The sequence below is a fragment of the Delphinapterus leucas genome, chromosome 12 (assembly GCF_059928025.1).
Source record: "Delphinapterus leucas isolate spDelLeu-1000000601 "Yukka" chromosome 12, BTC_Dleu_Yukka2, whole genome shotgun sequence".
NCBI lineage: Eukaryota > Metazoa > Chordata > Mammalia > Artiodactyla > Monodontidae > Delphinapterus > Delphinapterus leucas.
In genome coordinates, this window is record NC_143140.1 from 29495671 (window position 1) to 30649103 (window position 1153433).

General features: G+C 42.1%; 6 protein-coding genes, 2 long non-coding RNA genes, 1 other non-coding gene and 1 pseudogene across 21 annotated transcripts; 2 read left to right on the forward strand and 8 right to left on the reverse strand.

The window, feature by feature from the left end:
• Nucleotides 1-29223: 29223 nt before the first annotated feature.
• Nucleotides 29224-29330, reverse strand: LOC115802064 (U6 spliceosomal RNA). Its single transcript, XR_004022444.2, has one exon. It is a non-coding gene; the product is annotated as a U6 spliceosomal RNA (small nuclear RNA).
• A 25390-nt stretch (nucleotides 29331-54720) lies between these two features.
• Nucleotides 54721-65030, forward strand: LOC149747854 (uncharacterized). Its single transcript, XR_016395152.1, has 3 exons — nucleotides 54721-55864; nucleotides 56439-56578; nucleotides 64831-65030. It is a non-coding gene; the product is annotated as an uncharacterized LOC149747854 (long non-coding RNA).
• Nucleotides 65031-118355: 53325 nt separating this feature from the next.
• ANKRD6 (ankyrin repeat domain 6) lies at nucleotides 118356-446233 on the forward strand. 2 transcript variants are annotated; one of them, XR_016395155.1, is made up of 16 exons: nucleotides 118356-118475; nucleotides 144424-144522; nucleotides 151339-151437; nucleotides 153093-153191; nucleotides 156837-156935; nucleotides 158326-158424; nucleotides 160824-160922; nucleotides 162152-162229; nucleotides 166649-166753; nucleotides 168090-168224; nucleotides 168533-168718; nucleotides 169179-169331; nucleotides 425562-425675; nucleotides 426377-426503; nucleotides 427736-433109; nucleotides 438331-446233. XR_016395155.1 is itself a non-coding variant. In XM_089921869.1 (15 exons), exons 1-15 carry the CDS (start codon nucleotides 118356-118358, stop codon nucleotides 428305-428307), a joined length of 2184 nt encoding a protein of 727 aa, XP_089777995.1. In that variant the 3' UTR covers nucleotides 428308-446233. The 2 variants fall into 2 exon arrangements, 1 of the variants encoding a protein (XP_089777995.1); XM_089921869.1 differs by having other exon boundaries at nucleotides 427736-446233.
• On the reverse strand, nucleotides 431603-433655 carry LYRM2 (LYR motif containing 2). The gene is made up of 3 exons (XM_022552646.3): nucleotides 433546-433655; nucleotides 432919-433059; nucleotides 431603-432470 (listed from the first exon to the last, which is right to left on the reverse strand). The coding sequence occupies exons 1-3, from the start codon at nucleotides 433588-433590 to the stop codon at nucleotides 432390-432392; spliced, it is 267 nt and encodes an 88-aa protein (XP_022408354.1). The 5' UTR covers nucleotides 433591-433655; the 3' UTR covers nucleotides 431603-432389.
• On the reverse strand, nucleotides 436541-592363 carry MDN1 (midasin AAA ATPase 1). 7 transcript variants are annotated; one of them, XM_022552633.3, is made up of 102 exons: nucleotides 592073-592363; nucleotides 584370-584596; nucleotides 572477-572701; nucleotides 572014-572121; nucleotides 571741-571933; nucleotides 568726-568968; nucleotides 568364-568495; nucleotides 565430-565533; nucleotides 563462-563576; nucleotides 559702-559895; nucleotides 558473-558554; nucleotides 555550-555645; nucleotides 554094-554206; nucleotides 551979-552127; nucleotides 551030-551090; nucleotides 545245-545456; nucleotides 544510-544613; nucleotides 543026-543170; nucleotides 542242-542338; nucleotides 540785-540898; nucleotides 538072-538219; nucleotides 537295-537405; nucleotides 535220-535371; nucleotides 534288-534466; nucleotides 532976-533184; nucleotides 532644-532790; nucleotides 531214-531355; nucleotides 529740-529874; nucleotides 529519-529657; nucleotides 529106-529244; nucleotides 528681-528811; nucleotides 526051-526195; nucleotides 524134-524263; nucleotides 519977-520195; nucleotides 519118-519315; nucleotides 517405-517613; nucleotides 516112-516234; nucleotides 514029-514226; nucleotides 512872-512979; nucleotides 512326-512514; nucleotides 509986-510075; nucleotides 509627-509890; nucleotides 509216-509477; nucleotides 505622-505781; nucleotides 504119-504235; nucleotides 502986-503194; nucleotides 501833-501981; nucleotides 501272-501483; nucleotides 500671-500891; nucleotides 499725-499838; nucleotides 497912-498044; nucleotides 496773-496888; nucleotides 495881-496014; nucleotides 492760-492917; nucleotides 492418-492538; nucleotides 491842-492052; nucleotides 490841-491072; nucleotides 490016-490142; nucleotides 489180-489350; nucleotides 486502-486716; nucleotides 485751-486138; nucleotides 484884-484993; nucleotides 483555-484260; nucleotides 481495-481656; nucleotides 480763-481036; nucleotides 479798-480033; nucleotides 479116-479211; nucleotides 478393-478487; nucleotides 478011-478132; nucleotides 477260-477406; nucleotides 476297-476406; nucleotides 475605-475678; nucleotides 474922-475120; nucleotides 472981-473140; nucleotides 470959-471105; nucleotides 470306-470432; nucleotides 469007-469112; nucleotides 468352-468467; nucleotides 467001-467486; nucleotides 466502-466728; nucleotides 465752-465904; nucleotides 465406-465575; nucleotides 464498-464659; nucleotides 461269-461406; nucleotides 458683-458824; nucleotides 457227-457402; nucleotides 456642-456791; nucleotides 455537-455684; nucleotides 452710-453026; nucleotides 452314-452481; nucleotides 450775-450876; nucleotides 449572-449767; nucleotides 447919-448089; nucleotides 446131-446294; nucleotides 445324-445413; nucleotides 443913-444028; nucleotides 443104-443278; nucleotides 441567-441640; nucleotides 441361-441475; nucleotides 440452-440515; nucleotides 438859-439001; nucleotides 436541-438033 (listed from the first exon to the last, which is right to left on the reverse strand). In XM_022552633.3, exons 1-102 carry the CDS (start codon nucleotides 592172-592174, stop codon nucleotides 437845-437847), a joined length of 16794 nt encoding a protein of 5597 aa, XP_022408341.3. In that variant the 5' UTR covers nucleotides 592175-592363; the 3' UTR covers nucleotides 436541-437844. The 7 variants fall into 7 exon arrangements, 6 of the variants coding, with proteins under 6 accessions (XP_022408341.3, XP_089777988.1, XP_089777987.1 ...); XM_089921862.1 differs by lacking the exon at nucleotides 519118-519315; XM_089921861.1 differs by lacking the exon at nucleotides 450775-450876.
• LOC111168562 (mitochondrial import inner membrane translocase subunit Tim9 pseudogene) lies at nucleotides 527240-528669 on the reverse strand (annotated as a pseudogene).
• A 372-nt stretch (nucleotides 592364-592735) lies between the features above and the next one.
• On the reverse strand, nucleotides 592736-615576 carry GJA10 (gap junction protein alpha 10). The gene is made up of 3 exons (XM_022552693.2): nucleotides 615489-615576; nucleotides 607300-608755; nucleotides 592736-601372 (listed from the first exon to the last, which is right to left on the reverse strand). The coding sequence occupies exons 2-3, from the start codon at nucleotides 608737-608739 to the stop codon at nucleotides 601334-601336; spliced, it is 1479 nt and encodes a 492-aa protein (XP_022408401.1). The 5' UTR covers nucleotides 608740-608755; nucleotides 615489-615576; the 3' UTR covers nucleotides 592736-601333.
• On the reverse strand, nucleotides 615489-656045 carry CASP8AP2 (caspase 8 associated protein 2). Of its 4 annotated transcripts, none has more exons than XM_089921865.1 (11): nucleotides 655947-656045; nucleotides 638889-638971; nucleotides 636290-636358; nucleotides 633095-633195; nucleotides 632458-632532; nucleotides 631112-631227; nucleotides 624174-626395; nucleotides 620015-623144; nucleotides 618844-618943; nucleotides 618225-618277; nucleotides 615489-615584 (listed from the first exon to the last, which is right to left on the reverse strand). In XM_089921865.1, exons 2-11 carry the CDS (start codon nucleotides 638941-638943, stop codon nucleotides 615578-615580), a joined length of 5928 nt encoding a protein of 1975 aa, XP_089777991.1. In that variant the 5' UTR covers nucleotides 638944-638971; nucleotides 655947-656045; the 3' UTR covers nucleotides 615489-615577. The 4 variants fall into 4 exon arrangements, with proteins under 4 accessions (XP_089777991.1, XP_022408389.2, XP_022408381.2 ...); XM_022552673.2 differs by lacking the exon at nucleotides 615489-615584 and adding an exon at nucleotides 615595-616466; XM_022552681.2 differs by lacking the exon at nucleotides 615489-615584 and having other exon boundaries at nucleotides 615593-618277.
• A 6824-nt stretch (nucleotides 656046-662869) lies between these two features.
• BACH2 (BACH transcriptional regulator 2) lies at nucleotides 662870-1023683 on the reverse strand. Of its 3 annotated transcripts, XM_022552705.3 has the most exons (7): nucleotides 1023262-1023683; nucleotides 940187-940299; nucleotides 822093-822241; nucleotides 751383-751637; nucleotides 686475-688067; nucleotides 674590-674796; nucleotides 662870-669215 (listed from the first exon to the last, which is right to left on the reverse strand). In XM_022552705.3, the coding sequence occupies exons 4-7, from the start codon at nucleotides 751623-751625 to the stop codon at nucleotides 668733-668735; spliced, it is 2526 nt and encodes an 841-aa protein (XP_022408413.1). In that variant the 5' UTR covers nucleotides 751626-751637; nucleotides 822093-822241; nucleotides 940187-940299; nucleotides 1023262-1023683; the 3' UTR covers nucleotides 662870-668732. The 3 variants fall into 3 exon arrangements, with proteins under 3 accessions (XP_022408413.1, XP_089777993.1, XP_022408421.1); XM_089921867.1 differs by lacking the exons at nucleotides 940187-940299; nucleotides 1023262-1023683 and having other exon boundaries at nucleotides 822093-822928; XM_022552713.3 differs by lacking the exons at nucleotides 822093-822241; nucleotides 940187-940299; nucleotides 1023262-1023683 and adding an exon at nucleotides 814391-815653.
• On the reverse strand, nucleotides 996027-1023163 carry LOC149747855 (uncharacterized). The gene is made up of 3 exons (XR_016395153.1): nucleotides 1012544-1023163; nucleotides 1012165-1012373; nucleotides 996027-1011598 (listed from the first exon to the last, which is right to left on the reverse strand). It is a non-coding gene; the product is annotated as an uncharacterized LOC149747855 (long non-coding RNA).
• Nucleotides 1023684-1153433: the final 129750 nt, after the last annotated feature.

Here is a 1153433-nt window from a genome sequence, read left to right on the forward strand (position 1 = left end):
TCATCATCCCTAGCAGGTGCTTAGTATCTGGTAAATGAAGAATTTTTTTTTTTTTGATTAGGGATATAAATTAAAATTGGAAGAGTTTTCTGCCCTCTAGGTCCTAAATGAGATGGGGAGAGTGGAAGAAGGGTGTAAAGGAGTAAGAGCCCAGAAAACAACTGGTTGCATGTTGTTGGGAGGTATAAACCAAGGGTGATAACAAAATGCTAATTTGTTGACTCCTTGTTCGGTGGTGGCACCAAAAATTAACCTTAGCTTCCCACTCAAACTCATCAGCCTCTCCAGAGCCCCTCCAGATAAGCATATAATCCAAGTAAAAGCAGACGGCTTGTGATCCAACTCTGCTTAGAGACGAAGTACTCTTTCAACTCCCAAGGCCCTCGCATATTGAAATTCTGGTGCTGCCACTGTGGCCTATATCATTCATTCAGAAAGTATCAAACGGAGAGGTACAAATTAAAGAAGAACACAAGGCACACCCGGGTACCCATCACCCAGCTGAAGAACCAGGGCATCCTCAGAACCTTGCAGGCCCGAGCACTCCTCCCTGTGGCATTCCACTTACTTCTCTCTCTCTCCCCAAGGAACTGATAGTCTGGATTTTGTGTTTATTTTCCCCTTGCTTTTCACCTTAATATCTTACATGAAAAACTCTGTGGAAGGGAAGTTTCCAAACAAGCCTTTCCACAATAACCTGGAGCATTCCTGTAGAACGTAAAAGCAGGATATTGAGAGTAAGATGTAAACCACAGAAAGCTGAAAGTATCAAAGTGCTGGGACGGGCAGGCTGGCTGTCAGGGTCTGCCCCCAGTTTCCTTTGGCACAGGTTCTGTGGGTGTGTTCTGTCTGTGTCGGAGAGGGCCAGTCTCTTCGAACATAGCTTGGAGGCTATAATTTTGAAAGCTTTGCTTGAGTCTCTAAGAATTGGAAAAACAGTAATTAGTGTGCATGTGTTTTAGAAGTGTTTAAAAAAAATACCAGTTTTCCAGGGGACATTGTATGGGATTTGAAGGATTAAGCCAGCTGAGAGTGACCTTTAAAAACGGTTTTAACCTAAATTCTTCTTTTTCTGGTTATGATATTTGTGTTAGGGACCTTAAGTTATTCCTTTGGGCTGAATCACAGGTCTCCTCCGTGAATCTTACACATTCTGACATTTCTTGGTTAAGGCAAAAATTCCTAAACTTGGTTCATGGCCCCCTTAGTATCTAAGTAATTTTTTCAGTGTCCCTAGATTTAGGTAGTCAGTAGTAGTTAGGTTGAAATAACGTAATAAGTATTTATATCCTAACAACATACAAGCTGTTTGAAAAAAAAAGAATGCACATAAACTGAGAGAAAAAAATTTATATCATTCTTAAATAACCACAGCTACAAAGAGGATGTGTGTGTGTGTGTGTGTGTGTGTGTGTGCGCTGCACACACAAACTTTGGGATCAGATTGGATCCCAATCTCATTTCCTGTCCCACGTTAATTTTTCTGAAGCACTTGCTTTTTATCACAGCAACCACTGAAAACCCAAGCTTTGCAGAGATATGATGTCATTGATAGGAATGTAATGGGATCTGATGTTGAAGCTGTGGGCTCCTCCAGTCTGTAAGTTCAGTGTCCAGCACATTGAGTACACTGTGTTTCCCTTGAAATTTTCAAAACTCCTACGTTTCCCCTGTGCATTTTCTACAGCTCCTGAGCGCCTTGGCGCACAGTTGGGGAATTGTTGGTCTAATGTAAAACCCCCTTCCCAAGAGAGATCAGTTACTAAGGAAGGTGTCTGCCTGAAGTAGCCCCAGGTTAAGCTTCTGGGTACAGTGGGCTACATCTCGGTTTTCTCCTCGGTAAAATGGAGTGGCTAGAGCCTTCCTCATAAGGGTCATTCAGAGGATTAAACTAGATAACGTATGTAAAACCATCTACTAAAGCCCTGGAATATAATGGAGTCTCAAGAAATGGTAGCTGTTTTAATGATTGTTAAATAGTACTAAATGAATGTCCAGTAATAGGTGTATGTCATTGCCCCTACTTAAGAATAGCCAGTACTTGAAATCTCAACCTTAGCAAATAAACTATGAGGTAATTAGTTCACATTATAGGATGATTTATCATTTTCAAACAGAAAACTCTGGTGTACCATTGTGACACTTTGATTTTTCAGACCATCCTTGGAATACTCATTTTCATTTGCCACCATGTGCCCTGGTTTGGGGAGGAGGTCATAACTGATTGGATTGAGCCTGAACTTTGTCATAAGACAAAGTCTTGGGAAGTTTGGATGTAGGTTACAGGCCAAGAAATGTTTCAAGTAGGATTTAATTTCCGTATATACTTTTGGCACAGAGAGCAGATAATCTTTTCAGAATAAACAGTTTTTATTAAATTGTAGAGCATCCCATGATAATTCCTATCAATAAGTGGTACTTGTTAATCCTCCAAGGAAAGGTTGACTTGGATAGCGATGTCACAGATGGCTGTCATGGTGCCTTTTAGGTAACATAGACCTTTCCTCCCTTGTCCTATTCCTTGCCCAGATCTCAAGCGTAAGCTAGGACCAGGTGATATTTTAACAATTTGTGAGAATACACTCAATAGTGATGTTTCCCTAGCATAGTTGTAGATTCTTATTGTTGCTTTCTTCAGTCATTTATCATTGGGAAGCCTATACAGTGCCATAGGTGATGCTTCCAAATTGACATAAAATTTTTTTCTGTTTGTTTTGGTTTATAATGTTGAGGGTTTTTTTCTCCCTGTATAAAATTTGGATATATGTTTGTGTGTGAGAAAGTATTTGATTCTTCTGAACTGATAATTCCATTTTTTCCATTTCATGCCCATCTATAAATTATCAGCATTATTTTTACTTAACATATTGCTCCTTTCTTAAAAAATAAGAATTTCATATCTTGCCTTGGGTTAAGCTGATTATATTTAACACTCAATATCTTTTTTTCCTAAAGTATAGCTGACTTAGCAATATTATATTAGTTTCAGGTATACAACATGGTAATTCAATATTTTTATAGATAATACTCAACGCCTTATGGTTTTAGGGTATAAAGTAGAAAACTGCATTGTAGATAATAAAATGTGGATTAGAATGAATTGCTTTCTACTTTTTGTCTGCAACTCTTAATTAAAAGAAAATTGAGAGTCAGAAAGTTTGAGCATCCGTTTATTAGAATCTGATATTAGGCACAAAGTGCTTTGCAAAATGCTTGACTCTTTTTCTTAAAGGCTATAATCCATTTATAGTTATTATAAAATATTGGCTATATCCTCTATGTTGTACAATATGTTCTTGTAGCTTATTTTATACCTAATAGTTTGTATCTCTTAGTCCCCTACCGCTATACTGCCCCTCCTCCCTCCCTCTTCCCACTGGTAACCATTAGTTTGTTCTCTGTATCTGTGAGTCTCCTTCTTTTTTTTGTTGTATTCACTAGTTTGTTGTATTTTTTAGATTCCACATATAAGTGATACCATACAGTATTTGTCTTTCTCTGTCTGACTTATTTCACTTAGCATAATGCCCTCCAAGTCCATCCATGTTGCTGTAAATGGCAAAATTCATTCTTTTTTATGGCTGAATAATATTCCTATGTATTTATGTATATATATACCACATCTTCTTTATCCATTCATCTGTTTTTATTAATACATTTATTTATTTATTTATTTATTTTGGACTGTGTTGGGTCTTTGTTGCTGCGTGCAGGCTTTCTCTAGTTGTGGCGAGCGGGGGCTACTCTTCATTGCAGTGCGCGGGCTTCTCATTGTGGTGGCTTCTCTTGTTGCAGAGCACGGGCTCTAGGCACGCTGGCTCAGTAGTTGTGGCTCGCGGGCTCTAGAGCACAGGCTTAGTAGTCGTGGCACACGGGCTTAGTTGCTCTGTGGCATGTGGGATCTTCCTGGACCAGGGCTCAAACCCGTGTCCCCTGCATTGGCAGGCGGGTTCTCAACCACTGCGCCACCAGGGAAATCCTGTCCATTCATCTGTTGATGGATACTTAGGTTGCTTCCATATCTTGGCAATTGTAAATAATGCTGCTATGAACACGGGGGTGCATGTATCTTTTCGAGTTAGTGTTTTTGTTTTCTTCAGATATTTACCCAGGAGTGGAATTGCTGGGTCACGTGGTAGTTCTATATTTAGCTTTTTGAGAAACCTCCATATTGTCTTCCATAGTGGCTGCACCAGTTTTCATTCCCACCAACAATGCAAGAGGGTTTCTTTTTCTCCACACCCTCTCCAGCATTTGCTATTTGTGTTCTTTTTGATGATAGTCATGCTGACAGGTGTGAGGTGATGTCTCATTGTGGTTTTGATTTGCATTTCCCTGATGATTAGCAATATTGGCATCTTTTCATGTGTCTGTTGACCATCTGGGAACTGCTTGACTCTTAATATCTTCATGTAAAACTAGGAAAGGGTATGTAAGGAGGAAAAGATTTAATTTAAATTTGGGAGTTTATTGGTAGCTGAATGGACTTAATTTCATCTACATCACTGATTTGTCTTCAGTTCCAGAATTGAGATTATGGGAAATATTTCTGTCCATGATAGTAAAAAGCATTCTTTAAAAAAAGGTGGATTTGGGACTTCCCTGGTGGCGCAGTGGTTAAGAATCCGCCTGGCAATGCAGGAGACATGGGTTTGAGCCCTGGGTTGGGAAGATTCCACATGCCGCGGAGCAGCTAAGCCTGTGCGCCACAACTACTGAATCCTGCGCGCCTAGAGCCCGTGCTCCGCAACAAGAGGAGCCACTGCAATGAGAAGCCCTTGCACCGCAACGAAGAGTAGCCCCCGCTCGCCGCAACTAGAGAAAGCCTGCATGCAGCAACAAAGACCCAACGCAGCCAAAAATTAAATAAATAAATGAATTTATTAAAAAATAAAAAAAGGTGAATTTAATGGAGATAGATATCAGCAGATAGTAACTAAGAATGGAGAAGTAGTTCGAAGTAAACTAGTATTAATAGCTAAACAGGAATCAGCAAGGCTTTTTTTTTTTTTGGTTTATTTTTGTTTTTGTAAAGGACATATGCTTTGAGAAATGTTTGTAAAAGGAATAAATACAAAAGAATAAGGTCAGTTTTCCTTACAGATATTAAGTAGATAAGAGGTGAAAACAGAACTTAGTTCTTTCAAGGTTGTGACCTTTTCCACATTAGCTCTAGGAACCCTGTTCCCCATCGTCTTGTTGGGTTGGATGGAGGGGCACATCCGGGGTCCTTGAGGAGGATGGAAGGACATTGGATGGACATTAGGAAACGTAGTGTAGTCCTGGCCACCAGCTTGCGGTGGAGCTCTAGAAAATATCTCAGAGCCTCAGTTTTCTCTTCACTAAGAGGACTAGACCAAAATATTATTTTTTAAAAGGTATGGTTTTGTGAAATCATTCATATTCACAGTGTAAAAGCAACACTCTTTTTTTTCCTCACTTCTAAAGATCGGTGCCCTTGAATCAACCTGATGGTCTGTGAGCCAAAGAGAGCTAATGAGATTGTTAACCTCATGTAACCTGATGACTTCCTTTTATTATGAACATCAATAGCTTACTGTGTAGAGTCCTTTCAGACTATGTATGCATGTATTCACATTTTAGAATATAAACCCAAAGTACCATCTTATTCTAAAACCTGATTCCAAGGTCAGAAAATTTATATTCTTTTTTCAGTAAATTAGAGTTTTCAGTTTTTAAAAATGTCAGCATTTTATTCTAACTCTAGGAAAGTCCCAGGGGAATCCGATATACTAGGAGATCACCTCTAGGTGGTGAGTTTTAGGAGTATGGGTGTTTTTCCCTCTCTGCATCTTTACGGAAATTTTAAGGCTTCTTACAATGACCATATATTTAGTTTATAATCAGAAAAATAAATTATTTAAAAAGTTTTAAAAATTACACAAGAAAATTCATTATTAATCAAATGTACTAAAAAAATACTTTGTTCCCATAATAAAACTATTTAGATGTTCGAGTAACTAAAATATTTGCTTAATGAGAGGTGAAAATGTAATGACATGAGATTGGACCTATTTTTTTTAAAGTTTTATTTATTATTTATTTATTTATATTTGGCTGTGTTGGGTCTTTGTTGCTGCGCACAGGCTTCCTCTAGTTGCGGCGAGCAGGGACTACTCTTCGTTGCAGTGTGTGAGCTTCTCATTGCGGTGGCTTCTCTTGTCACGGAGCATGGGCTCTAGGCACGCAGGCTTAAGTAGTTGTAGCACGCGGGCTCAGTAGTTATGGCTCGCAGGCTCTAGAGTGCAGGCTCAGTAGTTGTGGCGCGTGGGCTTAGTTGCTCCGTGGCATGTGGGATCTTCCCGGACCAGGGCTCGAACCCGTGTCCCCTGCACTGGCAGGCGGATTCTTAACCACTGCGCTGCCAGGGAAGCCCGAGATGAACCTATTTTATCATGGTTAGATGGTAGTGATTTGAATTTATTATTGAGGATGAAAATAAATCATGAGCAATTTGACTTGGAAATTTTCAATTCAGATTTTTCACAAAACTAAAAGTTATTTCTCTTTCTTTGGAAGGGCTAACATGTCTCATGCCAGTTTTTTGTTTTTAAATTAATTAAGTTATTTTTGGCTGCGTTGGGTCTTCGTTGTGGTGTGTGGGCTCCTCATTGCAGTGGCTTCTCTTGTTGCGGAGCATGGGCTCTAGGCGCGTGGGCTTCAGTAGTTGTGGCATGCGGGCTGTAAGTTGTGGCTCGCAGGCTCTAGAGCACAGGATCAGTAGTTGTGGCACACTGGCTTAGTTGTTCCACAGAATGTGGGATCTTCCCAGACCAGGGCTCGAACCCATGTCCCCTGCATTGGCAGGTGGATTCTTTACCACTGCACCACCAGGGAAGTCCCTAGTGCCAGTTTTTAAACTTACTTTCTATCTAGAAAATACCAAGTGAACTGTAAGTCTCAGCTGAAATTCTGAATTTGACCCAATTTAGGTAGAATGTTGAGATGCACTATACACTGTTTTATATTATGCCATATGTAGTATAAAATATTCAAGTACCAAAGAGCAGACTTTTTTTTTTTTTTTTTTGCGGTACGCGGGCCTCTCACTGTTGTGGCCTCTCCTGTTGTGGAGCGCAGGCTCCGGACGCGCAGGCTCAGCGGCCATGGCTCACAGGCTTAGCCGCTCCGCGGCATGTAGGATCCTCCTGGACCGGGGCACGAACCCGTGTCCCCTGCATCGGCAGGCGGATTCTCAACCACTGTGCCACCGGGGAAGCCCTGTTTGTAACATTTTTGACGGTTTACTTAACCTCATTATGCCTCAGTTTCCTAGTCTGTAAAATGGGGATTTGAAAGAGTTTTGTACTCTGACTGTGGTGGTAGTTACATGAATCTATGAATGTGATAAAATTCATAGAACTACACACACACACACACACGCACACACACACACACACACACACACACACACACAAACACTGTGAGCCCATGGAAAAAGTGAAATCCAAATAAGTTCTGTAAGTTTATTTAATAGTATTATACCAGTGCCAGTTTCCTTGTTTTGATAATTGTACTATGGTTATGTAAGATATTACCATTGGGAGATAGGGTACACAGGAACTCTCTGTATTATTTTTTTACTGTGATAAAATATACACAACATAAAATTTACCATTTCAATAATTTTTTAAGTATGCAGTTCAGTGGCATTAATCACATTCACATTGTTTTGTAACCATCACCACTGTCAGTCTCCAGAGCTTTTTCATTATCCTAAACTGAAACTCTGTACCCGTTAAACGATAACTCCCCAATCCCATCTCCCCCAGGCCCCTGGTGACCACTATTCTACTTTCTTTCTCTGTCAGTTTGATTCTAGATGCCTCCTATAAGTGGAATCATACAATATTTGTTCTTTTGTGACTGGCTTATTTTACTTACTCTTAATACCTTTGAGGTTCATGGACTATTTTTGCAACTTCTGTGTGAGACTAATGTTGTTTCAAAATAAAGTTTAAAAAAGTAATAATAATAAAAAAAATCCCATTGATGGGGCCCCACTGCTGGACTGTACCAAGGCCTAGAGGTTAAGAGCAGTGCAGATGGCCAGAAAGGCCAAGGAGTGACATTACCTCTCTTTCCTCTTCCTCCTTATCCCTAGTCATAGGAGAAGAGATGAGAGAAAGAGCTGTGTATAGGGAAGAGCCTGCATTATTTATTAGTAGGTTCCTATATCAACCTGAGGAGCAGCTATGAAATCTCCTGCTAAAATAGGGATTCTTTTTGTTGTTGTTTTGATGTTTCTGAAAACATGCTTGATTTTTAAAAAAAATTTTTATTAGAGTATAGTTGATTTACAATGTTGTGTTAGTTTCAGGTGTACAGCAAGGTGAATCAGTTATACATATACACATATCCACTCTTTTTTAGATTCTATTCCCATATAGGCCATTACAGAGTACTGAGTAGAGTTGCCTGTGCTATATAGTAGGTCCTTATTAGTTATCTATTTTATATATAGTAGTGTGTATATGTCAATTCCAATTTTCCAATCTATCCCTCCCCCCCTTACCTCCGGTAACATAAGTTTTTTTAAAAGGCATTATATTATTTATTTATTTAATATTTATTTATTTATTTGACTGCGCTGGGTCTTAGTTGCGGCACACGAACTCTTAGTTGTGGCATGTGGGATATAGTTCCCTGACCAGGGATCGAACCCAGGCCCCCCTGCACTGGGAGCATGGAGTCTTAGCCACTGGACCACCAGGAAAGTCCCCACAAGTTTGCTTTCTACATCTGTAACTCTATTTCTGTTTTGTAGGTAAGTTCATTTGTACTCCTTTTTTAGATTCCACATATAATCATATAAATATGATATTTGTCTTTCTCTGTCTGACTTACTTTGAAATCGGGATTCTTAACCTGAGGTTCATTGATGGGCTACAGATGCTCTAAGAGCTCCCAGAATTTAGGTGTAAGTATTTAAGTGAATGCTCATTTGTATATATGAGAGGGAAGACATTCCATAGCTTTTGTTACATTCTCACATGGTTCCCTAACCCAAAAATGGTTAGTAAGCAATGCAAGAAAATGTTGTTTACAGAGCTCTACCCACTGCATAACAGGCTCTTTCACTTGGGTGTCTTAGCACCTTTCAGTTTTCTGGTATATCTTTCCCCTTACCAGCCTCCAGAGGCTTTCTTTCTGTTTAAACCTGAGAGAAGCCTGAACAATTCTTTTCCCTCAGAGCCTCCCGTCATTCTCTCCTATATCCTACAAACTCCAGGATCCATTCCTCAAGGGCCAGAGGAGCCCCATAGCAAACTATCTTGGAGTCCCTAGTGGGCAGATGTGGAACTAGAGTGTGTGCAGGACTCGGCCTCACAACTGCCATTTCTGTCCCTAACCTCTTTAGGCTCCAGAAAAATAGGAAGAAAATAATACTTGAGGTGCAGCTCTGGAAAACTCATGAAGTGGTCCTGAATGACTGAAGTTCAGTAGATTCTGCGTTGGGGAATGCAAATTTAATTTTCAGATTGTCTTCTGGTTTACACTTTATGTTTTAAATGTATTATAAATATATCATACAATACATTCTACCTTGTGGAGTATCCAGTGATTTAGGTGAGCTGTTGCAATGATGTATTGTTATAAAAGATGTTAGTATCAGAATTTATTTATAAATAGAACTCTCTAGTCATTCAGACTGGTTTTTAACTCATATGAATGGATTGCATAAATGGGAAAAACTGTAACTTTCAAGTTTTTCTTATACATGTGATGCTTCAATATTTGCATTCATCTTAGAAACCCTTCAATAAATTATGACTTGACTCATTTATCCAACTCAAAATATATTCTGTTAGGGTAGGCTAACTGCTGTAACAAACATCTCCAAATCTCAGTAGCTTAATCCAGTAAAAGTTTATTTCCAGCTCACCTGAAGTCCAAATAGGTTATTCCTGGTTGAGCAGCTCTCCTGGTTAGCTCTTCTGCAAGTGACTCTGAGATAAAGGCTCCTTCCATCCCGTTATACCATCATTTTCAACATGTGGTTTCTCATGTCCCTACAAGGGGGAAGAGAGTGTGAAAAACACAACCAGATTAACTACCCTCACCAGCAAGTGAAAACATCACTTCTGCTCACATTCCATTGGCCAGAAGCAGCTCAGAGCCCCACCTCAATTTATGGGGACTGGGAAATATAGCGCCTGGCCAGGCAGCTGCTTCTGAGCAATAATCATTTACTTTATTTATTATTTAATTTTTTATTTTTTGGCTGCACATGCAGATTCTGGGATCTTAGTTCCTCGATCACGGATTGAACCCAGGGCCACTGAGTCCTAGTCACTGGACCACCAGGGAATTCCCAATAATCATTTACTTTAGAAGGGGAACAGAACTCTTTGGTGGATAAGTAGCCATCTTTTATATTAATATGCTAGTCTTTTAACCGGTCATTTCAGTGTAACTGCCTTCATATTATTTATTTCTCACTTTCCAAACAGCAAGTGTTATGTCTTTGTAGTGTAAAGTGTGGATGAGACCTTCATATGGGAAACAATTTTGTCATAATTGTTGAGCAAATAAAAATGGGATTAAGCCATCTAGTTTTATACATTTATTAGGGAATGAAGTATATTTTATTTATTCAGTCACCCAACCCCCTAGAGAATTGTACATTTGAGAAAGATGGAACATTAGCAAAGAGGAAGATTAGCAAAGAACAAGAATATGCATATCTTATTGGGTTCATTCTCGTAGTAATTTAAAACTACTTCCAGGGCTTCCCTGGTGGCGCAGTGGTTGAGTCCGCCTGCCGATGTAGGGGACACGGGTTCGTGCCCCGGTCCGGGAAGATCCCACATGCCGTGGAGCTGCTGGGCCTGTGAGCCATGGCCGCTGAGCCTGTGCGTCTGGAGCCTGTGCTCCGCAATGGGAGAGGCCACAACAGTGAGAGGCCCACGTACCACAAAAAAACCCAAAAAAACAAAAAAAAACCCCAAAATAAACTACTTCCAGCTGCTGGCAATAGGCAAGTATGAAAAATTTTTTCTTCTTCTTCCAAAAAAAAAACAAAAGCAGTCTTCACCATGGGATGTATTACACAATCAAATGTATGTGTCACTTTTATTTGCTCTTTAAAGATCTTAATTTTTTTGAAAAAATATTTATTTTTGGCTGCGTTGGGTCTTCGTTGCTGCGTGCGGGCTTTCTCTAGTTGTGGTGAGTGAAGGCTACTCTTCGTTGTGGTGCCGGCTTCTCGTTGCGGTGGCTTCTCTTGTTGCAGAGCACGGGCTCTAGGTGCGCGGGCTCAGTAGCTGTGGCTCGCGGGCTCTAGGGCACAGGCTCAGTAGTTGTGGCACACGGGCTTAGTTGTTCCATGGCATGTGGGGTCCTCCCGGACCAGGGCTCGAACCTGTGTCCCCTGCATTGGCAGGTGGATTCTTAACCATGGCACCACCAGGGAAGCCCTATTTATTTGCTCTTAAGGGAAGTTAATGTTGTAAGGTTTGGATCTGTTTATTTTATTTGCTTGAAGCCATTTTGTGCCTAGGAGGGTGCCATTTGGCTCTATTCAGCATCCGACAGCTAGAAATGGAGAATATCGAGTGTGAAGGATCCCAGTACTTAGCTGGAGTCATGGAGAAAGTGGTCCACAACTTTAGTAGTTACACTAACTATACAGGCATATCTTGTTTTATTGCTCTTCGCTTTACTGTGCTTTGCTTCATAGATACTGTGTGTTTTACAAATGGAAGGTTTGTGGCCACCCTGTATTGAGCAAGTCCATCAACACCATTTTTCCAATGGCATTTGCTCACTTTGTGTCTCTGTGTCATGTTTTGGTAATTCTTGCAATATTTCAACCTTTTTCATTATTAGTATATTTGCTATGATGATCTGTGTTCAGTGATCTTTGATGTTACTATTGCAAAAAGATTCTGACTCACTGAGGCTCAGACAATGGTAAGCATATTTTGGCAATAAAATATTTTAAAATTAAGGTATGTACATTTTTAAGACATAATGCTATTACACACTAAATAGACTACATTGTAGTGTAAATATAACTTTTACAGGCACTGGGAAACCAGGACACTGGTATAACTTGCTTTATTGCAGTATTCACTTTATTGCAGTGGCCTGGAACCAAATCCACAATGTCTTCGAGGTCAGCCTGTAGTAGTGTTTCATTTACCCATTACTAGTTGAGACTGGGCTGTCCCACCTAAGGAAGAGGTCCCAATAATGAATATTTACCATCTTTTAAGTCCTAATTTATTTCTTTTAAAGTTACATTTTATGGTGCCCATGTAGGAATTAAAGATGCACTAGAGCAAAGGTCAGCAAATTATAGCCATGGGCCAAGTCTAGCCCACTGCCTGTTTTGTAAAGTTTTGTTAGAACGCAGCCATACTCATTGATTTACATACCGCCTATGGTTGCTTTCACACTGGCAGAGTTGAGTAGCTGTCACAGAGACCGTATGGCCCACAACACCTCATGTATTTATTTAGTATCCCTTTATGGAAAGTTTGCTAACCCTTTCACTAGACCCTTAAACCCTTAAAATTAGTATAACTTGGTTTGAGCTAACTCTGCTCCTACTTAGGATTTACTTAATCTCTGGCCCACAGTTCGCCATCATAGTGAGGATAATAAAACCTACCTATCGAGGTAGTTAAAGTAGACTTTAAGTGATCTTGGGCAAGTTACTCAGTTGATCTTCTAGTTAGCTATCTGCCAGTCTGTCTTCCAGTAGGCTTCCTTAGACCAATCCATTTCCAATTTACCATGTATAAGAATCATCTGAGAACGCTATTAAAATTCAAAGATGCCCACCCTCATTCCCTAGGTCCTGATTCATCAGGTCTGGGAAGATGCACGTGTAACAGGCACCCCAGATTCTGATGCAGGTGGCCTGGACTTCAAGTAACTCAGACCCTTGTGGCAACTTGTCTTTGGGTCCCTAGAAATAGTTTCTCTGACAGCTCCAGATATGCTTCTTGACTCAGCCAGAACTGAAGCCTTGCCTACTATATAGGAGAGCTTGGAACCAAAAGGGGACTGCCCAGCGGCGTTAGTCATCAGCATTCTGAACATGTGCAGAGAGACCCAGCAGTGGGCTTATCGGATAAATCAAATTATTGACTGCCTGACTGCACCTATACAGCCATCTGCTGCTTTGCTTTCAAATAGAAATAATGATAGGGAAGTTGGCACTGGGGCTTCAGAGAAAGTGATTGGTTTACGTTGTAGCTCTGTATGCCTCTTGATGCTAAGAGGGAACAAATTAAAGCTAAAATTAGCAGTATAGCCCTGGGTTAGCTGTCTCTTTTTAAAAATCAAGATAAAAGTTAATAGCAGAAGAAGTTACCATGAGAGGAAGAGCCTAAGTCCAGGTGCTTTATAGGTGCTTTAAGAACGGATGCTGATTTAATGGTTTGTAATTTCCTTAATCTCCAGAATGTATTACCCTAGGTTATGTGGTTTGCTCACTGAAGCCTTTGTTTTCCTCCATTTGCTATTCAAAAACTGAGTAAAGAGCTGCAAAGCCAGTAATGAATAATGGCAAAATCCCCTGGCACCTGTTGGGTTTTAATACAATATGGAAAAAAGTGAGACCCCCCCCCCGCAAAAAAAAGTCCAAAAACAAAAACCAGAAAAATAAAAACTTGAAGGAAGAATCAAAGAACCTCACTCTTTCAGTACTTACTACGAGTGGAGCTGTGTTGCTGTTCAAAAGCAGTGTTAAAATTGAGGTTCAGGTGCCTTTAAACATTTCCGTCTTTGCTGCCCTGCTGAAATAAACCTGGGTGTTTGATTGGATGTAAGCCAGGGTATTTTGTACTCTGAAATGTAAGTAAAGTAAACACTTTATCATCCAATGAAGGACTTAACAGCTAATTAGATACCTTCCTGTTGGGAGATGTCTTGGGAAACTGATTTCAAAAGCATATGCTAATAAGGATTTAAAGAATCCTATGTAAGATTATCAAAGGATTCCTTTCAATAATGAGTTCCCTTAGACCCAGGATATTTTAATATATGATTAGAATTACTAATCATTCATTTAAGGGAGCCCAGCATTGCTGGGAAGTTAGGAATACCATCAGGGAACATGTTCTCAAGAGGTTGCTAAATAAACAACCATCTTCTGTTTTTATTAAAATGATAGCTTTAGATCATTCCTTTTCTTCCCTGCAAAATATGCAACAGGTCTAATTTATCTCTACACACCAGAATTTCTTTCCTTCCTATTACTAAACCCTCGAGAAAAGGCCATTTTGAAAAAAATAAGGCTTCTGTCTTTAAAAACGGATTATTTTAAGAAAAAAAAAAAAAACGGATTATTTTGATATACCAAAAACTAATTGTCTTGATGCTCAGTGCATTTCTGTCCTTTTAAATCCTAAATTCACAAATTTATATTCTTCCCTTGGTATTTAAAGACTCAAGAACACTAACACTGTGCTTATAATTGACTGTGTTAAAAGTGACCATGTTTTTGTGTCTGAAAGTAGAACATGAAATATTGTACCAGATTTTGCCCGAGGACTTCCGTGCTGTTTCTTATTATGTCCTTCTCTCCCCAGCCTTTGGAATTCCCTTAATGTCAGAGACATTAACTTTGAGGGTAAGAGAGTAAATCTTAAGAGACGTAGTATTTGCTTTGAATTTACCAGCCAACTAAAGAGGATGGATGTTAATGTCTCAGGTGTACAAGGTGTACTTCTTGTTAGTGTTAATGAAAGCTGTGTATATAGTGGAGAGAAAACATATTCCCCAAATCAGTAAACAGACAGAAGCTATGATGGACTTTTTTCTTTTTTCTTTTTGGCCATGTCACACAGCATGCGGGATCTTTAGTTTCCCAACCAGGGAAAGAACCCGTGGCCCCTGCAGTGGAATCGCAGAGTCTTAACCAATGAACCGCTAGGGAAGTCCTGGATTTTGTATGAAAAAAGCAATGTCAGAGGCTATTAGGGTATTTAAGTGAAGGGAAAAATTCTATGTTATAGTACTGAATCTAAAAGGAAAAATCAAAAAGAATGGATACCTCTATGGGTATAACTGAATCACTTTGCTGTAACTGTAAAATCATCTGTAACTAACACATCATTGTTAATCAACTATACTCCAATATAAAATAATTTTTTTTAAATTTTTAAAAATTAAAAATAATAAAAAAATAAAAGGAAAGACCAAGTATTGATTGTAACCTAACCAGGTACCATAAATCCACAGCAACACTGTCTCAGCCCCACAGAATAAAACTGAGTAAATGAGCATTCATTAAGTTTGAGTATATTGTTGCCCTAGGATCAGGGAGGCCAAACTGTTTTACTCTTCTCTGCAAAGCCTAATCTCTCTACCTGAAAAATAATTTGGGAAAAAAAAATTTTAAGGTCAGTGACTCTCTCTTGGCCTCCCTACATATTTGTCTTTTTCTTTTTTATTAGCATTAGGTAATGTATCTTAAAACCCCAGGCCTCTACATTCAAACCTGGCTGAATTACCTCTCTTGCACAATACAGATGCCCTTCAGGAGAAGTCTGTTTCGTGGGAGACTGGCAGGCTTTAAAGAGAAGAGTGTGACTTGGCTGCCAGGAGGCTTGGGTTCCAATTTCATGTCTGACAGCAGCCTTTGTGCCCTCTGCCGAGTCACCTTCTTACTTCTGTGGCTTTCCTTTTCTTTTCTCTTAGAAAGGTGACCACTGGACTCATGTTTCAGATGGGTCCTCACTGACTAGTCCCCTGCCCCCATGGATTTGAGGCCCAGAAAAATTGTTTAGCTTAACAAATTATTATAAGCCAAATACCCTTATAACAGCCACGCCAGTCAGGAAATCGAACTTTGCCAGTCACCCCAGAAGCCCCTCCTTGGGTTGCATCTCAATCATAACTCCCTCTCTCCCTCCAAATTAACTACAGGCAGTCCTTGCCTTACATGACACTGTGGTACTATAAAGAAATGCTGAAATCCTGATAGGCTATCTTAATAATCAGTGGGAGAAATAGCGATTGTTCTGAGACCTTTAAATGTTTGGCCAGAACATTAAAAACTCTTTTACTGTCTGTTATAATTGTAGAGGGAAATGAAAAAATACTAAAATTTAGTATGCAATAATTTAAAACATTAGCAACATTGAGAATTAGACTTTTATTTCTTTGTAAAATCTTATCAGGAGTAGTTTGGTTTGCCTTTTCCCATGCTATAATTTATGATACAGAACAAGCATCTTTTCTTTTCAAAATTTATTCTATTGAAGTATACTTGATTTACAGTGTCATGTTAATTTCTGCTGTACAGCAAAGTGATTCAGTTATACATATATATACATTCTTTTTCATATTCTTTTCCATTCTGGTTTATCACAGGATATTGAATATAGTTCCCTGTGCTATACAATAGGATCTTGTTGTTTATCCTTCCTATATATACTAGTCTGCATCTTCAACAAGCATCTTTTCTATGCCTTGATGAACTTTCATACTCCTGTAGAAGTTTGGATCAGTTTCCAACATTTTATCCTTTGCGTTTTCAGTGTTGTGAAGTATCTGCAGGAGTTCCTTTAATGTGGACTTTTTGCAGCATCATTTCTTCATTCTTTTCATCTCCACACTTTCGTCATTTATGGCGATCAGTTCCCTTCATTCAATTCCTCTGGCTGCACATCTAGAGGCTTCGGGTGGTAGCGCATCAACTTTCCCACAGTCAAACATTTCTTCTGTGACTCCATCCTGTTCCATTCAAATTTCACTTCCAGTGTTACCACTTTTGATTTCTTTGCTGCACTTTCTTCTTTGTTGGCTAATTACCTATTTTAATTGTTTATTTTGGTAAACTATTATGTGGGTTTTTCATGGGGAGACAAGAAGACAACACAGATACACGGTTTGCTGTCTGTGTGAACTGAGTAACAAATGAGTGACCAGTCACTGACAGACTTGGAAAGATGTGACATGATTGGTCACTGATCATGATGGTCATCTATTAATTACATAGTGATTCGTAGACTGGAGTGCTGTTAGTGAAGTTTGTACCTCATGCAGTTTCTGAAAGTTAATTCACCATGGTAAGTGAGATTTGAGCCGTGTTGTTGGAGGACTGGTATAATTTAAACTGTGGGACCTGAAATTGTGCACATTATAATCGTGTAAAGTGAAGGCTGCCTGTATGATTTGCTGTAGTAATCACTTTCTTGTAGGTCTGGACACTATGGTTTAGTGTTGTTCCATAAAATGTTTTTGTTATGTCTTCTAAGTCTTTCTTTTTTTTTTTTTAATCTGTGGGTTTCCCCTCTGTATTAGTTTTCCAGGGCTGCTGTAACAAAGTACCACAGACTGGGTGGCTTAAACAACAGAAATTTATTTTCTCACAGTTCTGGAGGCTGGAAAATCTCAGATCAAGGTGTTAGCAGATTTGATAAACAACAAGGTCCTACTTTATAGCACAGAGGACTATATTCAATATCCTCTGATAAACCATAATGGAAAAGAATATGTATATATATATTTATATGAGAATGTATACATATGTGTAACTGAGTCACTTTGCTGTACAGCAGAAATTAACACAACATTGTAAATCAACTATACTTCAAAAAAAAATTTTTTTTAACTTAAAAAAAAAAGATGTTAGCTGATTTGGTTTCTCCTGAGGCCTCTCTCCTTGGCTTGCAGATGGCCACCTTCTTGTTGTGTCTTCACATGGTCTTTTCTCTGCGCAAGTGAACTCCTGGTTTCTCTTTCCCTTCTTATAATGACACTAGTACTGTTGAATTAGGGCCTACCTTAATGGCCTTATTTTAACTTAATTACCTCTTTAAAGGCCACATCTCCAAATATAGTCATATGAATTTTGGAGGGACACAGTTCAGCCCATCACATCTTCTGTTCCTTTCTTTTCTTTACTACTTATGTATCAAAATAGCTGGGCTTCTTGACCACTGGTTATATAAAACATAAGCCATAATCACATAAACTTTTTATTAAAGAGTTAAGATCATTCATGAAGGGCAACATTGAAAATTAGGCCTGGATTATGTTGGGTAAAATTATGTTCCAGTTACTAAGGATATATAACAAATCACCCCCAAACTTGGCATCTTAAAACAGCAATAATCATTTATTATCTCTCAAAATCTGTCAGTCAGGAATTAGAGAGTAACTCAGCTGAGAAGTTCTGACTCTGGTCTTTCAATAAGATTGCAGACAGATTTAACTGGGGCTACAGTCATCTGAAAGTTTGACTGGGGCAGGAGTCATCTTAAAGATGGCTTGCTCACTTGGCTGGCACATTGGGGATGGCTGCTGGTGGGAGGCCTCAGTTACTTTCTGCATGGCTGCTTGACTGTCCTTATGGCATGGCAGCTGACCTGAGTGAGTAATCCAAGAGGTCAAGACAGAAGCTGCAATGAATTGTCATTTTCACCATGTTCTATTGGTCACAGAGATCCAGTCTTGATTCACTGTAGAAGGGGACTCCACAAAGGCATGAATATAGGAGGTATTGATTATTGGGAGCCATCTTGGGGACTGGCTGCTATAAATTGGATGGGTAAAAAGTGTCGTACTTTTGGGAAACCTGTTTGTAAGTCTCTACCTTCAAATGCTGCTTATCTTACAGGCATGTCATCAAAGTTAAACATTATTAAATGCAAACTTTCTACCTCACACTTAATGAGTTAATATTTTTAAGAGTTTTCAAGGTAATTTTTTATGATCAGTCTCTATGTCTGACTAAAACCATTATATTAATCCAAATACATACACTTACCTATTAGTAGATTTTTCTTTGGCTTGGTCATTCATCTGAGATACTGGTCTTTTGTTTTGTTTTAATTGGAGTATAGTTGCTTTACAATTTTATGTTAGTTTCTACTGTACAGCAAAGTGAATCAGTTATACGTAAACATATATCCCCTCTTTTTTTAGATTTCCTTCCCATTGAGGTAACCACAGAGCACTGAGTAGAGTTCCCTGTGCTATTCAGTAGGTTCTCATTAGTTATCTGTTTAATACATAGTAGTGTATATATGTCAATCCCAATCTCCCAATTCATCTGCCCCACCGGAGATACTGGTCTTAAATGGTGGGATCAACAGCCTCAGATATCACATATGCCTTTATGTGAAGTAGGAGACGTTACTGGAAATGACAGAAGAGCATGTGCTATGGAGCAGGAAGGATATATGAAGGAGGGGAAGCAAGTTGAACAGGGGTGAACACGAGTAGTATGGAGGGTATATTAGTTGATGGGACAGAACAGAATTGGTGTGAGATGAAATTTCTTATGACAGGTTGTAAACTTGTGCAACAATATTTATTCTGTGCTGTCTGTAGGAAGATATATAGTTACCTAAGTGATTTAGCAGTATAAAGTATGAGATTCATGGCTTTATGTTAAATCAACTTATGTCCGATATAAAGCTGATGCTAATAATTTAGGATTAACATTTTTTATTGAAGTATAGGTAATTTACAATGTTGTGTTAGTTTCAAGTGTACAGCAAAATGATTCAGTTATACACACACACACACACACTCACACACACACATATTCTTTTTCAGATTCTTTTCCATTATAGGTTATTACAAGATAAGGTATTGAGTATAGTTCCCTGTGCTATGCAATAAGTCCTTGTTGTTTACCTATTTTATATATAGTAGTGTGTATGTTAATCCCAAGATCCTAATTTATCTCCCGCCCCCCCACCCGACCCCTGCTATCCCCTTTGGTAACCATAAGTTTGTTTTCTATGTCTGTGAGTCTATTTCTGTTTTGTAAATAAGTTCATTTGTGTCATTTTTTTAGATTCCATAAATAAGTGACATCGTATGATATTTGTCTTTCTTTGTCTGACTTAGTTCACCTAATATGATAATCTGTAGGTCCATCCATGTTGCTACAAATGGTATTATTTCATTCTTTTTTATTGCTGAGCCATATTCCATTGTATAAATACCACATAGGATTTAAATTTTTTTAATTGCCCACATTCACTCATAACTCAGTATCGTTGGTTAAATAAAGATGTTTTGGGTTCATTCATAAAGGAAAATTAGGAACATTAGTAAAATATGATGAGTTTAAGCCCCATAACGTGTTATAGTTTGATAGGACTTCACACAGCTGCAGAAATGAGTGTAGTATCCAATCCGAACTCTTGTGAATAGAGTATTAGAAATGATGTTATTGAATCTTTACACTCCTGGAAGTTTGTCTAATAAATTGAGTAGTTGTCGCACTGAGTTTCCTACAATTCATGTCATAAAAAATAACTAAAAACTAATATATTTGTATTCTCCCTCACTCCACAGGCTCATTAGAAGTGACTGGTTGCTAGTTTCAAAAATGTAGTGAAAGAAGTTTGCAGAGTTTGTGTTCATTTGGGATCAGGCTGTTTTGCAGAGTCAAGGTTATTGAAATTTATTTGTGGCAGAGATGGGTGAATAATGAACAGTTCTTTCTAGACACATAATACAAGCTCCCTATTGGCTTCTATCTGTCTGCCTTAGGAACAAAGATGTCTCTGTGCTACGGGGTAAAGACCTGGAGTGAAGTGAGTACCTGGCAAAGGCTAAGAGCACATGTAGGGCATGGAACCACGAGGACTCATCATGATGACTAGATTGCTTATGAAAAACCAATACTTGCAAGTTCTGATTGGAGTGGGCTTCACAAGTCTGTGTTCTGTCTTTCATATGTAGCATAGGTCTGTTGGATAAGGCAGTAAAAGATTGTCTTTGGGCAATTCCTATAACAGACTTTCTGTTTCAACTGATCTCTTGTTATTTGAGCCTTTTATTTATTTTTAGAGACATTTTAAAACACAGAAAAGTACATAGGCACTCTGTTCATTGACCACCAAGATCAGTTTTTAGTTTTCAGTATCTTCCTGGTGGGAATTTAATTTCCTGCTTCACAAAATATTATGCTCAGCATAAGGTCTTTCAGCTTGTGGGAAACAGGACTAGTAAAGCGAAGAACAATGATCCCTTCCAAGACTAGCTTTTATTTATGGCTGTAGCTTCTAATTTTATTTTAGTGCTTTGTAAACTCACCAAATCCCACTGCTTAACATTAGCAATAAATTATGCCTTGTTTACTTCTAAGATGGTCTGGAGCTTTTAGTGTAATCGATTGGCTGCCTGCTTTTGCACATCTGCAAATGGTTATGTTATACACTGTCAAACCCATTCCAGAGTGGTGAGGAAGAAGAGAAAAAGAAAAGGATTCTTATTCTCTTCTTAAAATGATCTTTTCTTCTCCATATAGGGAATTTGGATAATTCTGAAACGTCAACCACTTGATGTGGTTGGTTTTTTTCATTCGTTGTCCCATTCAGTATAGAGATTCATGCCCTTCACTTCTGGGAAATTTTATTCTATCATTTCTTTGATAATTCTCCTGTCCTCTTACTCTGTTTTCTCTTTTAAAACTTCTGATATGCAGAAGACCTATTGAATTGAGCCTCTCTTTTTGCTTAACTTTTCTGTCTCTATTTCTGCCTCTGTCTTTTGGTTCTATTTCCTGGGAGATTTTTTTTTTTTCGGTACACGGGCCTCTCACTGTCGTGGCCCCTCCTGTTGCGGAGCACAGGCTCCGGACGCACAGGCTCAGCGGCCATGGCTCACCGGCATGTGGGATCTTCCCGGACCGGGGCACGAACCCGTGTCCCCTGCATCGGCAGGCGGACTCTCAACCACTGCGCCACCAGGGAAGCCCTGTGGGAGATTTTTAAAACTTACTTTCGTTTCTTCTATTGAATAAAAAAAAATTTTGTCAATAACATTTTTATTTCCAAGAAATCTCTTTGGTTCTCTGATCATTTTTTTCATTTTAACTTGTTCTATAATACTTTCATTAATCTCTGAGGATACTAATGCAAGTTTTTTGTTTTTTTTTTTAAGTTCTTATCTTTTTTTTTGGCCACACAGCATAGCATGTGGAATCTTACTTCCCCTACCAGGCATTGAACCCACCCCCATCTGCAGTGGAATACTGGAGTCTTAACTGCCAGACCGCCAGGGAAGTCCCTTAAGTTCTTGTCAGTTACCAGAATTATCTTAATTTACTCCAGGGTTATTTCTTCTTGTTTACTGTGGTCCCTCCTTTTCATTTTGGAAGCTTTCCTTGAATGTCTGGTGGTCCTTGGTTTTGTGTTCATGTTTAAGACTAAAAGGCAATTGGAGGGTCTGTGTGCAAAATTGTAGAGTATATGAAGGTCTTGTCTTAGAAGCTGTTCAAATTCTCTAGAGAGGAAACATAATATTGGGGGGAAACCACCGACGAATTAATACAATATGATATCAGTTTTACAAATTGAAAAATAAAACTAAATGACATATGGCTTGTGGTTATATACATATGTGGCAAAACCATAATAAAGGCAAAAGAAAGTAAACACAAAATTCAAATGGTGCTTACACTTCGGGGATATGATTGGAGTGGAGCATAAAGAATATCACTGTTATTGGTTATGTTCTAGTTTTTAAATTGAGAAGTGAATTTTATTATGATCTTTATTCCTATGTGTATGTAATATAATATTAATACAGTCTTTTATATGTGTCAAGTATTTCATAATAAAAATGAGAAAATTTGAAGGGAACTCTTTGTATCCCATCTTGTGAGAGCAGATGCTTGACTGACAGTATTCTGTGCTTGGAGTTGGAGGGCTGACTGTTAATAATCATGACCCACCCTTTCAGCTCAGTATGCAATTTGAGAAATGACAGGGCTAAATGAATCAGCACAAACAGGGTGGTTATGCATAATTCCTTTGGGGTTGTTCTTGGCACCATGCTCCCTGACGTCCTGATGTGTATACTGGTCACGGATTCTTCCAGACACCATCCAGTCTTCCCAGTGACGTGTAAGAGATGCCTCCACCAGCCCCTGAGTACCTGCTGGTCTTAAATTTCATCCTTTGCCTTCTGCAAGGTGCCTCAGGCACTTTTGTAGCACCTTTACTGCTGTCACTACACATCTCTGTAAGCCATTTGGGGTTAAAACTGTTCAGCTGCACATGAAATAAAGGCAGAAAGAAACCTCGGTGGAGTAAAGGAGCAGCTGGGAGACAAAGCACAGTACCGTGGTCAGTGCTCATTGGTGAAAGCTCATGGGCGGGGCATGGCTGGGAGGTGTGCATCTTCCCTCCGCTCCCTCAGCACCGGAATGATTCACCTGTGTGTGCATGGGGGTGTGCATAGTTTTTAATATTGAAATGTGTGAGACAGAAGGGTCATAATGAGTCAGTGTGTGTGGGGCACCACTAACCAAGTACAACTGTAGACCTTCAATTTCTCCCCAGTTTGTGTTTCTGTCCACCCCAGTGCCAAGTGGTTCTAAGTCCCAAACCTCAGCAGGGTTTTGCAGGGCAAAATTGTCCCTTTCTCAAGTGTCCCCCTCTGTAAACACCAAGCTGAGGCTTCTTTCCCCTCATACAGAAGTTACCTCTTCTCCACTGTCTTTCCATCTTCCATAACTGTTGAAATCTCTCCTTTGCTTTTGGCCACTCCGTGTTCTATTCCTTAATGTGGCTTATCTTTATTCTTTTTCTCGCACGTTAGTGGGGTCTTTGTTGGGAGAGGATATAGGGGAGGTGTTTAATAAGCTTTCTTTTTTTCTGCCAAGAAATTAAAAAAAATTATTAAAATTTTTTTATTTTCTTTTTTAATTGAAGTATAGTTGATTTACAATGTTATATTAGTTTTAGGTGTACAATATCGTGATTCAATAAGCTTTCTTTTTTTAAAAAAATTTATTAATTTGGCTGCACATGTGCGAGATCTTCATTATGGCATGCAGGATCTTTTTAGTTGGAGCACGCGGGATCTTAGTTGCAGCATGTGGGCTCTTAGGTGTGGCACGTGGGATCTAGTTCCCTGACCAGGGATCGAACCCAGGCCCCCTGCATTGGGAGTGTGGAGTCTTAACCACTGGACCACCAAGGAAGTCCCCAATAAGCTTTCTTTAATCAGAAAACAATATTAACATTATGAGGAATTTTGTCTCCCCCTATCCCGTGGTTTTTTTTTTCCTTTAGCTTCATTGAGGTATAATTGACAAATAAAATTTTAAGATTTTTGTTTTTTGGTAAGATATTTAAAGTGTGCAAAATGGTGGTTTGATATACGTAGACATTGTGAAAGGATTAACATATCCATCACCTCACATGTATCTTTTATTGTGTGTGTGAGAACATTTAAGTTCTAGTACTCAGCAAATTTCAACTACATGTGTTATCAGCTGTGGTCACCATGTTGTACATTATTAGATCCTCAGACCTTATTCATCTTATAACTGAAAGGTTGTACCCTTTTACTGACCTCTCCTTGTTGCTCTCACTCTCCAGCTCCTGGCAGCCTACTCTCTTTCTATGAGTTCAGCTATTTAAATATCTGTCTATTTATTTATAATTAAAAAAAAAATTAAGACTCCATATATAAGTGGCATTATGCAGTATTTGTGTTTCTGTGACTCATTTCACTTAGCATAATACCCTCCAGGTTCATTAATGTTGTTGCAAATGACAGGATTCCCTTCTTTTTTAAGGCTGAAATTTATTCCACTGTGTATGGAATAAAATATTATATATATATATATATATATATATATGTTTTCTTTAGCCATTCATCCATTAATGGACACTTAGGTTGCCTGCATACCTTGGCTATCATGAATAATGCTGCCATGAATATGGGAGTACAAATATCTCTTGGAGATAACTGATTTCGTTTCTTTCAGATATATGCCCAGAAGTGGGATTGCTGGATCATATGGTAGTTCTATTTTTAACTTTTTGAGGAACCTCCATACTGTTCTCCATAGTGACTGTCCCAATTTACATTCCCACCAACAGTGTACAGGGGTCCCCTTTTCTCTGCATCCTTGTTATCTCTTGTCTTTTTGATGATAGCCATTCTAACTGGTGTGACATGATATCTCATTGCAGTTTTCCCTTATGATCAGTGATGTTGAGCACCTTTTCATATATGTGTTGGCAATTTGTATGTCTTTTTATGAGAAATGTCTATTCAGGTACTTTGCCTATTTTTGAATTGTGTTATTTGCTTTCTTGCTATTGAGCTGTTTGAGTATTTTATATATTTTGGATAACTTGCAAATATTTTCTCCCATTCCATAGATTGTCTCTATACTTTGTTATTTGCTGTGTAGAATCTTTAGTTTGATTCAATACAATTTATTTCTGCTTTTGTTTTCTGCACTTTTGGGGTCATATTAGAAAAATCATTGCCCTGACCAATGTCAAAAAGATTTTCCCCTGTGTTTTCTTCCCCTATGTTTTATAGTTTCAGTTCTTACATTTAAGTCTTTAATCTATTTTTGAGTTGATTTTTGCATATGGAGTGAGATAAGGGTCCAATTTTATTCTTTTGATGAAAACAGAGTCTTCGCAACTCTGTTTATTGAAGAGACTGTCCTTTGTGTGTTCTTGGCACCTTTGTTGAAGATCAATTGTGGATTTATTTCTGGGCTCTCTATTCTGTTGCACTAGTTTATATGTCTGTTTTTATGCCAGTGCCATGCTCTTTTAATTATTATAGCTTTTTAGTACATTTTGAAATCACATGGTATGATGCTTTTAGCTTTGTTCTTTTTGCCCAGGATTGCTTTGATTATTTGAGGTCTCTGGGGGTTTCATGTGAATTTTAAGATTGTTTTTGGATAAATCTTTATAATTGAAGGAGCTTATATTAATTAGACTCATTCCTTGGTGAGGCAATCTTTTGTTAGTTTCACTTTTGCAAAACAAAGATTTGATAATGTATATTTACATACTGGAGATATGGCTCAATCTAATTTATCAGTTAGGTGCAAAACCACAGTCCACCAGTAATAGTGGCTCATCTTTAATAAGCTCTGGGATAACAGAATAAAATATTCCTTCCTGAAATGTAACTGAGGAGAACTATTATTGGTCCCTGAAGTTAAAAAGCTGTCATTGTTCTTTAATAAGATAATTTCATCACTAGTGGTGATATTTTATCTAGTAGTCTAAATTCCTACTTCCACCAGCAGGAACTTCACTTCTTTTTAACATGATCAAGTGTCCAATTTTAGAACAGCAGATGGCTGGAGCTTGCTTTATACTGATTAGTAATATTTTTTCTTCTAATGTACAGAAAACATTTCTTTAGTCCCTAGCAACTTGATCATCTGTGCACCCTTACAGAAATCTCAGTGTGCCCTATATGGCTCAGAGTATTATCTACAAGCACTTACATCTATCAGGCTTTTGTTTGGAGGCCAGAGCAGGAATGTCACCTGATACGCAGGAAAAGGTCCTGTAATCTTGCCTATTCATACGTGGCACACCATAGTCTGTCAAGAGTCTTTTGTACTTTAACAACACCTTTCCAAGAACTTACGTTGCTTCCATCTAAACTAACTTGAAACTTCCTTAGGGGAAAAATAGTATACATTTCTGTTTGTGAGGGAAACAGAAAATACTTTATTTTATACTGGATTGTGAGTTAATATGTCTGGGTAGACCGTTACTGGCCAGAGCTGGAACCGAACTCAGGTTTGGCTGCTCATTGCTCTGGAGTCAATGTTCCAGAGACAAGGGTTGGTGAAAAAAAAAGATGCTTTATTCAGGAAGCCGGCAACCTGGGGAGATGGCAGACTAGCATACCCTAAACCACCTCCCAGTTGTTGGTTAGGGGGCAGAAGGTCTTAAAGGGGAGTTTCAGGGGTGCACAGGCAGTGGGGGGCCCTCCGTGCCGAACAGCACAGTCAGTTCCGACAGCCGTCTTGAAACGGGTCACGTGGTGGTCTAATCAGCATCAGCGTGATTGTTTTAAGCACAGTTACTCCTCAGTTCCAGGGTTGATCTGTTCCCATCTCCCTGAGGCCAGTTCTTGGAATTGCGCAAGGCACAGACTCCGTACTGCTCAAGACAGAGCAGCTTATGTCATGGCTACAGCCTGGTCATCCTGCAGTTAGCTTTTTCCCTCTGGTGGCAGTTTTAGTATCTGCAAAACAACTCAGGAGTGTGCATCAGACACTGTTATCTATGTTCTTCAGGGAGGAACTAAAGATTCTGTGACGCTGTTGTCCTAATCATTCACTGCTTGAGCCTGCTCTTTTGTGACTCAGGGGAGGCCTGGGAAACTGTGGCTTTTCTACAAACAAGAGACAGGGGACATGGAAGGGCTTTTGTATCTGGAGGGCCCCCCTCCAAGGTCTGGCTCTGTTTCAAGACCTCTGGGAGTTATTTGTGGGGGACCCACCTTGGCTTTTAGGAGCAGGAAAGAAGCAGTCAGGGAATTGTCATGGCCTGGGAAGGGAGCAGAAAAGTGTACCAATTGGAGTTTGAGTTTTTGAGAATGCTGTGTGTTTGTGTGTGTTGAAGGGAGGGAGAATGGTGATAGAGGAATAACTAGATGACTTTTCAGATAATCTGAGTGAAAACCTAGAATGAAAAGGGACAGCCTGGTGAGATGGGAGAAAACATCCAGCTTCACCACCTGTCTCCCAGTATGCTCTGAAAATTCTGGCCCGCAAAAGATCCTCTTTCTTTAAGAATTTGTAGTGCATGTAATTATAGATTATCTGGCATTTTACTTTAAATTATTTTAAAAATGTGAGTCACTGCAAAGTGGTTTAGAGATCAGGCTCTGGAGCTAGGTCAATTTAGGACAAATCCTGGCTTTATGATGTATTAGCTGTGTGACCTGGGACAAGCTACTTAACCTCTCTGTGCCTCAGTTTCCTCATATTTAAAATGAGGATAATAATAATATCTACCTTGTTGTTTTGTTATGGGTAAATTACTTAGCCAGCAAAATTAGTACATATTCATTGTAGAAAAGTAGATAGTGGGAATTCCCTGGCGGTCCAGTGGCTAGGACTCTGTGCTTTCACTGCTGAGGGCCCAGGTTCGATCCCTGGTCGGGGAACTAAGATCCCACAATCCAATGAAAATAAAAGGAAAGAAAAGAAGATAGTATAAAAATTAGCAGAAAAGGAGATAAGCATCTTCAATCCTTCCACCTATAGGTAACCCCTATTACTATATTGGTACATACCCTTAAATGTTTTTTGTGTGCAACCTTGAGATCATACTTTTCATGTTATCTTGTAACTTTTTCCCTTAATAATATATCATGAGCATTTGCCCATACTTTTCAACATCATATATCTAAAATAGAACTACATTGATTGGATAGGTAGTTTTTAGTTTATTAAAGTGTTCCCATATTGTTGAAGCTTTAGGTGGCTTCCAGATTTTCACTTTTACATGAAATGCTTCAGTATACATTTTTGTATGTTAGTCTCATTCTTGAAGTTATTTTCCTTGAAGAGAAATGGAATTGCTGAGTCAAAGGGTACTCGTTTTTATTTTTAAGGCTTTTGACACATATTGCTAAATTGCCTTCCAGAAATGTTCACTAGCGATGTGTGAGAGTTTGTTTTCTTGCCTTCTTGTCAGTAGGGATTATTCTAATTTTTTTACATTCAATTTTATAGGTAAAAATTGTGTCTTCGTTGTTTGATTATGAAGAAGACTGAACATTTGTGTATGTTTTTAGCTCTTGGATTTCTTTTTCTTCTCTCGTGTGTGAAGTACCTGTGTATTCCTTATTCACCTTTTTTTCCCCTGAAGTATTCACTTTCTTGTAAACTTTCAATTTGTAAGAGATCTTTATGTTGAAAAGCTATTGTTTGGCTTCATTAAGATATTTTTCCCCCAAGAAGTAAAATTTCAACAACTTTGTTAATGAATCTGATACTCTGAGGTTGGTCAGTTAAGCTTCATCCATGAGGTCTCTAAGAGAAAAACTACAAATCAGTTGATATTTATGATTTTATAGTACACAGGTATATTATTTATAGACACAATTGGGAAGTCTTTTTTTTTTTTTTCCTTCTGAAAATAGCAAATACTTGCTGGTGAGTTGATTTACTGTTTGGAGTTTGCTTTGTAGGTGGAATGTACTTCATTCTGATTAGGTATTGTGAATCCTGTTTTGTGCTATACCTATGATATCATTTTTTTTTTTATCGAAGTATAGTTGATTTACAATGTTGTGTTAGTTTCTGGTGTACAGCAAAGTGATTCAGTTATATATACATATATATACATATTCTTTTTCATATTCTTTTCCATTATGGTTTATTATAGGATATTGAATATAGCTTCCATTTGCTATACAGTAGGACCTTATTGTTTATCTGTTTTATATATAGTAGTTTGTATATGTTAATCCCCCCAAAGTATGGAATGCCTCACGATTTTGCATGTCATCCTTGCACAGGGGCCATGCTAATCTTCTCTGTATCATTCCAATTTTAGTATATGTGCTGCCGAAGCGAGCACTATACCTGTGATACCTTGATGGAGTCCTGAACTATTTACTGGACACTGTCTTGGTATTTTGTTTATTTATTTATTTATTTATTTTTTATATGTAAAATATATAGAGATGAGATTTCTTTTTTTTACATCTTTATTGGAGTATAATTGCTTTACAATGGTGTGTTAGTTTCTGCTTTATAACAAAGTGAATCAGTTATACATATACATATGTTCCCATATCTCCTCCCTCTTGCATCTCCCTCCCTCCCACCCTCCCTATCCCACCCCTCTAGGTGGTCACAAAGCACCAAGCTGATCTCCCTGTGCTATGCGGCTGCTTCCCACTAGCTATCTGTTTTACGTTTGGTAGTGTATATGTGTCCATGCCACTCTCTCACTTTGTCACAGCTTACCCTTCCCCCTCCCCATATCCTCAAGTCCATTCTCTAGTAGGTCTGTCTTTATTCCTGTCTTATAGGTTCTTCTTGACATTTTTTTTTCTTAAATTCCATGTATATGTGTTAGTGTACGGTATTTGTCTTTCTCTTTCTGACTTACTTCACTCCGTGTCTTGGTATTTTAAACTCTTAGAGTCAGCCACAGTGTTTATGTCCTGTATTTATCAAGGACTTGCTGTGTAGATAGATCAAAAGTCGAGATGGAAGGCACAGAGTTTTGTGATTCTAGAGCTGAGGTCATAATGCTTAGTATACAAATGACTTGAAAGGTGGGATTCTTAGAAAGATTGGAACCATTGCCAACGGTGAATGCTTCACTGATTCTCTTTGAAGAGTATCTCAAGAGCTCACCCTCTGTAGGGCAGAGCACTGTTGCTCAGGCCTCCTGCAGGTATAACTTCTGAAAGCATGTTGGAGGACTCATTTATCTGTGTAGCATCTTGAGGCTTAAGTGTGAAGCATATATTTTTGTGAACTGAAGGAAATTTCTTTAGAGTGCAGTTGAAACTTTACTCACACCTTCAGACTCATTTTGGAATTTAAAACAGCTGTAAAAATTCCTCTTGCACTGACGGAGTTCCCAGGGTGGTGTGTCTCTCCTTCCACTTTCTTTACTTCCCAAGCTCTCCCCACCACAAGGCCCCCCAGCCGTCTAAGGAGATATCTCTGATGGCATAAAAGCCTTCTGAAAACCGTTAGGTGACTGATACCACGCGTGTATGGGTTTAGGCTTGACAGGTGTTTTTTTACAATAGTTCACCCTCCCACTCTAAGGAGATTTCTGAAGTTCTGATCAGGGAGTCTAAAAATTCACATTTTGCCTAATAGGTGATGAGGAGGGTGCTTATCTTACCTGTCTGGATTTTTTTTTTTTTTTTTACTCAAAGTTTAATGAAATATTCTGTATTACCCATAATCCTTTTTTGAAAGCGAGAGCAGACTATGAGGAAATATGTAGAATGAGTATAAATCAGCAGAGGAAAAGTCAAGTTCTTACTCCTATTATTTATAAATATTGAGACGTTATTTATTTAGGCATGATAAATAGATTCTTTTTTGATGGTTGAATGTGAGGGTCGCTTAGAATTAAATTTTTTATTTTAGTTTTTCTGAGTGGCTGGGACTTTTTCTAGCTAACCTAATTGGTTTTATAGCGTTTCTCTGGCCGCTTAATCTGTATTTAGAATTTTTAGCAGTATTTTCAGAAAATTTCCAAGGCGCATCATTTTGTAAAAATTTGTGTTACAAACTTGTTTCTTTTTGATTCCCCCTCCCTTGGTCTCTCCCTTCCCCACCTCCATCTCATCAGTTCCTCCACTTCCCCAGTTCTGGGTCTGTTTAGTTTTCACCTCATGAGTAATGATTATTATGAATTCGGCTCGTTCTAATGAGGCACTAAGGCTGTCTCTCAGGTTTTGGATTTCCTTTAGGAGAACTGTTAATTATTACCGCCTCACCTTCTTATACCTGGCACAAAAGTAAGTTGCAGAAGGAGAAGAGGAAACACCTGTTTATAAAATGTGGCGTTTGAGTAAAATTCTAATGCAGAATGATTAACAGCAGAGCCTCATAGAATCAGCTCAGCCCCGTCTTGATTCGGTTTCCCGTGGTTGTGGATGTCGCATGTTTCATACTATGTGTAGACCTCTTCCACCATGCTTTTCATGTCACTTCTACTTCTGTTGCCACCTTTTTAATTCACAACTTTAGTTCATTTCTCTGTCACGTTAGCTTTTTCAACTGAACTTTCCCTGCCTCCAGGGTCAAGTTCCCTCAATCTGTAAATCCAACAAGCAGCCGCTAAATTTGTATTTGAATGGGGCCCCTGCACTACGCAGCCCTCCTAGAATTCCTCCTGTGTTATGGTCCAAGTCCTCAGCCTCTTCAAGCCTTTTTACTGTGAGCTCCAGATTAATTTTCTAGTCTCGTCACCTGCTGCTCCTTGACCTCCAAATTCTGCCCTGTTGATCTGACAAGCCTGCCAGTCAGAACAGCTACTGCTTTTCCTACCACCCATCTCTGTGCAGAGAAATCCGACCCACCTTGGAAGGGGCACCATCTCCTCCAGCATTCCTTTGCAGATCCCTCCCGTTGACAGTGTTGCTCTGCATTCTGTAGCTCCGGTGTCACTCATCGGGAATTTTTTTTTTTTTTTTGCGGTACGCGGGCCTCTCGCTGTTGCGGCCTCTCCCGTTGCGGAGCACAGGTTCCGGACGCGCAGGCTCAGCGGCCATGGCTCACGGGCCCAGCCGCTCCGCGGCACGTGGGACCCTCCCGGACCGGGGCACGAATCCGTGTCCCCTGCATCAGCAGGCAGACTCTCAACCACTGCGCCACCAGGGAAACCCGGGAATTGTTTTTACATTTGTAGGCTCTTATCTGTGTCGCCTGAGGGTAGGAACCAACTCATCTATTCCTGGTTCCCCTGGACACACTCAACCTGCTTGGCCTGCGGTGCTCACTCTTTCATCCCCTTCTGGTTCTTTCCCCCATTAACATTCTCATTTCTCCTGCTGTAAAACAGCAACTACTGCAAACTCTCTCTTTACCCCAATTCCCTCTGTTACAGCTGTATCTGTCTCTGCTTGCCTCTATGAATTTATTTTTTGTAATTGAAGTATAGTTGATTTACAACGTTGTATTAATGTCTGCTATACAGCAAAGTGATTCAGCTATACAATATATACATTCTTTTCCATATGTTTTATCATAGGATATTGAATACAGTTTCCTGTGCTATATAGTAGGACCCGGTTTATCCATTATATATAATAGCTTACATCTGCTAACCCCAGTCTCCCACTCCAACCCTCCCCCAACCCCCTCCCCCTTGGTAACCACAAGTCTTGAACTTTTTTTTTAATGAAGAGACTTGCTTTATTGATTTTCCTGATAAACAAGCTCATTGGAGAAAAATACAAATAATACAGAATTTGAAGAGGGTAAAAATCATCTAAAACGCTATCACCCAGAGGTAAATTGCGTTTCATTAAACATCATGTCCCATTTCACACGTACACACACGTACATACGCACTCTTGTGCATGATACCACAATTTTATATTAATGAAATCACACTGTGCATTCTGTTCTGTAACCTGCTTAAAAAAAATTCAGCAGTATATTGGGGACATCTTTCCAAGTCAGTTCATGTTAATCCTCATCATTTCTGTAAGCAATTATCAAGCACTCGACTGAATCAACAGTTATTTAATCTAGCACCTTTTGATGAGGGTACCCATTCTTTCCTGGTTTTTCATTTGTATGACTAACCCTGTAATTGCATTAGTTAGGGTTCTCCAGAGAAACAGAACCAGGGGACATGCACACAGAGCAATATAAAGAATTGGCTCATGTGATTATAGAGGCTGAGAAGTCCCAAGATCTCCAGTTGAAAGCCTGGAGATCTCCAGTTGAAAGCCCCCCATTAACTCTTAAGGATAAATTCCTGCATGTGAAATTGGTGGGTCAAATGTGTGTGTATGCTAGGTGATATTATTGCCCATCAGAAAGGTAAAGCTGTACCCAGGTGAAGTTGTCAGTGGCTTTTCCACTGCCCTCACCAACATGAATATTGTCAAATCATCCTAATCTTTGCCAATTTTATGGTTTAAAAATATCTTTCTTTCTTTTGCATTTCTTTCAAGACTAAGGTTGAATATTATTTTGTAAGTTAATGTCTGTGTGTGTGTGTGTTTTCCTTCAATTAGACTGACTACTGTTTTCTGCACTTTCCTAGGGTCCTAAATCCAAATAATTACAATCCTATAATGGAACTTATTTAGTGTGTGTGTGGAATTGCTTAATCAGATCCTTTGCGCATTTCACTATTTGAGTGTTTTGTCTTTATTCATTTGTAAGAACTTTTCAAAAAGTATGCATGTTGGGGCTTCCCTGGTGGCGCAGTGGTTGAGAGTCCACCTGCCGATGCAGGGGACACGGGTTTGTGCCCCGGTCCGGGAAGATCCCACATGCCGCGGAGCGGCTGGGCCCGTGAGCCATGGCCGCTGAGCCTGCGCATCCGGAGCCTGTGCTCCGCAATGGGAGAGGCCACAGCGGTGAGAGGCCTGCATATCGCAAAAAAAAAAAAAAAAAAAAAAAGTATGCATGTTATCACGTTATCATACGTTATCACAGTTTTCTTTTAAAATTTTTGGTTTTTATGATAAAGATGAAAAGGGCTTGTGTACTCCTAAAATTGTAAAAATATTAATCTGTAGTTTCTTCTGCTATTTTTATGGTTTTATTTTATTTTTTAAAATTTAATTTAATTTTTAATTTTTTTACTGGGGTATAGTTTTTTTTTTTAATTAATTAATTTATTTTTGGCTGTGTTGGGTCTTCATTTCTGTGCGAGGGCTTTCTCTAGTTGTGGCAAGCGGGGGCCACTCTTCATCGCGGTGCGCGGCCCTCTCACTGTCGCATCCTCTCTTGTTGTGGAGCACAGGCTCCAGACACACAGGCTCAGTAGTTGTGGCTCACGGGCCTAGTTGCTCCGTGGCATGTGGGATCTTCCCAGACCAGGGCTCGAACCCGTGTCCCCTGCATTAGCAGGCAGATCCTCAACCACTGCGCCACCAGGGAAGCCCTATAGTTGTTTTATATGGCTTTATTTTTAAAATTATCTTTTATCTTTATATTTGTATATGTCATAGATACTATAACATCTATATATTTTACCTTTGTTTCCATAATTTCTAATAGGTAGCAACCTCTTTGTTTTCAGTATGCCTCTTTAATCCATTGGGTACTGCTAAATATATATACGGGTTACATTATTTCTTCTTTATTAGCTGAAATATAAAGAGAAACTTTATCTTATTTACTATTTGGTTTACTATTTTGGTTACTCACTTACTATTTGGAACAGTTTGTAACAGCACAGGCAGGATAAATCTTAATTCTTTCCTTTATCAGTTTTTACAGGAACTTCCTTACAGTAAAACTAGTGTAATTCAAGAGAGTCTGTTGCACAGAGCGCACAGTGCCTGTTGGAATAGCTTCTTGGAATACCTTTCTTTCAAGTAAAGGTATAGAGGTTTGCATGAGATCCTATAGATAATGGTTTGGCTAAGAGGTCATGTAGTTCCACCTCCTGTTTTTTCTTTCTTTTTAATTTCTTGAGGTGGTTATTTATTAAGCTTCCAAGCAAATATAGCGTAGCATAAGACACTCCATATCTATTCAGAAGAAAAGTATAAAATACTACCAAGTATTATTGCTAGTTTCTTCAGCACCTCCTGTTTTCTCTAAAAGAGGAATAACCATCTCCCCCCCTGCAGCCTTCCTTCCTCCCTTCCATCTCCACACACATAGACATCAATGCCTATATGTATATGTACATGTTTATCACGTCAAGTTCCAGGACAGCCCCATATGGTCAAACTCTAAGTAACTGTGATTCGGCCCAGAGTTAGTGAATCCATTTTAGGTGCCTGATGGGTAAAGGAGCCCCTCGGAGGAGCAGGGACAGCTGGTTATTGGAGGTCACTGTGCTTCTCGGGTCTTCCCTTGTCTTTGGCAATAGTCCTGCTTCACAGTGGACCTGCCAAAAACTCGCTGGGTCTTTTCCTTTCGGTCCCTCTCAGGATAGCCTGTGCCAGAATTGTGAACGCATCCCCTGAGGATCCTGGCAGAAAACCTCAGGGTGACGGGTGCCGCCACCACCTCAGCGTCTCACTGGGTCTCCCCATCTCTTGGCATCTCTCTGGCTGTGAGTGGCTTCCTCTGCAAGGCAAGGTGAATCATGTTGTTTCATGCTGTCTGCACCACCCCCCGCTCTGGTCTGCCTCTGTAAAGCAAAGAAAATCGTTCACTCCTCTGCTCCCACGTCTGCTGATTGCTCAGGCCAACGTGCTGTGTCCGTGCCTCAGCCCTATGAGAAGGTTCGGGCCGTGAGGTACCTGGGCTCACACTTGGCCAGGAAAAGCCCCAGAGGAAGAGAGGCCACTGCCTGCTTCCTGAGCTCTCATCTGTCTCCATGGTCACTGGCCTTGCTCCGTGTTGTCATCTTGCGTCGCTTAGACTTTCTTTGTGTTTAATAGAGATTCTTTAAATCAGACATTTTTAGATTTTTTCCTGACCTGGCATCCCAAGTTTCGAATTCAGGCATACTATAAGTTTTTGCTCCCTTGCCTTTGCTTTTCACCTTTATGTAATCACTGCTGTAGGTCTAGAGGGTTTATTAAAAAGCATATATTTGTTATATCTTGCAAAATTTCTTTCTTTAAAGGTGTCACTTCTTGGTTTTTCTTTCCTTTTAAAATCTCATCTTTATTCTTATCCTTCTAGGGTTGCGTAATTTTAAGTCTCTCCAGTGAATTTCTATGTACCTGATGTATAGTGTTTATTAATCAAGTGTAGTTGTGTTATTTTGTAAAGTAACATCTCACATTACCAGTGTGAATGGTTTTTAAAAATTTTTATTTTCTAAGCAACTGTCAATCCAGCTAATGGTGGGACTTGAGGCTTAAAAATTGACAGCTTGTAATGCTGTAGATGAAGAGGGTGCAGGCGGTAATGCTTATCTGTCAGACTTCTCCAAGTAGCCCCCATGCAGTACTACACAACTCACCCAGCTTCCTTTTTTTTTGCAGTACGCGGGTCTCTCACTGTTGTGGCCTCTCCGTTGCGGAGCACAGGCTCCGGATGCGCAGGCTCCGGATGCGCAGGCTCAGCGGCCATGGCTCATGGGCCCAGTCGCTCCGCGGCATGTGGGATCTTCCCAGACCGGGGCACGAACCCGCGTCCCCTGCATCGGCAGGCGGACTCTCAACCACTGCGCCACCAGGGAAGTCCCACCCAGCTTCCTTTTATCTTTTCCTTCACATCTCTAAAGCTGTCTTAGCTTGAGGTAGAGAAAAAATGTTCAGAATGTACAGTGGTCTGCAAATTAGATATCATCAGTGTTCATAAAGATATGTTTATCTGAGGAACTCTAATATCAATAACTTGTGAAGTTTTTGTCTATTTTTTTTTGGCCGCGCTGCGGCATCTTAGTTTCCCGACCAGGGATCAAACCTGTGCCCCCTGCAGTGGAAGTGTGGAGTCCTAACCACTGGACCGCCAGGGAAGTCCCTCTCTTTTTTAATCTGAAAAATTGCCCACTACATTGTTACATTGAATATAGTCTAGAAACAAACCTAATTCATTAATGTCATTTTAGCTTGAAGTTATTTGTGCTTTTACTCCACCTCCTTTACAGTCTTCACTGAGGAGATCTAATTTAACCTGCATTCTTGACCTGATCAGAATTTTTGTACTTTGAGTCAACCATTGAGGGAGTCAATGTAAAATGAGAAATTTGTCTTATTTATAAATTGTCAGAAGGCAACAATCCCAAGACTCTCTATGTAAACATGAATAGATAGATGGAAACACAATTTATTTAGGAGACAAACCCTAGGAGCCCAAACCCAAGGTCTGGACATTTCCTATTTAAGCAAAAATAGGAAAAAATGAGAGCATATATGGCTCCCATTCTATGACTATTTTCAAATAAGAGTTGCTATACTCTAAATTCTGTTTGTGAAGCTGGGAGCTAAAAAGAAAACAATCTAAAACATGCTTATTTCACCTGAATCTGTATCCTAGCGTCTGTACTGGCATGCATATGATTGGAACATGTAGAGTTGAATCAGCACCCTTGTTTCTGGCTAGTTGCCAGAAATAAAGACATCAAAGGAAATAGTAAACTGGGCAGTGAATCAAAGCTGCGTGACCTTTCCATTTAGTAGCTATTGTAGGTCTCTCCACTGCTTTCTAACTGAAACTCTCCTTCCCACAGTCCCCTGTGAGAAAGGGCCACCCTAGGTAGACCAGTTGTTCGTTCTTGTTACCTTTACTTTGTACATGTGTAGAGCTGTTTCTGTGGGACAGAGTCCCAGATGTGGAAATATTCAGTCAAAGGGAGTGAACGTTAATAGATTTAACAAGTACTACCAAGTTGTCCTTTAGAAAGGGTGTGTCCATGTGCACTTCCACCAACAGTGAAGGTGAAATCAGCCACTGAGCTGTGATGAATACTGTGGGTTGTTTGTTGGGAGCCAGGCAAGCCTGAAGTTTTGCCAGCCATCTTCTAGACAAGAAGTTGATTCTTGGAATGGTTAAAAGCTGTTTTAGGCAGTGTAAAACGAGTTACAGATATTCTTAGAAAAGAACATTTTCTAAGAATACTTAGAATACATTTTCATAAATAAAATGAAAATATAATATTAAAGAATATTTAAAAATAATACATAATCCTACTCTCAATAGATATTCATTTTTGCAAATTACTGTCTGCATATGGTTATATTTTACTGGTTATAATTTGTGTGTATTTTTATATTTTACTTTTTTTTTCAGAGGACTGTCTCATAAGCTGTTTCCTATGTCTGTATGTCTCATAATGGTCATTTAAAAGCTGCATTTTGTCATTGTACCATAATTTAACTCAGCTCTTAATATTGAATATTTAATATATAACCAAATACTTAAACTACATGTTCTTAATTAGATTTATTGGCTTGTTCTGGTTATGAGAGTAATGTAGTTCATTATTAAAAAATTTGGAAAACACACAAAACTTAGGAAGACGTACACAAAATTCCTTCTATACCTTCTGTTAACGAACTCTGTGAGTATTATATATTTTCTTCCTGTCTTTCCCTAATACACTATTTGTGTAAAACATATTCGTTTTCACGTTTCTAAACCCCATTTTTTTTGGCTGCTCCACGTGGCATGTGAAATCTTAGTTCTGTGACTAGGGATCGAACCTGTGCCCCTGCAGTGAAAGTGTGGATTCTTAACCACTGGACCGCCAGGGAAGTCCCTAAACCCTTTAAAAATATCATTTCTCCTTTTTTAAAAAGAGGGAAGTTTTTTTCTGACTATAATAGTAATTTGAAATTATTACACAAAATTGGGAAACAATCCCAAACATCCATACTATCACCCTGAGGCATAAACCATTAATATTTTGGTTTATTACCTTCACATTTTATTTTCTTTAAAAAAAAATCTGAGATCTGGTATCATCAATGGTTCTTAACTTGGGGATGGTCATGGACTCTAAAATAAAATCCAAGTTAAGAACTCTTGCTGTATATGTAAATATACCTCCTTTTTTTCTATTAAACATTATAAAACAGGTGTTTTTAAATTATTGGAAACTCTCATAAATCTGCAAATTTGCTGATTGTTATGCGTTGAATTGTGTCACCCGAAAATGCACGTGTGGAAGTCCTAACTCCCTTTACCTCAGACAGTGACCTTATTTGTAGACAAGTTCTCTATAGAGGCAGTCAAGTTAAAATGAAGTCATTGGTGTGGGCCCTAGTCCGGTATGACTGGTATCTTTATGAAAAGAGGAAATTTGGAGACAGACACACACAGAGAAGATGGCCATCCACAGGTCAAGGAAAGAGGCCTGGAGTGGATTCTTCCCTCATAGCTCTCAGAAGGAACCAACCCTGCTGACACCTTTATTCCAGACTTGTGACCTCCAGAATTGTGAGACAATAAATTGTGACTATTGTTTAGGTCACCCAGCTTGTGGTGTTTGGTTATGGCAGCCCTAACAAACGAATACACTGATTATGTAGTCTTATATAATATAGACGTCTAGGTGCATATTTAGTTTGTGCTAGGCACTGTGCTGGGTTGGGAGTACTAAATCAACAAAGTCAAGTTCCCCGACCTTAAGGTGCTTAATTGGCACACAGGAATAGAACCCTGGGGTCATGCTATGATGGGTGGTGCTCAGGGCATCACGGGAGCCCAGAGCTGGGCCAGGGGTGAGGGCAGACTTCCCAGGAGAAGTACCACTTGAGCTGAGTTTGGAAGAAATAATAGGAGCTTACTTAACATTTCTATTGTGGGATATTAGGGTGTTTTCACTTTCCTGTGTTTTTCAATTATTTCTTTAGGATAGATTCCCAGTAATGCATTACTGAGACAAGAATGTGAAGCTTGAAACATCATTTTTAGGGCACTGTAATTTTCTAGCAGGTGGAGGTTTCCTGGTTTATTGAATCATCCTCTTTTATTGGATGACAGTCTTCCTGATGCTGTTTCCAGTTTTGCTACTATAAATAACACTGTCATGTACATCTTTTTGTAGGTCCGTTTCTTCTCTTGGGTTTCCCACTTAGAGAAGTTCCTTTAGCATTTGTTGTAGAGCTGCTTTGGTGGTGCTGAATTCTCTTAGCTTTTGCTTGTCTATAAAGGTTTTAATTTCTCTGTCGAATCTGAATGTGATCCTTGCTGGGTAGGGTAATCTTGATTGTAGATTCCTCGCTTTCATCACTTTAAATATATCATGCCACTCCCTTCTGGCTTGTAGAGTTTCTGCTGAGAAATCAGCTGTTAACCTTATGGGAGTTCCCTTGTATGTTATTTGTCATTTTTCCCTTGTTGCTTTTAACAATTTTTCATCTTTAATTTTTGTCAGTTTGATTACTATGTGTCTCAGCATGTTTCTCCTTGGGTTTATCCTGTATGGGACTCTCTACACTTCCTGGACTTGGATGGCTGTTTCCTTTCCCATGTGAGAGAAGTTTTGGACTATAATCTCTTCAGATATTTTCTCGGGTCCTTTCTCTCTCTCTTCTCCTTCTGGGACCCCTATAATGCGAATGTTGTTGTGTTTAATGTTGTCCCAGAGGTCTCTTAGGCTGTCTTAATTTCTTTTCATTCTCTTTTCTTTATTCTCTTCTGTGGCAGTGAATTCCACCATTCTGTCTTCCAGGTCACTTATCCATTCTTCTGCCTCAGTTATTCTGCTATTGATTACTTCTAGTGTATTTTTCATTTCAGTTATTGTATTGCTCATCTCTGTTTGTTTATTCTTTAATTCTTTGAGGTGTTTGTTCTTTAATTCTTCCAGGTCTTGTTAAACATTTCTTGCATCTTCTCGATCTTTGCCTCCATTCTTTTTCGGAGGTCCTGGATCATCTTCATTATTATTATTCTGAATTCTTTTTCTGGAAGGTTGCCTATCTCCATTTCATTTAGTTGTTTTTCTGGGGTTTTATCTTGTTCCTTCATCTGGTACAAAGTCCTCTGCCTTTTCATCTTGTGTATCTTTCTGTGAATGTGGTTTTTGTTCCACAGGCTGCAGGATTGTAGTTCTTCTTGCTTCTGCTGTTTGCCATCTGGTGGATGAGGCTATCTAAGAGGCTTGTGCAAGTTTCCTGATGGGAGGGACTGGTGGTGGGTAGAGCTGGGTGTTGCTCTGGTGGGCAGAGCTCCGTAAAACTTTAATCCGCTTGTCTGCTGATGGGTGGGGCTGGGTTCCCTCCCTGTTGGTTGTTTGGCCTGAGGCGACCCAGCACTGGAGCCTACCCAGGCTCTTTGGTGGGGTTAATGGCGGACTCTGGGAGGGCTCACGCCAAGGAGTACTTCCCAGAGCTTCTGCTGCCAGTCTCCTTGTCCTCACGGTGAGACACAGCCACCCCCCGCCTCTGCAGGACACCCTCCAACACTAGCAGGTAGGTCTGGTTCAGTCTCCTATGGGGTCATTCTCCTTCCCCCTGGGTCCTGATATGCACACTGCTTTGTGTGTGCCCTCCAAGAGTGGAGTCTCTGTTTCCCCCAGTCTTGTCAAAGTCCTGCAATCAAATCCTAGTAGCCTTCAAAGTCTGATTCTCTAGGAATTCCTCCTCCCGTTGCTGGACCCCCAGGTTGGGAAGCCTGACGTGGGGCTCAGAACCTTCACTCCAGTGGGTGGACTTCTGTGGTATAAGTGTTCTGTCTGTGAGTCACCCACCGAGCAGTTATGGGACTTGATATTATTGTGATTGCGCCCCTCCTACCGTCTCATTGTGGCTTCCCCTTTGTCTTTGGATGTGGGGTATCTCTTTTGGTGAGTTCCAGTGTCTTCCCGTCGATGATTGTTCAGCAGTTAGTTGTGATTCTGGTGATCTCACGAGAGGGAGTGAGCGCACGTCCTTTTACTCTGCCATCTTGAACCAATCTCTGTCGTGTACATCTTTCTGCATAAAGCTTTCTTTATAATTAAAATTATTTCCTGGGACTTCCCTGGCAGTCCAGTGGTTAAGACTCCACAATCCCAACGCATGGGGGACAGGTTCAATCCCTGGTTGGGGACGATCCTGCATGTGGCATGGCGTGGCCAAAAAAAAAAAAGAAGAATTATTTTCTTAGTGATAGAGTCCTAGAAATAGAATTAGAGTATCAAAACAGTCAAATTATTTTTCAGAATTACTGATTTACATTCCCATTAATAATCAAGTGAAATTTATTAACAAATCAATTTGATTTATTATAGTCTTTTATATCCTTTGGGGTGTGTTGAAACAGTTCAGTACTTCCCTCTTTTGAAGACTGAACCTTTCCAGGGAAGTAAAGTGAGGTTTGTAGCACTTGGGATGCAAGACCCCCCTCCTCCTTAGATTCTCCTTTTCCTCTGAGAAAAACCTGCTTAAAGGGCATTGTACCATCACAGACTTGCCCACACAGCTTCTGTGCTGGTTTCTCACCAGCAGATGTGTGCATTGGTCTCTGTTTATACTCTTAGGTCATTGTCTGTCTGAAATCTAACTATCCCAAAAGATCAGCCTTCCAAATTGGCTATTTCTGTTCTATTCTGAGATTCTCTCAAAAAGACTTATGTCCTCTGCATTCTGCTAGACTCTAAATGTTGGCAGCATATCTAAAGTAACAGTAACAAAAACCCCACAATCATGGTGACATGCTGGGCATATGGGTCCATGAAGGAGCTGGATCAGGAGTCATGGGTCCTGCCTCAGTGAGAGAAGAGTTTGTTAACAAGCTTTGTATTGTTTCCTTCATTTTAAAAGTGAGTGTGTAGAGAGGGTGGGAGGGAGGGAGACGCAAGAGGGAAGAGATATGGAACATGTGTATATGTATAACTGATTCCCTTTGTTATACAGCAGAAACTAACACACCATTGTAAAGCAATCATACCCCAATAAAGACGTTAAAATAAAAAAAGTGAGTGTGAGCACATGTTATTCACTCAACCAGATAGTGAGCGTCAAGGAACAAGGACTCACCTTAATTAGTTTTGTATTGTCTACCCCAAAGGGTGCCTTGCATAATTAATTGATGCTGAATAACCATTGATATAATTTTTTTGAAAATGCCCCACTCACTAGTTACTTAAAAAACTTTCCTTCTGACATGGGGGGAAAAAAGCAAAGTTATGCATAGTTGAAACACTACAGAAGCACATATGTGGAAAGTGTGAGTCTCCTATGTTCCTGTCCCACAAAGATGAGCAATCATGGTCTGCAATTTAGGACATGTTTCTCCAAATTTTCTCCCTAGTGTTTAAAAAATATAATGATGCTTCACCTCACTAACAATAAGTGAAATACAGAGTAAACAAAAATGAGATTTTTTTCTCTTATCAAGTTCTCAAAGGTAAGGCGAAACATAACATACAGACCTGATTATGTTCATGTTGGTAGACATGTAGGAAAATGGCACTTCTGTAGATGTGGGTGGGAGTTGAAATCTATCTAGACGGTAATTTGTCAGTAATTACCAAAATTTTGTCTACACACATCTTGTGCATTTTCTCTGCTGACTTTAGAGAAGTAAGAATGTTGAGAGCTGTTTTATAATAATGTCGTTAGGTGATGCGCTGGTGCTGGTGGTGGTGTCTCTACTATATGAGGAGGCTTGGTGAAGTCTCATCTGAGTCTGCTTTGTACCCAGAACAGTGCCAGGGGGCAATGTGGGTCAAAGCAATTCTCATGATTCTTTCACAATGTAGGCAGAGAGATAAGCTTCCCTGGGGAGGAAAGATTTTTTTACCATTGCTCTTCTCAAGGTGGAAACAATCGGAGGTCCGCTCAGTCCCTGCAGACACTTTCTGAAGGCATTCCCTAGAACTCCCTCCTTTCCTCTGCTTCTAAGCTCTAAGGTAGCAGAGAGATTCTGCCCTATGACATATTCATAAGATTCAATTGACCGTAAAGCACTTTGTAAATGTAAGTGCTGTAAGTGGCCCAAATTATATCAGCAGCTTTTTGAGAAATGGAGAGAGGAAGGAAAAGGAATGTAAGGGAATGGGATCCAGGGAGCCAACCTTGCCATTTTCAAACTATAGCAAATGGGTCATGGATCTACATTTTGTAATTTCAGAAATGACTAATGCTTGGACTGTTTTTGAGCATCTTAAGAGTGGCTTCATTCCAAGATAAATCAATCTTTGTACATTACACAGATTATGCCACTTTTTAAATCCATATTTTAATTTCATCACCATCCTGTTTCCAGCTCGAAAGATCCTGAGAACCCATACTCAAGGTGGTCTTCTCACATCAGATGCTAAGGAAGTGTCCCTGTAGGCAGCTGGCCACCAGCCGAGCCTTAGAAGGAGCCTCTGCCCAGCACCTCTCGTACAGGGGGCGGGGCTCCAAGGGCCCTTTGGGAAAGCAGCCTTGGCGCTGACTCTCGACAGCCAGAGCTTTTCATTGTTAGAAAATTCATCAGCCCTTTCTGCTGCCGTCTGGAGCCCCCAGAATAAATCTACTGTGTGTGCCCTTCCTGTACTGAGGATGGCCATTCCCCACCCCGACCCTGCCCAAATCATTTCTTCCTCGTAGGAGAAGATTCTTCTTTGTAGAATAGTATGTGGACCATCTAATCCTCCCCATCCGCCCTTGTCCTTAGTGCTGTCTTTTTATAATGAATCCTAAAATTGTTACGTTTGTTCACTTGTTTCTGACACCCACGTCTCTCCATTGTCTCCTATTGACTTGGTCTCTCCATTGTCTCCTATTGACTTGTAAGCAAACTAAAACCCCAGAGCAGTTGCTTTTGAGCCTAAGTGAATGATGGAACCTCTGTTTCTCTGAACTGTCTTTTTCCTTTCAGCTCATTTTTTTTCAAGCCAGACAGACCTCTTTTGGAATTCTGATTCTGTGGGTCTTATCTAAAGCATTCATCTCTCCCAGCGTGAAGTCCTCAGATAATTTGAAAAGCCTGTGATGTATTTACCTAGGCTCAGGGCTCCCAAGAGGGTGACAAATCCGTCATGACGAGTTTGCCAAATGCCTGCTGGCAACCAGTGGCTTCAAGGCTCGGTGGAGAGAGAGAAGGACAAAACCCAGGGCCTGGCTGCACAGAGGGGCCCAGGTCGCGGGAGCTTTGGTTTGACTATTGACATGTAAATGGTCAGAGGGGCCTGAGGCGGATCCCCGCAGACCCTCCCGCCATCCCTCCAACCACACAAAGCCCAGCCCTGAACGGCTGCAGGCTTTACCCTGTGAGGCTCTGGGCGTCCTGACTGCAGAGGTAAGTCCTGAATCAGCTCTGCTGTAAAACTGTTCTGTTTGGGATGGTGATTGTGGACTGGAAACTTCTCCGAGCCACATGCAGTGGGAGCGGTCCCTTTGGATGTCGACGGAGACTCTGTGAAGGTTTTTGAAATGAAAAAGAATACTATTAAGTGATGATTAATTTGATTTGGCGTAAGAAAATAAACAATCACATTTGCCCACCTGTATGTGCATAGACAAGATTTGATGCTAGATGAGTTTCAAAATACTTTTTGAATTTTACCTGAAATTTCTGTAGCATTATTTTCGGCTTTGTGTTTCTGTAGTCCCTCAGGCACCCCCCTACCCCCTTTCCCTCTCTCAGTCTCTACCTCCCTTCCCTTCCGCCCTCCCTCCTTGTTCTTTTTTTTAAATAAATTTATTTATTTATTTTTGGCTGCATTGGGTCTTCGTTGCTGCACGCGGGCTTTCTCTAGTTATGGTGAGCGGGGGCTACTCTTTGTTGCGGTGCGTGGGCTTCTCATTGCAGTGGCTTCTCTTGTTGCGGAGCACGGGCTCTAGGCGCACGGGCTTCAGTAGTTGTGGCACGCGGGCTCAATAGTTGTGGCTCACGGGCTCTAGAGCACAGGCTCTGTAGTTGTGGCGCACGGGCTTAGTTGCTCCACGGCATGTGGGATCTCCCCGGACTAGGGCTTGCACCCGTGTCCCCTGCATCGGCAGGCAGATTCTTAACCACTTCTGCCACCAGGGAAGTCCCCTCCTTGTTCTTGTAGGGATGGTAAATTGTGTGACTCATAAAAGGAGTATCACAATGTGCTTTACAAATTAGAGAAGTGAAGGAAAAATTATACACCATTAGAATTATATGAATAAACCACCACTAAAGACTGGAGGAGCTGAGTCTGTTTTGTTCTCTCTCTCTCTGAAATTTCAGGGGAAAAGTTTATGTAGCTATAGTGTCCTAAATTTAGCATGTGAATTATGTGTGCTGGATTGCATGTACACCCTTTGCCAAATCGTATATGCATTGACCTCCCCCACCCTTCAGAGCCGTTCCTTAGAGATATCTGAGATGCTCTCTCCCGGGCTTTTGTCCTCAGCAAGTCCCCCAGTACAACGGGATTCACAGCTCTCACACTGTGCATCTTTTCAGTTGACAGTGTCATGCTTTGGACTGATTTTGTTACAAGTCCTTTAAGCACTAGCGAGAAGTTACTGAAAATATAAACTTAGATTTCACATTCATAATGAGTGCTAGGTTGGATTTGAGAATCGTGATTTTAAAAAGTCTCAACTGAAAGGTTTTATTTGGTAAAAGTTATCCCACGTAGGACTCACTTCCCTGACTGCTTGCAGAGATGGTGCTTTGAAGGAAAACATGTTTTTAATAAAATGTAAATGTTTCCAGATCTCTTTCTCTCTCTGGTACAGATATTCTTTGAAATATGAGTTCTGTACACAGTGCATCCTGAGGACTTGAATATCGATAGGTGGTTGTTAGTTCAGACACTTTTTTTGCCCTCTTAGAGTAATTATAGTAATAGAATTATGCTTCTATACCAGAATACCCATAACGAGATTGAAAAAACAGTTCACGCAATCAGGCTTAGATCCAGAAACCATAAATCCTATCGGTAAGTGTGAAGCCTATTCTTAATATTTAAGTGTCTCATGCTCTAATGAGCCTAATTAGGGGAGTTTGGTACAATGAAAAGAACACAAAACTAAGTGTTACGAGACATGGGATTCGGCTCTAGCTACTTAGGTGGCCTTGGGCAAATGACCGACTTCTCTGCCCTCAGTGGTTCTCGACCATTGGGGGCACCAATGGTTGAGGACCCTGGAAACTAAAACCCTGCAGTGCCACCCGGTCCAGGGAAGAATTGGCCCACTCCAAATGCCAATGGCTCCCACGCTGAGAAACACCGAACCCGACGGTCCCTGAGGTTCTTTCAGCTCTGTTTCTCTCAAGTTCACAAGCGGAGCATTGAAAGCATCCAGAACGATGTTGAACTGTTACACTTAGTGTCTGTATCTCCCATCTGGCGTTAAATGCTGTGCTGCTGGGAGTGAAGTCAGACCCAGTCGTGCTGGGTCAGGACACTCGTGCCATGGCAGCTCCAATTCAGAGCTTCATTGCTGTGGGAGTTCCCTGCTGTAAGCACAGAAGAATACCGAGACTGTTCAAATGCAGGTCGGGAGCTGGGCCTGGGTGTTTTGGTTGGCTTTGGATTGTCCTTCATGTCCTCCTGTCCTTAAAGGGAAGAAGAGGGTTTATTGTGGCCACAGGCCTGGCCTCCAGGGCCGGGACAGCTGTCTCAGTGCACTGCCCCGCTGCTGGGCACTGTCACCTCTGTTGGGAATGGGTCACCGTGGCGGCAGGTGCTGTCTGCATATCCTCCCGCTGCAGGTTGTCACAGGCCAGGCCAGAGGCCTTGATGAGGCAGAAAGGGATTCGGGCTGGAATAAAGATTCCTGGGGAGTCTGAGTTCTTAGATAGTTTGGTTGATTAAAATTTTTATTTGACAGTCAAGTGCTGTTAAATCAAAGTCCTACAAGAAAGCTTCTCTCAGGCTTATCTTCGTGTAGAAAGCAATAGAAAGGTGAGTGACTAATCCTCACCAGCAGCTGTCTGTGATGCTGTACACATATCCAATCTTAATAACTCACATGTAAGATTACCTGGAACATATTTGTCAATTGATGTGTTGTTTTCAATTAAAAAATAATTATATTTAATTAAAGAAAATTCGAATACATAATACATAAAAATACCAGTAATTACTGCATTTTGATATATATCCTGCTGGTCTTTAAAATTTTACAAAAATGGGGTTACAGCATATGATGTTTTGTAACCTGCTTTGTTCACTTCACACTGGCTCACGAACATGTGTCTTATCACATAGATACTACATCATTTTACATGCCTCCTGGTGATCCATTGAGAGGACAGTGCCAAAGAGCAGAGACCCTAGAGTCAGACTCTGGGTCCATACGTCAGCCTTGCCTCTCATTAGCTGGGCAAGTTATTTAACTGCTGTGTGTCTCCATCTGCTCTTCTGTAAAATGGGGAGAATAGTAATACCCACTGCACTGGTCTGCTTTGAGAATTAAATGAGGAGATAGATGTTGAGTGCTTAGAATAGAGCCTTGCAAAAGGGGTAAACACTATCTGTGAGACAGCATCATCTCGTCAGCATCAGCATCATTGACTGTACCATCTCTGCTAACCCCTCCCCTGGGATTCTTGCAACTGTATCCTTTCTGACCTGTAGAGTTACTACTTTTCATATCAGTTCCTAAAAGTGGAATTTCTGGGTCAGAGAGCAAACAACGGTTAGAGGCTTTGGATACATATTGCTGAATTTCCTCCTTTCTCAGCACTCACTCCTACCAGCTTTTCTCAACTGAATTAAAAAATTCAGCTTGGCTTCCTTCTAATATCCTGTGTGCTCTGGGACCTCCCCCTTCCAATAATTGGGAATATAAACTCCTATAATATTGCTCTGGGGCAAGTATAATTAAGGAAATGAATTAGCCACAAAACGACTTCAATAAAGCATGCCACAGTCAAATAAAGAAAAAAGCAACTTCTCTCCGTTGATCAAGAATTGTTTAGGTGTGGGATGACGTGATGTGGAACCCATAAGTGTAGTCCTCAAGCTCTCTTCCCCTCCAACCAAATTTAACTTCTTGACATGCTGGAAGAAAAGAAAATTATCTTCAGCAACAGGATAGGAAATGTACGTGAAATTAGCCATATAACTTGTAAAACATTAGGTTAGTCTCTTTATTCTGTGATATGTGAAAATCACTCACTTCATTGCATTTACTTTTACATTTACAGTGAAGAAATTGTTGCAAAGATGGGATTCATAGTGTTTGCTCCTGGACCTGGGAGTGAGAGCTGTGGTCCACGTTCCTTGTTCAGCAGTCCTGTCCTACGAGTTGCTCGGTGATAACTCAGTTCTCCCACCCTCAGGGGACCGAGAACCCTCTGCACAGCATGCCGTGACCTGGCCTGCACGTGTATCAGTGCAGCATTGCTAGATGAAGGCTGCTTCTCTGTTGATCTCAGCAATCCAGCCACCTGCATTTGATGATAAACACGAATGCAAATGTGAACATTTAAACCATATGACCCAACACAGTTACGAGGGAGACATCCAGATGATTCCGAAGATGTTCAGTATAGATTTGCATTAGCGTTACCAAACGCAAGTTCGTGTGCCCGATGCACAGTGAGGCCAAACAAACCAAATGTCGGAGTTTAGGGCAGAGAAAGGTTTGTTTTTTTTTTTTAGATTTATTTTTAACATCTTTATTGGAGTATAATTGCTTTATAATGGTGTGTTAGTTTCTGCTTCATAACAAAGTGAATCAGCTATACGTATACCTATATCCCCGTAGAGAGAATGGTTTATTGCGGGCCCGAGCAAGGACAGCTGGGTGTGGCGGGTGGGAAGGGGAGAGCTCAGGCTGAAAATACCCTGAGCTCCCCGAAGGGTTTCAGCAAAGCTGTTTTAAAAGCCAGGTGAGGGAGCGGGGGTTGCAGGATATGTATGTGATCAGCTCGTGCAGAATTCTCTGATTGGTTGATGTTGAAGTAACTGGGTGATTAACATACCCTTAGGCGCCCTGTACATAGGTCTTGGGGCTCATGATCATCAAGTAGTTAATTTCTTCCGTTTGGTGGTGGTTTTATCATCTGTAAAACAACTCTGGAAGTGTGCATCAGATACTATTATCTAGGTAGTTCAGAGAGGAGCTACAGCAAAGGATGTGGCGGAGGGGTCTGTCCCGGGGAGGCCCCAGAGGGTCCTGCTCGGTTATATTAGGAGCACAAAATGTGAAAATTCTCATCAAGAATTTTCAGGCCTCTGAAAATACGTCTTAAAACCCCAGAACTGTGCTCGGGAAAGGCTGACTCAGTTTGCAGACACTGTCCAAGGTACTTTTGATAATTATTGGCCTTCCAAAAAGGAAGGTAAATTATATTTTTATTATTTCTTTGGATTGAATACTTGATTCACTTTTGCTCAAGAATAGTGCCTTTCACACTTTTGACTGTGACCCATTAAAAGAAATATATTTTACATAGTCACTGGCTATGTACCTACACATATAAACACATACAAGTGAAACAGTTGTTTCCCAAAATACATGCAGCACACTCTATTTCCAGTTCTGTTTCATTCTTTAAAATGCTGCTTATGACCCACTAACTTATTTTCATGACCCACAAATAGGCCTGCACGACCTGCAGTTTGGAAGCTCTGTTCCAGAGGTGGTGTGGTGGGTAACTTTAGTGGGGCCTTTATCACGGTGGAAGCCCGTTGCCTTCCTCTGGATGCCGAGCCCCGCAGGCTGTCCGTGCCCCGGGCGTCACCTCTGGTGGGTCTCGGGGCCACGGGCCTGGGCAGGCAGTGAAGGCGGAGCCCACGTGCTGGCTGCCTGGGAACTTGAACAGCTTCGCTTTTGAGAGCGTCCATCCTTCCCTGGACTCTCTGCTTTAGCTGACAGCTGCGTCTGAGAGGGAAGGTTTAAACAAAGACAATGATTCAATTTGAGTGCCCGTGAATCATGTCTTTGTCTCTGCTCTTGATAGAACAGAAGGAAGTTGTTCATTATTAAGGATGCCAGCTGCCCGTGGAATGATAGGTCTGTAGTCAGGGCTGGCTCACTGTCAAGCAGGTAGAGAAGCTGGCTCCCCAGTTGGTGTGTTTTGAAGGGGTGTAGAAAGGATTTTCCTAAAGATGTCTCCTCATTCCCTTCTGCCTAAAATTTTATTTTTAGAAGTTCATCCTTTTCAATCTTATAAGCTTTTTGGTTTCCCAGCTCAAAATAAAAAATATCCTTGAGGAAAGAGAATACCTTAAGATTACGTCAGATAACATTTAGTGGGGATTTGGACAGCCACTGAGAGCAAGGGGAGGGCTGCAGCGGGGGCTGGGGTGCCTGGAGGGCCGTGAGCAGGAACAGGGGGGCTGCAGGCCGGTGGAAGTTTCTGAATCTAATGGCATTTTGAAAGCTGTTTGAGAGTGTGGTGCTCTTTAAATTTTTTTTTTTTTTTTTGCGGTACGCTGGCCTCTCACTGTTGTGGCCTCTCCCGTTGCAGAGCACAGGCTCTGGACGCGCAGGCCCAGCGGCCATGGCTCACGGGCCCAGCCGCTCCGCGGCATGTGGGATCTTCCCGGACCGGGGCACGAACCCGTGTCTCCTGCATCGGCAGGCGGACTCTCAACCACTGCGCCACCAGGGAAGCCCATCTTTAAATATTTTAATGAGAATTTTATGAAGACCTGGTGTCTTGGGGTGGACTTGAGTAGGGCTTAGAGGTGAGAGAGCTGATCCAAATGATGAAGGATGAGGGATGAGGGGACCCACCAAAAGTGACCAGAGCTCTTAGGATCACTTGCCACTCAGGGATTACGTGGCCTGTATAACAATAGAACCCGTTGCACACAATGGGTTCGTGTTCTCATTTAACAAATGTATTGTCTGCAGACATGACTAAAGTATGCCACCCAAGGTTCACATTTTATTTTGTCCAGTGCCTTCCACAAGCACCTTGCACGTATTTAGACATTTTTCCTTAATTGTAGCTTTCTGCTTGGTCAGATCACCACAATTCCATTGCACGCCAGTTTGTTTTTCCAGTTGTTGGTTATGATAGAATTTAGAGATAGAAAAAGATCTTAGTGATCACCTGGGTCAATGTTTTTCAAGCTGTGGTTATCAGCCCATTCCTGGGTCATTAGATCAGCCTCACGGGAGTTACTGACAGAGACTGTCGGTTGAATGGGTGAGAACCCTGTAAATATTTATCTTCCCCACCAGGCATTGTGCAGCACACAGGTACCTCCTGATGAGTAGCAATATACACAATACATTTCATGGGATACAGATACATTCATTCTTTTGTTTGACAAATATCAATTGTCAATTAAGCACCTTTTGTTTATAGGTACTATGGGGAGGGGCAGGGGGTACAAAGGTGAGGAAGACATGGACCCCCGCCCTCGAGATGCTCGGGTAGTGGGGGCACAAAAGCTTATCACAGTGCGGTGGCTGCAGTGATGAGGACACGTAATTCCCTCCTCGCCTCAGCTGGGACAACGCTCTCCCTGGGACGCCCCGCTCTGGAAAAGCACGGGCTGGCTGGCTTCAATGAACACAGCCGAGGAGACGCTCCCGGTACACCTGTGAGAGGACAGAAAATCCACCCTCAGTTTCAGAAAACTAGACGAGGGAAGGCTCCTGATGAGCGGTGATAGCTCGGCTTGGCCGGTACAGTGGATTGAATGCTGGCCCCCAAAATCTACATCCATTCCCTAAATCCCTGGAGCCTGTGAACGTTCCCTAATTTGGAAAAAGGGTTGAGGAACACCGCAGCTGGAGGAGGCCTGGAAGGGATCCTGCCCAGAGCTTCCAGAGGGAGCGCAGGCCTCCAGACCCTTGGGAGAATGAATTGCAGCTGTTTTAAGTCACCAACTTTGTGGCACTCTGTCATGGCAGCCCTAGCAAACTAATCCTGGGTTTCCATAGGCACGGACTACAGGAGGGCGGGTGTTTCTGGAGAGAGTACAGGGGCGGGAGGCAAAGCCCTGCGTAGGGAGAGAGTGGGCCATGTGGCCGCAGCAGGGATTTTGTAAAAGGGAGTAACAGGAGAGAGGGCTGCAAAGCTGGTATCTGACTCCTGGCCTTTGTGGTGGTTTGAGTGATGCCCTGTTTATAAAGGATTATTTGATGGTTCATTGTACTGCCTCTCAGGTAATGGCTCCTAATGCCGGGTGACCAGGCGAAAAATACAGAGTGAGGTTTGTTTGTTCCTTGGCTGGCTCCACTCTTGTGTGGACATGTGGAAAGCGCAGACACTCTCCGCTCTCTGGCCACTGCCCGCTGGAGAGGGCAGCCCCCCAACTAGAGGGCCGCTTTATTCACTCGCCTCGTCTTATTCTTTTTTGTTTTTTTTGTTTTTTGGGGTTTTTTTTGCGGTACGCGGGCCTCTCACTGCTGTGGCCTCTCCCCTTGCGGAGCACAGGCTCCGGACGCGCAGGCTCAGCGGCCATGGCTCACGGGCCCAGCCGCTCCGCGGCATGTAGGATCCTCTGGGACTGGGGCACGAACCCATGTCCCCTGCATCGGCAGGCAGACTCTCAACCACTGCGCCACCAGGGAAGCCCCCGCCTTGTCTTATTCTTGAACTTGTATTTCTCACTGCATTTTCCTAAAAAGATATATTTTTATGGCGTTTTATCTCCATGAAATTATCAATTAACATTGACTCACTCCTGTGATGTGTAGTGAGCATGTTTAAACCAGATGAAGAAAATCATGTTCCTCATTGTGAAACTAGTCCATGCTCCTTTCAGGGATGCAGGAGTTCAGGTTCTAGAACAGACCCTCCCCACATCATGCTCCTTCTTCTAGAACTAGACCATTTGATACCTGTTTGTTTTCTTTAGTGAGATAGAATTTAGGTGTGAGTACATTTTGGGGTCAAACTAAATTTTATTTCTTCGGCATGAGACATAGCAGCTAAAGGTCTTGTGTCTCCTCAGCTGTCTGTCTGACGGGCACGATATCTCCTTCTATGTTCACTTTCCCCATCCCCCAAATTTTATTTACTCTCATGTTTTATGGCTTTAATGATCAGTTTTTATTACAAAAATAATTCAGGCTTATTATAAAAATGTCAAATGGTAGGTTTGAATATATTGCTCCTTAGTACTTTAGCTGGCTGCAAAACCCACTCCCCACTTTGCTATGGTTTGTGTCCTCCCCCAAATTCATATGAGGAAATCGAATGTCCAGTGTGATGGTCTTTGGAGGCAGGGCCTTTGGGAAGTGATTAGGGCATGAGGATGGAGCCCTCATGAATGGAATTCGTGCCCTTATGAAAGAGGCCTCAGAGAGCGCCCTTGTCCCTCCCACCATGTGATGACACAGTGAAAAGGCACCATCTATGAAACAGAAAGCAAGCCCTCACCAGACACTGAATCGGCTGGCACCTTGATCCTGGACTTCCCAGCCTCCAGAATTGTGAGCCAATTCTGTTCTTTATAAGCTACCTAGTCTGTGGTATTTTGTTATATATAGCAGCCCAGATGGACTAAGACACACTTCTGTGCCCTTATTAGTTTCCTGAGGCTGCTATAACAAATTACTACAAACCCGGTGGCATAAAACAACAGAAATTTACTCCCTCACAGCCCTGGAAGCCAGGAGTCCAGCATCCAGGTGGGGGCTGGGCAGGCTCCCTCCAGAGGCTCTAGGGCAGATTCTGTTCTTGACTCTTGCAGCTACCAGGGGTGAAGATATTTCTTGGCTTGAGGCCACATCACTCCAGTCTTTGCTTCTGTCTTCACATCACTGGTTCCTCTTTGTGTCTCTGTATGTCTGTGTCCCAAAACGCCCTCTGCCTCTCTCTTATAAGGATACATGTGATTGCATTCAGGGTCCCCCAAAGTAATATCCACTCTTTTGCCAGGTAAGGTCATACTCACAGGTTCCCAGTCTTAGGGCATGGACGTAACTTTTGGGGGGCCACCGTTCAACCCACTAACCATTGTTAAAGGAAGGATTATTATGACACATGTTAAAATGGTAAGAAAGACTTTATTCAGGAATATCGTGACAGGTGTTGACTACTGCTGTAGGGGAGAGAGATCGGGCTCAGCCCCGAATATGACAAGTACAGGTGGGGATTTATAGCCAAGGAGCAGGTTGGAGGGGTGGAGGGAAAATTACTAAGAGGAGACCTCGAGGGTAGGAAGAATTCTTGCTAAACGAACAGGATTCTTGCTGAAGGCCAGATGGTGGGGGATGAGGAACTTGATCAGATATTGAGGGTGATCAGCTATTAAGAGTGGGAGGTATTAAGGGTACTAAACTGGCATAGCGGGATTCTCGCTAAACTGACATAGCGGGATTCTCGCTAAAACTGGGCTCTGCAGGCCTGGCACGGATGGGGGCCAATGGGAGTTTGGTTAGGGAGAGGGTCTTTGTCACAATTCTCTTCAGCAGTATTTTCCAGACTCAGAAAGACCATAAAAGCCAACCCAAACCGAGCTTATGCCGATGGGGGAACTTCTGGAGAGCTACATGCTGCAGCTGCCTAATTGGAAAAGTGGCTCCTTGCAGGGTTCTCTCTCGTCTCCTGCAGTCAATCTCTCTTGCCTCTCCAGACGCCCTAGCAGCGTGGGCATGCCGTCTTCTTTAGCAGAACCAGTTTACAGGTCACTCTGCTCCCCAACTCTCCCCCCACCCCTGCCCCACGCCTTAGAAAGCAGCACCTGCCCCTCCCTGAATGTTATTGTTTGTATTCAACCCAGGAGGGCTGATGTTAGGAAACTCACTGTGACATGAGAGAGAATTTTAGATAAATCGCCATGTGGGAAGAGGAAATTGATTGCGGTTCGGGGGCCCACCCTGGAAACATTTGGCAGCTGATAAGAAGCCCAGTGGTCATTCTAAGGATCTGAAGGACCTGATTTGGCAGAAACCCTGTGGCCTGGGGGTGGGGACAGGGCGGGTCTAACTTCAAGACTGGTGTCTGTGGGAAGAGGGTGTGGGAGGGTCTTTTCCATAGCAGGGGAGGAGGGGTCTGCCTTCAAAATGACCTGATCCCTCTAGGGAGGACCAGGGCAGAACCAGGTCCATATCTGTTGCTGGACTCACATCTGAGCAGGTAGTTGCCGGCCTGTCTCCTGCCGTGGAGACAGGTACTAAATAAATAAAGGGATTTACAGGTAGGAAATAAATGGAATCGGCTTGACGACTCTATAAGTAGCTCCTGCTGGTGCTTCACGGAATGGGAGGCCCTGCTTTCACGGTATTTTCCAGTTCTCTTCTACAGGCTTATTTTTCTACTACAGGATGAGACAATAGTGCTTGTCAAACTGAAACTCTCTCCTAGAGCTTTGCAGGAATCCAGTATGCTAATTATATCGAATTTGGCTCATGTTTATTTCACCCCAGCCCTGCGCTGTGGGCTCTCTAGTACACTTTTTCTTTATCTTGTTTAACCTTTTACCGCCTTCAAGTCATAGGTATTATCTCCATTTTTTGGAGTGAAGAAACTGAGGCTCAGAAAGTTTTTGACCTGTCCAGGTTCTCACGTCTAGTGATGGTGGAGTCAGGATTGGAACCCGGGGCTGCCACTCCAGACCAGCGTGTGTGCACGCTCGGGTGCAACCCCAAGGACCCCCATTAAAGGTGGGACAGACTCCCGGAGCTAACTGGGGGCTGCCTTAGGTCTTCAGGACATCGTACTGAGCCTGTCGAAAACGAAAACTCTGGAGTTATCCTTCTCCAGGTCTCAGGAACACTGAAGAGAAGGATTATTAGCAAGTGGGTTTTTGTGATTGTTGTTTTAATATTTATTTATTTATTTGGCTGCGCCGTAGGGGAGCTGCGGCACGTGGAATCTTCCATTGCAACATGTGGGATCTAGTTCCCTGACCTGGGATCGAACCGGGTTCCCTGCATTGGGAGCCTGGAGTATTAACCACTGGACCACCGGAGAAGTCCCTTGTTTTGTTTTTTTGTAAGTACTTAGGAGTTTCATTTGGGAAGACAATGGTTGAATGAATAACAACTGAATTCTGTGTAGAAAGGGGTGTGTGTGGGGTTATCTAGAGTACTTAGAAGGTAAGGTTCTGTTGGCATGATTAAGGGTTGTCAGAGGGCAGAGTGAATCACCACCCAGGATCCTGTTTGTAACAAGCCTGCAGGACGCTAACTGAAGTCAGTGTGTGAACTGGAGATGTGGGCAGGAGATGATGTGAAGCCTGGTGCCCGTCTGCACTCAGGCCCAGGAAATCTGTCTCTTCCCCACCCTTTGCCCTTTAAAGGAATGTGCCCTGGGGAAATTTAAACTTTAAATCCCACTGTTTTTTTATCAAGTGAAAACAAACTGACTAAGTTTCAGAATTTGAGAATTTATGAGGTCTGTAAGTAAGAAGTTTGTCCCAACATCTAAGTGTAAATTCTAGCAGTTATTGTTTGATAGACAATATTGATGAAAAATTAAAGTTGTTTTTACTTCTCACTTTGCAGCAGACAAAGCTTCTACCGCAAGCACAGTGCCCCTGCTGTGGATGATTTCCGCAGCTTCCTTTATTCTGTTTTAATGTAAATTCTAACTTGTCAGAGATGCTTTCTTTTACAAAAGAAAATGAAGTTTCAAATTAATTTTCCTTACTAGGTGGGTTTAATCTGAGGTGATTTTGAATGGATTAGATTCTCCCGAATGACAAAAACAAAAAACAAATTGTTGCTGGCACCAGCTGATAATTTAGGATATTTAAAATTGAATTACAACCTTTAAACCACATTTAGTGTTTGCTTGTTTTTTATTTGGCATACTTTTTTTTTTGTCTCCTGCTTTATGACTTTTGTAAACAGAGGGTTCTAATCGCCTCCTCCTTGTCTAGTAAGTTCCTGCTCTGCAGAAACACGACTCACTGCCCAGACCTTGTTTGCTTTTTTCCTTTTTCTATTTCTCGTTTTCAGATTTGTAGGAAGGCTATGAGAAATGGTATGTATGACTAGAAACTGCTTTTCTATGACATTAGTGAAATCCTTTTAAAATAGCTTTATTGAGGTATAACTCACATACCATAACACATCCATATATATTTTATATATATATATGTTTATATAATATATATATATATTTTAGTAAATTTCTACAGTTGTACAGCCATCACCACAGTGCAGTTTTAGGACATTTTCATCACTCATCATCGTTAGCTTGTGCCCATTTGCAATCAGTTCTAACACCTGCCTTTAGCTCCAGGCAACCATCAGTCTTCTTTCTGCCTCTATACATTTGCCTTTTCTAAACATTCCGTATAAACAGAATCATATAGTATTTGTTTTTTTGTGTTTGGCTACTTTCATTCAGCTTCTTTTTTTTAGGTTCATCTGTGAAGTATGTATCAGTATTTGTTCCAGAGCTGTTTAAAAAACCCAACTTTCTATTGTGGCAATTTCAAAACTAGAGAGACTAGTACAAGTCACCCACATGTACCTCACTCCCAGATTCAATAATTAGGGACTTACAGTCAATCTTGTTTCATCTACTGGCCCCCTCTGCTTTTCTCTCCCACCCTCTTGGATTATTTTGAAGCCAATCCCAGATGTTCTATCACTTACTTTTTGTAAATAGTTTAGTATATGCATGTATGTTTATCTCCTGCTTTTCTAGAGCTAAGGAGTTAAATATCTTTAGAAAACGTGGGTTCTTGGGTAATGGAGACGATAAAAGAGCTAAATTTGTAATTTAGCTAAGATATAACACTCCTGCTGTGTTCAGGGTGCTCCATGTGGCAATCTAGGGTGTGATGTATAAATCTGGTGTGTCTACCAGGTCTGCAGTATATAATTACAATACTTAACTCAGACATCTGTCTATAAGGATAACAGATTTCCCTTCTAATATTTTTATTTTTAAATTTTATTCATTTATTTATTTTTGGCTGCGTTGGGTCTTCATTGCTGCATGGGGGCTTTCTCTACTTGGGGCGAGTGGAGGTCACTCTTCGTTGTGGTGCGCAGGCTTCTCATTGCGGTGGCTTCTCTTGTTCTAGAGCACGGGCTCTAGAGCGCAGGCTCAGTAGTTGTGGCTCACGGGCTTAGTTGCTCCGCGGCATGTGGGATCTTCCCGGACCAGGGCTCAAACCCGTGTCCCCTGCATTGGCAGGCGGATTCTTAACCACTGCGCCACCAGGGAAGCCCCTGGCTACACTGGCTTGGACAACCTGGAGGAAATGCCCAAGGTCCCCTTCTCATCCGCGCCTCTCTTCAGTTTAGCCTGGCTTCCCTTCCACCTCTGTTGCTGCGCCCTCCTTGATTCCTCGAGCCTCCAGCATCAAGGCTGCATTCCAAGTGGGGGACACAGCATGATTGGAATGCTCCTTTTCCAGGTTGCCTCCTCTCTCCAGGGTACATAAATCCTACCGACAACATCAAGACCTAGACCTGTCTAATCATTTTCTCTTGTGGAAGCACCAGGCTAGTTCCTACGTATTTCCAGCATTTTGCCCTTTAAGGAGCACATGCTTATAAAAACAGACGAAAACTTTCTTTCAGCCAAAAACGCCTCTTGGGTCTGCCCTCCACAGCTTAAACCTCGGGGCTCCATTTACGTCTGCATGCAAAAGGGAAAGGCCTTCGCACAAGAGCACACACACTGTCCATATGGGGTTGCTTGGAACTCCTTCAGCTTAAACATTCTTTAGAAACACATTTTAGAAACACATTCCTTTGATGAGCTTGACAGGACTCCCAGCCATGAGAAGGCCCCGCTTATTCAGAGCTCGGCCTTACCTCTTGTTTCTAAGCCCCAGGCACCTCTCTCTGGAAGGAAACAGCATAACAAAACGCCTGTCAAAGGTGTATCCTGCAGTGTCTTTGCATCAAAGCAAAGTACTTATTTCAGTGACTTGGGGAGGGGCTTTAGGGGTGACATCCACTTGGAGACACTTGATAAAGATTGTTTCTCACACTGGAGTGAATGGGCATTTATTTGTGTGTTCCCTGATATGGGGTGCTGTAATGAAGATTCTTCTTTTGCATTCCTTTTCATTGAAAAGGCATCGTGGTGCTGAGTCTTTAATATGAGAAAGTTCTCTTCAAAAACAAAGCGTAGACATGAATTGTGTAGTGCAGACAATATTATGCCCCAGCACACACCGACCCGTCCGATTTCTCTCCTCCTTTAATTTAATGGGTCTGGTTTGCAGGATGGATTTTCAGATTCTCACCCTCGTTGGTTTTCGGCTGAAAGTTCTAGTTGGCTGCCACTGTACACAATTAGCACCATTACTTATAGCCCCTATATTCTCGTTAACATTAAATTACACTTGCCCTAAAATTTCTGTTTATTCCATTTCCTCACTGGTTATTGGATGTTTGTAATTTTTTCTCGTGAGGTCTGCCACGTTTCTTCACAGCAATAATGGGAATCATTACAATAGTAGAACTGGGATTTACACTGCCTATTTACTTGAAAAAAATTTTTTTGTTTACATATATATAGTCATTTAAAATAACATAACATTCCTATAATTAACATAACCATAATAAAAATAATCGATCTCAAGCAGAATAACCATTTCAACATCTCAATAGACATGAAAAGAAATAAATCCAGATTCCTGGCTACCAAGTTTACAGCCTAGTCTTATTTATTTTTTAGACCTGTCGGAGCCAATAAATAAATATTTTGGAAAAACAGCTTTTTAAAGCATATGCAGATTCAATCCTTGCATTCCTTACCTGACTGGACCCTTTTTGAGCTTTTGGCTGTTGTCAAGAAAATATAGCAATTAAATCCCATTAGGATAATAGCTACAGAAATGTAGGCCTTCACATTGTACTATTCTAAGCCTGGTATTTATATTAATTCACTTAATTAAAAACACAGAGATCTCAGCGTGGGGTATGACAAGAAAGCCTGCCAGTCTCTAGCTAACGGTCTGCCTCCTGGAAGATTTATTGCATTCAACACAGGGAGGGGTGCCGGTGGGGTGATCCTGACAAGACTTGGCTTGGCCCAGGCTCTGCTGCTGCTGCCCCTAGTTCTGTCTAACCCAGGCTGTAGCCCCTCCATCGCCCCCTCCACAGCCTCCCGCTGGTGCTGCAAGAGCCCCTCAGGCAGCAGAATGCTGCAGTCCTTGCAGCCAGAATCTGGGCTAATCTGCAGAAGCCCTCTTGCCGACGTTAGTGATTGGGCTACACTACGGTGCCTGTCAGGCAGTGCCCAGCCTTTTGCGTTAGAACGGTGGGTGGATCTGATGCCTTTTGGCTGCTGGGGCTCTCAAGGCAGGATTGGAAGGAGGACGAGGAAAGTGGGTCCCACTGCCTCTAAGTCATGTTCTCTGCCTGGTTAGGAAGCAGTGTGGATGGGCCCAGCGTCTAAGGAGGAGCGCCTCTCATGGGTAGAGAAGAGGACAGAAAGTAGGATCACATGAGTGCACATATTTATCTTACGCCTGCTGCGTCTCTAACAGCCCCTGGGATGTGGAAGGAGGGTGCCCTGTACAGAGCGTGGGCTTCTGAGTCAGATGGAACCTGAATTTGGCTCCTACCACTGCGCCCTACTACCTCTGCAAACGTGGGAAGCTACCTAATGCCTTAGGTTCTTCATTTATTTATTTCATTTACAAATATTTGTTACGTGACTACTATGTGGCTGATCTAGCCTTGAACAAAACAATTCCTACCGTTGTGATGCTAGAGGGCGAAACACAGTAAACAAGATATCGTAAGTAGTGCTAAATGCTAAGACTGTAATTTTAAGCAAGGTAGTCGGAGAAGGCATCACCAGTGAGGTAACATCTGTGCAAACACCCATAGGGGCTGAGGGGGAGGGCCATTTACATACTATATAGAGGAACAACAGTGCAAAGGTCCTGAGGCAGGGGGTACCTCTTATGTTGGAAGAGTAGCAGGGAGGCCAGTGTAGAGTGGGGTAGAGTGGGCCAGGGGACTAGAGGATGCGATCAGAGAGGAAAGGGGGAGCAGATCCCAGACGGCTTTGCACAGACCTGCGCTTTTATTCTGGGCCGTATGGGAAGCCATGTTCGGGGCTGGGGAAAGGGAGTTTGAAAATGTAGAAGAGTGACACGATCTGACTTGAGGTTTCATCACCTTCGCAGTTGTGATGAGAAACAGTCGTGGGGTGAGGGGAAGGGCTGGAACAGAAAGAACAGGCAAGAGGCTGTGCAGCGCACAGGTGAGATGGGATGGAGGCCTGGACCAGGATGGTGGTAGGAAAATGAGGCAAAGTGGTCACATTCTGGACCTCTTGAGTAATATCCACCTGATGGAGTGGTTGTGAGGTTAAATGAGATGCATACAGGGTCCTGGCATGTGGCGGGTCCTCAATAAAGGCCAGCTGCTACTATTGTTATTGAGGGGCTTGTCGTCTTGCAGGACAGTCCTGACACACACAGGAAACAGGTCAGGGATTTGTCCATCTGGCCAGCAGTAGCAGCGTTGGGACTGGAACTCAGAATCGCTGGCTTTGAACCAAGTAGAATGCTTCCTGCCTTTCCCTTTAACTGCAGATCTAAATCACTGTGAAACCACAGCGGGGAAGTGCTCGATTAAATCACACATGGAAAAGAGCTGCTCCGTCACACTTTATGTGGTGTGAGCTTTGACAGTAAAGCACTGAGCCTGGTTTCCATGCCCTGTGTGTCCACAGGCGGGTGTTGCAGCTGATCGGCCCGTTACATCTACTTGAGTTCAGCCTTTTGGTTTTGGTTTCCCCGGGCATCCTCCACCCCCTGCAGGCAGTGGACCTGACCCTACCCTGGCACTATGTGGTTCTCCACTCCTTACCAGGCCTCTGTATTCTTGTTCACTCCAGGCCTTTGCTGCCCTTCACCCATGTTGAGAGATTGAGCTTTGGAAAGTAAACGGAGGAGGGTAAATTGCATTAGTATTTTTTAATAATTTAAAAGACATAGGATTTCTGTTGTGAATAAGTAAGGGTTCAGTGCAGGAAACAAACCACTCTAAGTATTGATACTTTAAGCAGGAAGAGATGGGGATTAAGTGGTCACAGACTTGCTGGAAGGGAGAGAGCCCTGAGGAGCCGTAGGCTTGGCCCTGGGGTGATTCCCAGAAGTTTGAAGGACAGGCCTACCAGCAGGCTCCCAACTCAGAGGATGTTAACTGGGGCTGTGGATTCAAGAACCCACTCCCTGAAAAGGAAACCCTCCTGCACTGTTGGTGGGAATGTATATTGGTGCAGCCGCTGTGGAGAACAATATGGAGGTTCCTTAAATAGCTAAAAATAGAGCTACCATATGATCTGGCAACCCTACTCCTGGCCATATATCCAGAGAAAACCATAATTTGAAAAGATACATGCACCCCAATGTTCATTGCAGCAGTATTTACAATAGCCATGACATGGAAGCAACTTAAATGATGTGGTATACACACACACACACACACACACACACACACACAGTGGAATATTACCTAGCCATAAAAAAGAATGAAATAATGCCATTTGCAGCAACATGGATGGACCTAGATATTATCATACTAAGTGAAGTAAGTCAAAGACAAATACCATATGATATCACTTACATGTGGACTCTAAAAAGATGATACAAATAAACTTATTTACAAACAGAAACAGACTCACAGACTTCAAAAACAAACTTATGGTCACCAAAGGGGAAAGGTATGGGGGAGGGATAAATTAGGAATTTGGGATTAGCAGGTACACACTACTATATATAAAATAGATAACCAACAAGGACCTACTGTATAGCACAGGGAACTATACTCAATATTTTGTAATAACCTATATGGGAAAAGAATCTGAAAAAGAATATATATGTATGTGTGTGTACCTATGTATATATATACACACACATGTATGTGTATAACTGAATCACTTTGCTGTACACCTGAAACTAACACAACATTATAAATCAGTTATACTTCAATAAAATATAAATTAACTTAAAAGAATAGAACCCACTCCCTGCCTGTGTTTCAGGGATCAGGCAGCCTGAGTGGAGAGAGGCCTGCCACCACCAGGCAGGAGAATGGTCCTGGAAAGCGGCTACAGAAAAACCTCCCGTCTCCGCACCTTGCTCCCCAGTCACCGCTGTACAGGCCAGGCCTCCTCTTGGCTTCCTAATTTGGCAGAGGTGCCTCTAGTTGGATCACATTCCAATCACTAGCTGCAGGTGTGGGATCTGCAAAGTGTAGTTTTTAGCTTTCTGCCCTCCAACCAGGAAGAGGATGAGGTGAGGTTAAACAAGCGGACCCCCAGTCCCCGTGACCTCCCACTTATCTGCGGTGAGTATGGCAGGGCCCCTTCTTCTGGTCTTGTTAGCTTGGCCGGTGTTGAGAAGACACCACCCACAACATAGAACTCTACGTTAAACACCAAATCCAGCTGTCAATATTTCCCAAGTTTATCTTTAGTACGGTGCTGTGTACTTTGTAATGGAGGAGCTCATAATCACATCGTGATGACCCTGTGATGTCTATAAAATAAACAAAGTGGGCCTCATCACTGACGGGCAGATTTCGGTTTATTTATATTTGGAGAAAGTAATGAGTCTGGATTTCTGTTTATCACAAAATGTTTTTATGGTTCATGTCGTTACATAAAAAGACTAGGCTAGTCACACTATTTATCTAAAATTACATTATCAACATTTGGTATGAACAGAAATTTTAGCAGACTGTTTTCGCTGTAAAAATGTGCAGGAGTGGGTGTCAGGTCCAGGTAAAGGTTAAGGAAAACATGAACTGGCATCGACACTTCTCTGACCAGTCTGATTTCTCTGGAGCCCAGAAATAGCCATTTCTTGCAGCCTTGTGTCAAGTACATTTTGTAAAAGTTAATCAAATTCCTCTAACCATTACCTGACAAAGCAACAGGGAATTAAGCTAGCCTAATTAGTTTGGGAACTAAATCAGACAGAACAAACAAAGCAAAGCACAGGGTAGGATAAATGGATTCCGGTGGCCTCATCCGAAGGATAAATTACATTTGACATAATACTAAGTCCTGTCAATCATAGGGTTCTTGAAAAGTGCCCTGGATGATAAAAACTGAAATTGGCAGATTGGTGTCTTTTTGAAAATTGGAGGTTGGGATAAAAAAATGAGTAAAATACATCTAATACTACTTTATATACACAAATGGATACTTTAAAATATATATAATAAATAACACTCTAAAGACATCTGTTTCCAAAACATGCTGTATTCCTTGGTAACCTTTTCAAATCACTCTCTTCTGTCGTTCAGGAACCATAACTGATGCTGCGTCATGGACTGATCCAGCTGCCAGTTTTTTGTTGTGCAGCCTGCACTTTCTTCTCCAACATTTGATTACGAAAATTTTCCTGCACACAGCAAAGCTGAAAGAATTTTACAGTGAACACCTGTGTACCCACCACCACCTAAATTCCACCATCAACATTTTATTAAAATTGCTTCATTACTTATCATTATAGGTGATTTATCACTTACAGTCAGTTAGGTATTGCTGCATAACAAATTACCCCAAACTTAAGGGCATTTTTTTTTGGGGGGGGTGCTGCTCCTTGTGGTTTGTGGGATCTTAGTTCCCCAGCCAGGGATTGAACCCAGGCCCATGGCAGTGGAAGCATGGCGTCTTCACCACTGGACCACCAGGGAATTCCTGGAGCTTATTTAAAACAATAAGCATTTATTATCTCATTTAGCTCTTGTGAGTCAGGAGTTGGGGAGTGGCTTCTTTGAGTGGTACCAGCTCGGGGTCCCCTGTGAGGCTGTAGTCCAGACACTGGCAAGGGGTTACAGTCATCTGCAACTTGACGGGCTGGACAATCCATTCCCAAGAGGGCTCAGTCACATGGCTGATGGCTTGAACCTTCAAAGATGGAACAAGGCAGTTTCAAATGGGTGCTTCTGAGACTGGTGGTTGCCAAGGAGGAGGGGATTGGGGGAGGGATGGAGTGGGAGGTTGGGGTTAGTAGGTTTAAGCTTTTATACAGAGAATGGATAAACAACAAGGTCGTACTGTATAGCACAGGGAACTACATTCAATATCCTGAGATAAACCATAATGGAAAAGAATATAAAGAAGAATGTATATATATGAATAACTGAATTACTTTGCTGTCCAGCAGTAATTAACACGTTGTAAATCAACTATACTTCAATGAAAAAAATTATGTTACAATCGCAAATATATAACCTAATATGAAAAGTTACGACCACAGGGAATTCCCTGGCGACCCAGTGGTTAGGACTCCGAGCTTTCACTGCCGAGGTTGCCGGGTCAATCCCTGGTTTGGGAACTAAGATGCCCGCAAGCTGAGAGGCACAGCCAAAGAAAAAAAAAGTTACAACCACAGATGCACACTCAAGCTTATCATTAAAAAAGTGAAAACATTTTGTATGGAAATTTTAGACAAGTTAAATATTTAATATTTTTCCTTATTAAAAAATGGGTGCTGGGCTTCCCTGGTGGCGCAGTGGTTGAGAGTCCGCCTGCCGATGCAGGGGGCACGGGTTCGTGCCCCGGTCCGGGAGGATCCCGCATGCCGTGGAGTGGCTGGGCCCGTGAGCCATGGCCGCTGAGCCTGCGCGTCCGGAGCCTGTGCTCCGCAACGGGAGAGGCCACAACAGTGAGAGGCCCCCTCCCCACAACCTTACCCCTTAGCAGTCACTCCAGCCCCTCCCCCCAACCCTAGGCAACTACAAAGCTACTTTCTGTCTCTGTAGATTTGCCTTTTCTGCACATTTCATATAAATGGATTCATATAGAAGGTAAGTTCCATGAGGGCAGGGATCTGCCTGCTTTGTTCTGTGTTGTGACTCCGGCACCCAGTGCCTGGCACATAGTAGGTGCTCAGTAGCTACCTGCTGGACGAATGGATGGCTCCAATGGCAGGGGCTGAGAGCAGGGTGGCAGTAGCTGGCAGATGGTAGCTCCAGCATTGCCCTGGATGGATGGTAAGGGGGCAAGAGAATAACCTGCTAGCAATCTTGGTCTCCTGTTGATCCAGAAACTTCTGTCTCAGGGCTTACCATGAAGGTTGAGAGGCAGGCTCAGTGAAGGCCACGCACTTGATGTGGGGTGAGTCCTAAATAAAATGCCCCCTTTAGGGCTGAGGTGGAGTAGTAGGTTACTGGGTCACCACACCCTATAGATTCCTGTTCCTCCATAGACTCTTCCCAAACGCAAAGTGACAGCTGCTGCCCCTTTAACAGGTGCATCCACCACCCGGGACATGGGTGGGAGGGTGAAGGTGGGCAGGGGACTTCTGTGTAGGTGCGTGGGTGTTGAGATCCTCACCCAGTAGTGGGCGGAGGTGAGCTCAGCCTGCTCCAGGGGAGGCCAGCTGCCCTCTGGATGACTGTTATCCACCCTCTCTGCCCTCCTGGGAGGTGAGGCTCTTTCTTGGAAGTGCACCCAGGACCTGCTCCTCTCCTGACGGCTTCCTGGTAGTCGGGCTGCAGTGGCAGCAAAGGTAGGCCTGCCCAGGGGGCAGAATCCAGGGGAGGTTGACCTTCCTGAACGAGGTAGAGAACGTATTAGTGTCCTCTTGATTCGGAGGGGAAGATTATCCTTTATGGTCAAAGAATGAAGAGTAAACAATGAAAAATACCTTATCAGGCCAAGTCAGTGACCCATGAATCAAAAAATTCCAAGTGTTTAGTGCTGGAGAACCTTGGCAATCACCTTGTACAGCTCCTCTTTTAAAGATAAGAAAGAAACCTGGAAGCCAAAGGACCGGGCAGCTGGTTCAAGGCCTGGCCAAGCGGGGCCTGGGCCTCCTGGTATTCTGCTAATAAAGGCTGCCATTTATTTTGTACCTACTTTGTATGTGTTGGCTTCTGTGCTGATACTTCACACAGTGCCCATCCATTAAGTATATTACAAAAATAAATAAAAACATTGCCTTAAAATTTTTTTCCCCAAAATGATACAAGTTGTGTAGTACTTATGATATTAGCACTTGCCAGGAACTGTTCTAAATTCCTTACAGATAGAAATACTCACTTGATCTTCTAACAAACCTAGGAGGCACATACTATTACTATCCCCATTTTCTGGATGAGGAAACTGAGGCATGAAGAGATCCCATTGACTTCTCTGAGGTGAGGTGGTGATGTCTATCTAGAGAGTGACTGCATGCTGGCTGCACAACCCATGCTCTTAACCACAGTACGCCCTAATACCCTGTGCAAACATCAGTGCTACTGACTGAATCTTCAAACCTTCAAATCTTCAGACCTTTCTGTTTTCTAGGCATGTGATGGGCTTGTGCTTCCCACCTCCTTGTGTTTGTGGAGCCATGTGACTACTTCTGGCCACCAAGTTGTGAAAAGTGTGTTGTGTCACTTCTGGGCTAGATCATGTGATCACTATTGTGTGACCCTCCAGATCTGTCTTTACCTGTGCCCTGGTGGCTTGTCAGCCTGGGCAAATCAGAGAGGAAACAGAGCCCCAGCCAGCCCTAGGTGGACAGAGCTGGAGTGTGAAATAAACTCCCGTTGAGCCACTGAGATTTGGGGTTTGTTTGTTACTGAGCCTATCCTGACTGATGTATTGATGTGCCTAATATTTTAAGGAGTACATTAGTAATAAGCTGGACACAAAGGTCTCTCCAATTTATTGAATTATTTTACTTATTCACGTTATTATTTACCCAGATTATTATTTGTCTTTCCAGTACCTCATTGGATAGCATTCACTTTCTTCTGTATATATATAGAAGGCAGGCTAGTACTATAGAAATAGCATGGAGCTTGAGATTGAAAGTTCTGGGTTTGGGTCCTTATTATATTTTTAATACAACAGTTCTATTGAGATATAATTCACATACAGACAGTTCACCTATTTAAGGTGTGCAATGAAGTGGTTTTTAATATAGTCAGAATTGTGCAGCCATCACCATAATCAATTTTAGAACATTATTATCACTCCGAAAAGAACCTCCCCACAACCCTTACCCCTTAGCAGTCACTCCAGCCCCTCCTCCCAACCCTAGGCAACTACAAAGCTACTTTCTGTCTCTGTAGATTTGCTTTTTCTGCACATTTCATATAAATGGGTTCATATAGAAGGTAAGTTCCATGAGGGCAGGGATCTGCCTGCTTTGTTCTGTGTTGTGACTCCGGCACCCAGTGCCTGGCACATAGTAGGTGCTCAGTAGCTACCTGCTGGATGAATGGATGGCTCCAATGGCAGGGACTGAGAGCAGGGTGGCAGTAGCTGGCAGCTGGTAGCTCCAGCATTGCCCTGGATGGATGGTAAGGGGGCAAGAGTAACCTGCTAGCAATCTTGGTCTCCTGTTGATCCAGAAACTTCTGTCTCAGGGCTTACCATGAAGGTTGAGAGGTAGGCCCAGTGAAGGCCACGCACTTGATGTGGGGTGAGTCCTAAATAAAATGCCCCCTTTAGGGCTGAGGTGGAGTAGTAGGTTACAGGGTCACCACACCCTATAGATTCCTGTTCCTGCATAGACTCTTCCCAAACCCACACTTTTCTCAGGACCTCACTGAATTCCCTCCTCTCCAGGGAAACCTGCTGTCCCTGTATACTTGGCTGGGGATGAGACCCACTTCTCAGAGGCACACACTGAGGCCTTGGGAGGTTCTTACTGCTCTGAGTAGTACTCCAGGCACTGCTGGCTTGCCGGCCTGTGGAATTCCTACTCCCACCTGCAAACCCAAGCCTGGGCAGCCTGTCTGCCTTTCCCTGAGTACTCAGCTCACACCATTCAAAACACCAGGAGGGGGCTTCCCTGGTGGCGCAGTGGTTGAGAGTCCGCCTGCCGATGCAGGGGACACGGGTTCGTGCCTCGGTCCGGGAAGATCCCACATGCCGCGGAGCGGCTGGGCCCGTGAGCCATGGCCGCTGGGCCTGCGCGCCTGGAGCCTGTGCTCCGCGGCGGGAGAGGCCACAGCAGTGAGAGGCCCGCGTACCGCAAAAAAAAAACAAAACACCAGGAGGCAGAATAGTACAGTGATTAAGTCCAGGTTTGAGGCCCATACCTGCATTCTTTAGCTAAGAGGCTATAGGCAAGTTACTAAACCTTTTTTAGGCTTTATTTCCTATCTGTAAAATGGGGATGAGAATAGTATAATAATATGAATAGACGTGTGAGCTTGTTAGAATGATGCATGTATAGTTCTTAGTGTAGTACCTGGCCCAATACAATGTTTTGCCATTGTTTTTGCTATTATCAATAATTTGGTCATGATATTGTTGATGTTACTATTTCCTAGAGAAGAAAAGAACTAATTTTTTTTTTTTTAACAAATTTACTTATTTATTTCTTCTTTGCGGTACGCGGGCCTCTCACTGTTGTGGCCTCTCCCGTTGCGGAGCACAGGCTCCAGACGCGCAGGCTCAGTGGCCGTGGCTCACGGGCCCAGCCTCTCCGCGGCATGTGGGATCTTCCTGGACCGGGGCACGAACCCGTGTCCCCTGCATCGGCAGGCGGACTCTCAACCACTGCGCCACCAGGGAAGCCCAAGAACTAAACTTAAATTAGTTTTTTTTTCTAAATTGCCCTAAGATTTGCTAGATGATTTTTATGGTGAGACACTGAATACCTCTGTGTTATCTCCTGAAAGGGAAGTGGAGGGAAATGGAGAGAGAGGAGATGGATGGCCACAATGGCAGAGACACACTGACCCGTGGTTTGGTCTTGAGAATGGTTCTGATCATAGGGTTACCCTGACTATTGTTTCAGTCCTGGGGAATCCAAGTTGAGAGCAGGTGCAGGGCCATGTTGTCAGCCTCTGTGAACCACTTAAACCTCAACATACAAATGTTCTAGAATTTGACGATAATTGTTACCTCCAACGTAAACTTGCAGCAATATTTTAAAAAAACAGCAAATTCTATATTCGCTAGGAACTCGGGATCAAAAAAACAAAGGAACAATGTTAAATTTTTATCTTTCAGATATATCTCTCTTTGTACCCTACTCTCTCCCCTCCCTCAGGAACTGCCATGAGGCAAATCTGAGCCACCTGTTGGTTTTGTTTTTGAAAACAACCATTGAGTGTCTCTGCCTACACTTGGCGGGGGCGGGCGGAGGTGCAGTCCCGGGTTTGCAGAACCCCCGAACGTCCCCGGGAGCTGCTGTGCAGTGTGCAGCTGCAGGCCAGGGCTGCTCAGGGAGTAGCAGAAGCTCCTCTGTGGTTGTGCACTTGGATTTTGACCAGAAGGAGGTATTTTCAGTGCTTTTGCAAAATCAGTGAACTAATTACTTGGCAGTGTCAGAAATGCCACTAAGCTTAGAGAATGGCTGCTGCAGCACTTTATACATCAGTGTCAATTGTAACCAAAGATCCTGATTGGGCTGGGGGGAGATTTCTCAGCTAATCTGGAAAGGAATCATCCTGTTGCTTTTCTTAGACGAGTGAGTGGTTTCCTCTCAGAAAATTCAGATCCAGAGGTTTAGAGCTTTAACCTTTTTTTTTTTTAATTAATTTATTTATTTATGGCTGCATTGGGTCTTTGTTGCTGTGCATGGGCTTTCTCTAGTTGCAGCGAGTGGGGGCTACTCTTTGTTACGGTGCACAGGCTTCTCATTGCGGTGGCTTGTGTTGTTGTGGAGCACGGGCTTTGGGCATGCGGGCTCAGTACTTGTGGCTCGCGGGCTCTAGAGCGCAGGCTCAGTAGTTGTGGCGCATGGGCTTAGTTGCTCTGCGGCATGTGGGATCTTCCCGGACAAGGGCTCAAACCCGTGTCCCCTGCATTGGCAGGCGGATTCCCAACCACTGCGCCACCAGGGAAGCCCTAAGCGTTTTTTTTGGATTGAAATATAGTGTACCAACTGAAAAGTGCACAAATCATGAACATACAGATGGATGAGTTTTCACAAAGCGAACATAACTATCACCCAGATTAGGAAATTGAATGCTGCTGGCAGCCCAGAAGCCTTTCACATCCTCCCAGTTAATACCTGCCTTCCTCCCCAGATCACTCTCCTGACTTCTAACACGATAGGTTCCTTTCGCCTATTTCTGAGTTTTATATAAGGAGAATTATACCGTGTGTCCTTTCTGTGTTGTGAGGTTTGTCCATGTGGTTATCACTTATTGATTTGCATTGCTATATAGTCAGAATGCATCACAATTTATCCCTTCTGCTCTTGATGGACATTTTTGTTGCCCTATGGATTTAAAAAAATTATCTGTATTTAAAACTTTATTTTCAACTTTGTGTGCTACTAAAGCACTAAACAATTACTAAACAATAACTCCTTCAGAACTCAAATACTTTGGTTAATTTTATTCTGGAATAGAAAGACATTGATGCCAGTGTTAGGTGGCAGTGAGCTTCACAGAAGAGACAGACAAGTTTATACTTCATTATAAAATAATTAGTGTTTCCCTATTTATGGCATGGTAAAGGGATTTAGGATGTATTTGTTACTTCTATAGATAAGTTTAGAAAATTATAACTTGGTGGAAAAATTAAAGTTTCAATTTGTGACAACAAGAATTATCAAATTCTGTCACATTTCAGTTACTTAAGTAGTCAGATCACAAATGGAATTACAGTGCACATAAGACATCCTCAGTAGCCTGTCATAGCATATTTGTTGGAGATGGAGACAGTTTACATTATCCTTATGTTCAGATTGATTACCAATAACTTATTTTACAGTTTTTTTACAATTATGAGTGATGCTGCAGTGAACATTCCCCATATGTCCTTTGGTGTATATGTGTTTGCCTTTCAGTGGATTACATACCTAGAGGTGGAATTGTCCGGGCATAGGATATGTCTGTGTTTGGCACTACGGAACAGTTGTCAGTGTACACCCCAACCGGAGGTGTGGGAGAATTTCCATTGCTCCAGATCTGTGCCAACACTTGGTATTTTCAGTCTTTTAAAATCTTAATCATTCTTGTCAGAATGGTTATTTTCTTTTTCCTTGATGACTTTTGAAGTTGACCACCTTTCCATATGTTTCTTTGCTATCCAGGTAGCCTCTTCTGTGAAATTACCTGTTCAAGAGTCTGGACCATTCTCCCACTGGATTGTCTTATCTTTTTCTTTTATTTTTTTTCCCTCTTTTCTCTTTTGGCCGTGCTTCGAGGCATGCAGGATCTTAGTTCCCCGACCAGGGATTGAACCTGTGTCCCCTGCAGTGGAAGCACGGAGTCCTAACCACTGGACTGCCAGGGAATTCCCTGTCTTTTTTTTTTTTTTTTTTTTGTGGTATGCAGGCCTCTCACTGTTGTGGCCTCTCCCGTTGCAGAGCACAGGCTCCGGATGCGCAGGCTGAGCGGCCATGGCTCATGGGCCTAGCTGCTCCGCGGCATGTGGGATCTTCCTGGACCGGGGCACGAACCCGTGTCCCCTGCATTGGCAGGCGGACTCTTAACCACTGTGCCACCAGGGAAGCCCCCCCTGTCTTTTTCTTAATGGTTTTGGAGCCATTCTTTATGTATTCTGGACATCAGACGTTAACTGGATGTATGAACTGTACATTTCTTCTCTCACTCTTTGATTTCACCAGAATCGATTCCAAGCTCGGTCTCTGTGAGGGCTAGTTTCTTTCTACTTTATCCTTATTCCTAGGGTGATTAGCCCTTTTCAGGGTTCCCCCACTGAAGTGTAGGGGATTTACTCAGGCCCTGCTAACTGGCCCTGTTCGCTGAAGTCTCTTGGCAGCTACTTGCAAATCGGCAAATGCCACAAAGGAAATGTGACTGCAGACGGTTGACTCACCCTCTTTACACTAACCTTTTCTTCATGTTCGTGGCTATGTAGGTCCTTGCTGCCCTAGTAGCTCTCTGATGCCTTCAAACAGATTTTTTAGTGTTTTGGTGGGCTTCTCTGGTTATTATCGGTAGTAGGGGTGGTGTGGTTGGCAGACAAAATGGCCCTCTAAAGAGATAGTCACTTCCTAATCCCCAGAACCTGTGAATATTACTTTACATGATAAAGAGTGAATACTATTGATATTTTGTATGCCGCCCCAATGTGATTAAGTTAGAGATCTTGAGAGGAGCTTTTATCCTAGATTATCTGAGTGGGTCCTAAATGGTGGGCCCTAAGTGGTAATTTGTTACAGCAGCCAAAAGAAACTAATACAGTTGATCTGATGTAAGTCAGCTTTTCCATAACTTCTTTGAACGAGTAGTAGTTTAATAACTTTGTTACAGTCAGCTTCTAGATTTTAATTGCTATTTCAGATTAAATTCGTGGAATGCAGTTCTTTCTTTGATTATAGTGATGACAGCTGTGTAATTTTTAATACGTTGTGAAAGGAAGCATGATGAAATTCCATTATTACTACAGAGCTGGTTTCTTTTATTGTATTAATAGAATCAAGCAACAAATCTGATGAAATTCAGGTAGGTTGAAAGTCTGACACCCATTCTTTTTCTTCAGTATAGTATTATATTTGTTAAAGAATTTGTGGAGAAACTGATTAAAAACGTCAAGTGGAAAAAAATCAACTTATAGTGGAACCATTACAGATGAAGAAATTGGGATTGATAGTCCAGATAGGTGAGTTATGTTCAGTTAATTATGTGCAGTCAACATAGTCATCTTTACAACTTGCTGTAAGGAAAAGCTGATACTTGTTTACTCTGACCACTCCTAAGCATTCAGTGGCAAAACTGAAGAAGAGAAATGACCTTGTCCTTTTGATAGTTAAAAATTGCCAAGTAGAGTAGAAACCCAGCTGTTTGTTTTCCTATGGTTGTTAGGATATGTAGTGGGATGTGGATAAACAATGGTAACACCAACTTGGATCCTGGGATCTTACTGTTCAATTGCTTGATTTTTAAATTTTTTTATTTATATATATTTTTGATACATGCCTATCTGCAAGTGGTTGAGAGCAAAGCCAGTGTCTTCATACCTTCACTGATTCATTCATTAAATTGTTATTACTTTCCTACCTTGTACCAAGTGCTGTGCTAGTTACTAAAGATACTTTGAACAGCAAAAACTGATACAGTTCCTGCTTGCATGGTGTTCACAGTTGAATTGGAGACAGACAAGCAAAGAATCGTTAAAATGAGTAGGTTATATAGACTGAGATAAATGACCTGAAAGAAAGGAGTGTGAGTCTGTGAGAACATGGGAGCACGAGCTCTCGGTGCACGGGCTTCAGTAGTTGTGGCACGCGGACTCAGTAGCTGTGGCTCGCGGGCTTAGTTGCTCCGCAGCATGTGGGATCTTCCCGGCCAGGGCTTGAACCCGTGTCCCCTGCATTGGCAGGCGGATTCTTACCCACTGCACCACCGAGGAAGTCCCGTATACGTTGTTTTATAATCTGAACTTAAAAAAAACAAAAAACAAAACAAAAAAACCAACTTATTTATTTTATTTTTTTAGCCACACTGCATGGCTTGTGGGATCTTAGCTCCCCGACCAGGGATTGAACCCTGGTCAATCCCTGGTCTGGGAACTAAGATCCCGCAAACTGCTGCACGGCCAAAATAAAAAAAAAAATAGAGATGGTTCTCATAGAATTATTTTCCCCTTTTCTTCACAGCAGATTAGGAGGGAGAGTCTCATGGCCTTGAGCTCCACTCATTTCGACTTGCACCCAGCTGGTCTTAGGTATCTGGCCCCAGCACTGCATGCAGAGGAGAAGGGATCAATTCTAGTGGCCCGAAGCCCGGTCCCAACCCTCCTGACATCCAGCCTTCAGCACGTCAGGGGAGTCAAAGGCGCAGGGACTGGGGATTGCTCCAGGTCACAAGCATTCCTAGGCATCAAAGCAGGGATGACCTTCTGTGCCCTGGGTCTGCCTAGGTCAGAAGGAGATGGCAGGTTTCCCCCGAGAGCTGGAGCAGCCTCTTCAGCCCGTTGTTTTATTCTCACGCAGTTAACTGGGTTAATGTGTACCGAAGTGCTGGAGGGTAGGCCTCAGGAGAGGGTGATGTTTAAGGAGCCGTGACACACCAGGCAGTCAGTTTTGCGGTGAATGAGATTTGCATCTTCCTTTTCTCTCTGAGAGGCAGTTTGCTTCTTTGCATCAGTGAGCAGCTGTCTTCACGGGAGAGGCCTGGGAGGGCTGGCTCTCAGTAAATATAAAAAGGGAACTTGCCTTTGAAGACTGTCATGTGAAGGATCTAAGGAGAAGATGTTTCAAGAAAGCGTTTTCCTTATTTTTTTATTGAAGTATAGTTGATTTACAATGTTGTGTTAATTTCTGCCGTACAGCAAATTGACAATTATACACATATAGACACTCTTTTTTATATTCTTTTCCATTATGGTTTGTCCCAGGATATTAAATATAGTTCCCTGTGCTATGCAGTAGGACCTTGTTGTTTAAGGAAGGCTTCGTCTATTACTGGGCCAGCTTATGGTTGGAGGACTTCAGGGTCTTTGGGGGGGTATGCATACTTAGGTATGTCACCAAAAGTGACAAAACCAAGCACTGAACCTTCCATAAGAAGAGCTCAGAGATACTGTTCTGTGGTCACAAGGGGACAGTTCTTTTTATATTTATCATCTTGGTAACCCATTCTTATCCTGCCCAGAGAAGAGCTTCCAGTCCTTTCTGGATCTAGAGTTCTCCGTTTTCACCATAAGTGATGCTGTGAAAGGTTTGCTGTCGCAGGATTTGCAGTGTGCCAAGGCTGCCAGCCCCACACCTCTGCTCAGTTTCCTCAATGGCTGGAGAGTCTGTTTTCATTTATTCATTCAACAACCACTTAGGACACTACTGTGTTAGGTGCTGAGCGTGTCGCAGCAAGTCTGTTGAAGTCACTACCCTTGAGGAGTTCACTGCTTGAATCAGTCTCTTGGGCGGCGTTGGTGTCAGAGACTAGTCCTAATGCTACCTGCTCTTACCTCCGGAGTATAATAATGGTGTAGTTTGTTGGCTACAGAGCATGTTTCTATAATGAAATGAGCTCATATGCAATTGGATAAAAGGGAATAACGTCAGTTCATATACTTTTCACCCTCATGGAAGAGGAGCTGGAATAGCAGGCGTAGAATTATAACCTTCAGCAGGAAAGGGAAATGCCCTCAGCTCATCTTCGGCATCCACAGGACCTCTATCTGCTCTGTTTTAAGAAAATTAAACATGGTTGCCTGTGCCCAGGGCTCCATTCCGAGAGACTTACATCCTAGCCGTGAGGGCAGCTGGCAGCAGGTTGTACGTCCTCCTGTCTGGCCTGTCGCTGGGAAGCCAGCATCTTCATCTTGTTGTCTTTGTGTGTACTTTTATTATTTCCTGCAGTAACCTCTTGCTGCCATGAGCTGCTTGCTGGTTTGCTTCTGAGGTACCGATTGTGTGTGTGTGTGGGGGGGTGCATGCGAGTGGTCTGGCTACCCTAGGCTTTGAGAGGTCCTTGAGTGATCTGTCCCGTCCTATATTTATTTCCCAGATGCCCTGGCACTGACATCTGGAGGGCCAAGACGGTTAAACAACCGTGAACCGAAGAAGTGGGGATTCTGAGCGTCCCATTCCCTCCGTTCAGCCTTGCCCCGGCATCCTTCATCTGTGAACCCTCAAGGAAGAGAGCCCCGGGAGGCCTGTGCGCGCACAGGCTCTGCCGTGTGGCCACAGCTGGAGAGAGGACTGTCGGGGGGCCTGGCCAGCTCTCAGTGGTTGAGAGTCTGCAGGGGAATTTATGCCCCATTTACTATTTCCTGCATTGGGCACGGAGGGAGGCCTCCTAAACTATCTTAATATCATACAGGGTGGGAACTGAAGGCTGTTTGGAATCCCTTTTCTTGTGGCCTGATTCTGGGGTGACCTTAAGTGAGTCATAACACCCCTTCAGTGGCAGCAGGGAGTTAAGGAGCCTAGTTCCTTTTCAGAGAGACAGAGCATCAGCGGTCCTCACTTTGCGCAGTGCCCAGGCAGCATCAGGCCGGCCACTCACAGCGCTCCAGCTCGGGGCCAGTCCAGGCCGCAGGAAGGGCCCAGGTTGGAGGAATAAATAAAGAATGCGGGACACTCTGCCAGGAGGACTTGCTTTGAAAATATTCCCAAGATAAATGTATAACCTGATTCTGAACGTTGTACCTCGCTGTGGGTGGAGAGGTTCCAGCAACAGTCCCACCGAGCTCTCCTGGCCCCTCCTTTCTTTGTACTGAGCGGTGGCAGACCATTTAAAAAGCACAGAGGTTGCTTTGAGGAGCAAATCTGTTTATTCAGCCACTGTATTTGAATGTCAAGGGTTAAAAAGATGCTTGAGATTGTTTGCACTACAGGGATCTAAAAATGCAGCCATGGGAATTCATGGGAGGCTTTATTCTCAGTCTGTTTTAGGAGTTGTAAGTGAAGGAGCCCTGATCCTTGTTGCTGTGCACCCCAGAGAGCTGTGTCTGTGTAAACAAGAGGTGGCTCAGTGTGCCTGTGACCACGCACCCCTCCCCAGTGGGTGGGAGGTGTGCTCCCATCTGGGAATTGAGCCAACGTTCCCATCTGTTCTTTCTCTTGGCTCCTGTTTTCACGGTTATGTCACTGTTAGGCTGACGAAAGGAGATAGAGGCATCAATAGAATGGAAGATATGGGCAAATAAATATGTTCCAATTGGAAGAACCAGTGAATCCATTGTACTTTCCTTGAAGGAGAATTACGGGATGCTTTATCTCCCTTTTCAAAGAGAAAAGACATTAATGGCCAACCACGTGGATGAAAGCTCCTTGTTCTTTCATGGATCCTTCTATTTCAGCATCTCTCCATCCTTACCCTAGTCCAAGCCTCTACATCTGCTGATGCTGCAGTAGCGAGAGCCCCACCGGTAACCCGGGGCTCTACCGTTGCCCCGCCCTCCGCCCTTCATGCTGCACCACACGGACCATTTCAAAATCACAGACCTGACCACGGGGCTTCCTCTCAAAGGCCCTCCCAGGGCTCCCCATTGCCCCATACACCTTCCTTGCCCTCTCATCCCGTGACTTAACCACTGGGATCACTGAAGCTTTGAGTGGCTTCCACCCACAACACCACCTCGTCTCTCCTTACTCCCTGTATTAGGGTTCTCCAGAGAGACAGACCAATGGGATATGTGTATATACATATATAGAAGGAGATTTATTATAAGGATTTGGCTCTTGTGATTATGGAAGTTGGCAAATCCAGAATCTGCAGGGTGGTCCAGTAGGCTGGAGACTCAGGAGAGCCGATGTTTCAGTTCCAGTCTGAAAGCCGTCTGCTGGAGAACCAGAAAGAGCTGGTGTTGCAGATGAGGTCCAAAGGCAGTCTGCCGGAGAATTCTCTCTTGCTTGGAGGACGTTGGTCTTCTCGTCCTAGTCAGGCTTTCAACTGATTAGATGAGGCCCACCCACATTATGGAGGGCAATCTGCTTTACTCAAAGTCCACTGATTAAAATGTTAATCTCATCTAAAAACCTTACAGAAACATCCAGAATGTTTAACTACATATCTGTGCACCCCGTGCCCCAGCCAAATTGACACATAAAATTAACAGTTGCACTTCTCTTTGCTTTCTGCCATCCGTCCACACTGGGCTTCTTCCAGCTTGTCTCATGTGCTACACTGTCTTCTGGCCTCTGGGCCTCTGCACAGGCTGCTTGCTCCACCTGGAGTGCCTTTGCGTCTGGTGCATTCTCATTCACCCATCATGTGTCAGCTGAAATTCTACTTCCTTAAAGGGGCCTTCCCTGATCTCCCAGGCTAGGTTCATTCCCTCAGCTGTATATTGCCAGAGCACACTAAACTTCCCTTTAGTATCACACTTAGAGTTACTTGTTCAGTGCCAGCCTTCCCCGCTAGACCTTAAGCTCCATGGAGGCAGAAAGCCAGGAAGCATATCTGTTTTGCTGTTATATGCCTGACTTTTACTACCTATTCAAAGATCATCCAACGAATGAATAAATGCATGTATTGAAAGTATACACTATATTAAAAGCTTACAAGCTATGAGGCTCTTAACATACACAGATGCAACCCTGTGAAGTAAATATTATTATCTTCACTTTTACAGAGGCCCACAGAGGTTAGGGACTTGCCCAAAGTCATGCCACTTGTCATATAGAATCTGGGCTTCAAATAATAATAAAGGTAACCGCTAGCACTTACAGCACTTAATAAGGGTCAGGTACTATTCTATGTATTTGACCATTGACAGCAACCCAGTGTGATAGCATCCAGTAATTGGCCCGCCGTGTTCCCTCCTCCCAGATTCACTCTGGAGGATCCGCTTCATTGTGTCAAAGGAACCCGGAATCCAGAATTCCAGGGGAGGGAGGCTGGTCCCCTCTTCACCCTGGGGTCTTCTCTGGACCATCTTCAGTTCTCTTCTCCTCTGCCCCAGGAAATAGGGGCAAGTTAGCAAGTCTGCTGGCCAAGCAGATGTCCAGTTGGGGAACGGAATGCCGCTCTCCCCTTCTTGAAGGTACCTCTAGTCTGTACAGGAATCCCCTTGCGGGCGGAGGTGGGCCTGGTGGGTCCGCGCGGCCTCGGGACCGGAGCCCGGGTCCCCGCCTGCCCCAGCGCCCGCCGCCGGCTGAGTCCCGCGCCCCGCGCCTCCGTCCTCGGTCGCGGCGGCCGGAGGTGCGCCCGGGTCCGCGGGGAAGACGGGCGCCGAGGTCGTTTGTGTTGGGGGAGCGGTGCGCTGAGGTTAAGGCGCCTCCCCTGAGCATCCTCCGCGGAGCATCGAGGCCCCGGGGCTGGGGTCGCCGCGGCTTGCTCTGCTCTCCGCACTGTCCCGGCTCTGAAGCCTCAAGAACACGGCTAGGCAGCAGTAGTTTAATGGGGAGTTGGCCTGGTGGGAACTAGGGGTCTGCTGGGGTCTCAGTTCTTGGCTGGCCCCGGAACACGAAGTTGCCAGGTGTGTGATGGCAGCAGGTAGGAGTGAGCCGCTGGTGCGGTGATGAGCAGGGAAGGAAGGACACTGGCTGTTGGCCTGTGAACCTAGGCAAGAACGAGCAGCCAACACAATCCAGACCAAGGTCCGTGGGCCCAGCTCGGTCCTGTGCGGCTGGTCAGTGGAACAGACCTGCAGGTGTGGCTCTTGTCACTCTAGGACCGGCTTCGGGACAGATCCTGCCGATGAGCCCGGGGCGCCGCCCGCAGTCCTCCCGGAGAGTGCGCCGGAGTGGAGCCAGGGGGGTGCGCCCGGCTCAGCACCACGGCCACACGCGTCCAGTCTGCCGGCAAGGGCAGTGGGGAGCCCGGGGAAGTCACGGCCTTGGGAATGTCCTCTGATGAAAAAGAACCTGCAGGCTTATCAGATAACTTTTGTGTGGGACGTTGGTGTGTTGAAAAGCAGTTCTGTGTGCTTTCCCCCTTGGTGTGGATCAGCAGTGCTGAGGCAGCAGGCGTGATACAGAAGTGTGAGCAGAGACGATCTGGAATTCCCAAACTCCAGGGAGACTAGAGGTGACAGCCACCCTAGTGAAGAGGACAGGAGTTAGGGGGCTGGTGGCAGCCCAGCAGGTGCCCCTCATCTCAGGGCCCTAATCCTGGCTCCAGCCCGGTGGTCAGGGGAGCTGCAAGGTCTTCTGGGCGAGCAGAGCCCACAGTCCTGAGCTGTTCTTCGCTGTGTTGGGTCATCTCCCCCCATCCCAGGGGAGAAATCTAGATGGGGTTTAAGAATTAGTGCTTTAAGAATGTGTATCTCATAGTTGAAACCTTGGAACACGTGTTTTTAGCACAAGGTGTTAAAGTGAACGGAAGGATTCAATGCCTTTTCAAGGAGGGTGTATCCATGTGGGCAGAACTAGAGAATAAATGGGTCTTGAATAAACGAAAAAGGAGAAACGCTTCTCTTCATGATCATTCTACTCTCCAAAAAGCAGCCCTCTCCCCCTGTCTGCCACTTCCATAGACCTAGTTGGGGGCTATGGGGTAAGCCAGATTCTCTGAGTGACCTGGGGAAGGTGGGTCCAGGGGTGTCAGATAGTACCTGGTGCCAATAAATAGTAGGGCTTGGTTTTCTGAAATCCAGTATATACATGTATTTTTTGAGGCTATGTGTCTTCTCAAGATGACTTGAAAATACATTTGCACTCCCAGAATATGGGGGGATTGTTAGCTAAACATCTATTTCATTGTGTGAAATTACAAACTGATGCCCTAGGAGAATTAATTCCCTAGAGGATGGGGCAGGTCTTTTTCTTTATATATCAAGTTGCAGTATTAATAATGCAGCCACATGTGGCTCTGCTATGGAAGAGTTTAATTTTCAAAGACAGTTAGACAATTTTATGGCTAACTTGAAGTATTTGTCTCCAACCACTGGGTTGATATCATGTTGCCTCCCTAACAGATTCTTGCTTAGTCAAAGGAGAGATGAGTTGGGGGGAGTACAAAGCTTTTCAATTAATTTATGATCCTGTTAGGTGTCAAGACTGTAATTACTCTGTGATTGTTGCCTTTGCCAAAAAAAAAAAGAAAAAGAAAAAAGAAAAGTTGAAAACCTGTTTTATGGAAAAGTTCTTTTCTGAACTTGAAAGATAACATAGGTTAAAAAAAAAAAAAAAAAAAGCTTGTGTCTCCCCACTCCAGAGCAGGGAGTGGGGAGAAATGAAGATTCCTGGCCTATTCTTTTTCCTAACCAGTGAATTTATAAAGTACTTTTTGGTGAACGGGACCTTTGTTTAAAAGAATCTTTAGATCTTACTTTTACATTCTTGACTACACATCTCACATCCAACTCATTTAGTCATCCATTCATTCAATATCTATAAGTACTGCTGTGCCCAGGGACTGTTGCAGGCTTGGGGATAAAGTGGTTAGCATGGAAGAGGCCCCTGCCCTCTTGGAGCTCCCATGGGATGGGGGTGACTGGAGGTAGACAATATGCAAATAAATAAATTAATGAACAAGATGATTTCCAGTTATGTTGACTGTTGTCAGAAAATAGAATGCAGCCCTGTGATGAAGTGTGTGCACTTGGGGAGGAAGCAGCTAGTCCATTTTGACCTGCCCAAAGCATTGTAGACCTAGGGACCTGGTGCCTGAGCAAGGTTCCGCGTTCCCGCCCCTGCTACCAGCGCCACTGCAGGGTTGTACCACACACCCGGCAGGTAGAAATGGAAACCTTTGTGAGAACCTGGAAAACTGTTAGCAGGACTCTCTTTGGACTTCCAGTTCAGCTAAGTAGAGCATAGAGCTTCTTTAGGGAAAAGAGAAGAAGGTATTGCAAGTCTTAAACAAGAGTAAGGTTCCCCAAACACTGCCTTAATCAAGTTCATTAAAACTGAATGTATATTTAAAACTTTCCTTATGATTAATTCTATTATAATATAAGTAGTAATACTTGAATTTCTCCATGAGGTCGAAAGGCATCTTGATTTAGGAGATAGGGAGTCGTGTGCCCCCAGTGTAAACCTTTGGCTTTCATTAAGTGTAAGTAGTAAACCCCAAATGCCTGCAGTATAAATAAGGTAAAATTTCTAAGAATTAGCCATTCTGGGAAATAAATATTTGGTTTGAAAAGCTCTACTGTTGTACTATCTACTGTTTGCATGTTTCCCCAGCCGCTGTATTTTGACAGCTGAGGCAATTAAAACAGACAAGAGTTAAAAACACACACACACACACACACACACACACACACACGGAAAGATCAGCGCAAAGCAAAGATCTGAGTTTGTGCTTTTGGTTTCACTGATAAATATGGAACGTGATACACATATGGTTGTCTGGCCGCATTCCTGCCCTGTGCCACGCCATAAAGTACCCGGGACACTTCTCTGTTCAACAAGATGCTCTCCAGAGAACCCCTGGCAGCAGTGACCAGTATAATTCAGGGCCTAGTTCTGTATGGAGAGCAAATTTAAGTCAAAAATGCATTTATTCTGAAAGAATGCCATAGAACTTGGCCTCTACGTGGCCTAATGTAGAGAGTGGATGTTTTCTTGAAGCTAGGGAGGCAGCACCCCATAGTTGAGAGCAGTTGCCCTGGAATTTGGCAATCTGGACCACATCCTGACCCGACCATTTTCTAGCTGTGCAATCCTGATTAAGTGGCCTGACCTCTCTCTGGTTTATTTCTTCATCTATGAAATGTGGGTAATCATAGGGCCCACCCCTATGCTGTCAAAAGGATTAAATGAAGACCTTACCACGATGCATGACCCAGGGTAAAAAGCTCCGTCACTGATCATTCCCACCATCATTGCTACTGGGTTCCACCTGGTGTCCAGGTGAGGCTGCTTTTGCCCTGTTTTGTTTACTCCGCTGCCCTTTCTCTGTAAAGCAGCTTACAAGCTACATCCCCAGAAGTGGAGGTGCTCCTGGGAGGAAGGTGTGTGCTGCTATGAACTTGACTCCAAGTGGCTCTGCTCCCAGTCTCAGAGCTGTGGAATGCGCTCTTGGTGAAGTGCTGCCTGACTCTCCTCTCTGTTGCCCTGGTGTGCAGAAAAAGACATGTCTGGGAATTTTTAAAGGAATGTAGCTGATCCAGTAGGAGTTGTCTCCAAAGGCTAACTTGAATGTATGTGTGTGTATATATATACCACACACATATAATTGTATTATATTATATTTATAAAGTTTAAAATATATATTTAATATATATATTTAAAGGCATCAGAACTGATTAAGTAAAATGATCTTATGTAGGGAGAACCTTGGAAAGCAAGCCAGTAGACTGGTGAGTCTTCTGCTTCTGCTCTAGGCCATACTGCAAACCTGGGCAAGATGGTTATCTTCTTTTACCTTCGTTTTCCCATCTCAAAATGAGTGTGATGGATGCAAAGAGACATTTGTTCATTGCCATGTTATTCATGACAAAAATAAAGAATTGGAAACAACCTAAATGATTATCAATAAAGGAATGCCTAAATAAACTAGTATTCCACAGAATACTATACAGCAGTTATTGAAAAAAGCAAGTTACAAATAATTCATATAATATAATTATATTAAAATGCACATACACACAACTGTATACCATTGAGAGAGTGTGTGTACTGGTGCTTCTGGGTGTGTGTATGTGTGTGTGCCCATAGAAATGGTTTGGAAGGGATGACACCAAACTGGGAATGTAGTTTCCTACAGGAAGGGAATTGGGATGGAGAGGAGGTTGTAGTCAGGGGGAATTTTGCTTTAGTTATCATATTTGGGTTTTATTCTATAATGAGAAATTATGTGTGTATTACTTGTACAGTTAAATTGAAAATAATTTCTAAAACAGGCATGTGACCGACTCTCTTATTCAGTCCAGACTGCTATAAGAAAAACCATAGACTGGGTGGCTTAAACAACAAACATTTATTTCTCACAGTTCTGGAGGCTGGAAGGTCTAAGATCAAGGTGCTGGGGTGATTCTGGTTTTGTCAAGGACTCTCTTCCTGGCTTGTGGACAGCCACCTCTTTGTTGTATCCTCACGTGGCGGAGACAGAGGGGGCTCTGGTCTCTTCCTGTTCTTGTAAGGGTACTAATCTCATCATGGGGCCCCACCCTTATGACCTTATCTAAACCTAAGTACCTCCCAAAGGCCCTGCCTCCTAATGCCATTACACTGGGGATTAGGCTTCAATGTATGAATTTGGAGAGACATACGTTTAGTCTATAGCACCAACCTGCAAGGCTTTTGAAAAGCCCCATTGCAAGAGTATAAGGTCACGTAGTTGTGAAGGTAACACTTTAAATTCTCACTCCAGGACCCTGGTAGTTTTCAGATAGAGTAGCCAGTAATTCTTTGTTAACTAAAATCCATGTTCCATTTAGATTCTAAGTGTTTAGATGACTAAGCAAAATGAACAGTGTACCTGCAGTTAGTTAGACTTTGGTCTGCAAAGGGGCTGACTAGACCTCAAACAGCTGGATTCCTTCATCAAACAACTTAAACCTGGGTCAGTAAAAAGGGGTGTGACTAAGAAAGTACTGTAAAACACCGAGGTGGTTCAGATATGAGGGCACTTGATCTGTGAGAGCTGAATTTATTAGGCTTCAAAACTAAAGTTGTGCTCTTAAGGGAATAAATGCTGGGCTTGAGAATTGAAGGAGGGAAACCAACTTCGTGGGCAGCAAGAGGAGGGAGGCATGGGGGAGAGGCCACGAGGAGGGAGGGAGGGAACGGGAGAAGCTGGCATTATTGATTGTTGGGTGCAACTAGTTAGGGGTGAACTGTACTCCATCAGTCTGAGCTCAGAGGGGCTGTTTCTGAAGATGGCGTGAACTGTGGGCAGTTAGAATGAGTCTCCTGGAATGATGGTTTTCAATAGGGAAGAGGGTGTATTTGAAGTGTGTGTGTGTGTGTGTGTGTGTGTGTGTGTAAGGGGGGACAAACGGTAGAGTTTTAAAAAGCGTATTGTAGATATCCGTATTTGTAATACAAAGGAATAAAAATAATCAACAAAATCTTCTAGATTGGTTGTAATATCCAGAAAATACCATAAAGAACCTGGGTTTTAAAAGATTGAGAACTACCCTAAAACAAGCTTGACGACGAGGACCGTGGGTGTCTGGGAGGTGTGGCTCTTCTGTGAATCCACTACCGCACTAACCATTTTCCGTGGCCCGGATAATTTGTACATACGTGCTACTACTTTTTTTTTAATGTCTGTAGATCAATAATAAAATACCGATTGTTCATAGTAGTAGCTTTTGTCACTGAGTATTTTCCTGATCTTTTAAAAGCTTTTATTATAAAACATTTCAAACGCATACAAAGATAGAAACTATAGTACAATGGACCTTCTGTACCAATCACTCCAGCTTTAACACTTTTTCAGGACCAATCTTAACGTCATTTGTACCTCTCTCCCCCAGTTCCAGATTATTTTGTGCAAATCCCAGACAACATGTCATTTCATCTGTGAATATTTTCGTTCATATCTTTAAAAGCACTCTCTGGGAAAAAAACCATAACCACAATATATCACCCATTCAAAAATTAACAATCACTCCATAATATCCTAAAATATTCAGTAATTATTTACATTTTTCTGATTGTCACATAAAATTTTAATTGGGATACAAAGAAGGTCATGCATAGTAATTGGCTGATATGTCTCTTAACTCTTTCTTAATCTCTAGGTTTTTCCTCCATTTCTTTTTATCTTTTGATTTTTTTTTTCAGTTGTTTTGTTGTTGAAGAAATCAGGTCATTTGTCTTACAGAACATTGCTTCTGAAAGTGTGGTCCAGTGCTGGTTTGTGACAGGTACAGAGTAGATGTTTAGAAACTATTATAGCAATTAGATATTTCTGTAACATCCAGGAACGTGGTTATTATCAGCAAATGTGGTTTGGACTTAAATTTTGTGTATGAGGATGTTCTAACGGTGCAGCTAGGGTGATAGGAGAACATTCTAGAGTAATTGTGAGAATAAAGAAGCTTGTGTCAGAATGTAAATAAATATATTGCTTCCTTCGTCAAGAACGTCTTGCTGTGGAAATGTGTCAGCAGATCCTGATCGGTAGTTCTGGCTGTAGCTAGCAAGGTAGAGACGAGAGGATTATGAAGTAGTGCGCAAAAGGTGTCCGAAACAAGCGTTCTCCGCGGCACTTTATTTACAAGATGAGGTCAGAGAAATACTTCATTTAAACCCGGAACTTCCTGGGTGACAGATACATTCACAGGGTTCACAGGAGGCCAGGTGTCTTCAAGTGTCTCCAACCCCCAAAGGTGGATTTAGTCTTGAAGAAAGCAATATTGAATTAAAGTCAATCATGGTTGTCTAACCACAAAGTTGCAATAATAATAGTGGTTACTGAAAGCTGGGATCTGTATACATTCTAGATACATTATCTTATTTCTCTAAGGTAACGTTCTTATATGTGACCTTATTGAATTTTCATAACCATTTTATCAAGTAGATAATATACCCAGTTTACAAAAGAAGCAGCTGATACTCAGAGAAATTAAGTAGTTTCTTGACAGTAAAATAACCAGTAAGGAGTGGATCTAAATTTATCTGACTCTAAAATGTTAACCAACTGATTTTTTTTTAACATCTTTATTGGAGTATAACTGCTTTACAATGGTGTGTTAGCTTCTGCTTTACAACAAAGTGAATCAGTTATACATATACATATGTTCCCATATATCTTCCCTCCTGCGTCTCCCTCCCTCCCTCCCACCCTCCCTATCCCACCCCTCCAGGTGGTCACAAAGCACCGAGCTGATCTCCCTGTGCTATGTGGCTGCTTCCCACCAGCCATCCATTTTACGTTTGGTAGTGTATATATGTCCATGCCACTCTCTCACTTTGTCACAGCTTACCCTTCCAAAGACACAGACCTAACCAACTGATTTTTTTTTTTTAACCAACTGATTTTTAATAGTTATGTTGACACCCCAACAAAGCCATGAAAATTTAGCGGAAGAAATTTATATAACAGAATTTTTCATACACATGTAGATAATTTCTGAAAATGGAACAGTACAGCAAGCCAATGATGTTCTAAAACATCATTAAGAAAAAAAGCTGAAAGCAATGTGATGCTTTTAAAAATTGCGTTAAACTACATTTAGGAAAAAAATAAATAAAAGAAAAAAAGACAATAGAGGGAAGCCCTTGTTACATAAGATCTTTTCACAGTGATTGGCATTGACATAAATTGCAGCAATATATTTTTGGATCTGTCTCTTACAGTAATGGAAACAAAACCAAAAATAAACAAATGGGACCTAATGAAACTTAAAAGCTTTTGCACAGCAAAGGAAACCATAAACAAAACGAAAAGACAACCTACAGAATGGGAGAAAATATTTGCAAATGATGCAGCCGACGAGGGCTTAATCTCCAGAATATATAACAGCTCATGCATCTCAATACCACTAAAATGAACAACCCAATCAAAAATGGGCAGAAGATCTAAATAGACATTTCTCCAAAGAAGACATATGGATGGCCAAAAAGGACAATGTCATCAAAATAATAATGAAGCTCCAAGAGACAAGTCCCCTCGGAGAGCCTGCCACTCCACACTATAATAGTGTTCTAAACACTGCCTTAGAAACTACTGTATTTTATTTCATATTTTGAGAAGAAGACTCAAGAGTTTTCAGGTAAAAGCCCAGCTAAGTCATACAGGTGCCATACGAGCAGCTCCAAGATGGCCCCAGGACCATGAAGAAGGGCACCCGCTGCAGTCAGTCTTTCTTCAGCCCTTGGTAATTAGAGGATAAATTTGGAACCGCCATCCTGAAATATTACTTTTAAGGTAACTTCTGATTTATGGAGTACTGTTGGCATTGCTAAGTGTGATAACTAGAAAGATCCTACTACAACTCGTGTTTTGGGGGATTACATAGAATGTAGTTCAGCAACAAGTTACGGCAGACATGGTGGGCAGTGGTTGATCTGGCAAGAGTTGGCTCTTGGAGAGAGGGAACCGGCATTACCACACCTTTCTCCTGCCACCGCTGATAGGAGCAGCGTGCCCTGCAGTTTCAGAGGTGTGGTGATGGGACCTGCCTTTTCTTGGACCTGCAGCCCTGGTGTTAATATCCTTGCTCGTACTTGAGCACGAAGGGGGAAGATAGGAAGCCATCGAGCATGGTGTCTTGGGGGGATTAGAGCGGGGGCCACCTGTCCAGCTGATTCTCTGACAATAAGCACTCCCAACGGTATCTGCTTGACAGCCCATCCTCGGGGAGTCTGGAGACAGCTCTTCCCACCCCGTTTCTCTGCTTGTTGATATTTCTTCCTTTATGGCCGGATTTCCCCCTTTTGACTGAACAGCAAACCTCACCAGTTTAACTCCTTACATAATATATAGAAAATTATATCCTTTACTGGCTATAGTGGTCTGATAGATGTCGTTGATGAGTATATCCCGAGAATGTCAAAAGGTATGTTTGCTAAGGGTATGTTTGCTAAGAGCTAGTTTCTACTATTTCTGTCACTTTAATGTCAACAGTAGTTTATTGGGCATTTTCTTTTTTTTTCTTTTTTTTTTATTGAAGTATAGTTGATTTACAATGTTGTGTTGGTTTCATGTGTACAGCAAACTGATTCAGTTATACACGTACATACATATATATATTCTTTTTCAGATTCTTTTCCCATGTAGGTTATTGAGTATAGATCAAAATATTGAGTATAGTTCTCTGCACTATACAGTAGGTCCTTGTTGATTATCTATATTATATATAGTAGTGTGTATCTGCTATTCCCAAATTCCTAATTTATCCCTCCCCACCACCCTTTCCCCTTTGGTAACCATAAGTTTGTTTTCGAAGTCTGTGAGTCTGTTTCTGTTTTGTAAATAAGTCCATTTGTATCATTTTCTTAGATTCCACATATAAGCGATATCATACGATATTTGACTTTCTCTGTCTGACTTCAGTTAGTATGATAATCTCTATGTCCATCCATGTTGCTGCAAATGGCATTATTTCATCCTTTTTTATGACTGAGTAATATTCCATTGTGTATATTTATACCACATCTTCTTTGTCCATTCATCTGTCGATGGACATTTAGGTTGCTTCCGTGTCTTGGCTATCGTAAATAGTGCCGCAATGAACATGCGGGTGCGTGTATCTTTTCAAAGTATGGTTTTCTCCAAATACATGCCCAGGAGTGGGATTGCTGGATCATGTGGTAGCTCTATTTTTAGTTTTTTAAGGAACCTCCATACTGTTCTCTATAGTGGCTGTACCAATTTACATTCCCACCAACAGTGTAGGAGGGTTTCCCTTTCTCCACACTCTCTCCAGCATTTATTGTTTGTAGACTTTTTGGTGATGGCCATTCTGACTGGTGTGAGGTGATACCTCATTGTAGTTTTCTTTTTTTTGAATTTTATTTTTTTATACAGCAGGTTCTTATTAGTCATCCATTTTATACATATTAGTGGAAGTGTATACGTGTCAATCCCAATCTCCCAATTCATCACACCACCCCCCCCCCCACCCCACCACTTTCCCCCCTTGGTGTCCATACGTTTGTTCTCTACATCTGTGTCTCTGTTTCTGCCCTGCAAACTGGTTCATCTGTACCATTTTTCTAGGTTCCACATGTATGCGTTAACATATGATATTTGTTTTTCTCTTTCTGACTTGCTCCACTCTGTATGACAGTCTCTAGATTCATCCATGTCTCTACAAATGACCCAGTTTTGTTCCTTTTAATGGCTGAGTAATATTCCATTGTATATATGTACCACAACTTCCTTATCCATTCGTCTGTTGATGGGCATTTAGGTTGCTTCCATGACCTGGCTATTGTAAATAGTGCTGCATGAACATTGGGGTGCCTGTGTCTTTTTGAATTATGGTTTTCTCTGGGTATATGCCCAGTAGTGGGATTGCTGGGTCATATGGTAGTTCTATTTTTAGTTTTTTAAGGAACCTCCATACTGCTCTCCATAGTGGCTGTATCCATTTACATTCCCACCAACAGTGCAAGAGGGTTCCCTTTTCTCCACCCCCTGTCCAGCATTTGTTCTTTGTAGATTTTCTGATGATGCCCAGTCTAACCGGTGTGAGGTGATACGTCATTATAGTTTTGATTGGCATTTCTCTAATAATTAGTAATTTTGAGCAGCTTTTCATGTGCCTCTTGGCCATCTGTAATGTCTTCTTTGGAGAAATGTCTATTTAGGTCTTCTGCCCATTTTTGATTGGTTGTTTGTTTGTTTTGATATTGAGCTGCATGAACTGTTTATATATTTTGGAGATTAATTCCTTGTTGGTTGCATCATTTGCAAATATTTTCTGCCGTTGTGTAGGTTGTCTTTTTGTTTTGTTTATTGTTTCCTTTGCTGTGCAAAAGCTTTTAAGTTTCATTAGGTCCCATTTGTTTATTTTTGGTTTTGTTTCCATTACTGTAGGAGACAGATCCAAAAAGTTATTGCTGCAATTTATGTTGAAGAATGTCCTATTGGACATTTTCTGTGTGTCATCACCGTACCAAACTTATTACCTTGTTTTCTTAAGGTTATGCTATTTTTTTAATTGAAGTATAGTTGATGTACAATATTATATGTTATAGGTGTACAATATACTGATTGACCATTCTTAAAGGTTATACTCCGTTTATAGTTATTATAAAATATTGGCTCTGTTCCCTGTGCTGTACAATATATCCTTTTTGCTTGCCTATTTTATACACAGTAGTTTGTACCTCTTAATCCCCTGCCCCTGTATTGTCCCTCCCTACTGGTAATCACTAGTTTATTCTCTATATCTGTGAGTCTGCATCTTTTCTTGTTATATTCACTATTTTGTTGTATTTTTTAGATTCCACCTGTAAGTTTGAGTCTCACAAGAACCATTTGAGATCATTCTTTTATTATCTCCATTTTACAGAGGAGGAGACTGAGGCTTAGAAGGCTTAGATGGTTTGCCCACAGAATCGTGCATGCAGCAGACTGGAGTCAAATCCATGTCTGGTTTCAGTGCCCTGGCTCTTAACTTGATGTTCTTTAAAATTGAGATGCATTTCACATATCATAAAATTCACCCTTTTAAAGTACACAGTTTAGGGACTTCCCTGGTGGTCCAGTGGTAAAGAACCTACCTTTGGGCTTCCCTGGTGGCGCAGTGGTTGAGAGTCCGCCTGCCGATGCAGGGGACACGGGTTCGTGCCCTGGTCCGGGAAGATCCCACATGCCACGGAGCGGCTGGGCCCGTGAGCCATGGCCGCTGAGCCTGCGCGTCTGGAGCCTGTGCTCCACAACGGGAGAGGCCACAACAGTGAGAGGCCCGCGTACCGCAAAAAAAAAAAAAAAAAAAAAAAGAATCTACCTTCCAATGTAGGGGACGCGGGTTCAATCCCTGGTTGGGGAACTAAGATCCCACATGCCGCGGGGCAACTAAGCCTGCACGCTGTAACTACTGAGCCTGCGCGCCTCAACTAGAGAGCCTTCGTGCCTCAAACTACAGAGCCCACGCTCCCTGGAGGCCGTGCACCACAACTAGAGAGAGAAAACCCGCACGCCACAACTAGAGAGAAGCCCGTGCACCGCGACGAAGAGCCCACGTGCCACAACTAAGACCCGACGCAGCCAACAATAAATAAAGTATACAATTTAGTGGTTTTTACTATATTCAGAAAGGTGTGCAACCATCATCACTATCTAAATTCAGAACATTTTCATCATCTCAAAAAGAAACCCCAAACCCACTAGCAGTCATTCCCCATTCTTCTCTCTCCTCCTCCTGCTAGCCAGCAGTCTACTTTCTGTCTCTATGGATTTTCCTCTTCTGGACGTTTTGTATAAATGCAGGCATACAGCATGTGACCTTTTATGTCTGGCTTCTGTTTACTTAGCTTAATGTTTTCAGGGCCATCCATGTTATAGCAAGTATCAGCCGTTCATTCCTTTTATGCCTGAATAATATTTCATTGTTTGGATATAGCACATTTTGTTTGTCCATTCACCAGTTATGGACATTTGAATTGTTTCTACTTTTTGGTGATGAATAATGCTGCTCGGACAGCACCTGTATGACTTAACTGGGCTTTTACTTGTTGAAAACTCTTGTCTTTTTCTCAAAATATGAAATAAAATACAGTAGTTGCTGAGGAAGTGTTTAGAAGGCTATCACAATATGGAGAGGCAGGCTCTCTGAGGGGACTTGTCCCTCGGAGATTCATTATTATTATTTTGATGACATTGTTCAGTGGCAAGCAATGTTGTTGTAAAGGCATGAAACACCGAGTCTCAGCGTGTGGCTGGAGAGCACGTGGTTTACATAGTAATAATCGTACGTTTCCATTTCTGTTGTCATCACTGCAATGCATTCAAGTGCTTTTTAAGTCTAATTTGATAAAAAACAAGTCATGGACTAAAGGAGATGCTGTTCTCAGTGTCCTCTTTTTTCCGTCAGTTGGGTATTTACTGCGGGTGGGTAGTTTACTTCTCTGTGGACGGGGCCAGGCTGCTGTTGACCTAGAGAGGAGGGCTGTGCTGTCTGGGGTCAGCCTCCTCCCCTGGTAATTTTTCAGTTAATGATATTCAGGCAGTGGTTGTTCTTTTGCGCTAACATATTTATAAAAAATAACAGAAACACGTTAGAGTTAACGGTTTATTCTCTTTACATGACTTGTTGAAGGCATGGACTACTTCTCAGTGGTAAGTGATAGAAACCCAGCACCCAGCACTCTTGCCTCTGGGACCCTCACATAGACGCAGAGGATACATTTGAGTCGTGAGCAACATACATAGAAACATTCGGTACAGTTGAACACACATATGCACACCTAGGACCCAACAATTCCACTCCAGGTAAATGTATGTATATGGAGAGTCTCCCAAAGACATACATATAAGAATGTTTATAGCAGCACTGTTTTCAAGACACAAGATACAGAACTACCCAAAAGCCCATCAATAGAAGAATGAACTGTGGAATATTCATTCACACAATGAAACACTATACTGCAGTGAGAATGAAGGGAGTATAATAACTAAGCAATAATGTGGAGGAAGCTCACAAATAAAATGTGGAGCGAAAGAAGCCAGGCGGAAAGGAATACATCCTCTTTGCTTCTATGAACACAATATAAAGTTCAAAAATAGGCAAAACTAATCTGTGATGTTAAAAATCAGGACAGTGTTTCCTCTTGGGGTGGGAGCGTGGGCGCTGGTTAGTGATGAGAAGGGGCGTGAGCGGGGCTTCTGGGATACTGCCAATTTATTTCCTTGACTAAGGTGCTAGTCACACAAGTCTGTTCTGTTTTTGGAAGTTCAACATGCTGGACACGTATGATTTGTACACTTTTTTGTAAATCATACATTTTAAAATATAAAATGTAATATATACATATATAATTACACATTAATATATACATATACATAATTATTTTCAGGTTTTCCCCACCTCTAGTTTTCATTCTAAAAGAACACATTGTCGGACTTCCCTGGTGGCGCAGTGGTTAAGAATCCGCCTTCCAGTGCAGGGGACACGGGTTCGAGCCCTGGTCTGGGAGGATCCCACATGCCGCGGAGGAACTAAGCCCGTGAGCCACAACTACTGAGTCCACACACCACAACTGCTGAAACCCGTGTGCTCTAGGGCCTGTGCTCCACAACAAGAGAAGCCACCGCAGTGAGAAGCCCGCGCATCACAACGAAGAGCAGCCCCCGCTCGCCGCAACTAGAGAAAGCCCAGGCACAGCAACGAAGACCCAACGGAGCCGAAAACAAATAAATTTAAAAAAATAAAAAATATTTTTTAAAAAGTTGTTAAACATGATACAGACTATCAGAAGGAATCCTTGCATTAATTCAACAAATTCTGATGAGCAGAGACTGGGCGGGCTGGATGGTGTCTAGCTTGGGCAGGACTGGGAGTTGAGAGGGATGCAGCATCACCCCCTTCCCCATCAGTAACTGCATCCTCACAGGGGGTGCTCACTGTCTTTTCACATTGTTTCTCCTCCTTTGTTCCCCACTCCCACCTCCCCACCTTTCCCCTTCTTTTTTTCTCTATTGCCGTCCCCCCACCATGCTCCTTGTTTGGACATTGACTGGATACAAATAATCATCGAAGAGGGGATCTGCCTGAAATTGGAGACCGCGCCGTACTGTCCCCACCTAGATTTTTGGGAGAACCCCCTGGAGAAGGGCTGTTAGGAGAGGAATAGTGACTCAGGAGAGGGTCTGTGGATTCTCCCCAGGGACTGGCTCCCAGGCCCCCGAGAGCAAGGAAGAGCTAAGCCTGAGAGCGAAAGCTCCACCACTGACCATAACGAGTCCAGACTGAGGCTTTGCTGAAGAGAGAGCACGACCCTGTGCTCTGAGAAGCCATCAGAACGGAGAGGGCACAGGCTTCACCGGGGCCCTTCCGCAGAGGGGCTCACGTTGTGTAATTCCTCAGGTCACCCGTCTCCTGAAGACTGCTGAAGTTCAACTAATTAAATATAGTTTCATTGTGGAAATAATTTGACAATAATAATGAGAAAATCCTGCGACATAACTATTTTAAGATTGTTTGAAACTCTTGAGAATGAGCATGTCTGGGGCTACTTCTGGGCGTATAATAAGCAAGTCAAGGTCACTGTCATTCCCGCTGCCTTCACTGTAAGGACCTCTTCTTGTAAAGAGGCAGCAGAGTTTTACCGTCGAATAATGCACCATAACTGATGATGTTGACAGTGTTCATCATGTGATAGAATGACGGGAGGGAATTCTGTGGACCAAACTTGCTTATGGTTTATCTGTGACTAAAACTTAAAACATGAACAATCACCAATTTGAGAGAAAGTCTTAGCTGAGAAATAACCAGAAATAACCGGGGCGAGGGAGAGGCTGGTGTGAGGGAAGATGAGTTCTGGCGGGGCCTTCCCGGGAAGCCTGTTTCTCCTCCTAGGTCCTCACCTCCCTGGGGGGTTGGAGTCCACCAGGGGGGCTGCATCTTCCTGAGCCGTGGACTGTGCACGCACGTGTGTGACCGTTGGTATATATGGACACCAGGACAGGGACAGAACCGCAGAGCCTCCTGGCTGGCGGCTCTGCTTGAAGTCCTAATTCCCTTTCTCTGCAGGGAGGAACACTTACTCCCAGCAAAGCTCTGTGCTGGAGCCAAACGCTGCGTCATGCTGCGTGCTGAGCAAAGCCAAGGGACCAGAGCCTCCTTGGGAAAGCCCCTCTTTAAAGAGAGGTGAAGGTGTAAGAGATGCAGGAAGGATTCAGAAATCTAATTAGAGAGTTTAGCCTCCCGTAGACGTGATACTATACATGCACACACGCACACCTACTGTTGCCTGCGTGCTTACTCTGTGCAAGCGCTGTGCTAAGTGCTTGCTGTCCACTCCCACAGGGAGTCCTTGTAGCTGCCCTATGAAGTCAGTAGCTACCATTATTAGCCCCATTTTACAGTCGAGGACATTACAGCCCAAGGAAGTTGTATAACCTGTCCAGGGTCATGGAGCATGCTCTGTGGTGGAGGGTTTTAATAGACACTCTTCTCCTCTTGATTCTCCCCAGTCCTGCCTCTGCCAGGAGGAACTGGAAGGGAATTGAGATGAGGGGTCCAGGCGTGTAGCTTCTGCAGGCAGTGGTGTATACGTAATAACGGCATTGCCGGGCCACTGGTGTCTCCTCTTGTAGGTGATGGGCAGTGTTACCATCAAATCACATCTAACCTAGACGTGCCTGCTGAGAGCTGTAGCTTTTAAAAAGAGTTACTGTGCACCCCAATGTTCGTTGCAACACTGTTTATAATAGCCAAGACATGGAAGCAACCTAGAAGCAACATGGAAGCGACAGATGAATGGATGAAGAAGATGTGGTACATATACAATGGAATATTACCCAGCCACTAAAACGAATGAAATAATGCTGTTTGCAGCAACATGGATGGACCTGGAGATTATCATACTAAGTGAAATAAGTCAGACAAAGACAAATACCATATGATATCACTTATATGTGGAATCTTAAAAAAAAAATGACACAAGTGAACTTATTTACAAAACAGAAACAGATTTACAGACTTAGAGAACGAATTTATTGGGGGGAGGAATAGATTGGGAGTTTGGGATTGACATGTACACACTGCTATATTTAAAATAGGTACAGGGACCTACTGTATAGCACAGGGAACTCTGCTCAATATTCTGTAATAACCTAAATGGGAAAATAATTTGAAAAAGAATAGATACATGTGTACGTATAAATGAATCACTTTGCTGTACACCTGAAACTAACACAACATTGTTAATCAACCGTACTCCAATATAAAATAAAAATAATAAAAGAGTTATTGGACACTAGTATATAAAGTAGATAACCAACAAGGACCTACTGTATAGCACAGGGAACTATACTCAATGTTTTGTAAAAACCTATAAGGGAAAAGAATCTGAAAAAGAGTGTGTGTGTGTGTATAACTGAATCACTGCTGTACACCTGAAACTAACACTACATTGTAAATCAACTATACTTCAGTAAAAAAAGTAAATAAAAATAAAAGTTATTGGAGAAAGCCATGTGGTTTAGGAGAGATGGGGGTGAGAGAAGGGTGGCATGCATCATAGCGTCTGGAGTTTCTAGTATCACAGACATTATGGTAAGAAATACTTCATTGGCAGCGCTACTGAATAAAATGGGACCCCTGTGATGAAAACCTGCTCCAGCAGAGGTAAAAACGACCATTTCTGGAGGATCGGGTAGCAGACATTGATAGGCAGAATCAATCAGTATGTGGCTGGGGGAGTTTGAGTGGTTTCACAAGTCATGGACATGAGAGAAGGCCTCTGTCCTCTGAGGAATATGGTGGAGGAAATACGCTGAAAAACAAATTATAGTGGCAAGTCACAGATGGTGTTTACTTCTGAGTAGATGACACTCCTGTTAATCCCTGACTTCCCTTTGCCTTATTTGGGATTGTGTTTGCAGGGTTACATTCGGACACACTTAATTCCTGGCCAGCAGAGCAACTTCATGTTTTGTCTTTTTTGTGTGCGGAATCGGAAACTGACAGCCCGACGTGGCTTCCTCTCAGTTCTGCGTGTTTCCTGTAGGGAGGCTGCCGAGTCTTCAGCCTGAGTCGGCTGCCAGCTGGAGAGACCCCAGTAAGGTGTTTGTCCATCGGAGGGGCCATTGCTCCTCCTGGCATCATACCACCTCCTTCCTGAAGGAATGGGTGAAGGATGTTTTATAGGAATATGTTGTCAGTAAAACACTCTCAGCCCCTGGAAACTGACTGTCCCTCAGACAGCAGTGAGGGACCCCTTGGTTACAACAGCGTTTACAAGTGTTGAAGTGACATAATGGAGTCCTGGCTTTTGGCCAAGAAGGTGTTGGGATGTGTGAGTGACTTTAAAAAGGAAGCACAGGGCTTCCCTGGTGACGCAGTGGTTGAGAGTCCACCTGCCGATGCAGGGGACATGGGTTCGTGCCCCGGTCCGGGAAGATCCCACATGCCGTGGAGCGGCTGGGCCCGTGCGCCATGGCCGCTGAACCTGCGCGTCCGGAGCCTATGCTCCACAACGGGAGAGGCCACAACAGTGAGAGGACCGTGTAACGCAAAAAAAAAAAAAAAAAAAAAGGAAGCACAGCCTGTGATTGTAAGTGACCCAGACAGGTCACTGATAGAGTTATTGAGCATCCATTATGTATAAGGCGTTTGTACTCGTTTCCTGTGGCCACTGTAACAAATTACCACAAACTAAGTGGTTTAAAACAACAGAAATTTATTCTCCCATGTTCTGGAGGTCTGAAGTCTGAAATCAAGGTGTCAGCTGGGCTGTACTCCCTCTGGAGGCTGTAGAAAACAATCCTCTCCTGCCTCTTCCATCCTCTGGTGGCTCCAGGAGTTCCTTGGCCTGTGGCCACATCCCTCGCGTCTCTGCCTCTGGGGTCACGTGGCCTCCTCTTCTTCTGTCTTAAAACTCTCTCTGCTTCTTTTATAAAGATGCATGTGGTAACGCAATTATACTCCAATAAAGATGTTAAAAAAATAAAATAAAAGAGCATCCCTGAAAAAAAAAAGAAAAAAACATGCATGTGATTGCATTTAGGACCCACCCAGATAATCCAGGTTAAGGTTCTCCTCTCAGGATCCTTAACATAATTACATCTTTCGTCATATAAATTAATACTCACAGGTTCTGGGGATTCAGACGTGGACATATCCTTTTGGGGGCCACCATTCAGCTCACTACAGCATTCATTGATGTATTTGGACGCATGGAAAAATAAGAGTAGCTACTTGCTCTGTAGGAGTCTATAATCCACTGGATAGGCATAAGTGTATTTATTTATTCAGCAAGCATTTATTGTCCATATGCCATATGCCAGGCTGTATTGTTGCATCGGATTCACACAGCTGGAATGAGACACAACCCCTTACTGGGGGAGCTGAGTCTGAGAAGAAGGACATTGAAAATGAGGGTAACCCTGAAGAACCTCAGTCTTGTAGTCTAGTGTTTGTTTGGAGATAGTCAAAGCACAATCCAAAGACCAAAAGTAATTTTTAAAGGAATAGTAATCATTTACTTATCAAAACACTTAAAAGAAACCCAACTCATAAACTCCCAGAAACAATTTTCATATCCCCTTTTCTCTCTCTAATTCTCTCACATTCCATAGGGTTCAGAAGCCCATTGTTTACCATCACCCCCTGGAAACACTTGTTCCATTTTCCATTCTGCACAGCGCTTCTTTCTCTCCCTCCCAGCTCTTTGTTATATAGATTAGCTTAGCTTCCCTTGACAGGTCAGCCTTCTTTCCCATCTTTCTTGCCTGTCCTCTGATTCTGCATCCTAAAGTCCAGAAACTTCTCTGGCTAGGGCAGTCCCCTTACAAGAGGAGGTGAATGGAGAAGGCTTTTAATCAGAAGGTAGGAAGAGAGGGACAAGAACACTGACATCGCACACGTGCAGTCTGTTTTGGTTACTACTAAGAAGGATTTGAAAGAATACAGTTTGTTATGGCCTCATTCAATCTTTGCAGCAACCCAATGGGTAAAAACAGTTGTTCTTCCTCTTTTATATACAAGGACAGGAGCTTAGATTCATTAAGTACACTGCCCAAAGTAAGTGGCTGAGCTGGGATTTCATTTCAGGGTACGTGGGATTTTGGCCTTGGGTACCTGGAGGGTGGAACAGCATTGGAGAAGGACACCTTGAATCAGGTTGGAAGGTATAGAAGGAGTTTGGAAAAGATCTAAAGATCATTCTAAGCAAAAATGACAGGATGGGGCTTCCAAGGTGTCCTGAGCACCCCTGTGGCCAAGCGAGGGTGCAGGATGGGTGGGCAGATGGGGTATCAGAAGAAGAGGCGGTGGGGATGAGCTGAGACCAGGCCACGCATCGGTTTGTGTATTGCTGGACTTTGTGCTGGGGGAGTGTGAGTCATTGAGGGTTATAGGCAGAGGAAACACACTGCCACATTTGTGCTGTGCAAACAGCATTCTGATATCAGTGATCAACATACACTGAGGTAGGGGAGGGAATTGAGGCATGGAGACCAACTTGGCAGAATGGCTTCTACATGCAAACTTCAGTCCTATAAACAGAGCCTCCAAGCCCCCTGGATGGTCCATTCACATGAAACGCTCTTTGTTAAGAAACACAGAGGAAGAGAGGTCCACAGACAAAGGCAAAATAATGGGCACCAAAGGCCCAGGTGCCACCCCCCAGCAAGCCACCGCCTGGCAGATAGGCACGGTGTTGATGGCCCCTCCTGCATTGTAGCTCGGCTGTCTGTGCTCCAGCTCTGCCATCTTGAAACAAGCTGGAGGAGAAGGCTGTTTCTCATGACTCCCTTTCTTCTAACACTGGCATATCAGAAGGGGGGACTTACCTGTTATTGGCTCAGTGGTCTCTAAGAAGAGAGAGAATTTAACCACTGTTGGCTCAACGGCTGTTTTTCCTGAGAGTCAAGTTTAAGAAATCCCAGCAGCTCTCTGTCTGGCCAGTTTGTGGTGACCTCTACAAAGTTATCTTTTATTGAAGATACATTTCAGGCCAATGTACACTCACCATCTGAATGCTGAACATTAGTCTGGCCTTGGCTTCTACCGTCTCCTAGGCAAAAACTCATCTGCAGAGGCAGATTCTATGATGCAAGCTGAAACCTATGTCACCTCTCTCGTCCCAACTCTAAGTTTAGAGCAATTTCAGGAAACATATTCAGTGTCCAGTTGGAGACCACTGCAACAGTTCAGGTAAGGAATGCTGACAGCCTGAACGAAGGCAGTGGCAGTGCAGCTAGAGAAGAGAGAACAGATCAAGGAACATTTAAGCAGTAACCATACAACCATGCTTAATGTTTACTGAGCACTTTCTACGTGCTAGGCTTGTATAGCCTGTGTATTATATCATTCAATCTTCGCAACAATCCAGTGAGGTAGGAGTTGTTATTCTCTTTGTTTTACACATGAGGAAGCAGGCTTAGAGTCATTAGGAAATTTGCCCATGTTAAATGGCAGAGCTGGGATTTGAGCCCAGGCAATCTGACTTCAGAGCTTGCATTTTATTTTATTTAGTATTTTTAAAAAGATTTATTTATTATTTTTATTTACTTATTTTATTTTTAGTTTTGGCTGCCTCGGGTCATAGTTGGGGCACACGGGGGATCTTCATTGACGCATGTGGGCTCTCCGTTGTGGTGCGCGGGCTTCTCTCTAGTTGCGGCATGCGGGTTTTCTCTTTCTAGTTGTGGCGCACAGGATCCAGAGTGCGTGGGCTCTGTAGTTTGTGGCATGTGGGCTCTAGTGGGCTCTAGTTGAGGCGTGTGAGCTCAGTAGTTGTGGCCGGCGGACTTACTTGCCCTGCGGCATGTGGGATCTTGGTTCTCTGACGAGGGATCGAACCCTCATTCCCTGCATTATAAGGCAGATTCTTTACCACTGGACCACCAGGGAAGTCCCCTCAGAGCTTGCATTTTTAAATCTCTATGTTTTACTGTCTCAAATCAGGAGGATTTGGTAAATTATTGAATGTGGAGGTGGGGAAAGGAGAATAAGAGGAAGGAGAGGAGTGTTCCAGATGAGGGAAATAGGCAGACAGATGAAAGATGGAGCCCCTCACCAAGATGGAAACACAGGGAAAGGAACGGGTTTAAAAAGAAGGATGGTGATTTGGCTGTGAACACGTTGATAGGGGACATCCGAGTAAGATGTCTGTTAAATGGTTGGGTGTTTAAAAAATGGAGTTTTAGAGAGAGTGATTCAGGCTAAAGAAGATTTGGAGCAATTCGTATCTAGGCAGCAGAGGGGTGTGTGGGCAGCAGGTATGGAGGATATGTATGTACTGAGATCTTCTAGGGAAGAAAATGAGCAGAGACAACAACCTGGGATAGAATCTCAGGGACCTGCAACATTTAAGGGACCAGTGAAAGAAGAGCCCTTGGATGAGAGATAGAGATAGTCCAAGGGATGGTAGGAGCATGAGGACAGAGTGGGTCACGGAAACCAGAGGAGGAGGAAGTGTGATGAGGGAGGGATGGTAGCAGTGCCTCATGCAACAGAGAAATCATGTATGGTAGGAACTGAAGGTTACCATTGTGTTTGGCAACTAGGTCAATGTAAAACCAGCTGGTTACAATGCAAAATGTTATAGCCACTTTGGAAGGCAGTAAAGCAGTTTCTTACAAAGCTACACATTGTCCTATAATACGATTCAGCAAATGTATTCCTTGGTATTTACCCAAATGAGAGAAAACTTATGTACACACAAAAACCTGCACATGGGTGTGTTTTTTTTAAGATATTTTTTACTTTTAAAAAAAAACTTATTTATTTTTGTTTATTTATTTTTGGCTGCACTGGGTCTTTGTTGCTGCGCCTGGGCTTTCTCTAGTTGCGGCGAGCGGCGGCTACTCTTTGTTGCGGAGCTTGGGCTTTAGGCCTGCGGGCTTCAGTGGTTGTGGCTTGCGGGCTCTAGAGTGCACGCTCAGTAGTTGTGGCTCATGGGCTTAGTTGCTCCGCGGCATGTGGGATCTTCCTGGACCAGGGCTCAAACCCGTGTCCCCTGCATTGTCAGGCAGATTCTTAACCGCTGCACCACCAGGGAAGCCCTGCATGTGGGGTTTTTTTAATTGAAATCTACTTGACATACAGTATTGTGTTACTTTTGTGAACTGCACAGTGATTCAACATTTACATACATTATGAAATGATCACCACGATAAGTCTAGAAACCATCTGTTCCCATACAAAGTTATTACAATATTATCGATGATATTCCTTATGCTGTATATTACATCCCTGTGGCTTATTTGCACACGGATGTTTATAGCAGCTTTATTCATAATTGCCAAAACTTGCAAGCAACCAACATGTCCTTTATTTACTTATTTATTTAATTGAATTTTATTTTATTTATTTTTTTTATACAGCAGGTTCTTATGAATTATCCATTTTATACATATTAGTGTATATATGTCAATCCCAATCTCCCAATTCATCACACCACCAGGCCCCCCGCCACTTTCCCCCTTTGGTGCCATACGTTTGTTCTCTACATCTGTGTCTCAATTTCTGCCTTGCAAACCGGTTCATCTGTACCATTTTTCTAGGTTCCACATATATGTGTTAATATAAGATATTTGTTTCTTTCTGACAGTCTCTAGATCCATCCATGTATCTACAAATGACCCAATTTCGTTCCTTTTTATGGCTGAGTAATATTCCATTCTATATATGTACCACATCTTCTTTATCCATCTGTCTGTCGATGGACATTTAGGTTGCTTCCATGACCTGGCTATTGTAAATAGTGCTGCAATGAACATTGGGGTGCATGTGTCTTTTTGAATTATGGTTTTCTCTGGGAATATGTCCAGTAGTGGGATTGCTGGGTCATATGGTAATTCTGTTTTCAGTTTTTTAAGGAGCCTCCATACTGCTCTCCATAGTGGCTGTATCAATTTACACTCCCACCAACAGTGCAAGAGGGTTCCCTTTTCTCCACACCCTCTCCAGCATTTGTTGTTTGTAGATTTTCTGATGATGCCCATCCTAACTGGTGTGAGGTGATACCTCATTGTAGTTTTCATTTGCATTTCTCTAATAATTAGTGATGTTGAGCAGCTTTTCATGTGCTTCTTGGCCATCTGTATGTCTTCTTTGGAGAAATGTCTATTTAGGTCTTCTGCCCATTTTTGGATTGGGTTCTTTGTTTTTTTTTAATATTGAGCTTCATGAGCTGTTTATATATTTTGGAGATTAATCCTTTGTCCATTGATTCGTTTGCAAATATTTTCTCCCATTCTGAGGGTTGTCTTTTCGTCTTGTTTGTAGTTTCCTTTGCTTTGCAAAAGCTTTTAGGTTTCATTAGGTCCCATTTGTTTAGTTTTGTTTTTATTTCCATTACTCTAGGAGGTGGATCAAAAAAGATCTTGCTGTGATTTACGTCAAAGAGTGTTCTTCCCTTGAGCTATTTGTAATGAGGTGGATAGACCTAGAGTCTGTCATACAGAGTGAAGTAAGTCAGAAAGAGAAAGACAAATACCGTATGCTAACACATATATATGAAATTTAAGAAAAAAAAATGTCAAGAAGAATCTAGGGGTAAGACAGGAATAAAGACACAAACCTACTAGAGAATGGACTTGAGGATATGGGGGAGGGGGAAGGATAAGCTGTGACAGAGTGAGAGAGTGGCATGGACATATATACACCACCAAACGTAAAATAGATAGCTAGTAGGAAGCAGCTGCATAGCACAGGGAGATCAGCTCGGTGTTTTGTGACCACCTAGAGGCTTGGGATGGGGGAGTGGGAGGGAGGGAGACACAAGAGGGAAGAGATATGGGAACATATGTATATGTATAACTGATTCACTTTGTTATAAGGCAGAAACTAACACACCATTGTAAAGCAATTATACTCCAATAAAGATGTTAAAAAAAAAAAAGAAGAGTGTTCTTCCTATGTCTTTCTCTAAGAGTTTAATAGTGTCCAGTCTTACATTTAGGTCTCTAACCCATTTTGAGTTTATTTTTGTGTATGGTGTTAGGGAGTGTTCTAATTTCATTCTTTTGCATGTAGCTGTCCAGTTTTCCCAGCACCACTTATTGAAGAGACTGTCTTTTCTCCACTGTATATCCTTGCCTCCTTTGTCATAGATTAGTTGACTATAGGTGCGTGAGTTTATCTCTGGGCTTTCTATCCTGTTCCATTGATCTATATTTCTGTTTTTGTACCAGTACCATATTGTCTTGATTACCGTAGCTTTGTAGTATAGTCTGAAGTCAGGGAGTCTGATTCCTCCAGCTCTGTTTTTTTCCCTCAAGACTGCTTTGGCTATTTGGGATCATTTGTGTCTCCATACAAATTTTAAGATTTTTTTGTTCTAGTTCTTTAAAAAATACCATTGGTAATTTGATAGGGATTGCATTGAATCTGTAGATTGCTTTGGGTAGTAGAGTCATTTTCACAATATTGATTCTTCCAATCCAAGAACGTAGTATATCTCTCCATCTGTTTGTATCATCTTTAATTCCTTTCATCAGTGTCTTACAGTTTTCAGCATACAGGTCTTTTGACTCCCTAGATAGGTTTATTCCTAGGTATTTTACTCTTTTTGTTACAATGGTAAGTCGGAGTGTTTCCTTAATTTCTCTTTCAGATTTTTCATCATTAGTGTATAAGAATGCAAGAGATTTCTGTGCATTAATTTTGTATCCTGCAACTTTACCAAATTCATTGATTAGCTCTAGTAGTTTTCTGGTGGCATTTTTAGGATTCTCTATGTATAGTATCATGTCATCTGCAAACAGTGACAGTTTTACTTCTTCTTTTCCAATTTGGATTCCTTTTATTTCTTTTTCTTCTCTGATTGCCATGGCTAGGACTTCCAAAACAATGTTGAATAAGAGGGGTGAGAGTGGGCAACCTTGTCTTGTTCCTGATCTTAGAGGAAATGCTTTCAGTTTTTCGCCATTGAGGATGATGTTTGCTGTCGGTTTGTCGTATATGGCCTTTGTTATGAGGTAGGTTCCGTCTATGCCCACTTTCTGGAGAGCTTTTTATCATAAATGGGTGTTGAATTTTGTCAAAAGCTTTTTCTGCATCTATTGAGATGATCGTATGTTTTTTCTTCTTCAGTTTGTTAATGTGGTGTATCACATTGATTGATTTGCATATATTGGAGAACCCTTGCATCCCTGGGATAAATCCCACTTGATCGTGGTGTATGATCCTTTTAATGTGTTGTTGGATTCTGTTTGCTAGTATTTTGTTGAGGATTTTTGCATCTATATTCATGAGTGATATTGGTCTGTAATTTTCTTTTTTTGTAGTGTCTTGGCTGGTTTTGGATTCAGGGTGATGGTGGCCTCATAGAATGAGTATGGGAGTGTTCCTTCCTCTGCAGTTTTTTAGAAGAGTTTGAGAATGATGTGTTAGCTCTTCTTTAAATGTCTGATAGAATTCACCTGTGAAGCCATCTGGACCTGGACTTTTGTTTGTTGGAAGATTTTTAATCACAGTTTCAATTTCATTACTTGTAATTGGCCTGTTCATATTTTCTATATCTTCGTGGTTCAGTCTTGGAAGGTTATACCTTTCTAAGAATTTGTCCATTTCTTGCAGGTTGTCCATTTTATTGGCATAGAGTTGCTTGTAGTAGTCTCTTAGGATGCTTTTGTATTTCTGCGGCGTCCATTGTAACTTCTTTTTCATTTCTAATTTTACTGATTTGAGTCCTCTCCCTCTTTTCCTTGATAAGCCTGGCTAATGGTTTATCAATTTTGTTTATCTTCTCAAAGAACCACCTTTTAGTTTTATTGATCTTTGCTATTGTTTTCTTTTTTTCTATTTCATTTACTTCTGCTCTGATCTTTATGGTTTCTTTCTTCTGCTAACTTTGGGTTTTGTTCGTTCTTCTTTCTCTAATTCCTTTAGGTGTAAGGTTAGATTGTTTATTTGAGATTTATCTTGTTTTTTGCGGTAGGCTTGTATTGCTATAAACTTCCCTCTTAGAACTGCTTTTGCTGCATCTCATAGGTTTTGGATCATCATGTTTTCATTGTCATTTGTCTCTAGGTATTTTTTTATTTCCTCTTTGATTTCTTCAGTGATCTCTTGGTTATTTAGTAATGTATTGTTTAGCATCCATGTGTTTGTGTTTTTTATGTTTTTGTCCCTATAATTGATTTCTAATCTCATAGCATTGTGGTCAAAAAAGATGCTTGATATGATTTCAGTTTTCTCAAATATACTGAGGCTTGATTTGTGACCCAAGATGTGATCTATCCTGGAGAATGTTCCGTGCGCACTTGAGAAGAAAGTGTAATCTGCTGTTTTTGGATGAAATGTCTTATAAATATTAATTAAATCTATCTGGTCTACTGTGTCATTTAAAGCTTGTGTTTTCTTATTAATTTTCTGTTTGGATGATCTGTCCATTGGTGTAAGTGTGGTGTTAAAGTCCCCCACTATTATTGTGTTACTGTTGATTTCCTCTTTTATAGCAGTTGCCTTATGTATTGAGGTGCTCCTATGTTGGGTGCATATATACTTATAATTGTTATATCTGCTTCTTGGATTGATCCCTTGATCATTGTGTAGTGTCCTTCCTTGTCTCTTGTAACATTCTTTATTTTCAAGTCTATTTTATCTGATATGAGTATTGCTACTCCAGCTTTCTTTTGATTTCCATTTGCATGGAATATCTTTTTTCATCCCCTCACTTTCAGTCTGTATGTGTCCCTGGGTCTGAAGTGGGTCTCTTGTAGATAGCGTATATGAGGGTCTTGTTTTTGTATCCATTCAGCGAGCCTGTGCCTCTTGGTTGGAGCATTTAATCCATTCACATTTAAGGTAATTATCGATATGTATGTTCCTATTACCATTTTCTTAATTGTTTGGGGTTTGTTTTTGTAGGTCTTTTCTTCTCTTGTGTTTCCCACTTAGAGAAGTTCCTTTAGCATTTGTTGTAGAAATGGTTTGGTGGTGCTGAATTCTCTTAGCTTTTGCTTGTCTATATAGCTTTTGATTTCTCCGTCGAATCTGAATGAGATCCTTGCAGGGTAGAGTAATCTTGGTTGTAGGTTCTTCCCTTTCATCACTTTAAATATGTCATGCCACTCCCTTCAGGCTTGTAGAGTTTCTGCTGAGAAATCAGCTGTTAACCTTATGGGAGTTCCCTTGTACGTTATTTGTCGTTTTTCCCTTGCTGCTTTCAATTATTTTTCTTTGTCTTTAATTTCTGCCACTTTCATTACTATGTGTCTCAGTGTGTTTCTCCTTGGGGTTATCCTGTATGGGACTCTCTGTACTTCCTGGACTTGGGTGGCTATTTCCTTTCCCACGTTAGGCAAGTTTTTGACTATAATCTCTTCAAATATTTTCCCAGCCCCTCTCTCTCTCTTCTCCTTCTGGACCCCTATAATGTGAACGTTGTTGTGTTTAATGTTGTCCCAGAGGTCTCTTAGTGTGTCTTCATTTCTTTTCATTCTTTTTCTTTATTCTGTTTTGCAGCCGTGAATTCCACCATTCTGTCTTCCAGGTTACTTATACGTTCTTCTGCCTCAGTTATTCTCCTATTGATTCCTTCTAGTGTATTTTTCATTTCAGTTATTGTAGTGTTCATCTCTTTGTTTGTCCTTTAATTCTTCAAGGTCTTTGTAAAACATATCTTGCATCTTCTCAATCTTTGCATCCATTTTTTTTCCGAGGTCCTGGATCATCTTCACTGTTATTATTCTGAATTCTTTTTCTGGAAGGTTGCCTATCTTGACTTCATTTAGTTGTTTTTCTGGGGTTTTATCTTGTTCCTTCATCTGGTACATAGCCCTCTGCCTTTTCATCTTGTCTATCTTTCTGTGAATGTGGTTTTTGTTCCACAGGCTGCAGGATTGTAGTTCTTCTTGCTTCTGTCTGCCCTCTGGTGGATGAGCCTATCTAAGAGGCTTGTGAAGGTTTCCTGATGGGAGGGACTGGTGGTGGGTAGAGCTGGGTGTTGCTCTGGTGGGCCGAGCTCAGTAAAACTTCAATCCGCTTGTCTGCTGATGGGTGGGGTTGGGTTCCCTCCCTGTTGGTTGTTTGGCCTGAGGCAACCGAACACTGGAGCCTAACTGGGCTCTTTGGTGGGGCTAATCGCGGACTCTGGGAGGGCTCACACCAAGGAGCACTTCCCAGAACTTCTGCTGCCAGTGTCCTTGTCCTCACGGTGAGACACAGCCACTCCCCCGCCTCTGCAGGACACCCTCCAACACTAGCAGGTAGGTCTGGTTCAGTCTCCTATGGGGTCACTCTCCTTCCCCCTGGGTCCTGATATGCACACTGCTTTGTGTGTGCCCTTCAAGAGTGGAGTCTCTGTTTCCCCCAGTCCTGTCAAAGTCCTGCAATAAAGTCCTGCTAGCCTTCAAAGTCTGATTTTCTAAGAATTCCTCCTCCCGTTGCCAGACCTCCTGGTTGGGAAGCCTGACATGGGGCTCAGAACCTTCACTCCAGTGGGTGGACTTCTGTGGAATAAGTGTTCTCCTGTTCGTGAGTCACCCACCCAGCGGTTATGGGATTTGATCTTATTGTGATTGCGCCCCTCCTACTGTCTCATTGTGGCTTCCCCTTTGTCTTTGGATGTGGGGTATCATTTTTAGTGAGTTCCAGCGTCCTCCTGTCGATGATTGTTCAGCAGTTAGTTGTGATTACGTTGCTCTCGCAAGAGGGAGTGAGAGCAGGTCCTTCTACTCCACCATCTTGAACCAATCTCCAACATGTCTTTTAATAGGCGAATAGGTAAACCCTGATACATCCATACAATGGAATGTTATTCACCACTAAAAAAAAATGAGCTATCAAGCCATGAAAAGACATGGAGGCATCTTAAGTTCATTTTACTAAGTGAAAAAAGCCAGTGTCGAAAAGCAGCATATTGTATGACTCCAACTGTATAACATTCTGGAAAAGGCAAAACTGTAGAGAAAGTAAAACGATCAGTGGTTGTCGAGGGTTTGGGGGGAGGGAGGGATGAATGGGTGGAGCATTAGGCCAGTGAAGCTATTGCGTATGATACTATAGTGATAGATACATGCCGTTATACATTTGTGCAGAGCCAAGGAACTGTACAACACAGAGTGAACCGTATGCAAACCATGGGCTCTAGTTAATGACAATGTATCTATATTGACTCATCAGTTATAGCAAATGTATCACACTAAAGCAAGATGTGAATAATAGGGGACACTATGTTTGTTGTGAGGCGGGAGTATGGGTGAAGTGGTATAAGGAACCTCTTTATACTTTCTGCTCAATTTTTCTGTAAACCTAAAACTGCTCTAAAAAATAAAGTCTAGGGCTTCCCTGGTGGCACAGTGGTTAAGAATCCGCCTGCCAATGCAGGGGGCACGGGTTCAAGCCTGGGTCCGGGAAGATCCCACATGCCACGGAGCAACTAAGCCCATGCGCCATCACTACTGAGCCTGCGCTCTAGAGCCCGCAAGCCACGACTACTGGAGCCCGCACATGTAGAGCCTGTGCTCTGCAAGGAGAGAAGCCACCGCCATGAGAAGCCTGCACACTGCCACGAAGAGTAGCCCCTGCCTGCTGCAACTAGAGAAAGCCAGTGCATAGCAACGAAGACCCAATGCAGCCAAAAATAAATTTAAAAAATTTTTAAAATAAATAAATTTATTAAAATAATAAAGTCTATTAATTAAAATAAAAAGAAAGAAGAATAGAAGAAAGGAAGGAATAAAAGAAGAAGCAAAGGAAGGAAGGAAGAGAAAGCTGTGTACATACAGTCTTGAAAGTGTAGCATGAACCCATAATTATGACTAATCCAATTCTGTATGTTTGAGTTCCAAGTAGTACACAAATCTGACTAGTCTCTCTTCTTACCAACGTTTAGGATTCCCCATCACAAATGCAAGATACAGTCCCATGTCTTTGGCATGATGTGAAAATTTTTCCACAGACTGACTTTGCAACATCATCTCTGGTCTTTGCCCACGTATTGTAAGCTCCAGCTGCAAAAGTCCCTTTGTTCCTCTTTCCTACCCTTCCAGACCACTCTGCCTTTGCTGTTGCTGTTTCCTCTGCCTGTGTCCTCCCCCACTTCTCTATCTAACAAAATCCTCCAGTCCTCCAAAACCCAGCTCAAATGTGACCTTCTCTGTAAGAACATTCCTGACCTGCTTTCCACCCCAGCACTCCAAGCAAGAAAGCTGTCTCACCCAATTTCCATAGTTCTCTGTGCCCATCTGTTCGATCAATGCTTAATACCCCACAGAATTAACAACCGCAGCATCAGCAACGGCTTAGTAGGAAAATTCGGGGCAGAAAGAAGCCAGATCAAAGTAGATTGAAGGAGTGGGTAGGAGGTGAGATATGGATACATGGCAGGTGGGCTACTCTCTGGGGATTGGTTTTATTGTCATTTGGTATTGCTTGTTGAGGTTTATCTTTAGTATTTGTGGTTTTACCCAACAGAAGTTAAGGATGGTGAGGGGAAAATTCCAGGGGTGACTGTGGTGCTGTCCAGTGCTTGGGTGCTGACGGACCTGTGTCACTTGAGATCAGTAATTCTGATCCCAGGAGCTGGGATCATCCTCAATTTTGGGGAGGAAGTGAAAGGGAGGAATGAAAACATCCCCCATTTGTTACCTTTTGAAGGTTCTGCAGCCATAGCCTGTTTGAACTTTGGGGAAAGGGAAAAGGCTAGCTGACTTGGTTCTTATCTCCTCTCTTTCTTATGGGATCTACAGACTCCTGAAGACCAATTAATGATTAGAAAAAGCAACTGATTATTAGATTTTCTAGCATCCACTGAACAGACATTAAAGGCTAAGTATGTTCCGGGAACTGTGCCAGGCACTGGAGATACAAGATAAACAAAATAGGGTTCCTGCCCTCAAGGAGTTGCGTCTAACCAGGAAGACCAACCTTGAGCTCATGCTAGCAAATTACACTGTGAGGGAAGCTCGGGTCTTAGTCACCAGGGCTGCCATAACAAGATACCGTGGACTGGGTGGCTTCAATGGCAGGAATTCATTTTTCTCACAGTTCTGCAGGCTGGAAGCCCCAGATCAAGGTCCAGCAGAGTTTGGTTTCTGGTAATGATTCTCTTCTTGGCTTGCAGATGGCCACTTTCTCGCTATGTCCTCACATGGCCTTTCCTGTGAGCGTGGCTCAGAGGTGAGGGTGCAGGTGTGAAAAGAGGCGGCTGGGGAAGAGAGTGAGCAGGGGGGCTCTTTGGTGTCTCTCCTTATAAGGACATTAACCCTATCAGATCAGGGCCCCACCCTTAGAACCTCGTTTTACCTTAATTACCTCCTAAAGGCCCTGTTTCCAAGTACAGTCACAGTAAGGGTTAGGGCTTCAATACATGAATTTTGGGGGACACAATTCAGCCTCATCTTGTCTAGGGAGAGATGGGGCAGTGGAGGGCTCAGCAATGGGTGACTGTCGGTCTGGATTTTGGGTCATTTGCTATGTGATGTGAGTGCCTGGCCCCCAACTCGGAGGCTCTGGTGATCTAGCAGTGCCAGACAACTAAAAAGTAATTATTGCCCCATGTAAAAAGGGAAGGTTTCTACGTCACAAGCCTCCTGTCAGTCATATCTGTATTCAATGATGTGTCCTTAGACCTCCGATATGTTATTTTTACATTTGTTAGCAGCTCTTCTTGATGGTAGGGTATGTCATAGGTTTACTGAATAGTATCCAGATGTCACTCGGCTTTCCCTGCAACAGCCTCTCCATGCCTCCTGCAGAGGTGATTGTTTCAAAGATCCTCTAAGTGTCAGACTCAGAAGAGGACAGTTACCGTACTTGAGATGTCCTCAGGAAATAAGCATACATGTTCCTTTGCCACGGTGGGCTTGCCAAGAGGTGCCTCTCTGCCCCTGTCTTTTGCAGATAGCACTTGTGAACACCAGACTCTGCGAGCAACCGGTGTTGTTCTATCCTCATGGATAGCACTGTGTTGAGGGTCCCTATCTGGGGAGTCCGTTTTCTCAGAAGAAGGAAATGTCAGAAGCTCTGAGAAAATTAAGCACTCCTTGCTTTATACTTCTGTCGCATTTGGTGTACAGTTCTCATCTGGCATCTGGCCTTTTGGGCCCTGATCAAGGCTGATCAGGGCCAGATGATGAGTTTTTTCAAGGTAGGGAGCGGGCCACATTCATCTATATTCTAACCTCACTGGTCCTCCAGTGGTGGTTGCAGTATCCCGGCGGTGATCACTTCTGGATGAACTAGTAGGAGGGTCGTGCATTAAAAATAGGATTATCATTCTACTGGCATTTTGTCTCCCCAGGGGAGTTCATTCTCTCTGCAGCGTGGCTATTCTCCTGCCCTTGGTGTAAGGCGAACACTGGCCAAAGCAGAATCCCAGCCCCTTGCCCATAGGAGCTGCTACCCTTAGGGTACCTAAGCTGGTACCCTTAGGGTAATGGAAGCAAGGCTTTGGGCAGGGATGGTGCTTGGAGGGTTCATGTTGACAGTGTTCTTTTCCCCTCTCCAGGACCAACAATTCTTGCTTTAGAAATGAGGGGGAAAATAGTAATATCGGTTCAAGTCAAAACCAAAACCCTCTTCCTTTCTATGATTACTCATAGAAATCGTTGGGAAGTTGGTTTTCTGTTGCTTCAACAAGTGGTCTGGAGGACACACCTGCAATGTGGAGGGCCATTGACAGCACTTGAAAAAGCTCCCTGTTTCCTCCCTTCCCCCTTTCCTGCAGAGACTCTGTTCAGAGGAGGATTTTTGCGACAAACTATGGGTTCACAAACACGGGGAATGGCTCCTCAACCAGGCCCTAGTCTCCTTGCTGCTGCGGTCACTGTGCTGGAACTCTCTGCCCAAGGGGGGCGGGGAGTGTCTGGGTCTCCGCTGTTTCCACAAAGGCAGTTCATTACAGATTTTGACCCTTCCTGCATCCTCCGTCCCTTACAACACGTGCATTCATCTCCCCGTATTACTGTTGAAAGAATACAAACTGCTGAAAGAATACAAACTTTGTTTCTCTGTCGTCCGAGCATCATTCAGAAGCACTCCGCCCATCTGTGAATCATTCCCTGACTCTGATCAGAGCAGCGTTACAGGTCCTCTGCTGGCAGGAGGCAGCAGTCCAACAAAGTCTGAAGACCCAGGACTTCTGTGCCAGGCAGACTAGGAAGCCACCAAACATTGCGAGCTGAATGGATGTCTTACTAAGCTTTTAGATGTGATCTGGCCAGTACTGGCAGAGGAAGCCCAAGGGGAGAAGTCAGCAAGCACTGTAACGTAAATCACTGCAGACCCTTGGGCGTTACAGCCCTAGGAAGCTAATGATCTCTCCAGGAAAGAACTGACCGTGGTTTTCCAGCAACAGAACACGATGTAGAACGGGGAGGACAGACCCCCGGATGTGAGTACAATCTCTCAACACAGGGTTTGGACCAGTAGGAGCAAAGCGAGTTATCGTAACTGATGGTGCTTCCTAACCACTGGTTCCTGGGTGCCTGTGGACCATCTCTGGGTGGGCTGTGCGTAATGCCTGGCTGGGACTTTTGTTTGCAGGTTTCTTCAAGAATATTTTGCCTGTTAGGAGACTGAATGCAGTGGCTTTGGGATACCGGTACCGGGGGACTTTTTTGTAAATCTTCAAGAAAACCTCATAGACCTTTCACTATAAAAAGAAAACCGATCGCATCACAGACCAAGCAGCTGTTTGGCCCTCTGGCATTTGTGATGAGAGACAAAAACACTGGCGAACTGGAGAGCAATGAAAATGGGGCAGTGGACTGGGAGGAAGGAGGGGAATCTTTCTTAGGAAGCTAAATCCCTTTCTGGATTCAGGATGCTCATTGCGTATTTATGATCATGCGTTTATTTCATTTCTGCTTAAAGAACTCGCAGCTTGTTTGCATTTTAAGGTTTTTCTCCTGTGAAAAATGCTGTGAAAGTGACAAAGAGGGATGTGATTGATAGACTTGGGGCAGAAATTCCTCACCTCCTGCAATGGGAAGTGTCTTGAATGATAGGTGATCTATTTGGAAGCGGAAGCTCAGATTTAATGAGGGAACGGAGCTGCTTGCAGCCTGGGTGCCCAACAGGTTGGCAGTGAAGTTTAACTCCTTGATTGCAGACTGGTCCTCTCCCCTCCCCACTCACTGCTGGGGGTCCAACAGCCTCTTTATTCTTCTCCCCAGCCCACTTCCTTCCACCTGGTTTGATTTGTCAGTTCAGAGGTATTAGATGAGAAGCCAAGTATCCCCTCACTGCAAAAGGATGGGGATCATTGTTCTAGGTGGGAGGTAAGGATACAAAGATTTAGGGCAGTGATCGTGAGAGAGGTGGAAAGGAACGTGAGCTGGGCCCTGCACCCCAACCCAAGGTGGAAGTCAGAAAGGAGGCAGAGGGACTTCCCTGGCGGTCCCATGCTTAAGACTCCGTGCTTCCATTGCAGGCGGCATGGGTTTGATCTCAGTTTGGGTTTGATCCTGGGTTAGGGAACTAAGATCCCATATGCTGCACGGCAGGGCCAAAAAAAAAAAGAAAGAAAGGAGGCAGAAAAGAAGACTCAGCCACTTTGATCCCTCCCTCTGCCCCCCTCTGCCGTGTGTAAATGAAAATGAAGGCGAATACTGGAGGTCCTACTAGTGAGGCTACTGGGTTTAAATTGAGCATGAACTTGAGATACCCAAGCACACAGTGATGGTGCTAGCAGCAGACTAGGAACTGGAAACCTGGGATTCTGTTCCTGATTTTGCAGGCAGTTTTCTGGGCATCTCTGGCGGTGGTGAGGTATCCAGAATCTCCTGCAGGCCGCTCTCTGCCTCCGGCGGGCTGTGCGCTGTGGTGGAGGGTGTGGGATGGCTTGGGGGTGGGGAGCATTTTATTCTTAAGTAGCTGCCATTGAAATTTTAAAAAAAGAAAAACCAAAACGCTGACATTTCTGCTTGGCCAACATTTTCTCACAAATGTAGTGTTTCTGTCTCTTTAAAAAAAAAAAAAAAAGGAATAGTAATGTGCGCTGGGCTTGTAAAGGGCTGTTTACCAAGGGTAATCATGGGCTGTCGCAGTAGCTGGCAACCATGGCAATCAGTGCACCCTGGCTTTTGTCTCAGTGTCCCCAAGGCTGAATTTATGGCATGGGACGGAAGGGAGGGAAGGGAGCGACTGTCATTGTAGACAGGCCGGTTAACCCGTGATTCCATTGCTGGGGAGGCCGGACAGCTTGGCTGATGGGCTGCCCTGGGGTTGCAGTAAGAAGATCTCTATCCCCAGGAGTTAAGCTGTGGAGTGAAATGGTGAAATTTTAGCCATGATGATAATATTTGTATGAACCGGGCCATTGTACTTGAGACACTCAGATGCCCGTTGCAGGAAAGGTTTGGGAAATAAATAACAAATGAGTGAGTGCAGAAGAATGTGGCTGAGGGAGGGAGAGCATTTAGGAAGCCAGGGCTAATTTTCTGCGTTTTCCTGCCATTTGGGCCTGGAGTGCTTTCGCAGGATTGGGGCAGACAGATCAGAAGCTCAGGGTAATTGGTTTGAACGTGCCGCAGGTTACCTGAATAAAGACAGACGGTGTATCCTGTGTTTACGAAAGCAAACCACTCCCCAACAGTAGAACATTCTGGGAAACATAAAGCCCAAACTACAGTCTTTCAGTGCGACCCTGGGAATTTCCAAAGGCTTTTCCAGCTCCATTTCTCTCTGTTTTGAGTCTCAACTTTATTCTTTCATTGGCGCATTCATTCAGCAAAGATTTGGGGTGCATCCCAGCGATCTCTGACCGTGGCTGCGGGAGGGGTCCCCTGCTTGTACCTTCTCCAGGTTTGTTGCGCTTCTGATGAGTCTGGTGATCAGAGCAGGGTGGGTTTGTGAGGGTTCCTCGTGTCTCTTTCCTTGTTATCTCTTTTTTTTTTTTTTTTTTGGCCGTGGTGCGTGGCTTGTGGGATCTTAGTTCCCCGACCAGGGATTGAACCTGTGCCCTTGACAGTGCAAGCGCGGAGTCCTAACCACTGGACCGCCAGGGAAGTCCCTTTCCTTGCTCTTTTTTATCCACAATTTGGGCAACAGATGGACGACAGTGAGAAAATTTGATCATTTGCAAGCTGAGCAGGGAGAAGAATGACCTTTCAGAAGTTATACTACTCACATTTGGCCAATACTTTCACGTAATGAAATACCATCTTTAGTCCCTATCACAGTCCTGTTGTTCCGTCTGTTTTATACATGAATGTTTAACCCCAGCTGCCCGGAGCTGCTGGTGACACGAGCCACCTGGATGTCACGGTGATGCAGGGTCAGAGCAGGTACCGACCAGCCCTTTCTCAGTCACATCACAGCCAGTGAAAGGAGCATGGGGTTTGCCTGGAAACCGCTGTAAAGGACGTCTGTATCTTCTGGTCCTTCATAACTAAAATGGGTGGTAGGTCCTGGGATTCCTTGTGGTACAGCATTTTCTCTCCATCTTCAATATTGGTATTTTTAGCAAGTACATTTTAAAACAAAAAGAGGCCCACATTGCCTTGCCCTCCTAATAGGAATAGGTCAGATTCTTAAGCTTTCCTTCTTTGGCCCCCAAAACCCTTCACCTTTGGCATAATCCCAGTGGCTTTGGTTTGCTCTAATGGTGGTCCAGCGCTACTGGGAAGAGTCAGTCTTTAAAATTCTATCCATTTGGCCATTTGGTGGAAAGAGGGCTTGAGTTTACTGCTAGTTACTGCCCCCAGACCACGGCTCCGAGACGGGGCTTAGCATCCTGTCGCCGGTTTGAATTGCCCACTTACTTCCCTCTTGTTAAGCCCCTCCCTAGAGTAACTGTTTGTAGCATCAGTTTTGTTCCCAAGATGGGTTGTTCCAGCAGTTATTGGCTAGGAGATGGTCCGGGCCTGCTCCCAGCTCTCCACCTGTTGCAGATTTCTGGAACCTGCACCATTTACAATGGGAAAAGGATGAAGGAAGAGAAAGGCCGGAAATGCTGGGAGAAAGCCCCATGGGTGTGGCCCCCTCCTCAGGGTCTCTGTGGGGTGTGGTCCACAGGTGCCTAACCGGCCAGGGGAATAGGCATGTTAGCCGTGGCGGGCCCACAAAATGCGGTCCAGAGGGCCCTGTGTGTTCCCACACAGTGTAGTTTCCTGCCGAGGGTGGACCTGGAAACCAGGCTACATTCAGGGGATGTGTCAGGCCGCTGCTACCTGGGTGGGAGATGCAGAGCAGACCTCACCGTGGTCTGGAGTCTGCGGGGGTGGGGATGGGAGCGGGGTGTTTCCGTATACTCTCCGCCTTCCACGTGCAAGTTCAGGGTTTGCTCTGCAGAGGGTGCTTCCCGCCTGTCCTGTCTCCCCCAGCTCCCCTCCCCTGCACTGAGCAATCAGCAGATGCCCTAAAACCAGGGAGGAGAGGTGTGGCCTGTCCTGGGTGCTGAGTGGTGCTGATGGCAGCTTTGTTCTGTAACCCCTAGGTCCCAAAGATGGCATAGTGATGAAGGCCCCTTCCAATGATCGGAACGTCTTTACCCGAGGGTGCCTGCCTGGGCCCGTGGCATCGCGTTGAGCCAAAGGAACTTGTCTACCACTTCACGGAAAACGTCTTTCTCTCCTAATTCATGAGCCAGCAGGATGCGGTCGCCGCGCTTTCAGAACGCCTGCTCATAGCTGCATACAAAGGCCAGGCGGAGAATGTGGTTCAGCTCATCAACAAGGGTGCCAAGGTAGCGGTTACCAAGGTAACAAGAGAATAAACACTTTAGCCATTCCCTGGGGAAAAGCCTGCCTCTTAAGCATTGTCCATAAAACTGTTGTGTTTCGTTCAGTTTTCAAAGAACTGGTTGGTTTTGTTTTTTGTTTCCAGTGCTGGAGGTTTGGGGAGAAAGAAGAAGGATTAAAAATGCTTTCGTTGCTATCTTTCAAATGGAGTCACTCGTAATTAGCATTTGACCCTCTTTAAAATCGCAGTGTGGATTTTTCTCACCTACTTCTTTAGCCAGATGGACAAGAGATCTCTCTGGAGAAATTGGGGCACAAGAACTTACTGGGTAGAGTGTGTGAGAATCACGTTAGGCTCCCTTGGGAGGCCTGTGGATGACGGGGCAGCCCAGACGCCATGCAGAACCTCACTGCTCCCATCTGGACAGTGATGGGCTTGGACCAGATGCCTCCCAATGACCTCTTTAGGCTGATTTCACGTGGGTCAGTGAGAATGTGTGGCAGGCTTTGGAGGGCATTGCTGACCCCTCACCAACAGATGACACCATGGTAGACGAGAGAATGCACAGGCCCAAGGGCAGTTTTATAGCAAAACTGAGGTAAGGCAGGCTCTGCCCAGTTAGGTGACAAGTGCAAATACATAGACGAAGTAATGCTGACGGCAAACACTTAGTATTGCTCTAAGCACTTTATAGGCCTCTAGAAGAGGTTCTTTTTTCATCCTCACTTTAGAGATGAGGAAACTGAGGCACAGAAAGATTGAAGTAATTTACTCAAGGGGCCCCCAGCTGCTGAGTGGCAAAACTGCAACTTGGACCCAGTTATGACTCCAGAGCCCCCCACTCCAGGCCACCCCAGAGAGAGCCATGGAGAGAGGCGAAGTTTCATTTTCAAATAGTAACGTCTGTTGACCTCTGACCTCCTATGGCAAAGATTGGCCAGCTCACATTTTTGGTTAGTCACGTGCAGTCTGTGTATTTCCTGCTTCTGATGTGTGCTTTTTCCAGCACCACCAAGCAGTTAACTCAATTCTGGCAGTATCTGTCTGGAGAGAGCGTCAGCTCTCACAGGCTGAGGGCTCAGTCCCATAAGACTGCCTCAGACATCAGTCACAAGTCCAGGTTGTCACCTGTGCTTCTGACTGACTGGCTATAAATCAGAGGTTCCCACAACTCACTCCTTGGGTTGAATTAACTGGCTAAAGCAGCTCACAGAACTCAGGAAAACATTTTACTTACCAGATTACCAGTTTATTATTAAAGGATATAACTTAGGAACAGGCAGATGGAAGAGATGCAGAGGGCAGGGTATGGGGAAAGGAGGCCTCTGAGCGCACCACCCTCCCAGCACCTCTGTGTGTTCACCAACCCAGAAGTTCCCTGAACTCTGTCCTCTGGGTTTTTATGGAGGCTTCATTACATAGACATTATTTACTAAATCATTGGCCATTGGTGATTGATTCAACCTCCAGCCTCTCTCCCCTCCCTGGAGGTCAGGGAAGTGTGACTGAAAGTTCCAACCTGTAATCACTGTTGGTTCCCTTGGCAACCAGCCCTCCATCCTTAGGGCTTTCCATAAGCTATCTTATTAATATAACCTCAGGTATGGCTGAAAGGAGTTTATTAGGAATAACACACTCCTTTCACCTTTATGGCTCTGGAGCTATTTCAGGAACTGATAGCAGAAGACCAACTATTACAACAAAAGATGCTCCCGTTGCTCTTATCACTCAGGAAATTCCAAGGAGCTGTGAGGAGCTGTGAGCCAGGAACGGAGATTAAGAGCAAATCTGTATTTCTTTTTTCTTTTAATTAATTTATTTTTTATTTATTTTATTTTTGGCCGCGTTGGGTCTTCATTGCAGCCCGCGGGCTTTCTCTAGTTGCGGCGAGCAGGGGCTACTCTTCATTGTGGTGCGCGGGCTTCTCATTGCGGTGGCTTCTCCTGTTGCAGAGCACGGGCTCTAGGCGCACGGGCTTCAGGAGTTGTGGCACGTGGGCCCTAGAGCACAGGCTCGGTAGTTGTGGTGCACAGGCTTAGTTGCTCCACGGCATGCGGGATCTTCCTGGACCAGGGCTCGAACCTGTGTCTCCTGTATTGGCAGGTGGATTCTTAACCACTGCGCTACCAGGGGAGCCCTGTATTTCTTATTATAAGTCACAGTATCACAATGCTGGTCTCTAGAGAGACTGAAAGTCTTTGGGTACTCAAAGTTCACTCATTAGCCTAACAGCACTCTGACCTAGGTGGTGACTAGGTTGTATGGAATCCAGGGTGAAGGGAACCTTGACTCAGGCCTCAGCATGATCTATCCACAGCTCTTCAGGACCCAGGCAGTCACACATGGGAGAAAGTACAGGAACTCTGTAGTTAGGGCACATGTGCACACATTTTAACTTTGCTGTGTTTGCTAATTGTGCAAGTTGCTTAACTTCTTTGAGCCCCAGTTGCCTTGTCTGTAAAATGGGGATAATAATACCAACCTTTCAGAATTGTTATAATAATAACTTATTAAAGCACTTAGCTCATAGTCTGCAAGTTCTCTTTTTTAAACAGCATCATTTGCTTTTTAAAAAACAGCTTTATTGAGGTATAACTTACATGCCAAAAAGCTTACCCATTTTAAGTGTGAAATTTGATAATTTTTTAAAAAGTATTTATTTATTTGGCTCCGCCAGGTCTTAGCTGCGGCGTGCGGGATCTAGTTCCTCGACCAGGGATCGAACCCAGGCCCCCTTCATTGGGAGCGTGGAGTCTTAACCACTGAAACACCAGGGAAGTCCCTGAAATTTGATAATTTTTAATGTATTTACAGAGTTGTGTAACCAACACCATGTTCTAGTTTTAGTACATTTCTAATTTTAGAATCCCAGTAAGAAACTCCATACTTCTTAGCTCTCATTCCCATTCCCATCCCCAGCTCCTGGCAACCATTGATCTACTTTCTGTTTCTACAAATTTCCCTTTTATGGACATTTTATATAAATAGAATCATACATTATGTGGTCTTTTGTGTCTGGGTATTTTCATTTAGCCTACTGTTTTCAAGGTTCATCTGTGTTGTAGCATGCATTTTTGTTTATTGCAGAATATTATCCCACTATATACATATATCACATTTTGTTTATCCAGTCATCAGTTGATGGACATTTTGGGTTGTTTCTGGTTTAGAACTATTACGAATAATGCTGCTGTGAACATATTTGTTCTCATTTCTCTTGGGTAGACACCTTGGAGTGGAATTGCTGGGTCACATGGTAAATCTATGTTTAACGTTTTAAGGAACTGCCAAGCTATATTCCAGAGTATCTACCATTTTACATTCCCAATAGCAGTGTATCAAGCTTCTAGTCTCTATGTCCTCACCAATGCTTGTTATTATTTTTTTTTACATCACTTGCTTTTTAATAATTAATCGAAGTAAAGCATGCACATAGAAGCTTTAAAAGAATAAGTTCAAATACCGTTAAGAAGGCTTTTAACAAAAACTCCAATCTGCTCCTCTGCAGAAAAAACTTTTAAATTTTTCAGATTTTTTTTTTCCCCTGGCATTTATTTTAATATTTCTAATGAATATGCAAATACTACTAATTTGATTAATCAGTTCAATTTTTAATTTAAAAACAATTTAGGTATATTTTAATTTTTATGTTGCACATACCCATAAGTTAAAGCATCAGATATTTTTACTATGTTTGCCTTCCAGTTTTGATTCTCCGTAGGCAATTACTTTCAACTCTTTTGGTAGATTCTTTTTTTTTTTTTTGCGGTAGGCGGGCCTCTCACTGTTGTGGCCTCTCCCGTTGCGGAGCACAGACTCTGGACGCGCAGGCTCACGGGCCCAGCCGCTCCATGGCATGTGGGATCTTCCCAGACCGGGGCACGAACCCACATCCCCTAGCATTGGCAGGCGGACTCTCAACCACTGCGCCACCAGGGAAGCCCGGTAGATTCTTTTAGTGCTTACATCCATAAAGGTATCGTGATACTGCTAAATCTTGATTTTTTCCATTTTTGGCATTATCTGTTTAACGATATGAAAAGCGATGATTTAAGATTTAGCTTTCTTTCCCTCTCCTGCCCTCTCACACATACTTTCATAACAATGACCTCAGCATTTCATTTTTACATATTTTAACAAATTTATTCCAGTTATAGCTGAGCCCTGTGGTATGTACGATCATAACATTAACTTTTTTGCAATAATTTGTTTACCCTGATGTTTATAATCGTCTTATATTTGTTTCTTTAGTTTTGTCTCTTACTGTCACTCATCGTCCCCATCTGTGTAATCTCTGGATGTGCAGAATGTTCGGTAGTCTCCATTGATTCTCCTTGAAGAGCTGTCCCCTGGAGCCCCTTCCCCTGCTTCAGTCTGCACTGGAGGCTCTCAGCCTCTGGCGGCTGTCTGAGGATCTGCCTTTCCTCTTAACCTAGGGATTCCCCTTACCGCTTTTATATATAGTTGACTTCGTATTTTCTGGGCCCCAGTGTCTTTCTCCTTCTTTGTTTTGTTGTGGTACGCCCTCTAGTGCGGCGCTGTCTGAGAGAACTTTCTGTGATGGTGAAATGTTCAATATCTGTGCCGTCTAAACAGGGTAGCAACACATGGCTGTTGAGGACAGTTGAACAATAAGAGTTCGAACCGCGCGGGTCCACTTACACATGGACTTTTTTCAGTAGTGAATACTATAGTACCATGTGGTCGGTGGTTGCTTGCATCTGCGGATTTGCAACCGCAGATACTGAGGAAACATGGGTGTGGAGGACCTGGGAATCTGAGTATCAGTTATACTCGGATTTTTGACAGCGCGGAGGGTTGGCACCATTAACCCTCATGTGGTTCAAGGGCTGGCTGTACTTGAAATGTGGCTAGGATGACTGAGGAACTGAATTTTAAATTTAATTAATTAAGTTTAAATGCCATGTGTGGCTGGACTACCATATTGTTTGGGTTTTTTTTTAAGGCTCCACAAGTTGAAGTTACATTTAATTTGTTTAGTTATATTAAAACACATATATATTATGTGTTTATATTATTATATAAACACACATATATTATTATATATATGTATATATATTATGTGTATATATTATTACATAAACATAATACCAAGCTTAATTTTAGGTATTTAATATTCACTTGCATCATGTGGACTTTCAAATTTATTACATTTTTTAATTGGTTAATAATTTCGATTTACAAGCAGCTCATGCAGCTCAATATCAAAAAAACAAACAACCGAACCCAAAAATGAGCAGAAGACCTAAATAGACATCTCTCCAAAGAAGATATACAGACTGCCAACAAACACATGAAAGATTGCTCAACATCATTAATCATTAGAGAAATGCAAATCAGAACTACAATGAGGTATCACCTCACACCAGTCAGAATAGCCGTCCTCAAAAAATCTACAAAGAATAAGTGCTGGAGAGGGTGTGGAGAAAAGGGAACCCTCTTGCACTGTTGGTGGGAATGTAAATGGATACAGCCACTATGGAGAACAGTATGGAGGTTCCTTAAAAAACTAAAAACAGAACTACCATACGACCCAGCAATCCCACTACTGGGCATATACCCTGAGAAAACCATAATTCAAAAAGAGTCATGTACCAAAATGTTCATTGCAGCTCTATTTACAATAGCCAGGACATGGAAGCAACCTAAGTGTCCATCGGCAGATGAATGGATAAAGAAGATGTGGCACATATATACAATGGAATATTAGCCATAAAAAGAAACAAAACAGTTATTTGTAGTGAGGTGGTTGGACCTAGAGTCTGTCATACAGAGTGAAGTAAGTCAGAAAGAGAAAAACAAATACCATATGTTAACACATATATATGGAATCTAAAAAAAAAAAAAAAAGTGGTTCTGAAGAACCTAGGGGCAGGACAGGAATAAAGACGCAGACGTAGAGAATGGACTTGAAGACACAAGGAGGGGGAAGGGTAAGATGGGACGAAGTGAGAGAATGGCATGGACATATATACAGTACCAAATGTAAAATAGATAGCTAGCGGGAAGCAGCCGCACAGCACAGGGAGATCAGCTCCGTGCTTTGTGACCACCTAGAGGGGTGGGATAGGGAGGGTGGGAGGGAGGGAGATGCAAGAGGGAGGAGATATGGGGATATATGTATATGTATAGCTGATTCACTTTGTTATAAAGCAGAAACTAACACACCATTGTAAAGCAGTTATACTCCAGTAAAGATGTTTAAAAAAATTTTTCATAGATACCTTGGATTTTTTTTTTTTTTTTTCGGTACGCGGGCCTCTCACCGCTGTGGGCTCTCCCGTTGCAGAGCACAGGCTCCGGAGGCGCAGGCTCAGCGGCCATGGCTCACGGGCCCAGCCGCTCCGCAGCATGTGGGATCTTCCCAGACCAGGGCACGAACCCATGTCCCCTGCATCGGCAGGCGGACTCTCAACCACTGCGCCACCAGGGAAGCCCCCCTTGGATTTTTTATATAGTATACTGTCAAACCAAACATAATAAAATGTCTTCTTTATGAAAAAATCTTATAAAACTTATTTTGTTATCTTCATCAATAATCTACCATATGTCATTTATTGGCTGCCATATTGAATAGCACAGCTCAAATGCCTTCTTGAGAATGAGCGCACAGGAGAGACTAATCAATTTTAGACACAATCTATTGCCCCTTTCTCTCCCACATTTCTCCCTATGTAGTTGTATCACAATTTTGGAGCAGATCCACAATTAGTGTGATTATATAAATGCTCTTCACTGGTGAGCCAATAATTGTACTATCATTACATTTCCATTGTTTGTATAACTTGCTGCTTTTCCTGAACTTGATCATTGCCTTGATTTTTAAATTTGTTTAGTTTTATTCAAACTTATAGTTAGATGTTTCCTCTACCTTTCAACTCTGTAAAACAGTTCTTAGGGGGAGTTCCCTGGTGGCCTAGTGGTTAGGAATCCAGGCTTTCACTGCCATGGTCCAGGTTCAATCCCTGGTCAGGGAACTGAGATCCTGCAAGCCGTGCAGCGCGGCCGGGGAAAAACAAACCAAACCAGTTCTTAGTGTAATTTCCATGGTTAAGCCTATCGCGTATTTACCAGTTTTATTCTTTTCTTGGAGATATCCCTTCTGGAGTCATCCATCTTTCTGTTCCAGTTTGATCTGGGCTACTCTCTAGTTCTGATGCATGGAGTCATCCTGAGAATTCCTTTCACCTCTCCCCTGTGTTAGACCCCCTGTTTGCCAAAATCCGTGTCACCCTCATTTTGGTGGTGCATATCCTCTGGCAGTTTCCTAAGAGAGGGAACATGGGAGACAAATGTTTTGAGAGTCTGCATATCTGAAAACAGAATCTTTATTCTACCCTCTCATTTAATTGACAATTTGGTATGAAACCTAGAGCTTCGAAGGCAATTTTGTTTTGTTGTTTTTGAGTGTTGCTGTTGGGAAGTCAGCTCATAGATTCTAACTTGCAGCTGCCTCCTGAAAGGCCTTTTGTATCCACTGTGTCCCCCGAAGGCCTGCCCACTCAGAACCCAGCTCATGAGCCTCCACCACCAGGAAGTCCACCGAGAATGGTTCTGTGCAGGTGCCCTGCGTGGAACTCACTTCCTCTGCACTGGTGCAGCACTTGCTGTGCGTTGGCTCTGAGTCCCTCATAATTGCGTACCGCTCTGTGGGTGCTCAGAACTCCCCAGCAGACTATCACTCTGACCTGGGCCAGTTTCTCTTTTGTATTTCTCTGTGTTTGATACAGAAGGAAAGCTCTGGATTTGGAATCCAAAGACCTTGGTACAGGTGTCTGCTCTACTGCTTATTAACTGCTTGTTCATGTAGGCCAGAGTTTCTCAGCTTCTGCACTATTGATGTTTTGGGCCAGATAATTCTTTGCTGTGGGAGGTTGTCCTATGCATTGTAGACTGCCTTGCAGCATCTCTGGCCTCTGTTCATTAGATGCATGGTACTCCCTTCTCCCTGGTTGTGACGATCAAAAATGTCTCCAGACCTTGTCAAATATCCCCTGGGAGGGGGGCAAAATTGCCCCTTGCTGAGAAGCACAGATGTAGGCAAATTTCTTCACTTTACAGGTCTCATTTTCCTCCCCAAACTTAGAGGATTTCCATAGGGCCTAAATGTGATAACACATGTGGCTGCAGTTATAAAATCTAAGTGGGCACAAAATATTGGGTCTGTTTTTTTTAACCCCTCCAGTGCCTAGCACAGTACTCACTCATTAGGCGCCATGTGTGTCCAGTGAGGGGAATAATGTTTAGTGTAAGTTGCTTACACTCAGTGCTTACTAGGTGTCAGCTACCTTTGTAAGAGTCTACAATGATTAAGTCCTCTAAACCTCACCACAACTCTGTTCTCATTATACAGATGAGGAAACTGAGGCAAGGAGAGGTGAGGTAACCTTCCCAAAGTTTCAGAAAGTTTCAGGACTGGGATTTGAACCCTGGCAATCTGGCTCCAGAGTTTTTGCTCTTAAACACCATGTTTTCCCTGTGTGTTTGTGACTTTGAGTTGGGAACATCCTGTGGGCTGCTTGTTACTAGAGCATCTTCCTTGGCATCTTACACATAGTAGATATAATCTGCAAATGTTTTACTGACTAGTAACTCATGTGCCCAGGTACTTTAATAAAGCACTTTCCCAATAGTGTATTGTACATGTGTGTAACATTTTATACTTTGCAAGTTATTTTCGTATATGTGCTGCTCATCCCCAGAACTCCATGAGCTTTTTCTTTTGGACTTGTGAGGAAATGGAGGCCCCAAAAGGGAAGTGACATACAAGCTAGGGCATGCCAGAGGTGGCACCAGAACCGGGATCTCCTGGCTCCCATGCTGATGTCATCCCTGTTACACCAGGCGCCTCAGATAAGGGCAGCCTCTTCTGTCCTCATGGGGATTTTACCTAGTAGCTAATAGTGTGTGGGTATGATACCTTATCCACCAAGCACGAGTGGAGTTGCCATGCACAGGACAAGTCATCAGAGGCAGTGGGCTTGGGAACTGGGAATTGGTGTAGAAACTACACTTAAACATTTTAAATTCTTTTTTTAAAAATTTTATTGGAGTAGAGTTGATTTACAATGCTGTGTTAGTTTCTGCTGTAGAGCAAAGTGAATCAGTTATGCATATACATATATCCACTCTTTTTTAGATTCTTTTCCCCTATAGGTCATTACAGAGTATTGAGTAGAGGTCCCTGTGCTGTACAGTAGGCCCTTATCAGTTATCTCTTTTATATATAGTAGTGTGTACATGTCAATCCCAATCTCCCAATTTATCCCTCCCCACACTTACCCTCTGGTAACCATAAGTTTGTTTTCTACATCTGTAATCTATTTCTGTTTTGTAGATGAGTTCATTTGTACTCTTTTTTTAGATTCCACATATAAGTGATATCATATATTTGTTTTTCTCTGTCTGACTTACTCCGCTCAGTATGAGAATCTCTAGGTCCACCTGTGTTGCTGCTAATGGCATTATTTCATTCTTTTATTTTAGCAACTTTTTTTTTAGTAAATTTATTTATTTGTTTGTTTGTGTTTTGGCTGTGTTGGGTCTTCGTTGCTGCACACGGGCTTTCTCTAGTTGTGTCAAGCGGTGGCTTCTCTTATTGCAGAGCACGGGCTCTAGGTGCACGGGCTTCAGTAGTTGCAGCACACGAGCTCAGTAGTTAGTGGCTCGTGGGCTCTAGAGCACAGGCTCGGTAATTGTGGCGCACGGCTTAGTTGCTCCGCGGCATGTGGGATCTTCCCAGACCAGGGCTCGAACCCGTGTCCCCTACACTGGCAGGCGGATTCTTAACCACTGTGCCACCAGGGAAGTCCCACTCCAGTATCTTTTTAAAGAACTTTTAGGAAGCTGGTCCTTGGGATGTTTCACCACAGCTTTCGTTTTCTCTGAAAGTAACCAGACAGAGGTTATTTGATGCAGCTTTAGTTAAGAAAAATGCAGTTTCATTCATAAAATTAATGTTTATCAAATTTCTATTTGATACCTACCACCACCCCTGAGTAATGACATAGGATTTAGATGATTAAGAAGTACAGACCGCAGGGCCTCAAGGCATGGAATGTGAGCCCCCCAGAGTTCACTGCTGAGTGGATGGGCAGAAAACTCAGCAGGTGGCCACGTGGAGGGGGGTAAAACATGGAGGAAGGGAAGGAAGGGAGGAAGGCAAGGGAAAAAAAGAACTAAAGACCGTATGCAAACTTACGCAATGTCATGTGTATCTAATTTATGTAAAATGTTACATTTGCATACATGTTCATGCACAAAGAACTTGGAAAAGAGTTACATTTATATTGACCAGTTATATCCATTGATAAATGAAAACGGCAGATAGGAAAGTAGCAAGTGATGGGTATAGTCTGATGCATTTTGGTTAAAGCGCAAGTCCGCTTCTGTCTGCCAGCCTGCCTCTATTTGTGTGAGCACAGAGAACCGTGGGGAACGCAAGAGACTGCTGACGCCGTTTGCCTGGCAGTGAAGATGCTTAGCTTTGCTTTTATAGATTTTTCCATTGTATTTTTCCGCTTATTAAAACAAGCATGTATTACTTGAGTAATTTGTGAAACATGAAATCAAGTTCAGAAATGTGTGTTGAGTGTCTGTGCCAGCACTGGCCCAGTGCTGTATATTTACCATCTCACTGAAATTCTCGCCGCTCAAAAAGCCTGTGCTCCTGTCTGTGTGATACCAAAGGGGAAAGGGAGGCACTGAGCAGGAAGCAGTTCGAGCAGTTGAGTAACTTCCCAGTTAAGTGGGGGAACCAGCCCTGTCTGGCTGCGAGGCCCACGCTAGGACGGCACCTGCTCAGTCCCTGTTCCTTCCAGCATCCCGCCAGCCACCCTTCCCCAGCTGCTTCTCCACATCAATGCACACAGAGAAAGAGGCCGTCCTGTGGGAGGGGCTTAGGCCAAAGGGCCTTCTCAGCCCCCCACCTCCAACACCACAGACACACCATTCCCAGAGTTTTCAAGCAACTTTAGGAATTCCCGACCAAGGAAGTGTAGTGCAGAGGGTATGACCTGGACCCAGGAGCCAGACTCGCCTGGGTTCAAACGCCAGCGTATTTACTAGCTCTGTGATCTTGGGGAATTTACTTGTTCCCTTTGTCATTCATATCATCACCTCTGAAATGAGGATTAGGTAGTACTGGCTACCTCATGAGGTTGTTTCAGCACCAGCGGAATCAATTATGCAAGGTACTTAGAACAGCACTTGGCACATGGTAAGCGCTGGATGTGGCAGCCGTTACCGGGCAGTCCTGATGATGCAACAACCAGCATATCTTATGGTCTGAGAGTCGTGGTCCGAGTACCAGGCAGGGAGTCCTGAGGGGAGGACACAGGCCAGTCAGTGCCCTCATCTGAAAAATGAGGCTAATCCCCCAGCTTGCGGGGTTGCTGTGAGGATTAAACGAGATGACAACTGTGTAGCGGTGTCCAGCACTGAATGAAGAGAGAATTCTGCTTCCAGCCTGCCTGCCTACCTGCAGCTAGGACTTGCCAAGCCTCCACAATTGGCAAGAGCCAATTCCTTAAAGTAAACCTCCTCTCATCCATGCTGCTGAATTGATGAACGTACTGGGGAATGCTATTCAGCAACAGAAAGGACTGAGCTACCAATAGAGGAAAGAACATGAATGACTCTCAAAGCCTTATGCATTTGAAGCCAGGCACAAAAGGCCACACACAGTGTGATTCCCTTTGTAGGACTTTTTAGAAGCGTCAAAACTATGGGAACAGAAAATAGATAAGTGATTGCCAGGGACCAGGGATGGTAGAAAGGGCTGACGGGGTGGGGGTGGGGGGGAAAGCAGATGGAAATTTGGGGGAGGAAATGAAAATCTCTGTTTTGCTTGCACTGGTGGTTTTCTGTGATTCTATACATTGATCCAAACGCATCAAACTGAATACTTAAAAATGGTGAATTTTACTGAATGTAAATCATACCTTGATTTTTTAAAAAATAGCTGTTCTAAGTATAGTAATTGTTATATAAGGAAATAAACTTAAGGGGGTTTAATAACTTTGTTCTAGTCATTTGTTGGGGAGGGGGAAATTTCCCCTCACCCCCAGCCCAAAGTTCTTTTGGTTGGTCTAATAATTAAGTTGACACAAGACCCATCAACAGGAGAAAACAATTTAATTCATACACACAGAGGTCTCACAGAAATGGGGTCCCCGCCCACCCCATCCCAAAGTGACCAAAGCAGTTCATTTATATATCATTTTTAGACAAAGGAACAATTATTTGTGAAGATTTAACAAAACAAAGGGGCTTGTGCTTGGGAAAGCAGACTCATGAAGAAGTTTGCTTATACAGCTTTCTTAGCCTTGAATTCTCTAGCTTTGGTAGTAAGGATGCTTTCTATCCCCCTGTTTTATAGGGAGGATATCTTCACATGGGAGATTTATTTCCTGCTTTCAGAGGGAAAGAGGTGGGGTGGTCAGAGTGTTTTTTTAAAGTATTTTTTCTCACCGGCTATTTCTCAAGTAACTTTTTTTTTTTTTTTTTGCGGTACGTGGGCCTCTTACTGTTGTGGCCTCTCCCATTGCGGAGCACAGGCTCCAGACGCACAGGCTCAGCGGCCATGGCTCACGGGCCCAGCCGCTCCACGGCATGTGGGATCTTCCCGGACCGGGGCACGAACCCGCGTCCCCTGCATCGGCAGGCGGACTCTCAACCACTGCGCCACCAGGGAAGCCCTCAAGTAACTTTAATTCAAAATAATCAGTGTGCTATTGAGGCCTATTTTGGGTGACTTAACCTGGGCCCCGACACATTTATAGGTTGTTTATGGCTCCTGTGGAGCTTTCATATTAGGTATCCCATTACTAGTGAATGACTATGCTCCAATAAATATAAACTTTAAACTTTTAAAAAGAGAACTGCAAATGGTTTGATTGTAGTAACGTCAGTTTCCCAAGCATGACTTTTGATCGTGTCTGCAGAAATGAAGAGCATGCAGGGCTGGTGGATATTTTCAGCAGCCACTCCCAAGGGAAGGCTGGAGGTGGATAAATGCTGTACATTCACAGCCTCAAGAAATGCAGCCAGAACAGTGGAAGCCAAGGATCTTTTTTGTTGATGTTCATTTGCTTTGGTTTTGATTCTGTGGGAGTGTGTTTAATATTAGGACTTACTGGAGTGGGGTGGGTCTGAACTTGTTTGCCAGCCTGTTGGTTTGTAGTCCTTTCCTGAAAGGTGCCAATCCCCAGTCCCCAAGAGGAGGGCGGCGTGAGAAATAGATGCTTACAAGGCTGTTGATCAGATGAAGTGTCCACTTGAGAGAATGTGTTGTCTGTCACATGCTTCTTCCAGAAGACTCCACACATTTGTTTAAAAAGATATAAAAGGGACTTCCCTGGCGTTCCAGTGGTTAAGAATCCATGCTTCCACTGCAGGGGGCACGAGTTTGATCCCTGGTTGGGGAACTAAGATCCCACATGCCGCGCGGCACAGACAAAAATTTAAAAAAAAAAAAAAAAAGATATAACCAATTTAAATATTTCGAACAGGTAATATTTACATTCACATGGTTCTAAAACAGAAGGCACAAAAAGTTGATAAGTCTTTCACACTCTCTCCCAGCGGCTCAGTGTCTCCTTTTCTGAAGGCAACCTGTGTTACCTGTTTCTTGCGTTTTTTTCCTGAGATAGTTTATGCGTATATGTGCAAATAGATGTATCTCTATGTATATCCCCACAGATTGCTTCTGTACAAACTGTAGGACACTATACATACCCTTCTTCCCTTTGCTTTTCTTCAGTGAACCATAATTGGCTTCACCCATCCCCTATGGATGGGCATTTAGATGCTGTTAATCCTCTGCTCTTAGAAATTATGTGGCAGCTACTGACCTTGTCCTGAGGTCTTACTGCACAGCGTGGTTCTGTCTGTGGGACAGGTTTCTGTGAGTGGCACTGATGGGGCAGGGCATAATTACAGGGCAGGGCCTTGTAATTTTCAGACCTGGAGCAGAACAGCTCTGCATGGAGCTTGCGCCGGTGTACACTCTCCTGGCAGAGAGAGGGGGGCCTGGGAACACTGCCCTTTAAGCGCGCTGTGACCAGTGCTATACCAGCCCCTCCCTCCTCCCTCTTTTCCTGGCCCTTCTTCCGAATTTATCCTGCCTTTCTCCATTCCTCGCCAGGAGCTCTCGGCAGTGGCTCTGTTTGGCCTTTGTTCCTCTCCCGTTCGGCATGGGTTCATAGAGTTTCTCTTTTTCACCAGCTCTGGCCTGTGTCTAGTGCCAGCTTCCCGGGAGTCAGGGGGAAAAGCAAGGGGTGGCTGATGGGAGGCCAGTGGCGGGAGTCTCCACACATCTCCTCCCCTTCCTCACCCTCCCAAGGCGGCCTGGGACTTCGCATCTCACACCCAGTAGCCAGTGTGTTCTCGCCTCCTGAGTGAGGGCCGGGCCTGCGCAGGGCTGATGCAGCCCCGGTCCTGCTCTTGGGTCCACACGCTCCATGGGGGCCCTGAGGGTGCGGAATTACATGTCAGGTCACACAGAAAATCCGCTTTTTGTTCTCCAACAGCTGGAAGCATCACCCTGTGGGAAGAAAATCTCCACCGGGAAAACTCAGGCCTTTGTAGTTTATTGTCAGAAATCAGGGAAACTTGACATATGGTGGTAATTCTGAGCAACTCTTATAAAACGAACACGTGTTCAGATTTTATTTGATCAATTAGTGAGGGAACCAGTAAGATGTTGCAACTGCTTCAAAAGAGAATGCAGAAAATTACAAATATGCAGGTCTCTGGAAAGCGGAAATAAATTTGCTTATTAGGTATAAAACTGGCCAGTATACACTGAATCTTCTAGACACAATTTGTTGGCATCACCCTCAGGGTTCTAAGACTTACAGACTTGTGAAATAGCTCAAAGACAAGGAAGATAACCCGGAGATGACCTGGAATTGCACTGCGCCTGAAATGGGGCACTTAGTCATCTCTCTCGCTTTCACCCACTTTATATTTTTATTTTTAAATTCTTTTCATTTTTAAAAATTATAGTAAAATATACATAACGCAAAACTTACTACTTTAACTGTGTTTAAGTGTTCAATGGAATTAAGTCCATTCACATTTTTGTGCAACCACCAGCCCCATCTATCTCCAGAATTCATCTTCCAGACGGAAACTCAGTACCCCTTAAACACTTCCACCCCATACCCCCCTTGCCCTGGCAACCACAGCTCCACTTCCTGTCTCTATGACTTTGTCACCCGTTTAAAAATCTCTCAATTTTTCCTTCCCAAGAGCAGAGGCAGAGGATCACTTCACCATCTCTGTGACCCTGGCCTCCTCGAACCTTGGTTTCCTGTCTGTAAAATCAGCCTAACCCCTACCTCGGGGATTAGCTGTCAGGGTCAAGTGAGGTGATCCATGCAGAGTGCTTGTACAGTGTAACAAGGATGTAGAAGGAGCTCAGCGGAGGGTACTTATTATCATAATTACTGTTTTCTCACTTGCATCCGTGGTCCCCAGAGGCACAGAAGTTCCCCTCGGTAGGTCAGCAGTTTTCAGTATTGACCACATGTGTGATCACCTGGAGAGCCTTAAAAAGATACTGATGCCCAGGTTCTGATTTAACTGATGTGGGGTGTGGCTGGGCTTGTTTCAGAGCCCCCGTGACTCTAACGAGCAGCTGGCCGGGAACCCGCTCACTGCTCCGGGGCCTTCCTCCAGGGAGCCTGGAGCCCCGTGTGTGGGACGGAGCAATGCTCTCTGCAGAGCGCTGCCAAGTCGGTGGTTAGATGCCTGGAATTCATGGCGCTGTTTGTGGAACACCACGGAGTACTGATGTTCTCGATGCCGTAACGCAAGCTAGAAACAAGTTCACCTGCAGGAGATCCACGTCTTGAGTGTGGGAAGGCAAATGCATGCTGTGAATTGTTGTGTGGCCCACCTGTGAGACGTGCGTGGCACGTCACTGGCTCAATACTAAGAAAGTCTCAGTGAGGGTTCACTTAGGATGACGAGGGTGTTAGCTAAGTTAGTGTTTCCCGCAAAGTTAGGGGGCGCCCCCCGGGGATGCTCCTTTGGGGGAGGGAGAGGGCAGTGTAAGAATTGGTGTCATGGGTCAGACTTAAGTCCCCACCTGGGCCTGAGGGGAGATGTGCTGTGACTGAGGAGAACAAGCCTCGAAACGTCGGGGATGGACCCTTAACACTGACTCAAGCACCTCAGGAGAGGCAGCCGTCGCTGCTGTTGGAACGGGGGTCCGGGGTCAGCCCGGAGTCTCTCGGCTGCTTGCTCACGGCCTCTGGGGAAGTCTTGGGAGGGGCGCCTTGCTCTGCGGGGCCTCTTCTGTTGCCCTCTTGCTGTGTCTGCAGTGGTGTTCAGCGGGGGTGAAGGCAGGCCCTCTTTCCCCAGCTCCGGGCAGGCCTGCTGGGTGCGGTGGCCCAGAGGCCCAGTCCGCGCCGGGGTGTTCAAGTCAGCTGCATGTCCCATCCCTGGGTCTGTCTGTGCAGTGTGTGCTCTGTTGCCTTAGCAGTCTGCGCTGAAAACAGAAGCCTCAAGCTGCACAGCTGACTTTCATAGCCCAGATTAATGTGCTGGTAACACCCCCTAAGTACCTGTGTCTTTCCTGAACGAAACGCATTGGAGGATCACTGGTTTCCAGGCCAGTAATCTTCCTGCTGTAAGACTTTCACGAAGTGTCATCACCTAATCCACGCTCTAGGGTTGCTGTAAAATAAGGAAGCCAGAGAGGAAAGAAGCTTTAGAAGCTGCTGAGTTGCCCACTTGGGCCTCTGCTCAGATGTCAGTGCAGATGGTCTGTTGGTGGATTCTCTATTAGTTTTCTTCTTTCTCTTTTCTTGCTCTTAAGCTGTAATGACTTCGGTTTCAGAAAATAAATGAAGCCAGGAACTTGTTTGGAGACTGAAAATTCTTTCTCAGCAGGCCTGTTGGTTTGTTTCCAGTGAGAACTGGCTGTTGCATGTTTAAGTTGTTGTAAACCAAGGATATAAACCAAGATGGGTGAGTAGGTGGTGACTATGCCTGGTCTTCTTTCAGCCTGTGTTTCCATCAAATAGAGCAACGTCTAAAGGATTCTACACCATGAGCAAGTGAAAATGCAAGGCTGATTCTACATCAATCAGTGTAATCCCCATATCAATAGTTGCCTTACTCTGTTTAGGCTGCTGTAACATAATACCACAGACTAGGTGGGTAAACAGCAAACATTTATTTCTCACAGTTCTGGAGGCTGGGAAGTCCAAGATAAAGGTGCTGGCAGATTTGGTTCCTGGTGAGGACCCTCTTCCTGGCTTACAGACAGCCGCCTTATTGCTGTGGAATATTAGTCAGCCTTAAAAAGGAATAGAATTCTGATACATGCTGTGACATGGATGAACCTTGAAAACATTATGCTAAGTGAAATAAGAGAGACACAAAAGGACAAATATTGTATGATTCCACTTGTATAAGGCACCTAGAATAGGCAAATTAATAGAGATGAAAAGTAGGGTGGGGGGAATTCCCTGGCAGTCCAGTGGTTAGGACTCTGCGCTTTCACTGCCGAGGGCCCGGGTTTGATCCCTGGTCGGGGAACTAAGATCCCACATGCTGTGTGGTGAGGCCAAAGTAATAAAAAAGAAAGAAAAGAAAAGTAGGATAGAAGTTAGCAGGGGCTGGGGAGAGGGGAATTACTGTTTAATGGCTACAGAGTTTCTGTTTGGGATAATTAAAAGTCCTGGAATTGAATAATGGTGACGGTTGCACAACATTGGAAATATACTTGATGCCACTGAATTATAAACTAAAAAATGGTTAAAATGGTAAATTTTATGTTATGTATATTTAACCATAATAAAAAAATTGTTTTAGTTCACCCAAGAAGCAGAAAACTTAAATAGTCTAATTACCATAGAAAAGATTAGAAATGTGATTAAAGATGCAACCTTTAAAAAAGCGCTAGAGCCAGATGGTTTCACAGCCCTGTTCTGTATTTTAACAAAAAACCAATTCCAATGTTGTTTAAACTATTGTAAAGCATAGAGCAAAATGGAAAGCTGGATTTGTGTTATGAAACCAGTGCAACCTTAATACCAAAACCAGGTAAATATAAATGAGTGAGAGAAATAATACAAGAACTATAGAGCAATCCCAATTATGAATTAGAAACAAAAATTCTTAATAACCTTAAAAATACAGCACATATCAGAATAGTACAATGTGACCAGGTAGAGTTTGATCCAGGAATGCAAGGATTGTTCCGTAATTCATTACACCAACAGATTAAAAGGGAAGAAAACCCACATGATTATATTAACAATTGCTGAAAAGGCAATGATTCCCATAAAAATCAGGAAATAAGAGAGGACAGTTCTTACCTCCCAACCATAGTTCATCAGGCATTGGACCACCGTGCTTTGTCAGTGTTTCAACGTATTGAAAATGTAGTCTAAGTAGCTACCTGCAAGGAGCTTGGAAGCCATTAACTGATACCTTCTAACTTAGGAACAGATGTACTATCGGAACCAATGGGATTCTTTTTTTTTAAATTAATTTATTTATTCAGTTGCGCCAGGTCTTAGTTGCGGCACGCGGGATCTTTTAGTTGCGGCATGCGGGATCTTTTAGTTGTGGCATGCGGGGTCTTTAGTTGTGGCATGTGGGATCTAGTTCCCCGACCAGGCACCAGACCCAGGCCCCCTGCATTGGGAGCGCGGAGTCTTAGCCACTGGACCGCCAGGGAAGTCCCTAACCAATGGGATTCTTTACAGCCAGTTAATATTTTGGTCCTTCTGGTTGGTGGACCTTTCTAGAAGCAAGCCCAACCCTAACAGTTTCTGCATCACCTCAAAAGGAATTCTCTTATTAATGAAGCCATTATGTTTGAATAATTGATTCCTAACCATACACATTTAAAATCATCTCTCCCAATTATTTATGATTATTAGGCCCTCCCCAAAGTAAGACTTAGAGAAACATTATGAAGCTTTTTGGCACTGACCATCTTAAAAGAAAGGACTGTTATTTTAGAGGACAATCCCAGTAGCCCTGCCCGAGTATGACTGGACTGTTGACCCCCGCCAGTGCAGGAATTTTACATCTGCCCCCATTACATTTTGTCTTGCTAAAATTAGCCTGTCCTTCCAATCGGAGGTTGTATTGGATCCTGATTTTTGTCATCCAAGGACTTTATTCCCTCGCTGTTTCTTGTCACCTACTGTCTGATTAAGATGTGATGTGTCACTCATTCAAGTAGGCAGGTAGACAAATCACATTTCCAAAAAGGAAAGAAAGTTCTGAAGTCTATTTAAACTATACATTTTTTTAAATGTAAAGTTTTACTTTCTCACTTTCCTTTTATCCGTGGCACTTTTTCTTTGTCCATTTTCTTCCCTGAATATCTTGATAACTTTGTTTTCATTGAATCATAAGCCTGAGAAGGACTTTGAAGTTTTGGACCCAAATCTACACCATTCCAGGCAGTCAGAGCTCTGGGAATACTGTTTATGATAAGGGGACCCTGGGGACACCTAAGAAAGTTTGTGGGGAGCCTTGTAATACAATTTAAAACCAGAACAAGGGGCCAAGTGGCCAGGATTCCAGCTGTTATTTGTTCTGCCACAAATAAAACTTGAGCTCTTGAAAATCACTGACCCTCTGCTAGCCTTACTTATCCTCTCCAAATTAAATTCTCAAAGACCCTTTTCAATCCGAATATTATATTGTTTCTAAAATATGTGCCACTCCTACTTTACTACTGTTACAACTTTCTTGCTTCCTCTCTCTCTTTCCTATTTCCTTAATGCTGCAGGTAATACAGACAGACTTTACTCGCCTCAAAAAAGACTGCATGACCCTGACCTATTGTATTTCTCATGATCTGAAGAAAGGAAGTGTTGTCATTTTGAAATTATTACACTAATTTAGGTTATACCTAAATTCTTCTTGTTGAACTGTTTCCCTTCATGTGGGTCACATCTCTGCAACTGCCCTCCTTGTAACAGCACCCAGTTAAGATGGCTCAATTGTTTTATTTCTTTGAGCTAATGAGTCTCAATTCCTTTAGCCTCCTTTTGCCCCATGTGTCTGTGTGAGCTTGAGCAAAAGCATATCATTTTGTTCCAGGAATGGCTAAGCACCCTTTCTTCTCACTTCTCAGGTCCACTCTGTTAGACCAGGCAGCTTCCTTGAGGAGTCAGGGCTCAGCATCCATGGGGCAGGTGTTCATGGGGCGAGTGTTGTCCGTGTGAAAGGCCTGCCCTTTAGTAAGGAGGATCTGAGATACCTAAGCAGGAGAAAGAAGCTGTGACTCAGCTTCCAGGTCCTGACTGGAGTAATGAGTGACCAGGGTCACAGGCCAGGACTCTCGGGTACCATGGAGTCTGTATGAAGAGAGAGTCTTTCCAGGCTTGTTTCACTGGCTTGTGATTCTCAAATTACCCCTGGTTCGCCTCCCTTGGGCTCCGCCCCTCCCGAGGGAGGTGTCTCCAGGGTAAATACCTTGGCCCGCCTGGAGTGTCTGGTGAGAAGGATTAAGTACCACATCTGAACACAGGGAGGAACAAAACACCTCCACTTTCTTTCAAGGTGTATTTTAAGCTGGTTACCTTTGGCTGGGCTCCCTTGTTGGTGGGAGATCTTTATCTGAACAGGAATTCTTCTCTAGGAATATTCCCTGACCGAGCCCCACCCCCTCCAGCTGGGAGTTAGGCTCTTCCAAACGAGTAGCAGGGACTTTTCGTTCTGAGCGCCCTTTATGATCACCTGAGAGTGTAATTTACGGGTCACCTGCTGGAACGGGAGTCACTCTGATGTTACCATGCAGCAGTTCTGCTGGAAATCGGGACCCGCAGGGCTCAACATGCCAGAACAAAGCAGCACCCAGACCAGAGCCCCGGAGCTGTTGACAGTGAGGCCACTTTTTTGTAGCTGTTGCCTGGCTACGGCTCAAGGCCCTTTGCCATTCAGTTCCCTGGAAGTGAGTGGGCTCCAAGCCTCTGCCTCTCCCTGGTTGGATCAGGGAAATGTGCTCTCTGCAGGGTCCTGCACCCTCTCTCCCCTCGCTGTTCTCACATGGCCCGTCCTGACCCCAGGGCAGGTTGGAGGGACCAGCACATTTAAAGCATGACAACGAGGGATTCATAACCTCCGGCTGCACGTTAGAATCACCTGGAACTTAAAAAACACCCACTCCAAGACCCCACCCTAGGCTGATGGAATCTGGGGTTGAAATTTGAGAGCTTAAAAATGTTTTCAGGTGACTCTAATGTGGGACGGCATTGGAAACCGGTGGTTTATGTTAGTGGCTCTCGAAACGTGGTTCTACGCTAGCAGCATCTGCTTCTCCTGGGAACTCGTCAGAAACGCAAGTTCCCAGCCTCCAGACCTACGAAATCGGAAACCCTGGAGGGGGCCCAGACAGCCGTCTTTAACAAGCCTCTGCTGCCCAATAAAGTCTGAGGACCACTATTCATGCACAAGCAAGCTAGTTTCGTGTGACCTGTGAATGTAACTGTAAAAGCACCAATAGAAAAGATGCAGTGGAAAGGATGGGGTAAAAAACGATAATCCTTGTATGGGGTGGGAGAATCACAGATGATTTGCTTTCATCTTCCGAATTTTTAGTAGTGTCATTGTATTGTTTATATACTCTCTTAAGATACAGAAAGTTCTGGGTTGAGGAGATGTAGTCTTTTAGTGTTTTGTACTGACAGCTGGGGACGAAAGAGTCATGAGGAATGTACCGAGAGGAATGACTCCTGCTGGAACGGTCCCCACTGGGCAGGTTTCACCTGAGGGCCTGTGGCTGCTCTGGGGAGGATTATTCCGGCCCCTCCTCAGCCCAGGTCACTCATCGGAATCACCTGGGGAGGATATATAACCCCCCCCCCCGCCCCGCCCCCGCTGCCTGCGCCCCACAGAGCACTGAGTCAGCAACTCTGGAGGAAGGCCTCAGGCATCAGCACGGGTGGACAGACACACAGACCAACCTCCCCAGGCGATTCAGATGTACAGTGAGAATGGACAGCCTCTCTCCTCATCTGGAGATTCTGAGGAAACCAGGTAATTTGCAAGCACCCTCAGGGGTGATCATCTGGGAGCGGCGGGAGCTTCCTGAGAGTGGAGCCCTCTGCCAGGGGAGTGCCTCCCCCAACAGGAAGCAGCTAGCAGGGAGTGTGGTGGGCCAGAGCATGCGGGCTGCGGTCAGATGGCTTAGGGGTGAATCCAGACTCGAGTTACCTGCTGCGTGACATTGAACAAGTGACTGTCTCTCTATGCTGCAGTTTTCTCATCTGTAAAATGGGCTTAATAATGCTGCCTACCTCCTAGGGTCGTTGGGAGGATTGAATGAGCTAATACATGTAAAACTCTTAAGATGTGCCTACCATGCCGTAAGCGTCCCATAAATGTTAGCTGCTGCTGGCCCTTGCTCTCATCCTTGTTGCTATTGGTCTTGCTGGGCTCACCAGGGCCTGGGTTGAGTTGGGTTAAACTAGTCTTTGAATTAGGCAGGGCCTAGGACAAACCAGTGCTTCAGAAACTTCTTCCTCTTATCATTCATGGTCCACAGTCTTTTCTCCTGTTCCCAAGTCTTCCACTGGCCATTCCTAGGGGCATGGAGGTTGAGACCGGTTGTACCCTTAAGTTCAGGTCATTCAAAGACCCCTCTAAGGATCAGTTTTTATTTGCCCCCTCACACTTAGGGTGGTTTCAGCCTTCTGCGTTTGTTAGGCATGACCTTGGGGTATCCCTGTGTGCTGGGTGGGAGCAGCTACTCCCCTGAATGGCTCTACTTTCGTTGCTTTTCACTATAGAATGTTCTGGAAAACCAAGCACATTTCTGGGTGGGTGGTGTGTGTGTGTGTGTGTGTGTGTGTGTGGTTGTGTTAGGAGAGCCCAGGGGACAGGAGTGGACAGCTTCAGGGTCAGTGGGAAACCAGTTACTACCGCCTTTGCTACTTGCTAGATGCCAGAAAAGGAACCAGACGTGCAAGGGGGACACTGACCCTCCTTAGAGGAGCCCCTGTGTCACTGTTGCAGCTGCTCAGATGCTCGTGAAGCCCCCAGGATGCCTACACCTCCTCTGAGGGGTTGAGACGTCCCTGAACCTGGAGGCTGCAGCCCGCCGGGCCCGCCTTGTCTCTGGTCAAGGGTGGAACTGTGGAATTTGCTCCAGTGACCCTGGGAGGCCCGGCCTGCCCTGTGGTTGAGGAGCACCGGGATTGGTTTGAGGTGCAGTCCCGCACTCGGGGAGATCACGGCCTAGTGGGAAGGGCCCTCAGAACAGGACTGGTAGTTCCCTGAGGGGAGCTGAAGTGCTGTGGGTGTGGAGAAGGCAGCCGGGAACATTTCTTCTCGCAGAACTGGAGAAGGGTGTTCTCAGTAAAGAAGCCCCTTCCAGAGAGACGTGGAGACGTGGGACCTTGTATTTCAAAACCCTGCAGCGTAGGGCCCACCTGGCTATTCAGGTGACCCGAGGTCCAAGTCTTCTCCCAGGTCTGTGCCCTTGAAAACATCTCACTTGTCTCTGGGACAATGGTGCAGGGGTGTCAGGGAGGAGAGGCAGCGGTTGGGGTGTCTTCAGGGGTGAGGCTGGGGACAGTTGGAGGGAAGGAAACCCGTGATGGATGGTGGGCGTTACCTCACTTATCCTGTTTGAAGCCTCCGGGGTGGGTAGTGGAGACCGTTCCTATTTCACAGATGAGGAAAGGGGCTTAGGAGAGTGTCCTGCACAAAATCTCACAGGTGTTACTAGTCAGAGCCGGGATTTGAATGGGGCTTGTCGGGCTCCAGTGCCTCTGGCCTCTCTTTTCTCCACAGAGGGGACTCTGCTGACCTTGGATGAGGAAGCTGCCTCCAGTCCAGGGCCACCTCGTTAGTAATCTATAGTTTCTGAAGTGCCCTCCAGACGTGACCTGGTTTGAACCACATCGGTGTTTCCTTCTCTGGATCTTCTGATTTTTTGGTGTTCACTTGGGCAGACCCTTTCGCCTCCTTGGGCCTCAGCTTCCACACTGTAATATCTGGTTGCTGACAGGGATGTTCCTTGGGGTTCCCCTGACCTGTGGCACCAGCTACTCCTCGGCCTGTGGCCTCCTTCCCAGCCTCTCTCGGGGCAGCTTCTGCCCGCACGGTCTGCACTTTCCAGATGCTCAGAAGCTCTTGTGTCCCGCCATCCTGTCAGCCCTCCTCACAGCACACACGTCTTTCTCCTCACAAATGCAGTGGGCTTCCCCTTGTTTCAGGATGCTCTAGAAGCCTTGTGAAGGTCACTGATCCGATGACCTGGACGAGGACGCAGGACAGGTGGAGCCCGGGGCCAGGCCCAGCGGGGCGGGAACCAGGCTCTCTGGCTCCATCTCATCAGCTGTGGACATTTCGTCGGAGGAGTCAAGGTTAAGCGGCCCGCGCTGAGCACAGTTGCCAGCCAAGGCAGGTCACGCTTTCATCTCATCTCAGACGTTGCCTTTTTATGAAGGCTTTTTATAGCCCACTTTCTTAGGACAAACTTTTTTCTTAATTAAGAATTCTAATTTTAAAGTGAGCTCTGACCTCTTTCTTTCCAGAATCATTCTGATGCTTTGATTGCATTTCGCGGGTTGAAGTTAAGATCCCTTATTGTCTGCTATCTTGTTTTCCTGCGGGGCTAGTTACCCACGGCAAACTGGCGCTTGATCGAGATCATAAATGGGTTTATCCTGCTAGAATATCAGTAAAGGCCTTTGGGAAGTTTTACCAAGATGCGAGAAAGGGCTCAGGCCGTGTGAGACCCTTATTCCCCTGGGAGTGTTTCAGCACAGGTGGGGCCGTGCATGGCTAAATGCTGTTTGGAGCTGGGGTGGGAACGTTTCTTCATGGTGAACTTGAGGGAGAAAGCAAAGGCAACATAATGGCTCCTTCAAAAGTTGGAGAATTAGGCGTTTGGCAAGGTCAGTTCTCTAGATGGAAAGTGATTTACACCGAAGAGGATTATTCTGAGTGCGACCCTCAGTGTCACAGCTCAGGAGCTCGCTTGCAGGGAACGGTCATCTCTATGACCCACCAGCAGGGCTGAGAAGCCCGCTCAGGTGCACAGGAGACGTGCACTCACGTGTGTTCTGCTAGCCACTGGGAACAACCTGGAACCCATCAGTGGGAGAATGAGTGAATGATGTGACAATATTTTTTAAAAACTCAAAAATATAATGTTGGACCCCCCAAATTGCCAAATGACATTGTACAGTTTAATACCATTTATGTAAGGTTTGAAGACAAGCAAAACGATGTTCATCTATTGTGCGTGGCTACAAACGTAGTAAAGTGTAATAAAAGGGACAGGAATGACGAATCCCAAATTGAGCGGTTACCTCGGGGTTGAGGGGAAATGAGATCTGGGAGGGGTTCACGAGGAATGGCTACGGTTTCTCTAATTTTTTCTTAAAGTGATTGGTGGTTGTGTACATTTTAAAATGTTCATATTTTTGAATGGCTGAAATACTTTGTAATTTAAAAATTTGTTTCTAAAGAGGGGAGAATGTGTTCTAATGGTTTGTCCATCAGTTTCAGTTTTGAGGAATTACTAACTAGACTTCTCCGGGGCTGATTAGCTTGACTCTTTGCTGCTCTCCCATCTCTTACCCCATCAGATTCACTGTGGCCACTTCACCATCCCTGACTATCAAACCAGTGGGGAAATAAGAGAAAACTTGAAAGCCCTCACTTTCCTACTTGCTGGTTGGATGAGCGGGGAGTGGAAATTATGCACTAAGGGAAGTCTCCACATTTTGAGCATATTTTGTTCCTTGATCACAGTGCCAATAGCCAAGGTTAACCAAGACAAACTTGAATTCCGGATGAATCCATAAGAATCTCCTGCCAAACTGAACGGGGTGGGGTGTGGGGGGGTGGCGGGGAGTGCCACTGTGCAAACCTTGCTCTAGGCTCCCCGCCCCCAGGGGAAGAGTGCGTGACGTCTTGTTCTGAAATCAGTGTTTGCTCTGCATTAACAGCATGGCCGGACCCCCTTGCATCTTGCTGCCAACAAGGGCCATCTTTCTGTGGTCCAGATCTTGCTGAAGGCTGGCTGCGACCTCGATGTCCAGGACGATGTGAGTAGAAGCCATCATTCTATCAGGGCATGGTTGTCAAGGGGGCTTGTCTGCCTCGAATCCCACAACATGTAACTAGCTATGAGGGGAGGGAGTGGGCGGTAGGAGATGCTCTCCAGCACTTTGTAGCTTCATCTTGGTGGGAAGAACTTCCTCTTGAAGGTCTGCTGTGGGCCCCATTCTCAGTAGCAAGGTTGAGTTTGGGAGTGTGAGCTGGTCTTTCTATCATGGTTCCTATCTAGTGGTAGTATTTCCTGTCCAGTATTATTCAAGTGCAGAGCCTCGAAGGGCATCTTGTCTGTGTCCTGTCTCAGTATAAAGGAGCACACCGCACACACACACACACACACACACACGCACGCATGCACGCACACACGAGTATGGGCAAGCCTTGCTGGGAATGTGTCATTGACCAAACATAACTGGAGAAAAGGTGAGGCTTAAAAACTTAATTTTTTTATTTTCTCGCCTTGATTTCTCTTACGCTGTATACATTCAGTTAAAAAGGACCTATTTAAAGAAACAACAGCACACTGATCTCATGGAATCTGAGAAAAAGGAGGCCTCCAGAAAGAGTTCACTCTGGTGCTCTGCCATGATTGAAACTCAGTCTCTGAGTTTCTTTAGTCAAATTATCTAGAAAGAGATTCCAGTTGGTTCTTTTGGAGTCAAGAATCCATTCCTGAGTAAATCAGCAGTGGCTGGCATGGGGTCACCTAGTGCATAGGGTGGCCCTGTTGGGTCTTCGAAGGGAGTGAACTCTCTAAGAAGCGGATGTAGAAAAGATTATGTAAATTGCCATCCAGTGAGCTATTAGGAAAATATCCTAATGATAATCTGATTGGAAGCTATTTTCAGAAACTTTTAATTCTGTTTCTAACTCTAATTTGTATAGTAGGACTCAAAGGAGAAAGAACTTTTGTGAGTAACACAGAATCTTGGAGAGTTAGTATTTATAAACCCCTTCCAGACTCACCTGTAATCTCTGTGGTTACAGAACATTATCAGATTTCAGACACTCAGGTGGGCTAGGGTGTGGGTTACCATAGTGCTTCAAGTTTTCTTTGAGTCTGTGTAAGGTCCTAAAACTTGGCAAACACCCAAGTTGAGAAGGACAGCATTCACAAAGAAATAACCAAATATGTCATATACACGGGCAGAAGGCTGTCAGTGTCATTCATAAATTTCTGGTTATATTTGGAACCTATTGAGTCATCAAGGATATTATTTTCAAAAGATGCTGATCTAGCTTTAAGCTGTTGATTTCTACCTTGGGTCACAACACTATTTTCTTTCCTTGCACTGTAGCCATCATAACATACCTGATTATATCTTATCCTTACATGACAGGAGCAAAAATACAGGGAGAGAGAAGAGATTCTGACCACAGGAAACGCAGGGCATTCAGTGCTTGGTGCAAATATGTCGGACTGCATCTGGTTTTCTCTGTGTAATTGAAGCCCTTGCTTGCCACGGTGGCAAGGCTGCAGTACCAGGCATGCTAACCCATCCTGACCCAACACTCCTGTCTCAGGTCCTAAGCTGCGAGTATCACTGTGTTCTCCTGAAGCAAAAGCCATGCTGACTTTCTAGAACTACTGCTGTTTATATCAGGCAAGATAGGAAGTAAAAACTCAGGAGCCAAGACAGCCAAAGGGGGACATAGCAGCAGAAGGAAAGCCAGCTCTACTTTCAGAGAGGAGCTCTTTCACTTACTGAAATCTTTTTTTTTTTTTTCATCTTTCCCTTGGTCTAGACGATGCGTACATTGCTTCTCCCAGGTAGCTTAAAACAAAACAAAACGAACGACAAAACAGTGCAGAAACAGCTGGGAATGGAGAAAGTAGAATTGATCTTTACTAGTTCTGAAGTAATGCATTTGCCAGAGTATGTTCATGTGTGTCTTCTATACATTTACTGTGCTTGTTGATCAGCCTTGAAACTCATGTAGGAATTCAAGGAAGAAAACTCTTTATGAGTGTTCTTTAAAGAAGCTGGTGGGAGATTAAGTATTGGAAAAAAATCATTTCAGAAGTTACCTTTCTTGGGTGATGGGTAGCGATAGAGAAGTTTAATGTTATGAAGAATTTACTCCTAACTTCGTGTTCTACAGATACTGTGCTTTATGTCATGGTAAAGACTGAGAATTAGTTGAAGAATGACCTCCAGTGCCCTGGAGTGGGATTATTATGAATTTGAACCCGTGGAAACCAGTTCTTTAGAATATGCAACTCCAGGGGCAAGTTCCCTCTTGCCTCCTGCCAACCCTGTCAACTCTCATTGGAGCTCTAAGGCCATCTCTGATTGGTCAATGAGCAATCACACGGCCCCCACCTCAGAAATAGTCCACGACCCCGTGGCCACGGTAAAAGGCATGAAGGAAGAGAAAAATAAGAAAAACCAGAGAAGCAAGGCTAGGAAGAACCCTGGAAGATCAGAGAGAGAAAAAGAGGTCAGCAATTATTTTGTGCACCTACCCTGTCTTGAGCTTCCTTGCAACATGTCTGCCTGTGGCACCTGGGAGGGATTCCTCCTGAAGAGGGGCATGGTCCACCCTTGCATGACTGGGGTTTCTCCCATGAGCTTGGCTTTGGAATCTGCCCACATTTGTGCTCACTCTTTTTCGCCATGTAGGAGAGAACACTAAAAGTATTTCAGAACAAAGTTCTAGACCTCAGTGGTTGCAAATCGTTTGAAATCCCAAAGTAAGGAACACTGACATCTTAGAAAAATGGAGAGCTGGCAGCTCATGCACTTTGCAGACTGTTGCAGTCACTTTGGAACACGATTTGCCTGTTCCAAACCGAAGTGCCAAACTGCAAGATTGCTGGGTCTTCAAGTTTCTAGCTTCAGTGCTTTCCTTCTGCTTCTTTGTAGTCAGCCATTCAACAAATACTTCTCAGGTGCCTATACTCGCCAAGGCACTGGGCTCAGTCACTTAGCTTGATGATGCCATAAAGAGGCAGCCCATCCCACAGAAGCACCTGATCCTTCTTAAGGCCTGTTTTAAGGTAATTGACTTCACAGGTTGTGAACAGCTCAGGGTGAGCGCAAAAAGCCTTGCCAATTTGAGTTCTGCCCCAACCATGCTACCCCAGATTAGCTGGTTATCCCCTGAACTGCACTGGGCCTTAGTATTTTTAATTAATAAAATGAGAGAATTAGGTGCCATGGCGCTTGGAGCGTAGTAGAGGATTAATAAGTATTTGCTGAATAAATAATGAGTAAATTTTGTTGAGAGTGCCACACTTTTCCTAGCTTTTTTTTTTCCCTCCAAAGTTTCAGAATTTCATGGTTGATATTTAGATCATGTAGAAATAAAGATTATGTCAAAGTTGCTGCTTGGGTCTGTTATAAGTACGTAGTGAGGATACATCTTGTTCTTTTCTGTGTCATATTTCAAAGAGGAAATATTTCAAAGGTAAGTTTTAGTTTTATAACAGGAAGAGTTGATTCACAGGTAATTGACCCTGTTTCAATCAAGGGTCTCAGGTGTTTGCTTAAGTTGTGTTCTGGGGGGTGGTAGTTCTGAGACAGCCCGAGGTGGTCCTTGGCTTATGTATTTCGTGTCTCTCAGCCTGTGATGCTCACCTTGGCAACTTCAGGGTGGCTGGTTTTCATGTACTAGAGAAAGTGTCTCACCCAGTCCTCCAAACCCACCCCACCTGGTGTGAGCAAAGCTAACGGTCCTGCTCAAGGACCACTCAGGGTGGGGAAAGGCTGGCTTTGGCCTTCACAGCCGTGTATATCCGACACCTGGGGCAAGGACCCTGGCTTTGAGCGGGTCTGTGACTGAGGGGTGTGAAGATGGAGGGGAGGCTGTGGCCTGGAGACAGGCAGGGCCAGGAAAGGGGACACGCAGGAGACACCTGTGCCAGGTGCCTGAGGACCCTTTGTTCCCACCATAGCCTCACCCAGGTGGTCAAGTCTCCTTGCGCGTTTTGCTCGTCCCTCTGGAAATTGACGTTTAAGGGCTGAACTAGAAGTGAGATTTAGCTTCTTGCATTGAGCTAGAGTTTCACAAAGGAATGTTACCCCCAGGGGAGCAAGTACAGGAGATTCATGCTAAAAGCAAGTAATAAATACTGGTGACATTCGGGCTCCAAAGCTGCCTCAACTCATGATTTAGTGGCAGCCCGTGAAACACAATAAAGCATTTGACTTGAAGCCAGGCTGAGGTTAGACTGCACCTTGACTTAGCAGCAAGAGTGGCCCACACGGCCCACACTTTATGCAGAACATGCACAGAATGGTTACATTTGGTTACGTAAAAGGGTTGTTCTGATTGGGCCAAGGAGTGCTAGTTAGAATGCCGGCAGCTTGTGGGAATAGCAAAAGGCCTCTAATGATTAGAAATCTGACTGAGTCGGTGTTTACCCTGAAGGAGGGGGCTGCAGCCTTACTTTTGTTGCTGAGAACAGGGCACCACATTTCTTATCAGGTCAGTAACAAATTGCACTTGGGGTCCATTTTGGGAAAACCCATCACCATGCTGGTAGAGAAACAGGCAGTCTTGGAGATTCTTATAGAAGTTTTAAAAAGTTAAGACTGGGCAATTTTTCATGATTACTAAGTACACCTCATCTGGAAACACTTCCTAAGTTGTTTGAAGATGATGTGTGATGGCTTCGCACACCTTGTGCAAACACTGACCCAGTGGCCATGTTCTGCTTTTGACTGCATGGCACACAGAAAGGGTCCTCTTTGAGTAAGGGGTCTTGGAAAGGTGGGTGAGAAGAAAACCAAGCTAACTAAAGCTAATTTGTAATGGGAATAATAGCTTAGGATACCAAGGGGAGGGTTTGGTGACAGAATTCAGTGGACAGTGGATGGAATCATGGTAATGGGAGAGTGGAGGTCTGGATCCATCACGGCAGAATGAACAGTGAGAAAAGCTTCTGAGACATGGACAGTCCCTTTCCTGGTATATTGGTACAGCTTAGACTTTTAATAAATAGCAGTTTTTCCTGATGCTAGAAATTATATGTGTAAAATGTTGGAAAGTATTAAAAAAGTATAAGGAAGAAAATAAAAATCATTTCCCCTCATGTTTCTTTTTGTTTTTGTTTTTGTTTTGGCTGTGTTGGGTCTTCGTTGTTGTGTGCTGGCTTTCTCTAGTTGCGGTGTGCGGGCTTCTCATTGCGGTGGCTTCTCTTGTTGCGGAGCACGGGCTCTAGGTGCGTGGGCTTCAGTAGTTGTGGCATGTGGGCTCAGTAGTTGTGGCTCACGGGCTCTAGAGCGCAGGCTCAGTAGTTGTGGCGCACGGGCTTAGTTGCTCCGCGGCATGTGGGATGTTCCCGGACCTAGGGCTCGAACCCATGTCCCCTGCATTGGCAGGTGGATTCTTAACCACTGTGCCACTAGGGAAGTCCCTCCCCTCATGGATTTTTAAAGGGAGATTTAAAAAAATTTTAAGAATGTGAATTTGGTTTTTAAGTAGGATTAAGTACTTTTTTACTGTCATAAACTATACATAACATAAAATTGACCATCTTAACCATTTTTAAGTGTACAGTTCAGTGGCATTAAGTACATTCCCATTGTTACAAAACCATCACCACCATCCATCCCCAGAACTTTTTTTTGGATTAAGTGCTTTTAAAGTGCATTGTCATTTGTTACAGGTTCCAGGGATGTAAGTAGAATCAGCATTTGATTAAGGCAGTTTATAGGTAGCAGTGCATCCTTCTTTAAAAATCCTCCATGTTTTCTGTCTTCTAATTGTCTTTCTTTCCTCTCTCGGGCTAAGGACCAGGAGTGCCCCAGGGCATGTCCTTTGCCCCTGCAGTGTTCCACCAGAAAGCTGTTTATGTAAAACTCTTGCCAACCACATCATAGACCCCAAGAAGGGCAGGGAGGGACCTTGCCTCCTTTCACAGGTGAAGAACCTGAAGTCCAGCAAGGTGACAGGTGTCTCCCAAGGCTATGCGTGACGCATATCTCCTGACCCCCTTGCCCTGTACCCCTTCCGTCCCACCAGGAGTTTTCCACACCGTTCACGCATCTCTCTATTCAAGCCTGCGCTCCAGGCCAGACTTGATATCCTGAGTGCCTGTCAGAGATAAGATGTGCCCTCAGAGACTTCAGAACTCTCTCTTGCTACAGACTTGACGGTCTTACTTCTGGGATTTTAGTCCTTCTCTCAACTGCAATTAGGGGAAGAGTCAAGTTCCCTTTGGCGCCCTGACAGAGAAGAAGCAGGTCGGCAATCCCAGGAATCTGATCACAGAGAAAGGGGTCAAATGCAGCATAAATCAGCGAGGATGCTGTCCTGAAACATCAGAAGAGGCTTCTGAGAGACGTGCAGTGACAGCCTGAGCCCCTGGCCTCCTCAGGTGTCCTAGCTTAACCCCTGCATTGCTCTAGGCCAGGGCCAATCAGCATGTACACCCGCTCTCCGGTCGTGAGTGCCGCTAGCTGACAGAGCAGTCCATTGAGTCCTCTGACCCTGCGGAACGGGAGGCCTCAGCAGGGAGTAGAGATTCCAGGCATTGCTGGTTCCATTGCACAGCACACAGCCCAGCCCGCAGACCCACTCTTCACAGATGTGACCGTCACACTGCCGTCCCCTGGCGTGGCCCTCATCCAGAGGTCGGCTCTGTGGCCCAGGGCTGTTCTGCAGTTGGCTTAGGGTTACCACTGAGTTTGTGAACAAAATGACTCTCCAGGCATGCACTGTCTACTAACTAGCCCACCTAAGCCCGGCTGGGCTGGCGCTCGGTGATGGGGATGTCCCTGTGTCGGGTGGAGGGAGGGAGCGAGTGGTGAGGGGCCGGGGAGGGCTGACTGCTGTCCCTGTCTCCCCGCCACCCGCAGGGGGATCAGACCGCCTTGCACCGGGCCACGGTGGTGGGGAACACCGAGGTCATCGCAGCGCTCATCCAGGAGGGCTGTGCTCTGGACCGACAGGACAAGGTGAGGAGGGAAGTGGGACGGGTCAGCCTGAGGACCCTCTTTGGGACCTGCCGAGCTCGTGAGATGCTGTCATTCCTGAGTCAGCTCTCATGCCTTAACATGAGGAAATCGGCCCAGGGTTCCTCTGAAAGAGTATCTGATATTGAATTTTTAAAAAACTCATCCCTCTGTTCTGTGGCAGCAGTGGGCAACCACATAAATATAAATGGTGAAGAAAAAAAGTCTAGAATTAGTGACCTTTGGAGGCTTGGGTGGGGGAAGGGATGTGCCCCAGCCTCTCTGTTTCCTTTTTTTTTTTTTTTTTAAAGATAACGGAGTGAGTTAATTTATTTAAACTACACTGGAAGAGAAAATAAGCAAAATCAAGTCTTTAAAAAAATCCCAATGACATAGTGTTTTTAAATTGTCCCAGTGTTTTTAAATTGTCAAACCATCTTAAAACGTGGGACTTTGCAATTGAGTGCAATCTGGCCTCTGTCCACTTTTTTTAAACAACCTTTTATTACAGTGTAACATACATATACAGGAAGGTGCACAACTAATACGTGTGCAGCTCAGTGAGTTTGCACTGCCTGAGCACATCTGTGTGAGCCCCCAGATCAAGAAGGAGGTCATTACCAGCACCCAGAAGTGTTCCCACCCGGGACCCCCTTCACTCTTCCTTCTGCTTCCTGCTTCCGGGCCACATATCCGCCACCACCATTCCCAGCACCTGGCCTTTGGTACAGCCCTCGAGACCCTAGACTTCCCCTGTGGGTGTCAGCAATGTCAGGCCCGTGGCTTACTGTGTTGAATGAATGTCTAAGCCAGAGCCTGGACGCAGTTGGACACTGTCCCTGCACTGCCCCCAGCTGACGGCCCTGCGCCTGGCCTGGAACAGCCAGGAGGGCCTTTCCATCTCTCCTCTCTGTGCCCCCGTCTCCTCACCCCAATCCCAGGTCCCACCCCACGCAGTTCATTGCACTTAATGTGTCTTTTTTTAATAGTAAGTTAAGCAAATACAGCCTATGTTTAATGGGTTGATTTCTATTGAACAACCATCTATTGAGGACACTCGTTTACCTTATTTACAGATAGATCACTCTTCTCAGTGCCTGCTCATTTGTTTGGGGCCCTGAGGCTTTTGGATTAAACTGGGAGAGATTAGATTTGGGGGAAGAAAAAGGAGCAGTGGAATCTACCTCTCTGCCCTTGGGGCCCTGGAACTTGTGAAGCTGGACTCTTCATTTGCCTGACCTTTGCAGGGTTCTCTCTGGGGCCAGAGCAGAGCAGAGGAGGCCCTCAGGGGCCGTAGAGGTGGGGAGAAAGGGGCATCATACCTCCTGATGCTACTTTATGTTACACATGAGCTGTGCATGGGCCCTGGAGCCTTTCTCACCCTGGGTTCCCGGAGAGACTCAAGCCCTAATGCCTGAAGTCATCCATTGTAATACATCCTAAATCTAGAACGCACCTGGAACGGTACTTGTTAGGTACCGTTTCTGGAAGAGTGGAGAAACTGACCACTCAAATCACTGCCTGGGTTCTGTGGTTCAGGTGAGAAGCCCCAGCGGAGAAAGGCCCCTGCTTGTGCCCTGAAGTACCGTGTGCTCTGTTGACGGCAGTGAGACGGATCAGGCCCAGCTGATGTGCTTTCTTCTGTGTGTGCTCCCCAGGACGGGAACACGGCCCTGCACGAAGCGTCCTGGCACGGTTTCAGCCAGTCTGCCAAGCTGCTCGTTAAAGCAGGAGCCAACGTGCTTGCCAAGAACAAGGTGAGGCCCGGCAGGTGCTAGACCCCCTCGGCCACAGGTGAGGACAACCCGCCTGCCTTCCCGGCGGGAGCCTCCTCTCGCTGAGCAGGGCGAGGGCTCAGGGCCGTGGAACCTGGTGGGAATTGAAAGCTTGCAGCTCCTCGGTGGGAGCGATGCACGGGGTCCACGTGGGGGGAAGGAGGACCTACCTGGGGCCCCGGCCTCCCGTGAGCGCTGCGGCTTCCCTGCTGTCCCGTCAGTCTGTGAGTGTGCGGTTGAGGGGCCCAGCCCTGTCCTGCGGGGACAGGAAAGGACAGCAGCCTCTCCTCTCTCTCGTTGTCCTCTGTCACCCCTCTCTCCTCTGTCCCTCTCCTTCCGTGCTCATTATTAGTGTGTCCCTGGACTAGTTTAGAAGCCTCACAGCAGACTGACCCATCTGCCTGGGGCCTCCCCAGAGTGGCCTCGGCCTCTGTTGCTGTTGTCTCTCTGGGAGAGCTTGGCGTGTACCTCCTGCACAGCAGTGTGGGCTCACCGTCCCCTCCTGCTGCCCCCTCCCTCGGGGGTACCCTGTTCCTTTCTGCCCACTGACCTCCAGCCCAGTCTCCACAGGCCCATCGGGCAGTTTTTTAGAAGGCTTTCTTGGACTGCACACAGCTCTGTGCTGTGTTGACTGGTGAAATGTTTCTCATGGTTCCCTCAGGGGCCGAAAGCTTGAGGAAAGCAGCAAGCCATGCATCGTAACACCTCCAGTAATGCCTGGCTCACTGCCCGGCACGCTGTTGGCTCTCCATTTCTTCCAGGTGGTACATGGTCTGGAACATTATACCAACTCGAAGTAGGTGGTTTCCAGTTAATGGATAGGGAGGCCTAAGCTGGGAGCTAGTAGTCTTTTGTAAGATACGTGATTCGTTTGTGACACAATTAGGGCCGTAAACCAGCCCTGGTGGTTCTCCATCACATTCCCTCCTGTCCCCTGCAGGGCCCCAAAAGTATTGTGTGGGAAGCTATGTGTCCTCTCTCTAGATAAAGCAGCAGGGGCTGTTGGAAGCACAGGTGAGGTGCCATCCCAGAAGAGGGACTTCCATTCTGCACCAGCCACAGCCTCTGGGGAAGCCTCTAGAAGGTCCTTCTCTTTTTATTTTTCCCCCCAGCTTTATTGAGGTATAATCGACAAATAAAATCATAAGATATTCAAAGTGTACAACGTGATGATTTGATAATTCCCAGGGGTTAATGAACACATTGATCACCTCACATATTTACCTTTTGTATGTGTGTGAGAACGTTTAAGTTCTCCAATTAGCAAGTTTCAATTATAGAAGACAGTGTTATCAGCTGTGGTCACCACGTTATGCATTAGATCCTCAGGCCTTGTTCATCTTATAGCTGAAAGTTTATACCTTTTTACCAACCTCTGTGTATTTCCCCACACCCCAGCTTCTGGCAGCCGCTTTTCTACTCTGTTTCTACCAGCCCATCTTTTTTTTTAGATTCCGCTAGACGTGAAATCATACAGTATTTGTCTTTCCCTAACTTATTTCACTTGGTGTATTGCCCTAGATTCACCCATGTTGTCGCAAATGACAGGATTTCTTTCTTTTTTAAACGCTGAATAATATTCCATTGTATAAGAAAGGTCCTTACTCGGCAAAGTATAGCAGCCCTTATCTGGGAGATCAGTAGTCATTACTCAGGGTGGGGAAAATGCCTGCTATGTATATCTACCTAGGTCACAGTTCTTTTTAATTTCAGGTTTTGACATTGCAGGCTTTTGCATCTGACATCTTTCACTTTGTACAGTGGTTTTGAGAGTCTTTTATATTGTTTTGTGTGTGATTAGTTCATTCCTTTTTATTGCTGAGTAACGTTCCATTGTATGGATGTACCACAATCTGTATTCTAACCCATGTCTTTTCATTTTCTTCGTCCAAATGCTTTTCAGCATAATTGATTTTTTTATTGGCAAAGTAAATTTTGGTATATTTCTACAGCCATCAGATTTCTTTTATTTCAGTCATTTATTCAACACATTTAATGACTCCCACGAAGCCAGCAGCTTTGAGACAACCTCCTCTATGTGCACTGAGAGTCATACCAAGCCGAGCCCTGAGCCTCGCCACAGGGAGCAGAGTGTTTAAAACACGGGCAGACCCTTCATTTTGGAAGACTAAGCTAGCAGTGGTTCTCTACCCGGCTGCGCTTTAAAATCTCCCGGGAAACTTTAAAAACACGGGGAGAGGGGAGAAAACCAAACCCACCTGATGACCAGGCCTGGGGTGACCAGCTGTACCGTTTTTGCCCTGAGTTGGGGGTGGAGTTTCCCAGCATGCCGGCCTTTCAGCGCCTACACCCAAGCGGCCTGGCCCCACCCCCTGGGGCGGGGCCATCAGAGTTGCGTCTGCGCACTGGTCTATTTAAAGCCCCCCCCCCCCCGCCACCCCAGGTGACTCCAGACTGCAGCCGAGGGTTGATGACCGACGAACGAGCTCCCGCAACTCTCGGGCTTAGAACTCACCAGGTTCCTGGAGGTAACAGCAAGGAAGGAAGACTCTGCCCAGGCTGGTTAGAGCTAAGGTGGTGAGAGGGGAGTGAGTGACCCAGCAGCACACAGTTTTCCTTTATTTTTAAAAACTCATTCGTCTTTTTAAAGGGAAGGAATATAAACCATCCTTGAGTATGGGCAGACAGTGCTGTGTGATGCAGAGAGGAGTAAAGCAGGCCAGGGAAAAGCCCTAAACAGGCAGGCTGATAGCTCTGAGCCCGCAGCTGCAGGCCTGATGCAGCTTTTAAGCTCAGCAGAACAAACATTGAGCTTATGTATTTAATCCTGAGTCCTTGCAGGCTGACACCAAATCACGTTGCCTGTTTCTCTTGTTGCTTTTCTAGGGGTTAGCAGCAGCCTTGCAGGCCTTATTCCCATAGTTTCAAAGAGTTCTCTTGTCAAAAATTCTTTCTGCAACATTACTGTGGACATGATTCTGACCTTTGGTTGCCTTGAAGGTAGAGTCCAAAAGCAAGAGGGTCTCTGTCTGTGTGGGAAGTGACAGATGCAGTTGTATTATGGCCTGTTGGGTGGAGGCCTTGTCCGTAGTTCAAATTTTGATGTTTCAAGAAAAACCCAAGATTTAAAAAGGCTTGCAAATTCTGTTAACCTTTAGCCTGCAGTGTCGGATGTGGTCTGTTTGCCTTCCTGACTCTGTTGGTAGGGTAGCCAACCAACAGCCACCCTAACACAGCTCTCCTCTGTGTTCCTCTTGTCGCTAAGAGGAACAACCTCGTGCACGTGCACAGCACTCTGCCATTAAGAAGATGCTCTCCTAGGCTCTCCGAATCAATCCTCACAGCCTCAGCATGTAGGAGTCACGCTCCATTTTACAGGTAAGGAATCCAATTAAGAGCCTTGCCCAGTAGCTTGCAACGAGTTAAGTGGCAGAGCCAGGATCTTGGAACCAAGGTTTCTATGAGCGATGTGACTCTTCTGCCCGTTTGGATTCCCAATTTAAATGTTCTTGCCACTGAAGCCCTGGGACCACCGATCGGGAAGCAGAGAACGTGAGCCTTGACTCTTCTGTGAGTAAGCCTCGGCCCTCGGCAAGGCCTGCCCGGTGCAGGCCCGCGGAGGAGGGGTTGCTAACGTGTGCTTCCTTCTGTCTGCTTCCCTCCCAGGCGGGGAACACGGCTCTGCACCTGGCCTGCCAGAATAGCCACGCCCAGAGCACACGCGTCCTCCTGCTGGGCGGCTCCCGCGCCGACCTCAAAAATAACGTGGGTGGACAAAACCGACCTCCCTCGCGCTCTCTCATGTCGCCTCGGAAAGTAACCCTGCAAGCATGCTAGAGTATTCACATGTAGACAGTAAAAAGGGTTCGGGGACTGCCGAGAAAGTATTCATTTTTTGCTAATTCCTAAGGGGTCCTTTAGGGGGATGGGAAGAGGACTCAACACTCGGAAACACTGCTTTTCTCCCATCCTTGCTCCCTCGTCCCTCAGCCTTGCAGTCTGTTTTATTGAGCACAGCAGGTGTCTAGCATATGAGTTTAGGAACGAAGCTAATTGTTTTCAGGAAGCCTCTGCCCGCAGAGGCTTCCTGAAAACTCTTAGCAAATACTGGTTGATGCTATACCCGGGAGGCCTTCTGATGCTCCATGCCCGGCGTCTACAAATCCATTACTGAGGCATCCTTGGGATGAGCTGATGGGCCAGTAGTTCTTAGAGGTGCCTGACCTGAAAGGTGCCGTGGGTATCCCTCCTCCCTCCACAGAGCTGCATTTCCTTCATGAAGCCTGTGCCTCAGCCATGTGACAAGAGAATCTGAGGCTTCTCTCAAAAATGGCTTTAGCCGGGGCCCCCCTGATTGGGGGCAGGCTCATCTAAAGTGGCTCTGAGAATGCTCTGAACTTCAGCTTTGAGCTTGGTTCCTTCTTAATCCGGGGGGAGAAGGTTGTACTGACGGCCAGCATCTCTAGACAGAACTAGAGCTTGAATGGAAACGCCTGCAGAAGGTCACCACGCTGTCTCCAGTTCTGTTGTTTTCTCTCTGGGAGCAGGACTAAGGAAAGTCCTGATCCCCAGTTTTTCTGAATGCCCTGTTTTATGCTCAGCGATTGCTTCCTCATCAGCTCCCTAGACTACATTGCTCCCCATGGGATACTGGGGTCCTACTAAAATGGGATGCACTTGAATTTTTTAGAGTACATGCTCTTAAAGTCCAGTGGCACACCCTGCTCTCCTGGCCCTCTCAGCCATGATGGATCTGTGATGGGAAAGTCTCATTTCCAAAGCAGTGCTGTTGGTCTTAATCAGGGTACTCCAGAGCAGAGCCTTCGGGTCTTAGGAGAGGCTGGGGTCAGCGGAGTCTTAGTAAATGCCAGCTAAGCAGAGCCTCCCTTAGCTCTTGCGAAGGTCTCATGGGGAGCAGGCATCCAGTGTATGAAACCTGAAACAGTCTGCATGGTGGGGAAAAAGCAGGGCTGCAGACAGAAAAGGGCTGTGAGTTGTGGAGTGAGCGTCTGTGATAAAGGAGATGCTTACAATTCAGGCTGTTATCTTCTAAAGAATATATGCTAGCCTGCCAGCTTTTAAATGATATTTTCTTTTTATCTTCTCTGTTTTGTAACTGCTCAGACTGTGCTTAGAGTTTGATTTCTGTCCGCAGGCAGGAGACACCTGTTTGCACGTTGCTGCGCGCTATAATCACTTGTCCATCATTAAGCTCCTCCTCAGTGCTTTCTGTTCTGTCCATGAAAAGAACCAGGTCAGTGCATGTGTTCTCCCCATGGTTAACCTGCAGGTGTGTTGGCACAGACGGGAGCAGAGGCTGCTGGGGGGCGGTGTCCTTTCCCAGCCTGGGACTTGGCCAGTGCTGGCCTTTGCAGGAACCATGGAGTTCCTGTGGCCCTGGTTTATCTTGCCTCCTGGAGAAAGCATGCCCTTAGCATTCCAGTTCATATCACCACATTTGCATAGTGAACATTTTCTGGAGATCCTGCTGTGGGTTCTGTTTTTAGTGTGATTTTTGAAAAGGAAACCCACAAGAAAGAGTGGCTTCGTAAATAAGGAAGGGCATTAGGTGTCTCATGACTCCTGAGTTCTCTTACCTGAACTGCCACCTTTATGTGAGCTGAGGGAGTCTCTCTTTTCTGTAAAGTTCGGCACCTGATCAGTATCTACGCCATATACTTGGGGTTTCGAAATCTGTGATTATTAGTGTTCTGTGGAAATGTGATTTTCGTAGTTACGTGGATTTTTAAAAGGTTGTCTTGTTATTTATTGATACCTATACCTAAGTGATGCATTGTTCGACTTTTCTGAGTTTGGGTACGTAAATCTGAAATTTAAAAAAAAAGTTAGATTGTGATTCAGATTAAAAATACCCTATAATGGTGGTTACTGACCCTGGCCGCATATTAGAATCAACAGAGGATTTAAAAATACCATTCCTGAGTCCCACCCCAATATAAATGATCAGAACATCTTGGGGTGAGGTCCAGGCAATGGTATTTTCTGTTGTTGTTGTTGTTTGTTTGTTGCGGTAAGTGGGCCTCTCACCCTTGTGGCCTCTCCCGTTGTGGAGCACAGGCTCCGGACGAGCAGGCTCAGTGGCCATGGCTCACGGGCCCAGCCGCTCCGCGGCATGTGGGATCTTCCCGGACCTGGGGCACGAACCCGTGTCCTCTGCTTCGGCAGGCGGACTCAACCACTGTGCCACCAGGGAAGCCCAGGCAATGGCATTTTTAAAGAGCTCCTGGCCTGAGTGTGCAGACAGGATTGAGAACCACTGACCTAATAAAATAGCTAAATTCTGTCATTCTCCAGCCTCGCCATGGACTCTAGGTTCATCAGGTTACCCCAAACAGCCCTCGCCAACCAGTGCTGCTTCTCAACCTGGGTGGTATATTACAGTCACCTGCCAGCTTTGGGAAATCATCAGACCCAAGCCACACTCCAGGCCAATTAAATCAGTGTCTGTGTGGGACCCAGGCATCAGTAGTTTTTAAGGCTTCCCAGCTGATTCCAATGAGCAGGCGAGACTGGAAACCACTGCTCCAGAGCTTCCCTCAAAACACACAACCAGGTGACTCAGGAATGAAATGAACACTACCTTTGGCTACTTACCAGAGAAGGAGGGCCTTGGGATGGCGGGATTTTCATGCTTTACTTGTTCACCTGCCAGGAACGAATGAATGATTTCACTTCTATATTGGTCTGACTTATTTATGTCATTCTGTTTGGGAATTTAAAACAGTTTGCATGTGGAACTGGCCCACCAAGCTGCATTTGACATAGCCTTCTTTCACAGTTGATTGAAATATTTTTTTGTTTAAAAACAACAACAAAAAACTTACAGGCTATTTGGTAAGAGTTTGAAAACATCTGGTGTTAAGCGAATACTGATTCTCAGTGACTCCACCCAAACAAAACACCCTGGCCTGCAGGATGATTCCAGGTGGCCCTTTCACATCCCTGAGGATGGCTGCAGGGCTGGGATATTACTCCAGGGCCTGTGCAAGTAGCCATCTTCGAAGCTTCTGCTCATTCTAATTCAGAAACCAAGGGGTTCTCTGCCCACCCCCTGCCTGGGCAGAGGGACAGGGTCCAGAGCTCCTGGCTACCAGCCTGTGATCCTGCCTTTCAGGTCAGGTCCCACCATTCCCAACAACCCAGGCCCAGCATGACTTTGCCCCCTGCATTTAATCCTGTCCTGTGATTTCTGGCATCTCCACTCAGAAAGGAATGTGGTATTCGTGCATAAGTTCATTCAGTTGCAGAGTCTCTTTCAAAAGAGCCACATTTAAACAACAAGGTCCTACTGTATAGCACAGGGAACTAAATTCAATATCCTGTGATAAACCATAATGGAAAGGAACATGAAAAAGAATATATTTATAAAATGGAATCATTTTGCCATACGGTAGAAATTATCACAGCATTGTACGTCAGCTATCCTTCAATAAATAAATTTTAAAAATAAAAAATGAAGTATGGTTAAAAATAATAAAAGAACCACATAACACTTTAGCCAAGGTCAGTCAGTCTAAGACAGATTTTAGTTTGACTTTGAAAAGCCACCGCCAGGCCATGGAATTAAAAAGCCAGAGGCCTGTGGGCCACAATCCGATGGGGTTTAGCCGGCTTTCTTCTGATTAATTTCAGGCTGGAGACACAGCACTTCATATTGCTGCTGCCCTAAATCACAAGAAGGTGGTTAAAATCCTACTGGAAGCCGGAGCAGATGGGACCATTGTCAATAACGTAAGTGGAGTTGCAACAGTGGTTTCTAAAGGTGTTCCCACCCCTTTCTGGATCAGGGCCTGTTGTTGCTGCCCCACCCCCTGCGGACTCCAGAGCACAGCCTCACCCAGGCTCGCTCGGGAAGACCATGCGGCGGCACTGACCCCACGATCCTGGGGCCCGCGGGGGTGGACTTGAGGGGACCCTTGCTCTCAGCAGCTCCACGAGTTACAAACCCTGAGGGCTCATCTTCAGACAACTCAGCGAGCATGTCCTGGCACGAAAAAGGGTCAGGGGTGTGTAAGTAAACTGGCAAGTGGATGTTACTGAAAGTGAGTTCCAGGCCTTTTAAACAGATGTGGTCCTCAGAAAAATGGCCACCAGGCTAATCTTCCTCAAAACTCCAACTGCTTTCTCTCTAAAATCGCCTTCTCTCACGCCCTCTCTCTCAGTGTCTCCCTCCTCCCCTCCCCCTCTCATCCTATAGCAGGCACCAGCTCAGGCACCCTCTCTTCCTCCAGGTTGGCCTGTGATCTCTGTGCTCCTGAAATTGCACAGACTCGGGGGGCACTGGGGGTGGAACAGTTGTCTGGGGAGTTGGGGGTGTCGAGGCTGGTAGTCCCCCTCCCAGCTTTAGTACCTGGATTGGTGGTACCTCTCCCATGATGCCATGAGCACCTTTCCCTTCCTTTGAATCCCACTGTTTTCAACTCCTGGTCTGGGCTTTAATCTCCCTAGAGTCTCTGTTATGGCCATAGCTTCCTAAATGTTTTTCACAGTCCAGTTCCTGAGACTCTGTGGCTGGGCCCTGATCTGCCCTTCCAGGTGTTTTCTCCATTGTACTCCCGGAAGATGTATCGCTTGGCTGGATTTTTATGATGCTTTGTGTTTTCTCAAGTGACATGTTCCACCTTGACCCCATCTGTTTTGTTTTATTTACCTCCCTCAATCCCTTTTCCAGGAAGCCTTCCTGGGTGAGCAGTGCCCCTGACCATTGTCTCTTAGAACACCTACTGCTCACCTGGTCAGCACTTACCCCGTGTGCCTGTGTCCTCAGGTGTGACTGGGCTCCCCGTTGGATGAGACTCAAGAGCAGGACCATGTCACACGCACGGTTGTGTTTCGCTGAGCACATGTGTAGGTGCTGGTGTGACCGGGTTGCTAGCTCCTGGGAGAGCTGTCCCCGCTGGGCTGTGCATGCGTGGGGCTGGTGTTCCGTACTCACTGGTCCTCCCTTTGCCTTTCCTTAGGCAGGCCGGACTCCACTGGAGACTGCCCGCTACCACAATAATCCGGAAGTTGCTCTCCTCCTCACTAAAGCGCCCCAGGTAGGATTTTTTGCATTTTCCATTGTATTGATTATACGGGGTCTGCAGGGTCGTTGGGATTCCCCGGTTGCCATCTACTGAAGCCAATTCAGACCAACTTAAGAAGGGGACAGATGGGCTTACTGTCCAGGCAGCAGGAAGTGTAGGAGTCCACATGAGCCTCCAAGATACCTGGAACCAGAGATCTCAGGCCCAGCAGGCTGTTCTCATACATGGGCATCATTTCCTCTCTGTGGCTGGATCATTGTCACAACCAGTTTCCTGAATCATAATTTCCCAGCCAGGGAAAAGTTCCAGTTTAAAATGTCATAGGAGGGGGCTTCCCTGGTGGCGCAGTGGTTGAGAGTTTGCCTGCCGATGCAGGGGACACGGGTTTGTGCCCCGGTCCGGGAAGATCCCACATGCTGCGGAGCGGCTAGGCCCGCGAGCCGTGGCCGCTGGGCCTGCGTGTCCAGAGCCTGTGCTCCGCAACGGGAGAAGCCACAACAGTGAGAGGCCTGCATACCGCAAAAAAAAAAAAAAAAAAAAAGTCATAGGAGGGACTTCCTGGTGGTCCAGTGGTTTAAAACTCAGTGCTTCCAATGCAGGGGGCGCGGGTTCAATCCCTGGTCAGGGAAGTAAAATCCCACGTGGAGTGCGGCACGGCCAAAAAATAAATAAAAACGGTAAAACATCGTAGGAGAAGATCATGATTGGCGAGCTTGGGGCAAATGCCCGGAACAGGTGGGGCAGAGGTGCTTTAGGAAGATGGTGGCATCCGTTTGACCACGTGGTTAGAAGAGAAGTATTTCCCAGACAGAGGTGGGATGAGGCATCCGTCTGGGCAGACAAAGCCGTAAATGTCCACTAGAGGCAGTTGAGTACCGTATAGTTTTCTCATTTTTATTAAATAATGGTATATTGGCCATCATTCAATTTAAGAAGATGACTGATATCTTACTTGAGGTTGAAACGATCTAAGTCACAAAGAAATTTAATAGTGATGATTTATAAGCTATTTATAATTTTAGTACCCTGAAATAACTGTTTATAGTACCTTCCACAGACACATAATTTTTATATAGTTGTGTCCACAATGTATATACTCTTTGGTATTATGCCCTTTATCCTAAGTGTAATAGGAAACTGTTCTGTAGTCTTTACAGTTATTTATCACAGTGGAAGCATAATATTCTTTCTTTGGTTGCTGTTCAGTATCTTGTTAAACCATTTCCTTAATGTTAGACATTTAGGTTATTTCCCAGTTAGAGCTAGTCTCTTACCTTACAGCAAACACTGATTGGTTTTCCACCTTATTCTGGCTAATGCTGCAGGAAGACAAAGTCTTAGGGAGCCAGAGGGAGAGTCCGGACCCCAGCCTGCTGCACCATGGCCCAATCCCAGGCAGCCTGGGGTTCTGCACGGCCTTGATTCCATTTAAGTTTTAAAAACATGCCTGATATAACTAGCAGTTTCTGGAAATGGTTAAGATTTTTGTCTCTTGCAAAATCAATCACCCTCTTGCCCGTGGAGAAGGTCCTTCTCAGTGGGCTCTGAAAATCCACAGAGCCCCTGACAGGTGCGAGTCGGATGCTCCTTTGGAAAAAGGCTCCACCTCTGCCTAGCTGTTTGCAAACAAATCCTCAGCAGAATCACCTCTCGGAATCCTGACTAAAAAAAAAAAAAGCTAGTCTCTTTTAGATCAAAAGGGACACGGTCGGGGGGCTTCCCTGGTGGCGCAGTGGTTGCCGATGCAGGGGACGTGGGTTTGTGTCCCAGTCCGGGAAGATCCCACATACCGCGGAGCGGCTGGGCCCGTGAGCCATGGCCGCTGAGCCTGCGTGTCCGGAGCCTGTGCTCCGCAACGGGAGAGGCCACAACAGTGAGAGGCCCGTGTACCGCAAAAAAAAAAAAAAAAAAAAAAAAGGACAGGGTGCTATATAAGTGTCAGAATCCGTTAGTTACCTGGCATTTCAGTGCCTGGCAGTTTGATGGACAGCTGGCTCCGTGCTCAGCCACGTGAGGATCATCAAGTCTTGTGGGATGGAGGGTCCTCTGGCGCACGAGGATTGATGTGCCTTTAACCTGCCTGTCATTTATCTTCCAGAGCCTAGGAATCTCGATTCCCAGGGATAAAGCTGTCTTGTGGACTGTTCTCCTGTGTGGTTCTCCTTTAGCATTTCCATTAAAAAAAAAAATGACTTAAGCTAGTTTTTCCACACCCATATTGAACAGCAAATAAATAGGATATTTTTAAAGTTTTTGTTTTTTTACATGATTGTACATACTAACCCTTATTTTCAGTGCAAAGAAAAAGCTTTGGAATATGCATAAAATTGCATGCATACTGTCCTGTTGATCTGTGGTTATAGAAATGGTCTTGTCTGAAACGAGAAATCCCCTTGCCTTGGCACTTTAGTTGACCATGGATTTTGATGGTTCACAGCAGTACTAAGAGGATACTTCTTTCCGAGCCCTTAAGATCAATATTTCCTGATTTCTGTGAAGTGGGAAAGATGGATGATGGTACATTTGGTGGATGGCCTGAGAAAGGCTGGGAGCCATGCAGAGTTATTTTCATTGGCTAATAACATGGTCTATGGCGGGAATTTTTCTGATTATCTTGTGTTTGGGTGAAGTGAGTGTTACTTCTTATTTTTGATTGACGTGGTTCACAAATGCTTTGGAAAGTGAATTTCAGGCTGATTCTGGAGCTGTGTCCTGTTCTAAGTGTCTATAAAGCAGATGAGCAACGGGCCTTACTACCCTGCATCAGACTCGACTTCTTACTGAGTCTAAAATTTAGCTGAGGACATTGGTTCTCAGACCTTTTTGGTCTAAGGACCCTTTTACTTCCTTAAATATTACGGAGGCCCATAAAGAGCTCTGTTTATGTGAGTTTATATCTATCAATAATTACCGTATTTGAAAATAAAATTTAGAAATATTAAAGATATTCATTTAAAAATAAGTCCATTTTGTAGCAACATAAATAGCATCATTTTGTGAAAAAGGACTTTTTCAAAACAGAAATGAGAAGAGTAGCATTGTTTGACATGGTTTGCTCACGTCCTTACTGTCTTAGAATTCTGTCACCTTTTATTGCTGCGTGCAGTCTATTGTAATGTCACTGACGTGGCTTCTGGCAAACACCACAGTACGCTCATGAGAGAGTGAGCATGAAAAATGCCAATGTTGTAATATTATGAAAATAATCTTAACCTCACGGACTCAGGTCCCTGGACACTTCCAGAACTGCTGGCTTTAGGGGATGAGTATATAATTTAAAAATCCGGTTCAGCTGCAGGCAGGTATTGTCAGGAATTCTCCGTTTAGGAGGTACCCACTGCCCGTGGAGGATTTTTTTGTCCTCTAATGTGTCACTTGAATTTAATGAACACAAGAAGGAAGTCTGACATTGAGATGCAAAACACTAGGCTGAACTTCAGAGAGCCCTTATCTATCTATATAAGAAGACAGTAAAATATTGTTTTATTGCAGAAAGATAGTGTGGCCTTGAAAGGGCTTTCACCGTCTGTACCCCCTTGGGTTTTGTAAGGGGGGTGAACCCTGGAGCTAGGAGTAGGGAGTCTGGAGGAGAAGGGTGTGGACCTGAGCCAGGGATTGCAGGTTTCCACCAGCGCACAGGTCTGCACTCCGTGATTAACCATCTCTGCCAGCTAAGCACTCTAAGGCCCCCAGGGACCACTGGTCCAAGGCGCGCCGGCCACCTACGTTGTCTCGGTTAATTCCGGCAGCTCCCCATTCTCACGTTGAGAAGACGGAGCACAGAGAGGTCAAATCACTTGCCTGAAGATCCCCAGCTAGCTGCTGCTGGGCATCTCTGGGCCTGTGGGATCCCACGTGTACTTGCCTGTGTCCATTCCACCTCTCTGCCCTCGAAGGGGCAGACCACAGCCTTCTTTTGGGGGAAGAGACTCCTGCCCCGTGGTTGGTACCATGGCTCACAGGTACATCTCAGTTAGGCTTGAATTAAAGTTATGTTTGAATATGACTTGGATACAGTTTGGCCAAGAGAAAATCTGATGGGCTACATCAGGTCCAGTGTCCCAAGATAGACCGTGCCTGGCACAGGGCTGCTGTGTCACACAACTCCAGGGGACACCGTTCACATCCTAGTCTATGTGAGCCATGCTCCCTGGAGCTGAGCCGTGCACGGCCTGCTCACACCTACGTGGACGCCCTGGCCCATCGCTAAGTGCCTGTTAGTGTTGCTGTCCTAGACTGTGAGCTCAAGGTCAGGAACGATGTCCTGCCGTCTCTGGGACCCTAAGCGCCCAGCACAGGATGTAGGAGGCATAGTGGGTGGTCTAGAGGCGCTTGTTTGTTGTGAACGCCTGGTCTCCCCCTGCTCAGCTGGAGGCTCCATTAGGTCCGCGCACACCAGTGGTTTGTAACGATGCCTCTTGCCTCCTTCAGGTCTTGCGCTTCAGTCGTGGGCGAAGCCTGAGGAAAAAGAGAGAGAGGCTCAAGGAAGAGAGGAGAGCTCAGTCTGTGCCGAGAGATGATGTGGCACAAAGCAAGGTGGGGGGATAGCCCTCCCGCCCACTTCCAGGGTGGGAAACTGTCTCCCTGCCTCCTCCGGGCCCGTCTGGCGGCTGCCGGGCCCTCCTCTGTCTCTCCTTTCCTCGGGGTCCTTCAAATCTTGTCCGTCTTTCCTTCTAGCCTCTTGTCTTCTCCTCTCCACGATTTCAGGCCGTGTACTCTCATGCCACCCGTCTTTTCCAGCACCCTGTGTGGCTGTATTTGCGAGCCCTGTGCATCCGTGGCCTTGTCGCTTCCATGTGGACAGCACAGCCTCTCTGGCACCACACCCTTCATCGTGTAGAGCAGAGGTTTTCAAAATGTGAAAACCTTGTCACCTGGAGCCTTGGTAGAAGTGCAAATTTGGGGGCCTCACCCCAGACCCACTGGATCAGAAACTCTGGGGTAGGGCCCAGCAATCTGTGTTTGAACAAGCCCTCCAGGTGATTCCAATGTGGACTACAGTTGGAGGACCAGTGGCGTAGCTTGTTGCCTCTCCTTCCGCTTAGGGAGTGAACAGAGGCTGTGCTAGCCCATACGGCTCCTCTGTGCAAATTAGAAAAAGATGCCTTCTGGGCAGACCAGCCTAGCACAGGGCACGTATGGCGAATAGAGCCCAAGGTGGACTTCAGCTCCCTCAGCCCCACTCATGCACTCGGCTAGGTGCCTTTGTGCAGTGAACAGCTTGCACAGCTGTACACAGCAGCCCTGGAGTGAACCATGCCTTTCAACTCTCCCAGGAAGAAGACTAGGATATAGAGACAACTTCTGGCACATAAAATTTTATACCAACTATTTGTTTTTCTCTCTGTTTGAAAATCTTACCAGTTTCCAGGGTTAAGGCATTGTAACTCGCATTGGTTCCTGTGTGCGAATTGTACATATTAACTTGTAAAAGTTCTCACAAGGACCAGAAATGTGATTTTTTTTTTTTTTTCATTTCAGAAGGTCCTCACTCTCCTCTGTGAATTGTGAGGGTCCAAGATCAAAGAATGAGTGGCGTTGTCTTCTTGTTGAAATGTAAAAGACCAAAAAAATCTCTAATGCTGAGGTGTTTTGTGTGTACTACGTTCCTAAAGTTGCAGAACACAGAGTTAGACCCAAGGCAATATCTAGTTTGGCACCTAATAAATGAAAAACCAAACATTCAACTTACCAGGAAAAGCACAGGTGTTCAGTTAAAACCACCAAGCAGTGCTTCCTATGTCTGAAATTTGTCATTGGAAAAGATTCCCAGGGGTCCTTTAGTGGATGGAGGCTGGGAAATTTTATGCCATTATTGAAAAAGGCTGGGGAACCAAGGAGAAGAGGTTTCTGGGCTTTTTTTCCTCTGTAGGGAAGTGTCTCAGCAGGAGACACCCATAGCAGTGAACAGGCTGTACCCAGAAAAGAAGAGTCCAGAGAAGATTTCCTGTCTGCCTCCCCGGAGCCCAGAGCAAAGGACAACAGGCAGAAAAAGTCAAGGCCCAAGGTCAGGAGGCACGTGAGAGCTGCCAAGAGGGCTGGGAGGAGGGCTGGCGGAGGGCCCTGGGATAGCGTCATGCCCAGCAGCTAAAAAGCCACTGCACTTGGCTTGCTTGCTGGTTTGGAGCCAGAGCACAGAAATCGGCCCTGGCCGGCTGTGGACACAAGGTAAGCATGCTGGTACGACTCTTTTGACACATACCTGGCGTAGAACGCTGAGAGACTAGCAAGGCGGGCCAGACGGGAGCCGCCGGCTGGGCATCAGGCTTGCAGATGTCACGGCGCTCAGGGTGGCTGTCGCCTTCTCTCCCACAGGCGTCAGCGTTTTCTGACCCCACCCCACCAGCAGACCAGCAGCCTGGACAGCAGAAGAGCTCGCACACTCACAGTCACCCTAAAAAGAGGCCCAGGCATCGCTGTTCACCCCCAGGTGCCCCCCACGAGTTCAGAGCGTACCAGCTGTACACGCTGTACCGGGGCAAGGATGGCAAAGTGATGCAGGTACCTGCCGGGCCCTGTCAGGGCAGGACTGTAGGCTGTAAGTGAGGTGTCTGTGTAACCCTGTTGCTGGGGGCTAATGTCCACTTTCAGCGGTGACTACAGAAGGCATGAGCTTTGAAGATAAGCCAGCTGGCCCTCCCCACCTAAACTGTGCAGTACCCTCCTGCCACGTAGGCCTGGAGAGCACAGGGATGTTACAAAGCTCTCTGCACCATCCTTAGGTACTGCATAGATAACCTTGAGGCCGGATAGTGGATAAAAGCAGCTTGAGGACTGGGACCGTACGTTACACTCTCTGAATCTTCTTAACGTCTACAGAGCCAAGGCTTGGCCTGTCAGTCCAAAGTTACCACAGGGATGAGTCTCCTCCATCACGTGTGGTCCCCTGGTGTACTGACAGACACATGTTTTCAGAAGGAACGAACGACTTGGATTGATTCCTTTTTGGCTTCCCTCTTAGGCACCAATAAATGGCTGTCGATGTGAACCCCTGATCAACAAGCTGGAGAATCAGTTGGAGGCAACTGTGGAAGAGATCAAAGCAGAGCTGGTGTCGGTTCAGGATAAGATGAACACGAAGCTGGGGCACCTGGAGAATAAGACCCAGCACCAAGTAAGCGGTTGCCATCCTTCTCATGGCGTGGTGTCCTGGCAGAAAATGAAATCAGACCTCAGCACACCTTTCTGTTCTGCAGACTCTGCCCTGAGCATGTCGGGCAGGCTGTCAGGGAAAGAGACCTGTGATTTCTTTTTTTTTTTCCTAATTTTATTTCTTATACAGCAGGTTCTTATTAGTTACCTATTTTATACATATTAGTGTATACACGTCAATCCCAATCTCCCAATTCATCCCACCACGACCCCACCCTCCTGCCGCTTTCCCCCCTTCGTGTCCACACGTTTGTTCTCTACATCTGTGTCTCTATTTCTGCCCTGCAAACTGGTTCATCTGTACCATTTTTCTGCGTTCCACATACATGCGTTAATATACGATATTTGTTTTTCTCTTTCTGATTTACTTCACTCTGTATGACAGTCTCTAGATCCATCCACGTCTCTACAAATGACCCAATTTCATTCCTTTTTATGGCTGAGTAATATTCCATTGTAATGCACCACATCTTCTTTATCCATTCGTCTGTCGATGGTCATCTAGGTTGCATCCATGTCCTGGCTATTATAAACAGTGCTGCAATGAACATTGGGGTGCATGTGTCTTTTTGAATTATGGTTTTCTCTGGGTATATGCCCAGTAGTGGGATTGCTGGGTCATATGGTAATTCTATTTTCAGTTTTTTAAGGAACCTCCATACTGTTCTCCATAGTGGCTGTATCAATTTACATTCCCACCAACAGTGCAAGAGGGTTCCCTTTTCTCCACACCCTCTCCAGCATTTATTGTTTGTAGATTTTTTGAGGATGGCCATTCTGACCTGTGTGAGGGGATACCTCATTGTAGTTTGGATTTGCATTTCTCTAATGATTAGTGATGTTGAGCATCCTTTCATGTGTTTGTTGGCAGTCTGTATATCTTCTTTGGAGAAATATCTATTTAGGTCTTCCTATTTTTGGATTGGGTTGTTTGTTTTTTTGATATTGAGCTGCATGAGCTGCTTGTATATTTTGGAGATTAATCCATTGTTAGTTGTTTTGTTTGCAAATATTTTCTCCCATTCTGAGGGTTGTCTTTTCATCTTGTTTGTAGTTTCCTTTGCTGTGCAAAAGCTTTTAAGTTTCATTAGGTCCCATTTGTTTATTTTTGTTATTATTTCCATTACTCTAGGAGGTGGGTCAAAAAGGATCTTGCAGTGATTTATGTCATAGAGTGTTCTGCCTATGTTTTCCTCTAAGAAGTTTATAGTATCTGACCTTACATTTAGGTCTTTAATCCATTTTGAGTTTATTTTTGTGTATGATGTTAGGGAGTGTTCTAATTCCATTCTTTTACATGTAGCTGTCCAGTTTTTCCAGCACCACTTATTGAAGAGACTGTCTTTTCTCCACTGTATATCCTTGCCTCCCTCGTCATAGATTAGTTGACCATAGGTGCGTGGGTTTATCTTTGGGCTTTCTATCCTGTTCCATTGATCTATATTTCTGTTTTTGTGCCAGTACCACATTGTCTTGATTACTGTATCTTTGTAGTATAGTCTGAAGTCAGGGAGTCTGATTCCTCCAGCTCCGTTTTTTTCCCCCAAGAACGCTTTGGGTGTTCGGGGTGTTTTGTGTCTCCATACAAATTTGAAGGTTTTTTGTTCTAGTTCTGTAAAAAAATGCCATTGGTAATTTGATAGGAATTGCATTGAGTCTGTAGATTGCTTTGGGTAATGTAGTCATTTTCATAATATTGATTTTTCCAATCTAAGAAGATGGTATATCTCTCCATCTGTTTGTATCATCTTTAATTCCTTTCATCTCAGTGTCTTATAGTTTTCTGCATACAGTTCTTTTTTCTCCCTAGATAGGTTTATTCCTAGGTATTCTATTCTTTTTGTTGCAGTGGTAAATGGGAGTGTTTCCTTAATTTCTTTTTCAGATTTTTCATCATTAGTGTATAGAAATGCCAGAGATTTCTGTGCATTAATTTTGTATCCTGCAACTTTACCAAATTCATTGATTAGCTCTAGTAGTTTTCTGGTGGCATCTTTAGGATTCTCTATGTATAGTATCATGTCATCTGCAAACAGTGACAACTTTACTTCTTTTCCAATTTGTATTCCTTTTATTTCTTTTTCTTCTCTGATTGCTGTGGCTAGGACTTACAATACTATGTTCAGTAATAGTGGTGAGAGTGGACATCCTTGTCTTGTTCCTGATCTTGGAGGAAATGGTTTCAGTTTTTCACCATTGAGAATGATGTTTGTTGTGGGTTTGTCGTATATGGCCTTTGTTATGTTGAGGTAGGTTCCCTCTATGCCCACTTTCTGTAGAGTTTTTATCATAAATCGGTGTTGAATTTTGTCAAAAGCTCTTTCTGCATCTATTGAGATGATCATATGGTTTTTCTTCTATAGTTTGTTAATATGGTGTATCACATTGATTGATTTGCATATATTGGAGAATCCTTGCGTCCCTGGGATAAATCCCACTTGATCATGGTGTATGATCCTTTTAATGGGTTGTTGGATTCTGTTTGCTAATGTTTTGTTGAGGATTTTTGCATCTATATTCATCAGTGATATTGGTCTGTAATTTTTTTTTTTGTAGTATCTTTGTCTGGTTTTGGTATCAGGGTGTTGGTGGCCTCATAGAATGAGTTTGGGAGTGTTTCTTCCTCTGCAAATTTTTGGAAGAGTTTGAGAAGGATGGGTGCTGTTAGCTCTCCTCTAAATGTGTGATAGAATTCACCTGTGAAGCCACCTGGACCTGGACTTTTGTTTGTTGGAAGATTTTTAATCACAGTTTCAATTTCATGTAATTGGTCTGTTCATATTTTCTATTTCTGGTTTAGTCTTGGAAGGTTTATCTTTCTAAGAATTTGTCCATTTCTTCCAGGTTGTCCATTTTATTAGCATAGAGTTGCTTGTAGTAGTCTCTTAGGATGCTTTGTATTTGTGCGGTGTCTGTTGTAACTGCTCCTTTTTCATTTCTAATTTTATTGATTTGAGTCCTCTCCTTCTTTTTCTTGATGAGTCTGGCTAATGGATTATCAATTATGTTCATCTTCTCAAAGAACCAGCTTTTAGTTTTATTGACCTTTGATATTGTTTTCTTTGTTTCTGTTTCATTTATTTCTGATCTGATCTTTATGATTTCTTTCCTTCTGCTAACTTTGGGTTTTGTTTGTTCTTCTTTCTCTAGTTCCTTTAGGTGTAAGGTTAGATTGTTTGAGATTTTTCTTGTTTTTTGAGGTAGCCTTGTATTGCCAAAAACTTCCCTCTTAAAACTGCTTTTGCTGCATCCCATAGGTTTTGGATCATTGTGTTTTCATTGTCATTTGTCTCTAGGTATTTTCTTATTTCCTCTTTGATTTCTTCAGTGATCCGTCGGTTATTTAGTAACATATTGTTTAGTGTCCATGTGTTTGTGTTTTTTATGTTTTTGTCCCTGTAATTGATACTAATCTCAGAACGTTGCGGTCAGAAAAGATGCTTGATGTGATTTCAGTTTTCTTAAATTTACTGAGGTTTGATTTGTGACCCTAGATGAGATCTATCCTGGAGAATATTCCGTACGCACTTGAGAAGAAAGTGTAATCTACTGTCTTTGGACGGAATGTCCTATAAATATCAATTAAATCTATCTGGTCTCTTGTGTCATTTAAAGCTTGTGTTTCCTTATTAATTTTCTGTTTGGATGATCTGTCCATTGGTGTAAGTGAGGTGTTAAAGTCCCCCGCTATTATTGTGTTACTGTTGATTTCCTCTTTTATAGCTCTTAGCAGTTGCCTTATGTATTGAGGTGCTCCTATGTTGGGTGCATATATATCTGTAACTGTTATATCTTCTTCCTGGATTGATCCCTTGCTCATTATGTAGTGTCCTTCCTTGTCTCTTGTAACATTCTTTATTTTAAAGTTTATTTTATCTGTCATAGGTATTGCTACTCCAGCTTTCTTTTGATTTCCATTTGCATGGAATATCTTTTTCCATCCCCTCACTTTCAGTCTGTATGTGTCCCTAGGTCTGAGGGGGTCTCTTGTAGACAGCACATATATGGGTCTTGTTTTTGTATCCATTCAGCGAGCCTGTGTCTTTTGGTTGGAGCATTTAATCCATTCACGTTTAAGGTAATTATCGCTATGTATGTTCCTATGACCATTTTCTTAATTGTTTTGGGTATGTTTTTGTAGGTCCTTTTCTTCTCTTGTGTTTCCCACGTAGAGAAGTACCTTTAGCATTTGTTGTAGAGCTGGTTTGGTGGTGCTGAATTCTCTTAGCTTTTGCTTGTGTGTAACGCTTTTGATTTTTCCGTTGAATCGTTCTGTTGAATGAATGAGATGCTTTCTGGATAGAGTAATCTTGGTTGTAGTTTTTTCCCTTTCATCACTTTAAATATGTCATGCCACTCCATTCAGGCTTGTAGAGTTTCTGCTGAGAAATCAGCTGTTAACCTTATGGGAGTTCCCTTGTATGTTATTTGTCATTTTTCCTTTGCTGCTTTCAATAATTTTTCTTTGTCTTTAATTTTTGCCAGTTGGATTACTATGTGTCTTGGCGTGTTTCTCCTTGGGTTTATCCTGTATGGGACTCTCTGTGCTTCCTGGACTTGGGTGGCTATTTCTTTTCCCACGTTAGGGAAGTTTTTGACTATAATCTCTTGAAATGTTTTCTCGGGTCCTTTCTCTCTGTCTCTTCTCCTTCTGGGACCTCTATAATGTGAATGTTGTTGTGTTTAATGTTGTCCCAGAGGTCCCTTAGGCTGTCTTCATTTCTTTTCATTCTTTTTTCTTTATTCTGTTCAGCAGTGAATTCCAGCATTCTGTCTTCCAGGTCACTTATCTGTTCTTCTGCCTCAGTTCTTCTGCTATTGATTCCTTCTCGTGTATTTTTCATTTCAGTTATTGTATTGTTCATCTCTGTTAAACATTTCTTGTATCTTCTCGATCTTTGCCTCCATTCTTTTTCCAAGGTCCTGGATCATCTTCCTTATAATTATTCTGAATTCTTTTTCTGGAAGGTTGCCTATCTCCACTTCATTTAGGTGTTTTTCTGGGGTTTTATCTTGTTCCTTCATCTGATAAATAGCCCTCTACCTCTTCATCTTGTCTGTCTTTCTACGAATGTGGTTTTTGTTTCACAGGCTGCAGAATTGTAGTTCTTCTTGCTTCTGTCTGCCCTCTGGTGGATGAGGCTATCTAAGAGGCTTGTGCAAGTTTCCTGATGGGAGGGACTGGTGGTGGGTAGAGCTGGGTGTTACTCTGATGAGCAGAGCTCAGTAAAACTTTAATCCACTTGTCTGCTGATGGGTAGGTTTGGGTTCCCTCCTTGTTGGTTGTTTGGCCTGAGGCAACCCAACAGTGGAGCCTGCCCGGGCTCTTTGGTGGGGCTAATGGCGGACTCTGGGAGGGCTCACTCCAAGGAGTACTTCCCAGAACTTTTACTGCCAGTGTCCTTGTCCCTGTAGTGAGCCACAGCTACCCCGCACCTCTGCAGGAGACCCTCCAACACTAGCAGGTTAGGTCTGGTTCAGTCTCCTATGTGGTCACTGCTCCTTACACTGGGTCCTGATGCACACACTACTTTGTGTGTGCCCTGCAAGAGTGGAGTCTCTGTTTCCCCCCAGTCTTGTCGAAGTCCTGCAATTAAATCCCACTAGCTTTCAAAGTCTGATTCTCTAGGAATTCCTCCTCCCATTGCCAGACCCCCAGGTTGGGAAGCCTGACGTGGGGCTCAGAACCTTCACTCCAGTGGGTGGAATTCTGTGGTCTAAGTGTTCTCCGGTTAGTGAGTCACCCACCCAGCAGTTATGGCATTTGATTTTATTGTGATTGCGCCCCTCCTACTGTCTCATTGTGGCTTCTCCTTTGTCTTTGGATGTGGGGTATCTTTTTGGTAAGTGCCGGTGTTTTCCTGTTGATGATTGTTCAGCAGTTAATTCTGATTCTGGTGCTCTTGCAAGGGGGAGTGCGAGCAAGTCCTTCTACTCCGCCATCTTCCAGATGATGTGTGATTCCTTTAAAGGCATTGACTTAAAATTTTTTAGGAGCATGTGTAAATTGCTTCTGATTATAAAAATAACATATACCCATTATGGAGCATTTTTTAAAAATATGAAAATTAGGAAGGAAAATAAAATCACCTATAAGCCCATTATGATGAGAAAACACTATTAATATTTGGGTTTATTTCCTTCCAGTCTTTTTATATCTGTGTGCTTTACACCCGTTTCCCACTGTTCACTAAAGTAATATAACTATGTCTGTCTTGTTTTATTTTTCCACCTTTATTTTGAAAGTTAGCATACATACAGAAAAGTTGGAATGATAGCTTAATGAATGCTTGTTCACTCTTCACCTAGGTTCAACCAGTCGTTACTATGTTGCCACGTTTGCTTTGTCTATCTCACACACTATTTGCTCTCTTGCTGAACTGTTTGAGATTTAGCTGTAGACCGTCCTGACCCGTCACCTCTAAGTACTCCACAGGACATTGACTAAGAATGAGGATTTTGTCCTTCCTAACACAGTACCATTTTCATATCTGAGAAAATTAACACTAATTGCATAATATCCATCCATATTCAGATTTTCTCATTTCTCCGAAAATGTTTTTCTTGTTTTTTTTCTTTTTTTTTTTTTTTTTTTTTTTACTATTTTTTATTTTTGGTTGTGTCTTCATTGCTGCACGCAGGCTTTCTCTAGTTGTGGCGAGCAGGGGTTACTATTTGTTGCTGAGCATGGGCTCTAGAGCACAGGCTTAGTAGTTGTGGCGCAAAGGCTTAGTTGCTCCACGGCATGTAGGATATTCCGGACCAGGGCTCGAACCCGTGTGCCCTGAATTGGCAGGCAGATTCTTTTCTTTTCTTTTTAAACATCTTTTTGGAGTATTATTGCCTTACAATTGTGTGTTAGTTTCTGCTTCATAACAAAGTGAATCAGTTATGCATATACATATGTTCCCATATCTCTTCCCTCTTGCGTCTCCCTCCCTCCCACCCTCCCTATGCCACCCCTATAGGTGGTCACAAACCGCCGAGCTGATCTCCCTGTGCTATGTGGCTGCTTCCCACTAGCATTCTATTTTACGTTTGGTAGTGTCCATGCCAATCCCTCACTTTGTCACAGCTTAACTTTCCCCCTCCCCATATCCTCAAGTCCGTTCTCTAGTAGGTCTGTCTTTATTCCTCTCTTACCCCTAGGTTCTCTATGACATTTTTTTCCCCTTAAATTCCCTATATATGTGTTAGCATATGGCATTTGTCTTTCTCTTTCTGACTTACTTCACTCTGTATGACAGACTCTAGGTCCATCCACCTCATTACAAGTAGCTCAATTTCGTTTCTTTTTATGGCTGAGTACTATTCCATTGTATATATGTGCCACATCTTCTTCATCCATTCATGCGATGATGGACACTTAGGTTGTTTCCATCTCTGGGCTGTTGTAAATGGAGCTGCAATGAACATTTTGGTACACGACTCCTTTTGAGTTATGGTTTTCTCAGGGTATATGCCCAGTAGTGGGATTGCTGGGTCATATGCTAGTTCTATTTGTAGTTTTCTAAGGAACCTCCATTCTGTTCTCCATCGTGGCTGGACCGATTCACATTCCCAGCAGTAGTGCAAGAGGGTTCCCTTTTCTCCACACCCTGTCCAGCATTTATTGTTTCTAGATTTTTGGATGATGGCCCTTCTGACTGGTGTGAGATGATATCTCATTGTAGTTTTGATTTGCATTTCTCTACTGATTAATGATGTTGAGCATTCTTTCATGTGTTTGTTGGCAGTCTGTATATCTTCTTTGGAGAAATGTCTGTTTCGGTCTTCTGCCCATTTTTGGATTGGGTCGTTTTGTTTTTTTTGTTATTGAGCTGCATGAGCTGCTTGTAAATTTTGGAGATTAATCCTTTGTCAGTTGCTCCATGTGAAAATGTTTTCTCCCATTCTGAGGGTTGTCTTTTGGTCTTGTTTATGGTTTCCTTTGCTGTGCAAAAGCTTTGAAGTTTCATTAGGTCCCATTTGTTTATTTTCGTTTTTATTTCCATTTCTCTAGGAGGTGGGTCAAAAAGGATGTTGCTGTGATTTATGTCACAGAGTGTTCTGCCTATGTTTTCCTCCAAGAGTTTGATAGTTTCTGGCCTTACCTTTAGGTCTTTAATCCATTTTGAGCTTATTTTTGTGTACGGTGTTAGGGAGTGATCTAATCTCATACTTTTACATGTACCTGTCCAGTTTCCCAGCACCGTTTATTGAAGAGGCTGTCCTTTCTCCACTGTACACTCCTGCCTCCTTTATCAAAGGTAAGGTGACCATATGTGCGTGGGTTTATCTCTGGGCTTTCTATGCTGTTCCTTTGATCTATATTTCTGGTTTTGTGCCAGTACCATAGTGTCTTGATTACTGTAGCTTTGTAGTATAGTCTGAAGTCAGGGAGCCTGATTCCTCCAGCTCCGTTTTTCGTTCTCAAGATTGCTTTGGCTATTCGGGGTCTTTTGTGTTTCCATACAAATTGTGAAATTTTTTGTTCTAGTTCTGTGAAAAATGCCGGTGGTAGTTTGATAGGGATTGCATTGAATCTGTAGATTGCTTTGGGGAGTAGAGTCATTTTCACAATGTTGATTCTTCCAATCCAAGAACATGGTATGTCTCTCCATCTATTTGTATCATCTTTAATTTCTTTCACCGGTGTCTTATAATTTTCTGCGTACAGGTCTTTTGTCTCCTTAGGTAGGTTTATTCCTAGATATTTTATTCTTTTTGTTGCAGTGGTAAATGGGAGTGTTTTCTTGATTTCACTTTCAGATTTTTCATCATCAGTGTATAGGAATGCCAGAGATTTCTGTGCATTAATTTTGTATCCTGCTACTTTACCAAATTCATTGATTGGCTCTAGTAGGCTTCTGGGCGCATCTTTAGGATTCTCTATGTATAGTATCATGTCATGTGCAAACAGTGACAGCTTTACTTCTTCTCTTCCGATTTGTATTCCTTTTATTTCTTCTCTGATTGCTGTGGCTCAAACTTCCAAAACTAGGTTGAATAAGAGTGGTGAGAGTGGGCAACCTTTACTTGCTGCTGATCTTAGTGGAAATGGTTTCACTTTTTCACCATTGAGGACGATGTTGGCTGTGGTTTTGTCATATATGGCCTTTATCATGTTGAGGAAAGTTCCCTCTGTGCCTACCTTCGGCAGGGTTTTTATCCTAAATGGGTGTTGAATTTTGTCGAAAGCTTTCTCTGCATCTGTTGACGTGATCATATGGTTTTTCTCCTTCAGGTTGTTAATATGGTGTATCACATTGATTGATTTGCGTATGTTGAAGAATCCTTGCATTCCTGGAATAAACCCACTTGATCATGGCGTATGATCCTTTTAATGTGCTGTTGGATTCTATTTGCTAGTAGTTTGTTGAGGATTTTTGCATCTGTGTTTATCAGTGATATTGGCCTGTAGTTTTCTTGCTTTGTGACATCTTTGTCTGGTTTTGGTATCAGGGTGATGGTGGCCTCGTAGAATGAGTTTGGGAGTGTTCCTCCCTCTGCTATATTTTGCAAGAGTTTGAGAAGGATAGGTGTTCACTCTTCCCTAAATGTTTGATAGAAGTCGCCTGTGAAGCCATCTGGTCCTGGGCTTTTGTTTGTTGGAAGATTTTTAATCACAGTTTCAATTTCAGTGCTTGTGATTGGGCTGTTCATATTTTCTATTTCTCCCTGATTCAGTCTTGGCAGGTTGTGCATTTCTAAGAATTGGTCCATTTCTTCCAGGTTGTCCATTTTATTGGCATAGAGTTGCTTGCAATCTCTCATGATCCTGTGTGTATTTCTGCAATATCAGTTGTTACTTCTCCTTTTCCCGTCTTTTTTTTTTTTTTTTACCTCTTTATTGGAGTATGATTGCTTTATAATGGTGTGTTGGTTTCTGCTTTGTAACAAAGTGAATCAGTTATACATATACATATGTTCCCATATCTCTTCCCTCCTGCGTCTCCCTCCCTCCCACCCTCCCTATCCCAACCCTCTAGGCGGTCACAAAGCACCGAGCTGATGTCCCTGTGCTACGCGGCTGCTTCCCACCAGCTATCTGTGTTACGTTTGGTGGTGTATATATGTCCATGCCACTCTGTCACTTTGTCACAGCTTACACTTCCCCCTCCCCATATCGTCAAGTCCGTTCTCTAGTAGGTCTGTCTTTCTTCCTATCTTACCCCTAGGTTCTCTATGACATTTTGTTCCCCTTAAATTCCCTATATATGTGTTAGCATATGGCATTTGTCTTTCTCTTTCTGACTTACTTCACTCTGTATGACAGACTCTAGGTCCATCCACCTCATTACAAGTAGCTCAATTTCGTTTCTTTTTATGGCTGAGTACTATTCCATTGTATATATGTGCCACATCTTCTTCATCCATTCATGCGATGATGGACACTTAGGTTGTTTCCATCTCTGGGCTGTTGTAAATGGAGCTGCAATGAACATTTTGGTACACGACTCGTTTTGAGTTATGGTTTTCTCAGGGTATATGCCCAGTAGTGGGATTGCTGTGTCATATGCTAGTTCTATTTGTAGTTTTCTAAGGAACCTCCATTCTGTTCTCCATCGTGGCTGGACCGATTCACATTCCCAGCAGTAGTGCAAGAGGGTTCCCTTTTCTCCACACCCTGTCCAGCATTTATTGTTTCTAGATTTTTGGATGATGGCCCTTCTGACTGGTGTGAGATGATAACTCATTGTAGTTTTGATTTGCATTTCTCTACTGATTAATGATGTTGAGCATTCTTTCATGTGTTTGTTGGCAGTCTGTATATCTTCTTTGGAGAAATGTCTGTTTCGGTCTTCTGCCCATTTTTGGATTGGGTCGTTTTGTTTTTTTTGTTATTGAGCTGCATGAGCTGCTTGTAAATTTTGGAGATTAATCCTTTGTCAGTTGCTCCATGTGAAAATGTTTTCTCCCATTCTGAGGGTTGTCTTTTGGTCTTGTTTATGGTTTCCTTTGCTGTGCAAAAGCTTTGAAGTTTCATTAGGTCCCATTTGTTTATTTTCGTTTTTATTTCCATTTCTCTAGGAGGTGGGTCAAAAAGGATGTTGCTGTGATTTATGTCACAGAGTGTTCTGCCTATGTTTTCCTCCAAGAGTTTGATAGTTTCTGGCCTTACCTTTAGGTCTTTAATCCATTTTGAGCTTATTTTTGTGTACGGTGTTAGGGAGTGATCTAATCTCATACTTTTACATGTACCTGTCCAGTTTCCCAGCACCGTTTATTGAAGAGGCTGTCCTTTCTCCACTGTACACTCCTGCCTCCTTTATCAAAGGTAAGGTGACCATATGTGCGTGGGTTTATCTCTGGGCTTTCTATGCTGTTCCTTTGATCTATATTTCTGGTTTTGTGCCAGTACCATAGTGTCTTGATTACTGTAGCTTTGTAGTATAGTCTGAAGTCAGGGAGCCTGATTCCTCCAGCTCCGTTTTTCGTTCTCAAGATTGCTTTGGCTATTCGGGGTCTTTTGTGTTTCCATACAAATTGTGAAATTTTTTGTTCTAGTTCTGTGAAAAATGCCGGTGGTAGTTTGATAGGGATTGCATTGAATCTGTAGATTGCTTTGGGGAGTAGAGTCATTTTCACAATGTTGATTCTTCCAATCCAAGAACATGGTATGTCTCTCCATCTATTTGTATCATCTTTAATTTCTTTCACCGGTGTCTTATAATTTTCTGCGTACAGGTCTTTTGTCTCCTTAGGTAGGTTTATTCCTAGATATTTTATTCTTTTTGTTGCAGTGGTAAATGGGAGTGTTTTCTTGATTTCACTTTCAGATTTTTCATCATCAGTGTATAGGAATGCCAGAGATTTCTGTGCATTAATTTTGTATCCTGCTACTTTACCAAATTCATTGATTGGCTCTAGTAGGCTTCTGGGCGCATCTTTAGGATTCTCTATGTATAGTATCATGTCATGTGCAAACAGTGACAGCTTTACTTCTTCTCTTCCGATTTGTATTCCTTTTATTTCTTCTCTGATTGCTGTGGCTCAAACTTCCAAAACTAGGTTGAATAAGAGTGGTGAGAGTGGGCAACCTTTACTTGCTGCTGATCTTAGTGGAAATGGTTTCACTTTTTCACCATTGAGGACGATGTTGGCTGTGGTTTTGTCATATATGGCCTTTATCATGTTGAGGAAAGTTCCCTCTGTGCCTACCTTCGGCAGGGTTTTTATCCTAAATGGGTGTTGAATTTTGTCGAAAGCTTTCTCTGCATCTGCTGACGTGATCATATGGTTTTTCTCCTTCAGGTTGTTAATATGGTGTATCACATTGATTGATTTGCGTATGTTGAAGAATCCTTGCATTCCTGGAATAAACCCACTTGATCATGGTGTATGATCCTTTTAATGTGCTGTTGGATTCTATTTGCTAGTAGTTTGTTGAGGATTTTTGCATCTGTGTTTATCAGTGATATTGGCCTGTAGTTTTCTTGCTTTGTGACATCTTTGTCTGGTTTTGGTATCAGGGTGATGGTGGCCTCGTAGAATGAGTTTGGGAGTGTTCCTCCCTCTGCTATATTTTGCAAGAGTTTGAGAAGGATAGGTGTTCACTCTTCCCTAAATGTTTGATAGAAGTCGCCTGTGAAGCCATCTGGTCCTGGGCTTTTGTTTGTTGGAAGATTTTTAATCACAGTTTCAATTTCAGTGCTTGTGATTGGGCTGTTCATATTTTCTATTTCTCCCTGATTCAGTCTTGGCAGGTTGTGCATTTCTAAGAATTGGTCCATTTCTTCCAGGTTGTCCATTTTATTGGCATAGAGTTGCTTGCAATCTCTCATGATCCTGTGTGTATTTCTGCAATATCAGTTGTTACTTCTCCTTTTCCCGTCTTTTTTTTTTTTTTTTACCTCTTTATTGGAGTATGATTGCTTTATAATGGTGTGTTGGTTTCTGCTTTGTAACAAAGTGAATCAGTTATACATATACATATGTTCCCATATCTCTTCCCTCCTGCGTCTCCCTCCCTCCCACCCTCCCTATCCCAACCCTCTAGGCGGTCACAAAGCACCGAGCTGATGTCCCTGTGCTACGCGGCTGCTTCCCACCAGCTATCTGTGTTACGTTTGGTGGTGTATATATGTCCATGCCACTCTGTCACTTTGTCACAGCTTACACTTCCCCCTCCCCATATCCTCAAGTCCGTTCTCTAGTAGGTCTGTCTTTCTTCCTATCTTACCCCTAGGTTCTCTATGACATTTTGTTCCCCTTAAATTCCCTATATATGTGTTAGCATATGGCATTTGTCTTTCTCTTTCTGACTTACTTCACTCTGTATGACAGACTCTAGGTCCATCCACCTCATTACAAGTAGCTCAATTTCGTTTCTTTTTATGGCTGAGTACTATTCCATTGTATATATGTGCCACATCTTCTTCATCCATTCATGCGATGATGGACACTTAGGTTGTTTCCATCTCTGGGCTGTTGTAAATGGAGCTGCAATGAACATTTTGGTACACGACTCGTTTTGAGTTATGGTTTTCTCAGGGTATATGCCCAGTAGTGGGATTGCTGTGTCATATGCTAGTTCTATTTGTAGTTTTCTAAGGAACCTCCATTCTGTTCTCCATCGTGGCTGGACCGATTCACATTCCCAGCAGTAGTGCAAGAGGGTTCCCTTTTCTCCACACCCTGTCCAGCATTTATTGTTTCTAGATTTTTGGATGATGGCCCTTCTGACTGGTGTGAGATGATAACTCATTGTAGTTTTGATTTGCATTTCTCTACTGATTAATGATGTTGAGCATTCTTTCATGTGTTTGTTGGCAGTCTGTATATCTTCTTTGGAGAAATGTCTGTTTCGGTCTTCTGCCCATTTTTGGATTGGGTCGTTTTGTTTTTTTTGTTATTGAGCTGCATGAGCTGCTTGTAAATTTTGGAGATTAATCCTTTGTCAGTTGCTCCATGTGAAAATGTTTTCTCCCATTCTGAGGGTTGTCTTTTGGTCTTGTTTATGGTTTCCTTTGCTGTGCAAAAGCTTTGAAGTTTCATTAGGTCCCATTTGTTTATTTTCGTTTTTATTTCCATTTCTCTAGGAGGTGGGTCAAAAAGGATGTTGCTGTGATTTATGTCACAGAGTGTTCTGCCTATGTTTTCCTCCAAGAGTTTGATAGTTTCTGGCCTTACCTTTAGGTCTTTAATCCATTTTGAGCTTATTTTTGTGTACGGTGTTAGGGAGTGATCTAATCTCATACTTTTACATGTACCTGTCCAGTTTCCCAGCACCGTTTATTGAAGAGGCTGTCCTTTCTCCACTGTACACTCCTGCCTCCTTTATCAAAGGTAAGGTGACCATATGTGCGTGGGTTTATCTCTGGGCTTTCTATGCTGTTCCTTTGATCTATATTTCTGGTTTTGTGCCAGTACCATAGTGTCTTGATTACTGTAGCTTTGTAGTATAGTCTGAAGTCAGGGAGCCTGATTCCTCCAGCTCCGTTTTTCGTTCTCAAGATTGCTTTGGCTATTCGGGGTCTTTTGTGTTTCCATACAAATTGTGAAATTTTTTGTTCTAGTTCTGTGAAAAATGCCGGTGGTAGTTTGATAGGGATTGCATTGAATCTGTAGATTGCTTTGGGGAGTAGAGTCATTTTCACAATGTTGATTCTTCCAATCCAAGAACATGGTATGTCTCTCCATCTATTTGTATCATCTTTAATTTCTTTCACCGGTGTCTTATAATTTTCTGCGTACAGGTCTTTTGTCTCCTTAGGTAGGTTTATTCCTAGATATTTTATTCTTTTTGTTGCAGTGGTAAATGGGAGTGTTTTCTTGATTTCACTTTCAGATTTTTCATCATCAGTGTATAGGAATGCCAGAGATTTCTGTGCATTAATTTTGTATCCTGCTACTTTACCAAATTCATTGATTGGCTCTAGTAGGCTTCTGGGCGCATCTTTAGGATTCTCTATGTATAGTATCATGTCATGTGCAAACAGTGACAGCTTTACTTCTTCTCTTCCGATTTGTATTCCTTTTATTTCTTCTCTGATTGCTGTGGCTCAAACTTCCAAAACTAGGTTGAATAAGAGTGGTGAGAGTGGGCAACCTTTACTTGCTGCTGATCTTAGTGGAAATGGTTTCACTTTTTCACCATTGAGGACGATGTTGGCTGTGGTTTTGTCATATATGGCCTTTATCATGTTGAGGAAAGTTCCCTCTGTGCCTACCTTCGGCAGGGTTTTTATCCTAAATGGGTGTTGAATTTTGTCGAAAGCTTTCTCTGCATCTGCTGACGTGATCATATGGTTTTTCTCCTTCAGGTTGTTAATATGGTGTATCACATTGATTGATTTGCGTATGTTGAAGAATCCTTGCATTCCTGGAATAAACCCACTTGATCATGGTGTATGATCCTTTTAATGTGCTGTTGGATTCTATTTGCTAGTAGTTTGTTGAGGATTTTTGCATCTGTGTTTATCAGTGATATTGGCCTGTAGTTTTCTTGCTTTGTGACATCTTTGTCTGGTTTTGGTATCAGGGTGATGGTGGCCTCGTAGAATGAGTTTGGGAGTGTTCCTCCCTCTGCTATATTTTGGAAGAGTTTGAGAAGGATAGGTGTTCACTCTTCCCTAAATGTTTGATAGAAGTCGCCTGTGAAGCCATCTGGTCCTGGGCTTTTGTTTGTTGGAAGATTTTTAATCACAGTTTCAATTTCAGTGCTTGTGATTGGGCTGTTCATATTTTCCATTTCTCCCTGATTCAGTCTTGGCAGGTTGTGCATTTCTAAGAATTGGTCCATTTCTTCCAGGTTGTCCATTTTATTGGCATAGAGTTGCTTGCAATCTCTCATGATCCTGTGTGTATTTCTGCAATATCAGTTGTTACCTCTCCTTTTCCCGTCTTTTTTTTTTTTTTTACCTCTTTATTGGAGTATGATTTCTTTATAATGGTGTGTTGGTTTCTGCTTTGTAACAAAGTGAATCAGTTATACATATACATATGTTCCCATATCTCTTCCCTCCTGCGTCTCCCTCCCTCCCACCCTCCCTATCCCAACCCTCTAGGCGGTCACAAAGCACCGAGCTGATGTCCCTGTGCTACGCGGCTGCTTCCCACCAGCTATCTGTGTTACGTTTGGTGGTGTATATATGTCCATGCCACTCTGTCACTTTGTCACAGCTTACACTTCCCCCTCCCCATATCCTCAAGTCCGTTCTCTAGTAGGTCTGTCTTTCTTCCTATCTTACCCCTAGGTTCTCTATGACATTTTGTTCCCCTTAAATTCCCTATATATGTGTTAGCATATGGCATTTGTCTTTCTCTTTCTGACTTACTTCACTCTGTATGACAGACTCTAGGTCCATCCACCTCATTACAAGTAGCTCAATTTCGTTTCTTTTTATGGCTGAGTACTATTCCATTGTATATATGTGCCACATCTTCTTCATCCATTCATGCGATGATGGACACTTAGGTTGTTTCCATCTCTGGGCTGTTGTAAATGGAGCTGCAATGAACATTTTGGTACACGACTTGTTTTGAGTTATGGTTTTCTCAGGGTATATGCCCAGTAGTGGGATTGCTGTGTCATATGCTAGTTCTATTTGTAGTTTTCTAAGGAACCTCCATTCTGTTCTCCATCGTGGCTGGACCGATTCACATTCCCAGCAGTAGTGCAAGAGGGTTCCCTTTTCTCCACACCCTGTCCAGCATTTATTGTTTCTAGATTTTTGGATGATGGCCCTTCTGACTGGTGTGAGATGATAACTCATTGTAGTTTTGATTTGCATTTCTCTACTGATTAATGATGTTGAGCATTCTTTCATGTGTTTGTTGGCAGTCTGTATATCTTCTTTGGAGAAATGTCTGTTTCGGTCTTCTGCCCATTTTTGGATTGGGTCGTTTTGTTTTTTTTGTTATTGAGCTGCATGAGCTGCTTGTAAATTTTGGAGATTAATCCTTTGTCAGTTGCTCCATGTGAAAATGTTTTCTCCCATTCTGAGGGTTGTCTTTTGGTCTTGTTTATGGTTTCCTTTGCTGTGCAAAAGCTTTGAAGTTTCATTAGGTCCCATTTGTTTATTTTCGTTTTTATTTCCATTTCTCTAGGAGGTGGGTCAAAAAGGATGTTGCTGTGATTTATGTCACAGAGTGTTCTGCCTATGTTTTCCTCCAAGAGTTTGATAGTTTCTGGCCTTACCTTTAGGTCTTTAATCCATTTTGAGCTTATTTTTGTGTACGGTGTTAGGGAGTGATCTAATCTCATACTTTTACATGTACCTGTCCAGTTTCCCAGCACCGTTTATTGAAGAGGCTGTCCTTTCTCCACTGTACACTCCTGCCTCCTTTATCAAAGGTAAGGTGACCATATGTGCGTGGGTTTATCTCTGGGCTTTCTATGCTGTTCCTTTGATCTATATTTCTGGTTTTGTGCCAGTACCATAGTGTCTTGATTACTGTAGCTTTGTAGTATAGTCTGAAGTCAGGGAGCCTGATTCCTCCAGCTCCGTTTTTCGTTCTCAAGATTGCTTTGGCTATTCGGGGTCTTTTGTGTTTCCATACAAATTGTGAAATTTTTTGTTCTAGTTCTGTGAAAAATGCCGGTGGTAGTTTGATAGGGATTGCATTGAATCTGTAGATTGCTTTGGGGAGTAGAGTCATTTTCACAATGTTGATTCTTCCAATCCAAGAACATGGTATGTCTCTCCATCTATTTGTATCATCTTTAATTTCTTTCACCGGTGTCTTATAATTTTCTGCGTACAGGTCTTTTGTCTCCTTAGGTAGGTTTATTCCTAGATATTTTATTCTTTTTGTTGCAGTGGTAAATGGGAGTGTTTTCTTGATTTCACTTTCAGATTTTTCATCATCAGTGTATAGGAATGCCAGAGATTTCTGTGCATTAATTTTGTATCCTGCTACTTTACCAAATTCATTGATTGGCTCTAGTAGGCTTCTGGGCGCATCTTTAGGATTCTCTATGTATAGTATCATGTCATGTGCAAACAGTGACAGCTTTACTTCTTCTCTTCCGATTTGTATTCCTTTTATTTCTTCTCTGATTGCTGTGGCTCAAACTTCCAAAACTAGGTTGAATAAGAGTGGTGAGAGTGGGCAACCTTTACTTGCTGCTGATCTTAGTGGAAATGGTTTCACTTTTTCACCATTGAGGACGATGTTGGCTGTGGTTTTGTCATATATGGCCTTTATCATGTTGAGGAAAGTTCCCTCTGTGCCTACCTTCGGCAGGGTTTTTATCCTAAATGGGTGTTGAATTTTGTCGAAAGCTTTCTCTGCATCTGTTGACGTGATCATATGGTTTTTCTCCTTCAGGTTGTTAATATGGTGTATCACATTGATTGATTTGCGTATGTTGAAGAATCCTTGCATTCCTGGAATAAACCCACTTGATCATGGTGTATGATCCTTTTAATGTGCTGTTGGATTCTATTTGCTAGTAGTTTGTTGAGGATTTTTGCATCTGTGTTTATCAGTGATATTGGCCTGTAGTTTTCTTGCTTTGTGACATCTTTGTCTGGTTTTGGTATCAGGGTGATGGTGGCCTCGTAGAATGAGTTTGGGAGTGTTCCTCCCTCTGCTATATTTTGGAAGAGTTTGAGAAGGATAGGTGTTCACTCTTCCCTAAATGTTTGATAGAAGTCGCCTGTGAAGCCATCTGGTCCTGGGCTTTTGTTTGTTGGAAGATTTTTAATCACAGTTTCAATTTCAGTGCTTGTGATTGGGCTGTTCATATTTTCCATTTCTCCCTGATTCAGTCTTGGCAGGTTGTGCATTTCTAAGAATTGGTCCATTTCTTCCAGGTTGTCCATTTTATTGGCATAGAGTTGCTTGCAATCTCTCATGATCCTGTGTGTATTTCTGCAATATCAGTTGTTACCTCTCCTTTTCCCGTCTTTTTTTTTTTTTTTTACCTCTTTATTGGAGTATGATTTCTTTATAATGGTGTGTTGGTTTCTGCTTTGTAACAAAGTGAATCAGTTATACATATACATATGTTCCCATATCTCTTCCCTCCTGCGTCTCCCTCCCTCCCACCCTCCCTATCCCAACCCTCTAGGCGGTCACAAAGCACCGAGCTGATGTCCCTGTGCTACGCGGCTGCTTCCCACCAGCTATCTGTGTTACGTTTGGTGGTGTATATATGTCCATGCCACTCTGTCACTTTGTCACAGCTTACACTTCCCCCTCCCCATATCCTCAAGTCCGTTCTCTAGTAGGTCTGTCTTTCTTCCTATCTTACCCCTAGGTTCTCTATGACATTTTGTTCCCCTTAAATTCCCTATATATGTGTTAGCATATGGCATTTGTCTTTCTCTTTCTGACTTACTTCACTCTGTATGACAGACTCTAGGTCCATCCACCTCATTACAAGTAGCTCAATTTCGTCTCTTTTTATGGCTGAGTACTATTCCATTGTATATATGTGCCACATCTTCTTCATCCATTCATGCGATGATGGACACTTAGGTTGTTTCCATCTCTGGGCTGTTGTAAATGGAGCTGCAATGAACATTTTGGTACACGACTCGTTTTGAGTTATGGTTTTCTCAGGGTATATGCCCAGTAGTGGGATTGCTGGGTCATATGCTAGTTCTATTTGTAGTTTTCTAAGGAACCTCCATTCTGTTCTCCATCGTGGCTGGACCGATTCACATTCCCAGCAGTAGTGCAAGAGGGTTCCCTTTTCTCCACACCCTGTCCAGCATTTATTGTTTCTAGATTTTTGGATGATGGCCCTTCTGACTGGTGTGAGATGATAACTCATTGTAGTTTTGATTTGCATTTCTCTACTGATTAATAATGTTGAGCATTCTTTCATGTGTTTGTTGGCAGTCTGTATATCTTCTTTGGAGAAATGTCTGTTTCGGTCTTCTGCCCATTTTTGGATTGGGTCGTTTTGTTTTTTTTGTTATTGAGCTGCATGAGCTGCTTGTAAATTTTGGAGATTAATCCTTTGTCAGTTGCTCCATGTGAAAATGTTTTCTCCCATTCTGAGGGTTGTCTTTTGGTCTTGTTTATGGTTTCCTTTGCTGTGCAAAAGCTTTGAAGTTTCATTAGGTCCCATTTGTTTATTTTCGTTTTTATTTCCATTTCTCTAGGAGGTGGGTCAAAAAGGATGTTGCTGTGATTTATGTCACAGAGTGTTCTGCCTATGCTTTCCTCCAAGAGTTTGATAGTTTCTGGCCTTACCTTTAGGTCTTTAATCCATTTTGAGCTTATTTTTGTGTACGGTGTTAGGGAGTGATCTAATCTCATACTTTTACATGTACCTGTCCAGTTTCCCAGCACCGTTTATTGAAGAGGCTGTCCTTTCTCCACTGTACACTCCTGCCTCCTTTATCAAAGGTAAGGTGACCATATGTGCGTGGGTTTATCTCTGGGCTTTCTATGCTGTTCCTTTGATCTATATTTCTGGTTTTGTGCCAGTACCATAGTGTCTTGATTACTGTAGCTTTGTAGTATAGTCTGAAGTCAGGGAGCCTGATTCCTCCAGCTCCGTTTTTCGTTCTCAAGATTGCTTTGGCTATTCGGGGTCTTTTGTGTTTCCATACAAATTGTGAAATTTTTTGTTCTAGTTCTGTGAAAAATGCCGGTGGTAGTTTGATAGGGATTGCATTGAATCTGTAGATTGCTTTGGGGAGTAGAGTCATTTTCACAATGTTGATTCTTCCAATCCAAGAACATGGTATGTCTCTCCATCTATTTGTATCATCTTTAATTTCTTTCACCGGTGTCTTATAATTTTCTGCGTACAGGTCTTTTGTCTCCTTAGGTAGGTTTATTCCTAGATATTTTATTCTTTTTGTTGCAGTGGTAAATGGGAGTGTTTTCTTGATTTCACTTTCAGATTTTTCATCATCAGTGTATAGGAATGCCAGAGATTTCTGTGCATTAATTTTGTATCCTGCTACTTTACCAAATTCATTGATTGGCTCTAGTAGGCTTCTGGGCGCATCTTTAGGATTCTCTATGTATAGTATCATGTCATGTGCAAACAGTGACAGCTTTACTTCTTCTCTTCCGATTTGTATTCCTTTTATTTCTTCTCTGATTGCTGTGGCTCAAACTTCCAAAACTAGGTTGAATAAGAGTGGTGAGAGTGGGCAACCTTTACTTGCTGCTGATCTTAGTGGAAATGGTTTCACTTTTTCACCATTGAGGACGATGTTGGCTGTGGTTTTGTCATATATGGCCTTTATCATGTTGAGGAAAGTTCCCTCTGTGCCTACCTTCGGCAGGGTTTTTATCCTAAATGGGTGTTGAATTTTGTCGAAAGCTTTCTCTGCATCTGTTGACGTGATCATATGGTTTTTCTCCTTCAGGTTGTTAATATGGTGTATCACATTGATTGATTTGCGTATGTTGAAGAATCCTTGCATTCCTGGAATAAACCCACTTGATCATGGTGTATGATCCTTTTAATGTGCTGTTGGATTCTGTTTGCTAGTAGTTTGTTGAGGATTTTTGCATCTGTGTTTATCAGTGATATTGGCCTGTAGTTTTCTTGCTTTGTGACATCTTTGTCTGGTTTTGGTATCAGGGTGATGGTGGCCTCGTAGAATGAGTTTGGGAGTGTTCCTCCCTCTGCTATATTTTGGAAGAGTTTGAGAAGGATAGGTGTTCACTCTTCCCTAAATGTTTGATAGAAGTCGCCTGTGAAGCCATCTGGTCCTGGGCTTTTGTTTGTTGGAAGATTTTTAATCACAGTTTCAATTTCAGTGCTTGTGATTGGGCTGTTCATATTTTCTATTTCTCCCTGATTCAGTCTTGGCAGGTTGTGCATTTCTACGAATTGGTCCATTTCTTCCAGGTTGTCCATTTTATTGGCATAGAGTTGCTTGCAATCTCTCATGATCCTGTGTGTATTTCTGCAATATCAGTTGTTACTTCTCCTTTTCCCGTCTTTTTTTTTTTACCTCTTTATTGGAGTATGATTGCTTTATAATGGTGTGTTAGTTTCTGCTTTGTAACAAAGTGAATCAGTTATACATATACATATGTTCCCATATCTCTTCCCTCCTGCGTCTCCCTCCCTCCCACCCTCCCTATCCCAACCCTCTAGGCGGTCACAAAGCACCGAGCTGATGTCCCTGTGCTACGCGGCTGCTTCCCACCAGCTATCTGTGTTACGTTTGGTGGTGTATATATGTCCATGCCACTCTGTCACTTTGTCACAGCTTACACTTCCCCCTCCCCATATCCTCAAGTCCGTTCTCTAGTAGGTCTGTCTTTCTTCCTATCTTACCCCTAGGTTCTCTATGACATTTTTTTCCCCTTAAATTCTCTATATATGTGTTAGCATATGGCATTTGTCTTTCTCTTTCTGACTTACTTCACTCTGTATGACAGACTCTAGGTCCATCCACCTCATTACAAGTAGCTCAATTTCGTTTCTTTTTATGGCTGAGTACTATTCCATTGTATATATGTGCCACATCTTCTTCATCCATTCATGCGATGATGGACACTTAGGTTGTTTCCATCTCTGGGCTGTTGTAAATGGAGCTGCAATGAACATTTTGGTACACGACTCGTTTTGAGTTATGGTTTTCTCAGGGTATATGCCCAGTAGTGGGATTGCTGGGTCATATGCTAGTTCTATTTGTAGTTTTCTAAGGAACCTCCATTCTGTTCTCCATCGTGGCTGGACCGATTCACATTCCCAGCAGTAGTGCAAGAGGGTTCCCTTTTCTCCACACCCTGTCCAGCATTTATTGTTTCTAGATTTTTGGATGATGGCCCTTCTGACTGGTGTGAGATGATATCTCATTGTAGTTTTGATTTGCATTTCTCTACTGATTAATGATGTTGAGCATTCTTTCATGTGTTTGTTGGCAGTCTGTATATCTTCTTTGGAGAAATGTCTGTTTCGGTCTTCTGCCCATTTTTGGATTGGGTCGTTTTGTTTTTTTTGTTATTGAGCTGCATGAGCTGCTTGTAAATTTTGGAGATTAATCCTTTGTCAGTTGCTCCATGTGAAAATGTTTTCTCCCATTCTGAGGGTTGTCTTTTGGTCTTGTTTATGGTTTCCTTTGCTGTGCAAAAGCTTTGAAGTTTCATTAGGTCCCATTTGTTTATTTTCGTTTTTATTTCCATTTCTCTAGGAGGTGGGTCAAAAAGGATGTTGCTGTGATTTATGTCACAGAGTGTTCTGCCTATGTTTTCCTCCAAGAGTTTGATAGTTTCTGGCCTTACCTTTAGGTCTTTAATCCATTTTGAGCTTATTTTTGTGTACGGTGTTAGGGAGTGATCTAATCTCATACTTTTACATGTACCTGTCCAGTTTCCCAGCACCGTTTATTGAAGAGGCTGTCCTTTCTCCACTGTACACTCCTGCCTCCTTTATCAAAGGTAAGGTGACCATATGTGCGTGGGTTTATCTCTGGGCTTTCTATGCTGTTCCTTTGATCTATATTTCTGGTTTTGTGCCAGTACCATAGTGTCTTGATTACTGTAGCTTTGTAGTATAGTCTGAAGTCAGGGAGCCTGATTCCTCCAGCTCCGTTTTTCGTTTTCAAGATTGCTTTGGCTATTCGGGGTCTTTTGTGTTTCCATACAAATTGTGAAATTTTTTGTTCTAGTTCTGTGAAAAATGCCGGTGGTAGTTTGATAGGGATTGCATTGAATCTGTAGATTGCTTTGGGGAGTAGAGTCATTTTCACAATGTTGATTCTTCCAATCCAAGAACATGGTATGTCTCTCCATCTATTTGTATCATCTTTAATTTCTTTCACCGGTGTCTTATAATTTTCTGCGTACAGGTCTTTTGTCTCCTTAGGTAGGTTTATTCCTAGATATTTTATTCTTTTTGTTGCAGTGGTAAATGGGAGTGTTTTCTTGATTTCACTTTCAGATTTTTCATCATCAGTGTATAGGAATGCCAGAGATTTCTGTGCATTAATTTTGTATCCTGCTACTTTACCAAATTCATTGATTGGCTCTAGTAGGCTTCTGGGCGCATCTTTAGGATTCTCTATGTATAGTATCATGTCATGTGCAAACAGTGACAGCTTTACTTCTTCTCTTCCGATTTGTATTCCTTTTATTTCTTCTCTGATTGCTGTGGCTCAAACTTCCAAAACTAGGTTGAATAAGAGTGGTGAGAGTGGGCAACCTTTACTTGCTGCTGATCTTAGTGGAAATGGTTTCACTTTTTCACCATTGAGGACGATGTTGGCTGTGGTTTTGTCATATATGGCCTTTATCATGTTGAGGAAAGTTCCCTCTGTGCCTACCTTCGGCAGGGTTTTTATCCTAAATGGGTGTTGAATTTTGTCGAAAGCTTTCTCTGCATCTGTTGACGTGATCATATGGTTTTTCTCCTTCAGGTTGTTAATATGGTGTATCACATTGATTGATTTGCGTATGTTGAAGAATCCTTGCATTCCTGGAATAAACCCACTTGATCATGGTGTATGATCCTTTTAATGTGCTGTTGGATTCTGTTTGCTAGTAGTTTGTTGAGGATTTTTGCATCTGTGTTTATCAGTGATATTGGCCTGTAGTTTTCTTGCTTTGTGACATCTTTGTCTGGTTTTGGTATCAGGGTGATGGTGGCCTCGTAGAATGAGTTTGGGAGTGTTCCTCCCTCTGCTATATTTTGGAAGAGTTTGAGAAGGATAGGTGTTCACTCTTCCCTAAATGTTTGATAGAAGTCGCCTGTGAAGCCATCTGGTCCTGGGCTTTTGTTTGTTGGAAGATTTTTAATCACAGTTTCAATTTCAGTGCTTGTGATTGGGCTGTTCATATTTTCTATTTCTCCCTGATTCAGTCTTGGCAGGTTGTGCATTTCTAAGAATTGGTCCATTTCTTCCAGGTTGTCCATTTTATTGGCATAGAGTTGCTTGCAATCTCTCATGATCCTGTGTGTATTTCTGCAATATCAGTTGTTACTTCTCCTTTTCCCGTCTTTTTTTTTTTTTTTACCTCTTTATTGGAGTATGATTGCTTTATAATGGTGTGTTAGTTTCTGCTTTGTAACAAAGTGAATCAGTTATACATATACATATGTTCCCATATCTCTTCCCTCCTGCGTCTCCCTCCCTCCCACCCTCCCTATCCCAACCCTCTAGGCGGTCACAAAGCACCGAGCTGATGTCCCTGTGCTACGCGGCTGCTTCCCACCAGCTATCTGTGTTACGTTTGGTGGTGTATATATGTCCATGCCACTCTGTCACTTTGTCACAGCTTACACTTCCCCCTCCCCATATCCTCAAGTCCGTTCTCTAGTAGGTCTGTCTTTCTTCCTATCTTACCCCTAGGTTCTCTATGACATTTTTTTCCCCTTAAATTCCCTATATATGTGTTAGCATATGGCATTTGTCTTTCTCTTTCTGACTTACTTCACTCTGTATGACAGACTCTAGGTCCATCCACCTCATTACAAGTAGCTCAATTTCGTTTCTTTTTATGGCTGAGTACTATTCCATTGTATATATGTGCCACATCTTCTTCATCCATTCATGCGATGATGGACACTTAGGTTGTTTCCATCTCTGGGCTGTTGTAAATGGAGCTGCAATGAACATTTTGGTACACGACTCGTTTTGAGTTATGGTTTTCTCAGGGTATATGCCCAGTAGTGGGATTGCTGGGTCATATGCTAGTTCTATTTGTAGTTTTCTAAGGAACCTCCATTCTGTTCTCCATCGTGGCTGGACCGATTCACATTCCCAGCAGTAGTGCAAGAGGGTTCCCTTTTCTCCACACCCTGTCCAGCATTTATTGTTTCTAGATTTTTGGATGATGGCCCTTCTGACTGGTGTGAGATGATATCTCATTGTAGTTTTGATTTGCATTTCTCTACTGATTAATGATGTTGAGCATTCTTTCATGTGTTTGTTGGCAGTCTGTATATCTTCTTTGGAGAAATGTCTGTTTCGGTCTTCTGCCCATTTTTGGATTGGGTCGTTTTGTTTTTTTTGTTATTGAGCTGCATGAGCTGCTTGTAAATTTTGGAGATTAATCCTTTGTCAGTTGCTCCATGTGAAAATGTTTTCTCCCATTCTGAGGGTTGTCTTTTGGTCTTGTTTATGGTTTCCTTTGCTGTGCAAAAGCTTTGAAGTTTCATTAGGTCCCATTTGTTTATTTTCGTTTTTATTTCCATTTCTCTAGGAGGTGGGTCAAAAAGGATGTTGCTGTGATTTATGTCACAGAGTGTTCTGCCTATGTTTTCCTCCAAGAGTTTGATAGTTTCTGGCCTTACCTTTAGGTCTTTAATCCATTTTGAGCTTATTTTTGTGTACGGTGTTAGGGAGTGATCTAATCTCATACTTTTACATGTACCTGTCCAGTTTCCCAGCACCGTTTATTGAAGAGGCTGTCCTTTCTCCACTGTACACTCCTGCCTCCTTTATCAAAGGTAAGGTGACCATATGTGCGTGGGTTTATCTCTGGGCTTTCTATGCTGTTCCTTTGATCTATATTTCTGGTTTTGTGCCAGTACCATAGTGTCTTGATTACTGTAGCTTTGTAGTATAGTCTGAAGTCAGGGAGCCTGATTCCTCCAGCTCCGTTTTTCGTTCTCAAGATTGCTTTGGCTATTCGGGGTCTTTTGTGTTTCCATACAAATTGTGAAATTTTTTGTTCTAGTTCTGTGAAAAATGCCGGTGGTAGTTTGATAGGGATTGCATTGAATCTGTAGATTGCTTTGGGGAGTAGAGTCATTTTCACAATGTTGATTCTTCCAATCCAAGAACATGGTATGTCTCTCCATCTATTTGTATCATCTTTAATTTCTTTCACCGGTGTCTTATAATTTTCTGCGTACAGGTCTTTTGTCTCCTTAGGTAGGTTTATTCCTAGATATTTTATTCTTTTTGTTGCAGTGGTAAATGGGAGTGTTTTCTTGATTTCACTTTCAGATTTTTCATCATCAGTGTATAGGAATGCCAGAGATTTCTGTGCATTAATTTTGTATCCTGCTACTTTACCAAATTCATTGATTGGCTCTAGTAGGCTTCTGGGCGCATCTTTAGGATTCTCTATGTATAGTATCATGTCATGTGCAAACAGTGACAGCTTTACTTCTTCTCTTCCGATTTGTATTCCTTTTATTTCTTCTCTGATTGCTGTGGCTCAAACTTCCAAAACTAGGTTGAATAAGAGTGGTGAGAGTGGGCAACCTTTACTTGCTGCTGATCTTAGTGGAAATGGTTTCACTTTTTCACCATTGAGGACGATGTTGGCTGTGGTTTTGTCATATATGGCCTTTATCATGTTGAGGAAAGTTCCCTCTGTGCCTACCTTCGGCAGGGTTTTTATCCTAAATGGGTGTTGAATTTTGTCGAAAGCTTTCTCTGCATCTGTTGACGTGATCATATGGTTTTTCTCCTTCAGGTTGTTAATATGGTGTATCACATTGATTGATTTGCGTATGTTGAAGAATCCTTGCATTCCTGGAATAAACCCACTTGATCATGGTGTATGATCCTTTTAATGTGCTGTTGGATTCTGTTTGCTAGTAGTTTGTTGAGGATTTTTGCATCTGTGTTTATCAGTGATATTGGCCTGTAGTTTTCTTGCTTTGTGACATCTTTGTCTGGTTTTGGTATCAGGGTGATGGTGGCCTCGTAGAATGAGTTTGGGAGTGTTCCTCCCTCTGCTATATTTTGGAAGAGTTTGAGAAGGATAGGTGTTCACTCTTCCCTAAATGTTTGATAGAAGTCGCCTGTGAAGCCATCTGGTCCTGGGCTTTTGTTTGTTGGAAGATTTTTAATCACAGTTTCAATTTCAGTGCTTGTGATTGGGCTGTTCATATTTTCTATTTCTCCCTGATTCAGTCTTGGCAGGTTGTGCATTTCTAAGAATTGGTCCATTTCTTCCAGGTTGTCCATTTTATTGGCATAGAGTTGCTTGCAATCTCTCATGATCCTGTGTGTATTTCTGCAATATCAGTTGTTACCTCTCCTTTTCCCGTCTTTTTTTTTTTTTTTTACCTCTTTATTGGAGTATGATTGCTTTATAATGGTGTGTTAGTTTCTGCTTTGTAACAAAGTGAATCAGTTATACATATACATATGTTCCCATATCTCTTCCCTCCTGCGTCTCCCTCCCTCCCACCCTCCCTATCCCAACCCTCTAGGCGGTCACAAAGCACCGAGCTGATGTCCCTGTGCTACGCGGCTGCTTCCCACCAGCTATCTGTGTTACGTTTGGTGGTGTATATATGTCCATGCCACTCTGTCACTTTGTCACAGCTTACACTTCCCCCTCCCCTTATCCTCAAGTCCGTTCTCTAGTAGGTCTGTCTTTCTTCCTATCTTACCCCTAGGTTCTCTATGACATTTTTTTCCCCTTAAATTCCCTATATATGTGTTATCATATGGCATTTGTCTTTCTCTTTCTGACTTACTTCACTCTGTATGACAGACTCTAGGTCCATCCACCTCATTACAAGTAGCTCAATTTCGTCTCTTTTTATGGCTGAGTACTATTCCATTGTATATATGTGCCACATCTTCTTCATCCATTCATGCGATGATGGACACTTAGGTTGTTTCCATCTCTGGGCTGTTGTAAATGGAGCTGCAATGAACATTTTGGTACACGACTCGTTTTGAGTTATGGTTTTCTCAGGGTATATGCCCAGTAGTGGGATTGCTGTGTCATATGCTAGTTCTATTTGTAGTTTTCTAAGGAACCTCCATTCTGTTCTCCATCGTGGCTGGACCGATTCACATTCCCAGCAGTAGTGCAAGAGGGTTCCCTTTTCTCCACACCCTGTCCAGCATTTATTGTTTCTAGATTTTTGGATGATGGCCCTTCTGACTGGTGTGAGATGATATCTCATTGTAGTTTTGATTTGCATTTCTCTACTGATTAATGATGTTGAGCATTCTTTCATGTGTTTGTTGGCAGTCTGTATATCTTCTTTGGAGAAATGTCTGTTTCGGTCTTCTGCCCATTTTTGGATTGGGTCGTTTTGTTTTTTTTGTTATTGAGCTGCATGAGCTGCTTGTAAATTTTGGAGATTAATCCTTTGTCAGTTGCTCCATGTGAAAATGTTTTCTCCCATTCTGAGGGTTGTCTTTTGGTCTTGTTTATGGTTTCCTTTGCTGTGCAAAAGCTTTGAAGTTTCATTAGGTCCCATTTGTTTATTTTCGTTTTTATTTCCATTTCTCTAGGAGGTGGGTCAAAAAGGATGTTGCTGTGATTTATGTCACAGAGTGTTCTGCCTATGTTTTCCTCCAAGAGTTTGATAGTTTCTGGCCTTACCTTTAGGTCTTTAATCCATTTTGAGCTTATTTTTGTGTACGGTGTTAGGGAGTGATCTAATCTCATACTTTTACATGTACCTGTCCAGTTTCCCAGCACCGTTTATTGAAGAGGCTGTCCTTTCTCCACTGTACACTCCTGCCTCCTTTATCAAAGGTAAGGTGACCATATGTGCGTGGGTTTATCTCTGGGCTTTCTATGCTGTTCCTTTGATCTATATTTCTGGTTTTGTGCCAGTACCATAGTGTCTTGATTACTGTAGCTTTGTAGTATAGTCTGAAGTCAGGGAGCCTGATTCCTCCAGCTCCGTTTTTCGTTCTCAAGATTGCTTTGGCTATTCGGGGTCTTTTGTGTTTCCATACAAATTGTGAAATTTTTTGTTCTAGTTCTGTGAAAAATGCCGGTGGTAGTTTGATAGGGATTGCATTGAATCTGTAGATTGCTTTGGGGAGTAGAGTCATTTTCACAATGTTGATTCTTCCAATCCAAGAACATGGTATGTCTCTCCATCTATTTGTATCATCTTTAATTTCTTTCACCGGTGTCTTATAATTTTCTGCGTACAGGTCTTTTGTCTCCTTAGGTAGGTTTATTCCTAGATATTTTATTCTTTTTGTTGCAGTGGTAAATGGGAGTGTTTTCTTGATTTCACTTTCAGATTTTTCATCATCAGTGTATAGGAATGCCAGAGATTTCTGTGCATTAATTTTGTATCCTGCTACTTTACCAAATTCATTGATTGGCTCTAGTAGGCTTCTGGGCGCATCTTTAGGATTCTCTATGTATAGTATCATGTCATGTGCAAACAGTGACAGCTTTACTTCTTCTCTTCCGATTTGTATTCCTTTTATTTCTTCTCTGATTGCTGTGGCTCAAACTTCCAAAACTAGGTTGAATAAGAGTGGTGAGAGTGGGCAACCTTTACTTGCTGCTGATCTTAGTGGAAATGGTTTCACTTTTTCACCATTGAGGACGATGTTGGCTGTGGTTTTGTCATATATGGCCTTTATCATGTTGAGGAAAGTTCCCTCTGTGCCTACCTTCGGCAGGGTTTTTATCCTAAATGGGTGTTGAATTTTGTCGAAAGCTTTCTCTGCATCTGTTGACGTGATCATATGGTTTTTCTCCTTCAGGTTGTTAATATGGTGTATCACATTGATTGATTTGCGTATGTTGAAGAATCCTTGCATTCCTGGAATAAACCCACTTGATCATGGTGTATGATCCTTTTAATGTGCTGTTGGATTCTGTTTGCTAGTAGTTTGTTGAGGATTTTTGCATCTGTGTTTATCAGTGATATTGGCCTGTAGTTTTCTTGCTTTGTGACATCTTTGTCTGGTTTTGGTATCAGGGTGATGGTGGCCTCGTAGAATGAGTTTGGGAGTGTTCCTCCCTCTGCTATATTTTGGAAGAGTTTGAGAAGGATAGGTGTTCACTCTTCCCTAAATGTTTGATAGAAGTCGCCTGTGAAGCCATCTGGTCCTGGGCTTTTGTTTGTTGGAAGATTTTTAATCACAGTTTCAATTTCAGTGCTTGTGATTGGGCTGTTCATATTTTCTATTTCTCCCTGATTCAGTCTTGGCAGGTTGTGCATTTCTAAGAATTGGTCCATTTCTTCCAGGTTGTCCATTTTATTGGCATAGAGTTGCTTGCAATCTCTCATGATCCTGTGTGTATTTCTGCAATATCAGTTGTTACCTCTCCTTTTCCCGTCTTTTTTTTTTTTTTTTACCTCTTTATTGGAGTATGATTGCTTTATAATGGTGTGTTAGTTTCTGCTTTGTAACAAAGTGAATCAGTTATACATATACATATGTTCCCATATCTCTTCCCTCCTGCGTCTCCCTCCCTCCCACCCTCCCTATCCCAACCCTCTAGGCGGTCACAAAGCACCGAGCTGATGTCCCTGTGCTACGCGGCTGCTTCCCACCAGCTATCTGTGTTACGTTTGGTGGTGTATATATGTCCATGCCACTCTGTCACTTTGTCACAGCTTACACTTCCCCCTCCCCTTATCCTCAAGTCCGTTCTCTAGTAGGTCTGTCTTTCTTCCTATCTTACCCCTAGGTTCTCTATGACATTTTTTTCCCCTTAAATTCCCTATATATGTGTTATCATATGGCATTTGTCTTTCTCTTTCTGACTTACTTCACTCTGTATGACAGACTCTAGGTCCATCCACCTCATTACAAGTAGCTCAATTTCGTCTCTTTTTATGGCTGAGTACTATTCCATTGTATATATGTGCCACATCTTCTTCATCCATTCATGCGATGATGGACACTTAGGTTGTTTCCATCTCTGGGCTGTTGTAAATGGAGCTGCAATGAACATTTTGGTACACGACTCGTTTTGAGTTATGGTTTTCTCAGGGTATATGCCCAGTAGTGGGATTGCTGTGTCATATGCTAGTTCTATTTGTAGTTTTCTAAGGAACCTCCATTCTGTTCTCCATCGTGGCTGGACCGATTCACATTCCCAGCAGTAGTGCAAGAGGGTTCCCTTTTCTCCACACCCTGTCCAGCATTTATTGTTTCTAGATTTTTGGATGATGGCCCTTCTGACTGGTGTGAGATGATATCTCATTGTAGTTTTGATTTGCATTTCTCTACTGATTAATGATGTTGAGCATTCTTTCATGTGTTTGTTGGCAGTCTGTATATCTTCTTTGGAGAAATGTCTGTTTCGGTCTTCTGCCCATTTTTGGATTGGGTCGTTTTGTTTTTTTTGTTATTGAGCTGCATGAGCTGCTTGTAAATTTTGGAGATTAATCCTTTGTCAGTTGCTCCATGTGAAAATGTTTTCTCCCATTCTGAGGGTTGTCTTTTGGTCTTGTTTATGGTTTCCTTTGCTGTGCAAAAGCTTTGAAGTTTCATTAGGTCCCATTTGTTTATTTTCGTTTTTATTTCCATTTCTCTAGGAGGTGGGTCAAAAAGGATGTTGCTGTGATTTATGTCACAGAGTGTTCTGCCTATGTTTTCCTCCAAGAGTTTGATAGTTTCTGGCCTTACCTTTAGGTCTTTAATCCATTTTGAGCTTATTTTTGTGTACGGTGTTAGGGAGTGATCTAATCTCATACTTTTACATGTACCTGTCCAGTTTCCCAGCACCGTTTATTGAAGAGGCTGTCCTTTCTCCACTGTACACTCCTGCCTCCTTTATCAAAGGTAAGGTGACCATATGTGCGTGGGTTTATCTCTGGGCTTTCTATGCTGTTCCTTTGATCTATATTTCTGGTTTTGTGCCAGTACCATAGTGTCTTGATTACTGTAGCTTTGTAGTATAGTCTGAAGTCAGGGAGCCTGATTCCTCCAGCTCCGTTTTTCGTTTTCAAGATTGCTTTGGCTATTCGGGGTCTTTTGTGTTTCCATACAAATTGTGAAATTTTTTGTTCTAGTTCTGTGAAAAATGCCGGTGGTAGTTTGATAGGGATTGCATTGAATCTGTAGATTGCTTTGGGGAGTAGAGTCATTTTCACAATGTTGATTCTTCCAATCCAAGAACATGGTATGTCTCTCCATCTATTTGTATCATCTTTAATTTCTTTCACCGGTGTCTTATAATTTTCTGCGTACAGGTCTTTTGTCTCCTTAGGTAGGTTTATTCCTAGATATTTTATTCTTTTTGTTGCAGTGGTAAATGGGAGTGTTTTCTTGATTTCACTTTCAGATTTTTCATCATCAGTGTATAGGAATGCCAGAGATTTCTGTGCATTAATTTTGTATCCTGCTACTTTACCAAATTCATTGATTGGCTCTAGTAGGCTTCTGGGCGCATCTTTAGGATTCTCTATGTATAGTATCATGTCATGTGCAAACAGTGACAGCTTTACTTCTTCTCTTCCGATTTGTATTCCTTTTATTTCTTCTCTGATTGCTGTGGCTCAAACTTCCAAAACTAGGTTGAATAAGAGTGGTGAGAGTGGGCAACCTTTACTTGCTGCTGATCTTAGTGGAAATGGTTTCACTTTTTCACCATTGAGGACGATGTTGGCTGTGGTTTTGTCATATATGGCCTTTATCATGTTGAGGAAAGTTCCCTCTGTGCCTACCTTCGGCAGGGTTTTTATCCTAAATGGGTGTTGAATTTTGTCGAAAGCTTTCTCTGCATCTGTTGACGTGATCATATGGTTTTTCTCCTTCAGGTTGTTAATATGGTGTATCACATTGATTGATTTGCGTATGTTGAAGAATCCTTGCATTCCTGGAATAAACCCACTTGATCATGGTGTATGATCCTTTTAATGTGCTGTTGGATTCTGTTTGCTAGTAGTTTGTTGAGGATTTTTGCATCTGTGTTTATCAGTGATATTGGCCTGTAGTTTTCTTGCTTTGTGACATCTTTGTCTGGTTTTGGTATCAGGGTGATGGTGGCCTCGTAGAATGAGTTTGGGAGTGTTCCTCCCTCTGCTATATTTTGGAAGAGTTTGAGAAGGATAGGTGTTCACTCTTCCCTAAATGTTTGATAGAAGTCGCCTGTGAAGCCATCTGGTCCTGGGCTTTTGTTTGTTGGAAGATTTTTAATCACAGTTTCAATTTCAGTGCTTGTGATTGGGCTGTTCATATTTTCTATTTCTCCCTGATTCAGTCTTGGCAGGTTGTGCATTTCTAAGAATTGGTCCATTTCTTCCAGGTTGTCCATTTTATTGGCATAGAGTTGCTTGCAATCTCTCATGATCCTGTGTGTATTTCTGCAATATCAGTTGTTACTTCTCCTTTTCCCGTCTTTTTTTTTTTTTTACCTCTTTATTGGAGTATGATTGCTTTATAATGGTGTGTTAGTTTCTGCTTTGTAACAAAGTGAATCAGTTATACATATACATATGTTCCCATATCTCTTCCCTCCTGCGTCTCCCTCCCTCCCACCCTCCCTATCCCAACCCTCTAGGCGGTCACAAAGCACCGAGCTGATGTCCCTGTGCTACGCGGCTGCTTCCCACCAGCTATCTGTGTTACGTTTGGTGGTGTATATATGTCCATGCCACTCTGTCACTTTGTCACAGCTTACACTTCCCCCTCCCCATATCCTCAAGTCCGTTCTCTAGTAGGTCTGTCTTTCTTCCTATCTTACCCCTAGGTTCTCTATGACATTTTTTTCCCCTTAAATTCCCTATATATGTGTTAGCATATGGCATTTGTCTTTCTCTTTCTGACTTACTTCACTCTGTATGACAGACTCTAGGTCCATCCACCTCATTACAAGTAGCTCAATTTCGTTTCTTTTTATGGCTGAGTACTATTCCATTGTATATATGTGCCACATCTTCTTCATCCATTCATGCGATGATGGACACTTAGGTTGTTTCCATCTCTGGGCTGTTGTAAATGGAGCTGCAATGAACATTTTGGTACACGACTCGTTTTGAGTTATGGTTTTCTCAGGGTATATGCCCAGTAGTGGGATTGCTGGGTCATATGCTAGTTCTATTTGTAGTTTTCTAAGGAACCTCCATTCTGTTCTCCATCGTGGCTGTACCGATTCACATTCCCAGCAGTAGTGCAAGAGGGTTCCCTTTTCTCCACACCCTGTCCAGCATTTATTGTTTCTAGATTTTTGGATGATGGCCCTTCTGACTGGTGTGAGATGATATCTCATTGTAGTTTTGATTTGCATTTCTCTACTGATTAATGATGTTGAGCATTCTTTCATGTGTTTGTTGGCAGTCTGTATATCTTCTTTGGAGAAATGTCTGTTTCGGTCTTCTGCCCATTTTTGGATTGGGTCGTTTTGTTTTTTTTGTTATTGAGCTGCATGAGCTGCTTGTAAATTTTGGAGATTAATCCTTTGTCAGTTGCTCCATGTGAAAATGTTTTCTCCCATTCTGAGGGTTGTCTTTTGGTCTTGTTTATGGTTTCCTTTGCTGTGCAAAAGCTTTGAAGTTTCATTAGGTCCCATTTGTTTATTTTCGTTTTTATTTCCATTTCTCTAGGAGGTGGGTCAAAAAGGATGTTGCTGTGATTTATGTCACAGAGTGTTCTGCCTATGTTTTCCTCCAAGAGTTTGATAGTTTCTGGCCTTACCTTTAGGTCTTTAATCCATTTTGAGCTTATTTTTGTGTACGGTGTTAGGGAGTGATCTAATCTCATACTTTTACATGTACCTGTCCAGTTTCCCAGCACCGTTTATTGAAGAGGCTGTCCTTTCTCCACTGTACACTCCTGCCTCCTTTATCAAAGGTAAGGTGACCATATGTGCGTGGGTTTATCTCTGGGCTTTCTATGCTGTTCCTTTGATCTATATTTCTGGTTTTGTGCCAGTACCATAGTGTCTTGATTACTGTAGCTTTGTAGTATAGTCTGAAGTCAGGGAGCCTGATTCCTCCAGCTCCGTTTTTCGTTCTCAAGATTGCTTTGGCTATTCGGGGTCTTTTGTGTTTCCATACAAATTGTGAAATTTTTTGTTCTAGTTCTGTGAAAAATGCCGGTGGTAGTTTGATAGGGATTGCATTGAATCTGTAGATTGCTTTGGGGAGTAGAGTCATTTTCACAATGTTGATTCTTCCAATCCAAGAACATGGTATGTCTCTCCATCTATTTGTATCATCTTTAATTTCTTTCACCGGTGTCTTATAATTTTCTGCGTACAGGTCTTTTGTCTCCTTAGGTAGGTTTATTCCTAGATATTTTATTCTTTTTGTTGCAGTGGTAAATGGGAGTGTTTTCTTGATTTCACTTTCAGATTTTTCATCATCAGTGTATAGGAATGCCAGAGATTTCTGTGCATTAATTTTGTATCCTGCTACTTTACCAAATTCATTGATTGGCTCTAGTAGGCTTCTGGGCGCATCTTTAGGATTCTCTATGTATAGTATCATGTCATGTGCAAACAGTGACAGCTTTACTTCTTCTCTTCCGATTTGTATTCCTTTTATTTCTTCTCTGATTGCTGTGGCTCAAACTTCCAAAACTAGGTTGAATAAGAGTGGTGAGAGTGGGCAACCTTTACTTGCTGCTGATCTTAGTGGAAATGGTTTCACTTTTTCACCATTGAGGACGATGTTGGCTGTGGTTTTGTCATATATGGCCTTTATCATGTTGAGGAAAGTTCCCTCTGTGCCTACCTTCGGCAGGGTTTTTATCCTAAATGGGTGTTGAATTTTGTCGAAAGCTTTCTCTGCATCTGTTGACGTGATCATATGGTTTTTCTCCTTCAGGTTGTTAATATGGTGTATCACATTGATTGATTTGCGTATGTTGAAGAATCCTTGCATTCCTGGAATAAACCCACTTGATCATGGTGTATGATCCTTTTAATGTGCTGTTGGATTCTGTTTGCTAGTAGTTTGTTGAGGATTTTTGCATCTGTGTTTATCAGTGATATTGGCCTGTAGTTTTCTTGCTTTGTGACATCTTTGTCTGGTTTTGGTATCAGGGTGATGGTGGCCTCGTAGAATGAGTTTGGGAGTGTTCCTCCCTCTGCTATATTTTGGAAGAGTTTGAGAAGGATAGGTGTTCACTCTTCCCTAAATGTTTGATAGAAGTCGCCTGTGAAGCCATCTGGTCCTGGGCTTTTGTTTGTTGGAAGATTTTTAATCACAGTTTCAATTTCAGTGCTTGTGATTGGGCTGTTCATATTTTCCATTTCTCCCTGATTCAGTCTTGGCAGGTTGTGCATTTCTAAGAATTGGTCCATTTCTTCCAGGTTGTCCATTTTATTGGCATAGAGTTGCTTGCAATCTCTCATGATCCTGTGTGTATTTCTGCAATATCAGTTGTTACTTCTCCTTTTCCCGTCTTTTTTTTTTTTTTTACCTCTTTATTGGAGTATGATTGCTTTATAATGGTGTGTTAGTTTCTGCTTTGTAACAAAGTGAATCAGTTATACATATACATATGTTCCCATATCTCTTCCCTCCTGCGTCTCCCTCCCTCCCACCCTCCCTATCCCAACCCTCTAGGCGGTCACAAAGCACCGAGCTGATGTCCCTGTGCTACGCGGCTGCTTCCCACCAGCTATCTGTGTTACGTTTGGTGGTGTATATATGTCCATGCCACTCTGTCACTTTGTCACAGCTTACACTTCCCCCTCCCCTTATCCTCAAGTCCGTTCTCTAGTAGGTCTGTCTTTCTTCCTATCTTACCCCTAGGTTCTCTATGACATTTTTTTCCCCTTAAATTCCCTATATATGTGTTAGCATATGGCATTTGTCTTTCTCTTTCTGACTTACTTCACTCTGTATGACAGACTCTAGGTCCATCCACCTCATTACAAGTAGCTCAATTTCGTTTCTTTTTATGGCTGAGTACTATTCCATTGTATATATGTGCCACATCTTCTTCATCCATTCATGCGATGATGGACAGTTAGGTTGTTTCCATCTCTGGGCTGTTGTAAATGGAGCTGCAATGAACATTTTGGTACACGACTCGTTTTGAGTTATGGTTTTCTCAGGGTATATGCCCAGTAGTGGGATTGCTGGGTCATATGCTAGTTCTATTTGTAGTTTTCTAAGGAACCTCCATTCTGTTCTCCATCGTGGCTGTACCGATTCACATTCCCAGCAGCAGTGCAAGAGGGTTCCCTTTTCTCCACACCCTGTCCAGCATTTATTGTTTCTAGATTTTTGGATGATGGCCCTTCTGACTGGTGTGAGATGATAACTCATTGTAGTTTTGATTTGCATTTCTCTACTGATTAATGATGTTGAGCATTCTTTCATGTGTTTGTTGGCAGTCTGTATATCTTCTTTGGAGAAATGTCTGTTTCGGTCTTCTGCCCATTTTTGGATTGGGTCGTTTTGTTTTTTTTGTTATTGAGCTGCATGAGCTGCTTGTAAATTTTGGAGATTAATCCTTTGTCAGTTGCTCCATGTGAAAATGTTTTCTCCCATTCTGAGGGTTGTCTTTTGGTCTTGTTTATGGTTTCCTTTGCTGTGCAAAAGCTTTGAAGTTTCATTAGGTCCCATTTGTTTATTTTCGTTTTTATTTCCATTTCTCTAGGAGGTGGGTCAAAAAGGATGTTGCTGTGATTTATGTCACAGAGTGTTCTGCCTATGTTTTCCTCCAAGAGTTTGATAGTTTCTGGCCTTACCTTTAGGTCTTTAATCCATTTTGAGCTTATTTTTGTGTACGGTGTTAGGGAGTGATCTAATCTCATACTTTTACATGTACCTGTCCAGTTTCCCAGCACCGTTTATTGAAGAGGCTGTCCTTTCTCCACTGTACACTCCTGCCTCCTTTATCAAAGGTAAGGTGACCATATGTGCGTGGGTTTATCTCTGGGCTTTCTATGCTGTTCCTTTGATCTATATTTCTGGTTTTGTGCCAGTACCATAGTGTCTTGATTACTGTAGCTTTGTAGTATAGTCTGAAGTCAGGGAGCCTGATTCCTCCAGCTCCGTTTTTCGTTCTCAAGATTGCTTTGGCTATTCGGGGTCTTTTGTGTTTCCATACAAATTGTGAAATTTTTTGTTCTAGTTCTGTGAAAAATGCCGGTGGTAGTTTGATAGGGATTGCATTGAATCTGTAGATTGCTTTGGGGAGTAGAGTCATTTTCACAATGTTGATTCTTCCAATCCAAGAACATGGTATGTCTCTCCATCTATTTGTATCATCTTTAATTTCTTTCACCGGTGTCTTATAATTTTCTGCGTACAGGTCTTTTGTCTCCTTAGGTAGGTTTATTCCTAGATATTTTATTCTTTTTGTTGCAGTGGTAAATGGGAGTGTTTTCTTGATTTCACTTTCAGATTTTTCATCATCAGTGTATAGGAATGCCAGAGATTTCTGTGCATTAATTTTGTATCCTGCTACTTTACCAAATTCATTGATTGGCTCTAGTAGGCTTCTGGGCGCATCTTTAGGATTCTCTATGTATAGTATCATGTCATGTGCAAACAGTGACAGCTTTACTTCTTCTCTTCCGATTTGTATTCCTTTTATTTCTTCTCTGATTGCTGTGGCTCAAACTTCCAAAACTAGGTTGAATAAGAGTGGTGAGAGTGGGCAACCTTTACTTGCTGCTGATCTTAGTGGAAATGGTTTCACTTTTTCACCATTGAGGACGATGTTGGCTGTGGTTTTGTCATATATGGCCTTTATCATGTTGAGGAAAGTTCCCTCTGTGCCTACCTTCGGCAGGGTTTTTATCCTAAATGGGTGTTGAATTTTGTCGAAAGCTTTCTCTGCATCTGTTGACGTGATCATATGGTTTTTCTCCTTCAGGTTGTTAATATGGTGTATCACATTGATTGATTTGCGTATGTTGAAGAATCCTTGCATTCCTGGAATAAACCCACTTGATCATGGTGTATGATCCTTTTAATGTGCTGTTGGATTCTGTTTGCTAGTAGTTTGTTGAGGATTTTTGCATCTGTGTTTATCAGTGATATTGGCCTGTAGTTTTCTTGCTTTGTGACATCTTTGTCTGGTTTTGGTATCAGGGTGATGGTGGCCTCGTAGAATGAGTTTGGGAGTGTTCCTCCCTCTGCTATATTTTGGAAGAGTTTGAGAAGGATAGGTGTTCACTCTTCCCTAAATGTTTGATAGAAGTCGCCTGTGAAGCCATCTGGTCCTGGGCTTTTGTTTGTTGGAAGATTTTTAATCACAGTTTCAATTTCAGTGCTTGTGATTGGGCTGTTCATATTTTCCATTTCTCCCTGATTCAGTCTTGGCAGGTTGTGCATTTCTAAGAATTGGTCCATTTCTTCCAGGTTGTCCATTTTATTGGCATAGAGTTGCTTGCAATCTCTCATGATCCTGTGTGTATTTCTGCAATATCAGTTGTTACCTCTCCTTTTCCCGTCTTTTTTTTTTTTTTTTACCTCTTTATTGGAGTATGATTGCTTTATAATGGTGTGTTAGTTTCTGCTTTGTAACAAAGTGAATCAGTTATACATATACATATGTTCCCATATCTCTTCCCTCCTGCGTCTCCCTCCCTCCCACCCTCCCTATCCCAACCCTCTAGGCGGTCACAAAGCACCGAGCTGATGTCCCTGTGCTACGCGGCTGCTTCCCACCAGCTATCTGTGTTACGTTTGGTGGTGTATATATGTCCATGCCACTCTGTCACTTTGTCACAGCTTACACTTCCCCCTCCCCATATCCTCAAGTCCGTTCTCTAGTAGGTCTGTCTTTCTTCCTATCTTACCCCTAGGTTCTCTATGACATTTTGTTCCCCTTAAATTCCCTATATATGTGTTAGCATATGGCATTTGTCTTTCTCTTTCTGACTTACTTCACTCTGTATGACAGACTCTAGGTCCATCCACCTCATTACAAGTAGCTCAATTTCGTCTCTTTTTATGGCTGAGTACTATTCCATTGTATATATGTGCCACATCTTCTTCATCCATTCATGCGATGATGGACACTTAGGTTGTTTCCATCTCTGGGCTGTTGTAAATGGAGCTGCAATGAACATTTTGGTACACGACTCGTTTTGAGTTATGGTTTTCTCAGGGTATATGCCCAGTAGTGGGATTGCTGGGTCATATGCTAGTTCTATTTGTAGTTTTCTAAGGAACCTCCATTCTGTTCTCCATCGTGGCTGGACCGATTCACATTCCCAGCAGTAGTGCAAGAGGGTTCCCTTTTCTCCACACCCTGTCCAGCATTTATTGTTTCTAGATTTTTGGATGATGGCCCTTCTGACTGGTGTGAGATGATAACTCATTGTAGTTTTGATTTGCATTTCTCTACTGATTAATGATGTTGAGCATTCTTTCATGTGTTTGTTGGCAGTCTGTATATCTTCTTTGGAGAAATGTCTGTTTCGGTCTTCTGCCCATTTTTGGATTGGGTCGTTTTGGTTTTTTTGTTATTGAGCTGCATGAGCTGCTTGTAAATTTTGGAGATTAATCCTTTGTCAGTTGCTCCATGTGAAAATGTTTTCTCCCATTCTGAGGGTTGTCTTTTGGTCTTGTTTATGGTTTCCTTTGCTGTGCAAAAGCTTTGAAGTTTCATTAGGTCCCATTTGTTTATTTTCGTTTTTATTTCCATTTCTCTAGGAGGTGGGTCAAAAAGGATGTTGCTGTGATTTATGTCACAGAGTGTTCTGCCTATGTTTTCCTCCAAGAGTTTGATAGTTTCTGGCCTTACCTTTAGGTCTTTAATCCATTTTGAGCTTATTTTTGTGTACGGTGTTAGGGAGTGATCTAATCTCATACTTTTACATGTACCTGTCCAGTTTCCCAGCACCGTTTATTGAAGAGGCTGTCCTTTCTCCACTGTACACTCCTGCCTCCTTTATCAAAGGTAAGGTGACCATATGTGCGTGGGTTTATCTCTGGGCTTTCTATGCTGTTCCTTTGATCTATATTTCTGGTTTTGTGCCAGTACCATAGTGTCTTGATTACTGTAGCTTTGTAGTATAGTCTGAAGTCAGGGAGCCTGATTCCTCCAGCTCCGTTTTTCGTTCTCAAGATTGCTTTGGCTATTCGGGGTCTTTTGTGTTTCCATACAAATTGTGAAATTTTTTGTTCTAGTTCTGTGAAAAATGCCGGTGGTAGTTTGATAGGGATTGCATTGAATCTGTAGATTGCTTTGGGGAGTAGAGTCATTTTCACAATGTTGATTCTTCCAATCCAAGAACATGGTATGTCTCTCCATCTATTTGTATCATCTTTAATTTCTTTCACCGGTGTCTTATAATTTTCTGCGTACAGGTCTTTTGTCTCCTTAGGTAGGTTTATTCCTAGATATTTTATTCTTTTTGTTGCAGTGGTAAATGGGAGTGTTTTCTTGATTTCACTTTCAGATTTTTCATCATCAGTGTATAGGAATGCCAGAGATTTCTGTGCATTAATTTTGTATCCTGCTACTTTACCAAATTCATTGATTGGCTCTAGTAGGCTTCTGGGCGCATCTTTAGGATTCTCTATGTATAGTATCATGTCATGTGCAAACAGTGACAGCTTTACTTCTTCTCTTCCGATTTGTATTCCTTTTATTTCTTCTCTGATTGCTGTGGCTCAAACTTCCAAAACTAGGTTGAATAAGAGTGGTGAGAGTGGGCAACCTTTACTTGCTGCTGATCTTAGTGGAAATGGTTTCACTTTTTCACCATTGAGGACGATGTTGGCTGTGGTTTTGTCATATATGGCCTTTATCATGTTGAGGAAAGTTCCCTCTGTGCCTACCTTCGGCAGGGTTTTTATCCTAAATGGGTGTTGAATTTTGTCGAAAGCTTTCTCTGCATCTGTTGACGTGATCATATGGTTTTTCTCCTTCAGGTTGTTAATATGGTGTATCACATTGATTGATTTGCGTATGTTGAAGAATCCTTGCATTCCTGGAATAAACCCACTTGATCATGGTGTATGATCCTTTTAATGTGCTGTTGGATTCTGTTTGCTAGTAGTTTGTTGAGGATTTTTGCATCTGTGTTTATCAGTGATATTGGCCTGTAGTTTTCTTGCTTTGTGGCATCTTTGTCTGGTTTTGGTATCAGGGTGATGGTGGCCTCGTAGAATGAGTTTGGGAGTGTTCCTCCCTCTGCTATATTTTGGAAGAGTTTGAGAAGGATAGGTGTTCACTCTTCCCTAAATGTTTGATAGAAGTCGCCTGTGAAGCCATCTGGTCCTGGGCTTTTGTTTGTTGGAAGATTTTTAATCACAGTTTCAATTTCAGTGCTTGTGATTGGGCTGTTCATATTTTCTATTTCTCCCTGATTCAGTCTTGGCAGGTTGTGCATTTCTAAGAATTGGTCCATTTCTTCCAGGTTGTCCATTTTATTGGCATAGAGTTGCTTGCAATCTCTCATGATCCTGTGTGTATTTCTGCAATATCAGTTGTTACTTCTCCTTTTCCCGTCTTTTTTTTTTTTTTTACCTCTTTATTGGAGTATGATTGCTTTATAATGGTGTGTTAGTTTCTGCTTTGTAACAAAGTGAATCAGTTATACATATACATATGTTCCCATATCTCTTCCCTCCTGCGTCTCCCTCCCTCCCACCCTCCCTATCCCAACCCTCTAGGCGGTCACAAAGCACCGAGCTGATGTCCCTGTGCTACGCGGCTGCTTCCCACCAGCTATCTGTGTTACGTTTGGTGGTGTATATATGTCCATGCCACTCTGTCACTTTGTCACAGCTTACACTTCCCCCTCCCCATATCCTCAAGTCCGTTCTCTAGTAGGTCTGTCTTTCTTCCTATCTTACCCCTAGGTTCTCTATGACATTTTTTTCCCCTTAAATTCCCTATATATGTGTTAGCATATGGCATTTGTCTTTCTCTTTCTGACTTACTTCACTCTGTATGACAGACTCTAGGTCCATCCACCTCATTACAAGTAGCTCAATTTCGTTTCTTTTTATGGCTGAGTACTATTCCATTGTATATATGTGCCACATCTTCTTCATCCATTCATGCGATGATGGACACTTAGGTTGTTTCCATCTCTGGGCTGTTGTAAATGGAGCTGCAATGAACATTTTGGTACACGACTCGTTTTGAGTTATGGTTTTCTCAGGGTATATGCCCAGTAGTGGGATTGCTGGGTCATATGCTAGTTCTATTTGTAGTTTTCTAAGGAACCTCCATTCTGTTCTCCATCGTGGCTGTACCGATTCACATTCCCAGCAGTAGTGCAAGAGGGTTCCCTTTTCTCCACACCCTGTCCAGCATTTATTGTTTCTAGATTTTTGGATGATGGCCCTTCTGACTGGTGTGAGATGATATCTCATTGTAGTTTTGATTTGCATTTCTCTACTGATTAATGATGTTGAGCATTCTTTCATGTGTTTGTTGGCAGTCTGTATATCTTCTTTGGAGAAATGTCTGTTTCGGTCTTCTGCCCATTTTTGGATTGGGTCGTTTTGTTTTTTTTGTTATTGAGCTGCATGAGCTGCTTGTAAATTTTGGAGATTAATCCTTTGTCAGTTGCTCCATGTGAAAATGTTTTCTCCCATTCTGAGGGTTGTCTTTTGGTCTTGTTTATGGTTTCCTTTGCTGTGCAAAAGCTTTGAAGTTTCATTAGGTCCCATTTGTTTATTTTCGTTTTTATTTCCATTTCTCTAGGAGGTGGGTCAAAAAGGATGTTGCTGTGATTTATGTCACAGAGTGTTCTGCCTATGTTTTCCTCCAAGAGTTTGATAGTTTCTGGCCTTACCTTTAGGTCTTTAATCCATTTTGAGCTTATTTTTGTGTACGGTGTTAGGGAGTGATCTAATCTCATACTTTTACATGTACCTGTCCAGTTTCCCAGCACCGTTTATTGAAGAGGCTGTCCTTTCTCCACTGTACACTCCTGCCTCCTTTATCAAAGGTAAGGTGACCATATGTGCGTGGGTTTATCTCTGGGCTTTCTATGCTGTTCCTTTGATCTATATTTCTGGTTTTGTGCCAGTACCATAGTGTCTTGATTACTGTAGCTTTGTAGTATAGTCTGAAGTCAGGGAGCCTGATTCCTCCAGCTCCGTTTTTCGTTCTCAAGATTGCTTTGGCTATTCGGGGTCTTTTGTGTTTCCATACAAATTGTGAAATTTTTTGTTCTAGTTCTGTGAAAAATGCCGGTGGTAGTTTGATAGGGATTGCATTGAATCTGTAGATTGCTTTGGGGAGTAGAGTCATTTTCACAATGTTGATTCTTCCAATCCAAGAACATGGTATGTCTCTCCATCTATTTGTATCATCTTTAATTTCTTTCACCGGTGTCTTATAATTTTCTGCGTACAGGTCTTTTGTCTCCTTAGGTAGGTTTATTCCTAGATATTTTATTCTTTTTGTTGCAGTGGTAAATGGGAGTGTTTTCTTGATTTCACTTTCAGATTTTTCATCATCAGTGTATAGGAATGCCAGAGATTTCTGTGCATTAATTTTGTATCCTGCTACTTTACCAAATTCATTGATTGGCTCTAGTAGGCTTCTGGGCGCATCTTTAGGATTCTCTATGTATAGTATCATGTCATGTGCAAACAGTGACAGCTTTACTTCTTCTCTTCCGATTTGTATTCCTTTTATTTCTTCTCTGATTGCTGTGGCTCAAACTTCCAAAACTAGGTTGAATAAGAGTGGTGAGAGTGGGCAACCTTTACTTGCTGCTGATCTTAGTGGAAATGGTTTCACTTTTTCACCATTGAGGACGATGTTGGCTGTGGTTTTGTCATATATGGCCTTTATCATGTTGAGGAAAGTTCCCTCTGTGCCTACCTTCGGCAGGGTTTTTATCCTAAATGGGTGTTGAATTTTGTCGAAAGCTTTCTCTGCATCTGTTGACGTGATCATATGGTTTTTCTCCTTCAGGTTGTTAATATGGTGTATCACATTGATTGATTTGCGTATGTTGAAGAATCCTTGCATTCCTGGAATAAACCCACTTGATCATGGTGTATGATCCTTTTAATGTGCTGTTGGATTCTGTTTGCTAGTAGTTTGTTGAGGATTTTTGCATCTGTGTTTATCAGTGATATTGGCCTGTAGTTTTCTTGCTTTGTGACATCTTTGTCTGGTTTTGGTATCAGGGTGATGGTGGCCTCGTAGAATGAGTTTGGGAGTGTTCCTCCCTCTGCTATATTTTGGAAGAGTTTGAGAAGGATAGGTGTTCACTCTTCCCTAAATGTTTGATAGAAGTCGCCTGTGAAGCCATCTGGTCCTGGGCTTTTGTTTGTTGGAAGATTTTTAATCACAGTTTCAATTTCAGTGCTTGTGATTGGGCTGTTCATATTTTCCATTTCTCCCTGATTCAGTCTTGGCAGGTTGTGCATTTCTAAGAATTGGTCCATTTCTTCCAGGTTGTCCATTTTATTGGCATAGAGTTGCTTGCAATCTCTCATGATCCTGTGTGTATTTCTGCAATATCAGTTGTTACTTCTCCTTTTCCCGTCTTTTTTTTTTTTTTTACCTCTTTATTGGAGTATGATTGCTTTATAATGGTGTGTTAGTTTCTGCTTTGTAACAAAGTGAATCAGTTATACATATACATATGTTCCCATATCTCTTCCCTCCTGCGTCTCCCTCCCTCCCACCCTCCCTATCCCAACCCTCTAGGCGGTCACAAAGCACCGAGCTGATGTCCCTGTGCTACGTGGCTGCTTCCCACCAGCTATCTGTGTTACGTTTGGTGGTGTATATATGTCCATGCCACTCTGTCACTTTGTCACAGCTTACACTTCCCCCTCCCCTTATCCTCAAGTCCGTTCTCTAGTAGGTCTGTCTTTCTTCCTATCTTACCCCTAGGTTCTCTATGACATTTTTTTCCCCTTAAATTCCCTATATATGTGTTAGCATATGGCATTTGTCTTTCTCTTTCTGACTTACTTCACTCTGTATGACAGACTCTAGGTCCATCCACCTCATTACAAGTAGCTCAATTTCGTTTCTTTTTATGGCTGAGTACTATTCCATTGTATATATGTGCCACATCTTCTTCATCCATTCATGCGATGATGGACAGTTAGGTTGTTTCCATCTCTGGGCTGTTGTAAATGGAGCTGCAATGAACATTTTGGTACACGACTCGTTTTGAGTTATGGTTTTCTCAGGGTATATGCCCAGTAGTGGGATTGCTGGGTCATATGCTAGTTCTATTTGTAGTTTTCTAAGGAACCTCCATTCTGTTCTCCATCGTGGCTGTACCGATTCACATTCCCAGCAGCAGTGCAAGAGGGTTCCCTTTTCTCCACACCCTGTCCAGCATTTATTGTTTCTAGATTTTTGGATGATGGCCCTTCTGACTGGTGTGAGATGATAACTCATTGTAGTTTTGATTTGCATTTCTCTACTGATTAATGATGTTGAGCATTCTTTCATGTGTTTGTTGGCAGTCTGTATATCTTCTTTGGAGAAATGTCTGTTTCGGTCTTCTGCCCATTTTTGGATTGGGTCGTTTTGTTTTTTTTGTTATTGAGCTGCATGAGCTGCTTGTAAATTTTGGAGATTAATCCTTTGTCAGTTGCTCCATGTGAAAATGTTTTCTCCCATTCTGAGGGTTGTCTTTTGGTCTTGTTTATGGTTTCCTTTGCTGTGCAAAAGCTTTGAAGTTTCATTAGGTCCCATTTGTTTATTTTCGTTTTTATTTCCATTTCTCTAGGAGGTGGGTCAAAAAGGATGTTGCTGTGATTTATGTCACAGAGTGTTCTGCCTATGTTTTCCTCCAAGAGTTTGATAGTTTCTGGCCTTACCTTTAGGTCTTTAATCCATTTTGAGCTTATTTTTGTGTACGGTGTTAGGGAGTGATCTAATCTCATACTTTTACATGTACCTGTCCAGTTTCCCAGCACCGTTTATTGAAGAGGCTGTCCTTTCTCCACTGTACACTCCTGCCTCCTTTATCAAAGGTAAGGTGACCATATGTGCGTGGGTTTATCTCTGGGCTTTCTATGCTGTTCCTTTGATCTATATTTCTGGTTTTGTGCCAGTACCATAGTGTCTTGATTACTGTAGCTTTGTAGTATAGTCTGAAGTCAGGGAGCCTGATTCCTCCAGCTCCGTTTTTCGTTCTCAAGATTGCTTTGGCTATTCGGGGTCTTTTGTGTTTCCATACAAATTGTGAAATTTTTTGTTCTAGTTCTGTGAAAAATGCCGGTGGTAGTTTGATAGGGATTGCATTGAATCTGTAGATTGCTTTGGGGAGTAGAGTCATTTTCACAATGTTGATTCTTCCAATCCAAGAACATGGTATGTCTCTCCATCTATTTGTATCATCTTTAATTTCTTTCACCGGTGTCTTATAATTTTCTGCGTACAGGTCTTTTGTCTCCTTAGGTAGGTTTATTCCTAGATATTTTATTCTTTTTGTTGCAGTGGTAAATGGGAGTGTTTTCTTGATTTCACTTTCAGATTTTTCATCATCAGTGTATAGGAATGCCAGAGATTTCTGTGCATTAATTTTGTATCCTGCTACTTTACCAAATTCATTGATTGGCTCTAGTAGGCTTCTGGGCGCATCTTTAGGATTCTCTATGTATAGTATATCATGTCATGTGCAAACAGTGACAGCTTTACTTCTTCTCTTCCGATTTGTATTCCTTTTATTTCTTCTCTGATTGCTGTGGCTCAAACTTCCAAAACTAGGTTGAATAAGAGTGGTGAGAGTGGGCAACCTTTACTTGCTGCTGATCTTAGTGGAAATGGTTTCACTTTTTCACCATTGAGGACGATGTTGGCTGTGGTTTTGTCATATATGGCCTTTATCATGTTGAGGAAAGTTCCCTCTGTGCCTACCTTCGGCAGGGTTTTTATCCTAAATGGGTGTTGAATTTTGTCGAAAGCTTTCTCTGCATCTGTTGACGTGATCATATGGTTTTTCTCCTTCAGGTTGTTAATATGGTGTATCACATTGATTGATTTGCGTATGTTGAAGAATCCTTGCATTCCTGGAATAAACCCACTTGATCATGGTGTATGATCCTTTTAATGTGCTGTTGGATTCTGTTTGCTAGTAGTTTGTTGAGGATTTTTGCATCTGTGTTTATCAGTGATATTGGCCTGTAGTTTTCTTGCTTTGTGACATCTTTGTCTGGTTTTGGTATCAGGGTGATGGTGGCCTCGTAGAATGAGTTTGGGAGTGTTCCTCCCTCTGCTATATTTTGGAAGAGTTTGAGAAGGATAGGTGTTCACTCTTCCCTAAATGTTTGATAGAAGTCGCCTGTGAAGCCATCTGGTCCTGGGCTTTTGTTTGTTGGAAGATTTTTAATCACAGTTTCAATTTCAGTGCTTGTGATTGGGCTGTTCATATTTTCCATTTCTCCCTGATTCAGTCTTGGCAGGTTGTGCATTTCTAAGAATTGGTCCATTTCTTCCAGGTTGTCCATTTTATTGGCATAGAGTTGCTTGCAATCTCTCATGATCCTGTGTGTATTTCTGCAATATCAGTTGTTACCTCTCCTTTTCCCGTCTTTTTTTTTTTTTTTTACCTCTTTATTGGAGTATGATTGCTTTATAATGGTGTGTTAGTTTCTGCTTTGTAACAAAGTGAATCAGTTATACATATACATATGTTCCCATATCTCTTCCCTCCTGCGTCTCCCTCCCTCCCACCCTCCCTATCCCAACCCTCTAGGCGGTCACAAAGCACCGAGCTGATGTCCCTGTGCTACGCGGCTGCTTCCCACCAGCTATCTGTGTTACGTTTGGTGGTGTATATATGTCCATGCCACTCTGTCACTTTGTCACAGCTTACACTTCCCCCTCCCCTTATCCTCAAGTCCGTTCTCTAGTAGGTCTGTCTTTCTTCCTATCTTACCCCTAGGTTCTCTATGACATTTTTTTCCCCTTAAATTCCCTATATATGTGTTAGCATATGGCATTTGTCTTTCTCTTTCTGACTTACTTCACTCTGTATGACAGACTCTAGGTCCATCCACCTCATTACAAGTAGCTCAATTTCGTTTCTTTTTATGGCTGAGTACTATTCCATTGTATATATGTGCCACATCTTCTTCATCCATTCATGCGATGATGGACACTTAGGTTGTTTCCATCTCTGGGCTGTTGTAAATGGAGCTGCAATGAACATTTTGGTACACGACTCGTTTTGAGTTATGGTTTTCTCAGGGTATATGCCCAGTAGTGGGATTGCTGGGTCATATGCTAGTTCTATTTGTAGTTTTCTAAGGAACCTCCATTCTGTTCTCCATCGTGGCTGTACCGATTCACATTCCCAGCAGTAGTGCAAGAGGGTTCCCTTTTCTCCACACCCTGTCCAGCATTTATTGTTTCTAGATTTTTGGATGATGGCCCTTCTGACTGGTGTGAGATGATATCTCATTGTAGTTTTGATTTGCATTTCTCTACTGATTAATGATGTTGAGCATTCTTTCATGTGTTTGTTGGCAGTCTGTATATCTTCTTTGGAGAAATGTCTGTTTCGGTCTTCTGCCCATTTTTGGATTGGGTCGTTTTGTTTTTTTTGTTATTGAGCTGCATGAGCTGCTTGTAAATTTTGGAGATTAATCCTTTGTCAGTTGCTCCATGTGAAAATGTTTTCTCCCATTCTGAGGGTTGTCTTTTGGTCTTGTTTATGGTTTCCTTTGCTGTGCAAAAGCTTTGAAGTTTCATTAGGTCCCATTTGTTTATTTTCGTTTTTATTTCCATTTCTCTAGGAGGTGGGTCAAAAAGGATGTTGCTGTGATTTATGTCACAGAGTGTTCTGCCTATGTTTTCCTCCAAGAGTTTGATAGTTTCTGGCCTTACCTTTAGGTCTTTAATCCATTTTGAGCTTATTTTTGTGTACGGTGTTAGGGAGTGATCTAATCTCATACTTTTACATGTACCTGTCCAGTTTCCCAGCACCGTTTATTGAAGAGGCTGTCCTTTCTCCACTGTACACTCCTGCCTCCTTTATCAAAGGTAAGGTGACCATATGTGCGTGGGTTTATCTCTGGGCTTTCTATGCTGTTCCTTTGATCTATATTTCTGGTTTTGTGCCAGTACCATAGTGTCTTGATTACTGTAGCTTTGTAGTATAGTCTGAAGTCAGGGAGCCTGATTCCTCCAGCTCCGTTTTTCGTTCTCAAGATTGCTTTGGCTATTCGGGGTCTTTTGTGTTTCCATACAAATTGTGAAATTTTTTGTTCTAGTTCTGTGAAAAATGCCGGTGGTAGTTTGATAGGGATTGCATTGAATCTGTAGATTGCTTTGGGGAGTAGAGTCATTTTCACAATGTTGATTCTTCCAATCCAAGAACATGGTATGTCTCTCCATCTATTTGTATCATCTTTAATTTCTTTCACCGGTGTCTTATAATTTTCTGCGTACAGGTCTTTTGTCTCCTTAGGTAGGTTTATTCCTAGATATTTTATTCTTTTTGTTGCAGTGGTAAATGGGAGTGTTTTCTTGATTTCACTTTCAGATTTTTCATCATCAGTGTATAGGAATGCCAGAGATTTCTGTGCATTAATTTTGTATCCTGCTACTTTACCAAATTCATTGATTGGCTCTAGGAGGCTTCTGGGCGCATCTTTAGGATTCTCTATGTATAGTATATCATGTCATGTGCAAACAGTGACAGCTTTACTTCTTCTCTTCCGATTTGTATTCCTTTTATTTCTTCTCTGATTGCTGTGGCTCAAACTTCCAAAACTAGGTTGAATAAGAGTGGTGAGAGTGGGCAACCTTTACTTGCTGCTGATCTTAGTGGAAATGGTTTCACTTTTTCACCATTGAGGACGATGTTGGCTGTGGTTTTGTCATATATGGCCTTTATCATGTTGAGGAAAGTTCCCTCTGTGCCTACCTTCGGCAGGGTTTTTATCCTAAATGGGTGTTGAATTTTGTCGAAAGCTTTCTCTGCATCTGTTGACGTGATCATATGGTTTTTCTCCTTCAGGTTGTTAATATGGTGTATCACATTGATTGATTTGCGTATGTTGAAGAATCCTTGCATTCCTGGAATAAACCCACTTGATCATGGTGTATGATCCTTTTAATGTGCTGTTGGATTCTGTTTGCTAGTAGTTTGTTGAGGATTTTTGCATCTGTGTTTATCAGTGATATTGGCCTGTAGTTTTCTTGCTTTGTGACATCTTTGTCTGGTTTTGGTATCAGGGTGATGGTGGCCTCGTAGAATGAGTTTGGGAGTGTTCCTCCCTCTGCTATATTTTGGAAGAGTTTGAGAAGGATAGGTGTTCACTCTTCCCTAAATGTTTGATAGAAGTCGCCTGTGAAGCCATCTGGTCCTGGGCTTTTGTTTGTTGGAAGATTTTTAATCACAGTTTCAATTTCAGTGCTTGTGATTGGGCTGTTCATATTTTCTATTTCTCCCTGATTCAGTCTTGGCAGGTTGTGCATTTCTAAGAATTGGTCCATTTCTTCCAGGTTGTCCATTTTATTGGCATAGAGTTGCTTGCAATCTCTCATGATCCTGTGTGTATTTCTGCAATATCAGTTGTTACCTCTCCTTTTCCCGTCTTTTTTTTTTTTTTTACCTCTTTATTGGAGTATGATTGCTTTATAATGGTGTGTTAGTTTCTGCTTTGTAACAAAGTGAATCAGTTATACATATACATATGTTCCCATATCTCTTCCCTCCTGCGTCTCCCTCCCTCCCACCCTCCCTATCCCAACCCTCTAGGCGGTCACAAAGCACCGAGCTGATGTCCCTGTGCTACGCGGCTGCTTCCCACCAGCTATCTGTGTTACGTTTGGTGGTGTATATATGTCCATGCCACTCTGTCACTTTGTCACAGCTTACACTTCCCCCTCCCCATATCCTCAAGTCCGTTCTCTAGTAGGTCTGTCTTTCTTCCTATCTTACCCCTAGGTTCTCTATGACATTTTTTTCCCCTTAAATTCCCTATATATGTGTTAGCATATGGCATTTGTCTTTCTCTTTCTGACTTACTTCACTCTGTATGACAGACTCTAGGTCCATCCACCTCATTACAAGTAGCTCAATTTCGTTTCTTTTTATGGCTGAGTACTATTCCATTGTATATATGTGCCACATCTTCTTCATCCATTCATGCGATGATGGACACTTAGGTTGTTTCCATCTCTGGGCTGTTGTAAATGGAGCTGCAATGAACATTTTGGTACACGACTCGTTTTGAGTTATGGTTTTCTCAGGGTATATGCCCAGTAGTGGGATTGCTGGGTCATATGCTAGTTCTATTTGTAGTTTTCTAAGGAACCTCCATTCTGTTCTCCATCGTGGCTGGACCGATTCACATTCCCAGCAGTAGTGCAAGAGGGTTCCCTTTTCTCCACACCCTGTCCAGCATTTATTGTTTCTAGATTTTTGGATGATGGCCCTTCTGACTGGTGTGAGATGATATCTCATTGTAGTTTTGATTTGCATTTCTCTACTGATTAATGATGTTGAGCATTCTTTCATGTGTTTGTTGGCAGTCTGTATATCTTCTTTGGAGAAATGTCTGTTTCGGTCTTCTGCCCATTTTTGGATTGGGTCGTTTTGTTTTTTTTGTTATTGAGCTGCATGAGCTGCTTGTAAATTTTGGAGATTAATCCTTTGTCAGTTGCTCCATGTGAAAATGTTTTCTCCCATTCTGAGGGTTGTCTTTTGGTCTTGTTTATGGTTTCCTTTGCTGTGCAAAAGCTTTGAAGTTTCATTAGGTCCCATTTGTTTATTTTCGTTTTTATTTCCATTTCTCTAGGAGGTGGGTCAAAAAGGATGTTGCTGTGATTTATGTCACAGAGTGTTCTGCCTATGTTTTCCTCCAAGAGTTTGATAGTTTCTGGCCTTACCTTTAGGTCTTTAATCCATTTTGAGCTTATTTTTGTGTACGGTGTTAGGGAGTGATCTAATCTCATACTTTTACATGTACCTGTCCAGTTTCCCAGCACCGTTTATTGAAGAGGCTGTCCTTTCTCCACTGTACACTCCTGCCTCCTTTGTCAAAGGTAAGGTGACCATATGTGCGTGGGTTTATCTCTGGGCTTTCTATGCTGTTCCTTTGATCTATATTTCTGGTTTTGTGCCAGTACCATAGTGTCTTGATTACTGTAGCTTTGTAGTATAGTCTGAAGTCAGGGAGCCTGATTCCTCCAGCTCCGTTTTTCGTTCTCAAGATTGCTTTGGCTATTCGGGGTCTTTTGTGTTTCCATACAAATTGTGAAATTTTTTGTTCTAGTTCTGTGAAAAATGCCGGTGGTAGTTTGATAGGGATTGCATTGAATCTGTAGATTGCTTTGGGGAGTAGAGTCATTTTCACAATGTTGATTCTTCCAATCCAAGAACATGGTATGTCTCTCCATCTATTTGTATCATCTTTAATTTCTTTCACCGGTGTCTTATAATTTTCTGCGTACAGGTCTTTTGTCTCCTTAGGTAGGTTTATTCCTAGATATTTTATTCTTTTTGTTGCAGTGGTAAATGGGAGTGTTTTCTTGATTTCACTTTCAGATTTTTCATCATCAGTGTATAGGAATGCCAGAGATTTCTGTGCATTAATTTTGTATCCTGCTACTTTACCAAATTCATTGATTGGCTCTAGTAGGCTTCTGGGCGCATCTTTAGGATTCTCTATGTATAGTATATCATGTCATGTGCAAACAGTGACAGCTTTACTTCTTCTCTTCCGATTTGTATTCCTTTTATTTCTTCTCTGATTGCTGTGGCTCAAACTTCCAAAACTAGGTTGAATAAGAGTGGTGAGAGTGGGCAACCTTTACTTGCTGCTGATCTTAGTGGAAATGGTTTCACTTTTTCACCATTGAGGACGATGTTGGCTGTGGTTTTGTCATATATGGCCTTTATCATGTTGAGGAAAGTTCCCTCTGTGCCTACCTTCGGCAGGGTTTTTATCCTAAATGGGTGTTGAATTTTGTCGAAAGCTTTCTCTGCATCTGTTGACGTGATCATATGGTTTTTCTGCTTCAGGTTGTTAATATGGTGTATCACATTGATTGATTTGCGTATGTTGAAGAATCCTTGCATTCCTGGAATAAACCCACTTGATCATGGTGTATGATCCTTTTAATGTGCTGTTGGATTCTGTTTGCTAGTAGTTTGTTGAGGATTTTTGCATCTGTGTTTATCAGTGATATTGGCCTGTAGTTTTCTTGCTTTGTGACATCTTTGTCTGGTTTTGGTATCAGGGTGATGGTGGCCTCGTAGAATGAGTTTGGGAGTGTTCCTCCCTCTGCTATATTTTGGAAGAGTTTGAGAAGGATAGGTGTTCACTCTTCCCTAAATGTTTGATAGAAGTCGCCTGTGAAGCCATCTGGTCCTGGGCTTTTGTTTGTTGGAAGATTTTTAATCACAGTTTCAATTTCAGTGCTTGTGATTGGGCTGTTCATATTTTCTATTTCTCCCTGATTCAGTCTTGGCAGGTTGTGCATTTCTAAGAATTGGTCCATTTCTTCCAGGTTGTCCATTTTATTGGCATAGAGTTGCTTGCAATCTCTCATGATCCTGTGTGTATTTCTGCAATATCAGTTGTTACTTCTCCTTTTCCCGTCTTTTTTTTTTTTTTTTACCTCTTTATTGGAGTATGATTGCTTTATAATGGTGTGTTAGTTTCTGCTTTGTAACAAAGTGAATCAGTTATACATATACATATGTTCCCATATCTCTTCCCTCCTGCGCCTCCCTCCCTCCCACCCTCCCTATCCCAACCCTCTAGGCGGTCACAAAGCACCGAGCTGATGTCCCTGTGCTACGTGGCTGCTTCCCACCAGCTATCTGTGTTACGTTTGGTGGTGTATATATGTCCATGCCACTCTGTCACTTTGTCACAGCTTACACTTCCCCCTCCCCATATCCTCAAGTCCGTTCTCTAGTAGGTCTGTCTTTCTTCCTATCTTACCCCTAGGTTCTCTATGACATTTTTTTCCCCTTAAATTCCCTATATATGTGTTAGCATATGGCATTTGTCTTTCTCTTTCTGACTTACTTCACTCTGTATGACAGACTCTAGGTCCATCCACCTCATTACAAGTAGCTCAATTTCGTTTCTTTTTATGGCTGAGTACTATTCCATTGTATATATGTGCCACATCTTCTTCATCCATTCATGCGATGATGGACACTTAGGTTGTTTCCATCTCTGGGCTGTTGTAAATGGAGCTGCAATGAACATTTTGGTACACGACTCGTTTTGAGTTATGGTTTTCTCAGGGTATATGCCCAGTAGTGGGATTGCTGGGTCATATGCTAGTTCTATTTGTAGTTTTCTAAGGAACCTCCATTCTGTTCTCCATCGTGGCTGGACCGATTCACATTCCCAGCAGTAGTGCAAGAGGGTTCCCTTTTCTCCACACCCTGTCCAGCATTTATTGTTTCTAGATTTTTGGATGATGGCCCTTCTGACTGGTGTGAGATGATATCTCATTGTAGTTTTGATTTGCATTTCTCTACTGATTAATGATGTTGAGCATTCTTTCATGTGTTTGTTGGCAGTCTGTATATCTTCTTTGGAGAAATGTCTGTTTCGGTCTTCTGCCCATTTTTGGATTGGGTCGTTTTGTTTTTTTTGTTATCGAGCTGCATGAGCTGCTTGTAAATTTTGGAGATTAATCCTTTGTCAGTTGCTCCATGTGAAAATGTTTTCTCCCATTCTGAGGGTTGTCTTTTGGTCTTGTTTATGGTTTCCTTTGCTGTGCAAAAGCTTTGAAGTTTCATTAGGTCCCATTTGTTTATTTTCGTTTTTATTTCCATTTCTCTAGGAGGTGGGTCAAAAAGGATGTTGCTGTGATTTATGTCACAGAGTGTTCTGCCTATGTTTTCCTCCAAGAGTTTGATAGTTTCTGGCCTTACCTTTAGGTCTTTAATCCATTTTGAGCTTATTTTTGTGTACGGTGTTAGGGAGTGATCTAATCTCATACTTTTACATGTACCTGTCCAGTTTCCCAGCACCGTTTATTGAAGAGGCTGTCCTTTCTCCACTGTACACTCCTGCCTCCTTTGTCAAAGGTAAGGTGACCATATGTGCGTGGGTTTATCTCTGGGCTTTCTATGCTGTTCCTTTGATCTATATTTCTGGTTTTGTGCCAGTACCATAGTGTCTTGATTACTGTAGCTTTGTAGTATAGTCTGAAGTCAGGGAGCCTGATTCCTCCAGCTCCGTTTTTCGTTCTCAAGATTGCTTTGGCTATTCGGGGTCTTTTGTGTTTCCATACAAATTGTGAAATTTTTTGTTCTAGTTCTGTGAAAAATGCCGGTGGTAGTTTGATAGGGATTGCATTGAATCTGTAGATTGCTTTGGGGAGTAGAGTCATTTTCACAATGTTGATTCTTCCAATCCAAGAACATGGTATGTCTCTCCATCTATTTGTATCATCTTTAATTTCTTTCACCGGTGTCTTATAATTTTCTGCGTACAGGTCTTTTGTCTCCTTAGGTAGGTTTATTCCTAGATATTTTATTCTTTTTGTTGCAGTGGTAAATGGGAGTGTTTTCTTGATTTCACTTTCAGATTTTTCATCATCAGTGTATAGGAATGCCAGAGATTTCTGTGCATTAATTTTGTATCCTGCTACTTTACCAAATTCATTGATTGGCTCTAGTAGGCTTCTGGGCGCATCTTTAGGATTCTCTATGTATAGTATATCATGTCATGTGCAAACAGTGACAGCTTTACTTCTTCTCTTCCGATTTGTATTCCTTTTATTTCTTCTCTGATTGCTGTGGCTCAAACTTCCAAAACTAGGTTGAATAAGAGTGGTGAGAGTGGGCAACCTTTACTTGCTGCTGATCTTAGTGGAAATGGTTTCACTTTTTCACCATTGAGGACGATGTTGGCTGTGGTTTTGTCATATATGGCCTTTATCATGTTGAGGAAAGTTCCCTCTGTGCCTACCTTCGGCAGGGTTTTTATCCTAAATGGGTGTTGAATTTTGTCGAAAGCTTTCTCTGCATCTGTTGACGTGATCATATGGTTTTTCTCCTTCAGGTTGTTAATATGGTGTATCACATTGATTGATTTGCGTATGTTGAAGAATCCTTGCATTCCTGGAATAAACCCACTTGATCATGGTGTATGATCCTTTTAATGTGCTGTTGGATTCTGTTTGCTAGTAGTTTGTTGAGGATTTTTGCATCTGTGTTTATCAGTGATATTGGCCTGTAGTTTTCTTGCTTTGTGACATCTTTGTCTGGTTTTGGTATCAGGGTGATGGTGGCCTCGTAGAATGAGTTTGGGAGTGTTCCTCCCTCTGCTATATTTTGGAAGAGTTTGAGAAGGATAGGTGTTCACTCTTCCCTAAATGTTTGATAGAAGTCGCCTGTGAAGCCATCTGGTCCTGGGCTTTTGTTTGTTGGAAGATTTTTAATCACAGTTTCAATTTCAGTGCTTGTGATTGGGCTGTTCATATTTTCTATTTCTCCCTGATTCAGTCTTGGCAGGTTGTGCATTTCTAAGAATTGGTCCATTTCTTCCAGGTTGTCCATTTTATTGGCATAGAGTTGCTTGCAATCTCTCATGATCCTGTGTGTATTTCTGCAATATCAGTTGTTACTTCTCCTTTTCCCGTCTTTTTTTTTTTTTTTTACCTCTTTATTGGAGTATGATTGCTTTATAATGGTGTGTTAGTTTCTGCTTTGTAACAAAGTGAATCAGTTATACATATACATATGTTCCCATATCTCTTCCCTCCTGCGTCTCCCTCCCTCCCACCCTCCCTATCCCAACCCTCTAGGCGGTCACAAAGCACCGAGCTGATGTCCCTGTGCTACGCGGCTGCTTCCCACCAGCTATCTGTGTTACGTTTGGTGGTGTATATATGTCCATGCCACTCTATCACTTTGTCACAGCTTACACTTCCCCCTCCCCATATCCTCAAGTCCGTTCTCTAGTAGGTCTGTCTTTCTTCCTATCTTACCCCTAGGTTCTCTATGACATTTTTTTCCCCTTAAATTCCCTATATATGTGTTAGCATATGGCATTTGTCTTTCTCTTTCTGACTTACTTCACTCTGTATGACAGACTCTAGGTCCATCCACCTCATTACAAGTAGCTCAATTTCGTTTCTTTTTATGGCTGAGTACTATTCCATTGTATATATGTGCCACATCTTCTTCATCCATTCATGCGATGATGGACACTTAGGTTGTTTCCATCTCTGGGCTGTTGTAAATGGAGCTGCAATGAACATTTTGGTACACGACTCGTTTTGAGTTATGGTTTTCTCAGGGTATATGCCCAGTAGTGGGATTGCTGGGTCATATGCTAGTTCTATTTGTAGTTTTCTAAGGAACCTCCATTCTGTTCTCCATCGTGGCTGGACCGATTCACATTCCCAGCAGTAGTGCAAGAGGGTTCCCTTTTCTCCACACCCTGTCCAGCATTTATTGTTTCTAGATTTTTGGATGATGGCCCTTCTGACTGGTGTGAGATGATAACTCATTGTAGTTTTGATTTGCATTTCTCTACTGATTAATGATGTTGAGCATTCTTTCATGTGTTTGTTGGCAGTCTGTATATCTTCTTTGGAGAAATGTCTGTTTCGGTCTTCTGCCCATTTTTGGATTGGGTCGTTTTGTTTTTTTTGTTATCGAGCTGCATGAGCTGCTTGTAAATTTTGGAGATTAATCCTTTGTCAGTTGCTCCATGTGAAAATGTTTTCTCCCATTCTGAGGGTTGTCTTTTGGTCTTGTTTATGGTTTCCTTTGCTGTGCAAAAGCTTTGAAGTTTCATTAGGTCCCATTTGTTTATTTTCGTTTTTATTTCCATTTCTCTAGGAGGTGGGTCAAAAAGGATGTTGCTGTGATTTATGTCACAGAGTGTTCTGCCTATGTTTTCCTCCAAGAGTTTGATAGTTTCTGGCCTTACCTTTAGGTCTTTAATCCATTTTGAGCTTATTTTTGTGTACGGTGTTAGGGAGTGATCTAATCTCATACTTTTACATGTACCTGTCCAGTTTCCCAGCACCGTTTATTGAAGAGGCTGTCCTTTCTCCACTGTACACTCCTGCCTCCTTTGTCAAAGGTAAGGTGACCATATGTGCGTGGGTTTATCTCTGGGCTTTCTATGCTGTTCCTTTGATCTATATTTCTGGTTTTGTGCCAGTACCATAGTGTCTTGATTACTGTAGCTTTGTAGTATAGTCTGAAGTCAGGGAGCCTGATTCCTCCAGCTCCGTTTTTCGTTCTCAAGATTGCTTTGGCTATTCGGGGTCTTTTGTGTTTCCATACAAATTGTGAAATTTTTTGTTCTAGTTCTGTGAAAAATGCCGGTGGTAGTTTGATAGGGATTGCATTGAATCTGTAGATTGCTTTGGGGAGTAGAGTCATTTTCACAATGTTGATTCTTCCAATCCAAGAACATGGTATGTCTCTCCATCTATTTGTATCATCTTTAATTTCTTTCACCGGTGTCTTATAATTTTCTGCGTACAGGTCTTTTGTCTCCTTAGGTAGGTTTATTCCTAGATATTTTATTCTTTTTGTTGCAGTGGTAAATGGGAGTGTTTTCTTGATTTCACTTTCAGATTTTTCATCATCAGTGTATAGGAATGCCAGAGATTTCTGTGCATTAATTTTGTATCCTGCTACTTTACCAAATTCATTGATTGGCTCTAGTAGGCTTCTGGGCGCATCTTTAGGATTCTCTATGTATAGTATATCATGTCATGTGCAAACAGTGACAGCTTTACTTCTTCTCTTCCGATTTGTATTCCTTTTATTTCTTCTCTGATTGCTGTGGCTCAAACTTCCAAAACTAGGTTGAATAAGAGTGGTGAGAGTGGGCAACCTTTACTTGCTGCTGATCTTAGTGGAAATGGTTTCACTTTTTCACCATTGAGGACGATGTTGGCTGTGGTTTTGTCATATATGGCCTTTATCATGTTGAGGAAAGTTCCCTCTGTGCCTACCTTCGGCAGGGTTTTTATCCTAAATGGGTGTTGAATTTTGTCGAAAGCTTTCTCTGCATCTGTTGACGTGATCATATGGTTTTTCTGCTTCAGGTTGTTAATATGGTGTATCACATTGATTGATTTGCGTATGTTGAAGAATCCTTGCATTCCTGGAATAAACCCACTTGATCATGGTGTATGATCCTTTTAATGTGCTGTTGGATTCTGTTTGCTAGTAGTTTGTTGAGGATTTTTGCATCTGTGTTTATCAGTGATATTGGCCTGTAGTTTTCTTGCTTTGTGACATCTTTGTCTGGTTTTGGTATCAGGGTGATGGTGGCCTCGTAGAATGAGTTTGGGAGTGTTCCTCCCTCTGCTATATTTTGGAAGAGTTTGAGAAGGATAGGTGTTCACTCTTCCCTAAATGTTTGATAGAAGTCGCCTGTGAAGCCATCTGGTCCTGGGCTTTTGTTTGTTGGAAGATTTTTAATCACAGTTTCAATTTCAGTGCTTGTGATTGGGCTGTTCATATTTTCTATTTCTCCCTGATTCAGTCTTGGCAGGTTGTGCATTTCTAAGAATTGGTCCATTTCTTCCAGGTTGTCCATTTTATTGGCATAGAGTTGCTTGCAATCTCTCATGATCCTGTGTGTATTTCTGCAATATCAGTTGTTACTTCTCCTTTTCCCGTCTTTTTTTTTTTTTTTTACCTCTTTATTGGAGTATGATTGCTTTATAATGGTGTGTTAGTTTCTGCTTTGTAACAAAGTGAATCAGTTATACATATACATATGTTCCCATATCTCTTCCCTCCTGCGTCTCCCTCCCTCCCACCCTCCCTATCCCAACCCTCTAGGCGGTCACAAAGCACCGAGCTGATGTCCCTGTGCTACGCGGCTGCTTCCCACCAGCTATCTGTGTTACGTTTGGTGGTGTATATATGTCCATGCCACTCTGTCACTTTGTCACAGCTTACACTTCCCCCTCCCCATATCCTCAAGTCCGTTCTCTAGTAGGTCTGTCTTTCTTCCTATCTTACCCCTAGGTTCTCTATGACATTTTTTTCCCCTTAAATTCCCTATATATGTGTTAGCATATGGCATTTGTCTTTCTCTTTCTGACTTACTTCACTCTGTATGACAGACTCTAGGTCCATCCACCTCATTACAAGTAGCTCAATTTCGTTTCTTTTTATGGCTGAGTACTATTCCATTGTATATATGTGCCACATCTTCTTCATCCATTCATGCGATGATGGACACTTAGGTTGTTTCCATCTCTGGGCTGTTGTAAATGGAGCTGCAATGAACATTTTGGTACACGACTCGTTTTGAGTTATGGTTTTCTCAGGGTATATGCCCAGTAGTGGGATTGCTGGGTCATATGCTAGTTCTATTTGTAGTTTTCTAAGGAACCTCCATTCTGTTCTCCATCGTGGCTGGACCGATTCACATTCCCAGCAGTAGTGCAAGAGGGTTCCCTTTTCTCCACACCCTGTCCAGCATTTATTGTTTCTAGATTTTTGGATGATGGCCCTTCTGACTGGTGTGAGATGATATCTCATTGTAGTTTTGATTTGCATTTCTCTACTGATTAATGATGTTGAGCATTCTTTCATGTGTTTGTTGGCAGTCTGTATATCTTCTTTGGAGAAATGTCTGTTTCGGTCTTCTGCCCATTTTTGGATTGGGTCGTTTTGTTTTTTTTGTTATTGAGCTGCATGAGCTGCTTGTAAATTTTGGAGATTAATCCTTTGTCAGTTGCTCCATGTGAAAATGTTTTCTCCCATTCTGAGGGTTGTCTTTTGGTCTTGTTTATGGTTTCCTTTGCTGTGCAAAAGCTTTGAAGTTTCATTAGGTCCCATTTGTTTATTTTCGTTTTTATTTCCATTTCTCTAGGAGGTGGGTCAAAAAGGATGTTGCTGTGATTTATGTCACAGAGTGTTCTGCCTATGTTTTCCTCCAAGAGTTTGATAGTTTCTGGCCTTACCTTTAGGTCTTTAATCCATTTTGAGCTTATTTTTGTGTACGGTGTTAGGGAGTGATCTAATCTCATACTTTTACATGTACCTGTCCAGTTTCCCAGCACCGTTTATTGAAGAGGCTGTCCTTTCTCCACTGTACACTCCTGCCTCCTTTATCAAAGGTAAGGTGACCATATGTGCGTGGGTTTATCTCTGGGCTTTCTATGCTGTTCCTTTGATCTATATTTCTGGTTTTGTGCCAGTACCATAGTGTCTTGATTACTGTAGCTTTGTAGTATAGTCTGAAGTCAGGGAGCCTGATTCCTCCAGCTCCGTTTTTCGTTCTCAAGATTGCTTTGGCTATTCGGGGTCTTTTGTGTTTCCATACAAATTGTGAAATTTTTTGTTCTAGTTCTGTGAAAAATGCCGGTGGTAGTTTGATAGGGATTGCATTGAATCTGTAGATTGCTTTGGGGAGTAGAGTCATTTTCACAATGTTGATTCTTCCAATCCAAGAACATGGTATGTCTCTCCATCTATTTGTATCATCTTTAATTTCTTTCACCGGTGTCTTATAATTTTCTGCGTACAGGTCTTTTGTCTCCTTAGGTAGGTTTATTCCTAGATATTTTATTCTTTTTGTTGCAGTGGTAAATGGGAGTGTTTTCTTGATTTCACTTTCAGATTTTTCATCATCAGTGTATAGGAATGCCAGAGATTTCTGTGCATTAATTTTGTATCCTGCTACTTTACCAAATTCATTGATTGGCTCTAGTAGGCTTCTGGGCGCATCTTTAGGATTCTCTATGTATAGTATCATGTCATGTGCAAACAGTGACAGCTTTACTTCTTCTCTTCCGATTTGTATTCCTTTTATTTCTTCTCTGATTGCTGTGGCTCAAACTTCCAAAACTAGGTTGAATAAGAGTGGTGAGAGTGGGCAACCTTTACTTGCTGCTGATCTTAGTGGAAATGGTTTCACTTTTTCACCATTGAGGACGATGTTGGCTGTGGTTTTGTCATATATGGCCTTTATCATGTTGAGGAAAGTTCCCTCTGTGCCTACCTTCGGCAGGGTTTTTATCCTAAATGGGTGTTGAATTTTGTCGAAAGCTTTCTCTGCATCTGTTGACGTGATCATATGGTTTTTCTCCTTCAGGTTGTTAATATGGTGTATCACATTGATTGATTTGCGTATGTTGAAGAATCCTTGCATTCCTGGAATAAACCCACTTGATCATGGTGTATGATCCTTTTAATGTGCTGTTGGATTCTGTTTGCTAGTAGTTTGTTGAGGATTTTTGCATCTGTGTTTATCAGTGATATTGGCCTGTAGTTTTCTTGCTTTGTGACATCTTTGTCTGGTTTTGGTATCAGGGTGATGGTGGCCTCGTAGAATGAGTTTGGGAGTGTTCCTCCCTCTGCTATATTTTGGAAGAGTTTGAGAAGGATAGGTGTTCACTCTTCCCTAAATGTTTGATAGAAGTCGCCTGTGAAGCCATCTGGTCCTGGGCTTTTGTTTGTTGGAAGATTTTTAATCACAGTTTCAATTTCAGTGCTTGTGATTGGGCTGTTCATATTTTCTATTTCTCCCTGATTCAGTCTTGGCAGGTTGTGCATTTCTAAGAATTGGTCCATTTCTTCCAGGTTGTCCATTTTATTGGCATAGAGTTGCTTGCAATCTCTCATGATCCTGTGTGTATTTCTGCAATATCAGTTGTTACTTCTCCTTTTCCCGTCTTTTTTTTTTTTTTTACCTCTTTATTGGAGTATGATTGCTTTATAATGGTGTGTTGGTTTCTGCTTTGTAACAAAGTGAATCAGTTATACATATACATATGTTCCCATATCTCTTCCCTCCTGCGTCTCCCTCCCTCCCACCCTCCCTATCCCAACCCTCTAGGCGGTCACAAAGCACCGAGCTGATGTCCCTGTGCTACGCGGCTGCTTCCCACCAGCTATCTGTGTTACGTTTGGTGGTGTATATATGTCCATGCCACTCTGTCACTTTGTCACAGCTTACACTTCCCCCTCCCCATATCCTCAAGTCCGTTCTCTAGTAGGTCTGTCTTTCTTCCTATCTTACCCCTAGGTTCTCTATGACATTTTTTTCCCCTTAAATTCCCTATATATGTGTTAGCATATGGCATTTGTCTTTCTCTTTCTGACTTACTTCACTCTGTATGACAGACTCTAGGTCCATCCACCTCATTACAAGTAGCTCAATTTCGTTTCTTTTTATGGCTGAGTACTATTCCATTGTATATATGTGCCACATCTTCTTCATCCATTCATGCGATGATGGACACTTAGGTTGTTTCCATCTCTGGGCTGTTGTAAATGGAGCTGCAATGAACATTTTGGTACACGACTCGTTTTGAGTTATGGTTTTCTCAGGGTATATGCCCAGTAGTGGGATTGCTGGGTCATATGCTAGTTCTATTTGTAGTTTTCTAAGGAACCTCCATTCTGTTCTCCATCGTGGCTGGACCGATTCACATTCCCAGCAGTAGTGCAAGAGGGTTCCCTTTTCTCCACACCCTGTCCAGCATTTATTGTTTCTAGATTTTTGGATGATGGCCCTTCTGACTGGTGTGAGATGATAACTCATTGTAGTTTTGATTTGCATTTCTCTACTGATTAATGATGTTGAGCATTCTTTCATGTGTTTGTTGGCAGTCTGTATATCTTCTTTGGAGAAATGTCTGTTTCGGTCTTCTGCCCATTTTTGGATTGGGTCGTTTTGTTTTTTTTGTTATCGAGCTGCATGAGCTGCTTGTAAATTTTGGAGATTAATCCTTTGTCAGTTGCTCCATGTGAAAATGTTTTCTCCCATTCTGAGGGTTGTCTTTTGGTCTTGTTTATGGTTTCCTTTGCTGTGCAAAAGCTTTGAAGTTTCATTAGGTCCCATTTGTTTATTTTCGTTTTTATTTCCATTTCTCTAGGAGGTGGGTCAAAAAGGATGTTGCTGTGATTTATGTCACAGAGTGTTCTGCCTATGTTTTCCTCCAAGAGTTTGATAGTTTCTGGCCTTACCTTTAGGTCTTTAATCCATTTTGAGCTTATTTTTGTGTACGGTGTTAGGGAGTGATCTAATCTCATACTTTTACATGTACCTGTCCAGTTTCCCAGCACCGTTTATTGAAGAGGCTGTCCTTTCTCCACTGTACACTCCTGCCTCCTTTGTCAAAGGTAAGGTGACCATATGTGCGTGGGTTTATCTCTGGGCTTTCTATGCTGTTCCTTTGATCTATATTTCTGGTTTTGTGCCAGTACCATAGTGTCTTGATTACTGTAGCTTTGTAGTATAGTCTGAAGTCAGGGAGCCTGATTCCTCCAGCTCCGTTTTTCGTTCTCAAGATTGCTTTGGCTATTCGGGGTCTTTTGTGTTTCCATACAAATTGTGAAATTTTTTGTTCTAGTTCTGTGAAAAATGCCGGTGGTAGTTTGATAGGGATTGCATTGAATCTGTAGATTGCTTTGGGGAGTAGAGTCATTTTCACAATGTTGATTCTTCCAATCCAAGAACATGGTATGTCTCTCCATCTATTTGTATCATCTTTAATTTCTTTCACCGGTGTCTTATAATTTTCTGCGTACAGGTCTTTTGTCTCCTTAGGTAGGTTTATTCCTAGATATTTTATTCTTTTTGTTGCAGTGGTAAATGGGAGTGTTTTCTTGATTTCACTTTCAGATTTTTCATCATCAGTGTATAGGAATGCCAGAGATTTCTGTGCATTAATTTTGTATCCTGCTACTTTACCAAATTCATTGATTGGCTCTAGTAGGCTTCTGGGCGCATCTTTAGGATTCTCTATGTATAGTATCATGTCATGTGCAAACAGTGACAGCTTTACTTCTTCTCTTCCGATTTGTATTCCTTTTATTTCTTCTCTGATTGCTGTGGCTCAAACTTCCAAAACTAGGTTGAATAAGAGTGGTGAGAGTGGGCAACCTTTACTTGCTGCTGATCTTAGTGGAAATGGTTTCACTTTTTCACCATTGAGGACGATGTTGGCTGTGGTTTTGTCATATATGGCCTTTATCATGTTGAGGAAAGTTCCCTCTGTGCCTACCTTCGGCAGGGTTTTTATCCTAAATGGGTGTTGAATTTTGTCGAAAGCTTTCTCTGCATCTGTTGACGTGATCATATGGTTTTTCTCCTTCAGGTTGTTAATATGGTGTATCACATTGATTGATTTGCGTATGTTGAAGAATCCTTGCATTCCTGGAATAAACCCACTTGATCATGGTGTATGATCCTTTTAATGTGCTGTTGGATTCTGTTTGCTAGTAGTTTGTTGAGGATTTTTGCATCTGTGTTTATCAGTGATATTGGCCTGTAGTTTTCTTGCTTTGTGACATCTTTGTCTGGTTTTGGTATCAGGGTGATGGTGGCCTCGTAGAATGAGTTTGGGAGTGTTCCTCCCTCTGCTATATTTTGCAAGAGTTTGAGAAGGATAGGTGTTCACTCTTCCCTAAATGTTTGATAGAAGTCGCCTGTGAAGCCATCTGGTCCTGGGCTTTTGTTTGTTGGAAGATTTTTAATCACAGTTTCAATTTCAGTGCTTGTGATTGGGCTGTTCATATTTTCTATTTCTCCCTGATTCAGTCTTGGCAGGTTGTGCATTTCTAAGAATTGGTCCATTTCTTCCAGGTTGTCCATTTTATTGGCATAGAGTTGCTTGCAATCTCTCATGATCCTGTGTGTATTTCTGCAATATCAGTTGTTACTTCTCCTTTTCCCGTCTTTTTTTTTTTTTTTACCTCTTTATTGGAGTATGATTGCTTTATAATGGTGTGTTAGTTTCTGCTTTGTAACAAAGTGAATCAGTTATACATATACATATGTTCCCATATCTCTTCCCTCCTGCGTCTCCCTCCCTCCCACCCTCCCTATCCCAACCCTCTAGGCGGTCACAAAGCACCGAGCTGATGTCCCTGTGCTACGCGGCTGCTTCCCACCAGCTATCTGTGTTACGTTTGGTGGTGTATATATGTCCATGCCACTCTGTCACTTTGTCACAGCTTACACTTCCCCCTCCCCATATCCTCAAGTCCGTTCTCTAGTAGGTCTGTCTTTCTTCCTATCTTACCCCTAGGTTCTCTATGACATTTTTTTCCCCTTAAATTCCCTATATATGTGTTAGCATATGGCATTTGTCTTTCTCTTTCTGACTTACTTCACTCTGTATGACAGACTCTAGGTCCATCCACCTCATTACAAGTAGCTCAATTTCGTTTCTTTTTATGGCTGAGTACTATTCCATTGTATATATGTGCCACATCTTCTTCATCCATTCATGCGATGATGGACACTTAGGTTGTTTCCATCTCTGGGCTGTTGTAAATGGAGCTGCAATGAACATTTTGGTACACGACTCGTTTTGAGTTATGGTTTTCTCAGGGTATATGCCCAGTAGTGGGATTGCTGGGTCATATGCTAGTTCTATTTGTAGTTTTCTAAGGAACCTCCATTCTGTTCTCCATCGTGGCTGGACCGATTCACATTCCCAGCAGTAGTGCAAGAGGGTTCCCTTTTCTCCACACCCTGTCCAGCATTTATTGTTTCTAGATTTTTGGATGATGGCCCTTCTGACTGGTGTGAGATGATATCTCATTGTAGTTTTGATTTGCATTTCTCTACTGATTAATGATGTTGAGCATTCTTTCATGTGTTTGTTGGCAGTCTGTATATCTTCTTTGGAGAAATGTCTGTTTCGGTCTTCTGCCCATTTTTGGATTGGGTCGTTTTGTTTTTTTTGTTATTGAGCTGCATGAGCTGCTTGTAAATTTTGGAGATTAATCCTTTGTCAGTTGCTCCATGTGAAAATGTTTTCTCCCATTCTGAGGGTTGTCTTTTGGTCTTGTTTATGGTTTCCTTTGCTGTGCAAAAGCTTTGAAGTTTCATTAGGTCCCATTTGTTTATTTTCGTTTTTATTTCCATTTCTCTAGGAGGTGGGTCAAAAAGGATGTTGCTGTGATTTATGTCACAGAGTGTTCTGCCTATGTTTTCCTCCAAGAGTTTGATAGTTTCTGGCCTTACCTTTAGGTCTTTAATCCATTTTGAGCTTATTTTTGTGTACGGTGTTAGGGAGTGATCTAATCTCATACTTTTACATGTACCTGTCCAGTTTCCCAGCACCGTTTATTGAAGAGGCTGTCCTTTCTCCACTGTACACTCCTGCCTCCTTTATCAAAGGTAAGGTGACCATATGTGCGTGGGTTTATCTCTGGGCTTTCTATGCTGTTCCTTTGATCTATATTTCTGGTTTTGTGCCAGTACCATAGTGTCTTGATTACTGTAGCTTTGTAGTATAGTCTGAAGTCAGGGAGCCTGATTCCTCCAGCTCCGTTTTTCGTTCTCAAGATTGCTTTGGCTATTCGGGGTCTTTTGTGTTTCCATACAAATTGTGAAATTTTTTGTTCTAGTTCTGTGAAAAATGCCGGTGGTAGTTTGATAGGGATTGCATTGAATCTGTAGATTGCTTTGGGGAGTAGAGTCATTTTCACAATGTTGATTCTTCCAATCCAAGAACATGGTATGTCTCTCCATCTATTTGTATCATCTTTAATTTCTTTCACCGGTGTCTTATAATTTTCTGCGTACAGGTCTTTTGTCTCCTTAGGTAGGTTTATTCCTAGATATTTTATTCTTTTTGTTGCAGTGGTAAATGGGAGTGTTTTCTTGATTTCACTTTCAGATTTTTCATCATCAGTGTATAGGAATGCCAGAGATTTCTGTGCATTAATTTTGTATCCTGCTACTTTACCAAATTCATTGATTGGCTCTAGTAGGCTTCTGGGCGCATCTTTAGGATTCTCTATGTATAGTATCATGTCATGTGCAAACAGTGACAGCTTTACTTCTTCTCTTCCGATTTGTATTCCTTTTATTTCTTCTCTGATTGCTGTGGCTCAAACTTCCAAAACTAGGTTGAATAAGAGTGGTGAGAGTGGGCAACCTTTACTTGCTGCTGATCTTAGTGGAAATGGTTTCACTTTTTCACCATTGAGGACGATGTTGGCTGTGGTTTTGTCATATATGGCCTTTATCATGTTGAGGAAAGTTCCCTCTGTGCCTACCTTCGGCAGGGTTTTTATCCTAAATGGGTGTTGAATTTTGTCGAAAGCTTTCTCTGCATCTGTTGACGTGATCATATGGTTTTTCTCCTTCAGGTTGTTAATATGGTGTATCACATTGATTGATTTGCGTATGTTGAAGAATCCTTGCATTCCTGGAATAAACCCACTTGATCATGGTGTATGATCCTTTTAATGTGCTGTTGGATTCTGTTTGCTAGTAGTTTGTTGAGGATTTTTGCATCTGTGTTTATCAGTGATATTGGCCTGTAGTTTTCTTGCTTTGTGACATCTTTGTCTGGTTTTGGTATCAGGGTGATGGTGGCCTCGTAGAATGAGTTTGGGAGTGTTCCTCCCTCTGCTATATTTTGGAAGAGTTTGAGAAGGATAGGTGTTCACTCTTCCCTAAATGTTTGATAGAAGTCGCCTGTGAAGCCATCTGGTCCTGGGCTTTTGTTTGTTGGAAGATTTTTAATCACAGTTTCAATTTCAGTGCTTGTGATTGGGCTGTTCATATTTTCTATTTCTCCCTGATTCAGTCTTGGCAGGTTGTGCATTTCTAAGAATTGGTCCATTTCTTCCAGGTTGTCCATTTTATTGGCATAGAGTTGCTTGCAATCTCTCATGATCCTGTGTGTATTTCTGCAATATCAGTTGTTACTTCTCCTTTTCCCGTCTTTTTTTTTTTTTTTACCTCTTTATTGGAGTATGATTGCTTTATAATGGTGTGTTGGTTTCTGCTTTGTAACAAAGTGAATCAGTTATACATATACATATGTTCCCATATCTCTTCCCTCCTGCGTCTCCCTCCCTCCCACCCTCCCTATCCCAACCCTCTAGGCGGTCACAAAGCACCGAGCTGATGTCCCTGTGCTACGCGGCTGCTTCCCACCAGCTATCTGTGTTACGTTTGGTGGTGTATATATGTCCATGCCACTCTGTCACTTTGTCACAGCTTACACTTCCCCCTCCCCATATCGTCAAGTCCGTTCTCTAGTAGGTCTGTCTTTCTTCCTATCTTACCCCTAGGTTCTCTATGACATTTTTTTCCCCTTAAATTCCCTATATATGTGTTAGCATATGGCATTTGTCTTTCTCTTTCTGACTTACTTCACTCTGTATGACAGACTCTAGGTCCATCCACCTCATTACAAGTAGCTCAATTTCGTTTCTTTTTATGGCTGAGTACTATTCCATTGTATATATGTGCCACATCTTCTTCATCCATTCATGCGATGATGGACACTTAGGTTGTTTCCATCTCTGGGCTGTTGTAAATGGAGCTGCAATGAACATTTTGGTACACGACTCGTTTTGAGTTATGGTTTTCTCAGGGTATATGCCCAGTAGTGGGATTGCTGGGTCATATGCTAGTTCTATTTGTAGTTTTCTAAGGAACCTCCATTCTGTTCTCCATCGTGGCTGGACCGATTCACATTCCCAGCAGTAGTGCAAGAGGGTTCCCTTTTCTCCACACCCTGTCCAGCATTTATTGTTTCTAGATTTTTGGATGATGGCCCTTCTGACTGGTGTGAGATGATAACTCATTGTAGTTTTGATTTGCATTTCTCTACTGATTAATGATGTTGAGCATTCTTTCATGTGTTTGTTGGCAGTCTGTATATCTTCTTTGGAGAAATGTCTGTTTCGGTCTTCTGCCCATTTTTGGATTGGGTCGTTTTGTTTTTTTTGTTATTGAGCTGCATGAGCTGCTTGTAAATTTTGGAGATTAATCCTTTGTCAGTTGCTCCATGTGAAAATGTTTTCTCCCATTCTGAGGGTTGTCTTTTGGTCTTGTTTATGGTTTCCTTTGCTGTGCAAAAGCTTTGAAGTTTCATTAGGTCCCATTTGTTTATTTTCGTTTTTATTTCCATTTCTCTAGGAGGTGGGTCAAAAAGGATGTTGCTGTGATTTATGTCACAGAGTGTTCTGCCTATGTTTTCCTCCAAGAGTTTGATAGTTTCTGGCCTTACCTTTAGGTCTTTAATCCATTTTGAGCTTATTTTTGTGTACGGTGTTAGGGAGTGATCTAATCTCATACTTTTACATGTACCTGTCCAGTTTCCCAGCACCGTTTATTGAAGAGGCTGTCCTTTCTCCACTGTACACTCCTGCCTCCTTTGTCAAAGGTAAGGTGACCATATGTGCGTGGGTTTATCTCTGGGCTTTCTATGCTGTTCCTTTGATCTATATTTCTGGTTTTGTGCCAGTACCATAGTGTCTTGATTACTGTAGCTTTGTAGTATAGTCTGAAGTCAGGGAGCCTGATTCCTCCAGCTCCGTTTTTCGTTCTCAAGATTGCTTTGGCTATTCGGGGTCTTTTGTGTTTCCATACAAATTGTGAAATTTTTTGTTCTAGTTCTGTGAAAAATGCCGGTGGTAGTTTGATAGGGATTGCATTGAATCTGTAGATTGCTTTGGGGAGTAGAGTCATTTTCACAATGTTGATTCTTCCAATCCAAGAACATGGTATGTCTCTCCATCTATTTGTATCATCTTTAATTTCTTTCACCGGTGTCTTATAATTTTCTGCGTACAGGTCTTTTGTCTCCTTAGGTAGGTTTATTCCTAGATATTTTATTCTTTTTGTTGCAGTGGTAAATGGGAGTGTTTTCTTGATTTCACTTTCAGATTTTTCATCATCAGTGTATAGGAATGCCAGAGATTTCTGTGCATTAATTTTGTATCCTGCTACTTTACCAAATTCATTGATTGGCTCTAGTAGGCTTCTGGGCGCATCTTTAGGATTCTCTATGTATAGTATCATGTCATGTGCAAACAGTGACAGCTTTACTTCTTCTCTTCCGATTTGTATTCCTTTTATTTCTTCTCTGATTGCTGTGGCTCAAACTTCCAAAACTAGGTTGAATAAGAGTGGTGAGAGTGGGCAACCTTTACTTGCTGCTGATCTTAGTGGAAATGGTTTCACTTTTTCACCATTGAGGACGATGTTGGCTGTGGTTTTGTCATATATGGCCTTTATCATGTTGAGGAAAGTTCCCTCTGTGCCTACCTTCGGCAGGGTTTTTATCCTAAATGGGTGTTGAATTTTGTCGAAAGCTTTCTCTGCATCTGTTGACGTGATCATATGGTTTTTCTCCTTCAGGTTGTTAATATGGTGTATCACATTGATTGATTTGCGTATGTTGAAGAATCCTTGCATTCCTGGAATAAACCCACTTGATCATGGTGTATGATCCTTTTAATGTGCTGTTGGATTCTGTTTGCTAGTAGTTTGTTGAGGATTTTTGCATCTGTGTTTATCAGTGATATTGGCCTGTAGTTTTCTTGCTTTGTGACATCTTTGTCTGGTTTTGGTATCAGGGTGATGGTGGCCTCGTAGAATGAGTTTGGGAGTGTTCCTCCCTCTGCTATATTTTGGAAGAGTTTGAGAAGGATAGGTGTTCACTCTTCCCTAAATGTTTGATAGAAGTCGCCTGTGAAGCCATCTGGTCCTGGGCTTTTGTTTGTTGGAAGATTTTTAATCACAGTTTCAATTTCAGTGCTTGTGATTGGGCTGTTCATATTTTCTATTTCTCCCTGATTCAGTCTTGGCAGGTTGTGCATTTCTAAGAATTGGTCCATTTCTTCCAGGTTGTCCATTTTATTGGCATAGAGTTGCTTGCAATCTCTCATGATCCTGTGTGTATTTCTGCAATATCAGTTGTTACTTCTCCTTTTCCCGTCTTTTTTTTTTTTTTTACCTCTTTATTGGAGTATGATTGCTTTATAATGGTGTGTTAGTTTCTGCTTTGTAACAAAGTGAATCAGTTATACATATACATATGTTCCCATATCTCTTCCCTCCTGCGTCTCCCTCCCTCCCACCCTCCCTATCCCAACCCTCTAGGCGGTCACAAAGCACCGAGCTGATGTCCCTGTGCTACGCGGCTGCTTCCCACCAGCTATCTGTGTTACGTTTGGTGGTGTATATATGTCCATGCCACTCTGTCACTTTGTCACAGCTTACACTTCCCCCTCCCCATATCCTCAAGTCCGTTCTCTAGTAGGTCTGTCTTTCTTCCTATCTTACCCCTAGGTTCTCTATGACATTTTTTTCCCCTTAAATTCCCTATATATGTGTTAGCATATGGCATTTGTCTTTCTCTTTCTGACTTACTTCACTCTGTATGACAGACTCTAGGTCCATCCACCTCATTACAAGTAGCTCAATTTCGTTTCTTTTTATGGCTGAGTACTATTCCATTGTATATATGTGCCACATCTTCTTCATCCATTCATGCGATGATGGACACTTAGGTTGTTTCCATCTCTGGGCTGTTGTAAATGGAGCTGCAATGAACATTTTGGTACACGACTCGTTTTGAGTTATGGTTTTCTCAGGGTATATGCCCAGTAGTGGGATTGCTGGGTCATATGCTAGTTCTATTTGTAGTTTTCTAAGGAACCTCCATTCTGTTCTCCATCGTGGCTGGACCGATTCACATTCCCAGCAGTAGTGCAAGAGGGTTCCCTTTTCTCCACACCCTGTCCAGCATTTATTGTTTCTAGATTTTTGGATGATGGCCCTTCTGACTGGTGTGAGATGATATCTCATTGTAGTTTTGATTTGCATTTCTCTACTGATTAATGATGTTGAGCATTCTTTCATGTGTTTGTTGGCAGTCTGTATATCTTCTTTGGAGAAATGTCTGTTTCGGTCTTCTGCCCATTTTTGGATTGGGTCGTTTTGTTTTTTTTGTTATTGAGCTGCATGAGCTGCTTGTAAATTTTGGAGATTAATCCTTTGTCAGTTGCTCCATGTGAAAATGTTTTCTCCCATTCTGAGGGTTGTCTTTTGGTCTTGTTTATGGTTTCCTTTGCTGTGCAAAAGCTTTGAAGTTTCATTAGGTCCCATTTGTTTATTTTCGTTTTTATTTCCATTTCTCTAGGAGGTGGGTCAAAAAGGATGTTGCTGTGATTTATGTCACAGAGTGTTCTGCCTATGTTTTCCTCCAAGAGTTTGATAGTTTCTGGCCTTACCTTTAGGTCTTTAATCCATTTTGAGCTTATTTTTGTGTACGGTGTTAGGGAGTGATCTAATCTCATACTTTTACATGTACCTGTCCAGTTTCCCAGCACCGTTTATTGAAGAGGCTGTCCTTTCTCCACTGTACACTCCTGCCTCCTTTATCAAAGGTAAGGTGACCATATGTGCGTGGGTTTATCTCTGGGCTTTCTATGCTGTTCCTTTGATCTATATTTCTGGTTTTGTGCCAGTACCATAGTGTCTTGATTACTGTAGCTTTGTAGTATAGTCTGAAGTCAGGGAGCCTGATTCCTCCAGCTCCGTTTTTCGTTCTCAAGATTGCTTTGGCTATTCGGGGTCTTTTGTGTTTCCATACAAATTGTGAAATTTTTTGTTCTAGTTCTGTGAAAAATGCCGGTGGTAGTTTGATAGGGATTGCATTGAATCTGTAGATTGCTTTGGGGAGTAGAGTCATTTTCACAATGTTGATTCTTCCAATCCAAGAACATGGTATGTCTCTCCATCTATTTGTATCATCTTTAATTTCTTTCACCGGTGTCTTATAATTTTCTGCGTACAGGTCTTTTGTCTCCTTAGGTAGGTTTATTCCTAGATATTTTATTCTTTTTGTTGCAGTGGTAAATGGGAGTGTTTTCTTGATTTCACTTTCAGATTTTTCATCATCAGTGTATAGGAATGCCAGAGATTTCTGTGCATTAATTTTGTATCCTGCTACTTTACCAAATTCATTGATTGGCTCTAGTAGGCTTCTGGGCGCATCTTTAGGATTCTCTATGTATAGTATCATGTCATGTGCAAACAGTGACAGCTTTACTTCTTCTCTTCCGATTTGTATTCCTTTTATTTCTTCTCTGATTGCTGTGGCTCAAACTTCCAAAACTAGGTTGAATAAGAGTGGTGAGAGTGGGCAACCTTTACTTGCTGCTGATCTTAGTGGAAATGGTTTCACTTTTTCACCATTGAGGACGATGTTGGCTGTGGTTTTGTCATATATGGCCTTTATCATGTTGAGGAAAGTTCCCTCTGTGCCTACCTTCGGCAGGGTTTTTATCCTAAATGGGTGTTGAATTTTGTCGAAAGCTTTCTCTGCATCTGTTGACGTGATCATATGGTTTTTCTCCTTCAGGTTGTTAATATGGTGTATCACATTGATTGATTTGCGTATGTTGAAGAATCCTTGCATTCCTGGAATAAACCCACTTGATCATGGTGTATGATCCTTTTAATGTGCTGTTGGATTCTGTTTGCTAGTAGTTTGTTGAGGATTTTTGCATCTGTGTTTATCAGTGATATTGGCCTGTAGTTTTCTTGCTTTGTGACATCTTTGTCTGGTTTTGGTATCAGGGTGATGGTGGCCTCGTAGAATGAGTTTGGGAGTGTTCCTCCCTCTGCTATATTTTGGAAGAGTTTGAGAAGGATAGGTGTTCACTCTTCCCTAAATGTTTGATAGAAGTCGCCTGTGAAGCCATCTGGTCCTGGGCTTTTGTTTGTTGGAAGATTTTTAATCACAGTTTCAATTTCAGTGCTTGTGATTGGGCTGTTCATATTTTCTATTTCTCCCTGATTCAGTCTTGGCAGGTTGTGCATTTCTAAGAATTGGTCCATTTCTTCCAGGTTGTCCATTTTATTGGCATAGAGTTGCTTGCAATCTCTCATGATCCTGTGTGTATTTCTGCAATATCAGTTGTTACTTCTCCTTTTCCCGTCTTTTTTTTTTTTTTTACCTCTTTATTGGAGTATGATTGCTTTATAATGGTGTGTTAGTTTCTGCTTTGTAACAAAGTGAATCAGTTATACATATACATATGTTCCCATATCTCTTCCCTCCTGCGTCTCCCTCCCTCCCACCCTCCCTATCCCAACCCTCTAGGCGGTCACAAAGCACCGAGCTGATGTCCCTGTGCTACGCGGCTGCTTCCCACCAGCTATCTGTGTTACGTTTGGTGGTGTATATATGTCCATGCCACTCTGTCACTTTGTCACAGCTTACACTTCCCCCTCCCCTTATCCTCAAGTCCGTTCTCTAGTAGGTCTGTCTTTCTTCCTATCTTACCCCTAGGTTCTCTATGACATTTTTTTCCCCTTAAATTCCCTATATATGTGTTAGCATATGGCATTTGTCTTTCTCTTTCTGACTTACTTCACTCTGTATGACAGACTCTAGGTCCATCCACCTCATTACAAGTAGCTCAATTTCGTTTCTTTTTATGGCTGAGTACTATTCCATTGTATATATGTGCCACATCTTCTTCATCCATTCATGCGATGATGGACACTTAGGTTGTTTCCATCTCTGGGCTGTTGTAAATGGAGCTGCAATGAACATTTTGGTACACGACTCGTTTTGAGTTATGGTTTTCTCAGGGTATATGCCCAGTAGTGGGATTGCTGGGTCATATGCTAGTTCTATTTGTAGTTTTCTAAGGAACCTCCATTCTGTTCTCCATCGTGGCTGGACCGATTCACATTCCCAGCAGTAGTGCAAGAGGGTTCCCTTTTCTCCACACCCTGTCCAGCATTTATTGTTTCTAGATTTTTGGATGATGGCCCTTCTGACTGGTGTGAGATGATATCTCATTGTAGTTTTGATTTGCATTTCTCTACTGATTAATGATGTTGAGCATTCTTTCATGTGTTTGTTGGCAGTCTGTATATCTTCTTTGGAGAAATGTCTGTTTCGGTCTTCTGCCCATTTTTGGATTGGGTCGTTTTGTTTTTTTTGTTATTGAGCTGCATGAGCTGCTTGTAAATTTTGGAGATTAATCCTTTGTCAGTTGCTCCATGTGAAAATGTTTTCTCCCATTCTGAGGGTTGTCTTTTGGTCTTGTTTATGGTTTCCTTTGCTGTGCAAAAGCTTTGAAGTTTCATTAGGTCCCATTTGTTTATTTTCGTTTTTATTTCCATTTCTCTAGGAGGTGGGTCAAAAAGGATGTTGCTGTGATTTATGTCACAGAGTGTTCTGCCTATGTTTTCCTCCAAGAGTTTGATAGTTTCTGGCCTTACCTTTAGGTCTTTAATCCATTTTGAGCTTATTTTTGTGTACGGTGTTAGGGAGTGATCTAATCTCATACTTTTACATGTACCTGTCCAGTTTCCCAGCACCGTTTATTGAAGAGGCTGTCCTTTCTCCACTGTACACTCCTGCCTCCTTTATCAAAGGTAAGGTGACCATATGTGCGTGGGTTTATCTCTGGGCTTTCTATGCTGTTCCTTTGATCTATATTTCTGGTTTTGTGCCAGTACCATAGTGTCTTGATTACTGTAGCTTTGTAGTATAGTCTGAAGTCAGGGAGCCTGATTCCTCCAGCTCCGTTTTTCGTTCTCAAGATTGCTTTGGCTATTCGGGGTCTTTTGTGTTTCCATACAAATTGTGAAATTTTTTGTTCTAGTTCTGTGAAAAATGCCGGTGGTAGTTTGATAGGGATTGCATTGAATCTGTAGATTGCTTTGGGGAGTAGAGTCATTTTCACAATGTTGATTCTTCCAATCCAAGAACATGGTATGTCTCTCCATCTATTTGTATCATCTTTAATTTCTTTCACCGGTGTCTTATAATTTTCTGCGTACAGGTCTTTTGTCTCCTTAGGTAGGTTTATTCCTAGATATTTTATTCTTTTTGTTGCAGTGGTAAATGGGAGTGTTTTCTTGATTTCACTTTCAGATTTTTCATCATCAGTGTATAGGAATGCCAGAGATTTCTGTGCATTAATTTTGTATCCTGCTACTTTACCAAATTCATTGATTGGCTCTAGTAGGCTTCTGGGCGCATCTTTAGGATTCTCTATGTATAGTATCATGTCATGTGCAAACAGTGACAGCTTTACTTCTTCTCTTCCGATTTGTATTCCTTTTATTTCTTCTCTGATTGCTGTGGCTCAAACTTCCAAAACTAGGTTGAATAAGAGTGGTGAGAGTGGGCAACCTTTACTTGCTGCTGATCTTAGTGGAAATGGTTTCACTTTTTCACCATTGAGGACGATGTTGGCTGTGGTTTTGTCATATATGGCCTTTATCATGTTGAGGAAAGTTCCCTCTGTGCCTACCTTCGGCAGGGTTTTTATCCTAAATGGGTGTTGAATTTTGTCGAAAGCTTTCTCTGCATCTGTTGACGTGATCATATGGTTTTTCTCCTTCAGGTTGTTAATATGGTGTATCACATTGATTGATTTGCGTATGTTGAAGAATCCTTGCATTCCTGGAATAAACCCACTTGATCATGGTGTATGATCCTTTTAATGTGCTGTTGGATTCTGTTTGCTAGTAGTTTGTTGAGGATTTTTGCATCTGTGTTTATCAGTGATATTGGCCTGTAGTTTTCTTGCTTTGTGACATCTTTGTCTGGTTTTGGTATCAGGGTGATGGTGGCCTCGTAGAATGAGTTTGGGAGTGTTCCTCCCTCTGCTATATTTTGCAAGAGTTTGAGAAGGATAGGTGTTCACTCTTCCCTAAATGTTTGATAGAAGTCGCCTGTGAAGCCATCTGGTCCTGGGCTTTTGTTTGTTGGAAGATTTTTAATCACAGTTTCAATTTCAGTGCTTGTGATTGGGCTGTTCATATTTTCTATTTCTCCCTGATTCAGTCTTGGCAGGTTGTGCATTTCTAAGAATTGGTCCATTTCTTCCAGGTTGTCCATTTTATTGGCATAGAGTTGCTTGCAATCTCTCATGATCCTGTGTGTATTTCTGCAATATCAGTTGTTACTTCTCCTTTTCCCGTCTTTTTTTTTTTTTTTACCTCTTTATTGGAGTATGATTGCTTTATAATGGTGTGTTAGTTTCTGCTTTGTAACAAAGTGAATCAGTTATACATATACATATGTTCCCATATCTCTTCCCTCCTGCGTCTCCCTCCCTCCCACCCTCCCTATCCCAACCCTCTAGGCGGTCACAAAGCACCGAGCTGATGTCCCTGTGCTACGCGGCTGCTTCCCACCAGCTATCTGTGTTACGTTTGGTGGTGTATATATGTCCATGCCACTCTGTCACTTTGTCACAGCTTACACTTCCCCCTCCCCATATCGTCAAGTCCGTTCTCTAGTAGGTCTGTCTTTCTTCCTATCTTACCCCTAGGTTCTCTATGACATTTTTTTCCCCTTAAATTCCCTATATATGTGTTAGCATATGGCATTTGTCTTTCTCTTTCTGACTTACTTCACTCTGTATGACAGACTCTAGGTCCATCCACCTCATTACAAGTAGCTCAATTTCGTTTCTTTTTATGGCTGAGTACTATTCCATTGTATATATGTGCCACATCTTCTTCATCCATTCATGCGATGATGGACACTTAGGTTGTTTCCATCTCTGGGCTGTTGTAAATGGAGCTGCAATGAACATTTTGGTACACGACTCGTTTTGAGTTATGGTTTTCTCAGGGTATATGCCCAGTAGTGGGATTGCTGGGTCATATGCTAGTTCTATTTGTAGTTTTCTAAGGAACCTCCATTCTGTTCTCCATCGTGGCTGGACCGATTCACATTCCCAGCAGTAGTGCAAGAGGGTTCCCTTTTCTCCACACCCTGTCCAGCATTTATTGTTTCTAGATTTTTGGATGATGGCCCTTCTGACTGGTGTGAGATGATAACTCATTGTAGTTTTGATTTGCATTTCTCTACTGATTAATGATGTTGAGCATTCTTTCATGTGTTTGTTGGCAGTCTGTATATCTTCTTTGGAGAAATGTCTGTTTCGGTCTTCTGCCCATTTTTGGATTGGGTCGTTTTGTTTTTTTTGTTATTGAGCTGCATGAGCTGCTTGTAAATTTTGGAGATTAATCCTTTGTCAGTTGCTCCATGTGAAAATGTTTTCTCCCATTCTGAGGGTTGTCTTTTGGTCTTGTTTATGGTTTCCTTTGCTGTGCAAAAGCTTTGAAGTTTCATTAGGTCCCATTTGTTTATTTTCGTTTTTATTTCCATTTCTCTAGGAGGTGGGTCAAAAAGGATGTTGCTGTGATTTATGTCACAGAGTGTTCTGCCTATGTTTTCCTCCAAGAGTTTGATAGTTTCTGGCCTTACCTTTAGGTCTTTAATCCATTTTGAGCTTATTTTTGTGTACGGTGTTAGGGAGTGATCTAATCTCATACTTTTACATGTACCTGTCCAGTTTCCCAGCACCGTTTATTGAAGAGGCTGTCCTTTCTCCACTGTACACTCCTGCCTCCTTTATCAAAGGTAAGGTGACCATATGTGCGTGGGTTTATCTCTGGGCTTTCTATGCTGTTCCTTTGATCTATATTTCTGGTTTTGTGCCAGTACCATAGTGTCTTGATTACTGTAGCTTTGTAGTATAGTCTGAAGTCAGGGAGCCTGATTCCTCCAGCTCCGTTTTTCGTTCTCAAGATTGCTTTGGCTATTCGGGGTCTTTTGTGTTTCCATACAAATTGTGAAATTTTTTGTTCTAGTTCTGTGAAAAATGCCGGTGGTAGTTTGATAGGGATTGCATTGAATCTGTAGATTGCTTTGGGGAGTAGAGTCATTTTCACAATGTTGATTCTTCCAATCCAAGAACATGGTATGTCTCTCCATCTATTTGTATCATCTTTAATTTCTTTCACCGGTGTCTTATAATTTTCTGCGTACAGGTCTTTTGTCTCCTTAGGTAGGTTTATTCCTAGATATTTTATTCTTTTTGTTGCAGTGGTAAATGGGAGTGTTTTCTTGATTTCACTTTCAGATTTTTCATCATCAGTGTATAGGAATGCCAGAGATTTCTGTGCATTAATTTTGTATCCTGCTACTTTACCAAATTCATTGATTGGCTCTAGTAGGCTTCTGGGCGCATCTTTAGGATTCTCTATGTATAGTATCATGTCATGTGCAAACAGTGACAGCTTTACTTCTTCTCTTCCGATTTGTATTCCTTTTATTTCTTCTCTGATTGCTGTGGCTCAAACTTCCAAAACTAGGTTGAATAAGAGTGGTGAGAGTGGGCAACCTTTACTTGCTGCTGATCTTAGTGGAAATGGTTTCACTTTTTCACCATTGAGGACGATGTTGGCTGTGGTTTTGTCATATATGGCCTTTATCATGTTGAGGAAAGTTCCCTCTGTGCCTACCTTCGGCAGGGTTTTTATCCTAAATGGGTGTTGAATTTTGTCGAAAGCTTTCTCTGCATCTGTTGACGTGATCATATGGTTTTTCTGCTTCAGGTTGTTAATATGGTGTATCACATTGATTGATTTGCGTATGTTGAAGAATCCTTGCATTCCTGGAATAAACCCACTTGATCATGGTGTATGATCCTTTTAATGTGCTGTTGGATTCTGTTTGCTAGTAGTTTGTTGAGGATTTTTGCATCTGTGTTTATCAGTGATATTGGCCTGTAGTTTTCTTGCTTTGTGACATCTTTGTCTGGTTTTGGTATCAGGGTGATGGTGGCCTCGTAGAATGAGTTTGGGAGTGTTCCTCCCTCTGCTATATTTTGGAAGAGTTTGAGAAGGATAGGTGTTCACTCTTCCCTAAATGTTTGATAGAAGTCGCCTGTGAAGCCATCTGGTCCTGGGCTTTTGTTTGTTGGAAGATTTTTAATCACAGTTTCAATTTCAGTGCTTGTGATTGGGCTGTTCATATTTTCTATTTCTCCCTGATTCAGTCTTGGCAGGTTGTGCATTTCTAAGAATTGGTCCATTTCTTCCAGGTTGTCCATTTTATTGGCATAGAGTTGCTTGCAATCTCTCATGATCCTGTGTGTATTTCTGCAATATCAGTTGTTACTTCTCCTTTTCCCGTCTTTTTTTTTTTTTTTACCTCTTTATTGGAGTATGATTGCTTTATAATGGTGTGTTAGTTTCTGCTTTGTAACAAAGTGAATCAGTTATACATATACATATGTTCCCATATCTCTTCCCTCCTGCGTCTCCCTCCCTCCCACCCTCCCTATCCCAACCCTCTAGGCGGTCACAAAGCACCGAGCTGATGTCCCTGTGCTACGCGGCTGCTTCCCACCAGCTATCTGTGTTACGTTTGGTGGTGTATATATGTCCATGCCACTCTGTCACTTTGTCACAGCTTACACTTCCCCCTCCCCATATCCTCAAGTCCGTTCTCTAGTAGGCCTGTCTTTCTTCCTATCTTACCCCTAGGTTCTCTATGACATTTTTTTCCCCTTAAATTCCCTATATATGTGTTAGCATATGGCATTTGTCTTTCTCTTTCTGACTTACTTCACTCTGTATGACAGACTCTAGGTCCATCCACCTCATTACAAGTAGCTCAATTTCGTTTCTTTTTATGGCTGAGTACTATTCCATTGTATATATGTGCCACATCTTCTTCATCCATTCATGCGATGATGGACACTTAGGTTGTTTCCATCTCTGGGCTGTTGTAAATGGAGCTGCAATGAACATTTTGGTACACGACTCGTTTTGAGTTATGGTTTTCTCAGGGTATATGCCCAGTAGTGGGATTGCTGGGTCATATGCTAGTTCTATTTGTAGTTTTCTAAGGAACCTCCATTCTGTTCTCCATCGTGGCTGGACCGATTCACATTCCCAGCAGTAGTGCAAGAGGGTTCCCTTTTCTCCACACCGTGTCCAGCATTTATTGTTTCTAGATTTTTGGATGATGGCCCTTCTGACTGGTGTGAGATGATATCTCATTGTAGTTTTGATTTGCATTTCTCTACTGATTAATGATGTTGAGCATTCTTTCATGTGTTTGTTGGCAGTCTGTATATCTTCTTTGGAGAAATGTCTGTTTCGGTCTTCTGCCCATTTTTGGATTGGGTCGTTTTGTTTTTTTTGTTATTGAGCTGCATGAGCTGCTTGTAAATTTTGGAGATTAATCCTTTGTCAGTTGCTCCATGTGAAAATGTTTTCTCCCATTCTGAGGGTTGTCTTTTGGTCTTGTTTATGGTTTCCTTTGCTGTGCAAAAGCTTTGAAGTTTCATTAGGTCCCATTTGTTTATTTTCGTTTTTATTTCCATTTCTCTAGGAGGTGGGTCAAAAAGGATGTTGCTGTGATTTATGTCACAGAGTGTTCTGCCTATGTTTTCCTCCAAGAGTTTGATAGTTTCTGGCCTTACCTTTAGGTCTTTAATCCATTTTGAGCTTATTTTTGTGTACGGTGTTAGGGAGTGATCTAATCTCATACTTTTACATGTACCTGTCCAGTTTCCCAGCACCGTTTATTGAAGAGGCTGTCCTTTCTCCACTGTACACTCCTGCCTCCTTTATCAAAGGTAAGGTGACCATATGTGCGTGGGTTTATCTCTGGGCTTTCTATGCTGTTCCTTTGATCTATATTTCTGGTTTTGTGCCAGTACCATAGTGTCTTGATTACTGTAGCTTTGTAGTATAGTCTGAAGTCAGGGAGCCTGATTCCTCCAGCTCCGTTTTTCGTTCTCAAGATTGCTTTGGCTATTCGGGGTCTTTTGTGTTTCCATACAAATTGTGAAATTTTTTGTTCTAGTTCTGTGAAAAATGCCGGTGGTAGTTTGATAGGGATTGCATTGAATCTGTAGATTGCTTTGGGGAGTAGAGTCATTTTCACAATGTTGATTCTTCCAATCCAAGAACATGGTATGTCTCTCCATCTATTTGTATCATCTTTAATTTCTTTCACCGGTGTCTTATAATTTTCTGCGTACAGGTCTTTTGTCTCCTTAGGTAGGTTTATTCCTAGATATTTTATTCTTTTTGTTGCAGTGGTAAATGGGAGTGTTTTCTTGATTTCACTTTCAGATTTTTCATCATCAGTGTATAGGAATGCCAGAGATTTCTGTGCATTAATTTTGTATCCTGCTACTTTACCAAATTCATTGATTGGCTCTAGTAGGCTTCTGGGCGCATCTTTAGGATTCTCTATGTATAGTATCATGTCATGTGCAAACAGTGACAGCTTTACTTCTTCTCTTCCGATTTGTATTCCTTTTATTTCTTCTCTGATTGCTGTGGCTCAAACTTCCAAAACTAGGTTGAATAAGAGTGGTGAGAGTGGGCAACCTTTACTTGCTGCTGATCTTAGTGGAAATGGTTTCACTTTTTCACCATTGAGGACGATGTTGGCTGTGGTTTTGTCATATATGGCCTTTATCATGTTGAGGAAAGTTCCCTCTGTGCCTACCTTCGGCAGGGTTTTTATCCTAAATGGGTGTTGAATTTTGTCGAAAGCTTTCTCTGCATCTGTTGACGTGATCATATGGTTTTTCTCCTTCAGGTTGTTAATATGGTGTATCACATTGATTGATTTGCGTATGTTGAAGAATCCTTGCATTCCTGGAATAAACCCACTTGATCATGGTGTATGATCCTTTTAATGTGCTGTTGGATTCTGTTTGCTAGTAGTTTGTTGAGGATTTTTGCATCTGTGTTTATCAGTGATATTGGCCTGTAGTTTTCTTGCTTTGTGACATCTTTGTCTGGTTTTGGTATCAGGGTGATGGTGGCCTCGTAGAATGAGTTTGGGAGTGTTCCTCCCTCTGCTATATTTTGCAAGAGTTTGAGAAGGATAGGTGTTCACTCTTCCCTAAATGTTTGATAGAAGTCGCCTGTGAAGCCATCTGGTCCTGGGCTTTTGTTTGTTGGAAGATTTTTAATCACAGTTTCAATTTCAGTGCTTGTGATTGGGCTGTTCATATTTTCTATTTCTCCCTGATTCAGTCTTGGCAGGTTGTGCATTTCTAAGAATTGGTCCATTTCTTCCAGGTTGTCCATTTTATTGGCATAGAGTTGCTTGCAATCTCTCATGATCCTGTGTGTATTTCTGCAATATCAGTTGTTACTTCTCCTTTTCCCGTCTTTTTTTTTTTTTTTACCTCTTTATTGGAGTATGATTGCTTTATAATGGTGTGTTAGTTTCTGCTTTGTAACAAAGTGAATCAGTTATACATATACATATGTTCCCATATCTCTTCCCTCCTGCGTCTCCCTCCCTCCCACCCTCCCTATCCCAACCCTCTAGGCGGTCACAAAGCACCGAGCTGATGTCCCTGTGCTACGCGGCTGCTTCCCACCAGCTATCTGTGTTACGTTTGGTGGTGTATATATGTCCATGCCACTCTGTCACTTTGTCACAGCTTACACTTCCCCCTCCCCATATCCTCAAGTCCGTTCTCTAGTAGGTCTGTCTTTCTTCCTATCTTACCCCTAGGTTCTCTATGACATTTTTTTCCCCTTAAATTCCCTATATATGTGTTAGCATATGGCATTTGTCTTTCTCTTTCTGACTTACTTCACTCTGTATGACAGACTCTAGGTCCATCCACCTCATTACAAGTAGCTCAATTTCGTTTCTTTTTATGGCTGAGTACTATTCCATTGTATATATGTGCCACATCTTCTTCATCCATTCATGCGATGATGGACACTTAGGTTGTTTCCATCTCTGGGCTGTTGTAAATGGAGCTGCAATGAACATTTTGGTACACGACTCGTTTTGAGTTATGGTTTTCTCAGGGTATATGCCCAGTAGTGGGATTGCTGGGTCATATGCTAGTTCTATTTGTAGTTTTCTAAGGAACCTCCATTCTGTTCTCCATCGTGGCTGGACCGATTCACATTCCCAGCAGTAGTGCAAGAGGGTTCCCTTTTCTCCACACCGTGTCCAGCATTTATTGTTTCTAGATTTTTGGATGATGGCCCTTCTGACTGGTGTGAGATGATATCTCATTGTAGTTTTGATTTGCATTTCTCTACTGATTAATGATGTTGAGCATTCTTTCATGTGTTTGTTGGCAGTCTGTATATCTTCTTTGGAGAAATGTCTGTTTCGGTCTTCTGCCCATTTTTGGATTGGGTCGTTTTGTTTTTTTTGTTATTGAGCTGCATGAGCTGCTTGTAAATTTTGGAGATTAATCCTTTGTCAGTTGCTCCATGTGAAAATGTTTTCTCCCATTCTGAGGGTTGTCTTTTGGTCTTGTTTATGGTTTCCTTTGCTGTGCAAAAGCTTTGAAGTTTCATTAGGTCCCATTTGTTTATTTTCGTTTTTATTTCCATTTCTCTAGGAGGTGGGTCAAAAAGGATGTTGCTGTGATTTATGTCACAGAGTGTTCTGCCTATGTTTTCCTCCAAGAGTTTGATAGTTTCTGGCCTTACCTTTAGGTCTTTAATCCATTTTGAGCTTATTTTTGTGTACGGTGTTAGGGAGTGATCTAATCTCATACTTTTACATGTACCTGTCCAGTTTCCCAGCACCGTTTATTGAAGAGGCTGTCCTTTCTCCACTGTACACTCCTGCCTCCTTTATCAAAGGTAAGGTGACCATATGTGCGTGGGTTTATCTCTGGGCTTTCTATGCTGTTCCTTTGATCTATATTTCTGGTTTTGTGCCAGTACCATAGTGTCTTGATTACTGTAGCTTTGTAGTATAGTCTGAAGTCAGGGAGCCTGATTCCTCCAGCTCCGTTTTTCGTTCTCAAGATTGCTTTGGCTATTCGGGGTCTTTTGTGTTTCCATACAAATTGTGAAATTTTTTGTTCTAGTTCTGTGAAAAATGCCGGTGGTAGTTTGATAGGGATTGCATTGAATCTGTAGATTGCTTTGGGGAGTAGAGTCATTTTCACAATGTTGATTCTTCCAATCCAAGAACATGGTATGTCTCTCCATCTATTTGTATCATCTTTAATTTCTTTCACCGGTGTCTTATAATTTTCTGCGTACAGGTCTTTTGTCTCCTTAGGTAGGTTTATTCCTAGATATTTTATTCTTTTTGTTGCAGTGGTAAATGGGAGTGTTTTCTTGATTTCACTTTCAGATTTTTCATCATCAGTGTATAGGAATGCCAGAGATTTCTGTGCATTAATTTTGTATCCTGCTACTTTACCAAATTCATTGATTGGCTCTAGTAGGCTTCTGGGCGCATCTTTAGGATTCTCTATGTATAGTATCATGTCATGTGCAAACAGTGACAGCTTTACTTCTTCTCTTCCGATTTGTATTCCTTTTATTTCTTCTCTGATTGCTGTGGCTCAAACTTCCAAAACTAGGTTGAATAAGAGTGGTGAGAGTGGGCAACCTTTACTTGCTGCTGATCTTAGTGGAAATGGTTTCACTTTTTCACCATTGAGGACGATGTTGGCTGTGGTTTTGTCATATATGGCCTTTATCATGTTGAGGAAAGTTCCCTCTGTGCCTACCTTCGGCAGGGTTTTTATCCTAAATGGGTGTTGAATTTTGTCGAAAGCTTTCTCTGCATCTGTTGACGTGATCATATGGTTTTTCTCCTTCAGGTTGTTAATATGGTGTATCACATTGATTGATTTGCGTATGTTGAAGAATCCTTGCATTCCTGGAATAAACCCACTTGATCATGGTGTATGATCCTTTTAATGTGCTGTTGGATTCTGTTTGCTAGTAGTTTGTTGAGGATTTTTGCATCTGTGTTTATCAGTGATATTGGCCTGTAGTTTTCTTGCTTTGTGACATCTTTGTCTGGTTTTGGTATCAGGGTGATGGTGGCCTCGTAGAATGAGTTTGGGAGTGTTCCTCCCTCTGCTATATTTTGGAAGAGTTTGAGAAGGATAGGTGTTCACTCTTCCCTAAATGTTTGATAGAAGTCGCCTGTGAAGCCATCTGGTCCTGGGCTTTTGTTTGTTGGAAGATTTTTAATCACAGTTTCAATTTCAGTGCTTGTGATTGGGCTGTTCATATTTTCCATTTCTCCCTGATTCAGTCTTGGCAGGTTGTGCATTTCTAAGAATTGGTCCATTTCTTCCAGGTTGTCCATTTTATTGGCATAGAGTTGCTTGCAATCTCTCATGATCCTGTGTGTATTTCTGCAATATCAGTTGTTACCTCTCCTTTTCCCGTCTTTTTTTTTTTTTTTACCTCTTTATTGGAGTATGATTGCTTTATAATGGTGTGTTAGTTTCTGCTTTGTAACAAAGTGAATCAGTTATACATATACATATGTTCCCATATCTCTTCCCTCCTGCGTCTCCCTCCCTCCCACCCTCCCTATCCCAACCCTCTAGGCGGTCACAAAGCACCGAGCTGATGTCCCTGTGCTACGCGGCTGCTTCCCACCAGCTATCTGTGTTACGTTTGGTGGTGTATATATGTCCATGCCACTCTGTCACTTTGTCACAGCTTACACTTCCCCCTCCCCATATCCTCAAGTCCGTTCTCTAGTAGGTCTGTCTTTCTTCCTATCTTACCCCTAGGTTCTCTATGACATTTTGTTCCCCTTAAATTCCCTATATATGTGTTAGCATATGGCATTTGTCTTTCTCTTTCTGACTTACTTCACTCTGTATGACAGACTCTAGGTCCATCCACCTCATTACAAGTAGCTCAATTTCGTCTCTTTTTATGGCTGAGTACTATTCCATTGTATATATGTGCCACATCTTCTTCATCCATTCATGCGATGATGGACACTTAGGTTGTTTCCATCTCTGGGCTGTTGTAAATGGAGCTGCAATGAACATTTTGGTACACGACTCGTTTTGAGTTATGGTTTTCTCAGGGTATATGCCCAGTAGTGGGATTGCTGGGTCATATGCTAGTTCTATTTGTAGTTTTCTAAGGAACCTCCATTCTGTTCTCCATCGTGGCTGGACCGATTCACATTCCCAGCAGTAGTGCAAGAGGGTTCCCTTTTCTCCACACCCTGTCCAGCATTTATTGTTTCTAGATTTTTGGATGATGGCCCTTCTGACTGGTGTGAGATGATAACTCATTGTAGTTTTGATTTGCATTTCTCTACTGATTAATGATGTTGAGCATTCTTTCATGTGTTTGTTGGCAGTCTGTATATCTTCTTTGGAGAAATGTCTGTTTCGGTCTTCTGCCCATTTTTGGATTGGGTCGTTTTGTTTTTTTTGTTATTGAGCTGCATGAGCTGCTTGTAAATTTTGGAGATTAATCCTTTGTCAGTTGCTCCATGTGAAAATGTTTTCTCCCATTCTGAGGGTTGTCTTTTGGTCTTGTTTATGGTTTCCTTTGCTGTGCAAAAGCTTTGAAGTTTCATTAGGTCCCATTTGTTTATTTTCGTTTTTATTTCCATTTCTCTAGGAGGTGGGTCAAAAAGGATGTTGCTGTGATTTATGTCACAGAGTGTTCTGCCTATGTTTTCCTCCAAGAGTTTGATAGTTTCTGGCCTTACCTTTAGGTCTTTAATCCATTTTGAGCTTATTTTTGTGTACGGTGTTAGGGAGTGATCTAATCTCATACTTTTACATGTACCTGTCCAGTTTCCCAGCACCGTTTATTGAAGAGGCTGTCCTTTCTCCACTGTACACTCCTGCCTCCTTTATCAAAGGTAAGGTGACCATATGTGCGTGGGTTTATCTCTGGGCTTTCTATGCTGTTCCTTTGATCTATATTTCTGGTTTTGTGCCAGTACCATAGTGTCTTGATTACTGTAGCTTTGTAGTATAGTCTGAAGTCAGGGAGCCTGATTCCTCCAGCTCCGTTTTTCGTTCTCAAGATTGCTTTGGCTATTCGGGGTCTTTTGTGTTTCCATACAAATTGTGAAATTTTTTGTTCTAGTTCTGTGAAAAATGCCGGTGGTAGTTTGATAGGGATTGCATTGAATCTGTAGATTGCTTTGGGGAGTAGAGTCATTTTCACAATGTTGATTCTTCCAATCCAAGAACATGGTATGTCTCTCCATCTATTTGTATCATCTTTAATTTCTTTCACCGGTGTCTTATAATTTTCTGCGTACAGGTCTTTTGTCTCCTTAGGTAGGTTTATTCCTAGATATTTTATTCTTTTTGTTGCAGTGGTAAATGGGAGTGTTTTCTTGATTTCACTTTCAGATTTTTCATCATCAGTGTATAGGAATGCCAGAGATTTCTGTGCATTAATTTTGTATCCTGCTACTTTACCAAATTCATTGATTGGCTCTAGTAGGCTTCTGGGCGCATCTTTAGGATTCTCTATGTATAGTATCATGTCATGTGCAAACAGTGACAGCTTTACTTCTTCTCTTCCGATTTGTATTCCTTTTATTTCTTCTCTGATTGCTGTGGCTCAAACTTCCAAAACTAGGTTGAATAAGAGTGGTGAGAGTGGGCAACCTTTACTTGCTGCTGATCTTAGTGGAAATGGTTTCACTTTTTCACCATTGAGGACGATGTTGGCTGTGGTTTTGTCATATATGGCCTTTATCATGTTGAGGAAAGTTCCCTCTGTGCCTACCTTCGGCAGGGTTTTTATCCTAAATGGGTGTTGAATTTTGTCGAAAGCTTTCTCTGCATCTGTTGACGTGATCATATGGTTTTTCTCCTTCAGGTTGTTAATATGGTGTATCACATTGATTGATTTGCGTATGTTGAAGAATCCTTGCATTCCTGGAATAAACCCACTTGATCATGGTGTATGATCCTTTTAATGTGCTGTTGGATTCTGTTTGCTAGTAGTTTGTTGAGGATTTTTGCATCTGTGTTTATCAGTGATATTGGCCTGTAGTTTTCTTGCTTTGTGGCATCTTTGTCTGGTTTTGGTATCAGGGTGATGGTGGCCTCGTAGAATGAGTTTGGGAGTGTTCCTCCCTCTGCTATATTTTGGAAGAGTTTGAGAAGGATAGGTGTTCACTCTTCCCTAAATGTTTGATAGAAGTCGCCTGTGAAGCCATCTGGTCCTGGGCTTTTGTTTGTTGGAAGATTTTTAATCACAGTTTCAATTTCAGTGCTTGTGATTGGGCTGTTCATATTTTCTATTTCTCCCTGATTCAGTCTTGGCAGGTTGTGCATTTCTAAGAATTGGTCCATTTCTTCCAGGTTGTCCATTTTATTGGCATAGAGTTGCTTGCAATCTCTCATGATCCTGTGTGTATTTCTGCAATATCAGTTGTTACTTCTCCTTTTCCCGTCTTTTTTTTTTTTTTTTACCTCTTTATTGGAGTATGATTGCTTTATAATGGTGTGTTAGTTTCTGCTTTGTAACAAAGTGAATCAGTTATACATATACATATGTTCCCATATCTCTTCCCTCCTGCGTCTCCCTCCCTCCCACCCTCCCTATCCCAACCCTCTAGGCGGTCACAAAGCACCGAGCTGATGTCCCTGTGCTACGCGGCTGCTTCCCACCAGCTATCTGTGTTACGTTTGGTGGTGTATATATGTCCATGCCACTCTGTCACTTTGTCACAGCTTACACTTCCCCCTCCCCATATCCTCAAGTCCGTTCTCTAGTAGGTCTGTCTTTCTTCCTATCTTACCCCTAGGTTCTCTATGACATTTTTTTCCCCTTAAATTCCCTATATATGTGTTAGCATATGGCATTTGTCTTTCTCTTTCTGACTTACTTCACTCTGTATGACAGACTCTAGGTCCATCCACCTCATTACAAGTAGCTCAATTTCGTTTCTTTTTATGGCTGAGTACTATTCCATTGTATATATGTGCCACATCTTCTTCATCCATTCATGCGATGATGGACACTTAGGTTGTTTCCATCTCTGGGCTGTTGTAAATGGAGCTGCAATGAACATTTTGGTACACGACTCGTTTTGAGTTATGGTTTTCTCAGGGTATATGCCCAGTAGTGGGATTGCTGGGTCATATGCTAGTTCTATTTGTAGTTTTCTAAGGAACCTCCATTCTGTTCTCCATCGTGGCTGGACCGATTCACATTCCCAGCAGTAGTGCAAGAGGGTTCCCTTTTCTCCACACCCTGTCCAGCATTTATTGTTTCTAGATTTTTGGATGATGGCCCTTCTGACTGGTGTGAGATGATAACTCATTGTAGTTTTGATTTGCATTTCTCTACTGATTAATGATGTTGAGCATTCTTTCATGTGTTTGTTGGCAGTCTGTATATCTTCTTTGGAGAAATGTCTGTTTCGGTCTTCTGCCCATTTTTGGATTGGGTCGTTTTGTTTTTTTTGTTATTGAGCTGCATGAGCTGCTTGTAAATTTTGGAGATTAATCCTTTGTCAGTTGCTCCATGTGAAAATGTTTTCTCCCATTCTGAGGGTTGTCTTTTGGTCTTGTTTATGGTTTCCTTTGCTGTGCAAAAGCTTTGAAGTTTCATTAGGTCCCATTTGTTTATTTTCGTTTTTATTTCCATTTCTCTAGGAGGTGGGTCAAAAAGGATGTTGCTGTGATTTATGTCACAGAGTGTTCTGCCTATGTTTTCCTCCAAGAGTTTGATAGTTTCTGGCCTTACCTTTAGGTCTTTAATCCATTTTGAGCTTATTTTTGTGTACGGTGTTAGGGAGTGATCTAATCTCATACTTTTACATGTACCTGTCCAGTTTCCCAGCACCGTTTATTGAAGAGGCTGTCCTTTCTCCACTGTACACTCCTGCCTCCTTTATCAAAGGTAAGGTGACCATATGTGCGTGGGTTTATCTCTGGGCTTTCTATGCTGTTCCTTTGATCTATATTTCTGGTTTTGTGCCAGTACCATAGTGTCTTGATTACTGTAGCTTTGTAGTATAGTCTGAAGTCAGGGAGCCTGATTCCTCCAGCTCCGTTTTTCGTTCTCAAGATTGCTTTGGCTATTCGGGGTCTTTTGTGTTTCCATACAAATTGTGAAATTTTTTGTTCTAGTTCTGTGAAAAATGCCGGTGGTAGTTTGATAGGGATTGCATTGAATCTGTAGATTGCTTTGGGGAGTAGAGTCATTTTCACAATGTTGATTCTTCCAATCCAAGAACATGGTATGTCTCTCCATCTATTTGTATCATCTTTAATTTCTTTCACCGGTGTCTTATAATTTTCTGCGTACAGGTCTTTTGTCTCCTTAGGTAGGTTTATTCCTAGATATTTTATTCTTTTTGTTGCAGTGGTAAATGGGAGTGTTTTCTTGATTTCACTTTCAGATTTTTCATCATCAGTGTATAGGAATGCCAGAGATTTCTGTGCATTAATTTTGTATCCTGCTACTTTACCAAATTCATTGATTGGCTCTAGTAGGCTTCTGGGCGCATCTTTAGGATTCTCTATGTATAGTATCATGTCATGTGCAAACAGTGACAGCTTTACTTCTTCTCTTCCGATTTGTATTCCTTTTATTTCTTCTCTGATTGCTGTGGCTCAAACTTCCAAAACTAGGTTGAATAAGAGTGGTGAGAGTGGGCAACCTTTACTTGCTGCTGATCTTAGTGGAAATGGTTTCACTTTTTCACCATTGAGGACGATGTTGGCTGTGGTTTTGTCATATATGGCCTTTATCATGTTGAGGAAAGTTCCCTCTGTGCCTACCTTCGGCAGGGTTTTTATCCTAAATGGGTGTTGAATTTTGTCGAAAGCTTTCTCTGCATCTGTTGACGTGATCATATGGTTTTTCTCCTTCAGGTTGTTAATATGGTGTATCACATTGATTGATTTGCGTATGTTGAAGAATCCTTGCATTCCTGGAATAAACCCACTTGATCATGGTGTATGATCCTTTTAATGTGCTGTTGGATTCTGTTTGCTAGTAGTTTGTTGAGGATTTTTGCATCTGTGTTTATCAGTGATATTGGCCTGTAGTTTTCTTGCTTTGTGACATCTTTGTCTGGTTTTGGTATCAGGGTGATGGTGGCCTCGTAGAATGAGTTTGGGAGTGTTCCTCCCTCTGCTATATTTTGGAAGAGTTTGAGAAGGATAGGTGTTCACTCTTCCCTAAATGTTTGATAGAAGTCGCCTGTGAAGCCATCTGGTCCTGGGCTTTTGTTTGTTGGAAGATTTTTAATCACAGTTTCAATTTCAGTGCTTGTGATTGGGCTGTTCATATTTTCTATTTCTCCCTGATTCAGTCTTGGCAGGTTGTGCATTTCTAAGAATTGGTCCATTTCTTCCAGGTTGTCCATTTTATTGGCATAGAGTTGCTTGCAATCTCTCATGATCCTGTGTGTATTTCTGCAATATCAGTTGTTACTTCTCCTTTTCCCGTCTTTTTTTTTTTTTTTACCTCTTTATTGGAGTATGATTGCTTTATAATGGTGTGTTAGTTTCTGCTTTGTAACAAAGTGAATCAGTTATACATATACATATGTTCCCATATCTCTTCCCTCCTGCGTCTCCCTCCCTCCCACCCTCCCTATCCCAACCCTCTAGGCGGTCACAAAGCACCGAGCTGATGTCCCTGTGCTACGCGGCTGCTTCCCACCAGCTATCTGTGTTACGTTTGGTGGTGTATATATGTCCATGCCACTCTGTCACTTTGTCACAGCTTACACTTCCCCCTCCCCATATCCTCAAGTCCGTTCTCTAGTAGGTCTGTCTTTCTTCCTATCTTACCCCTAGGTTCTCTATGACATTTTTTTCCCCTTAAATTCCCTATATATGTGTTAGCATATGGCATTTGTCTTTCTCTTTCTGACTTACTTCACTCTGTATGACAGACTCTAGGTCCATCCACCTCATTACAAGTAGCTCAATTTCGTTTCTTTTTATGGCTGAGTACTATTCCATTGTATATACGTGCCACATCTTCTTCATCCATTCATGCGATGATGGACACTTAGGTTGTTTCCATCTCTGGGCTGTTGTAAATGGAGCTGCAATGAACATTTTGGTACACGACTCGTTTTGAGTTATGGTTTTCTCAGGGTATATGCCCAGTAGTGGGATTGCTGGGTCATATGCTAGTTCTATTTGTAGTTTTCTAAGGAACCTCCATTCTGTTCTCCATCGTGGCTGGACCGATTCACATTCCCAGCAGTAGTGCAAGAGGGTTCCCTTTTCTCCACACCCTGTCCAGCATTTATTGTTTCTAGATTTTTGGATGATGGCCCTTCTGACTGGTGTGAGATGATAACTCATTGTAGTTTTGATTTGCATTTCTCTACTGATTAATGATGTTGAGCATTCTTTCATGTGTTTGTTGGCAGTCTGTATATCTTCTTTGGAGAAATGTCTGTTTCGGTCTTCTGCCCATTTTTGGATTGGGTCGTTTTGTTTTTTTTGTTATTGAGCTGCATGAGCTGCTTGTAAATTTTGGAGATTAATCCTTTGTCAGTTGCTCCATGTGAAAATGTTTTCTCCCATTCTGAGGGTTGTCTTTTGGTCTTGTTTATGGTTTCCTTTGCTGTGCAAAAGCTTTGAAGTTTCATTAGGTCCCATTTGTTTATTTTCGTTTTTATTTCCATTTCTCTAGGAGGTGGGTCAAAAAGGATGTTGCTGTGATTTATGTCACAGAGTGTTCTGCCTATGTTTTCCTCCAAGAGTTTGATAGTTTCTGGCCTTACCTTTAGGTCTTTAATCCATTTTGAGCTTATTTTTGTGTACGGTGTTAGGGAGTGATCTAATCTCATACTTTTACATGTACCTGTCCAGTTTCCCAGCACCGTTTATTGAAGAGGCTGTCCTTTCTCCACTGTACACTCCTGCCTCCTTTGTCAAAGGTAAGGTGACCATATGTGCGTGGGTTTATCTCTGGGCTTTCTATGCTGTTCCTTTGATCTATATTTCTGGTTTTGTGCCAGTACCATAGTGTCTTGATTACTGTAGCTTTGTAGTATAGTCTGAAGTCAGGGAGCCTGATTCCTCCAGCTCCGTTTTTCGTTCTCAAGATTGCTTTGGCTATTCGGGGTCTTTTGTGTTTCCATACAAATTGTGAAATTTTTTGTTCTAGTTCTGTGAAAAATGCCGGTGGTAGTTTGATAGGGATTGCATTGAATCTGTAGATTGCTTTGGGGAGTAGAGTCATTTTCACAATGTTGATTCTTCCAATCCAAGAACATGGTATGTCTCTCCATCTATTTGTATCATCTTTAATTTCTTTCACCGGTGTCTTATAATTTTCTGCGTACAGGTCTTTTGTCTCCTTAGGTAGGTTTATTCCTAGATATTTTATTCTTTTTGTTGCAGTGGTAAATGGGAGTGTTTTCTTGATTTCACTTTCAGATTTTTCATCATCAGTGTATAGGAATGCCAGAGATTTCTGTGCATTAATTTTGTATCCTGCTACTTTACCAAATTCATTGATTGGCTCTAGTAGGCTTCTGGGCGCATCTTTAGGATTCTCTATGTATAGTATCATGTCATGTGCAAACAGTGACAGCTTTACTTCTTCTCTTCCGATTTGTATTCCTTTTATTTCTTCTCTGATTGCTGTGGCTCAAACTTCCAAAACTAGGTTGAATAAGAGTGGTGAGAGTGGGCAACCTTTACTTGCTGCTGATCTTAGTGGAAATGGTTTCACTTTTTCACCATTGAGGACGATGTTGGCTGTGGTTTTGTCATATATGGCCTTTATCATGTTGAGGAAAGTTCCCTCTGTGCCTACCTTCGGCAGGGTTTTTATCCTAAATGGGTGTTGAATTTTGTCGAAAGCTTTCTCTGCATCTGTTGACGTGATCATATGGTTTTTCTCCTTCAGGTTGTTAATATGGTGTATCACATTGATTGATTTGCGTATGTTGAAGAATCCTTGCATTCCTGGAATAAACCCACTTGATCATGGTGTATGATCCTTTTAATGTGCTGTTGGATTCTGTTTGCTAGTAGTTTGTTGAGGATTTTTGCATCTGTGTTTATCAGTGATATTGGCCTGTAGTTTTCTTGCTTTGTGACATCTTTGTCTGGTTTTGGTATCAGGGTGATGGTGGCCTCGTAGAATGAGTTTGGGAGTGTTCCTCCCTCTGCTATATTTTGCAAGAGTTTGAGAAGGATAGGTGTTCACTCTTCCCTAAATGTTTGATAGAAGTCGCCTGTGAAGCCATCTGGTCCTGGGCTTTTGTTTGTTGGAAGATTTTTAATCACAGTTTCAATTTCAGTGCTTGTGATTGGGCTGTTCATATTTTCTATTTCTCCCTGATTCAGTCTTGGCAGGTTGTGCATTTCTAAGAATTGGTCCATTTCTTCCAGGTTGTCCATTTTATTGGCATAGAGTTGCTTGCAATCTCTCATGATCCTGTGTGTATTTCTGCAATATCAGTTGTTACTTCTCCTTTTCCCGTCTTTTTTTTTTTTTTTACCTCTTTATTGGAGTATGATTGCTTTATAATGGTGTGTTAGTTTCTGCTTTGTAACAAAGTGAATCAGTTATACATATACATATGTTCCCATATCTCTTCCCTCCTGCGTCTCCCTCCCTCCCACCCTCCCTATCCCAACCCTCTAGGCGGTCACAAAGCACCGAGCTGATGTCCCTGTGCTACGCGGCTGCTTCCCACCAGCTATCTGTGTTACGTTTGGTGGTGTATATATGTCCATGCCACTCTGTCACTTTGTCACAGCTTACACTTCCCCCTCCCCATATCCTCAAGTCCGTTCTCTAGTAGGTCTGTCTTTCTTCCTATCTTACCCCTAGGTTCTCTATGACATTTTTTTCCCCTTAAATTCCCTATATATGTGTTAGCATATGGCATTTGTCTTTCTCTTTCTGACTTACTTCACTCTGTATGACAGACTCTAGGTCCATCCACCTCATTACAAGTAGCTCAATTTCGTTTCTTTTTATGGCTGAGTACTATTCCATTGTATATACGTGCCACATCTTCTTCATCCATTCATGCGATGATGGACACTTAGGTTGTTTCCATCTCTGGGCTGTTGTAAATGGAGCTGCAATGAACATTTTGGTACACGACTCGTTTTGAGTTATGGTTTTCTCAGGGTATATGCCCAGTAGTGGGATTGCTGGGTCATATGCTAGTTCTATTTGTAGTTTTCTAAGGAACCTCCATTCTGTTCTCCATCGTGGCTGGACCGATTCACATTCCCAGCAGTAGTGCAAGAGGGTTCCCTTTTCTCCACACCCTGTCCAGCATTTATTGTTTCTAGATTTTTGGATGATGGCCCTTCTGACTGGTGTGAGATGATATCTCATTGTAGTTTTGATTTGCATTTCTCTACTGATTAATGATGTTGAGCATTCTTTCATGTGTTTGTTGGCAGTCTGTATATCTTCTTTGGAGAAATGTCTGTTTCGGTCTTCTGCCCATTTTTGGATTGGGTCGTTTTGTTTTTTTTGTTATTGAGCTGCATGAGCTGCTTGTAAATTTTGGAGATTAATCCTTTGTCAGTTGCTCCATGTGAAAATGTTTTCTCCCATTCTGAGGGTTGTCTTTTGGTCTTGTTTATGGTTTCCTTTGCTGTGCAAAAGCTTTGAAGTTTCATTAGGTCCCATTTGTTTATTTTCGTTTTTATTTCCATTTCTCTAGGAGGTGGGTCAAAAAGGATGTTGCTGTGATTTATGTCACAGAGTGTTCTGCCTATGTTTTCCTCCAAGAGTTTGATAGTTTCTGGCCTTACCTTTAGGTCTTTAATCCATTTTGAGCTTATTTTTGTGTACGGTGTTAGGGAGTGATCTAATCTCATACTTTTACATGTACCTGTCCAGTTTCCCAGCACCGTTTATTGAAGAGGCTGTCCTTTCTCCACTGTACACTCCTGCCTCCTTTGTCAAAGGTAAGGTGACCATATGTGCGTGGGTTTATCTCTGGGCTTTCTATGCTGTTCCTTTGATCTATATTTCTGGTTTTGTGCCAGTACCATAGTGTCTTGATTACTGTAGCTTTGTAGTATAGTCTGAAGTCAGGGAGCCTGATTCCTCCAGCTCCGTTTTTCGTTCTCAAGATTGCTTTGGCTATTCGGGGTCTTTTGTGTTTCCATACAAATTGTGAAATTTTTTGTTCTAGTTCTGTGAAAAATGCCGGTGGTAGTTTGATAGGGATTGCATTGAATCTGTAGATTGCTTTGGGGAGTAGAGTCATTTTCACAATGTTGATTCTTCCAATCCAAGAACATGGTATGTCTCTCCATCTATTTGTATCATCTTTAATTTCTTTCACCGGTGTCTTATAATTTTCTGCGTACAGGTCTTTTGTCTCCTTAGGTAGGTTTATTCCTAGATATTTTATTCTTTTTGTTGCAGTGGTAAATGGGAGTGTTTTCTTGATTTCACTTTCAGATTTTTCATCATCAGTGTATAGGAATGCCAGAGATTTCTGTGCATTAATTTTGTATCCTGCTACTTTACCAAATTCATTGATTGGCTCTAGGAGGCTTCTGGGCGCATCTTTAGGATTCTCTATGTATAGTATATCATGTCATGTGCAAACAGTGACAGCTTTACTTCTTCTCTTCCGATTTGTATTCCTTTTATTTCTTCTCTGATTGCTGTGGCTCAAACTTCCAAAACTAGGTTGAATAAGAGTGGTGAGAGTGGGCAACCTTTACTTGCTGCTGATCTTAGTGGAAATGGTTTCACTTTTTCACCATTGAGGACGATGTTGGCTGTGGTTTTGTCATATATGGCCTTTATCATGTTGAGGAAAGTTCCCTCTGTGCCTACCTTCGGCAGGGTTTTTATCCTAAATGGGTGTTGAATTTTGTCGAAAGCTTTCTCTGCATCTGTTGACGTGATCATATGGTTTTTCTCCTTCAGGTTGTTAATATGGTGTATCACATTGATTGATTTGCGTATGTTGAAGAATCCTTGCATTCCTGGAATAAACCCACTTGATCATGGTGTATGATCCTTTTAATGTGCTGTTGGATTCTGTTTGCTAGTAGTTTGTTGAGGATTTTTGCATCTGTGTTTATCAGTGATATTGGCCTGTAGTTTTCTTGCTTTGTGACATCTTTGTCTGGTTTTGGTATCAGGGTGATGGTGGCCTCGTAGAATGAGTTTGGGAGTGTTCCTCCCTCTGCTATATTTTGCAAGAGTTTGAGAAGGATAGGTGTTCACTCTTCCCTAAATGTTTGATAGAAGTCGCCTGTGAAGCCATCTGGTCCTGGGCTTTTGTTTGTTGGAAGATTTTTAATCACAGTTTCAATTTCAGTGCTTGTGATTGGGCTGTTCATATTTTCTATTTCTCCCTGATTCAGTCTTGGCAGGTTGTGCATTTCTAAGAATTGGTCCATTTCTTCCAGGTTGTCCATTTTATTGGCATAGAGTTGCTTGCAATCTCTCATGATCCTGTGTGTATTTCTGCAATATCAGTTGTTACTTCTCCTTTTCCCGTCTTTTTTTTTTTTTTTACCTCTTTATTGGAGTATGATTGCTTTATAATGGTGTGTTAGTTTCTGCTTTGTAACAAAGTGAATCAGTTATACATATACATATGTTCCCATATCTCTTCCCTCCTGCGTCTCCCTCCCTCCCACCCTCCCTATCCCAACCCTCTAGGCGGTCACAAAGCACCGAGCTGATGTCCCTGTGCTACGCGGCTGCTTCCCACCAGCTATCTGTGTTACGTTTGGTGGTGTATATATGTCCATGCCACTCTGTCACTTTGTCACAGCTTACACTTCCCCCTCCCCATATCGTCAAGTCCGTTCTCTAGTAGGTCTGTCTTTCTTCCTATCTTACCCCTAGGTTCTCTATGACATTTTTTTCCCCTTAAATTCCCTATATATGTGTTAGCATATGGCATTTGTCTTTCTCTTTCTGACTTACTTCACTCTGTATGACAGACTCTAGGTCCATCCACCTCATTACAAGTAGCTCAATTTCGTTTCTTTTTATGGCTGAGTACTATTCCATTGTATATATGTGCCACATCTTCTTCATCCATTCATGCGATGATGGACACTTAGGTTGTTTCCATCTCTGGGCTGTTGTAAATGGAGCTGCAATGAACATTTTGGTACACGACTCGTTTTGAGTTATGGTTTTCTCAGGGTATATGCCCAGTAGTGGGATTGCTGGGTCATATGCTAGTTCTATTTGTAGTTTTCTAAGGAACCTCCATTCTGTTCTCCATCGTGGCTGGACCGATTCACATTCCCAGCAGTAGTGCAAGAGGGTTCCCTTTTCTCCACACCCTGTCCAGCATTTATTGTTTCTAGATTTTTGGATGATGGCCCTTCTGACTGGTGTGAGATGATAACTCATTGTAGTTTTGATTTGCATTTCTCTACTGATTAATGATGTTGAGCATTCTTTCATGTGTTTGTTGGCAGTCTGTATATCTTCTTTGGAGAAATGTCTGTTTCGGTCTTCTGCCCATTTTTGGATTGGGTCGTTTTGTTTTTTTTGTTATTGAGCTGCATGAGCTGCTTGTAAATTTTGGAGATTAATCCTTTGTCAGTTGCTCCATGTGAAAATGTTTTCTCCCATTCTGAGGGTTGTCTTTTGGTCTTGTTTATGGTTTCCTTTGCTGTGCAAAAGCTTTGAAGTTTCATTAGGTCCCATTTGTTTATTTTCGTTTTTATTTCCATTTCTCTAGGAGGTGGGTCAAAAAGGATGTTGCTGTGATTTATGTCACAGAGTGTTCTGCCTATGTTTTCCTCCAAGAGTTTGATAGTTTCTGGCCTTACCTTTAGGTCTTTAATCCATTTTGAGCTTATTTTTGTGTACGGTGTTAGGGAGTGATCTAATCTCATACTTTTACATGTACCTGTCCAGTTTCCCAGCACCGTTTATTGAAGAGGCTGTCCTTTCTCCACTGTACACTCCTGCCTCCTTTGTCAAAGGTAAGGTGACCATATGTGCGTGGGTTTATCTCTGGGCTTTCTATGCTGTTCCTTTGATCTATATTTCTGGTTTTGTGCCAGTACCATAGTGTCTTGATTACTGTAGCTTTGTAGTATAGTCTGAAGTCAGGGAGCCTGATTCCTCCAGCTCCGTTTTTCGTTCTCAAGATTGCTTTGGCTATTCGGGGTCTTTTGTGTTTCCATACAAATTGTGAAATTTTTTGTTCTAGTTCTGTGAAAAATGCCGGTGGTAGTTTGATAGGGATTGCATTGAATCTGTAGATTGCTTTGGGGAGTAGAGTCATTTTCACAATGTTGATTCTTCCAATCCAAGAACATGGTATGTCTCTCCATCTATTTGTATCATCTTTAATTTCTTTCACCGGTGTCTTATAATTTTCTGCGTACAGGTCTTTTGTCTCCTTAGGTAGGTTTATTCCTAGATATTTTATTCTTTTTGTTGCAGTGGTAAATGGGAGTGTTTTCTTGATTTCACTTTCAGATTTTTCATCATCAGTGTATAGGAATGCCAGAGATTTCTGTGCATTAATTTTGTATCCTGCTACTTTACCAAATTCATTGATTGGCTCTAGGAGGCTTCTGGGCGCATCTTTAGGATTCTCTATGTATAGTATATCATGTCATGTGCAAACAGTGACAGCTTTACTTCTTCTCTTCCGATTTGTATTCCTTTTATTTCTTCTCTGATTGCTGTGGCTCAAACTTCCAAAACTAGGTTGAATAAGAGTGGTGAGAGTGGGCAACCTTTACTTGCTGCTGATCTTAGTGGAAATGGTTTCACTTTTTCACCATTGAGGACGATGTTGGCTGTGGTTTTGTCATATATGGCCTTTATCATGTTGAGGAAAGTTCCCTCTGTGCCTACCTTCGGCAGGGTTTTTATCCTAAATGGGTGTTGAATTTTGTCGAAAGCTTTCTCTGCATCTGTTGACGTGATCATATGGTTTTTCTCCTTCAGGTTGTTAATATGGTGTATCACATTGATTGATTTGCGTATGTTGAAGAATCCTTGCATTCCTGGAATAAACCCACTTGATCATGGTGTATGATCCTTTTAATGTGCTGTTGGATTCTGTTTGCTAGTAGTTTGTTGAGGATTTTTGCATCTGTGTTTATCAGTGATATTGGCCTGTAGTTTTCTTGCTTTGTGACATCTTTGTCTGGTTTTGGTATCAGGGTGATGGTGGCCTCGTAGAATGAGTTTGGGAGTGTTCCTCCCTCTGCTATATTTTGGAAGAGTTTGAGAAGGATAGGTGTTCACTCTTCCCTAAATGTTTGATAGAAGTCGCCTGTGAAGCCATCTGGTCCTGGGCTTTTGTTTGTTGGAAGATTTTTAATCACAGTTTCAATTTCAGTGCTTGTGATTGGGCTGTTCATATTTTCTATTTCTCCCTGATTCAGTCTTGGCAGGTTGTGCATTTCTAAGAATTGGTCCATTTCTTCCAGGTTGTCCATTTTATTGGCATAGAGTTGCTTGCAATCTCTCATGATCCTGTGTGTATTTCTGCAATATCAGTTGTTACTTCTCCTTTTCCCGTCTTTTTTTTTTTTTTTACCTCTTTATTGGAGTATGATTGCTTTATAATGGTGTGTTAGTTTCTGCTTTGTAACAAAGTGAATCAGTTATACATATACATATGTTCCCATATCTCTTCCCTCCTGCGTCTCCCTCCCTCCCACCCTCCCTATCCCAACCCTCTAGGCGGTCACAAAGCACCGAGCTGATGTCCCTGTGCTACGCGGCTGCTTCCCACCAGCTATCTGTGTTACGTTTGGTGGTGTATATATGTCCATGCCACTCTGTCACTTTGTCACAGCTTACACTTCCCCCTCCCCATATCCTCAAGTCCGTTCTCTAGTAGGTCTGTCTTTCTTCCTATCTTACCCCTAGGTTCTCTATGACATTTTTTTCCCCTTAAATTCCCTATATATGTGTTAGCATATGGCATTTGTCTTTCTCTTTCTGACTTACTTCACTCTGTATGACAGACTCTAGGTCCATCCACCTCATTACAAGTAGCTCAATTTCGTTTCTTTTTATGGCTGAGTACTATTCCATTGTATATATGTGCCACATCTTCTTCATCCATTCATGCGATGATGGACACTTAGGTTGTTTCCATCTCTGGGCTGTTGTAAATGGAGCTGCAATGAACATTTTGGTACACGACTCGTTTTGAGTTATGGTTTTCTCAGGGTATATGCCCAGTAGTGGGATTGCTGGGTCATATGCTAGTTCTATTTGTAGTTTTCTAAGGAACCTCCATTCTGTTCTCCATCGTGGCTGGACCGATTCACATTCCCAGCAGTAGTGCAAGAGGGTTCCCTTTTCTCCACACCCTGTCCAGCATTTATTGTTTCTAGATTTTTGGATGATGGCCCTTCTGACTGGTGTGAGATGATATCTCATTGTAGTTTTGATTTGCATTTCTCTACTGATTAATGATGTTGAGCATTCTTTCATGTGTTTGTTGGCAGTCTGTATATCTTCTTTGGAGAAATGTCTGTTTCGGTCTTCTGCCCATTTTTGGATTGGGTCGTTTTGTTTTTTTTGTTATTGAGCTGCATGAGCTGCTTGTAAATTTTGGAGATTAATCCTTTGTCAGTTGCTCCATGTGAAAATGTTTTCTCCCATTCTGAGGGTTGTCTTTTGGTCTTGTTTATGGTTTCCTTTGCTGTGCAAAAGCTTTGAAGTTTCATTAGGTCCCATTTGTTTATTTTCGTTTTTATTTCCATTTCTCTAGGAGGTGGGTCAAAAAGGATGTTGCTGTGATTTATGTCACAGAGTGTTCTGCCTATGTTTTCCTCCAAGAGTTTGATAGTTTCTGGCCTTACCTTTAGGTCTTTAATCCATTTTGAGCTTATTTTTGTGTACGGTGTTAGGGAGTGATCTAATCTCATACTTTTACATGTACCTGTCCAGTTTCCCAGCACCGTTTATTGAAGAGGCTGTCCTTTCTCCACTGTACACTCCTGCCTCCTTTGTCAAAGGTAAGGTGACCATATGTGCGTGGGTTTATCTCTGGGCTTTCTATGCTGTTCCTTTGATCTATATTTCTGGTTTTGTGCCAGTACCATAGTGTCTTGATTACTGTAGCTTTGTAGTATAGTCTGAAGTCAGGGAGCCTGATTCCTCCAGCTCCGTTTTTCGTTCTCAAGATTGCTTTGGCTATTCGGGGTCTTTTGTGTTTCCATACAAATTGTGAAATTTTTTGTTCTAGTTCTGTGAAAAATGCCGGTGGTAGTTTGATAGGGATTGCATTGAATCTGTAGATTGCTTTGGGGAGTAGAGTCATTTTCACAATGTTGATTCTTCCAATCCAAGAACATGGTATGTCTCTCCATCTATTTGTATCATCTTTAATTTCTTTCACCGGTGTCTTATAATTTTCTGCGTACAGGTCTTTTGTCTCCTTAGGTAGGTTTATTCCTAGATATTTTATTCTTTTTGTTGCAGTGGTAAATGGGAGTGTTTTCTTGATTTCACTTTCAGATTTTTCATCATCAGTGTATAGGAATGCCAGAGATTTCTGTGCATTAATTTTGTATCCTGCTACTTTACCAAATTCATTGATTGGCTCTAGTAGGCTTCTGGGCGCATCTTTAGGATTCTCTATGTATAGTATATCATGTCATGTGCAAACAGTGACAGCTTTACTTCTTCTCTTCCGATTTGTATTCCTTTTATTTCTTCTCTGATTGCTGTGGCTCAAACTTCCAAAACTAGGTTGAATAAGAGTGGTGAGAGTGGGCAACCTTTACTTGCTGCTGATCTTAGTGGAAATGGTTTCACTTTTTCACCATTGAGGACGATGTTGGCTGTGGTTTTGTCATATATGGCCTTTATCATGTTGAGGAAAGTTCCCTCTGTGCCTACCTTCGGCAGGGTTTTTATCCTAAATGGGTGTTGAATTTTGTCGAAAGCTTTCTCTGCATCTGTTGACGTGATCATATGGTTTTTCTCCTTCAGGTTGTTAATATGGTGTATCACATTGATTGATTTGCGTATGTTGAAGAATCCTTGCATTCCTGGAATAAACCCACTTGATCATGGTGTATGATCCTTTTAATGTGCTGTTGGATTCTGTTTGCTAGTAGTTTGTTGAGGATTTTTGCATCTGTGTTTATCAGTGATATTGGCCTGTAGTTTTCTTGCTTTGTGACATCTTTGTCTGGTTTTGGTATCAGGGTGATGGTGGCCTCGTAGAATGAGTTTGGGAGTGTTCCTCCCTCTGCTATATTTTGGAAGAGTTTGAGAAGGATAGGTGTTCACTCTTCCCTAAATGTTTGATAGAAGTCGCCTGTGAAGCCATCTGGTCCTGGGCTTTTGTTTGTTGGAAGATTTTTAATCACAGTTTCAATTTCAGTGCTTGTGATTGGGCTGTTCATATTTTCTATTTCTCCCTGATTCAGTCTTGGCAGGTTGTGCATTTCTAAGAATTGGTCCATTTCTTCCAGGTTGTCCATTTTATTGGCATAGAGTTGCTTGCAATCTCTCATGATCCTGTGTGTATTTCTGCAATATCAGTTGTTACTTCTCCTTTTCCCGTCTTTTTTTTTTTTTTTACCTCTTTATTGGAGTATGATTGCTTTATAATGGTGTGTTAGTTTCTGCTTTGTAACAAAGTGAATCAGTTATACATATACATATGTTCCCATATCTCTTCCCTCCTGCGCCTCCCTCCCTCCCACCCTCCCTATCCCAACCCTCTAGGCGGTCACAAAGCACCGAGCTGATGTCCCTGTGCTACGCGGCTGCTTCCCACCAGCTATCTGTGTTACGTTTGGTGGTGTATATATGTCCATGCCACTCTGTCACTTTGTCACAGCTTACACTTCCCCCTCCCCATATCCTCAAGTCCGTTCTCTAGTAGGTCTGTCTTTCTTCCTATCTTACCCCTAGGTTCTCTATGACATTTTTTTCCCCTTAAATTCCCTATATATGTGTTAGCATATGGCATTTGTCTTTCTCTTTCTGACTTACTTCACTCTGTATGACAGACTCTAGGTCCATCCACCTCATTACAAGTAGCTCAATTTCGTTTCTTTTTATGGCTGAGTACTATTCCATTGTATATATGTGCCACATCTTCTTCATCCATTCATGCGATGATGGACACTTAGGTTGTTTCCATCTCTGGGCTGTTGTAAATGGAGCTGCAATGAACATTTTGGTACACGACTCGTTTTGAGTTATGGTTTTCTCAGGGTATATGCCCAGTAGTGGGATTGCTGGGTCATATGCTAGTTCTATTTGTAGTTTTCTAAGGAACCTCCATTCTGTTCTCCATCGTGGCTGGACCGATTCACATTCCCAGCAGTAGTGCAAGAGGGTTCCCTTTTCTCCACACCCTGTCCAGCATTTATTGTTTCTAGATTTTTGGATGATGGCCCTTCTGACTGGTGTGAGATGATATCTCATTGTAGTTTTGATTTGCATTTCTCTACTGATTAATGATGTTGAGCATTCTTTCATGTGTTTGTTGGCAGTCTGTATATCTTCTTTGGAGAAATGTCTGTTTCGGTCTTCTGCCCATTTTTGGATTGGGTCGTTTTGTTTTTTTTGTTATCGAGCTGCATGAGCTGCTTGTAAATTTTGGAGATTAATCCTTTGTCAGTTGCTCCATGTGAAAATGTTTTCTCCCATTCTGAGGGTTGTCTTTTGGTCTTGTTTATGGTTTCCTTTGCTGTGCAAAAGCTTTGAAGTTTCATTAGGTCCCATTTGTTTATTTTCGTTTTTATTTCCATTTCTCTAGGAGGTGGGTCAAAAAGGATGTTGCTGTGATTTATGTCACAGAGTGTTCTGCCTATGTTTTCCTCCAAGAGTTTGATAGTTTCTGGCCTTACCTTTAGGTCTTTAATCCATTTTGAGCTTATTTTTGTGTACGGTGTTAGGGAGTGATCTAATCTCATACTTTTACATGTACCTGTCCAGTTTCCCAGCACCGTTTATTGAAGAGGCTGTCCTTTCTCCACTGTACACTCCTGCCTCCTTTGTCAAAGGTAAGGTGACCATATGTGCGTGGGTTTATCTCTGGGCTTTCTATGCTGTTCCTTTGATCTATATTTCTGGTTTTGTGCCAGTACCATAGTGTCTTGATTACTGTAGCTTTGTAGTATAGTCTGAAGTCAGGGAGCCTGATTCCTCCAGCTCCGTTTTTCGTTCTCAAGATTGCTTTGGCTATTCGGGGTCTTTTGTGTTTCCATACAAATTGTGAAATTTTTTGTTCTAGTTCTGTGAAAAATGCCGGTGGTAGTTTGATAGGGATTGCATTGAATCTGTAGATTGCTTTGGGGAGTAGAGTCATTTTCACAATGTTGATTCTTCCAATCCAAGAACATGGTATGTCTCTCCATCTATTTGTATCATCTTTAATTTCTTTCACCGGTGTCTTATAATTTTCTGCGTACAGGTCTTTTGTCTCCTTAGGTAGGTTTATTCCTAGATATTTTATTCTTTTTGTTGCAGTGGTAAATGGGAGTGTTTTCTTGATTTCACTTTCAGATTTTTCATCATCAGTGTATAGGAATGCCAGAGATTTCTGTGCATTAATTTTGTATCCTGCTACTTTACCAAATTCATTGATTGGCTCTAGTAGGCTTCTGGGCGCATCTTTAGGATTCTCTATGTATAGTATCATGTCATGTGCAAACAGTGACAGCTTTACTTCTTCTCTTCCGATTTGTATTCCTTTTATTTCTTCTCTGATTGCTGTGGCTCAAACTTCCAAAACTAGGTTGAATAAGAGTGGTGAGAGTGGGCAACCTTTACTTGCTGCTGATCTTAGTGGAAATGGTTTCACTTTTTCACCATTGAGGACGATGTTGGCTGTGGTTTTGTCATATATGGCCTTTATCATGTTGAGGAAAGTTCCCTCTGTGCCTACCTTCGTCAGGGTTTTTATCCTAAATGGGTGTTGAATTTTGTCGAAAGCTTTCTCTGCATCTGTTGACGTGATCATATGGTTTTTCTCCTTCAGGTTGTTAATATGGTGTATCACATTGATTGATTTGCGTATGTTGAAGAATCCTTGCATTCCTGGAATAAACCCACTTGATCATGGTGTATGATCCTTTTAATGTGCTGTTGGATTCTGTTTGCTAGTAGTTTGTTGAGGATTTTTGCATCTGTGTTTATCAGTGATATTGGCCTGTAGTTTTCTTGCTTTGTGACATCTTTGTCTGGTTTTGGTATCAGGGTGATGGTGGCCTCGTAGAATGAGTTTGGGAGTGTTCCTCCCTCTGCTATATTTTGGAAGAGTTTGAGAAGGATAGGTGTTCACTCTTCCCTAAATGTTTGATAGAAGTCGCCTGTGAAGCCATCTGGTCCTGGGCTTTTGTTTGTTGGAAGATTTTTAATCACAGTTTCAATTTCAGTGCTTGTGATTGGGCTGTTCATATTTTCTATTTCTCCCTGATTCAGTCTTGGCAGGTTGTGCATTTCTAAGAATTGGTCCATTTCTTCCAGGTTGTCCATTTTATTGGCATAGAGTTGCTTGCAATCTCTCATGATCCTGTGTGTATTTCTGCAATATCAGTTGTTACTTCTCCTTTTCCCGTCTTTTTTTTTTTTTTTACCTCTTTATTGGAGTATGATTGCTTTATAATGGTGTGTTGGTTTCTGCTTTGTAACAAAGTGAATCAGTTATACATATACATATGTTCCCATATCTCTTCCCTCCTGCGTCTCCCTCCCTCCCACCCTCCCTATCCCAACCCTCTAGGCGGTCACAAAGCACCGAGCTGATGTCCCTGTGCTACGCGGCTGCTTCCCACCAGCTATCTGTGTTACGTTTGGTGGTGTATATATGTCCATGCCACTCTGTCACTTTGTCACAGCTTACAGTTCCCCCTCCCCATATCGTCAAGTCCGTTCTCTAGTAGGTCTGTCTTTCTTCCTATCTTACCCCTAGGTTCTCTATGACATTTTTTTCCCCTTAAATTCCCTATATATGTGTTAGCATATGGCATTTGTCTTTCTCTTTCTGACTTACTTCACTCTGTATGACAGACTCTAGGTCCATCCACCTCATTACAAGTAGCTCAATTTCGTTTCTTTTTATGGCTGAGTACTATTCCATTGTATATATGTGCCACATCTTCTTCATCCATTCATGCGATGATGGACACTTAGGTTGTTTCCATCTCTGGGCTGTTGTAAATGGAGCTGCAATGAACATTTTGGTACACGACTCGTTTTGAGTTATGGTTTTCTCAGGGTATATGCCCAGTAGTGGGATTGCTGGGTCATATGCTAGTTCTATTTGTAGTTTTCTAAGGAACCTCCATTCTGTTCTCCATCGTGGCTGGACCGATTCACATTCCCAGCAGTAGAGCAAGAGGGTTCCCTTTTCTCCACACCCTGTCCAGCATTTATTGTTTCTAGATTTTTGGATGATGGCCCTTCTGACTGGTGTGAGATGATAACTCATTGTAGTTTTGATTTGCATTTCTCTACTGATTAATGATGTTGAGCATTCTTTCATGTGTTTGTTGGCAGTCTGTATATCTTCTTTGGAGAAATGTCTGTTTCGGTCTTCTGCCCATTTTTGGATTGGGTCGTTTTGTTTTTTTTGTTATCGAGCTGCATGAGCTGCTTGTAAATTTTGGAGATTAATCCTTTGTCAGTTGCTCCATGTGAAAATGTTTTCTCCCATTCTGAGGGTTGTCTTTTGGTCTTGTTTATGGTTTCCTTTGCTGTGCAAAAGCTTTGAAGTTTCATTAGGTCCCATTTGTTTATTTTCGTTTTTATTTCCATTTCTCTAGGAGGTGGGTCAAAAAGGATGTTGCTGTGATTTATGTCACAGAGTGTTCTGCCTATGTTTTCCTCCAAGAGTTTGATAGTTTCTGGCCTTACCTTTAGGTCTTTAATCCATTTTGAGCTTATTTTTGTGTACGGTGTTAGGGAGTGATCTAATCTCATACTTTTACATGTACCTGTCCAGTTTCCCAGCACCGTTTATTGAAGAGGCTGTCCTTTCTCCACTGTACACTCCTGCCTCCTTTGTCAAAGGTAAGGTGACCATATGTGCGTGGGTTTATCTCTGGGCTTTCTATGCTGTTCCTTTGATCTATATTTCTGGTTTTGTGCCAGTACCATAGTGTCTTGATTACTGTAGCTTTGTAGTATAGTCTGAAGTCAGGGAGCCTGATTCCTCCAGCTCCGTTTTTCGTTCTCAAGATTGCTTTGGCTATTCGGGGTCTTTTGTGTTTCCATACAAATTGTGAAATTTTTTGTTCTAGTTCTGTGAAAAATGCCGGTGGTAGTTTGATAGGGATTGCATTGAATCTGTAGATTGCTTTGGGGAGTAGAGTCATTTTCACAATGTTGATTCTTCCAATCCAAGAACATGGTATGTCTCTCCATCTATTTGTATCATCTTTAATTTCTTTCACCGGTGTCTTATAATTTTCTGCGTACAGGTCTTTTGTCTCCTTAGGTAGGTTTATTCCTAGATATTTTATTCTTTTTGTTGCAGTGGTAAATGGGAGTGTTTTCTTGATTTCACTTTCAGATTTTTCATCATCAGTGTATAGGAATGCCAGAGATTTCTGTGCATTAATTTTGTATCCTGCTACTTTACCAAATTCATTGATTGGCTCTAGTAGGCTTCTGGGCGCATCTTTAGGATTCTCTATGTATAGTATCATGTCATGTGCAAACAGTGACAGCTTTACTTCTTCTCTTCCGATTTGTATTCCTTTTATTTCTTCTCTGATTGCTGTGGCTCAAACTTCCAAAACTAGGTTGAATAAGAGTGGTGAGAGTGGGCAACCTTTACTTGCTGCTGATCTTAGTGGAAATGGTTTCACTTTTTCACCATTGAGGACGATGTTGGCTGTGGTTTTGTCATATATGGCCTTTATCATGTTGAGGAAAGTTCCCTCTGTGCCTACCTTCGGCAGGGTTTTTATCCTAAATGGGTGTTGAATTTTGTCGAAAGCTTTCTCTGCATCTGTTGACGTGATCATATGGTTTTTCTCCTTCAGGTTGTTAATATGGTGTATCACATTGATTGATTTGCGTATGTTGAAGAATCCTTGCATTCCTGGAATAAACCCACTTGATCATGGTGTATGATCCTTTTAATGTGCTGTTGGATTCTGTTTGCTAGTAGTTTGTTGAGGATTTTTGCATCTGTGTTTATCAGTGATATTGGCCTGTAGTTTTCTTGCTTTGTGACATCTTTGTCTGGTTTTGGTATCAGGGTGATGGTGGCCTCGTAGAATGAGTTTGGGAGTGTTCCTCCCTCTGCTATATTTTGGAAGAGTTTGAGAAGGATAGGTGTTCACTCTTCCCTAAATGTTTGATAGAAGTCGCCTGTGAAGCCATCTGGTCCTGGGCTTTTGTTTGTTGGAAGATTTTTAATCACAGTTTCAATTTCAGTGCTTGTGATTGGGCTGTTCATATTTTCTATTTCTCCCTGATTCAGTCTTGGCAGGTTGTGCATTTCTAAGAATTGGTCCATTTCTTCCAGGTTGTCCATTTTATTGGCATAGAGTTGCTTGCAATCTCTCATGATCCTGTGTGTATTTCTGCAATATCAGTTGTTACTTCTCCTTTTCCCGTCTTTTTTTTTTTTTTTACCTCTTTATTGGAGTATGATTGCTTTATAATGGTGTGTTAGTTTCTGCTTTGTAACAAAGTGAATCAGTTATACATATACATATGTTCCCATATCTCTTCCCTCCTGCGTCTCCCTCCCTCCCACCCTCCCTATCCCAACCCTCTAGGCGGTCACAAAGCACCGAGCTGATGTCCCTGTGCTACGCAGCTGCTTCCCACCAGCTATCTGTGTTACGTTTGGTGGTGTATATATGTCCATGCCACTCTGTCACTTTGTCACAGCTTACACTTCCCCCTCCCCATATCCTCAAGTCCGTTCTCTAGTAGGTCTGTCTTTCTTCCTATCTTACCCCTAGGTTCTCTATGACATTTTTTTCCCCTTAAATTCCCTATATATGTGTTAGCATATGGCATTTGTCTTTCTCTTTCTGACTTACTTCACTCTGTATGACAGACTCTAGGTCCATCCACCTCATTACAAGTAGCTCAATTTCGTTTCTTTTTATGGCTGAGTACTATTCCATTGTATATATGTGCCACATCTTCTTCATCCATTCATGCGATGATGGACACTTAGGTTGTTTCCATCTCTGGGCTGTTGTAAATGGAGCTGCAATGAACATTTTGGTACACGACTCGTTTTGAGTTATGGTTTTCTCAGGGTATATGCCCAGTAGTGGGATTGCTGGGTCATATGCTAGTTCTATTTGTAGTTTTCTAAGGAACCTCCATTCTGTTCTCCATCGTGGCTGGACCGATTCACATTCCCAGCAGTAGTGCAAGAGGGTTCCCTTTTCTCCACACCCTGTCCAGCATTTATTGTTTCTAGATTTTTGGATGATGGCCCTTCTGACTGGTGTGAGATGATATCTCATTGTAGTTTTGATTTGCATTTCTCTACTGATTAATGATGTTGAGCATTCTTTCATGTGTTTGTTGGCAGTCTGTATATCTTCTTTGGAGAAATGTCTGTTTCGGTCTTCTGCCCATTTTTGGATTGGGTCGTTTTGTTTTTTTTGTTATCGAGCTGCATGAGCTGCTTGTAAATTTTGGAGATTAATCCTTTGTCAGTTGCTCCATGTGAAAATGTTTTCTCCCATTCTGAGGGTTGTCTTTTGGTCTTGTTTATGGTTTCCTTTGCTGTGCAAAAGCTTTGAAGTTTCATTAGGTCCCATTTGTTTATTTTCGTTTTTATTTCCATTTCTCTAGGAGGTGGGTCAAAAAGGATGTTGCTGTGATTTATGTCACAGAGTGTTCTGCCTATGTTTTCCTCCAAGAGTTTGATAGTTTCTGGCCTTACCTTTAGGTCTTTAATCCATTTTGAGCTTATTTTTGTGTACGGTGTTAGGGAGTGATCTAATCTCATACTTTTACATGTACCTGTCCAGTTTCCCAGCACCGTTTATTGAAGAGGCTGTCCTTTCTCCACTGTACACTCCTGCCTCCTTTATCAAAGGTAAGGTGACCATATGTGCGTGGGTTTATCTCTGGGCTTTCTATGCTGTTCCTTTGATCTATATTTCTGGTTTTGTGCCAGTACCATAGTGTCTTGATTACTGTAGCTTTGTAGTATAGTCTGAAGTCAGGGAGCCTGATTCCTCCAGCTCCGTTTTTCGTTCTCAAGATTGCTTTGGCTATTCGGGGTCTTTTGTGTTTCCATACAAATTGTGAAATTTTTTGTTCTAGTTCTGTGAAAAATGCCGGTGGTAGTTTGATAGGGATTGCATTGAATCTGTAGATTGCTTTGGGGAGTAGAGTCATTTTCACAATGTTGATTCTTCCAATCCAAGAACATGGTATGTCTCTCCATCTATTTGTATCATCTTTAATTTCTTTCACCGGTGTCTTATAATTTTCTGCGTACAGGTCTTTTGTCTCCTTAGGTAGGTTTATTCCTAGATATTTTATTCTTTTTGTTGCAGTGGTAAATGGGAGTGTTTTCTTGATTTCACTTTCAGATTTTTCATCATCAGTGTATAGGAATGCCAGAGATTTCTGTGCATTAATTTTGTATCCTGCTACTTTACCAAATTCATTGATTGGCTCTAGTAGGCTTCTGGGCGCATCTTTAGGATTCTCTATGTATAGTATATCATGTCATGTGCAAACAGTGACAGCTTTACTTCTTCTCTTCCGATTTGTATTCCTTTTATTTCTTCTCTGATTGCTGTGGCTCAAACTTCCAAAACTAGGTTGAATAAGAGTGGTGAGAGTGGGCAACCTTTACTTGCTGCTGATCTTAGTGGAAATGGTTTCACTTTTTCACCATTGAGGACGATGTTGGCTGTGGTTTTGTCATATATGGCCTTTATCATGTTGAGGAAAGTTCCCTCTGTGCCTACCTTCGGCAGGGTTTTTATCCTAAATGGGTGTTGAATTTTGTCGAAAGCTTTCTCTGCATCTGTTGACGTGATCATATGGTTTTTCTCCTTCAGGTTGTTAATATGGTGTATCACATTGATTGATTTGCGTATGTTGAAGAATCCTTGCATTCCTGGAATAAACCCACTTGATCATGGTGTATGATCCTTTTAATGTGCTGTTGGATTCTGTTTGCTAGTAGTTTGTTGAGGATTTTTGCATCTGTGTTTATCAGTGATATTGGCCTGTAGTTTTCTTGCTTTGTGACATCTTTGTCTGGTTTTGGTATCAGGGTGATGGTGGCCTCGTAGAATGAGTTTGGGAGTGTTCCTCCCTCTGCTATATTTTGGAAGAGTTTGAGAAGGATAGGTGTTCACTCTTCCCTAAATGTTTGATAGAAGTCGCCTGTGAAGCCATCTGGTCCTGGGCTTTTGTTTGTTGGAAGATTTTTAATCACAGTTTCAATTTCAGTGCTTGTGATTGGGCTGTTCATATTTTCTATTTCTCCCTGATTCAGTCTTGGCAGGTTGTGCATTTCTAAGAATTGGTCCATTTCTTCCAGGTTGTCCATTTTATTGGCATAGAGTTGCTTGCAATCTCTCATGATCCTGTGTGTATTTCTGCAATATCAGTTGTTACTTCTCCTTTTCCCGTCTTTTTTTTTTTTTTTTACCTCTTTATTGGAGTATGATTGCTTTATAATGGTGTGTTAGTTTCTGCTTTGTAACAAAGTGAATCAGTTATACATATACATATGTTCCCATATCTCTTCCCTCCTGCGTCTCCCTCCCTCCCACCCTCCCTATCCCAACCCTCTAGGCGGTCACAAAGCACCGAGCTGATGTCCCTGTGCTACGCGGCTGCTTCCCACCAGCTATCTGTGTTACGTTTGGTGGTGTATATATGTCCATGCCACTCTGTCACTTTGTCACAGCTTACACTTCCCCCTCCCCATATCCTCAAGTCCGTTCTCTAGTAGGTCTGTCTTTCTTCCTATCTTACCCCTAGGTTCTCTATGACATTTTTTTCCCCTTAAATTCCCTATATATGTGTTAGCATATGGCATTTGTCTTTCTCTTTCTGACTTACTTCACTCTGTATGACAGACTCTAGGTCCATCCACCTCATTACAAGTAGCTCAATTTCGTTTCTTTTTATGGCTGAGTACTATTCCATTGTATATATGTGCCACATCTTCTTCATCCATTCATGCGATGATGGACACTTAGGTTGTTTCCATCTCTGGGCTGTTGTAAATGGAGCTGCAATGAACATTTTGGTACACGACTCGTTTTGAGTTATGGTTTTCTCAGGGTATATGCCCAGTAGTGGGATTGCTGGGTCATATGCTAGTTCTATTTGTAGTTTTCTAAGGAACCTCCATTCTGTTCTCCATCGTGGCTGGACCGATTCACATTCCCAGCAGTAGTGCAAGAGGGTTCCCTTTTCTCCACACCCTGTCCAGCATTTATTGTTTCTAGATTTTTGGATGATGGCCCTTCTGACTGGTGTGAGATGATAACTCATTGTAGTTTTGATTTGCATTTCTCTACTGATTAATGATGTTGAGCATTCTTTCATGTGTTTGTTGGCAGTCTGTATATCTTCTTTGGAGAAATGTCTGTTTCGGTCTTCTGCCCATTTTTGGATTGGGTCGTTTTGTTTTTTTTGTTATCGAGCTGCATGAGCTGCTTGTAAATTTTGGAGATTAATCCTTTGTCAGTTGCTCCATGTGAAAATGTTTTCTCCCATTCTGAGGGTTGTCTTTTGGTCTTGTTTATGGTTTCCTTTGCTGTGCAAAAGCTTTGAAGTTTCATTAGGTCCCATTTGTTTATTTTCGTTTTTATTTCCATTTCTCTAGGAGGTGGGTCAAAAAGGATGTTGCTGTGATTTATGTCACAGAGTGTTCTGCCTATGTTTTCCTCCAAGAGTTTGATAGTTTCTGGCCTTACCTTTAGGTCTTTAATCCATTTTGAGCTTATTTTTGTGTACGGTGTTAGGGAGTGATCTAATCTCATACTTTTACATGTACCTGTCCAGTTTCCCAGCACCGTTTATTGAAGAGGCTGTCCTTTCTCCACTGTACACTCCTGCCTCCTTTGTCAAAGGTAAGGTGACCATATGTGCGTGGGTTTATCTCTGGGCTTTCTATGCTGTTCCTTTGATCTATATTTCTGGTTTTGTGCCAGTACCATAGTGTCTTGATTACTGTAGCTTTGTAGTATAGTCTGAAGTCAGGGAGCCTGATTCCTCCAGCTCCGTTTTTCGTTCTCAAGATTGCTTTGGCTATTCGGGGTCTTTTGTGTTTCCATACAAATTGTGAAATTTTTTGTTCTAGTTCTGTGAAAAATGCCGGTGGTAGTTTGATAGGGATTGCATTGAATCTGTAGATTGCTTTGGGGAGTAGAGTCATTTTCACAATGTTGATTCTTCCAATCCAAGAACATGGTATGTCTCTCCATCTATTTGTATCATCTTTAATTTCTTTCACCGGTGTCTTATAATTTTCTGCGTACAGGTCTTTTGTCTCCTTAGGTAGGTTTATTCCTAGATATTTTATTCTTTTTGTTGCAGTGGTAAATGGGAGTGTTTTCTTGATTTCACTTTCAGATTTTTCATCATCAGTGTATAGGAATGCCAGAGATTTCTGTGCATTAATTTTGTATCCTGCTACTTTACCAAATTCATTGATTGGCTCTAGTAGGCTTCTGGGCGCATCTTTAGGATTCTCTATGTATAGTATATCATGTCATGTGCAAACAGTGACAGCTTTACTTCTTCTCTTCCGATTTGTATTCCTTTTATTTCTTCTCTGATTGCTGTGGCTCAAACTTCCAAAACTAGGTTGAATAAGAGTGGTGAGAGTGGGCAACCTTTACTTGCTGCTGATCTTAGTGGAAATGGTTTCACTTTTTCACCATTGAGGACGATGTTGGCTGTGGTTTTGTCATATATGGCCTTTATCATGTTGAGGAAAGTTCCCTCTGTGCCTACCTTCGGCAGGGTTTTTATCCTAAATGGGTGTTGAATTTTGTCGAAAGCTTTCTCTGCATCTGTTGACGTGATCATATGGTTTTTCTCCTTCAGGTTGTTAATATGGTGTATCACATTGATTGATTTGCGTATGTTGAAGAATCCTTGCATTCCTGGAATAAACCCACTTGATCATGGTGTATGATCCTTTTAATGTGCTGTTGGATTCTGTTTGCTAGTAGTTTGTTGAGGATTTTTGCATCTGTGTTTATCAGTGATATTGGCCTGTAGTTTTCTTGCTTTGTGACATCTTTGTCTGGTTTTGGTATCAGGGTGATGGTGGCCTCGTAGAATGAGTTTGGGAGTGTTCCTCCCTCTGCTATATTTTGCAAGAGTTTGAGAAGGATAGGTGTTCACTCTTCCCTAAATGTTTGATAGAAGTCGCCTGTGAAGCCATCTGGTCCTGGGCTTTTGTTTGTTGGAAGATTTTTAATCACAGTTTCAATTTCAGTGCTTGTGATTGGGCTGTTCATATTTTCTATTTCTCCCTGATTCAGTCTTGGCAGGTTGTGCATTTCTAAGAATTGGTCCATTTCTTCCAGGTTGTCCATTTTATTGGCATAGAGTTGCTTGCAATCTCTCATGATCCTGTGTGTATTTCTGCAATATCAGTTGTTACTTGTCCTTTTCCCGTCTTTTTTTTTTTTTTTACCTCTTTATTGGAGTATGATTGCTTTATAATGGTGTGTTAGTTTCTGCTTTGTAACAAAGTGAATCAGTTATACATATACATATGTTCCCATATCTCTTCCCTCCTGCGTCTCCCTCCCTCCCACCCTCCCTATCCCAACCCTCTAGGCGGTCACAAAGCACCGAGCTGATGTCCCTGTGCTACGCGGCTGCTTCCCACCAGCTATCTGTGTTACGTTTGGTGGTGTATATATGTCCATGCCACTCTGTCACTTTGTCACAGCTTACACTTCCCCCTCCCCATATCCTCAAGTCCGTTCTCTAGTAGGTCTGTCTTTCTTCCTATCTTACCCCTAGGTTCTCTATGACATTTTTTTCCCCTTAAATTCCCTATATATGTGTTAGCATATGGCATTTGTCTTTCTCTTTCTGACTTACTTCACTCTGTATGACAGACTCTAGGTCCATCCACCTCATTACAAGTAGCTCAATTTCGTTTCTTTTTATGGCTGAGTACTATTCCATTGTATATATGTGCCACATCTTCTTCATCCATTCATGCGATGATGGACACTTAGGTTGTTTCCATCTCTGGGCTGTTGTAAATGGAGCTGCAATGAACATTTTGGTACACGACTCGTTTTGAGTTATGGTTTTCTCAGGGTATATGCCCAGTAGTGGGATTGCTGGGTCATATGCTAGTTCTATTTGTAGTTTTCTAAGGAACCTCCATTCTGTTCTCCATCGTGGCTGGACCGATTCACATTCCCAGCAGTAGTGCAAGAGGGTTCCCTTTTCTCCACACCCTGTCCAGCATTTATTGTTTCTAGATTTTTGGATGATGGCCCTTCTGACTGGTGTGAGATGATATCTCATTGTAGTTTTGATTTGCATTTCTCTACTGATTAATGATGTTGAGCATTCTTTCATGTGTTTGTTGGCAGTCTGTATATCTTCTTTGGAGAAATGTCTGTTTCGGTCTTCTGCCCATTTTTGGATTGGGTCGTTTTGTTTTTTTTGTTATCGAGCTGCATGAGCTGCTTGTAAATTTTGGAGATTAATCCTTTGTCAGTTGCTCCATGTGAAAATGTTTTCTCCCATTCTGAGGGTTGTCTTTTGGTCTTGTTTATGGTTTCCTTTGCTGTGCAAAAGCTTTGAAGTTTCATTAGGTCCCATTTGTTTATTTTCGTTTTTATTTCCATTTCTCTAGGAGGTGGGTCAAAAAGGATGTTGCTGTGATTTATGTCACAGAGTGTTCTGCCTATGTTTTCCTCCAAGAGTTTGATAGTTTCTGGCCTTACCTTTAGGTCTTTAATCCATTTTGAGCTTATTTTTGTGTACGGTGTTAGGGAGTGATCTAATCTCATACTTTTACATGTACCTGTCCAGTTTCCCAGCACCGTTTATTGAAGAGGCTGTCCTTTCTCCACTGTACACTCCTGCCTCCTTTGTCAAAGGTAAGGTGACCATATGTGCGTGGGTTTATCTCTGGGCTTTCTATGCTGTTCCTTTGATCTATATTTCTGGTTTTGTGCCAGTACCATAGTGTCTTGATTACTGTAGCTTTGTAGTATAGTCTGAAGTCAGGGAGCCTGATTCCTCCAGCTCCGTTTTTCGTTCTCAAGATTGCTTTGGCTATTCGGGGTCTTTTGTGTTTCCATACAAATTGTGAAATTTTTTGTTCTAGTTCTGTGAAAAATGCCGGTGGTAGTTTGATAGGGATTGCATTGAATCTGTAGATTGCTTTGGGGAGTAGAGTCATTTTCACAATGTTGATTCTTCCAATCCAAGAACATGGTATGTCTCTCCATCTATTTGTATCATCTTTAATTTCTTTCACCGGTGTCTTATAATTTTCTGCGTACAGGTCTTTTGTCTCCTTAGGTAGGTTTATTCCTAGATATTTTATTCTTTTTGTTGCAGTGGTAAATGGGAGTGTTTTCTTGATTTCACTTTCAGATTTTTCATCATCAGTGTATAGGAATGCCAGAGATTTCTGTGCATTAATTTTGTATCCTGCTACTTTACCAAATTCATTGATTGGCTCTAGTAGGCTTCTGGGCGCATCTTTAGGATTCTCTATGTATAGTATATCATGTCATGTGCAAACAGTGACAGCTTTACTTCTTCTCTTCCGATTTGTATTCCTTTTATTTCTTCTCTGATTGCTGTGGCTCAAACTTCCAAAACTAGGTTGAATAAGAGTGGTGAGAGTGGGCAACCTTTACTTGCTGCTGATCTTAGTGGAAATGGTTTCACTTTTTCACCATTGAGGACGATGTTGGCTGTGGTTTTGTCATATATGGCCTTTATCATGTTGAGGAAAGTTCCCTCTGTGCCTACCTTCGGCAGGGTTTTTATCCTAAATGGGTGTTGAATTTTGTCGAAAGCTTTCTCTGCATCTGTTGACGTGATCATATGGTTTTTCTGCTTCAGGTTGTTAATATGGTGTATCACATTGATTGATTTGCGTATGTTGAAGAATCCTTGCATTCCTGGAATAAACCCACTTGATCATGGTGTATGATCCTTTTAATGTGCTGTTGGATTCTGTTTGCTAGTAGTTTGTTGAGGATTTTTGCATCTGTGTTTATCAGTGATATTGGCCTGTAGTTTTCTTGCTTTGTGACATCTTTGTCTGGTTTTGGTATCAGGGTGATGGTGGCCTCGTAGAATGAGTTTGGGAGTGTTCCTCCCTCTGCTATATTTTGGAAGAGTTTGAGAAGGATAGGTGTTCACTCTTCCCTAAATGTTTGATAGAAGTCGCCTGTGAAGCCATCTGGTCCTGGGCTTTTGTTTGTTGGAAGATTTTTAATCACAGTTTCAATTTCAGTGCTTGTGATTGGGCTGTTCATATTTTCTATTTCTCCCTGATTCAGTCTTGGCAGGTTGTGCATTTCTAAGAATTGGTCCATTTCTTCCAGGTTGTCCATTTTATTGGCATAGAGTTGCTTGCAATCTCTCATGATCCTGTGTGTATTTCTGCAATATCAGTTGTTACTTCTCCTTTTCCCGTCTTTTTTTTTTTTTTTACCTCTTTATTGGAGTATGATTGCTTTATAATGGTGTGTTAGTTTCTGCTTTGTAACAAAGTGAATCAGTTATACATATACATATGTTCCCATATCTCTTCCCTCCTGCGTCTCCCTCCCTCCCACCCTCCCTATCCCAACCCTCTAGGCGGTCACAAAGCACCGAGCTGATGTCCCTGTGCTACGCGGCTGCTTCCCACCAGCTATCTGTGTTACGTTTGGTGGTGTATATATGTCCATGCCACTCTGTCACTTTGTCACAGCTTACACTTCCCCCTCCCCATATCCTCAAGTCCGTTCTCTAGTAGGTCTGTCTTTCTTCCTATCTTACCCCTAGGTTCTCTATGACATTTTTTTCCCCTTAAATTCCCTATATATGTGTTAGCATATGGCATTTGTCTTTCTCTTTCTGACTTACTTCACTCTGTATGACAGACTCTAGGTCCATCCACCTCATTACAAGTAGCTCAATTTCGTTTCTTTTTATGGCTGAGTACTATTCCATTGTATATATGTGCCACATCTTCTTCATCCATTCATGCGATGATGGACACTTAGGTTGTTTCCATCTCTGGGCTGTTGTAAATGGAGCTGCAATGAACATTTTGGTACACGACTCGTTTTGAGTTATGGTTTTCTCAGGGTATATGCCCAGTAGTGGGATTGCTGGGTCATATGCTAGTTCTATTTGTAGTTTTCTAAGGAACCTCCATTCTGTTCTCCATCGTGGCTGGACCGATTCACATTCCCAGCAGTAGTGCAAGAGGGTTCCCTTTTCTCCACACCCTGTCCAGCATTTATTGTTTCTAGATTTTTGGATGATGGCCCTTCTGACTGGTGTGAGATGATAACTCATTGTAGTTTTGATTTGCATTTCTCTACTGATTAATGATGTTGAGCATTCTTTCATGTGTTTGTTGGCAGTCTGTATATCTTCTTTGGAGAAATGTCTGTTTCGGTCTTCTGCCCATTTTTGGATTGGGTCGTTTTGTTTTTTTTGTTATCGAGCTGCATGAGCTGCTTGTAAATTTTGGAGATTAATCCTTTGTCAGTTGCTCCATGTGAAAATGTTTTCTCCCATTCTGAGGGTTGTCTTTTGGTCTTGTTTATGGTTTCCTTTGCTGTGCAAAAGCTTTGAAGTTTCATTAGGTCCCATTTGTTTATTTTCGTTTTTATTTCCATTTCTCTAGGAGGTGGGTCAAAAAGGATGTTGCTGTGATTTATGTCACAGAGTGTTCTGCCTATGTTTTCCTCCAAGAGTTTGATAGTTTCTGGCCTTACCTTTAGGTCTTTAATCCATTTTGAGCTTATTTTTGTGTACGGTGTTAGGGAGTGATCTAATCTCATACTTTTACATGTACCTGTCCAGTTTCCCAGCACCGTTTATTGAAGAGGCTGTCCTTTCTCCACTGTACACTCCTGCCTCCTTTGTCAAAGGTAAGGTGACCATATGTGCGTGGGTTTATCTCTGGGCTTTCTATGCTGTTCCTTTGATCTATATTTCTGGTTTTGTGCCAGTACCATAGTGTCTTGATTACTGTAGCTTTGTAGTATAGTCTGAAGTCAGGGAGCCTGATTCCTCCAGCTCCGTTTTTCGTTCTCAAGATTGCTTTGGCTATTCGGGGTCTTTTGTGTTTCCATACAAATTGTGAAATTTTTTGTTCTAGTTCTGTGAAAAATGCCGGTGGTAGTTTGATAGGGATTGCATTGAATCTGTAGATTGCTTTGGGGAGTAGAGTCATTTTCACAATGTTGATTCTTCCAATCCAAGAACATGGTATGTCTCTCCATCTATTTGTATCATCTTTAATTTCTTTCACCGGTGTCTTATAATTTTCTGCGTACAGGTCTTTTGTCTCCTTAGGTAGGTTTATTCCTAGATATTTTATTCTTTTTGTTGCAGTGGTAAATGGGAGTGTTTTCTTGATTTCACTTTCAGATTTTTCATCATCAGTGTATAGGAATGCCAGAGATTTCTGTGCATTAATTTTGTATCCTGCTACTTTACCAAATTCATTGATTGGCTCTAGTAGGCTTCTGGGCGCATCTTTAGGATTCTCTATGTATAGTATATCATGTCATGTGCAAACAGTGACAGCTTTACTTCTTCTCTTCCGATTTGTATTCCTTTTATTTCTTCTCTGATTGCTGTGGCTCAAACTTCCAAAACTAGGTTGAATAAGAGTGGTGAGAGTGGGCAACCTTTACTTGCTGCTGATCTTAGTGGAAATGGTTTCACTTTTTCACCATTGAGGACGATGTTGGCTGTGGTTTTGTCATATATGGCCTTTATCATGTTGAGGAAAGTTCCCTCTGTGCCTACCTTCGGCAGGGTTTTTATCCTAAATGGGTGTTGAATTTTGTCGAAAGCTTTCTCTGCATCTGTTGACGTGATCATATGGTTTTTCTGCTTCAGGTTGTTAATATGGTGTATCACATTGATTGATTTGCGTATGTTGAAGAATCCTTGCATTCCTGGAATAAACCCACTTGATCATGGTGTATGATCCTTTTAATGTGCTGTTGGATTCTGTTTGCTAGTAGTTTGTTGAGGATTTTTGCATCTGTGTTTATCAGTGATATTGGCCTGTAGTTTTCTTGCTTTGTGACATCTTTGTCTGGTTTTGGTATCAGGGTGATGGTGGCCTCGTAGAATGAGTTTGGGAGTGTTCCTCCCTCTGCTATATTTTGGAAGAGTTTGAGAAGGATAGGTGTTCACTCTTCCCTAAATGTTTGATAGAAGTCGCCTGTGAAGCCATCTGGTCCTGGGCTTTTGTTTGTTGGAAGATTTTTAATCACAGTTTCAATTTCAGTGCTTGTGATTGGGCTGTTCATATTTTCTATTTCTCCCTGATTCAGTCTTGGCAGGTTGTGCATTTCTAAGAATTGGTCCATTTCTTCCAGGTTGTCCATTTTATTGGCATAGAGTTGCTTGCAATCTCTCATGATCCTGTGTGTATTTCTGCAATATCAGTTGTTACTTCTCCTTTTCCCGTCTTTTTTTTTTTTTTTTTACCTCTTTATTGGAGTATGATTGCTTTATAATGGTGTGTTAGTTTCTGCTTTGTAACAAAGTGAATCAGTTATACATATACATATGTTCCCATATCTCTTCCCTCCTGCGTCTCCCTCCCTCCCACCCTCCCTATCCCAACCCTCTAGGCGGTCACAAAGCACCGAGCTGATGTCCCTGTGCTACGCGGCTGCTTCCCACCAGCTATCTGTGTTACGTTTGGTGGTGTATATATGTCCATGCCACTCTGTCACTTTGTCACAGCTTACACTTCCCCCTCCCCATATCCTCAAGTCCGTTCTCTAGTAGGTCTGTCTTTCTTCCTATCTTACCCCTAGGTTCTCTATGACATTTTTTTCCCCTTAAATTCCCTATATATGTGTTAGCATATGGCATTTGTCTTTCTCTTTCTGACTTACTTCACTCTGTATGACAGACTCTAGGTCCATCCACCTCATTACAAGTAGCTCAATTTCGTTTCTTTTTATGGCTGAGTACTATTCCATTGTATATATGTGCCACATCTTCTTCATCCATTCATGCGATGATGGACACTTAGGTTGTTTCCATCTCTGGGCTGTTGTAAATGGAGCTGCAATGAACATTTTGGTACACGACTCGTTTTGAGTTATGGTTTTCTCAGGGTATATGCCCAGTAGTGGGATTGCTGGGTCATATGCTAGTTCTATTTGTAGTTTTCTAAGGAACCTCCATTCTGTTCTCCATCGTGGCTGGACCGATTCACATTCCCAGCAGTAGTGCAAGAGGGTTCCCTTTTCTCCACACCCTGTCCAGCATTTATTGTTTCTAGATTTTTGGATGATGGCCCTTCTGACTGGTGTGAGATGATAACTCATTGTAGTTTTGATTTGCATTTCTCTACTGATTAATGATGTTGAGCATTCTTTCATGTGTTTGTTGGCAGTCTGTATATCTTCTTTGGAGAAATGTCTGTTTCGGTCTTCTGCCCATTTTTGGATTGGGTCGTTTTGTTTTTTTTGTTATCGAGCTGCATGAGCTGCTTGTAAATTTTGGAGATTAATCCTTTGTCAGTTGCTCCATGTGAAAATGTTTTCTCCCATTCTGAGGGTTGTCTTTTGGTCTTGTTTATGGTTTCCTTTGCTGTGCAAAAGCTTTGAAGTTTCATTAGGTCCCATTTGTTTATTTTCGTTTTTATTTCCATTTCTCTAGGAGGTGGGTCAAAAAGGATGTTGCTGTGATTTATGTCACAGAGTGTTCTGCCTATGTTTTCCTCCAAGAGTTTGATAGTTTCTGGCCTTACCTTTAGGTCTTTAATCCATTTTGAGCTTATTTTTGTGTACGGTGTTAGGGAGTGATCTAATCTCATACTTTTACATGTACCTGTCCAGTTTCCCAGCACCGTTTATTGAAGAGGCTGTCCTTTCTCCACTGTACACTCCTGCCTCCTTTGTCAAAGGTAAGGTGACCATATGTGCGTGGGTTTATCTCTGGGCTTTCTATGCTGTTCCTTTGATCTATATTTCTGGTTTTGTGCCAGTACCATAGTGTCTTGATTACTGTAGCTTTGTAGTATAGTCTGAAGTCAGGGAGCCTGATTCCTCCAGCTCCGTTTTTCGTTCTCAAGATTGCTTTGGCTATTCGGGGTCTTTTGTGTTTCCATACAAATTGTGAAATTTTTTGTTCTAGTTCTGTGAAAAATGCCGGTGGTAGTTTGATAGGGATTGCATTGAATCTGTAGATTGCTTTGGGGAGTAGAGTCATTTTCACAATGTTGATTCTTCCAATCCAAGAACATGGTATGTCTCTCCATCTATTTGTATCATCTTTAATTTCTTTCACCGGTGTCTTATAATTTTCTGCGTACAGGTCTTTTGTCTCCTTAGGTAGGTTTATTCCTAGATATTTTATTCTTTTTGTTGCAGTGGTAAATGGGAGTGTTTTCTTGATTTCACTTTCAGATTTTTCATCATCAGTGTATAGGAATGCCAGAGATTTCTGTGCATTAATTTTGTATCCTGCTACTTTACCAAATTCATTGATTGGCTCTAGTAGGCTTCTGGGCGCATCTTTAGGATTCTCTATGTATAGTATATCATGTCATGTGCAAACAGTGACAGCTTTACTTCTTCTCTTCCGATTTGTATTCCTTTTATTTCTTCTCTGATTGCTGTGGCTCAAACTTCCAAAACTAGGTTGAATAAGAGTGGTGAGAGTGGGCAACCTTTACTTGCTGCTGATCTTAGTGGAAATGGTTTCACTTTTTCACCATTGAGGACGATGTTGGCTGTGGTTTTGTCATATATGGCCTTTATCATGTTGAGGAAAGTTCCCTCTGTGCCTACCTTCGGCAGGGTTTTTATCCTAAATGGGTGTTGAATTTTGTCGAAAGCTTTCTCTGCATCTGTTGACGTGATCATATGGTTTTTCTCCTTCAGGTTGTTAATATGGTGTATCACATTGATTGATTTGCGTATGTTGAAGAATCCTTGCATTCCTGGAATAAACCCACTTGATCATGGTGTATGATCCTTTTAATGTGCTGTTGGATTCTGTTTGCTAGTAGTTTGTTGAGGATTTTTGCATCTGTGTTTATCAGTGATATTGGCCTGTAGTTTTCTTGCTTTGTGACATCTTTGTCTGGTTTTGGTATCAGGGTGATGGTGGCCTCGTAGAATGAGTTTGGGAGTGTTCCTCCCTCTGCTATATTTTGGAAGAGTTTGAGAAGGATAGGTGTTCACTCTTCCCTAAATGTTTGATAGAAGTCGCCTGTGAAGCCATCTGGTCCTGGGCTTTTGTTTGTTGGAAGATTTTTAATCACAGTTTCAATTTCAGTGCTTGTGATTGGGCTGTTCATATTTTCTATTTCTCCCTGATTCAGTCTTGGCAGGTTGTGCATTTCTAAGAATTGGTCCATTTCTTCCAGGTTGTCCATTTTATTGGCATAGAGTTGCTTGCAATCTCTCATGATCCTGTGTGTATTTCTGCAATATCAGTTGTTACTTCTCCTTTTCCCGTCTTTTTTTTTTTTTTTACCTCTTTATTGGAGTATGATTGCTTTATAATGGTGTGTTAGTTTCTGCTTTGTAACAAAGTGAATCAGTTATACATATACATATGTTCCCATATCTCTTCCCTCCTGCGTCTCCCTCCCTCCCACCCTCCCTATCCCAACCCTCTAGGCGGTCACAAAGCACCGAGCTGATGTCCCTGTGCTACGCGGCTGCTTCCCACCAGCTATCTGTGTTACGTTTGGTGGTGTATATATGTCCATGCCACTCTGTCACTTTGTCACAGCTTACACTTCCCCCTCCCCATATCCTCAAGTCCGTTCTCTAGTAGGTCTGTCTTTCTTCCTATCTTACCCCTAGGTTCTCTATGACATTTTTTTCCCCTTAAATTCCCTATATATGTGTTAGCATATGGCATTTGTCTTTCTCTTTCTGACTTACTTCACTCTGTATGACAGACTCTAGGTCCATCCACCTCATTACAAGTAGCTCAATTTCGTTTCTTTTTATGGCTGAGTACTATTCCATTGTATATATGTGCCACATCTTCTTCATCCATTCATGCGATGATGGACACTTAGGTTGTTTCCATCTCTGGGCTGTTGTAAATGGAGCTGCAATGAACATTTTGGTACACGACTCGTTTTGAGTTATGGTTTTCTCAGGGTATATGCCCAGTAGTGGGATTGCTGGGTCATATGCTAGTTCTATTTGTAGTTTTCTAAGGAACCTCCATTCTGTTCTCCATCGTGGCTGGACCGATTCACATTCCCAGCAGTAGTGCAAGAGGGTTCCCTTTTCTCCACACCCTGTCCAGCATTTATTGTTTCTAGATTTTTGGATGATGGCCCTTCTGACTGGTGTGAGATGATATCTCATTGTAGTTTTGATTTGCATTTCTCTACTGATTAATGATGTTGAGCATTCTTTCATGTGTTTGTTGGCAGTCTGTATATCTTCTTTGGAGAAATGTCTGTTTCGGTCTTCTGCCCATTTTTGGATTGGGTCGTTTTGTTTTTTTTGTTATCGAGCTGCATGAGCTGCTTGTAAATTTTGGAGATTAATCCTTTGTCAGTTGCTCCATGTGAAAATGTTTTCTCCCATTCTGAGGGTTGTCTTTTGGTCTTGTTTATGGTTTCCTTTGCTGTGCAAAAGCTTTGAAGTTTCATTAGGTCCCATTTGTTTATTTTCGTTTTTATTTCCATTTCTCTAGGAGGTGGGTCAAAAAGGATGTTGCTGTGATTTATGTCACAGAGTGTTCTGCCTATGTTTTCCTCCAAGAGTTTGATAGTTTCTGGCCTTACCTTTAGGTCTTTAATCCATTTTGAGCTTATTTTTGTGTACGGTGTTAGGGAGTGATCTAATCTCATACTTTTACATGTACCTGTCCAGTTTCCCAGCACCGTTTATTGAAGAGGCTGTCCTTTCTCCACTGTACACTCCTGCCTCCTTTGTCAAAGGTAAGGTGACCATATGTGCGTGGGTTTATCTCTGGGCTTTCTATGCTGTTCCTTTGATCTATATTTCTGGTTTTGTGCCAGTACCATAGTGTCTTGATTACTGTAGCTTTGTAGTATAGTCTGAAGTCAGGGAGCCTGATTCCTCCAGCTCCGTTTTTCGTTCTCAAGATTGCTTTGGCTATTCGGGGTCTTTTGTGTTTCCATACAAATTGTGAAATTTTTTGTTCTAGTTCTGTGAAAAATGCCGGTGGTAGTTTGATAGGGATTGCATTGAATCTGTAGATTGCTTTGGGGAGTAGAGTCATTTTCACAATGTTGATTCTTCCAATCCAAGAACATGGTATGTCTCTCCATCTATTTGTATCATCTTTAATTTCTTTCACCGGTGTCTTATAATTTTCTGCGTACAGGTCTTTTGTCTCCTTAGGTAGGTTTATTCCTAGATATTTTATTCTTTTTGTTGCAGTGGTAAATGGGAGTGTTTTCTTGATTTCACTTTCAGATTTTTCATCATCAGTGTATAGGAATGCCAGAGATTTCTGTGCATTAATTTTGTATCCTGCTACTTTACCAAATTCATTGATTGGCTCTAGTAGGCTTCTGGGCGCATCTTTAGGATTCTCTATGTATAGTATATCATGTCATGTGCAAACAGTGACAGCTTTACTTCTTCTCTTCCGATTTGTATTCCTTTTATTTCTTCTCTGATTGCTGTGGCTCAAACTTCCAAAACTAGGTTGAATAAGAGTGGTGAGAGTGGGCAACCTTTACTTGCTGCTGATCTTAGTGGAAATGGTTTCACTTTTTCACCATTGAGGACGATGTTGGCTGTGGTTTTGTCATATATGGCCTTTATCATGTTGAGGAAAGTTCCCTCTGTGCCTACCTTCGGCAGGGTTTTTATCCTAAATGGGTGTTGAATTTTGTCGAAAGCTTTCTCTGCATCTGTTGACGTGATCATATGGTTTTTCTGCTTCAGGTTGTTAATATGGTGTATCACATTGATTGATTTGCGTATGTTGAAGAATCCTTGCATTCCTGGAATAAACCCACTTGATCATGGTGTATGATCCTTTTAATGTGCTGTTGGATTCTGTTTGCTAGTAGTTTGTTGAGGATTTTTGCATCTGTGTTTATCAGTGATATTGGCCTGTAGTTTTCTTGCTTTGTGACATCTTTGTCTGGTTTTGGTATCAGGGTGATGGTGGCCTCGTAGAATGAGTTTGGGAGTGTTCCTCCCTCTGCTATATTTTGCAAGAGTTTGAGAAGGATAGGTGTTCACTCTTCCCTAAATGTTTGATAGAAGTCGCCTGTGAAGCCATCTGGTCCTGGGCTTTTGTTTGTTGGAAGATTTTTAATCACAGTTTCAATTTCAGTGCTTGTGATTGGGCTGTTCATATTTTCTATTTCTCCCTGATTCAGTCTTGGCAGGTTGTGCATTTCTAAGAATTGGTCCATTTCTTCCAGGTTGTCCATTTTATTGGCATAGAGTTGCTTGCAATCTCTCATGATCCTGTGTGTATTTCTGCAATATCAGTTGTTACTTCTCCTTTTCCCGTCTTTTTTTTTTTTTTTACCTCTTTATTGGAGTATGATTGCTTTATAATGGTGTGTTAGTTTCTGCTTTGTAACAAAGTGAATCAGTTATACATATACATATGTTCCCATATCTCTTCCCTCCTGCGTCTCCCTCCCTCCCACCCTCCCTATCCCAACCCTCTAGGCGGTCACAAAGCACCGAGCTGATGTCCCTGTGCTACGCGGCTGCTTCCCACCAGCTATCTGTGTTACGTTTGGTGGTGTATATATGTCCATGCCACTCTGTCACTTTGTCACAGCTTACACTTCCCCCTCCCCATATCCTCAAGTCCGTTCTCTAGTAGGTCTGTCTTTCTTCCTATCTTACCCCTAGGTTCTCTATGACATTTTTTTCCCCTTAAATTCCCTATATATGTGTTAGCATATGGCATTTGTCTTTCTCTTTCTGACTTACTTCACTCTGTATGACAGACTCTAGGTCCATCCACCTCATTACAAGTAGCTCAATTTCGTTTCTTTTTATGGCTGAGTACTATTCCATTGTATATATGTGCCACATCTTCTTCATCCATTCATGCGATGATGGACACTTAGGTTGTTTCCATCTCTGGGCTGTTGTAAATGGAGCTGCAATGAACATTTTGGTACACGACTCGTTTTGAGTTATGGTTTTCTCAGGGTATATGCCCAGTAGTGGGATTGCTGGGTCATATGCTAGTTCTATTTGTAGTTTTCTAAGGAACCTCCATTCTGTTCTCCATCGTGGCTGGACCGATTCACATTCCCAGCAGTAGTGCAAGAGGGTTCCCTTTTCTCCACACCCTGTCCAGCATTTATTGTTTCTAGATTTTTGGATGATGGCCCTTCTGACTGGTGTGAGATGATAACTCATTGTAGTTTTGATTTGCATTTCTCTACTGATTAATGATGTTGAGCATTCTTTCATGTGTTTGTTGGCAGTCTGTATATCTTCTTTGGAGAAATGTCTGTTTCGGTCTTCTGCCCATTTTTGGATTGGGTCGTTTTGTTTTTTTTGTTATCGAGCTGCATGAGCTGCTTGTAAATTTTGGAGATTAATCCTTTGTCAGTTGCTCCATGTGAAAATGTTTTCTCCCATTCTGAGGGTTGTCTTTTGGTCTTGTTTATGGTTTCCTTTGCTGTGCAAAAGCTTTGAAGTTTCATTAGGTCCCATTTGTTTATTTTCGTTTTTATTTCCATTTCTCTAGGAGGTGGGTCAAAAAGGATGTTGCTGTGATTTATGTCACAGAGTGTTCTGCCTATGTTTTCCTCCAAGAGTTTGATAGTTTCTGGCCTTACCTTTAGGTCTTTAATCCATTTTGAGCTTATTTTTGTGTACGGTGTTAGGGAGTGATCTAATCTCATACTTTTACATGTACCTGTCCAGTTTCCCAGCACCGTTTATTGAAGAGGCTGTCCTTTCTCCACTGTACACTCCTGCCTCCTTTGTCAAAGGTAAGGTGACCATATGTGCGTGGGTTTATCTCTGGGCTTTCTATGCTGTTCCTTTGATCTATATTTCTGGTTTTGTGCCAGTACCATAGTGTCTTGATTACTGTAGCTTTGTAGTATAGTCTGAAGTCAGGGAGCCTGATTCCTCCAGCTCCGTTTTTCGTTCTCAAGATTGCTTTGGCTATTCGGGGTCTTTTGTGTTTCCATACAAATTGTGAAATTTTTTGTTCTAGTTCTGTGAAAAATGCCGGTGGTAGTTTGATAGGGATTGCATTGAATCTGTAGATTGCTTTGGGGAGTAGAGTCATTTTCACAATGTTGATTCTTCCAATCCAAGAACATGGTATGTCTCTCCATCTATTTGTATCATCTTTAATTTCTTTCACCGGTGTCTTATAATTTTCTGCGTACAGGTCTTTTGTCTCCTTAGGTAGGTTTATTCCTAGATATTTTATTCTTTTTGTTGCAGTGGTAAATGGGAGTGTTTTCTTGATTTCACTTTCAGATTTTTCATCATCAGTGTATAGGAATGCCAGAGATTTCTGTGCATTAATTTTGTATCCTGCTACTTTACCAAATTCATTGATTGGCTCTAGTAGGCTTCTGGGCACATCTTTAGGATTCTCTATGTATAGTATATCATGTCATGTGCAAACAGTGACAGCTTTACTTCTTCTCTTCCGATTTGTATTCCTTTTATTTCTTCTCTGATTGCTGTGGCTCAAACTTCCAAAACTAGGTTGAATAAGAGTGGTGAGAGTGGGCAACCTTTACTTGCTGCTGATCTTAGTGGAAATGGTTTCACTTTTTCACCATTGAGGACGATGTTGGCTGTGGTTTTGTCATATATGGCCTTTATCATGTTGAGGAAAGTTCCCTCTGTGCCTACCTTCGGCAGGGTTTTTATCCTAAATGGGTGTTGAATTTTGTCGAAAGCTTTCTCTGCATCTGTTGACGTGATCATATGGTTTTTCTCCTTCAGGTTGTTAATATGGTGTATCACATTGATTGATTTGCGTATGTTGAAGAATCCTTGCATTCCTGGAATAAACCCACTTGATCATGGTGTATGATCCTTTTAATGTGCTGTTGGATTCTGTTTGCTAGTAGTTTGTTGAGGATTTTTGCATCTGTGTTTATCAGTGATATTGGCCTGTAGTTTTCTTGCTTTGTGACATCTTTGTCTGGTTTTGGTATCAGGGTGATGGTGGCCTCGTAGAATGAGTTTGGGAGTGTTCCTCCCTCTGCTATATTTTGCAAGAGTTTGAGAAGGATAGGTGTTCACTCTTCCCTAAATGTTTGATAGAAGTCGCCTGTGAAGCCATCTGGTCCTGGGCTTTTGTTTGTTGGAAGATTTTTAATCACAGTTTCAATTTCAGTGCTTGTGATTGGGCTGTTCATATTTTCTATTTCTCCCTGATTCAGTCTTGGCAGGTTGTGCATTTCTAAGAATTGGTCCATTTCTTCCAGGTTGTCCATTTTATTGGCATAGAGTTGCTTGCAATCTCTCATGATCCTGTGTGTATTTCTGCAATATCAGTTGTTACTTCTCCTTTTCCCGTCTTTTTTTTTTTTTTTTACCTCTTTATTGGAGTATGATTGCTTTATAATGGTGTGTTAGTTTCTGCTTTGTAACAAAGTGAATCAGTTATACATATACATATGTTCCCATATCTCTTCCCTCCTGCGTCTCCCTCCCTCCCACCCTCCCTATCCCAACCCTCTAGGCGGTCACAAAGCACCGAGCTGATGTCCCTGTGCTACGCGGCTGCTTCCCACCAGCTATCTGTGTTACGTTTGGTGGTGTATATATGTCCATGCCACTCTGTCACTTTGTCACAGCTTACACTTCCCCCTCCCCATATCCTCAAGTCCGTTCTCTAGTAGGTCTGTCTTTCTTCCTATCTTACCCCTAGGTTCTCTATGACATTTTTTTCCCCTTAAATTCCCTATATATGTGTTAGCATATGGCATTTGTCTTTCTCTTTCTGACTTACTTCACTCTGTATGACAGACTCTAGGTCCATCCACCTCATTACAAGTAGCTCAATTTCGTTTCTTTTTATGGCTGAGTACTATTCCATTGTATATATGTGCCACATCTTCTTCATCCATTCATGCGATGATGGACACTTAGGTTGTTTCCATCTCTGGGCTGTTGTAAATGGAGCTGCAATGAACATTTTGGTACACGACTCGTTTTGAGTTATGGTTTTCTCAGGGTATATGCCCAGTAGTGGGATTGCTGGGTCATATGCTAGTTCTATTTGTAGTTTTCTAAGGAACCTCCATTCTGTTCTCCATCGTGGCTGGACCGATTCACATTCCCAGCAGTAGTGCAAGAGGGTTCCCTTTTCTCCACACCCTGTCCAGCATTTATTGTTTCTAGATTTTTGGATGATGGCCCTTCTGACTGGTGTGAGATGATATCTCATTGTAGTTTTGATTTGCATTTCTCTACTGATTAATGATGTTGAGCATTCTTTCATGTGTTTGTTGGCAGTCTGTATATCTTCTTTGGAGAAATGTCTGTTTCGGTCTTCTGCCCATTTTTGGATTGGGTCGTTTTGTTTTTTTTGTTATCGAGCTGCATGAGCTGCTTGTAAATTTTGGAGATTAATCCTTTGTCAGTTGCTCCATGTGAAAATGTTTTCTCCCATTCTGAGGGTTGTCTTTTGGTCTTGTTTATGGTTTCCTTTGCTGTGCAAAAGCTTTGAAGTTTCATTAGGTCCCATTTGTTTATTTTCGTTTTTATTTCCATTTCTCTAGGAGGTGGGTCAAAAAGGATGTTGCTGTGATTTATGTCACAGAGTGTTCTGCCTATGTTTTCCTCCAAGAGTTTGATAGTTTCTGGCCTTACCTTTAGGTCTTTAATCCATTTTGAGCTTATTTTTGTGTACGGTGTTAGGGAGTGATCTAATCTCATACTTTTACATGTACCTGTCCAGTTTCCCAGCACCGTTTATTGAAGAGGCTGTCCTTTCTCCACTGTACACTCCTGCCTCCTTTGTCAAAGGTAAGGTGACCATATGTGCGTGGGTTTATCTCTGGGCTTTCTATGCTGTTCCTTTGATCTATATTTCTGGTTTTGTGCCAGTACCATAGTGTCTTGATTACTGTAGCTTTGTAGTATAGTCTGAAGTCAGGGAGCCTGATTCCTCCAGCTCCGTTTTTCGTTCTCAAGATTGCTTTGGCTATTCGGGGTCTTTTGTGTTTCCATACAAATTGTGAAATTTTTTGTTCTAGTTCTGTGAAAAATGCCGGTGGTAGTTTGATAGGGATTGCATTGAATCTGTAGATTGCTTTGGGGAGTAGAGTCATTTTCACAATGTTGATTCTTCCAATCCAAGAACATGGTATGTCTCTCCATCTATTTGTATCATCTTTAATTTCTTTCACCGGTGTCTTATAATTTTCTGCGTACAGGTCTTTTGTCTCCTTAGGTAGGTTTATTCCTAGATATTTTATTCTTTTTGTTGCAGTGGTAAATGGGAGTGTTTTCTTGATTTCACTTTCAGATTTTTCATCATCAGTGTATAGGAATGCCAGAGATTTCTGTGCATTAATTTTGTATCCTGCTACTTTACCAAATTCATTGATTGGCTCTAGTAGGCTTCTGGGCGCATCTTTAGGATTCTCTATGTATAGTATATCATGTCATGTGCAAACAGTGACAGCTTTACTTCTTCTCTTCCGATTTGTATTCCTTTTATTTCTTCTCTGATTGCTGTGGCTCAAACTTCCAAAACTAGGTTGAATAAGAGTGGTGAGAGTGGGCAACCTTTACTTGCTGCTGATCTTAGTGGAAATGGTTTCACTTTTTCACCATTGAGGACGATGTTGGCTGTGGTTTTGTCATATATGGCCTTTATCATGTTGAGGAAAGTTCCCTCTGTGCCTACCTTCGGCAGGGTTTTTATCCTAAATGGGTGTTGAATTTTGTCGAAAGCTTTCTCTGCATCTGTTGACGTGATCATATGGTTTTTCTGCTTCAGGTTGTTAATATGGTGTATCACATTGATTGATTTGCGTATGTTGAAGAATCCTTGCATTCCTGGAATAAACCCACTTGATCATGGTGTATGATCCTTTTAATGTGCTGTTGGATTCTGTTTGCTAGTAGTTTGTTGAGGATTTTTGCATCTGTGTTTATCAGTGATATTGGCCTGTAGTTTTCTTGCTTTGTGACATCTTTGTCTGGTTTTGGTATCAGGGTGATGGTGGCCTCGTAGAATGAGTTTGGGAGTGTTCCTCCCTCTGCTATATTTTGCAAGAGTTTGAGAAGGATAGGTGTTCACTCTTCCCTAAATGTTTGATAGAAGTCGCCTGTGAAGCCATCTGGTCCTGGGCTTTTGTTTGTTGGAAGATTTTTAATCACAGTTTCAATTTCAGTGCTTGTGATTGGGCTGTTCATATTTTCTATTTCTCCCTGATTCAGTCTTGGCAGGTTGTGCATTTCTAAGAATTGGTCCATTTCTTCCAGGTTGTCCATTTTATTGGCATAGAGTTGCTTGCAATCTCTCATGATCCTGTGTGTATTTCTGCAATATCAGTTGTTACTTCTCCTTTTCCCGTCTTTTTTTTTTTTTTTTACCTCTTTATTGGAGTATGATTGCTTTATAATGGTGTGTTAGTTTCTGCTTTGTAACAAAGTGAATCAGTTATACATATACATATGTTCCCATATCTCTTCCCTCCTGCGTCTCCCTCCCTCCCACCCTCCCTATCCCAACCCTCTAGGCGGTCACAAAGCACCGAGCTGATGTCCCTGTGCTACGCGGCTGCTTCCCACCAGCTATCTGTGTTACGTTTGGTGGTGTATATATGTCCATGCCACTCTGTCACTTTGTCACAGCTTACACTTCCCCCTCCCCATATCCTCAAGTCCGTTCTCTAGTAGGTCTGTCTTTCTTCCTATCTTACCCCTAGGTTCTCTATGACATTTTTTTCCCCTTAAATTCCCTATATATGTGTTAGCATATGGCATTTGTCTTTCTCTTTCTGACTTACTTCACTCTGTATGACAGACTCTAGGTCCATCCACCTCATTACAAGTAGCTCAATTTCGTTTCTTTTTATGGCTGAGTACTATTCCATTGTATATATGTGCCACATCTTCTTCATCCATTCATGCGATGATGGACACTTAGGTTGTTTCCATCTCTGGGCTGTTGTAAATGGAGCTGCAATGAACATTTTGGTACACGACTCGTTTTGAGTTATGGTTTTCTCAGGGTATATGCCCAGTAGTGGGATTGCTGGGTCATATGCTAGTTCTATTTGTAGTTTTCTAAGGAACCTCCATTCTGTTCTCCATCGTGGCTGGACCGATTCACATTCCCAGCAGTAGTGCAAGAGGGTTCCCTTTTCTCCACACCCTGTCCAGCATTTATTGTTTCTAGATTTTTGGATGATGGCCCTTCTGACTGGTGTGAGATGATAACTCATTGTAGTTTTGATTTGCATTTCTCTACTGATTAATGATGTTGAGCATTCTTTCATGTGTTTGTTGGCAGTCTGTATATCTTCTTTGGAGAAATGTCTGTTTCGGTCTTCTGCCCATTTTTGGATTGGGTCGTTTTGTTTTTTTTGTTATCGAGCTGCATGAGCTGCTTGTAAATTTTGGAGATTAATCCTTTGTCAGTTGCTCCATGTGAAAATGTTTTCTCCCATTCTGAGGGTTGTCTTTTGGTCTTGTTTATGGTTTCCTTTGCTGTGCAAAAGCTTTGAAGTTTCATTAGGTCCCATTTGTTTATTTTCGTTTTTATTTCCATTTCTCTAGGAGGTGGGTCAAAAAGGATGTTGCTGTGATTTATGTCACAGAGTGTTCTGCCTATGTTTTCCTCCAAGAGTTTGATAGTTTCTGGCCTTACCTTTAGGTCTTTAATCCATTTTGAGCTTATTTTTGTGTACGGTGTTAGGGAGTGATCTAATCTCATACTTTTACATGTACCTGTCCAGTTTCCCAGCACCGTTTATTGAAGAGGCTGTCCTTTCTCCACTGTACACTCCTGCCTCCTTTGTCAAAGGTAAGGTGACCATATGTGCGTGGGTTTATCTCTGGGCTTTCTATGCTGTTCCTTTGATCTATATTTCTGGTTTTGTGCCAGTACCATAGTGTCTTGATTACTGTAGCTTTGTAGTATAGTCTGAAGTCAGGGAGCCTGATTCCTCCAGCTCCGTTTTTCGTTCTCAAGATTGCTTTGGCTATTCGGGGTCTTTTGTGTTTCCATACAAATTGTGAAATTTTTTGTTCTAGTTCTGTGAAAAATGCCGGTGGTAGTTTGATAGGGATTGCATTGAATCTGTAGATTGCTTTGGGGAGTAGAGTCATTTTCACAATGTTGATTCTTCCAATCCAAGAACATGGTATGTCTCTCCATCTATTTGTATCATCTTTAATTTCTTTCACCGGTGTCTTATAATTTTCTGCGTACAGGTCTTTTGTCTCCTTAGGTAGGTTTATTCCTAGATATTTTATTCTTTTTGTTGCAGTGGTAAATGGGAGTGTTTTCTTGATTTCACTTTCAGATTTTTCATCATCAGTGTATAGGAATGCCAGAGATTTCTGTGCATTAATTTTGTATCCTGCTACTTTACCAAATTCATTGATTGGCTCTAGTAGGCTTCTGGGCGCATCTTTAGGATTCTCTATGTATAGTATATCATGTCATGTGCAAACAGTGACAGCTTTACTTCTTCTCTTCCGATTTGTATTCCTTTTATTTCTTCTCTGATTGCTGTGGCTCAAACTTCCAAAACTAGGTTGAATAAGAGTGGTGAGAGTGGGCAACCTTTACTTGCTGCTGATCTTAGTGGAAATGGTTTCACTTTTTCACCATTGAGGACGATGTTGGCTGTGGTTTTGTCATATATGGCCTTTATCATGTTGAGGAAAGTTCCCTCTGTGCCTACCTTCGGCAGGGTTTTTATCCTAAATGGGTGTTGAATTTTGTCGAAAGCTTTCTCTGCATCTGTTGACGTGATCATATGGTTTTTCTCCTTCAGGTTGTTAATATGGTGTATCACATTGATTGATTTGCGTATGTTGAAGAATCCTTGCATTCCTGGAATAAACCCACTTGATCATGGTGTATGATCCTTTTAATGTGCTGTTGGATTCTGTTTGCTAGTAGTTTGTTGAGGATTTTTGCATCTGTGTTTATCAGTGATATTGGCCTGTAGTTTTCTTGCTTTGTGACATCTTTGTCTGGTTTTGGTATCAGGGTGATGGTGGCCTCGTAGAATGAGTTTGGGAGTGTTCCTCCCTCTGCTATATTTTGCAAGAGTTTGAGAAGGATAGGTGTTCACTCTTCCCTAAATGTTTGATAGAAGTCGCCTGTGAAGCCATCTGGTCCTGGGCTTTTGTTTGTTGGAAGATTTTTAATCACAGTTTCAATTTCAGTGCTTGTGATTGGGCTGTTCATATTTTCTATTTCTCCCTGATTCAGTCTTGGCAGGTTGTGCATTTCTAAGAATTGGTCCATTTCTTCCAGGTTGTCCATTTTATTGGCATAGAGTTGCTTGCAATCTCTCATGATCCTGTGTGTATTTCTGCAATATCAGTTGTTACTTCTCCTTTTCCCGTCTTTTTTTTTTTTTTTTACCTCTTTATTGGAGTATGATTGCTTTATAATGGTGTGTTAGTTTCTGCTTTGTAACAAAGTGAATCAGTTATACATATACATATGTTCCCATATCTCTTCCCTCCTGCGTCTCCCTCCCTCCCACCCTCCCTATCCCAACCCTCTAGGCGGTCACAAAGCACCGAGCTGATGTCCCTGTGCTACGCGGCTGCTTCCCACCAGCTATCTGTGTTACGTTTGGTGGTGTATATATGTCCATGCCACTCTGTCACTTTGTCACAGCTTACACTTCCCCCTCCCCATATCCTCAAGTCCGTTCTCTAGTAGGTCTGTCTTTCTTCCTATCTTACCCCTAGGTTCTCTATGACATTTTTTTCCCCTTAAATTCCCTATATATGTGTTAGCATATGGCATTTGTCTTTCTCTTTCTGACTTACTTCACTCTGTATGACAGACTCTAGGTCCATCCACCTCATTACAAGTAGCTCAATTTCGTTTCTTTTTATGGCTGAGTACTATTCCATTGTATATATGTGCCACATCTTCTTCATCCATTCATGCGATGATGGACACTTAGGTTGTTTCCATCTCTGGGCTGTTGTAAATGGAGCTGCAATGAACATTTTGGTACACGACTCGTTTTGAGTTATGGTTTTCTCAGGGTATATGCCCAGTAGTGGGATTGCTGGGTCATATGCTAGTTCTATTTGTAGTTTTCTAAGGAACCTCCATTCTGTTCTCCATCGTGGCTGGACCGATTCACATTCCCAGCAGTAGTGCAAGAGGGTTCCCTTTTCTCCACACCCTGTCCAGCATTTATTGTTTCTAGATTTTTGGATGATGGCCCTTCTGACTGGTGTGAGATGATATCTCATTGTAGTTTTGATTTGCATTTCTCTACTGATTAATGATGTTGAGCATTCTTTCATGTGTTTGTTGGCAGTCTGTATATCTTCTTTGGAGAAATGTCTGTTTCGGTCTTCTGCCCATTTTTGGATTGGGTCGTTTTGTTTTTTTTGTTATCGAGCTGCATGAGCTGCTTGTAAATTTTGGAGATTAATCCTTTGTCAGTTGCTCCATGTGAAAATGTTTTCTCCCATTCTGAGGGTTGTCTTTTGGTCTTGTTTATGGTTTCCTTTGCTGTGCAAAAGCTTTGAAGTTTCATTAGGTCCCATTTGTTTATTTTCGTTTTTATTTCCATTTCTCTAGGAGGTGGGTCAAAAAGGATGTTGCTGTGATTTATGTCACAGAGTGTTCTGCCTATGTTTTCCTCCAAGAGTTTGATAGTTTCTGGCCTTACCTTTAGGTCTTTAATCCATTTTGAGCTTATTTTTGTGTACGGTGTTAGGGAGTGATCTAATCTCATACTTTTACATGTACCTGTCCAGTTTCCCAGCACCGTTTATTGAAGAGGCTGTCCTTTCTCCACTGTACACTCCTGCCTCCTTTGTCAAAGGTAAGGTGACCATATGTGCGTGGGTTTATCTCTGGGCTTTCTATGCTGTTCCTTTGATCTATATTTCTGGTTTTGTGCCAGTACCATAGTGTCTTGATTACTGTAGCTTTGTAGTATAGTCTGAAGTCAGGGAGCCTGATTCCTCCAGCTCCGTTTTTCGTTCTCAAGATTGCTTTGGCTATTCGGGGTCTTTTGTGTTTCCATACAAATTGTGAAATTTTTTGTTCTAGTTCTGTGAAAAATGCCGGTGGTAGTTTGATAGGGATTGCATTGAATCTGTAGATTGCTTTGGGGAGTAGAGTCATTTTCACAATGTTGATTCTTCCAATCCAAGAACATGGTATGTCTCTCCATCTATTTGTATCATCTTTAATTTCTTTCACCGGTGTCTTATAATTTTCTGTGTACAGGTCTTTTGTCTCCTTAGGTAGGTTTATTCCTAGATATTTTATTCTTTTTGTTGCAGTGGTAAATGGGAGTGTTTTCTTGATTTCACTTTCAGATTTTTCATCATCAGTGTATAGGAATGCCAGAGATTTCTGTGCATTAATTTTGTATCCTGCTACTTTACCAAATTCATTGATTGGCTCTAGTAGGCTTCTGGGCGCATCTTTAGGATTCTCTATGTATAGTATATCATGTCATGTGCAAACAGTGACAGCTTTACTTCTTCTCTTCCGATTTGTATTCCTTTTATTTCTTCTCTGATTGCTGTGGCTCAAACTTCCAAAACTAGGTTGAATAAGAGTGGTGAGAGTGGGCAACCTTTACTTGCTGCTGATCTTAGTGGAAATGGTTTCACTTTTTCACCATTGAGGACGATGTTGGCTGTGGTTTTGTCATATATGGCCTTTATCATGTTGAGGAAAGTTCCCTCTGTGCCTACCTTCGGCAGGGTTTTTATCCTAAATGGGTGTTGAATTTTGTCGAAAGCTTTCTCTGCATCTGTTGACGTGATCATATGGTTTTTCTGCTTCAGGTTGTTAATATGGTGTATCACATTGATTGATTTGCGTATGTTGAAGAATCCTTGCATTCCTGGAATAAACCCACTTGATCATGGTGTATGATCCTTTTAATGTGCTGTTGGATTCTGTTTGCTAGTAGTTTGTTGAGGATTTTTGCATCTGTGTTTATCAGTGATATTGGCCTGTAGTTTTCTTGCTTTGTGACATCTTTGTCTGGTTTTGGTATCAGGGTGATGGTGGCCTCGTAGAATGAGTTTGGGAGTGTTCCTCCCTCTGCTATATTTTGCAAGAGTTTGAGAAGGATAGGTGTTCACTCTTCCCTAAATGTTTGATAGAAGTCGCCTGTGAAGCCATCTGGTCCTGGGCTTTTGTTTGTTGGAAGATTTTTAATCACAGTTTCAATTTCAGTGCTTGTGATTGGGCTGTTCATATTTTCTTTTTTTCCCTGATTCAGTCTTGGCAGGTTGTGCATTTCTAAGAATTGGTCCATTTCTTCCAGGTTGTCCATTTTATTGGCATAGAGTTGCTTGCAATCTCTCATGATCCTGTGTGTATTTCTGCAATATCAGTTGTTACTTCTCCTTTTCCCGTCTTTTTTTTTTTTTTTTACCTCTTTATTGGAGTATGATTGCTTTATAATGGTGTGTTAGTTTCTGCTTTGTAACAAAGTGAATCAGTTATACATATACATATGTTCCCATATCTCTTCCCTCCTGCGTCTCCCTCCCTCCCACCCTCCCTATCCCAACCCTCTAGGCGGTCACAAAGCACCGAGCTGATGTCCCTGTGCTACGCGGCTGCTTCCCACCAGCTATCTGTGTTACGTTTGGTGGTGTATATATGTCCATGCCACTCTGTCACTTTGTCACAGCTTACACTTCCCCCTCCCCATATCCTCAAGTCCGTTCTCTAGTAGGTCTGTCTTTCTTCCTATCTTACCCCTAGGTTCTCTATGACATTTTTTTCCCCTTAAATTCCCTATATATGTGTTAGCATATGGCATTTGTCTTTCTCTTTCTGACTTACTTCACTCTGTATGACAGACTCTAGGTCCATCCACCTCATTACAAGTAGCTCAATTTCGTTTCTTTTTATGGCTGAGTACTATTCCATTGTATATATGTGCCACATCTTCTTCATCCATTCATGCGATGATGGACACTTAGGTTGTTTCCATCTCTGGGCTGTTGTAAATGGAGCTGCAATGAACATTTTGGTACACGACTCGTTTTGAGTTATGGTTTTCTCAGGGTATATGCCCAGTAGTGGGATTGCTGGGTCATATGCTAGTTCTATTTGTAGTTTTCTAAGGAACCTCCATTCTGTTCTCCATCGTGGCTGGACCGATTCACATTCCCAGCAGTAGTGCAAGAGGGTTCCCTTTTCTCCACACCCTGTCCAGCATTTATTGTTTCTAGATTTTTGGATGATGGCCCTTCTGACTGGTGTGAGATGATATCTCATTGTAGTTTTGATTTGCATTTCTCTACTGATTAATGATGTTGAGCATTCTTTCATGTGTTTGTTGGCAGTCTGTATATCTTCTTTGGAGAAATGTCTGTTTCGGTCTTCTGCCCATTTTTGGATTGGGTCGTTTTGTTTTTTTTGTTATCGAGCTGCATGAGCTGCTTGTAAATTTTGGAGATTAATCCTTTGTCAGTTGCTCCATGTGAAAATGTTTTCTCCCATTCTGAGGGTTGTCTTTTGGTCTTGTTTATGGTTTCCTTTGCTGTGCAAAAGCTTTGAAGTTTCATTAGGTCCCATTTGTTTATTTTCGTTTTTATTTCCATTTCTCTAGGAGGTGGGTCAAAAAGGATGTTGCTGTGATTTATGTCACAGAGTGTTCTGCCTATGTTTTCCTCCAAGAGTTTGATAGTTTCTGGCCTTACCTTTAGGTCTTTAATCCATTTTGAGCTTATTTTTGTGTACGGTGTTAGGGAGTGATCTAATCTCATACTTTTACATGTACCTGTCCAGTTTCCCAGCACCGTTTATTGAAGAGGCTGTCCTTTCTCCACTGTACACTCCTGCCTCCTTTGTCAAAGGTAAGGTGACCATATGTGCGTGGGTTTATCTCTGGGCTTTCTATGCTGTTCCTTTGATCTATATTTCTGGTTTTGTGCCAGTACCATAGTGTCTTGATTACTGTAGCTTTGTAGTATAGTCTGAAGTCAGGGAGCCTGATTCCTCCAGCTCCGTTTTTCGTTCTCAAGATTGCTTTGGCTATTCGGGGTCTTTTGTGTTTCCATACAAATTGTGAAATTTTTTGTTCTAGTTCTGTGAAAAATGCCGGTGGTAGTTTGATAGGGATTGCATTGAATCTGTAGATTGCTTTGGGGAGTAGAGTCATTTTCACAATGTTGATTCTTCCAATCCAAGAACATGGTATGTCTCTCCATCTATTTGTATCATCTTTAATTTCTTTCACCGGTGTCTTATAATTTTCTGCGTACAGGTCTTTTGTCTCCTTAGGTAGGTTTATTCCTAGATATTTTATTCTTTTTGTTGCAGTGGTAAATGGGAGTGTTTTCTTGATTTCACTTTCAGATTTTTCATCATCAGTGTATAGGAATGCCAGAGATTTCTGTGCATTAATTTTGTATCCTGCTACTTTACCAAATTCATTGATTGGCTCTAGTAGGCTTCTGGGCGCATCTTTAGGATTCTCTATGTATAGTATCATGTCATGTGCAAACAGTGACAGCTTTACTTCTTCTCTTCCGATTTGTATTCCTTTTATTTCTTCTCTGATTGCTGTGGCTCAAACTTCCAAACCTAGGCTGAATAAGAGTGGTGAGAGTGGGCAACCTTTACTTGCTGCTGATCTTAGTGGAAATGGTTTCACTTTTTCACCATTGAGGACGATGTTGGCTGTGGTTTTGTCATATATGGCCTTTATCATGTTGAGGAAAGTTCCCTCTGTGCCTACCTTCGGCAGGGTTTTTATCCTAAATGGGTGTTGAATTTTGTCGAAAGCTTTCTCTGCATCTGTTGACGTGATCATATGGTTTTTCTCCTTCAGGTTGTTAATATGGTGTATCACATTGATTGATTTGCGTATGTTGAAGAATCCTTGCATTCCTGGAATAAACCCACTTGATCATGGTGTATGATCCTTTTAATGTGCTGTTGGATTCTGTTTGCTAGTAGTTTGTTGAGGATTTTTGCATCTGTGTTTATCAGTGATATTGGCCTGTAGTTTTCTTGCTTTGTGACATCTTTGTCTGGTTTTGGTATCAGGGTGATGGTGGCCTCGTAGAATGAGTTTGGGAGTGTTCCTCCCTCTGCTATATTTTGCAAGAGTTTGAGAAGGATAGGTGTTCACTCTTCCCTAAATGTTTGATAGAAGTCGCCTGTGAAGCCATCTGGTCCTGGGCTTTTGTTTGTTGGAAGATTTTTAATCACAGTTTCAATTTCAGTGCTTGTGATTGGGCTGTTCATATTTTCTTTTTTTCCCTGATTCAGTCTTGGCAGGTTGTGCATTTCTAAGAATTGGTCCATTTCTTCCAGGTTGTCCATTTTATTGGCATAGAGTTGCTTGCAATCTCTCATGATCCTGTGTGTATTTCTGCAATATCAGTTGTTACTTCTCCTTTTCCCGTCTTTTTTTTTTTTTTTACCTCTTTATTGGAGTATGATTGCTTTATAATGGTGTGTTAGTTTCTGCTTTGTAACAAAGTGAATCAGTTATACATATACATATGTTCCCATATCTCTTCCCTCCTGCGTCTCCCTCCCTCCCACCCTCCCTATCCCAACCCTCTAGGCGGTCACAAAGCACCGAGCTGATGTCCCTGTGCTACGCGGCTGCTTCCCACCAGCTATCTGTGTTACGTTTGGTGGTGTATATATGTCCATGCCACTCTGTCACTTTGTCACAGCTTACACTTCCCCCTCCCCATATCCTCAAGTCCGTTCTCTAGTAGGTCTGTCTTTCTTCCTATCTTACCCCTAGGTTCTCTATGACATTTTTTTCCCCTTAAATTCCCTATATATGTGTTAGCATATGGCATTTGTCTTTCTCTTTCTGACTTACTTCACTCTGTATGACAGACTCTAGGTCCATCCACCTCATTACAAGTAGCTCAATTTCGTTTCTTTTTATGGCTGAGTACTATTCCATTGTATATATGTGCCACATCTTCTTCATCCATTCATGCGATGATGGACACTTAGGTTGTTTCCATCTCTGGGCTGTTGTAAATGGAGCTGCAATGAACATTTTGGTACACGACTCGTTTTGAGTTATGGTTTTCTCAGGGTATATGCCCAGTAGTGGGATTGCTGGGTCATATGCTAGTTCTATTTGTAGTTTTCTAAGGAACCTCCATTCTGTTCTCCATCGTGGCTGGACCGATTCACATTCCCAGCAGTAGTGCAAGAGGGTTCCCTTTTCTCCACACCCTGTCCAGCATTTATTGTTTCTAGATTTTTGGATGATGGCCCTTCTGACTGGTGTGAGATGATATCTCATTGTAGTTTTGATTTGCATTTCTCTACTGATTAATGATGTTGAGCATTCTTTCATGTGTTTGTTGGCAGTCTGTATATCTTCTTTGGAGAAATGTCTGTTTCGGTCTTCTGCCCATTTTTGGATTGGGTCGTTTTGTTTTTTTTGTTATCGAGCTGCATGAGCTGCTTGTAAATTTTGGAGATTAATCCTTTGTCAGTTGCTCCATGTGAAAATGTTTTCTCCCATTCTGAGGGTTGTCTTTTGGTCTTGTTTATGGTTTCCTTTGCTGTGCAAAAGCTTTGAAGTTTCATTAGGTCCCATTTGTTTATTTTCGTTTTTATTTCCATTTCTCTAGGAGGTGGGTCAAAAAGGATGTTGCTGTGATTTATGTCACAGAGTGTTCTGCCTATGTTTTCCTCCAAGAGTTTGATAGTTTCTGGCCTTACCTTTAGGTCTTTAATCCATTTTGAGCTTATTTTTGTGTACGGTGTTAGGGAGTGATCTAATCTCATACTTTTACATGTACCTGTCCAGTTTCCCAGCACCGTTTATTGAAGAGGCTGTCCTTTCTCCACTGTACACTCCTGCCTCCTTTGTCAAAGGTAAGGTGACCATATGTGCGTGGGTTTATCTCTGGGCTTTCTATGCTGTTCCTTTGATCTATATTTCTGGTTTTGTGCCAGTACCATAGTGTCTTGATTACTGTAGCTTTGTAGTATAGTCTGAAGTCAGGGAGCCTGATTCCTCCAGCTCCGTTTTTCGTTCTCAAGATTGCTTTGGCTATTCGGGGTCTTTTGTGTTTCCATACAAATTGTGAAATTTTTTGTTCTAGTTCTGTGAAAAATGCCGGTGGTAGTTTGATAGGGATTGCATTGAATCTGTAGATTGCTTTGGGGAGTAGAGTCATTTTCACAATGTTGATTCTTCCAATCCAAGAACATGGTATGTCTCTCCATCTATTTGTATCATCTTTAATTTCTTTCACCGGTGTCTTATAATTTTCTGCGTACAGGTCTTTTGTCTCCTTAGGTAGGTTTATTCCTAGATATTTTATTCTTTTTGTTGCAGTGGTAAATGGGAGTGTTTTCTTGATTTCACTTTCAGATTTTTCATCATCAGTGTATAGGAATGCCAGAGATTTCTGTGCATTAATTTTGTATCCTGCTACTTTACCAAATTCATTGATTGGCTCTAGTAGGCTTCTGGGCGCATCTTTAGGATTCTCTATGTATAGTATCATGTCATGTGCAAACAGTGACAGCTTTACTTCTTCTCTTCCGATTTGTATTCCTTTTATTTCTTCTCTGATTGCTGTGGCTCAAACTTCCAAACCTAGGCTGAATAAGAGTGGTGAGAGTGGGCAACCTTTACTTGCTGCTGATCTTAGTGGAAATGGTTTCACTTTTTCACCATTGAGGACGATGTTGGCTGTGGTTTTGTCATATATGGCCTTTATCATGTTGAGGAAAGTTCCCTCTGTGCCTACCTTCGGCAGGGTTTTTATCCTAAATGGGTGTTGAATTTTGTCGAAAGCTTTCTCTGCATCTGTTGACGTGATCATATGGTTTTTCTCCTTCAGGTTGTTAATATGGTGTATCACATTGATTGATTTGCGTATGTTGAAGAATCCTTGCATTCCTGGAATAAACCCACTTGATCATGGTGTATGATCCTTTTAATGTGCTGTTGGATTCTGTTTGCTAGTAGTTTGTTGAGGATTTTTGCATCTGTGTTTATCAGTGATATTGGCCTGTAGTTTTCTTGCTTTGTGACATCTTTGTCTGGTTTTGGTATCAGGGTGATGGTGGCCTCGTAGAATGAGTTTGGGAGTGTTCCTCCCTCTGCTATATTTTGCAAGAGTTTGAGAAGGATAGGTGTTCACTCTTCCCTAAATGTTTGATAGAAGTCGCCTGTGAAGCCATCTGGTCCTGGGCTTTTGTTTGTTGGAAGATTTTTAATCACAGTTTCAATTTCAGTGCTTGTGATTGGGCTGTTCATATTTTCTATTTCTCCCTGATTCAGTCTTGGCAGGTTGTGCATTTCTAAGAATTGGTCCATTTCTTCCAGGTTGTCCATTTTATTGGCATAGAGTTGCTTGCAATCTCTCATGATCCTGTGTGTATTTCTGCAATATCAGTTGTTACTTCTCCTTTTCCCGTCTTTTTTTTTTTTTTTACCTCTTTATTGGAGTATGATTGCTTTATAATGGTGTGTTAGTTTCTGCTTTGTAACAAAGTGAATCAGTTATACATATACATATGTTCCCATATCTCTTCCCTCCTGCGTCTCCCTCCCTCCCACCCTCCCTATCCCAACCCTCTAGGCGGTCACAAAGCACCGAGCTGATGTCCCTGTGCTACGCGGCTGCTTCCCACCAGCTATCTGTGTTACGTTTGGTGGTGTATATATGTCCATGCCACTCTGTCACTTTGTCACAGCTTACACTTCCCCCTCCCCATATCCTCAAGTCCGTTCTCTAGTAGGTCTGTCTTTCTTCCTATCTTACCCCTAGGTTCTCTATGACATTTTTTTCCCCTTAAATTCCCTATATATGTGTTAGCATATGGCATTTGTCTTTCTCTTTCTGACTTACTTCACTCTGTATGACAGACTCTAGGTCCATCCACCTCATTACAAGTAGCTCAATTTCGTTTCTTTTTATGGCTGAGTACCATTCCATTGTATATATGTGCCACATCTTCTTCATCCATTCATGCGATGATGGACACTTAGGTTGTTTCCATCTCTGGGCTGTTGTAAATGGAGCTGCAATGAACATTTTGGTACACGACTCGTTTTGAGTTATGGTTTTCTCAGGGTATATGCCCAGTAGTGGGATTGCTGGGTCATATGCTAGTTCTATTTGTAGTTTTCTAAGGAACCTCCATTCTGTTCTCCATCGTGGCTGGACCGATTCACATTCCCAGCAGTAGTGCAAGAGGGTTCCCTTTTCTCCACACCCTGTCCAGCATTTATTGTTTCTAGATTTTTGGATGATGGCCCTTCTGACTGGTGTGAGATGATATCTCATTGTAGTTTTGATTTGCATTTCTCTACTGATTAATGATGTTGAGCATTCTTTCATGTGTTTGTTGGCAGTCTGTATATCTTCTTTGGAGAAATGTCTGTTTCGGTCTTCTGCCCATTTTTGGATTGGGTCGTTTTGTTTTTTTTGTTATCGAGCTGCATGAGCTGCTTGTAAATTTTGGAGATTAATCCTTTGTCAGTTGCTCCATGTGAAAATGTTTTCTCCCATTCTGAGGGTTGTCTTTTGGTCTTGTTTATGGTTTCCTTTGCTGTGCAAAAGCTTTGAAGTTTCATTAGGTCCCATTTGTTTATTTTCGTTTTTATTTCCATTTCTCTAGGAGGTGGGTCAAAAAGGATGTTGCTGTGATTTATGTCACAGAGTGTTCTGCCTATGTTTTCCTCCAAGAGTTTGATAGTTTCTGGCCTTACCTTTAGGTCTTTAATCCATTTTGAGCTTATTTTTGTGTACGGTGTTAGGGAGTGATCTAATCTCATACTTTTACATGTACCTGTCCAGTTTCCCAGCACCGTTTATTGAAGAGGCTGTCCTTTCTCCACTGTACACTCCTGCCTCCTTTGTCAAAGGTAAGGTGACCATATGTGCGTGGGTTTATCTCTGGGCTTTCTATGCTGTTCCTTTGATCTATATTTCTGGTTTTGTGCCAGTACCATAGTGTCTTGATTACTGTAGCTTTGTAGTATAGTCTGAAGTCAGGGAGCCTGATTCCTCCAGCTCCGTTTTTCGTTCTCAAGATTGCTTTGGCTATTCGGGGTCTTTTGTGTTTCCATACAAATTGTGAAATTTTTTGTTCTAGTTCTGTGAAAAATGCCGGTGGTAGTTTGATAGGGATTGCATTGAATCTGTAGATTGCTTTGGGGAGTAGAGTCATTTTCACAATGTTGATTCTTCCAATCCAAGAACATGGTATGTCTCTCCATCTATTTGTATCATCTTTAATTTCTTTCACCGGTGTCTTATAATTTTCTGCGTACAGGTCTTTTGTCTCCTTAGGTAGGTTTATTCCTAGATATTTTATTCTTTTTGTTGCAGTGGTAAATGGGAGTGTTTTCTTGATTTCACTTTCAGATTTTTCATCATCAGTGTATAGGAATGCCAGAGATTTCTGTGCATTAATTTTGTATCCTGCTACTTTACCAAATTCATTGATTGGCTCTAGTAGGCTTCTGGGCGCATCTTTAGGATTCTCTATGTATAGTATCATGTCATGTGCAAACAGTGACAGCTTTACTTCTTCTCTTCCGATTTGTATTCCTTTTATTTCTTCTCTGATTGCTGTGGCTCAAACTTCCAAAACTAGGTTGAATAAGAGTGGTGAGAGTGGGCAACCTTTACTTGCTGCTGATCTTAGTGGAAATGGTTTCACTTTTTCACCATTGAGGACGATGTTGGCTGTGGTTTTGTCATATATGGCCTTTATCATGTTGAGGAAAGTTCCCTCTGTGCCTACCTTCGGCAGGGTTTTTATCCTAAATGGGTGTTGAATTTTGTCGAAAGCTTTCTCTGCATCTGTTGACGTGATCATATGGTTTTTCTCCTTCAGGTTGTTAATATGGTGTATCACATTGATTGATTTGCGTATGTTGAAGAATCCTTGCATTCCTGGAATAAACCCACTTGATCATGGTGTATGATCCTTTTAATGTGCTGTTGGATTCTGTTTGCTAGTAGTTTGTTGAGGATTTTTGCATCTGTGTTTATCAGTGATATTGGCCTGTAGTTTTCTTGCTTTGTGACATCTTTGTCTGGTTTTGGTATCAGGGTGATGGTGGCCTCGTAGAATGAGTTTGGGAGTGTTCCTCCCTCTGCTATATTTTGCAAGAGTTTGAGAAGGATAGGTGTTCACTCTTCCCTAAATGTTTGATAGAAGTCGCCTGTGAAGCCATCTGGTCCTGGGCTTTTGTTTGTTGGAAGATTTTTAATCACAGTTTCAATTTCAGTGCTTGTGATTGGGCTGTTCATATTTTCTATTTCTCCCTGATTCAGTCTTGGCAGGTTGTGCATTTCTAAGAATTGGTCCATTTCTTCCAGGTTGTCCATTTTATTGGCATAGAGTTGCTTGCAATCTCTCATGATCCTGTGTGTATTTCTGCAATATCAGTTGTTACTTCTCCTTTTCCCGTCTTTTTTTTTTTTTTTACCTCTTTATTGGAGTATGATTGCTTTATAATGGTGTGTTAGTTTCTGCTTTGTAACAAAGTGAATCAGTTATACATATACATATGTTCCCATATCTCTTCCCTCCTGCGTCTCCCTCCCTCCCACCCTCCCTATCCCAACCCTCTAGGCGGTCACAAAGCACCGAGCTGATGTCCCTGTGCTACGCGGCTGCTTCCCACCAGCTATCTGTGTTACGTTTGGTGGTGTATATATGTCCATGCCACTCTATCACTTTGTCACAGCTTACACTTCCCCCTCCCCATATCCTCAAGTCCGTTCTCTAGTAGGTCTGTCTTTCTTCCTATCTTACCCCTAGGTTCTCTATGACATTTTTTTCCCCTTAAATTCCCTATATATGTGTTAGCATATGGCATTTGTCTTTCTCTTTCTGACTTACTTCACTCTGTATGACAGACTCTAGGTCCATCCACCTCATTACAAGTAGCTCAATTTCGTTTCTTTTTATGGCTGAGTACTATTCCATTGTATATATGTGCCACATCTTCTTCATCCATTCATGCGATGATGGACACTTAGGTTGTTTCCATCTCTGGGCTGTTGTAAATGGAGCTGCAATGAACATTTTGGTACACGACTCGTTTTGAGTTATGGTTTTCTCAGGGTATATGCCCAGTAGTGGGATTGCTGGGTCATATGCTAGTTCTATTTGTAGTTTTCTAAGGAACCTCCATTCTGTTCTCCATCGTGGCTGGACCGATTCACATTCCCAGCAGTAGTGCAAGAGGGTTCCCTTTTCTCCACACCCTGTCCAGCATTTATTGTTTCTAGATTTTTGGATGATGGCCCTTCTGACTGGTGTGAGATGATAACTCATTGTAGTTTTGATTTGCATTTCTCTACTGATTAATGATGTTGAGCATTCTTTCATGTGTTTGTTGGCAGTCTGTATATCTTCTTTGGAGAAATGTCTGTTTCGGTCTTCTGCCCATATTTGGATTGGGTCGTTTTGTTTTTTTTGTTATCGAGCTGCATGAGCTGCTTGTAAATTTTGGAGATTAATCCTTTGTCAGTTGCTCCATGTGAAAATGTTTTCTCCCATTCTGAGGGTTGTCTTTTGGTCTTGTTTATGGTTTCCTTTGCTGTGCAAAAGCTTTGAAGTTTCATTAGGTCCCATTTGTTTATTTTCGTTTTTATTTCCATTTCTCTAGGAGGTGGGTCAAAAAGGATGTTGCTGTGATTTATGTCACAGAGTGTTCTGCCTATGTTTTCCTCCAAGAGTTTGATAGTTTCTGGCCTTACCTTTAGGTCTTTAATCCATTTTGAGCTTATTTTTGTGTACGGTGTTAGGGAGTGATCTAATCTCATACTTTTACATGTACCTGTCCAGTTTCCCAGCACCGTTTATTGAAGAGGCTGTCCTTTCTCCACTGTACACTCCTGCCTCCTTTGTCAAAGGTAAGGTGACCATATGTGCGTGGGTTTATCTCTGGGCTTTCTATGCTGTTCCTTTGATCTATATTTCTGGTTTTGTGCCAGTACCATAGTGTCTTGATTACTGTAGCTTTGTAGTATAGTCTGAAGTCAGGGAGCCTGATTCCTCCAGCTCCGTTTTTCGTTCTCAAGATTGCTTTGGCTATTCGGGGTCTTTTGTGTTTCCATACAAATTGTGAAATTTTTTGTTCTAGTTCTGTGAAAAATGCCGGTGGTAGTTTGATAGGGATTGCATTGAATCTGTAGATTGCTTTGGGGAGTAGAGTCATTTTCACAATGTTGATTCTTCCAATCCAAGAACATGGTATGTCTCTCCATCTATTTGTATCATCTTTAATTTCTTTCACCGGTGTCTTATAATTTTCTGCGTACAGGTCTTTTGTCTCCTTAGGTAGGTTTATTCCTAGATATTTTATTCTTTTTGTTGCAGTGGTAAATGGGAGTGTTTTCTTGATTTCACTTTCAGATTTTTCATCATCAGTGTATAGGAATGCCAGAGATTTCTGTGCATTAATTTTGTATCCTGCTACTTTACCAAATTCATTGATTGGCTCTAGTAGGCTTCTGGGCGCATCTTTAGGATTCTCTATGTATAGTATATCATGTCATGTGCAAACAGTGACAGCTTTACTTCTTCTCTTCCGATTTGTATTCCTTTTATTTCTTCTCTGATTGCTGTGGCTCAAACTTCCAAAACTAGGTTGAATAAGAGTGGTGAGAGTGGGCAACCTTTACTTGCTGCTGATCTTAGTGGAAATGGTTTCACTTTTTCACCATTGAGGACGATGTTGGCTGTGGTTTTGTCATATATGGCCTTTATCATGTTGAGGAAAGTTCCCTCTGTGCCTACCTTCGGCAGGGTTTTTATCCTAAATGGGTGTTGAATTTTGTCGAAAGCTTTCTCTGCATCTGTTGACGTGATCATATGGTTTTTCTGCTTCAGGTTGTTAATATGGTGTATCACATTGATTGATTTGCGTATGTTGAAGAATCCTTGCATTCCTGGAATAAACCCACTTGATCATGGTGTATGATCCTTTTAATGTGCTGTTGGATTCTGTTTGCTAGTAGTTTGTTGAGGATTTTTGCATCTGTGTTTATCAGTGATATTGGCCTGTAGTTTTCTTGCTTTGTGACATCTTTGTCTGGTTTTGGTATCAGGGTGATGGTGGCCTCGTAGAATGAGTTTGGGAGTGTTCCTCCCTCTGCTATATTTTGGAAGAGTTTGAGAAGGATAGGTGTTCACTCTTCCCTAAATGTTTGATAGAAGTCGCCTGTGAAGCCATCTGGTCCTGGGCTTTTGTTTGTTGGAAGATTTTTAATCACAGTTTCAATTTCAGTGCTTGTGATTGGGCTGTTCATATTTTCTATTTCTCCCTGATTCAGTCTTGGCAGGTTGTGCATTTCTAAGAATTGGTCCATTTCTTCCAGGTTGTCCATTTTATTGGCATAGAGTTGCTTGCAATCTCTCATGATCCTGTGTGTATTTCTGCAATATCAGTTGTTACTTCTCCTTTTCCCGTCTTTTTTTTTTTTTTTTACCTCTTTATTGGAGTATGATTGCTTTATAATGGTGTGTTAGTTTCTGCTTTGTAACAAAGTGAATCAGTTATACATATACATATGTTCCCATATCTCTTCCCTCCTGCGTCTCCCTCCCTCCCACCCTCCCTATCCCAACCCTCTAGGCGGTCACAAAGCACCGAGCTGATGTCCCTGTGCTACGCGGCTGCTTCCCACCAGCTATCTGTGTTACGTTTGGTGGTGTATATATGTCCATGCCACTCTGTCACTTTGTCACAGCTTACACTTCCCCCTCCCCATATCCTCAAGTCCGTTCTCTAGTAGGTCTGTCTTTCTTCCTATCTTACCCCTAGGTTCTCTATGACATTTTTTTCCCCTTAAATTCCCTATATATGTGTTAGCATATGGCATTTGTCTTTCTCTTTCTGACTTACTTCACTCTGTATGACAGACTCTAGGTCCATCCACCTCATTACAAGTAGCTCAATTTCGTTTCTTTTTATGGCTGAGTACTATTCCATTGTATATATGTGCCACATCTTCTTCATCCATTCATGCGATGATGGACACTTAGGTTGTTTCCATCTCTGGGCTGTTGTAAATGGAGCTGCAATGAACATTTTGGTACACGACTCGTTTTGAGTTATGGTTTTCTCAGGGTATATGCCCAGTAGTGGGATTGCTGGGTCATATGCTAGTTCTATTTGTAGTTTTCTAAGGAACCTCCATTCTGTTCTCCATCGTGGCTGGACCGATTCACATTCCCAGCAGTAGTGCAAGAGGGTTCCCTTTTCTCCACACCCTGTCCAGCATTTATTGTTTCTAGATTTTTGGATGATGGCCCTTCTGACTGGTGTGAGATGATAACTCATTGTAGTTTTGATTTGCATTTCTCTACTGATTAATGATGTTGAGCATTCTTTCATGTGTTTGTTGGCAGTCTGTATATCTTCTTTGGAGAAATGTCTGTTTCGGTCTTCTGCCCATTTTTGGATTGGGTCGTTTTGTTTTTTTTGTTATCGAGCTGCATGAGCTGCTTGTAAATTTTGGAGATTAATCCTTTGTCAGTTGCTCCATGTGAAAATGTTTTCTCCCATTCTGAGGGTTGTCTTTTGGTCTTGTTTATGGTTTCCTTTGCTGTGCAAAAGCTTTGAAGTTTCATTAGGTCCCATTTGTTTATTTTCGTTTTTATTTCCATTTCTCTAGGAGGTGGGTCAAAAAGGATGTTGCTGTGATTTATGTCACAGAGTGTTCTGCCTATGTTTTCCTCCAAGAGTTTGATAGTTTCTGGCCTTACCTTTAGGTCTTTAATCCATTTTGAGCTTATTTTTGTGTACGGTGTTAGGGAGTGATCTAATCTCATACTTTTACATGTACCTGTCCAGTTTCCCAGCACCGTTTATTGAAGAGGCTGTCCTTTCTCCACTGTACACTCCTGCCTCCTTTGTCAAAGGTAAGGTGACCATATGTGCGTGGGTTTATCTCTGGGCTTTCTATGCTGTTCCTTTGATCTATATTTCTGGTTTTGTGCCAGTACCATAGTGTCTTGATTACTGTAGCTTTGTAGTATAGTCTGAAGTCAGGGAGCCTGATTCCTCCAGCTCCGTTTTTCGTTCTCAAGATTGCTTTGGCTATTCGGGGTCTTTTGTGTTTCCATACAAATTGTGAAATTTTTTGTTCTAGTTCTGTGAAAAATGCCGGTGGTAGTTTGATAGGGATTGCATTGAATCTGTAGATTGCTTTGGGGAGTAGAGTCATTTTCACAATGTTGATTCTTCCAATCCAAGAACATGGTATGTCTCTCCATCTATTTGTATCATCTTTAATTTCTTTCACCGGTGTCTTATAATTTTCTGCGTACAGGTCTTTTGTCTCCTTAGGTAGGTTTATTCCTAGATATTTTATTCTTTTTGTTGCAGTGGTAAATGGGAGTGTTTTCTTGATTTCACTTTCAGATTTTTCATCATCAGTGTATAGGAATGCCAGAGATTTCTGTGCATTAATTTTGTATCCTGCTACTTTACCAAATTCATTGATTGGCTCTAGTAGGCTTCTGGGCGCATCTTTAGGATTCTCTATGTATAGTATATCATGTCATGTGCAAACAGTGACAGCTTTACTTCTTCTCTTCCGATTTGTATTCCTTTTATTTCTTCTCTGATTGCTGTGGCTCAAACTTCCAAAACTAGGTTGAATAAGAGTGGTGAGAGTGGGCAACCTTTACTTGCTGCTGATCTTAGTGGAAATGGTTTCACTTTTTCACCATTGAGGACGATGTTGGCTGTGGTTTTGTCATATATGGCCTTTATCATGTTGAGGAAAGTTCCCTCTGTGCCTACCTTCGGCAGGGTTTTTATCCTAAATGGGTGTTGAATTTTGTCGAAAGCTTTCTCTGCATCTGTTGACGTGATCATATGGTTTTTCTCCTTCAGGTTGTTAATATGGTGTATCACATTGATTGATTTGCGTATGTTGAAGAATCCTTGCATTCCTGGAATAAACCCACTTGATCATGGTGTATGATCCTTTTAATGTGCTGTTGGATTCTGTTTGCTAGTAGTTTGTTGAGGATTTTTGCATCTGTGTTTATCAGTGATATTGGCCTGTAGTTTTCTTGCTTTGTGACATCTTTGTCTGGTTTTGGTATCAGGGTGATGGTGGCCTCGTAGAATGAGTTTGGGAGTGTTCCTCCCTCTGCTATATTTTGGAAGAGTTTGAGAAGGATAGGTGTTCACTCTTCCCTAAATGTTTGATAGAAGTCGCCTGTGAAGCCATCTGGTCCTGGGCTTTTGTTTGTTGGAAGATTTTTAATCACAGTTTCAATTTCAGTGCTTGTGATTGGGCTGTTCATATTTTCTATTTCTCCCTGATTCAGTCTTGGCAGGTTGTGCATTTCTAAGAATTGGTCCATTTCTTCCAGGTTGTCCATTTTATTGGCATAGAGTTGCTTGCAATCTCTCATGATCCTGTGTGTATTTCTGCAATATCAGTTGTTACTTCTCCTTTTCCCGTCTTTTTTTTTTTTTTTTACCTCTTTATTGGAGTATGATTGCTTTATAATGGTGTGTTAGTTTCTGCTTTGTAACAAAGTGAATCAGTTATACATATACATATGTTCCCATATCTCTTCCCTCCTGCGTCTCCCTCCCTCCCACCCTCCCTATCCCAACCCTCTAGGCGGTCACAAAGCACCGAGCTGATGTCCCTGTGCTACGCGGCTGCTTCCCACCAGCTATCTGTGTTACGTTTGGTGGTGTATATATGTCCATGCCACTCTGTCACTTTGTCACAGCTTACACTTCCCCCTCCCCATATCCTCAAGTCCGTTCTCTAGTAGGTCTGTCTTTCTTCCTATCTTACCCCTAGGTTCTCTATGACATTTTTTTCCCCTTAAATTCCCTATATATGTGTTAGCATATGGCATTTGTCTTTCTCTTTCTGACTTACTTCACTCTGTATGACAGACTCTAGGTCCATCCACCTCATTACAAGTAGCTCAATTTCGTTTCTTTTTATGGCTGAGTACTATTCCATTGTATATATGTGCCACATCTTCTTCATCCATTCATGCGATGATGGACACTTAGGTTGTTTCCATCTCTGGGCTGTTGTAAATGGAGCTGCAATGAACATTTTGGTACACGACTCGTTTTGAGTTATGGTTTTCTCAGGGTATATGCCCAGTAGTGGGATTGCTGGGTCATATGCTAGTTCTATTTGTAGTTTTCTAAGGAACCTCCATTCTGTTCTCCATCGTGGCTGGACCGATTCACATTCCCAGCAGTAGTGCAAGAGGGTTCCCTTTTCTCCACACCCTGTCCAGCATTTATTGTTTCTAGATTTTTGGATGATGGCCCTTCTGACTGGTGTGAGATGATATCTCATTGTAGTTTTGATTTGCATTTCTCTACTGATTAATGATGTTGAGCATTCTTTCATGTGTTTGTTGGCAGTCTGTATATCTTCTTTGGAGAAATGTCTGTTTCGGTCTTCTGCCCATTTTTGGATTGGGTCGTTTTGTTTTTTTTGTTATCGAGCTGCATGAGCTGCTTGTAAATTTTGGAGATTAATCCTTTGTCAGTTGCTCCATGTGAAAATGTTTTCTCCCATTCTGAGGGTTGTCTTTTGGTCTTGTTTATGGTTTCCTTTGCTGTGCAAAAGCTTTGAAGTTTCATTAGGTCCCATTTGTTTATTTTCGTTTTTATTTCCATTTCTCTAGGAGGTGGGTCAAAAAGGATGTTGCTGTGATTTATGTCACAGAGTGTTCTGCCTATGTTTTCCTCCAAGAGTTTGATAGTTTCTGGCCTTACCTTTAGGTCTTTAATCCATTTTGAGCTTATTTTTGTGTACGGTGTTAGGGAGTGATCTAATCTCATACTTTTACATGTACCTGTCCAGTTTCCCAGCACCGTTTATTGAAGAGGCTGTCCTTTCTCCACTGTACACTCCTGCCTCCTTTGTCAAAGGTAAGGTGACCATATGTGCGTGGGTTTATCTCTGGGCTTTCTATGCTGTTCCTTTGATCTATATTTCTGGTTTTGTGCCAGTACCATAGTGTCTTGATTACTGTAGCTTTGTAGTATAGTCTGAAGTCAGGGAGCCTGATTCCTCCAGCTCCGTTTTTCGTTCTCAAGATTGCTTTGGCTATTCGGGGTCTTTTGTGTTTCCATACAAATTGTGAAATTTTTTGTTCTAGTTCTGTGAAAAATGCCGGTGGTAGTTTGATAGGGATTGCATTGAATCTGTAGATTGCTTTGGGGAGTAGAGTCATTTTCACAATGTTGATTCTTCCAATCCAAGAACATGGTATGTCTCTCCATCTATTTGTATCATCTTTAATTTCTTTCACCGGTGTCTTATAATTTTCTGCGTACAGGTCTTTTGTCTCCTTAGGTAGGTTTATTCCTAGATATTTTATTCTTTTTGTTGCAGTGGTAAATGGGAGTGTTTTCTTGATTTCACTTTCAGATTTTTCATCATCAGTGTATAGGAATGCCAGAGATTTCTGTGCATTAATTTTGTATCCTGCTACTTTACCAAATTCATTGATTGGCTCTAGTAGGCTTCTGGGCGCATCTTTAGGATTCTCTATGTATAGTATATCATGTCATGTGCAAACAGTGACAGCTTTACTTCTTCTCTTCCGATTTGTATTCCTTTTATTTCTTCTCTGATTGCTGTGGCTCAAACTTCCAAAACTAGGTTGAATAAGAGTGGTGAGAGTGGGCAACCTTTACTTGCTGCTGATCTTAGTGGAAATGGTTTCACTTTTTCACCATTGAGGACGATGTTGGCTGTGGTTTTGTCATATATGGCCTTTATCATGTTGAGGAAAGTTCCCTCTGTGCCTACCTTCGGCAGGGTTTTTATCCTAAATGGGTGTTGAATTTTGTCGAAAGCTTTCTCTGCATCTGTTGACGTGATCATATGGTTTTTCTCCTTCAGGTTGTTAATATGGTGTATCACATTGATTGATTTGCGTATGTTGAAGAATCCTTGCATTCCTGGAATAAACCCACTTGATCATGGTGTATGATCCTTTTAATGTGCTGTTGGATTCTGTTTGCTAGTAGTTTGTTGAGGATTTTTGCATCTGTGTTTATCAGTGATATTGGCCTGTAGTTTTCTTGCTTTGTGACATCTTTGTCTGGTTTTGGTATCAGGGTGATGGTGGCCTCGTAGAATGAGTTTGGGAGTGTTCCTCCCTCTGCTATATTTTGGAAGAGTTTGAGAAGGATAGGTGTTCACTCTTCCCTAAATGTTTGATAGAAGTCGCCTGTGAAGCCATCTGGTCCTGGGCTTTTGTTTGTTGGAAGATTTTTAATCACAGTTTCAATTTCAGTGCTTGTGATTGGGCTGTTCATATTTTCTATTTCTCCCTGATTCAGTCTTGGCAGGTTGTGCATTTCTAAGAATTGGTCCATTTCTTCCAGGTTGTCCATTTTATTGGCATAGAGTTGCTTGCAATCTCTCATGATCCTGTGTGTATTTCTGCAATATCAGTTGTTACTTCTCCTTTTCCCGTCTTTTTTTTTTTTTTTTACCTCTTTATTGGAGTATGATTGCTTTATAATGGTGTGTTAGTTTCTGCTTTGTAACAAAGTGAATCAGTTATACATATACATATGTTCCCATATCTCTTCCCTCCTGCGTCTCCCTCCCTCCCACCCTCCCTATCCCAACCCTCTAGGCGGTCACAAAGCACCGAGCTGATGTCCCTGTGCTACGCGGCTGCTTCCCACCAGCTATCTGTGTTACGTTTGGTGGTGTATATATGTCCATGCCACTCTGTCACTTTGTCACAGCTTACACTTCCCCCTCCCCATATCCTCAAGTCCGTTCTCTAGTAGGTCTGTCTTTCTTCCTATCTTACCCCTAGGTTCTCTATGACATTTTTTTCCCCTTAAATTCCCTATATATGTGTTAGCATATGGCATTTGTCTTTCTCTTTCTGACTTACTTCACTCTGTATGACAGACTCTAGGTCCATCCACCTCATTACAAGTAGCTCAATTTCGTTTCTTTTTATGGCTGAGTACTATTCCATTGTATATATGTGCCACATCTTCTTCATCCATTCATGCGATGATGGACACTTAGGTTGTTTCCATCTCTGGGCTGTTGTAAATGGAGCTGCAATGAACATTTTGGTACACGACTCGTTTTGAGTTATGGTTTTCTCAGGGTATATGCCCAGTAGTGGGATTGCTGGGTCATATGCTAGTTCTATTTGTAGTTTTCTAAGGAACCTCCATTCTGTTCTCCATCGTGGCTGGACCGATTCACATTCCCAGCAGTAGTGCAAGAGGGTTCCCTTTTCTCCACACCCTGTCCAGCATTTATTGTTTCTAGATTTTTGGATGATGGCCCTTCTGACTGGTGTGAGATGATATCTCATTGTAGTTTTGATTTGCATTTCTCTACTGATTAATGATGTTGAGCATTCTTTCATGTGTTTGTTGGCAGTCTGTATATCTTCTTTGGAGAAATGTCTGTTTCGGTCTTCTGCCCATTTTTGGATTGGGTCGTTTTGTTTTTTTTGTTATCGAGCTGCATGAGCTGCTTGTAAATTTTGGAGATTAATCCTTTGTCAGTTGCTCCATGTGAAAATGTTTTCTCCCATTCTGAGGGTTGTCTTTTGGTCTTGTTTATGGTTTCCTTTGCTGTGCAAAAGCTTTGAAGTTTCATTAGGTCCCATTTGTTTATTTTCGTTTTTATTTCCATTTCTCTAGGAGGTGGGTCAAAAAGGATGTTGCTGTGATTTATGTCACAGAGTGTTCTGCCTATGTTTTCCTCCAAGAGTTTGATAGTTTCTGGCCTTACCTTTAGGTCTTTAATCCATTTTGAGCTTATTTTTGTGTACGGTGTTAGGGAGTGATCTAATCTCATACTTTTACATGTACCTGTCCAGTTTCCCAGCACCGTTTATTGAAGAGGCTGTCCTTTCTCCACTGTACACTCCTGCCTCCTTTGTCAAAGGTAAGGTGACCATATGTGCGTGGGTTTATCTCTGGGCTTTCTATGCTGTTCCTTTGATCTATATTTCTGGTTTTGTGCCAGTACCATAGTGTCTTGATTACTGTAGCTTTGTAGTATAGTCTGAAGTCAGGGAGCCTGATTCCTCCAGCTCCGTTTTTCGTTCTCAAGATTGCTTTGGCTATTCGGGGTCTTTTGTGTTTCCATACAAATTGTGAAATTTTTTGTTCTAGTTCTGTGAAAAATGCCGGTGGTAGTTTGATAGGGATTGCATTGAATCTGTAGATTGCTTTGGGGAGTAGAGTCATTTTCACAATGTTGATTCTTCCAATCCAAGAACATGGTATGTCTCTCCATCTATTTGTATCATCTTTAATTTCTTTCACCGGTGTCTTATAATTTTCTGCGTACAGGTCTTTTGTCTCCTTAGGTAGGTTTATTCCTAGATATTTTATTCTTTTTGTTGCAGTGGTAAATGGGAGTGTTTTCTTGATTTCACTTTCAGATTTTTCATCATCAGTGTATAGGAATGCCAGAGATTTCTGTGCATTAATTTTGTATCCTGCTACTTTACCAAATTCATTGATTGGCTCTAGTAGGCTTCTGGGCGCATCTTTAGGATTCTCTATGTATAGTATATCATGTCATGTGCAAACAGTGACAGCTTTACTTCTTCTCTTCCGATTTGTATTCCTTTTATTTCTTCTCTGATTGCTGTGGCTCAAACTTCCAAAACTAGGTTGAATAAGAGTGGTGAGAGTGGGCAACCTTTACTTGCTGCTGATCTTAGTGGAAATGGTTTCACTTTTTCACCATTGAGGACGATGTTGGCTGTGGTTTTGTCATATATGGCCTTTATCATGTTGAGGAAAGTTCCCTCTGTGCCTACCTTCGGCAGGGTTTTTATCCTAAATGGGTGTTGAATTTTGTCGAAAGCTTTCTCTGCATCTGTTGACGTGATCATATGGTTTTTCTCCTTCAGGTTGTTAATATGGTGTATCACATTGATTGATTTGCGTATGTTGAAGAATCCTTGCATTCCTGGAATAAACCCACTTGATCATGGTGTATGATCCTTTTAATGTGCTGTTGGATTCTGTTTGCTAGTAGTTTGTTGAGGATTTTTGCATCTGTGTTTATCAGTGATATTGGCCTGTAGTTTTCTTGCTTTGTGACATCTTTGTCTGGTTTTGGTATCAGGGTGATGGTGGCCTCGTAGAATGAGTTTGGGAGTGTTCCTCCCTCTGCTATATTTTGGAAGAGTTTGAGAAGGATAGGTGTTCACTCTTCCCTAAATGTTTGATAGAAGTCGCCTGTGAAGCCATCTGGTCCTGGGCTTTTGTTTGTTGGAAGATTTTTAATCACAGTTTCAATTTCAGTGCTTGTGATTGGGCTGTTCATATTTTCTATTTCTCCCTGATTCAGTCTTGGCAGGTTGTGCATTTCTAAGAATTGGTCCATTTCTTCCAGGTTGTCCATTTTATTGGCATAGAGTTGCTTGCAATCTCTCATGATCCTGTGTGTATTTCTGCAATATCAGTTGTTACTTCTCCTTTTCCCGTCTTTTTTTTTTTTTTTACCTCTTTATTGGAGTATGATTGCTTTATAATGGTGTGTTAGTTTCTGCTTTGTAACAAAGTGAATCAGTTATACATATACATATGTTCCCATATCTCTTCCCTCCTGCGTCTCCCTCCCTCCCACCCTCCCTATCCCAACCCTCTAGGCGGTCACAAAGCACCGAGCTGATGTCCCTGTGCTACGCGGCTGCTTCCCACCAGCTATCTGTGTTACGTTTGGTGGTGTATATATGTCCATGCCACTCTGTCACTTTGTCACAGCTTACACTTCCCCCTCCCCATATCCTCAAGTCCGTTCTCTAGTAGGTCTGTCTTTCTTCCTATCTTACCCCTAGGTTCTCTATGACATTTTTTTCCCCTTAAATTCCCTATATATGTGTTAGCATATGGCATTTGTCTTTCTCTTTCTGACTTACTTCACTCTGTATGACAGACTCTAGGTCCATCCACCTCATTACAAGTAGCTCAATTTCGTTTCTTTTTATGGCTGAGTACTATTCCATTGTATATATGTGCCACATCTTCTTCATCCATTCATGCGATGATGGACACTTAGGTTGTTTCCATCTCTGGGCTGTTGTAAATGGAGCTGCAATGAACATTTTGGTACACGACTCGTTTTGAGTTATGGTTTTCTCAGGGTATATGCCCAGTAGTGGGATTGCTGGGTCATATGCTAGTTCTATTTGTAGTTTTCTAAGGAACCTCCATTCTGTTCTCCATCGTGGCTGGACCGATTCACATTCCCAGCAGTAGTGCAAGAGGGTTCCCTTTTCTCCACACCCTGTCCAGCATTTATTGTTTCTAGATTTTTGGATGATGGCCCTTCTGACTGGTGTGAGATGATAACTCATTGTAGTTTTGATTTGCATTTCTCTACTGATTAATGATGTTGAGCATTCTTTCATGTGTTTGTTGGCAGTCTGTATATCTTCTTTGGAGAAATGTCTGTTTCGGTCTTCTGCCCATTTTTGGATTGGGTCGTTTTGTTTTTTTTGTTATCGAGCTGCATGAGCTGCTTGTAAATTTTGGAGATTAATCCTTTGTCAGTTGCTCCATGTGAAAATGTTTTCTCCCATTCTGAGGGTTGTCTTTTGGTCTTGTTTATGGTTTCCTTTGCTGTGCAAAAGCTTTGAAGTTTCATTAGGTCCCATTTGTTTATTTTCGTTTTTATTTCCATTTCTCTAGGAGGTGGGTCAAAAAGGATGTTGCTGTGATTTATGTCACAGAGTGTTCTGCCTATGTTTTCCTCCAAGAGTTTGATAGTTTCTGGCCTTACCTTTAGGTCTTTAATCCATTTTGAGCTTATTTTTGTGTACGGTGTTAGGGAGTGATCTAATCTCATACTTTTACATGTACCTGTCCAGTTTCCCAGCACCGTTTATTGAAGAGGCTGTCCTTTCTCCACTGTACACTCCTGCCTCCTTTGTCAAAGGTAAGGTGACCATATGTGCGTGGGTTTATCTCTGGGCTTTCTATGCTGTTCCTTTGATCTATATTTCTGGTTTTGTGCCAGTACCATAGTGTCTTGATTACTGTAGCTTTGTAGTATAGTCTGAAGTCAGGGAGCCTGATTCCTCCAGCTCCGTTTTTCGTTCTCAAGATTGCTTTGGCTATTCGGGGTCTTTTGTGTTTCCATACAAATTGTGAAATTTTTTGTTCTAGTTCTGTGAAAAATGCCGGTGGTAGTTTGATAGGGATTGCATTGAATCTGTAGATTGCTTTGGGGAGTAGAGTCATTTTCACAATGTTGATTCTTCCAATCCAAGAACATGGTATGTCTCTCCATCTATTTGTATCATCTTTAATTTCTTTCACCGGTGTCTTATAATTTTCTGCGTACAGGTCTTTTGTCTCCTTAGGTAGGTTTATTCCTAGATATTTTATTCTTTTTGTTGCAGTGGTAAATGGGAGTGTTTTCTTGATTTCACTTTCAGATTTTTCATCATCAGTGTATAGGAATGCCAGAGATTTCTGTGCATTAATTTTGTATCCTGCTACTTTACCAAATTCATTGATTGGCTCTAGTAGGCTTCTGGGCGCATCTTTAGGATTCTCTATGTATAGTATATCATGTCATGTGCAAACAGTGACAGCTTTACTTCTTCTCTTCCGATTTGTATTCCTTTTATTTCTTCTCTGATTGCTGTGGCTCAAACTTCCAAAACTAGGTTGAATAAGAGTGGTGAGAGTGGGCAACCTTTACTTGCTGCTGATCTTAGTGGAAATGGTTTCACTTTTTCACCATTGAGGACGATGTTGGCTGTGGTTTTGTCATATATGGCCTTTATCATGTTGAGGAAAGTTCCCTCTGTGCCTACCTTCGGCAGGGTTTTTATCCTAAATGGGTGTTGAATTTTGTCGAAAGCTTTCTCTGCATCTGTTGACGTGATCATATGGTTTTTCTCCTTCAGGTTGTTAATATGGTGTATCACATTGATTGATTTGCGTATGTTGAAGAATCCTTGCATTCCTGGAATAAACCCACTTGATCATGGTGTATGATCCTTTTAATGTGCTGTTGGATTCTGTTTGCTAGTAGTTTGTTGAGGATTTTTGCATCTGTGTTTATCAGTGATATTGGCCTGTAGTTTTCTTGCTTTGTGACATCTTTGTCTGGTTTTGGTATCAGGGTGATGGTGGCCTCGTAGAATGAGTTTGGGAGTGTTCCTCCCTCTGCTATATTTTGCAAGAGTTTGAGAAGGATAGGTGTTCACTCTTCCCTAAATGTTTGATAGAAGTCGCCTGTGAAGCCATCTGGTCCTGGGCTTTTGTTTGTTGGAAGATTTTTAATCACAGTTTCAATTTCAGTGCTTGTGATTGGGCTGTTCATATTTTCTATTTCTCCCTGATTCAGTCTTGGCAGGTTGTGCATTTCTAAGAATTGGTCCATTTCTTCCAGGTTGTCCATTTTATTGGCATAGAGTTGCTTGCAATCTCTCATGATCCTGTGTGTATTTCTGCAATATCAGTTGTTACTTCTCCTTTTCCCGTCTTTTTTTTTTTTTTTTACCTCTTTATTGGAGTATGATTGCTTTATAATGGTGTGTTAGTTTCTGCTTTGTAACAAAGTGAATCAGTTATACATATACATATGTTCCCATATCTCTTCCCTCCTGCGTCTCCCTCCCTCCCACCCTCCCTATCCCAACCCTCTAGGCGGTCACAAAGCACCGAGCTGATGTCCCTGTGCTACGCGGCTGCTTCCCACCAGCTATCTGTGTTACGTTTGGTGGTGTATATATGTCCATGCCACTCTGTCACTTTGTCACAGCTTACACTTCCCCCTCCCCATATCCTCAAGTCCGTTCTCTAGTAGGTCTGTCTTTCTTCCTATCTTACCCCTAGGTTCTCTATGACATTTTTTTCCCCTTAAATTCCCTATATATGTGTTAGCATATGGCATTTGTCTTTCTCTTTCTGACTTACTTCACTCTGTATGACAGACTCTAGGTCCATCCACCTCATTACAAGTAGCTCAATTTCGTTTCTTTTTATGGCTGAGTACTATTCCATTGTATATATGTGCCACATCTTCTTCATCCATTCATGCGATGATGGACACTTAGGTTGTTTCCATCTCTGGGCTGTTGTAAATGGAGCTGCAATGAACATTTTGGTACACGACTCGTTTTGAGTTATGGTTTTCTCAGGGTATATGCCCAGTAGTGGGATTGCTGGGTCATATGCTAGTTCTATTTGTAGTTTTCTAAGGAACCTCCATTCTGTTCTCCATCGTGGCTGGACCGATTCACATTCCCAGCAGTAGTGCAAGAGGGTTCCCTTTTCTCCACACCCTGTCCAGCATTTATTGTTTCTAGATTTTTGGATGATGGCCCTTCTGACTGGTGTGAGATGATAACTCATTGTAGTTTTGATTTGCATTTCTCTACTGATTAATGATGTTGAGCATTCTTTCATGTGTTTGTTGGCAGTCTGTATATCTTCTTTGGAGAAATGTCTGTTTCGGTCTTCTGCCCATTTTTGGATTGGGTCGTTTTGTTTTTTTTGTTATCGAGCTGCATGAGCTGCTTGTAAATTTTGGAGATTAATCCTTTGTCAGTTGCTCCATGTGAAAATGTTTTCTCCCATTCTGAGGGTTGTCTTTTGGTCTTGTTTATGGTTTCCTTTGCTGTGCAAAAGCTTTGAAGTTTCATTAGGTCCCATTTGTTTATTTTCGTTTTTATTTCCATTTCTCTAGGAGGTGGGTCAAAAAGGATGTTGCTGTGATTTATGTCACAGAGTGTTCTGCCTATGTTTTCCTCCAAGAGTTTGATAGTTTCTGGCCTTACCTTTAGGTCTTTAATCCATTTTGAGCTTATTTTTGTGTACGGTGTTAGGGAGTGATCTAATCTCATACTTTTACATGTACCTGTCCAGTTTCCCAGCACCGTTTATTGAAGAGGCTGTCCTTTCTCCACTGTACACTCCTGCCTCCTTTGTCAAAGGTAAGGTGACCATATGTGCGTGGGTTTATCTCTGGGCTTTCTATGCTGTTCCTTTGATCTATATTTCTGGTTTTGTGCCAGTACCATAGTGTCTTGATTACTGTAGCTTTGTAGTATAGTCTGAAGTCAGGGAGCCTGATTCCTCCAGCTCCGTTTTTCGTTCTCAAGATTGCTTTGGCTATTCGGGGTCTTTTGTGTTTCCATACAAATTGTGAAATTTTTTGTTCTAGTTCTGTGAAAAATGCCGGTGGTAGTTTGATAGGGATTGCATTGAATCTGTAGATTGCTTTGGGGAGTAGAGTCATTTTCACAATGTTGATTCTTCCAATCCAAGAACATGGTATGTCTCTCCATCTATTTGTATCATCTTTAATTTCTTTCACCGGTGTCTTATAATTTTCTGCGTACAGGTCTTTTGTCTCCTTAGGTAGGTTTATTCCTAGATATTTTATTCTTTTTGTTGCAGTGGTAAATGGGAGTGTTTTCTTGATTTCACTTTCAGATTTTTCATCATCAGTGTATAGGAATGCCAGAGATTTCTGTGCATTAATTTTGTATCCTGCTACTTTACCAAATTCATTGATTGGCTCTAGTAGGCTTCTGGGCGCATCTTTAGGATTCTCTATGTATAGTATATCATGTCATGTGCAAACAGTGACAGCTTTACTTCTTCTCTTCCGATTTGTATTCCTTTTATTTCTTCTCTGATTGCTGTGGCTCAAACTTCCAAAACTAGGTTGAATAAGAGTGGTGAGAGTGGGCAACCTTTACTTGCTGCTGATCTTAGTGGAAATGGTTTCACTTTTTCACCATTGAGGACGATGTTGGCTGTGGTTTTGTCATATATGGCCTTTATCATGTTGAGGAAAGTTCCCTCTGTGCCTACCTTCGGCAGGGTTTTTATCCTAAATGGGTGTTGAATTTTGTCGAAAGCTTTCTCTGCATCTGTTGACGTGATCATATGGTTTTTCTGCTTCAGGTTGTTAATATGGTGTATCACATTGATTGATTTGCGTATGTTGAAGAATCCTTGCATTCCTGGAATAAACCCACTTGATCATGGTGTATGATCCTTTTAATGTGCTGTTGGATTCTGTTTGCTAGTAGTTTGTTGAGGATTTTTGCATCTGTGTTTATCAGTGATATTGGCCTGTAGTTTTCTTGCTTTGTGACATCTTTGTCTGGTTTTGGTATCAGGGTGATGGTGGCCTCGTAGAATGAGTTTGGGAGTGTTCCTCCCTCTGCTATATTTTGGAAGAGTTTGAGAAGGATAGGTGTTCACTCTTCCCTAAATGTTTGATAGAAGTCGCCTGTGAAGCCATCTGGTCCTGGGCTTTTGTTTGTTGGAAGATTTTTAATCACAGTTTCAATTTCAGTGCTTGTGATTGGGCTGTTCATATTTTCTATTTCTCCCTGATTCAGTCTTGGCAGGTTGTGCATTTCTAAGAATTGGTCCATTTCTTCCAGGTTGTCCATTTTATTGGCATAGAGTTGCTTGCAATCTCTCATGATCCTGTGTGTATTTCTGCAATATCAGTTGTTACTTCTCCTTTTCCCGTCTTTTTTTTTTTTTTTACCTCTTTATTGGAGTATGATTGCTTTATAATGGTGTGTTAGTTTCTGCTTTGTAACAAAGTGAATCAGTTATACATATACATATGTTCCCATATCTCTTCCCTCCTGCGTCTCCCTCCCTCCCACCCTCCCTATCCCAACCCTCTAGGCGGTCACAAAGCACCGAGCTGATGTCCCTGTGCTACGCGGCTGCTTCCCACCAGCTATCTGTGTTACGTTTGGTGGTGTATATATGTCCATGCCACTCTGTCACTTTGTCACAGCTTACACTTCCCCCTCCCCATATCCTCAAGTCCGTTCTCTAGTAGGTCTGTCTTTCTTCCTATCTTACCCCTAGGTTCTCTATGACATTTTTTTCCCCTTAAATTCCCTATATATGTGTTAGCATATGGCATTTGTCTTTCTCTTTCTGACTTACTTCACTCTGTATGACAGACTCTAGGTCCATCCACCTCATTACAAGTAGCTCAATTTCGTTTCTTTTTATGGCTGAGTACTATTCCATTGTATATATGTGCCACATCTTCTTCATCCATTGATGCGATGATGGACACTTAGGTTGTTTCCATCTCTGGGCTGTTGTAAATGGAGCTGCAATGAACATTTTGGTACACGACTCGTTTTGAGTTATGGTTTTCTCAGGGTATATGCCCAGTAGTGGGATTGCTGGGTCATATGCTAGTTCTATTTGTAGTTTTCTAAGGAACCTCCATTCTGTTCTCCATCGTGGCTGGACCGATTCACATTCCCAGCAGTAGTGCAAGAGGGTTCCCTTTTCTCCACACCCTGTCCAGCATTTATTGTTTCTAGATTTTTGGATGATGGCCCTTCTGACTGGTGTGAGATGATAACTCATTGTAGTTTTGATTTGCATTTCTCTACTGATTAATGATGTTGAGCATTCTTTCATGTGTTTGTTGGCAGTCTGTATATCTTCTTTGGAGAAATGTCTGTTTCGGTCTTCTGCCCATTTTTGGATTGGGTCGTTTTGTTTTTTTTGTTATCGAGCTGCATGAGCTGCTTGTAAATTTTGGAGATTAATCCTTTGTCAGTTGCTCCATGTGAAAATGTTTTCTCCCATTCTGAGGGTTGTCTTTTGGTCTTGTTTATGGTTTCCTTTGCTGTGCAAAAGCTTTGAAGTTTCATTAGGTCCCATTTGTTTATTTTCGTTTTTATTTCCATTTCTCTAGGAGGTGGGTCAAAAAGGATGTTGCTGTGATTTATGTCACAGAGTGTTCTGCCTATGTTTTCCTCCAAGAGTTTGATAGTTTCTGGCCTTACCTTTAGGTCTTTAATCCATTTTGAGCTTATTTTTGTGTACGGTGTTAGGGAGTGATCTAATCTCATACTTTTACATGTACCTGTCCAGTTTCCCAGCACCGTTTATTGAAGAGGCTGTCCTTTCTCCACTGTACACTCCTGCCTCCTTTGTCAAAGGTAAGGTGACCATATGTGCGTGGGTTTATCTCTGGGCTTTCTATGCTGTTCCTTTGATCTATATTTCTGGTTTTGTGCCAGTACCATAGTGTCTTGATTACTGTAGCTTTGTAGTATAGTCTGAAGTCAGGGAGCCTGATTCCTCCAGCTCCGTTTTTCGTTCTCAAGATTGCTTTGGCTATTCGGGGTCTTTTGTGTTTCCATACAAATTGTGAAATTTTTTGTTCTAGTTCTGTGAAAAATGCCGGTGGTAGTTTGATAGGGATTGCATTGAATCTGTAGATTGCTTTGGGGAGTAGAGTCATTTTCACAATGTTGATTCTTCCAATCCAAGAACATGGTATGTCTCTCCATCTATTTGTATCATCTTTAATTTCTTTCACCGGTGTCTTATAATTTTCTGCGTACAGGTCTTTTGTCTCCTTAGGTAGGTTTATTCCTAGATATTTTATTCTTTTTGTTGCAGTGGTAAATGGGAGTGTTTTCTTGATTTCACTTTCAGATTTTTCATCATCAGTGTATAGGAATGCCAGAGATTTCTGTGCATTAATTTTGTATCCTGCTACTTTACCAAATTCATTGATTGGCTCTAGTAGGCTTCTGGGCGCATCTTTAGGATTCTCTATGTATAGTATATCATGTCATGTGCAAACAGTGACAGCTTTACTTCTTCTCTTCCGATTTGTATTCCTTTTATTTCTTCTCTGATTGCTGTGGCTCAAACTTCCAAAACTAGGTTGAATAAGAGTGGTGAGAGTGGGCAACCTTTACTTGCTGCTGATCTTAGTGGAAATGGTTTCACTTTTTCACCATTGAGGACGATGTTGGCTGTGGTTTTGTCATATATGGCCTTTATCATGTTGAGGAAAGTTCCCTCTGTGCCTACCTTCGGCAGGGTTTTTATCCTAAATGGGTGTTGAATTTTGTCGAAAGCTTTCTCTGCATCTGTTGACGTGATCATATGGTTTTTCTCCTTCAGGTTGTTAATATGGTGTATCACATTGATTGATTTGCGTATGTTGAAGAATCCTTGCATTCCTGGAATAAACCCACTTGATCATGGTGTATGATCCTTTTAATGTGCTGTTGGATTCTGTTTGCTAGTAGTTTGTTGAGGATTTTTGCATCTGTGTTTATCAGTGATATTGGCCTGTAGTTTTCTTGCTTTGTGACATCTTTGTCTGGTTTTGGTATCAGGGTGATGGTGGCCTCGTAGAATGAGTTTGGGAGTGTTCCTCCCTCTGCTATATTTTGCAAGAGTTTGAGAAGGATAGGTGTTCACTCTTCCCTAAATGTTTGATAGAAGTCGCCTGTGAAGCCATCTGGTCCTGGGCTTTTGTTTGTTGGAAGATTTTTAATCACAGTTTCAATTTCAGTGCTTGTGATTGGGCTGTTCATATTTTCTATTTCTCCCTGATTCAGTCTTGGCAGGTTGTGCATTTCTAAGAATTGGTCCATTTCTTCCAGGTTGTCCATTTTATTGGCATAGAGTTGCTTGCAATCTCTCATGATCCTGTGTGTATTTCTGCAATATCAGTTGTTACTTCTCCTTTTCCCGTCTTTTTTTTTTTTTTTACCTCTTTATTGGAGTATGATTGCTTTATAATGGTGTGTTAGTTTCTGCTTTGTAACAAAGTGAATCAGTTATACATATACATATGTTCCCATATCTCTTCCCTCCTGCGTCTCCCTCCCTCCCACCCTCCCTATCCCAACCCTCTAGGCGGTCACAAAGCACCGAGCTGATGTCCCTGTGCTACGCGGCTGCTTCCCACCAGCTATCTGTGTTACGTTTGGTGGTGTATATATGTCCATGCCACTCTGTCACTTTGTCACAGCTTACACTTCCCCCTCCCCATATCCTCAAGTCCGTTCTCTAGTAGGTCTGTCTTTCTTCCTATCTTACCCCTAGGTTCTCTATGACATTTTTTTCCCCTTAAATTCCCTATATATGTGTTAGCATATGGCATTTGTCTTTCTCTTTCTGACTTACTTCACTCTGTATGACAGACTCTAGGTCCATCCACCTCATTACAAGTAGCTCAATTTCGTTTCTTTTTATGGCTGAGTACTATTCCATTGTATATATGTGCCACATCTTCTTCATCCATTGATGCGATGATGGACACTTAGGTTGTTTCCATCTCTGGGCTGTTGTAAATGGAGCTGCAATGAACATTTTGGTACACGACTCGTTTTGAGTTATGGTTTTCTCAGGGTATATGCCCAGTAGTGGGATTGCTGGGTCATATGCTAGTTCTATTTGTAGTTTTCTAAGGAACCTCCATTCTGTTCTCCATCGTGGCTGGACCGATTCACATTCCCAGCAGTAGTGCAAGAGGGTTCCCTTTTCTCCACACCCTGTCCAGCATTTATTGTTTCTAGATTTTTGGATGATGGCCCTTCTGACTGGTGTGAGATGATAACTCATTGTAGTTTTGATTTGCATTTCTCTACTGATTAATGATGTTGAGCATTCTTTCATGTGTTTGTTGGCAGTCTGTATATCTTCTTTGGAGAAATGTCTGTTTCGGTCTTCTGCCCATTTTTGGATTGGGTCGTTTTGTTTTTTTTGTTATCGAGCTGCATGAGCTGCTTGTAAATTTTGGAGATTAATCCTTTGTCAGTTGCTCCATGTGAAAATGTTTTCTCCCATTCTGAGGGTTGTCTTTTGGTCTTGTTTATGGTTTCCTTTGCTGTGCAAAAGCTTTGAAGTTTCATTAGGTCCCATTTGTTTATTTTCGTTTTTATTTCCATTTCTCTAGGAGGTGGGTCAAAAAGGATGTTGCTGTGATTTATGTCACAGAGTGTTCTGCCTATGTTTTCCTCCAAGAGTTTGATAGTTTCTGGCCTTACCTTTAGGTCTTTAATCCATTTTGAGCTTATTTTTGTGTACGGTGTTAGGGAGTGATCTAATCTCATACTTTTACATGTACCTGTCCAGTTTCCCAGCACCGTTTATTGAAGAGGCTGTCCTTTCTCCACTGTACACTCCTGCCTCCTTTGTCAAAGGTAAGGTGACCATATGTGCGTGGGTTTATCTCTGGGCTTTCTATGCTGTTCCTTTGATCTATATTTCTGGTTTTGTGCCAGTACCATAGTGTCTTGATTACTGTAGCTTTGTAGTATAGTCTGAAGTCAGGGAGCCTGATTCCTCCAGCTCCGTTTTTCGTTCTCAAGATTGCTTTGGCTATTCGGGGTCTTTTGTGTTTCCATACAAATTGTGAAATTTTTTGTTCTAGTTCTGTGAAAAATGCCGGTGGTAGTTTGATAGGGATTGCATTGAATCTGTAGATTGCTTTGGGGAGTAGAGTCATTTTCACAATGTTGATTCTTCCAATCCAAGAACATGGTATGTCTCTCCATCTATTTGTATCATCTTTAATTTCTTTCACCGGTGTCTTATAATTTTCTGCGTACAGGTCTTTTGTCTCCTTAGGTAGGTTTATTCCTAGATATTTTATTCTTTTTGTTGCAGTGGTAAATGGGAGTGTTTTCTTGATTTCACTTTCAGATTTTTCATCATCAGTGTATAGGAATGCCAGAGATTTCTGTGCATTAATTTTGTATCCTGCTACTTTACCAAATTCATTGATTGGCTCTAGTAGGCTTCTGGGCGCATCTTTAGGATTCTCTATGTATAGTATATCATGTCATGTGCAAACAGTGACAGCTTTACTTCTTCTCTTCCGATTTGTATTCCTTTTATTTCTTCTCTGATTGCTGTGGCTCAAACTTCCAAAACTAGGTTGAATAAGAGTGGTGAGAGTGGGCAACCTTTACTTGCTGCTGATCTTAGTGGAAATGGTTTCACTTTTTCACCATTGAGGACGATGTTGGCTGTGGTTTTGTCATATATGGCCTTTATCATGTTGAGGAAAGTTCCCTCTGTGCCTACCTTCGGCAGGGTTTTTATCCTAAATGGGTGTTGAATTTTGTCGAAAGCTTTCTCTGCATCTGTTGACGTGATCATATGGTTTTTCTCCTTCAGGTTGTTAATATGGTGTATCACATTGATTGATTTGCGTATGTTGAAGAATCCTTGCATTCCTGGAATAAACCCACTTGATCATGGTGTATGATCCTTTTAATGTGCTGTTGGATTCTGTTTGCTAGTAGTTTGTTGAGGATTTTTGCATCTGTGTTTATCAGTGATATTGGCCTGTAGTTTTCTTGCTTTGTGACATCTTTGTCTGGTTTTGGTATCAGGGTGATGGTGGCCTCGTAGAATGAGTTTGGGAGTGTTCCTCCCTCTGCTATATTTTGCAAGAGTTTGAGAAGGATAGGTGTTCACTCTTCCCTAAATGTTTGATAGAAGTCGCCTGTGAAGCCATCTGGTCCTGGGCTTTTGTTTGTTGGAAGATTTTTAATCACAGTTTCAATTTCAGTGCTTGTGATTGGGCTGTTCATATTTTCTATTTCTCCCTGATTCAGTCTTGGCAGGTTGTGCATTTCTAAGAATTGGTCCATTTCTTCCAGGTTGTCCATTTTATTGGCATAGAGTTGCTTGCAATCTCTCATGATCCTGTGTGTATTTCTGCAATATCAGTTGTTACTTCTCCTTTTCCCGTCTTTTTTTTTTTTTTTTACCTCTTTATTGGAGTATGATTGCTTTATAATGGTGTGTTAGTTTCTGCTTTGTAACAAAGTGAATCAGTTATACATATACATATGTTCCCATATCTCTTCCCTCCTGCGTCTCCCTCCCTCCCACCCTCCCTATCCCAACCCTCTAGGCGGTCACAAAGCACCGAGCTGATGTCCCTGTGCTACGCGGCTGCTTCCCACCAGCTATCTGTGTTACGTTTGGTGGTGTATATATGTCCATGCCACTCTGTCACTTTGTCACAGCTTACACTTCCCCCTCCCCATATCCTCAAGTCCGTTCTCTAGTAGGTCTGTCTTTCTTCCTATCTTACCCCTAGGTTCTCTATGACATTTTTTTCCCCTTAAATTCCCTATATATGTGTTAGCATATGGCATTTGTCTTTCTCTTTCTGACTTACTTCACTCTGTATGACAGACTCTAGGTCCATCCACCTCATTACAAGTAGCTCAATTTCGTTTCTTTTTATGGCTGAGTACTATTCCATTGTATATATGTGCCACATCTTCTTCATCCATTCATGCGATGATGGACACTTAGGTTGTTTCCATCTCTGGGCTGTTGTAAATGGAGCTGCAATGAACATTTTGGTACACGACTCGTTTTGAGTTATGGTTTTCTCAGGGTATATGCCCAGTAGTGGGATTGCTGGGTCATATGCTAGTTCTATTTGTAGTTTTCTAAGGAACCTCCATTCTGTTCTCCATCGTGGCTGGACCGATTCACATTCCCAGCAGTAGTGCAAGAGGGTTCCCTTTTCTCCACACCCTGTCCAGCATTTATTGTTTCTAGATTTTTGGATGATGGCCCTTCTGACTGGTGTGAGATGATATCTCATTGTAGTTTTGATTTGCATTTCTCTACTGATTAATGATGTTGAGCATTCTTTCATGTGTTTGTTGGCAGTCTGTATATCTTCTTTGGAGAAATGTCTGTTTCGGTCTTCTGCCCATTTTTGGATTGGGTCGTTTTGTTTTTTTTGTTATCGAGCTGCATGAGCTGCTTGTAAATTTTGGAGATTAATCCTTTGTCAGTTGCTCCATGTGAAAATGTTTTCTCCCATTCTGAGGGTTGTCTTTTGGTCTTGTTTATGGTTTCCTTTGCTGTGCAAAAGCTTTGAAGTTTCATTAGGTCCCATTTGTTTATTTTCGTTTTTATTTCCATTTCTCTAGGAGGTGGGTCAAAAAGGATGTTGCTGTGATTTATGTCACAGAGTGTTCTGCCTATGTTTTCCTCCAAGAGTTTGATAGTTTCTGGCCTTACCTTTAGGTCTTTAATCCATTTTGAGCTTATTTTTGTGTACGGTGTTAGGGAGTGATCTAATCTCATACTTTTACATGTACCTGTCCAGTTTCCCAGCACCGTTTATTGAAGAGGCTGTCCTTTCTCCACTGTACACTCCTGCCTCCTTTGTCAAAGGTAAGGTGACCATATGTGCGTGGGTTTATCTCTGGGCTTTCTATGCTGTTCCTTTGATCTATATTTCTGGTTTTGTGCCAGTACCATAGTGTCTTGATTACTGTAGCTTTGTAGTATAGTCTGAAGTCAGGGAGCCTGATTCCTCCAGCTCCGTTTTTCGTTCTCAAGATTGCTTTGGCTATTCGGGGTCTTTTGTGTTTCCATACAAATTGTGAAATTTTTTGTTCTAGTTCTGTGAAAAATGCCGGTGGTAGTTTGATAGGGATTGCATTGAATCTGTAGATTGCTTTGGGGAGTAGAGTCATTTTCACAATGTTGATTCTTCCAATCCAAGAACATGGTATGTCTCTCCATCTATTTGTATCATCTTTAATTTCTTTCACCGGTGTCTTATAATTTTCTGCGTACAGGTCTTTTGTCTCCTTAGGTAGGTTTATTCCTAGATATTTTATTCTTTTTGTTGCAGTGGTAAATGGGAGTGTTTTCTTGATTTCACTTTCAGATTTTTCATCATCAGTGTATAGGAATGCCAGAGATTTCTGTGCATTAATTTTGTATCCTGCTACTTTACCAAATTCATTGATTGGCTCTAGTAGGCTTCTGGGCGCATCTTTAGGATTCTCTATGTATAGTATCATGTCATGTGCAAACAGTGACAGCTTTACTTCTTCTCTTCCGATTTGTATTCCTTTTATTTCTTCTCTGATTGCTGTGGCTCAAACTTCCAAAACTAGGCTGAATAAGAGTGGTGAGAGTGGGCAACCTTTACTTGCTGCTGATCTTAGTGGAAATGGTTTCACTTTTTCACCATTGAGGACGATGTTGGCTGTGGTTTTGTCATATATGGCCTTTATCATGTTGAGGAAAGTTCCCTCTGTGCCTACCTTCGGCAGGGTTTTTATCCTAAATGGGTGTTGAATTTTGTCGAAAGCTTTCTCTGCATCTGTTGACGTGATCATATGGTTTTTCTCCTTCAGGTTGTTAATATGGTGTATCACATTGATTGATTTGCGTATGTTGAAGAATCCTTGCATTCCTGGAATAAACCCACTTGATCATGGTGTATGATCCTTTTAATGTGCTGTTGGATTCTGTTTGCTAGTAGTTTGTTGAGGATTTTTGCATCTGTGTTTATCAGTGATATTGGCCTGTAGTTTTCTTGCTTTGTGACATCTTTGTCTGGTTTTGGTATCAGGGTGATGGTGGCCTCGTAGAATGAGTTTGGGAGTGTTCCTCCCTCTGCTATATTTTGCAAGAGTTTGAGAAGGATAGGTGTTCACTCTTCCCTAAATGTTTGATAGAAGTCGCCTGTGAAGCCATCTGGTCCTGGGCTTTTGTTTGTTGGAAGATTTTTAATCACAGTTTCAATTTCAGTGCTTGTGATTGGGCTGTTCATATTTTCTATTTCTCCCTGATTCAGTCTTGGCAGGTTGTGCATTTCTAAGAATTGGTCCATTTCTTCCAGGTTGTCCATTTTATTGGCATAGAGTTGCTTGCAATCTCTCATGATCCTGTGTGTATTTCTGCAATATCAGTTGTTACTTCTCCTTTTCCCGTCTTTTTTTTTTTTTTTATCTCTTTATTGGAGTATGATTGCTTTATAATGGTGTGTTAGTTTCTGCTTTGTAACAAAGTGAATCAGTTATACATATACATATGTTCCCATATCTCTTCCCTCCTGCGTCTCCCTCCCTCCCACCCTCCCTATCCCAACCCTCTAGGCGGTCACAAAGCACCGAGCTGATGTCCCTGTGCTACGCGGCTGCTTCCCACCAGCTATCTGTGTTACGTTTGGTGGTGTATATATGTCCATGCCACTCTGTCACTTTGTCACAGCTTACACTTCCCCCTCCCCATATCCTCAAGTCCGTTCTCTAGTAGGTCTGTCTTTCTTCCTATCTTACCCCTAGGTTCTCTATGACATTTTTTTCCCCTTAAATTCCCTATATATGTGTTAGCATATGGCATTTGTCTTTCTCTTTCTGACTTACTTCACTCTGTATGACAGACTCTAGGTCCATCCACCTCATTACAAGTAGCTCAATTTCGTTTCTTTTTATGGCTGAGTACTATTCCATTGTATATATGTGCCACATCTTCTTCATCCATTCATGCGATGATGGACACTTAGGTTGTTTCCATCTCTGGGCTGTTGTAAATGGAGCTGCAATGAACATTTTGGTACACGACTCGTTTTGAGTTATGGTTTTCTCAGGGTATATGCCCAGTAGTGGGATTGCTGGGTCATATGCTAGTTCTATTTGTAGTTTTCTAAGGAACCTCCATTCTGTTCTCCATCGTGGCTGGACCGATTCACATTCCCAGCAGTAGTGCAAGAGGGTTCCCTTTTCTCCACACCCTGTCCAGCATTTATTGTTTCTAGATTTTTGGATGATGGCCCTTCTGACTGGTGTGAGATGATAACTCATTGTAGTTTTGATTTGCATTTCTCTACTGATTAATGATGTTGAGCATTCTTTCATGTGTTTGTTGGCAGTCTGTATATCTTCTTTGGAGAAATGTCTGTTTCGGTCTTCTGCCCATTTTTGGATTGGGTCGTTTTGTTTTTTTTGTTATCGAGCTGCATGAGCTGCTTGTAAATTTTGGAGATTAATCCTTTGTCAGTTGCTCCATGTGAAAATGTTTTCTCCCATTCTGAGGGTTGTCTTTTGGTCTTGTTTATGGTTTCCTTTGCTGTGCAAAAGCTTTGAAGTTTCATTAGGTCCCATTTGTTTATTTTCGTTTTTATTTCCATTTCTCTAGGAGGTGGGTCAAAAAGGATGTTGCTGTGATTTATGTCACAGAGTGTTCTGCCTATGTTTTCCTCCAAGAGTTTGATAGTTTCTGGCCTTACCTTTAGGTCTTTAATCCATTTTGAGCTTATTTTTGTGTACGGTGTTAGGGAGTGATCTAATCTCATACTTTTACATGTACCTGTCCAGTTTCCCAGCACCGTTTATTGAAGAGGCTGTCCTTTCTCCACTGTACACTCCTGCCTCCTTTGTCAAAGGTAAGGTGACCATATGTGCGTGGGTTTATCTCTGGGCTTTCTATGCTGTTCCTTTGATCTATATTTCTGGTTTTGTGCCAGTACCATAGTGTCTTGATTACTGTAGCTTTGTAGTATAGTCTGAAGTCAGGGAGCCTGATTCCTCCAGCTCCGTTTTTCGTTCTCAAGATTGCTTTGGCTATTCGGGGTCTTTTGTGTTTCCATACAAATTGTGAAATTTTTTGTTCTAGTTCTGTGAAAAATGCCGGTGGTAGTTTGATAGGGATTGCATTGAATCTGTAGATTGCTTTGGGGAGTAGAGTCATTTTCACAATGTTGATTCTTCCAATCCAAGAACATGGTATGTCTCTCCATCTATTTGTATCATCTTTAATTTCTTTCACCGGTGTCTTATAATTTTCTGCGTACAGGTCTTTTGTCTCCTTAGGTAGGTTTATTCCTAGATATTTTATTCTTTTTGTTGCAGTGGTAAATGGGAGTGTTTTCTTGATTTCACTTTCAGATTTTTCATCATCAGTGTATAGGAATGCCAGAGATTTCTGTGCATTAATTTTGTATCCTGCTACTTTACCAAATTCATTGATTGGCTCTAGTAGGCTTCTGGGCGCATCTTTAGGATTCTCTATGTATAGTATATCATGTCATGTGCAAACAGTGACAGCTTTACTTCTTCTCTTCCGATTTGTATTCCTTTTATTTCTTCTCTGATTGCTGTGGCTCAAACTTCCAAAACTAGGTTGAATAAGAGTGGTGAGAGTGGGCAACCTTTACTTGCTGCTGATCTTAGTGGAAATGGTTTCACTTTTTCACCATTGAGGACGATGTTGGCTGTGGTTTTGTCATATATGGCCTTTATCATGTTGAGGAAAGTTCCCTCTGTGCCTACCTTCGGCAGGGTTTTTATCCTAAATGGGTGTTGAATTTTGTCGAAAGCTTTCTCTGCATCTGTTGACGTGATCATATGGTTTTTCTCCTTCAGGTTGTTAATATGGTGTATCACATTGATTGATTTGCGTATGTTGAAGAATCCTTGCATTCCTGGAATAAACCCACTTGATCATGGTGTATGATCCTTTTAATGTGCTGTTGGATTCTGTTTGCTAGTAGTTTGTTGAGGATTTTTGCATCTGTGTTTATCAGTGATATTGGCCTGTAGTTTTCTTGCTTTGTGACATCTTTGTCTGGTTTTGGTATCAGGGTGATGGTGGCCTCGTAGAATGAGTTTGGGAGTGTTCCTCCCTCTGCTATATTTTGGAAGAGTTTGAGAAGGATAGGTGTTCACTCTTCCCTAAATGTTTGATAGAAGTCGCCTGTGAAGCCATCTGGTCCTGGGCTTTTGTTTGTTGGAAGATTTTTAATCACAGTTTCAATTTCAGTGCTTGTGATTGGGCTGTTCATATTTTCTATTTCTCCCTGATTCAGTCTTGGCAGGTTGTGCATTTCTAAGAATTGGTCCATTTCTTCCAGGTTGTCCATTTTATTGGCATAGAGTTGCTTGCAATCTCTCATGATCCTGTGTGTATTTCTGCAATATCAGTTGTTACTTCTCCTTTTCCCGTCTTTTTTTTTTTTTTTACCTCTTTATTGGAGTATGATTGCTTTATAATGGTGTGTTAGTTTCTGCTTTGTAACAAAGTGAATCAGTTATACATATACATATGTTCCCATATCTCTTCCCTCCTGCGTCTCCCTCCCTCCCACCCTCCCTATCCCAACCCTCTAGGCGGTCACAAAGCACCGAGCTGATGTCCCTGTGCTACGCGGCTGCTTCCCACCAGCTATCTGTGTTACGTTTGGTGGTGTATATATGTCCATGCCACTCTGTCACTTTGTCACAGCTTACACTTCCCCCTCCCCATATCCTCAAGTCCGTTCTCTAGTAGGTCTGTCTTTCTTCCTATCTTACCCCTAGGTTCTCTATGACATTTTTTTCCCCTTAAATTCCCTATATATGTGTTAGCATATGGCATTTGTCTTTCTCTTTCTGACTTACTTCACTCTGTATGACAGACTCTAGGTCCATCCACCTCATTACAAGTAGCTCAATTTCGTTTCTTTTTATGGCTGAGTACTATTCCATTGTATATATGTGCCACATCTTCTTCATCCATTCATGCGATGATGGACACTTAGGTTGTTTCCATCTCTGGGCTGTTGTAAATGGAGCTGCAATGAACATTTTGGTACACGACTCGTTTTGAGTTATGGTTTTCTCAGGGTATATGCCCAGTAGTGGGATTGCTGGGTCATATGCTAGTTCTATTTGTAGTTTTCTAAGGAACCTCCATTCTGTTCTCCATCGTGGCTGGACCGATTCACATTCCCAGCAGTAGTGCAAGAGGGTTCCCTTTTCTCCACACCCTGTCCAGCATTTATTGTTTCTAGATTTTTGGATGATGGCCCTTCTGACTGGTGTGAGATGATAACTCATTGTAGTTTTGATTTGCATTTCTCTACTGATTAATGATGTTGAGCATTCTTTCATGTGTTTGTTGGCAGTCTGTATATCTTCTTTGGAGAAATGTCTGTTTCGGTCTTCTGCCCATTTTTGGATTGGGTCGTTTTGTTTTTTTTGTTATCGAGCTGCATGAGCTGCTTGTAAATTTTGGAGATTAATCCTTTGTCAGTTGCTCCATGTGAAAATGTTTTCTCCCATTCTGAGGGTTGTCTTTTGGTCTTGTTTATGGTTTCCTTTGCTGTGCAAAAGCTTTGAAGTTTCATTAGGTCCCATTTGTTTATTTTCGTTTTTATTTCCATTTCTCTAGGAGGTGGGTCAAAAAGGATGTTGCTGTGATTTATGTCACAGAGTGTTCTGCCTATGTTTTCCTCCAAGAGTTTGATAGTTTCTGGCCTTACCTTTAGGTCTTTAATCCATTTTGAGCTTATTTTTGTGTACGGTGTTAGGGAGTGATCTAATCTCATACTTTTACATGTACCTGTCCAGTTTCCCAGCACCGTTTATTGAAGAGGCTGTCCTTTCTCCACTGTACACTCCTGCCTCCTTTGTCAAAGGTAAGGTGACCATATGTGCGTGGGTTTATCTCTGGGCTTTCTATGCTGTTCCTTTGATCTATATTTCTGGTTTTGTGCCAGTACCATAGTGTCTTGATTACTGTAGCTTTGTAGTATAGTCTGAAGTCAGGGAGCCTGATTCCTCCAGCTCCGTTTTTCGTTCTCAAGATTGCTTTGGCTATTCGGGGTCTTTTGTGTTTCCATACAAATTGTGAAATTTTTTGTTCTAGTTCTGTGAAAAATGCCGGTGGTAGTTTGATAGGGATTGCATTGAATCTGTAGATTGCTTTGGGGAGTAGAGTCATTTTCACAATGTTGATTCTTCCAATCCAAGAACATGGTATGTCTCTCCATCTATTTGTATCATCTTTAATTTCTTTCACCGGTGTCTTATAATTTTCTGCGTACAGGTCTTTTGTCTCCTTAGGTAGGTTTATTCCTAGATATTTTATTCTTTTTGTTGCAGTGGTAAATGGGAGTGTTTTCTTGATTTCACTTTCAGATTTTTCATCATCAGTGTATAGGAATGCCAGAGATTTCTGTGCATTAATTTTGTATCCTGCTACTTTACCAAATTCATTGATTGGCTCTAGTAGGCTTCTGGGCGCATCTTTAGGATTCTCTATGTATAGTATATCATGTCATGTGCAAACAGTGACAGCTTTACTTCTTCTCTTCCGATTTGTATTCCTTTTATTTCTTCTCTGATTGCTGTGGCTCAAACTTCCAAAACTAGGTTGAATAAGAGTGGTGAGAGTGGGCAACCTTTACTTGCTGCTGATCTTAGTGGAAATGGTTTCACTTTTTCACCATTGAGGACGATGTTGGCTGTGGTTTTGTCATATATGGCCTTTATCATGTTGAGGAAAGTTCCCTCTGTGCCTACCTTCGGCAGGGTTTTTATCCTAAATGGGTGTTGAATTTTGTCGAAAGCTTTCTCTGCATCTGTTGACGTGATCATATGGTTTTTCTCCTTCAGGTTGTTAATATGGTGTATCACATTGATTGATTTGCGTATGTTGAAGAATCCTTGCATTCCTGGAATAAACCCACTTGATCATGGTGTATGATCCTTTTAATGTGCTGTTGGATTCTGTTTGCTAGTAGTTTGTTGAGGATTTTTGCATCTGTGTTTATCAGTGATATTGGCCTGTAGTTTTCTTGCTTTGTGACATCTTTGTCTGGTTTTGGTATCAGGGTGATGGTGGCCTCGTAGAATGAGTTTGGGAGTGTTCCTCCCTCTGCTATATTTTGCAAGAGTTTGAGAAGGATAGGTGTTCACTCTTCCCTAAATGTTTGATAGAAGTCGCCTGTGAAGCCATCTGGTCCTGGGCTTTTGTTTGTTGGAAGATTTTTAATCACAGTTTCAATTTCAGTGCTTGTGATTGGGCTGTTCATATTTTCTATTTCTCCCTGATTCAGTCTTGGCAGGTTGTGCATTTCTAAGAATTGGTCCATTTCTTCCAGGTTGTCCATTTTATTGGCATAGAGTTGCTTGCAATCTCTCATGATCCTGTGTGTATTTCTGCAATATCAGTTGTTACTTCTCCTTTTCCCGTCTTTTTTTTTTTTTTTTACCTCTTTATTGGAGTATGATTGCTTTATAATGGTGTGTTAGTTTCTGCTTTGTAACAAAGTGAATCAGTTATACATATACATATGTTCCCATATCTCTTCCCTCCTGCGTCTCCCTCCCTCCCACCCTCCCTATCCCAACCCTCTAGGCGGTCACAAAGCACCGAGCTGATGTCCCTGTGCTACGCGGCTGCTTCCCACCAGCTATCTGTGTTACGTTTGGTGGTGTATATATGTCCATGCCACTCTGTCACTTTGTCACAGCTTACACTTCCCCCTCCCCATATCCTCAAGTCCGTTCTCTAGTAGGTCTGTCTTTCTTCCTATCTTACCCCTAGGTTCTCTATGACATTTTTTTCCCCTTAAATTCCCTATATATGTGTTAGCATATGGCATTTGTCTTTCTCTTTCTGACTTACTTCACTCTGTATGACAGACTCTAGGTCCATCCACCTCATTACAAGTAGCTCAATTTCGTTTCTTTTTATGGCTGAGTACTATTCCATTGTATATATGTGCCACATCTTCTTCATCCATTCATGCGATGATGGACACTTAGGTTGTTTCCATCTCTGGGCTGTTGTAAATGGAGCTGCAATGAACATTTTGGTACACGACTCGTTTTGAGTTATGGTTTTCTCAGGGTATATGCCCAGTAGTGGGATTGCTGGGTCATATGCTAGTTCTATTTGTAGTTTTCTAAGGAACCTCCATTCTGTTCTCCATCGTGGCTGGACCGATTCACATTCCCAGCAGTAGTGCAAGAGGGTTCCCTTTTCTCCACACCCTGTCCAGCATTTATTGTTTCTAGATTTTTGGATGATGGCCCTTCTGACTGGTGTGAGATGATAACTCATTGTAGTTTTGATTTGCATTTCTCTACTGATTAATGATGTTGAGCATTCTTTCATGTGTTTGTTGGCAGTCTGTATATCTTCTTTGGAGAAATGTCTGTTTCGGTCTTCTGCCCATTTTTGGATTGGGTCGTTTTGTTTTTTTTGTTATCGAGCTGCATGAGCTGCTTGTAAATTTTGGAGATTAATCCTTTGTCAGTTGCTCCATGTGAAAATGTTTTCTCCCATTCTGAGGGTTGTCTTTTGGTCTTGTTTATGGTTTCCTTTGCTGTGCAAAAGCTTTGAAGTTTCATTAGGTCCCATTTGTTTATTTTCGTTTTTATTTCCATTTCTCTAGGAGGTGGGTCAAAAAGGATGTTGCTGTGATTTATGTCACAGAGTGTTCTGCCTATGTTTTCCTCCAAGAGTTTGATAGTTTCTGGCCTTACCTTTAGGTCTTTAATCCATTTTGAGCTTATTTTTGTGTACGGTGTTAGGGAGTGATCTAATCTCATACTTTTACATGTACCTGTCCAGTTTCCCAGCACCGTTTATTGAAGAGGCTGTCCTTTCTCCACTGTACACTCCTGCCTCCTTTGTCAAAGGTAAGGTGACCATATGTGCGTGGGTTTATCTCTGGGCTTTCTATGCTGTTCCTTTGATCTATATTTCTGGTTTTGTGCCAGTACCATAGTGTCTTGATTACTGTAGCTTTGTAGTATAGTCTGAAGTCAGGGAGCCTGATTCCTCCAGCTCCGTTTTTCGTTCTCAAGATTGCTTTGGCTATTCGGGGTCTTTTGTGTTTCCATACAAATTGTGAAATTTTTTGTTCTAGTTCTGTGAAAAATGCCGGTGGTAGTTTGATAGGGATTGCATTGAATCTGTAGATTGCTTTGGGGAGTAGAGTCATTTTCACAATGTTGATTCTTCCAATCCAAGAACATGGTATGTCTCTCCATCTATTTGTATCATCTTTAATTTCTTTCACCGGTGTCTTATAATTTTCTGCGTACAGGTCTTTTGTCTCCTTAGGTAGGTTTATTCCTAGATATTTTATTCTTTTTGTTGCAGTGGTAAATGGGAGTGTTTTCTTGATTTCACTTTCAGATTTTTCATCATCAGTGTATAGGAATGCCAGAGATTTCTGTGCATTAATTTTGTATCCTGCTACTTTACCAAATTCATTGATTGGCTCTAGTAGGCTTCTGGGCGCATCTTTAGGATTCTCTATGTATAGTATATCATGTCATGTGCAAACAGTGACAGCTTTACTTCTTCTCTTCCGATTTGTATTCCTTTTATTTCTTCTCTGATTGCTGTGGCTCAAACTTCCAAAACTAGGTTGAATAAGAGTGGTGAGAGTGGGCAACCTTTACTTGCTGCTGATCTTAGTGGAAATGGTTTCACTTTTTCACCATTGAGGACGATGTTGGCTGTGGTTTTGTCATATATGGCCTTTATCATGTTGAGGAAAGTTCCCTCTGTGCCTACCTTCGGCAGGGTTTTTATCCTAAATGGGTGTTGAATTTTGTCGAAAGCTTTCTCTGCATCTGTTGACGTGATCATATGGTTTTTCTCCTTCAGGTTGTTAATATGGTGTATCACATTGATTGATTTGCGTATGTTGAAGAATCCTTGCATTCCTGGAATAAACCCACTTGATCATGGTGTATGATCCTTTTAATGTGCTGTTGGATTCTGTTTGCTAGTAGTTTGTTGAGGATTTTTGCATCTGTGTTTATCAGTGATATTGGCCTGTAGTTTTCTTGCTTTGTGACATCTTTGTCTGGTTTTGGTATCAGGGTGATGGTGGCCTCGTAGAATGAGTTTGGGAGTGTTCCTCCCTCTGCTATATTTTGCAAGAGTTTGAGAAGGATAGGTGTTCACTCTTCCCTAAATGTTTGATAGAAGTCGCCTGTGAAGCCATCTGGTCCTGGGCTTTTGTTTGTTGGAAGATTTTTAATCACAGTTTCAATTTCAGTGCTTGTGATTGGGCTGTTCATATTTTCTATTTCTCCCTGATTCAGTCTTGGCAGGTTGTGCATTTCTAAGAATTGGTCCATTTCTTCCAGGTTGTCCATTTTATTGGCATAGAGTTGCTTGCAATCTCTCATGATCCTGTGTGTATTTCTGCAATATCAGTTGTTACTTCTCCTTTTCCCGTCTTTTTTTTTTTTTTTACCTCTTTATTGGAGTATGATTGCTTTATAATGGTGTGTTAGTTTCTGCTTTGTAACAAAGTGAATCAGTTATACATATACATATGTTCCCATATCTCTTCCCTCCTGCGTCTCCCTCCCTCCCACCCTCCCTATCCCAACCCTCTAGGCGGTCACAAAGCACCGAGCTGATGTCCCTGTGCTACGCGGCTGCTTCCCACCAGCTATCTGTGTTACGTTTGGTGGTGTATATATGTCCATGCCACTCTGTCACTTTGTCACAGCTTACACTTCCCCCTCCCCATATCCTCAAGTCCGTTCTCTAGTAGGTCTGTCTTTCTTCCTATCTTACCCCTAGGTTCTCTATGACATTTTGTTCCCCTTAAATTCCCTATATATGTGTTAGCATATGGCATTTGTCTTTCTCTTTCTGACTTACTTCACTCTGTATGACAGACTCTAGGTCCATCCACCTCATTACAAGTAGCTCAATTTCGTTTCTTTTTATGGCTGAGTACTATTCCATTGTATATATGTGCCACATCTTCTTCATCCATTCATGCGATGATGGACACTTAGGTTGTTTCCATCTCTGGGCTGTTGTAAATGGAGCTGCAATGAACATTTTGGTACACGACTCGTTTTGAGTTATGGTTTTCTCAGGGTATATGCCCAGTAGTGGGATTGCTGGGTCATATGCTAGTTCTATTTGTAGTTTTCTAAGGAACCTCCATTCTGTTCTCCATCGTGGCTGGACCGATTCACATTCCCAGCAGTAGTGCAAGAGGGTTCCCTTTTCTCCACACCCTGTCCAGCATTTATTGTTTCTAGATTTTTGGATGATGGCCCTTCTGACTGGTGTGAGATGATATCTCATTGTAGTTTTGATTTGCATTTCTCTACTGATTAATGATGTTGAGCATTCTTTCATGTGTTTGTTGGCAGTCTGTATATCTTCTTTGGAGAAATGTCTGTTTCGGTCTTCTGCCCATTTTTGGATTGGGTCGTTTTGTTTTTTTTGTTATCGAGCTGCATGAGCTGCTTGTAAATTTTGGAGATTAATCCTTTGTCAGTTGCTCCATGTGAAAATGTTTTCTCCCATTCTGAGGGTTGTCTTTTGGTCTTGTTTATGGTTTCCTTTGCTGTGCAAAAGCTTTGAAGTTTCATTAGGTCCCATTTGTTTATTTTCGTTTTTATTTCCATTTCTCTAGGAGGTGGGTCAAAAAGGATGTTGCTGTGATTTATGTCACAGAGTGTTCTGCCTATGTTTTCCTCCAAGAGTTTGATAGTTTCTGGCCTTACCTTTAGGTCTTTAATCCATTTTGAGCTTATTTTTGTGTACGGTGTTAGGGAGTGATCTAATCTCATACTTTTACATGTACCTGTCCAGTTTCCCAGCACCGTTTATTGAAGAGGCTGTCCTTTCTCCACTGTACACTCCTGCCTCCTTTGTCAAAGGTAAGGTGACCATATGTGCGTGGGTTTATCTCTGGGCTTTCTATGCTGTTCCTTTGATCTATATTTCTGGTTTTGTGCCAGTACCATAGTGTCTTGATTACTGTAGCTTTGTAGTATAGTCTGAAGTCAGGGAGCCTGATTCCTCCAGCTCCGTTTTTCGTTCTCAAGATTGCTTTGGCTATTCGGGGTCTTTTGTGTTTCCATACAAATTGTGAAATTTTTTGTTCTAGTTCTGTGAAAAATGCCGGTGGTAGTTTGATAGGGATTGCATTGAATCTGTAGATTGCTTTGGGGAGTAGAGTCATTTTCACAATGTTGATTCTTCCAATCCAAGAACATGGTATGTCTCTCCATCTATTTGTATCATCTTTAATTTCTTTCACCGGTGTCTTATAATTTTCTGCGTACAGGTCTTTTGTCTCCTTAGGTAGGTTTATTCCTAGATATTTTATTCTTTTTGTTGCAGTGGTAAATGGGAGTGTTTTCTTGATTTCACTTTCAGATTTTTCATCATCAGTGTATAGGAATGCCAGAGATTTCTGTGCATTAATTTTGTATCCTGCTACTTTACCAAATTCATTGATTGGCTCTAGTAGGCTTCTGGGCGCATCTTTAGGATTCTCTATGTATAGTATATCATGTCATGTGCAAACAGTGACAGCTTTACTTCTTCTCTTCCGATTTGTATTCCTTTTATTTCTTCTCTGATTGCTGTGGCTCAAACTTCCAAAACTAGGTTGAATAAGAGTGGTGAGAGTGGGCAACCTTTACTTGCTGCTGATCTTAGTGGAAATGGTTTCACTTTTTCACCATTGAGGACGATGTTGGCTGTGGTTTTGTCATATATGGCCTTTATCATGTTGAGGAAAGTTCCCTCTGTGCCTACCTTCGGCAGGGTTTTTATCCTAAATGGGTGTTGAATTTTGTCGAAAGCTTTCTCTGCATCTGTTGACGTGATCATATGGTTTTTCTGCTTCAGGTTGTTAATATGGTGTATCACATTGATTGATTTGCGTATGTTGAAGAATCCTTGCATTCCTGGAATAAACCCACTTGATCATGGTGTATGATCCTTTTAATGTGCTGTTGGATTCTGTTTGCTAGTAGTTTGTTGAGGATTTTTGCATCTGTGTTTATCAGTGATATTGGCCTGTAGTTTTCTTGCTTTGTGACATCTTTGTCTGGTTTTGGTATCAGGGTGATGGTGGCCTCGTAGAATGAGTTTGGGAGTGTTCCTCCCTCTGCTATATTTTGCAAGAGTTTGAGAAGGATAGGTGTTCACTCTTCCCTAAATGTTTGATAGAAGTCGCCTGTGAAGCCATCTGGTCCTGGGCTTTTGTTTGTTGGAAGATTTTTAATCACAGTTTCAATTTCAGTGCTTGTGATTGGGCTGTTCATATTTTCTATTTCTCCCTGATTCAGTCTTGGCAGGTTGTGCATTTCTAAGAATTGGTCCATTTCTTCCAGGTTGTCCATTTTATTGGCATAGAGTTGCTTGCAATCTCTCATGATCCTGTGTGTATTTCTGCAATATCAGTTGTTACTTCTCCTTTTCCCGTCTTTTTTTTTTTTTTTTACCTCTTTATTGGAGTATGATTGCTTTATAATGGTGTGTTAGTTTCTGCTTTGTAACAAAGTGAATCAGTTATACATATACATATGTTCCCATATCTCTTCCCTCCTGCGTCTCCCTCCCTCCCACCCTCCCTATCCCAACCCTCTAGGCGGTCACAAAGCACCGAGCTGATGTCCCTGTGCTACGCGGCTGCTTCCCACCAGCTATCTGTGTTACGTTTGGTGGTGTATATATGTCCATGCCACTCTGTCACTTTGTCACAGCTTACACTTCCCCCTCCCCATATCCTCAAGTCCGTTCTCTAGTAGGTCTGTCTTTCTTCCTATCTTACCCCTAGGTTCTCTATGACATTTTTTTCCCCTTAAATTCCCTATATATGTGTTAGCATATGGCATTTGTCTTTCTCTTTCTGACTTACTTCACTCTGTATGACAGACTCTAGGTCCATCTACCTCATTACAAGTAGCTCAATTTCGTTTCTTTTTATGGCTGAGTACTATTCCATTGTATATATGTGCCACATCTTCTTCATCCATTCATGCGATGATGGACACTTAGGTTGTTTCCATCTCTGGGCTGTTGTAAATGGAGCTGCAATGAACATTTTGGTACACGACTCGTTTTGAGTTATGGTTTTCTCAGGGTATATGCCCAGTAGTGGGATTGCTGGGTCATATGCTAGTTCTATTTGTAGTTTTCTAAGGAACCTCCATTCTGTTCTCCATCGTGGCTGGACCGATTCACATTCCCAGCAGTAGTGCAAGAGGGTTCCCTTTTCTCCACACCCTGTCCAGCATTTATTGTTTCTAGATTTTTGGATGATGGCCCTTCTGACTGGTGTGAGATGATAACTCATTGTAGTTTTGATTTGCATTTCTCTACTGATTAATGATGTTGAGCATTCTTTCATGTGTTTGTTGGCAGTCTGTATATCTTCTTTGGAGAAATGTCTGTTTCGGTCTTCTGCCCATTTTTGGATTGGGTCGTTTTGTTTTTTTTGTTATCGAGCTGCATGAGCTGCTTGTAAATTTTGGAGATTAATCCTTTGTCAGTTGCTCCATGTGAAAATGTTTTCTCCCATTCTGAGGGTTGTCTTTTGGTCTTGTTTATGGTTTCCTTTGCTGTGCAAAAGCTTTGAAGTTTCATTAGGTCCCATTTGTTTATTTTCGTTTTTATTTCCATTTCTCTAGGAGGTGGGTCAAAAAGGATGTTGCTGTGATTTATGTCACAGAGTGTTCTGCCTATGTTTTCCTCCAAGAGTTTGATAGTTTCTGGCCTTACCTTTAGGTCTTTAATCCATTTTGAGCTTATTTTTGTGTACGGTGTTAGGGAGTGATCTAATCTCATACTTTTACATGTACCTGTCCAGTTTCCCAGCACCGTTTATTGAAGAGGCTGTCCTTTCTCCACTGTACACTCCTGCCTCCTTTGTCAAAGGTAAGGTGACCATATGTGCGTGGGTTTATCTCTGGGCTTTCTATGCTGTTCCTTTGATCTATATTTCTGGTTTTGTGCCAGTACCATAGTGTCTTGATTACTGTAGCTTTGTAGTATAGTCTGAAGTCAGGGAGCCTGATTCCTCCAGCTCCGTTTTTCGTTCTCAAGATTGCTTTGGCTATTCGGGGTCTTTTGTGTTTCCATACAAATTGTGAAATTTTTTGTTCTAGTTCTGTGAAAAATGCCGGTGGTAGTTTGATAGGGATTGCATTGAATCTGTAGATTGCTTTGGGGAGTAGAGTCATTTTCACAATGTTGATTCTTCCAATCCAAGAACATGGTATGTCTCTCCATCTATTTGTATCATCTTTAATTTCTTTCACCGGTGTCTTATAATTTTCTGCGTACAGGTCTTTTGTCTCCTTAGGTAGGTTTATTCCTAGATATTTTATTCTTTTTGTTGCAGTGGTAAATGGGAGTGTTTTCTTGATTTCACTTTCAGATTTTTCATCATCAGTGTATAGGAATGCCAGAGATTTCTGTGCATTAATTTTGTATCCTGCTACTTTACCAAATTCATTGATTGGCTCTAGTAGGCTTCTGGGCGCATCTTTAGGATTCTCTATGTATAGTATATCATGTCATGTGCAAACAGTGACAGCTTTACTTCTTCTCTTCCGATTTGTATTCCTTTTATTTCTTCTCTGATTGCTGTGGCTCAAACTTCCAAAACTAGGTTGAATAAGAGTGGTGAGAGTGGGCAACCTTTACTTGCTGCTGATCTTAGTGGAAATGGTTTCACTTTTTCACCATTGAGGACGATGTTGGCTGTGGTTTTGTCATATATGGCCTTTATCATGTTGAGGAAAGTTCCCTCTGTGCCTACCTTCGGCAGGGTTTTTATCCTAAATGGGTGTTGAATTTTGTCGAAAGCTTTCTCTGCATCTGTTGACGTGATCATATGGTTTTTCTGCTTCAGGTTGTTAATATGGTGTATCACATTGATTGATTTGCGTATGTTGAAGAATCCTTGCATTCCTGGAATAAACCCACTTGATCATGGTGTATGATCCTTTTAATGTGCTGTTGGATTCTGTTTGCTAGTAGTTTGTTGAGGATTTTTGCATCTGTGTTTATCAGTGATATTGGCCTGTAGTTTTCTTGCTTTGTGACATCTTTGTCTGGTTTTGGTATCAGGGTGATGGTGGCCTCGTAGAATGAGTTTGGGAGTGTTCCTCCCTCTGCTATATTTTGCAAGAGTTTGAGAAGGATAGGTGTTCACTCTTCCCTAAATGTTTGATAGAAGTCGCCTGTGAAGCCATCTGGTCCTGGGCTTTTGTTTGTTGGAAGATTTTTAATCACAGTTTCAATTTCAGTGCTTGTGATTGGGCTGTTCATATTTTCTATTTCTCCCTGATTCAGTCTTGGCAGGTTGTGCATTTCTAAGAATTGGTCCATTTCTTCCAGGTTGTCCATTTTATTGGCATAGAGTTGCTTGCAATCTCTCATGATCCTGTGTGTATTTCTGCAATATCAGTTGTTACTTCTCCTTTTCCCGTCTTTTTTTTTTTTTTTTTACCTCTTTATTGGAGTATGATTGCTTTATAATGGTGTGTTAGTTTCTGCTTTGTAACAAAGTGAATCAGTTATACATATACATATGTTCCCATATCTCTTCCCTCCTGCGTCTCCCTCCCTCCCACCCTCCCTATCCCAACCCTCTAGGCGGTCACAAAGCACCGAGCTGATGTCCCTGTGCTACGCGGCTGCTTCCCACCAGCTATCTGTGTTACGTTTGGTGGTGTATATATGTCCATGCCACTCTGTCACTTTGTCACAGCTTACACTTCCCCCTCCCCATATCCTCAAGTCCGTTCTCTAGTAGGTCTGTCTTTCTTCCTATCTTACCCCTAGGTTCTCTATGACATTTTTTTCCCCTTAAATTCCCTATATATGTGTTAGCATATGGCATTTGTCTTTCTCTTTCTGACTTACTTCACTCTGTATGACAGACTCTAGGTCCATCCACCTCATTACAAGTAGCTCAATTTCGTTTCTTTTTATGGCTGAGTACTATTCCATTGTATATATGTGCCACATCTTCTTCATCCATTCATGCGATGATGGACACTTAGGTTGTTTCCATCTCTGGGCTGTTGTAAATGGAGCTGCAATGAACATTTTGGTACACGACTCGTTTTGAGTTATGGTTTTCTCAGGGTATATGCCCAGTAGTGGGATTGCTGGGTCATATGCTAGTTCTATTTGTAGTTTTCTAAGGAACCTCCATTCTGTTCTCCATCGTGGCTGGACCGATTCACATTCCCAGCAGTAGTGCAAGAGGGTTCCCTTTTCTCCACACCCTGTCCAGCATTTATTGTTTCTAGATTTTTGGATGATGGCCCTTCTGACTGGTGTGAGATGATATCTCATTGTAGTTTTGATTTGCATTTCTCTACTGATTAATGATGTTGAGCATTCTTTCATGTGTTTGTTGGCAGTCTGTATATCTTCTTTGGAGAAATGTCTGTTTCGGTCTTCTGCCCATTTTTGGATTGGGTCGTTTTGTTTTTTTTGTTATCGAGCTGCATGAGCTGCTTGTAAATTTTGGAGATTAATCCTTTGTCAGTTGCTCCATGTGAAAATGTTTTCTCCCATTCTGAGGGTTGTCTTTTGGTCTTGTTTATGGTTTCCTTTGCTGTGCAAAAGCTTTGAAGTTTCATTAGGTCCCATTTGTTTATTTTCGTTTTTATTTCCATTTCTCTAGGAGGTGGGTCAAAAAGGATGTTGCTGTGATTTATGTCACAGAGTGTTCTGCCTATGTTTTCCTCCAAGAGTTTGATAGTTTCTGGCCTTACCTTTAGGTCTTTAATCCATTTTGAGCTTATTTTTGTGTACGGTGTTAGGGAGTGATCTAATCTCATACTTTTACATGTACCTGTCCAGTTTCCCAGCACCGTTTATTGAAGAGGCTGTCCTTTCTCCACTGTACACTCCTGCCTCCTTTGTCAAAGGTAAGGTGACCATATGTGCGTGGGTTTATCTCTGGGCTTTCTATGCTGTTCCTTTGATCTATATTTCTGGTTTTGTGCCAGTACCATAGTGTCTTGATTACTGTAGCTTTGTAGTATAGTCTGAAGTCAGGGAGCCTGATTCCTCCAGCTCCGTTTTTCGTTCTCAAGATTGCTTTGGCTATTCGGGGTCTTTTGTGTTTCCATACAAATTGTGAAATTTTTTGTTCTAGTTCTGTGAAAAATGCCGGTGGTAGTTTGATAGGGATTGCATTGAATCTGTAGATTGCTTTGGGGAGTAGAGTCATTTTCACAATGTTGATTCTTCCAATCCAAGAACATGGTATGTCTCTCCATCTATTTGTATCATCTTTAATTTCTTTCACCGGTGTCTTATAATTTTCTGCGTACAGGTCTTTTGTCTCCTTAGGTAGGTTTATTCCTAGATATTTTATTCTTTTTGTTGCAGTGGTAAATGGGAGTGTTTTCTTGATTTCACTTTCAGATTTTTCATCATCAGTGTATAGGAATGCCAGAGATTTCTGTGCATTAATTTTGTATCCTGCTACTTTACCAAATTCATTGATTGGCTCTAGTAGGCTTCTGGGCGCATCTTTAGGATTCTCTATGTATAGTATATCATGTCATGTGCAAACAGTGACAGCTTTACTTCTTCTCTTCCGATTTGTATTCCTTTTATTTCTTCTCTGATTGCTGTGGCTCAAACTTCCAAAACTAGGCTGAATAAGAGTGGTGAGAGTGGGCAACCTTTACTTGCTGCTGATCTTAGTGGAAATGGTTTCACTTTTTCACCATTGAGGACGATGTTGGCTGTGGTTTTGTCATATATGGCCTTTATCATGTTGAGGAAAGTTCCCTCTGTGCCTACCTTCGGCAGGGTTTTTATCCTAAATGGGTGTTGAATTTTGTCGAAAGCTTTCTCTGCATCTGTTGACGTGATCATATGGTTTTTCTCCTTCAGGTTGTTAATATGGTGTATCACATTGATTGATTTGCGTATGTTGAAGAATCCTTGCATTCCTGGAATAAACCCACTTGATCATGGTGTATGATCCTTTTAATGTGCTGTTGGATTCTGTTTGCTAGTAGTTTGTTGAGGATTTTTGCATCTGTGTTTATCAGTGATATTGGCCTGTAGTTTTCTTGCTTTGTGACATCTTTGTCTGGTTTTGGTATCAGGGTGATGGTGGCCTCGTAGAATGAGTTTGGGAGTGTTCCTCCCTCTGCTATATTTTGCAAGAGTTTGAGAAGGATAGGTGTTCACTCTTCCCTAAATGTTTGATAGAAGTCGCCTGTGAAGCCATCTGGTCCTGGGCTTTTGTTTGTTGGAAGATTTTTAATCACAGTTTCAATTTCAGTGCTTGTGATTGGGCTGTTCATATTTTCTATTTCTCCCTGATTCAGTCTTGGCAGGTTGTGCATTTCTAAGAATTGGTCCATTTCTTCCAGGTTGTCCATTTTATTGGCATAGAGTTGCTTGCAATCTCTCATGATCCTGTGTGTATTTCTGCAATATCAGTTGTTACTTCTCCTTTTCCCGTCTTTTTTTTTTTTTTTACCTCTTTATTGGAGTATGATTGCTTTATAATGGTGTGTTAGTTTCTGCTTTGTAACAAAGTGAATCAGTTATACATATACATATGTTCCCATATCTCTTCCCTCCTGCGTCTCCCTCCCTCCCACCCTCCCTATCCCAACCCTCTAGGCGGTCACAAAGCACCGAGCTGATGTCCCTGTGCTACGCGGCTGCTTCCCACCAGCTATCTGTGTTACGTTTGGTGGTGTATATATGTCCATGCCACTCTGTCACTTTGTCACAGCTTACACTTCCCCCTCCCCATATCCTCAAGTCCGTTCTCTAGTAGGTCTGTCTTTCTTCCTATCTTACCCCTAGGTTCTCTATGACATTTTTTTCCCCTTAAATTCCCTATATATGTGTTAGCATATGGCATTTGTCTTTCTCTTTCTGACTTACTTCACTCTGTATGACAGACTCTAGGTCCATCCACCTCATTACAAGTAGCTCAATTTCGTTTCTTTTTATGGCTGAGTACTATTCCATTGTATATATGTGCCACATCTTCTTCATCCATTCATGCGATGATGGACACTTAGGTTGTTTCCATCTCTGGGCTGTTGTAAATGGAGCTGCAATGAACATTTTGGTACACGACTCGTTTTGAGTTATGGTTTTCTCAGGGTATATGCCCAGTAGTGGGATTGCTGGGTCATATGCTAGTTCTATTTGTAGTTTTCTAAGGAACCTCCATTCTGTTCTCCATCGTGGCTGGACCGATTCACATTCCCAGCAGTAGTGCAAGAGGGTTCCCTTTTCTCCACACCCTGTCCAGCATTTATTGTTTCTAGATTTTTGGATGATGGCCCTTCTGACTGGTGTGAGATGATATCTCATTGTAGTTTTGATTTGCATTTCTCTACTGATTAATGATGTTGAGCATTCTTTCATGTGTTTGTTGGCAGTCTGTATATCTTCTTTGGAGAAATGTCTGTTTCGGTCTTCTGCCCATTTTTGGATTGGGTCGTTTTGTTTTTTTTGTTATCGAGCTGCATGAGCTGCTTGTAAATTTTGGAGATTAATCCTTTGTCAGTTGCTCCATGTGAAAATGTTTTCTCCCATTCTGAGGGTTGTCTTTTGGTCTTGTTTATGGTTTCCTTTGCTGTGCAAAAGCTTTGAAGTTTCATTAGGTCCCATTTGTTTATTTTCGTTTTTATTTCCATTTCTCTAGGAGGTGGGTCAAAAAGGATGTTGCTGTGATTTATGTCACAGAGTGTTCTGCCTATGTTTTCCTCCAAGAGTTTGATAGTTTCTGGCCTTACCTTTAGGTCTTTAATCCATTTTGAGCTTATTTTTGTGTACGGTGTTAGGGAGTGATCTAATCTCATACTTTTACATGTACCTGTCCAGTTTCCCAGCACCGTTTATTGAAGAGGCTGTCCTTTCTCCACTGTACACTCCTGCCTCCTTTGTCAAAGGTAAGGTGACCATATGTGCGTGGGTTTATCTCTGGGCTTTCTATGCTGTTCCTTTGATCTATATTTCTGGTTTTGTGCCAGTACCATAGTGTCTTGATTACTGTAGCTTTGTAGTATAGTCTGAAGTCAGGGAGCCTGATTCCTCCAGCTCCGTTTTTCGTTCTCAAGATTGCTTTGGCTATTCGGGGTCTTTTGTGTTTCCATACAAATTGTGAAATTTTTTGTTCTAGTTCTGTGAAAAATGCCGGTGGTAGTTTGATAGGGATTGCATTGAATCTGTAGATTGCTTTGGGGAGTAGAGTCATTTTCACAATGTTGATTCTTCCAATCCAAGAACATGGTATGTCTCTCCATCTATTTGTATCATCTTTAATTTCTTTCACCGGTGTCTTATAATTTTCTGCGTACAGGTCTTTTGTCTCCTTAGGTAGGTTTATTCCTAGATATTTTATTCTTTTTGTTGCAGTGGTAAATGGGAGTGTTTTCTTGATTTCACTTTCAGATTTTTCATCATCAGTGTATAGGAATGCCAGAGATTTCTGTGCATTAATTTTGTATCCTGCTACTTTACCAAATTCATTGATTGGCTCTAGTAGGCTTCTGGGCGCATCTTTAGGATTCTCTATGTATAGTATATCATGTCATGTGCAAACAGTGACAGCTTTACTTCTTCTCTTCCGATTTGTATTCCTTTTATTTCTTCTCTGATTGCTGTGGCTCAAACTTCCAAAACTAGGCTGAATAAGAGTGGTGAGAGTGGGCAACCTTTACTTGCTGCTGATCTTAGTGGAAATGGTTTCACTTTTTCACCATTGAGGACGATGTTGGCTGTGGTTTTGTCATATATGGCCTTTATCATGTTGAGGAAAGTTCCCTCTGTGCCTACCTTCGGCAGGGTTTTTATCCTAAATGGGTGTTGAATTTTGTCGAAAGCTTTCTCTGCATCTGTTGACGTGATCATATGGTTTTTCTCCTTCAGGTTGTTAACATGGTGTATCACATTGATTGATTTGCGTATGTTGAAGAATCCTTGCATTCCTGGAATAAACCCACTTGATCATGGTGTATGATCCTTTTAATGTGCTGTTGGATTCTGTTTGCTAGTAGTTTGTTGAGGATTTTTGCATCTGTGTTTATCAGTGATATTGGCCTGTAGTTTTCTTGCTTTGTGACATCTTTGTCTGGTTTTGGTATCAGGGTGATGGTGGCCTCGTAGAATGAGTTTGGGAGTGTTCCTCCCTCTGCTATATTTTGGAAGAGTTTGAGAAGGATAGGTGTTCACTCTTCCCTAAATGTTTGATAGAAGTCGCCTGTGAAGCCATCTGGTCCTGGGCTTTTGTTTGTTGGAAGATTTTTAATCACAGTTTCAATTTCAGTGCTTGTGATTGGGCTGTTCATATTTTCTATTTCTCCCTGATTCAGTCTTGGCAGGTTGTGCATTTCTAAGAATTGGTCCATTTCTTCCAGGTTGTCCATTTTATTGGCATAGAGTTGCTTGCAATCTCTCATGATCCTGTGTGTATTTCTGCAATATCAGTTGTTACTTCTCCTTTTCCCGTCTTTTTTTTTTTTTTTTACCTCTTTATTGGAGTATGATTGCTTTATAATGGTGTGTTAGTTTCTGCTTTGTAACAAAGTGAATCAGTTATACATATACATATGTTCCCATATCTCTTCCCTCCTGCGTCTCCCTCCCTCCCACCCTCCCTATCCCAACCCTCTAGGCGGTCACAAAGCACCGAGCTGATGTCCCTGTGCTACGCGGCTGCTTCCCACCAGCTATCTGTGTTACGTTTGGTGGTGTATATATGTCCATGCCACTCTATCACTTTGTCACAGCTTACACTTCCCCCTCCCCATATCCTCAAGTCCGTTCTCTAGTAGGTCTGTCTTTCTTCCTATCTTACCCCTAGGTTCTCTATGACATTTTTTTCCCCTTAAATTCCCTATATATGTGTTAGCATATGGCATTTGTCTTTCTCTTTCTGACTTACTTCACTCTGTATGACAGACTCTAGGTCCATCCACCTCATTACAAGTAGCTCAATTTCGTTTCTTTTTATGGCTGAGTACTATTCCATTGTATATATGTGCCACATCTTCTTCATCCATTCATGCGATGATGGACACTTAGGTTGTTTCCATCTCTGGGCTGTTGTAAATGGAGCTGCAATGAACATTTTGGTACACGACTCGTTTTGAGTTATGGTTTTCTCAGGGTATATGCCCAGTAGTGGGATTGCTGGGTCATATGCTAGTTCTATTTGTAGTTTTCTAAGGAACCTCCATTCTGTTCTCCATCGTGGCTGGACCGATTCACATTCCCAGCAGTAGTGCAAGAGGGTTCCCTTTTCTCCACACCCTGTCCAGCATTTATTGTTTCTAGATTTTTGGATGATGGCCCTTCTGACTGGTGTGAGATGATAACTCATTGTAGTTTTGATTTGCATTTCTCTACTGATTAATGATGTTGAGCATTCTTTCATGTGTTTGTTGGCAGTCTGTATATCTTCTTTGGAGAAATGTCTGTTTCGGTCTTCTGCCCATATTTGGATTGGGTCGTTTTGTTTTTTTTGTTATCGAGCTGCATGAGCTGCTTGTAAATTTTGGAGATTAATCCTTTGTCAGTTGCTCCATGTGAAAATGTTTTCTCCCATTCTGAGGGTTGTCTTTTGGTCTTGTTTATGGTTTCCTTTGCTGTGCAAAAGCTTTGAAGTTTCATTAGGTCCCATTTGTTTATTTTCGTTTTTATTTCCATTTCTCTAGGAGGTGGGTCAAAAAGGATGTTGCTGTGATTTATGTCACAGAGTGTTCTGCCTATGTTTTCCTCCAAGAGTTTGATAGTTTCTGGCCTTACCTTTAGGTCTTTAATCCATTTTGAGCTTATTTTTGTGTACGGTGTTAGGGAGTGATCTAATCTCATACTTTTACATGTACCTGTCCAGTTTCCCAGCACCGTTTATTGAAGAGGCTGTCCTTTCTCCACTGTACACTCCTGCCTCCTTTGTCAAAGGTAAGGTGACCATATGTGCGTGGGTTTATCTCTGGGCTTTCTATGCTGTTCCTTTGATCTATATTTCTGGTTTTGTGCCAGTACCATAGTGTCTTGATTACTGTAGCTTTGTAGTATAGTCTGAAGTCAGGGAGCCTGATTCCTCCAGCTCCGTTTTTCGTTCTCAAGATTGCTTTGGCTATTCGGGGTCTTTTGTGTTTCCATACAAATTGTGAAATTTTTTGTTCTAGTTCTGTGAAAAATGCCGGTGGTAGTTTGATAGGGATTGCATTGAATCTGTAGATTGCTTTGGGGAGTAGAGTCATTTTCACAATGTTGATTCTTCCAATCCAAGAACATGGTATGTCTCTCCATCTATTTGTATCATCTTTAATTTCTTTCACCGGTGTCTTATAATTTTCTGCGTACAGGTCTTTTGTCTCCTTAGGTAGGTTTATTCCTAGATATTTTATTCTTTTTGTTGCAGTGGTAAATGGGAGTGTTTTCTTGATTTCACTTTCAGATTTTTCATCATCAGTGTATAGGAATGCCAGAGATTTCTGTGCATTAATTTTGTATCCTGCTACTTTACCAAATTCATTGATTGGCTCTAGTAGGCTTCTGGGCGCATCTTTAGGATTCTCTATGTATAGTATATCATGTCATGTGCAAACAGTGACAGCTTTACTTCTTCTCTTCCGATTTGTATTCCTTTTATTTCTTCTCTGATTGCTGTGGCTCAAACTTCCAAAACTAGGTTGAATAAGAGTGGTGAGAGTGGGCAACCTTTACTTGCTGCTGATCTTAGTGGAAATGGTTTCACTTTTTCACCATTGAGGACGATGTTGGCTGTGGTTTTGTCATATATGGCCTTTATCATGTTGAGGAAAGTTCCCTCTGTGCCTACCTTCGGCAGGGTTTTTATCCTAAATGGGTGTTGAATTTTGTCGAAAGCTTTCTCTGCATCTGTTGACGTGATCATATGGTTTTTCTCCTTCAGGTTGTTAACATGGTGTATCACATTGATTGATTTGCGTATGTTGAAGAATCCTTGCATTCCTGGAATAAACCCACTTGATCATGGTGTATGATCCTTTTAATGTGCTGTTGGATTCTGTTTGCTAGTAGTTTGTTGAGGATTTTTGCATCTGTGTTTATCAGTGATATTGGCCTGTAGTTTTCTTGCTTTGTGACATCTTTGTCTGGTTTTGGTATCAGGGTGATGGTGGCCTCGTAGAATGAGTTTGGGAGTGTTCCTCCCTCTGCTATATTTTGCAAGAGTTTGAGAAGGATAGGTGTTCACTCTTCCCTAAATGTTTGATAGAAGTCGCCTGTGAAGCCATCTGGTCCTGGGCTTTTGTTTGTTGGAAGATTTTTAATCACAGTTTCAATTTCAGTGCTTGTGATTGGGCTGTTCATATTTTCTATTTCTCCCTGATTCAGTCTTGGCAGGTTGTGCATTTCTAAGAATTGGTCCATTTCTTCCAGGTTGTCCATTTTATTGGCATAGAGTTGCTTGCAATCTCTCATGATCCTGTGTGTATTTCTGCAATATCAGTTGTTACTTCTCCTTTTCCCGTCTTTTTTTTTTTTTTTACCTCTTTATTGGAGTATGATTGCTTTATAATGGTGTGTTAGTTTCTGCTTTGTAACAAAGTGAATCAGTTATACATATACATATGTTCCCATATCTCTTCCCTCCTGCGTCTCCCTCCCTCCCACCCTCCCTATCCCAACCCTCTAGGCGGTCACAAAGCACCGAGCTGATGTCCCTGTGCTACGCGGCTGCTTCCCACCAGCTATCTGTGTTACGTTTGGTGGTGTATATATGTCCATGCCACTCTGTCACTTTGTCACAGCTTACACTTCCCCCTCCCCATATCCTCAAGTCCGTTCTCTAGTAGGTCTGTCTTTCTTCCTATCTTACCCCTAGGTTCTCTATGACATTTTTTTCCCCTTAAATTCCCTATATATGTGTTAGCATATGGCATTTGTCTTTCTCTTTCTGACTTACTTCACTCTGTATGACAGACTCTAGGTCCATCCACCTCATTACAAGTAGCTCAATTTCGTTTCTTTTTATGGCTGAGTACTATTCCATTGTATATATGTGCCACATCTTCTTCATCCATTCATGCGATGATGGACACTTAGGTTGTTTCCATCTCTGGGCTGTTGTAAATGGAGCTGCAATGAACATTTTGGTACACGACTCGTTTTGAGTTATGGTTTTCTCAGGGTATATGCCCAGTAGTGGGATTGCTGGGTCATATGCTAGTTCTATTTGTAGTTTTCTAAGGAACCTCCATTCTGTTCTCCATCGTGGCTGGACCGATTCACATTCCCAGCAGTAGTGCAAGAGGGTTCCCTTTTCTCCACACCCTGTCCAGCATTTATTGTTTCTAGATTTTTGGATGATGGCCCTTCTGACTGGTGTGAGATGATATCTCATTGTAGTTTTGATTTGCATTTCTCTACTGATTAATGATGTTGAGCATTCTTTCATGTGTTTGTTGGCAGTCTGTATATCTTCTTTGGAGAAATGTCTGTTTCGGTCTTCTGCCCATTTTTGGATTGGGTCGTTTTGTTTTTTTTGTTATCGAGCTGCATGAGCTGCTTGTAAATTTTGGAGATTAATCCTTTGTCAGTTGCTCCATGTGAAAATGTTTTCTCCCATTCTGAGGGTTGTCTTTTGGTCTTGTTTATGGTTTCCTTTGCTGTGCAAAAGCTTTGAAGTTTCATTAGGTCCCATTTGTTTATTTTCGTTTTTATTTCCATTTCTCTAGGAGGTGGGTCAAAAAGGATGTTGCTGTGATTTATGTCACAGAGTGTTCTGCCTATGTTTTCCTCCAAGAGTTTGATAGTTTCTGGCCTTACCTTTAGGTCTTTAATCCATTTTGAGCTTATTTTTGTGTACGGTGTTAGGGAGTGATCTAATCTCATACTTTTACATGTACCTGTCCAGTTTCCCAGCACCGTTTATTGAAGAGGCTGTCCTTTCTCCACTGTACACTCCTGCCTCCTTTGTCAAAGGTAAGGTGACCATATGTGCGTGGGTTTATCTCTGGGCTTTCTATGCTGTTCCTTTGATCTATATTTCTGGTTTTGTGCCAGTACCATAGTGTCTTGATTACTGTAGCTTTGTAGTATAGTCTGAAGTCAGGGAGCCTGATTCCTCCAGCTCCGTTTTTCGTTCTCAAGATTGCTTTGGCTATTCGGGGTCTTTTGTGTTTCCATACAAATTGTGAAATTTTTTGTTCTAGTTCTGTGAAAAATGCCGGTGGTAGTTTGATAGGGATTGCATTGAATCTGTAGATTGCTTTGGGGAGTAGAGTCATTTTCACAATGTTGATTCTTCCAATCCAAGAACATGGTATGTCTCTCCATCTATTTGTATCATCTTTAATTTCTTTCACCGGTGTCTTATAATTTTCTGCGTACAGGTCTTTTGTCTCCTTAGGTAGGTTTATTCCTAGATATTTTATTCTTTTTGTTGCAGTGGTAAATGGGAGTGTTTTCTTGATTTCACTTTCAGATTTTTCATCATCAGTGTATAGGAATGCCAGAGATTTCTGTGCATTAATTTTGTATCCTGCTACTTTACCAAATTCATTGATTGGCTCTAGTAGGCTTCTGGGCGCATCTTTAGGATTCTCTATGTATAGTATATCATGTCATGTGCAAACAGTGACAGCTTTACTTCTTCTCTTCCGATTTGTATTCCTTTTATTTCTTCTCTGATTGCTGTGGCTCAAACTTCCAAAACTAGGTTGAATAAGAGTGGTGAGAGTGGGCAACCTTTACTTGCTGCTGATCTTAGTGGAAATGGTTTCACTTTTTCACCATTGAGGACGATGTTGGCTGTGGTTTTGTCATATATGGCCTTTATCATGTTGAGGAAAGTTCCCTCTGTGCCTACCTTCGGCAGGGTTTTTATCCTAAATGGGTGTTGAATTTTGTCGAAAGCTTTCTCTGCATCTGTTGACGTGATCATATGGTTTTTCTCCTTCAGGTTGTTAATATGGTGTATCACATTGATTGATTTGCGTATGTTGAAGAATCCTTGCATTCCTGGAATAAACCCACTTGATCATGGTGTATGATCCTTTTAATGTGCTGTTGGATTCTGTTTGCTAGTAGTTTGTTGAGGATTTTTGCATCTGTGTTTATCAGTGATATTGGCCTGTAGTTTTCTTGCTTTGTGACATCTTTGTCTGGTTTTGGTATCAGGGTGATGGTGGCCTCGTAGAATGAGTTTGGGAGTGTTCCTCCCTCTGCTATATTTTGGAAGAGTTTGAGAAGGATAGGTGTTCACTCTTCCCTAAATGTTTGATAGAAGTCGCCTGTGAAGCCATCTGGTCCTGGGCTTTTGTTTGTTGGAAGATTTTTAATCACAGTTTCAATTTCAGTGCTTGTGATTGGGCTGTTCATATTTTCTATTTCTCCCTGATTCAGTCTTGGCAGGTTGTGCATTTCTAAGAATTGGTCCATTTCTTCCAGGTTGTCCATTTTATTGGCATAGAGTTGCTTGCAATCTCTCATGATCCTGTGTGTATTTCTGCAATATCAGTTGTTACTTCTCCTTTTCCCGTCTTTTTTTTTTTTTTTTTACCTCTTTATTGGAGTATGATTGCTTTATAATGGTGTGTTAGTTTCTGCTTTGTAACAAAGTGAATCAGTTATACATATACATATGTTCCCATATCTCTTCCCTCCTGCGTCTCCCTCCCTCCCACCCTCCCTATCCCAACCCTCTAGGCGGTCACAAAGCACCGAGCTGATGTCCCTGTGCTACGCGGCTGCTTCCCACCAGCTATCTGTGTTACGTTTGGTGGTGTATATATGTCCATGCCACTCTATCACTTTGTCACAGCTTACACTTCCCCCTCCCCATATCCTCAAGTCCGTTCTCTAGTAGGTCTGTCTTTCTTCCTATCTTACCCCTAGGTTCTCTATGACATTTTTTTCCCCTTAAATTCCCTATATATGTGTTAGCATATGGCATTTGTCTTTCTCTTTCTGACTTACTTCACTCTGTATGACAGACTCTAGGTCCATCCACCTCATTACAAGTAGCTCAATTTCGTTTCTTTTTATGGCTGAGTACTATTCCATTGTATATATGTGCCACATCTTCTTCATCCATTCATGCGATGATGGACACTTAGGTTGTTTCCATCTCTGGGCTGTTGTAAATGGAGCTGCAATGAACATTTTGGTACACGACTCGTTTTGAGTTATGGTTTTCTCAGGGTATATGCCCAGTAGTGGGATTGCTGGGTCATATGCTAGTTCTATTTGTAGTTTTCTAAGGAACCTCCATTCTGTTCTCCATCGTGGCTGGACCGATTCACATTCCCAGCAGTAGTGCAAGAGGGTTCCCTTTTCTCCACACCCTGTCCAGCATTTATTGTTTCTAGATTTTTGGATGATGGCCCTTCTGACTGGTGTGAGATGATAACTCATTGTAGTTTTGATTTGCATTTCTCTACTGATTAATGATGTTGAGCATTCTTTCATGTGTTTGTTGGCAGTCTGTATATCTTCTTTGGAGAAATGTCTGTTTCGGTCTTCTGCCCATATTTGGATTGGGTCGTTTTGTTTTTTTTGTTATCGAGCTGCATGAGCTGCTTGTAAATTTTGGAGATTAATCCTTTGTCAGTTGCTCCATGTGAAAATGTTTTCTCCCATTCTGAGGGTTGTCTTTTGGTCTTGTTTATGGTTTCCTTTGCTGTGCAAAAGCTTTGAAGTTTCATTAGGTCCCATTTGTTTATTTTCGTTTTTATTTCCATTTCTCTAGGAGGTGGGTCAAAAAGGATGTTGCTGTGATTTATGTCACAGAGTGTTCTGCCTATGTTTTCCTCCAAGAGTTTGATAGTTTCTGGCCTTACCTTTAGGTCTTTAATCCATTTTGAGCTTATTTTTGTGTACGGTGTTAGGGAGTGATCTAATCTCATACTTTTACATGTACCTGTCCAGTTTCCCAGCACCGTTTATTGAAGAGGCTGTCCTTTCTCCACTGTACACTCCTGCCTCCTTTGTCAAAGGTAAGGTGACCATATGTGCGTGGGTTTATCTCTGGGCTTTCTATGCTGTTCCTTTGATCTATATTTCTGGTTTTGTGCCAGTACCATAGTGTCTTGATTACTGTAGCTTTGTAGTATAGTCTGAAGTCAGGGAGCCTGATTCCTCCAGCTCCGTTTTTCGTTCTCAAGATTGCTTTGGCTATTCGGGGTCTTTTGTGTTTCCATACAAATTGTGAAATTTTTTGTTCTAGTTCTGTGAAAAATGCCGGTGGTAGTTTGATAGGGATTGCATTGAATCTGTAGATTGCTTTGGGGAGTAGAGTCATTTTCACAATGTTGATTCTTCCAATCCAAGAACATGGTATGTCTCTCCATCTATTTGTATCATCTTTAATTTCTTTCACCGGTGTCTTATAATTTTCTGCGTACAGGTCTTTTGTCTCCTTAGGTAGGTTTATTCCTAGATATTTTATTCTTTTTGTTGCAGTGGTAAATGGGAGTGTTTTCTTGATTTCACTTTCAGATTTTTCATCATCAGTGTATAGGAATGCCAGAGATTTCTGTGCATTAATTTTGTATCCTGCTACTTTACCAAATTCATTGATTGGCTCTAGTAGGCTTCTGGGCGCATCTTTAGGATTCTCTATGTATAGTATATCATGTCATGTGCAAACAGTGACAGCTTTACTTCTTCTCTTCCGATTTGTATTCCTTTTATTTCTTCTCTGATTGCTGTGGCTCAAACTTCCAAAACTAGGTTGAATAAGAGTGGTGAGAGTGGGCAACCTTTACTTGCTGCTGATCTTAGTGGAAATGGTTTCACTTTTTCACCATTGAGGACGATGTTGGCTGTGGTTTTGTCATATATGGCCTTTATCATGTTGAGGAAAGTTCCCTCTGTGCCTACCTTCGGCAGGGTTTTTATCCTAAATGGGTGTTGAATTTTGTCGAAAGCTTTCTCTGCATCTGTTGACGTGATCATATGGTTTTTCTCCTTCAGGTTGTTAATATGGTGTATCACATTGATTGATTTGCGTATGTTGAAGAATCCTTGCATTCCTGGAATAAACCCACTTGATCATGGTGTATGATCCTTTTAATGTGCTGTTGGATTCTGTTTGCTAGTAGTTTGTTGAGGATTTTTGCATCTGTGTTTATCAGTGATATTGGCCTGTAGTTTTCTTGCTTTGTGACATCTTTGTCTGGTTTTGGTATCAGGGTGATGGTGGCCTCGTAGAATGAGTTTGGGAGTGTTCCTCCCTCTGCTATATTTTGGAAGAGTTTGAGAAGGATAGGTGTTCACTCTTCCCTAAATGTTTGATAGAAGTCGCCTGTGAAGCCATCTGGTCCTGGGCTTTTGTTTGTTGGAAGATTTTTAATCACAGTTTCAATTTCAGTGCTTGTGATTGGGCTGTTCATATTTTCTATTTCTCCCTGATTCAGTCTTGGCAGGTTGTGCATTTCTAAGAATTGGTCCATTTCTTCCAGGTTGTCCATTTTATTGGCATAGAGTTGCTTGCAATCTCTCATGATCCTGTGTGTATTTCTGCAATATCAGTTGTTACTTCTCCTTTTCCCGTCTTTTTTTTTTTTTTTTACCTCTTTATTGGAGTATGATTGCTTTATAATGGTGTGTTAGTTTCTGCTTTGTAACAAAGTGAATCAGTTATACATATACATATGTTCCCATATCTCTTCCCTCCTGCGTCTCCCTCCCTCCCACCCTCCCTATCCCAACCCTCTAGGCGGTCACAAAGCACCGAGCTGATGTCCCTGTGCTACGCGGCTGCTTCCCACCAGCTATCTGTGTTACGTTTGGTGGTGTATATATGTCCATGCCACTCTGTCACTTTGTCACAGCTTACACTTCCCCCTCCCCATATCCTCAAGTCCGTTCTCTAGTAGGTCTGTCTTTCTTCCTATCTTACCCCTAGGTTCTCTATGACATTTTTTTCCCCTTAAATTCCCTATATATGTGTTAGCATATGGCATTTGTCTTTCTCTTTCTGACTTACTTCACTCTGTATGACAGACTCTAGGTCCATCCACCTCATTACAAGTAGCTCAATTTCGTTTCTTTTTATGGCTGAGTACTATTCCATTGTATATATGTGCCACATCTTCTTCATCCATTCATGCGATGATGGACACTTAGGTTGTTTCCATCTCTGGGCTGTTGTAAATGGAGCTGCAATGAACATTTTGGTACACGACTCGTTTTGAGTTATGGTTTTCTCAGGGTATATGCCCAGTAGTGGGATTGCTGGGTCATATGCTAGTTCTATTTGTAGTTTTCTAAGGAACCTCCATTCTGTTCTCCATCGTGGCTGGACCGATTCACATTCCCAGCAGTAGTGCAAGAGGGTTCCCTTTTCTCCACACCCTGTCCAGCATTTATTGTTTCTAGATTTTTGGATGATGGCCCTTCTGACTGGTGTGAGATGATATCTCATTGTAGTTTTGATTTGCATTTCTCTACTGATTAATGATGTTGAGCATTCTTTCATGTGTTTGTTGGCAGTCTGTATATCTTCTTTGGAGAAATGTCTGTTTCGGTCTTCTGCCCATTTTTGGATTGGGTCGTTTTGTTTTTTTTGTTATCGAGCTGCATGAGCTGCTTGTAAATTTTGGAGATTAATCCTTTGTCAGTTGCTCCATGTGAAAATGTTTTCTCCCATTCTGAGGGTTGTCTTTTGGTCTTGTTTATGGTTTCCTTTGCTGTGCAAAAGCTTTGAAGTTTCATTAGGTCCCATTTGTTTATTTTCGTTTTTATTTCCATTTCTCTAGGAGGTGGGTCAAAAAGGATGTTGCTGTGATTTATGTCACAGAGTGTTCTGCCTATGTTTTCCTCCAAGAGTTTGATAGTTTCTGGCCTTACCTTTAGGTCTTTAATCCATTTTGAGCTTATTTTTGTGTACGGTGTTAGGGAGTGATCTAATCTCATACTTTTACATGTACCTGTCCAGTTTCCCAGCACCGTTTATTGAAGAGGCTGTCCTTTCTCCACTGTACACTCCTGCCTCCTTTGTCAAAGGTAAGGTGACCATATGTGCGTGGGTTTATCTCTGGGCTTTCTATGCTGTTCCTTTGATCTATATTTCTGGTTTTGTGCCAGTACCATAGTGTCTTGATTACTGTAGCTTTGTAGTATAGTCTGAAGTCAGGGAGCCTGATTCCTCCAGCTCCGTTTTTCGTTCTCAAGATTGCTTTGGCTATTCGGGGTCTTTTGTGTTTCCATACAAATTGTGAAATTTTTTGTTCTAGTTCTGTGAAAAATGCCGGTGGTAGTTTGATAGGGATTGCATTGAATCTGTAGATTGCTTTGGGGAGTAGAGTCATTTTCACAATGTTGATTCTTCCAATCCAAGAACATGGTATGTCTCTCCATCTATTTGTATCATCTTTAATTTCTTTCACCGGTGTCTTATAATTTTCTGCGTACAGGTCTTTTGTCTCCTTAGGTAGGTTTATTCCTAGATATTTTATTCTTTTTGTTGCAGTGGTAAATGGGAGTGTTTTCTTGATTTCACTTTCAGATTTTTCATCATCAGTGTATAGGAATGCCAGAGATTTCTGTGCATTAATTTTGTATCCTGCTACTTTACCAAATTCATTGATTGGCTCTAGTAGGCTTCTGGGCGCATCTTTAGGATTCTCTATGTATAGTATATCATGTCATGTGCAAACAGTGACAGCTTTACTTCTTCTCTTCCGATTTGTATTCCTTTTATTTCTTCTCTGATTGCTGTGGCTCAAACTTCCAAAACTAGGTTGAATAAGAGTGGTGAGAGTGGGCAACCTTTACTTGCTGCTGATCTTAGTGGAAATGGTTTCACTTTTTCACCATTGAGGACGATGTTGGCTGTGGTTTTGTCATATATGGCCTTTATCATGTTGAGGAAAGTTCCCTCTGTGCCTACCTTCGGCAGGGTTTTTATCCTAAATGGGTGTTGAATTTTGTCGAAAGCTTTCTCTGCATCTGTTGACGTGATCATATGGTTTTTCTCCTTCAGGTTGTTAATATGGTGTATCACATTGATTGATTTGCGTATGTTGAAGAATCCTTGCATTCCTGGAATAAACCCACTTGATCATGGTGTATGATCCTTTTAATGTGCTGTTGGATTCTGTTTGCTAGTAGTTTGTTGAGGATTTTTGCATCTGTGTTTATCAGTGATATTGGCCTGTAGTTTTCTTGCTTTGTGACATCTTTGTCTGGTTTTGGTATCAGGGTGATGGTGGCCTCGTAGAATGAGTTTGGGAGTGTTCCTCCCTCTGCTATATTTTGGAAGAGTTTGAGAAGGATAGGTGTTCACTCTTCCCTAAATGTTTGATAGAAGTCGCCTGTGAAGCCATCTGGTCCTGGGCTTTTGTTTGTTGGAAGATTTTTAATCACAGTTTCAATTTCAGTGCTTGTGATTGGGCTGTTCATATTTTCTATTTCTCCCTGATTCAGTCTTGGCAGGTTGTGCATTTCTAAGAATTGGTCCATTTCTTCCAGGTTGTCCATTTTATTGGCATAGAGTTGCTTGCAATCTCTCATGATCCTGTGTGTATTTCTGCAATATCAGTTGTTACTTCTCCTTTTCCCGTCTTTTTTTTTTTTTTTACCTCTTTATTGGAGTATGATTGCTTTATAATGGTGTGTTAGTTTCTGCTTTGTAACAAAGTGAATCAGTTATACATATACATATGTTCCCATATCTCTTCCCTCCTGCGTCTCCCTCCCTCCCACCCTCCCTATCCCAACCCTCTAGGCGGTCACAAAGCACCGAGCTGATGTCCCTGTGCTACGCGGCTGCTTCCCACCAGCTATCTGTGTTACGTTTGGTGGTGTATATATGTCCATGCCACTCTGTCACTTTGTCACAGCTTACACTTCCCCCTCCCCATATCCTCAAGTCCGTTCTCTAGTAGGTCTGTCTTTCTTCCTATCTTACCCCTAGGTTCTCTATGACATTTTTTTCCCCTTAAATTCCCTATATATGTGTTAGCATATGGCATTTGTCTTTCTCTTTCTGACTTACTTCACTCTGTATGACAGACTCTAGGTCCATCCACCTCATTACAAGTAGCTCAATTTCGTTTCTTTTTATGGCTGAGTACTATTCCATTGTATATATGTGCCACATCTTCTTCATCCATTCATGCGATGATGGACACTTAGGTTGTTTCCATCTCTGGGCTGTTGTAAATGGAGCTGCAATGAACATTTTGGTACACGACTCGTTTTGAGTTATGGTTTTCTCAGGGTATATGCCCAGTAGTGGGATTGCTGGGTCATATGCTAGTTCTATTTGTAGTTTTCTAAGGAACCTCCATTCTGTTCTCCATCGTGGCTGGACCGATTCACATTCCCAGCAGTAGTGCAAGAGGGTTCCCTTTTCTCCACACCCTGTCCAGCATTTATTGTTTCTAGATTTTTGGATGATGGCCCTTCTGACTGGTGTGAGATGATAACTCATTGTAGTTTTGATTTGCATTTCTCTACTGATTAATGATGTTGAGCATTCTTTCATGTGTTTGTTGGCAGTCTGTATATCTTCTTTGGAGAAATGTCTGTTTCGGTCTTCTGCCCATTTTTGGATTGGGTCGTTTTGTTTTTTTTGTTATCGAGCTGCATGAGCTGCTTGTAAATTTTGGAGATTAATCCTTTGTCAGTTGCTCCATGTGAAAATGTTTTCTCCCATTCTGAGGGTTGTCTTTTGGTCTTGTTTATGGTTTCCTTTGCTGTGCAAAAGCTTTGAAGTTTCATTAGGTCCCATTTGTTTATTTTCGTTTTTATTTCCATTTCTCTAGGAGGTGGGTCAAAAAGGATGTTGCTGTGATTTATGTCACAGAGTGTTCTGCCTATGTTTTCCTCCAAGAGTTTGATAGTTTCTGGCCTTACCTTTAGGTCTTTAATCCATTTTGAGCTTATTTTTGTGTACGGTGTTAGGGAGTGATCTAATCTCATACTTTTACATGTACCTGTCCAGTTTCCCAGCACCGTTTATTGAAGAGGCTGTCCTTTCTCCACTGTACACTCCTGCCTCCTTTGTCAAAGGTAAGGTGACCATATGTGCGTGGGTTTATCTCTGGGCTTTCTATGCTGTTCCTTTGATCTATATTTCTGGTTTTGTGCCAGTACCATAGTGTCTTGATTACTGTAGCTTTGTAGTATAGTCTGAAGTCAGGGAGCCTGATTCCTCCAGCTCCGTTTTTCGTTCTCAAGATTGCTTTGGCTATTCGGGGTCTTTTGTGTTTCCATACAAATTGTGAAATTTTTTGTTCTAGTTCTGTGAAAAATGCCGGTGGTAGTTTGATAGGGATTGCATTGAATCTGTAGATTGCTTTGGGGAGTAGAGTCATTTTCACAATGTTGATTCTTCCAATCCAAGAACATGGTATGTCTCTCCATCTATTTGTATCATCTTTAATTTCTTTCACCGGTGTCTTATAATTTTCTGCGTACAGGTCTTTTGTCTCCTTAGGTAGGTTTATTCCTAGATATTTTATTCTTTTTGTTGCAGTGGTAAATGGGAGTGTTTTCTTGATTTCACTTTCAGATTTTTCATCATCAGTGTATAGGAATGCCAGAGATTTCTGTGCATTAATTTTGTATCCTGCTACTTTACCAAATTCATTGATTGGCTCTAGTAGGCTTCTGGGCGCATCTTTAGGATTCTCTATGTATAGTATATCATGTCATGTGCAAACAGTGACAGCTTTACTTCTTCTCTTCCGATTTGTATTCCTTTTATTTCTTCTCTGATTGCTGTGGCTCAAACTTCCAAAACTAGGTTGAATAAGAGTGGTGAGAGTGGGCAACCTTTACTTGCTGCTGATCTTAGTGGAAATGGTTTCACTTTTTCACCATTGAGGACGATGTTGGCTGTGGTTTTGTCATATATGGCCTTTATCATGTTGAGGAAAGTTCCCTCTGTGCCTACCTTCGGCAGGGTTTTTATCCTAAATGGGTGTTGAATTTTGTCGAAAGCTTTCTCTGCATCTGTTGACGTGATCATATGGTTTTTCTGCTTCAGGTTGTTAATATGGTGTATCACATTGATTGATTTGCGTATGTTGAAGAATCCTTGCATTCCTGGAATAAACCCACTTGATCATGGTGTATGATCCTTTTAATGTGCTGTTGGATTCTGTTTGCTAGTAGTTTGTTGAGGATTTTTGCATCTGTGTTTATCAGTGATATTGGCCTGTAGTTTTCTTGCTTTGTGACATCTTTGTCTGGTTTTGGTATCAGGGTGATGGTGGCCTCGTAGAATGAGTTTGGGAGTGTTCCTCCCTCTGCTATATTTTGGAAGAGTTTGAGAAGGATAGGTGTTCACTCTTCCCTAAATGTTTGATAGAAGTCGCCTGTGAAGCCATCTGGTCCTGGGCTTTTGTTTGTTGGAAGATTTTTAATCACAGTTTCAATTTCAGTGCTTGTGATTGGGCTGTTCATATTTTCTATTTCTCCCTGATTCAGTCTTGGCAGGTTGTGCATTTCTAAGAATTGGTCCATTTCTTCCAGGTTGTCCATTTTATTGGCATAGAGTTGCTTGCAATCTCTCATGATCCTGTGTGTATTTCTGCAATATCAGTTGTTACTTGTCCTTTTCCCGTCTTTTTTTTTTTTTTTACCTCTTTATTGGAGTATGATTGCTTTATAATGGTGTGTTAGTTTCTGCTTTGTAACAAAGTGAATCAGTTATACATATACATATGTTCCCATATCTCTTCCCTCCTGCGTCTCCCTCCCTCCCACCCTCCCTATCCCAACCCTCTAGGCGGTCACAAAGCACCGAGCTGATGTCCCTGTGCTACGCGGCTGCTTCCCACCAGCTATCTGTGTTACGTTTGGTGGTGTATATATGTCCATGCCACTCTGTCACTTTGTCACAGCTTACACTTCCCCCTCCCCATATCCTCAAGTCCGTTCTCTAGTAGGTCTGTCTTTCTTCCTATCTTACCCCTAGGTTCTCTATGACATTTTTTTCCCCTTAAATTCCCTATATATGTGTTAGCATATGGCATTTGTCTTTCTCTTTCTGACTTACTTCACTCTGTATGACAGACTCTAGGTCCATCCACCTCATTACAAGTAGCTCAATTTCGTTTCTTTTTATGGCTGAGTACTATTCCATTGTATATATGTGCCACATCTTCTTCATCCATTCATGCGATGATGGACACTTAGGTTGTTTCCATCTCTGGGCTGTTGTAAATGGAGCTGCAATGAACATTTTGGTACACGACTCGTTTTGAGTTATGGTTTTCTCAGGGTATATGCCCAGTAGTGGGATTGCTGGGTCATATGCTAGTTCTATTTGTAGTTTTCTAAGGAACCTCCATTCTGTTCTCCATCGTGGCTGGACCGATTCACATTCCCAGCAGTAGTGCAAGAGGGTTCCCTTTTCTCCACACCCTGTCCAGCATTTATTGTTTCTAGATTTTTGGATGATGGCCCTTCTGACTGGTGTGAGATGATAACTCATTGTAGTTTTGATTTGCATTTCTCTACTGATTAATGATGTTGAGCATTCTTTCATGTGTTTGTTGGCAGTCTGTATATCTTCTTTGGAGAAATGTCTGTTTCGGTCTTCTGCCCATTTTTGGATTGGGTCGTTTTGTTTTTTTTGTTATCGAGCTGCATGAGCTGCTTGTAAATTTTGGAGATTAATCCTTTGTCAGTTGCTCCATGTGAAAATGTTTTCTCCCATTCTGAGGGTTGTCTTTTGGTCTTGTTTATGGTTTCCTTTGCTGTGCAAAAGCTTTGAAGTTTCATTAGGTCCCATTTGTTTATTTTCGTTTTTATTTCCATTTCTCTAGGAGGTGGGTCAAAAAGGATGTTGCTGTGATTTATGTCACAGAGTGTTCTGCCTATGTTTTCCTCCAAGAGTTTGATAGTTTCTGGCCTTACCTTTAGGTCTTTAATCCATTTTGAGCTTATTTTTGTGTACGGTGTTAGGGAGTGATCTAATCTCATACTTTTACATGTACCTGTCCAGTTTCCCAGCACCGTTTATTGAAGAGGCTGTCCTTTCTCCACTGTACACTCCTGCCTCCTTTGTCAAAGGTAAGGTGACCATATGTGCGTGGGTTTATCTCTGGGCTTTCTATGCTGTTCCTTTGATCTATATTTCTGGTTTTGTGCCAGTACCATAGTGTCTTGATTACTGTAGCTTTGTAGTATAGTCTGAAGTCAGGGAGCCTGATTCCTCCAGCTCCGTTTTTCGTTCTCAAGATTGCTTTGGCTATTCGGGGTCTTTTGTGTTTCCATACAAATTGTGAAATTTTTTGTTCTAGTTCTGTGAAAAATGCCGGTGGTAGTTTGATAGGGATTGCATTGAATCTGTAGATTGCTTTGGGGAGTAGAGTCATTTTCACAATGTTGATTCTTCCAATCCAAGAACATGGTATGTCTCTCCATCTATTTGTATCATCTTTAATTTCTTTCACCGGTGTCTTATAATTTTCTGCGTACAGGTCTTTTGTCTCCTTAGGTAGGTTTATTCCTAGATATTTTATTCTTTTTGTTGCAGTGGTAAATGGGAGTGTTTTCTTGATTTCACTTTCAGATTTTTCATCATCAGTGTATAGGAATGCCAGAGATTTCTGTGCATTAATTTTGTATCCTGCTACTTTACCAAATTCATTGATTGGCTCTAGTAGGCTTCTGGGCGCATCTTTAGGATTCTCTATGTATAGTATATCATGTCATGTGCAAACAGTGACAGCTTTACTTCTTCTCTTCCGATTTGTATTCCTTTTATTTCTTCTCTGATTGCTGTGGCTCAAACTTCCAAAACTAGGTTGAATAAGAGTGGTGAGAGTGGGCAACCTTTACTTGCTGCTGATCTTAGTGGAAATGGTTTCACTTTTTCACCATTGAGGACGATGTTGGCTGTGGTTTTGTCATATATGGCCTTTATCATGTTGAGGAAAGTTCCCTCTGTGCCTACCTTCGGCAGGGTTTTTATCCTAAATGGGTGTTGAATTTTGTCGAAAGCTTTCTCTGCATCTGTTGACGTGATCATATGGTTTTTCTCCTTCAGGTTGTTAATATGGTGTATCACATTGATTGATTTGCGTATGTTGAAGAATCCTTGCATTCCTGGAATAAACCCACTTGATCATGGTGTATGATCCTTTTAATGTGCTGTTGGATTCTGTTTGCTAGTAGTTTGTTGAGGATTTTTGCATCTGTGTTTATCAGTGATATTGGCCTGTAGTTTTCTTGCTTTGTGACATCTTTGTCTGGTTTTGGTATCAGGGTGATGGTGGCCTCGTAGAATGAGTTTGGGAGTGTTCCTCCCTCTGCTATATTTTGCAAGAGTTTGAGAAGGATAGGTGTTCACTCTTCCCTAAATGTTTGATAGAAGTCGCCTGTGAAGCCATCTGGTCCTGGGCTTTTGTTTGTTGGAAGATTTTTAATCACAGTTTCAATTTCAGTGCTTGTGATTGGGCTGTTCATATTTTCTATTTCTCCCTGATTCAGTCTTGGCAGGTTGTGCATTTCTAAGAATTGGTCCATTTCTTCCAGGTTGTCCATTTTATTGGCATAGAGTTGCTTGCAATCTCTCATGATCCTGTGTGTATTTCTGCAATATCAGTTGTTACTTCTCCTTTTCCCGTCTTTTTTTTTTTTTTTACCTCTTTATTGGAGTATGATTGCTTTATAATGGTGTGTTAGTTTCTGCTTTGTAACAAAGTGAATCAGTTATACATATACATATGTTCCCATATCTCTTCCCTCCTGCGTCTCCCTCCCTCCCACCCTCCCTATCCCAACCCTCTAGGCGGTCACAAAGCACCGAGCTGATGTCCCTGTGCTACGCGGCTGCTTCCCACCAGCTATCTGTGTTACGTTTGGTGGTGTATATATGTCCATGCCACTCTGTCACTTTGTCACAGCTTACACTTCCCCCTCCCCATATCCTCAAGTCCGTTCTCTAGTAGGTCTGTCTTTCTTCCTATCTTACCCCTAGGTTCTCTATGACATTTTTTTCCCCTTAAATTCCCTATATATGTGTTAGCATATGGCATTTGTCTTTCTCTTTCTGACTTACTTCACTCTGTATGACAGACTCTAGGTCCATCCACCTCATTACAAGTAGCTCAATTTCGTTTCTTTTTATGGCTGAGTACTATTCCATTGTATATATGTGCCACATCTTCTTCATCCATTCATGCGATGATGGACACTTAGGTTGTTTCCATCTCTGGGCTGTTGTAAATGGAGCTGCAATGAACATTTTGGTACACGACTCGTTTTGAGTTATGGTTTTCTCAGGGTATATGCCCAGTAGTGGGATTGCTGGGTCATATGCTAGTTCTATTTGTAGTTTTCTAAGGAACCTCCATTCTGTTCTCCATCGTGGCTGGACCGATTCACATTCCCAGCAGTAGTGCAAGAGGGTTCCCTTTTCTCCACACCCTGTCCAGCATTTATTGTTTCTAGATTTTTGGATGATGGCCCTTCTGACTGGTGTGAGATGATATCTCATTGTAGTTTTGATTTGCATTTCTCTACTGATTAATGATGTTGAGCATTCTTTCATGTGTTTGTTGGCAGTCTGTATATCTTCTTTGGAGAAATGTCTGTTTCGGTCTTCTGCCCATTTTTGGATTGGGTCGTTTTGTTTTTTTTGTTATCGAGCTGCATGAGCTGCTTGTAAATTTTGGAGATTAATCCTTTGTCAGTTGCTCCATGTGAAAATGTTTTCTCCCATTCTGAGGGTTGTCTTTTGGTCTTGTTTATGGTTTCCTTTGCTGTGCAAAAGCTTTGAAGTTTCATTAGGTCCCATTTGTTTATTTTCGTTTTTATTTCCATTTCTCTAGGAGGTGGGTCAAAAAGGATGTTGCTGTGATTTATGTCACAGAGTGTTCTGCCTATGTTTTCCTCCAAGAGTTTGATAGTTTCTGGCCTTACCTTTAGGTCTTTAATCCATTTTGAGCTTATTTTTGTGTACGGTGTTAGGGAGTGATCTAATCTCATACTTTTACATGTACCTGTCCAGTTTCCCAGCACCGTTTATTGAAGAGGCTGTCCTTTCTCCACTGTACACTCCTGCCTCCTTTGTCAAAGGTAAGGTGACCATATGTGCGTGGGTTTATCTCTGGGCTTTCTATGCTGTTCCTTTGATCTATATTTCTGGTTTTGTGCCAGTACCATAGTGTCTTGATTACTGTAGCTTTGTAGTATAGTCTGAAGTCAGGGAGCCTGATTCCTCCAGCTCCGTTTTTCGTTCTCAAGATTGCTTTGGCTATTCGGGGTCTTTTGTGTTTCCATACAAATTGTGAAATTTTTTGTTCTAGTTCTGTGAAAAATGCCGGTGGTAGTTTGATAGGGATTGCATTGAATCTGTAGATTGCTTTGGGGAGTAGAGTCATTTTCACAATGTTGATTCTTCCAATCCAAGAACATGGTATGTCTCTCCATCTATTTGTATCATCTTTAATTTCTTTCACCGGTGTCTTATAATTTTCTGCGTACAGGTCTTTTGTCTCCTTAGGTAGGTTTATTCCTAGATATTTTATTCTTTTTGTTGCAGTGGTAAATGGGAGTGTTTTCTTGATTTCACTTTCAGATTTTTCATCATCAGTGTATAGGAATGCCAGAGATTTCTGTGCATTAATTTTGTATCCTGCTACTTTACCAAATTCATTGATTGGCTCTAGTAGGCTTCTGGGCGCATCTTTAGGATTCTCTATGTATAGTATATCATGTCATGTGCAAACAGTGACAGCTTTACTTCTTCTCTTCCGATTTGTATTCCTTTTATTTCTTCTCTGATTGCTGTGGCTCAAACTTCCAAAACTAGGTTGAATAAGAGTGGTGAGAGTGGGCAACCTTTACTTGCTGCTGATCTTAGTGGAAATGGTTTCACTTTTTCACCATTGAGGACGATGTTGGCTGTGGTTTTGTCATATATGGCCTTTATCATGTTGAGGAAAGTTCCCTCTGTGCCTACCTTCGGCAGGGTTTTTATCCTAAATGGGTGTTGAATTTTGTCGAAAGCTTTCTCTGCATCTGTTGACGTGATCATATGGTTTTTCTCCTTCAGGTTGTTAATATGGTGTATCACATTGATTGATTTGCGTATGTTGAAGAATCCTTGCATTCCTGGAATAAACCCACTTGATCATGGTGTATGATCCTTTTAATGTGCTGTTGGATTCTGTTTGCTAGTAGTTTGTTGAGGATTTTTGCATCTGTGTTTATCAGTGATATTGGCCTGTAGTTTTCTTGCTTTGTGACATCTTTGTCTGGTTTTGGTATCAGGGTGATGGTGGCCTCGTAGAATGAGTTTGGGAGTGTTCCTCCCTCTGCTATATTTTGCAAGAGTTTGAGAAGGATAGGTGTTCACTCTTCCCTAAATGTTTGATAGAAGTCGCCTGTGAAGCCATCTGGTCCTGGGCTTTTGTTTGTTGGAAGATTTTTAATCACAGTTTCAATTTCAGTGCTTGTGATTGGGCTGTTCATATTTTCTATTTCTCCCTGATTCAGTCTTGGCAGGTTGTGCATTTCTAAGAATTGGTCCATTTCTTCCAGGTTGTCCATTTTATTGGCATAGAGTTGCTTGCAATCTCTCATGATCCTGTGTGTATTTCTGCAATATCAGTTGTTACTTCTCCTTTTCCCGTCTTTTTTTTTTTTTTTTACCTCTTTATTGGAGTATGATTGCTTTATAATGGTGTGTTAGTTTCTGCTTTGTAACAAAGTGAATCAGTTATACATATACATATGTTCCCATATCTCTTCCCTCCTGCGTCTCCCTCCCTCCCACCCTCCCTATCCCAACCCTCTAGGCGGTCACAAAGCACCGAGCTGATGTCCCTGTGCTACGCGGCTGCTTCCCACCAGCTATCTGTGTTACGTTTGGTGGTGTATATATGTCCATGCCACTCTGTCACTTTGTCACAGCTTACACTTCCCCCTCCCCATATCCTCAAGTCCGTTCTCTAGTAGGTCTGTCTTTCTTCCTATCTTACCCCTAGGTTCTCTATGACATTTTTTTCCCCTTAAATTCCCTATATGTGTGTTAGCATATGGCATTTGTCTTTCTCTTTCTGACTTACTTCACTCTGTATGACAGACTCTAGGTCCATCCACCTCATTACAAGTAGCTCAATTTCGTTTCTTTTTATGGCTGAGTACTATTCCATTGTATATATGTGCCACATCTTCTTCATCCATTCATGCGATGATGGACACTTAGGTTGTTTCCATCTCTGGGCTGTTGTAAATGGAGCTGCAATGAACATTTTGGTACACGACTCGTTTTGAGTTATGGTTTTCTCAGGGTATATGCCCAGTAGTGGGATTGCTGGGTCATATGCTAGTTCTATTTGTAGTTTTCTAAGGAACCTCCATTCTGTTCTCCATCGTGGCTGGACCGATTCACATTCCCAGCAGTAGTGCAAGAGGGTTCCCTTTTCTCCACACCCTGTCCAGCATTTATTGTTTCTAGATTTTTGGATGATGGCCCTTCTGACTGGTGTGAGATGATATCTCATTGTAGTTTTGATTTGCATTTCTCTACTGATTAATGATGTTGAGCATTCTTTCATGTGTTTGTTGGCAGTCTGTATATCTTCTTTGGAGAAATGTCTGTTTCGGTCTTCTGCCCATTTTTGGATTGGGTCGTTTTGTTTTTTTTGTTATCGAGCTGCATGAGCTGCTTGTAAATTTTGGAGATTAATCCTTTGTCAGTTGCTCCATGTGAAAATGTTTTCTCCCATTCTGAGGGTTGTCTTTTGGTCTTGTTTATGGTTTCCTTTGCTGTGCAAAAGCTTTGAAGTTTCATTAGGTCCCATTTGTTTATTTTCGTTTTTATTTCCATTTCTCTAGGAGGTGGGTCAAAAAGGATGTTGCTGTGATTTATGTCACAGAGTGTTCTGCCTATGTTTTCCTCCAAGAGTTTGATAGTTTCTGGCCTTACCTTTAGGTCTTTAATCCATTTTGAGCTTATTTTTGTGTACGGTGTTAGGGAGTGATCTAATCTCATACTTTTACATGTACCTGTCCAGTTTCCCAGCACCGTTTATTGAAGAGGCTGTCCTTTCTCCACTGTACACTCCTGCCTCCTTTGTCAAAGGTAAGGTGACCATATGTGCGTGGGTTTATCTCTGGGCTTTCTATGCTGTTCCTTTGATCTATATTTCTGGTTTTGTGCCAGTACCATAGTGTCTTGATTACTGTAGCTTTGTAGTATAGTCTGAAGTCAGGGAGCCTGATTCCTCCAGCTCCGTTTTTCGTTCTCAAGATTGCTTTGGCTATTCGGGGTCTTTTGTGTTTCCATACAAATTGTGAAATTTTTTGTTCTAGTTCTGTGAAAAATGCCGGTGGTAGTTTGATAGGGATTGCATTGAATCTGTAGATTGCTTTGGGGAGTAGAGTCATTTTCACAATGTTGATTCTTCCAATCCAAGAACATGGTATGTCTCTCCATCTATTTGTATCATCTTTAATTTCTTTCACCGGTGTCTTATAATTTTCTGCGTACAGGTCTTTTGTCTCCTTAGGTAGGTTTATTCCTAGATATTTTATTCTTTTTGTTGCAGTGGTAAATGGGAGTGTTTTCTTGATTTCACTTTCAGATTTTTCATCATCAGTGTATAGGAATGCCAGAGATTTCTGTGCATTAATTTTGTATCCTGCTACTTTACCAAATTCATTGATTGGCTCTAGTAGGCTTCTGGGCGCATCTTTAGGATTCTCTATGTATAGTATATCATGTCATGTGCAAACAGTGACAGCTTTACTTCTTCTCTTCCGATTTGTATTCCTTTTATTTCTTCTCTGATTGCTGTGGCTCAAACTTCCAAAACTAGGTTGAATAAGAGTGGTGAGAGTGGGCAACCTTTACTTGCTGCTGATCTTAGTGGAAATGGTTTCACTTTTTCACCATTGAGGACGATGTTGGCTGTGGTTTTGTCATATATGGCCTTTATCATGTTGAGGAAAGTTCCCTCTGTGCCTACCTTCGGCAGGGTTTTTATCCTAAATGGGTGTTGAATTTTGTCGAAAGCTTTCTCTGCATCTGTTGACGTGATCATATGGTTTTTCTCCTTCAGGTTGTTAATATGGTGTATCACATTGATTGATTTGCGTATGTTGAAGAATCCTTGCATTCCTGGAATAAACCCACTTGATCATGGTGTATGATCCTTTTAATGTGCTGTTGGATTCTGTTTGCTAGTAGTTTGTTGAGGATTTTTGCATCTGTGTTTATCAGTGATATTGGCCTGTAGTTTTCTTGCTTTGTGACATCTTTGTCTGGTTTTGGTATCAGGGTGATGGTGGCCTCGTAGAATGAGTTTGGGAGTGTTCCTCCCTCTGCTATATTTTGCAAGAGTTTGAGAAGGATAGGTGTTCACTCTTCCCTAAATGTTTGATAGAAGTCGCCTGTGAAGCCATCTGGTCCTGGGCTTTTGTTTGTTGGAAGATTTTTAATCACAGTTTCAATTTCAGTGCTTGTGATTGGGCTGTTCATATTTTCTATTTCTCCCTGATTCAGTCTTGGCAGGTTGTGCATTTCTAAGAATTGGTCCATTTCTTCCAGGTTGTCCATTTTATTGGCATAGAGTTGCTTGCAATCTCTCATGATCCTGTGTGTATTTCTGCAATATCAGTTGTTACTTCTCCTTTTCCCGTCTTTTTTTTTTTTTTTACCTCTTTATTGGAGTATGATTGCTTTATAATGGTGTGTTAGTTTCTGCTTTGTAACAAAGTGAATCAGTTATACATATACATATGTTCCCATATCTCTTCCCTCCTGCGTCTCCCTCCCTCCCACCCTCCCTATCCCAACCCTCTAGGCGGTCACAAAGCACCGAGCTGATGTCCCTGTGCTACGCGGCTGCTTCCCACCAGCTATCTGTGTTACGTTTGGTGGTGTATATATGTCCATGCCACTCTGTCACTTTGTCACAGCTTACACTTCCCCCTCCCCATATCCTCAAGTCCGTTCTCTAGTAGGTCTGTCTTTCTTCCTATCTTACCCCTAGGTTCTCTATGACATTTTTTTCCCCTTAAATTCCCTATATATGTGTTAGCATATGGCATTTGTCTTTCTCTTTCTGACTTACTTCACTCTGTATGACAGACTCTAGGTCCATCCACCTCATTACAAGTAGCTCAATTTCGTTTCTTTTTATGGCTGAGTACTATTCCATCGTATATATGTGCCACATCTTCTTCATCCATTCATGCGATGATGGACACTTAGGTTGTTTCCATCTCTGGGCTGTTGTAAATGGAGCTGCAATGAACATTTTGGTACACGACTCGTTTTGAGTTATGGTTTTCTCAGGGTATATGCCCAGTAGTGGGATTGCTGGGTCATATGCTAGTTCTATTTGTAGTTTTCTAAGGAACCTCCATTCTGTTCTCCATCGTGGCTGGACCGATTCACATTCCCAGCAGTAGTGCAAGAGGGTTCCCTTTTCTCCACACCCTGTCCAGCATTTATTGTTTCTAGATTTTTGGATGATGGCCCTTCTGACTGGTGTGAGATGATATCTCATTGTAGTTTTGATTTGCATTTCTCTACTGATTAATGATGTTGAGCATTCTTTCATGTGTTTGTTGGCAGTCTGTATATCTTCTTTGGAGGAATGTCTGTTTCGGTCTTCTGCCCATTTTTGGATTGGGTCGTTTTGTTTTTTTTGTTATCGAGCTGCATGAGCTGCTTGTAAATTTTGGAGATTAATCCTTTGTCAGTTGCTCCATGTGAAAATGTTTTCTCCCATTCTGAGGGTTGTCTTTTGGTCTTGTTTATGGTTTCCTTTGCTGTGCAAAAGCTTTGAAGTTTCATTAGGTCCCATTTGTTTATTTTCGTTTTTATTTCCATTTCTCTAGGAGGTGGGTCAAAAAGGATGTTGCTGTGATTTATGTCACAGAGTGTTCTGCCTATGTTTTCCTCCAAGAGTTTGATAGTTTCTGGCCTTACCTTTAGGTCTTTAATCCATTTTGAGCTTATTTTTGTGTACGGTGTTAGGGAGTGATCTAATCTCATACTTTTACATGTACCTGTCCAGTTTCCCAGCACCGTTTATTGAAGAGGCTGTCCTTTCTCCACTGTACACTCCTGCCTCCTTTGTCAAAGGTAAGGTGACCATATGTGCGTGGGTTTATCTCTGGGCTTTCTATGCTGTTCCTTTGATCTATATTTCTGGTTTTGTGCCAGTACCATAGTGTCTTGATTACTGTAGCTTTGTAGTATAGTCTGAAGTCAGGGAGCCTGATTCCTCCAGCTCCGTTTTTCGTTCTCAAGATTGCTTTGGCTATTCGGGGTCTTTTGTGTTTCCATACAAATTGTGAAATTTTTTGTTCTAGTTCTGTGAAAAATGCCGGTGGTAGTTTGATAGGGATTGCATTGAATCTGTAGATTGCTTTGGGGAGTAGAGTCATTTTCACAATGTTGATTCTTCCAATCCAAGAACATGGTATGTCTCTCCATCTATTTGTATCATCTTTAATTTCTTTCACCGGTGTCTTATAATTTTCTGCGTACAGGTCTTTTGTCTCCTTAGGTAGGTTTATTCCTAGATATTTTATTCTTTTTGTTGCAGTGGTAAATGGGAGTGTTTTCTTGATTTCACTTTCAGATTTTTCATCATCAGTGTATAGGAATGCCAGAGATTTCTGTGCATTAATTTTGTATCCTGCTACTTTACCAAATTCATTGATTGGCTCTAGTAGGCTTCTGGGCGCATCTTTAGGATTCTCTATGTATAGTATCATGTCATGTGCAAACAGTGACAGCTTTACTTCTTCTCTTCCGATTTGTATTCCTTTTATTTCTTCTCTGATTGCTGTGGCTCAAACTTCCAAAACTAGGCTGAATAAGAGTGGTGAGAGTGGGCAACCTTTACTTGCTGCTGATCTTAGTGGAAATGGTTTCACTTTTTCACCATTGAGGACGATGTTGGCTGTGGTTTTGTCATATATGGCCTTTATCATGTTGAGGAAAGTTCCCTCTGTGCCTACCTTCGGCAGGGTTTTTATCCTAAATGGGTGTTGAATTTTGTCGAAAGCTTTCTCTGCATCTGTTGACGTGATCATATGGTTTTTCTCCTTCAGGTTGTTAATATGGTGTATCACATTGATTGATTTGCGTATGTTGAAGAATCCTTGCATTCCTGGAATAAACCCACTTGATCATGGTGTATGATCCTTTTAATGTGCTGTTGGATTCTGTTTGCTAGTAGTTTGTTGAGGATTTTTGCATCTGTGTTTATCAGTGATATTGGCCTGTAGTTTTCTTGCTTTGTGACATCTTTGTCTGGTTTTGGTATCAGGGTGATGGTGGCCTCGTAGAATGAGTTTGGGAGTGTTCCTCCCTCTGCTATATTTTGCAAGAGTTTGAGAAGGATAGGTGTTCACTCTTCCCTAAATGTTTGATAGAAGTCGCCTGTGAAGCCATCTGGTCCTGGGCTTTTGTTTGTTGGAAGATTTTTAATCACAGTTTCAATTTCAGTGCTTGTGATTGGGCTGTTCATATTTTCTATTTCTCCCTGATTCAGTCTTGGCAGGTTGTGCATTTCTAAGAATTGGTCCATTTCTTCCAGGTTGTCCATTTTATTGGCATAGAGTTGCTTGCAATCTCTCATGATCCTGTGTGTATTTCTGCAATATCAGTTGTTACTTCTCCTTTTCCCGTCTTTTTTTTTTTTTTTTACCTCTTTATTGGAGTATGATTGCTTTATAATGGTGTGTTAGTTTCTGCTTTGTAACAAAGTGAATCAGTTATACATATACATATGTTCCCATATCTCTTCCCTCCTGCGTCTCCCTCCCTCCCACCCTCCCTATCCCAACCCTCTAGGCGGTCACAAAGCACCGAGCTGATGTCCCTGTGCTACGCGGCTGCTTCCCACCAGCTATCTGTGTTACGTTTGGTGGTGTATATATGTCCATGCCACTCTGTCACTTTGTCACAGCTTACACTTCCCCCTCCCCATATCCTCAAGTCCGTTCTCTAGTAGGTCTGTCTTTCTTCCTATCTTACCCCTAGGTTCTCTATGACATTTTTTTCCCCTTAAATTCCCTATATATGTGTTAGCATATGGCATTTGTCTTTCTCTTTCTGACTTACTTCACTCTGTATGACAGACTCTAGGTCCATCCACCTCATTACAAGTAGCTCAATTTCGTTTCTTTTTATGGCTGAGTACTATTCCATTGTATATATGTGCCACATCTTCTTCATCCATTCATGCGATGATGGACACTTAGGTTGTTTCCATCTCTGGGCTGTTGTAAATGGAGCTGCAATGAACATTTTGGTACACGACTCGTTTTGAGTTATGGTTTTCTCAGGGTATATGCCCAGTAGTGGGATTGCTGGGTCATATGCTAGTTCTATTTGTAGTTTTCTAAGGAACCTCCATTCTGTTCTCCATCGTGGCTGGACCGATTCACATTCCCAGCAGTAGTGCAAGAGGGTTCCCTTTTCTCCACACCCTGTCCAGCATTTATTGTTTCTAGATTTTTGGATGATGGCCCTTCTGACTGGTGTGAGATGATATCTCATTGTAGTTTTGATTTGCATTTCTCTACTGATTAATGATGTTGAGCATTCTTTCATGTGTTTGTTGGCAGTCTGTATATCTTCTTTGGAGAAATGTCTGTTTCGGTCTTCTGCCCAGTTTTGGATTGGGTCGTTTTGTTTTTTTTGTTATCGAGCTGCATGAGCTGCTTGTAAATTTTGGAGATTAATCCTTTGTCAGTTGCTCCATGTGAAAATGTTTTCTCCCATTCTGAGGGTTGTCTTTTGGTCTTGTTTATGGTTTCCTTTGCTGTGCAAAAGCTTTGAAGTTTCATTAGGTCCCATTTGTTTATTTTCGTTTTTATTTCCATTTCTCTAGGAGGTGGGTCAAAAAGGATGTTGCTGTGATTTATGTCACAGAGTGTTCTGCCTATGTTTTCCTCCAAGAGTTTGATAGTTTCTGGCCTTACCTTTAGGTCTTTAATCCATTTTGAGCTTATTTTTGTGTACGGTGTTAGGGAGTGATCTAATCTCATACTTTTACATGTACCTGTCCAGTTTCCCAGCACCGTTTATTGAAGAGGCTGTCCTTTCTCCACTGTACACTCCTGCCTCCTTTGTCAAAGGTAAGGTGACCATATGTGCGTGGGTTTATCTCTGGGCTTTCTATGCTGTTCCTTTGATCTATATTTCTGGTTTTGTGCCAGTACCATAGTGTCTTGATTACTGTAGCTTTGTAGTATAGTCTGAAGTCAGGGAGCCTGATTCCTCCAGCTCCGTTTTTCGTTCTCAAGATTGCTTTGGCTATTCGGGGTCTTTTGTGTTTCCATACAAATTGTGAAATTTTTTGTTCTAGTTCTGTGAAAAATGCCGGTGGTAGTTTGATAGGGATTGCATTGAATCTGTAGATTGCTTTGGGGAGTAGAGTCATTTTCACAATGTTGATTCTTCCAATCCAAGAACATGGTATGTCTCTCCATCTATTTGTATCATCTTTAATTTCTTTCACCGGTGTCTTATAATTTTCTGCGTACAGGTCTTTTGTCTCCTTAGGTAGGTTTATTCCTAGATATTTTATTCTTTTTGTTGCAGTGGTAAATGGGAGTGTTTTCTTGATTTCACTTTCAGATTTTTCATCATCAGTGTATAGGAATGCCAGAGATTTCTGTGCATTAATTTTGTATCCTGCTACTTTACCAAATTCATTGATTGGCTCTAGTAGGCTTCTGGGCGCATCTTTAGGATTCTCTATGTATAGTATATCATGTCATGTGCAAACAGTGACAGCTTTACTTCTTCTCTTCCGATTTGTATTCCTTTTATTTCTTCTCTGATTGCTGTGGCTCAAACTTCCAAAACTAGGTTGAATAAGAGTGGTGAGAGTGGGCAACCTTTACTTGCTGCTGATCTTAGTGGAAATGGTTTCACTTTTTCACCATTGAGGACGATGTTGGCTGTGGTTTTGTCATATATGGCCTTTATCATGTTGAGGAAAGTTCCCTCTGTGCCTACCTTCGGCAGGGTTTTTATCCTAAATGGGTGTTGAATTTTGTCGAAAGCTTTCTCTGCATCTGTTGACGTGATCATATGGTTTTTCTCCTTCAGGTTGTTAATATGGTGTATCACATTGATTGATTTGCGTATGTTGAAGAATCCTTGCATTCCTGGAATAAACCCACTTGATCATGGTGTATGATCCTTTTAATGTGCTGTTGGATTCTGTTTGCTAGTAGTTTGTTGAGGATTTTTGCATCTGTGTTTATCAGTGATATTGGCCTGTAGTTTTCTTGCTTTGTGACATCTTTGTCTGGTTTTGGTATCAGGGTGATGGTGGCCTCGTAGAATGAGTTTGGGAGTGTTCCTCCCTCTGCTATATTTTGCAAGAGTTTGAGAAGGATAGGTGTTCACTCTTCCCTAAATGTTTGATAGAAGTCGCCTGTGAAGCCATCTGGTCCTGGGCTTTTGTTTGTTGGAAGATTTTTAATCACAGTTTCAATTTCAGTGCTTGTGATTGGGCTGTTCATATTTTCTATTTCTCCCTGATTCAGTCTTGGCAGGTTGTGCATTTCTAAGAATTGGTCCATTTCTTCCAGGTTGTCCATTTTATTGGCATAGAGTTGCTTGCAATCTCTCATGATCCTGTGTGTATTTCTGCAATATCAGTTGTTACTTCTCCTTTTCCCGTCTTTTTTTTTTTTTTTTACCTCTTTATTGGAGTATGATTGCTTTATAATGGTGTGTTAGTTTCTGCTTTGTAACAAAGTGAATCAGTTATACATATACATATGTTCCCATATCTCTTCCCTCCTGCGTCTCCCTCCCTCCCACCCTCCCTATCCCAACCCTCTAGGCGGTCACAAAGCACCGAGCTGATGTCCCTGTGCTACGCGGCTGCTTCCCACCAGCTATCTGTGTTACGTTTGGTGGTGTATATATGTCCATGCCACTCTGTCACTTTGTCACAGCTTACACTTCCCCCTCCCCATATCCTCAAGTCCGTTCTCTAGTAGGTCTGTCTTTCTTCCTATCTTACCCCTAGGTTCTCTATGACATTTTTTTCCCCTTAAATTCCCTATATATGTGTTAGCATATGGCATTTGTCTTTCTCTTTCTGACTTACTTCACTCTGTATGACAGACTCTAGGTCCATCCACCTCATTACAAGTAGCTCAATTTCGTTTCTTTTTATGGCTGAGTACTATTCCATTGTATATATGTGCCACATCTTCTTCATCCATTCATGCGATGATGGACACTTAGGTTGTTTCCATCTCTGGGCTGTTGTAAATGGAGCTGCAATGAACATTTTGGTACACGACTCGTTTTGAGTTATGGTTTTCTCAGGGTATATGCCCAGTAGTGGGATTGCTGGGTCATATGCTAGTTCTATTTGTAGTTTTCTAAGGAACCTCCATTCTGTTCTCCATCGTGGCTGGACCGATTCACATTCCCAGCAGTAGTGCAAGAGGGTTCCCTTTTCTCCACACCCTGTCCAGCATTTATTGTTTCTAGATTTTTGGATGATGGCCCTTCTGACTGGTGTGAGATGATATCTCATTGTAGTTTTGATTTGCATTTCTCTACTGATTAATGATGTTGAGCATTCTTTCATGTGTTTGTTGGCAGTCTGTATATCTTCTTTGGAGAAATGTCTGTTTCGGTCTTCTGCCCATTTTTGGATTGGGTCGTTTTGTTTTTTTTGTTATCGAGCTGCATGAGCTGCTTGTAAATTTTGGAGATTAATCCTTTGTCAGTTGCTCCATGTGAAAATGTTTTCTCCCATTCTGAGGGTTGTCTTTTGGTCTTGTTTATGGTTTCCTTTGCTGTGCAAAAGCTTTGAAGTTTCATTAGGTCCCATTTGTTTATTTTCGTTTTTATTTCCATTTCTCTAGGAGGTGGGTCAAAAAGGATGTTGCTGTGATTTATGTCACAGAGTGTTCTGCCTATGTTTTCCTCCAAGAGTTTGATAGTTTCTGGCCTTACCTTTAGGTCTTTAATCCATTTTGAGCTTATTTTTGTGTACGGTGTTAGGGAGTGATCTAATCTCATACTTTTACATGTACCTGTCCAGTTTCCCAGCACCGTTTATTGAAGAGGCTGTCCTTTCTCCACTGTACACTCCTGCCTCCTTTGTCAAAGGTAAGGTGACCATATGTGCGTGGGTTTATCTCTGGGCTTTCTATGCTGTTCCTTTGATCTATATTTCTGGTTTTGTGCCAGTACCATAGTGTCTTGATTACTGTAGCTTTGTAGTATAGTCTGAAGTCAGGGAGCCTGATTCCTCCAGCTCCGTTTTTCGTTCTCAAGATTGCTTTGGCTATTCGGGGTCTTTTGTGTTTCCATACAAATTGTGAAATTTTTTGTTCTAGTTCTGTGAAAAATGCCGGTGGTAGTTTGATAGGGATTGCATTGAATCTGTAGATTGCTTTGGGGAGTAGAGTCATTTTCACAATGTTGATTCTTCCAATCCAAGAACATGGTATGTCTCTCCATCTATTTGTATCATCTTTAATTTCTTTCACCGGTGTCTTATAATTTTCTGCGTACAGGTCTTTTGTCTCCTTAGGTAGGTTTATTCCTAGATATTTTATTCTTTTTGTTGCAGTGGTAAATGGGAGTGTTTTCTTGATTTCACTTTCAGATTTTTCATCATCAGTGTATAGGAATGCCAGAGATTTCTGTGCATTAATTTTGTATCCTGCTACTTTACCAAATTCATTGATTGGCTCTAGTAGGCTTCTGGGCGCATCTTTAGGATTCTCTATGTATAGTATCATGTCATGTGCAAACAGTGACAGCTTTACTTCTTCTCTTCCGATTTGTATTCCTTTTATTTCTTCTCTGATTGCTGTGGCTCAAACTTCCAAAACTAGGCTGAATAAGAGTGGTGAGAGTGGGCAACCTTTACTTGCTGCTGATCTTAGTGGAAATGGTTTCACTTTTTCACCATTGAGGACGATGTTGGCTGTGGTTTTGTCATATATGGCCTTTATCATGTTGAGGAAAGTTCCCTCTGTGCCTACCTTCGGCAGGGTTTTTATCCTAAATGGGTGTTGAATTTTGTCGAAAGCTTTCTCTGCATCTGTTGACGTGATCATATGGTTTTTCTCCTTCAGGTTGTTAACATGGTGTATCACATTGATTGATTTGCGTATGTTGAAGAGTCCTTGCATTCCTGGAATAAACCCACTTGATCATGGTGTATGATCCTTTTAATGTGCTGTTGGATTCTGTTTGCTAGTAGTTTGTTGAGGATTTTTGCATCTGTGTTTATCAGTGATATTGGCCTGTAGTTTTCTTGCTTTGTGACATCTTTGTCTGGTTTTGGTATCAGGGTGATGGTGGCCTCGTAGAATGAGTTTGGGAGTGTTCCTCCCTCTGCTATATTTTGCAAGAGTTTGAGAAGGATAGGTGTTCACTCTTCCCTAAATGTTTGATAGAAGTCGCCTGTGAAGCCATCTGGTCCTGGGCTTTTGTTTGTTGGAAGATTTTTAATCACAGTTTCAATTTCAGTGCTTGTGATTGGGCTGTTCATATTTTCTATTTCTCCCTGATTCAGTCTTGGCAGGTTGTGCATTTCTAAGAATTGGTCCATTTCTTCCAGGTTGTCCATTTTATTGGCATAGAGTTGCTTGCAATCTCTCATGATCCTGTGTGTATTTCTGCAATATCAGTTGTTACTTGTCCTTTTCCCGTCTTTTTTTTTTTTTTTACCTCTTTATTGGAGTATGATTGCTTTATAATGGTGTGTTAGTTTCTGCTTTGTAACAAAGTGAATCAGTTATACATATACATATGTTCCCATATCTCTTCCCTCCTGCGTCTCCCTCCCTCCCACCCTCCCTATCCCAACCCTCTAGGCGGTCACAAAGCACCGAGCTGATGTCCCTGTGCTACGCGGCTGCTTCCCACCAGCTATCTGTGTTACGTTTGGTGGTGTATATATGTCCATGCCACTCTGTCACTTTGTCACAGCTTACACTTCCCCCTCCCCATATCCTCAAGTCCGTTCTCTAGTAGGTCTGTCTTTCTTCCTATCTTACCCCTAGGTTCTCTATGACATTTTTTTCCCCTTAAATTCCCTATATATGTGTTAGCATATGGCATTTGTCTTTCTCTTTCTGACTTACTTCACTCTGTATGACAGACTCTAGGTCCATCCACCTCATTACAAGTAGCTCAATTTCGTTTCTTTTTATGGCTGAGTACTATTCCATTGTATATATGTGCCACATCTTCTTCATCCATTCATGCGATGATGGACACTTAGGTTGTTTCCATCTCTGGGCTGTTGTAAATGGAGCTGCAATGAACATTTTGGTACACGACTCGTTTTGAGTTATGGTTTTCTCAGGGTATATGCCCAGTAGTGGGATTGCTGGGTCATATGCTAGTTCTATTTGTAGTTTTCTAAGGAACCTCCATTCTGTTCTCCATCGTGGCTGGACCGATTCACATTCCCAGCAGTAGTGCAAGAGGGTTCCCTTTTCTCCACACCCTGTCCAGCATTTATTGTTTCTAGATTTTTGGATGATGGCCCTTCTGACTGGTGTGAGATGATATCTCATTGTAGTTTTGATTTGCATTTCTCTACTGATTAATGATGTTGAGCATTCTTTCATGTGTTTGTTGGCAGTCTGTATATCTTCTTTGGAGAAATGTCTGTTTCGGTCTTCTGCCCATTTTTGGATTGGGTCGTTTTGTTTTTTTTGTTATCGAGCTGCATGAGCTGCTTGTAAATTTTGGAGATTAATCCTTTGTCAGTTGCTCCATGTGAAAATGTTTTCTCCCATTCTGAGGGTTGTCTTTTGGTCTTGTTTATGGTTTCCTTTGCTGTGCAAAAGCTTTGAAGTTTCATTAGGTCCCATTTGTTTATTTTCGTTTTTATTTCCATTTCTCTAGGAGGTGGGTCAAAAAGGATGTTGCTGTGATTTATGTCACAGAGTGTTCTGCCTATGTTTTCCTCCAAGAGTTTGATAGTTTCTGGCCTTACCTTTAGGTCTTTAATCCATTTTGAGCTTATTTTTGTGTACGGTGTTAGGGAGTGATCTAATCTCATACTTTTACATGTACCTGTCCAGTTTCCCAGCACCGTTTATTGAAGAGGCTGTCCTTTCTCCACTGTACACTCCTGCCTCCTTTGTCAAAGGTAAGGTGACCATATGTGCGTGGGTTTATCTCTGGGCTTTCTATGCTGTTCCTTTGATCTATATTTCTGGTTTTGTGCCAGTACCATAGTGTCTTGATTACTGTAGCTTTGTAGTATAGTCTGAAGTCAGGGAGCCTGATTCCTCCAGCTCCGTTTTTCGTTCTCAAGATTGCTTTGGCTATTCGGGGTCTTTTGTGTTTCCATACAAATTGTGAAATTTTTTGTTCTAGTTCTGTGAAAAATGCCGGTGGTAGTTTGATAGGGATTGCATTGAATCTGTAGATTGCTTTGGGGAGTAGAGTCATTTTCACAATGTTGATTCTTCCAATCCAAGAACATGGTATGTCTCTCCATCTATTTGTATCATCTTTAATTTCTTTCACCGGTGTCTTATAATTTTCTGCGTACAGGTCTTTTGTCTCCTTAGGTAGGTTTATTCCTAGATATTTTATTCTTTTTGTTGCAGTGGTAAATGGGAGTGTTTTCTTGATTTCACTTTCAGATTTTTCATCATCAGTGTATAGGAATGCCAGAGATTTCTGTGCATTAATTTTGTATCCTGCTACTTTACCAAATTCATTGATTGGCTCTAGTAGGCTTCTGGGCGCATCTTTAGGATTCTCTATGTATAGTATCATGTCATGTGCAAACAGTGACAGCTTTACTTCTTCTCTTCCGATTTGTATTCCTTTTATTTCTTCTCTGATTGCTGTGGCTCAAACTTCCAAAACTAGGCTGAATAAGAGTGGTGAGAGTGGGCAACCTTTACTTGCTGCTGATCTTAGTGGAAATGGTTTCACTTTTTCACCATTGAGGACGATGTTGGCTGTGGTTTTGTCATATATGGCCTTTATCATGTTGAGGAAAGTTCCCTCTGTGCCTACCTTCGGCAGGGTTTTTATCCTAAATGGGTGTTGAATTTTGTCGAAAGCTTTCTCTGCATCTGTTGACGTGATCATATGGTTTTTCTCCTTCAGGTTGTTAATATGGTGTATCACATTGATTGATTTGCGTATGTTGAAGAGTCCTTGCATTCCTGGAATAAACCCACTTGATCATGGTGTATGATCCTTTTAATGTGCTGTTGGATTCTGTTTGCTAGTAGTTTGTTGAGGATTTTTGCATCTGTGTTTATCAGTGATATTGGCCTGTAGTTTTCTTGCTTTGTGACATCTTTGTCTGGTTTTGGTATCAGGGTGATGGTGGCCTCGTAGAATGAGTTTGGGAGTGTTCCTCCCTCTGCTATATTTTGCAAGAGTTTGAGAAGGATAGGTGTTCACTCTTCCCTAAATGTTTGATAGAAGTCGCCTGTGAAGCCATCTGGTCCTGGGCTTTTGTTTGTTGGAAGATTTTTAATCACAGTTTCAATTTCAGTGCTTGTGATTGGGCTGTTCATATTTTCTATTTCTCCCTGATTCAGTCTTGGCAGGTTGTGCATTTCTAAGAATTGGTCCATTTCTTCCAGGTTGTCCATTTTATTGGCATAGAGTTGCTTGCAATCTCTCATGATCCTGTGTGTATTTCTGCAATATCAGTTGTTACTTGTCCTTTTCCCGTCTTTTTTTTTTTTTTTACCTCTTTATTGGAGTATGATTGCTTTATAATGGTGTGTTAGTTTCTGCTTTGTAACAAAGTGAATCAGTTATACATATACATATGTTCCCATATCTCTTCCCTCCTGCGTCTCCCTCCCTCCCACCCTCCCTATCCCAACCCTCTAGGCGGTCACAAAGCACCGAGCTGATGTCCCTGTGCTACGCGGCTGCTTCCCACCAGCTATCTGTGTTACGTTTGGTGGTGTATATATGTCCATGCCACTCTGTCACTTTGTCACAGCTTACACTTCCCCCTCCCCATATCCTCAAGTCCGTTCTCTAGTAGGTCTGTCTTTCTTCCTATCTTACCCCTAGGTTCTCTATGACATTTTTTTCCCCTTAAATTCCCTATATGTGTGTTAGCATATGGCATTTGTCTTTCTCTTTCTGACTTACTTCACTCTGTATGACAGACTCTAGGTCCATCCACCTCATTACAAGTAGCTCAATTTCGTTTCTTTTTATGGCTGAGTACTATTCCATTGTATATATGTGCCACATCTTCTTCATCCATTCATGCGATGATGGACACTTAGGTTGTTTCCATCTCTGGGCTGTTGTAAATGGAGCTGCAATGAACATTTTGGTACACGACTCGTTTTGAGTTATGGTTTTCTCAGGGTATATGCCCAGTAGTGGGATTGCTGGGTCATATGCTAGTTCTATTTGTAGTTTTCTAAGGAACCTCCATTCTGTTCTCCATCGTGGCTGGACCGATTCACATTCCCAGCAGTAGTGCAAGAGGGTTCCCTTTTCTCCACACCCTGTCCAGCATTTATTGTTTCTAGATTTTTGGATGATGGCCCTTCTGACTGGTGTGAGATGATATCTCATTGTAGTTTTGATTTGCATTTCTCTACTGATTAATGATGTTGAGCATTCTTTCATGTGTTTGTTGGCAGTCTGTATATCTTCTTTGGAGAAATGTCTGTTTCGGTCTTCTGCCCAGTTTTGGATTGGGTCGTTTTGTTTTTTTTGTTATCGAGCTGCATGAGCTGCTTGTAAATTTTGGAGATTAATCCTTTGTCAGTTGCTCCATGTGAAAATGTTTTCTCCCATTCTGAGGGTTGTCTTTTGGTCTTGTTTATGGTTTCCTTTGCTGTGCAAAAGCTTTGAAGTTTCATTAGGTCCCATTTGTTTATTTTCGTTTTTATTTCCATTTCTCTAGGAGGTGGGTCAAAAAGGATGTTGCTGTGATTTATGTCACAGAGTGTTCTGCCTATGTTTTCCTCCAAGAGTTTGATAGTTTCTGGCCTTACCTTTAGGTCTTTAATCCATTTTGAGCTTATTTTTGTGTACGGTGTTAGGGAGTGATCTAATCTCATACTTTTACATGTACCTGTCCAGTTTCCCAGCACCGTTTATTGAAGAGGCTGTCCTTTCTCCACTGTACACTCCTGCCTCCTTTGTCAAAGGTAAGGTGACCATATGTGCGTGGGTTTATCTCTGGGCTTTCTATGCTGTTCCTTTGATCTATATTTCTGGTTTTGTGCCAGTACCATAGTGTCTTGATTACTGTAGCTTTGTAGTATAGTCTGAAGTCAGGGAGCCTGATTCCTCCAGCTCCGTTTTTCGTTCTCAAGATTGCTTTGGCTATTCGGGGTCTTTTGTGTTTCCATACAAATTGTGAAATTTTTTGTTCTAGTTCTGTGAAAAATGCCGGTGGTAGTTTGATAGGGATTGCATTGAATCTGTAGATTGCTTTGGGGAGTAGAGTCATTTTCACAATGTTGATTCTTCCAATCCAAGAACATGGTATGTCTCTCCATCTATTTGTATCATCTTTAATTTCTTTCACCGGTGTCTTATAATTTTCTGCGTACAGGTCTTTTGTCTCCTTAGGTAGGTTTATTCCTAGATATTTTATTCTTTTTGTTGCAGTGGTAAATGGGAGTGTTTTCTTGATTTCACTTTCAGATTTTTCATCATCAGTGTATAGGAATGCCAGAGATTTCTGTGCATTAATTTTGTATCCTGCTACTTTACCAAATTCATTGATTGGCTCTAGTAGGCTTCTGGGCGCATCTTTAGGATTCTCTATGTATAGTATCATGTCATGTGCAAACAGTGACAGCTTTACTTCTTCTCTTCCGATTTGTATTCCTTTTATTTCTTCTCTGATTGCTGTGGCTCAAACTTCCAAAACTAGGCTGAATAAGAGTGGTGAGAGTGGGCAACCTTTACTTGCTGCTGATCTTAGTGGAAATGGTTTCACTTTTTCACCATTGAGGACGATGTTGGCTGTGGTTTTGTCATATATGGCCTTTATCATGTTGAGGAAAGTTCCCTCTGTGCCTACCTTCGGCAGGGTTTTTATCCTAAATGGGTGTTGAATTTTGTCGAAAGCTTTCTCTGCATCTGTTGACGTGATCATATGGTTTTTCTCCTTCAGGTTGTTAACATGGTGTATCACATTGATTGATTTGCGTATGTTGAAGAGTCCTTGCATTCCTGGAATAAACCCACTTGATCATGGTGTATGATCCTTTTAATGTGCTGTTGGATTCTGTTTGCTAGTAGTTTGTTGAGGATTTTTGCATCTGTGTTTATCAGTGATATTGGCCTGTAGTTTTCTTGCTTTGTGACATCTTTGTCTGGTTTTGGTATCAGGGTGATGGTGGCCTCGTAGAATGAGTTTGGGAGTGTTCCTCCCTCTGCTATATTTTGCAAGAGTTTGAGAAGGATAGGTGTTCACTCTTCCCTAAATGTTTGATAGAAGTCGCCTGTGAAGCCATCTGGTCCTGGGCTTTTGTTTGTTGGAAGATTTTTAATCACAGTTTCAATTTCAGTGCTTGTGATTGGGCTGTTCATATTTTCTATTTCTCCCTGATTCAGTCTTGGCAGGTTGTGCATTTCTAAGAATTGGTCCATTTCTTCCAGGTTGTCCATTTTATTGGCATAGAGTTGCTTGCAATCTCTCATGATCCTGTGTGTATTTCTGCAATATCAGTTGTTACTTGTCCTTTTCCCGTCTTTTTTTTTTTTTTTACCTCTTTATTGGAGTATGATTGCTTTATAATGGTGTGTTAGTTTCTGCTTTGTAACAAAGTGAATCAGTTATACATATACATATGTTCCCATATCTCTTCCCTCCTGCGTCTCCCTCCCTCCCACCCTCCCTATCCCAACCCTCTAGGCGGTCACAAAGCACCGAGCTGATGTCCCTGTGCTACGCGGCTGCTTCCCACCAGCTATCTGTGTTACGTTTGGTGGTGTATATATGTCCATGCCACTCTGTCACTTTGTCACAGCTTACACTTCCCCCTCCCCATATCCTCAAGTCCGTTCTCTAGTAGGTCTGTCTTTCTTCCTATCTTACCCCTAGGTTCTCTATGACATTTTTTTCCCCTTAAATTCCCTATATATGTGTTAGCATATGGCATTTGTCTTTCTCTTTCTGACTTACTTCACTCTGTATGACAGACTCTAGGTCCATCCACCTCATTACAAGTAGCTCAATTTCGTTTCTTTTTATGGCTGAGTACTATTCCATTGTATATATGTGCCACATCTTCTTCATCCATTCATGCGATGATGGACACTTAGGTTGTTTCCATCTCTGGGCTGTTGTAAATGGAGCTGCAATGAACATTTTGGTACACGACTCGTTTTGAGTTATGGTTTTCTCAGGGTATATGCCCAGTAGTGGGATTGCTGGGTCATATGCTAGTTCTATTTGTAGTTTTCTAAGGAACCTCCATTCTGTTCTCCATCGTGGCTGGACCGATTCACATTCCCAGCAGTAGTGCAAGAGGGTTCCCTTTTCTCCACACCCTGTCCAGCATTTATTGTTTCTAGATTTTTGGATGATGGCCCTTCTGACTGGTGTGAGATGATATCTCATTGTAGTTTTGATTTGCATTTCTCTACTGATTAATGATGTTGAGCATTCTTTCATGTGTTTGTTGGCAGTCTGTATATCTTCTTTGGAGAAATGTCTGTTTCGGTCTTCTGCCCATTTTTGGATTGGGTCGTTTTGTTTTTTTTGTTATCGAGCTGCATGAGCTGCTTGTAAATTTTGGAGATTAATCCTTTGTCAGTTGCTCCATGTGAAAATGTTTTCTCCCATTCTGAGGGTTGTCTTTTGGTCTTGTTTATGGTTTCCTTTGCTGTGCAAAAGCTTTGAAGTTTCATTAGGTCCCATTTGTTTATTTTCGTTTTTATTTCCATTTCTCTAGGAGGTGGGTCAAAAAGGATGTTGCTGTGATTTATGTCACAGAGTGTTCTGCCTATGTTTTCCTCCAAGAGTTTGATAGTTTCTGGCCTTACCTTTAGGTCTTTAATCCATTTTGAGCTTATTTTTGTGTACGGTGTTAGGGAGTGATCTAATCTCATACTTTTACATGTACCTGTCCAGTTTCCCAGCACCGTTTATTGAAGAGGCTGTCCTTTCTCCACTGTACACTCCTGCCTCCTTTGTCAAAGGTAAGGTGACCATATGTGCGTGGGTTTATCTCTGGGCTTTCTATGCTGTTCCTTTGATCTATATTTCTGGTTTTGTGCCAGTACCATAGTGTCTTGATTACTGTAGCTTTGTAGTATAGTCTGAAGTCAGGGAGCCTGATTCCTCCAGCTCCGTTTTTCGTTCTCAAGATTGCTTTGGCTATTCGGGGTCTTTTGTGTTTCCATACAAATTGTGAAATTTTTTGTTCTAGTTCTGTGAAAAATGCCGGTGGTAGTTTGATAGGGATTGCATTGAATCTGTAGATTGCTTTGGGGAGTAGAGTCATTTTCACAATGTTGATTCTTCCAATCCAAGAACATGGTATGTCTCTCCATCTATTTGTATCATCTTTAATTTCTTTCACCGGTGTCTTATAATTTTCTGCGTACAGGTCTTTTGTCTCCTTAGGTAGGTTTATTCCTAGATATTTTATTCTTTTTGTTGCAGTGGTAAATGGGAGTGTTTTCTTGATTTCACTTTCAGATTTTTCATCATCAGTGTATAGGAATGCCAGAGATTTCTGTGCATTAATTTTGTATCCTGCTACTTTACCAAATTCATTGATTGGCTCTAGTAGGCTTCTGGGCGCATCTTTAGGATTCTCTATGTATAGTATCATGTCATGTGCAAACAGTGACAGCTTTACTTCTTCTCTTCCGATTTGTATTCCTTTTATTTCTTCTCTGATTGCTGTGGCTCAAACTTCCAAAACTAGGCTGAATAAGAGTGGTGAGAGTGGGCAACCTTTACTTGCTGCTGATCTTAGTGGAAATGGTTTCACTTTTTCACCATTGAGGACGATGTTGGCTGTGGTTTTGTCATATATGGCCTTTATCATGTTGAGGAAAGTTCCCTCTGTGCCTACCTTCGGCAGGGTTTTTATCCTAAATGGGTGTTGAATTTTGTCGAAAGCTTTCTCTGCATCTGTTGACGTGATCATATGGTTTTTCTCCTTCAGGTTGTTAATATGGTGTATCACATTGATTGATTTGCGTATGTTGAAGAATCCTTGCATTCCTGGAATAAACCCACTTGATCATGGTGTATGATCCTTTTAATGTGCTGTTGGATTCTGTTTGCTAGTAGTTTGTTGAGGATTTTTGCATCTGTGTTTATCAGTGATATTGGCCTGTAGTTTTCTTGCTTTGTGACATCTTTGTCTGGTTTTGGTATCAGGGTGATGGTGGCCTCGTAGAATGAGTTTGGGAGTGTTCCTCCCTCTGCTATATTTTGCAAGAGTTTGAGAAGGATAGGTGTTCACTCTTCCCTAAATGTTTGATAGAAGTCGCCTGTGAAGCCATCTGGTCCTGGGCTTTTGTTTGTTGGAAGATTTTTAATCACAGTTTCAATTTCAGTGCTTGTGATTGGGCTGTTCATATTTTCTATTTCTCCCTGATTCAGTCTTGGCAGGTTGTGCATTTCTAAGAATTGGTCCATTTCTTCCAGGTTGTCCATTTTATTGGCATAGAGTTGCTTGCAATCTCTCATGATCCTGTGTGTATTTCTGCAATATCAGTTGTTACTTCTCCTTTTCCCGTCTTTTTTTTTTTTTTTACCTCTTTATTGGAGTATGATTGCTTTATAATGGTGTGTTAGTTTCTGCTTTGTAACAAAGTGAATCAGTTATACATATACATATGTTCCCATATCTCTTCCCTCCTGCGTCTCCCTCCCTCCCACCCTCCCTATCCCAACCCTCTAGGCGGTCACAAAGCACCGAGCTGATGTCCCTGTGCTACGCGGCTGCTTCCCACCAGCTATCTGTGTTACGTTTGGTGGTGTATATATGTCCATGCCACTCTGTCACTTTGTCACAGCTTACACTTCCCCCTCCCCATATCCTCAAGTCCGTTCTCTAGTAGGTCTGTCTTTCTTCCTATCTTACCCCTAGGTTCTCTATGACATTTTTTTCCCCTTAAATTCCCTATATGTGTGTTAGCATATGGCATTTGTCTTTCTCTTTCTGACTTACTTCACTCTGTATGACAGACTCTAGGTCCATCCACCTCATTACAAGTAGCTCAATTTCGTTTCTTTTTATGGCTGAGTACTATTCCATTGTATATATGTGCCACATCTTCTTCATCCATTCATGCGATGATGGACACTTAGGTTGTTTCCATCTCTGGGCTGTTGTAAATGGAGCTGCAATGAACATTTTGGTACACGACTCGTTTTGAGTTATGGTTTTCTCAGGGTATATGCCCAGTAGTGGGATTGCTGGGTCATATGCTAGTTCTATTTGTAGTTTTCTAAGGAACCTCCATTCTGTTCTCCATCGTGGCTGGACCGATTCACATTCCCAGCAGTAGTGCAAGAGGGTTCCCTTTTCTCCACACCCTGTCCAGCATTTATTGTTTCTAGATTTTTGGATGATGGCCCTTCTGACTGGTGTGAGATGATATCTCATTGTAGTTTTGATTTGCATTTCTCTACTGATTAATGATGTTGAGCATTCTTTCATGTGTTTGTTGGCAGTCTGTATATCTTCTTTGGAGAAATGTCTGTTTCGGTCTTCTGCCCATTTTTGGATTGGGTCGTTTTGTTTTTTTTGTTATCGAGCTGCATGAGCTGCTTGTAAATTTTGGAGATTAATCCTTTGTCAGTTGCTCCATGTGAAAATGTTTTCTCCCATTCTGAGGGTTGTCTTTTGGTCTTGTTTATGGTTTCCTTTGCTGTGCAAAAGCTTTGAAGTTTCATTAGGTCCCATTTGTTTATTTTCGTTTTTATTTCCATTTCTCTAGGAGGTGGGTCAAAAAGGATGTTGCTGTGATTTATGTCACAGAGTGTTCTGCCTATGTTTTCCTCCAAGAGTTTGATAGTTTCTGGCCTTACCTTTAGGTCTTTAATCCATTTTGAGCTTATTTTTGTGTACGGTGTTAGGGAGTGATCTAATCTCATACTTTTACATGTACCTGTCCAGTTTCCCAGCACCGTTTATTGAAGAGGCTGTCCTTTCTCCACTGTACACTCCTGCCTCCTTTGTCAAAGGTAAGGTGACCATATGTGCGTGGGTTTATCTCTGGGCTTTCTATGCTGTTCCTTTGATCTATATTTCTGGTTTTGTGCCAGTACCATAGTGTCTTGATTACTGTAGCTTTGTAGTATAGTCTGAAGTCAGGGAGCCTGATTCCTCCAGCTCCGTTTTTCGTTCTCAAGATTGCTTTGGCTATTCGGGGTCTTTTGTGTTTCCATACAAATTGTGAAATTTTTTGTTCTAGTTCTGTGAAAAATGCCGGTGGTAGTTTGATAGGGATTGCATTGAATCTGTAGATTGCTTTGGGGAGTAGAGTCATTTTCACAATGTTGATTCTTCCAATCCAAGAACATGGTATGTCTCTCCATCTATTTGTATCATCTTTAATTTCTTTCACCGGTGTCTTATAATTTTCTGCGTACAGGTCTTTTGTCTCCTTAGGTAGGTTTATTCCTAGATATTTTATTCTTTTTGTTGCAGTGGTAAATGGGAGTGTTTTCTTGATTTCACTTTCAGATTTTTCATCATCAGTGTATAGGAATGCCAGAGATTTCTGTGCATTAATTTTGTATCCTGCTACTTTACCAAATTCATTGATTGGCTCTAGTAGGCTTCTGGGCGCATCTTTAGGATTCTCTATGTATAGTATATCATGTCATGTGCAAACAGTGACAGCTTTACTTCTTCTCTTCCGATTTGTATTCCTTTTATTTCTTCTCTGATTGCTGTGGCTCAAACTTCCAAAACTAGGTTGAATAAGAGTGGTGAGAGTGGGCAACCTTTACTTGCTGCTGATCTTAGTGGAAATGGTTTCACTTTTTCACCATTGAGGACGATGTTGGCTGTGGTTTTGTCATATATGGCCTTTATCATGTTGAGGAAAGTTCCCTCTGTGCCTACCTTCGGCAGGGTTTTTATCCTAAATGGGTGTTGAATTTTGTCGAAAGCTTTCTCTGCATCTGTTGACGTGATCATATGGTTTTTCTCCTTCAGGTTGTTAATATGGTGTATCACATTGATTGATTTGCGTATGTTGAAGAGTCCTTGCATTCCTGGAATAAACCCACTTGATCATGGTGTATGATCCTTTTAATGTGCTGTTGGATTCTGTTTGCTAGTAGTTTGTTGAGGATTTTTGCATCTGTGTTTATCAGTGATATTGGCCTGTAGTTTTCTTGCTTTGTGACATCTTTGTCTGGTTTTGGTATCAGGGTGATGGTGGCCTCGTAGAATGAGTTTGGGAGTGTTCCTCCCTCTGCTATATTTTGCAAGAGTTTGAGAAGGATAGGTGTTCACTCTTCCCTAAATGTTTGATAGAAGTCGCCTGTGAAGCCATCTGGTCCTGGGCTTTTGTTTGTTGGAAGATTTTTAATCACAGTTTCAATTTCAGTGCTTGTGATTGGGCTGTTCATATTTTCTATTTCTCCCTGATTCAGTCTTGGCAGGTTGTGCATTTCTAAGAATTGGTCCATTTCTTCCAGGTTGTCCATTTTATTGGCATAGAGTTGCTTGCAATCTCTCATGATCCTGTGTGTATTTCTGCAATATCAGTTGTTACTTCTCCTTTTCCCGTCTTTTTTTTTTTTTTTACCTCTTTATTGGAGTATGATTGCTTTATAATGGTGTGTTAGTTTCTGCTTTGTAACAAAGTGAATCAGTTATACATATACATATGTTCCCATATCTCTTCCCTCCTGCGTCTCCCTCCCTCCCACCCTCCCTATCCCAACCCTCTAGGCGGTCACAAAGCACCGAGCTGATGTCCCTGTGCTACGCGGCTGCTTCCCACCAGCTATCTGTGTTACGTTTGGTGGTGTATATATGTCCATGCCACTCTGTCACTTTGTCACAGCTTACACTTCCCCCTCCCCATATCCTCAAGTCCGTTCTCTAGTAGGTCTGTCTTTCTTCCTATCTTACCCCTAGGTTCTCTATGACATTTTTTTCCCCTTAAATTCCCTATATGTGTGTTAGCATATGGCATTTGTCTTTCTCTTTCTGACTTACTTCACTCTGTATGACAGACTCTAGGTCCATCCACCTCATTACAAGTAGCTCAATTTCGTTTCTTTTTATGGCTGAGTACTATTCCATTGTATATATGTGCCACATCTTCTTCATCCATTCATGCGATGATGGACACTTAGGTTGTTTCCATCTCTGGGCTGTTGTAAATGGAGCTGCAATGAACATTTTGGTACACGACTCGTTTTGAGTTATGGTTTTCTCAGGGTATATGCCCAGTAGTGGGATTGCTGGGTCATATGCTAGTTCTATTTGTAGTTTTCTAAGGAACCTCCATTCTGTTCTCCATCGTGGCTGGACCGATTCACATTCCCAGCAGTAGTGCAAGAGGGTTCCCTTTTCTCCACACCCTGTCCAGCATTTATTGTTTCTAGATTTTTGGATGATGGCCCTTCTGACTGGTGTGAGATGATATCTCATTGTAGTTTTGATTTGCATTTCTCTACTGATTAATGATGTTGAGCATTCTTTCATGTGTTTGTTGGCAGTCTGTATATCTTCTTTGGAGAAATGTCTGTTTCGGTCTTCTGCCCATTTTTGGATTGGGTCGTTTTGTTTTTTTTGTTATCGAGCTGCATGAGCTGCTTGTAAATTTTGGAGATTAATCCTTTGTCAGTTGCTCCATGTGAAAATGTTTTCTCCCATTCTGAGGGTTGTCTTTTGGTCTTGTTTATGGTTTCCTTTGCTGTGCAAAAGCTTTGAAGTTTCATTAGGTCCCATTTGTTTATTTTCGTTTTTATTTCCATTTCTCTAGGAGGTGGGTCAAAAAGGATGTTGCTGTGATTTATGTCACAGAGTGTTCTGCCTATGTTTTCCTCCAAGAGTTTGATAGTTTCTGGCCTTACCTTTAGGTCTTTAATCCATTTTGAGCTTATTTTTGTGTACGGTGTTAGGGAGTGATCTAATCTCATACTTTTACATGTACCTGTCCAGTTTCCCAGCACCGTTTATTGAAGAGGCTGTCCTTTCTCCACTGTACACTCCTGCCTCCTTTGTCAAAGGTAAGGTGACCATATGTGCGTGGGTTTATCTCTGGGCTTTCTATGCTGTTCCTTTGATCTATATTTCTGGTTTTGTGCCAGTACCATAGTGTCTTGATTACTGTAGCTTTGTAGTATAGTCTGAAGTCAGGGAGCCTGATTCCTCCAGCTCCGTTTTTCGTTCTCAAGATTGCTTTGGCTATTCGGGGTCTTTTGTGTTTCCATACAAATTGTGAAATTTTTTGTTCTAGTTCTGTGAAAAATGCCGGTGGTAGTTTGATAGGGATTGCATTGAATCTGTAGATTGCTTTGGGGAGTAGAGTCATTTTCACAATGTTGATTCTTCCAATCCAAGAACATGGTATGTCTCTCCATCTATTTGTATCATCTTTAATTTCTTTCACCGGTGTCTTATAATTTTCTGCGTACAGGTCTTTTGTCTCCTTAGGTAGGTTTATTCCTAGATATTTTATTCTTTTTGTTGCAGTGGTAAATGGGAGTGTTTTCTTGATTTCACTTTCAGATTTTTCATCATCAGTGTATAGGAATGCCAGAGATTTCTGTGCATTAATTTTGTATCCTGCTACTTTACCAAATTCATTGATTGGCTCTAGTAGGCTTCTGGGCGCATCTTTAGGATTCTCTATGTATAGTATCATGTCATGTGCAAACAGTGACAGCTTTACTTCTTCTCTTCCGATTTGTATTCCTTTTATTTCTTCTCTGATTGCTGTGGCTCAAACTTCCAAAACTAGGCTGAATAAGAGTGGTGAGAGTGGGCAACCTTTACTTGCTGCTGATCTTAGTGGAAATGGTTTCACTTTTTCACCATTGAGGACGATGTTGGCTGTGGTTTTGTCATATATGGCCTTTATCATGTTGAGGAAAGTTCCCTCTGTGCCTACCTTCGGCAGGGTTTTTATCCTAAATGGGTGTTGAATTTTGTCGAAAGCTTTCTCTGCATCTGTTGACGTGATCATATGGTTTTTCTCCTTCAGGTTGTTAACATGGTGTATCACATTGATTGATTTGCGTATGTTGAAGAGTCCTTGCATTCCTGGAATAAACCCCACTTGATCATGGTGTATGATCTTTTTAATATCCTGTTGGATTCTGTTTGCTAGTATTGTGTTTAGGATTTTTTTTTTCTTTGTTTCGGTTCGCACCCGTCTCAGTGTTGTGGCCTCTCCCGTTGCGGAGCACAGGCTCCGGACGTCCAGGCGTAGCGGCCAAGGGTCACGGGCCCAGCCGCTTTACGGTATTTGAGATATTCCCGGGCCAGGACATGAACCCGTGTCCCCTGCATCGGCAGGCGGACTCTCAACCACTGCGCCACCAGGGAAGCCCTGTTGAGGATTTTTGCATCTATTTTTATCAGTGATATTCACCTGTAGTTTTCTTTCTTTGTGACATCCTTGTCTGGTTTTGGTATCAGGGTGATGGTGGCCTCATAGAATGAGTTTGGTAGTGTTCCTCCCTCTGCTATATTTTGCAAGAGTTTGCGAAGGATAGGTGTTAGCTCTTTTCTAAATGTTTGATAGAATTCGCCTGTGAAGTCATTGGTTCTGGGCTTTTTTTTTTGGAAGATTTTTAATCACAGTTTCAATTTCAGTGCTTGTGATTGGGCTGTTCATATTTTCTATTTCTTTCTGATTCAGTCTTGGCAGGTTTTGCATTTCTAAGGATTTGTCCATTTATTCCAGGTTTTCCATTTTATTGGCATAGAGTTGCTTGTAGTAATCTGTCATGATCTTTTGTGTTTCTGCAGTGTCAGTTGGTAGTTCTTTTTCATTTGTAATTCTGTGGATTTTACTCCTCTCTCTTTTTTTCTTGGTGTGTCTGGCTAATGGTTTTTCCATTTTGTATATCTTCCCAAAGAAGCAGCTTTTAGTTTTATTGATCTGTGCTATTGTTTCATTTCTTTTTCATTTATTTTTGATCTGATATTTATGATTTCTTTCCTTCTGCTAACTTTCGTTTTTTTTTTTGTTCTTTTTTCTCTAATTGCTTTAGGTGCAAGTTTATGTTGTTTATTCCAGATGTTTCCTGTTTCTTAAGGTATGAGTGTAATGCTGTAAACTTCCCTTTTACAACTGCTTTTGCTGCATCCCATAGGTTTTGGGTCATCATGTTTTCATTGTCCTTTTTTTCTAGGTATTTTTGATTTCCTCTTCGATTTCTTCAGTGATCTCTTGGTTATTAAGTAGTGTATCGTTTAGCCTGCATGTGTTTTTTTATTTTTGTTTTTTTTTCCTGGCACGTGGACCTCTCACTGTTGGGGCCTCTCCCGTTGCAGAGCACAGGCTCTGGACCCGCAGGGTCAGTGGCCATGGCTCACGGGCACAGCTGCTCCGCGGCATGTGGGATCTTCCCAGACCGGTGCACAAACCCGTGTCTCCTTCATCGGCAGGCAGACTGTCAACCACTGCGCCCCCGGGGAAGCCCGTTTGTATTTTTTACAGATCTTTTCCTGTGTTTGATATCTAGTCTTATAGCGTTGTGGTTGGAAAAGATACTTGATACGATTTCTATTGTCTTAAATTTACAAAGGCTTGATTTGTGAATCAAGATATGATCTATCCTGGAGAATGTTCCATGAGCACTTGAGCAAAATGTGTATTCTGTTGTTTTTGGATGGAATGTCCTATAAATGTCAATTAAGTCCATCTTGTTTAATGTATCATTTAAAGTTTGTGTTTCCTTATTTATTTTCATTTTGGATGATCTGTTCTTTGGTGAAAATGGAGTTTTTAAGTCCCCTACTATGATTGTGTTACTGTCAATTTCCCCTTTTATGGCTGTTAGTATTTGCCTTATGTATTGAGGTGCTCCTGTGTTGGGTGCATAAATATTTACAATTGTTATATCTTCTTCTTGGATTGATCCCTTGATCATTATGTAGTGTTCTTCTTTGTTTCTTGTAATATTCTTTATTTTAAAGTGTATTTTGTGTGATATGAGAATTCCTACTCCAGCTTTCTTTTGATTTCCATTTGCATGGAATATCTTTTTCCATCCCCTCACTTTCAGTCTGTATGTGTTCCTAGGTCTGAAGTGGGTCTCTTGTAGACAGCATATATATGGGTCTTGTTTTTGTATCCATTCAGCCAGTCTGTGTCTTTTGGTGGGAGCATTTAATCCATTTACATTTAAGGTAATTATCGATATGTACGTTCCTATTCCCATTTTCTTAATTGTTTTGGGTTTGTTATTGTAGGTCTTTTCCTTCTCTTGTGTTTCTTGCCTAGAGAAGTTCCTTTAGCATTTGTTGTAAAGCTGGTTTGGTGGTGCTGAACTCTCTCAGCTTTTGCTTGTCTGTAAAGGTTTTAATTTCTCCATCAAATCTGAATGAGATCCTTGCTGGGTAGAGTAATCTTGGTTGTAGGTTTTTCTCCTTCATCACTTTAAATATGTCCTGCCAGTCCCTTCTGGCTTGCAGAGTTTCTGCTGAAAGATCAGCTGTTAATCTTATGGGGATTCCCTTGTGTGTTACTTGTTGTTTTTCCGTTGGTGCTTTTAATATGTTTATTTTGTATTTAATTTTTGATAGTTTGATTAATATATATCTTGGTGTGTTTCTCCTTGGATTAATGCTGTATGGGACTCTCTGTGCTTCCTGGACTTGATTAACTATTTTCTCTCCCATATTAGGGAAACTTTCAACTATAATCTCTTCAAGTATTTTCTCAGTCCCTTTCTTTTTCTCTTCTTCTTCAGGGACCCCTATAATTCGAATGTTGGTGCGTTTAATGTTGTCCCAGAGGTCTCTGAGACTGTCCTCAGTTCTTTTCCTTCTTTTTTGTTTATTCTGCTCTGCAGTAGTTATTTCCTCTATTTTATCTTCCAGGTCACTTATCCGTTCTCCTGCCTCAGTTATTCTGCTATTGATCCGTTCTAGAGTATTTTTAATTTCATTTATTGTGTTGTTCATCATTGCTTGTTTCATCTTTAGTTATTGTAGGTCCTTGTTAAATGTTTCTTGCATTTTGTCTATTCTATTTCCAAGATTTTGGATAATCCTTACTATCATTCTGAATTCTTTTTTAGGTAGACTGCTTATTTCCTCTTCATTTATTAAGTCTTGTGGGTTTTTATCTTGCTCCTTCATCTGCTGTGTGTTTTTCTGTCTTCTCATTTTGCTTATCTTACTGTGTTTCGGGTCTCCTTTTTGCAGGCTGCAGGTTCGTAGTTCCTGTTGTTTTTGGTGTCTGTCCCCAGTGGCTAAGGTTGGTTCAGTGGGTTGTGTAGGCTTCCTGGTGGAGGGGACTAGTGCCTGTGTTCTGCTGGATGAGGCTGGATCTTGTCTTTGTGGTGGGCAGGTCCACGTCTGTTGGTGTGTTTTGGGGTGTCTGTGGCCTTATTATGATTTTAGGCAGCCTCTCTGCTAATGGATGGGGCTGTGTTCCTGTCTTGCTAGTTGTTTGGCATAGGGTGTCCTGCACTGTAGCTTGCTGGTCGTTGAGTGAAGCTGGGTCTTGGTGTTGAGATGGAGTTCTCTGGGAGATTTTCGCCGTTTGGTATTACGTGGAGCTGGGAGGTCTCTTGTGGACCCGTGTCCTGAAGTTAGCTCTCTCACCTCAGTGGCACAGCACTGACTCCTGGTTGGAGCACCAAGAGCCTTTCATCCACACGGCTCAGAATAAAAGGGAAATAAAATAGAAAAAAAGAGGATAAAATACAATAAAGTAGAGTAAAATAAAATAAAGTTATTAAAATAAAAAATAATTATTAAGAAAAATGTTTTTAAAAGTTAAAAAAATAAATGGGCAGACAGATCCCTGGGACAAATGGTGAAAGTAAAGCTATACAGAGAAAATCTCACACAGAAACATACATATACACACTCACAAAAATAGAAAAAGGGGAAAAATAATCTATCTTGCCCCCAAAGTCCATCTCCTCAATTTGGGATGATTCGTTGTCTATTCAGGTATTCCACACATGCAGGTACATCAGGTTGATTGTGGAGCTTTACTCCGCTGCTCCTGAGGCTGCTGGGAGAAATTTCCCTTTCTTTTCTTTGTTCGCATACCTCCCGGGGTTCAGCTTTGGATTTGTCCCCGCCTGTGCGTGTAGGTCGCCTGAGGGCGTCTATTCTTCGCTCAGACAGTACGAGGTTAAAGGAGCAGCTGACTCGGGGACTCTGGCTCACTCAGGCCGGGGGCGGGGGGGTGGGGGGGAGGGAGGGGCACGGAGTGCGGGGCGGGCCTGCGGCGGCAGAGACCAGCGTGACGTTGCACCAGCCTGAGGCCCGCCGTGCGTTCTCCTGGGGAAGTTGTCCCTGGATTCCGGGACCCTGGCAGTGGCGGGCTGCACAGGCTCCCCAGAACGGGGTTGTGGAGAGTGACCTGTGCTCGCACACAGGCTTCTTGGTGGCGGCAGCAGCAGTCTTAGCGTCTCATGCCCGTCTCTGGGGTCCGCGCTTTTAGCCGCGGCTCGCGCCCGTCTCTAGAGCTCTTTTAAGCGGCGCCCGTAATCTCTCCTTGCGCACCAGAAAACAGAGGGAAGAAAAAGTCTCTTGCCTCTTCGGCAGCTCCAGACTCCTTCCCGGAGTCCTCCCCGGCTAGCCGTGGCACACTAACCCTTTGAGGGTGTGTTCACGCCGCCAACCCCAGTCCTCTCCCTGCGCTCCAATCGAAGCCCGAGCCTCAGCTCCCAGCCCCCGCCCACCCCGGCGGGTGAGCAGACAAGACTTTCGGGTTGGTGAGTGCAGGTCGGCACCAATCCTCTGTGCGGGAATCTCTCCGCTTTGCCCTCCGCACCCCTGTTGCTGTGCTTTCCTCCGTGGCTTCGAAGCTTCCCCGCTCCGCCACCCGCAGTCTCCGCCCGTGAAGGGGCTTCCTAGTGTGTGGAAACCTTTCCTCCTTCACAGCTCCCTCCCACTGGTGCAGGTCCCGTCCCTATTCTTTTGTCTGTTTTTTCTGTTTTCTTTCGCCCTACCCAGGTACGTGGGGAGTTTCTTGCCTTTTGGGAGGTCTGAGGTCTTCTGCCAGCGTTTCGTGGGTGTTCTATAGGAGCAGGTCCACATGTAGATGTATTCCTGATGTATCTGTGGGGATGAAGGTGATGCCTGCGTCTTACTCTTACGCCATCTTCTCCGGACTCGTCAGGCAGATTCTTTTTTTTTTTTTTTTTTTTTGTTGTCCGCGGGCCTCTCACTGTTGTGGCCTCTCCTGTTGCGGAGCACAGGCTGCGGACGTGCAGGCTCAGCGGCTATGGCTCACGGGCCCAGCCGCTCCGCGGCATGTGGGATCTTCCTGGACCGGGGCATGAACCCGTGTCCCCTGCATCAGCAGGCGGACTCTCAACTGCTGTGCCACCAGGGAACCCGGCATGCAGATTCTTAACCACTGTACCACCAGGGACGTCTCAAAATGTTTTTTTTTAATAGCTGGTTTTTGTTTTTAATTCCAGCCCAGCATCCAGTGAATATTCTGTGCTTTTATGTTATGTGTTAGGTCCCTGTGGTCTCTTTTCATCTAGAGCAGTCCCTGGTTCCTTCTTGCAGTTTCTGTTTTCTTCCATAATATTAACTTTGTAAAGAGTCCAGGCTATTTGTTTTATAGGATGTTTTATATTCTGAATTTGATAGTTTCTTCATGGTGTTATTTAACTTCTTTCTCTATCCCTGTATTTCTGAAAGTTAGGTCTAGAGCAGTAATCCTCAAAGTGTCATCCCCAAAGCAGCAGCATCAGCATCATTTGGGGACTTGTGGGGAAAAAATGCAAATTCTTGGGCCGCATTACAAATCTACTGAATTTAACTGTGAATAAAACTCGGGAGGCAGGGTCTAGCCACCTGTGTTTTAACAGGACCTCCAGGTGATGCTGGTAAAAAACCTAAAGTTTGAGACCAATGGTTAAATATTTTTGGCAGGAATACATCATATTTAACTGTGTAAAGTTCAAATTACATCACATCAGAAGAGATAAATGTCAGGATGTCTCATTTGGCTAACCTGGTAACCACCATCTCTTTCCATTGTAAAGGTATACTTTCCCTTTGTAATTAATAAGAAATGTGTGACAGATACAGGTTTTTAAATGGGAAAGACTTTTAAGAGCTTATAAAATAACACATGTTCATTGGGAAAAACATTCCACATTCCACCTACAGAACTATTTTCATAGTGACACTCTGCAGAGATCCCTTCCATTACTGTGAATTTTCCCATAGGTTTTTTCTTTTATAGATATAACCTTACTGATTTTTCCTTTTAAACAAAAATGGAAGTATACTATGCTTTTTCTTGCAGCTTACTTTTTAATTTAGTAGTACATCTTAGACTTGTAGAGCTACGGTGTGCTTTTTAATGGCAGTGTACTGTTTCTATGCAAGGAGATATACATGTACTTTTTTTTTTAACATCTTTATTTTAGTATAATTGCTTTACAATGGTGTGTTAGTTTCTGCTTTATAACAAAGTGAATCAGCTATACATATACATGTATCCCCATATCTCCTCCCTGTTGCGTCTCCCTCCCACCCTGCCTATCCCACCCCTCTCGGTGATCACAAAGCACTGAGCTGATCTCCCTGTGCTGTGCGGCTGCTTCCCACTAGCTATCTCTTTTACATTTGGTAGTGTATATATGTCCATGCCACTCTCTTACTTCGTCCTAGCTTACCTTCCCCCTCCCCATGTCCTCAAGGCCCTTCCTCTACGTCTGCATCTTTATTCCTGTCCTGCCCCTAGGTTCTTCAGAACCATTTTTTTTCTTTAGATTCCATATATATGTGTTAGCATACAGTATTTGTTTTTCTCTTTCTGGCTTACTTCATTCTGTATGACAGATTCTAGGTCCATCCACCTCACTACAAATAACTCAATATCGTTTCTTTTTATGGCTGAGTAATATTCCATTGTATATATGTGCCACATCTTCTTTATCCATTCATCTGTTGATGGACAGTTAGGTTGCTTCCATGTCCTGGCTATTGTAAATAGAGCTGCAGTGAACATTTTGGTACATGACTCTTTTTGAATTATGGTTCTCTCAGGGTATATGCCCAGTAGTGGGATTGCTGGGTCGTATCGTAGTTCTATTTGTAGTTTTTTAAGGAACCTCCATACTGTTCTCCATAGTGGCTGTATCAGTTTACATTCCCACCAGCAGTGCAGGAGGGTTCCCTTCTCTCCACACCCTCTCCAGCATTGATTGTTCGTAGATGTTTTGATGATGGCCATCCTGACTGGTGTGAGGTGACACCTCATTGTCGTTTTGATTTGCATTTCTCTAATGATTAGTATACACATATTTTTGCTTCCTGCTTTTCTCACTGAATTTTATATCATGAGCACTTTCCCATGTCCTTGGCTTCATAGTATTCCAGCATATTAATGCAACATAATGTATTTAAACACTCCCTTTGTTAGACACTGAAGTTGCCTATAGTTTTTCATTCAAATGCTGTGAACATTTATGTGCATAAACTTTTGATTGCATCTGAGGTTATTTGCTCAGAATTAGGATAATTGGGTCCAAAGTTTAGAGTATGTTTAAGGCTCTTGATAAATTTTGGCAAGCTACTTAATTGAAATGTTGTACCAATTTATATCCTACCAGCCATGTCTGAGCCTCCAACTTCTGCCATCATTTAATGTTAGCATTTTTTTTAAAGTTTTTCCCAATTGATTAAGGACATTTGACTGTTTAATTTCTACTTCCTCGTTTACTGGCGAAATTTTTAAGGTTTGTTATTTGCATTTCATAGCCCATTTTAAAAATCTTTGAGCCATGATAGATCAGTTACGATAGTTTTGTAAATAAAACGTCACTTCAGCTAGCTCAGGTCCAGAGAGGAACGCATTAGGTGAGTGCTGGGATGTCTCAAGGACCTCTCTTTGGTTCAAAGAAGGTGACAGATTGGGATGTAGAATCTTAGTCCTAATTCCAGATCTCAGGGGAAGGACTCTGGTCCAGCATGAGTCAGGCGCGCATGCCCGGACCTGTCAGCCATGCCCCAGGAACACATTCGCGTGTCCACTTGGGTGCTCTCGGCCGAGCCATTCGTCCGTGCAGGGGGGCAGGAGGTGGCGGAAAAGGCCAGTCCTAGTAAACAGGCAAAGAGCAGTTGACAGAAAAACGTGAGGAACCAAGCAGGAGGTGCTCGCCGCATCTGCAGACCTGTTGCTGCCTTTTTATTATGGACATCTGAGTGTGGAGCATCAGCTGTGTCCCCGACAGGAGAGGAAGCTGCCGCTGGGCCCTCCATGGCTGGCTCCCGCTCACAACGGTTCCCTTCTTTGCTTTGGCCCTTGTCAGGCAGTGGGAGTGTGGCCCCATTGGGTGTTAGAGCCCTACAGGAAGTGTCCAGCTGGGGGGGCACAGGGGCACATGATTGGAAGGTGACAGTCATTTACTCCCTGAAACAGTCCCTCTTTTTTGTTTTTTTGCTTGTTTTGGCCATGCGGCTTGTGGTGCCCGACCAGGGATTGAACCCGCACCCTTGGCGGTGAAAGTGAGGAGTCCGAACCATTGGACCGCCAAGTCCCTTGAAGCAATCCCTTTGAACTCTGTCCACAACCTTCTTCACATGTGCTTTGACTACTTTCAGTGAAGGACCAAGAGGATTTGTTCACTGGGAAAGCTGGATGAAAGCCCTGAGTATTCAGCTTCTTTCATTTCCTCTTGGGCAGCCACTGACATTTAAAAAGGGGAAGGGGGATTAAAAAAACAATTTTTTAATAAGGGGAGTCGGGGTAGCTCCATACTCCTTGACATAGTTTTTCCTTGCAGTAATAGTCTTGGCAATAATGTTCTAAGACCCATACAGATTCTTTTTTACCTACCAGGACTGTGTTGGCTCAAGTTGTATATTTACTGTGTATGTATAGTCTCTTAAACCCCTCAGGACTTTTAAATGAGAAAAAGAAGCTTTGGCCTACACAAAAACATGCTCAGGAATTCTGAAAAATCAGAGTTCCATGAATGCCACGGGAAAAGACTCGGCTGAGAGTCTTGCTTTGGTACTCCTGAGCCCGCCTCAGGAGTTAAGATGCCAGGTCCCATCCTTAAATCATCTCAGTCACTCGCCCTTCGCCCATTGAATCCTAGATGCGGGTTCTGGACAAGCTGATGGTTGAGCGACTCTCAGCAGAGAGGACGGAGTGCCTGAACCGCCTGCAGCAACACTCGGACTCAGAGAAGCACGAGGGAGAGAAACGGCAGGTGAAAACCAGGATCTGTCCGTGCTGACCTTGCACTTGCCACTCTTTCCCCCCCGAGTCAAGGGACTCGGACCCATCATTGAAAACTCTCAGGCCGAGATCCCCTAAAAGCGTTGGTGTCAAAGCGCGTGTCATTTTTATAACCTGAAATGAAGTCAGTAGGAAGGAGCCTGGAGTGTGGTTCCTGTTTGCGCTGAATGTGCTGGCCGCAGGTGGAGGCGGGGCAGTTTGTAGAACGTGCTGGAAAGCCGAGCTCCGCCCTGGATCACTGCTATGTATCGCGCCCCTGCTGGGCCTGCACAAGATTGGGTTCCTGCCCTCGGGCAGTTTGCGGTCCACCCCAGACAGCAGACGTGAAATGAGTACTTGCGAGCATGTGAGTGAGTTCATGCGCCTAGCAGCCAGACGTGCTTGGCGTGGAAGCCGTGGGAAGCTTTGGCTGTTGGCGTCTAAGGAGTCTCTAAGTAGCTTAATGAAGATCATAGTTAGCTATCGGCTTGGGCGCTGGGTGAATCCTGGGCTTCAGAGGGCCAACAGAGAAGGCCATGTGGCCTGTGGGAGGCGGGTAATCCAAAACTTTGGGGCTTGTCCAGAAAAGAGCCTATCACAGTCGAAAAGTCCACATTCTTGAGGTTTTAATTCATTAAGCCATGTATCAAAGTCTCCTGACGATTTGTGTACTAACTTGTGGGGTTTTTTTAGATGTCCTTGGTGGATGAATTAAAAACTTGGTGCATGTTAAAGATTCAGAATCTGGAGCTGAAGCTTTCTGGAGATTCTAGGGCCTCCAGGACCAAATCCACACCATCCACTTGCGAGTCCTCCACAGGTAACCGACACCAACATGCAGAGAGAGCCCTTTCATCCAAAGGTGATGAAACCCCCCGGTTGTGTCCTCTTCTGTGTCTGAAGGCAGTCTGTGTGACAGGGCTGCGGGCAACACTGGATTGTAATGTGAACTCTGTAGGGGCAAGGACCATGCTTTGCCCACTACTGCATTCATAGTTCCTATACAGTAATAAAGCACTCCTATTTAAGTGTTCAGGAATATTTGAATGAAGGAATAAAAGAATTGTTGATCCGTGATAGCTGTGCAATCTTGATGGTGTCAGAGTTGGACCCCAATGATGAGGGTGAGGAAAGGATGTGTCATCTCAGAAGGGCACTCACTCCTGCCCTTGTGACTCTTTCCCTTTCTCGTCCTTGATCAGCCTTTTCTACCTTTGGCCAACTCCGTACAGCCTCATTAAAAAACAGTTCATGTATCAAAGCTGCCCCAGGGGCTGGATAAGAGATGCTTTGAGCCAGAGCATCTTTACATTAGCTACAGTGGCTACACTCAATGATGATCAGTTGAGGAGATTCATAGCCTTAGTAATTAGACCTCCATGGGGAGGTTTTGATATGTCACGTGTTTCATGTTACCATAGGCCATCTCTGTATTTGTGGTTTTATCTTCTTTGTGCCCGTAACAGTGGGGAAAATCCTGGGCAAACTTTTCATGCTAGGACTAATTATGGAATTTGTCATGGAGCTCTGGGTATGGGTAATAGGACCGCCTCTCCAAGTGGGAGCTCGGATCAAGGAACTAGTAACCGGGGCTATGGTCTGTAAAGGGCCCGGAAGTTAGAGAATGGGGGTATTGATTCTGATCAGTAAATGCCCAATTCTGTTTTAGGACAAGTAGTGAGATGTGTCATCCTTAGCTATCAGGAAATGGTACCCAGAGCCCTTTACTGTACGTTGAGACAGGCTAAAGGAAAGGCCAGTAACGTTTTTGGCTTAGATGCCATCAGTGTGTCTAACGCAACATCTCTGAAAGCCCTGACAAGCCAAGATGATAATCAGGGGAGAAGTGGAGGGGAAGGACAGGAGAAGTTGCACACGGTGGGTGATGGTTGATAATCAGGGGAGAAGTGGAGGGGAAGGACAGGAGAAGTTGCACACGTGGGTGATGGTTGAGAAGGCTGGTTTACAGGATTCCCGGGACTCTTAAATGCCAGCCCATGTGACTGTATGAACACGGATTCGCTCTCACTTTTGTTTTCCTTCCGAAACCAGGTGTGGATCAGTCAGTGGTGACCGCAGGTCCAGTAGCAGCCTCTGACAGCCCCCCTCAGGTGGTCAGGCCCAAGGAAAAGGCCCTCAGCTCCACAGCCGCCCACAGACTCCAGCAGGAGCTGTCTTCCTTGGACTGTACAGGCTCCCGACTGAGGAGTGTCAAGGTCCAGACAGCCTCGTTACCCTTGAAAGAGGCAGCCAAATGCGACCCGCAGGCTGGGCCCTGTGTTGACAGAGGCACCCAAACCAAGAAGTCTGGGAAAAGTGGGCAGACAAGGCACCGCGGCCAGCAGCCAGCACCCAGCACCACCTGTGGGCAGCTGCCACCAGCAGCAGGTGGCGAGCAGACTGCCCCTCATACTCGGGACACCTCCCAAGCGCTGGAGCTCACCCAGTATTTCTTTGAGGCTGTTTCCACCCAGATGGAAAAGTGGTATGAAAGGAAGATTGAAGAAGCACGAAGCCAAGCCAGTCAGAAAGCCCAGCAAGACAAGGCCACGCTGGAGGAACACATTAAAAGTTTAGAGGAGGAACTTGCTAAACTAAGGACTAAGGTACACAAGGAAAACTAGGGCCTGGGAAGTGGGACGAGAAAGGATTCCTGGGACTTCCCTGGTGGTCCAGTGGTTGACTCTGTGCTTCCAGTGCAGGGGGCGGGGGTTCGATCCCTGGTCTGGGAACTAGGATCCTGCATGCCGTGGGGAGGGCGGGGGGGAAGGATTCCTGAAGATTTCCGGTCCTGCAGCTGCAGAAGAGCTATGTCGGAGGTGTCAGTTATTGTACACATAGCAGACCTTGCCTTTTAAAAAAATCACTAATTTCTAAAACGTGCCAGACACATGCTTACTATGCCCTGAAGTTGTGAAGACTTCAACAATTAGACTGAAACTAGGGGACACTTGGTTTCAGGTTTCATTACAGATTTGAAACCTCAGCTCAAGTTCATCTGAAGTTCAAAAGCTCAGATTAAGCGAGCTGTGCTAAGAAACTGAAGGATGTGTAAGCCTAAACCCTAATATTCAGGATATGAAATAATGTAAATGAAAAGCAAGAAAAAATATGAATCCCTGTGCACTCAAGTCAAGCAGTCATTCATATCAACATGCCTGCTGTGCTGGACAGTCTTTCTGTAAGAGCTGTAACAGACACGCTGAACTCCCTCAAGTTCATAGTTCCCCAAATGCTGACATCTTAACCAGGGAAGACTCACCAAAGAAACTTTAAGGAGAAGGATTTTCATGATGTCACAAGATCCAGTATATCGTAAAATGTTTTGAAAAGTCAGTGTATTTAAATAATGGGTTAATTGGCTAATAATAGCGCTGGGAATGTCAATGAACTCAAACGAGAAAGATTCAGATCATTGGATCATGGTTTCTGTATCTTTCAGCCAAAAGAAAGAAACAGTACAATTAATCATAGTGACTTTAAAGTGGATTAATGGAAAAAACATTCACGTAGCAATTACCTGAAATTTCTATAACCTAATTCACAGCCAGTTATCTTAGAGTACCTTTCTGAATGTGAGCTTATTGGTCTACATTTTATAAAGAAATAAGGCTGTTTCTTGAAAGTATTTCATTTTGAACCGAGTTGTCATTGAAGAACCTCAAAAGCTTTCCACCGCTTTGTAGCAACTATGTCAAGGTAAATAAGCAATAAATTGACTTGGATTCCCCAGCTTCAGGGAGCCCTGTGGATGTTACTGTATGGAGTATACAAAGTTGCAAAAGTAACAGTAGGTTGAAACTTTGGATTTAATTATCTTCCAAGCTTCTTGTCCCTTGTGGCATTATATTCATCACCTCAGAATTCCATATATGCATAGAAACCTCGATTCTATTTCTATAAACAGAGGAACCAAGTAACTGTTGTCTGTAATTTTTGAATGAACCTTTGCTCATTGAGCCAAAGAGAAAATATGACTTCTTGACATGGGAACACCCAGAAAAACAAAAGTATGCATTTAGTCCCTGTGTTCTGCCCATCAAGCTCAGTTGTTTTTGGTTTGTTCTTCTGAATACTGACAATCTATGGATCTAGGCCTTCCTAATAAATGTAGATGTATGTCATCATTACAAAACCTGGACAGGGAATTTATTTGATGTTCTCTCAAGTTTATTTTCAGGTTTGTAAGCTCGTCTTTTCATTTAAAACTTCAGTGGCACACTTTAAAGGGGAAAAAAAATGACACAGGGGCAGTCGATATGTTAAATAATAGCCTCAGCCACTTCTCATGCTAGAAGGCTTTTGTATTTAAAACAATTCTAATAATTTAGATAATATAACAGATAGTATAATAATAAAGGGGTTTAAAGATGGATTTATTGTCGTTAATATACATTAGTTGAACATTCAGACATCTTAAACTTTAGGAACAAAACTTCAGCATTCAAACAACAGTACAGTTTACAGGGAACGGAACACCCAGGCAGTAAACTTGCCTAATCCAAAATACTGATGAAGATGATGAATAAAATGTGTTTCACCAGCGTTCTATTCTGGCCAACATCTTAATGACCATGGTTCCACATGTGAGAAGAAATTGCTAAATAAATCTTCTCTTGGGCTAAACAACGGACCTGGCCTGTAATTCAGGAGATACGCAAAGATGTAAGTGAACAAATAACATTAAACTGTTCTTTAGAGAGGAAGGGAAAAGCTTGTCCACGAGAATAGTCTTAGTCTCTGGAATATGAAAATTCAATTTTTCATGTTTTATTCACTTAAAACAAAATCAAAACAAAACCCCACATTAGGTTTTCTTGGGGAGTCTGTAGTATTCGATTCTTGCAAATACAAACCACAAATGCTCTTACATCTTCCACATACAGTGCTTCTAGGAAGAACATCAAAGTCACTGCTTGTCACACTTCATAAAAGGATGGTTTTTAGCTTCAAGATTTTAGATTTACTAGAGATAGCCTGTACTTGAGTATTTGCCAATCATGCTACACAAAAGAGTAAGTCTTTCTAAGGTTCTCTGTTCAGAAACTGTTCACACATGCTTTTCCCTCTGTTCATCAGATGGCTTGATTAACGTACATCTATATAAAAACCTGAAAACTGGCTTATGCAAACATTTTAGATTAGCCCATCCCCCGGTGGCAGGGTATTCAGAATTATTTTTGTCTTGTGGGTTCTGGAGCTGTGGAAGGGCAAGGGTGGCTCGGAACGCAGGTTAGTGACACACCACTGGTTTACACCTCTCCAATGGCACACGGTCCAACACTAGACACTGTTTATCCTGCAAAAGTTTTTCTACATCTTTCAGATGTAGATTCTTGGATTAACTGTGATTCTTGGATTAACTTTTTAGATTTGTTCCGTAGGTGAACTGCCAATTCCAGCCTCTTCCACGAGCTTTCACTTTCACTAAATTAACTGTTAAACACATTTGGTCTCCTTCAAAAGTGTCCTGAAGTCAACTTCTGTCTCCAATGTATTCTTCAAACTCTGTTTTTTCCTGTCACTGGAGGAGAACCTAATGCACTGAGGAGCTTCCTTAATTAATGATTTATTTTACTTTCCATGTGGATATTAAGGTAACCACATTAGTTTTGACCAGGAGTTGCCTCTTCTTCTTGGTAGGTGCTTCAGTGCATTTGTTAAACTTCTCTTTCTTCTTTTTCCTACAAAGTTCTAGATTCCCAGTGGTGATCTTTTTGGAAAGTCCTCTTGAGTATCAGATGCAACACATCTGAAGAACATACCTCAACAACCCTGAGGGTTAATGCAGAAGGACTTTCCAAGGAAGCTCCATGGTGTCTCCTGAGGTCAGTACACCTCCAGCCCTATACCTCACACTGTTTTAAAACAGCTTAATTGACTTACACAATAATATATATCAATTATATTTCGAAAAAATTGGGGGAAAATGGCTTTATTCAGATATAATTCACATACCTGTAAAATGTACAGTTCAGTAGATTTTAGTATATTCAGAGTTGTGCGTTCATATAAATAGAATCATACAATACATGATCTTTTGTGACTGGCCACTTAATGTTTTCAAGGTTCATCCAGGTGTAGCATGTATCAGTACTCCATCCCTTTTTGTTTGCTAAATAATATTTTATTGTATGGGTATACCACGTTTTACTTATCCATTAATCAGCTGGTGGGCATTTGGATTGTCTACTTTTTGGCTATTATGAATAATGCTGTTTAACCTTTTGGGCAACTGACAGTCTTTTTTTCCAAAGTGGCTGCACAATTTTATAGTCCCACCAGCAGTGTTTAAGGGTTCCAGTTTCTCCACATCCTCGCCAACATTTGCAATTATCTCCCTTTTTAATTATAGCCATTCTAGTGGATGTAAATAGTATCTCTTGGTGGTTTTGATTTGCATTTTCCTAATGATTAATGGTGTTGAACATCTTTTTATGTGCTATCGTACTGGTTTTTGCTTCTTCCAAAAACTGCTGACATATCCAAGAACATTTTCAAAATAAAAGGTATGTTTTCAGTGCTAAGACAATTGCTCTTATGCCCTTTTCTTGGCTCTCTCTGATATGCCATGCTCCATGTTCCGATATTTTGCTCAAGGGCTCTATGTACAGACAGTTTCACTTGGCTTTGGGCTACCCACTGTTGAGCCTAAGCTCAACTAAACACATGGAGACTTTGAAAACCTTTCAGAATAATGCTGTAGTTAAGATCTGGCTAAAGCAAGTGTTTTCTCTAACTCTTTGAGCTGCATATTGCCTTGAGTAATCATCATCCGGATTGTATCCTGTAGAAGAAAGTGAAATCTGGTCACTGTTTTAACTGGTTAAACAAGGTACGGCTCTACCATTTTATTTGTTAAAATTAGGAACTAATACTGAGAACTGGCACTGATGCCCTTTAGGAAAGCCAAAAGTTAACAATTAGGGGTACACAATGTCTGGCATGCTTTCATACACCCCAAACATACTTCCCAAACCATCATGCTGTAATATTTATTATCTTTTCGTGTGTGTGTGGTTTAACAGACAAGTTGGGTGGTGCTACTGTAGAGTGTAGATATAGCAAACATTGTTAAAATTATCAGTTAAGTGAAAAATCAGTAACATCAAAAGCAATGATCAAGATATACCATCTCAGTGACATATCCCAAGATATTTATCAAATTTTTTTAAAAAACTCACTAATCAGTACAAAAGGGTCAGGGCCTACCGTCACCATGATCTTGGTCTCACCTCTTCGGTGGCACTTTTGTTTCTTTTGAATTCTTCCCTTGCCCAGTGCTTCAGGTATTTGCGATCAGAATCATTTGGAACTTGCCGAATTGCCTGCAAAATCCTTCTGTAGAGGAGGAGAACTTGTTGCCTTCTCACGAACTGTACAGGGGAGGAGAAATGGCAATTACAGCTGCACAGTCGTCAGCCCGGTAGGCTCTTTTCTCTTTGGTTCTCAATTTTGAAAAGGGGAAAGAAAACCACCTTTTTTCTTTTAAGAAAACGGCAAGAAGTTTGCGTTGTCTCCTTACTCCCTTGTCAAACTTAAAATCAAGAGTACAAGCAGCAGACCAGTCTTTCCCGCAGTCACCTAGGCAGTGGGGATCCGGGCTCAAGATCAAGAGCCCGGCCCGCCTCTTGCACCAGGACTGGAGAGTAGCCCCAACCCCCTTGCGCTTCCCGCCGGCCCCCCGCGGCGCGAAGCCCGCCCCCCCCCCCCCGCCCGAGCCAATCAGAGTGGGGCGCGCACAGGGTCGTCCGCCCCAGTAGTCCCCGAGACCCCTCTATAGAATGGGTGCAGGGGGCGGTAGAGAATCGAGCTCAGGCCCAGTAAAGCTGCCCTAAGAGGCCGGCGAGGATAGTTGGTACCTGCTTTAGCGTTAGCGTCGCTGGGGGTAAGCGGTAAGCTGCCATCACGTCCAGACAGCGCGGTCCGCCAGAGCCCCAGTGCGCAGGGGCGGAAGTGGGGCGGTGACGGGGCGGGGCGAGCTCGGTTTCCCGGGAGGCGGCCGGCGGCAGTTGCGCTGGCTACGGGAGCCCGGCAGTCGGGCAGTCGGAACTGAAGCTCAAGGCAGTTTCGCTTTGTCTTAGCCTGTTTGCTCATCCGTGAAACAGGATAACAGTTCCTGCTTCACAGGTTGTTAAGAATGAGATAGTGGTGAGGTAGCCCAGTTCCTGACACGTGGTTAAGTTTCATTAAATGAAAGGATTTAGGGGGTGAGGGAAGAAAACTATTTTAGTATATTCTTTTTGAGATTTAGTGCGTATAGTGAAAAATTCTAAAAATTTAAATGTTAATTTCTCTTAGTTTGTGTTGTGCTCGTCTCCTTTTCTCGTTCTTGTCCCTGTTCTTTTCTACTGCGAGCATTTTTCCTGGCGTTGTAGTCTTCATGATCGTCCTTAGTTACAAGGCTTTAAATGGTTGTCCCATTGCAGTTTTGAGAATTTTGTGTAACTAGTAACGAGGAACCAAACATCCCTACGCCTTGCTTTTTTTCCCCTATAATCGTTTTATCCTCCCCTCAACACACTCCTTATGCTCTTAGGTTATATTAACTGTAAGGGGTTAGTGAATCCCTTCTACTTTTTAAAAAACAGGATTGTTCTGAATTAAAATACAGCCCAAAGTGTTCAATTACCCGTTCGTTCACTGAGCACTTACTTGATTGCCTTGCTTGGAATCCTTGGAACTCCCTTTTCCCAGTTGTGTACTTCTGGCTACTTTTGTGTGTGTGTTTCCTCGTCTGTAAAGTGAAATAACAGCATCTACCCCAGAGCTGCTGTTGTACCGTATTGTATGTAGTGCACTGAGAACAGAACCTGGCGCATATAAGCACTCTAAAGATTTTGAACATTACCAGGCATTGTGTGAATGATGCTAATACCATAACCACATATTTCAAAATTTGTCTACTAATTAGCAATTCACTGATTTTTTTTCTCTTAAATAGTAGTGAAGTTAAATATCCCTTGCCACTTTTAGTTACACTTATTTTGTGAATTGTTATGACTTTGGTCCCTTTATGTTGAACCAGACTTTTATTCTAATTTTATATGGGCTGTTTGCCATATTTTTTTAAACTTTGATCCTTTTCCTTTTATAGATTTAAGTCTCTATATAGTCATATGTATTTTCCGTTCTTTTTTGAGCCTTTTCAATTTCATCTTCTCCCCTTCAGAACTTTAAAAAATTTTCAGTTAATGTTTACCAAGGATTTTAGTTTATAGCATAATGGGGATATAAGTTCTTTTCCAGTTGTAAACTATAATTTCAGCACCATTTATTAACTAATTCATGCATATTCCTGGGATTTGTGACACTCCTGGTAAATTCTTTTAGGGTCTGAATAACCCTCAGGATAATTTCATCCAGGTTGTTTTTACTTTGTTGTTGTTGTATGTATTATTATTAGGCAGGAATACTCCCCTGTAGTATCTTGTAAGAGTCTTCTATTAATGGTCTGTATGACCTTTAGAAATGTTTTGTATTATTTTCCTCTAAATCATCTTAGAATCGTTACTGAAATTTTGAATGCGTTGAATCTATAAAGTGAGAACTGACATTTTTATACTATTTCTTCCCATCCAGAAAGATTCACTCATGCTAGACATTGGTAATGCTGTCACGAGTCATATATGCCCCCTGTCCTTAGAATCACTCTTTGGGTAGGAAGACTTAAGTCCAACATAGTATTTATAGATGTTGTCAAGGCTCATACTGTGGGAGCTCATTCTTCTTGGAGGGCTTATCTGAGCTAGGCAAAGTCAGAAAGGCCAAGTGGGTAAGAGAATTCTAGACAAAGAATGCATGGAACACTGGCAGATTCCAAGGCCCGTGTGGTTTGCTGTGATCAGATCAAATAGTGTGGTGGGGATGCTGGGAGAGAAGGGACAGGGAAGGCAGGTAGTGCTAAGAAGCAACAAATGGTACCTTCTTCACAGGAATTCAGAAAGATCTCCTTGGACGTTGTGAGTATGACGAAGTGAAGCTAGCAAAGTGATCAGTAGTCCAAGCTACATTTTAATATTTATTAAAAATTTTTTTTTTGGCTGCGTTGGGTCTTAGTTGCGGCACGCGGGATCTTTTGTTGTGGTGCGCGGGCTTCTCTCTACTTGGGGTGCGTGGGCTCGTAGTTGGCGGCACACAGGCTCTCTAGTTGAGGTGCGCAGGCTTCGCTACCCCGTGGCGTGTGGGATCTTAGTTCCCTGACCAGGGATCGAACCTGTGTCCCCTGCATTGGAAGGTGGATTCTTTACCCCCAGGGAAGTCCCCCTCACGCTACATTGTAAGAGAGCTCCAGCTGCACTGCAGTCAGAGGAAAGCAAAAGGGAAGACAGAATAAGGTAAATATCCAGAAGTTAGATCGGACAAGATTGGGGTTTGGATGGAGGTGGAGAGGAAGGTAAGGCAAATGTAAAGGTTGAGCTCCACGTGAGGGTGTGTGAGAGAGCAAGCCTATCCGCAGCCGCTTCTTCTAAGGACTCAGGTATGTCACTCTTCCTAACCAACGCCCTCAGTTCCTGATGGGTCTCCTGTGTCTGCTCCTGTGCTTCCCAACCCTTTTCCTGTCACAGCACAAACTGAAGCTAGCACTCTTGGGTAACTTGCTTACTGAAATTCGTCTGTTCCAGACCCTATTAGCTATCCCAGGGCCAAGGGAATCACTTATGCTGGTACATCAGTTGGGATGCTTCAGCTTAGCTTGTCCTGTCAATTAAAGGTAGATATGATGGACCGCATCAAAGTCATAATGTCAGTGTCTTCCCTCCCTGCTGGAAGATTAAACTTCCGGCCCCACAGAGGCCTTTGGCCAGTGATACATCTCTTACACTCAGATTTCATCTTGGAGCAGCACAAGTTACATCAACAGTGGTATATTTTTTAATAGTTTTCAGAATATAAGCTGCATAGCTTTTTAGAATAAAAAATGATATAACCTCAGGTACATGCTTTAGGACACCTGGTTAAACAACAAGCAAACTGTCTTTGAGGACCACCTCAAAAGGGTGGCACACTTCACAGTGTAACTTGATAACAGACACGGAGATAGATGATTACGTCATGGCATGTTGTCTACGAAAGAACATCTGACAGAGCTTAAAGAGAACACAGCACACAGTTAAGTATTCAAGCACTGCTTTTTGTCCAAGTAAAAACTGCCTAAAAACTTGTTGATGGATTTTTGACTGGAAAAAAAGATGTGGCTGCTTAGTTCTTCTGATACAGCACTTCTTTTCCAGCATAAGACAGGCTCAGTTCAACTTGAAATCAGTGTGAGGAATGATTCTTCCTCTTAACTGTTAAGAAAAAATGAACTAAAGAAATAAATTACTACAACAGCAGGAACTATGGCACAGAGAATGAAATAAAGGAAAAATCATCCTTCCATCATTGCATAGTCTCCCGAAGCAGCAAAGGTGAAGGGGAGGACACTGAAAAGCCATTTCATTCATACATGGCCCAAGGGTCATTGTCTGATGATTTGGGCTCCCATGATGTCTGGTTGTTTTATAAAAAAACACACACACATACCACAAGCCTCCTCCCCTCGTAGAGAAGTTAGTTCCTTTCACAAGAAGCACAGTTAAAAAAAAAAAAAAAAAGACTCTCTAAAAACACCCACAGCTGCCTTAACCACTTGACAGCTTTCGGGTACACACTGTGATTAGCGCAGGGTCAAAAGGAAAGTTCCCTTTAGTCCTTTGCCCAGAGGCCTGGCACAGTCCCATGCTTCCAGCAGCATCTCCTCATGGAGGTGTCCAGGGTCCCTGGGAGGGAAGGCAGGCAGCTGGGCGCCAAGGGTGGGGTGCAGCCTCCTCTTGGGCCAGGACTTCTGAGACGAGCCCGAAGGGCAGCGCCACCCCACCCCCGAGGTATGAGCCCAGACACCTGCTGCTGCTGTTCCTTCACCCCAAGTTTATTACAAGCACTGGAGCCCAGGCACAGCAGGGAGCATGAGTTTTCTCTAGGCTCTGAAATCGTGTTGTAAAATAAAATGTTGCAATAAAATTTTTTGTAGCTGTTGGGTGAATGATTATAAATCAAATCTAAGATTAAATACCATTTTTGAGCTGGGAGTTCAGAAACAGTTGTCCAAAAGGGAGCACCCGGCAAGCAGTGTGACATTCTGACCGCAAAGTCTCACTTAGGACTGTGTTCCTTCTGTTCTACGGGTGGTCAGAGGCTGTCACCAGCTCAAACCACTGCCTGAGAGCATCGCTGAGCGTCTCGGGAAGTGCGTTCACATCGCGTAGGATTATATAGAACGGGAATGGGAACTCTTCCATGTAGGATCGGATTTCAGGCATCTCTCCAGGCCCTTTAAATATTGGTACCTTGATGTCCAAGATAGAATCCTGGCAAAAAAAAAAACATTTAGAAATAAAACTAAATCAGTGTCCTTGGCTAGCTCTTTTATGATCTCCTTTGCAGACAATTTTTAGGTCTCACATGTCTAATTCCTGCTTATAAAAATAGCTCTTATTACTAGGTAAAACAGAACTCTCAATAAGGAGGCGGCAGATCTCTTTCTGAGCACCCCTTCCAGGAGAATGGCCACTAAAAGGGAAGGAAAGGGGTAGATAAGCAAACCTGATTTCCCTACAGTGGTATTTCCTATTCTCTACTTGGAATAATTCATGTTAAATTTTCAGCTTGCACTCCGGGCCTTAATGTGACCTGCAGAGACGGTACTTCCCCGGGAACAGACCACCCCGTGGGCATCTTTCATGTAGCGACTGATGCTTCCTCCTTTGAGGAGGGCACTGCTGAGATCCAAGTACTTGGAAAGGCTGGTCTACGTTTCCAACGGACAGGGCCCATCATCGAGGCTGCGATACCTGCAGCGACGCTGTGCAGAGGGAGATGACCCACCAGAGTACTAGTCAGCACAGAAAGTGGTTAAGAGGACAGACTGAGTCAGTCTGAATACTGGCTTCCTTGTCATTACCTACAACCTCTGTGCTTCTGTCCTTCACTGTAGAGTGGGAATAACCATCCCTACATCACTGAGTTACTGCTCGGTTACATGAGAAAATAATTATAAAATGCCTAGAACAGTGCCCTTCAGGATGCCATGAATGTTATAGGAGTTCTCGGTATGACTGTGAGACCCAGGCCATTCTTCAGATAGAACAACTTGAAGGGAATCCCCAGGAAAGTGGCTTTTAGTAATCGCTCACCCGTGAACTGGGATTGTCCAACACAACAAAAATGACAAAGATGTTAGCATTCCGGGCGGCCTGAACTGCTGCTAGGACTCTGTCTTTGCCCTCAAAGAAAAGGCCGCGTCCGTCGGAGACCACCAGGAGGAGCTGTGCAGTTTCTGTAGTGGAACATAACAGCAGAGGAACAACTCAACTCAAATGACAAATCAAACTACGTACGGGGACTTCCCTGGTGGTGCAGTGGTTAAGAATCCGCCTGCCAATGCAGGGGACACAGGTTCGAGCCCTGGTCCAGGAAGATCCCACATGCCGCAGAGCAACTAAGCCCGTGTGCCACCACTACTGAGCCTGCACGCCTAGAGCCCATGCTCTGCAACAAGAGAAGCCATTGCAATGAGAAGCCTGCGCACCACAAGGAAGAGCAGCCCCTGCTCGCCGCAACTAGAGAAAGCCTGCGCGCAGCAATGAAGACCAACGCAGCCAAAAATAAGTAAACTACGGACAGTAAGACAAATTAGTGCAGGCTTTCTCTGTGCTATCAAAACCAAGCAGTTCTCTGAAACAGGTGAATTCTGGGCACAAATAAAGGGGGCCTCCAATTAGATCTATTACTTTGAACGTGTGAGTCACAGACAAGGCGGCACAAAGACATACAAAACTTCTGTCAATAAAACAATTTCCCAGTAGTGCCTTGGGGAATGTCACATTTAGATCAACTTCATTGTACAGCAACATGTGAGAATTAAAACATATGTTTATGGATATGAAGTATAAAAAGAGCAGTCCTGAGTAGACCATTAGAAGAAAGTGCCCAAATCAGAAACCTAGAACTGTATCTTCCAAATTTCAGTCATTGTCTGTTAGCCTCAGATTTCTGTCAATTTCTTGTACCTAAATTGTTTTTTTCTTGAAAAAAAAAAACTTAAATAGACATTTAAAAACTTAAGTAGAAGGGACCACTAAAATGAACAGTGAATAAAAATGTATTAAAATTTTTAGCATATTATATTTTTAGCATATTTTCCAGTGAAAGACTGTTGTGCTTAAAGGCAGGCTGTCTTCTGTCAAGGAAGGTTAGCAAGTGTTGAGAGGCGTGAATGACCTGCTTCAAAGGGAAGTCTTCCCATGGTACAATCAGAATTGAGGATTTAGGGAAAGGCTAAAGAACTGGTGTGCTGCAAAAGCTCCAAATCAATCATGGATGGATTAGCTGGTTTCTGAATTATGTCCTTCTCCATTTTCCTTTGTTATTAAAATATTGAAGAATACTCTTTACATTTAATTCCACACACCCTTACTCCTCTCATTCACAATTGAACTCAAATCTATCAAATATATACTAGGTAATTACAAACTAGTTGGTGTCTACCTTCTCCTTTGATTATAAGCCTCTTGAGTATGGGTTCAATAAAAGTTTCTGAATGAATGAACAGGTGAGTAAAAAATTCCATGAATGTTTAATACCTCTGCGTCATCCCGTTTATGTGTTTTCCTATAGAGCTTACACTTTAAAAGATGGTGATGGGTACACTGAGATGAAAAGCAACTTGCAAATAGTACGAGAACAGAAAAGCGTGTTATTAGCAAAGACCAAAGAACGCAGCTCACCTGGACTGATGTTTTGTGAGAGCTGCTGAGCGGCTGCAAACATGTTGGCTACAGACTCTAGAAACTAAACCAGAAATAGACAATTAGAAAACTATTTAAGCTCTCTTCCCACTATCACAGAGACTGAAATTACTTCTGGCACTTAGTGATTATCAGATAACCATCTCAAATCTATAGCAATCAAACTGTCCCTTCCAATCCATCCGTAAAGGACTGACAATCCTTGCACTTGGCATTTACGTTGGGCGCTGGCATTCTCAAGCACAGACAAGACCTGTGTCCCTGGCATATACCCCACTAGTGTTCTACGAGACACCCCAAAGGAAAAGAAACACTTCCTCTGGGGGACAAGAAGTCAGTAATCCCCCAAATGAGCCAAAGAGCTGTCTTCTTTCAAGAAAGGAAAACAGCTGAGCAAAAAAAAAGAAGGCAAGAAAACATAAAATATCCAGTGTAACGTGAAGGAGGCTAAATTACGCCAAGAACCAGGAGGACAGAATTGTTACCCCATATGCTGTGTTTAGAACGTACGCCATGCCGAGCAAGCACTGGCTTCATTTCACATCATCTTCTCTAGGCTAAATGGTAGAGAGAAACTGGCCTTGACCCACTTGATAAGGGTACTGGGAGGTGGTTCATTTTTCCAAAATGTTCCAAACCTCTCAAAATAGGGAGCCAGAAAATCAATGATGCAAAGTCAAATGATCTTTGAAAAACTGAGAAAAAGAGATCACATCCTATTTAACAAGGGATGCCAAGGGAGATTCTATTCCACTGGGTACACCAGCTGAGGCTTAGGACTATTCTCTTCTGTAAATTTTACCACACTGGGGAGGAGGGAGTTCTAAAAATTATGTCTCTCCTATACCATAAAATGACTGCAGAAGACATCTGAAGTCATCAGCATACCTGAGCAATCTTGGTTTTCTTTTGTTGGAATTTGCAGAGCCGCAGAATCTGGGACCCTGAGTAATCACTGAACTGTTCGTGGAATGGGTGTAACAGCTTTACGGACTCTCCAAAACTTGGGGGAGAAAACCCAAATACAATGGGAGTTATTTTTTGTCATGCAAAAAAAGGCTGGCTTTCCCAATGGGATTAAAAGGCACTCTTACCTGCACACCGCAATCTGACCCACTTCCAGAAAGGTTAGAGCATTTCCAATCACAGCCAGAGATTCAAAGGCAAGCTGTGAAGCAGAAAGTGAAGGGTTGAAGAAATCGGAATATCCTCTACACCAATGCCTTTCAACCTTTTTTATACCAAGATTCCCACAGAAAACACTACTTTTTTGTTATGGCACACAGGGGAACAACATCAATATGGCTATTCACAACCAACTCAGAGGCTTTGGTGGCTTTGGTAGCCTTAGGCCCTGGCTAATAGCACAAGTGCCGAAACCCAATATCCTTTATACTAGTAGGAAAGGTCTGCTCTAGACATCATCCAATAAAAGTGATCTTGAGAAATTTGGTCCATAAATTTTTAAGGTTTCTTCCCCCTTTTTTGACTATATAAAGTAATCTCTCACGGGTAAAAGATTTTAAAAACCAATTTATTCTAATCTATGCATAAATGACAGTATAGTTTCAGAATTTAAATTCAGTTAAAAAGACGACGATACTTGTAGCAACTAACATCTGTTGAACATGCATCAAGTGCCAGGCACTAAACTGAGTGCTCTGCATACATGACTTCACTTAGTCTCATAACAGCTCTGAGCTTGAGTAAGTATTGTTATAATCATTTTTTCAGCTCTGAGCTTGAGTAAGTATTGTTATAATCATTTTTTCAGAAGGTAAAACTCACAAAATGAACTGCCCAAAGTCATGCGGTGCTAAGTGGGGAATTGAGACCTGAACACAGGTGCAGAGGTTACACTTTTTCCAGCAGAGCCTGTGCACAGCCTTCAGGCTGCTCGCTGACTTGTGCTGGGCAACAGCATCACTGCGAAGACCCCCCAACTCTCCACGTCCCTGACGGCGGGGGGAGTGGGGGGGGTCGTAACTCCACCCAGGCTCCTAAGCCTTGTTACTACTGATAGAACACTAACTCTACACAGACGTAAAGAAACGTGTACTGAAGACATCTTAAAAAATCAGGGATATTCAGGGCTTCCCTGGTGGCGCAGTGGTTGAGAGTCCGCCTGCCGATGCAGGGGACACGGGTTCCTGCCCCGGTCCGGGAAGATCCCACATGCCGCAGAGCGGCTGGGCCCGTGAGCCATGGCCGCTGAGCCTGCGCGTCCGGAGCCTGTGCTCCGCAACGGGAGAGGCCACAATAGTGAGAGGCCCGCGTACCGCCAAAAATAAAAAAAAAAATCAGGGATATTCAGATATTACGTCTTAAAAGAATATAGTACATTCATTCAGTGGAAAGTAAACACTGACAAATTTACTTACTCTGCAACTAGACAATAGCATGGCCATGCTAAGAAACACAACAATCTAAACGACCTACAGCAGTAAAACACCAAAATTTTTTGAGATGTCCTGAAATTGCCCCTTTGAACTTTTAAAATCTTATATCTTCTCAAATATGGTCTCATATTCTCAGAACAAACTAACTGGCATTTCAAAGTGTTTTTTCGCCAGAACATATTTAAAACATTCAGGTGGCCCATCAAACTGCCACTACGCTTCTCCTCCTCACCTGTTTGGTATGGTTGTCTACCATGCTAGAGGAGTCATCGACAGCCAGACAAATCTGATACTGCCGTTTACTGGGCTTGGTCCTTCGAAGCCAAATCTTGTCTTTCCGAAACTGACTGGCAATGTATGGAATGACCTTCCGCATGTTCAGTCGCTTCCCAGTTCGATAGTCTCCTCTGTTAAATTTAACCAAACAGGAGCAAGATTAAGGATAAAATCACAGTAATAATAACTTATAACCAGTTATACCAAATAACCAGTAACCTGACACAATGAAGTGTTACTGTCAATTGAGATTATTAAGGGCTGGGATCTTCTTGATCAGCAGCCAGAAACACTGGATATGTATGTGGCAAGAATAATTAGGTCCTTTTAGAAAATTTAAAATACTTTTTAAAAAGAAAAAAAATGTCTGCATTGAATATTAAGTCTTGGATTCTCTTTTGTGTTCTGAAACTATGCTTCTGGACACATCTTTGGAAAGATCTAGGTGAGTGACGCATGCAGCAATTGAGTGATCCAACATGTAGAAGGTGAGCAGCACACACACCCAAAGGCTCAACCAGTTCTCCCATCAGGTATTAATTAACTAGTCACAGAAAGTGCGTTCATACTGAACTTCACAGAAACTTCTGTGGTAGAGATGATAAAATGGCAACAAGGTAAGGAACGCCATACTAGAGCCTGTGCAGCACAAGTGGCAACCTAGACGCCAACACCATAGCTGTTACGTGCTAATAAGCTCAGCAGAAAAGGTGGCACTGCCATCTTTCCAGGGCACCATGAGTGCATCCAATGGAGAAGACTTACTTCAGCTTGGCAGCCTGGGTAGGCTCTAATATGAGACGAAGCTGTTCACACAGCTGTTGTGAAAGAGGTGCAGTTAAGACCAGGTAACTCTGCCACATCTCCACTGCTGCCTTCTCCTGTGACAACAGCAACAACATGTAAGTTACCCTTAGAAGGCTGGAGCCAACCAAAGTCATTACAGCAAGATGAAGGCCTGAAACAAAGCAGTAGAAAACAACCTGCTTCTCTTGTCAAACTGCTATCTGATTCACCTGGTTTAAAATGTCTCCTCCTGGGCTTCCCTGGTGGCACAGTGGTTAAGAGTCTGCCTGCCAGTGCTGGGGACACGGGTTTGAGCCCTGGTCCGGGAAGATCCCACATGCCACGGAGCAACTAAGCCCGTGCACCACAGCCACTGAGCCTGCGCTCTAGAGCCCGCGAGCCACAACTACTGAAGCCCGCGCACCTACAACCCGTGCTCTGCAACAAGAGAAGCCACCACAATGAGAAGCCAGTGCACTGCAACAAAGAGTAGCCCCTGCTCGCTGCAACTAGAGAAAACCCATACCCAGCAACGAAGACCCAATGCAGCCAAAAATAAATAAAATTTAAAAAGAAAATAATTAAAAATAATAAATAAATAAAATGTCTCCTCTTCCACCAAAGCCACAACTCATAGTTCCAATGAGAAAATAAGGTAATAAAATACTGGAATTCATGACCAAATCAATGCCTTATTCACATCACCTACGAGGAGTATATAATGTGTGCCCTTCCCGTGGAGAGGGAGCCATGATGGGTAATTTTGGTGCCAGGAGATCCAGCCACTTAATCATGGTCTCTCAGGCTCATGTTTCAAAGACAAAAGTGACGAGTGCAAACCTCTCAAGTAACACTCAGCAGTGTGCTTATTTCCTGAATACAAAGCTCCATGGTTAATTTTTTTTTTTTGCCAATTATGGCAGAGCAGTCAATACATGTGGTGAGAATAATGATAAGAGATACAAAATTAAAATATGTGTATTTAGTAAATATTAGTAAATTCAGAATGCAAGGTCATTGAAAAGGAAACATCTGGTTTATCTACACTGCCATATTACATCAGCTGGCAATGTTCCAGGTGGCCTATTCAGAGAGTGACACAGTATAGACTTTTGCCCCATGTTTCAACCACTGTCACATCTATTACATCCATTACAGATTGAGCAATGGAAGTTAAAGAATTAAACACACCAGTTTCTCTCTGTTTTAATTAAGCTACAGATCTAGTGGCAAACCAGGCAGAAAACAATGGATAGATGTAGGTTTCAGAATTATATTCTCCATATACTCGGTCGCTTTGACCAAGGTAATTGGAGTTAAGAATCTATTAAGTTTCCTGTACCTTAAAAAACAAAACTCAAGATATTTTATAAAAACACCAGTGACTTACTTCTTCTGGGTTTCCAGATTCGTGTGGCTGCCATGTTTCCAGCTGTCTCTCCAGCTCCTGTCTTAGTTCATTGACATCTTTTAAGAAGGGCTAAGAGGGAAAAGCCACGGATAGAGGAGACCCAGGTTGGAATCACCAACTCACTATACCTGGTTGCCTTATTCCCTACAGTACGAACTCCCCCTGAGATGCAAAACTTGAGCAAATTTAATGGCACAATTAAGACACCAGACAACCATTCTTCTCCTTCTCATTATGTAGAGGCAAAATGGATAAAGGAAATATTAACATTTAATAAATCCATCCCAGTAAAACAAAATACCCAGGAAGATATCAATAATGGAAATATTCTTTAATTAATCTAGACTATAATTAAGTCAAAGAATTAGGGACAACAACTCAGTTAATTTAGGCTCTTCCTAAATGCAGGCATTAAGTCAACGATTCGTACGATTCTTACTACTTAACCAACGTAAACTTAACTGTCCTGCAGGCTCCTCACACAAGGCTGGTGGATATGAGAGGAGTAGATGTGAGAGCCAGAGGTCCAAGGACAAGACCCACCATCGTGGCCAGGTCAGGACACCGACCATCCACGGTGACCCTGGGATTAACTGTTAGAAGTGTATCTGCTCAGAGAACACGTTGTACCAACAGTACTCCTTAAAAGACTGATAAGGATATGATACTCCAAAACAACCAGATGCTACATAAAGTTAAGACAAACATGTCTTAAGTTGTTTAAAAGCAACTTATAATTATGTTTTGTCAACTTATTGAAGTAGTAATTTGTGAATGTTTTAGTACCTGGAAAATCGTGTCCACAAGGAACTGATGGGCTGTATGAATGGTCGAATCTCGGCTTCTCTCTGGTTTCTCATTCTCTGTCTCCCTGTGGGATGTGTCTGTCCTGGGGTCTTGGTCTTCCTCTGTGTTAACAGTTTGGGTCTCCATCTCCATCTCTTCAAAGCCTGTTCTCACACCATAATGTCAACATGAAGACTCAGCCTTCACAGTCACGTGTCAATCCTAACAATTACTCAGACTTCACTCATTCACTCCCCAGCACATTAACACCTCGGCTCCATGTGTCCTTTCTCTCTGACACAGTCTGCCAATTCTCACTCCCTTAACGTCCCCCTCTTCCCACCCTGATATGGAAGGCGGCTGTTCTGGGAGGCGGAAGTGGGGGGAGACTGTTTTACCCTGACAAGCCTCACAGAACCGTGTGATCCATTAAACTATGTTCATGCAAATAAATAAATAAACTATGTGCATGCAGAACTTTGACAGAACCAAAAACTAAAATAACATCATAGCTCCATTTTATAGATGAGGAAGCTGAGACAAAGAAGACAAATAATTTGCCTCACCCTATAAAGTAAGTAAGAGAAAGTCTGGATTTGAATCTAGAGAGGTCTAATCACAGAGCTATGCCTTTCCCACTGTCCTGTAACAGCCAGGCAGTCAGCAGTTCTAACGCTCCTGAGAAGACGGAAGCAGAAGGAAAGTTTTTGAATTTAGCAAGTTCTTTTGAATTTGCACTTATACCACTGCTGATAAAGCTATTTTTTCATGTGTTGAATGAATTTAAAAAACAAAACAGCCTTGTAATAGCACTTGGTCAGCTATGAAATGGAACTGTATGTAAGAAGTTTTGTTACCTTCTCACATGCATTTCCCCTATTCTATTTCTTTAAACATTTCTTTAAATAAAATGTTTAAATATAGTATATTCTCATATAATTAAAAATACTGTTTCTCTAATAATCAAGAATATATCTTCTGGGGGACTTCCTTGGTGGCACAGTGGATAAGGCTCTGCGTTCCCAATGCAGGGGGCCCGGGTTCGATCCCTGGTCAAGGAACTCGATCCCAGATGTGTGCCACAACTAAGGAGGCAGTGAGCCGCAACTAAGACCCGGTGCAACCAAATAAATAAATAAATAAGAAAGAAAGAAAAAAAAAAGAATATATCTTCTGGTCATACTGGAGTATGTGTACTATTCTGTTTTCTTCTACATATTTAAAAAAGACTGCTGGGTTGGGCTTTGCTGGTGGTGCAGTGGTTAAGAATCGGCCTGCCAGTGCAGGGGACATGGGTTCAAGCCCTGGTCTGGGAAGACCCCACATGCCGCGGAGCAACTAAGCCCGTGCGCCACAACTACTGAGCCTGTGCTCTAGAGCCCGTGCTCCGCAACAAGAGAAGCCACCGCAGTGAGAAGCCCGCACACCACAACGAAAGAGTAGCCCCTGCTCGCTACAACTAGAGGAAGCCCGCGCACAGCAACGAAGACCCAACGCAGCCAAAAATAAATAAATAGATTTTAAAAATAAATAAAAAAATAATAAAGACTGCTGGGATTTTGTCTGAAACTCAAGTTTCAAGGGTGTCCGTGAAGGACAGTGTCCTGTAACACCTTCCACCTTCCTACTCCCAAATGAAACATGTACAGGGAAATTATGGGCAAATGAATCTCTAAGCCATGGGTTAGGATGGGGAAAGAAGTGACCAAGCGCGACTGCAGCACCAGAGAAATGGCTTCTGTGAGTCGGAGAGCTTAGGCAGGAGGGTGTGCTCACTGCAGGACTCACCCGGCCCAGCTGTGCGCCCCGACCTGGCTTCCTGGGACTCCAGCTGCTCCGTGTCTACTGCGCAGAGCTCCTCCTGCTCCCCCGTGCCCGTGGAGGCGTCCTCTGTCTCCTCCTCTTCCCAAGCCTTGCTGGGGTCCTTTGCAGACTGCTGCTGCTCCGTGCTAGCCACATCTGCCAACAAAGTGCACACACGTGAAAAGGTCAGCTCTCTGCAGACAAGGCCATCACGAGTGGGTGTGCTTTTGGTCATTCGTACTTCCCAAGATTCTGCCACTGACTGGTTATGTGGCTTGGACACAGTACTTGGCTTGTCTGTGACCTACTAATGTAAGTGCTTAACACTCCCCCCCTCGCCCCCCAGCCAGAAGCTTCAAGGATACAGTGTAACTATACATGTGACCATAGATTGGATGTTTAGCTGGGTTTTTATTGCTATGACCAGAGACTGAACCAGAATAAACATGCCAGGCACGTGACTCAGAGCAGCTAATGGAATCATCCTCATTGCCAAGTTATGGGTGGAAAACCTGTAGTGATAAAGTATAACACGGGGCACAGAAAGATCAGCATGGGAATCCCAGCATCGTGATCTTGGACAAGTTCTTAAACATCTTTGGCCTCAGTGTGCTGATCTATAAAATGGAGAAATCCTAGCTGGTAAAGACTGTCAGAGGAACTCCATGATCATGCTGCAAAGGCTCAGAATGGTGCTGGGCACAAGGTAAAAGCTCCATGCGTGGCAGCCATCACTGGTATTGCTTCATTTTTCTTAAAAGTGGGGACAGGGAGAGAAAAGAGTAATCCACAGCAGAGCAGTCTTTTTGTACCATCCTCACAGTACACATTATCAACACCAGCTTACATATTAGGAACGAAACAGTGAAAAGTTACCAAGAGAACTTGAAGCGGAGACTGAGTGACGACTGACTACTCCCTTTCTATGCTGAGATCTTTTTTCTCCTTGTTTGTTTGTTTGTTCATTTATGGCTGCGTTGGGTCTTCATTGCTGCGTGCGGGCTTTCTCTAGTTGTGGTGAGCGGGGACTACTCTTTGTAACGGTGCATGTGCTTCTCATTGCGGTGGCTTCTCTTGTTGCAGAGCACAGGCTCTAGGCACGCAGGCTTCAGTAGTTGTGGCTCGCGGGCTCTAGAGTGCAGGCTCAGTAGTTGTGGCACACGGGCTTAGTTGCTCCGTGGCATGTGGGATCTTCTCGGACCAGGCCTCGAACCCGTGCCCCCGCATTGGCAGGCAGATTCTCAACCACTGTGCCAACCAGGGAAGTCCTCTCTCCTTTCTTGAAACACAGATTTCAAGTTCACAGCTCCTATCATTGCCGGGTGATTATGAAGAAATGTCCACTACTCAGAATCCCTGAGATCAGTGCTGGGTTTGGATACGGCCAACCATTACCAAAGATATTTAAAAGGCTTACACTAGACTCAGAACCCTGAACACTGAAACCCTGCACTTGGCTACAGATATCTTTATATCAAAAACAAACTGTATTTCTGCACAGTTCTTATTAGAAGGAAACTAGTTTAAAAAGCCATTTCCCCTCCCTCCTAAGATGACTTTTAAGAACACCTGGTGGGCACACAGCATAAGCACTCACAGAGCTCAGTAAGCAAAGGAGAAGCCTTCCCAGCATCATACCATAGGTCTGTACGTCATAGGGCTCGCTACCCTGTTTAATGTGCTCAAATGCTTCCGCGTCCTCTGCCTGGGTCTGGGCCGGGCCCTGCTCGGTGTGGCTGTCCGTGTCCACAGTCCTCAGCCTCTTGTGCACACGCTCATTGTGGTCACCCATGGAGCGTTCGTTGTCGGCCTGCCCAGGTTTCCTCTTAAAACTCTGCGGGAAATATGAGGAAATTCATCAGAACCTTGTCTGTAATGGCAAAAAGAGTAAAAATAATCATAATATTTATCCTCAGGGGGCTGATTAAGTTAATCAGGTGTACCAGACAAGAGTGGATTTCAGTGAAGCTGTTAATAGGAAGATCTCTAAATACATATACAGAGCAATCTCTATGATATACTTTTATACCTGAAGCAAAGGCAAAGAGGCAAAGGAACACTCTCACACAGGGAGGTGCACACACACAAACATCCATACATATACTACATATGCAGAAAGTCTCTTAGAGAGAAGACAAGACTGGCAGCACCAATATGCTCTGAGGATAGTCCCTTGGGTGGCTTGAAGACAGGAATAAAATGGAAGCTTTTTAGGGGATTGGTTTCTATATACTAATTTTGTATCACATGCATGAATAATACCCCATTTTAAAAAGCCTTATTTTTAAAACACAAAAGAGGGAATTCCCTGCCAGTCCAGTGGTTAGGACTCATCGCTTTCACTGCTGGGGCCTGGGTTCAATCCCTGGTTGGGGAAATAAGATCCCGCAAGCCATGCAGTGCAGCCAAAATAAATAAATTTAAAAAAATTTAAAATTAAGACACAAAAGAGAATGGACATTGAACAGAGTTAAGACTGGTTAGTCCTTGGCAACAACACACAACACCTGGTTTTTAGGCTCCATAATAAGAACTTAACATGATAAGGGTGTGTGTGTGCATGCATGTGTGCATGTGTGTGTGTGTGTCTTCTGTGCGTGTATGTGTGCGTGTCTGTGTGTGTGTGTGTGTGTGTGTGTGTGTGTGTGTGTGTCTGTCCCCACACAGGGAAGAAGCCCCAGCTGGGAAAGCCCCACAGTCCTGGTCTGCTCACCAAGGCTGACATCATGGTGAGACAGCAAAGGCTGGGAATTTAGTGTTTTTTTTTTTTTAAACCATTACATTTAGAACATCATTTTACATGCAGCCTTCACCTAAGTTTAGGTGAAGAGTGATAGAGACCTGTGTGTTTTTCCTGGTGTTTTTCTGAGAGGCCAACCGGGCAATGAAGTTGGATTCATGGCCTTCTGCCTGGTTTGCATCCGCAGCTCCACTGCCGTGTTCCTGTGAAATCCAAGCCACAAAGAATGAGGTGGAGGAAGCTGTGCAAGCATCTGGTTACCGACTGCACTGTGTACAGCTCCTCTCACCATTCTCATCTCACAGTCACATGCAGTCGGCACTCTATATCCGGGGACCGGAGGGCCCACTGCACTGTGCCAGTTTACATAAGGGACTTGAGCAGCCTCGGATTGGGGTATCCAGGGGGTCTTGGAATCAATCCTTCTTGGACCCCAAGGGACAACTGTGACCATACCTGCCTGTCTGCTCTGGAACTCACCCATGACTAAGGCTTGGCCTGTGGGCAGAAACGAGAGCATCTAGACCTGAGTCTGTTACCCTCTTGCGGGCCTTCGTTAGTTCCTTGTCTACAGGAGGTAATGGCTTACTCTGAAGGTGGGACAGACCTCAATTTGAAACCAGGCTTCATCACCAACCAGCTGGGTACTCTGGAGACTATCATTTAACTTTACTGGAGCTTATTTAACTCAGATATAAAATGGAGAACATAGGGACCTCTCTGGTGGCGCAGTGGTTAAGAATCCGCCTGCCAATACCAGGGACATGGGTTCTATCCCTGGTCCGGGAAGATCCCACATGCCGCGGAGCGGCTAGGCCCGTGAGCCATGGCCGCTGAGCCTGCGCGTCCGGAGCCTGTGCTCCGCAACGGGGGAGGCCACAACAGTAAGAGGCCTGCGTACCGAAAAATAAATAAATAAATAAATAATAAAATGGAGAACATACAAAGAACAATAATATCTATCTTATAGGGCCACGATGAAGACTTGCTAAAGTAATGAAATGCTCAGCACCTAATGGGTGCTCAGTAAATGGTTTGGAAGGGGGATGAGAAATATAAACCGTTGTAATTATTGCTGAGAAAGTAGGGGTGCAGAGAGGCCAAGGGAGTTGTCCAGAGAAACCTCTGAGTAGCAGGCCCTCCAACTTCCAGGGCTCCTTCCAGGCTGCCAGTGCCCCAACTGGGCCACAAAAGACACATCACCCTACGTCAAGGAATGAAGAGGTACTTTCCATTTGAAATTAAAATGTTTAGAAGCCTGGTGAACAGCGAGGAAAAGGGAAGCACTACTAGATACTAGAGCCATACCACTGCATGAAGTCTCAAATTCAGCCCTTCTTTCCTTAGGAGCTTTCTAAAATATAATTTGAACTTGATTCTCCCACAGAGAGCTACACTCTAATAACGTTTTCTCATTAAGCACATGACTTAAATAAAGTGTGTAAAAGTATTCTGGGATTTGTTCCAGGAGGCATATAAAAATAGGCGTACGACCACTTTCTTAATGAACGGGAGATTTTAGATGTCAACCACAAAAAAACATCACACACGACCCAATTACTGCTAAATAGAACTTGGTTTTGGACAGGGAGAAGAGGCCCTCCCAAGGGGCAGCTGGCGAGGCAAAGAGGGCCCTTCACCTCCTTCCCCTGCTCCTTCTCGGGCGCGGCCCCCGCCAGCTCCACGGCACACTCGCTCTGCACGCTCTCCAAGCCCGTCTGCCCGCAGGAGTCGTGCTCTTTCCTCTCCGTAGCCTCTGGCACCTGCTGCTCCGCGTCAGAGTTCTCCCCTTCTTCTTCTTCCTGCATCTGCAGGGAAATCAAATACAGCATTAACTGCTCTGGAGAAAGAAGATGAGGTGGGGGGCCCCCCTCACCAAGGGGAGTCTGCAGGGAGGGGACCGGCCGAAGCGGGTCTTAAACAGAAACATAAAGCTGCTTGGCAAAGTAGCCTAAGAGAGATTCCAGTGGGAAGAAGGTAATTTTTTCTCATCATCATTATTTTTAATCGAAGACAAGCCAGACCCGCCATGATACCTGAGGCTGGAGACCCTGGTCAGCAGGGACGTCCTCCTCTGCACCTTCCTCACTGGCATCCTTGTCCTCCAAAGACTGCTGCTGCTCCTCTGCATTCTCTTCAGGATGCTGGGCAACATCCTTGTCTTGGTCGTCAGCTCCTGTGTCCATCTCTTCCTCCCCCTCCTCCTGGTCATCATCACTGGAGCCTCCCTCAGGCTCGTGCTGACCCTGACCTTCATTCTGGTCAGCCTCAGTCTCTTCGTTTATGTCTTCAGCTTCATGACCTGCTTCTACAGTATCCATTGGTTTGTCTTTAATTTCCAAAGGATTCTCTTCTGGACAGATGAAACCAAAAAAAGGAACACAGAATTTAAAAATCAAACAATGTGATTTCTTAAGATGGGATGTAGTTACACAAGTGTCTTATTATTATTCTCGAACCAGGAGTTGGCAAACTATGGTCCTTGGGCCAAATCTGGCCATCCACATATTTCTGCAAATTTCTCCACAAGTTTTACAGGAACACAGCTGCACCAACCGTTTACCTATGTGTTTCCCCATCCATTCTGTATTACCTACAGCTGCTTTCACACTATAAGAGCAGAACTGAGTATTTGCGACTCTGTTGCAGCTTATGACCTGCAAAGACTGTATGTTTATTATCTGACCGACCCTTCACAGAAAAATTTTGCCTACGTCTGCTCTTAACCGTACTTACATATTGCACACAACTGTTTAGATGGTGCATTTCATTAAAGAATAAGTAACCCACTAAAAAATCCTAAAAGCCACCATAACAATAGGAATTTAGAACAGATAGGAAATGCCAGTCTAATTTTCAATTATCACTGGGAATAATTGGTAGACATCATTCTTTACCATACACAGAAAATACAACATATATTCAAATGGGAACAATCTAATTTAAACATTTTGTTTATTTAAAAGAGCTTTTCTATACTTTGGGCACTTCAGAAATCAGTTATTTTGTTAGCAAATAATTCTTTAAAATAATTGCTTCTTCAGATTCACAGAGAGAACTAGTGGTTACCAGTGTGTGTGTGTGTGTGTCTGTGTGCGTGTGCGGGGGTATGTGCTTGTGTGTTGGGGGTAGGAGAGTGGGAGGTACAAACTATCAGGTGTAAGGCTCAAGGATGTATTATACACCCTGGGGAATAAAGCCAATATTTTGTAGTAACTGTAAATGGAAAGAACTGTATAAAACGTAAAAAAACATTTTTTTAATAGTAATTGCTTCTTAGTTTACGTACACAGTAGCTTAAAACGAGTCTGAATATTTTTCTAGGGCAAATGGCTTATTAGATTCTCAGTGGATTTTAATTTTATGCTTGGTTGTTGAATTTAAGGTTGAAGTAAGATTCCAAAATTATAAGTTAATGGAACTGCCTTAGAAGCAGCAGCTTATACTACATTTAAAAAGTAAACCAGAGGGCTTCCCGGTGGTGCAGTGGTTAAGAATCCGCCTGCTAATGCAGGGGACACGGGTCCGAGCCCTGGTCCGGGAAGATCCCACATGCCGCAGAGCAACTAAGCCTGTGCGCCACAACTACTGAGCCTGTGCTCTAGAGCCCGCGAGCCACAACTCCTGAAGCCTACGTGCCTAGAGCCCATGATCCACAACAAGAGAAGCCACTGCAATGAGAAGCCTGTGCACTGCAACGAAGAGCAGCCCCCGCTCACTGCAACCAGAGAAAACCCATGCACAGCAACAAAGACCCAACGTAGCCAAACAATAAAAATAAAATAAATTTATTTTAAAAAAATGTAAGCTAGAGATTCACAGAGTGAAGACTGTTCTAAGCACGAATTACCAAATACCTTAAACGTGAGAAATGCATTTAAATTTATGAGCCATATACTCACCTCCTAGATTTAACAGATGTTAACGTGTTACCACAAGTGTATCAAACTTGTCACTTATTTTTAAGAAATAAATGGTTCTGGACACAGCTGTCTGGATTCTGGATGCCTTCGCCCTTCCTACTTCCTCAGAGCTCATAACCTGAAGTTACTGTATATTATTCCTTTCTATGTGTTTGTACATTTGATGTATCCATAAACAATATATAGTACTGGTTCTTGTATTACATTTCCACCTAAATGATACCTCTCATTAATTCTTTTGTAACTTGCTCTTTTCCAATATAGTGTTTTTAATAGCTTTCTACATATATAGCTGATTCACTAAGAAGCAGAGCCTGGCTGGCGCCACCTTTCATCTGGTTACCCACCACGACGGGGGCTCTCTATTTCAGCGGCACCGCGTACACAAGCTTCTGATACTAGACAGCACCCCCAAGGAGTCACACTCGGGTTGAACAGTGGGTGACAGAGGCGCTAGAGTACTGCCATGCCAAGTGATTTCTTTTGGGATTATTCCATTTCACTCCCCATGATGATTTCATATTTCAGACTAAGCACACAACATACGCACAACAATCAACAACTTTTCCAGGAAAGCTGTGACTGGGCTCCATGAGAGGCCTGGCTCTACCTGGACTGCACGGTGTTTACATCAACCCATGAGATGGGGCACATGGTGACACTGTGGGGCAATGGAGCTGTGTGTGACAGCACCGCCTGGGACAGCAGCACTGAAACACAGGACAGGAGATGACAGGAGTGACAGAGATCTGCTGGTTTACAAGCTTTAGGTCTACCTAGAGGAGAAACACAACAAAGAAAAAGCGAGGAATTTTATCAAACTGGAATTGTGCTGACCAGACACAATAATGACCTGGCCATGACACTGGCCTGAAGAGAAACCTGTTACTGCTCAGTTTCAGTGACTTCCAATGGGCTCTTTAGGTTTCGAAAGACACACCTTCTCCGTCTTCGCGGTCTGTGTCCCCATCACCATCCTTGTCTTCACTGTCTAGGTCCAAGTCATCTGGAAGGTCCAAGGCCTCAGGTTCGGGCAGCTTTTCCTGATTACCATGGTAAGGGTCCACCTCGTTCTCATCATATTCCCTCTTTGGACAACGGACAGAACAGGAAAAAAAAATAAAAATGAACTTTTAAAAAGTGTAGCATTCAGGGGCTTCCCTGGTGGTGCAGTGGTGGAGAGTCCGCCTGCCGATGCAGGGGACACGGGTTCGTGCCCTGGTCCGGGAGGATCCCACATGCCGCGGAGCGGCTGGGCCCGTGGGCCGTGGCCGCTGAGCCTGCGCGTCCAGAGCCTGTGCTCCGCAGCGGGAGAGGCCACAGCGGTGAGAGGCCCGCATATCGCAAAAAAAAAAAAAAAAAAAAGTGTAGCATTCACATATAATCAGCTCAAAGCACAGCTGACTCTTGAGCAACACAGGTCTGAACTGTGTGAGTCCACGTGGACCACTTATGCACGTTTTTTTCAATAAATACGTGCTCCAGTGCCACACAGATCCGTGGCTGGTGGGACCCATGGATGTAGAGGGCCAGCTGTAAAGTTACACACAGATTTCCAACCCTGCAGATGGTCAGTGCCCCCAGCGCCTACATTGCTCAAGGGTCAACTGTAGTTATGCTGAGAGAATAGTGTCTCTTCCCTAAAATTACCAGCACACATTAGAATTTTACCAATATGTTTTGAATTTTCACGTTGGAATTTCAAGTTTCACTTTCAGTGCACATTCTCCACTGATAAGAGGTGCTGCGTTACTTAATCTCAAAGAGGACACGGAAGCTTATGGGAAGAAATATAGAAAAGGACCACAGGTTTTAGCTTCCAAACTACAGCATGAGTCCAAACAGCATGAAGACCACCTCATCGGTAACCAATAGTTAGATATTTTATGTCCGGTTAAGAGGCTCTGTTACACATTCCCTTATGAGGCAATGGGAAAACAAATGATAAGCAGGGAAAAAAATGTCTTGAGACACCTTGGGAGCTGTGTGTTGCAGTGGCCCTGGCCTTGAGTCAGGAGAGCAGGTTGGTTTTGAATCCTCATTACCTCGTCTATTTGTTCATTAATTTTATCTTGGCCTTGCTCATCATCAGCTTCTGCTTCTTCCTTTCCTTCCTTCTTATCTTGCTGGGTTTTATCTCTGTTTGACTTCCCAGCATCCAAGTTGTCATCTTTAGCAACAAGTTCAGGATCTTCCTAAGTATTAGAGGAAGAAAAAACACAAAAATCCTCGCTCTCAATATGAAAAACTGCTTTCACATAGGGTGACCCTACCTAACGCAGCTCTTAGACACATATTGGGCCAACCCCATGGAAACATCCAGCCGACAGGGCATATGTAATCCTGGAGGGAACGTGCAGGTCTGCCCGGATGGCAGCAGTGAGGGCAGGTGTGTGAACAGCGGGGGTGGGGAGTTGTCGTGAACATGCAGGTCAGGCTACTCTTTTAGCTGTGAAGACAGTCGATAACCTAGATAGCAGAGGAAAAAGAAGAAACAGAGATGGAAGAAACAGAAGAAGAAAAACCAAGACAGAAAAGGACGAGCAGTGAACAGCAGGGAGTGGTATTTGGGAGGAAGACTGCCTCCTCTCAACCTAGGGACTATGTGATGGAGGGAATCTTTTAATTACTTCGTCCATTCCTGGTCCTGTTTCTTCAGTTTTACTGTCTTCTTCCTCCTCATCTTCCTCACCGTCGTCATCACCCCAAAGCCTCTCATCTAGTTTGTCAGCTTCCTCACCATTCAGATCGCCCATCTGTTTATCCAGGTCTCCACCTTCACCATCTGATTGCTCATCATCCTCTTCTGAAAGGGAAGAAGGCGATGAGCTTAGTTCAGCACATCCCCAAATTGATCTGTTCCTGTGTATGCAGGAGAGGCGAGGGCCGGGCAAGGGTCCTACCTGGGATTTACTGCCTGTTTCTACAGAACACCCTAGAGGAGATGCTTTAGATCTCAAGTAGTCCTACTGTGTTTTGCAGCCTGTTTGGAGGAGGAAGGAGGTCTGTGACGTGTTATGTTGACAGACTGTAAGGAGGGTGGTGGAACAGCTGTCAGGATGCCTAGTTCTGGTGCTGGGAGAATGTTCATTATGGGACTTCAGCAACCTCACTGGATTTTGGTTTCTTACCTGGGAAATGATGAGGCGGGACTACGAAATTTCCAAGGTTCCTCCCCATCTCCAACATACTCTATGTCAATGATTTTACCCAACATCTCAAATCATGTGTCTAGCTCAATTAACCAGAATTTTCTTGCCTTTGTCTTCGTTCAAGGTCTACTTTGACAAAGGTTATACCCTTAAACGCTACTTAGGCATGCATACATTCTTCTACTCTGAGGTCAGGTATCATTTCTGCAAGGCATTCACTTAAAGTAAGACACTGTATTTCAGATTAAACTTTGGACAGAAATTGAGGGCAACAGTTGAATTGTGGTTCAAACACGATAGATGATAATGTGCTGTAAGAAATCTTATTATCAAATAATTTTCAATGACATGTAATGTTCATAAGTTAAAAGAAAAACGCAGACTATAGAACCACTTATGGTCTCTGCGTCTATATATATATACACGCAAGAAATGGAAATAACCCAAAACTGATTAAGTGATTTATTTGGGTGGTAGGCCTAAAGGGTATCGATTTGGTTTCTGCATTTTTGTTCCAAATCATCTACAACAAATGTCTACTAATTTTGTAATTAGAAAAAAATATATATTTAAAAAACCCTCCCCAGAACAATTTAACTTGAGCTGAGAGCCAAGCTCTGCCAGGGACCATCTCCCTGCTCTTCTGGATTTCCCTGAAGGACACTGCAGAGTCACTGATCTGGCACAGGAGGCAGCCAGAACATCAGAGTCAGCGTCTCCGCTTACTCAAGAGCAGAATCTCCAAAATGGACTAGAGACTTCTGACCGGAGGTGGGGATGGCACAGGCATGTACTGATGTTTCCACCTGCAGTTATGCAGAGTAACCAACTTGTTCCAAAAGAGTATAATAGGCTCCTTATTGGAAATATGTAATTTCCTGTATAAAATATTTATTTTTCAAGAATAAGAATGAAGTGACGGATAATCTCAAACCTTGTTCTTCAAGCTCCCCATCATGCATTTTCCCGTCAAAGTCTTCTGACATCTCAATGGCATTATCCTCGCCCTTAATGTCTGATTTTGAGTCAGGATCCTCTTTATCCTTTTCTTGACCCTTCTGAAATGTATCTTCTGCCTATATCAAAAAGCATTATAGAAACATAAATGCACACTGTAACATTACTAATGTTTATTCAGCTCTAAATAGAATATATAAATGCCAAGATTAATGGTATAAAATTATCTCTGGGGAGAGAAAATACACATAATTTGTGACTTGCTTTAACATTTCTGTAATTAATTTCCAGTTTTATTACATTTTTTGTTAGAGAATATAGAATTTTGTTGAGGTTTTCTCCATGAGAATTGTCTGTTTGCCAAGCCATGCAGCTTGTGGGATCTTAGTCTCCCGACCAGGGATTGAACCTGGGCTACCTGCGGTGGAAGCACAGAGTCCTAACCACTGGACCGACAGGGAATTTCCCTGAATTTTTCTTTTTAATCCATACGTATTAAAAAAGACTATGCATCCTCTGTAGGGTAAAAGAAAATTCATCAGTCTTATTATATTTAATAAATTTAATATAGATTTATTATATTTAATATCTGTTAAATAAATTAATATCTGTTGTGTCACTTTGTGTCACTTTGATCTCTCATAGACATTACCCAACTGTGAATGTAATTTTTCCCCCTACTACTTTCCTTTTTATTTTATTTTTTTATTGAAGTATAGTTGATTTACAATGTTGTGTTAGTTTCGGGTGTACAGCAAAGTGTACACATACACACACACTTTTTCAGATTCTTTTCCATTGTAGGTTATTACAAGATATTTAATATAGTTCCCTGTGGTATACAGGGAACTTGCTGTTTACCTATATTATATACAGTAGTGTGTGTCTGTTAATCCCAAACTCCTAATTTATCCCTCGCCAGTGAATGTAATTTTCTTCACTTTTCCTTAAACTATATATTCCTACATAATCTACACTGTATTGGGGGCAAAAGATTCACATTGTTATGTTTCATTATAGCTGAATTTTTAAAGTTCTTTTTTTAAGATACAAAAGTAATAAAATCTCACTTAAAAATTTCTAAGCAAAACAGAAAGAATAAAGTTCCTCCAGCACCACCATCCTCCAAAACTCCCAAAGAAATTACCACGGGTGATGTTCTGGCACATACTTTAATCTGTAAGTACACGAACAGATGCTTAGAAATATAGATGGGGTATACCAATACCGGCCTCCCGCATCTTCTTCAACAAAAAGGGATTATGCTTGACAAACTGTTTTGCCATCTGCTTTTTTATTTAAGTTAAAAAATGTCTCCTAGATATATTTCCATGTTGTCACTTATAAACCTATCTCATTGTGTTTAATTATAGTATTGCTCTGCATGAATAGTATCATAATTTAAATAATTCACAATTTTCACCAGTATAAATAATGCTGTAGTGAGCATCCTTGTATAAACACACTCCATTATACACATATTTATTATCTTGGACCCTTATTAGCATTTGTACAAGAAAACATGGAATTCCTAGGTCAAAGAACACACACAATTTAAAATTTATTAGATACTGCCAAATTGTTCTGATAGCTTTCTATCCCACTTAATGTTTTTTACATTGGATTTGTACTTTTGTTAGGTTTACTTTTTCCTTTATTTTTCCATTAACAAATTACTGTGTGCTAATTAAGTTAAATTTGAGAAACACGGAAAACGGCCAAAATAACAATAATGTGTATGTTATCTGTGTATATATATCGACACACATAATGTACATGAGAGCTATGCCCCATAAACGCTAGCATTACTCTTTTGTTTTTTTTATTTCTTTCCAATTTTCCCTTCAAAGGAAGAGAGGAAGCTTGGATTGGTTTGTTCCTTTATTTTTAATAAGTATAACCATACCTTAAATAGAAATTTATGCAGTGCTCTAAATTTAGAATATAAGTGATAAAAAGTAATTCCACTACCTCTTCTTTCTTCAAGTCACGGTTGATTAATCCAAATAAAAGTAGTGTGTTTAAAAAAACACTCCCAAATGAGATTGGAATTTAAAAAAGCAACACAACAATCTTAGTCCAAAGCATCTAAATATTTCAAAAGCATTCTTGATTCCAAATAAAAAAGGATAGAGATTATAAAAATGTCACCATGTCTTAAAGACATACAACAAGAAAACCTATTAACAGCAAACACTGGCATTGTTGTTTAATGCAATGATCACTTAAAATAGCCAAGCTTTTTATCCCTAAATGAACCACTACCAAAAATGCTCTCTTACAAGTCATCAGCAAAAGTTTTCCCATTTAAAATAAAAAATTTTTAAATCATTTCCCTCCCAAATTATAGCTACAACCAATGACTGTGCTGCCAAAGTTCCTTTCTGTGGTCTTTAAGCTTTTAATTTACATCCACTCCCTAAGCTCCAGTATTCTTAGGTGCCTAGATCACAGTTTGAAAACCATTAACCTAGTAGAAAAACCATTTATATGTAATTTAAATAGTGAAAAAGGAGTGAGCTTCTGTAAACTATATACATATTTCAGGCCTGTGAAAACGTACCTGTTCTTCATTTTCTATCTGGTCACTCACATCCTTTACGCCCTCGCCTTCTCCAATCCCACCTCCCTCGTAGTCATGGAACTCAGTCGCTCCCTCTCCCGCTGAATCTTCCATAAATTCTTTGGGCAAGCAAAACCCCTCAAAAATAAAAAGAGTGAAAGTTAGGTAAAAAAAAAAAAAAAAAAACAATAAAGAAGGGATTTCCAGTCCTGCTGCAGGAGAAAATACTGTAAATAAATGATTAATTCTTTTCTAGCTCAGTATTTTAAATCTGATTGAAGTACAGTAGACTTTTGTTGGTGACAACAGTTATTATGCAGTTTCAAAGCTTGACATCAGATTTAATATACAAGGTTTTGAGACTCTGTGGAGGCCTCTGGTGTGTAGTAATTTGTCATCTGCCAAGTCAAAAATTTGAATGAGGTATACATTAGGACGGTGTTTAAGGAGCAAGTTATGGGGTGGGGTGCGGCACAGAAACTCTCAGTGTCTAAATCCCAAAGGGGTTTTGTCCTTTACTTCTCAAATTAGTAAGCCTGAAAGGAAGGAGAGAAGACATGTAACCCCGGAGATACAGCAACTTGAAAGCAGAGGCTACAAGTGAGAGATTTCATTTCCTTTCATTGAAGAAAATTTTATGTGATGCTCCTCAAATAAAGTCATGTTTATTATAATACAAAAAAACATGCCTTCCCCTTCAGCTCTTGAAGTAAATCTGTCACTCTCAGGGAACGTGCTGTATCTAGCCTGGGCTGTTTGCTGCCAAGGCACCTGGCACCCTGGCACCCAGCATGGCAATGGGGTCTAGAGTTAAGAACAAGGTCAGACACAGCAAGACTTGTGAAGAGTTAATAAAACTGTATTTCATGTCAGAAAACAGCCCAGGGCTTCCCTGGTGGCACAGTGGTTGAGAGTCCGCCTGCCGATGCAGGGGACGCGGGTTCGTGCCCCGGTCCGGGAAGATCCCACATGCCGCGGAGCGGCTGGGCCCGTGAGCCATGGCCGCTGAGCCTGCGTGTCCGGAGCCTGTGCTCCGCAACGGGAGAGGCCACCAACAGTGAGAGGCCTGCGTACCGCAAAAAAAACAAAAACAAAAAAACCCAAATATCAACTACTAGTGTGTGGGACAAAAGTGAACAGAAAAAGAAGAAAATAATGGCTCTCAATCAGAAATTTTATCAGAGAAAGTACAAGCTATCAAGATCAAACTATCAAGCCAATCTAAGGATGAGAATGTACTAAAAATAAGCTGTCAACTAACAAGACCAAGTTCCAAGACCAGCAAACACTGATTGTGACTTAGTTACACAGAACTAGCTTCCTATGGATTAAGTGCTTTAATCACAACCAAGATCTATTATCTTTTTTTTTTTTTTTGGCCTCGCCATGTAGCCCGCGGGATCTTAGTTCCCTGACCAGGGATTGAACCTGTGTCCCCACTGCAGTGGAAGCTCAGAGTCCTGGACCACCAGGGAATTCCCCTAAATCTATTATCTTAGCACTGTGTCTAACCTACTTTCAAGTTCCCTCAGCACTCCTCAGAGAGGATAGGAACACAATTCGGACATTTAAATGAATGGAAAGGCAAACTCACCTTCAGGACATGTATTCTTAGAAAGTCGACTGAAAAATACATTTTGGTTAAGACAGTGAGATACACTATTTTAAAGAAATATGTTTAGATGCAGGCAGAATAACCATAAAGGAAGGAGATTCAGGATGTCCTTCTGCAGGTCACGTTACTACAGTGGCGGCAGCTGGGACAGCCACTGAGCTCCCAACACTTTGCTTTCATCAAAACCACTTCTACTCCACACCGCTACCCCCAAACACACACAGGTCTGACAGCCCACAGTCATTCTAGAACTTGTCAGACAAGAGAAATGGTGCAAGTGGACAAACGTAGCTAACCCAAATCTCAGGGCACCCTCAACATACACTGTCCTGCCACTGTCTCCTACATGCAAGTGTTTCCTCCAAGAAGTGATGGGATGTAAGACTGGCTCAGTGCCCATCAGATAGAGGGGGCAAATCTAAGAGGCGTTCATTTATCCATTACACAACAAATGTACGTATTTATCCTCTAGATACAAGGCACGGGCTTGCTCCCATTTTTTTTTTAACCATTTCCAGTATTCCAGATACTCAGAACTAAGAACTCTTGACTGTTTACAAGAAGCCTAGACCTCACCTTCAGTTTGTAAATTCCTATCTTCCTCAAGTGCATCTCACCTATACTATACTTAGATTCAGAAAAGATCTTAAAATACTAGGGACAAAACAAAAACAAAACCAAAAAACTATATACTTAGTTGAAGGTGATTCTCACAAAAATGCAAATCCCATTTGTAAAATGAGGAAACTGAGGCTAAGTGACTCACTCACTCTGAGTCCCAGAACCGGACACCCTTGTGACTGGACTTACCACGCCAGGCTGGGCCTGTTAGTTCTGACTGCTGCTCCTGAATTCCAAGGGTAGGGTCTACAATCTCTGTAACTTCAGTGATTTTCACAGCACTGGGTACATGGCTGAATGATGAACGACTTCCCTATTAAAGACGCCCCTCCTAACATTAAGAGCCCCGTTACCATTTCAGCATGCATTAGTATAAACGACCGAAAGCTTAACAGCCTTAAGGATTCATCTGTCCTACAAGTCTAGCTCAGAGTTATCATAAGAAGATTTCAAATTGGAGACCAGGAAAGAAGGGTGTGAACAGAAAGCAGCAGCCTTTAGACAGACTCTGGAGTCTAGGGAGCTCCCCAGTGAGGGACCTTCAGGTTCCAAACCTTTAGTGGAAAAAGGATTAGTAAAAGGAGGCCAGACAAAGCAGTAAAAAAATCCACAGGGAGAGTGGGAATTCCCTGGTGGTCCAGTGGTTAGGACTCCGCGCTTCACTGCCGAGGGCCTGGGTTCAATCCCTGGTCAGGGAACTAAGATCCCACAAGCTGCGCAGCCAAGGGAAAAAAATTGTATTTTGTAATTGTCTTAATACCTTTGAGAGAATGCTTTCCACCTACAAAAACATATAAATAAATAAACATATAAATATAAATATAAATATATATATATATATACATATATATATATATAAAATCCACAGAGAGAGCAAATCACCTCCTGCTATTTGTGAAGGCCCAAAATAAAATCCCATCAAACCAAACACTAATGGGTATGGAATACATGGGTACCTGCTTCCCCATGGTGCTCCACGTAAATAGTCCTTACCTTCTGGGCAAACTCTGTAAAGATCTGGGCAAGCACAGAGAGCAGCTTTGCAGTGCTGCGGTGAGTTGCCAAAGACACGGTCAGGAAGAAGAGGACGAGGTCAGAGTACCTGGAGAGCATGGGCACCAGGCGCACCAACAAGCGGCAGGACTGGGCGAAGAACTGGGGGCAAAACAGATCAGAAGGCCTGCTCACACCAGGTCTCCTCTGGGGTGACTAGGTAGTGACGGTGGTCGTACCACCTTGTCAATGTAGTAAAGGTCACTAATGGTACATTTTATTTACACACACGTACATAACACCTGCTCACTGAGATCTCTTCCTTGTTTACACAAACCCTCACAACACTACACTTTAAATTCTTAGTCACTTAAGTCTCAGTTAACAAAGTTGTTTGGTGTTTAAAAAATATGTTTATATACAAATTCTACTGGGAATCAGAGTTGGCACTGGAGGCAATACTACAGAATAACACACAAGTCCTCAAAAATAAGTTGCTTCTGTAGACTTATGGAGATGATAACGTCATCCTCTTTTGGCTTATCGTGAAGGGACAGGTGTTTGCACAGTACGGCCATTAAGCCTTAGTTATGGCGGCAACATCCACCATTAACATCGAATACCCAGGAGTATGTGATTAGGATGTGAAAGAACCCCAAGATAATGGATATTCTGGATTGGCAGCATTTTTGCACCTACGCGTCTTACAACTGTAATCCTTTGCCAGCAAGCCCTAAGCTTTCCAAAGTTTGTCAGTGAGGTTTACATGTATAAAGACATCAAGGGATTCTTAGCGATTTTGCCGAGGAGGCCTGCTTTGGGACCACCACATGGAGCAAGGTGAAACCCCCTCTGCCTCTGCTCAGCCCACTTGGACAGCAAGCAGCCTGTAAGGAACCACTGGTTACCGTGTGCTTCGCTGCTGTGCCATCCTCGCCAGACGATTTCAGCCGTTCCAAGAGCTCAGAGACAGCGGAAATTATTTTCTGCACATGCAAAGTGCTCACGTCAGCCCAGAAGTCATCCTCTAAGAGTTTTGTTAGATGTCCTGACTGCAGTCTCTCAAAGCCTGCTGCCTCTTTCATTCACGGAAAAGAATGACATGGTAAATAACAGAAAACAAACTCTTTTCATCTCCATTCATCCAATAATCATTTCCCACATCTGGCCTTAAATATTTAGCCACATAAATAGATCATCAAAATAAAAATTAAATCAAGTAAGAAACTAGTATTTTCCTGATCTCAGACATACCATCTTCTTGTGGTCTTGTTCGGTGAGTGCTCTCCTCTGTTTTTTTACTATTTCTTTCTGCTAAGTTCTGGATGGCACAAAGGATGGCCCGGATGGCAGTTTCCATTTGCTCTGAAAAATCCTCCACAAACCCGTCATCCAGCATTTGGTTTCCTAGTAAAGTAACATGGTGCAGAACAAAGTTTTAAAAACTCAGTCATTTGTTTCAGTGCTTCTGGAAATCATTAACAATCCTCATTTGTCATTTTAACAAACAGCCACCTTGTAAACACCTGCTATGGTTGAGCCACTGTCAAGCTGTGCTGGGTACAAAGAAGAAAGAGACACATTCCCGGCCTAGGTAAACCTATAAGGTTATTGTCTTGTATTAAAACAATTTTGCTAAAAGAATGCCAAAAATATGAAAATAGTTAAGATGGAATATATGAACACCAACTTAGTCCAAACATTAGCCAGCAGCTTTCCAGTCTAAGGAAGAACTTTCTGAAACAGCCAGTGAGCCTGTGCTGTCTACTTACTCATGTGCTATAAAGTACGCAACGTGATGGCAATCCAGAGGCAAGGTTCTCAAACAAAAGAGGCAACAAAAGTTAAGAGCTATGTGTTCCAACTATACTTCCCTGCCTTGGAACCCTGGACAGATCCGTCTAGAACAAAACACAATGTGTCTTTAGGACAACCGGGACTTAAATCTATAAGATGTCATTCCTACACTGGGCTTTTACTCCCTTACTGAACAATAGTCCTCACCTCCTTGGCTGCCTGGGGTAAGCAGATGTGTCTTCCAAGTAGTGAAGTCATCTGTGGCTTTATTGATCTCTCTTCTTACATATTCCAGGCTCTCGACTAATGCCATTTGTGGGTCTGTTTGCTCACCCTCTACCCCTGGAAGAATGAACAAGGACTCTAGGCCTTGCAAATGAGCTGACACCTGGGACAGGCAACTCAGCCCAGAAGAGCAAACTTCAAAATCTTTCCTGCAACAACAGAAATGCCATAATGTTGAAAGGAAGGTGCTAACACACACACACACGCACACACACACACTCCCTCCCTCCCTCCCTCCCTCCAACCACTAAAACTCATTGCATCTAAAGATTTACAGCTAGACGTATGCCACAAAGCGCTATGAGGGTCCACTGGAAAACCGAGGACTGAAGCATGACCCCTTCCATCATTTCATCCCGTTGCTAAACCCTGACCAAGCGCCGCACACACAGAGGCAGAGCAAAGATGTAGGCACACTCACCAAGAATGAAAGAGAGTCTCACAAGATTGCTGCCTAATTTTGTCAACATCAGCTTTCACTGTCTTAATGGCTTTCAGCATCTCTGTTAATCTCACAGTTGACTGTTGCCAAAGCTGGTCCTGTTTTCGCATCCGGCAACCAGAGGGCAGCTGCCTTCCAGGAACTGGGGATGGGTAGCTCAGATCTGACGGGATCAGTTCCAGCACTGCTCCAGAAAGCTGCCCCTTGGTGAGCTCTGGTCCTTCCAGGGAGGGGGCAGAAGGCTGACCCTGTGCCTGGGCATCACCTTGGCCTGCAGCTGGCCCTGCACTGGGGCAGCACTGGAGGAGCCAGGAGAGCTGCTCAAGCAGGATCTGGCTCTGCATGGCCAGGTGCTGCAGCCTCTCTGTCCACTGCTGCACCCCGTCCTGAGGGGGGAAGGCCACGGGGTAGACGGGCGGCCCTGTCAGCCTGCTGTCAATCTCCTGCACACAACTGAGGAGGTTCCTGTGCAGAGAAACAAACCCATGGGGATAACACATGGCACCTTAAACTGTGTCACTGCGCTGTTTGTAACGGTAAATTCACTGATTTCTGAACGAAGTTTGGGCTTTTCCACATAATCAAGAAGAGAGGATTCCCCAGATAAGTAAAAAGTCTGTTCAAATGCCTTCCAAAGTACTTAAACACATCCTTCAGTGTAGCAGAAGCATCGGTGCTCACTGCTTATCACCTGCCCCTTACAGGCCTCTCACATCCAACACAGTCACAGCGCCACAGTGATTTCAACCACTATTTTCTAAAAAGCAATCTAGTAAATATAGGAGACTTTGCTAGATAAAGCTCTTATGAGTGGAGAGGAAAACAGCTGAAGTAACTACAGTCTAGAAATACTACCTGTTGGCCAAGGGTCCACTCAGTAGATGATGACAGGCTTCCTGCCCTCATCTTTGAAGGGTCCATTTCTATCGAGGAGCACCAGTGTATGTCAGCAAATTGCAACTCTGTGATCCAAAAGGCCGACTCACATCTGATCTGTGCCCGGAGTCTGAGACACCCGATGCCATGAAAGCAACCCTGCCCTCGGCCCACATGGACTGCCAATCACAGACGCCCTCATTCCAGACCCAGGTGTGGTTCAGCCGTGAACATTTTTACCGTCTGACTCGGCCTCGAACCATCCCCCAGAGGTGCTGCCAAAACCAGGGGGCAGAGGCATCACCACCAAAAGCAAGGGGCCAAGCCAAGGCAAACCCCACCTGCCCCTTCGGACCTCAGATTTCACTGCATAGTTGGGAGCAGCGTGTGCAGCAACTCTGAGCTGCGCATAATACTCTTGATTCGTGCTGCAAACGCAGCCAGTCAGCGATACCTGAGGAGGATCCATTGCTCGGTCAGCATGGTCAGGGAGCGCCGCTGTCGGATGAGCACCTTTGTCAAATGCGCCGAGAACCCTTTACACCGCTCCACGTGGCCCACACCCATCTCCTGGCAGGGGGAGAACAGAGCATGCTGAGGGGCCGCTGGGAAGTGCTGGGTCCCATGCTCCTGGAGGGGAGCCCCTGCTGGGGCGGGGGTGGGGTGGGGGTGGGGGTGCGGAGCCTGGGTGCGCTGCCCTCTAGAGGCGACACGTCCACCTCTGGGAGCAGCGCATCTCAAATTACGCTTCCACTGAAGTTCCATGAACAGGAACTAGTTTAACATCAAAATTGGGTATCAGTGATCTTCTCTCAATTCACAGGGCGAAAAGATCTGAGGGTAGCATTCTCCATTTGAAGTTTTTCTTCTGTAATTTTTCTTAAGGATTTGGTCCTGTTAGCCAATGTTGAATAACAGAACTTATTATAAAATGCTCTCTGATTAAGCACAAAATTACATTGACTTATATTGTAAGTTTAATGACTGCAAAAAGTTCAGTCACTTCCAGTAATGGGCTGTGATCACTGGACCAGGTCTGAGGACGCTGCCCTGGATGAACAGAACTGGAGTCCCTGAGCCCCTGCAATCCCAAGGCTCTATCATCCTACCTTGGCGGGAGCTGCCAGGACTGCACTAAGCCTGGCGTGCCGTGCAAGAGAGCGATAAAAATACTTCTGGCACCCCTCCCACGAAGACGAGATTTCTGTAAGCAGCCTGGGAAAGAAACCAACATGATTTACTTAATTAAAACCACTATCTCCACCCTAGATCCTGAGGAGTCAGAGACTGGTCCATTTAGCCGCAACCAGAAGCCAAGAGTCTGAACAGATTTATTTCTGTGAGGACCCATTCAGTCAGCCATTCATCAGTCCTTTATACAAAGGATGTGTTACATACTTAGCACTGAAAGTAGAGTGGGAAAATAAACTATGACAATATGGCTTCCTTAATAAAAATGTTATGCCTATCTTGACAGCGGAGTCTAGGGATCATAAATTCTGATGCCTACAGGGGCCATGCAGATAACATACATGGTTAAGGACAGCCAAGCACAAAATGATCCTTGGCGATGACAGCTGAGAAGCAAGAGGGACCGTTACTGACCACAGTGAACCTGAGAGCATGTGTCCTATCAAAAGGAGGGCACTCTAGTCAACTTTCAACCACATGGGAAGGCAAGCACACTTGGCCAAATTTTCCCGAAAAACTGAAAATCCAGAATGTTTATGTAAAATTTCTACTTTTTACAAAAGTGTTGTGTTGAACTCAAATTTAAAGCACTTGAGAGGGCCACTGAGCAAAGAAAACACACATGTATGCTGTACTCAGCTCATTTCCAACCAGTTACTAACACAGAGGGAGCTCCATCTGTCTCCAAAGTCTATAGGCTCTAAAATTCAAGAACATATGGGAACTTAGGTTTATGTACATGGAATAGCTAAAAGTGTGGCCATTCTCTCACAGATTTTCACCTGTACATTCAAATCAATTGAGTAGACCTCAGGAAAAATCAAAGGACCAAAAAAAATAATGGGAGACATGAATACAAGGAGGAAAGAGGAATGGAAAGAAGAAAATCAACAATTACTCACTAACTACTGACACTTGCTTTAAACACTCAAAGTGGCCCCTTGTCTTCCTTACCCCACCAGATCCCCAACAGAGCCCAAACCACCCAATATTTCGAATTCGTCCCTTACCTTTTCCTAATGAAAGAAAAGAAGGTTAAAAAAAAAAAAAAAGAAAATTAACACTGGGTGCTCGCCATCTGCCAATCCTGAGCCAGGCACTTTTCTAAATGCTAATTTTATGGCAACACTAGGACAGAAGTACTCCTCTCCCCACTTTGGCAAATGAGGCCATGGAGGCTTAGCTGACTTGCTCCATTTATAATTAAAAACACAAACCTAGAATCAGCTGCCTGAGTGCTGCTGACTATAGACAATGCGCTCTGGAGATCCAATGGGTGAAGATGAAGCATCTCTTGAAGGTTTTTTGAACGGGCCCAGGAAAGACCTTTGCGATATGACAAACCTAGGAAATAAACAGCAGGTGGTTAAATAAAGAAACTCAGGAGAGAATAGATGTGCCAGGAACCCCCCAATGCCATTGCTACTCAAAGTCAAGTCCTAGGAACAGCATCGCCCAGGAGCTTGTTAGAAAGCTTACTCTCAGGCCCTGCCCCACACCAACTGAAACAGAATCCGCTTCTGCACTTTACCAAGATTCCCCAGGTGATTCACACACAAGTTAGTCTGAAAAGTGTTGCTCCCTATGCACGTTGGAAGGGCGGGTGCTGTACAACATATGGTGATGAAAATAAAAAACATGGTTTCTGAGAAACCTCATTACAAAACTGTGAAACTACTTGGGAGTCACAAATGGTTCATCATAGGATTTTCGTGTGTGTTGACTGGGACTCACACGTTTCAAACCTTGACTTCCACCTTGTTTCCCACCATCTCAACTGTCTCTACAAACTTCCCCCAAATCACCCACGTTATTTGTCTTCCTAAAATCAGGTGAGTACACTTCACTGGGTTTCCATCGAGGACCGTACCAGTTTTTGCAAGGTGTTTAAAGAGGTCTGCTAAAGCTCGCTGCTTCTGCATGAGAATGTGCTTGGCTTCTGAGCGCTGCTTCTCCTTCTCTGCGGAGGGCTCCACCTTTAACCTCTGCAGCTCACTCATAGAGGAAATTACTTCACCTGCAGGGAAGACAAGGGGGAAAACATGGAAATCCCCAGGAATTCTTAATGTGCTCAAATTACCCAAGACCAAGGACCTGTCAAAACGAAGACCAGGTGTCATTCATCTTTATAGCTAACACAGTCCCTAGCATTTGGTAAATTCTCAATGATTAAACTGATCAAGATGCATGATAACGGAAAAAATCAAAACACATGGCGCTTCATATCTCTCAACAACAAACAACCCAAATAAAGTAGATATTCTGTTTTTTTTTTTATTCAGGGGTTTCATAACCAATCAAGCAAAAAGCACTTATTGAACATGGATTATGTGCAGTGATTTACACTAAAAATTTTAAAAACTTGAGGTAAATTTCCAATACATACAACATGTATTGAGCGCCTACGCTGTACCTGGTACTTGGTAAATGTTCTTTTAATCTGCACAGCTCCAGAAGAACTTATTTGTAGCCACTCAAAGAGGCTCAGAGAAGTCTAGTCATCTTCTAAAGGCCATTCAGGTAAAGAGCAGACTTGAAGCCAGGATTTGAACCCGGGCTGAACCGACTCCAAAGCCCAAATTCGTTCTCCAGCATTGCACTGTCTTCCTGAGCACCCACCGGCACCTAGAACACCAGGGTGCTGCCAGCCTGCCACAGGCAGTGTTATAAGCTGACTGCGTGGCCTCCCAAGCTCATGTTGAAGTCCTAACCCCCAATACCTCAGAATGTGACTGTATTTAGACATGGGGCCTTTAAAGAGCCAGTTAAGATAAAAATGAGGCCGGGACTTCCCTGGTGATCCAGTGGCTAAGACTCCACGCTCCCAATGCAGGGGGCACGGGTTCGATCCCTGGTCGGGGAACTAGATCCCACATGCATGCCACAACTAAGAAGTCCGCATGCTGCAACTAAGGGGCTGGCGAGCCGCAACTAAGACCTGGTGCAACCAAATAAAGATAAATAAATATATTTTTTTGAAAAGTTAAAAAAAAAAGATAAAATGAGGCTTTATGGGCAAGTCCTAATCCAATCTGACTGGCATCCTTAACAGAAGAGGAGATGAGGACACAGAAAAGGCATCTACAAGCCAAGGAGAGAGCCTCAGAAAAAACCAACCCTGCTGACACTTTAATCTCGGACATTTAGCCCCAGAATTGTGAGAAAATAAATTTCTATTGTTTAAGTCACCAAAGATGTGGTACAGCTGACCCCTGAACAATGCAGGCAGGGCATCCTGAGCAATGGATGATAGGCTATTATTCTAACAAGTTTTTTTTTTTAAAAAAAGATCTCCCTGAGATCAGACTGCAGCCTCACTGAAGAAGGACCAGCTTCACCCTGACCGCACGCTCACCGCGGCTGGGGGGTGGGTTGAGGTGGGGGAAGTGCTGAAAGGCTGCCAAGGGCCCAAATGATCTTTTAAGGTCGGGAGTCCCTTTCCCAGCCACTGCTGATATGCTGTACAGCACGAACAGGGAAACGAGACTGCTACACCTCTCTGAAGTGAAGGAAAAAAGAAGTGGACTGTGGACAAACCTCCCTCTTCCTTTAACCCAAGAGAGACAACATTTTGAGAGGTGGGGAGAGCCTCAAGACTCTAGGAAACCCTTTACTCGTGTCCCCAACCAGCAAGAGCTGACATGGACAGGGCTGCTGTAGAAAACGGCCTAACACTGCACCGGTGTGCATGGGAGGAGGACAAGGTGACCACCTGTGGGGTCTCAGCTGGCTCCTGTGTCTGGGCTCGGATGGTTTTTAACCCACTTGCTTAATTACCTGCTCAACGCAATTTAAGATGTCACAGAAGGACACAGGTATCTCATTCCAACCCTCCCAGGCCACTGAGGATACCGGAGAGAGCAAAGCCCCCTCAACCTGGGTGTGCACCCACCAGTGAACTGGTCGAGGCCCTCCACGAGGCAGGGTAGGGGGCTTCCCTTCATGAGCACCAGGCACATCTTCCTCATGCGTTTCACAAGCTTCGGCAAGCGACGCAGAAGTGCCCCCTCCGAGGCGGGAGGGGCACCCTGACACTGTTCTGGAACCACGGCCTGTGAGACAGAGCACAGGTTATTCTCACTGCCAAGAACAACAGTCCTAGCACGAACCTGCATGGGTGCTAAGTTTAAATGCTGCGCTGCTCCACACACACCTGGCTCAGCAACAGGAAACTCTCCTCTCCACGTCTCTGAAGTCTCAGGAGAACAAAGGCATCATCGCCAAAATTAAAACAGGCACGTGCCGCGGGTATTCAGCATTGTGTGTTGCTGCTGTGGGAGGTCCCCGTAGCAGAAGCCCTGCTCCCCACCCCCCGCAGCGCCTTCTGTGCTCGTCACCAGGGGCCTGCGCTTCTGCTCCATGAAGGTGGACATCCGACAGCGTAACTGCTGCCTTTAAGGTGCCGCACTGCACCGTGCTTCTCAGACACATAGGCAAAGCTAACCTGATCCGCCAAAGCTGACTTCTACCACCATCTCTCCCCTGCCTCCAATTCCTGACTGACAGTTCAAATACCAGGATCCAGATACTAGGCAACCATCCGAGGCCTATTTTCACTAGTTTTTTCCCTTGAAAATCCCTGAAATTCTGGGACTTCCCTGGCAGTCCAGTGGTTAAGACTCCACGCTTCCACTGCAGCGGGTATGGGCTCCATCCCTGGTAGGGCAGCTGAGATCCCACATGCCATGCAGCACGGCCCCCCACCAAAAAAAAGAGACCTGAAATTCCTGTGCTGTCATCAATAGTTAAGTTTAAAAATTTGATCAGCAGGACAAGTGGTGAACCGATGGATACAATCAAAAGAAAATTTGGCAGCCATATCACGTGTGCAGCCATATCACGGCTGTATGCTCAATTTCTATTATGCTTTCTGAACTATTAAAATACGAAAAATCGCTTGAGGAACCCCACTGCTAACTCTATAGACCCAGGGTGGAAAGCACAGTTAGGAAGACAAAAGTCATTACTCCCTTAAGAGTGCTCCCGGGCTTCCCTGGTGGCACAGTGGTTAAGAATCCACCTGCCAATGCAGGGGACACAGGTTCGAGCCCTGGTCCGGGAAGATCCCACATACCGTGGAGCAACTAAGCCCATGCGCCATAACTACTGAGCCTATGCTCTAGAGCCCGTGAGCCACAACAAGAGAAGCTACCATAATGAGAAGCCCGTGCACTGCAACAAAGAGTAGCCCCCGCTCACCACAACTAGAGAAAGCCCGTGTGCAGCAACAAAGACCCAATGCAGCCAAAAATAAATAAATAAAGTTACTGGGGGGGGGGGGCGGGGAAGAGTGCTCCCTACACACAGTGATTATGAAGCAGGGACATCCTCCTGTAACAGGCCTGCTCACCCAAGGTCTCGATAACTGTTTAAATTTTCAGGAATTTTGCAAGCCAGCTCTTAACTCTTGGCACTTGAAACTGGCCATGATGGGAGTACATATGTTTCTACACCACGGTCACCAGCAACCACTTCAAACCAGATCACTGCACACAGCCACTCCCTGTGCAGCAGCTTCATCACGTGGGAGCCCAAAGGCGGCTTCAATATCCTATTCCTAAACTGACGCTTTAAATCTTCCCTCACAGGTAGATGAGCTGTTCACAGGTAAGCACAACAGCCGTTTCCACAGGCTAACATGAAACTTCCAGCACCAGGATTAACGCTTTCTGCCTTACTCTGCAGCAGGTCATGCAATGCTATACCACTCGTCCAAAGAGGAAGGTTTCAAAGGCATTCCCTCACCTAGTGCTAAGGACACTCCTGCCACAGAAAGCAAAGACCCCACGCAACTAGCTCAGGAATAAGCAAACACTATCCCACAAGCTAATACCTGTGCAGCTGCTGGCCGGGCTAACAGGGTCTCTCTCAGTGCCCGATTCAGACTCTGAATGGGCGACTCCTCACTTGCGGCTGCATCTGTTGGCCTTGGCAAAAAGTCTGGCTGTTCCTCCTTGTCACTCTCCACCAGGGATGACCGGCAGGGTTCACTCAGGACAGCTTCAAATTTCTTCATGAATTTAAAGAGGGTTCTGGCCCCAGATAATGACAGAGATGGGCAGAAAAAAATAGGATGGAAAGTGAGGAAATACGTAAATGACATATAACACATACACAGATAACTTAATAACTTGTACTTCTGGTACGTAATGAGCTCCTTAGAAACTCATAATCTTTTTTTAAAGGAAAAAGTATGGCAGGTGTTCTCATCTCTCTTTTCTAGCAGGAAAAAAAAAGCCAGGAACGGTGGGATCACTTTGCTCAAGGTGAGCAGGTGGCAGAGGACTCGACCTTCCACGGCACACAGCCTGCTCTGCCTCCAGACACATCCGTTCCTCCTGCAGGGAGACTCTGCTTTGGGTGGAAGGGCGTGGTGTTGGGAAGCCAGCAAAACAGCCTAGTGTTTTTTAGTTAAGTTCAAGGCAGCACAAGTCAGCGCTCTGTAACAATGTAGTCATGCTGTCTACCATTCAAAAATTCGAGTTTTGGTCACCCCAGCTTTAAAAGATCAATTACCTGTGTGTCTTTTCCACAGACTGTTTAATAGACCAGAAGCTGACATCATTCCACTTGGATATCTTAACAAATTCCTGTAAGATAAATGAAGCTCAAGGAATGGCTTTATAAAGCTGGTGTCATTCTGTTCTTTCTAGATCATCTGTTTGCCGAAGACCAGAGCCCACTCCATCTCAAGCACAGGACTGTGTGTCAGTGACCAAGTAAAACAAGTCTAATAAAGGAACCATGTGTTTGTCTCAAAGCAATGGAAAAAAAAAGTGCTGCTATAATCAGTAGGTCACTATGTACTCTAGCTTAAACCAGGGTTGGTTCCACGACCACTGAAAGTGTCAAAAAGAGAGGATCCTCCTTACACCCCCAGCACCTCAGCAGCCCATAGCCCAACACCAGATGGTGCGCATCTGAGGTGGAAGATCAGCCTGGGCAAGACCAGAGGAGCGGGCACTAACATCCCTCTTAGGAGCCTCTGAAAAGGGGCCACGCCCCGGAACCCTCACACACACGGCCAGGTCAGCAATGGAGCCAATGCCACAAAATGAAAAACCCACCATCCTAGTTGGCAGTTGCAATGCTCTTCTCCATTCCCCAGATCCCCCTGCCTCACAGTCAAATGGATTAAAGAACAGAACTGCGGGAGAATTTGCTGATTTTGTCCTCCTAAGAGTGATTATGACAGCCGTTCATCTTACTTTAAGCTCTTTTTCTAGGGGGGAACGAAGTTCCACAATTTTGGCCTGGACCCGGTCAAAGAACTGCTTGTAATAATGGTACAAATTCCATAGAACACTGCAAAGTGAATCTGGAAGAAATAAAAAGGAAACAAAAACACCACACTTGCTGCATGTGCTGCTGGCTCCCCCTCTGAGGTTCACATTTCAGTGATGATCCTTCCTCCTTACTCTTTAGGCCACAAGATTACAGTGCAATGTAGCACATGCAGACTATATAACAGCTCATCAGGGAGCTGGGGTTACCAGTTCCCAGAGATGCAGGCTCTAAATCCTACCCTATATTTTCATTTCATTTTGTACTGGATTTTTTTGGTTGCACTTTTGTTCTTAAAGATGGTGTACTCAGACATTCTGCCAAACTCACAATTTCCAACCTTTCTCGGAATCTTATTGTAAAGTCAGCAGAAACTAAGTCTGTTTTAAAAGATGGCATATTAAGAGGCTCACCTTGACGGCTCATTCACGTAAATCTATATTCATTTTACAGCGGCACTTTTGTCTAAACTGCTGTGGTCAGCGATAGGAATCGACAGTAGAAGTTTTATGTGCAGTTCCTTGACACGTGGCAGCGCTCTCCTGAGATCAAAGAACCTACTAATAATGGCCTGGATCAAGCAGAAGCTTAGCAGGACATATGCACTGTCTAGACAGAAAGATGTGCTGCCTCAACATGCCAGCTCCCGAGCTCTGCATCTGGTGATTTACCTCTGCCACGGTTCGCTAGCTAGGGCTTCATTTATAACCAGTCTGTACTCAACTTTAATGTTTTTCTCTATATCTAACCTGAATCACATTATAGGAAAAGACAACTGAAACTGTCTTGTTTAAAACCTGGTATGCCACAAGACACTTGTCTCATGTGGAGAATTCAAAGGCTAAAATTAAAGAAAAAATATTATACATACATATGTATATCCTTACCTTTTCCTTCAACTTGTGGCATCAGCAAGACATGACAATGGAAAACCAGTAACATCTGAAGTCGTACGTGGAACTCTCCCAGTGAAGATCCTTCAATAAATGCTTGTAACGTGCTGACCAGCAACATCAGGGTCATCTGTCTGTCATCTTTATAGAGATTCAAAGAAGAAAACAGATACGTGCCTGCCACCATCACTTGCTGTCACAAAGCGCACACAGTCTACTATGCGATTCCCGAGGGATGGCCGTCAAGTAGAGACACCAGTTAAGGTGAAGCTTTGAAGCAAGGACCACAGCTAAATTCCAAGCTGATTTAAAAACTACAGCCCCACTCAGGGTATGTGTGAAATGCACTCACAGCAAATTAGGAAACTGAATTATGAGGCACCTGTTCTAAGTATGAGATGAAACCCTTTTAACTCAAGCATTTTAACTACTACCTACCAAGATAGAAACTTTCTCTTTGACTTGTCTCATGGATATAGAGAAGGAAACTTTACCTTATGACTAGCTCTCTAGACTCTGGACAAGTCACTTAAACCTCTCCGACTTCCATTATTATTCTTAGTAAGAATAAAACTACACAGCTTTCTTGGCTGACCTCTCAGGAATACCTCGCAGTCAGATGATACAACCTATGTGAAAGTAGTGGGGCGAGGACACACAGGAGCAGGTAAAGCCCACACTCTGCTGCACTTCAAGCTTAGCTTGGACCCTCGAAATAAGCAGGGGATTTAGAGACGGATGTTACCTTCCTGCTCTTCTGTTTGTTCTTGCATGTGCTTCTCCAGCATCTGATAGATGGAGAACCAATGCTTGGTGGATTTCTCAGTATGGCGTTTCATGGTATTATCCAAACTCATGGACCAGCAGCTGAAACATGGAAGTAGAGGCCAAGGAGGCATTTAAGGAAACCTATTCAAACATCTGAAACCACAGAAGCAGAAGCTAAATATTCACTATTCTCTCCTCCCAAATAGAGATGGAGAAGCTCCCAGTCTGCTGCCTCTGAACGCATGCTGTTGTCTGGTCTCCAGCTGACATACTACACAAACTCTGAGGAAACAAACTATCCAAAGACTATATCCCTACAACCTAAGTTCAGGAGGGGAAGTGACAAATGTATCACTTACTTCAGTTCCAGTTTACGCCAACGGATGACCATCTGAGTGACCACATCAAGATGCTTCCGCAGAGACAGGGCCCGACTTGCATTCTCCTCCCAATCCTGAAGAAACACAGATAAAATTTACTATGGCCATTATTCAGTCCCCTGACCACCTCCTCACTCAGGAACACCCTGGACTTTTCTTGAGCAAAGACCCCTAGGACCTTCAACAACTTTTATACTGATTTACCAATAACTAACCAGAATGAGTTTACATCCAGCTTATCCAGCTTTGAGTTCTTTCTGGTCACTTGACAGACCTCCAGCAGAGCAAATAGCACAGGGTTTGGAGACCTGAGTCTGAATCTCTGTTAGTCACATGACCCCTCCAAAGTCCAGAGCCCTAATCTGAAAATCAGGGGAGCACCAGCCCCTTCAGAGGCTGTGAGAGGACTGAGGGGCTGAAGAGTGGAGGCACCCTGCCGGTCTGAAGGCCGACCCAGAAGTCCTGGCAGACTGAGCCCTTAGGACTGGTGGGTGCTGCGCCCCACCCTTGAGAACAGGTGAGGCAGGTCCCCTGTGTCCCATGGAGGCAGTGGCTTCACCTGCAATAAGCTGACCTTATGTCAGAAAAACCAAGGAGCTTCATCCTTTTCCAACCCAAACTATCACATCCTGTCCCTCTAACAATAAAAGAATCTCTTCAGTTGACTATAACTAAAATGAGGACTGGAGAGAATCCTCTTACCTGTGCCTTTGCCAGAAGGATCTCTAAGCCATTCAGGAACTTCGAGATGGGGCTGGAAAGTGGGAAACTACGAATCCTGTCCATTACAACCAGCAGCTGTGGGGGAGGGGAGGAAGGGGAGGGAAGAAGATTTGGGCATCCTTGTGGGACTGTCAATCACCCAAAGTCACAGGGTACTGAAGAGGGGCCTGACTGGAAGTTTCATGCAAAGGCCCTGCCTCGTGAGTACTTAGGAGAGCTGCGGGTGAAACTTCCAGGGCTGCAGATCCTGCCCAAGATAAACACTTTACCCGCTGCACTACTCTGGAAATAAGATTGAGTTTGATAAAGTAATTACTCTTATTACTCTGTTATAAGTTATTACAGAATTAGCTGAATGATCACAGAGCGAGGTCTGAGTTAAAACTTGAAAAAGCCAGGCCCTTGTTAGTATAAGGATGTGTCTGAATAAAGACAGCAACATAGCAGCACTTCAATATATGGACGGAAAACCCTGAGCAGCAGATAAAATAAGTGGAATCTCAAACACCATTTACACAACAGCATTACAACCTGGTATATTCATTCTCCAGGGAATAACACTGCACTGAACCGCAGTTCTGTAAACCTCTGTTTGCGTATCCAGTGTGCAAGTCACTGCCCCCAGGACAGTTGAGAGGCCGCCTCCCAACCGCTGCCCTACCTGCTCAAGCGCCGGATGTTCCGGCCAATCCTGCAGCAGCTGGCGGACGGCCTCTGAGAAGCCTTCAAGCACAGGCTGGCAGTGCCGAGCTTCCGGGACGTTGGGGTGATGGTAAAAGTCATAGGGACCGTCAGGCTTCACCATAAGGTCCAAGGTCCCCTCCCCAAAGAGAGTGTTAAGGGACAGGGTGTAGGCCAAAAGCTGACTCCCCAAGAGCTGGTCATTCAGCTCAACTCCTGTGAAGTTAACAAGATCACTGTAAAGTTGGTATCAAGTTACAATGAGGTCAGCAACATGCTCAGAAATAATGAATGACTGCGACTAAATGAAGTAGATATTGCAATGCCATTCACCCACAAAGCAGCTAAGGTCTAAAAGACTGTGACCCCAATACTACAGTGGTCACCAAAATCTGCCCCAAGTTTCGGTATATACAGAGGAACTCAGATACTGCCTACATGTAATCAAGAGGGTGCAGAGTTTGGTTTGAGGATTCCAATTCCCAGTTTTTGTAGCTCTTCTTGGTAGGCAGAAATGAAATTTAAAGCCTCCTTCCTACTTGCAAGGAATAACTCATGAGGTCACATAGGAAACTGCATCAAACCATATCCTGTGAGATTAATTTCTGAGTTGCCAGGTTGCTCCCAGGAATACATGATTTCATTAGAAAAGCACTGAAGCTGTGAAAGGGAAATTGGAAATAATGCGGAGAAACGAGACCATTTAAACTAATTCTATATCCTTACTCTTAATCCCTTTACCCCCACATATTCAAAGGGTGAAAACCCATCTTTATTGCAGAATTTTAAATCAATTTTTTGGAATTAGCTTAAGTCCTTTAAGATAAGGAAACAATAAGGAATTTAGCAAAAACAGGGACGTAATAGTTTCAATTGTCCCAGAAGTAGCAATCACATCTATTCGTTTTGATTTCCCAAGAGCTTAACAAAAGTAAACTACCATACCCATCAGGGGGTAGAAGTTTGTCACAAGCGATGCCCCAGTCTGGTAGCAGGACAGAAACAGGCTGAGGTAGTGCTCTGCCACGTGTGGCGGCGGCGTCTGCTGGTACCAGAGGGACCGAGCAAAGCCGAGGCACAGCTGCTGGTGTATCAGCATCACAGCCTGCATTGAGCTCTGTGACAGGAGGGCGGGCTCTGTGGCAGCCTCCTCTTCTTGTCCATCTGAAGGTCCCTTCTTTGCCTCTAGTGTTGGTTCTACCAAAATATCTGCAAAGTCCTGTAAATAATATTAGAGCAATTGAACTTTTAAAGTCAAAATCCAGTTCTAATAAGACTAAAAGGAAGGGGGAAGGATGGAGTGTGAATGATCAAGAAAATGAAAAAGGGAATTACGTGCATTGAGAAATGTTTTAAAAAGTACAAAGCCATTCAAAGGGATGTAACAGGAACTAACATAGTGCTTGCTGTAGGTGAGTTATAGAGTAAATCCTAAGAGTTCTCATCACAAGGAAAAAAATTTTTTTCCTTTTATTTTATATCTATATGAGATGATGGATGTTCACTAAACTTATTGTGATAATCATTTCATGATGTATGTTAAGCCACATCACTATGCTGTACACCGTAAACTCATACAGTGCTGTATGTCAATTATACCTCAATAAAACTGGAATGAAAAAAAAAAAAAAAGAATTCAAAGGGCAGGTGTGTGGTACCAAGGGGACTCGTTCCAACCTCTCCATGCGATGGGAAGTGTGTCCTGAACTCCCACTCTTCCTCCTCCTCCTCGCTCAGGGCTGTCCTAGAGTTCCTGCCCCGGTATCTGTACAGGCTGCTTTCCTGCTCGGCCTTCTCTTGGGCTCTGCGTTCCTGTTCATCCCACTCATTGATGATTTCCTAAAAAAAATCACACATTCCGAAGGAAGCTTATTTGCCTTTGCTGAGGCATTTACAATGAACAGAGGCAAGACTTGCTATCTCTTCCCAATGAAAACAAAATACCATGGTTCAAGAACAAATAAATGCCAACATCCAAGACGCTAAATTCCATGTAACAGAGAGCAAATGGGATTTGTTTTCAAACTGTGTATCTGCAGCAACCTGAGTTTCCTAAACACCCCCCTGCTGTATTGTTACAATTTCGCAGGTGTGAAAACTTGCTGTAGTGGCACGACTGGGGACTTCCCATCAGGCGTGAATGGTGCTCTGCATTAAGGACAGGGTGAGGGTCAGCAACGTGGGTGTGTGATGCAGACTGCACTTGGCCAGCACCTCAGGGAGATATCCTGGGGGTCTGGAAAAGGGAAAATGGGCTGGGGACTGGGTGGTCGAGGGGAACTAATCAGGCAAAACCGGGCTATACGATACCAGACATCTCTTAAATTCCCTACTACCTCTAAAGCCCTACAATTGGCAAAAACTATAAAGAAACCACCCAGTATTGAGAAGAACTGAGGAGATAAGCAACCCCAGGATGACAGTTTGTATTAAAAGCCCAAGCAAGCAGTTAACCTTTGTCTCAGCAATTCTGTTTTCTAGAAGTTTTACCCAAAGATCTAGCTTTAAGACTTTTAGGATGGCACCGGTTTTGGTTTTTTTTTTTACCCCCCAAAACAGATTAAAAAACCTTTACATATAAATGTAAATATTCAGTGAAAGGAACTGTTAAATGACTTACCCATACAAAAGAAAACCCGCAGTCACTAAATATGATGCAGGTGGAGAATACCATAATCATGATGGAAATAAGCACTAAATTTTAGCTGCTAGATTTTTAAAGGCAAGTTGTAAAACAGAATGGACTTTCTTAGTGGTTTGTAGGGCTCGAGCCATTTGAGGACATTATCTCGGGGACCACAGAGGGTATAGCATTGTCCTCAACCAGAGCAGCCCTTTTATCTGTTAAATACTGGATCACTCTGCTAATATTTGTATTTTTTAAAAGGGTCTACTCCCCGCCACCCCAAAAAACTGTAAACCACTGGGAAAAAACAGCTGTAAAAAATTTAGTGTCACAGATGTACACTTACAGATACATGCACAAATGAGCAAGCCTAGAATAGAACACACCAATGTGTTAACAGTTATATAGTTTTGAGTGGCAGAATCTAATAATTTCCCTTATACTTATTCTTTTAATTGTCTGCAATGAAAACAAGTTGCTTTTGTTGATAAGGGAAAAAACAGAATTATTTTATTTATTTATTTTTTGCGGTACGCAGACCTCTCTCTGTTGTGGCCTCTCCCATTGCACAGGCTCCGGACACGCAGGCTCAGTGGCCATGGCTCACGGGCCCAGCCGCTCCGCGGCATGTGGGATCTTCCCGGACCGGGGCACGAACCTGCGTCCCCTGCATCGGCAGGCGGACTCTCAACCACTGCGCCACCAGGGAAGCCCCAGAATTTATTTTATTTTATTTTCTTGGCTGCGCTGCTTGTCTTGCAGGATCTTAGTTCCCCAACTAGGGATTGAACCTAGGCCCCTATCTTCTTAATATTAATAAAAGTTCATTCAATTACATGGCAAAACCCACCATAAAGTCAAAGAACCAACAAAAAAGGAGAGAATATTTGCAGTGTGTATCAGGCATAAAGGGCTAACAACACTTAATATTTTTTTTAATCTCTTAAAAATTGACAAAGGCTCCTAAACCTGACAGTTAAACGGGAAAAAGCCAAGTAGCAGACACTAGATCCCCAGTGCCTTCCCACACTGTCTCACCTACACCGGGCACCGCTAGTGTCCTGTAGGCGCCCTGCTCGTGCCCCCAGCTCCCGTCAGGAGGAGGACTTACCTGACACACATGTCTGAAGAGCTGCAGGGCCCGCTGGTCCAGCTCTCCCTTGCACAGCACGTGGGAGCGCAGGTACAGGAGGGCGTTCAACAGCAGCTGTTCTTGGGTGGGGCAGGGCCTCTGGCTCTTGCCCTCCAGCTCCTTTCCTCCCAGGCGCTTAAGGAGCAGCTTCCCAAGGCCTCGCAGGACCTCCTCCGACTTCACTGAGCACAAAGCATCTGCGTGAGCATAGTAGGTGGGGAAGGTGGGGCCCACTGATGGGAAAGCCAACAGGGATGTGGCCAGGGCACCCAACCTGTGCGCGCAGACCACACCACCTTGGAGTGAGGCGTGGACCTCGCACGCCACCAGCCGCATGCCATGCTGCAGCTGCAGGACGGATGCCTGCAGCGGGGCCGCTGCGTCTGGGTAAAGGGCGAACTCCTCTGCCAGCCGCCTCCGGAACTGGTGGTGTGACTGCTGCCAAGAGGCCTCCTCCTTCAGAAGGTTCTGGGCCATCTGGGCAGCCCGAGGTCCGTCCGTGTGGAGGGCCTGCAGGAGCCGAGTGAGCAGGTCCTGAACGGCAGAGGCCTTGGCGATGCTGGTGACATAGTGGTGGACCTCCTGTACCAGGGACTCATACGCAGGCAGCGGGGGCCTGAAGGCCTGCTTCTTGGACAGGCTGCAGATTAAGTTCTCCAGCTGATCAATTCTCTGGCGAAGCAACCTGAAGGCAAATTAACACAGTATGCAAATTCTGTCAGAAGCAAAGCAGTAAATCTAGACTGAGCCTCAGGAAAACAGCAGGAAGACATTTCAGCTACTGAGGCATAAAATGATATATGGACAATTATAATGAAAATGGATAATATATACACAGGCATTTACCACGTGCAACACGTGTCGTTGAGCACTTCGGAGGCACGTCTCACTGAAGTGGGCACTATTACCTTCCTTTTACAAATACGGCACTGAGGTTTAAGGTATTGAGTGGTCTACTCAAGGTTTAAAGCCAAAGGTCAGCAACAGGACTGGAACTCAGAACCCACTACTAAACAGTATTTCCTAAGGTAACAGATCTCCACAGTGCACGTCATCACACCCCACTCCTTCCACATTGAGAATAAGCTCTGCTTTCAACCCTCCTGGCCCCATGCGAGTCCTCCCCCGCCTTTCACAGAGTATGTATTTTTCCTGATTATAACCATGGCTTTGGGATCTACCTGCTAATGTAGTTCAGAGATGTAGACCATAATCTCAGCTTAACACTGTAACTATACTACAAAATGTCTTTTTAAAAAGAATATTCAAGCCAATAACCCCCAACTGGAATAATCACTACGGTGTTACCTGACGTGAGGATGAGAGTGACCGAGGACGACTTCATCCTCCAGGTCTCTTCCGGTCTGCAGCTGCGATGAGAGGCTCCGGGTCTTCCACTCACACTGCAGCTGTTGTAACTAGCGGAAGGGGAGAGAGTGGTCTGCTGTGCCCAGCTAGGGCCAGGCCCCAGAGACAAAGCCCTGGGGCAGGGTCGCTCCCTGGGTGGAAGGAACCTGAATGACCCAAGGGCAGGGGTTTCTGTTCCACTAACCTGGACCACTCACCTCAGAGCTGTCAGGTGAAAAGACACTATCTCATTTATGCCAATGAACTTCTAAGTCTCTGCTACAGCAGTCTGGTCATCACCCCAACTAACATAATTTTCCTTCTTCAAAATATAGAACTAGTGTATCACTATCTTAATGTATTCAGTTCCTGAGTTTGGTTGGAAGTTCAAATAGCAAGAGATACACCACATTATCCGAATCTACCTACTTCCTGAGTTTTGGATAACAAACACCCAAAGTTCAAAACCTAAGGAATGCTATACCCTGTCTAAAGAAGTTACCCAAATCCCAATATCCACAACCTACTTTAGGCAGAGGGATCTGGATAGGGAAGGATACCACTAGAGTTCTCCTGCTGTGCCCTCTGCCCAGGGCAGCCTATCAGCAGAAACATCAGAATGGCCCCTCCCGGTGCCTGAACCTATTCAGAGGAACCCGCAAAGAGGAAAACACAGTCTTTAGAACACACTACTGGGATGTCACAGGGCAGCTTATGTAAAATCATCCCTCTGTGCTCTGAGCATCCAAAGGGAGACAAAGGAGTAATATACTAAGCAAAGCCAGGCAGTCAGGGATGCAGCCCGTGCTCCAAACCCTCCCTCCATACCTCTTCCTTGGCGTACTTGAGCTTGTACTCCCTCTTCACGGCGGGGTCGAAGCGTGCCTGGGGAAGCCAGGTCTGGATCTGGAGCAGGCCCAGGCTCACCCACAGGCTCCCACGGCGGGCTGGCTCAGGCAGGTCCCGCTTACCCTCCCCCTCCCCGAACAAGTGGCGCAGGGAGGTGAGCAAAAGGCACAGCAGCTCCTTGGGCAGCGTCTCCTGCCCGGCCATGTCCCCGAGAGTCTGGCCCACGTGCTGGCATGCCTGGCTGTCCCCAGGCAGCAGCTGCTCACAGTTCTGCACGTACTCCTGTCGCCGGGGCTCGGGGAGCAGCTCTGCCAGGCCAGCCAAGTGCCGGCACAGCACCAGCCGCTGGAGCTGGGAATCCGTGCGTCTGTGGGGACAGGGAAGCACTTGAGGGTCTGCGCCACAGCGACCACCATTCCTTTCTCATGCTACTGTTCTTCCAGAAAATGACAAGACAGACTGCACTGCCTACACCTAGAGGTGAATTTCTGTTCTCACTTAATCTGATACGGTTTTCTAAGTACCAGCTTCTTGATCACAATATACTTACAGCTGACAGAGTGGCTGGCCAGCTCACAGCAGTCTCTGAAAACCTGCTCATCCAGCCAGAAAACACCCTTCCTCCACCCACTGGAACTAGCCACTATTGAAGAAAGCTCTGACCGAGGTCCCCACTACATGCTCTGGAGGAAAGACGGGAGCTGTACCGTCTACCTGGGGGAGGGAATACCTGAACTCTGCTACGGAAGGGACAGCCATGTTGGTCCAAAGCACCGAGCTGATGTCCTGGAGCTGCTGTGATCTCTCAACCCACTCCCCCAGGGTGACATGTGAGGAGGACAGGATGGGGAGGCCGCTCACATCCCAGGGACTTGCTCTGTAGCTGCTGGTCAAGACTTCAAAGCAGCACTTGGAGAACACGGCTCTACTGAGACTTCCGGGACCCTGATAAGGGGAGAGGAGTCATGTTAACTTTTAGAAATCAAAAAAAAGGGTTTCAACAAGCAGCACTGGGGCACCTTAGAGGAAAGAAAGAAATTTTAAAAGGAGATTCAGGTTGCTAGGAACTGGTAAACATCAGCCTGAGACAGGACCAGAAGGGCAGAACGGGGGCGGGTGCAGTGGGCCTTTGAAGGACTCCATTCTCTATGAAGGAGGAGCAGTGGGTGCTTTAGTCATGCAGAAGAAAACCCCTCAAACCTGGGCATCAGGAAGACCAGTCGTGCAGCAGAGCTGGGGGCAGGAAGGTGAGACTTGGAGGCAGGGGAAGGAGTTGGAAGACAAATAGAAGAGCCAGGGACAAGCCTGTCTCCCTGGACTGTTAACCTGGGACACAGGAACAGCTGTCCATGAACAAAGGGTTAGCGGGTCAAATACACGAGAGCAAACCTGACTCTATGCAACTCTTGGGGACCCATAAGGTTTAACACTAAAAGCTTTGAGGGATGTTTTACACTAAAGAAATCAATCTTGATAGAGCAATGGAACAGAACTGAGTCCAAAAATAAATCCATGAACATTGTGGGAATAAGGTGTTATGACAGAGGTGGCCATTTCAAAAGAGATGGAAAGGATGAACTAGTCAAAACTGGCGTTGCTAATACTGCTTTAGGATATGCTTGTTTGTATAAAATAAAAAATTTGCATCCCCAGCTCACAAAACAAGATATCCAGATGAGACTGATGTAAACATAAAACAAAAACAAAAACAGAAAATATGAGGGCTTCCCTGGTGGCACACTGGTTAAGAATCCGCCTGCCAATGCAGGGGACATGGGTTCGAGCCCAGGTCCGGGAAGATCCCACATGCCGCGGAACAACTAAGCCCGTGCGCCACAACTGCTGAGCCTGCGCTCTAGAGCCCGTGAGCCACAACTACTGAAGCCTGTGCGCCTAGAGCCCATGCTCCACAACCAGAGAAGCCACCGCAATGAGAAGCCCGTGCACCGCAATGAAGAGTAGCCCCCGCTCGCGCAACTAGAGAAAGCCCACGCGCAGCAATGAAGACCCAACGCAGCTGGGAAAAAGAAAAAAAAAAAAAAAAAAGAAAATATGAGAAAATGGTTTTTTTAACTCTGTGGGTAATGAAGGAAGACTTATTTAAAAAGCATGATACCAAAGCCAGAAAGTAGAAAGGGACCGGCATATTTGAAAAGAAAACACTATAAAACTTCTGTGATATAAGAAAACATCTTCAAACTTGAGAGACAACAAAACACTAGAAATGTATTTCCAAATATATGTTCGGTAAAGGTTTAATATCTATAATACATAAAGAGATCTTCAATAATAAAATGATTAATGACTTTTTTTTTCTTTTTTTTAACAAAATGAGCAATAAACATGACTGGAAAATTCAGAGAGAGAAATAAAGCAATCAATATATGTATGTAAAGACATTCAACCTGAATAATAATCAAAGGAATACATATCAAAATGAGATTTTTTAATTGTATGACTGGCAATAATTTAAAGTGTTAATAACACCTAGTGGGGCAAAGATACGGAAACACAGGATATATGATAAGTGAAACGTGCTCTAGTCCCAAGTCCGCCGTGGTCATCCTGACTTCATGTTCTCCCTCTTCACTGTCTCTTTGCAGGTTTAAAAAGTGAAAAAACGAAAACCTACTTCCCTAGATGTTCTAATATTTACAAATCTCTTTAAATGTGAAGACACTTTGGCCAAGGGTTAAATTCCAATTCTCATCACACATCCACAGAAACACTCAGACAAGTGGACAAAGGCTTATACAAGGGTAGTTGATGCACGTATGTTTGCTACAGGAAGGGGGAGGAGAAGGCAAGAAACCTCAATGCTTATCAAGAAGAAAGTTATGAAATGCATTCCAGCACACTAGTACAGTAGAATACCTTAAAAGGAATAAGCTGGAATGACAGGTGCAAATTTCCACGACATATCATGTGAACCAAGAAGGTGGCCTTGTTTTTATTTACATATGTATTTAATATAAAAATGCATGTTAACAGAAGGATACAGAACAAAGAGTGGTTATTCCCAGTGAATTCTACATTATATACGTATATAAATACACATGTATACATACTGTGTATGTGTATATATATATACACACACACGTATGCACACATATCTACATGTTTCTGTACTGTTTAAAATCTTATAATTAGAAAAAATATTTCAATTAGAAGAGAAATTAAAGACTTTTTAAAGGAAATTGTGTTTACATTAATTCAGGATTTCCCAAATCATTTAAGATGGAATATCTTTTTTGAAGGTACACTTATTAATATCTTACAGAAAATAAAGTATTGCAATCATTTACTTTTAGTCACTGCTCTATCCTAGGAATAAATGTTCATTGCTAGATCCATTGAGAAGTTTCTTCTACTATCATCAAACATTTTTATAATTTTATGGCAACAAACCTTTAACGTGGGGTCCAGAAGGGACTTGGGTGTCTCCCTCTGCTGCACACCAGGCAGAGGGCTCCATGTTAGCCAGTACTCTGGATTTGTGGTCACAGTACTGCTCCAGAAAGATGTAAACGTGGAATCAAATAACTCGGACCACAAAGAGATCCTTTCTTCAGTAGACATCTAGAGATAAAGGAATAATTAGGTAAGAGAGTATTTGAGAAAGGTTCCATAAATCATTATAAGTTCTCTCTGTCTTGTAAGACTCATCTAAAACTAACATGGGTTTAAAGATTATTAATCCTAATGTTCCTGGTTTTCTGCCACCCCAGTTGTCTTGGTCAAGTCACTTAACCTATTTATAATTTTATAAAACATAAGATCTGACTTTATAAAAGTGCTTGAGAAACTTAATTAAAATAATCACACAATTATGTGATCAAAATAAATAAATGAATAAAACATTATTATCAAAAAAATTTAACGTTGTACTAATGAAGTTACATTAACTACAGTTTACCACTATTCACATTTAACAGTTATTCTTGTGGAAGGGTAAAAAACACTCTGACAATACATTTTTGAGCAAATAAAATAAAAATAAGCAAATATTTTAGCCTCATTTAACTGGAAACCAAATGAAATGATCTGTGATAAGAGTAGAGAAATACCAAGGAAATTACTGCCAAAGAACATTCAAAGTTCTCCCCTTTGAAACTTAATTCAGATAAGACTAGAATTTTACAACATGCAGTTTTTGAGAATAAATAAATGTTCTGCAATCAGTCTGCCATAGAAAATCTCATCAGCTCATAATGCAAAGGAGATTTTTTGATTTTGATTTTTACCTTTTGATGGTGCACTAAGGACCAAAGGTCTCGAAGCTCTTGAGGAGCAACTGGTGTGTGCTTAAGACAAAATGTGATGTGATGACTTATCTCCTCCTCTATATGGGGTTGCTGGTTTTTGCTGGACCTGCTCCAAAAATAAAGAGGGAGAGAGAGTGGGCTGTAGGCTTTCAATGAGCTGCTAGAAAACTGCTATGTAAGGGAAGATGGAACACACAGGATTTGGAGTACATTTATTTAAAAATGAGCAAATAATTCTACTGGAAAAACACCTAGTAACATTCATTCATTCATTTATATAAATTTATTTAATTAATTTATTTAGTTTTGGCTGTGTTGGGTCTTCATTGCTGCGCATGGGCTTTCTCTAGTTGCGGCGAGTGGGGGCTACTCTTCGTTGCAGCGTGCGGACTTACTGCAGTGGCTTCTCTTGTTGCGGAGCACAGGCTCTAGAGGTGCGGTTTTCAGTAGTTGTGGTGCGTGGGCTCAGTAGTTGTGGCGCACGGCCTTAGTTGCTCCGCGGTATGTGGGATCTTCCCGGACCAGGGCTCAAACCTGTGTCCCCTGCATTGGCAGGCGGATTCTTAACCACTGCGTCACCAGGGAAGTCCCACACCTAGTAACTTTTAGTAGTGCAGTCAAAACAGGCAAAGAATCTTCAAGAAGTTTTGGCTTTCCAAAGTGGCAAATGACCTTCCTCTGCTTCAGCAACTATGCCCCCTCAAGACAACGCTGTGCTTTGTTTTACATGAATACACAGAATACACGGAATAACCTGCAAGAAAATAAGTGCCCCCAAAGGAAAAAAACTGAAGGATGGCTCACCTTCTCAGGCAAGCCTGTGTCATAAAATCCGCTGTGACTCTGTACTGCCAAAGCATAGCCAGGTACTCCATTGCAGGCCAGAGCTGAACACTCCTGGTGAGCTGGATTAAGGAGGTAAAGCCTGGCTGTGACAGGGAGGAAGCTTCACTGTGCTTTTTCTCCAGAAAACCAAGTGAAATTCCTCTGGCTTTTAGCTCTGAACACTGAGCATTCACAAGACTCTTCAATTCATCTGGACAAAAAGACACACAGTGGTCAGTGGTCAGGCTCAGATTCCCAACAGCCAGTCACATGACCATTAGCTTAACCTGAGTTCAACTTCACCTGAGCTTGAGTGTCTCATGTGTTAATACAGGGGTCCCCAACCCCCGGTCTGGTCCACAGCCTGTTAGGACCTGGGCCGCACAGCAGGAGGTGAGCAGCGGGGCGAGCGAGCGAAGCTTCATCTGCTGCTCCCCACCGCCCCCCACCGCTCCCATCGCCCCCCATTGCCCCCCATCGCCGCCTGAGCCATCCCCCACCCCAGCCATGGAAAAACTCTCTTCCACGAAACCGGTCCCTGGTGCCAAAAAGGTTGGGGACCGCTGTGTTAAATAATGCTATTAATACCTGCACAATTCCAATGATAGAATTAAATAATATATGTGAAGTTTAGGGAATTCCCTGGCAGTCCAGGGGTTAAGACTTGGGCTTTCACTGCCGTGGATCTAAGTTTGATCCCTGGTCGGGGAACTAGGATCCCACAAGCTGCGTGGTGTGGCCAAAAAAAATTAAAAAAAAAAAACAAAAAAAAGTTTAGCCCTATGCCTGATACTTATTTAGTGGTCAGTATAGTATACAGGGAATAAATAAATAAATAAATAAACAAAAAGAGAATATCTAAGGGAAAACTTTTAAAAACTTATTGGCTACAAATAAATAAATAAATAAAATGTACTGGCTGCAGAGCAGAGGATATGCTTAGAACATCTGTCAGCTAGCCGAACTCCAGAGCACATTACCTGGGTTGACATCTTCCAGAGTATTAGCTCTGAGGACCAACCCCCAGGCCTGTAGGAGACTTTTCTTTAATGTCCATTCAGAAGCAACCATTTGGAGCCGACTAATGTCTTCCCACCATCCACTCTCCCCAAGGGCAGGCATCCGCTCTCTGATGGCAAGGGCTTTGTTAAAGACCTTCAATTGTGAAAAACACTCCACCACCAGCTTGTCCTGAAACAATAAAACCCAGGAGAGCCTATTACAGAGGAGAAGAGTAGTTCTTTTTAGCAGCCTATTCATGGCTGAAAAAAATGTTTTAAATATTTCCTTAATGATTCTATAAAACATAAAGTTGGTTTACTCCTGTAGATCTCAGGATATTCACAGTAATAAAGTTTAAAGTCTACTCAGCCTTAAAAGTCTCAAGAATAAGTAAAATGATAACATTTAACAAGTCAGTTAATAGTACTCATTGAACATTTAAGAATTAAGCTGTGCAAGCAAGGCTGAGTATAGTTGAATGGCAGTCCCCACGTTCCAGGAGAGCTGCCAAAGAGGTCAAATCTTTGTGTTTACTACATGCTTCCAAGTCGTACCTTAAAAGGAAACGGTCGTCCCAGAAACTTCTGTAACTTCTTTATACCCGTGAATCCACCAGTTGGGCTCCCCAAGCAATTCTGAATATGTTCTGAGATGGTCTGAACCTCTCTGTAATATCTTTAACAAAAGAGATAAAGGGCAGAAAGGAAGTAAGGAAAGGGGGAAATGCTGGATGGTAAGAACATCACTCATATTTTGTATTTGATTTACATTCACCAACAGGCCAAGGGGACAAACCAAAGTAAAGCCAAGAAGAAGCACATTTCAATTCCTAACCCTCCTCCCTTTAACGTCAATACTGTAGATACTGACATTGTTACTCTAAATATGACTCTTACTTGTCTTCGTGGTTCATCAGGAGTTGCGGGATCTGACGAACCAAATGTTTTAAAACCCAGTGCCAGTGAAGGGCAAGCAAGGCCAGGCCTGGTGCATCCACTTTTACTGTATCGGCCACGGTCCAGAACCGGTCCCGCCACCGCACAGAACCCAAGATCTAAAAACAAAGTAAACCAAAACTGCTCACAAACATCTCCCAGTAAAGGACACGAAACACTGACTTCAATCATTAATCAATACTCAACATACACACGTTAAAGATCTAGCATCGACTGGAGTATTTTTAGGGATAGTAAGGCAGTCAGAGAAGGCAAAGCTCTTTCCTCCTATCATTTGAAGTTCAGTTATCAGAGAAAATGGAATTACTGGGTCATGTGGTAAGTGTACACGCAATGTTATAAGAAACCACCAACCTGCTTGACAAAGCAGCTGCACTATTTTGTATCCCATCCAGCAGCGTAGGTGGGTTTCAGTTTGTTCCACTTCCTTGCCAATACTTGCTGCTGTTGACCATTTTAATTTTAGCCATTCTGGTGGGTGGCACCACACTGTGATTTTAACTTACATTTCCTTGATAACTAACGATGTTGCAATTTTTCCAAGTTCTCATTGGGCATTCATTTATCTTCTGAGAAGCATCTATTCAAATTCTCTTGTTCATTTTAAAAAATTGGGCTGTCTTATTATTTGTCTATAAAATTTACATGTGATTTATCAACAGTGTCTCCCAGTGTTTTCCTTTTCTTAAAGCTATCTATTAAGTTCTTTATTTTGACAAAATTGAATTCATCAATTTTTTTCTTTTATGAAGAATGCCCTGAAATCTTTGCCTATCCTCAAGCTGTGAACATTTTCTCCTATGTTTTCTTTTAGAGGTTCATAATTTTAGCTTTTATACATAGGTCTATGATCCATTTTGAGGTAACTTTTCTATATGACGAAGGTAGCAGGTAAAGGCTCATTTTTAATTTATTATATTGATATCTAGTTTTTCCATCACCATTTGCTGAATGAACTGCTTTCCCCATTAAATTACCTTTGCATATTTGCCCCCCAAGCCCCAAAACTTCACTGACCATATAAGAGGGTCTATTTCCAAAGTCTCTTCTTTGTTTCACTGGTCTATATGTCTATCCTTATGACAATAACTACTGTTTTCATTAATGCAGCTTCTTAATGCAAACCAGGTATTGTGAGTCTCCAACTTAGCTGTCCTTCTAATTATGTACTTTTACAGTAGTCTCAAGATTAGTGATTCCTTTTAGGTTTTATGATGTCAGAGCTGTTTTCATAATAATGCCACGTTATTTGCCTTTTTCACTATGTTGACATTTGCACTGATGGTACCAAAAACAGGGCGGGGGGTGGAGGGGACAAACTGTGATTGGGTGTCTGGCAAACACTGTGTGGAAAATGAATGAAGTCAACCTGTCAGTTCAAGAAAAACAGGAGAGTATTTGTTGCTGATGATAGAATTCAAACCTTCAAGTAAAACCCAGAACTTTGAAAAACTAAGAGCTTGACAACTTCCCAATACTTACAGATTTTTTCATGAGGTAACTTTTTGTGGTAATTTTTCATGAGTGTGACTTGTTAAATTTATCTATATTGAAAAATGTAATGTGTCAACACTTGGAAGATCTGATAACTCACTGAACAATACTTTCCAAATTACCAGTGCATGAGAACATACATGCAAGGCTAAAAGTCCATCCAAAATGCAAGCCAGGCCAACGGATTTTAATGCATGACAAGATCAGTGATAGTTTTTCAGATTCCACATTACAAGTAACCTTTACAAAACTAACACTTGTCCACCTGTGGTATAGAATCAAAGGAGAATATCACAGTTATGTGAAATGTTTGTTAAATACTCCTCCCTTTCCAATCTCTTAGCCATATGAAATAGAGGCCAGTTTTTCTTCACAAACTTCAATCCATACAACATACTGTAAGAGACCGAATGCAGAAGCAGGTGTGAGAATCCAGGTTTCTTCTGTTAAGCCAGACATTAAAGAGACTCGCAGAAATGTAAAACAGTTCCACTCCTCTTAATTTTTCTTTTGGAAAATAGTTGTTTTTCATTAAAAATGTTATTCATATTACCACGAAATGAATTTGTTACTGTGTTTCTTAAACATATTAATAAATATTTTTTACATTTCTCAGATTTATTTCCTAAAAGTAAATATTGATACACGTAAACACATAAACAAAAGTTCTTTGAGGCTTTTGGTAACTTTTATGACCATGGGGGGCGGGCCTTGAGACTAAAAAGTTTAAGATCTACAATTCTAGTTTAACCAGAATTACTCGAATAATCTGGATTCAAGCCCAATTTAGTCCATATGTGACAATCATGTCTAAGAAGGATTAAGTGAATTAAAATATAACTGTTAAGATTCTGATGTTTATCAACAGGTAAGTGGATGAATAAGATGTAGTACATACATGCAGTGGACTATTACTCGGCAATAAGAAGGAATGAATTCTTGAGACACAAAACAATATGGATGCATCTCAAAATAATGATTTTTTAAAATATTTTTTTCCATTTTTATTTTATTTTAATTTTTTTGGCTGCACCACACGGCATATGGGATCTTAGTTCCCTGACCAGGGATCGAACCGAACCTGTGCCCCCTACATTGGAAGTGTGGAGTCTTAACCACTGGACCACCAGGGAAGTCCTCAAAATGATTTTAAGTGAAAGTAGCCAGATAAAAAAGAACAATATAAAATACTAGAAAACACAACTGAGCACCAGTAACAGAAAGCAGATCAGTGGATACCTGGTTGGAGGTGGGGGGGCAGGAAAAAAGAGAAAACAAAGAACAAGAGGAAAAGGTCTGAGGGTGATGGATAGGTTCACTGTCAGGACTGTGGTAATGGTAGAATCGGTGGACACATGTCAAACATACAAAACTGTACACTATATATGCGACTTACTATATGTCAGTTATAACACCATAAAGCTTTAAAATATGTGTATCTATTTAAATTCTTAAGAACTTCTCAAATAATATTGTACATGTAACAACACTGAAGTTGGTCTTGCCCCTAAGAATCTTTGTGCCAAGAAATATGTTGCTTAAGATAAAAACAGGTACATCTCCTTACCTCATTAACACTGGCATCAGACACCATCGCCTGGGAGGACTGTACCCAGAGCAGGATTAGCGCATCACAAAGTTCAAAAAAAGCAGCAAGATTGACCACGATTTCATGGGGCAGGCTGTGATAGCTCTCTGGATCTTATAGAGTTGGTATAAACAAAATGAGAACATTTGATCAGATTTAAATCTCTGGACATTTTCAAAATCAACAGTAATCTACAACTTAATGTTATTCTCAGTACAAGGGTCAATTTGAAACGTCAAAATTGAAAGCAAATCTTTGTCTATTATTAAGTTAGGAAGTTAGTCGTGCATACCTAGAGATGTTCATAATGTCTTAATTAAAAAAAAAGCATTTGTTTAAATTCTAAGTGTGTATATGACTGGATGAATAGATAATACAGACAGATCTGAGAAGATATAAACAAATATACTATTAACAGTAGCTGCTGCGAGAGGAGAGTTTTTCCATTTTTATGCTTCTATATAGTTTGAATATTTTCCAAGAAATACCGTTATCTTTTCAATTTAAAAAAAAAAAGGAGGGAGGAAGAAAGAACCTATAAGCAAATGCTTATGAGCTCATACTTTTGAGCCAACAGAACAAGTTTCAAGTTCTGGCTCTGCTACTTGCTAGAGATGTGACCTTGAGCATCTCTGTGCCTCCCTTTCCTCTCTCATGAGGCTTATCTCATGGTTGCTATAAAAAGTAAATGAGATCAAGGACACGTAAAAAAGCACTTAGTCAAAACTACTGAATAAGGGAAGATGTTCAAACTCGAGCTAGCAAATCAAAAGGCATCAGTACCATGGCATCAGCTGCTAAATCCCTCTCACCTTCAGCAACATTATGCAGTCAGAGGCATAAATGAAGAAAGTAAAGGTAATGTCCTTACCTTTATGGAATTCAAAGGACATTCTCAAAACACTATTTCTTAACTTTCTGCCACCAACAGAAACCAAATTTGCTTCCGTAAAAATCCGTTTTTCCCGATCAAGATATATGATTGTCCTGAAATGAGATTCCATAACATAACAAATAGTTATTGGTTAATAATACTTATTACAGCCTCTACCGGCTGAATCCTGAGAACCCTTGGAACATCAATCTCCTTCAACCTGCCATTCCCCTCGTGCCTCTGCAAATTCTGGACTAGAGAGACGGCAGCAAGAGGGATGACAACTGAGCTGGGGGGGAGGAAGACAGAGGGCTAGGTAGACCACCCAGCCCCACTGTGTTGCTCTGCCATGACATGACAAACTATGCTGTGAACTCTTAAAACTGGCCATCTCACAATTAACCTGCAGTGCTATAAGTTACCTGGGGAGGAGGAAGGGGGAGTTGCTGGGAGGGGGGACAAGGGGGCCTCAGAGGTGCTACTACTACATTATCACATGAGTGAGTTCACTTTGTGAAAAGTCATCCAAACGATATATAATCATCATTACTGTACTTTTCTGTAATGCACGTTATACCTCAATTACAAAATTATTTTTTAAATCTATTACACTAATGGCCAATTAAAAAATATTACCGGTCATTACATTAAAGGTGAGGAAAGACCAACTTATATAACAGTTATGTAAATTTATACTATAGGTCACTATGTACGTACATCTCCAACATTGGATGGGGCAGATAGATGGCTGAGGAAAGGACATGTGAAAATGCAAGGAGCTGCTGGGAATCACACAGAAAACAGTGGAAACACAACTATCCTATGATAAAAGATTAACCATAAAACAAATTCCACCACTAATGCTTCACTAGTGTATTTATTAAAGTACCCTATTAAATTATTAAGAACCTGTCACATTCCCAGGCACCTGGACATCAGGGTCAGAATGATTTTGCTGCACATGGAGCGTGAAGGAGAGGTGGTAACAAAGCAATCATGTCTGACACCCACCACTTCTCAGGTTCAGAAAATTAAACACACATAAGACTGTCAAGTATAGCTTAGGAAAGGTATAATCTGTGAAGCCATAGTGTACAACGAGGCAAACAGCACCCAGAACAGTAGACTTCACCTACTTGTTTGCAACAGACTCTAAAAGGACAAAGAGCTGCTCAGGCTGGTCCATTTGTGGGTCAAAGTCCATCGAATTTTTAATGATGTCCAAAGCCTGCATATTCCATCGGGGATCCAGAGGGATCACATATTCATCTGGTTTAAAAAACAAAAGGTAGAATTTTGGAGTTAAACTCCTTGCCTGGCAAATTTCAGTTGAGGATTTTCATTGTTTTACTTTGATCCCACTGAGTCCTGCCGGGGAAGAGAGGGACCAAGGAAATGGTTTCAGTCCATGGTGGTAGAAAAGTAGGGTTCAACAGCTTTTACGCTATTTCCTTTCTAAAGGCAAAATTTCTTCTAGCCCTGAAAATTCATTCCACCGTAGGATAGAAAGGTAACCTCTGCTAGAGCATAAACATTCCAACAAATGTATTCATTTGCTCAGCTCCCACTTCTGGTTGGAAAAGAATCCATGGGCTTAATTACCCAATCTTTCGCCATTAACCATAAAAAAAGAACTTACATGGCAGAAAATGAATGAACACATCTCATTATTTGCTTTCAGTAAGAAAAACAACTCAAGATTATTTCCCTTAAAAACCATTTCTTTATAATCACAGGATGTGCTGCTGCTACCTCTTGCTCATTTGGCTTAAGCTCAGTATCTCTTCTCTAAAGCAGCAGCAATCAGACTCTGACCTGCTCCAGAGGTTGAGAGCCCAGCGGAAGAGGTAAGACCAAAACGATGGGAACATTAATTTGATGGTGGCTGAGCTGGATGGGTCAGTGGAGCACTTCAAGTTTTAAAGGCATCCACCATAGAGCAGTCTAACAAATGCCTATTGTGAATAGCAAGGTACACATGGGGGCCCATATCCCAAAGTCCAGCAAGACTACACAATCCAGAGCTACACAGCTGAAAGGGAAAAAGGAAGACGAGCTAATGAGTGCCAACAGAGGGCAAGCCATGTCTGCTACAAAGGGAACCTACCACTCTACTCTAGAACTGTGTTCCCAAAGATCAAAATTCCTTCATAATTGGAAAGCCATAATTAGGTCTAGCCGCAACCTGACTACTACAGAAGTTTTCTCTATTGTTTGATTTCTGCTCAACCATTTAGCCCGTTACCTTTAGTGTACATAAGTTAATTATAAGTATACACAGGATTATAATTATGTAAACATAAGGTTTAGCACAAAAGCATCATGTGTATTTTTTTCTAAACCAAATGGGTAACAGTATGTTTTGATCAATATCAGATAAAGATTGAGAAATTCTGAATACCTCATTTGATTAGATGGCTCAGATGGCTACTCCTTTTATCATTATGATTTTGTTTTGTAACTTTGTATTTAAGGTTTTATAACTTCATCATTAAGGTTTTCTATTTTCTGAAGAAACTGATCCTGTACTGTTTCCCCTTCATCTCAAAATAGATCACAGTTTGTTAACAGTACTAGTATATCACAGAAAGTCATAAGTGAAAGGGACCCCAGAAGAATGAATTTAATTCCCATATTTTTCAAACAAAGTCAGCAAGTGTGAATGATGGGCCCCAAATCAACAAGCCAGTTTGTGGCCAAGTTGGAACCGGAGCCCAGTCTTCCAACTCCTGTGTTCTTCCCACTACATTGTGTGTCATCATCCTCTTTCAGAAACTGAAGAATAAATGCATAATTTCAAAAAAAGCAGCAGAATTTGCATCTGGATACCCTGAGTCTTCTTTAGAAAAAACTGTTATAAGTGGGAGCTGTAACAGATCTTTTTCCCATGAACTCAATAGACAAGTTTCCCAGAGTGCTGAGAGCTAGAAATCAAGTCAGGTGCAGTACCTGTTACATTTGGTTGTAATATTTTGATGACATTACTGACCCCAGATGAGAGAGAATTTGAGTAAAAATTCCTAAGAGATGCAGCACTGGCTTCCAAATGAATCTGTACTGACTCTGTGGAGGAAGGAGAAGCAAATGTTAGCATCTAAAGCAGTGCCGTCCATTTGAACTTTCTGTTCTACAGCTGCTGTCACAGTAGCCATGTCACATTTTAGTGGCTACCTCTGGCTAGTAGCTATCACATAGGACACCGCAGATACGAATATTCATACAATTTTCCTCTACACGTTTAGACATCACGTGTACCACACAATAATATACACATACGCTGGCTTATCTACAAGTTCTCGTGCAGCAGAGACTCATGTAAACTCAATTACTTTAGTCAACAAGTTCTACCAACAAATTCCACGTCCTGTACTTTACAATCTGTACAATGTTGTTAACTGTTGCTTTTTCCTCTCTTGGAATGAAAAAAGTACAAAGAAATCAAGCACAGCCACTTAGAGCACTGGAACAAAAATAAAATTAGAATCTTATGTACTTTTATGGGAAGTAAATTTAACAAAAGCAACCCTTTCCCAGATAGAACGCGTGTGCAGCAGAGTTAAGTACAGCAAAAAAAGCAGGATGTTCAAAAACTTAAAAGTAACATAATATAGTACATTTTCCTTCTGGATTTGATAGAAAACTGGATGGATCCTGAAATGCTAAGGATTACGTGGAGAAAAAAAAATTTATCTCAGGGAACATCTAAGGGCAGATGTGTTCCTTAATATTTTAACAGCTATATAAGCAGTAATGCTAAGTCATAAACATCCTGCTAGGAGCTTCCCCAGATGTAATTTTAACAGTGTAGTCGGAGAGTAAAACAACTGCTGAGTTACTAAAGCCGGGTAAGTGTACTTAAATTCTCTCATTACACAAATTAAGTTTCTCTACTCACCAAGCCCCTGTGGCACATTCTTGGCTAAATGATAAAGCCATTTAACTCTGAGCATCCAGTCTTGATTGGTTGCTCTTTCTATGAGCAATTTAACAGCCACAGCCAGAGCATCTGGTTCATCGATCCAGTAAGTGTGCATTTCAACTGAATTGAATTTTAAGCTCTCCGGGTGGGAGGACTGCATAATTTTTTCTAAGTCTGGCAAAGTAAGAGGCTGAATCCTGAAATTCATTGCAATAGGCTAAGTTAGTACTAGGGTTAAATTTTCATATTTCAAAGAACCAAGACAATAACTTTACAATGAATGTATGAAAGAGGTTAAGAGGGAAAACATGAGTCCCTCCAAAGGGGGACAATTAAAACACGTACCTATAATAAATAATAAATAGGGAGCAGTATCACAAACAATGGAACTGTGTGGAAAATGGCCACATAACATTCTGGTCAAATATGTTGGGTCATGACCATTACCATCAAAAAAAGAGAGAGGGAGAAAGAAAGAGAGAGAGGGAGGAAGGAAGGAAAGAAGGAAGAAAGGAAGGGAGGGAGGGAGGAAAAGTCAAGATGCCAAAGAGATACAGACGCTCAAGGCTCCACTAACCTTGCCCAGTTGCTCGTTTTCATGCTCAGCCTGTTGAGACAATATACTAAGATCTGTCCATCGCCTCGGACTTTAGAGAGATGAGAATCTTCAGTAGCAGAGAGAGCCGAGGGCAGAGAATCTGGCCACAGCCCCATGGCAAGAATGGAGTTGCCCCAGGTTTCATGTGCTTGCAGAGAACAAACGTGTTTCTCCAGTAAAGCCTGCACAAGCTGGAAGGAGATAAAAACACATGGTGTACAGGCACCGAGACACAAGTGCTCTTACCAAAAACTAGCAGGGCAACAGTAGTTTTCTAGACCCCTTGTGATCCTCTCACAACACTCAGACATTCCTCAATATACAACATTCAAGCTAAATTTCACTTTTTCTGCTGAGAGGCAAGTTTCAAGGAATATTTACATTTATGCTATTTTCCAGAAAAGTGCCTGGATACCAGATCTCTGTTACAGCATAACTGCAGATGGCTCTCTTAGGTCATTAAAGTTGCCACCAATAAAGTTTCCTCCTATTACCTGTAATGTTATAACGTAGAAAGCTGTGTGAAACACTTCACAGTACCTTCTGGTTTGCTGGTGAAGCCTGGGAGCGGACATATGCGTCCCAGCATGCTTCAGAAAAGGCTCTGTCTAAGCTCAGCCCTCGCTGTAGGTATTGCACAATGAGTAAGGCTGTGTGAATGAGTGTTGACAACGAGGACGCTGGAGAACCTATAAAGAAGAAATAGTGCCATCCATGAGCAATAGATTCTGAAAAATCTCCAGTGAAAATGGACAAATTTCACCTTCACATCAAACTTCCACTCAAATCCACCCAGATATTTATTTTAGAAAGCCTTCCAAGTGGACTATAGGGGCTCACTAGCACACAATGAACTTGTGGGAACATTCACATTCCTTGCCTCCTATTCCGCCCTCCTCCCCTCCTTCTCTGTCAGCAGTACCTTTTGGGGAAGTGACTAGATGACTCATTTACTAATGTGATAAAGCCTGGCCACATAGACCCTTGGATCTAAAGCTGACACACACTGAAGGGGGCAAAATGAGCATGGTGCCAAAAAGAACCATGGGCTTTGAAATCCAACAGATCTGCTTTCAAATCCCAGCTGTCATTATTAACTGTTTGGATTTGACAAGTTAATCTGCCTCTCTGAGTCTTATCTGTAAAATGGAAATATACCTTGCAGAACTACTGTGAGGACTAGATAAGCAGCCAACACTGCACCTAACACAGAGTAGTTACTTAATAAGTAACATCTCATTATTTTTCATTATTGTTATTATTATTGCTCTTTCTTGTATATTTGGACATTTAGAAGAAGTAACACCTATCTGTTTTAAACAACTCAAAGCTCCCTCTTTATTCAACCTTCAAGAGATTCAATGATGACCATGAAGATTTGCAGGACAAACTTCATCTCAGTGTGAAAAGCAGTACAGGTATTCCTCTGAGTGTGGGTCTCTGACTGCATGCATCAGAATTCCCCAGGAAGCTTCTTTAACATGCTGATCCCTGTGCCTCACTCAGACCTGCTGAACCCAATGTCTTGGGGAAGAAGGGTACCAAGCGCATCTACATTATTAACAGGCTTTCCTGGTAATTTCTATTTCCATGTACACTAAATGTAAGAACTCCTGAACTAGCAGTCAAATGGAATAACATGAATTTCCAGAGGAAGAAAACCCTGCAGAGGCCTAGAAGTCAAGCACCTTACCTACAACAGCACTTCGGGTCTCTGAGTGCAAAGCCAGAAGGATGTCACACACACTGCCCCCCACCAACCCAAGGCTGTGCAGTAGGACTTTCAGATCCAGGTCATCTGGGATGCTCCCATCCCCTTCTCCTGAAATGTAGATTTCAAGTCCACGATTCCTCATAGCTCGGGATATTTCTCCATGCACAGGATCCATTGAGAGAAAAAGTCTAGTAGTATAGCAATTCAAAGGAAAAAAAAATCAAAATCTCAGTGCAACTGACAGTGCAGCTCAGCAACAACTGGTGAGGGCAAATCATATGTGGCTCATCTTCAGGGAGCTCATCTAAAGTGACACTGCTAATTCAACGTACAGATGCTGTTTACATCTGCATTCTATCCTCTAGTTCCAAAATGCATCAATACAGCAAATCAGTTTCTCTAAACCTATTTTCCTAAGGAACTAAGTATTGTATATCCAGTGCACCTTTAGTACTGAGGACTGTAAAATTCTTACTTTCAGATATTCCCCACATCAGGCAGTGCTAATTCATCAATTATTCTAACTCACCTACAGAGAAAAGAAAAAGGAGCAGTGTATTCTCCAGAAACACTTAGCTTCGTAACGTTCAATGTCCATCAACTTCTGCATCTAGCTATCTGACAGCTCACACTTACCTCCAAAGCTAAACAGCTGACTGCAGCTAACCCTCCCCACACCAAACCTGCTCCTTTGCCAGTCTCCCCTTTCTCAATGAATGGCACCCCTTTACCCAATTACTCAAGCCAAAACCTTAGATGCCATCTTTGCTTCCTCCTTTTCTTAACCCACAAGCCCATGAGCAAGTCCCACTGATCGGACAGCCCTAGTCTAAGCTATCGTCTCTCACCTGAACTGCAAAAGGCTTGTAACTGGTCTCCCTGCTTCCAGCCTTCACCACCAACCCAAGGCAGGGACCTCATCTTTCTTATTTACTGCTGTGCCCCCCAAAGCACACCAGCACCTGGCAAATGGCAGAGCCTCAGTAAATATTTGTTAAATCAATGAATGTATGAACATGCTCATGACTGAGTGTACAAATACGATACGTAAGGTGGCCCTAATGAATGGTCACCTCTGACATCAAGGCTGTCAGCTTCTGAGGCACAAGTACCTGAAATTGGGATTTGGTGTTATGGTGGGAGTGGATCCATCGATGATTCCTCTCTCACTAACAGTGAGGACACCTCCGGGTTCCAGCAAGGCATTCAAACGATCCAGCACCGACGGGCTGCATAGAGAGAATCCAAATGGGGGACAGGCTGGCGTGCCACACTGACTGCTGCCCTGGCTCAGGCCTCTCACTGCGCCTGACCCATGTCTTCCCTTCAGCACAGATCACGTCCCCGTAGAGAACTGTGATTCTTGCAAGATCTCTTTTCCTATCAATGCCCGTTTTCACTCCCCAAGGCACACAGCCCAGTGATTCATACACAGTAAATATACAAAATGTTTGTTGAATAAATCAAGGAAAATGATAGAAAGTTCCCTAAACTAATAAAACTGTCTTCTCTTTCCCCTTCCCTCTCCCCCACTTCCCAATATTACCAAATTCATTTAAAGGTAACTGGATTGTAATTTGAAACATTCTGAAAATGCTCCGGGTAGAAAAGCCCATCACCTGACCTGCATTATGCTCACTGTACAGGCAGAATAGCCTTACACTTGCCCTTTTCCTTGCTTTAGAATCAAGTGGTATACACTGAATGCCCTGTGTCAGACCCTCCATTTCAAAAATCTGTACTTAAGAATGACCCTAACAGGGAACTCCCTGGCAGTCCAGTGGTTAGGACTCAGCGTTTTCACTGCCGTGGGCTGGGGTTCAATCCCTGGTCAGGAAACTAAAATACCACAAACTGCGTGGCGCGGCAAAAAAAAAAAAGAAAGAAAAGAAAAAAAATCCCTAACAAAAGGAAGCTTTCCGATGTTAAATACACAGGTGTGACTCAAAGGATGTTAGTTGGAGAAGTAATCCAATTTTGTTAGCCTTCGGTTCAGCTCAAAACTATCTGCTAGAACTGAAATATCGTAGCTAATCACCAACTACCACTGTTCACCACCGGGAGAAGTCTATAGACTATAGCTGAGGATGTGCTTCTAGCTAAGAAAACAGTGGATTAAAAATCCAGAGCTGGAATTCCCTGGTGGCGCAGCGGTTGAGAATTCACCTGCCAATGCAGGGGACACGGATTCAAGCCCTGGTCCAGGAAGATCCCACATGCCGCGGAGCAACTAAGCCCGTGCGCCACAACTACTGAGCCTGAGCTCTAGAGCCTGCAAGCCACAACTACTGAGCCCGTGTTCCGCAACAAGAGAAGCCACTGCAATGAGAAGCCCGCGCACCGCAACACCTGCGCACACCAATAAAGAGAGAGAGAGAGAGAGAGGGAGGGAGGGAGAGAGAGAGAGAGAGAGAGAGGGAGGGAGGGAGGGAGGGAGGGATAGAGAGGGAGAGAGAGGGGAGGGAGGGAGGGAGGGAGGGAGGGAGGGAGGGAGGGAGGGAGGGAGGGAGGGAGGAAGGAAAAACAAAACCAGAGCTTCCACCTGGGTTTCTACTTTGACAAGCATATCTCAAATTTCAATCAGACCCACTCATGATTGAATAGAAGGTCCTTACTTGCAGAAGTTAACATTGTCCATCAAAAGCCAATCTCCAGACTTCAGGGCCCGAACCAACATGCTGTCAACCCATTCGAACGTGCCACAGCTTCGGCCACTGGCTGACTGCATAAGCTTCACACCAAAGCTTCGGAACTCTTCCACGAGTTTGGCAAACTCTGAAACGTCACAGCCACAGTATTTAATTTCAAACCAGGGCAATCAAAAACAAACAAATAGGGCTTCCCTGGTGGAGCAGTGGTTGAGTCCGCCTGCCGATGCAGGGGACACGGGTCCGTGCCCCGGTCCGGGAAGATCCCACATGCCGCGGAGCGGCTGGGCCCCTGAGCCATGGCCGCTGAGCCTGCGCTCTGCAATGGGAGAGGCCACAGCAGTGGGAGGCCTGCGTACCGCAAACAACAACAACAACAAAAAACAAACAAACAAATAAAACAAAAAACTCAGAGTTTATTAAAAGAAGCCTGGAAACTTCTGGTCCAGTTCTTTAAAGTTTCATAATAGGGTAAACAAAAAGATTTTCGTTTTTGTTTGAACAAAACAAGTAAGAAAATTAGGTTTGGGGATAGAAAATACTTAATGGCTTTCTGAATGAATGGCTAGATAAAGTTGACTCAAGGGTGATGGAGAAGGGAAATTATCTTTATGTGTTTTAATTTTTCAAATGCGAAAGGATAATGTCTTCCACCTATTACTGCATTTATACTATAGTAAAGTGCTGTTAAGTCGGCACAGTGCAATCAGTGTCATTAAACAGGGCATCCTTTGTAATGACCATATCATATACAGTAACAACCGGTATTTATTTGCTTCATAGTTTAGATAGTCCTTTCCCAGAATTTTTTCAATTGATCTTTCTTATTAGAAATTGTTTCCTTATATAAGACAGATAACCAACAAGGACCTACTGTATAGCATAGGGAACTCTACTCAATATTCTGTGATATCCTATATGAGAAAAGAATCTAAAAAAGAATGAATATATGTACATGTATAACTGAATCACTTTGCTGTACAACTGAAACACCACATTGTAAATCAACTATACTCCTATAAAATAAATTATTTTTTTTAAAAAAGAAAGAGAAGAAATTGTTTCCTGACCCTTTTTCATATCATAAGGTAATACATGTTGGATTTCTGCTTCTAGCCATGAAGGAATAGTAAGGTTGAGACTTAACCTCCCAGTGTGTAACGATTAGAAAACTGGTAAAATACATGAAACAACTGCTTTCCGATGTTGGAAAACAGTACAGGACCGTGACACCTGAGGGAAGGAGGTCCTATAATGGCCAGCTTTCTGCCTGGAAGCAACCTCTAGACTGCAAAGCAGGAAGGGGAAACTCAAACAGATCCCAAGGCCTCAATGATCTGAGGTCACAGACTTGAATACGGGGAGACTAGAGCAACTAGAATGAGGGGCAGGGTGCTCAAAAGGCAAGAGTTACTCAAAGGGATGGCTCCAGAAATCCAGATGAGGGCTCCTGGAGTCTTTGGCTCAATAATAATCTATACGTGCATGTGAAGGCTGAAACTCCACAAGCATGAGCAAAAACTTCCAAGGAAAGGACAGTTATCGGGGAGCTGTGAGCTGAACAATTCTCAGAGTTCACACGGGGCTGAACAACACTCCAGTTCCCACCAGTCAAAGCAAAGAGACCCCACAGAACACACAGGACCTTCAGTAGAGATGCCATAGGGCCATGCCTCAAGAGTGGGGCTAATTTAACCCTACAGTAAAGGTTACTCCGGACTTGACCTTAAACAGCTTAAGTGCAAGCTTGAAAAGATAAAAATGATCCATAAGGAACTCAACTGCCTCACTCCCCCCAAAGAAAACCTCAAAAAAACAAAATGCAGCACTTAGCAACTTAAATTCAAAATGCCCAGAATCTAATAAAAATTCCTAGATATATTTTCTTGCTTTAAGTCCCTAAGGGCTGCATTCTGATGTTAATAGAGCTATTATATATATGCTCAATATGTACAAAGATTTAAGATAAAATATGAAACTAGAATAGATTTTAGAAGTCATACATGTTCATCATAGGGACATTAAAAGATATAAAGTTAAGAAGAAAAGACATTTTTAACCAAAAGTAAAATAGTAGCAGACAAACTGTTTTAGATCCGGCCTCTTTCACTCTATCAATATCTCTAAGAAATGAATTACTCAATATGAAAGTCAATCCTAAATAAAAAGCAGTATTGGGATTTCCCTGGCAGTCCAGTGGTTAAGAATCTGCCTTCCAATGCGAGGGATGCGGGTTCAACCCATGGTCGGGGAACTAAGATCCCACATGCTGCAGAGTAACTAGGCCCGTGCACCACAGCTACCGAGCCAGAGCGCTCTAGAGCCCGTGCACCACAACAACGAGCCCGCGCCACAACGAAAGATCCCACATGCCACAACTAAGACCTGATGCAGCAAAATAAATATATAAATTAAAAAAAAAAAAAAAAGCGCAGTATTGAGAATGGGCTGTGAGAACTTCCCTAGATATTTACATTTTAACAGACTCATGAAAGAAATCCATACACACCAGATTCCAGGCTTTGAAGTCAGAGAGGACTGGAGCCCAAACCTAGTCTAACCACTTGGTAGCAAGAAGGCATTGGGCAGGTTATTTTACCTCTGTGAGCATCCATTTCCTCATGTATAAAACGGGGTTCATTTTTCCTTGTAATATGGTGTTGTTGTGAGGGTTAAAAGTAAACATATTTAACATAGTGTCTACCACTCAGTAGGAATTCAAACCTCAATGGTGAGTTTTACAATACCTATCTTTTAAAAATATATAAAGTGATGTATGACTTCATTAACATACTAATAATTAATTTGAATGAATGAGTAAAGAATTTCAAATTCAAATGGTGAGCTTGAATTGGAAAATGACAGATCAAAACAACATTGAAATCACTGTCTTAACTAAGAAAGTAAACTATCTGGCCCACAGCTATGGATACAATGTTGACACAGTGGGAAGAGGGGAGTCTCATTTCTTCACCCCTAAGGAATCAACTATTCCCAAGGAATAACTGAGGAATAAACAGTTAAGAGCAGGTTTTGGAAAGGAAGACAACCTTAGTGACAGGCCTTAACCTTTAATCAATTCTCCCCTAAAGGCATGCTCATTACCATCCAAAAAGCTGCACTACAAGATGAGAGTTGTATATTTCCAGGTTAAATGAGGAATTTCCTCCACCTTCTATACAAAATAGATTCCTAGCTATCAATTTAGACTTCTGTTCTTCAGTTTGAAGTACTTGATTTCTTGAGAAGTTATTAACAGGTTTAAAAAACAGGCCAACAAAAAATAAAACCAAATTTACATACAAGTCACTGTGGTTGATTACACACAGAATAAATGAAACTCAGTAACCAATTTCTTTCCTGCTTTCTCTGTTTAGGATCACCAATTCTAAATACTTTACATCAGCTTCATTTTATTTCCTAGGACAAAGATTTCCAAATTTTAATTGTTAATAATCATTAAATTCATTTAAAAAATTATGGGCATTGCATTTACAAATATATTACCTGTGGGTGGACACTAATGGTAAGTGTCTGATACACACACCCAAACACACATACCTGCCTTGGAGTATGAGTTGATTTTATTGTTGAGTCTCTGCATAAGCAGTAACACTGCTTCCAGCTTGCTGACAATCTCCATCGTGACACCTTTACCACCTTCTCCAAGACACTTGGGTTTATACGTCAGAAGGAAATGACTCCAGGCTCGCAGCACTACTTCTGCATCGTCAGCACTGACGATGAGGCTGTCTCTTACCAGGCTCCTGACAGTGCCCTCCACTTTCTCAAGGAGCTGCCTCCACGGCCGGATGAGATCAACCTGCAATTTCCAGAGCACGTGAACCCAGCACAGCCCATGGCCAGGATCAAAGAACACTGCTACTGTAGCTACCACCAACACAGAAGACCACCAGCCAGACCACACGGTTTATCGTGTTCTGCCTGAAAATGCAGAGGCAGATCAGTTACCTGCTCAAATCCACCCAGAAGCTCCGAAGTGTCCATTGCACTGTTCATGGCCATGATCTTTAAAGTGTGACCAGTAAGGTGTGCCAGGAGCTGAACCAAGCTGGTCTTGCCCACTGAGGCTGGCCCCACAAGGATGACCATCCAGCTCATTTGTACACACTTCATAACTGACTCCAGACACTGTAAAGACTGGTGCAGGAGCAACAGGGGCCGGCGAGTCGGGAGAGGAACGTAGCTGCCACGGGAAAGCACTGAGTAGCCCAGCTGAAAAAGACATGCCGGTGAGTTTTCACAAGTGTGCCTGCGAGTGGGAGCAGAAGCCATAGAAAACTGAAAGAGGATTATCCTCCTCTCCTCACCTGAACATCATAGGGAGTGATGTGAAACAGTCTGGTTCCCAGGTACGGGTTAGAATTTGAATTAAACACATCCTTGAATACAGCAATGACCTAAAGGAAGAAGATGATACAATCAAAACACAAATCACTCCACCAAATTCTGAGCCAAACCTTCTAGAATGAATACTAGTAAACATGAACACAATAGGAGAATGACAATATTCTGAGTCCTTATCTTTTTGAATTTTCTTATAAAAAGGATAGATTGCATTTAATTCTTCAGAATGAAAGTAAACTGAAGCTTAAGAAAAGAGTAATCACATAATCTCAAATTATTTTGAGATTCCAGTGAGAATATACCATAAATTAAAGCCATAGAAACTATGGTAAATCTTAAGATGAAAAATGAACTTGCTTTCGTCATTCAAGATAACACCTAAAGAAGGTAGAAGAGAAGAGAAATATGAAGTTTATGAAGAACAAAGCTGTTTCCTGAGTACCTACCATTTGCCAAACATTATATTGGGTGCTTTAAAAGATTATTTCTGATCCTAATACCCTTGCAAAACAGGTATTTCCATTTCCATTTTATAGACATGGATTAGGGGATTCATGAGAGTTACATGATTTGCCCACGGTTGGAAACTGATTTCAAATCTAAGCCTGTCTGACTCCAAAATCACTGTTATCCTTCTAAATATTTATGTAGAGAGGACAAGCAAAGTAATTTCTCTGACTGATTATTTACAGTCACTTATCCCTTCCTTAGCAGCAATACTGTTAAAAACTTCCTGTTAACTGTACTTCATTTTTGCACTTTTTTTTTTTTTTTAATCTAAGAGGAGCTGGGGAGGGGAAAAGATAAGGGTGTGTAAAAAACACTAATTTAGCCCATAGCAGCCACAAAGATTCCAGCCACCCAAAATATTTACAACAAGTTGTGCGTTTCTAACAAAGCAGCAATATTCATACTCATCAATGTATACTGAAGTCAGAAAATAAAAACAACGAAGATAAAATCATAATGAGTATCAAACACTGAGTAAAAGCCTGAAAGCAGCACAGAAGAAAATGCTCCCACCACCTACTCCTTGGTCCAGGCGATTTCTGACCTTATATCCCACTCTACAGCAGATCATCTCCTCTCCCTGATATTATACCAGAGTTAAAATTACAAATACTTCTATAGCCTCTCTTCTTCTATTATTACTTTACTTAGCTTTTTTCCCCCCTCAGAAAACATTTGGTCAACTACAGCAAATGAATTGGAGGAGTGATGGAAACCTTCCACACCCTACAGTGACTCATCATCTGACCAACATCAATTACCCAACACTGGCCGGTCCTGCCACAGTTAATATACTGTAACCAGTAAGTGGATGAAGAAATTAAAATACTAGCTGATGATATGTGAATTAAAATTTGTGGGAAAAAAAAACCTAACTGAACATCTTGTCCTAATATACTGAAAGCCATTTGCATGTAATAAATGAGTTGTTAACACTGGGCTAGACTCTGGATGCCACATAAAAGGGGATCTGTGCTCTTAGTAGCAGAATGAAAGTGTGTGAAAGTCACTTGTGCCATGGGCAGCCACATCTTCAGGTCAGTAAGGAGGTTACTGTTTCTAACTCACATGAATCTGTAAGTTACTTTGTTTGTAAACAACTGTGATACAGTAGAAGGAATAGCAGGCAAAGTGGAAAGGTCTGTGCTAGAGAGCTGGCTCTGCCACTTGCTGCACTGAGATTCCATGACTCTGAGCCTTGGATCTTCATCTGTAAGAGGTCATGACAGCACCTCCCACCTGCAACTGTTGTGAATTTTCCATGAACTGGACTTGAAATACCACAAAGCAACACACACATTATTGGTTTACTAAGTTGGAAATTCTGGTGTTGTTTTCTACTTACAAAGGGATATTTTTACTTCCATTTAGATACAGAATTTCCTCTCTCTTTTCATCTATTTATCTTTTCTAGATAAAATACTTTGCAATTTGACATTTATTTAAAAGTAGAAAGCCCTCCTCTTCTACTGGTTATCACCTGTCTCCTCCAGCTTCTCACTTTTGTGCCTGGAAAGGTGATAAAGACCAAGCCTTTATTAATGGAGGGCAATACTGTTAAAGAAGGTCTGCAATCATGGGGCTTTAGATGGACAAGCAAACTGTGTCCTCCAAAGCAAACTACACTATGAGACTCTGAGACAGGTGAATGCTTAGTTTCTTCTCGTAACTTCTAAATTTCCAAGCAGCTTTACTGGGTTTGGTATTGTTAATGAGTACACGCCCCTTCTGTCCCTCAGGAAGAAATCAACTTACAGATGGAAAGAAATGCAAAGAGCAAGTATGAAACTCACCTTCTCTTTATCTTCCTTGGTTCTCATTCTTTCACCATAGACCAAAAACACATGCTGACCAGGATCGTAACACCCAGGGGACTGGTCAACTAGCATCAACTGACACCAGCGGAAAAGGTCCCGGAGGTTGAATTCCCAGGGTCCTCCTATTTGTCCCCATTTCTTCTCGACAGTCACTTCGTGATCAATCTAAAAAGAAAATACCCTTACTGGGAAAGCATGTAGCACTGCTAGGCACTGCATTAAGTACTATCAGTGTACCGTGAATGCATACATAATCCAAAACAGAGACTAAGAGGCTTGATCCAGATGTCTCCTCCCAATCCAGACTTCTCAATGCCAGGAATACCCTGTAAGCATTGACAATGATACATGCAACAGAACTGAATTACTGTAACCCTCAAATGAGTAGCTTGCCTTCCACTAGAAACTTTTAGAAGTCTATGTGATTTATCTTAGTTACGGAGACTGGTAATTTAGTGTTCCATGTTGAGAAAGTGAGAAAATCAGAAAAACAAAGAATAAATAATACACGTAGGTACTTACTTGGTTGTTGAAAGCAACCATTTTTTTAACAATACTTTTGTCAATGGCTGGAAACAGAGTACTGGCAATGAACTCCATGTCTATTACTGTAAGGGGATCCACAAAGACCTAGAAAATCCAAAAATAACACGAAAAAATGACATCGTTTCTCTTTACCAAACACCAGAAATGACTACTGTGACTTACGTAAAATTTTTATTTAACACCAAAGTAGTAATACCTCAGTAATATATATATTTCAGTTATAGAAATTTCTTTTCTTGCATTTTTAGGATACGGAATTATATAAAATCTTTGAAATATAGAGCAAAAGAGGGTTTTCTTGTTAGCTTCATTCTAGTGAATTAAAGAAAGACATGCAAGTAATTTTTTTAAGTATACTTGTAATTTTAACTTCCTATATATTATGTAAAATGCTCTAAAAAATCCAGATGGTAGGTATATGAGCATTCATTTTAAAATTTGATCAACTTTTCAATATGTTTGAAATTTTTCATAATAAATTTCTTAAAAGATACTCAGTAAATTCTTAATTATCAAGGGATGGGGCATAAAAGAAAGCTAACATCTAGAAGCATTTCCAAGCCACTACATTAGCCAAACTTTGAAAAAAGACGTTAAAACATGTAAGCCTACGTGTACACACACACACACACACCTTCTGCTGCTAATGAGAATAAAGGTGATAAGAAAAGATACCAACTATTAATAGTGGTTGACTTTGGTATGGAGAATACTGGATTTTTTCTTCTTCATGGTAGTTTTTTATACTTTATTTTACTTAGATTTAAATGCATTTTCATTATAAAATAATCTTTTAATGTTCTAACAGATCACAAATACACTTGAAAAGGTCAAAGATTGGCCTTAATCTCTGAGCACAGTAACAGAATCCTCAAGACAGTGGTCATCTTACTTTCCTCCAACTGATAACATACCAGGTCCTCTGAGACCTAAGACAAAGGATTCGCAGCAGGAGAGAAGTGATTATGGGAATCAGTCACACTGATATCCAACATATAAAGATATGAAATCGAGGAGCAGATCATTACCCTGAGCCCGTCTCATTCTCAGAGTGGGCACCCTCATAGCTATGTGTCAGCAGTATTATTGCCCCTGACACCACCTTTGGTTTCTGGGGCAACAGCAAATCTTACCTGAGTAAACCTATTTAGGAAAGACCTGGGCAAGCCCTTCCTTCCGCCTCCTTGTCTGAAAGGATTTTGACAACCAAAAATCTTTGTCTTCTCATGCAGCACTTGAAAGCTCATTCCTAACTCAGGAATATAGATTTCTCCTCGGTGGTCAAAACAAGCATTGAGTCCTTCCAAGACTGACTGCGAAGCCAGGTTAAGCTATTTGGAGAAGAAAGAGCATATACTTATTTTATATGCTGTATAGCTGCTACAAAAAGCAAAAGAATAATATGCACAAAAAGTAGTCTTATCCTCAAGGGGGAAGGAGTTCAAACAACATTGGTAACACTCTGCTTCTCAAGCTGAACTGATGTGTACTCATCCTATTATTGCATATATATGTTAGAGAAATTTGGGGTGTATAAAATAGCAATAATAAGTAAATAATAATAAGTAATAATAATTTTAAGTAAACTGAGTATGTAGGTTAAAATTTTTTAAAGCAGTTAAATTAGTCTCAAAAATAAAACTGTATCCATTATCTGCTCCTATATTGGCCTACTTTATAAATCATAGCTTACAAAAGAAACTTTCCAATACAAAGATATCTCACTTTCGCTCTGGGATTTTTTTAAGGTGAAGTAAGATAGCTCTTTACATACTTAAATAAACATCCTTCCCAGCTCAAATACTGAATAAACTCTCCAAATGGGCTTCAAAGTCATGATATAAACTACATAAAGTAGATCTAACTATGCCAACAGTTTTGTGAACAACAAGAACAAACACGAGGATTTGTGCGAGTACCAGAAATGAAAAGAGCTGAATGGAGGTCCTCAGATGCTAAGTTCAGAGCTCAGGGATGTGAAGCATGGGTGGTTTTTACGTAACGTGGAAAAATTCAACTGTGAAATGTGAATCAGTAAAATGCAAATGGGCCAAAAATCAGACTATATTAGAATTTCAAGTGTCATGCTTACATAAGCACTCAAAACACAAACTCTGCTATATACCCACATACAGGTCAAATTCTAAAAGCTGCTCTTATGTGTGACTGCAAGGCCAGAATGCCTTGCAGTCCCTATGTGCATTTCCACAAAATATGACTATGGTCAGTAGTCTTCTAGCTTTGAAACAAGGCACTCTTTTTTTCCCTGGCTGATGATTATTCTATCACATATCTTTTCCAAAAAAATCTGGGGGGAATAAAACAAAACCCAAAACCCTCCTTCTCTTTAATATCTGGTAATTAGGAAGCAGCTCAGCAGAAAAGGAATCCATCCCCCTTACTGCAGACGCAAGGGGGGTCTGAATCTAGGGAACCTGCCGGGGTCTGTGTCAAAAGTCATCTGTGGCACTTCATCACTCAAATCATTTAAGCTACACAACCACTTGCTCCCCTTTTCCGGAACTGACATTGCACATCCCGAACTAACTCAAATCCTTTGGCCACAACCTTCAATTTTTTTATTTTGTGCCTCACTTCTCCATATCTCTCTAGCTACCTGTCAGTCACAGAGATTCGACACTTATCACATATCACATGATGTGCTCTGTTTTTCTGGTCATTAATTTATCCCATGTGCACATATAACATTGACCATTTTCTCACCATTTTTCTATGTCTCTTCCTACTATAACTTTCCCCAGCCTCTCTGCTGAAATGAGGTGCTTGGCACTATTTGTAAAGTATGTTTATCTCTGAAAATAAATACAAATACAGCAAGCCTGCCAGCGACTAGAGCATAAAACTAGTGAAGAGGCACTTTTTCTGGAGGCTAGCTCACGAAAGTAGGAGAGTTTGTAGGTTATATTGGGTTGGCCAAAAAGTTCATTTGGTTTTCCATAAGATGCTATGGGAAAACCCAAACGAACTTTCTGGCCAACCCTATACATGGGGGGAGTTCTGTATAAGCTTTCTGACAAGTGACTTTTCTTATTCATAAAAGAGACCACGGAGGATTCTTTTCATCAGAGAATTTGCCTTTACTAGCCAAGAGCATGATCATCCATTGCGAAATGCCCTCAAGCCTCGAAAAGTTCTCCCCCACCCCCATTTCTCACACTTGTAGTCCCACGTTGGCACAATGGGCCGTCCTCTCACCTCATCCAACACAATCCAATGGCCTGCCTTCAAGGCTGCCAGCAAGGGGCCATCGCGCCAGGCAAACTCTCCTCCCTTGCCACCTTCAACAGGTAGATCTGCTCCAAACAGGTCTGTGATGTCCTTTGAGAGGAGGAAGAAATGGAGAAAAGCCAACATTACACAGAAAATGAACTAGATCCCAAGACCCCAAACGTAAAATGGTAAATACTTAGGCCTTGTACCACTTTTTAGTCTTAACCCCAAGAGAGAACTAATCCATCCCAGAACTCTTTACCAGGAGCCCAGATATGCCCCAAGCATCTTATCATCACAATAGTCTAAGCATCTATCAACTGGAGCTCTAGATCAATAGTTCTCAACATTGGATGTACTTGGAAATAAATTGGTGACCTTAAAAAACAAAAACCACACACACCAAAAACAATGCCCAGGCCCTCCTCCCAGACCCCATCCCAGGAGATTATTTAATTTGTCATCTCTGTCCCATATTTTCATACGATTGTTTAAAGGGTCATTTTATCTGTAATTAATATTTTTAGAAAGGACAAAAATAGAGAGGCTGTATTACAATAAAAACTGAAATGAGTGATTCCCTCTCAAAAGAGAATTACAGGGCTTCCCTGGTGGCTCAGTGGTTGAGAGTCCGCCTGCTGATGCAGGGGACACGGGTTCATGCCCTAGTCTGGGAAGATCCCACATGCCGCGGAGCGGCTGGGCCTGTGAGCCATGGCTGCTGAGCCTGCGCGTCCAGAGCCTATGCTCCGCAACGGGAGAGGCCACAACAGTGAGAGGCCCGCGTACCGCAAAAAAAAAAAAAAAAAAAAAAAAGAGGGAGAGAATTACAATAAAGCATCCAGAGAGAATAATACTACATGTGTCATCTATTAATGAACACAAAAGGAGAATTAGGTTTGTGGGTCATGTTGCTATGGTCTTTATCACCACGAAATATTTGGGGTTCTGACATCGTGATTATTTCTGGCTAGAAAACTCTATAAATAGATAAAAACAGGGCTTCCCTGGTGGCACAGTGGTTGGGAGTCCACCTGCCGATGCAGAGGACACAGGTTCGTGCCCCGGTCCGGGAAGATCCCACATGCCGCTGAGTGGCTGGGCCCATGAGCCATGGCCGCTGAGCCTGCGCGTCTGGAGCCTGTGCTCCGCAACGGGAGAGGCCACAACAGTGAGAGGCCCGCATACCACAAAAAAACCCCAAAAACAAACAAAAAATAGATAAAAACATTACTCCCTACACCTACCCCCATCAGCTGTAGCATGACTTAAGCTTACCGTCTGCTCTGACAAGTTGATTCGGACAAGTGTGTTGCCTGAAGCCTTGGCTAAGGCTCCCACCAAGCTCGTCTTGCCCACACCAGGGGAGCCCTCCAAGAGGATAGGTTTGTTCAGTTTTGTAGCTCTTAAGAGCCTCTGGGCATTCATAGCTGTGGTGCCCGCGCTGAGTGCATAGTCGGCGATATTATTCCTGTGCAAGACAGGTCCTTAAGTGGAGAAAAGAAAAGCCACATATAAGCTGGACATCACCAAATCATACATATATATCAACTGGAGATTAAAAGAATCCACCAAGTAGACTGTCAGTCAGTGAAGTACCATCTGTGGTGAAAACGCTTAGCCCTATTTTGATATTTCCTCACTTTTGGGTCCATGAAATGCTTTCCAGGAAGAGCCAGCAGCATACTTTCTTCAACTGTGCCTACTACACAGATCTCGGCACTTCCTACACCTACATCTATACATACTCATATAGGTCGAAACTGCAAGCATACTTCTTTCCTTTCACAACCTACACCTGGAATTACTACTACATGTACTTGTACAATTTACCTTATACTTGTATTTTCCTAAAAGTCAAGTGGAAGCTTGGTATATAAGCCCATATAAACAATTTCATCCAAGGTTTTTAGGCCACCAAGACAATTCAGGATGCATCCTTAACCCATAATACAGCTGAAGTGCAGGACTAATAACAGTCTTAGAGGGCTTAATATTTATGCCACTATGTCTCCTGGCAGAAGCTGTTGGTACGTCAGTTTGGAGGCAGTGGGGCTAGGAAAACATTTATTACCTCAGCTACGGAAGCAGAAGCAAGGACCACCCCAGTCCCAGGCCACGAGCACACAGCTCCTACACGAGAGAGCTGAATACTACCATGATGGCTTGGGGAAGGGACCTAATGGTTAGATCACGGGGGAACCCCATCAGGGATGAAGACAGTACTGTTGAAGAGGGAGAGGGAAAGGGGCAATGTTCCATTCAGCCCGGAAGCTGGGCTGGTTTAGTTCACCACTGAACCCCCGCTAACTGCCACTGCACCTCTACACATTCCAGGCACTCAACAATTCTCGACACAGAGAGGAAAGAAGGGACAAGAAATAGATGACTCTGCTAGAGAAGCAACGATCCGAAAAGTCCAGAGTGCCCTGGAAAGATATCTAATATAACTGCCTCATTTAAATATTTGACAGAGGCAACCTAATAAGAGCAAGGATTAGGACTGAAATCCACCTGCATTTCCTATTTAATCACTCATTTATTCATCCATTCACTCACTCAGCAGACATTCTCTGAATGCCTATGACTGCTAGGCTATGTGGCAGATGCCAGGGATAGGAAGATGAGTGACACCTGCCCTCAAGGGTTCACAAAACTGTCTTTGTAAAAGGTGATAAAGTTCTATAGTTGAAACATTATGGGCTGAATTACCACTATAGGAAAGGTCTTGTTTTGAGCACCAAATAATAAACATATAAATGCATTTTTATGGGACAATTTACTCATGTATTAAAGACTGTATTTTCTATTTTTATATGCCTGTTATATATTTTTTAACCACTCATACAATTATGATTACGCCAAGTCAGATTCTAACTCAGATATCTAGTTCAAAAGTAATCATGATATAGTAAAGTTAAAAGTCACGATAAAGGTCAAGTATTTGTAAACCACAAGAAGAGAATCTTATTTATTTAAAATCATTCTTACCCCTTGGTATAAAAAATGGATGAATTCCCCAAAGGTTATCTATCCCAGTGAATTCTTTGGCTTTGAGTCTGTCATAAATCTTCAATTCGTTTTTCTGACTTTCTGTAAGTCGGATGACCTTGGAAAGTTTCTTGATTAGGAATTTCAGACATTCTTTGCGAGCCAAGAGAGCCGTACCAAACCCAGATGAAGTTACCCCTAAAGGAAGAGGATTGGTCCATCAAACAACAGCAGGGCACCCAGCTTCACAACCACTCAGCAGGAACTCTAGGACGGGCTCCTGAATCACAGCCAAAATACGATTGCTAGTATAAGCAGCCCTAAGAAGGAGTGTGACTCCCCTCTCCCCACAACTGTCACGTCATCAATTCAGCAGCAGCTTATTCAGTAAAGCACTCCAGTCACTCTGTGAGAAATCAGTCTGGAGAAAAGAGTAACTAATATGGTACTTTTAGTCATGTGGGCTGTATTTCTAATTTTCATAGCTGAAAAAAACTTAGACGTTAAATTTAATAAAATTGTAGTAAACTTAAAACCAACCACAGGATTCAGGCCCGTGAACTCGGAATGACCGCATTCAGAGGTGCCATGTGACGCTCTTCAGGAGCACGAGCGTTCCCAGCAGCCTTCTTTCTATCATAAGCGCTGCTTCACATTTACTAAATCCCTGGTCTATAAGCAATGAAAAGTTTTCGCGTATCTTTTACACCAATCGCCTCTCAAAAAGAGTAAAAGAACAAGAGAGCCACTGTGAGTCTTGGAAATGTTAAAGGCATCTGGCTCAGAGGTCTGGGCTTGCTCCACCTCACAGTCCCCTCTACCCCCACCCCTTGTTCTCACCAGCTAACAGACAACATACCTGAACCTATTCCATCTATGTACACCAGGCAGGCAGCGTGGACAAAAGACGTCACTGTGGAGATGGTCTCCGGCCTTTTCAAAGCAGCTTCCTCCCCCATTGTGTTCATGAAGTTAACCCAGGACAGGATATCTCTGATACTGACCACACACCTTCGGCCAAACTCCTGGTGGGTCAGCCAGTCAGTGAAATCCAGCATCACCTCAGCTATGTCAGCCCCTAAGACACAAGAAAGCAAAGGTATTTGCTGTTTGGGAAGACGCCGGACAGGGATTTGCAACCTGGGGCCCACTGATGGTTTAAAAGGGATCTATGTTTCATGAGATTATATGCAAATTTTTGTGAATGTACATTAATACTTTTTCTAAGCAAATGGGGTCCACGGCTTTAATCACATTCCCATAGGGTTCAAGAACAGCATTCTACCCCTACCAAAACAAACAAACAAAAAAACACCAGAAAGAAAACTCTGAGAATTAAAGTCTAAGAAAGCACCCTGAAAACAGCTCAAAGAAATAAAGTATTCATTTGGTTCGTGTTCAGATACAATTTTGAAGACAAGACACAATGATTTTAGAAAACATACAGATTTATTTGTATTTTTAACTGATTCAGTGGAATGGGGATTATCATGATTTCAGTGGCATTTAGTCTAGGTTTTTTGTTTGTTTGGTCCATCTGTTCATCAATCACAATTTAGCAAATTAGAGGATTCACAAATTATGTTTCGTGGTTCAAGTTAATGACTATTCTAATTTTCACAATTTCATATTGTAAAATATTTGTCTGGAAACAAAATACTTTAAGTCATACACAGACATTCCAAAGCAATGACAATCAAATTTAGTAGAGTACTTCATATAACTTCTAAAGTCAATAGTAAACATTTATCTAAAAAGTATGAATACCAAGGAATGTTTTTTAAAAAGAAAATATGATGAGGAATCAGCACTGCTGTAATAAAAAGTAGACTATACAGTAACAGCTTTCAAGCTACACTGCAAACTGGTTAGAAGAAAAATACTAATTACAGAAAAAAACACAAATCTTAAGAAAGAACGTAAAATGACAACTCATGGGGGAAAGTCTAGTTAACAAGAGGAAAGAAATTAAATACTGTTTCAAAAGCTAGATGTTAAACATGAGTACCTGGATCCACATTTCAGAGTGGAAAAAATCTGAAGTAAATCAAGGACTTAAGGAAAATGAAATAATTTATCCATTAATAAAGAGAAATTAAATCATGACTATTAAAGAAACAGAAGATCATCAGAGATAAAGTGGATGGGATGGGTTCATATATGTATTTTTGTTTGTTTGTTTTGTTTTTTGCAGTACGCGGGCCTCTCACTGTTGTGGCCTCTCCCGTTGCGGAGCACAGGCTCCAGACGCGCGGGCTCAGCAGCCATGGCTCACGGACCCAGCTGCTCCGCGGCATGTGGGATCTTCCCGGACCGGGGCACGAACCCGCGTCCCCTGCATCGGCAGGCGGACTCCCAACCACTGCGCCACCAGGGAAGCCCCATATATGTATTTTTTAACAACAAATATTGAAGATAACAGAAGAGAGAAACCTACGTGATAAATATATTAAGGAATATTATGCAAAAATATACAAATAGCAATGTGTAAAATAATAGTTATTTTTAAATAAACTACAGAGAATGTTCCATTCACTAGTAATAAAAGAAAATGAAATTTTAGAATATCCATTAAATTAACAAGGATAAAATAATAGATTTCATTGTAATTAAAAAGAAAAAAAATGACAGGAATTCCCTGGCAGTCCAGTGGTTGGGACTCGACGCTCTCAGTATTGGGGCCTGGGTTCAATCCCTGGTTGGGGAACTAATTAAGCTGCTGGCAGCACTGTGAATGGGGCCAACTTTCTGGAGAGCAATCTGGCCACAACCGATGGGAGCTCGGAAGTTCCTAATTTCTACTTCTAGAAATACAACTCAAAGAAAAGCTCTGAACAATATGTCATTTTAATGAAAAGAGAATGATTTGAGAAATACTGGTCAATGAGAGTTTGAGAATGGAAAAAGCAGCCCACATGCCCTTCAGAGATCAATTTTTTTTTAAATACATCAATTTCATCAATACGTCAAATATAGAAAAGGTTTCATTACAGAATCTTTTTTTGTTATATTATCCATGTATGCATAATACTACTATAGAGATCTGTGAACCAAAAATAATAAAGTAAGTGGTACCCACAGTGGTATTTATATTTTCATTAAGACGATGCAGTAAATATATCTTAAATACCCTAAATCAATTTAGAATCCATAATAGTTGAAATATTAAATTCAATGAATCATATATATCCTTAAAGAAAATCTGGGGAAAAGCTATGTCTAGTTTCCTTTTTTTTTTTGGCGGTGTGCGGCTCGTGGGATCTCTGTTCCCTAACCAGAGATCGAACCTGTGCCCCTCTACAGTGGTAGCATGGAGTCCTAACGACTGGACTGCCAGGGAATTCCCTAATTTCCTGTTTTACATTACACAATTTAAAAAATGTTTTTATGCTGTGCCACCCTGATCCATTTCCAAATGAAAAGACTGATATAAATTATTAAGCCACTTCTCCCTCATGCTCCATGTTCCCTCAGGGTCTCTAATGCCTCCCCAGGGATGTCTGCTGCCATGCAGCCTGGAAAGCATGGAGTAAACAAGCTCCTTAAGGACAAGCCATAAGGCTCAGAGTAAGTCCTAGGGGTCCCAGTGCTTATGCCCTGTGGAGGAACAGTTTGCTCAGTTAAACATGAAAAGCACCGATGATGCAGCAAACATGGCAGCTTAACAGCAGTTGCATCCTCCGCCATTCTTATCACAATCCAAGTAGCTCAGAAGAGTAAGCAGCCCATATGAGATTCAGAGGTTACTTCCTTGGGCGACCCAGTCCCAACCCAGAGCCGAAAGACAAACCATGCCAGCTTAACAATTTCTGTCTTCTCCTCCTCTTTTTACTTGAATTTTCACCATAAATGCACCAATGCACACAACCAAGGTAACACACAAGTTCTGATTGTGGGCTATAGACCAATATTATTGGACCACCTGGGAACTTGTTAGGAAGGCAAATTCTCATGCCCTACACCAGACCGACTGAATCAGAAGCCCTGGGTGCAGGGCCCTGCAAGCTGTATTTAAACAAGTTGTCCAGGTGAGTTTGGGAATCGCAGGCTTAGTCAATTCTGCACCACTAAGTAGCTGTGATATTGGTGGAGCCAGGGGAACTCCAGCTGTTCAGACAGCACTGTGTACACCCGTGAATACTGAGGTTCAGTAAAGGCCCTTCTTAAAAGGAAGTCTGTGCTCAGGTGACTAAAGAGCCGATCTTTCCTAATATACCACAGATGAGGCTGGGACCCATGCACCTACTCTCCACAGCCATCCTACCTGTTTTTGAAGCTGTGCTTTAGCGTGCCTTTAAAAAGCTGAACATATCCGTGAACCTCAATCTCAAAGAAGCAGACATCCTTTTATATTCTTTAAGACAGAGAGGCAAAATGATCCAAAAAACTACTTGTATTAGGGTTTGTATTAAGGCTTAGAACCAGATCTAGGTCCTAAATTTAGCCCATTCAATGCCGAGAATATGGGATTAATCAGGGCAATCTAGGCTCAATTTGAAAAAAAAAAAAAAAAAAAAAAAAGTATAATAAATGTTTTGGCTCTTACTGGATATTTTAAGAATTATTAAATTTAGGTTACAAGTCTATGAGAATTTTTAAAATACTACTCTATTTTCCTTGTGTTTGAAATTTTCATAATAAAAGGAAAATTTAAAATAAAAGTGACAACTACTAAGGAAATGCAGTTTAAAATTCTATGAACATTTTCTAACGGTGGTAATGATTAAAATTTAAACCACATTTCCTTATCTTTAGCCAACAAATATGCCTTATATATAAAGATGGCCGACAGGTGAAACAATCAGAAAGCTAAAACGTAGTAACCTGGTGATGGAAGCAAGGTGAAGAAGGGATACTTCGGTAGAGGGCAACAGGCTAGTATCACGTCTTCCTTAGATCTCTCTATTTGTTATCACTTCTCCATAGAACAGGCCATACACACCTACTGCTAAACATGCTATTCCCCTCCCTCCAACACACACACCCACCCCACCGGCACCACCTGAACACTCTCACCTTTATGATCTGTCCTGCCCAGAGACAATCCTGGGCGAAGATTATGGCTGATAATCTGAGTTAAGTCTTCACGGCTTGTGCTTTGAGGGCACCATATTTCTGTAAAACGGTTTCTTAAGGCAGGAGACAGCTACAAAGAACACAAATTCTAATGTGAATTTAATACCTATGAGGAAAGCTAGAAAACAAATCCTTTGAATGAATGCTGGCTGTGAATGTGGCAGGTACCCAATGCTTCTTTTATCACCTCTACTACTGTCTATAATTCACTGAACACCTATTTGTCCAGCTCCTTCCACATGTCATCTCATCTCCACCACACTCCCCAAGCTCGTACTACCACCCCTTTCTTTATAATCATGGTAGAGAACTTCAAGGTCTTATAGAGTCTGTGGTGCAAGAAGGATTCAGCCCCCGTAGATGACTTCCAAACCCCAACACTTTCCCCTAAGCAAAGGCCCTTCCCTTTACTTTCCCTTTAGCTACTTGACTGGTGGTCTGGAGAAAATAAACGCTATCTTCCCATGGGGGAGAGCTGTCTGAAGTAGAAGGAGAAAACTTTGATGTGGCTCAAAGGGAGTGAAACTGCAAACAGGTATATATTTACCTCTTGTATGACAAAGAACTGTTTAGTCCTCCAGTCTCAGGGCCTTTGCCCTCAGTCTGGATTCATCCTACTCTCCCCCTAGGTCAGATAACACCCGCTCACAAAAGTTCACCAACGATTTTCTTTTACTGGACAGATGAACTCCATCCTCCGCCTACCTGGCCTAGCACAGCAGGACCAGGAGCAACGCCTGGACCCAGGAGCAGCTCAGCAAAGGCACCAGGGGTTGCATGTGCTGCTCAGCACCATCTCGGCTGAGCAGGATCATGGTTCCAGGATCCCACCTCCCTCTGCAGCAAGGCAGGCAGAACCAAAAGCTATCTTTCCCTTCGGTAAAAGCCGGCAATCTCTGTCTAAAAAAAACTTAAGCTAACCTGACAGGCAAGTTAACACATACAACCTTGAAATCAGATCTTTCTGTGCTATTTCCATGTGCCACAGCGCCTGTTTTCATACTTTGAAACTGTGCTGTATGTTATTTCTTCCCTCCAGTACATTTCCCAAAGCACAGTGATCATCTTTCTTCTTATGCTACTGAGGAAAATCAGGCCCTAAATATCATTTTCACATTTCAGGCAGCCACCAAGTTACCAAGAATCTTAACTACTTTCACTCCCGATCAACCCATTTCTGCTCATCATCCTGACCTACTACCACACTACCCTTTCCCTAACCTGAACACATCAGGGTCCCACACACAACGCAGACTTCTCCACTGAGAGGCTTCATGAGCCTGGAAGCCGTGGGGCTTGGGGGACCCTCACACCACCTTCTGAACAGAAGAAATCACCCTCACCCTTTCTTTTACCAACAGTCTGAGGGGGACCCACACGACCCCTGAGGGAACAGATACTCTCCACCTGCAAAACCAGGACAGGATCCTGACTGTGACTGCCTTTTTGTCACTTTAAGTCATTCATATCACCACTCTCGTGTTTAACAGAGTAGACTCTAGAAGCAGAACGGGAGAATAAACTTCAGTTTCAACTTTTCTCATCCATAAAACTAGCGTAATAACTTCCACACAGAGCTCTCATGAGACTCTGTTACCTTAAGGTATGTAAAAAGCCAGGCAAAGTGATTGAAATAATGAAATTTCAGGCACATACAAAAGTGAGACATCAAATAAGGAAACGTTTTATCTGTCAGAATTATTTTTCAACCTTATAATGGCTCTCTCTGGATTTTTATCTTTTACTCAGTTTTTACCACATAAAATTCCAGACCCATTTTTACATACTGTATTCATGGGTACAGTGAGCTGAGGTCAAAAGGCAGAAAACAATTATGCTTCAAGAACACAGTTTTACCTCTTTTTTCCCAAAGTCACCCCCGGGGTTCATGGTTGCCAAGATACGGAATTTCTTCCCAGCAGTCAACAGCTCTACCTCATTATCCTTGTCCTCTAGGTTGCCTTTCTCAGCTAATAACAGAGACTTTTCCACTTCGAGGACACTAGAAGAAAAATTGGAGAATGTCAGATTAGAAAAGCCTTCTGTATTCTATTTTGTGGTCTTCAGTGTTCTCAAAAAGGAAAAAAAAAGTCTTCTCCTTTGCTGAGCTTTCACTTTAGTTAATGGTTTCCTGCCACAAACTTCAAAGTGAATAGTTATCCCTATTCCTATGTAGTGGAACAACAGTTCTGATCAAAAGAAAAAGAATTCCTTTTCCCACTTACGTCAAAACACTTGTTTTAAAAAACGGGAGCCTAACTTCCCTGGCGGCACAGTGGATAAGACTCCACACTCCCAATGCAGGGGGCCTGGTTTTGATCCCTGGTTAGGGAACTAGATCCCACATGCATGCCGCAGCTAAGAGTTCGCATGCTACAACTAAGGAGACCACGTGCTGCAACTAAGGAGCCGGTGAGCCACAACTAAGACCTGGCACCACCAAATAAATAAATGTTTTAAAATAAATTAAATAAAAAATGGGAGCCTAGCATGCAAATGTTCATGGCAGCATTATTCACAGATATAGAAACAACCCAAGTACCAAGAAGAGGTGAATAGATAAAAAACTATGGTATTATCTACACAATGAAATACTATGAGGAACAAAAAGGAACACACTAATGATATAGGCTATACCATGGAGGGACCTCAAAACATTGACGCAAAGTTAAAGAAGAGACCATTTATATGAAATCTCCTGAAAAGACAAATCTATACAGACATGAAGTGGATGAGGAGTTGCCTGGAGCAGGAGGTGGCATCAAAGATAAACTGTAAATGCACAGGAGGGATGCTACTGGGATGATAAAAATGTAAACTGAATTGTGGTGGCTGCAAAACTCAGTAAATTTACTAAAACTCGAATTAGGGGACGTCCTGGCGGTCAGTGGTTAGGACTCTTGGCAATCGCACTGCTGGGGCCCGGGGTTCGATCCCTGGTCGGGGAACTAAGATCCCACAAGCCGCGCGCCGTGGCCACCACCCAACTCCCCAGCCCCCCCCCACACAAAGAAACAACCCCCCCCAAAAAAAAGAAAGAAAAAAAATAACTTATTGAATTATACATTTAAAACAGGTACACTTCATGATATGTAAATTATACCTCGATAAAGAGAGAAACACAGGTATTCATCAAGATTCACACTGATCTGAGGTTTTCTGTTTTGGGTTTTTTTTTTTTTTCTTTTTCTTTTTGACCAGGCAGCTTGCGAGATCTTAGTTCCCCGACCACGAAATGAACCAGGGCCCTCGGCAGTGAAAGCGTGGAGTCCTAACCACTGGACTGCCAAGGAAGTCCCTGTTTCGTTTTTTTCCCCCCGGGTTATTTCCATTTATTTTACTTTTAGTAATATAATTTTTTTCCTATCTCATGACTGAACACCTATTTTGAAGAAACAATGGTTTATTTTTCTAATCAAGTGACCAAGCTGCTGAGTCTTAAGGTCTCAACAAATGCTGCATCTTACTATTTTCATTGCACAACAAGACTTATTTTGATTACTCTGGTAAATAGCAATTTTGCTTCTCCAGTGGTTCTTATTTGCCAGTCAGGACAGATGGCTGGTTCACACGGTGGCTACTGCTTTCGGGCGGTTTCTGTTAGGTGAGCCCTCATTTCCGGTATCTCATCAGGGATCCGTCCATCAGGACTTATCTACGTGGTTGGCCAAGGCATCCTGCACTGGCTATCAGGGCTTCATTCTGTTGAACAGGATATTCCTGAAATCTCATTGATATCCTTCGTGTCATTTTTAAACATTTCTGGAAGCAATGTTCTGAGCAGGTGAGGTCACTTCAGGCTTTACTTCTCTTGTCCTGAAGTCTTTCACACTGCAAAAAGCAGGTTTACCGTAGGCTTACTGTGTAGGTTTTGAGAAACTTCTTAAACTGTTTTATCTGATCAGATTTCAGTATTTGTGCAGCCATATTCTTTCAGTACGTTCACTAGTCACCTTTTCTGATGCATGAGTTTCCTTTCTGTTCTAGAAAGGCATCTTTGCTTGAATGTCTCCAGCAAAGCCTGATTTCTTACTCAAGCACATGCTCTCACATCCGACACCAGTATGCGGCTAGGGGGCTATGTGGCCAGCCAAGTCTGGTGTGGAGGGTCAGCGTCCTGGTCTGGGGTTTTGAGAGGCCTTACAGCTGTAACATCCAGGATTTTGATTCTAGTTCTTTGAAAAAAAAAATTAAGATAATGGCCACATAATTTGCCTTAAAAAAGAATTTTAACTTGGGCTTGTTTGTTTTAGCCCTATCCTCCCATAGTCCCATCTTTCTGATTATTGACAGCTAAACAGAAAAACTAGGTCTCTTAAAGACACTGAGTGCTAAAGCCAAAAAAAGCAATAGCTCATCATCATTTTCAAACATTTACTGAATACAGTGTACCTATGGAGAACATTACTGTGCACAAGAATTAATATCTATAAAATCCAGACCAGCAAAAGCATCAAACACAGGGTAAACCTCTTACACTTGTGTACCTGTTGAGTCTTTCCAGGACAGAGTCGTCGGCTAGGGAGATCTCATCCAAGAGGAAAAAGCCGTCCTCCTTCATGGCCAGAACCAGAGGCCCATCATGCCACTCAAAGAGTCTTGATGTGTCAATTTCTTCCTATAATTTGGAAAAGAAGAGGGTGAAATTTAAGGGCAGGTGGCTCCACAAGACAATACACATGTAGCTGGTGGGTGTCTGCTGGAGTTGCTCTGCAGAAAAAGACTGGAGAACAGGAATAGATCTCGCCTAACAGGATGCTTGTGGAGGTCCCCTGTAGACCAGTGAAAATCTGAAGATAAGGTATGTATCAAACCTGTACGCCCCACCAGTAATAAAATCCCACAGTTGACTCTCGCACAGAGCTGACTGCAATTCTTTAAATGAACATGTTGTCATTTGCTCAGGACAAACCTTGTCATTTGGCTTCTGTCTCACAGGTCGCAACCCCCCCAAGAAGTCCGATGTCTCCATGTGTAAGTGGCAGTTGACTGAGTATAATTTCTGCTTTGCCAAGGCCGCAAACACTTGACAGATAGTAGTTTTCCCACACCTGTTAAGAGATACACACCAGATTAACAAGGAGCATGAATTCCAAATACACACCCACGAACACCCCAGTCAACAAGAGAGGGGAGCTCTGGCCACAGACACTGCTGGCCAACACAGGGCATCTAGCCAACACAGGGCGCCTGCCCCCTGGCTCAGTGGGCCCTTCCCCAAAACACAGCACCCTACCATGTCTCTTATCCAGAAGGGCACACACTACATGAACTCTACTGAATTGAACTGAACCCTCAAAACGAGTTACTGTCTCCCCACTTTACCCAGTGTCTCCAACCAGCAGCACTGGTTCACCAAATTCCAACGCCCTTCCCACCAGCATCGCCAGTCTCCGCATGCCCTTGGTCCACACGACGTGGCTGAATTTAGACTCCAATGTGGATATCTGAGTAGACAATTTACCTATCAAAGGCAGAGTACATATTTAGGTTCTAATATGAATACAACTCAATTTATTCTCCTCTGGATGTGATGGCCTACTCACTCAGCAATTTTAGGAGATTTTCTTTGGAGAAGAGGGATTGAGGACACAATTTTTTCTTGAAATGTTTTTCAAGGACTTCTTGAATCACATCAACCTCCTCCTGCTTCCTGACGCGGCCTGCCAGAAGCATAAAACCTTGAAAGAAAAAAAAAAAGGAACCGTCAAGGGTCAATACGAAGGGACACTGATACTATGGAGCATTAGCTGCTGGGAAGAGGAAACCTGAAGAACTACTTTGGAAAACCAGGAGAACTTACTACAACTAACGATATGCCTGCCCTCTGCCTTGGCAACACGACTTCTGGGTAATCCAACACAAATGAACTCACGTGCACCAAATGACACTCAGGAATGCTCAGAGCAGCTTTTCTTTCTAATAGCTAAAAAGCAGAAATGACCCAAATGTCCATCAACAAGAGAACAGACAAACATATCATGGTATCTCCCATACAATGGGTTACAACACAGTAATAATTTAAAAGGAATGAAGTCCTGATGTACAAAACAGCATGGCTGAATCTCACATCAGATTGAGTGAAAAGAAGCCAGACACAAGAGTACATACTGCATGATACTATTTAGATGAAGCACAAGCTCAGGCAGAATCCATCACTGGTGACAGATGTCAGAGCAGCGATTATCTATCTCTAGGAGTTAAGGCTGGCAAGAGCCATGAAGGAATCTTCTGAGGTACTGGAAATATCCTAAATCTCTCCCGAGGTGGTGATTTACCTGGGTACCCACATATGTAAAAATACATTAAGCTGCACATGAAATAACAGAGCACTTTACCCCCTTTACTGTTACATTTTATGTTATACCTCGATAAAGAAAGTGTAAAAAAGGGGCTCCTCCCTGTACTCTTTCCCAGCGAAGAGAAAATGTAACTCTCATGGGTTAGTTTTATTTCCTCCCCACGCTTAGTACCACCCTGTTAAGGACTCATCAAGACTTTTCAATTCAGAAGATTCAGAAAGGCTTTCTATGCTAGCACAGAGAGGAACGTACAAATTCTTCCCATTGATTAAACCAAAGTAAACAAACCTGAGTCTCAGATGACGTAACTACCTTCGCTCAGAACTCTGGTATTATCCAACCCGTCAGTTTTCTGTACGTCTCTAAGGCGCAAGCATAACTCTCCATGGTCACCACAATGCAGATAAAAGGTGCTCAAAGACCCCCACCAACCACCTGCCTAAACTCCTAAAGGCGTTATGTCCATATCCTGACTCCCACAGGTAGCCACCTGAAGCTAAGAGTGAGAAAACCTTAGCAACCAAAACATAACAGCACAGAGGCCTGCAGAAATAGGACCACTTACAACATCAGTCAGGACTTGAGGGAGAACGGCTCTGTTCCTGCAATGCCTAGTTAAATATATATACTGACGACAATTTGGGCAAGATTTGTTGTAATAACACAGCATGCAATCTGCCCTAAGTCCACAGTTAGAGAGCATGTGCTGAGAGCATACCATCGTTGGCTAAGTGCTGCAACCAGTCATACTCTTTCTCCGTCTGCTCAGCCAATCTGTATCGCTCAGCCCATCGGAACAGATCACGGAGGGTGATGAAGCCTTGCTTTCCAGCAAACACTGAAGAACCTCTGCGATAGGACTATTAAAGGACCAAAACAAATGAAAAAGGGCAATGGCAAGCGTACAGTGCAACTTATACAAAATTCCTGACAAATTTAAGCTCCCATAAAAATGATTCATTCCACTAAGATTAATTTTTCTTAAATGTAAAGGGACTGCAGGGCTTTCCTGGTGGCGCAGTGGTTGAGAGTCCACCTGCCAATGCAGGGGACGTGGGTTCGTGCCCCGGTCCAGGAGGATCCTGCGTGCCGCGGAGCGGCTGGGCCTGTGACCCATGGCCGCTGGGCCTGAGCGTCCGGAGCCTGCGCTCCACGGCGGGAGAGGCCACAGCAGTGAGAGGCCCGGGTACCACAAAAAAAAAAAAGAAAAAAAAAAAAGTAAAGGGACTGCAATCATTTGAAGATAAATGTTCAAACCCATGTGTAAGTAAAGAACATAACAAATAATGGAATTCCATCTCATATAACACATAGAAAACAATTACGAATAATAATACAAATAGTGGCAAACACGCAGGAAAATGAATCCCGCAGTGTGGGACCACAGTAGTAAGAGTGGCAATTATTAGCTTTCTAGGAAGTAATTTAACAGTGTATAATTCTGATAAAAACCACTTTTAACCCCATAAAATAAATGGGATATTCTTGGGACTTCCCTGGTGGTGCAGTGGTTAAGACTCCACGCTCCCAATGCAGGGGGTCCGGGTTCAATCCCTGGTCAGGGAACTAGATCCCAGATGCATGCCGCAACTAAGAGTTTTTGCATGCCACAACTAAGGAGTCCATAAGCCGCAACTAAGGAGCCCACGACTGCAACTGAGGAGCCCATCTGCCGCAACAAATAAATAAATGATGAGTAAGTTCTGGGAAATCTTTAGGAAAAAAGGGGGGGGGAATATTCTTAAAAAAAAAAAACTGTAGCTTTGTAGAACTGAAAAGGGAGAGCCACACATAAAGGATCTCTTTAGTTATGTCCATTCAAGGATTACACCCATTTAAAAAACAAAAACTGCAGTTTGTTGATGCCAAATTCCAACCTAAGTAAAATGTTCCATATTATCCACAAGTAGGGAACTGTCATCACATATAATTATCAGAAAAATTTTAACATGGTATTAAATTGCGAATTTACAACACAAAACCAAAAACTGGATATTAATGGAATGAGTTTTAAAGATAAGATCCTTACTCTGAAAAAAATAATAAATGGGTGGATGGGCTGTTTCTACCCCAGGGAGCCTCAGATTCTGATCACCAAATCTAATCAACACAGTCCATTTGAAGCTAAGTGATGGAGAGATGGAATACCTGAAGCTCCAGCATGACTTTAACCAACTTGCTGCAGTAGGAGGGTGGCAAGCTACACCGCTTGTGCAAGATTGTTTCCAACTCAGAACTAGGCAGTTCATCAAAGTGCAATTCCACAAATCGATTCCTGAAGGCTCTAGAAAGCATCTGGGAAACGCACAGAAACAACATGATACAAAGGACCTTTTCATTTAATTTCCAAAACGTATGCTCTGCTATTCACCACAAAAAGAAAAATCCTTCAAAAGAGGTAAAAACATCTCAGTCTTACCAAGACGACTTTTCTACTCGATTCGGTAACAAACAGGAGTAAGGGGGCAAATGCTACACACCTTTCTGCCTCCGTAAAGTCCTGGGGGATTCTGGGTAGCAAAAAGCATGAAGCGAGGATGTGCTTTAACAACTTCTTGTGTTTCTGTTATGAGCAATTCACGGTTATCATCCAACAGTCTGTTCAGTGCCTCTAGCACATCGGTAGGGGCCAAATTTAACTCATCTAAAATAATCCAATAGCCCTTTCTCATAGCATCAATAAGAACACCTTAGAGGAAATACATACTGAAAATTAGTGCATAAATTAGTCTAAAGTTTTTTTTAAATGTTATATACAAATCAACAAATCCTAGATTATAATTAAATTTCAAAGCAAATTATTCTCTGCAGCTAGTCATGTCCCCAAGTAATTTGTGGTTGTGAGTATCAAGGATGCATAATTTTCAATTAAACATACTCCGTTTTATTTTTTATTATTTATTTATTTATTTTTTTGCAGTACGCGGGCCTCTCACTGTTGTGGCCTCTCCCATCGCGGAGCACAGGCTCCGGACACACAGGCTCAGTGGCCATGGCTCACGGGCCCAGCCACTCCACAGCATGTGGGATCTTCCCGGACCGGGGCACGAACCCGTGTCCCCTGCATCGGCAGGCAAACTCTCAACCACTGTGCCACCAGGGAAAGCCACTCCTTTTTATTTTGCACAAAGGGGGAGCCAAAGCTGATGGATATTACATTTACAACTTACTTTTTCCCCTGAAGTCTACTTTCATTTAAGTCACCACATTCTCATCTTTTCTCAGCTTCCCTCTGTTCAATGCTTACCCCTCTTCTGATTCTCTAGGAAATGACGTAGTTCAACTGCACTCTTCAAAACTAGGCCCCAGGACTTCCCTGGTGGAGCAGAGGCTAAGAATCCACCTGCCAAGGCAGGGGACACAGGTTCCATACCTGGTCTGGGAAGATCCCACATGCCACGGAGCAACTAAGCCCACGTGCCACAACTACTGAAGCCCATGCACCTAGAGCCCGTGCTCCACAACGAGAAACCACCGCAAAATGAGAAGCCCGCGCACCACAATGAAGAGTAGCCTCCGCAACTAGAGAAAGCCCGCGTGCAGCAACGAAGACCCAACACAGCCAAAAATTAATTAATTTTTTAAAAAGCAAAAAAACCTAGGCCCCAGTCCTGTGTACAGCCAACAAGATTAGTGTGGCTCAAAGGAAGCTGGGGCCCTAACCATCACCCTTTAACCATCACATAGCTCAGGGAGAAAGAAAAAACAGCTATTATGGAGTCCATCCTGTGCCTCAACTGGAGAGGATGAAGATTGCTTGAGGAGACCCAAGGAATAGAATTACAACCTTACCTTCTTTAAACATGAGCTTCCCTGAGGAGCCGGATGTGTAACAACCAATGTACTCCTGAATATCTGTGTGCTCGTGGTTGTTAATACGCACACAGTGGTTACCAGTAGCTGCGGCCAGCCACCGTATCAGGCTTGTTTTACCCACTGATGTCTCTCCCTGAATCAGCACTGGATATGTTCTTTAAAGGATCAGCCAATTAAAAAGAGAAAAAAAAAAGACAGAAACCAGAATTAAATCATGTAGTATTTAAAAAAGAACAACTATAACATTTAACATCTTCATAAGAGAACATTTTTATATACCTATGCACTACTAATGGAACGTTTCTTAAGCCCTGAGAAGTTTCTATGTAAAAATAGCTCCTCAGGGGCTTCCCTGGTGGCGCAGTGGTTGAGAGTCCGCCTGCCGATGCAGGGGACACGGGTTCATGCCCCGGTCCGGAAGGATCCCACATGCCGCGGAGCGGCTGGGCCCGTGAGCCATGGCGGCTGAGCCTGTGCGTCCGGAGCCTGTGCTCCGCAACGGGAGGGGCCACAACAGTGAGAGGCCCACGTACCGCAAAAAAAAAATGGTTCCTCGGAAACTACCGAGGAAAGTAATTCCAGCCTCTCTTGCACTAGTGAGAAACAGTAAGCAGAAGTAACTGTTACTCACTGAACAAGTAATGGGTAATGAGTATCCATCAGCAAAATACTAAAAAGCAACCTTAATGATGGCCAAAATAATGTGTCCATATTGCTCCCACCAAAGGTACAACTAGAAACGATGTTTTGTGTCTGGAGAAAAGTGACAGGATTGACTTAGAAAATAATTATTCACTCAGCCAATGAATAACAATAGAGCCCTTTGAAAGTTCAGCAAGTAGGACTAGACTTTCAGCAATGCCTATGCTGGTAAGACATCAGAGCAGTGTTAGAAAAGGTCCACACACCCTGCAGAGACCACTCGGACTATGTCTCTCAGGTTCAGCTTGACGGAAGACGTGAGGATGTATGTCTCATCTATTGTAGGTTCCTTGTCTCCCACCGAAATCCAGTAGCCTTCCACCTGGATAAGCCGACCTCCTTTTGGTTCTGGAATAGGCTGAAAGACACAAGAATTGAGAAATAACCCACAGACCCACGACAACTATGGCTTTCAGAGAGGGGTGTAAAGTGGGAAAAAAAACTGTCACCAAGAATGCTGCTTGCTCTGGGTGCTTTCAACATTAAAACCCACAAATGAACATGAAAAAAAATTACTTTGAGGAAGGAGAACAAAATGGCGACATGTACTGGTTTTAAAATTCAGGTGGGGTTAGGTAGATATGGGGGAAAACTTGAATGAAAATAATTTCTCAGATAGTTTATGACTCAGTTCTCTTCTCTCATCTACCAAACATCCCACTCTAAGTATTTTGGTCAAAAACATGTATTTCATATAAACCACATTCCCAAAACATAGCCAGTGTTGTATTGGGGCGGGGAGAGGGGGGCGCTATGCACTACTATGTTCTGGATCCCCTAGAAGACATTAAAAATAAAAGCAACCCTCCAGAGAAACTAATTTGTTAAGGATAATACTGTAGATGATGGCATAACCTTTTGAAGGTATGGTGGAAGTTAAGCTGATTTATACAAAACTGCCATTTTTATAGATCAAAAATGGTCAAATGGTGGTCAGATATATAGCTATAGAAAAGTGCTCTTCTAGAACATTTAGCCCCCTGACTTGAAGCCACAGTTGTAGGCACTGCTTTTAAGGACTTCTCAGTTGAGCAGAAGAGCAGTGAGAAAAAAGAACTGTTAAGCCACCATCATATATAAGCATGAGGAAAGCATACAAAAAAATAAGTGGAGGGGAACGGTAATGCGATAATAATCGAAGCAAGCTTGAGTCTTTTCTCAGCATTGTCACAGTTTACCAAAAGTATATATTCATGTGTTACTTGTATAATTTTTTAAAAGGAAAAAACATTGAATCCAAAGTACCCACAATCCCAATGGCTCTTTCTTCCTAAAGAGCAAGCAATAGACAAACAAGTCAGTTTGTGAGCCAGTTTCTCTCAGCCTCTTTCAATCCCATGTTATTCTGTAATTTCCTCTGTCAAACTGAAATGGTTATTGTGTATAACAGAAACAAGGAAAGGAAAGGGGAAAAAAAGCCCAACCATCAATCAGAAGGGGGGTGTGCAGATAAACTGTGGCGCAAGCTTCCAATGAAATGCTATGTGACAATTAGAAAGCACGTCACTCACAGTGATCTGTGGTACAGACATAAAAATATATCCAGGATAGTTAGGTTAAGAAAGGAAACTACAGAACATTCTTATGAGATGGTTTCATTTATATTACTTATATTACATATATACAGGCAGACCTTGGAGATTTTCCAGATTTGATTCCAGACTACGGCAATAAAGCAAATATCACAATAAAGCCAATACGGCAATAAAGCCAGTCACACAAATTTTTTGGTTTCTCAATGCATATGAAAGTTATGTTTACACTGTACTACAATCTATTAGGTGTGCAATAACGTGTCTAACAAAGATGTACGTATCTTCATTTTAAAATGCTTTATTGCTAAAAAATGCTAACCATCACTGACAACATAGGGTTGCCACAGACCTTCAATTTGTAAAAAACTGCAGTATCTACTAAGTGCAATAAAGCAAACTGCAATAAAGTGAGGTATGCCTGTATTAGAATTTACCTTGATAAATCTACACACACACATATATTAGAATTTGAATATACAAAAAAGATTTTTAAACTTTTAAATATACATATGTATACACACACACACACACACGATTTAGATGGAAAGGACTAACTATAGGGTTTAAATCTCCAAAGATCAGGATTATCAGGAATCTTCACCACCTATGTTAAAATTTTGTGGAACAAACTGACAACTTTTATAATTAGAAACAAGTTTTGCAAAAACACCAAAACCAAAATCAAAACAGCTAACAATTTGATATTTCAGCCTTTCATTTAAGTCAAAAATCAAAAAAGAACCTACCTGCTTCAGCAGACTTTTAACATTGCCAGAAACAATGTGCTGACAGATGAGCTTCTGAACTATTGGGTGCGATGCCCTGTCAAGCTGTGTTAAGAAACCCAAACAAAAGCCCTAGAGAAAACACAAATACAGGTAACACTATTTATCCTTCTGCAATAACAGGCCAACTTATTTCAGAAACAAAATTCAACCTCTCGGGTGGTGCTGGTGCCCAGAACAACTTTTTTTTTTAAAGAATATATTTTTTATTATTTATTTTACTTTATTTCAATTAATTAATTAATTTATTTATTGGCTGCGTTGGGTCTTCGTTGCTGTGTGCAGGCTTTCTCTAGTTGCGGCGAGCGGGGCCTATTCTTCGTTGCAATGCGTGGGCTTCTCATTGTGGGGGCTTCTCTTGTTGCGGAGCACGGGCTTTAGATGGGCGGGCTTCAGTAGTTGTGGCTCACAGGCTCTAGAGCCCAGGCTCAGTAGCTGTGGCGCACGGGCTTAGATGCTCCGCAGCATGTGGGGTCTTCCCGGACCAGGGCTTGAACCTGTGTCCCCTGCATTGGCAGGTGGATTCTTAACCACTGCGCCACCAGGGAAGCCCCAGAACAACTTTTAAATGGGACACAATGGTAGAAAAAGGGCAGGGTAGTTCCGGTATGAAAAGTTCTGAGCTCATCTGACTAAACAGAAAACACTGGCAACCCTGGCACGGGCATCCCCGCTTGCTCCTTCCCCATGGTGTGCCCATCCAACAAGCTCCCAACCAAACACAGACTGTACAAAGACCTCATAGAGCGAGCGCTGGATGTTGCCACACGGATTGGAGGCTGCAAATCGCAGGGCCCTACAGAGAGTCCGAAGGCTGTAGTGAGGTCTATGGCCGGTCCCATCCACCAATTTTGTCCCAGACTCCTTCCGCACAGCTGTATAGAACCTACAGAGAGGATGCAGTTCAAAAGATTTATTTTATTAACTAATAAGCCCTACTATTTTGCTGTTGTTCTCACTTCTCTACAAAAGGACCAAAAGGCATTTTTATAGATTAGATGGCCAAGCTTACATACAACTTCTTAGAGCATCAAAAATAATAAAGTGAATATTGATCAATTTCCCTTAGGATGGAAAGAGGAGAAAGGTGAGATGTGTCTGATTTTTAAGGGAATGGTAGTGAGATATGAGAGGCCCTTAGCAAGAATATACTGAATCCAAACACAGGGTTCCAAAGTCAGCTTTAATATGAGGGTTAAATGAAGTCCCTGGGTAATCTCTAATGGTGATGGATAAGCACTCAGAAAACAAAAGTAATGGTATTTTAAAAGAAAGTCTACAGATACGGTTATAATCAACAATGACAAAATGTTAAAAAGCATGATGATATGGTGACCATTTCTACTTTCATTACCACATAATTTAGAAGTCCAGAAGATGACAAGAGGGAAGAAGTTTCAGACTGAAACATCAAGTGCAAATCTCAAAAATTCATGAAGGACTTCCCTGGTGGTGCAGTGGTTAAGAATCCACTGCCAATGCAGGGTACACGGGTTCAAGCCCTGGTCCGGGAAGATCCCACATACCGTGGAGCAACTAAACCCGTGCGCCACAACTACTGAGCCTGCGCTCTAGAGCCCGTGAGCCACAAATGCTGAGCCCACACGCCGCAACTACTGAAGCCCACATGCCCAGAGCCTGTGCCCGAAACAAGAGAAGCCACTGCAATGAGAAGCCTGTGCGCCGCAATGAAGAATAGACCCCGCTTGCCGCAACTAGAGAATGCCCAATACACAGCACCAAAGACCCAAAGTAGCCAAAAAAAAAAAAAAAAAAAAAAAAATTCATGATCACATGCCACAAGATCAAGTATAACCAAACATGTGTCAGAGATGAAACCCAAGGGACTTCCCTGGTGGCACAGTGGATAAGACTCCACACTCCCAATGCAGGGGTCCCAGATTCAATCCCTGGTCAGGGAACTAAATCCCACATGCATGCAGCAACTAAGAGTTCACACGCCACAACTAAAGAGCCCACCTGCCACAGCTAAGACCCAGTGCAACCAAATAAAGAGATGAAACCCAAGTTCTTGCCCAAATGAGATCTGTCGTCCCTCCTTGCAATCTAGCTAGACATTCTTTCTTTTGTAGAAAGACTCTACATTCCAGAAGTGGGTTTTTATATATGGAACATGAACCTCTTGTACTATCAGGGGTTTTGTTTTTTTTTTTTTTTTGCTGTACGCAGGCCTCTCACTGTTGTGGCCTCTCCCGTTGCGCAGTACAGGCTCCGGACACGCAGGCTCAGCGGCCATGGCTCACGGGTGCAGCCGCTCCGCGGCATGTGGGATCCTCCCGGACCGGGGCACGAACCCGTGTCCCCTGCAACAGCAGGCGGACTCTCAACCACTGCGCCACCAGGGAAGCCCTATTAGCATTTTATAAGAGCCACACTTCAGCCACACTGCTTTATCTCCAGCTTTTCGAATTTTAACTACACATATTTACGCTTTTGTCTAAATATTCTTGGCTAACAAAAAGTGCTCTGATTTTAAAATGTGGTGTGACAAACCACTCCGAAGCCCTTTGACAAATACCTCTTTGACTAACCTATTTAAAACCGGGCTCCAAGTTTTATTTTCTAACCAGCATTTTGCTTTATATGTTCTTTTTCTTCACTTATCACAACCAAAAATAACAGTATTTACTGATTATCTTCACCTGTAGAATTAAAGCTCCCTGAAAAGAACCAAGATTGTCTGTTTTATTTATAACTGTATCCCTAGCATCTGAGCCACTCAATAACTATTTGTAAAAAAAAAAATAAAGAAAAAAGCACAAAAAGCAAAGTAAAACACTAATATGATCCAACTTCAAAATCTTTACATATTGTGTATCTTGTTTTAGAGGACACAGATAAAATCAACTAAGTGACGTGCCCCAGATGACAGAGCCAGCACTAGAACCCAGGGTGTATGATACAAAAGACTGCACCCTTTCCACATGGCATACAAAACACAGAGGAAAGAAACTCAAATTAAAGCACCAAGCAATATAACCACTCTATACTTCATTCAGCTAAGACTAATAATTCCAAACTGGCCTCAATCAATTATATCAACCTTCCCCCCCTACATTCCACAAAGCTAATATGCAAATTGCAAAAAGTAGGATATCACCAAGGCAGATCAAAATACAAGCCATTTATATATCCTCAAGGGATTCAAACTCTTAGCTGTGAATAAAGAAGTAATTAGGAGAGCATTATCTAATTGTTTACATATTCTCATAGGTATTGACAATACATATTCTCATAAGCTCTCTATGTAGTTTCCTTAGGAAAATCCAAGGGAGTCCATAAGGTTCCAACATTAAAGTAAAATCTAAATAATCCTTCCATCAGTCTTCTCTCGTTAGAAGCAAAAAAGAAGAAAACAGTATACGTGCATGAGGTACACATTTTTATGCTCAGAGGAGAAGTTTATACAGAGAAACCAGAAAGAACCCACGTTATGATTCCTTGCACTGTGCTCCTGTTCACACTCAAGCCTTTCAGATAATCCACAATAAGGATCTGTAAGTCTTCTTTACTTTCCAATTCTTCTACATAAAGTTCTGTGAACCTGTTAAGACAATTATTATTCCATAATAACCATTTCTGAGGAAGTTAATACAGCTACTCTGACAGTACAAAAACACAAGACAGAGTTATATAAACTCATTTTACCTGCTTGTAATATGAATTATGAAGGCCTTTCAACTTGAGATACAGATTGATCATAATGAAATAGAAAATAATGTAACCGCTACCAAAAACCTACCATTACTACTTCGAAGAAAGTCAAACAGTCCTTGCAAACACAGTTACAAAAATAAGACTTTATTTATCCTCATTTTCAGGTGTTTTTGATTACAACTACATGTAACAAAAAGTACATGCAACAATAACAAAAAAGCCTCCTCACTATCAAAATTTCACAGTTGTAGCAAAGGAAAATACATACTTGTGGTTGAAAATTTTTTCCTAAAAAGCTTTTACTACTTTTATAATGCGGGAGAAGATCTAGTAAAGTTTTAACACTATTTTAAAACTCAGATTCAACAAAAGGTTACCAACAATAAACAAGGTCATTTATCTTTTTTAAAAACATCTTTATTGGAGTATAATTGCTTTACAATGGTGTGTTAGTTTCTGCTTTATAACAAAGTGCATCAGCTATACATATACATATATCCCCATATCCCCTCCCTCTTGCGTCTCCCTCCTACCCTCCCTAACCCACCCCTCTAGGTGGTCACAAAGCACGGAGCTGATCTCCCTGTGCTATGCGGCTGCTTCCCACTAGCTATCTATTTTACATTTGGTAGTGTATATATGTCCATGCCACTCTCTCACTTCTTCCCAGCTTACCCTCCCCCCTCCCCATGTCCTCCAGTCCATTCTCTATGTCTGCGTCTTTCTTCCTGTCCTGCCCTTAGGTTCTTCAAGGTCATTTATCTTTTCCCAGATGCTACATACATAAAACATCTTGTTCATGTCAGTCTGTGCTTAATGATGAAAACTGAAACTTAAATGTTCTTTTACACATCATTAGTCTCATTCAAGAAGACTCTGCCTAAAATGCACTTACGTTGCTACATGATATACTATTATTTCGTTACGTTAAGGTTTTCTAATAGCTAAAAGGCTATCTGAAGGAGGAAAGTTTTTTGTTTTCAACAATATCCATGAGCCATTAAATGTCATATGAACAACCCAAAGGAAGAAAACTCCCAGTGTTCTGGAGTTTTCCACATTCCTACCACCTATAGAAAGAAGACTACTACAAGTAAAAAGATTCCTGTATCAGCAATCAATAAATTTCAAGCATTGTTATGAGGGTTGGTTACGTTAATACTACCAATCAATCAATAAAGAGAACTTAATTTTAAAAACAGTTCCAGGAACCAAGCCATGTCCCCTTACCTGTTTCTTATTCCTGGTGGGAGATTTCTTTTGCCCACATCAGTTGCTGGATTCATACACGCAAATAAACGGAAATCCGGATGACGAACCAGTGGTTCTGTTAAAAGAAAACTATAAACTCTCAACAACTTGTAACAATAAGTGATCAGGGGAAGACTAATTCCACTGAACCCCAGGGTGAACCACTATGCCTCAAGGCTCAGCAAGGATGGTACTGGCTGCTCAACCATCCTTGCCTTTTCTCAAACCCCAATGAAATCAGTTTCCAGATCTATGTACACAACTTAATCTTAAACTGCCATCCCACCATCTCTTATGGTGAGGTTGTTCATGCTATTTATGTTTCATCACCTATTCACCAGCGCGTAACACTGTCACTGAGTGTGCATGCCTTATTACCCACTACCCAAATGCCTTGACAAATTATCGTATTCTTTTCATTCCCTATATCACCTAACAATAAGACTCTGCAGAAAATTACTATCTACAGAATAAATAAATCACACTGGGAGGCCTATGTAATCTACCTAACCAAAAGAATATTACTTTTTTTAAAAAACATTTTATTTATTTATTTAGGCTGCCCCGGGTCTTAGTTGTGGCATGCAGACTCTTAGTTGCAGCATGCCGGATCTAGTTCCCCGACCTGGGATCCAACCCAGGCCCCCTGCATTGGGAGTACTGAGTCTTACCCACTGGACCACCAGGGAAGTCCCAAGACTATTACTTTAAAGAGGCCAAAAGGCCTCGCATCAAGTCAAACCCCAAGGGGATCAAGTGCTACCTGTGTCTCCTCGATCCAGCAACACCAGAGAGCCAGAGGAGCCTTCAAGTAAACCACTCAGACATTCCAATGTTTCTGGAGCAGCCAGATTAATCTCATCCAACAAGATCCACTCTCCTTTCTTTACAGCCTGAGCTAATGCACCCTAGAAGATGAAGTAAAATGTTAAGGGTCCATTTCAAACACAAACACACTCACCAAGAACAGTTATGTGAGCAGGGTCAGCAGCAGAGGCAAGGGCAAACCGCTCCTACCTGATGAGCTGACACCTTAGTGCCAAATGGCTGGTCAAGTTAACTTTTTTTCAAATATCCAAAAGGGTCAAGGGAATCTCTCTGAGCCTAACGATGAGATGCAATAAACTAGACCATCCCATTATATGGATGCTAAGGCAAATAATAACTTACAATGTATTCAGATGTTTAAAGGTAACCAAATGGTTATTAAAAAGACCCAAAATAAATACAGGGTCAGGCTATGAGTATACCAAGAAAAGATAAATGACTAAATCAAGAGTGTATAGTGGTTGTAATTCAGAGCCTTTCACAGGTGCTGAAGAATATCAAGATGAATCTTTCCTCATCTCTACTGATTTGATCTCAAGTTCTATTTCCAAAAGCAATGAACTGACAAAACATCAGAAACTTAATTGTTTTACTATTATTAGACTGCTTTATGCTTTTGTTTTCATGGTGATCCTAACAAAGAATCTTTTGTAAATAAAACTGAAAAAAATAAAACGGAACAAACATATTAAAATCCAGTGCAATGTCAAGTCATGAAATAGGTATAGACCCTATTTTGAGAGCACTTGACATCTTCATCGGTTATATTAGAAACAATCATATTAAGATTAAGCACTGATGACTAAATTTCCCACAACAATGGATATATGGTTGAGGGACTTTCTCTCTTACTAAGACATCATCTCAAGTAAGATTCCTACACCTCCCTTAGAGTGTGGTCTCAAGAGTGCCACAGAAACAATTTTCTTTAATAAAAATATAAAAAGCTGAAGTCACAAACATTTAACTAAGTTGATCCTGCAAGGTCACAGGAGAGAAAACAGTAGAACTACCCATGCACTGGAATCAAAAATGTGTCCTAACAGGAATGGACCCAAATCTCTCTCTCTCTCTGTCTCTCTCACTCTCTCTGTCTCTCTCTCTCTCTCTCTCTCTCTCACACACACACACACACACACACACACACACAGAGCTATGAAACAATAAAAAAATTCACTAGTTGTTCTCAACTGCATCTTCAAAAATAGTAATGATGGTGTTCACCAAGACTTTATAATTTCTATAACGGACATTTAAAAAAATCTTCCCCCCAAAGAATTATTTCATTAAGTGTTTACTGTCTTAAACAACAAGCCCTAAAAATGTCAACATGAAGAGAATACAAAACAGTAGCCTTCTTACATTTGCATTTTGCATCAATTCAGCATTCCCTTAACCCAAACAACCCAAGCAAAATACCTCTACAAATGCGAACAATAGGGCATTTTCAGTCATTTTCATCTGTTGTTGGGCATGGTTGAGTCTAAGACCAAATGCTTCCCACTTCTCTTTTAGTAATGGCCCTAGAGAAAAATAAAGACAAGAATTTAACATACACTCTGAGTTGTAATATATATAACTTAAAAAGCCACACAATTAACATAACACACACAAAAATCACATCTTAGAAGTATAAAAAATTAAAAACCACACAATTAACATAACACACACAAAAATCACATCTTCGAAGTATAAAAAATTAAGTCCAAACACTTACATAATGCCATGTGCAGCCACTATACTAATCAGTTTGTTTATATGCATACGTATTGGTTAACTCGTTCATCCTCACAAGAACCCTTTGAAGTAGGTACTCTTATTCCCATTTTATAGATGAGGAAGAAGATAACTAAGCCACCAAAAGCCCCACTCGCTGTGGAATCCAGTTTTCTGGAAGTAACCTCTTCTTCTAAGCACATGTGACTTACAACCACTAAGTGGTACTGTACATCAACATCAGCGACCGCTTGTTTTGATGGAAATCTTGACTAGAGTCACAGGAGCAGCAATACTTCAAAATTAGTCAGCTCTGCCTAAAGTCCTAGAAAGCTCTAATGTGTATTGCTTCATTCTTCCCCCAAACTCTTCTCCTAATTCTGCTAATTAAATTTCAGCCTCATGCCCTCCCACTGGCAGCCTGGGTCACATTCTTACCAGTCTCACTCTCTTTTCCATCCTTGTTGACAGCCGACTTGTGCACATGTTGCATTAGTCTGAGGAGATTGTGCCACCGTTTCTGCCTGTAACAGGTCTGAATGTGTCCCAAGAATGTAAAGTTTTGCTTCTTGGAAAATGTCTGAGCAAAGAGTTCCTCAAATGCCTCCCGTAAGGGTAGCCAAATAAGCTTATGTTCCACTGGTTTGTAACTGAAACAAAAGGTAAATATGGGATTCGAAAACTTCTAAAGCTAACAGAAGTAGGAAAGTATGCCTTAGAAAACAGGAATAGGTGTAAGATTTCTTCTAATCAAAATCAGAAATAATACCAAAATACTTAACATAAATCTATGTTAAAGTTTTAAATTATAATCTATTTTCTCCACTCCAAGTGTTAGAAGCACCTATACTAAAGGTAAAAACTAGTATTAGATAAACAAACTATGAACAAATTTGAAATTCCAAACTGGGCAGTGAAAAGCATGTCACTGATTTTATTTTTTTTAATTAATTAATTAATTTATTTATTTTTGGCTGTGTTGGGTCTTCGTTTCTGTGCGAGGGCTTTCTCCAGTTACGGCGAGCGGGGGCCACTCTTCATCGCGGTGCGCAGGCCTCTCACTGTCACCGCCTCTCCCACTGCGGAGCACAGGCTCCAGACGCGCAGGCTTAGTAGTTGTGGCTCACGGGCCTAGTTGCTCCGCAGCATGTGGGATCTTCCCAGATCAGGGCTCGAACCCATGTCCCTTGCACTGGCAGGCAGATTCCCAACCCCTGCGCCACCAGGGAAGCCCCATGTCACTGATTTTACTAACATGTTTAAATAAACATCATGTATATTTGATGATAAACCATACTCTATTAAGATTGACCAAAAGGTTTTTGAAACATTTTAGAAGAAAAATATAATGTCTGAAATTGACTTATTCAAGCATCTTAAGAACTTACTTGAACATCATGCCTTGTCAATGGAGGGTGGGGAGACTACTCCCAAAGAGATTCAAAATTGGGGGAGGGGGACGGTTAAAAAAAAAATCTTAAGACATTGCAATGGTTTGTGACCTTCCAAGGCTCAACTTTTTTTATTTCTCAGCATTTACAGTCTCTCCTATTTCTTAGCATTTTATTTTTCTGGTTGGGGAATTAGTTCATTTAAATTAAAATTTAGTTTAATATTGGGGGGGTTAATAACGTATAGAGTCAAGAAACACTGCTCTAGCTAAATTTAAAAGAAGTTGCCCAAGCAGCAGACTAATCACTCCTGGGAAGTCTCAAGTATACAATTCTCCGTGGCCTAGGACACTAAATACTACTCAAGAATGATGACATAAACTTTGTTTCTAAGAAATATAATTTGAGAACTGAAACAATACCAGAATATGTTTCAGAACAGTCAAGCACAATTGGAGAACTCATGGATACTATTTACTCACTGGCCTGTGAGAAGGAATAATGAGATGAGTGAAACCCAGTGCCCTGATACTGAGCATCTATATGGAAGATTCTGATTCCAGAGACAGAAAGCATGAGAACTTCACAAACTCAATATCGCTTCCCAGTAAGCACTAACCCATTAATTAGTAAAGACATTTCTTTACTCCATTTTTTCAGCTGAGATTTACTGAGCGCCTGCTAGAGTTCAGCACTGAGTAAATGAGGCCCACCACGTCCTGCCCCTCTGCAGCTTACAATCTAACCAAAGAGACAATAGGGGAATGCACCTACTAGTATAAAATATCAAGTAGCAAGTGCTATGACTGGATAAAGTGAAAGGAGAGTGGCTTAAAGAACTGGTACTTTGACTATGACAGTCAGAAGAGGCTGTGTCAAAGACGGGAATTGGAAGGAAATCAAACAAGGAAGGGTTAGGCTAAGCAAGTATCCCTGGGCAGCAGGGGAGCCACAGAGGAAATATCAACACAGAGCAGAGCTAAAGGAAGGAGACAGAGACGTGCCGGAGCCAGGTGATGAAGGGTTTGGAGTACATTCCACATGGACAGAGAAGTCAGTGGAAGGATCTGAGGAAGAGACTGATGAGATCTGATCACACTGTAAAAGGATCATTGTAAATACTAAATGGAAGAGAGACTGTGGGGAGGGTAAGAGTAGAAGCAAAGATGAGAGCCCTGCGCTGGACCAGGCAGAGGACGATGAACCACGATGACAACAGAAGACGTGGTAAGAAATTAAACACACACGTTATTTAAATAAAAGAGCTAGTCTTAAAGATGTCAGAATAGATGGATCCAAAGCTAACTGAGGCAGCAGAGTAATGACTAAGAACGGAGACGATCAAGACAGACTGCCTGGGTTCAAGTCATGGACTACCCATTACCTTGAACAAGGCACTTAATGCCTGTGAGTCTCAGGTCCCCTAAGTGTAAACGGGGATAATCAACAGGTTAAGAAGGCTAAGTGACTGAACACAGATGAAGACTCAAAATAGTAGCTGGCACAGGAGTGCCATTTAAGAGTTACCTGTGACAACTATTACCACTAGTAATTGGCTCAGTGAATTGAATTCATGAAAGAAATGGCTTTATATTTCAAATTAGACTGAGCTCCTTAAGAAAAAATTTTGTTCATTTAAAGCTGAAAGCATACTGGCTGGAACGGTTAAGTCGTCATATGTTTCAAGTGATGAATAAATGAACAAACATACATACACCTTTCCGAAAAGAAAAATAAATAAATAGAAATAAACTGTAACACAAATACTCAACGGAAACTAACCTGCCACAGGGAGAACTGATGAAATCAAACTACGAACCATTAGAGACCAGGGTTTCCATGATGTCTTTTGCAGAGAAAATATGCCTCAGGAGCAACCTAAAGGCCAAGAGGGGAGGGAGGTCTAGAACACCTGGCCCTCATGGAGAGTCACTCAGGGTCTACCTGTTACATACACAATACATGGAGACCACATACAAGAGTTCACTAGAAAATGGCTAGAACAAAAGAAAATGACTCTCCAAAATTATCATACATGAAAGAAGATGAAGTGTAAAAGAGACACAAAACAGTGCATGCTGAGTAACTGAAAAGGTAAACGGTTCACTTCATTTGGGGTCAGGATTCTGAGTTTGAAAGCATGCACTCCTGCCCTGCAATCTCCTGCGCAGTTTCCTTTATGGATGTTTCCATGGGTGGCTTAGAGGAGGACACAGGTTAGCCGTTTTATTTCTATTTCTATGAGACCTTTAATTTTCCTCCCATTTGTTCTTTCCTTCATCGTTAACTTCTCCAAGGATACCTCCCCCTTCTCTATTTATCTGTTTCTCCCTCAGAGGCTACCCCTCCCAACCCCATTCCCTATAGTCAGGGATGTGAACCTGTGTTCTGTGTTTTGCCATTTAATGGTAGACTTTCCTTTTCTGGAATGATTTTTACCTGCTTCATCTAAGTCCTCTGTATCTTCTACTCTTTTCTACAGAGTCTCATAAGCTCTCTCTACCCCAACTCTGTCAGAATTTGGTTTACTTCTCTACTCACAGGTAATCTGAAGGCCTATGTGCTGTCTATCAGAAACCTACTTAAATAGAATGACAAAATTGAGTTAAAAGTTAAATGAGGGAAAAAGATATACCACACTAACACTAACCAAAATTAAGGGGGGGGCTTCCCTGATGGCGCAGTGGTTGAGAGTCCGCCTGCCGATGCAGGGAACACGGATTCGTGCCCCGGTCCGGGAAGATCCCACATGCCGCGGAGCGGCTGGGCCCATGAGCCATGGCCGCTGAGCCTGCGTGTCTGGAGCCTGCGCTCCGCAACGGGAGAGGCCACAACAGTGAGAGGCCCGCGTACCACAAAAAAAAAAAAAAAAAAAAATTAAGGGGGTATGTATGCAAACAAAGATCAGAAGGCAATCTGCAGTAATGCAATTTAAGAGCCTAATGGCCTTGAAGGCTTTACTTTTATAACATATATTTATCCTTAATTATAACTTTTTAAAAAACCAATCTAAAGGATCCAGATTTGCAAACCAGACTAATTAGGACTACAAATTTCTTTTATTATATTTTAACCATAGTATTTGATAAATGCAAAATATGTTTAATGTAAGTTACAAAACACAGAACTAGCTTCATAGATGAAACTAACCACACACTGCCAAAATAGAAATATTAGCCCTTCTTTAACCCACCTCCCTACCTGCTGTTTTGTTTTCTACTCCCTTGCCTTTATTTATTTTTCCTTTTTTCTTTTTTCCCTTGTCTTTTTAAAATCATTTTTGGTCTTCCAATTGTATACACAAGGGTTCTTAAGCAAAGGAGTCATTCATACATCGATAATATATATTAGAAGATGTGATTTACACACCACTTGCCAATAATACAAAAGAACAGAAAACAAGGCATACTTCCAACTATACGAAAATTGAAACATGTAAGTTTTCTTTTGATAACTAATGCTAACCTACTAACAAGGACAAATGGATATGTATTTTTTTCACCAAGTTGCACCAAAATAAAATTCCAGTTAACAAATTCTGATTTCAACCTTTTGTATTATTAATTGTATCAAGGCACAACGTGTACTCACTACATTTAAAACTACTTGCAACGGCTGACGTAACACTACAAATTCTTAGAAGGGACAGATCCAGTGCATGTTCAATTAGTACAAGATTAACGCCATTTGTGTTAGGAATACTTAACAGTAGGATATTATTAAAGACACAGATAGATACAGAATAGAGAGAAACACACAGTAGTATAGACATGCCTAGTTAAGTAACAAATTCCATATATTAATAAGAACACATTGCAAGTACCACAGTGAGGGAATGGGGAGATTAAGTGTCAATTAACTGAACAGAAGTAAAACGAAAACAAGGTACAAAGACCACTGGGGAAAAATAAAGTCAAAGTAGAATTAGAGTAAGAGAGGTAAGCCTCAGCTAACGGATTCAAAGACAGAATATAAATTTAAAATACATAATTAGTGGCATGTGTAGAGCAGAATAGAAGTAATAGGTCGGGATGGTAAGAAAATGAGAAGCACCAAAGGAAGCAGGATTCCAAAGTAGCACTCCATCCAGAGCAGGAAGGGATATAAGACAAGGAAAGAGTGATAGTAAAAATAATGCTACAGCATAATGTGGTCCTCAAAAAAGAGTAAATAGCGAGCTTTCTTGCAGATATCACAAAGAGCAAAAAGGACAATAAATTCTATTATCTTATGCCTTTAAGAGTCTGTGTAAGCAACTGCTTAGAGTTAATGGGACAGACCCTATTAGGGTTCAACATAAGGTATGCCAAGAGCAGCCATCGCTTTTACAGCCTTCAGCACAGACTAAAACTGTTCATGAAACTAACATATTCAAAACCACAAATAAGGAAGAAGGGCATTTTACTGACCACAGTGGAGCGCCATGAGCCGTCCCATTTAACAAAGTGGAGGCTACTTAACGTTTCAAAGATAATCAAACTGCAGGAGAGCCTAGCTTGAAGGCAGTGCGAGCCTAGAACATAGGCTTCAGATAAATGACCGCACACACAAACATTACTTGATAACATACTTACCTTTTTGTTTTCCTCCCTCTCCCAGCAGGATCCTTGAGAGCAAGAACCTCAAGTGTTCTTTAAAATGAAAAGAAGCATCTATACACTCAAGAGCTCCTTAATAAATTCTAATAAATAATACCCTGCTGGGGTGGGCGTAGGGGGGCAATTCTCTGAACATTTTTCCAAGGCTACTTTTGAGCTTTACAGAGAAAAAGTATTTCTTACCTCAAATAGTGAACACAAAATAACAAGAAAAAGATTTAAAATCACACTTACCCTCCCAGCAAATCTGCAGTGTCACTTTGCTGATTCATATTGACAACCCTCAAACGGTGGCCTTTAATAAAGAAAGGGCAAAAGGGTTACCCTGTATGTAAAGACTGACAATATCCAGTGTGATCCTTAAGGATGTGTGGACAAGGGCACAGGGCAAATCTTTAAATGTGCATTTCCTCTGACCCCCTCATTTTACTTTCAGGAATCTTGACTATTCAAAATTTTCACCTAACCCAGAGATATCTAAAAGAAGATTCACTGCTCTAGCATCAGGTAACTGAAAACAACAAAAAAACCCTTCAGTAAGTCAATGTCTGTCTATGAATTAGAACTAAATAAATATCCAGTGTGAAATATTATTTAGCCATCAGAATAGGAATGAGGCAGTTCTGTTTTTAAAGATGTCCAATTTGCTTATTAACTAAATGTAATACACAGAGAATGATCCCGTTTGTTTCAAAACAAAACCAAATCTGTATGTATTTGTAGACCACAGATTAGAACTGAAAAAAGTTAATACCCATCTGTTAATAGTGGTTATTTCCAGGGGGAAAGAATACATTATTTCCAAGGTAAAAATTTCCAGTGCTTATCTCCAGGGGAAGTGGAGTGGTGGCACTTCTTAAATTCCAATATTCTTTGGACTTTTTATTTTTTAAAAAGGCAGTCAGGGGACTTCTCTGGTGATCCAGTGGCTAAGGATCCGCACTTCCAATGCAGGGGGCCCGGGTTCGATCCCTGGTCAGGGAACTAGATCCCACACACTGCAACTAAGAGTTCGCATGCCGCAACTACAGATCCCACATGCCACAACTAAAAAGATCCCACATGCCGCAACTAAGACCTGGCGTAGCCAAATAAATAAATAAATATTTTTTAAAAAATAAAAAGGCAGTCAGTGTCAAATGTTTGCTGTCTGGGGGAAGAGTGCTTCCCCTCTAGGAGTTACCTGTAATATGAGCCAAGTACTGGACGGTGGAGGTTTTGCCGGTTCCGGTCTCTCCCACCAGCAACACAGGCTCCCCTTTGCTAACACACACCGCGAGCTGTTCAATAAGAACAGAGGATGGCCTCGTAGCAGCAAAGGTGTGCTTCTCCCTGGGGAGGGGAAAGTATGTAAGCAGTTGGAGGAACAGGCTGCAAGCTTCTCTTTGTGTTATTTTGAGGAATCATATTTCCCACATTCAACAAACAAGAAGGAGACAACTCAGCGTGACGGTCTTCATGTTATAACACAGGGGTCCCCAACCCCTGGGCCATGGACTGGTACCTGTCCATGGCCTGTTAGGAACCGGGCCGCACAGCAGGAGGTGAATGGCGGGCGAGCAAAGCTTTATTTGTATTTACAGCTGCTCCCCGTCGCTCGCATTACCGCCTGGGCTCCGCTGCGGCAGCAGCGGCATTAGATTCTCACAGGAGTGCGGTGAACCCTACTGTAAACTGCATGCAACGTATCTAGGCTGCAGACTCTTTATAAGAATCTAATACCTGATGATCTGAGATGGAGCTGAGGCGGTGATGCTAGTGCTGGCGAGCGGCTGCAAATACAGATTATCATCAGCAGAGAGGTTTGACTGCACTGAGACCATAATAAATCGACTGCTTGCAGACTCATATCAAAACCCTATCAGTGAGTGGGAAGTGACAATTAAACTGCACCTTGCGGACTAGACTGGACATAAGCAACACACTTCGGGTGTCACTGTCTCCCATCGCCCCCAGATGGGACCATCTAGTTGCAGGAAAACAAGGTCAGGGCTCCCACTGATTCTGCATTATGGTGAATTGTATTAATTATTTCATTATATATTACAATGTAATAATAATAGAAATAAAGTACACAATAAATGTAATGTGCTTGAATCATCCCGAAACTACCCCCGACCAACCCCATCTGTGGAAAAATTGTCTTCCCCGAAACCAGTCCCTGGTGCCAAAAAGGTTGGGGACCGCTGCTATAACAGATGTCCTTACAACATATGAATTGCAGAATTCATTCATTCTACATACGTGGCGCATTTACATAACTGCTACTTCACTAGGCTCTGGAAATTCAAAACACCAATAAGATAAAACATCTGTACTACCTATGTCACCTTGCACAAACTACATAACCTCTCTTAGCCTCGGTTTCCTAACTTGTAAAATCTGGATAACAACAGTTACTAGCTGTAGAGGGTTGAATTATGTTCCCCCAAAATTCATGTCTACTGAGAACCTGTGAATGTGACTTTATTTGGAAAAAAGCTCTTTACAGGTATAATAAGATTAAAATCGTATCATACTGGATTTAAGGGTCAATCTTAAATCCAATGGCTGGTGTCCTTATAAAGAAAGAGAAATTTAGAGACACAAAGAAACACACACAGGGAAGAAGACCATATGACAATGGCATCAGAGATTGGACTGATGCAGCTACAAGGCACGGAACACCAAAGATTGCTGGGAGCCAGCAGAAGCCAGGAAGAGGCAAGAGTCTTCAGAGGTAGTGTGGCCCCGCCAATACCTTGGTTTCAGCCTTCCAGCCTTCAGAACTGAGAATAACTGCCTGCTGTTTTAGGCCATCAAGTTTATGGTAATTTGTTAGGAGAGCCCTAAGGACACTAACACACACATTAATTCACAGGCTTACTATAACCACTACATGAGAAAACATGCAAAAAGGTACTCAGCGCAACGTCAGGCATATAGCAAATATTTAATAACTTTAATAAATCTCAGAAACGTATAAAACTCCAGCCCTCAAGGGATTGACAGACTAATGTTAGCACCAAGCCTGACCTCCAGGTGATGCTTACTTCACTAAATACACTACAATGAAAAAAATCAAAGATATACCTTTGCTAGTCCCAAGTCTCTAATGACCCTCATCACCTCCTCCACCTATTAACATCTAGTTTCACAGAACACATTTTGGGAAATCACTGCTCCTTACTGTCTAGTACACTGAAGAGATCACAGTTCTGGCATGTTTTACTCAAAAATAAGGGGCTGGACCAGACATTCCTTCTATCAATTTCCCAACGACCCCACAGTGCTCAGATCAGTTTGGAACCCTGTTTACCTCTGTATGTGGACAGTCTCACTTTGTTTCCGTAGAAGCCGCACTCGACCCACTTGCACATCTAGCTCATTGATCGCAATTTCTGGTTTATAAAGTTGACAGAAGAATTCAGCCTATGGGAGGGGAAAGATTTTATCTGAGTAAAGTTCTGCATGCTCTTCAAATACTTCTCATCCGTGAGGCTTACTGTGCTCCTCTAACATGCCCTCTACTAAGAGGCATTTTCGGGCTTCCAAGATAGGTAAGTTAGCTTATAATTATATATTTTTTAATTCTCCAAGTTTCTCATATGTTTTTAAGAACAGTTATCATGAATGTTTCCCTGTAATAGTACTTTTTATTCATTCAAATGAGCCTCTATCTACCTATATGAAGTGAATACAGTGAACAGAAAGTTTTACTCCTAAAAGATATGAACAAAACCAAAGTAATTTTTCTTCCTCTATGCTTTCCTCTGCTTTAAATTTCTAACATAATGCAGGAAACAGTCACTTGAATAAACCATGATACATCTGACGACAGCCAAAGCAGAAAGAGAAGCTGTGACAGATGCTCAGGACACGTACCCATCAGGCTTATCCTCATCGCTAACCCAAAGAACCAAGATTTTGCTAAGGGTTTGGGGTTAGGAGTAAAAGGGGCAAATTGCCCAGGGAAGGTAAACCCCTCTTCAACCAAAGGGGCTGAATATTGATCAACCTAAGCCAATCATGGTAGTCTCATTTCTCTTGTCTACTATAATTAACATACTTATTACTTCAGCCCCTTTTAGTAGGTGCTCTGTTACCTGCAGCCAAAACCATCCCGATAGTTTCCCGATAGCCTAAGGAACACCTCTAACCATCTCGGTTCCTGACTAAGGCTTTTTTGAGTCATCAGTCATTTGGGAACGCCAAATATCTGCCTCAAGATGAGCCCCAGACATTTCTCCAGCTACCAACACCATTGCTGAAAGGCTCTCTCCTCCAGAAGTACATATTTTGATATAAAACAGGAAAGGCAAATATTAACAGTATCAGCAGTGAACCTAAGTAGTGGGTATACAGGTGTTCAACTTTTCAACTTTTTTGATGTTTGAATATATTAACTATAAAAAGTTGGAAAGTTGGAAAAAATCTAATTGTGCACAGAGCTACAGACAAAGGTGTTACTAAGACATGGTTCCAGTCCTGAAACCACAACCTACAGAATAACATGCTCCTTAAGCACTGGAGAAAAAGGCGTGCGTGTGAAAAAGGATGCAAGGCAGCTCACTCTAAGAACGTGGAACACAGGGAGAACTATTTATCCAGGAGACAGTGAGTTTTATGCCCATGAGAGGCAGCAATGAAAGTACCAACTCTGACAGAGGAGGCTGTTATTTGCAAAAGCTGTTCCAGGTAAGGACCAGAGATCAGCAATTAAGCTAAATATCCCAGCTTCCTTTCAAGAGGGAAGTAAAAATAGTATTACATACCTTTTTCTTGGAAATGTTCAATTTGCTTCCAATGACTTCTGCCATTTTCAGTTTGCTTGTCTGCTTAGAGAGCATTGCTGTGAAACAGTCCAGAGCCTATTAAAATAACCAAGGTAAATGCCAACTGATTTTTAAAATAATACGTTAATAACAGAGCATCACTATCCAGGCCACAGAAGGGAGGAACATAAAATCCAGCAGAACTTTTCTGCAAGTAAGACTAAGGAGAATACAAATAAAGTACCAACCCTAGACTCAAAGGACCTTACCATAACAGAGACAGGACACCAAAAAATGTGAAGGCTTTACTATCAAAATACCAGTTAATTAGGAAAACACACACAAACGCCTCAGTTTGCAAATCCAAAATTCAGGTAATAATAGCAATTAGCATTAATCCTTGGGTATATGGTTCCGTGGGGGGAAACGACTTCCAGACAGTGGAGGTAACACCAAAAGATTACTTTCTAGATGTAAAGGGAGACTCCTGGTGTGCAATAAAGGGATTACACTGTCATCACCCTAACCCAGTACTTAATCTTAGCAACGACTGATAGGCCAACAAGATACATGTCTTCTGCTATAATGAAATATAAAATACGTATCACCACCAAATGGATTCTACCCCTACAAAAGCTGAATTTGAATACATCAAGCATTTTGTTAAACTTCTACTTACAAGAAAGACAGATAAAATGACAAGGGAAAGGACACGAGTATGGCAAAACAAAGAATATATCTGGTTCTGCTGCCACCAAGTGTAATATATCAATAAACTTCATGCAAGCATTTAAAAAAGAATGTATCTAGTTTTGTCCCTAATTCCTTACACAGAGCGTCAAAACTTCTTGGAATTACCAGGAGTAAGGAGTGTCTTTTGTTATTTACTGGAGCCCTTATGGACCTTAGCAGGTTTATTATGCTAAGCAAGGTAACTCTTGATGGGCCCTTAGATAGTTTCTGGCCAGGCCAGAAAGACCAAGGGTTGAAACTTCCAGCTCCATCTCCAACCTCTGGAGGAGGGGAGGGGATGGAGATAGAGTTCAATCGAATAGCCAATATCAGAATAAGACCCCAATAAAACAATGGACATCCAAAGCTTAGAGAGCTTCTGGATGGTGACAAAGTGATGTGCCAGGAAGGTGGCACACCCTGACTCCACAGGAGTGCCTGTGCTCAGACTCCTGAAACCTTGCCCTATGTGTCTCTTCCATTTGACTGTTCTTGAGTTATATTTTTTATAATAAAACTATGACCTGTATGGTGAGTGCAGAGCTTCCAATGAGTTCTGTGAGGTGATTACTGTACCTGAGGAGGTTGTGGGAACCCCTGAATTTACAGCTGATAGGTCCTAAGTGTGGGTGGGCATCTGAGACTTGCGGCTAGAGTCTAAAGTGGGGCAGCCTTGCGGAGGACTGAGCCCCTGAACCTGTGGGGTCTACACTAACTCCAGGTAGTCAGTATCAAAACTGAACTGAATTGCAGGACACCAGTTGGTGTCAAAGCAGTGAAGAAGCAACCAGATAAAGCCAGAAGGTGAAACATTCTGTAAAACAATTGGCCTGATCTCTTCAAGGGTACGTGTGGGGCGGGGGGGAAGGTTCTGTTCTGATACAGTAAAAAAGTTCTTAATCCCATTCGCATAGAAAAGGATGTGGAAGGAGATACATCAGGGTATTAACAGTACTGGGGGGGCTTCCCTGGTGGCGCAGTGGTTGAGAATCAACCTGCCAGTGCAGGGGACACGTGATCGATTCCTGGTCTGGGAAGATCCCACATGCCGCGAAGCAACTAAGCCCACGCGCCACGACTACTGAGCCTGCGTTCCAGAGCCCACGAGCCACAACTCCTGAAGCCCGGGCGCCTAGAGCCCATGCTCTGCAACAAGAGGAGCCACCGCAATGAGAAGCCCGTGCACCGCAATGAAGAGTAGCCCCTGCTCGCCACAACTAGAGAAAGCCCGCGCACAGCAACAAAGACCCAATGCAGCCAAAAATAAATAAATAAAATAAAATTTTAAAAATTAAATAAAATAAAGAAAAGTACAAAACAAGGTTACCTGTGAGAAAGATGAGAAATGCAGGAGAATGGAAAGGAAATTTCAATGGAGAGAAGAGGATTAAAGGACTGGCACACAGCACTTCAGAGTTCAGCCGGCTTAAGTGTGTGCTCCAAATGTGGGTTCTTTCTCCTCAAAGTAAGTTAACCAAACACAGAGAGAAACTGCTAACCAAAATGGGTCACTATTCTCTCCTCAGTCCTAGCTGACAGAAACCAGAACACTTTATAGTCAAAATGGGTTAATGTTTTAACAGCCCAGAGATCTTCAGGCAGCATCCCTTTATTCTTAAGCAGGTGGGAATAAATCTCTCTCTGTTCTACTGAATGTGGCAGAGCTACAATTCAATAGAGCTTCCCTCCCACGCAACACATTTTGTCCCCACGTCCAGCACACAAGGATGTACTTTACAAACCCCACATTAATTTCTCTGGACTAAAGTTAAAAAGGCCCTACTGAGGCTAGTGGTGGGATAAGACAAATATAAATCTATCAAACAGACTAAGAAATTATGTACAGAAATAAATACTAAAGATCTTAGAAACACTTTCTATTTTATAATAGTATTATCACCCGGGAGACTTTCTTTTCATTTAAGCTTTAATTTCAGTACTGTATCTGTTTTACTCTAATTCAAACTATACTTATTTGAAATTAGTAGTAACCTGTTTCAAAAACCACAAAACATTTATTAGGCCCAACTAGTTTTAAGGCAACATTAGTTCAGTTTTAACTAGCTAAGGATAATAAACGGTACCTACACAAAAGAAAAACTTTTTGATAGCAGTCAAGACACAGAAAATAACAGTAGAAATCAACAGCCTTAAAGAGCACAGAGAAACAAGCAGGAAGACTGTATCTTACCTCTTGAAAAATATTTAATGATGCTGATGAAGACAGACTGTCAAAGCTGTGGGCAATCCTATTACACCAATTCAGTAGGTCCCTTTAAAAAAAAAGGGGGGGGCGGGGGGCAGAGCTTACTTAGGTCTGGGAACACTTGACAACAAAGACTCTCCTTTTCTTCTGGCAACTGAAGATAAACAGTGTCAGGAAAAAGAATGAGTGGTCCCAGTCCCTCTCCTACCAGGAAGTGACCTAGAACTCACTTCTCCCCATCCATGCCAGACAAGGTAGCAGGAGACAGGGAGCAATTAATTCTCAGAGCAAACTGAGGGGAGTTGCCCACACCTAATTCTCATTTCTCAAAGGGCAAGTCAACCACTGAGAACGAAGCGCAAAGGCATGGATGGAACTCACTATACAGAGCAAAACCCAACAGTCTTTTATTTAAGACCCCAAGCGTCACAAAAGGACATCCAGTGAAAGAGCTATGTCAGTAACTATTCCCAACTTTGGCTTTTAAAGTTATTTGCTAAACTTCCAGTTATAAGTAAGTCCTAAGGATATAACATACAACATAAGTACAATTAACGCTGCTGTATGCTATATATAAAAAGTTGTTAAGAGTTCTCATCATGAGAAAAAAAATTTCTTCTTTTACTGTTTCTTTAATTTTGTACCTATGAGATGACAGATGTTCACTGAACTTACTGCAGTGATCATTTCATGATGTATGTAATCGTTATGCTGTATGCCATAAACTTATACAGTGCTCTGTGTCAATTACATTTCAATAAAACTGGAAGAAAAAAGTTATTTGTTAAAGTTAACATAATGTTACCTTCATAAGCCTTCCCATTCAGTAACTATAGATCTCAAAAAGGGACTGAACACTATGAAGCAGCCCAAACGTCTAATTTCAAAACCTGACTTCTTGTAACCACTCAGTTCTAGCTGCTAAGAACTTCTGAGGGAAGCAGTTTTTAAAATACCAACTGAAAAGCGTTTAGCCCAGGGCTTCCCTGGTGGCGCAGTGGTTGAGAGTCCGCCTGCCGATGCAGGGGACACGGGTTCGTGCCCCGGTCCGGGAAGATCCCACATGCCGCAGAGCGGCTGGGCCCGTGAGCCATGGCCGCTGAGCCTGCGCGTCCGGAGCCTGCGCGTCCGGAGCCTGTGCTCCACAACTGGAGAGGCCACAGCACTGAGAGGCCTACATTCCACATAAAAAAAAAAAGTGTTTAGCCCAGTACCTGAGAGACAATTCTCTCCCCTCAAGGCTTAGTCTTTTGTGTTCCCATCTGGCTTCTGAAACTTCCTCGGGTGCCTGTTCCCCTCCAACAGAACTATCACTCAGAGGGTAATGTTTCTCTCCAGTAAGCTGGATGTAAATGTCAAGCAGGTGATCGGCTGCTACCGATAAGCTGGGATATCTATTTCGAAGAACCTGACAGAGAGAGAAAAAAAAAGGAAAGAAAATTTAGCAGCAGACAGAGTGATTTTTAAAAGCACACATAAACTGCTGCTGCCACTAGTCAACCAAAAATGAATTTTTCTAAGAAATCTGTCATCTTAACCAAGTATAACAACTTCCACCCTCACCCATACCTCCCACACCTCAAAGACCATGACTTTTTCCTGCCCAGAACTCAGTTATCTGGCAATCTCACCACCTATCACACAGCTTAGGGTATAGAAGCTAGATGGGAAAAGGGTCTCAAGCAACATAGGCATCCAAGTCCCAGGCACTTACTCATTGAAGTATCCTTCAAGTAGTATGTACTCTAATTTTTTAAACACAATTCTAGTACAGTCATTAAGTCATTTCTCAGACAAAAGCAAATAAGAAGCAGTTAATGGGAAAAGGAAAGTTTTTTAAAGCAAATCACAGTAAAAGGAGCTAGTGTTAAGTCCCGATAAAAAGTAGTTTTTATCAGACAACAGAATTTAACAAGCAAAAGATCTAGCCCAATTCACTTTGATAACTATTAAGAATTCTGTGCAGTATAATACTTGGTGCCCACAATATTGGTTCAACGCTTTTATTATATGGATTTGCTAAGTCAAGTCTACTTGAGAAGGAAGAAAAATATCATGTATATATTAGGAATATTACACCCTAATACATTTAAATTGAGAAGTATATCACGATTCCAATTTATATATGAAATATCAACATATTTTGTATATATTAAAGTTGTAAGGTCCACTAAAATCTTTTAACGGTGTCATCAAGTGGTAGATCTCATAGATTTTTATTTCTTCATACTTTTTTTTTTAACTGGAGGATTTTACAACAAATATTATTGAAAACATATTTCAGATGTATTGAAAATTAAGGACAGAAAACGAGAATAATAAAATCAACAAATTCAATTTAATAGATACACGTGGATATTTCAAATACAGAATATACATTTTTTGTGTATGAAGGGAACATTTTCAAAATTGCCCATATATTTGTGGACCCCGGCTACCATAAACAAAATATACTTATTTCCATCACCCCTAAAACAAAAAGTTCCCTTTTGTCATCACTCCCTTCCTCCACATCCCCATCCCTGGAATCCTGCACCTGATTCAGATCTCTATACAGTTTTGCTTTCAAATCTATCATATACACAGAATCATACGGGATGTAGTGTATAGTTCGGTTTCTCTTACTCAGCATAACGTTTTTGAAATTCGTCCAGACATTACTGTATGTATCAGTAGTTCATTCTATTTTATTGCTGAGTAGTAATTCCAACATATGAGCATGTATATTTATGATTAAGGTGGAAAAAAAAGCTGTTTTTACTTGAAACAAATTTGTTAGGTTTAACACTTTAGTAAGGTCTCAGTTATTTGGGAAAAAAGTTCTGAATAGAGATTTATATGTACCAACCAATTAGTCATTTTCTACCTTAGTCAAAAAACACCTTTTGTTATTAACATGAATGTCAAAATTTAAACACAATATCACATAATAAACTAATCTAACATGATATGGTTATCAATTTGATATGTATTTTGGAGATTCATTCCTTTAATAAGCATTTATTAAGTACCTACTTTGTAGCAGGCACTATTCCAGGGACAGAGAAACAAAACAAAATAAGGAATGGAACCCGTCCTCGAGAAAATCCCCCTAATATAAGAAGCAGATATGAAAGCAAAAGCAAGCTTGCAGCCCAAAGTACAGCATGGTCGGCCCTGCTTGGGAGACCCGGGAAGGTTTCACAGAGCAGGAGAGGCACCTGACAGAGGTCGCTGGTGACTGTGAGAGGGGACTGCCGGCAGAGAAAGCAGGCCACCTCTGGTGCCAGCACGTGAGGCATCAAGGCACATTCAAGGTGTACGGGGGAGACAAGGTGTGAGAAACTGCTAGGGGTAAGTTCCCGGCACTTACTAGGTATGAGACTAGCATTATGTAAAGAGCTTGTTTTCTGAAGTGTAATTTGATATTTCAGCAAGAAGTCAAAGCCAGTCTTTCTAAGCGTAAGATGGCTGTGGTTGGCAGCAACAGAAATGCAGTTCCTTGTGTTCCCTGTGAGGTCGGCATAGGAGATTATTTTATTTCCTAAGTAATACACACAAGGTTTTTAGCTACCAGTCATTTATTTAGGAGAGTGTTATTAGGATTAGTAAGTCCAGAAGCTTAAAAATAACCAGTGAGCTTCTGAAAGTCAGCTACCTAAATATGACCTAGGTCACTGCAGCGAGGAGGTGTGTGCTCCTGTCGCACCTGCGGTGAGCAGAGTGACACACTGCTGATCAAGGCAGGAGTGGAAGGAGGAGTTCTGGCTCATCCTTCAAGTACAGAATACAGTAAGAACAGAGTGGCTGTCAAATGTTCTTCTCATCCTCTCAATCCCCAATAAATTACACCTAAATGTGAACTTCAGCCCTCCCCTTTAAAGAAAAGACTCAATTTCAGTCTGAAAATAAAACATTTAAAGGTCTGCAACAGCAAAAGAAAGAGGAGCACTATGACAAAGCAATACAACAAACATTTACAAAATGCCAGGCACGGAGTGGATGCTGGGGATACCAAAGCTGAGTTAAGTTACTGGAGGAGCTTATAGCTGAGGGCGGCAAGAGGGGAACAGACAGACATACAGGACACACAAATACACAACTGGGAACTAGAGTGAGATAAGAAACTCTCAAGTGTAAAACAGGCTGTAGGGTTATAAAATCACACCATCAAGGCAAGGCTTCTTAGAGATTATACTATCAAGGTTTACCCAGTAATCGGTGAACTCTGAAAACCCCTCTGCTAGTAAATACCTAAATGCTAGATAAAATATTTGAAAAGGTTGTCTGGTGCCACTTATTTATCTAAAAACTTATACCAAGAAAGAGGAAAGCATCCCTGCCATGACTGAATGGTCACTGACAATGCTTTATTTGTGGCTCTCCAAGATGAAACGTTGGAAGTCGGGACGCTTCCCAAGTGAGGAGGTAGATCCAAGGGGAGACAGGAGGTTGGCAGGGTAAAGTGAGGCACACCTCTCAGTGTTCGCGGAGAACCAGAGATACTACAAAGTAAACCTATGTATAAAACCTTTAAAATAAGTCATCTCAATTTTCATTAATACCCCGATCAAAATGTACGTAAAGTTGTTAAGTGTGGAAGATATTAGTTACAAAACAACTTAGCATAAAAAAGATCCTTTGGGGACAACTGGGGAAACTTAAACATGGTCTGAGAATTAAGTGCTACTGAGGAATTACTATTCATTTTATTGGGTATAATAATCATTACAGTTATATATGGAAATGCCCTTAGAGATGCATGAAAGTATTTAAGGGTGAAATGGTATGAGGTTTGTTTTTAAATATATTAGCAAATAAAAACTACTAGATGAAATTAATACAGTAAAATGTCAGCATATTAACTGTTAAATTTAGAGTGACGAGTATTTTGGTGACTCATTGGGCTATTTCCTCTGTTTACATGTAAGTCTGACACTTTTAATAATGAAGAGTAAGAAAGAAAAGCATTGATACTTTCAAATAACCCCATACCTCATTCAGTTCTGTCTTATCCATGTTATCCAGGTAAATTTTGGTCCAGTATTTGTCTAGCAGAGTAGCATGACTATTTAGCGGTCGATACCAATTTCCTCCACAGCTCAAGAGTCTGTATTTCAGAATGAAAAACAGAGTCACACAAAATTCCCAATTTTAACCTTGAATTATGCCCCTGGTTATCCCTTGCTAGACGTTATCTCACATCTGAGTAAAACTCACAGTTCCTTCTGGTGCCAGACAGCACTATGTTGGGCTTATAGGGAGCATGACAATGAAAGGCTGCCACCAAGCCAGGTTTGACTATTTTCCTAGGGGGAGTAATAGGGCTTTAACCAAGTTATTTTCACATCACTGCAAATGATCCTATTAGACGTTTTGAACTGAACAACATGTTCCTTTTCCTTAAGACATAACCTCAGGAAAAAGAAAACCTAATCCAAGACCAACAGCACTAAAAATAAGTTCACTGCTTATTACCAAAAGCGACAGTACCTAAAATTATTTAACATGCCCAGAAGAGAAGGAATATTCATTAAACACATACTCTGGGCAAGCCATGGGCTTACACCTAAGCCATGTAATTTAATCTTCACAACAACTGCCCTGAGGGGATGATGCCTTTCTTTTCTTCTAACTGTAAGGAAGAACTGTACAGAAGAGGAGGAGAGTAATGTTCCTTGCTCACTCAACTATGACTACAAATGGCAAAGCCAAGAACTGAACTCAGGTTTGTGTGACATACTTCTATGATGTCCCAGGACTTTCTGGGAAATGTATCTAGCAGGAAAGAACTTCACCATCGCTGTGAATAAAATCAGGGTCTATTAAAACTAACAGGGCCTAGCAAGGTCTTCCTTAGAACTGTTAGCTCTGCATTCCATCTGGAAGTGAATGTTCACAGAGGTACAGTAAACACTAATATAATCACTAAATACAATGTGGCATTATTTTCACTCTTGGGCATTTTAAGACCTTAGAGAAGCTGTACAGTTATAGACAAGTAGGAGGAAATAAACCACTGCCTTCACATTATTTTAAAAAGTAGATAGGGACATATACTAAGTTTGCTTAGGTTTTATTCCTTTGTTGATGCTTATATTCAATTAATTTTTTTAAATGCCTGAGGTCTACATGGCTTTATCATCACCACCATCATGGCTGGGCACTTACTACGTGACAGATCTTTAGTCACTTCACCTAACCTTCATAACTTACACCAAGTTGTAAAGTAGGTGTTATTGGCCCCATCATAATCAGTCAAGCAAGGTACACACAGGTACAAAGTGTCAGTGTCAGGATTCAAACCCAGGGCTATCTGACAACAGTCTCATCTCTGATTATGTTTGAAAACATGAAAACAAGACAAAGTTTTTTAAGACTGGTTACTTATTTTTAAGTGGGGGGAAAAAAACCACTTTTACTTTCTAAATTAATTATCTCCATTAAAAATAGTCAGGAAGGGGCTTCCCTGGTGGTGCAGTGGTTGAGAATCCGCCTGCCAAAGCAGGGGACACGGGTTCGATCCCTGGTCCAGGAAGATCCCACATGCCACGGAGCAACTAAGCCCGTGCGTCACAACTACTGAACCTGTGCTCTAGAGCCTGTAAGCCACAACTATTGAGCCTGCGTGCTGCAACTACTGAAGCCCGTGTGCCTAGAGCCCATGCTCCACAACAAGAGAAGCCACTACAGTAAGAAGCTGAGCACCGCAACGAAGAGTAGCCCCTGCTCACTGCAACTAGAGAAAGCCTGCGTGCAGCAATGAATACCCAACACAGCCAAAAATAAATTAAAAAAAAAAAAAAGTCAGGAATGAGAATGTTGAATCTGTCATCACTGCTAACTAACCTTGCTTAAAATGGGCCCAGAGAACTCTATTCCAAGACTTTTGTACTCAGCACTCTAGCATGTGGACTTAGGAAGAGGCTCCATCGTGGGAATAGAAGGGTTAATGGGACATACCTCCTGGTTGCAAAGAACTGAAATCCAGGAGCCACTTTCAGACAGTCACCTTGGCCAGGAATCAAGAGCTCTCCATTCTCCAAGAGAGGGATCAGCACGGAAACCTAAATCACAAAACCCCAGTGGTAAAGCTATTAAGACAGAAGTAACAAACAAGAAAGCAAAAAAACCCTCTCACCAAATGATGAACACGTCCTTAAAGGAAACCCTACTTCTCACAGCGTGAACTGGGGTCAAATGCCAGGCGGGAATACTGGAGCCACCTACACTCCAGCAGAGCAACTTATTCATTCAGCATTCACTGAGTTCCTACTATGGACCAGAATCAAGCAAGACAGGAAAAATCCAGACATGACTGAGGCTTTACAGCCTAGAGTCTGACGGGAGATAGCCATGCAGACTACCATATAGCATGATCGGTGTGACCCCCAAGGGGTGTACAAAACGGTATGTGAAGACAGAGGGTGGCTGTAGATCAGTGTGGAGTAGTTTAGAAGCAGGGCAGTGAAGCCATTCTAGAGGTAATGACATTCACTGAGTCTGAAAGTATGAAGAGGGATCAGCCTGGTTTGTTGGGAGAGCAGTGGCACATTTATTCTAGGCAAAAATCTTCAAATGGATAAAAATGTATATGCCTAAGAGCATGGCATGAGAGGACTCTTACAGTTAGGGTTAGGGCAGAACGTGTACATGAAGTAGTGGAAAAATACTAGGCTTAGAGATAAATGATAAAAGGCCTTCTGTGCTGAGCTAAGGAGTTTGAGTTTTTTTCATGAAGTTGTTGAGAGGATTTTAGTCTGAAGAAAAACTTATTTTTTATTTTAGAAAATGAACTGTGCAACAATATGGAAGATAAACTGAAAGAGAGCCAGCCTGGAGGGAAAGAAGCGAAAAAGGACACCATTCAGGTAACAAAGGTAAGATGGCAGGATAGATTAGATAGACAGACAGATAAAAATAAGAAGGCCTGTGCTAAGGCAGTGGGCTAGGAGGGAACAGAATAAGAGATAAGGAAAAAGTACTAAGCAATATCAGACTAAATGAATGCGGGACTAGAGGAAGGAGACACATCAAAATTCTGGCTTGGTAATTGTGTGGCAGGAAAGGCTGTTGCAGGACAGAGCAGATAAGGTTCATTTTGAACATCCTGAACCTGTACCTGCTAAGGAAGATCCAAGTAGAGATTTTTCAAGAAAAGTATGGACTAGACATATGGGTCTAGGGGATGTGAGTTTATAGAAGTTTGAGGAAAAAAACAGTAAGAACAAAGAGCCAAGGAAGAAGGTCCTAAAATGTCAAGGTAATTTTATCAAGCATCCTTATTTCATATATGGCTAGGAGATGGAAGGAAAAATATTATAGGGGCAACTCCAAGATAACTCTGACACTTGAAACAAAAGACAACCATACTGAATGAGATCTATAAAAGCCATAAAAGCTACCTTAAAATAGTAATTAGTTAGCAATTAGCTGAGAAGTTCTGGAAATAACAAAATAATAATCAAGGGTCCAGGTATGTTTTAAAATGAACACAACTTCACTATGATGATGATGAAGTTTAAATCAACTGAACAGCATACCCTCTGGAACCAAATGTATTGATAGTAACAGAAGGGGAATGGTCTACACAAAATGGAACTCAAAGTACAAGAATTTTCTGATGTTTACCAGACGTTGCCCAAGGAAGATCAAGACAGAAACTAACAGTTTGGTCTTGAAATCTGGACTTGGTCATCAAAGAATGTACTTGGCTATGGCAAAGGGATAGATCCCTAGGCTTCATCATGACCTGAATGGAACATTCCTTATGTTCATCTACCTTCTTTGGCTCAAATTCTATGATTAATAATACTAATGACTTCCCAGGTACCCTGATGTCTGAAAAAATTGCCCAGGAAAGAGAGCTATAGAAAGCGCTAAGACTCAACAAATACTTTTAAGTTGGCCTTGCAGTTTATAATTCAGTTTTATTTTTAAGTGTCATTGGTAGTAGTCATCCTTGGCTCTGGGCTTCTTAAGAAATCTGACTCTCCAGCCCTATAAAACTGAGCATTAAAATCTTAGAACATGGTGGTCAAACTAAGCCAATAACCCCATTACATTTTTACCTCACTAGACTCTAAAATATGTGTGTCATAAGACACACACATATTTATAGCCCCTCCTTCCCCATACATTTCCCTAAACCTAAAGACCTTTCCCGCCTCTCCTTCCCCCTCCCCCATCTCTGTCTCCTCTCTCTCTCCAATCCAAGAGGGGAAAGTCCATATACAGGTGGCTTTAGGGTTCACGGTAAAAGAAAATTAAAACCAATCTCAGGAAAATCTACCCAAAGGAAGATTTTTTTCATTCTGGAATACATGTTTTTGGTCATAGTTTACAGAATACAGAAGAAACATGGACTGCCTCCATAGCTAAATTTTATACACATATAAAAGTGATCTTTTTGAAGTCAAAAATATACATCCAGTTTATTTTCCTTAATGGAACAAAGACAAGCAGGCTCTTATTATATCATCTCTTCTTTCACCTGTCCTCAGCCCACTGCTCTACAAATGCCATAGCCAGGGAGCTGGGTCTCAAAGTTCTCAATGTATATGCAGCATGGATTAAGATGTTTCCCACCAAGCCTATTCTTGGAAAGTCTGTGAAATTGCTCACATTTTCAACTAAAGGAGGAAAAAAAACTACTGTGAAACTGATCACATATTCAACTATTAAAGGAAACAGTACAAGCAGAATTTTAATAATTTTCTATCAAGCAAGAGATCAGCCCAGTAATCCAAGAACTCAAACCAGATTAGGTAGATAACCAACATACCATCTCTAATGAAATACTTATGTTGTTTAAATAATCCCCCAGTATCACTATTAACACAATTCTCATTCTCTTCAAAGACAAGAAATTAGCGAGTTACTAGGGAGGTGACATACCACGTCCAAGGGAGCATAGTCAATATCCTCCAGAAGGATCCAGTGCCCATTTGTGGCCGCCTGTGTCAGGGTACCAGGCTGCCACACAAACTCTCCTGGGACATCTGTGCAGCGATACATTCCCAACAGCATCTGCAAAAAGATTATTCAAGCCACACACCTGAGGAGCCAATGCTACATCCTGCGATTAGTTCCATTAAACTTCCACAGGGTTATAACAGGTACCTGAGGTTTTACAGCGTGGTCCCCTCAGTTATGAGGAAGACCAATAACTATTCTCATATTCTCTTAGCAAAAACAATATTTTAATGCAAATATTCACAAGTATGCTCACCAACCAAAATCTGCCATTTCTTACTTACCTTACTGTCGGTCTGATCTCCAAGCTGGACTTTGAGAAGCTGAGGGGGTTTCCTTCTACCTGTCATTGCAGCTAAATGTTCAACTAAGGAAGTTTTCCCACATCCAATCGGTCCTTCCAACAACACAGCATTCTGAGAAGCCACTGCCATAGCCAGGGTCTGAAGATTTTTGCAGACTGACTCAACCAGCACATAAGACCTAAAGGCCAGCTCCTGTTTGCAAGAAGAACTCCGACTACTGGCCTAAGGAGGCAAGTGGAAAATAAAAGGCAAATCAAGAAGAGTCTTCCCATCAAAGAGCACAGGTTAATTTCTACAACAGTGCTTCCACCGGCTTCTACATAAACCTCTGCCAATAAAGTGGTAGTACAGGATCCACAGTAACAACAAGTATGTTATCCAAAGTAAGGATCTGACTTGTTCACTTTCCTTTCTCCCCCACACTCCAACTCTGGGAACTTGCTAACAAATTTAAGAAAAAGTCTCCCAAACTTTAAGAAGCCACAAAAGTTGACACACAGGGGATGGGAGCAAGCCTCATCTCTCATGACTGGATTTTTGTTTTTCTTTACCTTACCATATTCTAGGATTTTACGTCTAAGATCAAGAATGCACAATACACTTATGAGACCATCAGGGGAGAGTAAGGACACTGAAAGGATACACTATAAAATTGTTCAATTTTTTCCAGGTGTAATAAAGAGTTCTGGAAATTTTTTAAGTCCTTTTTTTCTTTTTTTAAAAAAAATTTTATTTAAGTATAGTTGATTTATAATGTGTTAATTTCTGCTATACAGCAAAGTGTTTCAGCTATACATATATTATTTTTCATTATGGTTAATCACAGGATACTGAATATATTTCCCTTATATTATATATACATCCTATATATAATAGTTTGCATAAAGTCCTTTCCTTTTATACACACACACACACACACACACACACACAAAACTACAAGCATACCTCAAAGATTTTGCAGGTTGAATTCCAAAACACAGCAATAAACCAAATACCATAATGAAGCAAGTCACACAAAATTTTCGGTTTCCAGTGCACATACAAGTTATGTTTACACTACACTGTGGTCTATTAAGTGTACAACACAGCTTTATGTCTTAAAGACAACGTACATACCTTAATTTAAAAATACTTTATTGCTAAAAATGCTAACCATCATCTGAGACTTCACCAAGTTGTAATCTTTGCAATAGTAACATCAAAGACCACCAGTCACAGATCACCATAACAAATATAAATAATGAAACAGTTTTAAATATTTCAAGAATTACCAAAATGTGACACAGAGACACGAAGTGAGCAAATGCTGTTGGAAAAATGGCACCAACAGACTTGCTCAAGGCAGGGTTGCCACAAACCTTGTTAAAAAAAAAAAAAGCCATATCTGAGAAGCACAACAAAACAAGGTATGCCTACATTTAGCTAAGAAATGATGTGGTATCTGGGAGTTGCTTCAAAACAATATGGTGTGAGGACAGTATTCAGAAATATAAATGCAACATAACTGATCATGAATTTATAATTACTGAAGCTGAATGATGGGTACATGTGGATTCATTACACTATTGTTTCTACTTTGGAATACGTTTAACATTTTCCATAACAAAAAGTAAAATAATAATAATAATGTACCCAATATGTTTAATGGGTAGTTTCAGTTTTGCAAGATGAAAAAGTTCTGGAGTTTCTTTGCTACCAATGTGAATATACTTAACACCACTGAAGAGCACACTTAAAAATGGTAAAGATGGTAAACGTTACATTCATTTTACCACAATTTAAACATATTTTATTAACAATGGACCTAATATGACACAGAAAAAAGGACCTCTTGGAAAAGTGCAATGATTATTAACTTTTAAGGAATGGTAAATTCTCAAACATAGCTTGTCCCCTAAAGATATGTGAGGACAAAATGAGATTCAGGGCTGGAAGTTCTTGAACTTTTTGCAGAGCTGTTACTCTTAGCAACCGGCAGGCAGGCTGGGCTGTAGCTCCATTCTGCACTTCTGCCCCAGTGCTCTGCCACTGCCACCCAGTATATCAAGCCTACTCCAACCAGAATCCTTCCCTATGTTAAAGTTCTAATGCTCCAAACCTAATCTATGTTAGGAGAGCGGTTAAAGAAAGGTGGGGAGGTCTTCCTGACCAGAGGGAAACACAAGGCGCTTTGGAAATGCTGGCGTCTCAGTGCTGGTGACAGAGATATTTAGTTTATGAATAATCACTTAAGACATGCACTTTTTTATATCTATATTATACTTATCTTTTTAATTTTGTACTTCCCAGATACAAACTGATAGATCAAGGAATGACTCGGGACTTGTTCCAGGAAGAAAACTGGGTGGGTCTGACCATCAGACAAAGTGACAACTGACTAAAGACTGCTGGGGAAAAACAGACTGGTTTCCAGTGTTCCCAGATTATGGAACCAGACTCTGATTTACAAGACCTTCCAAAGTGTAGTCTGGAGGCACGCTCTTGGAAAGGTCATTTGCTATGGCAGGGGAAGAGCTCACTACAGATGCAACCCTCTCACACAACAGGCAAAGAGAATATTCTGACAGAAAGAGGCCAGGGAGTTACACCTGCGCCTAGCCCCATCTCTGCCAAAGGACAGCCCACAGGTCCTGGGCAAGTCATTCTGCCTTAGTTTTACATAAATATGGTATCACAACGTGGGCCACCCAACTTCAAACAGCTGTTGTAGCAAGTAAATGAGGTCATACACGGAAGAGCTTTGTTAAAGTTTAAAGCTTTTGCATAGGCGTCATTACAATTTCTGACTTCACACTAAATAGGGACAAAGTGACTATCAAAGAGGAGGGTCCTGGGTGAATTTCTCTTACTCTCTCCTTGAACACTTCTGTAAGTGGAACAGTAATCTGGCAAACTCGATTTGGCTCACACCTAGAACACAGAGCCCAGCCAAGGAAAAATACACACTCAGTGTTTGGATGGAAGAGGGCACACACGCCACTGCTGTCAACATACCTGCTCTCCAGGGGCTGGCGGCTGCCCAGGCAGCAGCACACCACAGACAGCAGTCACCCTGGAGGAGAGGTCAGCTGAAACAAGGTGTCCTTGTAAATACTGCAGCTCCTTCTCCTTACGCCAAAGGGAGGCTTCTGGATTGGCCAACACCAAGGCTTTCTCTAAGTCCTGCAGCTGGGCCTCTTCTAGTAACCTGAGGAAAATGAGGATCTCATCAACTACTCTAATGCCCAGTAAAGCCACATCGAGATCTCCAGGAATGCTCCTGCTTACCTTAACCTGAAATGGATCAGTTCCTCACTGTTAAAAATCTTCTTAAGGAATGATAACTTGTGCTCTTCATTCATACAGGTGACCAAAGAAAGACAATTGGCTGTGTACCTGGAGAAAACCAAAGTATATAAACTCAGAACCTGCAGCTGATTCTAAAGAATAAAGGAAATTTGCTAGCCAACTGAACACTAGAAAAGGAAATCTTATAATTAACACAGGGAAGGGTAGAAAACACAAATCAGGCAAAATAAATTCACCTAATGGAACACAAAACAATGGAATTCCACTCATACCATCTGATTTCCCTCTGAAATGACACGTGAAAGGGAATAAGAACCCCAAAGGGACCATAACAAAAATGGCATCTTTTAAAAGGTTTCCCTTCCCTCCTCATGCACACAACTCCAGACTCCGTCAACCATCCCCACACTAGAAGCACAGGAACAGCCCAACAGCTACGCACCAGCGGACCAAGGTGTCATGGCTCCTGAGGAGTGGGATGCACACGCTCCAGTCCCAGAGCTCCCGGAACACAGACTGCTCTTGCTGCAGAAACTTGTAAGCTGCTTCCATTAGGTCCCGGAGCTTCATCCGTCTGCGCCCATACCGGACTGGATTTGCATCTGAGCTCTCTAGGAAAAGTCTTTGAAAGACTGGAGAAGTGTCCTTGAAATACTTCAGGGCAAACCTTCAGAAAGAAAAAGAACTTTCATTGCTTGGTAAGAATATCAAAGTATACATATCCACTTAATGAACAACGGAACATAACGGTAACTCCCAATGGTTTGAGAACCAAAACAGATGAATGCTTAAAGCCACTAGTCCTAAGATTATATTCTGTTCAAGTTCAGGAACCAGAACTGCAGCATGAGATATCTAAGAGGAAACAAAAACCACAAGAACTTATCACAAGTGTTTACTACTGAAAATAAACTCATTTTCAACAAATATTTATTGACTTCTCACTATGAGTCACACACTGTGTTTCAGACACTGTGTTAAGTCCTGGAGGTACAAAACCAAGAAGATACTTTCCTTGAGGAGCCTGCTATCTAGGAAGGAGGAGAGTCACAGAAACAACGAGAGGCACAAAGAAAACAGATTCAACTGAACCTGGGAGAGTCAAGAAGAGATGCTTTGGTTGCACCTTAAAAGATGAAGAGGTGATCCTCATGAGAGGCAGTAAGATTGGAAAAGAGGGACAAAAAGCTACAAGACATACAGGAAATAATTAACAATGGCAATAGTAAGTCCTTCTGCATCAGTAATTACTTTTAATGTAAATGGTTTACTCACAATCAAAAGACACAGATTGGCTGAATGGATATAAAAAAGAAAAAAAACAGCATCAAACTATATGCTATGTACAAGAAACCCACTTTGGATCTAAGGCTACACATAGGGTGAAAGTGAAGAGATTAAAAAAAAAAAATTCCATGCAAATGGTAATCCAAAGAGAGCAGGAGTGACTATATTAATATCAGTCAAAACAGACTTTAAATGGATAGAATAATGAGACAGAAGATCAATAAGGAACAGAGGACTTGAACAACACTATAGACCAAAGGGACCTAACAGACACATACAGAATACTCTACCCAGCAACAGCAGAACATATATTCTTCTCACATGCACATGGAACATTCTCCAGGATAGGGCACATGTAAGGATGCAAAACAAGTCTCAACAAACTTTAAAGTAATGAAATTACACAAAATACTTTTGTATAATAATACAAAATATTACAATAGAATGAAACTAGAAAGCAACAGCAGAAGGAAAACTGGAAAATCCTCAAATATGTCAAAATTAAACAACACACTCTTAAACAACCAATAGATCAAATAAGAAGTCACAAGGAAAATTAGAAAGGACCTTGAAACAAATGAAAAGAAAAATACAACACACCAAAACCTATGGGATACAACAAGAGCAATGATAAGAGGGAAGTTTATAGCTACAAACATGTATATTTTAGAAGATCTCAAGCTAACAACCTAACTTTACACCTCAAGTAACTAAAAAAAGAATAAACTAAACCCAAAGCTAACAAAGAAAGGAAATAATAAAGATTAGAGCAGAGATACAGACTAGAAAAACAACAGGGAAAAAAAATCAACAAAACTAAGCGTTGGTTTTTGAAAAGATCAAGAAAAGTGATACACTCTTAGCTTAACTAAGAAAAGAATAGAAGGTTCAAAAAACAACACAAATGAAAGAGGGGACATTACGGATGCCACAGAAATAAAATAGACTATAAGGAATACTATGAGGGAATTCCCTGGCGGTTCAGTGGTTAGGGCTCCACGCTTCCACTGCAGGGGGCATGGGTTCGATCCTTAGTGGGGGAACTAAGATCCTGCATGCCACATGGCGTGGCCAAAAACAAACAAACGCCCCCACACACAAAATTAACAATTGTTGGTACGGATGTGGAGAAGCTGGAACCCTTGTGCACTGTTGGCAGGATAACATGGTGTGACTCCATGGAAAACAGTACAGAGGTTCCTTTAAAAAAAAAAAATAGGGGGCTTCCCTAGTGGCACAGTGGTTAAGAATCCACCCACCAATGCAGGGGACACGGGTTCGAGCCCTGGTCCGGGAAGATCCCACATGCCGCGGAGCACCTAAGCCCATGCGCCACAACTACTGAGCCTGCACTCTAGAGCCCGCGAGCCACAACTACTGAGCCCACGCACCTAGAGCCCATGCTCCGCAACAAGAGAAGCTGCCACAATGAGAAGCCGGCGCACCATAATGAAGAGTAGCCCCTGCTCGCCCCAACTAGAGAAAGCCTGCGTGCAGCAACAAAGACCCAATGCAGTCAGCCATCCATCCATCCATAAATAAATACATATATACATACATAAATTTTATTTTAAAAACTAATAATAAATAGGGACTTCCCTGGTGGCTCAGTGGATAAGACTCTGTGCTCCCAATGCAGGGGGCCTGGGTTTGTTCCCTGGTCGGGGAACTAGATCCCACATGCATGCTGCAACTAAGAGTTCATATGCCACAACTAAGGAGCCTGCCTGCCGCAACTAAACCTGGCACAACCAAATAAATAAATAAATATTCACAAAAATAAAACTAGCATATCTTTTTTCACCACAAAGCAAATATGCTAATTTAATTACAGATTGAAACACAGTGAATCACATGACGCACTTATCCATATGGCCCAGCAATTCCATTTCTAGGTATATAGCAAAAAGAACTGAAAGCAGGGTCTCAAAGAGATTTTTGCACACGCATGTTCATAACAGCACTATTCACAATAGCCAAGAAGTGGAAGCAACCCAAATGTCTTTTGACAGATGAATAAACTGTGGTATATACATACAATGCAATACTGTGTAAACTTAAAAAGGAAGTAAATCCTGTCACATTCAACAGCATATATGAACCTTCAGGACATTACGCTAAGTAAAGTAAGCCAACCATAAAAGGATAAATACTGTGTGATTTCATCTATATTAGGTATCTAAAGTAGTCAAATTCACAGATACAGAAAGCAGAATGGTGATTACCCAGGGGCTGGGGGGAAGGAGCACAGGGGAATTGTTTAGAGAGTATAAAATTTCAGTACTGCAAGATGAAAAACGTCTGGAGACCTGTTTTACAACAATGCAAATATATTTAACACTACAGAATTGCATACTTAAAAATGGTTAAGATGGCAAATTTTATGATTTTTTTTTACCATAATAAAAATAAGTATGTGCATTTTTTTTGCGGTATGCGAGCCTCTCACTGTTGTGGCTTCTCCCGTTGCGGAGCACAGGCTCCAGACGCGCAGGCTCAGCAGCCACGGCTCACGGGCCCAGCCGCTCCGCGGCATGTAGGATCTTCCCGGACCGGGGCACGAACCCGCGTCCCCTGCATCGGCAGGCGGACTCTCAACCACTGCGCCACCAGGGAAGCCCAGTATGTGCATTTTTAAGAATGAAAATAAACTTTAAAAACTTAAACATACTCTACAGAATTTATGTATACTGCAAACATGGTGATTCTCAGTATGTTCAGGTAGTAAATGATGTAGAAGCACATCCTTGTTGTTTCTACTGTACTCCTTGGCATGTTGAGTAGAAGGAAACCCAGGAAGTGGGAAAAGGAATCAAAGCAAACTCCTCTGTGCCCTGTATGTATTGGTCTACAATGAAAGCTATTGGTTTAGCTCTTTCTGTACTCTCATTACCCCGGTCTACTCTGAAGTGGGACTAGAACAGGGAGTATGTCAACAGTAGGTATTATTATCCCAAATGTAAAGCTAAGGAAACTGAAGTGGTTAGTTTATTTGCTCAAGGTCACAAAGCTACTAAGTGTAAAGAGGCTATCTGAATCCAGGCTTTCCAACTCCACAATCAGATGTGTGATTCAGTTGCTCTACTACAGACATGAAGAAAGTGGATTCATCAAGAGTTGGAGTTTTCTCGATAGATAAGAACACTGAACCGACGGACAAAAGAGCAGATAGTAATAGAAAGACAGCAACCATAAGGTCAAAAATAGAATTTTAAGCCACATAAGGAAGGTACAAACTGGAAAGAGCTGATTAACAGGAAGAAAGAATTGGCAGTCCCAGTGAGAAGAAAGACTAGTGTGTTAAATGAACTAGTGGGATAGGAGATGGCAGTCTGGGAACAGAGCGTTTGAGCCAGTGACTTGTAAGGTGGTGGTGCAGATGTGAGCTAGACCCAGGGTGTGACCACTGCAGTGAGTAGGATAGGTGAAATGAACACAGAAGTCCACTGGAGATTAACTAGTCAAGGAACAACAGAGTCAGCACTGCATGGATATTCCAAGTGTGACACAGGAGCTGGGGTGGGGAAGAAGACGATGGGCCGGTTGCCAAGTTCTTCAAAGAAGGAAGAGGAGCTCGAAGTTCATCAGTGATCACAAGAAAGCAGCAGCAGAAAATAAAGCAGAAGATGGCAGGTGTCATGGCAACAAGAAAGTCCAGAAAACTTCACAGAACAGAGAGGAGGACACCCACTAAACATGGAGACTGTGAGGATTATGGAGGGTTCGATTAAAGACACCCTTCCCTGTTAAGGACCAACACGAACACAATATCAAGACCACCGTAAATCAGTGAAGACAAGGAAGCAAAAGTAACAGAGAAGAGGCTAAGTATACAAGAGAGTGTGCAGGTTATGGAGCACAAGCAGGGAAAGGGTTTGGGTGAGGGAAGAGGCCTGGATGTCAGCTGGGTGGGACGATACAAAGTGAGAATTCAGGAGATGGGTGGGAAGGCTTGGACTTCAATGAGCAAGCCAGGCCAACAGGAATAACGGCTTTGTACATTAACGCTCATGATATTCTGAAGGAGACTGGACAACTGGGTCTCAGGAGATTTAGCTGTGGGGACTTCCCTGGTGGTCCAGTGGTTAGGACTCCCCACTACCACTGCAGGGGGCACAGGTTCAATCCCTGGTTGGGGAACTGAGATTCCGCATGCCGAGCAGCACAGCCAGAAAAAAAAAAAAAGATTCAGCTGTGGCTTGGAAGAGAGACATGGCAGCTATGGTGTGGGAGGCTGGTCGTCCACTAGCTCATGGGCAGCTGGTGTTGGCAGTGCACGTGGAACCAATGGGCAGCAACAAACATGTAGGAGATAAGCAGAAACCAAGTCATCAACCCGACCCAAGAGGTCTTTGAGGATACGGGGAAATGAACAGAGTGGACTGGCAATGGCTGTAAACCTGTGTAGTAGAAGGCTTCCCTATAGGGGTAACAGGCTGTGGTCCAATGCAAGTATACAAAAGGAGGATGGGTTGATATTCCCTCCTGAACTTAGGTGACTACAGCACCCTTTTCTCTAGAGACCCATCATTTTCAGAAAGTGCTCTAAAATTCTGATCCAGGCAGTGATGGATGGACCAGTAAAGCGTACTTAGGCAGAGAATAACATGATCAGATTTTTCCCTGGAGAATATTCGAAGTCTATGGAGAATGGTCTCTTTCCTGGGATAAAACGAAGAGTTGTAAGGTCTAAAATGCAACAAGGAACACTATCCAGTTAAACGTCTAATCTTGGATCAGCCACTTACTTGGGGAACTCAGCAGCTAGAGGTAAGACCTGTGGTCCAGTTCTGGCTCTGACACTTAGAACAACTTAGTTAACTTAGTTAATCCCTCTAAAGATTTGAAATGGGACTAACAGTGCCTGAATATGTCACAGTACAAAGATTAAAAAGATAATGTTTATCTACTTACTTAAATACTCTAAAGCCTGTATAAATATGTGTTATTACTAAAATACCACCATTCTGTTCCAAAATCCACACTCCTAACTCCCACGGCAGATCCACAGATTTTCATATCCAAGGATGTTCAATGTCACATTATACATCAAAAATTCAAAAACAACCTAACTGCCCAACAAACGGATAAGAAGTGGTAAAATACTACACAACTTTTAAAACTTTATTTACTGATGCAAAGATGTCCATATGTGACTAAATTTAAAAACAAGATGCAAGTTAAAAATTATGTGTTTTTATTAAAATTAGTATATAGTCAAATGTTCAGATTTTATTAAAATTTTATTTTGAAAATATGTGCACAAATGTTCTAAAATTTGCTGTGGGGATGGTTGCACATACCTGTGAATATACTAAAAACCATTGAATTGTACACTTACGTGATATATAAACTACACCTCAATAAAGCTAATTTTTAAATGTGTGCACATAAATATATCAGTGTGCACACTCTCAGATGGGTGCAAGAGTAAGAAAAAGAAAAGGGATTTGGGAGGAAACATACCAAACATAGCAGTTATCTCTGGAGAGTAGGATTTCAGGGTGGAGAGGACCTTTTGCTTTTTACGATTCTGTATTACTGAGTGTTACCTGAACATATTGCTTTTGTAATTAAAAGAGGATGTTCTTCTCCTCAGAAGAATGCCGCCAGAATAAGTAAAATAATTCTTGAAGGGGGAAAAAAGTCTAAAATTAAATGTGTGTTACCCTTACAACATTCCCGGACACAGTTTTGAAGCAGAGGTTTATAAAAGCGTAACTACTTTTGGTCCCTCATTCCACTCTATGCCAGCCTGATTTCAGCATGACTGTACATATATATACAGCACTTTACACATGAAGCATGCTCTACCATAGCATTCCACCTGCTATTGTTCACAAAAGACCATTAATAGGCCCACCTATTATTGCTCTTCCCAATCAAAGACATAGCACTGATGTGGATCCACATGTCCAGGACAAACTGACAGCAAATGCAAAATTGAAGCCAAGAAATTAACCCAGTACAACCCAAAGGAACTTAGGTGATTACCATAGTCCCCCCTTATCCACGGGGGATGGGTTCCAAGACCCGGAGTGGATGCCTGTCACCACGGATAGTACTGAACTCTATACACACTTTTTTCCTATACATACATGCTTATGATAAAGTTTAATTTATAAATCAGGCACAGAATATCCAAATTGTCAGCAACACTACTCCTGTGCTTTGGGGCCATTATTAAGTAAAATAAAGGTTACTTGAACACAAGCACTTTAATACCACAACACAGATGGTTACTAAGTGACTAGTGGGTAGGTAGCAAATACAGCATGGATATGCTAGAGAACGAGATGACTCATCCCGGGCAGGACAGCACAAGATTTCATTATACTACTCAGAACAGCATGCAACTTAAAACTTATGAACTGTTTATTTCTGGAATTTTCCATTTAATTTTTTTGGGTATGATTGACTTCAGGTAACTGCAACCACGGGAAACAAAACCACAGATAAAGGGGGACTGCTGTATTCTTTCCTTCCTGGGAGTATAAATATAATCATTAGCTATAACATGCTGTTCAGATCAAGTTCTGTGTAAATCAGTCAACAAATATATGAATGGCTCAAACAGGATGAGTGGGCAGCACCACAAAGTAGAAAAAAGAGCATGGGCTTTGGAAGCAGCTAACCTAGGACTGAATCCCAGCTCTGCCACTTTCTAGCAAAGGGACTTTGGGCAAGTTACTTAGCATCCCTGAGCCTCAGTCTCCTCATCTGGAAAATGGGAATAACACCTAACCTCTGAGGGTTGGAGACAATGCCAATAAAATGCGAGAGTGGTTGTTGCAGTCCTCATCATTAATGAAAGGCAGTTTCCACAAGATTTGCGTGACATGGTTGAAAGGACAGTGTGTTAAAGGGACTCGCAAGGACCAGGGAGAGGGGAGAAACAAGAAAGGGGGAGCAAACTAAAAGAACAAAGAACTAGAAGATGCAAAATATAAGAGTAAAGTACAATCAGAACTTAAAAGTAAGGTTACACTCCTGAGAGAACACTAAGGGGAAAAAAAAAATCAACACATAATGTAGTATTAACCATCTGAAACCATCTACAAAGCTACAGCTGAAGAAATCCGGGAACACAAGAATGGAAAGTTAGGAACAGAACTAGATGATTTTTCAAAAATAGCACTTTGGGGCTTCCCTGGTGGCGCAGCGGTTAAGAGTCCGCCTGCCAATGCAGGGGACTATGGGTTCGAGCCCTGGTCCGGGAAGATCCCACATGCCGTGGAGAAACTAAGCCATATGCCACGACTACTGAGCCTGCGCTCTAGAGCTGGCGAGCCACAGCTGCTGGGCCCGTGAGCCACAACTGCTGAAGCCCACGTGCCTGGAGCCTGTGCTCCGCAGCAAGAGAGGCCGCTGCAGTGAGAGGCCCGCGCACCACAACGAAGAGTAGCCCCTGCTCGCCTCAACTTGAGAGAGCCCGCGCACAGCAGTGAGGACCCAACACAGCCAAAAATAAATAAATAATAAATTTTTAAAAAAAATAGCACTTTGAAACCTAAACTAGTATATCAGAATAGAGAAAGCATCAACAGACCAGGAGTGTTCTCAGAGAGTCCTGCTAAAGAATCTGCCAAAGAGTAAAAAATGCATTCAAGGACTGCAGATGTAAAAACAGTAATGAACAAATAACAACAACAAAATGGTAATTATGTGAGGTGAAGGATGTGTTGACTAATGTTACTATAGCAAACGTTTCAATACGTGTATCAAATCGCCACACTGTACACCTTAAACTTACACAGTGTTATAGGCCAATTATATCTCAAAAAAGCTTAGGGAAAGGGGGACCAGTAATGAACAACTAGCATAAGCAAGGGAATAAAAAGAAATACCTTGTTACTACTGAGATACCTGATGGAAACTCCAACTAGGTACGCACCCTGGCCTCAGAAAGAAGTGTGGACCCGAAAATGAATGTCATTAGGATCCGAGGCAGCCTGACTGGGTTCCTCCTCTCCAGTCTCTCTTTTCTAGATTTTCATCCCCATCTCATCTCTCATCTGTTCATTCTTCCACTCCTCACTCTTCCTCCACAATCTGCACAGTACGAAACCTTCTCTAATTTCCAAGAAGATAACACACTCATTTTTCTTAGTTTAATGATTTACTTGCTTCCCTTAAGTATTTGACTCACACCTCTATTAATGTATTGTATCCTATTGTTTGCAAATACAGAAACTCATTACGTTTGACTTTCTCACCCCCATGATGTGGTCCAGAGCTTAAAGAGAGGACTCATATTTACCTCCTGAATAAATGACTGCATCCTATCTAAATATATTAGGTATACTCCTAATACATTAGGTAAATTCCCAAACAGGAAATGTGGAGCACGAGCCAAACTAATCAGCTACGTTTCTTAAAACTAAAAATCGAAATCCCATTCCACATCACCACCTATATAGTTCATTTCATATCATGCATTGACTCATCATTTACACACACTTACACACGGTGCTTTTTTTTTTTTTTCCTTGTTTTTAAGTTACTTCATCAGGGGCACCTTTGTAGCTGCATTACATCATTTCTGCAACAAGGTGGGAACATAAGTAAAATATACTGCCTTGGCAAAAAGAAAAGAAAAAGTAGGAGTGTGCCTCACATTCATTGAATATGAACATAAAATCTGAAGCTGATGGGAAAGTAGATGTAGCCAATCCATCATTTTAATGATTCTCAAGCACAGCCCTAGAGCACTCTACCACTAAGGCTTAAGAGAAGTGGGGTTGAAGTCACTCACGCGTCAGTCCTACAGAGTGAGCACAGGACAGTCAGCACACCCTGTGAAACCGTACCACAGTCAAGCACGCCTAAGTGATTAAAGCTCCCAGTGAGGCCACAATCCAGATCCTCAATCAACCCAGAGGATAAGCTCCTGGTACCTCGTACGATGGTGATCTTTAACTTCGCTGTATATGTTTTAGTCCCATCAAACTGGGCCCATTTTTTTTTTTTTTGCTACTCTTTTAGAAAAGCTCACACAAATTATGGTTTCCCCAAGCCTTCATTTCTTATTACCTCATCCAAGGACCAGACTAGAGATTATACTTCCAGGAAGGCCAAAGTGTACTTATTGTGTTGACGAAGACTAATATAAAGAGATGCCCTACTGAGTGAAGTAGTCAGACAGAGAAAGACAAAATATCATATGATATCGCTTAAATGTGGAATCTAAAAAAATGGTACAAATGAACCTATTTACAAAACAGAAATTGAGTCACAGATGTAGAAAACAAACTTATGATTACCAAGGGGGAAAAGGGGGAGATAAAATGGGTGACTGGGATTGACATATACACACTACTGTACATAAAAGATAACTGATAAGAACCTACTGTAGGGCTTCCCTGGTGGCGCAGTGGTTAAGAATCTGCTTGCCAATGCAGGGGACACGGGTTCGAGCCCTGGCCCGGGAAGATCCCACATGCCACAGAGCAACTAAGCCCGTGCACCACAACTACTGACCCTGCACTCTAGAGCCCATGAGCCACAACTACTGAGCCCATGTGCCACAACTACTGAAGCCCGTGTGCCTAGAGCTCGTGCTCCGCAACAAGAGAAGCCACCACAGTGAGAAGCCTGTGCACCGCAACAAAGAGTAGCCCCCGCTCACCACAACGAGAGAAAGCCTGCGCACAGCAACAAAGACCCAACGCAGCCAAAATAAATAAATAAGTTTATGGGGTAAAAAAATAAAAAGAACCTACTATATATAGCACAGGGAACTCTATTCGGCCCTCTGTAATGACCTATATGGGAATGGAGTCTGGAAGAGAGTGGATATATGTATATGCATGGCTGATTCACTTTGCTATACAGCAGAAACTAACACAACATTGTTAACCAACTATACTCCAATAAAAAAATTAATTAGGATTTCCCTGGTGGTGCAGTGGTTAAGAATCAGCCTGTCAGGGCAGGCGACACGGGTTCAAGCCCTGGTCCAGGAAGATCCCACATGCTGCTGAGCAACTAAGCCCGAGCACCGCCAACTACTGAGCCTGCGCTCTAGAGCCCACGTGCCACAACTACTGAAGCCCGCGTGCCTAGAGCCCGTGCTCCACAACAAGAAAAGTCACCAGAACGAGAAACCCACGCACCACAACGAAGAGTAGTCCCCGCTCGCCGCAACTAGAGAAAGCCTGCACGCAGCGATGAAGACCCAACACGGCCAAAATCAATTAATTAATTAATTATTTTAAAAAGATGCTCCTTTAAGTACACAGAACATTATTCATGTTTAGAGTTAAAGTCCTTTATCTTCTTAATTGAAAAACCCCTGACACTCACTTAGCTGCCTCTTTTGACTATTCCACACAAACCTATCATTTTGAGAAAGCCTGGTGCAGTGGCACATGCCTATAGCCCCAGCTACTCAGGAGGCTAAGGCAGGAGGATGGCTCGGGCCAGGAGTTCTGGGCTGCAGGGTGCTATGCCGACTGGGCGTCCGCACTAAGTTCAGCATTATTGGGGTGACCTCGTGGGAGTGGGGGACCACGAGGTTGCCTGAGGGGTGAAGCAGCCCAAGTTGGAAAGAGAGCAGGTCAAAAGAAAAATGCATTAGAATCCAGTTCTAATACAACTTCTTATCACATTTTGGATGTAGATAGATTTACAGAAAATCGGAAGGGACACTAGAGCTCTTGTAACCCACTCACTTCAGCTGTTCCAGCAAGCAGGAATCTCACCCATCTGAAATGGATGCTGTAAGAGCCTCAGCTAAAACTCATTTAGATCTGCCTTATATGCATGTCTTGCCACGTGACAGAATCCTTGAGGGCAGGAAGATGTCTTGGTTATATTTTCCAGACCTGTCTTGATGGTCAAGACTTAAAACCTAGTAAATGGTCACTAAACTGAGCTGGATAAATGGCTTCTGCTGTGATTACTTTTATAAAATAGTACCACTCCTCTCTCCCCTTTCTGAATTTCCCCTTTTCTCTTCATCTCAGCTCAGACTCCTCCTTACTTCCCAGGAGAGAGTAGGTTCTACCACCTCAAGGAGAAATGTGAAGAATAAAACTGTTACTCACGGGAGGACGTCAGGATGGTTACCAATGAGTCTGCTCATCGACACACAGAGCCTTTCGTGTAAGTCATGGTTGACTTGGCCCCCAGCTTTAATGGCTTCAGCATTCCTTTCCAGCAAATCCAAAAGGAGAGGGCGCAGCTGGCGGCCGACCAGCACAGTACAGTCCTTATCCAGAAGTAACTGTGCTAAGGTACTCAAGATACACTGGCGATCTTGAGGTGTCCACACCTGAGAGAAAGGCAAAACAAAATTTCTACGTAAATGATTTTCATTTCTACTGCTACAGAAGAACAGTCCTGGCTTAAAATCAAACTATCCAATTGCCAGACTTCACAACTGAATTTATCTTATAAAACATGGTGGGGTTTTTTTTGGCAATAGAGGATTAGTTAATTGAATGTAAACGCTGTTACAAATAAGTTTCAGTCCACTGGGGTTTGAGGTAAAAGGACTGACACCAGGATTCCATGTAAAATGCTAGATAGCTTCAGCTTCCTTGAAAAGTAATGTTTCAGAGTCGTAACAGTTTCCAGGGAATCCAGTGTTTCCCCCAACACCTTTGTCTTGGAGGAAAACAGGAATTAAATGAGAAAAAAATAAAGTGCAGTTAGGATGCAAAACTGCCAACTCTCTTGAGGAAAGAATAAAGAAATCAGTTCCTGGAAATGAATGATGATATACCCCCATGAAGGCTTCAGATTTTAATTAATAAACAAGATAGATCCAAAGCAGACAGCCACGCTTTGATATGCAAGATGAAATAAACCACAGAATTCTAATGCCTGGGCTCAGTATGTCCATAGGCATAAAAAGAAAAACTGAAAAGTATGTAAAAGGTCTCATATTGCTTGTGTGTATGCAAGTCCGAACAACCCTTGCTGCTGGGCAATGTGACAGTGGTTTTAAATTGCCCGAGGCGTATACCCCTGACCCAGCAAGCCCAAGGCTATGAATTTATAGCCTAAAGACTTTGACACTAAATGGTTATCTGTAAGAGTACAGCTTGGGCACAACCTAAATACCATATTCAAAAATATAATAATTTTTTCCAAAGTTCCAAAGTTGTACTTGTAGGTAGTGTTAATAATTTATTCCATTTTATTACTTACTAGTGTTTTACCATATGAGCATACCACAACTTGTTTATCCTTTCACATGTTAATAGATATTTGCACTGTTTTCAGCTATCATCAATAAAGCTACCATCAACATTCATGTACAAGAGACTGATGGACATATGTTCATTCCTCTCTGTCTTTTTTTGGTTTTTGGCCACGCTGCACAGCGTGTGGGATCTTAGTTCCCTGACCAGGGATCTAACCCGAGGCCCCTCCAGTGGAAGCACGGAGTCTTAACCACTGGACCACCAGGGAAATCCTTCATTACTATTTTTTTTGTTTTTTTTTTAGCGAAGTATAGTTGATTTACAATGTTTCAAGTGTACAGCAAAGTGGCTCAGTTAAACATATATATACATACATATGTATATATTCTTTTTCAGATTCTTTTCCACTATAGGTTTATTACAACATATTGAATATAGTTCTCTGTGCTATAGGGTAGGTCCTTGTTATTTATCTATTTTATATATAGTAGTGTGTATCTGTTAATCCCAAATTCCCAATTTCTCCACCATCCATATTTTCGTTACTCTTAATCTTTTTATTACCAAAGAGTGAGATTGCTGGGTCACACAATAACTGTATGCTCAACTTGATAATACACTTTGGTCATCCCGCCGCATGGCTTGCAGGATCCTAGTTACCCAATGAGCGATCAACCCGGGCCCTCGTCAGTGAAAGCACAGAGTCCTAACCACTGGACCACCACGGAATTCCCTAAACTTTTATTTTTAACTTAAAAAAAAAAATTTTTAGGGCTTCCCTGGTGGCGCAGTGGTTAAGAATCCTCCTGCCAATGCAGGGGACACAATTTCAAGCCCTTGTCTGGGAATATCCCGCATGCCATGGAGCAACTAAGCCCATGCACCACAACTACTGAGCCTGCCCTTTAGAGCTCGCGAGCCACAACTACTGAGCCCGCATGCCACAACTACTGAACCCCGCACGCCTAGAAGAGAAGCCGCCTCAATGAGAAGCCCGTGCACCACAAGGAAGAGTAGCTCCCGCTCGCCGCAACTAGAGAAAGCCCGCGCACAGCAACAAAGACCCAATGCAACCAAAAATAAATAAATATAACAAATAAATTTTAAGAAATTTTTCAATGTTTAACAGAAGTTGTCTTCCAGAGTATCTGCACCATTTCACATCCCCACCAGCAATATCTGAGCGCTTCAGCTGCTACATAACTTCACCAACACATAGTATTATTGGTCTTAATTTTAGCCATTCTAGTGGAGGTGGAGTGGTATATGGTATGAAGTATTTAATAGCCATTCATTTATCTTCTTTTGTGACGTATTTATTCAAATCTTTTACCCGTTTTTAAATCGGGTTGCTCCTTTATTAACTATGATGGTGTTTGTAGATCCTCTATATCAGCTTGAGGAAGTTTTGCTCTATTCCTATCTTGTTTTTGTCTATTTCTTGAGTGAACTTTGGTAATTTATATTCTATGAATGCTCCTGTCATCTAAATTGTCTAATTTATTGGCATAAAATTTTTCATATTAGTTACTTATTTTTTTATTCTTTTCAAACTCTGTAATGGTGGCCTTCTTTCATTCCTAATAGTTTGGATTTTTCCCTTTTACTCTTGGTCAATCTTTTCAAAGAATCAACTTCTGGTTTTACTGGTTTGCTATATTGTTTGTCCATTTTCTATTTCATTCGTTTCCACTGTTATCTTTATTATTTTCTTCCTTCTATTTATTTTGCGTTTAATTTGCTCTTCTTTTCCTAATTTCCTAAGGTGGAAGCTTAAGAAATATCACTAATTTCAAACCATTTTTTCCAAATGTAAGAACTTAATGTTATAAATTTTCCTCTAAATGTTATGAATTTCCTTCTAATTGTTGTTGCCTGCAACCCACAAATTGTTTAAGCTATCATACAGTTTAAAATATTTTCTGATTCTCCCAGTGATTTCTTCTTTAGCCATCAGTTTCTTTTAATTTTCTTATTTAATCTCTAACATTTAGGGATTTTTCCCAGCATCATTTTGAGGGTTTTCCCCCCTAATTTAATCTCATTGGGGTAACTGAATATGCCTTGTATGATTTCAATTCTCCTAAATTTGTTGAGACTTGTTTAATGGCCCATCTTATGATCTATCTTGGTGAACGTTCCAGATGTGCAGAGTATGTATTCTGCAATTACTGGACACAGCATTCTATAAATGCCAGTTAGGTCAGGTTTGTTGATGGTGTTCAAGCCTTCTATATCCTTACTGATCTTCTGTATTTGTACTATCAGTGACCAAGGCTAGAGTGTTAAAAGTCTCCAATTATAATTTTGAGTTTCTCTATTTTTCCTTTTCTGTCACTTTTTGATTCATGCATTTTGACATTCTGTTATTCGGTATACATACATTTAGGGTTTCTTTCTTAATTTTGCACTACTGACATTTGGGGCTGGATAATTTCCTTGTTGTGAAGGCTACCCTGTGCACTAGAAGGTGTTCAGCAGCATCCCTGGCCTCTACACTCTAGATGCCTATAGCACACCCCCATCACAAGTTGTGACAACCAAAAAACATCTCTAGATTTGCTCTAGAAAGCAAAATTGCCCCCAGTTGAGAACCAGACAGGGTAAGAAAAAAAAAATTTTCAAAAAGAAAATGGAAATATGATGGACAGAAAATAGTTTCTTTAAAAATTAAAAAAAAAAGCAGTATTTCATATACCATTTTAGAAAGCTTGGATTTTGATTCTGGAGATAGTGGGGAGCTCTTAGGCAGAATGGCAATAGATTCAGATTTGTCTTATTAATGATAATTTATATTAAGTGACCAGAATACGGATGGGAGATAATAGCTAAAGGGAACAGGGGCTTCTTTTTGAAGTAACAAGTGTTCCAAAATGGACTGTGGTGACAGTTGCATATATGTGTGAACAGAGCGAAAACCACTGAACTGTACACTTAAATGGATGAATTATATGGTATGTGAATTACATGCCAAAGCTGTCTTTAAAAAATTATAATTATAGCTCATATGTATTGATTACTTACTATGGGTCAGGCACTGTGGTAAACTCCTCAAATGCATTATCTAGATCTCACAACAATCTTATTTATAGCAATAATAACAGCAACCCGTTTTATAGACAACTTACTATATTCTAGGCACCTAATCCTCATAGCAACACATAAGTAGGTAAAATTATCCCCATTTTACAGATAAGGAAACTGAAAAATAAAAAAGGGGTAAGGTCACAAAGCTAGGAGCAGAAACAGGAGTCCATGTCACAGAATCTGGCTCCAGAGTCCCTGCTTTTAACTACTCTCTGTAACTATTTAGCAGCTACCATATGTAATACATATCATATCAAGAAACTGAGACTCAGGAGAGTTGAGCAACTTGTGGGAGGACCCAAAGGCAGTTAAATGAGAGAACAGAGGGACTTCCCTGGCGGTCCAGTGGTTAAGACTCCAAACTTCCACTGCAGGCAGTGAAGGTTCGATCCCTGGTCAGGGAACTAAGGTCCCGCAAACTGAGCGGCCAAAAAACAAAACAAAACAAGAAAAAGAGAGAGAGAATGGATTTGATCTTCAGCCGTACTTCAGCCCCAGTACCCACGCATGCTCTTAAGCACTCTGCTCTTCCTCAACATAAACAGTGATCAAAGAGGTAAGGTGTGACTCTGTGATTTATAAGAAATACAAATCGGGTCTTCGACCCTATTCCTGGCCGAGTTCCTAAAACCCCTGGAACTTCCTGTGATGAGAGAGAGAGAGATAAAGGTGTCTTGTTATGTTAATGCAGTGAATTGTGGAAAGCCGCTAAGATGGGAGCTGGTTGCCACGAGAACCAATCATGTGATTAGAGTATTGGAACTTTCAGTTCTGTGCCCTCCCAGGAGGGCAGAGGGGCTAAAGATGGAGAGTTCAATCACCAACAGCCAGAGATTTAATCAACTGTGACAATGTAAGGAAGCCTCCATAAAAACCCAAAAGAACATGGTTCAGAGAGCTTCAGGGTTGGTTGTCCTAATAAGTAAAACATTTCTCTGAGTTCTGTGAGCCACTCTAGCAAATTAATCAAACCCAAGGAAGAGGTCATTGGAGCCTCCAATTTACAGCCAGTTGATCAGAAGCACAGGTGACAACCGGTGTGTATGTTGCAGGTGGGAGAAGTCTTTTAGGGCTGAGCCTTTACCCTGAAGAATATGATGCTTTCTGCAGATAAACAGTGTCAGAATTGAGTTAACTATAGGACACCAGCTGGTGTCTGAGACTTGCTTGGTGGTGGTGGAAAGAACACCCCCACGGTGCAATTAAGAGTCAGAACTGTAGGATGGTAGAGATAGTAGGGAGGAAGCGAAAGGAACAGATCCAATACTGAGTAAGGAAAATCAGGAGGACTTGGCTATATGTGACAGAAAAGGAGTGAAAAGGGACTGGATAGAGAGACAGTGGTGTCACCAGCTGAGATAAAGAAAAAAAAAAGGAAGCACAATCCTAAAAAATTCTTACTTCAGATCCCAAACTCCATGAGAAGTAATGTTTCAAAAACTTTGCTGGGACTTCCCTGGCAGTAGAGTGGTTAGGACTCCGTGCTTTCACTGCAGAGGGGGCCTGGGTTCAATCCCCGGCTGGAGAACTAAGATCCCACAAGCTGCGCGGCTTGGAAAAAAAAAAAAAAAAAAAAAACCTTTGCTTTCCAGTAAAAATTATTTTGCTTCCCAAAATAGAAGAAAAATAGAATGACAACACAATCAACTCTTCTCTGAGCGAAAGGCTTGAAACTATTACTGAAAATGGAAAGGAACAAACCTGAAAAACATCTCTCAGATTGGATAAAATCTGAGAGAGAACGTGAGACAAAAAAAGCGGAAGCACAGGTGTCCCTATCTCCTTAATTCAACTAAACTTTCAAGTAGCTTTTAAGTTCCTTAGCATTATTATATAGTCTCAGAATCTACCTGAGTGGTTCACACTTCAAAATATCAGATTCTCTTAAAAACGGCTACAAACCACTTTTCTCATTTTACTCCCAATACATAAGCACCAATTTTATATCCAATTACAGCGGAGAATAATAAATAAATCCCCTATTGTCCACGGTCCATAAGCCCCAGCTTCAGAACCTCTGTTCTAAAATGCAAGCCCACTTACAGAAAAATACTTCTAGCCACAATACATAATTCATGAGCCTGTCACCACAAGCTCAGCTCATACAAACTGATCATCTCTTTCCTTAGTCCAGCCCACCAAAAATCTGTTTTCTTTCCTAGACCTCTCCATTTATGTTAGTGATTCCCTTCCCTGGGGGAATCACAAGCCAGATAACCCCAGGCATATCTTCCACTGCTCCCTCCCCTTTGCTATACACGTTCATTTGTTGTCACCAAACAGAAATGCCTCTCATGTTAGTTCCCAGCTACTCCAGACACAAAATACTGCTGTTGTTTCCTAAGCAATAGGATATATACGGTCTACATACTGGAATTCGAAAAAAAAATTTTTCTACTCTCAAGAAGCTAACAGGACTTCCCTGGTGGCGCAGTGGTTAAGAATCCGCCTACCAGTGCAAGGGACACGGGTTTGAGCCCTGGTCCAGGAAGATCCCACATGCCGCGGAGCAACTAAGCCCGTGCGCCACAACTACTGAGCCTGCGCTCTGGAGCCCGCGAGCCATAACTACTGAGCCCACGTGCCACAACTACTGAACCCCGTGTGCCTAGAGCCCGTGCTCCGCAACGAGAAGCCACCACAATAAGAAGCTCGCGCACCGCAACGAAGAATATCCCCCGCTCGCCGCAACTAGAGAAAGCCCACGCACAGCAACGAAGACCCAACGCAGCCAAAAATAAATAATAAATTAATTAATTTTAAAAAAGAAGCTAACAGATATTGGGGGTGGGGGAAGCACAAAACACAAAGTTAAAATGCCAAGTGAAAAAACTCAAGACAGCTGGTGGTAAACGAGAGATCGCTCTTAAAAGGCCAGAGCACCCATTTCCCTGAAAACCAATTCATAATTCCATGGCTTAGAAATTATGCACTCAATGTCTCGCTTTGTCCATCAGTTGTTTTCTGTGTTTATGAACGGTCTCTAAAGATAGACGCTAAATTCCCTGTGGGCAGAGACCTTAACGAATTTATGTCTCCTGAAAGTGCCACACTGTGTGCTAGGCAGAGCAGGAACACAATCAATGCTTATCAGTGGGCCGAAAAGTTGGGACTGGGCAGACAGGAAACATTCACCCAAGCTAACAGGAGTAGCTGGACTCGGCACACTTAGATAATACACATGTCAAAAGGGCAGACACGCAACCTCAGTTACAGAAAAACCACCCACATTTCTCTCCGAAGGCCACGTCTGCCGCACGCAGTCAGGGCGCTGCAAGGGGGTAAGTCGGTGGAGAGGGGAAGGCAAGGCTCTCCCCCCGAGAAAAACAAAAGGCTCCTTCCTGGCTCCTCAGAGGCGCGAGGACGCCTCCGCCACGGGCCAGCCCTGGGGAGCGGGCCAGAGTGACACGACGCCGCTTTCCTGTCCCCTCCGTCTCCGCGCAGGGCCATGGGGCACGCGCCAGGGGATGGCGGGGGCGGCCGGGCGCTTTCCCTCTCGTTCCTTCTCTTACCTGCTTTACCAAGAACCTGCCCAGCTCGCTGCGGCTCTTCTCGTTCCTGGCAGCGATTAACCGCAGAGGCGCGGCCGCCACCTCCAGCAAGAGGTGCTCCATGACCGCGGGCCCTCAGCCCCAGACGGCCACCGACGCTCCCTGCTTCGCGCTCAGAGCCCCCAAGCCGCTGAGGTCCCCGCGCCGGAGCTGCCACCAACTACGCCCCCAGAGAAAACAACCGCCGCTTCTCCGCGGACACCCTGAGAGCTGCAGCACACGTGGGGGGAGCACGCGGCGCACTGCGTCACCAGCCTGCGACGGCGCCAGTTTACGACGCAGACCCCGCCCCCTCGGCACGGAAACGCGGGCGTCCCTATCCGGTCAACTCCCGCTGGGGAATCCGAGCAGAAATGGCTTTTAAAGCCGAGGCGAGAGATCGCTGTGATGGGAAGTCCGGAGACGACGAGTGGTGGGATAGCGAGACAGAAGATTCCGCCATGCGGGAGAAGCTAGGGAGCCTGTAGGGCTGTGGGATCCTCCTGCCTCCTAATGCCTCAACAGGCGAAAAGATCAGATAGGAATGAAAAGCAGATTTGCCACTTCTGACCCAGCAATTCCCTTTTTAGACCTCTGGCCTGTGGAAATTCACACCCAAGTGTAACAAGCATAGCCCTGGCAGCATTCTTTTTTTTTTTTTTTTTAATTTTTGGCAGCGTTGGGTCCTCGTTGCTGTGCGCGGGCTTCTCATTACGATGGTCTCTCTCGTTGCGGAGCACGGGCTCTAGGCGCGCGGGTTTCAGTAGCTGTGGCTCGTGGGCTCTAGAGAGCAGGCTCAGTAGTTGTGGTGCACAGGCTTAGTTGCTCCAGCGGCATGTGGGATCTTCCCGGACCAGGGCTCGCACCCGTGTCCCCTGCATTGGCAGGCGGATTCTTAACCACTGCGCCACCAGGGAAGTCCCTTGCAGCTTTCTTAATATAAATATTGGATATAAATGTTAAGATGGGTGATAAAATAAATTTTCACGTATTGACATATATGAAAGTCATTCTTGGCTTATACATGAGTTAACTTGAATTTTATGCTAACTAAAACAGCCTGTTTATGGCCTATCAGACATAAATTGTATATCTGCTCTAATTATTAAAAGAGCACACTGACCATAAGTAAAGAATGTCCATGTTAAATATAAAGATTAAATGTCTCTCTTCCTGGGATGCTAATGCTAGTACTCCTTTGATGATAAGACTTCCTTTACAGGTGCCAAGGCCATGCTGGCTTGCTGTGTACTTGCTGATCTGTGTGTGTGTTTTTTAAAACCTTGAAGGAATGTAACCTTGTCTTGTTTAATGTTCTTTGTTCTGACAAGATATAAAACTGTGCCGGAAACCATGCTTCTCTGGAGCAGCTTCTCAGAGTAATCTGGGAAGCTGGCTTCCAGGCTAGTCCTTAGTTTGGCTCAAATAAAACTCTTTTCTATTCTTATTATAGATTATTGATTATTTTCATTGACATGGGAATGAAATAAAGTATGTAAGGTATAGAATAGTCTTTAGGCACTGTGAAGAGGGGAGTAGAAGAGTACATAAAAATTAACAGTACATTTACGTCAAGTTCATAAACAAGCCAAAATAATGACAAAGTCAGACTAGTGGTTGCTTTTGGGGGGTATTGCCTGCAAAGGGCCTAAGGGAACCTCCTAGGGAGATGGAAATGTTTCATTATCTTCCCCTGGGTTGTGGTTACTCTGGTAGATACAAAAGAGAAAATAAATCAACTGTACATTTAAGATTTGTGCACTTTTGTAAATTCTACCTCTAAAAAGTGTTTTAAAAGGGAGTAGATATTTCTTTACTGACATGGGTAGATCTCCAAAGGAAGTTTAAACCTTTTAAAAATGTATTTCAATTTGAATTTTTGTCCAGGATTTGAATGTTTGCTCCTTGGGGAACTCAAACTCAACAGCAGAAGTTTCAGAACAAGTGAACTATGAAAATGGGACAGAATACATTTCCAAATAAATAATATTTTTAAATTTCCAAGAAGAGGCACTTCCCTGGTGGCACAGTGGTTGGGAATCCGCCTGCCAGTGCAGGGGACACGGGTTCGAGCCCTGGTCCAGGAAGATCCCACATGCCGCAGAGCAACTAAGCCCGTGCGCCACAACTACTGAGCCTGTGCTCTAGATCCCGCGAGCCACAGCTACTGAAGCCTGTGTGCCTAGAGCCCGTGCTCCGCAACAAGAGAAACCACCGCAATGAGAAGCCCACACGCCACAACGAAGAGTAGCCCCTGCTCACCGCAACTAGAGAAAGCCCGCGCACAGCGACGAAGACCCAACACAGCCAAAAATAAATAAATAAATAAATAATAATAAAAAATTCCAAGAAAATTGAGAGGGTTCCCTGAGAGTTCATAGCACAATAGATGAAAAATTACCCACACTTGTGGAGTGACTCAATTTTTTCCCTGGGTATCTCCCATGTATACCTGAAGTATACATGTTAATTAACATGTTTGTTTTTCTCTTGTTAATCTGTCTTTTATTACAGGGCTCTCAGCCAAGGACACAGAAGGATAGAGGAAAATTATTTTTCCTCCCCTATATACCCTTTCTCAGGAATATGTTGAAAAAGGTGCTCCTCTGTATGAGGGTATAAACCAAGAAAGAGGAAGATATGGGATCTAGGAAGTGAGAGATTCAACAAAGAAAGAAAAATGTGAAAAGAATACTTAGGATGACTGTTAAGAGAAATCCCAAGACTTTTATTGGGCAGCAGCGGGAAAATCAACAGCTCTAAAGTAACTAAACTGATAGATCAGGTCAGTGGTTGCCTGGATATAGGAGTGGAAGAAGGATTGACTGCAAACAGCTGAGAGGCAACATTTTGGGGTGATGGAAATGTCTAACATTGGATTGTGGTGATGGTGGCACAACTCTATAAATTTACTAAAATCGTTGAATTGCACACTTCCAATGGGTGATTTATGCGTCAAGAAAGCTCTAAAAGTAATGCTAATGATAATCAACAAGGATAAAAAGTGTAGGTATCGATGAAACAAGACTGGCAATATATTGATAATTATTGAAACTGGATGTTGGGGTAGTGGGAGTCCACAGACTTGCCTCTCTACTACTGTATATGTTTGGAAATTTCAATAATAAAAGGTAAAATAATATATTTTTTAAAAAACTACTAGGGTCATGTCAAAAGGACTCAGGTACAAAGGGGTAGCAGAATATGCCACCCCCAAAACATGCCACTTTGGCAGGAAGGATTTCAAGACATGCCACCCCAAAATATGCCACTTTGGCATACTATTTTGAGCTAAAGGTACTCTGGAAACAACAGATGCAGATGTTTCTACCTAAAAACAGGCCATCAAATTTCCCATGAGAAATGTGCCCTCGCTGAACCAGCAATAAAAGAACATCATTGTCACCTGACACTGGTAACCAACATTCAAATGGGTTTGTAGAAACAAACTTACTGAAACAATCCTTATCTTCCCTATATCTCCTAGTCTCTTTCCTACAACTTACTGCCCCTAGCCCAAACCCCTTTTGTCGTGTAATTTCTTCACAAATGTATTGCTTCTTTGTCTAAAAGGTATATAAGCTTTCTTGAACTGAAGGCAATTGAGAGAAACAGATACAGGCATACCTTGGAGACACTGCAGGTTTGCTTCCAGATCACCACAATAAAGCAAACATCAAAATTAAGTGAGTCACATAATTTTTTTGGTTTCCCAGTGCATTTAAAAGTATGTTTGCACTATAGTATAGTCTATTAAGTGTGCTATTCATAACATATCTAAAAAAATTACATACCTTAATGTAAAAATACTTTATTGCCAAAAACTGCTAACCATCATCTGAGCCTTCAGCAAGTCGTCATATTTTTGCAATAGTAACATCAAAGATCACTGATCACAGGTATCCATAATATAGTAACAATATAGTAATAATGAAATAGTTTGAAATGTTGCAAGAATTACCAAAATGTGACGCAGGGACACTAAGTGAGCAAATGCTGTTGGAAAAATGGTGCTCATAGACTTGTTCAATGCAGGGTTGCCACAAACCTTTAATTTGTAAAAATCACAGTATCTGTGAAATACAATAAAGCGAAGCACAATAAAACAAGGTATGCCTATACAAAAGCTCTCTGCCCTCCCCCTATTTGCCATTAATTTATAAAAGTGTCCCCTCTTCTATCTCTACCAGGAAAGACAGAAGCTAATCACTGGATAACACTTTAGACCCTTATCAGCCCGGAGACAGCATCAGAGGAAACTATTACAAACCTTACTAAAACTACACTGTTGGTGGGAATGTAAATTGATACAGCCACTATGGAGAACAATATGGCGGTTCCTTGAAAAACTAAATATAGAACTACCAGGACTTCCCTGGTGGTGCAGTGGTTAAGAATCCGCCTGCCAATGCAGGGGACACGGGTTCAAGCCCTGGTCCGGGAAGATCCCACGTGCCGCCGAGCAACTAAGCCTGTGTGCCACAATGACTGAGCCTGCACTCTAGAGCCCGCGAGCCACAACTGCTGAAGCGCCCATGTGTAGAGCCCGTGCTCCGCAACAAGAGAAGCCACCGCAGTGAGAAGCCCACGCACCGCAACAGAGAGTAGCCCCCACTCACTACAATGAGAAAGCCTGCGCGCAGCAACAACAAAGACCCAATTCAGCCAAAAATAAAAAATAAATAAAATAAATAAATTTTTTAAAAAGTTAAGAAAGAAATTACTGGCGCCTCATTAGGATATCATTAGAAGTATTATGTGAAGTTCAGAGAGTGCTGAACCAGCATCTAAAGACCTGGGTCATTAAGGTTGCACTTCTTTCCATTAACTCGCTGTGACCTGGGTTAAATGACTTAACCTTCCTAGGCCTTGGTTTTTCTCTAAAAGTTCTGATTCTGTGTCTATCTACCAGGGTGAATAAAAACTCTGGAACACAGGATCTGCCTTATTCATCTTTGTATCTCAACTTACTTTGTCCCACATATAATAGGCATTTAATAAATAGTCAATCCTTCCAGGTATTTAGGTGACTGAGAAAACTAGGAGCAATTTACTTAATTAAATCACTTATGTGAATTATAAAATAAATATATTTGTTTAGAAACTGATAGACTATCTGATTTCCCTATCTACTTATAAACTGTGTAGGAACAAATGCAAATTAAGAGGCTTATTCTCCCTGTTGAAAAATAAGCGGAGAAACTCCTCCTCTCCCCCCATTCACCCCTCCCTTTTCGTTTTTTTTTTTTTTTTTTTGTCTGTGGGGCGGCTTGTGGGATCTTAGTTCCCCGACCAGGGATCAAACCCACGCCTCCTGCAGTGGAAGTGCGGAGTCTTAACCACTGGACCGCCAGGGAAGTCCCACCCCTCCCTTTTCTTTCAGAATTTCTTTCATTCTCCTTTTCAAATATATGTAAGTCTTTTAAAATAAGCTTCTTGCCAGTTTCACAAATGAGGAATTTTTCCTCAAGGACCTGGGAGCCATTTCTTTAGAATTAATTCATCAATAAGGAAGGTAATGCCCAATGGCCAATTTCAATAGCCTATTGAAAGCTAGGGGCTTTTTCCCCAGAACAATGTACCAATTCATAATTTTTTGCAAACAATTTCAGAGTGTTCCATTATCCAGGTTCACCCATAAGCAGTTGCTCTTGCACATACCCCCCCATCATTATGTGAACACTTCTTTACTTTCTGGTACAGCAAGGTATTTCAGGATCATCTTTTTTCCCTCCTGCCCCACTCCTGGATCATCCATATTTCTAAAGAGTTCCTTTTACTGAGGAATAGTATTTAGAGACCAAGATCTGTATGGTATGAGTGCTCATTGTTATTGGTGTGTCACTTCTTCTAGGCCCTTTCAGAGAAGAGAGAAAGTAAATATGAATATGTATAATATACACATGTATATAGACATTCAAAAATATATAGACATTCAAATCATAAGTTCACATTGATATCTCTAATCCAATCCCAAAACACAGGATCCCTCGTCTTCCCCCTTTCCATATTTGTATCATCCTTTTCCCATAGTGAGAACTCTGTTTCCCACAATAATCAATATATTTTCTTCATTTCTCAGCTTTACAATATACACAGTATAATTTCAGAATTGCTACCTTCATACCACTGTAAACAGCAAACTTACTAAATGGAGATTACAATTTGTTTGCAGGTTTTTTTAATTTGTTTTTTGTTTGTTTCTTTGCTTTTTTGTTTTAAACTAAAGATATACAGTCCAAGTACTGTGTTCCAAGTTTCCCTGGATTAGATCTTTTTTTTTTTCCTGTTCTAGGTGGATATATTACTTTGAAATGCAGATAAGTTCACCATATTCATAGACCTTTGATTTTAAGCTGAAAAGTAAGAGAAGTTGACCAATGTTGTTAAAAGTATTAGAATGTTTGGGAGAACTTGAGGATTCCTACATGTTTAGGTACTGATGTAATAAGGAAGAACCTTTTGTATTCTATTACAAGTTAATCACTAAAGGGCTGTTGCCTATAAGCTTAAATTATACATAATGGCCCATCTCTGGGAACCCTGCTTCCCAGGTAATAAGCATTAAGCTAGAATACCTTTGTTTCCATCACAGGAAACAGCCTGACCAGGCCCACCTGTGAATGACTGCAGAGAGGAAGAAATTAACACATTCCCTCCTGAGGCTGATGGGAACTAGATGTTTGACTTTACTGCCTCCCCTTCTAGTATAAAAGGAGCCTGAATTCTAACTCAGGCAAGATGGTTCTTTGGGGCACGAGCCCACCTTCTTCTCGGTCTGTTGGCTTTCCGAATAAAGTTGTTATTCCTTGTCCCAACAACTCATCTCTCAATTATTGGCCTGTCGTGTGGTGAGCAGTATGAGCTTAGACTCGGTAACACTCAGGAATGTTTTACTTGTCAGGGATTTTGTGTTTGTCCTACAAGTATGAAGTGTTTAAAAAACAGATCAAATGCATTACATTTATAAATGGAGTTTAAAATATTGAAGGGAATTTAATTACTATACTCTATAAATGGGAGTGATTATTAAGTTAAGTTCCTCAAACATTAAAGTCCTCCAGGCCTTCCCCGGTGGCTCAGTGCTTAAGAATCCGCCTGCCGATGCAGGGGATACGGGTTCGAGCCCTGGTCCGGGAAGATCCCACATGCCGTGGAGCAACTAAGCTCGTGTGCCACAACTACTGAGCCTGCGCTCTAGAGCCCGGGAGCCACAACTGCTGAAGCCCACGAGCCACAACAGCTGAAGCCCATGCGCCTAGAGCCCATGCTCTGCAACAAGAGAAGCCACTGCAGTGAGAAGCTGCACACCGCAACGAAGAGTAGCCCCTTCGCTGCAACTAGAGAAAGCCCGTGCACAGCAACAAAGACCCAACGCAGCCAAAAATAAATAAACTAATAAAAAAAAAAAAGAATGAAAAGAGTAGTGAAGTGATGACTACTTGAGATGAATTTCTAAAAAAATAAAAGTCCTCCTTTGGCCTTCCATTCTCATATTTCATGTAACAATTTTAATAAAACTCTGCATTATTTTGTTCTGTCATTACCATTACTGTTCCAGTAATCTAAAACTTTGTAACAAATTATTACCTTAAAACACAGTGACTTAAAAACATCAACCATTAATAATATTTCACAGTTAGGGAGTTCAGGAATTTGGGCAGGGCTCGGATGGCAATTCTTCTCTTCCATGAGATGTTGATTGAGGGCATTCAGTGGTATTGAGTTAGTAGATGGCCTGGTCTGGAGGGTTCAAGATGGGTTCACTCACATGTCTTGTGTCTTGGCAGGGATGGCTGGAAGGCTGGGCTCAACTGGAACTGTAAGCTGGAATGCTTACATGGCAACTTGGGGTTGAGAAGAGAGAGAGAGAGATCTCCAAGAAGAACCCTGGATAGAAATTGCAAGATCTTAGAAGTCCTAGAACATCACTGTCCTTGAATCCTACGGTCAAGCAAGTCACTAAAGCCAGCCCAGATTGAAGGGGCTGGAAATTAGACTCCACTTCTCAAATGGAGAAAGCAAATTCACTCTTCTTCCACCTTTTTATTCTATGCAGGCCCTCAACAGATTGGCTGCTGGTCACCCACAATGGGAAGGCAATCTGCTTTACTCATAGCACAGCCGGGTTAGGGCACAGGAGGTAGGGAATGAACATGAGGCAGGAGTCAGCCCATGAAGGCTTTATGTGCCAGGCTAAGGAGTATGGATTTTATCTCAGCAGGATATAGATAATGCAGACCTTTGTGTCTTTGGAACAAACTGATTCTCCCAATAACTTGAAGCCTTTGTTACAAGGTGTGTGGCCAGGGATAGGAGAGTCTGGCCACGGGACAGAGGACAGGGCTAAGTGGCTCCTTCCATGGGAATTGAGTCCACCTTCATGATTCTCAGAACTCAGACGGTAATGACCAGCCAACCAGCCTCACCGACTGGATAGTTAGTGGACATCACACAGCCATCCATGTCTCTGTGCTCTATAAGAAGTGTTCAGTGCTTTTTTGATGCACCTCTCCTGGATGGCTCGGGACCACTGGGAGGGTGGGGAGGGTGAGGAAGTGGTGCTGGCTTCAGTCACTCCCCTGGAAGTTGGGAATGAGATTCCCCAGCACCTGCTGGCCCACAGTCATGGCATCACTACTGACCATGATCCCAGCAGAAGGATAAAGTCATGTGATGCGAGTGTTTGCCAGTGCTGTAATCAATATTTTATGTAATGGCATCTAGGGACGAACATCCAGCTGCTTCATCCCCAAGAAATGAGCTGATGAGAGGAAGAAAACAGAAAGCTTCCCTCCAGCCTCTGGTGTACAGACAGGAAGCGTGTTGAGCCCAGGCTGCAGGCAGAGCTCCCAGCCTGCTCTGGAACCACGTTCAAGGGTCCAAACTGCTGCTGCTGCAGAGTCGGCTACTGGTAGGGATGGTAGCACATCCCACTTCTCCTCCCCTCAGATGGCGGCTCTTGCCCCTAGATTTTCTCTGATGGGGTAGAGTGCCCTCCCTGGTGTGTGGAGAGCATTGGATCGGCCTCAGGCAGCACGGCCAAGCGGAGCAGTGAGAGGCTGAGCCCAGCAGTCAGGGAGCCCAGCTGGGAGCCCCCGATTCACAGCCATTGCCTGATTCATGGTTCTGGAGGGGATGGTTCTCAGAGTTCCTCCTGCAGTTTGAGCTGACAAACATACAACTTTTATCTCGCGGATGCCAGCTGCTCCTGAGTCTGTTTTTTTCTGGTCCCAGGATGCATTATTTTTTCATAACGGATGAAAGTTCTAGAAGCATGTTCTGAAACAAAACAAAATAGACTCAAAGGGCTTGTAAAAGCCAGTCCTGCCTACCCACCTGAGACTCTTTGTGTGTCACAAATATCCCAAATCCAAACAAAAACCTCCTACAGAAGACAATCCCCCGACCTTGCCCCAGAGATGAACGTGCACGTAAGAGGTTCTGTTCCCCAACAGCGCTGTGGCAGAAGATCTGAATCCCACCTGCCATCTCCTCCTCATTATCCAGTTGTGGTTGTTTTGTCCAAGATCCAGGTCTAATACTAAAAGGCCAACCTTTTCCAAAGCTCCATCTTTGTCCCCTCCACAATTAACCAGAATTTTTGACTTTGCAGTAATGTAGAATGGGAAAACTGAACCAAATGTGGATGTTCCATTTTGTAATAATCTATCTTAAAAATATGCTACACTTAGGTTGCCTTGTGTAGGGAGAGCAGGAAGCAGCAATGGGATATGGGAGAAGGACTTGGGTCGAGTCAGACAAGCTTGGGATACAATTCCAGCCCATCCACTCACTCAGTAAATATTAATTCATGTCCCTGCTATGTCCCAAAGACTGTGCTTTACCACATCCTAACTGCATGACTTTGGACAAGTCATCTATTTCCTTATCCTTAAATGGGAATAATCACAGAGTCACAGTGAAGAAGCCCATGGCAGTGTCTAGACCACAATCAGGGACTCAGTAAAGTGGGAGTCTTTCCCCCTCTTCTTTAGACTCTTTGGTAATTGATATATTATGTAAAGCTCCTCTGCCAAAAAGTTCAATAAATTATAACAATCAACTCTTCAAACACCCATCTAATAACCCCTGTTAATAATGTTGAGTCAAAAAAACCTTCCCAAATGAGGCAAAGAACCTAGAAGTCACAGAGATTTTAGATTTAATATAATATTAAAATTTTAAAGACACCATACACAGGGATAAGAAATAAGCAGACTGAGAGAATATCTTTCAATACACATATAGACAAGGAGTTAATACAATATCATAAAAGAGCTCCTAGAAATCAGAAGAAAAACAAATAACAGAAAAACAGACAAGGATAATTCATGGTAGAAATACAGATGGCTAATAAACATAGGAACAACCTTACTAGTAATCATGGAAATGTAAATTAAGACAAACATTTTGGAAATGTTGGGAAATGTTATGAAACATTTCTAGTTTGTCAAATTGGAGGTGGGGGGAGATAACGTCTGATATTGGCAAGAGTGTGGGGAAAGAGTGCTAATGCACTGGTAAAGAGGATCAATTGGTATAGCCCTTCCTGAGCAAAAACTGGCAGCATCTATCAAAATGTAAAATGTGCATGCCCATTAAAACCAATAATTCCACTTCTAGGTACCTATCAAAGATATATGTATGAAACATTCACTGCAACATTGTCTGCGGTAGAAAAAACTTAGAACGGCTAAATGGCCATCAAGTATCTTATGGTTCATCAATTTCATGGAAAAGCGTGAGGCATATAAAACTGAGGCATCTCCATGGGTGCTGATATGGAGAGTCCCTGAGACATATCATTAATTAAGCAAAAGCAAATTGCAGAGACATCTCTACAGCAGGATCACATTTATATTTTTGAAAAAAATAAAAAATATGTGTGGACATATATTTGTCCTCAAAGACAGACTGTGAATGCAGTGAGGAAGGTAGGAGAACACACCCCATTCTGTTCACAGTGATTGTCTTTGGTGAGGGAAGTGGGAATTGAGTCCAGGTGAGAGTGAGAGATGAACCCTCACATGGTCAGGTTCACATTTTACTCTTATGTTCTTTTACACTGCTTGAATGTCTTTCAATGAGCATGTACGACTTTAATTTGAAAAACAAGAAATAAGAAAAAGACTCTTCTTTCAAACGATTAATAGTGGTACCCCTGGTCTGAGCCACACTCCCCTCTCACCTGGACACTGTGCAAGCCTCCTAGCTGGTCTCCCTGACTGCACTCTTACCCATTGTCTTGGTCTATTTGGGCTGTTATAAAAAAATACCATAGACTGGGTGGATTATAAAGAACAGAAATTTATTGCTTATATTTCTGGAGGCTGGGAATTCCAAGACAAATGCACTGGCAAATTCAGTGTCTGGTGAGAGCTCAGTTCCTGGTTTACAGACAGTCATCTTTTCACTGTGTCCTCACATGGTGGATGGGAAAAGGAGCTCTCTGATGCCCCTTTTATAAGGGCACTAATCGCATTCATAAGGGCTCCACCCTCATGACCTAATCACCTCCAAAAGGCCCCACTTCCAAATACCATCACACTGGGGATTAAGGTTTCACATATGAATCTGGGGGGGGACAAACATTCAGACCATAGCATCTCTACAAGAGACTCATCAGAAACAGTGATTTTAAAAATATATGTAGCAGACCACCACCACTCCTGCACCATCCACCTCAAATTCCTTTCCATGGCCTATAATGCCCAACAGATCAGCCCTTGACCATTCCAACCTCGTTCCTAGTTCTCCCCTCCATGATCATGGCCCAAGAGTGCTCCCCAGGACCTTGGCACAGCTGGCACCATCAGCCATGCCACGGTCCTGGGGTGGGTGGGGCATCACAGGTAGAGAGATCAGTATGTGCAAAGGTCCTCAGCTCTGTGGAGCTACAGGAGAACGCTCTTTGTTAGCACTTTAATGTCACAAAAGATTGGAAGAGGTCGCAGGGCAACCTTCTTCCTAATCAAAATCTTCCTCCTCTACAGTGGTGGTTCTGAGCTCTGGTTGCACATTGGAATCACCTGGGAGTTTTAAAAAGTAGTATTGGGGGCTTCCCTCGTGGTGCAGTGGTTAAGAATCTGCCTGCCAGTGCAGGGGAAACGGGTTCGAGCCCTGGTCCAGGAAGATCCCACAGGCTGCGGAGCAACTAAGCCCGTGTGCCACAACTACTGAGCCTGCTCTCTAGAGCCCGTGAGCCACAACTACTGAGCCCATGCACCGCATCTACTGAAGCCCTCGTGCTCTAGAGCCCGTGCTCCACAACAAGAGAAGCCATCGCAATGAGAAGCCCTCGCACCACAACGAAGAGTAGCCCCCGCTTGCCACAACTAGAGAGAAAGCCTGCGTGCAGCAACGAAGACCCAATGCAGCCAAAAATAATAAATAAATTTAAAAAATAGTATTGGTGCTCAGGCTCTATCTGCAGATATTCTTATTAGGGCATTTTTCAAAGCTTCCCTGGTGATTTAAAGTAGAATTGGGCATGAGGATTACTACTCCACAGCATCTCTGACGGGTGAAGGCATTCAACGATGAGGAAAGTCTTCATCACAGAGGGTAGCATGGGTTCCTAAAACTCAACCAGCATTCTTCCCCATGCTCACTCGGCCAGACTAAAAGTCTGCTCTCCATGCCCAATTAAGTCTTTCCACAAAGAACCAACCTTGACAGAAACTTATTTAGTAATCAACAAGCTTAGACTTGAAAAAATTGCGGGGTTTGGGTGATGGCAAGGGAAATGTCTTGGAGTATAAATCACAGCTCTTCCAGGTGTTTTTTCTGACCTATAATAGTATGGATTTCTTTTGCAGGACAGTTCTAAGGGGAACAAGTGGCAAAGCAACTGTGGTACCTACCAGAAGTCATTTCACTCTGAAACACCAACTGCTGCAATCAGAATACATCTGATTGAGCCCTAAAACTTCGGCCCTCTGGGACCTGATACAGTGTAAGAAGCTGTTTACAGTCCATGTATTGAAAGTGGATGTTAACAATCCTTTGCTTGCTGCACTAATTTCCAATGAAAAGATCCCTCTGTTTGCAGTAAGTATGATGTGTCAGCTACAGTGCTCTGGAGCTGACGGCTGTGGCCTCAATCCCCAAGACTTCCACCATTTGGGGAGTGAAGCGGCCTGTCAACCCCCTAAGAGGCTTGGGGGAAAGTGACCATAAGTAGGAAATCTCTGTGGCCAAAGGCATTATTTATAATTCTTAGAAACATAAACAGGGAAGAAAGAGGAAGATGAAGAAGAAGGAGGGCCTGTCGCCTTCATCATCTTTTCTCCAAGCTCCTCAGCGAGGCTGGTCTCTCCCAAAAGATAATCTGAGATTAAGAAAATCTGCTTCAACTAAACACTGCTTTTTCTTCCTCAATTTTCTGTTAATACAAAGGCTCCTCTCACATGGAGTGAGGTACAGGAGAGAGAAAATGATGAAAATTGTCATGCTGACTTCACAAATGCAGATAAGAAGCAGTGGCCACTGGCAAGGTTACTCTAAAATGGTGGATCTCGGGAGTTCCCTGGTGGTCCAGTGGTTAGGACTTGGCACTTTCACTGCTGTGGCCCAGGTTCAATCTCTGGTCAGGGAATTATGATTCTTCAAGATGCAGGGCATGTCCAAAAAGTAAAAAAATTATAAAATAAAATAAAATAGTGGATCTCAACCCTGGCTGTACATTACAATCGCCATGGGAATTTTAATAATACCAATCCTCCATCCCATCTCCAGAGATTCTGGTTTGATTGGAAGTGGATAGGTCCTGGGCATGGAGATTTTTTTAAAGCTCCAGATGACTCTAACTCAAGCCAGGGTTGAGAACCCTGCTATAGTTTGGCATAGGGTTCCAAGCAGCCATATAATAATCTTACACGTAATCTCCTGAGAAGACAGCTGGTCACTGACAAGAAATGAGTATAAGTTTGAAAAAAAGCATTTTAGGAAAAATCTAGGTATGATGATTCCTCCTCAAGGTATGGCGTTAGCGCAGTAACAAAGTATCTCACTCATGGGAGATACAAAACTAGGGTAGAAGGATTCAATCATTATTAACACAAAGAATGAAGCAAAGGAAAAAGCAAGAGTGTGAGTTCAACCAAGTGAACTCAATTGGGAAGTTCCCCTATTAACTTGGGGGATTTTTCCTTTTAATGGAAAAAAGTTGTTAGGAGCAGTACGTAAAACATGTGTCATTCTCTCCCTTTTTTTTTTTTTTTCAGAATTGAGAAGAATCCACAGTAAATATCCATTATGTCTTACAATGGCCAGGGAATGTTTATTCCACAGTGGCTTTTCAGAGAACAGAATTATCAATACAATATTGATCTTCGTCTTTGTGAAATATATCAACAAATATTTGTATATGACTTTTAAATGCCAGAGCTATTAAAACAATGGAGCACACCCTCCTTCCTTAGTGAGACAAGGGCAACTCAAGGTTACAAATGATCCCTCCTCTGATCCATTTTCCACACTCTGATACAAAGAGCTGTCTAAAGTGCACCTCTGATCCAGTCACTCCTCTGCTGTACATCCTCTATGGGTTCTCCACTGCCTCCCTGCAAGGCCTCCATGCCCCCTTCTCCAACTTTCCCTCTCTCTGAAGCCCTCCTACTAGTCTGTGCTCCAGACACACATGGCTCCCCAGACAGCCCTGCTATGTCACACCTCTCAGCCTTTGTCTGTGTTCTCCTTGTACTGGGACAGCCTCCTTCCATGTACCCCAGTCCTCCCAGGTCTGGAGAAACTCACCACATCTTTCAAGACTCAGTTCAAAAGTAGCTTCAACTATAAAGCTTTTCCTGACCCATCCAGAAAGAATTGACTTCTCCCTCCTTTGCACACCACTCCCTCTAACATGGCACCTTACACCGGATCATTTATATGTTTACCTAATTTCCCATCCAGACTCTGAGCCCTTTGATGGTACACATGATATTTTATTCATTTATATACCCAGCACTTATAAGACTAATTGATAAAAGTTTTCAATAAGTTTATTTTACGAATTAAATTCAACTGAATGTGTTAAATGAATGAATTTAACTCTCCATAAATTAACCTCTCTCTCCTCCTTTCCCTCTCTCTCAACACACACATATATACACAAAGAAGGAGGAAACAGAAGGCTAAGAAGTAACCAAAGTGGAACACCTCTTGTGAAAGTTCCATGATCAGTCAGGCTGTCTGTCTTTACTTACCATTGATGTTCTATGCCCAGTGGCTGAAGGCAGAAGTGAGGGGCTGTTTTCCTGGTGCGGAAAGTCCAGGCAAAAGCTGTTTTGAGAACTGGAGCTTACTGAGTCACTGTACAGCTGTCCCTTTTCAGACAGCAATCTGGACAGAAAGCTGGCCTCGCGACTGCCCATGCAAGATCTGTCTGTCTGGACTCTGCTCTCTCTCATGCTGCCATCGCTGTGTCTGCAGTGACTGTGTAAATCTGTGAGAGGCTCCCCTGAGGGTTGCAGGTCCCGGGACTGCTCCCAGGGTCCTGTTGTACGTGATGGACAATGTCTAGGAGCCATCGTGGTACCCAGCCAGGACTGGGGCGTTGTAGTCTGCAAGCCAAAGGAAGAACGGTCTGGTTGCTGTGCCGAGTGCTGAATTCTAGCACCATCATCCCAGGGACACGGGCTGTGGACATGGAGCTGTCCTCTGTGCTGATCCGCCTTAGCCCAGTCTTTCTTACTACAGCAAGGGTCTACCTCAAGTTGCCTGGGCTGTCGGATGTGCCACATGGTTTTAGAATTCGGCACATTGACTCGGAAGACTTGCTGTTGATTGCTGGCTTGAAGTAGAGAGACTCCTTCAGGGAAAGGAGAGCAATTCATACACTGCTGGGCCGCTGAATATTTTTTCAAATGAAATGGAGGTCCCCTTTCATCCTCAATGCCCTCACCGCCGGATTTGTCATAAAGTGCCCTCATGATTTTCCTGACCCCCAGATGAAATATTTCCAGTACGTTGAGGGACAAAGAGATGGCTGCAATGCTGTGCATAAAGAGCATGAAAATGGTCTTCTCTGTGGGCCTGGACACAAAGCAATCCACTGCATTGGGGCAAGGAGGTTGAGTACATTTGTAAAGGGGGTGCATTTGAAACCCATAGAGCATATATTGGCCTATCATGAACCCTACTTCCAGCACAGATCTGGTCAGGATGTGTAAGACATAAGTACGCAGAAGACATCCTTTCAGAGGGACTTTTTGGATCTTCTTCTGCTCCTCCAACTTCCTCAGTTCTCTATCTATGTTTTGCTGCTCCTCCAGTTCAAGCTCTGGATTCTCCATCTGGGCTCTAAGCTGTGACTTTTTCCTCTGCCTCTCCTTTTCAAAGGCCCTGAGGCTATAAAGTGCATGGCCCATATATACCAGAGAGGGAGAAGACACAAAGATGATCTGTAAAACCCAGAACCTGACCAAAGAGATAGGGAAAGCATCATCGTAACAGATAGTGTTGCAACCTGGCTGCTGGGTGTTGCAGGCAAATGCTGACTGTTCATCATCCCAGACATCTTCAGCAGCCACACCTAGTATCAGCATCCGGAAAACGAAGAGGATGGTCAGCCAGATTTTCCCCACCATGGTTGAGTGGGAGTGAGCTTCCTCTAGGATGCCACCCAATAAATTCCAGTCCCCCATGGTAAGGGACTAATGTCTGAAATATACAGAAAACACTGAGGTTAACAGCATCCATGGATGTAATATATAAAGACGAGCTCATCAGTACAGCAGGTCCTCTCTTCGTGTCAACAAAACTACAAAGGATTTTCCAGCTCTAATATTTATGGCCTGTGCTTGCTGAAACAGGGTATTTCTAAGGAATATGTTTTAGGAAAAACACTAACGACCCTCCCCAATCTGACCCAATTCCCTTCCTGTCATCTTCTCTCCTACACAAAGTTGCCTGTCATTCTGGTATACTCATTGGCCATCATATTTGTACAATGCATTCCATTCCACAATTTTGCTCATTTTTCTAACATATGAGAAGCCATATTTACCATACATCCTACATGATCTTAAATAAGTCTCAACTCCTGCAGGAAGTTTTCCCCAGCCATCCGAAGTCAGAGTGATTCTTCCCATTCCTAAATTCACACAACACTAGTGTTTATACCACTCACTTGGTACTGTGCCTAAAATGAGTTTTGTGATAGTTGTCTTATGTTACCTTTCCTGAAAAGGTACTCTTTTTGCAGATAGGGACACTTTCTATTTCATTTTGGTCTGGCACACTAAGGTATCAATAAATAATAGTGGATTGAATTGTCTTCTCTTTTTAAGACTCAGTTCCTTGACTCTATCACTGGAAAAATCATCAACAGAAAAACAAAATAGATCCTCATTATGTATCATCGATGGTTCCCACCGCAAGACTGAAAGTACAAGTAAAGAAAACAGAACTCAGCCAAATAAACCCTCAGGAACTGGCACAGGGTAGCAGTATAGATTAAGCAGGCTCAGAAACAGTACCAGCAATGACATATGATTACATCTACAAAGCCACATCTGGAACAGCAGGTTTTCACAGAAGCTCTGCTTACTTAGAAGAAAAGTGGGTGGTGGTGGTGGTGGTGGGATGAACTGGGAGATTGGGATTGACATGTATACACTAATATGTATAAAATAGGTAACTAATAAGGACCTGCTGTATAAAAAATAAATAAAATTCAAATCAAACAAAAACAAACTAACAAAAAAAAAAGAAGAAAAGTAAATATAAACTGCTTCTCTAGCAAGCTTGGGTGCTGGGAAAGAATCAAGGCATAGCTGATATGAATAGGTTACTCGGTTTACCCTGAAAAAACCAAATGTTTTTCAAGGTTCAATGAGGTTAAAATATTTGAGAGCTTAAAGGCTTCTAAGATGTGGAAGACTTCCAAGTATCAAAGACATAGAAAAAAAACAGGATAAGTGTTATTAAGTTAAAACAGATAATGAAACAATTCTCTCCGTCCACAATTCATTCATTCAACAACGTTTACTAACATGTTACTATCACATAGGCATTGTGCTAGATGCCAGGGAATTCAACAATGTATACCTGGTCCAGCCCTCACAGTACTTAGTCACCAAGGATGCCCAGTAACGTATAAAATGGACAGTGAAAAAAAACAAATGAATATCAACTCAAAAATACAAGAGAAAAAAACATGGAACTGTTACATTTTCCCGACTTATCTCCAAACACAAAAATAAATTCCAGATGGGATACAAGTATTAAATGTAAAAACTAAACTATAAAAGTATTAAAGTGAAATGTAAAAACATATTTTATATCTTGAAGTAGAAGGTGGCTTTTGAAGCCCATTAATGCCAGAAATTATAATTGGAAAAAACTTACAGATTTTACTCAACAAAACTGAATGGCAAAAGTGGAGATGTCCAGAAGACAACAATAACAAAAGTTACAAATTAGAGATAAATAAACATTTGTGAATAATCATTGAATAGGTAGAAACCACTTAGGGACAAGAAGAAAAAGTAAGCCAATGACAAAACGTTGAAAAACAGCACAGGGGAAAAAAAGTCTACAGATTGGGGCTTCCCTGGTGGCGCAGTGGTTGGGAGTCCGCTTGCCGATGCAGGGGACACGGGTTCGTGCCCCGGTCCAGGAAGATCCCACATGCCGCGGAGCGGCTGTGCCCGTGAGCCATGGCCGCTGGGCCTGCACGTCCGGAGCCTGTGCTCCGCAACGGGAGAGGCCACAACAGTGAGAGGCCCGCATACCGCAACAACAACAAAAAAGTCTACAGGTGAAAATGAGAAATGGCCAAAGAGAAAGAGGGGGAAAACCATTAAGGGCAATGTCACTGAAACCAAAGCAGGACAGTTTCAGGAAGAGAATAGCTGACAATGCTAACTACACATACACATACCACTATTTAAATAAATAAATTTAATGGTGGGATATACCATGCTCAGTGATTAGAAAACTCAAAATTTATAAAGACAACAATTCTCCCCAAAATAATTCATCCATAGATCACTGAAGAAAACAAAATCCTATAAATATACATATATGTGTATGCATATGTATAGGAAATGCATGTGTATGTGGCTACAGAAGTATGGAGAAAAAATACAGAAGGGCACACATGAGGAAGTTCATATAGGTTACTGGAGGTCTGTAGGAGAACATGAGGGTGGAGGGTGGAGCTTAAAGGGAGAGGCAAAAAAGAAAAAGGAAAAGGAAAAAGACTCTTCTAAGAAAGCATGACTGATTTTTATCTAATATATACATTTATGTAAATTTATAGCTGTATGTACATACATATGTATAAACAATATTTTAAATAAAAATTTTAAAGTAGTAGGTACCTGTCAGAGTTTGGAAGAGGTATTAAGGAGGCTATTTTTACTCTATATACTTGTGAATTGTTTGTAATTCAAAAATTAAAAATGTAGTCATCTCTAGCACATGCAAATAAAAAATCAGATTTAAAAAGTGTGGACTTCTGCCTCATTAACAGAAGCAATAATTTACAAAGCTCTATCCTCTCTTAAAGAGTTTAGGTCCTTTCCCATAATTATTCCTTTAAAATTGTCTGCCCATTATTCTTTATTAAAAAAAAGAACTCCTTTATTAGCACTTAAAAAAAAGCTAGAGCTGCTATTTTCTGTAAAAACCCCAAGGTGAAAAAGCTAGCTCATTTTATCAACTTATTCTCTGTTTAGAAATCCTAAACTATTTAATGCTTCTTTTTGCCACTCTCGCTTTAAAACTAGTAAATTATAATTTTTAAATAGCAAGAAAAGGAACACCGAAAAACAGAAATACATGAAACAGAAATACAATCATGCATATTAGCATGCAAGAGCAAGATCCTTTAGACAAGCATTCCTATGTTTCCTAAAAAAACCTGTTTTTTACTATTAAATAACTACAGGTCCGAGAAATATTCTTGAATTTTCTTTTATTATCAAATACTAATTTAGCATCTCCTGTGTAAAAAGTCAGTGCTCCTTTCCTGAATTTTATTTCAAATATTATCTTTGTATCCCCACAGGGATTTCCTATATTTCTTATAAACAAGAGATACCATATATTTACAACTTACCTTAGGAGTGGATAAAAAATTAATGACTGGGCTCAAAGAACCTTCAAGTTGGACCATGTGTGGCTAATTAGTGGAAATACTGCTGGTTGCAGATGTAAAAGCTCTGACCCACTGGCTGTGGGGACCAATGCAGAATAAGCGCAGTAACTTTGATCAATGGAGTCTAACCTAGTCCTCCCCTGAGGTCAAGATGTCCTTTGGTGCTTTTTAATTCTCTTGTCATATTTTTTTCTAATTGGCATGAAGCTGGAGACCCTCCTAGTATATCATATTTGGAAATGAAAGGTGAAATGAATGAGAATTTTCCTTTTTCGTTTGTGGATGATAATGGTGATTTGACTTTGGGTGCATTTCTTTCAGTCAATTGATTGCTCTGGGGACTGATGTCACAGATCAATGGGTCATGTCCAATTTCATCAACAGCTGCCTGGGTTGAGTCTGGCCTCACCAAATGGGAACAAATAATAACAGTGACAGTCAAACCCAAAGTGCTCTTGCAAATCATGCCAGGCTGAAAGGAGAAATAGCTCAAAAAGAAATTAAGCATTTTTAGACCACCAAGAGGGGGCTGTGCCTGGTCTGTAGGTTATGTGTTCTACCAATATTCTATTAGGCTGAAACAGGCAGCTCAGGAAAATGTTCTCTTCCAGTAGAGAATGTGAGAACCTTAGAAACCTCTATCAAATTTTCGTAAAGTGTTTTAATTCAGAGAGGTCAAATGATTTGCCCAATGCAGACAGAGACCAGATCTCCTAACTCCCAGCCTTGTAGCATCTTACATTAGTCACATGTCAAGTACACAATCTAACTGCCACCTTAGAGGAGTTGACAGCAAGGGTGTCCCTAGAACACAGCTCCAAGGCACATTTCTAAACCTGCTCTTTTCCATATAAAATACAGAAAGTGCATAAAGTTATTGACACTTCATAAGTATCATCTGCCTATCCTATTTTCACATATTTAATTTTAAAAAATGGATGATAATGAAAGGTAGACAGGTAAAGAGGTTAAATTTCTACTACCCCAGCACACTAGCCTCAAATACAAACTGACTGCCAGAATTAACTAGAGGTGAAAACACACGATGTATTAATATGTGTAACTGTGTAGTATAGGGTACATTGTCCAAGAAAGCCCTTGACATTTAATCCTAAAAGTCAGCTGCAAAGTAATTAATACCTTTAATGCATTTTACCAGAGCCAAAACATTAAAATCATACATTTAGGGCTTCCCTGGTGGCGCAGTGGTTGGGAGTCTGCCTGCCGTTGCAGGGGACACGGGTTCGTGCCCCGGTCCGGGAGGATCCCACGTGCCGCGGAGCGGCTGGGCCCGTGAGCCGTGGCCGCTGGGCCTGCGCGTCCGGAGCCTGTGCTCAGCGGCGGGAGAGGCCACGGCATTGAGAGGCCCGCGTACCGCCAAAAAAAAAAATCATACATTTACGAAAAGAACGACTCAGAAGCATACATAGAATAACCCCTAATATTAGTTGACTCAAGGAAAGGTAACCCAGTGACTGGAGAAGAGGTGAGATGGATACTTTTATATGGTTCACTGAACAGTGAATGTATTACCTATTCAAGAAAATAAATGTGTAAACTAGAATATAAACAATAAATGGAACCATGTATCTGATTTTTTAAAGTCTTCAGCAGGTGAATCAATCTTATCACTTCACTCTTGAAGACTTTTAGCAAGTAGGTGAATACCTTTAAGACAGAGGCACAGAGTGGGCAACTCTCCATAACCTCACAGTAATAACTGGAAGTTACTGATGAGGTAAGTAATATTAGCACTACACAGCTGTGGGAAAGACACCCACTGCCTCATTCCAGCCGGCCCGAAGGCTAAGCAAATATCTGCACACTAAAGGCTGAGAACCACTCCACAGACAAGTTTGTGTTTTTTTTTTTAAGTTCCTACTTTTACTCTCACCGAAAGTTATGCTGAATCTATGGAGTCACTAGGAGACCCAAAACACACTCAGAGAAACAGAAGGGAACAGAAAGCCTAGAGAGAATAAATGTCTCAGGATAGAGAAAGATGCACACCGGGTGAGAGCTTCACCAGCCACTGCCTTTAAGGCTCGTCAATGGTGCCCGTATTCACCATGCCACCTTGTTCACACCCAGTGATATAAACTCCTATGGGCAGAAGTGGAAACCAAAAACTTCGCGACTTGCTTTATTGCAATATTTGCCTTATTGCAGTGGTCTGGAACCAAACCTGCAGTATCGCTGAGGTCAGCCTGTACACACTTTACCAACGTATCTGATCACTCACCCCTAGTTCTTGAACTATTTCCTGCACTTGTTTTTTGAGTATTCTCTCCAAAAATGTTTACACTGCGGATCTTTGAGTGATGAATATTAATGTTTTTTATTAAACCCTCACATTTGAATAACAATTTAAATGGATATAAAATTTTAGGTCCAGTACCTTAAAAATACTGTTTCCTGACAGCCAGCATTGCTCTTCTGAAGAGTAAGGTCAATATGATTCTTGTTCCTTTATACAAGGATTGACTGTTTAAAAACCTTTAGATTTTTCTCGTTATCCTTGATACTCCTAATTTCAGTATGTGTCTAGATGTGGGTACTTTCTTCTTTCTTGTTTGGCACTCTATGGCCCTCTCAATCTTCAAATTTTTTCTTCTTCTGACCTCATTTGTTATTTGAATGTTGGCACATCCTACTTCTGTCCCTCATCCCACTTACATCTGCATTTATTTTCTATTTATCCTTTTTTTGCTGCCTTCTGGAAGAGTTTCTCAATCCAACTTTTCAACTCACTAATTCATGCATCAGCTGTATCCACTCTATTTTCATTCCATTTTATTACATTTATTTTAAATATTATATTTTTAATATTTCTACATGGTTAGTTCTGATTCTTGTACCACACTGCCAAAATCTTCTCTTTTTCCTTTTAACGTTTATTGGCTTTATCTTAGATTGTTATGGTCTTATGTAATCCTGGTTATTTTCTTTTAAACCAGTGGTATCTCTTAGCTGCTACTTTGTTTTGGCTCGGGAACTCATTCACCTGGTGGTAAGGGTCCTGAGTGATAGAATGCACTGGGGAAGGGCTAAGGGCCAGCCCTCTAGGCAGCCCCAGCACTACAAAACCACAGTTCATTATTTCAGTTCGTTATCTACCAAGTAATCCTTCAGGTCAGGGCTTCTCCTGCAGATACTGGACACTGTGGGAGAAATGGCAATTTCCTCAAGTCACTTCACAGAGTCCAAAGCCTAGATTGTAACCCATCAGTACCACCAGTCTGAAGGGGGGAGGGATGAATAAATAATGCATAGCTAGTTAATCCTTACCTGTTTTTCCCAGATCTTCACCCCAAAGGAGTTTTTGTGCTGCCCTGATTTTGTCTGTGAGGACACCTGCAGCACTGTTCGCTGTACCATTACCTGCTGTGAGAAAGCAGGCAAAGGCAACTGGTTTTCTCCAATTAATCTGCTCCAACACATTCAGCCAGCCACGCATTCAGTCAGCCACACCCTAACCAAGAACCACTTCAAAATAGCCCCCATGTCCTCTGGGAGTTTTACAGTTTTTTTTGTTTCAATTATTATCTAAGCACGTTAAAAGAACATTCTAATCAAAATATAACAGAACTTTACATGGTTTTATTTATACATTACTGGTAAAGAAAGCAAACTTTATATAAAAAGTTTTATACAAATAGAAAAGTCCTTGGCTAGGTACAGCCATTTATGTGTGTGTATACACCCAAACATACACACACAAACACAAAGTATTTTACATCATTATAATTATACATATTTACAGATACACTATTTAAATTATTTTACAATTTACCAAATTGAGGACAGGCAATTAGAAAAGCAAATAAAAATGGATGAAACGAACTAAATAATGGTTAAGCTTAAAATTCTACAAAACTATTTTTAAAAATCTAGAAAGAAAGTCATTTCTTTGAAATATCAAAACTAAGGTTTCAATACTGTTTTGTTGTTGCTTTTATCTTAATAACAAGTTCTAACCTGTTTAAAAATAAATATCATGACCAATAACAGATAAGCAAATCAGACTGATGTCAGGAACAAGGTGAACATGCTGGCTTGAGATTAAGAGTCAGCAAGTTATGACAAATGCAGATTATTATCTGGTAATCAAATGTCATAAAACTGCCCTCTCCTCAATGCAGATTATTATCTGGTAATCAAATGTCATAAAACTGCCCTCTCCTTCCCCATTAAAAACATGAAGAATTCCAAGCTTCTGTGTAGTTTGCAATATCAATTAAGACTCCAAGGAATTCAGCAACTTATCTGTAATGTAAGAAAATGCTAAAGTTATGATTCTATTTTTCTGATACGACCATCTCATAAAGTGTTGTTCTTTTAAATGAGTTCTCTTAGATAATAAATATTGGTGGTTAAAGAACTAGCTTTTTATAGACTCAGTTTGGTAACTTTATCCTTACACTCTGATTTTGATAAGAATGTAATGAGACTATAGTACCTGAAGGAAAAAAAATCAGTTAAGAAACAAACTAGGGATTGGGATTGACATATATACACTAATATGTATAAAACAGATAATAAGAACCTGCTGTATAAAAAATAAATAAATAAAATTAAATTAAAAAAAAAACAAACTAGGAATGAAATAACTCACTATTTGTGCTATCATGCAAGCAAATAAAATCTCAAGTACCAAATCCATTAAAAGATTGTAGATTTGTAATGGAATTTGGAAATTTCAAACTAATAAGTGTCATTTCCAGATACAAGTTAGTTTGTTCATGAAGGGAACATTATCTTCAACAAGAGAATGGAAGTCATATTTTAAGATAACGTTCAAATAAAACAAAAAAAACCTCAGTTTAATTTTCTAAAGGCAGTGAAAAATTTACAGCATAGTGAATCTGAAAAGAAAACAGGCCATTTTTGCATCAAACTGTTTTTTAAAGGTTCTTTAGAATAAGCTTTTTCTTCAAATTCCTTATTATTCAATCTTACATTCTGAATCATATAAACAGAATTTTAATGTCAGAGTACACTACTAAATATCTTTTGAAGATTTCATTAACAAACTAGTTGCTTTGAGAGGATACTGAAATTAACAGATTATCTAAAGACAGTAATTTACACTGGGTTTAGAAACAGATTTTTATAACTCAAAAGTATTCAGAACCCTTCACAATGAGATCAATGTCTAAATATGGTTCTTCTTCAGGGTTAGTTTTATTTAAAGCTGGGCATTCTGGATTCAAATAATTATGACTACAAATCAACTGAAAAATAGTGATATGTTAAATATCTTTACAGTCTTCCTTACATAAAAGTCCAAAATATTTAAGCAATTGGCTCAGGTCTTATAGGAAATACCTGATAAACATTATTGCCTTAATAAACCCGTATAAGAATGGCTTAAAGAAACATGTCTGTGAACATTATTAATAATGTAACGTGGTAAATCATGTCACCTCTTCAGATGACAATGGACTTCATGTTTATAAATGTGTTTTGTATTTTAGCACTCCTAATTAAAAATGTAAAATATGTTAAATTACGACTGCACAGATTTCACTGGCTATGAAATATAATGCTATTCAAGAATGTTTTCTTGCCTTTTTTTTCTTTTTTTGGCTGAGCCATGCGGCACACAAGATCTTAGTTCCCCGACCAGGGACAGAACCCAGGCCCCTGGCAGTGGAAACACAGAGTCCTAACTGCTGGGCCACCAGGGAATTCCCTCAAGAATGTTTTGTTTTTCCTCATCGATAAAAATTTATTATCAATCATCAAATGGATTTCCCCCCACTTTAGACTCATCAACACTCAGAAGGCTGAGGAGAGATGCTGATCTGAACTGCAGCAGGTTTCATTGACCACGCCCCTGTGGATGAGGTGCCTTAGAAGCCTGCACGAGCAACCATTCTCCAACCTGTGACTGAAACAGGAACTCAACTGGATGTCTCTCACCCACCACTCACATCTTCAATGACTAACAGGCCATTAACTGCACAGGTACAGTGTCAAACATTTACTTTACTAGCCTACTGTAGTGTAACCATTAACTACCTGCATTTTGACTTTTCAAAGAGCTTCATTAGCTGCTGGAATCTTTCTGAGACCTGAAAAATGTTAAATGAGGGTTAATTATAAATATCTCAATATATATTTTTTTATCTTTGATGAATATTTTCACAAACCATCTAAAGACAGAGTAAGTTACCCTTAATTATAAAGGTAAAGTAATAGTTAGAAAAACAAAATATCTTCATAATAAAGGTAATTGCTAGTTTAACTTTTCAATATCAAACTTTCTTAAACAGGCAAATATCATTACAAAATTGCTCAAGATCAAATAAGTAAATGGCAAAACAACAGAATAAAGAATTCGGATTGTTTCAGACTTCTTCCACGATCACCAAGTTTTTAACAGTCTTTTTTTTTTTTTTGGCTGCACCACGCAGCTTGTGGGATCTTAGTTCCCCGACCAGGGACTGAACCCGTGCTCTCGGCAGTGAAAGCATGGAGTCCTAACTACTGGAACACTGGGGAATTCTCCAAAGAGCCATACTTTTAAAGAAGTTGGCTAACAAATAGCTATATATTTTAAACACATTAAAAATCAAATCTAAATATTTAGAGTAGTAACATCTGTGAAACTATAGAGATGTAAAACTGGGGTAGTTACCTGATATGGATTTTTATTCAACTTGGCAGCTAATTGAGAAAATGTTTTCAACGATGGCCCTTTTTTCTGACACTCCAATAAAATTTCCCGGTCATCATTTCTGAAGGGGGAAAAATGTTATTTAGCTTTTGTAGGTTCGAACAGAAAGGTAACAAAAATTCCATTGCCTTACTATCTACCAATAAGAGTTGACATTTTTATTAAAACCCATAAAAAAAGAACAAGTGTGTATACTAAAATACGGACAATGGTTATCTCTGAGAGATAAGATTATGGATGATTTTAATCTTTGACTTCATACATATTTCCCAAATTTTCTAAAACAAATACTAATGTATGTTTCTAGTGACAAAAGATTTTTAAAAATTCTACTTGTAGTGTGTATAGTACTTTAAAAATTAGGGCCCAAACGTGATCACAGACCTGATAAGTGAGAAGAACCAAAAAGTAACACAGAAGAAGCCAGATCTTCTAATCCCCAGACCTCTGCTTTTTCTACATGGTCTGAACCAATGTGCGTTATTATAGTCTCTGAGATTTTACCATCTGCAGGTTACCCGAAATGAAGGCATAGAGGACTGAGGTTTTAAACAAAATTGATCACCAATTTCAACAAAATTCATTCTCTCTCATTATGCACTCTAGCCGGTCTAGAGATCATGCACCTCTGGTTCAATGGTTCCCAACTGTGGTCACCTTGACATCCGAAATGGGGTCTTTAAATCTGCATTTCTTAAAAATCTCACATAAAAGTCAAAAGTACAACCTGTTTTTGAAGCTTCTAATTTCGGGGGAAAACTCAAATTACAAACACCCACACTTTTTGTCCTATTCACCACCTGTCATTCCTCCTTTCTAAAATGTGCGTATACCAGGCTCCTTACAAATGAAAGGATTTTTCTTTTTCATTGAAAAGTGAAGTTAAAAACATAAGGAAAAGTTCTGTCCACGGTGCTAGTACACATCGCTGGTTAAGAGCCACTGCTCTAGACTGTTCTACAGTACAGCTGGGTTGTATCCTAGAACGTATCTTCTACCAACTTTGGCCACTTTTGAAGTAAGTCATCACTTTCCCTATTTTAAGATGGGATAAAACTATGATGACATGACAGAACAGATTGCTGGTATCTTAAAATTTCCTGGTGATTTAACAGTCTCATTAGATTCTTACCTTGTCCACGAAACTATAATTTCTCCCTTCTTTTTAATAACATTCTTCGCAGAAAGGCTTGTAAGAGAAGCGGCAGATGCTGCTGATGCATCCTTAGTCCCTGGGCTTTCCTTTAATGACGAGGGATCTTTAGTTACTACAGGGGCCTTTTTCTTACTGGCTTTCTTTCGGTGAGCATCACCATTCTCACCAGAATCTTGGGTAATTTTCTTGGTCTTTTCCCTGCCGGTTAAGTCTGCTTCCTTTCTCTGTTTTTTCTGAGAAGGATTTAGATCAGAAAGATTTTTCCTCTTTTTGTGAGCATTATCCAAAGCCCCAGGCAACTCTGAACTACCAGAATTTGATGCCAACTCTGATTTTAAATCAACCTTTTTCACTTCACCCGAACTGGGAAATGCCGAGGTTAAATCGATACAGGCTTCCTCAACAATGCATTCCAAAGGGCTGTTTGCCACTTGCACCTTTTCTTCCTTTGAGTTATCTTCATCTACACATATCACCTGACACCCCAAGTCTTCAACAGCTAAAGCAGGACAGTTACCTTCATTTTTACTGTCACTTGAAACATCTTGTGTCAAATCAATAAAAGCATCTACAGTATCAGGCTGCATATTGTCTAATACTGGAGCATTTTGATCCGCACTGCTTCCAGAACATCCCAACTGCTCAATATTTAAAACTGTTACTTCTACGAATTCCCCCAACTTTTTGGTCTCGGTGACTGGATCTTTTGTGAGGTCTATATATGCGTTTGGAAGATGATCCTCGACAGAATGTGGAATTTCTTCCATTGGAGGCAATTCTTCAACGCTTTCAGGTACTCTTGGTTCCCATACTTGATGCAACTTGAAACATTCTTCAACTACTTCAGTACTATGAACCACTTTACCTGAAGCATCTTTAAGAAATTCATATATATCGGGAACCTCTGTTTGTATCATACAGTCCTGTTCTTCATGAACTGATTTACTGCTATCAACATTTTTACTGGAAATTTTCAATTCCTCCACAGATTTAAAAACTCTGTACTGACATGAAATATATTTTTTCTCCACTGTTTCATCAGCTTCCTTTTCCACTCTTGGCAAAGATTCATCAGCCACCATATTCTGTTTATGACTAGGGGAGGTAGATGGTGCCGCACGGCGTATTTTCACAATGAAATGATCATTGGACTTTTCCATTATGACAGCGTGCATGGGTAGATTAGGGTGGTACTGAAAGCCTGGAGCAATAGACCGGCTTGTCCATGATGAAGAACAACTTGATTTACTGCTTGAATTATCAGACTCCAGGGCTAAATGAATGTCCTGTTCAGATGCATCCTCTTCCTCAAGTAAGGCATCTTCACTAAAATGGGCACTAATAACTTCTTCGGGCGTTGAATTAGACGAAACATCTGACTTTAAGAAACTGAGATGACCATCTGACTTCAGAGGTGATGGTACTGTTAAAGAGACTGCTAGATCTTCAAGAAGTATGGAGGAAACACAGGGCTTACTCTTTTCTGAACTACATACATTATCTTTACTTAAAGCTACGTTAGTGGACACTTCAAACATACAACTTTCATCCAACACATCAGGATGAACTGGCAATGAAAGCCCTGAAGACAGAGACGGACCTTTCTCAGATGACAATAATGACCAATTATCATCACTAATCACCTTAGGACAGGGAGAAACCACCCCTGAAACAAGCTCTTCCGTTGTACAAACTGGTAGAGATTCACATTTAAGAGTCTCTAGCATCTGTTTCGCTGGTGTCTTTAACTCCCACTCACTTTTTTCGTTACAGTTAACACTGTTGTCCAAAAGATCAGAACCTTGCAACAAACTTTTAAATATTTCTCCCATCTGTGCATCACTCACTAAATTAAAAGTAAGGCTAGATGCTTGCTGCTCAGTAAGAATCTCAAAACTGCGTTCTGGCTTCAAAGCAGCGTGCTGGGATGCCTGTGAGTCCTCTATGGTGCTGCCTTCCATTTTTCCTGCCTTTGGGGTGCTCGGGCAGTTTGGTTCCAAGGACGCCTCTTGAAATTGAGGGTTCTTAATATTACCAAAGCAAGTGTTAGTACTTTTTTTAATGTTGTGCTTTACTCTGTTAATACTGGAATTATTTTGCTCTTGATGTTTTTCCTCCGATTTTTTACAACCTACTAAAGACTTAGAGTAACCAGAATCTTCTGATTTGGGGGGTTTCTCCTTCAACATTTCTTTGCTGGAGCTGCCTACATTCCCCTTCTGACAATTTGAATATTGTGCTTTCTCTTTATTTCTCTTTTCAAGTTTTCCTTCGTCACTGTCACTGCCGATGTTTATGGAGTCACAAAACTTTGCTAAGATTTTCTTAAGCTTTGTAAACAAGTAATCAAGTTGTTCATCTACAAATTTCCACAATTTTTTTTTCATATCTGGTAGCTGCTGTTCAAATAAACGATCCACGATGCCATTCTTTTTAACTTGCTTAAGTTTGGATTCTATAACATCACAGAGATTCTTCTGTAAAGTAGTCACTGACTTAGAGATTTTGGATAAGTCAAGGTGTTTAATTAGTGATGTAAAACTCAAAATTGCTGACTCAATAATTCTATGAAATTGTATTAATGAAAATTTTACCTTGAATTTCATATAATTTTTCCTTACATGTTTTCTTATCATTCGTAACATGTGCACAACCTCTCGGACAGAAGAGGGTGCAGCAATAATTGGCACTATTTTTTCCAGGCTGGAAGTGCCCACTGACCTATCTTTCTTCTCTGTTTTTGAAGATCTGCTAGATTCAGTTCGTCTTTTATTCCATTTGCTTTTGGTCTGATGGATTTTTATAGAAGATATCTTCCTATTGTCTTTATCCAAATGCACAGTGCTTTTCCTACTTCCTGGGTTAGTTCTTGTGTTCTGCACTTCAGCAGAAGCTCTTGGGTTGGTACTTTTGTCAAAACGTTTTTGTGGTTCAGATTTTTCACTGTCGCTTATTATTTCTCCTTCTTCTAATTCATCTAAAGATGAATTCTTGTGGGAGTCTGCTTCTGTAAATTTGTCAGATTTGCAAATTGGCTTTTGATTTTCCTTATTGAGATCAGACTGACTCTTGGAGGCAGAATGAGCTAAATTTGGTGGAAACACATCTGTGGAAGAAAAAAGCATATTATAGTCACATGACTACTGAGTCTCTGTCATTTAACATTTCCATACTAAATATTTATAACAAAAAATTAAATGTTGAGGCAATTTATTATTTTAACAGCTTTTACACTATTTACACTATATTACTCTAACACGTACTCATGTCATGGTCTTTACTGGTCTCAGAAAGTGCCTGACAATAGTGATAGTATAGAGTTTGGTCATTTGGATAAACAGCAACCAACTGTTCAGGTTTCTTTACTTGATGTTAGCAGTATCACCTGCTCTATGCCATTTGATGATGGCTTTTGGACAACAAAAATATACCTGAAAGCAAGCAAGGAGTATTTGAGACAATCTGTTCTACCATTCCCTTTTGTTGTATAAGTAAGAATTACCTAAATCTAGACTAAAGGCTCGATGTACATTTCTAGGTAACAACAAAGGTCTGAATAATAATTATCAAATAAAAAGCACTAACAAAATAATGCCATTTGCAGCAACATGGATGGACCTAGAGACTGTCATACCGAGTGAAGTTAAGTCAGACACGGAAAGACAAATATCATATGATATCACTTATATGTGGAATCTAAAAAAAAGGGTACAAATGAATTTATTTACAGAAGAAAAGTAGAGTCACAGACGTAGAAAACAAACTTATGGTACCAGGGGATAGGGCAGGGAGGAATAAATTGGAAGGCTGGGATTGACATATACACACTACTATATATAAAATAGATAACAAATAAGAACCTGCTGTACAGCACAGGGAACTCTACTCAATACTCTGTAATGGCCTATACAGGAAAAAAATCTAAAAAAAAAAGAATGGATATGTGTATATGTATAACTGATTCACTTTGCTGCACACCTAAAACTAACACAACACTGTAAATCAACTATATGCCAATAAAAATTTAAAAAATAAATAAATATCAATAAATAAATTAAAAGCACCGATTCATCCTGCTGACATATGCTACACTCTCACAAAAATATAAGTTATAGGAGATAATATAAACTATTACCTTTATGACTGTTATTATATAATGGAACTCGAGATGGGCTTTCCAGTCTAAGAACTTTTGCTACAGGTCTCATGGGACTATTCAGAGGACTGATGGCTTCTGGAATAGGTCTCAGCTGATTAAGGTCAATGCTCAGAACTGAGTTCTCATCGTCGTGATATACTGAGTTTGCTTCACCAATGTCCATTCTGTGGTCCGTTAACTCAGTCTGCTGAAGTGAAGATTCTGGAGTCTCTTTAGGTAAGCAAGGCTCCAAGTGACAAGACTTACTCTCAACCAGTGGTGCATCTACAAGAGAAGGCTCCAGGTTTGGTTTACCATCTTCTGAAAGGACTGTTGGCAAAATGACAGCTTCTTCAATTGAAGGCTGCAAAATGCATTCATTGGATTCGGTCACTTTGGTTGAAAAAGCCTCCTTCATTTCTGTATCTTCGGAAATACTACAAGAAATTAAGTCATCCTTTCTTTTGGTATCCAATTCCAAACCAAAGTTTTGAGAAACATTTGTTTGTACTGTGTCCATTACCACAGGAACTGCTGCCCTGGCACCATTAATGGTCTGTTCCATTTCTGTTGATGATGGAAACAAGGATTCTGTTTGTTGCATTTCCACAGATGCTGAGAAGGAAATCTCTGTGCCACAAATGGACATATCACAATGCACAGTATTCGCAACAGATTTAATGAACAAACTATTTTCTTCTTCTATTTTCCTTTCTGAAACACTGGTCCTGGGTTCAGATGCTGCTGTAAGAGCATCCTTTGGTTCCAATAACTCTGATTTGGTTTCCTCTGTGATATGTTCACTGACAGAGGGAATACATGTCACAGTTTTAGCCTGCACCAAGGACTCCAAATCACATATGTCACTAGATTTGGGAGTATCGGTTATTTTATGCTGATTTTCCTGAGAAACAGGCTGCTTTTTAGCAGGAGAAAGAGTTAAGTTCAATTTTTCCATAAAGCTTAACTTTAAGTCTTTGTTTTGTGTTTCATTTGAACCATTCTCAGTTTTAACTGCTGGCTCTTTATCATCCACTCCTTCAGAAACATCATTATTAGAGACTTCACCGTTATCATTTTTTGGCTCATTCTGTCTCTTTAAATCTGTAGCGGTTTTCTTAGTCTCTCTGTTTGTCTTCTGCAGATGTTCTGCAGGTACCCTTTTTTCATTTCTCATATGCTTATTTTCTTCTTTGCCCTCTTGTTCTCTTTTCCGCTTATCTTCAGTTCTATGCCTTTCTACCCTTAAAGGTGCATTTTCCCATTGGTGCACAGCATCAACTTCCTTAGAGTCAACATGTTTGTGAGTTCTATTGGTTGAAAGAGAGGACGGACATCTTCCTTCTTGAAAACTATGATTACTTACAGCCCTGTCTCTTTTACAATCTTCCCGGCCTCTTCTCTCTTCTGGATGGTATTTACTTGAATTATGAGAAGATTTTGCTAGTTCCTTCTTGGAATAAGGAAGCAATGCTCGTTCAGATCTTTTCCAATGATCCTGGTCTTTTACTACTGACTTAGGTTTTTGGTCAACTTTCCTTTCTTCTTTGTCTTGTGATTTAAGTTCTTTTCTATTTATATTTTGTGATCTTTCACTTTGTCTTTCGAGTTTTTTGTCACTTTGAGATTCTAGTCGAGTGTGTGACCTGTCTCTAGAGCTTTCTTTCTCCCAAGAAGAGCTACTGCGTTCATTTTTATAATCCAAATCTGTGTTACTTTTAAACTTTGAATTTTTGCTTTCAGCCTTTGGTTCACCTTTACTGTATTTCTCAGGACGTCCTTGTAGCCTCTGACTGGCCTCTATGTTCCTCGGTTCACCATCACCACAGCTAGTGTTCAAGTCTTTTCGTATTCTGTCAGTCCCTCTGCAGTACTGGCTATGTCTACTATCTTTCCTTCCTCTTCTGTGATCCTCAATGGAACTACCCTCACCAACCTGATAATGGGAACGTGACCAAATGCCATTGGTGGAGTGTTTTTCAACAGATGTAGGCAAATGTGAAGTGCCCTTTTTTTCAGAATGTGATTTTCCTTCCTTTTCGAGGTATGGCAGTGAAGTGCTATAATGTACATCTTTAGAAACATCACTTTTCACTCTGTGATCAGTCTTTGAACAATCATCCAAATGGAGAGATCTGGATTTAAGACCTTTTGTTTTAACTATATCTGGTGTCCTTGAAGTTTTATGAGTATTTCGAAGATGTGGAAACTCAGACAATCTATTGAGAAATAGAAATTAACACCAAAAAAACAAAGTTAATTCCTTTTTAATAACCCAAGGTTTAATCACATGTGATACACTTTAAAACTGGGGGGCCCACATACTGGCAAAACTAATTTTACTTTGTATAAAAGAATGAGTAGTAAGAATTTACCAGCTTCCAACTAAATGAGCCAGTTTTTAAAACAAGGAACTCTCTTTCACTTGCTTTGCTCAAAGCCTGGAGGACCTCTCAGTTCTATCCCAGCATTTGCCAATGTCTTTCAGATTTCCTTCACTACAGGTGCACAACTCTCAAACTAACCACAAATTCACTTCTTTTAGAACGAATGACATTATTTTCTTGCCTTCACTCTAGCCCAACTGAAACATAAGGGAAAGTGAAATCTTGCTGGAGAACAGAGACGATCAAAATACGACTCTATGTAGCTCCCTATCCTAGTTTTCTGTTTCACATACAACCCCACAGTAAAAGCCAAAGCGTCAATAGCCATCTTAAAGTGTTACATACTGTGCAAAAAGAAAAAGGAATAGAGAATTGTGATCCTTTCCTAGAGGAATGGTATGTATTTATTGTTTGAAATAACTCCTAAGGTTTTCAGAAAACTGGCAATTTTCCTAAAAATAAAATGTAAATAGCTCATTTTAGCTTTTTGTAATAATACAGCCATCTTCCTGAACTTTTATAACTTCCCTGAATTTCCATAAATCTATGCCTAATCAGTACTAAATGTGTAGAGAACATCGTCTCAGGAATAAGGGAAGATTTTTATAAAACAAGAGGACACAGGATACATACAACTTAAGGCACTGTGTAGACCTTATGTGGATCTTGTTACGGGCTGAACTGCGTCTCCTCAAAATTTAATCCCCAGTACCTCAAACTAGTGACCTTATTTGGAGACAGGGTCTTTGGAGATAATCAAGTTAAAGTGAGGTCATTAGGGTGGACCCTTATCCAATATGACTAGTGTCCTTATAAAAAAGGGAAATTTGAACAGAGATATGTATAGAGGAAAGACTTTATGAAGAGACACAGAAGAAGGCAACCAGCTACAAGCCAAGGAGAGGCCTGGAACAGACCCATCACACAGCCCGCAGAAGGCATCAATCATACTGACACCTTGATCTTGGATTTCTGGCCTCCATAACTGTGAGACAATAAATTTCTGTTATTTAGGCCACCCAGTTTGTGGTACTCTGTTATGGCAGTCCTAGTAAACTAATAAATAAACTCAAAAAAATAAACATGAGGAAATACCTTTGAGACAACTCGGAAAATGTGAACACAAAAAGCATTAACCATAAAAAAAAAAAAACTGATTGAATTTCACTAAAATTTAGAACTTTTATTCCTCACAAGACAATAAAGAGAGTGACAGATAAGTCACAGAATGGGAGAAGATGTCTTCAATAAATTTATCCAACAAAGGACTCACATTCAACAAAGCAGGCACACGTGTAACATACGTCAGACTTATTAAAATGTAAGGTGCTAAAAGATAGTTCTAGCCCACAGAGCTCGTAATACACATTTAACGTAACTCCACACTAAATAAAATACTATCAAAAGTTTTGTTTTATTTTTTGTTGTTATTTGGCCGCGCCATGTAACATGCGGGATTCTAGTTCCCCGACCAGGGATGGAACCCGTGCCCCTGCAGTGGAAGCATGGAGTCTTAACCACAGGACCGCCAGGGAAGTCCCAAAGGTTTTATTTTAAAATAAACCTCCACATTAAACACTTTCCAGAATTTACACTTTAAAATTTTTATCTTATATCAATATTTCCATTTTTTCTATTAAAAATGAACTTTCAGCAAAATGATAAACATTTACCATTAGAGTACTAGTTGAAGCTCACAAATAAAAAGTGCAAATATTTGACAGAATGTTTATTAGATAATGTATCAGTATAACCACGTATAACAATCTAATGAAATAACACATCATTTATTCACCCAGTTTCTCTGAATTTTCACTCTATTCAAACATTATACCCCTCCCCTAAAAGATTCAAATATATATAAAATTTCCTCAACAGTTCAGGAATCAATCTTATACTTGTTGCACCTTGTGGGATTTAGATTAGTAAACATACACAACCATCTTTATTTTCAAAAGGCCTAAAATGCATATCATATGGTCCACACATAGGATTATCTTCTTTCACTCTTTAAACATTTATTGCACATGGTAGATACTCAATAAATGGTGAGGAGACAAAGACATGGTTCCTGCTCCCATGAAGTTTACAGTTTAGTGGAAGAGAACACTAATTAAGTGATCCCATTCATGATTTTTTAAACTGCAAGTGTAAATGAAGCTACAAAAAAGAGATCTGACCTAGTCAGTGAGAACAGACAAATGTCCCACATGAAAAGGATGCTTATGCCGAGACCTGAAGATGAGTAGGTATTTAGCAGGTGGAGGAGAGGAGCATTTCAGGGAGTGGAAACAGTTCATGCAACTCAGAGCTCATGGTACACCCAACAAACTGAAAGAATGCAGGAGATGCACTAGAGCTATGATACCTAGGCAAAGGCAGACACTGAAGACAAGGCCTGAAAAGTAGTTTGGGACCATATTGTGAAGAGCTCTGTGGACCAAGTTAAGATTTATGATCTTTTATCCTAAGATCGATGAGAAGCCACTGATGTGTTTTAATCAAGAAAAGGGGTGGGGGGGCTTCCCTGGTGGCGCAGTGGTTGGGAGTCCGCCTGCCGATGCAGGGGACACGGGTTTGTGCCCCGGTCTGGGAGGATCCCACATGCCGCGAAGCGGCTGGGCCTGTGAGCCATGGCCGCTGGGCCTGCGCGTCAGGAGCCTGTGCTCTGCAACGGGAGAGGCCACAACAGGGAGAGGCCCGCGTACCGCAAAAAAAAAAAAAAAAAAGAAAGAAAATGGGTGGGGGAATTCCCTGATGGTCCAGTGGTTAGGATGAGGAGCTTTCCCCAGCTTCTCATTTCATTCCTGAGGTCTGGGTTCAATCCCTGGTGGGGGAACTACGATCCTGCAAGCTGCTCGGTGCAGCCAAAAATAAATAAATAAATAGATCATTTAAAAAAAATGGGGGGTGGGTGGGACGGGGTGGTTCTGTGACAGACGTCCAGAGTTGTGCTTTACAAAGCATCCCGTGGCTTTAATGTCGAGAAATGAGAAATCACAGGCTGGAAAGAGCAAGAGCGGATGCAGAGTTCTGAGCACAAAGACTACTGCCAGTTCAGATGAGAGGTGATGGGCAGCAACAACGGTAGAAATGGAAGAGAAATGAACAACTTGAGAGATCATAAAGACAAAAATCAAAAGGACATGGTAATGAATTTGGATCTGAAGGATGACCAAGAGCTAAGTGTCAATGATGACCCCTATGCAGGGTGACTATATGTCCCAGTTTGCCAAGCAATGTCAGTGTAATTATTAATAGCCCCTCCTTCTACTCTCAAAAGTACCCTGGTTTGGGCAATACATTAAATGGCCATTCCACCCCTCAGTCACCCTAGCTTGCACAGCTGAATAAATGATGGGGAATCCACTGAGCTAGGAACTATGGAAGGGGTTCAATCTTAAATTCTGTTGTGGATGAGGTAATTTTGAAAATTTTGTACAGATGTGAGGTAGTATCTACATATAAATGGAACTGACTAGTGTAAGTAAGATTACATCATAAGAAAATATTGATAGAGAAAGGAAAGGACATAGTGTTGAGCTTTAAGGAATTCCAACTTAGCCAAGTACAGAAAAATAAATCTCAAGTTGCAAAGAAAACTAAGAATCATGAAACCCCAAGGGAGAAACTATTTCAAGAAAAGAGGGTCAACTATGTCAAATAGTGTATAAAGACAAGTTAAAATGAGAAGTCAAACTATTTGATGAATTTAGTGGTAGTCACAGCTGTTTTGGAGGAAGAGGTCAGAGTAGAATGGGTTCAAGAATGTGTAGAAACGGGAAGTGGAGAAATGGAGACAGCATGTTTAGATAACTGTTTTGGAGGTTTGACTATCAAGGGGAGGAGAGATATGAAATTCTCTGGAGCCAAATACTGCCCCTAACCAAAAGAGGGAGAGAGAGAAATTAAGTAGAAAATCCATTTAAGAGGGAAAAGAACATATAATTGAGGGACTTCACTGGTGGCCCAGTGCGTAAGACTCTACCCTCCCAACGCAGGGAGCCCAGGTTCGATCCCTGGTCAGGGAACTAGATCCCACATGCATGCCACAACTAAGAGTCCACATGCCTCAACTAAGAAGCCCACATGCCACAACTAAGAAGTCCGCATGCCGCAACTAAAAAGATCCCATGTGCCGCAACTAAGACCCGGTGCAGCCAAAATAAATAAATAATGACAGATTTTTAAGGGTTGTCTGTTAACAGTATATGACACAGACATCCTCCTGATATTTTAGTAATTTGATGGGCGCCTAGAAGAACCCATGACATACACCACCATCTTCTCAGGACCAAAGGATATCAGAGCAAGATCCCAGTGTATTACAAAACTGAATATATTCAGAGAGGTATGTGGCAATATTCTATTAATAATCATATAGGTATCATTACGATAATATACCATTAGAATATTAGTCACTTACTTTCAGTGAAACCTTAAATATTTAATAAAATGCATGATTTTCATTAGCTTTCCAAAGTCAAAAATATTCCACCTATCAATACCCATGTAATTTACAAACAGATCCATATCCCTCAATCATACCTTTGGTGAAGATTATTTATTTCTTCATCTTTGCGGTTTATTTCCACTCTGGCAGTTTTGATAAGTGCTGAGATATTTTTCTTAAGAGACTGGTTTTCATTTTTTAAGCTGAAATTCTAAACATCATAAAATACATTTAATAAAGTATGTATCGACAGGGTTATTAAACTATTTATAATAGTTATTGATTACTGAATGCTAACTACATGCCACGCATCACATATTTTATCTTATGCAATTCTCAAAATAGTCTTAGGAGGAGTACAGTGATGCTCATTATGCAAATGGGGAAGCTGAGATTCAAAGAAGAAAATTGGCGCCAAAGAAAAGCTATTTAAAGTGAAACTACTTAAAAGAGGGAACAAAATGAAAAACCAATAAATAACAAGAAAAAAAGTCATTATTTTGAAAATGGGTCACTATTTTGAAGATGATAAAATTTTTACTATATTCAACAACAGGAGGTTTAACTTGCAACAATGTACTAATTCTCAGGTGAACAAAGAATGAATTGAGGATTGACTGGCTCTTTGGGAGAGAGGGTGAAGGAAGAGAAACAACTTTACCAAAAAGTAAAAATCAGAACAAGACAGTACATTCCTGACTTTGCAGCATGATCACAAAAAATGTCTCTCTGGCAAAAATTGTTAAGGCATCACCATTTTTCCTCATCAGCCATTCTAAAGGTTCACGCCTCAAACCATTCTCTTTTAAACCACCTGATACAGTCTCTAAGAATTCTCTATTATTTAACTGTTAATTAGCCTAGTAGATCATTTGTCAATATCATTTAACAAATCAAGCAGTTTTCCTTTATCAGTTTCATTGACACTGGAAATAATGCATGTTTTGCCAGACTTGCTCTTTCATTTAATATTTTTTTTAAAAGTTTCCTTACAACCTGCCAACACTTGAGCATTTTAATTTTAACAAAAAATTTTATTAAATTTTAGTTTTAAAACCTGATTAAGGCGGAGACTTCCCTGGTGGCACAGTGGTTAAGAATCTGCCTGTGAATGCAGGGAACACGGGTTCGAGCCCTGGTCTGGGAAGATCCCATATGCCACAGAGCAACTAAGCCCGTGCACCATAACTACTGAGTCTGCGCTCTAGAGCCCGCAAGCCACAACTACTGAGCCTGCACACCTAGAGCCCGTGCTCCACAACAAGAGAAGCTGCCGCAATGAGAAGCCCACGCACCACAGCAAAGAGTAGCCCCTGCTCGTCGTAACTAGAGAAAGCCCGCGCAGCAACGAAGACCCAACACAGCCAAAAATAAATTAATTAATTAAATTAATTTAAAAAAATCTAACAAGGCAAAAATAAAATATTCATTATAATTCTACCTGTGTCTGTATTTCCTTAAACTTTTTCATCAGCTCTTTCATTTGCAGCTGACATTTTCCATATTCTACCTGCAACTGTAAGATATAAAAAGATCAAGCATCATTCTAAATTATTTTCTTAGCTTAAATGACATTTCAAATTATTTCAAACTTTGCAAATCAACCCATAGATAAGGGTATATGAGGTCCATTTCTACTAACAGATATTTAGTTAATTACTGGTTTTTAAAGTTGGGCCCACCAATAATGTATTTTCTGTAGTTTCACATTCAATCTCCAAAGTTTAAAATTCAAATAAGGTAGAAAGAAATTTGTCTGCATGAAGTCTTGGGACAAATTATAACTTTGTATAAATCATGAAAAAATAAAATATTTTATCACACTGATTGCCTGTTGAGATTTTATATGGTCAGACACTTAAATTCAATCAAGCAAAATTATAACTAAATTTAGGCAAGCATCCAGAAAACATTATTTTAAAAAGCAGATCTGAAGGCAGAAACTGACTTAAATATTCTTTTAGTCTAAGAGCTGCTTCCCAAACACAGAATGTCTATTCAATAGTAAGCTGATGTCTGTATTTCAGGAGCCACAAAAGAGCAAAGTAACTGTCCTTCAAAATTCTGGTAATCCATACATCATTATATGTTGCCTCCTTTGCAGTTCCTTCTTCAGTCAGGATTTCTTCATATAAATCCAAACAATTTCTGGATGGTACAGAGGATTTGGTAGCACTGTCTAAAACAAACAAACAAAAAAACCTTACATTAAAATATGTATTTCCAGATTCAATGAAATCCCTGTCAAATCTCCAATGGCATTTTTCACAGAAATAGGAAAAACAATCCTAAAATGTGTATGGAACCACAAGACTGTGAATGACCACGGCAACCTTGAGAAAGAAGATCAAAGCTGGAGGCACGACACTTCCTGATTTCAAGATATAACACTATAGTAATCAAAACTGTATTTTATTGGCATAAAAACAGACATATAGATCAATGGAACAGAACAGAAAGCCCAGAAATAAACCCAGGTATATATGGTCATAATTTATGACAAAGGAGCCAAGAATATACAATGGGGAAAGGGTAGTCTCTTCAATAAATGATGTTGGGAAAACTGGACAGCCACAAGCAAAAGAATGAAACTGGACCCTTATCTTACAGCACACACAAGAATCAACTTGAAATGAACTAAAGACGTGAATTTAAAACCTGCAACTATACTTAATATCTTGTAATAACCTATAATGGTAAAGAATGTTGGAAATGCCCTGGTGGTCCAGTGGTTAGAACTTCGCACTTCCACTGCAGGAGACATGGGTTGAATCCCTGGTCATGGAACTAAGATCCCGCAAGCAGCGTGGCGTGACCAAAATAAATAAATAATATAAAAAAAGAATATATATACATGTATAACTGAACCACTTTACTGTACACTTGAAACTAACACAACATTATAAATCAACTATATTTCAATAAAAATTTTTTTTAAAAACCTGAAACCATAAAATGCCCAGAAAAAAAAATATATGGGGGTAAGCTTCTGGACATCGGTCTTGGCAATAATTTTCTGAATTTGACACCAAGAGTAAAGGCAAAAGCAAAAAATAAAAAAGTGGGACTACATCAAATTAAAAGGCTTCTTTCTGCACAGCAAAGGAAATCATTAACAAAATAAAAAGACAACTTACGGAACGGGAGAAAATGCTTGCAATTTTTATATACATATATATCTGATTAGAAGTTAATATCCAAAAATATATAAAGAATTCACACAACTCAACAGAAAAAAACTAAAAAATGGGCAGAGGAACTGAATAGACATTTTTCCAAAGAAGACATAAATGGCCAACAGGAACATGAAAAGGTACTTAACATCACAAATCATCAGGGAAATGCAAATCAAAACCACAATGAGGTATCATCTCACACTTATCAGAATGGCTATCATCAAAAATACAACAGGGCGGGCTTCCCTGGTGGTGCAGTGGTTGAGAGTCCGCCTGCCGATGCAGGGGACACGGGTTCGTGCCCCAATCCGGGAAGTGAGCCATGGCTGCTGAGCCTGCGCATCTGGAGCCTGTGCTCCGCAGTGGGGGAGGCCACAACAGTGAGAGGCCCACGTACCACAAAAAAAAAAACAAAAACCAACAGATAAGTATTAGCGAAGATGTGGAAAAAAGGGAACCCTTGTACACTGTTGGTGGGAATCTAAATTGGTATAGCTACCATCAAAAACAGTATAGAAGTTCCTCAAAAAATTAAAAATAGAATCATATGATCCAGCAACCCCAGTTCTGGGTATATACTCAAAGGAAATAAAAACTGAATCTCAGATATCTGCACTCCTCTGTTCACTGCAGTATTATTCACAATAGCTAAGATATGGAAACAACCTAGGCATCCACCAACAGAAAAAGGAATAAAGATGTGGTATATGTGGGTGCATATATGTATGTATACATGTGCGTGTGTGTAAATGTATGTGCATATATAAATATATAATGGAATATTATTCAGCCATTAAAAAGGACACCCTGCTATTTGCGACAGCAAGGATGAATCTTGAGGGCATTATGCTAAGTGAAATAAGTCAGAGAGAGAAAGACAAATACTACACAATATCACATGTGGAATCTAAAAAATCCAAATGCAAAAAAACAGACACTAAAACGATAGTTACGAAGGGCTGGGGGTGGGGGAAAAGAGGAGATGTTGATCAAAGAGTACAAACTTCCGGCTATAAGACAAATAAATTCTGGGGATCTAATATCCAGCATAGTGATTACAGTTAATAAGACTATACTATATGATCAAAAGTTGCTAAGAGACTAGATCTTAAATAGATGGTGATCATGTGATGCTATGCAGGTATTAGCTAATGCTATGGTGGTAATCATTTTGCAATATTTAAGTGTATAAAATCAATATACTGTACATCTTAAACTTACTTAATGTTATATGTCAATTATAGCTCAATAAAGCTGGGGTAAAAAGAAAAATACACGTGTTAGGCTTTTTGACGTACTGTCTACCTCTACCCAAAGGGCTCTACAATTCTCCATCTCTTGCATTTCATCCAAATCTATACTGATTTCACAGATTAGAATTGGAAAACCAATTTACCTAAAACAAATTTGTCAACAAATCAGGTGTAAGGATCACATTTGTTCGAAGCTTTAGAAGATTTGATTACAGAAAGGTTTTCTCATTTGGACAGGTCATTAGACTCTCGGCATATCACACTCCTACTGATACATTTGGACATATTTATAGTAACTACCCTTTTCAAAAGTTCTAATATCATGTAGCCTGTGACAGTATGTGTGGTAATATAGGTAGAAATCACCATCAGTTTCGTTTTCAATGGTACAAAATATTTTTGTACAAGGTCCAATTAAATCTGAGACCTAGGGGCTTCCCTGGTGGCGCAGTGGTTGAGAGTCCACCTGCCGATGCAGGGGACACGGGTTCGTGCCCTGGTCCGGGAGGATCCCACATGCCACGGAGCGGGCTGGGCCCGTGAGCCATGGCCGCTGAGCCTGTGCTCCGCAACGGGAGAGGCCACAATAGTGAGAGGCCCGCGTACCGCCAAAAAAAAAAAAAAAAAAAAATCTGAGACCTAGATGAAAAACAAACCTAAAGGCTAGTTTATTTTATTGATCAAGCTTTGGGCAAAACAATAATTACCTGAGTATAATGATTTCAAAGAAAAGGCAGATTGTTGAGGGGCTATGAGTTACTCCAGGAACTGTTAACAACAAAATAAACACTTCCAACAGACTGACCAAACAAAACGAAAGTATTTTATTATAGAATTTACATACCAGAAACAGCACTGTCCAACCCAGCATATATGTCCAAAGAACCTTCATCATTATTTTTAAGAGGAGAAGCTGCAAAAAAAAATCAAAGACTAGTTAAAACTGACTCTATGCACTTAGTGGAGTTTTTCTATTCTGACTCTGAAGGACCAGAAAAAGAAAGGCTTTATTAGTCCAGTGTGAAAAAAGAAAGTTGTTTAGAAGCTTTTGTACATCCTTATAAACACACACATCTTAGTACACAGGTTTAGACTTAAAAACTCACTTTCAAAAACAAGCCAGTAGGGGCGGGTGTGGGGGTGGTGGTGGTGGGATGAACTAGGAGATTGGGATTAACATATATACACCAGTATGTATAAAATTGATAACTAATAAGAACCTGCTGTATAAAAATATAAAATAAAATAAAATTCAAATATAAAAAAAGAAGAAAAAAACCCCACACTAGTAAGAAGGTTACAACTCTAATAATAGCAGAATAGTTTCTATCAGAACAATCTTCCTGCAAAAACTATAAACTCTAAACAAAACATTAAAAGCTATCTGCAGTCAACGCTCTACCACTAGACTTATTGTGGTGATTTCGCAATATATACAAACATGGAATTATTACATTGTACATCTGAAACTACTATAATGTTATATATAAATTGTACCTAAATTAAAAAAAGAAAAAAGAAAAAAAAATAATCTGAAGAACTAAAGAGCAATCTAAAGCAGGCAAAAACTGGAGAGGAGATGACACCTGAAAGAAGAAAACAGCACTGCATGAATTCCCTATCCCCCTTTTATTACAAGTTTTTGTGGAACGATAGGCTCTAGCTGGAGCCACACTTGGCAGCGAAAACTCAGATGGAAACTTCTAGTCCTGATAGCTTAAAGAAACAGAGAAAAAACTTTGGGGGTGATAACAGCAGCCAGAAAGAGGAAATCCAGAGTGCCACAGAGAGGACTCCTCAAATTGTACCCAAATCTGAATGATCCCCAAATTACACATGTAAAGGTTAGAACTCCCAAAAGTCCAGCTAAAGCTAAAGAAAGCTGAACAGAGATTTCAGCTGCTGTTCACCACAGGGCTGACAGAAGATTAAGTTCAGTCAAGATAAATACCTGCTAAAATTAAAAACACCAGCACTTTTCAGAGGAATATAACAGAATCCAATGTCTCTATAACGTTTACAATGTCCAGAATGCAATGCAAAATTACTCATTGGAAATCTTGGTAGAGAAATAAAAACAACTACAAGAACCAAATGAAAATTCTAAAACTGAAAGTACAATACCTAATGTAAAAATTTCAACAGAAGAGCCAGTAAGCTTGAAGATAGATCAATAAATTATTCAAATGGAAAAACAGAGAGAAAAAGATTAAAAAGAGAGAGAACAATCTTAATAACTTATAGTATATCAAAAGTTCTAACATACTATATATCCGGAGTCCCAGAAGAAAAGAGACAATGGGGAGGAAAATGATACTAGATCCTAGAAGGACAAAAATGGTAAATAACTGAGTAAATATAAAAGACTAATATTTCATCTTAATTGCTTTTAACTCCTCTTAATTTCTTTAAGATACATACAACAGTTTAAAATAAAAATTACAGCACTGTATCAAGGGGTTCACGACATCTTTAACATAAAGGAATGGATGGAGGTTAAACACAACAATATGTACAAGATTATACAACTTACATAAAAAGATTCTTACATTTAAATAAGTAGACTGCAAAATGTTAAAGATGTATATTGCAATCCCTTCAGAAACCAATTGTAAAAAATAATGCACAGGTGTAGCCAAAAAGCTAATATATAAATTAGAATGGAATTCTAAAATATATTCAAATAATATTTGAAAGAAGGCAAGAAAATCAGAGAGAACAAAAACTGATGAGACAAACTAAAATTTTAAAATGATAGAGGGACTTGCCTGGTGGCACAGTAGTTAAGAATCCGCCTGCTCATGCAGGGGACATGGGTTCAAGCCCTGGTCTGGGAAGATCCAACATGCCACGGAGCAACTAAGCCCATGAGCCACAACTACTGAGCCTGCGCTCTAGAGCCTATGAGCCACAACTACTGAGCCTGCGTACCACAACTACTGAAGTCCACACACCTAGAGCCCACGCTCTGCAACAAGGGAAGCCACTGCAATGGGAAGCCTGAACACTGCAACGAAGAGTAGCCCCCCTTGCCTCAACTAGAGAAAGCCCACATGCAGCAACAAAGACTGAACGCAACCAAAAAATAATTAATTTGTAAAAATAAAATAAAATGATAGATCTAAATCCAATCACAATAATAAAGGACATTATTGGGTTAACTGGTAAAACTGGTATAAAGATGGTAGATTAAATAAAATTACAGTATTCGTGTTAAATTTACTGAAATTGATAATTATGCTGGTCTTATGTAAGAAAACCAACTTTTTCTTGTGACATACCCACTGAAGTATTTGGAGGTAAAGGACCATAATGTATACAACTTAGTATGAAATGGGTCAGGAAAAAATTGTGTGTGTGTGTTTGTGTGTGTGTGTGTGTTTAAAGAAAAAAGTAATAAATAAATAAGCAAACTTAGAAAGACAATTAAAATGAGCTCTTACCAGAAAAGACATCAAATAAACTTGTTCCATCACCATGGTCATCATCTGCTGCCATGATCCTATGTCTCTTTGATAGTCGCCATCTAAAGTATTAAATATAAATATTCTCCACTGTTAAAATCAACCTCACAATTCAGAGACTCAACGTAGCTGTTTGAGTTGTTGTCCAAACTTTCAAATTTGGACACACTGACAATGTTCACTCTATTGTGATTTTTTTTTAAATATCTAATATTTTCCAAAAGCTAAAACTAGAAAACAAAAATCTTAAACTTGCTGATACGGTTAACCCATGCCACAAAGTAAATGATGCTAATTTTATAAAGTAGACCAAAATATAAATTAACTTGTACACTTAAATAAGCCAACTATCATAAAAGTGCAACTATATGGTGAGTTCTGTGAGTCCTCTTAGCAAATCATCAAATCTGGTGGTGATCTTGGGGACTCTAGACACACGTGTTTTCACCAATAAGGGAGTAAGATGGGCAAAGAGTGAACAGTTCGATACTATACTAGGTTGGTAAAGGTGTGGGAAAAGAGTGATGTATATACTCTAATACATCAAGTGTATACTGGTACAAGCTCTATGGAGGCAATATGGCAATAGGTATCAAGTTTCTAAATGCAAACACTCTTTGACCCAACAATTTCATATCTAGTAATTTGCTCTACAGATATACAAGCACATGATTACAAAAATGTGTATACCAGAATATTCAATGTAGCACTGTTTGTAGCAGCAAGACTAGTAGCAATGTAAGAATCCAAAGCAGTAAAAAAAAAAAAAAAAAAAAAAAAAATTCTGACTTATCTGACATTCTCCATTCTGCCTGTAAAATACATGAATGTTGCCTATGGTCAAAGAACTATGGCCACTGTGGCTCCTTGGGGTCACTAAGGCTACCTGTGCCTGCACACTTCTGCTCCCACCAACTGAGATATTCACTTACCAACAACCAGGTGCATTTATTATCAAACCCAATTATGTTTATTTCCTTATTTTTCTAAGTAGTAGTATGATGAAAGATTACATTACCAAAGGGAGTTACTTTCCAGTGAAAACTAGGCTGAGTGTTCTGGAAAGACTAAAAGGCAAGTAGCAAGACACTTACAGTTGCTGCCAAATCAAGTAAGGGTGAGATAATCCAAAATACTGGAAAAGAAAATCTAGTCTGTACTAGAAGTATCGAATTTCTTACTCTAATGAAGAAAGTGCTGGAAATCATAAGCAACGTCTTATGGGTGTGCAAGAAAGAAGTCAGAACTCTAACCATTGGATGTATACTCAAAGAAAAGGTCGTGGTTCTACCACAACAAATACAATTTATATATTATTCCTTTAAATAAAATTAAGGTATATGTATATCTTTTTTTCTTCATTCCCCACATTCCCCATTTTTTCCAAATAGCTGACTTGATTAATCAACTGTTATAATATAGCTTGTGCAATAATTACAAAAGGCACAAATGGCATAATCACATTTGGCAAATAACACAACTGACTCTTGGTAAAGCAAAACTCAACTGATGGAGCAGAAACTCACAGGCTTCCTGACGGTAATCAACTCCTAGCTGTAAAGTGTCACATGGAAAGGGGGGGCATCAGTCAATGGGTTTTTTACAAAATGGAGATCAATTAATCTAAAGATTTGGTTAAAAAGGTGATTTGGTTAAACTGATCAAATAGATCAAAGCTTTCATTGCATACCATTTCACACAGTTTTAGTTTTTACTACTAAAAAAAGATTCTACTTGTCTTGGTAAATTAAAACTGGGAAATACAAAAGATCTAACAAATCCTGGATCTTTTGTTCCTCATCTGTCTTAAATTTTCTCCAACTGTTCACGGGATCTTTGCCAAACCTTAATTTCTAGGCCCCTATCACCAAATAAATAAATAACTAAATAAATAAATATAAATTACTTATAAATTTAAGAGAAAGTGACCATTTCTTAGTCACACCAGATGTAGCATTATGAGATCTTCAAAATTGTTTCTGAGAATAATATATACACATAGCAACATAAAGAAGTTGTCAAAAGAATATATGTGGTTTCTCACTTTGTACTATACATAAAGTTAAAGGAACTGTGGCAATTATGATGTCTCTTTATTCCATATCTACCCTGTGTGATGATGGAGGTAGGCCTTGCAAAGATTTCTCTTTTGCTAACTGGTGCTACGTACAGCCTTGTCACTAGAGAGTGCTGGAGGGAGCCTGGAAAGGAAGCCAGTTTCTCCTAGTTTCAGTGTGCCTGGCTAGCCAGGCTCCTGCGGGGCAAGCTTTCTCCAGCATTCAGTTCCAGCAGCAGACAGTTTCTCCAGCACTAGGTTCCTGCAAGGGCACAATTTTTCTGCATGCTTGCCTCCTATACGTAAGGTTGCTATTACAATGGGCTCCTGCAGGACACAGCTTTCTCCTGCTAGGCTCATGGAGAGGGCAGCTTCTCCAACTCTTGGATCCCACAGCACCTGACAGCCAGCAGCATCCAGGAGCTTCCCCATGCGCCTCCTGACCAGATTCAAAGGAAGGTCACTAGAAAGGCACTTAGCAACTTCTCCACCATCCAAGTAGCCCTGGCCACACTCTTTCCAATGAGGGGGAGACAGCTCTTCTTCCGATGAGCTATCTCAGCCCTAAAGGTGGTGGCTGATCCTTATATCTGCTATTCCTACATTCCTTAGGGTTATCTTTAACTCTTTACTAACCAATTCCCACTTATTCCAACCTCTGTTAATAATTCTTTATACTAAGCTTTCTCTTTTCAAATTACCATGTGGTTTTTGTCTCCTGATTGGACCTTGTCTGATACAGGTAAGCAGTCACGATAGAGGTTTTAACACACCCTTCTCTGCTAATAAAGCAGTTAAAGAGATTTAAAGATACAGCTCTCAACACAAAATTGACAGGTTTGATCTGACGATTTTTACTGATATATTAGCTACAGTAAAAGAACTTATATTACTTTCAAGCATATTTATAAAAACTGACAATATATCATAATAGAGTTAGTTTCAACAAATTTCATAAAGTGCTTTTATCAATAAAATTTGAAATTAACAGTGCATTTTCAAATTTCCCAATTCCTTTGGAAATTTACAAACATAGGTCAAAGAACAAACATTAATGGAAACTGGGAAATACATAGAACTAAATAACAATGAATACACCACAAAACAAAATATTTGTGGGGTACAATCAAAATAGTACTTTTAGAGGAAAAGTTATATAATTAAATAAATTTATAGGGAAAGAATACAAAATATTGAGGTCAACATCCAACTCAAGAAAAAGAACAGAGTAAACTGAAAGAAAGAAACACATAAAAAAGAGAAATTAATAAAAAGAAACTAACACTATAAAGATGAATAAAGATAAACACTGGCTCTTTGAAAAGACAAATCAAATAGGCATATGCCTGGAAAAACTAATAAAGAAAAAGAAAGAAGGCACAAACATTAGGAATAAAAAAGGAGTGACAGCTTCACATATAGCAGAGATTAAGTTATTAACAAAATATATTTGAAAGTTCAATGAAATGGATAGTTTTTTAGAAAAATGTAACTTGCCAAAACTGACTGAAGAAGAAACAGAAAATATGTACACATCTAGGGGGATTAAATTATTTGATACAGTAATTAATCTACTCATAAAGAAACTACTAAACCCAGACAGTTTTACAGGTGAATCCTATCATACCTTCAAAGAACAGATAAACCATAATCTATTCCAGACAACATATAGGAAAAAAAGAAGGCTGAGAGACATATATGTTTATTAGGTTAGTATAGTCTAGACATCAAAACTGGGCAAAGACAGGGCAAAACAGGAAAATTACAAGACAGGAAAACTATAAGTCAATCTTTCTTATGAACATAGAAATAGCCTTTAAAAAAAATTAGCCAGCTGCAGCCATCAAGACATTAAACAAAAAACAAAAACAAAAATACACTACGGACAAGTAAGATTTATCCCCCAAAATGCTAGGATAGTATAGCATTAAAAACTCAATTCATATAAGCACTGTCTTCTAGTTGATAAAGTTGCTTCCCAGCAGGGTATGAGTTGTTAGTTCTGATACTGTTAGATGTGTATATTGGAATTGAACAATTTAAATAGATGGGTGGTAGATGGTGGGAGCCAGGTTTCTTGCTACTGAAGTGGAAGGTTACAGAAAAGCAAGAGAACACACTAAAAATGATCCCTGTGGTAATGGATTATAGTTGAAGACATCAGTAAGAACTCACATTTAACTTAACATAGATACAGATGATTATATACAGAAATATTTTCAGGTATATGTATATACATCAGTTAGTAGACACATATGTACTATTTCTTTGCTCCACCAGCAAAGTAGCAATAAGCACAACGAGTATCCATATCTTGGCTTCTAATACTATTCTCCATTAAGATGGACCAGGGCTTCCTGAAGAAATGGCTGATTCTAAGACAAGGGCAGAAAATGCACAAGATGAACATGGAGCATCTTACAGTGCAAGAAAGTAAGGAAGTGTCAAAAAAAAAAAAAAAAAAAAAGAAACTAACAGAGGTATGTCAAAGAGGCACTGGAACCAACTGAAAGAGTTTTCAATAGCCAAAGCTGGAACAATTTGAGCAACAAATTAAAGTAGTACTGGATTATAACCCAAAGCATAAAATAAACATACATGGTCCACACTGATATAAGTAAATTAGTAAATGGAGAAGAAACAGATCTTCCATGCAGAATTCCAAATAAATTATGTTGATACTCCACTCTAAAGCAGGCAGGGCCTAATTTCCCACTCCTCAAATAAGGGCTGTGCACTGTGACTTATTTCCAAAGAGTCGAGTATGGAATTTGGTGGGGGGCTAACTTTATGGTGAAGAAACCTGACAAACATTACTTTAGTCAAAGGATCAAGCCAACATCAACAGTCATAAATCATGTTGATAATATGTACTCTTGATATATGATGAAAATGGCACTTTACCTTTGATCTTCCCAAAACCCATAACCTCAGTCTAATGATGAGATAAACATCAAATTCTAATTAAAGGAGCATCCTACAATATACCTGTCTAGTACTCCTCAAAACTGCTAAGGACACCAAAAACAAGGAATGAGAGAAAATGCCACAGTTGAGGAGAGCCCAAGAAGACATGACAACTAAATGTAATATGGTGTCCTGAAACAAAAAAAAGGATAGATATTGGGTAAAAATAAAGGAAATCTGAATAAACTATGGACTTCAATTAATAATAATGTATCGGGGCTTCCCTGGTGGCACAGTGGTTGAGAGTCCACCCGCCAATGTAGGGGACACGAATTCGTGCCCCGGTCCGGGAAGATCCCACATGCCGCGGAGCGGCTGGTCCCGTGAGCCATGGCCGCTGAGCCTGTGCTCTGCAACGGGAGAGGCTACAACAGTGAGAGGCCTGCGTACCGCAAAAAAAAAATAATAATAATGTATCAATTTTTTCATTAATTATAAGAAATTAACGTAAGATATTAATAGCAGCGAAAACTGGGGTGTGTAGGGTGACATATGGGGATTCTCAGTACTTCCTAATTTTTCTGTAAATCTAAAACTGATCCAATAATAGTCTACTAACTAAAAATTAGTATATTTCATGCTAGATTAGAAAAGAAAAAATATGATCATCTCAACATCTGCATAGGAAGGGCATATGGTAAAGTTCAACACTAATTTTCAGCAAAGTTGGAGTTTATGAAAGTTTAAGATGGGACGTTACAGGAATTCCTTTGCGGTCCAGTGGTTAGGACTCCGACTCTATGCTTCCACCGCAGGGGCCACGGGTTCAAGAACTAAGATCCCACATGCTGGGCAGTGCGGCCAAGAAGAAAAAGATGGGAACTTTCATAAACTGATAGAAGACATATTTCTACTAAAAAAAAAACAAAACCCCTCACATTGGGACTTCCCTGGTGGCGCAGAGGTTAAGAGTCCACCTGCCAATGCAGGGGACATGGGTTTGAGCCCTGGTCTGGAAAGATCCCACATGCCGCCGAGCAGCTAAGCCCATGCGCCGCAACTACTGAGCCTGTGCTCTAGAGCCCACGAGCCACAACTACTGAGCCTGTGTGCCACAACTACTGAAGCCCACGTGCCTAGAGCCCATGATCCAGAACAAGAGAAGCCACCGCAATGAGAAGCCCGTGCACTGCAATGAAGAGTAGCCCCCGCTCGCCACAACTAGAGAAAGCCCATGTGCATCAACAAAGACCCAATGCAGCCAAAAATAAATAAATAAATTTATTTTAAAAAAAACCAAACCCTCACGTTAATCATCATGCATGATGTTAAAACCACAGAAGCATCTCCTTCAAAGTCAAGCTTGCTTCTATTAGCAAAAAGAGTAAAACATGAAATGAGACAGAACTGGAAAGGAAGAAACAAAGCTGCCATTATTCACACTATGATCACCTATACAGAAAATCTACAAATTATTAGAACTGGTAAGAGTTTCTCAAAGTCGCTGAATGTAAGATTATACACAAAAGCAACAGGTTTCCTATATGACAGCAAACAGTTTTTAAACATAACTGATAAGAAGATATTATTCACAACAACAAAACTATAAGGTACATAGGAATTAATCTAATATAAGACCTTTATGGAGAAAATAATAAAAGATCTAAATCAGGGATTTGAAAACCTTTTCTTCTTCTTTTTTTTTTTTTTTTTTTTCTGGCCATGCCATGAGGCATGCGGGATCCTAGTTCCCTGACCAGGGATTGGACCTGCCCCCTACAGTGGAAGTGCAGAGTCCTAACCACTGGACCTCCAGAGTCCTAACCACTGGATCTCCAGGGACATCCCCTGAAAACCTTTTCTTCTTAAAGGGTCAGGAAGTAGGCATTTTATGCATGTAGACCATCTGGTCTGTCACAAGGACTTAACTGCTGCTGTAGCTCCAAAACAACCATAGACAACTCGTAAATGAATAGAGGCAGCTGTGTTCCAATAAAACTTTATTTACAAGAACAGGCAGCCTACCTCTGCTCTAAATAAATGATAAAATATGTCTCAATCATTTTTAGGAAAACTCAACATCAAGGATGGCAATTCTCCCTAACTTTATCTATAAACTCAATGCAATCCCAAACTTAACAAGCTGACCATAAAATTCAAATTGAAGTGCAAAGGGCCTAGGAGAGTCAGGACATATTTTATTTTGATGGGGAGAGAGTAAATTTTTTATTGAAGTATAACATAAAAATAGAAAAAAGCCCAAATCATAAGTAGACAGTCCTATATTTTTCACATACTGAATACATCCATGGAATTACCACTCAGATCAAGAAACAGACCATTACCAGCACCCTAGAAGTACTCCTTGGGCCCCCTTAAAGCCACTATCCCCTCCAAAATGTTGGCAAAAATGTGTGGAGAATAAAAGCATACACGTTGCCGAGGACTTGCTTGGTAGGAGGGGAAGGACTTGCATGTCAATGGAGGAGAGGGAGGTATCTGTGGAGATCTCTGTAGATTCCAAATGAGAATATTAACCTTGGAGGAAAGGCAGACATGGAGAACTGTAAATAAAACAGCCTAGTTGAAACAGACCTCAGAACAGGATTGGGAGAAAAAACTAAAATTTCATTAGTGTCAAACAGAAGATACTAAATGTCAAACCAACATATCTGGTCTTGAACTTCCAGAAGATAAGAGCACTGAAGGTTTGTGAGTTAGTACATTGATATAAAGAAAGGAAAGAGGAAGACTAATTTGTGGAATGAACTGGAAAGACAAAAGTGTAGGAAAAGAAACTGGGAGGGAGGCTACTATAAAGGTCCACATGATAAGACTTAACCCAAGACGGAGACAGTCAGAACGAAAAGAGTGATTACATGAGGCATAATAATGGAAGAAAGTAAATTACATAAGTGCCTGGATATGGAAAATATAAACTATCATCTCCTGCCTCAATTCACTCTCAAGCTAAAAGCTTCCATTATCTTTGACTCTTTCTTAGCACCACACTCACCTTCAAGCAGTCACAAATTCTTAGTGATTTTTAAATCTCTCAAATTAGTGTCTCCTTTGCACTGTCACTGTTCCAGGTTCAGATACAATTATTTCTCACTTAAATTATTATAGAAGTCTCCTAGCTAGTTTCTACACTACCAATATCTTTTTCCTCTTACCATTTTCCACACTGAGGCCAAAATTAACCCTGTTTATGTCTAGCCTGTGTTTCTCTCCCAGGTCAGAAACCTTCAACAGCTACCCCAAATAAAATTATCAAGTTGAGCTTCCCTAGCGCAGAACCCAAGGCCCTTCTAGAAATGTCTATCAGTGCTTTTCTATTTCTCACTGTTTCCCTCACACACTCCAGCCACAGCCACCACAGCACGTTTCTGTAATGCAAGTTAGCACATACATTATTGAGAAACAGAGAAACGATGTCAGTATAACCCAGAAATTATGTTGGTTCAGATGGAGTTCTTTCCCAGGATGTTAAAGTTTTGCACCATTAATGAACAGCAGCTAAACACAGCAAGCAAGAAGGAATCTAGTCCTGTACCTGCCACCCTTACCCTAGATACCCATCAGTCCCCTTTCTTCCTCTAGTCTCAGTACAGCCGCAGGCTCTGTCTTGCATGGGCTTAAGCTTGGTTTCCCTCAATCTTTGTGGGAGGCAGGATGGGGGACAAAGCCAAACACAAGGCAATGAGCCAGAGCCATTCAGTCCACCGTCACAAGATTTCACATGAAGCCTGCATCTGCCCCTGTACCCACAACCTCTGATGTTTATGTCCCTCTTCTTGTTGCCGCAATCCTTCCTTATTTGTCCTTCCATCAAGCTATCTTCATCCTTACTTTTTCTTGAGGAAAAGACCTATATTTACTGAGATACTTATTTACTGGGAATTTAACATGTCTTTTAACTGTGCCGATATTTTAATTACAATTGATATTGTTCCTGTTGCTGCTCCAGTAATATGAGTAGATAAGCTTTGAGTATTCTGCTCCTATTTTTCCCATAAACCCTGTCTTAGTGAGTGATTTTGCAGAAGTAAAGATTTTTCAAGAATACATATAACATTAGAGCAGAAATAACTGTACTCGCAGTTCCTGAAATATGCCATGTACTTCAGCCCCACAATATCTTGCTCGTTCTGTTTCCTCACCTGGACTGCTCATCCCCTTCCCAAACCCAGCTACCACACAAAAAATAAATAAATTAGGGACTTCCCTGGTGGCACAGTGGTTGAGAGTCCACCTGCCAATGCAGGGGACACGGGTTCGAGTCCTGGTCCGGGAAGATCCCACATGCCGCGGAGCAACTAAGCCCGTGCACCACAACTACTGAGCCTGTGCTCTAGAGCCTGCGTGCCACAACTACTGAGCCCGCGAGTCACAACTACTGAAGCCCGCACGCCTAGAGCCCGTGCTCCGCAACAAGAGAAGCCACTGCAATGAGAAGCCCACGCACCGCAACTTAAGAGTAGCCCCCGCTCACCGCAACTAGAGAAAGCCCACACGTAGCGACGGAGACCCAATGCAGCCAAAAAAAAAAAAAACCTTTTTAGAGGCATAGTTAATTCCCAATCCCTTATTCTATCAACATGCTGAGCATGTCATTATTGCAGTTACCAATCTCTACTGGAATCATTTGCCTTCTAAAGTGTTCCTTAAACTTTAACATGCAACAGAAAATCCTGGAGAAGTTTCGTAAGGCACAGCATTAAGATCACAATGCTTGTGATGCCTCCAGGGACTGCAGGCAGGGTCTGGCCCCTGCAAACTCCTCTCCCTGACTCTTCCTCTAGTGCCTCTTTCATGTGCTCACATGCACATTGTTCCTTCCTGCCTCAGGAAATTTGCAGATGCTGTTCCTTCTACCTAAAAAAGCTCTTCACCTCCATCACCTAGTTCTCTCCCCTAAATCAGTTAGACTTCAGCTCAGTTGTCACTTCTTCCAGGAGATCCTCCGTCTCCTTTCTCCCTCTCTTCACCAGCCTGATGGGGCCATGGTAGGCCTATCTCAGGATCCCCAAGAACCTTGTAGGTTATGTTAAGGCATTTCCTCTTCTATGTAGAAGAGAACAGGGAGCCACCAAAGTGTTCCAAGCCAGGAAAGATAGGATCAAATATGCTGGTAGGTCTGGGGCTAGAGAATTATGAACAGCAGCAAGCAGCTTACTTGGGACACAGATGACCCTTGCTCAACAAACACTGGCCTCATCCTACCTCCCCAGGGGATCTCCAGTAATTCCCTATGGTAGTGTTTTCCAGAATGGGGCATGACTATCACTGGGGGCTCTAGGGATAATTTTAGTGGCATATAACCAAATATTTTTCAAAGATGAACATATTTATTTCAATGGGGATTCAAAAATAAAACTTGCATTCTAAACCCATGATTTCATGGCTGTTATTGCTTAGGACAAACTTCATGTGGTTGATACTCAACCGACTAACTAAAGCTTGGGACCTCTTGCTCAAGTCAAACTTGCCAAGTACCCTGAAAAATCCCTCCACTTCTTTCTCTATACAACTCTCCTGCCTGAAATGTCCTTCCAACCCCCTGCTTTGGAAATTCTACATACCCTTCAAAGTCTCAGTTGAATCCCCACTCAGGAAAGTGGCCTTCAATTAGGGTAGGAGATTGGCATAGTGGTTAAAAACTAAGGCTTATCAAATGTAAATTTTGGACTTTGGGCGATAATCAGGTATCAATGTACCAATGATTGTGTATCAATGATGTACAATGTTCACTAATTGTAACAAATGCAACACTCTGTTGTTAGATGTTGATAGAGGGAGGAAGTTGTGTGTTGGCGCAGGAAGCATATGCAAACACTCTGCATTTTTGCTCAATTTTGCTGTGAACTTAAAAATGCTCTAAAAAATAAAGTCTATTAAAAAAAAGAAAAGAAAAACCTGGGGAACTTAAAACACAAGATTTGATGGGCCCATCTCCAAAGTTTCTGATTCAGTAGGTCTGAGATGAGGCTTGAGAATTGAATTTCTAAAAAGTTCGCAGGTAATGCTGCTGGGGATCACACTCTGAGAACTATTATTTTAGACCAGTGCTGCCCAACAGAGCTTTCTATGATGATAAAAAATGTTCTATATCTGAGCTGTCCAGTATGGAAGCTACTAGCCACATGTAGCTATTGGGAACATGAAATATGCACAGTGTGAATGACCATTAGTTTCCTATTGCTGCTCTACCAAATGACCACAAACTTCATGGCTTAACACAAATTTATGACCTTACAGTTCTGGAGGTCAGAAGTCTCACTGGTCTAAAAATCAAGGTTCAGGAGGGCTGCATTCCTTCTGGAGGCTGTAGGGGAGAAACTGTTCGTTGCTCTTTCCAGCTTCTAGAAGCTGCTTATGTTCCTTTGCTGGTGGCTCCTTCTTCCACCTTCAAAGCCAATAGTGTGACATCTCACCTCTTGACCTCTGCTTCCATGGTCAGACTTGCTCCCCTCTCCACCTTCCTCATGCTTCCGTCATCACATGGCCTTTCCTGTCACTTACTCTCCTGCTTCCCTCTTAAGGACCCTTATGATAATACTGGCCAACTGGATAATCCAGGATACTCTACCCATTTCAAAATCCTAATCACATCTGCAAAGTTTCTTTTTTTTGGGGGGGGGCCCACATCACGTGACTTGCGGGATCCCAGTTCCCCAACCAGGGATTGAACCCATGCCCCCTGCAGTGGAAGCAGAGTCCTAACCACTGGACCTCCAAGGAATTCCCTCCAAAGTTTCTTTTGCCACATAAAGCAACATATTCATAGGTTCCTGGGATTAGAACATGGACATATTGGGGAATCCATTATTTGGCCTAACACACTAAGGTTGATGTTTATAAATTTTATTTATTTATTTGGCTGTGTTGGGTCTTCGTTTCTGTGCGAGGGCTTTCTCTAGTTGCGGCGAGCGGGGGCCACTCTTCATCGCGGTGCGTGGGCCTCTCACCGTCGCGGCCTCGCCTGCTGCGGAGCGCAGCCTCCAGATGCGGAGGCTCAGTAGCTGTGGCTCACGGGTCCAGTTGCTCCGCGACATGTGGGATCTTCCCAGACCAGGGCTCGAACCCGTGTCCCCTGCACTGGAAGGCAGATTCTCAACCACTGCGCCACCAGGGAAGCCCCGAGGTGGATGTTTAAACCGTAATTAATTTTAATTAATTTAAAGTTAAGGGACTTCCCTGGTGGTCCAGCAGTTAAGACTCCACGCTCCCAATGCAGGGGGCCTGGGTTTGATCCCTGGTCAGGGAACTAGATCCCACATGCCGCAACTAAAGATCCCGCACACTGCAAATAAGATCCCATGTGCCGCAACTAAGACCAAGCGCAGCCAAAAAAAAAAAGATGATTAAAAAAAAATGTTAAGTTACAGAGGGAATTCCCTCTTTAACTTTATGACAATTTAATTACAATTACAATTGTGGTTATTACAATTTAATAACACATAACTAGCTCTAAATGCTATTGGGCCCTTGTAAAAAGGTATCTGAATACTTTCCTAAGGTGACAAGCTCCTAGACATCACTACTTTATTTTCTACAACTGCAAAGCAGTTTGGATTAAACATTTGATGGGCAAACACAAGGAGGTCGGGATAGAGAGCAAGAACTGCCACAAAACGTAGGGGTACCAGATCAGATTTATAGACTCCTCTGCTGTCCCTCAGTGCTTGAAAATTAGGATATGTTTGTACTAAAAAACAAATCAACAGTCAGCAATAAGATGCTAAAGTTAATAAACACATTCCTGTAAGTCCAAGCTCACCAAGTCCAAAACCAAAAAAGATCACCTTTCTGTCAACATTTGTCACCTCCTGACACTGCTACTTCTTTAAGTAGCATCCCTACTGATGCTACCCTACAACGCTTCTCCCACTTTTCCTCATTCTTGCTATCGAAATTTGTTTCAGACCCCCCACTATAGCTATCTAGCTATCTCCCCTCTCCAAACACATGTTACACATAACAGTTCGGTTAGTTCTTCCAAAGCAATCCTGCTCATCTCACTTCCTGCTCAAAAACTTTGTATTACTTCCCAATGTCTACTGAATAAAGTCAAGAAAGGCACCTACCTTTCTAGCCCTATCACTCACTATCCCAAGGTTTCCAAAACCCCAAGGTTCAGTGAAACTGGGTTTGTGTTCGCAAACACACTTCCTGACACCATCTCCCCGCATCTATCTAAGAGTCCACAAGCAAGCCTGGGTTTCAATACCCAGAGGTTAGAATGTGAGAATTGAGATTTTAGAAAAGTCCAGTGATATAACTACGATACTTGGACTTCATCCACTACGGAATGAGGGAACCACTGAAGGCTTTTAAAGCAGAGAAATATCATGATCAAATCTGCTTTTCAGACGTTCAACTCTAGCAAGAAGAGTATAGAAAATATTAGTGGCAAGGGAGACAGAAAATGCTATTAAAACATGCAGGAGAGGGGTTTGCCTGGTGCGGCAGTAGTTGAGAATTCGCCTGCCAATGCAGGGGACATGGGTACGAGCCCTGGTCCGGGAAGATCTCACATGCCGCAGAGCAACTAAGCCTGTGCGCCACAACTATTGAGCCTGTGCTCTAGAGCCCGCGAGCCACAGCTACTGAAGCCTGCACGCCTAGAGCCCGTGCTCCACAACAAGAGAAGCCACAGCAATGAGAAGCCCACGCACCGCAACTTAAGAGTAGCCCCCCCTCCCCAAGGGCTTCCCTGGTGGCGCAGTGGTTGAGAGTCCGCCTGCCGATGCAGGGGACACGGGTTCGGGCCCTGGTCCGGGAGGATCCCACACGCCGCGGAGCGGCTGCGCCTGTGAGCCGTGGCCGCTGAGCCTGCGCGTCCGGAGTCTGTGCTCCGCAACGGGAGAGGCCACAACAGTGAGAGGCCCGCGTACCGCAAAAAAAAAAAAAAAAAAAAAAGAGTAGCCCCAGCTTGCCGCAACTAGAGAAAGCCTGCGCGTAGCAACGAAGACCCAACACAGCCAAAAAAAAAAAAAATGCAGGAGACAATGAGGGATGACTAAGTTATTAGTGGAAATAAAGACTAGGACCAGACCTGAAAGATTTCTGTAGCAGAATCAAAAAGATTTTAAGGGAATGGGTATTCAAATATCCAATCTTGCCCATTTCAAAATCACAGCCTGAGCTGTCTTTTCAAAATGCAAATCTGATCATGTTTCCTCCTCTGCTTAAAACCCTTCAGTGCTTCCAGCTGATCTTAGGTTAAAAAACAAATTTTGTCACAATTCTTCTTACCAAGCCCTGAGTGACCCGGCCTCTCCCCACTCCTCTAGGGTTAGTCTGTAGCATTCTCCCCCATTCTCTGCCCTGATCATATTGGCCTTCCTTCAGCTCCTAGAACACAGTTTGCCCCTCCCACCACAGCACCTCTGCAGGGAGTGTTCTTTCCTCACTGTTCTCCTTCACTCAACTCATCTGTGTGTGATACTGTGGCTTAAGTAATGTTTGAGCCTTCCCTGGCTACCCTTTCTCTCCACTAGGTCAGGTCCTCTGTTAAATATTCTTCTACCACTTTGTCCTTTCTCTACATGGCCTCTTTTCAGTTTATGATTACATTTTTTTGTGGGATTCCTAGAGAAATATCCACCTCACCTGCTAGGCTATAAGCTCCACCAAGAACAGGCCTGGCTCTGTTCTGTTCACCATTGTACCCCCACCTCTCAGCACAGAGCCTGACAAGTTGGTAGGTAATAAAAAAAATATTTGCTGAATTAATCAAAATCCCAATTTGTTACAGACAACTCTGCAGTTCCTAGCTTTGTAACAAGGTAGTCATGCTTTTAATTGAAATGGAGAACCAAAGAAGCCATGTTGAATTATCTATCGAACATCCAGCAGAAAATGTCTAAATAGACAGTTGGAAAATGGAGTATATAGCACAGAAGACAAGACATAATTGCTACTATTTGCAATAGCCAAGACATGGAAGCAACCTAAAAGTCCATCGAGAGATGAATGGATAAAAAAGATGTGGTACATATATACAATGGAATACTACTCAGCCCATAAAAAAGAATGAAATATTGCCATCTGCAGCAACATGGATGGACCTGGAGATTGTCATACTGAGTGAAATCAGAAAGAGAAAGCCAAATACCATATGCTAGCACTTATACGTGGAATCTAAAATATGATGCAAATGAACTTATTTACGAAATAGAAACAGACTCACAGACATAGAAAACAAATTTATGGTTATCAAAGGGGAAAGGGGATGGGGAAGGGATAAATTAGGAGTTCGGGATTACCAGATACACACTACTATATATAAAATAAACAACAAGGTCCTGTAGCACAGGGAATTATATTCGATACCCTATAATAAAGCATAATGGAAAATAATATGAAAAACAATATATATATATACATATACATAAATATATAACTAAATCACTTTGCTGTACACCAGAAACTAGCACAACATTGTAAATCAACTATACTTCATCAATTAAAAAAAAAAGACATAATTGCTGTAGCTGGGATTACTCTTGAAATTATAAAGGCCAGTGATTCTCTTGAAAAGGAAAAGAGGAAGGAGAGGAGGAAAAGTTATGTATCAGAATCTCTTGCAAAGAACGATTTTTCACACTTGCTCTCACCTTTCCCCAAATGAGGATCTCAATATACAATGAGAGTTGCTTGTGATAGGAGAGTTGCACCTAAGTGAAGAGGCAAAATTTTCAAAGTTGAGAACCAAGAAAAGAGTTGCAAGCTCACTCATAATCTTTTGAGGAACAATCCCAATGGATTCAGATGTGAAGTCGAAGCAGATGAGAGAAGGATCACCTAGACTTTTGTGAAAGGACAATGTCTTTAAGAGACAGTCTGAAAGACGTTTCCTTTAAGAAAAAAATCGAGGGAATGAAATAAACATTTGTAGTGAAAAACAAAAATGTGTAGAGAAGGAGTCAGGGGAGAGGGAGAGTGTATTTTTAGGCTCATGGGAAATACTTAATCTAATACAGCGAGAACCCTAAAAAGATGTTAAGGGGAAAAGAATAACAAACGCCACATATACTGTACACTATGTGCCAAACACTGTCCTAAATGCTCTAAATACATTATCAATTTACTTTAAATACTCCCAAAAGTCCTATGGGGTACAGACTATTCTTTTTCCCAATTTACAGATGAGGAAACAGATAAGAGAAACTTGCCCCAAGGTCAAACAGCTGGTAAAAGGCATATCTGGGCTTAGATCCCAGCTGTCTCTAAAGCCAGACGACAAAATCAAGAATATTCATTAGACAGAAGAGTATAACAAATTTTTTAACGGGCGAGCTCTTGTAAAATGGCAAGAAACGCCAGGAGATAACTGAAGTATGGGGATTCTGGCCCTGAAGGCCTCTGTCCGCCTCCAATCAAAGGAGCCCTGAGTGAGATGGGGGAGCCCTGAGTGAGATGGGGGAGGGGCCCCGAAGAGAGGCAAGGTTTGGAACTGGAGCTGTGGTGAACGGTAAAGACCAGAGAAGAATCAGAATCAATGCCAACTTGATGCCTGAAGCGTAAATCCTGAGATTCTACGAATTACACATTCACATCTGATTTAGGGCCTACTATGTGTTAGGCATGACTCTCTTCGCTGTAGAGATTAAGATAAACAACTTCTCTGGGCGTAACAGTAGAGGAAACAACCAACATCAATGATCACCAGACACAGGAAAAACCCATTCCTCCAGAAAACCCCATCCGAAAGATTTAAGAGTACATTCCAAGGGAAGATTGGTTTTGGGGGGGAGGGGCAGGAAGAGCGGTCGAAAGGACACTTCCTACCTGCGCTCACCCTCGTCCCCGCCCCCGCCCGGATACTCTCGAGGAACCACAGAGGGATTGGGGGTGAAAGCCCAGAAGCTGCATCCGAGGGCGGCGGGAACGCGGCTTCCTGGGAGCCCCGGACATCAGACGCGCCATCCCCCCGCCACAGACTCCGCCGCTGCCTTCAACTCCCTGGCTCCCCGGACGCCGCCGGCCTCCGCTCAGAGTACTACCGCGCAGTGCAACCTCTTCCCCAGCAGCCCCGCGCAGACCAGAACCCCACAGCAACTTACCAGCCCCGCCTGGCCCAAGTCAACCTGGGGTCCTTTCTGGACACCGAGGTCTCTCTGGAGTATCCACCAATGCCAGAGCGCTATCAGCACGTGGAGGCGGGACTGAGCGCCCACGGCCAATCAGATCAGACGCAAAGCACGTCCCCGGCGCACATTCCTAGTTCCCGCCTTTGGGAGGGATTAAAAAAACACGGTTGGCGCCAAACTCCCGTAGTCTTCTAGGGGCTTCAGGGAAAGGGGCGGGGTCTGAGCTGACGGGGAAGGAGGGGCGCGGCTCCGCTACCGTCGGGGCAGAACGTTGGCCGATGTAGGGGCGGTGTCTGGGAGAAGATCTTTAATGAAAGGGAAAGTAACATCTGAGAAGGCCCTGTCATTTATTTAGTTATTCTTTTTAAAATAAATTTATTTTATTTATTTATTTTTGTCTGTGTTGGGTCTTCGCTGCTGCGCGCGGGGGCTACTCTTCGTTGTGGTGTGCGGGCTTCTCACTGCGGTGGCTTCTCTTGTTGCGGAGCACGGGCTCTAGGCGCGTGGGCTTCAGTAGTTGCGGCACGCGGGCTCAGTAGTTGTGGCTCCCAGACTCTAGAGGGCAGGCTCAGTAGTTGCGGAGCACGGGCTTAGTCGCTCCGCGGCATGTGGGATCTTCCCGGACCAGAGCTTGAACCCGTGTCCCCGTGTTGGCAGGCGGATTCGCAACCACTGCGCCACCAGGGAAGCCCTATTTAGTTCTTTATTCTATTAATTCGATTGATTGTTAACCGAGTAAGCACTGTTTTCCCTCAGACACTTTACTGAATGATAAGCAATTTACCTCAGGGAGTTTGGAGCTTCGAGGAGGAGATACCAGGCCAGTGGGGTGGGAGGGAGAGGAGTGCTTTTTAGAGGTAGACTACCGGCGTCGTCTCTTAGAACCTGCAGGAATCTGAGGTGCCCGTAGGGTCTAGCCTCCGGAGGCTGGGCCTGCGCCATTGATTGGTGGGGAAATAAAGCCAACTTCCGCTGCTGCCTCAACGAGGGATTTCATCTTGATCCCTAGTCCTTTCCTCCTGTTTTGTCCACTTTAACAACTTGCAACTGTCATAACAATTTATTGCATATTTTTAAAGTTTTCAAAAAGGCCCCATTTGGGAGAAAATGTTCTCTGGAAGAATCCTGGTTTCCTAGATTCTCCCCCAACCACCTATCTTCGCTTCTGAAGAGAAGTTAGTCAGCCAGCATTCCAGGTAGTGGAAAGGGAAAGAGTAGACGGTGTGCAATCACAAGGCATTCGGTGTTGCTGGAGCATAAAGCGCGAGGTGAGGCTGGAGAGGGAGGAAGGGGTGAGACTTTGAAGCCGCCATAAGAGCTTGTCTTAGGGCGGGGTTGGGGAGCGCCACTGAAGGATTTTAAGCTTGGGGTGCTGGTGATCTGATTTGCATTAGTAAGATCTGTTGGCCTTGAGAAGCAGGATTTTGAGATGCTGTTGCTGTGATCCAGGCTAGAGAAGATGAGGACCTGAGGGACATGGCAGGTAGGCTAGGAGATTGATTTTAGAATATGTAGGAGATGAAAGTGACAAAACTTAGCAATTGGTTGAATACTGGTTTTCACCATGAGTGCTTAATGATAGCATTCATCAAAAAATATTTATTGAGAAAATAGCATATGTGCCTCAAAAATAACTTAAGATTTCCAGCAAAATTATCTTCCAGAAAAGAATGACCTTATAATTTAAGCCCTTACAAAGTCTCTCATTTTTACTGGTACTCTCTTTAATGGGGGAGGGGGGAAGCTGGGTATAAAAATATTTGCTTGGAAAGACCTCATTGCCAATTTGGCATACTTACAGAAGCCAACTGAAGGAATCAGTATTTTTCTTAAGGAAACAAAGTAGTAGATTTGCTTTATGGAGTCTGAACTCACAATTGCAAATGTTGCTAACGTAAAAGCAATTTCTGAAGAAGATCTTCATGTAATCTATGAGATATAGTGTTAAGGGGAAAAAAGTACAATGAAAGAATGAGGAAAAGAATATACATATATTTGCTTGTTTTTGCATAATGATACATTAGAACCTCATAAAAAGGGTACTGTATGGTATCTTGAAGCCACCACTTAAGTATTTTTACATGGAAATATGCATGGCTTTTCTTTTTTAAATTACAGCTTTATTTAGATATAATTCACATACCATATATTTTACCTATTTAAAGTGTTGAGTTTGCCTTTTTATAACCTTCTACTTTTGAACTATGGAAGTGTTTCATATATTAAAAGATTGAATTAAATCAGAAAGAAAAAATGCAGAAATGGAAAATAAATCTAAATAAATGAAACTGTAAACAAGAGAAATATAACCACATAGACAAAATCATTATTTTTTAACATCTTTATTGGAGCATAATTGCTTTACAATGGTGTGTTAGTTTCTGCTTTATAACAAAGTGAATCAGTTATGCATATACATATATCCCCATATCTCCTCCCTCTTGCATCTCCCTCCCACCCTCCCTATCCCACCCCTCTAGGGGATCACAAAGCACCGAGCTGATCTCCCTGTGCTATGCGGCTGCTTCCCACTAGCTATCTATTTTACATTTGGTAGTGTATATATGTCCATGTCACTCTCTCACTTTGTCCCAGCTTACCCTTCCCCTTCCCCATGTCCTCAAGTCCATTCTCTAGTAGGTCTGTGTCTTTATTCCCATCCTGCCCCTAGGTTCTTCATGACCTTTTTTTTTTTTTTTTAGATTCCATATATATGTGTTAGCATACGGTATTTGTTTTTCTCTTTGTGACTTACTTCACTCTGTATGACAGACTCTATGTCCATCCACCTCACTACAAATAACTCAATTTCGTTTCTTTTTATGGCTGAGTAATATTCCATTGTATATATGTGCCACATCTTCTTTATCCATTCATCTGTCAATGGACACTTAGGTTGCTTCCATGTCCTGGCTTTTGTAAATAGAGCTGCAATGAACATTGTGGTACATGTCTCTTTTTGAATTATGGTCTTCTCAGGGTATATGCCCAGTAGTGGGATTGCTGGGTCATATGGTAGTTCTATTTTTAGTTTTTTAAGGAACCTCCATACTGTTCTCCATAGTGGCTGTTTCAATTTACATTCCCACCAACAGTGCAAGAGGGTTCCCTTTTCTCCACACCCTCTCCAGCATTTATTGTTTGTAGATTTTTTGATGATGGCCATTCTGACTGGTGTGAGGTGATACCTCATTGTAGCGAAATCATTATTTTAAGTGACATTTGAACACAGCACTCTGACTGTACATCATGAGTGGGATATATTCTAAGGACTAAAAGAACTGCAAAGAAATCTTATACCTCACGCAGCAGTTTTACTGTTAGTATTAACATTGTAATTTTAAAACTATTTTATGTATATTGTAGGATAAAGAAATATGTAATATGTTAATATTTTTAGGAATTAAGGTATTTAGTGAAAGAGAGAAGAGATCCAAGCATGAAATAAAAAAAATTTAGGGGTGAAGTCCTATACTATTTTGTGTGAAGTGGAAATGTCTGCATGAACTCATGATTTTTTAAAATACATATCCTTTATTTCTGTTCCTTAAAGGGTCTGGAAGCAATGATACCCTGTAGCAATATGTCATTAACACACCTGAGACCCAGATCAGGATTTCTAAATACTATTTTCCACTGGAAGGGAGATCTGCTGAGAATCCTCATCGCCTGAACAGGTTAGCTCCTAAGGGCAGAGAGCAGGATGAAGAAGGAGGGGGAGTCTATCAAAAGGAACAAGTGCAAGAGACTCAGTATCCTGAATATGGGTAAGTGGCTAGGCTTAACATTTCCAGTGATAGTATTTTTTACAGTTTTTAAAAATTCTCTTACTCAAATAATTTAGATGAAAGTGCTCTGGAAATTTGTTAGAAATTTCAAAAAGTGCATCTAGTTGTGGTAAATAAAGATGCCTGCAAATTATTTGAAGAAAGCAAACAGAATTTGCTTTCTATTGGAGCTGGAACATCAGCCTTCTCCCTTGGACTGGGACTTATATTATTGGCTCTATAGTTCTCAGAACTATGCCACCGGCTTTCCTGGGCCTCCAGCTTGCAAAAGGTAGATTGTGGAATTTCTTAGCCTCCATAATTGTGTGGGCCAATACGAACAAATCAACCAATCAATCAACCTGTATCTATATCTATATCTGTCTCTCTATAAAATCTCCTATTGGTTCCGTCTCTCTGGAGAACCCTAATACCCTGGGTAACTGCCCAGGATTTTGCAGAACGGAGCCCAGTGCTGGCTGGGGCTGGTCTGTGCTTCTAGCCCAAATGGCTCCTGAGTCTTCTCTGTTCCAATTTGCAGAGGAGGAAGTGAGGTGTGGAGATGTGAAGAGGGGTGTGATCTTTTCCACAATGAATTGGTAGAAGAGCCTGTGAAGACCAGGTGTGTGAAAACGATGCTGGGGCCAAGCCAAATGGGTGCCATTTTAAGGGGCATACCATATTCCAGGTGCTTAGGCCACATGATCTCTACCACGTGCAACTGTGTAAAGTTGTTGTTTGTCCTCATTTTATAGATCAGAGAAGGCTCAGAGAGATCAAGTGACTCGCCCCACAGCTAAATTCCAACTGAAGTGCCTGTTTTGTAGCTGGAACTCAAATCCAGATCTAGTTGCTCTGAGGCCCATGCTCCTCGCAGGAAGCCCTGCCCTCTCTCTTGTCTGTGACCATCATGAGCCCCTGCACAATGATTTGTTTGTCCATCTGTCTACCCGACTAGCCTGTGAAAGCTTTCAGGATAAGGCTGTGCATTTTAAATCTTGGATGCCCAGTATGTAGCCCAGTGTTGGCTGAGTGCATGCATGTTTATGTATAGATGCCAAAGACCAGACGTTACCCATCGCTTGCAACCCTCCAGTCTAATCCTTATTCCCTGGTGTCTTGTCCTGCCTTGTCTGCAGGTTTATTATGAGAGACTCTTTCAAGAGCCCATATGGCAGCGTTCCCCACCTCCCCCATAGCTTTTCTTGTCATTTAAATTTCCTTCACTCTCAAAAGCCTTTATAGGGTCATCAACTGTACAGCACAGATAGAGGTTAAAAAAAGAAGTTAAAAGGATGCAGTGTAAAATGTAACGCTTCTAGTAAATGTTGCGGTGTCTCTGAAGGTTTCTGTCCATTGCTTTAGGATGAGGGTCACTGCCTCGGGTACATTTGTCTTCAAGGAGAGGGAGTGAAAACTAGCCACGGAGAACCAGTCATGCCTCTTTCTGGTTGACAAAGCAGCCAGTAGCAAGTAGATGTTGGGATCTGTAGGAGCCAGGGGGTGGGTGTAGGGACAGAAGGGATCATGCTCTTGAGTCAAATGAAAGGAAATTTCATAAGGTGATGTGGGATGTGCGGCTTTGTCCATATTTCTGGACCTGGATTCTCTGATACCAGGAAGTATCGTATTCATTTATACCAGGAAGGCAGAGGTGCTCAGTGGGGAGAATTGGAAGCCCATCCCACTCTGGGCACCATCAGAAGCTGGCATTAGACGTGGAGTATGGTCCTGCCGATGCATCCTAACTGAGGAGGCGAGGGTGATGAATTGGAGAAAGGTGGAAAGTTCTAGAACTATTTCAAAGAAGAGCTCAATTTTTTTTTCCATACAGCATACAAGAGACCTGCTGGCAGGGAGTAGGCAGACTGAGATTCCTCACTGTGCTCTGGAAGTAGATACAAGTCACACCTAAGGTGCACATTCAAAGTAGGAAAGAGAATGGCTGCCGCCCGTTTAGGGCTGGGCGGTGTTTGAATGCTTCCCTTCTGCAGGATATAAGGGCCTTGTTCTGTATCAAACCACAATTGCCGTTCCTGCCACAAGCACAAATGTTGGGGTCGAAGGTGCATATGACCATCAGTTCGAAGTGACCAGGTTTTCCTACAGAAAACTTTGGGACCATGACACACCGTTTTCCTAGAATGGATTGAATAACTTCATGTCTTCAGGCAAAGGACTCTATTTTACCTCTGACACCTAAGATGTTTCACAACAGTGCACGTTTGCTAACCCCGTTATATGGTCCCTGAAGCCCTCGCCTCAGTGGGGAGCCCGTGGAGGGAGTGGAGTTCAGCAACTGGTAATTTCAGTTTTCCCACCTGGTAGGTGGGGTCAGGCCATGCACTTCTGGAAGCTCAGATCCCGGCAGCACTGCATTCTCCTGCCATCACTTGAATCCATCCTCACTGCCAGCTTGGCCAGACCACTTATGAGTCCCTTGTACTCAAGTTGTCTGGTCTGCCCACCATTCAATAGCTTGTTTTCCCTTTACATCAAAATCCAAGACTCAAATGATCAAATATTCTTTTCTGGCTTAGATGTATGTACACCCTAATCACAATTCTAAAATCCTTGCCCTGCAATTCACTGTATCTTGGCATTGGTTTTTCCTCTTCCCCATTTACTTTCATTACCTTTTTATTTTCAATTAAACCTATTATTTTCAGGTAATTGTAGATTCACATGCCCTTAAGAAACAATATTCTTCACCCAGCTTCCCCCAATGGTGACGTTTTGCATAGCTATAACACAATATCAAAACCAGGAAACTGGGCTTAATGCCTTTTGTTTACTCTCAGGCACTAGGAATTTTTGTGGGGTGTTTTTGGCTGTGCCGTGTGGCATGCGGGGTCTTAGTTCCCCAACCAGAGATCGAACCCATGCCCCTTGCACTGGGAGCATGGAGTCTTAACCACTGGACCACCAGAGAAGTCCCGGTACTAGGCATTTTTAAAATTGGGAGTTGAGGAATCGCATTAGTTATCACATTTTTAAGATTTCTAATCAGATTAACCAGGTAGCAGATAAGGGTCCAAACAAGAGGAAGAGACGTGGCTTCTCTGGGAGGAAAGAGTTCCTAAGGCCTCCAGCTCTGTAATCTCTAACATAGGGATCAGAGAAGATCAGTTTACAATGTGTAATGATATGTCTTTATTTCATCAACAGAAATGGTGTCTAGACAAAATTCAGTTAACACTAGCAATTCAATTGAGTTTTTTTTTTGCACAATAGTATATTTACAATGAGTAAATGAAGTTTCAATTCATTAGTTCATAGCAATGCTTTTTTTTTCCCCAAAAAGGTAAAAATTCTTAGTTACAGAGAATAAGCATCAACAGCCATTTCATTTTTTACAATTAAAAACCACAAGAAAAACCACAATCACTTAGAAAATAAAGACAAGCCTAAGAACTAGTACAATAAAATGATGCATTGAATTAAGTTACATTAATCGCATAGAATCTGTGTAAAAAGTATGTAGAAAAACACCTGATGTAACCTGTTACAGTCGTTGACCAGTTATGAGAGGTACAGAGGGTTATACAGGTAGATATGTGTGAAAACTGTCCGTATTGTTTGACCTGGGGAGGAAGAGGAGAGGGGCTGCAGCCCCTTGCATACACTGAGAAGACCCTGTTTTGAATATGGCCTCTGGAGTTTGTAAGGCATAGATTAGAGGTGCACTTGCATCAGACTGGTTCTGGAACAAATTCTCACGGGCCCTTCGGGCCTCACAAGCAAAGGTGGTGCTTGCCTTGAATGGCTCACCGTGTCTAACCAGCGCCCGAAGCTCCTGCATGCCTGTGGAAGCTTCCCGATCACACTAGAAGTGGCAGGTCTTTTACCTCGGCGCATGAACGGGCATCCCAGCATTTACACGTGCGAAATGCATTGTTAGGACTCATGTGGAGGTCACCCCTCTGTCTCCAGACATGTTTTGGTAGAAGACTTAGCATCAAACTGTAGGAAAAACCCTTTTTGTCCAAGTCCCTTCACTCTTTCCTGTCCCCACGGGAACGTTTGGCACCGCAGGGGAGTCTACCTGAAATGAAGGCTCTGGGTGCACTTCTGTGTCTAAGGAGGCCACTGTGTTATCTGAGGTCAGTCCACTGGAATGGAAAGGAAAGTCAGAGCTGTTTGTCCATTGCTTGAGAGTGCAATGCACACACCACGTCACAACAGGCAATCAAAGCTACGAAAGTGGGCCTCTGCAACCAAGTGGGTTTTCTTCACAAAATGGCAGCATCCTTTTCATATTACAATGAAAATGCACTGATATCCATGTGATATAAATATTATCTCCCAGGGTGGAGTGTAGGAAAATACTATACACTTTTCTTTGCAAGAAATGTTTTTGCACCGTCGGTTGAATAATTTATCCTCCATCTGCCACAATAGGTCTTTTCTATGTACAAAGACTATTTGCACGCAGTTTTGTGTACAAATATATTCTATTCTACAGCATCCGTCTTGGATGCCTGGGTCAGGAGATGGCTCGAGCTGTATTTGGCACACACAGCTTGAACACAATGCCCCCATGCACACAGACTGCCCGCACGAATGCCAACTCCACACAGACGTTGATCTGAGGACTGACTCGCCAGGAACTGAACCTACAAAATCCTCAATTTGGGGACGAGAGACCAACTCATGGTCCAGTGAGCAGCTTTATTCTTTTTCTTTTTAATCTTTTGGCCGTGCTGTGTGGCATGTGGGATCTTAGTTCCCTGACCAGAGATTGAACCCGTGCCCCCTGCATTGACAGTGCAGAGTCTTAACCACTGGACCGCCAGGGGAATCCCAGCTTTATTCTTTTAAAAAAAAAAAAAAGTATGTTTCTTTGCCTATTTATAGTGATTTGAGGACAAAACTTGATTCTGGCTGCCTTCTTGATCGGCAACTCCTCCAACCATTGCTAAGCACTAGTGGCACCGTTTGAAGTCATGTATTAAGCGGCTCCTAGTTGAAATGGGGTATAATGTATAGAACTAGGTAGCTAATAGGGTTTTGAAAGAGCTTTGCAGGCTTTTACACATTTTGGGAGGATTATGCTCAACATAGCATGTGGATCAGCTTGAAGGGGCAGGATTCAGTGGTTTCTTAAAAGGCGTAACATTTTCACACCTTTGTTTGTTTCTTCTTTAATGGCCATCATAAAGCATTAAAAGAGAAAGTGTAGGTTTAGACCTCTTGATGGTACACTGGACTTCACAGTGTGCCTACCTGGCTTTTAGCAGTCCCCTCATACAGGTCCTGTTGCTGGTCCCTGCCTTCCTTTTCAAGGAGAAGTGGCAGTTGACATACTAATCACCAGCCTTTTTTTTTTTTTTTTTTTTTTACTTCCTTGGGAAAGCAACACAAGGATTAAATCCAAAATCATAGTGCATCTTAAAAGCAGCATACCTTTAGAAAGACAGTTAATAAATTACTTGTACACTATACAAAATAACATTTCCTAGTGCAGCATCACCTCTGACGCCTGAGTCATTGTTAGGGAACCCAGAAGAGAAGGAGCAGGTGGGCTAGTAACTTTGCCAGCTCTATCTTTGTTCGTTTTTGCAACAGTTTTGTTCCAGAATCAGTATGTCATGAAGTTCTTTTATTCAAGGCACCCCCAGATAACGAAGAGAAACAGACACATACGGCAAAGCATGCACCTGCCCTAGCCTGACCAACCTGAACGAAGTGAGGTTGTCCGGAGACACAAGTAGAACAAAGGCAGATCCGACGGGAGGACTAGTTTCAGGCGGATGTTAACTAGCCACAGGGCCACCTCCACTGTCCCCGTTCTAACAGCCCATGCCTGACCCAGCCACCTGGAGACACAACTCGCCTGTCGCAGGGACCCTCCTGAACATTCTGTAGCTGGAAGAGTCCTTTATATCTGTAAGGATGGACCCTTAAAGATACCACTAAATGTCACCATGCCATGCAGATGCTATTCCTTGCTGTTAACTTGCTTTTCTCTTTCAGAAAAGACACGAGTTGCACTAAGGGATCCCAGGGAAAGGAGAAAGGCTGGTTTTTAAAATTCCACTTGAGGCAACTTGGACTCTGGTCCCCAGCTAGTCCTCCCTTTGAATCAACCCGGAAATAATCTTGACAAGCACATGGTTCGGAGCCATAAGAGACACAGACGCGTCACGTCAACAATTGCACAAAGCCAGTCGCTGTTCCTGGTCGATAGTGAACCAAATCCCAATAACTTGTTCACATCTCTAAGAAATCAAAAGACAGTTTCTCCAACAGTGTTTTTAACCAGTTCCCACGGCCAGAGTGGCAGGGGTGTGACTGGGGCAGAGGAAGAAACGCGAGGCAGGGGCTGGTGGGAGGAGACTGTGGGCTGAGTTAGCAGGGAGGGGATTAGAGGGCACCCCTCCCCCCCCCAGCGGGAGGCCTGCCGCACAGGACAACAGAACGGGGACGGCACGAATGGGACCACGACTACCAGATGCACATGTGTTGGTACCAGGGTCAGTCACGCCAACGGGCTGGTTTAGACCTTGTTACGATATGAGCAGAAAACATTCCTTTTTCCAAAGAAGAGGAGGTCACTTAAAAAAGGCAACAAGAGAGTTAAAAAACCAAAAAAATACTGTTGGCCGACTCTTCTACCAGAACACATGCCTGTGATGGATCACGTGATTCACAACGAGTTTAAATTCGAGTTGTCACCAGTATTTCCCAAAGGCAAACCTCACGGTGAAGCACAGAACTCTTCTACTAGGCCAAGAAATCCCAACAGCCACAAGAAAAACGGTACCTCCAACTCAGAGCTGGATCACAGTCTGTCTCAGACGAGCACGCACCATACATACACACGTGAGAAAAAACAAAAACCCAGAGGCAGGTTTTAAAAGTGGAACTATTTTCAAAGAAAAGCCTTTTTTTTTTAATCCTACCGCATGAATCAACAAATTTCTGGCATTCATACATATTTAAACATTTAGCACTAATATTTGTACAGAAAAAAGTTAATACTAAAACATATGTTACTATGATTTCACTTTTCGCCTACGTCATATACTAATTTCCCCTTTTACATGCAGCTTTAATATCTTCCAAACAATGGCACAAATAAAGAAACAAAATCAACCACCTAGTCCCCACTGCCCACCAACCCATCCCCACATCAGACTGTTCAGGACTTTTCCTGCAGCCGGCCCGGAGGAGGGAGGGAGCTGATCTCCCCCCTGCGCCGGCTGTGGCGTCCGGCACACCTTCCTGTAAACGTGGCCAGGGGCCAACGTGCCCCCTGGGCCAAGGGAAGCTGCTCTCTGTGGGTTGCAAGCCAACTAGTTTTGCAGCAAGAGAAGGAAATGATCATCAGGTGAGGGTGAGGTGTGTGCCTGGTGAGTGGGGGGCAGGGAGGGCTCCTGGCCATGTCGTGTCCAAAGCCTCAGAAAGAAATCTGCCTTCGGACTAGAGAAGGGTGGAAAAATCTCAGAATTCAACTCAAAGCATTTGGAGAAAGAAGGGAGAAAGAAATGCTTTTGCCTGCGTCAGGGACAGACCTCAGGCTAACATCTGTCCTGCTCTCTCCTACTCTGGGCCAGCTGCGTTAACCCCAGGACGGCCACCTAAGGGCGGCACCCCCAGGGCTGTGATTCAGACCCCCCTCAGGTGAGTCCCTGGCGGGAGGCAGGTCCTGGGCTGGGAAGCTGGCTTGCTGAGCAGCCAAGTCGTTCGACGGAGAAGTTCCTACTATCCTATGCTTCCGAGAGCAAGCAGAGGCCTGGGGAAGTGTTGAAATGAATGGGACTTACTCCCGGGCTGAGAAAACAGTTCTAACTTGCTATTTAGGAGCCAATGCCTGCTGAGTTCTGGTACAAAATCACGATTCCTGCTGTTTCGATGCGCTTTTGAGTGAGACGTCCAAACTCTTTCCCCACTTAGGAATCTGAACGTCCAGCATCAACTCTGAACTCTGCGTTTAAACTTTGCTTAGGAAAAGGTGGGGAGGAGGTGAAATATAAAAATATTCAAGCAGATTATCGTCTACATCCTAAGATGAATTCATTATTTGGCAAGATTGTTTTTCCTACATAATTATCACCTGAGTGCTTTTTTTTAATTAGCTAACTGTTTTACTTTTTTAACTAAAAGCAAAGAATATACAGTTTACTTGAGTTATACTGAAGTGACAACTTCATTTAAGAAAATAGGTTTGACCCAAAACTCAGTGCAAGTGGCAAAGTTGACCTTGACTGTACAGTATCTGCAAGAAAAAACCAAACCCACGATACTCAACTGGCACCACCTGATGGTGCCCAAACCAAACCAACCAAACAAAAAAAGGTCTGAAATAAAACCTCAAAGAAAGCTTCCAACATTGAATTCTGTCCATAAATAAGCACAACTTGAAAGTGAACTGTGAAGCAAGAAAAACGACCATCTTAACAATTACAAACTAGTTCTAGCGTCAGAGACAAAAGAAGAGGAATGTTGGAACCTGTTTATAAACGAGAAACGAAGTTTCCAGTTTTAGGATGAGAAAATTGAGGCATGCAGGACTTTTGCATATGGAGAGAGATATATATTTTATATATATATTATATATAATATGTACAGTCTAGCTATAAAACTTTGATGTGTATAGAAGCTGTCTTCAATGAAAAAAATTGAACATTCAGAAGAAATTCCTGAGATAGGGTTTGTGACATGGGCCACTGAGAAAAAAAATCCGTGGTTGGGTCCTAGAGGTGTTATAGTCTATCCCTGTTAAGACTGAAATGAACCCACAGACAGACAGCATCATCACTGTCGTCTTTCCTTGCCTGAGCAAGGGGTAGCACCATCGTGAAGGTAACTATATATCGCTCCTGCTTGAAGGGAGGAGAGAATACTTGGAAACAGTATTGCTGCTAAGACTGCTGTAGTGTGCACCAAATTCCTTCTTGGTTCTTCCAGACGACAGACAAGCGGCACCGCAGGCTGACCCATGGACACCTGGGTGGGAGAGGGTTGAGAATTAGGAGGCAGGCCGTCACTAGGTGTAATCTTTCCTGGGCTGTTCATCGGTTGTACACTTATCAGTCATTTCCTGGCAGAAGTCCACGGTCACCGTTTGGCTCCTGGGTTCCAGAGGAGGTCCTCTGTCTGAGAAGGTTCCTGGGTCAGTGCCTTCCAGCCTCCGAGCAGAAGTACAGTTCTCTGAGGCGCTGCTGGGCGCCCATGGGGGCCCGGGGGCCGCTGTGCCCTGCTCCAAGCAGCAGGGCACGCTTTCCTCCACCGCACACTGGGGGGCGGCAAGGTTCTGCTCCACGCCCAAGGGCACGGGGTTCATACCGGAGGCTGTGGGGAGACCCATGGGTCTGAGGACAGGGCAGTACCGATGCAGGGCCTGGATCTGCTCAGGGCTCTGGATATCTCTGCAGACTTCCTGGGAAAGGCAGGAGAAGTTGTCCAGCAGTTCCCCCATGCATGCTTTCAGCTGATTCCTCTCTGACAACAGCTTCTCTTTCTCACACACCTGAACAGAAGAAAGAGAAAAGGCCTGATCCAGCCTGAATGGGAGGACCCAGCATCCTGTTTTCTGGAGCTTTTCTTTTTAAAAAAATTTTAACGGGTTTATTGAGGTTTAATTTAAATGCCATAAAATTCATTAATTTCAAGTATGAAACAATCAATGATTTGTAGTCAATTTATAAAGCTGTGTAACCATCCCATGATACAATTTTAGAACAGTCCCATCACCCCAAGAATCTCTTTCACTTCCACTGCAGTCACTCCCCATGCTTACCCCCCGCCTCAGGCAACCACTCACCTGCATTCTATCTCTATAGATCTACCTTCTCTGGAATTTCATATAAATGGAATCATACAAGCCCACTTCATTATTTCTTTTCTATTCTTTTTCAAATTCTTTTCCCATTTAGGTTATTACAGAATATTGAGCAGAGTTCCCTGTGCTATACAGCAGGTTCCAGGGCTTTTCCAGCGTTGGTTTTTGCATCCTACATTATAGTATAACTCATAAATGACTAGGTCAGGATCTAGAAACTTGAAAGATGAGAGCCTGGACACATACTTCTGCCAAATCTCCCGTCTGAGCAGGCCATCCAGATGTGCCACTGACCCTGACACCTTCCCCGTGGTAGCTTCTTTTCACGCCTCTCTGAGGCCCAGCCGAGTGACCAGCAAAATCACCACGAACCAGAAAACTGCAGAGAATCAAGGTTCCAGTTTCCTGGAATTTGGGGTTTGCAGAGAATCCATTGGAAAACTCTCAGTCCCAAACCCTGTAGTTGAAAATCTCCCCCAAATGCATTAGGTTGCGATTTCTGAAGGTCAAAAAACAGTCCATCAGTTCCAACTATATGACATTCTGTAAAAGGGCAAACCCATAGAGATAGTAAAAAGATCAGTGTTTGCTAAGGAGTGGGGTGGGGGAGGGAGGGATGAAGAGCTGAAGCACAGAGGATTTTTAGATGAAGCTACTCTATGTCACTGTCATGGTGGATACATGCCATTCATTATACATTTGTCCAAACCCATAGAACATACAACACCAAGAGTGAACCCTAAGGTAAATTATGGACTTGGAGTGATTACGATGTGTCATTATAACTTCATCAGTTGTAACAAACGTACCACTCTGGGGAGGCTGTGAGTGTGCAGAGGTAGAGGGCAGGTGGGAACTCTGTATTTTCCCTTCAATTCTGCTGTGAACCTAAAACTTCTCTGAAAAAAGCAAGTCTATTTAGAAAAAAGACAATGAAAATTGCAAAAAAAAATCAACCATCAGCAGTTTCACATGATTCAATCCTATACTTCCCTGATGGCGCAGTTGTTAAGAATCCATCCACCTGCTAATGCAGAGGACACGGGTTCGAGCCCTGGTCCAGGAAGATCCCACCTGCTGCGGAGCAACTAAGCCCGTGCACCGCAACTACTGAGCCTGTTCTCTAGAGCCCGTGCACCACAACCACTGAAGCCCACGCACCTAGAGCCCGTGCTCCACAACAAGAGAAGCCACCGCAACGAGAAGCCCACGCACCGCAACGAAGAGTAGCTCCCGCCCGCCGCAACTAGAGAAAGCCCGTGCGCAGCAACGAAGACCCAACGCAGCCAAAAATAAAAATAAATAAATAAATTTATTTTTAAAAAAATCCTGTATCAGTAGGCTCTCTGGCCTCTGTAGCTGATGGACTGAACACAACGGCACAGATGGCTGGGGACTGTGCAGTGAGTCCCAAGACCAGTTCTCTCTGGACACAGGAAGCAGGGACAGAGGTGAGAAGGCTGAGCCCTAGAGTACCAGCCCAGGGTTCTGAGATATTCTCCTTAGAGGAAACCCCACATAAGCTCTTGTGTTACTAAAATTCATCACCCCATCAGAGAGGTGAATTTAGCCACCACAGAGGAGACTGATGGAGGTTTTCCCATAACTAGCTGTGTGAGGAGAGAAGAAGAGGACGCTCCGTGAGGTGCACGCAGTGAAATGGATGGAGAAACGGGACATCTGAAGCGCTGTGAAGTGAGTCCTCACCGTTTGCAAGGGTGCGCAGGAGAGATGAGAGGATGCAAGACGATGGGAAAAAGAGGGGGGGAGAGGGAGAGAGAGAGAGAGAGAGAGAAGCAAACATACCAGTGGGTCTCCTACATGGGAGGTGCACGTGCCGAAAGACGAATGCAATCTGGCAGACAGTGTGGACATGTGTGTCGGAGACAGAGATTTACACGGGGAAAGGGCACCTGCTAAAATATTTATAAATTTATCAAGAAAACATGTTTTAAAAATGAAAAATAAACAGATGTACAAGTGCAACTCGAGAGGAATACATTTCGCAAGTTTGCAAAAGCAGAGTGAGTGGCGTGCTGGAGACCGCGTGGGTGCGGGCGGGAGCGAGTGGGCGCGGGAGCCGGGCCTTGCGGGGCGGGACCAGACTGTCCCCGCCCACCGGGAAAGGGCGCCACTCCCCAGAGCGGGGGCGGGTGTGGAGTAAAACACATCCGGAGGGCTGGCGAGGAATCTTACACTCGTGGCTGTGCAGCTTGGACCTCCTTACCTGGACCTGCAAGTCTGCAAAATGGGAGGCAACACCAGCCCCAGGAGGGATCGCGGTCTCCATTCTGCCACATCATCCTGGCCAAGCCACCCACCCCTCCACGTCCACTGATCTATGAAAGGTCCTGGGCCACTTTCTAGGGGGAAGAAGATGAAATGCTGCACGTGACAGGGTTTTGGTTCTCTGCAGGAAAGGCAGTATAAATCAAGGCCTCGGTTAAGAACAGGATGCTCTAAGTCACAGGTGCCCATCGATGAGCACGCGACACTCTCGTTCAGCAGGGAAATGCAGCACATTACTCAAGGGGTTTCCAAAAAAGCAGGGGGAGAAATAGGAGACGCCTTCTTGGTTTCTCAACCGAACAATATTAGCAAAGGGCTTTAGGTATCTGCCAGGGGTATGGCTTAGACTTTCCTATTTGCTCAGTATTACAAAATTACACAGGGAAGAGTGCTAATTACAAAAAATCAGGCGTTTCTCAAATATGGATGATAATAGTTATTCTCATACCTGAAAAAGAGTGTTGGGCCGAATTACTATAGACATGTGCTTAAGGCCCGGAAACCTTATACCCAGCAGGCTCAGCCTTGCTTGGGTCCCCACTTAAGCCCAGCAGGCTTTCCAAAGACCCGCACTCATAGGCAGCAATGACTTGCTTCCTTATGTTGGCTTAAGTTAAACATTTTTGTTGTTGTTAAAACAACATTAAAGGGCTTCCCTGGTGGCGCAGTGGTTGGGAGTCCGCCTGCCGATGCAGGGGACGCGGGTTCGTGCCCCGGTCCGGGAAGATCCCACATGCGCAGAGCGGCTGGGCCCGTGAGCCATGGCTGCTGAGCCTGCGCGTCCGGAGCCTGTGCTCCGCAACGGGAGAGACCGCAGCGGTGAGAGGCCCGCGTACCGCAAAAAAAAAAAATCAAAAACAACAACATTAAAGAAAAATTTGAAGGAAAGAAGGAATTTGTAATCTCATGACTCAGTCACAATTTCTAATACATTTTAGGGCAACAGACATTTCCTGAGAGGCTTCTCAAGACTTGTCTTGTTGTGAGGAACCTGCAGTCTAGGGCCAGGGCTGAGGAGACAGACACATACACAGATAATGCAAGACTAATGTGGTAAGTATGAAGCCAGAGGTCAGATCAGGGCCCTGAAGACAGGTGCTCAGCTTCACCAGGGACTCAGGAAAGGGGCTTTTTGGAGAGGTGAAAGTAACCTGACTCTTAAGGAACAAAGGATGTAGTCAGAGAAAAAAAACAGTCGAGGACTGTCCGAGGTAGAGGAGAAACAGCAGAGGCATGAGCACAGAGGTAGAAACAGCAGGAGACGGGGCTGAGGGGAAGTGCATCCAGTTTGATTTTATTGGGGGTCCAGTTCCAAGAAGGGAGAGGAGGGTGATGCTGGAGGGTAGACCGAATCACAGAGAACACAGTGCATCTTGCTAAGGAGCTTGGCCTTTATTTTGTAGGTGATGGCAGCCGCTGAACATGGGCACATTTCCCCTGCTTGGTTGGTGTTAATTAAATTAAGAGAGAAAAAAAAAAAAGACCCCGAGGTCCAGGACTATCTTGATAACAGGTAACATTTACTTCGGCTTCTCAAATGTCTTATTTTGCTCTTAGGTTCTCGTTAGGACAACGGCTTACCAGGAGGCAAAGGACCGCCACGTATAGCCTGAGGACCCAAGCTTAGATCATGACCACAGTCCGTGGGCTCCCTCTTCTTCAGCCTGACACAGACAGGGCACGTGGGATGAGTTTCCAGGATTTGGCCGGCAGAAAGGCTGAGCTGAATGAAGTTGCGTTAATTGCCTTCAAGGGTACAGTCAGGAGCCAGAGGCCACCTGGATTTACTTCCTGCAGCTTAAGGTTGCTTATCAAGGAGAAGGGAGTGCAGAGCTCTGAGTGAGGGGGAGGCGTGGGAGATGGGAGATTATTCCCCGAGACAAAATACTCTCAGGCACAGGGAGGAGGTGACAGCCACTTTGAGGCAGAATTCAGGACCCTGGGGCTGTGAAGGGCTTCAAGAGATCACGTGGCTGAGCGACCCCTGGTGGTAGGCTGGTGTCCCGCTTCTAACCCACACTCCTCCATGTCCATGGGAGGTGGGAGAAAGCAGTGCAAATAAGATTTGGAATCAGGCAGCTGGGTTTGCATTCAAGCTCTGCCACATAGTGGGGAGTTACCTAACCTCTCTGCACTCTGGTTTCCTCCTTTGTAAATGGAGATAAAGTAGAACCTAAATCATAGGGTTGATGTGAGGATTACATGTGATCACCTACAGAAAGGGATTAGAATAATATCTGGTCCACATATGCATGCAGTAAATGTTAGCTCTCAGCACATGTTGAATGGAAAATAAAAAAGAAGCACCTCTAGGGGAGGGGAGGAATGGGAGTTTGGGATTAGCAGAGGCAAACTATTATATATAGAATGGATAAACAACAAGGTCCTACTGTAGAGCACAGGGAACTATATTCAATATGCCGTGACAAACCATAATGGAAAAGAATATGAAAAAGAGTATATATATGTATAACTGAGTCGCTTTGCTGTACAGAGAAATTAACACAACATTGTAAATCAACTATACGTCAATACATTTAAAAAAATATACGAATGGCTAAAAGATATAAAATACTGACAAACAATCACACACCTGCACAGACACACGCATTACAGATATAAAGCTATTATTTTTGTTGAGAACTCGTTTAAAAATCAACTCGAACTTCCCTGAACGGTGGCCTTCTCTCTACCTCTCTGGCCTTCGCTACTGTAACTTTGCATCAGCCCCGGTCACTCCAGGTTGCTGACAGCAAAGGGCGGGTCAACTCACCAGTTTGCGGATTTCACATTCTAAGTTCTGAATACAGTCCAGCTTCCTCTTGCGGCAGCGCTGGGCCGCGATGCGGTTCTTGCTGCGCCGGCGGACGTCGTGAATGAACTCTAACTGCTCTGAGGTTAGCTTGTGCATCTTAATCATCATCTGGAAATCATTCCTCGGGAGATCTGTGATTTGATCTACAGGAAAGGGAAGTTTGACCTGGAACCAAGAATAACAGAACATGATTATGGCAGCTGGATTTTTGTTTTCATTCTGGCAGGTGGAACATCAAAAATTGGAAAAACCTCCTTTTTCCAATGACCGACTACTCTGAAAACGACTGAAGCAGGCAGTGATTATCCTTTCCTGTTTCAAAAATAAATAAGATGTAATATTCGGATAATCAAACAGAATGTAAGTACACACATTATAATGTGGTTGTTATTCCTGAGATCTTTGAAGCAAACAGCATGGAAAATACTGGAAGATGTATACATTGCCAGGGCTCTATAGTTAGTTGAAACCTACTCCCATTGAGTCTCAACTCAGAAAAATGACAATTTGTAGACAGACATCAACTGAAGAATCATCTAAAACACTTGAATGAAGAGAGCACTGCACACCTTGAAGATGCTGGAAAGATGAAACAGTCAGTGTAATCTGTAGTTACAACAGCATAAGGGAGACATAGGGAAAGAACCTGGAGGGGCTATACCAGTATGATCTAGGAGTTAGAACTGGGCTTTAGTCCTTCCTGCCAGACGTGAGACTGCAGGCTGGTTACTTTACTTCTCTGAGCCTCAGTTCCCTCATCTGCAAAACCGGGGCGTGCCTTTTAGTTGCACGGTGCTATATACCCACTGGGGACTTTGTATTTTTGGAAAATACAATGGCCAACCCTTCTCACATTTCCTTTTACAACGTGATGTTGACCTTCCTCAGTCAAGAGGTGGGATGCGTGTTCCTGCCTCTTGACCCATACAATGCAGCAGGAATAATGTTGTGTAACTTCTGAAGCTATATCATAAAAGCTGTGCAGCCTCCCCTTAGGCCTCTTAGATTGTGGTCTCTGGAGGACACCAGCTGCTGAGCCTCAAGGACACTCAAGCAGCCCTGTGGAGAGCCCCACGTGGAGAAGAACTGAGGCCTCCAGCCAACAACCAGCATCACCTCACCAGTCACATGAATGAGCCACCTTGGACATGGATCCTCTGGGCCCAGGCAAACCTTCAGGGATTGGCCCCAGACAACATCTGACTTCAACCCCATGAGATATTCTGAGCCAGGAGTGCTCAGATGGGCCACTCCTGAATTCCAGACCCATAGAAACAGTGAGAGATGTTAAATAATTATCATTGTTTGAAGCCATGAAGTTTTGGGGTGATTTGTTATGCAGCAACAGATAACCGATGCAGATACTATCAGAAAGAGTCCTACTTTCAAGCTCTTGACAAATCAAGGCAGGTAAGCGTCATCCAAAGAGAGGACACTAGTCTTTTAAGAGATGAATCTATGTTCTCCTTATATTCTGTCACATGCTTCTTTACAACCCTGTGGCAGTTTGAAATCTTTCTTAGGAAAAGAACTGCTGTTCTTGTGGGCTTCCTCAGCACCCACAAGGTAGAGAACACAGGCCTGCACCTTCCATCAGTCTGCCATCGCCCTCTTCAAGACTACTGACGAGGACTTAGAGACTGAACTTATGGTTACCAGTGGGGAAGGGTGGAGGGGAGGGATAGTTAGGGAGTTTGGGATTGACATATACACTCTGCTCTATTTATATATTTATTTAAAAAAAAAAAAGAATTTTATTTACTTTGGCTGCGCCAGGTCTCTTAGTTGCGGCATGCATGTGGGATCTAGTTCCCTGACCAGGGATCGAACCCAGGCCCTCTGCATTGGGAGTGCAGAGCCTTACTCACTGGACCACCAGGGAAATCCCTACATACTGCTATATTTAAAATGGATAACTAACAAGGACCTACTGTATAGCACAGGGAACGTTGATCAATATTCTGTAACAACCTAATTGAGAAAAGAATTTGAAAAAGAATAGATACATGTATATGTATAACTGAATCACTTTGTTGTATACCTGAAACTAACACAACATTGTTAATCAACTATATTCCAGTATAAAATTAAAAAAGTAAAAAAAAAGACTCCTGACAAGGCAGAGACTTGAGGGGTCAGTTCTGGTCCTGCTCAGAAGCTTCTGGAAGAGGAAGACTGCATGTTGCTTGGCCAAGAGACAGTGTTTCCCTGCTCAGACGGCTGAACTCCCGCTTACACCAGCGTCTGCTTTAGGTGGACCAGCAGATGGCACTATAAACCTAAACTTCCTTCAGGAGCCAGGCCAGCGCTGTCCAATGCAAACAACGTGAGCTGCGTGTGTGATTTTTACATCTTCTACTAGCCACGTTAAAGGACGTGAAAAGAAACAGGTGAAATTAATTTTAATAATATATTTAATTGAACCCAATGGAGCTAAAATATTTTCAACATGTAATTAACATTAAAAATTATTGAGATACTTCACCTTTTGGGGGGTACTAAATTTTCAAAATCCGAAGTGTATTTTACACTTGGGGGTTCATTACAATTCAGATGAGCCTCGTTTCCAGGGCTCAGTAGCCACGTGTGACGTATGCCTCCTGTACTGGACAGCACAGCTCTAGAAGACGGAACAAGTGGACTCGAGTGAACTTCAGTAACCAGAGAATCAGACTGGCAGGTCTGGGCTTAATTGATCAAAATATTTTGGGGTGAAGAAACCAGGTCCTCGTTACTATTCAGAAGCTGCAGCGTTATGTCTGGGTTGTTCAGGGGAGTGAGAGGGAGATATTTTATCCTAAGCTCAGGCTTTTGCTTTGGTTGCATCAGATGCAGGCAGACATGAGTCTGGATCCTGGCATTTGTGTCTCGTTAATCCCCAGGCACAAAGGCAATCCTACTAAAGATCTGCCTTCCTGCGGCTGGGTGCAATGGCTTAGTCAGGTTACTTCATAGCTCTGAGCCTGTTAGACGTGGCATTTGCTGAAGGATCCCAGTGGGTGCTCTGACTGAACTTCCATAGGGCGAACTCTGTCCCATGACACCTGTCAAATTCTGGCCCAAGAGAGCAGAATCGCAACAGTGCACATGACACCATGCTCGGCTCAGCCCTGCTTTGGCCGCTAATGATGGGCAGTCAGGACAAACAGCTCCTTGTTTATGGACCCGGGAAAGGGCTTTGTCCACAGGCTGTGTTTGCACAGGGCTTATAATGATATGAAAGAATGTTTGATTTCCCTTTTATACCCTTTGGATAACAAACAGACACTCAGATCCTGGATGGTACCTAAATAACACAGAGGTCTGTCTGTTGGGGACACGGATGTTTCCACACCAGGCAGGAGGCTTGTTTGCACAGCAGGGGTTACAGCACTTCGGGCTTCGTGGCGTCTCCCCCTCTGCTGACAACAAAGCAATTCTGCTTCTGCTCTACAGTGTGTTTACTTATTTTCAGACAGAATATATACCTATAGCTCAGGCCACAGGGAAAGTCAAAAGGCCTTCTATACCAAGAGCTACTGTATTTTAAATCCACCAGACAGCAAACATAAAACACTACGGAAACAGGACCGAGGTTGACAGGAAAGAGGAAAAATCAACAATGCTGGTTTCAAAGTCCTTGAAGCAAAAGGCCATATAACATTTCAGCAGAGCTGTTGCAACTCAAGCTGCTTTGCAAAGAGGTCAAAGGAAAATCGTCAGCTATACACTTTCTTCCACATGAAGAAAGAAAGAAAAAAAAGCCCAAACCCCAGCTACTCTTGTTTCTTTCGAAAAGGTGCTGCTACCCTTCTAGCTAGGGAGAACTTACCCCAGCTACCAAAGGGAAGCCCCTGACTGTTCTTGGAAAGGCACAGTGGGAAACTCACCACACCTATTTGTTGATTTCAGGGTAGTAAGTTCCAAGCTGATGGGCATCTTCCCCGGAGATGAACAGCAGCCGCAGACCCATTATGGAGCTGGGAGAACATTCCTTTCCCAGGCTGGCAGGCACCCACATAGTCCCCAGATGGGCTCAAAAGTCAGCTAATGTGACTTGGCCTTGGACCTTGAGAAGGCTGAGGCCCTCCTGCCTTTCTTCTGGCAAATTCTTAGAACCCAATGATTCCTCCAGGATTTTACTTCTCGGAGGTAGCTTAGTTTTCATTCCCGGGACCCTTGTAAACAGTGAGGTGAGAAGATGGAGAGTCCAGCCAATCACCACCACCACCATTCGGCAATCACACGCGAGTGAGGCTCAGCGTAGAGACACAGAAGGCTGGCCAGGCTGCTTAGAAGGGCAAAGGCCCGAGGGGTCCGGGGCGCCGATGTCTCTCTAGACAGGTGCTTGCCGCCGCTTGGGTTCTCAGTGGAGACTCACTCCGAGAGTCGGGCAGCCTCAGCCTGTCTAATCTGCTCTGTTGCTGTCATCCTGGCCCCAGCACGGTACGCACTCTCCTCTCTCTGGGGCACAGCAGGAGGAACAGGGCAGAAGCTGTTTTCAGCCGGTACCCGTCCTGGCTGGCTCAATAGTGACCAGAGGAGGGGATTAGACCTCCTGGGAGCTCCCTGAAATGAGTGGTCCCTGCAGTGCCGAGGGGTCTCTGGCCCTAGGGGCTGACAAAACGTGGGAAGATGCTGTGGCATCTGGACAGTGAAAGAAACCTAAATATTCCTCCTTGGGGGCCCGAGCAGGGGATGCTGCTGGCTGGACCCCAGGTGCTTGTGCTTCTTTCTCACCAGACAGAAATCAGCTGCTCCCTTTCTCTCTCCTGCCAACAACTACCCTGTTGCTGCCGCCAAAACCACATCCCCTCTCTCCCAGTAAAACAAAAATACCATTTAAAAACTGTACGAGAAATATATAACTTCTAGCAGAGAATTCAATTATGAGACAATAGAGGAGAATAAAATTTCCACACCCAAACAATGACTCTCCTGCTCTGGTGGACTTCCCCGTGATCTTTGTTTCCTCTGTATACTTTTTACAGGGTTGCAATCAGACAGCACAATGGCTACCTCACCTCACCACGCCTCTCAACACACATCTCACTCACCTGGTGTCTTTGGTGTGCTGGATGGGGGCTATTGGTGAAGCAGGACAGAGACGCAGGTGTTGCAGAAAAAGGCGAAAAAAAGCACCTCTTTCCTCTAGAAATCCCAGCGGAAGCTTAGTGGTCAATCTTCTTTCCTATCTCCTTTCTTGGTTTCACTATTAGATGTTGAGGAGAAGCTACAGAAGTTGGATCCCTTAGCAAGTACCCTGAGGACCGGATGGTGCAGTCACCTCTCCAAAGCCTTTAACATTTATGCTCTTACAAGCCCCTCAGATCCCTGTGAGTTGTCTTGGGGACAAAGCAAGATGCCCATTGGGCTGACAATTCTAGTGCTGTTGGAATGGCGACAGCCAGCTCTGTGCCGGGCAGATGCCAGTGACAAAATCTCCCCTGCCAAAGACACACTTCCTGCACAACTGTCCATCTAACCTCTGTTCTTATGATCCAGTTTCTGAAACAAACACAGGACACCTGGAATTTAGCTGTGATGCTGCAATTACCTAGCTATGTGATCTCAGGCAAGTCTTTCCTTCTCTGTCCTGAAGTTCTTTGAGGATCTGGGAGTCAGAGGGAGATAATATCTGCCCTACTTAGCTGAGAGGATTGCTGTGAAGAATAAAACTGGATAATAGATGGAGAAAGTGCTTTGAAAAGTTTGAATTGCCTTATGACTATGAAGTATTATTATTATTTTTTAAGGGAGAATTCTTTTTATTTATTTATTTATAATATTTATTTATTTATTTGGTTGCGCTGGCTCCTCAGTTGCGGCATGCAAGTGGGATCTAGTTCCCTGACCAGGGATTGAACCCAGGCCCCCTGCATTGGGAGTGTGGAGTCCTATCCACTGCACCACCAGGGAAGTCACATTATTAGTAGTAGTAGTACTGGTAGTCGTTGTGGAGTATTAGTATTTCTGTTTATCAGCCCTATCTTTCTTTGTCACGTAGTTTCTTCTTTCAGTCACACGATGTGCTTTGCAGTTGCAGATGCTAAGAGCCTTTCTAGACAACGTGAAAACATTGTTTTAATTAGAAATATGGCTGACTTCTATGCTGCCCAGCAAGGTTTTCTTTCTAAATATTAAGCAGACCAACTACAGTTACTTGTAAAAAGATGCCTGATTCAACAAACCACACAAACGACTGTAAACATTTTACATCCAACATATGTCTGGAAGCCAACATTTGGGTGGAAGACATAGAGTCAGACACGGCTCTTCTGAAACATTTCTGTGTTTGCTCTGGACACTATTTCTCCCTGCCCCGACACATAAAACTAACATATACGTACGCACATCACCCTCATACACTTTCATCCCTCTTGACATGAAGCATGTTAATCAAGCAAGTCCAGGACTTCCCTGGTGGCACAGTGGTTAAGAATCCACCTGCCAATGCAGGGAATACGGGTTCAAGCCCTGGCCTGGGAAGATACCACGTGCCGCGGAGCAACTAAGCCCATGCGCCACAACTACTGAGCCCGTGCACTGCAACAAAAGAGTAGCCCCCGCTCACCGCAACTAGAGAAAGCCCACGTGCAGCAACAAAGACCCAACACAGCCAAAAAAATAAATAAATAAAGCATGTCCAATTAATCAATGCTTTTGACTATGCAAATAAACTGTCTTCCTAGTGCTTCTTTATTAAAATCTACAGTTAATGCTTGTGGTACAAAACTATGTCACTAAGATGCTTACTACTTGGCAAATGCTCATGACTCTTCTATAATTTTCAAAATTTAAAAACGAACCTGTAAAGCACAATGAGATATCACTTTACACCACTAGAATGGCTATAATAAAAAAGATGGACAGTAACAAATGTTGATGAGGATGCAGAGAAATTGGATCCCTCATACATTGCTGGTAGGAATGTAAAATAGTTCAGTTACCTTGGAAAACAGTCTAGTAGTTCCTCACAATGCTAAACATAGAGTTATCATAGGATTTAGCAATTCCACTCCTTGGTATATAACGAAGAGAACTGAAACACATGTCTACAAGAAACTTGTACACAAATGCTCATAGCAGATAATTGATAATGGCCCCAAAGTGGAAATAACCTAAATGTCCCTCAACTGATGAACGGATCAACAAAACTGGTATATCTACACAGTGGAATATTACTCAGCAATAAAAAGGAGTGAAGAACTGATACATGATAATGTACCTGGTGGGTACATCAAGGGCAAGGAGGAACCTTGAAAACATGCTAAATGAAAGAAGCCACACACAAATGGCCACATACTGTAAGATTCCTTTGAAATGAAATGTCTAGACTAGGCAATCTATAGAGACAGAAGATGGTTTAGTAACGTCATGGGGTAAGGGAAGAGGGCAATGAGAAGTGATTGCTGCTGGATATTATGTTTTTTGGGGGGGTTATGAAAATATTCTGGGATTAGACACTGGTGATGGTCATACAACTTTGTGAATCACTGAAAACCACTGAACTGTTCATTTTAACAGAGTGAATTTTATGGTATATGAATTATATCTCAATTAAGAATCTGTGTGAGAATAAAGAATACAGAGTAAAGAATCTGTTTGAATACAGAATTCAAACATTACAGAAATACATAGAAATTAACCTTTCCCTGTATTCCCTCTTGCCAACTTTGCCTCCCATTTTATCTTATTCTCTATACTATATTATTTATGTTTCTTTATAAAGTAAACTGGGACCTTGTTATATATACTGTTTATGTTACCTTTTTCACTTAATATGACCTGTCCATTTTTTCATCATTGGAAGAAAAAAATTCCCAAGTTGGGGACTTCCCTGGTGGTCTAGTGGTTAGGACTTCATGCTTCCACTGCAGAGGGCACGGGTTTGATCCCTGGTTGGGCAACTAAGATCCCGCATGCCGTGCTGTGCAGCCAAAAATAAATAAATAAATAAAAATTCCCAAGTTGACTTTTTAAGTAAAACAGCAAACCCAGAAGTCATAAAGAAAAAGATTGATAATTTGATTACATAAAACTTAAATTTTTTTTAAATGGAAAAAGACACTATAAAAAGTAGACAAGGAGAAGATATAGGATTAATATAAGAAAGGATTAATATTCCTATATTAAGGATTAAGGATCCTGTAAATTGACTAAAGTCAAACAACATACCCAAAAAGTGGACAGATGGCAAGTCCAGGAAAGGAAATACAAAATGGCGAATACACACAAGAAAGTTATCAACTTCACGAGAAGTCATGTTTTGCCCATCAGATTGGCAAAAACCAGAAGGACTGGTGACCATTCCTACTGGCAAGAACAGGGGGCAATGGACACTCACAAGTTGCTGAAGGATATGTGAATTGCTACAACCTTTTGGGAAAGTAGGTAGGTAGTATTTAACAAATGAGTATAACCTTTAACCCATTTATGGGACTCTAACCCACAAAAATAAAAGCACCACCACTAAACATGTTCACAAGAATGTTTATTGCACCAATGTTTGTAAGAGGGAAAAAACTGGAAACCGGAATATCTGTTGATAGGTGATTTATGAGTCAATTGTGATTTATGGGAACCAGGGATATTAAAGAAGCATGTGTCAACCCTTACACAATTGACCTAGAGGCACGTACACAGTAGACAGCTATGTGCAAAAAGCAAGTTGCTTAGTAATTACATGGCAACTGGTATTAAAATAAAACCCAAACCCCTGGAGATGCAAATGTGTGTTTGTAGATTGCTGTAGGCACAGAGAAAGCCTGCTAAATTTGGTATGTTAGGGGCTGGGTATGCTGTGATTGATTATTTTTAAAAAGGAACTTAAAAAAGCTGATTGTTGATAAAGGACAATATTGTGCTTATTTAAACTTTCCTCAAAGCTGGGGAATAGTTAGGATGAGAAGTCAATGCTGGCGAGATAGGAGAGTTAAGAGGGTGTAACTAGAAATCAGAATATAAGGTAGGTTAACACTTTTCTTTTGATCTAACATTTTGGGTCTTTACAGAGGAAGAGAGACTGGGAGGAAGGCAGGACCCATCAGTCTGAAGTACTGAACAGGTGGCTGGCTGGAGGTGGAAACTCTTCTTTTTTGAATTTTATTTATTTTTTGGCCATGCCGCACGGCATGCGGGATCTTAGTTCCCTGACCAGGGATCGAACCCAAGCCCCCTGCAGTGGAAGCGCAGAATCTTAACCACTGGACCGCCAGGGAAGTCCCCTGGAAACTCCTTTTTTTGGTTTCTGGCTCTGGCATCTCTTTGGGGTTCACTTGGAAGAGAAGTCACCTGGAACCTTACACAAGAGCAGATCGGGGAAGAATCAGCCCAGGAGATGTTGGCTTCTGGATCAGTTATGATTCACTTTGTGAAGGGTTTGCCTTCAGTGTTATTACTGGAGACCACACTTCCACTGGGTCAAAGAAACTCCCCAAAGCAAAGTATTAACTCAAAGAGGAACAGTCATGCTAAGTCCCTGAGACAGTTCTTGCAAAACCTAATCTCTACTTTAGGAAAACTAAAAGGTCAAGTTGGGAAAAAATCTTAGCTTCACTATAACAATCCTACCCAAAATGTACTACCAAGAGGGGCTAAATGTGATTCCCGAAATGACACAGAAATTTGGAAAATGTCTCTTCTTTCGAGACTGTTTAGAAATGCAAAGAACAGATCTATTTTTTAAAAGTGAAAATAAAAATATTTTTGAAAACAGCGGTATTTTTTGAGGGGAGACTAGTCCTGTTCATGACTATTTTATAGGTTGAATGGTTCTTCCTGTTCTTTTTTTTCCCTCCCCGCCCACCCCAACCAGGGATCGAACCTGAGCCCCCTGCACTGGACCGCCAAGAAAGCCCCGATTTTTCCTTTTCATCGATTCATTTAAAACTGAAAAGGTCTAAGGTAGACAAGTGATAAGGCCCAAACACAGGAAAGACACATGTACTCTTGTTGGCAGCATTTAGTTCCAAGAAGTGACTTTAAGTTCTCTTTGGGGACATTAGAGAGACAAAAGGAGATTTATCTGAAACTGACAGGTCCTTAAACATATGCAAATGTCATAAACGCACACTCCCTTTAGTTAATGGTGAGGCTCCTCTTAAGGGAGAGATATAAAGAAAACAAAGACTCAAAGGCATTTGTCCTTTTCTGGAGACATCCTTGGCAAGGGAAATCGTTATGCCGATGGACCCAGCGACTGGGCTTCTGCATCAGGGGTGCCTATGAGTAATTTCAGGGAAAAAAGAAAACCTCCTAAATGTTGTGATCAGACAGAAAGAAATGAGTGAGGAAAGAGAACGCACAGCCTTTCACTGTTCTCACGAAACCTCAATCCTCTCAGGTCAAGGACACAGATGTGACGACACAGATGTGAGTCTGGCTCGGGGCACTGAGCCCAACCCTCCATCCCAAACCTGAGGGGATACAGTGTATTCAAATAGCAATAGTTTCCCATTCAAATTTCCTTTTTAATGACTTTTAGCTAAATTAAATCCTTTCAGTATGTTTCTTTTTCCATCTTTGCCAGGCAGTAACAGAAGAGCAGGGACCGGGCTAGCCAGAAAACGAGGAAGTGACCACAGGGCACTTCTGTAGTTGGCACAGGAAGTTTTGGAATCTATTTTCAAAACATGCCCGAGCTAAAATCTTCATGTGCTTCTCGCCAACCTCGCAGAGGCTGAATAAACCGCACGTGGCTCTGTGAAAACCCACCTCACCCTGGGTGGCATTTCTGCTGTCTGGTTGGGTTAACATCCCTGCTTCACTAGAGGCTAATAACCAGAGAGTGCAGACGCGGGTGGAGGGCACTGGCACGATGAGGGCCACGCTTCATTTCCTCCTGTGTTTTTCGGAGAAGCAGCCCTCGGGAGGGACTTCTCACCGGGCTCGCTCTGTCCTGCTCCGGAGGCAGGTCTGAGACACAGGTGGCAGTCTCAGGTTGGTTCCTTGTCGATCAGCAAGACTATGCCAGATCATGACACAGACACCCTCAGATCTTTCCGGGGGCCTCTCATGTTACAGGGGAAGGGGGGACATCTGAGGGCGTCTATTCTTTCTCTCCTTGGCCACGTGAGTCTTCCTCACGATGTGGCTGGCGTTGCTCCTGCTTCCTCTCCCAGCATTGGGAAGACGTAGATGGAGCCTTTGGGAATTTTCATCTAGAAAGTACTTTGCTTTCAGGGTGGACAGAAACCGCTACTCAACCCCACTGTTCCTAAAAATGACTCTCACCATTTGTGGGGAGCTTGGGAAATGACACATTATACAGTTATGAGTGACTGACAAGGGTGCTTCTTCAGTGACACTGGGACTGGGACAGATGATGGGCTGTCCATCACCTGCATTGAAATGAATGGACAAGGGATGGCTCCAGAGTCCCATCTGACAAGGAAACTTAAAGGTGCTGGGAAAGCACCTGTTTAGTGTGGATCTCTCTAGTTTCAACCAGTCAGTTTTGAAAGCGATTCTATATTTTCCTTCACATTGAAGAGGCCAGGGGCAAGGATGAGGGTGAGGGGTATGGCATCCTTTCAAAGCAGACGGACGGGAAGGGGAGGGGGGCGGGGATCGGAAGCGCCTGCACACGCTTTCAGGCATTAGACTGACTGTTTTCACTAAGCACTTTGCCTCTGCTTGTTGAGTACTGAAATCTCGATCAAATTTCAAGTGCTTTCTAGGACAAAGTGGTTAATTTGGAATCGCCTGGAAGCCTCCTGCCTCAGCGGATGAGGGAGACAGTCCCTTTACTGTAACCTTTACTCTTGACAAACAAGAACAATCTGGCAGTGGTGGGGGGCAGGGAGAGTCCAGATAAAGGACTGAGGGTGGATCACATGCTTGAATTTAGTCGGGTTCCCTACCTCCTGGCCCCTGTCCTGCACAGGACACGACTCACTGTCTGCTTCCGAGAACGATCCGGATTCGTCGCTGGAGTTGGTGCCGTAAGACTGCTCACATTTAATCTGGGGTCGGACTTGGTTGTACATTCCATCTCCCATCAGGCCTGGTTCCTGATGTTCTGTGGCCAGGAATCTGGCTCCCTGGGAACAGGGCGAGGAGGAGAACTCGCAGAGAGGCAGGCTGCAGGGCGAGCCCCCGCTCCCGTCCTCGGCGTACGAGTAGGAGGAACACGAACTCGAAGTCCGAGTCCTGGCCTCCAACGGGGGCGAGCGAGGGCAGACTTTGATTGGCACCGGGCAGCTGGTGTTGGGCCGCATCCTTCCTGGCAAGTGTTCAGCCATCAGCCCACCGTGAGGGTAGGCCTGTGAGCTGGGGAGGGACTGGCCAGTGCCCACCCACAGGCCCTTTGGCACCGGCTCGGAGAGGTCTTTGTCCAAACCGCTTACCCCAGAGTACGAGTGCGCCGCGGTGCTCACTTGGTCACAAGCGCTGGAGGAGAAGATCACACTTCTCCGGTCCAGCTCTCCTTCCTGTTTACAGAGCGCCTCCAACCCAGGCCCCTTGAGGGGCGACCCCACTGTGAAGCTGGACGCGTCCTTCTGGCCCATGTGGGGCTGTCCGTAATTCCCCGGGAAAGGGGCGTAGTCACTTTTAAGGTCACCCTGAGTGATCCCCTTGTCAAAAGGGCACGCGGAACTCCTGGCAAAGTGCTGCTGAGAGGTACCGGGCAGGCCGGACAACTCCACACTTTTTGTTAGGCTGAACAGAGACCTTAAGCAGGAGGGGGAGGACGCGCCCCTGGACCTCTCCAGGCAGGCGGCCCCGGCAGGGGGGGCGGGGGCGGGCGCGGGGGCGGGGCGGGGCTGTTTCCGGTCCATTTCCACGTCCCCGGCTCTGTCTCTGACGTCAGGCTCATCTCCAGACAGGCAGAGCGTGATGCTCTCTTCTTCGTTCTCTTCGCTGGGCGGCTCGCTTTTAATCTGCCCCATGGCAAGCCCCGGCTTGAGGCTGTTGCCAGAGTTCTCTTCACCGAATGTGCTTGCAAAACCTGAGGTACTGTGTGATGATGCGTTATAGACATTCTTGGTACATGCAAGCTGGTATTTCTTGTATCTGGGGTACTGCGTTAATGCGTCCTTTGCCGCGCTCTCCTTGGTGTCCGCGGGCACGTCGGACTCCGGCAGCAAAACTTCTTCCTTCTCTGCTACTGGGATGGCAGTGGCCTCAAGGCTGATGGGGTCTGGAAGCATCTGGTCCCTGGGACAAGCCATCTTGGCCGTATCCGAATCCATCGTCTCCTCCTCCTCTTCCTCTCCGGCGCTGTTCTCGCGGTCCTCGTGCGGGCGCTGGCACGCACCGTCCTTTCGGCACACAAACAGGCCATCCTCGCTGTTCAGGAGCTGGGTCTGCAGGAAGCTGAAGCAGGAGTCCTCCAGGTTGTGCATGCGCAGGAACTCGGCACAGCGGATGACCTCGCGGATGTTTTCTCTGCTGAGTAACAGCTTGGCGGTGTAGGCGAACTGCAACAGCGGCCCAAACCCCCTGGCCGTGACCTGCAAAACAAACAGGGGAATTGCCGACCGTTACCATCAGCACTGCTATTGTCCCGAATCCCTCAGCTGAAGCAAGATAACCAGACAGCGCTAATGTCCCAGGATAAAGACTGCAAAGGAGCAATTAATCTCGTCCTGGGTCAGCAGTGATTCTGCTTCCAGTAATTAGGGCCTGTCTCGTGCATGCCAGTGCTCTACTCATCACGACACACAGAATTGAAAATCATCAGGGTCAAGTGGCTAAACAAGATGACAGTGGGTTCAGTGTTTACACTAATGAAATATCCTGGCAAAAATGCACGGTAACAATGGGAAGCCTATTAATTTCCCTCCCCATCCGTCCTGTTGAGAGCCACTGTACGTCAGGAGTGCTGTGATACTTCTCACAGCTCACTCGAGCCAAAGAAAGCATTATAGTTTTCTCGTCAACTGCAGAACTAGCAATATGGCCCTGTTAGAAACCGGAAAGTCCACGGGGTTTTGAAAATAGTTTTTCCCTCACAAAGTTAAAAAGAGACGTTGAAAGCAACTCCTGTTTTTTGCTCATTCATCATGGTTGCTAGTTGAGATGTTCCGGTCATCACGTCATATCCCATCTTACAATGATACTAGAGATGACAGTCCAAAGCAGCGTTCTCAAAAAGAAATTAACTCCTGGCCCCTAAAAAGGGTGGAGGGTGGTTAGAGCTAAACAAGCCGGCTGTCATTTAAATGGCTGAAGTTGTTGAACGGCACAGGACATGGGCAACTCCTTCCCTAATTATAAGCAGCAGCTTTGCCACGCAGCTGTCTTCTTTCCTGGTAAATCTTCAGGGGCTGAGCCTACTGTCATGTGCCGCTTGTCCATTACACATTTTCCGCAGACTGGAAACGTGCTATTTATGCACAGCTTGTGTACACGCGCATGCCTGCACGCACACACACGCTGAATGACTTAGACCATTAGAAATATGTTGCCCAAGGCCAGTTGTTCTTTCGAATGAAAATGGATTAAACTTGCCGGTGTTCAGGGCAGGCTTCCTTACCCTATACACAAAACCCACGCATCCTCTACGTTCTTGCAAGCACTGCTGACCCTATAAGGAAGGGAGGGGAGGCAGGTCCATGAATCATGTGTACAAAACAAATGAAAGCAGAGGTCATGGGGTCCTTGCTGGAAGCTACAGTAGCAGTGACTAAAAAATATCTGCTAGGGGAATAAGTGCAGAGCGAGACGAACCCGCAGGCTTTGGAGCTGACTGCCACGTGGATGGAATTCAGGACAGCACGCAGAGCCCAAACTCTTGTGAGGACCTATATCTGCTGTTCAAGATTCAGCGCAGACATCAACTCTTCTGGGAGCCCTCTGCAAACTGCTTAGAGAGCGAATGACACCATCCTCTCAGCCCCCATATGCCTTCCCCAAGGGCAGTGCTCATTTTATATCACTGCATTCTAAGGGAATGCCTAGTAAGGGAAATTTCTTAGATACATAGCTGAATGGAATTTTAATTGTTAATATCTTTGAAGTACTTTAAATACAATTCAAAAAAAAAATTCTCCATCAGATACTGAGTCCTGAGATGTTTGGTTTAAAAAAGAAAAACCACAACAAAAACCCATGACTGCAAGACCCCACATTGTAGTTCTACAAGGGCAATCATTGCCATCCCTTTTATTGTACTTAATTGTGTCAGTTTCTGCCAGTAGACAGCAAAGCTTCTTCAGATGAGGGATTGTTTCACTTCTCTTTGTAACCCTGCACCTAAGGAGGGTCTCTAAACATCTGATAAAAGCTTGTATATTACTGAATATGTCTGAAGTCTAACTGTGTCCCTGACATACAACTGTAGTGTCCAGAAGGTGACAACACACTCTGCTCGGTGAGTGCTGTCTCAGATTACTTTTGGAGCAAGGCACTGTGCAAACCAACAAACTACACCAATTAATCAATGGCAGGCAGGGGTGCCTATTTGTCACGTCCCCTAGCACCTATATTGAAAGGGAGTTCACCTGACCTACACTTTCGTTCTACCTAAGCTGACATGGCAATAGATTCAGCAACTGTCTTTTTAATGTACTTTTCTCCCAGGAACCTATAAAAGGGAGTGTAAGGTAAGGAAGTGCATGTCGATAAGTAACCAAAGAAGGTTGATGACAATGTCACAGGACCCATTTCTTCATTGTAGCATGGCTCCACCACAAAGAGAAAATGGCAGAATCAAGGCAGGGCTGACCCCTCCATCAGTAAGCATCTTCTGCTCCGCTCCTAGGCAATCTGCCAATTGTAGAGTGGATAATACACATCTTGAGTTTTTGTTGTTGTTTTTTTGTTTTTTTGCGGTACGCGGGCCTCTCACTGTTGTGGCCTCTCCCGTTGAGGAGCACAGGCTCCGGACGCGCAGGCTCAGCGGCCATGGCTCACGGGCCCAGCCGCTCCGCGGCATGTGGGATCTTCCCGGACCGGGGCACGAACCCGCGTCCCCCGCATCGGCAGGCGGACTCTCAACCACTGCGCCACCAGGGAAGCCCCACATCTTGAGTTTTGGCAGATGCACTCATTATACGGGAAATCGGGGAAACTCATCTTGATGCTATTTATGTTTTTTTTTTTATACAGTCCTCCTCATACTCTCATCCCCATTTCTTTTTTATTTTGATGCGGTCTCAGTAAGCTGCACCACTATCCCCCGCTATGGCTGCTTTTAAAGAAAATTGCTAAAGAAGCTAAGGGACACTCTTGAGGATCACTAGAGCAGTCCTGGGCATCACCACTTGCCTCATGGCAGCAAGGAGCTGCAGAAAGCTTCTCCACTCAGGGCCAAGCTAATACTTAAATGTATGAGTGGGTCCAAGGATGCCAATAAGCACAGTCCCCACATCCCAAATCAGTTCATTGATCCTTTGGGGGCTCAGGAGACATGATGAGCTTGAAATGATCGTCACATGGTCATGAACAAGTCATGAATAAAAACAGGGTCGTAAAATGTCATTCAATCCCAGGTCAGAGAAAACGGTGTCCTCACCATGGAATTTCAAGAGTCCATAATTAGCTCTTCCCTCCTGCGAGTTTAAACCATGCTTCATCATATTTAATTCTGCTAAATTTTGCTCAGCTTCTGCGCGCAGGGCTTTGTCTAGAGAGTCAGTTACTATTCACCAAGCTCCTGCTAGCGCCCAGCACCGTGCTAGCTGGTTCTCCTAACGCACTGGAAGGCAGGCACGATCGCCGCTATTTTGTAGACAAGGAAACTGAGAAGCAAGGAGGTGAAGGAGTGCATCCAAGGTCCTAGAGCTAGTAAGTAGAGAGTTGGGATTTCAACCTAAGTGCTATGGAAAATGGTTAAGTACAAGACTCAGCCTGGTGCTCAAGAAACCTACAATTTAGCTTTGAAGAGGAGATAAGAACAATAAGTTAATTTTCAGGAACCACGTAAATCAACAATGGAAAGGCAAGATGACACGATCAGTTGTCAACTAAGAAATCCTGACCAGTTCAGGAGAAGAGGAGACTGCTGAAGTCTGTGGGATCCCTTGAAGCAGGGACTTGTAAGCAGGACACCTGGAGTGTACTGAATTGCCCCCGACTGGGTCCGATCGGGGTCAAGGTTTGCTTTGATACAATGGGTACCTTCTGAACTGCCACTACTGTCCCTTCCAGGAACCCATCTCTGGTGCATTTCAGCCCAGTTGCAATAGCTCCAAATACACAAAACAGAAAGTGGGTGCCCATCACACATGCAGGCCAGTGTTAAAATAGGCAGTGGCTTTCTAAATATTGGTTTAGCCTCCATCTTGAGTAGCTTGCACTGTCTTTCCATTTTGAGGAATCATTTAAGCTCACGTACTCAGAAAGCAAATATCCAGGTACCGGCGTGAACCTGCATGTTTATGAAACTGGGTCCACAAGCCTGCATGGTTATTTACTTTCTGTTTGTAACAAGTAAGGCTCTGATAATGGGAAAAATAAGAGGGGGTAGGAGATGGAGAATCACCCACAAAACTAATGACCCATAACAATGTTATTTAAGAAGGTAATGATCGGGGCTTCCCTGGTGGTGCAGTGGTTGAGAATCTGCCTGCCGATGCAGGGGACACGGGTTCGAGCCCTGGTCTGGGAGGATCCCACATGCCACGGAGCAACTAGGCCCGTGAGCCACAACTACTGAGCCTGCGCGTCTGGAGTCTGTGCTCTGCAGCAAGAGAGGCCGCTATAGTGAGAGGCCCACGCACGGCGATGAAGAGTGGCCCCCGCTTGCCACAACTAGAGAAAGCCCTTGCACAGAAACGAAGACCCAACACAGCAAAAATAAAAAAAAAATTAAAAAAAAAAAGGTAATGATCATCAGGTTACAGTGGAATGAAGTGATGAGAAATAGCAAGCCAGTCCCAGCTCACTGGTATTAATGGAGCTGTGTTCCACTGCTCTCAGGGAAGCAGACATACCTAGGCTAAAAATCACCGGTCAGGAATGGCCTAAAGGAATGATAAACAAATGCAAAATACAGTATTAGGGGCACCTGGGATAACAGTCTTGCATTTTGAATGGAATCTTTTGGTTGAATCATTCTGGAGAGTGTTTTTTTCATCACATTATGGTTCCATAATGTGCAATATACATTGTGCTACAGATGAGACTGGCTCATGTACTGGGCAGAATGGAGGGTGCCCTGGGGGACTAAGACCCGTGAGAGGTCAGGAAGCAATCCCGCCTCGCTCTCTGGTTGCTCCCAAGGAGGCGGTGACCTCATCCAGCAGTTGGCACACACAAGGCGAGTGGCTCTGGCCTTTGGGTTTAGGGCCTGAAAGAAACAAGGTCAGACTACCAGACTCGTGCACTGTGGTGTGAGTCCACATGCCACTCATGGGTTGAAAATCTGACCCACTGAAACTATGACCCTCCACCCTTTGTTCCCTTGGGTTCTGATGTATCATCTCTCTGCTGTGGAAGAAAGGAAGATGAAATGATGAAAATGCAGCTGGCAGAGGGCACGCTTGGGTGCTGTTTGCAGAGCCGGGGAGCTCATTCCCTCAGGACGTGGTCCGTGTGCTGCTGGACAGAGCTTGTGAAAGGAAACTTCTACCAGTTTTGCCACTCTGGATTATTACAGGGGTCAGGCATCTGGGCTTCAGGCATAAATTGAAAACAGGGTTTGGGAATTGTTATAAGACTTGGAACAGCATTTTCTACTCAAGCCATGTGATGAAGGTCTTCTCTGCTGGTTCTGGCAGTGTATATTCATGGCTGCAGCACTGAGCCCATCTACCCGAGCCTGATGTGATGGGTCAGGAGATCTGGGGACTGCGCCCCAGGAGAGGGGTGGCACGCTGCTCAAGGTCCCATAATCACAGCCTTACAAAACACGGAATCTTTTACTTTTAGCAACATCACGTCCTAATGGAGCTGGATCTCTCCTACACTGCTGGAGCAGGCGAGAGGAGGTAACAAAGCTATGCCGATGGGTTTTTGAAAACACTGACTTGGGTCGTATTTGCACAGCAAGGCGCTTGTCAAATAAAGAAAACAGCACCAGTGACAACTCACTCCTCCCTTCCACCTCCACAGTGCACTGCATCCCATTCTGCAGGCTGAAGACTGACTTAGCGATGAGGCATCGCTTCCAATCTTAATTTTCTATAATTAATATCCATATTATCACTTGTTTCTCCCCAAAGCAGCATGCTCTATAAGCGTACTATATTCGGGATGTATTTGTTAAATTAACCTCACCTATTTCAACAAAGCTCCTGGTTATTTTGGTACTAGTTTTAGTCAATGATAGAGCCAGACCAAGCAACTTGTTTCCATTCCTAAAGTAACAATACAAAAACTAAAGCAAGTTGATTATATGTACAAGTATATAATTTCATGCAGTGGGTTTTAAAAAAATTTGTGTTAGTGAATGTGGCTTAAAAGCATGAACTTAAGTGTCTTTTCTCCCCTGTGCAGGCTTGAATTTGGGTTTGCAGCCACAATACAAAGTTCCTCTCTTTTTTGTAAATCTGTCCCTGAGATTCTCTATGTGATCATTCAGTCATTACTATTTTTTGTTTACTCATTCATTCACTCATTCATTCACCAACCATGTTCTGGGCACTGACGGTGCACTGTGTGACATCTGAGGGCACCAGCTTTCTTGGATTCCAATTCCAGCTCTATGATGTACCAGCTGGGTAACTTGGGCTTCTTACGTTAATCTTTCTGTGCTTCAGTTTCTCCAACTGTAAGACCAACAGTGCCTGCCTTGTAGTAAAACCTATGGAATAGCTTCTAGCATTGAGTAACAGCTATTATTATTGCTGTTATTACAAAAATGAATAATATATAGTCTCCTTCTCCAAGGAACTAAGAGGGTGACCAGAGAGACAGATGTTCAACACAAAGGTCTACAATGTAATCGAAGTATGTAACAGGTATTTGCAGGGTGCTAAGGCAGGACCAAGCTGGGGGTAGTAACTCCTGAGTGTCAGCGTAGCCTTCCTAGAAGTGGTGACCTTTGCCCCAAGTATTGAAGGCTGAGTTGAAGTTCATTAGAATAAGTCAAAGAAGGGCCTGGCTCACTCCCTCATCTCCTTCAGGCTCTTCCTCAAATGCTACTTTCTCAGTGAGGCCCTTCCTGGGCCTCTAACCACAACTCCCAGCACCAGGACTGGCTACATGATTTGCAGGATCCAGTGTAAAGTGGAAAGGTGGTCCTCTTGTTTGGAGATTCAGAACTTGAAGATGATGACAGGGTCCTTCTGAGCAGGGGACCCTAGGCAATTGCATAGGTCGTAAGCCCTTGAATCTGGCCTTGTCAACACACATTTGCTACCTATGCCCTGCAGTTGAAATGGGCTCTGCTCCCTGATCTCAGTGGGGTGATGGCATCCTAGGGTAGAGCCAGTGAACTCCAATTGAGTGAAACTCCACAGGCTAGCTGGCACAGCTACTGGGATCAGCAGTGTAGGTCAGCGGTGACTGGCAAGATCATGAGTATCTTGGACTGAAATACATAGTCAGGCCACGAAGGTACTTTTTGGTTGGTGAAAAAAGAAGAAAATCATGTAGGTTAAGTGGACAAAGCCCTGCTTGAGTCTCTGTAATAGAGTCATCACCCCACACTTGAGTCAGTTCACAGATCCAGGAACTCTTGAGGAAGGGTCCTACAATAATCCAGGTTGCCACTATGATTTCTTCTGTCACAAGGGTTTGCAGAAACATACATCTGGTAGTTTTCCTAAATCATGAACTAATACAAACTTTTTTAACTAAAAAACTTCAACAAAAAATTATGCCAAAACTGTTTAGATCAGAACCAAATCTATCTATATATCCTTCTCTGCCTATCTATGAACTAAAGTAGCACTAGTTTAATACAAATGTAACAGGACAGTTTTGTCTCTTAGCCTCATGCCCCACTCTTCTTTTGTTCTCTCCCCACTTCTATTGAGAAATAATTGACATACATCCCTGTATACGTTTAAGGTGTACAGCATGATGGTTTGATTTACATATGATTACCACAACAGGTTCAGCTAACATCCATCTTCTCATATAGATACAGTAAAAAGAAAAAAATTCCCCTTGGGATAAGAACCCCTAGGATTTACTTTCTCAGCAACTCTCCTATATGTCATACCCACTCTCCTAATGTTCCCCTTTCTAATGCTGAAGCTGGGAGTTTGTATTTTTTTATTTATTAAATTAAAAAAAATATTTATTTAGGCTATGCCAGGCCTTAGTTGCAGCATGTGGGATCTTCATCGTGGCATGCAGGATCTTTTAGTTGTAGCACGCAGACTTCTTAGTTGTGGCATGCATGCAGGATCTAGTTCCCTGACCAGGGATCGAACCCAGGTCCCCCGAACTGGGAGCTCAGAGTCTTACCCACTGGACCACCAGGGAAGCCCCTGAGGCTGGGAGTGGTTTTTTTGTTTGTTTGTTTTGTTTTGGTTTTTTTTTTGCGGTACGCGGGCCTCTCACTGTTGTGGCCTCTCCCGTTGTGGAGCACAGGCTCCGGACGCACAGGCTCAGTGGCCATGGCTCACGGGCCCAGCCGCTCCGCGGCATGTGGGATCTTCCCGGACCGGGGCACGAACCCGTGTCCCCTGCATTGGCAGGCAGACTCTCAACCACTGTGCCACCAGGGAAGCCCCGAGGCTGGGAGTTTTTAAACTTTGTTTCCCAGGCTCCTTTGTCAGGTGATTTACTCTGCCAGTAGGGGGCACTGGTGGGAGATCAGAGGTAGGAGGAAGGAAGCTGTGGTTCCCATTTCTTGTTCTCTTTCTCTGTCCTTCCCTGGTGGGGTGTCTGGAAGTGGTGGTCTTCTCCCCAGGTGCAGCCCCTCCTGCATGCTCAGAGGTCCCTTTTATTGCTCCAGCCCGGGGAGTGAGAGCTGCTTCTGTCCATCATTAATCACTGGGTTAAGTCTCCTTCCACTTCTGTGCTTTCAGTTTCCCAGCACCTGTGTAACCAATTCGCTGTCTTACACCCCCTCTATTTGAAACACCTGTCATGGTTTCTGTTTCCCTGACTCAGTCCTCATCCATTTTACAGACAACGAAGCCAAATGAGGTGAAGCCCAGAAAGCTCAGAAAGGTGAAGGGATCTTCCCAAAGTCACGTGTCTGGTTAGCCAGGGCTTCAACTCAAGCCTTCTGACTGCAGAGTTCAACTCTCCTGCTCCTTTCATACCAGTTGCTGTCTCTCTGAAGTAAACCAGAAAAGGAATGATATTTCATATTTCAAGTTTTATTGCACTCTCTAAAACATTCACTTTTATACAGCTCTATCCAAAGAAGTCTGGCCAACTGAATGTGGTACTTCCCGGGTAGGAAGAAGGGTGAATCTCACATTTGGTTCTATCGTTATTTACATGATTCAGATTCAGCGTTTAGATTTCTCCCAAAGAATGAAGCTAAAAGTGCTAAGTCCCTTTCCTGCCTGGTAAAACCTCGTAAATCTAGGGAGCTCTTCTATCGCATAGGAATTTGATAAATCAGCAGCTTCATTTCTTGGAATCTGGGAGGCATCAAAGCAGAAACGCCTTTCTGGCGGGGAGCCATGTGGGACCAAAGCTTTGTTCCAAATGGGAAAGGCAGCCTGATAAAGCTGATGTTTAGGGGGCAAGTCACGTGGCCCCTGCCTGTGTCAGCTGGCTCAGAATTATCATGAGGCTACGTAACAGCCGGAACTGCCCCTGAGGTATTTGGTTGTCTCAGGTTGATGAGAAAAGGGAAGGGGAAGCAAGCATTCATTATCGTCTTTCCTGGGAACTGGCAGCACCTTGGCCCCGTGGAACCTTCATTTCACCCGGGTGATTTTACCCCTCATCTCACTCCTTCATGTGTGGCCTTAATTATTTTCTCATTCAGCTACAGATGGTTATATTTCCAGGTAAGCGATGGGCAAAAGTCCTATGTGATTCAAATATAAGGTACTGTATTCATATTTACTCTAAAGCACACAATGAAAACAGAAAGTCTCTCTTCTGAAAGATTATATAATGAAACTCATGGAGTAATTTTTAAAAATTCAATTTCAGTATAACTGTAGATCTTAAAATAGGTATAAGATAGTAGTAACTTTTTACGTTTTTCAGTGTAAAATGAAAGTGAAAAGCAACCCACTCACTGGTAATGTAGTAAAACCTGCACATCTAGGTTTACAGTTTCATTCGAAAAACCACCTCCAACAGAAAATTATTTTTAAAACGATTTAAAAAATTACCTATTTTCCATCTGAATGACCCTCTCCCCTCTTTCAGGAAACCAATGGTCTTCGCAGACAAGAATTTTCTTGAGTCAAGATTTGGTTTTACCTCCTAGACCCCTCTAGTCCTTTCAAACCAACCAGCAACCGTTTGATGTTCAACCAGAAAACACAAAGCATTTTTTAAAGCTTCTAGTCTTGAGAAGTTCAGTTCCTCATCAGAACCTTCTAATGCTTCTTCCTATTAAGCCAAAATTCCCATCCCTGAAACCTAGCCAGTTATGAGCCCCTCTCCCCTCCTCATTGCCCCCTTCTGAAACATCTTGAGTTTGACTACGTCCCCAGCAGATACCTGGACTGAGTAAATGCTCTAGTCACTGAAACAGAGGACATAACTGTCACCTCCCTCCTTCTAGAGCCTATTTTCTATGAATGCAATGATTTATTTCATTGCCACTTGTTACTTATGGTGCTACCAATTACCGTCTCTGAGCTTTTTGTTTCTAGCACATGCTACTGACAAGCCACGTGTCCATTTTAATCTTGCAAAATTGATTTCTTGACCCAAGAGTGTATACTTGTCTAGATATTCAGAAACTGTTTTTTTCTTATATAAACTGTTCTCCTTTTCATTTTTTTGGCTGTGCCACGCGGCATGCGGGATCTTAGTTCCCCTACCAGGGATCAAACCCGCACCCCCTGCAGTGGAAGCGTGGAGTCTTAACCACTGGACTGCCAGGGAAGTCCCTCTAGGCAAACTTTTTAAGATCCACTTTCTTCCTTTTTTTGAAAACTATAATGCCATTTCTTCATCTCCAGACTTCTGATGCTTTGCTGGGCTCCACAGTTTCTCAAAGATTTTGACCTTAACAAGTTGTACCATCATTATGCCTATTTTTTTTCTGTACTTTGGGATCTTCAATTCCTCCAGACTGGGGGCTTAGGCGTTTTCTTCTACCTGGGGTTTCCATTTCTTTCTCCAAGTTTTTCTCAGTTTTCCATCTAATGAACATTCTCCATGGCATACAACACAGAGGTAACTCAGGGCTCTTTGTCATCCTCAATACTAAATGCTCAGCCCCAAGGAGCAGCTGTTGGGTTTCCTCGTCTTCTTGCTCCACAGAGAACAATATATTTGTTTTCCTTATCTGTCCCTCTTTGAAAGGTCTCCACTCATTTTGGGCTTGGGTTTTCTTGATACTGTTTTTGTGGGTCCATATACCTTTTCATAGTCATTCATGTTTTTCTACCATTAAAAAAAAAAAGGAAAATTTAGCTAAACAGAGAACTGCTGGCACAATTACCCTCCTTTGTTGAAACAAAAAAGGTCCTCATCTGAACTTTGTTTTGGGCATTCATAGACCTCCTGAGTCATCTTTCCCTGCATATATGTAATTTCTACATTTCTCTTATTTAAAAAAATCTCTCAAATGGTCATGAACCCCAAACTAGAAAACTCCTAAAAGAAAACATAGGGGAAAAGCTTCATAACACTGGATTTGGCAATGATTTCCTGGATATGACACCAAAAGCACAGGCAACAAAAGCAAATATAGACAAATGGGACTACATCAAGTTTAAAAACTTTTGTGCATCAAAGGACACAATAGAGTGAAAATGCAACTTATGGAATGGGAGAAAATATTTATGAATCCTATATTTAATAAGGGGTTAATATCCATAATATATAAAGAACTCCTATAACTCAACAACAACAAAATAATCAAATAATCTGATTTTTAAAAAAGGCAAAAGACTTGAATAGGTATTTTTCCAAAGGCGATATATAAATTGCCAACAAGTTTATGAAAGATGCTCAACACCACTAATCATCAGAGAAATACAAATCAAAACTACAATAAGATGTCACCTCATACCCACTAGGATGGCTACTATCAAAAAAGGAGAAAATAAGTATTGGCAAAGATGTGGAGAAATCTGGAAGCCTTGTGCGGAGTTGGTGGGATTGTAAAATGGTGCAATCGCTATGGAAGAAGAGTACGAACATTCCTCAAAAGATTAAAAATAGAACTACTATTTGATCCAGCAATCCCACTTCTGGGTATATATCCAAAAGAATCAAAAGCAGGAGGTATTGTACACACCCATGTTCACAGGAGCACTGTTTACAGTAGCCAAGAAATGGAAGCAACCCACATGTCCATTAGTGGATGAATGGATAAACAAAATGTGGTATATATATATATACAATGGAATACTGTGCAGCCTTAAAAAGGAAGGAAATCCTGTCACATGCTACAATATGGATAAACCTTGAGGTCATTATACTAAGTGAAGTAAGTCAGTCACAAAAAGACAAATAGTGCATGATTCCACTTATATGAGGTACCTAAAGTAGTCAAATTCATAGATACAGAAAGTAGAATGGTGGTGACCAGGGGCTGGGGTCAGAGGGGAAGGGAGGTGGTCCTTTAATGGGTTATAGAGTTTCAGATTTGCAGGGTTATGAGTTCTGGAGATCTGTTTCATGACAATGTGACTATTTTTAAAGTAAGATGAATGCTTGATGGACATTAGTATAGGACACTTAAAAATGGTTAAGATGGTAAATTCATGTTGTGCTTTTTAAAATCACAATAAAAAGGTCTTGAAATATTTTGGACTGTGCAAAATCTCCTCTTTGATGATCATGTTCTCTAAAATGATATGGTCTCTTTTAAGGTTTCTCTCATGTATACTCTTGTCAGTTCCTTTTAGTTAGTCAGTATTAGGACCAGAAGAGCAATTCTAGTCTCAAACTCTCCACCCTCTTAAAGGTGAAACTGCCGATAAGGCACATCAATGATCACTCAGGTATTCTTTCTATTAGTTGAAGAGAATTCTGATAGCTATTTATATAGTTGAAGTTCTGTATCATGCCTCTCCTTTGCCCTAATCTTGTAAATGGGAATTGGAACATGGAGCTGGTAATTGCTCTGACTCTATAACCCATAAAGAACTCCTACTACACTATCAGTTTTGTTTCTCTCTTTTCTAATCTCTTCCTAGTGCTCTTTTGAAGGCTCCTGCCTTCATGTTTCTTGACTTGCTTACAGAGCTTCTGGATATATGGTGCTGCTCTGCTTTTCTTCCCAGTTGGTGACATTTTTAATTTGAATATGGAATTCCTTCTCAGCCACGTCTCGATGTGATGCCCTTTTGCTCGCCAGGTTACGTGGGTTACCTAAGAAATTCTATGTATCACCCTGGCAACAATCTCCAATTCAATTTAATTACTCCTGCTTCACTCACTGATAGATAGGCATTGGAAACTGTAAGTATTGCTTCTGTCTTCCCCTTCTCCTTGGCTTATCCAATGATTCACCAAATACTCCTCACTTTCACATCAATGTCAAACCTGCTTGCTTCTGTGATAATTGGTGTCATGAGTTTAGCAGGATATTCGTTTCCCTCCCCCTCCCCCCTTTCAGTTTAAAGCACGAGACTTATGCGCTGTGGGTTCTCAATAACTATTGGTTGAACTGAATTGAGCTAATCGTAGTTAACGCCTGCCGGGGCAAGCAGAGGATTTGAGTCCTTCTTTCACATGACAATCCATCACATATTCGAAGACATCTGTCGTGCCTGGTTAGGGAATCTTTTTTTCCTTCAAGAACTAAAGTCATATTTTCCATCTGAAATGAAAACTGAAGAACTGACAGATCACACATCTCTTATGGGAAATGTTATTTTCTTCTTGACCTCTGGAAGCAAGTGGGTTTATTTTTAATTTTATTTATTATTTATTTATTTAAAATTTATTTTTGGCTGCATTGGGTCTTTGTTGCTGCATGAGGGCTTTCTCTAGTTGCAGAGACCGGGGGCTAATCTTCTTGAGGTGCGGTGGCTTCTCACTGTGGTGGCTTCTCTTGTTGCGGAGCACGGGCTGTAGGTGTGCAGGCTTCACTAGTTGTGGCTTGCAGGCTCTAGAGCGCAGGCTCAGTAGTTGTGGCGCACGGGCTTAGCTGCTCTGCAGCATGTGGGATCTTCCCAGAACCTTTGTCCCCTGCGTTGGCAGGCAGATTCTCAACCACTGTGCCACCAGGGAAGTCCAGCCAAGTGGGTTTACATTCCACTAACACCCCAATCGCCATGACGACTCTGTGCCACCAAGGGAGGATCACTGGTCTTTAGTGGGGAAAGTAATCTGACCCTGACAGTTTGGGCAACTCTGCTGCCATTTCCCCTTTCACTTGCAAAACAGGAATAAATAAATAGGGACATGCTGAAGAAATTCAGATAATACATTTGAAAGGCTTTTGAGACACAAACACTGAAAATTCTAAAAAGATGTGTATCATCTTTTCAAGCAGAGCTTTTCCATTTGCAATGGAAGTGGGTGTTACTGTGGCTCACAGAAGGAACAAAGCTACATATTTTGCCTTATAGGTATGGTATCCAACAGCAATAGAAGTATTTCTACTGTCTTTAGTTTCCTTCATCTCAGTCCTTTACTAACCACCCTAAAACAGAAGTCAAGGTGTGCTGACTGGGTTATCCAAGGCTGTACGGTAAGCCGGGGTAAATGCATATATGGAAACCAGACGTTTTGCCAAAGGGACTGTATACTTCTGATTTCCACTCCCCTCTCCTGTTTCCACAGTGGGCTCTGCCAATGGGGAAGAGTCAATGCTGATGCAATGCAGGCACCATCTGTGCTCTGTGAGGACTTAAACAGCAGCCATCAACACAAAGCTTCCCTATGTGAGCTGGACAACGGCTGCCCTGGAGCCGAAGGACTCGCAGACGGAACACACAGCTCTGTAGAAATCAGGGCTGCAGGAATCGTTAGGACACAATACCCACACTCCTGGATGGGAGCATGAAGTCAAGTTTGTCACTCAGCCACTTCCTCTCCTTTCCCCCTATTTCTCATCTTTTCTATGTGTGATTCCCGACATCAAGGAAGGGAATGAAGAGCACGCCGATTCCATCCATCAGCCTGGCCAGGGCTGCCGTTTTTTTTTTGCGGTACACGGGCCTCTCACTGTTGTGGCCTCTCCCATTGCGGAGCACGGGCTCCGGATGTGCAGGCTCAGCGGCCATGGCTCACGGGCCCAGCCACTCCGCGGCACGTGGGATCTTCCCGGACCGGGGCATGAACCCGTGTCCCCTGCATCGGCAGGCGGACTCTCAACCACTGCGCCACCAGGGAAGCCCAGGGCTGCCGTTTTTGCCTGGATCTGCTGGGCTCTGGCCCTGTAGCCTTCCACAGCCTTCCCTGGGACACTAGGGCGCCAGACTTGCAAATGACATCAAGGGGACAGGGAGCAAGCTTTGCTGAGAAGGGCAGTGTGCCGGGACTTGAGACTTCTGGGGCATGAAGGCAGGGGCCTGTTTTGGACAGTGGTGTCATCTCTGGTAGCACTGCTAATGCAGGTGAGACAGAATTTCCACCAATGACTGGGTGGCTGTATCCAGTTTCTGTGGGGCTGAAACACACTTTTTATGCTAACTTAGGGGATGGTGAGAAAAGGAAATAAGTCACAGGTGCATCCAAAATGCACCTTGGAGGCTGTTCTGGGCCACCTATTTTGAATGTGGCTTGGAACTGTTACGAAAGATCTCTTTACTTACAGCTCCGAACTAGGGAAACACCATTTCTGCTATAAATAAAGATAACCAAGCATCCTGAAAACAAACTTTTGACAAACACCAACTCTCAAGAACAAAACAAGGTGTTTTGTTTTGGGTGAATCAAAGTATTTCTGAATATACCTTTAAGGATGCGAGTTGGGGCTTCCCTGGTGGCGCAGTGGTTGAGAGCCCGCCTGCTGATGCAGGGGGCATGGGTTCGTGCCCTGGTCCAGGAAGATCCCACATGCCGCGGAGCGGCTGGGCCCGTGAGTCATGGCCGCTGAGCCTGTGCGTCTAGAGCCTGTGCTCCGCAACGGGAGAGGCCACAACAGTGAGAGGCCCGCGTACCGTAAAAAAAAAAAAAAAAAAAGGATGCGAGTTAAGGCACCAACAATACTTCTAACAAACCATAATGCAAAACAAGCCCTCCAGTTTCCTCACACTATTATAGTAGGAAATACTTGGCTCCTGGCAGGGAGGACCCTCCACAGCAGATTATCAGCAGCCTTCCAGAGCAGCGGAGCTTTGAAAACCTCACCCAAGCTAGCAGGTGTCTGGACAGCACTGTCATTTCTTTTTTTTAAAATTTATTTATTTTTGGCTGCGTTGGGTCTTCGTTGCTATGTGCGGGCTTTTTCTAGTTGCAACGAGCGGGGGCTATACTCTTCGTTGCAGTGCGCGGGCGTCTCATGCTGGTGGCTTCTCTTTTTGTGGAGCATGGGCTCTAGGTGTACGGACTGCAGTAGCTGTGGAACGTGGGCTCAGCAGTTGTGGCTCGTGGGCTCTAGAGCGCAGGCTCAGTAGTTGTGGCCACGGGCTTAGTTGCTCTACGGCACGTGGGGTCTTCCGGACCAGAGCTCGAACCCGTGTCCCCTGCGTTGGCAGGAGGATTCTTAACCACTAGCACTGTCATTTCTTTAACAAGCATAGTATCCCAGGGCTTAAGAATCTCTAGGTAGAGTCATCATTGTGGTAAAAATACTGATACTCACAGCAAAAGGGAAAACTAATACCACTTCTCCACTCATGACCTCTCTCCTCTCTGTTGATACCATCTTTCCTCTCTCCTGCACCTTGATGACCTTTCTGGATCCTCAATCCCAGGGAGGCTGGAGAGTCTTTGGGTAAATGCTCCCGACATGGACTGTGTTTCCAGCAGCAACACCCTGCTTTAGAAAGCAAACTATTTTTTTTTTTTGGCCGCGTGGCATGTGGTATCTTAGTTCCCCAACCAGGGATCGAATCTGCACCCCCTGCATTGGAAGCACGGAGGTTTAACCACTGGACCACCAGTGAAGTCCCTACAGAGCAAACTTAATTCTCTTCCATCTGATCTTCCAGATTGCTCCCCAACTGACCCCCCTTTCAGTCTCATCTCCAGTTATCCTCTTGAGCCAGACCGCCAGCCTTTCTCTGGCCTTCCAGCATTCGCTCAAGCTGTGCTCACTGCCTGGATGCATTCTTCACTTTGCTTTACTGATTCCAACCGTACCTGTGACATCTGTGGAGGACAGGGGAGGGGGTGTCCATCAGTATGGAATGCAAGGCCAGGGGAAACCCTTGCAAAGGAGGTGGCAATTAAACTGGACACCTCCCACCCACCCACCTGGACAACAGCTACTGCCTATAGACCCCCAGACCTGGCATTCAATCACATGAGTGCTGTTTTGCATTGTTATCTGAACGTGGTGCCTTTTAAAACAATTTTATTTTATTTACAATGTTGTGTTAATTTCTGCTGTACAGAAAAGCGATTCAGTTATACATATATTCTTTTTCATATTCTTTTCCATTATGGTTTATCATAAGATATTGAATATTGTTCCCTGTGCTATAGAGTAGGACCTTGTTGTTTATCCACTCTATATATAATAGTTTGCATCTGCTAATCCCAAACTCCCACTCCTTCCTCCCCCCACTTCCTCCCTCTTGGCACCCACAGGTCTGTTCTTTATGTCTGTGAGTCTGTTTCTGTTTTGTAGATAAGGTCATTTGTGTCATATTTCAGATTCCATATATAAGTGATATCATGTGGTATTTGTCTTTCTCTTTCTGACTTTCTCTGCTTAGTATGATAATCTCTAGGTCCATCTATGTTGCTGCTAATGTGTTGTGCCTGTCTTGATCAGAAATTCCTGGAGGTCTACTTTTCATGTGCCACCTGCGTGTATTCTAATAAAGTCTCACAAGTCTTCCTGCGTTGTCAGGAAGAGTTCGTTACTTCTTCTCAGAAGGCATTAGCATTACACATTTCAAAAGCATTAACAAAAGGTCACATTTTCATGTCAATTAGATGATACAGTATTCACAAAAGGCTAAATGATAGGAAATCATTAGACCCCAGAGCAGTGCTTGGGGCCATGAGGATTTCTGTGTACATCCTAGGTGTCTCGCATAAACAAGATGTGAGTCAATAATCAATCCAAAAATATTTACTCAAGCATTTGCTGTGTTGGGTGCTGAGGTGAATTTGAAAGAAGCAAAAAATAGTCTTACCCTGGAGGAACTCAGGATGTATTCCAGAGAATACAACTATCCCATAGTTGCAGAGAATAATTAAATGTCAAACGATACATTGTTGAGACTCCTGGTACAACAGAAAGTGCGAGAAGAGGCATGGGTATGGGCTGTCTGATAGCACTAAGCTTGCATGCGAGCTGGCGGAGGACAGGAGAGCACGCAACCCATACCCTCAGATACTGTGACCCTGACCTTGGCCAATGTCAAAAACAGCCTCATGGCTGTCTAGGAAAGAATCTAGGATTTAACACCCTTGTCTGTTTGAGAGAAACCAGTGTCCTCCGATCCATTTGAATGAAACTTCAACTGGATCTCGTAAAAGGGACGCCAAGGTAGAAACAGAAACGATCTGTTGGGAGAGGCTAATGGTGCTTAGAAAGCCATAGAGCACAACAGTTGGGGTTTCAGAAGGGCACCCGTATACCATCGCCGTAGAAGCTGCAGGAGCTGGAAGTTGGTTTGAAAGTGAAGGCTGGGAGAGTTAAGTGGACGAGCAAAACTGTTTCTTCCTTAGCACGCTAAGTGAGACTCATAGGATTTTACAACTGCGGCATGGGGGCACTTCTAGATCAGCTTGAGAAAAAGCAAAAGCAAAATCCACTTTTATACTAAAGCAGGAAAAATGACATAGCAGGGAAGATATTTCAGAAAGTTAAACAGGAAAAAAAGAATATAAGGTAACGAAGCAAAATGGTGAAATGTCTAAGAAGCAACTGCAATAAGAAAAAGAAGCTGGGCAGGGTCAGAGTTCACAGGTAGTTCCAGGGGACACTGAGAGCCACGGAGGCCATGTGAAGTCCAGTGTCCCCCTTGAGGGCGTGCTGTCCTGCCAGCTCTGGGATGGGGTCTTGCGCTGCCCTGTTCCCAGCTGTGCCCCTGAAGCAAAGCACTGCCCCCAGCCAGCTCCAAAGACAGTTCTACATCCTTACTCTTGGTGGGAAGAGAATCCAGTTTGCCCCTCACCACAGTCACAGCGCGGACACCAGAACACTTTATCTGGCATTTGGAAGGAAAAGAATGTCAAAGGGGCTTTTATTGCACCTGACCAGATAATTAGGTAATTAGCACTGTTGACTGATAGGGTACATCTACATGCATCTGTATATCTCTAGGGAGGCATATTTTCAAAAATGTACTATCAAGTGCTTTTTATTATAATTTTTTTTTTTTTCCTGGAGAGCATTTCATTTCTCAAAAAGGATGCCAGCCATGTTTCCTTTCCACGCCAGTATGGCCCTTTTTTGCTTTGTCAGGCTGGACTGCAAACAGAAAAGAAGCGAAGCTGTTTCTAATCCCCCATGGATCTTACAACAAGCCCTGAAGCACGGGCTGGCTCCTTTCTCCCCGCCAGGCGCCCACCTTTGGGTCGGGGCGGTGGTGTTGGGGGAAGCACTGTTTAGGAATGTGGTCTTGCTGAAAAACAGAGAATACCAGGAGAGGTAGCACAAGGACAAAAGAGATGTACAGATTTGGGTCGCAGGGCAAGTCAGAGAAAGAGAACGAGGCAAGGAGAAGCCAGTTGCCTCAAAAAACGTACGTGGCATCTGAATGGTGTACTTTTTGGGCGGAAAAAGGGAATTTGGAACCTGTCATTTGTTCATCACACAGAAAACATTCTTAGCTGATCATAATGAAAGAAACCTAAAAAAGGCCGTTTAATTTGTTCTTCGTTCATCCTGTACGATAACATGACTTTATGCAACTCCTCAATCTGATTGCTAGCCCATCACTAAGTCTGTGCACAGGGAGGATTCTCTGATTAGGCTTTTCCTCCTGCATGCTGAATTTCCTTCAGCTTTAAGAGGAAGAGTGGAGTAAACAGTCTAAGTGATTTGGTGCACTTTTACTTGTATAGTGTTAATAACACTTTAGAGCTGGCATCACCCCGGTCGTTTTAGTTCACCTTCGCCACTCAGTGATACGGGAGCACCTGCGTCAATCTGGCCAGCGTGCAGCCTCACGTGGAGACCAGTGGGTCCCAGTTCCACCACAGTCTTAGCAGGAATAGGTGTGTGAGCTGAGGACTGTGTCACAAGACGAGGCAGTGAGAGACAAGACAGTTCTCCCCACAGGGGTTCACGATATGGGAAGCTTCTGGTGACCACCTTGGCAATGTAGGACACAGACCCCCTTATTCCTTTACCAAATGAACACTGACCACCTCCCACAGTTCCATAGAGTCTCAGGTGCTGGGGGGGATCAAATAATGAATAAGGAAGAAAGGGTGCTGGTCTGAGAGGTTCTAGGCTGATGAGGCAGAGACAAGTCAGCAGCTGACAAGAGCTGGAATGGGTGGGGTACAAGTGCTGGCAGAAGGGGGTCTGGCTCTGAGGAAGTGGCACCCAGGCTGAAGCCTGGGTGAGGATCAGCTAGGTATTGGGAGGGAACTGGTGGATCCTGTGGAAGAAAAGGAATGTGCAAAGACACAGGAGAGAACCCGGCCCACAGCGAGGGACGGCAGAAGTACAGCTGTGGTGGGCGCGAGGATGGTGGGATGGGGGGACGGGGGGTGTGGAAGAGAGATGTGAACAGATTAGAGACGCCATAAGGAGGAAGAGCGGGCGGTGTGTGAGGACCCAATTCAAGACTGAGAATGATTAAAAGAGGGTCACAGTGTTTCTAACTCACTAACCAAAGCCATAACCTGGACAACACATCAGTGACAGTAAGGTTCCAGTCGGAAGCCATTTGGGCCATGCCTCATATTTCCCTGTGTGACGGTTTCAGCAGGAATTAACGTTCACAGGAGCAACCAAGGTACTTTAGGATTCAGAGTCATAAATTACTGAGGGGGATGTGGCTCAGAATTCTGTAGCCTAGAGCTTTCTTTAAGGGAAGACAACCATTGATGCCAGTTATTTTAGCTACTGCATGATGTAGGATTTTTTTTTTTTTTTTGCGGTACGCGGGCCTCTCACTGTTGTGGCCTCTCCCCCCGCGGAGCACAGGCTCCGGACGCGCAGGCTCAGTGGCCATGGCTCACGGGCCCAGCCGCTCCGCGGCATGTGGGATCCTCCCGGACCGGGGCACAAACCCGTGTCCCCTGCATCGGCAGGCGGACTCTCAACCACTGCGCCACCAGGGAAGCCCATGATGTAGGACTTTTAAAAACAGCCAACTTGCCCAATAAATCATTCTGGTCTGGCAATGAGAAAGAGCTGGAAGTTCTTACAGAATGTGAGGAGTCCATTTTTTAAAAAATTTAAATAAAGATGAATGGAAGAGAGACAAACTAGCATAACCTGAGATGGCTTGTTGAAAATAGCAACGGTCACAGATGGAGAAAGGCAACCTTCCTCCTGTCCACTGAGTCTGGTGTTAACTGGGGAGCAGCTGACCAGTTCCATGGCCACGGTCCATACAGTTTCTTCCATCATCACTTGAGTGGACTTCAAACTGCAAGGTGGACTTTCTGACTCTGACCCTCCTGCCTCCCTCTTGTAAGAACTCTTGTGATTACACTGAACCCAACTGGATAATCCAGGATCATCTCCCTATCTCGAGATCCTTAACTTAATCCCAGGCTTTGGGGATTAAGATGTAGACATCTTTTGTAGAGAACAAACGTATGGACACCAAAGGGGGAAAGCGGCGGGAGGGTGGGGTGGTGATGGGATGAACTGGGAGATTGGGATTGACATATATACGCGGATGTGTATAAAATGGATAACGAATAAGAACCTGCTGTATAAAAAAATAAATATAATAAAACTCACCCCCCCCCAATCCAACAAACAACAACAAAAAGATGTAGACATCTTTGAGGGACCATTACTCTACGTACCACACTGTTTTGTTCTTTTTTTGGCCGCGCTGTGCGTCTTGCGGGGTGTCTTAGTTCCCCAACCAGGGATTGAACCCTGGACCATGGCAGTAAAAGTGCCGAATCCTAACCACTGGACCGCCAGGGAATTCCCCACACTGGGTTATTATAAAATCTACAGAGCTCGTTTCTCAGATGTGTCTTTTTTTTTTAAATTAATTTATTTAATTTATTTATTTTTGGCTGTGTTGGGTCTTTGTTGCTGCGCGCGGGCTTTCTCTAGTTGTGGTGAGCGGGAGCTACTCCTCGTTGTGGTGGCTTCTCTTGTTGCAGAGCACAGGCACTAGGGCACGCGGGCTTCAGTAGTTGTGGCACGTGGGCTCTAGAGCGCAGGCTCAGTAGTTGTGACGCACGGGCTTAGCTGCTCCGTGGCATGTGGGATCTTCCCGGACCAGGGCTCAAACCCATGTCCCCTGCATTGGCAGGCGGATTCTTAACCACTGCACCACCAGGGAAGTCCTCAGATGTGTCTTATGCTTTCAGTGCTTCAAAACTGAGGCTGCAGACAAAGGCAAGTCCTTATGTAAGCCAAGGTGACCTAGATATTCAGGTCTTTATGTGATCAAGTGGCGTGAATTGAGGAGTCATCAATGGGTAAAGTGAAGAAAAAGCACGAAAATTTCAGATCTCAGGTATTTTCTCTTTGCTTTCATTTTACATTGAGATTTTTTCGGCATCTTTTTCATTATTTCTTGTGTAAAGGCAAATTTCTAGTGCTGGGTTCACAGGGACTTCTGTGTGGCAGAGGGAAACCTTGAACAAAGGCTGGAGAGACTTGCTGTCTCCACTCCTACAGCTGACATGTTTGTGACCCCAGGCCTTATTTTCCACCTGTTAAAAACCCAGCACTTACATCTTTAATGAGCATTCCTATTGTCATCACTGAGGCCAAGGGTTAAGAACATGGGCTCTGGAGTCAGGTTGCCTAGGCTCATATTTTGGCTCCTTAATTTAGGAGCTGACCTTCAGGCAAGTTAATTAATCTCTCTTGCCTCAGTTTCCTCATCTGGCCTATGGGAGTAATAACAGTAGCAATCCTATAGCGACAATGAGTTAACCATGTAAAGTGCATGGAGCAGTGCCTGGCACATAGTGAATGCTCAATAAAGGTTTTTTTGTTTTGTTTTGTTTTTTTGCAGTATGAGGGCCTCTCATTGTTGTGGCCTCTCCTGTTGCGGAGCACAGGCTCCGGACGCGCAGGCTCAGCGGCCATGGTTCATGGGCCCAGCCGCTCCGTGGCACGTGGGATCTTCCCGGACCGGGGCACGAACCCATGTCCCCTGCATCGGCAGGCGGACTCGCAACCACTGCGCCACCCGGGAAGCCCTCAATAAAGGTTATTTTTAATCATCATCATCACTAGATTAGACCCAAGGGATGTACCAAAGCGAAAATATAGCCCTTTTCCTTAGTGCTGGGTCAGATGACTTTTAAGATCAAGGTTTTATGATTCCCAGTATATCATGGAAGAAAAGCACCCCCTTGACTTCCTCACTTCCCATGCATCATGTTGTACTAGCAAGATCTTTTAATATTTCTCCTTGCTGAGAAGTAAGGGCACCAAGTCAAAATTGATGTGTAAAAATTACTGTCCCATTATCACCTGCTGGCCTTGCTAATAAATCTTAGCTTAATGAAGCATATGTATCCTTTCAGAAGAATAGGACATAACCCAAACTAGAGGGATATGGGCTCTAGCTTCTTTAAAACAGTACCTTAAAAAAGCTCACTGCAGGGGCTTCCCTGGTGGCGCAGTGGTTGAGAGTCCGCCTGCCGATGCAGGGGACATGGGTTCGTGCCCCGGTCCAGGAAGATCCCACATGCCACGGAGCAGCTGGGCCTGTGAGCCATGGCCGCTGAGCCTGCGCGTCTGGAGCCTGTGCTCCGCAACGGGAGAGGCCACAACAGTGAGAGGCCCGCGTACCGCAAAACAAAAAACAAAAAACAAAAAAACTCACTGCATAACTGCATGCCCATATATACAAATGCTATAATTTTCTTGGGTCAAAGATCATTTTCAAAAAGTAAGCACATATAGTGGAATCTTAAAAAAAAAAAAGATACAAATGAACTTATTTCCAAAACAGAAAGAGACTCATAGAACATAGAACATAGAACTCATAGAACATAGAGACTCATAGAACATAGAAAACAAACTTATGGTTCCAAAGGGGAAAAGGGTGGGGGAGGGATAAGTCAGGAGTTAGGGATTAACAGACACATACTGCTTTATATAAAATAGATAACTAACAAGGACCTACTATATAGCACAGGGAACTATACTCAATATTTTATAATAACCTATGAAGGAAAAGAATCTGAAAAAGAATATATATATATATATATATATATATATATATATATATATCTATCTATCTGAATCACTGTGCTGGACACCTGAAACTAACACAATATTGTAAATCAAGTATACTTCAATTAAAAAATCTACAGTTGAAAGCTAAAAAAAAAACCAACATAAGCACATACACATCTATACTCGTGGCAGCTTTTAAAGCAGGTTCTACAAGGTTCAACAAGTTATTTTTGAGAGTAGGCCTTCAAATAGCTCTCCTCCACTTGAAATCTGAAGTGTGGAAAGTGGAGTGGATGTATGTTCTACGGAAAGAGTCGGCAATAAAAAATAGAGGACACTTACAGCTGTAGTAAGCTAGGAGGAGTTTATACAGTGAGTTTTAAATCAGACTCAGAATTGGCTGGTGTTATCCACTGAAAAAAATCCCATTGAGTTTGGCCTCCTGAGGATGTTTTCTGGGTGAGGCAGACCCTCGACCAGGCAAAGCTTCAGATGCAGACTTCTCTATTTTCAAAAGGATCTGAAGAGCCAGAAATTTTGCTAATGGAATACAGGAATGAAAATGAATATTACATTTCTACTTGGCTAGCAGCTACCTTGGTATTAAAATTGGCTGATTTAGTTCTGTCCTAGTGGCTGAAATTCTTCCATCTTATTATTACCTCTTTAAAGAGACTTGAACAACTTCATTTATTCCTTCTCTGTCTCTCCTCCTTTTCTTTCTTCTATTCAAACACTTCTACAAAACATAGTGTTCCATTAAAAGAAAGCCAAGGGCTTCCCTAGTGGCACAGTGGTTGAGAGTCCGCCTGATGATGCAAGGGACACGGGTTCGTGCTCCGGTCCGGGAAGATCCCACATGCCGCGGAGCGGCTGGGCCCGTGAGCCATGGCCGCTGAGCCTGTGCATCCGGAGCCTGTGCTCCGCAACGGGAGAGGCCAGTGAGAGGCCCACGTACCGCAAAAAAAAAAAAAAGCCAACCCTGTAAGTCCATTGAACTTCTTCTTTTGTTCCTCTGATACTAAAATCTTTGTTATTTTGCTCAAGTTATCGTCATATTCACTAGGCACACGACAGGTGTTCAATAAAGTTGGTTTTTTCCTTCTTTCTCTCCTTGGTCCCTATTTGGTAACGCATTTCTTCCTTTAGTCTTCGGTTTACAAACCACTTGCTATATCATTGACTCCAAGAGCCTTCTTCAGACTCTCCATCATTTATTGGGAAGCTTAGCCCAAACTGAGATAACTCTCATAAGACATTTTGGAAGTAAAAAGGTTCAGAAAAAAACAACGTCCCACTTATCAAAAATGAAGTGCTTTTGTTCTCATTTCAGATCTCGTGGCACAAGGGAAGTATCAGCTTTCAGAGGTCCCCATGAAATATTCGACAAGATATGTGAAATGTTTCTCTTCATTTGGGCTGCTTGTTTCATAATACAGTCGATGTGTTTCACGAGAAAAACAAGGTCAATTCAATTGATCCAACAACTGAATTGTCGGTTTTGGCGACAGACACACATACATATAAATGCTCACGCTCTCCCAGTTTTAACAACACTTTATCTAATTTAGAACCACAAGAACTAGGAAATTAAGAGTTAATACTTAAACCCCATCCTTAATTCATTCTGTCATGTCTGAGTATCACTCTTCCCATAGCAAGCAAGATCACCACCCCCTGTTCTGAGGCCACTAGACAGAGAATGAAATCAGCTGTAACATTACTGTGTCACGATGGAGGGAATTAGGGATGAGCCTGGAGAACAAGCTTGGGTGCTCTTTGTATGAGAGTGGGAAGCAGGATGGGAGGGAAAGAAAGGAAGACAAAATAAAAAGAGTAGAAAAAGCAGGCACTGTAGCCGCAGGCAAGCTCCTGCTTGCCTTCCACCTATGCCGACAGAGGGCATCTTAAAAGGCAGGGTGCGGACGGCTGCCCTAGTTACAGCAACGCAGCCTATTAGCAGTCTAAGCTCCCAAAGGAACTTGAAAGAACAGACGCAACAACAGACATCACAGCTGATGGAATGCTGTGGTCTTACGCTTTCTCCTGCAACTGTGCATGTGAGCAGGATAAAGGAGGCTTCTCTTACTCAGCTGAAATGCCCCTTGGTTTGCTTATTTCCAAGGGATAAGGAAACCCATTCCAAGGAATGGTTTGAATTACTGCTCTTTCAACAACATTATGGGTCATGTATCCACTAAAATGAATCTATTGCGCTGTACTTCTTTATCATGAATCATTGTTTTAATTTTTAACCCAACCCAGCAGGAAACCATGTGTTTACCCCATGTAACTTTCATTCGATCATGGAATTAATAAAATCTCTGTTACCTAACAGAAGAACCCACGGGACTATTTCAGGGCAATGACAAATTAAAAGAGGGAACTGCCTTCTCTAATGGCTGCTTGGTCTTGCACCAGGTAAAATCACACACAAAATAGCAAAAAGCAAATTTACTAATTTGCCTCCTACATTTACTATTTCATCAGGAGGAGGTCCGCTCTCTATCTATACATTCATTTTTCCTAAGGCTTCCTCATCAGATGACTAGGTCCTGCCAATAAGTAATACTCTCAAATTGTCATCTGCCTATAAACTATTAAATGGTATTTTTTATTTTTGCAATTTGGAAAAATGTATCATGCAGCAAGGAATGCCTAGCTTGATGCTGTTAGTACGTACAACGAACTTCCTCATCCTGTCTAATGTACATCTTTCAATGAGAAGAATGACATTACAAAATAGTTCTTCTTGGGTGTATTCAGAAAATGCATACATATATTCATTATTAGGACTCTTCAGATTTACTGAAAAATACCTACTTGAACCTAAAACATGCACAAAAGGTTAGCTATTATCTTAATCCTAAATTCTGCTATTATATTTCTATCACAGATGTTCTGTGCTGATGGAAAGTCTAAGCTATTTGGATTTGCCAGCTTGGATTAATAACAACCCATCTCTAATCATTAATGATGCTGGTTCCAGTTCAGTGATTGAAATGGGTAAAAAAAAATTTCATTTTATTCTTTCCTTATGAAAGAGCTGTTGGCTTGGCAATGCATTTCTTTCTGGAAAAAAGTCCTTTTGAAAAGGAGAATACTAAAAACGGTGTAGGAAACACTAGAGAAGAATAGAAATTCATTTTAAAGCAGTGCACCATGTACAAATGCTGTCTTACAAATAGGATTATTTAATTTAAACCTTAGATCTGTCAAGCTCCATTACTTCACATGGAGCCTGTCTTTCCTTGAGTTCATTATATACCGGGATTATATTACAATTTATGTTAGGTTCAGTCATTGCTGAGATACAAGGCAGTTTAAAAAAAATTACACAGCAGTGTCAGTAAATAGAGCAAAGTCACTGCACTGTCGGGAAAGGCAAAAAGTCATCTTGCTAAATGAGGATCCAAGCTGTCCTGTACCGAGACTGTTACTAATAAATAAGAGGCCTCTGGGAAAAGTGCTGAGCGTAGGCTGGATCTATTTTCAGCTTGCATCAACAGCTGCTGACCCTGGGATCGCATCTTTACGCACACGCTCTACACCATATGTAATCACTCCAGTGCTGCGGCCAGTAAGATAATGAGAGAGCATGGCATAAATCTATACTTGAGTGGAATGCTAAATGAGAAAAATAATACAAAAGGGGGAAATAAACCGCATTTTCAAGTCATTAGGAAGAAAGACTTTGACATATGAAGTGCTGCAACCATTAATAGCACTTATCATATAGAGTGGAGACAAAGAGACAAATTAATCAAACTGACAGAACTGGGACATTTTATGCTAATGCAGGCTCCTGGGTTTTAGTCTGTATTCCTCTGTGTCTGGAAAACTGATACCATTACAGAGCAGGAAATTGCATGAATAACACGCAACAGATCATAAAAATTCACACACCAACTGCAGAAACACTGCCAAAAGCTCTGTAAAAACAAGGATGGAGACCTCAGCAGAGGAACTACCAGCAAGTAATTAATGCAAATAAGTCCAGGAATATCTCCCATTCATGCACTGTAATCAACTCTAGACTTCTCGTTCATAATGATAGTGATGAAAGCGAAGCCTAGAGAGTGAACTCTGCAGTTAGCCAGAGGAGGCTGCCCAGGCCCTGATTCCAGGCTGTTTGCCAGCAGCCGGGGTGACTGCTGCTCCAGCCTAAATTTACTGCCTGGGTTGGGTTAGCCTTAGAAAATACGAAATAAACATACAAACATTAACTTATAACTTTAAAAGGGAGGAGGGAGAGACATAAATTGCTAATGCAAAGAAAAGCCAAAATGTTCACGTATGTTTGTGCGAGTGGTAGAGAGACAGAGAATCTGATACTGAAAGCATTTTTATGAAACACATGCTGTCCCTGACTTATAAACAGCCCTCACTTAATGAATAAGCTAGACTTAAAAGTGAATGGCAGGCAAGACCTCAGGAAGGCTCAGCAAAGCAACTGCCCTTTGTTTTCCAATTGTGAACTCCCAGCGTGGCCGGTGTGGGTAGGTCCACTGGTTCGTTTATACCCATCCATAGGGGTAAGTGACTGCTGTGCTAAGATCTCCATCCCTCCCCAGAGGAAGCTCCTGCATCCTTGGCTCTGGGTCCTTTAGCTGGAACTCCAAAGAATTGTCCCATTGAAAAAAAATGACAGTATGAATAAAAGTTAGGTGTGGCTTAAAAAAAAAAATGCATCAGAACTAGAATCCTATGAGATCGTCTTTGCTGGCATTCAGGCCTCTGGCTCTCAATGATTCTGTTCCAAGTCTTTCCTCTCATTCTCACCTAATATACGCTACACATTTTCACACCTCTAGAACTTTCCTAAAGGAGACCCTTCATTTATTTGACGGACGTTAACCAAATGGCTACCATGTTGGCATCGTCCTAGATGGTGGATGTGCAGATCAAAATTAACATCACCAGGGCTTCCCCGGTGGCGCAGTGGCTGCGAGTCCGCCTGCCGATGCAGGGGACACGGGTTTGTGCCCCGGTCCGGGAAGATCCCACATACCGCGGAGCGGCTGGGCCCCTGAGCCATGGCCGCTGAGCCTGCGCGTCCGGAGCCTGTGCTCCGCAACGGGAGAGGCCACAGCAGTGAGAGGCCCGCGTACCGCAAAAAAAAAAAAAAAACTAACATCACCACTACCACCACTCAGAAATCTTGCATACAGATCTTACTGTCCAAATGAGGAGACAGACAAGCAATACTTCAATTACAGTGCAGTGTACAAGTTGCAATGACAGAGATATAGAAAGTTGTGACAGGCATATAATGGAGGGAGGGACACTCGACTTGAGAGGGCCTCCCCCCCCCACCTATTGAAATCCCACTCTCACCTCCTCTCCTCCACGAGAACTTCTCTTATTCTCTCATTAGAATTATCTATTCCTCCTTTGTAATGTCATAGCCCTTCGCTTATTCCTAGACTACAGAATTAACTTCCTTCTCGCTTTGCATGATGATAAACATCTGTTCCCTGAATAAATTTCAAAAAATGAAAGGCGATACAGACAGGAGATTTGGGAGCTGATTTAAGAAAGTAGCCACTATTCATAACCTGTTTCCAGGATAAAAGACACTCTCAGCAGTTCAGACAACTAATTTCTCAACAAACTTTTGGAATGTAATGTATCTAAATTGCCTATCCTAGCCTTTGTTCCCTAGCCAGTGGGCCACCAAAAATGTCACCTGGGGGGTTTCCCTGGTGGCGCAGTGGTTGAGAGTCTGCCTGCCGATGCAGGGGACACGGGTTCGTGCCCCGGTCCGGGAGAATCCCACATGCCGCGGAGCGGCTGGGCCCCTGAGCTATGGCCGCTGAGCCTGCGTGTCCGGAGCCTGTGCTCCGCAGCGGGAGAGGCCACAACAGTGAGAGGCCCACGTACCACACAAAAAAAAAAATGTCACCTGGGGAATTCCCTGGCGGTCCAGTGGTTAGGACTCCGTGCTTCCACTGCAGGGGGCACGGGTTCAATCCCTGGTTGGGGAACTAAGATCCCGCATACCGTGTGGCGTGGCCAAAAACATAAAAATAAATAAAAAGATAATGATTGAGAATTTTAAAAAATGTAACCTGCATTTGCATGGACCAATGCATGAAACAATGGAAATGTTTCAAGTAGTGCAAATGTGAACTAAAGATTCTTCTCACAGTTACGTAACTTGCATATTAGGGAAAAAAAAATCCGTTTCAAGGGAGGACTCCTGCCTCGTATCAGCCTTGGTAAAATGAAAAGTGAAAAACACACCTGGCTTTCCGTATGAAGATGGGACTAAGTTTGGCTGTATGCAGTACTGTATAGAAAAATGCTGTATAAGTACCCTTATACTAGGTTGATTTATGACTACGATTAGAATCCAGGTGAGACTGTTTACAGTGGCAGATCTGGGAACAGAGCTAGACCACTGGGGCTAACCCTTCCTATCAGGTACCACGCTTGAGTGGCCACCCTTCAGAGGGAGCAGAAGTGCCAGGTGTGGGTTTTCTTTAATGTCTTTCAGCCCTGAGGACACTTGCTGAGAACCCAGACCTTAGGTAGGTAAATCACCTAACAGCACATCTGCAGACCCCCACTGGCCTCCACTGCAAGGTGTTGAACCTTCTGCTGCTTTCTCTTTTTTTGTAAAGTCTGTATAACTGTTCTTTCTTTACACCATAGGATTTTAAAATATATTATTTTCATTCTGTGTATCTTTTGTATAATTTTAGCATCTCTACAATTTTACCCTTTTGTTAATACAATCAGGTATACTATGGACTGGCTGTAGGTCCACTGATTTTCAGTATTTTTACCAATGACAGGGATTAGAGGGGCCTTATCCTTTATGTGTTAAGCCTGAGGAGATGCCTGAATTAGAATTAAAGTTTAAAGATGACAAATGGTATAAATTCTGATTAGGCTCAATTAGATGGTAATATTTTGGGAAGAGAAAAGATAAAACCCAAATGCAAGACAGAAAATAATTATTCAAGCTTATATATGATGAAAGCCAGTAAGATTTACAGTGATTCCTGTCTTTAAATCCAATTAGAAAGAGAATAGGTTCTCAATGAGGAAGAATATTGGGGAACATGATGGTGAAAACTGAAAACTGATGTTCAGGTTCCCTGAATTGATGAGCATTTTATTTAAATTGTTTATTGTTATGGCCCCTTATTATTATTTAATATAAGTATATTAAACTGAGAAAATGAAAAAGAGACCAGAGAGAGGTCATATTTAAGAAAGTCTTTGAAGAAACGGGATGACGTACTATGAGAAAATGATTCTAGTGGCAGTGTAATAACCATTTTCAACAGGAATTCTTTTAAAAATATTGCATCTGGGGCACAGCACTGAGAATCTGACACACGGGCCAAATCTTAAGTCTTTCCTCTAAGTAGCTGTTACCTACAGGAAGCATGTGATTTGGTCCACCTCAGTCAATGTGATGTGATTTGACAGGGTTAGACAGAGCTCCATGTCTGTGGTTGGTGAGTACAAGTGGAATGATAACAACTTTTGCTATAATCACAGAGAGCGAAGAAAGGCAGATGGGGGCGGGGCAGGAGGGAAAGCGGTGGTTCTGTGGGACTCAGGTGGCTGGAGATATTTCTTAATAGAAGGCTACAGGTGCTGCCGAAGTTGTGAGTTTGGGGAGATCAGTTCATGGAGAAAAGAGCCTAAATTCATTGCTAGGACAGGGGGCCAAAGGCAGGGGATAAAAGTACAGAGCAGGGAAGATGAGGGAAGGGTATGAAGGGCTACAGAGGGAAATGCGAGGTGGTCCTGGGCAAGTTCCTGGATCAGGAACTTCCTGGCAACAAGCACTATTGAATCATAAGCTACTAGAAGGAAGTTGCGGTATCAACTTTCCTGGAGTTTTTTTTTAATATTAATATTGAGAGATAAAAGTCTTTTTTTTTTGGATTGTTCAGCTCACTTTTTGAATACAGTCGTCTAGAATCTGATGACTCCTTATTTTTCTTTTTCCGAAAGGCACGTATCAGGATTGTATTTTAATATAACTGTACCTTTCAGACATACATTCAGCTATGAGCCCAGTGCGTGTGAATTGTAAGAAACATCTGAATGGAAATTTATGGACTATATTGTCATTATATATTTTTATGTCACTTCTTCCTCCCAACAGCTTGGGAAGTGAAGTGTGGTGATTCTTATTCTCATTTTCTATAAAACTGTGGTGCGGAGAGTTTAAGCAACCTGCCCACAGTCGTGGGACTCGAGTCCTGAGCGCCTCACTCCAGATCATGTGTGATCTCCCCCATCTCTACAGCCACTCTAACAAAGCAGCTCTAACACATTTTCTTTTTCTCATTCCTCCTAAAATTTGTTTTTCCATTTTGATTACTACCCTTTACATATTTCAGGAAAACGCTTGGGTGCTGTGCACTGTAAGAGCCAGAAATGAAGGCCAAGAAGGCAGGGACCTAATAGACCCTGACCCTGGATGTTCCCACCACTGTTGGACATTCACCTATGATTTGGCTTCACCCGCACATGCTGAGAGCTTCGGTTTAAACCTTTGGGAAATATCCTCAATGTCTATGGGAAATCTCCATCTTCCTCCTTCTTCTTTAAGTGGGAGCCAAAATTCCCCATAAAGAAGTCTACTGGTTTGAATAGGACATAATCCTTACTTCTGTTTTATAGGGTTTCTTTTCATTCATTCATCAAATATTTACTGAGTGCCTACTATGTGCCAGACACTGTGCTAGGCTCCAGGGACATAATGACAAACAAGGCAGGCATGATGCTTGGAACTTGGATTCTTGTCCTGCACTGTCCAAATGGTGGTCACTAAGCCATGTGTGACTCTTTATATTAAAATTAATTAAAATTTAAAATTCAGTTCCTTAGTTCCTCTAGCTATGTTTCAAGTGCTTGATAGTCACATGCAACTAGTGGTTACCATACTGGTCAGTGCAGAAGAACATTTCCATCATCATAGAAAATGCTATTGGACAACACCGATCTAGAGAAAGAAACAGATAATAAACAAGTAAGTCGACGAATGTATCATTGAAAACTATGATACAATTTTGGGTCTTTTCTGTTTCCCTTTGGTCTTTATAAATTTATTTATTTATTTATTTATTGGCTGTGTTGGGTCTTCGTTGCTGCGCGCGGGCTTTCTCTAGTTGCGGCGAGCGGGGGCTCCTCTTCATTGTGGTGTGCGGGCTTCTCATTGCGGTGGCTTCTCTTGCTGTGGAGCACGGGCTCTAGGTGGGCAGGTGTCACTAGTTGTGGCATGAGGGCTCAGTATTTGTGCTCACAGGCTCTAGATCGCAGGCTCAGTAGTTGTGGCACACGGGCTTAGCTGCTCCATGACATGGGATCTTCCTGGACCAGGGCTTGAACCCTGCATTGGCAAGCAGATTCTTAACCACTGTGCCACCAGAGAAGCCCCTCCCTTTGCTCTTTAAAAGTCATCTATCTCTTTCTTTTCCAACAAACATGCCTAATTTCACGGCCTCATTACTTCTTGCTTAGGCCACTGCAACAACCTGGCCATTGTCTCTTTCTCCCTGAATCCTTCCGTTGTACTGCTGCCTGATTCATCTTCCTAACGATAATCATTTTGTCAACCTGCTTCCTGTAGAATAAAACCCAAGCCCCTCAAGCATGGCATTCAAGGCTCTTTATAATTGGGCTCCAATGACCTGTCCTGCCTCATCTCTTGCCATGTCTTCTCCCTACCCTACATTTTGGCAATAAAAAATGGGGTTATTGATATCAAATCCACCGCCCTCTGTATCCATTCTTGGGAAGTTATATTTAAGTTATGAGGATGTCCACAATAGCCAAACAAATAGACCTTCTTTAGAACGTCACTGAGTTAAAACATGAGAAGAGAAGGAGGGAGAGTGGCAGAGGTGGGTCCCAAAGAACTGAGTTAGGGTAAGTGTAAATCATCTAAGCGAGTCCCGAAGAAATTCTCAGCACAGGGTAGTCATCATCAAGGAGAGCATCATTCTCTACCCTCACCATGAGGAAGTGTATAGAAGCAGGTGAGGAGGTGGTATAGACGCTTAGGGACCCAAGCAGGAGAGCTAGACTATTTTGGAAGAAAAACCCAAATCAGATAACCAAGAAACACACATAAAAAGTATTTTCATCTAAATATACTTAATGTGGGACTTCCTTGGTGGTCCAGTGGTCCAGACTCTGTGCTCCCAATGTAGGGGGTCCAGGTTCGATCCCTGGTCAGGGAACTAGATCCCACATGCCTCAACTAAAGATCCCTCACGACGCAACGGAGATCCCATGTGCCGCAACTAAGAGACCCAGTGCAGCCAAATAAATAAATAAATTTTAAAAATGTACTTAATGCAAAAAGCCTTATATTTCCTTATGCTTTATTACAAAACTTATGAAAATAGGCATGACCTGTGTTCTCAATAAGCTGCCATTGTGGCTTTCTTTGGGAAGGGATCGCACAAAACAGACAGGACTAGTGGACAGAAAAATTACTGAATTATGGAGTGTCTCCCAAACTACAGACACTTATGACCAAATGTCACAATTTTTAATATATTCTCTAATGCAACTCACTTTGTTTACAAATTAAATTTAGCTTAGAACCTCCTCCTAAGCAATACTATCTGTGAAATCTCAGGTTTAACGTGTGAGTTACACTTTTTCAAGTACATATTAAGATAAACACAGTGATTCTGAAAACAAGTTCTTCATATATCACTTAAAATCATTTCACTTCCAGGTTGTGCTACAAATATTCATCTGATGGGAAATACTGGGATTAGGAGACTGAATAATTATTCTGGCTAAGTGCTGAGGTGGGAGACATCTGGACATGGTCTCTCGTATTTTCCAGTCTGGAACAGGGGCAGAGGATGTGTCACTTCCCTGCGGTAGGGGGTGACTGCCCTAAAAAGTGAAGGGGTAAAAAGCGGCAAAGTATAGGTAGCCATGAAGCATCAATCCCTGACCAGCAACATCATCGGTATCCTTTCTGGAGCTAGTGTGAATTAATGGGTTAACATCGACAAGGAGCACAGAACTTTCCAAACATCTACTGTAGTTCTCAATCCTCTGTAGGGAAGGAGCCACATGGGAGCCTCACTGGCAGCCATGGGCTCCTGGGTTTGGGTTTTCGGGTGGCCTCAGGGGGCCCTGGAGGCAGCTTCCAGCTTCCGTGGTGACAGGTCACCTCCCCGGTGTCTAGTCCAGAACTCCAGATGCTGCAGTAGGGTGGCTGCAGCTCTGTGAGGGCAGGATGCTGAAATTCTCATACCAAGGATGCACAGACTTGTGACCCTGAGAATGACCCAGGGCAGCCGCTGGGGCCGTCACATGAGATCATCTGGATTCATCAGCCTGTACAGGGACTCAGCTGGGTGGTGCCTTCACAGCTTCTGTCAGAGGCTTAGTTTTCCTGCAGAAAAGGGAGAAAAACCAGACTCCCCAAACGAAGGGCATTTTATGTAACTCTTCTGGCATGTTTCTTTCACCTCTCCAGTGTGGCTGAGCTCATAGAAAACTGGTGTTAAAGCACTTCAGCAAGAAGCCAGGGATTTGAAAGCCCCTTCTAACAGCTGTTAATGGTTGTCGATGAGCGGCAGACTCCGGGGCTGGTGGGAAGGGAGCCAAAAATAACTCCGCAGCAGCGTTTTTCAGGATTCAGTCATTGCTGATGCTGGAAAGGAGGGGCGCGAGGAACTGAAGCACAGCTCTAGGAAAACAGGGCAGGGGTTGGAAGATTGAGGGTCCTGGGCTGCTGCCTGCATGCCCCAGTTCTCTTACAGCAGGACTTGTAAGACCTTTCTCACAAACGGGGTATCTGAGGAAGACTCAAACAGGAAAACGGAAAGACAGGAAGAGAGACTGATGTTGGAGGTGAACTGAACTCAGCCTCCTGCATGGTGCGGGTGGGCTCCTAGTGCCGGGGCTGTGCATTGGGGGAGCTTTGTGATGATGGTTCTTTTTGGTGTATATGTCTTTTTAATTTTATTTTTTTTAAATTTATTTTGTTGAAGTATAGTTGATTTATAATGTTGCATTAATTTCTGCTGTACGGCAAAGTGATTCAGTTATCCATATATATCCATATATATACATTCTTTTTCATATTCTTTTCCATTATGGTTTATCACAGAATATTGACTATAGTTCCCTGTGCTATACTGTACGCCCTTGTTTATCCATTCTATACATAATAGTTTGCATCTGGCAAACTCCCGATTCATCCCTCTTGGCAACCACAAGTCTGTTTTCTATGTCTGTGAGTCTGTTTCTATTTCATAGATAAGTTCATTTGTGTCATATTTTAGACACATATAAGTGATATCATGTGGTAATTGTCTTTCTCTGACTTACTACCCTTAGTGCAATAATCTCTAGGTGCATCCATGTTACTGCAAACAGCATTATTTCATTCTTTTTAATGGCTGAGTAATATTCCATTGTATATATGTGCCACATCTTCTTTCTCCATTCATCTGTTGATGGACATTTAAGTTGTTTCCATGTCTTGGCTACTGTGAACAGAGCTGCTACGAGCACTGGGGTGCATGTATCTTTTTGAATTATAGTTTTGTCAGGATACATGCCCAGGGGTGGGATTGCTGGATCCTATGGCAGCTCTAGTTTTAGTGTGTTAAGGAGCCTCCATACTGTTCCCCACAGTGGCTGCACCAATTTGCATTCCCACCAACCGTGCAGGAGGGTTCCGTTTTGTCCACTTCGGTGTGTGTTGTAGGAGGGTTCCGTTTTGTCCACTTCGGTGTGTGTTGTAGGAGGGTTCCGTTTTGTCCACTTCGGTGTGTGTTTTTAATCTGCATTTCATTCTGTGGGATTTACAAGCCCATTCCACGGTCAAGGAACCGGCTTAGGCATCTTTCTCCTAAGGAACCCCTCCCATTGACGCCTAGCCTTGCCTGATGGGGTTGCCTTCTAACATATTTCTGTTCATCTCACTTTCCCTCTAATAGAGATGTGTAACACCATGGGCTTCAGCGACTCAAAGTGTATGTTTTGTTTGTTTTTTAAATAATATTCAGCCTCCATTTCTGTTTTTAAATCATATCCCAATGTTATCAGCCATTTCCCCAAGAATTACAGTGACTTACGTTTTTTTTTTTTTGCGGTACGCGGGCCTCCCACTGTTGTGGCCTCTCCCGTTACGGAGCACAGGCTCCGGATGCGCAGGCTCAGCGGCCATGGCTCACGGGCCCAGCCGCTCCGCGGCACGTGGGATCTTTCCGGACTGGGGCACGAACCCGCGTCCCCTGCATCGGCAGGCAGACTCTCAACCACTGCGCCACCAGGGAAGCCCTCTTTTCATTTTTATAACGTATACACATAAGGGAGGATTTTTTTTCCTGACATTTTCCCTGTCACTCAATCCAGATGTGCATGAGGCCCTTTTTTTTTTCCATGAGGCACTTTTAAATCTTCCCACCCACCCTCTGAAAGTTCTGATGCTCCTAGGGAGTAAAACTAAGTCTTGGAATTCCACACGAATTGTATACTTGATCTTTCTGGGTCTGGCAAACAAACCATCACCCACTCAGAATGTAGACAGGAAAGTGGCAGGTGATTCAAGCTTCATTAGGACCAAGTCATGCCAGCAAAACTTCATTTCTGGCTTTGATGGGATCACTGCTCAGACAATGCAGTAGACATAGCATCCCAGGATTTCAGCAAGGCAGCTGACATCTCTTAGCTCACTCTTTAAGTCATATGAAAAAATGGGGTCTAGAAGATAGTAAAATTAAGCAATCAGTGGCTGGGCGATGGATTACTGTCAGCTTCAACCTGAGGAAAATTGTCTGGTGATAAGACCCAGCTTTCTGCTTACTCTGTCATGCTTAACTTCTATCTCTGACTTGGAAAAGATCTGGGCGGCAAGCTGGTAAGATACTCTAGGAGACAGAATCAAGACCCTCAATGATGACCATGGGCTGATATTATGGTGTAAATGTGTAAGGATGCAATTTAACAAAGAGGTGTCAATTCCTGTACTGGAATTTAAAAAGTCAACTTTGCACAAAATTGTAAATCAAGTATACTTTTTAAAAAAAGGTCAACTTTGTAAAAACAGGATGGGAGAGTTCTGGCTTAATGAGGTGTGTCAGGACTGTGACACAGTTCCTAGGAAACTTAACACAACCTGGGCTATATCAAGAGATGTATAACGCAGAGATGGGGTTATAGCTTCCCTAGATTCTTTACTGTTTAGATCACACTGAGACTCTTGTATTTAGTCCTGGTGCTGTATGTTAAGAACAGGCCAGGCAAAAAGCACCGTGATGAACACTGAACCCATGTCCCAGGTGGCGATGGAACCAGGGATGTTCAAACCAGAGAAAGGGAGACATATGGGGCCCACACAAGTGTTGTTTTTGGAGACTTAATGTGCTATCATGGAAAGATGAGATGAGCTTTGTTCTCTTCCGTTCCAGAGGGCATAAATAGGACCACAGATGAAAATTTCAGGGAGGTAGATTGCGATGAAAAATGAATAATTTTTTAGTAATCACAGTTGTACAAAATGAAAGGGGTTCTTAAGTGGTGGTGTGCTCCCCACTGCTGGAGGTGTTCCAGCAGAGGCTGGAGAGCTACCTATGTCATTATCACAAAAGGATTCCAAATTTGATGGGAGATTGGACTAAATGACTTAACATGCCTTATCTTTTAACTTTCAATCCTTTATACTCCTCACTTTCTACCACAATAATTGAGAGGAGTTATGGTTCTTAGTATTCCTTAAACACTTTATACAAAAATCGACAAGGAAGAAAGACAAGGTGGATAGTACTTTCATTTACTCTGGATACTGCTGGCAAAATATATGGACTCGTGAGTTGGCAAAACAAACAGAGCTTTCTTAAACTTCCCCAAGTCTCCTATAAGCCTGTGAACGACACATACTTCAAGCTACTTTAGTTTGGAATTCTGACCTAGTCCAACCAGTCTGCTGAGATCACGAACAATTTGCAAAGAACACAGGCAGCCCTGATAGAATGTAATGAAAGGCAGTATTAAAAAAATAAAGAAGTCAGTGATTTCCTAAGTCTGTACATTTTCAAAGGCCATCGTATCTACTCAACAAAAATTCAACTGTGTAGTTGCAGAACCTAGAAATTAAACAAATGCAAACTCAGCAGTCTGAGTTTCAAGACATTTACACAGGCATTATTTCCAGGCATGATTTCCCCTGCTGAACAAGTAAGCCCTTTCTATTTAGACCTGTCAGGAGAGCAAGTGTAGTCGGTCACATGGAACCACAGTTTTGTTTGAATGGACAGCAGCGTGCCCCATCTCGTATTTTTCCTGGGCTTGACACAGTAACAGCCATTAAAAAGTATCATGAAAGTTGTACACACCCTGCCATTCTGCACACTCTAAAATGGCAGGAGAAAATAGCCCAAAGCCTTTCCTCCTTAATAATCTCTTGGGCAGGTTTTAGGACTGAACCAGGTAATCTCAACGTGAGTAGAAAAGAAACAAGAAGAAATGACTCTAAGTAGAAGAGGTGGAAGACAAAGGGCAATGAAATAAGTGAGATGAGGTGAAGGATACCTCTAAAACATGGCAACATGTACTGTGATTTACTCATGGTTGATATTCAAGAAATATCTATAATTTATCAAGAATGGTCACAACTTAGGAGAGTACATAGTTCTGTACCAGCAACCTGAGGCCAAGGCAAAAGAGATGTTCCTGCAATGATGATACCACATAGATTCCTGGAGGTCACCGTTCTAGCTCCTGTTTAGATATCTGTTTCCTGTTCTCATGGTTAGGACCTGACTCTGGGTTGGAATTTCTTGGATGGCCCTCCCAGGTCTGTGACCATCTAATTAGTGATTCTAACTCAAATTCTAGACACAAAGTCGAGGTGAACAATTGAACTGGGTCTCATGTTGTGAAGTTGGCATTGGAGGGACCTTCTCTTGACACTGGCCTCTGATCATAGATGGCCATGTTGGTGCAGAGGCTGCCTCTCCAGTTCTACAAGATGGAGCAAGGAAGAATTCCTTGGATGGTAAGACAATCATGCTCTTTCAGAGGTCTTCTTCTGAAACATCTGTAACTTCAAAGCAAGTTACAATTACAAATAATGTCATGTATTTTATTTCCAAAAAAGGATTGAAGTGAATCCTAAGATTCAGAAATAACCTTCTAATACAGACAGAGCAGCCACTGGAGGCCAGACTCCATAGGACCCAGGGAATTATCCAATTCAACAACTGATTAGAAAAGGGGCTCGCGTGCGTAGGAAGCACAAAGGAAACTGAATTTCAGGAACTTTTGAACCAAAAGTAATAACAATATAAACTGGAGTAGAAATTTGCCCCCAAGTGGAGCCGAACTAGACTGCTAACTACTTTGATATTAAACCTAGCAGAGGACTAACCAGTGGATGCTCTGGGTGACCCGGGGGGTGATTCTGAAGCCTTTTTCTTAACCTGTAATGATGATAATAACCACGTCTGGAAGACCCATACAAGTGTACAAAATGCTGGAGTGCTTACACGCAAACACATACACAACACATGTGTATCCAGAAAAATCATGGGGAGATGGATGAAACACCTACAGTTACAACATAAAAACCTTACCCCATGGCCTCTGCTTGTTCTCTCTGTCTGAAAGCATTCCACTTTTTAGAACTTGTATATTTTTCCTTTCACGGAAGTAATGCTGTTAATGTGGCTTTTAAAAAGCTGTAGTAAAAAGCATGTAACATAAAATCTACCATCTCAACCATTTTTAAGGGTATAGTTCAGCAGTGTTCAGTATATTCACATTGCTGTGAAACAGAGCTCCGGAACTTTTTCATCTTAAAAATCTGAAATTCTAGGACTTCCCTGGTGGTGCAGCGGTTAAGACTCCACGCTCCCAACGCAGGGGGCCCGAGTTCGATCCCTGGTCAGGGAACTAGATACTCTAAGACCCGGTGCAGCCAAATAAATAAATAAAATAAACATTAAAAAAAATCTGAAATTCTGTAACCATTAAACCACTCCCTTTTACCGCCTAGCACCCAGCCCCTGGTACCCATCATTCTATTTCCATTTCTATGAATTTGACTACTTTAGATACCTCATTTAAGTGGAATCATATAGTATTTGGCTTTTTGTGACTGATATGGCTTGTAAATAAACACAGGGAGGTAAGAAGAGAAGGTATAAAGAAGGAGAGGGAGAGGGCAAGTCCACCCCGCTTCTTTTTCTGGTGTTGGCTAGAAAGGGAGGTCCCCGGAGTGTTGTCTTGGGCTGGACTGCGGTTGGCAGGATGTTGTTACAGCTGCAGAGAGAGGGTCCTCGCGACAGAGTGGGTTCAAGGTCCATTCTCTCCATCAATAAGCCTTACTGGGGGCCCTAACCGTCAGAGTCCCCATTTCAAGCACACTTTCTGAAGTCCACGGAACCTCAGCAATTTTTCAAGAATTCCCATGAAAAGCTCTCAGCATCTTTCTGGGGGGAGAAAGAATCTGCATAAATAAAGCCTCATTATTTTAAGCACAGCCTCTGTTGGAATCCTGGAGGGAGCACAGAAGAAGCAATGGAATGTGAATGAATAGTCTCTGAGCTGCCAGAGCCTGCTCTTCAGGAACGAAATATGCTTAGAATGTGCATCCCTCGCGGATGCAGGCGAGGGGCACAGAGGGAAGGGAAATTTGGGTTCAAAACGGAAAGGCAGCCTGTGAAATTCAGTCGCATGTCAAAGGGATCATCGGCAAAAAATGTCTGGGAACCACTATTACACTCCGGCTGAACCTTGCAGGGTCACTCCCACCAACGCCACCTCACATGTCACTGTGAATAGAGCCACATCTTCAGCACAAATCCCCCTTTCTCACCAAAACTTCCACCCAGCGCCCAGAACAAGGGAGACCTCCTATAGCATCTCCACATGGGAGCCAGACTCCTAGAGGCAGTTGACATTGCAAACTGGGAGTTAACTTTTTCATCTGAGTGGATGGAGCTCAAATTACCAAAAGGTTAATTTGTAAATGAAAAAACTTCTATTAAAGATTTATCCCAAGGCATTCCTAATTATCCTTGCACAAGCCTGGGGTGAAACTCTCAGTAGATCTTCAAGCTTTTGCTATCCCTCTGCCTGACTGCTGACGGCCCCCAGACCCTGCTATCCACCCACCCCATCCCTCGCGTCCTTTCTCAAACCTGCTCCTTGGGCAGTTTTTCTTTCCCACCTCAGTTCAGGGCAACTCCCATCCTTCCCGTTTTTAGGGCCAAAACCTCAGTCATCTTGGATTCTTTTCTTTTTCTCATATCCTACTTCCAATCAGCTAGTGGGAAGTCCTGGCAGTTCTGCATTCAAAATAAAGTCAGGTTCCAAGCCTTTGCATTTCTTCCCTGCCACCACCCTCCTACAAACTACCTCTTGCTTGAATTATTGCAGGAGATGCTTAGCTGGTATCCCTACTCCTGCCCTCGTCCCTTTGTAGCCTACTCTCAACCCAGCATCCAGAGCCATCTTGTAGAGAGATAGGTTGGATGATGTCACTGCTCTATCCAGAACCATCCAGAAGATCCCTTTTCACTGAGTACAAGCCAACATCATTAATATGGCCCATCAGGCCCTTCACTATCTGTCTCCTCCCACCACCCCAGCTCTAGACCCGGTCTCTGTATGTTGTCTTCTCCATGAGCCCTTTCTGAACTGCCCTGTCTAAAATTTCAACTTGCAACTGAAATGTCCATCGATGGATGAATGGATAAAGAAGATAGATAGAGAAGATGAATGGAATATTACTCAGCCATTCAAATGAATGAAATAATGCCATTTGTAGCCACATCGGTGGACCTAGAGATTATCATACTAAGTGAAGTAAGTCAGAGAAAGACAAACATCATATGCTATCACTTATAGGTGGAATCTAAAAAATGATACAAACGAACTTATTTACAAAACAGAAATAGACTCACAGACATAGAAAACAAACTTATGGTTACCAAAGGGGAAAGGGGTTGGGAGGGTTAAACTGGGAATTTGAGATTAACAGACACATACTACTATATATAAAATAGATAAACAACAAGAACCTATTGTATAGCACAGGGAACTATATTCAATATCTTGTAATAATCTATAATGGAAAAGAATCTGTAAAAGAATGTGTATATGTATACACATACACACACGTATAACTGAATCACTTTGCCGTATATCTGAAGCACTGTAAATCAAGTATACTTCAAAAAAATTTAAAAACACCTACAATGCCAAAACGAAACAAAATTTCAACTCCAGTCCTCACTAACTACTCCCCTCCCTATTTTATTTTCCCCTGTAACATTGATCACCAGCTTACGTATTCTTGTTTACTGTATGTTGCCCCTAATGGGAATGTAAGCTCTGGGAAGGCAGAGGGTGTGTGCATTTTGTTCCCCGCTACATCCAGTACCTAGAAGAGCACACACAGTTGGTGCTCAGTGCAAATCTGGTCAATGAATAAATGGCTCCTTCTGGTCATTCAGGTCTCAGCCCCAAAGTCTCCTCCTTGGAGAACCCTTCCCTGGCCACCCTATCTAATGTTGCTTCTCCCTTGATGACTATATCACATCACCTCGTTTTATTTTACTTTTAGCACTCATCACTATCTAAAGTTATCTGTTTTCTTATTTGTCTTTTGCACTAAAATATAGGCCCATGAGAGCTCCAACTTTCTTTGTCTTTGTTCACGGCTACATCCCCAGCACTTAGAACAGGGCTTGGCACAGAGTAGGTACTTAGTAAATGCTTCTTGTGAATGGAGCACCTTCATGACAAAATCAATCCATATCTATTATTTTTTTCCCAATTTTTTATCTTGAAAATTCCAACCTACAGAAAAGATGAAAGAAATGTACATCCATATACCTTCAATCTCAATACATCAACCATTAAATTTTGCTAAATTTCTATGCTCCGCTTGATCAAACTGTGCCTGAAGCTGTCCCAATAAACACCTTCTAGTGTTTTAAGCAAAAAAAAAGTATGCTGTCTTCTCTATATCTTTATCTATCTATAGATAAACACACACCCCCACCCGCTCCGCATATACATTTCTTCCCAAAACCACTTGAAAGTAAATCATGACATTTCATTCCTAAATACTTCAGCATATATATCTTGAGAACAAGACCATTCTATATAACCAAAATAACAATTTCCTACCCAAGAAAACTCATGTTGGCATAATGTTGTAAACTAATATACAGTCTATATTGAGTCTCTAAATTGCTCCAAGGATGTCCTTCATAGATTTTTTTTTTTTAATCTGGGAGCCAATCAAGATCACTTACTGCATTTGGTCCCACTTAATTTCCTTTGACCTAGGAGAGTCCCTCGTCATTTTGTCTTTCATGGCAACGACACTTTTGAAAAGTTCAGGCCAGCTGTATTGAAGAATATCCCACAGAGGATGTCTAGCCATAGCACCATGTTCAAAAGTTAATCTAGGGCTTCCCTGGTGGTGCAGTGGTTGCGAGTCCGCCTGCCAATGCAGGGGACACGGGTTCGTGCCCCGGTCCGGGAAGATCCCACATGCCGCGGAGCGGCTGGGCCCGTGAGCCATGGCCGCTGAGCCTGCGCGTCCGGACCCTGTGCTCTGCAACGGGAGAGGCCACAACAGTGAGAGGCCCGTGTACCGCAAAAAAAAAAAAAAAAAAAAAAGTTAATCTAATTTATTCTTTTATTCTGTGTGGTTAATTAACCAATTTAATATACGGTGAGTTCATTTTTTTCTATTTGTTTTAAATTTTAGGGCTTGCTGCTTCTCATCTATTTTTATTAAATTTTAATTTCTTGACTATGTAAAACATTTAAATGAAAAAAAACCATTTAAATGGTTCAAAAGTCAATACCAATTAAAATGATAGAAAGTCACTCCCATCTCAAATCTTTTCATTCTGTTTTCACCCACTTCCCATAGGTTACCTTTTCATAGTTTCTTTTCTTTTCTGTGTTTCTTTTAATAAAATATGCAAATGTGCGTGTATACTTATAAATTATACATATGCATTACAAATACATACTCATATTTTCTCTTGTTTCTTAAACAAAAGGAAGCATACCATACCTAGTGTACGTACTCTTCTGCGTCTTGTTTTTGCCTTCTAAAATATATCTTGGAAATCACTCCACATCAGTCCACGGAGATCTTTTTTCTTCCATATGGTTACATAGTGAGCGGTTGTGTAGTTGTACATATGTGTATAATCTTGCACCTATGTTGTTCAGTTATTTGTATAAACCCATTATTTTTTAGTGGGTCATTATGGACTGAATTGTGTCTCCCCAGATTTGTATGTTGTAATCCTCATCCACATCTCCCCATATTTGGAGACAGGGCCTTTAAGGAGGTAATTAAGGTTAAATGTGGTCATAAGGGTGAGGCCTCGAGCTGACAGAACTGGTGTCCTTATACGAAGAGGAAGGGACACCAGTGTTCTCTCTCTTTCTCTGTGCACAGAGGAAAGGCCATGTGAAGACGCAGCGAGAAGGAGGCTATCAGCAAACCAGGGGGAGGGGCCTTAGGAGAAACCAAACCTGCAGACACCTTGATCTTGGACTTCTAGCCTCTAGAACTGTGAGAAAATAAATTTCTGTTGCTTATTCCACCCATTTTGTGGTATTTTGTTATGGCAGCCTGAGCAGACTAATACATGGATATTAGAAGAGTTAAATACTATAGATTTCCCATGAAAACAAGCTAAAGATTGATTTAAGAGAAAATCACTTATAAAAAAACTTAAAAAAAAAGATATTTCTGGAGGCTCCTGAGGAGGAAGTAAGGAAGAACCAGCATTCTGTTGACCACAGAGTAGGAAGCAGTCTGCATTAAGTTGTTTTAAACACCAGTGTGAGACTTACAGGTGCAGGTCCACTAGAGCATCACTTTCTATTTTGACTCACTCTTCTGAAATCTTGTTTTTTGTTTTTTGTTTTTTTTTTTTGCGGTACGCAGGCCTCTCACTGCTGTGGCCTCTCCCGTTGCAGAGCACAGGCTCCGGACGCGCAGGCTCAGCGGCCATGGCTCACGGGCCCAGCCGCTCCGCGGCATGTGGGATCTTCCCGGCCCGGGGCACGAACCCGTGTCCCCTGCATCGGCAGGCAGACTCTCAACCACTGCGCCACCAGGGAAGCCCTCTTCTGAAATCTTAATCACACACGTGTCAGTTGTCTTCTTCCAGACTTTGGGCATGATGGAGGGAAACTACCTCATTCCTGCAGGTCCCCAAGTGGTCCAGGCTTTCCAGGATCCAGGGACGACTTTATGGTTGTCCTTTTTTAACAAAGCTCAGTTGGGGATGGAAGCAGCGTCTTTTACTCTTGGTTTTTGAAAATGTCATCATCCAACTGATTAATACAAAAACATGTCCTTCCTATTGAACATTCTGACACATCCTTGAAAGAGCAGCTATCTGGAGGTATTCAGTATATAACCTAAGCCTGAAGTAAGCTGACTGAGTAACTTCCAAAGCATGCATTTGTAGATATTTACATAGGTTTAAAAATATTCATGAAAGGACTATCCTTGTCTTCAATTTCAGTACCTGTAGACCAGGGTAACATGAAAAGAGTGACACTCCCCACATCTGCTACTTCCTTCACAGTTGTACAAGATTCGACTAGATGGTGAGAATTTCCTTCTCTATCTGGGGACGCAGAGGGTCAGAGTCTTGGAAAACATCTGACCTATTTTCACTGAAAATAACACTAGTAATTTCCAGAGATGCAACACTAGAGAACATATAGGAAGGAAGAGCATCTGTAGGTTTCAATGATCAAGGTAAATTTAAATACGAAAAAAGGTCTCACGCTTTTAATAAGAAGGAACTAGAAGAAATCTATTCTCTTTATTGCTTTTTGGGTTGATGTTCATTTAACCAGTGAGACTGTGAGTGCAAGTTTCTTTGGTCCTAGTTAAGGACTCTAGTCTCTTAGTTAGGAGAACGGAGGGCCCGGAGCTGGAAGGAAGGGACCAGGGAGCACTGGTGCAGCATTGGTGCTTCTAGGAAGAAAATCGATGGGGCCACAGAAGTTTTTGAAATCACGTGTAATGCCATACTGCGGAGTTGTACTTTTTCCAGTATTATGCTCCACACTCCACCCAATCTTCATTCCCTCCTTCCCTTCTATCCACTGAACTGTTCAAATAACCTTTTTATTACTACAGAAATGTAATAATGTACACGGTAGGAAATTGGAAAATGCAGACAAGCAAAACAAAACCCATCACATTTCCACCATTCACAGGTCACCACTCTTAACACTTTAGCACAGGTCCTTTGGCTCCTTTACATACACACACATACACCACACAAACACACACTCCAATTTGTTTTTTGTTTGTTTGTTTTTTTGGTACACGGGCCTCTCACTGTTGTGGCCTCTCCCATTGCGGAGCACAGGCTCCGGACACGCAGGCTCAGCGGCCATGGCTCATGGGCCCAGCTGCTCCGCGGCATGTGGGATCTTCCCGGACCGGGGCACGAACCCGTGTCCCCTGCATTGGCAGGCGGACTCTCAACCACTGCGCCACCAGGGAAGCCCCAATTTGTATTTTTTAACCAAACCGAGATCATACAGGATCTATTGTTTCTCAGTCTTCCTTTTCCAATTATTACCACCTTTCCATTTCAGGAAAATTTCTCCTAATACCCAGACCACATTTGGATTTTTCCAATTTCCCCCCCAAAGTCCTTTCTAACTGGTTATCCAAACGAGTAACCACTCCAGGACCACATAGTGCATCTAGTTTTTAAATGCCTTAACTCTTGTTTAATTTAGCATAGTCCCATTTTTATGACACTGACTTATTGAAGAAATCAGGCCATTTGTCCTGCAGAACAACCCACCTTCTGGATTTGCCCCGTTGCTCCCTCATGGTGTTGTTAGGCTTGGTTTTGTAATCATTGGTTTTCCTCTAACTGGAAGTTATATCTAAAGGCTTTATGAGGTCAAGTTACACCCGGAACACATCACTGGGGAGAGTGTCTATTTCATGAATATCATCAGAAGATATCTCACACCTAGGTGACCCACCAGGAGTGATGCTCAGACTGACCCCTGCCTGGGTTTGTGGGTAGAGCGTGTGTGTGTGTTGTTACTTTGTGTCCGTGTGTGTTGCTTAGCTACTATAGTAATGTCCAGCAAACATTCATCATAATGGTTTTAACCAGAAGTGATCACCTTTGCCTGAATCTGTTTCTGACACTTTAAAGTATGTGGCACTGGATTAAAATACCCTTGAGGTATTTTTTTTTTTTTTCTTTTGTGGTACGCGCGCCTCTCACTGTTATGGCCTCTCCCATTGCGGAGCACAGGCTCCGGACGCGCAGGCTCAGCAGCCATGGCTCACGGGCCCAGCCGCTCCGTGGCACGTGGGATCTTCCCGGACCGGGGCACGAACCCGCGTCCCCTGCATCGGCAGGCGGACTCTCAACCACTGTGCCACCAGGGAAGCCCCCCTTGAGGTATTTTTAGAGGCTTTGTCCTCCAGAAATTTAGTATCTCCTTGAAGGTCCTTGTATCCATGTGTGCTAAGTAAGGCATGATGCTCACAATATCACCTGGAAGGCATATTCCTTAAAAGGTAATTTAGGGAGCACCTCTATATGTATCCTCAGTCTGATAAATTGTTGGGGCTTAAGTATTTCCCAAATAAATGAAAGTAACCTTAAAACCAGACATCCAGAGTAGACTTCATTCTTAGAGGAGCCAGCAATGGGAGTTTAAGTATAGGAGCTCAATCTCAGCCCCCGACCATTTTTCTCTTCTCTTTTCTGAAAGGGACCGGCAATTCCTGGTGGTCTCAGACACCACCTATGGGCCCGTGTTCCTCACATCTGTATCTTCCGCTTTGCACTCACGGTGCCTTGGGAACTTACAAAGCACTACAGATATATATCAAGGCTGGATGGCCTCTTTTCCCACTGATGGGTCCCACACTCAGTCTTTGGCATCTCCCAGCTCTTCACCAGGCACATACCTTCATCAGCTCATGCTGGGCGCAGGGTGAGCTTCCTGGCTGTGCCCTCCGTCTGGAGTCGTTTGTTGTCCCATCCGTCCAACATTCCATTGCTAGACAGTTATTCCTTAAATTCTTTTTCATCCTGTCACTTTTTGGCTCACAACGTTTCAGTGAATTCCTATTGCTTACTCCATCAAGATTAAATTCTTTGGTCTAAACCTTATGTTTTCCTAGGAAGGCTCCATGTAATCTGACCTGGCACATAATTTGAATTATTTCCCCAAATCTACTCTTTGTGCTAATCAGAGATGGCTCCTCAAGTCCCTGTGACTGCTTCTTTTGGGGCCTCTGTCGTGCCAGTGTCTTTTCCTGGAGGCTCTCTCCCCACTTGTTCCCTCAGAAAGTCTGATCAAACCTGTGAGTGTTAGTTTTAGGTGATTTTAGGAGATGGAAGAAAAATCCTGTCCTCCCCCAGATCAGAACCTCTGTGGCACAAACAACGGCTAACACGTAACATGGCATCTACAGCAAATGCTCTTGAATTGTTTACACCTTTGATTTCTACGGTTTGTCTTGATTCTTCAACTATATTGTAAGCTCCTTGGAGGAGATGGTTTTGTCTTATATTTCTAAGTTAACCCCCCAAAAGAAATGATCTAGAAAAGGGTCATGTGTTCCATTCCTCTGATTCTATGAAGTGCTGTACTTAAGCCATCTTGTCCTTTTGACCCCTTTGTCCTTTTTTTTTCTTTAAGATTTTTTTGATGTGGACCATTTTTAAAGTCTTTATTGAATTTGTTACAATATTGCTTCTGTTTTACAATATTGCTTCTGCTTGGTTTTTTTGTCTGTGAGACATGTGGGATCTTAGCTCCCTAACCAGGGATTGATCCCGCACCCCCTGCATTGGAAGGCGAAGTCTTAACCACTGGACCGCCAGGGAAGTCCCTTGACCCCTTTGTCCTTTAAACACACACACACACCCCTCCTCTGAAGGTAATTGTGCGTTTGTTTCTACCCTACCGCAGTGTCTAGCATCTTGCACTGTTATCAAATTCTCCTTTAATAGAGCTGAAATCCACTCCCACGTAGCCAGTATACTATTTCTTCTGTTAGCAAGTGAGAATATCTGGTTGACATCTACTGTAACAGCCTCAAACAGGAGGCATGGAGAGACTTTGTTAAACAGAACTTTGAAAGGTCATCACATTTCCGTGAGTATCTTGCAAATCTGATGGATTTAACTCACTCCCCCCCGGCCAAAATCCTCAGAGTTACAAAAGGTGTGCTTCAAACGTCTTCTCTTAGAATCCTGCATATTTCTTACCCCCAAATTTTGGTGGTCCACATTTTTGATCTTTCCACCTTCCTATTTGTAGGGTACAATTTAATTCCTGGGCTACAACAGCTCTACTTGGCAGAAAGAATATTTGCACATAGTCTAAGGTGTTCATTGGAAGGAAGAATGACATCAAATATGAAAATGTCTCCCGTGGTACGAGAGTGCTCATCTTTACATGGCAAGACTGCTGAGGATCCTATCTTTCAGCAGACATTTTCCTGGCCTTTTAGGAGCTTTCCCGTTTTTCCCCACCCTTCTCTTTTAGTAACTAATAAAACAAGAATAATAGATAAGTTGTGAGGTGTCATAGGGTCTCTCTGGACAGATCTTTGAGGTGATCTTCACACAGAATGCGGTCGGGTTCCACTCCAACCCGCATCACTCAACATGGCTTGGAACACACGCGTGTGGCTACTGCTCTCTGACAGTTCTATTCAATTCTGGTTGTTGATACTGCCTCTGCAAATAACATCGCCCATGCACTACTTTTAGGAGGAATAATCTGTCATTTGATTTTGTATCTAGAGAATTAAAAAAATAAAGAAATCAAGAGAACAAAAATGAAGACTTAGAAATAAAGAATAGGGAAAAAATGAGTGGCAATGACAAGTAATGCTATCCTTTATACAGCAGAAGACAAAATGAAATAGTTGTGATTTAACCAGCTGGAGGTCTGTCATTGTGACCTTCTGTATCCCTCCTTTGATTTTCTTCTAAACGCAGGAATCTTCCGTTGGCTAAATCCCAGCATTTGTTTTTTCCATCCCCGGGCCAACTTTTTGGCTTGCTTGGGAACAGCTGCCAGTATTTCTCCCTGCTGCCAATCAGTCCAAAAATGTGCTCACATTGAAGGCCTGGCTCCATCCCACCCAGGGTGCTGAACGCACTCACTTTTTCACACACAGCCTTTGCCAGGCTGCACACAGAAGTCCAGCTCAGACAGTACAGCTCACTGCATCACCAGCGAGCCCGGAAGAGGCGCCACTGTCAGTGAGAGAGACGGTCAACGTATTTGAGGGGTCTAGGGCAAAGTGAAACATCTTAACTATGTGCACCAAGTTAATGGGAAAAAGAACACTTCTGAAAAATCAGGAAACCAAAAGTGCGGCTGTTTAACTGCCCCACTCCTGAAAGCAAAACCAACCCAACCCTTTGTCTAGCCTGTGATTTGATTAAGAAAACAAACAAGAAAATAAACAGAAAGGTATTAACCGACGAGTGCCAACACTATTTTACTTTCTTTGCGCTTCTAAGAACAGCCTTTCCTACAGACAACCACACATCGCCCCAACGCCTGGATGTGATCCCTTTTATTAAGGAATTCCTCAATCAGTTTCCTGGTTTACAGCTTGTTCAACCAAGATTCCAGGTGTTCTCACCAGAAGAAGGGTCCCTTTCAAAAGCTGTCTGCTTGTGTAGAACTGCACACCCACCAGAAATGTCACGGACACCCCAACAATAGAGCTGAAACCTGAAGCAGTTTGGGGACATTCCAAGTTTTTCAATGGAATGCGAATCCATTAAGATGATTAGGTAACTCTACTGATATCCTCCCATTTGTGCTCAGTGCGAGAGCTGCCAAAGAAAAGACAGAATCAAAACCGACTCTTGGATTCCAGCTCTTGAGTATTTTGGTGCGGAAACTGTATTTTCTTGTAACTCATTTAAAAAAACACCCCATGCTTTCACTGTGTAATTGAAATCTCAGTTTTCAGGAAGCAAAGAGAAATGAGATCTATAATCACTGTTTCTCTTCTGTTCGGCTTCCAGCCTAAATGGTCCTGCTCTTTTATTGGCAAAGTAGGGCAGGTAATAGTGAACAAGAAACCTACTCTAAGAAGCACTGACTCAAGGGAAGTACCACTCCATCACTAGTGACTCAGCCCTGAACTCAAGAGTGATTACTCTGCATCGATAAAGTCATGCTAATTGGACAACAGCTTGCTGCCAGCTCATGTGGGCATGACCTACAATACCCTTGGCTGACAGCCATTATGTCCATCATACCTTTATTTATTTTTATTTTTTTGATAATCTGGATGGGACGTGGAAATAATTTTTAAAAAACCCTCCCAAGCGCTATTTAACTTCTTATCATGAATTAAAAGTTTAATTAAGTACCCTGTTAAAGGCCTGGGTTCTATGATTAAATATGACAAAAATAATATGTATGATTCCTGATCAAGTGAGGAACTTTACAGCTCTGAACTCTGTCTTTAAATCTATTACTGATTTCAACTGAAATAGCTAAGCGATTCCATAACAGAGCAAACTAAGAAGCGTAAGGGACATTTAATTCATATATAGAGAAGGGTCTTGAAATGAATAGATATACTGGTGCCTACTTTTATAAAATTTAATGCAAACAACTTTACTGTCAAAGGCTTTGTTATGAATGCATTTAAAAATGTTGATTACTGTGGTCATCCTACACTATACAGGGTGAAACAGGTAAAGTGAAAGAAAGCCTTAAAACTGCCTTTGAAATCAGGTCACTTAAAAATAATTCTTCGAAAGGTCTAAGTTTTTGTCCACTCAACTCCTTCTACTATTCCAAAAGAGGGATGCACCTCTGCATAAAGCTCTTTAAATAGGACATACTGGCCTCAGGATTTAGAAATGTAAGAGGTTTGGAAATAGCTTATATATTTCAGTTTTAAAATCAGCTATTGCTATGGCTATTTTCACACCAGATTTCCCTCCCTCTGTAGCAGCACCACTGAGCAGCCTTCAGAGACGGAATCACAATAGTATTAGCTCCCCTTTTCATGGCTTTGCTTTATTGCACCCCCATCCGAGGCGGAGGCCCAGATTTCAGGGCTGGAAGTCACCTTTGTGTTACTATAAATAAGTTCTGCCTTTAGGCAGTTCAGACTTATCAGCACGATTCTAGGACTTGAAAACTTCTTACTTGCCGGCAAGTCGTTACCTGGGATATTTTGACTTCTTTTGCTTTTTTTTTTTTCATCTGCTACCATGTCTCACCAATGCAACTTGGAAACTTGCACCACAGCTTTTAATGAAGAGTCTGAGGTAAGAGCCATTTCATCAGAGAAGACTGTGCTTTCCTTTTATGGGAATAATAACACCTACTGTTTATATGGCACCATCCTTCCAAGAAGTTTAACTTCTCCCATTTCATTAACCTGAAGAGCAGCCCTGAAAGGCAAACTGGCGCCCTGTATTGTTATTCCCTGCACACTCATGTGGAAATTGAGGTCATTAAGTAATAATAATTTTTTTCAAGATCCTTCTGAAATCGTTACAGAGCAATGATCTGCATTTTCTACAATCTGTCTGTGTTCTAGGTTATCAAATAGCGCAGTGGTTCTACAGCTCTTGAACCGTCATCTCCGATGAACTCTAAGACCATATGGGAAAAGTCAGGGAGGATTTACAAACAAAGATAAGACAAGCGAGCTCACGCCTCTTCTGAAGTCAGATGATTCTCTCCTTTCCAGATCAATCTGCCTCCCATCTCCCTGGTCTTTCCCTACCTCTCAATCCAAACATCTCTCCTCTGGTTCTGACCTGCAGGATTTTTTTTCTCTCCCTCCAGCAGGAACCTAGAAAAATTCCAAGACCATCAACCTGTAGCACAGGCTAGGTCTCCAGAGATCATCCAGTTCAACTCCATCAATGTCCAGAAGGATGAGCCTTGCTGAGTTGAGCTGGCCCACTTGCTCAGGAGATCCTATCCTCTCTCAAGTCCTCGAGAGGATTCTTTTAGCGACTGGCCTTCCATCTGCCATGTCAGCAAGTTTTCTGTCTCTTTTGGAACTTTCCCATCCGCCCAAGTATGAGTCAGGATGGGCTTTGCTGTGCAAACAAATAAACACCAAGTCTTAATGGCCTAACATAAAGGTTAAGTCCTCATTCATGTCATAGTCTGATGCGAGTCAGATGGCTCTCTTCCAACGGTGACTCAAGAATCTGGGCTGCATGATAAACTGACTCCTCCTTTTTTACTCATGTAGGCACTGTAAGTTTCTACAAACCCTTTTGATTTTAATACAGAAGTATATAAGAGCAATAATGATATTCACACTTGAACTCAATGATCTTAAACTATTTCCCACATTATTTCTTAAATAAATGATAAAACAGAAGCTAAAAACACTAAATAACCCTAAATGCTAAAATATGTTCACTAGCTATATTTAAAAAATAAATGTTCGACAAAGAGAATAAGGTAAATTATGGTATGATTATGCAATTGAATAGTCTGGTTATTAAAACTGCAATTGCAAAGATTATGCATGGAATGGAATATGAGTTGACACGGGAAGATTATATGATATTCTGATGTTAACTAATAAAAAGCAATATATAATCTTGCACTTCTATGACTGCAGCCATTTAAAATGTGTATACATAAAGAGAATATTGGAAGGAAACAGGCAAAAATGGAATTAATTGTGTTTCAGCTGGATTAGTGTTTAAGTTTTTTTTAAATTGATTGGTTTTTTTAAAATTTATTTTTGGAAAGTAAGATGTAAAATAAAATAAAACATAAATCTCTTAAAAAAAAAAAGAATCTGGGTTTTGATTCCACCACCTAGGAGTTCTCTGACACCAGTTCAATGGATGTGAAAGAACACCAAGAACTCACACTTACTTTTTTTTTTTTTTTTTTTGCTGTACGCGGGCCTCTCACTGTCGTGGCCTCTCCCGTTGCGGAGCACAGGCTCCGGACGCGCAGGCCCAGCGGCCACGGCTCACAGGACCAGCCGCTCTGCGGCATGTGGGTTCTTCCCGGACCGGGGCATGAACCCATATCCCCTGAATCGGCAGTCAGACTCCCAACCACTGCGCCACCAGGGAAGCCCCTCACACTTACTTTTAACTGCCTTGGGCTAGAAGTGACACATGACTCCCACTCACGTTTTATTGGTTAGATTTGATTACCCAGCAAACCTGACTGTAAATGTGGTCTTCCTGTGTGTGCAGGAAAGAGAGGAAAATTGGATATGAGTGAATACTGATCACCTTTACCATCGAGGGCAAGTGTGCTGGAATTTCTTCCTACTTAGAAAAGAAGCCCAAAGGAAAACTCTTTTGACTCTATTTCCCTCCAGTTACTGGCTCACCTCTTTGCTCCCTTTAACTCAAAAGGCCTTAAAAATGTAGCCTACATGAGCTTCTTCAAATCCTTCCCTTTCCCTTCTCTCTAGAACACAGCCCAATTGATTTTTGCTCCTATTGCTTTCCCAAAGTGCTCAATGAAATCACGAACGGCTTCCAAATTGCTGGATGGTCAATTTTCAGCCTTCACCTTAGCTGCCTATCAGCATCATTTGACATTGTTGATTACTCTCTCCACCTTTCTTTACCTGGCTTCCAACACACTAAACTTTTTTTTGCCTTTCCTTCTACTTCAATAGTTACTCTTTCTTGGTTTACCCTGCTGCCTCATCTTTTTCTCCCTGACCCCTTAGTTCTGAAAAGACCCAAGGATCAATCCTAAGACCTCTCTCTCTCTTTTTTTTTTTCTGTCTACACTTATTCACTTGGTATTTGTATCTGGTCTTGGGGTTTTCAATATCCCCAATACTCTGGTATTAAAACTTCTATCTCCAAGCTAGATTTCTCCCATGAATTTTAGCCATGTATATCCTACTGTGTAGTAGACATCTCTACTTAGATGCTAACACGCTTCTCAAACTTAATATGTACAAAATAGAACTCCTAATCCTGCCCCACTCCCACCACCTGAAACCTATTTCCCTCACTCTTCACCAATCCCAGGTAACGGCAACTCCATCCTTCCAGCAGCTTAGGCCCTAAACCTTGGAGTTATCCTTAACTCTTATCTTTCTCTTCCATCCTACATCCAATCTATAAGATAATCCCATAAGCTCTACCTTCAGAATATTACCAGAGGGACTTCCCTGGCGGTCCAGTGGTTAGGACCCGACGCTTCCACTGCAGGGGGCCCGGGTTCGACCTCTGGTCAGGGAATTAAGATCCCGCAAGCCTCACAGCCAAACAAACAAACAGAAGTTTGCAAACTTAAAAAAAAATGTTACCAGAATCTGACGCTGATCACCACTGCACTGCTATCACCCTGGTCCAGGCCATCAGATCATGCCTGGTTTGTTGCCTCAGCATCTTAACTGTTTTTCCTGCTTCTGTCCCTGTCGTCTTTCAATCTATTTTCACATAGTCAAAATTATCTTCTCCTGGGAAAACCTCCAATGGCCTCCTAGCTCATTCCAAGGAAAGGTAATGTATCCAAAAGGTGCACAGCCTTGCCCCGGTAATTCTCTGACGTGCTTCCTCCTATCGACCTTTCGCTCATGCTGCTACCGTGTGTCAAACAGGCCAGGTCCACTCCATCCCCAGGGCCTTTTCCTTGCTATTCCTTCCACTTAGATCACTCTTCCCCCACATGTCAACATGGCTGTCTCCCTCACCTTCTTCAGGTCTTTCTACAAAAGTCATCCCCCAAACAGGCCTTTCTTGACCACCCTAGTTAAAACAGCCATACCTGAACCCTGACGTTCCTTAACCCCCTTCCCTGTTTTATTTTCCTCAATGGCATCTAACAAAGTCCATGTTATATTTATTTGTTTTCTGTCTCCCTCTCCTCCTCTGGAAGGTAAGGTCTGTTTTGTTCACTACGTTCACCCAGCACCTAGAACAGCGCCCCCTGGTACAGCCTTTGATAAATATTTGCAGAATGAATGAAGAAACAGAAGCTCAAAGAGGTCGACTGGCTTGCTCAAGACCCCATATGCAGTTAGTGCCAAGGTCCTGATTATGGTTTTCCCAGCCTCTCATGGCTGACGTTCCTCAGTTCCTAAAATTGACCTGTTCCTCTGAGTTTTGTCTAGGTGATAAATGAGGGGATGCTAAAGGGTGGGCTCTGTGCTTTGGGGTGGGGGAGTGCTTTGTACTTCTTATCCCTGGTCATGCCACTTCCCAGAGACCTCACCCCCTGCTTCCCGCCAAACCTTCCCTCCCCCTAGAGTCACACACAGGCTCAGAACGCTCGGGGCATCCTGTACTGTAGCGTGGAGTACTTTCTGTAGTATGACACCCTGAAAGGACTGTCCAAAGACAGTCACAACTGTCTTATTGCTTCTTTCAAAAACTGGGCCTAAGCCATTCCAGAGACATTAACAGCTTTCATAGCCTCGAAAATCTTTCAGACAAGAAGATTCCATAATTTCCTTGCTGGCCTCTGTGCTCCGCAGTACTACGGCAGGAACATTCTTTACTATACCCTGTGGTGGAGACTTCACAACAAATGCTGTGTTTCCAAAGTCCCTCTGGGTCAGTTTTCCCTTTTGTTTAGCACTGCAAAAACAAGATTTGTCACAAAATGTTGGGAGAGAGAGAGAAAGAGAAAGATAGAGGGGAAGCAAAAGATAGAGATAGTGAGAGAGCAGAAGTCTGAAATATATTTTTACCTCTGAACGCATAAGTTCCGCCTAAGGGGCCATACATACCTCTACCCTACAGCCATTCCCTGCGTGAACCCTTCCCCTTCTCTATAGAGTGAGAGGACCCGGGAAACAAGCCCAAAGAAAGGTGCCAGAGGCTTGGCAATAAGCTCTCCCTCTCGTTTCTTTATTTATGACAAATAAAAATTGTATGTATTTAAGGTATACAATGCGATGTTTTGACATATGTGTACACTGTGAAATTATTACCATTATAAACAAAATAGCATATCCGTCACATCCCATAGTTATCCTTTGTGTGTGTGGTGAGAACTCTTGAGATCTACTCTCTTAGAGAATTTCGAGTATATATTACATTATTATTATTTTTTAAAATATAAATTTACTTATTTTTGGCTGTGTTGCATCTTTGTTGCTGCGCAGGGCTTTCTCTAGTTGTAGCGAGCGGGGTTTGCTCTTCGTTGCGGTTCGCGGGCTTCTCATTGCGGTGGCTTCTCTTGTTGCAGAGCATGGGTTCTAGGCGTGCGGGCTTCAGTAGCTGTGGAGCGTGGGCTCAGTAGTTGTGGCTTGCGGGCTCTAGAGCGCAGGCTCAGTAGTTGTGGCGCACGGGCTTAGTTGCTCCACGGCATGTGGGATCTTCCCAGACCAGGGCTCGAACCCGTGTCCCCTGTATTGGCAGGCGGATTCTTAACCACTGCACCACCAGGGAAGTTCCCATAATACGTTATTATTAACTACACTCACCATGCTGTACATTAGGTCTCCAGAACTTATTCATCTTATAACCGAAAGTTTGTACCCTTTGATCAATATCTCTCCTTTTGCACTACCCTCCAGCTTCTGGTAACCACCATTCAATTCTGTTAGTATGAGTTTGACTTTTTTTCCTTAGATGCCACATATAAGCGAGAATATGCAATATCTGTCTTTCTCTGTCTGGTTTATTTGACTTAGCATAATTTCCTCCAGGTTTATCCGTGTTGCTGCAAATAGCAGGATTCCCTTCTTTTTTTAAAGGCCGAATAATATTTACTTGTGCGTACGTATGTGTGTGTTTATATACAGACCACGTCTTCTTTATCCATTCATCTGCTGACAGACACTCAGGTTGTTTCCATGTCTTGGCGATTGTGAATAATGCTGCAATGAACATGGGAGTGCAGGCATCTCTTTGAGATAGTGATTTTATTTCCTTTGGATATAGACTCAAGAAGCAGGATTGCTGGATCGTATGGTAGCTCTATTTTTAATTTTTTGAGGAACCTCCATATTGTTTTCCACAGTGGCTCTACTGATTTACATTCCTACCACAGTGCACAAGGGTTCCCTTTTCTCCACATCCTGGCCAACACTTTTTATCTTTTGACTTTCTGATAATAGATCTTGGCAATAACCTCCTTTCAGCCGCTCTTCCCTAGCATTCTGGGTGGGAGTCGAGCAGCCCATCAGAATGGGGTTGATGGGCAAAGCTGCACCCCTTTCCTGCCCTCTGCACTTGACACACCATAACCTTAACATCATGCTTGTGATGCCACTTCCAGCATGGCCGGCATCCAGCCTAAGTGGTCTCTGTGACCATAGCTGAGGAGGTGTTCACTGAGGCAGCTTGAATCCGAAGGAGCAGCGCAAGAAGGGCCTTGCCACGCTTGGTACACGACCCACTTTCTCTTCATCTCTTAACACGAAATACGCTTGCTATTACAAACCAAATGACCTGTTTCATCACGAACAGAAGTACTAAGGACAATGCCTTATCTCCTGCATTTTGCTGACACACATCCCTGGATGTGCTTTTCCATGAGAAACCAACACTCAAGTCACAGAAATCCTAGGGACAATCTGTCATGCCAGTTCAGGAAAAGAAAAAAAAAGCAAGACAATTCCATGACTCCTTGACTTCCAGGAGGAGGCCTCTATTTTTGTCTCTCCCGTTTTCAGCTGAGAGGCTACACCAGGACTCTGGTCGGCTCTACTTTGTGGGTAACGGCGTTGCCCATCGGGAGTCAGGGCACGGGGCTAGAACTGCACAAGTGGACAGCGGCTGCAGGCTGGAGCCGGGTTTGGCCTAAACTGACAGAGCAGGGGAGTGAGAAGGGCAGTGGTTTGTATCTGGAAGTTTCCTAGTCCAAAGACAGAGCTTTCAGGGACTTTCCTGATGGTCCAGTGACTAAGGCTCCGTGCTCCCAATGCAGGGGGCCCGGGTTCGATCCCTAGTCAGGGTACTAGATCCCACATGCGTGCCACAACTAAGAGTTCGCATGCTGCAACTGAGGAGCCCGTGTGCTGCAACGAAGATCCCGCACGCGCAACTAAGACTCAGCACAGCCAGATTAATAAATAAATATTAAAAAAAAAGAAACATAACCCACGGACGGAGCTTTCAGACTCAGCCATGCCGGCCCCTGTGAAGCTCAGCAGTTGGCCGGGCAGGGAGCGCAGAGGTAAGCCAAGCGTGATCAAGGCTGGGACCGGGCCGGAAGGTGATTTGAATTCGTGATGGATTATGATGAAGTTTAAAGATTTCCAAGGAGCTAATCAAATGCTTTTTCTTACATCATATGAACCAAATGCCAGTGAGTTCCATGCAGCTACTTTCCAAGGTAGTGTTTGGGACGTTTGTTTATTCACCACTTAATTCAAATTCTATGAAGTCATTCACTGAGCTAAGTGGGACAGCATCTGAGAGCCTGCAAGGACCTTTCAGTGTGCACACAGCAAGGAGAGAAAACAATGCCCAGCGCCTGGGGCCCCAGGAGGGGCCTCTGAGCAGAGGCAGAGGCTCCTGGAAGGAGGCCTCAGAAACAATTACAGACCCACAAAGGAAAATGCCCCGTGGGGGCTGGCCTGCATGCCCATCAGCAGGATGACTGGAGCTGGGTTACTGACAATACGAATTCACATTTCATAGGAAAAAAAAAAAGTGTCTCGTTATTTCTGAAGGTTTCAGGTACATGAAGAACCAGAATGTTTTAATTATTTGGAAATACAGATGATATAGGAATAGACATCATTTTACACAACTAGAAAGAAAATCAACACGTAGCAAACTCTCACTTAACTGGAACACAAACAATCAAAAGGGCAAACAGCAGACTTTTGTGTGTCATCTACACACTCTTACTTCAAAGAGTGCCCAGTGCCAAGGAAATAAGTGATTATCGGGGATTTGACCTAAAAAGAAATGTTTAGGTTAGGTTTTACTGCCTTGGTATTGTATTATGATAAATAATTTAAGGGCTTCAGCATTTTAGGGGTTTTTACAGGTAAGAACTGGGGCTCAGAGAGGTTAAGTGACTAGATCAGGATCACAGAGCTAACTGGGGGGAAGGCCAGTGTTTACGGCACAAGGTCCAGGGCGTCTCCAGATGGGGACTGCAGTCATGGAAGAGAGACTAAATTACATAAATTATGGTTTTCATTTGTAAATATATTTTAATATAATCTATTTTTTTTGGAAATTAGTAGAAAACATATATGAGGTGACTCTCAAACAGATACAGATAATAAATTAACTGTAAACTCCACCCCCTTCCTAAAACCATTCAGGATAATTGGAAGTTTGTCAGATATTTTCAGAGAATTCTAGAGTTAAAGTAAATTCAAAGGCACACTTGCTGCCCCTCAAGAGAAGAAGAGTCTTAAATTTGACGAACGCCAACCAGTTTAAACATAGTCTTTTATATTTATCCTCTCACCTAATGACGGGTTAAGTATTTGCCCATTAATGCAGCTCAGGATCACCAGTCACACCACAGCTGCCATTTCTTGGCCTTCCCACATCACTTGGTACATAAGCATCCCTCCCTCCTCCAGCCCCAATTACATTATCTTCAACTGATTTGTCCTTTTGTTTCTAGTATTAGGATCTTTCTACTTGACAGTGGTGTGAGGGGTAGTAATGGAGCCCTTCACTTGGGTACATAACAAAGAATATTCATGTGAAACTGCCTATGTAGCCCTCACTTTGCCACTTTCCTGCTCTGCAGGGGTAACAGCAGACATTTCTTAACAGGGGACTGGATCTGGTGACCCCTCTGACCCCCTGTCTATTTTTGGTTTTTTTTGGGGGGTATAGATGAATTTTTAAAAATTGAAGAATAGTTGATTTACAATGTTGCAGGTGAATAGCAAAGTGATTCAGTTATATTTATGAATATATACTGATATATATATATTGTTTTTTAGATTTTTTTCCATTATAGGTTCAATACAAGATATTGAATCTAGTTCCCTGTGCAAATAACGTTGTCTTAAAGTCTATTTTGACTGGTATCAATAAAGCTACCCTAGCTTCCTTGTTTATTTTATATACAGTAGCGTGTATGTCTATTTGTTTTTTATGTTGAACTTGAATGTCTTTCTGTGGAGCAGCTGCTTGCCCCACCACGTCCTACTTCTTTTTTTTTTTTTTTTTTTTTTTTTTGCGGTACGCAGGCCTCTCAGTGTTGTGGCCTCTCCCGTTGCGGAGCACAGGCTCCGGATGCTCAGGCTCAGCGGCCATGGCTCACCGGTCCAGCTGCTCCACGGCATGTGGGATCTTCCCAGACCAGGGCACGAACCCATGTCCCCTGCATCGGCAGGCAGACTCTCAACCACTGCACCACCAGGGAAGCCACAATGTCCTACTTCTTACACACAACCTGCTTTACTCATTTATATGAGTTGCCAGGCCTCTGGAGACACTGGATCTGTGAACCCTGAGACAATGCTAGTTGTGCCCATTAGCACCTCCCTCAGGGTGACCCGGTCTTTGGTTTCTCCTAGGGGTGCTGTGAAGAGCTGCTCTGTGGATCACGGCACAACTCTGGGTCTCTCTTCACATAGGCTATGAACATGAGTTGTACCCCTAAGAGTTGCGCGGTGCACAGCCTGCACAACTGTCAGGGCAGCCCTGGTGTTGTAGACCGTGCTGGCGCACAGAGAATGATTCTGGCCTTGAACACAAAGCCTAAAGCTGCTCAGTGTTACCCTTAGTCCCACAAAAATGAAAGGGAATCAGGATGATGGAAAAAGAGTAGCTGTATAGACAGTTCAAAGGGGTGGCCAATTTAATGGTTTGTCGGCATGAAGCCCATCCTTTGAGTTCTGGCAGCTCAAACCATCCAACTGTATGTCATCTCTGGACAGAACAAGTCCAGCTACTAGTGTCCCCAAAGTACAGAAGTGACTAGACGCCCTGAAGTAATTAAGAAACCTGAGTAGGGTATTTTCAACGATGGTGAGAAAAGCAAGTTTACACTTCTTAGAATCTTACTATGTTAACTGTGAAAATGACTGCCTGCTTTTACTCTTCCCCCTGGGCAAGGAAGGTGCTGTGAATACTTTCATTCTTTTACTCTCAAGGGAAATCAAGTGTTCCTTCAACCATCTGAAAGAGAAAAATCATAGCAACAGTCCCAGTGATTGAGATCCCACATGCAGGACTGTACTAAACTTTGGGTAAACTACTCAAAACCCGAAGAGTAAGTGAACTAGAAACTAGGAAGGACCGTGAGGCACAGGTGCGGTTCAGATTCTTGCCTCTGAGACGTGAAATGCATCCAATAGAAACTGGCTCTGCCGCAAACCTAACATGTGGGCGACTTGATCATCAGCCCCCAAGCAGGGATGTGGCACAGGTCCTACCTTCCAGGTCCTCCTCAGCCAACTGTCTCCAAGTCAACAAACCTCCGTTAGCAACTGCACGAACAAACCAAACTACTGTACCTCCTCAGGCAAGCTGACCACCAAGTCATTTCTCGTCTGTCCAACCAGCGCCTGCCAGAAGTATTCACTGCACGCGGCCAGCACAGCTCGGTGGGCCCGGAACTCCTTCCTCTCCACGATCAGAGTCACGTCACAGAGAATATCCTTTTTGCGCTGGTCATTGAGGCCCAGGAGGATGTTGGTGCAGTGGACTGTGGACTCATACACATACATGGGGGAGTCAGGCTTCTCATCCACAGACATGCCGTTCACACCCTGAAAGAAAGCAAGCAAGCCTGGGTCATCACGGCTCCCTGAGTCAGAGAGACACAGTGAGAAAGGATGCTGAGCGCCTGGGAGTCACCGCCCTGAGCCAGGGCGAAAGAAGCAGAACTGCCCGTTAGCATCTTACGCGCAGTTAGCACTGTGAGCTCAGAAAACATCTGGAAGGTTGTGTTCTGTGGCTGACTTCTCTCCTTTCCTCTTACTGAGTCCTTTTACCACGCGGAAACAAAGCCAGGTCCTTTAATGGAACACCCAAAACATTCAAAATGCATACCTACTTTAAAACTTGGTAGTTTTAATTTTGTTAGTGGACTGAAAGGGAACTTTCACACATACAGAGTCGCAGTGCAAGTATTAACTGAGCTTTGTGTTAAGAGGATATGACTCATTCTGAAGTATTGTCAGTGCTGCCTTGGATGAAGCACGTGTAAGTTCCTAGGCTGAAATTTGGCTAAGATGCCAAGCAGAGTAAATATCTAATCACAATACGTAATTTAACACGGGAACTAAACGGAATGTGTACGAAGGAGTGGATGTAGCCAGCTATCTATCGCAACTGCCCTCCGCCACTTCAAGACAAAGCATGGCCACCATGATGCTACTGTTGTCATGAAAGGCTCTTGAAAAGAAGTGCAAATGTGCTGCTGTTATCCCAGCAGACTGGATGTACATCCTCTTTAAGGAAACACAATATATTGCATCAGGAGTCAAAAAAACAGATGCATTCAATAGTGAAGATTACTTTTACGAAAGGGTTCTTTGCTTTAAAAAGTGTCCATTGATGTACTGATATTTAAAAAAAAATTCTAACTTACACAACAGTTTTCCAGTAATATTTACACTAGTATGAATTCCAATAGTGAGTCTCACTTTCTTTTATTATTTTATTATTGTTTATTTTTTTAAAGAGTTTTAACATACAATAAACTGCATATACTTACACTGTGCAACTTGATATGTTCTGGCATATACATTCAACAGTGAAACCATCATCACAATCAAGACAATGAACATATCCTTCACCACCAAAAGTCTCTTTATGTCCCTTAACAACCTCTCCCGTGCACCTCTCCATTCATCTATTGATGGATATTTGGGTATTTCCCAGTTTTTGGTTATTACAAATAAAGCTGCTATGGATTAGTATATAAATCTCTGTATGAACATATGCTTTCACTTGTCTTGTGTAAACACCTAGATATAGAATGGATGGATCATTTGGTATGTGTAAGTCTAACTTTTAAAGAAATGGTCCTGTTTTCTAAAGCAGTTGTGCTATTTCACATTTTCAATGGCAGTGTATGAGAGTCCGGTTCCTGCCCATCCTTGTCACCACGTGGTATGGTCAATCTTTCTAATTTTGACCATTCTAATAGGTACACTGTGGAATCTCTTTGTGTTTTCAACTTGCTTTTCTCTAGTGACTGAAGCTACTGAGAATCTTTCATGTGCTTATTTGCCATCTATTTATCTTCTCTGGAGAGGTAGATTCTTTGCCCATTTTATACTGGGTTTTTTTCCTTATTATTGAGTTTTGGAAGTTCCTTAATATACTTAATTAAAGTCCTTTATCAGATGTGTGATTTGCAACTGTTTTCTCCAAGTCTGTAGCTTGTCATTTTATTCTCTTAGCAGTGTTTTTCCAAAAGCAGAAAGTCTTCATTTGAGGAAGTCCAGTTGAGCAATTTTTTCTTTAATGGATCATGCTTTTGGTGTCATATCTAAAAAATCTTTGTACAAACCAAGGTCACATCTTTTGTCAGATTTATAACTAGATATAAGTATTTTTAACGCAATTATAGATGGTTTTGTTTTTAACTTAAATTTCTGATTTTTCATTGCTAGCATATAGAAATATAACTGATTTTTGTATTGATCTTGTATCCGGCAACTTTGCCTAACTTGCTTATTCGTTCCCATAGCCTTTTTTAAATTTTGGGTGGGGTGGGAGGTAGATTCCACAGATTTTCTATATAGAAGATAATATTGTCTGTAAATGAAGACATTTTACTTTTTTCCCAATCTTTTTCTTGCCTTACTGCATTGTCTAGAACCTCCAGTACAATGTTGAGTATAAATGGTAAGAGCAAACATTCTCCCCTTGTTCCCAGAGTTATGGGGGACATATTGAGCTTTTCACTGTTATTTATGATGGTAACTATTGGTGTTTCATAGAAGCCCCTATATAGTTGAGGAGGTTTCTTTGTATTCCTATTTTTCTGGGAGGTTTTTTAATTTGTTTTTCAAATCAGGAATGGATGCTGAATTTTGCCAAGTGCTTTTCCTGCATCTATTGAGATAGTCACATAGTTTTTCTTTTTTAGTATGTCAATAATGTAAATAACATTGATTGATTTTTGAATGTTAAACCAACCTTGCATTTCTAGGATAAAATCCACTTGTTCATGATATATTTGCCCTGTTATACATTGCTGGACTCAGTTTGCTAGCATTTTGTTACGAATTTTTACGTCTATGCTCATGAGGGAGGTTAGTCTGTAGTTTTCTTTTCTTATAGACTTAAAAACTGGTTTTAGTATTAGGGTAATGCTGGTCTCACAAAATGAGTTTGGAAGGATTTCTTCCTTTTCAATTTTCTAGAAGAGTTTGGGTAGAACTGGTTTCTTTATTTCCTTAAATATTTGGTAGAATTTACCTATGAAGTCTTCTGGGCTGCAGCTGTAACTACAAATTCAGTTTTTAAAACAGTTGTCAAATTTATTGGCGTAAAGTTGTACATAGTATTTCCTTACTTTCCTTTAATATTAGTAGAATCTGTACTGATGTCACCTCTCACATTCCAGATATTGGGAATTTGTGTCATGTCTCTTTTTTTCCTGATCAGTTTGGCTAGAGGTTTATCAATTTTATTTATATTCTTAAAGAACTAGCTTTTGGTTAAATTGATTTTCTTTATTGTTCTGTTTTCTATTATGTTTATTTCTGCTCTCATTGTTATATCCTTTTTAAAAAAATTTATTTAACAAATATTTATTTGTGCTTACTTTGTGCTGGGCACTCACATTACTGAACATTTTGCATTTATTAACTTGTTTATGCCTTTCAACAAATTTGTGAGAGATTTTATTTATTTTTTTAAATTCATTTATTTTTGGCTGCATTGGGTCTTTGTTGCTGCGCGTGGGCTTTCTCTAGCTGCAGCGAGTGGGGCCTACTCTTCATTGTGGTGTGTGGGCTTCTCATTGCGGTGGCTTCTCTTGTTGCAGAGCATGGGCTCTAGGCACGTGGGCTTCAGTAGTTGTGGTGCACGGGGTCAGTAGTTGTGGCTCGTGGGCTCTAGAGCACAGGTTCACTAGTTGTGGCACACAGGCTTAGTTGCTTGTGGCATGTGGGATCTTCCCAGACCAGGGCTCGAACCCATGTCCCCTGCATTGGCAGGAGGATTCTTAACCACTGTGCCACCAGGGAAGTCCTGTTATATCCTTTCTTCTGCTTCCTTTGGGTTTAATTTGCTCTTCTTTTTCCAATTTCCTAAGGTGGAAGTTGAACTCATTGACCTGAGATCTTTCATCTTTTCTTTTATTAAATAAAGGCTTTAATGCTATACATTTCACTCTAGATATTATTTTAGCAGTGTCTCACAAATTTTGAAATGTTGAGTTTTTATTTTCATTCAGTTCAAAATACTTTCTAATTTCCATTTTGATTTCTTCCTTGATGCATAAATTATTTGGAAAAACATTATTTAGTTTCCAAATATTTGAAGGAGTTTCTAGACAACTATGTGATATTGTTTTCTGATTTAATTTCATTGTGGTCAGAGAATAAACTTCGTATGATTTCAATCCTTTTAATTTATGGGGACTTATTTTATATTCCAGAATATGGTCTGTTGGTAAATATTCCATATGCACTTGAAAAGAATGCATGTTCTATTGTTGGGTGGAGTGTTCTGAAATGTCAGTTACGTCAAGTTATACGATAAGTGTTTTTCAAGTCTTCTATATCTTTACTATTTTTCTGTCTATAGGTTCTATCAAATACCATATGCTAACACATATATATATATAGAATCTGAAAAAAAAAAAAGGTTATGAAGAACCTAGGGGGCAGGACAGGAATAAAGACGCAGACGTTGAGAATGTACTTCAGGAAACAGGGAGGGTGAAGGGTAAGCTGGGACGAAGTGAGAGAGTGGCATGGACTTATATGTACTACCAAATGTAAAATAGATAGCTAGTGGGAAGCAGCCGCATAGCACAGGGAGATCAGCTCAGTGCTTTGTGACCACCTAGAGGGGTGGGATAGGGAGGGTGGGAGGGAGACACAAGAGGGAGGAGATATGGGGATATATGTATATGTATAGCTGATTCATTTTGTTATACAGCGGAAACTAACACACCATTGTAAAGCAGTTATACTCCAATAAAGATGTTTAAAAAAAAAGTATTGAGAAGGAGCACTGAAATCTCAGACTATAATTGTAGATTTGTCTATCAGTTTTTGCTTCGTTCACTGAAATCCTGTTATTAAATGCATACATCATTAGCATTTTAATTTTCTCTTGATGTATTTATACCTCTATCACTATGAAATGATCTTTTTTTTTTTTTTTTTTTTTTTTTTTTTTTGAAATGATCTTTTAATTCTTGGAAATATTCTTTGCTTTGAAATCTACTTTGTCTGATATTCATATTGCCACTCCAGCTAGTTTTTCATTAGGGTTAGCACAGTATACCTTTTTTTCCTCTTATTCTTTTAACCTATTTGTGTCTTTATATTTAAAGTATGTTTCTTGTAGGCAGCATACAGTTGGGTCCTGCTTTTTTTTTTTTTAACCCAATATGACAATCTCTGACTTTTGATTCTGGTACTTATACCATTTACACTTAATGTGATTATTGATTTGGTTGGGTTTAAATCTGCCATTTGGCTACTTGTTTTGTATTTGTCTCATCTATTCTTTGTTCCATTTCTCCTCATTCTCTGACTCCTTTTGTATTAACTGAGTATTTTCATAATTCAATCTTATCTCCTTCACTGGCATGTTCTTTGTTATTTTACTGGTTGCCTCAGGCTTTATATTTATAATATGATTCTTTAAGTTATCACAATTTACCTTCAATTGATATTATACTACTTCATGTAGAGTATAAGAATCTTACAATAGTATGCTTCCATTTCTCCCTTCCTGGCCTTTGTGCTATTGTTGTCATATAATTTACTTCTACAAATGTTATAAATGCCATACCACATTGTTATTATTTTTGTTTAAACAGTCAATTATCTTTTAAAGAGCTTCAGATAAGAGAAAAAGTTTTATATATATATATATATGTATATAAATACATTTTCCTTCTGCCTGAAAGACTTCTTGTAATATGGCTTGTGGCTGCCATAATAAAATATCAGAGATTGGGTGGCTTAAACAACAGGAACTTATTTTTTTACAGTTCTGGAGGCTGGAAAGTCCAAGATCAAGGTGCTGGCTGATTTGGTTCCCTGGTGAGGACTCTATTCCTGGCTTGCAGATGGCTACCTTGCCACTGCGCCCCTGCATGGTAAAGAGAGAGAGCTCTGGTCTCTCTTCCTCTTCTTATGAAGACACTGATCTCACTACAGGGGCTCCTTCCTCATGATCTCATATAAACCTAATTGCCTCCCAAAGGCCCCTCCTTCAAATACCGTCACATTAGGGGTTAGAGCTTCATATGACTTTTGGGCAGACATAAACATTCAGTCCATAACAGCTGGTAATGAATTCTTTCAGTGTTTGTTTCTCTTAAGAAGTCTATTGACTTCATTTTTGAAGTTATTTTTGTGGGCTATAGTTTCTACATTGACAGATTTTTTTCTTTTCCTTTCCACACTTTGAAAGATGTCATTGCACTGTCTTTTCATGTGCATGGTTTCCAATGAAAAATCTGCCTCATCCTTACTTTGTTTCTCTCTACATAATACATCTTCCCCGCTCTAGCTACTTTTCAGATTTTACCTTTATCACTTGTTTTGAGCAATTTGATTATGATGTGGCTTGGTATAGTTTTTTCATGATTCTTGAGCTTCTTAATGGGTGGTTTTATAGTTTTCATCAAATTTGGAAATATTTTAGCCATTATTTCTTCAAATATTTTTTGCCAAATGTTTTTCCTGTCTCCCCTCCTCTTCTCTTTTGGGGAGCTCAGTTACATATATATTAGACCACCCGAAATTGTCACACAGCTCACAAATGCTCTGTACATTTTCTATTTTTGCTAGTCTTAATCTTTTCTTATGCAATATCTAATCTGCCATTAATTCCTCTCACAGTTAATTTTCAACACACGAATTGTGGCTCTCCCCTCTAAAAGTTCAATTTGGGTCTTTTTTGTATCTTTCACGACTCTTCTTAAGATATTCAATCATTCCTATAACTTCTTGAACATTTGGAATACAGTTATAATAACTATTTCTGTCTGTTAATTCTAACATCTGTATCAGTTCTGGCTCAGTTTCAATGGATTGATATTTCTCTTTATTCCTGCTTCTGTGCATGCCTGGAAATTTTTAATTGGATGCCAGATATTGTGAATTTTACCTTGTTGGATGCTTGATATTTTTGTGTTCCTATAAATATTATTAAGCTTTGTACTAGGACTCAGTTGAGTTATATGGAAACAGTTTAATCCTTCAGGTTTCACCTTTGAGATCTTTTATGTGGGAACAGCAGCATTTAATCTAGGACTCCTTATTTCCCACTACTTCTAAGTATTTTACCCAGTGCCCTTGAATTATGGGTTTTGTAGTCTGGCTGGTAGGAACAGGTGTTATTCCTGGCCCTCTGTGAGCTCTGAGTACTGCTCCTTCTAATTGTTTTGGATCGCTCTTCCCCCATGTTTTTTGTAGTCTCCTAACACACATGTGCTAATGAGTACTCTGCAAGACACTGAAGGGAAATCTTCTTCAGATGTCTGGAGTTTTCTCTCTGTTCAGCTCTCCCTTCTCTGGTACCCTGCATTCTGAACTCCAGCCACCATAGTCTCTCCAGACTATCAGCTCTGTCTCCACAACTCAAGAGTCAGCCAGGCCCTCTTTGGTTCCTCCTTCCTGTGCCATGGCCTGGAAACATTCTCAAAACAGTAAGCTGGGCTCAGCTTGTTTTCCTTCTCTTGAGGATCAATGTCTTTTGTTGCTTGGTATACAAAGTCTTGAAAACCACTGTTTCACATGTTTTATCTATTTTTATAGTTGTTTCAAGTGAGAGGATAAATCTAGTACCTGTTACTCCATCTTGGCTGGAAGCAAAAATCTTGGATTTATTCTTCATATTATAGTTACTGTATACACTTTACAAACACTAATTTATCACACTGCTAACCATATAGTATAAATTTTGCTCTACCATAAATGATGGTTTTTAATACCTAATTACAAAAATGTATCTGCCAAGAAGAATTCTCAGTTCTTTGGTATTCTAATAAAAGATAAAATATCTGTGAGCCTTATTAACTGGAATCATTTTTAATGCAATAAGAATACAGTTATAAATGACACACTTCAGTTATAATGACCATAAGCCATGGGGTAAGATTGAGTTTACATGACTACTATCTATGACTAGTTAATTGTTGTTAAATTCTTTACTATCTAGTAAGAATACAAATCTTTTTCTATTCTGGTTTCTTTTCCATGGAATGTTTTCAGGATTTTCTTATCTCCCATACAGAGTCTCCTGTCTGATTTATTTTCTCCATTCTTAGTTCTCAAATTATTACTCTCTCTCCTAACACATTTAATTTTCTCAGTCTGTGAAAATTTGTTTTGTTTTTGAATCACGATAGCTTGCATATAGCTGACAGCACTCAAAACTGGGTGGGACAATTAAGGTTCCAGGATGTAAAAAAAAAAAAATCATAAAAAGCAGGAGATTTATAAGAGACATCTCATTTTTCCAATCCATTTATGAGTAATTCATATTAATGTACCTACATCAAGACGAGAGGAGCTTGCTATAATGGATACAAAGCCATAAATTCTTTAGTGAAACATGAAACGAAAGAAAATCAAAAGAGAAATGAAGTGAGGTGCAGTGGAAAGAGGAATGAACCAGGGCTCTAGGGCTTTCAGTCCAGCTCTGGCACTGACTGGCTTTGTGGGTTTTGGATAAATTGCCTAACTTTCTCTGGACCTGCTTCCATGTTGGTAAAATGAGAAGCCTGGACTAGAAGACTAGCAAAGTTCTTAACAGATCTACAATTCTATGAGTCTAAGTCTATAAAAGAAATACCTACTTGATCACAGAGAATGGGGTACTGTCATTTTAGCTGACAGAAGCTAGCTTTCTTTGACCTTATAAAGACCATTTATGTACCCTCTTTTCATTGTTTTTTATGGCTTAAAAACTGCCTCTGTAGAGCTGGTTACAGGAAATGGGGTGGACAATATACAGGAAGAAACCAAAGCCTTCTGGAAGAGAAGGAACCATGACCCCAACCCCTGATCCCACAGGTTTCAAGTTAGGAAGATCTGTCAGGATAGACCATGGTGTCCCTAAGTAAAGAGAAGGGCACAAGTCCCTTGAAGTGAAGTTATCTGTAGGAAATGGGGAATCCAAACCTAGGAGGACATTTTGGCACAATACGTGGAACTGATGCCATTAGCTCCTTCAGTCCTGGATATCTTAGCCCAGAGGTTTGTTCTGGGAACCATGGCTGAGCAAGAGAGTATAAAGTAAAAGAATATGTCACCTGGGAAACCAGTGTGGAGTTCCACTGAGGTCTGAGTGGGGGCTGACTGCTATATAGCAGCACTGGACAATAGTCCAGGCATTAATAGTGGTGAAGCCAAGGCAGTGGGTGGATTCTCAGATTCCAGTTCACAAGTAAGGTGGTCTCTTTCTGGCTCTAGGACAGCTAGGAGGCTCAAGGAAAGACTCCATATCCCGCTAATGGGGCAGGTTTGGGAAAATAAAGGACATGTGGCAATATATGCACCCTGAGTTGATGAAGCAGGCTATGATAGTCACATGAACATGGACACTTGCTTTTTGGGCTAAACCTTCCAGAGAGTTTCAGGAGACATTTGAAACATATTAGATCTGTTCATCAAATGGTATAATCTAAAATGTATCATTCCCTCAGTATCCATTTATGATAAAAACTCTCCAGAAAGTGTGCATAGAGGGAACATGCCTACATAATAAAGGCCATATATGATAAACCCACAGCTTACATCATACTCAACGGTAAAAAGCTGAAAGCATTTCCTCTGAGATCAGGAACAAGACAAGGATGCCCACTCTCACCACTTTTATTATTCAACATAGTTTTGGAAGTCCTAGTCACAGAAGAAAAAGAAATAAAAGGAATCCAAATTGGAAAGGAAGAAGTAAAACTGTCACTGTTTGCAGATGGCATGATACTATACATAGAAAATCCTAAAGACGCCATCAGAAAACTATTAGGGGTCATCAATGAATATGGTAAAGTTGCAACATACAGAAATCTGTTGCATTTCTATACACTAACAATGAAATATCAGAAAGAGAAATTAAGGAAACAATCCCATTTACCATTGCATCAGAAGAATAAAACACCTAGGAATAAACCTACCTAAGGAGGTAAAAGACCTATACTGGGAAAACTATAAGACACTGATGAAAGAAACTGAAGATGGCACAAACAGCTAGAAACATATGCTGTGTTCTAGGATTGGAAGAATTAATATTGTTAAAGTGACAGTACTACCCAAGGCAATCTACAGATTCAGTGCAATCCCTATCAAAATACAAAGGGCATTTTTCACAGAACTAGAACAAATAAATTTAAAACTTGTATGGAAACACAAGAGACCCTGAATGGCCAAAACAATCTTGAGATGAAAAACGGAGTTGGAGGAATCAGGCTCCCTAGCTTCAGACTATACTACAAAGCTACAGTAATCAAAAGAGTATGATGCTGGCACAAAAACAGACACATAGATCAATGGAACAGAATAGAAAGCTCAGAAACAAACCCACACACTTATGGTCAATTAGTCTATGACAAAGGAGGCAAGAATATACAATAGAGAAAAGACAGTCTCTTCAATAAGTGGTTCTGGGAAAACTGGACAGTTACATGTAAAAGAATTAAATTAGAACATTTTCTCACACCATATATAAAAATAAACTCAAAATGGATTAGGGATCTAAATGTAAGACTGGAAACCATAAAATTCCTAGAAGAAAACACAGGCAGAACACTCTCTGACATAAACCATAGCAATAGTTTTTTTGGATCTGACTCCTAAAGCAAAGGAAATAAAAGCAAAAATAAACAAATGGGACCTAATTAGACTTAAAAGCTTTTGCACAGAAAAGGGTACCATCGACAAAAACGAAAAGACAACCTACAGAATGGGAGAAAATATTTCCAAGTGATGTGACTGACAAGGGGTTAATATCTAAAATATATAAACAGCTCATACAGCTCAATATCAGAAAAACAAACAACCCAATCATGAAGTGGGCAGATCTAAATAGACATTTCTCCAAAGAAGACATACTGATACCCATCAGGCACATGAATAGATGCTCAACATCACTAATTATTAGAGAAATGCAAAATAAAACTACAATGAGGTATCAACTCACACTGGTCGGAATGGCCATCATCAAAAAGTCTACAAATAATATATACTGGAGAGGGTGTAGAGAAAAGGGAACCCTCCTACACTGTTGGTGGGAACGTAAATTGGTGCAGCTACTATGGCGAACAGTATGGAGGTTCCTTAAAAACTAAAAATAGACTTACCATATGATCCAGTAATCCCATTTCCTGGAGGAAACTCTAATTTGAAAAGATACATGCAATCCGATGTTCATAGCAGCACTATTTACAATAGCCAAGACATGGAAGCAACCTAAATGTCCATCAACAGATGAATGGATAAAGAAGATGCGGTGTGTATACATACACACATACACACACACACACACACACACACACACAATGGAATATTACTCAGTTGTAAAAAGAATGAAATTTTGTTATTTGCAGTATGATGGATGGACTTGCAAGGTATTAGACTAAGTGAGATAAGTCAGAGAAAGACAAATACTGTATGATATCACTTATATGTGGAATCTAAAACAATACAAAAAACTAGTGAATATAACAAGGAAAAAATAATCTATCAATCCCATAAAGCAGTTGTTAGACTTCAATCTGTCTGAGGATTTTCTTGATTTTGTTACCTTATTCCTGGATAATCCTTCCTATGCCATGCCAACCCCACTCTGTGTCTCTTGGCTTTTACATTCTTACTGGAGCTTATCACACCCCTCCCTGTTGGCCCCTCTTCAAGCATAATGGAACTTACTATTTTCCTTCTTCTTTGAAAAATCAATCAGCCCTTCCCATGCTCCAGTTATCATTAGTGCTCTTCTAGGAACTCTAATTTGTCTGTTTTTGACTAACCAATGCCAACCTGAATTCTGGTTCTCCTATCATTGCATTATGTCCTATTAAGTTTTCCTTTTTTCATTGGCTTTACTAATATCAAAAAAAATTCCCCACCTCCCAATGCAGCAAATCCTGAAATCTGTAGCCGGACCCATGGGATCTAAGAATGAAATACCTTGTAGTGAGTAACAGCCCAGAATAGCATGGAGGAGTCTGACAGCCAGTCTTTACGCTAAGCATTAGACAATGTGTTAAAGTGTGCAGACATTAGCTGAAATCAGATTGTAAGGAAGCTTTCCAAAGGTTCTGATTTGGGTTTTGGCTGGATCTCATTCTTCTTTTTGTAGGCCAAAAAAACCCCAGCTGCACATGTACACACACATATACCCCAATCATCTTATCATATGGTTTGGCAGTAAAAGTTAATTACTATCATTTTATCATAGTATGCTCATCCCCTCAAAAAGCTACACGGACCACAACTCTTATCAGTCAAAGATGTAGTATTACTGAATACAGACTCACTTATTAACTCACTCATTCACTCTTTGTTCATTATTGGGTCATATTCAGAAATTAAAATGTCTAACACTTAGTTCTGAAGGCAAAAGTATGAATCAAAAAGCCAAAAAAAAGAAAAAAAATCTACACTGGGAAATCTGAAAAGCTGCAATTCACAAAAAAGTAGAATGTTAAGTTTTCCAGACAACCTGTCATGTCTAGAATGTTTCAGGAGAGAAGAAATGAATACGCCTTGGAGGTAATGAAAAAGACCAAATTATAAACCATTTCGCTTGAAATTCCAACCACACTTCTCTTAGAAACAGTGCATTAAGTAAACACTTCTGTGACTCAAACACTAAATTATTTAGTAATTGCTGAGTATATTTCTGCTCTTATCAAGCATGCTCTTTTTAAAAAATAGTTATTTGCTATGAAACCATAAGGGTTAGTTTTTTATAAAAGAAAGTTATCAAGACCATAGAAATTTGGGGACTTCCCCAGTGGCGCAGTGGTTAAGAATCCGCCTTCCAATGCAGGGGACACGGGTTCGAGCCCTGGTCGGGGAGGATCCTACATGCCGTGGAGCAACTAAGCCCGTGCACCACAACTACTGAGCCCGCATGCCACAACTACTGGAGCCCGCGCACCTAGAGCCCGTGCTCCGTCACGAGAGAAGCCACCGCAATGAGAAGCCCGGGCACCGCAACAAAGAGTAGCCCCCGCTCACCGCAACTAGAGAAAGCCCGCGCGCGCAGCAACAAAGACCCAGTGCAGCCAAAAATAAATAAATAAGTAAATAAATTAAAAAAAAAAAAAGACTATGGAAATTTTAGCGTGCACAGTGTCATTAAAATTACGAAGTTATTACTTTTGGCTTGGAAACACTTTTCAATCGCATCAGGACTCAAACTTCTTAAAGTGGAAAGCAATCCAATTTTGGTATTTTCTAATGGAAAACTGCAGTGCCTGTCACTTAATGCCTCTAATGCCTTTAGGTAGCTAAAGTGACGGCCTGACATGGGGCACTAAAACGTTCCATGTTCTTTATTCACTCAAACACTCCATCTGTGTGTGTACTAGTTAGTGGCTAAGGAACTGAAATTTAAGGCTGTTGTTAGGAGGAAGCATTTACAATTGTATCATCAAATCCTTAATAGCTCTGAGTAGTTCTTGTACTTCAATATAAACTTCCATTTTCCTTGACCTTTCAGGAGGAAGTTCAATTTACCGATACAGTTTGTGACAATGGTTTTTACTGCACAGTTGAAAAAAAAAAATTAGGAACTGTCATAATAGGCCCCAGGTTTGGGGGTAATTTTTAATGTTGATATTGTTGTTTGACTTATAAACAGACCCAAATAAAAAAGAATCCAAACTTCCAAAATATCCAGTGATAAAGTATTAGTGAAAACGACTAGCATTTCCATATTTAAAAGTAAACTGTTTGGAGAGACAGAGTATGATACAGAGGCTGAGTTAGAAGAAATATTAGAATGTTGGTAACAGGTGATATGTAATAATCTAAAGGTAATAAAGAATTAAAGGTTTATTGGACTTCCCTGGTGCCGCAGTGGTTAAGAATCCGTCTGCCAATGCAGGGGACACGGGTTCGAGCCCTGGTCAAGGAAGATCCCACATGCAGCGGAGCAACTAAGCCCGTGCACCACAACTACTGAGCCTGCGCTCTAGAGCCTGTGAGCCACAACTACTGAGCCCACATGTTGCAACCACTGAAGACCGCGTGCCTAGAGCCCATGCTCCACAGCAAGAGAAGTCACCTCAATGAGAAGCCCGCGCACCGCAACGAAGAGTAGCCCCTGCTCACCGCAACCAGAGAAAGCCTGCACGCAGCAACGAAGACCCAACACAGCCAAAAATAAATTAAAAAAAAAAAAAAAAGATTTACTACTTATCCACCAAATTGGAAAGTTAAGCAATATCAAGTGTTTGTGGAGATCAAAGCATCAGGGACTCTCATACACTGATGGTTGGTTCATATTCTTTGGGAAACAGTTTAGCATTATCTAATGAAGCTGAAGATTATCACCCATCAATTCCATTCCGAGGTTTCACACAAGCGACGCTCCTGCATATCTGTAGCAGAACTTTGGACAAGAGTGTTCACGGCAGCATTGTTCAACTCCCAGCTGGAAACAACGCAATGTCGGCCGGTAGCACAATGAATAAATACACTGAGGTATATTCATATATTCATTTAATGGAAGAATACAAAGCAAATTAGAACCGCATGCAACATGGATGAATCTCACAAACCTAAAACTAACGTCGAGTGCTGAGCCAGAGAAGCTAGGCACAAAAGTGCAGCACAATCGGATTCCATGTACATCAAGTTCAAAAATGGGCAAAACTTCAGTATCTATAGATACATACATAGATGGTGAAACTATAAAAAAAAGACTCAGAGTAGAGGTTCTGGCTGTGAGGAGGGAGTTATTTGTAAGTGGCACTGGGGAGGTCTCGGGGTGCTGTCACTAAGTTCTATCTCTTGACATTGGTGATAGGCAGATGTGTGTTTGCTTTTCATTTAATTATACATTTGCTTATGCACTTTTCTTTTTCTGCATTGTATTTTATCAGTAAAAAATCCCATCTCACTCCAAATTGAAGATTTTAGGACAGGATTTACAACTCAAGTTACCTGGCTCCAGTTCAATGACTTAATTACAAAGGTCCTGGCGCGGACTTTGGGTTTTAAAGGAAAACACACACCCACATCTTACAACCTACAATTTAAGGTCTGAAGGGTCCTTAAAGATAATCAAATCTAGTTGGACCTTTTAAATAAGGATCTGCAAGAATGGGCAGAGTATAGGGACGAGGCCCCTCAGGAGGTGGTGAGACATCTGGGCCCAGGCTTCTGTTTCTGAACAAAACTCTTTTCAGAGATCTCATGTTTCATCTTCTCTCCTGTGAAAACCAAATCACTTCAGTGCACTTCCACTTCCTTATCTATAAAATGAGGAAATGGACTAGGTGACCAGCAAGGTATTTCTAGTTCTACTTTCGATGGTTCTGTGAAAGTACAGAAACTTTAGGAAAAACTTGAAACATGAGCTTTTCTAATTACAGTCTTGAGAAGGCTTTTTTTTTTTTTGGAAGTTAGAGACACTCAAAATAACATAGCTGGCTGGAAGGGAGAAATGCCATCACTTAACTTTTGGTAAAGATGAAGAAGAGAGGAAGACTTGCCCAAAAACAATCTGAACTTTTTCCCCTTAAAAACAAGTCAACCCAAAGGAAGGATGAATCAAGGGCCAATTTGCTCATATCAGTGGAACACAGTGTCCATTGGGACTGAACAATAGTTCAACACCTTGCTCTTTTCCCACCCCGCTCCTCCCAAAGAGGGCTCTGGTGTGCAGGATGGGTTCTCAGAAGCCGTCTTGGATATGTGGTTCTGGAATCAAGCAGGGTGTCCATCACCCCCTCCTGTCCGAGTCTCCACCCAGTGATGTCAGGTGATCCAACACTGTTCAGGGGCCCCAGGGATGCTATGGCTTGGATTTAACAATCACATAGTACATACACTGTCATCTCAAAAAGCAGATGAAAGAATTACATGCTTTGAAATCAATGGGGGAAAGGGACTCCACATCAGGCTGTCCAAGATACACGATTAGTCAGCGGAGGTTGGAGGATGATGGGGAGGGCGTGTGGGGGAGGGAGGAGGGTGCACAAGGAGGAAGTGTGGAATTAGGGATGGGTAGATTTGGATATGAAGCTTTGCCATGATCTCCCCTGCTCGTCTTGGTTCTTTTGCGGTAACCCCCCAGCTAAGGGTGTAGCAGAAGCCCCCATTTATTCTACTGGGGTAGTTCCTTTCCTATCCTTGGCAAGTTTTCTGTCTTGTCACTTCCAGTTTGCCTCCGGTACTGCTTCTTTGTATCTGTGTTCTCTGTTTATATTCATTTCTCATACACCAATCTCTGCTTCCTATTAGCATTTGCTTCTTGCACATTAGGAGTGAGAGGACAGAGAGAAGTCATTTCTTTTCTCCATTTTTCTTTATCAGGGCATCTGTGTGAAATGTTCTCTCCTGGTGTTTGTTCCCTTTCAGCCAGAGAAATATGACCCTAGAGCTTCATGATGCTAATGTGAGAAGGAATTATGAACAGCGATTAAGAGGCTAAATGAGGGTGGTGGAACCTATTTACTTCATTAAGGTTCCTTCAGGGAAAATGCAAGAACGGGAAACTGAGAGTTAAGGGTTAATACTAAAAGAATAAAAGATCCATTTGACTCAGAGCAATCTTCAGTCTGCCTGGATTCTATCAGACACCCTTCTCCATGGGGAAATCGTTACAGAGAAATGACATGCAAAGTGCACCATAAAGCATCTGAGTCAAACCAGAGGGAGGATGACTCAACCGATCGTTTTACGTTTTAATAGAAGGCACTGCAGATCTGTACCCAGTGCACGGTTCAACGTGGGGCGTGCATCCCCTCCCCAAAACTTCTCCGTCAGGTGGGAGGGGAGTTCCCAGAACCTGACAGAAATTATTCTGTCTTAGTGAAGAACCAAGTCAAAACTCACAGCAGAGAATCACAGACTAAGAAAAGACAACCGATAGTCAAATGCAGAAAAAAGGGGAGCCTGCAAGCCTGTCTGATTCCAACTTTAGCATTACTGTCAAACCTAAGACTGTCAAAAACTGAACACAGTTAATTAGTGGACTTCTAATCTGATTAAGGGGGTGGGGGAAAGAAGAGGGAGAGGGAAAGAGAGGGAGGAGAGAGAGAAAGAGAGAGAATATTTAAGTGTTATAATTTAAAAACATTGCTCCTTGAATTCGTTTCAAAAGATACTGTGTCATTAATTTCAGGAGTTTACTCACCAGGTCAGCGACAATGCTGGGCTTGGGTGTCGATGTGAAGAAGCCATATTAGCAAAGCCATCGTTTTCTGGGCTAGTTACTGCTTGTAGGTGCTAATATGTGTAACTTGCCAAAGGTAGATTCATCTGATCAGGAAGTATGGTGCTAGCTAGAGACTGGATTATCAAATCTAACTCCTTCTCGGGGAGTGGGGGCAGGCGGTCACCTCCAGACGCACTTTTGACAGAAAGGTGTGCCTGTACATAAAGAATAGCTACAGTTATGTGGCTGTTCATCCCTGTGATCTCTAGCAATGGCTGTTCCACCTCCTTTGAGGGTGCGCTGCTTACAGGTGGGAAGGAAAACAGAAGTGAGTTTCTGTGGCTTGGCAGAAATACAGCTTTCACAGAAAAGGTTCTGAATAAAAGGAAACTTGCTTCTTTCATGCACTGGGGTCTTCTGGACAACACGATTCTGTTCTGAAATATTATCTTCTCTGCGGGGTTGCAAGCTGGGATGGATGAAGTCTAGATTGCAAGACGGTTCAGCTGGTAACTAAAACAAAACTCAGCGTCCACGTAGGCAGCGTCCAATCAGGGCGTCAAGGGAGAGGAGTCATCTGGCTCAAGGGTCACTTTGGGAAGTGCTCTGGGAAAGGTCTGTGGATTTTCCACTGAAGCCTGGGCACCCTCACTCCTGTTTTTCCCTTTCAAAATGATTAAAACCGTGAAGCTAAGACCATTGCTTGGCAGTCTGTTAAATCTCACATCGGGTAACAAAAGCACGTGGACCATCTGTCACCAAGGAGATCAAATGGAGCTGGCATATTAACACACAGGTGAAGTGCTCTCCTGGGAGGATGGGGAAAAGGCAGGAGGTCAATGAAGAGAGATGGGGGAAAAGGATGTGCTTGGAGCCTTCCAAGTCCCTGTCCTGTCCTTGGCAGCTTCTCAGGGTGATGAGAAGGATATGCTTCAGATAAAGCAAAGTATATTAAGAAGAGATTATTTTCTAACTCACTGATTGTAAAAAGTGAAATATGCACTGCCATGGAGGAGAAAATACCCTCTTTTCAAATGGTCAGGAAGAGGTATGACCAGGTGGTACCAGGGAATCACCCCAAAGCACCCAGAAGTACCAGGCAGGAACAGACCTCTCAGTACTTTCTTTTCTTTCTTTCTTTTTTGTTTTGGGTTCTGGGTAAGTTCTTTTTTTTAATTTTTGTTTAAATTTTATTATTATTTTTTATTTTTATTTTTGGCTGTGCTGCACGGCATGCGGGATCTTAGTTCCCCGACCAGGGATCGAACCCGTGCCCCCTGCATTGGGAGGGCGGAGTCTTAACCACTGGATTGCCAGGGAAGTCCCAAGTTCTTTTTTTTAAATTAAAGCATAGTTGATGTATGGTATTATATAAATTACGGGTGTACAACACAGTGATTCATAATTTTTAAAGGTTATACTCCATTCATAGTATTATAAAATATTGGCTATATTCCCTGTGTTGTATAATATATCCTTGTAGCTTATTTTATACCTAATAGTTTGTACCTACCCTTATATTGCCCCTTCCCTCTCCCCACTGTTAGCCACTAGTATGTTCTCTGTATCTGTGAGTCTGCTTCTTTTTTGTTATAGTCACTAGGTTGTTGTATTTTGTAGATTCCACATATAAGTGATAGCAGACAGTATTTGTCTTTCTCTGTTTCAGTACTTTCTTGATTCTACAATGTACCTGATTCCTATTTCGCCTTCCATCCCTAGACAGAGGGCCCTCCATTTGAGTCCCTGCTCTCCCACCTCCTAGCTGGGTACATTAATTAGTCTCTGTAATCCTTTGTTTTTCCATCTGCAAAATGGCTATGTGAAGACTAAATGAGATGAAGCAATAAAGTATTTAGGATGGTCTTTGTTTTACAGTAAACACCCCACAAATGGCAGCTATGATGATGAAAAGAAAATTAATTTCTTTGTATACTATATAAGATGTGTAATTCTATACATATTGAGAGTTTCTTACATTGAGGCAAACCTGAACTGCATGAAGAGTGAGGTGTGTCTTTGTTTGCCAGATTCTCCAGCTTAAACCTGGGGAAAGCCCAATTTGCTTGATCTCCATCCACGGCCTGTGAGAAAATGATGGGACAATGTGTGGGATCTGGTGCTTTCTGGTAACTTCAACCATGACACCACTGCAGGCTTCCCTCTCTAACACTGCATGATGACCAAGAAGGTCAAATCAGGCAGTAGATATGAGAGCTGTCTGAGAAATATAAAGTACTCTGTTTGCATCCGGAACTATCCTCACCTCTGTCTGACTACTTCTACACACGATTATATCAAGAATGTCTGCTCTGATGGGCACTTAACCCTAATATATCTCTCTTTCATGCCAAGAGAAAGAGCCTGGCGGATGGGGGGCTTGTACTGATTCTCATCTAACAACATTTCTGGAAGATTCTATCCCCTTATATTTGCTAGAAGGATGTACCTTGAATAGTCCGCCTTCTATAACAGGCTTTCCCTGTTTTCTCTCTCTGCTATCTTTTGCATGTTTCATACAAATCAGAACCTTCCTTCATCTTGAGAGACAGCGGGTGTAGCGGTGACCAGCCAGGCTCTGGAGCCAGCCTGCCGGCATCTGCATACTGACCTCAAGCTCTCTGTGAGGATCCCTCATCTGCAATCCAGCTGTCATGAGGAGTAAGTAACCTAAAGCACAAACATGTGAAGCGCCTGGACCAATTCCCGGAGTGTAGTAAGCAAGCACTAAGTACTGTATCAGCAGGGTTCACAGAGGCAGGACCGTGTAATGGTTGAGGACACGGCCTCTACAGCCAGGCTGCCGGGCTTGGAATCCTGACTCTGCCACTCATTTCTGGCCAAACCTTCAGCAAGACACAACTTTTCTGTGCCTCAGTCTTCTGATTTCTACAAAAAGGGTAAGATAAAGAGCACCTACCCTATAGGGTCATAAGGATTAAAACATTTCACATGTTGGTTTGTTCATTAATTCACTCATTCAGTATGCACCACGTGATCAATAAAATTAGCTCTTCTCTGTCAACAAGCCAACGGTTTCCATTCACTTTTCATTCCCAGACTGATGACGGCTTGTCCTTTTTTTAAAAAAATTATTGATTTACGATGTTTCAGATGTACAGCAAAGTGATTCAGTTATACATATACATATACATATATATATATATATATATATATATATATATATATATACCTATTCTTTTCCTGACTCTTTTCCACCTTAGGTTATTACAAGATACTGAATATAGTTCCCTGTGCTATACAGTAGGTCCTTGTTGTTTACCTATCATATATACTGTAATGTGTATCTCGCTTGTCCTTTTTTCACACTGGCATCTCCTACTTTCAGTCCCGCCACCATAACTCAGACTTGCCCAGCTGCCACCCTATCGCCTGGAATTACAAAAGTTCTTTCATTGTATGGATTTAGGGTAACTGGAGTAAGGCTGGGTATCTGCATTTTACTCCCCAGGGAAGCTGATCCAAGGCAGCCCTACAAACCAGGGAGGTCCACCTGCTACTTCCTAGAGCTGGAGGGCATGCGCAGCTCACTTAAGTTCTTGGTCTCCTTGTATGTAAAAGGAGGATAAAATCTGCCTCCTAGGAGACTGTTTTGAGATTTGAATGTGTTGCCTCACTCCCTGGCGTCCTTCAAGCCTTTGCTCAGATGGCACCTTCTCAGGAAGGCCTTCTTGACCACCCTACTTAAAGCCAACCCCCCACCTTCTGCCTGCGCCTCCGTCCTCCTTCCCCACTTGGTGTTGCTTTTGTTTCTGGCAAGGCCACCTTCAAACCTGCTTCTTCTCAGATCCTCCTATGCTCTCTGGAGCTGTCTGTCTTCTCTGGGCCACCAGGCCGCCTTGCGGATCTATTTATCCACAGGGAACCCTGTCCCTTCTGAGCAATGAGAATGTTAGAGGAAACTAATGGTAGAACCTCCAAGATACACACCAAGAGAATGGGAAGGTACAGAAGCTATAGGAAAAGGCTAGGCTGATACAGTAAAGGAAACGCTAACATTTGTAGAGTTTCTCAGCAGAAGGGTCTGAAGCGTGCTTTATTTCCAAGCTTTCTGGGCCCAACTATTCACTAACAGTGAAACACATTCTTTGTCTGCTGGTTCTGTACAACATGGGTCCCCACAGAGTATAATTTAGCTCTTCTATCCTGGTAAAAGCATGATGGCTCTGATTCTTTCTCCCTAAGTTCATAGCCTTTAATCTTAAACTGCCAAACAGAGGACCAATTACGCCCTCCCTTTCAGCAGCACGTGGGTCTCCAAACCCTCAAGAGATGATGGGCACACAGGACCCTCAACTGCATCCCCAGGACTATGTTTTCAGAGTGTGACTGAGCTAAGAAGGCCATTGCCTGGGCATCAGCTGCTCTGGGCTCATACACGGCTCTGGGGTGCCCAGAACTGAGAGAAGACCGTGAGAGGAAGGTTTCTGATGTTCACTCCAACATCAGACAAAGGCCACTGAGCAACTTTCTCCCAGATGCTACAGGAATGCGCCTTAGTACCACTCATAGCAGTCTGATGACAAACTCTTCTTTAATAATTTATAATTTGGAATTAATTGTAAGACACTGGAGCCAACACAGCCGACCTTGATAATAAACCATTCATGATCTTTCTGGGAAGGTGGGAATGTATTTGCCCAGCAATCCCCAGGAACAAGCCCCAGTGGATACTTTTCTGATCAGTTTAGAAAAGAATTGATTAAAAAATAGCATACGCATTGTCGGACTTCCCTGGTGGCGCAGTGGTTAAGAATCCGCCTGCCAATACAGAGGACACGTGTTTGAGCCCTGGTCCGGGAAGATCCCACATGCCATGAGCAGCTAAGCCCGTGTACCACAACTACCGAAGCCCGCGCGCCTAGAGCCCATGATCCACAACAAGAGAAGCCACCGCAATGAGAAGCCTGCGCACCGCAACGAAGAGTAGCCCCCATTCGCCGCAACTAGAGAAAAGCCCGCACGCATCATCAAAGACCCAATGCAGCCAAAGATAAATAAATAAATTAATTAATTTTAAAAAAAGATGGGGATTAATTCCTTTAAAAAAAAATAGCATACACATTGTAAAGTTCCCTACCACAATGCCTTCAAAATTCTTTGAAAAGGAAAAAGATGTTCACCCGTTTAAAAAAAAAAAAACTTGCATGTTTCTAAAGGAGACACTTGAAAACCAGGAAAAAGCATCACCTTCTTTTTTAAAAAAAATCAAATAAAATGGCACAGCAGAAGTTCACATAAAATGCCCAAAGATGTTTCTTTTCAATAGAACTCAGGCTGAGTGAAAGACATTCTTGGATTCTGAGCTTTGGCTGGTTACCTAGGTTGCAAAGGATACCGAAAGAGACTCACACTGGGAATTCTCACTTAGAACGCCAGTCAAGGAAAAGTTCATAATCCTTTCAGATTTTAAATTCTCTGTGTCTGTGCGGAGGAAAACCATTTAGTAGTTTGGACAACTGGAAAAGATTAGACCAGACTTTGTCTATAAAGATGTGGGTTCTACTCTTCAAAGACAGAGGGAAATGGCTTTTTAGGCTACAGCGCTATTCTTTTTGAAATTGTGGTTATACGAAGTCTGCTGGTTGTTTAATTAGAGTGGAAATTGGTACATAGAAAAGCACACCAACTGAGTCTAGAGTATTAGCCTGATATTCATAATCAACATCTGATTACTCAAAATCGACCAGATTTGAAATCTATTTAGGTTTCTTATCTGTTAGTATGTGCTCACAGCTATTGCTTTATTTTAAGGAAACATGAAACGCTTAAGGATTAATATAACTACTTCAAAAGATTTTTCATACAGATTGGACTAGCCTCTGTGGTCTTTACAGAACGATCATTACTTAGTTAATGAACTCAGCACACTGAACGTTTTCCAGCCACCTGAAACTCCCAAGTATTGGGTGAATTTTTTGCCAATTAATTATCAATTACAACATCATAAAACATTAGCACAAAAATAGGAATAATGAAATTTAATTATACATTATTCTTCAAAGTTGCTGCAAATACTATACAAGACTGATTCTGATTAATAATTCATTCAGCAATAAAGTATCAGGAAAGATAATTATGCAGTGCCACAATCCTCACACTGATTTCTATAATTACAGATTATAACAGTGTTAGCAATTTAAAAGGTTAGAGAGCTGTGGTAATTTGCTATGTCATCCTCAGCTATATTAATGTCTCTCTTTGAGCGCCAAAGATAATCGAAAATATAATAACGGACCAAATCAGGTGGCTTGCCCATGCTCTCCTCACCAAAACATCTCCAGCCTGAGTACATTAGTAAAGTCAAGTCCTTGATAATTAGCCTCTTTCATTATTTAAATAGTCCCACTACTCATTCGGTTTATAGTTAACTGAAGAGAGAAAATACGTAGGTATATGTGCCCAAATATGCAAACACAGAAACATAAGCTATAGAAAAGATACAACATGGAGACAGCTACATTTGGTATATAATTTACATCTGGCATGACTATGAAAAAAATGTCTGTATAATGACCGCTCAGGTAGTTAGACCCGTCAAGGAACCCACATAATGAAAGCTGAGTCTCTGTCTTTGGTAATATAGTTGAGTAAGTAGCACATGAAGACATACAAAGTTTATCAAATTATCCTCTCTGGGTTGTTTATATATCGTGACACACCAGACTGCTCTTGCCTTGTAGTTCTATTATACCCTGAGAATGAAAATAGACACATCCCACTCGGAATACTTACTCTGTTCTGCTTTCAGTCCTTGAGGAAAATACCTGGCTAGTAATTGATAGCCTCTTCCCATACACAATATTTAAATGAAATTTTCACCTGGGGAGAAGCCCAAGTAAACAAAACACACAGATCTACACATAAAAATCACTTTCTTCTCTGCTTTCACTGATATTTTTGGAAGAGATGTACCGTAAGACATTGTGGCTTTCCTCTCCTGAATGCCTTAAATATTCGACTAATTTCAAGTGTGGCTCATACGGAGGAATAGATGGAAAATTCGCTGGGACTAAAATCTTAAGCATCATTTAAATGAGCTCCTAGCAGAGTCTTTTGTGTGTCTTGTTGGGAAAGGGAGTTCCTCCTTCTAGAGTATGCCAGGGTCTGGATTCAAGATTTCATTACAGCCGACCCCCCCAAAAGATGCTACAAGGAGACACGGTAAGAAAAAAAGCAAAGTTTCATTCTACTGCTAGAAGGGACTTGTAGATCCTTTGATTGAATTTGCTCCTTTTACAACTGTGGAAATCTAGTAAGTCTTGAGTAAATCAAAGCGATTTACTCCAGACCACAGAACCATTCAGGAACAGACACAGGAGAACCCACGTGCTTCTGACTCCCAGGTTTCTACTGTATTGTATTAAAGAAAATTCAGGAGGAGGAGGGCCATGGGGAGGAATACGGAGACAATTTTCTTTTGTTCCAAAACTCAGCCCTTTTCTTTTTCTTTTTTTTTTTTTTTTTGGCGGTATGCGGGCTCTCACTGTTGTGGCCTCTCCCGTTGCGAAGCACAGGCTCCGGACGCACAGGCTCAGCGGCCATGGCTCACGGGCCCAGCCGCTCCGCGGCATGTGGGATCTTCCTGGACTGAGGCACGAATCCGTATCCCCCGCATCGGCAGGCGGACTCCCAACCACTGCACCACCAGGGAAGCCCTCAGCCCTTTTCTTTACAGTTAATTTCCACAAGGGTGAGAAGTATAAGATTGGGGGTGGGTAGAGGAAGAGTGTTAAGAGTATAAAGAATTTTACACTGAACACCTATATACCCACATCTAGATGTGACAGTTAACATTTTATTATGCTCATTGCATTACACATCTACCCATCTATACCCATTCCTCTATCCGTCTATCAATCCATCTGAGTGCATATCGAAGTAAATTGCAAACATCAGCACACCTTCCCCTAAATACTTTAACAGGCATATCATTTGCCGGAGTTCAAGATTTGTTTATAGTTCTTTCTTCTGAGGTATAATTTACATACAACGAAATGCACAATTCCTTTCACACTCACTGAGTTTTGATAAATGTAGATAACTGTGTAATCTGAACCTTTTCAAGCTCCAGAACATAATCATCACCCCAGAAAGATCCCGCATCCCAGTTAATCCTCCTCCACGTCTGCCAAAGGCAACCACAGCTCTAATGCTTTTCTAACATGGACTAATTTTGCCTGTCCTAGAACGGTTGAATTTTGAAACTATTAAAGGCCTCCTTTGACAGTTAAGTGGCTAAATGTTGTTCTGTTTTCCTTCTTTCGGTCAACAAACACTTCTTGAGCACTTACAACAAGCCACACACACTGGAAGCCAAGTAACAACAAAATAATCATTTCGTTAAATCTGGAAAATAACTTCAATGGTGGTGAGAACTGTGGGATTAATTATATCTGAAGGGCGATTTGGACTTACAGCCAAAAGGGAAGCCACCACCACACCCCGGGTCTGTTACTCATTTGGAAACTTGCTGACTCTTCAACAGAAAAATAAAACCCATACCCATGCCCAGCGAAAAACGAGGGCTCTGTAGGATCCTTGGAGTAAATCTGAAAAATGAGGAGGCTTTTTAAAAATGCCCATCTCCATCAGCTCGGTGCTTTGTGTCCACCTAGAGGGGTGGGATAGGAGGGTGGGAGGGAGACGCAAGAGGGAGGAGATATGGGGACATATGTATATGTATAGCCGATTCACTTTGTTATACAGCAGAAACTAACACACCATTGTAAAGCAATTATACTCCAATAAAGATGTTAAATAAATAAATAAATAAATAAAATGCCCATCTCCAGACCGATGTTCCTGCTCTATGATGAAGATGGATGGTCACCGTGTGCCAAGCCCTAACCTATAAGGATATAGCCCCTCGTTTTATAGAACTGTAAAACCAGGAAGGAGGCTGCCAAACGAGCCCCAAACCTCCTTGTTTATTTTCTTTTCACCTAACTGTGGGTAGTGAGTGGATTAGGCCTTTTTTCTTTTTTCCCTTCAGCAGCTGAATGACTGCCAAGGAGAGACACCCTTAGCAGACAAAGCATTCGGTCACTTCTTTCTGCAAGAGCTCAACAATGGCACACTTCACAAATCAGTCACTAAAGTGGAATTATAATATTTTATAGAAACTCCAATGCTCTTTAAAAATTCTTCATTAACTCTTGTTACGGATTGATTGTGTCCCCTCAAAAAAAAAAAAAAAAGTTGATGCCCTAACGTCCAATACCTGAAAATGTAACCTTACTTGAAAATAGGGTCATTGCAGATGTAAATAGTTAAGATGAGGTCACACTGGGGTAGGGTGGGCCCATAAGTTAATATGACTGCTGTTTTTATAAAAGGAACTCCATGGGAAGGTAGAAGAGAATACCACGTGAAGACGGAGGCAGAGATTACAGTGGTGCTTCCACAAGCCAAGGAATGTCAAGGATTGCTGGCCACCAACAGAAACTAGGAAGAGGCAAGGGGGGATCCTTCTCTACAGGTTTCAGAGGAAACATGGCCTTGCAGAAACCTTGATTTTGAACTGCTAGCAACCGGAACTGTGAGACAATAAATTTCTGTTTTTGTTTTTTTTTTTTTGCGGTATCTGGGCCTCTCACTGTTGTGGCCTCTCCCGTTGAGGAGCACAGGCTCTGGACGCGCAGGCCCAGCGGCCACGGCTCACAGGCCCAGCCGCTCCGCGGCATGTGGGATCCTCCCGGACCGGAGCACGAACCCGCGCCCCCTGCATCGGCAGGCGGACTCTCACCCACTGCGCCACCAGGGAAGCCCTCTGTTGTTTTAAGCTAACCAGTTTGTGGTATTTTGTTACAGCAGCCTTCGGAAACTAATACAGTCCTAAAGATTTTTTTTTTCCTTTTCGGTACTTTTTAAAAAATGGAAGCATAATTCACATGCAGAGAAGTGTATCAACCATAAGAGGACACTCCAATGAATTTTTTTCAAGTGAACAGACCCATGTAAACACCACCCAGATCAAGAACATGACCACACCCAGAAGTCTCCTTCATGCCTCGTCCCATTCACTATCTCCACCAAGATGACCGCCATTCTAGCTTCCTCCACCATAGATTAGTTTTGTCTCCTTTTTAACTTTAAATATTTGGGAAAATATACCACTTATTTTGGTGTGTGTGTGTTTGGCTTCTTTTGCGTCTTATGTTTGTGGGATTCATCTATGTTGTATGTAACACTGGTTTCTTCTGAAGACGATTTTAAAAATAGCATTAAATTATTTTTGGTTCGTTTTGGTTGGTTCAAATTTCAAAAGGTACAAATGGTATACAATGCAAGTTTTCAAAATCTCTCCTTCCCTGCTTCCCAATCACACAGTTCCATTTCTTAGAGGCAACTCATGTTAACTGTAGATCCTTCTAGAAGAATTTTATGCCTATTTAAGCAAAGATATATACATTTATAGATACCCTCTTTCTCCTTTTTTACACAAAACCTAATGTATTATACCACTACTAGTTACCTTGCTCTTTCACTTAAAAATATATCTTGGACTTCATCCCATACAAACACATAAAAGCTTCCTCATCCTCGCTTTTTGCTTACATAGAATTCAACTATAAGAATATAGTATAATGTATATAACCAATTCTCTATTCATAGCCATTTGGCTTGTTGTCAGTCTTGTGTTATTATAAACAAGGCTGCAATGTGTAACCTTGTAATTTTGCATATCCATGTATTTCCCTATGGCTGATGGGAATATAAGCATTAAAAGGATATAAGCTTTTGTAGTTTTTTTTTAATCATGAATTTTTTTTTTTTTTTTTTGCGGTACGCGGGCCTCTCACTGTTGTGGCCTCTCCCGTTGCGGAGCACAGGCTCCGGACGCGCAGGCTCAGCGGCCATGGCTCACGGGCCCAGCTGCTCCGCGGCATGTGGGATCTTCCCGGACCAGGGCATGAACCCGTGTCCCCTGCATCGGCAGGCAGACTCTCAACCACTGCGCCACCAGGGAAGCCCTGTAGTTTTTTTTTTAAGATTTACTTATTATTTATTTAATTTATTTTTGGCTGCGTGGGGTCTTAGTTGCAGCACGCGGGATCTTTTTGTTGTTGTTGTTGAGGCATGCGGGATCTTTCATTGCGGCGCGTGGGCTCTTCGTTGAGGCGTGCGGACTTCTCTCTAGCTGTGGCATGTGGGTTTTTCTCTTCTCTAGTTGTGGTGTGTGGGCTCTGTAGTTTGTGGCATGTGAGCTCTAGTTGAAGCGCTGAGTTCAGTAGTTGTGGCTGGCAGGCTTAGGTGCCCCGTGGCATGTGGGATCTTAGTTCCCTGACCAGGGATCAAACCCGTGTCCCCTGCATTACAAGGCGGATTCTTTACCACTGGACCATCAGAGAAGTCCCAGCTTTTGTAGCTTTGATATTGCCAAATTGTTCTCCATTTAGATTGTACCAATTTAAACTCCTGTCAGCAATGTGCAGGAGTACCTCTTTCTCCATAGTCTTGCTAATAGATTGTGTTATCAAACTGTAAAAAAAAAAAAATCTGCCTGTTTGGTAGGTAAAAATAGTATCTCATTATAGTTTTACTTTGCATTCATTTTTTATAAACAAAGCTGGATATATTTAATATGTTTATAAGCAGCTACTTATAGGCCCTGTTCCATAAATTCTCTGTTAATAACCTATTTTTTTCCTATTGCATTGATGGTCTTTTTTTCTTAGTGTCTTGTAGAGGCTCTTTACATATTAGAGAAATCTGCCCTTTCTCTTATATGAGTTGCAAAATATTTTTCCTAGTTTGTCACTTGTCGTTCGCCTTTGTATACAGTGGTGTTTGCCGCTCAGAAATTTTTCATTTTAATGTAATTGGATTAACTTTATGGTTTTCTTTTTATGGCTTTTAGCTTTTATATCATACAACGAAAGGCTTTTTCCACTTGTGAATATAAACGATTTTCCCCTAAATTCTTTTAGTATTTTTAGGTTTTTTTTTTTTAAATAAATTTATTTATTTATTTATTTTTGGCTGCGTTGGGTCTTCGTTGCTGCGCATGGGCTTTCTCTAGTTGCGGCTTGCAGGGGCTACTCTTTGTTGTGGTGTGTGGGCTTCTCATTGTGGTGGCTTCTCTTGTTGCGGAGCACAGGCTCTAGGCGTGTAGGCTTCAGTCACGCAGGCTCAGTACTTGTGGCTCGCAGGCTCTAGAGCACAGGCTCAGTAGTTGTGGTGCACGGGCTTAGTTGCTCCGTGGCATGTGGGATCTTCCCAGACCAGAGATCAAACCCGTGTCCCCCGCATTGGCAGGTGGATTCTTAACCATTGCGCCACCAGGGAAGTCCTCTAGGTGTTTTTCTTAATGTAAGTCTTTGATTCATTTAGAATTCATCTTGGTATAAAATATTAGCTATCAATAAACTTCATTTTTTCCAGACAGCTATTATTGTCATCCCAGCACCATTTATTGGATGGTACAGTTTAACTGCACTGATCTGAGATGGCTTCTTTAATGTAAGCTATATTTTCATATGTATTTGAGATTATTCCTGGACTCCATATTCTACCATGGACCTATCTAATTAATGCCCTAACTTAAATATATAAATATATTTTAATATCAAAAAGCAATTTTCTCTCATTGTTTTCTTTTTTTTTATTCTACACTATTCCTAATTAAAAACATTTTTTTTCCCACATGAACTTCAGCATCAGCTTGTTTGGTTACAAACAGTTCTGTTGTTATTTTTACTTGGATTGTGTTAAATCTGTGATAGATTTTCTATACAAGAACATGGATTGCCTTTCCACTTATTTACATCTTTTCTTTTATTCCTCTGCATCTTGGGGGAATTAAAAAAGTTTCACCTATTAATATGAATAAAGATTTACATCTTACAGATTCTTTGTGAAGCTCAATACTTGTGTTTATGTGCATAATGTATTTATGTGTATATTTATATTTGGATTTTTCTTTTTTTCTACCATTATATCTTCTAACTAGCTGTTGATCTTGTATATGAAGAATGTCATTTTTACATAATAAATTGGTACCCAGCCACCTTTACTGAGTTCTGTTATTGTTTGCAACAATTTACCAGTTGATTCATAGAAACAAGCATACAATCCAAGTATACAGGCATATCACCTGCAAATTACAAATACAGTTCGACCTCTTCCTTTTGACTTTCTATGTTTTTAATTTCTTTCTCTAGTACTGCATTGGCTAGTACATTCAGGACAATGTCTGATGTTAAGCACCCTTGTCTTCATTCTTTCTGACATGACATGGCTTCTAGTGTTTCCTTCTCAAGCACGATGCTCAACTTTTGATGTGATACATATATTTTATCATGTTAAGGAGATACCATCATTTCTTATTTTATAAAGTGTTTTTTTTAAATTTTATTTATTTTTGGCTGCGCTGGGTCTTTGTTACTGCACGCGGGCTTTCCCTAGTGGCGGCGAGTGGGGGCTACTCTTCATTGTGGCGCATGTGCTTCTCATTGCGGTGGCTTCTCTTGTTGCAGAGCACAGGCTCTAGGCGTGCGGGTTTCAGTAGTTGTGGAGTGTGGGCTCAGTAGTTGTGGCGCACGGGCTTAGTTGCTCCGTGGCATGTGGGATCTTCCCAGACCAGGGCTCGAACCCGTGTCCTCTGCATTGGCAGGCGGATTCTTATCCACTGAACCACCAGAGAAGTCCCTATAAAGTGTTTTTTAAATGAAAAATGGATGTTGAATTACATCAATATCTTTGCAGCATCTATGAAGATGATCAAATGAGTTTTTATAAAGTTCTATTAATATGATAAATTGGGGGCTGGGATTGAAATAAATTATTGCTCCCTGGAGGCTCATGATCCAAACTCATCTCATACAACTCTCCCATCAGTTGGTCATATTCAAGATCTTTGTCCTATCGTAGCTCTACGCTGTTGTATGTGCAGTATCCACACAACACGTGCCCTTCCCACTCTTCTCTGGCAAACACCTGCTCATCCTTCAAGAATAATCTCAAATGTCAGTTCCTCCGGTTACTTCCCGACTCCTGCAGGCACAGTTGAGAGATTCTTGCTCAAGCTTCCCCAGCTCCTCAGTCGTATCACTAACACAGAATCGCTCATGTGTCTGTCTGCCACGCAGAGCAAGTCCCTCAAGGGCAGAAACCATACTTTTTTCTTTCCCGTAGCATAATGCCTGAAACAGAGTTGGCTACTCAGTACATGTTTTCACTCGTTCAATCAATACTGGCCGTATATCCCCCCCCCACCCCCCACGTACAGTACATGATGTCATGCGTTGTTCTAGGTGCCTGAGGAGACAGCCAGGAGCCCAGCAAAGTCGTGCTGCCAAGAAGCTTATGTTCTATTGGGGGAGACGGCAATATACAGACAGATAAATAGATTCCTGATCAAATGTGCTAAAGAGAAAAAGATAAGGCAAGGCAAGAGAACCGAAGGCTGAGAACAGAGGTCCTGCTTTAGACAGTGTGGTCACGGAAGGTCTCACTGAAGCAGATTCTAAATGAAGTGAGAGAGTAAACTATGCAGGTATCTGGGAGAAGATCCCGCCTGACAGAGTAAACAGCTACCCAGAGCCTGGAAGATGTGGCCGGAAGGCTGCCGAGGTAGTCAGGGCAGTGAAAGGTGTGCATTCAGGGCAGGAGTCTGGGTTTTATTCGAAGTGCTATGGGAAGCCAAAGCAGGCAAGTGAGAGAATCTGATTTTTATTATTTATTTATTTATTTATTTTTGCGGTACACGGGCCTCTCACTGTTGTGGCCTCTCCCGTTGCGGAGCACAGGCTCTGGACGCGCAGACTCAGCGGCCATGGCTCACGGGCCCAGCCGCTCCGCAGCATGTGGGATCTTCCCGGACCGGGGCACGAACCCGTGTCCCCTGCATCGGCAGGAGGACTCCCAACCACTGCGCCACCAGGGAAGCCCTGATTTTTAGTTTTAAAAGATGCCTTGGGCTTCTCTGTGGGAAGTGGGTTGTTGTGCCGTCAGACTGGAAGCATGCTGGGGGGCTCTTGCAGCAACCGAGGTGAGCAAGGATGATGGATCAGTCTAGAGAGGGAGCAAGAGAAGCGGTGACAAGTGGCTGGACCTGGCATATATTTGGAAGGTAGAGGTGATGGGACTTGCTATTGGATTGATGTGGGATGTGAGAGAATGAGTTAAGGATGCTTTCAAGGATTTCAGCTTAAGTGACCAGATGAATGGGGGGTGTCATTTACTGAAATGGGAAACCTCAGGGGAGGATCAGGTGTGGCGGGTGAGTGGAAAACAAGGGTTGCTTTTGGATGTGCTAAGTACGAGGACAGCACTATTAGACAGCCCTACGGAGATATTATATAAGCAGCTGAAAACAGAGGTTGAGATTCAGGGCAGGGTTGATTTTAGAGATATAAAGTTGAGAGGCGTTAGGGTGGAGGTGGTATTTAAAAGCCGCAGTACTGGGTGAGATCACCCAGGGAGTAAGCTCATATGGGTTGAATGAATGAATAAGTAAGTTTGTGTGCAGGAAGGCACCTGTTAATAGGGTCATCTAATCTGACTCTACAGAAATTGGACGAAGAAATAATACACAGAGGGATGAGAGTGCACAGGTGAAATTTCCTCCCTGTCTAGGTGGCCAATTCGGATTTTTTTCCTTGCACTCTCAAGGAAATACAGCCTGTATCCCAAATTACTTGGGGACAAAGTGGATCATAGAACTCTCTGGAACAAGTTTCCATTGCTCAGCAGGTGGGTAAGATGTGTCAACCTTCTACAGGCTGCTTGGGAACTAAGCACCTCTGTGGGTGAGCACCCTGTCATAGCATGAGGTACAGGCTAGAATCAATAAGAGTGAGTCCTTCTGGAAAGAAAAGAGATTTAACAGATGTACAAAATGTATTTCAAATTAGAAAGGGGAGAAAAGATCACAAATCCAACATCTGTAGACACCCTTTATGTGCAACATGTCTCTACTGAAGAAACAGGCAGGCAACTTTCCACAACTAAGATACAGTCATCTTTGCCATAAACCCAGGATAAGTTTTGTAGAATTTGAGATAGTGAAGCTGTATTTCTCAGAAGTCAAAAACAGGTCAGTGGGTCCACCAAACTCTTTCGGTTACTTCAAATATATTACCCCAAACCAACAGCTTCTCAGGCTCATAGGAGTATAATCACATTTGAAAATACGAAAAAGGATGGTGATATAAGAGATATCCACTGTGAAAATTTCTTTTGCATACTTTCTAATATTTCTTTTTAAGTATGCAGAGTTTTGTCTATCTCTTGTTATTTTGCTTTTTAATCATGAGGCATTAAAAACTGGCATTTAAAGTCTGCAGCTTCTTTCGACTTTCTTGATCTCCATTCATTCCATCCTGTTCCAGGCTTTTTGCACTTAAAACTCATCAACACCTTGTTTATATCTGCTCCCCTGCCCCACTGTGATCACAAATATTCTTCTTATCTCTGTGTAATCCTCAAAATAGGAAATAAAGACCCAAAATAAAATCTCATTATCTTGTGCTTTCTCAAGTGTCCTATCTAGGTCCCAAAGAGATAAAGCTTCTTTCTAGAATTATTGTTAACTGCTGGTGAGAGCCAGTCTCCTCTACTCTTAGCTGCTCAAACTACATAAATCACTGTGTTGATTTCTGGGTGCCTTGAAATGGACTCAAAGAAGAGCCAAGTTACTTTGAACTTTAGAAAGACGGGAAGATTCAGTCATTCATTCATCCAGGAAATGGTTAGTGAGTCTAACCAATGCCAGCCACTCAGCTAGGTGCTGGGTCACAGCACAAATAAGCCTTTGAACATATAATATAGTGGATGACCAGGCAGATAGATACCATGCCAAAAGGCTGTTGCAGGGGGTACTTCAGCATGCCATCAAGCACAGATGGGACCCTTCCCAGCAATGACAATGCCAGAATTGAATTCTAAATGACAAAGTAGGAGTTATTTAAGAGAATGGGGAGAGGAAGATCAACTAAAATTTGCAAGGAAGAGTCAACTAATATTTGTAGATCCCTAACTATGTTTTCTTTCTTAAGCCTGATGCTAGGTATACAAAGATGAATCTGGTGTATCTCCTTCCAATAAGAAGACATAGTAGCTATTTTCAAATTTCTAAGGAGCAAAGTAGAGAAACACCAGACTTTACTGGGTGGCCCTATGAATGATATCAACAGAGAAGGTACTGTAGAGGAGGCTGCTGGAGAGTAGATTCAATAGGCTCTTTTAAATATTTTCCCCACTGACCTAGAGAGATGCCCTTGTGAAAAAAGATCTACTTTATGGACATTCAGAAATGGACTGATCAGAAATACTAGAATCTTCCCAATTAGGGCTACAAGTGAGCTTAGGCATGATTTTTAAAAAAATTTTTTTTTAGGCATGATTTTTAATGGCAGTCAAGAGAATGTGGGTATCAGGTAACTGAGCCTTTTAATATTAACATGAAAATATGACCCTGACCATTAGCATCTCCAAGCAAAGATGGTCTGTGCCATCACCTATATTCTGCCAGCCTCGGGGCAGCCCTACATTTACATTCTTTTTTAATTTTTAGAATTATTTTTTACATTTAAACAATTGGAGTACAGTTGATTTATTGATACAATAGTACGTTAGTTTCAGGTGAATCACAGCAAAGTGATCCAGTTATATATATATGCTCTACACTTAGCTGCTCAAACTACATCAATCACTGTGTTGATTTCTGGGTGCCTTGAAACAGACTCAAAGAAGAGCCACATTATGTGGAACTTTGGAAAGATGGGAAGATTCAGTCATTCATGAATCCAGGAAATGTTTTTTATATAAAACATTATTTTCCAGTATAGGTTATTACAAGATATTGAACATTGTTCCCTGTGCTATACAGTAGATTCTTGTTGCTTACCTATTTTATATATAGTGCTGTGTATCTGTTAATCCCATACTCCTAATTTATCCCCCTCCCCCCTCTCTTTCCCTTTTGGTAAGCATAAATTTGTTTTCCATGTCTGTGAGTCTGTTTCTGTTTTGTAAATAGATTCATCTGTATTATTTTTTAGATCCCACATATAAGTGATATCATGTAATATTTGTCTTTCTCTGTCTGACTTACTTCATTTAGCATGATAATCTCTAGGTCCATCCAGCAGCCCTACATTTTTATGGCTTGGTGCTTCTACTTCAGAAGCTAGAGACTCCTTAAACCCTGCCAGGAACTCAACAGATACTGAAGACCAAAAAAAAAGAAAAAGGTTAATAAGAACCGTATAATGGATCAAAAACAGTCCCAAGGGCTTCCCTGGTGGAGCAGTGGTTGGGAATCTGCCTGCCAATGCAGGTGACGCGGGTTCGTGCCCCGGTCCGGGAAGATCCCACATGCCGCAGAGCGGCTGGGCCCGTGGGCCACGGCTGCTGAGCCTGTGCGTCTGGAGCCTGTGCTCCGCAGAGGGAGAGGCCACGACGGTGAGAGGCCTGCACAAAAAAAAAAAGAACAAAAAATAAAACAGTCCCAAGATAAGTAGACAGTATGGAAAGGAGAAATTTATGTTAAACACACTAGAGTAGTGACTCTCCATGGCAGGCATGCACTGGGAGTGGGAGACACATGTCTGAAAGAGGCTTCCTGACCTACGTTAATCTTATATCACAAACTACAGCTATTGTGCTGCTGCTGGGGATGTACACAAGAAGAGTGAGTCATCCCTCTAGGGATTTGGATTAAAAAACTCAAGAAAACAACACATCAGAACATCCCTTTGTACACTTTGCAAATATTTCACCTACTGTGCTTTAGGGGTGACAAGGTGATTGGTTTTTACACGATAATTACAAGAATGCAGGGAAGGGTGACCTCAAGACCAAGCAAGTCATTAGCATGAGGCCAAGCCCAGGCCCTAACAAACTAGTCTTGTTGTTTTTACAAATCTTTATTCTTTGGGTGCTTTGAGGAAGTTACTGGGCCTGGGGTAGTGGGAAGGGCCTGCAGTATAGACAGACAGGTTCCCCTCCCAGTGCTGGTGAGAATCCAGCGTCAGCTAGAACTATACTGGCACATCTATGGTCTACCCTAGGAATGCCCGAAGCAAGCAAAGGCTCTTCCAGAGAAGTCCCCCTTCCCTCCTTCTGTCTTCTGGATATCAGTGCTCTTCTGCTGGACAGAATCTCTTACTTTGCACCTCATTTTCACAAATCATTTCTCCCTTCCCTTCTATTCTTCTCACCCTCCAGTTTCCTTGGTAAAGCTGAGCACCTTTGTGTGTTTAGAGCTCACATTCGTTTTCAGAAAGCTGTAACTGACTTATAACCTCTCCTGATGTTCCTAGGAGTATTTATATTCTAATTGAGGGTGAACTTAAGTTAATAGATAATTGTGGACTTTCACATGGGTGGAAAAGAAAGGCCCTGCCACCAGTGCCTACTATATTCACACCACTAACCCCTGCAGGTGAGCGGCCCTGAGTTCTCACAAGCAGCCTTTAAAACAGAACTTGGATAGAATGCTGGCACTCCACTTTATTTTTAAAAAGTTATACCTCTCTGGGCTAGCAAACACAATCTTAGGGGATTGATTGTCAAAGGTTCCATATCTCTTGGTATCTAATGGGCTAGTCTAGGAGCTCCCTTGAAAGATTCTTGGTAAGTCTCTCCTTGGTATTAAAGATTACACATAAAACCTGAAGCAAACAGAGCATCTCTCTAGACAACAGGAGGCTGGACTCATATTCCATGTTCATTGCTGACTTCTGTGTGGCCCCTAAATATTCAGTCATAGCTTCTCTGTGGCATAATCTAGGAAGTAAAGATATAATAGCTGAGATTAGGTTCAGGCTTAAGTCTTCATGCTAACATGCATGTTATCACATGTTACTGTACATTTGCTCCAGCCGGGAAGCAGGACAAAGGAAAGATCTCTGGTACGAACGTAACACAAGAACTCCATGCTCATCTGCCATTGCTACAGTTCCTATGAAAGATCATGAACCTGGGGGTCCAAGACTGAAGAAACAATGGTTTCTTGGGAATTAAAGGTTGAGGTAAACATTTCTAAAATGTGCAAAGAAGTTAATTTTGAAAATTTGCTGCTCATTTGTTATAACTTCAGAGTTTCAATTTTAATTATTTAAAAAATTCCCTCTAACACACACACTTTCTGAATGACTACGGCCTCATCATTAGCAGCCACTTCTTGAAACCTTGGCCCTCTGAGCGATTCTTATGAGTATATCTTAATGGGCATCCATTGAGCTACTGTTTCACCTGGGAGGAAGCTGAAGGATACGAGTTCAATTTTTGGCTTTAAAGCTTATCAGATGTTTATATTTAAAACAGTTCTTGTTGACCTTCAAATGCTTTTTCTGTAAAAGGTGGTAAATAATACCTAGCTTTCAGGGTTCTTGTGAGGAGTTAATACATGTAAAACTGCAGAACTCAGAAGTTCCTTCTGTTATTATCCACAGGATCCAGAGTGAGCGCAAAAGAGCTATTTACAGCTATGAGGCCATCTGAGTGAGAAATGATGAGAATCCCAACTCCCTGTGCCCCGTCTCAATGGGATTCAATCACTCCTCAAACATCTATCGACTCCGTCCGTGCCAAATACTATTTTAGGTTTTGGAGACACCGTTATTATATTGAACATGACAGACAAGGTCCCTACATTCTCAGGTCTTATAGTCCAGTCAGGGGAGGCAGATACTAAACACATAAATAAATAAATAACAGCACATTATCAAATAGTGATAAATGCTATGATAAAAGCAAAATTGGGTGATATGTTAGGGAGCCACTGGGGGCTACGCAGAACAGGGCTCTCTGAGGTCATGACATTTAAACAGAGGTCTGAGTGATATGAAGGAGAGAGCCACATGAAGGTCTACGGCAACTGATTCCACGGTGGTCTGTGGGAACCCCTGGGGATCCTGAGACCGTTTCAGAAAGTCAATGAGGTCACTACTGTTTTCATAATACTAAGATGCTATTTGTTTTTTTCACACATTGACATTTGCATTGATGGTGCAAATGTAACAGCGGGTAAAACTGCTGGTGCCTCAGCATGACACAGGCAGTGGCCCTGACTGTATTAGTTCTTCACCACCAGACATGCACAGTAAAACAAAATGCTAGTTTCACTTAAGAATGTACTTGATCAAGCAGTAAGAATTATTATTTGTATTAAATTTATATAAAATCTCAACATTTGAGTACACGTCATTGTCACATTCTGTGTGACAAATATGCATAAAGAAGTTTTGTTGCACACTGAGATACGATTGTTGTCTCAAGGAAAAAATATCTGTGGTGTTCTCTGAGTTGCAAGTTGAATGACAACTTTCATGGAACAACATTTTTACTTGAAAGAGTGCCTGATGAACAATGGTTATTCAGATTTAGGTATCTGGCTGATATTTTCTTGAAAATGAAAAAGGTAAGCTGTTACTTCAAGGAAAACAACTGGCAGAATTTGTTGCCAATGATAAAATTCAAGCTTCTACAAAGCAGATACTTTGAAAATGTGTATCTACTACTATGAGCTTGACAGCTTCCCCAAACTTAAAAACTTTTCTGATGCGATTGGTGGTAATTTTAACATGTGAACTTTCTGGACATTGTAAAATGAAATCCGTCACCATTCTGAAGATCTGTATAACTCAGTAAATCAATATTTTCCAAATAACCAGTCATGGACTTAAAAAATCATGCTTTGGTAATAGATCCATTCAATATGCAAAGCAGACCAATGCATTTTAATGTAACGGAGTATGAAAAGTTCATTGATATGGTTTTAGATTCTGCATGGCAACTAACCTTTAGGAAGTTACCATTTGTCAACTTTTGATGCAGTATTAAAGAAGAGTATCCACAACTGTTTGAAAAGACTACTAAAATGCTCCATCCTTTCCCAACTATGCATCTGTGTGAGGTGTAATTTCATCTAGTTTAACCAAAACATCATATAACAACAGACTGAATACTGAAACATATATTAGAATCCAACTATCGTATAGCAGTGTCTTCTATTATGCCAGACACTTAGAAAAATATAAAGCAATGCCATTCTTCTCACTATTGTTTTTGTCTTGAAAGATTTCATTTTTTCATAAAGATATGTTATTTATGTTAACATGTAAGTGGGCTTATTATTTTTATTTTTAAATTAACTAATAAATACTTTAAATGTTCAGTCTTAATTTTTAATAAGGTAAGTATATATGGATAAAACCCAAATAAACAAAAGCTCTTTGGGGTTCTTAGCAATTTTTAAGAGTATAAATAAAGGGGACTGTATAGCACAGGAAACTCTACTCAATACTCTGTAATGACCTATATGGGAAAATAATCTTAATAAAGAGTTGGTATATGTATAACTGATTTACTTTGCCGTACAGCAGAAAGTAACACAACATTGTAAATCAACTATACTCCAATAAAAATTAAAAAAAAAAGAAGTGTAAAGGGGTCCTGAGACCAAAAATTTGAAAACCACTGGTCTCAGAATAAGGCAGATTAAACAATAAAGTTTAAATTTATTTAAGTATTGCACAAATTTGGTTAGATTTATTCTTAGGTACTTAAAATTTTTGTTGTTACTGTAAACTAAAACTTTTTTCAAGTTACCTTTCTGTGTTACTAGTGTATAAAAATGCAACTAATTTTTGTATATTGATCTTATATCCAGCCACTTTGCCAAACTTTGCCATCATTATTATTTTTATTTTATTTTTGGGGTACGCGGGCCTCTCACTGTTGTGGCCTCTCCCGTTGAGGAGCACAGGCTCCGGATGCGCAGGCTCAGTGGCCATGGCTCACAGGCCCAGCCGCCCCACGGCATGTGGGATCTTCCCGGACCGGGGCACGAACCCGTGGCCCCTGCATCGGCAGGCGGACTCCCAACCACTGCGCCACCAGGGAAGCCCCCGTCATTATTTTTAATAGTAAACTTTGTCATAGCATTACATTAGTCCAGTGGTTGGTAAATTATGATCTGCAGGCCAAAACTGTGCCACCAGTTTTTGTAAATAAAATTTCATTGACACAGAACCACAGTACTCATTTCCATATCTGTAACTGCTTTCACTACAATGGCAGAGTTGAGTGATAGAGACTGTATTGCCAACAGAGTCAAAAATACTATCTGCGTTTTTATAAAACTCTGTATTATGAACCTCATTCAAAGAAGCAACTTCGGCTCTGTTGATCCCTTATGTGGTATTTTTATTTTCAATTTAATTAACTTTTGTTCCCATCTTTATTCATCCTCCCTTGTTTTCTCTATCTTTTTTCTACCTTCTCAAAGTTACCTTATTAAATTTTACTTTTTCTTTTCTGCTAAAAGCACTTGAGGCTATAAATTTTCCTCTAAGTACAAGTCTCACTGCATCCCACAAGTTTTGATATGTAATATTTTCATTATCATTCAATTCTAAGTATTCAAAAATTTCCATTATGATATCTTTGAGCAATGAGTTATTTAGAAATGTTTTAAAATTTCCAAATATAGGGGGGGATTTTGTGTGTGTGTGGGTGTCTTTTAGTTACTGACTTCTAATTTAATTGTATTATGATCAGAGAATATGGTCATTATTATAGTGATCCTTGGAAATTTGGTGAGACTTGTTTTGCGGCTTAGTATGAGGTCAATTTTTATAGCTCTTCCTTGGGAAGAATACATGTATTCTAATTGTTTGGTACAAAGTCCTTATGTCCATGACTCAAGCTAGTTAATTGTGCTGCCTAAATTTTATACCTTTACTCATTATTTGTTGTCTGCTTCACCGAACAATAACTTAGAGAAACATGAGAAATTTCTCTACAGTTTTATCAATTTTTGTTTTTTATATTTTGAGGCTATTTTAGAAATGTTATATCTTTTCCAATGAATTAAAACTCTCTATCCTTAATAATGTTGCCTTTTCTTACTTTCTTTTACTTTTTAAAAATTGAAGTGTAGTTGATTTACCATGTTGTGTTAGTTTCTGGTATAGAGCAAAGTGATTCAGTTACACATATATATTCTTTTTCATTATATGCCATTACAAGATACTGAATATAGTTCCCTGTGCAAAAAATGTTGTCTTAAAGTCTATTTTTTTTTTAAAGTCTATTTTGACTGGTATCAATAAAGCTACCCTAGCTTCCTTTTGAGTAGCATTTGCTGGAATATATTTTTTCATCCATTTATTTTGTCCTTCCATGTTAGGTGTGTATTTTCTAACACTGTAGAGCTGAATTATTATTATTTTAAAGAATCTTAATTTTACTATATCTGTCTTTTAGCCAGAAAGTTTACATACACTGTGATAGCTGATATACTTTTGCTTTCTATTTGTCCTACTTTTTCTATGCTTCATTTTTGTCTTTATCCTTGCTTGACTTTTAAAAAAACTGCCTTGGAAGCTATATACCATTTCTATTCTTTTAACAGTTACCCTTGAAATCTAAAATTAATATCGTAATCTCCTTCAGAACAATAAAAGGACCATATAATGCTAACTCTGATAGCTCTTTCTTGCATATGTGGAGTTTCACCCAGTATTTTAGTTTATCTTTTCCCCTATATTAGACATTATTATTTCAAACCAACAATATTTGTTTAGGTTTACCTACATGTTAACCAATTTCTTTGCTTATCATTTCTTCCTGTATCTCAGACTTTTCTTTTGCTATCCCTGTCCTTCTTTCTGAGGTATATCTTTGAAATTCCTTCAATATACGTCTGCTACTGGTAAACTCTTGTAGGTTTTCCTCTTATGAAAACAGTATTTCAACTCTCGTTTCTGAAAGTTACTTTTGCTGAGTACACAATTTTAGGTTGAAAGTTATTTTCTCAGAACCTTGAAAACATTATTTCACTGTCTCTGAGCTTCAATTATTGCTGTTGAGAAGTCTGCGGTCAGTATAAGTATTGTTCTTTGGTGGATGTGATCTGTTTTCTCCTTTTATGAGTAAAACTTTGTCTTCACTGATCCTCAGTCTTACTACGTTGTAAAAGTTATGTATGCCTTTTTACTTGTATGCCTAGTATACATCGCTTCCTATATCTGTGGATCCATATTTCTCACCTCATTTCGAAAATTCTAAGCCATAAATTCTCCACTGTCTCATCTCCATCCTGCATATTCTTTCCTTTTGTGACTCTGAATTGTCTTATGTTAGTCCTTCTTTTTTTTTTGCGGTATGCGGGCCTCTCACCCTTGTGGCCTCTCCCGTTGCGGACCACAGGCTCCGGACGCGCAGGTTCAGTGGCCATGGCTCACGGACCCAGCCGCTCCGCGGCGTGTGGGATCCTCCTGGACCGGGGCACGAACCCGTGTCCCCTGCATTGGCAGGCTGACTCTCAACCATTGTGCCACCAGGGAAGCCCGTTAGTCATTTTTATTCTGCCCTCCATACTCTTAGCCTCTCTTCCTTATATTTCCATCTCCTCATCTATTTGTGCTCTATTGTATGAAACTACTTTAGTTCTATTTTCCAGTTCATGAATTCATCGATTACAAATGAGCATGTCCACTTATGTTTTTGTCAGTGAATTACTTTTTTCATTTTTAAAAGTTCTCTTTGTTTCTTTTTAAGAACTGCTTGGTGATTTCGATAGCCCATTGCTGCTTGCTAATTTTTGTATTCTATCTTTAACTTAAAAATTTTTGAATAGGGACTTCCCTGGTGGTCCAGTGGTTAAGAATCCGCCTTCCAATGCAAGGGACGCAGGTTCAATCCCCAGTCAGGGAACTAGGATCACACGTGCCGCAGGGCAACTAAGCCTGCGTGATGCAACTACTGAGCCCATGTGCTCTGGAGCCCGCGTGCCACAACTAGAGAGAAGCCTGTGTGCTGCAACAAAAGATCCCACATGCCGCAATGAAGATCCTGCGTGCCGCAACTAAGACCTGACGCAGCCAAATAAGTAAATAAATAAATAATTAAAATATATAGAGGCAGTCCTTTTGTTTTTTTAATCTGATAATTTAAACATCCAAAGTCCTTGGTGGGGAAGGGGTAATCAAAGTATTATTTGTTGTTTGTGCTGATTTTCACTCATGGTGGTTTGTTTCCTTCTTTGACAATCTTTGTTTGAGAATTCATAAGATCTTAATACGTGAAAAAGCTGGAAGCCTAAGTTCTGTTTTGGATATGTAAGTTTGAAATGATTATGAAACATCCAAGTGGATATGTCAAGTACATCACTGGATATATGAGCCTGATATTCAGGGGAGAGGTCAGGGCTGGAGATATAAATTGGGGATTTAGTACCATGAAGTTTGGGGATCAGTTGAGATATCAGTGAAAGTTAGGACTGTGCCCCAGGACACACCAATTCAGGTACGGAGCAGAGGAGAAGACAGCAGTAGTGACTGGGAAGAACAAAATCCAGAAAAACGTGCTGTCATGCAGGTCCAGAGAATAGTGGATTTTAGAAAGAAGGGAATGGTTGACTGTGTTGGATGCTGTTGAGAGGGTGAAGAAGATGAGGCAACTAGGAGGTCCTTGATAGGAACAGTTTTGGTGGAATAGTAGAGTCAGATGAGAGAGTAGAAGTAACACCTATAGACAAAAAGTTCAAGACATTTTGTGTGAAAGAGAGCAGTAAAGTCAGGTAGAAGCTAGAAGAGGGTGTGGCATAAGAAATTTTTTTCCCTCCCATTGGGCAATATTAAAGATTTTATATGTCCATGGGAAAGACTGAGCACAAAGGGAGAAACTAATCATACATAAAAGAAAGGGGATATTTTCAGGAGCAACATTCTTGAAAAGGCCAAGTGCCCAAACGTCTTTTAAGATGTGACATGGAACATGTGTGTGACATGGAACATGAGTCACACACATGACCTACAGGACAGAAAGTCTAGTCCTCATATATATTATATAAGGACTTGTGGACTGTGTAATCTTAACTTCTCATGAGGGTGTGCTGCATCCTATCTTCAACTTTACCCATGTGCCAGTGATAGAAGCTATAGGACATATCTGATAATCATCACCCAAAAGTTGTTTGGCACAGTTATGAAAATAGGAGATTAACTCAATCACAGTGCTGAAGGGGCCTTAAGAGATTTTCTAATTTGGTCTCCTATCCACTTAGGCAAGTGAATCCTAAACGTCTTAGAATAGACACCTCCTTCACTGTGGTATTCCTTGGGAACCACTTTTAGAACTTTGTCACCATGTAACGTGTCCAACACAAATTGAAGTCCATTTCCTCTTATTTTGTGCTTAGTGGTCATAAGGTATAGCTAAACTGCTATTTTCTTCACCAAAACAACAACAACAAAACACCTTATGTATCTGAAGGTAGAAATTAACTTCACTATTTCTTCTCCAAGCTAAACAACCTCTTTTAATTTTCTTGCACAGATCTTATTTTTTATCATTTGGCTAGTCTTCTGGACTTTTTTCCCTCTCTCCAACTGCTTTTTTTTAAAAAATGCAGTGACAAGAAATCGACAAGCTACTCAAAGTCTGAGTAATCCTGAGAACAGTGCGGGGATTTCAACACATCTCCCTTGGACGGATGAAAGGCTGAATTGACTCTGCCAAGACCTGAACACTCTCCAGTTCCTGCTGATCTGGGGAGACGCTTCCTCTTGCATTTTCCTTATTTCGCCTAGCAATCTGAGTAAAATGAAAATACAACCAGACATACGTAGGAAAGAGCTTTTAACGTCCCTATTTGGAAAATCAGTTTGATGTCTACATAAGTCAAAATCTGCACATACCAACTCCTTCTAAAGTGCCGCAAATATTTAAACTTACTAATAAAAATTGCTGTCTCTTAGATGTAAATTCGGGAGAGTGCTTCTAAAATCCAAAAGGAGGTTGTCAGATGAAGTAATTAATTAAGTGAAGTGTTGGGTTTGGAAAGCCTTCTACTATTTTGAGGTTAATGGATGGTTGAGAAACTCCTATGGGTGGGTGTGAGAGAGATTCTGCCTGCTAATTACTACCGAAGAAAATCTAAGCATCCAACAATCATTCTAATTTTTGCTAAGCAGCATGAAATATCACATACCATTACATTACGTTATGTCAAGTAACAGGATGTTCCTGGGGTAACATGACAAGACAACACAGCTGGGAGAAACAAACAGAAAGGCCAACTGACGTGCATATAATTTGAAAAGAAAGAAAACGGCACATGTCGGTAATGAGACCTAGAGCTGACTTAAGGGTTTTGATATCCGGAGGTGATTTTAGGAAGGTAGCTGTATCTCGGCCATAAGACTTGGCTCCCTTGTTTACAGTATTTGTTTTACTCTGAATATGTATTGCAGTCTCTTTGAACTTTAACTTTTTCCTCTGTAAAATGGGAATACTACTACCCACCCTACCTTTCTTACATGGCTGTGTGAGATTCTAACGCCCAGCACATTTAGGTGTTTTATAACTATCTCATTGGATACTTGTATCTATCTGAATTGGATTTACTATTATGTATTTTACTGATTCTAGGATGCACATTTTCTCACATAATAATATTGATATTTCAAAAATTAGGATATACCTTAAAATTGATAGCTTATTATACTTTGGTCTTTCTTCCTTTTTTAAAAATTGAAGTATAGTTGACACACAATATTATGTTAGTTTCAGGTGTACAACATAGTGATCCAACAATCAAAGACATTATTAAATGATCACCACACGTCTGTCACTATACAGCATTATTACAGTATTACTGACTATATTCCTTATGCTATATATTACATCCTCTTGACTTATTTATTTTATAATTGGAAGTTTCTATCTCTTAATCCCCTTCACCTCTTTTGCCTACACCACTGCCCCCCACCCCCAAACCACCTATTTGCTCTCTGTATCTGTAAGTCCGTCTCTGTTTTGTTTTGCTTCTTTGGTGTTTTACACTCCACATATAAGAGAGATCATAGAGTATCTGTCTTTCTCTGACTTATTTCCTTTAGCATAATACTCCCTAGGTCCATCCATGTTGTCTCAAATGGCACTATTTCATTCTTTTTTATGGTCGAGTAATATTCAGTGTGCGTGTGTGTGTGTGTGTATCTTTGTCCATTCATCTATTGATGAACATTCAGGTTGCTTCCACACCTTGACTATTGTGACTAATGCTGCAGTGAAGGTAGGGATGCATATGTATTTTTGAATTAGTGTTTTGTTTTCTTCAGGTAAATGCCCAGAAGTAGAACTGCTGGATTGTATGGTAGTTTTATTTTTAATTCTCTGAGGAATCTCCATAGTGTTTTCCACAGTGACTGCATCAATTTACATTCCCACCAGCAGTGCACAGGGTTCCCTTTTCTCCATATCTTTGCCAACACTTGTTATTTGTCTTTTTGATGATAGCCATTCTGACAGGTGTAAGGTGATATCTTATTGTGGTTTTGATTTGCATTTCTCTGGTATGTTTTTTCTTTCTTGGTGGTATACAAAATATTATATTTAAATCAATGGCCTCTTAGAAATATGGCAGATAAGGTGTTTGGAAATGGTAAAATGTCAGTTACTCATTTATTCATAAAACAAGCTTTCACTAAAGTCTCCCTTGTGCAGAGCATTCAGAAAGAAATGAAAATCCAGAAGACCTGATCCCTAATCTCAAGGAGGGTGCAATGCATGAGATGGATGAGGCAGGATCAAATGCCAAACATTATGTGACATACGCCATTTGAGTTACATTCCAAACTTGGCACCCTGTGAGTGCAGAAGAGGAAATAATTTTCAATAGGAGCAATCCGGAAGACAGCATGGAGGAGACGACACCTAGGTCTGGCCTTGGCAGATGGGTAGCATCTCAAAAGGCACATTTGGAAATGGACATACAGATACACAGTGTGTATTCACAGAAGGGCAAGGAATCTAGACAAGGAGGAGTTTGGGACTGTGTTGAGGTGCTTGCTAAGGATATTAAAGAGTCTGAGCTCTAGTTGGTGGATAGATAAGGCTTTTGAGCAAGGAGTAGACTCATGAAAATGAGGCCTTGGGAGGATCTGATGCTCAGAGGGAAGGGGGAGGAAGAGGCTAGAAGCAGGGCATCCTAAAGCAAGCCGTGAGTAGGCTGGAGAAGTCCTGATAATGGGTAGGTAGAGGGGGCAGAAAGGAGATAATAAATGGATGGAAGAGTCATAGTTAAATACCAAAGATCCTTAGCAGGAAACTTAAGAGTGAAGTCCACTTCACAGCTAGACAGGAAGGACACACAGAACTGAATTTGGCTACCTGCTCCCCGAGCACAGGAACTGTATGTTTTGTTCATCACTAAATCCCAGGGCCTATGAGAGGGTTACAATAACTATTTGTCCTACTCTCTTCCACCAAAAAGTCAATTTGTGCTTTTAATTCAATTCTGCAAGCACGTATGGAGGACCCACCATATGCTCAGCGCTGAGCACTGGGGCCGGAGGCGAGGGGAATGGTGGTTGGGAGAGGATGGGCTGTTGGGTGGATTGCTTTCCAAACTGGCTGCAGTCATTCCCTTCTTGAATACAGGCTCCTGGGTAGTCCCCCCAGTAGACTCTGGGTGTGGTCTTGGGACTTACTTTTACCAAAGGGACAACAGAAAAATGTGATGCCACCAGAGACTTGAAAAACGTTTGCATATTGGGGCTTGCCCTCTCTTGCCACTTTTTGGAATCCTGACACCACCATATAAAGGATTCCAGGATAGCCTCCTGGAAAACGAGAGACCACAGAGAATAGAGCTGAGTCATCCCAGGTGAGGCCTCCCTGGACCAACCAGCCCGCCAACTGTTGGAAATACAAATAAGTGAGGCTGTCTTAGAGCAGGGCTCAGCAAACTTTTTCTCAAAGGACCAAAGAGTAAATATTTAAAGCTGTGGGTCATATGATCTCTGTCACAACTACTCAACTCTTCTGTTGTAGCGTGAAAGCAGCTACAGACGACATGAGCAGGGCTGTGTTCCTATAAAACCTTATTTTAAAAAACAGGTGGCAGGCCTGTGGGCTGCAGTTTGCCTACTGCTATACTGGGTCATTTAGCCCCTATCAAGCCAGTCCAAACCAGAAGAACCGCCCAGCCAACTGACAAAATTGTGAGAAATAATGTTTGTTAAGCCACTACGTTTGGGGTATTTTGTTACACAGCAAGTTCAAACTGATAAAGCTGGTATAAAACACAGGCAACATAGGCCTTGTTTCAAGACACTTAAAATCCACCTGTGGAAGTAGGACACATGTGCAGGAGACGCTTATACAACAATATGAGTCCGTATGTGATTAAATGTCAAAATAAAGGTGTATAAAAGAGAAATATTAATTTGGACAAAAAATCGACTCGGATAGATCTTAATGGATGGGTAGAATGTGACAGCTACCCAAACAATTCTGTCTCTCCTTCACTGAATTTTTATGCTGTTGGCTTTTATGACTACATACTTCCATAGACCGAGAGCCCCCGGAGGGCAGAGGATGCTTTATTTTCTATTTTCTGTGTTCCCAGAGCCTAGCACAGTGCTCAGCTCACAGCCAGGCTCGATGTACACTTACTGAACAAAGCAATAAACCCAGAGTGGAGAGAAGGAAGGGCATGTCTGTGGAAAAACCAAACCTCACAACTAAAGGGATTTAGACTCAGGGGAGGTAGAGACACAGCTGGGCACATGATTCTGGATCTGGGAGGACGGGTGAGAAGGCAGCGTGAAGGACCCGGAAAGTCAGGCCTGAGTGTTTAAACCAATTGTTATTGGAGCAAAGGGCTAAGTTGATATTTATGAAGTTGATATAATTTGGTGGCAGAGGGTAGGGTGGATTCCAGGCACAGTTAGGACAACTTAGTAACCCAGGAGTGAGAAAACAGACTAGCCCAGGAGTCAGTGAGAAGAGTGAGCCTAAGGAATGAAGGGACCTACCAAAACTAGAATAAGTATAAGGGTGGTAGTTAAACCGCTGCACTTTCAGTCTTGAAAGACTATCTGGAGGGAGGTTAGGTTGGAGGCCCTTCACAGAGAAGGTGGCCTGCCAGGTGTGACAGGTGGGTGATGGGGAGAGGGTCCAAGAGAACGGCAAGGGTGTGAAGCTGTGAAACCACAGGGTAATAGAGAAACCACAAATGGTTTAGTGTGGCCAAAGGGCAAGAGTGGCTTGTGTGTGTGTGTCCAGCTATACCTCCTACTCCCCAGCTCTGAGCTACTGGTCTCCTCTCTTGGACACATCACACAGATTCCTGCCTCTGCTTTTACTTGTTAGGTTTCCTATGTAAGTGCTCAGCTCTGGGTTTATTGGTTCATTCAGTAAATACACATTGAACCCAGGCAATATGGTAAAAGCCTGGGAATTTAGAAATAAAGGTGGAGTGGCAGGAGATGAAACTAGAGAAATTTCCAGGGGCCAGACATGCAGGAGGTTATAAGAGGTTGCAGGCTGCATCGAAGGGTTTTGAATGCATGGATTCACAGTTGTGTTTTAGAAAGATCACTTCGTTGTGGACAACAGAGGAGAGGAGGGGGGAAAGGCTGCAGATAGGATGGTCAGTGGGTGAGGACTGAAGAGATGCCTGGATCAGAGAGGTTGCAAGTTGTGTTAATGGATCTGGAGACTCCTTGGATGGAGAGCACGAAGGGGAAGCATGACTCATGGGCTTGTCTGATGGGTGGAAGTGAAGGGGTTATTCTTGTCAGAGGGAATGGGAGGGTGAAATAACGAGTTCCAGTCTGGACAGAGGGCATATGAAATCCAGTAGGCAGTTTGCTATAAAGCACTGGAGAGAAGTTGGGCCTGCAGATAAGCTATAGTCAAGTTCTCAGTACTTAGGTGGTAGGTGAAATTCTTCAGGTAGCTATGGAACGCCAACCTGTAAGAGGGAAGAGAGAGGAAGAGAGATTGCAAAGGAAAGTGGACTGGCAAGGATTCTGGAAAAAACAATTGCAAACCAGCAATGTCTGTTCTTACGAGGCCACTGGATTTGACCTTGGAAGTCTGATGTTCACTTGGATTCTGTATGCAACCTTTAGCACGGATTGCATTTGGAGCTTATCATGACCCTCTATCACCCAGGAAACTTGACAATTTAGGACGAAGGTTAGTAAAACAAACGGACAGAACAAGTGATAAAAACTGACTGTTCTTTGATACTTCTTGTTTCAAGGTAGTAACAACAACGATAATACAAATCACAGAGAATAATTTTTTGCCTAGCTTTGTCATTACTTTTCCACAGTCTACAATAATTGCTGTCTTCATATGTTTGTCCTCCTTGTTAGATGATGGGGTTCCTGGGGCAAAGACTATATCTTACTCATCATTCTAGCCCCAGAGTTTACCATAGGACTTGACACATTCATTCATTCATTTGGCCAATACTTATTAAGCACCTACTACATGCCAACGATAGTTATAGTACCTGGAGGTATATCAAAGGATTTGACAAATATTTCTGCACTAACAGAGCTTATGAATTTTAGTAAAGAGTGGGGAAATCTCCAATAAGTATAATGTTAGTGGCTAAATCACCATACTGTATAGATAGCTGGGTAAAAGGAGCTTCTGTTATCTAATTAAACCTGACAAAAGGGAAACCCGATTATCCCTGGAAACAGGTCCTCTAGCAGCCACTTTTCCTGTTGCAGGGAGTTTCTGGAAATCTCTCTGCACTTGGTTTATACTTCAAGTGTAAACAAAATCACTTTCCTTATTCTGACTATGTTCTAGAATTCCTCCTGATGTCAGCATTTGTTTGTTTCTCTTCCCCAGTAGTTAAAAAATACTTATTCTGGAAAGGCCCAAAATGCCATCTATATGTACAGAATTAAGTTACTGAGGTTTTTTTTAAACGGGGGTATTGATTTTGAGCTTGAAATTTTGTATGAGATGATACAGAAAATATTTGCTCAAGTGACCATTCCCTAAGACCTACTATTTGTAAGCTCACAGCAGGCATCACCAAATATAGTAGCGATGAATCACAGAGTTCCTGTCCTCAGGGTCCTGTGATGTATAATAAGAGGGATAAGACAAACGTAAGATATTATATGGTAAGACAGTACTAAGGACACTCGAATTTGTCTTGCTTTTTCTTTTTCTCTTTATCCTGCTTAAAAGGCTAGTTTACCTCTCCCAGAGATGCCCTTATTCCCAACTCCGCCTATCAGATAGATTGGCACCCGTTACCTGCTACCTATGTCACAGCTATTTGTGTATGTCGTACACCCTCTGCCTGACGGTGAACTCTGAGGGTGGGGACTGACCTTTTACACAACGCTGCATAGCATGGTGGGCACTGAAAACAGAAACCAGGTGGTGTGGAAAACCAGGGGAGTGGAAGGTTAAAGCTCCAATATCTTCACATTGGCTTATGAAAAAAATATCACGTGCATATTTGCAAATAACACAAAGGTCCAGAGAATTTTCTGGAAAAAAGGAAAAAACTGACTTCTCTTTTAGGGCACCGCAAGCTTCTTTGAAATGGAATTTGTCAGTTGACAAAACTGCAGACAGCAAATGACCTCAGGGGCTGTGCTAAGATTTTAGAAAGACATAAATGTCCTGTGAAAAATCAAGCTGACATCTGTTTTGCAATAAAATTCTTTACATATTTAACACCTGCATTTTCAAGGTGCTTTTGTATAAATCTCTTCTCGCGGGACTGTCGCGGGACAACCCGGGGTGCACACAGGCAGTCTCCTCCCGTCCCTCCCATGGCGGCGCTGAGAAGCAGGGAAATGGGCACGTCCTTTGGCAGCTGCTGGGTCATAGGCTGATCCCAGAACTAAGAGCCACCCTCTTCCCACCAGGTCAATGGCCCCAAAGAAACACTACAGGTAAAAGGTGGCTGGGTGCGATGGGGGAGAAACAGATTGTTCTTTACTTTCCTTGGAAGAGAAAGAATTCAGTTTTCTGACTGAAAAACCAGAAATGACTGGAGGGGTAAAGTTGCAGCCTTCTGCTAAATAAAAAGCTACATCGCTTAGTGGGAGAAAAATCAGGAGAAATGCGTGTTCTAGGGGATGTACTCAGAGAATGCATGGCTTTCATTTTGACTTCTACGTAGCTGAGGAAATTAGCATCACTTCCCTGGAAATTTTATTCAAATTTCCATATGCAGCGATGCTTCCCTGGATTCTCGTTGCAATCATTAAACTGCACTTAGAGTGTGCACCAATTTACATGTCTGGCACTACACATAATACAAAGAGACTTCCTTTCTTCCTCTGATGATTTTCCTTCCTTCATTCTTTCCCTCCCTCCATCGCACAGCTTTTACCGTCACTCCTGCATTTACTGAACTAGACCTGTGAGGACTGCAGGAATACAGAAATACAGATGAAACGAGCCACTGTTCCACCTGCTCAAATAGCAGAGGAGACAGGAGGAAGGCTGAGGGCAGGGATTCTAGCACTCGCCTCATGTTTGCCCAGGACCTTATGCTGGGTCTTAGATAAGGACCTGTTTCCTGAATATTTAGTGGGTGGAGGGATGGATGGATGGATGGATGGATGGATGGATGGATGGATTGATGGATGGCTAGATGGATGAGATGCCTCAATCTGGATGGCAGGGTTCCAATTTCTGAGTCAGTAAAATGGCTGAAACTACCCCCTCACCCCGACCCCTGCCTGTCGCTTTTTCTGTTTCAGCAACCCCCTCACCATGGGAAAGGATGGGACCAAGAAGATCAAGGTGGCACGCTGGGGCTCTTTATTCAGCAGTTTGCTCTGTCTGAGTTAATATGTGGGTGAGGTTCCCCGTGAAGGACACTTTCCCAACTCCAGCCACGTCACAGAGACACTCAGCTGCTGTGTGTCTGGCAAGTTAACGACTATAAGCCCAAGGGAGGGGAGAACGGGAAAATGATAACATTAAAAAAAAATAAATTTAAGCAAATTCAGAAGAAAATGAGAAAGGCCTCCCCCCCGTCCCCTGCAAAGCTACCTAACACCTCTTGTTTTCAGTAACAAAAAATTACTGAAAATAGTACTTTAGAGCTTGTGCTCATCAAAATAATCCTCCCCAGAATGCACAGAGCGAAGTTAGCTGGAGAAAAAGAAGATAAGAGGATTAGGAGAGAAGGAAATAGAGGAGGAAGAAAAAAGAAGAAGCAGAGAAGGTGGTTCGATGGTGAGGTGGCAAGGTGACAGGAGACCGGTGAGTATCAGGCCAGGTCTCTGGGGAAGGTCAGAGAGCACCTGCCAAGGACCTGACCAGCAGAGATGCGTGAGAGAGGACACCTTCTCCCAGTCTCCCCAGGTCCAGAGGGTGAAATTAAGCTGACAAGACCAGCATCTGCTCTGTAGCAGGCAGTGTGCTGGGGACTTTTATATGCAGCATTTTATTTTTGTATGTGACATTTTACTCAGTCGTCCAGCTCACAACTACCCTGCAAGGAAGGCAGTTCTGTCCCTTGTACTGGTGACAACCCTGAGGTCAGAGGTCATCAGTGGTGGAGCAGGGGCTCTGGGCAAGCACCCACCTATGGACAGCACATCGCTTAAGCCTCACGGCAACTCCGTGAAGTGAACACTATTATTTCCATTTTGCATGGCAAGAAATGGAGGCTTCCAAGCTTTGAGGGAGCCACTCACACAGTCACACAGCTAGCAAGAGGCCAGGATGCATGGGAACTGGGGTGTGATCCAGGGCTCCTTCTGTTTCACTGTATGGACTCCTGGGGGAAGAAGCCAGCTCCCTTCCCCCGACCCCATCCCCGCTTTCAACCTGTAACTTGTGGGCAGATGAAGGCTGAGTATCAGACCAACCAGGAACCGCACAGAGACTGGGGCTAATGTCCCATGGTCATCCTGACTGTGACTCTGCATGGAATGGGGACTCTGATCCTTCAAAATAACATGAGGGTTATCTGGTTTGTGCTGCCACGCAGTGCTGCAGTCTTGTCTATAACAGCTCCCAAACATGGCCCTAAAAGATAACGATTCTCATTCTAGTGATGGGGGGTGGAAGGGGGTTAATTGTTCCAGATGGGACCACTGGTTCTATTGTAGGCTAGCGCCGGCTGCAAGAAAATTCTTGTTCTGAGCCCAAATTGCTTTCTCTTGTACCTTCCGGTTCTGCTTTTTCTGGAATAACCAAGTCTTTCATGCATCGAAGTACAGCTACTGTGTGTCTCCTTCTTTTTATCTTCTCCAGGCTCACCTTCCTTAGTTCCTTCAACCACTGCTTTTAAGACATTCTCTCTGATGGCCTCTTCAATGCCGATCCCTGTTCATGGAGTCTATGTACCTCTTCAAATTTACTGTCAAAAATTTGGTTCCTCCAGTATCAGAAGGCAGCCAAGGGTCGTTCAGAGCCATGAGCTGGACCATGGTGCTAGATAGAACATCACAGAGGTGGAGGTCTTCACCCCTTTTTCAGCTGACCTGTTTTTCTCTTCAATGTCTCTAGCCAGTAGTGTTTGGAATGAGGCATTTCAGGATCTCCAAATTCTTGTTTCTAAGGTTATTATTCACAAGCTCTTACAGAGGCAATTTTCTCAGTTTGGAGAGCAGTCAGGCTAGGAGCCTCACCTTTGCTGGGGAGACTGGGAAACTCACCACGTGATCACTCACACACCTGCTGTTCCCTTCCGTGTATCGCTTCTCGGCCTTCAGCCCCTTGGTCAATCCAACCTCCTTCCCTGTAAAAAGCGCACAATATCTCAAGGCTTCCCTGTAACCTCTGACAGGGGAACAAAGAGAAACACCTTTCACAAATCCATGCTATCAAAGGATAGAAGAGAGAACAAAACCTTCAGTAAAGAACACTAAACATCCCACCAGAAAGTCCCAAACAACCCTGAAAAGTGAGAATAAAACTACCGAAAGCTGACAGAGGGTAACAAGCATTATTTCCAACCCACATTTGTCCTTCTAAAAAAGCCAACCAACTACAGAAAAAAACAACAACCCTGGAATGTAGGAAATCTAACATCATTAACATATTTCCTGTCCTCACACAGCTTATAAAAAATGTTTCTGAGCTTTTCCCTGGCTCATTTACAATGATGAGAGGGAGCGAAAAGGAAATGCAACAGATGGGACTACCATCCTCTCTCGCAGCAATTTATCGCCACTTGAGGTAGCTTGGGCGAGATTTCAAACGTCTTTCAGTTGTACCAAGAGTTTATTCCTGCCCAAGAACAATGAAGACGAGGCTCCTTAAAAAAGCTGCAGGTTATAAGCCATGTTTACTACTCTGTATTTTTGTTGTTTCTAAAAGAGATCACCCCAGCCTGCCTCCAACCCTCCCCAAACTGACTCCACAAGGATTTAATCTGGTACTGATTTAGAGCTGACAGGTGGCACATGCATAATTAAAGATGACCTAACACAGAATGTTCTCATTCCTGGCATATTATCAGACACTTAAGCAAAGCAATTATCAGTAGGCAATCTTCTCTGTCAACAGAGATAGAGATGAAACATTTCTTCAATTAAGAGGATTCTGAAAGGATGCTGTACATATATCCGTCTGCAAGTACTTGAAAATCTTTAGGGTTTAATACTAAGTCAGCTCAACAAGCACCTCTGGCCAGTTAAATTGTGTTTTTTTCTCCCCCCCTACTTTTCCTGGAAGGTAACATTTTTTTTTTTGCTTTATTGAAGTAGGAGGGTCACATTTTAAGCATCAGAATCTTCAAAACAAATAATCTGGGGGCATCATCAGAGACCTGATCCAAGCTGACAAGGAAATCTCTGCATTTTCCTGCCATTGCCTTGCTGGGGTTTACAAATATACCAAGCCTTCCTCACAGGTGCAAGGCAAAAAAGGCATAGGGTTTAAATAAAAGTAACTTTAATAAAAAATTTCCTTTAAAGCAGGATTATTCCCTCCCCGTGTTCCACCAGTGTCGGAGGATTTACAGAAGTACTGTCAAGCCTTAAAATTTCATCTTGAATCTAAGTGATTTAAAGGATTTTTTTTTCATTCGAAGAAATAAATATCATTCAGAGGAAGAAGGGTCTTGATCAAATGATGGATTTCCCATTTCAGGCAGAGGAGGGAAGAGGCACTATATTCCCTAATAGAGTACTGTATTTTTTATAAATTATAGTGCATGTACTTTATCTAAATGAATGCATTTTAGCTTTCTTTAGAACAGAAATTACTTTAATGTTATAGCGAGACAAGTGATTTTCTTTTCTTTTTTAAAAGGTGCTTTATACGTTAATGGGTTTTTTGAAGCCCGTGTAAAAACTGGCTTCCCTGAGACAGAGCACTTCACAACGTTTGTGGTGCATATTCGGCCACATTTCACAAGAGGTCTTATTGTTTAAATTCTTATATCCTTATGTCATCTGTGAACAAACGGCTTTATTGTTCATTTGAACGTGTCTTTATAGGATCTCTGGTGGTAGGGCTGATGTTGTTGTTTGCATTTTTTCCCTCATCAAGTCAGAACAAAAGTCCCTTTTTCTGCAGCACTGGGAACTCGGGAACACGGAGCGTGTGGCAGCTGTTTTCAGTTGGAAACACCATAATGATCATGTAAGTGAAGTGCTAACATTAATGGGCTGACTTCTGACAAGTAAATCAAGATCTACGGAAAAGTTTCTTCTACACCGCAGACTTCTAGGTAATGCAACATAGAAGCATTTCATAGGACAATTAAGAATCATCCAGTAAATTTAGATGCTTGCCCTGCTGGGCAACAGGACTCAATGCCTTCCAAGATGAGTTTTCCTTGGAAGATACTCCATTCAGAATATTAGAGGAAAAATACCAGTAGTCTTTGGGGAAAGCATATTCAAGAGGAGAGGTGGTGGTGGTGGTGGGATCATTAATGGGAGATTCAGCAGGACTCAAAGCTCAAGTTCATTATATTTCTCAGAACTAAGAATAGCTTCTGAATGAATACTCACAATTCTCCATAGATCTATTTCTCCTAAGGAGCTCCCCCTTTCTCCCTTTCCAATTTTAATGTTAAAAAAAAAAAACAAAAAAAAAACCGAGAGAATGTAGTCAAACATGGGTAGGTAGGCAGGAACAAAGGAACCTCTACAGACTGTAGGAGCATCTAACCCAGCTCCATTTTAGATGCTGTTAAACACCTTCCATCAGGATTCAACTCAGAAAAACTCAAAAGATGTAGCTTGATAGCATGCTGCATCAAGAAGCCGGGACAAAGAAATATGTCACATGTGTATTATTAGGGCCGATGGCAAAACACATGGGATCTCCCAATCGATGTCATTCATGAAATGAAAATATAAGATATAAGGCGCACACTACCATCAATATAACATAATACAAAGGCAAAAAATTCTAGTAAGTTTATTTAGGGAGAGACTCTCATTTCACATACAAACTAAGGGCCCCAGACTTTTTGTGTCGCTTTGGTAAATAAGGCAATGACTATAAGCACAGTCCTTGTATGCTGCGGATGGCACGTGATACTCAGACATTTTGCATCACACCTCTTACACTTAGTTATCACTTTAGAATCATCAACTAACAGCATTTTTTTAAATGTCATTAAGGTGATGGTACCTAACATAATACAGAAATATCAACCACCTTATTGTGAACCAAGGTTTCTCCTATCCACCCTCAACACTAGTTTCCCAAGTATCTTGGTTTTACTAAGTTTTATGTTTGGGTGAATAAAGTAAGATTGTAACTATGGCTACAAAATAAAGACTAAATTACAATACCCTCGTATGGATCAAGTATTATTTTGGAAAGAATAAAAAGTAAAATCCAAGATATTATTGTCACTGCTATCTGTGTCCCCTGTTTCAGAAAGGTTGCTCAAAATCTGCAGTTTGGAAGCCTTATAGAGACATTCTGCAGAATACCATGTATTCTCCTCCTTAACAGATTATCAGAGACGCTTATCAGGTCTGTTTCACCAAGGACAAAGTGTAACAGGTATTTAAGAAAGTCCAAATGATGCAGTTTCAACTCTCTATCCATTCAGAGAGGACATCTGCTTTCTGGTTAAGAAGTGGCTGTGACTAATCCCGGTGCAGTTGGTATGGCTTTCTCAAGAGCTGGCATTGGAGGTCAAAGTGGACAAAGTGCCCAGAACACCTCCAGTGGCCAAGGAGGCAGGGGTCCAATTGATGCTCTTATTTTCTCCTACTAATATTTCCCCCCAAAAGGAGGCCTCACTTCACTGCTGGGGGGATAAAAGAAAATAGAAGAAGCGAAAAAACAGTTTTTCTCCACAAACGGCACTCTAGGAATCAACTGTTCTTAACTTGGAATTCTTTCAGGAAATGAAATGTTAGGCGCCGGTCAATTTGTTGCCCCTTCGGGATGCAAGGTGATGAGAGGCAAAAAATGTTAGGACAGGATGGGAGAAACGAATGTCCTTATGAAGGCAGGGTGTTGGAAAAGAAACAATGTCACAGAGCGAAGGATGATTACCTCCTCATAATGTATGTAGGACTGTCACCAAAAGAAAATAAGACAAGGGCTAGGTTAGAAATGAACATCTAGTATCACCAGCTACAAATGACAAGAAAGGGAATCCAGCACTAACCTGTTAGTTTATACAAGTCACCTTATATTTATTCCCTTGTGGTCAACTGAAACCTATACCCCAGGAGACACGAGGTGCCTTCACATGTACACATTTGTAACCTCTGAAAACGAATTAACAAAGGAGAATATAAAACCGCCAGGTATAATGGAAACAGGTGATGTCCACCCCTGCAGCCAGCTGTGATGTAATACCTTCCGCGTGGCGCTGACAGCCTTCTCTTCCCTCCTCTCATTCCGACACAATGCCTTCAGGTCTGTCTAAGTAATGTAATTTACTCGAGTGGAATTCCCTTGATACCCTGGTGCAGCACTTGGTGACAGTATCATTTATACTGCACAGTGTCGTGGCCTGACACTCATCCATTGGCCTTCACGCCTCATTCATAGCAGAGTGTGTAATTCCACCTTCCACGGTACCCTTCTGGGGTGTGCGCAGACAAATTTACTCCATTCAGCCCTAATTACAAACCTCGGCTGAAATGCTCTCATTAGATATCTATTTCTCACTCCAGATGTCAATCTTATTGAAAATGCCAATTTTCCTGAGGATTCATCCATTAGCAATAAACTCTAAAGCATTCCATGACTGAATGCATTAAACCGGCAATGAGGACATGCACTTAAAATACATCATTAGAGTAAATCTCCATTGCAAATGCTTTACGTCATTCAACCAAAGGAATAATGAGCCCAGCCCGGCCAGTACCCGCAAACTGCACATGAAGGATAGGTTAAAACTGGCGGTTATGCAGGAAGAAGTAGGCGGTACACCAACGAGATGAATTTCAGAATCTGTGTCATTCCTTAGGAAGGTGTGGTAGGAAATCACAGTCAGGGCCTAATTTATCACCTTCTTTCGCCTATGTTTTTTTTTTGCGGTACGCGGGCCTCTCTCACTGTTGCGGCCTCTCCCGTTGCGGAGCACAGGCTCCGGACGCGCAGGCTCAGCGGCCACAGCTCACTGGCCCAGCCGCTCCGCGGCATGTGGGATCCTCCTGGACCGGGGCACGAACCCGCGTTCCCCGCACTGGCAGGCGGACTCCCAACCACTGCGCCACCAGGGAAGCCCTTGCCTATGATTTTTACAGAAACTTCAGTCTGTGGCAAAGTGCAATAAGACAGGCAAAGATAATAGGGAGTAAGTGTGTTCATGGAGGGGACTAAGGCTGTATCTGCAATGCTAGGAACTTGTTAGTCACCTAGAATGATTTGCTCTGCCTGAAAAGCATTCTTCCACTTCTTTCAACAGGAAAAGAAAAAAAAAAAGGAAAAAACAGCACTGTCTGGATGCACTGAAAGAACCTGGGTACCATTCCAGTGAAAGAAAGGTTCTACTGGTGTAGTTAACCTGAGGAATATCTGCACCCCACCAGACTGACGGGTCTTAACGTGAAAGATCCAGAAAATCCAACGATGATGTTAACATACACATTACAACTCAGAGATTGTATCTGTGATTGGGATGGTAGGACAGACCATGAAAAGTAAAATTTGGAGAGAAAAAATTTTAAACTAGCAAAATACATCCATTGATAAAAGCAAGCCATCACTGCTTTATACCTGCACCATGTTTTAATTCCTTAGCTTATTGGTCTCATTGATCACTTCTGGCCAGGTCCCAAGTGAGGCCAAGTCAGGGTACAGTCATAATTTCTTTACTAATTTGATAAATGAAGAAACTGCATCCCAGGAAGGTCACGGAGGAGGCTGAAGAGTCTGATGTGACCTCCTGAGCATCTAATACTAAAGGTTAACCAAAAAAGTGATACCTACGATGATGACCATATTATGGAACATACAATGTATTTATTTAATGGAAAACTTTGGTGGGCAGAAAAAGACTCCTAGAAGGGCAGGTGTACATTACATTAAACAAAATAATTTGCAAAAAAGAATAAAAAGGAGAAGAAACAGTAATTGTTTTCTTCTTGTGAGCATCTGGTTATCTATAGGATCGATCAGATGTGATAACAGATGTGATATCGTCTATAGGGAATTAGACCACCATGGAAGCTAATTGCTCCTCAAGTTCTGCCCATTCCCACCTGAAATATTTAAAACCTTCCTTGATTATAACATTAGCGCTCTCTCTTCCATGATGTACATCAGCAGGTATTACAATTAACATGCACAGATGTCAGAACTGAAATATCCACGTTTAAATAAAAAACAGTGGAAAGGTAAAAATAACTGATTATGCACAAGACAGCGCTCACCTTCAGAGGAGAGAGAGGCTTCCATGGTGCTAATTTAATGGCAAAATAAAAAACTGAGCCCCTGGAGAGCATCAGCAGATGAGGAAGAGCCACACTACTTGCGAAATGACCTGTAGCCTTCTGGTTGAGAAACGATGAACAAGAGGCTGACCTCGTGTCCATTTAATTCCAAAATCTGTACTCCGAGCAGAGCGGGGAACCCCACAAATGCCCTGAAATTCTCCACCACATTTGTATGATGCAACAGCACGAACAAGCATCACCATCAACCTTTTACTGAAGGCTCGCCTTGTGCTTCACGTACGTGATCTTACTGACTCCCCACCAGCACCCTATGAGGTAGGCACTACCCCTGCTGCAGTTTTTAATGAAAGACATCCAGGCCTAGGAGAGGTTCCATAACTAGATCAAGGTCAACAGGTAGCTAAGCCAAGATTTGAGGCTGGGTCCTCCTTCTCCCAAAGCTCTTGTCTCACTTTAACTACCCTGCCTCACCATCTGCTGAGGTTGGAGACACCAGTGGGGAATGTGATCTGCAGTCATCAGTTTCCAGAAGCTTCTGGAATGACTGCTCTCTTGACTCATCTTATTTCCCAAATGACATCAAACTGCAAGGTTTTAGCACGCTTGTAGACATTCTCGTTCTTTGGAAATGTCACAGCCACTCAGCCAGTAGAACAGGGACAGCACCATCGCTGGGATCACGGAGGTGCAAATTTCCCTGTGAACACCAACACCACCTCTCTTTGGTGTTTCTTGTAGCCACAAACCGACACGTTACCACTTACTGTGGTTGCAGGAGACTCGGCCGTCAGATGAAGGGAGTTTTTACTTGGTTAACTGCCCCTCCGACGTCTGTGTCCACAGCAGGCCTTTCCCTGCCGCTGTCCACCCCCCACCCCATCCCTACGCGAACAAAAGGGTTCCCATCTCTCTGCAGCACTGCTAAGAAATCCCTCCCTTGCTGTTCTATGAGTCGACAAGACACAACTTTCTAACAATGAGCCAAGAAGATGGATGCTGTAAGACAGCATTTCAAACAAGGCAATTACTCTTCAACAAAAGATTCAAGGATCCCATCACTATTTCTTGCGACACACCTTGTTTATGTATGAGTTGTGCCTTTCTTCCTTCAGAAGGGGAAAATGCTGATAAACTATCGCAGGTAGACACACAGCGCCCAAACCTGGCTGCCTTGCTGCTGCTGAAACGGAGACACATTTATTTCCCCAATGCACCACTTACCAGACAGATGCAAAGATGTGGGCAAACCAGTCATCAGAATTAACAGAGTGATTGTGCTTGCACTACACATTCTGATTTGTATGAATCTTATTTTTAGCCATGCATAAAGGGCAATAAATGGAAAATCTTATTCTAACCGCTACTCTTTCTGGGCCACCCACGCTGCTCCACCTACTGTACAAGTCCACAAATGTGAAAAACACACACACACACACACACACACACACACACACAAAACCCAAGCCAGGGTTCGTCCTAACAAGGGATGCAAAGCAGCTAAAATGTGTGACATTTTTTCCAGTTAGTGTTTGTACTTTCATCCTTTTTCTGTATCAGGACTTTCAGGGAAAAAAAACAACGTTGACTTATCTCTGGGCATTTTCAAAGACTCCACCGTGGTGAGCAGGCAGCGCAGTGGCATGTGCGATCCACCAGGCACCGCCACCGCCCTGTTGTGAGCCGCCTGTCAACCGGCTTCTAGCAAAGAAACGCACCCCAAACACATTTCTGTAAATTCGGGCAGATGATACCTACAACGTTTCGTTTTGCAACAAGCTCGGTGTTTTAAAAGTTCCTCTAATGAACAAAAGTGACATCAGAAACGTCAACATCTGTAGAACAGAGCAGGCTGTCAAGAATGATTTTGCCAAAGTTAGGGCAATAGCGCTTGTCCTAAATCTGCTCTCAGGGTGCCGTGGGGCCAACGCTCTCCAAGGCACAACACCCCCTTGCTGTCTTCCCTTCCCTTCTCTGCATTTTCATCTCTGTCTGTTCCATCCAGTCACTCCCCAAGCCCGCAGCTCACCAAGCACGAACGCATACACGCTCTCCCTGCCAAGCGGAGCCGCTGCTGTTGAGAAACACCCACCTTGAGAGCAAATTAAAAAAAAAATTGAGGAAGAGGATGTTTTCTGGGGGCATAGACAGGATAGAGATGAGAGTCTGTTTTTTATTATCATCTCTTTAGACTTTTCATGAAAAGTTAAGTCATTAAGGTCCCTGGGTACCAATCCGAATGCATGTTCCTCTGAGCCCTCTGCAAAGCACAGCAGCAAACACACGCAGGTAAGGATTAATATTTAAAAGTCAGTTCCACCAAATAATGAAGACACGAAAAGAGTCAACGCTGAGAAAGGCATCTTTACCTGTGTGCTTGCTCATTATCCAGAAACTAGAGGATATGCTGTCATCCCCGGTAGCTACACGCCCTGCAGAGCTCACACCTCCTTCTGAAGAGTAGCGCTGATGAGATGGATCAGAGTCCACTAGCGTCAGAACCTCTGACTAGTGTTGTAAAAACACGGGTAATTAAGTGTTACGAAAAAGTGGGTCATCCACGACTGAGGTAGAGCCACACCTCCCCACGCTAGACTCCAAATGACTGTGCTGTGATAGGGTGGGAGGGGTCTGAACACAGCGAAAGCAAAACTTTTATGTGGTGAGGAGTGTTTTAGTTTTCACTGGTTTAGGTTAGAGAAAGTTAATCTCTATGTCAACTGCAAACCAACTAAACTTCTTAGTGAGTTTTTGAAGTTTTACAACAAATGCTGGCTGTTCGTGTCACGGGAAATTCAGAGTCAGTGTCACAAACAGTCCAAGGGACAGTCTTAGGTTTCTGTGACAGGCCCGTCGCGACGAGTGAACGCCGTGACTCAGGGAAGCAAGGAGGTCAAACCAAAACTGAAGGCAAGGAACCGAGTTCTCACTATCCACATGAGCATCTCCGTCTCCAAGGGAGGATCCAAGCACTGCAGACCACTTCCCACACCAGTACCCAATCCGGGCATTCGATACAATTGCGGGCATTTACCAAAGCATCTTTCGATTACTGTCTGAACAAGGTAAGATATATACCTGGACTGAGCACATTCGTTCATCTGTCACTCAAGAGCTACAGAAATTTTAATTCAAATCAGTAACACCACTGTGTCCCTATTATATACAAGGACACAAAGGATGAGAAGGGATGCAGAGGGAAGAACTTAGAAGGACCTGCTTTTAAAGAACCTAAGTCTTGTACAGAGGATGCTAAGACCTCGCCACACCCAATGCCTAATATGGATCATTCTTAAAACACAAAATCTCTTCTAGCAGCTGTTTACTAAACACTTTCTATTCTACTGACGTGAGGTTTGTGGGTGGCATTCCTTCAACCTTTCTCAGATGACTCCTTTAACAATCCCCTTAATTTTAATCTGGGTTTTCTTTCAGTGTTCAAAGCCCTTCCTAATTTTGGCTAAGAGTCAGGATTCATCCCGATCCAAAGTCGAGCTCTCTCCAAAGGGAAGCACAGAGATATGCAGCACAACCCACGCCATAGCCCGAACACCATACCAGACGAATCTGAAGGGAAGCTTCTTTGAAGGGGGATAAAGCATGAAGAGTTGAAGGAAAACTCTCTGGTTCATAGCACAGGAAGGGCTATATCTGAACGTAAAATTGGAATTTTACTGGAGTCCACACTGTTTGGAGTATGGTTGGGGGATGGGGAGAATTTGGGTAATCAACCTTTCCCCACTTCTGCCAAACTGTCTTAGAGTGTATCAGCTGTGAATTTTTAAATACCTAGAGCACAATCAGTTGATCTAACACTAAAACCATCTTGGTCCTCATTAAATCTTTCTTTTATGATTCCAGAGGCCCACTAGGATCTCGCAGGGCCACTCAAAAATCATTTTTATTGACAGAATACAGAAATGAAAAAAACCCCAGTTAATAGTGATTTTCACTCCATAAAGACACTGGTGAGTCTACAGAGGTATCTGTCCATGCAAGAGTTGATGACTGTAATTTGAAGGGAGAAAAACAAACGACTAGGCCATCACTGTCCTAGAAAATGATATCAAAGGCATCATTCCTGAACTCCAGCAATTTGTGGGATGTCAGCAGGCCAGAGTACTGCTTGTAAATTGGGAATTAGTTGACAAAATGAAAAAAGTCTGGAAAAATACACAAAAGTAGGAGTTAACAGGTAGGTTGTATCTGGGTAGCTGGATGAAAGGTAACTTATTTTCTTTATCCTCTTCTGTTATTTTATAAATTTTGTACAATAAACATGTATTACTTTTATAATCAGGAAAATAAATCTACTTCTGTTTTGATAAAAGGAAACAATTCTCTGATTCTGATCTTTCTAGTCACTAAGGACATTTAATACATTGGATCTAGTATAGTAATCTGGGCTGGTGACAAAGCAGACATGAAATACAGGGAAAATCTGCTAGAAACAATAGATTATAGCTTCTAGTTAAACATGACAAGGACGCTTAAGAATCCTGCTACACTACAGAGCTTTGCAAATACTTTTCTTCCTCACCATGACCATGGTCTGGGCACTCTCCAGCTGTACCAGAGCTTCACCCGCCAGGGGCCTCACAGTGATCAGCATAACAGGGGTGTCCTTGGAAGAGGGTAGCTATCCCTTGGGTTAAATTACGGCTCAGAGAGAGAGTTGTCACTTCCTTAGTACAGGCACATCCAAAAAAGAGCACACAAATAATTTCGAAAAAGCAACAGATTGGAAATTAATTGGAATAAGGTGACAAACTATTCGTACTACAACTGACATCACTTGGTGACCAGCTCTGTCATATGCATGGCTGAGTTTATTTGGAGATTTGCAGGGAATAATACCTTTTGAAATTTGGACCTGTATATTACTATGCTGGTCACATCACCCCTCTCTGTACCATGAGTGTATATGCAGAGAATGAAAATTAATTTTGATGATGCCTTCAGCAGAACACAATTGTGAAACAATATGTTATAAGTAATCACGTACATTCTTTAAAAAAAAAACAGAATGGCTTCAAAAGTATGCCAATGGTTCCCCAATGACAATAAGAACTAAATATATATGTTCATGAAATTATTTTATTACCAATCTTATCGTTAACATCACAACTTTTAGAGCGCTTCCAAACATAATAAACAGAATAAATGTAAACAGAATATCTGAGATTTAAACTCTGGCACTGGAAAGGTGGTAAAAGCCAAAACTTGCACGGTTTCTCAAGAATAAAAATGAACTTTATATTTTTCTATTCTAAGTCAACATTTTTAGATTATTATTAAGACACAAAAATAGGGACAATAAAACCTCAGTTGATTAGACTATTTGAAGACAAGATGAGTTTTTGGTTTGTTTCAGTTTTTTTGGTGAATTGACAGACAGAAAATGCTTTTTGTTGAAAACGTTTCCAAAGCAGTTTCTTTTCCTAATTATAAAGGATTTAACCATTCTCAGTGATTCAGCAGGTCAGTGTCACCAGCTACAAATATCCTCCAGGGTATATTCTCTACCTTTACTAAACCAAAGCTACCTTGTTTTCTGAATCTTTATCACTGAAAAAGGGAAGTGGGATGTGAGCGGTAGGGTGGGGTATGGGAGGGGGTGGGTAGGAAGTATGAAGGCTAGTTAATTCAGGGTTCTGGTTACTTGGGTCCCAGGTAGCTGAGCCATCGCTAAATACGAATTCAGTGCCTGTAACCAGGCACATCTGATTCTTGGGGCCATGAGAGCTGACCAGGAGAGCCCCCGAGGGTCGGTCTTTGTTGGTTTTCTCTACCTCATGTCTTTTCCTCTGGGTGACTGTTGCGGGGAATCTGTGTCAGGGTGTCCCTCCAAAAATCATGGTCTCCAAACTCCTGGGGCCGAATTTGTTTTGATGAGAGTCTATATCCATGTCGTTTCAACTCATGCTTAGGGTGCCGGTAGCTACGTGTGATATCAAAGATGAATAAGCACCTACTTCTCCTCTCTGTTAGACCTTGCTCACCTGGATTTTCTTTTCTATAAAAACCTTTAATTCCAGTTTTTTGATATTTTAGCAGCTCCCTATGGCAACTGACTGCAAAACCTTTGCTGCTACGCCCTGTTGTCCATCACCTAAGTGAAAAGCATGGAGAGTTTATTTCTAAGCAGGTCTGGGAAGTCGGGGGTGGGAATGAGCAACTGATTTATATGTATTGTACTTCAACTTTGATGACTTTATTTCGCTGCTTTTTTGGTTATACCTTTTCCTTGAGCCAAGCGCATACATACGCATGTATGTATGTACGTATATGTATACAGTATGTATGTATGTATATGTATATAATGCACACACATGCACGTTCACATATCTAAGTGATTCTGATGTCTTAAGGAGGAAGTGGGATAATTTAGGACAGAGGTTTTTGAGCTCTTTGAAACTATGGATCCTTATGCACCGCTCTTCAGGAATTACAATCCCTGGTCAGACCTAAGGGCAGGGCCTGAAAGGAGTAAAGTAGAATAGTAAAGTAGTAAAGTAAAGGAGACCTGAGGGAAACATGGCTACTAGCCCCGTGAGAATTCACTGATCAGAATCTGCAAGGCCAGCTTTCTAGAAACCTAGAATAAGAAGCAAAATCCCGCCCCCCCCCACCCAATAGGACCCAAATGGACTTAGTGGGTTCAATCCTGCATGTTTCTCACAGGCCTGCAGGTCACTCATACAATTGTTTTGTGATTTATGGGTACCATAATGCCCAACATTACAGAGATTTGGTGATGGGGGATGAACTGTATTTCATTGGGAGAATGTCAAACAGGCATTATAATTAGAAGCCCTGTTGCAGGAGAACTATTTGCTACTAATTTTCTTTCCAAGTTTCCATTTTCTACTAGGCTTCAGTCTGTGGCAAGTCTATATCCCCTGGTTCCTGCTTCCACATCCGCCTCCACTGCTAAGACCTGTCACCTGCCGCCACTAGGCACGCATCCCGGGGCGCAGTACACGGACACAATTCACATGAACTGCAGCAGCCCCATGACAGGAGCACAGGGGGGTACACGTCCCCTCCATCACAGTGAAGCAGCTTTCCTGCGTGTGTAAATGGCATTTTGAAAGAGATGGTGGTCACTGATGGCAAATTTCCCTAGTGGTTTCTGACAAATATGTCCTTGTCCCGGTAGGAAACCTATTCCTAAGACTTAAGTCTAACATTCTAACATTCTGCAGGTCCCTTACATTTGCCCAAAGAGGGCCAGGGTAGTGTCAGGGCTGATGGAGGTGTGAGGGACACAGCCATCTGTGCTTCTTCTGTCCTCCCAAACTATAGCATCCCTGTCAAGCACTACTTAATATTCTGCCCAGAATTCTTAGAAGGAAAGTAAGCTCTGGTATTCAGGGGGGGTTTTGTGTGTGTGGTAAAATACATATAACATTTACCACGTAAATCATTTTTAAGAGTACAGGTCAGTTGCATTAAGTACATTCACATTATTGTGTAACCATCACCACCATCCATCTCCAGAAATTTTCCATCTTCCCAAAGTGAAACTCTGTACCCATTAAATACTAACTTCCCTTTCCCCTTTATTCCCAGCGCCTGGCAACCACCCTTCTAAATACTTTCTGACTATGACTTTGACTAGTCTAGGTACCTCATATAAGTGGGATCATATAATATTTGTCATTTTGTGTCTGGCTTATTTCACTTGGTATCTCCATGTTTCATCCATGTTGGAGCATGTGTCAGAATTTCATATTTTTAAGACTGAATAATATTCCATTGTATGTATATACCACATGTTCTTTATTCATTCACTGCTGATAGAAACTTGAGTTGCTTCCACCTTTGGGCTATTGTGACTAATGCTGTATGAACATGAGTGTACAAACACCTGCTCAAGACCCTGCTTTCACTTCTTTTATACCCAGAAGTGGAACTGCTGGATCATATGGTCGTTCTGTGTTTAAATTTTTGAGGAATCATCATACCGTTTGGTATTCCGTTTTTTTAAATTAATAAACTTAATGTTTCAGTGCAGTTTCAGGTTGACTGCAAAACTGCAGGGAAAGCACCGTGGGGTCCCACATACCCCTCGCCTCCACATGCATGATATTTTTATAGAGATGCGCTAGGCACTTGGTGCCTTGAGTGTTTCACCCAAGGCTGCAGGGAGAGCTTCAGGCAGGTGGCGCCAGGGCCGGCAGGAGTCTGCAGCTCCAAGTTGCCTGAGGTGTCACAGCAGCCTTCTTTCTACCCGTACTGGCTCGTAGTTATTAAACTGACTGACATCAAAGGTCATCTATCAGGAGAACCTGCAGTGTAAACGTGGACACTCACAGACGCCAAAGCAGGAAAGCAGGGGGAAGATGAAGGAGCCTTCGATCCAACCCATTTCTTTTACTTCTTGGTGAAGATGCTTCATAAACTGAAACTTCCCAGAATGCTGTGCAGAATAGCCAATTAGCGCTTGAAGGAGATGTTACAGTTGGTAAAGGGTAGATAGGTGATAATAGGTAATTACAACGCTCACAACTCTGTCAGCCCTAATACCAACCCTGTTATGAGTCCTTTGGGCAGCTCTCAGAAGACAGCTCCGGATTAATTCCTTTTAGAACTCTTTCATCACCTCTTGCTTTTTGGGTCTTATTTGTCTGATGTTGTGATTTTTATTTTAAACACATGTACTTAAATCTATCTCTGGGATTTTGGGCTCTGTTAACGTTTAGGCAATAGGTAATGCTCCTTCATTACATATCTGCTTGGGAGTTGTTTTATTAAAGGTGATTATTCTCAACTTCAGAGAGTTATAATAAAAGAACTGTAAGCCCTTAGTGCTACTTTGAATGATAACATTTACCACATTGAAGTATAATGTTATAAATCACAATGCTTAACCACAGATTCAAAATGCCCAGAAATTTCTCAAACATTTCCTGGACAGCATCACTCATACTATTTTTACACTCACATTGACTCAATGAAACAAAGGAAAACATGTTGTGTGAAACTCCTACATTGAAAGCTTAGAAATATACGAAATGCATATAGGTTCACAGGCATATCTGTACATTTGCATGTACACTCCCATATACCCTAGTGTGCATTTGTTGAGCCAAACTCTTCTACTTTATTCTATTAACATGGAATCAATTGTTCTTGTCCTCGGCAGAGAGGTGACCGGCTTGTTCCAAAGCTAACACAGTAACATGCTGATCTTCCAAATATGTCAGTCCTAAGAACTTAAAACCCCACAAAACCCTGGACTTGCTGGCTTGGATTGTTTATTAGAGGTGCACCTTCCTTCCCATATGTGATTTGTAAAACAAGTCACATTTAAGTGTATGAGAGGAAGGGTCACACTGGGATGATTCACTTTGAAAGGGAGCAATATATTTCCCAGTCTAGGGGGAAAAGGATTTTCTCTTTTGAGTGTATCTAAAAGCATGATGAGGACACCTGCAAAAGGACTGTAGTTGTCATTTTAGCCTGTTAACGGCACTGTTAGTCAACCCTGTTGAAAGCCAAGGGCAAAGAGTGGCTGGTACTCGCGCCTCTGGAGTCGAGCTGGCACAGAATAATGACATCTACTTGGCTGGACTTTCAAAGATGACAGTGCTGAGAAGACCTTAACATTCTCTCTTCTGAGAGATGAGTCCATGTATTAAGTAAAGCACCACTATCTTAATTTAGTGAAGTTTCATACACTTTTCTACCTTTTCTAATCATTCCTCCTTTCAGTCACACTTGAGTTAAAGCAGTGATTCTCAAAGTGAGGTTCCTGGACCAGCTGCATCGGCATTGCCAGGACACTTGTTAGAAAAGCCAATTTCCAGACCTACCCCCCAACCCCACGTCTCCTGAATCCGGTAGTCTGGGCACGAGGCCCAGCACGCTGGACTTTAACAAGCCCTCCAGGTGACTCTGAAGCAAGCTTATGTGTAAGATCCACTGAGTTAGGGAACCACCAATATGCAGATTCTAACCCCGCTCCCTTCCTCAATTATAATTCTCAAGACATCTTGTTATTATCATCTCAGAAAATTCTTAGCCTTCTTTGGTTGGAGGAAAGAAACCTTAGTCAAAACTTACATGTAATTTTTCCAGGTCCCGTGCTGGCTTCAAGTCTTAGGATGCAGGGAACTGGGCAAAGGGAGAGAAGAGAAGGCTACGGCAATCCATTCAGACATGGACCCCAAAGCTCTGTGGGGCAACCTTGTGACAGGTCAGCGAGTGTCCACCTGATTGGGGAAGAAGACAGTCCATTAGCAGAGGAAACCTTGCATGTTAACGTCATCCCCTTTCCCCTGCTATCCCGCTTATACCCCATCCCTTCCCCGGCTTCCATAACCTCTAACTTACTGTGCGCCTCTGGACCGGTCCACCTAAACAGAATACGATAAAATAATCCAGGTATCAATGCTGGGGCTCACCCCAGGGGGAAGCACAGCCCTCACCGGGTGCTCTCCTGAACCCCAAGGCAGCTTGGACATAGGTCAGAGTCCAATCAGTTATCTCTCTATTTCATCTCATGAATGTTTTCTTTCAACAAATCACAACACCTTGATTCAAAAGACACACGTGCGGGACTTCCCTGGTGGCGCAGTGGTTAAGAATCTGCCTGCCAATGCAGGAGACACGGGTCTGAGCCCTCGTCCGGGAAGATCCCACATGCCGTGGAGCAACTAAGCCCATGCACCACAACTACTGAGCCCGTGTGCCACAACTACTGAAGCCCACGTGCCCTAGAGCCCGAGCGCTGCAACTACCGAGCCCACGCACTGCAACTACTGAAGCCCGTGCACCTAGAGTCCGTGCTCTGCAACAATAGAAGCCACCACGATGAGAAGCCTGTGCACCACAACGAAGAGTAGCCCCCTCTCACCACAACTAGAGAAAGCCCCCCGTGCATCAACGAAGACCCAACACTGCCAAATAAATAAATTTATATATTAAAAAAAAACCATGGTTGTATTAATAAGAAGATACAGGAAGCAAATGATAAATTTGAGAATTCTGATTGAAATGAGATGATTCTCTGATGCCTTGAACATGTTTTTAAAAAAATTAATAGTACTTATTTTTTCCTGAGGATAAATTAATCCATGCTTATTACAGAACATCTAAAAAATTTACCGAAAAGAATAAAGAAAAAATAAACATCAACTGTAACCTTGACACTGATAAATCATTCATGATATTTTGTTGTATAGGTCCACGACCCCTTAAATGAAACTCCTGGGCCAGATACACTTCAGAGTTCAGAACTGCTTGGATATTAAAGAGTATTACAATGCTAAACTACCATTTATTACATGATGTCCCATTGGAATCTGGAGCAGCACTCCATAATCAAACCTATTAAAAATCTCTGCAGCAAAATAGATGCATATTCTTATTTAGTCAGATAAAATAGAGCCTCACATTAGTTCAGGTCAGATTTTTCTACCAAAGAAGTCACCAAGAGACCTTTGTGATTTTTGAACCAAAAGGATTCAGAATTGGGGATAAGGGATTGTGGATCAGTATTCTTTTCAGATACACAAAAACAGTCAGAGTTTTGTTTCTACTTTTTAATTCAATATTTTATGAATGTGAGCATTTTCCCAAATTATTAAAAATTCTTCAGAAACATGCTTTTCAATGCCTATGTAATATTACACCCTGTAGAAAAGGGTTTTGTTTATTTCATTATTTCTCTCATTTTTGGAATTACATATTGTTTCCTTTTTTTTTTTGTTATTGCAAATAACACTTTGAAAGACATATCTGAATATCAGATTGTTTGAATTTCTGAGTATTTTCCTAGGTAGATTCCTAGAAAAGGAATTACGGGGTCAAATGAGCTTTAAGGGTCTTGATGACTTTTCAGAAAAGCTGTACCAATTTACACTCCTGCCACAGCATGAGTGTTTGGTTAATTTATTTAACTACCCACTTTATCGTAGACACAGAAAAAATACACTTGCCCATCACACATCTTAACAAAGTTCTAATCAGGGACAACCAAACCTAGATTGTATTTTTGTTCTTCTTACGCAGAAGACAGTGAAGAGCTCACTGTTTTCACATAAAAGAGAAACGGGAATAAGGTAAGTTTACCATCAAGTTGCCCTCATTAGGCCAGACTGAGTCAGATCTGGGCAAGGGAGGAGTTGCCCCTTGTCCGTAGGGTCCTCACTTGGAAAAGGGTGAGGGAGAGTATGGAAGTAATCCGCACATCATCATGAGAAGAGAAACAATCATTTTTATTTGTGCGCTGATAAATTCTGCTTCTGGAAGACTGAGGCCTTGTGTTTCCCTTCCATTTGGTGTTTTCCTATTTTTTGGACATTAGGCTGCTCCTCAGCATGGCCATCAGAGAGCAGAAAGAGATGTGAAGACCAAATCAGACAAGCCCATAATAATGGCTAACCCTCCCGAGTGCTTATTACGATGTGTCGACGCTGGTGCCGGGTGCCCTGCATGCATTATCTCATGTAATGCTGAGTGCATGGGTACAGAAACTGGTGGCAGTGAAGTTCGAAAGTACGTGCTTGCTCATCAATCCTCTTTCTACCCTAGTAAGTCTGGAGGAATTAAAGGTTTGCAATCTCAAAGATCTCTTCAAGCCTAGTGTCTTGAACGACTCCAAGATAACCCTAAGACTCAGTGACTCTAAGTTTGGCTATAAATCACAAATGTTACCCTTACGCTTTTTTTTTTTTTGTGTGTCAGCGCCTCCAACAGTACCTTCATGAAGCAGGGAAAATGGCATAAATAAAATCCAAGAAAATTCTAGATAATCGTAAACACTTCAAAGGTCCTATATGGACAGGAGGGAGGTTGTATCTCAGAATACAATGGAGAGTTGAGAGTCTGTTATATCTAACACAAAACAGGGTATACACGGAGAAGAATGAGGACACATACATAATATGTACTTTAAAAACAACCAAACATACGAACACATTCTTCCCAAATGTGACTACAAATTAGTAATGCTAAATCAGGGTTTAACAAGCCCAAGTTCCTTTCCATTTATAGCTTTTTCTAATAAATTTTCTTTCTCTCTTCCCTTTACATATTTAACCTTACAGGATAGTTGATGTAGGGAAGGTCATAATTTTCATACACTAATAAAAGAAAATCGAAGAGAGATTTTTTTGTTATAGGGAATGAAATAACCCCACTCTTTCCCTTATCTAGATACTCAGTTTCTGCATAGTTTGGTATATACTATAAGATGGCAGCACTTCACAGAGAGAAAAACAGAGGGGGAAATTATTTTTATTTTGGGAGTGAGTTAAATTTATCTTCTCAACAATCTTCTCTAAAACTAAGGGGTGTTGCTATCAAATCTATCAAAAGACCAAGAAGTGGACCATTTCCTCCACTGTGGCTCCTCTTTATGCTTAAAATAGCATTCTCCTGATAATTAGGTGTCAAGTGGGTGGAATGGCTTCTAAGTGATTTTTCTTTGCCACAATTGGATATATGGTTAATTTTTTCAGTACACCAGGCCTATAGGGTGTGAAAAATAAGGTGGTGATAGAGAAAATGACCACTCACCCTCAAAGAAAGAACATACTCTGTATTTTCCAAAGGGCCTAATTACTTGGGGACCACCCCTAATGACAGAAATGATTACCAGAAGCTCTTTAGCTACTCAAACTGCAAAACTAGCATTTTTAAAGCTAATTACAAATTTGGATTCTCTCATTTAAAAAATATACTTTGAAGCAGCCCACTTCTGTTTTAACGCTGAACCAAAATCTGTGCAATTGGCACATTATCAAAGTAAAAAAAAAAAAAAAAAAAAGCGTTGCTTGAACAAAATTACACTTTCAATGTCACTAAAACTTGAACTGCAAAATACCACAAGCTAAAAACTAGTAATGCCATGTGGTTATGTTATCTTACATTTACAAGAGAGTTTATAGTTTCCTAAGCCCTAAGAGACTCAGACCACGACCGCTCACAGGAGCTTTGCTATCAAGGTCAGGTCATTCACTGACTCTGAGCTCGACACCTTTCGCAGGTTCCTGTGAGGATCAAATGTGAATGCAATCAAGAGAGATTTTGCAAACTCTTGAGACATACATAACATGATGGGTATCATTATTCTTTTTACTAATAGCTTTGTGGGGCATAAAGATACAAATCCCCATTTCACAGTTAAGGAAACTGACAACAGGAAGACAGAGAAAAAAAAAATACTGAGTTAGGAGAGTTTTATATCTGAAATGGCCACAAACTAGCTGAGTGACTCTCTGGACTTGATTTCTTCAGTAAAATGAGGGAGTTGGGTGAGATGCTTTTAAAAGGCTTCTTGAGACTAATGGTTCTGTGATCTGCGACTTGGCCATGGTAGTGATAGGGCAGCTTTAACAACGACTCTTAGGAAGCAGTCTCTCCTGGAGGCCAAGGTCAGCACTTAACCAATCTGCACTGCTGGGGCAGGGTCCTTGAGCAGCCTCCCATCCCTGTGAATGGGCCATGCATTAACCAACTCATTTTGCTGGATTAAGGGGAGGTTGGGGGCATCCTAGGCCAATAGCCAGGGCCTCTGGGGCATAGGAAGGAGGTCCCGGAAGAGCTTGAAACAGCAGCTCTTTAGTAACTGGTACAAATATTTCACAATTCTAACAACTAGTGTAGCCAAATAAGTGTAGACCACTGGAATGTCAGTCTGGCTAACAGTCCCACTGTTGTCGGGCTACCAGTTCCAAAGAGATGGCCACCTCTGTGGGCCACCCACCTTTCCTGACTGAGTTCCTACAGTGTTGGAGGAGAGATCTAAAAGGGTTACTTTTTGTCGTATGAGTGCACATCATGTCGCGTGGGAATCTCACTTCCAAAGGACTGGGGCCACTAACTTCTGCTTCTGCTAAAGATACTCTACCAGGCTAATACAACTTCCTGTAATGCAGAAAACGTTCAATACCTGTGCTGTCCAAAATGGTAGCCATCAGCCACATGTGGCTATGGAGAACTTAAAATGTTCCTAGTGAGACTGAAGAACTGAATTTTTAATTTTAATCAATTTAAATTAATGTACATTTAAATAGGCACACGTGGTTAGTGGGTACCTTATTGAACGGTGCAGCTGTAGGCTGCTTCACATACTAGTTTTCTTGGCTGTATTTTGGACCCCAGAAGCTCAGAGGACAATACATAATCATCCCTTCAACAAGCATTTACTGACCTCCTGGGTGCTGGGCACCATTCAGGTATCTCAAAACAATGGTGAATAAGACTGCCATGGACACTTCTGCTTTCATGGTGTTTCTCAGCTACACTGATTTCCGAAGACCTCACAAAATCTTGAAGTGGTTCACCAGACTGCGCTTAGGAAAAAGGTGGGTGAGGAGATATGGTAATGCTACACTAAGCATGAAAGCACTGCTTTTTCGTTTCTTCATATTTACTGTTAGGAAAACTGGGGGAAAGTTTAAAAAAGACATATCTGAATGGTTACTATTCATTCACTTACAAGTAAAGTAACATATCCCAGATGAGGGAAATCATCTGTAAGTAATTCCCTCTTGCACAAACTTAAATTTACTTAAAAGAAAAAGTCAGTGGGGCCTGCATTCTTAATCTAAGAAAAAGTAAATGGTATTTAATTACAGCAAAAGTCATAAAAAATACAGGTGGGTCTCCATCTGCAAGCAGTGGGCAAGGGACGTTTATACCAATTAGCTGGGAAATGATCGGGTTTTCCAGATCGTCAGCAGCCTTACTTATTCTCTTCGTGTATAAGTAAGGCTGATTGCATTCTTTATCCCTACAACTCAACTCTTAGCTAAGATTTTCACAGTGGCTTGAATGGGATTTGATGAGCAAAGCCCCCTTTGCTTTTCCCCAGGAAAATACAGGTGGAGGTATTTTTATCTACATCACAAAGCGAATACCAGCAACATTATTTCTGAGAAACAGAAAAGTGGTTGGTTGATTGGTTTTCCAATTTCCAGCATTGCTTCCTGCATCCTGTTGTCAATTCTCTCCTGTCCTGATCACCTTTCCCTACCTTACTTGGATTTGGACTGATAATAAGAAAAGACAAAATATTCAGAATTGTTTTATGCTTTTGTTTGAACCTGAATCCAGGTTTGCCAAAATTTAAGAGGACAGGGATATCACGCGCCAGGAAACAGTGTTTTTAAGCTAATTCGCTCCATTGTATTTGTATTATTTCACTTGAGGTGAAAGTATCACCAAGCAAAATAACCTGATTTTCTCAGCATCCCAACGGGGTTGTACTTGGATGACACCATTGGGCCAATCTGACTTTTGAGCTTTAAAATGCCACTCTGGTCCCTCTGTGCAAAGCCACACTACTGGTTTTTAGGGTTAACAAATAACTCTTGTACATATACACAGACATACACACATTCCATCAATTTTTCCCTCTGGACTGAGTAGAAAGAGAAATTACAGTGGTCAGAAAACAAGAGTTCAAAACTTAGTTCTAAACTTACAAATTGCATTTCGAGACTACCATCTGCTGGAAAAGGTCAAATCTCAAATGTTCTGCTGGTCTCACGCTGTATAAAAATATTACTAAAAACTTGGTGACAGCTTTAGCAATAAACATGCTAACTTGTAAGTGGCCTTGGAGTCCTTATTCATATTCAGAAGCACTAAATTGAGTAGTCACACACCATTTTATGACCAGAAGGGCTTTAAAAAGAAAAGGGTCCATTGACGTTAATTTTTTGGAAACTACAGAGATGAGGTTTTTTTTTTTTGTAATCTACATTTCAAACAGAATTTCAACAGTCAGTTGTATGAGGCAGAAGACCTTTGAATCATAGATCTTGTGGCTTTTGTGTTTTGTTCTACAAGCATGGGAAGGTGATGTGAGGAAATGTGCTTTTTTTTGCTGCAACAGAGAAAGAACTGGGGAGCAGTCATTTCAGAAAGGATGGAGAAAAGTAATTAAGATAAAACATTTCTGAAAGTTTCCACTTACACATTTCAGATGCTGGGACCAAGTTACTCTAGTTGGAGAACCCCAGCTAGAAAATTCACTTCTTTGATACTCAAGGTATTTACGTTCCCAAAATGTAGTGGAGAGCTCATTCAGATTCCTACCCCTCCCTAAGAGGATGGTGCAATCAGAACAACTTGCCATTGACAATTCTGAAAAGAAGCGAAAAAGAAACAAGTGTTGAAGACACACAACCTGCTACCAAAGGGGAAAGGGAGGGAGGGATAAATTAGGAGTTTGGGATTCACAGATACACACTACTATATATAAAATAGATAACCAACCAGGACCTACTATAGCACAGGGAACTATACTCTATATTCTGTAATAACCTATAAGGGAAAAGAATCTGAAAAGAATATCGCTGAAACACTTTGCTGTACACTTGAAACTAACACAACATTATAAATCAACTATACTTCAATAAAAAAGAAAATACACAACCTGAAATAATTTGGGGGTTTCTGTAGGTTTTATAAGGTAAAAAATGGAATACTGGCCTGTATTTATGCATAGTAATAATAATACTTTCCACTGACTCAAAACTTCCATGTGCTAGGAAATTTTGGGGTATTATTAGCACACCCGGTGGATGAGAGAACCATGGCTCAGAGAGGCAACGTGCCTTGCCCAAGGTCACATTGGAGGAGATGAGAGGGGATGATATGTAATCTTTATCCACACCCATCTGACCCCAAAGGCCACCCCTATCCTATGCAACACTGCCATCCACTACACTTTGGGGAGACTACATCCCTCTCCCCAAAGGAAACATGATCGCTTTTCCATGTGCTACCAGTAAAATGTCGAAGTAAAGTGACAAAGCTGCAGGTCCTTTAGCAATTTAATTATTTGCGCCTAAAGTTGACTAGCTTGTTAGCACTAAAATGGTTATATTTCATGAAGCATACTAGAATTAAAAATTTTTTTTCTATTGCAGTTTCTTAAAAATGCTATCAGGTATCTTATTTAAAAATGACCCAGATCATTCTCTCCAGGTGAATTATAAGCATAGGATACCTGTCCTCTGTCATGAGACACAGCAGTGAAAACACTGTATCTGGTATCTCACTCTGGGTTCCAGTCTTTGATGAGCAGCACCACGCTGGCAATGCCCAAATAGAAAATACCCAGAGCAGATGTGGATGTGGCATTTAGGGCTCATGTACCATATTTTCCATTCTTAGGTCAAAGACCATCCTTGAAATCAGGCAGTCAGTGACTAAGTTCATCTGCAGGAGTGGAGATGGGCGTGTGTGTAGGGGCTGCCCGTCAATGAGTAAAGGGCAGTTTCTTGAGAACTCGGATGGGCACCAAGGAAACCACAAACAAAACGAAAAGACAACTCACAGAATGGGAGAAAATATTTGCAAATGATGTGACTGACATGGGGTTAATCTCCAAAATTTACAAACAGCTCATGCAGCTCAATATCAAAAAAACTAACAACCCAATCCAAAAATGGGCAGAAGACCTAAACAGACATTTTTCCAAAGAAGATATACAGATGGTCAAGAGGCACACGAAAAGATGCTCAACATCGCTAATTATTAGAGAAATGCAAATCAAAGCTACAATGAGATATCACCTCACACCAGTCAGAATGGCCATGAACAAAAAGTCTACAAACAATAAATGCTGGAGAGGGTGTGGAGAAAAGGGAACCCTCATACACTGTTGGTGGGAATGTAAATTAGTGCAACCACTATGGAGAACAGTATGGAGGTTCCTTAAAAAACTAAAAATAGAGCTACCATATGATCCAGCAATCCCACTCCTGGGCATGTATCCAGAGAAAACCATGGTTCGAAAGGATACATGCACCCCAATGTTCACTGCAGAGCTGTTTACAATAGCCAAGACATGGAAGCAACCTAAATGTCCATCGACAAAGAAATGGATAAAGAAGATGTGGTACATATATACAATGGAATATTACTCAGCCATTAAAAAGAATGAAATAATGCCATTTCCAGCAACATGGATGGACCTGGGGATTATTATAATCTCCTAAGTGAAGTAAGTCAGACAAAGACAAATGTCATATGCTATCACTTATATGTGGAATCTAAAAAAAAAAATGATACAAATGAACTTTTTACAGAAGAGAAGCAGACTTACAGATATTGAAAACAAACTTACGGTTACCAAAGGGGAAAGGTTGGGGGGGAGGGATAAATTGGGAGTCTGGGATTGACATGTACACACTACTATATTTAAAGCAGATAACCAACAAGGACCTACTGTAGAGCACAGGAAACTCTGCTCAATATTCAGTAATAACCTAAATGGGAAAAGAATTTGAAAAAGAACAGATACATGTACATGTATAACTGAAGCATTTTGCTGTACAGCTGAAACTAACACAACATTGTTAATCCACTATACTCCAATATAAAAATAAAAATTTTTTTAAAAAGAAAAAAAAATAATGCCTTGACTCTTCCCAAGTTCAACACTTGGTCTGGGCTTTTGAGGGATCTCTGCCTCTTTCACCCCATCTGAGAGCTTTGCTTCTGCCTGTGCTTCACCTATCAGCTAGCAAAACCTGCAAATTCCTCCCCGCGTGGGGAGCTGTGCACGCCTGCCAGCCTCATCTGCAGGAGCAGGTGGCCCTTGACTTACAGGTCGCACAGGTATGGGTGCCAGGCGGGTCTCACGCAAGACAAGGTGCCGCTGGGTCAGCCCCACGCAAGGCTGGCGGGGTCCACACAGAGCTGATCGCCGCCTCAGGGGAGACGGCTGCAAGTCTGGCCGAGGACCCTGAAGACAGGACATGCACGTGGTGTCTAAGAAGAGTGATGCACCCTTTCAGGAAAAGCCACTACCCTTGACCCACCTGTTCCAGCCCCAAACCTTTGATTTTCCTCTCTCCCCTCATTTCTAGCAACTATTCTATCGGCAAGTGCTTTGACTCTAACTTCAAACTATATCTCAAATCTGTCAACTCCTCTCTGTCTCTGCCACCATCAGCATCACTTCTCACCTGTCCCACTGCTACTACCATGGTAACTGGCCTCTCTGTGTTCAATCCACCCCCCCCACCCTCCCGGGAATCGAGGGTCCCCAAGACAATCCCAGGTCGGGTGCTTCGCTAGGAGACTCACAGGACTCAGTATAGAGTCGTTCCCATGGCAACGGTTTATGACAGTCGTCTGCTCCCAGCTCGAACCCTGACTGGGCTCTGGCCACACAGCCGCCCTCTCCCCACAAGACTCTCCTTCTCCCCCACGCTCTGCTTCCTGCCCTTGCTTCCTTCTCTCTCTGGATTTACAGGCTCCTATTCCTGCCACCATCTGCCTTGTATAAAAATCAATTGGGCTTAATCCTGCTGTGGTCACATACCCTTCGGAGGCTCCTGGGCCGTGGTCCTGAATCCCACTGTGCCGACAACCACGTGGCACCGTCCGGGCCGACTCCAGCCTTGTTCAGTCCCCAGCGCAGCCTGACATCCACCACCCAGCTCCCCGTCCCAGCCCTCTGACTCGGGCCACCTCAGTCCTTCCCCCTTCTCTGCCCACTTCGCAGCTCAGGGCAGATTCTTGGCAGGATGAGGAAGAGAAAGAATGGGGAGCGGAGGAGAGTGAAAGTCAGAAGTGGCGGAAGCTGCTGTGTGTACATAAGGGGACTACATTTGTCCATAGGGATTTTATACTCTGCAGACCTTAAAAAAATTTTTTTTTTTTTTTTTTTTTTCAGAAACCACAGATCAGCCGAACTGCATGGGACCTTGGAGATCACCGAATCCAAGCTCTTCATTTTACTGATTAGGAAACCGAGGTGTGAGGAGAGGAAGGAAAGGAGGAGAAGGCAGCATTTACTGAGGTCCCATCATCAGTTCTGGACACAACGGTCGCAGGTCGCAGGTCGCACAGCGAGCGGCAGAGTTGGGACCACGCAGCACTTGACTGAGCATTTTCATCCCACACCAGTTTTGCCTGTTACTTACATATTCATATCATACGCAGGAAAGGGCTTGACATTTAACATATAAAGATACTTGGAATTCCCATCTCAAAAGGCAAATGGTTTTTCCCTCTGTATTATCCAATACAGTTTTTTATTGTGGTAAAATAATCAAAACACAAAATGGACCATTGTAAGCATCTTTAAGGGTACAGTTCAGTGGAATTAAGTACATTCATCTTGTGCAACCATCATCACTACCCATCCAATACATTTTTTTGTTAATAAAATTTTATCTTTTTATATGTTCTTTAAAAATAATTTTTTTATTGTAGTATAGTGGCTTTTCCAATACATTCTTTTTTTTTTTTTTTTTTTTGCGGTACGCGGGCCTCTCACTGTTGTGGCCTCTCCCGTTGCGGAGCACAGGCTCCGGACGCGCAGGCTCAGCGGCCATGGCTCACGGGCCCAGCCGCTCCGCGGCACGTGGGATCCTCCCGGACCGGGGCACGAACCCGTGTCCCCTGCATCGGCAGGCGGACTCTCAACCACTGCGCCACCAGGGAAGCCCTCCAATACATTCTTAAGTGAGTATTTTCTGAATAGTAAATTCAAAGTAACATTGAAGGATACCAAAAAAAAAAAGTTTGAAGGAAAAGGCAAGTGGAAAATAAACTTTTGGGGGTTACACTTCACCCAACAAAACCTTTCATACACAAGGTCTCCCGTGACATATTTTTCATTATTCTCCTAGTCTTGAAATCAGAACTGTGAGAATGCTGGTCACCAGGTGAAAAGGCAGCTTCTGTCGCTTCTCTAGGATCTACACTAGTTGTATGCGGTTACAAAAATGTTACACAACCCACGACATCAAGGCCTTCCACGCCTCCTCCCTAAAAAGACAAATAAAACAGTATTTCTTGGAAAGACAGGCATTTACCAATGCACTGTATCTAGATGGAGCTGTCTCTGTCACTGGGGTCTGCTTCTAAGGGTTCAAAAGTGTTGGCACAGAGCACAAAGAATGTCCCTTAGCTATTCAGCATTTAGTTTAACTCCACCACGTATTTACCAAGATTCCTTTTCTTTTTTTTCCGCCGTCCCTTCTTGGTTTAATGACCTCAAATATACCAACATCCTGTCTTACCTAATCCCCTAACAAGTTCCATCAAATGCCAGGACAGAATCACACAGCACTGCAGGCACTAAGATCATTCGCTAAGAATTCATTTTTATTCCAAAAACTAGGAGCGCCAGACCATTCAACACAGCCTATCACACAGCCAGAAAATGAGCCTGGCACTTTAAGAGAAACATCTAAATTAATTTTTTTAAACCTTTCTCCCATCATAGGCTCTTTAACAACCTAATAACTCTCTCTTCAGAAAAAGAGGCACAAATAAACACGAAGCCTTTCCACATAACGGGAAGGGTTCAGGGGCCCTTTGAAGCCTAAGACTCCGTGGGGGGACCCCAGGTTAAAATCCTCTGCTGTAAATGAACTCCAACAAGAGTTCCCTCTGCGCATGGGTTTCTGTACTGGATCCTGGTCCCTGGAGCATCCCAGGGTGACTTCCTCTGGTGACACTTTAGTCTCTGGATGAGGAATGACCTTTCTTGTTTTAGCTTCAGGAACATCCCCACCTGACTTCTGGTCAGAGTTGCTGTGAACATGGCTGTGCTTCTCCCAAGCCAGCTGGCCGCTCTGGGAATACTCGAACTCTCTCCAGTCTCTCTCGTACTTGCCTTACCCAGATGGTCTTGGGCTCTGCTCTTTGATTTGCTGTCATGGATCCTGCTGCCCCCTCTCTATCCCTGTCACTTTCCTTCTTGGCCCTTTGTGCACTCTTATAATTTAAAAAATTAAACTTGATTTTCTTTCTTTACCACAAATGTAACAACCTCTATTTTGCATTTAATTTCTTTGCTTTCCCTCCAAAAGCACCCTTCTACCTTTCATCCCTTTGCCCCTTGGGATTAATCTGCCCAACACTGTAAATCAACTATACTTCAATTTTAAAAATTACCCTGTCTATTGTAAATAGTGCTGCAATGAACATTGGGGTGCATGTATCTTTTTGAATTATGGTTTTCTCCGGGTATATGCCCAGGAGTGGATTGCTAGCATGGAAGCAACCTAAATGTCCATCAACAGAGGAATGGATAAAGAAGATGTGGTACATATATACAATGCAATATTACTCAGCCATAAAAAAGAACAAAATAATGCCAATGGTAGCAACATGGATGGACCTAGAGATTGTTATACTGAGTGAAGTAAGTCAGAAAGAGAAAGACAAATATCATATGATATCACTTATATGTGGAATCTAAAAAAAAAGGGGGTACAAATGAACTGATTTACAAAACAGAAGTATAGTCACAGATGTAGAAAACAAACTTATGGTTACCAGGGGATAAGGAGCGGGGAAGGATAAATTGGGAGACTGGGACTGACATATACACACTACTATATATAAAAGAGATAACTAGTAAGAACCCGCTGTATAGCACAGGGAACTCTACTCAATACTCCGTAATGGCCTATATGGGAAAAGAATCTAAAAAAAAGGAAGAGTGGATATATGTATATGTATAACTGATTCACTTTGCCGTACGCCTGAAACTAATACAACATTGTAAATCAATATACTCCAATAAAAATTTTTAAAAATTAGCCGGTCAATTTTTACAAAAAACTAGCTGGGATTTTGACAGGGCTTGTGTTGAATATGTATGTATACCAGTTTGGTGGTATTCCCATCTTAACAATAGCAAGCCTTCTGATCTATGAACATTGGCTGTCTTTCCATTTCATTTAAGGTCTTCTTAATTTCTTTCTATAGTGTTCTGTAGTTTTCAGTGTATAAGTCTTGCACTTCTTTTGTTAAGTTTGAGTATTTCATTCTCTTTGATGCTGTTGTAAATAGAGTTGTTTTCTTAATTTTATTTTCAGAGTGTTTCATGGCTAGTGTGTAGAAATAAAATTGAGTTTTGTACATTGATCTTTTATCCCATAACCTTTTATCCTACAATCCTAAACTTGTTTGTTAGTTCTAATAATTGTTTGTGCGTTTTGGTGTGTGTGTGTGGACGCCAGTCCTAAGTATTTTAAAGCATTCTAAAGCACAGGTAGACCGCAGCACATAAACCCAGCACTGAAATTGCACTGCAAACACCAAGTGCCCACAGTACTCGTCCCTCCTCCCTAGGCACTGGGTGATGTTCCTGCTTTGGGGCCATAGTCTTAGTGGCATTCCTGCTCTTGCTGACAGCCATATAATGATTTGGAGAGATATGTTTCTGGGACTCCGGGATGCACAGTGAAACATAAACCTATTTCCCACAGAAGTGGTGTTATAAAGACAAGTCAAGTCCTCAGCCTATCCTCTGGGGTCTATTTAAGTGGGCATAACTAGGTAAGGATGCCGCCAGGTCTGACTTCACCATTCCCAGAGTAACAGAATTTAAAGTTTCGTTTCTACAGGAAGCCACATCCTAAAGGAGTTCTGAATGAGCCTTTACAAAAGAACCTTCCTATCAGCAGAGACTTCTTATGGGTTTTCACACAGACACATCTATCTACACCTTTCCACTTCAGGACAGATTCCCAACGTACATTACTTTGAGGGACAGTGGTGGTTATTTTCACAAAAAACTGCTGAACTTGACACAAATTATAATTTTATTCTTTACTAGACTATATTTTGCTTCAGGTTTAAAAACTGATTTCCAGCCAGCCAGCAGTCAGAGAACTACTTTGCATCTTGATCTGTGAGTCACTGATTTAAGCATGCATTTGCCAAGAATACCCAGGCATGTGAAAGGATCAAAATATCACACTTTGATTGATTCAGAAAGTTATTTCCTACCATCACACAGTCTGAGAGTTTCTATGCTGTGTCTGACTAATTGGGGAGGTTTAGGAGCTGAGAGCCAGGAGTCACTGTGCAGAAGACCTTGTTTCTTTTTCTGGGCACCAAGATCCCAGGGAGTGAACCGGTTCTCCGTGGCAAAGTGTATCCGCGTGACGCTCATCTGAGCATGATAGGGGTATCACCTTTTGAAGGGATCCTGGTTATTTCGGTTTGACAAAAATCGAGAAACATTTTAGAAAGAAAATCGGATTTGTGTGTAAATGAAGAATATTCCTGAAAAGAAACTCTGTTACGAAACTGAAATCTGGAGACCGCGGTGGTGCTAAGTTGAGTCATCAGTTCCCTTTACACCCTAATAATTGACGGCACTTTGATCACAATGACTGCTCTGGGTGATGCTTTTGTGTTTGCTTTTTTAAGTACTTCCTTGTGTAAACAGGTTGTCTTACAATCATCTTGCAAACATGTTTACATTTGGGGGATCATGGAGAACATCTGTTAGAAACAGATTTCACGCTTTTCTGTCAACTCAGGGAAATCCGAATCATGTTTCTTGGTAATATAAAAAAGCTCTTGGAGAGTTAAATGAAGTTCTACGGGAAGGGGGTGTTATGGAATATTTTGACTGCTCTTCGTATATGTACTCAGAAATTTGTCCTGAAAACAACCATTTGAAATAGTTCGAAACAGGTATTAATTATTATTCTGTGGTTGTAGATGGGGACAAGGAGGTATGGAGAGGTTAAGTGGCTTTTGGTCAGTGACTGAGAAAGTGGCCAAAGTGGGAACCACACACCCCGCAGGGCTTTTGATTTACATTTACAATCTTCAGGTATCAGGGGGCCTGTGATTTTATTTCCACAAAGTGTTCCAATTCCTTGCAATTTTATTTAAGTCACTTATTCTGGAGAGGGCAAGAGGAGGGGCTGAGTGATGGACTCTAAACAAAGGCAGTTTTTGTTGTTTTTTTTTGCGGTACGCGGGCCTCTCACTGTTGCGGCCTCTCCCGTTGCGGAGCACAGGCTGTGGACGCGCAGGCTCAGCGGCCATGGCTCACGGGCCCAGCCGCTCTGCAGCATGTGGGATCTTCCCGGACCGGGGTACGAACCCGTGTCCCCTGCATCGGCAGGCGGACTCCCAACCACTGTGCCACCAGGGAAGCCCCAAAGGCAGTTTTTTAAAAAATTTATTTTATTGAAGTATAGTTGATTTACAATGTTGTGTTAATTTCTGCTGTACAGCAAAGTGATTCAGTTATACATATATATACATTCTTTTTCATGTTCTTTTCCATTCTGGTTTATCACAGGATATTGAATATAGTTCGCTGCGCTCTACAGTAGGACCTTGCTGTTTATCCATCCTATATATAATAGTTCGCATCTGCTAATCCCAAATTCCCAATCCGTCCCTCCCCCTGCCCCCTCCCCCTGGCAACCACAAGTCTGTTCTCTATGTCTGTGAGTCTGTTAACAAGAGCAGTTTTCAAATCCGGGTCCCGAGTTAGAGATCTAGGTGTGTGTGGAGAGGAGGGGCATGCAGAAGGGAACAGGAACAAAGCTCAGCGGAGAAGCTGGACACACAAGACTTCAGGCAAAATCTTTACTGAAACCTCAGTACTGAGCCTGTGCCTGCCACAGCCGGAAGCACGGTGCCCCTCTCGGAGGTACACCAACTTGCTCTGGCCCTAGGCGGGAGCCGCCTCCATGTGGAGGGAAATTACTGCCATCATGAGGGAACAGAGACGCAGTAGGTTCCACAGTGCTGCCCCGTGGGCAGCACAACCCCAAAAGCCAGGCCAAGGAACCCCTGCCCTTGACCCTGCCTCGAACTCCTGACCCCCTCCACTCCTTCAGTGTCTCAGAGGTTCCCACCCAAGTGAGCTCCCAGCGTCACTGCAGGACTTTTACCTCCGTCTGTCCTCTTTAGAGCGGGCTACTCCACTTGTATGGTGACTAAACAGCCAAGTGGCAGCTGTTTAAGGAGATGCGGCTGTACCTTGGCTGCATGGCCTGGGGCGGGGAGGGGCCCTGTGCATGCATCCAGGTCCCTGCAGAGTGGGAGGAATTGGGGGGTGGGAGGACAAGGGGCAGCAAAGAAGGGCAGGGTGTCTGCCGGCTTTCCCTGAAGCACCATGCTCCAGCCGGGAGCTCCAAGGAGCCTGTGAATTCTAAACTCAAAGCCAGCCTTCTGAAAGGTCACTGAGTCATGGTAGAGGATAGAACATATTTCATACAGCCAGTCTGTTAGCTTGATTTACAACATTTTAATATTTAAACATATGGCACGTGAGCTTCAGTTGTGCCCTTGTCCCACGCCGTACAAAGGTTAGGGCCAGGCCTCCCGGGGGGTCATCAAGATCAGGGCTGTGCAGCCTGTAGACGGGCACTTGGGGATTCTGCGCTCTGATGCTGCAGACCCTGACCCTCTGGGTGAGGAAGCGGAGGTGGCTGTAAGGGGCTTTCAGAATATCAAGGTGCTTACACAACAAAGGTTTCCTTCACTGTTGTTTTGGGGAGACTATGTGCAAAGTGGGTAGCTAAATCTTTGCCCATCTAGCTGCTCTGCAGCCAAACACATGAGCGTCTTGCTACGGGCTAACTGAGAAAAATTTCATTTTTTTTAAAAAAAAATCACCCAATTCTTTCATCTCTTGTGGTTTCTTTTTTCCATACTTTGCATACATTTACCAGCAGCTAGTTTATCAACTTGATGGTACCAGTGGGAACCAACCCAACAGCAGTTAGACACACCAAGGAAGGACCAAGTGTAGCCAGGCAAAGAAAAATACCAATGAATGTTAGGCTGCACTGTGAGAAAGAATTCAGTAGCTGTACATCAAATGCATAAATATGATTCATTTTTAAAGGCCCGTACATGTTACACCCACTTTCAGGAGTTTCCCAAAGTAATTTAAAACTATTTGATGTTGCTTCCTGTTTTTCAGTCCTTTTATCTGTCGATGGGGGTGGCAATTCTACTGTTACCAACTGAACCGAGAAGAAAAGTGAAGGATGGGGCAAGTTTCCTATTTTAGTCATCAAAATCTGCCTTAAAAGACCTCAGTTTTAGATTTTAAATTTCCAAATTTGGGGCTGTAAGCTTCGAAGTCTAAGATTTATCCTGTATTATAACCATAGATTGCACCAACATTTTCGCTTCATGAACTTCCGTCAACTTCGGGCTTCCTGCTCTCTCCAAAGCTTCCTACTAAAGCACCCAATCTTCAGAAGAGGGAGAAGAAAACAGGGTGGCAGCTCATTGGCCTCCGTCTATCGTCAATACATTTCTCCCTTCTTCCTTGAGGTAAGGACTGACCAGAAAAAGACCTTTTTCATATTTTGAAGCCAAAGTTTCAGAAACGTGAGAATATTTCATAGATATTTATTCCATCAAATTATCCTCAGGTACCTCTCTGGAGAAGTAGTCACCTCTTCTTATTTGGCCTGAATAGCTCATTATTTTAATCCAGTAGATGGCTAATGAAAAGCAAACCTACACGCGCCATGAAATAACCACCCATCAACACTATAGCAGGGTGAGAGGCATTTTCAGGGTTGGGTGGCACAACTCACCTGCAAAGGCTTGACCACCAAGTGGTTGATTCTGATTAAACACCTCCAATGAGAAAAAAGGTACGATCGCCTAAAAAGCCAAGTCCATTTTGGGCAATTACATGCACAACATCACTGCATATATATTTAGAGAGTTCTCTCTCAGACGAATCTGCCTCCCTGCAACCTAAAAACACTGGTCTGCCCTCCAGGGTAACCAGAGCAAGGATAACACCCACACACGTGTTAGGGGAACAGTCACGGCTCCATCTTTTTTCACCCCATTCTTTTTCTCCAGGTAATTGTTTCCAGTTCCTTCAAATGTCACTTAGGACATGGTTTCAAGTTTTCTCACTACCATTGTCCTGGGCCATTGTCTTTTGAAATAAAAAAAGCTCTAAGTTAAAAAAAATAACCATTTAAATTTAATACCATGCAATAGCCAACGACACCTTTGCCAATATGTCCATCAAAATGAAATCTCAAATTCAGCATCATTTTAACAGTGAGGAACAGACAGAACTATCTATCCCCTTCCTAGTCCTACAATGCAATCACAATTTCGTTAATGTTTTGGGCAACGCCTTCACCTCACTGACTGGGACTGAGCTTGTGGAAAGTAATTCCTCTGAGGATTTTTCATATACTGCTATTGAATGTTATTTCCCACATTCCCTATTTGTGATTTCGTTTTTTGGATACAAGTGTAGGTCTTGACACTGATTTCTATTATTAAATGTCAGCCCTCTCAGGTTGAGTTCCCTGGTTTTTTCTTCTTTCTTCTGTTTATCCGCTCAGCGGCAAAGGAACACATGAAAGAGAACTCTGCACTCGAGAGATTTTTTTTTTTTTTTAATCCTGACATTGCAGTAGGCTTACAATGCAGTGGGCAGTCAGGGTGACAAGTAACTCAATACACAACACCCTTTAGGGGCTGGCTCCGCGTGTACGCTGCGTTGAATTCTGCTTGGTCAATTCCGAAAGGAAGCTCGGAATAAATATTTACCATATTTCTTTAGTTCTCCTACTGAGAACTAGGTGAGACAAGAGGGTGTTTAATGATGAAAGACATTTCAGGATTTCTGCTCTGCGCTGTGTCCTGCCCATGGGCCATGAGGACAGATACAGGTCCCAGCTTCATAATGAAACCAGACACAGTTCACTTCCCCTTTTTCTGAAACCACCCCCTCACCTGGAGGATGTCTTGAGATGACACAGAGTTAGTCAAGTGTCACTAACCTGAGATAATGAGGGAATGATTGGTACTCATTATCAGTGACAATAATGATATTTAAAACATCCTCCTGGGAAGACAGACAGCACTTGCTTGGGATAGAATATAGTCCTGACTAAGCTGACCTGCTTCCAATGATGATCCCAGAACCCCAGAAGGAGAGAGGAGACATTTCAACCCAGAGCTGTTTTCTCTTATAACTGGCATAAAAAGGAGAGGTCAACAAGTGTCCAGTCAGATGAGTGGACGGGGGGCTACACCTCCATGGTTTATTTACTGAACATGAACTACCAAGAAATCACACTCTTTGCCCAATCTCTCCTCTGCCCCTGGCTTTCGGGAGGCAGTCTGACTATCGGAGATCAGAGAGAGGAGGCCAGTGCAACACACAACCTGGTCATCAGGTGGGCTCTTCCCTTCCCATAGCCTGGAGGGAGAGAACCAAAGGCTGGGGCAGTGGAGAATGTCCGCCATCTCTCCAGACAAGTGGAAAAAAACCCAAAACAAATGTAGAACCTAGACCCTTCTTGTCTCAGGGACCCCCAAGAAATGTCTTCAGTCTTGGCTGTTTTCTACTGTCCACCTTTTTATTGAGGACACAGAGGTGATGTGTCCCATCCTTGGGCTTCCTGTAGGCTCTTCCTCCTCCTACCAGGATTCAATGACCATTCCTGAGTGCTGGATCCTACGCCCGTGCTCTCACTTAAGGAATTTGTCCCTGTATTTATCTTTACTCTTCCTGTGACATCAGTGTCTCTCTCTCCAGGACAGCTGGCATCTAAGCACGTTTACTATCTCCCATCTTAAAATCCCTTCTTGATTCCATAACTTCTCCAGGTACCACTCCCTTTCTCTGCCCTGGTTTCGAAGGCAGACCCTCAAAAGAGTTGTCTAGACTTGCTTGTTTTCAGATTTCTCATCCTCTCCTTAGCCTGTTATAAGTAGGTTTTGTGTCCTTTCAGAGCAGCTGCTTTTATCAAGGTCCCCAAGGATTCTACCTTCCCCATTCCATGCTTCACTTTCTATTTTCCTCTTCCATGACGTTTTAGCATCACTTGACTCAGTGGTCCACTTCCTCCATGAAACGACTTCTTCCCATGGCTTTAATGGCATCACATTGCCCTGGCTCCTCCCCTGGCCTTCTCACCCCACCTGTGACCCCTCCCCCCACAGCTCCTTGGCTGGCTCCCCTTCTAAATGTTAGCGTGTTCCAGAGCTCCAACCTTGAAATTTTTCTCTTCTCTAACTACACTCACTCCCGGGTCTATGGCTTCTATTACCCATAGGCTGAGGGCTCCCAAATCTGTTATATGTTGCCCTGATTTCCTCCAATTTCCTCCTCCCCGATTTCCATATCCAATTACCCACTCAGCATCTGAACTGTATATCCAAAACATGCATCTCAAATATTACATGGCTGAAATGGAATTCTTGTTACCACTCCCTACTATCACTCTCCTGCTTGACACCTTTCCTTTAGACTTTGCGCTGCTCTTACAATAGAATCCAAGGCCTGCAAAGCCCTGCTTGGCCCTCTCTCCTCATTCATACCCGTCCTCCTCTTCTTCCCCCTCCTCCAGTTACTTCCGCCTGAGGGCCATTCCACCACCCCTGTCCTGTCTGCTCCAGCGCTTTTTGCATCTTCTTCTGCCTTGGCCTGGAAGGCCCTTCCCTTAGCATGGTAAGGGCCTTCTCTCCCATGTCAGGCATTACCTGACCTTCCTATACACACATCCCTACAACTGCCCTCCTCCTGATCACACTGCTCCATTTTATGACCTTTCTAGCACGCATCACTGTCTGAAATTACCTTGTTGACGAATAGGATTGCTGGTTTATAGTTTGTATTCCTGAAACAGAATGTCAATCTCCACTAGAGCAGGAGTCTTGTTTCTTACGAAATTGAGTTATTTATAGTGAGGTGGATGGACCTACAGTCTGTCATACAGAGTGAAGTAAGTCACAAAGAGAAAAACAAATACCGTATGCTAACACATATATAGGGAATCTAAAGAAAAAAAAATTGTCATGAAGAACCTAGGGGCAGGATGGGAATAAAGACACAGACCTACTAGAGAATGGACTTGAGGATATGGGGAGGGGGAAGGGGAAGCTGGGACAAAGTGAGAGAGTGGTAAGGACATACATACACTACCAAACGTAAAACAGACCGCAAGTGGGAAGCAGCCGCATAGCACAGGGAGACCAGCTCGGTGCTTTGTGACCACCTAGAGGGGTAGGATAGGGAGGGTGGGAGAGAGGGAGATGCAAGAGGGAAGAGATATGAGGACATATGTATACGTATAACTGATTCACTTTGTAATAAAGCAGAAACTGACACACCATTGTAAAGCAATTATACTCTAATAAAGATGTTAAAAAAAAAAGGAATCTTGTTTCTTGTGCTATGCTGTATTCCTACCAACTAGAACAGTACTTGGAATACAGCAGGTGATTAATACTTGCCGACTGGATGCAAGTATGTGTGAGTAACAATGGGTGGTATGATACCCCTCAGGAAAGACCTCTGCATATTGCAAAATAATCACGTACAAGTAAGGTAAGAGAAGTAACGTGTTACAACAAGTCCAGACTCTGTCTTCTCAGACATCATCACTATGAACATCTGCCATCTTGATTCTATTTCAGCAGGTTAAGCAAGACAAAGAGTCCAAGCTCTCACTGCCTCTCGCCAGTCCCCAAACTGGTCTCCTTGCTGCCCATCTTTTTCTTCTCCAGGTCATCTTCTACAATGTAGGGAGTCATCTTTCAACATGGAAACCTCGTCATACCACTTCCCTGCATCCCACTGATTTTGGAATGAAGCTCGAATATGGCTTCCAAGGTTCTTCAGGATGAGGCTTAAGAAAGAGCAGACCCTTAAGCCAGAGACCCTTTAGCCACTGCTCCTACCCTGCTCGACGTCCCAGCTGTCCTGAAATTCAGTTCTTTGAAAGCACCAGGTGTTGTCACCTCAGGATTCACATAGTCATTCATTCCCCTCCCCCTGACCTGGCTAACTCATCCTTCAGGTGTCAGATTGGACAGCATTTCCTCTGGGAACTTTTTTGGACCCTCCCTGTCCGGGTTAGGTTTGCTTCTTTTGTAATTGACAGCATCCCGCACTTCTGCAGTAACAGCCTTTGTCACTCCCATGATGATCACTCACTTAAATGTCTCCCCCACTCCTTTGTAAGTTCCTTGAGGGCAAGGACTATGCTCTCCTGTCCGTCTCTGAGCCCTAGCAAGAGGTGCTCAGGAATAATTACGGAATTAATGAACAAATGGACTAATGTGTGAATCCCACCAAAGACAAAAGAGATAATTCTAGAGGGTGTGTATGTGGTTAGCTTTGATTTTTCTATTTTCTTTAATCTCTTTGATTCTTCCTAATTCTTGCACTTCATTTTCAACATTCTTGCTTTTAGCGTTCTAGTCTTTACTTGTATTTTGAATCAACATACACTTCTCCCTTATTTTGTGTTTTTCATACCAAGCAGAAATAAACAATTGTTCTTTTTTTTTTTACAGATTTTTTCTTGATGTGGACCTTTTTTTAAAAAGTCTTTATTGAGTTTGGTACAATATTGCTTCTGTTTTATGTTTCAGTTTTTTGGCCGCAAGGCATGTGGGATCCTACCTCCACGACCAGGGATTGAACCCGCACCACCCGCACTGGAAGGTGAAGTCTCAACCACTGGACCGCCAGGGAAGTCCCAAACAATTGTTCTTTTTTTTTTTTTTTGTATTTTATTTATTTTTTTATACAGCAAGTTCTTATTGGTTATCTATTTTATACATGTTGGTGTATACATGTCAATCCCAATCTCCCAATTCATCCCACCTCCCCACCCCCGACACCCCGCTTTCCCCCCTTGGTGTCCATATGCTTGTTCTCTACATCTGTGTCTCTATTTCTGCCCTGCAAACCGGTTCATCTGTACCATTTTTCTAGATTCCACATACATGCGTTAACATATGATATTTGTTTTTCTCTTTCTGACTTACTTCACTCCGTATGACAGTCTCTAGGTCCATCCACGTCTCTACAAATGACCCAGTTTTGTTCCTTTTTATGGCTGAGTAATATTCCATTGTATATATGTACTACATCTTCTTTATCCATTCATCTGTTGATGGGCATTTAGGTTGCTTCCATGACCTGGCTGTTGTAAATAGTGCTTCAATGAACATTGGGGTGCATGTGTCTTTTTGAATTACGGTTTTCTCTGGGTATATGACCAGTAGTGGGATTGCTGGGTCATATGGTAATTCTATTTTTAGTTTTTTAAGGAACCTCCATACTGTTCTCCATTGTGGCTGTATCAATTTACATTCCCACCAACAGTGCAAGAGGATTCCCTTTTCTCCACACCCTCTCCAGCATTTGTTGTTTGTAGATTTTCTGATGATGCCCATTCTAAATGGTGTGAGGTGATACCTCATTATAGTTTTGATTTGCATTTCTCTAATAATTAGATTTTGAGCAGCTTTTCATGTGCCTCTTGGCCATCTGTATGTCTTCTTTGGAGAAAGGTCTATTTAGGTCTTCTGCCCATTTTTTGATTGGGTTCTTTGTTTTTTTAGTATTGAGCTGCATGAGCTGTTTATATATTTTGGAGGTTAATCCTTTGTCCGTTGATTTGTTTGCAAATATTTTCTCCCATTCTGAGGGTTGTCTTTTCATCTTGTTCATAGTTTCCCTTGCTGTGCCAAAGCTTTTAAGTTTCATTAGGTCCCATTTGTTTATTTTTGGTTTTATTTCCGTTACTCTAGGAGGTGGGTCCAAAAAGATCTTGCTGTGATTTATGTGATTTATGTCAAAGAGTGTTCTTCCTATATTTTCCTCTAAGACTTTTATAGTGTCTGTTCTTATATTTAGAGTTTATTTTTGTGTATGGTCTTAGGGAGTGTTCTAATTTCATTCTTTTACATGTAGCTGTCCAGTTTTCCCAGCACCACTTATTGAAGAGGCTGTCTTTTCTCCATTGTATATCCTTGCCTCCTTTGTCATAGATTAGTTGACCACAGGTGTGTGGGTTTATCTCTGGGCTTTCTATCCTGTTCCATTGATCTATATTTCTGTTTTTGTGCCAGTACCATATTGTCTTGATTACTGTAGCTCTGTAGTATAGTCTGAAGTCAAGGAGTTTGATTCCTCCAGCTCCATTTTTTTCCCTCAGGATTGCTTTGGCTATTCGGGGTCTTTTGTGTTTCCATACAAATTTTAAGATTTTTTGTTCTAGTTCTATAAAAAATGCCACTGGTAATTTGATAGGGATCGCAATGACTCTGTAGATTGCTTTTGGTAGTGCAGTCATTTTCACAATATTGATTCTTCCAATCCAAGAACATGGTATATCTCTCCATCTGTTTGTGTTATCTTTGATTTCTTTCATCAGTGTCTTTTACTTCTCTGAGTACAGGTCTTTTACCTCCTTAGGTAGGTTTATTCCTAGGTATTTTATTCTTTTGGTTGCAGTGGTGAATGGGATTGTTTCCTTAATTTCTCTTTCTGACCTTTCGTTGTTAGCGTCTAGGAATGCAAGAGATTTCTGTGCATTTATTTTGTATCCTGCAACTTCACCAAATTCATTGATTAGCCTTGGTAGTTTTCTGGTGTCATCTTTAGGATTATCTGTGTATAGTGTCATGTCATCTGCAAACAGTGACAGTTTTACTTCTTCTTTTTCAATTTATATTCCTTTCATTTCTTTCTCTTCTCTGACTGCCATGGCTAGGACTTTCAAAACTATGTTGAATAATAGTGGCAAGAGTGGACATCCTTGTCTTGTTCCTGATCTTAGAGGAAATGCTTTCAGTTTTTCACCATTGAGAATGATGTTGGCTGTGGGTCTGTCATATATGGCCTTTATTAAGTTGAGGTAGGTTCCCTCTATGCCCACTTTCTGGAGAGTTTTTATCATAAATGGGTGTTGAATTTTGTCAAAAGCTTTTCCTGCGTCTATTGAGATGATCATATGGTTTTTCTTCTTCAATTTGTTAATATGGTGTATCACACTGATTGATTTGCATATATTGAAGAATCCTTGTATTCCTGGAATAAACCCCACTTGATCATGGTGTATGGTCCTTTTAATGTGCTGTTGGATTCTGTTTGCTAGTATTTTGTTGAGGATTCTTGCATCTATACCCATCAGTGATATTGGTCTGTAATTTTCTTTTTTTGTAGTATCTTTGTCTGGTTTTGGTATCAGCGTGATGGTGGCCTCGTAGAATGAGTTTGGGAGTGTTCCCTCCTCTGCAATTTTTTGGAAGAGTTTGAGAAGGATGGGTGTTAGCTCTTCTCTAAATGTTTGATAGAATTCACCTGTGAAGCCATCTGGACCTGGACTTTTGTTTGTTGGAAGATTTTTTTTTTAACATCTTTATTGGAGTATAATTGCTTTACAGTGTTGTGTTAGTTTCTGCTATATAACAAAGTGAATCAGTATACGTATACATATATCTCCGTATCTCCTCCCTCTTGCGTCTCCCTCCCACCCTCCCTATCCCACCCCTCTAGGTGGTCACAAAGCACCGAGCTGATCTCCCTGTGCTATGCGGCTGCTTGTCGGAAGACTTTTAATCACAGTTTCAATTTCATTATTTGTGATTGGTCTGCCAAACAATTGTTCTTTATCTTACCTAAGTTTAGGCCCTTTCTTCTAAAGTCTTTTTCACCTTCACTTTCTCCTAGTCCATCCCATGTTTACAAGCATCTACAGTTATACATTAAAGTACTCTGCAGTGTTTATTATTGACTATAATAGTTTTCTTTTATGATTCTTACAGTTTCATTTATTATATGGCTATGTTTAAGGATAGTTAAGTCTAATAGACAAAGTTCCTTAGAGCAATTAAAATTCAGGCTAACAGCTTTTCAAGTATTTTCAAAGACATTCTATGGACATTTTCCAGGAGTATAATGCTAACCAAGAAACCTGAAGGAGAAGCAACTATCATTTAAAGGGAAGAGGGGCAGTGCCTTCACACAGCTGACTTTTCTTTGTTACTGACTGGCTTTTTCTGCTCCGTGAAGAATACAGACAAGACAAAAGGGCTATGATATTCCACGAATAAATAACTCTTTTAAGTACTTGAATTGCAAGTTAGAAAAAAATTACTCTCCAGTGATTAAAACAGCTTTCTAGGAGCCCGTGTTATTGTATCCAAGTACATCCCTAATCCTAGTGGGGGAGCTTATTCCTTTCAAGGATTGAGCCACACAGCTGATAAAGAGTTTTGATAAATAATTTCATTGTATCTGTATTTGACTTCTGTTAATACAGGCATTATCAATGATCAGTACACAAGAGCTATAATGAACCCATTAATGTTAATACATTCTCATTAATTCAAAAGATAAGCATTTCATTGATTCGTCATGGAAACACCAATACGTACTCTTAAGAAAAGCTGACAACGTTAAGCCAAGAGGGTCACTGTAAGTATCTAAAATAAAAGTGGAGCAAACAACGGATCATTTGCTCTGTTTGCTCTACGAAACAGGTAGCAGCACAGGACGATGACTGAGCGTGTGGGCTCCGGGGCCTAAGCAGGCCTGGGTTCGGTTCCGAGCTTTGCCATTTACTGCCTATAAGGTATCCAGAAAAAGTTACTTAACTCCTCTAAATCCAATACTATAAACTGGGGATGACAGTACTTACCAAATAGGGTTTTTGTGAAGATTAAAGGAGATAATACATATAAAGTAAAATTCGAGCCCAGTCCCAGGTACACAGCAAATGTTCAGAACATTTTACCTAAATTAACTATTTTCTTTTATCTTACATTAACTACCCTTTGTACAAACATGTGATGTGTAAAAACGTTATTTACATGTAAGGCTTTCTGTGATACTTATAAGCCTCTATGTGCATATGACATTTAGTAAATTTTATCTACATGCTGTAGGAACTGTTTGAATTTTTACCTGTCATGTACATGGAGCTACGTCTAGTGATGGTGATTAAGTCATGATCCTTCCAGGGTCTCCTGTGGGCCCAGTCCTTACTGCCCTTACTTAATTAGGTTAGTTTCAATCAACAACTAAAATGTGATGACTTAATGAAGAGCATACATATGATTAATTCACACATACCCAAAATAAACTTAAATACATTAATATAATGTCCAAAGTTCATTATTTAAAATATTATACACATTATAGAGAAATGCTTAATGACAGGTCAACCTATCACTTGATTTGTGATATGTTTACTGAGCTATCAATTTAAACTAAAAAAGCCTCAAATTTGAGTATACAGAATAGACAAACAGCTGCAGAAACAACCTTCTGAAACTATATAACATTATGTAGCAGCTGGAAAACCAATTATTTATTGAAAATATTCAGAATTTGATATTACCCAATAACTGCAAAAGTTGCTAGAAAGATATCATTAACATTTACTGAAGATTCTTAGTGGGTTAAAATGTTTTAAATAACAAATGTTTAGTAGTTTTAGTTACTGGCAAAAACAATCTCTTAAAATATGATGCTCATTTGCCTTGAAGAGAAAACTACTAACTTGGACATTTCTAGATAATCATGAAGCCGCAGTTTAAAACTCCCAGACATGTGTGTGAAAACATATATGATTTGCCTGTTATTGAAACACTGCGTCGGTCAAAATTGGTAGTTGCTTATCTTGCTTTGTATTATTTGTTACAGTCTGTCTGTGTCCAGCTAAATGGGTCTTGCTCAGGTCTTGGGAACATTAAAAACCCAGAAAAGCCAGCACAGCCCTAGGAAATTCCGATGTAACAGAACAGGGTGAAGAGTCAGAAGATGCTGCTGTAAGCATAATTCGACCTTTTGCTAACTGTGTGACCTGTGTCATTCATTCATTCACCAACTCCAGATATCGCTGATATCAATGGACAAGACAGATATGCCCCTTGGAGAGCTCACTCAATAAGGCTTATTTACTAGCAACCTAAAAATGGGGAGGACCACAAAGACAGCAAGGAATTTAAACCAGGCCTCACAATAGAAAGTCCATGATGATTACCATTTTCATGGAACAGACAGCCTCTGGGTCTGTTTCTTTGTCCACAGAACACAATAGAAACACCTGCTTTCTCTACCTCAGTAAGGATCAAACTCTGTGAGCACTTGTTATGGTGTACACATTTGAAATTAAAAGAAAAAAATACTACCATATCAGAATAAACCATTAGGCAAACCAATTCTCTTCAGTTCAAGGTTCTCAGAACAAAGCTTGCCTTACTTCACAATGTCTTCACTGATACATTTCTTGGCCCTTCAGAAGGAGCCAAATATTTGCATAACTATGAGCCTTCTTCAAATATCTTAAGTCCTGGTACAGATCTTAATATCCCTAAGTGGGTCCCTTATATTTGGCAGAGAACTCTTCAAACCATTTTAAGACTACTTGCTTTTTGAATAGGTTTTTACCTATGAGTTTCCTGGAGTGAGTCAGAATGTATCCAGTAGAAAGTCTCTTAACGGATGGCCCTTAACTGACTGGATGGATTAATCGGACTTCTCCATCTCCTCTATAAAATATACTGACGGACACTGTGTGGTCAAATGAAGGCTGAAAGCTGCCCTCCGGCACCCTGGAGCATTCAGCTCCCTCCTCGGAACTTTGGGCTTAAACTGTTAATGTCACTGTACTTGTTATTGTAATTATGGAATATATACGTACAGATATATTACGTATATGTAATATATATGTTTAAGTATCATGTTGGCTAATGAAATATGAGTGTGAAAATAAAGTTATTTTTCTGAAAGTTTAGTGAAATTAAATGAAAGAAGCAAGTTGCTGAAGGAAACCTGCTCCTGAATTAGACATGAGTAAGATAACTTGAAGACTGGAGAAACAGTAAAACTTTACAATGATTTTGCACTCAGATTGCATGACGAGTGTCTTTAAAAATTCTTCCACGTTAAGGAGACTGAACATGAAAATCTTGCAATAACATGCATGGGAGATGACACAGAATTCCAATCAGTAGAGCCACTCTCCAAGAAAAGGCCTTGGGCTCACATCAGATTGGCAAATAACTGTTCATGTGTAGCTTTAAGTTAAATACATTCCTTAGGCTATGTAGTATCTTTGTTTAAATGATTCACCCTTCAACTGATTTTTCAACTAACTAGAAAACTTGTGGTCCCAGTCAGGTTAGCTAACAGGGCTATGACTGTACAACCATCCCCAGGAATCTCTAGGAACATGGAGTTTCTTCTTTTTGCTCTTTCTCTCTTTTTTTTTAATTGTCTGACATTTATGAATGGTCACTCATTGCTTATTTAATTAAAAATATTATTTTTTAATGGAAAAATTATATATATAAATTTCAGGTATCCTGGAGCAAACAGAAAAGAAGGTCAAATATATTCACTCATGTGTTGTTTATTTAGTTAGTAATTTTAATTTTGCCTTTTGCATCTCTATTTCTGGTGTGAGGACACCTACTTATTTGTAAAATTGGTTTAATTGGGGTTCAATGAACATGAACCTCCCAGTAACGAAAGCTGGACCTTTCCAGTGTAAAGGTTGATTCTGGGGCAGCGGAACTCTTGCATGTGTGAACAACGTTTCCTTTTACTAATCTGGTTCTCCTCCTGTATATTTTGGGAAATGACACAAGTCCAGGAGTAGCACATCATGGGCAAAATGCACATCTCTGTCTGGGCCTTAAAGGGACTGTGACTCAAAGCACTTCATTGGGGATGCCCAGGGGTCGTGCATGACCAGACACTGGCAAAGCATTTTTGAGAAACCTCCTCCTCAACTGAGAAATCCACTATGAGAAAGCTGTAGCTTGTACTGAACAAAGAAATCAAGTTAGTGAAACACCTAAAAAGACAGGTTTGTCTCAGTCTCAGTATCAAACACAGGTCATCCTCCTTTACCAGAACGATAACAACCAAAAAAAGGTTTATAGGAAACGACCACTTGAAAGCAGTAAGATGGGATGTCCAGCTAAGACTCGTTTTAGCCTTTACTTTCATCTTTCTCCCTGTGGGTGGGGGTGGGGAAAACTGGCCCTGAACCTGTTCAAAGTCCAGTTCAACAACCAACAGACTTATGGTTATTCCTCAGTAAACATATCTCTAACTTCCACATGCCAGGATGAATGCTGGATCACGTCTCCACCACAGAGCAGGCAAGCAGTGTGGATGTGCTTAGAGAGACTGTGGATGAGCCTGGCTCTCCTAGGCCCTTTGATGGCTGGGGGACTGCTGGACAAGAAAGGGAACCACCAGGACACAACCCTGAGCTCTACAGGCAGCTGCGTCGCTAGTGTAGACACTGACCACGGCAACTGTTCAATTGTTTTCATGGAAGAGCTTCCTATAGCTATACCTGAAAAAGGGAAATAAAACCAAAAACTCAACCTCAGAGAAAAATAAAGTGGTAAACCTTGAATGTTTTGCTTAATTTCAAAACTGCTGTTGATCCGCACAGAAGACGTAGTGGGTGGAACTGTGGCCTCCCCAAGAAGACACATCCATGTCCTAACTCCTGGAACTATGAATGTGACCTTATTTGGAAAAAGGGTCTTTGCAGATAGAATTGAGTTGAGGGTCTTGAGATGAAATCATTCCAGATTAATTGGGTGAGCCCTAAGTCCAAGACAAGTGTCCTTATAAGAGACAAGAGAAGACACGGAGGAGAAGGCCATGTGAAGATGGAGGCCAAGGTTGGAGGTATGCAGTCACTTGCCTTGCAGCCTCCAGAGGTTCCCCAGAAGCTGGCTGAGGAAAGGAAGGATTCTCCCCAAGGCCTTGGGACAAAAGTCGGACACGTTGATTTCAGACTTCTGGCATTCAGAACTGTGAGAGAATACGGTTCTATTGTTTGAAGCCACCCAGTTTGTGACAGTTTGTTACAGTAGCCCTAGGAAAGTAATACAGAAGGCTAGTAAGATAGCCTATCAGGAGACTGGTGGGAAAACTTCAAGAAACAGCTCCTGAAATAGAAGTCTATGTGTCAATATCATCCCCCTACGCCCAAAGCACGATTCTCAAGGGAGAAGCAAGCAGGACCGAGGGTGGAAACCTCCTCTAAATGCATGCTTGAGCCCCAGATCTGATGTTTAAAAATCTGAAGGCTGGGGCTTCCCTGGTGGCACAGTGGTTAAGAATCTGCCTGCCAGTGTGGGGGACACGGGTTCGATCCCCAGCCCGGGAAGATCCCACATGCTGCAGAGCAACTAAGCCCGTGTGCCACAACTACTGAGCCTGTGCTCTAGAGTCCGTGAGCCACAACTACTGAAGCCCACGTGCCACAACTACTGAGCCCGCATGCCTAGAGCCCGTGCTCCACAACAAGAGAAGCCACCACAATGAGAAGCCCGAGCACCGCAACGAAGAGTAGCCCCTGCTCGCCTCAACTAGAGAAAGCCCGTGCACAACAACGAAGACCCAACACAACCAAAAATAAAAACAAATAAATGAATTAATTAAAAGGGAAAAAAATCATAAAAAAGAGAATCTGAAGGCTGGATCAGTGGCCAAACCTGGTCTGTGTCAGAATCACCTGGAGAACTTTAAAAAATGTTGATTTCTCCACTTAAGGATGGTTGATTCAGAATTTCTGGGGGTCAGGTTTGAGAAACTGTGTTTCTGAAAAGTTTCCCATGTGATTCTGATAATCCAGCCTTCTTAAGAATGACTGGCCTAGATGGTCTGCCCCTCCCTTAAATGTCTGAGAGGTAAATCTGAAGTCAACTTCTTTTAAATAGACATGTCTTTAACAGGCTAGTTTTTTTTTTTTTAATTGGAGTATAATTGCTTTACAATGTTGGCTTAGTTTCTGCTGTATAACGATGTGAATCAGCTCTATGTATACATATATCCCCTCCCTCTTGGACCTCCCTCCCATCCCCCCACCCCATCCCGCCCATCTAGGTCATCACAGAGCACCGAGCTGAGCTCCCTGTGCCATACAGCAAATTCCCACTAGCTATCTGTTTTACACATGGTAGTGTTTTTATGTCAAACCTAATCTCCCAATTCATCCCACCCTCCCCTTCTCCCACTGTGTCCACACGTGCATTCTCTACATCTGCATCTCCATTCCTGCCCTGCAAATAGGTTTACCTGTACCGCATGTACCTCAGCGTTCACTGCAGCACTATCTACAATAGCCAGGACATGGAAGCAACAGACTAGCTCTTATTTTAAAGATCACTTCTATTGTTTATGTAAAGCCAATAGAGATGCATTATAAAGTATTAAGCAATACAGGGAAGCACAAAGATGAAAGTAAAAATCACCCAGATTCACCACCTTGTGGAATCTTCCACGCATTTATTCCCAGCATTTAGTGGCACACAGATGTATCTGTACAGTTTAACCTTGTGACTCCAACTGTGGTCCACAGGCCAGCAGCCCTGGCGACAGTGGGGAAATTGTTAAAAGGCTCAGAAACTCAGATTCCAGAATTCAGAATCCAGTCCTTCTGAATTGGAATCTGCATTTGCATATAAGTGTTTGAGAAGCGCTGGTTTCAGATAACTGAAAACATACTATGTTTCTTGTTCTGTAACTTGTTTTTTTCACACATCAAGGTGTTACCCTCTGTCCTCAGCAATAAATACAGACCTATATGATCTTTCTTAATGGATACATGGTATTCCTTTACGTACCAGAATTTATTTCATCTGTCCCCTTTTGATGAGTTCTATTTTCACATTTTTTTTTCATACAACTGCAAACAGCACTGATATAAGAATCCTTGAGAATACATCTTCCTGTCTTGCCAATATTATTTTTGGGCAAATCCGTAGAAGTGTGTTTGATAAGTCAAATGATGGGCACACTTCTCATCTGGATATGTCATGCCAGATGCCTTCCCCCAAATACTACACCAGCCCACAGGCTGCATACAGCAGCAACACAGGAGTTCTCGTAATAATTTTAACCTCTGCCTCTCTGATACTTAAAACATGACGGTTCATTGATATTTTTTCCTGCATTTTTCTAAAAACTATCAAAAAGCTGAATGTCTTTTCATACATTTATTGGCCAGCTGTATTACTCCCTTTGTGAACCGGCCAGAGTAATTTTGGTTATTTAAAATAGCAGTGATAGAAGAATCTGCGGAATTATAGAGTTGCGAAATACGGTTTAATCACAATGAAAAGACACGAAGAGGAGAAAAAAGAAGGAAGGGAGCAGAAAACGTGCCATAAAAAAGGATAATCGAAAGATTAGTTTGTGTGTTTATTTATAGACACTGGTTACAGCATCCAGGGATTAGGCAAATTAATGCAGCTGTGTGTATGATGGCAGTTCTGGGATCAGCTCCCACATCCTTTTCAAATGATGCCACCTGTCACTTAAGTATTTTGCATTTGCCTTTTATGTTACATACATTTCATGATGATTCCCATTTTAAAAACCTCATTAGTTAACCCTTTGGAGGCTGGCATGATATAGACTTCTCTCTAATATCTCTCTCACAGTCAGGAATGGAGAGCAAACCTTCCCCCCTCCCCCTGGACAGGCAGGAGAAACAGGGTGTTTGCCTCTGAAAAAGAACACTCCTCTCCAAATGGTCACTTTTTAAGAAAGAGAACAGCTGTATCCACATCACTGGGTGCAAGTTCCTAGCTCAGCACCAAGTGAAAAAAAATGGGGGTCAGAGGTGGTGGATTGGCTGGATGTGGGCAGGACGCGCAGACCAGGCTTCACCTGCACGACACATGCAGCCTTCACGCTCCCTGGGTGACCTCAGGCCTGCTTTGTCACAGAGGTGTCCACCGAGGGCTCTGCGCCTTATACGTAGACCCTCTTGCCCTAACAAACGGCAGGAGTCTTCTCACAGGGCCCCCAGAAATCTCTTTCAACCTGATGATGCCAAATGGGTGAAAACCCATCTCATTCGCCCCTACCACCCTCTGCTGGCCACAGCTTCACTTGTGGAATGAAAGGAGACAAATCAGCCACCTTCGTTTACTGAGCATTTTCCACGAATCGCAAGAGCAGCGGGCCGGGCTCTGGGGAGGCAGGAACGCAGGGAAGCGGAGGGGAGAGCAAGCGTCCAGACCCCACACTCTGCAATCTGAGGAATGTGAACGGGGGCTGATGGAGGTCTTAGTCAACACAGTTCAGGATGTGAGAGCAAGCGGGTCCCACTCTAAAGCCTGAAGAAAGGAATTTTCGGATAAAAAAACGAAGCCTGACCTTCTACAGCAGGTCCTATGTAAACATATGAAGCACACAACCCTCCGGGGCTGTGCAACCTAAAATAGATTTCAGTAGCTGCTAGAATGAGAGTGTTATGCACAACAGAGTCTTCCAGGTTTTAAAGGGATGGGGAACTCTGGAACCCATCTCAAAAACGTGGGTCAGAGGGAGCCCAGCGCCCCTGTCAGAGAGACAGGGCAGCAGGAGGGGAGGCCTGGGGGCTGCCCGACGCAGACTTGACTATTTGGATAGGGGATGCGAAGAGCAGAAAGAATGAAGATCTTTAAACAAAGAGAAACAAAAGAGTAAAAATGAACATTTCATAAATATATATACATATACGTGTGTGTGTGTGTGCGTGTGTGTGGGTGTATTGACCTGAGCGAAGTGAGTGGTTGTTCGACCTGTGTGAATAAGGTTCCATAGAATACTTAAGTTCACAGTAATACAATGTAGAAGCTGAGAAGCATCTCTCAGTGTTTGGCACATGTGCTGTGTGCTTTATGTCCTGCTCTTAAACGGTGGTATCTTCTTTTGAACAATTTAGGGGCGAAAGTGATGTGGCCCATACATTCTAGAACCAATTCTAAAATAGTAACAGGTGGCCAGATGCCTGGTTTAGGAGAAATTGCAAGTTTGTGTCCGAAAAGGAACGCTGCTCTACTGCTGCTCACTTTTGAGGAAAGAGAAGAGCTGCATCCACCTCACTGAGGGTAAAACCGGTTCCCTGCTAAGAACCAAATGAAAAAATAAAGGGGGGGGGGCGGTCAGAAGGCGTGCACTGCCTGGAACAGAACGTGCAGACCAGATTCTGCAGATTCTCAACTCATACGTCAAGGCTGTCCTCCAGCCTGAATATCTAACAGCCTACTGGTCAAAAGAGAGAAAAATCACAAGGTGGGTGTGGATCACATTTCTGCTCCTCCAGCCGCAGCCAACCTGACTGGCCAGGGGGGAGGCATCTTCTGTTCCCTTCCCCGCTGACAGTGGGGGCAGCGAGCTGTTGACAACTCCTCCCACACAAAGAGTTGTTCACGCTGCAAAAGTGTTTACTGCTCACAAGTGCCGCTCAAAATTAATTCACAGAGGCAACACCAAGCAGAAAGCTTTGACAGACTGTCTTACGTGTTGACACAGCTATAAGTTGTTAGATAAAAAACGTAACACACTTTCCCTCTTTTCCAGCCCATACAACAACCAAAGCCCTTCCAAGAGAAAACACGAACTGTGTCTGAGACGCTGAATGCCATTCTGCAGGTGAGGATGAACGGTTCTAGGGGTGATGGCCTCAGGTGTGAGAAGAAGGTGGACCCTGCTTTTGAGGGGAAGTGGGGCGGTGAGCCTCTCACCCAGCCTCAGTTACAACTGGTCATGGTGGTTGTTTTCCCTTCAAGAGCACGTCCCTTTAGGGCCAGCCTCAGGTGCCAGGGTGAGAAGCGGGCCAGGGCTGTTCCTGTACCTACTCAGGTTTCACAAGACACAAATAATTGATTTACCATGTTGTGTTAGATTCAGGTATACAGCAAAGTGATTCAGTTATACACACACATATATATCTTTTCTTTTTCAGATTCTTTTCCATTATTGGTTATTGCAAGATATTGAATACAGTTCCCTGTGCTATACAGTAAGTCCTTGTTGTTTATCTCTTTTATATACAGTAGCGCGTATCTGCTAATCCCAAACTCCTAAGTTATCCACCCCCCTTCCCCTTTGGTAACCATACAATTAAAACAACACTCCGTTACTTACTAGGGCTTTGGGGAGGCTGGGGAGATACCATTCGTTAGTTCGTGGATGATTTACATTCAAAAGTCATAAAGAATGCAGTGTTATTCAATGAGCTCCAGCCACTTGAGATTATTAGAGTAAAAAATGAAGACGGGTGGGATAGCAAATATTTGGGCTCCTCTCCCTGACGTTTCACAGACCCTGGCTCGGCTCAGTGCTGTGCTGTGTGGTCAAGGTGTTGTGTTGGAAGATTTTTTTGGTCGGGCAGAATGTCCTCTCTGTGGAGTCACACGCCTTGGAAAATGAAGGCTACTACAGTAGGCACTCTGGATCTGCGGGTTCACCACCTGTAGGGTCCACCAACCGCGGATTGAATATATTTGGGAAAAAAATTCCAGAAACTTCCACAAAACACAAAACTTGAATTTGCCATGCGCTGGCAACCACTTACATAGAACTGACATTGTACTAGGTATTATAAGTAATCTAGAGACGATTTAAAGTACTGAGTGCATAGGTTAGATGCAAATACTATGCCACTTTCTCTAAGGGACTCTGAGGGAGTCCTGGAACCAACCCCCTGCGGATACCGAGGGACAACGGTAACTGTGCTTCCCGGGTTAAGAAGCTGCCATTCACATCAAAACTGAGCGATGCAGGAGCTGTCTTTAGGTAGGCTACATTTACGTAGCTATTGAAAATAAAGTTTGTATGGAGCTGACCCAAATCAAAACTGTGAACCAGGAAAATCCTCTGACTCCCCACGGACTTTTCTCACCCAGCTCACCCATCTCTACTGCTCCAGCCATAGTCCACAGGTGCCCAGAGAGCTCTTCTGGATTTGTTCCTCGCCCCCTCCCTGGCCCATCCTTCTCCCTCCCTCTCATTCTTCGTCATCACCAAACTCCCCTTTCGTTTGGTGCCAGGAGGAAGGCCGAGGAGAGAGTCCACATTAGTACACAAATGACTGGTGGTATAAGGCAGTCATCCCCCTAAGTCTTGGGCGGGAGGTTTCTTAGAATGCACCTTGAGTTGGTGGAATTCCTGCTGGTGGACGAGATGCAGTGAGAAGTCTTAAAACACTGAGTACGGAAGGGATGGCAGGGTGCCTGGAAATCTAGTATAAAGCAGGTCTGCTTTACCTGAATAGCCCAGCCCAGTATTCAGGTGTTTAAATCTGTAGCCAGCAGGAGGGTCAAACTGACCATGAAAGCCATGTGTCAGAAGCACTGGTCCCACCAGTGAAGTGGATGCTGACCCAGCACTAACACTGCCAAAGCATTTCCTCTGTGCCGGGCATTGCGCTACGTGCTTTTACGTATGTGGTCTCATTCAATATGGACACACCTTGTTTGACTGCACCTCACTTTATTATACTTGGCAGATACTGCTTTTTTTTACAAATTGAAGGTTTGTGGCAACCCTGTGCTGTCAGATGATGGTTAGCATTTTTCAGAAACAGTAGTTTTTAATTAAAGTACGTACATGGTTTTATTAGACATAACGCTATTGCACACTTAACAGGCTACATTATAGTGTAAACATAACTTATAGGCACTGGGAAACCAAAAAATTTGTGTGACTTGCTTTATTGTGTGCTATTCCCTTTGTTGTAGTGGTCTGGAACCGAGCCCACAATATCTCTGTGGTCTGCCTGTACAACCTTGAGAGCGTGTGCTTCTGTTATTCCCATTTCCCAAGGTGGATACCGAGACTCAAAGAGGTTAGGTAACCCGCTTAAGGCTACAACAGCTAACAAAAATGGCAGAATTGGAATTGACAGCAACTGAGTCTGGAACCAGTGCCCTTCTATTGCGTCCAGTGGTTTCATCCCAGTGTAAACCATCTACTGTGAACAACCAGCTCCATCCAGCACCCCGATTTACCACAATGGAACACCCAGAGGCCCTACCCCAGACACAAAAGGCTTTTCTCATGTGAATGCGAAGGTGTAAGGACACGGAATTTGAATGCAGACAGATCTGGTTAGAATCCTGGCCCTCCAGCTGGCTAGCTTTATGACCTGGGGTAAATCTCTGAACTTTCGTTTTCTCACCTGTAGAGTTCATCTGATACTTCCTGGTTCATGGAGTTGTTTGTGAATGTTGAATAAGGTAATACACATGAAAAATGTTTTCAGACACACATACTGCTAGATGTTATTATTACTGTCAATAGAGTCTTTTGATGGGAAGAGCTGTTCCTTCGAGCAGAAGACTGACCTTCACGTAGATGCCAACTAGCCCAACCTGAGAAAATCCAGGAGTAGGTTCTCAGGATGACCGCTGGCGAGAAGGGAGTAGAAGCAGCCAATTATACTTGCATTTACCAGCAATAATGAAATCTGCCCCTGAAAGCCAACACATGAAGATGGATTCTGTGATACGTGGATGACAGACAGGAATGTTAGATGAATTCAGAGTAGGTGATCCTTTTCACATTCACAGGCTGCTTGGAGACCCACGTGTCAGCTGCTGAACTAGATGAGTATGAGGCATCATTTTCTTTCTTTCCTTTTTTTTTTTTTTAGCTGCACTGGGTCTTCGTTGTCGCGAGCAGGCTTTCTCTAGCTGTGGCGAGCGGGGGCTACTCTTTGTTGCGGTGCACAGGTTTCTCACTGCGGTGGCTTCTCCTGTTGCGGAGCGTGGGCTCTAGGTGTGCGGGCTTCAGTAGTTCTGGTGTGTGGGCTCAGTAGTTGTAGCACTCAGGCTCTAGGGCACGTGGGCTTCAGTAGTTGGGGCATGCGGGTTCAGGAGGTGTGGCGCACGGGCTTAGTTGCTCCGTGGCATGTGGGATCTTCCCGGACCAGGGCTCGAACCCATGTCCCCTGCATTGGCAGGCGGATTCTTAACTGCTGTGCCACCAGGGAAGTCCCTGAGGCGTCATTTTCTTCTTGGTGATTACACTCACGCCTTTGAACACTGCAGACTGGGTTCAAAAGAAAGGGTCACCTTTGTGCAGTCGACTCCTTATTTTGTAACAATTCCAAAATGCAGTAGCTTCTCCCAAAGCAGTTCAAAGACATGAACCTGCTGAGACCCAGGGGCAGCCATCAGGGTGCTAAACCTTCTGCTTCTAATGGCCCAAATCTCAGCAAATACTTCTGAATAGATAGGCGAGCTCCAAAAGGACAGTCTGTGGTGATTCATCTAACCCTTTAGTATGGAGAGTCTCCAAACTTTTTCCACCCATGAGCTCACCCTTCAAACCACCACATTTGTGGCCACTTTGGGAGGGATGAACTAACGTGTAAAGCATTATGTCACTGTAAACAAACAATCACATGTAGGCTACTCTGTGGAAAATACAGCATTTCACTTTTGTGGTGTTGGTTCCGCTACAGGAACAGGGAATCCAGATGATGAGGTCAGTGGGCCAGCTGCCACGCCAAAGAGAATGCGAAGTCCATGCACGCAGAGCAAGCCGCCTTCACTAGCGACTAAAAAATGAAGCTGGCATTAGTGTAATGCCAGCCAATGAAAGGGACTGCTTTCCTAAATTAAATGGAAACAGAGCTTCAGAGACTGCTTCTGGGGGCATTACAGTCACCCCAGGAGGTCAACAGGGATGTTACCCTTGCTGATGACGGACACGGTCACATCCAGGCTTGACTGACAACTAGGCACACTGCTGGCTACTAAAAAGTAAATGAAAACGTGCTACTACGACGGAGAGGCAAGAATGGATATGATAGAGGGGTCAGTGGTTAAGGGAGGAAGTTATCTACATCCTAGACACCTCACCCAGTCAAAGAGGGTAAAGCACACTCCTCTCCACGTGGCTATGGGTTCCAGCTACAAGCGATGGGTGAACAGGTATGTGCACTGTTACGGAGGTTAACCTGACTTGGTGTTCATGTCTTCCTTCCTAAGGCAGAATACTGTTCTCACAGAATGCAATAAAGCTGGCCACAGCCCCGACACGGTTTTTCAACAAATCTAATGGAAGGATCAGAACAAGCCTGCATTATATACAGGCCACCCATCTTACCTGCCTATGTTCACCAACCATTCTTTCAGGAATCCAGACTTAGAGCCCCTGGGTCTTCTCTCACTTCTCTCTCTCTTGTTCCGTCCTGACTTCGTCAATATTCGTAGCCAGTATTCACCAAAGTCCCACTGATTACTCTTTGATATGTGCCTAGAGTTTATCTCCATCTTTCTACTCCTACTGTCACCATTTTTGTGCAAGGTCCTTCCCCCTCCTCTGGTTCCTCCACCCGTGGCTACACCATCATAAGAACTTCCTGACTGGTCTTGAGGTTTGCTTCTGCCCCACCCATGTGTCAGGGGCACCACCAGCAAGTCATTGCAATGGCCTTCCAGGGCTTCCAGGGGCAACTCAAGACTCAGCTTGTATTCGTGGCTCTCAACAACCTGGTAACCAACCTGCCCCTCCAACCTTGTTTCTCACTTTGGCTCTGCACCAACCTCCTCCCCTGCTCACATCCATGCCTTTTCCCACCCAAATGCCCCCTTCTAGCTGGCTACCCACCAAGGCCCAGTTCAGGCACGCTTCCTCCAGGATGACAGCTCTGGCCACTCCAGGAAAAAGTGCAACCCTGATCAGTCACTTGGTGATAAGCAGTATACCTCCTCATGACCCCTTTTATAATATTTATTGCTATTCAAATGCAAATCCGTTAATTTCTTATCTCTTCAGCTGGATTTCTCATGGCTCCCAGAAGACTCTATTTTCTACTTCTTTGTATCATCTCTGCCTACCCCGTCCTTGGCCCTTCTCCTCCTTCATGACCAATGTGGCCACTGCAATACATAAGGACTTGTCTTTATTTATGTCCTTAGGGGAAATCAGGAAGGGAATCTAAATGCAATGCAAGAGTAAACTCAGGAGAGACGTAACTGGCCCGCTCGGGACGGATGACACAACAGAATTCAGTGAACGCAGAATTAAGTACTTCTGCTGTCAGCAAATCTGCAACACTGCCAAACACCCTCACCAATGTTAAGTCTAGTAACAACTCTGGGGTTAAGATACAATTCAGTATGTAAGGTAGAGGGATGGGAGGAAATAAAAGAATTCCTCTACAAATATGCATTTTTCCCTAAACGCTTTAAACACTTGCTTGCATTTTTTATACAATTTTCTTTTTTCTGATGATGCGCATCACTGCCCTGTTTGGGGAGAGTATCAATCTGGGCATGGAGAGAGACAAGGGTAGTTCTTTTTTTTTTTTTTTTTTTTTTTGCGGTACGCGGGCCTCTCACCGTTGTGGCCTCTCCCGTTGTGGAGCACAGGCTCCGGACGCGCAGGCTTAGCGGCCACGGCTCACGGGCCCAGCCGCTCCGCGGCATGTGGGATCTTCCCGGACCGGGGCACGAACCCGTGTCCCCTGCATCGGCAGGCGGACTCTCAACCACTGCGCCACCAGGGAAGCCCAAGGGTAGTTCTTTTGTTACAAAAGGATGGACAGGCAGGAGTCCTTCCTGGTGGATGGGTTTCTAGGAGGCAGGAGTTTACCTGGAATGAACGGTGGAGCTGGGCTCACAGTTCAGGTGGTCGGGGGTCCGAGGTCACGTTTCGCTGGGAGAGCAATAATTATGCAGCAGGACAGGCAGTGCACAGGAGGATAATCTGAGTGGCAACCATCTCCAGAATGGTGGCCTCCAAAGTGAAGCTTCTGATATTACAGAGCTCAGATCTGCTTAACTGAAAGGGAAGGCGGCGGCGCAGGGGGGTTGCTAGATGTGTTTATGTCTAAATTGAAAGTGTGTGCTCTGGCTGAATGGAAGCCTTGTGCAAAGTACTGGTCAAGGCCTTTGAGGGAGAGGGGAAAAGCTGGGTCAGTTCCTTCCTATCAACTTAGTTAGGAGGGCTATGTGAAGATCTGGGGCCTTGGGTTTCTAACAGTCAATTGTTGGGATATATGACAGATGCAGACACAGAACAGATAGTATGAAATGTGGAATAAATAGGTCCTGAGATTGACACTTGTACAATAATTTTAACAGCACCCTTACTTCTGAATCATTTGTCTCCTCTCCCAGTGGAGTGATGCCCTTGTAATACCATCACCTCTCAGGCAGCATGCTGCGGCCACCTTTTTGTAAAAATGAGACTGAAATTAAGGAATGAAGGCTACGGAAGCAGCCCTGCCTTCCTTCAAAGAAGTTTTCTCATTGTACAAAAAGTTTCCGTATTGTTGCTGTCATTGTCTTCCAACGCAACACAGCCAACCAAAACAGTATCTCTGGCTTGTTTATCATCAACACAGTGAAGCTCTGTTCCTCCCCATCCCCTCAACCCACCCATCTCTCTCTCACATCAGATCTTGAGAATCTGCACCAGGAGTTCAGAAAATGATGCAGCTCCTGCACCCATGACCTCAGGCTACAATTTTCCTCCAAGTTTTACCGAATGTTTGATGTTGATGAGATTTCTGGTCACAAACAACCTTTAAAATAGAGGGTGAAATGCTATGATCAAGATTACTCAGAAGCCTCGTATTCTCTTACATTAACCCTCCTCCTGTCAGTTCCCTCATTCACCAAACATTTATGCACTGACTCAGGTCTCTTGGCCGATGGGGCACTGACGATGCAGAGCCTCCACGATGCGCTCCCACCTATTCTGCTGCCAGTGGGCCTGTGGCCCCCTCCTCTGGGGCTTCTTGTCTTGGCTACAGCCAGCTGATCACCCCTACTTTTCATCTTAGCTGCTGCTTGCTTTCCAGTGATCTGCCCCTTCTCTTTTGTCTCTCATCACTTCGCCCAAGCTTCCTGCATCCCTTTAAGACTAGTTACTCTTCCACAGACACCACCTGTAAAGAAGGCCCTCCTTTCCTGTGATCAGCCAGTCCTGCAGACACAGTCCCAGGCTGTAAGTCTCACTACATTTTGCTGTCGCTGTAGCTCAAGCTGTGTTTCTTCACCTCCAGAGGTATGTATCATGCTTTTTTTTTTTTCTTTTATTGTTGACACTTTCAGGATCAGTTCTCCTATAGATAAATAGGACTGTTAAGATAGGCAACTGTCATGTGAATGTGGCCGTGCAGGAAACGCCTGGCTTTGGAGTCAGAGAGACCTGGTTTCAAATCCTGATCATTTGCAGTAGGAGATGAAAAGCCTTTGGCAAATCATTTAACTCTTCTTGGCCTCTACTGCCACATCCGCAAAATGGGGATGGCAATTCTTACCTCATATGTTTGTTTTGACAAGGGTTCAATCTATAAAATGCCTTACACATAGAAGGCACCCTAGAAGTAAATGTTCCTTCACTGACACCCCCCCATCCCCTTTTCCTCCCTCCTACACAGGTGATAACAGAAGATGGCCACAGTAAACAGGAAGGAAAGGAGACATGGCTGGCAAAATTAAGCAAAGCTGATAGTAATAAATAGAGTAACTGCAAACGACACTTAATATTACCAGGACTGTTCTATTATAAAAATCTAAAGATTAAGAAGATTAAAAAGAAAAGTAACTAAATTAGTTCTACAGAAGCAGCAAAAAGCAGAAGAAAGAGGTCGCCAGGCTCTACAACAAAATGAGCCCTAAGTCATGTTATTTTTTTTAAGTGTCCTACAAAGAAACAGGATATAAGGAAACTAGCGTGTGAGAAAGACTTGGCCTTATGCACAGAGCTGACACATATGCAGAAACCTAGACCAGATTCCCATTTTAAACAGGAACTTGCAGAGTAACTGGACCCCTTCTGAAAATGAGGCAGTTCTTGTACGCCAAGTCATCCTGTGACCCCAGACCGTGACACACACACAATGCCTGCTTGAGTGAAGCCAAGAGGAGAGCAACGTGCCACCGACAGACAGAGGACCAGGCTGGTCTGGCTGCCACATGCCGTTCCAAACCCAAGACACACTATTACCTAAGGAATACGCACACTAACATTTTATTCAACTCCTCCTCGGCTGCCAGGAGAGTGAAGTAAATCACACAGGGGCTGTGTTCTCCACACTTAGGTGCTGTCAGAGAGGTAAAGCAGCTCTCTCTCTGCAAATACCCAAGCAGACCATTCAGATGTTCCTGCTGGACTGAGGCAAAGCATGTGTGTCTGAGTGAAACGGGATGGCTTTCGACTGTCTAAAGATGTCATAAATCTACTAGCTTAAACATCAAAGGAACAAATTCTGAGAAAACTGAAAATGAGGGTGGGCCCAGGAGAACAGGATCCACACCATTTCTAGGCTCCTTCCCAGAAAGACAATGGGAACCAAACGGGACACCTCATCTCTTTCTTCTCATTTTTACTACTTGTCACACTTTTGAAAATACCTTCCACATCGTTCTCTCTCTGGACCTACAGAGTTTTAGTCCAGTTTGTGGTTAAACACTACTCCTTGAGCTCATTTTTTCGATGATTTGTTGGACATTTTTATGCGGCTCTTACTGAGAACAGCTGAAAGTGAATTATCTTGGAGAAGCCTGTGGGATTCTATAATTCTCTGGTGTTCTTTCCCATCAGAATGATATATGCCAAGACAATTCTAAACCAGGAAGGACCTGATGCCCAGACTTCTAATGAGCTTTGGCTACTGTCTTGCAGAGCCAGGTGGGACGGTGGGAAGGACAAGGGGCTCGAGGCTTAAATCTACTCCGTGTCATGGGGACAAACGATCCCACCTCTCCGGGAGGTGACTACGAAACGTAAGAGGTGGTGATGTCTTCTGAGATTCTCTGAGCCTGACAGTCTATGATGTTATGACTTCTGCTCTAACTGCCCATATACAGATGCCATGAAGCCCAGGACACACATCTGCAGAACCAAAGGCTCGTTCTAGATTTAATCGGACAGACAAGTGGGAGAAACACAGACATGAACTGGGCAGTGAAAGTCAGTTTAAATCACCAGGGACATACAGGCAAGGAAAATAATGGGTAGAGACCAAGGATCCACTTAAGCCTTTCTCTTGAAAAATCCTTGAAAAATCACTACCATCTCTTGGAGACTACATGCTAATATGAATAATTGAGATGAACTCATTAAACGCACCAGAGGACACTTCCTAGGAGCTTAATCTAAGGAACCCTTTTCTAGGCTCACCCGTCCAGCTCCACCAACCCCTTGCTACTAAATAATAACCCTCAACAGTGCTATCAGGAAATGAAACACACACCGAAGCAGGACATAAACATGGTGCCCGTAACCCACTTCAATGCCTGTATTAATTCACCCACCGCATGATCTAGTAATAAGAAAGCAAGGGTGGGAAGACTGGTGGGGTGAAGTTAATCCTGCCGACTTTGAGGAGGAGGCACCAGAACAGCAGTGGGTTTGCATTTTTGAAGGAATACTCCATCGGCTCCGTCAGCTTCCCCTGCACACACACTTAAGAAGATGCATAAACAGGATATGCCTACTTGGCTTCCTTGTTTGCTTTCAAGGTGACTTCACTGAAAAAGAGGCATCAAAGGCCTTTCTTGCTACGTCACCAGATTTTAAAAAGTCTGTTTACCGTGCTAATGTACGTCCGTGGCTGAAATCTGGAATTTTTCTGATCTTCTCTCTTTTCTCCACCCTTTCTATCTTCTTTTATTTATTCCTTGCCACGATTCTCATGATTCAGCTTTATAATAGTAATGTTCTGTGTAAAACACTGTGTGCCCTGAGCTGTTGGGTGAAACAGCTGCATAAACCTAACAAATACTCACAGATAATGTTAGTAAGAAAGGTGAGGGCAGAGGTAGACAAATGCTTCTCGCAGCTGGTTCACAGCCACGGTGACATGTCCTGTGAAGACACAGGCTCACAGCTCGGGGCTGTCAGTTTCAGCAAGCTGCTGCCTCCTAATCCAGGTGGCTGCCGCCCCTCCTATTTTCTGATAGAGCAGAGTTCTGGTGAGTTCTGCATATGGACTTCTCTCCCTTCTCTTCTTGGGGAAAAGGGGAGGAAGGGAGGGGACATTCAACAAACCAGCCAGCCTCAAACTGCACATGTAAATGAACATAGGAAACATGATCGTGTAATGCAGTGTTCTGATGCCGCCCTTATTTGCCATATGAACAATACCCATTGTACTTCCCCATGGGTGAAGGGCCTCTACATCTGCTAAGGAATCCCTTTTAATGAGACAAGAAAAGGAAATGAACATAGGAAAGAGAATAGGAAGACAGAAGGCCATCAAATTGATAAGATCATTGTTTCGGACAGGATTAAGCCAGACTCCAGGTAACAGAGACCCCCCCCCCCCAACAGGGGTTTAAATAACAGAGAAGTTTATTTCTCTTTCATAGAAAAGAAGCCAGGGGCAGAAAGGACCGTACAGAGGTTCCTCATTCTTCAGGAGTCACGCTCTTTCCAGCTTTCCTTTCCATCAGTCCTATGATGTGGTCCTCCTCCTCTAAGCCCAAAATGGTGCTGGTGCTCCAGCCATCACACTTATGTTCCAAGGAAGAAGATGGAGGAAGGAGTGAATAAGGGTGTGGCCCATCCCCTTTAAGACTTCCTAAAACTCAAACACACACTTCTTACGTATCATTGGACACAACCTAGCCACATGGTCAGGGAGGCTGGGGAACATGCCTTTTAGCTAGCAGCAATGTGGTTTTCTGGCTAGCAGCTCAACTACAAAAGGGAATCAGTTAACTGGTGAGCAAGGAGAAGAAGACTCCCTGGTGGCCAACTAGCAGTCTCTCTCTGATATAATGAAGGGTTTTTCGCAAGCTTCCTTATTTTCTGAAGCTGTATAATATAAAGATTAGCAACACATGCAAATGGAAACAAATAGAGCACCATTATGGTAAAGCACTGTAGTAGTATTCTACAGAATTTAAGAAAAATCATATGGGTCCTCTATCTCATAAGACTCAGTGATGTTTTCTAATGATTTAACGTCATTCACAGGAAAGAGGTAATATATCACAGGGTGCTGCCTTAGACACCTCACTGAGCCCAGGGGTAGCAAACATTTTCAATCAATAGCTTTGGACAATGAAATAGACATGAAATCCTCTAATCTGTCTTTAATACTAATCCAGGGGCATGAAGCCATGAGGAAGGAAGGAGGGAGACGGAACAAACATTTTGGACAGCAAAAAAAAAAAAAAGATCTTGCTAAAGAGTTACTAAGAATTAATTAAGGCACTGTCACAAGGGGACAATAATTGAATAATTATCTAAGATATAACGGAAGTATTACTGGTGGGTGCAACTCAGCAATTTATATTAAATACCTTAAAAATTTGCAAGGCCCTGACCCAGCAATTCTATTTCTAGAAATTTAACTTCAGAAAAATAGCCATGGATATACTTAGAGACTTATCTATGCAGATATTCATCAAGATTATTTATACCAGTAAATAAGTGGGAAAAAACCCTTCCATATCTAGCAAGACGGGACTGGTTGAATAAATGCTGATCCAGCTATTCTAATGTAACCATTACAAATGAGCTGGTTAAGAAAATTAAGTCATGGAAAAAGGTCATAATTATATAAAGCATAAAAAATAATTATGAAACAAAACATGTAGTGTGACCCTATTTTTTTGTTTAAAAATGGAAGTACACACATTACCATATATACCTGAATATAAGGTAGCCTCAAATAAAAGATCTGCAGGACTTCCCTGGAGTTCCAGTGGGTAAGACTCTGCACTCCCAATGCAGGGGACCCGGGTTCGATCCCTGGTCAGGGAACTAGATCCCACATGCATGCCACAACTAAGAAGTCTGCAACCCCGCGTGCCGCAACTAAGACCCAGCGCAGCCAAAATAAATAAATAAATATTGAAAAAAAAAAAGATCTCCCATTTTATCAATGAGAATACAAAAACAGTAAACAAAACAGTTTTGCTAACTTGAGTTTATAAACTTTTAGGAATGTGATGAAATAATGATCTTCTTATGATACTTCATATTCGTATTACAAACAGAATAACAGATTGGTTTGTAAATATTTTTGGAATCATATTTTATGCAAAAACGTTATCCAAATGTTTTACACTCATCTTCAATGTCTCCATCATTGGTAGAATTCCTTTCTAATCATCCAACACCTCTCATTGTCAGAGAGAGAATCTTTGACTTAGTAGGTGATGCTGTCTCTGAAAATTTGATCCTGAGTGAGAAATATCCATTTGCATCCTATTAAGAAAGCTGGTGTTATCATTTCATCTGTAGGTGATCTCCACTACATAACCACTTATTGTATTGCTCTTAAAAGTGCTCTTTAAAAAGACTTGTTTTTAATGGCATCCAACCCAGGCTGTGAGGTCATGCTTTCAGGCAGGATGGCTAAATTTCTGTTGAATTTCATCACTTACTTTTAGAGCAGTTCCATCAGGTGACTTCTACAAAGACCTAAGACTTGCACTGACTGAGGTGATTTCAGGATAAGTCTTTGCCCAAATAGTACTTTGTTGTTCAAAAGTAAAATTATAGAAAGAATGCCCATTATCTGAGAAATTTTGTATGAACTTGAATATAAGATGACACCCACTTTTATAAAGGATAATACCTGGCCAAACAAACCCCCCTTCTGGCCTTATATTCCGATATAGCTCATGTACATATAGAGAGTAAAAGATGAGAATGAGTTTCTATAAAGTCTTCAGTGGTTACTGCTGGGTAGGGAGATTATTCTGAGAGATTTAAGCTTCTTTCTGTTTGCTTCTCTTTCTTTTCTAAAGTTTCTTCAATGAACTACAATGACTATCATAAGTAGAAAAATAGTGTTAAGAATAAAAAGGAAGCAAAGAAGAGGCATTTTATTTATTTATTGGCCACGACGCGTGGCATGCAGGATCTTAGTTCTCCGACCAGGGATGGAACCGGTGCCCCCTGCAGTGGAAGCACGCAGTCTTAACCACTGGACCTCCAGGGAAGTCCCAGAAGAGATATTTTTATAAGTAACACTTGGGGAATGAGCAGAGGCAGGCGATAAAGTCAGCCAAAGAGTGTGATCTCAGCTCAAAAACAATTCCCTATCGGCTATTCCCTATTGAAATTGGTCACTCGGCTACTTGCAAGTTAGTTAAAATGTAGATGTGTTTTCTAGAAAGGTAACTCATTCATCTCTCCCCCTACCCACATTTATAGCAGATTCATTTATCAGATTCATTTCCGTGCCTGGACAAGAGTCCTGAGGGAGCCAGTCAGGGACAGGATAGGGACAGGTCAGTGGCATGCGAAGAGAGATGATTAGAAAGATAAGGCACCGGACACCCCATCTCTCTTCCCCACAAAATCTCGGCAGCCAGGCAGCTGGGGAATAGGACTGAGACGGTTAAATAAAGGCTACTAATAACTGATAACATCTAGAGGCAGCGAAGCCTGCACTGAAGCATCCAGCCCCTGGAGCCTGCCTGCCGGCTTCAAATCCTACCTCTGTCCATTACGGGGCGAGCTACCTTGGGCAAGTTACTTACCCTCTCTGTGCCTCAGCTTCCTCCTCTGCGGGATAAGGATGATAACCCTCTCTTCTTCATGAGGTTTTGTGAGGCCTAAGTAAGTACATGTAAAGCCTTGGTCTGAGTTCAGTAAATGCTGGTTATGACTGCAGGCTGGGACCATACTAAGTGCTTAGACCACCATTCTCTCAGTTAATTCTCACAACAATGCTACCAGGTACATACAACTGTGCCCGTTTTACAGATGCAGACACTGAGGCACCGGGGGATAAAGGGACTTGCGGGAGTCTGTACAGCTAGTTAGCGGGGGAGATGGGGTCCTTTAAAAGCCACAGTCACCCTTGCCCCCTCTTTGACATGGAACGTGCCTGCAGTTCCTCCCAAGTTTGCTTCCCTTTTTTCTATGCCAACTGCATGGCTGGACCCCTCCTCAACCCTCCCCCAGGCTTCCTCTCCCCAGTTTCGTCCTACTTAAGAGAACATCCTGGGCAGGGCAGGAGGCCCCATGGGGGTGGTTCTAAACCCAGAACTGATGTAACTTCACTGCTCAAAAACCATCGAAGTCTCCCTGTCTTGCCAAGGAGCTTTCAAATCGACTCACCCTTTCTGGAATCATCTCTCCAACTCCACCCTCCGGGGCACCTTGCGGCTCCTGTGAGCCCCCCCAGGCACCTCCACACCTTCCACCTTTGCTCATCCTCTCTCTAGAATGTGCTCCTTCTGCTACACAATGTTTTCCTCATCTTTTCTGGAACAGCCGAAATGTCACCCCCTTTAATAGGCCCTGACTGTTTGTTTGGTCAACAAACACTTACAAAGAGTCTACTGGTTGTCAGGCACTGCCTCAGGCACTCTGAATATGGCCGTGAATGAAACCTCTGTCCCCACCTGGCTCTATGCTCCTAATCTCACCCCGCAGCGTGCCCTGGTGGTCCGCTATGCCACTAACATACACTCTATAGAGCTCTCTCCTCGGTTACAACATGAGTCTTTGGAGAAAGGGATCACGTCTCACCTAGCATTATATTTCTTTGTCTGGCACAGAACTCAGCACACTTAGCACTTAACAAATATTTGATGGACGAATGTTGTTCTGAAAAATCTACATGCTAGACCATACTCCCCAATAACTACTTTGTGGGCAACCCTACCTAGAAATACGGAGCTGATTCAGCTAAAGATAATATTTTCCCCTTCATCTAAGAAAACTGATACCTATGGTTTGCCCCTGTTTGTCACCTGTGAACAATACAAAGAAAGGTCTATTTATTTAGCTCTGGATTTCTGGGACTTTGTACAGCGCTAGGTATTCAGTAGGCACTCAACAGATGTTTACTGGAGTAATGGAAGGAAGAAGGAAGGGAGGGAGAAAGGAAGGGAAGAAGAAAGGAGAGAACAATGAAAGCTTCGTGCCAAGAGAGGAGTGGAAATAAGACCATGACCCCTGAGGATAAGTGAGGCACAGCAAACAGGGCCTGCCCCCAAAGGATTGGAAGGTGGTGTCAGGCCAGGAGAGGGACATCGAGCTAGGCCTGCTGCAACTGGGCAGGTTTAACTCCTCGAGTTAGGGAAAGCACCTCTGGGAACACCCTTGTTCTGGAATGACGGGCCTGAGATATTTAAACGCTGACTGGGTGAGTAAGCCCCACTGAGGAGAGCAATAAAACCAATTTCTTACAAATATTCGAGACGCAACCATAAATAAGTCAGTAATCCTTCCTGACACACTCCATTTGGCCAGTTGAGTCTCCCATTCACCTACAGTGCAGGTGAACAAACACAGATTTTGTAAAAGAAGCAGAAACAAACTCATGTTGAAACTTCCCAGAGCGCTATCATCCTTGATTACAAAGCACTTCTGTCAGTAACCAACCAGGATTTTTACCAACCAGGCACATAAAGATGGAAGAAGCAAATGCCCCCTGCAGACCGAATCACCAATAAAAATGGATGTACCACCCGGGGATCATGACCTCTCTTCCTTCCTCCTGCAAACTGCCCCCCCCCCATCTGTACCTTAAATCTCTTACAGTGGAGATTCTAGGTGCAGATCCAAGGGAAGAAGAAATTAAGTTAGATAATGTTTGTGGAAGTGATGAGACCATGCTGCCTGGCACACAGTGGGTCCTCTTTAAATGTTTAAAAAAACCAACAAAGGAAAGAACAGCTCATCTAATCTATACTTGGAATTTCTCAAATTACTCATAAGAGCACTTAAAAAAATTCCAGAAAGACAGAGCGCATGCAACCCCTGTCAAAATAGTATTAAGTGCTGAAATGCAGACAAAGATAGGTAATTAACTGCTACTAGCTTAGATGAAAATGTCTGCAATCTTGTTTAAGTGCTTGGGTGATATGAAGCATTTAGAGATAAACTTAGGAGGATGTGAGGGATAGGGAGAAAAGGGGTTTACAAAAGCAGCACGCTGTCAGCTTTTTATAAAACTGGTTCACACAGAAAACTTTTTAAGTGCAAGACACTTAAAATACAATCCAAGCTCCCTCAGAATGATGGGAAATGCCTGACAAGGTTCCCAGAAGGTCCCTAGAGGGTCTCCTTCTGCAAGTATATCCTCTCAGAAGTGCAGGGAGTGACATTCTCCTAAATATGACTGATGCGCCAGGACTTGAAATCAAATTCATATTGAAATATATGAATTCATCATTAAGTCTCCCTTTGACTAACTGGGACCCACCAAGTTACAAGGAATGATAACCCCAAGAAAAAAGAATGTAATCTTCCAAAAGGACATGAATGGATTTGCATATAGAGGGAAAACACCTAGGCTTAAGCAAGAAAATAGGGTGTGTGTAGAAGGCAGCTGGGGAGAAATGGATGGAAACTGACAGTGTTCTTCAGTGACTGGCTGAGCCATTTTGTGACTTTTTCTCTTTGAATTCCAACAAATTTTCAACTGTGGAATTTCAAACACGGAATCGGGAACAAATGAAACTTAAATAAGAGTTTGACATTAAAACTTTGCTTTAAAATTTTTACATTAAATTCTATGTATATCATATGATATCGCTTATATGTGGAATCTAAAAAAATGGTACAAATGAACTTACTTACAAAACAGAAATAGAGTCACAGTTGTAGAAAACAAACTTATGGTTACCAGGGGTGGGTGGGGGGAGGGATAAACTGGGAGACTGGAACTGACATATACACACTACTATACATAAAATAGGTAACTAATAAGGAGCTACTGTACAGCACAGGGAACTCTTCTCAATACTCTGCAATGACCTATATAGGATAAGAATCTAAAAAAGAGGGGATATGTGTATATGCAAAACTGATTCACTTTGCTGTACAGCAGAAACTGACACATTTTAAATCAACTATACTCCAATAAAAATTAAAAAAAAGAAACTGAAAAAAAATTCTATGTATAGACTTAAGTGCACAGAAGGAGAATTCCAAAAAGTTGAAAGATGAAGGATTTTTTAAAAAAGATACATTTAGGGGTACTGAATTTGGGGTTAAATTCTGCTATGCTGAAAGCAATATTCTCATATTACCATGTGTGACCAAAGAAGATTCCACAGAAACACAGAAGTGATGCAATAACACCGTGTTTAACTGTAAGTCATGATGTATTGACCCGGTCATGACTCTGTGTGTGTGTGTGTGTGTGTGTGTGTGTGTGTATGACTGTGAGTGTGTGTGAGTGTGTGTGTGGTGTGTGTATGATAATCCTCCTTTTCCAGCACTATCTGTCCTCAAGGACTGAAGTTGATTTTATACTGAGGCACTGATTCTGTCACTGACAGGGTGTAAAATTTGCTAGATAAAATATAAAGACAGAAGTGTCTAAAATGGCTTTAACTGCTCCATGATCCAAAGCTGATGGGCAACACGTGCAAAACCTCGTTCTAAACTAGATGGCCAGACATACTTAAATAGACAACTGGTCTCAACACAGAAAGAAAGGGAAAACTGAAAAAATTAGTAGATGAATTATTTCAACGTGAATAATCAAATACCTTAATATTTCCAGGTAAACCATTTTTGAGTTCTGTTTGTTGTTTTTTAAGCACCCAGGAAGGATATTAGTGTTGAGATTTACTAAAAGACCGGATCATGTTAAATAATGTGAATCAGAGAGTGAACAATAAGAAATGACGTATAAAATTAGCTCAAAAAAGTGGTCTGGGAATGAAGATTTCAGAATTCAGAGCCAATGACAGTAGAAGAAATAAAAAGACCTTCAAAAGCCACCAAAAGATATGTCAAAGAGAACACACCATAGCTTGCCCTCAGTCTCACATTTCTACTGCTACTTTGAAAAAAAAAACAAACAAAACAAAATGACCAAAAAAGAATTTTTCCCCAAAGGGTAGAATATGGCAGAAATAGTAAATACCAAACCCAGAAAAATGAGGACGTTAGAAGAAATGGATGGCTTGCTATATGTGATATTAAAAATTGCCAGAACAAGAATGGAGCAGTAATAAAAATAAATTATTCCATTTTTTGCAAAGTATGTGAGGGTAGGAAATTGACCCAAACTGCCAGAGAAATGAGGAAGCACTCTTTTCATGCTGTGTTCAGAACGCTATTTCCTAATTTATCCCTTCCTCGGATGCCCTTTTTCTGCCACGTCCCTGCTCTCTGCTCTTCAGCTGTCCTCTTCCCAAGCTCCTCAATTAAATTATCTCATGTTTTTCTCTGATCTGCTGTTCACAGCTTGTCACATCACTCCACCATAAGCCTTCCCACAAGCTGCTGAAACATCACACTAAGAGAGCCGCTGTTTCTCTCTCTAGCTGCTCCCCAGTGCCCCGGATCCCGGGCAGGAGGCGGGTGCGTTCTCTAACTGCAAGGCTCACCCGCAGAGTCTTCTTCTAAGGAACCTACGTATTCACAGCTTTAAAAAATTTTGAAACGTGATATGATCAACCTACTTAAGCCACAACCTATGTCCCAGAGAGACATTTTTTGTTTTTTAGAAAAAGATCTTTTTTTTTTTTGCGGTACGCGGGCCTCCCGCCGCCGTGGCCTCTCCCATTGCAGAGCACAGGCTCTGAACGCGCAGGCTCAGCAGCCATGGCTCACGGGCCCAGCCGTTCCGCGGCATGTGGGATCTTCCCGGACTGGGGCACGAACCCGTGTCCCCTGCATCGGCAGGCGGACTCCCAACCACTGCGCCACCAGGGAAGCCCAAGATGATTTTTTTTTTAAAGAAAAAAATAAAAATTGTGCTCATCCTTATGCTGTTGGAGAAGAGAACTGACAGTTTCCTCCTGAGCCCTTGGAATCACAAGACTCAAGTCGTGTAGTTACCACAAGCACTCAGTTTTTTCTCTTCGGTTCATCCTTTGAGTCTGTAAGACATCTTTCACAAAACAATATTTCAGAAACATTTTTACAGAATATTCAACCTAGACTGGCATGAATTATCCAGAATGGTAATACAAAGAACCTACACGTCAAATTGAAGCAGTAAAGCAAAAGGCCAATAACAGAGAAAAGGGAAAATATTGTTGCAAAATGAGATGAGATGAAAGAAAGAGACTCCGATGAGATTCTCCAGTTTGACGAGACGGAGGTGAAGAAGAAAGGCTTTTCCCAGAGGGTTGGTGCTTCAAAGGAACAGCGCGTTGATTTAAAGGTGGCAACTTAGAGGAAGCAGAGGAAGCTAGTGGGTGATAAATAAGAATCCCACATGAGCCAGGGAGACGCCCTATTCAAGGAGAGTTTAAAAACACAGGTGACTTGAGGAGGGAAAATCATTATTTTTCTTTCTCTCTTCCTCTCATTTTTTTCCCCCAAGTAGGACTACTGGTTCCATCAGGAATCAAGTGGTCCAAGCCTCATGAGCCCTGATGGGAGAAGACAATAGATCCATCCTTTCAGCAGGGTAACTTGACAGTATGGTACCAAAACCCTTAAAAACGTGCATGCCTTTTGATCTGGTAATTCCATTTCAAGGATATGTGAAAAGTTATATGCGTGAGGATGCTATTTGCTGCTCTTTCTATAACGTTCTGCCTTGTTTATAATAGTGGGGAAAAAAAGCAGAAACAACCTTAACGTCCAGGAATAAATCGGAATACATTCATACATGGCATTCTAGACAGACATTTGAAGTGATGCTGTAGAGGAATATTTAATGACGTGGAAAAAAATGTTCAAGAAATTAGGATATTTAGGAAGGATGTTACCAAAAAGTGGGAATAATTAGGTTTTTGTCACACACACACACACACACACACACACACACTCAGGACTGTAAGATACAGTCAGGACACACACAGGAGTTTCCAGGGATGATAATATCATGAGTGCTTTAATTTCTCCCTTACTTGCTTCTTTTTGAAAATATCTTTTTAAAAATGTAGTGTTTTTTGATAAAGAGAAAAACAAGTAAATGTTTTTAAAAAGGAATAAAAACAGGTGGTGGTCTTGTGTACAGAAACCTATCAAATGCTGGGGCTGAGGGGCCTTCAGCTCCCCGAGTCACCCTCTTCATTTGATAGACGAGGAGCCCAAAGGGTTTAGAACAGGAAGGCTCTGACTTCAGAAACACTCAGGAAAGGAGTTACAGCAGTCACAGCAAGAGGGGGGAGAGGCTGCTAAAGGTCGCTCCCTCAAGGCTGAGCGCGTGGGAATGATGAGTATGTACGATTTGGGAGTCGGGGTTCAACAGAGTTGAGAGTCCCACGTGATGCTGGGTTTTGGAACAATAACGAACGGGAACTTAGTAAAATTAGGAGACTAGAGATATGGTAGGGGGCACAGAATGAACATTTTTACAGCACCTCCATGTAAAAGGCTCATGTAAACTCACGTAATCTTCTAAGTAACTCAGAAAATACCAGCATTCCCATTTTACAGATAAGGACACTGAGGTTAAAATAACTAGCATTGGTCACGGATCTAGCAAGGAACAAGAGCTATGATCTGCTCTCTGGATGGTCTCCAAGTCCTTCCTCTTTCTACCGTGCTACACATTTGCCTCCTGAGAGAAAGACCTCGATTCATACAGGTTACTTATCAACCGAGGCATCTGGAGTTTTGATGGCATCAAAGATCTCAACTGGTGAGCCAACGACGTTGGGGCAGCCCACAGTGAGCCCGGCACAAACTCCCCATCCATCCAGTGATGTATTCCTGGAACTGGAAAGGCCGGCTCTCCCCAAGCAGGGCAAGGGGACGCGGAGGAGGGAAAGAGTGGTATTTCAAAAGTCTGTTTTCTGGATCTAGAGGCACACCGATGTCTTTTTATCCTGCCCTTACAAATATCAAGAAACCTGTGTGCCTTTCCTTCTTTTTTTTTGCGGTACGCGGGCCTCTCACTGTTGTGGCCTCTCCCGTTGCGGAGCACAGGCTCCGGACGCGCAGGCTCAGCGGCCATGGCTCACGGGCCCAGCTGCTCCACGGCATGTGGGATCCTCCCGTACCGGGGCACGAACCCGTGGGCCCTGCACCGGCAGGCGGACTCTCAACCACTGCGCCACCAGGGAAGCCCCGCCTTTCCTTCTAATATGACCCTCAGAGTTCCAATTAGTGCTGTCCTTGAACTACCAGGAGTCCTCAGCTGTGACCTTCTATAGTAACAGCGCTATCCTGGCTATTACTTGTAGGCAAGCATAATAGCAGGCAGTGCAATACCTCCTCTTTTGGCCTGGGAAAGGTACAGCTGACAGTCCAGATCCCGTTTAACGGGAGGTCTTAACCACCGATTAGCTACTTGCAGAAACCACGACACGATCGCTCTCCTTCAAGCCTACAGTGCTTTTCCCATTGCAGGGTTAGTGTAAACATTCCGTCTCTTCCTCTTTCCTTTCTCACTGCTCTGATCACCTCACTGGGGTCTGATTAGGATCACAGCCCTCTCTGTGGTTATCCCCGACTACGGCGATCAGCAACCAAGCCTACCAGCTTACGTACAAGTAAGTCATAGCAGTACAACGGGCATTTGTGAATAAAAGAGTCAACTCTCATTTTGCAATTACTATTAGTTACTTAGTACTTTGAGATGTAGGTGATACTTCTAAATGGTAGCCACTCACCACACGTGACTATTCAAATTTAAATTGAATGAAGTTAAAAATTCAGTTCCTCAGTCACACTAGTCACATTTCATGTGCTCAAAACAGCCGCACGTGGTTAGTAGCTATTGTACTGGTCAGAACAGACCGAAAACATTTCCACGACGGCAGAAAGTTCTACTGGACAGCGCTGCCATAGCGCAATGTGCAAACACAGGAGCACTTACTGAACTCCTAAGTGCCAGCGCTGTTCTAAATTTTTTGAATGTATTAACTCATTTCATTTTTTGTTTTTTTTTGGCCATGCTGCACGGCTTGTGGGATTTTAGTTCCCCGACCAGGGACTGAACCTGGGCCCTCGGCAGTGAAAGCTCGGAGTCCTAACCACTGGACCACCAGGGAGTTCCCTCCTTCCATTCTCAATATGACTCTGTGAGTGATGTAGGGCTTGGTACTGTTCCCATTTCACAGATCAGGAAACTGAGGCACAGAGTGATTAAATAATCTGATTCCTCTCTCTGCCACTGTCTCCGAACCCACAGCCCTTGCCTCTGCAATGTCTCTCGTAGCCATGCCAGTGTTTGTCATCACAGGCACTATTCTTATTTAGGCTCTTGTTGGATGATTGCTGGACCTTCCTAATGGATCTCCTTATTTCAGCGATCTTTCTCTTCATTCACCGCACCAAATACTTAATAATTAAGCCTCACAGTCCACTGAATTAAGGTCAAAGCGCTTTTCAAAGTTACCTACAACATGGTCCTAATTTTTCTTTCTCATCTTATCCTCATGCGGTAGCTAGTTCTTACCAATAACTAGGGCCGCTGCATGAGTTCAGGTCTGCTGAGGAGAAGACACTAACATGGGATAAGACATGCAAGAGAGGGGAACAGGAGTAGGTACAGAAAGCTTGCAGACTGAGATGTCAGTGTGGCCCCTGTGCAGGAGAGGAAAAGGGAGGGGAACTGCATGGAAGACGTCTTAAGAGTGCAGCACGGTTCCAAAAAAAGGTTTAACCATGCCAATGGGGAGTCCTGAGCCAAGCTGCTCGGTGGAGGACCCCCCTGTCTTGCTGGAATGGGCATGCTTAGTGCTCCAACTCTGCACAGTCCTGGCTGGGAGCAGTCCCTGGGAAGCATGGTCGAGGGACCAAAGTGTGGTGGGTCCAGAGGGGCCACAGCTAGGGATGTTAGTCAGTTGTGCTCCCTTAAAGCAGGAAAGCAGAGTGGACATTCTCATGGCCACCCCGGTCACTGTATAATTTACCATTTTACTGGGATACTCTTAAGAGTGAAAGAGGGCACTATTAAGCATTACACTAGGCAACAGACGGACCCAGGGACCACCCTAAGCAAACTGGAATGTATGGTCACCCTGTAACAGCTTAGGTAGCAAAGAGCCTAGCAATGTTCATCAGGTCTTTCCACTTGCTGGCATTCCTTCAGTCTGGAACTGCTTTATAACCCAAACTGTGGCTACAGAAATCTTGGGCATCTGTTAAAACTGACCTCAGATTTCACCTTCTGAATGTCATCTTTTCCTTACTGGAACCACTTCACGTGTATCTTTCTTGAAATACTGATCCTCTTCCGTAATATATTTTAATTAATTCTGAATTATCTTCTTCCTGCCATCAGTCAGTAAGTCCCCAAGGGCAGGGACAATTTTTTTTTTTTTCAGTTTTGTGCTCCCTTTGATGACTAGCACAAGCACAATGTCACCATGTAGTAGGCACCAACAGTAACGCCTACAGAAGGCTGTACTCCTCACTCCGTAGAGCCCTCCTATGGCTTTTCTGTCTTAAACAAATACTTGCATCACCTTGTATTTCGTAAATGCAATGTTTTCTATGTCTTTACAGTTCAGACAGAGAATTCAAATATCAGCCAACCTTGGTGAATGAATTCTTTTACAATTTGCTAATTACTTTGTCCTTTTTCTGCTGAAAGCCTACACTGAATTACTTCAACTTCGCCTCCAAAGGGGACTAACAAATTGCTGAATATAATTTGCACTTGAAACAATAAAGCTGTTAATGGCATTTGAGCAAGAACACCCATTATTTTCTTTGCAGCAATAAATCAGCATTTCGTCTGTTATAAATTGCTTGGTCAGCGTCAAATGGCTTCAGAATAAATCTCTTTCTCCTTTGTGCTTCTGCTGTCTATGATAAAAGAAGACGGCAGAAGGTAACCCCGTGTTCTGCATTCCCGGGCACAATCATTTTCATGCTGCATGGCTCTGCAATTTATTTCTAGTGATAAACCTCTTGTAGTCCTACACTGACAGATGCTCACATGTGTCCATATATGCACAGGAAGACACAGGGACCTCTTCCACACTAATACTGAAATGAAGGGGCTGACCATGGAGAGCAGAAGTTTGATGCCTACTACAGATTTTAATAAGTGGGTGGCTGTAAAAATAAACAGAAATGCTCTAATCATTAGACTATTTTTTTTTCAGCCATGCCTCCAGATATGGCTGTAGATATCACAGGCTCATTAGATAGGACAGAGTTATCCTCTTAAGACTGGATTATTTTAGCTTCACATTTCTGAGAAATATACCTAATAAGTTCTACTTTTAAAAAATCCCTTGCCTTGAAATCATCTCAACTCTATGATTTATCTTTTCTTGGGTACTTCTGAACATAGCACAATATCATAAAGTAGGTGCCTAATAAAACATTTAAGTGAATGAGTTAATAGATGAATGCTTTTCATTTAGTCTAAGTCACATTAGTTAACAGTATTGTTCATTCATCAAAATTAAATAATACTATGTCATCTACACTTATTACGAGCTGGTCTCTCTTCTCTATTTTAAAATTTACCGATACTTGGGAGTTATGCTTACTGTCAGTTACAGTGCTAACATTTCAAATATATGGAGGACTTTTTGAATATTATTATGGATAATGGTGATTAGTTGCTTTTAATATCCTAGGGAGAGTGAGAGAAAATAGACTTAGGCTACAGCATGAGAGATTTAAGTTAGACAAGAGTGTTCTGGCATCAGATCTAATTAAACAGTAGAGTCGATTAATGAGAGAAGTTATAAAATCTTTAAAATAAGATGGACTCTCATCAATATATACATTATTAAGTATGCCCCTATATAAAAGACAGAGGAATTGGTTCCACTCTTCTTTGAGAGGCAGGTATATGAAGTGTATATCTATAATGATATAATTTTCCGGAGTATCAGCATTTCACATAAGATGACTGGTATCAATTTATAACATGAATCATAAGGACATAAATTTAAGGACATGAATCATATACCAAAGAAGTGACTTCTAGTTCTAGTCTCTCATATGTTATGTGGCTTTGGACCATTTTACCTCTAAGATAAAGATTCTTTTCTAATTAAATAGGAATAATCCTATTTCTAAGTATGTATTCTTCAAAATAAATTATATAAGACCTTGTTGGGTAACTTATTCTGAATAAATAAGCAGTAGGAATATCTGATTCCTATTATTTAAAGTTATTTCAATACTACACCCTCATTTATTGTAAATTAGAATATATACATGTAGTATACATATAATTATATTATAAAGTAAATTATACTATACTATAAATATATATATTAAATTATACTATATATATAAAGAAGAAAGTTTATCACACTGGTAACAATTAGAAAAGAAATACTAATATAGATAAATTTTAGATTGTGGTAATTATGTGAATAGCAATCTGACACAGGATTCATCTTTAAAATCAGGTGATTTAATGTATTTATGCCAATCTCTCTCCATGTTGATATTCTTACTGTGGAGCTTTATTATTAGACCATGAATCTATCACTTCAACATTCCCAGGCATGAGGCATTGAGAAAATGAAACACGCTCCCTCTACGGTATGGGATTTAGAGAAAAAAAAAAAAGCTTTCTTAACCACTGGAGTACATTTTCCTCATCAAGGTTCGTATGACAAACTTTGAAAAACTCAGGGAGTAGACTATGCAATGTATGTTTAAGTGTTGTAACTGCTTTTGTGTTAGGATTCACTTTATGAGAGAATTCATACTTACTACCTTTCTATTGCTTGGATATGTATCTATTTTGATTGTGGTCAATGGAGACTGTACAGCCTTTAAAAAAACATGTAATTCCATTCTCTTGTCTCTTTTGAAATAGAGACTTTGGGCTACAACATGTTTTTCTCAATAGTCCAACTCCCTACTCAGAGATACCAATGCAAATGTAGTATTTCAGGTGAATCATAAGTAAATGCATTCATGGGGAGAATTAGAGAAGGATAAAGAGTGAAGAAGCGGAGTATGTCAAAAAGGCCAGCTTTCAGGAGAAGGGCAGTCAACAGTGTCCTTGAGAGCATAAGTGGAGGCAATCTTGAAGTCATTTGGGAACGAATCTTCCCCTTTCACAGATGAGGAAACTGAGGCTTAGAGAGACTATGCAACCTTCTCAAGGTCACTCTGTCCTAGGAGATGACAGAAAAGCACTGCACAATTCCGAATACGAGTGGCAGATTCAGACCTCGCCATGAGCCAGGGTAGCCGCCAGCCCCTCTGGAGGACCCGCTCTCTTAGTGTTCCAGCCTTGCTTCCACGCATCACCAGCCCCTCTGAATCTGGTGAGTGACCGGGAACAACAGGCGAGGGATGGAAGCACATCTGCCAACGCTCAGAATGCATTCACTCTGATGGCCCGAGCTCCAGTTTACCTTGTGAAGAGCACTGTCCTAGTTGGTACTGGACAGGAGGCAAAACAAGTGTTATCCTGACATGGTCCTGCCCTGGAGAGACTCAGACGATGGAAGAGCCACATGCCGGCCCCTCCCAAGGCTCAGCTGCTTCCAGGAGAAAACGAAGGCAGCATGAAGCCAAGGGGAGGCCACACAAAGGAGAGGGTGCACATACACTAAACTCCGGAATGTGAAGGAGGCTCATCTACACTTCAGGTCACACAGCAGGTCACGTGGGGAGAAGAAGCTCTGAGCAAGGAGATCATATATACAGTGCCATTCCGGGCGAGGTTGTCTGTGATCTGTAACTTGTGTGGATATAATAAGCACCATGCCTAAGACACAACAGCCCCAAACCACCACCACCAAAACACAAAACACATGTTTAAAGGGGAGAATTATCCACGACATTAGGCTTTTTTTCCTACATGGCTGATCCAGGAGCGGGTTGCAAAATCCATCATTGTTACAGGCTGGAAAGCCAACCAGGGGAGCCTTCTTAGAACTTTTAAAGGGAAACATTGTGGATGAGCCTTTTGGTCTTGCAGGAAAGATGGATAGTTATGTTTAACTATAAACACATGGCAGTAGGTGTCAGAGATACGCTCCACTAGAAGACTATATAAAATAAATACTGTTTTTGGCAAAGGACGCTAAACTCAGAGAACCTGAGAATTCCAGACAAGGGCCAGTGCAGCTTCCCATACTTCCAGGTTTAGTCTTCAGCTGAAAGGCTTTCATTTCAGGCAATATGTAATTCATGCAGATGTGATTCATTTGCAATATTAAATCATTACAACATTCCGTAAAAACTACAACAGCAAAAGACCAAAAACACAGGAGGTCTGCTTTGACTACCTGATTTAAAACTGCAACCTCACCCTGTCCCCAAACTGACACTCTTACACTGCTCTTACTTTTTTTTTTTTTTCACAGCAATTATCATCTCCAAACATACTAGAATTTGTTTATTTGTTTACTGATTATTTTCTGTTTTCCCCCAGTAGAATATAAGCTCCAAGAGGGCAGGAATGTTTGTTTTATTCACATCTAGATCCATGAGTGGCACACAGCAGGTGTGCAAAAATGCCGGCTGACCGAATCAGAACAAGACGTGGATGAACTGTCAATATTGGATAAAGCCTTTTTTCTCAGATAACAAGGAAGTTGCCTCATCACTAACTACGAGGATTTTTTTTTTCTTTTTTTGTGTGTGTCGAGAAATTTTTGTTGCTTTTGGTCTCACTTTTTAATGCATAATTCCATTAAAGTAACAATGGTAGATCAAGAGATATTACTGGAAAAGAGTTATGATGGCTAAGCAAAGTGCAGTGGTAGGAAGTAGGAGGTGGCAAAAATACCCAGAAAAAAGGAGATGAATAGCTGGTATTATATAAAGTCAGATGGAATTATAAACCAGAATTTCTTAACCGTATCCTCCTTTCACTTCATTATCTTATAAAATACAAGATGTTATATAATATTCCTGCATTGGGAACCTTATGTACCACTTAACTCAATTCATAAGAGCCAATTCAGTTGCCCTTTTTATATTTTCAGTATAAATCACCAAGGTTAAAAAAATCAAATTCAGAGGTCAGCAGGGGCATTCTGCTATCAGAAGAAGCAGGTGACTAAGGCTAATGGTTCCAGGGTGACTAACTCCCCTTGTACGTGAAGCCATGATGATGACCTGCTTCTGTACATCTCTGGGGGTAGGGAGGGAAACTGAGGTAGGTACTGGGCAGTGTGAAAAGATATTTCACAAGGGTTTGTCTTTATAGCCTTATAATATGAATACTTTTGTATGGCACCTCCCCAGGCATAAGAAACGCTCTCACCGTACACCTTGCTCTGCACTCATAACAGCCTTTTGAAGTGGTTACGCTTATTTTCTGAATCTTGGAGAGTGTGTTACTTGCCCAGGGTGGTGGGCCAAAGTGGATCATTCCTATCTTGGTTTAAGAAAGCAAGTACAATATACAAAATAGATAAACAACAAGGACCTATTGTATGGCACAGGGAACTATATTCCATATCTTGTAATAACCTATAATGGAAAAGAACCTGAAAAGAATAGCCATGTATGTATGTGTGTGTGTGTGCGTATATATATATATATATATATATATATATATATATAAAACTGAATTGTTTTGCTGTGCACCTGAAACTAACACAACACTGTAAATCAACTATACTTCAATTCAAAAAAAGAAAGCAAGTAGAAATTCTGTATTTTTTTCACATGGCATGGCCAAAAGTAATACTCTGAAAGATTGGTTACCTAGCTGTCCACCTCTCGTGGTTTATTACCAGGAACGCATTTTACAAAAGTGGATGATTGTCTCGTCTCCGTTGCCACAGTGCTAGATCAAGGAGGCACTACAGGTGGTATTTATTTAAGACCCTGCATTTCTTAGGTTATGGCGGAGGTCTGCGAACAAGAAAGGCGGCAGACTTACAGGGATCATTTAAAGCTCTGCCTTACCACCACCAACAAAAATGCTAAGAAACAGACAGAATTCCTCTCCTGTGTAGAAACGTTCCATAACAATGGAGAAGTGTGCGCGTGTGTCGGTGGGCGGGAGCGGGGGAGGGCAGGGGCTGGCAGCTAAAATGCAACTTGCCCAAACCCAGAAAAGACACAGCATGTACAGAATGGGCAGATCTTGAGAGCCTCATCCGCACACAAAGAGAAACTGGGCAGTATCCAGAGAGGAGAGCTGGTACAGTAGCTGGGGAGAATTAACTACCAAAGGGGATGAATCAGCTCAGCGTCTGAAAACATCTACAGGTTCTGTCAAACCTGCCCGCACTCTTCAAGAGCTTCAAGGCTCACAAACAGGAAATCGCTGGGTATGACTTAACCTGACTCTCTCCCTCCTTAGAGAAGAGCTTGCCCTGAAGAGTGATGAACAAAGTGTGGAGGCAGAAGGTGAAAGGTGAAGGAGAACATGAGTTCAAGTTCAGGGTATGGGGCATTTAGTGGAAGGAAACAGCTTTCTAAACATAGAGGAGTTGGTTGGGGTTCAGTACTGGTCGACTTCTTCACTATAGCAGCCTAACACTTCATAGAAACGAAGAGAGAGAAAACTGCATTACAAAGGGGCTTGTGGAGACGTGAGATGAAGCTGTTCATTATTCATGGGTTCATTCACTCATGACATTCTGTATCAGGATATTTTCAGATACAGAAAACTCTGAACTGACCTAAACAAATACGAGGATCTTGCACCCCAGAGTTGCCTGGATAGGGTGGAGCTGTCCCAGGACTCGTTTATTTAGCAGCTCTCCAACATCATCAAGGTTCTCGGTTCTTTCCATCTTTCTATTTTGATTTGCTTAGATTAACTCCAAATTTTCCCCCTTACCCCGGATCCGGGACTGGGGCTGGGGCGGGGGCCAGGTGCCCTAAAGCAGCTGGAAGCAGAGTAAACACTTCACCCAACTCAGGGTTATACTAGCAAGAAAGGGGCCACTGGCCACTGGGTGGGTACCCAGAGATATGTGTAGATGGTCACTCAGCAGTAGTCACTGAGTGCCTACTATGTGTCCACTCCTGTGCTGTCATGCAGACAAGGAATGGCCACCCTGGAGGAGCTTAGAGATAATGGCGGAGACAGACATTAATGAAATAACCATGTAAATAAAGATAAAGTTGCAACTGTAATAAGTGCTCGGTTGGAAAGGTCCATGGTACTTAGATACCATAACAGGGGACCTAGGTTAGAAAAGGAGGAGGTGAAGCCTCCCTGAAGAAGGGACGCTGAGCTTTGGGGATGAAGGATGGAGAAACCTTTCAGACAGAGGGAACATATGGAGTGCCAAGGTGGAAGGCTGGAATATGACACATTCAGAGCCGTCCCCTGATGGAGAACAGACCAGGAGGGTGAGCCTGGAGCAAGATGAAGCTGAGGAGGTAACCCAGGAGCCAGACCATCTGAGTTGTATGCAATAGAAGAAAATATGAACACATACATTTTTTTGGGGGGGGAGGGTACGCGGGCCTCTCACTGTTGTGGCCTCTCCCGTTGCGGAGCACAGGCTCCAGATGCGCAGGCTCAGCGGCCATGGCTCACGGGCCCAGCCGTTCCGCGGCATGTGGGATCCTCCCGGACCGGGGCACGAACCCGTGTCCCCTGCATCGGTAGGCGGACTCTCAACCACTGCGCCACCAGGGAAGCCCAACACGTACATTTTTTAAAACTTAAAATCTTAGACCTTTTGTTCACATCAAGTTTGATACGAAACAGGGCTCTAAAATGCCTTGGTGCACAGATGCTCTGATAATATTAGATGACCATTCCCTGTCCTTTCCAGGTGAATATTTTCTGGTCGCTTTGCTTAGAGTGGCCCCTAGGAAAAGAGCCGGGTGTAGCGGGTAAGGGGGCACGGCCTGGGCTGACCTGGAGCCTGGGTTGAAAGGTGAAGCCACATGGTAGTAACTCATTGAGAACGGAAGGAAATAATTAAACAGGCCAAGATAGGCAAAGGACGGTGGCCTTGAGACAGAGTTGCATAGGATCAGGGGCCTGAAGAGGGGTTCATGGTGTGTAGTAGCAAGAGATGGGTGGTTGGTCTGGGGATGTGGGAAGACCCAGAAGCACAGTGAATGGACGGACCCCACTGAGGGGCAGTCTTACCTCCATGCCCCACCTTCAGCGAAGAGTCTAGCGTTTACTCTCTTTCCATATCCTAGGGAGGTAACAACAGCGAGACTGTGGCATTCAGTTTACCTCTGTGCTTTTGGGGGGTGTGCTTGCTTACTTAGCAAGACATGATGAGAAAATTATTCAAGGTAAAGTGCTAGAGAGTCCTCTTTCAGCAAATGAAAATACGCAAATACGCTTTCGGAATAAACAGCACTACCACTTCCTCATGGGGCTGAAAAATATTATCTCTTACGTTGGTTTCTTATCACTATAAACTAACTCATAATCCCTCAATACAAATGGTCTGATTAACCATCTTCTGCCCTTCAAATACTTCAGAGTTTCCACAGTGCCTAACTATGCGTTTCTTCTACCACATGGATGAGCATGGAGCTAAATTGGCTCTCATCCTCCCAAGTAGATATTTAAAGTGTGACAAAGTCATCTCAGAGAAGCTTGGTCCTTTTGAAAGGAGATAACTAATTACCCAGCGAAAAGGCAGTCTTTTCCCCATTGGGAAATCAACTACATGGTCTAGCAGAATGAAAGGCAAGGACAATGGCAAATCGGGTCTGCAAAAACAGTAAACAAAACAAGCCACAGAACAATTAGCACATGCGCAAAAGCAAAACAGCACCAGCCACAGAGCTGATTTGATTTTAACGAACTGAATCTGTGTTTCAGAAAGAAAGGCAAAAGAGTGAAAATACAGAACAGTATAAAAAAAGAAACAAAACACCCTGAAAGCAAAGTAAGACAACTAAAAGCAAACTAAAGCTCCTATACACAGAACTCACAGACTTCTCAAATTACGTTGTCTGAATTATCCTACAAAATTAGGAAATGGTCGTTATATAGGTTTTTATCACTCAGGAAAACAGCCCACGTCTCTTCCAGAATCCCAACTGCTAACAAACACAAAGCACTGAACCATGGAGACGGTCCTCCTCTCAAAAGAGGGACATAACCTATTTTCTCTAGATCAGATGTAGCTGGTGACTGAGAACCCATAGATACTGTAGCAACACGGGGAAAAGGAAATGGATGATGAAAGCAAATTTAATTCAATGTACATTATAATGTACAAAACTGGGAAGGGGAGAGAGGCAGGGACAGACCCAATAAACACACACAGCGCCTACTTGGCTCCATTTTAGTTTCATCAAATTTTGTATCTCTTTGTGACTGTTACCCCTAAGAAGCATGAAAAATTGACAATAAAAGGTTATCCGAATGGAACGTTGGCCTTTGGTTAAGTGTCAAGCACAAAAAGAATCATAATTTTTTTCAACAAGCTTTCAAACAAAGTGTGCGTGCTCTTGACATCTGCTGATGAGCTATGGTTTCCTCTTCTTCAAAACTCAAAGCGTCTCTAAATTAAACATAAGCTTGTTTTTGGTATCTGCAAAATATATGTGGATAAAATTCAAAGTTTTAGAGAGGGAGTTGCCATAGAAACACACAACTCCCTAAAAGAGCAATCCGTTGTCTCTTAAGGGGACCTGTCATCATAGAGATTTGTTCATTGTCTGTGTGCACGTGAGGCTGCAGACAATGCATAAAGGACAGTCAGCATAGACACACTGGACAAATACACAAATGAAATAAGTACTTTAAGTAAGGGGCCACGAGCCCTTTGTGTGTGTGTGTGTGTGTGTGTGTGTGTGTGTGTAGTGGGGGTGGAATCATGTGAGCTGAACCCTTTGGTACAGCTGAAATGCAGCCATCATAAAAAGATTTATTCAAAGCACAATTCTGCAACAATCTGCGCATTGCACACAGTTCTGGACTGTCTTCTGTGAATTCTTTTAAAATGTGGATGAAAGTACTACAAGCAGCACTTACAAAAATAGCTTTATTTTTACTAGCAGAGTAGACTCAAGCTAAAAATAAACCAAATGGGAATTTGGTACTGCAGACTTTTCAAAAGCATAGTGTCAATATACCTAAGACAAACACCCCCTCTTCACTAGAAACTTCTGTGCAGCATTCCAAAAAAGCCACCTTTTAGCCAGAGTACAGTTCTTCAGACTTGGTATTTCTGGAGACAAAGGATCCCCATGGAGCAAACATCTAAGTTGGAGTCCTGAATCAAACCACTTACTGGTCCTTAGAGAAGGATTACTCCTCTCAGGCTTTCACCAGAAGCGGCCAAATTATCACACAGCCCTTTGACGATGGGATGATCTCAACTGGGAGGAATTAAAAGAGATATTTTTGAGGGGCTGTGACCCAAAAACCCTATAATGAAAGTTTGGGATTCAAAAAACTTAAAGCCATCTGAGTCATGATTTGTCTGAAAATGTGATTTTTCCACGGCTGTATTCATGTATGATTGGTACTAATGATTTGCAAATCGTATGATCGACCATAATCATGATATTTCTAATGAAACACAAGCATTCCATAAACATGAAGTATTTAATCTGTTAGGTAAATTCGGCTACTGTTAACCAAATCTAACAAATGGGAGAACTGATACCACCATTCATATCTGCCCCAAATCACAGATGACTAACTTCTGAATTCATTTCAATAAATATAAACAATAAAGTACACATGTGCTTATTTACATATGTGAATAAACAAAGTATCATGATTAGGCATAGCTACACAACTGATTAAAAAGTCATTCAAGGGCTGACTCAAAAACCGATCAAGTTACATGTAGGTAACATGGCCCTAGTATCATCAGTTGGCAATATTCTTAAAAAAAAGAAAAACCAGAATGTTTAAAATCTCACCTTTCTATTGCTAAGTGTAACAGATGAATATCCAATAGTGGTTAGTGGACTACAGGGCAGTGGTACCAACTAGCATTTGGGTGTCAGTTATAAGTGTGAAAATGTGCATTGGAAAAAGTGGAGCATCTGGCCAGACGAATGTACTCTACTTGGATTTCACAGTAGTAGTACTCTGACTTCTACTCACCCTTTAAGATTCAGACCAACCAAGAGCTCCTTAGGGAAGCTTCTCTGAGGCCAGGGACTCTACTCCAAAAGATTTCCTGAATCTCTGTAGCACTTCTTCATTGATATTCAGCCACTGGCTTTCTCAAAAGCTTCCGATTCAATCACAAACTTCTTAAGGGCAGTGACCATATCTATCTTGCTCACCTCTGGAGCCCAGAATTGGTGGAGCTCAATAAATGTTTGCTGAATGAATGAATGAGTGTTAAGGACTGGATTTATTTAAGTTACTAATGCTCTTATCTATCAGATAATTTATTAATCTGGTAAAGATCTGATAAAAATGGTGCGGGGTTAAAAGAAATAATGTTCCAGGTTATCTCAAAATATTCAGAGACCAGAGATCTGTCCCTTAACATGGATTTTCATTTCCTATGGACAAGAAAGCAAATATTCTGTACTAAAAACCTGGAGGGTTAAGGAACCATCCACACATCACTGGTGTTGCCCATTCTTTTATCTTGAAGGAAGCCTGCTCTGGAAATGACAGATGAGGTTTACATAATTACAGTACACTCTTTGACATGTGGCTCTTAAGTCTGTACACACGTCCAGTGCTCTGGAAGCAGATCAGCAATTAGTTGCTTATTTTTCCTAACCATACCAGTCACAAATGCAGAAATTCACCTCTCTCTTAATACAATCAAATTCCCTAAAGCTGACACATACATACACACCAGACTTTGGGAGAATTCTCCAGTGGGGATTTAAAAGGAAATATCTTGTGGCAGTGGAGTCACATGAAGGCTTCCAACAGTTCAGATATTTGCCATCTACACAAAGAGGGAAATGTCCTCCATGTTGTAATTGTTTGATAAACATGCCATGGTGGGCTTTTTACTTTTTCTGATATGAGTGGAAATAGCTTCTTGTTGGTATGTAGTGAAGGCATCAGGTAAAGGCAATGAAGTGATAAGTATTTATAATACAGATTTAATTTTTCTCTATCAACATTTCTGCTTTAAGTAGGATCATCCTACTTAACATCTTGTCCCACTAATTTTTACTTCAAGTTGAAAAGAGTAAAGTGTGAATGCCTGAAAGAATCCACTCACCTTTTTAGAATCAGCAAGCTAAGCACTAATCTTTCAAACAGCTTTAATCTAGAATGTTATTTTATTTATTTATTTATTTTTTGCAGTACGCGGGCCTCTCACTGCTGTGGCCTCTCCCATTGCGGAGCACAGGCTCCGGACGCGCAGGCTCAGCAGCCATGGCTCACGGGCTCAGCCGCTCCATGGCATGTGGGATCCTCCCGGACCGGGGCACGAACCCATGTCCCCTGCATCGGCAGGCGGACTCTCAACCACTGTGCCACCAGGGAAGCCCTAGAATGTTATTTTTATAGGAGTTTATAAAATCATCAAATTGAATTGTTTAAAACTTTTATAAATCGAGATCAAAGGTGGATAATGTCTTTATTTTTAAAAAAGTAATACACATGACCATCATGTGAAATTACAAAAATCTTAGCCATTCATGGTGCTTGCAGAATGAGTCTTTCTATACAACACAGTTTCCCAGAAAGCTGAAGGACTCCAGGGTTTACTTAAAAGAGAAATACTTCCAAAATGTACCACATATTTTTGTACCTCATGATCAGAGCCTACATACATAATACACGTTTTTCCTTGGTAACTTACAATTGAAAATACTAGCTCATTTGTCTAAACTGAATGTGGTTCAAAATGTGATACACATGTGGCTGTAGATGAAAATATATGTGCTATGGTCCATGGAACAGGAAGCATCCCATGTGACCCTCAAAATACTCTGAAATCCATCCTCTCAAAAAAAAAAAAATTCCTTATGTCAACTTCTCTTTTGGCCATTTGCCTCCCTCCCCCGCCCAGAGGTAGGGTGAAAGCTATGCAGTGCAGTATGACTTTCTGGGGAGTACAGTGTCGTTTTGAAAAACTAGTTAGTGAACCTAAAGCTAAAGAAGTTTCTGGACAAATGGTTTTTCTGTTCTCTAAGTGGGTATCTGCTTGGATGTTGCGATCAGCTACCTCTGACTTTAGCTGGAACTTCAGCCTGTAGAGGCTCCCAAAAGCTCTGGACCAGAATGCACTTACCCAGCTCTTTCACTGGCACTAAGTTTATTTAACAGTTGGGAAAGAGGAACACCTTTGAACGATTCACAAATGTGAGTTCTGATGGTTAGGAGTTCTCCAATGCTTCACTTCTTTAAACTGAGGTATTCTTATAAACTGTTGGTAGAAAGAAACTGGCATAATCTCGTTGAAAGGGCAATTGGGCTTTCTCTCTCTCTCTCTCTCTGGATATCAAAAGCATAAGAAAGTACATATTCTTTGCCCAGCAAATTCCTTTCTAGGAACCTAGCCTAAGGAAATCATTGGATATGTAAACAAAGAAGATGTGCAAAGGGGTTGACCACACCACTGATGACAAAACAAAAGTTCTGTTTAACTTCTAACCTTAGGGGATTGGTTAATAAAATAATGTAGTCAAACAACGGAAAACTATTATGCCATTAAATTTTGAAAATAATGATATAGACCCATATTAACTGAAATGCAAAGATTTCCACTAGATATTGTTAAGTGAAAACAAAAGGTTTCTAAAATATGTATGGTATACATAGGAAAAAGTATGGAAGGACATATATTAGAGGTTCCCAAATGATTCTGGAAGCTCTTAAGAGTCTCAGTAATTTTTTAACAATGCCTCCAGGCCCAAACAGACATCTAGCAGTGCTATTTGTCCAGTAGCTAGATCCAAACAATTCAGTGTTTATACGCTAATGACTTAGTAGCTATTCGGAAAAAACACACATAAATTAAAAGAACTATTTTTTCTTTCTTAAATAACTTCCTAATAACTTATTAATAGAATGTATGCACCTGTTGGTCAAGCAAAACTTAAAATCTTGGAATCAGATTGGATATGACTATCCTCATTTCCTATTCCATGCTGGTTTTCACTTTTTGTCATTAAAAACTCAGCAATCTCTGAAAACCTACTTTTGCAAAGGTATGATGTCATCAGAAGGAATGTAGTACAATCTAATTTTGAAACTGTGAACTACCTTCAACACAGTGTTGGACAGATGTGTTTCCCTTGATGATGGAAAATATCCTGTGGCACCCTCGAGAATTTGCTGTGCTGTCCCAGTGTACCCTGGCACACAGCTTGGGAACTGCAGATCTTTAACAGTATTAACAGCTGCTTTCTGGGACTTCCCTTGCGGTCCAGTGGTTAAGACTTCACCTTCCAGTGCAGGGGGCGTGGGTTTGATCCCTGATCGGGGAGCTAAGAACCCACATGCCTCACGGCCAAAAAACCAAAACATAAAACAGAAGCAATATTGCAACAAATTCAAAAAAGACTTTAAAAATGGTCCACATCAAAAAAAAAAAAAAAAAGTTGCTTTCTCTCTGGTATGGGTGATTTAAAAAAAAAAAAAGATTTTCTGACTCTCTTCCCAATAAACATCTGTTACTTTTTACAATGAGAAAAACCATTAAACTGATTTACATGTCTTCAAAAGTTTTTTTTTCCTTTAGCTTTAACAACAAACATTGATTTCTCACTGATCTCAAGGCTGATAAGTCCAAGTTCAAAGCCCCAGCCAATTAGATGTCTGGTGAGGACTTCCTCCTGGTTCATAGATGGCTCTTTTCTCGCTGTGAAAAGTTTTTTGTTCTTAAAAGAAGACAGATATTCTGCTGTCCTCAATTTTATACTCAGCATAAACACTAAAAATTTATAGTCTTACTAAATGTCCATCAACAGATGAATGAATAAAGAAGATGTGGTACATATACACAATGGAATATTACTCAGCCATAAAAAAGAATGAAATAATGCCATTTGCAGCAACATGGATGGACCCAGAGATTATCATACGAAGTGAAGTAAGTCAGAAAAAGACAAATACCATGTGATATCACTTATATGTGGAATATAAAATATGACACAAACAAACTCATCTATGAAACAGAAGCAGACTCACAGACATAGAAAACAAACTTTTGTTTACCAAAGGGGAAAAGGGTCGGGGGAGGGATAAATTAGGAGTTTGGGATTAGAAGATACACATTACTATACATAAAATAAACAACCAGGTCCTACTGTATCGCACAAAGAACTATATTCAATATCCTGTGATAAACTATAATGGAAAAGAATATGAAAAAGAACATATATATAACTGAATCACTTTGTTGTACACCAGAAACTAACACAACATTGTAAATCAACTATACTTTAATAAATAAAAAATTGAAAGTCTCAGATGATGCCCTAATCATAGAAAGCTCAGTCCTGAATAACGTTCTGCGATAACTCTTACTATTTTGAACCCTTCCTTGATTACTTGCACAGATAGGACGGATGAAGTTACTGGTGTCAGGACACTAACCCAGACATTCATCCTACTTCCTGCGGGTAGCCACTACAATTGTTTGACAATAGACTCTGTCTCTCAGCTGATGTGCTTGTAGCAGAGCATGGTCATGCCCTCTTGGGAACTGAGCTGCAACTGGTCCTCTGCTCTTGGTCTCTTTTCAAACAATGCCTGCTGCTTCTCACCCTGGTGTCCACCGCTGCTGTCTTCAAAGGTCTCCACTGCTCTCTTTGTTCCCTTCTGGTTACTTCTGCCCTGTTTGTCAGTTTTCACACTAAAGAAATGAATGGCCTTTTATAACTTCACCAACTGGGCCTTTCAGAACCAACCAGAGTGAGTTAAGTACAACAGATATTTAGCCTCCTTTGGTATTTAGTTGTTGGTGAGTATTTTGTTTGTTTTATCCCTTGTAGGGGTTAATGGGTAGAAATGATCATTTTCCAGTTTAAAGCTATTTTTAAAACCTGAGGATTTTAAAAGTTTTGGTGTTGAAGTTTTCTTGTGGTTAATATTTTCTGATCATTTCCTTTCTTACTCAAGAAGTGCCCAAGGAATTATAAAAAAACAACTTATTTTTCCAATATGGGAACATCTACAAATGTATACATCATTTTCAACTTAACATTTACAAATGTAAGTTAGAATTAACAATCCTTCAGTAGTGGAATGTTTCAAGCAACTTCTTGCATAAACTTTAATTGAAATGGCCCCTCTTTAACCATCTTTAATATATTCTTTTAAAAAATAAGAGGAATAATAACATTTCCGAGTCCTCCTTTACCTGCCTAATTGATCCCTACAGCACTTATCACATTGTAACATACTACAGTTGATCTTTGAACAACACAGGTTTCAACTGCGTGGGTCCACTTATACGCAGATTTTCCCCCATAAATATAGTACATATTTTCACTTTACAGATCTTTGAATTAACTAAGTGTGGGGAAAAGTTTGTGTTTAATTAGAGAGCACAGTATGTGGAATCAAAAGAACTAGGGTTTGAGTTCTGATTCTATCCAAACTGTTTCAGTTTCCTGCCTTTGAGTCAGCTACTTATCAATTCCTTTGTTTTCGAGGCAGAGATAGCAGTACACAGATTTTCAACTGTGGTGGGGGGAGCCCTTAACACCTGAGTTGTTCAGGGGTCAACTGTATATACTTTACTTATTTATCTTGTTAACTGTCTGTCTCCTCCAATTGGAATGTAAGCTCAATGGGGGCATGCTTTTTGTCTATTTTAATCATTGATGTAGCCCCAGCACAGAAAACAGCCCAGCAAAATGTAGGAGCTCCACAAATATTTGCTGAAAGGTAAATGAATGAGTGACAGATTCTTAAAATCTTTTATAATTCCATTTCAGAGGGAAATTTTAAAAAAGTGAACATTAATGTTTATACAAACCAACTATTACTTTTTTGAAAATAAAAATCAAAGTCAACTTTTGATTTCAGTAAAATTCACAGATTTCAGGATCTAATTAGTATTGCTCCCCTTCTGGGAAACATTTCAACTTTCAAGTTAAGAGGACTTCTGATTGTCAAAGTACGGCAAATCCATGTAGAACACCTTAAAATGCTGGGGTGAGCATTAAAAACACTTTTAAAAATTCATGGCTAAACTGCAAGAAAGTAACAGCAATTGTTAAAGGTTGGAAATGACAAGGAGACAGAAACCAGGGAGGTAAGTAATCCCTGAGTTGGCATGTACCCTGGAGACATAAACTAATCCCAGGGTGTTTGTGGGACAGGAGACAAGCCTAATGCATGCACAGGGTGTGAGGGTTGAAGCCCATACCCTTGAAAGGTCAAATCCTTGGTGGGTAAATTTTTTAAAAATCTCCCCAGGAACAGAAGAAAGAAATGATAATCAATAGTGATGGGAGAGGAGGGAATAAAAGAAAAAGTTTCTTCAGAAAATTCCAAGCCCACTCTTGCACTGTTTGGGATCAGAAATTACATATCCTCTCCCAAACACAAACATTTAGGGTAAAAAAAGTCCTAGGGTGGCAGTGCCCCCAAACATACACCAGAAACAAATTCAAGGCCTCTCTAGAATAATGAACTTTAAATCTGAGTTTCAAAGGGTTTTCATACATATTGTTCCAAGTAATTGAATTCACAATCAAAAATCTCAAAGCACAAAAAGAAGCTTCCAAGGACAAGAGAGAGAAAAAACAAACTGTAGAATCAAACCCTCAGAGGATGGAGATTCTGCATGTATCAGATACAAAGTATAAAACAGATATGTTTAATGTGTTTAAGGAAAGAAAACAGGATCTTAAAATTTGGAAAAAGAATAAGATATGAAAAATGACTAGGCAGATTTGATAAAGAGCCAAAAATAACTTCTAAAAATGAAAATAACTATAATTAGAGATTCAATGGGTGAGTCCAATACCAAAGTAGACACAGTTGAAAAAGGAATTAGTGATTTGGTCGCTAGATATAAAGAAATTACACATAATCTTGTACAGAGATGTGAAAAAAACATTAAAATATGAAAGAAAGATGAAAAGTTATGGAGGGTGGAGGAGAACACAGAGAATGAAGGGAAAATACAGAGAATGAAGGGAAAGGCAGCATTCGAAGTGATTATACTTGAGATATTCCAGAGCTATCAATCATCAAATTCAGAAAGCCAAACGAACGCCAAGGATGCTAAATAGAAGTCTTCACCCAGATAAAGCCTGGCAAAACTGCAGAACACCATCATCAAAAAAGACCTTCAGGGCTTCCCTGGTGACGCAGTGGTTGAGAGTCTGCCTGCCGATGCAGGGGACACGGGTTCGTGCCCCAGTCCAGGAGGATACACATGCTGTGGAGCGGCTGGGCCCGTGAGCCATGGCCGCTGAGCCAGCGTGTCCGGAGCCTGTGCTCCGCAACGGGAGAGGCCACAACAGTGAGAGGCCCTCGTACTGCAAAAAAAAAGACCTTCAGGACAGCCTGAGGAAAAAAGCAGGTTATCTACAAGTAAGTGATAACTAGATTGATAGTTGATTTCTCGAGAGAAGAAGAGAAATCTGGGGAAGATGTATTTAAAACATTAAGAGAAAATAATATTAAACATGGAACTATATACTCAGCAAAAGTACCTTTCACAAGCAAGAGCAAGTAAAGGCATTTGCAGTCAAAAAAATAAGAAAGCTTATTTTCAAAAACATTTATTAAAAGTACTTCTAAAGGACATACTTCAGAAAAAAGCAAAGTGATCTGAGATGAAAGGGAATGGTGAGTCAAGGAAACAGTAAACATATGTCTAAATTTAAATAAACACAGACTATATAAAACAAATGCTGGGCTTCCCTGGTGGCGCAGTGGTTGAGAGTCCGCCTGCCGATGCAGGGGACACGGGTTTGTGCCCCGGTCTGGGAGGACCCCACATGCCGCGGAGCGGCTGGGCCCGTGAGCCGTGGCCGCTGGGCCTACGCGTCCGGAGCCTGTGCTCCGCAACGGGAGAGGCCACAACAGTGAGAGACCCGCATACTGCCAAAAAAAAAAAAAAAAAAAAAAATGCTGACTATATACAAACTGTACTAATGTCTGATATAAAAAACTAAGATAAAACTGAAAGCTGGGCAACAATGGCATACTAGGTTGAAAAAGTATGATCAGAATTAAAGAATTCTAAGATTCCTGAACTGTTTGGGAGAAGAGGGAAGACACTATGTAAAGTGAGACTTCATTAAGTTAAACAGAATGCTAACATCTCTAGGGTAAGCACTGAAAGAGAATAGTGTGTACAACTGCCAAACTAGTAGAAGAAAAAACATGGAACTATAAAAACAAAAACAAAGCAAAACTCATTCAACCCAGACACAGGCAATAATGAAAAAAATTAAGCACAGAAAATGTAGGAGAAATAGAAAGCAAAAATGAGACAATTGAAATGAATACAAACGCATTATTATTTTTTGTTTGACTAAAAATGCAAATATAATCAATGCAATCTAGTAAACAATAGAAATTCACTACATATTCTGGTTAAAAGATGGACTGTCTGGTTGAATTAAAAAACAGAAAACAGAGAGGACCTTCAAGATGGTGGAGGAGTAAGACGTGGAGATAGCCTTCCTCCCCACAAATACATCAGAAATAACATCTACATGTGGAACAACTCCTACAGAATACCTACTGAACGCTGGCAGCAGCCTTCATACCTCCCAAAAGGCAAGAAAATCCCCACGTACCTGGGTAGAGAAAAATAAAAAGGAAAAAACGGAGACAAAAAAATAGGCACGGGACCAGCACCTCTGGGAGGGAGCTGTGAAGGAGGAACGGTTTCCACACACTAGGAAGCCCCTTCACTGGCAGAGACGGGGCATGGGCAGTTGGGGTAAGCTTCGGAGCCACAGAGGAGAGCACAGCAACAGGGGTGCAGAGGGCAAAGCAGAGAGATTCCCGCATGGAGGATTGGTGCCGACCAGCACTCACCAGCCCGAGAGGCTTGTCTGCTCACCCGCCAGGTCGAGTGGGGGCTGGGAGCTGAGGCTCAGGCTTCGAGGTCAGACGCCCAGGGAGAGGACTGGGGTTGGCTGCGTGAACACAGCCTGAAGGGGGCTAGTTTGCCACAGCTAGCCGGGAGGGAGTCTGGGAAAAGGTCTGGACCTGTCAAAGAGGCACGAGACCATTGTTTCGGGGTGCGCTAGGAGAGGGGACTCAGAGCACTGCCTAAACGAGTTCCAGAGATGGGCGCGAGCCGTGGCTGTCAGCGCGGACCCCAGAGACGAGCATGAGATGCTAAGGCTGCTGCTGCAGCCACAAAGAAGCCTGTGTGCAAGCACAGGTCACTATCCCCATCTCCCCTCCCAGGAGCCTGTGCAGCCCGCCACTGCCAGGGTCCCGGGATCCAGGGACAACTTCCCTGGGAGAATGCTTGGTGCGCCTCAGGCTGTTGCAATGTCACGTTGGCCTCTGCTGCTGCAGGCTCGCCCCGCATTCCATACCCCTCCCTCCGCCCAGCCTGTGTGAGCCAGAGCCCCCGAATCAGCTGCTCCTTTAACCCCGTCCTGTCTGAGTGAAGAACAGACGCCCTCAGGTGACCTACATGCAGAGGCGGGGCGACATCCAAAGCTGAACCCCGGGAGCTGTGCGAACAAAGAAGAGAAAGGGAAATCTCTCCCAGCAGCATCAGGAGCAGCAGATTAAATCCCCACAATCAACCTGATGTACCCTGCATCTGTGGAATACCTGAATAGACAATGAACCATCCAAAATTGAGGCAGTGGACTCTGGGAGCAACTGTAGACTTGGGGTTTGCTTTCTGCATCTAATTGGTTTCTAGTCTTATGTTTATCTTAGTTTAGTATTTAGAGCTTACTATCATTGTAGATTTGTTTGTTGGTAGATTTGTTTATTGATTTCGTTGCTCTCTTCCTTTTATATATATATATTTTTTCCTTTTTCTCTTTTTGTGAGTGTGTATGTGTATGATTTTTTGTGTGATTTTGTCTGTATAGGTTTATTTTTACCACTTGTCCTAGGGTTCTGTCTGTCCGTTTTTTTTTTTTTAAGTATAGTTTTTAGCACTTGTTATCGTTGGTGGGTTTGTTTATTGGTTTGGTTGCTCTCTTCTTTTCTTTTTTTAATTACTTTTTTATATTTTTATTTTAATAATTAAAAAATTAATTTTAATAACTTTTTATTATTTTTCTTTCCTTCTTCCTTTCTTTTCTTTTCTCCCTTTCCTCTGGAGCCATGGGGCTGAGGGGCTCTTGCTGCTCCAGCCAGGTGTCAGGCTTGAGCCTCTGAGGTGGGAGAGCCGAGTTCAGGATACTGGCCCACCAGAGGCCTCCTGGGCCCTCGTAATATCAATTGGCTAGAGCTCTCCCAGAGATCTCCATCTCAATGATAAGACCCAGCTCCACTTAACGACCGGCAAGCTCCAGTGCTGGACACCTCATACCAAACAACTAGCAAGACAGGAACGCAACCCCACCCATTAGCACAGAGGCTGCCTAAAATGATAATAAGTTCACAGACAGCCCAAAACACACCACCGGACATGGTCCTGCCCACTAGAAAGACAATTTCCAGCCTCATCCACCAGAACACAGGCAGCAGTCCCCTCCACCAGGAAGCCTACACAACCCACTGAACCAACTTACCACTGAGGGCAGACACCGAAAACAACGGGAACTACGAACCTGCAGCCTGCAAAAAGGAGAACCCAAACACAGTAAGTTAAGCAAAATGAGAAGACACAGAAATACATAGCAGATGAAGGAGCAAGGTAAAAACCCACCAGACCTAACAAATGAAGAGGAAATAGGCAGTCTACCTGAAAAAGAATTCAGAGTAATGATAGTAAAGATGCTCCAAAATCTCGGGAAATAGAATGGAGAAAATACAAGAAACGTTTAACAAGGACCTAGGAGAACTAAAGAGCAAACAGACAAAGATGAACAACACAATAAATGAAATTTAAAATTCTCTAGAAGGAATCAATAGCAGAATAACTGAGGCAGAAGAACGGATAAGTGACCTGGAAGATAAAATAGTGGAAATCACTACCGCAGAGCAGAATAAAGAAAAAAGAATGAAAAGAATTGAAGACAGTCTCAGAGACCTCTAGGACAACATTAAACGTAACAACATTCGAATTATAGGGGTCCCAGAAGAAGAAGAGAAAAGGAAAGGGACTGAGAAAACATTTGAAGAGATTATAGGTGAAAACTTCCTAATATGGGAAAGGAAATAGTCAATCAAGTCCAAGAAGTGCAGAGAGTCCCATACAAGATAAATCCAAGGGGAAACATGCCAAGACACATATTAATCAAACTATCAAAAGTTAAATACAAAGAAAAAATATTAAAAGCAGCAAGGGAAAAAACAACAAATAACATACAAGGGAATCCCCATAAGGTTAACAGCTGATCTTTCAGCAGAAACTCTGCAAGCCAGAAGGGAGTAGCAGGACATATTTAAAGTGATGAAAGGGAAAAACCTACAACCAACATCACTCTACCCGGCCAGGATCTCATTCAGGTTCAACGGAGAAATTAAAATATTACAGACAAGCAAAAGCTAACAGAATTCAGCACCACCAAACCAGCTTTACAAGAAATGCTAAAGGAGCTTCTCTAGGCAGGAAACACAAGAGAAGGAAAAGACCTACAATAATAAACCCGAAACAATTAAGAAAATGATAATAGGAACATACATATCAATAACTACCTTAAATGTAAATGGATTAAATGCTCCAACCAAAAGACATAGACTGGCTGAATGGATACAAAAACAAGACCCATATATATGCTGTCTACCAAGAGACCCACTTCAGACCTAGCGACACATACAGACTGAAAGTGCAGAGATGGAAAAAGATATTCCGTGCAAATGGAAATCAAAAGAAAGCTGGAGTAGCAATTCTCATATCAGACAAAATAGACTTTAAAGATTATTACAAGAGACAAGGAAGGACACTACATAATGATCAAGGGATAGATCCAAGAAGATATAACAATTGTAAACATTTATGCACCCAACATAGGAGCACCTCAATACATAAGGCAAATGCTAACAGCCATAAAAAGGGAAATCGACAGTAACACAATCATAGTAGGGGACTTTAACACCCCACTTTCACCAATGGACAGATCATCCAAAATGAAAATAAATAAGGAAAAACAAGCTTTAAGTGATACATTAAACAAGATGGACTTAATTGATATTTATAGGACATTCCATCCAAAATAAACAGAATACACTTTCTTCTCAAGTGCTCATGGAACATTCTCCAGGATAGATCATATCTTGGGTCACAAATCAAGCCTTGGTAAATTTAAGAAAATTGAAATCATATCAAGTAACATTTCTGACCACAACGCTATGAGACTAGATATCAATTACAGGAAAAAAACTGTAGAAAATACAAACACATGGAGGCTAAACAATACAGTACTAATAACCAAGAGAACACTGAAGAAATCAAAGAGGAAATCAAAAAAATACCTAGAAAAAAAATGACGATGAAAACATGACGTCTCAAAACCTATGGGATGCAGCAAAAGCAGTTCTAAGAGGGAAATTTATAGCAATACAATCCTACCTCAAGGAACAACAAACATCTCAGATAAACAACCGAACCTTACACCTAAAGCAATTAGAGAAAGAAGACCCAAAAAACCCCAAAGTTAGCAGAAGGAAAGAAATCATAAAGATTAGATCAGAAATAGATGAAAAAGAAATGAAGGAAACAATAGCAAAGATCAATAAAACTAAAAGCTGGTTCCTTGAGAAGATAAACAAAATTGATACATCATTAGCCAGACTCATCAAGAAAAAAGGGAAAAGACTCAAATCAATAGAATTAGAAATGAAAAAGGAGAAGTAACTACTGACACTGCAGAAATACAGAGGATCATGAGAGATGACTACAAGCAACTATATGCCAATAAAATGGACAACCTGGAAGAAATGGACAAATTCTTAGAAATGCACAACCTGCCAAGACTGAACCAGGAAGAAATACAAAATATAAACACACCAATCACAAGCACTGAAATCGAAACTGCGATTAAAAATCTTCCAACAAACAGAAGTCCAGGACCAGATGGCTTCACAAGTGAATTCTATCATACATTTAGAGAAGAGCTAACACCTATCTTCTCAAACTCTTCCAAAACATAGCAGAGAGAGGAACACTCCCAAACTCATTCTAAGAGGCAATCATCACCCTGATACCAAAACCAAAGATGTCACAAAAAAAGAAAACTTCAGGCCAATATCACTGATGAACATAGAAAATAGATGTAAAAATCCTCAACAAAATACTAGCAAACAGAATCCAACAGCACATTAAAAGGATCATACACCATGATCAAGTGGGGTTGATCCCAGGAATGCAAGGATTCTTCAATATATGCAAATCAATGAATGTGATACACCATATTAACAAATTGAAGGGGGAAAACCATATGATTATCTCAATAGATGCAGAAAAAGCTTTTGACAAAATTCAGCACCCATTTATGATAAAAACCCTCGAGAAAGCAGGCATAGTGGGAACTTACCTCAACATAATAAAGGCCATATATGACAAGCCCACAGCCAACATTGTCCTCAATGGTGAAAAACTGAAACCATTTCCACTAAGATCAGGAACAAGACAAGGCCGCCCACTCTCACCACTATAAATCAGCATAGTTTTGGAAGTTTTAGCCACAGCAATCAGAGAAGAAAAAGAAATAAAAGGATCCAAATCAGAAAAGAAGAAGTAAAACTGTCATTGTTTGCAGATGACATGATACTATACATAGAGAATCCTAAAGACACTACCAGAAAACTACTAGAGCTAATCAATGAATTTGGTAAAGTAGCAGGATAAAAAATTAACGTACAGAAATCCCTTGCATTCCTATACATTAATGATGAAAATTCTAAAAGAGAAATTAAGTAACAATCCCATTTACCACTGCATCAAAAAGAATAAAATACCTAGGAATAAAACTACCTAAGGAGACAAAAAACCTTATGCAGAAAACTATAAGACACTGATGAAAGAAATTAAAGGTGATACAAATAGATGGAGAGATATACCATGTTTTTGGATTGGAAGAATCAACATTGTGAAAATGACTATACTACCCAAAGGAATCTACAGATTCAATGCAATCTCTATCAAACTACCAATGGCATTTTTCACAGAACTAGAACAAAAAATTTCACAATTTGTATGGAAATACAAAAGACCCCAAATAGCCAAAGCAATCTTGAGAGAGGAAAACAGAGCTGGAGGAATCAGACTCCCTGACTTCAGACTATACTACAAAGCTACAGTAATCAAGACAGTATGGTATTGGCACAAAAACAGAAATATAGATCAATGGAACAGGATAGGAAGCCCAGAGATAAACCCACACACATATGGTCACCTTATGTTTGATAAAGGAGGCAATAATATACAGTGGAGAAAAGACAGCCTCTTCAATAAGTGGTGCTGGGAAAACTGGACAGCTACATGTAAAAGAATGAAGTTAGAACACTCCCTAACACTATACAAAAATAAACTCAAAATGGATTAAAAATATAGGTGTAAGGCCAAATACTATAAAACTCTTAGAGGAAAACACAGGCAGAACACTCTATGACATAAATCACAGCAAGATCCTTTTTGACCCACCTCCTAGAGAAATGGAAATAAAAACAAAAAAAACAAATGGGGCCTAATGAAACCTAAAAGCTTTTGCACAGCAAAGGAAACCATAAACAAGACGAAAAGACAATCCTCCGAATGGGAGAAAATATTTGCAAACTAAGCAACTAACAAAGGATTAATCTGCAAAATATACAAGCAGCTCATGCAGCTCAATATCAAAAAAAACAAACAGCCCAATCCAAAAATGGGCAGAAGACCTAAACAGACATTTCTCCAACAAAGATATACAGACTGCCAACAAACACATGAAAGGATGCTCAGCATCATTAATTATTAGAGAAATGCAAATCAAAACTACAATGAGGTATCACATCACACCAGTCAGAATGGCCATCATCAAAAACTCTACAAAAAATAAATGCTGGAGAGGGTGTGGAGAAAAGGGCACCCTCTTGCACTGTTGGTGGGAATGTAAATGGGTACAGCCACTATGGAGAACAGTATGGAGGTTCCTTAAAAAACTAAAAGTAGAACTACCCTACGACCCAGCAATCCCACTACTGGGCATGCACCCTGAGAACACCATAATTCAAAAAGAGTCATGTCACAAGAGGGAGGAGATATGGGGATATATGTATGTGTATAGCTGATTCACTTTGTTATACAGCAGAAACTAACACACCATTGTAAAGCAATTATACTCCAATAAAGATGTTAAAAAAAAAAAGAGTCATGTACCACAATGTTAATTGCAGCACTATTTACAATAGCCAGGATATGGAAGCAACCTAAGTGTCCATTGACAGATGAATGGATAAAGAAGATGTGGCACATATATACAATGGAATATTACTCAGCCATAAAAAGAAATGAAATCGATTTATTTGTAGTGAGGTGGATGGACCTAGAGTCTGTCGTACAGAGTGAAGTTAAGTCATAAAGAGAAAAACAAATACCGTATGCTAACACATATATATGGAATCTAAAATAAAAGAAAACCATCCTGAAGAATGTAGGGGCCGGACAGGAATAAAGACGAAGATGTAGAGAATGGACCTGAGGACACGGGGAGGGGGAAAGGTAAGCTTGGATGAAGTGAGAGAGTGGAATGTACCTATATACACTACCAAATATAAAATAGATTGCTAGTGGGAAGCAGCTGCATAGTACAGGGAGATCAGCTCGGTGCTTTGTGACCACCTAGAGGGGTGGGATAGGGAGGGTGGGAGGGAGATGCAAGAGGGAGGGGATACGGGGATATATGTATACGTATAGCTGACTCACTTTGCTATACAGCAGAAACTAACACACCATTGTAAAGCAATTATACTCCAATAAAGATGATAAAAACAAAACAAAACAGAAAACATGTCCACGCAAAGACTTGAATGTGAATGTTCATAGCAGCTTTATTCATAATAGCCCCAAACTGGAAACAATACAAATGTCCATCAAGTGATAAATGGTTAAAAAAATTGTGGTATATCCATACAACAGAATGATACTCAAAGATGAAAATGAATGAAATACTGATAAATTTTGCAACATGAATCTCAAAAGCATTATGCTAAATGGGAGAAGTCGAACACTATAAAGCCTACATACTGTATGATCCCATTTATATGACATTCTAGAGAAGACCATAGTACAGTGATAAAAAAGCAGATCAGTGGTTTCTTGGCGCTAGAGGTGAAGGAAAGAAACTGACAGCAAAAGGGCATGAGGAACTTTCTGGTGTGATGGAAATGATCTATATCTTTATTGTGGTGTTGGTTACATGCCTCATACGCTTGTCAAAATTCATCAAACTGTACACTTAAAATGTTTGTGTTTTATTGTATATAAATTATACCTTAATACAGCTAATAAGAAAGACAAAATCTAGTTATGTGATTTACAAAAGACAAGTCTAAAACCTTTTGCGTCCTTGAAAAAAAGGAAGTTGGAGAAAGGTATTTGCACACAAATACCCAGAAATCTGGTTTAACTGAATTAAACCCATACAAAATTAATATTAGGCAAAGAGATGAAAAGGGTCATGACATAGTAATAGAAACATTTAACCCACCAGAAAGACATATGCCTAACGACATGTTCAAAATGTATAAAAACAAAATTCACATAACCTCAAGGAAAACTGACCATAGGACAATTTTATTTGTGAACATAAATGCAAAAATCTTGAACAAAATATTAGCAGTTCAAATACAGTAATTTATTAAAAAAAATTCCTAAGTTTGAGTTAGTCCCATAATACAAAGTTACTTCAATATCAATTAATGTTATTCATCACATTAGCAGATTAAAGAAGAAAAAACATATGATCATCTCAAAGGATGCAGAAAAGCATTCAATAAAATATAAAAACCATTCATGATTAAGACTCTGAGTAAACAAGGAACAGAAGGAAACTTCCTCAGTTGGGTAAAGGGTATCACAAAATAATCTTACATCATCTAGCAAACGTCATACTCAAGGGTGAAACTTTAAATTATTGCCTGTAAAGTTAATGAAAAGATAAAGTCTGCTATTTATTATCACTTCTGTTCAACTCTGGAGATTCTAGGCAGCTCAATAAAGTGAGAAAAGGGAATTAACATTATATAGAACAGAAAGGAAAAAAATCAAAGCTATTATTTCTTATACATGATATAATAATCTAAATAAAAAAACCTAAAGAATCTATAAATTATTTTTATTAATAAGGAGACCAATAATGTTACCATATATATGATAAAATGTAGGGCCCTTCAACAGTGAAATGGCTAAATATTGTTTTATAATAAATACAATAAAATATGATACAGCAATGAAAATGAATGAACTAAAGAAGTTACACACATCAATACAGATGAATCTCAGAACATATTGTTTTGGCAGGACCAAGTCACAAAATAACCTGTGTGATTTCATTTACATAAAGGTTAAAATAATATAGTACATTGTTTAGGGATACATACATATGTGATAAAGCTAAAGAAAAGCAGGAGGGTGATTAACTCCAAATCCAGGAAAGTAGCTAGGGAGAGCAGAATGTGATAGGAGAAAGGTACATATTGATATCAACAGTAGTGATAATATTCTCGAGGTAAGTGTTATAAATGTGGATGTCTCCTATATTTTATTCTTTAAAAATGTACCAACATGCTAATACATTCCCTTCTATATGTGTGGTATACTTCCTAATGCAAAGAAGTAAGTGAACCCAAGTGAACTTGGTCAGAAAGAGCTTTTTCTTTTTTTGCGGTACGCGGGCCTCTCACTGTTGTGGCCTCTCCCATTGCGGAGCACAGGCTCCGGACACGCAGGCTCAGCGGCCATGGCTCACGGGCCGAGCCGCTCCGCAGCATGTGGGATCCTCCCGGACCGGGGCACAAACCCGTGTCCCCTGCATCGGCAGGCGGACCCTCAACCACTGCGCCACCAGGGAAGCCCAGAAAGTGCATTTTAAAGTACCGTAGGGACTTCCCTGGCGGTCAGGTGTTTAAGACTCCGCGCTTCCACTGCAGGGGGTGGGGGTTCTATCCCTGGTTGGGGAACTAAAATCCCGCATGCAGCATGGGGTGGCCAAAAAAAAAAAAAAAAACAAAAAGAAAAGAAAGTACTATACTATTATTTCAAGTGGGTAAACACAGGCATTTAGGAACTAATTTTTCTATATCTAAGTTTTGACAGGGTCCATTCACCCAAGCCAGACCCAAAGCCTCAGTATCTCCCAACAGCCTGCATGCTTCCCCCTCCTCCAATTCGTCCTCCACCTGCCCCCAGAGCAATATTTACAGAACGTAAACGTCACCATATTACTTCCCAGCTTTTTTTTTTAACATCTTTATTGGAGTTTTAGTTTCTGCTTTATAACAAAGTGAATCAGTTATACATATACATAAGTTCCCATATCTCTTCCCTCTTGCATCTCTCTCCCTCCCACCCTCCCTATCCCACCGCTCTAGGTGGCCACAAAGCACCAAGCTGATCTCCCTGTGCTATGCGGCTGCTTCCCACTAGCTATCTATTTTACGTTTGGTAGTGTATATACGTCCATGCCACTCACTTCCCAGCTTTAAAATCTTTCAGTATTGACCCATCCCTACACAGAATAGCATCCAAGCCATTCAGAATACGGCCCCCTTTCTACTGCCCTTTCTGGCTGCTCTGTGTGTACACTTCAGATCACAGCATTGTAAACCAACTGCAGCTCTATGGTAATAGTAATATGTTAATTTAACATGCTGATATTAAAATATTATCTCATGGGTCCATACATTAGCATACTGTATGCTCTTCGCTCTTCTTGAAAAATCCTTGCCTGTCTCAGAATTATTATTCATCTTCAAACCATCACGTATAGAATGCATAAACAAGGTCCAACTGTATAGCACAAGAAACTATTGTTCAATATCCTGTGATAAACCCTATGAAAAGAATATGAAAAAGAATATATATGTATAACTGAGCCTGTACAGCAGAAATTAAACACAACATTGTAAGTCAACTATACGTCAATAAAATTTAAAAAAATTATTATCAACCTTCAGAAAATCTGTGAAACAGCTCCATTCTGAAGGCTTCCCAAAGCACTCCAGTCCGCACTCCTCATGGGCCTCGTTGCTATCAATCCACTGAACACGTGCTGCTTTTTAAATCTGTCTGCCCTCCCAACTGCACTACACACTATTGAGTGCAGGAATGGTATCTTACTTTTCTTTATATCTCCAGTGTGTAGCACAGCACTAGCCCCCCAGAAGCTATCATCTATTGAGCATCTACTGTATACCAGGCCTTGTACCCAGCTTTTCACCCATTTATCACACTGAACTCTCATGACAACTCAATGAACTATTATGAGCCCTTTTTTTTTTTTTTTTTTTCAAACAAGGAAACTGAGATCTAGGGATTAACACCCCCAGGATCCTCCAGGTAGTAAGTGGAATTCGGATGAGAACTTGGGTCTCTGGAACTCCATTGCTTAGGTCAGCATCTTGCACCTCTGGTGAAATGTAATGCACTCAAAAGTAAAACACGTCCTGTGAACTCTCACGCAACTCGTGCCCTGTGAAGTTTATGGAGCGCCATGGAGGAGGTGTCAGGACCTCTGGTTCTGCCACGTGTCGGCTGTGACTCAGGGCTGTCCTAGGCTGTCTTTGGGCCTCCCTTTGCTCACTAGGAAGGATTCCACACTTAACAGATTCCACATCACGTGCTCTCTTCTAAAGCTGATAAGGAAGTCTTGTGGATCGAAAATGTGGGTAGTCCTTCCAGTTATTGGCCCTGAAACAGCTCTTCTTTTACTGTAAAACTGTTTCTGAAGAAAAGATTCCAGAAGCCACTTTTGGGCGGGGTCAGGGAAGTGTTCACTGTGGTTCTCAGCCCAGAGCAGGCACCTGGCCTCCCCCTTCCCCCAAGGGCTGGAGATAGAGGAGCAGCGCACCAGCATGAAGTCAGCCACAGATGCACTTTCTATAACCACTCTCCACAGAGGAGAAAATGAACAACATTGTGTTTAAATAATGTGCAGGGTGTTATACCAACCAAACCTCCACCCTTCTTCCTGGGGAAATGCAAAGTTAGCTGTGGCCTTTTCACAAACCTCGGAGAGGATGAAATGTCAGCTGTAACTGAATTTCCTGGCTTCATTCCACGTACCTCACCACCTTACTATTATCTACAATGACATTTTGGTTATTAATATACCACAACTAAACATCAGCCCTCACTCAGACATCATGTTACAAACAGCTGAATTCTACAGCTGTTCCTGCCAGAAACAGAAAGATTCTTAACATTTTTGAAGGGAAAAAAATCTGTTTGTTCACAGATGTCTCCCCAGCCACGTTTATGGGGGCTTGTCCATTAGCTGTAGCGAGTCGATGCTAACTATACTTGTCACTCCTATTTACACACACTACTGGTTTTAAGTAACCACTCCTTCCCATGTCCCAAAAAAGACAGCTTAAAAAAAAAATGTTCGCTTGGAGGAAGAGAAACTAAAATTCTTCTTGCTGTTCCTCTCAATCAGACCCTTGCAGGGGCAAAAGTATTCACTGTGGTTTATACACTTGTCACTCAAAAACATGGTACTTAGAAATGCCATGAGCCTTCCTATAATTTTTTTTTTTAAACCCACATTTGTTTATTTATTTATTTTTGGCTGTGTTGGGTCTTCGTCTGTGCGAGGGCTTTCTCTAGTTGCGGGGAGCGGGGGCCACTCTTCATCGCGGTGTGCGGGCCTCACTGTCGCGGCCTCTCTTGTTGCAGAGCACAGGCTCCAGTCGCGCAGGCTCAGTAGTTGTGGCTCGTGGGCCCAGTTGCTCCGCGGCACATAGGATCCTCCCAGACCAGGGCTCGAACCTGTGTGCCCTGCATTAGCAGGCAGATTCTCAACCACTGCACTACCAGGGAAGCCCGAGCCTTCCTCTAATTTGACTTCTACTTAAGGAGCTGCATCAATACTTGCTTTGGGCACAAAATGCAGAGCAGCTGAATGGCATTTCAGCAATGGTGTAGATGAAAACTATTTAAAAAATACATCCCACCCCTTGTATTTCCGGGAGACATTGCTGGATTGTAACATGCTCCTAATAAGTAGAGTCAGCCTAGCTCCATGGGGACCACACATGCACATGCGTGTACTGAGCCCTTGCTGTGAGCTACATGGTGTGCTAAATGGTCTACATTTGTGACTCCCTAAAATAGCCTTAGGCGGTAGGTATTTTCTCCTTCATTTTACAGGTGAGGAAACTTGAGTGCTACATGAACTGCCCCAAATCACACAGTCAGTAAATTTGCAAGACTGGAATTTGAACAGTCAATCAGACCCAGAATATGTAACACAGAAGTCCTTTCAGGGAACCAAGGAAACAATATTCATTCTTTTACAACCCTTGGAATACACGCTATTGTGTGTTTTTAATTTTTTTTCTTAAATATCAGAGGAAATTGATCATTGATGAAATGTAAACATCAAACCTTAATAAAGATTTCAATGATCAAACAAATAAACCCAAACTTTAAGTTTATTAACTGTAATTAAGACATTATAAATGTCAAAAGAAATAAAATATGGCTCTTAAAAGAGGCTGGGGGGACTTCCCTGGCGGCACAGTGGTTAAGAATCCGCCTGCCAATGAAGGGGACACAGGTTCGAGCCCTGGTCCAGAAGGATCCCACATGCTGCGGAGCAACTAAGCCCATGCGCCACAACTACTGAACCTGCGTTCTAGAGCCAGCGAGCCACAACTACTGAGCCCACATGCCACAACTACTGAAGCCCAGTGCCTAGAGCCCGTGCTCCGCAACAAGAGAAGCCACTGCAATGAGAAGCCCGTACACCGCAATGAAGAGTAGCCGCCATGCACTGCAACTAGAGAAAGCCTGCGTGCAGCAATGAAGACGCGACATGACCAAAAATAAATAAAACTGATTCTTAAAAAAAAAAAAAAAAGAGGTTGGCGGTGTGAATTTTAGGAAAATAAATGTATTTCAACTACTGCTCTCTCCTGGTGGTGTAACCCAAGGTTATGTGGCCTTTGCTTGATTCAATCAATGTAGAAACTTTTCATCTAACTGATCTATTAAGTCCAAACATGTAGGTAAGGAAAGACTGTATGGGGCTTCCTCAGGATGAGACTTGGTTCTAGACTGAAGTCAAGTACTTTCCACCTGGGTAACTATGAGAAACCACTTAGCTTCTCTGTGCCTCCATTTTTTCATCAGTAAAATGGGAATAATAGTATTTGCCTACTTCAAAGGTTACTGTGAAAGTCAAAGATAATGTGTATGAATGTTCTTTTCAAATACTCTAAAACTGAAGGCATTCTCATTAATCTACTAGAGCCATTCACAGCAATATCCATTAAAATTAAAATTACAGTGGACCCTTGAACAACTTGGGGGGTAGGGGTACCAACCCTTCATGCAGCTGAAAACCCAAAAATAACTTATAGTCGGTCCTCTGTATGTGCGGTTCCTTCAGATCCGTGGTTCCCCATCCGTGGATTCAACCAACTGCAGGTTATGTAATATTGCAGTATTTACAACTGAAAAAAACCTGAGTATAAGTGGACCCACACAGTTCAAACTCACGTTGTTCAAGGGTCAGATGTACATCTACTCTTCAATGCTGCAGTCCCATTCCTGGGAACCAATGCCATAGAAATACCAATACTTCTTTGCAAGGTTATGTACCGAGATGTTTATGACTACAATGTTGATAGCAGCCAAAAGGGGGGTGGGCAGGACCAAGATAAATGTCCATCAGTAGAGTAATGGTGGAATAAATTATAATTATACTATAGCATAATATGCAGCCACTAAAAAGAGTGAAATAGAGCTTTATCAGTTGAATGAAGATATATCAACATGGCTTTTTCAGAAAAGCAGTATGTAAAAAAATGTAATGAGGAGTCCCAAAAGTCATGTAGTACTTTCAAACTTTAATAATTTCATAAGTATAAATGCTACATACTTACAAAAACAACATGAAAGGTTCATCTTTTAATATTTTAAAATACTGTTTCTTATTAAAATTCAATGTAACAGAAACCACTACACGCAAAAAATTAAAAGCAAAATTTTTCATTCAAAATTCACAAAGTAAAATAAATGCAAATAATTAAATGTTCAAATGTTTCTTTTGTAAGTGTATAGCAATTATAACCCTGAAGTTATTAACTTAAAGCTGTACTAATTCTTTGAGCATACTCCATATAATATGTTTTTACTTCTGTAAAACAAAATGACAACCCTCACTCCCACTTGTGTGCTGGTGTGTATGTGTGTGTGTGTGTGTGTGTGTGTGTGTGTTTGTATGATTGTGCATTTATGTAACTGATTATATTAACACAGAGAAATAGGAAAGACTACCTGGGCAGTTAAAAGTGGTGAAGAGGGAATAAGGAAGTGAGTGATCTGGTGCAAAAAGGAAAATTTTAAAAAAGGGGTCGTCTAAAAAGTGTGTGTGCGGGCTTCCCTGGTGGCGCAGTGGTTGAGAGTCCACCTGCCGATGCAGGGGACACGGATTCGTGCCCCGGTCCGGGAAGATCCCACATGCCGCGGAGCGGCTGGGCCAGTGAGCCATGGCCGCTGGGCCTGCGCGTCCGGAGCCTGTGCTCCGCAACAGGAGAGGCCACGGCAGTGAGGGGCCCGCGTACCGCAAAAAAAAAAAAAAAGTGTGTGTGCTATTATCACACTCATGCACTAATAGAAAATCACTTGCATTATATAGATATATAAAAGCTTAACTTTTTGTTTAAAGAAAGGAAAGAAACTTGCCCCAAGTCTAGTAAGTAAACAGCAGAAGAGACAGAACTTGTACCTAAGTCTCTCTGGCCATGAGGCCTGGGCTCTGAACCACTCTTGTGACCTGTATAACTAGCAGAGTGACTACTCTGGTCCACCATGGCTGGGGATCACCAGCACTGCCACGGGCAGCTTCAAGATGGGGCTACAGACCATTACTTGTGGACCTCTGGGGCTCTTTTCAAAACCACCAATTGGGGCTTCCCTGGTGGCGCAGTGGTTGAGAGTCTGCCTGCCGATGCAGGGGACACGGGTTCGTGCCCCGGTCCGGGAAGATCCCACACGCCGCAGAGTGGCTGGGCCTGTGAGCCATGGCCGCTGAGCCTGTGTGTCCGGAGCCTGTGCTCCGCAACGGGAGAGGCCACAACAGTGAGAGGCCCACGTACCGCAAAAAAGCAAAAAAAACAAAACAAATAAAAACCACCAATTGTCCTTCGAATCTCTCATTTCAGGCTGGAACAGTACAGCCCGGTTGATGGTGTAGCCAGAGCTCAGCCTTTTGGTTGACGCTGATAGCAGCCCTCTGTTTCGTAGACATATAATTTTAATCACCACTGCAATGAAATGCTTATTGATCGGTTCATCTCTGAATCAAAGACACCTTCCCCCCCCGCCAACCACCAAGTAAACTAGAAGTGGAAACATCTTGGCAATCTCTAAATAAGTAATTCTCTTCCCTCCTCCAGGCTTGTCACATACTGTGCCCTCTATCTGGAATCCCCTTCCTCTTTTTCTCTGCCTGGGAGACTCCTCTGCATTCTTTAAGATGCAGCTCAAATGTCATCTTCTCCATCAAGGTTTTCCTACCTCTTCTAGGCAGAACTGCTTCGCCCTCTGCATGGCCACACCGCTTAGGGCAGGCATCTCCCGGCACTTCTCACCTTGCCTTTGATTATGGGTTTAGGTGCTGACCGTCCCAGGGGACGCCTGGGATGGTGATGCCTTATTTATCTCTGTACCACTTCTCACCCTCACCTTGTCCCGGGAGCCAGCGTGGTGCTTGGCACATCACAGGCCTTCAACAAAGTATCAGTTTCATGGGACTGTGACCTTATGAATTCACAAGGTGAATTAGTAATAGGGTCCATTAGGCAGGCAAATCAACATTCCATCTTCTACAAACGGGGCTAAGAATTCCTTGGCTTTAAATAATCTCTAACTAAATCTTTACCAGGAAACATGATACAACTCAAACAGGTGTAGCTTCATTTTTGCCTCTTCCCAACTCAGCAACAGCAGGGCAAGCTACTACCCTTCCAAATGTTGGCTTTAGATGTGAAATCACACCCAGAGCATGGAGTGTGTGTATGCACATGTATGTATTCACATACAGAATTCTCTTCACTAATTCAGACCTACCTTTACCTCCTCAGGGTGAGATTATTCAGAGAAATAAGAATGGCTAATGTTGTATAACACTTTGAACGTATTTACTTTCAGAGACATTATCTGATCTGTGGTATGGAGCAAACAGCAAATCAATCAACCTGATGTATGTTTATGTTGACACTGATTTTGCGGTAGAACATCCTTTGTTGAGTTTGTGTCTTCTTTACATGTCCATGCCTGAAAATGCTGACCGACTGTAGGTCCCTGCTGTGAGAAGCAAGATCTGTTAAATTCCAATGTACTTGATAACATGCGTATCCCTTATTGTCTACCATAAATAGATTTAAGCAAGCCAAAAAGTTTGAACAAAAACTCATAATTCTAGTCAATAATAGTGAAGAGTATCCCAATTAAGAAAATGGTCGCTTATTTGTTCCTATTGCCATCAGTGAAAGCAGGGAAGTATTTGGCAAATCGTCTTCTGTCATCCTGACATTTCAGAAGGATAGGTTCAAACAGATGAAACGGATGTACTATAGTAACTCACTCTGCTGTACAATTCAACCGGACCAACTCCCAGGGCTCTTGAGCTGCCTATAATCAAGAATGTTTGGCTGAGTTCTGTTAGCTGTCAAGGTTTAATAAGCCAAGCTAGTTAATGAGTGACAGCTAGATTTCATTCCAAGACTTCACATCATCCATGAAGCAATTAAGCATGTACCTCCTGGTCTCCCATGGGAGTTCCAAAGGTGCCTCAGTCTACTGAGAGACTAAATTCAGCAAGGTTTGAGGGGAAACAAATAAACCACATTTAACCCTGAGAGGTAGCAGAGGATGCCTTCTCTCAGCATCTGTGTTAAGAGAGAAATCTTGCCAGTTTAATTGTTGTCTGCATAACTCATGTAGGTATTTCTTCTTTTTTTGTCTGTCTTTCTGAAATTATAAAAGACTTTTATGAGTTGTTTATAGGAAACCAAGTACCCTGACCCACAGGCAAGGTATTCCTGGAACTGCTGAAATAGCAAGCAAGATAATGATATCATTTTAGAAAGTGCCAAGCAAGAAAGCTCTGATTAACCACTGAAACATGCTCATTGGAGATATTTGTAAATAGAATGAATGTCGCTTTAACATCTTTTCTTTATCAAGGCTCCCCCTTCCTGGTATGCTGTTACTGTGAATATTTCCTCTTTAGGGTCCTGCATATAAGGAAGGTTGTTTGATGTAAAGGAGTAACAAATCTTTTTTGGAGAAAAGAAAAGGTAAGTGTTCGCGGAGCTAATGGAAAGATTCTGAATCTCATCCAACATAGCGCGATCTTTCCACTTTGCATAACTTCCCTTCATCTGCCCTTTGCATTCCCTCCCTACCACTTAGCCCCTCGAGGCTTTCTATTCTGATTCTCCACAAGAAACAGGCAAGGCATGGAGAAGAGCAGGTTCCTGGGGGAAAGTGGGAGGACCAGAGGGAGTTTTCAGAAAGGGATGCCTTCAGGGCTGACGAGGCAATGCTTCCTAACACAAGGGGTGAGCCCCATTCCAGGGGGCACATCCATCCTGCAGGAGGTGGGGACTGGTTTCTGTCACTCCTTGCAAACCCCTTCAGACTCCACCTGCTTCCAAGGGGCTTCAAGAAACATCATCTTAAGCTTGAAGGAGTATGAATACAAGCAGTTGTTTATGGTACAGCTAAGGGGGTGGCACACAGAGAGTTGATGATTTTTACAAGTGACCCCAATCCTGTCACAATGCTTTGGCCAAGACGCCTCTTTTCGTTGGCGTGCCTGATAATAAACACTCAGAGAGTTCGTGACTGTGTTCGCTCTGTGGTCAGCGGCACTTTATGTTGAGCTCTCCAGGGATGGAAGGAGTTCAGAGTCCCCAATTTGCTACCAGAAGCTGAACGTCAACCGGTATGAATGGTATGTAACTGGGCAGTTTTCCAAACCCCACGCCGTGGCTGCATATCAGGAAGGCTGCTATAAACAAATGTGCATGTGTGCATGGAGGCTGATAAGTCAGTGAGGAAAGATAGACATGGAACAGCAACCCAGCCTGAGGAAACATGCAGAGCCGGCTGAGTTTCCACTTTAGGTGAACAATAGCTCTGTTTCGGAAACAGGTCTGGATGGGCTCGTTGAACAATTAGAATGATCCTTTGACTTTTTATCCATTAAATGACTGTTTCAGAGGACTAGAAGCTGGATTCTTAACTTTTACATTATCCTAATATTTATAACAAAACTAAAAGTAAGTTTTAAAAAATATTTAATACAAAAACATGCAAAGATATGTCAAGTGAAAACAGCACAAAGCAAAACTGCATATATAGATCTCAATTTTGTAAAATATATAGATACATTTCAAAAGATACATTAAAAATGTCACTATGATATAACACTGGATAGTTTTCTCCTGGTGATGGAATTACATGTTATTTTGTTGATTTCTTTATATTTTATTTTCCCATTTTTCTAAAATGAACCCGTATTAGCTTTGTAGTCAAGAAAAACACAAGTTCTCTAATTTAAGAAAACCATTATCCTATGGATGAACCAACATAACATGATACCCATGCATGGGTTACCTGGGTTGAGGAAGTCTGTAAAAGCACAAAATAGAACCATCCATAAGGCTTATAAAATGTGAACATAAATTTGTCTTAATATCTACACACATTAGTATCTTCCGTCTTACATTTCAACTCCTAGAGAGCAAAGGCTGTGTCTAATTCTGTGCAATGTTTGGCTCAGTTAACAATGCAGATAGAACATAATTTTTATGATGATTATGCAAACGCACCTGGCTCTTGTTCACTCTGGGAGCTAGCTTGGAAAATTCCTCAGTGTTACTGATGCCTGGACAGGGACACAGAATAAGAACATACATCCTTTCTCCTCTTTTAAAACCCCTATTAAAAACCACATTTTTACGCAGCATGTACTTTCATAGAGAAGACTGGCCCTCTACCATATTTCAAGTGAAGAGACAGACAGTACTATAATTTTCTCTGTTCTAGCCCACTTCGGTGTTACATAATGGATGTAATCCTAAGGATTAGTTTAGAGTATGATTTCCATATTAATTCAACTGCTGGACTCACCACTGACTCAGCCTCTGGAATTAATATAAAAGAGAGACACAAAAGAGTTTTTCCACTTAAGAAACAAAACCAAACCCAAACAGCCTTAAGTCAAACCACTCACATAACTCTGGAGCCGAAACCAAGAGAGCAGCTTCCATTCACAGTGTTTTCTAGACCTTCTCAAAGCGCTTCTCAGTGATTCCCCTGAACATCAGCAAGGTTACTGTAACATTTGAAGTCACCCTCCAGATGTACCTTGGCGTCTATAAACAGTAGCTTTTTATTTTTTTAGTGCAATAGCTGCAAGATGATACAAATGACTGTCAGTATTTGCAGCTGGTATTCATACTAGAAATTTAAAATACAGTGTATCAAACTTGGCCCAAATAAGTCAGTTCCTTTCAAGGTTATCACGAAGTAGACAGGCAGGCAAATATGAAATCCCAAGAGTTTATTAAATTGAAACAGAGAAGTCACTTTTGAGAACCCTGTCACTGCCCCTCCCCTACAGCCATCACAAGGGCTAACATTTACCAAATGCTCACCAGACAATGAGCGTTAAGTGTATATAGGCATGACCTAACATAATTCTCAAAGGAGCCCAGGGAGGTAGGTGTTGCCATCAGTATTTTAGAGATGATAGGTTTAGAAAGAGGTTAGGGAGATTGCCCAAGGTCTCAAGGCTCTTCTGTGGCAGAGCTGGGATTTGAACCCAGGTTGGATGACACGCAGGGTACAAACGCGTAACCATTAAGGACATGCTGGCTTTAGGGAGCTAATGAAGTGTGAGATCAAAAGTAACAGACAGACACAGTTACGCCACTTTTAATTTAAGTCTGTTGCATATACATGGTTGGTCCTCCCCTATATTAAGGACGGTGTCCTTATAAAAAAAGATGACAAACTCAGCCAGCAAAAACCTCCTGAGGGAAACTAAGATCATTTTCTAAAGTAATAACTCAAGTCTCTAATTGAAAACATGGCCACGCTGAGGCTTGGGTGTGGTCACCTGAGAGATCTGGAGGAAATCTAGAGGCAAAATTTACCGAATTTTCTATTGCACAATAGACTCTGACTGTGGAAAGCACCCCCTAAACGGAAGTATCTGTCAAAGTAAAAATAAACCCAGTTAACAGCATCTAAAAAATATACTGTGAGTGGGATTCATATCTCTGTCATTTGCTACAGTACATGCATGTATTTAGCTCTTTGGTCCTGTTAAAAAAACCGAAACAAAACACTTAGCTTTTCAACCCAATCTACAAAGCTCTGACATGGACTAACATCCATTTTGCAGGAGTGAAGCGGAGGAGGCCTTTTCTGGGGGGGTTAACTCCCATCAACTCATGGGTGACCAGGAGGCCAGGCCCACTGAGGACTCAGCTTTGCACGAAAGAGAAATCGTTTGTATCTCACATAGAGATGACTGGTTCCACCCAAAGTCCTAAAAGCCAGACGGACAGATAACTGGGAGTTTTTACTTATCGACTTACACTGAGAAATAAATTTCCCAGAAGAGCATAATACTGTTGCCAGATGATTACTATTTTTTAAATTGCAACTTTCACTGAAAACCTACTACCATGGGTCAAGTTCTGTCCTAGGCCCTTTCACACGAGGGGTCTCATTTTACCCTCACAACAATGTTCTGAAATATCTTTTGTGTACATGTTGGAGCTGAGGATGCTGTGGCCTGGAGAGGCTAAGGGCCTCGGCTGAGGTCACACAGATGGAGCAGCAGAGCTGACAGCAGAGGCCAGTCTCCAATGCTGAAGGCAAGGGTCTCCCTGTCGGGAAATTATTAAGTTCAGAAGGTGCTGGCAAGAGACCCAAGTCATCCTGGGTTGGTGTTTTTAAGCCTTTGGACTTGAAATATACTGGCAACATATAACTGCCAATTGATCTATAATATTCAGGGACATTTCTACAATTTTCAAGCTCCCCAACTCCTATTGGTGGCTGACACAGGGACCAGCAGCCAGCTGTTTGCTTTTGATGTGAACATGTTATAATTTCTAACATGTTGTTTAATTAACATTAAACATTAATGTTAATTACTTAATTAACCTTATGTACATTTTTTTGTTTTCTGTTTTTGGCTTTATGGTTCTTCAGTTTCTCTTTTTTTTTTTTTTTTTTTTTTTTTTTTTTTTTTTGCGGTACGCGGGCCTCTCACTGTTGTGGCCTCTCCCGTTGCGGAGCACAGGCTCCGGACGCGCAGGCTTAGCGGCCATGGCTCACGGGCCCAGCCGCTCCGCGGCATGTGGGATCTTCCCGGACTGGGGCACGAATCCGTGTCCCCTGCATCGGCAGGCGGACTCTCAACCACTGTGCCGCCAGGGAAGCCCTCTTTAGTTTCTTTTAATCTAGAATAGTTTCACCTTCTTTTTTTAAAATTTAAAATTTAACCTTTATTTATGTATTTGGCCTAACCGAGTGGCTTGAGGGATCTTAGTTCCCCGACCGGGGATCAAACCCATGCCCCTGCAGTGGAAGCGTGGAGTCTTAACCACTGGACCACCAGGGGAAGTCCCAGTTCCACCTTTTTTTTTCCCAAAAAAATGACATTGACTTTTGGAGGAGTCAAGAACAGTTATCATTTATAATTTTCCACAAAATTGATTTCCTTCTTTTCTTGCAGTGGTATTTAACTTCCTTCTCAACCCCTCTGTACTTCCTTTAAACTGGAATGAGGTCTAGAGGCTTGATTATACTTTTTTGGCAATAATACCTTCCAGGTGTTGTGTCCTTCATACTGTGTCACCTCAAAAGGCACCAGATATCAGATTATTCCACCCCAAGCAACGCTGTTTGTTCACTTGTTTAAGTATCTACATTTATTTTGATTTTTGTTGATGGGATATCAAAAAATGGGTAGACAAACCATGGGTTTGTCTGAGTGTGGATTACCTTCTGGGAATTTCACACATAGCTAATCTCAGCCATTTTTCTGTTGATGTCTGAAAGTTTCAGTTTCAAGTGATGATATTTTCTGCCACTGTTCCTTGAAATTCAAATTTTGAGGGTGTTCATTATTTGGTACCTGGGCGCTAATTTATTTATATCTATCAAAAATACATAAATATACATGGTACAAAACCATGTGCCATACTGTCTACTCATTCATGACTAAAAGAGACACTGATAATTTATAAAAACCTATCCTAGGAAACTAAGTCAAAGAATACAGGTAATAATATTTTATACTACTTTTTCTGTTCCTACTGAAAAATGTGTATGGTTACTTCATACTAACAATCCAGCTCAAACAACTCTGAAAAGTGATTACAATCATGAAAGTTTCATGTTATATAGCTATAATAAGGACTGGTGGTCCTAAAAATGAAAAACTAATGCAACAAAAGGAGGCCCTCTGAGTATGTCTTTAGCATTAAAAAATAAATAAAATGAAATCAGTTTCCAAAGTCTAGCTCTGAACATTTGGCCTGCTCTTGACTTTGAATTGTGGACTTGACCTGGAGAGTAAATCCTAATAGTGACTGTTCATAGCAACTTTGAAGACAAATAATATAACTGTGGCCTACTATGATTATTCTCTTTTTACAAAGTTCCCAAGGAAAACAGCCAAGATGCTTACATTTTAAACAAAAGTTGAGAGAGTAAATGGTTGTAAAACACACATGTAGACATTTATATTAAGGAGTCAACAGCCAATTTTTAAAATCCACCAACAGGATAAAGAAGAAATACAATTTTTGGAAAGAAGTAATAACGTAAGTAAACACCCCCGATTTTTTTGAAAGGCATATCCAAGCAGCCAAGAGATGGTGCTTTTGTTTGTTTGTTTTAATCCAACTGGGATTTTCTGGAGAACAGTATGTTGTTTTAATACAGTGAACTGCATGAGTCATATTCAAGAGCGGACTTCCATTAGATTCAAACTGCACAGCAGGCCAGGGGATGCCGCTTAATTCTTTTTCCTCCCTACCCAAAGAAGGGAGGTGCCAGAGTGCTCTCCTGATTCTCTCATCTGTTTATCTGCTGAGCAATAGGGCTCTTGCTTCAGGCTGGCTGATCTGCTGAGCCACGACACGTACGAGAAGGCTCTCTGTCAGGACAACATGCTTACCATACTGTAGGTGCACCAGCCAGAGAAATGAAGCTGGAGCACTGCTGTACGTCACCGCACCTCTGGGCCTCTGCTTCCTCACTGCTGGGAATCGATCTCTTAACTCTGAACATCCTTTAGGCACTAACTCTCCAAGTGTCTATGATTCTAAATAAGTTAAGTGCTATTTCAAATGATTCTTTAAACACCCATTGCAGATAAATACAAAAAATTCTCAGGCCTGAAAAAAATGTTCATTGATCACCAAAAAGTGACTCACTTCAAACTGAGAGACTATTTCTGCTCTTCTGCTAATAACAGAATTTTGTCATCCTCCACAAACATTTACTGCACACAGAACACTCATCCTAGAGAAGAGAGAAGCAGTTGTCTACAATAAAAACACTCCAAATTTCCCTTCCAGGTCACACTGCAGAAAGGAGATAGAATGCATTAATTTTCTCATCTACCCTGCCCACGATAGCCTGTGCTTAATATAATTTACAGAAAACTAGAAAGCTAGAGTCTCTACAGACTTCTGAGATCATCTGGCCTATTGATTTCTTTGTGTGCTGAAGCTTTGGAGAATCTGATGTAATAACCTATGGACCACTCTCTCCAGAAAAATGCATATGCACACCACATATTGGACTCAATTCCTAGCATTTTACAGACAGCCCCTGAAGCCAATCTCAGCTAAGACACCAGGCTAACAATTCCTAATCTACTCCCATGGCTTCATCTTTTACGTGGAGACCCCAAGTTTCAAACAGAGGATGTGACTTGGCCACAGTCACATAGCAGAGGCCACGAATGGAGTAAATGGAATAAAACTGAAAATGATGTAATCACCCCTCAAAACTCTTAAATCATCCTTTTCACAGAAGTCAGGCTTATCATGTTGCTAGAAAAGGTGAAAAGGTGAAATGTTTTTAGAGGAATACACCTTTCTTTTATCTTAGGGTTCTAGCTGAGCTTTTCACTGGAAAATAGATAGGTTTTCTTTATCTTGCCCTCAGGCCAGGCCCACCTATGGTTCAAGGTTGCCTTTTCTGTGTTGGTCTCAACCAATCAATAAAGCCTGCATAACTCGAGCACATTCATAAAGGGGGGCAAGTGTGAGAGTTTGAATTAGAAACCAGTTTTAAGGAAACTAACATGAGTTCTAAAGAACTCTAAGTTCGTCACATAATGGATGTTTAAGAAATTTTCTGCATCAGAGGCTGCTCCTTTATTTAGGAAGTGGTATAGTCTACTAAAGTGTTAGCAAGTAAAAGTTCTACAGGCTTGCTTTCATGATGAGATGAAACTAATTTCCAGCCACTACATTAGTTTGTTCATTTGCAAAGGGCTTGTTCTTTCAAGAACTAAAACATTCATCATGGGATGTTGCACTTACTCTTAGCCTAGCAAATCCACGTAATATATTTTGAATTCAATCCAACAAATATTCTCCTGTGAGGCAATGTGACAGGATGAAAATGTGCATGGGTTCTGAAATCAATAAAATCCAAATTCAAATACTGGATCTTCTATATCTGGACAGGTAATATTGGTTTAACAGTTAAAATAATAATTATTTATCAAATATCTACAAAGGATAAACTTCATCCTAGACCCTACTCCAAAATCTGAATTCATAACATCTAAATGAATGAGGACTTAGTTCATTCTTAAAATGATTCAAATATTTGTGTTAGTTTATTTTGACATATTAAAACTAAAACCACTAAAAATTTAAAGGTTACTGTTTAAATGACCATCTTGCCTGAAATACCACTGTCAGGTTTTTTGACCAAAGGGAAATCTATAGTAGCACTGATGGGTTTTAAATCATTAGATAGCGTCCGTGTTTTAAAATAACAGAACAATAAAACAGAAAGAGGATCGTTTCTTGACATGGGACTTCACGACTAAAATCTTAAATATTATGGTTCAGTATTCATGTGTTTCCACACTACCTACCAAGTTCTCAGACTGTACCTACTTAATCCTTTTCAAATTACTATCACTACCTTTTTCATGGAAAATTTCTTACAAATTCCTTTGAGAAGCCAAAAATTCACAACGGAAATTTCTTCCCAAGTCCTTTTTTAGATAAACCTATTCAACAGGCAAATCTAAATAATTTTTAGCAGTTCTAAATGTAGAGAATTCATGACTTCTTACTGTAATTGCAAAGGAACATACAAAGCAATTACTTAGTCACTTATAAAACCCACGTTCAACTTTCGAAATAATGACTACCCTGATAGGAGAGACAAGACTTTTATAATTAAATACTAAAGTCTAGCCATTTGAGATAAGCACAGCAGGTTATATAATTGTCCCCTGCACTCACAATACCCTGTTCCCGTCTTGGATGCATATCATTTTTCAGTAATAATAGAACATGTAACAAAAAAAAGTTACTGTACTGTAGGAAATCATTCTAACCACAAGTTATACTTCTGGCAAAGAGTAAAACCTCATTATTTTGGATTTCACTAGTTTCATAAGAGGAAAAAGTGCCCATTAATAGTGTAAATAAAATTCCCTTGAGAATATATTAGATTCTTAAGAAAACAAAACAGTAAGCAACCTCATTTACATATAAATACTTGGAGTGTTCATTGAAAAGCATGCTAGAATGGGATTCTCAAACTCTGATAGGAACTCTTTCAGTGCCCTCTGATGAGCATGCTCTCAAGAGCAGTGGAAGTACAGCATACACGTGACACTTTTTCCTAGAAAGATGGGTAGCTCTTGTGCACATGCCTGCTGGGAGCCACCTAGCACAGTCACTACTCATCCAGGGACTACATTTCCTAGGTCCCTTACACTCAGGCAGAAGAGCCATGTAACTAGTTCTTACCACTGGAATATGAAGAGAAAATGTGGACTCCTTTCAGGGCTATGGGGATTAAGGAGTGTTCCTTCTTCATGCTCTCTCCCCCTTCCACCAGCTAGATGCAGACAATCATCATAAGCCTTAAAGATGGGATTATGGGTTGAACTGTCTCCTCCCCCCCGGAAATTCACATGTTGAAATCCTAACCCCCCAGCCTCTCAGAAAATGACCTTATTTAGAAATAGGATAATTACAGATGTGATTAGTTAAGATGAGGTCACACTGAAAGAGGGTGGGCCTGAACCCAGTATGACTGGTGTCCTTATAAAAAGGGGAAATTTGGACACAGACAGGAATAGAGGGAAGATGCTGTGAAGAGTCACAGGGAGAAGATGGCCATTGACAAGCCAAGAAGAGAGCCCCGGCACAGATCCCTCCCTCACAGCCTCAGAAGACACCAACACTGCTGACACTTTGATCTTGGATTTCTAGCCTCCAGAACTGCGAGACAACACTCTTCTGTTACATAAGGCATCCAGGTTGCGGCACTTCGTTACAGCGGCCTAGAAACCTAATACAGACGGTAAGGCCAGAATATGGCAGGAGGCTGAGTTCAGGATTCCTGAATAACTGCTTAATAAAAGCACTTCACCTATCAGAAATACTTACACTGGATCAAAATTTAGCAAGAAAGGGAACCTTCATTGTGTCAAACCACTGAATATTGAGGGCTTATTTGTTATTAACAGCTAAATGACCTAATATAAGATTTAATGAAGTAATTTAACTGGCAAGTAATTTTTAAAGTTCTTTTACATTAAAAAAGAAAACCCCACAGGCATATCACAGAGAACAATGTAACATCCATGTAAATTTTTAGGATAAAAAGGAACTTCAAAGAAAATCTGAATTTCCAGGAAGATATTCGGGGGTAATTCCCCCAAATCCTCCCCAGGGTACAAATGTGCTCTCCTCTACCAGGAAAAGAACAATTTCCTCAAGAAATTTTAAATAAGCCACAATGTAAATGCTGCTATACATAGTTTAAATTAGGCTATAATTCACTTCAAACAATTATTTTGCAAATTCAGAGGAGCATTTCTCCCGAGTGGCCCAAGTGTGTAAAATTTTACTTGGGTACTAAAGACAAGAATATCGCAAAATGAGGTCTCAGTTCTTTCCAAAGTTCTCAATTAATATTATATTTAATTAATCTGAAGAGATGTCACCATGTAAAACCTTCTGCCCTCAAATATAGACCCCCAAAACGTACTTCCTTTGTGGTAGGATAACTAACATGGAATCAATACACCATTTTTTGTTTACTTTTTTTTCCTTGCATGATGAAATAGTAAAAGGACAGATATCTGTGTTAAGACACAGAGCTGTAATTCAAAATACCTCAAATGCTGAGCTGGCATCTGGGTTCTCCTGTTTATAGAAAAGCTGGGATGGTTCAGCCTGAGCTCAGAGCTCAATTTAGATCATAGCATCTGGATTCCAGGCAGATGTGTGAGATGCAGCCGCAGGTCTCCAGGTCCTGACCGATCCTAGATGGAGACCAGAGACCACTTGCCACAAGGATTCCAAATGCAGAAAGTGCTCGAGGGAGACAGAATCCTCAAAGGTGTTTGGAAGATCTGGCCACAGGCAGCCTGCTTCGAACTGCCAGGCGCACCATCATTTCCTCAGCGGGCAGGTGCTGGGGAGGCTAAGGGTAAGGTGGCCAGAGGATGACATTGAATAAAGAGTCCCCTGGTCAGCTCTGTCACGGTCAGAAAACATCCCTCACCAATGACTCGTTTCCTGAGGCGGTCATTGTTCAGATTAAACTATGGGAATCTGGCAATAAAATGAAAAATCTTAGAGAGCACACACTTCCTGCTGAGATTCGTGCTCAACTTTGCTTTGTTTCAAAGAGAAAAACTGGGATAGTGGAAGAGAGAAAGTGTTTTTAATTTTATTTTAAAAATTGTATTGAAGTATAGTTAATTTACAATGTTGTATTAGTTTCAAGTGTACAGCAAAGTGATTCAGTTATACACACACACACACACACACACACACACACACACACATATACATATATATGTTCCTTTTCCAGATTCTTTTCCATTATAGGTTTTTACAAGATATTAAGTATACTTCCCCGTGCTACACACTAGGTCCTTGCTGTTTACCTATTTTATATATGGTAGTGTGTATTCGTTAATCCCAAACTCCTAACTGATAAGAGGGAAATTTTTTCAATGCCTTTTTTTTTCTTGGTGAGAAGAAATCATAGCCTCAGTCACGCTCATATAGGCTACATACTGAAATCTAAAAGAAGAGAGGAAAAAATAGTAGCAAAAAATCTTCCCTGACCAATTTTATCTCCATTAGATTTCATCTTGCTCCTTCCTTAGTTTTCCTTGGATATAATCTATCCAGAACGTTGGTGATGTTGCAGCGATGGATTTTATGTGCAAGAAAAAACCCTTCCCCCATTGCTTTTCCACACCTTCCCCCTCCGAGGTCTCTCTCTCCTTCTTGTCTCTTTGCTGTGAATGTCAGGGCTGTCAGTGTCACAGCCTGACATGATTAGTGTTCCTGACACTACACCTAGAAGCAGAATGAGAGCGAGAAGAGTAGGCTAGGGGGCGCAGCCATTTAAAGAAGTCAAAGGGAAAAAAAGCCCAACCGCCTTCCTCTGAGGTTCCTTGATTACAGGGCAGCTTATAAATCACCTCGGATTTTTCTCATTTATCCAATTAGTCTGTTGTCCTGCTCCTGGGCAGATCCCGAAGGTGTGGATCTATTCTGTGAGATCAAAGTCAGTGGCTCTAATAACAGATAAGACAGAATTCGTGATTCAGCAGATTCTAAGGCTGTGAAGGGTAACCATCGGTGCACTTTGGGAAGATAGCAGCAGTCCATTTCGAGTATCGATTCGCTGCACTTTGTCACTCTAATGATGCTATCTCATTAAAAGAGATAAATGCCCCACTGTTCTTCCAACAGCATCTGCTCCTTACTCTTCTCTCTTCTTCAGCAACATGGCTCTCGGCAGCAGCACATTAAAATCAAATCCAATGCAAGGCTTGGCGACAGAGCTGCTTACGGAGGCTTCTTTCTTATTGCCTTTTCCTACTCTTGACCCCCTAGCTGCTCCCCCCTCCCCCTACCAGTCACCCACAGAAATAAGCAATACAAAGAGAAACAGATGTAAGAAAGTAATCATGATAGGAAGCACTTATTGAGTGCCTATTCGTGGAGCCTTCGCCCTGCCAACATTTCGCATCTCCTACCTTGACCTCGTAAGGTAAGTAGAACAACCCCCAGTTTGCAAATGAAGAAGTGGAGTTTGATATTAAGGTAGCTGCCCAAGATTACACAGGTAGTGAGAGGCTGGACCACACGTGAACAAGGGGCCATCCAATGCAAGTCCTCTTTTTCTAATCCTCATTTTCATTCATGCAACAAATAAGTAAATATGATTGTAACTTAAATAGGTGAAAAAAATATAAGAGAAGGTGGCAATCATTCTTCAGCCTGCTAGCACTCAGGAACACAATGCCATAGGCAGTGCAACAGTTTTGTTTCAACAGATTTCTTATTAAATAAAAAAGGTTGCAATTTTCCATAATGAATGTTTTATACATTATTCCTTTGTGTATCAGGCCTCTGAAGTACACATTATTAAAGTCTATTAAAGTCTGTATTTAGCAGCATTACTAATGTGCCTTTGGGGACATTACTACAATGAAACAGTATCAGTCTTTCACAAAATTTCAATTGTTTAATATTCTTCTTCAGATCTTCGATACACGTGTCTATTTTTAGCTATAATCAGACCTCCTGCAAAATGCCGTAATCCCAGCCTAGAGCTGTCACAACAAATTGTTTATGGGTTGGATTTAAGAAATAACAAGAGATGCAGTCTAGTCTAAAGCTAATTTCAGCCATCGTTTTAATTGTTGTTTTTTTTTCCCCGATAACTTGTTGCAGTTTTCCTACTGTTCTAATTAACAGGAGCTCCTTGATCACTATGACGCTTTACCTCTGTGGCTAGAGCTGGCTATCTTAATGGACTGCTCACATTTATATCTAATTGAGACTAGCCTCTCAAGATAATGTCCCTTTCTTAAAGTCTGAGGGTGGTAAAACGTTACGGAATTATTCCATAAAAAAAAGAAAACCAAATAAACCAGAAGAACATATAAACTGTGACTAATCAAATCTCAGTGTTTTCATTTAAACCTAAACATTGTCATTTATGAGAGACGAGAAATACATGTCTTCTGAGCATTTACTGAGGGATTTCTGCAAATTATGTAGTTTTACATACTCTAAATAGGCATCTCTCCTCTAGTACATTTATTAATTTTATTGAACAGTAGGAGGTTTTTAAAACATAAAGCCAAGGATGTACATATATTCAAAAGCACAACATTCTCTGCAAACATCTTATAGAAAACAATAATGCTGGGCTTATTTTTACAGAGATAAAAGATAACAAGAAGCAGGAAAAAATGCCAGCAAACAGCTCCATGTTATAAGGCCTCAATATCACAAAAAGAGAGGGGAAAAAGGCAATTCAAAGTATTAGGTACTCAAATTAATAAGCTGGGACTGAAAGCCATCTCTCTATTATGAATTTCCCCTCATACATAGCAACTGCACCAGTGGAGGTGATACGTTCACAAAATCAGGCAAATTGAGTGGACCGTTAATATTCTAAAGATGGACAAGCCACAGATTAACTGAGCAACTAGTCATGTTTCCAATCACCGATTAACTAAATAGGATGTAACTTAATTGTCTGCATTAAGACTGACTAATTGAGAGGAAAGGGGCACAGCTGAGACCTTAAGAAGGATGTCAGCACATTCCTCTGCCTGATGCACAAGGCCAGGATCCACTGGCCTCTTTGTTACAAGGGGACCCAGCCACCACCAGCATCAAAGAAAGAGGTCACCGTCCACATCATGTATCCAAAGGACCTGTCTAACGATGCTGCGGGCTGGTGTGGGCTTAGTTCAACACGGTGCTGCAGAACGAGACCGTGCCAGTTCAGTCAGCATTGAATTACAGCTCAACACGAAGGCTGGTAGGGCAGTTTGTCAGTTAAAAATTAAAAAAAATTTAAAAAGCAAAACTTGTTTTAATCAAGAAAATCCTAGGCACGCCTCTTTAAACCCTCAAGAAATAAGGATGACCAAGATTCCCACACTGACAATCACAATGTGTGTGAAGTGCCACTAAAAACAACGAAGTGGGACCGAGCATCCTCTTTCTTCCAAGTGAAAACTGTTTCACGGTCAGTAGTTGTGGCCATAATTCAAAGAGCTTATCATGATTCACAGCTCGGCCTCTCAGACTTGAAATTAGATTACAGTCATATCAAACATATTCCTTCTCCTGCTCTGGGCCATGATGGGCTTAAACCAAAAGTCCAGCCTTTCTGTTCAGAAGCCTTAATTTCCCTCCTACCTGTTTGGATTCTCCTTCATCTTTTCCGACATGATGCGGAGCTGGTAAGTGAGGCTACGGAGTCCTGCCCCTCACGTCAAGGCACTGCCATGCCCACGTGAATACTGCAGCGGGGCCCCCGGTCTCCTGGCTCCCCAGAATCATTCCTCTAAAGCCAAATTCTCTGTACAGAAGGGTTCAGATTCTCAACTTACACCCCAGACCGTGAGGATGCCTTCTCAGAGAGGCAGGCACCGACCACTGCCCCACTGTGTGCTGTTCTGAGATGCAGAGGTAAGTCCCACACTCGAGGACCCACTGAAATGCATTCCTGGTAAAGCAGAAGGAATGAAACAGAAGCACTGATGTCGCTCCTGCAGTAGAAATGACTGTATAAAGGGCGAATTCTATGTTAACTCAGGAAGCAATTCTCAAATAGCAGGTATGTGTTTTACATACAGTTACACACACAGGTTCTATACATGCACACGTTTTAAAGACAAATGAGCATAAACATACTCAGTTAATTCTTTTAAGTTTGTCTTCTCCCTATTTCATGCCAAACTGACCATCCTCTAGGTTACGATTATCTTAATCTTGCCCTCCCTTACCTCTTAGAAGGGAACTGCATTCCCGTTTTTGTCCTAAAAATTCACTGACTTGCCCAGTGAGATGCACAAGGAAGAGACTGGAGGTCTAATTTTCTCATTTCCATACACCCCACATTCAGCAGAATTTGACTTACGTGTAACCCAGGTGCTACACCAGCCTTGTGCCAACCATGTTTCATTTAGCCACACAAATTCTATAAAAATAAAGTTTTAAAAATAAGGAATAAGGGCAATGTTTCCTTAACGATGTGGGAGGTGAGCACAGATGTGCTACAATGTCCAGGGCACTCCTTCTCAGGATCCAGGGCCCAGCTTCTTTGACTGCTGAACACAGGGACACAGGCACAGTCTAGACTCCTGTCTGAGGATATGCTTAAAAATTACTGCAGACCCTAAAGAGCTTTTGTTCACATCAGTTATTTCTATCGATGTTTCACCGTATTAAAAATTAAAGCTGAGACATTTTTGGAACATGAAGACACAACCACACATTCCAACAGCCATCAGAGGGATGACATCATAGCATGACGTCATAGCATGTAGCCTCCTAAACTTTATTTTATACTTGAGAGAGAGTGGAAAGGGCAAAAAACGTCTCAGTATTATTATGAAAATAGTTTTGATCTTGCAGGTGGCCCATGAACGGGCCCCCCCCAGGGGTCCCCAAACCACAGTTTGAAAACCACTGGTCTAAACTTGGGCACATCAGCAATATCTTGAATAAGAGGATGTAATGAGTAAGAGGATGTAACAGCCGTTTAAAAAAATTTGAGCCATTGAATCAAAGGGCAGCGTCTTTTTCTAGAGCATTTCTCTACTTACTACTGCTTCCAAAGCATCAGTACATTAAAATGCTCTTTCCTGGCAATATGTCAAAGAGAATGACTCCCAAATTCAAATCTCTGTTTGACCAATGGCCCTGTCTCTTTTTTATCCACTCACTAAATATCTCCACCCAGTTGTACCTCAAATGCGAAACAGCTAAAATAGTATTTATTTTAAAATGCTTGCTTTTTTCTGTCAGTCATATACACAAACACTTACTATAAGAAAGCTGAAAATATAGAGAAAAATTTGTTAAACAACAGACATTTATTTTCTACAGTTATGGACGCTGGAAGTCCCTGATCAAGGTCCAGTAGGGTTGGTTCCTGGTGACAGCTCTCTTCCTGGTCACCTTCTCACTCTGTCCTCATCCAACCTTTCCTCAGTGTTTTCTCCAGATGGGTGGGGGAATGGAGAGAGCTCTCAGGTGTCTCTTCTCACAGAAAAATATTTTCTTAAATAAGAAACATGAATACCATGTACCTGTCCTCTGAGAAAACCATTGCCAGAATTCTGGGCAATATCTCACAGTCTTTTTTATCATGTATATTTTAAAAATACAGTGACGTTCATATCTTAAAGATAATTTCACGTCTTATTTCAAAACACTATTTTTAGTATGAAAGAATGCATATTGGTAAAGAAAATTTAGAACATACAAGCAAAAAGAAGATAATGCTCTTAATACTTTGATGGGTACCTGCAATCTTTTTCCTGTGGGTAGCCATGTATCTTTTTTAAAAAACAAAATAATGATCAAACTGTACATATTATTATGTAACTTGCCTTCTTCACAATTTACTGAGAACACCTTTCTATATTATCAAATATTACTCCATCCCTCCCTGTCATTTTTATTATATGGATGTACCATGGTTATTATTTTTAAAAAATTACTATTATAACAATATGTGATGAATATCAGCTACATTTTTATACACATCTATGATCATTCTTACTGAGTTCTAGAAATAGGAGTTTCTGAGTCAATAGGTGTGTGTATATTTGAGGCTTTGATACACATTAGGTCCCTTTGAGAAACGTGTTCTTTCATTAACCGTCAATGAGAGAGCCTGCCAGTCCTATTCGTACCTTTGATGAGTAACTTTTATGAATATTCATCAATTGTAGAAAATGCCAACTCATCATTTTAATTTGTCTTTCTTTGATAACTGTTGAGATTGGATATTTTCTTATGTTATTTGCTGATCATATTTCTTCCTTTATTGGTTTTATCTTTCTGTTCTTTGCTCATCTTTATTAGAGGAGTCACTCTTATCTTACTAATTTTCAAGAATTTTACATACATCAGCTAAGTTAACTCTCTGTCATATATGTTATAAATATTGCCTGGCTAGTCTCTTGTCTTTCAGGATAGTTCAGAATGTCTTCTGATGGAAAGAAATCTTTAGGTTTTAAACAAATACATTTTCTTCCTTTATCACTTCTGCCACTAGAAATTAATAAGGCTCTCCTTATTCCGAGATCATTTAAGTTTTATCTGTATTTTCTTCCCTGTCACTGGTTTTCGAAGGGTGTGGTATTTCTCCGAAGTCTGCCAGGAGGGGAACTTGGCCATTTGCCTTCAGAAAAAAAGCAGTGGAGACTCGTTAAATATAGATTGGTCATTGGGTGAAACCACCCAGAGTGTCCTAGAAAGGGGAAGAGAGAGATCTTACATGTTTACTATCTACCAAATCCTATCCTGTGTCCAGTAACTCTGTTAACTTGCTCTTCAAATAGAAAAAGTTTCAAATGGAGAAAGTTTTAACATTAGGTGTATGTTTAAATATTAAACTCTGGGATGAGACGACTCCTCGCCTTGGCCAGAACAGAAGCTTTGGACGGCAAAGACCTTTGTTTTGTTCACTGGTGAATTGCAAGCATGGTGCATGGTACGCAGTGGGTACATGACAAATGTGTTGAAAGACCTAGTGTTGAGTTATGTGTCTGCCGGGTGTTAGGTGGGAGAACCAACGGTGGTGAGTTCTGGACTTCCCTGCTTCATATTAAAGAGCTGCAAAGGAAGAAAAACTCTAAATGAAGGCAGAAACTAACCTTCAGTGTTACTTTTCTGTCGACTGCAGAGACTTTGATCTGAGTGTAAAGGTAAAACTGCCTCAAACCTGGCACAGTAAGACATGGTGCTGAAGACTGGAAAACATTCAGCGAGAAAATCCTGTCGGGCATACAGTAAGCAAAACAGCGGCATCCACCCGCCAAGAGAGATAAAAGACACTACCCTCCTTCATTTGATGCTATGGCGCTTGTCCAAAGCAGTAACAATCAGATTTGGCTTTATTTGAACATGACAAGGAAGAAACAGTTCTCAAGAAGATTCACTTTCACTGTGGGGGCAGGGTGGAGAGCGTTCTGTGCAATAACGGAAAAATCAATTATTTTTCAATCAGATGGAGTGTTCTCACAAATTCAAGGCAGAGGACAGCATGCGATGTGCCTTCATGAGAACGATGGCCATGAGGGAAAGAGTTTAGGATTGTAATTCCGAGGCTGCTTTCAAGACCAGAATGTTGTTCCTGTAAGTGTGCCTGTGTGTATACAGTGGCATGTACTGAATGTACGCCATTCTGCCCAATTGGCCTCCCCCAAATCCCATCCTGTTTAACTTGCCTCCCATTTGGCTATGATTTTCTAAGTAACACACTAAAACCCTCTCTTTACAGCATGTTAACATATAGATAACACATATACATACAAAACACTAATCCTTCTTGTTAACAAAATTTATAATATATCATATATAATACATATTTATACCTATTAACAAGAGAATAACCAAGAAAGTAGAAAGGGTAAAGAATGTGGACAAAATTCAAAGTTAAATTCTAATTTTAAAGTTTTTGATCAATATTAAAGATTGGAAAATCAGCTCTTGGAAAAAGATCCAAGGAGAGTGTGAAAGTTGGAAAGATGGTCTTCAAGTCTGCATAGGGCCGGGCAGAAACAGCACCCTGGGGAAATCTGTGCACCCACAATTTCTTTAACGTGTAAGGCTAGAGCATAAAGCCCAGAATGTACAACCACTAAAGTCTGTTTACAATATTTAAAAGGTGAATAGATGTGAGGGTATCCACTCTGTATAAACCTACAGGTTGGGTATCAACCTGACATATCCCATGTACACCAGCCTCCAGAAAGGGCCCCAGGTTCACGATGAGCATTGTGCTCAGACAGCCAGCGTGCTGGCTGTCTGAGGGCTGGAACTGCACCCCTTCCTGGTGTGTTCCCAGATCCGGGTACAGACTGAAGTTCCAGAATGTGAGGAATGAAGGCTCTACCTGGCTGCCAGCAGTTCACTGACAGGTTATCCCATTAAAATAGTTAGACAAACTGCCAATTCCTGGTGCCCTGTGGCCATTCCCGTGTTTTCTAGAGGGTATCGTTTCCAACTGACCCAAAAGAGAGCTGTCAATGCCTAACTGTGGTCAGAATTGCCCTGGTGCATCAGAGGAACAACACTGGACCCTACGATGCTCCAGCCCCCTCCCCATCTGGACACCTCCCTGGTTAAAATGTCCCATAACTAGGTGGAGTTTGGGAAGGAAAGAGCATGATTACCGTGTATGTCCAAGGAAGTGGAAAGTGTACAATTCAAATGTCTCCAGCTTTCTGGGAACACTTCTACTTAGAAAATCAATCACACCCACAAAAATATTTCCAACGTTCTAACTTACATATCCTAATTGATGAGATGACTATCTAGCTTTATTTGTGCTGAGATCTGTTTCCTCCCCAGAGGGTGACCTATTTTTTTTTTTTTTGTCTTATGCCAAGAAAACCATAAGAAAAATGCTGACCTATGAAGGTTACACATCATGCTTAATCACCACTTTAAATTAAAATAACATAAAATAGAGCATTCACTGGGTCACTCGGGCAGAACATAACCTCCCAAGCAACAGACACACCTACTGAGACACACTTGAAATTTCTAAGGAGTCTGGTTCCCAGCTGTGTGTCAAGAGCCAAACCATGACATCAGGTCTTGCGTTGCCCCGGAGAAACTTAGGGCAGGGCTGAAACAGCATACTGAGCCTGCCAGTCTGAGATTTCCCAAGAGCTGTCTTAGCTTTTCACTACACCAAACTGTCAGTGATAGAAGCCAAGATTTGCAGTGACTGCCGTGATGGATCTCCTCTCCTCCTTGCCCTCCAATTATGACTTTGGGGAACAATACCTGCCCAACTAGGATTCCAAAAGCTCACTCCTCAAAGACTATTGGAGGGCATTATGCTAAGTGAAATAAGTCAGAGAAAGACAAATACTGTATGATTTCACTTACATGTGGAATCTAAAAAATACAACTAATAAATATAACAAAAAAAGAAGCAGACTCACAAATATAGAGAACAAACTAGTAGTTACCAGTGGGGAGAAGGAAGGGGGGAGGGGGAGGGGAGTAAGAGGTACAAACTATTAGGTATAAAATAAGCTACAAGGATATATTGTACAAGAGGGGGAATATAGCCAATATTTTATTATAACTATAAATGGAGTATAACCTTTAAAAGTTGTGAATTACTATATTGTACACCTGTAACTTATATAATATTGTCTAGCAACTATACTTCCATAAAAAAATATATAGATAGATAGATTTTTAAAAGAGGGTAAGTATTGAAGCCAGAAGGGGGAAAAGGTCAGCAAAGTTTTCCTCTTCTTTGGCTTGGCTCAGCCATGTGAAAATCTCTCAAAAAACAATTGCTTAACTTTTTTCTGGTTTCTTCTGATGGGGTAAAGCAGCTGTGCCCGTGAGAAGGCCAAATAAAGGGCCATGAGAAAAATTACCCCTGGAAAGGGGATGTTAGTAAAACAATCTCAACAAGTTACATGGGCTTTCTAAAGCCTAGGAATTCCATAATCCGTTTTTAAGACCTAAAAGCGCTGTCCAACTCCATCACAACCCGCGGTTACCTCTTCCTGCAGTCTCTGGAAATGTCTCTCCCATGTTTTAAATCCTTCAGTGGCTCTCAGAATGCAACCCTTCCCTCCTTCTCTGGGCTCACATCTGGCATCTTCTCCCAGTGCAGGTGTTCTCAACCAGGGTATTTTCGTCCCCTCAAGGGACACTGGCCAATGTGTGGGGACATTTTTGGTTGTCACAACTGAGGTTGGGGGAGAGGGATGCTACTAAACACTTCCGATACAGAAGACAGCCTCTCACTACAAAGGATCACTTGGTCCAAACGTCAATAGTGTCAAGATTGAGAAATCCTGCTCCAGCCATACCAAACTATCTTCTGTGTCCAAGAAATGATCACGTATGGTACAGAATCCAACTCAAGATGTCACCTCCTCTATACTCTCTATCCAGATCCCCCGAAGTTGGGTGTCCCTTCTGTGCTTCCACAGCTTCTGGTACACGCCTCACACTAGCCACAGTACCCCCAAATCGTCTGTCACCTACTGAAGGTAAGACCTAAGCCCCATTCATCGTTTATCCCCAGAGTGCCCATCTGGTAATCAACTGCTCCATGCTGAATCAATCGGGGAATAAAGTGGAAATGTTGCAGATGCACCCAAGACTCTCTGGCAACAATGTCTAAGGGACAAGAGTGTCCCCAACACCAAAAAGAACAACAGCAAACATTGATCAAATGCTTATAATGTAGACATGGACTATATTAAACACTGGTACACATATTAATTCACTTCATCCTTATAACAATCCTGTGAGGTGGGTACCATTATCATCAACATTTTACAGATGGGGAAACTGAGGCACAGAGCACTTAAGCCACTTTCCCAAGGTCCTCAAAGCTAGTATCTGTAAGAGCTGATATTTAAACCCGGGTAGTCTGGCTCTAGAGCCTCAGTCTTCCAATATTCATGCCAAGGCAATTACATCAACAACCAATATTTCAGCTGCTCAGAGGCCTCTGATAAACACAGCTGACACCTTTGGAAGACTACACCACCACCAGTCCCTGTGACCCTGCCTGTCAACACTGCTTGCCAACCTCTGGAATGCTTCTGGCAGGAGATGCAACCTCCTCACGCCACAGAAAGTTATCCCATACCCAGGGTAATAAATCATGGTACCATAAAGACACAAAGGATGAGCCTCCAAAGTACCTCTTACCTTGTTCATGCTGTAGGGACTGCAGCAAGGGATTAGACATGTCACAATGCAAGGCAGCTCTTGAAGATTCACCTTGGTCCCGTAGACCTCACTTCCTGAAGCAGACAGCTGCACTGCAAAGACAAAGAGGATATCCATCAGCCAGCGTTCAGGAAGGCCCAGAGCAGTCCCATGTCCAGTGGAACTTTCTGCCATGATAGCAAGGCTCCATGGCTGTGTTATTCAATATGGCAGCCACTAGCCACATGTGGCTACTGAGCGCTTGCAATGTGGCTAGTGCAACTGAGGGCTGAATTTTAACTTTTATGTAATTTTAATTAAAGTTCAATGTAAATAGCCACATGTAACGGTTAGTGGCTACTGTACTGGACAGTGCAGGTCTAGAAGAGTCCAATCAAGAGTCTTGAGGCCACAGACACTGGGCACGCCACTGTCCAAGGAAAAGCTGGATATTATATGCTCAGAGTCACTGCAGATACACAGGGACAAGAACACTCATTCATTTGATAACTATTTTTTGAGTACTTACTAGGTGCTGAGTACTGAGGATATAGTGACCAGTAAGCCAGAGAGGTCAGTTATGTAAGGGTTTTTAGTGCAGGCTTTGGCCTCCTTAGGAAGGGAAAGGATCTAGCATGTGAGTAGCATGTATGCCAAACCTAAATGCCTTCCGTGTTGCCCACAGGAATAAAGGAACAGACCAGCTGGGACTTCCCTGGTGGTCCAATGGTTAGGTCTCCATGCTTCCACTGCAGGGGGCACGGGTTCAATCCCTGGTCAGGGACCGAAGACCTTGCATGCCTCATGGCATGGCCAAAAAAAAAAAAGGAACAGACCAGCATTTGCTAGAGCCTGATTGTACCACTGTCAGGGCTTAATAGCTAGAAGCTTTCACAGAGCTTTTTGGGAGGAAGTGTACCATAAAAGAATTCAGGAGTTCTGTACTGTGGGCCTAATGAAGCAGATGACCCAACGCCTCCTCAATAAGGAAAGGACCCTTAAGGAAATAAGGGTCCACGTTTTTATCCACACTATTGGTTCTTTAGGTAGGTTTTTTGATTCATTTGAATTACATTTTAGAATTAAACAGTCATTGTTCACTTCTAGGATTCCTAATTTGTCAGATATTAAGAAAAAATACAGAAAGAAAATATCTTCAACCACATAATTGGATTTGTAGCCTTTTCCTTTGAAAGATGTTTCTGGGTGGATTTGAGAGGAGAACAAAACATGTAAGATGCCTTATAATCACCTTATTTCTGTATTATTTTTTTCAGGTTGCATCTAGGAAGGATTTATATATCTGAACCTTTCCATAAAGACTGGAATTTGAGGTTTAAGTGGAACCGCAGTGCTTTAAAAATATATTATTTTAAACTATATTAACAATCTAGAAAATGTTCAATAGAAAAAGGAAGAAGTACTCAGAATCCCACTAGCCTACCATCACCTCTGGTTCTTAGCAGCCAGCCTTGGTCTGTCGGAGAACAAGACGCATGTCTGCTAACTGAGTCGAGGGCACAGAAGTCCAAGGCTGTATTCTCCATATTAACAACTTGCACCGTTAAGAAAGTGATTTTGCAATAAACGTTTTCGAAAGATAAACTCCTACTTCGCACACATTACTATTCTTTGAATACAGTATTATTATAAATCAGAAGATAGGGAGAGGAAACGGAAGATCACTCCCTGGCTATTTGAGACACAGAGATTCCAAAGAAAATACCACATTCAGTCACAGCAATGACATATTTTAACAATGAGGTACCACATGGAGAGACCCTGGAATTCTGACTCTGCAGCCTAAACTACATCCAAACCCCCTCATCTGTACATGAGGCCTGAGTAATCACTGTTTCAAAGCCAAGAAAATCCAACATCTAATTCTAACCAACCTTAAAGCGACTGAAAGAAAATTCTCCACGTAACTTTTACCTTCGAATTTCCAGAAACAGATGCTAGTGAATTTCTGGGTTTTAAAGTAGAATTCTATACATGTTAATTCCTTTTTTTGACATGTGTATTTGATCTGTTTAAAAACTACAGCCCAACACTTAACTGGGAAGTTTGTCCAAAAGCCTGGCAGAGATGCCTGATGTCACAATTCCATTCAAATGGACACAGTGGTATCAACACAGGAAAGGTGGGCACAAGGAAATAATAACAAACAGACAAGGATTCTTGAACATAATTTCCCCAAGGAAATCCCACCCAGCTCCAATCATTCCACCATCCCCATTCCCTCAGAACTTGCTTATATATAGTTTGCACTCAACTAATTTTGGATCCTCTCATGTTCCCCACCCTCACCAAGTGTTCCTGTCTCATTTTCATGTATGTTGGTTCTATAACAAAGTCAGAATAAAAACTCTTCAAAGGAAATATTAGTCACCTAGAAAGTTCTTAATAAATATTATGAATAGATTTTTTTTCTTTGCTCTCACTCATAAAGCCTAGGATGATGTCATGACTCTTAATGCAGGACCTTAAAAACAATGTTGATAATTGTTGCAAACTGCCTTCAGGGTTTTCTTAAAAGAGGAAAATCTTTTCATGTCCAGGATCATAAATCTTAAAAAAAATACTGAATACTTTACAGCTATGCAGAGCTCGAAACTGTACAATGCACTTTTATATTAATACTCTTATTTAGTACTGAGATCAATCTGAGTGGTAGTTTTCCTAATTAGGACACCAGATGCAGAGAGGAAAAAGAATTCTTCTTAGTCATGCTATAGTAGGCAGTAGACCCTGGGCTGGAAGTGACTTCCCTTAAAGATACTACAGAATTAAAATATGTTCAAAGACCACCAATAAAAAACCTCCCCCAGGGCTTCCCTGGCGGTGCAGTGGTTGAGAGTTCGCCTGCTGATGCAGGGGACGCGGGTTCGTGCCCCGGCCCGGGAAGATCCCACATGCCGCGGAGCGGCTGGGCCCGTGAGCCATGGCCGCTGAGCCTGTGCTCCGTAACGGGAGAGGCCACAGCAGTGAGAGGCCCGCGTACCGCAAAAAAAAAAAAAAAAAAACCTCCCCCAATAAAACACACATACACACACTCAAAGACCACCATTAACACAAAACACCTCAGCAAATGGATGACAGAATTAGAAATTGGGTCAGTTTGCTTCTGGACAGCAACAGAGAAGACCGGCCTTATTCCATGAAGTTCTTTTGATCTCCTTTGAAACACAGAGAACCTCGTTGTTTTATAGCCAATTCAGCTTATGAAGAAGCTTTGAAAAATCCACAGCTTAAAAAATGAGGCTGCCTCTTAAGTATAAAGCCTTGGAGGAAAAGATACCAGAGTTACCATAGTGGAATTAAGGGAGTTTTCTTCTTTATTTTATTTTTCAGTGTTTCTTTTTTTTTTTTTTTTGCGGTACGCGGGCCCCTCACTGTTGTGGCCTCTCCCGTTGCGGAGCACAGGCTCTGGACACGCAGGCTCAGCGGCCATGGCTCACGGGCCCAGCCGCTCCGCGGCATGTGTGATCTTCCCAGACCGGGGCGCGAACCCATGTCCCCTGCATCGGCAGGCGGACTCTCGACTACTGCACCACCAGGGAAGCCCTCAGTGTTTTTTTTTGGTTCAAGAAGCTGGATTCTCCTGATACTAAGCGAAAGGAAAGCACAGATGCCTTTCAAGGGTGGCTGGAGAAAGCCCATCCCAGAGACCAACTCGTGACTTCCACTCAGTCGCTCGTAACAAGGTTGGTTCAACAAAGCCCAAGGTCAAGCTGAGGCGTCTAAAAGGTTAATGAAATGCAATTCGTCTTTCCAGGCGGGTAAAGAAGTGTGGGTAAGCAGGGAGGTGGTGACAGGGGACGTGTAAGAAGAAGAGAGCAAAGAGAGAATGAAAAGAAAAGGTGAAGGCTACAAAGAAAGGAGAAAAGCAAAGGGCAGGCGAACCAACAGAGCCCTGGAGACAGATTAAGCGATGTGGCCGAGTGCCCCTCGCCAGCTGGTCCTCACTGCGGAAGGGACCCAGAGACTCAGGCTTCTGATGACAATGCCGCATCCTATGGCTTCTCTGGGATTATACACTCTCAGGGCCCGAGTGTCAGCAAGTGGGAGTTGGAGTAAAGTTAAGCCTGGGCCTACCTGTTTCACCACTATTTATTTACCACCAGTCTCCACCTACCACAGAGAAAAGCCTATGTCACCTGGATCACTGATAATGGAGTAGAGAGGTATATGGTGAGAACAGCATAAGCCAACTTTATTCTCTTCTCCTTACTCTAAAGAGAAGCTTAAACATGTCAAAGGGCTCTGTGTGTGTGTGTGTGTGTGTGTGTGTGTGTGTGTACTGCGCTATTTCTTGGCCCTTGAAAATACAACTAATACTTACTACCCATCAATGGAATATGATGAACTGGGCTTTTCTCCCCACTCCAACTCCCACACCCCCTACCAAGATGCTCATTCTAGAAGCCTTTCGTGATACAACTCAAAGCCGGGTAGCTCAGGCACTTCTATGGGAAACACGTCAACAGGAGCCAGCCGTTTATACCTCACAGCATCCAAGTTCCTTCTGGCTTTTACATATAACACACCCTGAGGTCAGCCTGTGGAATGGCCTCCAGTCCCTTCCCTCCCACCACTGAATCCAGCATCCTAAACTTAGGGCTGCAGCATGAGGACCCAAGAGCTTGTGGGGAAGGAATAAGGGAATAAAAAGACGAACAGATTTTGGAAAGAAAGGGAGAGCAGGCAAGATGCTAAGAGTCTAGAAGAAATTCTGTAAATCTAGGACTTAGGAGCTTGGGAAACCGCACGAACAGATGAGAGGAAGAGCCCTAATACCCTCCACCTCGGGGGAGTAAATTTCATGGGCTGCAGTAGTTCACATGTCTCTGAAGCCAAGTCCTGACCACCTTCAAGTGGAATCTCCTCGTGCAAAACTGGAAAATGTAAAACCATTTAATTACAGACAGTCCAATCCCTCCCTTCCACAATAAGGGGTGTGGCGCGGGGATTAAAGGATCCAAAGGTGAAGCAGCAAACAGACCCCTGTCCCCTACCCTGAATGCGCCCACACCTCCCAAGTGGCTGTCTCCTTCCGCTCTTCCTGAAGAAGAAGCAGAGGGACCAGAGTAATGCTCCCTGAGGAACTTCTTGAAGGTCCTTCTCCATCCTCAGGGTTCCAGCAGACACGTGGCTCTGGTTCTTCAGGACCTCTGTGCCCTTGTCACCCCCAGCTTTAGGCAGCAAACATGCCATACCATGGTTCTGCCCCAAGAGACAGGACAACGCTGGCCACCCTGCCTTCACTGCGTGCCACAGAAAACATACAACCCTAGCCAGAAGGATGAACATCTGGCCACCGAGCATCATCAGAAGTCTTCTTCTAGGCAATTTGAAAATTAATATTCTGAAATACTAACTAGCCTATGAGCTATATTTCAACAGGAAACTGTGATAAGGAAGAGGAAATGAAAGGATTACGAAGGACAGAGACACTCCTGGTTAACACACAAAAATTGCCTTGAGAGCCAGACGGGGAGTAGCAGAGTGCTAGCAGTATGCTGCCAAGGGGTAGAGTGTCAGCTGCTTTCAGATGACCGCTTCTGGCATGTATGCTGGGGGTTCCCCGTACGTAGTCAAATCCTAAGTCAGGATATCTAAGTTCAGCGCTATCACTCTATAAAAGATCAATTTCAGTGATTTAGGAGCATCTTAATTAAAGGCACAGTACAGAAGAGCTCCCAAGAGGGGGACTGGTTCAGCCCACTTCTCTTGCCTGGGTGGCTATTTAAACCAGAGGACACAAATTCAGATGCCTAAGGGGTCAAGAAAGAATGACATGAGGGAACAGGCCAGAGAAGACAATGCGGGGTAGGGGGACTGGAGAGTCTGCCACTCAGGTGTAGCTCCAAGAAGGTAAGAACAAGGTACACGGCCCCAGAGCTGATATTCAAGAAAGACAAAAATATTGAGAGATTACGTAAAATCACATGCTTTTTCAATGTTGGCAATTGAGGTTAATACTTTGGAAATCCCGTACGTGTAGGTCAGGTTGTATCTGTTATTTGTACACCTTTCATGTCGGTCGGGGGATTCTTTGTCCCTTTAAATCTCCAGGGCTGGTGGCTCCCAGCCTGTCTCCTGACCCTCTAGGGTTGTACTGCTGTGGCTTCCCTGGAACCACACCAGTGTGAATGTCAACTCTGCCTCTTGGCACTAACCTTCTCCGAGTCTCTATTCCTTCATCTGTAAAATCTGGGGAAATTCTTTATACCTCCTAAGATTATTTTGAGGATTAAATGAAAACATGAAGAAAGTACTGTATGCATGATGTTAAAAAAGATGAGGCTCTTCTCCTCTTCCTGTTTCCCATCACCATTCAGCATCACCTCATTCTGCTTGTAATTGTACGTAGGTGTTCACCTCTCAATTACCCTACTGGGTTATAAGTATTTCAAGGGAAGAGATTTTCTCTGTTTTATGCCCAAATAACCAGCACTTATCCCACTGCCTTACATGCGGTAGGCACTCAATATATGCAAATTATAATGTTGTTATGGACTGAATGTGTCCCCCCAAAATTCATATGTTGCCTAATTCCCAGTGCGATGATATTTAGAGGCAGGGCCTCTGGGAGGTAATTAGGTTTGGATGAGGTCATGAGGGTGGAGCCCCCATTATGGGATTAGTGCCATTATAAGAAGAGATGCCAGCGAGCTCACATGTGTGCATGCATTCTCTCTCTCTCTCTCTCTCTCTCTCTCTCTCTTCCTCTCCTCTCCATGTAAGCTGTCTGGAAGAGAGCCCTCACTAGGAACCAAATGGGCTGGCACCTTGATCTTGGACTTACCAGCCTCCAGAACTGTGAGAAATAAACTGCCGTTTAGCTTCCCAGTCTATGGTATTCTGTTACAGCAGGCTAAATTGCTGGTGACAAACATTTAGGAAGATCTTCCTTAAATCTGGCATCAACTGAGCCTTTTCTTCTCATTTTATGTTCTTCCGATGCTTTAATGACAATATCTTTATCTACTCCTCACTTGGCCAGAATATTTTGAGACTAAATGAAAAAGCAGGTTCAAATTAAGAATAAAATACTGAGGAGTTTTCTCTTAAGAAGTGTGGCATCACTTTTAGGTCAACAGCATACTATTTGGGCACTCTTTGCATGCTTCAGAAGAAAAAAATTAAACATAAGCGATTTCATCACCCTACTAATAAATAAAGAATCATGCCTTAATTTTAGCATCCTCAACTCACGTTTGCCAACAGCGTATGTCACTGCCGGCAGTGTACCTGGTGGCTGGCCACAGGTGGAGGCAAATCCCCAGTCCATTTGTCCACTTTGGATTGAGACGGCTGACTTGTATTCCTCTAGGACAAAGGTTTACTAACCACGACTGACCTACCCAGGTTTCTTTGATGTTATGCTGAAAGAATCCCAGAGACCTTCAAACAATCTCAGCTTCCTTCTCCCTTGGGGGGTTTGCTGAACAATTCAGGCCAACACATTTCCTGTGATTTGGTGAGAAGCTAAAATAACTCAACAGACAGCCTAGTCAGCGGGGGACTTCAGAATGACCCACTGAAAAGGAAGACGATGGAAATCACTATGAAGCTATCTCTTTCCAGAAGCTCAAGGGGACCAGCTATCTCTCCAATAAAAGGTTTCTAATTAAGGGATTTAAATATTCTCAATAATACCTTGAGGATAGATAGGTCGTAGTGAGAGGCAATCGCCTTATTGGGAGCAGAGCGCTTACAGTGAAACTCATGTGTTTAGCAAGTCAGACTGGGTGTAATGCCTTGTTCCTCTGGGAAGAAACATTCATTAATCCTCAAGCTCAATTTTCCACGATGGGCCCCTGTCGAAAGCAATCTCAGGGATTCTCTGTTGACCTCTGCTTCCCTGAGGCTCACATTCTGTCCTTTCCAACACCAGCTTCTCCGCAGTGTGGCTTGTTCTTTGTGAGGGCACCCTGTGTCCTAAAGTTTGCTTCTGCCAGGGCCCTGGGGCTCTCAGTGCTCTCAAGTGAGTTTAGCGTCAAAATAACTGAAGTTCCCACACCTTGCAGGTAGTGTAACTAGGGAACCCACAGCCATTCAAACAACAGAACACCGGATGCCCATCTCCCCAGCCCTGTGCCCCAAACACTCACACTCAGAACCCGATACAGACTCTGCAGGGAATTCATCTTGCTGCTGTGGGCCAACAGCTCCTGTGGGAGTATAAACACCACAGCCCCTAGAACCTATGGCCAGGTCTGTGGCATCAGCGTCTTCTGGCACCTGGTATCTCCCTTTCCTGCCTTCGAGCTCACGATGCACTTATTATTTTCTATTTCATCCAACATACCTAAGGATTTTGGGGGTGGGTGGAGTGGGGCTGGGGGTTGGACGGGGGCCAGGCTGCACCAGCTCAGGATACTGTTCTGTCACAAATTCCAGTTTGGGGGTTCCCTAAACGCAATTCCGCCATATCCAGCCATCCCCTCTGTGGCCATTTGGCTGTAATTCAGGCAAGAGCTAGAAATATGTTCTTTGTAGCATACGCCGTATTGTCGTGACTCACACCCTGACTTTTCCTCATAGCAGAGTGATGCTGGGTGAAGAAGCGCTTGAGGGTCAGGCCAGGCATTGAGAGACGTGCCTTCAGCCAGCATCAGCGGCGCAGGAAGTTACCCCAAGGAAGCAGTCACCGCCCTGCACTCTCTGTACCCAGCTAGGTAAGTCTGTCCTGGGTTCTGAGGAAAGGAATGTGCCTGACGTCAACTTTTCAACGATCTAGAGCTGGATGACCGCACACTGACGTTTGGTAGCACGAGAGAGGCAAAGAGGACGAGAAGTGAGACTAGGATGCGACCACATCCCCACATCACACCCGTGGTCTGGAGAGGGGCCTCATCCTCCCACAGCAGCCAAGAGAACAGCCACAGAAAACGGCTCCAGCCGCTGACCTGGAGGCCTGGTCCCCGGGGGATCCTCTGATCTCATTACGGCAGTCGACACTAGTCCTCACAAAACAAACAGAGGAAATTTATGGCTGCCTTAGCCTGTGGAGAGCTCCACATTCCTTGCTTAACGAGAGTTCCAGCTTCGGAGACCACAGCCACTGGGATTGGGGAGGATGTCTGCTTTGCTCCAAAGAAAGAACTGTGGTCCTGCCTCTTCCCCTCTTTCTGGGGCTGGAGAGGAAGGAGGTGAGCCTGGCGAGAGCCACTGAACTGGTGGCCTGGGGCTCTGCTCGGTCCGGGAAGAGAAGTTCCCTTTCTCCGTATGTCAACACCCCCAGGCGCAGTCAGTGGAGCCATTTGCTCTTGAATAGCCCTGGGAAAGCGCAGCTTTGAAGGGTTCCACCTGCTAAGGCCAGAAGCCCAAGAGAGAGGCTGTCCTGTGTAACAAAACGCCAGGTTGTCTGGTGGGAAAATTTCTTCCCTAAAATACCCTTGCTTGAGCCTTCGAAAACTTTACCTAACTTGGGGTTCCCACTTTTAGAATAAATGGCAGGAGGAAAAATGTTATTTTATACCCTTTAAGTCCATCTCAGACGTAACTGAGCACCTAGACTAGGAGGTAGAGGGTGAACCTCCAAACCAAAATACGAACAGACAGGTGGTTCTGAGTCGGGGTGATTCTACCCACCAGGGGACACCTGCAGTGCATGGAGACATTTTTGGTTGTCACGACTGGAGGAGGGTGCTACTGGCATCTAGTGGGTAGAGGCCAGGGATGCTGCTAAATATCCCACCAGGCACAAAACGGCCCCCACAATGAGAATTATCTGCTCTAAAATGTCAACAGTGCTGAAACTGAGAAATTCTGTTGTAGAAGGAACACTCAAGGATGTGTGTAGGTTTAAAATAATGACAACTCTTAACCTCACTACGATAATGTGGATATCACGCAGTCAAAATGTGTACAATTCACCAGCACAAAAACTTACCAGTTCTCTCTTCGAGTAAAATAAATGAACACTGCCTTGTAACTACGCAGAGTCAGATCATTAGGGCTGCCTAGAAAACAGTGGGGCAGCTTCAGTTTTAGACCATATGATCAGCACCGTCACGAGCGCTCTGTTTATTCCAGGTAAAGGTGTGATCTGCGCACTTACCGTCATAATTCCGGGGTGAGCGCTAACAGAAAGAATTCATGAGCTCAGTTCCACGATTACTAAAACCATACATGTAACTTGAGTAGACCTAGGTCTGGGGAAGAAAATGGCAAGATATCTCAACTCTCAAAATACCAACATATATGAGGAACCGTGGTGATGCTGACCTACATCCCGGGGAGGTTCCAAAAAACAGCTGCATAGTAGGACACTAAATAAATGCAGGATCGCAGAAAGGTGCCGTAATGAAAACCATCAGGGTGCGCATTTTGGAATTCTCCCATTTCTCATTTTCTGTCCCTGTTTCAAAATATTCCCTTTCTCTACATAGCATACTTTCATCATATCTGATGTAAGAATGTATGTTTCAATAATCCACTCATCATTCTCTCATGAACTCTTTTATTCCCGCAAAAGAAGGAAAAATCCCCATCCAAGTACGGTGCACGCATGTAAGCAAATCTGAAGAAGCAGGAGGAAAAGAATTTCATGAATGAGCAGGAGACAGTTTTTTAATGGAATGTTTTAAAGGCTTGTGGTATAAACAATAAACAAAATGGATTCACTAAATGTTTATACTGTTTACCATGATGTAAGAGCTGGGCTTTTTTTTTTCCCCCCATGTTCCAGAAGCAAGAGGAAAGTGAATACCTTGGTAGGGAAAAATGATACCTTCCTTGGCATTTCAGAACCATTGCTCAATGCCTCTTGAACAAGGGAAGCCACCGTAATGACTTTATTTTACCTACCGCAACTATGGGCCACTTCGGAGTCATTCTCCACCATATCCCACTTTCCTTCCTCCACTCCAGCCCTGCTACATCATCTCTGGAAACCATTAACCAAGAGTCCTGTTGCAATTTTCCTCTCCTCCCTGCCCTGCTGCCTCAGTCATGCTGGAGTCGGGACAAAGCCAACTTGTATTACATCACAGAGCCAACTCCTTTATCTGTAAACCATCTTGGTGGTAGTTTACCACTACTGGAACCCAAGGCTGTCAACAGTGTGGTCTTTGTTTGGTGGGTGTTGCTTGAAAAATTAAGGAAAAAAAAAAAAGGAAGTTCCCCCATACCTCCTTCCTCGTTTAAATACAGGCAGTGGGCTCCGGCACCTCTGCAGCCTGGCTCTACCCCGCCGTGTAAGCTAGACATTACCTTATACACAAATGAATCTCCGCATTCCTCAGTCTAGCTGCTTCCCTGCACACTCTACCTTCCCCTCCTCTTTCCTCTGTCCCCACCCTCCTTTTTTTTTTTCCAATTTCCACTGCCTCACTGTGTTTTTGTGTAAATGATCTCACATGACTCAACAAATCCATCTGCCTGAAGCAGGCCAAGTCTGGAGCCCTCCCAGGAGGGAGGAGAAGAATTGCTTTGTGGAAAGGACCTGGAGCATTGCCCTTTCTCTGGCTCGAATTACCCGCCTGTCAGGCCTGACGGATTTGGCTAAAAATAAAAGGAAGCGGGCCGTGAAAAGCAGATGAATGGGCTCAGCAGTTCCTTAGATAACATGGGCCTGCTGTGGCCCCAAAGCTCCCCAAACAGAAACTTCAAATGCGGGGCTTGGGAGGGCAGGGATGGGGCGTCCAAGTGAAAGTGGAGGGGGTGGGACAGGGCCTGGGGCTTAGAATTCTGCCTGAGGACTTTGTGTGTGTGTGCGCATGTGTGTGTGTATGTATGAGACAGACAGAGACGGAGAGACGGAGAGAGATACTCATATAAAAAGGTCCTCGTAAACACACTAGAGTTTAGTGGAGTGGAGGCTTGGCTCATTAAGGAAAAAAAGGAAGAAAAAAATGTTGTTTCCACTACAAAATTACCCTTCTCCCTACCTCCCAACACCAGACATTTTTAAGCCTCCCTATGATGTCACTTTTGCATTCGGAGCCAGCAAAGAGCTCAAATCTTTCTTGTGAGTGGATGCCCAGCGCCCGCCCACCCGCAGTGGGTATTAAGCACTTAGGTTGGCAATGTAATGACACACTGTAACAATCTGTAATATGAAGCAGTCAGCAAAGCCCTGGCTCCGGGAGCTGTTTCTCCCGACCATTAACCATATGTTTGGCTCCCCAGCTAGCCTAGCAAGTGCGGTTCCAGCTCACCATCTGGTTTCTATCCACACAAGCAACTGCAAAGCACAGACCATCTCCCTCTGGAGCCGTGTGTTTCTTTTTCTCTCTTTTCCGTTCTGCCCTTCCCCTTTCCGCCTCCCAGCTCCTTCGGTTCCCTCGGCTAAAGAATTCTCTGCCATTCATCACGTGCAAAGAAAACTCTACCTGGCGGCAGCGGCAGAGCCATTAAGAATGCACAGCTGTATTGTAAACACGCCAGAGGGCCGGTTCCCATCCGCATCCGTCGAACACGGTCCCTACCCCCTTCCTCATCTCCTATTGAGAGCTGACACTTGATCCAGATGTTAAAAATAGGTACATTCTTGACAGATCCAGGGGTTGTTGTGGTGCCCTTCACACTCACTCCAAATTCTGGGAGTGGGGCTTTAAAACACACACACACACACACACACACACACACACACACACACCCCTAAATTTGCCTCAACATTCAATCCGCATTACATCAGTCTCACCCAGATGACATACCGGCTGCAAATAACCAAGTCAACGAAAGGATTCTATTCCTTTCTCTGCCCTAAAGGATTCGATCCCAAGTGTGTATTTTTCTTTCTTTCTTCTTTCCCTCCAGAGCCCAAACTGAAAGAGATGATGCTTCAGAAGAATAAGAGCACACAGCCTTTTTCAACAAACTGATAATTTGCAAAACTTAGGCTTATTTACATTGGCATTTTAATAGTATACAGTCATGACATGGAACAGACTACTGGAATTCAGATGCTTTTCTTGCAAGGTCTCCGAAGTATTTATCCCAGATTTTCTCCTTCACGTGATTTCAGGTACTTTATAAGTTTTTAAAAATTTAAGAAGAGACATTTGATAAACAGAAATTAGATCATTTTCCCGTCCCTACAAAAATTATATGTGCATTACCAGCCCATTTTACTGAATTAGGAACTTAAAGATAATTCTTTCCCACATCTTAAAAAAAAAAAAAGCTGATTTCTCACATACCAAGAACAAAAAGAAGAATATCACTAAAAGGTGATTAAGCAGAATGTCAGATTTTATCAACGTGGCAGAGCTACAGAGGTTCTGTCAGGGCAGCACTGTTTATTCAGGGTAACAAGGGTGCCAGGAGGCCACTGCCTGGGCGGACGTCTTACACCCACTGTCTTTGTCAGCCCTAGTTTCATAATCTGAGATAGGTCTTTTGTTTGCTATTTCTACGAGTAAGGGACATTAAAGTTCTGCTGCATATAGGTTTTAGAGAATGACAGAAAAAAACTTTCAATTTCAGAAGGCTTAAATTGTCTACAGAAGATGTGTTCCATTAAATGCTGTTTTAACCCCCAAATCACAGTACAAACTTAAGATGGATTACCATGACTACAATATGACTAATAAAAACAAAGAAAAATGATCAATTCACAGCTTCAACATTTTCATAGTTCACCTGGCTCTTTGGAGCCAGGAATCAATTTATTACATAATTACCGGTGCCCTCGGCCCCATTCTACTAGGATCCCTGGGGGTGCGGGGACCCTGGGCATCAGAATTTTTGACAGCTTCCCAGCTGTAGCTATTGGGCAGCCAGAGTTGAAAGGTCTTGCTCTGTGTAAACTTCTGTGATACTAGAAACCACATCATCAAAACCAGAAAGAAACCTTTGGAATGGAAATGGAAATGAAATTTAGGGTTAGAACAGCGGCTTCCAAACTTAGAAGTGAAATCTTCAACCAAATGAAATCTTACATGAAATCCCTGTAAACAAAAGAGTAAAAGTGGTCATGTTTATGTCATTTTATGTTCTCAGTCTATACAATATCCATAGATTTCATAAATTCAAATGTATAATATTTTAAATTGCCATAAGTCAACCAGTGAGAACAAAGAGGCCATTTTATTGAACACAAAAGTCTGAAATTGGGGTTATGGCTGAGAGGCCCAGTGCTGTCGGCCTCAGCATCCAATTTTTTGCATGGCTGATGGTTCAGATGATCAAGGGTGGATGCATGCGATAATAGCAGTTTGTGCAGTAGGATGAAATTAATTCATACATTAATTTAATAAATGTCAATTAAATGTCTAGTACACACCCTCAGGGGTCACTGGAGGAATAAACTGCAGCCTTTTCCCTGGAGAAGGCTAGTTAAGAAGACACCTAATGGCAGCACAGCAAGGCCAGCACAACAATGGAGGTACCAACCAAGAGCTTGCTGTGGGGAGACGGGGCATAACTTCAGCAGCAGCATGGGACAATTAAGCCAGGTCCTAAAAATCTGAGTAGGAATTTTACAGCTAACAAAGAAAGGGAAGGACAGCTCAGAATGAAGGAACAGAATGTGGGGGAAAAAAAAAAAACAAACCAACAGCAACAACCCGTAAGTATAAATAGGTTTGGTGAGTTCTGGGGGTTATGAGAAATTCTGAGGAGAGCAGGAAGGGCTGGGATTTGAGGCTGAAAAGGGAACTGAGGCCAAGTTATAAGAAACTTTAAATGTCATGATACAGCTTAGACCAGCACTGAGCAACAGAAACCTAAGGTGAACCACACACATAACTTCAAATTTTCTAGTAGTCACATGAAAAAAGTAAAAAGAGACAGGAGGAATTAATTTTAATGATATGTATTTAACCCAACAGATCTAAAATATTACCATTTTGACATGTAATCCATACGAAAATTATTAATGAGATATATTACATTTTTTATACTCTTTAGTTTTATCTTTTTAAATTTATTTTTTATTGAAGTATAGTTGATTTACAGTGTTGTGTTAATTTCTGCTGTACAGCAAAGTGATTCGGTTATACATATTATATATAAACATTCTTTTTTTCTTGTATTCTTTTCCTTTATGGGTTATCACAGGATATTGACTATAGTTCCCTGCGCTCTACAGTAGGACCTCGTTGTTTATCCATCCTATATGTAATAGTTTGCATCTGCTAATCCCAAACTCCCAATCCATCCCTCCCCCACCTCCCCTCTCCCTTGGTAGGCAACCACAAGTCTGTTCTCTATGTCTGTGAGTCTGTTTCTGTTTCGTAGATAAGTTCGTTTGTGTTATATTTTAGATTCCACACGTAAGTGCTATCATGTGGTAGTCTTTCTCTTTCTGACTTATTTCACTTAGTATGATCATCTCTAGTTTCCAGCCACATACTAAGTTTTTTTAGAATAGGGCATGGGTTTTATACCTATAACACATCTCAATGTGGATTGGCCACATTTTAAGAGCTCAAGAGCCACGTGTGGCCCATGGACACTGTCCTGGATGGCTCGGGTTTGCATCTGATCCTGCAGGCAGTGTAGGCCAATGGACTTGCTGGGATATAAAAACATATCCAATATGTTTTTAATGCTAAAATTTGTGCTTCGTGTGAAAAGTTACTGACTGTGTATTTAGTATGAGGCTGCACTGCTCCTTCCAAGCTCACTTCCCTCTGCGGTCGAATCCAATGCCATTTAATGAACAGGTACGAAGGACTCCCCACATGGCAGACAATGCCAGGCACTGACAGGAAGGAGACACAATTCTTCCTTTCAAGGGGCTCAAGTACAGTGTGGGAGACAGAACAGCAAATGACAACAGTGTTGAGTGCATTAATATTGCACTGACCATCCTACGGAAAAGCCCGAACAAACTTTTTGGCCAACCCAATAGAAGGCTGCGAAAGGAGGTCTCTAAAATGTTCCATAAAATACAACATAACTATTTCCCATAATATATTCAGGGGCACTTTTGAGATGGCAGGAAGTGGGGCTTTCAGAAAGTAGTTGGCTTATGAACTGACTTTTGTTTTTGTTTTTGTTTTTTTTTGTGGTACGCGGGCCTCTCACTGTTGCGGCCTCTCCCGTTGCAGAGCACAGGCTCCAGACGCGCAGGCTCAGCGGCCATGGCTCACAGGCGCAGCAGCTCCGCGGCACGTGGGATCTTCCCGGACCAGGGCACGAACCCGTGTCCCCTGCATCGGCAGGCGGACTCTCAACCACTGCGCCACCAGGGAAGCCCTGAACTGACTTTTAAAACTGATGCAGCATATGTTTTACTGCTGTGTTTGTATCTGGTTGCACTGTATTAAGAGAATCCTGATATTCCCAGGTTACTACTACAGGTATGAGTCCCTGTCTGAATCCTGCTCTCTAAACTCAGAGACCAAACAGATTCAGACAAGTTTTCAGGTGAATCTCTTGCTATCTGCTATTCTTATTGCGTACCATTTGAAACTGGGAAACAAAATTGACATGAATAACACTGTATCCTTTGCCACTAGAACTCACTCTGGGAAATTTCCATATCCAAATTTTGGAAATGAGTGGATCGGAACAGCAAGGAACAGTTAAATTGGAAATCTTAACAGTTCTTTAGCAATTCGCTTTGTAATCTCGTGATATGCCTCAAACGAACCCAAAACCTTGAAAAAATGCAGACGTTAATCCCATTTCCCAGAGAGAACTCTAATTTGAAAAGATGAGTGCACCCCATGTTCACAGCAGCACTATTTACAATAACCAAGACATGGAAGCAACCTAAATGTCCGTCAACAGAGGAATGGATAAAGAAGATGTGGTACATATATACAATGGAATATTACTCAGCCATAAAAAGGAATGAAATTGGGTCATTTGTAGAGATGTGGATGGACCTAGAGACTGTCATACAGAGTGAAGTAAGTCAGAAAGAGAAAAACAAATATTGTATGTTAATGCATATATGTGGAATCTGAAAAAACTGGTATAGACGATCTTATTTACAAAGCAGAAATAGAGACACAGACGTACAGAACAAATGTATGTATACCAAGGGGGAAAGGGGTGGGGTGGGATGAACTGGGAGATTGGGATTGACATATATACACTATTGATACTATGTATAAAATAGATAACTAATGAGAACCTACTGTATATTACAGGGAACTTTACTCAACGCTCTGTGGTGACCTAAATGGGAAGGAAATCCAAAAAAGAGGGGATATATGTATACGTACAGCTGATTCATTTGCTGTACAATATAAACTAACACAACATTGTAAAGCAACTATACTCCAATAAAAAAATTTTTAAAAAGGAAAAAAAAAGACTTTTTTAATTTCAAATTTTAATTACTAACGATGACCTGACAATTACTTGATTTCTTTAATAATCAATCAAGGAGAATCCAAAATGTACAGTGGGGATACAGGACCGTAAAACAGAATGTTCACTTCTTGTACAACTGGCCACTCACCCACACAGAAGCGTACTCGCAGCGGAGGCTCCCTAGCCCTGCCCGGCATGTAACTGAGCATGCTGTATTTATCTAACAGGAGGAATTCACTTGTTCAATTTGTAATCAGGCTGGAATCTGAAAAATACTGGTACAGACTTCCTTATCGACAACTCATTTATAACACGTTCAAATATAGAAGCCAAAACAGCAGAAAACACTTAATTTCAAGGTTAACTTGACAGTCCAATTCAATGCGTCGGTGGTCCCAATGTGTGAAAATTTGGTATGTAACACATTTAAGTGCATGTTTTAAAATCATGATTATAAAAAATCGCTCTAAATATATTAAAAATAAAATGCAAATTAAATGCTTGCACAGCCCCTTAAATATCTCCAGGGAACTTCTGCAGACCAGAGTTTGAAGATGGTTAGTGTAGGGCCTTTGAGGTCAAAATGTAAATCTAAGAGCAATACTCTGCTGCCCCTACTACTTAAGGATCATCAAGTCATTCCCAAACTTTAGCTGGGAGAAGATACCATCCTTCATTATCCTAAAAAGTAGGGAAGCTGGAAAACAAAGCCACAGAAAATGTTTTAAGATCCACTAGTAAATTAGAATTAAAAAGGCTAGGACCCAAATCTGAGACACATCATTAACTTCTTAACGCTGTTCATTCACTAATTCGCTCAACAATTTTTACTGAGCACCTACTACGCGTCAGGCACTGTTCTGAGAGTTGGGATAATCCGTGAAGAAAACAGACAAAATCCCCTACCTTAGTGGGATCTAGAGTCTAATGGAGGGAGACAGATAATAAACACAAATAAGAAACATAATAAATTACTTTTGTTATAAGGTGATAGGTGCAATAAAAAAAAATGAGCTCAGAGGAATTGGGAATGGGGTGGAAGAGAAAGGCTGCAATTCTAAATAGATGTTCAGGGTGGGTGAGAAGGTGAAAATGGATCAAGCGCTCACATAAATCTTGGGCAGGCCATCAGGAGTGTGTGTGGAGGGTGTCTGCGTGTGTGTGTGTGTGTGTTACAAGAACAAAAGTTTGCATTTATCTGAAGATGAAGTGAAGTTTGGATAAGGCTTTCATTCATTTGATTTACCATTAAGAAACTTTCCTTAGCTTAATGGAATGTCCCCATTTCTCTCAATCAGCGCAGTGAAGGACATAGTTTGTGAAAAATATTTTAAAAGTACGGCACCTTCTATGAAGAAAAAGGCCCTCTCTAAACGCCTGCTAAGCAGAAAGTGTTTGCCACTGTCAGGAATACACTCCGCACATCCTCTAATCTGCATTATCCCCAGGCCACGTCCCACCCACACGCAGACCCCACCCGGCCAGCTCAGCAAATGTGCACCAGCTCAGACTCCTGTAGAACAATGGGGTCTTTCAGGCCTTACAATCTGGTGAAGAAACAGGCTGGAACGTCATGGGAAAAATTAGGAAATATCGGAGGAAAACAGCTCACAAAGTGAGGGGTGGAACCACTTGCTCACATGTTCTAAGTCTGGAACAAAGAGAAACAACCGTGATAGCCCCCTGCCTGCTCTGACCCTGCTCATTTCAAAAGAGAGGCGTCCTAAACCCCTTTTCTCTTCTCAGGGATTACAGCGGCAAGACGTAGACAAGACACCAGAATGAGGAATTTTCAACCTAAAGAAGCAGAGTTAATTTCAAAAGCTTTACCCTCAAGAAAAGCATAATAACCAACCCAAACTACCAGCCTTTTTGTTCAGTGATCCAGAACACCAACGCGATTACAGACCAACTGGACTTCAACCACCACACAAAGGAAAACGGAAACTCCTACCGCGATACCATGTATTTTTTAGCTCTTCCCAAGTATTCTTGCTATGAAATCTCATACAACAGCCAGCCCCTCCTCAGCACTCCTTCCTCATCACACCCAGTTTATACCTTTCCCACCAGCCTAGCTCAATTCTCCATCTGCCAGCCTTTGCCAATAGCTGTTCCACTTGCAAATTATCAATACCTATCTCCTCTTACCCACCAAACACCACCTCTGTTGCCTTAAAAAAATCTCAGTTTGAGACTTAGTACTTACTGAGAAATGAATTTCCAGATCAATCCAGTACATTTGCAAACTTGTCAACAAATGTACGCTTCTGCTTTAATACGTCTTTATAATCCCACTATATTTGCCAGTGGATAAGTTAATCGGACTTTTCTAAACTTCCGAAGGAGAAACTTTGCACCATATTTCTATCTGTAAGATTTTATCAACTGTTAAGCACTGCGGGCATGGCAGCCATCTCCCATGAGTGAATCTGACGGTCAACTATTTTGGGAAAAGACTTGTAAGTGGTTTATTATTATAAAGCATTATGCGGAAAAGTTGTTTATTTTACTCTCGGAAGGAAAAAGCAATGTGTATAAAAATCACAAAAATGTTTTAAAATGTAAAACAATTTCAAAAGAAATACATCTCATAGTGAAAATAAGAGAGAACCTTACAAAGATACCCCACAGACATGTCACCGGTATTACTCCAAGAGCCTAAGCATAAGGATCACCTTTGGGGAGAAACCATCATTTGACAGCGAGGTAGAATTGGAAGTCAGGTAGTGAACTGAGCAGAATTAAATGCAAATTAATCATGCTGGCTAAAATGCAAAGGAGGACGGTGGTGAGACACTGTCAGAGGTAAAAAGTGAGTTCAGGCCTCAGAGGTGATTCCATAGTCAGCACCCTTGTGAACTTACAGACCAAGTTCTTAAACCACTGGTTCAAACCGCTGCTCATCAGAATCACTTTGGAGGGCTTTTAAAAAGCCCACTGTGCAGGTGACATTCCACACTAATAAAATCAAATGTCTGGGGTGGGAGTTGGGCATCTGTGGTATATAAAGATCCCCAGGTGATTCCAATGTGCATCAAGGTTTTAGAACCATTGTCCCAGACTCTACCGGTAGAGCACAATAACTGACATTAAAGATGGTGACGCTGACCAGTCCAGGTTAGCCGACACTGTTAAGTGGGAAATCACTCCTGTGGTTCATCTTCTTTGATTATCATAATGTGGCCTAATACAAATTTATATTTATATTATTTTTTGGCCCTGCCATGCAGGCTGCAGGGTCTTAGTTCCCCGACCAGACCTCGGACCTGTGCCCCCTACAGTGGAAGCGCAGAGTCCCAACCACTGGATCGCCAGAGAAGTTCCAATTACACAGTTTTTAAAAGGCCCTAAATGAACTTGAGGCCTTGAGATTTAGACTAGGAAAGGGAAACCAGGCATGATGGTAGGTACAGGTCCTAAGAGCAACAATAATAATTGGAATGTTGCCCATTGTGCCATCAAGGGACCTGGCTTTAGAGTTAGCAGCCTGGATGCAAGGCCCCGGTCAGTCATCTGTTAGATGTGGGGCTGCCCACCACCTCTCTGTCCCGTGACCCTAGTGGTCCATCTGGGGCAGTGGTTCTCAGCCTGGGCTGCTTATCAGCATACCCAGGTGCAGGCTGCAACCCCACACATTCTGACTGGTCTGGAATGGGGTCCGGGGATCCACAGATTTTAAAAGCTCCCCAGGCGACGGCTGTGTCATGTGAGTGTAGAGAACCACTGCAGAGAGATTATGAGAAAGGGCTCTGAGGCCATACCACTTGCATTCAAATCCCTGCTCCACCAGTTCCTAGCTTTGGCTCAGCTTCCTTAACTGTAAAAACAGAGCTAATTGATGGCACCACCTCTGTTGTGAGGCTTAACTGATCTCCCCCACTGGATTATTGTGAGGATTCGACGTAATACCTGCTACATAGCAAACGCTGGATTTTACATTTTCACATACAGACACATACGTGTATCTGTCATGCGATTAAATGGCATATGTCTATAAAGTGCTTAGCACTGTCTCCTATATATAGAAGTGCTCAGTAAATACTGGCTAAGCTGAAGCTGATGCTGACAACAGCGGTAGTGGAAAAACTTACTGGAACTGGCTGTCTTCTGTTTGGGATTTCATCTTCTCCTCACTGCATGGCAGCCTTTGCTTCGGAAATAAAACCTAAAATATATGAGGATTGGAGGGGGGGGAGGGGGAGGTACCTTTCTGCCCTCTCTTAATTATCCAGAGGTCCCCTAACCGGGGAGGGCTAATTCTGCTGCAAAGAGATGATGGAAATGTGGGTTTAACGGCAAAGAAGAGAAATGTGGCGACCTGCCCCTCCCCACATGATGAGGAGCTGCAGAACTTGACAGCCAGAGGAAACGCAATCTCCTCATTTCCTAGGGGGAGCCCAGAATGGAAACGTGTTTTGTCCAAGATCACACTGCTCGTGGCAGAACTGGGATCTGACTTCACCACAGAGTCCTTGCACTGACCCTCCCAGGTGACGAGCATGTCTGGCCGGCCCCCTGTCAGAGGGGAGATGTGGTACCCGTGGTCAAGGCCAACGTGAGGGGTGAGGAATGTAGTGCCCTGTTTTCCAACCGCTTCCTTCCTCACTCTGCCCAGTTCCCTTGCCTGATCCAAATTCCACACCCTCCAGGCCATTTCCGGTTGAGATGGAGGATATGGGACACTAGAAAGCAGCCGTGCTTTGCTTTGCGGCCAAATTGCTTTCTCGGAGATGTTCAGTTCCAATTTTATAACATAAGACAATTATAAAAAAGATTAAATTTCCCAGTGTTTCATTTACACAGAACTGTTCAGGGGTGTACATATATTAAGGGATGCTTGCATAGTTCTTATCCACTGACCAAGGACAGGAAATCCTGTCTTCCAGCTGCTGAGTCTCAGGCCACTCCATCCAAATATTCTTGCTGACAAATGTGACCTTGTCTCGGTCCTGAAGAATTTAAATATTCCCTCAATGTCATTTCTACTTGATCTTAGCAAGATGACCAAACTGCAAATTCAAATACCACTTAGTAAAAGTACAACATTCACGTCCGCTTACCAATCCCCCCTCCAATTCCAATCCAGTGACCCTGGGCTGGAACCTAATCTAAAAGATTACAAAGCAACATCCTCATGAGTTGTCATGGCAACACCTAGATGTCAGATATCCCATGTCCCAGGGCTGTAAATTCTCATTTTCAGTCTACTTATATCCTACTATTTCATGTATAACAACCAACTAAAATGCAATTTGATACGTCAGCTGCTAAACATAATAAGAGATGCCATTTGCTATTACAGCCAATAATAAAAGATTTCTAGTTGCTTCTGTTTTCAAAGATACAGCAAATCACCGTGTATTCTAAGTCCACTGGACTGGTCCTCAAAGAGAGGCTATTTAGCCAGACTTCCTCCATTTTTACTTAATTAGTCAATATTTAAGAGAGCCTTGGAGATGAAAAGAACTCTGGTGAAAGCTTGGCATTATTATTTTCTGAACAGGAGGAAATGCACTGATCTTCAAACTTTCAATAGACACAGTATATTTGATCCAAAAGAAAAAACACACACATACAAAAACCCTGACTGTGATCCAAGCCTTTCAAGGGCACAAATCTACAACAAGGGTGCCCTGCAAGACCTTCAATTCTTTATAACTGGAGAAGAGAGAAATTCGCGTTCTTGAAATCTAGGTAATGCAACATCTTGTTTTAATCAGCAGTTTTGTTTTGGGCTGAATTTTTGAAATCCTAACCCCCAGTAAGTCAGAATGTGACTGTATTTGGAGACAGAGCCTTTAAAGAGGTATTTAAGGTTAAATGAGGTTACCAGGGGGAACCCTAATCCAATCTGACTGGTGTTCTTATAAGAAGAGGAGATTAGGACACAGACACAGGCAGAGGGAAGATCATGTGATCTTCGGCCACCTACGAGCCAAAGAGAGAAGCCCTGAGAAGAAATCCACCCTGCTGACATCATGATCTAGGACTTTCAGCCTAGAAACAGAAATAGAAATTTCTATTGTTTAAGCCGCGCAGTCTCTGGTACTTTGTTATGGCAGCCCTAGCAAACGAACACAAGGTTCCACCTCTTCTGCTCAATGTCAATTCACCAAGAGTGGCTTTATCTCAGGTATGATGGGGTCAAACTTCCCCCTGTAGGTCTCTCTCCCTGCCTGCCCTCCACCTGGAGCTCAGGTGGGGTTCACTAAGCACACACAGGGGCGGGCTGAGCTCTAAGACAATCGGGAAAGATCTCTCTTGAAATTCCCATTTGCTAAAAAAGCATTAAAACCACCTCTGTAAATAGCAAAGCTGATTGCTAGAGTTGTGTGTTTATTTTTATTTTCTCTGCTTATCATTTAGCAGAACTGCTAATGAGAAAAGAAATGTCCAGGAGATGAACAACAGGCCCAGAAGGAAAGAGAAAGGAAGACGTGGATGATACACAAACCAGATTATCAGTCTTGAAACACTCCAGAAGTAGACATGTGATAAATCACACTACATGGGCTTTCAATCCGAAAAATAAGTGGAATGCAGAGAGGTGTACAGGGGGCTGCATGCTAACAGTTTTAAACCAACACTAACCACCACCTGTGTAGAGGTACAAACTGTTTTTCTGCTAAAATTCTAAGAGACCTTTTCTCCTTTTGAGTTTTGAAAATCAATGTCTACTACACGTGTCTCTCCATCTTCACGACAGCTGCCAGAAAGTTCAAAACCCCACTTACGGCCTGTCTCTAGCAAGTCCACAAATAGGCTTCCTGATACCTTTTATTAATTCCTAGCCTCATTTTCCAACTTTTTGTTACCGGCTTTAACGGGGTGTATCTTTGGAGTCAAATGTTACCTTTTTGTAATAATGTGGGGTATTATTAACTAGATAGCCTTCGTTAAGCCTCAAATATTTATGGAAGCTTCTCTTCCAGAGCCTTTTTGATCCGTGAGATGGCAGATTTCATGCTTAAATGAAAATTTGTTTCAGCTCATGGAGAAGCTGAAACAACATCAATTTCTCATACTTGTTTTAATCACAATATAAATTTATAAGCTAAAATAGAGAAGAGAGCTACGCTAAGAAGCTGGGACCATGATGCAGTGAGAAGTCACCCTTTTGTATTCGGTTGCTTGCACTCAGGACGTTAGCCGGCACCCAGAAGACACATAAATTCCCTGGGGTAAAGGATTTCTTGGACTACCGGCCCCTCCTTTCTTCCATGTGAGTGTCACTACGGCAGATCTACAGCAAAGCCTGCCCTTGGTACCAGCCTTCAGCCTGCCTGGATGGACCCTGTCTGCTCCCATCTGCCTGTGCATACAGACTGCCAGCCCAGCTGTGCTCCCAGTAATATCTACTCAACTATTTACAGTGCTGGTGTGGCATTACAGACGTCTGGGTTTGAATTTACTGGCTGCGTGATCTTGGACAAGATATTAAATGCTCTCTTGAGTCTCAGGTGCCTCATCTGAAAGTTGGGATAATATAGAAAGTCCCTGGAGGGATTTATGTGAGGATTGAATTAAATAACACACATAGGTCCTAAGTTACATGTCTGGCATACCACAGTCAACACTCAATAAATATTAGCTATTATCATTACCATCATCATCATTCTTTTTTCAAAATTTTTATTGGAGTACAGTTGATTTACAACGTTGTGTTAGTTTCTGCTGTACAGCAAAGTGAATCAGTTATACATACATATATCCACTCTTTTTAAGATTCTATCCCCATATAGGTCATTACAGAGTATCAAATAGAGTTCCCTGTGCTATACAGTAGGTTCTTATTAGTTATCTATTTTATATATAGTAGTGTGTATATATTATCATAATTCTTTAAAGAATGGCTGGTGTTCAGTGTAACCTCTTGGTCTTTCTGGTTTTTTTATTGACATATGGTCGATGTATAATATTATATAAGTTACAGGTGTACAATATAGCGATTCACAATTTTTAAAGGTTATACTCCATTTGTAGTCATTATAAAATATTGGCTATATTTCCCGTGTTGTACAATATATCTTTGTAGCTAATTTATTTTATACGTAGCAGTTTGCACCTCTTAATTCCCTATCCCTCTATTGCCCCTCCCCCCTTCCCTCTCCCCACGGGTAACCACTAGTTTGTTCTCTGTATCAGTGAGTCTGCTTCTTTTTTGTTATATTCAGGAGTTTGTTGTCTTTTTCAGATTCCACATATAAGTGATATCATACAGTATTTGTCTTTCTCTGACTTATTTCACTTAGCATAACGCCCTCCGAGTCCATCACCTCATGCTCTTGAGATCTCCCGAGTCCATCAATAGGCTCTCTCCCAGGATTATTTCATTTCTGTGTGATCAGCGAGAGCGCCAGCCCCAGCCCTGTGGACCAGGCAGGAGGTGCCACACCTGAGCAGAAAGAGTGAGGCCCACCAGCCCTCTGGTTTGGAATTACACCTCACTTCATGCATGCATTTACCTGGTCAGAGGAGTGTTTAGAGAACCAGATTTAGCGTTCACCCATGAGCCTGAAGACCTGTCTTCTTGGGGCTTTTGTTGGCAGCGCAGCAGAATGAGAACGCTCCCCAGCTCCTAATCACCACCTTCATCAGCGATGCCAGTGCCCACAGTGGGGTCTTCTGGGCTGTGCGGATCGGGGAGCAGGGGAGGTAGTTACATTTCCTGGAAATACAGGTAGCAATTTCCTGTGGCTTCCTCTGTTTTTGATGTAGAGATGAGCACACGTAAAAAACTAAACACATCAAGGATCAGAGCGTCAGACAGAGGTGGTGCAAACACTGAAAAATACTGTCATGTTCTCATAAACAGATTCAGAAGTGCAAAGTACAGAGCATCTTCCGAAGAGCACGCTCCCTGCTAAAAATCTGTACAGTAGGGCTGCGAGGCGACAGGAAGAACACAAGCTAAGCTTCCACACCTGTACGTGTATCTGTGACCTGCTGCTTGAGTTGATGAACCTTCTCATGAACTGAGACCCAAGTGAGCAAGAACCAAGTTTCCATGAAGGCCAATGTTTTGCATAAACCTTCGCCTGAAAAAGCTCTGGTCTGGTCACAGGGCTTCAGTAAATAGTTCTCTAGAAGTTGGGGCCTGGTCAGAAAAAATTCACTCCCTGAAGTGGAAAGTAGTAAAATGATTAGATGAACTTAACTGTTTACATAACTATCCTAAAAGACAGTTCAGGATTAAATGAAACAATGCACACTACATTTGGGAAACAGCCAGGCTCACGGGAGGTGACCACAATGTGTCCTTAGAACTAAAATGAAGCAGAGAAAAAGATATCTTGGCCAATGATACCATAACCTGCTGGAGGCGGAAGACAGAAGAAGGATGTGTGGAATGCACAGGGTTCATACAAATCAGACCAAACACAGACTGGTTCTGGAGGCGGGAGCCTAGTTCCAAATTCCGTGTTTGCCATTCCCTAGCTGCGTGACCCTGGCCAAGCTACTTAACCTCTCTCAACTTCCGATTCCTAGTGTGATTTTTGTTAGTCCATCACCGGCTCGTCTTCCTCTCTGAAGAACTGCCTCTCCATACCCACTGGGATACCCAGTGTCACAGCTGGTCACATGACACAAAGACAGCTTAGTTACAAAATACAGTTAAATCTTTTTCACTCAAGTTAGTCTGCTACTCGCAACCAAAAAGGTCTTGGTTAACACACCTCATTTGCAAGAGCTGCTATGAGAATTAAATGAAGTACTATAAAGCAACCACAAGACAGGCTGGTTGCATTTTTCCAAAGGCTGGTCAGCACAGGTGCTGGAGTCTGACTGCATGGGTTCAAATCCCAGCTCCCTTCACAAGGTAACTTTAGATAAATCACTTAACATCTCTGTCTCAGTTTCCCAGTCTGTAAAAATGGAGCTAATAACAGAAACTTCATCATAGGGTTTTGAGAATTGAGCCAACGTAGATAAAGCCTTTAGAACAGTGCCTGACATGCAGCAGTAAACATTCCATAAATATTAGCTATCATGATTACAAAGAAAGAGCAGCTCTGACTGCTACTAAGAACTGTGTGAAAGACACTGATCTAGACTCGCTTATCTTCCATAAGAAAAGAATCATTCTCAGGGAGCTCTACTCAATACTCTGTGATGACCTATATGGGAAGAGAATCTAAAAAACAGTGGACATATGTATGTGTGTGGCTGACTCACTTTGCCGTACAGCAGAAACTGACACAACACTGTGGATCAACTATACTCCAATAAAAATTAAAAGAGAAAAGAATCATTCTTCCAGATAATCCAGCTTGATGGAAAATCCCTGAAGGACAATTAGAAAGAATTCAATTCCTCATATTAGAACTTAGCCAGCTCTAATATTTGGTCCCCTGAGAATTTACTGACCAAGAGGATATGGTCTGAGCAAATGACCCCCGTCAATTGTGCTGCCTGGTCTCTCTCTTTCTCACTGTCAAAAGATCTGTTATGAATTAATCTGTCATCAATTTAATCATAAGTCAATTCTTGCAAGTCACATCTCTCTAGAACTAATAAAACTGATTTTGGTCCTGTGGCTATCCCCCAGGGCTGTGTCCTTAGGGTGACCACCCGAATCAACCAGCCAGCCTCACTCTTGTTGAAATCTGTATTAACTGCAACTCAAGACTATTTCATATACTAATTAAATGCAGCTTCTCCTTCCTCTCTGCTTTGTGTGTGATCTAATCGCTCACTCATTCATTCATATAATAAACTTACATTGAGCACTATGTGTCAGGTGCTGGGCTAGGTGCTGGATAAAACACAAGCAAGGTGCTTAGAGTCTAGTGAGGAAAGTAAGTCCACTAGAAAACAGAGTGCTAGGACAGAAGTATACCTGAGGCCCGAGGAGAGCTCAGGCCTGCAGAATTCAGGCATTCAGCACAAAACTTTTGGGAAAGCAAAGGTTTGTCCAGAGCACAGAAGGGGCGGAGGGGGAAAAGGATGCTGACAGGAAAGGTATGTAGGTCTTAGACACTCTGGGATGTTAGGTCCCCTGGGAAGGAAATGTGCTCAGCTAAGCTAAGGAAGACTGTAAGAAAGTCACCACAAGACTCGGTTTTGCCTTTAGAAAAGATCATTCTGACTGGCAGTATGGAAGATAAATGAAGGGGCCATATGTGGAAACCGGGAGGAGTAAAGTAAAGAGGTTACTGTGTTTACCCAGAAAAGAAGTGGTAAAGCCTGAATACAGGGGGAATAAAGGACGAAGCAAAAAAGAAAGACTCTGGGATTCCAGAAAACGGGAGAACTGGATTCTGTGAAGCTGTGCTTCTTCAGCTCACTGGACACTGTGGACCTGTCGCTGTTCGGCTACTTCAAGAAGGTACGTGAAAAGATCCTGCTGCTAATTATTAGAGAAATGCAAGTCAAAACTACAACAAGGTATCATCTCACACCGGTCAGAATGGCCATCATCAAAAAGCCTAAAACAGTAAATCCTGGAGGGGGTGTGGAGAAAAGGGAACCCTCCTACACTGTTGGTGGGAATGTAAATTGGTACAGCCACTATGGAGAACAGTATAGAGACTCCTCAAAAAACTAAAAACAGAGCTACCATATGATCCAGCAATCCCACTCCTGGGCATATATCCAGAGAAAACTCTAATCTGAAAATGTACATGCACCCCAATGTTCATTGCAGCACTATTTACAATAGCCAGGAGGACATGGAAGCAACCTAAATGTCCATCGACAGATGAATGAATGAAGAAGATGTGGAACATATATACGATGGAATATTACTCAGCCATAAAAAAGAATGATATAATGCCATTGCAGCAACACGGATGGACCTAGAGATTATCATACTAAGTGAAGTAAGTCAGAGAAAGACAAGTATCATATGATATCACATATGTGGAATCTAAAAAATGATACAAATGAACTTATTTACAAAACAGAAATAGATTCACAGACATAGAAAAGAAGCTTATGGTTACCAAAGGGGAAAGGGAAGGATAAATTAGGAGTTTGGGATTAACAGATACACACTACTATATATAAAATAGATAAACAAGGACTTACTGTATAGCACAGAGAACTACATTCAACATCTTGTAATAACCTATAATGGAAAAGAATCTAAAAAAGAATATATATAAACGGAATCATTTTGCTGTACACAAGAAACGAACAAAACACTGTAGATCAACTATACTTCAATTAAAAGAAAACTGAAGACTACGTGTGTTTATGCTACAGCAATGGGATCTGTGAAACTGCAAAGACATTCCCCATGACCCAGGAGCGGCAATGCCCTTATCTGAGGAGCCTGGGAGAACTTGAAAATATAGACAGAGGGCCTTAAGTTAAATACTCATTCCTCCTCAGCAAGCAATTAAATATTATCATGAGCAACCATGTCTAACAGGATCGGAAACACCCTGGCTTCTCCATCATCCTTGTGAACTAAGTGAGATTCCCCTACTATGGGGCCCAGTGTAGTTTCATTTCCTCAGTATCTCTTTCTTGCCACTTGACTAAGATAAATGCCATGAGCCCTGCTGTAATGTTAACACTCTCGGTGAGCATACATTTCACATCACAAGAATACCTGGCCGCATCTGTTTGTTTTGTGACACTCAGGCTTTGAGAGAAAGGTAGGGAAGTTCTCAAAACAAATCAGTAGTACATTTTATCTTAAGTATAAAGTTCAATGGAATCCCTCGGTTACGTCGTAGTCAGCTTTTCTGAATGACCCTGTTGGGAAATATTGAGATTGCTGCAGAAATAAGTTGTGACTTCCGTTGTATTTACCACATACAACCTCTGACAAGGAAGAAGGGCCACAATGAGGGTTAATTAGATCTGAGCCAAAACTCCACCCAGTGGAGCCTGATGGCCTGGTGGGTCTTGTAGAGACACCCAAATGAATTTTACTTTTAAGGGACACGTGCTGAAGCCCACAGTTCCACCTATAAATACCAGAGAACATTTAGGAAGCCGGAACCATCTGTCTTTTAGAAATCAGTACTTACCTGGTTTCATCATTAGTGTAATTAAATTTATAAAACAGTGGACTTATCTTTCAGCCAAAAATATTTATGCATTAGGATGAAGTCATATTCTATATGAATCTAAGGGAATTTTGTAATAGTCTCACATCCCCATTGAAAAATATATGCATATTTGTATCTCTGTATCTATCGATCTGGTCAGTGTTAGGAAAGTAAAATGAATGAACTCCCTGAAAGTCTCAGAGAAAAATTATGGAAAGACACATACTGGCTACACACATTTCAATAGTGGTTACCATAGAAACAAGTCGGTTGGTTTCAGTTTTGCAGTTGTGCCTTTTGATAAAATATTAAATTTCTTAGAGTATTTGCATAGCCATTCAACAGCACAACTGCTGGCATCCACCTGAAATTATATGTTCTAAAGATTATTTAAAGTAGTTCTCCTTCTAGGCTACTAATATCTATAAAGAAAAATGCATTCTCAATAAGCTGATTCTAAAAAGTCTTTCTCTGCCTTCCCACTGTTTCATACTGTTTCATACTGAAGTGAGAGTGGTAAAGGCACAAAGACAAGAATCTAAGGAAACCAGCGTGGTCTTGCTGGGGGGAGGCTCCTGATGGCTTTCAAACCATTGGTGCTAATGTTCTCCAGGTCAACTCATTAGACAACAACTCTGGTAAACTGCTTTTTAAGAAATATCCTTGTAGCTTATTTATTTTCCTCACAGTAGTTTGTACCTCTTAATCCCCTACCTTCTCTTGCCCTCCACCACATTCCCCCTCCCTACTGTAACCACTAGTTTTTTCTCTACATCTGGGGGTCAGGCAAATTGCTTTTAATTAAACTAATACTTAATCTCCGTTTTCCATGGCAAGACAGCTCTCTCTCACAACGTGAGAAACAATGACCTATTTCCTCCCTGATGGCGTAAGAGTTGTAATATTGCCATACGTGGGGCTCATCAGATGTCCCCTTTTCACTTATGTTTAATAGTGTACTTTCTGTGGCCTTAGGGCTCTACAAAACCCACACTGGCACTCCTTATTTTGAAAATTAAGAAAAATTACACATCTTAATACAAAGATCAGAATTGCAAAGTTAAACAAGGACTAACTCAAATACTATCTTTAAAGCATAAGGAACAGCAGGTTAGCTGCTGCACTAAATTTTTCCGACTGAAAGCCACTGACTGGGGTGTTCACTGATCAGCACTATAATGATACTTGGGTTACAATCAGTAGACAACCCAGGACAGATGAGGTGTGCCAGGAACAGCCTAACAATCGCTGGACCCAGGGTCTAAGATGTCCACGGGCCACACACCCAGGAATCTTTGAAATTAGGGTTGGTGGATTGAGTTTTCTGTTAGCAGGGAACAGTCTGGCTTTAAGCCAAGAACCTCAATCCCCTTCAAACAATGAATTCAGCAACAATCCTGACTTCCAGGCAGAAGAAGTAAATCACATTAACAGCTGAGAAGAGGCTATGAACTTTCTGTTTGAAGGTCAACTGGAAAAGAAAACAAGAGAAAGATCAACTGAAAATGTCATGGGTGAACCTGAACCAGGTGCTGCCTCTAGAATTACAGCAAGATCCTGGAGAGACACTAAAGAGATACAGCCACTCTATAAAACATTATGATTCTCTTTTTGCTTCCAAAAGTCTATATGCGTGGATGTACGTATTTCAATAATCTCTGGCAATAAGCACATATTTATATCTGTAACTACATATGACTAAGATGTAAATCTTACCTATATAACTAAGAGATGGACCTTATCTTCTGTATGACTGAGAGATGATGGCTATCTCCAGTAGGATCAAAGGTCATGTTTGTTTTTCTATCATAAATATATAAGCACATACATATATTATACAGTATATTCTGACTATTTCTAAAAATTAAAAAAAAAACACCATATAAGGCTCAATTAGTGGGATGACTAGAAAAACAAATACATGGATATGGATCAACCCCAGAACAAACCTCTACTACTACTGAAGACTTGCTAAGTAAAATAAAGACATAGAAATTAATCTTATAGGTCACAGGTATGTTGTAAGCTTAAAAAGTTCTATTTGCACTAGTTATGTACTAGTTAAAAAAAGATTAATGAGAAACATGTTATTTATTTATGTTTTAAATAATATATTTTTTAAAAATAAAATTATTTTTGGCTGTGTTGGGTCTTCGTTGCTGCATGCGGGCTTTCTCTAGTTGTGGCGAGCAGGGGCTACTCTTCGTTGCAGTGCGCGGGCTTCTCATTGCGGTGGCTTCTCTTGCTGCGGAGCATGGGCTCTAGGCGCGCAGGCTTCAGTAGTTGTGGCGCGTGGGCTCAGCAGGTGTGGCTCACGGGCTTAGTTGCTCTGCGGCATGTGGGATCTTCCCAGACCAGGGCTTGAACCCATGTCCCCTGTATTGGCAGGCAGATTCTTAACCGCTGCGCCACCAGGGAAGTCCCTAATTTGAAACATTTTAGAGTAAATGAAAAATGCTATGTTTTAATGTATAATTTTTATTAATTATTAAGAAGTTGGAAAGTTTATTTTGCCTCATAAAAAATGTAAAGTAGGTTGTAAAGTAATTCTAAGATCAATGAGGAATGTTTTATGTTTCAAGGAGGAAAACTGTATTCAAAAATTTTAATTTAAATGATACTATTTTAAAATATTATTTAGGTGATGACGAATTTTTCAAACATTTTGAAAATATTGTGCTTTGGTCAAGGATCAAATCCATAATATTTAGTCATGATTTGTAAAACGCTCTGCGACCGTCTGCGTTACAAAATTCTTATGTTAAGAAAAAAGAACACAAGAAAAAGCATCATTTCCCATCCCCCACTATAATGGAAACTTACAAGAATCACAAATTAAGTAAGAGGAGATATAGTTCAAAATTCTTAAATCAAATAAGTGGAGACACGGTTCCAAACTCTTAAATATTCATCACAGAATGAGAAAGCAAGAAACTGACTTTCAAAACCACGGTTTGCGTAAAATCAGCTACTAATCCCCAGCACGTAGATCACCAGCTCTGCGGATTGGCTGGGGGTAAACACTGACGACCACGTTTAGCTCTACCCTGCTAGGGATCAAGTCCCTCTTTCCGCGTCATAAACGTGTGCAGGCTGCAAAAGACACCCAAATGTTAAGATCACCTCCAGCCAAGCAAACTTAAGAAGTTAAAGCTGCTAACTCCCACCAAAATAATATATTGCCATTTCCAGAGTCAAACAGATACAACATTTGAACTCTGTCGCTCTTTTCTATGAGACTAGAGATTAAGAATTGACTAAATGCACATACGGTTCTCATACTACATAATAATACATACGTATAAGTGATAATCACGTATCACTTAATCATGGATTAAAAGTGCTGAGATAAGACTTCTCAACGGCAGCTGCTGGTGTGTAGGGTGGTGGTATCCACCCCGGCTAGAACCAACCTTGTCCTGCTATCTGATCACTTCAATGGCACCTGGGCCGGGACCAGCTTCTCCAAATGGCTCCCTTTCTCACCTACTCCCACGGCAGTTGGGGGGGCAGGTTGGGACAGAGTCACACACATTCACGTTCGCCTGGCAGTTACGCAGTTAGACTGCGTGCGTATGGACCTTCCCTCCGCCAGTGGTCTCATTTCCTCAACTACGAGATGTGAGGTTTAAAGGAGATACTGTAAAAATAAAACACAGTAGCACAATACTAAAAGCACAATAACTACTACCCCATTTTCACCCTTAGCTCCTGTCTGCAGCCAACAGTCAGGTGGGACCCAGCTAAAGAGAGGAAACAGGGGTGGGATGTGAGCCACGTTGGCGGCAGCTCTCCTGCCCCAACTTGCCCCCTACAACCTGACACGTTTGCCACGGGGAACTATAAATAAACAATAAAACTACCTTTTACTTTTTCAACTGCCCATTCATTACTTGCTAAAGGTTAATGAGATACAATGCGAGCTAAATGAAAAGAAATTTTAAAAAAGGACCAGAGATACAAGGTAGGGGCAGATTATATAACAGAAGTTATATCCAGGGTTGGTTGGTTTGTTTTCTGTTGGGATATTAGTCTGTTGTAGCTGACTATGGTCTATTTTTTTAAAGTTACTTTTAAGGTATTTTTGTTAGTAGACTTTATTTTTAAGAGCAGATTTAGGTTTATAGAAAAATTATAGAGCAAAAAGGTCTCCCTCCTCTCAGTGTCTCCTGTTATTAACATCTTACTTTAGTATGGTGCCATTGTTACAATTAGTGCATCAATATTGATATTTTATTACCAACCCAAATCCACAGTTTTACATTAGGTTTCACTCTTTGTGTTACATTGCTCTATGGGCTTGACACATGCTCAGTGTCATCTATCCACCATTACAATATCATACAGAATAGTGTCACTGCTTTAAAAATCCACTGTGCTTCACCCATTCAGCCTGCCTCTACTCCCCGCAAGGCTCTGACAACCACTGCTCTTTTTACTGTCTCTGTAGTTTGGCCTTTCCTGTAGCTGGAATCATATAGTACGTGGCCTTTTCAGATTGGCTGTTTTCATTGACAATATGCGTTTAAGGTTCCTCCATGTCTGGATAGCTCATTTCTTTTTAGTGCTGAATAACATCCCATTGTATGGATGTATCACAATTCATCCATTCATCTATTGAAGGATACCTTGGTAGCCTCTAGTTTGGGGCAATTATGAATAAGGCTGCTATAAATATTGCTGTGCAGGTTTTGTGTAGACACAAGTTTTCCACTCATTTGGGCAAATGTCTATAATCACAATTGCTGAATTATATGATAAGCCTATGATGAGCTTTGTAAGAAAGTGCCAAACTGTCTTCCAAAGTGGCCGCATCAATCTATCTTCTGTAATATTGAAAAATCCATCTACCAAAGTGCATCTTATCTATCTATACAGTGTGACTAGGAAACCCTCCTAGTACATTATCTGTGATCTATCTAAGTGAAGGACAGTTAACTTTCAGAGTATGACCAAACTTATAAGACTGAAAAATTCAGGAATCCTGACGGATGACTCTGGGCAAATACCTGACTTCTACAGCCTCAAAACATGTAACTAGTCATGAAGATCATCTTTTAAATCCCTTAGAGTTATGAAAGCTTGTGCCTTTTTTTTTTTTTTTTTTTTGCGGTACGCGGGCCTCTCACTGTTGTGGCCTCTCCCGCTGCGGAGCACAGGCTCCAGATGCGCAGGCTCAGCGGTCATGGCTCACAGGCCTAGACGCTCCGCGGCATGTGGGATCTTCCCAGACCGGGGCACGAACCCGTGTCCCCTGCATCGGCAGGCGGACCCTCAACCACTGCGCCACCAGGGAAGCCCAGCTTATGCAATTCTTAAGAGGGAAATTATGATTTCTGTGATGTCAATAATTCCATTTGACTTTTAAACTAATTTGTTTTGGTATAATTTCAATGAACCCTTAAGAAACTGTAGTTTAGACTTTGGAGAACATGTTTAATGATCAAGATAGTGAAAACCACTTGGACTGTTGAGTTGTTGTTTTTGTTACTGTTTTGCTTTTAGGTCATGAAAGTTTTGTCCCGCTAACAGAAGAAAACATCTTCTCATTGGAGACATCTTCTGACTAGTATTATGGTCTTTACATAATGTTTATCCCTTATTTCTACACCTACCCTAACATTATAAAGTAAATTTTGCACCTTCTTTCCCATGAACTTTACAGTTTGGTACCACTGGGTAACCAACTATATGAACTTAGCAAAAATAAGGATGTGTCCAAAAAATGAAAATTTCTTTTCTCAGCATTTAAATACTTTCCTTTGTCATGAACAGATTTACTACTGAAACAGTTCCCTACCCTACTGCCTCCCCAATACCTCTAGAAATCACCTACATATAATGTAGTAAAATTTCATTGACTGCAATAACCGAATTGAGGAATAATAAAGCTCAGTTATGGGACATTTAAAAAGAAATACAGTTTTATTATTTTCATGTAAATATAATAATAACGAACATTTAAATACTTACTGTGCACCAGATGCTACTCTAGGGTCTTCACATATATTCTTTCAATTTGCCTTCAAAATAACCCCATGAGATGATTACTATTATCATCTCCATTTCACGGAATCAGGAATTGAAGGTCAGGAAAGTCAAGCAGTGGCTCTGTGATCTCTCCAGCCTCCCTCTTAGGACTTGCAGCTCTGCCCCAGAGCCCCTGGATGATGGCTAGATTCAAAATTCTTGTGAATACTGCTGCCTACTTGGACAGAGCAATATCAGTGGCTTCTGAGGTCTCCATGTGTGTCTACTGCCCACCTAGTAGGACCCTCCTCTCACCCCACACTCAGGTGCATACAAACACATAAACCTGCCCTTGTGTGTTCTCTGGACTGTGCCTCAGAGATGCTGCCATGCTCTAGGGACCATGGTCTGGTAGCATATCGGACACACGGCATGCTCACCCTCTGGACTTGACTCCTCCACAGAAGCTGTTCCTATCTCCCTTGGGCCCTCACCTACGCTCACAGGTCCTTCCAGCTGCAGCTAATCTTCCTTAATCTGCTGAAATTATAACCCAGCAAGAACCATGAAGGATAAACAACGCTAATAAAAGTTTTGCTTTGAAAACAGATTCTAGTGATTTTTAATAAACTGGTAAAAACAATCGTTTAAGCACTGCAAACTCTTCCTTTACATATAATCCATTTGGAAAAATAAGTAGACATTTCTATGTGGCTGAAAGTAATTTGTTCTCTTAAGTAGGTAAGTGCATCTTTACACGTTCATTTACATTCACTAGTTTAGTTAGCTCCATTCCTACACAGGTGAACTTCAGCCTTAGCTATGAGGGGACTAGAAATAATCTGAATTTGAAATAAGAGAAGTCTGAATTTTAAAATTTTTTAGTATTTTAGATTGAAAAACTTTTTTTAAGGAGGCGGAAATAGAGTTGACGAAAATCTCCAAAGGCTTGCTCTCCAGGAATCTGTTTCAAAGGTCTTCAGGCCTAGATCCTCATTCCATGACAGGAGACTGGCAGTGACAGAATAACAAGGCACAAAGAAGTAGAAAGGGTGACAGCTCAAGAAGCTATCAAGGGAAGAGGAGTGGGAAAGAAGTGACAGAAGTTAAACTGGAGTGATCAATTGGTAGGTTGAGCCTGAGTGATTATTGCTGGGACAGAATGAACAGAGGGTCCTTTACTTGAACTAGAAAGGTGAAAGCTAGGAACCACTAGCTTACAATTAATCTTAAACGTACGTAAACCTAGGGTGCCTCTACTATACTCTCTTGCCGTTTAAATAATCGGTACAAAGTAGGTAAAAATTAAAGGAAATTACTGTGCTTTTATCAGTGTAGTGTGTACAGTGGAAACGATCAATTTCCAAAAGTTATAAAATATCTACTTGAAATACAGTTGTCCCACTTTTATTATTATTGTTATCCACTAAAACCAATTTTCTCCAGCTAAAGTGAAAACCTCATGTTCATCCTTCAACGTCTGCTCGGAATTCTTTAAGACAGGTTCCAACAGGTTTCCAGGCAAAAGAGAAAATCAGTTATGTTGGTGTTGAGCTCCCTCTGTCTCCCCCGACCCCTCCCTATTGGCTGTAGGATGCAGGGCAGTGAATTAACTAACGTATGCTCACCTGAAACAAAATAACACATTCTCTTAAAAAATACAGATTGAAAAAAAAAAATCATTTACTTGGTTTATTCTTTGCAGGGTTAACCCCAATTCAAGAAAAATGGGTACTTATTAAAATTCAGATTTAGGAAAGATAAGCTAGATGATATAAATGGATTTATATGTAATGGCCAAGTCGATTACAGTACAATCTGATTCAGAAAAATCATACTTCATAACAAACTTTCTGAGAACACAGATACTCCAGGGTATCTCTGCTCAAACACCAGTGTGGTAGTTAAACTGAATTTGATCAGGAAAACGAGGATTTACACTGAAATTGTTAGGTATAGCACGTGGAAGTATTCAAAAGAAACGTAACATTAAAGTTGTATGAAAATGTCCTTTCAGTACACATGAAAAGTGTATTTTTCAATTTAGGATACCCGTTTGAGAGTCAAGTTTTTGATATTACAAATTGGAAAAGGACTTCAAATGTCAGTTACCATAAAAATGTTTTTACCGTTTTTATTTTTATGATAAAAGACTAAAGACCACGTATAAATGGTTAGCCTGCATGCTACTACTATAACAAGAACATGGACACGGTTTAAAAAGTAAGAGACTCTTTTTTTAGTCTCATTTATAGAGGACTTCTACAGCACATCAGACATGTATGTGGGCAAGTACTAATTTATTAAGGGCTCTCAAACAGCAATGTTGACATCATCAGTGCATTAAGGTAATTAAAATTATCCTTTTTCTGATCTTAGAGGAATTTTTCATTCCTCTAAAGTATAGCTTCTACCTACTTTTTCATTCTGAGATTTTCCTAGTCACTGTCTCCTACCTTATGCTTCAAAGGGGGCTAACTGGATGTTACAAAGAGCAGACAAACAGCCACGATCCCCCGATGGCGCTTTTTGTCAAATGGGAGAGAAAGCCATCAAATAAACAAACCCAGAGGTAAATATGTAATTAAAATTCTAATAAGGGCTAAGAAAGATAGAAGGAGGGAAAGTATCAATAACTGAGAGGGGGTGCTCGGTGGAAATCAAGGAAGGCTTCTCAGAGGAAGTGATATTAAGATGAGATTGAAGGATGAGCAAGAGTTCGAAAAATGAAAAGTGGGGGGTGGGTGGGTATTTTCAGGAGAATCAGCAGCCTCGAGGAAGAGCTTGGCCCCTGGTCAGAGTGGCTGATGAGAGGTTAATGAAGGGAAAACGGCTTGATGAGACTGGAGTGCCTGGCTGGGGCCAGGTCAGCAGAACTGCGTAGGGGAGGAGGCTGGATTCTCTGGGCAGTAGGAAGCCGTGGGAGGGCACATGAGGGGTAGGATGAGCTGACTGCTTCACTATTATCCTGTCCTCAGAGTCCAGACCATGGAACTGCCTTTGATTTGGTTTCTGTTCCTCTTTAGGTATGGAATCAAAAGGGAACTGAAAAAATGGGCAAGATTTTATACACTTTCCTGCTATCAGAGAATTCAAACACAAAAATATTAACAACTCAGAGAAATAATGGAGACCTTTCAGAAGGTTTACTTACAGTCTCTGATTCAGAGGCAAGCTCTGTCTTGTGGGCTGGGAAAGAGTGACTAGGTAAGATCATTTTCCTGTGTCACTTTTCAGAAAACAGGTCAGAATCATAATGGAAATGACTCAAGATGGCACCTTTTGGAAGACAGTCTCTGCCATGCGAACAGAGTGAGGGTTTGCCAACTGTCAGCTGAAAGGAGAGATGTACTTTTGCTCCTGGGTACAGCCAGGCGCTGTGCTGAGATGGTACTCCCCAAAATCTGGGCAGGTGACACAGCTTCCCATCATCTTCCTCCCAGGACTGCAAAGTCTGTGGCAATGCGGGTCCCCTCTCCCTGGGAGACGGTAGTGAACCTCTGTGTAAGCCACATTTTGTGCCTAATACCTAAGAGTACTCCTTAGATACAAAATAAAATGTTCATTGGAACATTTTAATGTGTTATAAAAACAAAATCTAAGGTTGGGCAATAAAAAGTAACACTGTTTTACCCAGGAGGAAATAAACTCTATCAAAAATTAACATTTTTCCCAGCAGAGTAGATAACTTAAGTACAAACTTCACAGAACAAGACTACAATTTATTCCATGGGTGGTAGGTTCTAAGTGACAGACATGTTCTCCCTTCCTTTCTTCCCACCCACAGAGTTTGGGCCATTTCTAGAGGATGTTCAGCTGACATTCTTTCAAAAGATGCCAAGAGAGGTGATGCACACTTTCAGTGGAAAGGTAGTGTTCCACCAGTTTTGGTAAATACTGATCGAGACCTGAAGTTTTGCTTTCTAAAAGAAAGAACAAGATGATTCACATATGCCTTAAGGAAAAAGCAGGTCTGGCGGCCAGATGTGAATGAAAGTAAAAAAGGCTTGCACTTAAAAAAAAAAAAAAAAGGCTTGCACTTAAAGTGAATCCTTCTCAAATTTTAGACAAATCATTTAACATATCCTTTTGTCTTCTACCATGTCACCATTCGGTACATTGTTTTTTTTTTTCCAGTTTAAGAAAAGCTGACCTACCCAAATCAGAATTTATAAACAATTAAGAAATAGTTATTTGTTTTAAAAATCATTTCCTAAGGAGTCAGTTTTCCATGTGTATTGAAGATCACTTATAATAATGGGTTTACTGTTTAAGAGATAATTTTTCAAAAACACACCTAGTACGTTGAATGATGTGTTCCCTGCCCTGTTCCCTGTTCCCAGGGCACTGTTCCATGCCCATCCATCCATCCATCCATTCATCTATTCATTTATTTGGCAAATATTAACTGAGCCCCTGCTCTGGGCCAGGCACTGGAATATAGCACTTGGGATACAGAAGTGAACAGAACAGCCTAAAGGCCTACCCCAGTGGAGCCTGAATTCTCATGTTATGCCCACAGAGCTATAGAATTGATTGTGAAGGAAAATGAGCTTTTAAAAAATAATAAACATTTCAGTTTTACAAGATGAAAAAGTTCTAGAGAGCTTTTACACACCAATGTAAACATAGTTAACACCACTGAACTATACACTTAAAAAATGGTTAAGAGGGTACATTCGATATTATGTGTTTCTTCTTACCACAATGAAAAAACTAAAATAAATTCTAAAAAGGTCAAAAATACACGTAGCCAATATTTACTGCGCACTTACTATATACTAGGTTCTACCCTCAGCAGAGTGTCCTCTCACTTAATCCTCACAATAACCTTAGGAGGCAAGCACTGCTATTATCCCCATTTTACAGATGGGTACACTGAGGCACAGAGGGGAAAAGCAACTCACCCAAGATCACATATCCAAGGGATGGAGCTGAGATGCAAGCCCAGCTTGTCTCCTAACAAGTTAAAATGTTTCCTTACATACACAAAGTTTTGAAAATAAGCAATACTATTTTCAATTGGAACTACAGTTAACAGTAGGAAAAGAGTCGTAACAGTACTATAATAGTAAAAGTAGCTGTAATCACCTCTGTTTTCATTCTTCAATTTGGTTTTTAAATTCTTAATGATTTACAGCCCAACTTACTGCCCTTTTGATGGTTATTTTGCCTAAAAAGCTAAGTGCTGGACAAACTGCTTGTGACCATTTCTCTCTTAGCCAAATATGCTTTTCCTACCAATGGAAAAAAAAATCACAGGATGGTTTCTTTTAAAACAGACAGTACTGAAACTGTAAATATTTTTAGCCCTTTGTACTTTTCATCCAGCAGCTTGGCTGAGAATAATATAGAAACACTTAAAAATAGCCCTTCAGTACTCTGAAAACCATTAAATAGTTTAGCACATACCCAGCACCTGCTTGACTTGTCTTGCAACGATTTTGCTAGTCATATAAAAAAAGAAAACTCTTTCGGTTTCAGAATTTTTCTCCCTTAAAAACCAAATGTGTCACCCGGGCACTTTGTGTGAGGTTGCCCCCTCTCTTCCTAACTTAGGAGGTGACACCTGGAGTAAGTCATGGGTAACTAATGAAGATGCAACTTTCCCCTCGGCACAACACACCTCACAGCATGTGAGAAAAACCTCTCCAGGCAGTAGCCTTTATAACAATTGTTAGGATCTTAATGGAAAGTAATTTTGTTCTACAATTTATAGACGTTATTCAGGTTGATCTGAGGACACACAGTGTAAATCTACTAATATAGGAAGATAACAGTAGTGACAGGAGATGCACTCTCTGACCTGTTTTTCCAGGGGTGGGAAAGTACGATCCATAGATTTCAGGACAGAAAGAAGAAAGAAAGGGGGAAAGAAGAAAGAAAGGAAATAATTTATTTAGACTCTACTCTGTTCAAATACTTAGTGCTTAGCGTCAAATTTCCCACTATGGTGTAAGCAACAGTATGTTGCAATGAAACAGGAGTAGCCAGCCTAGACAAACATCTACACCACAGTATTTTAAAGCCCAAATAATGTGAGGCACTGGTTTTCAGATTGCCAGTTATCCTTCTTTAATAACACAAAGATTAACACAACTTGGTGCCAGACAGCTTTCTCCCTCCAGCCAAACTGGTTGAAGACTTTATAACATCACCTTCCATAATCAAAATTCCTTGGAACATGAGAAGGTCTCTGGCCCAAACCAAAGAGAGGTAGTTAAAAAACATCACGTGTTAAAAAAAAAAAAAACTCAGCGGAGGCAGAGCTTTAGGGTGAATACATAATGTATTGTGTAAAAGGGACATTTTCAAGAGTGAAAGGGGATGTTGTTAATTAATCCAGAACACAGGTGTGAACTGGGACAGTCCTGGGCAAACCACCAGTATCCCACATCCCACACCTATGGGACCTCAAGGGGAAAGTCAAAACCAGGCTTTGGTGTAAACCATTTTGTTTCCTCTGACAGTTTTAGGTCTCCTAAGATGTACGAGACCATGCTAATAAAATCTAAATTTTCTACTTAGCTTAATATTTTAAAAAATCTCTTTCCTTAAGAGTAAAATTTGGGGACTTCCCTGGTGGTCCAGTGGTTAAGAATCCGCCTTCCAAAACCGGGGACACGTGTTTGATCCCTGGTCGGGGAACTAAGATCCCACATGCTGCAGGGCAACTAAGCCCACGCACCGCAACTACTGAGCCTGCATGCCACAACTAGAGAGCCTGCGCGTTGCAACTACTGAGCCCACGCACTCTGGAGCCCAAGCGCCGCAACTAGAGAGAAGCCCATGCACCACAACGAGAGATCTTTCATGCTGCAACTAAGACCTGATGCAGCCAAAAATAAAATTAAAAAAAAAATTTAATAAATACTAAAATAAAAGAGTAAAATTTGGAATGATTAAAAAGCATGCCTTCTTCCAGCTTTATCATTCAACTTCCCCAGGCACAGATGATTGACAGTAAGACTCTAACCAAAGCAAAAGTCAATGGATATATCATCCTGGACAGAGAATGACTCGTTATCACCAGTTTGGCTCATTTCACCAAAGACTGATGAATCACAAAGATACAGAAGACCTACTGGTATGAAAATGGAACACTAGGGATGCCAGAAACAGAATTTCAAAAGTTCCTGCAAGGTTAGAAATAGGCCCTCAAATGAATACGGTCGAGTTGACAAGGCTCCAACGTGAAGTTCTGCCCAGTTGGTCCACAGAGGTGGCAGCTTCCTGATTCAACAGAGGCGGTGTGGCAGGGCTGCCAAAATGCCCTTTTGGCTGCGTGAATAAAGACACTGTTCTCAGACCAGAGAAGTGCAAGTCCCACCATACTTGGCTCCAGTCAAACTACTCATGGAGAATGGCTTTAAATTTTGCCCACTACATTTTTTTTTTTTTCGGTACGCGGGCCTCTCACTGTTGTGGCCTTTCCCGTTGCAGAGCACAGGTTCCGGACATGCAGGCTCAGCGGCCATGGCTCACGGGCCCAGCCGCTCCACGGCATGTGGGATCTTCCCGGACCCGGGCACGAACCCGTGTCCCCTGCATCGGCAGGCGGACTCCCAACCACTGCGCCACCAGGGAAGCCCCTGCCCACTACATTTTAAGGCACCTTCTCATAAACTGGAGACTCTAAAGAGGAGGAAGGACCAGGATGAGGAACTCCACTTGAGGAATACTAAAGGGAATCTAGCATAAACAGCTTGGAAAAAGACAACTTACAGAGATCGTGGTGCTGTCTTTATTCAAATAACTGAGGATCTGCTGTGAGAACTGTTAGATTTATTTGCTACACAGAAATTAGGATCCCTTCCTGGGAATTTGGGGTTGGTAGATGCAAACTATTACGTTTAGAATGGATAAACAACAAGGTCCTACTGTATAGCACAGGGAACTATATCCAATCTCCTGGGATAAACCACAATGAAAAAGAATATTAAAAAAAGAATGTATGTATGTGTAAAACTGAGTCACTTTGCTGTACAGCAAAGTTGGGCACAACATTGTAAATCAACTACATTTCAATTTAAAAAAACGAAACTAGGATCCCTAGAGGAGGCATCTGCATCAGATGGTATTGAACTTGAAGATGTTTAATGCCCTGCCCACTCACACAACTGGTAATTACATGGGGGAAAGTGCCACACTCTTCATGAATCAAACACCAAGAATTGGCCTGGGGCTGTACCAACAGATTTTCTTCATCATGGATTGCAGAGTTCTTCTTTTCTAGCCAAGCTAGTGAATGGAAGGGCAACCCAAACTGAAATAACGATTTTTAATGCATCTCACAGACAAGTCCAAGTGTATTAGAAAGAGAAAACACAGCAGTAGCTACACCATATATTTCATATTTGACCAAAAATTGGCCACACAGAAGCCTTAGTCATCATAAAGAACTTCTGTGGTCAAACAGAATATGTACATAGAAATAAATGAAAACATCACTGCTGAACTATTCTTTAAAAGCTATCATTGCACAAGTTGCTTTCAACAGACAAATAATTCTTATTCCGAAAGACCATTTGTACACAGTAGTGCAATACATATTTATTTTTGTCTTACTCTTTGGCATCCTAAAAAAATAGTTTTCAAAGTATCTACATCCATTTATAAAAATTTAAATGCAGGTACTTTAGCAACAAATTACAACCAGCTAAAAGCACTTAAGTAAAAGACTCTAGGGCCAGAAATAAAACCCAAAAGATAAGACATATTAGAAAAATATAGAGAGAGAAGCAAATCAGCAAATCAATAGACTATAATCTCAATATTGAGCACAGAGTCTGGCAAATACTTGGTGAATAGAAATAAATGCTCCCTACAGAATGGCTCAGTTAGGTATAGAGCATAACTGATTCGTGAAAAAATAACTGTGTGTGTGTGTGTCTTCCTAGATCTTTTCAAAACTTCTTGACAATATTTACCAAACATAAAGAAAACTGATATATTAAATCATGCTAATAAAATGAAGCAGCCGGACCTGTTGCTCTAAGGAAGTGGTGATAAAATAACCTGCTGTGTATAAGGCCTGAATCACCCAATGGTGTAATGCCCTGCAAACTTAGTTGACGAAGGGAGATTTCAGGGCAGTTTTTAATTGCTTGCTCTCCACCTCTTTGAATTCACAATATGTTCGGCTTTAAGAAAAAAAAAAAGGACCTACAGCCCAAAAAAGGTATATTAACTTATACTGAGTGTCTGTATCTTATATTTAAAGTATGTATCTTATATTTAAAAACTATTTTTTTCTTGGACTTTTATCCTACAATAAACCAACTACAACTGCAAAAGCAATAAAAACCAGTACCAACAAAAACTAATGTGCTAGGGGATTTATAGCAAAGGAACAAGAGCTTAATATTTTCTGGCTGTATAAAGAGGTCTCCTGTCAACTCATTATCTTCCACTTACAAGAATTTTACTACATTTTAAAAGGCCTGAAGGAGCTATTGTAATGTTTCAAACTCAGAACTATCATCCTGAGGGTTCATATACCTTAGACTCCCTACAGCCAGCCAAAATCTCAATTTGCCTCCATGAACCCTCCAAAGTAAGTCAAGATTGTTAAAAATAGTGGGTTCCCAATCGACTGACTTTTTCAACAACAGATGGGTGGAAATAGCCTTCACAGATTTCAGAACCATAATATATCCCCTTGTGTAGCGCCTATAAATAATACAAACAATATCTCTATCATCATTGGAGATGTAAGAAGTCAATATAGACCATCCCCTCTCTTCAAACACATTATCTGAGGTGTTTGGGATTTTCTTTTTTAAAATACTTTATATTCTTCAAGTGATTTGTGGCCACACAAGACTGATTTTCCCAACTGAACCTCATTATGTGTCTGCTATTGCCTCTCCACCATCAGCCAGATTTATTCATTTCCATTCAACAATTAACTATTAAAATTTTACTCTGTGCAAGACAAAGTGCTGGGGCAGGTGGTACTAGAAATTCACAGTCCCATCATCAGTGAGTTTTCAATCTAGTGGATGAAAGACTCATACACAAGTGTCTACTCTCCAAGGCATCCCAATGGCACCTGAATGATGAAACCAAGACCCAAGGGTGGCCAAGGAGAAAAGAGGTGCTTGGCTGTGGTAAATGGGGAGAGATAGTGGAGGAGGTGTCACGTGAATTGGCCCTAAGAAGACAGGATGTCGTGGAATTTGCTTGGCAAAGATTAAAGGGAAGGAGAAGAGAGAAGACTTCAAGCAGAGAAAACACAATGTGCAGAATCTGCAAAAGCAAAAATGGCAAAAAGTACTGGGTATACCAGAAGACCAGGTAAGGGAGGGTGCTAGCGAGAAGCAGGGTTCACGCATCCACGCTGGACTCACAGGGTCTGAAAAATCGTCTTCCTCTCTCTGTAAGTTATACTCTCTGACTGAGTGCTCAGCCTCAGAAGGGCCCAGCATGAAGAAAGAAAGAAGAGGCAAATCCTGGCCAGATGTCCAGGTCCCAGACTAAACCCAGGAAGCCACAGAGCGACATGTCTTGTGACTAAGACTTTCTCCCGTCAATCCAAAAGGTACTGAGACTCCGAAAAGACATTTACCAGTGGAAACTTGCCTTATTCTTCCTTTTAAAACTGTTCGGTTTTGAAATAAGAGGAGAACCTCTAAACTCTGAATTAACCCGCCCACCTGCTTTCTCTGTTCCTTCACAGGTCACTGAACGCTGAAGCTGCTTGGAAAAACAAATCATATAATTGTGGGATTTGGTACATCCAGGCTGCACAGCATCAGGTCCCCAGCCTCAGCTGGTCCTCCTGTTTCCTAGAGGGGCTACTTCATCAGACTTACAGCCTCCTCTCCTAGCACATAGCTAGATTATATCACATTTCCCAGCCTCCCTTGCAGTTAGTTTGTGATGTGTGACTGAGTTCTACCAATGAAATGTGAACAAAAGGGATTATGCTAATTTCCAGGCTTGGTCCATAAAAACCTTCCAAGTGTGATCCTCCATGTTCTTTCCTCCTCTCTTGATGTGATGCAAAAAGCCCAGTAGCTGTGGAAGCCATGCATTGGAAATGGAGAAACTACAAAATGGAAGTAATCTGGATTTCTGAAGGACAACCAGGAGGAATGTCACTTATTATTCATTAACACCCATTTTGGACCTTGGGATTTGAAGGGTTATCTTTACAAGCAGCTAACATTATCTTGATAATACACAAATTCTGACAATGTTCTTTGCATTAGTTTGGGTCTACTGAGAAGTAGGCACCAAGGCAGGATTAGAAATACAAATGATTCACTGGGAAGATGAGAGGTCCATCAGACTACAATGTGGACAGAGAAAGGGAAGGGAGGAGGGTGAACAGGAAATCTCAGACTGCAGCACAGTTCCAAGAAAGTTCTGGTCAAGCCAGTGGGAGTTCTCAAGCCAACATGGCCCACTCGGAAAATCCTGCATCCCACAGGAATGAGGCTGCAATGGGAACCCGCATTTCACTCATGGGGAGGAGCCCAGGGGCTCAGCGTGGTCTTAGTATCAATGCAGAGGGAGCTCCAGAGGGGCACCAACTGGGCCATCAGTCAACTACACTCCAGCTGCAGATGTGAGCAGCTCATGGCCATGGATACCGCACTCCTCAAACTTTCAAATTTCAAGTCCTACCTTCCCTTTCCTCCTTCCATTTACCCAAATGCACACTTACACTTTCCTCCTTTGCTCCTGTCTTTTAAGAAGAGTTATTCTTTCTCTAGTCCAAAGCTAACCTCTCCATGTATTCCAGCTAATAGGTCCTCAGATCTTCTTAGAGACATCATTCCATTAATCGTCTCCTTCCTCTTCCTCTCTTCTGGATCCTATCTATCCTCTAGTATGCAAACATGCTCGAGATTTTCAAACTTAAAAACTAAAAATTTTTTGTACTGAAGTATAGTTGATTTACAATGTTTCAGGTGTACAGCAAAGTGATTCAGCTATGTATATACATCTATTCTTTTTTAGATTCTTTTCCATTACAGGTTATTACAAGATATTGAATACAGTTCCCTGTGCTATATAGCAGGACCTTGCTGTTCATCTGTTTTATATATAAAGTGTATATCTGTTAATCCCAAATTCCAAATTTACCCCTCCCGCCCCTTTCCCTTTTGGTAACCATAAGTTAGTTTTCTATGTCTGTGAGTCTGTTTCTGTTTTGTAAATAAGTTCACTTGTATCATTTTTTTGGATTCCACATATAAGTGATAGCATATGACGTTTGTCTTTCTCTTTCTGACTTACTTCACTTACTATGATAATCTCTAGGTCCATCCATGTTGCTGTAAATGGCATTATTTCATTCTTTTTTATGGCTGAATAGTATTCTATTGCATATATACATACCACATCTTCTTTATCCATTCATCTGTCAATGGACACAGGTTGCTTCTATGTCTTGGCTATTAAAAATTAAGATTTTAAAATGTTCATGGACCCTCTTTCTTTCCTTCCCTTCCCATCTCAGCTTTTTGCAAGGGCAGTGTGAGTGGACTGTCTCATTTTTTATGTTTTATTGCTCACCAAGTGCTCTCATTAGGCTTACACACACCTACAAGTTGACATATCCTGGAACCTGTGCCAACCTCTCTGAAATGTTTAGCACTCTTGACCACTCCTTCCTTCCGGAAACTCCTGCTTTGAGTCCTGGGACACCCTATCCTTAGGTTTTCCTCCTCCTGTAGATCATTCCTTCTAAGGCTTCTTTTGATTGGCCTCCTCCTGAAATGCCCACTTCCCAGGGCGTCTACTCTTGGTTCTCTCTGTTCTCCATCTCTCTCACATTAATCTCACCCACCCCCAGCACCAGCATCATGACTTAACTGAACACCATACACCGATGACATCATCCACGCAGTCACCCAAACCTGAAACCTGGGAGTTGTCCGCAGTTCATTCCTCCCTCTCAACACCTATATCCAATCAGTCACCAAGTGTTGAGGATTCTATTTCTAAACTGGCTCTCAGCACCATCAGCTCCTCAACGCCACCCCTCCTGCCACTGCCCTGTCGCTTTTCCCGTGGACTGCTGTAGGAGCATAGGAACTGATCCCCTGATTCCATTCCCTTAGTCACATCTTTACATGGCTGTAAGATAATAGTTCTAAAGCACAAACTGGATCGTGAAAATTCTTCATTGAAATTCCAGAAGTGGTTCCTCACTGCCTACAGGACAAAGGCCAATCTCCTTAGAATAGTATGGAAGATCCTTCATGCTCAGGCTCCCATTTATGTTTTAGCCTATCTTCCTCCACATTCCCAAGCTCTAATCATACTGAACTAACTGAAATTCACACAGTGTGGTATATGTTCTGTGCTTCTACAGCTTTGGACACTCCTTTTGCCTTGAATGCTCCTTCCACTACCCTTGTCCCACTGGGAGAACTTATTACAAATTCTTTCAATATTCAGCGTGGGATTCATTTGTTCAGAGATGTCTTTACTCACTAACTCACCCTTCTGTGGGGCCCCTTCCCATCTCCACACCCCCATGCCAGACCATTCAAGTGGCCCTTGTACAGCTAGTACCAGTTCATGGCACCCGCCACATGATTCCAGGACAGCAGTTTTATCCTGTTCCTTTCTGAACAGCATTGACACAAAGTAGGCACTTACTGAATGTTTACTGATGGAAAGAATGAATGATGAATAAATCCAATCCTCCCTCTTGAGTTCGTCCTGATAAAACTTGCCTCTTAAAAACAAAATTCTCAGAGTGGCCAAAAACCACGATGACGCTGATCAACATTACAGGCACGCGGTGATGGCCAAGTTCAAGTAGTGCCATCTTCAATTTACATGTGAAAAGTGAGCACTTGGCATCAGAGGAGAAAGATTCAAATATTCTACATAAGATCACCGTAAAGATAGCTCAAGGGCTATTATCCCAAGGGACGTGCATTCATCCTCAGTAACTGTATAAACCAGGGTTCACGTTTCACACAGGACTTTCTAACACAAATTGGAAACAGGAGACGGTTAAACCCGGCAAAGAAAAGTGTGGCTCTGAAACACAAGGAACTACATATGCATTTTACATTAAACACCGTTGTAATGTGCTCACAGAACGTAGTACAAAAATTATCCTAAAAGTCATAGCTTGTAAATTTAATATGTAAATAGGAATTTAAAATTAGAAATCTCCATGGCCACTGAATACTAAAAGAGTAAAAAGAAAAAGGAAATGAAAGATAAAATATACAGTTTCAAACTCTCTGGGATGCATCGACCCTTCTGCCTGATCGGTGGGAGGCCAGTTATCACATTCAATGTACTGGGTAAACACAAGGGTTTACGGAAAATGGAACTTTTTATGAAAAATCATGGGTCAAACATCTCTATGACATATCTGCTGTTAAAGGAAACACACTTTTTCTCATACCTGACATGATGATGCATGATGTGCTTATCCAGAGAGACAGCTTAATATGGTTCCCATCCCAAAGCTTAGTCAGAATAGCTTTTTTAAAATTTGAAAAATAAATCCCAACCATAGTTCTCGTAAAATATTAAATCCTGCCAAAGACGGATGCTTTCAGGGACACAGTCCAAAGAAAGCTTTTAATTTATTTAATGTTCTATGAGCTAATGGTATCAAGAAGATGTGTATCTTTGTTACAGAATACACAAATCAGTGATGCTTATATACACCATCCACTTGACTCAGTCCCTGCTGTTAGCTTTAAAAGAGTAGTTGTTTTCCTGGAACTGAAACCTGAGGCTTAAATCTGCAAAAAGTCTGGGATGACATCAAGCTTAACATTTTTGCCAGGCCAGTAAAATTATTTCTCAAAATAGTGTGCTAGTATATCAGCTTTTAGACACACATAAATGAAACGTCAGGAAAGGACTTCCATGTTTACTCCTCTGGCCCATTAATAACCATCTCTGACTGTAATAACTGAAGGTCACATGTTCTCAATGCAACGGCACCAGCAAATCCCCTTGGAAGTTTGCTCATAACCACCTAAGTCTAAGTAGATGTGACCTCTCAGGTTTTAGACTAATGATGCTAAAGAAATGCATTTGCAGGCTGAAGAGCTTAAACACTTCAGAGCACCGGGAGAAACTCCTTAAACTAAAGAAATATTCAGGGAAAATCTGTATCAATTGGGTGGTTCATTGGTACATACAAAATTTATCCTTCACAAACCAAATAGGAATTTGAATGATTTCCCTCTCTTTCTTCTCCTTACACTTTTCAAGTTCAATCTCAGTACTGTTCCATCTCTGCCCTTTATATTCTTTGCCCTTTGTCTGAAGTTTTCAACTAAGAGTTACTCTACAATACTGTTGTGGTTATGGAGGGAAGTGTTCTTATTCTTCAGAGATGATGCTGAAGTGTTTAGGGGTAACATGTCATGAGGTCTGCAATGTACTTTCAAATGATTCTAAAAAAAATAAGCCCCTTTCCCCAATACAGATACACAAAAGTATACATAGAGAGATACAGTAACAAATGTTAATAATCACTGAGTGTAAAGTTAGGGTATAGAAGTGTTCCTTATATTCTTTCATCTTTCCTCTAGTTTGACTTTTTCAAAACAGAGGAATAAAGTTTCAAAGAATTACTCTACTTGATAAGTGCAAGCTTTTCATATCATAAATGCATTTTTTTTGGTATCACAAACTTAAAATTTGGGGCGCCTTGTACTAAAGAGATGTCAGGACCAACAAAAGACACCTTTGATTGTCTTGCAGAGGCACAACCTTGATTCAGTTTGCACGTCCTGGAGGCAGCTGAGACTGGAGTCTGGGATGAAGGTGGAGGGCTGGATGAACACATCCACAATCTAGGCACTTCCCTCCAGAAGTCCCCAGAAAGCTGGGGCCTAGGGGTCTCCTGGTCTCTACCTCCCAGTGAGCTCCTGATTACTGGCCCTCTCTCCAGCATCTACCTGTAGCTCCTGGGAAATGTCCGGAAGTTCAGTAAGGGTTCGGGGGTAGATTCAAAGCACACACATGGGATGAATTTGCCAAATACACAGCTGCGTGTTAGACCTCTTAATTTTAAAATATAAGTGTTATAAATATTCTTAAATGCTTTCAAAATTTCAGCTGAGTCTAAAATGCTTCTTCAGATACTTATGTGCAAATCTTACGCAAGTGATCTGCCATTCTAATCAGTACAGATCTGGTCAGAGAAACAAAAGACTGGAACTAAAGGTATGCTTCATTTCTGACAAAATGTGAATTCTCTTCCTCCTTCAGTTATACTGGCACTGATGACAAGAAGACATTTTTTTTTGGCCACACTGCATGGCTTGCGGGATCTTAGTTCCCCTATCAGGGATCAAACCCGAGCCCTCGGCAGTGAAAGCGTGGAGTCTTAACCACTGGACCACCAGGGAAGTCCCAAGAGGACATTTTAAACATTTCCTTTCAGCAGGCATGTTGGAGTGGTCGACTTCATCCTTACAGAGTATGCTTGTTGAGAGGGAAGGTGGAAGAAGACAGTTTCTTCTCCTTGCAACTATTTTTTCTAAAATCACTTTCCATTTGCCCTAAGACAGGACTTCTAAATGAAGGCACCCAAACTGTACTCAAAACAGGGCCCTAAACAACTGTTTTCAAATGCCAGACAGAAGTGTCAGCTTCAGAGAGATGATTTGACACTGTCCACATGATATGTTCTTTGGGATGTAACAAGTTGATATAAACTTAACTTTCTTTAATGTGTTTGTGCTAATAGGATGCTAAATTTCTAACTCACACACCAGGATCTTGGCTACAGTCTATCTCTCCTGAACATGGTTGTCTTGTCATTAGCCTGATACGTCTGGGGTAATAAATACAAAGCTTCAGAAGAAGAACTCAATAAACCCAGATGAAATCTTTACCACCTAAAGCCATTTAGATGGCTTGTAATCAACTAGATGGTGTTTTCTCAATAAGAGATACAGATTGCAAGGTAAGGTATCCTTTGACCTATCTATACTGAGTGTTTGTTTACTTATGTGGCAGGAATGGTGCTAGGAACCATGCCATGCATATGATGAGCTCATTTTGTTCTCAGTACACACTGGGAGGTAATGTTAGAGGCGCTGGACAGGAGAGAACAAGGAAGCTCTGAGAAGGGGAAATGAACATGCAGCAAGCACTACCACGTGGCACTGTTAACAGTGCTCTTTATACGTTATCCCACTTAACTCTTCTCTACAACCCTAGGACGTAAGTAACGGTAACCCCATTTTGCAGAGGAGAAAACCGGGAGGTAAATAACTCAACCGAGGTTGCTGAGCTGGGAACTGAACCCCCTTATGTATCATGGGCACAACTCCTCCCTCTGGCCACCATACGCCACAAGCTCCAAGCTGGGGGCAGAGGTAATGGCCATGGAGGGGACTACCACAAATATCACCTTCTGGTCATCCACTAAGGCTACAGAAACCTGGTGCCTGGAGGGGGGGAAATACGCAACCATGCCCTAGAAGGGAAAGCAAGTTTCTCTTTAAATCCAGAGGATGTGATCTACTGGGAGTCCTTGTGTTCTGGTTTAACCCAGAGTTTAAAGCTGAATGTACACAAATTGCCAATCTGACACCAAGACTGACTCAGCCTTCTCAAGATCCTGTAAGTGACCAATCACCAAGAGAGGGGAAAGCTCTAGAAGACCCACTGGAAGGCTCTTTTCAGCTGCCTTCCTGCTTGTCCCTCATACCTCCCTCTGTATGACTAACTTGGGGTCTAGATTTACATGTGTAATTATTCACAATAGCTGAAGGTGGAAACTACCCAAATGTCTATCAACTGATGAATGGGTAAACAAATTGTGGTATATTTGTGGCATACAATGGAATATTATCCAGTCATAAGAAGGACTGAAATATCTGATACATGCTACAATGTGGATGAACCTCAAAAACATTATACACTAAGTGAAAGAGGCCAGACCCCAGAAGTCACATATTATATGATTCAATTTATACGAAGCACCCAGAAGAGGTAAATCCATTGAAGCAGAAAGCAGATTAATGGTCTCCAGGGGATGAAAAACGAGGGGAATGGGAGTGACTTCTTAATAGGTATGGGGATTCCTTGGGGGTGATGAAAATGTTTTGGAACTAAATAGAGGTGACAACTGCACACTAAATTGTATACTTTAAGAGGGTTAATTTCATGTTATGTAAATTTACTTCAATAAAAGAATACACACATGTGAATGCACACTCCCTGGGCAGTCTTGAATAACGATGTACAGTATGCCAAGCCATAAAGATGCCCCACCCTGGGCTCTTTTTACATTACACACAAATAGACAGAGACGGATTTCCTGTAAGTAAGCTGATCTTGTAGAAAAAAAAATGTTAGAGAAAGAAAATGAGACCTAAGCCGACTCAACAAAACAAGACTCAACACTATATCTTTTTCACCTTTCTATCTCCTCTATCCCACTAAACCAAACATAAAGTCCAATCACTGAGTATACCACACACAGAAAAACTGGTACTTAAAAGACCCAATAAAATGAAATCTGTTGTAGGTTATCCCCCAAATTAAATAGAAAGATCCAACAGGCCCTTAAACATATGAAAAGAGGCACAATTTTGCTGGTAATCGGGGATATTCAAACAAAAACAACTAGGGAATCACTTTCCATCCATCAGAGTGGGAAAACTGTAAAAGATTCCAATTCTGTAGCTGTGGTGAGGTAACCAGGTACTTCACATTTTGCTGGGGAGACTCCACTGATGCAACTTTTTTGGAATGGCATCTTTGGAATGGCATTATCTTTGACTCAGCTCTTAGGAATCTATCCTTCAAATATCAAAGTGAGGAAGTAAGAATATATGTACAAGAATTTTAACTGTGGTGTTTTGGGGAATGGTAAAAACCTAGGATGTTCCTGAATGCCCATCAACTGAGGAATATTTAAAGAAACTATGGTACAGCTATAACATAAGAGACCTTCAATTTATATTAAAAAGAGGCATTAGATTTATGATTATCGATAAGGAAAAGTGCTGTGACATAATATTAAGTAAAAAAAAAAGTTGCAGAGTACTATTTATGATTTCACTTTTAGAGAGAGAGAAAAATTATCTTATATATGTATACATACATATATATGTTGGTGTATATATTGCAGTCAGAGAAAGGAAAAAAAATAATCTGAGAAGTGGGGAGAAGGACAATGAACTTTTCAATATTCACCTTTATGTTGTTTGAAACATTTAAACAATCATGTATTGTCCTGTGACTGTTTTTTAAGTAGAAAAGCTTTAAATAAACAGGATTTTTTTTTCCTGAACTTGACTTTTATGAGTGATAAATATAAATCCAAGAAATATGGAGATGACGATCCCCCCAAAACCTACTTTGAGGGTATGTCCTGAAGTTGAGGGATTCATCTTCAGCCCTCCTAACTGTCTGTATTCCATCCAGACAGTGGGACTCAAAGTGGGACCTGCAGACCACCCCCAGACCCAGAAACTGGGAGTAGAGTTCAGAGACTTTATAGCAGTTTGCCGGAGTAATTTCATGTCTGTTGAATGTAACAATTAAAAAAAAATCTTAATCAGGCTTATGTTTTTATGTCTTTTTAATTTCATTTTTCTAGTAATTCATTTTTATTGTATTTTATAAAATTATCAGTCCATGACTCAAACAAAACGGTTAATGAAGCACAGTTCTAAACAGTGAGAGTTGATGTTCATAATGATAAAACATAGTAATATATTTAGGAACTTTAATAATGAAAGATTAAATCTTAGTAAACATATTAGGACTATGCTAATATAATCAAACTCTTATGAAAAGATACCAAATAGATGAGAAGAAAACTTTCGGGTAATCAGAACAGATTTCTAACCTAAGTAAATGATTAAGCAGTTTCTCTCATTAAGAACAATGAACTCTAGATTATATTTATACGTGAAAACTAAGAGAACTGGAGAATAAATGAAACCCCAGATAACTCCAAGAGTGCAACCAAAGACAATTAAACTTTTGCCAAAACTGTGGATGAGAAACAAAGTTGACCTGACTTTCATTTTTCTCCCCTCTCATACTTCTGAGTCAAGATGCTAATGATGACAGAGAAAGGCGGTAAGAAAGAGAAGCCAGGGGCCCGAAGGGGTGGGAGGCGGGGTCTGACTTTCCTGAGTTGACTCTCTTTTAAGTTTCACTTACCAGTAATCTACACTGGACGTGGGGAGGGGCTGGGAGAGAAAGCGTTTACATCCTCCTAAGTCTTGTGAGTTTTCCACACCGAGACATATTTTCTAAAATCAGAATGCACCAAGTTATCGTTACCAAGAAAAACTGGCTGGAAGAAGAAAGAACCAAATAGGCTCCCAGCCAAAAGCTAAAATAAAAACCATGATCATTTGTAAATGCAAATTTCTTCTCTCCTCCCTAAAATTTTTAAACTAATGCTAAAGTGAGGTGCACTTCCAAATCTGGCAGCTTAAATAAAAATAACTGTGAATGCCACGGTGGTGGATGAAATGCTTTACAATTCACAGCTGTAGTGCTGAAATAGGGAAATCCTGGATTCTCACCAAAGGGGACACAGGCATTGGAAGATCTATGACACAGTTTGGTATTTTGAGGATTTCTGAGAAGTTAGAAAAAATTGGGTTATTTTCATATCAGTTGGACTTTATACGACAAGGGCACCCTAAAATGAAAAGAAGCCCTGTGTATGGCGGTGCTGTGATACTATATGGAGTCCTTGTAACAAACACTGTATTCAAAAGAGGCTGAGAAATAAATGAGTCTATGGCCCTGGGAAGTGGGGCAGGTGGTGGGCAGCTGGGTGACCTTTTAAAGCATGGTTCCCGAGAGACAGTCTTCTGCCCCACCTGCTCTGCTTCAAGGGCACATCAAATTGGCCCCCAAATGATGTCTTCAGTGGGCAGTGATCAGTTAAACACCTCCTCTGTCAGCACCCGGGAGCTATGTGAATGAATGCAACTGAAAGACAAAGTATGTTAGGCCAGACAGATCAGTGTTAACAAAAGGCAGTCTCAGGCCACCCCGTGGTATTTATGAAGCTCTCAGTCTGCAGTGATGCTGAATTACCTGTAAATTTAGCACTTAGAAAAGGTCCGCTGAGGAAGAACTCCAAAATCCTTAGTCCAGCTGGATTTCACCTCCCCTGGATTTCCACCAAGCCTACTGAGCAGGGTACAAATGGTCGTCCCCTTTGTCAAACCTTATGCCCCCTTTCCACCCTTTGTCCCCCTGACCTCTTTGTGACAGCTGACACTGCTCCGCGGCTTTTTATTTTCTCTTTCAATTATCCTCTCTCCCCCGGCTTAGCTGCTTCTGCTGTTTCCTCCCTGGCTACTGCTCCTCTCTTTCCTTCCTCTGCTTGACCGAGGGTGCTTCCCAAGGCCCTGGGTTTCTCGCGCTGATAAATCATCTGTTTGCAGGGCATCAATTCTCTCCTCGCAGATAATCCCCAAACCATCCCTATCCCCTGCCTTGGACTCCCCTCCCTTATTTTCAGCTCTCCAGTGAACCATTTTTCTAGCACGTGGTGCCTCTACTGCATGTTTAACCCATTCGAAAGCCTTCATTTCTTCCCCTTGTGTGATTGCCTCATACAAAAGAGCCTCTCTCGTGACTCACTCACTTCTTCAACAGCAGAAATGCCACCCAGTCCCCTATCATAGAGCCTTCTTTACATCTTCAATTCCAATCATCCAAGGCCTGTTGATTCGTTAAATCTCACCTCTGTCTCTTGCTACCCACTGGTACTGACCAGACCCCGTTTAGCTCAGAGTAACTGCTTCTCCTCTTCTTCCCAAATTGGCCAACTCGCTGCTGTCATTTTGATCTTCCAATCACCACCCCTGTCATTTTGATCTTTCCATCACCGTCCCCAGCGATTCAAGAACCCTCCCCATCACCTGCATCGCCTAGTAATGAGGGGTAAGTAGAGCAGGGTTGCCCAGAGCTCAGGCTCTGGAGCCTGACAGCCGGGCTTTGAATCCCAGTGCCACCACTTCATTGCCCTCCGTCTCCTAAACCCTTAAACGAAGTTGATAATATCTTCCGGAGAGGGCTGCTGCGAGGATAGAATTAGTTAATAGATGTAAAGAACTTGGAATGGTGCCTTGCGCAGTGAGCACGGGTTCGGTGCTAACCTCTGATGGCTCCCAGCTAGACTGGCCTATCCTGTGTGTTCTTCTCCCTCTGTTGTCATCCCTGCCCTCATCCAGCTTATACTGGGCAGAGACCCTTTCTCCTCCCAGCTGCTTGATACAAATTCCACCGATCGTCAAGGCTCAGGGATAATTCCCACCCAGCCGGTGGCTCTTCTCCAATTACTCCAGCTGCACCTGTGGCTCCTGCCCCTGAGAACTCCCATAATACTTTCTGGATGTCCCTAAATCAAGTTGTTCTTTAAATGACCAAGTGTGAGAGGCAGCCCACACACTGCAGAGAGCATTTGTTCTAGAGCCAGAGGCCTGACTCTTTGCTACGAGTTCCCCTGAGCTCTCAAGGTCTCTGCCCCTCAGCTTCTCTCTGCCCCTCAGCTTCTTTCTCTGAAAAAGTTATACTATTACCTCGCTGATAAAGTTTTCTCAAAGACAATAAGATCATGTAAAGAAATAAGATCATCACTTTGTCAGGCATATTAATAAACACTGGTTCCCTGCCAGTGAGACTGTAAACCCCTCAAGAGCAGCTCACGTTTCTCCCAGCTCCAAAGGACAGTACGATGCAGAAATTCAAAAGACCTGTAGGTGAAGGGAAGACCGATATAACCGAACCCCTTCCAAGCCTAGAGATTCTCTGTCAATATTCCGAAATGGGCTTTTCCATAACTGTGCTAGATAACTGACAGCTTCCAACATAAAACGCATTTTCACACACTCAATATGCCAAGAACATAAGCTGATCTTATGTTTGCTCTAATGAGGGATTATGTGATCCAGCTCACCTTTACCTAACTCTTATATGATATTAAGACCTTTTTTAGGACTCATTTTGACAAAATCCAGAAAGTCCACGGCAAAAGAAGAAAGAGAAATGGCAACACAAAGGAACCTGAAAGATTTTTCATAGCTAAACAGGGAATTTTGAACCACAACCTTAGTCATAAACCCACAACAGGCAAATCAGAAGCAGCGAAAGATAAAGTATGCAGGGGAGAACCAGGGTTGAAGTGGGACCTGGGTTCAGGGAGTGGGTTACAGCACTCACAAGACACGCTGCCGGAAGTGGTGCTGTACCATCATCACGGCCGCCCCCCACCTGACCACCCCGAGCAGCCTCAGAGGAAGCAGACAACCCCCATACACTTTCCAGCTGCATCTTGGCAGCCACAAAGTACGCACACATCACCAGCCAACGTACAAAATTATATCAGCAGCATCACTGTGAAACGGGGAAAATCTTCAACTCGTGATGAGTAACCTGTGTTATTTAGATTCTGTCACCAAGACCTAATGCTAAGCTTAAGGGGAGACCCCTCTACACACACCCACACAAGCCTGATAACTGGCTACCCGAGAGCACGATCTCACCATCAAATATTCGGGGCACTTAAAAGACCAAAGCAGCAAATCCTCTAGTGGAGGGTGGGAGCCCACGGTATGTGTGTTGGGGGGGGGTACTTTGGGGTCTGTAGCTCTGCTCCCCCTGGTGTTCAATGACCAATGGAAATATGTCACTGGGTTCAAAAGGAGGGAGGACTGTTCCCTGCCATACAATCAGGCTTGACAAAGAAAAGACCCAGGGCCCTGTGACCGCCACATTGTCCTACCAGTGAAAAGGCTGGATCTTACTGAATGAGAGTAATTCACACGTTTGGAGCAGTATTCTTGGAGGGGGCTGCTTCAGAAATTCACGTCATATAAGTCAAGTGGAGAGAAAACAGGGAAAAAATAAGAGCAACTGTTTACAAGTCATTTTTAAAACTTTGCTCTGTTCCACTTGAATAATTCTTTAATCACCATTTTAAGGAGTTAAATTAAAATGCACCTGCACTGTAAATCAGGAGAGAACACACCTGCTCTTCCAATATGACTTGAAAATAACTTGATTCCCCCATCATGCTCTCATTTGATATTTAATTTGGAAAGCAAGAGGAAAATTTGAATAAGCTCAAATTCTGATCCTAATCCTGACATGTAATCCCTAAAGAAATCATCAGTGGACATTAGAGAAAAATGTGACTTTTAAACATATAACCATAATCCAAAATACACACTTCACTGACATCACAGTAACAAGGAGGGACCTTCTAGAAAACGCAAGAGATGTCCATCACAGCAATACAGGTATGAAATTTTCAGTCCCTAAGCACTATGTCATAAGTTCATGTCCTATTCTCCACTCTAAAACCACCGATAATAGCAACAACGGTCTGTGTCCACTGGGCCACATTTCCATTTGCCATGTAACTTGCCTAGGGCCACCCTGAGTCAGACCACAGAGGAAAAAGGAGGATTTCTTCCTCTGCCCAGTCTGCTTAAGGTTGGCAACTCTTGTCAGTCTAAATATAAAATACCCATCTTTAAATGATCAGCATTAACGTTAAGAACCTGCAAAGGAAGACACTGAAGTCTTCTGTGCTGGCAAATCCTAGAACTACCGTTCCTTCACACAGGATGCCTATGGATAAATGTCTGCCTTCATATTTTTTTTTTTTTTCTAAAAACAGGTTAGGGAATTTGTAATTGCCTTCTTTGCAAGAATGCAAATGCGATTGCCTGCAGAGTCCCCTAATAAAAAGAGGAAGGATTGGGGGAAAGTTCAATAAAGTTTTGGGAACTGTAGCTTTCATTATAGATTTGGAGATTTAATTTCCTACCATTTATCCCCACCTCTAATTCCTCATCCCCCAATAAACATAACCCCAGGTACTCATTCCTCATTACACCCTAGGATAATGCTGTCCTGGTAACCATCTCATCTTAATTATCCACTACTCGTGTGGCAGAACTTCTCTTGGAGAAAGAAAAGTGTAACTGTAAGAGAAACCCTAGTAATACAAATTCAGTCTTTTAATATCTTACCCCTTTCAAACTCTATCTAGATGAAAGAGTTTGCTATTTTCATTCTTCCTTCAGAAAATGTGTTAAGGCAGAAAAGTTCTTCCACCTTAGATCCTTTTGTAAAGGCTGCCTTAATATTTATTTTGATGTAGTATTTGAGGTAACAAAAATCTGCAGTTTTTTACTACATATAAAATAGTAAAATACTAATACTATATATAAACAACAAAGTCCTACTGTATAGCACAGGTATCTATATTCAATATCCTATAATAAACCATCATGGAAAAGAATACATGTATGAATCGCTTCGCTGGATACCAGAAACTAACACAACATTGTAAATCAACTGTATTTCCATTTTTCAAAAGTTTGCAGTTTTTAACTGCCGTTTTCGCTTTTCTTCACAAAGCCAAGTTTCAGCCTCATCTCCAAGATAATTTAATAACTAAGCTGCCTTTGTAATTCTACTTCTACATATATGCCCAACAGAAATGCATTGTGTGTTCACCCAAAGATACGTACTAGAATGTTCAACCTCAGTGCTATTCATAATGGCCAGAAGACTGAAAACTACGCATAGAGACAACAGTGGTATATTCACACAATGGAATACTATACAGCACCAAGCATAAAAACTCGACCATTATATGCAACAGCATGAATGGATTTCACAAACACTGAATGAAAAGAAGCCAGACACAAAACAGTACATGATTCCATGTATATAAAGTTCAAAAACAGGCAAAGCAAATAGAGTAACAGGTGTGAAAATTCGAGTGGCTCAGCATAGCAAAATTGAGCTGAAGAGCTGGATTCAAATTCAGGATTTTATCATTCATCATGCAATCTTGGCTTCTCTGCCTTCTACTTCTATAAAATAGAACCAACAGCAAAGGCTGAATGACATAACAGTATACTTTTAGCAAAAAAAAAAAAAAAAAAAGAAAAAGATATGCAAATGCTTATCACTGTTGCCTGAAATATTAAATGATATTGTACTTACCGAGAATTCTTTAAGTTATAAGGTTGTATACTAATGTTAGTATAAGTGTAACTGGAAATACAGTATTACAAATTTTGTTATTTAAAGGACTTCCTAACAATTAAAGATATGCAACATTTACACTACTTAGACCTTACACTCCTTCATCCTCAAACTCAGCTGACCTCTCAACTGCCTCGTGCCTTCCCATCTTTTCTCTCTTGTTCCCACTCTACTCCCTTCCTACCCCGCCATGCCCTCTTCCCTCTGCCTGGTGGAATCCCACCCACTCTTGAGTGCCTGGTCAAGGCACTCCTTCTGTGGGGCACCCCTCCAGGCCATGGTGAACTTTCTTTTTTGATTGAGTGCCTCTACCAAGTGTTTGCGACAGTTCTTGGATCAGAGCGTTGAATAGCTATTTATCTCCCATATCATCATCTAACAAGTCATATGCTCATATCTGGTCTCCCTAGTATTTACATAACAAGTCATATGCTCATATCTGGTCTCCCTAGGCTGTATTTTTCCCTAAAGGCAGGGACCTGTGTGATATTTATTTTAATCGCCCTCAATGCTCTGTATGTTGCAGACACTAAATAAATGCTTGCTATACCGATGCTCTTTTGGTGTGTTCAGGAAAGCAGGCATCTCTGAAAGTAGGATAAAGGCACAGACTGGGGTTTCTTCTTCGAGTAAGTGGATTCAGTCGGTGGCATCTCATCTCTACAATTCTCTGTGTTAAGCTCTGATATTCTTTGCTCTGAGAGCTCTCAATCACGCTACACTTTGGAATGCAGACTAGCACTTTCAAATAGAAATATAATGTGAGCCATATATGTAATTTAAAATTTTCTAGTAGCCTGCATTAAAAAAAAAGTAAAAAGAAACAGGTAAAATTTAAAACATTTTTTACTTAAACTTATATATTATCATTTCAACATGGAAACAGCATAAAAAATTATTAAAGAGACATTTTGTCCTTTCGGGTATACTAAAACTTTGAGATCCAGTGTATATTTTATACTCACGGCACACCCTCGATTTGGACTAGCCACATTTCAAGTGCTCAAAAGCCACAAGTAGCTAGTGGCTACCAAACTGAACAGCACAGGCTAGACTGGAATACGTGATTTCAAAGCATTCTGAAAAAATCTAAGATCAGGTAAACCTTATAGAAATAGACAGTAATCTTCCTAAACCTTGCTCTTAAAAATTGAAGAATATACTTCAGGCAATTGTATTTATTTTTTAACATCCTTATTGGAGTATAATTGCTTTACAATGGTGTGTTAGTTTCTGCTGTATAACAAAGTGAATCAGCTATACATATACATACATCCCCATATCCCCTCCCTCTTGCGTCTCCCTGACACCCTCCCTATCCCACCCCTCTAGGTGGTCACAAAGCACTGAGCTGATCTCCCTGTGCTATGCGGCTGCTTCCCACTACCTATCTATTTTACATTTGGTAGTGTATATATGTCCATGCCACTCTCTCACTTCATCCCAGCTTACCCTTCCCCCTCCCCATGTCCTCAAGTCCATTCTCTAAGTCTGTGTCTTTATTCCTGTCCAGCCCCTAGGTTCATCAGAACCATTGCTTTTTATTTTAGATTCCATATATATGTGTTAGCATACAGTATTTGTTTTTCTCTTTCTGACTTACTTCACTCTGTATGACAGTCTCTAGGTCCATTCACCTCACTACAAATAACTCAATTTCATTTCTTTTTATGGCTGAGTAATATTCCATTGTATATATGTGTCACATCTTCTTTATCCATTCATCTGTCGATGGACACTTAGGTTTCTTCCACGTCCTGGCTATTGTAAATAGAGCTGCAATGAACACTGTGGTACATGACTCTTTTTGAGTTATGGTTTTCTCAGGGTATATGCCCAGTAGTGGGATTGCTGGGTCATATGGTAGTTTTATTTTTAGTTTTTTAAGGAACCTCCATACTGTTCTCCATAGTGGCTGTATCAATTTACATTCCCACTAACAGTGCAAGAGGGTTCCCTTTTCTCCACACTCTCTCCAACATTTATTTTTGATAGATTTTTTGATGATGGCCATTCTGACCAGTGTGAAAATATGTGCAAATGAAGCAACTGACAAAGGATTAATCTCCAAAATATACAAGCAGCTCATGCAGCTCAATGTCAAAAAAACAAACAACCCAATCCAAAAATGGGGAGAAGACCTAAGTAGGCATTTCTCCACAGAAGATATACAGACTGCCAACAAACACGTGAAAGGATGCTCAACATCACTAGAGAAATGCAATCATTAGAGAAATGCAATTGTATTTTTAACAGCTATTAAGTTCAACAACAATCTCGTTATCTACTCAGTATTTAAAATGGTGATCAATCTAAAATTCAGTAAGTTGCTAAAATTAATAAAAATAAATTTATAAATTATAAAAAAGTTTGGACCTGGGACTGTCTTATTCATTTTATGTCTTCCCAGAGCTTTGAACACAGGAAGTGCTCAGTATATATTCATGATGAATGAATGAATGAAAGAATGAACAAAACAAGCAAGCAAGCTGGTAGCAAAAAGTCTAGCTTTCCACCTCACAATTACTAATATGATAACGTGTGGTGACATTTATTCACAGTCATTTATGGATAAAGAAATCAAAACTTGAAGAATCTCACTAAGATGGAATTTAGATGTTAAGTCAATCCTATAAACGGAGGGGAAACCCCGCTAAATTAAAATTCAAACAGAATCATAATGCACTAAAGTCATTAAAATGTCTATAGTACTTTACGTTTTATAAAGCCATCTGTCATACATTATCTCATCTAGATGACATATATACACCACATATTATCTAAGCCAACCATCAAAGTACAGTTTCTTTATCCTATATGCCAAAAGAAAATAGATCTGGAAAGATGTGCATAAACCAAGTAACTCATGGTTACACCGCCTTCAAAAACATCTTTTATTCATGAAAAGTTTTCCCTATTCATTTTTGCCATACAGGGAAGCATACTTTATATCTGATTGTAAGTCATTTACGTTTACTTCTTTGTTTTGGAATCTTATGACTATCATGTTAAGTATTAGTTTTACTGTGGACATCAAGAGAATAAATGACTAATTACATAGAGGGAAAAGGATGAAATGAATCATGGGTTCCACCTGAACTTCATCAGTTAAAAGGATGAGTAGCAAAATCTCTAAGGAAAAAAAAGAGATGAGCTTAAATTAGTCATGTTCTTTTGAGGGGGAAAAGGTAAAGCTATTTTATACTTGCCTGATAGCAGATCTAGAATCTAAAAGATAAGGGGCGCTGTGGAGAATCACTGTAAAATACTCAGACTTCAAAGGTTCCTATAAGGTCAAAATATGGAATATGTACAAGCAAAAAAAAAAAAAAAGGCTAAATATAAAACCAATCTATTATGAGATGCTTTTATTATTTAAATGTCTCTTTTGAGTATTCTTAACAGGTACTCAGAACCTTAATCCACTCTGGAAATTTTAAAGAATACAGAAGAAAAAAATTGAAGAAATTAACATAATTTTAAAATAAGAAGCTCATCCTATATATTAAAAAGAAAAAAATCACTATTATATTACGTTTTAATTGCTATAAGCTGCCCCAGTACATAAGCAAGCTAACTTTTACTTTAGGGGAAAAATGGACAAATCAATTTCAAATGAATTCAGCAATAAAAATTTGTTTTGCTTTATGTATACATAACACACTAAGATTTTTTTTTTTTTTACTTTTTAAAAATTGAGATATAATTGACACATAACATTATATTTGTTTCAGGTCTACAACACAGTGACAATATTTTGTGAAACGATCACCCAAGTAAGTCCAGTTAACATCCTTCACCACACATAATTACAAATGTACTTTTTCTTACGACGAGTAGTTTTAAAATCTACTCTCTTAGTAACTTTCAAATATAGAATACGGTATTATTAACTATAGTCAGGCGTTTTAAGTTGATAATGTCACCTATGAACTGGTAATTTTCAGTTGAGTTTATAGTTTACTAAATAAAATCACTGAATCTTAAGAATTATGAAGAAGGACCTTAGAAACAATGAGCCCAGTGCCTCTCAAACTTTAATGTGTAAGTGAGTCCCCAGAGAGGTTCTGATAAGATGCTGACTGTGAGTCCATAGATGTGGAGGGGGCCTGAGATTCTGCATTCTAACAAGCTCTGGGTGATGCCGATGATGCTGGTCCAGGAACCACACGTCGGGTACCGAGGCTCCAGTCAAGCCTAAAGGAGACCCCACAGCTTTTGCTTGCGCATCTCCAGCCACCAGGACCTGAAAACTGCCTGTACCAGTAGACACTGCAGGGATCTGACTTGCGGAGCAACAAAGAAAGTTGGCTTCCTCTTCTAATGATGGAAGAGAGACACCCTTTCTCTCCCTACATCTCCTTTTTTGCAAGGTAAACTTCCCCACTTCCTTGGCTACTCTTAGAAGTGATCAGTTTCCAGATCCCTAAAACCTCCTGATCACAGAGGATGCTCCCTCCATGGTCAACATCTGCCTTAAAATAGTCCCTTGGGACGGGGCACAGTATTCCCTACATGGGACAGCCAGGCCTGGGAACAGTTGAGCAGGACCCCTGCATGGCCCCATCTAAATGCCACGGTTCACCTAACCTGACTCTATGCAAGTCTCACCTTCTGTCAGCACCAAAGACCACACTGCACTGGCAGCTCACAATCTTGTAGAGAAAATGGTACCAAGCAGGTGTGCAAATTCTGTTCTTGAATAGGTTTTTTTTTTTTTTAACCCAAATGTAAGAATTTACATTTATTCCTGTTAAATGTCATCTTGCTACTTTGGGCTTGGCATTTTCTGAGGTAATTTAAAAATAACAAATCAAATGAGAAATATTTTCAGAAAATAACAACTCACAAAATCCATTTCAAATTTATTATCTAATATGTAATACGTATACACATATGCAAAAAACCCACACACTGTTAAAAAAATTATTATAAAAAAGCACATCATTGGGACCACTTTTCAGGCTGGAAAATAAAACATTTTGAGGACCTTGGAAGCCCCCAAAGAGTTCCTTCCCCACCCTATCCCACTCCGTCACCTCTAGAGGTAACCACGACACTGATCTTTTTGGGTGGCAATCATTCCCTTAATTTTCTTTATAGTTTTAACATCTATATATACATCCCTAAACAATCTACTTAGTTTTGCATGCTTCTGAACTTTACATAAATGGAATCATTCTGTACATATTCTTCTGTGTCTTGCTTCTTTCATTGGACATTATGTTTCTAAGATTCATCCATATTGGTTCATGCATTTTTGTTTAACAGACACTTACACAGAACTTGCTACATGCCAGTCATTCTCCTAAGCATGTCAAAAATATTAACTCATTTAATCTTCCTAACAACACTATCAAGTAGACACTATCATTTTCCCCAGCATACAGATGAGGAAACTGACGTGCTGTGAGGTTAAGAAACTTGCCCAAGGTCACAAAGTAAGTGGCAGACCTGGATTTTGAACCCAGGCAGAATCCTTGCTCCTCAGCACATCTCCACACCCTCCTGTATGTGGTATTATTGGCTCTTTTTGAGTAAGATTGCTAGATTGTAAGTTAGTAACACGTTGAACCTGGTTGGGTAAGAAACTGTTTTCCAATGTAATTGTATCAAGTTATACTTCTACCAACTATCTATAAGAACTCCCATTCCTCCACATCCTTACCAACACATGGTATGTCAGATATGTAAATGTCTGCCAATCCAGAGGGTATGGTATATTACTACAATTTTAACTTGCATATGTTTGATTATTAAACTAGCTGTCTGGGTTTCTTTTGTGAAGTGCTTGTTTAAGCATATGAACGTATAGCATCATTTTTCTATTGGGTTGTCTGGCTTTTTTTTATTGATTCATGTGTTCTTTACATATGTTGGACCAGTATCATAAATGTCCCACAAATATCAATCAATCACTTTGGGCTTGTTTTCTCACTCTTCATGGTTTAATGAACAGAAGTTCTATTCACAATTTTTTCAAACAACAGAAGTGAAGGCCTCCTCACACATTTTAAACTTTTTGTACTATTATAGAAGAATTTCCTAGGGCTGCACTTAGAATCCTTCATAGCTCTTCATTAATTATATCTTAAGAAGGTCTAATTGGGGAGTGGTCAAGAAAAGGACAGTATACTGACAATGACTGATATGGAACAATAAAGCTGATGAACCTGACATCTATAAAATCTCGAAGGATATCAACTTGGGAATTTGGACCATTTCAGCAAATCCCACAAGATTTCGAGGACATATACAGATCCAACTCCTCCTTTTAAGGCTTTCCTGTCGTCCAATCTTCTCTTTTCTCCCCAACACCTACCACACTTACCTCTACTATTCATCCTGGCCCTTGATCACATCCTGCCGTGCACTGTACTTCAAATGCTTCATGCTTATATATGTCACCTCCAAGATGAAACGTAACTTCCCTACAGGCTGGGACTGTATTTCACACACCACATCCTGGGTCTCACAGAGTTCGCTTCGCTGCAAAGAGCAAGCCCCTCGATAAGTAATTCTTGATTTGTGCAAGAAGAAAGTTTAGGACAAATTAAGAGAACTTCAGAGCCAACATATTAGGAAACTGTACAAAATAAAAACATAAATCAGTTCGAAAGATATTTAACACAAGTTGAGTGAGAAGAAAACATTGATGAAAAATATATCTGAAATGGTAGCATGGGAACAGGTTATAAGGCTCTGCTGAGGACTTTGGATGTGTTCAGCGGGCAAGAAGCCATAGGTGATTTTTCAGGGACAGTCAGTAAGTCCATTCATTCATTCAACAAATACGTGTTTAATGAGCAGCCCCTTAGGGCCAGACACTTTTCCAGGCCCTTGGACTTCCACAGTGACCAAAGGAGACAAGGGCCCCTGAGTCCCGGAGCTGATTTCATAGTGAGGGAGACAGATGGACAAGCAAGCAATACATACAGGAGGCCAGAGGGTGATAAAAGCTATGGAGAAAAGGAAGGAGAGGAGTGGGCTTGGGGTGCCTGGGAAGGAGGATGGTTCCCCCCACTCCACAGGGTCAGGGAAGGCCTCTCTGATGGGGGCAGGAGACAGCTCAAGGCCACAAGGGAAGACTGTGTGTCCCCCGGGATCTCCTTCCCATGCCCCCAGACCTACCAGGCTGTATGAGCATTTTAACAGCAAGAAGGCAATTCGAAGATCCCTATCCTCTTTCACACCCTGAGTTCTGAGCCTCCTACCCACCCTAAGTCTCCCCAGTCACCCCACCCCATCCTGATGCATTTCTGACCCCGTGCAGATTCTCCAACTTCAGGCTGGTGGCAGAGCCATCTCAACGTCTTGTCCTCCTTTGCAGATTTCCCTGAGTCCAGGCCTACTTCCTCCCTGGCTTCTGAAGCTGGGGCCTCCCTTGGGTTTTTTCCTGCTTCCTCAGAATCCAGCCTCCTTCCCAGGATGCATTCTTAGACACAGGTGGGAAGCCAGTTCAGGCTCCCCTTCCAATTTTCTTCTCGCCTGAAAGACCCCTCCCAGAAACCAGCTGCGGGCAGGGATGGCAACAGGAGGACCCGAGGCCACTGCAGGGCCTCCATGAGCAAGAGGCCAGGGTCAGGGAGGGGAACCATGTCGGTGCACGTGTGTTCACATGGGTGATATGTATACAGAGTGCGTGCATATGTGTGCAACATGCCTGGGTCTGTCCAAGAACGATGTGAGAAAGAGTGTGGGCATGTAGGCAGGAGCAAAATGAATCTACAAGAGCAAATGAGAAGAGGTGAGTGTTCACACAGAGAAAGAAATGCAAAACTTGCCAAGAGAAAGAACTAGAGGCCCAGAAAGGAAACTCTACCAGGTAGCAAGACACCAGGGTAAAAAGAGTAACAGGGAAGTATAAGTATTAAAAATCAAAAATGCTGAGAAGATGGCAGGAAGCAACAACAAAAAGATCCATCTAAAAGGAAGTGTGAAAGAGGCAAGACCGACACAAAATTTCAACGAATAACGTTCTTATTTTGCACTTCTCTTTATAAAGCATTTATATCCCAGATCAAGGCTGATGTAGCAAGCAAGGCACAAAGGCCACTGGCTCTAGTAGCTAGGAGACAAGGGATGGAACATTTCTAAAGATGAAGTGTTTAGAATGAAAATAACTATAAATGTAAATGCAGATGCTGGTCTCATAGTCTGGAAATTCAGTTGCTTTCACTACAGAATGTAAAAAGGAAAGGCTCTTGGGTAAGACCTCTGCAGTACAGAGCTAAGAGAGTGATCGCTGTTGGTCTGACCAAACTGCAGGCAAAACAAACCGAAACAAAACAACAAAACAAGAATGCTCCCACACAGAGATGCGAGTAGATAGATAGGCTGCAACATACAAGCACACACCTAAATTCCCTGTGATGCGCAAGGGTCTCTGGGCAGCCCTGCAGCCGTGGAAACGGGGCAGCATGCTCCTTCCTGTGATAACTGTTCCTTCTCCACTCGGCTGTTTCCTCTGACTCGCATTTTCTGTGACCCTTCCTCTTGGAATCCTCTGACAATGACTCACATGGCAATAGTCTAGTCAGCGGTCCCACAGCCCACCACAATAGACACTGTGTAGGAGGTGGGCAGCTTGGCGGACCAGAGTCTGGACCAGTTTTTTCCTTTCTCTGTTCAGGGAGGATTTGCTTTTCAGCCACATTTCCCTCAAAACACAGCCCCGACAGGAGATGCTTACTGCACAGATTTCTAAACGATGAAATGATCTGAGTTTGGCGACTTGGTCATAACGAAACTAAAAACAGTAAGATGAAAAAACAATAGTGTGATCGTCACACCTACAAAAAACAACTTTATACTTGGGTGAAATCAAGAGATGAGGAAAAAAAAGCTCAAACTAATATTTTCCAACCTTTCACTAACACCTAGGGCTAAAACCACATGTTTTGAAGGTCTTGCACTGTGTTATTATTAGAAGTCACAATTCTATTGATACTGATGAGTCATTTGTATCGGCGGAAACCAAGAACTTCCATCAACATCATGTTACACACAGTCACTGTGGCTTAGCTTTTTCTTTATTACTGGTCAAAGCAGCTTCAGCATGCTTATTGAAGCCCAAAAAAAAAAAAAAAAAAAAAAGGAGGCGAACTCCACAAGGGAGTGCAAAGCGTTCCTTTCCCCAGCTGATCTCACTTTAATCATTCTTCTCAAGATGGCTTAGGATGCTCTGATCAACTTGTATCTGCAAAAGGAAGTTTATTTATAAACCTCAAAAAAGTAACATTTTCACTTTCCGATGAAAATAAGCAGAACTGAACTCCAAAAACAAACAACGAAACCATTTCTGAAAACACACGCCAGCTTTAAAATGACCCAAGGTCAGGTTTGGGGTTTGGGGTTTTGTTGTTTTTTTTTTTTTTTAACCTTAATAACATGCAACAGATATAAACAAAATCTGTCATTACTTAAGGACTTGAACCACACAAAACAAAGTGGGGCTGGCCGCTGAGCACCCCCCTGCCCGCTGCCCTGCTCCGGGCACACATTCCTTACTCGTGCAGGGAGAAGTGGGGCAGGTCCAGGTTACACCAGGAAAGCCTAAGTTAATGGTTCAGGAAGGTTCCTCCTGGTGCTTCGGAGGAAATAACAGCATAGTCCCTTCCCTTTACTCTCATCCCCCTTCCCCTGGCCCCAGAAGAGTCCCAGAAAATTAAAAGGAAGTAAAAATCGGTTTTCTTGGGGGCTTCCCAGAAATGCTGTGATGCTTAAGCAGTCTCGGCCAAGGCAGAAATATGTCCAGTTTTCTACCTGGGAACCAAGGTCGGCAGTGACCACAGATCTGAAAATAGCCTCCCAGCAGCTAAATGGCTGAGGTGCTCTCCAAGGCAGCGCTGGTGCTGTGGGCAGATTACAGAGGGGCCAGCTGAGGGCTGTAACAGCTGCATGAGTCAGCACTCGCTGCTCGTAGGAAACTGCTGACATGCTGAATGACTCGCGCAGGCAGAAGGTGCACACACCTACCCGGGCAAAACAAAAACAAGGTACATGCAAATCGGCCAACAGGAACCTCTCTTCCCTCGCAGTTCCTATTTTCCAAGGTTAAACCCCAAATAGACACAATCTATGCCACCACTCAAAAATAGCAGTCACAACTAATAATAATGAAGACTGGTAATAAACAACTCACTCTCCGTGTTGTGATGTGTGGAACAGCTGCGTTCAAATCTCACGAGCCAGTTAATTTTAAGCGGTGTTAATTTTAACTGGATTTAACTGCTTTTCCTCCCTTCTGAAAAAAATCAAAATAGTTACCCTATCGACCACAAAAACTGGTAACAGACAAGCACAGTTCCTGTTTTTCAGAGGGGACTTACTTTCAAACCCACAATATCGAGATGCTTAACATAAGTGGAAACTTAAAATTTATTGTTTGATGTGGGAGCTTAAACCTGAACACAAACTCAGATCCCACAAACGTTCTGGTGTAATCACATCTCAGACTGAGTCCTATACATCTTTCATCTCCCTTCTCTCACTTAATACCAGAGCCAAAAATCTAAGAGGAAAATGGGTTGTCTGGAACTCAGGACACATTTTCCCACAGAAACAACGCTATGTTCAGAATATTCCATGAAGGCTGTCTCAAATTTAAAATATGAGTGAGAGGTTACATTTATAGTTTACAAAGAGAAAATAATACTATAACAGTAGTTCTTCCAAAGCCAATTAAAAATTCTTGATTGACTGAGGAAACGTCTAATTAGAGGAAGATGGCGGACAGTCTTCTAGATGAGACTTTTGGACTCTGTTTAGTTTCACCCTGGTCCTCTAAGCACGATTTACATGGTTAATTTCACTTTAAAATGCATGACGTTCTCTTACTTTGGCATAACATACCATTAGAAAAATCTTTACAGTTGTGAGTACTGTTTGTTTTGTATGCTCCAAAAAGTTGATCAAGAGTCGGAAGAAAAAAAAAAAGAAAGGAAGAAGGGCTACAAAGAGGGGATACCAGGGAGAGGGGAACAGAAAGCAATGGAGTCAGGGAGAGAGGAAGGCACAGAGGCATAACTAAACAGAAGGCAGAGGAAAAGTAGGAATTAGGGAGAGGCGCTCCACTAGACAGTGCACTCCGAGAGAAGGGGCGGAACTCGTCACCCAGCTGCTCAGAGATCCGACCTCAAAGGAAGAATGAAAGGTTAAGAGTCCAGCAGGACATTTCCACAGACTGGCGCTAGATGGCGCCATCAACTCAACATAGCATGGTTGCTGGAGGCGTCTGCGTCGGGGAGGGGTAGAATGGAGGGCAGTTCAGACTCTTCACAGCTGGGTATTCAACCTGCAACACTTCTATCTAAAAGAAGCATGGCTTCATTAATCAATCAACTTCTCCAAATGTCCAGATGTCACCACCAACCGTGCTAAACGCACGGGGCATGCCAATTTTGAAATAGACTTAACTCAATTTTTATAATAAAACTGTGGGCTGGGGAGGCAGATGAGTGAAATCCATTGCTTTTTTTTTTTCTTTTAAAATTCAACATTTAAGGATAATAGAATATTTCGGGTTTGCCGCTGCTACTGACTAACTGACAAAAATTCCTAATCACAGACCAAGTGGTTTTCCCCGAAGCTCCGTTTAAATGTCAAATAACATACCATCTCATTACCCGGGTTTATGCGATCAGATCAAGTATCTGGCAAGAGAAAGGTGATGCTCGCTGACAAACATATTATCACATTAAAAATTATCTGCCCTTCTATTTTTTTTAACATCTTTATTGGAGTATAATTGCTTTACAGTGGTGTGTTAGTTTCTGCTGTATAACAAAGTGAATCAGCTATATGTATACATATATCCCCACATCTCCTCCCTCTTGTGTCTCCCTCCCACCCTCCCTATCCCATCCCTCTAGGTGGTCACAAAGCACCGAGCTGATCTCCCTGTGCAATGCAGCTGCTTCCCACTAGCTATCTATTTTACATTTGGTAGTGGGTATATGTCCATGCCACTCTCTCACTTCATCCTAGCTTACCCTTCCTCCTGTGTCCTCAAGTCCATTCTCTATGTCTGTGTCTTTATTCCTGACAGGCCCCTATGTTCTTCAAAACCTTTTTTTAAAATTTTTTTTTTAGATTCCATATATATATATGTGTGTGTGTGTGTGTGTTAGCATACGGTATTTGTTTTTCTCTTTCTGACTTACTTCAGTCTGTATGACAGACTCTAGGTCCATCCACCTCACTACAAATAACTCAATTTCGTTTCTGCTTATGGCTGAGTAATATTCCGTTGTATATATGTGCCACATCTTCTTTATCCATTCATCTGTCAATGGACACTTAGGTTTGCCCTTCATATTTTCAATATTACAGTGGTTTATATGCTCTAATCTGCTTGTCTGTATTCTCTGTCTCCAGGGTTGGGTTTATAAAAAGCCCTCTCTTCACTCAGAAATTCCCTCCCATCACTAGGGTACCTACCAGTGTATGAAATTCTACTAGTCCCATCTCTAGGGTTTTACTTCTTTGGCTTTGTCTCCTATTAATAAGCTGATGCTTCAGAAAGAATTAATGCACTAGGTATGCTCAGTTATTTATACCCCAGTAACATGGTTTTCATAAAAATCCTTTTCTGAGATTGGTTTTGCAAGGGAAGGAGGGGACTGGTTAAGGACACTGGGTGGCCTAAAGGCAGCAAAGCACAGAAGAAGTCAGGGCAGAAAGCGGCCACTGGGAGAACTGAGAGTGAACCTTGCTGGCTTCTTTAGGATTGCAGCAAGGACCGTCACCCTGATGCAGATCTTCCCAAGGAGATATGTGAAAAGTAAGGGTTAATGCTAAGTATGTCTACATTTTCCTCTTGCTGAATGGGTAATAATGTCTTTTATAGTTAATTTCTTTTTTTTTTTCACAGTTTGACTCTTCAGGGCTCATTCATTTGCATAATATGGAAGCTTGAACCTATATAGATGTTCTACAAATCAATGCAAGTAATTCTCATACTAAATCAGCAGCTTTAATTTAAGCTCATCATTGTTTGCATAGAAATCTTTATGCACTCATCTGCTTGATTTTTTTAATCACTTAAAACCTCCAACAGTGACACACTAAGCATCTCCCCATTTAGCCATCTCCAAAATCTGCACTAAACACTGAAAAATAAGCACAGTACATTCATACGCTTGATCATTTCCCAAATTAAGCTTCAAGCGCATGCTTCATGTTCCAGCAGCTCCAAGGATAATGCCGCTTGACTAAAGATGTCAACTTGGACGTCCAGCCCAGGACAGAGCTGAGTCAGCGTTCTAAACAGTGACCCTGCAAACCCGGGGTAATCAGGGTCACTGCCAAACCAGCTGCCTAGCGGAGTCCTTTAAAACCATTCAAATCTCCTGTTGAAGGTTGCAACATGCTAATCTGGCAAGATAATCTCTTCCTGAAATTGACTAGAATGAGAGCAAAGGTTACCTGCTTTTATCTGTTACTAGCAGCTAATATTTCTAATTAGGAACTCTAATGGAATTGGTTCTGAATGAAATTCTTCCTCCTCAGTAGAATAATCTACCTATTATAGGAATGGTTTCCTACACCTTTTCCTTCCTCATCCAAAAAGAAAGGAAGGAAGGAAGGGAGGAAGGAAGGAAGGAAGAAAGCTATAAACAAATTATTCACATAACAAGAGGGTAGGAGCATGAGTTACAAGAAAACCCTGGGACCAGAGTCATGGGATTCATGTTTTGTGTCTAGTTCTTCCTTTGTCTTTACATGTCATCACTTCCATGCTCTGATCCCCAGATGGACACTTAGAAGTGAGGAATGCAATTCTTAGAAAGTGAGTCAGATGAAAGACAACAGATACATTCACTCAGGTTCACTGAGAAATTATTTTTCAATTTTATCTTTCAGATAGATGCCAATAAAATATCCAGTATTTCAGGGTGAGATGGCCTATATTTCCACTTCTGAGACCTGGTAGAGAGCAAAAAGGAAAAGGGCGTTCAGAATAGCACAGTGGTTAAGAGAACAAGTTCTAGCATCAGACACCTAGTGTCCAATCCCAGCTCAGCTACTCATTAGCTGGATGACATCTGTGCCTCACCTTCTAATGATCACACCTGCCTCTAGGTGGTTGTATGGATTAAATGAGTTAATATCAGTAACACACATAGGAGGCTCCCAACACAGGTTAGCTACCACTAGAGAAAAAGAAAATAGAGGAGTTTTAGCATACACTAAAGTCAATTTGTTTTAAATAGACACTGTCCGCACTCCTAAATTGTGCTAAGAATGGTCTATATAATCATCCTCGGTCTGCAGAGGCTGGAGACCCTCCCACTCTCGTGTGGGCAGGGGCTTCCGATAAGCTGGACTCACATTTTCACTAGAGACCCTCGCCCGGGGCCCACACACATCAGCCAACTGGGAGGGCATGGCTGTGTAGCTTCTAATCATTCAAATATTGTCAAAACGACCCTCAATATGTTCAAAATAAGAATGCTAACTTGCATTTTTTTCCAAGTATAGAAGCGAACAGTATTCTTGGCAATTAACAGTTCTGTTTTTATCAGGTTCTAAAGACACAGGTAAATAAATCAATTCTGGACTCTGTATACAGGAACAATTATTTGCCAAAATGACTCCACGGGTTATAGCATGGTTTATGCAATACTCCAAAGGGCCACAGACAGGAGTAAATTAATAGGTTGAGGAGAGCTAGCCTCCAGTTTCAGACAGGCCCTAACGGTAGTTCACGCCACAATTCCTCGAGGAGGACAGCTCCAACCTCCCAACCCGGTCACATTCTCCAGTACATCCTCCAGTGCATAAAATACCTTTCCTTCACAGAACTTGCAATAAGTTATCTGTGGCTGTCTGATAAATGCCATCCCTCCTACCAGATGGGGTGCTTCATGGGGGCAGGGCCAGCACTGGCTTTGCTCTCCGCTAGCACCATGATCACCTAGCACTGCGCCTGCCACGTAAGAGATACTCAGTATACGTTTGTTTAGTGAATGAATGAGGCACTTGCCTCTAAAGGATGGCATTTCTGGACACTTAGCCCATTTTATGGCATCCATGAGCTCCTGTCGCTCAGGAGAATACAGGAAAATAAAACCTGCTGATAATCTGTTGGTACTAGGAGACGAAGCAAACTTCCTGAGCGGCACCTTCACTTTGTTTCTCTACTTAAAAGAACGGGAGTAAACACGCTGGGCTCTCCCAGCTTTAAACTCCAAAGTGAAAGTCCAAGCTAAGCCTTCTATGGAGTAGACTTGTGAAGAGTCTGGAGGAAACTCCTGAAGCAATCGCAGGGGAGAGACAAAAGGATGGCGCAAGACTAACTTTGACAACAGACTTGGAAACTCAAAAAGTTTTCCTCTGCGACTAGCCTGGAGTTTGTCCACATGCCAGCTGCAGGCTCAGAAACAAATGGAGATAATCACGAGAAGTATGGGAGGACTGGAAAGGGGAGGATTTAAATGCTTGGGAAAGGAGAAGATGAAAGCTGACACAAGCAGGAGAGGGAACCGGCAACCAGGCAGCCGCTTGCAGGGGCATCAGCGCCGTGTCCTACTGCCGCCAGGAGAGGAACGAAGAGGTCAGGGAAGCAAATGACACATCTCAGAACCAAAGGCCAATTTATTATCAGGCTGAGGAACAAAAGAGAAGTTAACCAGGGGAATATGCTGGAGAAGTGGTGATTATGAGGTCACTGGGGAAGACTGAGAGACATTTTGGCTGTAATTCCAATGACCAGAATGAACAAGCACGTGAAATGCTTTCAGATTGGGGAGATTTATTATTTTGGAAAAAAAATAGCTCAAGGAAAAACAAAGGCAACATTCCTGCCTGATTTTTGAAGTAGTGCCATTAGTAGGACAAGGTTCAATTTCCATGTTCTTTAGAAAAGAAAGGGTCCTTGAAAAGGACATCCTGGTGGTTTTAAGGAGACTTCCAGCTTTAGGGAAGCTGAGCAGCATACTGATGGTAAGAGTAAGTTTCAGTTTTAGGGAAACTGACATTTGAAATTAACAAAAAGAAAAAAGGGAAAAAAAGTAAAAACCTCCAACTGACAAAGAAAGAACTACTTTTCTATTAAATATCATCCCAGACCAAGAAAGATGAGTAATATTCTGGGCAATCTGAGTTTACAAAATGTTTCACAGCAGGTTTCAGTTTGGACTTGAACAATTTGTAAATATTTACATAAAATTTAAAAATGGAATAGAAATGGGTTATATGCTGTTGACAATACAGGAGTGATTTTCTGTCATTCCCAAGGCCTTGGTGCTGCTTTCCCTAACTCGGCTTCAGCTCTGCCAGAAGCTTCTTATTTTCTTTCCCAGAGTAATGCCAATTTTTGCAAGCAGCCCTGACTTCTGAACTGCTAGTGCCTCTGATAGGGTCATATGTCACTGGAGCCTCTTCAACATCCCAAAAAGGAAAGGAGGAGACAGGGAAGCAGATGCAGTGTTTGCTGTCTGAATCGCAGGTTTTGACAGATACGTTGCATATTGAATCGTTCCCTGTTCCTTGTACGTGAGGGTAAGAACTGGGTTCTCTGTATGCTATGACCCCTACCCCACGCCCAGTCATTGACTCAGGGCTGGATTGTGTATATAGGACAGGAAAATAACCTTTAGACAGTCAGGACAACACACACTGCATTCTGATGAAATTCTTTCCAACGAGAACCTTCCTATTCTGTAGAATGGGCACAATGCCTGCTTCATAGGGTTGCCTTGAAGAGTTATCAAGATTATGTGCAGGGAAAGCAGTTAGCACTGTTTCTGGCACGTGGTGAACATTCAAGAAATCACAGCTATTGTTTTAGTGGGTGTTCGCAAATGTCAAATTCTCATGGAGGAGTCCTTAAGGCATTAAACAGGCATGTTACACCATGTGGTCAATAACAACTACATAGAGGGCAGGTGACCCAAAAGCAATGGATTATTTACCTGCAGAGGATTATACGGTGCCCTCGATATTAATTATTTGGACTTTCACGTTGTATCCTCTGTTAAAAAGAAAGCTATCGATCCCTGAGTGGGACTCAGTGTTGATTTCATTTGATTTAGAGTTCTGTTTTTCTTGCATTTTTCAATTTTCCTGACCGCGGTTAACCATCCACTTGGTGGAGATTCACAAACTGTCTTCCTACGTGCCAGGCCTTTAGAAAATCCCCAAATACAGAAATATTAGACAATAAGGCGTTTTAGCTCACTCAGCAGTGGGAGTCAGGGAGCCTGCAGGCCAGCTCTGGAGCTTTCAGTGTTCCCACCCAGTGTTTAGAAAATGTTTGAGTGAATATTTAAAAATTAGGGGATTCCACATTAAAAACCCTGATATCCAGCTTCCCTCGGAAAAATCAGAAGGTGTGGCAACACAAAGCCAGTATTCCCACCCATTCCTGCCTGGCAACAGTCGACGACAAGGAACTGAGACACAGTAGTGGTTGCCTGCCACTCCACGTCGTGCCCCCTCCTCACGGAGACCAGCGAGAAATGAAAATGAAGGGCCCCATGTTCAAGGATTATTAAGGCTCTCAAGAAGACAACAGCAGAAGATTAACCACGTGTGAGGTCCTTCTGAGAGGGGGAAGGGGCCCTGTGCAACAGTGCAGGTCACATGCCCACGAAACTGGCCCTGCTGCTCAGCCAGACAGGGAGAGTATTTACTTAACTGAGTATAAGCCAACATTTACAAGAAGCCAGACAACGTACCCCCTGAAATCTGAGGTATACAAAAAGTAGAGCAGTGGAGCCCAGCCCTGCTGAGCTAGACAGCCACTAGGATCTCTCTCCTCCCTTGTTAAGGCTGGATCCATACCAGAGACACTAGGCATGAGTTAATCCAAGTAAAATTAAACCGCTCCCAACAATACAGATTGGCCTGAGCCCTTTTGTTGGCATCACAGGAGCCTCGATCACAAATTCTGAGGAACAGCTCACAAGCGCTAATGAGTAAGTCCCCATTGGCTGTGCAGACAGTGGGCTCAGAAGTGAAGCGCTGGCCTAGGAGAGATGTGAACGTGAACCTGACCATCTGGCTCTCTGCGACTCACTTTGATCACAAAATGAATTGCAACAAATTGAAGAGCACATGGCTAGAGTTAATTGTCTCATCTGTAATCTGAACCTACTTTTAGGCAGTTACCATTACCCTCCATCAGGTGGAAACGTTTCTGACTACCACTGCAAAGTGCATTTTCCTGATGAACTGTAATGGGTCATTAAATTCCATATCAGAACAATACTTTGCATTTATGCAGTGCCTTTCATCCAGGGATGTCAGAGTAGTTTGCAAATAATTAAGCCCCTCACACTGCAGCCAGAGGTGAGTGACTGGAAGGGACTTGCCTGAGGGCACTGAGTCAAAGGCATAACTCAAAAGAATGGCTCTCTTCCAGGCACTGATAATACTGAAAAGTGACTTGCGGGGTGCGGGTGTCCCTGACTCCCTCCCTCCCTTTCTGCCTTACCTCTTCTCCTCTATGGAAGATCCTCACATGCAACATACAAAGAACTGACAGGTAGCTAACAGGCATGCATATAATTTAGCTATGAGCTCAGACACACATATATGAGGAGAATGTTCTTCCACGTAATCCTGGCATATACAACACGAAGTGACATTTCAATCCACCTGCAGAACTGACGGACACCAAAAGAATGAACACATTTATGATTACCAAGTGGCAAACGTAATGTCTTCCAAAATGCAAAATGAAAATATTATTCAGCACAAATAAAGTATGTTCTAACAAAAGTACTTTATTCCATGGTTGTGTTTTCCATTTCTGGGACCCCCATTTGAATGATATTCAAGTTTCAGGAACAGCAAATAGGATGGAAGTGGACAATCAATGCATGTTTTAAGGCAGAACACTAGGAGGGAGAAACATTTCAGCCACTCAAAGTTTTGGGGTGAAATGATAAACTCCTGAAGACCTGAATTTATAATGGAAATGCTGACAGACCTTTCACGGGAGCAGTTTGAGTGCAACACTTATTTAGCAATCTCTCTTACAGACTAAAGACTAATTCTAACAAGATGTCATTTTGACTCACGTTTACTATTACCTGGAAGAAGGAAAAACGCCGTTTACTCGCGAGCTGCGAGCTGCCGGAGCACCAGGGTGGAAGCAATCTCACATTTTAAGCAAGACGCCGCCGCCTTACCAAAAGAGCCTCTCCACCGAGGGAGGGGCAGCCCTTCCCGCTCAGCTTCTTTCATGTCAGCCGGAGCCTTCGCAGCTCGACATGACTTTCCTACATGTTACATTTAAATGATCTGAGAAAACCGTTATCAGAGTTAACAACTCTAATTTTACTCTAAACAGACAAAAGCAAAATATCTCATTAGGCATCATCTCCGCCAAGGTTCGCACTAGGCAGGAAAGGATTTTTATCTAAAGTAATTACCCTTTTTAGTTAAACACACTCAACAGATGAAATTTACACAGGGAGTCAGAGACTGCAGCACTAGACAGTGAAGGTGAAAACCGAGGAACGCCGCGTCCCGTCGCCCGCCCGACAGCCGGGAGTGTGCCGCTCAGTCGGGGGTGAGGCGCCCTCGTCCCTCTTGTTTCCCAGGGCCCAAGGGTTGCGGCGACGACGGTGACCGGACAGGCAAATTGCGAGGCGCTCCTTCTCGGGCCACAGACAAAACCATCGGACAGCGGTTGTGCAGGAACTTCCCCCAAGTTATCAAACTCCCCTACACGCGAGAGGATGCTGGGGATACCCTGCGCGCCCGCGACCCCCGAAGCCAGGGGTGCGCGACCCCTTTCACACGCGTACACCCGGCCCTGCAGGCTTCCTCTCACGGTCCGAGTTCCTGCAAATCCTCGGCCAAACCGAGGTCGCTGAGATGCTCACTCGAGTCCCCTCTCGCAGCTGGGGTAGCCCAGGAGCGCCGCCCGCCTCCCTCTCCATCGGCGCTCGGCTCCTGAGCACCCACCCAGCGAGAGGAGGAAAAGTGCGAGACCCCACAGGGCACCTCGGCGTGGGGTAGGTGGAGAGATGTACCCTGGATAAACTCTTCTCCTAGGTGGAGCTTCTGGGGCTTGCAGACTGAAGTGTGGGCAGGGAGAGGAGGGTGTGTGTTGCACTTTGATTTCATGCAGAATCTTGGAGGAGGAAGGTGCAAGATTTCCCTCTCTGAAGGCACAAGCCCCTCGGCTTGAGCTCCCTGGGACGCATTTCAATAACCCGGTCATTGGTAGTAGTGATTCCACCCAGCGCGCAGCCCAAGGTCTGCGCCGCGAGCCAGCAGCCTGCCTCTTCCCGGGACCATAAACTTGGGCTTTGATGCCCCGCCAGTCGCTGTGGTCCCAGCTACCCGGCGGCGACTGACAGCCGAGCGCAAAGCTTCGCGGAGCAGCCCCGGGCGCGGACGCCGCGGGCAGGGAGGAGGCCGCCCGGCCTGGCACCGCGGTCGCGCGCTGGGGGCCGGGGCGCCCGGGCCTCGCGGGGCCGGGAGCGAGCCGTGGGTCTGACAGCTGCTTCAGCTCGCGCGGACGCGCGCCTCCCTCCAGCCCGCCCTCCCCACGCCTGACTTATTACCCTCTGCTCCTCCTCCCCCTGCTGTTCCAAAACACCCGTCGACGCGAGCAAAATACAATGCCGCCTCGCCCGCCGTAAACAGCCAAGAGAGAGAGCGCACAGTCTTCTCAGCGCGACCGCCGTCTCGGCTTCCACCCCCTTACCGTTCCTAGAAAATGCCATAAAAGCGGGCAGGGCGCTCGGCGGGCGGCTGCGCGCCCGGCGGCCGCGGCTCCCTTCCCGCGTCGCTTCCCCACGCTTCCCCTCCTGCCCCGCGCGCCCGCTCCCCCCGCCAACTTGCCCCGCCGCCGCCCCGCCCGCCGCCGGGGCCCGGGACCCGCGGCCGGGGACTCACCTCGCCAGAGAACTTTGCGTCCTTTTCCGCCTCCTCTTCCCCGCGTCCTCCCGGTCCGCAGCCTGGGAGGGGGGTCACCGAAAGCTCGCGGAGAGGACGCGCATCACATGGCAGCACGTTCCCAGCCCCCCGAGTGTGCCGGGAAGGGGGAGGGGAAGGGTCGAGGGGAGGCCGGGGAGAAAGCGAGAGCCCGGCGGCAGCGGGAGTGGGCAGGCGGGGTGACTAGGGCGGCGGCGGGCGCTCGCGTTAGCGCTGCTGCGACCGCAGCCCGGGCGTGCACGGTCGCTGCTGCCGCTGCTGCTGCTGCTGCTGCTGCTGAGGCGGCGGCTGCTCGGCGCTGTTTGCTCCGGGCCGCTCGGCTCCCGCTCTCCCCGGAACGCCCACACTCTCAATCGCTACATTGTTGACATTCGGCGCTGACGTCACCCGCTCCCCATTCACAATAACTTTACGGGAGCCGGGCAGCGCACCTCCCCGGCCGCTGGGGCGCCGTACGCCCGGCGACTAGCGTAAACCGCTCCGCGAATGGCGCTCCGGGGGCTGGGGCGGGGGACGGGGGGCGGGCGCGCGCTCGGCCCGCTCGCGGGAGGGGGCGCGCCTCACGCTGCCGCCGCCGCACTCCCCGCTTTGTGCGGCCGCGCGGCCTGGAGAGCCCCTTGCTCAGGGCCCGCCGGCCGCCCGGCTCGGTCCGGCCTTGCCCGCGACTCGCAGGAGCCTTGAAAGGCCAGGGCTGGGGGCTAGTGGGGTGGGAGGAGAGGTGAGGGCTGGTGTGGCACCTGGGGAGGGGCGGCAGAGCCCAGGGCACTAGACCGAGGAACGGGAGCCAGACCTCGAGACCTGGGATTCCGGGGTTGTCTAGCGTTTCCCAGGAGGGTCAGGAAAAGATGCTCCACGGGCCCCTCGAAGCTGACCGGTCCCCCTCTTGGGAGGGGGTGGGGCGAGGAAGAGCAGCTTCTGACCTAACACTGATATTGACGTTTGAATCCTTTCCAGGAGGGCCTCGGCCTGTCCCACCGAGGGAGCCTCTAAGTCCCCACGCCAGGGTTTTAGAAGGGGCGCGAGCAATCGCGAAGCTCACTAAAAAGCCTACCTCCCAGCTGCAAATCCTCAGCTCCTGACGGGTTCCAACCTCCCCCCTGCCGCCCACTCGGGAGGCCGCCAGGGTGTTGCTGCTGCACTTTAAGGCCATCGTGTGGCTGCCCTGTCGGAAGAAAGCTTGATGGTAGTAAGGGTTTTACAGAAATTAGGACTTCGACTGAACGAACATTTGCAATAGAAGAAGGTTGTGTTAGCGTAGTGCTGGTGCCTGCCACTTTATGCCTGTCGAGGCCACGTTCTCTGAACACCTATAACTTGGGCGCCTTGTGTACAGGCAGTACCGTATTCTTACATGTGGTGCTGATCTTTAATGAATATTATAAAACTTTGGCTCGCTCAACTGAGAGAAGGATCATAAATTCCCCTCCCCCCCCCATAAGATGTGCACTGGCCTATGCTGAGGAAGCAGTGAAGCGCTGCCCTGGGAGTCTCGTGATATCAGCCAAAGTGTTGCTCTGAACCACCTTCGTTTGAGGGCAGAGTTTTAAAAGGCCCCACTTTGAACGTCTGCGTGGAAAGCTAAGCGATGGCGGAAGGGAAGCGGAAGATGCCAAGGTAATTTTTCTAACAGCATTGCAGAGATTCAGTGGGTAGGTCGAGACCCACACTGGGAGTTTTCCTTTGCTAGCATCTCCAGTTTTCAGATGAACAGAGGTCTCTGAGTTAGGAGGGGTCCTCAGTCTCCTGACTGTGGGTCTGGTGCCCCCTTTGACAAATCGCCCTGCTTGTGAGGTCCCTGACTGGCCTCAGGGCAAGGGCAGAGGATCCTGATGACCCCCGATCTGCCTTGACGGGACCATTTCTTATAGTCTTATGAACAGTGATGTTTCTGCATTCCTCATTCTTGTAAGCATGTGAGTGTCAATGCGATAACTTTTTGCGTTTTTGTAGGGCCAAGAAATGTTTTTCTCACAAGATCCAGGCTTGAGACCCTGTGAGGGTCCAGTAAATTCATTTCTCTTCAAACTGGCCGTGGCCGCCCAGCTGTGAATGGAGTTGGGTGCATCAGCATGGGGTGTGGAGAGGGCGTGGAAGGGGGCACCACAAGCCCATGTTGCCACCTTGCTTCTGGTCCCAGATGGATGCAACAAAGGCTATTAGGTCATTTCAGTTAGTCTATTTGCCAAAGACTCAGACTGGAGCTTTCTTAGTTTGAAATTCTCAAGTATGGAATGGGACAGCAATTACAGGTGAAAAAAACAAATGCAACCATGATAGGTTGTATTATTTAGTCATTCAGGGAGGTTGAACTAGGCCAGGCTGATCTCTAAGGTCACGTCCAGTAGTGCAATTATGTGCCTCTGCGGCTGTACTAAGAAAAAATCTCTGCCTTTGAGGAGCTGGAAGTCTGGTAGGGAGTTCGTTATTGCATTTTCAAAGTTAGAAGTGGGTAATTTGCATTAAAGCCTCTAAAGCGTATTCAGAATTACATGAAATTTGGATGGTAAATCAAGAACTGGACGCTTTTACCAGAACTGCTGCAGAAGTTAGGCTGTGGATGGCCTTAGCACTCTCGTCGTGGACATTTGCCAGCCATTCCCTGGGTTTACAGTGCTTCTCTGGGCACTTCAGGCTTTTACAATGTGAAACAGATGCAGGTCCTTCCCTCTGTATATTCATGGCGGTAACTTGTGTAGAGGTCAATTTATTTCCCGTGCCTGCAACATTCAACATTTCCTGATAGACTTTTTTTTCCCTACATAATGAGATGTGTGTGCTGATCCAGAATATGGGCTTCATCTGTGATGCATTTCTAAGGCAGGATACGATTTCCAGGGACAATAATTTGTACCATAACATTGAAGTCAGTAAACTTTATCCCTATAAATCTCCTTGATTTTATCAAATAGAATAGGAAAGATTAAAATATGCAGGAAACAAAAAGATGAGCAAAGGAAGACAGAAGAAAGAAGTGAGCAGTTCCCAAGTCTTTGATGTTTTTGCTCTCCAGCACCCTCTTATAGGATTTGAGGATGTTGAGAAGATATAATGGGTTTTCTTAGGCAGAATTTGAAATGTGGTACCTTCAACGAGGTAGCAGGACAAAGCATAAATGAGACACAGCAGGACAGAGTTAACATCAGATGAGAGAGAATGGAGTGAGATGTTTAGAGGGAGGGTACCAAAGTCAGGAGGAGCCAGTGCACTGAAGGAAGTTCTGTTAAGAAGAAACTGAGTTCTACCCATTGGGCAAATTCCTCAGAATTATGACTGAGGATTATGATTTCAAAACCAGATGTTTTCAAGTGTATCTAAACCATAATACCCCAGCTCAGTACTGCACAGGTGACACCTGGGGAAACTGGTGAAATCTGGATAGCTTTGAGTGGTGTTTTGTTCAAAAATTATTGAGCCACCTATATGTGGCAGGCACTGTTCTACAAGCTGGCATGCAGAATTCTCATTCTAGTGATGAGATGGGATGGGGGAGGGAGACAGAAAATGAACTGACTATATATATATATATATGTATATATATGTATATATATATGTATATATATATGTCGAGTTGTATGTTGTAATATCTGGAGGTGAAGAGTGTGCTATGAAATCAAATAAAATAGGAGCTCAGGAGTGCCAGGGGTGGGGCCACTCTTAGGTAGGGTGGTTGGGTCAGAGAAGTTGTCCCTGATGAGGGGGCATTTGAGCAGAGATACGAATGAAGTGAGGGGATGAGCTCTGCAGCTATCCTAGGGAAAAGCTTTTCAGATACGGAGAAGATCAGGTGCAAAGGTAGAGTGGACTGAGGTAGACTGGACTTGGCATGCTCCAGGGACACCAAAGGGGCCACAGTGCCTGATGCAGAAGAGCAAGAAGGAGCGTAGCAGGAGATGATGCCAGAGGGCTAGCCAGTAGGTTCTAGTTCAGGGGAAATTTACAGGGGTTTCTGCAGAGAGAGAACATGACCTGGCCTCAACTCCTAAAAGATCATTTCGTTTGCTAAGTCGAGGGGAGGACAAAAGAGGGAGCACAGAGACCACTTAGGAAGCTATTGAGATAGACCAAGAGGGAGGGGATGGTAATTTGGACTGTAATGATAGCTATAAATGGAATCTAGATATATATTCAAAGTAAACTAGACAGGATTTATTGACAATTCGACTGTGGGATGTGAGAGAAAGCGGAGTCAAAGGAAACCCTAGACTGGCCTAAATAACTGACTAACAGAGATTCCGTTTCATGAGATGGGGAAGGCTACAGGAGGAGCAGGTATGGGGGGAAGTTGAAGCGTTTGCATCTGGATAAAGTAAACTTCAGATGCCTGTCGACATCTAAGTGAAAACGTCGAGCAGACAATTAAACGTGGGAATTGAGACTTCAAGAGAGAGGTCCAGACTAGAGATGGATATCTCTGTGTCATCAACATAGAGAATCTGTTAACATGGGCGAAGAAAAGAAGAGGTCTGAGGACGAGACCTGGGGCATGCCAACATTAATAGGTCAGAAGATGAAGAAAATGAAGATCTGGCCAAAGTAGCTGAGAAACAGCACCAGTGAGAGAGAAGGGGAGAGGGGAGTGTAGCATCCTAGAAGCCAAGTAACGTAGGATGTTTCGAAAAGCAGGGGGTAATCCGCTGTGTCAGTGCTGCTGGTGGCTGTTACTGATGAGAACATACCATTGATTTTTAATGATCTGAGGGCATTGGTGTCTTTGACGGAGGGGAGTGGTAGGGACTCACCCTGGCTGGAGTGGATTTGAGAGAGACTGGGAGGAGAGGATGTAGAGGCAATGGATATGGACCACACTCTAGAGGAGCTTTGCTGTGAAAGACAAAATGGGGACATGGTTAGAGGGCGATGAGAGAAATTAGAGCTTGTTGGTGGGAATAATCCAGTCAAGAGGGGAAACTGTTGAAGCCAAGAGAGAGTGGTTAACTTTTGGAGTGAAGTACTTGAGTCAGGTGGGGCCAGTTCATCCCCACAAGAGGAGGGAAGGCAGCTCAGGTGGGGATGCTCGGGGATGCTGGTATGGGGTGGTAGGAGATGCTGAGAGTCCTTATCTGAATGATTCTGTTTTCTTAGGGGACTCAGAAGCAAGGAGATCAGCTGATGGTGGAGGAGGGATGGGTGCTGGAGTTGGAGGAGAGAGAAAAAGTGGACCAGTGCAGGGCGAGGTAGCAGGAGTGCTGGGCAGCACAGACGAAGTTTGAGGGTTGCTGCTAGAGTCTTTGTGGACATGCCACTGCCAGGAAGAGTTATTTCTCATTGTATAAAACCTCATACAAGTTTTGAAAAATAATCAGTGTATTCCAGACTAGAGAGCACTGTAATTTTCCGGAGTAACTAGGATCATGCAGAAATTTTACTTCTAGCTATTGTTAAATTTGGCTGGCAGCCTTTTTGCTTTATTTTTTTTTTTTTTTTGGCTGCGTTGGGTCTTCGTTGCTGTGTAGTCTTTCTCTAGTTGCGGTGAGCGGAGCAGGGGGCTGCTCTTCCTTTTGGTGCACGGGCTTCTCACTGTGGTGGCTTCTCTTGTTGTGGAGCACGGGCTCTAGGCACGTGGGCTTCAGTAGTTCCAGCACGTGGGCTCAGTAGTTGTGGCTCGTGGGCTCTAGAGCACAGGCTCTGTAGTTGTGGTGCACGGGCTTAGTTGCTCCACGGCATGTGGGATCTTCCTGGACCAGGGCTCGAACCAGTGTCCCCTGCATTGGCAGGCGGATTCTTAACCACTGCACCACCAGGAAAGCCCCCGTTTTGCTTTTTAATGACACATCCCTCTTATTTATCCCACCTTTATCTCCCCCAAGATCACCTCAGTTCCTAAAAAGGACTTTGGAAATAGTCCTTAAGAAGAAAAAATGTTCTTACATCATTATCTATGGTAACATAGCCCAAGATCTTCTATTGCAATGAAGAATTGATGCCACATGAAATTTAAGTGAAATAGACTAATTCTTCTTTATGCACAATTGAATATCTCTTGTGCCGATGAGAGATGAAAAATTAGAAAACACTGGATCTTATCCTTAAGGAACTTAAATTTAGGTGGGGAGTCAAAGCTAACGTAAGTTAAACAATTAACAAATGCAGTGATTTTATATTTAATTACTTTTATTAATTATTTCATCTATTGCTCATAATTAATATTTAAAATTATTCACATAGAGATTGTATTTATTGGAATTTATACTATTGGAAATATTGACTATTCAGAAAGGTTTTTTTGGTATAAAAGCAAAAAGAAAATAGAAAAATCTAAATGCCTTACAGCAGAGAATTAGCTGAATAAGTGGTGGCTCATATATAAAATTGAATATCATGGATTCATCAAAAATGATGTTGAAGAAGTACGTATACTGGTATTTCAATGCTTTATTAGTACATTTTTTTAAATTGCAAAGCAGTATTATCCCCAAAGTGGAAAAATTGTCTAAGCATCCATAGAAAAAAGTGTGGAAGGATATACAGACAGTGTTAAAGTAGTTCCCTCAAGATGAAGAGCTTATGAGTGGTTTTTCTTTTTGCTTAACTGGTTTTTAATTTTTTTCTCTAATATAAATGTATTACTTCTGTAATAAAGAAAGCCAATAAAAGTTATAAAATTCAAGATGTGTATAATTAAATTCTAATAAGAACTTAAGTGTTGTAGGTGTTAAGAGGAAAAAAATTTATGAGGGCTGAAACAGCGAGGAAGGTTTTCACCGAGAAGGTGGAATTTTGAGTTGAGCGTCAAGGCTGGGAAGGATTCAGAGAGGAGGGAAAGTGGCTGGACATTCAACACAAAAGGATCCCCAGAGGCTGGACTTTGGTCTGACCAAAGCTTCCATGTGTTGGAGTGTTAGGAAGGAGTGAGACGTTATGACGTCAAGAAAGGAGATCAGAAAGTTATGGGAGGGCTTCCCTGGTGGCGCAGTGGTTGAGAGTCTGCCTGCCGATGCAGGGGACGCGGGTTCGTGCCCCAGTCCGGGAAGATCCCACATGCCGCAGAGCGGCTGGGCCCGTGAGCCATGGGCGCTGAGCCTGCATGTCCGGAGCCTGTGCTCCGCAACGGGAGAGGCCACAACAGTGAGAGGCTCGCGTACCGCAAAAAAAAAAAAAAAAAAAAAAAAGAAAAAGAAAGAAAGTTATGGGAGGAACTGCCTGCTGTGACAGCCAGCAAGGAGCCCTCAGGTACTGCAGCGAGGAAGGGCCATTGTTGTGGTGACAAGTTTTTCAAGACACAGGTTTTTCCTTCCTTTCCCCTCTCATTGGCCAAAACCTTGTATCTGTTAGCAAGCAATCACTTACCTGCCTGCCTTCCCTTCTTGTAGACATTCCTTGGTTCCTTGATTCTGAAGGACAAGGAGATTTTGTCAGACACAGAGGTTGGAAGGTCATTCCTGGCAGGAAAATTGGAGTAGTGAGAGTCCAGGAATTGTAGAATGTAAGAAGTATTGATAATAGTCAGCAGCAGAGCGTGAGACTAGAGAGGTAGGCGTGGACCAGAAGCATGAAGATTTGATTTTATCCATAGGGCATAATGCCTCTTCAACTTTTCCAGGGAAATGCTCGTAATGACAGAGGAAATAGGTTGCTAATAGCTAGGGATCCCAGAACATGGCCCCAAATGGCCTTCTCCAAGCACAAAGTGTCTTTGACGTCTCCTGTTATATGTTAAAAATTAAACTGAACTTCTGTTGTTCTGTATGGTGAATATGAGTTGATTTTAATATAAACTCTTTTTAAAATAATTTGTGACCATCAGGATTATAAATTCCTCTCCCAGGGACTTCCCTGGTGGCGCAGTGGTTAAGAATCCGCCTGCCAATGCAGGGGACACGGATTTGAGCCCTGGTCTGGGAAGATCCCACATGCCACGGAGCAACTAAGCCCGTGAGCCACAACTACTGAAGCCCGTGCTCCTCAGGAAGAGAAGCCACCGCAATGAGAAGCCCGCCCACCGCAATGAAGAGTTGCCCCCACTCACGGCAACTAGAGAAAGTCCGTGCACAGCAACAAAGACCCCATGCAGCCAAGAATAAACAAAATAAATAAATTTTTAAAATTCTTCTCCAACACTCAAAATCTTTGATTAAAATTACACAAGAGGGAAGAGATATGGGGACATATGTATATGTATAACTGATTCACTTTGTGATAAAGCAGAAACTAACACACCATTATAAAGCAATTATACTCCAATAAAGATGTTTTAAAAAAAAATTAATGCACTGCAGGAAAATCCTCTGAGTTTATCTTGTGCCTTCAGAGTTGCCCAGAGATACTGGAGAGTCTGGCTGGATGGCTTTCAATGACCAGTTTCCAGCTGTCAAAGAGGCATAATCAGTTTGGGTTTTAGAAAGAACACAGCATTGGCAGCATGAAGGGGCCTGAGGAGATGGAGACAATAGCAGAAATCCAGGGACAAGATGATGGGAGCCCAAACCAAGGCAGCGAGTGGGGCTGAATCCAGGAGGAGGGGGTGGATTGAAAGATATTCAAGACGTAGGGGTCATTTGCATGAGGGACTTGAGGGAGAGAGAGGAACGACCAGAGGGAAGAACCAATCCTGGGATGTAGGGGGAGGGAAAAATCACTCTGGAAAGTGGTGGAGTGAAAAGGAAGGAGGGCCAGGGCTGGAACTCTGAGAACAGCTGTGTTGAGGATGGGTGTGGGCAGGATAGGAATGGAGCGATTAGGAGGGGAGATGGTCCAGAGACTGACACATCAAGGAAAGCAAGGAGGACTCTTCAAGAAGGGGTCTGAGAACAGCATCCCATGACAAGAAAAGGTCCAGGGAGACAGCAGGGAGGTTCTAGACCCACTTCAGGGGGAGGGGAGAATGAATGGGAAAAGTGGGTCCCTGGAGAGACAGGGAGGTAGGAACCTGTGTGAAGAAAGAGGCTGGGCAGTCCAGTCTCTGGACCAACTCCCCTCCTGATTGCTCCATTCCTGTCCTGCCCACACCCATCCCCAACACAGCTGTTCTCAGAGGCTGGAAAGGATGGAGCAGATAAAGGCAGAAGCACTGGATATGAAGGAGGAAACACGGCGAGAATCCAGAACTCCAGGCAGGCAGGAGTGGCTGTGGGTGGACAGGAGAAAGGCAGACACTTGTGCTCATTTTGAGCATTAAACGTAGTTTGGGGACAGAAGGAGGATTATCAGATATCTACTCTGAAAAGTGGAACCTGAAACCTAACTGGATTGTCACCAAAGAAAGGACAATGGTAAGATTTTGAAGCTTCAGGATGAGAGTTGGGGATAAGAAGTAAGAAAACTGAGGTTGAGAGCTGGATTTTTTTTTTTCACCTGGGAAACAGGGAAGGAGGTGATGAGTTCAACGCTCAAATAAGCAAAATATAGTAATAATAATCAGAGTAATAATAATACTATTGCTTTCCTTTCCCCTTTCTAAAAAACGTAATTCTAACAATGTTCTCTTTTCCCCCCTCAAAGCTTGTTGTGATACCTAGCTTTTTCTTAAATAGATAAATGAGTAAATAAAATGTAAATATCCATCTCTTCATTTTGCCCACCTCAAAAAGATGTTTGTGGTCAATAAACTGATTATTTTCACCAATCATTACATCTTTGCTTAAGGACCTTGAAAAAGTCTGGCTGTAGACAGAAGTAATCTGACTATTTTTGGATGACTATGAAAAGAAAGCCTTGATGATTTTATTCTAATACAAATGTACTTGAACTTGAAATATTTTTCCTCAATCCAGCTTCTGAGTTTTTGAGGGGCACAGAGCTGAGTTCGCTAATTCTATAGCAGTTTCCCCCCAAAATATATGACTATACTTATAGTTCCTAATCTGTTTTTAAAAACAAACCTGTTTATGTGATATAACTACACAAGGGCATCCAACCTGAACGCTGGTGACAGCGGAGAGCTGGTCAGCACAGCTGTCCTGCGCCCACATGGATGCGTCAGGCACGGTGCCTGTATGGATGACCGAGCTCTGGGCCTCGTCTGTCTCTCCATTTTCCGGAGATGCTTCCTACAAGCAGTCTCCCTCAGCACCGCACACCCAGGCTCACCTCACTGCACTTCAGAGGGTAGGTGTGTGTGGAAACCCGGTGACTCGTGCCCAGACTTAAATGGGGTGTTGCATGATTTTGCAGATGGATGAAAACACTGAGGCCCTGTGTTTGTTCCAGTTTCACTTCAGCACCCTCTGGATTTACGGCTTTGCCCAGGTCTGTCATCGCCAGCCAAATCCTGTTGGTAAGTTTCCTCCATCCTTCATTTTCTGAGGCTGGAAAGGGCGGTGTGAAGGTTGGTCTAGGAGTGTCTCGGGATCGTGCTGGGCTGTGATCCAGAGAAAGGGACCCAGATTCCCATATCTGATGACCAATTCGTGCGATCCAAAGCAGATACTGAATCAGAATGTTTGCTTATTAGTGTATTATAATCTCTAGCGGGTTATTTTCAGGATAGCCTAGTTCACTCTGGAGAGAGCAGAAACGAAACACTAAAAATTCTTTTCTCTCAAACTTTCCTGTTTCAAATTCAGTGATAGACAGCATGTTTCTCTTCCTTTTTGACCTCAACCTCACCTGTGGGTTCCTTTCAATCATAGAGAATGTCTTTGAAAAATAGCTTATTTGGACATAATTTCAAACTTTTGGGAAGCATGCAAGATTAATACACAGAACTCCCGTATCACCTCCCCCGAGATATCCCAGTTGTTCATATTTTGACACACTTGTGTGTTCTCGCTCTCTTTCTCCCCCACCCCTTCTATCTATAGATATCCACATACACACCCATTATTATTATTCTTTTTCTGAATATTTGAAAGCAAGTTTCAGCATGATGCCCATCAACCCCTAAATATACCAGAGGGTATTTTCAAAAGGTAACAACTCTGTCCTACACACAATGCAGCATCGAAATCAGGAAGTCAGCATTGCTGCCAGCCAATCCAGAGATCGTATTCAAATTTCACCAGCTGCCCCAACAACGTCTTTTCCTTTTCTGGTCCAAGATCCAATTCAGGATCCCTGGTTGCATTTAGTTGCCGCATTTCTTTGTTCTCCTTCCATCTGGACCAGCTCCCTGGTGATGTCTCCTCAACCCCTGCCCCACCACTGCCTCCAGGGAAAGGGCCAGGAAGGGGGAAAGGAAGCGTGACAATACTCCTTTTGACTGTTATTTGATTCAAAGTGTTGGTACTAAATTTATTGAGCTGTTCATTTAAGATTTGTGCAATCTTTGTAAGTTATGTCTCAGTTTTTTTTTAAAAAAAAAGGAGAAATAACCAGGTGAAAACAAATGTTTGTACCTCGTGGATAATTAATAAAGCATCCCAAGTGAATGACGATCCCTCACCTCACAAGGACTTTGCATATGCTGTTCTCTTTGCCTCTTTTCTTCCCCAGCAAACTCCTATTCATCCCGCTCTGCACTTACTGAAACTTTTCCCGACCCCCCCAGGTCAGAGCTGCTTTATGTGTACCTTGGACCCAATCCTTTGCAGCATTCATTACATTTATATTCCACTCCTCTTTTTAAATGTATTTTTTAAATTGTGGTAAAATGCACATAACATTTACCATCTTAAATATTTTTAAGTGTAGTGTTCAGTAATGTTGGGTACGTTCCCATTGTTGTGCAACCATCACCACCATCCAGCTCCAGAACTCTTTGCATCTTGCAAAATGGAAACTCTGTATCCAGAATCAACTCCCTTTTCTTCCCTCCTCTCAGCCCTTTGCACCCTCTCTTCTCCCTTTTTTCTCTATGAATTTGACTACTCTAGGTACCAGTTTATCCACATCCTTGCCAACACTTGTTGTTTTTGTTTTTGTGTTTTGATAGCTGCCATCCTGATGAGTGTGAGGTGGTATCTCACTGTGGTTTTGATTTGCATTTCCCTTATGATTAGTGACCTTAAGCACTTTTTCATGTGCTTGTTGGCCATTTGTATATCTTCTTGGGGGAAATGTCTTTTCAAGTTCTCTGCCAATTTTTTGATCAGATTATTTGTTTCCTTGTTGTTGCGTTGTAGGAGTGCTTTATATGTTCAGGGTATTTTATTTATTCTTTATCAGATATATAAATTGCAAATATTTTCTCCCATTCTCTAGGTTGCTTTTTCACTCTGTTGATTGTGTCCTTTGATGAACAGAAGTTTTTAATTCATGTAGTTCAATTTATCTATTTTCAATTATGTTGCCTGTGCTTCTGGTGTCATATCCAAGAAATTATCGCCAAATCCAATGTCGAGGAGTTTTCCCCTATGTTTCCTTCTAAGAGTTTTTATAGTTTTAGCTCTTATGTTTAGGTATTTGATCCATTTTGGATTAATTTTTGTATATTGTGTAAGGTAAGGATTCAACTTCATTCTTTTGCATATAGATATCCAGTTTTCCTAATGCTATCTGTTAAAAAGGCTATCTTTTCCCCATTGAATGATGTTGGTACCCTTGTCAAAAATCATTTGCCCATGTATGCAAGGGTTTATTTCTGAATACTCTATTTTATTCGATTGGTCTCTGTGTCTGTCTTTATGACAGTACAGCGTTGCTTTGATTACTGTAGCTTTGTATTGGGTTGGCCAAAAAGTTTGTTCGGGCTTTTCTGTAACATCTTTGGAAACTTTTTGGCCAACTCAGTAGTAAGTTTTGAAATCAGGAAATGTGACACCTCCAACTTTATTCTTCTTTTCCAAGATTGTTTGGTCTCTTCAGGGTCTTTTGAGATTTCATATGAATTTTAGAATGGATTTTTCTATTTTTTGCAAAAAACACCATTGGGATTTTAATAGGGATTGCATTAAATCTGTAGATCACTTTAGGTAGTATTGACATCTTAACAGTATTAAGTCTTCCAATCCATGAACATGGGATGCTTTTCCATTCATTTATGTCTTTTAAAATTTCTTTCAGCAACATTTTGCAGTTTTCAAGGGTACAAGTCTTTGCATTTTTGGTTAAGTTATTCCTAAGTACTTTATTCTTTTGATGCTATTGTGAATGGAATTGTTTTCTTAACTTAGTTTTTGGATTGTTTATTTGTTTCCTCTTTTCAGAGTGGAATGATTTGTTCAATTTTAATCTCTTTCTTTAGGCTGTAAACTTCAGGAGTGTAGAAACAGTGTCTGGTTTCACTCAGAGCTCCACCCCAAGTTCTTTGTATAGTGATAGTCACTGAATACATGATCAATAAATACTGGTTACATTTTTCTAACACTGTCAGGCTGGCTTAGTAGACTCACTGTCTATTATTGTATGTGAATGAAGATTATGCTGATGCTGAACCATTTATCTTGACTATCTTTTCAGCCCTCCACCCTTAAAAAATAAATAAAACCAATATTTATTCAGTGCTTATTATATGCTAAGCATCTTCGTATTTTTTTTTAATTTGATAAATTCTTTTTTTATTATTTTTTTAATTGGAGTATAGTTGCTTTACAATATTGTGTTAGTTTATGCTGTACAGAAAAGTGAATCAGCTATACGTATACATATATCCCCTCTTTTTTGGATTTCCTTCCCATTTAGGTCACCATAGAGCACTGAGTAGAGTTCCCTGTGCTATACAGTAGGTTCTCATTAGTTATCTATTTTATACATAGTATCAATAGTGTATATATGTCAATCCCAATCTCCCAATTCATCCCACCCTCCCCTTTTCCCCCTTGGTATCCATACGTTTGTTCTCTACATCTGTGTCTCTATTTCTGCTTTGTAAATAAGATTATCCATACCAGTTTTTTCAGACTTCACATATATGCATTAATATACAATATTTGCTTTTCGCTTTCTGACTTACCTCACTCTGTACAACAGTCTTTAGGTCCATCTGCGTCTCTACAAATGATCCAATTTCGTTCCTTTTTATGGCTGAGTAATATTCAATTGTATATATGTACCACATTTTCTTTATCCGTTCCTCTCTTGATGGGCATTTAGGTTGCTTCCATGTCCTGGCTGTTGTAAATAGTGCTGCAATGAACATTGTGGTACATGACTCTTTTTGCATTATGGCTTTCTCAGGTATATACCCAGTAGTGGGATTGCTGGGTCATATGGTAATTCTATTTTTAGTTTTTTAGGGAACCTCCGTACTGTTCTCCATAGTGGCTGTATCAATTTACATTCCCACCAGCAGTGAAAGAGGGTTCCCTTTTCTCCACACCCTCTCCAGCATTTATTGTTTGTAGATTTTTTGGTGATGGCCATTCTGACCGGTGTGAGGTGATACCTCATTGTAGTTTTGATTTGCATTTCTCTAATAGTTAGTGACGTTGAGCATCTTTTCATGTGTTTGTTGGCAGTCTGTGTGTCTTCTTTGGAGAAATGTCTGGGTCTTCTGCCCATTTTTTGGATTGGGTTTTTTGTTTTATTGATATTGAGCTGCATGAGCTGCTTGTATATTTTGGAGATTAATCCTTTGTCAGTTGCTAAGCATCTTTGTATGTTTTACTTCATTTCTCACAACAACCCAGTGAAGTGGGCATAGAGTCAGAATATACCTTTTTGAAAGCTAGTGTTCTGGAGCCAGACTTCCCGAATTTGAACCTGGTTCTTGGACTCGCAAACTGTGTGCTCTTGTACAAGTTACTTCATCTCTTTGTGCCTCAGATTTCAATAATATGGGATTCCTAAATTGCACACCCCTTGATTTGTCCTGAGGATTAATTAAGATATTGTATGTCACTTTCTCAGCACATAGTAAGTGCTTCCTAAATCTTAGCAGTTATTATCTCAACTTGGTAAATATGGGAGCCAAGGTTTAAAGAGGAAAAGCTGCCCGTGATCACTCCCAGGCAGCCTAGAATCCCTAAGTACCTAAGGCCTGCACTAAAGTGCTCCCGCCATGTACACCATTCTCCCCTATATTTGAGACCAGACAATGAGGAAACTCACAAGCCCCTCAGGGATAAAATGTATGAAGGGTCTGCGAGAAATGGAACGTCCCAGGAGGCCCTTTCATTTTTCAGAAATTCACTGGGAACTCCTGGGGAGACTCAGGGTGTCCTGAAGAGAAATCTGACTCTACAGACTAGAAGCCTTCACTCAGTAGATCAAGCTCTGTCTGTAGATCTCCAGCGCAGACCAGCCAGACAGCCAGCATGGCTCAGGTGGACCCATCGCAAAGTGGGGAGGGCATTAGGGGAGCGTGAAGGGCACTTCCAGCATTATCTCAGGCCAGAAGCGGAGGCTAGAGTCTGGCTCCCCCTCCCTCTGTGCTCAGACTTTGCTTTCAGCGCAGGCACACCACCCTCATCTTTACCCTGTTTCCAGTGATTCCAGGGCTCTGGAGAAACATCTTCCCCTTTAGAAAAGACCGGGACACTCGTCCCAGACCTCCAAGTTCAGGGGAAGCAATGACCATTGCAATAGTCACATTTGCAGTGGGTTCACTAATATCAATGGCTAACATTTGTTGAGCACCCATTGTTCTTAGTGCTTTACCTGCAATAGCTTATTTTATCCTTGGGTGAACGACACATCCTAGTTTTCCCAGGACTTTCCCAGTTTTTGCAATGCAAGTCCAGCATTCTGGAAAGCCCTTCCGTCCAGGGCAGACCAGGAGGGCTGGTCACTTTGTTTTATCTTCACCACCACCTGGGGAAGCAGGAATCTTGTCACAGAGGAGTGGAGTGCTTTCCTAAAGAGGTACCCCCATCAAGTATCCGAGGCAGATAAAAAGAAACAAAATTGAGTTACTTGTAGTGAGGTGGATGGACCTAGAGTATGTCATACAGATTGAAATAAGTCAGAGAGAGAAAAACAAATACTGTATGCTAACACATATATATGGAATCTAAAAAAAAAATGGTTATGAAGAACCTAGGGGCAGGACGGGAATAAAGACACTGACCTACTAGAGAATGGATTTGAGGACACGGGGAGGGGGAAGGGTAAGCTGGGACGAAGTGAGAGAGTGACATGGACATATACACACTACCAAATGTAAAATAGATAGCTAGTGGGAAGCAGCCGCATAGCACAGGGATATCAGCTTGGTGCTCCTTGACCACCTAGAGGGGTGGGTTAGGGAGGGTGGGAGGGAGACACAAGAGGGAGGGGATATGGGGATATATGTATACGTATAGCTGATTCACTTTGTTATACAGCAGAAAAGAACACACCATTGTAAAGGAATTATACTCCAATAAAGATGTTTAAAAAAAATCAAATTAGGATGAAAATTTTACAATAAACTGACTTAGAAAGCTTAAAAAAAAAAGTATCCGAGGCAGGATTTGAACTCGTGAAGTCTAGCTCCAGAGTTGTTCTCCTAACCGATACACAATGCTGCCCAAACCAGTGGAAGTAGCCTCTGCAAGTAAATGCTTGGGTTTGGTCCAGATGCCAAATGGATGGCAAATAGTACTGACAGCTCTAGGAAAAATAGTAAATTGCACAATATGAAATTTCCCAAAATTAAAAACGGAAACTCATGCTTTATTGTTGAGAAAATGCCAAAGATTGCTTTCTAGTCTCCCTGGCTCTCAGATTTGGTTTATTCTGCTTTTGGTTGTGCCTTTTATTTCGGTGAGAGTGAACATGGGGACCAGACCTGCATTGTCGGGGCGGGGTGGGGGGGAGTCACTTTAAGGCAGGGAGGAGCAAGGTGAGATTCCAGTTCTCTGTGACGGGCTTTCATCTCCTCCACTTCTTCTGTTGTCTCTGTGGAACATCACCCACTTAGCTGCCGCCTTAGTCCTAGCCTTCTTTTGCCAGGTGGCAAAACATTAGCTCTGCTCCGGCTCAGAGTGTGCGTAGGGAGGCAGCTCATTTAACTTCTGTATTAGTCAGGATTCATGAGAGGAACAGAAAGAACAAGATAGCTAGTTAGGTAGATAGAGGATAGTTAGATAGATGATAGATAGATAGAAAGATGATAGATAGATGGAAGATAGATAGATGATAAATGATAGATAAATAGATGATAAATCATAGATGATAGATAGAAAGATAGATGATAGATGATGGATAGATAGATGATAGATGGATAGATAGATAATAGATAGATCATAGTAGATAGATGATAGAAGATAATATATGACAAATGATAGATGATAGATGATAAATGATAGATAGATAGATGATAGATGATAGATAGATAGATAGAGAGTTAAGAGAGATTTGTTGTAGGAATCGACTCATGCGGTTGTGGAAGCTGAGAAGTCCCACAGTCTGCCATCTGCAAGCTGGTAAAGCAGGAAAGCCGGTGGAATAATTGAGTTGGAGTCTAAAGACCCAAGAACCAGGAGCTCTGACGTCCAGGGGCAGAAGATGGGCGTCCCAGCTCTAGGAGAAAGAGCAAATTCACCCTTCCTCTGCCTTTTTGTTCTATTCAGACCTTCAATGGATTGGATGGTGCCCACGCACATTGGGGAGGATGGTCTTCTTTACTCAGTTTACTGATTCAAATCCTAACCTCTTACAGGCACACCCAGAAATAATGTTTTACAGGTTACCTGGGCATCTTTTAGCCCAATCAAGTTGACACTTACAATTAGGCATCACAGCTTCTGGGGCTCTGCCCTCTGCTGTGCTGGCTGCCAGTCTGGCCCTCGCTGAGGTTTCTTGCCAGCACAACCCACGCTGCCCCATGGTGGCACGGACCAGCCCTGCCCTCTGATACACGCCAGGGCTTCTGCTCATTCACTCATGTGCTTCTCTGTCCTGGGGAAATGCCTACACACACCCCCTCCTGGGAGGGGCTGGAGGAGGGAGGGGAGATTAGGAAGGAGAGCTTGTAGCTTTCAGGTAGACCCTCAGACTGTACCCAAACCACAATTCTCTCCTGATACCCAGCCCTCGTAGCGTCATCCAGCCCACCCTTCTAGCCCAATGGATTTTTTCATTGCTTAGGAGGTTTTGTTTTGTTTTCCTCTCAGGGGTTCTGAGGTTGCTCCCTGTGATGTAGCCTCTGTTACTCTCCTCTCTCCTCCTCTGTCTTGTCAGACACGGGTATGTGCAACCCCAGGAAAACTAGGCAATGCAGCTGAGTGCAGAGGATCTATGGGAGAGATGAGATCTGCCCTCTCACATCCAAGCCGAGCTGAGTCTCAGAGAGGGGCCCAACCAAGACACCCGCTTATGCCCATAATTTCTGTTTCCTAAAAATGTCAGGAACAAATGAAATTTGTTCCTTTTTAAGGCCCTGACTCTTCTTTCGACACCTTTACATACATCTTTTCAGCTTAAACTCCTGTCGCATGTTATCTTATTTACTAGGTCTTTCTTATTTCAACATTGTGAGAGAAGAAATCTGATCGGTCTGGTTGACGGCCAGACATCAGATGGCCAGACTGGCTGCCTTGGGTGGGTTAGGAGCCCACCTCTGATACAATCAGCCATTACCAAATTGGAGAGGGCGCTGGGGAGAGGGGAAGGGTGTCACAGGGAACAAGGTCATCCAATCCTTCCCCTTCAGCTGCCCCTGTGTGTAGGTCATTCTCTTTTTAGGGGGGCTACTGGTGGATAAACGCAGTAATCAATACCTCAGTTACATTCATACGACAAAAGTGAGCTGTCTTCTGAAATACTGACTTGTGACCCCCTCCCCCTGATATTCAAACTTCCAACATTGGTTTTTTTGTTTTTCTTCTCAGGAGTATGAAAAGTAACAAAGAGGAGAAGTGTTTGGGGACACATCTTGTGTCGTCACCTAAGCCTGAGTTTTTGTTGCTTAGATGATTCGTATATAGATTTAAGTGCCATCAGATTTCACACAGATAAATAATGATTCACAGCTTCAGAAGAACCCTGCTGTGTCCTTTTATGCTGCCTTTCATAATAAGACTTTAACTGCCCTTAAAACACGAAATCTCATTAACATTATCTCCAACACGCTAATAGGAAAAACAGGTCTGTAGAACAGTGACAGTTTATGATTAAAAACACATTTATTTAAAGGCTGAGCTGCCTCCACTTGAATATAGCCTCCTGCTTCCATAATCTGCTTTTCACAGATGCTTTTTAACAGGCAGCCCCTGCTATAGCTCTGCTAGCAGCATAAAACCTTGAATGATATGCCTGGATTTGATATGTGCTCATTGCTTATCAGAAATTCCTCAGTTGTAGCCTATCACTGATGAAATTACTTCCCAGGAGAAAACTGGGCACTTCTGGAAGACGCACTAATGCCACCAGGCCACTAGGGTCACGTTTAGTATTCCACAAGAGTAACTGTCGTGGCTTATGGAAGAGTCAGTCGTGATGGAACAGCCTGCTTCATGCTTTGTTCACCTAAAGAGGAAGGTACAGAGACAACCTGGCCCAAGTGTATAATGGAATGCAATAGAATTGCTCCAATCTATTATTAGTTTATTTAAAACCACGAGTAACTCAAAGCAATTGCTGGTCTTCCCCTGAAATAGACACATACTGTTATTCCGTTGTGAAAATCTCGGATAATCCAAACCTTACTAACTCAAAAGTTTTGTGGAGTGATGTTTGTATGTGTGGACATGTCACAGAACGCTCCTGCTTTTAGTCTCAAATAACTGAGGTTACATTTTGTAGCCAGCTCTGGTGGAATAGTACCATACTTTACCTTGAACAAGGCTCTATATATTGTAGAGACAACTCATCCTATTTAGGGTTGGGATACTCCACTGCGGAGCAGTGGGTGGACGGCAGTTTGATGACAGAGAATAGAGCCAGCAAACTCACCATGTGCACTTCCCGAAGCTCCAGTGCAGCAGGGATGCTTGGGCTGGGAGGAGACGAACCAGGAGTGTTGCCTGCACAGATGTCCCCCGCAAGGTGGGAGGTAAAGGGAAACCAGCGCAGGCCCTCCCTGGCTTGAGTAGAGACACAGGGCTGAGATGGATGGCATTAGACAAGGAGCACCCCAAGGGCAAAGGACAGGTTTAAGTGAAATGAAACCTTGACTCACTATGATAAGGACAGTGGGTTGGAATGTTTTACATTCCCCTCTTCTGTCACCATTCTTATAACATCTGTGTGGCTCATGTAACTGGGAAGTCCAGGACACAGTCACATGGTCTCCAGTTCTCCCTCAGCTCCGTTTCTCCTCTTTGTTGGTCTCGCACTCCAGCGAGTGCTTGCTATGTGAAACCACGGAAAAGGTAGTCCCCAGCAGCTCCAAGATCACGTGGATCTCCCTGCTCAACATCTCTGGGGAGGGGCGACAACACCTTCTCTTCCGGGGTCCGTATATCAAGTTTTTGATCGGCCCTACTGGGTCACGTGCCCATGCCATGGGCCCATCATTTTAGAAAGGGAAATAAAAACCATGACTGGCACAGTCCCATCTTGAAAGAGAAAGAGGTGCTAGGTAACAAAAGTAGCCCCTGTGAACCGCAGTTTCCTTGAAGTGCTTATTTTGAGCCGGGGTCGGTCTAATTCTGACATGAACTAAGTTTTTGTGAAAGGCCATCTTGAAGAGGGGCGACTCAGTTTGTATGGACAGTCCAGGCACAACCTCATATTCAATTTCTCTCATCCACCCCCCAATACCCACCCCTTCTGTCTGTCCTCTCCCAATGTTTTCACATTGTCGTGCCACCTCTGCGGACAGTACCCTTAAAATGTGCTGGTATTTATGTGGCAGAGGGTCTTGAATGCCAGACAAAGGTGCTTGCGCCTAATTCCTCCATCAATAGCAATCTATTTATGACGTTTGAGCCTGGGCGCGAAATGACTGAATTTCTCACTTTGGGGAGCTCAGTCTGGAAGCGGAGCGCAGGATGGATTGAGAGAGCAGGAGAGGCAGTGAGGAGGCAGGAAGGAGGCTCACACAGGAGTCTGGCCAGGAGCGGAGGAGGCCTGGTTGAAGAAGGGGTGGGAGGAAAAGAGCAGGGGTAGAACTGATGGCTCTTTCGGAGGCAGAGTCTCTCAGTTCTTGGAAACTGACTTGATGTTGGGGACCAACAGAGAAGGAAGTAAAATTTTTAAAACAACCTAAGTTCTCAAGTTTTGGAATTGAGGAAAAAGAGGAAGAGGATTGGCATTCGATGTACAGCAGGCAGTTGGCAGTATGGATCTGGAATTCAGGAGAGGGGTTGGGGCAGGAGAGAGAGAATCCTGAATGTAGTTAGAGCTGAAATAATGGGAATCACGCGATTGTGTCCAAAAACTACAGAGAAACACGGGGAAAGCAAATAGCACTCAGTCCCTCATTCCAGAAACCTGGGAGTCATCCTTGATTCCTCCATCCCCTCATGTCCTATATTCAGTCTTTCAGTCACACCTGACAATTCTGTCTTCAGATTTTATCCTGCGTCTGTCCACTTCCATCCTTTGCCACTCCCTTCCCTTAGTGAAGACTCTCCTGCCTGGACCACTGCAGGTTGAGTCGCTTCTAAATGGTCTCTTTGCTTCCACTCTTGCCTGCCTCCAATCAACTGTGGCATGTCACCCTTAGGGCTTTGAGCCCTTAATGGCTTCCCACTGAGGTTAGAATAGAATCCAAGCATCATATCACGGTACACAAGACTTTGCAAAACTGGGTCCTTGCCTCTCTCTCCAGCTTTCTGTCCTTGTCCCCTTCCTTCACCACCTTTTAATCACTCTCATCTTTAGGTTTCCCAACATGTCAAGCTGTCTACCAGTTCTGCTCTAAACTCCTTCACCAGCCCTAGCCCTACCTCTTCTTTTTCATCCCTTCTCTCCAGCTTCCGCTTCTACTTCCCATTCCTTTAATCCTCCCAGGAACACAGAGTTATTTTTTATTCCCTAAAGTATCATCTTCCACAACAGATCCCTCCGTGGCCACCCCCATTCTCACTCCAGCACTGCAGCATGAAGTCGCTGCAGTCCTTAGAGGCCAAGGGGTAGGGAACCCAGGTCTGACCGATAGCATAAAGCCCATAAAAATCATCAGACTCTCCCTTTTAAAATACATTCCAGTTTTAAAGAATATAATACTAAACATGGAAATTATTTTTTAAGATAAGGTATAAAAGGATTCTTCACTTAACACAAGGATTCATTTTGAGGTTTCCTAAAATATTGATTTTTTTCCTCCTAATATAATCAGAGATTGTAATTTTATTTTCCACAGTTCAGTTCACACAGTTTTCAAGCGTACAACAATTGCAGAAGATGTTTGTGTTATTCCTGTGTCATAGATAGTAAGATGGAGTCACAAAGTCTTGCCGTGAATGACAAAGACTAAATGATAGAGTCAAGGTTTAGCAATCAGAGAACTGTTAGCATGGAATCGTTGCTCATATCAAAGACTAATTCCATTTCCCCAATAATTTCCTCTTAAAATATAGACTAAATTCCTGCCTTTGTTTTCCAATACCTGCAGTGGACTTGAGTATCAAGATCTTGGTGATATTTTGTATAGCACTGGTTAGGGGATTCCCAGATGATGGTTACTTCGTTCCTTAGGCCACTCCTCAGCCAACGCTTATGCTCGTGTTGGGCTGCCTGCATTGAGACTAGTTTTTATTTTTAACTTCTTTTAAAAAATTAAAGGATAGTTGATTTACAATGTTGTGTTAGTTTCAGGTGTACAGCAAAATGATTCAGTTATATATATTCAGATTCGTTTCCATTAGAGGTTATTACAAGATACTGAATATAGTTCCCTGTGCTATACAGTAGGACCTTGTTGTTTATCTATTTTATGTATAGCAGTATGTATATGTTAATCCCAAACTGCTAATTTGTTCCTTACCCCCCTCTTTTCCCTTTTGGTAACCATAAGTTTGCTTTCTGTGTCTGTGAGTCTATTGCTGTTTTGTAACAAGCTCATCTGTATCATTTTTTTTTAGTTTCCACGTATAAGTGATATTATACGGTACTTGTCTTTCTCTGTCTGACTTACTTCACTTAGTATGATAATCTCTAGGTCCACCCATGTTGTTGCAAATGGCATTATTTCATTCTTGTTTTATGGCTGAGAGGCTATTTTTGATAATACACTTGTGTTTTGTCCAGTGAGCAACCAGGCAGAGAGGCAGTGCTAGGACAGTTAAGTTACACTTTAGCGTAATTTCAAGACGTGAATAACAAGTTCTTTTTTTAAATAAAAAAGGAAATGAAATTAAAAACAAGATGTCAATTTAATCTGGGAGACTTGAAATGACAAGCTTGCCCCTTGTCAATTTTGTTCCAGTTCACCAAGTCTCAACAATCACAGCAGCAGGGCAAAGGAGGAGAGGCTGTCCCTCGACCCCTGGACCTTCTTGCGTTTGTGGGTTTAATCTGGGCTCCAGCATTATTTTCAAGGGTTTTTACGTTCACAGATTCCTGCTTATATTAAGAAAGCTTTTTGTAGATAGAGATCTGTCTGATGCTAACCGAGCAGCATATGATTTTACTATAAAAGTAATTTATAGGAAAAAAAACACCCCACCTGAATCCTTAGGTACTTAGATGAGTATACACAAGTAAATTTGAGGTCTAGAACCAAGCCCTGTCTAAACACAGCTTCATCAGATTTTGATTGGGGCGGAAAAATTAAAGCTCGTGCTTTGCTCCAACATTTTCACGTTAAGACAGTCTCACCAGCTTGATTGTTTTGTTCACCTTGTCTGTTCTCCCAGGTGCACCGGGACAAGGGTGATAAACCTGACTCAGGCAACTGTTGTAAGGGAAATTGAAAGCCATGTAAATCCAGGGCTTATATCAACTGCTAAGAGCTTAAGCACCAATAGTCAGTACCTACCTAGAAGCCTGCATGTTCCACACCTTTCTCAAGAACTGGAAGAGAAAAACACCACATCACATTCTTTCATCGCATAGAAATAATATATTGGTCCTGAAAGTATTTTTAGTTCTCCATGGAAAAAGAAAATTCAATTTTGCCTTTAAAAAAATTTAAGTAATTCCAAACAGAAGTACAATTTTTTCCTCAAAATTTTCACATCTTGGGACAGGAGCAATAATAATTACTCTTATTTGAGGCAGACCCCAGACCAGTACTTCATATGTGTTCTTTTCTTAATCTTCACAACAACCCCACAGTCGTTTCTATTATCTCCCTTTTACAGATGAGTAAACGAGGGCTCAGACGGGCAGGGGGTGGCCAGTTCCGTATTCAAATCCCATCTTCTGTGATTTCACACTGCATCTCTTGGGAATGGAGTTCCAGTCATTTGGCGAGACTTATTTTTACCTTTGTGGGCCCAATTTGTATCTTGATTTATTAGTTTTCTTTAATGAGAGAGACTAATAAAAATGGTCAGCTCTGACGTTTGACTTTACCCTTAAAAAGGCCATATTAGACGGCCATGTCATCCTGTTGACATTGGGTTACACTTTACCTTGTCTTGTGTCTCCCTTCTTACCTCCTGTGGCCTCACTGGAACTCATAGAACTCATTCTATCTAGTTCCCTTTTCCCTCCCTCGCTGAGTTTTCTAACATGCCTTCTTCAAAGGGTATAGCAGACTTACATCCATGAAAAGTTATATGCACATTAGAATATAAATCTAATGAATTTTTAGGTAAACTTGTTACTAAAATATACTTATTGTAAAGGGCATGAACCATGCGTTTACAGCTCCACAAATTTTCAAAAAGTGAACCACCCATACATATAACCAGCACCCAGATAGAGAAATAAAATATTACCAGGCAAACTAATGATATTTTAAATGCTGAAGGGAATATTCTTATTTCAAAGCATATGTAAATAATCTTTTTGTAAAGGTAAGGATGCATTTGAAATGTGTTTCATTATGTCCCACCGTGTTTTATGCACCAATTTTCATACCTTGTGTTTTGTTAAACCCATGATGTGTTTAAAGAGAACCTATGGCCAAGCACCAACATCAGAGTATACAAAGCACGTCTACATGCAAGTAAAATCAGAAAACATCCAGTAGAAATATAAGCAAAGCAATTAAATGGCATTTCACAAAAGAGGCAACAGGTGGCCTGTGACTTGAGAAAGCTGATCAACTTTATTAGTAATCATGTAAAGACAGAGAGAAGCAACAATGAAACACTTTTTTTCCCATCCAATGCTTGGCATGTACTTTAAAACTTCGACATCATCAGAGACGGGCAGTGATGTGCAGCCACGGGGACATTCATCTATGACTGATGGTTATGTAATTTGGTAAAAAAACTTAGGAGTGGACAAAAAAAATTTTTTTAAGTAAATAGAACTTATGTAGAACAATAACAAGCAACAAGACATGAACACCTTTCCCAGCCTCACATCAGAACTCAACACCGCGTAGTCCTTAGAGTGTTTTCTCCTGGTTATTAAATTAAAAACTGTCTTTCTACAATAAACATCTAGAACAGACATTTCTGTTGTGAATTCTAAAAATTTGCTTATCTTTAAGAAGCAACCCCTTTAGGGAGGACTTTTCCTTTCTGCTCACAGGTGGGTCCTAGTTTCACATTCCCGGGACAAGAAAAGTTCCCAGTAAAAGCCTGCTGGTTCTGTGGTTTGGTTTGTCAACATCTTCTGAATATGGAGGATTATATATAACACACAATCTGTTTTACATTGTCTCCATCATTTATTGTTAGCTTTCCACCAGTGGCCACCAGTGGCAGGTCCGCTGCTGTCTCATTTGACAAAGCAAGCATCGTTTCTATTCGAGAACGTGAGGCAGGCCTCCTTGCAGAGGGAAGAACACGCACGTTTCCAAGTGCCAGGCCCCACGTGTGAAGGGAGTCTATTATGTTTCAGTGTTGAGTCACAGAGGATGTTGCAGGTGGTGCAGAGTGATGCTTCAAAAGGTGAAAAAAATACTGATGGAGCGGAGATCAAGGATTAATATGACAAGGTGACAGGGGAGAATAGATGAGTCTGAGTTAAATATTTTAGGACAAAAACTGCCCAAGTTCCAATTGTACCACTTAGTTTTGGATGATCTCAAGGAAGACTCATTCTCTTGTGCCAAATGGTTTCTTTTCTTAGATAATGTTTATGTCTCAAGACTTGTGCATAGAATGTAGATTAGTGTCCAAATGTGGTCTACATTAGAATCTCCTGGAAGCCATGATAAAAATGCCGATGCTTGGGCCCTGGTCTAACCTACTCATGGGGAATCTATGAGGTTGCAGCCCAGCCACCAGTTTATAAGAAGCTCCCCTGGTGATTTTATTTTTTATTTATTTTACTTTATTTTATTTTTTATTTCCCAGTTTTATTGAGATATAATTGACATATAACATGGTATTAGTTTAAGGTGTACAACATAATGATTTATATAGGTATATATTGAAAAATGATTGCCTCAATAAGTTTGGTTAAAATCTCTTACCTCACATAGTTATACATTTTTTTCTTTTGATGAGAACTTTTAAAATCTACTCTCTTAGCAACTTTCAAATATACAAAATAGTATTGTTAACTATAGTCACCATGTTGTATATTACATCCCCAGAACTTATTTATTTTATAACTGTAAGTCTACCTTTGGACGTTTACCCATTTTGCCCACCCGTCACTCCCCACTTCTTGTAACCACCAATCTGTTTTCTGTATCTATGAGTTCAGTCTTCCTAGATTCCACATGTGAGATCATACAGCATTTGTCTTTCCCTGTCTGACTTGTTTCACTTAACATGAGGCCTTCAGGTCTATCCATGTTAACATCGGTTGGTCCTAGGTGGTTTCCATGTCTTGGCTATTGTAAATAATGTTGCAATGAACGGTAGAGTGCAGGTATCTCTTCCAGATAGTGATTTTGTTTCTTTCAGATGTATACCCAGAAGTGGAATTGCTGGATTGTATGGTAGTTTTATTTTTAATTTTTTGAGAAACCTCCATACTGTTTTCCATAGTGGCTGCACCAATTTACGTTTCCACCATAAGTGTACAAGGGTTCCCTTCTCTCTACATCCTCGTCAGCACTTTTTATTTCTTATTCTCCTGGTGATTTTTATACCCTCCAAAACCTGCTCCAAAATTGGGGCAATCCCCTACATTAAATTATTGTGGAAAAGTAAAATTATGAAGTCTTTGACTTTTAGAGTTCAAAAGAAACTTAGATATCAATTTTCATGGAAAGAATCTGCAGGCCAGTGGTTAAGTGATTGGCACTGACATCCAGCGATATAGTCATGAAGCCAGAGAGAGAAGAAAATGCTGTGACACACAGCGTAGAGCTTATACGATACTTACATCCTCCATCTCTAAGTTAAAATTCAATTGTATTGTGTTTAGAGTTATCTCTTTTTTTGGCGTGATAGTTATTTTGTACACAAAACAAAAATTTAGAAAACATGGACACGAAGAAAGAAAGTTAATATTTTAGTTTATTTCTTTGAGGCCTTTTTGTGTTTTATACATGTTATTTTGTACATACTTACCACAATTTATATGTAATTTTGTATCCTGCTTAGATTTTTTTTTCAGTTATACTATGGTAATCTTGATTTTACAGTAATAATAAGCACTTAGTAAAAGTAGTTTCATGTTGATACCAAGTTTATCGATGCTATAGAAGCTGCAGTGGTTGCTAAGAGAAACTGATACTTTGTTCCCATGGGAACCATTGTTTTACAATGAGAAATATAGACTCTCTAGATTCAAAGGATAGAAACTTAAGTTTGGGATGGGAAGTATTTCATCTCCTGGAAAACTGTGAAAATTACCAATCTGATTGGAAATCATGGCCATATGGTTGTAACCTCCCAAGTGGATGAAAATGTTCTAGGTTCTATTTGATTTCTTTTTCAGCTTCCTTTGTGTTGATGGTGATGCATGGTGATCATGATAGGAGAGTAAGGGAAATGGAACTAGCTGCTGGTCAGCCACTCCTAGACAAGACAGGTAGTGAGGAAACAACTTCCACTAGATACTGTCTAAGCTGGTGGTGAGGACCTCTTATTAGAGAAGGGAACAAAGGGAGGAGAGTTTTTTATACCAAGCCACTCTACAGCATTTAGGGAGGGCAATCTGCTTTATTCAGATTTAAATGTTAGTCTCATCCAAAAACATGCTCACAGGTGCCATTTTTTGATTCCACATAAAAGTGATGTCATATGATATTTGTCTTTCTCTGTCTGACTTACTTCACTCAGTATGACAGTCTCTAGGTCCATCCATTTTGCTGCAAATAGCATTACTTTGTTCTTTTTTATGGACTTATTTACAAAACAGAAACAGAGTCACAGATATAGAAAACAAACTTAAGGTTACTAGGGGGGAACGTGTGGGTGGGGGAGGGATAAATTGGGAGATTGGGATTGATATATACACACCACTATATATAAAATAGATAATTAATAAGGGCCTACTGTACAGCACAGGAAACTCTATTCCATACTCTTTAATGACCTATATGGGAATAGAATCTAAAAAAGAGTGGATATATGTATATGTATAACTGATTCACTTTGCTGTACAGCAGAAACTAACACAACATTGGAAATCAACTATACTGCAATAAAATTTTTTTAAAAATAAATAGAGCTTCCCTGGTGGCGCATTGGTTGAGAGTCCGCCTGCCGATGCAGGGGACACGGGTTCGTGCCCCGGTCCGGGAGGATCCCACGTGCCGCAGAGCGGCTGGGCCCGTGAGCCATGGCCGCTGGGCCTGCGCGTCCGGAGCCTGTGCTCCGCAATGGGAGAGGCCACAGCGGTGAGAGGCCCACATACCGCAAAAAAAAAAAAAAAACCCAAAAAAATAAATAAATGAGCACATAAAAAAAACACAAAAATCAGAAACTCCATCACAGATATACCCAGAATAACATTCGGCCAAATATCTGCACCCTGTGGCCCAGTGAAGTTGACATATAAAATTAACCATCACATCTATTAATGGACCAAGTTTTGCTACTACAGATAATACTGTAATGAATAACCTTGCATATATAGCATTTCATAAGTGTGCAGGTGAATCTATATGTAGGATAAATTCCAGAAGAGGGATTACTGGGTCAAAGCAAGTAACTTTGTTAGCGATTGCCCTATTGCCATGCCCTAGGTTTACTCTAATTTGCAGTCCCACCAGCATATGTGTTTGTTTCACTACAGCCCTGTCAACAGTTACATTATCAAATTTGGGAAATTTTTGCCATTTTGAAATGGTATCATTTCAATACCATTGAATTGATATGGAGCTTTAATTTGAATTGCACTTTATCATCATGGAGCTTTAATTTGAATTGCACTTTATGAGTGAAGCTGCACATCTTTTCCCATGTTTAAGGACCATTTATATTTCTCCCTCTGTAAATTTTTTGCTCATGTTCTTTGTTCAGTTGGACTGTTGAACTTTTCTCAATTTCTAAGACTCACTAAACGTTAAGGGGCTTGGCCTTTTGTGATTTAGGTTGCAAACATTTTCTTAGTCTGTCACTTGTGTTTTGTGCTTATGTTGCTTTTGTATCAATCTTTTTTTAAATAAATTTATTTATCTATTTATTTATTTTTGGCTGTGTTGGGTCTTCGTTTCTGTGCGAGGGCTTTCTCCAGTTGCGGCGAGCGGAGGCCACTCTTCATCGCGGTACGTGGGCCTCTCACTGTTGCGGCCTCTTGTTGCGGAGCACAGGCTCCAGACGCGCAGGCTCGGTAGTTGTGGCTCATGGGCCCAGTTGCTCCGCGGCATGTGGGATCTTCCCAGACTGGGGCTCGAACCCGTGTCCCCTGCATCGGCAGGCAGACTCTCAACCACTGCGCCACCCGGGAAGCCCTCAATCTTTTCTTTTATGACTTCTGGATTTTGAACTCTGACTAGAAATACCTTTGAGGGGTACTTTAGATGGGGTGCTCAGGGCTTGATAGAGACACCCCGACTCCTTGCTTGTGTGCTGGGGAAACATTTGTAAAAGTGCTAAGTACTTGAGGCAGTCCCTGTAGAAAACGAGAATGTACAGAGCTGAACCCAAATGAGCAAGGAAACTAAAAATATGTTTTGACCCAATGTGAACATTAAAAATGAGGTAAAACAGACAATATCACAGAATCACACATAATGAAAGTGATTATATTGATTCTAGACTGGAGAAATATAATCTTTTGGGGGGAAGAAGTTATGGTTTGTCATAATTCCTCCAACTGAACTAGGAATGCATAGATTTGATATACATTTTGATAAATACAGCTTGACTAATTTAAAATTGATTTTTAAATCTTGCTGTTTCATCTTCATCCATTGAAAAGCAGATTTGCTTATCCTGGCAGTCTTTTATGGTATTTGAATACTGGTCTGACTACTTTTAGAAATGAATAATGGATTAAAAGTACACTTTGCAGCTTACATTAGTTACTTTTGTAATGCAAAGTAGAAGCATGATAATGTACTATTCAACATGCTTTAATATGATTTATACATAAACTACACAGTATAAGAAATTCATTATGCCCTTCACAGTGCATTTCCTGCGTACAGAAGCTTATGTTTACTAGCGTTTCATCTCATAATCAGGTTGCCTAATGGAGGGTGTCTGGGCCCATGAGTGGTTCCGTGCTTCACTTGTCCCCTGACTCTTTCAGTGACTTTAGGCAATACTTTTCTGAGCCTGGGGTTGGGCGCTTGTAAAAGTGAGTGGATAACTTGTGGATCCAGCTCAGAAGAAGTGACTGTGGATTAATGACTTTAGGGCTGTAAATGGCTTAGAAGTGTGGAATTAAGCAGGCTTTCTGTTGTTATTATTATTCTGGGAATTATCCTACTTTGGAAATTAGACTCTACAATGGTCATTTAATAAGGCAACTGTTCATTTCTGTACATCTGGGAAGAAATCCTCTTTTGCTTTGTAAACAGTACCTGGTCACGTAATGTATTTTTCGATTTGCAAAGTGTGGATTTACTGAATAGCATAGGTGATGGCCCTCGAAGTCAGCTGCCTTTAAAGTCAATTGTATTCTATTTTTAGAATGAGCATGTACAAATTTGATGGAAGCTGGGGAATTGGAAGTGGAGGAGTGGTTCTAAAAAGTAGGGCTGCCTCTAACATTTGTGGGGCTTGGGGCAACAGTACAAATGGAGGCCCACGTGCCATATGTTTAAATATTTAAATGGTATAGATCAAACTAACAGACTGTTAAATAAAATATGTTCTATCCTCTTACCTTGATAAATATATCTTCATAATGACCTAGAAGGCCAGGTTTGAATTTTAGATTTCTCTGGAGGTCCCAGAAAACTTATAAATCACATTTTTCTTTTTTATCCTCTGTCTGGTATCACCGTGATAGTGACTAGTAACCATCTCCAGACTGGAATTTGAATACACACATCCTTGAGATATGTTTTCAACTCTCTACCTATTTGTGACATGCAAAATCATGTTTCTTTTTTGATAACCCTGATGACTGTCTCTATGAAAATGGGAACCATTAGAATAACTGAAACCTCTAAAATAGTGAGATTTGTGCCTGTAATAAATGCTTTGATACAATTTGATTCCTTTGACAATCTAGATTTTGATTTGACTTGGTCTATTTAAATTCTGCTGGGAACACAATTTTCACATCAAACTTCCATTGCAAATTGTACGATGAGCAAAATATGCAGGTTTTGCACACAAACTTATTTTTTGCCTGACACGTAAACCGTTATTTTAGATTCAAAGGAATCTTATTGGTCAAATAGATCTAATAATGGGGATGATATAATAGAAAAATTTATATCCATAGAGAATGCACCTTAAGCAGTTTTATTTTATAGCTGATATTTTTATTTTTGCTTGGGTATACGATTCTTGTTTGTCAAGACTCCACTTTCTTTGTTGAAATGTAAAATGCATATTGGGCAAATGCTCCAGGGCAATTTGCATAAAAAGTGATGACAAAGAGCAATTAGTACTTCATTATTATGCAGTGAAATGCTACTTTGCTCGAAAGTGACTGTAGTTTCTCCCTCCAAGACCCTTATAAATCTGGTACAGCATTGTTCTAAAAATAGTACTTAAGAAACCTCTGTTTGTAAATCAGGGTCTTTGACTTTCCACTAGAAATCCAGGGGGAGGGGTGGAATGAAAGCACTTAATAAAATTATTACCCCAGATCTTTATAATGAAAAACAAGCACCAGAATTCTGTTAGATAAGACAGGTCAGAAGATTTTAATGTCTCATCAAATTAGATCCCTATCTTATTTTACCCCTTGGGATCAGCTTTCAAAGCAGACTTAGATCATACATTGATAGCAACATCCCCCATCCCCCTAACACATACTCAGAAACAGAGTCATGCCACACACAGCTACACAGCACAGAGCAAACAGTCCCAAGGTATCTCTAGTTAGGAAGGCTTGATTTTTGAGTACAGATTTCATTACCATGAAATTCCTTTAGGGCAAGAAAGAATTGCATCAAAGAAACAGTGTTGGGAGGCAGACTTTGTAAATGTTCACCCCATCACCTGTGTTACCAGGCTCTGCCTGTCTCTAATTTGCCAGGAAGTGCTCCTTTTTTTTGTTTTGTTTTGTTTTGTTATTTTTTGTTTCTTGTTGAGCCAACATATTATCCAGAACTCTGTAAGCCAAAATGTTCCAGCACTGTGTGTGTGATGACCAAGTAATTGGATACTGGCAGGATGAGAAAGAAGCATGGGAGACTACCAAACCTTTGGAAAAGGACCTCGGGTGGCTGGAGACAGACATGGTACTTTTCTTGGGAAACCCCAAAGCAGGCTTGGGGAGGGGAGGAGCAAGGGGTGGAGGTGGGAGTTTGGTGAACATGGCCTTAAATTTGGTTCTCCCCCTGCCTGATCCTCTGTGGGCCAGACCAGATCCATGCAATTCCTCATACCACATCCCTGGCTGACATGGCTCCAAGATGGCTGACCTGACCTGCTCTACTTGTATCCTAAGGGGTCTCTCTATCCTAGGAGGCTGCGATCAGCCTCATTGTCTGCAGCCTGGGCTCAGAGGCTCAAGGCTGTGGGGCATGTCTCCCACAGGGAGGGGGTGTGGAGAGACCCTTAGGCACATTGCTTCAAGGAATAAGTAACTTGTGCAGCTAAATGTTGTCCTTCACCCAGCCCAGATTTTATTTACTTTCTCCTTTGTTCCTCTTCTCCTCTGGCCACCAGTGAGAATACTATAAGGTCACATAGCTCATACCATTTCAAGGATGCATTGTCTAACCTGGAGGTAATGTATGATCATTTTATACACTGCCACGGATTCATTATTCATACAATTTTCTATTAATTTTTAATGCCTCCAAGTCCCTACTTATTTAACATATAATGCAATTGGCCAGACGTGTATATAAAGCTATGAAAAGTGTCTCTGAAGTACTCTTCCATAGACCTCCACCTGTTAACCAGCTGATGAGACAGTACTGCTCTTACCCATGGGCAGGACCCCCATCTTGGGTCCCCACACCTCAGAGATCCCCACGACTTGGATGGCTTTCCATGAAGGAAGTCCCCAGCCTGCAGGGCTATTTGGACACAGGGTGTCCAAGCCAGAACCTCTTTCTCCCCTTCAGGGCACTATCCTACTCTTTAGCCAGCCTGTAAGGTTGACCAGATATCCAGAGGAGCTCTAACATTCATACCTATGGGATCCTAGAGCAAAGGTCAGGCCTAACTCAGGAGCTCAGCTCCGTCAGCATAGGTTCCCACTAACACTGACTAGCAAGTTATTTCTTTTGCAAAATTGCATGACATTGGACGGGTGGAATGGTGCTGACTTGCTGATTTGGGGTAACTGTCATTCACAAGAGATGAAGAAGATGAGAATTTTCACGTTGGGCAATAAATAAGTACCCATTGTTCTAAATCTTCACCAGTAAATCACTATGCCTTACATGGGTTAATTTTCTAACAAAACATTTATATATACATGACCCTGCAAAATATATTTGCCTACAGCTCACACTCCCCAGGGGTAGTAGCCCTGCCCTGGGGAACAACTGTAGGTTCTTGAACCGAGGTTGATGTAGACCAAGTATTTAGAAGGGGAGACACTGGAGGTGGAGAAGAGCAGGGAGAGAGCTATGGCATCCACAAGGCTAAAAGCAGCCATGGTGGTTGACCTGAAAGTACTTGGATCGAGAATCACGGGATCTGGGCTCCTCCTGGCTCTGCTACTTCCCAGCTCCGTGTCCTTGATCCGGTCTCTAAATCTCTCTCTGCTTCAGTTTCCTCATCTATAGAATGAGAGCATTCAGTAGGATTGTCTTAGATAGTGATTCCCATACGTGACTTTGCAGCAGAAGACACAGAGAAGCTGTTGGGGAAAAAAAAAAAAACCTGCTTCTAGGTACACCTTCCTCCAAGTTTCAGATTCAGGAAGTCTGGGGGCGGGACTTGGGATCTGTATTTTTTTAATTATTTTTTAAAAATTTATTTTATTTTATTATTTTATTTTTATTTATTTATTTATTGGCTGTGTTGGGTCTTCATTGCTGCACACGGGCTTTCTCTAGTTGCAGTGAGCGGGGGCTACTCTTCGTTGCGGTGCGAGGGCTTCTCACTGCGGTGGCTTCTCTTGTTGTGGAGCACGGGCTCTAGGCGAGTGGGCTTCAGTAGTTGTGGCACGTGGGCTCAGTAGTTGGGGCTCATGGGCTCTAGAGCACAGGCTCAGTAGTTGTGGTGCACGGACTTAGTTGCTCCGTGGCACATGGGATCTTCCTGGACCAGGGATCAGACCTGTGTCCCGTGCATCGTCAGGCTGATTCTTAACCACTGCATCACCAGGGAAGTCCCCTGTATTTTTTTTTTAAAGCTCCCAGCAGATTGTGGCACGCAGCAAGGACTGGTCTGGATTTCTCTTAGGAGTCTCCTGGCTCTAAAGGTTTGGGACATTGATATCTCAAACTCTAATGGCTCAGGCGATGGAGTCATTGATATGATGCTGGTGGAGTGTCTAGGGGAGAGAAGTGAGGAAATATTTTCACGCAATGCCAGTGCTGGTCAAAATGATGGCTTGTGTGTATAATGAAACTCCAGGTATCGTTCTGAGTGCCCCACACACATGGCCTTGGTCAGTCCTCACCGCAATCTCTTATTATTTGCACTCTCCAGATGACGTAACAGAATTAGAGAAATAACTGGAATAACTGGCCAAGGTTAAATGCTGATATTATTGGCAACTTGGGTAGAGGAGCTGAAAAAGTGGGAGGGATCGCAGGTAAATCCATGCTTTTGAGGCTGGCAGACAGGGGACACAATTGGGATAGATGTATTGTTTGTTCGCTTGCTTTGTTTTGTTTTCTCATTGGTGACGGTGGTGAGACAACCGGGCAGGATGAGTGTCTAATTAGCTGTGATAGTGAGTTGCCCGATTCACTGAGAGACTTGGAAATATCCCCCTGGAGATCAGATGAGAGGTTGAGCTGGAGGCTGTGAATTTGGGAATCATCAGAGATGAGAAGGGCAGTTATGTGAGTGGGAGGTTAGTCGACTAACTTCCAGGATAGAGAGCGAAGTATTTCTTAAGGGAACCAGCTTGGGAGGGAGAGCTGGGTGGGCAAGACTCCAGCATCGACTCAGCAACTGAAATCCCCAGCCTCTTTGGAAGAGCTGTTCTATTATATAGTTTGGTCAGCAGCTCAGCTCCATATTTTTATCCACCAGAATGTTTGGATCAATACTACCAGTCCTCATGATTTACTGAACCTGAATTTCTCTAACTGCTCCATTAACTCCTTGGAAAGTTTTCTCCTCTGTTAGCACTGATCATGATTTTCTATAAAACTTGCCCTTGAGCAAGAAATTCTCTCATCATTCTCACTAGGGAAATTGTCTTACTCTTTTCCCCCCTACCTTCTCCATCCTTCCTCACTTTCTGAAGAGTACTGTTTCATGAACCCACATTTTGCCTGCTAATTAGTGTTTTTGAATAAACACTTGCTATTGAGCTTGGAATCTGTCGGGGTTTTTTGCTCAGGCTGGTTTGTGAGTTCCTAATCCTTTGTGTCTGTTCATAGTTCCCCAACTTGGTTATTAAATTAAGGACCTTTTTTTGCGCGGTAAAGACATTTTGGTGTTGAAGCGCCTGGTGCCGTGGTCCCGGTCTCTACGTGTCCAGTCCTGTGTTCGTGTTTGTGGTCTCGTTTCCCTACGTGCTGGGCACAGAGGGATCTGATGGCCAGACAGCCTGTAATAAAAGGTGAATTCACTCACAATGTGCCCCTTTGTTCCAGGGGATATTTTGTTTCCTGATCCTCAGCTTCAGCATCATGAAAAACCATTTGTCAAGCCCCTAATTTCCAGTGTTGCTCTAAGAACTCCATAGAGTTTCCCTGCTGTGGTAGAGCTGGCTATGATGGAGCCAGGCCCAGGCCCAGGAGCAAATTCTGTGGCTCTAGCCTTCATCCACAGTCCTGCAATTGGGCAGGAAAAATGCTGTCTTTCCAGGTATCCCCAGCCATGCTTGGTTATCTGAGTGGGGGCGGGTGTGTGTTGTGTAGAAGCAACAGTACATGCGGCAATGGTGATTGTTTAGACAGACACCCCGGAAAAGAGGAAGGGGGAGCCAGCTAGTTTATTGTCAGGAAGCTCCAGCATCAGCAAGTCGCACCCTTTTCAACAGTTTGCCAGGCAGGGAGTATAACTGTTGAAGTCCCTGCAAGTCACAGCATTTGGATAAATGTCTGCAGAGAGTTCTTGCCTGTTAGGAGCCAATAATCCAGCTTGGGGTGATACAAACACATAAATAAGTATATAACTCATGATCACATACAAGGCATAGACAAAGAAGTAGACACACATCAGGGGCAAGGGGCGTTTTGTGTGTGTGTTTGTCTGTGTGTGTGTTTGTGTGTGTGTGTGTGTGTGTGTGTGTGTGTGTGTGTGCAGAGCTGCACCATTGATACGGTATTGTAAGGACTAAATGCCTTAATCCCTAAAGTACTTAGAGCAGTACCCTGCCCTTAGTGAATGCTATGAGCCTGTTAAATGAATGAATGGACACATGAATGAATGAATGAATGGGTAGATAAATATAGAATCAAGTTTAATTTAGGAAAGCTGGGAAAATACCAAAGTAAGTGGATTTCTCTTTCTTCCTATACCAGATTAACTGGGTCCAGGTATATATAGGATGCACAAAGGTGTGGATTTTGATATCAGAGGCTGCAGTCTCTCCTCACACGGGAACTGCTGGAAGCCTCACTGGTCCAGTACTCAGATGTGCTGGGTATGACTGGTATCTGTAATTTATATAGCTTCACACACTGGTGAGAACCCGCTCATACCAACAAGCGCAGGCAGGGACTCGTTTCATACTCAGGCAGAAAAGATAAGTGGTTGTTCGTCTTTCAATGAGGCACATCAACAATCTGATTGTGATAAGCTGGAAAGGACCGGGGAGACCCAAAAAACTTGTTAAAGTCACTTAAAGAAATCTGAAGACCATCAAAAAGAGAAAGGAACAATGGTTGTTTATAATCTGCCAAACCACTAATGTAGGACAACATACATTTTTTCCTGGCTGAAGATAAAAATCCTAGCAAATGTACAAAGAAGAATTGAGCATCCAGGAAAGGCTTAAATGGTGATCATCTTAGCAGATAATAACCAGACACGTTGTCCATTATAGGTGAACGAAAATCATAGAATACAATTTTTGAATTAACCCGGAAGTTAATACATCTTCTTGAACTGATAAATTTCTGTGCTAAGGTAATCAGCAAGACGGGACAAAGACGCCATTAGAGCTGCCACTTTAGAATTTCATTAGGTGAGAGAGAATGCCCTTCCTCAGAAATTAAAGGAAAAATATAGTTTTGATAAAAATCAAGGGTGTTTTTCTTTGCAATGTATTCCAGTGAGTTTTATAAAAATGTTGCAAGGAATAAAGGTGTGTAAAAGTTTAAGAAAGCCTGGAAGGATTTCCTCCTGCAAAGTGATGTGTAGATAAGTTTTAGCACGTCCTATCATTTAATAGGGGAATTGCAAGGGTTTCAGATGTTTTTTTTGATCTTCTAATTCTCCAAGTGGTTTCTGATAATAACCTTTTAATTTGAGGCTAATAGCCATAAGTCTTTTTGAAATAATAATACCGTCAGCTCTTAGGTGTATGTACTAAAGGAACTAGCAAACTTGAAAAGGAAAAATAATCCTTTCAGCTGGGCTAAGTCCAAGACCTCACTCAGAGTGAAATAACAGTGACGAGAGAGGCAAGTCCATGGGTTAAAGAGACAGCGGTGTGTGTGTGTTGTTGTCTGGGAGGTAGGCGCAGGGTAGTGTCTGGAGCTTTCTGCGTCTCTGCCACAGATTCTCCTGTTAGCCCTGTGGGCCAGATACCAGTTAGTCTGAGATATGTTCCATCCCCTACAGTGTGTCCTTGGAAGGACAAGAATACTGTTGTGAAGACCACCTTTTCTTCAGGGAATTCCTCATTAGTTGCTTATTTCATTGACACATGAAACACAAGGGTGGCTCTGGCCCATTGTGATGGACGCTGCATTATGCCCAGATCCTTGCAGCCCCTGCTTCAGCCCCTGCTTCAAGCTCATTCCCCAGCTCATGGCTTAGTAAGACCTCCCAGAAATTGCCCTCAGATGAAGAGAGCCATCTTAACGCCTCCTGGGGGCAGTCTGCACCCGGTGACTGACAGGGTGGGGACAGAGTCCTGCCTCTTGGCTTTGTTTTGGACAAGTCTACAGGGTCAGCCCAGCTTAAGAGTGTCCTGGGGGTCCAATGAGGCTTTTGTTGTGACAGAATCAAGCCCAAGTACAGCTTGCTTCACTCTCCCACAGGTGTGGTTCCCCAAAGGACTCCCCAGTAAACTTCCTGCATTCCAGTAGGTTTCTGGGGGACCTGATCTGTAACTCTTGGTGATGTGTTCTTGATGCTGAAGGATGGAGATCCACGTTGGAGTAAGAATCAGACAAACTGTCATTCTTCGGATCAGGGTGACATTTTTCTTATTTGCATAAACTCTTTCCCTAATCCCTTCCTTCCCCAATTTTCCTACCCTTGATTGATCCTAATTCACTCATAGGGTCTTCCCATGGGACAAGTCATTTGTGTTTAATGTAAAAAATTCAAATATTAGAGAAATACTTGTGCACGCGTGAGTTGCCACTACAGCTTGTCCACTGGCATGCCCATCAGCATCATTTAGTAGGAGAGCCAAAGTAGCCCCCTGCATCCCAACACAGCTCTGAGTGTTGCGTAGTTCTTTGTACGTGACATTTACACTTTGAATGACCTACCTGAAGATAAATGGGCACTGCTAATTAGAATAATAATACTATTTGGGTTAATTTACAAAGCACTTTCCATCTGTTATATTGATTTATTTCCTGGCATCTTTGAGAAAGCTTGGGGATGTTAGTCCCATTTTAGAGATGGAGAGTGACTTGCTGAAGACACTGGGATTTGGGGAAATTTCTTTATGATAAGCTCCGATTTCTATGATCAATCCATGGGCTCAAGCCCATCATTCGAAGAAAATACCAGAAGAGGCTCAGTGTTTCGTGAAACGGCACATTTTGAAGTCTCTGTCACCGAGAGGAGAATGTAAGCTCAGGATCAAAGCACCGTCTTCAAAGAAGGGCAAGGTACTTGTTAAATAACTCCTGGCAACTGCTTCAGCGCTAGGCATTGTAATTGCAGAGAGCAGGGGCAGAACTAAAAATAGAGAAGTGGATGGGGACAGGACCAAAGCCATCATTGTCACTCAAACCTGAATGTCACTTTTGACAGCATTTGAGCAATTGCCTCTTGGTTTTCCATGCTAGGAATTTAGTAGTCACGCTTTGCTGTGACAGTCCTAGGAGAAGGGAAGGGGCAGGACCCAAGGACCCCTGCCTGGGAGTAATATCAAGAGTGGAGGGTGGGCTTCCCTGGTGGCGCAGTGGTTGAGAGTCCACCTGCCAATGCAGGGGACGCGGGTTCGTGCCCCGTTCCGGGAAGATCCCACATGCCGCGGAGCGGCTGGGCCCGTGAGCCATGGCCGCTGAGCCTGCGCGTCCAGAGCCTGTGCTCCGCAACGGGAGAGGCCACAACAGTGAGCGGCCCGCGTACTGCAAAAAGAAAAACGGTGGAGGGTAAGAATTATTATCAGCCTGTGCTGCCTCTTTTCTAGCCAAAGTTCCTTTGAAAGCAAAAACCAGAAACCTGCTCCACCTAGCTCCAGTCTCCTGAAATGTTAAAGAGGGATCTCACGGATAGGAAATACAGCCAGACCCTGCTGAGTGAAAGACGGGACCTAAGAACCAGGAGGCCACCAGGAGCTGAGCCCTTCTCTCCATTTCCAGGAGCTGCACAATCTCTGTCTCTGAAAATCTCCTCTTTTGACCTCTCGTCTAAGCCAGCTTCCTCTGCATAGTCATCTTGCTTACTTCATCCAACACAGCTGTCAGTCCAGCTCTCCATCACACTCTCCAAGCTCCAGTAACAACCACCAGCTGACAACAGTCTCTGTGTGTCTTCAGGCAAATTCTCATCTGGAGGTGCCTTATCAGGCCATATCCTGCTTTTCTTACAATGGGTTGGAGGAGGGTCATGCAGTATAGAGGGATGCAGAAGATTCTCTAGAAGGGGCTATGGATTGGGCAGACAACGGGACCTGTTTATTATATCCTTGCTTATCTATGTTTCCGTCATGTTCTCCATCATGCTCCATGATCTAGTCTAGGAGACGTGAGGTCACGTAATCATAGCAGTGAATCACTGTGTAGAAAGTGGCGTTTGCTCTAAATGGGGTTATAATCTGGTTGATGCAGTAAGGCACAAGCTCACGAAAAGGAAACAAATCACGCCAGGCAGTGCGTGAAGAGCAACAGATGACTGACACGGACAGTAGGAGTTTAAAAATTTAGAGAAGAGAGCATTGTGGGTAAGGAAGTTCAAGGAGGATTTCCCGAGAGAGGTGGGGACAGAAGTGGGTCTGGAAGGGTGAGAAAGATTTGGAGAGAAGGTGGAGAGGAGAGGCATTCTAGATTGGGGCAGAGGAGGCCAGGGTGGGAATACATGATGCATGCCCAGGGCACAATAAATAGGCCAACCTTTTTTAAGTATAAGGTATATATTGGAAAGTACTAGAAGGTAAGTTAGAAAAATAGGGAGAAACAAAATTGTGTGGGACCTTGGATATCAACCTAATAGTCTGGAGTTTATTCTGAACAGTTTATTAATGATGTTTGAGTGGGCATGGCATGGTCACGGCAGTGCTCTGGGATGACCCACTGCAGTGGAGAAGGCCAGAGGCCAGGGATAATCGGGAAGCCCTTACAAAGTCGTCAGTGAGATGGAGCAGTTGGGTCGAAGATGAGGCATGGGGTCAGATATTAGGAAAAAAATGGAAATTCTGTTATTTAAAGTCTCAGTTACCTGTTGATTGTGCACTTAGATGAAGAGACACAGTTTGGGGAAGCAACTGACTGAAGCTATTGCCTTTGGCTCCCTGTAACCCAGATGTCTCTGGCTGCAGCCTGTGAGTACAAATAATTAAATTAGTAACCAGATATTAAGGGCTCTCAGCCCCCATGTACACATAAGAAGTCCTGTCTTTATAGAGTTCCTCTCTTGGCCAGTCAGGGAACTTGGCTGAAGACTCTAGTTAACTTAGGCAGAAAAAGAGTTTATTGGAAGCATCTTACTGCTCATAAATAGATGGGAAGGGTGGGAAAACCATCTGGGGAAATAATTTGGCCAAGATCATGTCATGGGTTGGGATGCTGTCACTGGATCCTCACCATCCTTTCCAATGAACCTTGACTCCACTGCCAAAGCCATGAATATGCTCCTTCCAGAGGCAAGTCCCTAGAGGGCATCTGGTTGTCTGAGCCTAGGTCATGTTCCCAAGCCCTGGATGACAATGAGTTATGAGAGGGAAACCACTCCTCCTTCAATGTCTACAGGGGGCTACAGGGCTGTGTCTCCCACTAGGACCCACATACAAGGTGATATTCTGAATTAGGAAGGGAGTTCAGATGCTGGGCTGCCAAATCATGCTTCTTCCTCATATTTCGAAGAGTCTCAGTATGGGGGGGATGTACTCACTGTTACTCTGAATTAACTCCTTCCTCTCCTGGTTAAGAAGGATTTCACAGCTATGCCTTTTATAGCAACCCTGTGAGCTCACTCTTTACATTCAGTGCATTGCCAAGTTCTGCTTTCAAAATTTATTCCCACTGCAGTTCACTTCTTCTCTTCTGTCTTAGTCTGCTCTGGCTGCCACAACAAAATACCACAGACTGGGTGACTTAAACAACAGAAATTTATTTTCTCACAGTTCTAGAGGCTGAGAAGTCCAAGATCAAAGTGTTGGCAAGATAGGTTTCATTCTGAGGCCTCTTCTCTGGGCTTGTAGGCAGCTGCTGTCTCCCTCTGTGATCACATGACCTCTTCCTTGTGCATGCATGTAGAAAGAGAGAAAGGGAGAGATTGGGGGGAGAGAGAGAGAAAGAGAAAGAAAGGGGGAGAGAGAGAGAGAGAGAGAAAGGTCTCTGATTATAATGCCACTAATCCTATTGGATCAGGACCCCATCCTTATAACCTTGCTTCACCTTAAAATTACTTCCTTAGGGGCCCCATCTCCAAATACAACCACAGTGTGGGGGTTAGAACTTCAACATATGAACTTCAGGGAGACACAAAAACTTGACCCATAATACCTTCTCTATTTCCATACCCCTAATCTAGAGGTTCTCAAATTTCAGTGTGCATTAGAATCACCTGGAGGAGTTGTTAATACATGTATGGCTGGGTCCCACCCCAGAGTCTCTGATTCAGTGGGGCGGGGGTAGGGCCTAAGAATTTGCACTGCTGACAAGTTGTCAGGTGCTGCTGCTGCTGCAGGTCCAGGGACCCCACTTTGAGAACCACTTCCCTAATCTAAGCTGCCATCATCACTTATCTGGATTATCATTGTCGCTTCCTGAGCAATCCACTTCCACTTTTACCTCCATTTCCTTACAGCAGTCTGAGTGATCATCTAAAAATGTAAATAAAATCATGTTAGTCTCCTGCTTAAAACTCTTCAGTGGCTTCTGACCACCCCTATGTGGTCTACAAGGTCCTCAAGATCTGGCTTCTGCCAGCTCTGCAAACCATCTTATATCATAGTCACAGCCACTCCAGCTTCTGTTCTCTCTCTCGATCACGTGTTCTCAGGCCCGGCACTTGCGTTGCTCTGAGAAGTTTCTCCATGGGGAGGCTGGCTGGTTCCTTCTCATCCTTGATGATCAAGCTGAGGTGTTACACATTTCTAAGGACATCCCTGAACATCCTACCTCAGGTGGCCTTCTGCAGTTTCTATTTACTTCTCTCACTCTTGTTCTTTCCCTTCATTGTAGTTCTCACGGTCATTACTTATCTTGTTTATTTATTATCTCATTTATTGTGCTCTCCTCCACTAAGATTGTAAGCTCTTGAAGGACAGGGCTCTTGTCTTCACAGCTTTATCCTCAGGACTTTGCACAGTGTCTGGCTTAGTACGAAGAACTCAGTAAATATTTGTGGAGTGAATATATCTGCATCTTCCTGAAGTGGACGTGGTTCAGGTATTTTTCCTATAAGGCCCCCAAAGTTCCACAATGATCAGTGGATGCCAATAGATGCCTTGGAGAAGAATATCACCCATCTCCAGCTGTCGAAGTGATCTAGTTTGGTACAGCCCGGCTAGTTTCCTTTTGCGTGTAACACGTGGGCTGAAGGAGGCAAAGGTATCATACCAGCTGCAAGCACTCTCATCCTCTCTTCTCTCTGTCTTTCTGCTTCTGTGAGCTGCCCAGAGCCTCTCACTGCGGCCCTCAGTCTGGCCCATCTCTTTAGCACTGACCTGGTTCAGTGTCAAACCTTTCTCCTCATTATCAAAACATATTTCCCCCTTTCCCAGTCTCTGAAGACTCTGCTCTGCTACTGTGTGACGATGGGTGGTAAGTGGGCTAAACAGATTAACTGCTTTTACTTCATTTGTGGTTAAGAGACTCCAGGGCCCCTTTGATAATAGAACAAATCTAAGCTGTATCTAAGGGGGCAACACACCGTTTTTGAACCGTTAGGAATTCAGGTTTTTACTTCAGTGTGTACTTTGCTTTGGATTCTGTGTAAAGATTTCAGATATATTATAGGAATAGTAAGGTGATAAAAACATAAGTAAAAGAGGAGATCCTGAAAAATAGGTTGTAAGATGGCTTTTATGTTGGTCAGATGAGAATGTGACATTTGTCTCTTTGTCAAAGCATATGGTTATGCAATAGGAAACATTGCAGTACCGAAAAGAAAAAGAAAAAAAAAAAAAAGGTTTATTTACAGACCTCAGAGCTGCATTCAGTAACATTCTTGGTCAAGATCAAAACGTGGAATGTTTTTTCCATTCAGAAAAGCAGAGTCACTTTGCCTGAGTCATGACTGCCCACTTTTTTCCATATGGTTGAGTGCTATTTATTGGCTGAGGTTGACAATTTTCTAGAGACTTTGTGGTTGATGAGTTCTATTTATGGCAGCAGTTGAGAAAGGTAAAGTTAGGTAATATTCAGAAGGAAATACTTGGTTTGTTAAAAAATGGAAATCAACCACTGTAGCAAATATCTTGTGAGGAAAAAAAACATGCTTAAACCATGAAAACTGCCTGGCTTCCCCAATGCCTCTCTCCCCATCCAGCAATTAAAAATCCCTTCAATTCTCCCTTTGTCTGGCTCTTAGAATTACCATGTCCTCATTGGTTTGAAAGTTCACACCTTGGGCCAGTGGTTGGCATTGGTCCAAGCTTCTCTCCCTCATGGCTATTGATTCATTTTCTTAGAACAACTTTTGACAGCTCTCCCTTCTGATCCAGACTTGTGTCTGGGGAGAGTAGACAACCCCCAGTTCCTAGTCTAGCATCGATAACTTTACATCACATGTGGCTTTAAAAAAACTGTGGTAAAATGTAAAATAGACAGCTAGTGGGAAGCAGCCGCATAGCACAGGGAGATCAGCTCAGTGCTTTGTGTCCACCTAGAGGGGTGGGATAGGGAGGGTGGGAGGGAGACGCAAGAGGGAGGAGATATGGGAACATATGTATATGTACAGCTGATTCACTTTGTTATACAGCAGAAACTAACACACCACTGTAAAGCAATTATACTCCAGTAAAGATGTTAAAAAAAAAACAGTGATAAAACATACATAACACACGCTACCATTTTAACATTTTTTAAGTGTACAGTTCAGCTGTATTAAGTATATTCACAGTATTGTGCAACCATCACCACTATTCCATTTTCAGAACGGGTTCATCATCTCAAACAGAAACTCTGTACCCATTAAACAATAGCTCCTCACCTCCCGCCTCACCAGGCTCTGGTCACCTCTACTCTACTTTCTATGAATTTGCCTATATTAGGTACCTCATATAAGTGGAATCTTACACTATTTGTTCTTTTGTATCTGGCTTATTTCACTTAGCATAGTGTTTTTCAGGTTCATTCATGTTGCAGCATATAGCAGAATTTCCTTCCTTGTTGTGGCTTAGTACTATCCCACTGTATATACCACGTTTTGTTGATCCATTTATCCGTTGACGGACACTTGGATTGTTTCCACTTTTCGCCTTCAGTGAATAGTGCTCCTGTGAACACCGGTGTGCAGGTGCATGTTAGAGCCCCTGCTTTCAATTCTCTTGGGTCTAAACCCAGAAGCGGACTTGCTGGATCATATGGCAATTCTTGGTTTACCTTCTGGAGGAGCCCCTCACATAGGTTTGACATACTCGCACATTCTCACTTTTCTTTTTTGGTGCCTCTTTCTCAAGGTAGGCTGCTTCCCAGCACATTCCCTGGGCAGATCCATCCAGTGTCTTTCCTCAAGCTGAGCACAAAATGCTTTTCCTCTTCTCCATCGTCAGCCAGTCATACTCTTCAATAAGGGTCAAAACTAGCTGTTCTTCCCCATGATAACAAATCCCAGCGTCTGCAGCCTGGGCGTGAAAAAGTAATTACGAGGACGTGCCTCAGATCTTTGCTTTTTCTCTCAAGAAACCTCACAGCACCACATTCTAAAAACCCTCTTTCCCATCTCTCTCAGTTTCCTTCACATGGATGGCAACAGCTCCCTAAGAATCTCTCGTTTTTTCCTCCTCAAGTTCCAATCCTGCAAGCTCCAACTCAGGCTTGCCAATCCCTCTCCCTTGCCCATCACCTAAACCCTTCTTTCTACAGGCCAACCTGCCCTCTCAGATTTTGAAAGTCTTTGCTGTGTTTTCCTCGTTACCTAGACTCTGCACAGTTGAGAACACCTGACTGCTGACCCAAAAGGAAGAGTCAGCCTCTATCAAAATTAGGGATCGGGCAAAAGTTGTGAATACTTACGTATCAATTATTTCCTCTCTTCTGTACTCACCTTGGAGACAATCTTTATTTCCTTCATAAGAATATTTTCCCCAGATAAAATCTAAGTTATGTGAGAGTAAATTTGGGGCCTCTTCCTTCTTTGCTTGAAAAACCTCATGTTAATAACACAGATTCCTTGCCTTGGTGTTCCTGAATTCCCAATGAATTGACCTCAGTCTGCCTTTTCACTTCTGTTTCCCATTACTGTCCTTCGTGCCCTCCGAGCCCCAGTGAATAGGATTGCCGGTTGTTTCCCAAACTGTCCCTGCGCTTTCCTGTCGCCATTTGTTCCCTCTTCCACTTACCCTCTTTTTTTTTTTTTTTTTTTGTGGTACGCGGGCCTCTCACTGTTGTGGCCTCTCCCGCTGCGGAGCACAGGCTCCGGACACGCAGGTTCAGCGGCCATGGCTCACGGGCCCAGCCGCTCCGCGGCATGTGGGATCTTCCCGGGCCGGGGCACGAACCCGTGTCCCCTGCATCGGCAGGCGGACTCTCAACCACTGCGCCACCAGGCAAGCCCCACTTACCCTTTTTACTCTCCTCTCACACCTGTCCAGTTTCTACCCATCTCTCAACTTCAAAGTCAAATGCTGCTCGTTCCGTAAAAGTAGCTGTCATGAGGATTAAATACAACAATGTGTGCAAAAAATTTAGCACTAGCATGGTGTCTGGCCTGTAGTAAGCCCTAGATAAATAGTATATAATAAATACTTTGTACTATTATTATTTTTGTAAACATCTTATTTATAAGCTTTTCGGTCTTATTTATTTTTGTATGTTCTACACAGCCTATATCAGTTTGGATGCATTTGGCAACACAAAACCCCAACTCAACTGGCTTCAACAAAAAGTGGAATTTATTGGGTCACGTAACTGAAAAGCCCGGGGATTGGGCTGGCTTCTCCCTGTTTCTAAACGCAGCTTTGCTCTCCTCTGTGTGCTGTGACTCTCAGGCTCTTGAGGAGGTTAGATGGGTGTACTTGCTTCAGCCTCCCGGGCTTCCCGGGCTTTGGGAGAAGTGAGTGTCTGCCGTCCAGCAAGCTCAAGCAAAGCCCCTTGGGTGTCACTGTCTCTGACTGGGTCACATTCCCCTTCCTGAACCAATTCCTCTTGACAGAACGATCAGATGTTCTGATTGGCAATGCCTGGGTCACGTGTCACCCAGTAAGCTCCAGCAAAACCACACCAACTGAGAGGGTGAGTGGGTGGGGTCACACCCAAAACTTGGAGGCATACCAAAGGTAGGTGAGTGGGTGCTGGGAGGCCTAGGGTCGACGCTAGTGCCTTATATAAAGGAGGTGCTCAGTAAATATTTAGTGAATGGAATTGAGGTAGGGTTCTCTTTAGTGGTCAAAGGATGTACAAGATTAACTGCTCATCAAAAGACAGTTGAAAGGGGGAGGAAACTAACCTTTATTGGGTACCTGCTATATACCAGGTACTGGGCTGGGAGACTTATATAGGTTGTCATTTGATTTAATCCAACAGAAATCTGTGTCACAGTTGTCACTATGCCCATTTTACAGATGAGGAAGCTAAGAGTAAAGAGGTTGGTAATCTTTAGGAGGCTGTGCAGAGCTGGAATTCTAGCCCAGGTCTGCCTGGCCCAGAGGTTGTGCTGGTTTCCAGTAGTTCACGGCCCCTGCATTCTGGAGGGCTATTTATTTCTCTTCAAAGATCACTGAGGCTGGGAATTCTATAATCTTTCCCTGCAGACTGTTCCATGTTGTACAAATCTGAGGGCTGAGAAACTCCTTAATCTTTCCATTGTTTTAAGTGGATTGCATTTCACCCTTTCTATCTTATATAGAAAGCAGAAAACCATTGAATACTCTCTTTAAGAGAATCTTCATGGATTTGATTGTAGTAATTAAGTAAGCCATTTAATCTTTTCTTCCTTTAAGTTAAAGGGTTCAATCCTTTTAACCTTTCCTTGAAGAGCCTATTTTCAGATCCTTTGACATAGGACACATTTTTGCTTAAGCTCTGGACCTTACTTTTCAGCCAGAACATGACTTGAGGCAGACCTGAGACCCAAAGCTTCTTTCTTTCTTTTTTTTTCTTTTAAAATTCTTTATTGGAGTATAATTGCTTTACAATGGTGTGTTAGTGTCTGCTTTATAACAAAGTGAATCAGTTATGCATATGTTCCCATATCTCTTCCCTCTTGCGTCTCCCTCCCTCCCACCCTCCCTATCCCACCCCTCTAGGTGGTCACAAAGCACCGAGCTGATCTTCCTGTGCTATGCAGCTGCTTCCCACTAGCTATCTATCTTACGTTTGGTAGTGTATATATGTCCATGCCACTTTCTCACTTTGTCACAGCTTCCCCTTCCCCCTCCCCATATCCTCAAGTCCATTCTCTAGTAGGTCTGTGTCTTTATTGCTGTCTTACCCCTAAGTTCTTCATGACATTTTTTTTCTTAAATTCCATATATATGTGTTAGCATACGGTATTTGCCTTTCTCTTTCTGACTTAACTTCACTCTGTATGACAGACTCTAGGTCCATCCACCTCATTACAAATAGCTCAATTTCATTTCTTTATATGGCTGAGTAATATTCCATTGTATATATGTGCCACATCTTCTTTATCCATTCATCCGATGATGGACACTTAGGTTGTTTCCATCTCCGGGCTATTGTAAATAGAGCTGCAGTGAACATTTTGGTACATGACTCTTTCTGAATTATGGTTTTCTCAGGGTATATGCCCAGTAGTGGGATTGCTGGGTCATATGGTAGTTCTATTTGCAGTTTTTTAAGGAACCTCCATACTGTTCTCCATAGTGGCTGTACCAATTCACATTCCCACCAGCAGTGCAAGACAGTTCCCTTTTCTCCACACCCTCTCCAGCATTTATCGTTTCTAGATTTTTTGATGATGGCCGTTCTGACTGGTGTGAGATGATATCTCATTGTAGTTTTGATTTGCATTTCTCTAATGATTAATGATGTTGAGCGTTCTTTCATGTGTTTGTTGGCAGTCTGTATATCTTCTTTGGAGAAATGTCTATTTAGGTCTTCTGCCCATTTTTGGATTGGGTTGTTTGTTTTTTTGTTATTGAGCTGCATGAGCTGCTTATAAATTTTGGAGATTAATCCTTTGTCAGTTGCTTCATTTGCAAATATTTTCTCCCATTCTGAGGGTTGTCTTTTGGTCTTGTTTATGGTTTCCTTTGCTGTGCAAAAGCTTTGAGGTTTCATTAGGTCCCATTTGTTTATTTTTATTTCCATTTCTCTAGGAGGTGGGTCAAAAAGGATCTTGCTGTGATTTATGTCATAGAGTGTTCTGCCTATGTTTTCCTCTAAGAGTTTGATAGTTTCTGGCCTTACAGGAATGCAAGGATTCTTCAATATACGCAAATCAATCAACGTGATACACCATATTAACAAATTGAAGGAGAAAAACCATATGATCATCTCAATAGATGCAGAGAAAGCTTTCGACAAAATTCAACACCCATTTATGATAAAAACCCTGCAGAAAGTAGGCATAGAGGGAACCTTCCTCAACATAATAAAGGCCATATATGACAAACCCACAGCCAACATCATCCTCAATGGTGAAGAACTGAAAGCATTTCCACTAAGATCAGGAACAAGACAAGGTTGCCCATTCTCACCACTCTTATTCAACATAGTTTTGGAAGTTTTAGCCACAGCAATCAGAGAAGAAAAGGAAATAAAAGGAATCCAAATCGGAAAAGAAGACGTAAAGCTGTCACTGTTTGCAGATGACATGATACTATACATAGAGAATCCTAAAGATGCTACCAGAAAACTACCGGAGCTAATCAATGAATTTGGTAAAGTAGCAGGATACAAAATTAATGCACAGAAATCTCTGGCATTCCTATACACTAATGATGAAAAATCTGAAAATGAAATCAAGAAAACACTGCCATTTACCATTGCAACAAAAAGAATAAAATATCTAGGAATAAACCTACCTAAGGAGACAGAAGACCTGTATGCAGAAAATTATAAGACACTGATGAAAGAAATTAAAGATGATACAAATAGATGGAGAGATATACCATGTTCTTGGATTGGAAGAATCAACATTGTGAAAGTGACTCTACTACCCAAAGCAATCTACAGATTCAATGCAATCCCAAATACCACTGGCATTTTTCACAGAACTAGAACAAAAAATTTCACAATTTGTATGGAAACACAAAAGACCCCGAATAGCCAAAGCAATCTTGAGAACGAAAAACGGAGCTGGAGGAATCAGGCTCCCTGACTTCAGACTATACTACAAAGCTACAGTAATCAGTATGGTACTGGCACAAAAACAGAAAGATAGATCAATGGAACAGGATAGAAAGCCCAGAGATAAACCCACACACATATGGTCACCTTATCTTTGATAACGGAGGCAAGAATGTACAGTGGAGAAAGGACAGCCTCTTCAATAAGTGGTGCTGGGAAAACTGCACAGGTACACGTAAAAGTATGAGATTAGATCACTCCCTAACACCATACACAAAAATAAGCTCAAAATGGATTAAAGACCTAAATGTAAGGCCAGAAACTATCAAACTCTTTTTTTTTAAAGCTTACTTTTTTTTAAAAAAATTATTTATTTATTTATTCATTTTCGGCTGTGTTGGGTCTTGGTTGCTGCATGTGGGCTTTCTCTAGTTGAGTGAGTGGGGTCTTCCCTGTGGAGCATGGGCTTCTCGCTGCGGTGGCTTCTCTTGTTGCGGAGCATGGGCTGTAGGCGCACGGGCTTCAGTAGTTGTGGCATGCGGGCTCGGTAGTTGTGGCGCATGGGCTTGGTTGCTCTGTGGCATGTGGGATCTTCCAGGACCAGGGCTCGAACCCGTGTCCCCTGTGTTGGCAAGCGGATTCTTAACCACTGCGCCACCAGGGACGTCCCAGACCCAGAGTTTCTTGACCTCTAGAAGAAAATGACTCAGCTGTGCTGCCTATCTGCTTAGCCCCAGCAGGGCCTCTGGACTGCCAAACTCTTTCTGCTACTCTGCACCCCCCAAAAAAACAACACAGCACAAACAATACACACGTGCAAACACACAAAACACATACACCCAGCAAGAACACACAAACAAATACAAAGCACCCACACCAACAACACACACAAACAGCAATGCACACACAACATACACACCACAAGAAAACACAACATACACACGACACACACACAAATACACAATAACACATGTATACACCGACCCACGCTCCAGGCCCAATGCTGAAGCCAAGCTTTTGCTTCTCAGAGGCACCCGCTGGAATCACCTTCTCTGAACTCCTGACACAAGGGAGCTGCCTGGCTTCCCCTCCTGACTGCAGCAGATTCACGTCATTCTTGCTTTGAATCCTAGGCAATCTAATCACTTTATTTCTCCGCTCCCACAGTAGACAAGAGAGGAATGTGATTTGCTGTTTTTGAATTTCAAGAAGTGAAGCAGAAACGAGAGCTGGTTTCCTGATAACTTTGTCTCTCCATGCTCTGGACTGTGGAAGGATCCGGTTTCTGGTTTAATTGGCCTGTGACCTGTAGGCCCCGATGTAGGCTCTTCTGCTTTTTTTGAACATATCAAAGAAAAATTTAAAAGAAGAGGGTGGAAAAAGAGAAGACTCTGGATACTGGATGATTTTGTGTGTCTGTGTTTTTCTATAGTTGCCACTGTTTCTGCAATGAACATGAATTCACTTGGAAATCAGGAAAAATACCAGTAAGTGTTAAAATTAATTCTAAATAGTTAAAAGAATAAAACACTAGCCAAATGTTTATCAAGGAGATGCAAATAAAAAGATGAATGGCAGTAATAATTAGACAAAGTAGGATTCATCATAAAGCATTCCTTGGGATAAAGGATCGATTTGGCATTTTATATTGATAAAAGGTATAATGCAGAATGAAAATATTACAGTGATAAAAGTCATGTGATGAAAGCACAGCATTAAACATTAAAAAACAAAAATTGACAGTAAAACAGTTGTCTTTAGGAAACCTAAGTACCAGATTTTGACAACCAAAAAAGAGGACACCAAAGTCTGAAATACTGCAATTATTAAAGTTGATTTATAGGCCAATATTGAATTTTGGTCCCTAACAAAAATGGGCCTTTTTTAAAAGTATTATATGAAACCCTGAGCAAAACAATACATAAGACCACAAAGAAAACTTTTATCTTTTAGATAGAAAAACCTGCACAAGTTTAAATAAGAATAAAAAATCTGAACTCTCAACCACTTAGAAACGTAAATAATTCTTTATAAGGATCTCATAAAAGAAGAAAATCAAAACTATAATTGCAAGTTACTTAGAAAGCTTTGAAAATTATATAGAGGCATTCATGGAATGTGGCCAGGTCAGTACCAGGAAGTATGCTTAGGGTCTCAAATACTATCAATATTAAACCAGAAATAATGAAAGTTTAAAAACTAATCATATGACTAAAAAAATTAGAAATAGAAGAAAAAAACAAATCCAAATAAGCAGAAATAGACAAGAAAGATAAATACAGAAATTTAAAACTAGAAAATAAAGTATAATTGATCAAGTGTTTTACTATTTTTAAAGGTTAACAAAATGGAAATACTTTTCACCCATTTGAATCCAGAAAAAAGGGAAACACAAACAAATAATATTAGAAATAGAAAATGGATATGAACTTACTGCAAGGAGATTAAATGGAATAAGATAATGTTGTATGTTAATACATGTGAAAGTATTAATAAATGGACGATTTCTGGGGGAAATTGCTAAAATTCATTAAATAAATTATATATATGAAAAAAACCAATAACTTTGAGAAGGAATTGACAAAGTTATCAAACAAAAGTCCTTTCAAAACCTCTCCAGGTCCTGGTGGCTTACCAAGAAATCTTTCGAAGTTTTAGAAAGCATGTGATTTCTGTTATATTAAACCATTTGGGAACATAAGTAAGTTTGAAATCTGCTAAATTATGTTTATCCACTCACCAGTTGATGGACATTTAAAAAGAGGACCGTCTATTTTACTCGTAGAACCCACCAAGAGAAATGAAACATATATCCACACAAAGACTTGTATGCAGCTATTCATCGTAGCATTATTCATAATAGCCCCAAACTGGAAACAATCCAAATGTCCATCAACTGTTGAACAGATAAAAAAAATTAGATACATCTAACTAAGGAATTCATCAATAAAAATGAATTAAATATTAAAATGAAATAAATATGTGCTATTATAACATGCTAAAACATGGATAAACCACAAAAAGAGATATTTCGGGCAATGGTGGATCTTTAGGACTGAGGAGTACTTTCCCACCTTGGGGTGAGGGCACTTTTGACAACCTAGCCCCACAATCGTCCACAGTTTGGCTTACTGTCTTCAGTGGTGCTGTCCTGTTGTAAATAACCAAAGAACCTATGTTTCAGAACATCACAAATATGGAAAATATGGAAGACAAACTCCTAACCAACAGGCATCCATGGTGGCTCCCAGACCCATGAATATTTGGAAACCCTGGGCTCTGAAACATAAAAATCCTCCTTCTGGGTTCCTTTTTACTTTGAAAATTCAGTCTTTTGTATACGTAACTTAAGTGTGTGAGTTGAATTGGGGAGGCAGATAGGAATCAGAGGGGCAAATAGCACAACCACAAGGAAGGGGAATTAGGAGACAGCAACTCACCGAAGCTGTTTCAGAGCTAATGAGTGGGACCTGCCAACCCATCCCTATCTGAAGTCACATTATTAGCTGCTCCACAAACATTTTCCAACCTAACTTTTTAAATAATTAAAGAAATGAAAAAGAAACCAGATTCTCATATAAAAGCTCCTAGGGCTCTGGTCTTTATTACTAATAAACTTACACCAGGCCCCCTCCTCCGCCCACCTTGATAAAACGTGGGAGAAGCAGCCGGCTGGTAAGGAGAGATTTTGCCGCCCTGATGAGTATGCTCATTAGGTAAGCCGCTCGGTTTGAAGACACACCCCAGCCAATCTGATTGTGGATTTTATTGAAATAATTTTATAAACAAGTCTTCAGACAAGGTTTAGTCCTGATGAATCCTCCAAGCTCATTACCACCCTCAGGAAGAAATTTGAAGAGATAAGAATAAAAGTCTAGGATTAAAACAATACTTTCACCTTAGGCAAAACAGTCCCCCTGAGCCTCAGATTTCTCCATCTGTAAAACAAGGATAATGACATTTTCCTCTCCAACTCATCAGAAGAGCTAATGCTAAGCTCTGGAGCATGTTCTTGGCAGTTGAGAAGGAAGGTAACACAGAAACCTGATTATTTTTAAAAGCAGGAAGAAAATAATGGTGATAAATTCATGTCTGATCTCTCTTTTAAGATGGGGTAACAGCAATGTCCTGGAGAGGCATACATATGGTGTGATAAATCAGCCCCATATCTTAGAAGTTCACCTGGCTTGAATTAGAAAGCTGCTCCCCCTCCAATACCTTCTTTGATATTAAGGAGTTTTTAGTCCATGACATTTTGCCGTAAAATCATGAAATGTATATGTCGCGGCTGCCACTGCAGAACCAGGGCGACCTTAGAAAGATGTCTGTATTGGAAGGCACTCGGGTAGCCGGCACATATTTCTAGGGCTTGGGAAACCCTCCACCCCTCACCAGTTGTCTCAGTCAAAAGGCAGAAGAGTTTAAAATCCCTATTGACCAAGAGCCACACAAGCTCAGCAGAGAGGGATGTGCCTGAATTTTAAGATCATTCCACGGAGCCAAAGTCAAGAGTCTGCACAGAAGCATCTCATAGAAAAAGTGTGAAAGAGCTGGATGGGGCTCCGGGATGATCGACAGATCCCTTTCAGACGTACGTGACAGCATCTTATGCTTCTACCCGCTTTCTTATTTTTGCATCAAACGTAAATATAAGTGAAGAAATGTAATTCAATAGCAGAGCTTCAGGTGCCTGAGATTAGATGAAAGGGATCCTTAGCACCGAGGCACAAAGGCTTGTTAAAAAAAAAAAAAAAAAAAAAAAGAGAGATTAAAGGAGCGGTAAACGTGAACTTCAGTCGGGAAATCTCACGCATCTGAGGGGCTGATTTGAGGTTCACAGAGTCTCCCTGCGCATATATTACACCGGTTCAGGCACTCTGCACTGTCAGATATCTCACATAAATAATTAGAAAGTCACTGGCTGCCAGGGCCAGGTTCCAATGGATTGAAGGGGAGCGTGGGTCACCTGTTTTCAGGCTGGGAGACTTAATGAGAGGGTGGCTCTACCAATGCATTGAGAAATGCTGATTTCAGGACAGCATCCATCTCCAAGGCTGTGTGTCCACCCCATCTCCTCCAGGCCCAAATTTCTGGCTGAGGGTCTTCTCTGTGCTTATTTTCTTTTACAATTCACGGCTACCACATGCACACATTAAGGTACTGAAACTCGCCTTCTAGAAAGTGGAGTGCCTCGCCCAGTCCTACGTGGCAGCCTCCCCCTGAGACACAAGCAGTCCGGGGGTGTTTAAGATAACAGCATTGCAGAGGTCAAACGGTCCCCACAGGGGAGCCGGAGGAACCTATGAGATCATTTGGAAAAGCTTGTGAATTCACTGCCATTTGCCTACTTGGCTTTGGATGAAAAGCAAATCTTAAAGCTGCTCAAAATGTGTCTGATTCATCTGTAACTGAGAATGGGACCAATCAGGGATAAGAAGTGAGTAAAATCCTTGTGATCACAGAGCCAAGAGAGCCTATTTTAAAGCACTTAATGTATTTTTTTTCTTAAAGATATATACACCAGCTGTAATTAAGCTCTCCCTTTCCTTATTATCTTGGCAAGATGTTAAAAAAGAGATAGAGGGAAGGAGTCGACTTGCCAAGTGGATTTTTCTAAGCGTTCTCAGCCCTAATTAAAAGTCCTTTGTGCAAGGCCAACCAGCAATCAGATTCCTAATTAGAGCTGAGCAAACTGCCTTAGTGAACTGTGGGTTTCTCTGAACCCAGGGATCTGGGGAGAAAGTCTGCCCATCTCAGTGGGGTCATTTTTTTGGAAGCACATACACACCTGAGTCCTGAAGGGCATGTATGCACAAGGGCAAGGGCACAACCCTATTCCTGTTGGGTAGATGCCTCTTTTGCCTTGAAATGGCTCAGCGGTATCCTCTATATTGTGTTGCTACCTCTGTTTTATTTGTTGGTTGCAGTATTACCAGGAATTATGCCTTTTTAAAAACCTGTCTTTAGAATCTGGCATTATGTGACTTGAGATGTAAGTGTATCGAGTGCTGGTATTTCATAGTTTATGTCCAGATAAAGGAGACCATTTTACCATTAATTGGATTTCCCCTGGAGTCTTGGGCATCTTACTGGTAAACATGCGTGTAGTGTTTACTACATGTCCAACACAGCTCTGGGAACCCCATAAATACTAACTCACTTTACCCCCATGAGGACCCCATGAGGTTCTTTTGTTTTCCCCATTTCACAGGGAGGAAACTGAGGCACAGAGAAGTTTAGTAACCAGCTCAAAATCACATTGTAAGTGATGGAGCCGGGGTTTGCCTGCCGTCCATTAGGTTCTAGAGTCTGGGCTCAGCCCCAGCAGGCCTGGAGCCGCAGCACTGCCTCCTAACTTGTCTGGAGTGTGGGGGGAGGAACCCGACCACCTGGCCTCGGGCCACGGGTCAGAGCATCCTCACAGCCACACAGACGGGAGTACGCCTCAACCTCCTGGGCGCCCCCGGCTGTCTTCCTGATTTCTGGACGGGGTTTTCCAAGATCCACATATCAAATTGAGACCTTCTGAAACGTAGGCCTTGGATAAAGAGATTATATTGGGATGTAAGAATAAGGAACGTTGCTATTCTTCATTCCCAGAACTGTGGTGAGAGCTGCAACAATGGCATTCTTGTCTCACCCAGTTAGAGACGAGGCATCCAAAGCCACAGCCCCTGAGGGGGCCGCCACAGAGAGAAATGCTCACCCCTGGCTCAGCCCGCCTCCTGCATGTCTCTCTGTTTCTTGATTTCTCCAGGAATGTATAGATCTTAAAACAGAGAGGAAGTTCTCACAATTATATAATTTTCTTTTCCTCATGCTTTCATTTGGGTCAAATTCATGAGTGTAGAAAGGTAAAGGCTCCTTATGGGTTTTCTTCAAATTGCACTTTGATTGTCTTAGAAAGAGAAATCTTTTATCTATACATGCTTGCTTTCAGTTTAAAAATACAACATGTAAACAGGATAGTGTCAGACTCTTTCAGTGTAACTACCCACGGTGCAAAAGACATACTTTCTTGTGTTCCAGGGAGCCGGCCGTTTCCACGATGTCATTTGGGGGAGGCCCCGCGTGATGAGGGGATGACAGCATTGGAACAATGGAACAGGAAGGAAGTCACAGACACCTAGAGATGTGGGGGGCAGGGAGAAAAAAACGAGACAAGAGCGGGAATTGAGGGAAGGGTAGGAGGCCCCAGTGAAAGGCTCTTTCCAGAGCTATAGGAAAAATCTACGGCTCTTATGAGAAAGAAAAAATATGTGCTCTGTGGGAATATGGGGAGATGGGGGTGCCTCGTGAATGGGTTGGATTTCCATCCATTGCCGGGCTCTACTCTGGGGCTGGAGCTCGAGCATCCCATTTCTCCAGGAGGAGCCTGGACATCGCCACCACAACCATTCACAAATTTCAGCAGGAAGGTCAGAAAAGGGGGGAAACCCACAGAACGGCTGGTTGTTTTGCACTTTTCACGTTGTGTTGTAATTATTTCTCTCCCTCCGTCTCTCGCTTGTCTACATATTAGAGTGCAAGAGCTAGGCTTTCTTCAAATTCCCATCTTCAGAGCTTGGTACCTTGATATTGTTTGCAGATGTCTGGGGGTTTACAGTATCAACATCAGTGTCCTGTACCTGCCTTTTAGGTAGCAGGCACTTAATAAATGTTCACGGACTGAATCGAGTTTCCATAAGATAGCGAGTCACATGTTCAAATGCTGAAGTTCTGAAGAAAACAAAGCAGACAAGGTAGGAAGTCTAAGATACGAAACACAGACCCTGTAAGACCACCCAAAGGGAAGAATTAAGAGGAAAATGAAATGTTTGAGGATGAACACGTTTACTTCTGAAATGCTCAGGAACAAGGAAATGGCAAGGATTTCAGGATGTCTCTGTCTGCATCTAGTTCCTGAGTTTCAGTTTCTCTCCTCTGAAAATCACTGGGACATCTCAGGGTTTCAACGTTCCCTGAAAGCAAGTCTGAGGAAATGGCCCACACGCCGCCATCGTATCTGAGCACAGGTAAACGGCTTCCATTCATGTGAGTGTTGATATGTGTAATTTATATGACCCACAGGCAATGCGTAAAGATAGATATATATATATTCAGATGATCTAAGTTACAGAAAAATGTAGTTACCTGATTAAATTAAGAAGTAGTGTTCCTAGCCAGAGACGAATGAGATTTTAAGATTAGTTTGTGCTGGTGTTTATTCTTCTTTTCCTGTTAAAACATTCTTCAAAGCCATGATCAGACATCAATCCAATCCGGAAGACACCTTGTTACTTTTTCTCTTCTAGCGCAGCTCGTCTTATGTGCCAATTATATGTCAGGTGCTTTGCTGCTTTTTACATTCCTTTAGTCACTGACAGCTAGGGTTGACTTTTCCGAGTTAGTACATAAAATAATTTATTCTCCTCTGTGTTTCATAAAACTTGGCTCCGTAACTGCCAAATAACTTTTTTTTAACATCTTTATTGGAGTATAATTGCTTTACAATGTTATGTTAGTTTCTGCTTTATGACAAAGGGAATCAGCTATACATATACGTATACCCCCATATCTCCTCCCTCTTGAGTCTCCCTCCCACCCTCCCTATCCCACCCCTCTAGGTAGTCACAAAGCACCGAGCTGATCTCCCTGTGCTATGCGGCTGCTTCCCATTAGCTATCTGTTTTACACTTGGTAGTGTATATATGTCCACGCCACTCTCTCACTTCGTCCCAGCCCACCCTTTCCCCTCCCCATGTCCTCAAGTCCATTCTCTACGTCTGCATCTTTATTCCTGTCCTGCCCCTAGGTTCTTCAGAACCTTTTTTTTTTTTTTTTTAGATTCCATATATATGTGTTAGCATACGGTATTTGTTTTTCTCTTTCTGACTTACTTCACTCTGTATGACAGACTCTAGGTCCATCCACCTCACTACAAATAACTCAATTTCAGCAAATAACTTTTGAAGTAACACTGTCGCACTGCCCCTCTTTGGGGAGGAACACCAAGGTGTGGAGTGCGTCGGTTTTGTTCCCTGTCTATCAGGATGGGGTAAATATTGTCCAACCCAATCCTATGCTGTAGGAATAAAAGGAGGGCAAACCATGTTCAGTGGCTGAAAGTTTGTTGTGGACCGGAGATGTTGATTTTGCAAAACAAAGGGTAAGTGGAACTCATCCAAAACTGTCTTTTGAGAGAATAGAGTTGAAACTGCCATCAGAGCAAAGAGCCTGGATAGACACGATTTGGGGCTGTTTGCTTATACTTGAGCTGGTAAAGTGCTGGGATCAAACACAGCTTTACTATTGAAAGCCAACATTTATTGAGGACTGGCTATGTCCATGCAGTGACCAGTGCTGAGTGCTTGGGCATGGATTAGCTCCTCTACGCTTCAACCATAATCTCATGGGCAAGGTCCTTGTCGTATTCTTGTTTTACCGATAAGGAAGCTGAGCCTTAGAAATATTAAGAAACTTGCCTAAGGTCAAACAGTAAATAAGCGTCCTTATTCACTCTGCGATATAGCTCCGGGACGGGAGAAGGGATTTGTATAACATGTGCGTAACAGTTATGGTTTATTAAACTTCTTTCGCTGGCCTCATTTGATTTTACTCTCACCTTATCTTGTGGGGATGGGTGGCATTGTCCTTAGTTTACAGATGAGAAAACAGAAGCTCAGAGAAGTTTTGTGGCTCACTTCGCTGTCCTTAGGTGGAGAGGAGTCTCACCCTAGGTTAACTAGAGAATTCTCTGGGGCAGATGGCTGCGCTTCCTGTCTGGGGCAAGCTGCCTTAGAGAATGCTGAACAAAGAGCACTAAACTGAGAGTCCTAGCTCCACCACCTTCCATAGAACCTGGGAACTTCTGTTTCCTTGATGGTAGTATATCTAGTTCTCAGGGCTGTTTTGAGGGTGAAGTGAGTTTTGTGAGAGTTGTGTATTGCCACGCAAATATAAGTTATGAATAATACTATTAAACAGCCACTCTTCAGCTTGTTCTGAAAGCTTCCTCATTTGCAGCATACACTTAAGATGTGTCTTTCTCCCTTCTGCGTTTGGTTATGGAGTAGAGTGGCAATAGTAGAAATGAATTTAAAGTACTTTTATTTCTCCAATTTCTTTCTTTTTTTAAAAAATTGAGGTATAATTAATTGACATACGTTATATTAGTTTCAGGTGTACAACATAATGACTTGATACTTGTGTATATTGCGAAATGATCACCGCCATGAGTCTAGTTAACTTCTGTCCCTATACATAGTTACAGAATTTTTTTTTCTTGTGATGAGAATTTTTAAGATCTATTCTCTTAGCAACTTTCAAATATTCAAGACAGTATTATTAACTATAGTCATCATGCTGTACATTATATCCCTATGAATTATTTATTTTATAACTGGAAGTTTGTATCTTTTGACCCCCTTCACCCATTTTTGCCCACCTCCCACCCCCTAACTCTGGCAACCACCAGTCTGTGCTCTGTACCTATGAGCTTGGTTTTGTTTGCCTGTTTGCTTGTTTAGATTCCACATATAAGTGAGATCACGTGCTGTTTGTCTTTCTCTGACTTACCGCACTTAGCATAATGCCTTCAAGGTCCATTCATGTTGTTGCAAATGACAAGGTTTTATTTTATCTATTTTTTGACAAGATTTTATTTTTTATGGCTGAATAACATTCCAGTGTGTGTATATGTGTGTGTGTGTATATCTTCTTTATCCATTCATCTATCAACGGACACTTAAATTATTTCCATGTCTTGGCTATTGTAAATAATGCTGCAGTGAACATGGGGGTGCAGATACCTTTTCAAGGTAGTGTTTTCATTTTCTTTGGTTAAATACCCAGGAGTGGGATTGCTGGGTCGTGTGGTAGGTCTATCTTTAACTTTTTGAGGAACCTCCATACTGTTCTCCGTAGTGGCTGCACCGATTTACATTCCCACCAACAGTGCAAGAGGGTTCCCTTTTCTCCACATCCTCGCAAACACTTGTTACTTGTTGACCTTTTGATAATAGTCATACTGACAGGTGTGAGGTAGTATCTCATTATGGTTTTGATTTGCATTTCCCTGATGATTTGTGATATTGAGCATCTTTTCATGTGTCTGTTGGCCATCTGTATGTCTTCTTTGGAAAAATGTTTATTCAGATCTTCTGTCCATTTTTAAATTGGATTATTTGATTTTTTGCTGTTGAGTTGTGTAAGTTCCTTATGTATCTTAAATATTAATCCCTTACCAGATATGCAATTTGCAAATGTTTTCTCCCATTCAGTAGGTTGCTTTTTCATTTTGTTGATGGTTTCATTTCTCCAATTTGTATTTCCATAATATTGGTACCCACTCATGGGAAGAGAAAGAGAAAAAAACCTCAAAAAGTGCTCACCAGATACTCATAAAAACTTCTTCTTAAAAGAACAGGTTACAAATATTCAAAATGTTTCAATCTATCAGCCTTGGAGAAAAAAATATTTCCTGGTTGTGGTTATAATATGTTGGACTGGAAAATATCTTTAAGGAACACTTTTTTTAAAAAAACATGCAAAAATAAGCTCAGAGGTTTATGTGCTTTAAACTTTATTGATAGAAATAACTCTTGGGTGTTATTTGGTGATGTAAGTTGAGCCTCTGTGGGAACCTGGCTGGTGACATGGTGTGGACTCCACTCCACCATCTTCCCTGGACCATCATTCAGTTCGTTCCCTTTTGTTTTTCCCCTGGATTCTTTAGCAAACGGCTTCCAGTTTGGGGGGGGAATTTTTTTTTAACCTACACTTACTGCTTTTTTGCAGTAATCATGCCCCCTCTAGCTTAACTGAAGGTATGAGAACGCGTAATAAAACTTAACATTTTGGTTCTTGATGACTAGGCAGGTCACAGGCTGCTGAGGAAGCTGAGGATTCAGAGTGAATCCTTTACTGTACCCTTAAGAAAGTATTAAAGAAGCTCCCAAGAACAGAGCAAAACAAAATACACAAGGAAGGACACTGTGTGCCGTGAGCAGCAGGCATGTACTGGTCAAGGAATTAGATTACTCAAGGTGGTGACTCATTCTGCAACTATGTGTAGTGTTTGTGGTTGAAGAGAAACCTTTGCCAGAGAATGACTAAAATCTATTGGCAGCGTCTTTAAAGGAGTCATGACTGGGCCTAAACCAGTGAATACGCAAGTGTGCTTTTTTTCTTCATCTTTTACTGATTCAAGACTAAGAGTAAGAAAACACAACCCCTGTTGACGTCTACCATTACGGCATGGTCTCAGGGGCATTCCCAGCAACCATTCTCAGTAGGGCTGAGTCCAGACACTTATCTCCGTGTAGGGACATGACCGTCTGTGTGTGTGTGTATGTGTGTGTGTGTGTGTGTGTGTGTGTGTGTGTGTGTGTGTGTGTGTGTGTGTGGTTAGTAGAATGAACAAAGCAGACTTATACAAATTGTTAGAGGCATTCGGCCTAGATAATTTGGAAATAAGCCTAGAGAAGAAAATCCTCAAATTTGGTTATTGTTTTAGTTTCCTATGGCTGACATAACAAAGTGCTATAAATGGAGGCTTAAACAGCAGACAATTTATTGTCTTACCGTCCTAGAGACCAGAAGTTCAAGATTGAGGTGTTGGCAGGGTTGGTTCCTTTCGAGTGCTGTGAGGGAGAATCTGGTTCATGCCTCTCTTCTAGCTTCTGGTGTTTTGCTGGCAAACTGTGCTGCTCCTTGACTTGAAGAAGCAACACCTTGATCTCTGCCTTCATTTTCACATCATGTTCTCCCTATATGTGTCATTCTCCAAATTTCCCCTTTTTATAAGGACACCAGTCATATTGGATTAGGGGCCCACCCTGCTCCACTATGACCTCATCTCAGCTAATTACATCTGCAATGACTCTATCTCCAGATAAGATCACATTCTCAGGACTGGAGGTTAGGACTTCAACATATGAATCTGGAGAAGGAGGACAGAATTCAACCCATAACAGCTGCTTATCTATCAGCCAGAGATAACTTATTCCAAAAATAACAGGTTCATTTAAAATTTCACGGTGGTCAATGTTATTTTCTTTATTAAGTCCAGAAGAAAAGTTCAGAGTTCTAAAAAAGTTTGAATATATTTCACATATATAAGGAGTAATTATTTTAAAATGAGGGAGACACTCTAACCTAAAAAAAAGAGTAATTCAACTAAGCAAACATTTTTTGGATCTTCTTGGTACAATGCCCTATAAATACACTAGTATTTGTGAATGCAAATACCACACTTTAAGACTTTAACTTTGAGGTTGCCCAAGGAGCTTAATTTTTTTTTTTGACAAAAATCTTTGAAAAGGAAGTGTGCACCTGTGTGAGTGCATCCATGTACACCCACCCGCTGTGAGTACAGTGTGCATATTTGTGTCAGTGCTGTTTCCAACACTTAGAAGTCCATGATGTAAATCAGGGTGAACGTAGGCAGTCAACGGGGAGAGAAACACTGGGGTTACCATAGTTAAAGAGCAAGATGAGCAGAAATGTAGACCCAAGAATAAATGCGGTTCTGGATGAATTTTAGGTCTTAGGAAGGTATCAGACTTCTGGAGTGAGGCCCTTTATCTCGGACTCAGGCACAAAAGGTGAGCATTTTGGCTTTGAAAGTGCCTGACCAGCCAGTGTAATTACCCATCCCTTCCGCAAGAACTTATTTCTATCTGTCCAGGAGCTCTATACATCCACATGCGAAGTCACAGCCTGTCTCCTTGTTGGATTAGAGGCTTAGGAAGGGAGAGTTGGCATTCTTGGGACATCCAGTGGGTGAAATTCCAGGGGAGGTGAGTTTAAGCACCGAAGTTGAGGCCCTGACCTTTCTTTGTGGGAGCTTCTTTTGCTGAGGCCTGGTCCCAAACAGTCTACCTTAGCTAAAGACCCCTATTGTGTCTCCATTCTTTCCATGGAGATGAACTATGAACAAATTCATTGATTCGGATCATGGCTACCCTCTTAGTGTCACTTTGAAACCTTTTTAGCTCATTACAAGTGCTGAGTGTAGTCAATTCATACAAACATAGCCAGATGTGCTCTTTCCAAGAGGGCTGGAGACTTAGAATCATTAAATTTTATAACAGAAGATGACCTTGGGAATCATCTAGTTCAACCCCCCATTTTATAGATCAGGAAATTAAGTTCTACAGAGGTTAAGTCACTCGTCAAAGGTCAGCAACCAGGAGGTGGCAGAACCAGGGCTTGAGTGCTTTCCTGACCCTACTTTCTCTACTGAAACTGCCATATGTGATCATCCCAGAGCTGCGTTGTAAACTGACAAAGAACTATCCTACGACAGGCACTTGCAATGGACTCCGGTCCAGTAAATTAACTGTTATTCTTCCTCTGCGGGCTACAACAGGCACTTGCAATGGACTCTGGTCCAGTAAATTAACTGTTATTCTTCCTCTGCGGGCTTTGGTCTCTGGTAGATATGTTCAAAGCAGATACTGATATCCTCTTTTTAATTTGTGGGCAGCTCTAAATTTTCGAAGCATTAAAAGGGCTACCTACAGATGGAAAAGAAGCAAATGTGGGTTATTTATGAAAAGGAAAAAAAAAAGGTAGATCCTCGGATCTACCTCATCCTTCCTCTTCTCCAGGCAGTAGTCCTCAAACAAAGGCCATTATCAAAAATGTATGTGATCTGAACAGTTCCCAATGCCAACAAGCCACATATTCCATACTCCATTAAGATTTACTTTACCAATAGAAGAAATATGGAACTTATTTTAGATTTCTACCAGCCACCCAAAAGAAGTTCCATGCTTTGTATATGAGCACTTCTCTTCTGATGAATTCTGAGTTCCCCAAAGCTATGCCCCAAACATTTTGTGTCACCTAAGAAGAACCTCTATTACCTTAGAGATACAGTGATGTTTCTGTCAGAAGTTGGTGCAGCGTTCCGCTGGCAAGGCATGTAGAGCTGGGGTCTAAAAGAAATGAATTTGTGTGTATCTGGCTGATTTTAATAGCCTGACCTCTGAGCATGTGAGCAGTAGGGCCGGGAGGTAGTGGCAGGCCATACACGACTGAATTAAAACGAAGCCCTGGCATTGCTCAGGGAAGCCTTCCCACACCTGCTTCTCATTTCCTCTAGTTATTTCTGGTAATGAAAATTGGAACCGTTGCTATATATTTGGAGGTCTAGAAGGTCTATACATTTTTCTTTCATACAATATGCTTGTGATTAAGTGTATGTCTCTGTCTACAAAAAGACAGGACCTAAGTGTTCCTGGAAGAAGAAGGAAAACAGTCTTAAAGTGTATTCCCTGAAAAATAGGTTTTGGTTGGGGGCTGGTTCTTCTCTCATTCCAGCTGGAAGGCTCTGCCATGCTTCAGCCTTCCTACCTGTCGGCTGACATTTTCATCTACTGTTCTCTTTACCTTTCTGCGCGCTGGCTGTGCCCTTCATCAGGGACCTGAATGACAAAGTGGAATAATAACATCAGCTTGTTTGAAAGGAGCTGAAGGATTTCTCGGGAAACTTGAAAGAATTTGGAAGGGTGAGCAGCACTTTCCGAATTCATCTTTTGCTTTGCGTTTTTATTCTCCGATAGTCTCCCAGGCAGTCCTGATGTCTCTATCAAAAGAATGGGATGTGTGGCTTAAAAATGCCAATTGGAGCCTTCCCTGGGGAGCTCTTAGCATAATTTGTGATGAGTTTAGGGCTGGAATTTGGCCCAGTCCCTAATCAATCCTTAGGTGGTCCTGGCTCTTATTTTCATGTTGCTAGGGACAGCCTTGCCCATCTTCTTATCATTGTCTGCCTTCAGTTGACATTCTGAAGTGCAGCTGTATTGATTATGACTTTCCCCTCCCCTCTGTAGCTACTTGGAATCTCATTGCCAAGGAGTAATAACATGATATATATTCATATGCATATATGCACGCACTACCGTGTTCAGTATTGGCATTTGCCTACACGTCTGCTGTGCAGGGTATGCCATGCAAGAGAGTCAGCGTCTTCTCCCTCTCTGCCATGTGATGTCTATATATTTATGAGGAGGAGAGAGAGAAGCACTTGGATAAATGAATCTGCTTGCAATTTCCTAATGGAATCTGGCAGAAGAGCTTTGCAAAAGGACAAGTTCCAGTAAAAAATGTGTTCGTGGAAGTGCTTTACCCTCATGCCTGTCACCTATTGGCCCTTCCAGAGCACTGAAAAGATTAATCATGGAATGAACCAGATTCTCTTTTTGAGCAAAGAATAATACTCTGTTGAAGAAGGGGAGAATCTTATAATTGTGTTCCTTTTTAACAGGCCATATCATGGGGAAGAGTCCAGGTGAACAAGATCCTAAAGGTGGGGAAAGATCTTGTGATCGATGGCCACGTCTTCTGCAGCTGACTGGGCTTTGGTATTGCCATTTGGGAGACGAAGTGCTAGGAATGTTCCTTAAGGAGAGAATACCGACGTTGCCAATGGGATTAGAGGTAAAAGGGCTTGAAAATAGTAGATTCTTCTCTCTGGGAGCTACTGCTCTGTTGGGAGGGCATCCTGAGACAAGAAGCCTTCACTATTAAGAAATGGTTTCTCTGCCTCTATCAATGCCATGATCTTCTGTTGCCCTAGCCTATGACTGAATGGACTATTTTTTTAAATTATTTAATTAATTAATATATTTTCTTTTTAAATTTAAAAATTTTTTTGGCTGCAGCGAGTCTTCATTGCGGTGTGCGGGCTTCTCTCTAGTTGAGGCACGCAGGTACAGTAGTTGTGGCGTGCGGGCTTAGTTGCCCCGAGGCATGTGGGATCTTAGTTGCCTGCCCAGGGATCAAACCCACGTCCCCTGCATTGGCAGGCGGATTCTTTACCACTGGGTCAGCAGGGAAGTCCCCTGAATGGACTATTTAAATCATGGGTCTTAAAGAAAACCTTTGCAAAGGCCCCCTCTTGTCCCACATCCATAATCCCTAGACTTTGTCTAACCTCCATCATGGGCTTGGCATAGCAAGGGCTGTTGGGATGAATGGAATGCTGGAAAGGAGATTTATGGTGGTTAGAGATGCCAACACATGTGAAATCCACAAACCTTGGAAGTGTCTAATTCTCTGCAGGCAGACCTTTTAACTGAAATTTTATCTACCTGAGGTCCATGTCCTCAAGTGAAAGAAAAATAAGTTGCTTATTTGGGGAAGCCTTTGCCCAGTTCACCTGGGATAATAAGGCCCTTGGATCACACATATCTCACTCTGCAGACACTCCATGGAATGCAAGGCTGCAACGTAACTCACAGCCTTAGGCAGAAAAGAGGCAGCAGCAAATATTTTCAAGGTACAACCTGATCTTTTACATTTTTCAAAAGTTCAATTTTTTTTGCTATTTATTTTTTCTTTCAAATACAATCTTCAATTTTATCTGAGTAATTGCTAATAAAGATAAATGAGGGCTATGTTTGTTTAGAGTTCTGCCCTAAGGGGCAGAGCCGAAGTGTAAATTCTTTTGCTATGGACGGTTTCAAAGGATTTTAATATTCCACATGACCTCCAACACTCTCCTCATACGGAGGGAGGTCTTGCCCTAGGCAGTATGTATGAAATGTGATGGCTAAACCTCTGTTGTGGCGACACTCCAGATATCTTAGGGAAGGATTCTGAAAGCTCCGGTAATGGCTGTCAAGCCTAGCAGATGGCAGGATGGCTGTGGGAACAGACTGGTGATTCTAGAGTTGGTTCATATAAAACAGGCTGAAGGGGAAAAAAAAAAAACCAACAAGATGTAACCACCTTGCAGCATCCAGACACTTCTCCGTAGACTAAGTTTTGAAAGGCTCCTCCAAGTATGATACCGTCCACACTTCTGGGGGACAATGGGACTGAGTGGCTTCCTTGCTGGTGGGGAGCCAGAACTGGCAGCTTTGCAAGTGTCTGAAAATGTGTATCAAAGGAAAAGAAAAGTATGGTTGATATTTATTAATAGTATGGTTCAAATCCTCTACATTTTTAGGGATTTTTTGGTCTAGCTACTCTATCAATTGCTATGGGGGTGTGTGTTAAAATCTCCAGCTATGTTTATAGAATTGTCTTTTCTCCCTTTAAGTGCCTATTTTATTTCATGTATTTTAAACTCTGTTATTAGGTGCATATACATGTATAATTATTATGTCTTTCTGTTGAATTAGGAGAAGTCCCTCTTTTCCTATGGCAAACTCTTTGTAATGAAGTCTGCTTTATCTAATATTATTATAGCTGCTCCAGCCTTCTTATGACACACATTTTCCATCCAGTTCATTTCAACTGATCTGAATCCTTATGTTTAAAGTATATCTTTTATAGGCAATACATAGCTGGGTTTTACTTTTTATCTGTTCTGACCATCTCCGCTTTTTAAATAAAAGTCTTGAATCCACCTACATTTAATGTGATTATTGAAATGGTTGGATCTAGGTCTGCATTTTCCTATTCACTTACTGTTTGTCCCAACTAACATTTATTATGTGCCATTAAGAAAAGATACCTAAAGCTTGGAAATTAGGGAAGATGGCCGTATGCCCTCTTAGAGTCATCATAGACCACTGTCTAACAAGCACACTAAAGGCTCAGCTGAAGGCTGGGGGAAGATGACTTTGTTTGGCTTACTAATTACTATTAAGGGAACTAGGGTGCAGAGAGGTTAGTTAACTTCTCAAGGTCACCCAGGAGTAAGTGCAGGAGTTGGAATTCAGAGCCCCAAGCCCATATATTTGATCACTTTACCATACTGCCTCCCACTGGTAATTGCCTCATTATTGAGTTTATGGATAATTACCAGAGGAAGTAGGGAGGGTTATTGCTGCCTTTTGCCAGCTGTGGTTCCTGCAGATGGCATTTTCCGTTAAAGTGAAGGGCAGCTGTGTGGGACCTCAAGACACATGTGAACTAAGCCCAGGGGTCCCAGGGCAGTGAGGCTCAGCCTGACTCTATAAAGTGTTTGTTCACTCTGCTGATCGGGAGCCCCTCATGTGCACCACCGCCCAACACACGGTTAAGTGCACAGAAAAGAAATGCTGTTTCCAGGAAATATTGCGGAGCATTCTGGTGACATGCATTTGTTTTTCTGTTTCAATGGGGAAGTGGCACTGAGGTGAAAGGAAGAGTAGTATGACCAGCCAGGAAAACACACTGATGTAGCAAATGTTGGTGATGTTCTAGCACTTCCTCATGAAGCAGTGTGACCTCTTGCCACACAGACAGGCTCTTTCTTTAGATTTTTCTTGTTCATTCGACACAGCTGTTTGTTGTTTTCTTAAATGCTAAGCTTTTTATAGCTCTTCAGTTACTTATAAAAAGTATCAGTTATTCAGGCCATGGGAGTACTGGCTCAGTGCTGGTCTAATGAGCAGGCAAACACTGAAGGCATATTTTTGTTGCTTCTATTTTTGCCTTGTTCCCCCTGCCCTGCCCCTACTCTCACAAGTACCCCCTTTGGACTCAAATGACTCCAGATTTTGGGAATTTACTAAAAAAGCGAACCACCAGTTGGTCTTTGCTGCATAAGAGCAATTCGTTGCGGACTCACCTCCCTGCCTGTGTTAACGCTATTGGCTTTCCACCATTGCGTGAAGAGGAGATGAATGGGTGGGACCTGACCCCACAAGTCATAGCTTCTCCCAGGGGTTCACAAGGGACTCACACCTGTACAGATGCACCTGTGATCTCTACAGAGAAGAAGTCTCATCTTTGTCATGCAGAAGAAAAGAAGTCCAGAAGTTGGAGGGCCTTCACTGAGTAAGTTGGAACTGTCTCTGCAATCTGCATCCTTACAGAAAGCAGTTAGGACCAGTTACAGAAAGGATCCTGCTAGAATCAGAAGGAAGATACCACAAACCACAGTCAAGAACACAGAGAACATTTAAGTATTTGAAGAAACTGGACGGTCTCTCCTGGGCTTAGAGGCCTTTACAACAGTGTGTGGCTTGTACACACATTCTACACGATAAACACAAAACTCTCGGTGAAACTGTTATGATCTTAGTACAAGATGATGTCACTGAACACAACATGGGGGAATTCTCTCAGGAGAGCCAAGGCTGAAAAAATCTGCATGTATGTTCTGGTATAGAGGTTCCGCATCTGTGAGCCCTAGACCCTGTGGGGTACTTGGAGTGATTACAAGGGTCCTCAGCAAGCATTTTTAGTTGGTTTAATGAATAGCTGCCCTACATATATGTGTACTATTTTTCACAAGCAGGTAGAAAATGAAATGATTACTGAAATATTAATTTAAATACAGTATCAAATTATTGGTAAAGAATGAAAATAAAAGAAGAATAAAAAAGAATGTAATAATGCCATTTGCAGCAATATGGATGGACCTAGAGATTATCATACTAAGTGAAGTAAGCCAGACAGAGAAAGACAAATATGTGATGTTGCTTATATGAGGAATCTAAAAAAAAGGATACAAATGAACTTATTTACAAAATAGAAATAGACCCACAGACATAGAAAACAAACTTATGGTTACCAAAGGGGAAATGGGGAGAGGGATAAGCTAGGAGTTTGGGATTAAAATATACACACTACTATATATAAAATAATCAACAAGGGCCTACTGTATAGCACAGGGAACTATACTCAATATCTTGTAATAACCTATAATGGAAGAGAAAGTAAAAAAAGAATGTATACATTTATACATATAACTCAATCATTTTGCTGTACATCTGAAACAAATATGTTGTAAATCTACTATATTTCAATAAAAATAAAAATATAATTCATTGGTTATAATTTTTATAATTAATTGATTATAATAATTTTTAATTTATTACCTTTTTTTTTTTACCTTAATATTGCTAAGGTTAGAAGCTGCTGTTCTAGCAAGTGATTGGCCTCATATCCAGAATGTCTTACAAAGAAACTCCTTAGGAGCCACTGGCTAATTATTTGGGTTGAAGAACATCAAATTATGGGTTTGTTTTCAGGAAACCATTCTCTCAGCTCTTTTTTCTTAGTACTGGAAGAGGTGAAGTCTTCCTTTTAGAAAGGAGGACAATTCATCTAACATATTACCTGGGATGATTTTTCAGAAATGAGTCTTCCTTAAACGTGTTCTGAGGTGGTAAATAGGCCTCATTCCAACCAGTGGTGACCCGGATTGATCTCAAGTATCAATCTTGTAAAGGGTCTACTTATAGAGAAAATTACATGTTTGTTTGTTTAGCTCAGTGGCTATGTATTTCAATCTCATGCTTTCAAGTGTCTATATAATAATAATATGATCATCATAATAACAATGACTAATATTTATTACATTACACGTAATACCTGCCAGACACCATTCTAAATACATGTGTTATCCCAACAAACCTTTGTTTATTATTATTGTTTATAATAATAATATTGTTATTTTCATTTTATACATTTCATACATTAAAGACATCAGACTCAGAGTGCTCAACAACCTGGCTTATCAGCACATATGTGCCAGAGCCAGGATTTGAATCCAGACGGTCTGGCTTTACCGCCAACACTCTAAACGACCATACTATATTCACTTTATGTCAAAATCTTACCTAAAGCTGAGATTTTTAAAAATTGTGAATTAACATTTTAAGGTATTTTCTTTCCTCTCATTTAATCTAGGATTCAATTTTTTTCTCACTTGAAAATTATACTATTGTGTTTAAAAATCTCTATCTCTCTATTTAGTAGACTAGCAAATGTACTCGTGGAAATTCACATGTATCAGTTTTCCTAACTCTGTTTAATTAAACCTCTCATTTCTTCCTTAAGGACATTGTCTCAGGAGCTCTGTGGCATAAATGTGAACATTTGCATTTTCTTTCTGTGGCCTTAGTTCATTGATCTTTAAAGTGGGGCCACCTTTACTCTAAAACCATTGTAAACAATTGTGAATTAAAGGAGATGTATGAATGACCAATAGGAACAAAAAAGATATTCAACATCATTAGTCATTAGGAAAATGCAAATTAAGATACCGAGATGACTGCTACACCTACACTAGAGTGACAGATACGAAAAGGACTAACAGTACCAAGTTTTGGTGAAAATGTAAAGCAACTAGAACTTTCAAAATTTGCTGGTGGAAACGCAAAATGACACAGCCCTTTTCAGAGAAACAGCCTGGCAGTTTCTTATAAAGTTAAATATATACTTCCTATATGATTCACCAATCCCACATCGAAGGTATTTACCCAGGATAAATGAAAGCTGTGTCCAGCACAAAGACCTGTACATGGGTGTTCATAGAAGTTTCGTTCACAATAGGCCCAAACTAGGAACAGCCGAAATGTCCGTCAGCTGCTGAATGCATAAACCAATTATGATATATGCACACAATGGAATATTACTTAGCAATAAAAAGGAGCAAACAGCTGCTAGACACAACAACATAGGATGAACCGCAAAAGCAACAGACTAAGTGGAAGAAGCGGGACCCAAAAGACTACCTGCTGTGTGTGATTCCATTTATATAAACAGCTAGAAAAGGCAAAACCATAGTGACATAAAGCAGATCTGTAGTTGTCAAGGTTGGTGGGCATTGATCATAAAGGGATTGAAGGAAATTTGGGGGATGAGACAAGTATTCTATATCTTGGTGGCAGTGGCAGTCATGTTTGTCAAAACTCATCAAGCTGCACACTTTAACTCACACCTCAGTGAAGCTGATTGGAAAAAACAGTGTACAGGGCTTTGTGACTGAGCTGTATATAATTGCAATTTGAAAACTCTATGTTTACCTTCTATTGAGTTCACCCTAACTCATTTCCCCCCATGTTTAATAAAAAGGTTTGTGATTTAAAATGTTTTCTAATCTGTCATCTTAGGATTGAAGTTCTTCAATTGAAAAAAAAACTGGTGTTTTGAATTCAATGTATTAACAAATATTCGGTGAAAAAAGGAAAGTTGAAATAAATTTGTTCATAATCAAAATAACTTTATATCATTTATTCAGTGACTGTAGAGTCCTTTAAGGGTCAATACATCTTTACATTCATTGATCTACTGTCACAGTGGATCAACTGTCGTGTGAAGACCTTTTTTAGAGTATTGGAATTTTTATGGTCCTAGGTGACAAACTGGTTGCTACATGAGCCCCCAAACACCAGAAATTCTCTTGTAGAGAGGCTGAATCCAGGACCTACTCGGTAAAGTTTAAGACTGGATTAATTACAAGAGAACAATTGATTGAGGGCAAAATAATTGAATTATCCAGTTTATATAGTAATTTTGCCTATGGGAACCAATGAAAAACTAGTAGTTTTTCCTGTCACCATATCTCCCAGGGCTATGAATATATTTCTACTCACCCTCTCCCCCTGTCAAAATATATTTATTAGGGCTTTACTTTGAGCAAGACATTGTGCTAAATACCATGGGAAACGCAAAGTTGCTTAAACTATGGTGATTGTAGTCCTTTAAGTTAAACTTCTACACTTGGACATTGGCTGAAATGTCTACAAAATTACATACAGATAATTATTTTTGGTTATTTCAGGTATAGGATTCAAAAGACATAGGTTCCAGAGTCAGAATATTTGAAGGTGCTGTGGCGTGCTAGAAAGGGCACATTCCCCCAGATATGTCTCCCACCTACCCGCCCCTTGGGCCTGCCATGGCGCTATTAGAGGAACACTGTGTTCAGCATTCTCATTTCCCTCCAGCCCTGATTCAAAGGTGGATCCCCTTGGAGAAAGTGATATATTAAATTGCAAATTCCTTAATCTTAACTAGGATTTTCAGTTATCTCTTTTTGGTGATAGAGGTAGCACTTGTTTCTCCTATACTTAGAGACAATCTTTTTTTTTTAAATTAATTTTTATTGGAGTAGAGTTGATTTACAATGCTGTGTTAGTTTCTGCTGTACAGCAAAGTGAATCAGTTATACATATACCTATATCCACTCTTTTTTAGATTCTTTTCCCATACAGGTCATTACAGAGTATTGAGTAGAGTTCCCTGTGCTATCAGTAGGTTCTTATTAGTTATCTGTTTTATATATAATAGTGTGTAAATGTCAATACCAACCTCCCAATTTATACCCCCCCTTCCCCCTTGGTAACCATAAGTTTGTTTTCTATATCTGTAACTCTATTTCTATTTTGTACATAAGTTCATTTGTACCAATTTTTTAGATCCCACATATAAGTGATATCTTGATCAACTTATATCTTTTCTTAATACAAGCACCCAAAAGGCTTTGCAAAGCTTTATTTGCTTTATCCAATAATAGCTAAGAACAGGTGCATAGTGAATGGAGTTGTTAACTCAAAGTGTGGTCCCAAACCAGTGTCAACATCACCTGGGAGCTTTTTAGAAACGCAAAACTTCAGAATCCACCTGCAGACTGATTGATCCAGAATCTACATTTTAACAAAATCCTGGGGCATCCAGACCCCATCATAATGTTTCCTCCAACCCTGAAATTTTCTGCTTCTCTCTGTCTACCAGTAGTATGGACATTTAAAGGCTTAATTCCTTCTGCTGGAGTATTTTGGGATTCACTGAAGTTCAGGTATCTATCTGATCCCTTCTATTAGGGAACGGAACCATTCAACAGGTTTCCTCTGAGATCTTTCCAGGTGTTTACTTACCTCTTGTAGTTCAATAAACATCTTTGTAAGTAAGAGGAAGAAATTGCAGGCATCTGAAAAGCTGTGCACACAGTCAAGAGGGGCTCAGATTATGAGAGCGTGCTCTGCGACACTCTTTATTGAATAAATGTTAAATGAAAACAATAAATGCTTGGAAATGGCTTTTGCATGTCCCCAGTAACAAATACATGTAATCCTCTCAAAGCACCTGTTGTTTTATTCCTACCTCGTTCCTATATGGGTGACTGTATTTACCCACTGAGGTGTGCGAGGATTACTTTAATGGCTGAATCTATTTCTTCCAAGCTCTGGCTGACATCTGAGTGTAGACTTTTCTTCTTCACACTTGAGGTACAAGCTGACTAGCATCCTGAGAGGGTGCCCTCTGTCTCTCTGTCCTTTCAGAAGCTGCATCTTCTGTTGTAAGAAGCCACTCAAAAACCAGGGAAAGTAGAGAGGGAGTGAGACCAGGAGTCAGGAGACAAGGCCCTGGAGAAGTCATCTGACCTCCTTGAGCCTTAGTTTTCTGACCTGTAAATGGAAGGATGGGACCAGGCAATGTGTGAGGTCTCTTCCAATGCTAAACGAGGGAGAAGTAGACTAGGAGTTAGATTTGTACACTCATGACACCCCTTCATATGCATTCCCCTATGTCCTCATCACAACTCTAAAACAGAGCCCCCATTTTACAGATGAAGAAACTGAGTCCCAGAGAGGTTGTGACTGCCTCCATTTCACCCAACTCAGATGGCAGGGCCTGAACTCAGTACTCAAACCCAAGCATCCTCACTCCAAGTCCTTCCCACCACACCTCAGCCATCACCAACACGGGCCGTTTGCTTCGCTGGATCAATTTTTTAAGGCTGGGCCAAGGTCAAACTGCCCAAATCTACCTGCTGCTGTAAGAAGGCTAAATGAAAGTAGCTTAAAAATAGTCTCATGCAGGTGTTCAGCAGTAGAAAATACACAACAAATTTGGATTCTATTTGGACATTCTGAAGAGAGCAAAAAACTTTTCTAAACATTGCCTCTTTAGTGTCAAAACGCCCCTCATGAGGTGGGCAGAAGCAAGTACTGCTAATGCCATTTCAAAGGAAGAAAAACGGAGGCAGAACAATTAAATGACCTGCCTACGATTTCTCAGTCAGAAGTGGACAATAGTTACAGCTGCCCAATATTTCCATTATCTTTTGTTCTCATCTAGCTGCTTGTCCTGCCTGCAGCTATCATGCTCCCTCTTCTCACGCCCAGGTGTAGCTGTCCCCAGCTGGGGGCCCCAGAAACTCGAGGAGAGGGTTGCGATGTCTGTGAGGGAACGACTAGGAAAGTGCAGAATGGAAGGATCTATGGATATCCCAAGGCTTTGATAACACAGGAAAGAATCTTTACCTTCCATCCAAAACGTCACTGGGTTTAAATATTTTATCAGCTACAGCTAAACCTTCTCAAATTTTTGGCCCTGCTAAAAACAGATACTTACTTATCTGGAGTTTAATTACAAATATAGCTTTGTTCTGCATGGATAAAATGCAAAAAAGTGAAGAACAGTTAGCTAGGGTCAGGGCAAGTGAGAAAAACAGCTGCTTCCTTTTTTTTTTGTTTTGTTTTGTTTTCATCTGTAATAGTCATAACACCCAAGTAGCAAAGAGTCTAAGGGTAATTTAGTGTTGTGGTTAAGACTGTGGGCATCAAACTGTGTTTGCATCTTAGCTCTGCCACTTGTTAACCCTTTGACCCTGAGAAAGTTATGTCTCAGGTCAGTTTCCTCATCTGTGAGATGTGGAGAATCATGGAAGCTACCTCCCAGGGTAGTGAGGGTTAAATAAGTCAATACCTGCAAAGTGCTTATAACAGAGCCTGGGTCATCGTAGGAAGTCAACAAATGTCAGCTATTATTGTAATTGTCTTTAGTGAGGAGGGAATAGTTAAACTTTTGTTTTTATTTAATTTAAACTTAGTACTAATATACAAGTGAATTCTAATGCACCAAGTAAGGAACATAGATCATTAACTAAGAAATTCTATATGGTTGCCCAAATCAAGAGGTGAGTTGTAGATGGGCTGGGAAATAGCCAGTCCATTTGAGATGACCAAGCATAGAAGATAATACGAAGAAATGGTTGAAACAAATAAACTAATGTAGGATTAGTAGCTTAATCTATCGTAACGTCTACAGTCTGAAGTGATGGAATGGTGACAAATGATCAAGAGCCTTCTTGAAATCCAGAAAGAGAAATCAATTTTAATGCACTGGAGAAATACACTGTGTTTGGTCACAATAGGTTGTATAATTATGGGAAGGACAATTCCTCCATGGCAAATAAGTAAATGTCTAGTCTGGTTTATACATCAGTTTCTAATGTGTAGAGTTAGTGTGAGTCAGTTCCCCTCATCCTAATTAGTTAACTCTGCATGAACTAATAAATTCAAGTCCTGGAGCCAGCAATACTGACCCCTTGGATTTTGGGAATTCCCCAAGCACTGCAGCCTGCGGGGTCTGGCCACTGAAGTCGTTTTACTTCTTTCTGGTAAATCTCTCATGAGATATCAGAGTTTAAAAGAATAGGATTCTTGGGCTTCTCTGGTGGCACAGTGGTTAAGAATCCATCTGCCAATGCAGGGGACATGGGTTCGATCCCTGGTCCAGGAAGATCCCACATGCCGCGGAGCAACTACGCCCGTGCGCCACAACTACTGAGCCTGCGCTCTAGAGCCCGCGAGCCACAACTACTGAAGCCCGTGCGCCTAGAGCCCGTGCTCTGCAACAAGAGAAGCCACCGCAATGAGAAGCACGCACACAGCAACGAAGAGTAGCCCCCGCTCACCGCAACTAGAGACAGCCCACACAGCAACGAAGACCCAACGCAGCCAAAAATAAAAATAATAATTAAATAAATAAGTTTATTTAAAAAAAAAAGGATCAGGATTACTATATCAGTCCTACCAAAGTCATTACACCTACTACGTTTTATCAGGAAAGACAAGAGTGCTCTAGATGCCTGTGTGGGAGAGCTAAAGTTACAAAAGACAATACTAAAGATAAATATTATACTTAAAAGGAAACGCTCCTCAGACACGGTGAGAAGTGACAGAGTGTGGAATTGACTGGAAAGTGATCAAAACAAGCAAACTTCTCAGAAAGATCCAAATGACCCCTGCATGTGAATCTCAACAATGCACAATTGCCTGTAACATGTCTGGACCCTCTCTTTTAGTTCTATCAAAGCAGTTCCTGGGCCACACGAGGAAAATAGTTTCATTACTTCACCATCATCCACTGTTGTTCACCTAAAAACTTATTTTCCAGAGCTTACCCTGTTTACCGTGCATGGCTCTGATTTTTGGTAGTTCCAAAAACTCGAATCTAGTTCCAAGATGCTAAAAACTGTGCCAAAGCAGGGTCAGAGGACTGTATCACACGGACAGAGGTGACCCAAAGGCTGAGCATGTCTTTAGGCAGGGTCCTTTATCGGCAAAGCCTCTCAGGTGCCTGGCCTGATGGAGTAACGCACACGGTGGGGTGAGTTCTAGTGTGTTTGCAACAGAGCCCAGTGGCTGCTAAATGCATGGATTCTTGGAGCCCGTCTTCTGGGTTCTAATCTTGACTCCGCCAGTTTCTGGCTGCATGACCTTGGGCAAGTTCCTTAGACTCCTTGTATTTAAGCTCATCTGAATATGGGTTTAAATCTCACAGGTTGTTAGGAAGATTTAGGTGGTTAATACATTTAAGGTGCCTGGCACATAGTTAGCATTATTTTAGGGTTGATTACTGTGACATAATCAACCATCTTTGGTCCCATCTTCTCAGAGCCTGTTGCTTCCTCTGCCATCCTGGGATGTAATGGGAAAAGGTGCCTCCCCGCCATCCTCGAGGAGCCCCCGACTTCCCGCAGTGGCAGCCCTGCTCTGGAGCCCCAGGGGTTGATTTTGTACTTTCTTCTTTCTCTCTTTTTGCCTTCTCTGCTTCCCTCTCCCTTTCCCTCTTCTGTATCTCTCTCTGTCTGTCTCATCTATCTTTCTTGAGACATGCGTGAGAATTAATAATGAACTTGACATGCATCTTTTTAGTTTTATGGGCTCTGTGATGGATATACGTGCTTATTTGTTTATTTGGTTTTATAATTCAGGAGACTTATAAGACATCAGGGACCATATGTTCTATTTGTTTTAGTGTGACAGTGGTAGATAGCACAGTACTTCATGCTGTGTGAATATTTGCATCTCAGAAGTATTAGTATTTGGAACTTGTAAAAGATGGTGTTTGGAAAAAAAACTCTTTTGAGTGAAATTTACCATTTCAAAATATCTACTTCCAAATTTTGAGGAAGAAAACAACTTTTGAAACTGAGTGCACTTTAAAATTTTTATTCATGCGATGTCTAAAGCAAAAGTAATTTTTAAAAATAAAATGTTGGGCTTCCCTGGTGGCGCGATGATTGGGAGTCCGCCTGCCGATGCAGGGGACACGGATTCGTGCCCTGGTCTGGGAGGATCCCACATGCCGCGGAGCGGCTGGGCCTGTGAGCCATGGCCGCGGAGCCTGTGCTCCGCAACGGGAGGGGCCACAACAGTGAGAGGCCCGCGTACCGAAAAAAAAAAAAAAAAAAAAAAAAATGTTAACAAAAACCACATTTCTACGTATCATTATAGACGTTGTCACAAGGCCTGGAATAGGTATAATTTCTTAGTGCTAAAATTAAAATTGGTCTGTTCTCCTTCAGCCAGACGTTGGTGTGGGAACAGCATAATGCCTTGCTTAACAGTATGAGGTGCCCACCAGGCTAATTTATGGGATTTGGAATGTTAAGGCCAATCAAGTGATCTAATTGTTTCAACACTGCTAAAGGATTTACAGTAATCTTCAAGATCAGGGCTGTGCTAGTCTGAACTTCCCCTTTCCCACCTCCACCCCTGCTTCCTTCTCTCCCTCCAAGCAATTGCATACTATTGTGTTTGCCAGATTGAAGTTATGTAGGAAACGGTTCAAGTGGGAGCCTGGGTTCAAGTCCTAGGGTAAGATTACATGTGAACATTCGTGGGGGGATCTTTCTGTAATTACCCTTTGTGCATTTTATAAAACCACTGCTGGCTTGGGAATGACTGACAGCCTTGACTCACCGGAGGTCAGCAAGGAAGGGTGTGTGTTTATAAGGTTTGGGTGGAATTGCTCAGGGAGAGCCCCCTGGGGAACATGGTACCACTTTGCCAGTCTTCTGTCTACTGGAACACCTTCATTAGGCCTTCAGAGCTGCTCACTGACATTGACCTGGGTGACATATTAAAAATCCAGCTTAACCAATGTGTTGTGAAATGAACTTGGACAACAAGAAGGTATACAGCTCCCCAGATCTGATTATTCAAAGCCCTGTAGATACGTAGAGGGCAGTGTGATAGATGAGGGATGCCAAGCCCTATATGACGATCGCTTACACAGAGCAGGCATCTGTGTCCCAGGAATACTGTACTGTTCGATTAGATAAAAAGAGAAGCAAGAACATATGCAGTTTATCTTTTTTTCCCCAGTGCATCCAAGTTGCTAATTTTTATAGTTATCGAAAAGAAAATATCAGCTTTCTAGTGGGCAGGAAGATTTGTGCTTGAGTTAAGAAAAAAAGAACTGAGAGGGAAGACAGGGTTTTATCTGCGCCTTTATGGTGGGGTTAATGTTTTCCAAACCACTGACAAGTTACTGTGCAAAATCTGCAGGTGTGAGTGTTGGGGGTTACTGTCCTGGCTTTACAGACTGCCATGGAGAGCACTTAAAAGTTGTCTGCCGGGCAAGTAATCAGCTAGGGATTGGATTTCGTGGAGTTAGGGATCCTGTGATTAAGAAGGGAAATGGGACAAGACAGAGAAATCAGCTGGAGAGGTGTAAGGAAGGAGCAGGACAGGTGACAGCCATGCCAGGTAGACTATGACAGTCACCGGTTCCCTTTAGGATTAGAATCTACTGGATAAAGGACAGGGCAGAGATCCTGGGAGGTCGCCACCACCTTCTGTGTGCCAGCCTAGATTTGGTTGGTGCTACTAGGAAAACAGTACTCTTGGTCTGGTCAGTGTGAGTTGCCTGGACCTCAGAGTTGGGTTTTGTTTTTGTTTCCTGGTGGTAGGGATGGGAGGCTCCCTTTCTCCTCTATAACCTAATCCCCTTTTCCTAATCCACCTTATCTCTCTGTGAGCCTCAGTTTCCTCATCTTGAAAATGATATAATAGCTCTGGGGAAAATTAAATCAGCCACTGCCTGGTATAGAAGAGGCATTCACTTAACACCCATTTCCCTTTCTCTCCTTTCAAAACTGCTATCAGAGGAAAAACCTACAGGGTTTTTTTGTGGTACGCGGGCCTCTCACTGTTGTGGCCTCTCCCGTTGCGGAGCACAGGCTCAGCGGCCATGGCTCATGGGCCCAGCCGCTCTGTGGCATGCGGGATCTTCCCAGACTGGGGCACGAACCCGTGTCCCCTGCATCGGCAGGCGGACTCTCAACCACTGCGCCACCAGGGAAGCCCACCTATAGGGTTTTTTAATGGCATGGCATCTGGGGTCATTAGCAAAGGATGTCAGAACACACAGTTCCTCTGCTCGGGCTCAGCGCTCAAGGGAGCCCTTCAGCTGGGCACCTTGGCTGCCATGGAAGGAGGGGTGGTGGCCACAGAATGCCAGCTTTTCACTCCCACCTCCCAGGGCCACTGAATGGGCCCCTCACTTGCCTTCACAAGGAGGGTGTGAGGACCCGCTAATTAGCACACACACAATGTTTGGCAAAGCCGAGCCCAGATAAGGGCATGAGACAGCCGTCATTTTGTCTAGGTGACAACACAAGACCACCCATTTTCCAGAAGACAATTAAACCTGTTTCTCGGATCATAAATGTTGACAATTACAGTCACCAGAAAGATTTGGTACAGTTTATTCTTAGACCTGGGTTTAGGCACTGCTTTTGAGCTGTGCTCTCCTCCTTCTCTCCCAGGGAGTGGCAGTAGGGGAGAGGTGGTGTTGTGTAGCTCAGACAAACTGCAATTTGGGGTGTGCATGTGTGTGCGTGTGTGTGTGAGAGAGAGAGAGATTTTCCACACTAAAGCCAGTGTTCCCAACCCCCCATCCTCTGGGAGGGGGGCTGGTCTTCTTAATAACCCTCCCCCATAGAACTCAGAAGATGTAGACGGGAGAATTTGCTTCACTTCCCTCCCTCCAGTTAGAGGGCTGCTTGACTCAAATATCTCCATCTTGGCAATTTCCTGCACACAGTTTCCATTAAATGACAAGCTTGGATGACTGCTTCAAACATCCTGCCTCGAAGAACTTCATTTAAAAAAGCATAAAAACTTTGCCTGGACTGAAAACTCTGTAGGCGACAAGGGAAAGGGGATAATGATTTTAGTTTACAGCTTCAGATATGGTGAGAGCTTGTTCGTTCTCCTTTGTTGCTCTTTGATGTTAGTTGGAAAGCGGGTGTGAGCTGTTTTGCGCACCAGGCCGAGTCCACACGGGAAGCGGGGGATCTGGGGGTGGGATTGATGGGTGAACTGTGGCATGTGAAAGAAACTGTGCCCTGACTGACTGAATCCTGTGCAAGGTTCGTTCAGAAAAGTCATTTCCTTCAATCACTCAGATCAAAAAGCAATTATCTTTGGAACGCCCACCCTCCCATTCATAAAAGCACAGACTTTGCTTTCACACAGCAGCTTACCTTGGCTTCTCCCTTTCAGGAGTATACTGACTTCTCCCTTTATACCTAAAATGGCTGTGTTGGCAGAAGAGGTGAAAAAACAGTATGCCCTAGGCCGGCAGCAAATTAAAACAACCCCAGAAAAATACGGGTCTGCATCCTCCATTGATCGATGAGCACTTGTTTTTGCGACTGGCTTGATATTAGCTAGAGAACATGCGTTTAAAAAAATCCACCAAGCAAATGCTTTGGAATTTGATTCCCGTCTAAGAGGAAACCTTCACTGAAAGACTAACTGTACATTTCGAATGTGGTTTAAAACCCACTGTCTGGGGCTTCCCTGGTGGCGCAGTGGTTGGGAGTCCGCCTGCCGATGCAGGGGACACGGGTTCGTGCCCCAGTCCGGGAAGATCCCACATGCCGTGGAGCGGCTGGGCCCGTGAGCCGTGGCCACTGAGCCTGTGCGTCCGGAGCCTGTGCTCCGGAACGGGAGAGGCCACAGCAGTGAGAGGCCCGTGTACCGCAAAAAACAAAACAAAACAAAACAAACCCACTGTCTGTGCAGGAGTGATGGCACATCAGCGGAAATCTAAGATCTTGTCTTCAAAATGAGGTAGGTTCTGACACTTCCACCCCCTCCCCAGGTTGAGGTCTCCTTCACCTTTAATCAATTAGTCACAACTGCCTGGTGTTGAAAGGTGCTCCTGTCCTCATGCCCTAATGGAAAATAAGCAAATTTCTAAACTCCTAACCTGAGCTAAGGCTGACGACCAGACTCTTCGTTTCCCCAGCTTGGGACCCAAGGAGTGGTAAATTCAAGCTGAGAGTTAGCCAGCAAACATTGCTATAGTCGTAGCTATTATAAAGCAGTGTAATATTTCTCCATTGGCTGGTAAATCACTGTGCTGTGAGCCCCTTGGGTATCCCTCCCTTGCCCTCCTCTGGGACTGCCTGGACCACCCCCCAGGATGTAGCAGCCAAATGGCTAACACCTGGTGTAGCTGGGCCTTCAGGGCAACTGGCTTGGTTCTTGGAACCCCCTGTCCTCCCAGTTGTGAACTAATTTGAATAGCACCCCTGCCTTGCGTTCTTCATGTTGAAAATGACTGATCATACATCTACCTTCAAGATCTCATGAAAACTCTTAAATTTTAGGGTGACGTCAATAGTCCTTTGCTTCTTGGGTAGAGAAAGAGCCGCTAATTAGACATTACTCCTAGGAATTTGTCTCAGTTGATACACTTAGCTTCTTTCCTCTTGTTCAGCTGGGGTTTGATCCCTAGGGATGCAGGCATTTATTCAACAATTTAGACCAGTTAATTAAAACCTCATGGCCTCTGTAAATACAATTCTTCCTCTGCAGCACCAGAACACTCGGTATGCATGCATGGTAGGAGAATTAGAAAAAGCACAAAAGTATAGAAAAAAATGGAGGTGGACCATCCCTTTATATTGCTGGGGGCCTTCCAAGTGGAGGCAAACTGTGAAGCATGAGGAAGGCCCCAGAGTGGCTGTGACCGTGGACTTGTTACCTCAGCCCAACTCTGGCCAAACGCTCGCACCACTTGGAGCTGGAGGTCAAGTCTTTTCAGGGGCTTTCCTCGCTGAATTCTCCTCATGGAAAGCATAGGGTCTGCTGGCTGCGCAGATGACTCTCTTTCCTCAGGACCATGCTCTACAGTGCTGAGGCTTGCTGCTCTGTTTGTGTATGTTTGCATATTTGAATAAATATATAGTGTGTAGGACAAGCTATTCTAAGCCTTGAGAACATTTTTAAACATTAAAAGTTAAGAGACTTTGAAGTTAAGTAAGTAAATAATAACAATAAGGGAGTGGTTATGGTATTTGGGGGATATATATGCTTCCACTGTCACATGAATAGGAGGGAATATTAGAGGCAGAGCAAAACTTGGTCCTAAATGAGCTTGGTTCATTGCTGGTCCACCAGCCAAACCAAAGGGCAAGGCTGTTAGAACAATTAGGCACAGTGTTTTTAAGCTTGGGAAGTTTAGAAATTCTTTCAAAGAAAATTTTTCAAAGAAAAAAAATCCTCTGGAGTCCCAGTATTAATCTAGAATAGTGTTATTTATATATGTAAAACAAAAGGGAGACATTAACTCCTGCTTAAAGCTCTTATACAATTCTAAAAAGAAACTGATAAATTAAGTAAAAATAAAAGTAAATGTAAAGAAAATTTAAATTCACACCATTAATTCATACTGACAGAGGAGATTTTGCTGAGCACGTAATGCCTCTCGCCATGGAATATGGCATTGTCCACTATAATACACGTTCTTTTGAGTTCAGTGTTTCTCTACCACTGTGAGCTTTTGGGAGTGACTCAATTCTCCCACTCCTTTTCTCCATTCACACTCTTAAAAATCCACCACCATATAGCATATTGTGATAGCATTTGTACTTCACTAAATGTGAACACAACATTTATGTACCCAGCCTCCTTTTTTTTCCCCTCTTAGCTCTGAAGTTCAAGTAGTATTGGTTACTGTGTGGCTATAAATACACAGGCAAACACAAACCTTGAAATCATAAGGCATTTTTTGGTAATAAGTAAAATAGTGACTAACATTTATAAAGTCCTTACTGTGTACCAGACACTGCTCCAAGTGCTTTATATGTTTCAATCCATGTAACACTTACTGCTACCCTATGAAGTAGCCTTATTGTACAGCCAGTAAAGGCAAAGTCGGGATGTAAACACAGGCAGTCTGCTTAACCACTACGTTCCACAGCCTCTCAAAGGTAACCATAACCCACAATATGCTTATATTAATTTTTCATGAAATATAATAAAAATGCAGCACAAAAGTTTCTCCCAGAGAGCTCTAGGACCTCTGAGAAATCATCTGTGAGCCCCAGTTTAAGAAACAGTCATTTAATTCTCTACTCTCGAGCTCTTTACTATTTCTAGACATCATTACAATATAATGCTCTTTAATTCTTTAATGTATAAAAATATGTCCTGATTCTATCCATGATTACCTTGGTTAACCATCAAGGCTACAGCGCTGCGTTAATTAATTAGTATAAAAGCCCTGCTAGTAATAGAGGTGATAAAAGGAGTGACATGTAGACACATTAAAATGTACTTATCTACATAGTCCTAACAAGGGTGAGATATTATAGATAAGCATGGGTTTAGTCTCATTGCCTTTTTAAAAAATTTTATTTATTGATTGATTGATTTTTGGCTGCATTGCGTCTTCGTTGCTGAGCGCAGGCTTTCTCTAGTTGCGGCGAGCGGGGGCTCCTCTTCGTTGCGGTGCGTGGGCTTCTTATTGCTGTGGTTTCTCTTGTTGCAGAGCATGGGCTCTAGGCGCACAGGCTTCAGTAGTTGCAGCACGTGGGCTCAGTTGTTGTGGCTCACGGGCTCGGTGTTTGTGGCACAGAGGCTTAGTTGCTCCACGGCATGTGGGATCTTTCCACACCAGGGATCAAACCCATGTCCCCTGCATTGGCAGGCGGATTCTTAACCACTGTGCCACCAGGGAAGTCCCAGTCTCATTGCCTTTGATAGGAATGGTGATGAGGGCGAGTGCTCTGGGATGAGTGGTACTAAACTCTGAGAGATACCATGACAGGGGTAGTTGGCTGAAATCTTGAAAGGGAAAGCTGGGAGCAGAAATCCACCCACACCAACTCTGCTCTGGGGGTGGCAGCTGGCAGAAAATTCTGGAGACAGTGATCCGAAGTTGTAATTAATCTGGACATTAATGGAAGATTTTAAGAAACCTGGGAGTAGCAGAGTGGGAAGGTTAAAGAAACAGGCATAGAAGATCACCTTAGCCTTTTGTCCTTGGTTTATATTTGTAACCTAAATACTGCATCCAGGTGGGTATTAGTTCAAGTTTATTTCTCACTTGTCTGTGTCTTCAACAGGTTCATCTGTGTCATTGCTGTCTGCTGCCTTAGATCATGAATGAAGACAAACTGAGGAGTATGTTGAACCTATTCCACCCATCACAATACCATCAAAAGACACACTAAAGCACTTTTGAATGATGAATCAGACTTATTTATTGACCACCTACTATATGCAAAGCCCTCTGCTAGCTGTGAATGGATGAAAGCATGAGTTACCTAAGGTTCCTGCTGTCAAGTAAGTTCCCAGAGCAAGATAATAAATGGCGCGTGTAAACAGAGCAGGTTGTAAGGCCAGCCATTCATAGCATGGTGGCTGGGCTCTTGGGTTGTAGACTGGAACCACTTCCACTATCAGCTCTAACCACTGGCTGGGTGCCTTTGGGCAAGCTGACCAACCTCATTTTTCTCATCTGTAAATGGAGATGATGATAATCATAGTACCCATATCATAGGGCTGTTGTGACGACTCGAGATGACGCCTGTACAATGCTTAATACGTTTGCTGTGCACACCCTAGTTTATCAAACGGGAACCTGCAGCCTCTGAGGCTCTGCTAACGATGACCACGTCTGCGCAAGGGTGTGGTTTGGATTTGGTCCGAGTCACCGCAGCATGACCTTGTATTGCAAGGGGAGGAGAGGCGCTTGGGACAGGCAGCCTTGGTTTGGTGGTGCCTGGGGGTCAGTGTCTGTGTCTACCACTGCCCTCTACTGGAGACAGTGAGCACAACAGATGTCTAAGGAACACCCAACCTACCTTGGTATTCTCTTGTTCCAACACCCTGTGTTTATAAAGAAAAGTCTCCTTTGTTGAGAGCTTTACAGCCCATCTGAGCTAATTGTTCCTTCTTTCCGATACTTAAGAGCGAGAGCAAATTCTGTTGTCTGCCAGCCTCAGCTCCTCACTTGCTTTTAACTAATGTGGAGTCTGGGCGGGTATTGATTTTTCTGCTTTTCTCTGACTGCGCTCACCAGTCATTTCATATTGCTGGAGAGTCCATTAGCAACAAAACGTAAAGGACGGGCGCTACACAGCCATTAGAGAAACTCACTCTCTGTACCTTTGAGGTGAGGGAGACAATGAAAAGCACGTCATCTTATAAACATTCTAATAGAATTATTAGAAAAGTGAATAAACCCAGGATGTGATTATCAAGGGATGAAATGAAATCCTCCTTAGAAGTCAACTGGAAGGGAGTGCCCCGACGTTCCGCAATGTTGTAGTAGGCATGGAGCTCAAATGCTGTACGTGGGTGAGATGAAAAGAAGATTAGCTGCTAGAATAAAGGAACATTACACAACAGAGATTCAGCCGTAGGCTCACACATGAATGAATTTCGGAGCTATGATGGCAGAGCTAAGAGGAGAGAAAGGAGGAGGTGAAATGGAAAGGGAAGAGGTGACTTTGAAATTTAGTAAGTTGGGGAAACAAAGCCATGTCTCCAATCTTGTCCAATTGTACAAGATGGTTACTGAAATTCACTGAATTCTCCATTGGGAGCTGAGAGGGGGTGAACAAAGCAGGGACAGACTCTGTGGATTTTGATACTTGTTGACTGGAGAATGTAAGAAGATGCATCCCTCGGGGGGTGCGCACCATTGTGTGTAAGTGACCGGCAGCATTCTTGGCACGTGTCGGTCCTCAAAATATGTGAATTCCCTTGCTCCTCCCTGTAAGCTGGAGAGTGTGTAGAATCAATAGTGAATATTATGAATATAGTGAATATCAGGCTGCATTTAACTTAATTTCCTTTTATTTTCATGGCTTCCAAGAGTAAACAGTTTTCACACTAAGGGTTATTTGGACATTTATTCTCTCTAGATGAGCATTAAGGATATATTCAGTTGTCTGACCCTCTTTGGTCCAGAAAGCAATAAACACTTCCACAAAACCCTGCTATAGGTGGCAAAATTTATGTTTTGTTTTCTCATCCTTACACAGACAGCAAACGGTTTGGCATTATATGAGGTTTTTCTACCTATCGTAAAGTTGCTCTGTAGTATGTTTTTCTTTTCCCTTCCTGATTGTAATTTATTGTCTATAAAGAGTATGACAAAAATACTGGGAATAATTTTAAAAATTCACAATTCTACTTCTCTAACATTTGAAGTATTTATATTTTCCATGCACTTTCCAACTTTACCCTTATGCATATTTACTTTTTACATAGAATCTTGCATTTTGTTTTTTCACTTGATGCTATTTTATATACATTTTAATGTGGTGTCATGGCAGTCATAATTATAATATTTAATGGTTGCAAAATATTCCGTTAAGTTTATGGCTCATAATTTTCCGAGTCAATTCTCTATCAGAGGCATGAAAGGTTTTTTGCTATCTGGTTTGTTTTACCATTATAAGTAATATCATCATAGTTACATAAGTAGGTTTTTTTCCCTCCACTTGAATTATTTCCTCTGAATAAATTCTCAGGAGTCGGGTTATTGTTCTCGAGGTGCACCTCCAATTATTTTTCTAAAAGGTTGTATTTTATTTTGTCAGAAGCAGTGAATGAGACTAATCTTGCTTATCCTCTTAACAACATTAGATGCCGCTGGCCAGATACTTTCTCCCCTAGGGCTCCCTGGCTGTCATCCTTTTCAGTTTTTCATGTACCTCTCTGTCTGTTCTTCCTTGGTCTTCTTTGGGGTCTCCTACACCCCTACCTTTTCCCTCAATGTTTGTGTCCACGGGGCTTAGGCCTGGGCTGTCCGCTCTTCTCATTTTTTACATTCCCTTTGGAACATCTTCTGCCCTGTACAGTGGGCTTTAATTACTGTATCATTAGTCACACCATGTTCCTGTACACCAGACTCATATATCCAAATGCCAAAAGGAATCCTGGTCTCCCAGTCCCCAGCCTTGTTCTTTCAAAACCTTTCTCCATACTATGCCAGAGTAATCTCCCAACACATAAGTTGGATCTTGTCACTTTCTGTGACAAAGACCCTTCAGTGGGTTTCTGTCGCTCTTAGGAAATAACAACCCCTGCCTGTTTCTGTCCATTCTGTGCTCCTGCCGTTTCCCTGTCTGCACGATGGCTTCCCTTTATCTCTGTGCCTGTCAGCACTCCTCTTCTTTCTCTTTGTCTGGCTGACCCCCGCTCATCCTTCACGTCTCAGAGAGGCCATTCCTGGGCGCTAGGTTTCTCTATTATATGTTCTCCAAACCCCTTTCCCAGTCATACTGCCTGCTGTGCTTTATTGAGGCCTGTTCCCAAGTGCATCAATTCCCCAGCGCCCCTGGCCTGCCCTGCGCAAAGCCAAGCACCCCCGAAGTCCAGACAAAGCTCCTGGCAGCGGGCACTTGCAGTAAGAGGCACTGGGTGTGCACAGGGCACGTGTGCCCCGAAGGCCTACGGATGAGGCACCAACAGCCTTGGCCCTCATCCACTGCTTACATTGCTCAAATTCACTCACGCTTCACATTAAATTCACTCTGGCCCATCACTGATTCTTCAAGGTGATGGCTTACTTCACACTCAGCTGGTTTTCTCTCAATTCCTTTAAATGAAAAAAAAAAAAAAAAAGATGTACAACAGGGAGGTTGGTTGGACAAACCACAGTCCCTGATGCTACCCTGAGGCATGATTGATGCTCATCTTTTCAGATGGCAGTTTTGCTGGTCTAGGTTGCTGGTCCTGTGGGGTAACCCTGAGATTCCCCCGCCGCCCAAGAATTCTGGTCTCTCCGGTGACCAGGTTTTTGTCAGGCTCTGATTGCATCTGGTTATTGTGCCTTTAAGGAATAAGAAGCACAAAGCTCCCAATAGGTCACTTAGATAAGTGACTTAGACCACTTAGATACGTAGGAAGAGGGGCCACTTCTGCCCCCTATTCAAAGTGTCCAAAGTATACTGTGCATCTTAAAGGAAGACTTTATGGCAAACCTGGCACATAATGTGGGCCCTGTAGAGGCCTTTCTGACCCTCCCCAGCTGGCGGCCTCCAGACTGTGCAGGGTATGAAAGGGACACTGGATCCTGAGGTCGTGGGCCAGCGTGGCACCTCCTTGGCTGTAAAGTGGGTCCCTGGGTCAGAGGAGATGTGTTGTGTGATCTCAAGTCTGCAAATCAGACACTCTGGAAGGTGTCAGATGGTAGGGCAGGCCAAGGCATTGTGGGCAGGAAGACGCACCCATATCAATCTCAGCAGGGACAAACTACTGCCCTACCCGACCCCAGGGGTGAAATCAGCTTTGGACTAAGTGGCTGGTTTTTCCCTCCAGGGACGGTATCATATCAGGTCCTCACGTCGGTTTCCACTGGTGACAGATCAGACACTCAGCAGCACGGCAGCCAGGTCAGCCTTGGTGCTTGATCTTTCCACCTCCTGCTAATCGCTCTCTTGTCACTCTCTTAGGTACCTGACCATAAGCAGGCAGAGACCTGTGTGTTAATGAGACGTCTCAAATGATCTTTATTCCCAAACTAGGTGCTCTCATCTCCAAAGCAGCTCTCTCTCTTCCAAGGGTCCTTTTCCCAGATGCACGTGGGATTCAAGCTGCCGGATCACATTGTGCTTCAAATAGGCTGGCCAGAAAAGATTTGTATCAAAGCAAAACTAAAACTAAAACATTTGGGGAAAGAGGTTGGACATCCTGCCCTGGAGGAACAAACTGCTGTGGATGGGTCAGAGGGGAGGGGCAGGTGCCCCGAGAACACAGTTCTATTTGGTCACTAGTCTGCTGAAATGCAGATATTTCTGAAGACCCATTTTGGCAAAAAAAAAAAAAAATCAATTAGCACACCTGTATTTCTCTGGTAATGCTTGTGTAATGCTTTGAAGCTGACAAGCACAGGAAAATTCTTATCTCCCCGCCTCCCCCATATTCCCAGTGCCTGACCCAGTGCCCTGCTGAAAGTCCTGAATAAATATATAGTTGTGGAATGAACAAATGAATGGACAAACAAATGGTATCTTTGGTAGATAAAGGATGCTTTATAGGAATCGTGTGAATTGCAAGTTTCTCCAACTCCTTGAACACAGGACTGGATTAGCAGAACTTGGTTTAGACGCAGCATTTCAAGGGCACACTTTCTGATAAAGGGAAGTATGGTTATACACGCATAATGCCTTTTCACAGTGTCTGAGTCACCTCACACCCCTTCACCTCATCTGATAACGGTCCTTGGCCGGATCTGCCCTTTTGCCGGGCGTTCGCCTGGGCTATCGCCTCTTGCCCCGCCCCCCCGGGTAAGCTACCACCGCAGGCACCGGGTTGCCAGGCGCCGGCATGCGAGCACCAAGCAGGAGGAAATGGGGGGACCGCGAGGGCACGTTTACAGCCGTGAAAGCTCCCGACGGTATGCCTTCGTGTGGATACCATGCACATTTTATTTTTTTTATGCTGACAGAAAGATATACCTGGGCAATAATGGAAAAGTTGACTACTAAGGTGATGGTGAAAAGGAAATAATTTGTTTTGATGAGACCTTGTCATTATATATGTTGGTTTAGCCCTCCTCTCCCAGCCACAAAGGTTATCTTCTACACTATTGTGGAGGAAGGTGAGGGCTGTGTTAGTGCTACAGCTGCCTCTCCCAGGCTGCCTGCTCTACATGCCCCGCCCCCAACTAGGAGACAACAGGAGTCCAACAGACGGGGTTCATCACAGCACCTCAGCTTTGACATAACAAGATTGTCTTTATCTTTAGCCAGATAAAAATATTTATCTGGGGCTCTCTTCCTCAGGAATCTCTCTAATTAAATAAAGCAAATCAGCAGAGGTCTGATAGAAGTTCATTTGGAAAATTGCTAAATAAAAGGTAAGCAAAACCCAGTATATTACGTGTTCCCTAAAAACCTGTGACTGAAGTCAAAGGCCTTGGTGTGTTTGGCTAAAGAGAGAAGATAACTTAGGTGTGCAACGGGAAGTCCACCTGTACTCCAGCGCTAGTTCTGTGAAGCTGTGTGAGCCTGGTAAGTCTTGTGGCCTTCCTGGGCCTTGGTCTCCTCCTCTGGTGAATGTGTGCTTTGGACTTTCTCTCCCTTTCTTTCTCTTTCCTTCTTTCTTTCTTCCTTCCCTCCTTCCTTCCTTCCTTCCTTCCTTTTTCTTCCCGCCTTTCTTCTGTCCTTCTTTCTTCTCTCTCTCTTTCTTTCTCTTAATATAGGAAATATGCCCTGTGAAAGCTGCTTTCCTAGTCTCACCAGTTAAAGAAGAGGGAGGCTTTTCTGTCGAGGAGGACCAAGAGTTTGGGAATATTCATTCCAGTCAGTTTTCTAAATAATCCTGTATTAATGATTATGAGAAACACTAACTAGAGTCTGAATACCTATTCTTTAAAGGATTCCTACAGACTCGACTTGAGATTCCCAACTGCAGAAAAAAATTATGCTAAATCATTTACCTTCCTGATGTGGCTCACCCAACGGCCAGCATTTCTCTGTACAAACTCCCTTCTGACAAGCCCTCAAAACTCAAACGAGAAAGAAAAGGCCATGGGAGGGAAGGTTTCCCTCGAGGGCATTTGAGGAGATTGCCGGAGCCGGATTAGAGGCACCACCTTATACTTCATTAATAGAAACAACGCAAAAGCCCAGCTCTAAGGCAGAGTAACCCACTTGTGAAATGGCAACCAATCCCTTCAGCTCCCAGAAGCCAGGTGGCCTCCTCTGGGCAGGGATCACCTCCGGTTTGCCCCGTTGTGGTGTCCAAAGATCACAGCCCCTCCCTCCACAACATAGAAAAGGATGGCAAGTGCTGTCCAAATCTCAACAGCTACACAAAAATGAGAATCTCCCTACCACCAAGCACAGTGCCAGGTATACAGCACGCACTCAATAAATATTTATTCCGTCAATGAAAGGATGCATGAATGAAATTCCTCATCTCTGTATCCCTGAGGATAACCCAGTTCTGGACATCTTTCGGATCCATTCAACTGAGTTATGGAAAAGGACCAAAAAAAAAAAAAAAGAAAAAGAAAAAACAGACAACACAAATGAAACCAGGAGCTGGCATAGGAAGTGTGATCTGATTCTGCTTCCCTGGTAATTAAGTGTGCCCGGTGGCTGCCAACTTAGACGATGACAGCGTGGGACTCGCCTGCCCACTGTGGGCGCGTGGGCGGATGCGCAGCCCTCAGGATGCTGTTGCAGGGCGAGTCATCTCTTTATCAAGATTACCACAGCCACGGAAGCTTTCTCACCCCGCCGGTGGGGGCATTCCCCAGCCACCCTGTCGTGGCCTCGCCCCTGCTGGCTGCCCTGTGCTGTCGGCCCCCTTCTTGGCTAACCACCTTCCTCTGGCTGTCCCCTGTTAGAGAGTCGTGCATCTTTCCTGAGCCTCCCTTGGTGTTTCAGCAGCCGCCCGTGTGTTTCCCCTGATCAGAGAGAGAAAGTTACCAGGGAGGCCCCAGCGGAAATCATTGTACCTGTTCTCCAGGATGGCATGGGCTTGACCTAGCCTGATTATTTCTGATTGCTGTCACTGGGCCTAGAGCACAGCTTAGGTCAAGAAAGGTATGACCCTGGGCTTCCCTGGTGGCGCAGTGGTTAAGAATCCACCTACCAGGGCAGGGAACACGGGTTCGAGCCCTAGTCCGGGAAGATCCCACATGCCGCAGAGCAACTAAGCCTGTACACCACAGCTACTGAGCCTGTGCTCTAGAGCCCGCGAGCCACAACTACTGAGCCCGAGTGCCACAACTATTGAAGCCCACATGCCTACAGCCCATGCTCCGCAACAAGAGAAGCCACCCAATGAGAAGTCCGTCCTCCGCCAGCTGGGACGGCAGGATGGCAGGCCTGCAGGCCTGCCTCCGCACTGTCCCCCTCTGGGCTGTCCCTGCCTCAGGAGAGCTGAGACTGCAGAGCAGGAGAGGAGCCTCAGATAAGAAAGTATGGAACGGGGTCCCCCTGTGCGTCAGGTTTGACTAGGAAGCACCTCTATCCTTCTTGGCTGGGCCTCCCACACTTCCTCTGCGGAGGGTGTCCAGCCCTTGGCACTTAGCTAAGGGGAAGGGGCTTAGGATTAATGGGGTCGCACGTCTAAGGCTCGGTTCCAGACTGGGGTCACTATTTCCAGCTCTCTGCCCTCCCGACCTGTGGCAGGACTGTATTCCCAGACCCCTTGGGGCGGGGCCCGGGGGAGGGTGCGAGTGACTCTTCCAGTCAATGACTGTGCATGTGCGTGAAGGTGATTGATGCGTGTGTGACTTCCAGACTGAAGTATTTAAACGCCACTGTGAGGATCTCCGCAGTTCTCCTTCCCTCGACCATGGATACAGGGTGGCTGCTCTTCTAGCCTGGATCCCAGGGAAAGGAATGGAGGATCGAGCCTCAGCCAACCGCGGATGAATAGGTAGTGTGAGTGAGAAATGCACCTGTTTTTCAGTCGCTGAGCTATTGGGGTTGTTACTGCAGCATGAACTAGCCTATGCTGACTGAAGCACAAGGTTTAGCCCTCTCCCCCTTGACCATAATAGCAGGGGTGTCCCAGTGTGTGAGCAAGGGCAGTATTTGTCCGAAGAGGGCCCCGTCAGGCTCCTGGTGTGGCACTGGGCTCACTGAGCAGTGGAGAACTTGTGAGTATGTGTTAAACCAGCCCACTGGCTGGGTTGGGTTTTGAAGACTCCCAAGGCTCAGAGGTCAATGCCAGGGCAGCCATAGAGACTGACCTAGTGCACTGGGATGACCCAGGAGGCCTGGGCGTGGGGGCGCAGGCTCCCCGAAGCCTCCTTAGTGCTTTGCTGTGCATGCCCTGGGTTGTTTGGCCCCCTTGTGTAGTTTGAGCAGGAGGCATGGGGTTGCTGCTTGTGTGTTGGGAGAGGAGGTGGAGAGGCAAGAAGAGGCGGGAAGCCATTTGCATGTAGCCTCCCTGAAGGTGGTCAGTTTGGCTAGCCAGGCATAGCTGCCCTGGGGCACAACTTCCCCTCCCTGCCCGCCTTTCCTTCCTTCCTTCTTTCCTTGTTTTACTCAAGAAATACTAATTGAGCACGCCCCACGTCCCAGGCATTGTGCTAGGTCCTGGAGATACAGTGGTGAGTAACATCATCATGGTCTTGACCATGGCATAGCTTGGTCATCCTCACAGATATGAGGCCAGTGATGTTGGCCGCAGAAGCATCCCATCATATTCCCGACAGGGGCTAAGGAGTGTTCCCCAATAATCATGTGCACGTGTCACGTCAGAACCACGTCGCACACAAGCAGACCCCACTTAGGGGTTCTTTTCTGTCCTAATAACTTTCATCTCCAGGTAGTTATTTTTTCCCCTCAAAGGAATTGTCACCAAACTCAGGTCTGGCTGCTTGCTGCTCGAAAGCCAATACTCGAGAGACAAGTGTTGGTAGGAAAGGAAAGTTTGTTTTATTCAGGAGCCCAGCAATCTGGGGAGAAGGTGGACTCATGTCCAAAAGCCAACTCCCCCCTATGCTTCAGGGGGCAAAAGCTTTTAAAGGGGAGTTTTAGGGGTGTATAGGTGGAGAGAGGGGCTACAGGCAGAACAGCGCAGTCAGCTCTGACAGTCATCTTGAAATTGGTCATGCCGTGGTCTGATCAGCAACATCTTGAGGTTTTTGTTTGTTTGTTTGGTTGGTTGGTTTTTTGCGGTACGCGGGCCTCTCACTGTTGTGGCCCCTCCCATTGTGGATCACAGGCCCCGAACACGCAGGGCCCAGCCGCTCCACGGCATGTGGGATCCTCCCAGACCGGGGCACGAACCCGTGTCCCCTACATCAGCAGGCGGACTCTCAACCACTGAGTCACCAGGGAAGCCCCGATGGTTTTAAGTACAGTTAGTCTTTGGTTCCAGGATCGGTTTTCTCCTTGAAGCCAGTTCTCAGAATTGTGGCAGCTATGTCATGGCTACAATCTGGTCATCACGCAGTTAACTTCTTCCACCTCGTGCGGGTTTTAGTATCTGCAAAACAGCTCAAAGGACGTGGCTCAGAATATTATCTATAGCCCTTGAGGAGGAACTAAATGTCCTTGACTTTGTTTGATGGCTCAACTATTATCATTTTGTCTTATTTGACTGTTTCCCTTTGCTTCTGTATTTTCTCACTTCTCTGATTAAATTTATTCTTTAACTGAAGGTTTTCTACAGACAAGAGGCAGGCAGAGGACCTGGGGAGGTCTGTCCCGTTAAGGCCCCTTAGGGTCCTGCTGCATTACAACATCACCTCTTGTGATCCCTGCTCGTCTGTTTTCACACTGTTTTCTTCACGTTCCTTCCCTCGTATTTACCTACTGCTCTCTCTTCTGCCTTTTTTTTTAAATTCATTTCAGTAGGCAGCCCGTTTCTGACTGACACGTCTCTGCAATCTCTGCCACATCCTCCTGTCCTCAGCTTTTCAATCTCCTTGGACCTTATTCTTCACTACATCCTAATGGAATCCACAGCCCACTCTCTTGGTGGCTGGCTACCTTCAGCTCATCTAGCCTCTTGGATGTCTTGCTGTCATCCTCCCTCTGCCCGTGTTCAGAGAGGGGAGCTGGGCAGTGGCAGGCATCTCTTCAAAACTGCCATCCTGCTTTGTGTTACAAGCCTGCATTATTAACGAGACCTCCTTGACATTGAATGTTCAAGATGAGACTGCTACAGGAAAGGGCGGCAGCTTCTGGGTCTGGCCCAAGTCTCACAGCTGGAAACAAGGGAGGATCTTATCTCTGCTCCTTGAATTTGGCCTAGAGTTTGATGCAATGTGTAATACGATCCTCCCAGCCTACTCACTGGCTCCCCAGAGGCTCCCAGACTTGCCTCACTTGGCTCTCTCTCGTTCTCCTCTGCCTCTGCCAGGGCACCTCCACTAACAGGTGTTATTTCATAGAGGCTATGACAGATGGCCTCGGCTTGCATTCTGGCCCTGGCGCTTACTAGGCTGTGTGATCTTCTGTGTATTATTTAACTTCTCTGTGCCTAAATTTTTTCTTCAGTAAAGGCACATTAAGTAGCATGTACCTAGTTCGCAGAGTGTTGGTGATAAGATGATCTAAATAATGTTCTGGCCCCTGGTTAGCGGAAGCCCCAGGACTGCACCTCGGCCCACAGTCTCCTGTGCTTTCTCCCTCACCCCAGGCTCTCACTCGTGAGTCTGCCTCGCAGAGTAAAACACTCAAAGATGTGAGTTTGTTGCATGTTGTAAAAGCAGCTGTCACGACTTCTCTCTTGAATTTTTTGTTTTCACAGAACAATAGGTGACAATTTGCTTCATTGTACAAAGAAATGTAAAACCTGCTTAGTCCATTGACCATGGAGCCTGGTCTATTGATTAAATCAAACAATTTAATGAATTACTTATCAACCAAAGGATGATTATATATAGATAATAATAATGAACCATTGTCCAGAACTCCAAATACAGAAATGATTTTTTAAAAATAGAATATTATCATGCTTTCTGATCCTAATAGCACAGAAAATAATAAAGATCAATTAATTATGTAGTATCTTTTGTTTGTAAGTAAGAAAGATAAGAGCTTACATAATGGATGATTTCAAACATTAAGGAAAATATTGTTTTAGAACGGACTTGTGGCCTCTGGTCTCTAATTGAGAACTTCTGGAAACTGCACTCGATTTATAAACTGATTTTCTGGTAAAAGGCATTTGAACAAACTTCAGAGGGATATCCAAAAGCTGATACATGTTTACCTGCACTCCTGTAAATCAGGCCTCTCTATCCCCTTGGAAATCTTTAGCTTTTGCAATACGCCTATAACTTGTATGTGTTTACTTGCAGGTTACATTAGGCAACGTTTCCGCTGACCGACAGACTTGTCAAAGGCTGGCTTCCCGAGCATTATTACCAACATCACCTTCTGATAACAGAAAACACACCTCGACAGAGGTTGGGCAGTATCTCAGGGCAGGGAAGGTGACATCAGATTTTACTGAGAATTAGAAGTTGATTAAAGGTAAGATCAGTGGAAACAGCAAGGTAAGGATTTTGAGAGAAGGCATGAAAGAAGCTTGGGGTGAGTACTGTCGATCCTTTCCACTGAAGAGTTCATGAGTCTTTTGAAAGTCAGGTGAGACAGTCCTGGAAAAGTACCGTCGTTCTAAGGAAGACAGTGGGATGGCTAAGTTATGTGAGTGTAGACAGCAGGCAGTAGTAGCAGTTTTGTGTCCAGGTTGGGTGTGGAGCAGATGGTTTTGGTTCTCACACCTAAGAGAGAAGCTTCTCTGGGGCTGGGCATCTAAGCACCCCTTTACCACAGGCTTCAAGCTGCAGGCTGGTTCTGACCGGGTTAGGCTAATCCGGTTTCACTTGGGGATGGACTGTTGCTGCCATGAGCAAAATCAAACTTGTGCCAATAAGGAAGAGAGAGGGAATGGACACGGGTTAAGCAACTCGCTTTATTTCCTGTAACAGGTAGGGAGGGAGATTGATGGCCAGCAGAGAGGCCCTGCCTTCTTGAGACCATGGTTCCTTGGAGGCCAAGACCCGGGGCAAGGCTCTGCGTCAGCCGTTCTTTCCTCTAAGCTCAGGGCCCTGGCTCCTGGGTACCTTAGGGTCATACTCTGCTGACCTGTAGTCTCCTACAAGCAGGAATGTTCCATCATGATTCTGACCATTTGTTCCTTGGTCAGTCCAGCCTGGTGCTTATGGTTTTCTCCATCTCATCACATCTGATCTCATCTCATACCACTTTCTTCCTCTCTCGCCATACCCCAGGCACACTGCATTTTCCTGCCTCTCACACTTCATCTCAGTTCTGCCTCAGGGCCTTTGCACTTGCTGTGCATCTGGCCTGGACTGCCTTTGCTAGGGTTCTTCTCCTGTCTCCCACTGTTCGGGTTCCAGCTCCAATGTCACCTCTTCAAAGAGGCCTTTCCTGTCGGCTCCTTTGAAAGTGGCCTCTGCCCACAGGAATGCCCCAACCCATCACCTTCTTTGCATCTATCCCTCTCTGAAATGACCTTGTTCACTAGTTTACTTACTAACTGGCCTCCACCTTAACTGGAATAGAAGCTTCATGAGAGTCCCATCTGTCTTCTTCACACCTGTAACCTCAGTTCTTAGAAAGGACACCAGATATAGTTATAATAAAACATTAGAAAATAATAACAGCTAACTTTTTATATTGGACCAGGCACTGTTTTTAAGACCCTCAATGTATTATTATCTATTTGCTCTTCCTAACAGACCTTATTATCCCACTTTTACTGAGGGACAAAGAAGTTAAATGAGATCATAGACTTCTGAGGTCCCAGAAATGGCATAAATTAAGTGCCCAACACATTTTTATTAAATTTAAAAAAATTAACCTTTGATTTTTTTGTTCTTGACTTCCATGTGCAGCTGACATGCACTGTTTGGTAGCACAGAACAATCTCCTGGCACAGAGAGTTTATAGAGAGTGATGCTTCTCTGCCCCTGCCTTATGAATTTTTCAGCAGTGCTAGGTCACATTTCCTTCTAAGGTTTTAACGTGTGACGGTGGCATGTACATCACACACCTTAAATTACATAACAGAATGATCCATGACAAGCCCACACCACATCTTTAATTTTATCCATGATACACATCACACACATGTTAGAAGCTCTTTGATTAAGTTATAAATGCTTATCCTCAAAATGCATCTGTATTAGAAAATGTCACCTGCGACTTTCCACTCCATTCTCAACTAACAGCGCAGCCAAGCAAATAGCTATCTACAAACTCACTGTCCCATGCTAGTGTCTCATCCTACTTCCCTTTATCAGCATGACTTTAATTAGGATGGTCTCGCCCTGCTGCTCTGCAGGCTTCTATCTACCCACTGGGGTGCTATTTCCCTTGGAAATTCCCCTTTCCACACACTTTCCTCATCACCAGCGGTCTCACTGCTCTGATGTTGCCCGCCTGCATACCCACCTGCTTCCTCATTATCTCCAAGAGCTTATTCATGTAGCGGGAGACATCAAGGATCCAGCGCTTTCTTCTCCAAATGTTCGTTGGTGCCCACTGGCCATCACTCAGCAGGCCTGAGTGCTAAGGAAACATGAATGAGAAAGACGGACACGGTCTCTGCCCCTTGAAGCTTAGTCTCCTGGGGAATTAAAGACTAAGACTGATATCATGAGTATGATGAGTGAAAGTTACCGGGTGCTAGGAAGGTGGGTTATGGTGGCCTGATGCAATCTGGAAGAGTAAAGCACGGCTTCTCGGATCTTCTAGCGGAGCCCTGAGGATGATGGCAGTGAACTTGCTGGAGATGGGGGAGAGGTTCCAGGCAAAGGGAAGAGTGAGTGCAAAAGCCCTGAGGAGGGAGCCTGAGCATGCCACTTTTTTTTTTTTTTTTTTTTTTGAGGTACGCGGGCCTCTCACTGTTGTGGCCTCTCCCGTTACGGAGCACAGGCTCCAGACGCGCAGGCTCAGCAGCCATGGCTCACGGGCGCAGCTGCTCCGCGGCATGTGGGATCTTCCCGGACCGGGGCACGAACCCGTGTGCCCTGCATCGGCAGGCGGACTCTCAACCACTGCGCCACCAGGGAAGCCCAGCATTCCACTTTTGAGGAAGTGATAAGAGGCAGAGTGAGGGAGCTCAGGGAGGAAGCAAAGAGCATTGAGAAACTAGATGGGCGGGAACCACACTGGGCAGGGCCTCGGGCTCCACGTTCCTGTTTCTGGACATATCCCATGAGCCATAGGAAGGTTTCGGAAACATTTAGGCGAAAGAGACTTGCTCTAATTTGTGTTAAAAAGATCACTTGGGAAAAAAAAAAAAAAAAATATATATATATATATATATATATATATATATATATCACTTTGGCTAAAGTGTGGAGGATAGATTAGATGAGCCCAGGTTTTTGTCTTGTGCTGTTTGCTGTGATAGGAACAGAGGAGGGAAGCTATTTGGGGAGAAAAAGTCACATTTCATGATTGATGTGACCAGCCCAAGATGCTTTTGAGGCATTCAAGTAGACGCACTGAGTACACAGGTGAATTTATATATTTGGAGTCCTAAGAGAGACCTGGGTTAAAGCTACAAATTTGAGATGGTGATTGAAGCCAGAGGTGTGGCTGAGATTGCCAAGGGAGACATAAAGAACAGAAAAGCAGGGGAACTAGGACCAGTCTTTGATGGATTATGACATTTAAAGTCTGGGTAGAGGAGGATTCATCGGCGAAGGAGACTGAGCAGGAATAACCCAGCAGGAGGAAAGCCAAGAGGGGGTTTTGTCCTGGAGGCTGAACTAGACTCTTTCAAATATTTCAAATACATGCTACTGAAGTCCATCTTCAATTGATTTAAGAAAAAAGGAAGGAGAAGCAGAAGAAGCATTTGTTGACTCTTATAACCTAAACTCAGGACTAGCCAGATGTGTCTGGATCCAAGTACTTAAACAGGTCCTCAGGAACGTGCCTCTCTCTCCATTGCTCAGTTCTTCGCTGAGTGGGTCATTCTGTGTGGTGGCCTGATCAGGTCACTGCCAGAAGCTTCAGGTTTACATCCTACCTAAGGTGAAGAAAACCTCTCTCTTTTATTGGTTTCCGCAAGACACCAGGTATCACTCTTGTTGGTGCGGCTCAGGTTACATGTTAGTCTCTGAGCTGGAGGCTGGAATCAATCCTGCCCATAACTCGTGGCCAGAAAGTCCCTGAAAAGAAAATCAGGGTGCTGTTACCTGAAGAAGGCAGAGAAGCAAGGCAGACAAACCCCAGATGTCTATACAGATGCCACAGCGATGAGTATTCCAAAAAGGAGAATATATTCAATAGTATTAAATACTATTGAGAGATCAAGTAAGATGGCAACTAAAAACGCCCATGGGATTTAGCCAACTGGAGTCACTGTGACCTGAGACCCACACGAATAGCTCCATCATAAAGTGGGATGTGAGGAGTCGTCATGCAAGTAGAAACGGCCATATGAACTCAGCGGAGAAAAATCACTTAGAACTGAGGTAATCAAGGAAGACTTCATGTAAGAGGTGGCATTGGGCCCTAAAGGATGCGTAAAATTTTAAGAACTAAATCCAGAGAAGTGGAGGAAGGAAGGGCACCCCAACAAAATGTAGCATGAACAAAAGCATGGCAGCAGTGATGTTTCGGGTGTGTTCAATGAGGGTTGAACAGTTCATGTTTGGTCTGTGGATTAGGGACCAAAAGTGAATGCTAGCTAAGGAAAAGGGACTTTCTTTGTTCAGTTTACAAGTTATTCAACTACAACCAACATACCCTCAGGTTACTGGGCTGAGTATGTAAATGAGGGATGGCTGTCAATCTAATGGAGCTGACTCAGATCCCACCTGGAGAAAGGCCTCCATATACTCTTGCCTTTCCACCCAAGGGATGCCTGGGGTGTGTCACATGGGAACTCATCATTAAGCCTTGGTCTTTCCTGTGACTCTCTGAGTGGCCTGGGCTTGAAATGCTCTTGTCATTACTCATGGCTGCCTCTGTCATTCAGGTTACCACCTCCATTGTGAGGACTTGACTACCCTGCCTTCTCGCTGACTTCAGCGAAGGAATGGTTCTGTCAGATAATCGCATCTGTGACAGCAGCTCGGCTGTTTCTCATCTTGCACTTGCCCTGTTTCTCATCCTATCTTCCCTTCACTTTTTACCCCAGGAAGCTGGCGCTAGAAGGGAGGGTAGAGATGAGGAATTTTGGATGGAAGACCATTTAGGTGACTCTGCACTGTATATATTCACATATCCTCTAACCATTGTTCCCAGAACAAACATGTGCGTCCTGAATCTCTAGCCCCCGGGGTACGTCCTTTTCCTACCCAGCAACAGCTTGGGGGGTACTCGATCTTGGTGGCCAAAAGCCAGCACCAGGTCGTTTAGTCTGTATCTTGTTCTCAGGCTCTTAGGACTTTTCTGCAGCTCGGACCTCCGTGGGCCAGGCCCAGCTGTCCAGATAGAAAGACTGCACTAGTTAGAACTCAAGATTGATAGTTCCCTTACACACCACCACACAGCGATCCTTGACGCAGCATAAATAATAAAGTCTTGATAGGGGCCATTGAGGGCACTGAGCAAGGGAGTGCAATGCACAGACTGTGCTTAGAGAAGATTGCACGTGGCCGTGGTTTCCAATAGACTTGAGAGAGCAGATCTGAGAGCTGGTGAACTGTTAGGAGACTGATGGGTCCAGGGGAGACAAACCCTAAACTGGAGAGACTGAGGCAGATGTGGAAAGGTGGGGATGGGTTTTAGAAGCACTTCTTTGGGGGAAAACCATGGAAAGAAGAGAGAAAGAAAGAAGGAGGGAAGGAGGGAGGGAGGGAGGAAAAAGAACATTAAAATCTCTACAGGCCAGAACAGAGTAAGAAAACTAAGCATGGTGAGGAGGGCCTGGAAACCTAGGACATGAAGCCCACATTTTGGCAGAGGAGGTAGGGCTGGGAACAGGGTTCAGCTGACTCTGGGAGCCCAGGGCAGGGACCCAAGTGTGAACGTGTGCTGGATCTGCCATCCAGGATGGCAGTGAAGAGAGGCCCCTTGTCCAGAGGGTGAGGAGGAAGCAGATCCCTGCATGAGTGGGACCCATTTCGGTGCCACACGACGTCTCCCTGAAGACTCAAGTTGTCCATTGCAGTGCACAGGGCGCCATCTTTGGTTGGGGGCACCTGATGGGTTGATGCACAAGGGACAGCTCACTCGTAGTCACCTTGACCCAGGCTCCCTAGGGAGACCCTCCTCTGAGACTCTCTCTTCACTCCACTCCGACAGGCTCCTTGGCTTGCTATGTAGTCGCATCTCATTTTTCCTCTTGAGGGAACTCGGAACAGCTTTTCTGGAGGCCCCGAGAGTGTGGAGAGAGCCTCACTCATCCACTCAAGGTCAGACGTTTTGCATCATGAGGGGGATCGAATCTCTCTGGTTGTTCCAACTCCACTTTGCAGTGCGTGACAGAAGACCAGCCCCCAAGGGGGGATGTCTTGCTCCAGAAAGGGGACCCTTTCTCGTAGCCCTGCTCGCCAGCAGAATGCAGAACTGTCCTGAGTGAAAGCCTTCTGACTTCATGCCACACTTGAGGACCAGGGTGACGGGGTGGTGATTCATGGTTTGGGTCCAGAGCCTTCAGTGCCGGGGGGATGACAGGCCACAGCATTACTGCCCCAGCTCCCGGGAGACAGACCGGGCAGGGTTCCCTGTGATGGGTTTCTGAATCGCTACCACAAACAAACAAGCACACCACTAGACAAAACCTTGGTAATTAGAAGGGAAACATAATGACAGTGGAGTTACCTTTCTCCATTCATTCCGCAAGCATTTTTCTGAGTGTTTATTTTTGGCACAGTTATTTTAGGGGCGGGGAGAGCATGTGGGGAAGAGGAAGGGGAATTGCTCCAGTGTGGCAGCTCGGAAGGGGAGATGGATGGTGGGGCACGGGCAGTGTTAGCGTTTGGTCTGTGGAAGATGAAACAGTGCAGCTCTGCTCTGTGGGCAGCTCTTTGATCTTCCAGTAGCTGCTAGGGTAGCAATTAGCATCCTTAATGCTGAGGGGAGTCTGAGAAACCCTTTAGCCTGCTGATTTAGGTTAGTAGATCCAGAAGTGTGGGTGCCTGAAGGTGAGTGCATGTGTGTGTGTGTGTGTGTGTGTGTGTGTGTGACAGACAGAGAGAAATGGGTTTTTTAATTAGATGCTTCTTTTTTTTAATGTGAGACCTTAATAAAGTGCCTTAACTATGATCATCATCATCGTTTTCATCATCACTAAGGCCAGAGTCTTTTTTTTTTTTATGCATTCATTTGGTTGCATTGGGTCTTAGTTGTGGCAGGTGGGCTCCTTAGTTGTGGCCTGCGGGTTCCTTAGTTGTGGTTCGCCAGCTCCTTAGTTGTGGCAGGCATGTGGGATGTAGTTCCCAGACCAGGGATTGAACCTGGGCCCCCTGCCTTGGGAGCTCGGAGTCTTAACCACTGCGCCACCAAGGAAGTCCCAAATTAGATGTTTGATATTTATTTTGTAATAGAGCTTTCCATATTTGAGGGTGATGTGACACCCTCAAAATAAAATTCTGTTTTGTTGTTGAAAATTGAATCATCTGAGCACTTATACTGAGAAGGCACAAAGTACTAAATTTACCAGAAAACATGAACTCCTGGAACTTATAATACCGAGTGAAATAGTATGCTCAAGGGTCCTGTCCAGACTTCCCATCAGGGACAATTCTTCCCTCACGGCCTGAGCTGGATTTAACTTTCTGCTGGGCCATTTTCTAGAACTTACCTAAGTTAGCTAAGCTCTTCAGACATTAGTTTTCACATTTATGAGATGGAAATAACCCGTAACATGGGGATTAGCTAATCCAGCTCCCTCATAGGATTGCTTGTGGATTTTTTAAAAAAGAATTAAATAATTCATGTAAAGCACTGAGCCCACACAATGGTTGGCACGCAGTAGATGTTTAACAGATTACTATTTTTAGAAAAGACTTGAAATGAAGTATACTGGAAGAGAAACCCCCCTTTTTTTCCCTCAAGGGCCGCTGAGCAGAGCTAGAGTGAGGGTCTATTTATTAGAAGTCACAAAAATTTTTTAAATTATTTTAATTTCTAGTGATGTGAAAATAATTAAACCAATTTATTTTGGTTTAACCAATTTATTTTAATTAACCAATAATTAAACCAAGTTACCATGAGGAACCTCAGCCTCTTACTAAATAGAGCGAATACGTTAATATAGACGTCAATGCTATAGTGTAGGCAAAACAGAGGTGACCATGATGGAGACCTGGAGAAAGGGAAAGAGGTTCCTGAGTGAGGAAGAGGATCGGGGCGGGCAGGAGAGAGATGCAGGAAGGGAGAGTGGGCGGGGGACGAGCAGGGTCCCCATGAGTCAGCCCCCAAACCTTCCCCGGGAGGGTTTTTGACACTCAGCCCAAACGTCATCCCTTTCACCAGTGCTGACTCAGCTGGACCCGAGAGCCCAAGACTCAGGGCCCAGCTCCTTCCCTTTCCAGCTGAGTACGACCCAACCCAGCCCAGGCGCCTTACCCCCCTCCCAGGTCCCCTGCTGCCGGCGGCTGACTTGTGGCCCACAGCCCGGGCCCTGGACCCACACCGTGCTGGGGGCCTGGCTCTCCTGAGCTCCACCCGTGTCCTCTGGCCCAGGGTGAGCTGCACAGTCACCCTGGCACAGGCTTGGAGTCTCCTCTGCTTTATTTCCGATTTTAATTAATCCACTGAAATATGTTTATTTTTTAAATGACAAAACACTTCAAACCATCATAAAAGTATACACCACCCAGACTTAACAACTGTTGGTATTTCGCTCTATTTGCTTCAGACTGTTTCTTTTTAAGATAGAAACAAATTACATACAGAATGGAAATCTCTTTCTCCCTTCCCAGAGCGAACCACTCTCTTACAATTGGTTCTTGTTTCTTGTCCCTGCTTTCATATTTATGGCATACGTATGGATTCACAAACAGCACATGCAGTGCTGTTTCAGGTACTTAAAATGTTTACATAAATTGTATTTTCCCTCAACATGGTGTTTTCAAGATTTACCTATTCTGATGCTTGTAGAACCAGTTCATTCATATTTAAAATTACGACAGAGTCTTCCATTTGGGAATGCATCATAATTATGTTTCTATTCCCCAGCTGACGGACATTTGGGTTGCTTCCAACTTTTTATTCTATGACAACAATGAGACTAAAAATATTGTGTGTGTCTTCTCGCGCACTTGTGCGATAGTATGTCTAGTGTGGTGTGCAAAGCTTCCACTTTCTGGCTATTACTAAATTGCTCTCCAAGGTGGTTACATACCCATCAGAACTATGAGAATTCTCGTTCCCCACAACCTTGCCAATACTCAGTAAAGTCTGAGTAACATTTTGCCACTGTCTTAATTTCCATTTCTGATTACTATTGAAGGTGAATGTCTCTTTATGTGTTTTTTTGATCATTCAGGTTTCCCTCTTCTGTGAATTGTTTTCCCATCTTCTCTTTTGGATTTTCTTAATCTTATTTATTTGTAAGAGATCTTCAAGTACTCTGGGCAGTGATACATTGTTGGTTATATGGATACTTTAGGATTACTTGGCAAGAGCAGGAATGATGCCCTTCTCTATGTCAGACACAAATCAATTAGTTGGTTCTTTTATAAAACTGTGAGATACAAATTAACACAGGAGACAAATGTCAACTCAAAGGTTTTTCATACAAATCTCTTTTGTTTTATAACCAAGATAATATTAGATCACAAAAGCTACTAACTACAATGTTTTCTCAGCTTCTGCTACTCAGGTTCCTTCTTGTATTTCAAAACTCTGCATACTTAAGAGCCAGCCCCTCTGCCCCATCTCATCTTAAAAGAGGTGGATTAAAAGAAACGTTGTCATTCTGTGGACGTGACCTTGCAACTGTTTCTAGTCAGGAAAGGTGTCTGGATTTCTTTTTTATAAGATAGAATGATTGGCAGATACGGAATCCAATTATAACTGTTCTTTTCTTATTAAGGGCACTGAGAAGTGGGCTCTCATTAATAGAAAACATATTGTAAAGAATCACGCATACACCATTTTTCTGAATAAAGAGTGAGATGTGAGAATGACATGCCCTTAGTCTTTCTCTGCTTGTATATTGTATGACTTACCTCTTGGAATGAAATGGCGAGGGCTTTGTGTACAGTGCTTCTAAAAATGCTAGTGCCTGTGTTTTATCTCCTCCCAGAGGAAGGAAGAATTGTAAGACGGCAAATAAATATCTGACAGCCTTGGCATGCAAGGTAGGATTTTCCAAGGGTTTTTGGCATATCGATTTGCAAATATGTCCTCCAACTTGTTGGTTGTCTCTTTGTTTTTGGTGTACTTTCTCATACAGAAGTGGCTGCGCTCACACTTTGTATACCTATTTATGCAGGTCAATCCACATGTCTCTTTCCCAGTCTTCCTCTGGCCAATACTTCAGTCTTAATCCTTCCAGGACCCTGACTAATCATCTCAGCCGTCCTCCATTGCCCATGAGTTCATGTATATCTTTATGTTGGGACTCTTCTCTTTCTACACAAAGTGGACGATGAAGTGCATCGTCTGAATCTATTCATCAGAGCAATTTTCCCTCACAACTGTCCTCAGATACCCTGCACTGGGCTGTAGTGCAGAAGCATTCCATTTTCATCTTGTACCCTCATACCAAGCCAATCCACCATAAACTAAGCTCAAACTGTTCCTTCTCCATTAGCAGGTCATAGGGGACCCCTGCCTCAGATGTTGCCATGGGTCTGAACTGAGGAGGGGCAGGCATGTAACAGAGAAAGGTGTCACAGGGGCCTTGGTCGCCTCCTTATGCAGGATGCTTGTACCCTCTGGACCCCCTTGAGCCTGATTCCAGATATACCACTTCCAGTTTACAATGGAGTGTCAGGGCCCATCCAACTTTAGGCCCTGTTGCGTCCGATATTATCCAACTTCTGGTTGCATGGTCAGAAACCAGTTTCCACCAGGGCCCAGTAGCATGTTAGGAGCTCCTTTTCAAATGGCCCATGGTTCTGTGCTGTAGCCTGCATGATCTTACACCAGAACCCTATGAGTCTCTTGTTAACACTTGCCCACGGGCTCCACACACAGTCATTCTCTACCACAGATAACTTGACGTAATGAGTGATCTTTTAGGTCACACAGACCAAGTGGCAAGGCTGCTTGTACTGCAGCTAAGACCTGCTGCAGAGCCCTTTCTTGGTCTCAAAGCTAGCAGCCTTCCACATGACCTAACATCATAGCTTCAGACTATAATGTGACAGATCAGGAGAGTTAACATAGCCCTGGGATAAAACCATGAGTGTCTACTGTTGTCTGTCCCATGCGAACGCAAACTGTTTCTGATCCTTCTTTGTGCCAAACCAGCGACCTCATACAATTGAGGCTGTGTTCATCTGCTATGGCAAAGATAGCACATTGGGCACAGAAGCTGCAGTCAGGGCATTGCTGGTTTAAGCTGTAGTAGTTGGCTGTCAGGGGCCTTCATCCATTCAGTTTTTGTAGGGCCCGACTGGTGAATTAGATGGGGCTATGCAACAAGGATCACCACCCTGGACCCTCTAAGTTTTGGGGGCAACAGTAGTATCTGTCATCCCCTCCAGTCCTGATATTGTTTTATTTACTATCTTAGCCAAGGGACAGTTTCAGGGATTTCTACTTGGCTTTTCCTACCCCCAGAGCTCTGTTCTATGGGTCAAAAACCAAATGTCAGGTTTCTGCCAAGTTCTAAGTAAGTCCATTCAGAATGTATGTGTGGGAGCCAAGGAAATGACCACTACATGTGTCTGTACACCTAACTATGGATCCAGTGGCCAAGAGAAGAGGTGGGGACAGATCCTGGAGGGCAAGCATTGTCTTGTAAGGCTCCTGCTTTGTTTGACGCTTCTGTGAAGTTTTTTTAGAAAGCAGGAGGAGGGGGACTCAATCTTTCTGTGGTTCCAGAGGTTTCAGGAGAACTTAGAGATTCAAGGTTCTCAACCGAATCTATCCAGATGTTTCATCCCAACTCTCAGGCTTCCTCTCGTTCCCCATCAGGGCCCTGCTTTCGGCACAGGAGACTGACCAAGGCTGAGAATTCAGCCTTCCCTGAAATCCTGTCACTCTTAGGATTAAACCCTGTGTCTGTTCCTTTGTTGCACCTGCCCTCTGATTGCATGAAGTAAGGGTCTCTTTAAAGGCTGCTGAGGAGCCCCCCGGAACTCTAGCACTTTAAGTTGTTGATGAATCAGTCTGAACTTGGCAATTTCTCTCTTTGATGAATCAGTGGTACTTAGCAACATCCACCCAATTCCACAGTCCTTGTAATTATCACATCCCTCATATGCCTGAGATATTGCACCAGCTACTGTATCCCCTTCCACCTGTATCCGTCCCATCTTAGTTCATCACAAGTAAAAGTCTTAGCCAATTGCTTTCTATGTCACCCTTAAACTCTATTTAAATAGTTTAATCATACTTGTTTTATAAGCCTTTTTGGATTGTTCTGTGACCTTAGGTTCCTGGTTCTTCATGCCCTGGCTCTCCCTCATGGCAGTTTCTTTCCTTCTGTGAGTGTAATATTTCACCGTGAACTTCACTGCTCCAAGTTCTTTTCTGAGCAGCTTCATTGGAGCTGGGTTGTCTTTATGTCTTCCTCTGCAGAGACCCTAGGATTCTCGTCTGTCTTGGACCAGTTTTTGTCAATTCCTATACCACGCTGGTATTGCACATTGAGATACCACAGCCAGTGGCCTAGGTCTCTGAATGATCACAGGTGATTCTCTTTACCTAACACATAGGAGATGCTTCTTCATGTTTGTGAGTGGAGCTGGCCAGGGTCCTACTTCACAGATGACTTGGAGAAAAATGGTGTTCTATTCCTCCACCTTGCCTCTCAATAGTCTAAGGCCTTGACTCTTCTGTTCCCGTAAAGGCATTAAAATATTAGTCTCGGGCTTCCCTGGTGGTGCAGTGGTTGAGAGTCCGCCTGCTGATGCAAGGGACACGGGTTCGTGCCCCGGTCCGGGAGGATCCCACATGCCGCGGAGCGGCTGGGCCCGTGAGCCATGGCCGCTGAGCCTGTGCGTCCGGAGCCTGTGCTCCACAACGGGAGAGGCCACAACAGCGAGAGGCCCGCGTACCGCAAAAAAAAAAAAAAAAAAATTAATCTCGAGTCCCAAAAAGTCCATGCCAGGGCCTGTTGGCTACAATTCTTATCACTGTAAGTTTTGGTGACTGCTTCTTTTTCAGCCCCTGGAAACTTTCTTTAGTTTGAACTCAACTACGCATTAAATAAATAATTTTTGCTTTATTTCATACAGCTTTATTTCATCTAGGTGTTTTAAGTAGGAAGTTGGCCTGACCATGTCAGCTAAATCTACCATATTTACTAGAAATTATACCAGTGTATTTTCAGAAAGCATACTGGTTAGTCCACTGCCGTCACAGAGAATTTTATGGGTAGATTCAATGGATAAGTTAAGACATTATAACCACAAATGCACAGCAGTTTCTTCCAAGTTTAGAATGGGGTTTCTATTACTTTATACTCGATATGTGAACATGATACATATATATCTTTTTAGGGTGGAAGGGAACACTGTTTCTGATGGAAACAGTGAGTGTTTATATATCCCTTATTCCTAAAGGTCACAGGGTCATTAAGATGACAAATCATCTTGCTAGAAGTGACTGTTCAAGCTACAGCAATATCATGTTGGGCCATTGCCTGGTGATTAGGCGAAACTTCAAAATGATAAAATACAGAATGAGGTTCTATAAGTAGAAACAGATGAAAATTTCTAGCTAATCTTAATAAATGGAGAAAGGAGGAAAATAGGTGCATTTCACTTAGATTTCAGAGAGCTGACTTTAGATTGCATTTGATTCCTGAGCTTAAGTCTGTCTCCAGGCACTAGAAAATGGAGGAGTTGACATCTACATAGTAGATCACAATGGGTTTGGCTGCCCTGACAGCATGACAGAGGTCATATATATGTGTGTGTGTGTGTGTGTGTGTGTGTGTGTGTGTGTGTGTGTGTATTTTTTTCTTTTCCATCAGAGATATTCCCAGTGCATAAAGACAAGTGAAGACACATTTTCACTCATCTGCTGGCAGACATGTCTACAGTTACCATCCTTTCCATCTTGCTTCCAGCCCACAACATAATTATAGGGCCGTGAGATGAGGGCTGGACCACAATATGCCTGGAGGGGTCCAGAGAGAGTGGGGAAGTAGGTGATGCTTGAAAACAGGGAGAAAAAACCTGTCATGTAAAGACATGCTGAGAGCAGCGCTGTGGCCAAAATGATCACATGTGAGGCAGGAGCTGAGGCAGGCGTCCAAGAGAATTGTATTTGATTTTCATTTTTAAATATCAGATGTGTAGTTTTAGGGTTGGGAAGCTAAAAATAGGCACCACTCCATATAACTCACTCCCCCTAATTTCTTACAATTGATTCTCAAACAGCTTGTATTTCCCTACCACCATGTAAGAGGTATATTAAGGACAATACTTGAAAATGCCCCAGAAATAAAATAAAGTGGAAAGTTAAAGTCACACGCTTATATGAGTAATACACTAATATCTGTTCTACATATGTCAAAGAACATTTGTTGTTTCTTGCTTTCAAAAAGTGTCTGGGCTGGGCTTCCCTGGTGGCACAGTGGTTGAGAGTCCGCCTGCCGATGCAGGGGACGCGGGTTCTTGTCCCGGTCCAGGAAGATCCCACATGCTGCGGAGCGGCTGGGCCTGTGAGCCATGGCCGCTGAGCCTGCGCGTCCGGAGCCTGTGCTCCGCAGTGGGAGAGGCCACAACAGTGAGAGGCCCGCGTACCGCAAAAAAAAAAAAAAAAAAGTCTAGGGCTTCCCTTGTGGTGTAGTGGTTAAGAATCCACCTGCCAGTGCAGGGGACACGGGTTCAATCCCTGGCCTGGGAAGATCCCATATGCCGCGGAGCAACTAAGCCCGCATGCCACAACTACTGAAGCCCACATGCCTAGAGCCCGTGCTCTGCAGCAAGAGAAGCCGCAGCAATGAGAAGCCCACGCACCGCAGCGAAGAGTAGCCCCCGCTCACCGCAAGCAGAGAAAAGCCCACACGCAGCAATGAAGACCCAACGCAGCCAAAAAAATAATAATAAAATAAATTGATTGTTTTTTAAAAAAAGTGTCTAAATACGGTATTCCAGATGCCTCTATCACGGGGCATTATTGATTACAAGTAAAATATAATGACCATTTATTTGCAGGTTGCGTATATTTTATTTAGTTTTATACACAGCATGTAAATCATGATTGCATGTGTTTAATATTTTGGCAGAAAATCTTCACATAAAGCAGAGCAATAAAAACCGTGTAGTACATTGTCTGTATTTTTTTCTTTCCCTGCTTCCTTTACTGCACTTTCTCCTTGTCTGAAACCAAACTGATTTGGTTTCAATGGTTTGGTCTATTTTCTTTCATTCATTTTTGTTTTCCTATTTAAGTTCTCTTATAATTTCTATTTACTACATTCCTGGATTCCTGGTTTTCCCGTTGTCTTCATTCTTTTCTCTTCTTTCAGGGCAATATATCTACTTTGTTTCCTCCCAGTAAGCATTGTGTTCCAATCCAGAACTGATTTAAATAGCTCCCTTTTCTGAATGGTGATCCAGGGCAACACTGGATAATAAGACGAAAGCAACTTTAGTACGATTTTCCACCGGGGGCATTGCTTTTTGTATGTGAACTTGGCTACTAAATAACTCAAGTCTTTTATGCCTTCTAGTGACCTGGCTGCATACAGGACATGGTTTTGTCTCCAAAGGGTCACAGAAAAGCTCTGGCTCATTGGATCACCATCCTTATCACTTAGGAAAAGTTCTCAATTGCAGGTCATAGGACTGCTAAAGATTCAATTCAATCCCCATGAAAATCTGCAGGCTTTTAAAAAAACTGACAAGTTGATTCTAAAATCTATATGGAAAGACCGAGGAACTAGAATTGCTAAAAAAAATTTTAAAAGAACAAAGAGGATCCATACTTCCTTATTTCAAAACTTAGTATAAAGCTGCAGTAATTAAAAGAGTATCAGATTGGTGGAAGGATAGATGAATGGATCAATGGAACAGTATAGGGAGATCACACATCTATGGTTAATTTTTTTGATAAAAGTGCAAAGGCAATTTAATAGAGAAAGGATAATCTTTTCAACAAATGGATGGTGCTGGAACAATTGAACATTATATGTGAAAAAAAATTAATCTTAACCCATACCATACACCTTATGCAAAAATTAACTGGAAGTAGATCACAGATGTAAATGTAAGATCTAAAACTATAGTCCTAGAAAACATAGAGACAAATCTTTGTGACTTTGGGTTTGGCAACTATTTTTTGATATGACACAAAAAGCATGATTCATAAAAGAAAATATTGACAAATTGGATTTTATCAAAGTTGAAACTTCTTCTCTACAAAAGACATTGTTAAGAGAATGGAAAATAAGCCACATGTCAAGAGATATTATTTGCAAAATGCATATCTGTCAAAGGACTTGTTTCCAGAATACAGTAAAAACAAAACAAAACAAAACAAAAATCCTCTCAGAACTTGATAATAAGAAAACAATCAGTCAAATAAATGTTGGGTAAAAGATACTTCACCAAAGAAGACACATGGCAAAAAAAGCACTTGAAAAGATGCTCAGCCTCATTAGTTATTAGAGAAATGCAAATTAAACCACAATGTGATACCACTGCAAGCACATGTATTAAAATGGGTAAAAAAATTTTTAAATGACATTACCTTCAGACATAAAAAAGGATAAAATCTTGCCATTTGCAACAATGTGAAAGGACCTGGAGGGTATTATGTTTAGTGAAATAAGTCAGACAAAGACAAATACTGTATGTTATCATTTACATGTGGAATCTAAAAAAGGAAACAAATAAATGAATGTAACAAAACAGAAACAGAGTCACAGATATAGAGAACAAACTAGTGGTTACCAGTGGAAAGAAGGAACAAGGGAGGGGCAAGATTGATGTAGGGGATTAAGAGGTACAAACTACTATGTATAAAATAAATAAGCTACAAGGATATATTGCAAAGCACAGGGAATATAGCCAATATTTTAAAATAACTTAAAATGGAATATAATCTATAAAATTTTTGAATATCTATGTTATACACCTGAAACTAATATGATATAATAAATCCACTGTACTTCAATTTAAAAAAACATGACGTTACCAACAGCTGGCAAGGCTGCCAAGCACCAGAACTCTCATTTATTATTGGAGGGATTACAAATGATAAGCCACTTTGGAAAATAGGCAGGTTCTTATACATTTAAATATATACTTACCATAATACCAAGGCATCCTTCTACCTGTTAACCAAGAGAAATGAAAACATGTTCACACCAAAACCTGTACATGAATATTTATAGAGGTTTTATTCATAATAGCCCCAAACTGGCAACAAACCAAGTGTTCTTCAACTGTTGAAAGGAAAAACAAACTGTGGCACATCCATAGAGTGAAATACTACTCAGCAATAAAAAAGAACAATCTATGAATACATGCAGCAACATGGATGAATCTTATATGCATTATGCTTAGTGAAAGAAGGCAGATCATACAGGCTGCATACTGTATGATTCCCTTTATATGGCATTCTGGAAAGGCAAGACTATGGTGGCAGGAAACAGGCTAGTCAGTGGTTGCCAGAGTCTGTGGGTGAAAGGAAAGCGTGATTGCGTAGGTGCATGAGGGACAATTTAGGGGTGGTAGGACTGTTCTATATCTTGATTTTGGTAGTGTTTATTTAGCTGTATGTGTTTATGCAAACTCATAGAAATGTATACCAAAAAGAGTGGATTTTAGTATATGTAAATTATATCTTAATGTTTTAAAAAATTTTAAATGGGGCATTAGATGAAACAAGCATAAAATGGATAATTGTTGAAGTTGAGTGATGAGTTCATGAAGGCACGTAAGTAATATTTATCCTCTGGTTTTGCATACGTTAAGTATGAAAATATCCACAGTAAAAAGTAAAAACAACAGCATCAACAAAGCAAATCTTTTGGCCTGACAGTTCCCTCTCACCACTATGCCATTTCTGGGTCTCCTTTCCCAGCAACACTTCTTGAAAGATCTGACTCTAGACACAATTTCCACTTCCTTACCTTCCGTTCAGGCTTTTGTGTCCTCTATTCCATGAACTCATGTCAAGGTTCTAGTCAGGGTCACCAATGACCTACTGACTTTCACGTAGCCAAAGTGAGAGGTCATTTTCTTTTCTCATTTTACCCCTTCTTTCAGCAGGAAGTGTTAGTTTCTTTTCTCAGTTTCTGTGACATCATTCATACTCTTGGTGTTCATACTCCTCTCTTCACGCCTTTTTGGTTTCGTTTGCCTCTTCTTTGTAAAACCTCTAAACTGTGACATGTCTGAGGGTTAGGTCCTCAGTCCCAGTCCTCTTATATTTACACTGTGTTCCTAGGTAATTTCCCTGGGACCTATGGCTTTAAATACTGCCTATATATCCGTGAACCCCAAATCTGTACCAGTGGCTCTGACCTGGCCCAGAAACTCCAAAGTCACGTATCTAACATCCTACCTGCCATCTTCATTAGGAAGTCTACTAGACACCTTAAAATTAAAATGCCCACAAAATTAAAATGGTCCCAGCCTTACATCTGAGCCTAGTCTACACATCCCTGTAAATGGCACCCCACCTCCCTAGTCACTTGAGCTAAAAACTTAGGAATCATCCTCGCCATCTCTCTTGCCATCATCTTGCTACCTGTTATTATTCATTGACTTCCAAAACATATACTGGATGCTTTCAACTTTTATTTCTCCAAAGATCCTGATTCAAGTCACCGTATCTCTAGCCTTATTGTTTCTTCTTCCTTCTCCAACTCTTTTGATAAATGATAAACTAATTAAAGTTCTAAAATTCATATGTAGTTTTATGAACGGTGCCTATAGTACGTGAAATTTTAATTTAAATGTCTACTGAACTATAATACTCTACTCTTTCCTTTCTTAGAGTCAGAGTCTGGATTTTTTAAGTACAGCTGGATAAAACTGAGGAATTTTATAAAAGCGAAGATGGTGAAAATGTGGAAATCCCCTGTCTAGTTCAAAGTCATGCCTGCATCGCTTAATTTTAAGATGGCGAGAAAGCGAGTGCTATTTGTTCAGGGAAATGTAATACCTGAAAGCTAATAATATTTGAGCTGGTTGGTACAGATTAAATCTTGAAAGTAACCTATGATTTTGCTCTGTCAACTGTCTTTCATGACCTAGAGATAATCCTAGGAGAGAGAAGACTAGTTCCTTTTAGAATTTATTTGATTTCATTAGGACTAACTTATTAGGAAGCCATTGGGAACCTAGTCTGGGAAATGAGTCGAAGGACAAAGCAGCGAAAGTTAACTAATTAAAAATTAGTGACCTCTAGTTACATGTTGACAAATCACATGCCTATGTTCTTTTGTTGATCTGGATACAAACTGAAGAAAAAAATGTGTATGTTCTCTTATCTTACTTCTGACATCATTGATCAAGATCTTTTAGTTTTTCTCTTAGGGATTATTTACCAAACTGTCAGCATCTTGGAATCTTTCTTCAAATTTTCTAGAATCTCCTCAAATCAAGTCCTGTAATTGAATATTACTGCAGAAAATAATGACAGTGAAGTTGGAGACAGAAGAATCAGGAAAATAGTAGTGGTAAGTGCTGGCAAAATTTATAGTTATTCCCCCGGCCTTAGCTGAGATAGCAGTCCAGGGCAGGTGGTGCATCAGTGTCAGATGCACACCAGGCCTACTTGGCTTCACGTAATTGTCACATAAACCATAGGCAATTTCCTCCATCATGTTATGTTCTTTGTACATGGTTCTTTTTAAAAGGTGAAGTTGAATTTTGATTTTAATCTTCTTTTTCATATCTAAAGTAATCTGAGAACTTCCCCAGTCATTCTTAATGTACAGCTAGCTCTGTGTAACCTACAAGTATTATTTAGTCTTCCTGCCTGTGTTTGGAAAACTTCACCTGTGACTGTTGGATTTAACTCTGTCGGCAGTTAGTGATTTGAACTAGTTAAAAACTCTTTAAATGTGGCTTCTTGTGAACACACTTTGTTTTTTGGTAAATATCCAAATAGCAAGCAAATGTGCTTTATGACTTTGCAGATTTTCCCAACTTTTCTTAAAATTATGGGCCTCAAATCCTTTTATTATCTATTGAATAGACAGTAAATCCTCTGAAATTTTGTGATATAACACTTAGAGGAAGGGGGTATTTCTCTGACGCCTTCAAGCCTCTGAATAAATTGGAAAAAGCATGACTCATTTGTCATATCTGCCTGTATCTTTCAAAGTCCTTCCTGGTTTGGTAAATGGTAGCTTTGTTGTGTCTTTTGTTTTAATAAAGTAATGAAATTGTACCGTTTAAAAGTTCACATGAAACTAAAAGGTTATAAAAGAAAAATACTGCCACATACACTACACAGACCAATCTCGCTCTGCAGCATATTAAATTAAACACTTTTAGCTGTTTCTTTTGATATCTACTTGTATGTTTCCTTTAAATAATAGATGTATATAGCTACCTCTTAACACTTTTAATTATCTTTTGACTTACTATGGCAGATAATAGTTTTAGCTTTCATATAACCGCTTTACCCTCCCACCTCCCCCATATATTTGTGTTACAGTTATGGTTAAATCCGTATTTAGTGTTTTCATTTTATGACTTTGTAACTATTGTTCACTGCTGAGTCAGAAAGCTACATTCTTTTATTTAGACATAATTGCCTCAATTTTTCATTGGCTTCATTTTCTTTGAACTTGATGGATTAATTTCCCTACCACTTCCTATAGTTTCTATATGGTTCGGCCATCTGAATAATCCTTATTTCCATTATTTAACTGGAAAATCCTTAATAGTTCCTTCCTTTCTGCTCCAGCTGGACTGGTTCTCTAGACTTATTACATATCTGCTACCTTGTGCATGGACAGCTTAAGAGGTGTATTAGTCAGGGCTCTCCAGAGAAACAAAACCAGTAGTGTGTGTGTGTGTGTGTGTGTGTGTGTGTGTGTGTGTGTGTGTGAGAGAAAGAGAGAGAGAGAGAGAGAGAGAGAGAGAGGGATTGAGAGACTCACACAACTGTAGGACTGGCAAGTCCAAAATCTAAGAGCAGGCCAGCGGGCTGGAGACCCAGGCAAGAATTGATGGTGCTTTTCAATTCCCAAGGCAGTCTGGAGGCAGAATTCCCTCTTCCTCAGGGACCTTAGTCTATTTTCTCTTAAGGCCTTCAACTGACTGGATGAGGCCCACCCACATTATGGAGGGTAATCTGCTTTACTCAAAGTCTATTGATTTAGATGTTAGCCTCATCTAAAAAAATCTCCTCAACAATATCTACACTGGCATTTGACCAAATATCTGGGTGCTATGGCCTGGACAAGTTGACACGTAAAATTAACCATCACAAGGGGGCAACTAAGAACGTAAGGAATCATCACTCAAATTTTGAAGTCTCTTTTTCTGTGTGAGAGTTCCTTTCCAGTACCTCTCAAATTCTGGCCATTCCAGCAGCCTCAAGTTTCCATCTGTTATTTCCTATACACTGAGGGACCATCACTGATTTCTATTTGGGCTTGATTTCTAGGTGCCGGTTTGGAAAGTGGTCTTAGGGTGAATGTCAGATGCACTTTGTGTGTTTCTCTGCATTGGTTGCCATCCAATGTCTGAAAAGAGTTGTTGTATTTGTTCGGGGTTTATAGCTGTTTATGGTAGGAGGATGAGTACAATATCAGGTACTCTTTTATAGCAAGACTAGAAGCCTGGTTGGGCTTCTTAACAAGCCCTCAAATGAGCTTTTTGTTCCCAGTCATGCCCCTACAATCTGTTCTCCACCCAGAACCGAGTGGCCTTATAAAAATTTAAGTTGGATCGTGACACTCACCCTAGCCTACAAAGTCCACCACGACCTAAGGTCTGCCTTTCTCTGCAATCGTCAGAATCTTTGTAACTCCTCTCCACCTTCAGCCACACCAGCCTCCTCTCTCTCTTCCTCGAATAAGGTTCCTGCTTTAAGACTTTGCATCATCTAATAGAGCACATGATATATTCTCTCCCCCCATTATCTCGTGGTTGATTCATTATTGCCATACAAATCTCAGCACAGACATCACTTTCCCTGACCAGCCAATTTAAGCAGCCCCCAAGACATGTCCCATCCCTGTTTTATTCTTTTCATAGGACTTTACCACTAACTGTTCATTTCTGAGCTATTTTCAGAAGCTTTTCTTGTTCATTTTTGTGTCAATTTTCAGTCCCCTTCCACTACAGTGTAACTCCATGAAAGCAGGAAGCTAGCCTGAATTGTTCACTGCTGTAACCTCAGAACAGTGCCTGGCACAATACAGATTCTTGATCAAATCAAAATTTTTCAATGAATGAGTAAACCTGGACAGATCCAAGGCTGGGGCTACCTGTCATGTAACAAGCATGTTAATTAACAGGAATTTGTTTTGGCTGCCATTTGTGTGGCTTCAAATTTGGAAGGAAGCTCTAAAAACGATATTGCCTTCCTTGGTCTGGCATTAAGCAACACTTTTTTGTGTGTGAATTTGCCGTGTGTCATGACATTATTTTGAGTGTCTGCTATGTGTCTTCACCAGAAAAGATGTTAAGAGCACAGCCTTTGGAGTGAAACTGGACTGGATATCAATCTTGTTTTGCCACATTCTAGCTATGTCATTTGGGACAAGTTAATCTAAGCCTCAGTTTCCCCATCTGTGAAATAGGATGATAATAATCCTTATCTCAGAAGAGTTTTGTGGAGGGTAAATTAAATAATGTGTGTAATTTATTTAGAATTGTATTTTGTCACTGCATTTTGAATGTTCCAAATATAATTAGTGTTATCCTTAAGCATTATTAGTTTATGTGATGGCAGTATTTTGTGGGATGAACAGAAGAAGTGTTGGGGTGGTGAGAGATAAAGCACTATGCCTAAAGGCACATTTTCCAGGAAGATTTCCCCATAACCACCTGCTCTGGTTACTTCTTTGCTTCATGCATTCATCACATACATATGGCATGTTGGTACTTGGCTCTTCCTAGATGTTATTTTTTCTTTTCCTTAAACTTCATCATTGGTGCTGCCATGCCCTTCTCTCTTTTTAAGAATTAAGAAATGTTCAGTTTAATGATATATTCTCTTCTATCCTAGTTCCCTCTTCCACTAGCAACTGTTCTAAAATATTTACTGTGTATTGCTTAGCTTTTAAGTATTCTTGTAAAATGTGTACTAGTCTGTTTGCATGTACTACTGTGTTGTTATTTATCACTCTGTTTCTCACATTTGTTTCACCAAGCACCATTTTTAATTTATTTTTTATTTTTTGCTTTGCACACGTTGTTATGCACCTATCTACTCTGTGTTTCTTAAGGATGCTCCAAGGTGGGAATTTATGCATTTTACCTACTCAATCCCCCACTGATTCCCAGAGGACCTTCAGTTCCCCACCAGCAACGGCAAAGAAAGCCCCCATGCACGTCACTTTGTAGCTTGTGTTGGAAATTTCTTTAGGCTATGTTTCAAGGAGTGGAATTATTAAGATAGAGAATGAAACTGTATGTTCCTTGTTAATGGTTCTTCAGTATCTCCTTCTGGGTATGTGTTGTATATCCCTAATTAGCTTGTGAGCTATGGGGTCAAATTTTAGACCTTAAAACAAAAAATAGCAAAGAGAAATCAGGTCCAACATTGGGATAAGTAGAGACTCAAAGTGGCATGTGGAACACAAGAAGAATCATTCCACTTCTGTGTGACTATAGAAATACAAGTAGGGAAATTATGCCACTTACTTGCTATTTTTATAGCCCATCCACAAGAGGATTTGCTGGCATGACTTGTACGGCATGTGGAGAGTCCAAAACACAATTATCCAAAAGAAGAAGAAATTAACACCAGAAAGAATCCAGGAACAAATGGGTTGTGACTGGTTGGTGTACACCCCTCACAAGGCAGAGGGAGCATGATCTTGTACTCGGTTTTAACACTTTATTCTAATCTGCAATCCTATAGAGTCATAAAATCACCAGTGTCCAAGAAGCTGCAGAGGACAGAGGGAATTCAGCTCTAGAGGTAGATTAATTCCTTTTTTCCTCTTCTATTGTGACAATCTTCAAACTTTAGAAAAGTTGCAAGAATAACACAATTAACACTTTTCTACCCTTCAGCAAAATTCACAAAGTGTTAATATTTTGCCATATTTTTTCTGTCTCTATTTGTCTGTCTGTCTGCTTGCATGCCTGCTTGTCTGTCTATCTATCACCTACCATTGGAATGTTCCCTTATATATCTTCAGCATTTCTTTCCTAAGAACAAGAGCATTCTCACCAATAACCACAAATTTAACACTGGCACAAAGCTATTATCCAAAATACAATCCATATTCCAATGTCTAGAAGAGGGTTCAGCAAACGTTTTCTATAAAGAGCCAGATAGTAAACATTTTTGACTTTGCAGGTCAGACGGTCTCTGTGGCAGCTACTCAGCTCTGCTGTTGTTGAGCAGAAGCAGCCACAGACAATACATAACGCAGCGGGTGTGGTGTGATGGGGTCCCAATAAAACTGTATTTACAAAAACAGGTGGAATGCACTGTGGTGACTTGAATGGGAAGGAAGTCCAAAAGGGAGGGGATATATGTATACGTATAGCTGATTCTCTTCTCTGTACAGTAGAAACTGACACAACATTGTAAAGCAACTATACTCCAATAAAAATTAATTTTAGGGACTTCCCTGGTGGCGCAGTGGTTGGGGGTCCGCCTGCCGATGCAGGGGACGCGGGTTCGTGGCCCGGTCCGGAAGGATCCCACGTGCCGCGGAGCGGCTGGGCCCGTGAGCCATGGCTGCTGGGTCTGCGCGTCCGGAGCCTGTGCTCCGCAACAGGAGAGGCCACAACAGTGAGAGGCCCGCGTACAGCAACAACAACAACAACAAAAAAAAATTAATTTTAAAAATGTGGTTGGCTGATCTAGACTCTTTTTTTTAAAGAATTGGTGCAAGGTTATATTTTAGAGTTAGTAAATCTCACAGTTCAAGGTAGATGTCAGAGGTCATTCTTGGTTTTGAGAAGGTTTTCCATGAATTGAATTACTCAGCTAGTATCATCCTACCACTTAGATTTTCTTCATTTCTATTAATTATTTGAAAAACATCGATACCTACCATAAATATTGCACACTTTTATCTTCTTTCAGTGTTCTTTTCTTCAATTGTGGTAAAATACACATAACATAAATCCAACCATTTGAATCATTTTTAAGTGTATGGTTCAGTAGCATGAAGTCCATTCACACTGTTGTATAATCATCACCTGTATCCATCTCCAGAAAAATTCCATCTTCTTCATCTGAAATGCAGTACCCATTAAAAATTTAACTCTCGGGCTTCCCTGGTGGCACAGTGGTTGAGAGTCCGCCTGCCGATGCAGGGGGCGCGGGTTCGTGCCCTGGTCCGGGAAGATCCCACATGCCGCAGAGCGGCTGGGCCCGTGAGCCATGGCCGCTGAGCCTGCGCGTCCGGAGCCTGTGCTCCGCAACGGGAGAGGCCACAACAGTGAGAGTCCCGCGTACCACAAAGAAAAAAAGAAAATTTAACTCTCCATTCTCCCCTCTCCCCTCAGCCCCTGACAACAACAATTCTACTTTCCGTCTGTATGAATTTGACTATTCTAGGTGCCTCATATAAATGAAATCATACACTGCCCTTATATGTCTGGCTTATTCACTTAGCATAATGTCTTCAAGGTTCATCTATGTTGTAGCATGTGTGAAAATTTCCTACCTTTTTAAGGCTGAATAATATTTCCTTGTGTGTGTATACCACACTTTGTTTATCCATTCTTCTGTTGATCGACACCTGGGTTGCTTCTACCTTTGGCTATTGTGACTAGTACTGCTATGAACATGGGCTCTAGACTCATCCTTAAGGCGGTCATTTTCTTTCTGTCTAGGAGCTACACAGGGGGGATAGGAACTAACAACAGATAGGGACCTGAAGGGTCATATTTAGCCTAATAGCATCATTTAGAAATTAGCTCAATAGAAGATATCAACACAAACAACCAAGTCATCCCCCTGTGCATTCCCTTCCTTCAGGGCTTTCTCATTTCTTGCCTGGACATCGCAATAGCCTTGTACTGCCACTAGAGTGATCTATATAAATGCAAAATTGATCACATCCCTCCTCTGCTTAAGACTTTTAAAAAATATTTAAATCCACTTTATTGTTATTTACTTTTCCCTTTTCTTTTTAACATCTTTATTGGAGTATAATTGCTTTACAATGGTGTGTTAGTTTCTGCTGTATAACAAAGGGAATCAGCTATACATTACATATATCCCCATATCTCTTCCCTCTTGCATCTCCCTCCCTCCCACCCTCACAATCCCACCCCTCTAGGTGGTCACGAAGCACCGAGCTGATCTCCCTGTGCTATGAGGCTGCTTCCCACTAGCTATTGGTTTTACATTTGGTAGTGTATATATGTCCATGCCACTCTCTCACTTCGTCCCAGCTTACCCTTACCCTTCCCTGTGTCTTCAAGTCCATTCTCTACGTGCTTAAGACTTTTCTGTAGCTCCCTATTTCTTACAAGACACAGTCTAAAGGCCTTAGCCTGGCATATCAGGCCCGCAGTGTCCTAGCTCTTACCTTTCTCCCCATCCTTACCTCCTGCCACTTCCAACTTGTCACTTTTTATGTCAGCAACACTGAGATGCTTATCTCCTCCTCCAAAGTAAATAAAAACAATAAATGATGCTGTTTGGTGTCCCTATGCCTTTGCTCACTGTGTTTCTTCCATCTGCCTGGAAAGCCCTTCCTCCCTTTTCATCCTGGGTTATACCCACTCATCCTTCAAGATTAAACTTCAGCAATAATGCTTTCAGCAAGTGTACCCCCGACATGCTCCCACCCCTTCTCCCTCCAGCCTGTGTGCCCCAGAGCATCCTATGTTTATGCATGTCCTAGCGTCATATTGAAATTATCTCTATAAGTTTGTCTCCCCGGGTGACTTAACCTCCTAAAGGATAGGGCCATGCTTTAGTCATCTTTCCACTCCTGGTGCCCAGCGGAAGGTCAGGTGTCTAGTAGGTGCTTCATAATGTTTTCTGAATGGAACAAAAGCACACGTTCTTAGAAGGGCATACTAACTGCTCTGTGAGCTACTCCAGTGAGCCTTAGCGGCCTCATTCCCTGCTATCCCAGTCTCTCTTCTGCCCCTGTGCCGTAACCACACCTAATTCCAATGCTTTCCTAAGTAAGCCCTGAAATTCCATGCCTCTCGGCCAATGCTCATTCCCAGCTCTGGAATTCGCTACACCTCCCTTCCTAAGGCACTCCTATTCATCTTTCAATACCCAGCCTAAATGTCTTCTGTTTTCAGAAGCTGCCTCTGAGATCCCTGATTCTGCCGGACAGAAGGGATCTTCCATTTTTCTGCTCTCCATAGCATGGACTAGCCCTATTACAGAGAACATTACAACATTACATTGTAAGTAACTTATGTATCTGTCTTTTTTCATAGACTGCTTTGAGTTAAGGGACTCTGTTTTATTTATCTTTGTGTTTCCAAAGCCTAGTACACTGCCAGGCACATAAGAGGTGTTCAATAAATGCTGGATCAATAAATGGGTGAATAAATGGCCGTAGACATTTGATCACCGCAATCTGCGTGGGCACAGAGAGACTCTTATTCAGTTTGTGTTCACATCAGGATAATGTGGCCTAATTCAGCATCTGGGGCTCAGATGCTAAAAGCATTATCTCTCCCCCCAGTATAGCCATTTGTGTTTGAGCCCTGTCCCACCAGAAATTTACATAGGGATGGAGGGGCTTACCCCTGGCTCTACAAAGGAGAAATGAGGACATAAAACTGACTGCTGGCCTGCAGCGTCCCAGATGAGTTTGAGGGAGAGGATAGTAGGGCCTCTGGCGAGAGGCTCAGCATAGGAAGGGCGGGTCTGAGGAGATAAGCTGGTCACCTTGTGAGGGTTGATCCGGGGAAAGATACTAGCAGCTCTGCAGAAGCAGCCACCTGTTGCCAAGGGAGAGTTTTGGGGAAATGGCTGCAAACATGGCAACTGAAAGAGCTGTGATATTCAGTCGAAGCGCTGTGATATCTGGGGCCCAAGCAATGGTGCTGTGGGTCTTCTCTGGAGGCAATAAGAGGGAGGAACATCTCCACTCATCACCAGAAACCACACTAGCCAGGAAAATTGTCAAAGGCCTACCCTGGGGTTGGTGAAGGGGGGTGGCTGTGTGTTGGAGGAGATGGTGATAGCGGTGACAGCAAGGCATGAGGGTCAGTGAACAGGTGGCTCAGTTGTAGCCTTATGGTTACAGCATTAACCATAGCATTATGGAATACTGGCCAAGCAGGCTGCCGGAGTGGGCCAGTGATCAGGGAATCTGGCATAGAAGGCTCTGTTTGGGTTTCTGCAGCCACTGCCCGGGGGATGATAATGAAGACTTGTTCACGGATACATGCAGAGAGCTCTGGAGAAGTTCTGAAATATTTGGAAAGCTACTCTGGAAAAGACTGAAAGCAACGGGGGCTTGAAGCCCTTGTCATTTAGGCCTAATTATAAATATGACCTCTTTTGGTTTTTGCAGGTTGGTGAAACCAGGGCACAGTGATTAGACAGATAAATACAATCTCTAATTATTTAGGTGAAAAGATGTCACTGCAGGAGGAAACTATCCCCCGTGATGGGCAGGGCCAGGGTGGCCCAGCAACCTGGGCCTTTTCACACGGAGCATCCTGTTTTGTGGCTGCTTGGTTATGTTTGCTCCTGCTGATGAAGTTTGTAAAGCAGGGGTCCCCAACCCCTGGGCCATGGACTGGTACCTGTCCATGGCCTGTTAGGAACCGGGTCACACAGCAGGAGGTGAATGGCGGGCGAGCGAAGCTTTATTTGTATTTACAGCTGCTCCCCGTCGCTCGCATTACCGCCTGGGCTCCGCTGCGGGAGCAGCGGCATTAGATTCTCATAGGAGTGTGGTGAACCCTACTGTAAACTGCATGCAATGTATCTAGGCTGCACACTCTTTATAAGAATCTAATACCTGATGATCTGAGGTGGAGCTGAGGCGGTGATGCTAGCGCTGGCGAGCGGCTGCAAATACAGATTATCATCAGCAGAGAGGTTTGACTGCACTGAGACCATAATAAATCGACTGCTTGCAGACTCATATCAAAACCCTATCAGTGAGTGGGAAGTGACAATTAAACTGCACCTTGCGGACTAGACTGGACATAAGCAACACACTTCGGGTGTCACTGTCTCCCATCGCCCCCAGATGGGACCATCTAGTTGCAGGAAAACAAGGTCAGGGCTCCCACTGATTCTGCATTATGGTGAGTTGTATAACTATTTCATTATATACTACAATGTAATAATAACAGAAATAAAGTGCACAATAAGTGCACATCCCCAAACCATCCTCCCGCCCCTGGTCCATGGAAAAACTCTCTTCCGCGAAACCGGTCCCTGGTGCCAGAAAGGTTGGGGACCGCTGTTGTAAAGGGCCTTGAGTTCAGAGTTCCCCAGTCTGATGGGCTGTCCACTGGCAGGGGCATCCCAAAGGCTGCACCCAACTCCCCCACCCATCCAGGAAGCCCTGGAGCATCATTCCCCTCACCCAAACCCAGGCCCCCAGCCAGTGATCAGCCAGCCTCCTCTCCTTGCCTTCAGCTTTGCCTGGAGATCACCTTCCTGCCATCCATTTCCCTCACACCCTGAGCCCTATGAACTTGAACTGCAGTAAGGTTGAAACACAGACCAAAAGCCTAAACATCCTGACCACAAAATCTCATAAATTGTCAGCTCAGCTCCTTGGGAAGCGGTGGGCATGACTTTGTTCACCAGATTAAAGATCTGATGGAATTCATCTCTGAGGAATGTGTTGAAGGAGACAGAAACAGAGTGGACCAGAGAACTAATGAGATGTTTTCCTCCTCAATTTCCAGGATTTTTGTAACAAAACGTGTTCAACAAGTTGAATGAAAGAAAGAAAGCAAAAAAAAAAAAAAAACAGGAAGGAAGGAAGGAAGAAGAAAGAGAGAGAGAAAGAAAGAGAAAGAAAGGAGAAAAGGATGGAAGGAGGGAAGAAAAGAATCAGACATTTCCCTTTGTCTCTTACTGTGGGGATTACTCCATTTGTAGAGAAGTGAGTTATTGTAAACTTCAAGTGCGCACTTGGGGATCTACGCTTCTGAGAAGATCTGAGCTCTTCCCATAAAGAGCTAAAAGGGACGTGTGACAAGACCAGTGAACGCTGGGACTGAATGACTTGAAAGAGATATCTTTCTGCTTTAATTTTTTTCTCCACCCACTAACTCCACATTTAAGAAAAAAAATCTTTTTTTTTTTTTTTTTGAGACTATACCAGACTAGTTAATAGAACAGGATAATTCTGGATACAAGGCTCTGCAAAATCGGAGCATATAATGAGAGGCATTTGAATGGATGTCATTGTCTTTCACAAAGCGTGCTTTTGTCTCATTGTTTGCACCTAAGACTTCTTGCAAAACAACGGGCTTTGAAAGTGCAAGATATGCTGCTTAACTCTTGACGAGCTGACAGACATCACACGTTTTCTAGGAGGATTGTGACTGGAGCTTCAATCATATTTCTCCCCCCCAGTTTCTGTGCAGTAAGTGTGACAATTAGAACTATTAACTGACTATCCTCACCCAGTTCCAGTCGTGCCAGAAGGAACTAAAAATGCCCTGTAGTCAAACTGTAGATGATCCTGCTTCTAAGGAGCCTGGGCTGAGTGTAGCTAGGGGCGATAATATCACCCACAGAAACAACAGCCAGACTCCCCCCAAAACCATTTCATGAAACTTCCTTCATCTGAAAAGACTGAGACCTTTTACGATACTACACTTTGGGTGAAACAAACAACAAAAAAAGGCCATTTCTAAAAATAGCCATCTTTTGTAGACTATATTTAGTCATGTTTCTACTTGGTAAAAATATCAGAATGCATTTTGGCAGAAATTTTCACCGTGCTTTTTTTTTTTTCTTTCACTTCCTCTTATTTAAACTTCTCTGATGACACAAACATTAAGGATATAATCGGAAAACCCGAGGAGCTCTTCTTGGGTCATGTGGCTATTCACTTAACAAAAATTTATTGAGGACAAGCCTCTGCTTCGAATCCGTTTTCTTTACAGTCTTTTGTTCTTGGAGTTCTCCAGGGAATCTCCACACAGAAGGAAAAAAGGTGGCTGGACTCTAATGCGTTATAGGGCGGTGCATAGGAAACAAAGCAGATCATCCAAGTACCTGTTTTGCAGGGTTCCTGTGAACTTGGAATGCCATGATACATGTGCAGCATTTAATCAGAGTCTGGCAAGAGGTGAGTGCTCAATAAACGTTAGCTATCTTTATTAGTAGTAGTAGCAGTATTTGCATAGAGTACACGCAACTATATTTGCTTACACATGTACGCTTTAGGTCATAAAAGCATAAAGTTGAAATAATAGTCTCTTTTTTTAGCATCGAAGTATCCAACGATGCTTATTACTCAATAGATCCAAACTGAAGCAAGAGCTGCCTTCCTTTTTGTTTTCCTTTGTGATGAAATATACACAACATAAAATTTACCATTTTAGCCGTTTTTAAGTGTGCAGTTCAGTGGCATTAAGTACATTCCCATAGTCGTGTAACCGTCACCACCATCCATCTCCAGAATATTTTTATCTTCCCCAACTGAAACTCTGGATCCCACCCTATCTTCCCTCCCCCCAGCCCCTGGCAACCACTATTCTACTTACTGTCTATGAATTTCTCTACTGTAGGTGCCTCATGTAAGTGGAATCATACACTGTCCTTTTACGTCTGGCTTGTTTCACTTAGCATTATGTCTTCAAGGTTCATGTATGCTGGAGCATGTGTCAGAATTTCATTCTTTTTTAAGGCTGAATAAGGAGTCTTCATTTTAAAATTGAGGTATTTTAGGAAGACCATATGGCTATAGCTCACACAAGCAGTTATTCCCAATCCTCTCTTCTCTCTCCGAGGCCTCATTGTATGACTATTCTAACAAGATCTAAGGGCATGGGTTCCCCATGGTGTCCTTCCAACAGGAATGGCTTTGCCCTTGAACTTGGGAGTTAGATGGACAGACATGCATTTGTATCTGCCTTGTGCCGCTTAAGAAATTTAATGATCACGAACATGCAGTTAGGTCAAACTATATGATATTGTCCCTATTTGATAATTTTTAGTTACACAATGACAATTGTATATGGCTCAACCTAATTCTTTACCTCTCTGCTCCTCAGTTATCTTATGTAAAAT

Bases quoted from the DNA above. Each gene is read 5' to 3' on its own strand.
- BACH2 (XM_022552705.3), bottom strand. From the start codon at position 751,625: ATGTCTGTGGATGAGAAGCCTGACTCCCCCATGTATGTGTATGAGTCC. The intron at 688,068-751,382 runs GTACAGTAGTTT...TTTGTTTTGCAG, and splicing joins TGGTCAGCTTGCCTGAGGAG to GTCACGGCCAGGGGGTTTGG. The intron at 669,216-674,589 runs GTGAGTTGACCC...TCTTCTGTTCAG, and splicing joins AATGTGAAATCCGCAAACTG to GTGTGTGAGAAAGAGAAGCT.
- LYRM2 (XM_022552646.3), bottom strand. From the start codon at position 433,590: ATGGCAGCTTACCGCTTACCCCCAGCGACGCTAACGCTAAAGCAG. The intron at 433,060-433,545 runs GTACCAACTATC...TCCCCTGTACAG, and splicing joins CGACGCTAACGCTAAAGCAG to TTCGTGAGAAGGCAACAAGT. The intron at 432,471-432,918 runs GTGAGACCAAGA...TTTCTTCTACAG, and splicing joins ACAAAAGTGCCACCGAAGAG to GATACAATCCGGATGATGAT.
- MDN1 (XM_022552633.3), bottom strand. From the start codon at position 592,174: ATGGAGCACCTCTTGCTGGAGGTGGCGGCCGCGCCTCTGCGGTTAATC. The intron at 551,091-551,978 runs GTAACTCCTAGA...TCTTTATTAAAG, and splicing joins GTACTTGGCTCATATTACAG to GCCACCGTTTGAGGGTTGTC. The intron at 448,090-449,571 runs GTATGATGCTGG...CTTTGTTGGCAG, and splicing joins CTATGACGTACAGACCTATG to ATGTGGCTAGCACGGAGCAG.
- ANKRD6 (XM_089921869.1), top strand. From the start codon at position 118,356: ATGAGCCAGCAGGATGCGGTCGCCGCGCTTTCAGAACGCCTGCTCATA. The intron at 166,754-168,089 runs GTGGGGGGATAG...TTTCCTCTGTAG, and splicing joins ATGATGTGGCACAAAGCAAG to GGAAGTGTCTCAGCAGGAGA. The intron at 168,225-168,532 runs GTCAGGAGGCAC...TCTCTCCCACAG, and splicing joins AGAAAAAGTCAAGGCCCAAG to GCGTCAGCGTTTTCTGACCC.
- CASP8AP2 (XM_089921865.1), bottom strand. From the start codon at position 638,943: ATGGCAGCAGATGATGACCATGGTGATGGAACAAGTTTATTTGATGTC. The intron at 636,359-638,888 runs GTAAGAGCTCAT...TTTTTTTTGCAG, and splicing joins TTTATTTGATGTCTTTTCTG to CTTCTCCTCTTAAAAATAAT. The intron at 631,228-632,457 runs GTAGAATTATAA...TATGATGTTTAG, and splicing joins TTAAGGAAATACAGACACAG to AATTTCAGCTTAAAAAATGA.
- GJA10 (XM_022552693.2), bottom strand. From the start codon at position 608,739: ATGGGGGACTGGAATTTATTGGGTGGCATCCTAGAGGAAGCTCACTCC. The intron at 601,373-607,299 runs GTAAGTAAAGAC...GTTTTGTTTCAG, and splicing joins CTGGGCATAGAACATCAATG to AACATGCTTCTAGAACTTTC.